This window comes from Bos taurus, chromosome 5 (genome assembly GCF_002263795.3).
Source record: "Bos taurus isolate L1 Dominette 01449 registration number 42190680 breed Hereford chromosome 5, ARS-UCD2.0, whole genome shotgun sequence".
NCBI lineage: Eukaryota > Metazoa > Chordata > Mammalia > Artiodactyla > Bovidae > Bos > Bos taurus.
In genome coordinates, this window is record NC_037332.1 from 10,612,747 (window position 1) to 11,766,179 (window position 1,153,433).

Consider the following 1,153,433-nt stretch of genomic DNA (forward strand, 5'->3'; position numbering starts at 1 on the left):
TAATATGTAATCAATAATATGCAACTTGATACTTGCTTACATAATAATAATTTTTAATGCACGGGAATGATAAATTCCAAATTTAGGCTAACAGTTATTTCTGGAAAGAGAAAGATATGAATAAATTGGAGAAGAAGCGAAGTGACTTCAACTGTATCTTTCACATTTTCATTTCAAATTAGGTCATACAGATTGAAAAAGTACAGAGAAGGATAGAAGTGTGGAAATATTTGATGCTTTTGGGTAAAGGAATTATTGTAGGAAAGCCACTTAAACATATTTTATATCTTGATGATGGAATTCTGTACAAATCAGCATGAAATTTAAACATAGCTATACTGTATAGTTATTGGACCTGTTTTGATGGAGTTCACATAAAAAACATAAAAGCTTATGTATCTGTTTTTGATATTAGGAACTATCAAAGTAAAAGCACATCATTCTGACATACTGGGTGAGAAGGTGAGCACTGAGCAACTTATGGGTAATTTTTTCGATAGCCAGTCCTTGAAGTTACAAATCTACACTTGATAGATTGAACTCAATCAAACAGCCATACCTAATTTATTGGGAAATGTAATTTAGTTGTGTGCACAGGGAAAGAAATGAGATTTAGTGAGCACAAAGCACTGTCTCTTCCACAAGAGATGACAGCTGCTCAGCATGTGGGAATGCTGACCTGTGATGCCAGACCTTTCTATTTTTTAAGAGCAGATAGAAATTCAGTTTTCTTTAAAATTTGATATCTCTGATTTTTATATGTTGGCAATTAAATCATTCTTTTAATGACCTTATATGAGTCAAACAAAATATGTGTCCAAGCTGGATCCAGTCTACAGGGTAATAGTCTACAAACTTTGATGGTACTAAATAAAATATCCTATAAATGAACACTGAGGGGGATCAGAGTTAAAGATCTCTTTTCCTGTGGATTTTGGGTACACAGTTTTCCAAAATTACCACATTAGTTGGCACTTATAAGAAGAGTTGGCCAGTACGCCACAGAAGCCAAGGGGTAAGACAAGATTACACCCAGTAAATTAGGATGTGGACTCAAAGACCATTGGATCGATCCAGCAAATCAAAACCTAGGGCCAGCCACAACCCTGTAATAAAGTTATACTGCCTTGCTTCTTGAAAGTTGCAATACTGTTGTAGAAAGGCCTCACAGACACAGAACCATCTACAATCCAATACAGCTCAGACTTGGAGGTAGAGACTGAACATCAAAATTAGAGAGCTATATCCTCATTTTGAGATGTGGTTGTTAGGAAAAACTTCGTGAAGTAGGGGAGATGTGAATTACAGTTTGAAGAATGTAACAAAAAAGAACCTTGAGTATATTCACACAGTAAGTGGAAATGTGAGAAAGAAAGAAAAGACAGGCCTTCTAACGAGCTGAATTAAATCTCAAGTTCTGCCTTCACCAGCTACCTGAGTACAGAGGCTTCTAATTATCTCCTGATTACTATTCTTATTTTATTCTCAATTTTTAGCTGGGCACAGAGCTTCCTTGCCTTTAGGTATGATCGTATGTCTAAGTATTAGCAAATGACTCTAAGGATAACAGGGTGCACAACTTCTAGAAAATGCTTTTAAAGAGGATCTTTTTATCCTTCTCTTCTTGCTGGTTAAAATAAGCACCTAAATTCTGAGACTCTAACAGTTATCAGGGACCTTGAGGTGGCCTTGGGAATGGGAGTCCTTTTTAGCATAGTAACAAGACAGGAGCCTAGGCTGGAAACCTCTGGGCTCTCTGGATGTGTGAAAGACTTGAACTTGTCTCATTTATGTTATTTTGCTTTAAAAAATACTCAAACTTGAACATATTATTTTGCCTCCCTGAGCTGGAATTTCCTTACAATGATGGAGGTAACTTTGTTAAGATAGCCCCATTGATATCTTCATACTTAACGTTCTGTATGATTTAGCAGGAAATTAAAAAAAAAATCTATTTGAGCAAGTGCACCGTGTCACACTTTACATCAACACATCTCACATAGAAGTAAAAAGTTCAATTACTCAGGTATTGTCAAATGTAGGGAAGTTTCTCTTTGAGAAAACACGATACCATACAAAATACCTAAATGGAATACAACATACAGGTATCTGCCTCTTTTCAAGTTTGCTTTATACCACTTTGCTTTTACAGAAGACCCACATTAACACTTGTTTTTGCTAACTGAAACAAATCTGAAGAGGGTTTTCCTTTTTAGGAAAAAAGGCAAAAACGGACATAAGTATTCAGTATTTGTTTTCCAGGGATCCAGTTGTAGAGGCAGCGCTTAGCCCCCAGCAGCAAAGGGGCACTTCGAAACTCCTTTCCTGGGATTACGCTCAGCATCTCTGTGTCAGGCCGCCATAGCTTTGAACTGTCTGTGGGCATCTGTGCTTTATCTCTATTTATTTTTGTATGCTGTTAACAAGATGTGCCCTAGGGTAATTGCTTTTTTACTTTACTCTATTTCTGCTAACCAAAGTTTTCACAGAAACATTCTACTTTTAAACAGTGAAAGAAAATAGCAATAGAAGTTGGAATAGAAAATTATTTCAAGTGTGCTCATTCATTAACATCACACTGCAAGCAAAAAGATTACATCATAAATGATACTGTAGAAAACTTTTATAATTGATCCCTTAAAACTGATGATTAATATTACCTTCCTCCTGGTCAACTTTTCCCAAAGTATATTCATTCGAATAAAAATCTTGACAAGAAATCAACAAAATACATATACTGGGGTGAAGGAACTGTTTATACTCCTTCAATCCATATTTCCTTTTGAGAAATTCAGCAGACACATTAGAATAGAAGTCCTGAGCCATGGGGTCGCAAAGAGTCAGACACGACTGAGCGACTGAACTGAACCTGAGCCGTCTCAAACAAGCAGATAAACAAAAATGTTTATCTGTGTTTAATCAGTTATTTCTACAATATATTTGACCATAATAATGTTTTTCTTTGGAAGAGTGGTTGGGAAACAGTTCTAGATGGTTTACTTTTCCAGGATTCTTTCTTTACATCCTGCTGCTTCTCCATTTAGGAAAGTAAACACAGCCCCACAGTAACAGATAAGTTAAATTCCATTTGCTATTTCACAGCACTTCCTGCAAGAAAACTGTCTGTAAACCACAGCTTGAGATTCTCAGAGGGAAAGAAGAATGATCAGTGAGCTCAGTTTAGACACTGTGCATTTAATTTTGTCTTCTGGGCTCTGTCTCTTGTAGCAAAGCTCAGCTTTAAATTAGAAGTACCATTATCATATTATGGGCTTTAGAAAGATACTTGACATTCACCCTGGACTTAAACGTCCTTGGAGAGAGATTTCAAGAAGAGAATTTTAGTGATTGATTTGAGACCTCTCCTTGTCTATAAACCTTACAGTTTACATAGGCAATAAATGTTTTTTGAAATCAGTACAAATGGAAGCAAGAGACTAACAAGTGAGAAAAGTACAATACAAAACAAGTAGTTAGTACATGGAAATGGCTCCTTTTTAGTATAGCATAATTTTTCTGCTGTTCTTTTAAATGTTTTGTCTACCAAGAGTACAGAAATCTTCTGACTAGAAGATGCCATCTGGTGACTTTATACAATATCAGTACTAAAAAAAACTCTATTTTCCCCAATTGTAATAGGTCTAAAAACTCATTCTTTTGAGATTTCAGTGATAGGGTCCAGAAAAACACATTTTTCTTTAATTCTTTTTTAGCATTAAACAAAATAAGCTAAAAGTTTATTTTCATTATTTAAAATACCTATATGATTCATAACATAAAGTAAGGAATGGAAATAAAAACTCATCAGATCAAGAAACATAAATTCATAAAACTGCTGGGAATCCAAAATAACTTGAGAAGTATAACAAAAATTATATTAATACATTCCCTCTGGAAATCATAGCTATCAAAAAGCTATATAAAAGGCCATGTTACAAATGTGTGGATTTTTAATCCATGGAACAGATGGCAGGTTTTCATTTTATTCAATTGCTTTACCAATGGATGAATCAAACATCCAGTAGAATTTTTATTTTTATTTCATTTGAACTTTTAACTATAATTATATATAATGGAGTGCTAAGAACAGTTAGAATGTTTTTATAGGAACATAATAATAACAATGTAGGATTATTAATTCAAAGCTGCCATTTCTGGGAAAAGTCTAGAAATCAGTAGGTGGCAAGTAAAATATGAAACATTTTCTCAGAAACCATTGTCAGCTTTACATATCAAAATATATGGATGCTCATGCAGAGTTGTTTTTGTTAATGATTAGTACTGGTGCATGTCGTTAGGTTAAAACAATGGATATATTGTACAGGGAAGAAAGGACATCTATAGAAGATCAGATTGCCAATTTTGATTTTTAGCCAAATTCAATTTCACTGGGTTGTTAATAACTTGATTGGAGGTAACTTTGTTTATTTCGGGAACCTGTGTATTTTATATGGTCACAAAATGGGTTAATGCATATATAGCTCAGACTGAAAAGTACACGATGCTGCAAATCTGAGGGATATATTTTCCATCTTGATTTAAATGTTTGCTTGTACACAGCAGTATTTTATGAAGCCCCTGAACTTATGAACCCATGCCAGTCTACATGGTTGGTTTAACACGTGCCATGTTTGATTGTTCTTCTGAATGACCACTAATATTCTTTTGTGTTCATAATTCCCAATATTCTATTCTGAAATCCAGCATAACATTTCATTTCAATGTGCTGATTTAGTCCTCTAGGAAGGACAGAGACTATTAAATTTTCAAAGCTTCACAATGCTATTCCTGTATCTAATAGAAATAGCCAATTGAAAATAATCACTGTGGTTTCTCCAGGGAACCTAGCTGTGCTTTCTCTCACAGTGTCCATTTTCTGACACATAATTCAATCATCATTAATCTCAAGCTTATTAACTTTCTGTACCAGCCTTTAGGGGTGACTATTTTTATAAGAATACATTCTAAAAGTTCCTAAAGAAGCAGTGAGACACTGCCTCTTACTAACATCATACACCTGCTGCTGTTACGAATTACTTTGCTTCAATAAATGAACTTCAGATAACAAACTGTTTCTTTAAGTATAAAGAATAACCTTTTAAAATAATATGTATTTCAAGTTATGATTCTACTAACCTGAAAATACAATATTATTTTTTACTAAAATAAACACACTTACCTGCTTTTTTTAAGCAGAAAATATCAAGCATAATTTAGGTTTTCTCTTAACAATTAGAGTCATTTTTACAATCATCAGTTTTATGCTTGGCTTTAGTATGGTTGCTAGTTCATTTCTTACTATTATTTAGTTATTAAATAACAATTTAGTTTGTCAGTGAAGTGCTGAGCACATGAGAAGTTTTAAAAAAATATTTATGGAATAAACACACGAATTCTCAGATGAAGCTCTTACTAATGTAATGTGGACAGAGAAGTAAGATACCCAAGTGTTGAAAGTGTACATTCATTATATATCTAAGGTTGACTCAATGGTCTAGCCAGTAGACAAGTCACATGAATCTTTCAATACCAAGTATTTCAGTCGATCAGAACTTTATCCATTCACTGTCAAGTTCTCAGAGTTGTTAGATGTTGAATTTACCAAAGATTGATCACTGAATAAATCAGATGTTATTATCAATGAGAAATGACACGTGGAAATAATACGTAGTGCTCTTGGGGAATACTATTATTAACAAACATATGAAAAGTGAAAGTGAAAGTCGCTCAGTCGTGTTCAACTCTTTCTGACCCCATGGACAGTATAGTGAGTCCATGGAATTCTCCAGGCCAGAATACTGGAGTGGGTAGCCTTTCCCTTCTCCAGGGGATCTTCCCAACCCAGGGATCAAACCCAGGTCTCCCACATTGCAGGTGGATTCTTTACCAGCTGAGCCACAAGGGAAGCCCAAGAATACTGGAGTGGGTAGCCTAACCCTTCTCCAGCCGATCTTCCCGACCCAGGAATTGAACCTGGGTCTTCGGCATTGCAGGTGGATTCTTTACCGACTGAGTTATGCTTTGCCTTAAATGATTTTTATATTTAGTTATTGATTTAGCTATAAAGAAAACTCACACATCAACTTTACAATTTGCTGTCTTTCTGTATGTGGGGCCAGAATCAGTTGTACTCAATGGTACCCTGAGAGGATAATGTGGTATATAAGTTGAAACCTGTGATTAGTGAGCATCCTTTGGGAACTCTCTGGGTTTCTTTATATATTCACAAACTTTTTTTCATGTACTTGAAGACTATTCCCAAACGCTAGTGATGTAAACTTGATTAAGTGGGTGATAAATTAGAAAACAGTGACCAAAAACAAGTCAAAAAAAGCAATGTTTTAGATAATTATTTTTAGTAAGTATTTGTGTACTGAAGCAATATTCTTTTCATCTAGATTGTTGGAGTCCCTACAAAAATATAACTTAATTAGAACAATTATAGTTCTATATTTTTATTCATTCTCTTGTAGTTTTGGTATATTTATTCTTTAATAAAGTTTTTAAAGAATCAATTGATACTGAAGTACTAAAAATTGTTCTGAATTTTAACCTACAATGTTGATTTTGATAATCTTAATTTTCCTCATGATTTTTCTTGAAATTTCTCAATAAAATGGCAGATTACTTAGAAATGGTCATATCTATTTTGATATTTTTAATGCATCTCCAGTGAAATTCATTTTATGAACAGTAGTATAGACTTATTCTGTGAAGAATGATATAATCTCTAGTTCATGACTGTCTTGGATTCAGATGGCATCAGTCTAAAAATTGGAAAGCATTCTGCTTATAGAAACTGAAGTTGGGATCTTCAGCCCACATGGATCTGAGGATGTATTCTGTGGTTTTTAACAATCATTTCACTGTTCAATTTTTTAAAAATTGAGCTGCATTCTGTGTATGTATGATGAGTAGTAATGTTCTTATTAAGTCCTAAATTCAACAGCAAAAAAATGAAGGTTGAGAAAAAAGCAGACTCAATTTTCTGCATTTTAAAGAATGTTGAAAATAACAGTGGCTTCAAGCTCTCTGATGGCTGGTTCCCACTACTCATCATTCCTGGTCTCTATCCCAACTCTAAACTGTTTTAAGCACAAGCCCGGCAAACAGGGAGAGCTGAAATGTATTTAAGTTGTGAATTATTGACCTAAAGAAGAAACTATGGATTTTCACTTCCTTGCCTTAAGAGTGAAGAAATGGTGTTTACCAAATCCATGAGAGAAGTCTCAAGAAATGCCACCACCAGAAATGAGAAGTCAACACTGGTATCTTCAACAACATTGCTATCTTACTACCCAGGTGAGTTGTTTTCTTATGCAGCATACTTGTTGATTTATGCATATCTGTTCAGAGGTAAGAGAACTAGATTATGGATATAAAGTGAATTTGATTTACTTAAAATTTCCTATAATTGTACACTTAACATGTATTTTTTCTGGAACCAGTTGGTTCAATATGATCTGTAATTCATCAAAACACAATAACTAAAAGTAAAATTTTATTAAAATATATAATAATTTCTTAGAAATGAGTCTCAGTGAGATTAAGTAATTTCAAAATATTAGTGTATGCAGAGATGACTATGTCATATTTCTTAGTGTTAGAATATTTTTTATATTAGCATTAGAATGCAACAAGTTCACATAAATTGTATTTCAAATTTTTATAGTTGTATGAATCAAAAATGGCTTTTATAAACATTTTGGTTGGAATGACATTATTTTTTAATATAAATATCTCTCAATTATTTGAATTCTTTTTATAAGTAAAAATAACATTATTATCAAAAATTGTTGTTAATAACCTATTTTCTCATAGCTCAATTAGGTCCTCCTTCGATTTTGTCAAAATCTAAACATTTGAAAAACACGGACCAAAAGGACTTATTACCTCATGGTCAAAATCATTTACTTTCTCCATTTCTGGGAAATATATTAGGAATACTAATTATATTCCTAACTATATCAGGAATCATATGAAATTGCTGTAATTATAGGTCAAAAGTGATTGAACACAGAAATTTCATACAATTTAACCTATATCTTAACCTTTCACTCCTCGTCACAGCCTTATGGATAGGTCCTGCTGATGTTCCATTTTAAAGACAAAAACTGAAGTAAGGAGATGTTAAGTCATTTGCCTTAATTTTTCTTGGATAAAAAGCAATAAATTCAGAATGTGAATTCAGGTCATCTTACTCTGGTTTGTTCTGTTATCAACTGAATTAAAAGTTGCTCCTCAGTGTACTCAGAAATATTTGGAAAATAAAAGCATTCTCAATTTCAATACATACTTACCAATATAATATTTTTTGATAAAAGGTTTTTATCTTGCCATATGCTTTAAATAGACTTTAAAAAACTTTGGAGCTGCAGATTTAGCTAAACTTGATTACCAAGCAATTTAATTAGTAAAGTCAGTTCTCATTGTCAAAATAAAAAGCCACTATCATGGAAAGCCTAACTTTATTTTTCTAGTCAAATAAGTATGTCAATACTTATTTTGAAAAGTATTTCAAAACCACTGAGAAATAGAGTGTAGAACATGTAAGATAGCATCCTCTTAAGATAAGATTAATTCATACAATTTTATAATTCATAAAATAAATTTATAAAGCAATATACTATTTCTTATTACTTATTTTTAATAATGCAATGTATTACATAGCTCAGATCATAAGTAATTTATTTACCTAGAAATATTTCCTTGTTAAATCTATGTATACATGTATCAAACTCTGATGCTTGGTCATTTGAATAAATAAAGAATGTGTAAAACCAGAAGGAACTCTATTAATTTTACTAGCTATCATGATCAAACAAACTTATCCTGTATCTAAATGGAGAAACTTCTCTATAGCCAAAACTAACAAGTCTGGCTAGCATTTACTTTTACTTTTTATTAATAGAAGGTAGAAAATATAGTCATTTCATAAGATGAAATAAGAGGAGAATTAAATAATTAAATATCTCACAATATGACTTGACTTGATAAAGTAGATTTTAACCACTTTGAATAATACATACCAAATCGGAAAGAAAGCATAAAGATTTTGCCCATGAGTTTTATCCAGTGTATCTTGAAAATTTTGATAATCTCAAATAATATTCCAATTATGATAAATATTTCAATAATACATACCTAATCTGAAAGAAAGCATAAAGATTTTGCCCATGAGTTTTATCCAGTGTATCTTGAAAATTTTGGTAATCTCAAAAAATATTCCAATTATGTTAAACATATTCCAATTATGATCTACTTCATTAAGCTAGAGTGCTCCAACTCTTCAAAGTATTTTTTCTTTTTTTAGCTAATGATGTTTCCCAAGGATGAGTCTTAAGAACAGCTGAAAAGAACTGCTTATATTTAAATACATGGGGAAAAAAAGCTATTTTCTTTTTTTAATGTTTCTTAACTATGTTATTTGCTTTGCTCTTCTGGAACTACCTCAAAAATTGATGCTGTCTTTGACAATATGAAAAGTTGGAAGAAATAAAATCTTTAAACAGCAATTATCAATACCGATGCCTTTTATTTTTTTAAATTTTATTTTATTTTTAAACTTTAAAATATTGTATTAGTTTTGCCCAACATCGAAATGAATCCGCCACAGGTATACCCGTGCTCCCCATCCTGAACCCTCCTCCCTCCCCCCTCCCTGTACCATCCCTCTGGGTCGTCCCAGTGCACCAGCCCCAAGCATCCAGCATCGTGCATCGAACCTGGACTGGCGACTCGTCTCATACGTGATATTACACACGTTTCAATGCCATTCTCCCAAATCTCCCCACCCTCTCCCTCTGCCTTTTAAACACCAGTTTTTCACTTGTAACACATTATTGAGCTGAGGCATATTAATGTCGTAGGCATTAGTTTCTGCAAAAATTCCCCTGTCAGTAGTAACGTGTTAACAGAAATATCTGCAAGACCGAAAGAGACACACATCCTGAGGTGGTCTGTATTTCCTTGGCTATCCATTTATACTGATTTGTTCTCTTACACCAATATTTTGAAGTCACTTTCTTGGATATCCAGAGAGATTTTTGAGAGGTGTGCCTTTCTTTTGTGAAGCAGGATAGAAGAGATAGGGAGAGGAAAGTGGAAGGGAGGAAACCACCTCAAAGTCTTTTCTACAGTCACCCTCAGCTATATCTGTCTCAGGAAAGAATACATTATTGCTCCATTATTCCTTTTAAAGTCTTGGCATTATAGTGGTTTGCATACTGAGGTTTAAAAACTGCTCCATAGATTATTGTTAAGCCAGTGATTTAAGAAAACTAAAGCTCTCTATTTGTACGCAATGAAGTCTAGAGTGTTCAATAACTGAAAAAATAGATAGATTTGCATGTATGTATACACACATTTTAGATCATCTGATTATTTTTTTTTCATCTGATAGACTATTTTGTCATCATGCAATTGTTTTGTACTTTCCATGTAAATTTGTGTTTCTGGTTTTACTAGACCAAGATATTACCAAATGAGACATATGTGCTGAGTAGAAATTGTAAACATGTGTTTAATATTTAATTATAGTATTTCTCAATCTAGGGTCCACAGACTCTTTGGGATCCACAGAAACATTCTCAACAATCTGCAGGGCCTCAGGTCTGAGAAATTTTGGTTAATGCACTGTCATTAAGAGCTCAGACCATCAGAGTCAATCTCAGATTGCAGCTCTCCCCCTTACCAACTGTGGATCCTTGGGGAAGTTTCCTTTCTTCTCTGAATCTCAGTTTTCTCATCCGTAAAATGACAATGTAAAATGCTCATATCCTCTTAGGTTGAATTAATCAAGATAAATACTTCATTTACCCATAAAATCAATAAGTCAAAAATGCTATTTCAGAACAACAGAGACTTATTATTTGTGTTCTGTGTATAATTAAGTCAAAGTAGTGCACACTGCTTCAGAAATATCTGTACTATTTTTGTTAGCCTTCAGGACCAAATTTTTGGTGTACATTTAAAGAATAAGAAACTTTATATTGCTAAAAATTAATCAGTCTGATAGCTAGCATAAAATTGTGGTTTTCTAATAGAAAATATATTCATTTTATAAGTGCAGATAAGTTGAGGGTTAACTGTAATTGAAATGAGTTTTAACTATCAATACAGCTTTTCATTAAATCAGACTCCCCAGAATTCCAAATTGTGCTTTTTCTACTGATAGGAAATTGTCTTAGCATAAAATATGGAGCTTGTGGGAGAGGAAAACATCAGTAATCATTAACAAAATCATTTCAATGTTTTGTGGGACAGAGGGAATATTTTGGCCCTGTGGTAAGCACTGTATAATTATAATTTAGACTTACATTTCTTATTGCAGAAATGCTGGAAACAAGCAACAAATAGATTTCCTAGCAATATCCAAATCAAAGCTACTCTTATTTAGACCAATTGGTGCATAATTAATGATACTTTAATATGCAGCAAGGTTGAGGATGTTGAGAGGAAAACATGAGACACACTGAATCTTTGGGATTTTCCTCACATCCTCTGTATTATTCAGGTTAGACTACCTACCAAAACAGACTATCCCTAAATCTCAATGTCCTAACACAATAGAGGTTTATTTCTCTCTCATGTTCCATCTAACCTAGGAAATGGTAGACTTCTAGGACATAGATTCCTGTCAGGCAGCTTTAGCATTTTCTAAGGTCTCAGAGTCTTCCACAGAACTTTTGCAGGCAGACAGCAGACGTAAGAAAAAATATCAAGAGTATCTCATCCAAGGGTTTGGGACCTACCTCAGACAGTATGCCTGCGTACATGCTAAGTCGCCTCAGTCGTGCCCAACTCTGTGACCCGAGGACTGTAGCCCACCAGGTTCCTCTGTCCATGGGATTCTGCAGGAAAGAATACTGGCGTGGGTTGCCGTGTCCTCCTCCAGGGGATCTTCCTGACCCAGGTATCAAACCCCATCTAGTACATCTCCTGTACTGGCAGACAGGCTCTTTACTGCTGGCACTACATGGAAAGCCCTTGGATAGTATCAGTTCAGTTCAGTCGCTCAGTCGTGTCCGACTCTTTGCGACCCCATGAATCGCAGCACGCCAGGCCTCCCTGTCCATCACCAACTCCAGAAGTTCACTGAGACTCAGGTCCGTCGAGTTAGTGATGCCATCCAGCCATCTCATCCTCTGTCATCCCCTTCTGCTCCTGCCCCCAATCCCTCCCAGCATCAGAGTCTTTTCCAATGAGTCAACTCTTCACATGAGGTGGCCAAAGTACTGGAGTTTCAGCTTTAGCATCATTCCTTCCAAAGAAATCCCAGGGCTGATCTCCTTCAGAATGGACTGGTTGGATCTCCTTGCAGTCTATGGGACTCTCAAGAGTCTTCTCCAACACCACAGTTCAAAAGCATCAATTCTTCGGCACTCAGCCTTCTTCACAGTCCAACTCTCACATCCATACATGACCATTGGATAAACCATAGCCTTGACTAGACGGACCTTTGTTGGCAAAGTAATGTCTCTGCTTTTGAATATGCTATCTAGTTTGGTCATAACTTTCCTTCCAAGGAGTAAGCGTCTTTTAATTTCACGGCTGCAGTCACCATCTGCAGTGATTTTGGAGCCCCCCAAAATAAAGTCTGACACTGTTTCCACTGTTTCCCCATCTATTTCCCATGAAGTGGTGGGACCGGATGCCATTATCTTCATTTCTGAATGTTGAGCTTTAAGCTAACTTTTTCACTCTCCTCTTTCACTTTCATCAATGGCACCCCACTCCAGTACTCCTGCCTGGAGAATCCCATGGATGGAGGAGCCTGGTGGACTGCAGTCCATGGGGTCGCTAGGAGTCGGACACGACTGAGCGACTTCACTTTAACTTTTCACTTTCATGCATTGGAGGAGGAAATGGCAACCCACTCCAGTGTTCTTGCCTGGAGAATCCCAGGGACGGGGGAGCCTGGTGGGTTGCCATCTATGGGGTTGCACAGAGTCGGACACGACTGAAGCGACTTAGCAACAGCAACAGAGGCTTTTGAGTTCCTCTTCACTTTCTGCCATAAGGGTGGTGTCATCTGCATATCTGAGGTTACTTATATTTCTCCCGGCAATCTTGATTCCAGCTTGTGCTTCCTCCAGTCCAGCGTTTCTCATGATGTATTCTGCATATAAGTTAGATAAGCAGGGTGACAATATACAGCCTTGACGTACTCCTTTTCCTATTTGGAACCAGTCTGCTGTTCCATGTCCAGTTCTAACTGTTGCTTCCTGACCTGCATACAGATTTCTCAAGAGGATAGTATACATCATTCAAAAAAAAGATGAGAACATTGATATTAGTCCCAACTGGATGGGCTCTGCTAATCCTCTATAGAAATTCAGGATTTGGTTTAAATTCAAAAATTCTTATTGATTTTTGTTTCTTTTACAGATGTTTCTGTTACATTCAGAAACTTTTTATTTAATCATAATTGATATTAATTCATTCATTTCTAACTCTGTGAGATTCTAAACAGCCTTGTATACATATGGACTTAATTCTATTGTAAAGAGATTACATCTGTTACAACAAGATCAGTTAAGTAATTGCCAGCTGGTTAAATATGAATGATTTAAAAATCTAATTTCCTAAAAAGAATCCACAAAGATTAAGTACAATTTTCCATAATACTCAAGTAAACAAGCATCAAAGCTCAAGGTTAATAATAAAAATGACAATCATAAAAGTAAAATCTCATAAGAGATCTTCTTGCAAATAAATTACTATATTTATGACAGAAATTTGACATATTATATTTGACATAAATATGACATACTATGTTTAAGACATAAATCTTATGATGACAGGATCTAACAAGAAAGGAACAATACCCAAACCTTGCTAAGTTAAAGGTGTTTGAAGTATAGATATTCTTCATCATCTATTGTACTACTATTTACCAGATATTAAAGCCTGGCCCATTGATTTGCATTTGCAAAATATTTGTATCAAGAACTTTAAGTTTAACTTTAATTCTCTCAATATTCTAGTCACTCAAGTTTGGAGGTGCCATTTACATTTATTTTAATTAATGTACATTAAAAATGTTAGAGATATAGATTTCTTAAAATCTCCACTCCTAAAAATATGTTTACTCTGAGAAAAACTGGGCAAACGCTGTTGGTTAAAAATGGTGATATTTGTTTATCAGCAGATGTAGATTTGCTGTGGTGGTTCAGTTCCTAAGTCATGTCAGACCATTTGTGACCCCATGGACTGCAGCACGCCAGGCTTCACTGTCCTTCAGTGTCTCCTGGAGTTCACTCAAACTCATGTCCATTGAGATGGTGATGATATCCAACCATCTAATCCTCTGTCACCCCCTTCTCCTCCTTCCCTCAATCTTTTCCAGCATCAGAGTCTTTGAGTCAGGTGGCCAAAGTATTGGAGCATCAGCTTCAACATCAGTCCATACAATGAATAGTTAGGGTTGATTTCCTTTAGGATTGACTGGTTTGATCTCCTTGAAGTCCAAATGACTCTCAAGAGTCTTTTCCAGCACCACATTTTGAAAGCATCAATTCTTTGGCACTCAGCATTTTTTATGGGCCAGCTTTCACATCCACACATGACTACTGGGAAAACCATAGCTTTGACTTTACAGACCATTGTCAACAAAGTGATGTCTCTGCTTTTTAATATGCTGTCTAGGTTTGTCATAGCTTTCCTTCCAAGGAGCAAGCGTCTTTTAATTTCATGGCTATAGTCACTGTCCAAAGTGATTTTGGAGCCCCCAAAAGTAAAATCTGTAACTGCTTCCACTTTCCCTCCTTCTATTTGGCTTCCCTTGTGGCTCAGTTGGTAAAGAATCAACCTGCAATGTGGGAGACCTGGATTTGATCCCTGGGTTTGGAAGATCCCCGGGAGAAGGGAATGGCTACCAGCTCCAGTATTCTGGTCTGGAGAATTCCATGGACTGTATAGTCCATGGGTCACAAAGAGATAAACATGAATGAGCAACTTTCATTATTTACCATGAAGTGATGGGACTGGATGCCATGATCTTAGTTTTTTTAGTGTTAAGTTTTAAGCTAGTTTCACTCTCCTCTTTCACCCACATCAAGGGGCTCTTTACTTCCTCTTCACTTTCTGCAATTAGAGTGGTATCATTTGCATATCTGAGGTTGTTGATATTTCACCCAGCCATCTTGATTCCAGATGGTAGTTCATCCAGCCTCTCACTTTTCATAATGTAATCTGCATAAAAGTTAAATAAGCAGGGTGACAATATACAGACAGACTCCTTTCCCAATTTTGAACAATCTGTTGTTCCCATGTTCAGTTCTAACTGTTGCTTTTCCAGATTTCTCAGGAGACAGGTAAGGTGGTCTGGTATTCCTATCTCTTTAAGCATTTTCCACAGTTTGTTGTCATCCATGTGGTCAAAGGCTTTAGCATGGTCAATAAAGCAGAAGCAGATTTTTTTTTCTGGAATTCCCTTGCTTTCTCTATGATCCAAAAAATGTTGCCAATTTGATCTCTGGGTCCTCTGCCTACACATGGTCCTGCAAGAGTTAACTTATAGCTTCACTGATTTATGCAAACCCCTTTATCATGACAAAGCTGGGATCCAAGAAGGGGAGATGTAAGATATCTGGGGCTGAATTTCCAACTCTCAGCTTTCCCACAGTGAAATAACTCATGACCACATGACTCACTGTATGCTTTGGATCGTGTGGTCCATGACCCACTGTTTGTTTGGGTAAAGCATTTACTCATCCAAATACTAGGTGGACTACAATACTTTTACCTACATATTTTCAAACTTTAAAAAATGCAATAATTTTATCATGTCCATAAAACTGTGGAAAACCAAACTTTATACTCACATCAAAGGTGATCATATTTATTTCACTTTAAATATCAATACATGTGAGTCTACTTAGTAATCGAAGTTCTACAGCACTTAACAATATTTTTGTATTTACATTTTACTCTCTAACTCAAAACCTTTTCATTTCTGATTTGATTCTAGTCCAAGCTCTTCATGGCAAATGGATGGGGAAACAATGAAAACAGTGACAGACTTTATTTTCTTGGGCTCCAAAATCACTACAGATGGTTACTGCAGCCATGAAATTAAAAGACACTCCTTGAAAAAATAAAAATAAAAAAAATAAAAGACACTCCTTGGAAGAAAAGTTATGACCAACCTAGACAGCATATTAAAAAGCAGAAATATTACTTTGCTGACAAAGGCCCGTCTAGTCAAAGCTATGGTTTTTCCAGTAGTCATGTATGGATGTGAGAGTTGGACTATAAAGAAAGCTGAATCCCAAAGAATTGGTGCTTTTGAGCTGTGGTGTCAGAGAAGACTCTTGAGAGTCCCTTGCACTTCAAGGAGAACAACCAGTCAATCCTAAAGGAAATCAGTCCTGAATATTCATTGGAAGGACTGATGCTAAAGCTGAAACTCCAATACTTTGGTCACCTGACATGAAGAACTGACTCATTCGAAAAGACCCTGATGCTGGGAAAGATTGAAGGCAGGAGGAGAAAGGGATGACAGAGGTCAAGATGGTTGGATGGCATCACCGACTCAAAGGACATGAGTTTGAGCAAACTCTGGGAGTTGGTGATGGACAGGGAGGCCTGGCATCACAAAGAGTCAGACGTGACTGAGCAACTGAACTGACTGACTGACAAGCTCTTCTAATACTATGAGTTTAGTCTTTAGTAAGGTATTGATTTTTCAGATACCACTCTAATGGGAGAAGTTGAATAGGAAGTAAAGAGCCTTTTGATGAAGGTGAAAAAGCTGGCTTGAATATCAACATTCAAAAAACTAAAATCATGTCATCCAGTCCCATCATTTCATGGCAAATAGAAGTAGGAAAGGTGGAAGCAGTGACAGATTTTATTTTCTTGGGCTCCAAAATCACTTCAGATAGTGACTTCATCAATGAAATTAAAAGACACTTGCTCCTTGGAAGCAAAGCTATGACAAACCTAGACAGCATATTAAAAAGCAGAGACATCACTTTACCAGCAAAGGTCCGGATAGTCAAAGCTACGGTTTCCCCAGTAATTATGTATGGATGTGAGAGTTGGACTATAAAGAAGGCTGAGCACCAAACAATTGATGCTTTTGAATTGTGGTTCTGGAGAAGACTCTTGAGAATCCCTTGGACTTCAAGGAGATCAAGCCAGTCAATCCTAAAAGAAATCAACCCCAAATATTCATTGGATGGACTGATGCTGAAGCTGAAGCTCCAATACTTTGACCACCTGAAGAGCTAACTCATTGGAAAAGACCCTGATGCTGAGAAAGACTGAAGGCAAAAGGAGAAAGAGGAGGCAACGGATAAGATGGTTAGATAGCATCATCCACTCAATGGACATGAATTTGAGCAAACTCTGGGAGATAGGAAAAGGCAGAAAAGCCTGGTATGCTGCAGTCTACAGGGTTGCAAAGTGTTGGACATGACTTAGGAACTGAACAACAACTATTTTTCTGAGGTTTAAATTCCTTGCCTATAAAATAGGGATAAACCTTTCATTTTAACAAGGTTTTGTAAAAAACTTAAATAAGATGAGTGGTAAACTCTTTGTAAACACTATGGGCAAAGCTCAAGAGTGTCTTGCTTTTTCTTTTTTATCCATGGTCTTGAAGTTTTTTTGTCATTTTGATTTTTGACTTTTTATGTGGGTTTTTTTGTTTGTTTGTTTTTTGCCTTATCAATGCACTCACCCATTAACTCAGTTGGCAAATCAGATATGTTCTCCAAAAACACTTACTAAATATCTACTATGTAACAGTACCATGCTACATATCATGGATATCAAGGTAAGCTTGATCCTTACCCTTACAAGACGGAGTTTATTCTGGCAGAGGGTGGAGTGTGATGAGTGCTAAGACAGCGGAAGCAGAGGCATCTCCTGTACTTAGAGCTTCTTGGAAGGGGCAATGTATAAGGAGAGATCTTAAGGCTATGGAGGAATTATCTCAGAAAAAAAAATGTCAGGCAAAACAAAATACTGTGTATTAGCAGAGAAGTATGAGAACCAGTCTTAAAGAAACTAAAAGTCCAGGGAACCACTTGGAGATGTAGTAAGAGATAAGGAAGGGGACCTAAAGAGAGGCGAGGTCATGGAGGGCCTTGTAAGTTAGGTTGAATAATTTTTAGTCTATTTGGATTGCAATGTTGTTGTTCTTCAGTCACCCAGTCATGTCCAACTCTTTGTGACACTATGGACAGCAGCACGCCAGGCCTCCCTATCCCTCACCATCTCTCGAAGTTTGCCCAAGTTTATGTCCATTGCATCAGTGATGCCATCCAACAGTCTTATCCTCTGACACCCTCTTTTCCTTCTGCCCTCAATCTTTCCCAGCATCAGGGACTTTTCCAATGAGTTGGCTGTACGCATCAAGTGACCAAAATACTGGAGCTTCAGCTTCAGCATCAGTCCTTACAATGAATATTCAGGGTTGATCTCCCTTAAGATTGACTGGTCTTATCTTCTTGATGTCCATCCAAGGAGTGGAATAGGCAAATCAAAACATTTTTCCAGTTCCTCTTCTGTCTCTGACCTGCATATCTTGGGTCATAATTTAGCTTTCTCTGGTAGTTCAGACAGTAAAGAACGTGCCTGCAATGCAGGAGACCTAGTTTCGATCTCTGGGTCAGGAAGATCCCTTGGAGAAGGGAATAGCAACCCACTTCAGTATTCTTGCCTAGAGAATCCCACGGACAGAGGAGCCTGTTGGGCTACAGTCCACAGGGTCACAAAGAGTCGGCACACTGAGTGACGAACACTTTTGCTTTTGCTTTAGCATAAAGTCCTCTGTGAGTTTTCTCAGGATACAGTCATGTGTCTGTTGTCACTGCCATAGCATTCAAAAAACTAAGATCATGGCATCCGATCCCATCCCATCATGGCAAATAGATGGGGAAACAATGAGAACAGTGACAGACTTTATTTTCTTCGGCTCTAAAAATCACTGCAGATGGTGACTTCAGCCATGAAATTAAAAGACTCTTGCTCCTAGGAAGAAAATCTATGACAAACTTAGACAGCATATTTAAAAGCAGAGACATCACTTTGCTGACAAATGTCCATATAGTCCAAGCTATGAATTTGAGCAAGCTCCAGGAGTTGGTGATGGCCAGGGAAGCCTGGCATGTGGCAGTCCATGGGGTAGCAGATCGGACACAACTGAGTGACTGAACTGAACCGATTTATTCTGCACACTTAAACATTATATCCTGTTGGGTACAGTTTTCCTTCCTGATTCACGTTATTGGCCTCTTATCACAGCAGATACCATTTTCACATTGACCCTGGGGCTATCTGAAACTTAATGCTTTTACTTGAAGCTTCTGGACCATTCCACCTATCAGTCTCTTTTCTTAGCAGCCCAGGAAGATCCATTTCTCCTTTCTTCAAGGTAATTAATAAAGTATAATGGGGAGTATAACCCTTCAGGAAACTACACTACCACACACACAGAGGTACATGCACACGTATTTAACAAAATTTCAATTTCCTGTGATTTTATAGATAAATTCCATATAATTTAAGTGGCTTAAAAGGCACTAATATTAGGTTGCTGCAAAAGTAATTGAAGTTTTTGCATTGTTGAACTTTGCCATTTGATACTAGAATACATGCTTAAGTGAATGTGGTTATGTTATTTTAATGTATATTTCTTGCTTTATTTTTTTTCCGAATCACTTATTTCTTGATGTTTATTTTATGTTTATTTTAAACTAGGGAAATGACGTTAGATAAAAAGCATATTTGAGCGATTTTCTTATTTGAGTTCAAAATGGGTCATAAAGCAGTGGAGGCAACTGGCAACATCAGCAACACATTTGGCCCAGGAACTGCTAATGAATATACAGTGCAGTGGTCGTTCAAAAAGTTTTGCAAAGGAGATGAGAGCCTTGGAGATGAAGAGCATAGTGGCATGAAAAAGCTGGATAAGTGGGTGCCACATGAGCTGACCACAAATAAAATAACTCATTGTTTTGAAGTGTTGTCTTCTCTTACTCTACACAACAACAATGAGCTTTCTTTATTGGGTTGTGATTTTGATGAAAAGTGTATTTTATATGACAACCAGTGATGACCAGGGTCAGTGGTTGGACTGAGAAGAAGCTCCAAGGCATTTCCCAGAGCCAAAGTTAGTCACTCAATTGTGTATGACTCTTTGTGTCTCCATGGACGATAGCCCACCAGGATCTTCTGTCCATGGGATTCTTCAGGCAAGAATACTGGAGGGGTTGCCATTTACTCCTCCAAGGCAATCTTCCCAACCCAAGGATCTAACCCAGGTCCCCTGCATTGCAGGCAGATTCTTTATCATCTGAGCCACCAGGAAAGCCCAAACTTGCACCAAATAAAGGTCATGATCACTGTTTGGTGGCCTGCTGCTGGTCTGATCCACTACAGCTTTCTGAATCCTGACAAAATAATTACATTTGAGAAGTATGCTCAGCAAATCAATGAGATGCATAGAAAATTGCAATGCCTGCAGCCGGTACTGGTCAACAGAAAGGGCCAAATTCTTCTCCACAACAACACCCTACAGTAAGTTGCACAACCAAAAGGTGAAGCAATTGGGCTAGGAAATTCCTAGCAACCCATATTCACTCATTCACATGACCTCTCACCAACGGACTACCGCTCCTTCAGGCATTTCAACAACTTTTGGCAGCGAAAAGTCTTCCACAATCAGCAGGATTCAGAAAGTACTTTCCAAGAGTTTGCTGAATCCTGAGGCATGGATTTTTATGCTACAGGAATAAACAGACTTATTTGTTGTTGGCAAAAATGTGTTGCTTTTACAACTCCTATTTGTTTAATAAAGATGCATTTGAGCCTAGTTATATTTTATGTCTTTTTTTTTTTTTTTGGAGGCTAATTGCTTTACAATATTGCATTGGTTTTGCCATACATCAACATGAATCCACCACGGGTGTACACGTGTTCCCAATCCTGAACCCCTCTCCCACCTCCCTCCCCAGTTATGATGATTTAAAACTCATGGTTCAAAACTGCAATTACATTTGCACTGACCTAATACGATCTTATAAATCCTGGCCACATCTTCACTCGACAATTAGTAACAACCTCTGTGTTACAGCGAGTACACAGGGGGAAAGTACAACAAGGCTCAAGTGTGTTCCAGACAGAGATTACAACACATGAAAATGGCCAGAGGTGAAGATGAGAAAAGCATAGGCCTATCCGAATCTCTGAAAAAATTACAGCCATTTTTATAAGCTTTTTCTTCTGTCTGGAACACTCTGGCACCTTGTTTCCTGCTCAACCTGTCTGTCCCTGCATTTCTAGCTTAAAAATCATCTCGTTCAAGCAGACTTCTCTGGCTTACCTCCTTCCCCAACTTTTTTCATGTATTATCAAGTGCTTCCATACTCCCACAGCCCTTTTCTTGTAATTGATTATTTTAATTTATTCTTATTAAACTATAAATTCATGACAACAAGAATCTTGCTCCTGTGATATTCCAAGTGGCCAACAGAATGCCTGACATATAGCTGATAACTAAAAATATATATATTGAATGAATGAATGAAAGAACTATCTGTTTAGTGCCAATTATGAATTAAGCATTTTACCAACTGCTTTATCTACACTCTTACTTAAGCTCCCCAGTATTGTTGCCATTTTACACATGAGGAAACTGAGTCTTAGAATAAGAAAGTGAAAGTTGCTCAATCATGTCCGACTCTCTCCAGGCCAGAATACTGGAATGGATAGCCATTCCGTTCTCCAGGGGATCTTCTCAACCCAGGGATCGAACCCAGGTTTCCCACATTGCAGGTGGATTCTTATTAGAATAACAGACTTGTTTCAGATCATACAGCTAGTAAGCAACAGAGTAAGGACTGAAAGCAAGGACTATCTTACTCAAGAAACTGAACTTTCATCCACTCAATTATAACAGTTTTCCCCTTATTTCCTGTTATGTGTGCTTTGTGCTTCAGTTGCTTAGTTGTGTCCAACTCTTTGAGACACCATGGACTATAGCCTGCCAGGCTCCTCTATCCATGGAATTTTCAAGGCAAAAATACTGGAGTGGGTAGCCATTCCCTTCTCCAGCGGATCTTCCGGACCAAGGGATCAAACCTGCATCACTTGCATCTCCTGCATCAGCAAGCAGATTCTTTACCACTAGTGCTACCTATTAAGCTTCTTGGTTCTTTTTCTTAATAAGAGCACAGGTTACAGCTAAGTTTAGAGTTAAAAGAGTTACGCTCCTTTCTCTTAATAAATCTGTTTTGACTGCATATCAATGGTATTATTATTTTTAAATGTTTTCTAACCTATGTTCCATTTTCAAAGAGAAATCTGAAGTGGGTTGCGTTCTTTCCTTGGCAAACTTTTCTGATTGTTATCTTTCTAACTGGAACTGATTAAGCATATTTTTGTGAAACAGAGCAATATTGCCTGCAAATCCCAAATCTCTTAGATCTAGATCTGGCACAAAAATCCTGATCAAATTGCCAAAAGTAAAACTGCAGCAAGTTCAGTTAAATATTCACAGGATTATTTATTTTAAATTGATTTAAAAGTGTACTGCAATAAGTCACTTAAATGTTGCTTTCTAACAATATTTGTGGAGAAACGAGTCAACTTTGGGGTTATCATAACAATCACGAAAATATTTGGTTACCATTCAGTTATATACACCATAACTAAAATCCCTAGGATAGATTTAATTTAGTTTTTACAGTAACCATCTTTACTCTGCTCTACATAGGTATTTTGATTTTCATAGAAATTTAAGAATTTTGTTACATATGTTAATTATAACTTGATTATAATTGTTGGTCTATCTAATTACCACAAATGCACTTACAGTGTGAAGGCTCAAATTTGTTTTGCTTCTATAGAGTCTAATAGAGTGCTACTACACGTAGCATTGTTTGACTCAATGGGCACTGCCCATGAAGTAAGTAACAAACAATACAGAGCAAAAGTTAGTCACTTTTCTATTATTGCTTACCTAATTCTGAAAAGAAGAAATGTGTATGTTTAAGAAAACTGTGTTTTCTGAGTTAAACTTTTAATTCAAATATTGATTATGGTCTAAGTGTCATTCAAAACAGTATTGTTCAATGACAAAATAAAGGTTTAGTTCAGTTCTTAGTGCATCTGATCTCTTAAATTATAAATTACAAAGGAGGCATCTACTTAACTGAGTCTCTGCCTCTTCTGTACTTGTTTATACAAAGTGACTCCTGTTTGTTTTCAGTGTTTTCTCATCACAGAGAACATACATCAAAAAGCATGGTCTTGATAATGTTGTCTGTGATTGTGGTTTCAGTCTGTCTGCCCTCTGATGCCCTCTCTCAGTGCCTACCATCTTACTTGGGTTTCTCTTACCTTAGACGTGGGGTATCTCTTCTGACTTTATTTTTCTGGGCTCCAAAATCACTGCAGATGGTGATTGCAGCCATGAAATTAAAAGACGTTTACTCCTTGGAAGGAAAGTTATGACCAACCTAGATAGCATATTCAAAAGCAGAGACATTACTTTGCCAACAAAGGTCCATCTAGTCAAGGCTATGGTTTTCTCAGTGGTCATGTATCGATGTGAGACTTGGACTGTGAAGAAAGCTAAACACCGAAGAATTGATGCTTTTGAACTGTGATGTTGGAGAAGACTCTTGAGAGTCCCTTGGACTGCAAGGAGATCCAATCAGTCTATTTTAAAGGAGATCAGTCCTGGGTGTCCTTTGGAAGGACTGATGCTAAAGCTGAAATTCCAATACTTTGGCCACCAGATGTGAAGAGATGACTCATTTGAGAAGACCCCGATGCTGGGAAAGATTGAGGGCAGGAGGAGAAGGGGATGACAGAGGATGAGATGGTTGGATGGCATCACCAACTCAATGGACATGGGTTTGGGTGGACTCCAGAAGTTGGTGATGGATAGGGAGGCCAGGCGTGCTGCAATTCATGGGGTTGCAAAGAGTCAGACACTACTGAGTGACTGAACTGAACTGAACCGATAATGTTGAGGAAAATGTTTTTGAGGAAAGAGGTGAGGAATATCTTTAAAATCACTGATCTTTTGTCTAGGTTAGTAGCCTAAGACTTTTGTTAAGCAGGCTGGATATCCTGGGTCTAGAATAGCCATTAAGTGTACTCCAATTTGGAAAATGACTGTCAGTTATGACAGTGAATGAATAAGGGGTAGGGGGCATTTGGCATTATTTAACACCATTAATATTATATACTTTGGGAGGGCGGTGCTAATGCACTCAACTTTTCTTGAGTCTCAGGAAGTCTAGAATGGAGTTTGAGATATTGAAGGTTTAGGGGTTTGTTTGTTTAGGTTTTTAAATTTGTTTTTGCAGGTGAGGAGAATAAAATTTCTTTATAGCTCTCTAATATGGACAAGACAAGAGAATCAGCAAAGGTTGAGAATGGTTGAAGAATTAAGTGCCTGTCTATACAACAGGTAAAACTGGAATACAGAGTCTAGGAGAAAGAGCTTCCTAAAATTGAGTCAGGGTGGGACTCAGTATTAAAATTTTATGAAATACAAACATCATAGATAAAAGGAAACAGTATCCCACTAGCAAACCCCAAGCCACCTCTTTGAAGGCCTTTTGTCATAGACGTAAGGACCAGAATGTGTGTGTGTGCTCAGTCGTGTCCAGCTCTTCACGACCCCATGGACTATAGCCTGAAAGGCTTCTCAGTCCATGGGATTTTCCAGGCAAGAATAGTGGAGTGGTTGCCTTCCCAGCATCTTCATGACCCAGGAATTTAACCCATGTCTCCTTCACTGGCAAGTGGATTCTTCACCACTGAGCCACCTGGGAAGCCCCAAGGACCAGAATAGGAGGCTCCAAATCCCAAAACTTTATAAGCATAAATCAGACACACTTCTATTTTTAAAATCCATCCAGCAGCTCTCAACCACATTCAGATTAAAAATCTAAATTCTTTTCTGTATTCTATAAGGTCCTTTATGATCTAACTCCTCCTGTCTCTAAACAGCATCTCTCCATCCTTTAACATGCTCCAACATCATCTGTTAACTTTCAAACTCCCGTATTCATCAGGCTTGTTCCACCCATGGAGACCCTGCAGGAGTTCTTTCTTTTCTTCTATCGTCCCCCAGATAGTCATATTGGCAATTCCTCCCTATAGATCAGGTCTTCATTTAAATATCACCTCCTAAAAGAATTCACTCACTTGCCTTTTCAGTTCAGTTCAGTCTCAGTCGTGTCCGACTTTTTGCAACCCCATGAACCACAGCATGCCTGGCCTCCCTATCCATCACCAACTCCCAGAGTTCACCCAAACTCATGTCCATTGAGTTGGTGATGCCATCCAACCATCTCATCCTTTGTCGTCCCCTTCTCTGCTTGCCCTCAATCTTTCCCAGCATCATGGTGTTTTCAAATTAGTCAGCTCTTTGCATCAGGTGGCCAATGTATTGGAATTTCAGCTTCAACATCAGTCCCTCCAATGAACACCCACGACTGATTTCTTTTAGGATGGACTGGTTGGATCTCCTTGCAATCCAAGGGACTCTCAAGAGTCTTCTCCAACACCACAGTTCAAAAGCATCAGTTCTTCGGCACTCAGCTTTCTTTATGGTCCAACTCTCATACCCATACATGACTACTGGAAAAACCATAGCCTTGACTAGACAGACCTTAGTTGACAAAGTAATATCTCTGCTTTTTAATATGCTATCTTGATTGGTCATAACTTTCCTTCCAAGGAGTAAGCGTCTTTTAATTTCATGGCTGCAGTCACCATCTGCAGTGATTTTTGAGCCCAAAAAATTAAAGTCTGACACTGTTTCCACTGTTTCCCCATCTATTTCCCATGAAGTGATGGGACCAGATGCCATGATCTTCGTTTTCTGAATGTTGAGCTTTAAGCCAACTTTTTCACTCTCCACTTTCACTTTCATCAAGAGGCTTTTTAGTTCCTCTTCACTTTCTGCCATAAGGGTGGTGTCATCTGCATATCTGAGGTTATTGATATTTCTCCTGGCAGTCTTGATTCCAGCTTGTGCTTCTTCCAGTCCAGCATTTCTCATGATATACTCTGCATCTAAATTAAATAAGCACGGTGACAATATACAGCCTTGATGAACTCCTTTTCCTATTTGGAACCAGTCTGTTGTTCCATGTCCAGTTCTAGCTGTTGCTTCCTGACCTGCATATAGGTTTCTCAAGAGGCAGGTCAGGTGGTCTGGTATTCCCATCTCTTTCAGAATTTCCCACAGTTTATTGTGATCCACTGAGTCAAAGGCTTTGGCATAGTCAATAAAGCAGAAATAGATGTTTTTCTGGAACTCTCTTGTTTTTTCGATGATCCAGGGGATTTTTAAAAATCACAGCCCACATCTTTATCTCAAATAATATTTATGTATTGTGTTATAGTACATGCTAGGTTATTATTTTCTATATCTGATCACTAGAATGTAAACACTATGAGATCTAACAAAAAGTGTCTGTTTTCCATATACTCCTGACATAAATTCATATTCAATAGCTCTCTGGTAAAAGGACTGGAAGGTTATTGTTGAACCATGAAAGACCCTGGGATTCTTTGCCTCTGGAGGAGAAGAATTCAATCCAGTGCCAGTGATGAGGCTTGATTGCTCAGAGCTTTTGTGTCATAGAGTTTTATTAAAGTATAAAAGAGATAGAGAAAGCGTCTGACATAGACATCAGAAGGGGACAGAAAGAATGCCCCCCTGCTAGTCTTCAGCTGGATGTTGTAGAGCTACTAGCAAACTGTTAATTATGGAAAGGAGATGTCTCAAAACTCAGAGTGGCACCAGGCCCCTCACCCACAACATGCATTTTGAGATAACACTGGCACCAGGTGAGTCATTCCGGGCAATAAAACCATTGGCATGAATCTTGAAGAGAGGCAGGTTTCCAAGTAAATATATAGTTTCATTAACATAGATTAGGAGAACAATGATAGGAGTAAAACATACTGGTTTGTTGAGCCCTTATCAGTTCTGAGTCTTCAGTGGAAACAACCTGAAGAAAGACAGAGTCTAGGGTAAATACAAAGTTCATTAACATGGCTTAAGAAGAAAAATATTTCCATAAGAAAAACACATTGGTTAGCTCAAGGTTTGAGAAAAGTTAAGTTCAGGTGGAGTCAGGTGTCATCCTGGCAACACAGAATTTTAACCAAAACCTCTTTTTAAATTTTTATAGAGAAGGGGAAAAATCTAACACTTGTTTGTTTCCTCCTGCCACTTAAGAGAGAGATAAAAAATGTCTGACACTTGCAGCCTATTTCCTCCTTTTGGAGACCCCTGGCCTTCTTGTCTGTTTCCCTCTCAAGACTACCTGAATAAATGAGTTAGATAGTTAGAATAGGAAAAAGGAGTCCAAAATGGTTCTGGCTAAAAGACAAAGAAGGGAAAAGCCCACAAAAAAATAGAACAAAGGAAGGTCCAAGGACCAGAGTGAGGACCTAAGGACCTAAACAAACAGCCCTCCTGGCTAGCCCAATTTGCATAGGGCAGGCCCAGAGGAGAGGAGACAAATGAATAAAAGGAGGAAGCCTAGAAGGATTGGGGGATTCTCTTCTGTTTGTGTCTTTTGGATCTACCTGCCATCATGCCTCTAGGATGTATTTTCCTTTACTTTCTAAATAAAACTGAGATGTAATATGGGGCTGTAACACTTGTCCGTCCGTCGCTTCAAATTTTTGCTGTGACGAGACAGAACTGAGGAAATTACAAACACCCCTGACATCTATGATGCCATGACTTGGATTTAACCTGGCTGAAACAACCTCAGCTTGGCCCCCATGGGGCAGAGGCCAAGCACAGTGGAAGCCCAACACAGTGAAAGCTCCCGCGGTAAAAGCAGAATGCAAAGAAAACCCAGCTCCAGGGAAGTATCAAGAAGCCCAGCGTGCTGGAAGCTGGACAGCAAAAACAAACTTGGCAGAAAGCTCACATGGCTCAGTCTCAGATTCCAGAAGACCTCTGGTTAAGGTAGGAGGTCCTTGCTCTGATGGCTGGAAGGACATATGGCTAACAAAATCTTAATTCCTTTACAACCTTGTGTCTCTTGTTTCCTCACAGAACCTGCCCCCCCCCCACCCCCCACCATGAACAGGTGAGCAACAGTAAGTGCAATTGAGGGACTCTGGCAGGGGCTACTCCTCAGTGTGTCCCAAAGGCTCCACTATCTGGTGGGCCCCAGGAGCTGTTGCCCAAGAGGGTAGGGGCCCTTCTGTCCTTACTTTTCTTTATGCCAAGGATCAAGCCAATGAAAACTGTGAGCACAGGTCAGGTATATAGCAGATTTTCTGGCAGGTTATGAAGGGGATTCCTCGGCACGTTTTTCCCACTGTGTTTTTCCTCCCATCCTTCAGCTCCTCTCTCCTGGGACTTGAGCCCAACCAAAACCCACAGTGCCTGGCCTCAGGACTTAATGAAGCTCCGGCTCTGATGTCTCATCACAAAATTTCAGTGAGAGACACAGCATAGGTAAGAGGTGGATTTGTTTGGATTCAGAGAGAAACACACCCCGCAGGATGTGGGCCATTGCAGGAGGAGAGGGCTTCAGTGTTGGAATGTGGTGTGATTTCCAAGCTGGGTGATCTCATATGCTAATGAGTGGGAGGATCATTCCAACAATAAGGGAACCACCCACTCCTTGGAACTGTCCTGTCACCTCTGGGTGTAGCTTGCAGATTGAGGATCAATGCTTAGTTGAATTTGACTTGTTATCTTGGACCCATTTGATTTTAATCCATTTACGTTATGCACTTGTGCTATGTCATTCTTTCAAAAGTTGTGCCCTGCTCCCTTCCCTCCTGTTTCATGCTCTTTTCCTGAGCCGTGTCTGGGCCCACAATATTGCCTCTACAATCTTCTGGAGGAACAAACAGAAAATAGCTGGCCCTTGGGAGGAAAATACTGTATAATATCCAGTCTCTCTAGATATTCAGGCCTTCATCTTCCGTGTTTCCTACAACATGTGCAACAACAGCATCTCTCATTGAACCCGCTAGGATGGGTGACAGGTACGCCTGTTAAAAGTCCATCTGTTGGCATCCCTTCAAGGGCAACTGGGCTTCCAGGGATAATGTTTGCCACTTTGGGAGTTAACCCTGCAGGCCATTTGGGCCCACTTACTACACTTCTAAAAGTTACAAAAATACCCCTGGGTCAAACCTCCACTCCACTTTTATGGAACATCTGGTCTGTTGCCTCTTATCAGTTTGTTCTTAAGCCACGTACTAACTCCTACAACTAGGACCCTGCCCACTTGTAGGCAACATCACTCCACCCCACTTATTATTATTAAAATACTCTTAATGCCCTTAACAGGACCAGATAGCCCACTCCTTTGTCATTACTTCTGTTATTACCTAGAGTGGGTCTTTGACAATGTTTACCATTGGAGACACCCTAACCTGCTCTTATGGAGGATTAGGGGAGGAAACTGGTGACTTACATTCCCTCAGAGCAATAAGAGGATAAGGCTTATGGCTATTTCTCCAGTTCCCAGTCTCAGAGACAGGCTTGGGTTGCTTTACATCATGGTATCTATTCCTATCCGTGGTGACAAGCCAGCAATAAATTAATATTACAACCCCTTAATCCTACCCAGTACTAGTCACATTGGAGACTTCGGGGATGCCCAACTCCAGCCTGGGAATCCCAGGAGGTCGACCTGCCTTGACCTGCCTAGGGATCTGGTCCTCAAAAGGTTGTCATACCTCAACTTGCTCAGGGATCTGCCAGTCCAGGCGTCCCAGGAGGTCAACATGCTTCGACCTGCCTGGGGATTCGATCTCCAATAGGCTGTCATGCCTCAGTTTGCCTAGTGATCTGCACCCTGACCTGGGGATGCCTGGTTCTCAGGTTGTAACAGTACTGGGTAGGATAAGCTTCAAAAAGACTTACCCCTAAGGAAGTCGACCCATGGAAATTGAAGGAGGCCTATTAGTTTTTTCTTTTCCTCCCTGTCATCACTGTCTTTCAGAGGGGAAATAACCAATCTACTTGTTGACAGATGGCCTTGAGATGCATCCTTAATAACTGGAAGCTGATTGGTCCTCTGTCTCTAAGGGTGGTGGTGGTGGTTTACTCACTAAGTTGTGTCGAACTCTTGTGACCCCATGGGTGGTAGCCCATCAGGCTCCTCTGTCCATGGGACTTTTCATGCAAGAATACTGGAGTTGGTTGCCATTTCCTTCTCCAGGGGATCTTCCTGACCCAGGAATAGAACCCAGGTCTCCTGCATTGCAGGCAAATTCTAAGGAGATTCTATCTCTAAGGAGAAGTTCCTTAAAACTCTTTTGTGCCACTGAGTGGCCACGGTATCCTCTGGGGGACAAGGAACACTGGCCTGAGGATGGGAGCTTAAATTACAAAACCATCCTGTAGCTAGACTTATTCTGTAAAAGACAAGGGAAATGCACAGAGATCCCCTATGTCCAAATTTTCTTCCAACTAAGAGACATGGCGGCTTCCCTGGTAGCTCAGAGGGTAAAGTGTCTGCCTGCAATGCAGGAGACCCGGGTTCAATCCCTGGGTCGGGAAGATCCCCTGGAGAAGGAAATGGCAACCCACTCTAGTACTCTTGCTTGGAAAATTACATGGACAGAGGAGCCTTGTAAGCTACAGTCCATGGGGTTGCAAAGAGTCGGACACTACTGAGCAACTTCACTTCACTTCAAGAGACATGAAGGAACTCTGTCTTAACTTATGGGATTGTTGTATGCCCTAAAAGTGAGCATACTAGGCAAATGGTGTTAGACACAGACAACCAAGAGAAGGAGCTTGTGCCCCCAAGTTACCTGGTGCTTCTTTCTTGTATCCAAACGTCCCCCCCATATCTGGGAGCACCGCCTCCACAAAAGCCAACTCGAGTATGTCCCTTAGTCGGAACTGGAGCAGAAATCAGACCAACCCGGGTCTGTAAGCCCTTCTCCCTCTTAGAACTAAGACAGATCAAACAAGACCTGGGAAGCTATACACATGACCCAGGCAAATATATAGATACATTCCAACACATTACCTTGGCCTTTGACTTGATGTGGAAGGACATCATGGTCATATTTAGTCAAACTTTATCTGACACTGAGCATGCTAGGATCTTAAAGGAAGCCCAAAGGTATGCTATGGGGCTTCACACATCAAGTGATAAATGCCCAGTAGGGGAATGTGGTCTCCTCCTCAGATGCTAATTGGAATTATAATGGCCCTGAGCACATCTGGGAAAGTGATCATTTTCTGATCTGTATAAAGGTAGGACTGAAAGCAGCCCAGCAAAAAGTAATCAGCTATGCCCAGGTCTCAGCAATAACTCAGGAGCCCAATGAGAACACCATTGCCTTTCTGGAAAGGCTAAAAGAAGCCCTCCAAAAGTTTACCAATCTGGACTTGGACTATTATGAGGAACAAGTGATTTTAAAGGACAAATTCCTGTCCCAATGTGCATCAGACATCAGGATAAAGCTACAACAGCTACAGCAGCAGAACCCTGTTGCCTCTTTAGATGAGATGGTCCAGACAGCCACCAATACCTTTTGTAACAGAGAACAGGAGAGAGAGGCCAAGGCCCAGGAAAGGGAGAAAAGGAAAGAGATAAGGCATGCCCAGACACTGGCTGCCCTCCAGGGAAGCCCTACGGCACAACCCTTGAAGGACAAGGCATGAGGCAAATGCCTAATCTGTAGACAGGCAGGACAATGGGCCAAAGAGTGTCCAAACCAAAACAAGTCTCCTAAAATGATGCTGCAAATGTCATCAGTTGGGACACTGGGCGGCATTGTGCCCTCAGGACCCAACAGCCTCAAGGTCAAGCGCCAAGACTTCCCTTGTGATGGTTCAACAAGACCTTGGCTAAAGCAGCCGCTCCAGCCAGCCTGCCTGGCACAGAGAACCATCATGGGGCTGGAGCCAAGGGTACAATTGCATGTGGCAGGTGGGTCTGAGAATTTCTTGGTTGACACAGGGGCTACCTACTGTGTCCTGACCTCCTACTCCGAAGCCTTCTCTTCCCAAACCTGTACTATTTTGGGTGCTACAGAAAAAAAAAAAAAAAATTACAAAAATATTCACCCGAGCACTTCTTTGTTGCTGGTGTGGACAAATATTTTCCCACCAGTTTCTGGTGGTCCCTATTATTGGGTCCTATTATTGGTCCCTTATTGGGAAGAGATCTTTCCCTGCCTTCAAGTCTTGCAGATATTGCAGTCCTGATAGAAGATGCTTTAAAACTCTCTCTTGGGGGCAAACTGACTATTTTTCCCAGCCAGCAAGTGAAACAACTCCTGAATGGGAGAAGCCATTTATGGATGTCTGATCAAAGGACACTCAGATATGTAGTAGTCTCCAATTTTGAGACCATAGAGGCTAAACCTTTGCCACCAGGTACTTCAGCCCAATTAGCTGAGCTCATAGCCCTGACTCAAGCTTTAGAGCTGGGAAAAGGAAAAAAAATAGCCATTTATAATGACTCCAAGTATCCTTTCTGGTGCTACCTACACATGCCACTATTTAGAAAGAAAGAGGCCACCTGACCACCCGAGGGTCCCCAATCAAATATGGTGATTGAATCTTTAGGCTCTTGGAGGCAGTCCATCTGCCCACTGAGGTCTCAGTCTCCCACTGTAAAGGACACCAAAAAGGGAACACAGAAGCGGCATAAGGGAACCAAGAAGCTGATCAGGCAGCTAAGAGAGCAACATTACAGAACAATGACCTAATAGGTGTTGCTACCTTAGTTTCACAGACTAATTTGCCAGAAACTCCTTCATATACTGAAGGTGAAACTCTTAAAGCTAGGAGTGAGGGCTTTCAAGAAGATTATATGGGGTGGTTCCAAAAGGAGGGACGCCGTTTTCTGTCTGGAAACCTCCAGTGGAAGTTGGTTAACTCCTTACACGCCACCACTCATTTAGGGGAAAAGGCCCTCCAAAGATTACTAGAAAGGTCCTTCAGAGGAACAGACCTCCAAACCACTATAAGGCAAGTAGTCTACTCTTGTCCCACTTGCCAGTCAAACAAATGCCCAAGGAGCTCGAAGACCCCAGCTGGCCCAACCCGTACAACAGTGTGGGACCTACCCAGAAGAGGACTGGCGATGGACTTCACCCAGATGCCAGTTTCTCAAGGGTATAAATACCTATTAGTCATGACAGATACATTCACAGGATGGATTGAAGGCTTTTCCACCCAGACTGAGAAGGCTGAAGAAATGGTAAAAAAAAAAAAAAAAAAAAAAAAAAGCTGCTCCATGAAATCATTCTGAGATTTGGTCTGCCCAGGTCATTACAAAGTGACAATGGGACATCATTTATTTCTAAGGTCACCCAAGGGGTCTCTAAAGCACTGGGCATTACTTACTATCTCCATTGTGCCTGGAGGCCTCAGTCTTCAGGAAAAAAGTAGAAAGAGCCAACCAATTCTTAAAATCAGAGATAAAAAAATAACCCAGGAGATCTTGGGATGGAATGAGGCTTTACAAATAGCTCTCTTCCACACCCATATTGCCCCTAAGGAACAGGTTGGTCTTAGTCCTTATGAGATGCTATATGGGAGACCTTTTATTTATGTCAATGACCTCTTCCTAGATCAGAGGCTCAGACCCTCCAGTCTTATACTATGACCACTAGGCAATTCCAACAGGATATACGCTTGTGGAATGTCAACCAGGACCCAAAAGATTCTAAAGAGCCAGCACTATATGCTCCATGGATTCAAATCCTAATTAAAGTCTGGAAAGATGGATCCCCAAAGGCTCAACTCCAGCCCCCATGGATGGGCCCCTACCCTGTATATCTTTCTACCCCCACAGCAGTCACAGTTCCAGGACACAACTCCTGGATTCACTACTTATGAGTCAAACCATGGAAGAAAACAGAAGAGGACACTCAATCCACCTGTGAGCCCCTGGGAGGTCTCAGATACCTATTCAGAACTACAAATGAGTGCCATTCCAATGAACACCCCCAAAATCAAGTTTCTGGGGATAAGATTTCTCATGATAGAGCTAAAGAGCCAATGCAGCTTGGGAGGGGTTGTACTCCAAAATAGAGAGGAGATAGATCTCCTGATCCCTGAACAAGGAGGGACTTGAGCCATCTTGAATGAGACGTATTGTTTTTGGGTAAATATCTCCAGCTAAGTTAAAGAAAGTCTACAGTTCAGTTCAGTCACTCAATCATGTCCGACTCTTGGCCACCCCATGGACTGCAGCACGCCAGGCCTCCCTGTCCGTTGCCAACTCCCGGAGCTTACTCAAACTCATGTCCATCGAATCAGTGATGCCATCCAACTGTGTCATCCTCTGTTGTCCCCTTTTCCTCCTGCCTTCAATCTTTCCCAGCATCAAGGTCTTTTCAAATGAGTCAGTTCTTTGCATCAGGTGGCAAAATTGTTGGAGTTTCAGGCCTCAAGAAAAACATTATAGATCCTACAGTACCTCAAAGAATGAGCTGGAGAGTTCTTGGGGTGGCTACCATCTCTCTTTGGGGGATCCTCCTGGTGACGGGAAATTTGGAGTTGGCTAATGCCCATGAGATGGCTGGATGGCATCACTGACTCGATGGACATGAGTCTGAGTGAACTCCGGGAGTTGGTAATGGACAGGGAGGCCTGGCGTGCTGCGATTCATGGGGTTGCAAAGAGTTGGACACGACTGAGCAACCGAACTGAACTGAATCCCCAATAGTCCCTGTCATCATGATATTGATGCTGCTTATGGTTGCTCCATGTATTATCAGTTGTCTAACCTGTTTTGTCTCTGCCCAGGTCAACAAGCTACAACATGCAGTGCCATTTCAAGGATATATAAAACTACACCTGACCACAGGAAATATCACTCACCCTTAGATGAACACCACTATAAGGACTCCGAGCTTTGAGACTAGCAAGAGAGGGAGGCCCAATGCCCCTCGCCATCCCAGTTCAGCAGGAAGTAGCCAGAGAGACCGGCACACCCCTATTCACAAAGAATTGGGCCTCCCATCTTTTGAGGGGGGAATGTTAGGTAGTTAGAATAGGAAAAAGGAGTCCAAAATGGTGGTGGCTAAAAGACAAAGAAGAGAAAAGCCCACAAAAATAGAACAAAAGAAGGTCCGAGGACCAGAGTGAGGACCTAAGGACCTAAACAAACAGCCCTCCTGGCTAGCCCAATTTACATAGGGCAGGCTCAGAGGGGAGGAAAGAAAGGTATAAAAGGAGGAAGCCTAGAAGGATTGGGGGCTTCTCTTCTCTTCAAGTCTTTTGGGTCGGCCTGCCGTTACGCCTCTAGGATGTATTTTCCTTTACTTTCTAAATAAAACTGAGCTGTAATATGGGGCTGTAACTGGTCCATTCGTTGCTTGAAATTTTTGTTGTGACGAGACAGAACTGAGGAAATTACAAACTTCCCCAACATGTTGAACCAGTCATATCTCTAAACTGAATATCGGAGGCATTTTGAAGCAGGTTAAGGTCCAGGAAGTCACCAACATCTGGAAAATTTGGCAGAAGTGTGTCAGGGTACATTCATGACTGGCAGGCTGAATCTTTCATAAAGAGAAATTCATGAAAATGGACAATTCTGGAATCCAGCACCAGGAGCAAAACTCCGAGCCCTAGTAGGATATTAAATTATTCCTAAATAGCACAGATGGCACCCCACTCCAGAACTCTTGCCTGGAAAATCCCATGGACAGAGGGCCTGGTGGGCTGTAGTCCATGGGGTCACTAAGAGTCGGACACGACTGAGCGACTTTGCTTCGCTTTCACTTTAAATAGCATAGATACTTTAGTTAATAAAATAATCCTCAGGTAAATGCATTTGGATATTACATTAGCTCTTTCAGAATAGAAAACTTTAAGTTTCATAGCTTCAGATTGCTCTTTCCCATAACCTGGCCCATTTGGTGCTTGTCATAACTCTTTTAGGATAATAACCTTTTGATCTATTACTGCAGATTCATTTTAATAAATTCAATTGGCTGTAGCACATTTAGAATTTGTATTAACTCTTTGAGCTTAACATTTAAACATCATTAAATGCACTGAAGCAGAATTATTCTTTCTTGATTTAGAGAGGATCTTAAATTCTTTAACATGAACATTTTCTGAAAAATAAGTATATTAATCAGGTAGTGCCTCCTAAAATTCATAGACATGTCTATGAAAATATAACTTTCAGCTATCCTTTTGGCAAAGATAGAAAACATTTATTTAAAAAATAGATTATGGGATATGAAGGCAAATTTGTATTTTAATAGGAAACAAATGGAGCAAAACAGAGTCTGGATTAAAACAGAGCAGATCAGCTGTTCCCAAGCTTTTGCATTCTGCAATTCTCTCTTAAGTGGCACCATCCTTGTACACTCACATACACAAACACAGACAACATGCCACTAAGTTGGTCATTCATTTAACTAGCTTGTTGTATTAAGTGTTTTCCATGTGTAGCAACTGTGGAAGGCCTGGGGACACTGAGAGTAAACTTGTAACACACATTACTACAGGGGCTCACAATCTTCTGAAGGAGAAGGTAATAATTACAGCAGTGTAATAGATGATATAACAAATATATGGATAGGGCAGAGAATAGCAAGGGCTCATCTGCTTAATGCCATCAGGGACACATTCGCGAGATGAAGAGATTTGCATATATTAAACCCTAAAGAGGGAGTTGAAAGGGTTGCCAAGGTGAAGAAGGCACTGCAGCTGAAGGAAGATTTGTGGAAGTTGAAGGACTAGGATTTTATAGGGAACTGTAAGAAGCTAGGTACAAATAGAGCCAGGTGTGAATATGTAGGAAAAGATAGTGTACACAAGTGTAGAAGAGCTATTTGGCAACACTGTTGGCAGCTTGCTAGGGGGTCATAATTCCTGTACAAGATTTTACTATCCCTGGTCTTTGCCCATGTTAATAAGTAAACTCCAGTAATTATGAAAAGCCAAAAGTGCTCTTACTTTTGGCAGCCAGCTGCCAAGATGGTCCCCAATCATTCAAACTCTTCCTACTCACACCCTTGTATAGTTTCCTTCCACACTGTACCAAAGTTTGTCTGTGTGACCTACACCATAAAGCAGAAGTGATAAATTGCCCTTCTGAGATGGGACTGGGAGTACAAGTACAAGACGGTGGAGTAGAAGGATATGCACTCATCTTTTCCTGCGAGAACTCCAAAATTACAACTTGCTGCTGAACAACCATTGACAGGAGAACGTTGGATGCCACCAAAAAAAGATACCCTACATATAAGGGCAAAGGAGAAGCCCCAGCAAGATGGTAGGAGGGGTGAAATCATGTTTATAATTAAACCCCATACTCGCCATAGACACTTGGAAGGCTCAAACAAAACCTTGTGTGCACCAGGAAACCCCACAGAGACTGAGCCAGACCTCCCTCTGAGTGTCTCCTGTGGAGGTACAGGTCAGCAGTGGACTGCTGCAGGGCAGGGGCTCTGGGTGCAGCAGACCTGGGTATGGCATAAGCTCTCTTGGAGGAGGTCACCATTAACCCCACCATAGAGCCACCAGAACTTACACAGGACTGGGGAAACAGACTCTTGGAGGGCACAAACAAAACCTTGTGCTCACCAGGACCCAGGAGAAAGGAGCAGTGACCCCACAAGAGACTGACCCAGACTTGCCCATGAATGTCCAGGAGTCTCCCGCGGAGGCATGGGTTGGCGGCACTGAGGTTGGCAGTGTATGCTGACCTCCTTATGAAAGAGGTCACCGTTATCTTCATTACCTCCACAATAATTTGGCCTCAGGACAAACAACAGGGAGGGAACACTGCCCTGCCCATCAACAGAAAATTGGATTAAAGATTTACTGACCATGGCCCTGCACATTAGAACAAGACTCAGTTTCCTCCTGTCTCTACCATTAGGAAGCTTCCATAGCCTCTTATCCTTATCCACCAGAGGGAAGACAGAATGAAAACCACAATTACAGAAAACTAATCAAACTGATCACATGGACCACAGCCGTGTCTAACTCAATGAAACTATGAGGCATGCTGTGCACAGCCACCCAAGATGGACAGGTCATGGTGGAGAGTTCAGACAAAATGTGGTCCACTGGAGAAGAAAATGGCAAACCACTTCAGTATTCTTGCCTTGAGAACCCCAACAACAGTATGAAAAGGCAAAAAGACAGTACACTGAGAGATGAACTTGCCAGGTGGGTAGGGGACCAATATGCTACTGGAGAACAGTGGAGAAATAATTCCAGAAAGAATGAACAGATGGAGCCAAAGCAAAAACAACACCCAGTTGTTGATGTGACTGGTGATGGAAGTAAAGTCCAAGGCTGTAAAGAACAATATTGCATAGGAACCTGAAATGTTAGGTCCGTGAATCAAGATAAATTGGAAATGGTCAAACAGGAGATGGCAAGAGTGAATATCAACATTTTAGGAATCAGCGAACTAAAATGGACTGGAATGGGTGAATTTAACTCAGATGACCATTGTATCTACTACTGTGGGCAACAATCACTTAGAAGAAATGGAGTAGCCATCATGGTCAACAAAAGAGTCTGAAATGCAGTACTTGGATGCAATCTCAAAAATGACAGAATGATCTCTGTTCGTTTCCAAGGCAAACCATTCAATATCACAGTAATCTAAGGCTATGTCCCAAGAAAAAATGCTGAAGGACCTGAAGTTGAATGATTCTCTGAAGACATATAAGACCTTCTAGAACTAACACCCAAAAGAGATGTCCTTTTCATTATAGGGGACTGGAATGCAAAAGTAGTAAGTCAAGAGATACCTGAAGTAATAGGCAAATTTGGCCTTGGAATACAGAATGAAGCAGGTCAAAGGCTAACAGAGTTTTGCCAAGAGAATGCACTGATCATAGCAAACACCCTCTTCCAACAACACAAGAGAAGACTCTAGACATGGACATTACTAGACGGTCAATATATAATATATAATTAGATTGATTCTATTTTTTGCAGCCAAAGATGGAGAAGCTCTATACAGTCAGCAAAAACAAGACTGGGAGCTGACTGTGGCTCAGGTCATGGACTCCTTAATGCAAATTCAGACTTAAATTGAAGAAAGTAGGGAAAACCATTAGACCATGCAGGTATGACCTAAATCAAATGCCTTATAATTATACAGTGGAAGTGACAAACAGACTCAAGGGGTTAGATCTGATAGACAGAATGCCTGAAGAACTATGGACAGAGGTTTGTGACACTGTACAGGAAGCAGTTATCAAGACCATCCCCAAGACAAAGAAACATAAAAAGGCAAAATGGTTGTTTGAAAAGGCCTTACAAATAGCTGTGAAAAGAAGAGAAGTAAAAAGCAAAGGAGAAAAGGAAAGATATACCCATTTGAATGCAGAGTTCCAAAGAATAGCAAGGAGTGATAAGAAAGCCTTCCTCAGTCATCAGTGCAAAGAAATAGAGGAAAACAATAGAATGGAAAAGACTAGATATATCTTCAAGAAAATGAGAGATACCAAGGGAACATTCCATGCAAAGATGGGCACAATAAAAGACAGAAACGGTATGGACCTAACAGAAGCAGAAGAGATTAAGAAGCGGTGGCAAGAATACACAGAAGAACTGTACAAAAAAGATCTTCATGACCCAGATAACCACGATGGTGTGATCACTCACCTAGAGCCAGACACCCTGAATGTGAAGTCAACTGGGCCTTAGAAGCATCACTATGAACAAAGCTAGTGGAGGTGATGGAATTCCAGTTGAGCCATTTCAAATCCTGAAAGATGATGCTGTGAAAGTGCGGCACTCAATGTGCTAGCAAATTTGGAAAACTCAGCAGTGGCCACAGGACTGTGAAAGGTGAGTTTTCATTCCAATTCCAAAGAAAAGCAATGCCAAAATATATTCAAACTGCCACACAATTGCACTCATCTCACACACTAGCAAAGTAATGCTCAAAATTCTCCAAGCCAAGCTTCAGCAATATGTGAACTGTGAATTTCCAGATGTTCACGCTGGATTTAGAAAAGTCAGAACCAGACATAAAATTGCCAACATCTGTTGGATCATTGAAAAAGAAAGAGAGCTCCAGAAAAACATCTATTTCTGCTTTATTGACTATGCCAAAGCCTTTGACTATCTGGATCACCACAACTGTGGAAAGTTCTTTAAAAGTTCTGGAAAACCAGACCACCTTACCTGCCTCCTGAGATATCTGTATGCAGGTCAAGAAGCAACAGTTAGAACTGGACATGGAACAGCAGACTGCTTCCAAATTAATAAAGGAGTACCTCAAGGTTGTATATTATTATCCTGCTTATTTAACTTATATACAGAGGTCAGTTCAGTTCAATCACTCAGTAATGTCTGACTCTTTGTGACCCCATGAATCACAGCACGCCAGGCCTCCCTGTCCATCACCAACTCCCGGAGTTCACTCAACTCCTGTCCATTGAGTCGGTGATGCCATACAGTCATCCCATCCTCTGTCGTCCCCTTCTCCTCCTGCCCCCAGTCCCTCTCAGCATTAGGGTCTTTTCCAATGAGTCAACTCTTCCCATGAGGTGGCCAAAGTACTGGAGTTTCAGCTTCAGTATCAGTCCTTCCAGTGAACACCCAGGACTGATCTCCTTTAGAATGGACTGGTTGGATCTCCTTGCAGTCCAAGGGACTCTCAAGAGCCTTCTCCAACACCACAGTTCAAAAGCATCAATTCTTCGGCACTCAGCTTTCTTCACAGTCCAACTCTCACATCCATACGTGACCACTGGAAACACCATAGCCTTGACTAGACGGACCTTTGTTGGCAAAGTAATGTCTCTGCTTTTTAACATGCTATCTACATTTGTCATAACTTTCCTTCCAAGGATAAGCATCTTTTAATTTCATGGCTGTAATAGCCATCTGCAGTGATTTTGGAGCCCCCCAAAATAAAGTCTGACACTGTTTCCACTGTTTCCCCATCTATTTCCCATGAAGTGATGGAACCAGATGCCATGATCTTAGTTTTCTGAATGTTGAGCTTTAAGTCAACTTTTTCACTCTCCACTTTCACTTTCATCAAGAGGCTTTTTAGTTCCTCTTCATTTTCTGCCATAAGGGTGGTGTCATCTGCATATCTGAGGTTATTGATATTTCTCCCTGGCAATCTTGATTCCAGCTTGTGTTTCTTCCAGCCCAGCCTTTCTCATGATGTACTCTGCATATAAGTTAGATAAGCAGGGTGACAATATACAGCCTTGACGAACTCCTTTTCCTATTTGGAATCAGTCTATTGGTACATGTCCAGTTCTAACTGTTGCTTCCTGACCTGTATATAGGTTTCTCAAGAGGCAGGTCAGGTGGTCTGGTATTCCCATCTCTTTCAGAATTTTCCAGAGTTTATTGTGATCCACACAGTCAAAGGCTTTGGCATAGTCAATAAAGCAGAAATAGATGTTTTTCTGGGACTCTCTTGCTTTTTCCATGATCCAGTGGATGTTGGCAATTTGATCTCTGGTTCCTCTGCCTTTTCTAAAACCAGCTTGAACATCTGGAAGTTCACGGTTCACATATTGCTGAAGCCTGGCTTGGAGAATTTTGAGCATTACTTTACTAGCGTGTGAGATGAGTGCAATTGTGCGGTAGTTTGAGCATTCTTGGACTTCCCTGGTGGTGCAGAGGGTAAAGCGTCTGTGTACAGTGCGGGAGACCTGGGTTCGATCCCTGGGTCAGGAAGATCCTCTGGAGAAGGAAATGGCAACCCACTCCAGTACTCTTGCCTGGAAAATCCCATGGATGGAGGAGTGTAGTAGGCTACAGTGCATGGGGTCGCAAAGAGTCGGACACAACTGAGCGACTTCACTTCACCTGAGCATTCTTTGGTATTGCCTTTCTTTGGGATTGGAATGAAAACTGACCTTTTCCAGTCCTGTGGCCACTGCTGAGTTTTCCAAATTTGCTGGCATATTGAGTGCAGCACTTTCACAGCATCATCTTTCAGGATTTGAAATAGCTCAACTGATTAGCAAGCGGGGGCTGGGCAGGGAGGCGCAGCGCGGGCTGCATCGCTTAGAGTAACAATCTGGCCTGAATACCCTGAGCACTATCTGAGCGAAATAATTTGGGCTAGCAAACCAGACTGTGGGATATCTACCACGCGAAAAGCCAGCCCCAACCTAAGACACCGCCAGGCCCGCACACGGAACAAAGAATAGAACAGAGATAGCCGGCTGCAGACCTTCCCCCTCCGGTGACAGGCAGCCAGAGCCGGAAGCGGACAATCGCAGCCCCAGAGAGACATTATCTATAAAACTGTAAGCAGGCTTCTTTGCTAACTAAAACTTTTTGGGGGTCTGGACGGTTAACATCTGCCTGAGAAGGTGCGCTGGTTTTACACCCAGATAACCGAGTGGCGGGGAGGCGATAAGTCGCAGCATTGGCGCTCGCCAAACACCTCATCACTTGAGCTGCTCGGACCTGGGAAGAGCACAAAACTCAGGCCCAACTGAGTCTGCGCCTCTGAGGACTACCCGAGTGCCTGAACCTGAGCGGCTTGGACCTGGGAGGTACATGCAACCCAGGGCCAGCCTCGGATTGTTCCTGGCGGAACAACCTAGAGCCCGAGCAGTGTGGGCAGGGAGGCTACACGCGCCGTGAGCGGGGGCAGACCCAGTGTGGCTGAGGCACTGCGAGCGCACGCCAGTGTTATTTGTTTGCAGCATCCCTCCCTCCCTCCCCACAGCGCGACTGAACAAAGAGAAGAAATACAGCTCCACCCATCAGAACACCGACACAAGCTTCCCTAACCAGGAAACCTTGACAAGCCACCTGTACAAACCCACACACAGCGAGGAAAAGCCACAATAAAGAGAACTCCACAAACTGCCAGAATACAGAAAGGACACCCCAAACTCAGCAATTTAAACAAGATGAAGAGACAGAGGAATAGCCAGCAGATAAAGGAACAGGATAAATGCCCACCAAACCAAACAAAAGAGGAAGAGATAGGGAATCTACCTGATAAAGAATTCCGAATAATGATAGTGAAATTGATCCAAAATCTTGAAATTAAAATGGAATCACAGATAAATAGCTTGGAGACAAGGATTGAGAAGATGCAAGAAAGGTTTAACAAGGACCTAGAAGAAATAAAAAAGAGTCAATATATAATGAATAATGCAATAAATGAAATTAAAAACACTCTGGAGGCAACAAATAGTAGAATAACAGAGGCAGAAGATAGGATTAGTGAATTAGAAGATAGAATGGTAGAAATAAATGAATCAGAGAGAATAAAAGAAAAACGAATTAAAAGAAATGAGGACAATCTCAGAGACCTCCAGGACAATATTAAACGCTACAACATTCGAATCATAGGGGTTCCAGAAGAAGAAGACAAAAAGAAAGACCATGAGAAAATACTTGAGGAGATAATAGTTGAAAACTTCCCTAAACTGGGGAAGGAAATAATCACCCAAGTCCAAGAAACCCAGAGAATCCCAAACAGGATAAACCCAAAGCGAAACACCCCAAGACACATATTAATCAAATTAACAAAGATCAAACACAAAGAACAAATATTAAAAGCAGCAAGGGAAAAACAACAAATAACACACAAGGGAATTCCCATAAGGATAACAGCTGATCTTTCAATAGAAACTCTTCAAGCCAGGAGGGAATGGCAAGACATACTTAAAATGATGAAAGAAAATAACCTACAGCCCAGATTATTGTACCCAGCAAGGATTTCATTCAAGTATGAAGGAGAAATCAAAAGCTTCTCAGACAAGCAAAAGCTGAGAGAATTCTGCACCACCAAACCAGCTCTCCAACAAATACTAAAGGACATTCTCTAGACAGGAAACACAAAAATGGTGTATAAATTCGAACCCCAAACAATAAAGTAAATGGCAACGGGATCATACTTATCAGTAATTACCTTAAACGTAAATGCGTTGAATGCCCCAACCAAAAGACAAAGACTGGCTGAATGGATACAAAAACAAGACCCCTACATATGTTGTCTACAGGAGACCCACCTCAAAACAGGGGACACATACAGACTGAAAGTGAAGGGCTGGAAAAAGATTTTCCATGCAAATAGGGACCAAAAGAAAGCAGGAGTAGCAATACTCATATCAGATAAAATAGACTTTAAAACAAAGGCTGTGAAAAGAGACAAAGACGGTCACTACATAATGATCAAAGGATCAATCCAAGAAGTAGATATAACAATTATAAATATATATGCACCCAACACGGGAGCACTGCAGTATGTAAGACAAATGCTAACAAGTATGAAAGGAGAAATTAACAATAACACAATAATAGTGGGAGACTTTAATACCCCACTCACACCTATGGATAGATCAACTAAACAGAAAATTAACAAGGAAACACAAACGTTAAACGATGGAATAGACCAGTTAGACCTAATTGATATCTATAGGACATTTCATCCCAAAACAATGAACTTCACCTTTTTCTCAAGCGCACATGGAACCTTCTCCAGGATAGATCACATCCTGGGCCATAAAGCTAGCCTTGGTAAATTCAAAAAAATAGAAATCATTCCAAACATCTTTTCTGACCACAATGCAGTAAGATTAGATCTCAATTACAGGAGAAAAACTGTTAAAAATTCCAGCATATGGAGGATGAACAACACCCTGCTGAATAACCAACAAATCACAGAAGAAATCAAAAAAGACATCAAAATTTGCATAGAAACGAATGAAAATGAAAACACAACAACCCAAAACCTGTGGGACACAGTAAAAGCAGTCCTAAGGGGAAAGTTCATAGCAATACAGGCACACCTCAAGAAACAAGAAAAAAGTCAAATAAATAACCTAACTCTACACCTAAAGCAACTAGAAAAGGAAGAAATGAAGAACCCCAGGGTTAGTAGAAGGAAAGAAATCTTAAAAATTAGGGCAGAAATAAATGCAAAAGAAACAAAAGAGACCATAGCAAAAATCAACAAAGCCAAAAGCTGGTTCTTTGAAAGGATAAATAAAATTGATAAACCATTAGCCAGACTCATCAAGAAACAAAGGGAGAAAAATCAAATCAACAAAATTAGAAACGAAAATGGAGAGATCACAACAGACAACACAGAAATACAAAGGATCATAAGAGACTATTATCAACAATTATATGCCAATAAAATGGACAACGAGGAAGAAATGGACAAATTCTTAGAAAAGTACAACTTTCCAAAACTTGACCAGGAAGAAGTAGAAAACCTTAACAGACCCATCACAAGCATGGAAATTGAAACCGTAATCAAAAATCTTCCAGCAAACAAAAGCCCAGGTCCAGACGGCTTCACAGCTGAATTCTACCAAAAATTTAGAGAAGAGCTAACACCTATCCTGCTCAAACTCTTCCAGAAAATTGCAGAGGAAGGTAAACTTCCAAACTCATTCTATGAGGCCACCATCACCCTAATACCAAAACCTGACAAAGATCCCACAAAAAAAGAAAACGACAGGCCAATATCACTGATGAACATAGATGCAAAAATCCTAAACAAAATTCTAGCAATCAGAATCCAACAACACATTAAAAAGATCATACACCATGACCAAGTGGGCTTTATCCCAGGGATGCAAGGATTCTTCAATATCCGCAAATCAATCAATGTAATACACCACATTAACAAATTGAAAAACAAAAACCATATGATTATCTCAGTAGATGCAGAGAAAGCCTTTGACAAAATTCAAGACCCATTTGTGATAAAAACTCTCCAGAAAGCAGGAATAGAAGGAACATACCTCAACATAATAAAAGCTATATATGACAAACCCACAGCAAACATTATCCTCAATGGTGAAAAATTGAAAGCATTTCCTCTAAAGTCAGGAACAAGACAAGGGTGCCCACTTTCACCATTACTATTCAACATAGTTTTGGAAGTTTTGGCCACAGCAATCAGAGCAGAAAAAGAAATAAAAGGAATCCAAATTGGAAAAGAAGAAGTAAAACTCTCACTATTTGCAGATGACATGATCCTCTACATAGAAAACCCTAAAGACTCCACCAGAAAATTACTAGAACTAATCAATGATTATAGTAAACTTAGTAAAGTTGCAGGATATAAAATCAACACACAGAAATCCCTTGCATTCCTATACACTAATAATGAGAAAACAGAAAGAGAAATTAAGGAAACAATTCCATTCACCATTGCAACGAAAAGAATAAAATACTTAGGAATATATCTACCTAAAGAAACTAAAGACCTATATATAGAAAACTATAAAACACTGGTGAAAGAAATCAAAGAGGACACTAATAGATGGAGAAATATACCATGTTCATGGATTGGAAGAATCAATATAGTGAAAATGAGTATACTACCCAAAGCAATTTATAGATTCAATGCAATCCCTATCAAGCTACCAACAGTATTCTTCACAGAGCTAGAACAAATAATTTCACAATTTGTATGGAAATACAAAAAACCTCGAATAGCCAAAGCGATCTTGAGAAAGAAAAATGGAACTGGAGGAATCAACCTACCTGACTTCAGGCTCTACTACAAAGCCACAGTTATCAAGACAGTATGGTACTGGCACAAAGATAGAAATATAGATCAATGGAACAAAATAGAAAGCCCAGAGATAAATCCACGCACATATGGACACCTTATCTTTGACAAAGGAGGCAAGAATATACAATGGATTAAAGATAATCTCTTTAACAAGTGGTGCTGGGAAATCTGGTCAACCACTTGTAAAAGAATGAAACTAGAACACTTTCTAACACCATATACAAAAATAAACTCAAAATGGATTAAAGATCTCAACGTAAGACCAGAAACTATAAAACTCCTAGAGGAGAACATAGGCAAAACACTCTCTGACATACATCACAGCAGGATCCTCCATGACCCACCTCCCAGAATATTGGAAATAAAAGCAAAAATAAACAAATGGGACCTAATTAACCTTAAAAGCTTCTGCATATCAAAGGAAACTATTAGCAAGGTGAAAAGACAGCCTTCAGAATGGGAGAAAATAATAGCAAATGAAGCAACTGACAAACAACTAATCTCAAAAATATACAAGCAACTCCTACAGCTCAACTCTAGAAAAATAAATGACCCAATCAAAAAATGGGCCAAAGATCTAAATAGACATTTCTCCAAAGAAGACATACAGATGGCTAACAAACACATGAAAAGATGCTCAACATCACTCATTATCAGAGAAATGCAAATCAAAACCACTATGAGGTACCATTTCACACCAGTCAGAATGGCTGCGATCCAAAAGTCTACAAAGAATAAATGCTGGAGAGGGTGTGGAGAAAGGGGAACCCTCTTACACTGTTGGTGGGAATGCAAACTAGTACAGCCACTATGGAGAACAGTGTGGAGATTCCTTAAAAAACTGGAAATAGAACTGCCTTATGATCCAGCAATCCCACTGCTGGGCATACACACTGAGGAAACCAGAAGGGAAAGAGACACGTGTACCCCAATGTTCATCGCAGCACTGTTTATAATAGCCAGGACATGGAAACAACCTAGATGTCCATCAGCAGATGAATGGATAAGAAAGCTGTGGTACACATACACAATGGAGTATTACTCAGCCATTTAAAAGAATACATTTGAATCAGTTCTAATGAGGTGGATGAAACTGGAGCCTATTATACAGAGTGAAGTAAGCCAGAAGGACAAACACCAATACAGTATACTAACGCATATATATGGAATTTAGAAAGATGGTAACGATAACCCTGTGTATGAGACAGCAAAAGAGACACTGATGTATAGAACAGGCTTATGGACTCTGTGGGAGAGGGAGAGGGTGGGAAGATTTGGGAGAATGGCATTGAAACATGTGAAATGTCATGTATGAAACGCGATGCCAGTCCAGGTTCAATGCACGATGCTGGATGCTTGGGGCTGGTGCACTGGGACGACCCAGAGGGATGGTATGGGGAGGGAGGAGGGAGGAGGGTTCAGGATGGGGAACACATGTATAATTTTTTTTTAAATTAGAAAGAAAATAAAAAATTTCTAAAAAAAAAAAAAAAGAATGAAATAGCTCAACTGGAATTCCACCACTTCCACTAACTTTGTTAGTAGTGATGCTTCCTAAGGCGCACTTGACTTCACATTCCAGGATGTGATTACACCATCGTGAGTATCTTGGTCGTGAAGATCTTTTTTGTACAGTTCTTCTGTGTATTCTTGCCACCTCTTCTTGATATCTTCTGCTTCTGTTAGGTCCATACCATTTCTGTCCTTTATCGAGCCCATCTTTGCATGAAATGTTCCCTTGGTATCTCTAATTTTCTTGAAGAGATCTCTAATCTTTTCCATTCTATTGTTTTCCTCTATTTCTTTGCATTGATCGCTGAAGAAGTCTTTATCTCTCCTTGATATTCTTTAGAACTCTGGATTCAGATGTTTATATCTTTCCTTTTCTCCTTAGCTTTTTGCTTCTCTTCTTTTCACAGCTATTTGTAAGGCCTTGCCAGACAGCCATTTTGCATTTTTGCATTTCTTTTCCATGGGGATGATCTTGATCCCTGTCTCCTGTACAATGTCACGAACCTCTGTCTATAGTTCATCAGGCACTCTATCTATCAGATCTAGTCTATTAAATCTTTTAAATTAATAGATTTATTAAATTATTTTTTATTAATAAATTTAATAATTTATTAATAAATCTATTAAATTAATAGATTTAATATTAAATCTATTTCTCACTTCCACTTAAAGGAATTTGATTTAGGTCATACCTGAGTGGTCTAGTGGTTTTCCCTACTGTCTACAATTTAAGTCTGAATTTGGCAATAAGGAGTTCGTGATCTGAGCCACAGTCAGCTCCTGGTCTTGGTTTTGCTGACTGTATAGAGCTTCTCCATCTTTGGCTGCAAAGAATATAATCAATATGATTTTGGTGTTGACCATCTGGTGATGTTCATGTGTAGAGTCTTTTCTTGTGTTGTTGGAAGACGCCAAATTTGCCTGTTACCCCAGGTATTTCTTGACTTCCTACTTTTGCATTCCAGTTCTCTATAATGAAAAGGACATCTTTTTTGGGTGTTAGTTCTAAAAGGTCTTATAGGTCTTCATAGAACCGTTCAACTTTAGCTTCTTTAGCATTACTGTTTGGAGCATAGGCTTGGATAATTGTGATATTGAATGGTTTACCTTGGAAACGAACAGAGATCATTCTGTCATTTTTGAGATTGCATCCAAGTACTGCATTTCAGACTCTTCTGTTGACCATGATGGCTACTCCATTTCTTCTAAGGGATTCCTGCTCACAGTAGTAGATATAATGGTCATCTGAGTTAAATTCACCCATTCCAGTCCATTTTAGTTCGCTGATGCCTAGAATGTCGACATTCACTCTTATCATCTCCTGTTTGACCACTTCCAATTTATCTTGATTCATGGACCTGACATTCCAGCTTCCTATGCAATTGCTCTTTACAGCATGGGACCCTGCTTCTATCACCAGTTACATCCACAAATGGGTATTGTTTTTGCTTTGGCTCCATCCCTTCATTCTTTCTAGAATTATTTCTCCACTGATCTCCAGTAGCATATTGGGCACCTACCAACCTGGGGAGTTCTTCTTTCAGTATCCTATCATTTTGCCTTTTCATACTGTTCATGGGGTTCTCAAGGCAAGAATACTGAAGTGGTTTGCCATTCCCCTCTCCAGTGGACCACATTCTGTCAGACCTCTCCACCATGACCCGCCAGTCTTGGGTGGCCCCACACGGCATGACTTAGTTTCATTGAGTTAGACAAGGCTGTGGTCCACGTGATCAGATTGGCTAGTTTTCTGTGATTATGGTTTAGTGTGTCTGCCCTCTGATGTCCTTTTGCAACAACTAACGTCTTACTTGGGTTTCTTTTACCTTGGACATGGGGTATCTCTTCATGCCTGCTACAGCAAAGCGCAGCCGCTGCTCCTTACCTTGGACGAGGGGTATTTCCTCATGGTCGCCCCTTCTGACCTTGAATGTGGAGTAGCTCCTCTCAGTCCTCCTGCACCCATGCAGCTGCTGCTCCTTGGACATGGGGTTGCTCTTCTCAGCTGCCGCCCCTGACCTCGGGCATGGGGTAACTCCTCTTGGCCACTGCCCCTGACCTCAGACCCCATGGACTGTAGCCTGCCAGGAATTCTCCATGGAATTCTCCAAGCAAGAATACTTGAGTGGGTTGACATTCCCTTCTCCAGGGGATCTTCCCAACCCAGCAATCAAACTCACGTCTCCTGTATTGCAGGCAGATTCTTTAGTGTCTGAGGTACCAGCTCATGGAATATATACAGAGTACATCATGAGAAATGCTGGGCTGGATGAAGCACAGTTGGATGTGGGCTGGATGAAGATTGCTGGGAGAAATATCAATAACCTGTTATATGCAGATCACACCACCCTTATGGCAGAAAGCAAGGAAGAACTAAAGAGCCTCTTGATGAATGTGAAAGAAGAGAGTGAAAAAGCTGGCTTAAAACTCAGCATTCAGAAAACTAAGATCATGGCATCTGGTCTCATCACTTCATGGCAGATAGATGGGGGAACAGTGGAAACAGTGAGAGATTTTATTTTGGGGGGCTTCAAAATCACTGCAGATGGTGACTGCAGCTGTGAACTTAAAAGACGCTTGCTCCTTGGAAGAAAAGTTATGACCAACCTAGACAGCATATTAAAAAGCAGAGACATTATTTTGTCAACAAAGGTCCATGTTGTCAAAGCTATGGTTTTTCCAGTACTCATGTATGGATGTGAGAGTCAGACTATAAAGAAAGCTGAGTGCTGAAGAATTGATGCTTTTGAATTGTGGTGTTGGAGAAGGCTCTTGAGAGTCCCTTGGACTGCAAGGAGATCCAACCAGTCCATTCTAAAGGAGATCAGTCCTGGGTGTTCATTGGAAGGATGATGCTGAAGCTGAAACTCCAATATTCTGGTCATCTGATGTGAAGAATTGACTCCTTGGAAAAGACCGTGATGCTGGGAAAGATTGAAGGTGGGAGGAGAAGGGGACGACAGAGGACGAGACGGTTGGATGGCATCACTGACTCAATGGACATGAGTTTGAGTAAGCTCCGGGAATTGGTGATGGACAGGGAAGCCTGGTGTGCTACAGTCCATGGGGTTGCAAAGAGTCGGACATGATTGGGCAATTGAACTGAACTGAACTGATGGGATGGGGGAGCCTGGTGGGCTGCAGTCTATGGGGTCGCACATAGTCGGACACGACTGAAGCGACTTAGCAGCAGCAGCAGCAGAACTAATGGGACTGGGTTATATAAAATATTGTGGGGTCTGTCTTGCTCTCTCTCTCTCTGTCTTTCTCTCACACCCACACATAGCACATCACTCAATCAATCCATCACTCAGTCACTTGTCAGGGGGAAGTCAGTTGTCGTGTCTTCTGAACAGCCCCACGAACTGAAGCTTCCTGGCAGCAGCCATGCTAGTGAGCATGAAGCTGATCCTCCTGCCCATTGAGATGGTCTTAGTCCTGAGCAAGATACCTCCTGGCTATCACTTCATTAGAGCCAGAACCACCCAGCTAACTAACTCATCCTGATTCCTGATCCACAGACGCTCACATGAGAGAATAAATGTCTGTTGTTTTAAGCTGCTCAGTTAGGGAATAATTTATTAAACAGCAATAGATAATAATATACTACTCATTTTCAAATGACTTCTAAGGGGAGCAGAATAGATCCCAAGTGAAAATGACGGATCAATGCTAACAGCTTCAGACTCCTTACTATAGGTGGTGAGAAGCCACTGACAGATTTTAGGCAAGGGAGTGATAAAATTGATTCATGTTTTAGGATGATTACTTTTGCCTTAGTCATAGGGTTTTTCCATTCCATTTTGGGGTCCTTCCTCCACTATTGCTTTTTCATCTGCCTCTGAAGAACCTAACAGTATATGACACTTGCTGTGTTATTTTCCTGACTATACTATAAGCTACTCAGGATCAGAAATGGATCTATTAGTACCTCTTGGTCATTTATAAATAATTCTTGGTGCTCCTAGAACTCTGCTGAGCATTAGTAGGGAGAGGACTCAGTAAACACTTGTGAATTAATTGAGTGATAGGAGGTGGTAGAGCCTGCAGAAAGGCAGTTGGGCTAGCAAGTGACTAGATTAGCTTGCTGAAGGAATGATGAAGGAATGGCCTTTAGAGATGTCAAAGGAGAAGAAAGGAGAAATCAGTCATTTCACACACAACACACACACACACTAATAGCTAGCTTTGCAGGTGCGATCACCTATTAAAAAGCTTAAATCTTTGTACTGTCTCTTGGTGTTGTCACAGCAGAGATCAAAGGAAGAGAATTCTGGTGGCTGGAATAGTCTGGCAGAACCCAGCAATATTATTTGTAGTTTGTAGATATAAAACAATGCTACCAAAAAGTGATGAAAAGTAAAAATAGCAACAACAGTTGTCTTACTCTTTCAAAGCTTATGAGTTGGTTTATACTAGGCTAATAAAAGTTTCAATGGGAAGAAGCAGTATAATGTTATAAAGAAATAAACCCTGTATCATATCTACAAAAGTAAACAGATATAAAGAGACAAATTTTATATTCACACCAAGTTATAGGAGTATCTGGATTAAGCAAAAAAGCAAGTGTAATCAAGTAACAAAGAGAAGTCCACTGAAATCCTTGCTATACACAAAATATCTTCATTGGAGATTGTGAACACACCCTAGAACTCTAAATATTCAGTTATTTACTTTTTTAAAAGGTAGGGATTTGAATCAACAGGTAACACATACTAGTATCACAAGAATCAGCTAAACTCTTCTCATTCAGAATAATGGCTGGAAAAAATGTCCAAATACTTTAAAACTGTCTTATGCATATAAATGAGATATCCGTTTTTACGATCTACTAAAAGTAATTTCTTTGTTTTCATATTTTCTTCCATTTTAAAATAGTACTTCATCTGAAATACTTGTGTTGTCTTTAAAACCTCAAAGTCATTACCCACTTCCTTGTTATGTAAGAGCAACTCTTGTTTTGGGCTTGTTTCATTTTCTGGTTTAACTTTGTATCTTCCAAATACACACACACACACACACACACACACACACACACACACACACACGCACACACACACACGTGCACACACATGCACACACAAACTGGGAACCTGAAGTAATGTTAGGCAATCAACTACATTTTACAAAAACTTTTATTATAAAGGATATTTCTTTTCCTTTTCATCATTTGTTCCCTGATAATGAGATCCTTTCTTGTATAAAGTTTTATTATTAATACAAAAATTGAGTAACAAGCAGTGGTTTTAGTTTAAGACAATAAAGTAGAAGCAATACTTTCTAAGGAATTACCTCTGAAAAAGAATTAAAATGATCTTTCAAGGATTTGGGGGATCTGATTAAAATATTAACCATTTTTATTCACAGCTCCACTGATGAGATTTTTCTCCCCCCCAACTGTAAATTGTTATACAGAGAAAAACAAACGCAAACAAAACCCCCAAGAACTTGAAAAAAATGATTAGAAGTATTTGCCTAGGTTGTTCCTTTTCAGTTTTCTTCAAATAAAAGCAACTATATTTTTATTAACTTTTACTAACTAAAAATAAATTTTAAGATGTTTTATTGTTTACTTTAAAAAATCTTTAATTTTGTGTTGGGGTTAGCCGATTAACAAACAATATTGTGATAGTTAGTTTCAGGTGACCAGTGAAGGGACTCAGCCATATATATACATGTATCCATTCTCCCCCAGACTCCCCTCTCATCCAGGCTGCCCCACATAACATTGAACAGAGTTCCAAGTGCTATACAATAGACCCTTTTTGATTATTTAAAAAGGATAATGTGGCACTAGTGGTAAAGAACCTGCTTGCCAACGCAGGAAACGTAAGAGATGGTGGTTTGGGTCGGAAAGATCCCTTGGAGGAGGACAAGGCAACCCACTTGGGTTTTCTTGCCTTAAGGAAGAATCCCCATGGACAGGAGAGTCTGGCAAGCTACAGTCCATGGGGTCTCAAAGAGTTGGACATGACTGAAGCAACTTAGCACTCATGCAACTGATAAGGAATGTCTTTAAAAAATAAAAATTAAGCTGGTTGATGAATCCCATACCTTATATTTGGTTGCTAGGATGAACTGAAGTTGTAGAGCTCTTCCCATCCACCGAAATATTATTTGTTTTAAAACAATTCTTTCATCTGCCTTTTCCTCCTTGACTTTACTGAAGTTACTGTGTGAGCAAAAAAGAAGAAAGTTTCAAAACAGGAGTCTATAATTACATTACTATTAGCTATTTCACTTCAGAAGTTTAAAAAATATTTACTGAGCTATGAAAACTAGCATATTTTCCAGAAATTCTTTACTAAATCAGAATTAATCTGCAGTGTTTCTGCAGGCTCAAATTTCAGCACAGTCTTTACCTGCTGCAGAAATAATTTATGCAAATACTTCCATGCCAAGTTTTCATAATATCCAGGAAATTTGATATATGAGGACATTCTTACTTTTGTCGGTAGTAAAAATCTTACTAGTTCCAATACACAAAGGTAGACATTTAACTCTAAACAAATTTATGTGAAAATTCTGTAGCCAGCAGAATACATGATCAGGGTAGTCTACACTTATTTTTAAACTGTGTACTTTTTCATTCCTTTTACTCTCTCTGTTAACAAAGGCCTGGATAGCCAAGGCTATGATTTTTCCAATAGTCATGTATGAATATGAATATGAGAGTTGAACCATAAGGAAGGCTGAGCACAGAAGAATTGATGCTTTCGAACTGTGGTGCAGCAGGACTCTTGATAGTCCCTTGGACAGCAAGATTAAACCAGACAATCCTAAAGGAAATCAACCCTGAATATTCATTGGAAGGACTGATGCTGAAGCTGAAGCTCCAATACTTTGGCCCCCTAATGTGCAAAGCTGACTCATCAGAAAAGACCCTGATGCTGGGAAAGAGTGAAGGCAAAAGGGGACAGGGGAGGCAGAAAATGAGATGGTTAGATAGAATCACAGACTCAATGGACATGGGTTTGAACAAACACCAAGAGATACTAGAGGGGAGGGAAGCCTGGTATGCTACAGTCCATGGGGTTCCAAAGAGTCGGACAAGACTTAGCGACTGAATAACAACTCTAAAAGTTTAGCCTGTACTAAGAATGACTGATCAGAGGCTGTTATAATCCTAGGAAAAAGTTGTAGGATCCTGTATCTTTTTCCTCTTTTAATTCTAATTCTACTCTGTCATCCTAACTTTCAGCATCTTTTTCTTAGGCAGTAAGTGTTCCAACTCCAGTTTCCTTCCTTTCTCTCATTCTTTCTCAAGCAGTCTTTCACACTTCTTTGATTCTCTATGCACTTTCCCTGCATGACTCTTCATCATATGAAAGTTTCAGATAATCTTGATCTACTAATCTTTGCTCAAGGTGTTTAATATGTCATCTTGAATAGCATATTAAACATACCACTTATTGCCATACAATGAAATATTGTACTTATTACAAAAAGCTAGAATTTTAGAGGGCGTGAAAACCATGTTGCCCCCAAATTAGTTAAAAATATAATTTTGCTTTTTTTGAACAAGTACAGAATGTACATGCATGCTTCAATTAAAATAATTTCTTACAAAAATTTCTGACTAAAATTTTAAGGGTGTTAGTGAAGTTGGAGATTTGAGGGATTTATTTTTTGGACTGAGTGTTGGTTTGCTAATGCCTAGGTGCTATGCAGTTTATACATATTTAAATTTTATAACAATCCTGTGAGATAAGGATTATCAGCCTCAAATAATGTTTGGTGTTAAAGGTGAAATGGTCTAACCTCAGGCAGATCTGCACACTACTTTCTAGCTTCCTCGGAGAAGGCAACGGCACCCTACTCCAGTACTCTTGCCTGGAAAATCCCATGGACGGAGCAGCCTGGTGGGCTGTAGTCCATGGGGTCAATAAGAGTCGGACACGACTGAGCGACTTCACTTTCGCTTTTCACCTTCATGCATTGGAGAAGGAAATGGCAACCCACTCCAGTGTTCTTGCCTGGAGAATCCCAGGGATGGGGGAGCTTGGCTCAAGTTTCTAGTTTTATTGCTCACTCCAGTTCTCATCTCCACTACTCCTCCTGTGGACTGACCTTTACTTATGCTCTTCCCTTTTCTTGAAATGAAACTGGTAATCACAATCTATTTCAAAAAGTACTTAAACCAAAACAGCACAATGCAGGGTCCAGAAAAAAACAGTTTAATCCAGCAGTGTGGGGGTCTAACTTTTCTTAAACAATCTTTTAATCAGCCCTTTTGTTTTTCAGTCCTTAAACTTCATCCTGAACTTTCAGAGGAAGCCAGGGCCTCCTAATGCTGAAACATTTCAGGTTTCTGATAAGGAAATGCATTTTCTCCTTTCAGCTTCCCCCTGCCACCCTCCTGCCCCCTTAAATCATACACCATGAATTTAATTTCTTTCCATTGTCTCATTTGGCTTGTTGTCCTCTCCTGTTTTCTTCATTCTTACAGATTTTTACCACCACCATCACAGTCACCACCACAACCATCACCACTGTCCTTTCTTTTTTAGAAAGAAAAGGAAGATGAAGAAGAGGAATGGATGTGGGTAGTAACCTTGTTATATTTTGCTGGAAGTCTAAAATCTTTCTTCTTTTGAATCATTAGCCTGGTATGAAAATTGTGGACTTTGGAGTCAGATTCCCCACCTTTTCCAAGTTGGGGCACAGAGAGAAAATGTATTTGTGTTGTATGCTGGGGTAAGTGGCAGCACTAACACGACAGGTCAGTGCACCTTGAATCACAGGAGTGCCAAGGTATCCACCACACTGCCTCAAGGTGGTCAACATGGGGATTACAGTTCCTGTGTTGTAGCCACGCGTTCCGGGAAACAAGCTCACTCAGAAGGACAATGCAGATAGTGGAGTGCAGTTTATTACACCGGCGGGCCCAAGGCAGAGTCTCCTCTTAGCCAAGGACCCCGACCAGCATTTGTGAAAATCTTTTATACCCCATGTGTACGTATCTGAACCCACCACTCCAAATCCCTTGAGACTTACATAAGCCAAGGAAAATACAGTCCCAATAACCCCATCATTCATGTGCTATGTGCTCATGTGCTCAAACAGTCAAACAGTTAGCCAATAATCAATAAAGCCGAGGTTACACTCCAGTAGATACAGAAAAATTTATGGCCTGTCTGGAGGAAGGGGTGATTAGTGTATGGTTTCTCTTGGGCGATGAGTAAGCTAGATACGATCTTCAAGGTTCCCCTGTCTGGAGGGGGTCTTCTCCTTCTGTTGTTGTTTTCATAGGCACTAAACCCAGAGTTCAGAGTCCATTGGAAAGGTGGCTGAGCATGATCAGCATGAACAGGCCTAACATGGAGTTTCAGGCCCTATGAATTCTTTCTCACCTGCTTCTTAGTACTGGTTGGGAAATGCAGGAGCTAACATATCTGAAAGTGCCAGCACAATGTTGACACACAGTAGGAGCCAGCAGAGACCTCCTTGCTTCCTTTATATCCCCCTGAGTCAGTCTCAACTTACACAATGCAGGGGCCAACGTATTTGTTCATCAGATGACTAAGATGGACAGCACTGTAACACCACAGAGGATGATCTGGGGTCAGAGCATTCTGTAGACCAGAGAGCAGCATCCACAGCTGGGCAGAGGACAGGAGGAGGCAGGAGGCTATCTGGCTTCCTGCCTCTGCACTGAAGGGCCTTTGCTTTTGGAAATCACTGGCCCTGAGGCCTTAGAAGAGTTGGCTGCAGGTGTTAAGGAAAAGTCTAGTGTCTTGTTTTTTAGATGAAAGGAAAGGGCTGAGGTGATTAAAGATATGTTCTTTGTTTTATTATATTTATCCCTGTTCTGTTTAACCTTTATTTTCACATTATTCTTTTCCTGCACACAAAAAAAATCTGTTTACAGCTTCTCAAGTTTACAATCTTCCTAGGGTCGGGGCATTCTTCATTTGTTATGTCGGATTTGGGCACACACATGTTTACAGTTAAAAGTGCAAATGCTGTCACACCAAACAGCATGTGGCATAATACAAGGCAAACGAGACAGACTCTGAATTTCACTAATGAGTTAGAAAAACAAAACCAAAAAAACCCAAACCCCAAACCAAACAGAATAGTGAGGAGTTTAAAGAATGTTAAGTCCACCAGACAGTAACTTACACCTCCTGCCTTTCTTTTTAAAGTTTCCTCAGCTTCCTCTTTTTTGATTCATCTTGACTTTGCTCTTCCTTTTGACTTAAATTTTGTTTTGTTGGGTTTTTTTTTTGACTCATCAAAAAAACAACAAAAAACGGGCCAAAGAAACTCCGAAGAGGCAAATGGGAAGAGAGAGAAAGCAACAGGTCGTCCTGCTTTCTGCCGAGCTCGCGTGGGGGCTCTGAGCCCAAGGTCCCATCCCAAGGTTGGGGGTCGGGGGCTACCTTCCCTGCGGCCTGTCAGTCACCCCCACGAGGCTCTTTCCAATTCGGTTGGGCAACCTCCCTCTACTCCTCCTCTCTCAGCTGTCAGGAAATCCTGGAGCCGTCCTCGCCCCGGAGCCACTTGTTTTCTAAGTGGCCAGGGATGGAGCTTTGTTTTCAAAAGAAGTAAATAAAAAAACTTGAGACTTCAGGGGCCCGAGGGCCGCAGAGTTCGGCTCGGCCGACGGCTCCCGCCCCCCCCGGGGGGAGGCGGCTCTTCCCGCCGGTTCTCGGAGACCGACCCCGAGCAGCTGCACGCTACTTGTTTGCTGGAAAACAGGGGGGGCTGGGCCGGCGGTCCTCGCCTTAGGGGCTCTCCAGTGTCGGGGCGGGGGCGCCCCTCCCGGCGGGGTCGCGGGGCTGCGGACGCGCCGGGTTTCTCTCCAGGACGCGGGGACCCCACACCCCTCCCCGACTCCGCGCCCCCTCTCCAGCTTCCCCCCGCCGCTCCAGGTCGGTTTTTCCCGGCGACTCTGGTGGTGCCTTCCAAAGTCCCAGGGCCCTGGGCACACCTCGGGGTTTTCTCCCGCCCCCCGCCTGCTCTCCTTGGGGCCCCAGGAAGTCGCGAGCGCCCCACGGGTGGTGCGTTCCGGGCGGCGCGCGGCGGAGCCTGCAAGGAGTTGGGGAGGAAGGGGCGACCCCGCCGGCAGCTATGAAGCCGTCTTGGCTGCAGTGTCGCAAAGTCACCGGCGCGGGGGGCCTCGGCGGGTCCCTGCCCGCGTCCTCTCCCGCGCGCGGAGCCGGCCCGGCCCGCCGGGCGTACGTGGCCCCCGGCCCGCGGGGCGCTCTCGGGGGCCGGGGCTGCAGGGCGCTGTCCTCGGGCGGCGGCGAGTACAAGACCCACTTCGCGGCCTCGGTGACCGACCCCGAGAGGTTCTGGGGCAAAGCCGCGGAGCAGATCAGCTGGTACAAGCCCTGGACCAAGACGCTGGAGAACAGACATTCGCCTTCCACCAGTTGGTGAGTGACTTTGCGCCCACCCCCATCTCTTTTGGGCGTCCAGGCTCGACGTCCCCTGCATCGGAACCTGGAGTTCTTTTGGGAAAAGAGAGTGAGACTGGAGGTGTGATCACACCTTTTAAATCCGTGTTTAATTTCAACTTCATAAGTCAAGCTCTCTTGCCTTGTCTTGAGGGATTCGGTTACCTAGGGTGAGAGCCCTGGTTCCTGTAGACCAGAAATTTACCTGTATGGCCAGGCTCTGCTTAGCTGAGCAAGAGCCAGCCCCCGAGAGACACACAGTCTGGAAGGGTAAGCAACCATGGAAACAGGTGCAAGCAGAGTGATGAACTAAGGGTTTCTAAGTATCCTCAGGCTGTGGGGAGGAAGAGAGTTGGTGAAAGACTTCAGTAAGATCACACCTAAGTAGAGATTGGAAAAATGGATATATCCTCTCAAAGTTCACAAGGCTTCAGTTATTAAAGTCCAGGAGGTGGAACACAGGTTGAAATTTGACTGTTGATGTGGCTGCGAATAATTGTGTTGGTGGGAAAGGGGACTGGTGAGTCAGGGGTTGGTTTGGGAAAGGATTTATGCATCACGCCAAGTAGCTGGGATCGGGTCCACAGCCCTATCCTGTATATGAAGCTGCATATACAGGATAGGGCTGTATAGAGAGACCTATTCTCTCTGCATAGAGAGAATAGGTAATATACCTGCCTAGGAGGTGCTAGAAATCATGGTAGGAATAAAGGTGCTTTTTTCTTTTTCTTTTAGAGTTATGATTGTAAGTAGTTATAAACATTGTTTTTGTGTTACAACAAACAAAAGATACATTTGTCGAATAAATGCCAAACTTGTCAGATTCTTAAGGGTGAATCACACAGGAGGACTCGAGTTATGGCTGCTCTTTGGGCCATGTGCCTAGCCCTTAAGAATGTGGTTGCTTTCCTCAGGCAGCCCCGAGGGAGAGATGTTTTCTCTAAAAAATTCTGCAAAGCACTGCAGTGAGGTTTCCCACTGCCATTTCCAAGTCCCCAGCAGTGAAATGGGAGAATGACATGGTCAGGTTTGCATTTGATGAATGTGTTCTTGTTGGGAGTAGGAATCTGGAAGGGAGAATGACCTCTCGACCAGAGACTGTTCTCTGTCACCAACATGCTCTGTCCCCTCATGATTGTTTGGAGCTATTTACATGGTTTTACCTTTAGAGTCTAGCACGTTTCCCCATCCAGTTCAAGTTTTCCAGTAGTGTTTGATTGATCCTCTCTTATGTACCCATCAGCGAATCAAGCATGTGGCATGCATGTGGCAAGGGGCACGGGGAGGTGTCATGATGGTTAACAGCCTGTTCTCTGGGGCCAGAATTTTGTGTTTGAGTTCTGGCTTTTATAGTTACTGGCTGTGTGTTCATAGGCAAGTTGCTTAATCGCTCTGTTCTTCAGTTTTGTCATATATAAATGTGTAACTAGTAAGATTAATTTAGTAAAGGATTAAGACCAAGTCTTAAAAGAAATAGACCCTATAAATGTTAGAGTAAGAATAGCTATCTTTGCACTCTCATTCCACAATTATTTAAGAGCAGGAAATTTCTAGATCTGAGAAGATCAAAACACTGAGATTATTGTCTCACCTGAGAATGTGTTCTCAAAGTTCTGTGTCCATATATCTGTCAAAAAGTATGGAACTGAAATTATTTATGTGACCACCATCCCATAAAACTGTGCAGAAAACTCAAGAAATCACTGGGACACTCCACATCAAAACCAATGAGGGCCAGACCTAAGGTAGTGGCAGTGGCACTACCTCTAGAACAGGTCTCTAGAGGATTAATTGAAGTTGGGGAGGGCTCAAGGGAGTACAGAGAATGTGGAACTCAAAATGTCCATCAAATCGACCTTTAAGATCTGGAGATTTTCCCTCTATGTTTTTTCTCTTCTTAATTTCTAGTTGCTTGCCTGAATTTTTAAAAATTGTAGGCATAAAATGTCTACTTTTAAAGAGGTTTTTGGCCAAAGGGTCTTTGTATGTATTTTATTTTATTTTTTTAAATTTTATTTTATTTTTAAACTTTACTTAATTGTATTAGTTTTTCCAAATATCAAAATGAATCCGCCACAGGTATACATGTGTTCCCCATCCTGAACCCTCTTCCCTCCTCCCTCCCCATACCATCCCTCTGGGTCGTCCCAGTGCACTAGCCCCAAGCATCCAGTATCAGTACATTGTAGGTCACAGTATTTGATAATATTGTATCCAAATTCTTCATCTTTGTACTCTTGGAATCACGTGGCTGTACCTGTTTTATAGCAGCCCAACAGATCAAAGTGAATAACAGATAAGTCTTTGAGTCTGTATTTGTTTTAGCAGTGTGATTCAATCTTACTGAGGAGTTTGGTTGGCAGAGCAGAGTTGGAGAGGCAGGTAGACATAGGAGACCATCCATCCAGTCTGAAACTCCATTCAAAAAATGGTTTCAATCTGAATCCTATTTGGAGTTATTCTTCGTTGGTTAACATTTTTCTGCAAAGGTAAACTCAAGGTCAGGGCAAGTGTTCACCCGCCCCCCTTTATACCCCTATATTCTAGGGCAGAACAGACACATGAATTTAAAAAGTGATAGGTAACAGGATACACGGACTTAATGATTTTTGATTCTGCATGTCTTGGGAGGTGGCAAGTGGATCCAGGCACAATTTGATATGAAGGTGCTTTACTTACTTTTTGAAGCTGGGATCTGGGGAAGGGAGCTGTTGACCACCAATCCTTAAGTAAAATGAGGAAGGCTGCTACAGCTAGCTGTTCTCTTCGAGGTGGAGCTGACAGAGGTGTGTAGTCAAGATTGCTGAAGCCCCATGGTTTCCCAGAAGTTGGATGGATTCTTCCTCATTATACGCTTATCTGCTTATTTTTTGTGGAAGCAAACTCCCCTCTGAATCTACAGGCCTACCAAAAGCCCCAACACATAAATAGTAATGCATATTAGGTTTCACAGTGACATAAACTACTCAATAGTAGTTTACACATGCAGTAGTATGAGCATGGAATCGAAGTCTTTGAGGGTGATACTTTAGGGACCTTCCATTGTAGTGAATAGCCCTGTAGAATAGATTTCTGTATTCTCTGTAATCTCTGAGATCTTTGAAAAACAAATTCCATGTAGGTGCTTTAGGAACATGTGAAGAATTACCTTTCCTCATAGTTTGTTGGTTCATTCACATTGTTGACACCTAGCTTTGGGGAGAATAGAGTCTCTATTAGACTTCAGTGGAGAACTGACTATATGGTGAAGCAATTAGAACCCCTAGTAATTTCTGTAGTCCTGGGACCACAGAAAGGATGTTTTGGTTGTTTTCTCCTGATGAATTAGACATCCTACTGCCTTTCCTGAAAGTGAAATCCAGCTACCCCTCTCAGAGGAATTAGGCAATTCACTTTTGCATTATGCATTGTGGTTAATTTTTGCGGTCTGGGTCATTAATTATCCCTTTGTCTGGAAACATTGCAGTCCTATTTTAGTTTGTTTATATTTAAACAACATTCAATAATCAGACTCTCACATACTGTTTGATTTATTTTTTTTTTGATTATTTAATTTAAATGTATTAACAGTGACCATAAGCTAACAAAGAAAAGTCTAAATGCAGATGATTAGAAAATGATTTCTGCTTGGTTAACATATCTACAATGGAAATCGTGTAGGTACTTTTTTTTAACATGCAGGATCTCAGTTTCTCACTGACTATGAGATAAAGGTTGTTTAAGTCTCCAAGTCTTAAAAGGGCTTATAAGTGTTAAAGGTATCAATTATTCACTCATTGTGTGTATAGTATAAAGAAAATGATGAAAGAGATGGGAGACATACAGTAAATTATTACAAAACTATTTCTTTAGAGTTGTAGTAAATGCTATGAAATAATAAGGGGATTTGCCATAATCTTTTCTGGAAGGATTGTGGTAGGAGTCTTGAAGAAATGATGGTTAAACTGAGATCACAATGTGTAGGGATTAGACTCAGATGGAGGAGGGAACATTCCAGACAAAGAGAACAGCAGATGAAAAGGTCGTGAGGTATGAAGTAGCTCAATAAGTTCTAGGAACTGAAAGAAGGCTGACTTGGCAGGTAATAATTAAGAAACAGAAGGAGAAAGCCATATTGTGAATGATCTGGTGAGTCATATTAAGGATTAAAATTTTTTTTCCTAGCACAAACAGGTCCCATAGTGGATGATCAAAACTTGAACTTCCTACTCTTCTTTCTGCACTGGAACAAGAAATGTTTGGGTTCAACCCCGGCTCTGCCGCTTCCTTTGGATAGGCTTCAATATCCGTACTGGTAAAATAAGAGTAACGATAGGATCAATTTCTTAGGATTATAGAGGTGGGTGGGAGCATAAAGTGCCTAGGACTGTACCTGGCACACAGACCTCGTTACTGATGTTTTTGAAATTTGGAAGCGAGATTCCCAGAAGCTAGTGTGGACCAGAAAGTTTTCAGAGAAATGGTAGCATATAGACTCAATCTTAAAGTAGGATTTAGAGGAAGAAAACCACTTTTTGTGTGCAAAAGAAAAACTTTTGTGTCCAAACCAAACATGACGTAGGCATAGAGGAGAGAAAGAACCAAATATGCTTGTAGGTCAGAATGGATAGGATATCAGTTGGCTTGTAGTGGTTATTGTGGAGTTATGGTTACTCCATAAGGTGGTTTCAGGATGGTTTTGGAAGGCTTGGAATAGCAAGCTAAGACATTTGCATTCGCTTTTTAGGCTGTACGTCACAACCTGTCTGTAAGTCTGCAGATAGGTTTTGTGTGACCTAGGTGCTGGGTTTTTTGTTTGTCTGTTTTTGAAGTAGTTGTCAGTATTTAAACATTGGAGGATTTCATCTAAAATTTAAATTTCCTTTAATGATTCAGTCTGGGGGGGTCTTCTTTTGAAAAAAAGCAGATTAACTGTCAGCGCTTGGTCAGCATTTTCACATGGCAACGCTTGGCTGGAACTGAGTAGCTGCTGTTCCAGGTGAGATTAGACACACCGATCACCAGGTGGGGTGTAGGGAAGGAAAGGAGTTATGATAAACCTGAGAATTTGACTCAGGTACCCAGGTGGAGGAATTGATTGTGAATTAAAGATACTGATTTGAAGACTTGGCATGAGCTTATAGGATTATAGGTTTGACTGACATTTGTAAAGACCTGAGAGCTAAAGCTTGGTGAATGTTGAGTTGGGGGGGAGAGAGAGCGCAATTTAGAGAGAGAGAGAATGAACAAAATACTAAAAACTGAACTGGGGAGATAAATGGAAGAGGGGGAAAAACCTGTGAGAGTGGATGAGGCTTGTTCAGAGAAGTAGGATAAGGAAGAGCAGAATATTTTGGTGCCATGGAGTAAGAGGGAGAGAAGAGATAAAAATAGGGAAGGTCGACAGTGGTCAAGGGCTCTAGAGAAGTTTTGAGTCTATTGAGGACTGAAAGATAACAGTCTTGACGCAGAAATCTTCAGTGATTTTTAATAATGTGATGTCAGTGGAGAAGTGAAGGCCAAAACCAGGATCCCGAAATACAGAGGGAACTGGTGGTAGGCAAAAACAGTCCAGGAACATATTGGACAATGACAGGAAGGGGAGGCGAGATGACAGCACGTGGAGGTGTCTGGGTTACCTGAAAAGAAGTTTCCTCATTATCTTTCCTTTCCCCACCTCCCCCTTTAAGAGCATCTCTTGTTTAAAGGAAGAAGTGAAGAAATCTGGGAAATAGGAATGAAGGGAATTTTGCTTATTTTGAAACCTGTTCCTCATTAATAGGACTCCTTGTTTTTACAAGTTGAACTTTGTGTGGTTTCTTATCTGTTGTTTTCTTTAGATGCCAGAAGTTCATGGAAAAAACAAAATGGAAAAGTCTAAAAGATGGAATAAAAAGCTACTTAATAGATTTACATGAGGTAGATAGCTAAGCATTTGATGATGAGTTTAACAGGGAAGATAAAGAGACAGTTAAAAAAAAAGATGAAAGAACTAATATTTGTTGATTTGTTAAATTATTCTGGGGTTTCAGACCTGTCAGTAAGTGGTTCAGAGGGAAAAAAGTTCTTTATCTTTTACTTGCAACTTTTCTGAGTCTGACATTCTTTCAAAGGAAAACAAATAAGGAAAATATAATGTGGATTTTATATAATCAGAAAGTAATTTATTCCTCTATTGAATTTTGATTCTTTGGCAAACAATTAGCCACATTAAGCTGTCTTGGAAATTCAGCCTCCCTCCCTCTCTTTCTTTTCTCTAATAAAATTTCCTTCATATTTATCAGTGTATTTAGTTCTAGTTGAAAGGTGAGAGTTTTATCTTGGGATGAAAAAAATGTATCCCTTTCTGACAAACTCTAAATGAAATGAATTTATTCATAATATTGTGCACAGTACAGATACATTTAAATTTTAAATTATCATGTTTTAGAAATGAAAAAATATTTTATGAGGGTACATGGTGAGCATGAAAAATGGCCTGTTAGCAATACTCTCCCTCAGATAGACTCATCAAGAAAGACCAATTTAAAAAGATGGGCTTTATTTTATATTCTGAAGGTCAACAGCTTGGTGCTGTGCTGTATCTAATTTTCTCAGTCTGTCATGCTGCTGAAGGTTCAGGACAGAACAGAATGAACTACTGGAATGCTGCGATTACATAAGCAGGGATGGATTGCCTGACAAATGCACAGTCAGTGCACAATGGAAATTCAATCAGCTGTGACCAGTCTTCTACCAAGTGTGGGGTAAAGTCCACGCTCTTAGGACCTCCTGGAAGGTGGCTTACTTTTTCTTTTGTTCATGCCACATACTATTAGTTGAGAAAAAAATCCAGTAGTTGAAGTTATTTTTCTCTTCTTGTTCTCCTTTTCCCCCTCCAACTCCTCCTTTTTTTCATTTTCCCCTTCCCCCCACCTTCTTCCCTGCATCCTTCCTTGTTCTTCTCCTTCTTCTTTTTTTCTTAAAAGAATTTCCACTTAAGCAGTGACTCTGTGAAGGTGGCATTTCTTTCTATTGTGTGAAATTTGTGAGAGAAACATGTGGGAGGCTAATGAATATTTGTGATAATGTATCTGAATGTAATAATCTCTTTACAGTTTTAGGAAACACATCTGAAAAACTTATATTCTTTATGTAAACCATGTGGTTAGAGAACTTATAAAAAGTATGAATTATATGTACTTTTGCTGGCATTATGGCCAAATGAGGTAAGGGACAATGCATAGAAAGGAGAAGTATTATTCTTATCTAGGAAAATCGAAGTTTAAGAATTTCCAGTTTGAAATCGTCCAGCTGAAAGTCTTAGAATAGCTGAAAACAGATCAGGTAACTACGTTAGAGGAGAGTTCGATTTATAACTTTTAGGTAAGTAGTGAATTTTACTGATTTAAAATACTAGTTGCTCTAAGTGGGATAAAAGCATCTAAAGTCTGTAGGTCTTGACTTAAGAGATAACTCTAGGCAAGAGGAATACCTTCTCCAGGTTTTGATGTTAGAATAGCAACATTTCCCAAGTATAATTTTTGAGATGTCTCTCCCAAGTGACATTAGTTAAGTAAAAGAAATTTGGGAAGATTAAGGGAAAGGAAAGATTGCTCTGTAGACATGATCAATATAGATATCTGTGCAAAAAAAAAGTAGTACAATAAAATGATAAAAAATTTAAATAGCCCAAGGGATGTAAAATCATTATTATTGATTGTTTGCTAAAATAACCGTAAGTGAAAGCCCTGGAACTTAGAAAAGTCTACTTTTGCACTAATCTCTTTGCTTTCTCTCCACACTTGTTAAAATTTTCAGTTTCACTGATTCTCAGTTGTGAGTTAAGTGCTTTTCTAAGCCACAAATGCCGTGACATTGCCTTGCTCCCAACTCTCCCTGCTTAATCAAGGCTGAATGAAGTTTGCCAGTGTTACCGATGCAAATTTGTACCATATGCTATCATTTTCCCCTTGGGTAAAAATGTGGGTAGGGGAAAAAGTGTTGAGGATTGTTATTAGTGGAGAAAAACAAATTGATTTCTGGGTTAAAACTTAGGTCCCTAGTCCTTGAGCAGTTTACGGTACCAAAATGTGGACCGTGGTGAGTACTGCTGTTCAGCAGTGTCTGTTCTCTGCTTTTGAGCCCACAGGAGGGTCCAGCTTCCCCTCCCAGGGGTGGTTATGTGACTAGCTTTGGCTAAAGCAGCCAGAGAAAGGCGTGTCACTTCCTGTGAAACAATCAGTGGCTAGTGCTTCAATGCTTAGTCCTCCCTGTCAGTCAGAGCCATGGTGGAAGCATGTGTAGCCTGGGGAACCGAGCACATGCAGGGGATGGTTCTCTGGGGAGTCCAGTAAGGGTGCATGAGTGAGGAATGAACATTGTTTCAAGTTACTGAGTATTCGCTATTGTTACTGTGTGTAATCCAGCCTATTTTATTGATTGTGACATCATTAATGTATATATTAATAACATATAATAATAACATAGAACTTTTTGAATGAAAGTGTCCAGCATAAGGCATTGGTGAACCACTCCAGTACTCTTGCCTGGAAACTCCCATGGACGGAGGAGCCTGGTGGGCTGCAGTCCATGGGGTTGCTAAGAGTGGGACACGACTGAGTGACTTCACTTTCCCTTTTCACTTGCATGCATTGGAGAAGGAAATGACAACCCACTCCAGTGTTCTTGCCTGGAGAATCCCAGGGACGGCGGAGCCTGGTGGGCTGCCATCTCTGGGGTTGCACAGAGTTGGACACGACTGAAGTGACTTAGCAGCAATTTAGCAGTCCAGCATATAGTGAAAACAGCTAGGCTTACGGTATCTGTGCTATGAGCCAGATAGAATACTAAGTACTTGAATTTATTTAATATTTCTAATAACCCTGTGAGGTAGGGGACCTTATACTCTTGTTTAGTGTGTATGGAAATGAACATACAGAGAGTTTAAGAAAACTTGCCTAAACATATAAAACTAATAAGTAGCAGATCTAGGATTTGAACCCAGGCAGTCTGAATTTGCACTTCCTAGGTGGCTCAGTGGTAAAGAATCTGCCTGCTAATGAAGGAGACTCAGATTCAGTCCCTGGGTTGGGGCAGATCCCTTGGAAAAGAAACTGGCAACCCACTGCAGTATGCTTGCCTGGGAAATCCCATGGACAGAGGAGCCTGATGGGCCATAGTCCATGGGTCTCAAAGAGCTGGATATGACTAAACACAGCAACATAGCACAGCATGGTACAGGTTGAATTTAGCATCTGTGCTCTAAATATACACTACATTATATTGTTTCCGTAATAATTGTCTTATTTAATTTTTGCTTTTTTTTTTCTTACCCCTTCTCCACTGAAACTACTAAAAGTAACTTTAAAAATCTGGACTTATATCTCAGAAGCATTTGGAAAGTATCTCTATTTTATTTAGAATGATAGACTGATGTTCTTTGAAAAAATAAACTGTATGTTTGATGTAAAATATTTAAAATGTATATAACAGTCCCAAAAGTGGTGGGAGAGGGACTTTATATTAATTGTTACCTACTTTAGAAATGTTTCCTGAACAGTAGAAAGCGATATTAATCCCTTCTCTTAAGAATGCTATGTTGGTTTTCTGTCTTAAGGAAAATCTAATGACCACATTATTACTCATTGCTTGTAGTGTGCTTTAGCATTATTTTTATGAGAACACATGATAAATAGCCTAATTAATTCATCTAATTATGAGTACTTGAAAAATTTCCTTTCCTCCAACTTCTCAGGAAAAAATAATAGGACTTGTTACATGTTTGTAATTATGGAAGTTGTTTGTTTTGATTACTTTTTTTTAGTGCATTCAAGTATAGTATTCTTTGCTGTTTTGCTTCCATTGCTTCTCATCTTGATCCTAATGCAGGTGGACAGACCTTGATACATAACATATGTTAAGTGCAGGGATGAGTTTTTTCCCCAAGGAATCATATTGCATCCATCTCTCTTGTTTCTAAGATGAATATCTTATTTTTGAAATCCAGTACAAGAACCATGAACTGTGGGCTCTCTCACTAACCTGTGTTATTCCATAGGTGTTGCCAAACTTTAGGGAACAAATAATCTGAAAATGTTAAACCTTCCTTTGAGTGTCTAAGGGATGAGCCACAGCAATATCTGAAGAGTCTGTAATAGATTGAGAAGAAAACACACATGACTGTTCTCTAGCACATGACTGAGTTATTCATTCTTTTCTGTAAGACTGAGGAATGCGTTTCAATAATGATAATAACAGTAATAACAATCATGGCGATACAACAGAAATCACTGTGGAGCACTTGTGCCGAGTCAGACTCTATGCTAATACTATATGTGTACTTTGAATCCTTCTGACACCCTATGAGATACATATAATGCATTTTTATGACTGTGTAAACTGAAGGACAGAGCGATTAAATGACTTGTAATATAGTGGTAGACTTAATTTTTCACACCCGTTGGGTCACACTGTAAGAGCCCAATTTCTGTAATGAATTGTGACTACACTCTTTAAAACGTCTTTTGCCTGATTGTCACATGACTGTACCTGGAAAGTACAAAGGAATGAGAGCAATGTTTGAATTAAAAACATTTTTTAATCAGAGATGTAACTTCCCTTCTCTCATTTGTCACTGATGTTTCTATGTGTCTTCCATTTTCTTCTCTCATTTTAGTGGAATTTAAATCTTCACTATTTTCCCAGAGTCAGCTTGTACCTGTCTTCTTGGTAAATGGTTCTTTCCTAAAAAGCCTATCACCTTGAATCTTATTTCCCTTTAAACTAGTTTGGCAAAGAATGTTCAATTCCCATTTGCATTTGGTCACTATACATCCACTATGTAAGCTCATCCTCCACTGATACTTTTCTTTACCAGTAGCTTAAAAGATCACAGCTAGGTGACAGAGGGCAGGGGTCAGGTCTCAGTCATCTTTGCTGTCTCTACCGTGGAATGCACCTGACCTTGTATATGTCTGTCAAACTATTTCAGGTTTAAGAGTTGTATCCATGTCATTTTACCAGATTGTCATGTTTTAGTCACCTTATTTAGTAAACATATTAGCAGATAAGCAAAAGAAAACTCACTGTTTAAAAGTAATAAAAGACAAATACCATATGATCTTACTTATGTTGTTTAGTCACTAAATCATGTCTGACTCTTTGAGACCCCATGAACTGTAGCCCATCAGGCTCCTCTGCCCATGGGATTTCCCAGGCAAGAATATTTGAACTGGGTAGCCATTTCCTCCTCCAGGGGATCTTCCTGACCCAGGGATCAAACCCATGTCTCCTGCATTGCAGGTAGATTATTGACCACTAAGCCACCAGGGAAGCCCTGATCTTGCTGCTGCTGCTGCTGCTAAGTCACTTTAGTCGTGTCCAACTCTGCGACCCCATAGACGGCAGCCCACCAGGCTCCCCCGTCCCTGGGATTCTCCAGGCAAGAACACTGGAGTGGGTTGCCATTTCCTTCTCCAATGCATGCAAGTGAAAAGGGAAAGTGAAGTCGCTCAGTCGTGTCCCACTCTTAGCGACCCCATGGACTGTAGCCTGCCAGGCTCCTCCATTCATGGGATTTTCCAGGCAAGAATACTGGAGTGGGGTGCCATTGCCTTCTCTGAAGCCCTGATCTTATATGTAAATTCTAAAAACCATAACAAACAACAAAACAAAGCAAAAACCAGGCTCACAGATGCTGAGAACAGATTGGTGGTTGTCAGAGATGGAGTTGGGTGCAGGTGAAATGGGTGAGGGGCATCTTAAATACTTAAGTACTTGCTTGAGTGTGTTAAAGCATTACAGAACACAAATATATATTATTACAGTAAGAATAGCACCAGTAATATTCCTTACCATAGTTTTTTGGTGACATGTTTGCTGACCTGTTATAAAAGTGGAGTTTTTTTTGGTTCTGCTGCTGCTGCTAAGTCGCTTCAGTCGTGTCCGACTCTGTGTGACCCCATAGACGGCAGCTCACCAGGCTCCGCCGTCCCTGGGATTCTCCAGGAAAGAACACTGGAGTGGGTTTCCATTGTCTTCTCCAATGCACAAAAGTGAAAAGTGAAACGGAAGTCTCTCAGTCGTGTCGGACTCTTTGCGACCCCGTGGACTGCAGCCTACCAGGCTCCTCCGTCCTTGGGGTTTTCCAGGCAAGAGTACTGGAGTGGGGTGCCATTGCCTTCTCTGTTTTTTTTGGTTCTAGAACTTATTAATTCTTAATCTGTTTGTTCCTTCTTTTATTCTTCCTTTCTTTCTATTGTTCACTCATTAATGTTTACTGAATGGTCATCTAGGCCAGGCACTATTCCAGGTGCTGAATAAGAGTCCAAGTAGAGTATAACGTTGAGGAGTGATTTCATACATCAAAGGGAAAAAGTGTTTTTGCTTGTAATAAGATAGCTTTCATTTTCCTATTTAATAAAAGGAGAGTAATCATGAGTGATATGGACTATCGAGTTATTTTCTGAAAATACGGGTAATAAAATTTGCTTTATTTTGCAATCAAGTCTACTCTGAATTACCTTTGACCATTGAGGTGTGAGTAACTAGAATATACAGGCTCACATCATGGTGATCCGTGGCCATTTTCTAACTAAGAAATCCTTTGATACATAAAATAATCAACCAATTTTAATTTTATCCCTTTGTGTAGCTTCTTATTTTCTGCCAGAAGTGCTAACACCCAGGAAAGTGAGGAAAAGACAAGTAACACAAAAAGAATAAAGAGAAATAATGGGCTTGGTTAGCATCAGCTAGATAATGAACTCTTGGATAATTGAGCAGGCTGCACTGCATTCAAGTTTCAAATTAACGAAATGTGAATGGAAAATGTTTAATCTATGATATTATATGTAGACAGTGAGGAAATGGGCAAGGATAGAGCAAAGACAGTTTGTGACCTTGTTAGATTATTTTGAGGATAAGACTAGGGGAAAAGACAATAACAATTTTGTCTACTTTTCTTAATGTTTTAATTTACACTCAATGGTATCTGGTTGGTTAAGTTGGCTTTAGTTTCCGGCTGTGTGTTAAGGTTGTTTTGGCAAGAGTGAAGGTGGGAAATTGGAAGAGATTTAGTGGGGTTTAATTAAAAGAGCAGAGATTTTATCATCCAAAAGCCTTGGTTTGAGACATAGATTTTGAATAACTTTTCATTGACATTTCTTATTCAAAAGTAATTCTGACTGAAATTTAGGTTTATGCTTTTTTTTCCCCAGAAAGATGCAGTGTTACTTTAAATTTTAATTGTGTAAACTCAGGAAAGCCAGAATAGATGGAATATCAATTATAGTTCAATATCTAGTCTCATATATATCTTGGTATAGTTGGTATATTTCCCTTCAGTCTTTCATTTTCTTTTTAAGTTTTTATTTTGGAATAATTATAGACTCATAAGAAGTTGCAAAAATAGTACGAGGAGATCATTTATACCTACCACTTAGCTTCTTCCAATGGCAACACCTTACATGACTATAGTAAATTATCAAAACAAATTGACATTGGTTCAATACAATTAACTTGACCAACCAACTTACTCAGATTCACCAGGTTTTGTTTTGTGTATGTGTTGTGCTTTTAAAAAATCTAGTATCTATTTCTGTTTGTCAGTTTGTTTGACTCTCTACTGTTTTTCTTACAGAGAAATAGAATTATAAAAACATAGAACTTTAGAGTTATACTGTTATATTGTTTGATAGCTTATTTTCCCAGTTGGAGTAAGTTGTGGTTTTTTTCATACCTCTGTTCTTCTATTCCGTGATTTTTATGTATGCAGAATATCTAAACATACTGGGTGAATGTAAAATTATTTTTTTCACAATCCCTTCCTGTTGATTTTGAGGTGGTTTCTCTTTACTTGCAAGAATACTTTCTTCTTTGGAGACAGCATTCTAAAGATCTCTGTGTCTCTGTGTCTGACTGTCTGTCTGTCTCTGTTTCTTTCCTTCCTTCTTGCAGATGAATTCTTAGATTTCTGAGTCAAAGAGGAATTATACGCTTTCTGATATATATTGTCAAAATTTTTCTCCAAAAATATTAGTAAATATTGTAAGGCTCCACAGCCTTTTTCCTTATGAGATATTTAGAGAATAAATAAAGATAATAATTTAGTGGACTGAACATTGGGTGTTTTAAGATCTTAATATTGTGTCACATTTGTTTCAGATCATTTTATTTTAAGAAATAAAATAAAATTGATGCTCCCTGTGTATCTCCCCCAATTATATAGTCTTTATAGAAACAATCTCAGAATAATTTAGAAGTCTCAATGGGAAGAAAAGTTCTTTTTAGACATTCTAAAATGATTGATTGTATTCTTCCTCTTTAATAAGAGCTTGTATAGACCATTTCTCTGTGGACATGAGCTAAGTGTGTAGAATGAGTTAATAAATGTGGTGTCTGCCTTCTGGGAGCCTCAACTGTAGAGGACAATTTCCTCAGAACATTGCAGTGTCATTCTGCCTGAGTTATAGCCTTAACGAGAAAGAAATGGATAGCTACGATGAAGACGTAATGTGAACGTAGAAAAAATACAGCCCTGAAGTCCTCAGGTTTAGAGCACATTAGTTTCAATCCTCTCTTTTCCCTCTCTCTTCTTCCCATTTCTCCCTGCTGCTGCTGCTGCTGCTGCTAAGTCGCTTCGGTTGTGTCCGACTCTATGCGACCCCATAGACTGGGCTGCCCCGTCCCTGGGATTCTCCAGGCAAGAACACTGGAGTGGGTTGCCAGTTCTTTCTCCAATGCATGAAAACCAGAGCAAAATAACACCGTGTCATCAAATTGGCTTTTTCTTCCCTTGGGTGCTGGGGTTGCTCTTTCTTTCTTTCTGTCCTTTCCTTTTTTTTATCACATCATCACGTTCTTTCTTTATCACGTCATCACTATCATCAGGATTAAATGCTAAAAGGCATCTTCTCTTTCTTCCATCAGATACAGGTTGGCATTGGAGAGTGTGCACCCTCTTCGGCCCCCTCTGATTCTCTGGATGGTTTGGAGATTTCAGGGTTACCTGCTTAAGGTCTCCATGCGCATCCTGGTCTGTAGGTCTGGTTTTCCAGGAACCTGCTCTGATTTGGAGTTCTGTTCCTTATGAGCTCATCGTGATCTGTTTCTGAGTTGGTTGTCTGAGGACCACTGCTCCTGAGTGCCCTAAGTAGTTCTCTTGAAAAGGGCTGACTGATAAAGTTAACTTTCCTTTAGAATGTACTTTTAAATATATATTTATTGAGGATTATATTTAGATTTTAATAAATTTATGCTTTGAAATGTTAATATCTTGATCTTAACTTTTACATTTGACCTTTAACTTTACTTAATTTTGATTTTAGCTTTTCCTTTTTTGAATTGAGTTGAATCCTACTCCCTTTTGCTTCAATTCTTCATTTTTCCTGCATTTCCTCTAGAATAAAAATAAAACAAGCAAGATAAAATTGTGTCCTCTTCTTCTGCTTTGAATTTAGCTGCCAGGCATGACTCACAACCTAGGGCTCTTTAGGATCACTCATTCATGCCTTTTCTGTCTATTGACAATGGATCCAGTTCAGATAACAGGTATTGATTTCTTGAAGGCCTTTCTTTTTACTCTTTTTCCTGTTGGCTGCATTTCTCACTACTGGCAGTTCTCTCTGTTTTAATCCGAGATGATCTGGCAAGGGTGTAGATCATTATTTCATGTCCTTTCATGCTGAGGTGGGACAGTTTGTGGCGAAAGCTGGTAGACTGGGGCCAGGTTCTGAGTGTATTTACTAGTGTGGACATTATCAATAGGGCTAAAGAGCACCTCTCACTTTATGTTAGGTTTCTCTGTTAAAATATTGTCCTATAGAGAGATGTGCTTTCCAGCTTCTTTTACAAACACAATATCCTTAGTGGTTAAATGAGCATGAGGTTATTATGCTGCCCCAAGTAAGCAATTACCCAATTTGGAGGGTTTCCTGGAACAGTCAGTTGATACTGTCCAAGGCCAAGTACCTGTAACTTAGATGAGATGTCACAGTGCGAGAAAAGCAATATGATGCCCTCTTAAAAATGCTTAAAGCCTTCTCTGTGTCCAATAGTAGTCTTTTGAGCTAGTTGTTGTTTTTGCTGAGCAGTTACCTCATGAAACCCTTATTCTTATTTGTGTTAATGTGTCAGAAGAGTGCTATTTCAATATACATTCATTCACACTTGCAGCATTAATTTAAAAATAATAATTGAGCATTTGCAATATGCCATTAATGTGGCTCAGAGGGTAAAGCGTCTGTCTACAATGCGGGAGACCTGGGTTCAATCCCTGGCTCGGGAAGATCCCCTGGAGAAGGAAATGCCAACCCACTCCAGTACTCTTGCCTGGAAAATCCCATGGACTGAGAAGCCTGGTAGACTACAGTCTATGGGCTCACAAAGAGTCGGACATGAATGAGTGACTTCACATTAATGAGCTAGCACATGGCCTATGCCCATAGGACGTGGTATCTAGTGAGGGTACAAGAATTACTCAAGTTAGCATACAGACATGGAAAACTGGAAATTCTTCACATTTTCCCTGGCGTCGGAAAGTATTGGGTTCTAGTCTGTAATGTGTTAGTTTGATAATTCTGGGAAGCTTTTTGACCTCTTTAAGCCTCATTTCTCATCTGTAAGATAGATATAATATTGTCTTTCTCAAGGGATAGCGCATGGATTAAATGCTTTACCAAACTCGGTTTAAACGACCAAACTCAGAACCTGGCCCATTATGGGTAATTAACAAAATGCTATTCCTTCTCTTACTTCAAAAAGTATTTATTTTTCTTTTTTTATTTCAGGTCTCCCTTAAAGAGAACATAAACCTGATACCCAGAGATGATAAGACCTCAGTTTTCTTTGATACACCCTTCCTACTTTAAGCTCCTTTGATTTGTTTCTACACTTCACCACCTTTTTTTCTTTTTTTTTTTTACTTCCTGTGATTTTCTAGGCTAGTCAATAGATCCGAACTGATTATCTTTCCTTGTTTGCCTCCCACTGTGACCTGAAATCCCATCCTGAACAGGGCATTCCCTTTAAAAGGCCTCCCCTTCCTTGACAAGGTATTCCAGGCCTTTAAGGTAAGGCTTCCACGGGTCTTTCTTGCCTTAGCTCTTGTTATGCTCCCACCCCAAACACACATCTCTTCTTTCCGCAGCACTGATGCACTTGTAAAACAGAACCTGAACTTTGCCCTGTTTTTCACTTTCCCACTTGCCAGTGCCATTAAAAAACAAACAGTATTTCCACTGGTGTTCTGTCCTTCTCCCCTCAGCTACCTTCACGTTTTGCCCTTCTCTTTGAATACAATCCAGCTGAAAGATCGGCATAAATAAAGAGATACTTCTCTTCACATCATAAAGTCTTGCCTTGTGGTCTGTTTTCCAAGTCCTCTTTTCTCTTACACTCCTGCGTCCACTGAAAGGTGGCCTCAGGCCTCATCACTCGACCCAGATTCTCTTCCAAATATTCATCAGTGTCAATTTATTGCTTAATTCTACGTATTGACTTCAAGTCCTTACCTTGTTTGATCTCTCTTTAGTATTTGACTCTGGGGACCATCTCTACCTCTGAAATTCCCCATGGCTCTGTTGTCCAGGATGGTAGCCTATAGCCGCACGTGGTTACTGAAATTTGTTTAGTTAGAATTAAATAAAATTTAATTTACATAGCTAATATGGCTCTTGAGTATTTGAAAGGTGGTAAGTGTGACTGAGGAACTACATTTTAAATTTTTTTTTTTTTAATTTGTGTTTTAATTAGTTTAAATTTAGCCAGCCACTTGGGGCTATTCTGTTGAGCAGTGGAGATATAGTACAGTTGCATCATCACAGAAATTTCTGTTGGACAGGGCTTCTCTGGAGTAAAGATTGGCAGAATTTTTCTTTAAGGGGCAAAATGGTAAATATTTGGCTTTTCACACTAGATAGGCTTCATTGCAACCACTTAATTCTACTGTTGTCAAACAAAAGCAGCTACGGAAAATATATAAACAACTATGTGTGACTGTGTTTCAATAAAGCTTTATTTATACAAAGAAGTGGTGGGCCAGATCTGGCATGTGGCCAGAATTTGCTGACCCTTCTCGAGCCCTGGTTTCACTTCCTAAAACATTTTCTTTTCATTCTTCTGTATTTCTCAGATCTCTCCTTCCTTTCCATCTTTATCATCCCAGTACTTGATTACTGCAAAAAATCTCATTAGTCCCCTCTCCTGTTCCTGCTGCAGTTCATTGTACCCACTGGCACAGAACTGTTCTTTCATAATTCATCGAAGTCAGATCATCACTTGTCAATGTATGTAGTGATGGTAATCACTTCATAGGGTTATTGAAAGGGGTCAATGAAATGTGTATAAAATTGTACTCATGGTGGATTTAGATTTCTCTCACATTAACTTATCCACATAGAATAGTGTTTGTGACCCAGCGTGTGACATCCTGACATCCAGTTCCAGCTTGTCGGACTTCACTATGGACCAGACATAGGCCACATAAACTCTGTGTACCTCAGTTTCCTCATCTGTAAAATGGGGATATTAGTATACACATAACATTTTTGGGATAATTAAATTAATTTGTATTAAATGCTCATAGTATTATGTTGATATAGAGTAAGGGCGATGTAGTTGGTTTTCATTTTATTTTTCTAGTTTCATAGGTGATTGAAGAAAGACTTAGATATGTTAATATGTCTGCATTCATGCAACTTGTAAATGCCATGTCTGAGATTTGAACTCTGGTCTTTTGACCTTAAAGCCCAGGCTTACTACATTCATTTCAACATCCACCACTCCTTACACATGTCCATGGTTGGAATTAATCTCTTTTTGCTGTGCTTTCATCATACTTGGTTTGTACTTCTGTCAGGAAATTTGCCACGTTTTGCTTCTTATTATAGTTATTGCAAATTAGTCTGCCTTTCAGCGTAGAGAACATGTACCCAGTTATACTTTTTCCCCTTCCTTCACAGTCTCAGCTAATCAACAACAGATTATTTATTGTTAAAATTTTCGGATAGAAAAATGTTTTAAAAGTATTATTGACAGTTAATAGAGGAGACTGTAATCAGCTGTAGTCGTCTTAAAAAATAATGAATTATTATAAAAATTATATGTTTATTATTATTTTAGTTTATAGATTCAGTATTTCCGTATACAGATAACTAAATGTATTCACCATCATCAAATTGTTTTCAGTATGTTGCTTCTGGTTTATTTAATTTTTGAAAAAGAGCTTGGAGTTTCTTTTTTTCCCCTGAAACTATGATGAAATGAAGACCCCCATAGGAGATCTTCAAAGAAGGAAATTATAATTTGATCCAAGGAAGAAAGCTCATATCAGAAGGTAAATTATAAGTTAGACTTTCCAGTTATTTAGTAATGAAAATTTACAGAGTAGAGAAATCAGTAGCTGAGTATATAGAGAGGGTTACAACATTGTCACCACTAAATATGGTTTTGCCGGAGGAAGCTTTCAATAGTTATTTCATGGAAACTGAAATATTGTAGTTTGTGAAAGAGTTTCATAGGCCACCCTGTTAAAAGCATTGCTTTATTAAATGTTATTCTTGGCATGGGAGGCAGTGGTAGAATTGAGAGGAACATTTTAGATTTTACTGATTTAACTTTTCATTGCTGGATAATCAGATTCACAGAATAAATTTCTATCAATTTCCCCTTCTGAAACAAGGATTATTATTTTTTTGAGTGTCAGAGTTTCTTTTTCCTTTTGTAATGTTTGAAGATTGACTTAATAAATACATCCTTAAAAAGGAAAGTTAGCCTTAAACAAAGGGAAGGGTGGTGGTGATGAGAACTGATGGGAACAGAAGAATCATATACACATTTGCCACTAGCTCTTTCTGGCTTCAAGAGATCAAGACCATGAAACTTGTTAGGCTCCCTGCTTCTGAAAAAAATTTCAGACATCCATCCACAGTCACCACCTTAGCTCACGGTGTGGGCCAAGTACACACTCCAGTCTAACTCATACGATGAAAAAGCTGAAGTCAAATACACCATTGGCTAGAATCAGCTATTAGGAACGACAGGGAAGACTCAGGGTAAGCTGAAGTGAAGAAACAGAAGAAGAATACAACTCAAGGCAGATTTTTTCTGAAGAGCTAAGTCTAAGATTTTATGCCAGATATAAGCTAGCAGGGGTTGATGAGAAAGAGGCAAAGAAAAGTAGTAAATTGTCTTCAGGAAATCTAGAAGGAATTTCAAGATGTTTCTTCTCTCCAGAGCCCCCCTTAGTCCTGCCTTTGTGAGCTCAGACACTGATAATAGCTCATCTCTGACTTCTTTTCAAGGAATCTAACATTACTGCTACAGAATTACACTAGCTGAGATTTCTCCCATTTCGTTTGTCCTAGAATTCATTCCGTTGGCTCTCAAATTATAAAATAGGACAATTTTTAAAGCTAGTTTGCATTTGTGAAAGTGTCTAGATCTCAAGATTTGTATCAGGATAGATTAAGTCATCCTGCAGGAATAAACAGCCCTCAAATCTCTGTGTTTTAAAATAGCCCAGGTGTATCTCACTCGTATTACAGGTTTATTTTGGGTTACCCAGGAGATTCGCTCCATGTCATCCATCCTAACTCAGGGATATAGGCTGATAGTGCAGTTCCATTTGCAGTATCCTTGTGGCAGGGAGGAGGAGAAGTTGTCAGCTTGCATTTGCTCTTGAAGACTCTGTATATTACCTCTCTTGCCATTTCATGGGCCACAGCAAGCCACGCAGTTATACTTCATTTCAAGTGGATATGAAAGTGCAGTCCTACAAGTGCTTGGAATGAGGACAGCCAAAATCATAGTGGACAGCAGGAATAATGACACAAATTTATGACAGATATCTTTATGTGATTTCAAGGTTCTATCTAGCTATTTATTATTGACTCTTCAGCTGCTTGAGGTTAATTCTGGTGAAAAAAATAAAAAGAACAAAGTTTTTATGGCCCAAATTTTGGTTTCTTTTTTTTTTTATTTAAATATCTTTAAGAAATTTTATTAAACAATAATCAGATAATTTTTATTTTGTACTTGACTCTAAAATATTTAAGTCATTCAAATACAGCTGTTAAATTCTTACAATCATTTTCCCAGCTGCTTTGTATTTTTCACTTCCTGAAGTTTAGCTGGAACTGGGGACGGTGAGATGGGAAGAGGAAACACATCTGTAATGGCTATTTAATAAGCTATGCTCTGTGGCTAAATAAATATACATATAGTTATAAAGACTCTCATTCTTTTAAAATTAAATAATATCAAAATTTGGTTTACCTACAGTATCCAGTAAGCACAGAAACATTTTATATTACCTGAATTCAGAAACACATGGCACCAAACAGGGGACCACAAATATTATGCAGGAACAGAATAATAAACTGAGTTTAGATGTTATCATATATGTAAGCAATGCTTCTTTTTTACCAGAAGAATATTAAAAAAAGATGTTTTTGTTATAAAAATTTTTTTACTAATGGTAGCTGTGCTGATTACAGAGTTGATGATTCAGTCAGATCAGGAGAAAAGCCATCTAGACAAATTATTTAAAGTTATTTAAATATATTTATTTTGGGGGGCTCTGAAATCACTGCAGATGATGACTGCATCCATGAAATTAAAAGGTGCTTACTCCTTAGAAGAAAAGTTATGACCAACCTAGATAGCATATTCAAAAGCAGAGACATTACTTTGCCAACAAAGGTTCGTCTAGTCAAGGCTATGGTTTTTCCTGTGGTCATGTATGGATGTGAGAGTTGGACTGTGAAGAAGGCGGAGCGCCGAAGAATTGATGCTTTTGAATTGTGGTGTTGGAGAAGACTCTTGAGAGTCCCTTGGACTGCAAGGAGATCCAACCAGTCCATTCTGAAGGAGATCAGCCCTGGGATTTCTTTGGAAGGAATGATGCTAAAGCTGAAACTCCAGTACTTTGGCTACCTCATGCGAGGAATTGACTCATTGGAAAAGACTCTGATGCTGGGAGGGATTGGGGGCAGGAGGAGAAGGGGACGACAGAGGATGAGATGGCTGGATGGCATCACTGACTCGATGGACGTGAATCTGAGTGAACTCCGGGAGTTGGCGATGAACAGGGAGGCCTGGCGTGCTGCGATTCATGGGGTCACAAAGAGTCAGACACAACTGAGTGACTGAACTGACTGAAATATATTTAAATCATCTATTCAATATATAAATACATGCTCATGAAAATTAAATAACACAGGAAGTATTTATCATATAAAAATATAGACTATCCCTTCTCCATTCTGTCCCTCAACTTTCTCTTACGCAGAGTTTACCACTGTTAATATTTTCCTGTCCATTTTTCTAGACTTCTTGTGCTTTTATGCAACACAGAGATGAACATGTAAGCAACTTGCTATGGCTATGTTAAAAGTACATTTTGTATGTGTGTGTATGCATATTCCTAAATTGCTGAACTAATTTACTTGGTCACCTACTTTATGTGAGAATGCCAGTTTCTCTTTACTATCACCAACAGTGTGTATACTATATTTTTTATACCAGTTGGCTCAGACGATAAAGCCTCTGCCCACAATGCTGGAGACCTGGGTTCAGTCCCTGGCTCGGGAAGATCCCCGGGAGAAGGAAATGGCACCCCACTCCAGGACTCTTGCCTGGAAAATTCCATGGATGGAAGACACTGGTGGGCTATAGTCCATGGGGTCGCAAAGAGTCGGCATGACTGAGAGACTTCACTTTCACTTTCAGTGTAGAAAAATGACTTCTCATTATTGTTTTAATGTTCATTTTTCTGATGTTTGTAGGACTGAGTACCATTTTTATGCTTTTTAGCTATCATATTTTTCCTCTGTGGATAGTGTGCTGAAATTCTTTGTCTATTAGATTAAAATTTTTTTTTTTCTTATTGACTCGTAGGAGCACTTTGAATATTACTGAAGTTGCAAATGTACCTTTCCCCTTGTTAGTTAGGGCTTCCTAGGTAACTCAAATGGTAAAGAATCTGCTTGCAGTGCAGGAGACCTGAGTTTGATCCCTGGGTTGGGAAGATCCCCTGGAGAAGGGAATGGTTACCTACTCCAGTATTCTTGCCTGGAGAATTCCATGGAGAGAAGAGCCTGGCGGGTTACAGTCCATCAGGTCCCAAAGAGTTGGACACGACTGAGCAACTAACACATACTTACTTGTTAGTTATGTTGAGAATATGCCCTCCCCACCCTCCCCACACCTCGACTTTATCTTGTCTTCTATTTTATGCACACATAAACACATAATACACACACACACACACACACACACACACGTACACCCAAACGTGCTCATCTGAGTGTGAGGTATAGCAGGTAGCTGAGTGGAGAACATTTCAAAATCCAAGTAAGGATCCATATTCACTCATCAGTGGATGCAGGTTTTGATTGCTACAGTCCTTCTTTCTATAATTTTTCAGGGAGAAGAGGGAATTGCCAGGTGGCAGTGGTATACAGAGTTTCTGGGCCTCTTGGAAGTTATGTAGAGCCTTGTTCCTATTTTACAGGTCTTAAATCTTCAGGACAATTATGCATGCAGAAATTATCCTTGTTTCAGAAAGACTCTAGAAAGGTAAACTTTTGCATGATGCATGTGAGTGAGTGTGTTTGATTATTATTAATTTTCCATCTAAACACCAGTGACCCATTCTTTATTCCTACCTCCCTCTGATCTGGGAGTTATTTCAGAGCTTTATTAAAAGAGAGGTTTTCTGATAAGTGTTTGTATTTCCTGCTTAGTATTTATAGGTTCCTTATGAATGTATTCTGTGGTAGGGCTGTATACATTTTTCTGCTCCTCCTTTTTTATTTTTTTATTTTAACTTAGCAGTATATAAAATGTCACAAATTCTATGGGTCTGCCATGTTTCTCATGATTTCTGGATTTACCAGTCATTGATCCTATCTGTTTTATAAATTAAAAATTTTTCCACTTTTATGATCTAGTGGTAGCACCATTTTCTAGGGGTTCCATATTGATTTCAATTTTATTTTAGTTTTATATTTTCTCTCTTATTCAGGTAGATATGGCAATTTCAGATTGCTTCCAATTTTCTGCAGAAGAAATTCAGGGCAGGGGTTGGGTAGGATAAAGAATATGAAGTTTTTTCCTTTTTGCAGCAGGATTAAATCTGACTGAGTTTAAAAAGAGAGCTATTCAAAGACTGTATTGGCAGAACATTCCAGAGGTTATGTCTAGGGGCTGTATATGCCTGATACAGATGCTGATGTCCATATATATATATGTTCATACACACAAATATATGTGTGTTTCTGTGTGATACATGAAATACTAATAAATTTGGGAATATTGGAGCATCACAAATGAATGAAAACAGGATTAGTCAAAAAAAACGATGCTTGGCAATTTGTTGATGAATAAACAAATTTAACTGTACTGCCATATCAAAAAATATATATATATACACACATATAACACATGTATCATAGTGCGTGCCAAGTCATTTAAGCTGTGTCTGACTCTTTGTGACTCCATGGACTGGAGCCTGCCAGTCTTCTCTGTCCATGGGATTCTCCAGGCAAGACTACTGGAGTTGGTTGCCTTGCCCTCCTCCAGGGAATCTTCCTGACCCAGGGATCGATCACAAGTCTATTGTGTCTTCTGCATTGGTAGGCAGGTTATTTACCACCAGCACCACCTGGGAGGCTTATATATCATAATATAAGCATTAAAATATAATATATAACAGATTTTACACACAGATTATATATGTATATAAATATGTTAATAATACCTTTAAGACATCAGTATAAAAAAATTAAATCAGAAGAGAGTAATATGAATTATCTTAGAGGGGAAATTGTGATGGAAAATTGTGAATTTATTTGATGACATATGAATTTAAAATATTTTTCTGTTCAGATCAGAACAGTCGCTCAGTTGTGTCCGACTCTTTGTGACCCCATGAATCTCAGCACGCTAGCCTTCCCTGTTCACCAACTCCCGGAGTTCACTCAGACTCACGTCCATCGAGTCAGTGATGCCATCCAGCCATCTCATCCTCTGTCGTCCCCTTGTCCTCTTGCCCCCAATCCCTCCCAGCATCAGAGTCTTTTCCAATGAGTCAACTCTTCGCATGCGGTGGCCAAAGTACTGGAGTTTCAGCTTTAGCATCATTCCTTCCAAAGAAATCCCAGGGCTGATCTCCTTCAGAATGGACTGGTTGGATCTCCTTGCAGTCCAAGGGACTCTCGAGAGTCTTCTCCAACACCACAGTTCAAAAGCATCAATTCTTCGGCACTCAGCTTTCTTCACAGTCCAACTCTCACATCCATACATGACCACAGGAAAAACCATAGCCTTGACTAGACGAACCTTTGTTGGCAAAGTAATGTCTCTGCTTTTGAATATGCTATCTAGGTTGGTCATAACTTTCCTTCCAAGGAGTAAGCGTCTTTAATTTCATGGCTGCAGTCACCATCTGCAGTGATTTTGGAGCCCAGAAAAATAAAGTCTGACCCTGTTTCCACTGTTTCCCCATCTATTTCCCATGAAGTGATGGGACTGGATGCCATGATCTTCGTTTTCTGAATCAACGTTGAGCTTTAAGCCAACTTTTTCACTCTCCTCTTTCACTTTCATCAAGAGGCTTTTTAGTTCCTCTTCATTTTCTGCCATAAGAGTGGTGTCATCTGCATATCTGAGGTTATTGATATTTCTCCCGGCAATCTTGATTCCAGCTTGTGTTTCTTCCAGTCCAGCATTTCTCATGATGTACTCTGCATATAAGTTAAATAAGCAGGGTGACAATATACAGCCTTGATGAACTCCTTTTCCTACTTGTAACCAGTCTGTTGTTCCATGTCCAGTTCTAACTGTTGCTTCCTGACCTGCATACAAATTTCTCAAGAGGCAGATCAGGTGGTCTGGTATTCCCATGTCTTTCAGAAGGAAATACCATAAATTAAAATTTGTGAATAAATTAAAATAATTTATAAATGTTAGACTTAAATTCAATATCCTATATAAAGAGCATTTAAAAATTGGCAAGGCATTGTGTTTAATACTAGTAGTCACATGAAGCAAAACTAAAACAGTTTTTTACTTCTAAAATTGAAGAAAATTGAGAACAATCTGTGTTTAGAGTAGTGTGATAAAATGAACTTCCAGGTAATGCTGATGGTAATATAAATTGATTCAACATGTCCAGAAAGCAATTGGTCATTTGGTGTGTGAAAGTGTGTGTGTGTGTGTGATTGTAGGAATCTTGTTGGCATACATAATAAAAAGCAATGTGACCAATGTTTCTGTAAAAGAAACATCATCCTGGGATCATTTAAAATAATGACAGCATTGTGAAAAGCAATTTGCCACAATGCAAGGGAACTTTGTGCTTAAATAGTGCTGCAGAAGCTATTTTTGAACAGCAATTGAATGGAATATAATGCCTTGATTAAGCATGTTTTGAGAATTTTTCAGGTCATTGGAAAAAACTTATAATGTGTTCTTAAACAGAGGCAAAGTATTTACATGTAAAAAAAATAAAAGAAAATACTCCATAGTAGATTTTCTGGAATTTCTACAGTGAGCATTATTGATTTTAATAATCTGGGCTGACAAACCATTTAAAATCTCATAAATTTTTAGAAGGGGTAGTGAAGAGACAGCACATAGAAGGCATCCAGTTGATCTTTACTGAAATGATTTGATTTGAAATGAAATAAAATCTTGTAATAGTAGAGTAATCAGATCTTTGAGCTGTGAGGCCTTTTGCAGGTCACTTGGTCCCGTTATCCGCAGTAATCCAGCCCTTAAGTTTAGCCAGTTTATAGCAGTATATTCATTACCTGTAACCACCTCTGGAGCCACGCCAACATGTCACTCCATTCAACAGTTCTTGCTTATTATTGCTTGCAGGCCTTTCCTTCTGTTTGAATTTCTTTCCTGTCTGTCCCAAAGGGTGCCTTAAAATTCTTTAAATTTCTCTAAGGGCATACTTAAAAAAGAAAATGCTAGTGTGCAAATAATTTACATTTTAAGCCACCCAAAATTTGAAAATAATTGGAGGAAAAAAAAAAAAACAAAGTTCTTTGAGTATAGGTGAATTTTGGGTGCCTTCTATATCTTGGCTATTGTAAATAATGATGAAGTGAACATAAGGGTGTATATATCTTTTTGAATTAATGCTTTTGTTTTCTTCTGGTAAATACCCAGAAATGGAATTGCTAGATTTTATGGTAGTTGTGTTTTTAATTTTTTGAGGTGCCTCCATACTGTTTTTCATAGTGGCAGAACAAATTTACATTCTGAGTAACAGTGCACAAGGGTCCCTAGGGTTGTTTTTTGATTAGATGACTTAATACACATGAAATATTGGTCTAGAGTAAGCTATTAATAAATATTACTTAGAGACTTTCATGACAAGGTGGACAAAATGTACTTTTTCCTATTCATTCCGTTAAATATAGCTAAAAACATAGGACATTATGTATAAAACACACATAAGAAGACTCTGAAAGGAAAAGAGAAGAAACCAGATCAGCTCAGATTTGGGACCGGAGAAATGACATGACACTTGAATTCCCCAAGTTTTCTTTTTTGCTTATATTATCCTAGACTGAGCACTGGAGAAGGTGGCAATTCAGAAATGCCAATGGATGTAGAAAAAAAGTACCAGCAAATTTTCTCTTTGGATCCCTCCCCCCTACACCCAAAATAAAAAAGGGTAGGGAAGGGCAGCCTGCCAAGATGGGACATCTTTGGACAGTCACCACCCTAATCCAGTCAAACAGTACAGCAAACTGGGATCCCCATCCCATCCTCACCAGTGAAAAGATGGTGAGGAATCTAGGCTTCTACTTTGCCAGGGTGTGTCAAGGGTACCCTAAACATTGCCAGCTCCCCTAGCGGTATCAGAAAAGGTTTTATCAGGAATCGGAACTTTCATTACAGCTGAGATAAAGAGGTAAGGAGGCTGTTGGCCCTGGCAGTGTCAGTGGAGTCCATGTGGGGAGTCTTAGTGAGGTACCATTCCCCCTGGATGGCAGGATGATGTAATGGAAGCCTAGTGGGAGCCTGGATGCCATTCCCCCTGGGAGCCAGGATGATGTAATGGAAGCCTAGTGGGAGCCTGGATGCCATTCCCCCTGGGAGCCAGAATGATGTACTGGAAGCCTAGTGGGAGCCTGAACTTTGACCCTAGCTCAGTGGTAAGGAGGTCCTTCTTTGAGGCCTAATGAGGAGCTGGAACTTAAGCCTGAGTAAACGTTTTTTACTTTTCTCTTGATGTGTTAGTTAATTATGGCCATAATTATGCTTCATATCTCCACAAAAATCTGAGTCAGAAGATGCTTGCAAAGTCGCTTCAGTCGTGTCCGACTCTGCACAACCCCAGAGACGGCAGCCCACCAGACTCTGCCATCCCTGGGATTCTCCAGGCAAGAACACTGGAGTGGGTTGCCATTTCCTTCTCCAATGCATGAAAGTGAAAAGTGAAAGGGAAGTCGCTCATTCATCAGTTAATCTGTAGGTTGTCATGGGATCGGTATGACTGGAAATGTTGCTTTCAGATATCTATCTATCTGGCTGAGTTGGGCTCCTTGCTTCTTTCTGGGCTCTGCTTCCACCTGCAAATATTCATTCCGGGCTCCAGGCTGAAGAGGAGGCAGCAGGAATGCCTGGAGGCTCTCCTCCAGGAGAGGGTAGAGGTGCTGGAAAGCGAGCCTAATTATATCTGCTGTGTCAAGTGCTTTCAAGTAAGTGCGTGCCTCTTGTCTGCTGATAGCCAAAGCAAGTCACATGGATGGCCCCAAAGTCAGGGGAAGTATTCTCCACTGATGAAAACGGAGGCAAGAGGAAGAGACAAAGTATTTTTAATAGAAGAGGCGAGGAGAAGAGACCGTGTTTTTGAACAAACGTGGAATCTGTTGCACTTGGCAATTCAGAATCATTGTGTTAATTACTCATTGTGCTGTACTGTAAGGTCATCATTTTCACCATCACTGATGCGTGCAGCCTCATTTGATGCTGATTAAATGATCCCTCCTCCTACTGCCTTCTGTATCTGTTATTTCTTATTGCTGCCACTGTATCTATAGGTGTATTACCTGCTTCCTTTCACACAGGGCTATTTGAATGAGTACCTGATGGTGACACTCAGTTTCATAAGGGGACTTTTTCTTGTTGCTTCAATATTTTCCTATTATTTTGCATTTTTATAATATTTGCTAGTCTGATGTTGGAACAAATGAACCATTACTATACTTGTATTTTTTATCTAAAATTCTCTTCCTAAAAAAGTAGAAAATTCAATTCTCAGGGAAATGAGTTATATTTTCTTAAAAATTATCTCCATCTATCTACATTATATCTGTGTTTTCCAAGGGATGCACTCAGCAATTAAGAGATAAGGTAGTGAATTGAGAAGTTTAAAAAATTTATTAACCATATGTACATGTTGATTGCTTATTCAAATTATGAAGTGTCTCAAAATTCTGAAAAGAACTTACCTATACTTTGTGAAATTGGGGGTATTACATTTAATTGAAACAAATATATATCTTTCAAGGAATATAAATATTTCCAAGAAGAATTGATTTCTTTCCAGTAAGTCTGTCTTTTTATAGCAGAGACCCAGACTTCAGTCATGCGTCTACTATTTGCCCTCTCAACTGTGCATCTGTGCTGCCGTTGGTTACAATTCATTTCATGTAAAGTAGATTATTTTGGTGCTGTATACTCTGGTTTCATCCTAAGCAATAATATCCACAAAATTGTCACCTTGAAGTGAAGTGAGTGAAGTGAAAGTCACTCAGTCGTGTCCGACTCTTTGTGACCCCATGGACTGTATAGTACATGGGATTCTCCAGGCCAGGATACAGGAGTGGGTAGCCATTCCTTCTCCAGGGGATCGTCCCAACCCAGGGACTGAACCCAGGTCTCCCACCTTGCAGGCGGATTCTTAACCGTCTGAGCCACAAGGGAAGCCCCCCTTGAAGTGCGAGGTATGTTTTCTTCTAGTGCACATGAAAATAAGCACATATTTATTAAAATCAAAATGTCACTTCTGTACCATCTTAAATAGTTTACAATCATCATTACTTGGTATAACATGCCTGGGAAAACACTGTTTTAAGGGCAGCTCGCCAAACTAGAACTACAGAAACCTGGTTAAGCAACGTTTATGTTTCGAAAAGAGTCATTCACTTTGACTTTCCAACTATTTTTCAGGTTTGTGGAAGGGATGCTGAACATTTGTTACAATGCCATCGATCGTCATATTGAAAATGGTAAAGGAGATAAGATTGCTATCATTTATGACAGTCCTGTTACAAACACTAAAGCCACTATTACCTATAAAGAAGTCCTGGAACAGGTAATATTATTAACTTTCTATACATGTTCTTTGGAAATCATACAGAAATTAATTTAAATAGCATACATTCTCATTGCATAGCCTTAATTCTCTTAATTCATTGACATGTTATTGTACTTTTAGTGCACACTGTAAATAGATGTGTGTTTACTCACTTAAATTGTTTTTATTCTTTATATTTTACAGTACTAAAAGATACTCATTTTATTATTTTTAAACATTTTTATTGCATTATAGTTGCTTTACAATGTTGTGTTAGCTTCTACTGCATACAAAATGAATCAGCCATATATATAGAAATATCCCCTCCCTTTTGGATTTCCCTCCCATTTAGCTCACCAGGCTACACTGTATGTTCCCATCAGTTGTTTATTTTATGTATAGTATCAATCATGTAGCATTTCCCAGGTCGCTCAGTGGTAAATGCCTTAGACATGGGTTCGATCCCTAGGTGAGGAGAAGGAAATGGCAACCCACTCCAGTATTCTTGCCTGGGAAATCCCATGGACAGAGGAGCCTGGCTGGCTGTAGTCCATGGAGTTGCAAAAGAGTTGGTTGGACATGACTTAGCAACTCAATGACAGCAAACATCAAAAGGCTGTATGTATCAGTTCCAAACTCCCTGTTCTTCTCACCCCACCCCTTTCCCTCTTGATATCCATATGTTTGTTCTCTACGTGTATGTCTCTGTTTCTGCTTTGCAAATGAGATTATCTATACCATTTTTCTAGATTCTACATATATGCATTAACATACGATATTTTTTCTCTTTCTGACTTCCCTCACTGTGTATGACACTGTCTAGATCCATGGAATTGGACAGAAATCCCAGAGATAAACCCACGCACATGTGGTCACTTAATCTATGACAAAGAGGGCAAGAATATACAATGGAAAAAAGACAGCCTCTTCAATAAAAGGCTGGGAAAACTGGAAAACTATATGTAAAAGAATGAAAATAGAACACTCCCTAACATCATACACAGAAATAAACTGGAAATGGGACCTTATTTTAAAGGAAGAGGTCAACGAATCTCTGATAGTGTGCTTTTCCTGTCTCTGGCCTTCATTTTCCGTCCATGCTGGCATCACCTGGCCGCTCTCTCCAACTCTTGTGCTGTTGCAGCGGTCCCCTCGCCTTCTGACTCACACACTGCCACCAAGATGACACTAAGATTTTCTTCCTAAGAAACGACTTATTACTCTACCCCCATGTACAAACCTCTTCTTTAAAAACTACTGTTATTTAGAGAGCAGAATCTGGATTCCTGTGATGTATAAGACACTTTGGAATCTGATCCCAGCCTCCCTCCAAGCTTCATTCCCCAATGCTCTTGGCCATGAATACAACTCTTTTTCACCCTAGATGTCCTTACACGCCCTCAGGCACTCCTGGCCCTTTAAAGGTCTTTGTACATGCTCATTCATTTCCCTTATTTGCTCTTTTTTAGTTTTTTTTTCCCCCCATCTGGGTGGTTCTCAGGTGAATCATGATATTGGCAGATAAGTTATGAGATTCTTTTCTTCCAATATTAGGGTAGAAATGAGATGTCCTAAGTAATTATAAAAGTATTTGGGTTGCTTCCATGTCCTGGATATTATAAACGGTGCTGCAGTGAACATTGGGGTACACGTGTCTTTTTCAATTCTGGTTTCCTCAGTGTATATGCCCAGCAGTGGGATTGCTGGATCATAAGGCAGTTCTATTTCCAGTTTTTTAAGGAATCGCCACACTGTTCTCCATAGTGGCTGTACTAGTTTGCATTCCCATGGGAGAGGGAGAGGGTGGGATGATTTGGGAGAATGGCATTGACACATGTATAATATCATATATGAAATGAGTCGCCAGTCCAGATTCGATGCACGATACTGGATGCTTGGGGCTGGTGCAGTGGGACGACTCAGAGGGATGGTATGGGGAGGGAGGAGGGAGGAGGGTTCAGGATGGGGAGCACGTGTATACCTGTGGTGGATTCATTTTGATATATGGCAAAACCAATACAATATTGTAAAGTTAAAAAATAAAATAAAAAAAAAAGTATTTGGGTATTGTGGACTGAAGGAGACTTATTCTTGCTCTGGGGGAGGGCTTTTATTTGTTAGTGATTTGAAGGGCGGTAGACTAGAGGGCAAGGTTTCCCGGCCTTGACACTGTTGATGTTTTAGGTCAGGTAGTTCTGTTGTGGGGAGCTGTCATGGACACTGTAGGGTTCTTAGCGGCATTTCTGCTCTCATTCATTACTTGCACCCCTTTCCCAGTCGTGATGACCAAAAATGTCTGCAGGTATTGCTGAAATCTCCCATGTAAATGCCTTTACTTTTATATGGAGGGTTTTTGAATCACATTCTTTTATTTTGCTTTTTTTTTTTTTAAACTCATGTAGAATTTCCATGCAAGTTTTAGAGTATTTGGTCAACTCCCCCTGGCTCTCTGAAATAATATCCTTTGGCACCATCTTTGTTTCTGTTTAGCCTTCTAAGGGATTTCAAACAAAGCAACTGAGAGAAAACTGTTACTGCCCCAGTCCCGAGTTGCTGCAAGCAATAAAGGGAGGAAACAAGGAGGCTTTGCAGCCTGGCTACAGCAACAAATTCTACCTCCAGCTCACTGGAACATAAGAGGAGTTTATGAAAAGTGAAGACCCCAAGGGAGAAGGGGTAGCAGTGAAGAGTTAAGGAGAAGCCACAAATTGCCTAAGAAGTAGAGCTGCTGACTTGACTTCTAGACTGCCAGAGAAAGCGCACTGGTTGGCTAACTAGGTTACACGCCTCCAGTCCCGGGCAGCTGGGAGGAACTGTCTTGTCTTTTCATTTCATAGCAGGAATAGGGCCTTGCCTCTTTCTGGGACTCATACTAGGGAAATTCCAGTCTAACAAGAGAGTTCAAATACTGGGCAGCTGACTACAGAAAAAAAGAAAATAATGCTGCAAATACAGTGTTGGATACTGTTCGTGAGTCTGTAACGTGGGAACTGTGTATTTTCAGAATGAAGTATCTAGAGACAGAGTTTACAGTGGTATGAGGAGGAAAGGCAGTCTGTTATCAAACAATTTTGGTTTTCATCTGAGGCTGTGTTTTATTTTAAAAGATAACATAAATCTGATAACCTGTTATATTCTGTGTTTTATTTTATGTTTGTGTTTTCAGCTTTTAGATAAGGTTTATAGCCTGTGTTCAAAACCTTAATCCTATGATTTGGGTATATGGTCATAGTCTCATTCATAATTAAGACAGGTTGATATTAAGATGGGCTTCTTAGGTGGCTCAGTGGTAAAGAATCCACCTATAATGCATGAGACATGGGTTCAATCCCTGGGTCAGGAAGATCCCCTGGGGAAGGTAGTGTCAACCCACTCCAGTCTTCTTGCCTGGAGAATCCCATGTACAGAGGAGCCTGGTGGGCTCCGAAAAGAGTCAGACACGACTTAGTGACTAAACAGTAACAACAACAATATTAAGATCCTGGTTAATCTTAATTGCTAACCTGATGAGGAAACTTACTTATGTATTTAACATATATGATCTATATCAGTATGTTGAATTTGATACATGACCAAACATCAGAGTCAGAGAACACACTTTGGAAACATACACTAGGAAGTGTTAAATACATTGTTCTTACTCTCATTTTCTGCTGTTTTGTTTTTAATTAGTAAGTGTATCTGATAAGTACACACACACAGTTTGCTTAGAGGCCATTCTGTTAACTCCTCTTGGTTTTCTCATATGGAGTCTGGACTCTTAGACCCTTTTGAGGTTTGTACTGGTTCATTGGTTTCAGATTGGCCTGACATCAAAGTACTTAAAAGGCCTGTTTCTCTCATCTGCTGACAGCTTCTGATTCCCCAGGGTTTTCTTCTCTAAAGTACTAAAGGAAGGACTGTTAGGAAAGAGGGGGGCATTGTGCTGTATTTTGATTACCTGCTCCTGGTTCCCTGTGGCTTTTACTTTATTAAGTAGAGAAGACAGACAAAGAAAGGTTTAATGGGTAAGGCCATTGAGAACAAACAAAAAGAAGAGCCTTTGTACTTTACTTGTTTTTATCTCTGCTGCTTCATTTCTTGGGAGTTTCTGTCTAGGTAAAACTAAAGTCCATACTTGTTAATTAGTGAACCAGAACATTTTAGGGTAAAGTGTTTCAGTGACATGAAGGATCTGAAGATTTTACAGAATGATTCAGAAGTAGAGCTTTTCTCAAACTGTCATCTCTTGGGGGGAGCTGATAATGAAAACGCTTGTTTAAGATATTTGTTAGAGATGGTTTGGTTCAAGATCCCTTGTTCATTCAACACATACTTAGTTTGCATGCCACACCTTCCTTGGAATAAGGAATAAAGGTAAATGAACTTATTTTCTATATTTAAAGAGCTAAAAAAAATCATGGAAACATAAGACTGGTTGTGTAGGGTAGTATAGTATTTTGTCAGAGAAGGCAATGGCACCCCACTCCAGTACTCTTGCCTGGAAAATCCCATGGACTGAAGAGCCTGGTGGGCTGCAGTCCATGGGGTCGCTAAGAGTCGGACACGACTGAGCGACTTCACTTTCACTTTTCACTTTCATGCATTGGAGAAGGAAATGGCAACCCACTCCAGTGTTCTTGCCTGGAGAATCCCAAGGATGGCGGAGCCTGGTGGGCTGCTGTCTATGGGGTCGCACAGAGTCGGACACGACTGAAGCGACTTAGCAGCATAGTATTTTGTGGTAAGGCACCCAACTCAGCCAGAGGCAAATAGGGTTTAGGAAAGCTTTTGCAAGAGTCAGTGTCTTATATGAGTCCTGGGACTTCCTCCCCAACACCCCCTTGCACTACACTACACACCCCAGCAAGCACCCACTGCCCCCCACCTACTGCAGTCAACTCCCCAGGCTTGCTGCACACCCACCTTTGAGCCTTTCTACTTGCCTGCCTTCTGCTTCAGATGGTGTTTCTTCCAGATATCTTATGATTCATGGTACCTGAATATTACTCTCTCAGTGAGACTTTCCTTGGCCATGTTAAATACAGAGGTTCCCATGCACCCCACTTCATGAGTCCTTTTACTGCTTTCCTTTTTTCCTTTTAAAATTTACCTATTTATTACTGAGTACCACTCTTGATATTTTATTTTATAAATAAAATAGGATGTCAGTTCCATGGAGGAAGGCATTTTTGTTTTGCTCACAGAATAGTGCCTGGCACATGGTAAACATTTTTTGACTGGTGAAGCAATGAAAGCTGAGCGCCAAAGAATTGATGGTTTTGAACTGTGGTGTTGGAGAAGACTCTTGAGAGTCCCTTGGACTGCAAGGAGATCCATCCAGTCCATTCTAAAGGAGATAAGTCCTGGGTGTTCTTTGGAAGGACTGATGCTAAAGCTGAAACTCCAATACTTTGGCCACCTCATGCGAAGAGTTGACTCATTGGAAAAAACATTGGAGGGATTGGGGGCAGGAGGAGAAGGGGACGACAGAGGATGAGATGGCTGGATGGCATCACCAACTCGATGGACAAGAGTTTGGGTGAACTCCGGGTGTTGGTGATGAACAGGGAGGCCTGGCGTGCTGCAATTCATGGAATCGCACAGAGTCGGACATGACTGAGTGACTGAACTGAACTGAAGCAATGAATGAATGAATGAATGGGCTTCCCAGCTGGGCACTAGTGATTAAGAACCTTCCTGCAATGCAGCAGACATAAAAGATGCAGGTTCGATCCCGGAGTCAGGAAGACCTCCTGGAGGAGGGCATGGCAACCCACCCTAGTACTCTTACCTAGAGAATCCCAGGGACAGAGGAGCCTGGCAGGCTCCAGTCTATAGGATCGTCACTTCAGGACATGACTGAAGTGACTTAGCATGAACGTGCAAAAAAAATTAATGAATGAGCTACCATTTGGAATTTCTAAGTGACTGTAGCTTCCTTTATTGTGGGGATTTTTTATCTTTGAATTGTTCAGTTCAGTTCAGTCGCTCAGTCGTGTCCGACTCTTTGCAGCCCCATGAATTGCAGCACGCCAGGCCTCCCTGTCCATCACCAACTTCCGGAGTTCACCCAAACTCTTGTCCATCGAGTTGGTGATGCCATCCAGCCATCTCATCCTCTGTCGTCCCCTTTTCCTCCTGCCCCCAATCCCTCCCAGCATCAGAGTCTTTTCCAATGAGTCAACTCTTTGCATGAGGTGGCCAAAGTATTGGAGTTTCAGCTTTAGCATCAGTCCTTCCAAAGAACACCCAGGACTGATCTCCTTTAGAATGGACTGGTTTCCAGGTTCGATGCACGATACTGGATGCTTGGGGCTGGTGCACTGGGACGACCCAGAGGGATGGTATGGGGAGGGAGGAGGGAGGAGGGTTCAGGATGGGGAACACATGTATACCTGTGGCAGATTAATTTTGATATATGGCAAAACCAATACAATACTGTAAAGTTAAATAAAATAAAATTAAAAAAAAAAAGATAGAATGGACTGGTTGGATCTCCTTGCAGTCCAAGGGACTCTCAAGAGTCTTCTCCAACACCGCACTTCAAAAGCATCAATTCTTCGGCTCTCAGCTTTCTTCACAGTCCAACTCTCACATCCATACATGACCACTGGAAAAACCATAGCCTTGACTAGATGGACCTTTGTTGGCAAAGTAATGTCTCTGCTTTTGAATATGCTATCTAGGTTGGTCATAACGTTCCTTCCAAGGAGTAAGCGTCTTTTAATTTCATGGCTGCAGTCACCATCTGCAGTGACTTTGGAGCCCCCAAAATAAAGTCAGCCACTGTTTCCCCATCTATTTGCCACGAAGTGATGGGACCAGATGCCATGATCTTAGTTTTCTGAATGTTGAGCTTTAAGCCAACTTTTTCACTCTCCTCTTTCACTTTCATCAAGTGGCTTTTTAGTTCCTCTTCACTTTCTGCCATAAGGGTGGTGTCATCTGCATATCTGAGGTGATTGATATTTCTCCCGGCAATCTTGATTCCAGCTTGTGCTTCCTCTAGCCCAGCGTTTCTCCTTCTCTTTGTTTTTTTCAAATTACTAGTTATAGCAAAGCTCATTGAAATAAAAGTGTGTGTGAGTTTATGTTGCATGTGTATGTGTATATTATATGTAGTTATTCTTTTTAGAAATTCCTACTATGAGTTTATCTTCTCTGCATCTAATTACATTTTAAATTTACTTCTACATGTGTTAAGTTTGTGTTTTTTTGGTATTCATACAGTTGTAAATTTTTATGTGTGTATTCACTAAACAAAAATATGACCCCCTAAAGGGCATTTGAGAAATTTTCATAAATATATGTATGCAGGGAAAATGAAGCCCAGTGTGTACTACATTTTCCTGATTTAATTCAAACTGAAAGTGTCTATTATCTTTACTAAAGGTAGCTTTTGAAATATAATTACGGCAGGAGCTGTAGTTATAAAGGCTGAATAATTTAGAGGAGAAAATTACTCTGAAATCAAGGGCTATATCCCATGAGAAGGCCTCCTTCCAACCTCTGCCCCCTTTAGGAAGCTCTCTTCAAAATGTGAATTTTGTCTTCTCAGAAACATGTCAGGGTAAGATCATCTCATATTTCTTTGCTTGCCACATCATCAGTATTTCCAGAAGCAAACCCCTAAATCACCAAAACCAGAACACGCAGAAGTCCAGCCCTGCCAGAGGTTGCCTTATTGAGGAGAAGATATACAGCAGTGGGTATACTTAGTTTTCTTTTCTTAAACTTCCTAAATAAACAATAAATACTTCAGTTGTGTTACAGTCTGCACCACTAAAAATTATATCTCTGTAAGACAGCTTATGTTTTCCATGGTTGGTAAATTGTGAACGAGGCTATTATGAGATTGAATTTAAAGCAGTTCATGTATTTTTCTAGCATGCAGGTTTTTAAACTTCTATTGAAATGTGATATACATTTAGAATAGTGTACAGGTCATAAGTATAAACTTGTTAGATTTTTCACAAACAGAACACACTCATGTCACCAGATCAGAAAACAGAGTATTCCCAGCTCCCAGAAGCACTTATTATGCTTCCTTTTAGTCATTTCTCTCTCAACACGCATGTGATTGTTATCCAGACGTCTAAACACCATCTATGATGAGGTTGCCTTGCTTTCTCCAACTTTGTGGAAACGGAATAAATCAATATACTTTTTTTTTTTCCAACTTTTTGTTTATGAGACTCTTTCATTTAATTGTAAGAGGCTGTAGTTGGGTCACTTGATTAATGACTAGTTTGGGGCTGTTACAAATAATGCTGATATGAATATATTTGTGAGCAAAATTTGGTGACAATATGTGTGCATTAATTGGAGGGACAAGCTTAGGAGTAAGATGGCAGATTATGGAGCAGGCACATGCTTGGCTTGCATGCTGCTGCTGCTAAGTCGCTTCAGTTGTGTCCGACTCTGTGCGATCCCATAGACGGCAGCCCACCAGGCTTGCCCGTCCCTGGGATTCTCCAGGCAAGAACACTGGAGTGGGTTGCCATTTCCTTCTCCAATGCATGAAAGTGAAGAGTGAAAGTGAAGTCGCTCAGTCCTGTCTGACTCTTAGTGACCCCGTGGACTGCAGCCTACCAGGCTCCTCCGTCCATGGGATTTTCCAGGCAAGAGCACTGGAGTGGGGTGCCGTTGCCTTCTCCGCTTGGCTTGCATAGATAAGGTCAAACAATTTGCAGAGTGGTTGTACCAACTTAACATTTTGAGTGTTGGTGGTAGGAGAATGCTAGTTGCCAAAACTTGATGTTGCCCATGCCAAGTCTTTTTAGTCTGGGCCTTTCGAGTAGCTGTGCACTGATACTGCCTTCTGGCAATAAATACATTTTAAGTGTTTATGATTTATTTGGCTGTGTCGGGTCTTAGTTGTGGTCTGCGTGAACTTCATTGCATCACGCGGGATCTTTGTTATGCTGCCCACACTCAGTGGTTGCAGCACGTGGGCTCAGCAGTTGTGGTGCACGGGCCTAGTTGCTCCACGGCATGTGGGATCTTAGTTCCCCCACTGGGGTTTGAACCCGCGTCCCCTGCATTGCAAGGCGGATTCTTAACACTGGACCCCTGGGGAAGTCTGGATTTAATTTCATCATCCCTAATGGCTAATGCAGTTAACTCCTTGTCCTGTGCTTTGGGGCCATTTATTGTTCTACTTTTCTGAAGAGCCCAGGCAGGTCTTTTGTGCATTTACTTTTCTTTTGGATGGTTTCCACGTCAGGAAGTTTTGGTGAGAGATTTTCTCACAATTGAAGAGAATAGCTTATCAATATCTGAAAACCTTAAAAGATGAAGGTCCTTTAGTAAAAATGATGATTAAATAGTTTTAGAAATCTAAAGATGAGGACATTGTCGCCTGTTTTAAAAATAATTAATGTGAAAGTCTATGCTTTACTAATCTTGACTAACCTTTTTTTTTTTTTTTGAAGAAAGTTTGGAAGCAAATTCCTTACAGTAGAAGCAGGAAGCATGAGCCCCAGTGTTAAGGCTGTAAATGATCTACTGAAGATGATGCTGTGTTAGTACTTTCATGGATGTTAAAAGGCTCTACTTACATTGATTTTTGAGTGGTCTGGCTTCATCTAATTTTCCCAGAAACCTTGTTATTTTTGTGAGCTAATTTGTGCAGTGCAAAGTTGTATAATGTGGTTTAGCAGAAACACTTATATTTCATTTGAAATTGAAGATGTTTACATATGAACTACTGATTTAAGTTTTTATCTAAATTATAGCTGGAACTTTATTTGAGTAACTTTTCAGCTTAATGAAATTTAAGTTAGATTCTGAGAATACTCCACAGAAAGAAAATAGGTATTAGATCAATCTAATAGATAATATAGAAGGGAATAAATTAAATCAGAAAACAACATTTTGGTATTTCCTGGCTTCTTTTTTCCCTATTGTTAGAGCCATGCATTCAACACTAGAAATGTCTAAAGATAATTTTTACATCAACACAGAATAGCAACAATATGGGCAACCCTTTTGAATTGTCTCAGCCAGGTTTTTAAAGAAATTATATTTCTCTAATTTTCTGAAATCAATTTTCTGTCTGCAGTATAAACTCACTTCTTTTCCACTCCCCCTATGCCAGAAATCCTCACCATGCTTCGAAGTCCAGACCACTTTACTTGTACCTTTCTCTAAGCACTGGTTTCTTTTTGCTTTTTATTTTACTTAGCAGTGTACCTACACTATTGGTATACCTACGTATTTATTAATGTACCTCGTGACCATAGTAAAAGCTTATTGAGAATAAGGGTTATATTTTACTTATCAATTTATTTTATTTATACAATGCTTTATCATTTACATTATATATATATTATATATAAGTATATATATAATATATATATTCCAATATATATATCATTGGAAGGACTGATGATGAAGCTGAAACTCCAATACTTTGGCCACTTGATGCAAAGAACTGACTCACTGGAAAAGACCCTGATGCTGGGAAAGATTGAAGGCTGGAGGAGAAGGGGATGACAGACGATGAGATGCTTGGATGGCATCACTGACTCGATGGACATGAGTTTGAGCAAGCTCCAGAAGTTGGTGATAGACAGAGAAGCTTGGAGTGCTACAGTCCATGGGGTCGCAAAGAGTTGGACATGACTGAGTGACTGAACTGAATTGATTCAATGTTTAATATAGGCCTCATAGCATAAGCTCAAATTACATACTGAATGAATTCATGAATAGAATATTCAGTAACTTTCATTAAAAAGTAAAGAAAAATTAACTATTGTCTAAGAGAAATAATCATTTCCAAAAATATCACTTGTCTCTTCCACATTGTAATTTTTTTATATACTGGGAAATTTAAATTTTTTAATAGGGCAAAAATCTTCTTTATTTTAATGTTTTGCTTGACTAAAAGTTTCTATCTGCATCTCAAAGCTCTGCTTAAAACATTTACCTAATTTGGTCATTTTGGAAATGTAGAAGTCTGGTCTCTAGTAGTTTTTATTCCTGCATTTGCTTAATGAATTTATTTTTATCATTCGTTGGTAGGTTCTTGTTAGATGATTTGTCTTGTCTACAAGGTGGTTAAACTCTGACCTCTTTGAAAGTTAACTCGGTAAGATCAATGGATGATCTGCTTTCCATTTATTTTCTTGGACTGGAATGATGATGGAGCCAAGTTTATTTATTTGTTCAAAATATACTTTTAGATACCTAATATGTATTTGGCGCTTCTGTGGACACCATGCATTACAGTAGTGAATGATACAGTCTTTGCCTACAGGAAAATTGCATTCTAATTGGGGAGATAGGTTATGAATAAAAAAGATAATACAAGTGAAAAGGTAACATGACATAAGGGAAGAAAAGCATAAGGCTAGAGTGACCTGGCCTCTCTTTTATATAGATTTGTCTGAGAAAACTGCTCATCACTGAAGAGATAACCCAGTGACATGGACTCAGATAAAGGCTGGAAGAAACCATGTCAACATTTGGAGGAAATGATATCGGGCAAAAGGCTTCCCAGGTGGCAGTAGTGGTAAAGAACCTGCCTGCCAGTGCGGGAGATGCAGGAGACACGGATTTGATCCCTGAGTCGGCAAGATCCCCTGGAGGAGGGCATGGCAGCCCACTCCAGTATTCTTGCCTGGAGAATCTCATGGACAGAGGAGCCTGGTGGGCTGCAGTCCATGGGGTCGCTAAGAGTCAGACACGACTGAGCGACTTCACTTCACTTGTCACTTTCATGCATTGGAGAAGGAAATGGCAACCCACTCCAGTGTTCTTGCCTGGAGAATCCCAGGGGCGGGGGAGCCTGGTGGGCTGCCCTCTATGAGGTTGCACAGAGTCGGACACGACTGAAGGGACTTAGCAGCAGCAGCAGCAGAGTAACTTAGCACATGCACAACAAATCCCAGATTTTGGTATATAAATATTGTAACCTGTTAATGTTATAATAGACATTTTGTTTGAACAGTAAATAATTCTTCAGGGAGACAAATAATAGCTGAAAACCAAGTCCCATAGGTGGCATACGAGAGATGGAGAATGAAGACGTCTTCCGGGAAATGCATATTCAACCAGATATTGAATGCTTATTGTATGAGGCAGAGGGCTCAGAAAAAATGAATGCTTCCTACTCTCAAGGAACTCCTAGTTTGCCTGGTGAGAAGAACACAAAAGCAACTGTGTGTAATGTAACATTTATAGCACAGAGGAAGAAGGGACTAATCTGGCTCCAGTAGTTGAGAGAAGGCTTTGCTGTGAAAGTGAAGCATTAGTTGGATCATAAAAGAAAGAAATACGTGCCACCTGTCTTGGCTGTTGTAAATAGTGCTACAGTGAACATTGGGGTATATGTGTCTTTTTGAATTTTGATTTTCTCAGGGTGTAGGCCCAGTAGTGGGATTGCTGGATCATATGGTAGTTTTATTTTTAGATTTTTAAGGAGCCTTCATCCTGTTCTCCATAGTGGCTGTATCGATGTACATTCCCTGCAATGGTGCAAGAAGGTTCTCTTTTCTCCACATCCTCTCCAACATGGAAAAATACCATATATTAATGCATATATATAAAATCTAGAAAAATGGTTCTGATGAACCTGTTTTCAGGGCAGGAATGGAGATACAGATGGAGAGGAATCTGTGCCCCATACACAGATGGCCTCCCTACAGGTGTCCCTGGTCTGCAGCAGATTTGTGCCAGAGTTGGACCTGACATGGTTAATGATGGCGTGCACTGTGAAGGCAAGAATGGCTGTGTTTGCTGACCTAGGGGAGGCCAACAAGATGAATTACATGGGATCCCAAGTAGAAAGATGGCTGAAGAACACGAGAGAGACAGTTACTAAAGTCAAGAAGGTACTGAGTAGAAAGAGAAACTGTGCTCCTCCACGTGGAAGTGCGAGGAACTGGTAACAGTTATTCTTCTGTTGACCACCGCCTGCACTCGCTGTACTGTCAGCGACTTTAGGACAGCTGAGCGTGTCATCAGCTTTCAGCTTCTGACCTTTAATAATAAATGTTTGAAGCTACGGAATTATTTGACTTGATAGAATTTTCAAAGCAAGTTGAGGATAAAGCTAATTAATATAATGGAAGACGTTGATTGGCTTAAGTGATGCAAATAGAGATATGAGGATAGAATCATATTTCAAGTGTGTGAAATATTTTGTTAGGCTTTTTGAAATCAGTAAAGATCTACACATGGGAAATGATGCTATTAACTTTAGTTTAATTCATTTGACAGTTTTATACTCATAGTTTTGACATTTGTACTAGTTAAGTAAAATAAATGTTAATAAATCAATGCATGTTGCATTCAGTAGAGTTATTGTGAAGACTGGAGATCGTGGGGGAATTGATTGTTCATTTTTTCATGCTATACTTGATTGAAGATAATTTTGTTTTCATTATAAAGCTGAATTATGTTAACTTTAGGTGATGGATAGGGAGGCCTGGCGTGCTACGATTCATGGGGTTGCAAAGAGTCGGACACAACTGAGCAACTGATCTGATCTGATCTGATATCATATATAGTTTTTATGGGAAATTTTATCTATTTATGGGTATTTATGATATATTCTTGGCATTTGTGATGATCTACATTGCTTTATTAGCTACTCTGCATGCGTGCTTGCTCAGTTGCATCTGACTCTTTGTGACCCCCTGAATTGTAGCCCACCTAGCTCCTCTGTCCGTAGAATTTTCCAGGTAAGAATACTGGAGTGGGTTGCCATTTCCTTCTTCAGGGGAACTTCCTGACTCAGGGATTAAACCTGTGCCCTTGTGTCTCCTGCATTGGCAGGCAGATTCTTTAACACTGAGCCACTGGGAAGCCCTTATTACCTACTAGTGTGTGCATTATCTTTGTGAATTTTTCATTTTTTAAAAATAATGTGTGCCTCTTTTTGGTGAGTGATATTAATGCTATTGGGAACAGATCCAACTATTGCAATGATCTTGTGTCCTTGTACAACTCCTGGGATATTTAGCAACTTCTCTGTGAGCCATTTGTATATATTCATTGACTTCTAGATTGTATTGACCAATGAAATCATAAAGGTTAACAGGAACACAGGCAAATTCTGGAAAGTATGATTGGTGTACCCGGAGTAGTTGTCATGTTTATGTACTGTCTATAAAAATGCTGAGGGTGTTTGTTTAATTAAAGCTTTGATTAAATAATCAGTGTAGAATCGATCTAAATGATGCAAGGTTCCTGTTGACATCTCTTGCCATCTCTTGCTGCTTTTATATTTGTCTTTCTTTATGAGAAAAAAGATCAATGAAGCAATTTTTTTCCTCTTAAAAATGGAGACATATGAATACTTCATAAAGGAAAAGCATTCTTACATACTTTTTGTATTGACACAAATTGTTTTTTAATGTGCAATTAAAACTAGGTTTTAATGTCTTTTCTTTATAGCTCAATAGATACATAAAGCCATCTATGATTTATAAGCCAGGATAAAAACAAATCTACAAGTTCAACCAAGCTCAGATTGACAAAATTAATTTCATATAGTGAGTAATGTTGAGGTAGACCTGAACATCTAACTGCAAGGTGCTTATGGTTTGAGTGCTGCGGCCCTGGGTCCTTTGAGTTTTGGCAACCCGTTCTCTGTGATGCCTCAATTCTTCTGTCACGTGTGTGTGTGTGTGTGTTAGTTGCTTAGTCGTGTCTGACTCTTTGCAACCCCACAGACTGCAGCCCACCAGGCCCCCCTGTCCATGGGACTCTCCAGGCAAGAACACTGGAGTGGGCTGCCATTTCCTTCTCCAAAAGGAACTATAGAAAGAAAGAAAGTGAAGTCGCATAGTAGTGCTTAAACTTTCATAAAGCCTTTTATTTTACAGTTTTGTTATAAAAAATCATTACATCACCTGGCTTTTATTTAATATGCATGAATTATAAAAAAAATTACAAATAAATACAGTGAAACTGCATGAGTGCTCATAAATCCAGAATATGCTTTACATGATTAATTTTTTAAAAATTGTCATCAAAATCAAAACACCAGGTTTAAAAATTCTCATAGAGAATTCATGGATGACCATGAGAATGTCTCCACAGACCCCAGGTTGAGAAACACAACAGTAAACAATTTATTAGACTGATAAAAAGGAATATAGTTTTAATTCACTTAGTGCTACTTAAAATATTTTCCATTGGTCTTTTAACATGGTGTTTATAGCAGTCACACTGTAATTTCTTTGTAAATATTGATTTCATTTTACATTTTGCTTGTTTACTACTATATACACAAATATGTAAGGCAGTGATTTTTTATCATGGTCTTTATGTTCATTGAAGAATATAGCCATATCCAGATGACTTACATGAGTTTATATTTAATTGAATGTTCTTTATTAATAGAGCATAGTAGATTCTGTACCTTTTAAACATATAATACATTTGGAAAAATGTGTACATTAACTACATTATACTGTAGTTTTTCTAGAATATCTTTGTAAAGCTATGAGAGTGCAAAATTATGAAGAATGACTTCTCCAATAGTTGAATTCTGTTTCATTGTAGTCCAGGTGGGTTATATTGTAAAAAAATGTAATAAAACTTGCTTTAGGACTTGGAATATTTCCCTTAGAAACGCTCTAGAAAGCATACAGAAAGTAATCAACTTTGACTTGAGCTATGGTTTAAAAATTCATTTGAGAAGTCTTTAATTGGAATCTGTATAATATTTCTCCATGTGTCTCTGAATGGTGCTTGGGTTCCAGGCTGGCTACCAAACTGTTTAACACATAATTTAGCTGGACATAATTTAGTGCATAATTTAGTACATTAGCAGTGACAAATAATACAGTCAATATGCTTGCAATACTTGTAATTCAGGGATTAAGGGAGGAAAATAAAATGAATGAGAATTTATTGGAAATATTGGTGCTAGAGAAAAAACACGTGCAATTAGAGAAGAGTGTAGAGATAGAGAACAATGAGTTAGTTCTGAGAAGTCTTTCTGGGCAGTTGAAAGAGTTACAGAGGTGGATGTTACTGTGAAGAAGACAAATGGAGGTGGTCTGTAAGAAGGATGTTTGCCTAAGGTGGGATAAACTGAGAGGGTAAACAGTGGCAGGAAAGGGGACATGGTATGATGTCCCAGGGACAAAAGGAGGATGTTGTGAGGATCAGCTGGAAATGGATCCAGGAGGGGACCCTGGAGTTTGGCTTTTTGGTAGATGAAAGGTGGGGAAAGGGTCAAGATCACATGTAAATTGGGGTTTATAACTTTCATAGTGTCTGTTTTAAACCTCTGGTAGATAATGCAGCAAAACCACGTTTACACACAGTCTGCATTTTAGACAGAGTATCATTTTTTTCTTGTTGTTGGACAAAGAATATGACTTTATTTAAAAAGCTGGCTGACCGAGAAGATGGCAGACAAATGTCTCAAAGTTTTAATATCATAGTTTTAAATGGTTCTGTGTGTAGTCACCACCTAAGGGTTCTTCTGTTTTTCTTTCTCAGCTATCCTGCTTAGACTCTTTAACAACGCAGCCCTCTCGCTAATGTCCTCACCTGTCTAACCTGTTGTTGTTCCATCTCACCTCCATGATGGAACTGCAGACCTTGATCAGCCTAGTTTTTTGCCATCTCCATTTCTGTATCTTAATGTGTTGAATGCATGCTGTGTGTGCTAAGTCACTTCAGTCGTGTCTGACTCTGTGCAACCCCATGGACTGTAGCCCGCCAGGCTCCTCTGTCCATGGGATTCTCCAGGCAGAATACTGGAGTGGGTAGCCATTCCCTTCTGCAGAGAATCTTCCTGACCCAGAGATTGAACCCACATCTCTTATGTCTCCTGCATTGGCAGGCAGGTTCTTTCCCACTGGCGCCACCTGGGAAGCCCACCTCGCTTGAAAAATTGAAGAAAAATGTCCTAACTGCAAATAGGGGTTTACTACAAATCCATCATCCCCAGTATCCATTGGGATTTCAGTCCTGTATCTTTTTTCCTTTAGCATTTCTTTGATAAGTTTTGTCTTCTGCCCTCCAAAGCCTATTTTAAACCTTTGACTGTCCCATTTCTATGCCTCAAGCTTAACAGGGAACTTTGATTCAAGCCTGGCAACTGATTTTTGTGGATGAAAGCATTTGCCAACCAGTTCTTGGAACCCAAACCTGAACCCGTTCTTTCTTTCCTACCATTACTTCTTGCATCCTTCAACCATCATTTCCTATATGGTCTACACAAAGTATTTCTCAAATCATGTCATTTATTTTTATCACCACTGTCACAGCCCTAGATCTTGCAAAAATAATTGCATTGTAAGGATAAGGAAAGTGCCTACTTCTACAGAGATCTTAACCTGAATATAAATCTAACTTAACAAAGCTTAGCAAGGTTCTAAAAGATACATGGTACTGAATCTCTATATCTTTCCAAGTCATCTCACAACATTCTTCACCCTGAATTCTTGCTTGTCTATTCTGAACTGCTTTACTTTCTCAGACAAATGCCTAATCAAAATAGCAAATTTCCTGAGGATTAGGAATTTTGGCAGAAACTATCAAGTGAGTAAAAGCAGGAAGAAGTCATTATTACTCAACCATTAATGCCCTGAGTGAAAAGATGTTAAAATGGTAAAAAGTGGAAGCAATCCTTAATTATTCTTTTCTATATAGTTTCTTTCCTTTTAATTATACATACAGTAGTCATGTCATGAGTAAATGATAGGCGTCAATTACATTTTCTATTCTTTTAGACCTTGGACTTCTCCTTTATGGAGGATTATTTTCTCTGTCAACAATGGCCTGACTGAAATAGGAGTACTATTTTAAAATGAACAAGATGTCCTTTTTAAGATGTGATAAATTTTGATGATCTGCTTGTAAATCACAGCATATCAACATTAAAGAAATGGAGAACATATTCCTTATCAAGTCTCTGAGCAACATGCATAGAAAAGGGTAGGATTGAACTAATTTTCTGTGAAATACAGTCTGAAAATCACATTAGTCTTGAAAGTACACAGATTATTGAAATTGTGGTTATTTTGAGCCTGAACTAAATAGATTAAACAATTCTCCATTTCATTCTGCTTGCAAATACACAGCCTTAAAATGACCAAATAATGATTGAAACCCACTTGTGAAGAAAGTTGGGAATGAGAAAAATGATTACTCTCAGGAATGATATTAATTCCTTCATTTGGGGAAAACTATTTGGGAAGAAATGTGTTAGTATATATTTTCTAGTTCATTATCAGATAACTGTTTTGAACATAAGATACTACTTTATATTCTTTTCTAAAACTCAATAGAATTCCATTTTAAAATATGAACACATATTATTTGTTTTAGATAGTAATAATACATTTTACTCTTGAATATAAATGGTATAGTTTTATCTTTTGAGGAAAGGTTGATTTCTCTTCTTTTAATTAACATCACATCACCTCTACCTTCTTTCTATTGAAAAGCATAGCTCACAATTGAATGGACTTAATATAGCATCATATTTAACAGAAAATTATCTCAATGTCATATCCAATAAGTAGTCACTGTCTTAAAAAGTTACATTTGTAGAAACTTCTTATGTTAGATGAAAATATTTGCATTCCTGAAAGGTTCCTTTCAAATAATTTTAGTATTATGTCACATCTTAAGCAGTTTTGATATAATTTATTCTTTTCACAGATACTTATTTACCTGGATGCATGGTTGGTGCATGACCAAAAGAAGAAACAATTCATTAGAGATACATTTTTACCTTCTTGGTGGCTCTCTATGTATGTACAAGTAAAGAAAAAGCAAAACCATGTCTGTATGATGTGTGGGTACAGAATATGTGATTAATTTATATGTTTAAAAGTAACATATAGGTACTTTAGGTACTTAACTCTTTCTATGGGAAATTAAGTATAGTCTGAAGAGCAGGTCATTCATATCCAACTTTAGTAAACTGTCTCCTCAGATATTATAATTAATTTTTTTTTTGGTAAAGAGATGCTTTTTAAATAATACTTGTATGTATTCATTTGGTTGTGCGTGGTCTTTGTTGGTGCGTGGGCTTTTCTCTAGCTGAGACTTCTCCTGAGCTGTGGTCCACAGGCTTCCCTTGCAGTGGCTTCCCTTGCAGAGCACAGGCTCGGGGCACGCCAGCTTCAGTGGTTGCGGCCCCCGGGCTCTAGAGCACAGAATCAGTAGTTGGGGTGCACGGGCTTAGTTGCTCTGCAGCATGTTGGATCTTCCCAGATCAGGGTCGAACCCATGTCTCCTGTATTGGCAGGCAGATTCACCACTGAGCCACCAGGGAAGCCCCTATAATTTATTTTTAAGCTACTTCCATTTTCTGATATTGATTCAAGCAGAGTTTGCAGAGTAACATCATTGCTATTTAGAAATATGCTTTCTCTTGTCTTCTCTTTCATATAATTTTCTTTGACATGGCCCTAAGGTTGCCTCTGATTGTTATCTTTTTACTATAATTTGGACAACAATGCTCTCATTGTCTTACAAACAGTGATTTTCCTTAGATGGACACACTGGTGGTTTGCGAAGCAAGTGCTGTTTACTCTGTGGAACATAATCTTTGATCAGTTTTGACTAATGTTCATATTTGTGTTGAGGGAATATTTTTTAATGAAACATTCACAAATGCTTTCATATTAATAAATCCCGTTTTTTATGAGCTAATATTTTATTTTTCATGAGTGTATTTATTAAAAGTCTTGAAACCTATTTCCCCATTCATTTTCAAATTTATAAAAAATATTAATTATATTTATTTTATAATTTACAAGTAACGGTGGAAAATTTTGCTGGAGTAACATGTAGTCCCAAAAAGTACTAAAAAAGGTATTTTCTCTATTGATCATATAAAACGTGTGTCTTCCTAGCGACTCAAGCGTGATTAGTATAGCATCTAAACAGAAGAGTAGCTGCCTGGAGGGAGGGTAACAAGGCCAAATGTGCACCATCTAGTGGTGACACAGACACAGTGCAGCTTAATTTGACGAGAGTCTTCCAGGGCCGTGGTTAAGAACTCAGATGCCTGCAGAAGCCCGGCAGGTAGTATGTATGGGAGAAATGGATGGGAGAAAAATCAGTTATCCATCAGTTATCACATCTCTGTGGGCTTTTGTGGTGACCCAATGGTAAAGAATCCGCTTGCCACTGCAGGATACATGGGTACAATTCCTAGGTTGGGGAAGATCCCCTGGAGAAGGAAATGACAACCCACTCCAGTATTCTTGCCTGGGAAATCCCATGGACGGAGGAGCCTGGCAGACTACAGTGCCCAGGGTTTGCAAAGCGTCAGACATGCCTTAGTGACTAAGTAACAACAAAACTCACATCTCTTTAATTATGGAACTGTGGTGTAAGCACATGACAAAATAAACAGGTTGCAGAAGAATATATTCTAAACTGAGAAGGAAAGAACAATGCAAGCTCTGTTATGAATAGCCCTAGGGAATGGCAAGTTCATGGCAAACCCAGCAGCTGATCTTTGGGTTCAGTTGATTGTTGTCATTCAAGAACACAAAGCCACTGTGACTAGACCTTCCAGTTTTTTAAGAGAACCTAGAAATCTGAATTTGCATATGAAATCTTCTGATTTTAATATGTTGGCTCTTTGTCTTTTTTAGGTGTGACATGACCTCACCTTAAATACATCTTGGGGCTACATTTAGCCATTGTGAGATCTTTTCTTCTTTTTTTTTTAAAGAGCTGAATTTAGTGATTTTCATTTCTTTAAGAGGACAGACAAATTTTAGACATCTTCCAGCAACATTGTGAAGTGCGACTGGATTTTAAAGTTACTGAATCACTGCTGGATTGGGTTTTGGTTGAAAATTCTTTTTATTCAACACTATTTAAGATGCCAAGACTATAGCTGTGAATAGGACAAACTCTTCTCGTTGGTCTCTCCCAGTGCTCCACCTTAAATGGAACACCCAGTAATGCAACCCCAGAGCGTGGCTACTTTCTGCAGGGTTTACAGTGAGATGTTTGGATATAACTTTTGGTGTTATGTTGGTTCTTAAACTCCATTAGGAATTTAAGTTCATGGTTGATGTTACTTTGATTTATTTTTCTTATAACTTCCTACTGGGCAACTTGGGGTTCTTAAAAAAATAGCACAAAATTAGAGTTTGCAATACAGGGCAGGATGAAACACTGAGATAGTTGTTGTTACTTTCTGTATTTCCCCAGAGCCCTTGACCTTGACCACATCTTTTGCCATCTGCACAGAGGAAGTGAATAGAGAGAAAAAGGAAGAATGATCAGGATTCTGAATCCTTTGAACTTGTTCAAAAAGTAGGAGAGGCAGAGTGAAATGAAAGGAACCACTAATAGCGGTGTGGCCTAATTCCTTCTCCCAGGCCTCCTCTGTTCACTCTTTTAAACGTCACATTTAAAGGCAAGCATAGTCCTTCCATTTGCCTAGCGGATCCCTTCCACCCCTTAAGTGCTCTGACCTGATACGTGACTACTTTCTCATTTGATCTTTCTGTTCCACAGTCACATCACATATGATCCCATTTACACCACCGTACTGGTGTCCTGTCTGCCTGAAATAGTATACTCACAGATAGCCACTTATTCTTGACCTCCTGCGTGTCGTTGCTCAAGGGTTGCTTTCTTAGGTCTGTCCTGATGGTCCCGTTGAGAATTATATCCCCTGTATCCCAGTCCCCTCTGGTTTGCTCTACTCCCCCCATCAAATGGCACTCAGTACCTTTTAACGTAATACATGATTATTATGTTCATTTCATACTCTCTGTTAAAACAAGCATGAGTACTCTGGGGGTAGAGATCTTTGTCTTGTTTGTTTACTGATGTGTCAGAAAACAATGTGTGTGATGTATGGAAACTCAATATATATTTTTTAGATGAAAGAATGTTGAAGTTCTTGTTCACTTAAATCTGTGCATACTTCCTGCAGTCTGCTGCAGTGGAAAGGTTTCTTGCAACAAACTATGTCATGTGTAGGCTTATGATCTATTTTATCTTTGAACTTGGACTTGCGTGTGTGCTCCGTCGTGTCCAACTCTTTGCGACCTCATGAACTTTAGCCTGCCAGCCACCTCTGTCCATGGAATTTTCCAGGCAAGAATACAGGAGTGGGTTGCCATTTTCTTCTCCAGGGGATCTTCCCTACCCGGGGATCAAACCTGTGTCTCTTTGTGTCTCCTGCATTGGCTGATGGGCTCTTTACCGGCTGAGCCACCAGGAAAAACCCATTTTTGTCTTTATTACTAGAAATACATGTTAAGATGAAAAATATTTGTTTGATTCCTAAATGCATGTTAGAAGTAAAAAAAAAAGTTTGAATGTATGCTCTTAATATAGAGGGCAGTCACTTTATATAGATAATTAGTATTAAAAACAGCAAAGAAAAAATACTTGGTTTTAGGGCAACAGAAAGAACCAAGAATATGAGGTCAAAAGGCCTGTAATGGATCCTGGTTACACCTAAGGTTAGCTATTTATTATTTCTGAGTGTCAGTTGCCTTTTCTTTAAAATAGGAATGATAATAATAATAGAATCTGTCTTATTTACTTTATAAATGTTTGATGATATGTTTTCCCTGTTAATCCATGCTTGTTTCCTTCAACAATTAGCCCAACATATATCTGAATTTGAGACTCGTTTATTTATCTGTTCACTTGACAGATCACCCTTTAACATACAGGCTCCACAGGGAAGAGCCTGTGTCTTTGTTTTTTTTGGTGTTGTTTTCCCAACCTTAAACACAATGGCATATGATAGTTTTTCAGTAAAAATATTGTTGAGTGAATAATTAAGCAAATTTAAGCCATGAAATTCACGTGGCATAATAATAGTAAATCGGCTTGTAGTCAAGTGAAGTAAAGTGAAAGTCGCTCAGTCGGGTCCGACTCTCTGACCCCATTGACTGTACAGTCCATGGAATTCTCCAGGCCAGAATACTGGGGTGGGTAGCCATTGCCTTCTCCAGGGGATCGTCCCAACCCAGGGATCGAACCCAGGTACCCTGCATTGCAGGCAGATTCTTTACCAGCTGAGCCACAAGGGAAGCCCAAGAATACTGGAGTGGGTGGGATCTTCCTGACCCAGGAATCAAACCGGAGTCTCCTGCATGGTAGGCAGATTCTTTACCAACTGAACTATCAGGAAAGCCCTGTAGTCTATTACAATAGTCCAAATGTCTGTTATTGTCACCATCTAAACACTTATCATCATCATCAGTATGTATTACTCAGGCTTCTATAACCCACTGCCAGTGGGCTGAGTGTCTTCTGGGGTTACTCCTATACCTTACAAGTTTAGTGAATTCATACAGAGAACACTTTGCTGATCTGGTGATGCTGTTACAGGTCTCTAAGCTGGCTGGTGTTTTGGTCAAGCATGGTGTCAAGAAGGGTGACACCGTGGTTATCTACATGCCCATGATCCCACAGGCGATGTACGCCATGCTGGCGTGTGCCAGGATAGGAGCCATCCACAGTCTCATATTTGGGGGATTTGCATCCAAAGAACTAAGCACTCGCATTGATCATGCAAAGGTAAGTGCTTTGTTTGGAGAAATCAAGCAATAACCACATATAGTACAGCTGTGTTCATCTGCAAGTGAACCATGCAAGAGTGATTGTGTTTACTAGATCCTCTTATCAAATGAGATGAAGTTGACTTTTTACTTGGCATACACTATTAACCAAAATTTTATTTTTGAGTAGGTCCTATGTGAAAGATATCACTCTAAATACTGTGAAGAGTATGACATATAAGGTGCAAGTCTTTCAAATTAACTTGCCATTTACATTTGGATGTATAAGAACTTTAAGAAAGATAATAACTAATATACTCATTCAGCATATATTTATTAAGCTTCCACTCTATGTCTGGTACTCTCCGTGGAACTGGTTAAAAAATGATACTTATCACATGGATGGGGCACATGACTAGTTTTATAACCTGTATATTTCCACGAATGGTGGTATATAGCATAGTGGTTAAGAGGGAGTGTCAGGGACGGGTGAAGTTATACATTTAGATGGGGTACTGACATCACAAACTTGAAAGGCTGTTGTGAAATATCATTGAGATATTGAATTTAAAACACTTAACATAGTGTCTGGGATATAGTACCCATTAAAAAAAGATTAGCTGTTATTATTCTATGAATTTAGAGCAGGGATTAGCAAACTTTTTTCTGTAAGTTACCGGGTAGTAAGTATTTTAGGCATTGTGGGTCACATGTGAGCTTCTGTTGAAACTACGGAGCTGTGTTGTAGCACTTAAGCACTACAGAAGCGAAGGGCATGCAGCATCCCAACAGCACTTTACAGAATGTAATTTGGGCAGGATTGGGCTCTGAATCATAGTTTTCAGACCCCTGATTTAGAGACAGGGATGATATCTCTTGGTTGGGGTGGCTGAAGAAGGCTTCCTGAAAGAGGTGAGATTTGAGTTATATAATATCTTGGTTATGATTCAGCTAGTTGAAAAGAATGATGTAGTCGGATCCAAAAGGTGAGAAAAAGAATTAGAGGCTAGCACTAGAGGCAGGAAAGGGTAAAACCCTTTTGAAGGACAGCAAATAGATCAATGTGATGAAGAGGAAGAGAAGGTGAGCTTGCAAAGGCAGTTTTTGTCTGAGTTGCATCCTGTAGATGCCGACCAGTCAAGTTTTTGAGCAGGTGACCCTCATGTTTTGAGCAATGTTAAGAGGAGGCAAGTCTGGCAATATGGTGTGAATGGGAGAAAGGCGGGAATGAGAACCTTCGGTCGCTGGTCTCTTTGTGAATCAGTGGCCAGTGAGCGATGTGCAAGAGAGGAATAGCAGTGGGAAGGTTAAAGAAGGACTGTCATTATGGGAGTAGGAGATGATTGATCCAGAGAGTTTTGCAAGCCCAGGATGAGACATTCTTAACAAAAAGGGAACTAGTATATACTGAGGGTCCCCTGAGTGCTAGGCAGGGAGTGAGGTTTTACATATGTGACTTCATCTGGTAATAAATAGATTAGTTATTAGAACTAGGAAGCTGGTTTGCACACAAATTGGCTGGTTCTTTTTTTTCCCTCTCTCCTTTTAAAAACATGTTGAGTTAGTCCTTTGACTTCCCTGGTGGTGCAGATGGTAAGGCATCTGCCTACAATGTGGGAGACCCAGGTTCAATCCCTGGGTTGGGAAGATCCCCTGGAGAAGGAAATGGGAACCCACTCTAGTACTCTTGCCTGGGAAATCCCATGGATGGAGGATCTTGGTAGGCTACAGTCCATGGGGTCACAAAGAGTTGGACACAACTGAGCGAATTAACTTTCACTTCCTTTAGTCCTTTGAAGGGAAGTCTAGGGGGAAATGTGTCACTGATCTGCAAATCAGTGGGCAGTTGGAGACTTCTCTAGTTTTTTAGCTACAGAAATTCTTAAACAGCATTTGGGCATTTGGGTTGGAAAGATCTCCTGGAGAATGGAATGGCTACCCTTTCCAATATTCTTGCCTGGAGAATTCCATGGACAGAGGAGGCTGGCAGGTTACAGATCATGGGATCAAAAGAGTCAGACACAGCTGTGCAACTAACACATGAGATACATTGTTTTTTATAAAAAGCTTTTATATGACATGGGGAAAAACATATACACACACACACATAATAAGAATTTGTAAAACTTATGCTGCATCACTGGCATTTTTCATTCATAACAACACACACACACATACGTACCCTAATCTTGTTAAGGAGTTTAGGCAATAAGTGTGTGTTCTTACGGGCAAGACTTTTGAGCAGGTCAAATTGATGATGAGAAGATGGAGACAGCAATACATACCTGAGATATTTGAAAATAGTTAATATTTGAAACCAGGAATGATTTTGATGTCATGATTTTCAACTAAATAGCTTGAGAAGAGTTTTATTTTAATAGATGAAGATGGGAAAAATGTATTCTGATTGAGATGGAATAAAACCTGCAATAAAAGGCTGTTAATAGAAATGCAAAAGAATGATTTTCTAGAGGAAGAATCTAATTTTGACTTTATTAACTTATTCAACTTTTGATATATTCTATACATGTTTTTAATTTGATGTGTAACTTTCATTTATTCAGAATTCTAATTGTAGGGAGTGTTATCTAGAGTTATTTTTGTACATATTACAGACGTTAATATGTGAATTATATTCAAACGTCTGACCTTTAAAAATATAATAAAAGGATACATGATTTACTTTTTACTTTTTTCTTTTTTTGCTTTTAAAAGGCAGCTTAAAATAGTGGAAAGAGGAATGTTTTGAAATCTGTCAGAACTGGCCCTCTTTCTGATTCCACCACTTAGAAGCTGGGGCTCACTATGCCGCGGGCACTGGGCCTCAGTTCCGCGAGTATTGAATGATACTGAAAACTGGAAAGTGCTATATATGCATATATTTGGCACAATATAACCCTTCCCTAGAGGAAGCATATTGTAACCAGAAATCAAAATTCAGGAATGGATGCACCTTCTGGGATTGATTTTTCTGTCTCCTGAATAATTTATCTGTCTCCTTTGCTTTGGATTTCTCTGTGAAGAAGCAGTGTACTTAAAAGAACAAAGGCATGTTTGTTTTGTAAATTACTGAGAATTTTGGTTCCATGCCACAAGTATTTTGTTGAGAGCTTATGTTACGACAAGCGTTGTACCAGGCATAGGAGACAGGGAGGTACTGGGGCCCAGACTTGTCCGTGGAGAGTTCCCTGTGCAGAGATGGGAACGAAGGAGCACCTTGACTCTACATGGATGTCTGAGGCCTGCTCAGAATCTACCAAGGAGGGAAGACTCACCTTGACTCTTTCGGCTACACCTGCACATATCTTGAAGAATGACTGGCCAATTGTCGGGCAAAGAAAGTGCCAAGTGTGTCTTAATGACAAAAGCAGACTCAGACTCTGTGGGACTTGAAACTTAAATCATTTGAGGGCCCTTTTAAGAAACACAGGACAAATTTGCAATATAATATTTTGTGAAAATGAGTATGCATTTGAAATGAGAAAGAATCATAAAAAAGTATTAGAGATTCCAGTCTCTTCCTTCTGAGGTCACTTTAGGTGTTTAAGCAAAGACGCTTACATGAAAGACCTTAGAAATGCTTATTGATAGCAGTCAGGGTGGGTCTCTCCCCTCTAAGAAATGCTACAACTTCAGTAACAACCAGCTGTTATGTGGGCGTATGCAAGTGAGGGGACTCTAAGCTTCCATTTCACTGGTTCATGGCAAATTTACATCTACCTGGCTTAATGAATTCTTTGGGAAGTATTTTTTTAACAGCTCCTGTTTGTTGGCCAAAAGCATCATTGAATGTGGAATTCTGAACAGGTAAGGGAGATTTATGTGGAAGTGGTTAGGGCTATACCATTTAAAACTAGTTTCTTGGTTTTCAGGCCATTTATTCAAGAGAGAACAGAATCGTTCAAACATTTCTTTAGAAATGTTAAATTGTCAGCCTGCATCTGAAATATTGTGATTACCTTAACTAGGATGGTTCAGCTTTGTCGTTTGTTTTTCATTGTAGCCCAAGCTGGTTATTACAGCATCATTTGGCATTGAACCTGGAAGGAAGGTAGAGTACGTACCACTCGTAGAAGAGGCACTGAGAATAGGACAACACAAGCCAGATAAAGTTCTCATCTATAATCGTCCACATACGGTAATCTGAATACTGAATTTGGTTCTTGCTTATGCTGGTGTGCTAAGGATGATTGTTGTTGACGATTTGACAGGAGCACTTGATTTATAAACTCTTAAGTATCCTTTATGAATGTCACTATTTGGGGCAAAAGACAATGATGTTTTCTGTCTTTATAAAAAACTAACTTAAAAAGATTGAAACATAGAAATATCTGTAATATTAATGAATTGGATCCAGTGAATAGTCTATTGTGGTGTCCTTTATTAATTTATACTATAACTTTAATAATAATACAGTTGACCCAATGCAGGGTTTAAGGACATCAGCCCCCAGACAGTTGAAAATTTGCTTATAACTTTTGGCTCTCCCATGAATTTAACTAATAGCCTGTTGTTGAAAGTAGGCTAGAGAAAGAACTGTATTTACCTGAATTATATTTATCCATATTGTAAGTTTATGTCTGTTTATAAGATGAATTGTCTATCAGTACCTGCATCAATATTGTCTTATATGATACAAAATACTGCAGATGTACTACATATTACAACCCTAGACATCAAAAATGAAAAGATAATGTGAAAAAGAAATTCATATTTAGTTACAGATGTAATGATTCACACATTCATAGCAAAGAAGCAACAATACAATTGCTTCATGATAGCCTGGGCTATACACTAATGAATGAAATACACAGTTTTTATGGCATATGGCATGGCCTTATAGTCATATTCATACTATAATATTGGAAACATTGTTAACTTAAAAAAAATCACTTCCCTGTGATGATAGGCTGATACCCAGTTTCTCTAAGTACCAGAGAAAGAGGTATACTGTAAAGTAATGTAATTCTAAGTTAGGAAACAGTAGGGAAACTACCACATTATTAATTTTATATTAAATATCACTTACTTTATGCCTATATAAAGACAAACTAGTATCTCCACATATGTATTCATGACATCACTTTTTCTTAACTTTTTTGATATTTCTAAGTAGTATGGTTCATCTGCGAGTTTTTCAAATTGCTATAAATCTTCAAAAATTTTTCCAACATATTTACTGAAAAAAATCTACATGTAAGTGGACCCTTGTTGTTCAAACCTGTATTGTTCAAGGTTCAACTGTACCAGAAACATTTACTGACAGCTTACCGTATAATTTTTAAGATACTCCATTCATGGATAATTTTTTTAAAACTTCCTGATAACTTTATGAGCTTGGCATTACTCCTGTTTTAAAGAAGAGGAGTCCAGGAAAAAGAGAGATAAAGTAACTTGTCCAGCTAGCATCAGGGTCATGATCTGAATGCGTGCATTCTGACAGTATGCTTAATCTCTCAGCTACCTAGTCCTGTGGTGAGGTGTGATTAATTTCTTTTTAAAATGTCTTTTAAAAATGTTAGAAAAAGTAATCGGTCTGGAAATAAAAACTATGTTCAGGAAAACAAAATATGAATATTTTAAACAGATAAATTACTGTGATCCATGAAGGAAGAAAAAGCAGTATAATACATAAATGACTGTATTTTACAATGCTTTTTCCTAGTAAATTTGCCCAAATAATCAGCTTATTTCTACATCCCAAGCTAGGTCTCCAGCTATTTATAGTTAGACTGACTTGGGTTTCTAGCAGATTAAAATTTTTTGCAGAAGGAAAATTGCAAGTGTGCAAAGAATCATGCATAATTTGTAGAACTCTTGAGAGGTTATCTGTGGAAAATGCTTAAATGACAAGATGTAAGAACAGAGAGCATTAGAGCTCTCTCAGTTTGATTACCACCTAGGAAGTCCCATCACCACATTACGTTCCAGTGTAGTCTGAGTAGTCTGTGGTTCCTCAGGAAAGGCTGCACTCAGTGATTTTAATATTTTCAATGTCTTGAAGGAGAATTTTAAATTTCTTTCAGATGACCTCCAGCATGTTTTTAAAAAAGGCTTGTTGCTGTTGGGTCAGGGAGTGTAAAGTCAGTAATCCAGAAGGCTTTGAGTAAGAAAAGGCTAGGGGAAGGGTAGGAACACAATAACACAAGTGTTCAGTGTGTGTGTATGCTATTCACACATGTGTGAATTCATGTAGAATTTCCAAAGAACTTAAGGCTAGACCCAAAGGATTTTCAGATATTCTTTATTCAATTCTTACATTCTTATAAACCAGTAAAGTAGATGTTATTACTGGTCCAATTTTACAGATGAAAATACAGTCATGGACAGGTCACACCACAGAGTCACAGCCACGAAGTGGTAGAGCCAGCATTTAAACTCAGTTTAATGACTTTTAACCAAAGAGATATATGCTGTTTTCTTTTGCTTTATAAATGCTGTGGATATGGATATGTTTCCAATCAGATTTTTCTCAAGCAAATATAATCTTTTACCTTTTTTATTATTAATATTTGCATACATCTCTAACATTCACATCTTAATGCAATATTATGCATATTGTAGGCACTCAGAAGATTATTATTATTTTAATTTTTGAGATAATTTATTACATTAGGCTTCCCTGCTGGCTCAGATGGTAAAGCGTCTGCCTGCAATGAGGGAGACCCAGGTTCAATTCCTGTGTTGGGAAGATCCCCTGGAGAAGGAAATGGCAATCCATTCCAGCACTCTTGCCTGGAAAATCCCATGGACGGAGGAGCCTGATAGGCTACAGTCCATGGGGTCACAAAGAGTCAGACACGACTGAGCGACTTCACTTTCACTTTCACTTTAATACATTAAGATAGATCATAAGAGTACATTTTGATGCATTTTCAAAACTGCATGCACCTGCATAACTCCATCCGAATCAAGATAGAGAATTTTTCCATATTTGTTCCTTTTTCCAGTCAACAATTCCCCATTCCTAGAGGCACATGCTTTCTGATTTGTACTGTCATAGATTTTTTGTTGTTGCTGCTTCATTCCCAAGCTTCAAATAGATGGAATCATACTATGCATAGACTTTTATGTCTCCCTTCTTTTGTTCAATATGATGTTCTGAAGATACACTTCTTGTGTGTCATGTATCAATAGTTCATTGTTTTTTACTTTTGAGTAGTATTTCCTAGCATGAATATATAAAAAATTGGTTTTCTGTCCTTCTATTTATGGAAATTTGGGTTATCTCCACTTTGGAGCTGTTATGACTAGAGCTGCTATGAACATTCTTAATCAGGGCTGTGTGTGGATCATGTGTTTCCGTTTCTCTTAAGTAAATATATGGAGGTAGTATTGCTGATTCATATAGTAGATGTATATTTGACTTTACTAAGAACTTTGACACAATTTTACATAGTGGACATAATCATTTTATTATTCCAGCAGAAAATTATGAGTTCTAGTTGCTCATTTTCTTTATTGTTTGGTATTTTATAAAAATCTACTTTGATATATAACTATTTAATCTTGTACTTTCTGTTGCATGATGTAACGTTTTCCCATGTCTTTCTTTTTAACAGTAATGTGTTTGTATTTTAAAAAAAAACTCTCATAGATAACATTTTGGGATCTTAATTTTTTCATCCAGTCTGACCGTCTCTGCCTTTTAAATAAAGTATTAATATTAAATCCATGTACATTTGATTAAAAAGGATGACAGCCTTCTCTTTCCTCTTAATAGGTAGAGATCCACTGTTACTTTCCCCCCTCCCATAACTAGCTCCCTTTCTCCCTCTCCTTATTTTTCCTGAGACCTTTCCTCTTTTTTGACTCTCCTTTATTTCAGCTGGATGTCTCTTGTCCTTCATATCTGACCTTCTGTGGAGGCAGTAATTAAACCCAGTGGATTGGCTTTGCTTTGAGTTTAGAAAAGATACAAATTATGAGGCTCGCTGATGCATCTCCTAACTAGGATTGTTTTTTTGCCAGAGAAGATAAAAACCTGGCTGCCACTCCTAAGCCTCAGGGAGGCTGTGACGGGCTCCATTGGCAGGTCACATCACTCATCTGTTGTGCTCCCCCAGGACTGCCTTTTAAGAGTGATAACAACTAGGAGGGATATGTCTATAGAAGTAAATGCATGTATGGAAAGGCTAACGTTGATTTTCCCCTGTCTTCCTTTCATTAGATCTTCTTTAAACATGCCTGCATTTCTTAGCCTGAAGAATAACCCTTCATTCAAATCCTCATTTTGTTTGAACTGCAGTTATTTTTGTGATTACTCAATTGACATTTTTTTTTTTTGTTACACAGTGTGATGATTTTTTTATAGGTCTGTAACTGTGATGCCCTAGGCTTGATAGTTTGAATTGAGTTGTGTTTATCTGATGCATAAAAACAAATGGAAATGGAAAGTTTGATCACAGTTAATTATATTTATTTATCTAAATGGTGCCTCCAGGACACATCCACGGTAGGGCTGGAAAAATCAGTTGGGGCTAAAACGTCCTCTTCTTGAAGGTCAATTCAGATTATTGTCTATCATGTGCTTATTCATATAGGCATTATATTTGTGATACTATTAATATATTGAAGTAGCAGTTTGTAATTGTATCCATTTAAATATATGACCATTTTTTTTACAACCCCAATCAATAAATTAAGGAACCACAGAAGCGGAAATGACCTGGCTTTTAAAAATCTGTCAGTGTCTCTGAATTTAGTTGAGGGATTACCTGAATGAAGTGTGATAGTTACATATGCTCTCTAGGTGGTGAACTTATTTTCAGTGAGGACTGTGTAGTCTTGCCTTGTGCCTTTACTAACAGGTTCAGCACCTGTAAATTTACTGTTTTGTCATCTTGAGATTAGTCAACATTTCAGAAAATAACTAGACATGTACTGGATCATAACTCTAAATAGCTATAACTCTCCACTACAATAATTTTTCCCTAAGCCACTTTTTTCTTCTTCAGTGGCTTGTTTCATTGGCACCTTTTAAAGACACCTGTCTAACTTAAGATGTGTCTGTCCAATTCATGGCTCTATTATCATAAGTTTGCAACACAGAGCTTGGTTCTAGGAACACAAAAGAAAACACGCATTTCTACCATATTAGTATCGTTGGTGGAGAAAAACTTGGGTAGCTTTGTATACATGTCTCATACTCTCATTAATTTCAGAACTGATTTTTGTCCTTAAAAAAGTTAAAGTAGATTAACCCTCCTCTCCTGAAAGTGATTTAATATTCTCCTGTTTGGAAAAATGACCACAGTATTACCCTTAAATGGCAGTATTACCCTTGTGTAAAGAGAAACTTTAGTAGGTTAGTTGAGATTTCATTGTGAAGACAGTAGTTCTAAAGTAAAAAGAAATAGATTATGATAAATAGAAGTTAGTTTTTAAAGTCGATAGTGTACATACAGTTGTAGAATCATGAACCTCTGTTAGTTAAGCTCTTACTGTTGATGAAATCATGCCTGCATCACATTTAATTTCTTCAATATATCTCTAGGTTTAAATAAAACATTTTCTGCGATAAGTTCAGTTGAAGTCAACATCAAACTGTTGAATTTCTTATGAACATTTATCCAAACTCATGACCCTGAGATATTGACTTATAGGTCTGACATTTAGCTGTATAGGCCTAGATTTCAGTCAGACACTCAGACTAATGTAGATTTCGTTACTCTCCAGTGTTTTCCTGATGTAATCTCCTTTGTTCAGTGCATATTCCTGGGTTTTTGTTTTGTAGGATATGGTTCCCTTGGCTCCAGGTTATTATCTTGATTGGGATGAAGAGCTCTCAAAAGCACAGTCACATGATTGTGTTCCCGTTCTTTCTGAACATCCGCTGTATATCCTTTACACATCTGGAACGACGGGGTTGCCAAAGGTATGCTCTCTCTTGTTGCGTTCTTCAGTCACTCAGTCGTGTCTGACCCTTTGTGACCCCATGGACTGCAGCACGCCAGGTTTCTCTGTCCTTCACCATCTCCTGGAGTTTGCTCAAACTCATGTCCATTGAGTTGACGATGCCATCCAACCATCTCATCCTCTGCCGCCCCCTCCTCATCCTGCCCTCAGTCTTTCCCAGCATCAAGGTCTTTTCCAATGGGTCAGCTCTTCCCATCAGGTGGCCAAAATAGGCACTCTCTTAGGGATAGTTATAGTGACAGATTTTTTTGCACGTAGAATATTTGATTACTGATTGAAAATGTTTGCAGACTTTATCTTGAGGTTCAGGCTTAAGTAGTTTATATCTTAAATCCTGTGTCTAAATATATAGAACTATTCATTATATTTAATGCCAAATGCTTTGTCTGTATTTCATTAAAAATCTTTACAATATCAGCAATATTCAAGTGCTTTAGTAAGGTATTAACATATATTTGATTGAATATCAGTTGGCTTAATAACATTTTATAAAATATATTTTAAGTGAAATATTTTTATTTTTTAAACTGAAGTATAACTTTCATACAGAAGTTGATTTTTTATTTAGAGGAATTTGATTTATCATTATAAATGCAGCTTGGAGAACTGGCCTAGACAGTTTGATCAACAGGTAATTTATCCAGAGTGTTGAGCTATTTGATTTGCAGCACTGAAGATACTCAAGGATTTTTAAGTCTTTTTACCCTGAAAGGTGTTTTCACAAAGCAAAGTTAACAATGTCAGTATTCTTGAACGTGTCAGATACCAAACCATTACCACTTTTGCCTGGTATCTCCAAATAACACTGTTTCTTTATACAATTTCATAAAGATTTATGCAATCATCTTTCATCTTTATTAGGGAGTTCAGTATTCATTGAATCACAGAATGTTAGTAGGCAAAGGGACTTTTCACAGTCACTCAAATCCTATATGACATTGGCCCACTATTAATATTGGAACTCTATAGCATCAGAATTCTGAACCATAACCTGTTAATATTCTCAAAATAGTGATTCTATTAGTTTAGATTTAAATAAAGGAAGATCACGGAGAAGGCAATGGCACCCCACTCCAGTACTCTTGCCTGGAAAATCCCATGGACGGAGGAGCCTGGTAGGCTGCAGTTCATGGGGTCACTAGGAGTCAGACACGACTGAGCGACTTCCGTTTCACTTTTCACTTTCATGCATTGGAGAAGGAAATGGCAACCCACTCCAGTGTTCTTGCCTGGAGAATCCCAGGGACGGTGGAGCCTGGTGGGCTGCCGTCTACGGGGTCGCACAGAGTTGGACACGACTGAAGCGACTTAGCAGCAGCAGCAGCAAAGGAAGATCAAGACTTAAAACATTTTATATGAAATTCACTTGCTTGTGAAAAAGAAAACATTTGGTAGAAGGGTATATTCTCTCTGACTACAGACACAATGTTTTGTTACATTTTGGTCTACCATCGTGTTCTGTATGTAGTTGGTACCCACACTTTTGTTGTGTGAATAAATAAATTAATGCATATACATAAAAATATTTGTGTCATTGTAGAATCAAAGCCCTGTGCTTTTTTAAGAACTCTGGTCATCTGAAAAATAAAATTTTCTTACATTGCAGATTTGTCTGTTTAAGCAGTCCAAATGATTACTGGATGCAGTCTGTCCCTTCCACTTTGTGCAGTTAAGCATTATGTACCAGCCACAATGAATCCAAATGAACATTTGGCTGCGAAATAAAAGGGACACAGCAAGTTATAATCTCATATAAAAGTATCAACATGAGAGCCAACCACTGACCCTGAAAACATAGTAGAGCCTAACCAAAAAATAAAAATCACTTTAGTTCCTTAAAAGCCTGAAGGAATCTTACAAAAACTTTTGGTGCTACCTTGAGACTTTTAATCACTGAAATTCACTGTTGCCTGGATGGGGATCAATATGAGAGGGCAGAAGAATAGTTTGCCATCAGTTTAAAATTGACTCAGCTAGTGTAGTGGAAATAAAATAAAAGTAATATATAGGGCATTCAGTCTGAAAAGTGATGATTCCAAATAAAGAAGAAACCTAGATATCCCATATTTTCTTTGCATCAAGAACTACTTTCTGGAATTCTTAGATGCCCAAACTGAAAATTGTTTGATGTTTTTATCATCCTCATTTTTTTTTTTTTTGTTACATTAACAGTACCATCCCAAAGATTAATCTATTTCTATAGATTGGAGAAAGCTTTAATTGTTTGAAGATTTCTATTCACGCTGAATTTAGTTCATGGATGTTCATTGGGTGCTAAAAGAGATAAAAAATTAGTAAACCACAGTCCCTTCAGCATAGTAGGGGTTGCAATATATCAACACAGATAATGTAAGATAGACTGTGATCTTTCCCTAAGAGGAAAAAACCCTACTTTGGTCTCTTGAAGAAAAGATGAGTTTGAATGGCATCTGAAGGATTAAATTCCATTAGTTCAACAAATATTACTGAGCACCCAAATACATATCTGACCATCTTTTTAGAGTTCTGTGGCTGGATACAGGCACTGAACAAAGAGCTATGTAATAGGTGATGTGTTATGAGGAAAAATAAAACAGAGGAAGGGTGATGGGAGAGTGAGAGTGCTGTTTTATCAGGGAGATGTCAGGGAAAGCACTCGATGGTATGACATTTGAAGGACGAGTACAAATTTTACATCAGGTGACCTCATGAGGAGGAGGGCATTCCAGGTTGATTGGGTCAATATAAGTAAAGACAGGAGCGTGTAAGGCTCCAGGATGGCTACTGCAGTTGGTGCAAAAAAAGTAGAGAAATGGCCAGATTTATAGGCAGGGGCCAATTGTTTAAAATTTACCCAAGAAGTTTAGGTTATATACTGCCTGTAAGGAATGGAGAGCACTGATGTTTCTTAAGAAGGAGACAAAAATATGAAGGAAGGTAACCCTTGCACCATTACACAATGGAAGCAAGGAGATTGGATTTCAAGCTGTGCTTAGTTTTGGACCATTTATTAGGGAGCAATCGGAGAAGGCAATGGCACCCCACTCCAGTACTCTTGCCTGGAAAATCCCATGGACGGAGGAACCTGGTAGGTTGCAGTTCATGGGGTCGCTGAGGGTCGGACACGACTGGGCGACTTCACTTTCACTTTTCACTTTCCTGCATTGGAGAAGGAAATGGCAACCCACTCCAGTGTTCTTGCCTGGAGAATCCCAGGGACGGGGGAGCCTGGTGGGCTGCCGTGTATGGGGTCGCACAGAGTCGGACACGACTGAAGCGACTTAGCAGCAGCAGCAGCAGCAGCAATCAAGGATAAGAGTAAAACAGAGGAAGAGTACAAGGCTTTGAACCTGAGAACATAGGAAAGTGGTTTTGTTTATTTACTAAACTAGAAACAAGAGAATGGTTTGGGGCTGGGAAAACTGGGAGGTTTTGTATATGCTGAGTATGATGTCTCTTTGGGACATTAACATGGAAATGCCCAGCCGGTAGTTGGAAATGAAGTTCTGGGTTCAAGAGTACATCTCGATTTGGAGCTAGACCCTTGGAATATCATCAGCTAGATGATGTAGAGGACTAGTGTTTAATTCATGGGATTGAGTAGGTTTTACAGAGCAGGGCATGCAGAATGGCAACACAAAGTAGTCAATTTTAAAGGTCTTTCAGAAATATTTCTCTTATCCCTTCAGTGCACTTTAGAATTTCAATTGCATTGAAAGTATATGTTGCCAACAAATACTTTTGCCACTTATTTTTTTCTACTTTTGAAATATATTACTTTTCATTTACTTATCTTCATAACATTGCATGTTCTCTAAAAGTGTAGAATATATTTCATACACCTTTGAATATACTATGGCACTAACCTTAGAACTGGGCCATAACAGATCCAAAATATTTAATAATCTACTTTTCCAGTTAGCTCCAGATTCCTCTAATTTTTTAAATTGAAATATAGTTGATTTATAATATTGTGTTAATTTCAGGTATACAGCAAAGTGATTCAATCATATATAAATATATATATGTTAAAATCAATTCATAATTTAATAACAACTACATGAACCAAAAATCCCATATATATATAAATATATATTCTTTTTAAATATTATTTTCCATTATAGATTATCACAAAATACTGAGTATCCCGATGCCTCTTTATTCATAAGATTCTCAGTTCATTTTTGGCAGGTATAATCAGGATTAATAGGATCTGAATTTTTAATATTGAGATTCCAGGAATAGAAATACAGGAAAGATGAGCATACATGAATTTATGACATATTTAAATATAAATTTCATGTCATAATTTAGTTTGTTTTCTTGATCTTTATGAAGAAAAATAGTGTTGTGAACCCATAAAAATACTCTACTTAAAATGCTCGTTTCCCATAGGTGCCTATAAGACACATAATTCTTTCTGTTCTTTGGCTGTAATTTGCAGATATATTTAGGGCATATTTGCATTTCTGCATCTGCCAATTCTGGATTTGTCAGATTGTTGTATGACAGATTGATCTGCTAGCTGCTGCACATATTCTAGCATATTCTACAACTGAGCTGCTTTGCATACATTTCTGTATTGTTATGTGTGTTTATTCTGTTTGGTTTGGTTGACTGTATTCAAGGTACTTCAAGGAACTATACAGTAGAAGAATACCTCCTCTGGATTGGGTGTCATTCTGGGAATGGGAGATTTAGTGATGGTCATATTTACCTTCTTTCAGCTTGTTGTCATGGAGGTATGGTGATAACCAAAAAAATAAAAAGTGGCATAGGAGCACAGGGGAAATAATTAGGAAGACGGCTGTAATAGGAAGGTGGTAGGCAAGGCCTTTATTCTGATGTGAGTTTTCTATAACTTACATCAACTTTTATTCCTATGTGTTAGGTGACTTATTTATATTCTAGACCATAGAGAAAGATAAGAGAAAGTTAAATAAAAAAACCTGTGAAAAAAATTTTTTAATCTGTAGTACAATTTTTGCAGCTTCCCTTGTGGCTCAGCTTGTCAAGAATCTGCCTACAATGTGGGAGACCTGGGTTTGATCCCTGGGTTGGGAAGATCCCCCTGGAGAAGGGTAAGACTACCCACTCCAGTATTCTGACCAGAGAATTCCATGAACTATATAGTCCATGGGGTTGCAAAGAGCTGGACAAGACTGAGCGACTTTCACTTTCACAATTCTTGCAGCTAAAGGCTGAACTCACTATACCTTTGTCCCTGATCTCACAGTTGCTCAGATCCATAAAAAATTATACTGCTGCTGAAGTATCATCGATAGAGGTGGCTTCAGAGTCATCAGAAAGCCTGCAGCAAGAGATTTTATGTTTGAAGAAGTAAACCAAATGGAATCATTCCATTTCTACTAATACGGCATTAAGTTCTGTAAATTTCAAGGATTTCTCTTGAACAAAGAATAATATTTTTTTAATTATAGTTTTCATATATTGCTTATTCATTAAATTGTTCACTGTTTAAATCAGTTGACGTATGTATTAATTGTCTGTTCTATGCTGAAGATACAAAGGCGTTCTTATGGCGCTGAGAGTGGAGGAGGAGACTGAGCAGTGGGTGGATGTTGTTAGTGCCCAGAGGCTCAGCGAAGTGTGCAGGACTTGTGGCCATGAAAAAGCGGGGAGAGGCTTTTAACACAAGCAGTGGGTTTGGATGGCTTCCAGAAGAGGCAGCACTTTCACAATGCTGTTAGGTACTCCTGTGATGAAGCAGGAGGTTACCAGGTGCAGAAAAGGGGTGAGGGTTCGTTTTAGGAAGAGGGGATATCATCCGTAAAACTCTTATAAGAACAAGAATATTGTTGGTTGGTGGGTTTTTTAAGTAAGCAGAGCAATACCTCATACTTTTCAACTCATTGACTCCAATGGTCCCATGGTGGTGGATTTCTTTTTTTCAGGTAATATTTTTGTTTCCCCTTTCTTCTTCTTTTGTTTCTACTTAATTTGCCAGACTGAATTGAAATGTATATATAAGCATGCATACATACAAAGCATATGCATGTGTGTATACATGTAGACATATATGCATATGTATTTACATATGTATGTGTGAATGGATATATATTATATGTATGTATATTTGTGTGTTTGTCTTGTACAAGTCTTTATGACTTCCCTGGTGGCTCAACAGGTAAAGAATCTGCCTGCAATGCAGGAGACACAGGAGATGTGGGTTCAATCCCTGGGTCGGGAATATCCTCTAAAGGAGGGCATGGAAACCCACTCCAGTATTCCTGCCTGGAAAATCTCATGGACGGAGGAGCCTGGCAGGCTACAGTCCACAGGGTCGCAAAGAGTCAGACACGACTGAGTGACTAAACTCATAGCACAGGTTAATAGCGGGGCTTAACTTGGGAAGAATGTTTTGTTGGTTACTCTATGTAGACTTCTCCTACCTGAATATTTTGAGATTTTCCATTCAAATTTTAGATCTATTATAAAACATTTTTCAGATAAGACTCCCAAAGTCTTAATCTTACCACATATCTCAGTCTTCCTTACTTTTTGTACTACAACTGATGTTATTCCAGCTGCATTCTTCATAAATTGTAGTACCCAAACAGTGCACACTTGATATAAACAAGTTTTCTGTTTTACAGTAATTGACCCATTTATGATATTTTGTGGCTGTCTTTGTTCACAGGCAGCTCATTAAACTGGAAACCGTAAAGAACCATCTGTGACTAACTGTTATTCCTGGGGGATAAATAATTAGCCTTTAGTTTCACTTGTGTGGATTGAATTTTTTTGAATATCTATATACATTAAAAGTGTTTTGTGTTGTTTAAAGAATACTTTCACATTGTCTACTTTTGTACTGAGATAGAATTCACTTCTGTGTCTTTATTTGGGGCACAGAGTTTTATTCCCACCTGAACGTCTTTAAGTTTTCCAGAAGAATTTAAGTATTATGCTAATCCTACAAAAACCAAAGCAGTGTATTGGGAGGCTATAGGGCTTTTCTGAAAATATATTAGGTCATCTAATGGCTTTACTTTTAAGGAAGGTAGGATATAAGTGCATAAAGTAACAGATTCAAAAGAATGAAATGCAGCATGCTTGTGTTGTAGGGGTAAGCACTGATGGTCACCAGTATTTTTACCTCATACTCAAATAGACTTCAGAATGCCAGTTTTTGTTTCTGGTTAATTATGCATACTGGAATATAATGATTTGTGGGGTGTTTTTTTTTTTTGAGCACGGTTTATGTATTTTCAGAGGTTGAACAGAGTTTATCTGTTGCATTTTAATTATCATTACCTGGAAAAAATGACTAGAAACAAAAATGCTTTATCATATTAATTTTAACCACATGTTAATATTGAGTGAACTCTGGGAGTTGGTGATGGACAGGGAGGCCTGGCGTGCTGCATTCATAGAGTCGCAAAGAGTTGAACATGACTGAGCGACTGAACTGAACTGAATATTATAAGAAAGAAACTATCTTTTTAAAACTAATCTTGCAGTGTTTTTACTCTTGAACTTCTTATGAAAGATCTACATGGATATATACATATATATGGAATTTAGAAAGATGGTAACAATAACCCTGTGTACGAGACAGCAAAAGAGACACTGATGTATAGAACAGTCTTATGGACTCTGTGGGAGAGGGAGAGGGTGGGAGGATTTGGAAGAATGGCACTGAAACATGTAAAATATCATGTATGAAACGAGATGCCAGTCCAGGTTCGATGTACGATACTGGATGCTTGGGGCTAGTGCACTGGGACGACCCAGAGGGATGGTATGGGGAGGGAGGAGGGAGGAGGGTTCAGGATGGGGAACACATGTATACCTGTGGTGGATTCATTTTGATATTTGGCAAAACTAATACAATTATGTAAAGTTTAAAAAAAAAAAAAGATCTACATGGAGAGTATGATATTATGCACTTTTTCCCTACACTGTACTAAATAACAAGAAAATTGAAAGCTGTCATCTGAATATGTTAGTGGCAAGACCAAATTTCATATTGAGAATATAGATCAATGAATAGAGAAATGATGCCAGATGAAAATTTTATACTCATTGTTAAAAAATTAAAAGTAAGTGGATGTTAATATCAGTGAAAAACAGACATGGCTTTTCTGTCTCTGTTAACTCTGTTTTCATTGTTTTTAATGAGAATCTCTGATAACAACCTCTAATTTTTTGACATTTCTGTCTTTTGTGTGGGGAAACATAAAAAACAGTAATTGCTAGAATTAAGAAAATAATTTTGCTAGTAAGACATTAAATTATTGACTGTATAATTCTTAGTTTTTTCATGCAAATTTTCATTTTTAAGTCTAACTTTCTTGGGGTTAAATGAATTTAAGTAGCCACCATTATATAGACAAAGTAACACTGGTAAATAACCTTTAAAGAAGGGTTCACTTGAGAGGTAAGCGGAAATTTGACAACCTGTCCTTTAAATTATCTTCTAAGTTTTACAAATGAATTACTACTCATTCATGTTCTCCTTAGCCTTTTATTCCTTTCTATCACTTCCAGTTGATTACTCTTACTCTCTATCATTTAATATAAAAAATTTACCCTTTTGTAATGATATTTAGAATTATTAATTAAACATGACCTCTAAATGCAGGGACAACAGACAGGTGAAGAGAAATTCTAAAACATCTTAAGTGAAATCATGCCTGACATTAAATTTCACAGAATATTGATAGCATATTGTCTATGAAAAAAACCTCCAATTTTATCCTTTACCAAATGAATAAAACTTTTTAGAAAAGAGTGTTTGCAAGTGGATTCGTTTCAAATTCATCAAGATTTTGAACTGTAGGAAAAGATCTTCTCAATAAGACAAAAAATTAGCAAAGTACATGGAAGACATGTATAGTATATAGCAATTGAAGATCTGCTCAGATTACATGGGAAAATGCATGTGTGAAAATTATTGGTAGGAGCTTAGGATTTCTGACTCTCCCAAGATGATCAAAAGAGCCAGCTGCATGCTACCCATGTCATACAAGCTAGAAAGCATACCTGTCAAATGCCAGCAAAGCTTCCTGTGACATTTGCCAAGAGACCAGGTGTTGCTGCTGGTAGATAAAAAGTATTCCACAGCTTGATACCTATGTTTTATTAGTGGTACCTGAGGAAAGTAGCAATTTTAGTAACAAACAGGAAGTCAGCTTCTTTTTCATTCTCCTGATGCATGCATGTGTGTTATAGTTACAGAGCTGTGCCAAAATAGTTCAACCAGTAGCACGAACATTAATTACAGCCATGTGTGGCCTTTCAGGTAAAATAATTATTTTCTTCACTGAGTGATTATAGTTGCTCTACTAAGAGATGTTTGAAAATACTTGTGAGTGAACTATAACATATTTCTTAGCAAGCATTCACTTTCTCGTTCTGAATATTCACATCATTAAGTCATTGTGAGCCAATAATGACTAATGTTTATAATGAAGCAATAAATGAAATTAGTTATTAAATTTGCTGTCAGTTCTTATCTGTGATGACTCTTGCACTTAGTTTTCAAATATTAATCTTGTATTAACATTGAATACATTCACTCTCAAGAATATCTGCTCACAAACTGATTCATGAACGCTATGGTGCTATGCTGTAACCATCAAATCTGTCAGCCTTAGATCTAACTCATCAGAAGTGAGATCTAAAGAACTGCTCGGCTCTACTACTGTGATAGCATGGTCCTTCAGGTTAGCATTTTAATAAGACTCTAGTTAGAATATGACTGTTTCCTCTAGGCATCCTATTATTATTTAATACTATTAAGGAATAAATATCCTTATGGTGGTCTGTGTCGTAGGCACACAGCTATCTTTGATCTTTCTGTGGACTTAATTTTGAAGGTTTTCATTTTTGTTCTGGAAATATGTGTTAAAATGCAGTGTTGATAATTGATGTTACCCCTGGAAATTTTTCTTTTTATTGCATGTGATTCTGTGAAATCATATTTTCTTTAGAAAGTCCAGAATGGTCTGTGAGAATGAATTCTACAAATGGACTGGTATGAACAAATTATTCTGTGTTTGTTATTGGAGGTGTCAAAGAAATGGTGATTCAGATACAATTATTAATACATGAAAGCCCAAGTTATTTATAGCTTTAGAATATGAAATACTTTAAACAGGTGCTTTTCTTAAGTGGATAGTATGAAGAAAGAGGATCTTTTAACACATTGTCTATTGATTTTAACTTCATCTCTTCTTTCCTTTAGGGTGTGGTGAGGCCCACTGGAGGATACGCTGTAATGCTTAACTGGTCGATGTCTTCCATATATGGACTTAAACCTGGAGAGGTAATCATGGTTTTAAGTTCATATTATATGACATTTATCTGATTAAGATATATGCGTTTTATTTTCTTCTTATTGTTTAGGTGTGGTGGGCAGCTTCTGACTTAGGCTGGGTTGTCGGACATTCCTATATCTGTTACGGACCTCTTCTACATGGAAATACTACAGTTTTATATGAGGTAATAAAATTCATACCACATATACATAGTGTTAATTTCACTGAAAGTTTCTGAGAAGTAGTCTAAGTAGGAACAAAAAAAATTGAATGGGGACAGGGAACATTTTTATGTCTTCTTCCAGTTTAAAAATATGATTTCATAAGACAGAGAAATACACAGAAAAAAATACACTATTTAAATTGTGTTGAACAAAGCCATAAAACAACAAAAGCCATATTCTGAAAAATATACACTAAAAAACTTTATGTCTGTCCCTTTCTAGAAAATATCATTGGACTGATCCTGATTTAGAACCTTAGAAAACAGTCATCACAAAACAGAGATTCACCTTTTTGTGTTTTTAGAGAATTAATGGATTTCAACTGTATGGTTTCTTGATTTTAGCAGATATTTTTGGTAGTTTCTGATGATTGTTGTATGTATAATAGATGATGTATACATAATTTCTGTATGTATAATAGATGATGTATGTATAATTTCTGATGATGTTGTATGTATGTATAATTGTTGGAGGTATATATGCTTCTAGACTGATCAGATTGAATCTTCGTAGCTTTAAGATTCAGTTGCATGGATTAATGTTAACCAGGAATAATATTTTTGTGTGTATACTAGAAAATTCTGCTCTTATGCCTATTCTATTTAATTTTAGTAAGTGCCTTGTATAAATACTTAAAACACATGTCCATCAGATTTGTAGGATATCGGAAGTTGAGAGGAACAGTAAAATGGTAGTTTGCTAAATCAGTACACAAAATAATCTTGGACTTTTGGGATAAAACACACAAGATGGGAGAATATGGAAATCCTTTTATAATTATATTAAAATATAATTGCAAAAATAAAGTCAGGGAAATTTGAGTTGGTTACAATTTATGTGGTTAAATCCCTGTGATTATAATTGTCTGTAGTTCAAACATCAGTGGTTGATAGGATGACTTTAAAAAATAGTCACCATATGCAATAGTATCTTATTTTCCCTTCTTACATTTGGAAACTTATGTTCAGTTTAATGAGGAGAAGAAAAAAATCATTAACTTATTAGAAAGCATTTGGATGAAAGGAAATAGAGTGAAAATGTCATACAAGAAAGCAATGAAGGAATTGTGAATGGTTTAGTCTGATAATAGTAATATATTTAGTGTGCATATTTGTTAAGAACCTTTTGACATTTAAAGAGTGGCCACATAGTAATGTAGTAATGTGGAATTCCAGAGACCTATCTTTTGGGCGAAATCAGAGAAAATTTAACTGTTCATTGGTAGAATAGGCAGCTTCTGAAATAGAAGGCTCTCTTTCACTTAAAGTCTTTCAACATCAAGAGAGGAATATGAAAAAGAGAATTTTATGTGACGTGTGGATAATAGTATTAGATTATGTCAAAGTTCTTTAAAATCTTAGCATTCTGCAAGTCAATGATTCTGAAAGAATCAGAGACTGTTCTTAATCTTTGTGGCAATCTCCTAGTCCCAGTCAACATTTAAAAGCATGATTATTCCTGCATTTTCAGCTGGCTGATTTTCTGTATTGAAATGCTCAGAGATATTAAGGCAAACTTTGACACAAATATTATGCCATCTTGTACTACTCCTTGTCTTTTATACTATCCCTCTGTCCTTTGTAGACTTAATATGCCCTGTGGTATTTGTAATAATTAAAACATAAAATTATCTTGATAATTGTGTCCATACTGAAGTCCTTGCAATAGAATAAGTGTTTTTATTAAAATAATAATTCCCTCGGAAGTAAACAAAATAAGCCTTAACACTAATACTTATAATGAATTGTGGAATTGCTAATATAAAGTGACAAAGCCAAAGATGCCATTATATTGATAAGTATTTATTAAGTATTAGTTTGCCTTTAGGATTATAGTACATGTAATTTTTGTGCATTTACCATTGGCCTTTTTTTTATTTTTTAAGCTTATTTAAAATATAATTGCCACACCATTAAAAGGGCTCTGCTTGTCTTTATCTTGAAATGATGAGCTCAAGAACAGTCTAGATGCTCTATTAGTATTTGTTGTACAAAAGGGTGATTTTCTTTTTTTAACCTTTTAAATCTTATCTGTGAACTCAGGTTTCTTTCCTACAACTTATAAACATCCTCGATTCTCTCTTATCATAAAACGAAGCCTTTTAGACTTCTGCACATTTCTAGCTATCCTATCTTTATATTCTTCTCCACTGAGTCCTTGGAAAAAATACCCTTCCCTTATTGTCTGAACTTTATATTCTTCCAATTATTCTCCAACCCAGTGAAGTCCAGTTTTTCTCCACATTGTTTCATAAGCTACTGTATCAGAGGTCAGTGGTGGCTTAGTAAGAGACAAAGTCAAGGATTTTCTTCAGTTTGATTTTATTTTTTCTCTCAATGGCATCAACCCTGGTGCCTGTGTTTGGTGATGGTAATTCTCTCTGCCCTCTTGAGTCCCTGTATATCCTTTTGCTATTGTTTAGGCTGTTTCTTTTGACTTACATGACTTTCCCTCTGTCCTTTCCTTGTCTGGTTCATTCCAGCTATCTTGTAGATTCTGATTAGATGTAATCATCGCTTGGAAAATTTCCTCAAAGTCTTTGACTGCTCTGTTCCCCTTTCTGTGGCTCCATTGCCCCTTGAACATATGCCTGTTAGTTAGCTGACCACACTATTCTGGAATTATATCTAGTCAAGTGTGAGGGCGTCACAAGCCAGTCTCAGCGTAGTAGACAATACACACTAAACATGTAGCAAGTGCTTATGGAACTAAATTGGATGCTACTTCTCTGTTCTCATTCTGCCTCTCTGACATCCTGTCTTCCGTTTCCTCTCTTGGTTTCTTTTACTTTGATCCTCAACATTGGGTGATAGTAGAGTCTTGTTCTTAGCCCTCTTTTCTCATTCTGCTTATATTTCCTGGATAATCTCCATGCAATTGGATTTGAGTATTATTATTTAAACCCAGGCTCCTAACTCCTCCTATCTATATCTAACCTTCCTGCTAAGCACCAGCTTATTATTAGGGATTTTCAGATGGCCCAGACATCCCTTATGGTCAAGGTGCTGTGAAATGAACTCACAGTCTCCACTTTTCCCTCCAAAGACATTTCTTTCCGTGTACTCTGCCCTGTTGTTAACGTTACAGTCAGCTAAACTAAGAATCAAGAAGTGATTCTAACTTCATTCTCCTTATGTATCATATTCTATTGCTCACTACAGCTTGTTGATTTACATTTTTTTTTGTTCTCGTTGTTCTTTTGCTCAGTCATGTCTGACTCTCTGCAACCCCATGGACTGCAGCACTCCAGGCTTCCCTGTCCTTCACTGTCTCCCGGAGTTTGCTCAGACTCATGTCCATTGAATCCATGGTGTCATCCAACCGTCTCATTTTCTGTCACCTCCTTCTCCCACTTCCCTCAGTCTTTCCTAGAATCAGTGTCTTTTCCAATGAGTCAGCTCTTCTCATCAGGTAGCCGAAGTATTGGACTTTCAGTCTCAGTCCTTCCAATGAATATTCAGTTTATTTCCTTTAGGATTGACTGGTTTGATCTCCTTGCTGTCAGATGTGAAATGACAGGGTAAAACATATTTGAGGAACTTTCAATGAATCCTTGTGTTGGTCACAATAGCAAATAAGATGCTATTTGAGAGGAGTCCAGCTGCCTGTAAGAAGTCTGGCCAGATTTTGGAGCCCAAGAAAATAAAGTCTGTTACTATTTCCATTTTTCCTCATCTTTTTTGCCATGAAGTAATGGGGCTGGATGCGATGATCTTCATTTTTTAAATGCTGAGCTTTAAGCCACCTTTTTCACTCTCCTCTTTCACTTTCATCAAGATTTCCTCTTTGCTTTCTGCCATTAGGATGGTGTCATCTGCATATCTGAGGTTATTGATATTTCTGCCGGCAATCTTGATTCCAGCTTGTGATTCATCTAACCAGGCATTTCACATGATGTATCCTTATGTAGTTAAATAAGGGTGACAATATACAGCCCTGATGTACTCCTTTCCCAATTTTGAACCAGTCGGTTGTTCCATGAACAGTTCTAACTGTTGCTTCTTGACCTGCAAATTGATTTCTCAGGAGGCAGGTAAGGTGGTCTTATTCCCATATTTTAAGGTGGTCTGGTATTCCCATATTTTAGCACATGTCAAAAGTGTCCTCTTGTTTCCATGCCTCCTGCCGCATAGTCGAGGCTGTGACAATTTAGTAAGTGTGTTGTTGACTGGTGTGCATTCTGTGTTTGGCCTCTGATCTCACTTGTGCCTGTGCTTTCCAGTTGTATATTTCAGACAGCCAGTCTAAACCATGTTCTAATAAATACTGCCTTCAGATGTCTTTCCAGGCCATCTCTGCCAAAACTCTAATTTCTGAGCTCTCCTCACTGTCCATCTAAAATGCAGAGATGAATGCAGAACTTCGCTGCTTAAATTTTTTCAAAGGGTTGAGTTCTGCCTCCAGGAAGTTAGAGATGGCATACTTTTCTCTATTCCTCCCACTAAGTAGAACTGAACATTTTAGGCATTATGTCTAAAACAAATGTAAGACTAAAAGATGGAGATAAAAAAAAAACCAAAAACAACAACAAAAAAAGATGGAGATAAGAAGGAAAACTGACTTTAGGGACCTTGAAATTTGAGAAATAACATAGTGAGGACACCTTGGCTTTATTTTTCCCTCTTAGATTTGTGTCTAAAGAAGCTGACAACCTATAAGTGCCAACAACTGCAGACAAAGCAAATCACAACAAAACTAAACCCTCTGAAAAGGGAAACAACAATAACAAAAACAACAAGCCTGACCTCTCAAGCCAAAGGTTTAGGAAGGAGCAGTCTAAGACATGAAACTTTTAGATGGCTGCACTCCAGACAGATGACACACACAGATCCATGGTCCCAACCCCACTGCCAACAGCAAAGGCTGAGTGGGAAGTTTAGACTTCCACAATTGTTAGGCTTTAAGGAGGAGCTTAATTCTAACCCTCTTCCCACAGGGTGGTGTCAGAGGAGTTTGAATAGGAAGCCAAGATTTTCCTTCCTGTTAGATTATAATGAGGACCCGTTGAACAAGCAATAACAGTAGAGACCAAATAAGGAGCCTGGGCTTATCCCCCTAACCTACCAGTAATGAGATACCCCTTCCATTCTCCATTGGGATAGAGTCAGTGGAAGCCTAGTAGAGAGTACAGGATTTTGGGGATTTTCAATAACAAGACCACCTGTCTCTTCCCTGTGATATCAGTGGAGGCCTTGTTGGGAGCAGTAACAGGGAGCTCTTACTTTATCCAGGCAGGGAGGTGCCTTTAGAAGCCTACAATTAGAACGGGAACCAACCCAGAGTCATGAAGAGCATTCTCCCAAGCTATTCTCTTCTCCAGGGGATCTTTCCCACCCAGGAATCAAACCCAGATTTCCTGCATTGCAGACAGATTCTTTACCATTTGAGCCACCAAGGTACCCAGTTGGGTATCAATGGAGGTCAAATGAGGAACCTGGATTTTTACCCCTATGTCTTCCTTCTTTGCTGGAGTGAAATCTAAATAAGCCACCTGAAACAAGATTTAAATAGGAGTCTGTCTCATAATGTAATACCAAGAAACTATCCAGGATTTGATGACCTCATACCAAGAACTAAAAACATCTCAAGCTGAATGAGAAAAGACAGTTGATAGGTACCAGAACTGAGATGACAGAGATGTTAGAATTATCTGACAAAGATTTTAAAGCAACTGTGGTAAAAATGCTTCAACAAGTGATGATGAACATTCTTTAAACATTCTATTTTTTTTAAGGTCAAAAAATAGTTACAGTTAAGAAATAAAAAGTTCCAGCAAAGATGGAGAAGGTGTGGAGAAAAGGGAACCCTTCTTACACTGTTGGTGGGAATGCAAACTAGTACAGCCACTATGGAGAACAGTGTGGAGATTCCTTAAAAAACTGGAAATAGAACTGCCTTATGACCCAGCAATCCCACTGCTGGGCATATACACTGAGGAAACCAGAATTGAAAGAGACACGTGTACCCCAGTGTTCATCACAGCACTGTTTACAATAGCCAGGACATGCAAGCAACCTAGATGTCCATCAGCAGATGAATGGATAAGAAAGCTGTGGTACATATACACAATGGAGTATTACTCAGCTATTAAAAAGAATACATTTGAATCAGTTCTAATGAGTTGGATGAAACTGAAGCCTATTATACAAAGTGAAGTAAGTCAGAAAGAAAAACACCAATACAGTATACTAATGCATATATATGGAATTTAGAAAGATGGTAACAAACCCTGTATGCGAGACAGCAAAAGAGACACATATAGAACAGTCTTTTGGACTCTGTGGGAGAGGGAGGGGGAGGGATGATATGGGAGAATGGCATTGAAACACGCATAATATCATATGTGAAATGGATCTCCAGTCCAGGTTCGATGAATGAGACAGGGTGCTCAGGGCTGGTGCACTGGGATGGCCCAGAGGGACGGTATGGGGAGGGAGGTGGGAGGGGGGTTCAGGATGGGGAACACAAGTACACCCGTGGCGGATTCATGTCGATGTATGGCAAAACCAGTACAATATTGTAAAGTAATTAGCCTCCGCTTTAAATAAATCTATGTTAAAAAATAATAAATAAATAAAAATACCTTAAAAAATAAGTTCCAGCAAAGATATAGATGCTATAAAGAATAATCATAGGGAAATTTTAGAGTTGAAAAACGTAATAGCAAAGATAAAAACTCAATGGATGGGCTCAATACCAGAACGGAGGGGACAGAGGAAACAATTAATGAACTGGAAGAAGAAGCAATAGAAATTAGGCAATCTAAACAACAGAAAGAAAACAGACTGAAAACAAACAACTAACAGAGCCTCAGGGATATATGGAATGATAACAAAAAATATAGCATTTGTGATTTCAGTCGTGAAAGGCGAGGAGAAAGACAGCGGGCTTGAAAAAAATAATGGAAAACTTCTGAAAACTTCTCATCTTCTCAGACTTGGCCAATGGTATATATATCTATTGGTTCAAGACTGAGTAAACCCTCAAACAACGTTACTATAAAGAAATCGACATACACAAAAAAACCTTAATCAAACTTCTGAAAATTGAAGGCAAAAAAAATTATCTTGAAAGTAGTGAGAGAGAAAAGATTTCTCATCTGTATGGGTAAATCCCTTTGAAAGATAGGATTTTTTAGAAACTAGGGAGATCAAAGGAAAGTGACAGAATGTTTTTCAAGTGTGAGAAGAAAGGAACTGTCCATCAGAATTCTGTATTCATGCAAATATATTTTGAAGATAAAGGAGAAATAAAGACATTCTCAAGGGAAAGAAAAATTTGGAAAATGTGTTACCACTTTCTTATTGTTTAGTCATTAAATCGTGTCTGACCCTTTCACAACACTATGGAGTGTGAAGCCTGCCAGGCTCCTTTGTCCATGGGATTTCCCAGGCAAGAATAGTGGTGTGGGGTGCAATTTCCTATGCCCGGGGATCTTCCTGACCCAGGGATCGAACCCGCGTCTCCTGCGCTTTAGGTGGATTCTTTACTGCTGAGCCACTGGAGGAGCCATAAGCCTCTCTAAAAGGGACAGCTAATGGCCAGTAGTTAATAATGAAAGACTAAGTATTTCTTATGTTTGAGAACAAAGCAAGGATGTCCACTCTCACCTCTTCATTCAATAAAGGTCCTAGTTAATTTGATAAGGCAATATATGAAAACAAAAAGAGAAACATATCAGAAAGGAAGAAATAAAATTGTCTCTATTTGAAAATGGCATGATTGTCTAGGAAATTATAAAACATATTTAAAAACCTGTAATTAATAAGTGAGTTCAGCCAGATCTCAGGATACAAGATAAACATGCAAACATCAGTGGTTTTCCTACATACTGCAGTAAACACCTTTGGCTACAAAAAGGCAACATCTCCTTGTAGAGATGGAACTGTTCTTTATCTTGATTATATCGTGTCCTAATTGTGATAGTAAGCTATAGTTTTGCAAGATGTTACTGATTGGGAAAGCTGTTAAGGGTACATGACATATTTCTGTATTATTTCTTACAGTTCCCTGTAAATCTAAAATTATCTCATATAAAAAACTTAATTCAGTCGGTTCAGTTCAGTCGCTCAGTCATGTCCGACTCTTTGCGACTCCATGAATCACACGCCAGGCCTCCCTGTCCATCTCTAACTCCCAGCGTTCACTCAAACTTATGTCCATTGAGTCAGTGATGCCATCCAGCCATCTCATCCTCTGTCGTCCCCTTTTCCTCCTGCCCCCAATCCCTCCCAGCATCAGAGTCTTTTCCAACGAGTCAACTCTTTGCATGAGGTGGCCAAAGTACTGGAGTTTCAGCTTTAGCATCTTTCCTTCCAGAGAACACCCAGGACTGATCTCCTTTAGAAAAGTTACTAAAAGAGATGTCAAAGAACAAAATTCAAACTTATTTGCATGATACGAATGATCTGTAGTCATCTGCTCTTTGCCCATCTTTAACATCTGTCTCTTGTTCTGACCTCTAATTCAGCTTCCTACTCAGCAATCCAGTCATTATTAGCACTTACATGAACAGAAAAAAGTGAAAGTGAAAGTCACTCAGTCATGTCCGACTCTTTGCCATCCATGGACTATACAGTCCATGAAATTCTCCAGGCCGGAATACTGGAGTGGGTAGTCTTTCCCTTCTCCAGGGGCTCTTCCCAACCCAGGATCGAACTGCCAGTGATTAAGTTGTCTCCTCTACTGAAATTCCACTTTTGTTCTGATCATGTAGCAGAGTGGTTCTTTTTCTTAAGGGATCAACTTGGATTTCATCTTCTCTCTGATATTTCCGTGCTTTCCTCTGGCTGATCGAAGTTCTTTATAATTGCATTCTACCGTCTAGATTCCTTTGGTCTTGTGAATACAGACCTGTGATACTGTCAACTGAGGACGGGGATGTTTGTCATTTCTGTACGTGCAGTGTCCAGCACAGTGCCTTTCAGGAAACACAGAAAATTCATTGTGTAAATGAATTTCTAAGAGGATTAATTGACAACTGGAGCATGCAGAACACAGGGCGAAAACTTGCTTGATTAATTAAAGCAAAACTAAAGTATAACGGAGTCCTGACTCGTCACTAGGCCAGGAAATGAAAAAAGTCTTTATTAACTTCCACAAAATAATTGTCCCACTTGTGCCCCAATTTTAGTTGGATTGCTAAATTGGCATTGTTTTATTTTAGTGTTATTATTATTTTTAATTTAGGAAACAAAAATCTTCCATTACATAATATAAATGGATTCTTTGAATAGTGAACAGAATAATTTAGTAGATCATTCATGTCTTCATAGGATTATCTTTTCTGAATAAAAATAAATTTGTAAATTTCATTGATCAAAGATTTATTTTTATTCTTAATGAATTATAGCATATTAAAACTATAGTATGAGGTAGACAGTGAATTGGTATCTGTGATGATATCTTTCCCTAGTGATGCATTTTAATTTAACAAAAATTGATGTTCTGAAGTATTAGGAGATTTGCAGCTTACTCTGTGCCAAATCATCTAGAGTACAAAAATCAGCTCATGAAACATTTCTCTTTTATTGAGTACAAATGGTTTATGATATTATGAATGAATAATTACATTAGCTGAAAAAAAATTAAAAATGGTTATAATTAAGTTGGATATTCAGTGAAACCTCCAAGTACAGAATAGTTACCCACTTGAAGCAATCTGTTTCACCATAAAACTTACAATGGATATTTAAATAAGATTTTCTTTTTTGCCACAGAGCAGCAGTCCCCAACCTTTTTGACACGAGGGACCAGTTTCGTGGAAGACAGTTTTTCCTCGGACTGGAGTTGGAGGATGGTTTCAAGTGATTCAAGCACATTATCCTTATTGTGCACTTTATTTTTATTATTATTATTATATCAGCTTCATCTCAGATGATCAGGCATTAGATCCTGGAAGCTGGGAACTCCTGCCATACAGGCCATGTAGGCCTACATGTTCCTGGTTGTCTGCTTTGATTTTAGCTTCCTGATAATTGCCAAATTTTCAACACATTCCTGTTTCTTTCAGTAAAACAAACAAACAGCAGCAAAAAAAAAAAAAAAAAAACCCATAAATTGTTGATTCCCTGTCCCCATGCAGTTACAGCTTTCTTCATCTTGGAAGGCTCTTGCCTATACCCAATAGCTCCACTTTCTAACCTAGAACTTAACTCCACAATCCTCTCAAACTGACATCTGTCATCTTCATTTCATAATAACAGCTTTTGATAATTTCTTTAGTGACTGGAAAAGTCAGTTTTCATTCCAATCCCAAAGAAAGGCAGTACCAAAGAATGTTCAGATTACCATACAGTTGCACTCATTTCACATGCTAACAAGGTAATGCTCAAAATTCTCCAAGCCAGGCTTCAGCAGTACGTGAACCGAAAACTTCAGATGTATAAACTGGATTTAGAAAAGGCAGAGGAACCAAAGATAAAATTGCCAACATCCTCTAGATCATAGAAAAAGCAAGGGAATTTCAGAAAGACATCTACTTCTGCTTCACTGACTGTGCCAAAGCTTTTGACTGTGTGGATCACAACAAACTGTAAAATTCTTAAAGAGGTGAGAATACCAGACCACCTTACCTGTGTCTCCTGAGAAACCTGAATGGAAGACAAGAAGCATCAGTTAGAACTGGACATGGAATGATGGACTGGTTCCAAATTGAGAAAGGAGTACATCAAGGCTGTGTATTGTCACCCTGCTTATTTAACTTATATGCAGAGTATATTATATGAAATGCTGGGCTGGATGACTCACAAGCTGGAATCAAGATTGCCAGGAGAAATATCAACAACCTCAAATATGCAGATGATACCATTTTAATGGCAGAAAGCAAAAAGGAACTAAAGAGCCTCTTGATAAAGGTGAAAGAGGAGAGGGGGAAAAGCTGGCTTAAAACTCAACATTCAAAAAACAAAGATGGTAGTATCTGGCCCCATCACTTTATGGCAAATAGATTGGGAAAAAGTGGAAACAGTGACAGATTTTATTTTCCTGGTCAAAATCACTGTGTATGGTGACTGCAGCCATGAAATTAATAGACGCTTTCTCCTTGGAAGAAAAGCTATGACAAACCTAGATAGTGTATTGAAAAGCAGAGCCATCACTGCCAACAAAGTTCTGTATAGTTAAAGCTATGATTTTTTCCAGTAGTCATGTACGGATGTGAGAGTTGGACCATAAAGAAGGCTGAGCGCTGAGGAATTGGTGCTTTCAAACTATGAGGCTGGAGAAGACTCTTGAGAGTTTCCTGGACTGCAAGGAGATCAAACCAGTCAATCCTAAAGGAAATCAGTCCTGAATATTCATCGGAAGGACTGATGCTGAAGCTGAAGCTCCAGTGCTTTGACCACCTGATGCAAAGAGCCAGCTGTTCGGAAAAGACACTGATACTGGGAAAGATTAAGGGCAGGAGGAGAAGGGGGAGACAGGATGAGATAGTTGGATGGATCACTGATGCAATGGACATGAGTCTGAGGAAACTCAGGGAGATAGTGAAGGACAGGGAAGCCTGGCATGCTGTAGTTCATGGGTCACAAGGAGTTAGACAGGACTTAGCGTCTAAACAACAACAGCAACTAGTAATTATATTTTGCATATGCCAGTGGACATTTTCAGTCCTCTTCATATTTGACTCTTCAATGTTTGGAAGTTTTGACTTTCATCTATCTTAGTTACTTTCTTCCCTTCTGAGGAAAACATGCTTCTATTTTTCTGATGTTATTGTTATGCTCATATCTGCTACAGGAATTTTCTGACTCGTTGCCTGAAATATATACCTCTTATCCTTTACAGCACAGCCAAGTGTCACCTCCTGAGAGAAGCCTTCCTTGACCTCTCTGACTAGGGCAAATCTACATAGTCTTTCTTAAGCACCTGGGTTTTTTTCCTTCTTGGTTTATGGCACCATTGCCATTTCACTTTAATTTTTATGCTCCTCTGATTTATCTACCTCTCTCTGCTCCATACTCTGTGAGGAAAGGAATCATGTTAGTGTTTGCTCACCATCGAGTCTCAGCTTCTTGTCTTGTTCTGGACAGATTTTCAGTTCTCAATAAATATTTGTTAATAAATGCCTGAATGAAGATATCAGGAAAAAAAAAAAAACTTGATTTGTAAGTAAAGACTTTTTTCCCCCAAGAAAGGAAAAAGTAATTCTGATTTTCTCTTTAGTAGAGAACTTCATGAACAAATTAAGTAATCCATTGTATCTTTTTCAAGAAGCAAAGATTTATTTTTGTTCACTGATGTGTACATATTTAATATATGCAATTCTGGAAGCCACATTGGCCTGCCCAACTAAAATATACAAACCAATTCTGAATAATTCAGCCCTTTATTTCTCATCTATAAATATTACTATTAATAGTACCTCTCTTACATGACATTAAATTGGTTAATCCATTGAAATACCTTAGGATAGTTGCCAGAATATAATTGTGCCATAAATGCTAGATATTATAAGCTACTGTTATTCAAAGCTATGAATGTTTTCTTTCCCAGAATAAAATTCTACAATATAAACACCAGGCATTCATTCCCATGCAGCCCAGCCATTGTAATGCTTGAATTTTCACATATTCCGCATTTCTTCTTTCAAAGTGTTTGTCCTCCCAACTCTGACGTGGTCATCAGCACATTAGAGTCCGCTCCCTTTGGACCCCATTCATTCTCTTCTGAGCACCAGTCAAAGGAATCAGCACACGGGCATGTGTTGATCCTGCTCCTACCATCTTTGAAGAATGCACAGCAGATGTGGAAAATAACCCCGTGGTCTCTCCCCTCAAGGATCTGTCCTTTCAGAGTAGAACTTGTGATTGAAATGAGAGTGGCCTGGAAGTCTTTCATCTGCAAATAGTACAGAACATTTCATGGTTCATTATTCTCCAAACATATATAACCTTTCACTTCTACTTTTTGATGGGCTTTATCATTACAAGCTTTTAAACTGCCTGTATATCTTTGAAAACTTCAGGTCATTCAGCTTGATAGTCTCTTTTTGAATGTTCTTTTCCTGATTTCATGGGAGGAAGGAAAAGTTTAGATAGCCCTATTTTTTTTTCCTTTACAGTATGCTTAGTGTAGAAATGAACTCTGCACTCGCCTTTATTTGTGTAAAAGTTTAGTAAAATAATGTACGTGAAGTCAGTGTGAAAGCTTCAAAGAAATATTATGATATGGATATGTATCTATAAAATATATACAAAATATAGCATGTATAATATCAATTTATATGAAATAGTGACATTATCATCACCATATATACCTGGATCAAAACGTTAAAACATTTTGCAGTATGAAAGGCTCATGTTGCAGAATATTGAGGATACTTCTTTGAACTACTTTCAAGTTATTTTAGTATTGAACACTCTTGTTAGGTCATCCCCAGTGTTTCCTCCATGGCTGTCGTCTGCTCTGTTCGGCTTTGTGTTTGTAATCTCTGTGAAGACATCCTATGATGTATTTTCCACATGTGAATGTTCTGAATTCTCAGTGCCTCCCAGGCTTCATTTTAACAGTGTAATTGTTACTTGCATGTATAGAGTTATAATCCTTTTGCAAGACATTTGCACTTCCATCTATGTTAACCTGTTTTCTTTATTGATTATCCCCTTTTCAAGGACAGAGATTTGCTTCTTTCAAGTATGAAATCTGTTCCTTTTTTTTTTTTAGCCACGAATTGCCATAATATTGTTAACTAATATACTCCATAGGCATACACCAAAGACTTTCTCTCTTTTTCCTCGTACAATGGAAATTTCTTTCTTTCTTTTAAGTATAGTATAACAACAATGTATTTTTTGTGTTTGTATGAAATAAGAAAAATGATGACTCAGTTATTACTTTGATTCAGGCTGTATAATTTTAGTATCTCAATTGGAACGGATTGTAAACCTGATGCTAGCATCTTTTAGGTTTCTTACAAGACTAGTTGTTGAAAGATTCCTTTTTTTGAGTATTTTTCTCTGTGTGTGCCTGTGTTTCATGATAGAACAGGCAAGTGCAACTACTGTCGTAGCTCCAACAACAATATTTATTGGGTACCTGTTGTGAGCGTAGCATCTTGCTAGGATTGATAGAGAAACAGAGAAAGTATCAGATGCCCTCCTTGCAATAAAAGCACTGACAATATAGTCAAAGAATTAAGAGTAGTGTAAAGGATAGAAAGCAAAATTGAAGACACCACCTAAGAAATGTATTACAGTGTGTAGAAAATGTGAAAAAATTTCCAGAAGCTACATTGAACCATTAATACTCTACATTAGATACTTGCACCTGGTTTGGTGCAATTTTCTGATGACAGAACTAAATGAAGATCAAAGAAATTAAATAAGTTGCCTTAGGTCACATACCTTGTAAATGGATTATATCCTGGCTCAAAAATCTTTCTATTAGTCCCTTAAGAGAAGTTTAGGACTAGAGTAGACAGTAAAGGTTTGTGGATGATATAGTCCAAGTAATAACAGCAGCTTCTATGGATGAGTGTTGGGTGATAGGAACTCGTCTAAGCAGTTTATATGGTTTTAATTAATTCTGTCTCCAAACTCATGGGATAAATATTTTGCCTACCTATTTACAGTTGTAGAAACTTAGTTTCGGAGACATTAAATAACTTTGCCAATAGCATAAGAGTGATGGAGCTGGGATTCGAAGCAAGGCTTTCTGGCTGCAAAGTCTCTGTCCTTGGGTTCATAATTTTGAGATGAACAGTTGGGAAACTTGAGTAGTGCAGACTAGTTTGCTCTCCTATATGCCAGAACCAGAGTATCCGTGATCTGAACATAAAGGAGAAGGCAGGATGTTAGAGTGTCAGGTGGATATTGTAGGACAAAGGTAAAATGGAAATTGAAAATAGTTGAGATGTCTTCAGCTAGGACAGCTGCTGTAGTGGCAGTTGTCAACTGAAATACTGTAGTAGGAGTGACGGCTATTGTGGAGGAGAGAACGGTACTTTTAGTTTTGGTAATGTTGAGTTTAAAGGAGCTACTCAGACATTTGTGTGGTGTTGGGAAGTGAGGTTTGAAACTCAGAAGAACTTTCAGAATTAGAGATGTGAAAGAGTTAATAATTCAGGTACCTAAAGTGATCAGGTTATGCAGCGAGGTGAAGTCTGAGAAAGGAAAGCAATATAAATTGAGGATGAGAAAGTGAAAAGTGATAAAGGAATCAGAAAGCCATTTCCTAAAAACCAGTGGAGGGGAGGTCTTCCAGAAGATGAGGAATCGGTGAGCTAAGTGCTACGGAGAGAGGCCTGGTAGAACAAAACTGAAGAGAGTTTTGGCAATTTGGGTGTATGAGGGCAGTCTCCTAGGAAAGTTTGTGTGTTCATTTTATTTTTAACATGGAGAAACAAGAGCATGCTGAAGTTTGTATTTGGTAAATTATGGAACGGTGTGGAAGAGTTAGACTTTGTACAGCCTCAGGTTGAATTGCAGTATACATATTGAATACACTTTATTTTGAATACACTTTGAATTGCAGTATACATACGGAATACACTTTATTTTCTGGGTGGGAACCTGTTGGTGTAATAATGCAAGAGGCCATTTAGTTTCTCTAACAGTGAATTCTCACTCCTTGCTATGAGTAAAGAGAGCCTGAATTTGTTCCTTCATTACAGGATATAGCAGAGTGATTGCTCATCTGCATGGAGGAATTCAGAGAGGAAAGCAGTCCTGCTTTTATCTAGCCTTGAACTACCAGCTATCCTAGAGATAAATATTCTCTGATTGCTGAGAACGGTACATATGTCAGAGTCCCTAATTAGCTCAGCACTGGGTCTGTGGAATTACCGATTACTGTGCTCTGCTTCATTTACTTGGCATTAATAACTTTTGAAAGTAAGCATCTTTTTAATAACGTTTATTACCTAGGTGAAAGAAATGGTTTATCCCATTGAGGGTAAGATCGTCAAAAGTGTCAGTATGGTCAACTCTCAGAGTTGGGAAAAGGCAGGGGAAGAAAACAAACCAAAACGGACAGACCTATTTTTGATTGTTTAAAACTCTATTGAGGTATAATTGGCGAATAAAATTTAGGCTGTCTGATACATGTGTGCATCATAAGGGCTTCCCAGGCGGCTCAGTGGTAGACTCCACCTGCCAATGCAGGAGATGCAAGAGACGCAGGTTCCATCCCTGGGTCAGAAAGATTCCCCGGAGGAAGAAATGCTAACCCACTCTGGTATTCTTTCCTGGAGAATCCCATGCACAGAGAAGCCTAGCAAGTTACAGTCCATGGGGTCGCAGACAGTCAGACATGACAGCTGAGCGTGCATGCCTGCATGTACCTTATGAAGGGATTTCTCCCATTTGCTTAACTAAAATGTCTCACATATTAATCATTCTTTTCCTGTTGAGAATATTCAAATTCTACCCTTAACAAATTTCAGTGATATGGTATTGTCAACTGTTTGTCACTATATTATATATTAGATCCCCAGGTGCTATTCACCTTATGGCTGAAAGTTTGTACAAAAGGGATAGATCTAGATGAGGTTATAGATCAACATATGCAGCCTGAATGTAGGCATGGAGAAGTCTTACCTTTTCAGGCTGGAAGCTAGAGCCTATCCTTCCTAACCGAAGAAAGGCAAGGACTCAAACCTGAGGAACTGCAACTCTGTGGTATCTACCACAGGAGATAGTGAAGAGGGATTGTCAAAATAGCAGATGTATTCAAAGCATTAATTTGAACCACATGAAACTTCTGATATTTGACTGGCTTTGATTTACAAAAATGGCAAATTCTTGTAATCAAAATAATAGGGGGATAAAGAAGACAGTGTGGTTGGGGACCTCAGACAGGACACTAAGTTTGGATTTTTGAGACTATTTGCAGCCCTTTGTAAAAGTGGATTAAGAGGGTAGCAATAGGGAGGCTTATCCACCCTGTTGGGGGGAAAATGAACTGAGTTATGATCATCTGCCCTCTAGCTTCATCAAGCTGTTTCTCAGAGTGAAACAAAATCTTAAAGAGATTTTACCTAGAAACCTAGGGATATATGTAGAAATCTTTTGGTTATGAAGGATTTCAGAAACTGATAAAAGCAATTGACTTCCTTCCCTAGGAAAAAGAGCATATACACATTAAAAAAATCAGAATATTTATGAACCCCTCTGAAATTCAGATCAGAAACCCTTCATTTAAAGATAAAGGTATATTGCTTTCAAGCAGTAATAAAACCAAAGTAAAACCCCAAACTAAAACTTAATTTTCAGTGGTCTCTGGACAACACATTAACCTCTGCTGAGCAGGGGTTAATCGTTTCATCTTTGTGGATAAGGCAGTTTTACACAGGGTGCTAAGTCTACAAATCATGATATATAGATATAGATATCGGTATCTCCAGTCTGGAATCTGATTTAGGGATCAAGGCATAAGTAATTGGGGGAATAAGGCATTTCTCTTCGATTGTTTTCTCAGTAAATGGCCTCCTATTATCAGATTTCACTTATATCAATATATTCTTTTTATCAATACTTAGATTGGCTCATTTACTGATAACAAATGGAAAAAAGCAGCAAAATTTAGTGTTAAATTCTAGGCTCATCTACTGGGATAACCAGGCATGTAGATAGCGAAAAAATAGCCTAGCCTTAGGTAATGTGTTCAATTGTTTCAGTCATGTCTGACTCTTTTGCAACCCCATGGACTGTGTACCCTGCCAGGCTCCTCTCTTCATGGGATTTTCCAGGCAAAAATACTGGAGTGGATTGCCATGTCCTCCTCCAGGGGATCTTCCTGACCCAGGGATCAAACCTGGGTCTCCTGCAACTCCTGTATTGGCAGGCGAATTCTTTACCACTGGGCCACCAGAGAAGCCTTAGGTAATGCTTAGTATAAGGACTAGGCATTGGTTTCTCAATCCTGGCTGTGGATTATATTAATAATTACTTTGAGGACACATAAAACATAACAATATCCAACCCCATATCAAGGCCGATTAGATCAGACTCTCAAGGAGTGGGGACCAGGCATTGGTACCTTTCAAAGGAATTCTGAGAAGTTCTAATGTATATTTAGTTGTGGCAATCACTGGTTTAGAATTGATTTAGATGGTGGTATGGATATAATGGGGGCTTCCCTGGTGGCTCAGTGGTAAAGAATCTTCCTGCAGTGCAGGAGACCTGGGTTCAGTCCCTTGGTTGGGAAGATCCCCTGAAGGAGGACATGGCAACGTACTCTAACACTCTTAGAGAATCCCATGGACAGAGGAGCCTGGCAAGCTGCAGTCCTTAGGGTCGCACAGAGTCGGACATGACTGGAGTGACTAAGAAGCAGCAGCAACATGGATACAATGAAGGAAAGCAAGATAAAAGCATATCCTCACAGGTGAAGCCCATGGACTGGTGAAAAATCTCTAGCAAATAGAGTCAGTTGATATAATTTTTTAGTTATTAAATTGTCTTTATAGGTATATTTACTCCCTGGGTCAGGAAGATCCTCTGGAGAAGGAAATGGCAACCCACTCCAGTACTCCTGCTTGGAAAATCTCATGGACGGAGGAGCATAGTAGGCTACAGTCCATGGGGTCACAGAAATTGGACATGACTCAGCAACTAAACAAAAACAAAGCATATAGTCACTTGGCACATATTTCAGAGCTCACAAAAGGGTAAAGAGCATGCATCTCCCTGTTCTCTGTGCTCAGCTATCCAATTTCTCTTACTTGGAAGCAGTCAGTCTCTTGTTTACAATAGTTCATTCATGTATAAACCGCATCTTTTCTTTTTGTCTACAAACAGCCTTGTGCAAATGGTATGCACACTAGTCTATGTTTGGCTTTTTCACTAAATAATATACCCTGGAGAATTGCTTATGTGTTGACAAGTCTCCAGTTTAGATGTTGCATGCCCAAACTCGTATCCCTTGATAAAAAAGCACCAGGCATGTCATAGGAACTCAACAAATGCTATCGCCAATTTCATCATTCTCCCAAAATAAATCAGCCGACTCTGCTGCACCTGTCTCCTGAAATGAAATTCAGGAGTAGTCCATAAGGGGTTTTTGCTGTCTTCACTTTCGAACTGCAGTAAAAACATGCCTTCGATGACATTCTCAGAAGTAGTGTTCAAAAAGAGACCAAGTGTATTTCAAATCTTGCCACAAAAAGAGGCAAAAACTGTAGTTGACTCAAAAATGTTATGTCAGAGTCTAAGAAATCATACATACTCTTGACCCCCAAGCCTTGAATAAAATGAAATCATAGGATTAGTAATTAAGTCAATTAAATTTTTTTTTGCTCAAAAATTTAATATTTAAGTATACCTTTGTTTTAAGTTGTTGTATTCCACTGTCTTCTGTGTTGAAAAATTAAGCTATTGGAAACTGTGTGAGAAGTCTAGATACTACCTTTTTCTGACTCTGAACTTACACTTGTGGTGCATTAATATTAACACCTTGAAGCAGTAAGGCCTAGATGGTTTGTAAGTGAAGCTTAATTTTATGATATTTGGTGTCTAAGAAAACTGTCACATTCTCCATGCTTTGTACCATTGCTAACCACAATGTGTAAATATAAGCAGTTGACATTTTATAAATCTCCGATGTTAAAAATTCATGGTTTGTAACAGCTGAAAGCTCATAATCTCTGCTTTGCCATTTAGCGATTGCTTCCTGCCTTTGTTTTCTGGGTAGCAACCAAAACACTGTAGACTTCAGAGGAAGGAAATCAAAGCAAATGGTAATGACATTGACTGAATTTTAAAGAGATTTTCAGTTATTGCTACCTTTTAGCTGTATTACTGCTTTGGATGTGTGTGTTTGTTGAAAATTCCTATAATCTTAGACTCTTCTTGTTTTAAAATTGAATGGGTTTGGGACTATTGCCCCTTATTGAATATGCAAGTTCTGGAGTCAGTGTCTCCAAGCAACTCAGCATGCTTAGTGTATTAATGGTTAATTTTTAAAAGCATTGTAAAGGAGTTGTATTACTTATGTGTGCATGGATGTGTATATGTGCACGTGAGCCAATGATGTACAGGAGGGGAGGAGTGGAGAGTATTCCATCAAATCAATAAGCTGTTTGATTATTATTAAGTCATTTTCATTTAGAGTTTGTGGTTCAGGAGGCTTACTAGCTTTGCTTCAGTTTTCTGAAGCTACTAGTGTTGAAGATATATGGGTCCTATGTTTGTCATGATGGTCTTTTCCATTTATTAGACACAAAATAGCTTACAGCACCTACTATGTAATTTTTAATAGTATTACTACATGAAATTGAAGATGTTAGTCACTCAGTCACGTCTGACTCTTTGCAGCCTCATGGACTGAAGCTTGCCAGCCTGTCCAGGCTCCTCTGTCTACTGAAGTGGGTAGCCATCCTCTTCTCCAGGGGATCTTCCCAACCCAGGGATTAAACCCGTATGTCTTGCGTGGCAGGTGGATTCCTTACCATCTGAGCCACCATGTCCTCCGTAACCCTCCATAATTACTAGAGTATAAGTTCCTTTAGAGCAGGACATTTCCTGGCTTGTTCAAAAAATTATTCCTAGGATTTTTAAGAGTATCTAGTCCATAGTAGATGACCAATAAATATTTATTAAATGAATGAATATGTTAGCACAGTCTAATGTATTATGATTGTATGCAACAATGGTTTCTGATGACAGATCTTATTTTGTGCTGTGTTGTATTTGCTGAGCTGTTATATCATCCAGAACTTAATGTTTATGTTAATCAGCAGGCTGTTTTGGGAAACAATAATTTCTTTGATATAACATATTTATATCAAGATTTGAGATTGAATAGAAGTTTTAAGAAAGTAAATAAATTCATAAATATTAAAGTAATTCTGAAATAAGGAATTCACAATCATGAACTCCTTATTGCAAAATTCAGACTTAAATTGAAGAAAGTAGGGAAAACCACTAGACCATTCAGGTATGACCTAAATCAAATCCCTTACGATTATACAATGGAATTGACAAATAGATTTAAGGGATTAGATCTGATAGACAGAGTGCCTAAAGAACTATGGACGGAGGTTCATGACATTGTACAGGAGGTAGGGATCAAGACCATCCCCAAGAGAAAGAAATGCAAAAAGGCAAAATGATTATCTGAGGAGTATAACCTTACAAATAGCTGAGAAAAAAAGAGAAGCTAAAGGCAAAGCTGACTGCAGCCATGAAATAAAAAGACGCTTACTCCTTGGAAGAAAAGTTATGACCCACCTAGACAGCATATTACAAAGCAGAGACAATACTTTGCCAACAAGTTCCATCTAATCAAGGCTATGGTTTTTCCAGTCATGTATGGATGTGAGAGTTGGACTATAAAGAAAGCTGAGTGCCGAGGAGCTGATGCTTTTGAACTGTGGTGTTGGAGAAGACTCTTGAGAGTCCCTTGGACTGCAAGGAGATCCAACCAGTCCATCCTAAAGGAAATCAGTCCTGGGTGTTCATTGGAAGGACTGATTTTGAAGCTGAGACTCCAATTATTGGCCACCTGATGCGAAGAGCTGATGCATTTGAAAAGACCCTGTTGCTGGGAAAGATTGAAGGTGGGAGGAGAAGGGGCTGACAGAGGATGAGAGGGTTAGATAGCATCACAGACTCAATGGACATGAGTTTGAGTAAACTCTGGGAGCTGGTGATGGACAAGGAAGCCTGGCATGCTGCAGTCCATGGGGTCGCAGAGTCAGACACGACTGAGTGACTGAAATGCTATTGATACTGAAAGGCAAAGGAGAAAAGGAAAAGTATACCCATCTGAATGCAGAGTTCAAAAGAAGAGCAAGGAGAGATATGAAAGCCTTCCTCAGTGATCAATGCAAAGAAATAAAGGAAAACAATAGAATGGGAAGGAGATCTCTAGATCTCTTCAAGAAAATGAGAGACACCAAGACACCATTTCATGCAAAGATGGGCACAGTAAAGGACAGAAATGGTATGGACCTAACAGAAGCAGAAGATAGTAAGGAGAGGTGGCAAGAATACACAGAAGAACTATACAAAAAACATCTTCATGACCCAGATAAACACAATGGTGTGATCACTCATCTAGTCTCTGGCATCCTGGAGTGTGAAGCCAAGAGGGCCTTAGGAAGCATCACTACGAACAAAGCTAGTGGAGGTGATAGAATTCCAGTTGAGCTATTTCAAATCCTGAAAGATGATGCTGTGAAAGTGCTGCACTCAATATTCCAGCAAATTTGGAAAACTCAACAGTGGCCACAGGACTGGAAAAGGTCAGTTTTCATTCCATTCCAATCCCAAAGAAAGGCAATGCCAAAGAATGCTCAAACTACTGAACAGTTGCACTCATCTCACATGCTAGCAAAGTAATGCTCAAAATTCTCCAAGTCAGGCTTCAATAGTATATGAACTGTGAACTTCCAGATGTTCAAGCTGGTTTTAGAAAATGCAGAGGAACCAAAGATCAAGTTGCCAACATCCGCTGGATCTTCAAAAAAGCAAGAGAGTTCGAGAAAAATATCAACTTTATTGACTATGCCAAAGCCTTTGACTGTGTGGATCACAACAAACTATGCAAAATTCTTAAAGAGATGGGACTACTAGACCACCTTGCCTGCCTCCTGAGAAATCTGTATGCAGATCAAGAAGCAACAGTTAGAACTGTACATGGAACAACATACTGGTTTCAAATCTGGAAAGGAGTACATAAAGGCTGAATATTGTCACCCTGCTTATTTAGTTTATATGCAGAGTACATCATGCAAAATGCCGGGCTGGAAGAAGTACAAGCTGGAATCAAGATTGCTGGGAGAAATAGAAATAACATCAGATATGCAGATGACACCACCCTTATGGCAGAAAGCGAAGAACTAAAGAGCCTCTTGATGAAAGTGAAAGAGAAGAGTGAAGAAGCTGGCTTAAAACTCAACATGCAGAAAACTAAGATCATGGCATCCAGTCCCATCTCTTCATGGCATATAGATGGGGAAACAATGGAAACAATAAGAGACTTTTTTTGGGGACAGTCTCCAAAATCACTGCAGATGTTGACTGCAGCTATGAAGTTAAAAGATGCTTGCTCCTTGGAAGAAAATCTATGAGCAACCTCTACAGCATTACTTTGCCAACAAAGGTCCATCTAGTCAAAGCTATGGTTTTTCCAGTAGTCATGTGTGGATGTGAGAGTTGGACTATAAAGAAAGCTGATTGCTAAAGAATTGATGCTTTTGAACTGTGGTGTTGGAGAAGACTCTTGAGAGTCCCTTGGACTGCAAGGAGATCCAACCAATCCATCCTAAAGGAAATCAGTCCTGAATATTCATTGGAAGGACTGATGATGAAGCTGAAACTCCAATACTTTGGCCACCTGATACAAAGAACTGACTCATTTGAAAAGACCCTGATGCTGGGAAAGATTGAAGGCGGGAGGAGAAGGGGATGACAGAGGATGAGATGGTTGGATGGCATCACCAACTCAGTGGACATGAGTTTGAGAAAGCTCCGGGAGTGGGTGATGAACAGGGAAACCTGGCGTGTTGCAGTCCATGGGGTTGCAAAGAGTTGGACACAACTGAGTGGCTGAATGAACTTGAATTCCATAATAAAAAAAATATCACTCATTGCCTCATGTTCTTCTGAGGAATAGACAATCTAATGCAAGATAACTGAACCTTTCGTAGTTCAACTAATTTACAAAAAAGTGTGAGCTTTTATTCATCACTTCCATTAGTATCCTAATTGTAATGACATGTTATCATCATTTTTTATGCTTAATAAATATATTAATGGAATTTTGTTTGATGCAGGGTCAGAATTTATTATCTATAAAAATATGGTACAGTTTTAACTATTATTTCTAATGAACTATTGTTTCATTATCCTTGGATATAATTAATTTGAAGGTGCTGTAAAATACAATAAATAGTGTCCCGTGTGTAGGTCGTCACTGTGGTGTAGCATTTTCTTGGTGACTAATGTCACTCTTCAGTGAGTATATTATCATTGTCTCGTGACACTGGCGCTGTAGTAGAATTCAACTCAAATTGGCTATAAAATAACCTTCTTCAGTAGAGGTCAAACCACTTTAAAATATTATCTCAGTGCTTTTAGCTTATCAAAGACTTATTGGAAAAGCGATTTATTCTTATTTGGCAGACAAGAAAATGGCAGCATTGACAGGGCAAGCCAATTGTGTAAGGTCAGTTGAAAAATCATTTATATGGGGGTGAGGTGAAGTTTCCAAGGTTACAGTCTACCGCCCCCGGTGATCAGTGCCTAAGACAGACTGAAGAAGTAAAAGTCAAATCTTTACCTGCCTTGGTTAGAAATAATAAAGTTGGTGCTGATATGCTCATGCCTTCAAAAGGTATAAGTTAAATTACATACATGAGTTGCCAGAATGTATTTGGCAGCTTTTTCTACTACATCAATGTGTTGACCTGCGATGGTAATGAAATCCTACGATGGTAGTGAAATAAATTAAAATCAGATTTTCAGGGTAGTTGTGATAATAAAAATGAATTTCTAATTGCAAGAAGTATCTTTGGTATTTAAAGAGCAAAAGGAGAAGTAACAATAAAATAAAGAGGTAATTTAAAAAAGGAAAGTATAACTATATTAAAGAATATTGAGAATAACTTTAAAAAATATGTGAAAACTAAATAGTACCCTAGGAGAGATCCAATTAGAAGTGGATAGTGAATCAAAATTATTAAACAGCTATCATATCATACTTATGATAAATGTCATATCATCATCCACTCTTATTAGTTGTTTGGGGAGACCTCTAAGTTGGCTTCTAGCAAATTCTTCCCTTTCACTTTTCACTTTCATGCATTGGAGAAGGAAATGGCAACCCACTCCAGTGTTCTTGCCTGGAGAATCCCAGGGACGGGGGAGCCTGGTGGGTTGCCGTCTGTGGGTCACACAGAGTCGAACACAACTGGGGTGACTTAGCAGCAGCAGCAAATTCTTTCCTTCCTCCCTCCCTCCCTCCTTCTTTCTTTTTCTCTTCTTTTCTTTGCTTACGATAGCTCAGTGTTTCCCAAGTGTGTTTTCCAGGATATAAGGTCCAAAGGATGCTCATATGCTCTTCAGTCTTCAAGAAATGGCCCAAAATAGGAAACCTATTTATCTCAACCACTTCCAAAAGGATTTGCTTGTGAAATATACATTATATGCATATAAACATTCCAGGACCTGACTTCAGAAACAAAGGAAGAAGTACCAGTGATGAGAATGGATTGAGGAATGAAGGAATATAGTTGAACCAACATAGATTTTATGGGATCCTTTGATTTTTTACAGAATTACTGATTTATTTATGCCATGCTCATTTTCAGTTAAAAATGTTTTGTGTCCTTTTGAATTGCATAGTCCACAAAGATTGTTAAGTTTTTGTGAGTGGATTATTTGTTGAACATGCATAATGTCATTTTGAGGCTGTGGAAAACCTACATTTTGAGATATCTTATTAGATTTTTTTTAATTCTTAGAAATTGGTTTTCTTGAAGTGAGACATTTAATTGAAAAGGTCAGTGCTGAGAAATCACTGTAATTCCAGGTTTTTCTGTCTTCTCATATATTTTGAGACTTGCTATTGTCATTTTTAATGGAGATCATGAAAAATGTGTAATGTTAGAAATTCATAGCAACCACATTTCTCATTTAGTCTGCCAGACAAAACAATATATTTAATTGCTTGGAAAATAGAAGACTGTTTTATTGATTTAATTATATATATATATATATTTCTAGTCCTTTATGTTTCAAAACTTAAGAAAGGAGAAGTTGCTATTTGAAAAGCTTTTAGGATACAGTATTGGAGCAAATCGCTTGTCTGATATCTGGGCATTTTGTTTATTTATGACAGAACATGGAAACATATTAAAACTAAGATACGGTGAGAACCCCATTTTATTAATATTGCTATGTTAAATGTGTAAGTATTGAACAGTCAATGAAGTAGGAGACATTTTACCTGGTGACGCTTTGAATGAATCTCGTTGTAGGGGAAGCCTGTGGGGACACCAGATGCTGGTGCCTATTTCCGTGTGCTCGCGGAGCATGGAGTGGCTGCCTTGTTTACAGCGCCGACTGCAATTAGAGCGATCCGTCAACAGGACCCTGGGGCAGCCTTGGGGAAGCAGTACTCGCTGACAAGGTGAACTTGGGATACACAGGGCAAATTACATTAAGAACTGCAATCACAGTGAATAACTGAACACTGTACATTTTTTCTAGCACGGCAGTACCGTTACGGAAAAAGTCAGAGGTTCTGAATGTTAAGAATGGCTGTTCTAAATGTATTTTTGAAAGAGTTGGAAATTTAGCTATACTGTGAATATTTTTTAATACCATGTCCTGTTTATTTCTGTTCAAATTTTCTCAAATTAGTTCTCTTTTTAAAACTACTCTGCTTATATTTTCCTTAAAGCAGAAGGCTAACTGTGATTTATACATATATATACATGTATGTGTGTTTGTAATCTAGTTCTTTACCACTAGCACCACCTGGGAAGCCCCACTCTCTCTGGTAGTAAAGAACCCACCTGTCAATGCAGGAAACATAAGAGACACAGGTTTGATCCCGGGGTCAGGAAGATCCCCTGGAGGAGGTCTTGGCAACCCACTCCAGTACTCTTGCCTGGAGAATCCCATGCACAGAGGAGCCTGGCAGGCTACAGTCCAAAAGGTCAGACAGACCGAAGCGACTTAGCCTGCACATGTACATATATATAAATGCATATATATAATATCTACCTTTTGAAAATAGACTAATAGTCTAAATAGAGGGAAAATACTTGATTTTACTTATAAAGATAAAATGTGCAAATTATAGTCCATATTACCTATGTTGAAAGAGTGAAGGAAATTATTTTCCTGTTGTTTTGTAATAATGTGCTCAGAATAGATACTTTTGTGCTGGTTTATTGCCATTCATTTTAGCTTAATGATATGTACATTCAGAGATAATTATAGCAATTTGTATCTTCAAGGCAGTTTCCAGCATCAGTTCTCATTGAACCTTTCTGAAATAGGTCACTGCTATCATAAACTAAAAGGATTTTGTAGTTTCTTCAAGTCAAAATTGGTTTTAAATTAAGTCAGTTTGAAATTTTTAAATTAAATTCCAGATGTTATGAATTTTATGCTGCTATGACCCAAAGAAGGGGTTAAAACAGATACTGTACAGCAATTGCAGATGTAAGCAAGAAGATTTCAATTTGGGCAGGGTCAGTGATTTGGTTCATTTGTTTCTTTTTTGGGGGAAAAAAAAAGGGATCTGGATTTACATAAAATGTTCATAAAATGAGCATATAATGTGTTCATGAAATACTCTTATATTTCTATTAACTTTATTTACTACATTGTGATTTAGTTTACTCCATTTCAGTAAAAGAAGAGAACATAGGTTTTGGTAAACACATCTGAGGCTGTGTATAGTCTCCATGTCTTAACACAAGACCAGGGATTTTGAAGAAATAGTGCCCTTATTCTTGCAGTGTCCCTTTCTGACAAATGCATTCTGATGACAGGGCATGGGGGTGTGACGACCAAGCTACGGTCTGTTGTGTGCTACGTCATCGTTTCCCATTTGGTACATGGGTTTCAGATGGTATCCTTTACTGGAAAGGCAAGAAACCATTTCTAATTTGCCTGAAGTATAAAGGGTCTGCTGCTAAGTCACTTCAGTCGTGTCCGACTCTGTGTGACCCCATAGATGGCAGCCCACCAGGCTCCCCCATCCCTGGGATTCTCCAGGCAAGAACACTGGAGTGGGTTGCGGTTTCCTTCTCTAAGGCATGAAAGTGAAAAGTGAAAGGGAAGTCGCTCAGTCGTGTCCGACTCTTAGCGACCCCATGGACTGCAGCCCACCAGGCTCCTCCATCCGTGGGATTTTCCAGGCAAGAGTACTGGAGTGGGGTGCCATTGCCTTCTCAGTATAAAGGGTCAAATAATACCAAATGAATACCTATTAAATCACCAATAAATGAACACCTATTAAATATCAGATTTAATAGGTATTCATTTGGTATTGAATGAATTTCAATACCAAAATACCAACTGTTTCAAACTAATAGGTATAGACACAGAGTATGAAATTTTAGTCCATGAGATGTTAATGTAAGAGAAATTGCAATAAACTCCCCTGATCAAGCCCCTTTGTCTTTAGGCATTTAAGTTATTCATGATGATGTGAACCTATGTTTTAAGTATCTATTTAGGACTGCAGACTCTAAAACAGCCTCAATTATTCAAATGACTACTATTAATAAGTGCAAACACTTGCTGATCACCTACTATGTGCTAGGCATAAGCAGTCATAGTTTGTTGTCTCACTGGTTATCACAATAAGTAGGAATTATGATTACTCTCATCTTACAGGTAAGGGAGGTTAGGGCCAGAAGTTAAGTGACTTCTTAGCAAGAAACTAACTCAGGCGATCTAACTAGAGCCTACACTCCTAACTAAATACCATGAACATAACACTTTCTATATAAAGTAAGTTAGCAGACTAACTTGACCTAGGGATTTTTGTCACTCATGGGATAAATGCAGCTTTTCCTTTTCATATATTTATAGTCTATACGAATAGTACCTTCACTGATCTACTTTGATAGGTTCTGACTTGTGGACTAACAGAATGTTAGAAGAGACCTCCAAAATCCAATTATCTTACTGTAGGCAACCGGAGTTCAAAAAAAGTTAAGTTTGGATTAGAGACAGAATGAAAACCAGAACCCAAGTCTTCTCATACAACTATACCTTTAATTTTATATTTATGTTCAAGGCAATTTCATGATGACTTACTGAATGGATATTTCTTAGATATTATAATCGCAGCCTTGAGATTGATTTGCAGTTTGCTTCTCTCTCCTTTTGTAGAATGTTTTGTGATGGTATTTTCTTTTTAAATGTTACATAGCTCATCAAAGGTTGTTTTAAAATAAATTTAAAGATTTCCCCTAAATTTAAGAGGGTACTCTGAAATAGGTAACTAACCAGAACTATGTTATTTTATCAGACAACTAGAGTTTGGGAAAATAGGTAAGACATCGTCTAGTGAAATCATTTCATTTCACAGTAGAGAAAACTTTGCCACAAAGAGGTAAAATAACATTCCCAGGATTTCAAAGCTACTATAGGGCAAGAGCTGGGCTAGGCAGTACTGTATGGTAATTTGGATTCTGACTGTGGAGTTAGACTCCCTGGGTTCAAATCTACCATTTACTGACTGTGTGACCTTCAGAAAGTTATGTAGTCTCTCTGTTCTTTTGTGTGTGTGTGTGAGCTAGTGCAAGAATATGATGAAAATAGAAGGTACGTAATTCATGCAGAGCACTTGGAACTGTTCTTAACATAGACTGTCTTAGCTATTATTATCATCTGCTTTCTAATTCACTGCTCTTTTTCATACATCATAGTGATTTTTTTTCCCCATGATCTTATAGTTCAATTTCAGTAAAGTTAGAAAAATAATCTCTGCTGGGATTTCCATTCAAGATAGCGCAGTACCTCATACTTTGATGTAGCCTTTCTTTTCCAATTACATAGCAATGAGAGTTAATATGAAAAAGAAGAAGCAGAGCGTCAGCGCTGAGCTGAAAAATAAACTCTTCTGTGGACTAGAAATGGATTAGAGTGGCAAAATGGCAAGGGTGGCCGCAGCCAGAGGCTTGCTAGGTGTGCAGGCAGGTGTTGGCAGAGTAATAGGGACCCAGTGTTGCCTTGTACTCCCTATGGAGTCAGAGTTTGCTCACTGATTGAGGGTGAGCTGGGGTGTTAACACACCACTCAGAAAAGGCGGCTGATAATAATGACTGTCAATTGTTTTCTGGGACTGTGACTTATAGCAGATGTTGGTCCAGGGGTCTGAATCAGACAAAGGACCATCCAGCAATCAGAGACTGAACAAAACTGCCCATCGTCATCCTGGAATAGGATCTGTGATATCCCAAGTATCACTGTGGATTAATAATTCTGAACCATCATTATGGCATTAGATGTCACAAACCTATTGAACAGAGAAGGTGAGCATAGGAGAGAGAGAGAAAGAGATACAAATGACAACAGAGAACTTCTATTTTGAAAAGATTGTGGGAAATAAAATTCTAAATACATGAAGAACTCTAATGCTATTTAAATCAACAGAACATGGATTCATTCCAATTGACCTTATTTTTGTAATATAGTCAAATCAAACTTGAAAATAAGTATTTTGAGGATAATCAGTCGTAAACTAACAACTTTTATGTAAAATTATTAAACTTGGATATGAAACAATAAAAAAGTACAGTGGATAGTGTAAACTAAATAAGTATATGGATACAATGAAAGGCTCTGTTAAAATGATAGCATATTACTGACGAAATTACTCAGAATGCAAAACAGACGAAATAAAAAGTCTGAAAGGACAGTTAAGAGACTTGGAGGGAAGAATCGGTTCTGTTTGAACAGAAGCCAAAATAACAGTAATAAAATGGTGGAGAGTTTTTTTCAAAAGGTTATTTGAATTTTCTAGTGGGGAGAAAATAGAATGAAGGAAAAAGATGGAGTTAACCACTGGGACATTGATGTAAAAAATGATGATGTTCTGTTGTGTGAACTAGAAGTTGATAAGGCATTACTGAAATGATATGTTTTATTTAACCTATGTTGGCACAAGTAAAGAGTAGTTTTCTATTGTTTGGTAGTTTATGGACCTTCAAAGAAAATATTCATTTTAGTTTTCTTCTGCTTATACTTTATTACCAAAAATTCTTCACCATATTTTGGCTTTGGCTTTTTATCCATTACTATGCAGCTTCCTATGTATTTAGGAATAAAATTAATTTAACAACAATACCATTTTACTGTTTCCCTTATTGCTTAATTTTCAACTTCATTTGAGTGTTGAATTGTGCTTGATTTTATATAAAAATGAGGAAAGATGTATAGGTCTCATTCCCATTCATCTCTCTCTCCATTTTTTCTGCTCTAGATACTGTATATTGTCATTTTGTTTATCCTTTTAGTGTTACACATTTGGAAGTAGGTTCATCTTTCCATGTGTTGCCATCATCTGAGTATCTCTCATATACTGAGTTACTCTACAATCTAGGGCAGTGCTATCTGGTAAAACTGATATCTACAGCACAGTAACTACTAGCAACATGTCACTACTGAACTCTTGACAAAGGGTTACTACTGTGAAGAAACTGATATTTTTAATTTTTTTCAATTTTAACTACATTTTAAATAGCCAGAGATAGTTAGTAGCTACCATATTGTACAGTGCAGAGACAGGATGTATATAATGAATATGAGTAAATTTTCTCTCCAGAGAGTCCAAATACCTGTGAAAAGATGGCTAATTTTTACTTTTATTTTTTAAATAAAAATACATTTTTGAATTTTTAAAATGGGGCATTCATCTGTTTGTGAAATTAATAAAATAGTGGCAATGTCATTAATGAGAAATTTCACTGTTGGAAAATGTTTCAACGCCAGGCCTCACTGTCCATCACCACCTCCCGGAGTTCACTCAGACTCAGGTCCGTCGAGTCAGTGATGCCATCCAGCCATCTCATCCTCTGTCGTCCCCTTCTCCTCCTGCCCCCAATCCCTTGCAGCATCAGAGTCTTTTCCAATGAGTCAACTCTTCGCATGAGGTGGCCAGAGTACTGGAGTTTCAGCTTTAGTATCATTCCTTCCAAAGAAATCCCAGGGCTGATCTCCTTCAGAATGGACTGGTTGGATCTCCTTGCAGTCCAAGGGACTTTCAAGAGTCTTTTCCAACAACACAGTTCAAAAGCATCAATTCTTCAGTGCTCAGCCTTCTTCACAGTCCAACTCTCACATCCATACATGACCACAGGAAAAACCATAGCCTTGACTAGACGAACCTTTGTTGGCAAACTAAGGTCTCTGCTTTTGAATATGCTATCTAGGTTGGTCATAACTTTCCTTCCAAGGAGTAAGTGTCTTTAATTTCATGGCTGCAGTCACCATCTGTAGTGATTTTGGAGCCCAGAAAAATAAAGTCTGACACTGTTTCCACTGTTTCCCCATCTATTTCCCATGAAGTGGTGGGACCAGATGCCATGATCTTTGTTTTCTGAATGTTGAGTTTTAAGCCAACTTTTTCACTCTCCTCTTTCACTTTCATCAAGAGGCTTTTGAGTTCCTCTTCACTTTCTGCCATAAGAGTGGTGTCATCTGCACATCTGAGGTTATTGATATTTCTCCTGGCAATTTTGATTCCAGCTTGTGCTTCTTCCAGTCCAGCATTTCTCATGATGTACTCTGCATAGAAGTTAAATAAACAGGGTGACAATATACAGCCTTGACGTACTGCTTTTCCTATTTGGAACCAGTCTGTTGTTCCATGTCCAGTTCTAACTGTTGCTTCCTGACCTGCATATAGGTTTCTCAAGAGGCAGGTCAGGTGGTCTGGTATTCCCATCTCTTTCAGAATTTTCCACAGTTTATTGTGATCCACATAGACAAAGGCTTTGACATAGTCAGGATCAGGTATTTTAAAGTTTGGGTTTGGCGTTGTTTATGTATTGGTTTTTCTTCTTCCAACAACATACAAATATTTCTAAAAGGCTTTTCAAGGAAACAGGAGTTGTCAGTGGTGATAAGTCCTGTTGCTCAGACTTCTCAGATAATCCACCCACCTCCATCTTTTCCCCCTAGGGCTGCCTGGGTTTAGGTCTCACCACTTCTCTGTGATGGTAATAGCCTCCCAAACCCAGGACCCTGGGATCCTGCCCTGACTTTCTTTCCATCCTCCCCACTCCTGCCAGTAGCATGTTCCTAAACCTAAAATCTTACTGTGCCACTCTCCTGCTGAAAATCTTTCAGTTCAGTTCAGTCGCTCAGTCGCGTCCGACTCTTTGGGACCTCATGAATTGCAGCACGCCAGGCTGCCTGTCCATCCCTAACTCCCGGTGTCCACTCAAACTTATGTCCATCGATTCGATGATGCCATCCAGCCATCTCATCCTCTGTCGTCCCCTTCTCCTCCTGCCGCAAAACCCTCCCAGCAACAGGGTCTTTTCCAATGAGTCAACTCTTTGCATGAGGTGGCCAAAGTATTGGAGTTTCAGCTTGAGCATCATTCCTTCCAATGAACACCCAAGACTGGTCTCCTTTAGGATGGACTGGTTGGATCTCCTTGCAGTCCAAGGAACTCTCAAGAGTCTTCTCCAACACCACAGTTCAAAAGCATCAATTCTTCACTTTCTGCCATAAGAGTGGTGTCATCTGCATATCTGAGGTTATTGATATTTCTCCTGGCAATTTTGATTCCAGCTTGTGCTTCTTCCAGTCCAGCATTTCTCATGATGTACTCTGCATAGAAGTTAAATAAACAGGGTGACAATATACAGCCTTGACGTACTGCTTTTCCTATTTGGAACCAGTCTGTTGTTCCATGTCCAGTTCTAACTGTTGCTTCCTGACCTGCATATAGGTTTCTCAAGAGGCAGGTCAGGTGGTCTGGTATTCCCATCTCTTTCAGAATTTTCCACAGTTTGTTGTGATCCACACAGTCAAAGGTTTGACATAGTCAATAAAGCAGAAATAGATGTTTTTCTGGAACTCTCTTGCTTTTTCTATGGTCCAGCGGATGTTGGCAATTTGATCTCTGGTTCCTCTGCCTTTTCTAAAACCAGCTTGAACATCTGGAAGTTCACGGTTCACATATTGCTGAAGCCTGGCTTGGAGAATTTTGAACATTACTAGCATGTGAGATGAGTGCAATTGTGCAGTAGTTGAGCATTCTTTGGCATTGCCTTTCTTTGGGATTGGAATGAAAATTGACCTTTTCCAGTCCTGTGGCCACTGCTGAGTTTTCTAAATTTGCTGGCATATTGAATGCTGCAGTTTCACAGCATCATCTCTCAGGATTTGAAACAGCTCAACTGGAATTCCATCACCTCCACTAGCCTTGTTTGTAGTGATGCTTTCTAAGGCCCACTTGTCTTCACATTGCAGGATGTCTGGCTCTAGGTTAGTGATCACACCTCTTACCACCTTCAGGATGAAATCCAAATTCTTTAGAAAGTTCTGTAAGCTCCTTTGTGACAAGGCCCAGGACTGGCTCTCCAGATGGCTTCACTTGCTCCTCATTTACCCTAGAAAGGTATAATATACTTAATCACAGAAGTTTAGAAAAATAGTTTTGATAGTTTGAATAAGATACAATTAAAACATGTTCATGTTTTTCAGTCATAAGATTATCAACAGTGTGGCATTTATATCCTTATTTTGTCTTGTTTTTATATAGTATCTAAAATCATAGATATATCAACCTTATTTTAAACTTTACAACTTTAGTCTTTGTTATATTTTAGCCTACTTTAATAGCTTAATGTGTTACTATCTATTTCACCCTGCTATAACATGTCTGCCTGATGAGGTCATAATTGATAATCCAGATTTTAATTTCAAGCAAGTTGTAAGTGAATACATATTTGATTACCTAAATTTTAGGTAATATTAGGTAATATATTTGCTTGAATTACAAATATATATATAGTTTGCATAAAGTTTAAGTATCTAAAATTCTCAGATATTTTGATTGGTATTGATGTCATAAAGATGAATGATCCTAAGGAGCTGTGAGAAATAAGCAAGAAGCAAGTAATTATAGGATGAGATATATGTTTGTAACGGAGGCAGCATAGAGGCTCCATGTTGTGGAGCATAGTGTGGGAATATTTGAATCTTCATGAGATTTTTATGAAATAAGTTAAGGGAATGAGAAATCTTCTGTGGCTGTACTACATTGTACAGGATGGGTAGGCAGGTTTTTACATTTGATTTGTATTTATTATGTTTTTATTTTAATGATAGTGAATTAGGTTTTCATACACACCTTCTTTGTTTTGACAGACAGGCCATTGAGAATGGAAGAAAAAAAATAGTTTTTCTCTCAATGAACCATCAATGGTGTCAAGCCAGTTCTGTTTTTTTCTATTTCATCCTTTATATACTGTGGCATAGTGTTCCCTGCAAAGGATTGTTCATCTCTTAGTAATCATTTATTCCTTTTGATAAGAGCCTTTTTATCCTGGAAGGCCACAATGCCATTTCTTTTTAAATCACCTACCTTTCCTATATGTCCTTGAAATAGGAGAAATATATGTTGAAATCAGAGTAATGTTTATTGAAGGAACTCATGAGAAGGAGCAAGTGTATCATATGTATGAGCACATTTGTTGCCTTAGCTGATACTCTAGAGTATATTTTTGTGCATGGACCTAAATAGCATACAGCAATCAAATTTGGAGCTAAAATTAGCTGAGGTAATGTCAAGGAGGAAAAGATTTTTCATTTTTTGATTATTAGATGAATATGACAGATATATTATGAAGATCAACTCAGTTGCTTTTCTCAAAACTGGAAAGCTATAGCTGTGAATTATGCTTCTGAAGCATTTCTCTCCAGTGCTGTGATATGTATTTAGTTATACTGGGGCCTTCCTGGGTGGCGCTAGTGATAAAGAGCCCACCTGCCAATGCAGGAGTCTTAAGAGACATGGGTTCAAGCCCTGGGTAGTAAAGATCCCCTGGAAGGAGTGCATGGCAACTCACTCCAGTATTCTTGCCTGGAGAATCCCGTGGACAGAGGAACCTGGCGGGCTCCATAGAGTTGCAAAGAGGCAGACACGACTGAAGTGAATTAGCCCTGCGTAGCGTGCTGGGTCCAAACAAGTGATGCCTGCTGTCTACAACCATTCTACAGTGTTTTCCTCCGAGAATTAATGTGACTAGATTCTACAGTGTTTAAAAGAAGGCAAAAACTGAAATTGTTTCAGTTTAGTTTCAATGAATAATTTCAATTCACTCTCCCTTTAACACTCAGGTTCAAAACACTGTTTGTGGCTGGAGAACGATGTGATGTGGAGACGCTGGAATGGTCCAAAAAGGTCTTCAGAGTGCCTGTGCTAGACCACTGGTGGCAAACTGGTGAGAGTTTCCCAACCATGTCCATAAATATTGCAGAAATGCTGAGAGACACGCGGGGGTGGGAGGGAATTCTGAACTGTGACCATCAGGCACAAACTCAGCAATCAGGCGGTTCTGGCTTCAGTAGAAGGAAGCAATTATTTGATTATCCTTTTGTTAAAAAATCTTCTTAAATTACATTGATACTATCGTTCTCTTGACCTTGGATATAAAGCCCTGAGACCTCGTTTGCTTTCTCATCCTCCTTGTTTCATATATCTGGTGAGTCACTAAATCTCAGGTTTTCCTTTGGATTCATCCCACCTTCAGCGCTCTGATTGCCTTTGAGCTGCAGCAGCCGCGCTGTCATCCACCCTTACTGAAATTATCGTCATCACTCATCTCTGTTCTCTCTGCTTTCCTGTAACCTAGCTTTCCTATAACTGCTCCAAGAGTACTTTTTAAAAGCTCTGTTTCTTTTATAGAATTTCCTGTGCTTCTCTAGTCCTTTCTTAGGATCAGATCTCTTCTGCTTAGCACTCGACAGACAAATGTATTTTTCTCCAACACACTTATCATTATATGTGTAATTTATTTATTTACTTATTTATTCTCTATTTTCCTCCCACCAAGTGATCCTTGGGAAACAACTTGTCATATTAAGTGGATAGAATAAAACTTTGGTAACTTCTTTTGAGGGATGATTATGTACATATGTGCAAGTAAGTAGTTCATCTGGAATTTCTTTTCCTTGTCACCGAAGGTAGTGATTTTGCTGGCTTTGCCATTTGGCTCACTGAAAATAGCTATGAGTTATGAGAGCCTTGTAGCCTTCATATGGATATATTTCAGTTCAATCCTACTTAGTTCAACTAATTAGATCAACAGTTGTATATGAGTGTTTTCAGAATTTACATCTTCTGAACATTTTAGGCAGGGCATCAAATCTGAATTAAAATAATAAAATTTCTTAGTAAAAGTTAGGTCTCATTTTAAAATGACTCAGTCTAGAAGATTGAGAGACTAAAACTGAAGTTTGGTGTTTAATATTTTGGAACTCTTTGATTCTGATAAATTATACTTTTTGTATTATCTTCTTGGATGTTGCTCTTTTGGAAAAAATGTGTTTTCTATATTCTTTGTAACTTGAAATATAAAATGAATGATCAGAGAAGAATACACGTTCTTTAAATAAGATGAAAATTAGAAAGAAAAGTTCTATTCTGTCTAATTTGATTTGCTAAGGAAGAAATTTCTTATCTAAATTCAAATTTGTAACTATTTGGGAAATAAAAAAGATAAGATTGAATGTGGAGAAAGCAATGCTCTGTGTAAAATACATATAGAAAACAAGTGAGGAATTACTGCTCTGTATGGAAGAGTGTCTATAGACTTGATACATCGCCTATTCATCAGGAGAATTCCAACAGTTATTTTCCTGGGCATAAAGAGGAAAATATTTGATTACCTTTAAGATTGCTTTCCATGATGGTTTTCCTTTCCTGGTCAACATACAGTTTGTTTCCAATATACAAGTGACCTTACACAAATACTTGCACAAGAGTTCTGTCCCCCACCCCTGGCTCCATTAAAGGTGACTATGCTGAAGATTGTTGAAGGAAATCAGTGCGTTAATAAATAAAATTATGATTCCTTTACTTTTTCTTATTGATATTTGCACATAATAGCCTGTGCAGATGTGTGCAGTTAGTGAATCCAGGCTTACAGAAAAGCTCACTGAAGCCTGAGAAACAAGCATAAGAGGTCTCTGGTGAGTACTGAGTTCCATGTGAGTTTGCAGTTTTTCTTTAATGTATCGTTCAGAGGGAATTAATCACCACATTATGTCAGTGTGCAGTCACCTTAATCAGCTTTTAATGGCTGCTCATTACTGTGGAAAACAGTGAATTTCTACTAACAATAACTGATTCTTTCCATCCACCACATTTATTTTTACAGCATTTGATACTGTATCCAATTGAGTACGCAAATACATACATAGGGATAGGTATGTAGATGGGTAAGTATCTAGCTGCGCTTCCCTGGTGGTTTAGATGGTAGGTAAAGACTCTGCCTGCATTAGCCTCCAATTAAAATAAATAATTTTTTTAAAAAAAGACCAAGTTGGAAATGGTCCTAGAATAAAGGCTTATATATTTTGATTTTGAAAAAAAAAAAAGAGAGAGAGAATCTGCCTGCAATGCAGAAGATCTGGGTTCAATCCCTTGGTCAGGAAGGTCCTCTGAAGAAGGGAATGGCAGCCCACTCCAATATTCTTGCCTGGAGAATTCCATGGACAGAGGAGCCTGCCGGGCTACAGTCCATGGGGTTGCAAAGAGTCAGACATGACTGAGCAACCTACACTTTCACTTTTTGCCTTCAGAGAACTAGCTATTTTAGTGGTTTTAATCATTATAAAAAAAAATTCATCCTACGTGGTGCAGGTGTCTGCAACTAACAGAAAATTTAGTTAGAATCTTTATTCATTGGCATAAAAGAAATTAGTTCACTATTTTCAGTGATATATGTTGTGGTAAATAATTGAAAAATGAAGTTTAATGTTTGCAACTGTTCACTTTTCTTAAGATATTAGATTACTAGGGGAAAAGGTAAACACTTTATGGGTTATTATTAACTCAGAAAGAAGAGAAGATTTGATATTTCTAGCTTGTTTATGAGTTTCCTAATATTTTGCATGTCAAATAGATGGTGTGTGCTTCACCAAGAGGTATGTCAGTATAAACCTGATAACATTTCGAGGAAGGTTAACCTTTCACCAAAGGAGTATTTTTCTTTATTTAAAATTTCAAATTTTCTACAAGGTTGTTCTTGTTATTGACTTAGAAATTGATATTATTTTATATAATCATACACTTTTATGAGCCTCAGATACAATGCATAATTTATGAATTTGCTCTCTGATTACATTAATATATGTATACAAATGAGCTGTTAAGAAACCGTGATGTATAATTTGGAATTAGTAAGGGATATGGTAAGTAACTAAAGCACATGAGTGAAAATTGATTAGTTCCTGTGACTTGGGTTCTAAGAAGGCATTCTGCAGTCAATCCATTTGTGTTACGACATTGTTTTTGTTGGGCTTCTCAGGTGGCGCTAGTGGTAAAAAATCTGCCTGCCAGTGCAGGAGATGTAAGGGATGCAGGTTCGATCACTGGGTTGGGAAGTTCCCATAGAGTAGGAAATAGCAACCCACTCCAGTATTGTTGCCTGGAAAAGTCCATGGACAGAGGAGCCTAGTGGGGTGCAGTCTGTGGAGTCAGAAAGAGTTGGACATGACTGAGCATCTCAGCAGCAGCAGCATTTTTTTTTTGTTACTCAAGTGAAATTTTTATTAACCACAACATTTCTAGTGACTTTTTTGATCTGTTAATATCAACACTCTCTGATGTCTGATTTAAATAGCACCTAAGATTCTAAACTGCAAACTAATCTGTAAAAAAATCCAGGAACAGATCAACTCCTTGTAGGGGCATTTAATAAAGAATTGTCACCGTTCAACACCACTGAAGCATTAAACGCTTGTTTTGGATTGTAATAATGTAAACATGAAATGCTTTCATGAAGGAAATTGGTCTTGCTAGTTTATATAGGAGAGTTGTATCTACATGATTCATAATTCTGGGTAATAGATGAATGTCATTTACCCAGGTGCTTTATCTTCACAGTAATTTATCCATAAAATGATTGAAAGCATTTGGATTATTGACTGAATTTTTCTTTCTTTTTTTTTTTTAACCTGGAGTTTGAGAAACAGAGGTGTCACAGTTATAATCTGAGAAGGGTAAATTAAGAGAATTGATGATTCTTCCCTTAAGATATGATAATTTGTGCACAAAAATATAAACAGCCAGAACTTCATTCTCCTCAGTTGTACAATCACTAATAAAACACTGTACTGTTGCAGATCATTTTTAGTCCTAAGATGAGCTTTTCCAGTAATCAAACTGCACAAAGAAAGAACTCTCAGTGCAGTGCATTGTGTCTCTGGCAAGAATTTTTTTTTTTTCCCCTGACTTAAGATGACTATGAAGGAAATGTTTTCCTTATGAGTGAATCGTCTAGTGTAAGCAAGTAACTGCTGCTGCTGCTAAGTCACTTCAGTCGTGTCCAACTCTGTGCGACCCCACAGATGGCAGCCCACCAGGCTTCCCCATTCCCTGGGATTCTCCAGGCAAGAACACTGGAGTGGGTTGCCATTTCCTTCTCCAATGCATGAAAGTGAAAAGCGAAAGTGAAGTCACTCAGTCGTGTCCGACTCCTAGCGACCCCATGGAGCCTTCCATGCAGCCTTCCAGGCTCCTCCGTCCATGGGATTTTCCAGGCAAGAGGACTACTAAAACCCAAAACATAGTAGACCTTACTCCTTTTTGAAGTTTCCTCCTTCCTTTTCCCCTTGTTTCCTTCCTGCCTCCTCTTCTTGTCCCTCTTTCTTTCCTTCTTTCTCTCCTTCCTCCCTATTTACTGTAAGATGTGGCACAGTCATTTCCAGACCTGGCCATGCATGCTCAGTCACTTCGGTCATGGCAAAGATTTGGACATGACTGAGGTGCCTGAGCACGTGTGGCACTGGTTTGGAAATGATTGTAACAAAAAAGTTGGGCATCCTGCTTTGTTATGTTATTTAATTTTAAGTAGAAATACTGTATTCTTTCATTTGCTATCAGTCCGTTAAAGGTATTGACTGCAAAGGTAGAATACTTGAGTTCCACAGTTGCTTTTATAAGAGGCAACTTGGTGAAGGGCTTAGATCAAAAGAATCCATGATTCTTTCCACCTGCTAGCAGAACAGATCTCTGTGGTTTGCATCAGAAGATACAAAGCTTCTGTTGAAAGTGTTTTAAGTGATGCCCCAGGAGTGATGAAGTAATTGAAATGAGGTAATGACCACCAACTTGAGTAGCACTGGGTGATTTTGTTGTTTGTTTTGTTTCCATCACTTTAATGGAGGAGTAAATTTCTTCCTAGAATTTTTAAAGCCTCTAGGAGGGATTTCAATGAGAAAATGGTAGTCTCCTAATGGATTGAGACATTGGTGGCGATTGAAGTTATTGATCTTACTTTAGCTGCCTTGAGCCATCTTTGCTGAGTTCTTATATTTTAAAGTAATCACAGTGTTTCTCTCCCTGTTTGAACTGCTGCAGTTTTAATTGCAATTGCTACTTCTGAAGTAAATATATTCTATATATAGCCTAAATCCTCCTCCTTTGAGGAGGAATCTGATAATTCTAGATTTTATTAAAGTAGACCCACAGGCTCCAGCAAACTTTAATCAAGCTGGCTCTTAAATCAAAATCATTGATCCTAAAGGCACATACATCCTAATACCATATTATTAAAATATGTCAAGGCTGCCTGATCCAGTAATCCTTATTTATGTAGTATTCAGTAGGATATACTTCCTGAGGGCCACGAAGATTGGTTAGGTTGACCAGATTCAGTCGATATCATTAGGTGTATCTGGAGAATATCCATCAGCCTAGGATTTTTTAAAGGCGGCAATCCCTTTTATTTGCAAGAATCAAAACCACAAAATGGAATAGTTCATTGTAGTTTAACAACAGTTACCCTAAACAGAGAGCTCTATGAGAAATGATAGACTCAAATGTAGTTCTGTCTCCTTCCTCCCGGGTAGACGCATTGTGACTTGATACTGGAGGCAGAATGTCAGTTTGTCGTGCTTTTTTTTTTTCTTCTGACTCATCCTCTTCCTTTGTCACCTTTGTGTTTCACACATTCCACCTTCAGGCATCTGGATTGATGGACTTGTTGCAGAGGAATTTCTACCTGTCAGTGTGTAGTCCTGAGTTTAGTCCGTGATAGGGGATTTTCTTCATCCCTGGACGTCTCCATTGGGAATTTTATGAGTCTGGTTATTGTGCCTTTGAAAAAGCCATGTTACAACTACGTGCTGGATGTGTGACTTTCTTCCATCTTAATATACCTAGCTTGGCCCCATGCAAAATCCTGTATATTTTCCTGAAAAATGGCTTCCTAGGGCTAAGAGATAAAAAGCTCTGTATGGCTAACAGTACAGCGAGGAAAAGTATCTTCCTGGTAATTTGATCTTGATGACACTATCTTTAATTATTCAAAAATCTGTTTTCTGTGGTTTGGGTGCCTATAGTCTCTAGCAAACATTCCTTTTGTTGCAGATCTTGAAGTAAAAAATTTCTATATACAACCAAATGCTGCCTTCCTAGATTTTAATACTTGTAAACTGTCATCCCCTGCTTTCTGGGTTTTCCTTAATATTTTCTGAGCCCATCAAATTTGGGCTGTGGTTGTAGGGTTTGGTTAAAGTATAGGCCTACATTTTTAAAGACAATAGATTGCACTAGACTTTTGAAATATACATTATGGAACTCAGAGAGCTGGGTCAGACTGAACAGACAAGGCCACTGCCCCATGAACTGGTTTGTCCAGAATGTACCTTATGATTTAGAGTGTGAAGAGTCTTTAGTAATATGAATGAATCAGTACTGTCTGATGCATTTTTGTTTTTCTCAACATAACCATGGAAAATAAATTCATCTCTTTTTTTATTCATTCATGGGAAAGAAATTGTAGATAGTTTGGCATGAGAAGTTGTGATTGGGAAGAACCATCATATAGACACAGAGTCATCTCAGCAACATTCAGCTAGTGATGCTGTGATAGTGTTCATCTGGTGAGAGGGGAAAAATTTGTCTTGACGGTGTCTTTGTTGCCTGGCAACCGGATTTTTTTCTCATTTAGAGCAAGACTTCATTAGTCTAAAGTAGATAATGTTTACTGATAATTTGAGAACACGAGCTTAAAGGTAAGCTACATGAATTTGGTTTGTGGAAGGAATAATCTTTTGTCAAATGTTAGACAGGCATGATGAGGCTTTCTCTTTTTGAAATGAGTTAACTGTTTACAGATTGTTAATCCACCTGCTAATGAATATCCCAAGTCAAATAGCAGCCACTGAATCAGACATTTTCATCTCGATAGCATTATAATGTGGGAAGAACTCCATGTTGTTATTTTTTCAGGTATGATTACTATACATGAAGCTGTTCAGATATGTATACTTGCTTTTTAGAATCTCTATTTATGCCCATTATTATATCAGTGATAATCTTTTTGCATCATTTTTAAAGTCTTTGGTGAATTTGTTACACTATTGCTTCTGTGTTTTTTGTTTGTTTGTTTGTTTTTTAATTTTGGCCATGAAGCATGTGGGATATTAACTCCCTACAGGGAATCAAACCCATAATCCCCTTATTCAAAGTCTTAGCCACTAGACTGCCAGGGAAGTCCCTTAGTGACTAAACACTGAGAAATTAAGAATGTAAAATTGATTTGGTCTTAGAAATATCATCTATTTTAATTGTCCTACCCTTGGCAAGAATCACATTTAATCCATTCTAGAAGGGTGAAAATATGTAATGATTTTGTAGATCTTTATAAGGAAAAGAGTTCTGAAACCCTCCCTTGATAAACCTTATTGTCTGGAAATTTGATTTTCCCCTCCTGCATGTAATTCTCTGCACTGTGGGCCCATTGGCCCCATGAAGTAGTAGTTCCCGATTCCTCTTTTGTTGTCAGTTCTAATTAGGAAACAAAAAGTGGCTATTCTCTTTAACAAGCAACACGGGTAGTAAAAAGTGACACTGAATCCCAGTAAGACTTTAAATCCTGGTTTAGCCACTTATTGTGTAGCCACTGGCAAGTCCTTAATCTCTAGGGCACGTCTGTTTGCTCAAAGGTTTGTAGAAATCCTGAAATGAAGTGAAATATGTATGAACAATGCAGCAAGTTCTGGCTTTTACTAACACTCAATGAATGTTTTTCTTTTCCTTTCATTTCTATGAATAATAACCTTTCATGAATATAAAGGCCATCTTTTAGTATTCTGGTCTGTAGGTAGTTCAGACCCAAGAAAACTTAGAACATAAGAGCTTAATTCATAAAAGAAAATATTAATCATAGAGAATTTAATTTCTTAGAGTCAACTAGTTAAGATTAGGACCAGAGCCTCATTGTTCTGTGTTGATTAGAGCCCTTTCTTTGTATGTTTTATCTTATGCCTTCATTAATTCAGCATTTCTTATCTAATTCAGCTGCAGGTTATTTATGAAAGTCTCTAAGGTGAGAGGCAGCTTGCTGGTAAGACAGTAGGATAAGACCAGTGTCTCACAGCTTGAATTAATGATCTACTCCCAGTACCAAAAGTTAGACTGCTTTGAATTAAGTATTTTAAACTATGATCGTCCTATCTCATGAACACAAAAGATTAAATTGATTTTCTTTCACTGCAGTACATCTCACTGTTTCTGCTTTCTTTCTGCTACCACCATTCAAGTTATTTATAGCTCACAGTATAGATTTAGAGGTGTAGAGAATGGTTTCTTTACAGATTGCTTCTGTGCCCATCATGATGCTGTGATTAATATGACTCAAGGGCCCTGGGCCACTGAATTGATTTATTTCCAGGACTTTAACTCTCTGCATGGGCCACCAACTTCTAAAATCCATATTGTTTTAATGTGTGTTTCTAGAGCCTCAGTGGGAGCACAGTGGCAACTTCCAGATATAGCAGGAGCTCTTATTTATAGATCTAAACCTGCATAACGTTCTTCCTCTTAGCCCTCACTCACATCTGCTCTTCTTTCTATGTTGTCTTTCATCTGTAAACCAAAACCCTGGAGCTTGTCCTAAATTTCTCCCTCTTTTCCTGTCTCTGTATCCAGACCATCAGCAAGGCCTTTTAATGCTGAGTGTCACTCCAAGTTGGTCTCGTCGTCTACTACCGCTGCCTCAGACCACCACCGTCTGATTGATTAGTTGCTCTGGGCTGGGATTCTCATTTTAATGCTCCAGTGTGCAATTGAAGAGATTTTTCTAAAATGCAGTTCTGAACAAATCCCTGAGTCCCCCAGTGTTCCCAGAATAATAGCCAAACTTCTTAACATGGCACAGAAGGCGCTTAGTGGTCCTCCTTTTCCCCGTCTCATTTTGGTCCTTATTATCTCTCTTACTTTACCTCTTCTTCTCACACTCAACCCCCCACCCCTAACTCCCGCAAAGTTTGCTCTGCTAAACAGCTTGAAGTCAGTCCTTTGGTGGTTGACCTAACTTCTCAACTTTGCACATCCTTCTATTTCTGTTAGGCATGTCTTTCCGCCTTTAACACTCCTTTTTCCCCAAAAGAAATGCGTTAAGTAACTCTCATATATTTAATAAATATTTATTGAAGGACTGACCTTTGAATATCATTCTTAGAATAAGAAAAAGATTGTAGCAGAATCATAACAGTAATATACAGCTTTTTTTTTTTTCCCTCGCTTACCTGAGTCTTCTCTTTGTCTTGCCCCCTTATCCATTTTGGGATTGCATTGTGTGATTTGCTGCTTATTTTTTTAAGAACCCTGATCTTAATATTGGGAGCCCGAGCCTAAATTATGTAAGTATGTATTTACTAGTCAGAAAACATTTCCCAAGCACAAAATGTCAGGGATTACACTTTGGTCCTACTGATACAAATGATTCTTAAAGCATCCAATAAGCATCTGATTTCAGCTGCAGGCTAGGAGAGTGTTTTCATATAATTACGTGCACAATTCTTTTCTGAAAGATTTTGTCACATTTATAATGGCAAGTGTTCCAAGTATCTATTGTTGTGCAAAAAATACTTAAAACCTAATGGCTTATTACAGCCACCCTAATTCATGGTGTTTTGGATCAAATATATGAGTTGAGCTCAATTAGGGATTTTGTACGATTGATTGAGACAACCCAGAGAAAATTGTGTGATGAATGAGCTGGTCCAGAGGGTCCTAGATGGCATCCCACTCATGCCTGGGATAGGCTGGAAGGCTGGACTCAGATAGGACTGTTGTCTGGAAAGCTTGCAAGTGGCATTTTTAGCCTGGAGGCATTGGAGTAGCGGACCGTCTTACATGGCATTTCACTCTTGAGACAGTATTCTGAATTTCTTAAGGTCTGTGCTTAGAAACTGACAAAGCATCACTTTCACTCTTTTCTGTTACTCAAAGCCATCAAAAGCCCAAAGTAAATTGCATCCACCTTTAATTCACCACCATGGAGAGATTTCAGAGTTGTAGATGTAGCCTCAGGACTCTTCAGTGTAATTTCCCCTTTGCTCATAATTCATAAGTGGTGTTCAGAGATTCTGTTTATACTTGAATGTGTCCCTTGCCAAAATATATATTTTTCCCCAATGTATAATATTTATAAAAAACTTAAATCATAGTATTCATTGTTTTACAACTTTTATCTAAATAGTGGTTGGTAAGAATTATTTCCTATCACTAGACAATTTTCTATGGTATTTGAATGACTTTGCATTACTCCTTAATATGGAAAAATTCCTATTTTTTGGATAATCTTTTAAACTCTAATATAAACATTTACATGTGATAAACATCCTTGGTGCTTAATGTTTGTGAGCTCTTTCAAATATTTCCTTGTGTATATCCCATAAAGTGGAACAGCTGCGTGAAAGGCTATGATCAGTCTTTAAGAGTTTTTATAAGAATTGCCATTTTTAAGGCTTTTTATGAGAATTGCCTTGTTGCCTTTCAGAAATGCTGCATGGGCAGAGGAGCCTGGTGGGCTACAGTCCATGGGGTCACAAAGAGTCAGACATGACTGAAGCGACCTACCACGCACGCACGTATTGGTGACAGTGGGAGAGAATGTGCCTGCCAGTGAAGAAGATGCAGGAAATGTGGGCTTGATCTCCAGTCAGGAAGATCCCCTGGAGGAGGAAATGGCAACTGGAATGGGCAACCCACTCCAGTATTCTTGCCTGGAAAATCCTGTGGCCAAGGAGCCTGGCAGGCTGCAGTCCATGAGGTCGCAGAGTTGGACATGACTGAGCATGCACACACGCACAACTCTTACATAACAAAAATGACTGTCTTTGGCTTGTCTGGGCAGTCTGTGTCCTGTCTGCTGCCTAACCGGGCTCTAGTCTTTTTGTCAGTCTTTTGAATTGGTTCTTGATGTTCAGGAAGCCACAGGAATCTCTATCATTAACCAACCATCCTAAAACAGCTCCCATCTGTCCATTTTGTCCCATATATCCCTCTCAAAACCCCAGATAGAATAAACCTGATCATAGAACCCGTATGATGCTCAAATATTTAAGTAAATTCTATTTGCATTGTTCTTGTTGTTCAGTTACTAAATCATGTCTGACTTTTTGCAACACATGGACTGTAGCCTGCCAGGCTCCTCTGTCCTCTACTATCTCCCAGAGTTTGCTTAAATTCATGTCCCTTGATTCGGTGATGCTATCTAACCATTTCATCCTCTGCCATCCCCTTCTCCTTTTACCTTCAGTCTTTCCCAGCTTGCATTGTTGTGATTCATTAACTTCTTTGTTTGAAAGTCTTCATTAGCTTGCAACATTGAGTTCAGTTCAGTCACATAGTCATGTCTGATTCTTTGTGACCCCATTGACTGGAGCTTGTCAGGCTTCCCTGTCCATCACCAACTCCCTGAGCTTACTCAAACACACGTCCATTGAGTAGGTGATGCCATCTAACCATCTCATCTTTTGTCATCCCCATCTCTTCTTGCCTTCAATCTTTCCCAGCATCAGGGTCCTTTCTAATGAGTCAGCTCTTCAATCAGGTGACCAAAGTCTTGGAGCTTCAGCTTCAGTATCAATCCTTCTAATGAATATTCAGGACTGATTTCCTTTAGGATACACTGGTTGGATCTCCTTGCAGTCCAAGGGACTCTCAAGAGTCTTCTCCAACACCACAGTTCAAAAGCATCATTTCTTCAGCACTCAGCTTTCTTAATGGCCCAACTCTCACATCCATACATGACTGGAAAAACCATAGCTTTGGCTATATGGACATTTGTTGAAAAGTAATATCTCTGCTTTTTCATATGCTCTCTAGGTTGGTCATAGCTTTTCTTCCAAGGAGCAAATGTCTTTTAATTTCATGGCTGCAGCCACCATCTGCAGAGATTTTGGAGCCAAGAAAATAAAGTCTGTCACTGTTTCCATTGCTTTCCCATCTATTTGCTATAAAGTGATGGGACCAGATGCCATTATCTTAGTTTCTTGAATGTTGAGTTTTTAAGCCAGAGTTTTCACTCTCCTCTTTGACCTTCATCAAGAGTCTCTATACTTCCTCTTCACTTTTTGCCATAAGGGTGGTATCATCTGCATATCTGAGATGGCAACATTACTCAGACTAAAAATTTAAGGTCTCATGTTAGTTTTCTGTGATTGTGGTTTTCATTCTGTCTACCCTCTGATGGAGAAGGATAAAAGGCTTATGGAAGCTTCCTGATGGGAGAGACTGACTGAGGGGGAAGCTGGGTCTTGTTCTGATGGGCAGGGCCATGCTCACACTGCTGCCCTCAGTGCCCCTGACCCTGCCAGGGCCACCGTTGACCCACGCCTCCACTGGAGACTCCTGGACACTCAGGACAAGTCTGGGTCAGTCTCTTGTGGGGTCACTGCTCCTTTCTCCTGGGTCCTGGTGCACACAAGGTTCTGTTTGTGCCCTCCAAGAGTCTGTTTCCCCAGTCCTGTGTAAGTTCTGGCAGTTCTATGGTGGGGTTAATGGCAACCTCCTCCAAGAGGGCTTATGCCATACCCAGGTCTGCTGCACCCAGAGCCCCTGCCCTGCAGCAGTCCACTGCTGACCCGTACCTCCTCAGGAGACACCCAAACACAGTTCTGGCTCAGTCTCTTGGGTCCCTGGGTCCTGGTATGCACAAGGTTTGTTTGAACCCTCTGAGCGTCTCTGGCGGGTAAGGGGTTTGATTCTAAATGCGATTTCACCCCTCCTACCATCTTGCTGGGGCTTCTCCTTTGCCCTTGGATGTGGGGTATCTCTTTTTGGTGAGATCCAACATTTTCCAGTTGACGGTTGATCAGCAGCAAGTTGTAGCTTTGGAGTTCTCATAGGAGATGAGTGCATGTCCTTCTACTCTGCCATCTTAACGCCACAAATTTTCCCTTGGTATCTCTAATTTTCTTGAAGAGATCTTTAGTCTTTCCCATTCTATTGTTTTCCTCTATTTCTTTGCATTGATCACTGAGGAAGGCTTTCTTATCTCTCCTTGCTATTCTTTGGAACTCTGCATTCAAATGGGTATATCTTTCCTTTTCTCCTTTGCCTTTAGCTTCTCTTCTTTTCTCAGCTGTTTGAATTGTGGTGTTGGAGAGGACTCTAGAGAGTCCCTTGGACTGCAAGGAGATCCAACCAGTCAATCCTAAAGGAAATCAACTGTGAATATTCATTGGAAGGAATGATGTTGAAGGTGAAACTCCAATACTTTGGCTACCTGATGTGAAGAACTGACTCTTGAAAAGACCCTGATGCTGGGAAAGATTGAAGGCAGGAGCAGAAGGGGACAACAGAGGATGAGATGGTTAGATGGCATCACTGACTCAATGGACATGAGTTTGAGTAAGCTCTGGGAGTTGGTGATGAACAGGGAAGCCTGGAGTGCTGCAGTCCATGGGGTCACAAAGAGTCCAACATGACTGAGTGACTGAACTGAACTGATGAGAACTTTGAAGTAGTTTTGCTGCCTCTTCACTATCTCTCTTACCTTATTTCCTGTTAATACTTTCCTCATTTGTTCTGCTTCAGTCAAACTGGCTGCCTCACTGTTCCTCACATACTCTAGGAATACATCTACCTCTGGGACCTTTGCACTTGCAATTCCTTCTTCCTGACTCTTTGTCCCTGCTGCTGCTGCTAAGTCGCTTCAGTCGTGTCCAACTCTGTGCGACCCCAGAGACGGCAGCCCACCAGGCTCCCCCGTCCCTGGGACTCTCCAGACAAGAACACTGGAGTGGGTTGCCATTTCCTTCTCCAATGCATGAAAGTGAAAGTGAAGTCGCTCAGTCGTGTCCCAACTCCCAGCGACCCCATGGACTGCAGCCCACCAGGCTCCTCTGTCCCTAGATCCAAGGCACATGTCCTCTCTTCTTTCAGGTCTTCACTCAAAGGTCACTTCTCTAGGAGTTTATTTTCTGGCTACCCAGTTTAAAATGGCAGTCTTTTCCCTTCACATCTCATCTCATATCCTGTCTATACTGTCTTTATTTTCTTAGTAATTATCTCTTTTTAACATGCTATATATTATACTTTTATCTGTTATTATTGTTTGTTTCCCCAAATAAACTATGAACTCCGTAAAGATAGAGATTTTGATCACTTTTGTTTATTGCTCTATCCCCGGTTCTAATGACAGCACCTAGCTCATAATAGCTGCTCAATAAATATTTGCTAGTAAGTGATATGTACCCCCGTTACTTCCATTTGCAAATATGAGAGACTGGACTTACTCCCTGTCAGAAAGGTTTTTCTTCCTCTGCTGTTATGTAGTCTGGATGAGCTCTCTTTTCTTCTCATCGTCTGCGTTCTACGTGAGAGCCTTCCAAGTAGTACACTTGTCTGTTCCATTCTGCTCTTTGAAAAGAACTATGTGGACTAGGGTAATGGTTTAAATTTTCTATGTTAGGTTTCAATACTTTAAATCTGTTAAAATGATATTTCCTTTTCTATCTGCTTATAGTTGAATTCAGTGCAATAATACAGGCAAAAAGCACTTACACATGGTACACAGCATAATTCATATTTGAGAAAATTATGTTTACTTGTTTTCTTTCCTCTTCCTACTTTAGAGGTTTTAAGGAAACTTCATGGGGATAATAGCTCACTGATGCAATAAGGTAGAGTGAGGCAGTAAAAATGCTGAAATAATAGTGAAGTGTCTGTATTAGCTTCTAAGACAGTATGGATATAAACACACTCAGGTGACTTATTCTTCACAACTTTCTATTTCCACCGATCTTCTTCCTGGTTGTCTCTTATCTAAAGAAATTGTGCTGGTGAGTTGCTGAGCATTGTACCTTTCTAAGGTTGGATGTCTTTGGAAAGTTCTCCAAATGAAATGTCCAGTTGTTTACTTCAAAGAGAATGTTGTGGTTTCTTCATTGTAGCTATTTCCCAGTCCACATGTTACATCTGGATTTCCTGTCAGCTTAGATTACTGTGAGCCAGTTAATTACAGCCTGCGCAATATGAAGCAGATGTGTTTAGCACATCTTTGAAATGGGGCTTTGGGAGTCCTTTGGGGTTTAAGGACTGCAGCATTCCTGGGGGCTTTCCCCAGCTGGAAGCCTATTCTGTATACAGACCCACTGGGCAGCCAGGGTGGTTATACAATCAGTGGGTGTGCAGGAATGTGTGAGCACCTGTGTGCCTCCAGTAATGATGGATCAGTTTCTTGGGTCTCAGGACGCTCAGAGGTATAAAGAGAAAAAGCAAAGTCTCTAACAACCAGTCTTGGGTCTTTCGCATCCCATTTTTGTCCTGACTGTGGCTCCTTATTAGACTTTGATTCCTAGGATCTGTCATTTTGTCTGTGCCCTTTGTATGTCACCACGAACAGTTCTTTTTAATCCCCAAAGTGAATATCCAAATAAAGTCAATGAGTGCTCTCTCTGGTAGCACATACACTAATATTATACAGAGTGAAGTAAGCCAGAAAGAAAAACACCAATACGGTATACTAACGCATATATATGGAAGTTAGAAAGATGGTAACAATAACCCTGTGTACGAGACAGCAAAAGAGACACTGATGTATAGATCAGTCTTATGGACTCTGTGGGAGAGGGAGAGGGTGGGCAGATTTGGGAGAATGGCATTGAAACATGTATAATGTCATGTATGAAACGAGTTGCCAGTCCAGGTTCGATGCAAGATACTGGATGCTTGGGGCTGGTGCACTGGGACGACCCAGAAGGAGGGTATGGAGAGGGAGGAGGGAGGAGGGTTCAGGATGGGGAACACAGGTATACCTGTGGCAGATTCATTTTGATATTTGGCAAAACTAATATAATATTGTAAAGTTTAAAAATAAAATAAAATTTAAAATGTTTTATCATTTAAAAAAAAAAAAAAGAAAATCTAGAGAAGATGAGTGTGGCCCCTGCACAAAATAAAATCAACAAGGTACTGAAATTACTAATTTTCAACATATAAACTTATATTATCTACTTGAAGTAACTGAATGCATAATCCTTTCCATTGCTCTTAAAAGTCAGTCAAAATGATCATACAGAAGAAAAGAATATACTTTTAAAATTTTTATTTATTTTTTAATTGAAGGATAATTGCTTTACAGAATTTTGTTGTTTTCTGTCAAACCTCAACATGAGTCAGCCATAGGTATGCATGTGTCTCCTCCCTCTTGAACCTCCCTCCCACTTCTCTCCACATCCTACCCCTCTAGATTGTTATAGAGTCCCTATTTGAGTTCTCTGAGTCATACAGCATATGCCTATTGGCTATCTATTTTACATATGGTATTATTGTAAGTTTCTACTTTTCATAGTTGTTTTATACTCATAAACAAGACAATTGAAGGTTGAAGATTATGAATACGTAATCACTATGAGAAGATGGTTAAGAATCTTGGGAAGGATATATAATGTCAGCTTTGTTGCTGTTTAGTTGCTAAGTCCTGTCCAACTCTTTGTGACCCCATGGACTGTTGCCCCCAGGCTCCTCTGTCCATGGGATTTCCCAGGCAAGAATACTGGAGTGGGTTGCCATTTCCTTCTGCAAGGAGTCTTCCCTACTCAGAGATCAAACCCACATCTCCTGCTTGGCAGGCAGACTCTTTACCACTGAGCCACTTGGAAAGCCCCAGAGTGTCAGCTTCTGACAGTGCTCCGGTTTCTCAAGTCTTTGTTTCAGAGTAGGTTTCTTCTCACCTCTCCTTCCCATCCTCCCTACTCCCAGTATTATCAGAAGAACAGAGAGCCCGCATCCTTTATAAAAATCCAAACTGAGATGAGATGAAGCAGGGTGCAGCTCAGAGTTTGGTTGTGGTAGTTTGTTTGCTTTTCTTGTAGGCAGCCGGTTCTAGAAGTGTCGATAGGCATTAGAGCCCCTGGAAGGTCCGTTTGTAGGTTCCGGAGCTGTCCACTGATAAGTTGCTGAGAGGCCTCATGGTGTTGAGAAGTGTGGAGAATTTGAACTTCAGATGACTGAAGTGGTCCTACTCATCAACTCAACTTGACAAGATATGCTTCAGAAATAGCAGATTGATTTCAGCAGCTGCTTCTCTCCAGGGTGGGAGGGAGCAGCAGCATCTCGAAGGGGACGTCTTCTTTCCTACTGTGTCTTAGTAGCTTCTGTTCCTCTTGTCACTTTGTTCGGAGTACCTTCCTTTAACCACCTCATTCTGCAGGGCTGCTTCCTGTCATCACCACGGCTCTTGTCTCACTGCTCTTCAAGGGCAGCTGAGATGAGATGAGTACTCAGGTATTTTCCAAAAGGCAAAGGGAAAATGCTGCTAAATTTCCAAACCTGTGGGTTTCCTCCCATGCTTTGATTGTGCTGCGGGGAGAATGCTCATAGCTGATAGAATGCCATGTCATAAAATACCTCCTGATTTTTTGTCATCATATGAAACTATTTGAGAATTCTTTGTTAAACATCAGCAATGTCTGCTCTGGTTACTCACTGCTTCTGCTCAGCAGTGACCATCTGGCTTAGCATCTTAAGCACTGGACTGTGACTCAGGAACTGGGTTTTGATGTTTGAGAGGTCTTCCTCTGTTACTGATGCCAGCTGAGCTGCCATCAGAATGTGAATAATAAACTGAACTACTCCAGAAGGTAAAGAACAGTAATAGATGTATTCTAAAGTGACACAAATATGTGACAAATCATGGTGAAAGAAACACATTCTGGGTCCTTAGGAAGATAGATGTTATTAATATTTTGGATTACTTTGTATCTCATTATTTTGACAGTCAATCCCTTGCGTGTATGTAGATGTACATTTATGTATGTAAAGTAGTTCTGAAACTTTTTGGTATCAATACCCACTTGCCCCTCACAGAGACAAATCTCATATTCAGAATATTCTGGTAACTTCAAACTTGCATTTGCCAATAATAACAAATGCATTGCTTTATAAAAAATTATAAAAGTTTCAGAACTTAAGATTATCATGTATTAATAATAGCTGCTATTATTCTATTATAACTTGAGACAGAGAAGACAAATTTAAAAGTTTTCGATAATCAATGCAGGCTAATTGTAAGTCTCTGGTCTTGAGGAAATAATCAGCATAACATAAATATCTTCCTCCCAAGGTTTTGGGCCTTCAGAAGTCCAGGAGCAGCAGATTAAGAGGAATTTGATAAACCATTGATGAATTTCGTTTTCGAAGCAAGGTTTCTAGGCAAAAGTAGTTCTTAAAACATTAGAATATGATACTGCTCATATATATTTTTAAAAATCTTGGTGTTACCTATTCCAGAGACTAAGTTATAAATTACAGAAATATTTTTCCTATGGCTGTTACTTACCCTGATATTAAAATAACTTTAGGTGAATTAAAAGAAAGCATCTTTATTAGAGATTTTTCAGTTTTTACTGTGTTTTGTAAAACTGTTACAGTCACATAATTCTCCATTCTTCATGCCTGCTGATTCACAACTGAGAACACTAAAGAAGCCTTTCTTTAAAAGGAGCACTACTATGTATGTGATTCTAAATTTGTATGCTTAAGTTTTAAAAATGTCAATATGATATAAATTACTGGATTTGTTTCATTTTTAAAAATAGGCTTGCCCTATTTATTCCTCATGCAATGAAATTCTGTGGAGGGAGAAGTGTGGTGCAAGCACCGAAGAAACATTATGATCTCAAGTTGAAATATTAAATCATAAATATTACTTGTTTCTCCAGAGACTGGATCCCCAATTACAGCATCTTGCATTGGATTAGGTAATTCTAAAACACCTCCTCCAGGGCAAGCAGGAAAAAGTGTTCCAGGATACAATGGTGAGAAATTACCTTGATTACTTGAAATATTTAATGTTAATAAATTTGGTATTTTTCTGTATTTAGTGTGAATCATATTGATTGAAACGTAGTAGTTGCTTAATAAGTATTTGATTGAGTTAATGCCTTGTATTAAAAACGTCTTCTTGTGATAACTTTTGTTATTAGCCAATCTTGTCAGAAGTGATATTGTAGACTTCTAAGGGCATGTTGTAAATGACTATCAAAATATAAGGCAAGTTAAGGACCTATGGGCTTCCCTGGTGGCACTTAAGAACCCCCTGCCAGTGCAGGAGACATAAGAGACACGGGTCCAATCCCTGGGTTGGGGAGATTCCCTGGAGGAGGGCATGGCAACGCACTCCAGTGTTCTTGCCTAGAGACTCCCTTGAACAGAAGAGCCTGGTGGGCTATAGTCCACCTGGTCGCAAAGAGTCGGACATGACTGAAGCGACTTAGCATGCGTACAAGAACTTATGTGAGAGATTAATTCCTATGGAATATATGCTAGGTGCTGAGTACTTTGCATACATTATTTCAATTAATCATGAGTTTATTTAATTTAGTGATATTCCCATTTTAGCAATAAGTTAGCTGGTACCCAGAGAGACTAAATAACTTCACTAAAGTAATTCAGCTGGTTAGGTCCTGAAGACAGTGCAGACCATTGTGTTTTATTTTGTTTGTTTGTTTCTGGATTAAAAGCTGCAGTTGTTCCCATTATATATATTATCTTTATTTTAGGGGTGATAATAAAGTTTTTAAAACTTGTTGGCTAGAAGATGCATATGAAGAGTAAAGATTCTAAAAAGAAAAAATGGTTTCATTCTTGTTGGCAGTATGTGACAATGAGATACACTGTCTTTTCCATCTAAGTTTTTTAAAGTCATCAGTAGTGATTATAATAGTTCAATAATTTCCTCTGGATTTCACCTCTTAGTTGTATGTGTTACAAGTCAAACATTCAATTTCCTTATTTATAAACAGGAATAATAATTCTGTATGCTTCGTAGGGTTGTTTTTTGTGATGAAACACAGTGAAGCAGTGGCATAATGCCTGCTGGTAGGAAAACCGAACGAAGTCTTAGCTAGTAGGATCATTAGTATTTCAGAGAAGCCAGAGGGACTGACTTGTTTTAGATGTACACATTCATTTTACAGACAAGAAAAATGAGATACAGAAGTTACGCTGTTTGCATAAGGTCACACATTTAGCTTAAACCCAGCATCTGGAAAGAAGATAATTCCTGCATGCAGTTTGTATTTGCATGAAAATTACAAAGTTTCGAGATTTGTCTTTTACTTCTCTAATATAAAAACATATTTTCTTTCTAGGACAATGACTGGTTAAGGATTATTTGGTTTAGCCTAGCAGATATATTTATAAAAAGACAAAAGTGTATTTTTTTTTAAGTGTAAGAATAGATACTTTGTGAAGTCAGTGACTTCTCCAGGCATGGAAGGGTGAACCCAACTTCAGTGAAATCCTCCCTTTGAACAGTTCTGTCATCTCTACTCCTTTTATCAGAAAAAATGCTTTTGTGTTGGGCCATTTTTGGGGCTGATGACCGTGGGAGATGTTGACTCCATTTCCCTTTCAGCATTTCAGTACCATTTTTATATCCAGTTATAAGAAAGAGTTAAAGCTTTGAGGCCTCATGGAATTTCAGTACAGACATTTCTCATTGTCTGAAAGTCATGGGCTTACAGACAGCACAGCTTAAGCACTAGAACTAAAGTATAACCAAGGAAATAAAGACTTTATGACTCATGATTTTTATGTTTTGTGGTTATTCAGAGATTCAAAAGTATAATGTAACATTTAATATTATAATGAAAAAAGCCATATCCTTTTGGGAAAGGAAAGAACACCATTTTGTGTAAAAAATATGCAATGTAATATAATACTTAATCTCTCATTCAATTAGTACGTTATGCAAGATTGTCACTGAGTTTTCTTTTCAAGTGATTACTGTACAACACTGTGAGAAGGGAATTATTTCCAGTTTTTAGATAGAGAAATTGGAGGGGTAATAGAATGAGAATATGTTCTGGGGCACATAGTAAATTGGCCACTGTGCTGAGATTTGGGGAAACAAAGATGAATTATCATGCATCATGGCCTCACCTTTAACGAGCTCACATTAGGGAGAGACAGATACTGACCCCGCTAATAACTGCCAGAATAGAATAGTGCACTGGGAACACAGAGATGGGAGCGACTAACTTTTTCTATAAGTAATGCTCTTCTTTTCTGATCCCTTTTTTGAGTAGCATAACCTGAATGGATGAAGCCACAAAAAGGATCTATTAAAGCTTAAAACATAATGATATGTCCTTATTTCTAGTTTGTACTAGGTTACTGCTATGGGTGCAAGCTTTGGTTTCCTAAAACCAAATGGGTATAAACATAGATTTTAATATTACCAGCATGTTTAAAATACTGTGTCCTTATTTAAGGAAGGCTCTGAAGAAAATGAATTATCTAATTAAAAATCAAAGACATGTACACTTTAAATTTTCTGTGAGACATTTTAGCTTATTTATATATGTTCGTGACCTCACAGGAGTTAAAGGATGCCTTTTTTAAGCTAGAGTTGGGAGATTAAATATGAAAACTTTCATGCTTTAAGGTTATTTGTTTTTATTTATCTATATTTTACTTTGCAGTTATGATTTTGGATGACAACATGCAAAAACTGAAGGCTCGGTGTTTAGGAAACATCGTGGTAAAGTAAGCAACATTTGCCATCTATTATTTAAAAGAGCAAGAATTGATATATAAGATTAAGAAAAAGTAGAGTGGTTGCAATGGTATTACTAGTGAAGAGGTTGCAGAAGAAGCTTGTGTATTGTTTGAGAATACTCATTGCCTGGCCTTGTAATTTAAACATGGAAGCCCCATAAAGTGGAACCAATTTAGATACGATTTTTAAAAAGATAAATCTTGCATCTTTTAAAAAATGTTTCTGTTTATATGAGTAATGCACAGATGATAAAATTAATATGAATACCAAAAATATAAAGAAGTATATAGTTTTTATACTGTAGCCCTTCAGTAATACAGTGTTGATTTTATAATATATAAATATACATGACATTTTTTTGATGAGGATTTTAGATTATTGAAATTAGTTTATTCTCATGTATTCCTGTTTTTACTTAATGCTATCTCACAGCATTTTAAATTTTATCTACCTCTTAAAAGTGTTTATCCCTTTCTAGGCCTCTTAGTCTTTTTTGAATATTATGATTATAAATAATGCTGTATTGAATATCCTTTCTGTGTTGTCTTTTCTGATCATTACAATGGTACTGAATAAATTTCTAAATGTGTAATTAGTAGCGTGGGTCAAATAGTAGCATGACATGTAATTCCTGACTCTTCAGGTACCACAGTTCCTTGCTAACAGTTTTCATCATTGTTCATTTGACAGATAAAGTGTTAGAATTTACCATAAAAATATTCAAATTTACTTTGGTTGAATCAATACTTTGAAGTTATTAAGCTTGGAGCAGCTGAAATGGAAGTTAAGTTAGAGATACACAGTATGTGACATTTTAATAACTGATACAGGTAGCTTTAGTACCTCTGATTAGCACAATGTTGGCATCTTTACTGACATGTGTTAAATAGTAGAATTTGCCAGAATGAGCTGTTATAAGTAAAGAACATTGCATGTGTGTTTTAAAGTTTTATTTTCTATTTATTTAAAAGAACTCTTATTACTTGGCATTCTCAAATTGGTCTAAAATTTTTCTCAGGTTAATGAACATTTTAAATTCTTTAAAGACTAAATGATAGGTAGTAATTTTTAAAAGCATGTGTTTTTTCTCAGGGAGAGATGCTGTAACCTTACAAAAATCTATAGAGGAGATGCACCTTATGATACAGTTCTTCTCAGATTCCTGTTGTAATCAGTAAACACGAAAACACTTTATCATTATTTTAATTTAAATGTTAAGACATGTCGACAAATGGAAAATTAATTCTGAATATGCCATTTGCATTCGTATTTTTTCTGAATAGGAATCCATATTAACATAGAATTGATTGAAATCTTTCAGTTGGTTGAAATAAGGGGAGGGCTTGCTAAATAATAAATCTGAACAAAATTGTGGGTGAATGTCTAGCTCGCTTAGGGAAGTACATGGTTTGTGAGAATTTTTAAAAGCACTCCAGCAGCTTACATTTTTATATCACCCTAACTCTAAGTGAGTCATCTGTTTTATAAAGCAGTGCTTGCAAGATCCCAGAGGTAGCGTTTGATGCCAGCACAGTTTTAATCCCTCATGCATCCTGTGACTCTAATCACTGGTGGCTTCACCCCACAACCATTCCAAAATAATAAAGCAAATAAACTATAATTTTTTTTCTCATACCCATTAGTGTTACTTCAAGTACTTGAAAATGACACAACTATTGTCTTAAAATATTCAGTGCTTTAGATTGTCTCCAATTCAGAATGATTTTTTTCCCCCTCTCTGTTCATAAACAGGGAATTTTATTGTACAGATTCGGGATTCTGAGATTTCATTATAAATTAGTTGATGATACAGAATATTATGACATGCAGTGGACTTGGATTCCTCCCTTAGGTTAATAGTGAAACTAGGTGTTTGTAAATATTTATATATATATATATATATATATATGTAGATAGATAGATAATTATAGTTATAGTTATTTTCAAAAAGTAAGGTAGAAATAATGAAAAAAACAAAAAAACCCAAAACAGTTACCACCAAGATCTCTCCTTTTTTTTAAAATCTCAGACTCTTGAAACCTTATTTCAGGAACTCATTTTTACCTGTGATAGTAAGGATTTCATTTTGAAACTCTAATCTGCAGTAGCCATTCCATTCTGACTCATTGACCTGAAAATTATTCACGTATCCCAATAGTTGCTTGCAGTATGCATAGGGTATTTCATATTTAATGTCTATCAAGGCTTGTGTGTATTCATCTAGAGCTATTCTGTGTGCCTTGAGGGGACGTATCATTCATCCAGAATGGAAAATGGCCAATGAATGCTTTTTAAGAGCACACAATAGATATATGTTTAAGTGAATTAAGGGAAAAGCACACCTTCTTTACTTAAAAACATTACCGTGGCTTAAAAAAACTGTGTAGTCTGAGAAGAGAATAATTTTCTAGGTAAACCGTATTCTAAAGTAGCTACCTGGGTCCCCAGAACCGCTTGGTGGCTATGGGCTTCCCTGGTGGCTCAGATGGTAAAGAATCTGCCTGCAATACAGGATACCTGGGTTCAGTCCCTGGGTCGGGAAGATCCCCTGGGGAAGGGAATGGCAACCCACTCCAGTATTGTTGCCCAGAGGATTCTGTGGACAGAGGAACCTAGTGGGCTACAGCCAATGGGGCTGCAAAGACAGGACTGAAGTGACTCACACTTTCACTTTCAAAAGGTTTTTGGTTAAGGATTGTATATGATATTTAAGGTTCACAAAATATCTGAGCTTCTAATCTTTAAGAAATGTATTGACTCAATACATTGTATTTCTCAACTGTATTGAGAAATTAAAAATTTATAACATTTAACATCATAACAACTTCATTGTCAATATAGTCTTCATAAATGTTTCATTTTATTTGCAAACATGCAGGTTGTATTTTCTTCCCCTCATTGCTAAATCTGTACAGTGATTGTTAAGAAATAATAATGAATGGTAAACTGTAGGTATGTCTACTTGCTGTATGATTTCAAAAGCAAAAATATAGCCTTTTCTTTTTCAGAAAATGTTCTAGTTTGTATGGTGTATTGCTATGTTTTATTATCTTTGCATGGATATAAAGTAAGGCCACCAATAATAAGAATGACTCAGTCCATGAGGGACTTAAAACTGATCTGGCTTTAAAAGCCATTGTGGGGGGTGACTGCCAGTCAGAGTTAGGTGTCATTCTTCTCTATTATTCCTAGTTACACTTTTTGTTAGTACGTAGATAATAATTAAGAGGAATATTCTTTAAAAGAACAAGATTCTGTAATGCTGTTCATGTTCACTAATTATACTTGTAGTGATTAGAAAGAATAGAAAGAAAAATCTACATGGAATATTTGAGATGTATGGGGCTCAAACTACATTAAAGTAATTCAGTAAAAAAATATATATTATGCCTCTCTGTTTTAATTCCAAATTTGTTTGCTTTTTGTAAATACAGCTGTAGCTTCTTGTTGCACTATAAAATCTGTTATGACTAGTGTAAATGATATTTGAAATTATCTTTCTCTGGCAGTTTCTTTAAAATCTGAAGCTATAATCATATGTCCAAGTTTTACAAGGTGCTAAGCTATGCTTAGCACCATTATATGATTCATTTTATCATGTTACGATGACTCATCCCCAAATCAGAAATAATAATATGTGGTAATTTTGAAAAAAAACCCTCTTGATCCACTTTTGCTCTTTTAACTTCCTTTGTTAAGGCTTTCTAAAAATCTCTGCTTTTCTCTTGAGGATCCCTAACGAGAAGGTAGACATTTTAGTGATTCCTAAACTCCTGTAGATCCTATGATGTAATAAACATGAATCTTACAGTTCTTGTAGATTTCTTGCTTTCAAAGAATTTATCTTTCTACAACAAGAGAAAATGACATGCCTGCATGGAGGTAGAGAATTCTTTTGATTTTGAAACTTACTCCAGGCAGTTAATTTTGTGGGTAAGTTATGATATCTGAATTGCTATGAATACAGAATGTTCATGAATTTTAGAAGGTTTTTCTGTAATTGCATCCAGAGCTCCAAAGTATAGAAATAAAACTGTGAGTCAGTAATTTCCAGGCAACACCATGCAGGGCATGAAAGAAAAGTTGAACTGCAGTTGCTTTCCTCGGTGCCACAGCGCTGACTGTTATTAAAGCCATAGGTCTCTGCCTCTTCCTGACTCGTGGACACGCATTTTTCTTTGACCAGACACAGTTGTTGCTCTTGGAAGCGCAGCTTGTCTGCCTCCTGCTGGGTGTCCCGCTGGCTTGTGCCCTGCAGGCAGTAATGGGGTGCCAGGGAGTTAGATGGCCTTGTCTGGGGGGCTTTTACTCTGATGCCTGCTGGTTTCTCAGCCTCCAGATATTGAACACGGTCCTTAATGACATCTGTTTGCATCTTTACAGTTTGGCAAGAGTGACTTGGTCACTCCCTGGGCTGCCGTCTCGGGAGAAGATCAGGATAGCTTTTGTTCACCAGTGTATCCTGTGACTAAACCAGGGGTGGCATGGGGTTGTTATCCCATTCCTTCCTGTATCTCCTATGCAGATTTTAGTATGATCTTTTTATTAACCTTAAAACAACACTGTGAGTTTGGCAGTGGGACATATATTATCTAATTTTTTATCTAAAACATCATTAAAATCTAAGCATCATTAGTAGTCATGCAGCCAGAACTCACATTTCTTACCCAGTTGTTTGTCAACCCAGAGAGAAAGAAATTGTGGCCTACTAATGTCAATAAAGACCTGAAAAAAACCTGACCTGAAAAGGTCAGTTTTCATTCCAATCCCAAAGAAAGGCAATGCCGAAGAATGCTCAAACTACCGCACAATTGCACTCATCTCACATGCTAGTAAAGTAATGCTCAAAATTCTCCAAGCCAGGCTTCAGCAATATGTGAACCATGAACTTCTAGGTGTTCAAGCTGGTTTTAGAAAAGGCAGAGGAACCAGAGATCAAATTGCCAACATCCACTGGATCATCATGAAAGCAAGAGAGTTCCAGAAAAACATCTATTTCTGTTTTATTGACTATGCCAAAGCCTTTGACTGTGTGGATCACAAGAAACTGTGGAAAATTCTGAAAGAGATGGGAATACCAGACCACCTAACCTGCCTCCTGAGAAACCTATATGCAGGTCAGGAAGCAACAGTGAGAACTGGACATGGAACAACAGACTGGTTCCAAATAGGAAAAGGAGTTCATCAAGGCTGTATATTGTCACCCTGCTTATCTAACTTATATGCAGAGTACATCATGAGAAACACTGGGCTGGAAGAAGTACAAGCTGGAATCAAGATTGCCGGGAGAAATATCAATAACCTCAGATATGGAAATGACACCACCCTTATGGCAGAAAGTGAAGAGGAACTAAAAAGGCTCTTAATGAAAGTGAAAGAAGAGAGTGAAAAAGTTGGCTTAAAGCTCAACGTTCAGAAAACAAAGATCATGGCCTCCGGTCCCATCACTTCATGGGAAATAGATGGGGAAACAGTGGAAACAGTGTCAGACTTTATTTTTCTGGGCTCCCAAATCACTGCAGATCATGACTGCAGCCATGAAATTAAAAGATGCTTACTCCTTGGAAGAAAAGTTATAACCAACCTAGATAGCATATTGAAAAGCAGAGACATTACTTTGCCAACAAAGGTCCGTCTAGTCAAGGCTATGGTTTTTCCTGTGGTCATGTATGGATGTGAGAGTTGGACTGTGAAGAAAGCTGAGTACTAAAGAATTGACGCTTTTGTACTGTGGTGTTGGAGAAGACTCTTGAGAGTCCCTCGAACTGCAAGGAGATCCAACCAGTCCATTCTAAAGGAGATTAGTTGTGGGTGTTCTTTGGAAGGAATGGTGCTAAAGCTGAAGCTCCAATACTTTGGCCACCTCATGCGAAGAGTTGACTCATTGGAAAAGACCCTGTTGCTGGGAGGGATTGGGGACAGGAGGAGAATTGGACGACAGAGGATGAGATGGCTGGATGGCATCACCGACTCGATGGACGTGAGTCTGGGTGAACTCTGGGAGTTGGTTATGGATAGGGAGGCCTGGCGTGCTGCGATTCATGGGGTCGCAAAGAGTCAGACACAACTGAGCAACTGAACTGACTGAAGTCACTTCTTGGGAGATGAAAAATAGCTTCATAGGAAAATCTCCGGTATAGCCTAAAGACCTCACAGGAAATTCTGAGAGTGCAAAGTTGGGATATGACTCTAGAATTCTCTAGGTAACAGGAGTTTTGTCTTCAATTTATTTCTGATACAAACGGGCATTCCTGACAGAGTATTGAATATAGACCATCCTTTGTGTGGGATTGGAAGGACCTAGGAATTTTATTTTTCAGATTGGTCAGGGATGTTTACCTTCTACAGTGATGAACCTTCTCTTCCTTTATTAGCTATTTAAGGATTTCCTTGAGAAGAATGGGCTTCCCTGGTGGCTCAGATGGTAAAGAATTTGCCTGCAATGCAGGGGTCCCGGGTTTGATTCCTGGGTCAGAAAGATCCCCTGGAGAAGGGAATGGCAACCCACTCCAGTATTCTTGCCTGGAGAATTCCATGGACAGAGGAACCTGGCAGGTTGAGCGACTAACACTTGGAAAAAATATTCTTTAAGAGGAACTCCACATTCTCAATTGGATGGGTTGTAATAGAACTCTCCTTTTCACTCTGGGAAGACTTAGGGAAGATATCACAGGCTGGTAGCATTTGACCTTATATTTGAAGGATGATAATCAACGCCTTAGATCTGGTAGACAGAGTGCCTGAAACAGTATGGATGGAGATTCATAACATTGTGCAGAAGACTGTGACCAAAACCATCCCAAAGAAAAAGAAATGCAAGAAGGCAAAGTGGTTGTATGAAGAGGCCTTACAAATAGCTGAGAAAAGAGAAATAAAAGGCAAAGGAAAAGGGGAAAGATATACCCAACTGAATGCAGAGTTGCAGAGAATAGTAGGAAGAGAAAAAAAGCCTTCTTAAGTGAACAATGCAAAAAATAGAGGAAAGCAATAGAATGGGAAAGACTAGAGAGCTCTTTGAGAAAATTAGAGATCGCATGGGAACATTTCATGCAAAGATGGGCACATCAAGGACAGAAGAGGCAAAGAACCTAACAGAAACAGAAGATATTAAGAAGAGGTGGCAAGAATGCAAAGAACTGTACAAAAAAGGTCTTAATGACCTGGATAAACACGATGGTGTGATCACTTACCTAGAGTCAGACATTCTGGAGTATAAAGTCAAGTGGGTCTTAGGAAGCATTACTATGAACAAAGTAGATATGATGAAATTCCAGCTGAGCTATTTCAAATCCTAAGAGATGATGCTGTTAAAGTGCTGCCATAAATATGCCAGCAAATTTGGAACACTCAGCAGTGGCCACAGGACTGGAAACGGTCAGTTTTCATTCTAATCCCAAAGAAGGGCAATGCCAAAGAATGCTCAGACTACCATACACTTGTGCTCATTTCTTATGCTAGCAAGGTAATGCTCAAAATCCTTCAAGCTATGTCAACAGTATGTGAACTGAGAGCTTCCTGATATAACAACTGGATTTAGAAAAGGCAGAGGAACCAGAGATCAAAGTGCCAACATCTGCTGGATCATAGAAAAAACAAGGGAACTCCAGAAAAATATCTACTTTTGCTTCGTTGACTAAAGCATTTGTGGATCATAACGAACTGTGGAAAATCCCACCTTAAAGAGGTGGGAATTCCAGACCACCTTATGTGCCTGGTATGTATGTGGTCAAGAAGCAACAGTTAGAACTGGACATGGAACAACAGACTTGTTCCAAATTGGAAAAGGAGTACATAAAGGCTGTATATTGTCACCCTGCTTATTTAACTTATATGTAGAGTACATCATGTGAAATATTGGCCTGGATGAATCACAACCTGGAATCAATATTTCCAGGAGAAACAGCAACAACCTCAGATATGCAGATGATACTAATGACACCACTCTAAGGAACTAAGAGCCTCTTGATGAGGGTTAAAGAGGACAGTGAAAAAGCTGGCTTAAAACTCAACATTCAAAAAACAAAGATCATGGCATTCAGTCCCATCACTTCATGGCAAATAGAACAGGAAAAGAGGAAACAGTGACAGATTTTATTTCTTGGGCTCCAAAATCACTGAGGATGGTGATTGCATCCAGGAAAAGAAAAGAATCTTCCTCCTTAGAAGAAAAGCTGTGGCAAACCTAGGCAGTGTTTTAAGAAACAGAGTGATCACTTTGCTGACAAGGGTCTATACAGTCCCAGCTGTGGTTTTTCCAGTAGTCATGTGCAGATGTGAGAGTTGGACCATAAAGAAGGCTGAACACCAAATAATTGATGCTTTTGAATTGTGGTGCTGGAGAAGACTCTTGAGAGTCCCTTGGATAGCAAGGAGATCAAACCAGTCAATCCTGAAGGAAAGTGAATTTTGCTTAGTCAAGTCTGACTCTTTGCAACCCCATGGACTATACAGTCCATGAAATTCTCCAGGCCAGAATACTGGAAGGGATAGCCTTTCCCTTCTCCGGAGGATCTTCCCAACCCAGGGAACTTCCCAACCCAATTGAGATCGAATCCAATTGCAGGTGGATTCTTTACCGGCTGAGTCACAAGCAAAGCCCATCTTGAAGGAAATCAACCCTAAATATTTATTGAATGGACTGATGATGAAGCTGAAGCTCCAATACTTGGCCGCCTGATGTAAAGAGCCAACTCATTGGAAAAGACTCTGATGCTGGGAAAGATTGAGGGCAGAAAGAGAAGGGGGCGACAGAGGTTGAAATGGTTGAATGGACATGAGTTTGAGCAAACTCTGAGAGATAGTGAAGGACAGAGAGGCTGGGGTCCTGCAGTCCGTAGGGTCACAAAGAGTCAGGACTTAGTGACTGAACTTGCAGACAACAAAGCATTAACCAGCATGTTTCTTAGTATTTTCAGAAAATTTCCTTCCGTCTACCTTTCCAATGAATTTTTATGTTATTGTAACTACAGAAAAAAATATTCTTTTTCTAAGTAAAACCTGCATTTAATATAGAATAAGCATTAGGTTAGCAACAAGAAAAGTGTTACTTTTGAATACTGCAGAAAACAATTCTGCTCTAGTTCATATACACCTAACTTTTTTTCTGGAGACTATTGCTTCTCTTATAACATATTTTATACATATTCATGTACAAAATCACTGATACTTCCAATTCTGGAACTCCCTCTTCTTTCTTGCTTTGCATTAGGACCGTTAAGTGTTACCTTCGAAGGTTCCTTCTTTAGAGTCTCTTTTCAATAGTCGACTAACATTTGAATTTTTCAATTCACCAGACTTTATTAGTGAAGAATCGGTAGCATTCTCTTACTTTATCCTACTAATTATCAACTGCAACTTCATATCTTGCTTTCCTGCCTGTTCCTCAGTTAGATTTGGGGATAATAAAGAAGTTTCCTCGGGGCATCTCAAAAATGACTCAGGACCAGACACATATGCCATTTGCCACAGATCCATACCTTGGCTGGTGATGAAAAAACTTCCCTTCCAAGAGTTCCTGATAGTATAGAGTTTAACCATCTGCTGTAAAACTTGCCTGACAAATTTTCTTGAATATAAAAATTCAAGATGTTTTGATGTTATGTCATTAATTTAATGGATTAGACATCATTCTTTACAGTCTTTCTCCCTACATGTATTCTGCTGCTAAGTCGCTTCAGTCATGTCCGACTCTGTGTGACCCCATAGACGGCAGCCCACCAGGCTCTGCCATCCCTGGGATTCTCCAGGCAAGAACACTGGAGTGGGTTACCATTTCCTTCTCCAACGCATGAAAGTGAAAAGTGAAAGTGAAGTCGCTCAGTCGTGTCCGACTCTTCACGACCCCATGGATTGTAGCCTACCAGTCTTCTCCGTCCATGGGATTTTCCAGGCAAGAGTACTGAAGTGGGGTGCCATTGCCTTCTAAAAAAGTACTAAATTTCCTGTAATATACAATATGCCAGAATCTCTGTTCATCTTGGAAAATGGTTTATATATATTTACCATTCATGTCTAACACAGTGACTGAGGAATGCCAGACACTCCACAAATACGCGATTGAATGCAGAAAACAAATGCATGAGTTAATGTGTGCATGAATGAATAAATTAATTAAATGGTCAAAGAATTCTTCTGGTGTTTTCTTCTTTAACTGTCAAATCTCCACCCTCTCTCCACTGGCTACTTCTGCTTAAGTATTTCACGTCTTAAATCTGCCTGTCTCTTCATTAAACCCCGATTTTCTTCTCTCCTTCTGGTCACCCACAAACTTTTAAAAAGTATAGTCTAACCTTACCGTCTGCACTTTCCTGATTACTCTCTGATCACTGCAGTCATTTCAGCTCCACTCTGCAGAAATGGCTGTCCTGAGGGAAATTCACAATATCTTGGTCACTGAGTTGCATGACCTCTGTTGAAATCCACTTGGAAAATAATTTGCCCTTCACTTGACCTTGTTGAACACTCAGTATTACTAAAACTCTGCTCGGGAGGCTCTTCACATACGAGTGTCTCCTGGTTCTCATACAACTCTGATTTTCTTCTTTTTCTTCATGGTCTTTTTTTTTTTTTCTTTTTCTTGGTCCCTCTCTAAGACTCATATTTGACCTTGTATTTCTCCTTAATATTCTGTACTCCTCTCCATGGATCATACTCTTGCTGTGTTATACTTAATTCCCAGGGTCTATAGGTGTATCCAAACTTAGGCAAACCTTTCTCACAGATGATGTAAAAATTCCTGCTGTCCCTATTCTTCGGAAAATTTGTGAAGATATTTAAAGTTTTGTGCAGTGGCTGAGAAAGCAAGTATCCTTAAAGCTTAATTTTTCTGAAGGAATTGCTATCTGTACTTGTAACCCTCTAGACTTTAATTAATTATAAGAATATAATCTATCTGTTAGGCTTCCCTGGTGGCTCACATGGTAAAGAATCTGCCTGCTATGCAGGAGACCCAGGTTGGATCTCTAGGTCAGGAAGATACCCTGGAGCAGGGAATGGCAACCCACTCCAGTATTCTTGCCTGGAGAATTCCATGGACAGAGTACCCTGGCAGGCCACAGTCCATGGAGATGCAGAGTCAGACATATCTGAGTGACTAACACATACAATCTATATGTTACTAATTGCTAGTATCAAACTTTTTCAGGAAGTAAGAGAAAACAGATCATCAGGATGTCTTCTTTTATGAATAGAGACTGCAAACTTAATCAACTTCTGGGAAGTGTAAGATTTCCTTTTCTCTCCAGGAACACTCTTACCAGAAAATGCTAAACTCCTGGTCCTATGTGCACACACTGAACTAGGTATATTGTAGGCCACTAGGAAACGCAGCCCATCCTAGAGGAAATCAGTCCAGAATATTCACTGGAAGGACTGATGCTGAAGCTGAAACTCCAATACTTTGGCCACCTGATGCCAAGAACTGACTCGTTGGAAAAGACCCTGATGCTGGGAAAGATTGAAGGTGGGAGGAGAAGGAGATGACAGAGGATGAGATGGTTGGATGGCGTCCCCGACTTGATGGATGAGAGTTTGAGTAAGCTCCAAGAGTTGGTGGACAGAGAAGCCTGGCATGCTGCAGTCCATGGGGTCGCAAAGAATCGGACATGACTGAGCTACTGAACTGGACTGAGGAAACGCAGCTCACGTTCTGTACATGAAGTAGTAACTCATTTGGATTATTATTGCAGATACTCAGAAGTCTCTGTTACTGGGAAGAGGCCATGCATGGATGTTGGAAATCTTACATTTGGGGTAGATACAATGGATGAGACACTTGAACAGCATGTCCTTCTGTACTCATTGCTCTTCGTATGGGCAATGTTACGTGTTTAAGAATTTGGATCGGCAGTTCTGTGTATCTCTGTATCAGGTGGAACTAAGTGAAAACTGCTCCCCCCTCTACCCAACGTGTACATTCAAATGTACCTCAGACCCCACCCAGCTCTGCTGTCTCCAGTACAGCCTAACATAGAAAAGTCAGTTAAAGGACCTGAAGGGACTGTGTGCTTCAGCTTGCTGCCTTCCTGCAAATTAGCAATGAACAGTAATAGTAACAGCAGTAACGATACAGCAGCATCTCTGTGGTTTTTAATTTCTCAGGTTATAAAATGCTTTCCCGTGTGTTTTATGAAACGATACGAGATCCAGAAACACTGGGGTCACAGTTTTCCTCCATCTTAAAAAAGTACAAAAAGGAGACAGCAAGGGAAGAGCTGTGGGCAGGCTAACATGGGGGAAAAGGAGGATCCTAGCTGGTGGCTGACCCCAACGGGAACAGCATTTTCTCCTGACAGAATGTGAGAATACAATTCAGTGTCTCAGAAGTCTAGGACTGGGACTGGGGTTGGAAGCGGCTGATGTTGCCTCATGTTGGCAGTCTCCGTGTCTGCCTGCCTTTCCATTTCCCACCTCAGCACTGGGAAATCACTGCTTCACTTGGTGTCTTTTGTGAGTACCAGAGGGTAGGGTTTTGAAAATCTTTAAATTGACAGTATCTGAATTTACAAACTATAAAGCATCTCAAAAGTTTCTGTGTCCAGAAAGTACACTGAGCGGTTATTTTTGATAGGTGGTACTTCCTACAGGGAACTGATATAAGAATTTACGTATTTATTCATGTAAAGATAGGTAGCTAGGTATGGGCTTCGCAGGTAGTACAGTAGTAAAAAATCCGCCTGCCAATGCACGAGGCACAAGAGACGCAGTTTTGATCCCTGGATCTGGAACATCCTGTAGAGTGGGAAATGGCAGCCTACTCCAGTATTCTTGCCTGGAAAACTCCATGGACAGAGGAGCCCGGCGGGCTAAGCCCACAGGGTCACAAAGAATCGGACATGACTGAGCACACATGCGTGCAGATAGAGGTGAGCCCTTGTCATATGTGTGTGCTTAATTGCTCAATCGTGTCTGGCTCTTTGCACCCCATGGACTGGCTTCTCTGTCCATGGGGATTCTCCAGGCAAGAATATTGGAGTGGGTTGCCATGCCTTCCTGCAGGGCATCTTCCCAACCCAGGGATCGAACCCAGGTCTCCCGCGTTGCAGGCAGATTCTTTACCATCTGAGCCATAAGGGATCTTCCCAACCCAGGAATCAAACTGGGGTCTCCCACATTGCAGGCGGATTCTTATGTATAATCCCTGTTTAATATTATGGAAAAAAAGAAGGAAATTGAAGAGGAAATTGATTACAAAGAACAGATATATGCTATCTTCTATTTTATATGCTCACATGTCTTCATGGGTTCATAGGGGTGAGAAATAACATAGGTCTGGATTGTCATGAAAAGGAAGAACAGGAGATGGAAGAGTGGGGAGACACATTGATTGTGAAGATAAGACTATGCATGAGATGTTTCATTGGATCATCTCACTGCACAACGAGACTGGCAAAGGTGGCAGTTGGTACCTTGATACGTCAAAAATTTTTTTGATTTATTTGCCTATGGTGGAAGGAAATTTCCCTTAAAAAGTAATATAATGATGCATTTCTGGTTCCTTTTTGCAGATGTTATCCTTCTTACCAAAAGAGTGATTGATGCTAATCACTATCTGAATGCCAAGATGGTGTGCCTTTGGTGCCCTTCTCAGAAACTACAGTTACCCTTCCGTGAATTTCCTATGTCTTGGTCAGCTGCTTCACCCTCAGTTAGACATGATCTATCTATCAGGTTTAGGGGTTACAATTCAATGTGGGACTTGAATTGTTCTTACTCATCATGGCGGAAAATGAGTACTTCTAATCAATCTGTCTTTACTACCACTTTTGTCCTAATTCCCATGCTCTGTTTTTATACAAGGTTGCCATTACCACCTGGAGCTTTTTCAGGACTCTGGAAGAATCAAGAGGCATTCAAGCATTTATACTTTGAAAAATTTCCTGTAAGAATTTTATTATTCTTTTTTTAAACTCACCTTACATACTTCTCTGTAGTTCTCGCCTATTACATTAGGCAGCTTACTCTTAGAATCATGGATCGCAAAACTACCCTTAAAGGTTATCTGGACCAGTTTCCAGACCTCAGAGGGAAAGAATGCCCAAAGCTCAAATGTCTAAATAAGTCATTTTAATATTTTTTTTTATCAGTTTCTGGACATAGAAATATCTCAGTTTCTCTTATTTTTTTCTGAAAGTTAACAGCCTTTGATGGCACCCCACTCCAGTACTCTTGCCTGGAAAATCCCATGGACGGAGGAGCCTGGTAGGCTGCAGTCCATGGGGTCACTGAGTCGGACACGACTGAGCGACTTCCCTTTGCTAAACTAAAACTTTTGGAGACTTTCTATATGATTTCTTGCATTGGATTTCTCCTCACAGACTGAGAACACTTGATCAGAACTGGACAGTTGTCATTAGAACCTCATTAATGGTAAAGAACCCACCTGCCAGTACAGGAGACATAAGAGACATGGGTTCGATCTGTGGCTTGGGGAAATCCCTTGGAAGACGAATGGCAACCCACTCCAGGATTCTTGCCTGGAGAATCTCATGGACAGAGGGGCCTGGCGGGCCACAGTCCCTAGGGTTGCAAAGAGTCGAACACAACTGAAGCAACTTAGCATGCATGCACAACTCCTCTGTATGAGCAAAATTTGAGGAACATTTGTTCTGCTTGCCAGAAATTGTATTTTTTTAATCCCTTTGCCTATTATTGGCATTCATTCCTGAGTGCCCTCTGAGTTCTTTATTTTGAAATACAAATACAGGATAAAGACAGTATACTTAACATCCAACTGTAGTGCTTTGGATAACGAAAAGTATCTTTTGGCATTCTGTTTTATCATTTTCCTGTTACTCTGTGGTTTATGTTTATAATAGTATGTAATTGATAATACGCAAAAGGGCCCCACTCTCATCTTGCTGCTGTCTTTTCACCTCTATTTCTTTCCCTTAGAGAAATACCTGGTCCTCATTATGCACCGGGTAAAAAAAGAGTGAATGATTAGAATTGCATTAAAAAACAAAGGTGAGTCTAAGTACTTAGCATTCTATCCTTATTATTTGTGAGTGAAGGAAACCTAATCTAATCAACTAGACAAATGACAAGAATTAAAATAGCTTCCTTGAGAAAGACATCTCAGGGTTAAATGACCTCAGTAGCCAAGGTTAAACATGCCCCAAAGGACTGTGGCTGAGAAGATCTGTCTAGAATTGACGCCAATAAGCCCCATCTATCTGCCCGATGGGCCCCAGTCAAATCATCAGAGGACTGCTGTGATTAATTACAGCCTGACAGTGACACAGGATATGCGCATGTGGTTTTCAACATGAGCACCTTGAACAAAATGGAAAGCTCCTTCAAAGCCCCATGGACCGTAGTTTATGATTAAACTAGATATAGTGAACCTATACTCTGTCTTGTTACCTCAGCCCTGTCAGCTGAACAGCTCAGAAGGGTTGAGTAACTTGCTCACTGTTTAGAGGAACAGAGCTGACTTTTGGACCTGTAATTTCTGGCTCCAGGGCCCACGTTCTTAACTGTATTCTAGATGGCCTTTCTTGTAGTAATTGCTGTAAGAGTTGCCAATTATTGAGGATTTATGATGTGCGTCAGTCTGCCCTCTTCATATGCTTCGTCTCATTTATGCTACTCATAGCCTTATAAGGCACGGTCCATTATCCTATTTAATAGATGAGCATACTGAGTTTTAGGAAGATTAAGAAGCACAAATAGTGACTTGCCTGGATTTATCTGGAAGCCCAAGCTCATAATACAGGTATTAACGCAATTCTGAAGCATTAGGGGGAGAAATATTTCTTTCTTTCTAATTTTATTCTTCTTGATTTTTCATTCTGTTGTAACATCTGGACCAGTGAAACTGTACTGCTACTCTGAGTTGACAGAAAATTAAGTTTTATACTTACTATTTAACTATAATTTCAGTGAAGCTCGAGTCCAATCCAAATCTATGTTAATAAATTAGTGGTCTATTTTGTAATTATTAATAGAGAGCTTTAACACCTTTAGAAATTAACACAAGAAATCTATCAAAGAACTACTTTTGCAATACCAAAGCCTACTGGAAATATTGAGCTATTACTTCTCCATTAAAAGAAGAAATTGGGTTCATAAACTTTGGAACTTTCAGTCCAAATGCTTAGCTTCAACATATATAAGAACACTTTAATTTATTCCTGGATGTCAAGGGAGCAAACAGATTCTATTAATAGTAAGCTTTCAAAACCAGAAGTAATGGAATTCAATAGGCTAGTTGTGAGAAAGCCAAATGCAAACCTATTTTTATCCTATTTTATATTTTACCAAGATTAAAAATAATTACATTACCTAATACTAGATGCTAATCAGACATTCTTTATTCTTTATTTTCAGGGATACTATGACACCATGGATGCTGGGTACATGGATGAAGAAGGCTATGTTTATGTTATGTCTCGAGTTGATGACGTGATAAATGTTGCAGGTCACAGGATTTCTGCAGGTGCCCTTGAGGAGGTATTGATGAATATTGGTCTTTTATTCTAGATAGTATTTAGGGACAAATCTAAGTTAAAGTCAATACTGAGGTTGTCATTCGACCTGAAAAATGATCAGGCCCTTCCTCTGAAGCATAGGCTTGGTGGTCACTCAGGTATTTCCCTCACCTTCCTTTCTCTCCTGTAGATTTTCCTGTTCTCCATATTCCTCTGATTTCTGCCTGCATAATAGAGAGGAATTTTAAGCACTTACATGTATTTGTAATTTATGGGAGACTCTGTATACATTTGCACCTCGATCTTTGCTACTTGATTGCTTCTAGCATCTTGATTTGCTCTTGTTTGATAACCAGGTTTGTATATAGTCTTTACTTGGTGTGATATTTAAACATTTTATTGTATTCTTAAATCCTGAGAATTTTCTTCCAATGTAAATTATACCAAGTCTCCAGAAGAGTGTTTTAAAATATTCTCTTTTTTTTTTTGTTTACCCTAAAATGCTCCTTTTTATTGTGTAATGCTTGTGCTAAGTTGCTCAGTCGTGTCTGACCCTTTACAACCCCATGGACTGTAGCCCACCAGGCTCATCTGTCCATGGGATTCTCTAGGCAAGAATACTGGAGTGGATTGCTGTTCTTTTCTCCAGGGGATCTTCCTGACCCAGGGATCAGACCCATGACTCCTGTGTCTCTCCTGCATTGAAAGTGGATTCTTTACTGTGGAGCTACCTGGAAAGCCCTTATTGTGTAATACTATGAGCCACCATCCCTGGTGGCTCAGACGGTAAAGCGTCTGTCTACAATGTGAGAGACCTGGGTTCCATCCCTGGGTTGGGAGGATTCCCTCTAGAAGGAAATGCCAACCCACTCCAGTACTCTTTCCTTGAAAATCCCATGGATGGAGGAGCTTGGTGCAGGCTACTACCCAGATCAGATCAGATCAGATCAGTTGCTCAGTTGTGTCCGACTCTGCGACCCTGTGAATCGCAGCATGCCAGGCCTCACTGTCCATCACCAACTCCCAGAGTTCACTCAGACTCACGTCCATTGAGTCAGAGATGCCATCCAGCCATCTCATCCTCTGTCATCCCCTTCTCCTCCTGCCCCTAATCCCTCACAGCATCAGAGTCTTTTCCAATGAGTCAACTCTTCGCATGAGGTGGCCAAAGTACTGGAGTTTCAGCTTTAGCATCATTCCCTCCAAAGAAATCCCAGGGCTGATCTCCTTCAGAATGGCCTGGTTGGATCTCCTTGCAGTCCAAGGGACTCTCAAGAGTCTTCTCCAACACCACAGTTCAAAAGCATCAATTCTTCAGTGCTCAGCCTTCTTCACAGTCCAACTCTCACATCCATACATGACCACAGGAAAAACCGTAGCCTTGACTAGATGAACCTTTGTTGGCAAAGTAATGTCTCTGCTTTTGAATATGCTATCTAGGTTGGTCATAACTTTCCTTCCAAGGAGTAAGCGTCTTTTAATTTCATGGCTGCAGTCACCATCTGTAGTGATTTTGGAGCCCAGAAAAATAAAGTCTGACACTGTTTCCATTGTTTCCCCATCTATTTCCCATGAAGTGATGAGACTGGAGGCCATGATCTTCGTTTTCTGAATGTTGAGCTTTAAGCCAACTTTTTCACTCTCCACTTTCACTTGCATCAGGAGGCTTTTGAGTTCCTCTTCACTTTCTGCCATAAGGGTGGTGTCATCTGCATGTCTGAGGTTATTGATATTTCTCCTGGCAATCTTGATTCCGGCTTGTGTTTCTTCCAGTCCAGCATTTCTCATGATGTACTCTGCATCTAAGTTAAATAAACAGGGTGACAGTATACAGCCTTGACGAACTCCTTTTCCTATTTGGAACCAGTCTGTTGTTCCATGTCCACTTCTAACTGTTGCTTCCTGACCTGCATACAAATTTCTCAAGAGGCAGATTAGGTGGTCTGGTATTCCCATCTCTTTCAGAATTTTCCACAGTTTATTGTGATCTACACAGTCAAAGACTTTGGCATAGTCAATAAAGCAGAAATAGATGTTTTTCTGGAACTCTCTTGCTTTTTCCATGATCCAGCAGCTGTTGGCAATTTGATCTCTGGTTCCTCTGCCTTTTCTAAGACCAGCTTGAACATCTGGAAGTTCACGGTTCACATATTGCTAAAGCCTGGCTTGGAGAATTTTGAGCATTACTTTACTAGAGTGTGAGATGAGTGCAATTGTGCGGTAGTTTGAGCATTCTTTGGCATTGCCTTTCTTTGGGATTGGAATGAAAACTGACCTCTTCCAGTCCTGTGGCCACTGCTGAGTTTTCCAAATGTGCTGGCATATTGAGTGCAGCACTTTCACAGCATCATCTTTCAGGATTTGGAATAGCTCCACTGGAATTCCATCACCTCCACTAGCTTTGTTCGTAGTGATGCTTTCTAAGGCCCACCTGACTTCACATTCCAGGATGTCTGGCTCTAGGTCAGTGATCACACCATCGTGATTATCTGGGTTGTGAAGATCTTTTTTGTACAGTTCTTCTGTGTATTCTTGCCATCTCTTCTTAATATCTTCTGCTTCTGTTAGGTCCATACTATTTCTGTCCTTTATCGAGCTCATCTTTGCATGAAATGTTCCTTTGGTATCTCTGATTTTCTTGAAGAGATCCCTAGTCTTTCCCATTCTTTTGTTTTCCTCTATTTCTTTGCATTGATTGCAGAAGAAGGCTTTCTTCTCTCTTCTTGCTATTCTTTGGAACTCTGCATTCAGATGCTTATATCTTTGCTTTTCTCCTTTGCTTTTCACTTCTCTTCTTTTCACAGCTATTTGTAAGGCCTCCCAAGACAGCCATTTTGCTTTTTTGCATTTCTTTTCTATGGGAATGGTCTTGATCTCTGTCTCCTGTACAATGTCACGAACCTCATTCCATAGTTCATCAGGCACTCTGTCTATCAGATCTAGGCCCTTAAATCTATTTCTCACTTCCACTGTACAATCATAAGGGATTTGTTTAGGTCATACCTGAATGGTCTAGTGGTTTTCCCTACTTTCTTCAATTTAAGTCTGAATTTGGCAATAAGGAGTTCATGGTCTGAGCCATAGTCAGCTCCTGGTCTTGTTTTTGTTGACTGTATAGAGCTTCTCCATCTTTGGCTGCAAAGAATATAATCAATCTGATTTCGGTGTTGACCATCTAGTGATGTCCATGTATAGAGTCTTCTCTTGTGTTGTTGGAAGAGGATGTTTATTATGACCAGTGCATTTTCTTGGCAAAACTCTATTAGTCTTTGCCCTGCTTCATTCCGTATTCCAAGGCCAAATTTGCCTGTTACTCCAGGTGTTTCTTGACTTCCTACTTTACTACCCATGGAGTTGCAAAGATTCGGGTACAACTGAGCAACTTCACTTATGAGCTTTTTACTTGTATAGATTCTTGTAACTATCACAAACAAACAGGATAAAGAAAAATTTCAGCGCTGCCAAAGAGTTATTGTGACCCTTCCCATGCCTAACCCCTGGGAACCACTAATTTTTTTCTGTTCCTATGTTGTTTTTGCCTCCTCTAGAATGTTGTATAAATGGAATAATGCAGTATGTAACCTTTGGAGACTGGATTATTTTACTTGAGATCCATTCAAGTTGTTGTGTGTATCGATAATTAGTCCTTTTATGTTTCTGTGCAGTATTTCATTGTGTAGATGTACTAACCCATTTGTGTGTCCTTCACCATTAAAGGGTTTTGTTTTTTTTTTTAATGCTTCTCGGAGAAGGCAATGGCACCCCACTCCAGTACTCTTGCCTGGAAAATCCCATGGACGGAGGAACCTGGTAGGCTGCAGTCCATGAGGTTGCTAAGAGTCGGACACGACTGAGCGACAACTTCACTTTCCCTAAATGCTTCTAGTCTGAGGCAGTTGTAAATAATGCTGTTGTATACATTCAAGTTTTTGTGCAAAAATTAATTTTCATTTCTCTAGGTTAAATACTAATAGGGAGTTTGCTAGGTTACACTGGTAAGTGTATGTTTAAGCTTCTAAGAAATTGCCAGTTGGTTTTCTAGAGTGGTTGTGCCATTTTATATTCCCATACGTAGAGTCTGAGTGCTCCTGTTTCATCTCATCTTTATTAGTACTTGGAATTGTCATTATTCCTAATTTTAATCATTCTAATAGATATGTAAAGGTATCTCATTGTGCTTTAAATTTGCTTGCCTGTAATGACTAATGGGGCTTGCCTGGTAGCTCAGTGGTAAAGAATCCGCCTGCCAACACAGGAGATGTGGATTTTTATCCCTGGGTTGGGAAGATCCCTGGAGAAAAAAAGGCAACCCATTCCAGTATTCTTGCCTGGGAAATCCCATGGACAGAGGAGCCTGGTCCTGAATCACAAAGGAGTGAGACATGACTTAGTGACTAAACAACAGCAACAATGACTAGTGATGCTAGAAACCTTTTCCTGTGTTTATTTGCCATTCATATATCTTTGGTGAAATATCTGTTAAAATCTTCTGCCTATTTTTAAAAAATATATGAACTCCTGGGGATTATATGTATATGTATATATGATGATGATCTAGTTGCTAAGTTGTATCCAACTCTTGCAACCCCATGGACTGTAGCCTGTCAGGCTCCCATATATATATAAACTCTCAAAACTGAGCAATAAGAAAAAAAAACAATTTTTAAAAAATAGGCGAAAGATTTTAACAGATATTTCACCAAAGAAGATACATATATGTGTATGTATATATATATGTGTATATATATATATATATAATGTTCTGGATACAAGTCCTATATTTTCTAGTCTGTGACTTGTGTCTTTATTCTCTTAAAAGTACTCTTAATAGCGCTTGCTCACTCAGTCATGTCCAACTCTTTTGCAATCCCATGGAATGTAGCCTGCCTGGTTTCTCTGTCCATGGAATTTTCTAGGCGAGAATACTGGAGTAGGTTGCCATTTCCTACTCCAGGGGATGTTCCTGACCCAAGGATCAAATGAACCTGCATCTACTTCATCTGCTGTATTGGCAGGTGAATTCTTTACTGCTTAATGAAGTGAAGTGAAAGTCGCTCAGTCGTGTCCTACTCTTTGTGACCCCATGGACTGTATAGGCCATGGAATTGCCCAGGCCAGAATACTGGAGTGGATAGCCTTTCCCTTCTCCAAGGGGTCTTCCCAACCCAGGGATCCAACCCAGGTCTCCTGCATTGCAGGTGGATTCTTTACCAGCTGAGCCACAAGGGAATCCCAAGAATACTGGAGTGGGCAGCCTATCCCTTCTCCAGCGGATCGTCCCGATCCAGGATTAAGCCATCTTAATAGAGAAAAGTCTAATTCACCATTTGTTTTTTCTTTTATGGATCATGGTGTTTATCTAAGAACTCTTTCCTAAACCAAGGTCATATTTTCTTTTTTGTTTTCACCTAAACATTTTGTAATTTTGTCATTTACCCTTAGTTTTATTGTTTTACATTTTACATCAATTTACATTTACATTTTGGGCATTTTTTTTTTAATATGGTGCAAGGTACAGGCTGAGGATTTTTTTAAATATGGATGTTAATTATTCCTTGTGTCATTTGTTGCAAAGGCTGGACTTTCTCCATTGAATTGCCTTTGCACCTTTGTAGAAAATTAGCTGACAGTATTTGAGTGGATCTTTTTCCAGAGTATCTTCTGTTGTTTTAATCTCTGTGTTTATCTTGTCACCAATACTTTTCTGTCTTGATACTATTGCATTGTATAATGTCTAAGAATTGAATAGTGTCCACAGTTTTCAAAATTGCTCCACTTTTTCAAAATTGTTGTGGATATTCTGTTCCTTTTCCATATATATTTTAGAGTGAGCTTTTCTATAGTTAAAATTAATCCTGCATGGATGTTTAATTGCGATTATGTTAAATCTGTAGACAGATTTGAGAAAAATTGATATCTGGATTATAGTAAATTGTCTAATCCATGAATTTCATACATCTCTCCATTTAGTCTATTTTTTTGATGTTTCATTAACATTTTATTTTTAAGTATGTAGAATATTTTCCTAATATATACCTTCAGTTCAATTCAGTTGCTCAGTTGTGTCCGACTCTTTGTGACCCCATGGACTGCAGCACGCCAGGCCTCCCTGTCCATCACCAACTCCTGGAGTTCACTCAGACTCACGTCCATTGAGTCAGTGATGCCATCCAGCCATCTCATCCTCTGTCGTTCCCTTCTCCTCCTGCCCCCAACCCCTCCCAGCATCAGAGTCTTTTCCAATGAGTCAGCTCTTTGCATGAGGTGGCCAAAATACTGGCGTTTCAACTTCAGCATCATTCCCTCCAAAGAAATCCCAGGGCTGATCACTTTCAGAATGGACTGGTTGGATCTCCTTGCAGTCCAAGGGACTCTCAAGAGTCTTCTCCAACACACAGTTCAAAAGCATCAATTCTTCAGCGCTCAGCCTTCTTCACGGTCCAACTCTCACATCCAGAGGAAAAACCATAGCCTTGACCAGACAGACCTTTGTTGGCAAAGTAATGTCTCTGCTTTTGAATATACTGTCTAAGTTAGTCATAACTTTCCTTGCAAGGAGTAAGCGTCTTTTAATTTCATGGCTGCAGTCACCATTTAGCTACTGTAAATAGAAGTTAAAAAAAAAAAATTGGTTTCCAAGTTTTCTTGGGCTTCCCTGGTAGCTCAGCTGGTAAAGAATCTGCCTTCAATGAAGGAGATCTAGGTTCATTCCCTAGGTTGGAAAGATCCCCTGGAGGAGGCGGTGGCAAGCCACTCCAGTATTCTTGCCTGGAGAATCCCCATAGACAGAGGAGCCTGGTGGGCTACAGTCCACGGGGTCACGAAACACAACTGAGGACTAAGGACAGCACAGCACAGTGGATATAAAAATACTGTTGACTTTTATGAACTGATATGTATCTTATGATCTTGTTAAATTTGCTTATTAATTCTAAAAATTTGTGTGTGTGTATAGATTCCTTGGGATTTTTCTGTGTAGACAATCACGTTGTCTCTCATTAGAGACAGTTTTATTGCTTTCTTTCCAACCTGAATGTGTTTTCTTTCTTTCTCTTGCTTTCTTGAACTGGCTCGAATCTCCAGTATACTATTGAGTAAGAGTGATGGTGGCAGTTACCCTTATCTTTTTGCTGATTTTAAACTGAAAGGGTTCAATCTCTTAGCATTACGAGTGATGTCATCTGTAGATGTTTCTAAAGATGAACTTTATCAAATCAGATTTCCTACTATTCCTGATTTGCTAGGTTTTTTCTTATTTGAATGAATGTTAAATCTTGTCAAATGCTTTTTCTACCTCTATTGCTTTGATTGTATGGGTTTTCTTTTTAAGCCTATTAATATGGTGAATCACATTAATTAATTTTTAACTGTTGAACAATCTTGCACTACTTGGGATAAGCTTTATTTGCAGTATATTATTGTTTTAATATATTGATGTTTTAAAAATTAGAGTAATTTTTCTTGATCTGAAGTCAACTACTGATAGTAAGCATTTTTTTAATAGTGTTAGTATTATCTTTTCCGTTTTAATATATATGGATCATTATATTATATTTATCTTTTCCGTTTTGATATATATGGATCATTATATTTCCCTTCTTGTAGATAACATATAGTTGGGCCTAGTTTTTATTTTAATCCAATTTTACAATTTATATCTCTTGACTAATGTTTTTTAAGACCATTTACATTTAAATCAAGTGTTGATATATTTATGTCTCCAGGTTTATTATTAGCTTCCTTTTTTCCTTTTCTCTTTTTATTTCCTTCATATTATATTTTCTCCCCTTTTTTTTTTTTTTGGTAAGTTATTTTTGGCTGCGCTGAGTCGTCATTGCAGCACGCGGGCATCCTCTAATCGTGGCAAGCAGGGGCCACTCCTTGTTGGGGTGTGTGGGCTTCTCATTGTGGTGGCTTCTCCTGTTGCAGAGCACAGGCTCTCGGCACACAGACTTAGGAGTCGTGGCACACACACGGCCTTGGTTACTCTGCAGCACGTGGAATCTTCCCCAGACCAGGGATCGAGCCCATGTGCCCTGCATCCCTGGCAGATTCTTAGCCACTGTACCACCAGGGAAATCCCTCTCCCTTCTTTTAAGTCGTTTGGTTGTTTTTTTGTAACTTCCATTTCTTTGCTGAGAACCTCTCCATTCATTCCAAGGGTGCTTGCCCATACTTTTGGGCCGTGCTGCTGTGGGGTTTTTAATATTTATCTTTGTTAATTTTACCCTTAATGTGTAAATGTGATGTTCTGGGTCAAAAACAGATTTCTTAAGGCTAAGTGCTCTCTTACTCCAGGGCTTATCCCTATGACCCAACAAGAGCCTATGGGAAATTTCCCTACATAAACACACCATAGATGAGAGACAAGGAAAATAACTTTTCTCTGCTTATAATCCCAGGGACAGGGGAGCCTGGTGGGCTGCCGTCTATGGGGCTGCACAGAGTCAGACACGACTGAATCGACTTAGCAGCAGCTGCTGATAAAGAGGCAGGAGGCACCTATGCTTCACTCTTCCTAAAGAGGTCTCCTTGGTAACAAAGAGCTGGAATCTAAACTCCAGCTCTTTGATATGTACATAACGTCTCTCCAGGAGGCAGATAGCCCTGTGTGTCTCTACCTTTATAACCTAGAAATGTTTCCAACTTCCAAAACCCTCTTTTTTGACATGTAAATACCGAGGAAGATAGTGAGCCAGTCTCCTCGGCACCTTCTGAGTTTAACCTAGGGATCTAGTTTGTGCTTGCATGCTAACTTGCTTCAGTCTTGTCCGACTCCTTGCAACCTTATGGACTATTTCCCACGAGGCTCCTCTGTCTGTGGGATTCTCCTGTCAAAAAAATATTGGAGTGAGTTGGCATTTCCTCTTCCAGGGGATCTTCCTGACCCAGGGATAAACCAGCATCTCTTAAGTCTCCTGCACTGGCAGATAGGTTCTTTACCGCTAGTGCCACCTTGGAAGCCCCAGGGATCTCGTCAAGGCTGTAAGCATTTTGTAGCCCAGGAAAATTAGAAAATTTTATTATCCTGCTGTATCAGAGCAATTAACTAACCAACAGGTGTTGATCAAATTCTCAAGGTATTTGAAGAGTCTCAGAAGGCTAGGTTTTTTATAGGAGCAATGAGAAATCTGGAAAAGTTTTATTTCCCTGCACTGGAGGGGTCCCCAGCCTCCAGGATCTAATGCCTGATGATCTGAGTTGGAGCTGATATAATAATAATAGAAATAAAGTACACAATAAATTCAATGTGCTTGAATCATCCTGAAACCATCCCCCCTTTCCCCCCAACCCCTGTACCAATGAAAAATTGTCTTCCATGACACCGGTAACTGGTGCCAAATGGTTGGGGAATATTGCCCTACAGATATAATAGCTACATTAAAATTTTTATCTGGTATTTCTAATACTTGGGTCATCTTGGGTTTGGCGTTTGTTGAGCATCTTTTTTAAAGAGGTGTTTCAGTTCAGTCGCTGAGTTGTGTCTGAGTCTTTGTGACCCCGTGAACTGCAGAATGTCAGGCCACCCTGTCCATTATCAACTCCCGGAGTTTACTTAAACTTATGTCTATTGAGTTGGTGATGCCATCCAACCATCTCACCCTCTGTTGGCCCCATCTCCTCCTACCTTCAATCTTTCTCAGCGTCAGGGTCTTTCCAAATGAGTCAGTTCTTTGCATCAGGTGGCCAAAGTAATGGAGTTTCAGCTTCAGCATCAGTCCTTCCAATGAATATTCAGGAACGATTTCCTTTTGGATGGACTGGTTGGATCTCCTTGCAGTCCAAGGGACTCTCAAGAGTCTTTTCTGACAACACAGTTCAAAAGCATTAATTCTTCAGTGCTCAGCTTTCTTTATAGTCCAGCTCTCACATCCATACATGACTACTGGAAAAACCATAGCCTTGACTAGATGGACCTTTTTTTGCAAAGTAACGTCTCTGCTTTTTAATACGCTGTCTAGGTTGGTCATGGCTTTTCTTCCAAGGAGCAAGTGTCTTTTAAGTTCATGGCTGCAGTCACCATCTGCAGTGATTTTGGAGCCCCCAAAAATAAAGTCTGATACTGTTTCCCCTGTTTTCCCATCTATTTGCCATGAAGTGATGGGACTGGATGCCATGATCTTAGTTTTCTGAATGCTGAGCTTTAAGCCAACTTTTTCACTCTCCTCTTTCACTTTCATCAAGAGGCTCTTTAGTTCTTCTTCACTTTCTGCCATAAGGGTGGTGTCATCTGCATATCTGAGGTTATTGATATTTCTCCTGGCAGTCTTGATTTCAGCTTGTGCTTCCTCCAGCCCAGCGTTTCTCATGATGTACTCTGCATAGAAGTTAAATAAGCAGGGTGACAATATACAGCCTTGAAATGCTCCTTTCCCGAGGTGTTTAGGTTTTCTGAATTCTTTTACATTATGATTATACTTTTACATTATGATATTCTGGATCCTTTTAAAGTCATCTGGATTTACGTTCTTGTGATTGTTTCTTTTAGCAGATGGTCAGCCCAGTTAAGATCAGACCACATGTCCTTACTCACTTTCTGTGGATTGTGGTTCCAGTGTCAGTCTTGTTTTCAAAGCCTTTACAGTGCTATTCTGGTCCATCTCACTGTGTCTTTCTCCCAGAGGCCAATCTGAAACTCAAGTGCTCAGAATTTTTGTGGTGCTGATTCTGGTGGGATTCATGCATGCACAATTTTGGGGGTAGGCTCAGGACATCATACTCGGATTTAAAGTATCCCTTTTTTAGCTCCCTTCTCTCTGCGATCTTCTCCTTTTGGTTCTCAGGGCTCTCCCTTACTGTTCTACTCAGTGTAAAGTCAGGGCTTCAGCCTCCTGGCAGCCCTCCCAGGGTTCCGTCCTACACAGTCTCCCTGTACAGCGTCCCTGAGGGGAGGAAGGAACTCGTCTCTTTGCTAGCACTCGCCTCCCATAGGACAAAGGGAGTCAGTAGGGATTCACGCTCAGGGACTGGATGTTCACTAGTGGGCAGGGCAAGTGGCCCGGAATCTTCCCAGGCTCTATTGGTTTGGGATAGGAGAGTGGGCAGGGCTCCATCCCCAGGATCTGCTGCATAGTGATGGTGGAGAAGGGAAAGGACACAGCTTTGTGGCTGTGTTCACCTGGTGAAAGGTGTGGAGAGTCAACAAGGTCACTACATCTCTATAGGAAGGAAGAGGGGCACCGCTTCTTGGGTTGGAGTAGGGAGGATGAAACCAAAGGCTTCTGTTCCCCGGCTCCTTTGCTTCTTTTCCTGGATCTCTGAGTAGACCCTGCGAGCATCTCTAGGGCTTTTTCTGTCCATATTTTGGACTGCTGTAGAACCCAAGCCAGAATACATAGGAGGCAAAACCAACAAACCATAACCACAACAAAACCCAGAAGCTTCTGAGCAAACAGAAAACAGGGGCCTCAACCACCAGGTTGCCTCTCAAGTTCTGATGGAGTCTTCTTATACAAATTATGGCCCAGAGTACTCCATCGCAAGTAGTGGAAGTGATAGGGTGGAATGTATCTACTCCGGTTTTTTTGGAGCCAAACCCATAATAGTTTTTGGATGAAATGGGGAACACTGCCATATAGATAAAAGAAAATGCTTAAAATAGTATGATTGATAATGCAGTATGATCAGAGTATGCAGAAACATAGTTAGTTCTCTCTACTTAGACGATGGTCACTTTCTCTAAAGGTCATACTTCAGCTCAGACTTACTGACTTAACACTACTTGTCATGAAGGCCTTCTTTTCCCTTAGTGATAGTCAGTGTGATATTATTTGAGTAAAAGGAAAGAATTTTATAAAATATTTTGGAACATGTGACTTTTACCTGCTATTATAATATTGCCTTGTTTTTAACCAACTGTGAATTTTGTGATAACCTGAAATTGAAATTTACGCTTCATGTATTTTGGCGCGTTGACAAAAGGTGGTTGCAGGTGCATGAACTTTTAATTTCTTACTCATAGATTACCTCCAGTATTCACCTGCATTTCTGCCAGACTCGGCTGATCCAAATACAGAGCTTACATATGCATAACTCTTATCAGTTGAAATTCTTGGTTCTCTCTTTTATTTTTTAGAAGGAAATGCCAACTTATTCAAATATATATTGTGCTTTAATATGTTTCTACTGACATGCTTCTCACTGTATGTAACAGAAGAGTGGGGCAAGCAGAAGATAGGCAGTTAAAAATGGCAAAATTAAAAAAATAAAAGGACAGGACCTGTGGCATCTAATAAGAATTTTGCCATTGGGTCTTAAGAGTTCTTATAGCACGCAGCAGGACACCTCTCAGGGTTAAGCCTTCTTGAAGTGAATGTCTCCCTTCATATGAATGACAAGATTCTCTTTACTGCATATTTATGTCTAATAAGGAAATTATTAATCATATCTTAATTCATATCAAGTTTGTCTTCTCCATATTAGAATCTGTTAGGGGCTTGTGAACCAATATTTTTACTGGCTTTTTCCTAGCACCTAGAAAAATTGCTTAACAAATTGATAATATGTGTATGAGATGTTTATATTGATGACATTACCAGCTTTTACTACAGTGCCCCAAATTTTATCCTTAAATGCTTTTTCAGGATTCTCAGCAATGAATACTGGATTCTACTCTGATTTTTTTTGAAATAGGACTTGAGTGTCTTAATCCACTGGGAGTATTATTTGTGGAAATAAAAATACTGTTGTTTTTATATACAGTGAAAACATCTAACCTTTTAAAATTTCATTTGACAGTTTATTACCTTATATAAGACTAAATCAAAGAGAAATTCTACTAAAATGACATCAAAAATATATCAGGGAACTATTAATGTGAGGTTTTCTCTTCTCAACATTGTTGTCTAGTCGCTAAGTCGTGTCCTACTCTCCTGCGACTCCATGCACTGTAAGCCTGCCAGGCTCCTCGGTCCATGGGATCTCCTAGACAGGAATACTGGAGCGGGGTGCCATTTCCTCCAGGGGATCGTTCACACAGGGATCGAACCTGCGTCTCCTGTATTACAGGCGAATTTTTTTACCACTGAGCCACCAGGGAAGCCCCACCGTAAGAAAACAGAATTCTAGGATGGCTTTTAGAAATTTAAGAGGGCATTATTCTTGCAGATCTTAACACATGCCTTCTATAAATATTAGGTAATAAGCAAATCTGCTTTGAACAGTTGATCTTTGAAAGCCTAGCATCTAGCTAGTTCAAGGTATTCTTAAAAAAGTTTTGTCCTGAATCTCCTAGTTCAGGTCTTGTGAGCCCAGATTACTAGGAGTCAGTGTGGTCCTTCTGCTTAGCTCTCTTTTACTTTTGATAACAGATCTTTTCATGCAAAGACATCTGCAGGGAGCAAATTGGGCTCCCTGATTTCATTTGTTTGCTTGTAACTTAAGTTTTAGTTTGCTAAAGAATCCTAGGAGTATCCTTGGGAACTTGGAAATCTGGTATTAAAATACTGTATTTAAAGCCTAGGGCTTCCCTAGTGGCTCAGATGGTAAAGAATCTGCCTGCCATTCAGGAGACCCAGGTTTGATCCTTGGGTCCAGAGGATCCCCTGTAGAAGGGAATAGCTACCGACTCCAGTATTCTTGCCTGGAGAATCCCATGGGCAGAGGAGCCTGGTGGGCTATAGACCATGGAATCACAGAGTTGGACACAACCCAGCGACTAACACTCACTTTCAAAGCCTAGGGGAGCGTTCACATAAAATTTGCCCTTTTTTCTGACCAAACTGTCACTGTTTGTTTTTCCAAGTTAGCTATTTTGTTCGCTATTTTAGGAATGATTTCTTCTAGATTGGATACATTTCTATAAAGGATGCATTCAACAAAGATGCCATGCAATTTCATTTCTACCCAATATTAAACGAATATTGATTTAAATAGTTGTGAAATTGCTGAATATTTTTCTAGGCACTGATATGAATATTGATGAAGATGTGGAAGCTGACGGTTTTCTACATCACTCCAGTATCAGAGCAAAGAAAACAATATTCCTCCTCTTCCTACTGCAGAGACAATCTTCCACGGCACAGTGGCTCCTTGCATCTTACCAGGGTGTTTGATTTAAATTAATTCTTCTAAAATTAAAATATTTAAAGCATAATTGAGAAACCTGTATAATTTAGCAAACTAAAACCCTAAAAGTCATTAAAATTTACACAAAACTGGCAGTACCCCAGAAACAAAGGCAATTTGTTGCCATAGCATTTATGTGCTCGCTTTGGGTGAAACAATCACCTTTTAAGTTGTATCACATTTTGGGTACTTGAGTGCCAATTCACTACAGATGCTTCATGGATTTTATATGGAGGGAATATATGAATGTGGCTTTTGATTCCCACCCTCCCCCACCCCGTAGGACATTTGGTTGGCTTCTGTCTCTTAAATGTTGCCAGGACATATTTTGATGCTTTTCTTTTTAACGAGTCAGTTGTTGAAATCATTATTTGGCATGCAAATACCATTTGTGGAGCCAACATAGAAAGCTGCCTCCTGCCTGTATGGCATCTTTTTAGCACTGATAGATTAATATAATGTTTTATCCACTATAATGAACTGTATTTACAGATGACGTGGAATTCTGGAAAACGACATGTTTTCCACAGATTTTTAAGACTTTGTCTTCAGTCTGCAAAAATGGGACGCTTTGATACTACAATTGTGTTATATATTACTTCTGATTTTAAAATGCTCTCTGCCCTTATGGAAAAACCAGTTAGCATTTTCCCATCCTATTCTAAAAACACTGCAACTGAGGATGGAAATTAAAATAACCAGGTGAAATAATAGCACATTAGAAGTTTTTGTTGTTCAATTCAATGAGAATCATAGTCATAGTGGTTAGATGACAAAATATCTGGATGTATGAATTTTTAAACAGTGATTTAAACTAAAACTTTAAAAACTCAGGTATAAAAGCAGGAGTGAACACTTCAGTATATGTAAAACTCTGGCTAGCTAGGTTAAATTATTTTTCTCTATCCACAAAGGGAGTGTTAAATTGGGATGAAAGGATTGAATCTAGCAAGTCTGTGTCCTCCCTGCTGTCAAGAGGGTATTGTTTTCCATGATGGGCGACTGTCCATACCAACTGCCCGAACAAAACTCTCGCAGTAAAATGTGTCTCTACTCTTAGCATATGGACTGAAAAGTAAATAAGACCTTAACAAATGGCAAAGCTGTAGGAAACATTTTGAGAGTTCATGCTCAAGCAGTGAGAGAAGGTGGTATTTTGGCATCTGCATAGTGTGCTTGCAGAAGTTTTTGAGTCTGTACCAACTGAAGGAGAGGGTGTGGACACCTTTACCTCAGCAATGAAGTTAAGAAAACAATAGTATAAAAATCGTTTATTTAACTCATATTGTCCAAGAGCATTGTAGGAATCAAAAACTATATGGATGGCAAACCTCACAACTGAACATCTCACGACTAATGCTGATGATAGGATATGGGAAATGCTGACTTGCATGCTTAATTAGGGGCAGTGTGTCCACTGCGTTTGTACCAAACATTCTAGCAGTTCATTGAGGCTTCTAGGAGTTTGGAGAAGAGAAAGCTCGTTTTCGGCTTGGACCCATTTTTAACTTTTTTCTGTGGAAAGTTAGGGATTTTTAGTGGCATGTCAAATTTTGTTGGTTCTTCTCTTCTCTCTCTGAATGTAACTTTTTTTGTTGAGTTTTTCAGCTTTTCCTTCTTCATATGGTCATTAGATATCAGGATTCTTTAAGGCTTTTGCCCTTTCCTGCCCCCCACCCTACTGCTTTGTCCCCAAATAATTTCATCCATGTCCATAGCTTTCATGATCATTGCTGCTAAGTCACTTCAGTTGTGTCTGACTCTGTGCTACCCCATAGATGGCAGCCCACCAGGCTCCCCTGTCCCTGGGATTCTCGAGGCAAGAACACTGGAGTGGGTTGCCATGTCCTTCATGATCATTAATTGCATTCAAATACACATTTTAAGGTAAAGACTCTCTTCAGATCCAACTGCCTCAACTTGGATATCTTTAAAAGTACTTCAAATGGAATATTTCCAAGACTTAATACATGATTTTTCCTCCCAAGCTTAGCCCTCCACTAGCATTTTCTGGCTTAGAAAATGACACCAAGGAAAGAAATCTTAAAAATTAGGGCAGAAATAAATGCAAAAGAAACAAAAGAGATCATAGCAAAAATCAGCAAAGCCAAAAGCTGGTTCTTTGAAAGGATAAATAAAATTGACAAACCATTAGCCAGACTCATCAAGAAACAAAGGGAGAAAAATCTAATCAATAAAATTAGAAATGAAAACGGAGAGATCACAACAGACAACATAAATACAAAGGATCATAAGAGACTACTATCAGCAATTATATGCCAATAAAATGGACAACGTGGAAGAAATGGACAAATTCTTAGAAAAGTACAACTTTCCAAAACTGAACCAGGAAGAAGTAGAAAATCTTAACAGACCCATCACAAGCACAAAAATTGAAACTGTAATCAAAAATCTTCCAGCAAACAAAAGCCCAGGTCCAGACGGCTTCACAGCTGAATTCTACCAAAAATTTAGAGAAGAGCTAACACCTATCCTGCTCAAACTCTTCCAGAAAATTGCAGAGGAAGGTAAACTTCCAAACTCATTCTATGAGGCCACCATCACCCTAATACCAAAACCTGACAAAGATCCCACAAAAAAAGAAAATGACAGGCCAATATCACTGATGAACATAGATGCAAAAATCCTTAACAAAATTCTAGCAATCAGAATCCAACAACACATTAAAAAGATCATACACCATGACCAAGTGGGCTTTATCCCAGGGATGCAAGGATTCTTCAATATCCACAAATCAATCAATGTAATACACCACATTAACAAATTGAAAAATAAAAACCATATGATTATCTCAATAGATGCAGAGAAAGCCTTTGACAAAATTCAACACCCATTTATGATAAAAACTCTCCAGAAAGCAGGAATAGAAGGAACATACCTCAACATAATAAAAGGTATATAGGACAAACCCACAGCAAACATTATCCTCAATGGTGAAAAATTGAAAGCATTTCCTCTAAACTCAGGAACAAGACAAGGGTGCCCACTTTCACCATTACTATTCAACATAGTTTTGGAAGTTTTGGCCACAGCAATCAGAGCAGAAAAAGAAATAAAAGGAATCCAAATTGGAAAAGAAGAAGTAAAACTCTCACTATTTGCAGTTGACATGATCCTCTACATAGAAAACCCTAAAGACTCCACCAGAAAATTACTAGAACTAATCAATGATTATAGTAAAGTTGCAGGATATAAAATCAACAAACAGAAATCCCTTGCATTCCTATACACTAATAATGAGAAAACAGAGAAATTAAGGAAACAATTCCATTCACCATTGCAACGGAAAGAATAAAATACTTAGGAATATATCTACCTAAAGAAACTAAAGACCTATATATAGAAAACTATAAAACACTGGTGAAAGAAATCAAAGAGGACACTAATAGATGGAGAAATATACCATGTTCATGGATTGGAAGAATCAATATAGTGAAGATGAGTATACTACCCAAAGCAATTAATAGATTCAATGCAATCCCTATCAAGCTACCAACAGTATTCTTCACAGAGCTAGAACAAATAATTTCACAATTTGTATGGAAATACAAAAAACCTCGAATAGCCAAAGCTATCTTGAGAAAGAAGAATGGAACTGGAGGAATCAACCTGCCTGACTTCAGGCTCTACTACAAAGCCACAGTCATCAAGACAGTATGGTACTGGCACAAAGACAGAAATACAGATCAATGGAACAAAATAGAAAGCCCAGAGATAAATCCACGCACATATGGACACCTTATCTTTGACAAAGGAGGCAAGAATATACAATGGATTAAAGACAATCTCTTTAACAAGTGGTGCTGGGAAAACTGGTCAACCACTTGTAAAAGAATGAAACTAGACCACTTTCTAACACCATACACAAAAATAAACTCAAAAGGGATTAAAGATCTAAACGTTAAGACCAGAAACTATAAAACTCCTAGAGAAGAACATAGGCAAAACACTCTCTGACATACATCACAGCAGGATCCTCTATGACCCACCTCCCGGAATATTGGAGATAAAAGCAAAAATAAACAAATTGGACCTAATTAACCTTAAAAGCTTCTGCACAACAAAGGAAACTATAAGCAAGGTGAAAAGACAGCCTTCAGAATGGGAGAAAATAATAGCAAATGAAGCAACTGACAAACAACTAATTTCAAAAATATACAAGCAACTCCTCCAGCTCAATTCCAGAAAAATAAATGACCCAATCAAAAAATGGGCCAAAGAACTAAATAGACATTTCTCCAAAGAAGACATACAGATGGCTAACAAACACATGAAAAGATGCTCAACATCACTCATTATCAGAGAAATGCAAATCAAAACCACTATTAGGTACTATTTCATGCCAGTCAGAATGGCTGTGATCCAAAAGTCTACAAGCAATAAATGCTGGAGAGGATGTGGAGGAAAGGGAACCCTCTTACACTGTTGGTGGGAATGCAAACTAGTACAGCCACTATGGAGAACAGTGTGGAGATTCCTTAAAAAACTGGAAATAGAACTGCCTTATGATCCAGCAATCCCACTGCTGGGCATACACATGGAGGAAACCAGAATTGAAAGAGACACGTGTACCCCAATATTCATTGCAGCACTGTTTATAATAGCCAGGACATGGAAGCAACCTAGACGTCCATCAGCAGATGAATGGATAAGAAAGCGGTGGTACATATACACAATGGAGTATTACTCAGCCATTAAAAAGAATACATTTGAATCAGTTCTAATGAGGTGGATGAAACTGGAGCCTATTATACAGAGTGAAGTAAGCCAGAAAGAAAAACACCAATACAGTATACTAATGCATATATATGGAATTTAGAAAAATGGTAACAATAACCCTGTATACGAGACAGCAAAAGAGACACTGATGTATAGAACAGTCTTTTGGACTCTGTGGGAGAGGGAGAGGGTGAGATGATTTGGGAGAATGGCATTGAAATATGTATAATATCATATATGAAACGAATCGCCAGTCCAGGTTCGATGCACGATACTGGATGCTTGGGGCTGGTGCACTGGGACGACCCAGAGGGATGGTATGGGGAGGGAGGAGGGAGGAGGGTTCAGGATGGGGAACACGTGTATGCCTGTGGCAGATTCATTTCAATATATGGCAGGACCAATACAATATTGTAAAGTTTAAAAATAAATAAAATTGAAAAACTGTAAAAAAAAAAAAAAAAAGAAAAGAAAAATGACACCAGCTATTCAGGCCAAAACCACAGAATCATTTTTAACCCCTTTGACTTCTTGCTTTGTATCCCACTTATCATCAAATTTTGTCCATTTTACCTCTAAAAAACTCTGGATCTTTTTATACCCCCTCCTATGACTTCAGTCTACTCTTATAGCCTCTCTAGGGTTTTCTCTGTGTAAATCATTGCACCCACATTCAACAACCCTTTGTTTATTCTTCACAATGAAACCAAAGTAAGTCTGTATTTCTCAGAATCCACACTGAAGGGAAAGAAACCAATTAGTAACAGCTACATATTGTACAGTTTCAGGTGTATTAATGTTCTGGATAAGAACTTTGGAGACAGTCAAAAAGATCAGTGGTTGCCAGGAGTTATTGAGAAGTGAGGGATGAAGAGGCGGAACACAGAGGATTTTAGGGCAGTGAATGTACTCAGTAGAATACTGTAATCATGGCTATGTGGCATAAAACCCATAAAGTGTACACCAAGTCCGATGTCAGCTCTGGAGTGGGGTGATAGTGGTGTTCGTGGTGGCTCCCCCGCTGTAATGACTGCACTGCTCTGGTGAGGGATTTTGATGATGTGGAGGTTGTGTGTAAATGGGACAGGAGATACATGGGAACTCAGGACTTTCTGCTCAGTTTTGCTATGAATCTAAAACTATTCTGAAAAAAATAAAGTCTTAAAAAATCCATTCTGATCTTTCATAGCCTCCTTACCTCCTGAAAGTGCTTTATCATCTTCCAGTGCTACTAAAGGGAAACCCCAGTGGCTCAGGAAAGAATCCGGCTGCAGTGCAGGAGACTCAGGAGACAGGGGTTTGATCCCTAGGTCAGGAAGATCCCCTGGAAGAGGGCATGGCAACCCACTCAGTATTCTTGCCTGGGCAATCCCATGGACAGAGGAGCTTGGAGGGCTACCGTCCCAGGGGTTGTAAAGAGTCAGAGGTGAATGAACACAGACAATGCTACTACAATAAGAAAATCCTTCACAGGCACAGCCCTTTTTCTGCCTCTGTAGCTTCATTTCCTCTTGCACCATTCTCACTTTTGCTCTAGGCTTTCCAGAGATCAAATTGTCAACATCTGTTGGATCATCGAAAAAGCTAGAGAATTCCAGAAAAACATCTACTTCTGCTTTATTGACAATGCCAAAGCCTTTGACTGTGTGGATCACAACAAACTGTGGAAAATTCTTAAAAAGATGGGAATACCAGACTACCTGACCTGCCTCTTGAGAAATCTGGATAAAGGTCAGGAAGCAACAGTTAGAACTGGACATGGAACAACAGACTGGTTCCAAATAGGAAAAGGAGTATGTCAAGGCTGTGTATTGTCACCCTGCTTATTTAACTTAAATGCAGAGTACATCATGAGAAACGCTGGGCTGGATGAAGCACAAGCTGGAATCAAGATTGCTGGGAGAAATATCAATAACCTCAGATATGCAGATGACACCACCCTATGGCAGAAAGTGAAGAGGAACTAAAAAGCTTCTTGATGAAAGTGAAAGAGGAGAGTGAAAAAGTTGGCTTAAAGCTCAACATTCAGAAAACTAAGATCATGACATCCGGTCCCATTCACTTCATGGCAAATAGATGGGGAAAAAAATGGAAAGAGTGACAGACTTTATTTTTTTGGGCTCCAAAATCACTGCAGATGGTGACGGCAGCCATGAACTTGAAAGATATTTGCTCCTTGGAAGAAAAACTGTGACCAACCTAGACAGCATATTAAAAAGCAGAGACATTACTTTACCAGCAAAGGTCTAGTCAAAGCCTTGGTTTTTCCAGTAGTCATGTATGGATGTGAGAGCTGGACTATAAAGAAAGCTGAGCACTGAAGAATTAATGCTTTTGAACTGTGTTGTCAGAAAAGACTCTTGAGAGTCCCTTGGACTGCAAGGAGATCCAACCAGTCCATCCTAAAGGAAATCAGTCCTGAATATTCACTGGAAGGACTGATGCTGAAGCTGAAACTCCATTACTTTGGCCACCTGATGCAAAGAACTGACTCATTGGAAAAGACCCTGATGCTGGGAAAGATTGAGGGCAGGAGGAGAAGGGGACAACAGAGGATGAGATGGTTGGATGGCATCACCGACTCAGTGGACATTAGTTTGAGTAAACTCCGGGAGTTGGTGATGGACAGGGAGGCCTGGCATGCTGCAGTCTATGGGGTCACAAAGAGTCAGACACGACTGAGTAGCTGAACTGAACTTCCAGCCACACTGGTCTCCTTTTTATTTGAATGGAATATGCCCAGCCCTTCCCTTTGGCTTTGGCCCCGTCTTCCTCTTGGTCTAATCACTTCTCTGCCTGCTCAGTTGCTTGGTCTTGTCCAACTCTTTGTGATCCCATGGGCTGTAGCCCCAGGCTCCTCTGTCTATGGGATTCTCCACAAGAATACTGGAGTGGGTTGCCATTCCCTTCTCTAGGGGATCTTCCTGACCCAGGGATTGAACCCAGCTCCTCTCCTTCTTCTGCATTGGCATGGGGGGTTCTTTACCACTAGCGCCACCTGGGAAGCCTTTCTTTCTAAACTGCAAGTACCATTAAGACAGTACCCAGCCTATTTTTGTTCACCACCAAGCCTTCTGCAATATAGGGGGTTGGGGGTTAGGAGGTATTTGTAAATGTTTGCTGAAGAAAGAATGGGGACTGCCACACTAGCCCTTGGTTACAAGTTTGCTTACTGTTTTCTCCAGCCATTAAGGGTTTGGAGTCACTGAAATGTATATCACACAAATGTATATCTCATCTAGGAGAGAAGCCCTCTAAATGTAGTGAGTGTGGGAAATCCTTCCTTGAAAACTCAGCCTTCGATGGGCACCAGCTTCCCACAGGGGAGAAGTCATAAGAAATGTATATTAATCTCATGGAAAAGAAATTTTTGAACATTCATTTTTAAAAGTCCATCATAGCAGAATGTTTTGTTTTGTTTTGTTTTTTTAATCCTAAGCTTCTCTATTTCATGTGATTACTCTGTGGGTTCTCATGATTCTGGACAGAAATTGCTTTGCTCTTTAAGGCATTTGGAGCCTGTGCTGTGCTGTGTTTTGTTGCTCAGTTGAGTCCGACTCTTTGCAACCCTATGGACTATAGCCCGCCAGGCTCCTCTTTACCACTGCATGGATTGTAGCCCACCAGGCTCTTATGTCCATGGGGATTCTTCAGGCAAGAATACTGGAGTGGGTTGCCATGCCCTCCTCCAGTGGATCTTCACAACCCGGGGATCTAAGCCAGGTCTTCCCCACTGCAGGCAGATTCTTTACAGTCTGAGCCACCAGGGAAGCCCATTTTCTAGAGCTTAGGGTGAACAGTATGAAAATGGGTGCTCAACAATGGTGATTATCTGATGTCAGGGCTTTACTTTCTGTCCAACTTCTTTCTCCACTTCTTGGAAAATCCTCTCTGGATAGGTGGGCACTCAAGAAGAGAAATAAAATCACTGTTTATTCATGATTTGGGGTTCTTCTGGTAGCCAGCCCTGAAGTCAAATCACCATGAGGCCATCTGTTTTCCAAGGCCCATTGCAATTTGTTCCCAAGTGGTATCCATTGCATAGTTTCCCTGACTTCATTAATAAACAACTGAGATGAAGAAGTCATTCCCTTACTTTCCAGGTAAGCTAAGCAATTTGTCTTAATTACTGCCAGTCTTTAGTGACTTTGGGATCTTAACCATTCACCTCAGTCATAAAGATATGAATAGTGAATTGATAGTCATTTTCACAGAGGCAGCTCTGGGTTTTTAAGTTCTCTGTCACGTACTGTTTTTCCGAGTTGAAATTATATATACTGCATATATACGTGTATAAACATCTAAATGAACGCTTTTTTAAATTACAGTCTATCCTTTCCCTTGGCATTGTGGCTGACTGTGCTGTTGTTGGGAAGGAAGATTCTTTGAAAGGTCATATCCCATTAGCCCTCTGCGTGTTGAAAAAAGGTAAGCTGTCTTTGTCTTCCCTGTTTGGGCCCTGAATGATTAAGGTTAATGCAGAGCTTACCATCTGAACTTTCTCCCTAGATATAAATACAACAGAGGAACACGTTTTAGAAGAAATTGTGAAACACGTTAGACAGACCATTGGCCCTGTGGCTGCTTTTCGGAAAGCGGTGTTTGTCAAACAGTTACCCAAAACCAGATCTGGCAAAATTCCCCGCTCAACGCTGTCTGCCCTTGTCAATGGCAAGCCATATAAGGTAAATTATCAAGGCCGTTTAGTGCTTGGTTCTGAAATGTTCTCCCCCATGTCTTTGGTGTCAACAAAACTCTTTAAATGGTTCTCAATCATGAATTATATTCCTAAAAAATACATAATAGTACTTCTCTTTTTTTTAATGTTAAGGAGCAGATTGCGTAGCCATTCTCTCTGTAGAAATGAGGGTTTTGGAGGAAACATTAAGATCATATTCTTTGATTATAAGAACCAGTATGTGAAATATTTTATTTTTTAATTTAAAATTTTTTTATTTTTTAAATAAAAATATTTTAAATATCTTTATTATTTAATAAAGTATTAATGAATATGTCAGTTAATTTCAAACAAATTGTGGAAACTCAGTCTTATTAAGGATAAATTTTGCTTCATTGCAGTCAATAGCGACTGTTAGTGAGAAAGTAAACACTTGAGACTGGCTATAAGATATTTTAACAGTTCTAATTTGATATATATGCTCATTATCTTTCCTGCTTTGAGTGAAAATTATTTTAGGGTATTTAAGTTGATTCAAACATAATGCATTCTTTTAATTTGTGTGCATATTATATATGCATAGTTATACATTTTAATCATAAAAGTCTTGCAAAAAGTGATACAGCAATAAAGAGTGGTTGTGTGGGCAAAGCAAAACAAACAAAAATCTTTCTATGGAGGTTCATTCAAAGACCGATAAAACAAGTACCATTTAGGACTGACAGGGCTGAGTGACTAAATGCTGCGCGTCTAGGACTGATCGTTTTGCTAACTGAACCATTTATTTTACTGTTAAAATGTTAATCGCTCAGTCATGTCGACTCTTTACCACTGCATGGATTGTAGCCCACCAGGCTCTTATGTCCATGGGATTCTCCAGGCAAGAATACTGGAGTGGGTTACCATTCCCTTCTTCAGGGGATCTTCCTGACCCAGGGATCGAACCCAGGTCTCCTGCTTTGCAGGCAGATTCTTTACTGTCTAAGCCACCAGGGAAGCCATATTAAAATATTAAGTTCAAGTTTGCTATTTTTGAACCTTTCCATATATATATGATAGTAGGGAATACAAAATTGCATTGAACTGCTAATACAGAGAGTGGAAGGGGTTCATGAAAGCACCTTCATCAGACTCTAATCTTCTTTCCAGGTGTCTCCTACAATTGAAGATCCTGGAATTTTTGAGCACATAGAAGCCATGTTGAAGCAGGCATCATGACTTTTTTTCTTCTTTTTTGAGTCACTTTTCTAATTGGAGTAAGTTTTTAGAATTACTTCCCAGAAATAAATATCGAAATAATATGCAAACTGAAATGTAAATTGTAGGGCTTAGTCTAAAAGACTGTACTTGAAGACTAATAAGACCTGTGCCTTCTGTTTGATTAGCCCAGTTAGCACTGTTGCCAGTTGCCTGTATCATGCTCATTATTATATAGATTTTCCAGAACTTGCATTTAAGAAAAATATATCTAATGTGTGATTTTTATAAATTGTAACTCCTACCCCCACCAAAAAAATGACACTACTATCGAGCCACTTCCTTAAATTAGGACTCTGCAGCTTTGATCCAAGACCTAAAACTCAAGTTGAAGTCAGAAAAGTTATTATTTTCTTATAGAAGTTCTGAATATCTTTGAATATTCTTGAGATGCTCACAGGGTTGGTTATTTTAAATGAAATGGGTGAAATGGGAAGTTTTAGATAATCACTGAGACATAATTTTCTAGGTAGGAGAATTTGTCTCCTCACACATCCTCAGGGAACGCTGGGTACAAAGGTACAGCTCTCTCCAGTCCTGTGTCACTTAGTCAAGGGAGGTCACAGGCCAGGTAGAGAGCACAGAGGTCCATTCATCCAATCTCTTAGTCATGCAGATGAGGCCTCCTTGCAGCCCCTCTTACTGCTTCAGGTTCAGAGTTGACTAGATACTTTGTAATGATCTCAACTTCTTTTGGAAAAAAGGAAATGATATAGAAATGGGTAAACTGTCAAGGAAAGCTCTTAAGGAAGAAATGTAAAATTTTTTACATTTTACATATGCTAAAGACCAGGAGAAGTTTTAAGAGAAACCAAAATTCCAGATTTTATGTGAAATCTCTAATTTTAAAATAACTCACTGAAAAAAAGTTGTCACATCCAAAGCACATCTTTCTATTTAAACTTTTGTAAAATTATTGAGCATTAACAAAGAACTAGAAATGAGTCTTTGTGCCAGTTAACCAGAGTATATACAGATCATTAAACATTTGGTTTACTTAGGGTTCTACATGGTATCAGTTATTAAAGAATACATTCAAACTAAAAAAAAAAAAAAAATGCCATACCTATTGAGTCTTTGATGGTTCTCAAAGTATTCCTCAATCTTTCAGTCCATCAGTAACGTTATTTTAAGAGCAATTGTCCTAACATAAAAGTCCGGTAACACATGAAGAAGTATATATGAGAAATAATAGATGAGCTTTTTTACTTGTTTGTTCCATAAAAATTGCTTACAAATTGTATGAAGACATTCTGAAAATGTTAGGATTCTTTGGATCGTAGACTGTAAAACAAATGGCTTCTCAGAGTAAATTGTTATTTGCTAAAATTGACTTTTTGATTGTTACACCTGAAAAAATATATTCATCTAATTGTTCCCTTTATTTTAGAAGCCTGAGTTACACTGATTAGATAGATATTCAATTTATAATTTGAAGCTGTTAGGTTCCTTAAACTGTCTCTTCTCTTCCGTACATTTTATCTATTATCACAACTGTAATCTTAACAAATAATACACTTTTTAATGTCTTCGCGTTAGGATGTATTGCCGTGTTTTTCATATAAAATTCAGTTGATTTGAAACGGCACATTCGTTAGCTGTTCATTTGTGAGGTGTAAGCTCAGGCAGATCCAACAATTGCATACAGATTGTCTTTGATCCTCTTGCACATTTTTCATGGAGAAGACACTTCAGCAAGCAGGCTTGAGCTATTTTCCAGTTGAGTGGGATTGGGAAACAGTGCACAAGACCAGGCAAGTAATGTTTTCTTGTATCTGGTTGAGGAAATTGATCTCCTTTGCAGGGTCAGAGAAAGTACTGTTATTCTCACAAGACTGAATGTGGGACCAGAAAAATACAGTCAAGCCATCAGATTGCTTAAATTTTGAAGGAAAAAAAGGAATTTTCTATCTTAATACTGACTATAAGGTACTTTCACTCGAAAGTATTTAAAATATTTTGAATTAAACCTGTCTTTAAAAATAACACTAATAATGTTACTAAAAAATGTAATTTGCTGAAATAAATTCTGTATGATCTTCATTTGTCATTTCATAGAATTTTTTTACTGTAAGGTATTAGAAAAATTAAAATGTAAATATTTTAAAATCTATAGAAAAGTGTTTGCCAATTAATGAAGCTAGTTTGCTTTTTAAAATGTACTAAGTGTATATAAGTGAGAACTGTTTTACAAGAAGCAGTTTTATTTATAGGGAATTATACGTGTAAATTTCTGATTATTAAAAATATAAAAATTCATGATGATGGTGGTTAAAAGCAAGAAAACCAAGGTTCTAAGCTTAATCAGTTAATTGGGTTTTAGAATCTGACACAAATGATCTTATACACTGAAGAATATTTTATGGGTTTTGAGGTAAGTAACTGTATATCTCTGTATGTTTGAGTCTATTCTAAATGATTAATATGTCTTGCTAGGTGATCTCTAAAGGGGAAAAACTATTACACAATTAAGTCATGCATGACAGTAGATACAAATCTACTTTGTTATTATGATACCATAATTTCTATGTTATACTTCATTTCTGTAAGTCAAGATCCCCATATTCAGATGAACCTAAAAAGCTCTTTACCATTGTTTCCAATCAAGCAGCATTTTTAGAAAATTTAAAATCACTTTCACAAGCAAGTTTAGTGCACCCTCTTGTGGCAGCCTCACCTTTGTCGATAAATATTAGATTGAGAATCACTAAAAAGAATGATTTTCATTATAGTTTGAGTAAAATATTTATATGTGACTAGAAAATAAAGCTTAAACAGAGAACTGGAAGTATTTTTTTTTATTGACAATGGAGAGGTTTTCTGTTACCATTACCTTTTGACTGAGTCTGTTAAACAAAAAATCGACATCCAAACAAATGTAATGTACGTGCAAACACAGCAAATTAAATACAAAAAAAAAGAATTACTAATGACAGGTCTTGCTCTTAATAAGATCAAGCAGCAGAAAATCAGCAGTTAGATAAATGATATTATTAAATAGATTTTACTTTGAAATCTCCCATATAAACAAAGAATAAACAACAGTTAACACCACCAAATAAAGCCACAGGGAAGAGATTACTCTTCGATACTTTTATACACTATATATGTTCATCATTCTGTCTTTCAGTTATTTCCTCTGATAAGACTGACTTCAGGGAAGTCCCAACAAGGCCTTCTGGGCTAAAAGCTTAAAACATTAGACATGAGTCTGGCTAATGCCCTGTTACATTGACAGAAAGGAAGGGTTTCTGGGGATTTCTGTTTTTCCAGTGGAGATGACCTCAGACTCTGCAGTGGTTGAGTCACTGAACAGTGCTGCTGACGGCTGGCCGTGCAGGGTATTTGGATGAACGTGGGGTTCTTAGTAAAGAGGTTTTTTGTTCCTTGGTCCACAGGTAACAAGAGAAGATAATGTTTTTTCTTTATAAATATTTTCTTTTTTTTAAATAATTGCTTTGACTCTTGTAAACAGTTTGGCTTTGTTTTGTATTGAAAAGGAGATCGAGCCATCACAGTGCTATTTCTAAAGATATAGGACATCCCTGATTGCCTTTAAAGGTCTGTTTTTGGCTCCAGTTCCAGGTTAAATCACTCTTTTTTACATGATCAGAGGCAGGTTTTCAGCTTTAAGGATTGACAGACTTGAAGGAGAACCATGTGGAAGCATGAAGCACGCTTCCCGGAAACATACCGATTTGACTGTTACAATTCAAAAACTGTAAAAATGGTGGAATGGTAAAATACAAACAGTACTTGGAATTGTCAAATGTTTGCACTCAGGACTCCATGAACCATATATTTTATTTTTAAAAAAATCATATTTATATCCATTTACATAAGACTTACACATTTAAAAAGAAATACATACACAGTAATACATAAAGGCCTAGTATATTACAATAAAACATGAAAAAACAAGTGGCTCCATTTCATAAAAGCATCTGTTGTACAGAATTTATGATGTGGATGATGCTTAGTATTCAAATGAGCATTTTCTTACAAGTGTAGTAAACTAATCAAACTTAATATCTGACTCCCCCCAGAATCACATTTTCAGTTAGTGAAGCATTACTTGTGGTTATTTCCTTGGAATCCAGTCTTCACAAAGGTTTTCACTGCTTGTCTTCTTGGATGGTAGTGCACTTTAGGTAGAGTAGACTGAAAAGACGACATCTAAAATGTGTAATGGACAGCGTTAGTTTACGGAAAGACCCCAGACTGGAAACTCTCCCTCTGCTATTTTTGGTGCAGTTCCATGCATCTTGCCCACTTTTGTCCTAAGAGATAATGAGTAGGGGATTATCTTGGGGCCAACTAATAGCTGTATGTAATTAATATTTGCTCCTCTCTAATTTTGTGCAGGCAAGCTTCAAAAATAAGATTTGCTCAACTTCATGGAAAGTATGGCCATAATACAAACAAAGGTATTCAGAGAAAATGTCAGCAGTCCTTTTTGAAAAATGTATGGCTTGCTCATTAATACACTGAGCTGACTTTTTCCATGGAATAGATCTGTATTCTAACTTCTATGTGCTCTTCAAAAGATACCGTTGTTTAATAGTGACAAAAACAGTGATAATCAGTAACATAAAGAATCTGGGTCATCACAGATTCTTTCCGGTCATAATAAGGAAAAGATCACAATTACTATCCCAACACAAGAAAAATATTAACATTGGATTGGCCAAAAAGTTCATTCAGGTTTTTCCATCCATAAGGTTTTATGGGGGCTTCTTGGGTGGCGCTAGTGATAAGGAACACTCCTGCCAATGCAGGAGACAGAGGAGATGTGGACTTGATCCCTGGGTCACTAAAATTCCCCTGGAGGAGGGGGAAATGACAGCCTGCTCCAGTATCCTTGCCTGGAAAATTCCATGGACAGACGAGCCTGGAAGGTTACAGTCTATGGGACCACAAATAGTTGGACGTGACTGAGTGTGCGCAGACGTACATATATACACATAAGATCTTATGGAAAAAGCAGAGTGAACTTTCTGGCCAGCCCAATATGTTCTGAATTACGTTAATGACAAACGTGCTAATAGTTCCTCAAAATAGAAATTGGTCGTCCCAGGTTAATTTACTGGAAATAAATACATTTATCCCATTTAATGGTAAAAGCTAGGAAGTATGAACTAGAATGCCATGCACAAAATACAGACTGCAAATAGTTAAAGAGTAGTTCTACCCATCAGTTAAGAGCTAAGAAGCAAGCAGTACTCAATATATTAAATAGTCATTTGTGAATTAGTGATGTATTCTGCTCCTGGTAAATTGTTATACTATGTGTAGAAACTATTAAAAATGGTATTTTGGAAAACCTCTCATTTAGCCAAATTATTAATTGGATACTGTCATTAAATTTTTAATGTTAGGGTTTTACATTCTGAAATTACATCTCTTATCTGAAAGCTTTTGTTTTATCATCAGCAGTTTCAAAATAGTGACCCAAATAAGGCAGCATACCAGCTCCTATATTAGGCCCCAAAGACCATCAGTAAACCGCGTGGAGCTTTTAGTTCAAGGCAATGAATAAACAGCACAAGATGAGCTGTTCCTCTCCCCATCCCTGTGCACACATTTGTTTCTAAATATTGCCCTAAAAAACATTTTTCCAAAATATCGATCCATTGTCCATGGTAGACTATTTTAGTAGAGTTGTAGATTAAAAAAATGTCCTTGACATTTATACTCTAGGAAAACTTAGTTTTGCTAAAGACTGTTCTTTAATAAAACTTTGGAAGTAGGTTCCATCAACTAGTATTTCTCCAAGTACAAATACCTTGTACCTTAATGATTATACAGCATGGTTTTCTATTCTGTCCACCATTGTTATAAAGTTATTTCACTTTGTTCCTATGCTGTACATCTGAGATACTTAAAATTCCTATGTATTTCAACAGATATAAATCATATTGATGAAAAACAACATACCAGACGTTCAGTTTTTCTCAGTTATATTTTTTTTTTTTTTAATATGAAATCACCTCCAAGTCACTTGCCTGTCTCTACTACTATTTTGACTCTGGACACCTACAAGAATAACTGTTTGCCTACTTCCGCTTCCCCTATATAAAGTACTCACTTAATAGTGTCTTATTCTATAAATGCCAGACTCTCATCATCAAATGCTATGTGCATCAATATAAAATGCTCCTAAAAAGTAGAAGCCAGGGTGGTAGCCATGCATTGATGTGAAATAAGAGAGTGACAGGCCTCCAACAGACAGGCCTTAAACCATAGCAGACAGACAGTGATAGAAAATCCTAGATGAAGAGTTACATTATGAAGAGGCCTTTTACTCTCTAGAAATTCAAAGGGGTTATTATTTTCACTTCTGTACTGCTAGGCCATACCAAAGAGTATCATGTATATATTTCCTAGTCTATGTAGGTTCCGTTTTTCTTTTTTTGGTGGTTTGTTTTTTGTCAGCCAACGAAAACTACTCACAGCAAGTCAGTGCTGCCTCCTTTGAGTGGCTTGTCAACATGAGTATGTACGAACAGTGGAGTTGTCTAACCTCTGCAGTCTTGATGAAGCAACTGCAAACGGAGAAAAGGGCTTTAGAGGGACTCAGGTGATGGAGTACAAAATTTCCGATGAGAAAGGTTTACTTTCCCTGCATAAAGGGATCTGGACATATTAATAGATCTTCTTTCTCTCAGACAGAAGCCACTCATATTCCTTTCCTTGAGACCAAGCTACTAATGAAAATGTATTCCAGTGTGAGTCAACTGAGCTTTCAAGTTGTATTCCTCCTAAGATGAAGTCTGTTAATAGCAACAGTTCCCTTGGGTGCTCCTGTTTTTGAAGCAAAGATTGCTCTTGGAGAATTCAGTACGATGGATTTTCTTCCCCTCCGACAGTGAAAAGCTTCTACACTCATTTTGATCATCTTAACTTCCTCATGAATTTTGATACTGTATCCATAATAGGAACACATTAGAAGAAATGTAGACCAAACTCACGGCTTACACTAGAACTAATGTTAAGGGCCATGATAGCTCCCACCTTAAAAAGAAATAGTGATTTATAGGTGGTTTTCTCAGTAAAAGAGAGTGGGACTCTTTTGTTAAGTGCCTACCCAACAGACAAAACTTGGTGACTACAATTTCAGGGCTGTCTCTCTCCTCCAGAATGGCTGTTTTCCTTTGTGAAATATACAACACAAGTCTAATGTCCACAGAAGGAAATACTAATTGGGAAATTACTGTTGGTTTTGTGTTTGTTTAATTCTCTTCTCATGGTTGTGCTTGTTTATTTAAGGCCTTCTGCCTTGGTCAGAGATGAAAATATCTGATGAGTCCAAGTTTTTAAGATGAAATATAAAACTTTGCAATATTCAAGCATGTAGGGCAACAGTGGAGTTAATTTCCATTTATTAAGGACAGTTAGTCCAAATCCAAACTCTAAACAAATTATTTACTTGGTGAATAGAAGAGTAAAGAAACACAAATCATGCAGATGTTTTTCTTCCTAGATGTGGACATTAGCCAAAATTGTCCTTTTCAGGATTTAATTTTAAATTATTTTTTAAATGTGAATAAAGTGCTGTGAGTTCATGCATTAGCAATTTACAAAAGAGAATAGTCTGATGAAAGCAAAGCAAACTTCAAGCAAAGCAAACCAACTTAAGGAAAGAGTCAATTTCAGAAAGCTGTGCAAGATCAGAGAATGATAGCATTTGCTAAACAAGCGTTTTACTTTATAAGCACAAATGCAAAACTACTGTACCATCCGTTGTCATTTTCCTTGACTGCCCAGACGTTGTAGTTAACCTGAATCCAGCTGGCAGTGTTTCTGAGGACCCGGGCATCATGCTGATTCCATGTACTTCACGGGGAGGAAACTGCCTTCTCCAGGTTGACCCACGCCTGAAATTCTTGTCCTCACTCTGCCAGCACAGAGTTATAATTTGATGTAATGAAAACAAGTAAACTAGTCTAAGTGCTTAAAACTGTGTTCTTAGAAACATGTAACAAAGTTAATGAGAACAATAAGCAACAACATCACAGGAAAAGGTTTCCATGAGAGGATATTAAAGGATATGCTCTCTAATCTCAATTGAGGATATGCTCTCAGTGGCGTCTATAGAAGCCCATGAGATTATTTCACTGGGATATGAATAATCAGCTTCTCTCAGAAACAAGTCTGTTCTGGCTCTAGCTAAGTTGTTTAGATATTTTTGTTCACATTCAAAGAACAAAACCGAAATCAAGCACAGCAACAAACAAAACACTAAAACAAGAGACTAGAGGGTTTCAGTGATAAAGTCATGTGCTGCTCTTAAGAAAAAGAGGCAGCATATTTTAAAGGCAGATAGTTGTGTTCCATTTAGGCTTTTCAGCTTGTCCATTATTTTCAAGAAGCAACACTAGAACCCACAGAGACATGTACCTCAGCCTAGACCTCTGCTTCAGGTCAGTCTGTGTTTTAGAATCTAACACTATGACAGATCTTTAACAATTTTTATTAAAATTCCTTTTCTACCTTTTAAGTAAGGATAGTTGTATTTAAAAGTGTGTATGGGTTTATGTAGACTATCTTTCTGGTTCAACAATTAAGAATAAAGATTAAAAGCAGGTGAAAACTATTTTGTACAAAATATATAAACAGCAAGGTCCTACTATATAGCACAGGAAACTGTATAATAATAATATATCCTATAATAAACCATAATGGAAAATAATATGAAAAGAATAGATATAGAACTGAATCACTTTATTGTACACCAGAAACCACAACATTGTAGATTAGCTATACTTAAATAAATTTTTTAAAAAGGACTAAGGATTGAAAAGATTATCCAACAAATTATAAAATTAAGGTCAGTTAAATAACTTTTTTTTTGTATTTACAAGCATTTATTTTTTTTTAATTTAAATTTATTTATTTTAATTGGAGGCTAATTACTTTACAATATTGTATTGGTTTTTAAAAATAGTAAATATTATCCTAATCGCACAGGAGTAAGAATTTTAGGAAGCTAGTTGAGGTTCAGACCGTAGAACTTGTCTGCCTCTAACCTCCTCCACAAAGGACAAGCTTGAGTTTTATAAAACCAAGATCATGTTCCCTGCCCATTTGAATGTGGTATTACTGTGCCATTTTAAGAATTGCTGGGTTCACTCACAAAGCTATTGTAATCAGCTTTTCTTGACAGCTTAGAAACACCTGCATTTTGCAACGCATAATTATGCATCTCTGTATTTTCCACCTCATACTCAGATTTTCCTCCCCATTTCTTCCAGAAAGATCTTTGAAAAGCTCAAAAGGACTATTAAAATCCATAGTTCATCAGTGCACAGAGTGTGATAAAGTCCCTTGTATTCCTTCAGCTCAGGAGGCTACTTACCTGTTCACTATTTTCAAATCATTTAAACATGCATATACGATGCGTAGAATTTCTCATACTCAATATAGCTTTCAATTCCTATGACTGTTAAAATGTTACACATATGTTTTTAAGGAAAACACAATAACGATATCTAAAATAAAGCTTCCCATTTATTGAAAGCAAGTTTTCTGTTTCTTTAAATATCCTAAAATTTCCTGTGAAGATAAACTGGTATTTAGAAATAAGCACATGCCTTACTGAAAAGCTGAATTTACCAGGACTAGTGTTACCATTACTTATAATTGAAAAAATGTTGCTCAACAGTATTTTGCTTTAACAACTCATGAAAAATGGCTGATTCTGAATTATTTCTTACTGTATCTAACTGCTGATATGATAATACTTATGAATTCATAAAGTTCTTTTCCAAATCAAATGAATAACAAATATCTAAGTGGAGGAAATTCTAGATTCCATCTATACAAGCATCTGGAAAACTTGAGCAGTGGTCCTTGAAAGCCATTTTGCTTGCACTAAGGCCCCTTTTGAGTGACAGACAAGGACTTACTTCATCCAGGCGCCGTTCGGTTCCCAGAGCCAGGAGGTTATTGTACTCCCTTTCGAGAATCTGCCTTGCCTGTTGACATCCAATTACAGTTACCATCACGGAAGTCACAGTTTATTTGAAAAAAATCATAGCGATTATATTTACCTCCGAAAATATCCTAATACCCTGTTTTATTTATAAGGGTCTTATTTTTTTGTCTTCCATATATAAGCCATTGTAAATTTTAACTATAAACACAAGGAAGGACAATTTTCTTTAGTGTGGACAGTGGACATATAGCCTCGCCTAAATATCTGAGGTAAAGGGGTTTGACCTCACTTATTACTTTTTCTAATTGAGTCCTTGATGTAAACTTTGAAATATGTAAAAATGAATTGGAAAGTAAAGTTAGACTGCCATACTTTTATCAAATCTATGCAGACAGTTCTCAAATCTGACCAAGGATCATCATTCAGGGAAACTAGATAATTAGGATTTCTGTGTCCTCTCTCTTGATATCTGATTTCTTAGGCCTGTGATGTAGATTGCAAATTTTCTTTTAAATTTTTAAGGAGCTCCCATGATTCAAATAATTACCCAGGCTTGGGAATCAATGGCAAAAAGCAAAGCTGCTTGTCTGTCTAATTCAGACATGTGAATAGAAATGACTGGCCCACAGAGAGGCAGAGACTAAAGGCCATCTGTCAGGGACATTGCTTGGGGGAATCTGGCATTCAGGTGGGAGGGTGGACCACATAACTTCTAAATCCTGTGCTGCTTCATTTTATGATTTTGTTTTGGCTAGAAATCCAGTAGCTTAAAATTAAAGCCCCAGTGACATATTTCAAAGGTTGAGCTAACGCCCATTAAGAATCATGAATACACAACTTTTTTTTTTTTTCCTAAAAGTTTACTTTGACCTTATATACAGCTTCCGTGGTGGCTCAGCTGGTTAAGAATCCACCTGCAACGTGGGAGACTTGGGTTAGATCCCTGGGTTGGGAAGATCCCCTGGAGAAGGGAACAGCTACCCACTCCAGTATTCTGGCCTGGAGAGTTCCATGGACTGTAGAGTCCATGGGGTCGGAAAGAGCTGGATATGGTGGAGTGACATTCACTCTCACTTATATAAGCTAGGACACAGCACAACCACAGCACAACCACAGCACAGAGGGGCTTGCCTGGGTGTTCTGTGTTGGAATCTGTAGTAATAAAGCTAAGCTGCTGTAGTCAAAGTTCTCATCCAGGGCTATCAGTGAGCCATGCACACCACTTTCAAGAATATTATTTGCATATTCTCGAAGTCCAATTGCTTGTATCCAGCGAATAACACGATCATTGCTCCACACCAACACATCTAGGAAAAGAGGTGCAATATTTTAGGCTTCGGTATTTTGCATAATAAATAAAAAACTGCTAACTAAAATAAGCCAAGGGTGTCTGGCCAGATCATCATTTATGCTGACTTCTTTATCTACTTCCTGAGGCACCTGGCACCCTTGTGTTACACATATTTACTGTCTGAATAACTATACTTTTAGCCTAGAAAAATTCTGTCATTTTAAGAGTGCTTATTATCACTGAAATGAGAGCATTTCCATCACATGGAACATAATGTCTCAAAGCATTTCTTGTTTTCATTCTCTAGGGGTCTGTATGAAGTTCAGTGCTTTTACCACCAGATGGAGACATTTCTTGATCATCTGAGTTAAATTCGCCCATTCCAGTCCATTTTAGTTCTGCTTGCTGCTACTGCTGCTGCTAAGTCGCTTCAGTCGTGTCCGACTCTGTGCGACCCCATAGACGGAAGCCCACCAGGCTCCCCTGTCCCTGGGATTCTCCAGGCAAGAACACTGGAGTGGGTTGCCATTTCCTTCTCCAAGGCATGAAAGTGAAAAGTGAAAGGGAAGTCGCTCAGTCGTGTCCAACTCTTAGCGACCCCATGGACTGCAGCCTACCAGGCTCCTCCATCCATGGGATTTTCCAGGCAAGAGTACTGGAGTGGGGTGCCATTGCCATTTTAGTTCACTGATTCCTAAAATGTCGATGTTCACTCTTGCCATCTCCTGTTTGACAACTTCCAATTTACCTTGATTAATGGACATAACATTCCAAGTTCCTAGGCAATAACAGTTACATCCACAACTGGGTGTTGTTTTTGCTTGGGCTCTGTCTCTTCATTCTTTCTGGATTTATTTCTCCACTGATCTCCAGTAGCATACTGGGCACCTACCGACCTGGAGAGTTCATCTTTCAGTGTCCTATCTTTTTGTCTTTTCATGCTGTTCATGGGGTTCTCAAGGCAAGAATACTGAAGTGGTTTCCATTCCCTTCTCCAGTGGACCACGTTTTGTCAGAACTCTCCACCATGACCCATCTGTCTTGGGTGGCCCTACACGGCATGGCTCATAGTTTCATTGAGTTAGACAAGGCTGTGGTCCATGTGATCAGATTGGTTAGTTTTCTGTGATTGTGGTTTTCAGTATCTCTGCTCTCTGATGGAGAAGAATAAGAGGCTTATGGAAGCTTCCTGATGGGAGAGACTGACTGAGGGGGAAACTGGCTCTTATTCTGATGGGCATGGCCATGCTCAGTAAATCTTTAATCCAATTTTCTGTTGATGGGTGGAGCTGTGTTTCCTCCCTGTTGTTTGACCTGGGGCCAAACTATGATGGAGGTAGTGAAGATAATGGCCACCTCCTTCCAAAGGTCCCATACACACACTGCTACACTCATTATTAAGAAGAGGTGGCAAAAATACACAGAACTATACAAAAAAGATCTTCATGACCCAGATAACCATAACGGTGTGATCACTCACCTAGAGCCAAACATCCTGGATTGCAAAGTCAAGTGGGCCTTAGGAAACATCACTATGAACATAGCTAGTGGAGGTGATAGAATTCCAGTTGAGCTATTTCAAATCCTAAAAGATGAGTCTGTGAAAGTACTGCACTCAATATGCCAGCAAATTTGGAAAACTGAGCATTGACCACAAGACTGGGAAAGGTCAATTTTCATTCTAATCCCAAAGAAAGGCAATGCCAAAGAATGCTCAAACTACTGCACAATTGCACTCATCTCATACCCTAGCGAAGTAATGCTCAAAATTCTCCAAGTCAGACTTCAACAGCACGTGAACTGTGAACTTCCAGATGTTCAAGCTGGATTTAGAGAAGGCAGAGGAACCAGAAATCAAATTGCCAACATCCACTGGATCATCGAAAAAGCAAGAGAATTCCAGAAAAACATCTACTTCTGCTTTATTGACTATGCGAAAGACTTTGATTGTGTGGATCACAACAAACTGTGGACAATTCTTCAAGAGATTCTTCTTGAGAAATTTGTATGCAGGTCAGGAAGCAACAGTTAGAACTGGACATGGAACAACAGACTGGTTCCAAATGGGGAAAGAAGTACATCAAGGCTGCATATTGTCACTCTACTTATTTAACTTTTATGCAGAGTACATCATGAGAAATGCCAGGCTGGATGAACCACAAGCTGGGATCAAGATTGCCAGGAGAAATATCAATAACCTCAGATATGCAGATGACACCACCCTTATGGCAGAAAGTGAAATAGAACTAAAGAGCCTCTTGATGAAAGTGAAAGAGGAGAATGAAAAAGTTGGATTAAAACTCAACATTCAGAAAACAGATCATGGCATCTGGTCCCATCACTTCATGGCAAATAGATGGGAAACAATGGAAACAGTGACAGACTTTATTTTGGGGGGCTCCAAAATCACTGCAGATGGTGACTGCAGCCATGAACTTAAAAGACCCTTGCTCCTTGGAGGAAAAACTGTGACTGACCTAGACAGCATATTCAAAAGCAGAGACATTACTTTGCCAACAAAGGTCAAAAAAGTCAAAGCTATGGTTTTTCAAATAGTCATCTATGGATGTGAGAGTTGGACTATAAAGAAAGCTGAGCACCAAAAATTGATGCTTTTGAATTGTGGTGTTGGAGAAGACTCTTGAGAGTCCCTTGGACTGCAAGGAGATCCAGTCTATCCTAAAGGAAATCAGTCCTGAATATTCATTGGAAGGATTGATGCTAAAGCTGAAACTCCAATACTTTGGCCACCTGATGTGAAAACTGACTCACTAGAAAAGACCTTGATGCTGGGAAAGATTGAAGGCAGGAGGAGAAGTGGATGACAGAGGATGAGATGGTTGGATGGCATCACTGACTTGATGGACAAGAGTTTGAGTGAACTCCGGGAGTTGGTGATGGACAGGGAAGCCTGGCGTGCTGCAGTCCAGCGGTTCACAAAGAATCGGACACGACTGAATGACTGAATTTACTGAACTGGGGACATTTCTTATTTGTGTCGATATACAGCTCTTCTGTCAAGAGAGCAAGATGAGAGTTTAGTATGGTTCTTCATCAGAGTGGTTTTCAAACTACTACCTAATTATTACTTATGTACTAGAAGAAACTCTTTTTTCATCTGAAGCAATAAGTCAGAATAAGATAGAACAGACATTGAATAGTTTAATACTTACCCTACTATTTTGTCAACCCACTATTTCTCAATTACATATTAATCCAAAAATCAATGACTCTCAAGTCATAATTTTTTTTTTCCTTTCAGGTTGAAAAGCAGTATTTTACTGAGGTACAAATACTTTGAATTTTATTTTCTAAAACTAAAACCTTTAGAGAAAAATATTAGGTACACCTTTATTTGGACCAAAACACATCAAAGTATCAAAAATATCAAAACATATCAAAAGTTTTATCACTTTTTCCTCATTTTCTTTCATTATGAGTGACAGAAATACATCAAAATAGAAGTATCAGATTGTTTCATATTTTAAGAACTTAGGGGAAATGAGGGGAAAAAAAAAGTTTTTCTCAATCCTGTAGAAAGGGAAATGTAGTCCATAGTTTACTAGTACAGTAAAAATAAGTTTTCCTTACTTATATATTTTTTTCTTTCTGAGTGAAATTTATACCTTATCCACAAAAAGTATAAAGAATACATTGAGAAACATTCTTCAACTGCTTATTTCCCAAATTATCTGCAAAAATCTTAATATTATTTTCTTCTTAATGTGTGTGTGTAGTATTTATACATTAATTTCAAAAACATTATACTAATTGTATAATACATTAATTAATCACCAATTTAGGATTTCGTGTATAATATTAAAGCAGTTAAGTGATACCTCAGCACCAGGCCTTCATGTCCTTTCTAAGTCACGAGCCTCACTCCAACGGTAACCAATATTCTGACTATTCTCCCCACAGGTTAGATTTGTCTGATTTCTTAGCATTTTATAAATGAAATCATGCAACATGTATTTTTGTGTCTGTGTCTTTCACTCAATAGTTCTCCCATGCTATGGTTATTTTCATTGCTATTTAATATTCCATTGTATGATTATGCCACAATGGATCCACTCTACTGTGGATGGAAATGTGGATTCTACTGTGGGTTAAGAATAGTGCTGCCTTGAACACTCTTATTTGTGTATTTTGGTGTATATTGTGAATATATATACAGCTATTGAGTAGCCAATGATAGAATTGATGTCATGTTATATACATACATTTAATGTTAGCAGATATTGCTAAATAAATACCCACTCTCACAATTTAAAACACCCAGTGCTACAGGCTTACCTCTCAACACATTTCTCTTTTTCTCAAGATCATGGCCTCTCAAGGCTTGGGTGTTTCTTAGTTGCTTTCTGCTGCCTTCAAACAGCTATTTATTGATTGATCTAGTTTTTCTACTTGTTCATGGTTGAAGATTGATCTGATTGAATGTATTCCATTTATAGTCAGAAGTAGAAATTCCTCAGATTAGTTTGTATTCTTTTTGTCTCTGCCAATCCACAGCGATGGTAAAGTATTTGCATATGAATCTGGAAGGCATATCTACTTCACATACCTCTACTTAACTTCAATTGTGGCTTGAACAATCTTCAAGCAAACAATCTTCAAAGCAAAGCCCCTAAGAGTCTCTTGGATTTGGTTTAATGAGAAACATCTGAGGAAAGACTCAAAATGCCCACTTTTCAGAATCACTTTACTATATCCTGCTCCAGCCTAGGCAGAATGAATTTCTTCAGGAAGTAGGATGTTTATTGTCTCAGAATTCTAGCTCTTTCTTTCCCCATGTCTTCAGCAAAGCAAAGGACTTCAGTAATAATCTTTACTATCAAAGGACATTTTATATTATGTATGTTCACTGGGTCTCCCTGGGTCAGTCCTAAAGTATATGTGTTCCTCTGTGTTCATTAACTTTTTCCATTGAGGTGTTAGACCTCAGAAAACAGGATGTAAGTTGGTGGTATTATATTTTGGTTACATTGGGTTCGATCCCTGGGTCGGGAAGATCCCCTGGAGAAGGCAGTGGCACCCCACTCCAGTACTCTTGCCCGGAGAATCCCATGGAGGGAGGAGCCTGATAGGCTACAGTCCATGGAGTTGCAAAGAATCAGACATGACTGAGTGATTTCACTTTCACTAATCAGTTACTATAGTTCTATCTACTGATTATACCACACTGTATGTCAAAAGTTGGGTAGGTATGTATGGTTGGCAGTAACAGTTCTGTAATTATTTTTACTAATGGCACAACAGTTCAACAAAAATGTCGAGTTCTCTTTATGCTAAACAAATTTGTAAATAGAAAGCGTTCTTTTCTAGAGCTGGGTTTATGTTTTGTTACTCTATGACATATATAGTTACCATATTTCTATAAATATATGTCTATCAAAAATTCTATTAACATACTTGTAGCTGTTTATGAAATAATATAAAATAATTTATTTACAGGCTGAAGGTAAATAAGATACTAATCCCAACTGCTCTTCCTCAGAACATCATAGGTTTTTTTTTTTTTCATATTGTAAATTAGATCCCATTCTATAAATCTGTTTTGAAGCAAAACTTATGCTCTGACTTTAAAACTTTGTAAGGATTCTCTTGACCTAAACAATAAATGGCTAAAGATCAGTGTTGACGGTTTCCTAGCAACAAATTAAATGCTTGTAGATCCTTGATATGCACATGGTCTCTTCACTTCAGAAAGCTGTTTATTAAGGTCAAGGTTAATTAATACTTCAGATAATAACAGAGACCCCCTAGTCACAGTCAAGAGTTATTCCTGTAAATGGTATCAGATCAGTCATAGGAAATGGGCTATTTTTATGATCTCACTCAGAGCTATATCACACATGGAGTTGCCTGTGTATAATCACGGTGAATCATGGCAGTTTTTCTCAGAGTTATGCTTACAATTGCCAAGTACTAATATAATATTTGATGTAGTGCCAAAAACATCTATATCTGAAGCATTCCGTGGTGAAACCAAGCATAAAAAAATCTAATTGGAAAACAGTACTTCAAAAAGAAAACCAGAAAGGCATGTCCCATGGTAAAGTCTATTTGTGTGCTAAAGCATCTTTTGTTAGGTTAAACACAGACTTCCTTCTGGGGTCTTTCTTGGCCAATTAATCCCCAAATTTCAATTCACCTGAACAGCAGTGGTCTAAAGATAGCTTGCAATTTCCTGGGTCCCCAAAACAAAGTGAAATCAAACAACTCAATTTTGATAATGGAAAAACACTTTCTTGCTCCTAAGCAGTGAGTCAAATGAAGTGTTACAAGAAATCCATTGTGTCTGTCTAGTCTCCAATGAACCATTTATCGAAAAATATTTTTAATCAATCACCTTCACAGGCATTCAGACCCATTCTACTATAACTAATGTACTGTCCAAGAACTGCCAAAGGTAAAAGTAATTTCTGACAATGCTTATCACAAATGAAAACTATAGAAGTCTAACATCTTAAAGAATAAAACAGTGCTAAACTTTAATATGGGGAAGATAGATAACATGTAATACATACTGTTTTCATATCTAAAGTAAGCCCTAAAGGCAGTGAAAATAACAACAAAGTCACGCCTAACTTTGAACAATTAATTACAAACACTTACTGAATTCAATGAAATGCTTCTAAACATAAACTCCCAGGAAATAGCAAACAAATAATAACTTATATGGAGTTCATTTTGAGCTTATACTCAAAATTTTTTTCAAAAACTTTGAGCCTTTTTTCCATTAAAAATAGACATAAAAGGACATGATTCCCCCCACAAAAGTCCTATAGATAACTTATGCTGCTGCTGCTGCTAAGTTGCTTCAGTCGTGTCTGACTCTGTGCGACCTCATAGACGGCAGCCCACCAGGCTCCCCTGTCCCTGGGATTCTCCAGGCAAGAACACTGGAGTGGGTTGCCATTTCCTTCTCCAATGCATGAAAGTGGAAAGGGAAAGTGAAGTCGCTTAGTCGTGTCTGACTCTTAGCGACCCCATGGACTGCAGCCTACCAGGCTCCTCCGTCCATGGGATTTTTCAGGCAAGAGTACTGGAGTGGGGTGCCATTGCCTTCTCCATGATAACTTATATCTTACATCAAATCATTAAATTTTCCTTCAACAATAACAATAATAAAAATAAAGTGGTCTCTAACAAGTATAAGACCTAACATGTTCTTTTTAAACAGTTCTTTCCTCTGTATACTAAGGTATATCTCAATGTTTAAAGGTCAATTACTAAATACAGTACTTTTCTAAAAAGTCTGTTACAGGGAATGTCTTTTCTTATAATTCAAATCAAATATTTTCATACAGATATTAGTTGCAGCAGCCAGTAATCTTTCTAAAATCATTTCTAGTTAAAATTATTAGTGAACTAGTCTCATAGGGGAAAAATTCCTCTCTAACTTCTATATAAAAATTCCTATATAATTTATATGTCTTACAGAAATAAAATCTCTGGGCACTGAAATAAAATCAAATGATACAAGTCAAAGATGAACTGCTATAAATAAATTATATACCATGTTTCTCTGAATCATAATGAGAAGGTTCTATTAAAAGTTTGACAAAAATAGCTATGTGGAGGCATCTGTAGGATAAACAGAATGTATAATTAATAGGTTCAGAGGAATAGACCTTAATTCAGAAAATCAACAATATGACCCCAATGGGATATCTATCTTATATAGTGATGATATCCTTTTCTGAGTTTTAATCAGAAAAGTTATGAAAAAGAAATAATGATGATACTTCTAGTCGAATATTTATGTTATTTAATGACAACAGTAATGCATACAACACTTTACGTTCATAAAAATGAAAACTAAAAATCCCCCTCCTCCAAAGAAAGACTTATGATTTGGTATGAAAGAAAGACATAGTACCTTTTATTTCATGTTGGCTTGCTTCTCGTCTTCTTTCTAGTTCTTTTCTGTCATAATTCAACCTTTTTAAGCACATAATTCCATATTGTAAACTTGTTCTGTTATTTTTTTAAAAAAGGAGAAAACACAGTGAGTTTACTCGGTAGATGATTAAGCATAGTCAACACTATGTCTTACTTCTTCGCCAATACGTTAATGTTTTATCTGTAATTAAATTACTTAGGATTATAGGGAAATAAAACTATAGTTATTTTAAGCACTCAGTGTTTCTAAAGAGTAAAGAAAGTATTTTTGAAATAAATTAAGCATAGTCTTAAAACAATCTTGGATTTTGTTGTTCATCTACATTTTTGTTTTCCATTAAGCTATTTTAGCATTGTTTGAAGACAAATGAACATCTTACTCATTTGAAAATAACTTAAAGAGAGTCACTATTATGGAGTCAAGAAGGAATTTATAGGAAATGGTTACCCTCCTTTTCATGATGAGAAAAATAATATAAAAATATGAGTAAGTAAAATATTAACATACAGAAGCAAATAAAATAAATAGCCACCAACTCTAAGTGACAGAGAAGTATGTGAAAGGAAAAAGTCAATAAACAATGGAACTCCCTATGGAAAAGATATTGTGGATGAATGAAAAACTGATCCTTAAAGATCAAGCAGAGAAAGATTACAGGGCACCATGACATAGGATTGCTGATGAAATGTTAAATATGTGGTGGTACTGAGACCCACTGTCCAGAGTTGAGAATCCATGTCAGGAAATAAGGAGGAATGTGACTTCACATGGAGAATGGGGTTACATTAAGAAAAGTGTGCATTCACAATAATGTAGGACATATCAAGATGACAGAAAATTACTGGATGATTTTCAAAGGAGAAAAGCATGAAAGGTTTTGATTTAAGAAAGAATGAATCTGATAGCAAAAGAGGAGTTGGGAGAAATAGGTAATTCTAGGTAACAGGGAAATGAGGAATCAGTGCTGTCAAAATAATGCTCACGATAAAGACAATGAAAAGCATGAAAAGAAAATCCAAAACCCAGGGATCTTTGAAGAGAAGAAAGAAGAATTAGTGATACTATATATAAAGGTTATGAAAGAGTATAATAGGTAGAAAGAATCTCTAGGCCTCAGGAATGAAGAACACTGATTATTAGTGATTTCTTAAATGTTTAGAATTACAGACAAAGACATACACTGGAAAAGGAAACGGCAACCCACTCTAGAATTCTTGCCTGGGAAATCCCATGGACAGCGGAGCCTGGTAGGCTGTAGTCCATGGGGTCACAAACAGTTGGACATGACTTAGTGACTTTCACCTCACTTCACTTAGACACAACACGCTGGCCAGGCTACTCTTACGTGCTGGATGCACTTCTAAGCCCTGCATTTTTCGTAAAACAATGCTGAGTTCAAATAGTTCAGAATCAGAGGAAAATGAAAAAAAAAATCTACATTAATTGCTACTATTGGATGAATTGTATTCCCCTAAATTGTTGTGTTGAAGCCCTAACACACCCTACTTCAGAATGTGACTGTAATTAGAGATCGGATCTTAAGAGAGGTAATTAAGATAAAATAAGGACATCAGGGTAGGCCTTGATCCAGTATGTCCAGTGTCCTTACAGAAGAGAAAATGTGGAACATGGAGAAAACTGGGAAGTATTCTGGCACGGGGAAGACCATGTGTGTGCACACTGAGAAAGCAGCTATCTGCAAGTCAAGCTGAAGAAACCTGCAATGCTGACACTTTGTTTTATAGATTCCAGAACTTTAAGAAAGTAAATTTCTGTTGTTTAAGCCACCCATCTGTGGTATTTGGTTATGTTAGCCCAATTAAACTAATTCAGTGGATGCCAGATAATACTGATGTGAAAACCATCATAGACATTAGCCAGCTTGAGATTAAACCAGTGGCTCTTTGCCTAATTTCTGCCAAACTTTTAGATGTAATGTAAAATTGTGCTGTAAAGGGGATATATATATTGTTATAACAATGTCTGACAGATGGCAAACTGAGCTATAAAGACAGTGGGCTGTCATATGCAGTCAAGTCCTACCTGCTTTAAGTCAGAGCTCAGGACAAACAAGAACTCTGCCATTTGAGGAATTTTGATTTCTTTGAAATATTTTTTAACACCCCAAACATTTTTTATTGGGCTATGGCTAATTAACAATGTTTATTTTTTTTTTTTAAAACCTGGTCACTGGATTAACCATATCTATTATAATAATAATAACTAAATTCGATCTACTGAAGAATACAAAACAGGCGTAAATGTGTCATCAAAAATTCTAGTATTCAAAAGCCTATTGCAACTACACAAAATTTGAGGGCCTAAACATTCAATGACAGAGAACTCACTACCTCACAATGTACGCTATACAGCAATAGTGATACAAAGGTTTTTCTATTGGACATAAATCACTCACTCTATAATCTACACCTGTTTGAAATAGGAAAGTGTATGTTCAAGACAGCAAATATTATTCTTCTATCACATATGTTAAAACATAAGTAAATTTATCTGAACTCTTCCCTATCCAAGCTAAATTTGATTCCTGCTTTTCCCCTAGACTTCTACCACTGTATCACAGTTTAATATCCATCAATGAACACAGTTTCTTATCATCATCTCACCACGTTGTAGGACTCTTATTGTGCCTGCCAATAAACACAGTCTCAGTGCTGGTTAATGGCTTGACAGGTGTCACAGAAGTCAACTATAAATAACATATTTTTCACTTGAACTGCTTTTAAATAATGAATTCCCAATCCGGCATTTTAATGGTTTTTAAAAATGGTATTATATTTGTTTCTACTAAATTTAATCCAATAGTGTCAACAACTGTTAAGATTCAAAAGATTTTGATAAATTTGACTGAAGAATCTCAATTATTATCTCTTTCTCCTAACTGTATGTCATTAACATAAATGATTTTTATACCATTTTAATTTCAGTCATTAATTAAATGTTGGACAGGATGTGAGCAAATAGTTTGCCAAATTGTCTAGATTTATATTTATTAATTTACTATAATTAACTATACCTAAAATGATCATAATACAACTGACAGTTTTGCAGATAACTTACAAGGAGATCAGGCCATAACATAACATCTATGACATGGTATTATAAGAAGTGTTTTTCTACCCCCTGGATAATAAACAACTTGAAAAAAGAATTTTCATATTTTTAATCACAGCAATTTACTGCTCTGTTTTCCTCCCACTGTCTCATGTCCTACTCAGTGGTTTTTTTCCCTGAAAATTAATGCACGAATAAGCAAAAGCACTGAAAGATTTATATAAAAACAAAAATGTTTTTCAGCAGAGAATTCCTTCTCAAAATTTTTTTCTAGCATATCCCTAAGTTATTTAATTTATAACTACATATATCTATAGTTGAAACTGATGAATTTACTCTTAATAAATATTTTTCTACAATGAACACATAGATTCAAATTGCAAACATGAAATTTCCTAAATATACAGGGGGGAGAAAAGATCCACACTGTATGGAATTTAGTACTGTCTAATTCTGTAAATTTGGGGCCTGTAATATGCACCCAGCTCTACATTAGACACTCCCTGCAATTAATTGCATGAAGATATTTTTGCCAACTAGATGTACACAGATGTTTCAAAGAGCACATACTCTATATTTCTTAAATATCTCTTTATGTTCTAGTAATATATACATTAATTACTTTTTCACTTAAATTATTTCAGAAAAAACCTAAAACCTACCGATGGAAACTATCCACCATTTTTAAATGGACGCGGAGATCTTTTTTTGTTAGGTGATCTAGCATTCTTGCATCTACCAAGCATTCCATAAAATAACTTCTGTACTGAGGTAACCCCAGGCTGGGAAGCCATTCGTTTCCAATCCACTCATGGTTCATATCTCCATATGCCAGGGTCTGTAGAAAAACCGGACACTAGAATTGTTTTATAGCAGTCAAGTTTCTTAACCAATAAAATGAGATGGTAATTGGAGGATATGGGCTGTCATTTTAATTGATATTTAATTCTTTTATATATTGAAATGGAGCAGAAATAATATTTAGCCTCTAAATTTGATGTATTTTGTACAAAGTGGAAGTCTGTGTCCTTGCCTACAGGGTCCTTGCTTACAGCGAATGATTATGTTCACTTTGTTTTCTCAAAAGGAATTACATTTTATACAAAATACATTTTAAATTCAAAAGTTAAAATGAATGATATAAACAAATGCTGAGCTGAAAGATCCTTACTTTGTACAGATGGATTTATTTAATTCAACTTATTTTATCTTTATCTGTCAGCCAGTATGCCACCATTTCCCTCTCTTCAATGCTACTATTATATTGCTGTGGTGTAATGGCAAATCTTGTGAAAACAGAAGCCTCAGTAAATGAAGAGAGAAAGGAGCCACAAGGCTAGAGGGCAGAATGCTGACGCTTTATGTGGCCTCTGCCATTACCTAGTGAAGCATGCAAACAGTACTCTATAAAAACTGATGAAATCTTTTCTAGATATCAGTCAATACAGACTTTGTATTTAAAGAATCAGAGCAGGACCAAAATGGTAAAATATAATCTAATTATTTAATATAACAATATAAACTGATCTTACCAAACCCTGTTCGTAAAAGTCTAAAACTCAGATCAACCATCGCCACTAAAGCAATTTTTAAAAAGAATTATTACTCTCTATTAATTTGACAGTATTTTCCATTCAGGTCCTTATCAAAGTCACAGTTAGAACATGTATTTCTCATTAAAACTGAGGTGTTCCTCTTATTTTGTGTGTTCCTAAAAAATGGAATGCTTACCAAAATAAAAACCTAATGCAACCCTAACTTACTAAATGTAGGTCCTAGTAGTATTTGGGCTTCCCTGGTGGCTCAGAGGTAAAGTATGGGCCTGCGGTGCAAGAGACACAGGAGACGCGGGTTCAATCCCTGGGTCAGGCAGATGCCCTAGAGAAGGAAATGGCAACCCGTTCCAATATTCTTGCCTGGGAAATGCCATGAACAGAGGAGCCTGGCCAGCTGCAGTCCATGAGGGTACAAAATGTTGGACATGACTGAGCAACTAAACAGCAACAGCAGCAAGGTCCTAGTAATAACTACCGAAATTTTTCATACAGTCAAAGTTTGAATCACATTACCTAAAACACATTAATTCTTTTACTTTAGTAGTATAGTGCGGAAATGTTGAAAAAGGAATAACTTCTCTACAAACATATATGTATGTTCACATTACAGATGTTTGGCTCATAACGCCATCTCAATAAATGGGAGTGACTTCTGATGTGCAGTTGCAAAGCTAACCCATGCCCCTCCAACTCCATTTCTCACACACTTTTCATTATAGTATAAAGCTTGTATGTGCTCAGTCATTCAGTCATGTCCTACTGTGTGTGACCCCATGGACCATAGCCTTCCAGGCTCCTCTTCCATGGGGTTTCTCAAGAATACTGGGGTGGGTTGCCATTTCCTCCTCGAAGGGATCTTCCTGACCCAGGGATTGAACCCATGTCTGTTGCGTCTCCTGCATTGGCAGGAGGATTCTTTACTACCAGTGCCACCTAAAGAATAGGTGATTCCAAACAATTTTTTTGAAATCTCTCCTCTTCCCCTTACATCCAACATAAATGATTCCTGATTAAATATATTCAGAGGGCGATTTCCAAGAAGTTTAATTTGTAGTTCTTTTAAAGGAGAAAGGAAATTTTCCTTTCAAAAGAGGCCAGGTGTAAAATGACAATCAGCTTCTTGATTGCAAAATATGGTGATTAAAAAGACTTATATAGTATTAAACATAATAAAGTTGAATACACGATTAAGCTAATCTTAAGCTAAGTGAAGATTTATAATATTATGACATACAGTTTTCTTACTTTATATATTCATAGCCTACTAAATGATACTGTTTTAAAGCATATGAATTTCCTACCTGGGCCCAGCTTCCTTCCTCAGATTCTTTCTGTGTTAGCAGCAGGAAATGATTAATAAAGCAGATAAATATAAATTAATCTCAAAATTGATACAGTAAGTTTTTTTCTAGTAGAAGTAAAATTGTTTTGCTAATAAAATGTTAATTAGGACACAGGCAAATAAATACACAATCCTTATTGAGATCACAGCAATCAACTGAGGAGTTCAAGGGTGACTACGAGGGCACCTATGTAATTTCTAATTTAGGCTAATTAAATACACACATGTGACATATGGAATTTTCATGATACATTTGATCTGGTCATTCTAAACCTTTTTGATTCTTAAAACTGTGGGATTTTTCATAATAAGTTATAATAAAAAATTTTGATTATATACATACAAATATACAATGCACAAATGCGTATATATACATATGATGGAGAAATCTGGTGCAAAGTAAATTAATGGAGTGGACAAAGGAACTGCATCCTTCCAACTAAGCTTTGTGGTAATGAAATGGGTCTCAACAACAAGCAGCAACAAACAGAACTCAATAAGAAAAGACCAAGTACAACAAGCTAAAGTAAAAATGTAATTAGTAAACAACATGGGCATTTTTATTCACCATAGGCTAAATAAATTCAAATGAATAAAATGAAAAGGACATTAAATTAAAAATAAGTTGCTCATAATAAAATGCATGGCATGCCCAACTTTGCAACTTTAAATGAGAAATGACTATACATAATATTGTATTTTTTAAAGCTGACAATTATGAGTCACCATGAATTTCTTTAAGCATGTACTTTTAATAATTTTAAAAACTGAACACTTTTCATGGGGATGATTGGGGGTGAAGCTCTGTATCTGAGATTGGGAAAGTACAAGAAGCTAAATGATTGCATTTAAAAAGGATATTCAGAGACAGCAAAAGAGACACTGATGTATAGAACAGTCTTATGGACTCTGTGGGAGAGGGAGAGGGTGGGAAGATTTGGGAGAATGACACTGAAACATGTAAAATATCATGTAAGAAATGAGTTGCCAGTCCAGGTTCGATGCACGATACTGGATGCTTGGGACTAGTGCACTGGGACGACCCAGAGGGATGGTATGGGGAGGGAGGAGGGAGGAGGGTTCAGGATGGGGAACACATGTATACCTGTGGCGGATTCATTTTGATATTTGGCAAAACTAATACAATTATGTAAAGTTTAAAAATAAAATTTAAAAAAAAAAGAAAAAAAATAAATCATAGATTTACAAAAAAAAAAATAAAAAGGATATTCAATCTATACATTCTATTACAAATTTAATTGGGTTTCATAACATGCATTACCTGGGAATATGCTAAGTTTTAAGTGATATTTGCTATAAAACATTTCCAGTGTTGTGAAATAGATAAATATTATTGAATTCTTGATTACTTGTTTGCATGTTACAAACTCTTATATTAACCACATTATGACAATCTAGTACGGCTTTATTTAAAAATGTCTAAGTGCAGTGAAATTAGACCATAATCATTGCATATCACTGTGTAAACATACCCATTACTCTGATCCTATGGTATAAACCAAATAGCTTTTCCATCCAAATAGCAGCAAAATAATGGTTTTGCATGTTCAACAAAGCTGTAAAGACTAACCGTTTTTGCTGGAGCCGTAAGATTTTCCATTTCTTCATGGGTCACCCAGACGTTGCCTGAAGGCTGGTGAGGAGGCCCAGAGGGAAGCAGTGGGATCCACGGGAGGAAGCAGTGGTAAAGAAGAAAGGCAGCGCCATTGTGAGTTAACGGAACCACAGTAACGCACCGTGCTCTTGCTTCTACAGCATGTGCAAGAGACAGCATTGCTGGCTTCTCACAGCTCCCTTTTGCTTCTACTTCAAAAGATTAAATAGAAAGAGGCATGCTGTGAAGCTCACGTGGGATAGGTTTAAAATGATACTTCTGTAATTATTAATCAGGAAAAAGGCTTAATCAAAATTTGCATTTCAAAGGTACGTGGCTATTGGATCCATCTTTTTGTAATCATGGAGAACCGAATAAATTTGATCTGTAGAAGAATATTTTTTCTTCAGTAAACAAAGACACATGTGTTTTGTCATGTTATTGCCAATATTTCCTTCACAGAGTTTTGATTCTTCAATGTCCTTGGAAAGAGAAAATTGATTGTCAATACAAAGCTGAAAGTACTATCATAACCTGTCTGGAAATCGATATCAGTTTTTCCCAAATGACCTCTTCCTTTCATAGTTCAGTAAATATGTTGTTTTCCTATATTATTAAAAAAAAAAAAAGAAATGCTATTTTGGGTGTAATAAAAGTTATTTTTTTTCAGTAAATATTGTCAGAAGTCACAAAACTTGGGTTAACTGGTTTTTCAGCAGTATCCTACACCATTATAGAGAAACGGAAAGTTTCCCTCTAGCAGGCACTATTCTATTATGAAGTCTCATTTTTCTTTTAATAAAAACAACCCATGATATTTCTTTTATATACTGAGTTACATACAATTTCTAAACCAAAGTCCATTTAGTAACACACAGATCACTGGGAACCACTTCCCATCAAATTCCACCATTTAACTGGGATATCATTATGAACATTTCAACATTGTCTAAGTACAGCAATTCTATAGTTACAGTGGCATTTACATCCTATGTATTACTTGTTACTTATTTTGGAAGGGGTCTCATTTTAAAGAACTGGAGGTAGCAAAACTGACACCCCAATATGTCATTACCATAATTTTCTCTGGCCATTTCTACCGATACAGTGCCATGTTAACTTAGCTTCTATTATAGATGATGGAATTTAATATTTTAAAAAATAACTGCATATAAACTAAACCGATGAGTATAATTCAACATATGGTAAATCTCATGTATAAGAGAATTACTCATGGTTGAGCAATGAAACAGTAAATATTCATTATTATAAGTAAATCATATAGGCATAAAGATCTCAAAGGATAAGTATCATTTATACATATAGAATTCTCATTTTCCTACCATTTTGGAATTCTGAGTATAAATGAATTTTTTTCTTAAAAGATAAAACTGTACAACTGTAAAATATACTTGGAATACAGCAGCCATCCATGTCATTAAAAGCCCCTCCCTCTAGCCCCAGCTTCTAAAAATGGTGCTCATTATAAACAGAAAGTTGCATACGAATATATGATTATTAAATCACTTGGCAGAAACTGCTTTCACTGCCTTTTTGAGGAGTGTACTATGCTCAAAAAGTGTTTTTACACTTATCTGTCACATTCCCTTTACACTCAGTGATGACACTGCTTTGCCTGAACTGTCTCTTCATCACAAGCTTCAGTGATGGTTACTTGAGAGGAAATTCATTTAAGCCAGACTGTTTTACAATGATGTCTATAGATTCCACCTTGTTTGTGAATCCAAGAAATGAAGACCGCCCTCCTTCTGTAAGAAATTTGACCAGTATTATTTCATACTGAAATGCAGACATGTATAATCTCTTTCCTTGTGGCTTGGTTAGTAAAGAATCCACCTGCAATGTGGGAGACCTGGGTTCAATCCCTGGGTGGGGAAGATCCTCTGGATCTTCTGGGAATGGCTACTCACTCCAGATTCTGGCCTGGAGAATTCCATGGACTGTACAGTCCATGGGGTCACAGAGTTGGACACAACTGAGTGATTTCACTTCACTTCACATAATCTCTTTCACAGGTTATTTAAAGTCTGTATCTGCCGGTCTATCACCATATTCTGGAGTAGGATTCAAGGAGCTATGACTTAATCTGTATCTTTGCATGCAAAATGAGTATATATTCAGGACAATTTATATACAAAATGAGTATATATCCAGGACAATTTCCTAAAGAATGGTTGGCAAACTTCCCGAAGTTGTAAGTTGGTTGTTCACTTGTGCTCTGCAGTTTTACTTGTGAGGAGCACTGCCTGCTCTACAGTCTTGAAAAGTAACTCATAAAATGACTCCTATACGACCCAACCACTTAGGCATTAGTTGAGGTTTTCAACAGGTTTATTTTATAAGCACGCCTACAGGTAGTAAGTCAATTATTTAGATTTGTTTCTTTTTATCACCAGTTTCAAGGATGGAACTTTCATCTGGGTAAGTCATAAAAAGGGTGCTTTAGAGCATGAGCATTTCAGCAAAGAGCACATCTTAGATTATAGCTAGAATTGGGACGCTTCGAGAAGGAAAGGACATAGGACACTGGTGCCTTGAGTCCAGGGATAAAGACTGCAAAAAGTGGCCTGGAAAAGCATAAAGGACAAGCATCATATCATTTGGCTGTGGCTTTCTGAGAGCCACTGAAAATCATTTACTTACTGCCCTTGGTGTCAATGCTGCAACCCCTGATAAATGAACTGGAAAATGCAAACCAGTAAATGATTTTTTGTGTGTGTATGGCAAATACCAGTTGAGCCCAGAAAATGATTTCTAAAATTTTAGTTATCTAGAAATTTACTAAATCAGAATCAAGAGGTTTGAGTTCTAGCAGTGCCTCTTCTCAGTAACTAGGTCATTTCCCAAGCTTCTCTAGATTCTACATCTGTTAAGTAGGCTAAAACTACATACTCATACTGTAAAAGACCCTAATAATTTTAAATTATGATGCAATATATTCTGATCCAGGGCTGGGACTAGGATGAGGTAGGTGAGGTGTCAAGGGGGCTCTGTTTAAGGAAGCACTCACTCTCAGGGTCGTGGAAGTGCAAGGTCGGCACTGACAGTGAGACCGTCATTCAGTTTCGTTGGAGGTGCCTTGCTAGCCTGACCTTAGCCCAGATGCAGTAGAATATGCAGCTACTATTATCAATTGAAATCTAGACGGAAAGTTCCTAAAGGAGGTTAAGAATTAAAGCACTTACCTAATTAAATCATTCAGGAGAGATTTATGATATAAAAATAAATATTAAAATGAGTTTAAGGGATAACTTATGAAAACTAATTGGGGGAAAATAATTCTCTTGCTGTCAGAAATACAAAATAAATAAAGCAGCCAGACCTCAGAACAACCCTGAACCTTATCTAGCTGTCACTGCTGTAATGACTTTCATCATTTTGAAGCATTTTTCACTTTATAACTGAATGTCAAAGTAAATTAATTTGAAATCTACCTTCCACATGGCTGTCTGGGGAAGCCTTACAAATAGCTGTGAAAAGAAGAGAAGCGAAAAGCAAAGGAGAAAAGGAAAGATGTAAACATCTGAATGCAGAGTTCCAAAGAATAGCAAGAAGAGATAAGAAAGCCTTCTTCAGCGATTAATGCAAAGAAATAGAGGAAAACAACAGAATGGGAAAGACTAGGGATCTCGTCAAGAAAATCAGAGATACCAAAGGAACATTTCATGCAAAGATGGGCTCGATAAAGGACAGAAATGGTATGGACCTAATAGAAGCAGAAGATATTAAGAAGAGATGGCAAGAATACACAGAAGAACTGTACAAAAAAGATATTCATGACCCAGATAATCACGATGGTGTGATCACTGACCTAGAGCCAGACATCCTGGAATGTGAAGTGAAGTGGCCCTTAGAAAGCATCACTACGAACAAAGTTAGTGGAGGTGATGGAATTCCAGTTGAGCTATTTCAAATCCTGAAAGATGATGTTGTGAAGTGCAGCACTCAATATGCCAGCAAATTTGGAAAACTCAACAGTGGCCACAGGACTGGAAACGGTCAGTTTTCATTGCAATCTCAAAGAGAGGCAATGCCAAAGAATGCTCAAACAACTTACAATTGCACTCATCTCACACGCTAGTAAAGTAATGCTCAAAATTCTCCAAGCCAGGCTTCAGCAATACATGAACTGTGAAATTCCTGATGTTCATGCTGGTTTTAGAAAAGGCAGAGGAACCAGAGATCAAATTGCCAACATCCACTGGATCATGGAAAAAGCAAGAGAGTTCCAGAAAAGCATCTGTTTCTGCTTTATTGACTATGCCAAAGCCTTTGACTGTGTGGATCACAGTAAACTGTGGAAAATTCTGAAAGAGATGGGAATACCAGACCACCTGATCTGCCTCTTGAGAAATCTGTATGCAGGTCAGGAAACAACAGTTAGAACTGGACATGGAACAACAGACTGGTTCCAAATAGGAAAAGGAGTTCATCAAGGCTGTATATTGTCACCCTGCTTATATAACTTATATGCAGAGTACATCATGAGAAATGTTGGACTGGAGGAAACACAAGCTGGAATCAAGATTGCCGGGAGAAATATCAATAACCTCAGATACGCAGATGACACCACCCTTATGGCAGAAAGTGAAGAGGAACTCAAAAGCCTCTTGATGAAAGTGAAAGTGGGGAGTGAAAAAGTTGGCTTAAAGCTCAACATTCAGAAAATGAAGATCATGGCATCCGGTCCCACCACTTCATGGGAAATAGATGGGGAAACAGTGTCAGACTTTATTTTTCTGGGCTCCAAAATCACTGCAAATGGTGACTGCAGCCATGAAATTAAAAGACGCTTACTCCTTGGAAGGAAAGTTATGACCAACCTAGATAGCATATTGAAAAGCAGAGACATTACTTTGCCAACAAAGGTTCGTCTAGTCAAGGCTATGGTTTTTCCTGTGGTCATGTATGGATGTGAGAGTTGGACTGTGAAGAAGGCTGAGCACCGAAGTATTGATGCTTTTGAACTGTGGTGTTGGAGAAGACTCTTGAGAGTCCCTTGGACTGCAAGGAGATCCAACCAGTCTATTCTGAAGGAGATCAGCCCTGGGATTTCTTTGGAAGGAATGATGCTAAAGCTGAAACTCCAGTACTTTGGCCACTTCATGCGAAGAGTTGACTCATTGGAAAAGACTCTGATGCTGGGAGGGATTGAGGGCAGGAGAAGAAGGGGACGACAGAGGATGAGATGGCTGGACGGCATCACTGACTCGATGGACGTGAGTCTGAGTGAACTCTGGGAGTTGGTGATGGACAGGGAGGCCTGGCATGCTGCGATTCATGGGGTCGCGAAGAGTCGGACAGAACTGAGCGACTGATCTGATCTGATCTTCCACATTTAAAATGGCCTGTATCCACATTTCTCCCTAATCTGACTTGATGTTTCTCTACCATAAGGAAAAATATTTCTCATTATAATAAGACTAGTTTAACACAACTGTATGTCACCTTATTTACTTAAAGGTTGAGGTTTAGGAGGTTATTAATTATGTAAAGGGAAACCAAAGTAGACTGAAAGAATATTGTGAAAAAGAAGGAAAACTGGTAGAGTGCAGGAAGCAGGAAACTACACTTGTTACGAGCACAGACTACGGGCAAAACCACCTTAGGACAAGTCACTTAACCTCTCTGTTCATCAATTCCTCCCATTTGTGAAATAGGTATCATGAAAGTACCCATCTCATATCGTCCTCAGACTCAAATCAGTTACTGCATGTAGAACACCTAGACCAGGGCCTGACCTTAGTTCTCCATTGATGTTGGCTGTTACTACAGTTTTACTAGAATTCTCATAAACAATCTCTACCCAAGTAAATCTTTAGTTTAATAAATGCTCTTTATTTCCCCTGTACATTTTGTTGAAACTTATCTTATGCCTTCCATGTCTGCTCAAAATTGCTAAATTATATGTTTACCAAAGATCACTTGTTTTTGTTTCCAAACCTTTCTACTTTCACAGCACTTTAAAAAAAAATCAGGCAATTTAAGTAAATATTATATAGAGCCAAAAATTAAATGAACTTGGCTCATGTCTGAACATTAAGCTGAATTATTTGGAAAGACTAGATAAGGGTAAATATTAAAACACATTATCAATCAGAAATACAACTTCAGCAAAGTCTAGGGAAGAATCTGTAAATTTCCAAGAGGATTCTACATTCACATAGCTTTTCGAGTATCTTAGTTATCACTTTAAAAAGAAACTCAAACTAAAAATGTTGAAAATGTTTAAAGGATGAAGCTATCAAATAAACATAATGTGAAACTCCAGGTACTGGAATTAGCTAAAAGAAAAGTCCTTAGGGTTTCATCTAAATTTGCAAGTGCCTGAATATTTACATATTTTTACTTAAGATGAAATATTTAAAGAATTTATGTATTCTTTATGATATACCTCTTAAACCAAATATTTCAATTATCTGATATCTCCATCTCTATTCTATTATATAGGAGGCCTTCTATAGTAACTATAGTAACAGCTTAGGAAAAAGAAACAGAAAGCTGGAAGATTAGGGCTGGCCCAGGGAAATAGTAAATGTAAATAATAATAATGAATGAAAACACTAGATTTTCTATTCGTCCATTTCATCTAAACACAAAAGGAGGCAGAGTTCTGTTCAGTTTTTTGTTTTTTTTTTTTAATCTAAGTATCTTGTTTTTTTCTCTTAAGAACTTGAGTGAATGAATAAGGTACATCTTTCTCAGGAACCCAAACCTAAACACACGGAATATCTTTTATGATCAAAACTGTTGGCAGTGTTCCAGAAGACATGATAACATTTCTTAAAAAAAAAAAGTCAACTCCTTTTAAAATTTCAAAGAGTGAATCCTAGTATATAATTTTAGGTGATGACTTTAAAATGTTTTCATCTTCACTTTATGTAGTAGATTAATTACTATAAATTGACATGTAATTTTTTTGCAAAGAAAATCGTATTTGAAATATATTAAAAATAAGTAAATACTTTCATGTAGATAGAGTTAAAGAAGTATTTACAAAAAGCACTCAGTAGATTATTTTTAAAGCAAATAGAGACAACTTCTCTCTTGTGTAACCTGTATCAATATTTAGCTAAGGGCATATGTCTTCTGTGAATAAAGAGCTTTTACACATTAGCAAAAAGAAAAAAAAAAAGAATATTCCTATAATCTGACAGAAAAATGAAAAAAGCTATGAATAGGAAATTCATTTAAATACTAAAATAAATAAGAATATGAAAACATCTTAACTTTACTAGTAACTTTTAAAATGTAAACTTAAGCAATGTAGTCATTAACTTTGACAAAGGGGGAGAGAAGACTACACAATACTATCTGGTAGTTAAGGTTCAAAAGTAATAAAAATATAAATGCCCTATATACAAATATTGGTATGGAAATAACCACAGTTAATGTAATAACATAACTATATTCATACTATTGTATTGTAAATACAATGAAAATTGCTAAATAAGCAAAATGTCCAATTTATAAGGGGGTTGGTTAAATAAATTAAAGGAGGTATGCAGCAATTAACAATGATACTACAATTACATATTTAATATTAATAAAATGGGGGAAACATTCATGTCATATTACTGAGTTTTAAAAGTACAAAATAATGTATTATGTGAAAATATTTTTATAAAATGAGAAAGTAGAATGAAAAGGTCTCTATCAAAGAGTTAATAGTGAAAATATGAATTATTTTAATAATTAGCAATATATTAGCTGTCTTTCAAATGTTAACTTCTCTTTGAGCCTTAATCAAAAGTGACTTTTCCCTCATTGGAATGCCAGAGCACTCTGCTTCTATGTCTTCCTTTTCTTAGCATGGTTGCCCTCTCTGTAATCAGGGCATACATATTTCATATCCTGTGTAGTGGTGGGTAGTACAACTTATAAAATCATCATTTTAAGGTGCATATTTATTGACTATTTACAATTTGCCAGGCACTGAGTTAAGGCCCAGGGACTATGGAAAACCTCATAATACACTTGCTCTAGTGTGGGATGAATCAAGGATAGAAAATTATGCAGTCCTTTCTTCTAAGTATACAGAGCGATGACTCGGGAAGGGAAGCAAGCCCAGACTTTGGAGTTTGGTGAAAACTTTTTAGAGGAAGGACATTCAGGGGTCATCACTGGAGGACAGTGACCCTGGAGTGGAAAGAATGTTCCAGGCAGAGAGAAGAATGACTGAAAAAGCTAATGATCAACCCAAATCATAAAAGTTTAGGAAACTGAAATCAGGTCTGTGTTCCTGGGATCCTGATCTGAGGAAATAAAGCCTTTGAGGGGAATTGAGAATAGATGATGAAGGGTCTCATAAGCTCTCTTTACATTTGACTATTCTTTGAACAATTGAGTATGCTCTTACCTTTAACAGCTTGTGATTTAAGTTCCTTCAGTTTGTTTAGAGATTTTTAGAAAAATACTGCTTAATTATTCAATTTTCCTTTAAGAAATAGGATGCTAAATATATATAAATTATACTCTACTTTTCATATTTAAATTGGGACTTCTGTTGCTTTTATTTTTGCAAGATTAGAAATTTTAAACATTTTTGTTCAAATTTGCTCTTGGGAGGAGAATGTTAACATAAACCAGTCATGATACTTCTCTCTCAGTTGGAAGTTACGCAGGAAACTCATCATCAGATCTGAATTCTGTAGTAACTATTTCAATGGCCTTCTCAGTTTTTATTTTAAATATATTCTGAATTACTTTTTTAGCTTCAGTAATACTTCAGCTATAGTATATAACATTTATATACATTTTAATATGCTATCAGTTCAGTTCTGTTGCTCCATCGTGTCCGACTCTGTGCGGCCCCATGGACTGCAGCACACCAGGCCTCCCTGTCCATCACCAAGTGCCAGAGTTTACTCAAGCTCATGACTATTGAGTCGGTGATGCCGTCCAACCATCTCACCCTCTGCTGCCCTCTTCTCTTCCTGTGCTCAATCTTTCCCAGCATCAGGGTCTTTTCAGATGAGTCAGTTCTATACATCAGGTGGCCAAAGTATTGGAGTTTCAGCTTCAGTATCAATCCTTCCAATTAATATTCAGGACTGATTTCCTTTAGGATAGACTAGTTGGATCTCCTTGCAGTCCAAGGGACTCTCAAGTGTCTTCTCCAACACCACAATTCAAAAGCATCAATTCTTCAGCAATGCTGTAAAGAGTTGGACTGTAAAGAGTTGTAAAGTCCAACTCTCACATCCATACATGACTACTGGAAAAACCATAGCATTGACTAGGCAGACCTTTGTTGGCAAAGTAATGTCTCTGCTTTTCAGTATGTTGTCTAGGTTGGTCATAACTTTTCTTCCAAGGAGCAAGCATCTTTTAATTTCATGGCTGCAGTCACCATCTGCAGTGATTTTGGAGCCCCCCAAAATAAAGTCTGTCACTGTTTCCACTCTTTCTCCATCTATTTGCCATGAAGTGATGGGACCAGATGCCATGATCTTAGTTTTCTGAATGTTGAGTTTTTACTCAACGTTTACTCTCCTCTTTCACTTTCAACAAGTCATATATAAGAATTTGTTAAAGTATATATTTTCTCCTAAATATATCTTAGGAAAAAGTTAAAATGGAATTATATAAGAAAGATAAACAATTAAATTTTGACTTTGTGTTTCTAGCACTGGAATCTAGTACACTGGGAAGGAATATAAGAATATATATAATAAAATGAAGCCAATTCTCCAATTTATGGTGATGTTTAAGACCCATATGACAAAAAGTTATACTCAAGTTAGCTGTGTGCCTGAAAACTGAAATAATTTTGCTTTCCTATCTTTTGCCCACTATTTGAACTTACCTCATTTTTCCTTTTTTTTTTTTTTTGTATAAGACATGGGATAAGAAAAATCCAATTAACATCAGAAATCACATTCTTTATCAGAAAATGATATAATTTGGAGAAGGACTAAGGAAAGAATGAATGTTATTTGCAAGTTTCTCTCAGTGTTTGAATTTGTCATCTGGCATTCCTTTTTAAAATATTTTGATCTTTTCTAATATTAAGACAGGGACAAAATTATGAGAGAAATAGGGATTTATAAATAAAAAGCAAACAGGTTTTGAGGGCAGGTAATTCACATGGTATTTATAAAACATTAAATATCAGGTACTTTGATTTATGAAAACTGCTTAAGAGGTAGTGAGTTTAGCGTTACATCTTCAAAAAGTACTGCTGCCCAGAGTTCATCTCTTGAGATGCTGGATTACATTAAAAAGGAAAAATCTCATGAAAGAATAAACTCTTGGTCTTGCTTGGGAGAAAAATCTAAACTTTAGAGGCTAGCTCAAAAGTCTATTTTGGTTGCAGCCTTCAAGTCTGATAGGAATCATAGCTCTTCAATTGAAAGCCTATTAAAAGTAGCATCAAGGTTAATGAAGAGCAAGCTAGATCTCCTGAGAATAATGCATGCTGACATTGACATGCTTGCTGCCACAGTTCTGCTCTGTGGGCCTGGGGAGGCTGCTGTCTGCCCAGCCCTGGGAGAGGGAAGGAGCACAAAGGGACTCACAGTTCTGGATGTCGGAGGAGCTGAAGGACTGGTTAGGGAAACCATCTCCTGGATTGCTAATCGGAGCTTTAAGCGATGCAGAGGGTTGCTGATTCCAATCTCTCTCTGGATCTCAGTGTCCGATAAAGCAGACATAATGGCACCACTCTTCACATTGGCTCTGCAGGCTGCCACATACCAAGCAGGCATTCCCAACCAGAGCTGTTGGATTGGGAGGAAAATGTACCCAGATTATAATCATAGTTAACCATTAACGCTATGTGCTACATTGTATTCTAATTACCTGACCTGTATGAACTCATTTATTACCACAACCCCATGAAAGAGATGCAATTCTTATTTCCCCCAGGAGAGAGAGAGGCATAAAGACATTAAATAATTTATTCAAAGAACCAGTTAGGCAGTAATGGAAATAAAGATTGGAAAGGTAGCCTTCAGGGTCTGCAATTTAACAACGAATTTATGAGGGATAAATATAATAGCTGCACCTCACCAAACCTCCTCTAGAGTTTAAGGACAAGAATGGCTACAAGCTGCATTTGGTAAAGGCTCAATTAACACATTTGTTTAATAAATGACTTCAATTTAGAATTCTCCTTTGGAATTCTGAGTGCTTTTAATCAAAGGCTTTAATGTGGCTAAGCGACATTTCCAACCTACCTACCTATGCTATGTGCTAATTTGTATGTGCTCCATTAGATGCTAAATAGGAAAATACTTTTTGGAGAACGAAATGATGGGCTAATGGAAGAGGCTAACAGTATAAGCACCTGTAAAACATTAATTAAAGAGAGTTATGAAACAAATAATGCTCTAGAAATTACGGATTCTGATTTTTCAACTTTGCTGTGAGACTCTGGAAGGAGTTGAATTGGCAGTGCAATGAACACAGCATAATGCCCAGCACGCATCTGAAGCCCAGGGTGGATGCGCTGAGTTGTAGCAGCAGAATTACACACACTATTTTAATAAGGAATATTCTTGCCATTCCTCTCCCCGCTCCCCTATGAAGAAGAAGCGGGGCACGTGCTGGTGAGTTTAAATTTTTAAAAAGCTAAAGTACTATTTTGGGGGGAGGGGTATTTTATTTGTTGGTATGAACAGACTGAGCAAAAGGAGAGTGAGAGCAAGTGAAGGAAAAAGTGAAGAACAACCATAAATCAGCAATATATAGCGTCAAGAGCTCTAGACTAAGAATCAGAAGGCTCGGGCCTTCCCTGTCATCGGTGAGTTGTACAAGTCCTCTGTACCTCAGCCCTATTTCCCTCCTTTGTAAAATGGAAGGGATTTGGCTTTATTATTTCTAAGGCTTTGTTTTAGGCAGCTTCTAAGATGGTTCCAAATAATCTCACTTCCTGATATTCCTGCACGTGTATCACCCTCTTCCTCCAAGTTGGGGCTGGACCTGGAGACTTACTGTAATGAAAAGACTGTGTGATGAAAGTGACTGGCGCTGGTGGTGAAGAACCCACCTGCCAATGCAAGGGGTGCCAGAGATCCAGGTTTGATCCCTGGGAAGATCCTTTAAAGGAGGGCATGGCACCCCACTCCAGTATTCTTGCCTGGAGAATCCCATGGACAGAGGAGCCTGGCAGGCTATAGTCCATAGGATCGCACAGAGTCAGACACGACTGAAGCGACTTAGCACACATGCAAAATGATGGGATGTGACTTTCCAGGTTAGGTTACGAACAGACGGGCTTCATTCCAGCTGGTCCTCTCTGCCTCTATTCTCTGAGCTCTTGCTCTGGGGGAAGCCAGCTGTCGAGCTGCGAGCAGTCCTGTGAGATGCTCATGTGGAAAGGAACAGATGTCTCTGGCCAACAGCTAGCAAGGAATGGAGTCAGCTCAGAACTGGATTTTCCCCCAAGTCAAGTCTTGACACGACTGGGGCCCTGGGCTGACACTCTGCCTGCAGTCTTGTGAGAGACTCTGGAAAGAGGCCGTAGTAAACCATGTCTAGATTCCTGACCCACAGAAGTCATGAGGAAAAGAAATGCTACGTGTTGGGATAATTTGCTACATGATAGTAAATAACTAATACTGATTTTTTTTTTAATTTTAAAAATTCTTCTATGTTAAGGGGTTGCTTGCTTCTGTAGAGGAATTAAAAAGTCAAATCGTTCACACAACGTGACCTGGGCTGTGACGGAGAGAGAAAGGAGACAGGTGCAATGCATGACTGACGATAGCATCTCCTACATGTTAGGCATGGGAATTGACCTTGCCTTGACAGATAATGATTATATACGAGTAAAGACGGGATTTGAATTCATAGTTTGTAACCTGAAGTTCAAAATAACTAAACATCTAAATATACCTTCACTGGACCTGAATGATTTTCACTTCTTTTCACCTCCTCTATACTAAGATATTTGGACTTCCATACCAGTTAACATTACCAATACATGGTTGCCAATACCTAGTTACCAAGGTCATTCCTGATTGTTCTGTGTGCGAAGTCGTTTCAGTCATGTCTGACTCTGTGCAACCCTATGGACTATAGCCTGCTGTGCTCCTCCGATCATGATATTCTCCAGGCAAGAACACTGGAGTGGGTCACCATGCCCTTCTCCAGGGGATCTTCCAGACCCAGAGATGGAACCCATGACTCTTAACATCTCCTGCACTGGCAGGCAGGTTCCTTACCACTAGTGCTACCCGGAAAGCCCCCATTCCTGATTAGACTTTCACAAAGTTCTTGGTGTCTATAAATGGTGTATGAAGCATCAGACTTATTTGTACCCATCACTCAGTGGGCTGTGCAATCAAGGAGGTACTAAAGGAGGTGAAAGTTAAGAGCTCTCACTCACTGGATCACCCACCTCATTCATCATGTTTATTCCATTTTATAATTTCAGTCACTTTAGGGAACACACAAGGAGCAATTTCTGTGTGCTCAGGATAGTTTTAATTAGCAGAAATGTCACTGCCTGTCATTCCCTAGGCCCTTAATGTCAGTAAATCTTTTTTTAATAAAGGATCTGTTCATCACTTGCCAAAATAGCAGCTAACTCTGTGAAATTGTAGCTCATTTCGCTGGAGAGAAACTGCACAATGAGTTGCTCTCAGTTTTGCAGTGGGCTTTCTTAAACATTTTGTCTTATAAATTGATTTTTAAAATATAGTAATTTTAAAGACATATTCGGAAGAACAGCTGTGATCACTAATAAGCTAAAAAATTTCCTGACTGATATGAAAGAATAAAGCAAGACACAGGCTTCTTTCACTCAGTCCAAGGAAAAAATGCAAAGCATGTTTTTATATTTATCTGTGTAAGATAATTTTTTAAAATTAAATGTTTTGTTGTCCCTCATTGATTAATTCGTTAGCTCTGGATTTGATATAATAATGAAGGTGAACAATTTTAGAATCCTGAACCTTTTAAAACAATGGTTTCTAATTGCCTCTGCCAAGCAACAAAAGTTCATACAGTCAGTCCCTTGGTGTTCTTGGGCTATTGGCTCCAGGACATCGCAGACCAAAATCTGCAGATGCTGGAGTCCCTGTCGGGCCTGACTATCCAGGGCTTATCATCCATGGATTTGTTTCAGATTGAACGTGTTTGGTTGAATCCACGGGCGGGGAACCCATGGATACGGTGGACTGACTATACTCCCCTTCATCTTGACATCAGCATCTCCTAGCAGCTGCCAACAGCCCACATTAGAGAACTGAATGGAAGGGGTGGTGAAACTATTGATAAGTGGCATGAAAGGGCCCTTGTGGTCAAATATGTATTTCCTTCCCCATTCTCGTCTGCTTCTGCTGATCAGGTATTGATTCATTTATCCAGGCCCTTGTATTGTGCAGGATATGCTAAATGTAGTTCTCATTTCATTAAAAACATTCAGTCTAGACCCAGAGGGGAACAAGGGTTTGTGTATTCTGCAAAATTCCAAATGTCTAAATCTAGCTGGCTCCTTCATGTTCGGGAATTATACTACAAGCAAAGGAATGGCTGCAAATGTCTTGAATCACACAGAAGTGTTAAAAATACGGAGATGGCTCTTTTCTGTTAACCTGCTGATGAGGAAGGGCTCTGGACTAATGTACTGGACAGATGCTTCCTAGCAACAACACAGCGCAAGTGTTAGTCACTCAGTTGTGTCTGACTCTTTGTGCCCCCATGGGCTGTAGCCCCCCAGGCTCCTCTGTCCATGGGATTCTCCAGGCAAGAGTACTGGAATGAGTTGCCATTCTCTTCTCCAGGGGATCTTCCTGACCCAGGGATCAAATCCGGGTCTCCTACATTGCAGGCAGATTCTTTACTGTCCGAGGAGTGTCACTCAAGAATTGCTTCTTGATTTACTCTAGATATAAAGAACACGGAATTTACTAAGAGTTTCTTTCATCTCACTGCCTGCTGCTTCTGCCACAGTCACAAGAAAGCATCAGAGTAAAATCACAGCTATGACTGTGGGTCCCTAGATAAAGCAAACATTCTCTTTATAAGCTATTCCAGACTATGGGAAAAATGAAGACGTCAGGAACCCAGCTTTACTTGTCTCTAAACATTGGATTGGATGAGAGTCTTCTGATTTAATTCTCTTACCTCTAGCCATGCGACTACAGTGGGCCCATCCCACTGGGCAAAAGGTAATCCCTTTCTCCGAGCTTCTTCTAGAAGTTCGTGCCTGAAGTATACAGCAAGGATTATTAGTCAGGTAATATGGGAAAAGATGGCTGTGATTATTTTTAATGACAATATTTTTTAAAAGCCCAATAATCTTTATAAGCTTTTAATGAGTTAATACAGAATAACAGAATTCTTTCTTTCTTTGAATAATACATGCAAATCATCCATTGATTTTATTAGAAATGAAACATTGATATCTAAACATAATCTAAACACTGATTCTCTGAAATTCAAACATTAAATGTTAATGGACTAAGAAACTGAATTATATTATCAACAAATATCTTTATCCCTTAAACAAGAAAGTGGCCCACATATACATATTCCTGCATGCATTACAGGGTCTAAATGAAGTTTCTTCCATCTGTCTTGTCTGCTTCTCTTTATTATTTCAATAGTAAAAAAAAATGCCTGTTTATAGAGGCAGAAGATCAAGTCCATAATTTTAGCCCCATTTAAATGATACACTTGATTTTAGTATGCTTTCTGGGTCCAGGTGGCTATCTTAGGAGTTAGTTTTTTGTATAGACTACAACATTACTTCTCATTTGAAGGGAACTCTGAGGTACATTGACTTCCATCTTTAAAAACAATGTAAGGTATAAAATTCAATAGTACACTTATTTTCATTTACAATCACTACTGGTTTTAATAAAAGCAAAGCATCTCAATGACAACAAATGGTTGTTTCTGAAAACAAAAATATGTGAAGAGCCTAGACAAATGCATCTTTAATCACTATCCCTACTACTGACCCTTGACATCCATTTACAAAACCAATTTCAGCTTGTTAATGATTGAAATAACAAGTTTGTGTTTCTTTGGAACTCAAATTGATATATTCCTGGCCAGGACTATACTGGAAAATATATTCTCTATTCCTTAGATACATTGATCTTACACACACATTTTATACATATTGTTTTATTTTGAATGTGTGTCTTTCATGCTTAGGAACTCCAAAATGAAGCATTTGATTATTTCCTGCTATCAACTGATTAATTGCTTATTGAGGTGGACTATAACATGTTAGAATATATAATAAAGATGTCTTCTAACACAAAAGCTTTCCATGTCTGCGATAGATGCTACCACAAAATGCAGCGCAACAAAGAAATGAGGAGGCAAAACAAAGATTGAAGTTAATTGTAGCTGAAGAGACACATAAATCAACTGCTTTTTCACTTCACAGGGTAATAAAGAAAGCATGCGTAAGCTATTCAGCACCTGGGAAGGGGGACAGCGACACTGGCGCCCTGACTCCAGAGTGAAACTAGAGCAGTTCTCGAACCTGGCTTGCTCTCCTCTCACCCATCCCCTCAGGCTTTCCAATGACATTCCTGCACTGAGAACTGGGCTTTTTGAATAGCCTAGTCTCACTGTTATAGAATATATCAATATATTCAATATATTGAATATAAATGAGTTGAAGGGTTAAACAACAAACCATCAGGTAATTATCGAGCACCTATTGTGAGCTGAGACCTGAGACTCACACAGACAAGCACCCAGTTTTACAGGAGATCCCTGGTTAAACAGAAAAAGCAAATACAAGAAACTGTTTAAAAATATAGTACAATTCACAAATAGATGCTAACCTCAATGAAGCACATTCTGAGTGGGATGTTTTGGAGAAGGGGTTAATATTCGTAGCAATGGAAATGAGCAGTGGAGACTTTAGAGCAACTGAACTGACTTTGAAGGGCTGGTGGAAAGGAGTTAGGGATGACATTCCAAGCATGACGAGCAGTAAGGGTGGAGGGGCAGAGGCAGGACTGAACACAAGACACATGCAAGAAAATTCAGAGTAGGTTTCCACAGAGCCCAGGAGCATTATCAAGAGTTGCAACGTTATATCCATTAGGGGGGGAAAACACTTCAGTTATGTGACAGGTGAGTAGCATTAAAGGGGAAGAAACAAATACACATTTACAACTGGTTTTTGCTACATTTAGCAAAAAAAAAAAAAAAAAGGCAAGTCAATATGCACTCACCATCTAGAAAGCACATAACATTTTCACAAGGAAATGACATAAATCATACATAAGCCATTTTTGGAAAGTAGAACATTTCAATTGTGAAACTTCTAATGAGTTCCCTAATTTAAAAAGCACACCACAGGAACTGGAGTGATCCTGTTAAAAGTTGAGTCAGATAATGTAACTTCTCTGCTCATAACTTTCCAATTACTATTTGCCTCACTGAGAATAAAAGCTAAAGCAGCTGTTAGGATCCACTCTACCCTCTGTTCTCGGACTCAACTCCCATCTCAGCAAGCAACACTGGTTTCCTTGTTGTTCCCTGGACACAGTCCAGACTTTTTTCTGCCGCAGGACCTTTGCATATGCTGTTGCCTCATTTTGAATGCTTGTCTCCTGTATCTTCACATGCCTTACTCTTTGTATACTTTTAAATCTTTACTCAAATGTCACTTTCTCTCTGAATGTCTCTTCCCCTCTTTCCCATAATACCAAGCAGACATTCCTTATCCCCATTCCTTGCCTTATTTTTTCCCACATCACTTATCTTCTAATATAACGTATCATTTATGTCTCGACCTGTCATCTCATGAAAGAAAGTAAGCTCAAGGGGGACCAATGGTTCAAGTACATACTCTGTTCAGAGGTGCATCTGAAGCATCCAGAACAAAGCCAGGCACCAAAGAGGTGTTCGGTAAACAGTAGTGAATGTTGAACATGTCAGCCAGTATTTGTTTACATTTAGTTGCTTCTTGTTTCAGTAAATTACATCTCATAATATATTTTTAGTATATTTTTTCCAGTCACTTTATGAGAACAACACCCATGACAGATGATTCTAAGAGTTCGATCTGGTTTGAGACTCCTGGTAGGAATCTGATTAAGAGGCGATCCAATGAGCTCAAATAATCCTATTCTCCTTTTGAACAGAAATTTATCATACAGTTGTCTGAGAAATCATCGGACATTATATCCCATGGAAAATATTTCCTTGTGCTTTGTTATGTTTAAATCACAAACACTCATAGCACAGCAGCTTTAGTAAGAGTATGCAAATGTCATGGGGAGCGTGTAATTTCCTTCGTTCTGTCTCACCGTAAACATCTGAAACAGCAGACCAGTGTCACAGCTCGATTACAGCTCAGAATTTTATTTGGCAAGCAAAGGAACATACACCCTCAAGGCATGAAGGCAGGCTGACCTTAAAGGAAAAGTGAAGAGAAGAGAGGCCAGAGGCCCATTTTTGGCTCTTTTCAAATGTTTTTTCTCTTCCCCCTGAGCCTGCCCTATGTAAACTGGGCGAGCCAGGAGGGCTGTTTGTTTCACCTGAGGGTCTCACTCCAGTCCCCGGACCTTCCTTTGTTCTGTTTTCGAGGGCTTTTCCCTACTTTGTCTTTTAGCCACTGCCATTCTGGACTCCTTTTTCCTACTCTAACTACCTAACACAAAGATAATGAGGTAAGGGTCCAGGGGATTCTGCCTTTGGCCCTTGGCTGGCAGGGCTAAATCCCAAATAGAGGCCTCTGAACTGATACATTTGAAACTGTGAGAAACAGGCCAGACTGGAGTGGATGACTGTATGTTGCATGATATTAATCCAGATCTGCTTTTCCTTAACCCAAGGGCGGTATTAATTATGTAAAGCAATGCACTGAAATTCTCAAAGCAATATTTCATTTAATTTTTCTCTATTAAAAAAAATCTGCATCATATGGAAATTATTTAAGTGACATATATCTGGACACACTGGCTTGGGAGAGAGGCATGGTTAGGAAAATGAAGCAATATGGTTACTGCTGAAGTTCTTGGAAATCACTGAGTTTAATACATGGTGATCTCACGAGAGATTATTAAGAATGAGTATAGCATTAATTGCATGAAGGCATGTTTGTGGTCATCAGATATTTTGAAGATACTTTCAGAGAAATAGTGACCTGCAGTATTAGGAAATACTAAATTAAAAAAAAGTGACTGGATAAATAGGCATTTTGGATACACTGGTGTTCTCTGCTTTTGTCTTCCTTCCTTCCTTCCTTCTTCCCTTGCTCCCTCCCTTCCTTCTCTTTCTCTCTCTCTGTTCCTTTGTTTCTTTCTTTCTCCCTTCCTTCTTCTTTTTCTCTTTTAGATAATCTAATATCTAGCCATCCTTTCCCCTCAAATCACCTACATCTACCGATCACTATACACATGGGCACCCATGAAGTGAAGTGAAGTAGCTCAGTCATGCCCGACTCTTTGTGACCCCCATGGACTGTAGCCCACCAGGCCCCTCCGTCCATGGGATTCTCCAGGCAAGGGTACTGGAGTGGGTTGCTATTTCCTTCTCCAGGAGATATTTCCCACCCAGGGATCGAACCTGGGTCTTCTGCATTGTAGGCAGATGCTTTGCCGTCTGAGCCACCAGGGAATATTGGGCACCCACATTTGTTTTAAATTTTAGAACAGATTTTAGAGGACAGTCAGTAGCACTTCCTTGTACAGGAAGTTTCAGGTACAAGACTGTCATTTCCTGTGTGGAAACAAAGTACTGGTTGTAAAGGAAGGTCAGTTTTGAATCAGAAAAACTTCTGCGTTGCTGAGTCTTTTCAGCAAACACATTCTTGTCTGCAGGAAAGAATGCCATTGCTGCTGTTGCTGCTAAGTTGCTTCAGTCGTGTCCGACTCTGTGTGACCCCATAGATGGCAGCCCACCAGGCTCCCCCGTCCCTGGGATACTCCAGGCAAGAACACTGGAGTGGGTTGCCATTTCCTCCTCCAATGCATGAAAGTGAAAAGTGAAAGTGAAGTCGCTCAGTCGTGTCCGACTCTTAGCGACCCCATGGACTGCAGCGCACCAGGCTCCTCCATCCATGGGATTTTCCAGGCAAGAGTACTGGAGTGGGGTGCCATTGCCTTCTCCAAGAATGCCATTAGATTTCCCCAAAGGCCTCAGACTCTCTTGAGAAGGGTGTCAGTGAGTTACTGTCAATGGAATGCGGTGTGTCGAGAAGCACGTGGGGAACACTCAGGGGTGTGAATAATTGGCAAGTTCACAGGGAAACGTGCAGAGGGTAGCCTGCACTTGCCGCACCTGATCCGAAGACAGGAGCAAAGCGTGGGCACCCTAGTGATATCTACCACCAAGGACATCTAGATAAAGGGCTGGAAATGTCTAAAAAATGTAAATCCATCAAGGGCATTTTCTGGGCTTGTAGTTCCTAAATCCTAATCCAGACTAATTTAAGCAAGTATGGCTTTGCTTGAATGATTCCATCCAAATAGAAATGTCTGGTTCCTCCTTTCTAGGTTTTATATCTTCAACTGTTTCAGTTTTGACCTCACAAGTAGAGTATGTTTGCGTTTCTTAGCTTTGTGTCTTTCATACTGAATGATATCCATATGCTTTCCTGTCTTGTCTTCCCACTGTGTCTTGTTTTTCAAGACACAACAAAAACGCTTTCTCTCTGAAACCAGCCTACCCTGCACCTGGAGGCAACACTTAGTACTTATTTTTTTAGGCCCCTCAGTACCAAGCAATTTTCCCTAGAATATCTTTAACATTTTGCTGAGTCAGAAATTTTGTTAGTTTTATTTTGTTTTGAGGTCAAAAATTCAATGCATAGTAGGTCTATAAGAATCTACTGACTGCCTGCTGACCCTAGTCCCAGGGCGTCCGCAGTCCCTGATCTCATGCTCTTATAGTTTGGGAGAACAACTTGTAAATCAACAAATTCACTAAGATGTTAAATGCTGAGAAATGAAATTCATTATTCAAAAATTCACAACCCTGGGGGCAGTGAAGTCTCCTTCTCCATATTTTTCCCAATGTGGATGGTTCGTTGGTGTCAGTGAAAAGAGAGTCACAAAGAGTCAGCTTCCTCATGTGTAAGATGAAGTTGATAACAGTACCTATTTCAGAGGGTTGGTATGAGAGTTAAATAAGAAAATATATTTAATGTGATGACAACTATAATGTGTACAAAAGAAACAGCCAATAAATATGAGCTATTTATTATTGAACTGTCCTCTGAAAATCATTCAATAGTTACTCAAATGCCTACAACACAATCATCAACTTGGATTACAAAGACTAAACCTTCCTTTCTAATAATCTTCCCTGACCTCTAATTAGACCTAGAAACTTACTTTGCCAAATAATTTGAACATGAATAATTCCATCTTTGCAAGTACCATTTTCTAGCAATAGTAAGTTGTTTCTTGTCTTTGATGATCAAAATCTCGAGTGCTAGCTAAGTTGCTTCACTCATGTCTGACTCTTTGTGACTGTAGCCCGCCAGGCTCCTCTGTCCATGGGATTCTCCAGGCAAGAATATTGGAGTGGGTTACCATTTCCTTCTCCAGGGGATCTTCCCGACCCAGGGATCGAACCCAGGTCTCATGCCTCAGAGGCAGATTCTCTACCATCTGAGCTATCAGAGAAGCTCTGGGACACCTAAATCATAAAACATCCTCTTATTTTTGATCATCCCAGATCCCACAATGACTCTTATCTTTCAAAATCTGGAAATTCATAGTGTGAGTGTCATTCATAAAGACTGTTTCCTTCTTGCCTGCGTGTGTGTTCAGTCATGTCCAACTCTTTGTGACCCCATGGACTCTAGCCTGGCAGGCCACTCTGTCCATGGAACTTCCCAGGCAAGAATACTGGAATGGGTTGCCATTTCCTACTCCAAGGGATCTTCCTGACACGGGGATTGAACTGCGTTTCTTGCATCTCCTTCATCGACAGGCAGATTTTTTACCACTGTGCCACTTAGGAAGCCCATTAACGGCACCAAATGCATGAGGTTCATCTTCCTCCCAAGACTAACATTCAGAAGTAAGAGTTTACTCTTCTACTGCACCATGCATCTTTGCTTGATCTAGCCAAGAACATCTTTTGAGAGATTGCTGTCTCGTAATCCATGAAATTCTCAGTGTTGACAACCATCCAGGATCCTTGGTCGAAGGTTGACTTTTAAGTATTCTATGTTTTTGTTAAGATCCAACTACTTATTACATCTTAATAAGAAGTAAGAATTTTGCTTATCAGTTACACAGATTGGCTGCAGAAAGAGATTAAAATGTCCTCTCTAAAATTAAATATGATATTTTGTAAATTGATTGGCTACTACCAAAGCTTTTGTTTAAACTCATTTGTAGATCATGGCAGTGAACTCCCAGTCTGCCTCTCCGGTGGTATTCCCTACTTCTCATCATTGTTCCACCTTCCAGAAAGACCTTTCTAAACACAAATATTTTTGGAAGGGTTGCCTGCTTTAAAAACTTCAAAGGGGGAGGGAAGATTTTAAAGCAGGCAACTAAAAATAAACTTCCCAGGTGGCACAGTGGTAACGAATCCACCTGCCAATGCAGGAGATATGAGATGCAGGCTCGATCCCTGCATCAGGAAGATCCCCTGGAAGAGGAAATGACAACCCATGCCAGTATTCTTGCCAGGAGAATCCTATGGATAGAGGAGTCTGGTGGGCTACAGCCCATGGGGTCACTAAGAGCTGGGCATGACTGAGCGCACACAGAGAACTGAAAATAAAGGTCATATATCTTGGCACAACTAAAAAGACCCTTGGTGAAATGGCCCTTGGATTTCTCCTAGCTTCTTTTGCTCAACCAGTACTGCAGTGCTTGCTATGTCCCAAATACCTCATTCTATTTTTTTACCCTCCATGACTTTGTATATGCCTTTATCTTCTGCCCGGGACATCCTTCTTTGCATCATAATTGTGGAAAACTCACACTTATCTTTCTGACTCAGTTTAAACTTTATCCTTCCTGTCAAGATTCCAAGACCTGTCCCAGGCAGAATTCATTTTCTCTTCTACGAGAGAAAGAGAAATTTGAATACATATTCTGTACATATAATACAAATACATATATTTGAAGAGAATACATATTCTCTTCAAATATTATAACTTGCATACATTCTAGTTATTGCACTTGCTGTATTTCTCATTTATGATTTAATATTGTATTTAAATGTAATTGAAATGTATTACAATTGAGTACAGTGAGTAATTGAATCTATTGTACTTTCTTGTTTATATGAACCACTTCATATTCTGAGATAAAATATCATGGTTTGAAAAATTTATGTTTCTGTATGCAGACGAATTAGGCTTTGGATCTTGGATAATAATTGCTGATATGCATTTACCACTTACTCTGTGATACTGAGTGACAGTGTGAAGCACGATCCTTAGTGCCTTATACGTATAAGTCATGAACCTTCACAGCCATCCAACAAGATACATGCTGATACACATTTGCAGATGAGGACACTGAAGATGAGACCACTTGGAACACACAGTCAGTGAGCCAGAGCCAGAATCTGAGCATCACAACCTGGTTAGAGTCAGCCTCTTACCCCCCACATTATCCTTTAGCTAACTAAACTCTCTGAACTTTTCACAATCATGAAAGGAGGATGGGAGTAACCACATCTTTGTTAAAATGAAAGGCAATGATGCTCTCCCACCTGTATTTCTCCTCTCATTTTCATTCACATGTAGACTCACATTAATTTGATTTCTGGTAATATAGATAGTCTTTACCACCTTCACCATCACACATCAGTTCCCAACACTATAAGATAAAAAAGGAACCTTCCTTTTCTTGCTGTTTCCTATTAAAAACAGGTTCTGAATCTTGGCCAGAGGAAGGAAGTTAGCCCCATTTATATAATCAGGATGGAAAAGCTGAATTTGTAATTTGTTTCAGTTTAATTTTGCATTATTGTAATACAAAGTAATTATCTGGTTGAAAAATTTATCTTTAGGGTTTATTTATTTACTGTGGCACACAGCAAGTACTTACTTATTAATATAACCAGGAGAAATAAATGACTTGATAAGAACCAAGAATGAAATGTAAGTCAAAATAATTTGACAGTTGAATCTACTTCTTAACAGTATAATACAGAGAATAAATCTATACATAGTTCTAAAAGCAAATTTACATAACTTTGCACTATTATTAATTATAAAATGTATCCTATTCCTATAAACTTCAACAGTGAAGAGGGTAAATAAAACATGATCTCTTCGAATTTCAACCAGACAATGGGTTATAATGCCATTTTTCAGAAATCTATATCTATTGACCAATTCTGTGAGAATCAAAAGTACAAAAAACTGTTTCAAATTCTGGTCAGTAAATATGAAGGAAATATAGCACCATATCAATTTTTTTAAACACATGTAAGTTGAAAAAATATATATATTAATTAACATAATTATTCTGAACAGAAATATATTCCAAATCCCAATCAACTGCTTCAGACATTGATTACCTAACTATACACATTTAGCTCCATAAAATTAAGAGTTTCAAATCCAACATTAACAAGGTTGACTTGATCTGAAAGCACAGCATGCTGTGATTCTGTATGTGGGTAAGTGCAAGTGTACATGTAGGTATATCCTATTTGGCACATTTTCACATGTAGTACATATAAAAGTCCATTGCACATTTACGTGGTGCTTTATTTAGATCCTCAGATGCATGCTACATTGCTTGAAACTGAAATTATTTGAATACATAAATCCTAAGTTCATTCATGTTGAAACCTTTTTTTTTTTTTTCCTGCAAAAATGGAGGGCAGAGCCTCAGGAAAGAAATATATTTGTGAATTTGAGTTGGGATTTACATAATTTCACTCCTCATTTTATTTTGAATTTAATTACTTTCAAAACCGCTAAAAAGGTATAAACACACACATGCATGCACAAATGTGATGGAGCAATGCAGTTACTCATGCTGTTGTTGACAGCTAGCGGGGCTTGTATTTCTTCCCGGTAAACAATTTCCCTTTTGCAGTACACTGTGGTCTGTCCTCCCCAGTCCCTTCCTGATTGTTAAATAGGAACTTACTGGAGAGACACTGGGAAGTTTGCAGGTTTATTTGGAGGCCATTTAGACTAGACTGCTTTGGTGCTTCATTAATTTTGAGTCCTCTTTAAATCAGATTTGAAGTTTATAGTTCTAAGCTTCTGAGATTATTTTTTTCCCATACTCTTGTGAGTATTAGGAAGTTGGCAGAAAGTACAGATAATATAAGTCATTCACTCAAAGGTATGCAGAAAACACATGGAGCTTAAAGTCTTGTCTTCTGTTCCTAATTCAATATTCTTTCCACCCAAATCTTCCCACGTCTATGCTATGTTCGTACTGTCTTCTCCTGACATTTAACTTCCCAAGCTTCCTTTAGTAATTGGACCAAGGAAATGATTTTGGGGTCTTAAAATGTTTAAATTCTAGGAGCATGCGCAAGACAAGAAATTAAATTTTAGAATTAAGGTAATTATATCAGTTTCTTAAAGTCCACAGACATTGATGTATTATGAATTTATTATTTTTCAATATTGCATTCAAAAAGAAAAGGGAGAATAAAGTTTTATTTCTTGGCATTATTTTTCTCATGAAACTTAAAATCATTAGAAAACAGAAGGCTACTATTACATGATGACATGTAAACAATTCTTTAAAATCCAGGGTCAGAGTAGTGAATATTTTAAAAAAGTAAGGTCTTACAATTTGCATTTGGCCAATGTAGTTGAATAGTACTCCAATCACAGTTTGCCTTGCATTTTCAAGAACACTTCCTAGAGCTTTCCTTAATATAAATTATCCTAACTTAAAAAAATACTGCATTGTTAAATAATTAGTAGTAGTAATTATATCTTAGAGTAGGAAAAATGTAACAAATGTAAACCAAACTAATAAACAAAGCACATGACCTGTATTGGTGTATAAAATATCCATATTGCCCATTAGTGACACTTTCCATAGCTTCCTGAAAAATTGCATCTCACTAGAGCCGTTTTATTTGCTCCCTCAAAATGTTTTGCTTAAGTGTAAAAATCAATACCTCTCTCCATCTAAAGTGTTTTATAGCTCATCATGTTGTCCATGTGGGCATTTATAGAAATGTAATACTTTATATTATGCATAAACTGAAGCCTACTTGGTTTTAGAAATAAATAACATATTCTAAATTTAGTTCAAAAAGCAGGATTTGAAATTTGGAACAGTAATCTTAGTAATACACCTTTCAAAGCTTTAAGAATTAACTCGTAGTATAGGAAACAGGAGAAAGAACACACGAGACCAAAGGGTTCAGCCAAAACCAAGGATTACATATAAGTTCTACTGGGGGAGATTCAACATTTAACCCTCTTCATCAAAGGGCAGTTCTGGTAACTGACAAATAAATTTATCTCTTGAATATAATGCTAGTGGAGAACCATGAAGCACTTTGAAACACACAGGCAGAGTCAGCCATGCAGCATAGTCAAAAATACCCAAGTGACCTGCAGCTATTACTTAAGCCTCACTGAATGTCATACTCACCCCTAGAGAGTGACTTAAGAACTAGGGAAAATGTCATCTGGATTGTCTTTTGATGTGTGTCTAGTAGAACCGAAGAAATTGAAGTGCCTGAAAGGCCAACATGATTCATTTAAATGTGAACATTTCTCTGAACCAATGATTCCTTTTAAGAAAATGAATACACTTCACAATTTTCATTTTAGGTCAGAGGCCGTGCAGCTTGTGTTACAACTGAAAGGAGAAATACTAAAGACAAAAGAAAAAGAGGATGGTGCTGAAAATAAACATGTTCAGCAGCCATTGTGATTCAACTTACCCTGATGTGCTTTTCATGAGATGGAGGAGGACAGATGAAAAAGAAAAGCACACAAATGTTAATGGATACATTTCAATCCAAAGAAAGCCATGGAATAAAACAAGAGCATCATTTCAGATGTGCTAAAGCTCAGATACGAGAAAGACATGGTGTTCTGTTTTTTTTTTTTTTTTAAATTTCACCATGACACAGATACTCACTGCATCCAAAAGCATAATCAGGCTGAAGGCAGTTCTAATAGTTGACCAGTAGTCTGTCTCTTGAAAATGAGCCACTCTGAAACATGCATGACCACATTTTCCCAGCCTATAGTAAACCCCGGGAGGAAGTCAGGCAGCTTGTTAAAGAAGATTCTTCACCTCAGGCCACTCAGGTTATTTTACAAATAGAAGCAGTAACCTATTAAGTGATGCTTGGGATCTCAAACAGATTTATAAGCTTAGAGCTTAAGAAAAATACAGCAGACTTCTGGAAAGACAGTGACTCGAAGAAAGCACTGGTTTGAGGGTGGGTCTATCTGGATTCTGGTTCACATACATGGTTTGATCAAAATCACTGGGAAGGTTCTGATGTTCAATCTCCCGAACTTAATTTGAGGCAAGAAGAAATTTTCACATCCTAGTTCCATAATTTTATTGTGACATTACACATGTGGTATAACAATAGTAATAATTATGTGCCAGTAATCAGGTCATGAAAAAGTCCTAAAAAATTCTATCAGTCTTCTCCCCTCTAGAAGAGTAATTCCTCCTCCTCTATTTAAGCTGGCAACTGGGTGTCTTTAAGTAGACACATTTATTTATTTGGACAGATGTTGGTAAACATTGCTCTGAGGGGGAAAATGAACTAGATTAGTTCACCAATGTTACCAGATGTCATCACAGAAAGGTTGATTTTGTTGTGGTGTTTGAAGTAGCCCACTTGTTCCCTGGGGAGAGTAGAGGCACTGGGAAAATATGGAATTTAAATAACCCAATAAAAAGCCATGAGAATATTATTTTAAATTTTTTTATAAAAGCATACTAGACCAATTCTTAGAAAAATAAAATTTTACTACATAAAATATAGTCAATGTAACAAAATATGAAGCAGAGATTCCTATCTAAGAAATGAAGCAAGTTAGAGAGCTCCCTTTTTTAATTACACAATCATTATAAAGAAAAGCTGGAAGTGCGATGAACACCCTGCACGTGCCTCCTCCAAATGCATTCATTCAGAGAAACTGTGTATTCTTTCACTAAATGTGCATTTTGGAGAAATGCAGTTCTTTGACCTTAGCTTCAGAACAGCTGGGACTAGTTTTTAAATTTTTCACATAAACAAAAACACAGCAGCCCATACACATTGGCATCTCAATGTCCTAAGAAACTTAAGGCATCTTTCTTGCATCATATATGCAACAGAAAGGAAATTAAGACCCAAAGAAATACATTCTAGGTGGTTAGAATGATTTTCCTGTCAACATACCTGTGAACTCTTTGATGAGTTATGAGAAAAAAGCAATTTCTGAGCTCTCCATGAAAACTATTTTTCATGAAGCATTTGGGGCCAGTTATTACCATGGACAAAATAATCTTCCTCAGCCTACAAGTTACCTAGGCATTGCTCTCCAATAAAGTTGAATAAATCTGCACACAGTGGAATATTAATTTTTTTCACATATTTATCATTTTTAAAATAGGAAATCTGTACCTATAGAAATACCCTAAATATAAAACATGAGAAATTGTGAAAATAAACAGGAAATACAAACATATGACTCAAAAAGTATTGCTTAAAGTTCTAATATATTTATCAGTGTGCATAAGTTATCTGACTTCTCATAGTTTTTACTAACTTTCTTCTCCTCCACAGGCAATTAATTTAAGAGCAATCTTGACTAGCTATTTCATTTTAGAATTAAGTATTTCAGCTCACAACTTTCAAAAAGACATGTTCTGCAACGGACAAAAAGCTGTAATTATAAATGACTCTTAAGAGAGTTTGTGATAATATATTATAAATTCATATCAGAGGTAATATATATTTGTAGTGCTTTTGGTCTAGATAAAGACAGTTTTCTTCTTATAAAAATTGATATTCTTTTCTACATGCAATTATTTATAGGAACATATAACTTATTTTTTTCTTTCTACTCCAGATTGTCAAAATTATGAGAATACCAAGAGAGATTCTGTCAAAAATTAATCTTCTTCATTTAAAGACCACTGTAGTATATAATAGACAAATAATTTTTCACTGACCTAGAAAAAATAGGTTTTAAGTTACCCTCTAACCAATAAGAACAAGTCAGTTATTGGCACAATATTTTCCTTGGGAACATCAGCATACATCCAGGCACAAACAAGAAGATATTATCAACTAACATATATCTTATATTTAAAAACAGGATTCTTAAATGTTTAATTGCCTCACTTTAATCTTCTAGATCTTCCACTGAATGAATGAGCCGTCTATTTATAAACTAGTTAACTTTGAATGCAAAATTTCACATTAGAAATATTTATTAAATGAACTTCATATGTGGAATGTAGTTGCCTTTTGCTTCTTAAAGTTCAAGTTAACGACTCAGAAATTTAAAAAATCAATTGTTAACAATTGAGATTGAGGAGTGAACAGATAGTGACTGAAGCGAAAAAGTAGAATGAAGAAATGATTTCCTTTAATAGGTGAAACTTGAGCATGTTTAAATGCTGATGACCACAATCCAGAAGAGAGGAGAATTTGAAGAGAATCTGAAGTACAAGTGGGAAACTGGCACAACCAGACAGACAAAATAAGCAGGGATGGTCTTAAATGAGAAGAAATTAACCTACTTTGCTGTGTTAAAGCAGGATGGGGGCAAGAGTTAGTGTGAATTCAGCAGCAAATAATTCAGAGGACTGAGGTGGTCTCTTTCTCTCTCCCTCTAGAGTAGAATGTGAATGCACCTGCAGAAGACACAGGTTTGAGGACAGTGGAGGTCTCTGACAAAAGCTGCAGAGAATAGAAAGAAGACCGGTGACAGAAAAATATTGGGAATACCTGGCAGTGTTGAATTCCCACATGAAGCTGATTCAAATTCCCTTGCATTAATTTTCTCTTGTAACCCAAACATAGCCATGGAGAAAGAAAAATTCATTGGTGACTCTAGTTATGATATGGACATAACCAAATGAAAAAAAATCATGGGTTTGGAATTTCTGAGCATGGTGAAATTATGGTCATAGAATCCAAGCGAAATAGGGAGATAGAAGAGGACCGAATGCAGCTGATACACTAAAAAGTGATAGAAGTTTTTAAAAAGATGATAGTAGAAGAAGTTGATAAAACCAAGCTGAAAGAAGGAGATAGGAAGGAATGATATGCATGAATTAGTAACTTCTGAGTAGGGGTGATCTGGGAGCAATGACAGGATTCAGAATATAACATAGGATGTGTCTGACTTGGAAGAGAGAATGACATTGGAAGTAATGAAGCCATGAACTTAAAGGTTAAGTTGCAAACAGCTGATTTATGTGGATATAAGAGCACCCAGGGATGATAGCAGAAATTGCTTTATATACAGTGATGGGATACAGATAAAAATAAATAGCCAAGCACATTTATAGTGATCCTTATAAATTAAAGAAAATGATTCAGAAGTGTTAAGTATGGTTTATTATACTTCTACAGAAATAATTTTTCTTTAAAGTCAATATTGAATCCAAATAGCTGAAGTATTTAAGACTCTTTAAAAGAGGCTGAGAAATCTTTACTTTTTCAAGAATTTTGTTATTCTTTTGCCCGTGATTATATTCCAGTCAAGCCCCAATTAAAAAATTTAAGTATGTAGAATCTGAAATAAATACATTTAACTGTATGCTGTATATATATGTAATATATATATATATGTATCAATCAGTTCAGTCGCTCAGCCATGTCTGACTCTTTTTGGCCCCATAGACTGCAGCACGCCAGGCTTCCCTGCCCATCACCAGCTCCCAGAGCTTACTCAAACTCATGTCCATTCTGTTGGTGATGCCATCCAACCATCTCACCCTCTGTTGTTCCCTTCTCCTCCCACCTTCAATCTTTCCCAGCATCAGGGTCTTTTCCAAGGAGTCAGTTCTTCACATCAGGTGGCCAAAGTATTAGAGCTTCAGCTTCAGTCCTTCCAATGAATATTCAGGACTGATTTTCTTTAGGATTGACTAGTTTGATCTCCTTGCAGTCCAAGGGACTCTCGAGTCTTCTCCAACACCACAGTTCAAAAGCATCAATTCTTCAGCACTCAGCTTTCTTTATAGTCCAATTCTCACACCCATACGTGACTACTGGAAAAACCATAGCCTTGACTAAATGGACCTTTGTTGGTAAAGTAATGTCTCTGCTTTTTTAATATGCTGCCTAGATATATATATCTGTGTGTGTGTTCAGTCGCTAAGTCATGTTCAACTCTTTGTGACCCCATCGACTGCAGCATGCCAGGCTTCCGCGTCCTTCACTATCTCCTGGAGTTTGCTCAAATTCATGTCCATTTGAGTCAGTGATGCCATCCAATCATCTCATCCTCTGATGGCCCCTTCTTCTGCCTTCAGCCCTTCCCGGCATCAGTTATATATATGTATACATGCATACATATATTTTTTGAATGAAAAGTCTCTTGTTATCTATTTTTTTTATAAAACCCTGTCAATAGGATATAGATAATCACTGACCTTAGAAATGTGGGAACAAGGTAGAGAAGCTTGCTTCTGAAAGGCTAACTTTAAATAACTATGGGCAAAAAGCACATCTTCAAAGACCTTATAAAAATACCATATAGAGCTAATATAAGCTTCTATATTATGGAAACAAATATAGAGAATACCTTTTAGATCAAGATGTCAGTCAGCATTATATTTGAATGTATCCTAATTAGTCACTTTTTTCTTTTCTTTTAATGAAAGAACTTAATCATCCTTACTGTTAGACACCGACTTTGAAAACTTTATTGGGACAAATAATGTTAGATTGATTCAAGCAGACATTTACATTTCTTACATAACTTATTAGTAATCATTACTATACTCATATCAAACTTTGGTGATAGTATGTGTGGCTAATTACATCAGAAAAAAATCAACTTTATAAAGTAACTACACTACTTTGAAATTACCTCCATTTCTCATTCTTAAATAAGTGTCTGATTTGAATACATTTGTTGCTAATTTGGAAGGATGGGATGGGGTCAGATAAGAAACTAATTATTCCCTATGGAAAAAACTATGCTTCTCTTTTCAGAGTATAAAGAGAGAGATTCTTTTTTGACTCCCCATGGAGACTATTTAAAATTAGATAGGAGACTTAAGATCCAGCTGAAAGTTTGGACTACATAATCTTTAAATTGCAGCCTTATCCTGAGATTCTAAATAGTTCAGAGAAAATAGGGCTCCAGAGGTCTGCACCTCTGTATACCACAGTGCTTGGAAAGCTGTGTTTTTTCATTGTGGAAGCAACAGCATTTCTACCTCAAAGGCTTTGTGAAAACTACAAGACAAAAATACGTGTAAATGTATAGAACAGTGCCTGGCATATTGCAACTACTCAATGTGGTTATTAAATACTTCTTACATATAAAGAAGATCATTATTATCATTACCACAAAAAGGATGAGGAGGAACACAGAACAGGATATACACACACAAGGAGACAAGAGTAGTCATAAAAAAGACATAGATATTAAGTATATTAAGAACAGAATGTGCAGGATGGGAAGCAGAGACAAAGGGATAGATAGGAACCAGATAATGTGGGGATTTAGGGACTATATGAAGGCATTTGAGATTTATCCTAGGGATGCTAGGAAATGATTGAGGGATTTTAGGCAAGTTTAGACATAATGATTTAGATAGATTTCTTTAGCTGAAGTGTGAAGAATGAATTTGAGGAAGGCAAGACTAGAAGACACTGTTTTAGTATGATGGCCTGAGCAAGAAAGAAGAAAATCAGCAAGCTTGAGAGATTTTAAAGAGCTATTATCTAGATCACCTTGTGTGGAGGCGCACAGAGGGAAGAGCAAGGACGAGGCAGGATGAGGGCAGAGACGAAGCCCTGGTTTCCAGTTCGGTTAGTTTGTGGAAGTCACTGCCCCAGTTCCTGTTCCATATTCTTGGGTTTTTGTTCTTCTTTTTCCCCCCAGATGCTATTTATGTATTCAGTTATGCAAAATGCATGTCTTGAGTATCTACACTGTGCCAGGCACTGCACTTGTTTAAAAAAGCAGAGGTTCTCTGAGTCCAGCTTTTTGAATTATGTAGAAAAACACAGAATCCGGGGCAGGGGCAATTTGAAGAGCATGTAATTCAATTTCTCAACTGAAACCTGAATCCCTCATATAATAATCTAGCCACATTCATACACTTGGTAGGTCTATGTTGGACTTAATCACAAGAAATAGCTCTCTTTCTAGGGGGTCAATTCTTTCTTCTCAGATCTGTGATTGTTAGCAGTCCTCACTTACACGCAGCTCACATTTATCTGTTAGCAGCCTTTCACTTTGGGCCCAAGATCTTCTCATGCAGCCAAAAGAACACATTTGATTGCTCTTTTTTCTTCGGAGTGTCTGGATCTTTGTTATCCGTACCCCACATATTCCTAATTGTTTGCAACACTCCTTGAAGGCGTTCAGTGTCATCTTGCTATGCTGATCATGTTCTTCCGAATATATGCTTGTTTGAATATATCTGCTTCAAGCATATTTCCCAGAAATTAATACAATATCCAGGTATGTTCTGGTCAGTACATAGAATTTTGGCCTTATCAACTGCTTTTTGGGTACTGAAAATCATTAATATCTTTATCAGGCATTGGCAATTTATCTTTTTTTGTAGAAACATTTTTCTCAGGAGTTGCAGTTAAATTATACATATCCCCCTATACATAAGCATTCAGCATATATGAAGTTGGGTGCAGATTTATTAACATATAAATGACCCTGTTAAACTTCATCTTCTTAGATTTGCATCTCTCTTCAAAGGTTTCCCTTAAACAAAATTCTTTATCTAAACTTAACTACGTCTTCTAGCTTCGTGCTTTCACAAATATCATATTCATATTTAAGTCAAATACTAAAGTGGTGAGTTTGCCAATTTCCATTTCACTCAGTCATCAGGAATTCACTTGTCCAGCCCCTGTGATTACAAGGACTCCACCAGTTATATTTTCATGGTTTTAGTCTCATTCCAATCTTATGTTCGTTTAGAAAGTAATCAAAACACTTTGCTGAACTCAATGTGTGGTGTTTCTACAGCCTTTTTCTCATCTACATGTATAGAAAATGTCTGAAATGTTTAAGGACACAATTCATTCTTAAGGGATTCCATTTATTCTTGGTGATTGAAAATCCCTTTCTTACTGTTCAAAAATAACCTATTGGATGTTTTGTTTATTTTGAAAAGCTAACCAGTCTAAGCAGGGTGTCAATATACAGCCTTAACTTGGAGAACATCCTTTAAATAAGAACATTATGTGGTTTTAGTCATATGGCACTCTTCTCGTTCTGCTCAAAGGCCAGAAACTTAGAGAAAGGATCATGGGCACTGAAATACTAAAGTGCAATAATTTGTTTTCATGACTGTCTCTCTACAAGCTCTTTGAAAAGTAGGGCTGTATAATTCAAATATCAGTCGTTTCTCACACAGTTCCTGGAAAAAAATGGGCACTAAGTAAATGACTGAAAAGTTATCATTTGCATGTTTCATTAATCCAGGATTTACTTCAGTCAAGACAAACAATATGGATCTTTTTATAGAAGGAGGTCATTTTTCTGGTACATGTAACTATCTGAGTTTTCACTTATTATTATTCTTGTTGTTGTTTTGTTATTTATTTATTTATTTATTACTTTACAATATTGTATTGGTTTTGCCATACATCAACATGAATCTGCCATGGGTGTATTCTTTTTATTTTTCATGGGCAGAAAATACAGAGGCTATACAGGGATTCTGATTCTATTGATACTTACTCTGTAATCTACTAACATTGCACCATAGGTTCATAACAATATCCCTATTTCTTCCATGTTTTTTTCCTTCCTCCAAGAGGGCACATTGGTTTTCCTTAGATTCATTTTTTTCCTAACAAATTTCAGTAGATTTTGGCCTTTAGCTTTTGTCTATTATTATTTTTTAGGTTCAGGGAAGTCTTAGAATTGTTCGTGGCAGGAGCTTGGCAGGACATGCATGATCAGATGGTAAGGCAATGATAGCTCTAACTCAGTGCAGGCAGAGAGGGCAAATTTCCGAAGTGCAAAGCTGGAAACTGAGATATATTTCCCAGATAAATACTGAGAACACTGGGTTTAGATTCTGAAATATTCTACTTTATTAGATCTTTTTGAGTTGATTACCCAAGAGTGTTCCCTTTAACCATGTCTGTACTAAAGGAACACTTGACTATAACTAATTGATTCAAGTACAAATATCTCTTCCATATTAGGCCAACCACATTCTTTCACCCAGGAGCTTAAAAATGTGAAATGGAAAAGATAAGTTATTGACAATACTCTAGAGAAACATTTCATAATCTGTCATGGTTGAAGTTTTAGAGTGGTCCTGGCTCTGTTGTTTCTGCAATTTCTGAGACATTCTAATATCCTACAAGTGAATTCCTTTTTTTTCTTTTTTTGGCTTTGTTCAGCCAAATTTAGTTTCTATAACATTCTTCAAAACATATTTTTGTGGAGGGAAGCAAAGACATTTACCTTCCATGTATATGACCTTACTTGGATGGAAAAATGTATTCAAAGCTTATAATACACGTCTTACAGATTAACTTATGGAATACAACTCTTTTATAAGTTTAACTTGGCACCCAGGTACTTAATAAATATTTGTTGAATGAAAGAATGTTGTGGAGATTCTGTGATACCTTTAGGTATGAATATTTTCAGTGACATTTATTTTGCTTAGAGATATGCAAGCTCTGAAACTTCCAAATGCTAAAGATTAAAAATGCCAAGTCTCAAAACACATTAATGTTTATGCACTGAAGGAGACCCTTAGGATTGCAATAGAAATAAATTAACTAAATCTATAGAGCTTCACTTTTATGTCTTTGATGTTCTAACATAAAGATTCATTGGTAGTGATTAACTGTGAGTGTTATGCTCCAAGGATAAAACTGCTTCTCTGGAGGATGCTGCTGATTGCCAAGTTGGAATGTTAATTTCATTTTAATGATGCTGAAAAATTGATTTCAAATACAGAATCCATATTCACTTCATAGTGGTATCCATTCAGGAGAGCATAACAAATCTAACATATAATAATATATTACCTATACTATAACTAAATATTAAAAATGATAAATTAGTATATTAATATTCATATAGTATCTTCCAATTTAGTCTCAAAATACCGATTTCAACATGTATATATGTTTTAATAAAAAATTACACCGTGTTAAAAATGCAAAAATAAAACATAAAAAAGCAGATAAAAAACATACAAAAATTTAGGATTTATATTTCTGGAGCTATTCACTGGGTAACTGTAGATTTTAATATGCTTACTGACTATCATGAACTGTCATGAGTGTTAGACAAGTGTATTACTACTGAAACAGACAACTGCTCTTTAATCTCATCAGTCTCTGTAAAAATAAGCTTCTTAGAATTGAAGTTAAGCTTAGAAATAAAAATCTTTTAAGTCAATATATGAAAGGCAGTCTAATCTAACAAGTCTTTAGATTGAAAGTATAAAGTAGAAAAATGAAACATAGAAATTATTTGAATATAAATGTATTATGACATTTCTGAACCTCAGGATTAAGTGAGAAATCAAGCTTTCAGTGAAAGAGAAAGGAATGTTATACCAGGAAACAATGACAATCAACTGACATTAGACATAAGTGGCAGCCAAAAGAGTAGTATGTTTAAAGCTTTGAGGGGAAATTATTTTAAACTAATACTTTTATAATTTTCCATTAATTTAGGTATAAAATATATTTACAGATCTCTAAGCATATAAGAAGTTTGTCATAAACCTTACCAACACATTTATGGAGATGGTAATATGGGAAATTAGCAGCTAAATATGTTCCAGGAGGAAAAAAAAAAAGGGTAAGAAATCTGAAGAGGTATTAATACATATAATGGATACTTCTAAAGCTCTTTTTTAGGCAAAGATGCTAAGGACAAAATTTCTTTTCTTTTTTTGTGAGTTCATAGTTATTGATTCTAGAGTAACATATTTATGGAATCATAATGATGCAAATGCTATTTTTAAGAAGAAAATCCCATGGATGGAGGTCCAAGGGGTCACAAAGAGTTGGACACGACTGAGCGACTTCACTGCACTACATATACCTTACACTTGTACATCCTGGAAACGTGTGACTAGCGTTTCTTTCTATGCCAAGTGACTTTAACTTGGCGGTTCAGTTTTAGGAACCTCCTTTTATTTCCATATACTAAGCTGTGTTGTAACAGCTGCATCAGTAACAAAGCTGACATTTTTATCTCTTATTGTCTGACTCCTCTGTTTAGCAGCAAATAAATTCTAAACTTTAGCAAAGAACAGAGTTTCTATTCACTGGGTACTAAAATATTAATACCAACATCCAGATTCTAAGAGAAGTTCAGGGAGTTAGGGAGTCAAAGGATATTTATAAACTGAGGTTTTTGGTGAGCTAGGCCATGTACATTTTGGATATTGCAGTAGCTTTTTAATAAGGTGCAGTTCTTTTATAGAGTTGTGTGGTTGACTAACTGGCCATCCTGAGAAAGAAGGTTTAGGGTTTAGTCTAAAACATTTGCTGGAGAGTTAAGATAGGGAAATAGGTTCTTGAAGATCAGGATGGAAGGTATAAAAGGGAAGAAGTGAAGTTCTCAGGTCTAGTCTTAGGAATAGCAAAGATAGCCAATTGATATTAATTAGAAAAGATGCTTGCCATCCGATGAAATCAAACAAAGGACGGTGGAAAAGACCTCACATAGTAATGACACATTAAGAGAACTCTGGAGAATCACAATTTTAATACGGAGACATATTGAAAATAATAAATGATGCAATCCTTTAGGATTTGGAGAACTATACCACAAGGCTACAGAAACACTGGCCGAATTTTAAAGAGGAAGACTAGACAAATTAATGTGAAGTACCCTGGTGGCTCAGAGGTTAAAGCATCTGCCTGCAATGCAGGATATCTGAGTTTGATCCCTGGGTGGCGAAGATCCCCTGGAGAAGGAAATGGCAACCCACTCCAGTATTCTTGCCTGGAGAATCCCACAGATGGAGGAGCCTGCTGGGCTACAGTCCATGGGGTCGCGAAGAGTCAGACACAACTGAGTGACTTCACTCACTTTTCACTTACCCTGAGTATTAATTGGAATGACTGATGCCGAAGCTGAAGTTTCAATACTTAGGCCACCTGATGTGAAGAGCTGACTCATTGGAAAAGACCCTGATGCTAGGGAAGATTGAGGGCAGGAGGAAAAGGGGGCGACAAAGGATGAGATGGTTGGATGGCATCATGGATTCAACAGACATGAGTTTGAGCAAACTCTGGGAGATAGTGAAGGACAGGGAAGCCTGGCGTGCTGCAGTCCATGGGGTTGCAAAGAGTCAGACACATCTTAGCTACTAAACAACTACAGCTCAAAGAATTTCAAGATGAGTTTCAGTTTGACATAATTATCATAGGTATTAACTGTATTCCATATAAGCCTGCTGAAGAAATTTATGGAACTGAAGATTTTAAGGAAAGTATAACAAAGATAAGATGTAATAAAAATGAACCAGGCAGAACAACAATAGGTTGACTTTAGACCTTCAGGTTAGATGCTGTTCTCAGGGAAGAATAGCACCTGTGTGATAATACACAACTCAGGAAGATAGTACTCAGCTTAAGAATTATTAAGACAGTGGATGCTTTAACAGATCTGGTATTCTTAATTTCCTATTTCTCATCATAGGACAGTAGCTAGAAACAGAAGAAAAACAAATGTCTGCACCGCGAAGCAAAGCAAAAGCAGAACAAAGTAGGAACACAGACCTAGTAAGATGTTTTAATCTATCTGTCTTTAGTTGCTGGATGGTAAGTGTACCTCAAATTAGACCTTTGTCTGGGACTGCCAACGTTGTAAATTTCTGAACTTTGCAAGCATTTGGAATATCTTGAATGCTGCTCTCTGATTTCTCTCCCATATGGTTTTTCAAAATGTGTCATAAGTAACTTATTTAAAGATTTCAATCAATTAAATTTAAACTCACAGATTGTCAATCAGAGATACCTGATATCTTAGTAAAGTTAAAAATAAGATTTTCCAGCTATGCTATTTCCACAGGGAGACTAATGAAATGAATCTCTGATATGAACTTTGGTACAGTGATCATAAGTATAAGTACTGGGTCCTGGACACATCACTTGGCTTGGTCATTGGATAGAATGTAGAAGAACTGGTGGGAAGCCATAGTCATTGTAACCACGTATGCACAAACTATAGTGTTTAAAGATTTGAAATTGTTTTCTCCATTTTTTTGTGTATTTTTTTTAAAAAATGTACTTGAATTTATTTTTCATCTTGAAAGTAGATATATGAAACTTGAACACAGAAAAGAGTATGATTCATTGAAGCACATTTAAAGAGGATATAGTGTCTTTTAAACATAGAACATGAGAATTGTTTAAATAAAAATTTAAATGCTTCAGAAAATTTGAGAACATGACCAATGTTTAATCATGTAATAAGAAATTTGATAGCAGTAAAGTTTGAAACTATATCATTTAACAATAATTTACCTTGCTTATCTGGTAAAACCCATTACATGAGTACACGTGACTTTTTAGTAACCCAGAAACCCAGACATGGTGCCATAGAAGGCACGGATGAGCATTAGCACTTCCTTATATGTCTTACAAATATAGGTTGAATATCTATTCTTATTGGTCTTTTGCTATGAGATGGTCAATAATAAGAGAGATGCTTCGGTCTTTTCACTAATTAGCAACAACACTTTGCCTTGTTGTATCCATTTTAACTCAAATAATATTATTCTATAGGAAACAGTTGTGCTAAGGAATGTTAGCCTTTGTTGTATTATGGCTTGTTCTTAATATTCTTCTTGATATTCAAGACAAGGACTCTATGTACTACATTTTAAAATTATATTTTGCCCAAATGTATTTCAAAATGAAGTAATCAAGTTAAGCACAGGAAGATCTTTAAACCAAGTCCAGAACTTAAAATCATTTTCTTACTGTGAGAATACTTAGGATTTAAGGAATAATTCCATAAGATTAATATCAAATCAATCTAACAGTGTATAAAGTTAACAATTCCTAAACTTTAATTCTAAATTTATGATTTTGTTAAGTCATGGTATAATTGGAATTTTTAACTTCAGTAGCTGTTGAAATTGACATTTAACTTGGTCTTAAACAACAAACGAATTATGTGAGGCATTGCCTCCATACTGCCTTATATGTAAGATGAAAACTGGACAGATTGCCATTATTTTTAAATATTTCATTGTGGGGAAAATGAGAATTAACTTTTAAGGGAAATAAACTAAGTGGATTAGCCAGGCTAGGGTTTGATTATTATTACTACTTTAGACTTAAAGCAATCTCAAATAAATACACTGAAAATCCTTTAGACTTCAAGTAAATTTAATATTTATATATATACTTTGAGTGACCAGTAAATAAAAAGGTAATATTTATTAGTATGGAATGTGATCGAGCATTTAATTGTATTCAAGAGAGAATGCTCCCAAGGTCACTTCTTTTTTCTGTATAGCATTTCCACTAAATTTGGATATATAATTAATTTTAGTAAGTAGAAAGTTAATGCAACAGTTATACCAGTGGATTCTTCTACAACTTTTAAATACATATTTTTCTCATTATTAGCAAACATCTGCAAAGCAAGTGAGAAGGGAAAATATGAAGTAAATTAATTAGCATAGTATAGCCACTTGCATGTCAATAATAATGATGACTAGAGCGATGAACATACTTTCAAAGGAATGAAGATAAATAGGAAAACTACAAGCCTAACATAATAAATATTTGAGAGGGAAGAAAAGGAATAACCAACTAATAGATCCTGGAATAAAGAGAAATTCTTTGGATTTTAAAGAACATGGTCTAAAGGTGCTATTTCATCATTGAAAATGTTACTATGCATTTAAAAAATATGTTACATATAGACCCACTTGTGTCTAACAGCTGCTGAGACTCCAAAATTGCCAATTTTGCAAGTTCATTTAAATGTTCCATCTTATATGTGAATGAAAAAATATACTATCAGTTTCCTGACAGATGCAAAACAATCTGCTGTGATTCTAAAATAAGTTTACATTCAATCAGAGAAATGGTCTCCTTTTAAATACTCCATTTTAAGAGGAGGTTCTTTAATTGTCAAGAGAGGAAATACAAAGTTGGATGGTATAATCTCCATTTTATCATGCCAGTTCAGTACTGAATTCAACTTCAAATGGAATATTATATTATTTGTAAGGCTACATTTAAATATTTTAAATATATTTGAGTTTTGAAATAAAAGCTTTGATCTCTTTAAAAAAAAAAAAAACTGTTTCTTTATACTAGGGACTAAAATCTTTTAATAGTTGGATGATTATACCGTTAACATTGAAGCACCAAATAGTTTCAGGGAATACCCGGATAACACTGGCCTCGGGCTATTGTTTTCTTTCCAATTACTCTGTTTTTAATTCCCCACAAACAATGATACAAAGTAAGTAAAAGTTAGAAAGAGAAGGGAAAAAAAAAATCTCCAAACCTACTTTTTCTTCAGTCTTCTGTCCTTCTCAGCTTGAGTTCCCAATTTACCTAACCCCAGGGACTCCTGAGCTGCAGCCTCGGTCTCCATAAAGCCTCCTGTGAAGAAGTAACCATTCATGTTAGGTTGGATACATTGTGTCAATTCTGGAATTACATTTTTTAAAGTTTATTTGAGCAACTGTTTAGTATCACTTTTTTTTTTTTTTTCCTTTTTTGGCTGGTCTTTGTATTTCCAACTCAATATGCATTCGCTGGCATGGGTATACACACGGAGAGAATGGGGGTGGGTATACACATAAACACACACCGAGAGAATGGGGGTGGGGAAAGCACCTATAAAAAAAAAGGTAGGCCATTCAATCACACCCAGTAGCAACTAATACATGTGGCCTATACACTGAAAAACACTTAACTACATAGTCTGCAAGCTTTGAGGTTTGTTTTTCTACTTTTCTTACGAAAAATGAAAAAATTTGTGCTGTGTGTGAGGTTTTTTCCACTGTTTGAAATATTTGAAATTTTTCATGTATGATGGAATAAATGATAGCCCAATGCACAGAAACTCAAGTGTATGTCTTCTCTTCCAAATTGAGAGAATGGAGAGATGTTTGCTGAGTTAAAACTTTTTGCTCTAGAACCCTCCTCTGCTCACCTGGCTGACTCCTATATCCTTCAGTACAAACCTGACTTTCAGAGCTTACTACGTTCTGGAAGGCTTTGCTTTGTTTCGTAATTTTAATGAAATACCTGAAAAAAATTCTAAATCTTTTTTCAAAAGACCCTGGTAAGAATTGTTTTTACCAAGCAGTTCATAAACTATTTGATGTAGAGTCAGTTTCATTTGGCTTTGGGATATATATGATATATTTATATAACCTTGGAGTAAGAGGAGAATGTAAGTGTGTTGGGCGTTGAACAATTTTACAGAGCAATTATTTAGCATCTCTAACATATCATTGTTCATAAATTATCAGTTGTAATTGAAAAATGAAAACTTAAAACCTGGGCTCTGTTTTCTCTCTGCTATTTACTGTGTGGAAAACATTAAGTTAATTTATCTTTAAGTACATTATGGTATACATATGCTTTTAATTAAAAGAGATTTAAATTCCATTTAAGCTCAAGATTAGGTAGAGAGATTTAAGCTAATCCTCTTACAAAGACTACACAAAAACATTCACCAATATATCAGTAGGTATGTACTATTAAAGATAATTTTGTTGTAATTGTTTTTCATAATTTATTTTAGAGAATAATTTAACTACTCAATACTATTAGTTCGGGAACACTGTCATAAATAAGTTAATCTCATAGCCCCGTTATTCTGTTACTGAACTGAATAATTACAAGAAAGTCATCTTCAACTGAAAACATATTGATTGCTATCTAGATCTTACTCAGGGATTCAGAGTTTGAGGAATGAAATTTACTTTATTCAATTATACACATAAGCAATTAAAACTTAAAGAACTTTATACTGTGAATGATTTTCATTATGGGTATTATCAGGGAAGTCACCTACTAGTTGACTAAAGTACTCAGGGAATATTTTTAAATGTGGAAATTTCCACTATGCAGAATGAGTGAATATTTTCATTTTATTTTTCTCATTGGTATCCCTGCCCTACTGTACATCTATAAATTACTATTCACCATATGCAATAACAATAAAATTGCTCTCTGGAAATATAAATGGAAATGAATAGCGATTCACTTAAAAGTCACAAAATTCTTCATCAGTCCAGATGGGGACACAGAGATTGATGAGTAGACCTATTTCATAAACAATGAGATATTCTCAACCACTATGTGGTTGGATAAATCAGGCTTTTTATTCTTCTGAGGAAAGAACATGTAAATTATGATTTAAACTTTTTACATTTTAATTAGAGAAAAGAACATTTTAAAAAGTTTAGTGCTCTGGAAGAGAAACAAAGAGAGCTCTAGAGGAATTTTGTGAGTCCAAACCAGATCCAGAAAAAAATAGTAGAGTTTTCTTCTCACAAATACAGTTCTAAAAGTAAAAGGCATGAGGGGCTTGGAAATATTGATCACTTCAAAATCTAATATTCTTTAAAGAAATCTGATAAAGAATTGTTGCTACATCGTGTTTGAAAATGCCAATAGAAAATGACACATAAGCCACAGTAGGCAAAATTAGTTTCAAGTGGCATGGGCTGTACCCTTAAGCAGGAAAAAAATCTAATTATGTGCACTTTTAAGTCCAAATAAAACATTTATAGATGAGAAAAACATTCTTTCATAGCACTGATCCAGGAGTGAACTCCGGGAGTTGGTGATGGACAGGGAGGCCTGGCATGTTGCGGTTCATGGGGTCGCAAAGAGTTGGACATGACTGAGCGACTGAACTGAACATGTTGAAATGATAAGTTTTCTATATTGGTTTAAATAAAAACATTATTAAACTTAATCTCACCTGTCTCTTTTTACTAACCCTCTTAATATAGCTACTAGAAAATTGAAAATTACCTATGCAACTCGTATTTGCGGTTTGCATTATATCTCCATTGTATTGGTTCTATACAGGAGACAATACCAGTTTTCAGAGGGAGTGTAAATATTTGCATACGTTGGTGGGGGAAAGGAGGCAAATTTTTATATGTCACAACGATTGCGAAGTGCAACAGATATACATTAGATAGGAGTCAAGAATTCTAAACACCCTTCAGTAAGTAGAAAATCCTTTAGTTTACCCATTTTGAAATTGCAAGAGTGTGCCTAGTGAGAAACACTCATTCTCCAGGAGACCTCTTAGTAATACGGAGTGTGTACATACTAAGTCGCTTCAGTTGTGTCTGACTCTCTGTAATGCTATGGACTGTAGACGGCCAGGATCCTCTGTCCACGAGTTTCTCCAGGAAAGAATACTGGAGTGGGTTGCCATACCCTCCTCCAGGGGGATCTTCCTGGCCCAGGGATCAAATTCACACCTCTTATGTCTCCTACATGGCAGGTGGGTTCTCTACCACTAGCGCCACCAGGGAGTGAATGTCGCTCAGTTGTTCCTACTCTGTGACCCCTCTGTACAGTCTATGGAATTCTCCAAGGCAGAATACTGGAGTGGGTAGCCTTTCCCTTCTCCAGAGGATCTTCCCAACCCAGGGACTGAACCCAGGTCTCCTGCATTGCAGGCAGATTCTTTACCATCTGAGCCACAGGGAAGCCCAGTGCCATCTGGGAAGCGCCTAGTGATACAGCGAGAGCATCATTACTATACCCCATCTCACAGCATAAGGTGTTTAGGCATAGAAGGCTTGAGTCCCATGATTCAGTGGATACTCAGGTAAAATATTGCTTATCACCTTGTCAGTGGCCCCCTAGAGGTGGCACATGCAAAATCCCAAGGCAAAATCCATACCCTCTATGAAGTTCTCTGGGCCATCAGGCACTCCGCAGACTCTTTTGTGAGGTTTTCAAGGACTTTGAAGTGTTTGAGACAGGATCGCTTTTAGGGTGTGAGGGGCCTAGTCAAATATTTCTTCCAGACCCCTTTCTAGACAAATATTTTGAGTAATCCAAAATTAGTGGAACAACAATCTATTGTGATCCAATCTCATATGACACCATTCTGTCAGCAGGAGTGATTCAATTATTAGGCCATCCTTCTGGAACCAAGGTCAGGCAACAAGGTCAGGTTGTTCTGGCCCAGAGCAACCCTACAGGTAAAGTCTCTAGGCTCCCCCAGGAATCCGGAGAATACCAGATACAGTCCAGAGAATTAGGGAGAAACAGGGACCCAGGTGCACATGGTTTGGTTGTATCAGGCATCGTGCCCAGACGGCACTGCCTTCCTGTCTGGTTCCATCTGAAAGGTAACAAAAATATTGAATGCTTCTAGAGACTTGACCTGGGGCTTCCCTGGTGGCTCAGTGGTAAAGAATCTGCCTGGAATGCAGGAGACTCAGGTTCATTCCCTGGGTTGGGAAGATCCCCTGGAGGAGGGCATGGCAACCCACTCGAGTACCCTTGCCTAGAGAATCTCATGGACAGAGGAGCCTGGTGGGCTGCGGTTCATAGGGTCACGCAGAGTTGGACACAACTGAAGTGACTCAGCAGCAGCAGAGACTCGACCCACACAGTTACAGGTCTGGGAAAAGGGTGTGCTGCCGGGATAGCATTGCCAGTCCCAAGCTCTCCCAGGCACCAGAGGAAGGTCTTGGAGAAATTTCAGGAGAGGTGCTACAGCATAAGATCTCCTAAGATCCAGGCTGAGAAATTTACCAAAGGATGTGCAAAGGCCTAGATCTATGGATGGCTTTGTTACTGTTCAGTCGGTAAACTGTATCTGACTCTTTGCCACCCCATGAACTGTAGCCTGCCAGGCTCCTCTGTCCATGGGGTATTCCAGGCAAGAACACTGGAGAGGATTGACATTTTCTTCTCCACGGGTACTAGATAGAGATTCATTGGGATTGTGAAGGCAAATATCTCTATGTTGCCTGGCCTTAGACTCTACTGAGTATAATTTATTTCCTGTTGGCACTTGAGGTAAGAATCTGTAGGAAATTCAGGCCAAGACCCACATGGCAAGGGCTCTATATCTCCATTTGTCCAGCAGAGTTCCTTGCTATTGTATTCAAAAGAAAATCTAATCCCAGAGAGATTAAAACTATAATCTGCAGCTGATCAGTATTTCCATCTTTCATCTACTTGACCTCTCTTTGGAATGAATCCATACTACTCATTTTGATTTTAAACACACTTGAATGTATAAATGATGACTTGTTTCATGACTCAGTCTATTAGTTCTCTGGAGGAGGCACCTAGGCACCATGGCCTGGCTCCTAAATGGCATGTAATAAATGCATTCATAACTGAACCTAAACACTGCTTCCTTCAGAAGAAGACATTTTTATTATGTAGAGCATGACTCATCTCTAACTGATGCTTTGAGAATTTATATTGTATTTACTACTCCCATAACATCTAGGAACAATCTGAATTTTGAGGTAAAGGCTAGCACAGCAACCCAAATTTTATGTGTAGAAACATGCTTGCTATACAATGTTGCTCTGATGTTGCTATTGCTTCTGCCCATTATTTTCTTATGCTGATTATAATAAATAATAGAAATCAGACCATTATGATATAATACAATCTGACAGATAACCATGAAGACAATTGCAATTTAGCAGGCATAAACGTGTCTTTGAAATGTATTGCTTCTCATATGCATTTAAGGGAAACTTGCAACAGTAGTTTTTATTAATTTTTTACTCAATAATATATACATTTTATGTATCTTTAATTAGGGATACTGCCTGTATGATTTATATGTATTTTCTGCTTTTAGCATTTTCCCACCTGCTTGGGTAATCACGTGTGCTCTGTTCATTTTTGTTTATGGTCATTATTATTAGGACTCTGAAGTCCTGGGTGGGTCTTCTACCTGGGTATTTCCCAGGTAGTAAATCTGTTAAAATCATGTGGAACAGATGACCCACCAGAGGTAATAAATGCATTTAGCATCATTACGTCTTGACCCTCTGTTGCCATCTTCCTCACTGGTTAACTGTCTCTGAAGCACAGCATGGTGTGCGATCGCTCCGACTCCTCACTCTCGCTTGTGCTCGGATACTTGATCCCGGGACCCAGACCATTTCCTTGGCGTGCTGTGCCTCCTTCAGGGGGCTGCCTCCTAGTCTATGCATTTCCAGTGTCTCCACAGCTAGGCAACTTGATCCTCAATCCTTATCACTTCTTTGCCTTGATCATTTGGTTTCACACTTCACACCCCAGCCTGGCATCCACTTCCTAACTAACCCTATAAAGACCCAGGTTCCTTTCCATCACATCTCCCATGGAGTTTATCTTTTCATGTGGCTTCAGTACTTTTTTTTGAGAGATAAGCCTTATTTGAAACTCAAGTTTTATACCTTTTCAATTCTAAAGGAAAACTTCACTTTGTTCTGAGTAGAGTCAAACATACCGAGGGAGGGAAAAAATTAACCTTATGTCTATATATTCTATAAGAAAGTTTATAATATATTCTGTGATGCTTTTACTATTGCCTTGAATTGTTCTTTACTTTTTATGCATTTATGTGTAATACCCTCAAGAAGTTATAAACTTTTTGAAAAAAAAAGTTTAATTTCATTAAGTTTCCAAACATGTTCCATGAGACTATGAGCTCACTGAAGTTCTTTCTGATGGAAACAGTCCCAAGAGTATATTGTCTGGAGCACTCGCCGAGCAATGAGAGCTGGGAACCACTGCCAACCCTCCTACCAGTGGCTGCTTTACCTGGATGATTGTTAAAATCATCTGTTTCTGTACAGTATAGAGCATGGGTCATTACATGGCCTTTAGATATCTTCTAACTCTAAAAGTCTGTAATTTGAAAAATAAAATGCATTTTCATAGTACAAAACTCATGTTACGTATTTTATAGACAGGAGAGCTGCTGGGTCTAAGGCTTAAATGTTAGAGCTTCATAGATTCAGGACTACTAGGTTTGAAATAGGCCTTAAAGATCATCCTGTCCAACTGCCCTTCCAATTCTTGGACCCCTTTCTACAACAGTTCTTCCTACTATTTACCTAGCTTCTGCTTGATGATATCCAGTGACTAATAACTCATTATTTCACAAGCCAGTTTGTTTGTATATAACTGTGACTCCGCAGTGTTCTCTTTCTTATTGAGATGAAGTTGGTCTTTTAACACTTTGGCTAGAGTTTTGTAGCCTTACTAAACAATGAAAAGGCCAAAGATTCTGCATATAACAAGCTTTTCAAATATTCATAATCAGCCATCCAGACAGGTCAGCAAAGGGAACAGCATGCCCTTCTACTTAGTTACTTCTCACATAATTTCAATTCTCCTTATTAGCTTAATATTTCCCTCCAAACTTACTTCAAAGTTATGATATGCCTCTGAAAGTGTAGTTATGAGAGATGGATTCTATTCCCTGGCTCATGTTTTACAATAGAAGAACAGGATGAAAAGGTCTTCTTTTATCTCAATACTGTATGTCTATTAATGTGTCCTAAATTCATTGACTTATTAACTTTAAAGTTACATGAATAACCAAATTTTTCTTGCAAAAAATGTTCCCAAGAGTTACACTTTTAAAAATAGGATATTTTGGGCCTTCCATGTCTCAGGTTTTTAAGGTAATCCTAAAGGAAGAACACTTATTTTTCTTCCATTTGTGATTTCTTTCCATATCACCAATCCATAAATCAGATCACTGTGCTATTGAAATATTCATGTTCAAGTGATTGGGGGATGTGTTGATCACAAACAGTGAATCCTCATCAAGCCATTAGAAACCTGGATTCAGGATGTCATCACTCTACTCATCATCACTATTAAAGGAGGATTATTCACCTGGTTGCAAATTCCACCTAATTTTTCCATCACTCAGGCTCCATTTTGTCATCTTGTGTACAGGGCTGCCATGAATCCCAGCTCACCCAAATGCCTTTCCTGTTCTATTACTGAGTAACTTTGTCAGAGAAACAAACAGGCTTCATCTGACATGGCTGTTTTGAACACAATTTAATTTGCTTTGCTTTGAAACAGGTTGATGCCTTTGGATAAAATTACAAGTCAAGCCAGTCAACATTCTGATTACTGATGCATAATCGTGGATCTTGAGATTTAGAACCTCTGTTTCTGATTGTCTTGAGTTCAGACAATGTAGCAGGTAAAGCTCTTTTGGGCCAGAAACAGTACGTTTCAGTATGAAGTGTTTGTTTTTTAAATGAAAGGTTGTCTGTGCTTATATGCCACCCCCGTTGCTAAATTCAGTGTTCTTTGACGTCAGTGCCATGCTTTCACCATTTTCCTAAAGTCCACGGTCAGTACTCTGTACTTCACGGTGGCTCATCATATGCTATTTGTTCAAAATAGGAGTAGATAAATGACTTTGGATGATTCAACATTCTACCTGCCCCCACCCATCAAAATATCAATTCTCTTGGGCTTCCATGTCCTCTTGTTAATGCCTCTTTTCTGGTTGAAGTTTTGCTTTTCAAGTAAGGAGATAGAGGCAAAAGTGTTTTGGAATAGTTGCACTTATTTGCATATTTTGTTCAAATACATTAAATCTTTGTTTTATTCATTTTCTTTAAACTTTCAAAAATAATAAACAAAAATAATAAAAAATAAGAATTTTATAATTCCCCTTTTGACCTGGGCAGGTTTTTCAATTATCACTTTATTTTGGTTGGTGCCTTTTTGGATACTATTCTTACTTATCTATGACATTCAACTATATCTGTCATTCACATAGATACAACTTATGTAAAAAATGTTTTAGAATTTGTTTTTAGGAAGAGGTCACCTATTTTAGATATACTGCTTAAGTTTACATCATCATAAATATAATTGAGTTTATTTCTTTATAATATCTAGCTTTGATGTCCTAACCAGTCTTCCAGGTTGGTTAAGATTGAACTTGTGTCTAGAATTTTATGTGTGGAAGTCAGCATATAGTAGGTTGTAATGTGACTGACAGATGAGGAAGAAAAAACTCACTTAAGCTTGGATGATACGGGTAGGGAAAAATAAGTCAATATTTAGGGAAGATGGCAGGATCAAGTAATGACTTTTAAAATGAAGGTTAGATATGAGCATGTTTAAACATTTATGGAAGCAACAGAGATGCGTTGCATCTGGATGCATAAATCAGGGGGGTGAAACCATGGTCACTGGGCTGTTAAGTCTTTTACGACCTGCTATATAGCCCAGTAAACTCTACTCAATATTCTGTATTGATCTATATGGGAGAAGAATCTAAAACTGAGTGGATATATGTATACATTTAACTGATTCTCTTTGCTGTAGAGCAGAAACTAACACAACATTATAAATCAACTAACCTCTAATAAAAGCAAATCTAAAAAAATGCATGTTATTACATCCTGAATCTATTCTATATTCTAGGAAGTAAGCAGAGATATTTATTGGCCTGCTTTTTCCATGTCTCTCAATGAGAGTATTAAACTTTTTTTTTTTTCATCTTTTTTAGGGGTTTGTAATATAGAAAGAAAGTGAGAGAAAATCAAAGAAGAAAAAATAGAGAGAGAAACTAAAACCAGACCCCCAAGTCTGCTAAAACAATATTCCCTCTGTCAGGACACTCTCCCCAAATTCAACTGTGACCTTCAAGGAGACAAGGCTCATAAATACGGTTTATCGTTTTAAATCCTTTATCTGTAAAGTATTTTTAGCTTTATTCAAATGCTTTTCAATGTGTTGCTTCCTTTGAGTTTTGGAGTTTCCACATTTATACTGCCTCTGATAGCAACATATTCATAAAAAATAGATGTGCTGCTGCTGCTGCTAAGTCACTTCAGTCATGTCTGACTCTGTGCAACCCCATAGACAGCAGCCCACCAGGCTCTGTCGTCCCTGGGATTCTCCAGGCAAGAACACTGGAGTGGGCTGCCATTTCCTTCTCCAATAAAAAATAGATCTACGTATATTGAATTTGATGCTCCATGGTTAGCAGTTATCAATGCAGTCACATTGACTGATCCATCACATCTGATGTTCACTTTATTACCTTAGCTTTTCAGACTGTATATAACAATCTATAAGGTGAATAACACCCCCTTTACAAATACTCTATTCTGTGAATTACTATGAATTTCTCCTTTGTTGTTTGTCAAACTAGACAGAATTGAGTGAAGATTTTCATAGTTTTATTTAGAAAGTTTCCTTCCTCTGCACCACATTTCATTTAAATGTATCTAGCATAGCTATTGTCCAGAGAAGGCAATGGCACCCCACTCCAGGACTCTTGCCTGGAAAACCCCATGGACTGAGGAGCCTGGTGGGCGGTAGTCCATGGGGTCGTGAAGAGTCGGGCACGACTAAGCGACTTCACTTTCATGCATTGGAGAAGGAAATGGCAACCCACTCCAGAGTTCTTGCCTGGAGAATCCCAGGGACGGGGGAGCCTGGTGGGCTGCCGTCTATGGGGCTGCACAGAATCGGACACGACTGACATGACTTAGCAGCAGCAGCAGCAGGGTAGCTATTGTCAAGTTAACTTAGGTTTCTTTGCCTCTATGAGCTAAACTCTTCAAGAGTTCTAAGACCTGGGACACGGTCCCAAATCTCAATTTTGGTTCTCTGACACCATCAGCCCTCTACCATGTTACTTTCCATGGCATCATCTTCTATCTCCTATTTCTCTTTTCATTGATGAAAGAAAGAATATTGGCACAGTGCTCCCATGTCTGAATTTTCTAGATCAAGTTATTAAAATCATGATCCTTAGAGATGTTTCCCTAATTCCTTCTAATGTGTGCATCAGCAGCACCAGGTGGCAAGCCCTGGACTTGGTTACGCTTCCACGGTCTTCCCCTCACAACGCGGAAGCCCATTTTTCAGGACAGACGTGAACATGAGTCTGTATTCCTCAACCAAAGCACTAGTGGTACCAGGTACCATTTCTTCAGGAAAAGAAAACAAAACACATCAAAACATGATGTACTGAAGCTCATGTGTGCCTGTGTTTCCTTATTTTCTCAAGTACTATATCCGATAAAGACCTTTATTTTTGGTTTCTGCAGGAACTTTGTTCCACCCACCATGTAGCTTTTCTACAGCTCCGGAAGTACAGATTCTTGTCTTTGTCTTCCTCATCAGCATCGTAGCTCTTACTCTGCTATTGTCACTAGCTTTGTTTATACTCTATTGTTCTACAGAGCAAAACAAAATTGCTCAGAACTCAGAAATCTTCTCAGGTCTACAATGTGATCTTGAAAAACTACTGCTATTTTCTGATTTGGATGGAGTTGATAAGAACATAATTGTAATTAATTCTCATCTGTTCTAACATAGAGACACATGGTCACTGAAAATGAGTCAAAAGGCTAAGTTTCTAGAAGCTTTTATATTTTTGCAGGCTTGAAATTATATCCTTGATATCTTAATTCTGACAATAAATAGTTGTCAAGTGAAACAGATTTTAAAATAATGTCTTGGTGTGTTTTATATCCCCCAAATAACCACCTTCTTTTAGCATAAAAGGGTCCTTTCCTGAGAAAGAGAAGCCCAAGGAACATGTTCTTCTGTTGAGTAACAGTCACAGAGTTGACTGCCCATGTGTTACAGAGATGGGTTTCCTATGGCTTCTGACGTTTTTTATGGGTTTCACACTGTGGAACTTGGGGAAGGTATTTTTGAATAATACTACAGTTGTAAATCTGCAAATATGAACACTATTCTCAGAAATTCTTGTAGTGCCAGGGCAGTAAACTAATTCTGGGGGATGGGACATTATTTGTGAATAATCATTCCTTTATTTGAGAACTCAAAATGAGTATTAAGGGAGTGCCGCATTCTGTTCATCACTTACCATCAGAAGCAGGAGCTAAATTTTTTCCTAAATCTTTTTCTCTGTAATTTAACTCTAGTTCTGAACTCAGCAGAATGAGAAGAGCAGGGAAAAATTAAAGGTAAGCATAAATAAGCAAGACGACGAAAAGGATTTCAGGATAAAAATTCAATATGTAAAATGACATCAAAGGAAAAAAAAAGCCAAGAGTATATATCATCATTTAGAAAATACAATTCACATATTCTTTTTGTTTCAGACTATATCTATTTATTTATCTACCTATCTATCCATCCATCTGTTTATCAACCTATAACCTATCTATATATGTATATATTTACCTAGGGTCATTTCAGATGTATTGATCCACATTTCGTTAATTAGTCACTGACAATAATTCTAATGAAACTCCTGTTGCCCTTTCCTCTGTCTCCCCATTTATAGGCTACAGAGTTTGTTAATACAAAGTTGTAATACTTTAAAACAAAGAAACCTTACCCTTTACATCTAGGTCCTTTAAATGCTTTATTTTGACCTAAAAAGAGTTATTTTGGATTTTTTTTGTAGGTTTCTTAATTTTTTCAACAGAAAAACTTTTAAAATACACACAGCTAGTTTTTATATACATCTATGTAGTATGCTCAATGGTTTCAAGCTGGTTTTGAAACGTGGCCTTGGACGAATATTTCAGTTTGGCTAATTATTAATACATTGCTTACTCATCAATAAACAAGGATGACACTAGTAACACCTGTCTTGAGAGTCCTTGTGTCTATCACAATGTTAAAATTACCTATATTCTAGTTCTTATTATTAACAGAGGAATCACAAGGATTGGAAATTTTATAATATCTTCCTTTGAAACTTTAACCAAGCATTATTCAGCTAAATCGGTTACAAGATGATTCAACTAGAAAGTTGATCAGGTAGGGGAAATAAGATGAAAGATAGATGGGTATTAAAAAGTAAGGAAAATGAGTGGCAGTGGAAAGTCAAACATGCATACTTACGGAGTTGCCCAAGACGAGCTTTTTCTTTTTTACCAAACAAACGTCCTATTGAAGACTTGATTCCTTTCTTCTTGGGGGCTTTGTGAAGAGAGTCTTGGCTGCTGTTGGCACTGCCAAGCCCAAGGCTTTCGGGCTCGAGGGAGGCAGATAAACTACTGCAAACATAAAAGAGGGAAAACTGCTTGCTTTGGTGCAACATTCAGCAGGCACACAAGACTGTACCTGTCACAAGACAATTCTGCAACATCCACAAGGGGCGTGCGTGCTAAGTCACTCAGTCGTGTCTGACTCTTTGCGAGCCCATGGACTGCAGCCCGCCAGGCTCCTCTGTCCATGGGCTTCTCCAGGCAAGAATACTGGAGTGGGGTGCCATGCCCTCCAGGGGATCTTCCACAGGGTACATAAGACCTAATTCCTTGATAAAGGCACCAAAGGAGGAACAAGTAGACTTGAATGCTACTTTCTCCTTTGCCTCCCATGTTTCTTCTTAAGCACATTAAAGTATGATTTCCTCAGCCTTAGGACCCTCAGCCTCCAAATTTTCTCTAGAAAATATTTTTCCTAGTATTTTTCCTTATTTTTCATACAATATCAAACCAATCAATGAACATAGATTGGTTTATTAAGTTCATGTGAAGTGACCTTCTATAATTTAGTCCTGGACCCTTTACATATTTCTTTCTTGCAGTTTATTTTTTTAGATCTTTAACATAATGACCTATGACAAGAAATTTAAATATAACTAATGAAGTTTATGCTCATATTCTAGCCCATGGTTTAACTGGATTTTCCTCTTGGTATCTTTCTCAGTTTTTGTGCTTAATTTGTTGAATTTTAAATCATCTGGGTGAGATTTTGAAGTAACAAATCATATACCCTAGTGATCACTGTATATTTTCCTTATAGTTCTCAGGTCTTGTAGGTACATGATAAGCTGAAATGATTTCCAAGCAAGCTGATCTAGGTTCCATCCCTGGTCAATGTATTTAACACTTTTAATAGGATAGGTTCGATGATACTGTTATCATTTTTATAGCTGCTAATTTGACAGTATCATGATGAATTATTTAACTGTACTTATTCATCTTAATTAATCTGAGTTCAGTAAGACAGTAAGGAATCTGCCTGCAATGCAGGAGACCTCGGTTTAATCCCTGGGTCAGGAAGATCTACTGGAGAAGGGAACAGTAACCCATTCCAGTATTCTTTCCTGGAGAATTCCATGGACAAAGGATCCTGGCAGGCTACTGTCCCTGGGATTGCAAAGAGTCAGACATGACCGAGTGCCTAACACACACAACACACTAAGTATAAATTTTGAACCTGGAATAACTTTCACATTAGGAAATAAAAATAAAACAAAGAAAAAATGCTTGATATCACAAAAAAGTCTTTTCAAAAATGTTTATTGTAAAACACATTATTTAGATAATAGATTCTTACTTAAATCATTATATTCAGTTACATGTTCAGAGATGCTATAAATGATGACAGTGAAAGAACATACATTTAAGATGTAAATTGTATGCTTAGATGTATTTATTTATGGCATTAGTTATTATAGAAATCTGCTTCAATTTTTAGGCAGATGGAAAGGACAGTATGATGAGTTGCTATGACAAATAGGGTATTTTCCCATGTAAACTTATCTCTTCTTTTAATATTTCAGTTTTTTTTTTTCCTTCTCTAAGGAGAAGCTTTAGAGCTGGCAGTAGCAGCACCCATAGGGTGATTTACATATCTGTCTGTTAAAAGTAGCTGGGGTTCAATCATGGACTTAATTATCTTTACACTAGAAGCCAAGCTTATAGTCTTGCCTTGGAATCTCTTTAGTTTTTGGTAATTAGTCCTGACCAGTACTTCCTATACTTTGACTCCATTTAGTAACAAGATTAAAAATATACAGTTAATTCTAAAAATGAAAATTTGATCTCAGAATGAAAATTCGGCTTTTTCACAAGTGATATTGTGAAGACGGAGAAGGAGAATTACAGCTCAAATAAAAAACTTTATATAAATTTTAAGCAGTCTGATAACACTAAAAGGAATACTTGGGGGAGGAGGACATACAGTGGCAGTGCGCTGGGAAGGTCATACCTTCGGGCATCATTATGGTAGGAAGAAGGGAGGGTGTGAGTCATCCTGATGGCTCTAGGGGTAGGGGGAGGAGAAGTTTCACATTTAATGGTTGCTTTATCCTCCCGACCATCTTCTTCTACCACTGCAATCTGGAAGCAAAAAAAAAAAATACACCAGATTCACTTTTTCTAAATTTTAACTGAAACTGATGAAAATAGAGACTCATTAAAGCAAGGCTATTTGAGTAATTATAATATAAAAGCAAAACAAGAAATTTAGGGCATATAAGTCTTACACATAAAAACTCACATTATTAAAGAGCAGGAATTTCATAACTATTTAAAAGTTAAGACACTCCAGTTAAAAGAGACATACACACACATAAATGGACTTACTACATAAAAATATTAGTTAACTGTAAATAAACACCATACATCAATATCTAGGGACTATGGAAAAGCTATCTTGGAATCCATTAAATATATCAGAATGTAAAAGCTTTACAAAGTTATTGAACACATATTTGAACTAATTCACTAAAAATATGCATAGTCATCTTTTAAGTGGGAGACTTTTGAAGTGAGAATTTGACAAAATAAAATGTTATCAGATAGGGTGTTTTAAATCAGGCTAATTAAATGTGTTCCCAGATATTAAAAAAAAAAAGCTGCAGTTTATAAGAAAAAAACTTTCTTTTTAAAGTGAGAATAATAAAGGTAAGAATGGAATTTTCGCAAACTGTTTAATTTCACTACTTCTTATGGGAAAATTGAGAAGGACATACAGTTCACCATAAGCAGATGCGATGAAAGGGATTTCTTTAAAGAATTTAGTTCCAAGTCCAGAACAATTCATGATACCATAAATTTTGCCAGAGATGGATATACAGAACTGTATTAAAATAAGACTTTTCAACAACCAACTGAATTGTATGATAAAGATTTTTAAAAACAATGCTGCATTTTTCATAGTACCACTGTGCATTATATATATATATAGAGAGAGAGAGATTGAAAGATTGTGGAAACCGTAGCTGAAAGATGTATGGTTCTAGAAGTTCTGATGAAGAAATGTCTCAATAGGGCTATAACAAAAGGTTTAAAACTATGTTCTCGTCTTCTGTCTATAAATGTCTCGCTAGTTTCTTTACATTAAGCTATTATACTTAAGTGTGTTTATATGTGATACTTCATGTATTGGAGAAACAATACAAGTGTCTGTCTGGGCTCTTGTCATTCAAACCTAGGTTACTTTTACCAGCACAGTGCATGTGTTCTCAGTCGCTTCAGTCTTTGCAACACCATGGGCTGTAGCCTGCCAGGCTCTTCCGTTCATGGTATTCTCCAGGCAAAAATACTGGAGTGGGTTGTCATCTGTTGTTCCAGGGGCTCTTCCTGACCTGGGATCAAACACTCATCTCCTTCTCCTGCACTGCAGGTGGATTCTTTACCACTGAGCCACCTGAGAAGCCCTTAACAGGATAGGACATCTTAATAAGATCTCTTTTCTCCATTTCAATGAATATAGTGCTATTAGAAGAATCTTTTTCAAGAACTGCTTTCAGCATAATGTTGATACTATGGAAAACCCTTTCTAAACTCACATCTCATCTAAACTTGTAAAGCGTATTTCAAAACTCTTCCTAATACATATTTATGTTTTCACAGTTCCATTATTTTACCAAGATTGTTTTCCACAATTGTTTCTGGGAAGCCTGATTATTTCTGTTTTCAGACTTTTCCTCTGAAACACCCTCTTATAAAACACCTTCTTCTCTCCAGATGGCAGGTCAAACTAGGCCAACTTTCAAAATATCAGCTCTTAAAAACATTAAACACAAACCCTTTCGCTGAATAATACTTAAATCTCATGCTATATGAGTAAAGTGGAAGAGAAAGACTTCAGATTCAGAGATGGATTTGAATCTTGACTTCTCTTCTTTATTGAGTGACGTACTAATTACTTATCTACTCTAAGATTAAATTTTCTTATCAATAAAATAGAAGTGAATATACTCAGTTTAATTTCTTTTGAAGTGCAAATTAAATCACGCATATAACTCCTTACCCTGATATACAATAAATGTTAGTTTGTGGTTTTCTTTCTGTAACCTTTCTTTTTTCTTTCTTTCTTTTTTACAATTCCACAACTTGAATGACATGACATATGGAAGATGGCAAAAAAAAAAAAAAAAATCACCTTGCCTTTTCAGCTCTTTGGAGAGATCTGGGGCAAAGGAATCAGAATTCAACAGTAGGATTTTCTCAGCTGAACTAAGGATAGAGAATAGACCGTAGGGAGTCAACTCCCTGGCTGACTGGTCTTTGGGGCAAATAAAGAAAATGCCTTCACAGCCAAAGGGAAATGAGAACCTTCTTAGGTGGATGGACTTCAGGCTCTGCACTGATATTAACTTCATTTGGGATGTGGATATCTCCTCCGGGTCTCTGCTCTCGGACACTAAGTTGATTATGCTTCTTAAATACTGGATGAATTCCATCCTGATCTCTTCCGGGTAGTCCTCAAGATTCGAGTGCACCAGCTTCAGCTTGTTCAAGGGTGGTGCCAGAGCTGGGTTTTCTTTGTCACTTCTGGAGCCTGGTGTGTGGTGTGCAATTAACAGACACGGAGTATTCTGTAAGAACTGCTGCTGAACGAAACAGGAATACCACATCTCAATTTCCTTCAGGTGACTTAGGATGCTGGCATTGAAGACGATCACCACCCCATGAGAGTCCTTCATCAGGGCTGGCCAGTAAGACTCGAACTCTGGATCACCACCACAATCCCAGAGCTCAAATTCACACCCGCGCCTTCGTTGTTTGCTGGTAACACGTGGATTCTCAAATTCCAGGATCCTCACTCCTTGGGTTGGGTTGTATTCAGTGATATCAGAAGCTTGTGTCAGAAAGTAGGCCAAAATGGTTTTTCCACTCTCGCAGGGGCCCCCAAGGAGGACTCTGGCCTTCAGCAACTCAGTCCCGGGCCCACGCAGGCGCCGCTTGAGTCCGCGCTGCAGTCTGCACGGAGCGGAAGTCATCGCACTATAACCTTCCTTTCTTACCAATCATCTTTCTATATTCCCTAAATTCCCTGAGGCTTTATTTCTGCACAAGATCTTCCTTTACATTTTTTCCCCCTCTTATGCACACTGAAATTATTTCACATATCATATACTCAGATTTCTTCCTGTATTTCCAGTATAATCCTTTTAAGTGGTGAAGGAAGTCAAAGACAAGTGGTAATAACATTATGCGTGATAAATTTGGCAGTTGAGAACTAACGGATAGCGTCAAGGAGAAGATACTAAAAGAAGATAGATGATGGACAATAAAAAGAAAATTCAATCAATTTAGGTCATGTAAGCATACTATGATTCCCTTAATTAAAAAAAAAAAAAAGTTCCCTAGTTGCAGAAGTATTTGGGCATAGGCTGATTATCACATCTTGAAGATGCTGAAAAATAGATTTATTTATGTATTGGATAGTAGGTTGAATCTTTAAAATTTGTCCCATCTGATTTCCTGAATCTGAGCTCTTCCACTCTCAATTATCTAACACAATGTTATTTTGTGAATCTGAACTTTATTCCATTTTGTTTCTAACCCAGGGATCAAACCCAGGTCTCCTGCATTGTGGGCAGATTATTTACCAGCTGAGCCACAAGGGAAGCTTGTTTCCTATACCCAAGATTTATTCTCTTGACTTCATTCTAAACAGGAAAGTAGTATCTGGAGCCATGCTGAGAATGCCCCTCCCTGGGCTAGCTAATTCCTAGAGATAGCAAACTATGTTCCTGGAGTGTGCCTTCCATATGCACACCAAACACTCTAGATCAGTATCCCAAATCATCTTTTCTATCTGGCTCTTGCACTCTGATTGTGGTTCAGTCACTAAATTGTGTCTGACTCTTGCAAACCCCTGGACTGTAGCCCGCCAGGCTCCTCTGTCCCTGGGATTTCTCAGGCAAGAATACTGGAGTGGGTTGCCATTCCCTTCTCCAGGGGATCTTCCTGACCCAGGGATAGAGCCTGGGTCTCCTGAACTGCAGGCAGATTCTTTACCAGCTGAGCTATTAGGGAAGTCCTTACCCTCTAGGAGGCACTATTCTTCTGCCTTAATCATCACAGGCTAGGTGTCAGACAACTAGAGATAGACCCGAGACCCTATGACCCACTGAAATGACTCAAACTAGTCAGTCCTAAGCCTGCTTATCTTCAGTTCAGTTCAGTTGCTCAGTCGTATCCGACTCTTTGCGACCCTATTTACCTTCACAATAAACATTCCTGCCCATGATTTCTCCTCACACTTTCTGAGTCTTGACCTGGTGCTTCCCCTTGGCCAGACATATCATGGCATGCCCGGGCTCTTGGGAAGTATGAGTAAGAAGCTATCTTTTATCTTTTATTTAAAAATAAAAGCTATCTTTTATTTACTAAAGATAGTAAAAGCTATCTTTTATCTTTTATTGGTAATTGTTTCTTGATTTGCTTGTCTTATGTAACTAAGTAAACTCTGGGAGACAGTGAAGGACAGCGAAGCCTGGTGTGCTGCAGTTCATGAGGTCACAAAGAATCAGACACAACTTAGTGACTGAACAACAACAATGTTAAAACCTACATTTTAAAACAAGCATCACTATTCTAGTATCAACAGTAAACTGTCTAATTATTCCAAAAGAGGTCTATAAATTCTGTGGAAAATCAGGATAATTTAGTCCCCACAGTCTAAACATTACCCTAGAAAGTATAAACAATTTTATCTTTAGACATTTGCTCTTATGATTGCATTTAAGCAATTCAAAAGCACTTAAATATTTTTAATATTTTTATGTTAATAAAATGCTTCAATTATCAGAAAGATAATTTTAAATCTTTCATAGAAAAAACATTCAATTAATAATCATATCAAAGAAATGTACAGTACCTTTCTCCGATGTTTCCTTAGATCACTTGGCTATGATTGGCAGTAATAAAAACAAGACAAAACAGAACCAGTTAATGATTATCATTTGGCCAGGTCACAAATTTAAATAGTAGCTATAATTTAACTTTCTTTTTTTAAACTTTCATTCCATTCTTTTCAAAATAAATGTATTTTAATCACTATAAAAGCATTCCTCCAGGGAGCTATTTTCAAGAGGAAACTTCCTAGATGGCAAGGTAGAGGGGCAGGTCTTCATGAAGGGATCATGTGTACATGCCTGAAACATGAGCTGTGAGACACAGACCTTAGGGAATATGAAACATACATGAAGTGACTAGCCATAAGTAAATATGGGACTATATCCTCCCAAGGAAATATAGATGGGAGTGAAGAAGACTATGTGTAAAGGGAGAGCCAATGCACACACAAGTAGTTTATAAACATTCCCTTTTATCTTGCCTATGCGGGCCTTGGACCTCCTTTGGGCAGTTATGCTATTCCTACGTGATCTCAAACTTTCTGACATCTGAAATACTGAAAGCTTCTGCTTTCTCAGATGCTATTACCCAAATACCGAAAACTCTGGCTTCAGTAAGTACAGCATATATCTGCGGCTTCTGTTTTCTTCATAGTGCTCTCTTACAGAATTAAACAAAATGAAAAAGTTATTTCTTTATGACCTCAGATAAAATTTATTCACTTAATATTTGTTCATTTTTCTTATGTAAGGAAAACACTTGTTAAACTATTCCATTATACTTTACATTTCTGTTGCTATGGAAAATTGGGTTGATTTACCTCATTCAATATTCTAAATAACTAGATATCACTAATGTTATTTATGCCTGTGGATTTGTGGTGAGGTAAATGTAGATATCAATAGGTTTTACTACCAGGACAAATACCTATGTTTGCTAAATATGTAAATATAAACAATATGAGTGAATATAATGTCTTTTAAATCTCTGCTTGTCTGTCCCTAAAATTTCAAATTTTGCTTTGATTTCAAATTTATATTCAAACATGAATTACATCCAACAAAATTATTTTTTTCTCCAGTATTTTCTACAGGTAAAGGAAAACCTGTCTTTCACCGTAACAAAAATGAATTTGATGACAGAGTTCTACTAGGTGATAAGGATCTCCTGGATTTTATTTTTTGTTTTATTGAGTCAGATATTAAACATTTTAAATGTTTAATTTTTGTTTACTTTTTTCCTTTTTACCCTCAGGAAATTCTCTAAATAGCTTTTAAGTACTCTAATTATAGTATAGTAATGTTCATTTACCATTGTTTTATTTATAACTGCTCAAGAAAATGCATGAGAGCAGTGGCATCCTATTCATACACAACCAAACATTATGTCTAAATGGATACAAATATATTATTTTGTTATTATAAAAATAACAACACTGTCAAGGGTTATAATGCTAATATATAATGAAAATACTTAAAAGGTCAAAATAATAGGCTGAAAAAGTGTAGAAAATAATAGCAGTACAGAAATAATCAAAGTTCTCTTGGCTTGAATGCTAAGTAAATTATACCCTTGTGGGCCAATATTCTTACTACAGCTTTGATGACAAGTAGATCATCAACATACATAGCATAAATTGCACATGCAGAAACTAAGCCAAATACAATATCATTTTTAATGACTCTAATCAGATGGATGGTTCCCGGATTTTAGAGGGGAGGGCATACCCCACGGCCTGTGGGATTTCAGTTCCCTGACTAAGGATCAAAACTGTGTTCCCTTTAGTGGACGTGTGGAGTCTTAACCACTGGACCACCAAGGAAGTTCGGTTCCTGATTTCTAAAATAAGGAGATCATAATTTGGTCATAGATCAAAATGTAGCTCAGTATATTGGGTTAGTTTATCTTAGTACATTGGCTAAAAGGTTGTGCTGTATCTAGCTGGGATCTGCTTTGATTAGTTGGTCTTTATTTGGATTTTCCATCTGGAAATAAGCAAGGAATAGGACACGACTGAAGCGACTTAGCAGCAGCAGCAGCAGAATACTCAATGGTTGAAGGAGGTATTTCCTTTTTAATTTTTTTTCATCATTTCTCTTTTATATAGATTTTATTGCCTGGAAGTTTCATAATTGTAAAGACTTTGGATATAGGAAATACTGCCTCATAAATAGCCTTCTGTTCCAATTTTCAGTGCAAAATTTAAGAAAAACATACCTAAACTGATATACATAGGAGAAATTTTATGAAGATAAAATCTAAAAATCATTTACTTACAAGGTAGTTTTCCCCTTGGGGTGGAATATTATATATATATATATATATATATATATATACACACACACACACACACACACACATACATATATGCACACATGTGTGCATTTATATATATTAATTCTAATGCCATTTTTTACCACAATACACATTATTGCAACATATTTTTTTAAAGATTTATTTAACGATCATTTAGAAATTGAATTAAACTTCATTGTTCATATATTATACACACGTACACAGATGCAGGCATTGTGACACTTTTTACAGAGGCTTCACAGCCTTCTGACCAGAAATACTATATACACTTATATCATATTATTCTGTCCTATTATTAATTTCTCCTCCATTTGTTATACTTGTACAAGATTTTTGCAGAATATCATCTATTATTTGATCTATTTATGTTTTAATTAATCTCCATCTCCAAACTTTTATTTTTAATTTAAATTTTATTGTTTTAATATAGTTCTAATATTCATGACAAAACATAGACTTTTCCCTCATAAAGAGTTCAGAATATTTACATCTTCACTATTGTTGTCCTTTCAACATATTTCCCAGGTAATCACAGAAAATATATTGAAATATGTTTCCCTCCTAATCACTGAAAACAACAAAGATAAAATAGTATATGCTTTTGACTTAGCAAATTTGAAGAAAAATTCAGCTCCTCTTTACTAGCTGTGTTGAACAAGGACACTTATCCATACCCTCAACATTTCAATTACTTATAGTCAAGATAATGCCCTTAGATTTTCAAATGTTATCATGAGAATAAAGTGACTAAACATCATGACAGTCAGCAGTCACTCTGCCTATATTATTTTTGGCAAGGGGTATTTTAATTTTTCTTTCATATGTTAAGAGTACTTCGTAATTTAGATTTCTGACTTTTAATCTCAAAGGAAGATACATGAAATAAAAGATTAAAGGATAAAGAAGGGTGAAACTTTTGACATGGAATTATAAGGCTCAGGAAATTGCTGCTATTGTTTTAGAATTTAAGCTCTTCTTTTAGAATTATAATTTTACATTATAAAATTATAACATTCTATGTTGGTGTATTGAAGCAATTATAATAAATATTTTTGAAACTGTGTTAAAAAAAAAACACCCAGTCTCAATGTACTTCATCAAGATGTCATCAGTAAAAATGAACTTAACGGTTTAAATTATTCAGATTTCTGATGTGATATTTAGATTTCTGCTCTTCCTTCCATTTACTAATTACGTGGCCTTGGGAAATTATAGCTGTGTAGGCTTCATTTCCTTATTTTACAGTTGGATTAATATTTGTACTTATCACATAGGTTTTTATTAGGCTTTGTTTCCTCATTTATGAAATGAGGAAATATTAATGTGAAATATTAATTTCATATTTATTAATATTTCATATTAATATGAAATAGTTAGATTAATATTTGTACTTATCACATAGGTTTGTTAAGAAAAAGAGAAAAATGATAAAACACACAGAAAGCTTTTAGATGAGAAGAAATATCCAATAAATTTTAGCTAATGCATCAGTAATTCTAATGGAAGCAAAGGTTCTCTGGACACATCATACCAGTGTCATGACTCCCATCCGATCCATTTCCCTGGCAGGACTTCGAGGTGTGAGCTTTGGTGTTGAGTGTCCGCTAGGGGGAGACGAGCTGGCCAGCGAAGAAGCTGTGACCGAGGCAGTGATGGAGGTACCTGGGTGGACCCTTGCTAAATTCAGGCCTTCCAGACTCACACTAGCCACTCTGTTCTCAATTTCTTCAGCACGTAACTCTGTGGATTCTTTTTCTTCTTGAATTAGTCTGAAAGATATTAGTTTAATTTTGATATATTACATGTTGTTATAAAGTTATTAATATTTGGAATTCATCAAATAAATAAATGAATAAATAACTGAATATTTTTATATCAAATCTAACATTTTTATTTTTTCCCTAGACAATATAACTTTCAATAAATTCCAGAGACTTCTTGGCTGAGAACTAGAAAATCTTTTTTTTCAAATGACATATAATCCCTTGGGTTTACAGTTTGATACCCTTTCTATACTGCTGCTGCTGCTGCTGCTAAGTTGCTTCAGTCGTGTCCGATTCTGTGAGACCCCCATAGATGGCAGCCCACCAGGCTCCCCCGTCCCTGGGATTCTCCAGGCAAGAACACTGGAGTGGGTTGCCATTTCCTTCTCTAATGCATGAAAGTGAAAAGTGAAAGTGAAGTCGCTCAGCGGTGTCCGACTCTTAGCGACCCCATGGACTGCAGCCTACCAGGCTCCTCCGTCCATGGGATTTTCCAGGCAAGAGTACTGGAGTGGGGTGCCATTGCCTTCTCCGTTTTCTATACTGCTACCTGTTAAAACTCTTTTAAAACTTTGAGTGTCTAGTTAATTACTGCCTCTAATCTTAATCTTACATTTGTACTTAGGAACTAATATGTGAGACTTTTAAGAACTCAAGTCTCAACAAGGTCATTGACTCTTACCTCCTATCCAGTGAAAAAGTATGATTGATAGACTCCTCAAAAAATGGTCATTCATAATTATAATTTGACCAAATAAAACCCTGACTTAGCCAACTTGCTTTTACATAAGCACTAAGCAATTTAAATAATGTATATATGCTAGATAGTTAAATGTTTTAAGAAAAACTATTGCTGTAAATGCTTTTGAGAAGACAAATCACTATTACTATTTTTCTTTATCAGGGAGAAATTTCAAGAATATACATAAATTATTTATTACACAGACAAAGAATAAAGAACATTAGCGGGGTTGGTGCAAAGATCCTATTTAAGCTGAATCTATATACAATTTGCATATTGTTATAATAAAACTGTGTACCCATATAATTTATTTGAAAAATGGGGGTTAGAAACATCTCTCCTGAGATCAGTTCAGTTCAGTTCAGTCGCTCAGTCATTTTTGACTCTTTGCGACCCCATGATTCACAGCATGCCAGGCCTCCCTGTCCATCACCAACTGCCGGAGTGCACACAAACTCATGTGCATCGAGTTGGTGATGTCATCCAGCCATCTCATCCTCTGCCATCCCTTCTCCTCCTGCCTTTGATCTTTCCCAGCATCAGGGTCTTTTCCAATGAGTCAACTCTTTGCATGAGGTGGCCAAAGTACTGGAGTTTCAGCTTCAACATCAGTGCTTCCAATGAACACCCAGAACTGGTCTCTTAGGATGGACTGGTTGGATCTCCTTGCAGTCCAAGGGACTCTCAAGAGTCTTCTCCAACACCACAGTTCAAAAGCATCAATTATTTGGCACTCAGCTTTCTTCGCAGTCCAACTCTCACACCCATACATGACCACTGGAAAATCCATAGTCTTGACTAGACGTACCTTTTTTGGCAAAGTAATCTCTCTGCTTTTTAATATGCTGTCTAGGTTGGTCATAACTTTCCTTCCAAGGAGTAAGCATCTTTTAATTTCATGGCTGCAATCACCACCTGAAGTGATTTTGGAGCCCCCAAAATAGTCTGACACTATTTTCACTGTTTCCCCATCTATTTCCCATGAAGTGATGGGACCAGATGCCATGATCTTTGTTTTCTGAATGTTGAGCTTTAAGCCAACTTTTTCACTCTCCTCTTTCACTTTCATCAAGAGGTTCTTTAGTTCCTCTTCACTTTCTGCCATAAGGGTGGTGTCATCTGCATATCTGAGGTTATTGATATTTCTCCCAGCAATCTTGATTCCAGCTTGTGCTTCTTCCAGTCCAGCATTTCTCATGATGTACCCTGCATATAAGTTAAATCAGCAGGGGGACAATATACAGCCTTGACATACTCCTTTTCCTATTTGGAACTAGTCTGCTGTTCCATGTCCAGTTCTAACTGTTGCTTCCTGACCTGCATACAGGTTTCTCAAGAGGCAGGTCAGGTGGTCTGGTATTCCCATCTCTTTCAGAATTTTCCACAGTTTCTTGTGATCCACACAGTCAAAGGCTTTGGCATAGTCAATAAAGCAGAAATAGATGTTTTTCTGGAACTCTCTTGCTTTTTCCATGATCCAGCAGATGTTGGCAATTTGATCCATCCTGAGATATCTTCCTCTTAAGTATAAATGGATTACTGTGATTTCCAATGATATATAATCTTTAATTTCAAGGTAATGATCACCACAAAGTTTTCTTTTTACATATTTACTTTGGAAAAGTTTGGCAATTTCTTACAAAACTAAACATACTCTTAATATATAATTCAATAATTGTGTTCCTTGATATTTACCCAAAGAATATGAGAGCTGAGGTCCACACAAAAACCTGCACATAGACGTTTAGAACAATTTTATCCATGATTGTCCAAACTTAGAAACAACTAAGATATCCTTCAGTAGGTGAATGGATACATAAATTGGTACATTTATACAATGGAATAACATTCAGTGCTAAAATGAAATGAGCTATCAAGCCATGAAGAGACATGGGGGAACAATAAATGCATATGATTAAACGAAATAAACCAATCTGAAGAGGCTACATATTGTATGAGTTCAAATATATGACACTCTGGAAAAGGCAACCATGGATACAAAAAAAAGATTAGGGATTTCCAGGGGTTGGGATGGGGAAAGGGATGAATAGACAGAGCACAGTGAGTTTTTCGGGCAGTAAAAATATTCTGTCTGTATGATATCATGATATTGGGTATACATCATCATAAATTTTCCAGACAACCAACAGTGAACCAAAATGTGCAAATACTGTGATTCCTCTGATATGAGGTATTTAGAATAGTCAGGTTCATAGCATCAGAAAGTACATTGGTAGATGCCAGGAACCAGGACATGGGGTAGGGTGGGGAGGGTGAATGGGGAGTTAGTGTTTAATGGGGACAGAGTTTCAGTCCAGGAAGGTTAAAATTCAGAAGATGGGTGACGTTAAGAGTTGCAGAACAATGTGAATGTACTTCATGTTACTGAACTCTACAGATAAACATGGTTAAAATGTTGTTGTTCAATTGCTCAGTCATGCCTGACTCTTTGAGACCCCATGGACTGAAACAAGCCTGGCTTCACTGTCCTTCTCCATCTCCTGGAGTTTGCTCAAACTCATGTTCACTGAGTCAGTGAAGCCATCCAACCATCTCAGCCTCTGTCATCCTCTTCTCCTCCTGCCTTCAATCTTTTTCAGTATGAGTCTTTTCTAATGAGTTGGTTCTTCATATCAGCTGGCCAAAGTATGGGAGCTTCAGCTCCAGCATCTGTCCCTCCAATGAATATTCAGGACTGATTTTCTTTAGGATTGACTAGTTTGATCTGCTTGTAGTCCAAGGGACTCTCAACAGTCTTCTCCAACACCACAGTTCAAAAGTATCAATTCTTAGGTGCTCAGCCTTCTTTATGGTCCAACTCTCACACCCATACATGACTACTGGAAAAACCATAGCTTTGATTATATAGACCTTTGTGAGCAAAGTAATGTCTCTGCTTTTTAATATGCTATTTAGGTTGGTCATAACTTTTCTTCCAAGGAGCAAGTGTCCTTTAATTTAATGGCTGCAGTCACCATCCTCAGTGATTTTGGAACCCAAGAAAATAAAGTTACTGTTTCCACTGTTTCCCCATCTACTTCCCATGAAGTGATGGGACCAGATGCCATGATCTTTGTTTTTTGAATATTGAGTTTTAAGTCAGCTTTTTCACTCTCCTCTTTCACCTTCATCAAGAGACTCTTTAGTTTCTCTTTGCTTTCTGACATAAGGATGGTGTCATCTGCATATCTGAGATTATTGATATTTCTCCTGGAAATCTTGATTCCAGCTTGTGCTTCATCCAGCCCAGCATTTCACACAATGTACTCCTCATATAAGTTAAATAAGCAGGGTGACAATATACAGCCTTGGCATACTCCTTTTCCAATTTGGAACAAATCCACTGTTTCATGTCTGATTCTACCTGCTGCTTATTGACCTACATACAGATTTCTCAGGAGGCAGGTTAGGTGATCTGGTATTCCCATCTCTTTCAGAAGTTTCCATACCACACAGTCAAAAGCTTTGGCATACTTCTTCAATAAAGAAGAAGTAGATGTTTTTCTGGAACTCTTTCTTTTTCGATGATCCAATGGATTTGGCAATTTGACCTCTGGTTCCTCTGCCTTTTCTAAATCCAGTTTGAACATCTGGAAGTTCTCAGTTCACATGCTGTTTTAGCCCAGCTTGAAGAATTTCAAGCATTACCTTGCTAGCATGTGAAATGAGTGCAATTGTGTGGTGGTTTGAACAGTCTTTGGCATTGCCTCCTTTGGGATTAGAATGAAAACTGACCTTTTCCAGTCCTGTGGCCACTGTTGAGTTTTCTGAGTTTGCTGGTATATTGAGTGCAGCACTTTAAAGCATCATCTCTTAGGATTTGAAATAGGTCAGATGGAATTCCATCACCTTCACTAGCTTTGTTCATAGTGACGTTTCCTAAGGCCCACTTGATTTCATAGTTCAGGATGTTTGGCTCTAGGTGAGTGATACACTATCACGGTTAGCTGGGTCATTAAGATCTTTTTTGTATAGATCTTCTGTGTATTCTTGCCACCTCTTCTTAACATCTCCTGTTTCTCTTAGATCCATACCATTTCTGTCCTTTATTGTGCCAGTTTTTGCATGAAATGGTTAAAATAGTATGTTCTATATTATGTGACTTTTACTACAATAGTGTTAGTCACTCAGTCATGTCCAACTCTTTGTGACCCCACGGACTATAGCCTCCCAGGCTCCTCTGTCTATGGAATTTCTCAGGCAAGAATACTAGAGTAGGTAGCCATTCTCTTCTTCAAGGGATCTTCCCAATTTACAGATCAAATCCAGGTCTCCTGGATTGCAGGAAGATCCTTTACTGTCTGAGCCACCAGGGAAGCCTCTTTACCACAATAAAATGACATTAAAAAAAAAAAGGTGAACCATAATGTAACTTATGGATTTGAAAAATATGCTGCATCAATGTAAGTTCATCAGTTGTAACAAAAACTACTCTTATTAAGGATGTTGACAATGGGGGAGGATATGCATGTTTGAGGCCAGGAGGTATATGGGAACTCACTCCACTTTTCTCTCAATTTTGCTCTGAATCTTAGACTTCTCTAAGAAATTACATTATTAAAAATTCTAATATAACTACTCTTAATTATAATATTTCACTTACACAAAGAATATGAATTCTGTTAGTCTGAAGTTTATTATCATGGTGCCTTTTAAATTCACCCAAAGCAAGGTCCGATGCTGTAAAGGGCAATATTGCATAGGAACCTGGAATGTCAGGTCCATGAATCAAGGCAAATTGGAAGTGGTCAAACAAGAGATGGCAAGAGTGAATGTCGACATTCTAGGAATCAGCGAACTGAAATGGACTGGAATGGGTGAATTTAACTCAGATGACCATTATATCTACTACTGCGGGCAGGAATCCCTCAGAAGAAATGGAGTGGCCATCATGGTCAAAAAAAGAGTCCAAAATGCAGTACTTGGATGTAATCTCAAAAATGACAGAATGATCTCTGTTTTTTTCCAAGGCAAACCATTCAATATTACAGTAATCCAAGTCTATGCCCCAACCAGTAACGCCGAAGAAGCTGAAGTTGAACTGTTCTATGAAGACCTACAAGACCTTTTAGAACTAACACCCAAAAAAAGATGTGCTTTTCATTATAGGGGACTGGAATGCAAAAGTAGGAAGTCAAGAAACACCTGGAGTAACAGGCAAATTTGGCCTTGGAATACGGAATGAAGCAGGGCAAAGACTAATAGAGTTTTGCCAAGAAAATGCACTGGTCATAACAAACACCATCTTCCAACAACACAAGAGAAGACTCTACACATGGACATCACCAGATGGTCAACGTTGAAATCAGATTGATTATATTCTTTGCAGCCAAAGATGGAGAAGCTCTATACAGTCAGCAAAAACAAGACCAGGAGCTGACTGTGGCTCAGACCATGAACTCCTTATTGCCAAATTCAGATTTAAATTGAAGAAAGTAGGGAAAACCACTAGACCATTCAGATATGACCTAAATCAAATCCCTTATGATTATACAGTGGAAGTGAGAAATAGATTTAAGGGCCTAGATCTGATAGATAGAGTGCCTGATGAACTATGGAATGAGGTTCTTGACACTGTACAGGAGACAGGGATCAAGACCATTCTCATAGAAAAGAAATGCAAAAAATCAAAATGGCTGTCTGGGGAGGCCTTACAAATAGCTGTGAAAAGAAGAGAAGTGAAAAGCAAAGGAGAAAAGGAAAGATATAAACATCTGAATGCAGAGTTCCAGAGAATAGCAAGAAGAGATAAGAAAGCCTTCTTCAGCGATCAGTGCAAAGAAATAGAGGAAAACAACAGAATGGGAAAGACTAGGGATCTCTTCAAGAAAATCAGAGATACCAAAGGTACATTTCATGCAAAGATGGGCTCGATAAAGGACAGAAATGGTATGGACGTAACAGAAGCAGAAGACATTAAGAAGAGATGGCAAGAATACACAGAAGAACTGTACAAAAAAGATCTTCACGACCCAGATAATCACGATGGTGTGATCACTGACCTAGAGCCAGACATCCTGGAATGTGAAGTCAAGTGGGCCTTAGAAAGCATCACTACGAACAAAGCTAGTGGAGGTGATGGAATTCCAGTGGAGCTATTTCAAATCCTGAAAGATGATGCTGTGAAAGTGCTGTACTCAATACGCCAGCAAATTTGGAGAACTCAGCAGTGGCCACAGGACTGGAAAAGGTCAGTTTTCATTCCAATACCAAAGAAAGGCAATGCCAAAGAATGCTCAAACTACCGCACAATTGCACTCATCTCACACGCTAGTAAAGTAATGCTCAAAATAATCCAAGCCAGGCTTCAGCGATATGTGAACCATGAACTTCCTGATGTTCAAGCTGGTTTTAGAAAAGGCAGAGGAACCAGAGATCAAATTGCCAACAGCCGCTGGATCATAGAAAAAGCAAGAGAGTTCCAGAAAAACATCTATTTCTGCTTTATTGACTATGCCAAAGCCTTTGACTGTGTGGATCACAAGAAACTGTGGAAAATTCTGAAAGAGATGGGACTACCAGACCACCTGATCTGCCTCTTGAGAAATTTGTATGCAGGTCAGGAAGCAACAGTTAGAACTGGACATGGAACCACAGACTGGTTCCAAATAGGAAAAGGAGTTCGTCAAGGCTGTATATTGTCACCGTGCTTATTTAACTTATATGCAGAGAACATCATGAGAAATGCTGGACTGGAAGAAACACAAGCTGGAATCAAGATTGCTGGGAGAAATATCAATAATCTCAGATATGCAGATGACACCACCCTTATGGCAGAAAGTGAAGAGGAACTCAAAAGCCTCTTGATGCAAGTGAAAGTGGAGAGTGAAAAAGTTGGCTTAAAGCTCAACATTCAGAAAATGAAGATCATGGCATCTGGTCCCATCACTTCATGGGAAATAGATGGGGAAACAGTGGAAACAGTGTCAGACTTTATTTTTCTGGGCTTCAAAATCACTACAGATGGTGACTGCAGCCATGAAATTAAAAGACGCTTACTCCTTGGAAGGAAAGTTATGACCAACCTAGACAGCATATTCAAAAGCAGAGACATTACTTTGCCAACAAAGGTTCGTCTAGTCAAGGCTCTGGTTTTTCCTGTGGTCATGTATGGATATGAGACTTGGACTGTGAAGAAAGCTGAGCGCCGAAGAATTGATGCTTTTGAACTGTGGTGTTGGAGAAGACTCTTGAGAGTCCCTTGGACTGCAAGGAGATCCAACCAGTCCATTCTGAAGGAGATCAGCCCTGGGATTTCTTTGGAAGGAATGATGCTAAAGCTGAAACTCCAGTACTTTGGCCACCTCATGCGAAGAGTTGACTCATTGGAAAAGACTCTGATGCTGGGAGGAATTGGGGGCAGGAGGAGAAGGGGATGACAGAGGATGAGATGGCTGGATGGTATCACTGACTCGATGGACGTGAGTCTGAGTGAACTCCGGGAGTTGGTGATGGACAGGGAGGCCTGGCGTGCTGCGATTCATGGGGTCGCAAAGAGTCGGACACGACTGAGCGACTGATCTGATCTGATCTGAAAGATCAGAATCCCAGAGCAAGTTTTAATAATGTAACATAGTACAACATTAATAATGTTTAAACACATTCTAATGGAAAAACTGCCTCCTCTTCAAAAAAAAGAAATTTTGTACTTTAAAATGATTGGCCATACACGACTCCAGAAAAACCTGGTGAGAGGTGACATGGTTTTGCTAAATAAAAGAATACAGTTTTAAACTCTAGGCATTCTATTAATTGTAAAGGAAAATCAAATTAGAAGAAATAGTTGAGTAAGAGATAGGTTGAAGTTTAATCAAACTAAAGATCCAGTTCTACTCAGATATTCAATTCATTTGGAAAACTGATCCAAGATTTCACCTTTACCTCATTCATTTATATTGCTCTAATATTGACTGCAAGGAGATCCAACCAGTCTATTCTAAAGGAGATAAGTCCTGGGTGTTCTTTGGAAAGAATGCTGCTAAAGCTGAAACTCCAGTACTTTGGCCACCTCATGCGAAGAGTTGACTCATTGGAAAAGACTCTGATGCTGGGAGGGATTGCGGGCAGGAGGAGAAGGGGACGACAGAGGATGAGATGGCTGGATGGCATCACTGACTCGATGGACGTGAGTCTGAGTGAACTCCGGGAGTTGGTGATGGACAGGGAGGCCTGGCGTGCTGCAGTTCATGGGGTCGCAAAGAGTCGGACACGACTGAGTGACTGAACTGAACTGAACTGAACATCATTAATCTGCATTTTTCACATATGTTTCTTATAAAAGCTGTCCTAAGTTTATCCTGGGAAACTGTGAAACTGTACATTATGATTCCGTAGGCGCAGGGTGAGGTCTGAGTATCTGGATGCCAGTGCTCCTGATTTGATGAACACAATTTTAGAATCAAGGTCTACCAATCCCTTGAGACCATCAGAAATCATTGAACTCACCTGATTTCCTTGTTGATTGCATCCAGTTGTTCCTGAAGCATCATGGCCAGTGTCTGGGCATCAGAATGACCACTTGGAGAGAGAAGATCCATTGAGCTGAAAATTGTTTCTCTATCGTCATCATCAATGTCAGACATCTCTGTGTCACTTTCAAAAGGGTGGCTGCTTAGCACTCCAATTTGTTGAGTTCTATTCCACTCATGATCTCCAAGAGATTTCACCTGGAAGGTAAAGGAAAAATTACAGTATATTTCATCTTGCTCATTTTCAAAGCACTATTTTGAAAATAAAAACCAAAAACACACATGCTTTTATAGCTTCCTTGGCAAAAGCAGAATTGATTATTAACATTTTATTTATCATGTCAATAAGATAGTTCCTTGATACTTAAGTAATGGAAGGTATTAATTTCAGCATAAATATCAATATTTTAATAGGAATAAAAATGTTAAACTTCTGCATGATTTTTAGTTCAACCTCAATTCAAGGTAGTACTTATTTTAAAGCATCTATGTTTCCAATGTTTTCATGTTTTGTAAATGTAACAATCTCTATTTACTTGTACTTAAGCACTTCCATTTCTTATACTATTAATAATTAGCCTGAGGGAACACATATTATCACACAATAAATTACACAGGAATTCTTTCTCCTGTATTCTAACAAAGTAGCAAAAACATTGCAAAGATTTAATTTAATCTCCACTGCTCTGGTTGCTTAAATGCCTCATTGATTTTTTTAAGCCCAAGGCACATCAATTTACATGACTATGTTTTTTAAATTAATACAATAAGTCCTCCATATGAGTAACAGTCTTAAGTAACCAAGAGACCAGTGCTTGAAATTTCAGGCTATGACCTGAAGGCAGGAGATGGCTGAAAGAAAGAGAGCAGTCCTAGATTTCCTGCTATTTACAAGTGGGTTTTCATTTTTGTGATGATGTAAAATGATTTTGGGGGGGACCACAAAAGTGATATTGCCCAAAAAGCCATTTTTGGCCACATGGCATAATTTGAAATCACTCAAATATAGATACAATTATCTTATCACTTGGCTGACTATGCAAGGTAGGACACATAAAATTCCTGGGCTTCAATTTTTTTCATACATGAAATTAGTATAAAATAGTACTCAATTTATAAGGTTACATGAATAAATACTTGACACATGCTTAGTTCAACTTATGGTACCTAGAAGGTGTTTTATGTTGGACTTCCCAGATGGTGCTAGTGGTAAAGAACCTGCCTGTCAAAGCAGGAGGTATAAGAGATGCACGTTCGATCCCTGGGTCGAGAAGATCCCCCAGAGAAGGGAATTCTTGCCTTGAGAGTCCCACGAACAGAAGAGCCTGGTGGGCTATAGTCCATAGGGTCATAAAGAGTCACATATGACTAAAATAACTTAGCACGTGCACAGGGGTTTTATGTTAGCTATAGTTAAAAAAAAAATCTGTCATATATCACACTTGAAACTAACACAAATGAATGCTTTCAGTATAAAAATACTATCCAAAATGGAAGAGTGTATTTACTTAAACCATCAAAGACTTGAAATCAAAAGCTTAACCTTTGCCTCATCTCTCCGCACACCCATGCGGCCTCTCCTTGGTCTTCTTATCACTTTGGTTGTTCTGTAATCAGACTGGCTGTCCACTAGGGATCCAACAGAGTACCGCAGCTCGGCTGAGGTGTCTAGATGAGTTCTGGAAATGAGGAAAACTTATCAGCAAATCACCATCCACCACTTAATTGGCAATAAAACTCAAACGCTCAAGGGGGAAGAAAATATGTTATGAATCTTAGAGGTCTCTTCAGAGGCTTACGTCATACATTCCAGTCTCAGGTTCATTCTGAAGATCAGGTTCCTTTTAGAATATTAAAAAGCCTTTCTGTTTATTCATTATCATTTTCAAACTCCCTAGTCAATTGAAACATGTTAAGATTGACAACCAAAATCCACTGGCTTACATTCTGACAACTCTGTTTTATTTTGAGCTATTTAGTGGATAATCCAATACATTTTATTTATCACTGTGTTTGTTTTAAATATTCTTCATTAACCTAAGAGAAAAATGAGTAAACATTTTGAGTCACTGCATTATCTATTTTCTACTGTTTTATTTTTCAATTTAGGAAATTAACAAAATACTTAAAATCAGATTGACCTAAGGTTAATAATTTTTTTTTTTTTTTTTGGAAAATAAAATATGATAGTCCATCAGAACAGTTTTTCAGGTTTGGATAAGACATTGTTCCAAAAATATTAAGGAAGAATCTTTTAATAAGCACATTCAATTCTGAAATCTGCTTAGAGATAAAACACTTTGAAAATTCTAATTGGAAAATATCATCAGACTAGTTTTCAATAAACATGAAAATAAAGTACATTGTAATTGAAGTGCACTAAAGGTTTCTCCAAGTATATTATTTATATATGGATTTATATAAAATTAAGTTTGCAGCTATAGTAATGATGATAATAACAAATGCAACATGCTGTCATATAAATGATCCATCATCAATAGGAAATACTCTTAAAGCTGTTTTCTCTTGAACCTGGGGCTTCTGTTGATCTACTCTGCTCTTACTCTCAGTTCTCTTTGCGGACAAAAACAAACATCTCCAAATACTTGGCAAGACTATAAAAGGTTAGGTGAGTTCTGGGTTTTTGAAGAAGTAGAAGACACTGACTTAATTGATGCAGGTTCTTGTTTAGCCCAATTGGATGTTAAAACAGACGAACTAAGGAATCATCCTCCAAATAGATGACAGCTATTGTTTTTATAGCAGCAAACTTGAGGCTTAATCAGGCAAAATGGCTTTATTGTGAATTAGTTATATATTACAAACTAGCCAATCAGGCCATAGCCATTAAATGGCACAACTGTCAGTCTTTATTTATAGCAGAGGATATAAATTTCATCAAGACAAAGATCAGATTTTAGTCACCACTGTGTGTTCAAGGAGATATTCCTAGAATATAATAAGAACTTGATAAATATCTGGTAAGACAAGAAATGAATGCAATTGATTATATTAATATTATAGTCCAGACTGTCCAGGTCAGCATATTCCCTGTTTAAGGACCTTTATTAGTCTGTGGCTGCTTAGGGTAATGTCTCTTTGGGCACTAGAGTTTCTAAAATTATAACTCATCATGCTAGGAGTATTGTTTTCATGTTGTTTTATCTCTCAATTCCAGGTCATCAATAAAAACACTAAACAAACACAGATCTGGTCCCATTGATGCCCTCCTCAAAACTCTTCATTGTTCTTACAAAGCCCTCTACCTGGGCTTCTACTTCCCAGTTTCATTTCCATTTACTCTCAAAGTCAAACTTTCTTTTGCTTCAAGCCTTTGAACATGCTATTCTTTCTGTCTCTTCACACATTTATATGATTACTATTTCTTGTTTCTATTTAAGCTGAGGCTTAAAAGTCTCAACGTCATATACTACTCTAGCTCCTGGTGAATGTATTCACATTCCCTGTATGAATGTGAATTCCCTGTGTGAATGTGAATGTGTTAGTCGCTCAGTTGTGTCCAACTCACAGAGAGTCCATGGACTGTAGCCTGCCAGGTTCCTCTGTTCATGACATTTTCCAGGTAAGAATACTGGAGTGGGTAGCCATTCCCTTCTCCAAGGGATCTTCCTGACCAGGTCTCCTGCATTGCAGGCAGACTCTTTATTGTCTGAGCCAACAGGGAAGCCCTGGCTTCCTGAGGATTACAGGAAGCCCTGTAATCCTCAAATTCGTATTTGTGCATTTTCCATCTGGAACATGTATTCTTCACTACCATCACCTATCTCCAATGTTACAACATCTCACAAGTAGAAAGCACTTAAGTTATCTTGAAAGAACAAAAGACCTGAAGCAACACTAATTGTAGGAAAGCATTGCTATTATTTTATTGGAAGCAGTTACTCCTCACCTCTCTCCTTTTATTCAACTCTGATCTGTCAGAGGCAGTATTTCCCTATATTTCAATTTTTAAATTATTTTTGGTGTACAGTATTTTGAGAGGCATTGGCAGATAGATGGAAGTTACAACACAGTCCCTGGTTCCCTTAAACAAGGAACCATGAGGTTTCCCCTCCAGGATCTCCTGGGACTCTTGAATACAATCTCATAAAGGAACTTGCACAGATAAGTAGATATGAATTTTCTTGGAGAAAACCTGTTGCTCATTTCTCTGCTTCCTGGGATGTCCTTTCTTGTCCTCTGCAATTATCCAGATCCTAACCTTTCTCCAGAGATGAGCCAAATGAGGCCTTTTTCCAGTCACTTTGGAACTCATTTTTCTTTCTTATCATCATTGTCACCATATATATCACTGAATTAATAACTTCAGTTCAGATATATAAATCATAATAAAACATTGGAAAAATGAACATTATTTTCAAAACACTATATTAGTAGAGGATATTGGTCACTGTCTTACTCACTCCAGCTCATCTCTTCCTACTTTCCCACCTGTAAGATCAAAAACTAGATGAAGTTCTCGTGTACTTTGTTTTCTTTATTTCTTTTTCAATTGTGTGCACTCAGAATATGATTGTTCAAGAAATAATTTGTTTAATAAAGTTTCAGTTGTCTCTTAACTTTTTATAAATTAGCTGTCTTAATAATTCCTATAATACTGTATATTTGTGAGTTGATTTACTGTTTACAAAACACCCTTTTCTCACTTGTCTCATCTTATCTGCAAAGTAAACTTGTCATAAAATGTTATTTTATATGTAATTAATGTAAATATATATATATTTAATTTGAATTTATTAAGGAAAAAAGGGTTTTCCAAAATCAAACAGTTATTTTGTTATTACATGCCTAAGACCTAGGAATGTCGACTTAGTTGTTTTTAGTCTAGTGTTTCCTCTACAACCTGTTGTACCAAAGAATAGTTGTTCCCTATGTAGTTCCCAGGAGAAGGCGATGGCACCCCAGTCCAGCACTCTTGCCTGGAAAATCCCATGGACGGAGGAGCCTGGAGGGCTGCAGTCCATGGGGTCGCTAAGAGTCGGACACGACTGAGCGACTTCACTTTCACTTTCATGCACTGGAGAAGGAAATGGCAACCCACTCCAGTGTTCTTGCCTGGAGAATCCCAGGCACGGCGGAGCCTGGTGGGCTGCCGTCTATGGGGTCGCACAGAGTCCGACACGACTGAAGCGACTTAGCAGCAGCAGCAGCAGCAGCATGTAGTTCCCAGGCTTCCCTGATGATTCTTCACTGTCAATAAATGTCACATTGTTCGGCTGCCATGATGACTCACTACAGTGATAAACTTTTAGATAGCACTTTTACAACTCTGTATTTCTGAGACTGAAGGTAAAAAAGACAATGAAATGGCCATTTGGTCCTAATAAAATATACATTTGTTGATTGAATAATGCTAGTTCTGTGTATTTACTCTGTTGGCGTTTTCTTTCATCTTTACCATTATCAGCATCATCATCACCATGTATATCACTGAATCAATAACAAGTTCAGATACACAAATCATAATAAAACATTAGAAAACTAAACATTATTTTCAAAATCAAAGATCTACATATCTAAAAGTTCCTTGGGTGTATTTACATCTGTAGAACTGATTCTTATATTAAACTGAATTCAAAATTCTGAAGAGAATATAAGTACTTTTAGGATTTTTTTTTATTTGGATTTTTCACTTGAATGCTTGAAAAATGCTTTACTGGATATGCATTTCTTCAACAATATCTATTGAGAGTCATATATATATATATATATTTTTGGGGTGCTGAAATTATAGTACTCAAAACAGGCAAAGAACTCCAACCCTTGTGGAGCTAACATTCTTAGGATTAGCTTAAGACCAAAAAAATGCACTTTTATAATAGAAGTCTGTGGTGGTCAAAAGTTTCAAATAGCTGATACTGTGTTGTTTCACAAATAAATGCTTGTTATTAACTTAGATATATATCTATCTACATAGTAAATAAGCATCTCTTTGCTTTTTTTTTTAAAGATGAGGTATTGACTCAAAGCAGCTGAGTACAAATAAATTTACTTGAAAATTTTTTAACATATTTCTCCTTTCCTCTTTTGCCTCGACAAAAACAGATCTTTACCAATGATGAGTAAATATAAGTAATCATAACCAATGATGCTTCTTCAGTAACAGGAAACACTGAAAGCATTTCTGCATATAGAGAAAATGACCGATGCCTCTTACTAGAAAAACATGTAATCTCTGTATCTATAGCTCCATGTCTTAATGTATGGTTTATAATATATAAGAAGACATATATTTCTATATATATTAAATGAAGAATACAAAAGGTAATGATTTATATTTTATTGCATGTGTGAGGAAAGAATTACTAAATTAGAGAATTATTTTGGAGCATAGAAACTATAAATCAGTAAGGAATCAAAATAGGGCAATGCCTGCTGACCAACAGAAGGCATTTAGTTATTTTATTTGAGGAGATACAAAACCCATAAGAAAGTTCACATTGATTTTTGGTGAACTATAGATAAGCTTTTAATTTAATATTACCTTGGTATTGTGGGTTCAATTAAAGAGCCAGTTCTCATTTTCAACTGGTCAAGTTCGGATCTCAGCTTTTCAATTTCTTCTGCTAACCTTTCCTAAAAATCAAAGAGGTGTTACTCGGATGATAGGCATATACCAATAATACCAACATTCAATTATGATAAACCAACTACTAAGCTTAATAACTTTCTAAAAATGGAAAGAATTAATATATTTTTATTAAGTATTGTTAGATATGACAGCAAAAAATGCCTGACTTTCCCCTTGAGATGAAAATGTGACAGAAGAAATTAATACAATTTTACCCACATTCTCTAGTACTCACTAATCCTAAATCTTTCTAAACATATGGGAAAACTAAGATCATGACTAGCTATATATACATCACTTCAAAATCAGAGTAGAAAGCATAGCTGTTTAAAAAATCAAGAAAAGGTTAAGAAAAGGATGATAAAAAGTCATCACCTGATATGAGCTAAAGTTATTAGCTTGGTATTGGTACAATAACTTGTGCATCTGAGAATTTTCTAAGATTGGCATTATCAGTTTCAGTCTGTAAATTTATGAAGACAAGAGTGATCTTATAGCCCTTAATTAAATGCTCATGTAAGCACTCAGTTTTGTTTTTGTGATTATAAATTTTATAGCATTATAAATATTTAAATGTGTCCTTCTGTATTTTCCATGGCTGTTATTTTTCCCCCTCGCAGGGGCCAATGATGGCCATTTTATTGGACCCATACTTCTTTTCTCACCATGACTTTTTTTCAGTGTGGCCTTTGCAATGTTTATCGTATCTGTTCTTTTTATTCTTTCTACTGCCATCCTTTATTACACATATTTTTACCTTTTTCCTGAATTATTTTACCAACTTCCACAGAGGCATCATTCCCTTCCATCTCTTGCCCACACATTCCTCTGCTAGCTGTATCATCTTTAAAGACATATATGATCAAATAAAACTCTTGCTTATAGTTATCTGATACATTCTTATTATATTTATTAATTCATTGATTCATTATTTCCACAAATATACAATGAGCATCTCTTGTGTGGTAGGCTTTAAGATACAGCATGCATGCTACAGCAATGAACTGTCAAATTTCCTGCCCTCGTGTAATTTACAATCTAGCAGAAAAGAGAGTAAACAATTTGGGTTTATAGGATGTTGGTAGGAAGTAGAAAATAGCAGAGTAAAGGAAGGCTCTGAATTAAGTGATACTTGAGCAAAGACGGAGAGAAAGGGAGGGAGATAAAAAAAATACCTTCAGGAAAGGAATGGCAAGTAGGAGGAATGGTGGGTGCAAAGGCCTCTTGGGGGGACCACATTTGGTGAGGGAGAGGGCAAGGAGGCTTTTGTGTCTGGACTGGAAAAGTTAAGGAGAAAGGCAAGTGGTAATCGGTTTAGGAAATCATGCTAACAGGATTTGGTAAGGGTAGGCCTGAAAGCTCTGTAAACCATCTTAAAGTGTCTGGCTTTTACTCTGAGTGAGATAGGGAATGACTTGGGGATTTTTGAGTAGAGAAGTGACCTGATGATTTTGATGGCTGTGAGGTGAACTGATGAATGGGACTGGAAGGCAGGGAAGAAATGAAATTATTACTGCTCTTCCAAAAACAGGCCAAGAGGATTATGGCTTGGACAACCGTGGTGTCAGAAGAGAATGGCAAGGATATTGGTTGCATTCTGAAGATAGAACTGAGAGAATTTGCTATTGAACTGGCTAAGGGGTGTGGATCAAGAAAGAGGTCAAGAATAGCTCCAAGATTTTTAACCTGAATAATTAAGGGGAAGAAGTTGTGACCTATTGATATGACTGCTGGGTGTTGATTAGGTTAATTGGTAGTGGCGTTTTGGGAGTTGAGGGGATTACTTGTTAAGATGGAGATGCCCGTGAGTCCAAATAGAGATACTGAATTGGCTCTTGAATAAATGAACTCCTTCAGGAACGAGGACCCAGTAGGTGATCTAAATTTGTAAGTACTCAATTTACAAATGGTATTTAAAATCTATGAACTCACCAAGGACTGAACATACAGAATATATCCAAGGATGGTCCTAGGAACTTTAGAGATCAAGATAATGAAGAGAAACATGAAGAAAATAAGTTGATTATATGAAGGATTTTACTCATAATGGACTTTGCTGCTGCTGCTAAGTCTCGTCAGTCGTGTCCGACTGTGTGCGACCCCATAGACGGCAGCCCACCAGGCTCCGTCGTCCCTGGGATTCTCCAGGCAAGAAAACTGGAGTGGGTTGCCATTTCCTCCTCCAATGCATGAAAGTGAAAAGTGAAAGTGAAGACGTTCAGTCGTGTCCAACTCTCAGTGACCCCATGGACTGCAGCCTACCAGGCTCCTCCGTCCATGGGATTTTCCAGGCAAAAGAGTACTGGAGTGGGGTGCCATTGCTTTCTCCATAATGGACTTTGAGTTATAGATAACTGAATGGAAATTTGAGAAGTTATAGATGTGGTTAGATTAGGAAATGTGTTCAGCTGTATGGAATGGCATTCAGAAATGATGTATGACCTGGGATTTGCTTCCTCTAGATACTGACATGAACAGGGATGTAAAGCATGGAATGATTTGTACTGCTGATTGCCTGGGCAGATTGTTGGAGTTATAAGGTTCAGGTAGGTGGTTGGGGAGTGGGTTCTGGGGATCTTGCCAGAAGCACACAGAGCTTTGAATAACATAACATTCCAGAATAGGATCCAGTCCAAAATTCACAATCTGGTAACACTCTAGTCCTTTAAACACATACTAGTCACAGCAAACTTCTGGTGATTCAGCAAATCAACCATCTTTGTTTTTTCTCCACACTACTGCATAAGTATGTCCTCTTCCCTATCCTTCTCTGTTGGTTAAGATCATATGTGCCTTCAAGAGCTGGATGAAATGTCATCTTCTTCATGGAGACATTCTGAACTACTCCAGAAAGAATTAGATGCTATCTTCTAGGCACCATACTGAATTGTTCTAATACATCTATCTTTCAGGGGATAAGAGTATGTGCATCCTGACTGTGGGACAAAATAGCTATTTTTAAATTAATATCATAATATGTAGCATTCAATACGGTTAGATGTACAATTGTTCCTTCTTCTCTTTATTCTCTCATCTTTTCCAATACCTTCCAAATGTCATATGTTGTCAGATCTTCCATCCCTTCCTTCTCCCTCTCCTTTTCTGCCTCTCTCCCTTCATTCCTTTCTTCCTTCCATCTGTTTCTTCCTTCCCTCTATTACTCCCTGTTTCCCTCCCTCCTGCCCATCTCTGTTTCCATTCCTTTCATCTTTTGTTGAGCACACGTTTAATAAGTCACTTCTTAAGACAGTGATTAGGTATTATTTCATTTACCTATGCTGAACAAAATAAGACAAAATTGCTAACAAGAATTTTACATGCTAAGGAAGGAGGAAAAGACATTATCAATGACAGCTTTTAATGTTTCATAATCTGGTCCTTATCTGTCTAGTCTCTCATGTATTCTACAATAAGAATAACTGATTCTAGTAAAACTGCTAAGCCCATTATTATTTAAGATCTCAAACCTAACTACTCATCCTCTCCCCACTCTAAGCACCTGCAATCAGGGCACAGGTACTGTATTTGAAAGACCTGCACCACAGTCCTATCTTTCCTTAAAGTTTTCTGAAACCTTCTTTAGAGCATCAGTATATGGTGATCTCTCTTACCTGTAGTTCTTATCGTCTATTTCCCTCATTTGGCACTTGGCATCTGCTACTCTACAATTCATTGCCTTGTGCTTTTTCGCCTGAGACTTTTTCAGATACTTTAGAACTAAGATTTTGTTCGCAAAGATGTAACTTATCACAACTGTTATGCACAGTAGTTATTTAATACATTGCAGCTAAAATAATCTCAGACTAGACACAAATCAGTGCATACAATTTTATATAAAGTTCAAAAAAGTAAAAATAATTTTTATTTTTCTGTTAGCAGTCAAGATAGTGATTATCCTTTAGCATAAAAGTTGCAATTATAGGCTAACAATGGGGGGCTTCCAGGCTGTTGATTTTTAGTGTGTTGGCTTGTAAAAGTTTATCAGGCTCTCTTTCTATATGTACACTTTTCTGTATGTATTACATAAAATTTAAACTATTTTAAAAGATAATATCCTAAAATTATTATCAAATTTATTTTACAAAAAAACATTCACCATGGTGAAATAGAAAAGTGGACAAAATGTAAGGTTCCATAATACCTTATCATGTAAAGATTCTTCCAGATTCTTTCTGAAAGTTTCTGATTCTTGAATTAAAACATTCTACAGAAAAGGAAAGAAAAACAGATAAATAATTAATAAAGTAAAGAGAAAATCACTCAATGTGTAGATTAATTTTCTATGACTCAAGAATTTTCTTTGATTCCTTCCTTGGCACCATTTATTTTTTGGTTTCCATGGAAACTAAGTTTCAATGGAATCTTTAAACAAGACACTTGAACATTTTTAGAAATACATAATTAAAATGGGAAGTGTCATTTTGTAACAGTTGGATTGACATATAAGATAACTATTAACTTTTAAACTATTTTTGTCAACCTCTTCTTAGTCTTTTTTAAAAAAAATAAAATAAAATTTGAAATAATCAGTTTACTCTTTAAATGAGAAAAAGTGAATAAAAAGCAAAATATTAGCTAAAGCTGTCACAGAGAAGAATTCAGATGAACTCATTTTTATTACCTGAAGAAAGAAAAATTTAAGATCATATATTTTAAAGATTCAATTTCTGAACCTTTATTTCATATACAGAATGAACAATTTCTAATAATGATTAAATTATTAAATAAAAATAAAATTTAGCTATTTAAAAATTAATGTTACATGACATGATATATAAATAACTTGCATGACAGATTAAAAAAAAATCCTTGCCATAAAAGTATTACTATTTTTAAAATCTTTATATTTTTCTTGTAGTATTACAAAGCATGATTTATAATAATGCATTCTTTTTAAATTCATAGAGTAAAAAAGTAAGAGTTTGGGAACTGGCATGCACTTGGAACTGAATAGGAAGAAGGTATGCCTTATGACTTGATGGGTAAACTGATCAAATTTCTTTAACATTTTCTTGAAACATTTTTCCTGTTTTGGTTTACTGTATGGAGCAGGGGGAAATGTCTAGTTTAAGTAGTGACTGGCATTCAGTCTAAATTTCCAAAATGATTTCTCCACCTGGGTTTTAATTCCTACCTTTTTTATACCATGGAACTGGCAATCAGCTGACAAAACTTTTGTTGATCTGGTAGTTGACAACTATTAATGAGACATATAAATTGTGAGTGAAATTGCAGATGGTACAAAAGCCTGTTTTTGGAAACAATATGGCTGAAAGTATTGCATTTCTAAATTCTGTGGTGAGATTGACACTGGTTTTATTGGTGATATAAACTCACTCACATTTTGGCTTTTAGATTAGTAGCAGATTCAGATACTTGAAACATTTGAATGGTTCATATCCAAAATACTATTTTTTGTCTTAATCTTTTTTGCACACCAGGTGAGAAATAAATGAAACACTTTCATCACAAAACCATACCACATTTCAATACATTTGTCTATATGATCATGCTACATATATTATATAACATGTAACTTTTTTTTTCACTTAAAAATTGATCTTACATATTTTTATAGAAGCCATTTGTTCACTTTTAAGATGTATCAGGCTCCTTTCAAATTAAAGAAAGTAAATGGATCCTCTGACCAATACTATGATTGCAGGAGAGCAGAAAGCAAGCATGATCATAAGAATATAGCTAATAATCATGTGATTGGTCATTTTACCTTCTCTTCTAGAGCGGCCATCCGTTCCTTTAAATGTAGCTGTAAGCGTTCATTGGATTCTGTCAGAAGTCTGTCCACAGTATCAGATAATCTTTTGTTGTGCTCCTCATTCATTTTCTCTCTTTGCCTAGCCTTATATCCAAATAAATAAATTTAACATAAGAATCGTTTAAAAATTATTTGGGTTTGTTTTTATATTTTTTCTAGTTTAAATATTGGATTTAATTTTATGTCTGTTTTGATTAAATTGGCAGAAGCTCTGGCATATCCATATGATTTTTAAATATAACCCATAATCAAGAAAGGCATTCATTTCTTATATGTAGAGTATAAATCCATTAACTGAGGCTTGAGAGGGATGGCTGTTAAAATACATACTCTTTGAAGTTCTTGATTTTTCTCTTCGAGTTGACCTTCGAGATGCCTCATCCGTTCTTCAATGTTTCCATGTCTTTCTTCAGCCTGTTAAGAAATATGAAGAATGCATCTGACACGTAAGATGTGGTTAAGACTTTTCCTCTAAATAAACTGAAATAAAATGTAAAGCAAGCTACTACCAACTGCAAATGTAGTTTTCAAAAAATAAACTTTCTTTCAACAGGCAGCTGAACAGCATTGCTTGAAATGTGTCAGCTACAAAGGCCTGTCACATCCAAGCATCAGCAAAACATTGGAGTTATTTATGAGCAATGAGATCAGCCAAATGTAACATGCAGACTGTGCATGGTTTGAACACAAACCTGCCATTGTCCAATCTTAAGCTCCTGAAGCACTCAACTGCACAGATGGTCGATTATCAATAAATAAAAAGTAACAAAATTTTTAGAAATGAAAAGAAAAAATTAGATGGATTCTATTTAGCGATAGAAAGTAAAGTCCAGTAGGACTACCTTCCTACGTATGGAGATCATTTCTTGTAGTTTAGCTTCCATAACATATTGATAATCATCAGATGAGGTAGAAGAGGTTGGATCAGACTAACAAGTCAAGGAAAAGGAGAGGGACAAAATTGAAAAATCAGAACTAAAGACACTGACACTGAACAGAACATAGCACAGAATGCTTAAAAGAAAAGTGTGACAGCAAATTTAATACTTTAATAGACAGAATTTTATGTGGAAAGAACTACACTGATATTTGGTGAACATGATGCAGTTGATGGTTGTAAGTGAAAAACAATGATATGCTCAAATAAAAAGCTACCAACCTAAGGTATGAAAGGTTAGTGATGGCTGGCGATGAACGATTACTACAGAACGAAGTAAAGCAACTCTGAGAGTCATGTAATCGTTGGAATTATGGGAAACCAAACACTAGAATATGTTTCTGATACACTGTCATAAGTTTTGTGTTTTGGTTTGTTATATTACTTAAAAATCATGGAAACAGTGTACCTCAATGTTGAGGAGTAGGCCAAGGCAATGATCTCAGGTGAAATAAATTTGGAACAGTATTTATTATAAACCCAACTCTGTAGAAATCAGAGAAGAAGCTAAGCTATGGGGTTAATTAATAATTGGAGTATTCTCCAATTCAAGCAGGATTGAGTTTCCTCAGCAACAGTGGCAAACTTACAAAATGACTTCTGGTCTCTGAATACACACTATGGTTGTAGGTGTAAAACCTTAGCATCTACTCTTAGACATAGCCTTAATTTGACATTTTAAATGAAAATGATTAAAAGTCCTCAAATTACCAAAGGGATAGTAGTGCCGTGAGGACAAGAATACTTATGGTGAACTTTCCTGAAAGACACAAGGGGCCATTCCAAAACCGATTCTGCATTGATTTGTTGCTATGGAAACTAAAGAGTGCCCTAAAGTGAAAAGGCGGGACAGTGCCTTTGTGAGGCACTTAATGTTTGCCCGTCACAAGGCTAGTTACATGTCTTGGAGGTGAATGTCAGGTAACCACAGATGCAGAGTGTTCAACACATGACATTGCTGATAGCTGAATTGTATTAGTATGTTATGCACAGATTACATGTAAAGTTACATCAACATTTTAATCATAATTACAAGTTAAATGATCACAACAGCCAAAGTACCTTATATCAGTATAAACAATATTTAACTCCAGAGCATATTCTATTACATTTTATAAGTTCATTCTAAAACAGAGAAACTTACTTTATGCAAATATGAGACTATATATAAATATGTCATGCAGTACCTGAAAAGAAATAGTAACCTATTCATGTATTGGTTCATATGCATATGTACTATTTTATCCAACAAATTCCAACTTAATCTATAAAATGAACATTTAACATTTAACTGATCGGCTTATGTGAATTATAATTCAACATTTATATTTTATAAGATTTTCCTTCTGATATTTTTATTTCATAAATTGGCAAAGTAATGAAGAAAAAAGAAATAAACAATTTCTCTCCCCAAATCTCCAACCAGAAGCAATAAAGAATGCTACCATAGTCTTCAAATGCTACAAGACAATTTTATAATATTATTTAAAATTTATAATTCAATTATTAATACTGTATATAGGTCAAAATATTACTGAAATGATATACTTTAAATTCTTAAACAGATCTGTAATCTCTCAAAATTAAATTTTAACAAGTAATGTTATGACAATTAGTCAGGTGATTGATTCAAGGTAGTCAAAGCATGAACATTTCTATTTGCAAAACTGTTCACTCCAATATACAAGTAGAGTTAGTATATCTTTCCAAGGTCCTTAAAACTGCTACTGTTTACATCTTAACGACTGAAAACACACCAAACACTGTGAAACTCCACTTCAGAGATTAAACAAGAATTCTGTCACTATTTTGTTGATATTTTTAAGTCACTATTTTGTTCATATTTTTTATTGGTACTAAAAACGGATGAAATACCTTATGAAATTCAAGATGAATTATGTCCTTGCTGAGGGAATATGCATTTTAATTAAAAAAGTAAACATCATAAATCAAAAGATTGGGAGCCCAAAATGTTTATTAGTTGTGTATTCACTCACCGAAGCCAAATTTTTCATTTTATCCCTAGCCACCAGCATTCAAATCTTTTGACTTTCTGAAAGCCTTAACTGAGCTTTAGCTACCTATTTTTACACATAAGCCCACATACATACATACATACACACCACCAGCAGAAGAAAAGGTTGTCTTATCAACCAAAAGGTAAATTCAGACATCATCTCTAAACAAGCACTGGATAAATGTGCAAGCACTACTGATTTATGTTCATCTGAACCCGAGGAAGACTGCAATTTAAGGAAATGATGTAAATGCTAGAGTCACGCAAAAACAGTCTGCAATTTTATGACTCCTTGATAGGATATAGGGCGTATAGTGGTTTCACTCTCTAATGTGACAAGACAATTTTCAAATAAGCTAAAGTTTTAGAAAAAATTACAGGAAAAAATGGTTTTGAGAAGAAGGGGAATATATTTGGAAATGGAGAAGGAATTAAAATTAAAGAGAGGAGGGCCAAAGAGAATAAAAAATACATAGCAGATAATAAAAGAAAAAATACATATAGACCAAATAAAATACATGAAAGGTTGTTAATAAAATCATTCAAAACATAGGATAGGGAGTCTAGATTTAAATTAAGCATACATCATAAATTAGTGAGAAGTCAAAAATATTATGAAGTAGAAAAAGACTACGGAGGTCAATAACAGTAAGGTTTCAAAAACAAACGGGTATGGAAACAATGAACTAAAGCTGGTTTTAGAGACAGTCCCTTTAGGTCTTGAGAAGAGAAGATAAGAAAATGCTTAAAAATTATTTTAGCCATCAAACTTGGGAGAGCAAATGAAAGACTGAAAGACTGATCTTCAAATGTTATAAAAGGGTTACAAGCAGAGGGAGTAAATTGAAAACAAAATCTCAGGACTGGAGGAGCGTGAATAATGAATTAAATATGGCCATCTGAAAACTATATATCTGAAATAATCTGTTGATACACAGCCAGTCAGTAGAGAAAACAGCAAAAAGGACAAGCAGAGTGAATTCTAGCAGCTTCACACATTTTAAGAGAGATAAAACTGCTCAAAAGGGAGGAAACCAAAAGGTCTAGATGAAGTAGAATTTTAGTAATGTATTATTGGAGAGGTTCTGGGTGAAGTCGCTCAGTCGTGTCTGACTCTTTGCAACCCCGTGGACTGTAGCCCACCAGGCTCCTCTGTCCATGGGATTCTCCAGGCAAGAATACTGGAGTGGGTTGCCATTTCTTTCTCCAGGGGATCTTCCTGACCTAGGGATCGAACCCAGGTCTCCCGCATTGCAGGCAGATGCTTTAACCTCTGAGCCATCTGGGAAGCCCAAAGTATTATTAGGTAGGAGTAAACGGAGGAAATTTCCAGGCAATAGTACTGGAGTGGGTTGCCATTTTCTTCTTCAGCGGATCTTTCCGACCCAGGGATGGAACCCAGGTCTCCCGCATTGTAGACAGATGCTTTACCATCTGAGCCACCAGGGAAGTCCAATAAACTGAGGAAGTACTTTGGCTGCATAAATGAATACAGGTATCAAATAGGATCCCAATACAATTAAATGGAGGGCGAGACAGATGAGATACCTACTTTAAGTTATTTTTAAATTCTAAATTAAGGATTCTTAGGGATATTTAATTAAAGCCTCATTTGTCAAGTATTATGTTTTAAATTATGCTTTATTCTCAATCAATCAGAGGTTAATTTGGGGCAAATTTGCTGAATTTTAAATTGTGATTTGGGGAGAGAGATTCCAGACGTTCTTGTATTTTACTCACACAGTATTGATGACTATTTTATACTAAAATATCACAAAAGTTACTTTTATTATTTAACCACTTGCCTAACTCCTTCTAAAATATTTCAATTCAATAAGATAACTATAAAAATCCTTTATATTCCTCAGATGAAAAGCCTAAGTATGCATATCTTAATCCATATTACAGTAATTTAAAATGTGCTTCCAAAAAAATAGAATACTACTAATCTGTTTGTACTTTTTATATAATTTCAAGAATATTTCTCAAATTAAATAAGTTTATATTTATTTTATATGGCAAAACCAATACAATATTGTAAAGTTAAAAAATAAAATAAAATTAAATTTAAAAAATAAAATAAAAATAAACCATCAAAAAAATAAATAAAATAAAATGTTAATTAAAAAAATAAAATAACAACAAGATAAAAAAAAAAAAAAGAAAGCATACATTTCTGAAACTGCCATAATGGTTTATGGTACTCTGATCTGTGACTATAGAAGGATCCACATTTTATCACCCTAATCAGATAAAAGTTCTATTCAGCTAGTTAGTCCAGTAACTCTACCGACACCCAACTATTCCAATACTTTCTACTCTGTCAACTGTTTTCCTTTCTCTATCTGATTAACTACCCTATTTGAATGAACAGGCATCAGTTTACTGTTTCTTTCTAACCATGTGCTTCTTCTGAAAGCAACAATGTGTGCCTACTTTTACTTTGCTGCATCAGTTGTTTGGGATAATCCCTAACATCAGAGTTTATCATTTGCAGTTCATATATCTATCTGAGCTATTTATTACAATGGCACGAAAAAAAGCTTCCATGACCTAGGAGCCTGGCAGGCTACAGTCCATGGGGTTGCAGAGTCAAGACATGACTGAGTGACTAACACTTTCACTTTTCACCAACAATGTTTAAACATCTAAAACGTGTGTACCTTTTTGAATTGATATTAATATTCAAACATGCTTTTAGTGACAAAATCTGGACCTTTATTCTAGTGACATGCATATACACTTTGAAGCAATTGCCATTTCCATTTAACCGTGAAAGGTAAGAGCAGTCATTTGGGCTTCCCTGGTGGCTCAGCTGGTAAAGAATCCACCTGCAATGCAGGAGACCTGGGTTCAATCCCAGGGTTGGGAAGATCCCCTGGAGAAGGGAAAGGCTACCCACTCCAGTATTCTGGCCTGGAGAATTCCATGGACTATTCCATGGGGTTGCAAAGAGTCAGACATGACAGAGCAACTTTCACTTTCACTTTACAACATTATAATGGTTGCTAAGTTCTAAAGTAAGCAAATTGCAGAATTTTACGTCCATAATGGAGCAGTTAATTCTGAACATTCTTCAGAATATTATCGATTTTATTGGTTCAGAAGAAATTTCAACTATTAAAATCACTTTCTCTATTTAATACCTTTAGATTTTATGGCTCTACAAATCTAATTTTCAACTTCTAACAAATTTTTTTCATACTGTAATCAGAAAGAAATCAACTGCTTATGATACTTCCTGCATTTTTAAAACTATACAATTTATATTAAGCTTACTAAATTATTGTGTCTCATGTATATCTATGTTAAAATCATTATGTTTTTATATTTGTTGATTATTCTTATGTACAAATATTACCATGGAAAATTAGCTATAAGAACATGAAACTTTGTTTTTGCTAATGTTTAAATAGGCAAAGAAATAATCATATTCATTTATCAATCATTCATTTCAACATAAATAAGATATATGTAATATAAAAAGTCATCTAAACAACAGACCAATATAATATAAACTCCATAAAGCCTGAAGAACATCTTTATAGATTCCATCTCGATTACTAGTCATTTCTAAAAGTATTAATATATCTAGATTGACCAATTGTTTTATTGTAGTACCTTTGTCAGGGCTGCAATTCTCTGAGCCAATTCAGCCTCTACTTCAGGTAAGGTCTCAGCTTTTCTCATAGTTTGCTGCAACTTTTGCTCAGCCAGCTCAAGACGCTCTTGTAACTGTCTATTCTTCTCTTCCATCTGAACCAGGGATGAAGAAAGAGACACTTGAATTGTCACAGTTAGGATAGCAAACACCAGTCACTAGGGGCTGTGGGCTTCAGCCTTTATCCTAGAGTTAAAATCAGCTACTACTACCACTTGTTTTCATATATTGCTTATCAATATGCCTTAATAAATTTAGCACATAAAAAATGAAAACCTTTTACCAACAACAGCAAAAAGGAATGAAGTTAATAGTGAGAATTAACTTGGACAAATGAGACACAACTTAGTACTCAAACCTCAAATGCACCATAATATCAATTGACTGAAAATCTTAACAATAGCTAGAGTAGGAGAGGGAACGGATCACAGTGGTTGAGAGTTCAGGCTCTAGAGATGAAGTTGGCTAACTTTTTCTGCTAAAGACCCGATAGTAAATACTCCAGGCTCTGTGTATCACAAAGTCTCTGATTCAACTATTCAATTCTACTATTGTAGCACAAAAGCAGTCAGAGATGATGATTAAATGAATGGGTATGGTTATGTTTTGATAAAACTATACTTGTAAAACAGAGCCATAGTTTTGGCATGTGGGCTATAGTTTGCCCATTCCTTCTCCAGAGCTGGATAGACCTAGGCTTCCATTATTGACTCTGCAATTGCTGTACTTGTGACCCTGGGAAGGCAGTCATGTACTCTGAACCTGAGTTTCCTCTGTATAATAAATGTACTTATTTTACTCTCAGTAAAATAATTGTATAATAATTATTATCCTTTACACTATAATAATTGTACTTACATGTGGTGGTTGGATTTAAGTGAGGTTTTATATATATATGTGTGTGTGTGTGTGTGTGTGTGTGTGTGTGTGTGTGTATATATATGTATATATATATATATATATATATATATATTGGTTACCACAGTTTCTGGTTCATGTCCAGATCCAAAGTAAATCTTAATCATAATTTTTAAGACAAATTTCTAGATTATATACTGAAAATCACATCTATTTAGTTAGTTTGATTCTAAATTGCAGAGAATAATTTACTGCTAAGGAATACCATAGTTTACGTACTCCATGTTTTGTGAGAATGGTGAGAACACATACAGACCAGAACGAAACCAAGGTGGAGATACTGAACCTGCCGTAGGATGGCCTCTTTATTCGCTAATTCATTCTCTAGTTTGTCATTCATGTCATGTATGGAGGTAGATTCTCTCTGAGCACTGAGGTAACGCTTCTCAAGGGTCGTGATTCTTTCTTCCATGTCTTCCTTCTGAGCCATAGCCTAAAATGAAAATAATTAAAAAATCAAATCAGATTCTCAGTTTGTGTATTATCTTATCATTTAAATAAAATAGTAAGATATTAAAAAAAAAAAAAACTATTGCTTCCTTGAGGTAAATTTCATTCTTTTCTTTTCATAAAAGGGATGCAGGATTTCATATGTATTTTCTCAGCTTATCTGTCAGAATTCTTGCATCTTGGGTTAGCAAAAAGCATTGTCTCTTTGAGAATGCAACAAAGTACATTTTAAATCTACCTACTGCACAACTGGTATTCTTAGAAAAGAAGTGGCAGAAAAATTAGCTCGTTATACAGTAGAGATAAGTACAAATATGGATAGAGTTACAAACCATAAAATTGGCACAATGGTACCTGCAGTTCCAAATTGCATAGGAATTTTCAAATGACGATAATAAATATCATCAGTATCCGTATCTTCATTTATAAGTAAGAATAACTCAGTGGTTAAAACAGGGCAAAAATGAAATAAAAAGTAAACTTGAGTCACACAAATGAATTGACAAATTTACTTTGGAACTTAACCATTTCCCTTGTTTAATTGGAATATGTTATTTTTCAATTGAAAAAGAATTTAGAGACTTCAACAAACACAGATCTCTAGGGGAAAAATCAACTATTGGTGCAAAAGGAGCAATAATTCTAAATATTATATTATAAATATATTAAATATTACATTAAGCAATACTTTTAAACCATATAATTCACAGATAACATGGACATAATTTTATCTTCCAAAGAGCCTAGATGAGAATTTATTAATAGGCAGATAACCTACTTCTTTGAGCTATTGGGGAAAATCAGCTCCAGAAGTGAACACCTTGGGCTTGGTGTGGTTTTCTGATAATTCGGAAAACGCTTTTACATGTTGGTGGTTTAGCCTCTAAGTTGTGTCTGACCCTTGCGACCCTATGGACTGTAGCCTGTCAGGCTCCTCTGTCCATGGAATTCTCTAGGCAAGAAAGCTGGAGTGGGTTCCTTCTCCATTTTTGTATAAAAAGCCTAAAACTGAGGAGATGGCGGTAGCTTCCATATATTACTATCAAGGTCTCTTTAATCACTTGTTCCTAACCAGTCTCTTTTACTCTCCTACAGGCAGAATCAATCCTGCCACACCCACAGAAGAGATAAATTCTATTCCTATTTTCCAAGAGAAATAGAAGCCCTTAAATGGACAGCCTTTTAGCATCCTGAACTTCCCTCACCAGCATCTGGAAATTTAACCACATCCACACATCCTTAACTTCTACCTTTCACTTTAGAACAGCTGTTCTGCCTTCCCTCAAAGTTTACTCATTATATGTATTCTGGCTTTATGCTTTTTCTACTGTAGAGATCTTGGTCACTTTTTTCTCTTGAATTTTCAAGCTGATAGTAGAGGTAAATCTCAAAACAATAGCTGAAAGAATGAAACAGGCTTATAAAAGTTTTGGTATACATTAAAGGTGGAGGGCAGAGGAAAAAGAGATAATTCAAAGAAAATAAAAATAAAAAAGATAAATAATTTGCTTTACCACTGTCCATAACTGAATTGAAACTATGAAACCGAACTGTTGGAGAGGATGGGAAGATTCACCATAGCTTTAAAATTAAGTAAGCAAATTAATTTATCAGGTAATTAATAAAATCCTAGAGAAACAGAAAGCTGTTCAAAAGAAAATATTATTGAAAACCACTCCTCGGATCATTTGTGGAAACTGTTTATATAGTCATAATAATGATGAACATAATAAAGAGTCAGACATGACTGAGCACACACACACACACATTCACACAATAACAACACTGAATGTAATTTTGAGATGAGTATAGTGGAAGGATGGATGGAAGAGAAAGGAAGTGAAAGAACAAAACAGATAAAATCCTCATATGATAGCAAGATATAGTCAAAGTGAAAGTTGGTCAGTCGTGCCGACTCTTTGTGACCCCATGAACCTACAGAGTTCATGGAATTCTCCAGAGCAGAATACTGGAATGGATAGCCTTTCCCTTCCCCAGGGATCTTCCCAACTCAGGGTTCGAACCCAGGTCTTCCACATTGCAGGTGGATTCTTTACCAGCTGAGCCACAAGGGAAGCCCAAGAATACTGGAGTGGGTATTCTATCTCTTCTCCAGCGGATCTTCCCAACCCAGGAATCAAACCGGGGTCTCCTGCATTGCAGGCGGATTCTTTACCAACTGAGCTATGAGGGAAGCTCATACACATTTCTTAAATCATATCAATTTATACACAGAAAGGTTTTATTTTATTAACTAACAGTTTTAGTTTTATAATTAAAGTTGTTGAAAGGAATTGTTTTATTGTTACATATGCCAAACTGTTGGCATTTTTTTTTAAATAAATTAACACAAATGTAACCATGTGAATAATACTTCAACATCAGTTGCTATTTCTAAGTAACAAACATATTTTTAGAGAAATAAATTCATTGATATGGTGCTTCTTTTACAAGCATGCTTTCATGATATATAAAAACATGTTTTTTAATTTCATTTTCAATAAAATGTCTGTTCTTTTGGGAATTCTTTTAGTAATAGAAAAATCCTCAACCCTATCACCCACTAGTCCAAATAATTTTTAAGCTTATCAAAAAGCAATACAATTCTTTGCTAAAACTACCTATGTTAAAAATACCCTTAATATCCAAAGTCAAATTTATTTAAGCCAGCATCTCATATTGGAAAATTACACTTTATCACACTAAACTGGTATAAAGGAAGTTATAACTGACATAGGGCTTTTTAAGCTCACCAAAAAAAAAAAAAAAAAGTCAGTGAAAGTTTCCTTTCAGAAAGTTGGTTCTTTTTAAAGTAAAGAACTTTTAAATTGTAAGAACTGGTTTTATGATCATATTAAAACTGTTTTCTATACATGTTTTAAATTAATAGGATTTTCACCCACTCTAGTTTAGAAATTACATGCCTCAAATATAAAATATAGCTCTTTAGTACTGTCTTTAATAAATATCACTTAACGCAAGCAGTTATATAAGACTAGAAGCAGTTCTGGAGAAGGCAATGGCACCCCACTCCAGTACTCTTGCCTGGAGAATCCCATGGACAGAGGAGCCTGGTGGGCTGCAGTCCATGGGGTCGCTAAGAGTCGGACACAACTGAGCGACTTCACTTTCACTTTTCACTTTCATGCATTGGAGAAGGAAATGGCAACCCACTCCAGTGTTCTTGCCTGGAATATCCCAGGGATGGTGGAGCCTGATGGGCTGCCGTCTGTGGGGTCGCACAGAGTCGGACACGACTGAAGTGACTCAGCATAGCATAGAAGCAGTTCTAGAGGACAGCGGCACTCCTCTGAAAACTTGTCTGCCTGTGGAAGCTCTAAAGCTGCAATAGAATCTCAGACCCCAACTTCACTCCTAGGGAATGTCCACACCCAGAACGGAGGAACTAAAGGTAAGCGATCACAACCATATCCAAAGCAGAAGCGCAACTGCATGTTTTCCTTCCTGTAGAATACGGCAAAATGATTTTTTCTTTTGTTTTCAAATCAAAAGGCACTTAAAGGTTTCTGTTAGATCTCCTTTCTTTCATTGCTGCTACTACTACTAGTAATACTTCTTTTTTAAATGCAGCCTTTGAAGGGCATGAACCAGGTCTCAAAGTACTTTAAATACCTCTCACAGAAGCCTTTAAGACTTTACGACTTGTCAAACAACAATTAATATAAAGGTAACATTTTTTTGGCTCAGAAAGTCTCAGAGCATTTCAGTCTTTAAAACCACAGCTGATAATTTTTTTAGACATCTAGGTTAAGTTTAAATAAGAGAGAAATACCGAAAGTAATGGCTAAAAGGATTGAAATTAGGCTTTGTTGCCTTCTTTGACTACCTTAATCCTACCGAACTTCAAGACCAAATTAACACCTCTTTGGTTATTTGTATTTATACTAATGTTCAAAAGTGTGAAAATTAATCCATCAATTTGTCAAAAATCATCCAAATTATTTTTTTCAACAGTATATACACTTCCCTAGATCATAGCCATCCAAACAGAAGCTACAATTCAAAAAACTTTTCCTTAAAATTTAGACTTACTCTATTTTCTATATTTTTTAGTCCAACGATGGTAGGGTTTTCAGAGTATTCCTTCAGAGTGGCTACAATTATTAATCGTATTGTTATATATCATAGTGTTAATTTTGTTTTCATTCAGAACTCTGGGAATATTATGTCAATTTTGTAGCCCAAGAAAAAATTCTAAACCTAGTTTACATATATAAATGTCTTACAAAATTCAGTTAAAGGCATACACGTGCTTCTTCAGAATGTGACTATGAAGTAGCATATACTTGCTTTTAATCCTAGTTTTTGATACTTATTAGCTCTGCTCTAGGTACGCATTGCTTAATTTTTCTATGTGTCATCTTCTTTTTCTTAAAATTTGGACTTTGGTTGGGATATTAATACCTACTACGTAACACTGTCATGATATAATATTGTAAGTGCTTTGCATGATGTCCTGTATATAATACACACTCAGTAAATGCTAGCTTCTTTTTTATTATCATGTACAATACCCACTCAATAAATAATAGCTTTTTGTTATTATTTATGTATTATTTTTATTACTATTATACCTACAATTATTAATAGCTGATCTGACTATGACATATGTTATGTGTAAGAGTCATTGGATGGGACTTCGGTATTTCACTTTTAATTCAATGATTCATATAGGAGATTCAATTTATAACTACAGGCTGTGTTGCCAAAAATAAATTTTGAATTTACAAGTTGGAGAAATATCTTTTCCTTGTGTATTACTAAGAAATTCTAAGCAAGAAAGTTTTTCCTAGTTCCTAAAAACTTCAGCCTAAAAAAGGGAGAAAACTGCATAATTAATTTTCTCTTGACTTGAAGGTTATAGACTATATTTTATTATAACAAATAAATGTAATTCTATAATAACTTAGAGTTACTAAAGTGAAAAAATATAACTCCATGTTTCAGATAACAGAAAAGATTAAATTATATGTAGTCATTCATACAATCACTTAGGGAACATTCAAAGAGCTCTTAAGAAGTTAGAGTGATGAGCTGTTTTTATTCACAAAATAAAATATAACTGAAATACTTCACAGAAAATTTTAACTCTTTACTTAGCAATATGTTTAAGGAGGTATTACTATTACTCATTACTACTAGCTAGTAGCCTTTTTTAAAGAGTGGAGAGGTAATTCAGTCTCTGTCATGAGACTGACTATATTTTCTAGTGTGAGTCCTGTGCAAAGCTTCAACCAAGCCCCTACTCTAACAGGCTACAGTTAATTTAAGGAGCACTTAAGATGAAACTTAAAAATTAATTTTGAATAGATTTATTTCTTGACAAAGAATATTTGCTAAAATACAGTCTGAAACCATTAATGAAAGATAAGCACACAATTTGTTTCAGATATATTCGACTATGCATATGCACAGCAACTGCATTGAAGTTTTTAATTTTATGGTCAATTTTTCCTATTCTCTATTTTTTTCTTAATTAGACAAATATTTATTGTGTATATCATATATAAATGATACTGTGCTGGCAGCATTATAGAGATAGCAAGGAGGATCACCTTATTTTGTTTTCTACTTAGAAATCTTGCAAGCTAGTAGTCTTTGTAGCTTGCAAGTTAGTAGACAAGGATACAAAGCAAAGTCTGAAATTTTTAATGTTTATATGATACCTTTTGAAAGTACATGATTTTCATATTTTCTTGCTTATATAAAAGGTAAAAGGCTTGATAATATAGGAAGTAGTTATAGTGAGCTGCATTCTTTTTGATGGCTGCTATCTCTGAATAAATGATTGCATCTTGCTGATTTCGAAGCTACCCCTAATGGAAGAAGCACGGATTCTGAAGATGGAATAGTCTTCCATCCTTTATGGTGCTGGGAAGTGGGGAAGTGGTGTGTTGGGAGAACAGTGGGTAGGCCTTGGACAAGTTATTTACATAACCTGAGAAAAATGGCACAATTAGAAGTATCTTCCCTATAGGACAGGAGAAATGAAAGAAATTAAACATAATCCATCTGGAATAGATTCCAAGGTCGCTTCTCAAGTGATTTCTAGCAGCAAACCAGAGCCCCAGGGCCTGTGACCTGGATGTTATGGGACATAATTTATTTGGCCTTCACAGTGTCCTTAATACACACACACACACACACACACGACGCATCCAAAAGACAGGCAGAATATAGGTTCCTCGTCCGGATCTCATTAACCCTATCACTTCCTACTGTATGCATCTCCTCTTTACACAGTTATATTGTTTGCCTGAGCTCTGGAAACATTTGTGTTTGCACCACTCTCCCTCAAATGTGAATGATGAGAAATATTCCTTTCTCATGAAACCTTTCTATATTATAACTACATAGAAATTATGAGCTGATAAGAATAGTTCTATTTTAAAAGAATTCCTTCTGAAAGCAGAACACACCTTAGCTATTGAAAGGAATTCCTAATTTGAACAAAAATATCCGGCATCAAATATGTGACTGATATTTTAAATCTGACTCAACTTTTTGTCACCTACATCCAAACTATTTAGAATCAAAGTTTTATTTTTACATAGATCATAAGAAACGGGTAGCTGGGGATACTGGGCTCTATCTGCGAGCGACACTGGATTCAGTTCAGTTCAGTCGCTCAGTCGTGTCTGACTCTTGACTGCAGCACGCCAGGCCTCCCTGTCCATCACCAACTCCCGTAGTTCACCCAAACTCATGTCCATTGAGTCAGTGATGCCATCCAACCATCTCATCCTCTGTCGTCCCCTTCTCCTCCTGCCTTCAATCTTTCCCAGGATCAGGGTCTTTTCAAATAAATCAGCTCTTCGCATCAGGTGGCCAAGGCATTGGAGTTTCTGCTTCAACATCATTCCTTCCAATGAACACTCAGGACTGATTTCCTTTAGGATGGACTGGTTAGATCTCCTTGCAGTCCAAGGGACTCTCAAGGGTCTTCTCCAACACCGCAGTTAAAAAGCATCAATTCTTCAGCACTCAGCTTTCTTTATAGCCCAGCTCTCACATCCATGCATGACTACTGGAAAAACCATAGCCTTGACTAGACAGACCTCTGTTGACAAAGTAATGTCTCTGCCTTTTAATATGCTGTCTAAGTTGACACTGGATTAAACAAGTGTAAATAGAACAGGTGAGTGTTAAGTGAAAACAAAATAAAACAAAACACTGCTAATTCTGTGAGACTAAGAGATGAAGAAGTAGAAAATTATTAAAAGTTCAAGAATGGCCCTGGTGGTTTACTGCTCAAAAATTGTAGCATTTCATAACAGTAATACAGAAGAGAGGTTACACTTCGCCTACTTTATAAATTATCTGAGTTTGAGTGCTGGAAGGAGTGAAGATGAGAGATGCATTTGTGAACTGTTAATTCATACAAAGGCTGGCATTCATGCTAAGTTGCTTCAGTCATGTCTTACTGTATGTGACCCCATGGACCATAGCCTGCCAGGCTCCTCTGTCCATGGGATTCTCCAGGCAAGAACACTGGAGTGGGTTTCCATTTCCTTCTCCAATATAAAGGCATAGAGAGCATTATCTAAGCAGTGGCAGATTGGTCTCTCACTTCATGGATCATCTATCTTACTCTGAGATAGTAGGCATTGTTTGCAGACATATCCTGGTTTCATCCATGCCTTTCGATGTTTACACCAAACACTCATAAATATCCATTCTTTCAACAAAGAGCTTTTGAGTGCCTATTATATACTCAATAGTTGTATATGTGATTAAAATAGAGCAATGAACAAAACTAGGCAAAACACAAAATCCCAGCTCTTATGAATATTTATGTACATTGGAGAGGGAGGCATATGACAAACAAGTAAATCAGTAAAGTATATGCTGCTGTCAGATGGCAGCAATTCTGTGAGATTTTTAAAAAATGAAAGAAGGAGAGTGTATATTTATAAACACTAGGTTTAGAGAGTGCTCCACTGAGAAGACATTTGAGTAAAAAGCAGAAGGAAAAGAAAATGCAACAGAATAGATCTGGCTTGTTTAAGAGGCCACAGTAACTGAATTGAATGGAGTAAAGGGAAAGAGTAGAGTTCCAAGAGGTCAGAGGGTGGCAGTGAGATAGTATGATTGTAGACCCCCGCAAGGACCTTGCTTTTACTATAAGTAGAATAGGTAGTCATTGAAGAGCTTCGAGGAGAAAGTGACTTGAGCTGACTTACACGGTAACAGGTTACTCAGGCTGCAGTGCTGAGTATACACTATCATGATGCTCTAATGGCAGAAGATTGCTGTGTGGAGTAAGCAAGAGCCACGAAGACTGTGGCAAGAGGTCATGTGACAAACTCATTTTGAAGTTGGAAGTAATACGCTTTGTGGATGTATCAAATACAGTGTGAGTGAAAGAGAGGTACCAAGGACAGTTCCAAGGTTTTTGGTCTGAACACCAATAAGTAGTATTGCCATCAGCTGCGATAAGTAAGGCTGCAAATAAATCTGACTTCTTAGGGGGAATAGCAATAAACCAGTCTTGAGGATGTTAATTTTGAGACCCCCATTAGAGATCTAGATTCAGGCATCTGGAAATCGGGAGAGACAGATAAGCTGCAGATATAAATTGGGAATCATAAGGCCATGGGTAGTTTTTGGAGCTATGAAACAGCATGGATTTACCAGGGGCGTTAAGGCTGATTGAAGAGGGAAGGCTTTCCACAGTTAGGGATGAGAAGCAGAGAACGTAAAGCAGCCTGAGACAGGGGTAGCAAGCAAAAATGCAGGAAAATCAGGAAGAGTGTAGTGTGCTAGTAGCAGGATGAAAAAGTATATCAGGAATCAGATCAAGTGCTTCAAAGGACTGAGAAGTGGCTCCTGGATTTAGCAACATGGAAGTTAAACTAAATAAGAACTGTTTTGACGGGACTGTGGAAGCAAAAGTATGACAGATAAAAGGGGCTCAAAGGAGAATGGGAAGAAAAGAATTGGATACACAGAGTCAACTCCAATAATAGCTAATTAATGAAACACAAAAGATAAAAAAATTAAAAATGTGATTTAAAAGAACATGTAAAATGGAAAATGTGAAAATCATAAAAAGTTCATGAATGTAGATAATTTTTCTTTTTAATTAAATGGAGTGATAAAATGAAGATTCTAAACTTTGCACTTTAGTTGGTAAGATGATCCCGCAATGTCACAAATAAGACATCTTGTAACTTTTGTCATAAAGTACTCTTTTTCAAATAGATGAAGTGATGTTACATTTAGGAAGAACTGAATATATAGAAAAAGAAAGGTTCCCACTGTCACACATGTACATTCACATTCATAGATACAAAACCAAAATAAGAGAGACATTTTTAAAGTAATGTCTGTGGGTATTCCCATCTGCTAAGAGTACAGCAATTCATTATTCATACCCAAATCTAGGGTTATTTAAAATTAACAGCTTAAACTTTTAAAAATTCATTAAAAAACTATAGTTTTCATTAATTCTGAGACTTGCTACCAACATTTTCTTTCTGTACATATTTAGAGAAGTGATGAAATAAACTATTTTTGCCTTAGTGAATAAGTTTCATAACTAACATAATGTATTCCAATTTATGATCTTTTGGGAAAATATATGAGCACATGCCATCAGTGGAAATTATGGAAAAATATCTCAGAGGCAGCATTTAGGAAGCAGAGACTGAAAGTGTTATGAATCACTTACCTCCCTAATGTCCCTCTGATACTTAGTGTTCATTTCTTCTGTTTTAATGAGATCCTTTCTTGCTGTCTCAGCTTCCTGTTCCACCTCTCCCACTCGGGAAGAAAGGGCTGCTAAACGTTCTTTCATTTGGGCCATTTCATAGTTTTGTTTTTCAAGCAATTCTTGTAGTTCGACTATTTGACTTGTTTCATCAGTTGAGTCTATAGAACCATTGGACAATCGCTGTGGGAAAAAAGAAAGAAATGACACCGAGAATTATCTACCTCTTTAATTTGAAATCCATGACCTTAAAGACCTAAGACTGATAAACATTTCGTACTGAACAGTAAGAACTCTAATAGAACTAACTTTGGAGGAAAACTAAGCTTCTGAGAAAACTCTTAATTGACGTTAAAATATAAAAGTAGACCAGTAATTTTCAAGTAGGTTAAAAGGCGCATTTGAACTGGAAGCTACTATATACACATTATACACAGTTTAGCACAAAACACAGGTAAACCCTAAGCATTCAGTAAGTGGCAGCTATTTTTAATCAATTACATATGAAATTTATTATAAAATAATATTATATTTATGTAACACAGCCTATCATTAGTAAGAAACTATGTAATATTTTCTACTTTTATTCAAGATCCTTTATGAATTTGCAATTAATTTTCAATGACACTCAGTAAATGAGCTTACACAACATTTTTCTTTTAAATAAGATTATTCCTATTGTGAATCTGACCTTGTTGGAACAAAGGTATGGCATAGAAAAGTCTTGCTTTCTATATTGCTATCAACATAAAAGTTATGAGTGTGCACAATCCACAGGAAAGAGGCTGAAAGAGTTTAAATAATTTGAGACTGATTTGTCCTCTTTTTGAAGGGGCTGCCTGGAAACCAGGGTGATCCATGTCTTCAGACTGATGCCCTACAGCCAAACTGCACTGGAGTTTTGTGGTGAAGACAGTGCAGGAACTGGGGAGAAATAAGTGCTAAAACAAAAAGATTACAATCAAGCAGAAATAGGAAAGAATGGAGAGAGAGCAAAGAAAGTATTATCAATTCTGCTAGAATGCCTGTTTGAGAAATGTGAATTTGTTCTAGCATGATAAATACATTAAGGAACAAATTGAACATAATGTAATTTGTGTTTTCTCACGTGCAATCTCATTCTTGAGAATCACTGGCCGAACGCAGAAAAACAGACCTTGCTGAATCAATCAGTGTAGGAATATATTAATCAAAATGCCACACATGCTCATTTCTCAAGCATCAAACACCGAACTCACACTTCAGGGAGCAGTTCGGGTTAACCCATCCATATCTGTACACCTGTCCGATTTTACTTACCCGCTCCTTCCACCACTTCACAACAGCTCACAGTTATACCCCTGCCGACACCCACTTTAATAAGCAAACTTCACATCTTTTTCAAGGTAAAGAGTTAAATTTATCATAGCTATGCAATTCTTAACCATTTAACATGGGTAAAACTGTGCTACCAGTTTTACTAGTATTCTATTTCTTTTCGAAGTCACTAAGCTGTGCTGCAAACCCCTTTCCCCCATGAGCTCTGTGTTTTTTATTTTGTGATTTTGCGTAACTCATGACACTTGGGAATGCAAATGTCACATTAGACAAAAGGTGGTGCTAGTGGTAAAGAACCTGCCTGCAATGCAGGAGACAAAAGGGACTCAGCTTCAATCCCTGGGTTGAGAAGATTCCCTGCATGAAGGCATGACAATCCACTCCAGTATTCTTGCCTGGAGAATCCCATGACAGAGGAGCCTGGTGGGCTACAGTTCAAAGGGTGGCAAAGAGTCAGACACAACTGAAATGATTTAGCATGTGTGCCCATAGGAGAAAAGGAGGACTATCGACTGCATCACAGAAGATAAGTGAGAAAGATAAAACAGAGAGAATGGGAAAGCAAACAAATGGCAAGGCATGTTGATAAGTCCAGTTACCTAACATGTGGAGAAACAGCTGGACACATCAAAATTAAAAGGCCAGAGAAAGACAGTCTTAGACAGCATCTTAAGATACCAGCTGGATCTGCAGTTAGTACTTCAAAAATATTACTGAATGTCTGTAATGCAGGTGCCAAACTTCTAATTACTTAGTAAAATGGGTAAGAGGTGTTACAATTAGGTAGGGATTTTGAAGAGGAACCACAGATCAGTCGACCAGATGCTCCTTCAGTTTTGATTCCCTTAGCTGCTGGGACTGATGCTCACTGAGGGATCAGAGCTGAGAACATGCCCAGGAATTGCTGTTGGTGGAAGGGAACTGCCTTTCCAGAGTTAAAAGTCCTTCCTGGGGTATGCAGTACCACATACAACACAGACCAGTATTGTGTTTGTGCTCAGTCATTCAGTTGTGTCCAACTCTGTTTGCGATACTATGGACTGTAGCCCGCCAGGCTCCTCTGTCCATGAAATTTTTTTCCAGGCAAGAACACTAGACACGGATGTCATTTCCTACTCCAGGGGATCTTCTTGGCCCAGGTTGATCTTCTTCAACTTGCATCTGTTGTGTCTCCTGTACTGGCAGGTGAATTCTTGACCACATAGACCAGTAATATTGTGAAGCTAATAAAAATCCAACATTCTAGACAGTTTTTAAGAACACAAAATGGAAAAACATTGATTGTGACCTTTATATATGACATTCATGGGCAAGTCTGGATCAGTCTCTTTTGGGGTCACTGCATGAGTGTCCAGGAGTCTTCGGCAGAGGCGTGGGTCAGCGGTGGTCTGCTGCAGGGTTGGGGGCACTCAGTGCAGCATGTTAAACAGCAGAAACATTACTTTGCCAACAAAAGTCTGTCTAGTCAAAGCTATGGTTTTTCCAGTGGTCATGTATAGATGTGAGAGTTGGACTGTAAAGAAACCTGAGTGCCGAAGAACTGATACTTTCGAACTGTGGTGCTGGAGAAGACTCTTGAGAGTCCCTTGGACTGCAAGGAGATCCAGGCAGTCCATCCTAAAGGAAATCAGTCCTGAATATTCACTGGAAGGACTGATGCTGAAGCTGAAACTCCATTACTTTGGTTACCTGATGCGAAGAACTGACCCTGATGCTGGGAAAGATTGAAGGTGGGAGGAGAAGGGGATGACAGAGGATGAGATGGTTGGATGGCATCACCAACTCAATGGACATGAGTTTGAGTAATCTCTGGGAGTTGGTGATGGATGGGGAAGCCCTGCATGCTGCAGTCCATGGGGTCACAAAGAGTCGGACACAACTGAGTGACTGAACTGGTCTAAAATATGACATAATTATCTATACGTTGAACTGGGAAGAGCCAATTTACATTCATTAGACAGCAACTGAGAACTGATTTAGGAAGAAAGGCTAGAGCCAATTGCCAGTCAGTTATGTCCAAATTTGGGATCACTGGGGTATTATATTACTGAATTTCTATAATAACAGCAAATTTTTTTGATCTCTATATACAACCTGTAAGTAAGGAGGAAACCTTGAGCTTTAATAGAATTTCTACATCTTCACATTGAGAATTTTCTCTAGCCAACTAGAAAAAAGGAAAGTTTTAGAAACTATGAAAATTAGAAAATAAATTTTTTTTATTTGAAAAATGTTTTATGTTATTGAAATATTACATTCAAGATTGAAGTCCTTAAGAACTTTGGAGAAACTGAGACTTAGGTAATTACACAAAGCTGACTTGAATTAAAATGCAAAACTTTGAATTCACAGTTCATTTCATCTATACTTTATTATTTTTAATTAGGACATATAATCTAAAGGATAAACAACACATGTTGGATGGTATTGACAAGTACCAAGAATACGGCTGTGTGTGTGTATATAGCTATATGAACATACATAAAACAGCACACACACACGTACACAACCACACACATATGTATATAAATTCTGCAAATATTTGTTCACTGCAACTGATTGATCTTAATTTTCTAATTAGAAAAACGATTATTCCAATTTTGTGCATCTGAAGTCCATTAAAATCTTATCTAAAAATTGCATAGTTTTAATGGGCTCAAGGCAAGAGAAATTTAAGTAAATATAAACAGTAATCAGACAATGAAAATAAAACACTTTCATAATGTTAACCTCCTCAATTCCTTTAAGTCCATTAAGTAACAGATGTGTCTTACAAAGTCTTTATGCTACTTTGGAATTTTGGACTATCCATGGAAATTTTTTGAACTCTCATTTTTATCTTCTGAAGTACATGAAAGTGAAAGTTGCTCAGTCATGTCTGACTCTTTGTGACACATGGACTGTAATTTTTGCCAGGCTCCTCTGTCCATGGAATTCTCCAGGCAAGAATACTACGGCATTATCTGTTTAAAAAAATATATATTTCATCTATTCAAATCATCTTAAATATATTCTGTGCTGAGTTTAATATATGCTTTCATAATTTCAGAGTAGAAAGGTCATTTTAAACCTGTGATTTATGTCTTGAAAAAAGAATATATAGCTTTTTTTCCAAATCATTATTCTCTTGATCTGATACCCTTGCAAGTATTTCCTTTTACTCCAAGAGATCATTGTACTCCTCATTTTACTTTAAATTTTCAAATTTGGATTTGCCTCCAAATCCAAACTAAGACTGCATTTTCATTAGAATGATGAAAATTATAGCTTCCAGGTATACATATATCCCCCTCCCTCCTGGCCTTCCATTCCAGCCGCACCTCCCCTCCCATCCCAACCATCCGGGTCACCACAGAACACAGTGCTGAGCTCCCAGTGCTCTACTGGAGGCCCCCACTAGCTATCTGACTTACATATGGCAGTGCATATACATCAATCTCAATCTCCCAGTTTATCCCATACCTTATCCCTACCCCAGTGTCCACAAATCCATTCTCTATGTCAACATCTCTATTCATGCCCTGAAAATATGTACATCTGTACCATTTTTCCAGATTCTACATACATATTAATAAACTTGTTTTTCTCTTTCTGACTGACTTTACTCTATATGACAAACTCTAGGTCCATAACAACCTATTGGATACAGTAAAGGAAATTGAAGCACAGAGTGTAAATATTTTAGGGTCAAATTACTGAAACGTCGTAAGATTAAGATTTGAATGAAGGCATTCAAGTTTCTGATTCCTAGGAGTCTACTCCTGCCACTCTTATTTCTTTTGTTGATTTTCTCTCTCTTTCTATGTCTTTGTGCATTCTCTTTTGTTCATTTATTATATCATTTAACCATTCATTAAACCTACTTGTTGTTTCATTTACTCATTCGTTCAATCACCAAGACTCTATTTCCTTTGCTTCTACCACATGCCAGATACTAGGTTGGATGTGCTGTGAAACAGGAATATGAAGATTCCTGCCTAAATACAACATAATGTGGGGAAAAAGAATAAATCAAATAAAGCAACCAATTAAGAAATGACACCACCCTAATGACAGAAAGCAGAGAACTAAAGAGCCTCTTGATGAAGGTGAAAGAGGAGAGTGAAAAAGGTGGCTTAAAACTCAACATTTAAAAAATGAAGATCATAGCATCCAGTCCCATCACTTCATGGCAAACAGATGGGTAAAAATGGATACAGTGATGGACTTTATTTTCTTGGCCTCCAAAATCACTGTGGATAGTGAGTGCAACCAGGAAATTAAAAGACACTTGACTCTTGGAAGAAAGGCTATGATGCCCCTAGACAGTGTATTAAAAAGCAAAGATACCACTTTGCCAACAAATGTCCATAAATTCAAAGTTATGATTTTTCCAGCAGTTATATATGGATGTGAGAGTTGGACCATAAAGGAAGCTGAGAACCAAAGAATTGATTGATGCTTCTGAACTGTGGTGCTGGAGAAGACTCTTGAGTCCCCTGGACTGCAAGGGGATCAGTCAATCCTAAAGGAAATCAGTCCTGAATATTCATTGGAAGGACTGATGCTGAAACTGATGCTGAAGCTTCAATACCTTGGCAACCTGATGTCAAGAGCCAGCTAATTGGAAAAGTCACCTGATGCTGGGAAAGGTTGAGGGCAGGAGGAGAAGTGGGTGACAGATGATGAGGTGGCTGGGTGGCATCATCGACTCAATGGACATGAGTTTGAGCAAACTGTAGGAGATAGTGAAGGACAGGGAAGCCTGGCAGGCTGCAATCCATGGGGTAGTAAACAGTCAGACACAACTGATTGACAACAAAATAAAATTCATAAGGACCAGATAGCATTTAAACAATGTGGATTCCTAATGCTTCAAGGTTGTTGCTTTTGGGCATCTTAGCCTGCCTAAACTGTTTTTTTTTTTTTTTTTTTTTAATCTCCAGCACACATATTGCTTTTTAGCTCTCAAAAAATCAGACTTGACCTCAGATTTCAAGTATTGTTCAACAAATAACATTTTGTCTTTGATTTGAAATTCTCCAGTACAGATTTCACAGCTGTTATTTTCAATTCCACAGTGACTCTTTAAACCTGTTTTACTATATATAAATCATCTATTTACAATCGCTACAAACCTAGAGCCTAGAACAAAGCACTAATATTTGTACTACATATCAGTTATTCTCAACTATGACCACACATTAGAATCCTTGGAAGAACTGAATAAAAATATAGAATGGAAATCACTCTATATTCCATCCAATTGTGGGGTCCGGACATATAATTGTTTTTAAATCTTCCCAAGTAATTGCAATGTTTAGTTGAGGTTAAGAACCACAGACCTCTATTATGCAGGTACTTTACTAATAACTATATCCAATTTATTTATTAAACCTAAACAAACTCTCTGGCCCAAAGAGGAAAGCTTCAAAGTAATAAAATAAAAGGATAAGGATTGATGAAATGAATTTTAATAAAAGATCTGATAATAGACCCAAGAAATTAGTATTTTTTATCCTAATATAAACTAATTATTTTTAATGTACTATTTCAGATGGAATGACCTGACTTTATCTCTTATTCATGAAAGATGAGAAGAAAAACACCTCTATAATAGAGTTGGCTAAATGTTGCTCTTCTTGGAAGGTTTCTAGACCAGATGATTTCTTATATTAATAGTTAGTTCTCCATTAATAATTTTTTTGTTCAAAACTGAGATTTGCAAATTCATTATGATATATTTAATTCTTGATAATTTTATTCAATCCAAATGCCCAGCAAGAGGCCTTTGTCAGTTCTTAGTTTAATGTGAACAGTGTTTATTAATAAGTATAAAATAGATTTATTATTTTTATAGAAATTCTAAGCCATTTAAATTTCCACAAAATTTAAAAGAAGGATCGTTTCATCAGAGGAACCTCAGTTATTCTGAAGTTCCAGTGCTCTCATTATGTTTAAATTAGAATACAAATCACTCACTCTCTGATGTATGTGGCTTAATAGAAATACATTTCTTTTTTATACTCTTAAGTCTAAATAAAATATCAAGAAATTTCTAGTCAATGTTCCTATGATCAAAATTAACAACACTCATAAATGGGAAAAGTAGCTGTTTCCCATATTACAACATAAAATACAAATCTTAAAATATTAATATGGAAAAACATTCCTCTGTAAAATTCTTAAATAATCTATATAACTAGAAGATATAAGGAGATGAAGAGTACATAAAGATTTTTTGGTCTGATTTTGTTTTTTATTTTTGTTTTCAATTAAAAGTCTTCTTGTGTTTCTTTGTTCAGCTATAGAACAAACAAGTAAGAGTGACGAGGATCTTTCCAGCTACAAGAATTACTTAGAAGTCCGTTTAGATATGTAAATATAAAAAGTATACACCCTGTGCTAGAGGAATAATATTTAGTAGAGCCTCGATAAACTATTTCTTCCACTATGTCTTGATGAGAGGAGGGGCATTTGCATAATTACAATGAAATCTCCAAAGGGAGAAGGCAAACCAGAGTTTCAATTACTCACCTTTTAATTGTGAAGTTTAATGTTATTCCAAATTCTCTTACAGACTAAGTCAATTGACTGGATCAGAAAAGTCTCTAAGGGTTAGCAAGGAGACCCTGTTATGAGGGAAGTAAGAGTATAACCTTCCTGGCTCAGTCATCTCAATGCATTTGGGAACTTAAGTGTGAAACTAAGCCTCAATCTAGCATAACTTGTAAAGAGCAAAAGTTCTCTGAAGAACCACTCTGTTAGGGAATGATACTGCTGCTGGCAAAACTTCAAAACCAGGGCAGTAATTAGGATGGAATGGTTTCATTTAGCTTGTATGTCAGTGGGTTATTGCAATAGTACATGGATGGCATTTGATTTTGAGGGGCCACTGATTTCCAAAAGTGAAACTCTGAAGACTATAAAATTAAGCATGACACTCTGACCCATGCTATTCACACTGTATTGGACCAGTATATAAGAAGTAAAATGAAAATTGAGAAGGAAGAGAGTAAAACTCCTTATTTAATTACTACTTAAAAGCTCAAGAGCAAGCCCTTAGAATTACTAACAGGTTAGCAAGTTTGCTGCATGTCATACTACTGTTTAGAAATCAACTGTACCTTTATATGCCTTTATTAATTTATTGGAAAAATTAAAAGGAACTAACAATCACAATAGCAACAAAACTGTAAGTTCAGTTCAGTTCACTCGCTCAGTTGTGTCTGATTCTGCAACCCCACGAATCGCAGCATGCCAGGCCTCCCTGTCCATCACCAACTCCTGGAGTTTACCCAAACCCATGACCATTGAGTCGGTGATGTGATCCAGCCATCTCATCCTCTGTCATCTCCTTCTCCTCCTGCCCCCAATCCCTCCCAGCACTAGAGTCTTTTCCAATGAGTCAACTCTTTGCATGAGGTGGCCAAAGTATTGGAGTTTCAGTTTCAGCATCAGTCCTTACAATGAACACCCAGGACTGATCTCCTTTAGAATGGACTGGTTGGATCTCCTTGCAGTCCAAGGGACTCTCAAGAGTCTTCTCCAACACCACAGTTCAAAAGCATCAATTCTTCAGCACATAGCTTTCTTCACAGTCCAACTCTCACATCCATACATGACCACTGGAAAAACCATAGCCTTGACTAGATGGACCTTTGTTGACAAAGTAATGTCTCTGCTTTTGAATATGCTACCTAGGTTGGTCATAACTTTCCTTCCAAGGAGTAAGCGTCTTTTAATTTCATGGCTTCAATCACCATCTGCAGTGATTTTTGAGCCCCCAAAAATAAAGTCTGACACACTTTCCACTGTTTCCCCATCTATATCCCATGAAGTGATGGGACAAGATGCCATGATCTTCGTTTTCTGAATGTTGAGCTTTAAGCCAACTTTTTCACTCTCCTCTTTCACTTTCATTAAGAGGGTTTTTAGTTCCTCTTCACTTTCTGCCATAAGAGTGGTTTCATCTGCATATCTGAGGTTATTGATATTTCTCCTGGCAATCTTGATTCCAGCTTGTGCTTCATCCAGTCCAGCGTTTCTCATGATGTACTCTGCATATAAGTTAAATAAGCAGGGGGACAATATACAGCCTTGACGTACTCCTTTTCCTATTTGGAACCAGTCTGTTGTTCCATGTCCAGTTCTAACTGTTGCTTCCTGACCTGCATACGGGTTTCTCAAGAGGCAGGTCAGGTGGTCTGGTATTCCCATCTCTTTCAGAATTTTCCACAGTTTATGGTGATCCACACAGTCAAAGGCTTTGGCATAGTCAATAAAGCAGAAATAGATGCTTTTCTGGAACTCTCTTGCTTTTTCCATGATCCAGCGGATGTTGGCAATTTGATCTCTGGTTCCTCTGCCTTTTCTAAAACCAGCTTGAACATCTGGAAGTTCATGGTTCACGTATTGCTGAAGCCTGGATTGGAGGATTTTGAGCATTACTTTACTAGCGTGTGAGATGACTGCAATTGTGCGGTAGTTTGAGCATTCTTTGGCATTGCCTTTCTTTGGGATTGGAATGAAAACTGACCTTTTCCATTGCTGAGTTTTCCAAATTTGCTGGCATATTGAGTGCAGCACTTTCACAGCATCATCTTTCAGGATTTGAAATAGCTCCACTGGAATTCCATCACCTCCACTAGCTTTGTTCATAGTGATGCTTTCTAAGGCCCACTTGACTTCACATTCCAGGATGTCTGGCTCTAGGTGAGTGATCATACCATCATGATTATCTTGGTCGTGAAGATCTTTTTTGTACAGTTCTTCTTTGTATTCTTAATATTCAAGAATATTAAGAAGATCTTCTTAATATTCAAGAATATTAAGAAGATATTCTTAATATCTTCTGCTTCTGTTAGGTCCATACCATTTCTATCCTTTATTGAGCCCATCTTTGCATGAAATGTTCCCTTGGTATCTCTAATTTTCTTGAAGAGATCTCTAGTCTTTCCCATTCTGTTGTTTTCCTCTATTTCTTTGCATTGATTGCTGAGGAAGGCTTTCTTATCTCCTCTTGCTATTCTTTGGAACTCTGCATTCAAATGCTTATATCTTTCCTTTTCTCCTTTGCTTTTCACTTCTCTTATTTTCACAGGTATTTGTAATTTGGAAGTGGTCAAACAGGAGATGGCAAGAGTGAACGTTGATATTCTAGGAATTCGCGAACTAAAATGGACGGAATGGGTGAATTTAACTCAGATGACCATTATATCTACTACTGTGGGCAGGAATCCCTTAGAAGAAATGGAGTAGCCATCATGGTCAACAAAAGAGTTCAAAATGCAGTACTTGGATGCAATCTAAAAAATGACAGAATGATCTCTGTTTGTTTCCAAGGCAAACCATTCAGTATCACAGTAATCCAAGTCAATGCCCCAACCAGTAACGCTGAAGAAGCTGAAGTTGAACAGTTCTATGAAGACCTACAAGACCTTTTAGAACTAACATCCCAAAACGATGTCCTTTTCCTTACAGGGGACTGGAATGCAGAAGTAGGAAGTCAAGAAACACCTGGAGTAACAGGCAAATTTGGCCTTGGAATACGGAATGAAGCAGGGCAAAGTCTAACAGAGTTTTGCCAAGAGAATGCACTGGTCATAGCAAACACCCTCTTCCAACAACACAAGAGAAGACTCTACACGTGGACATCACCAGATGGTCAACACCAAAATCAGATTGATTATATTCTTTGTAGCCAAAGATGGAAAAGCTCTATACAGTCAGCAAAAACAAGACCAGGAGCTGACTGTAGCTCAGATCATGAACTCCTTATTGCCAAATTCAGACTTAAATTGAAGAAAGTAGGGAAAACCACTAGACCATTCAGGTATGACCTAAATCAAATCCCTTATGATTATACAGTGGAAGTGAGAAGTAGATTTAAGGGACTAGATCTGATAGATAGAGTGCCTGATGAACTATGGACTGAGGTTCATGACATTGTACAGGAGACAGGGATCAAGACCATCCCCATGGTAAAAAAAAAAAAAAAAAATCAATGTATCATAGAGGTGACTATTCTCCCAAAATTCATTTATTTACTTAAGCAATTCCAATGGAAATATGATAGGGTTTTAAAATGGGACTTCAAAAACTGTTATTATAATTAAGCTCTAATAATCAGGATTTAGGTAATACTAGTTAAAATAGTGTGGCATTTAATTACCTAACATATTTTTATGGGTCTTCCTTGGTGGCTCAGATGGTAAAGAATCTGCCTGCAATGTAAGAGACCCAGGTTCCATCCCTAGGTCATGAAGACTCCCCGGAGAAGGGAATGGCTACCCACTCCAGCATTCTTGCCTGGAGAAGTCCATGGACAGAGGAATCTTGTGAGCTACAGTCCATGGGGTTGCAAAGAGTTGGACACAACTTAGGGACTAACACTTTCACACTTTCACTTTCAGAGCTTACCACGTGCCAGGAGCTGTTGTAGGTACTTAAACCTGATCAGAAATAAAACAGAAACTTTAAACATCATGGAGTTTATTCTTAGCTAGAACGACAGACTATAAATTATAGGTATTATAAATAAATGAATTATACTCTATATTAGAATACATTAATGGCACTTGAACAAAGGCTTGATGCAAGAGAGGGAAATAGCTACACAGATATCTGGGAGAAGGGCATTCTAGACAGAGGGAAGATCAAGTCATAAGTCAACAGGAAAATGGTACTGGTGAACCTATTTGTAGGGCAAGAATAGAGACGCACACATAGAGAACAGATCTGTGGACACAGGGGAGGAAGGAGAGGATGGGACGAATTGAGAGAGTAGCACTGAAACATATATTATCATATGTAAATGTCCATTGGAAGGACTGATGCTGAAGCTGAAACTCCAATACTTTGACCACCTGATGCGAAGAGCTGACTCATTTGAAAAGACCCTCATGCTGGGAATGATTGAAGGCAGGAGGAGAAGGGGATGACAAGGATGAGAGGGCTGGATGGCATCACCAACTCGATGGACATGAGTTTGGGTAAACTCCAGGAGTTGGTGATGGACAGGGAGGCCTGGCGTGCTACAGTTCATGGGGTCACAAAGAATCAGATACGACTGAGTGACTGAACTGAACTGAACTGAAAATAGATAGCCAGTGGGAAATTGCTGTATAACAGAGGAAACTCAGCCTAGAGGGGTAGGATGTGGTGGGGGGATGGGAAGGAGGATCAGGAGAGAAGACATATGTATACTTAAGGCTGATTCACAATGTGGTATGGCAGATATCAACTGCCATAAAGAAGTCAACAGGAGGCCAGTGTAGCTGGGGTGAGGGAAGAGATGAAGTCAGAAGCTAAGGGAAGTCACATCATGTAGTGGGCATGCTTCGTTGCTCAGTCCGTTTCTACTCTTTGCCATCCCATGGAGTGTAGCCTGCCAGGCTCCTCTGTCCATGGAATTCTCCAGGCAAGAATACTGGGGTGGGTTGCCATTTCCTACCCCAGGGATCTTCCCAAACCAGGGATTGAACCCACATCTCCCGCAGCTCCTGTTACCACCGCACCACCTGGGAATCCCCATAAATCATGTAGAGTCTTGTGGTAAATAGGAAACATTTGCAGAGTTTTAAGCATATGATTGACATGTTCAGATTTAGGTTTTAAAAATCACTGATTCATGCTATGTTAAAAAATAGACAGTAAGAGCCCATGAGAGAAGCAGAGAGCCTTGGAAGGAGTCTGACTACAATAATCCAGGTGAGAGATGATAGTGGTTTAGAGCCGAGTGCTAACTGGAGGTGGTGAGAAGTGGCAGATTTTAGACATATTTTGAAAGTAGAACAAACAGAATTTCTTTACAGTTTGATGTGCGGTATGAGATATAGGTGGCTCAGCTGGTAAAGAATCCGCCTGCAACGTGGGAGACCTGGGTTCGATCCCTGGGTTGGGAAGATCCGCTGGAGAAGGGAACCGCTACCCACTCCAGCATTCTGGCCTGGAGAATTCCACAGAAGTCCATGGAGTCACAAAGAGTCAGATACGACTGGGTGACTTTCACTTTCATGAGACATAGGGAAGACCTGAGAATAATTCCAAATTCTTTTGACTGAGCAACTGGAAAGCTGAGATTTGCATTATCTGAGATAGAGCAGATGCAGGGAATTTTGGAGGGGAATTTCAAAAGATAAGTTTTTTGACATTTTAAGGTTCAGTGTCTTTTAGATATATTAGTGGAGATAGATGTTCAATAGGCAGGTCAATATATATGCTTGGTTGTAGGGTCTGAACTAGAAGTAAAGATTTATAAGTTATTCACACACAGATAGCATTTATGATCAAAATCACTGAGAGAAAAGATGGAGGACTAAACCCTGGATTATCCCAACATTAAGAATTCAATAAGAAAACAGGAAGTAACTCTATTTAAATAGAGTATAATCTATTAAAAAACACTGAACTACTATGCTGTACATCTGAAACTAATATTAGTATAATATTTGCATCAACTATACTTCAATAAATAAATAAATATTAGAGCAAGTTCTGACCATGAGAATGTAATCTTTCTGGAAACTGAAGAAATCTTGGAAAGTATATAGGAGTTTTCATTTTATGGGAATAGGAGTTTAAAGCAAGTTTAATGCAACTCTCAGAATAAAATACTCTCATTGAACATGAATATCTAGATGCTTTAAAAAAAAATCAAGAAGAATATGATCCAGGAAAGGAGACTGAGACAGAATAACTGGTGGGGTAACAGAAAAACAGAGAGTATACTTTCCTATACTGCAAATGAAAAATAAAAATGAACCTAGAAGGAAAGAGTAAATTAAACAGCTCTGCATGCACGCATGTACGCTCAGTCGCTCAGTCATGTCTGACTCTTTGTGACTCCATGGACTGTAGCCCACCAGGGTGCTCTGTCCATGGGATAGTCCAGGTAAGAACACAGGAGTAGGTTGACATTTCCTCCTCTAGGTGATCTACCCAAGGATCCCAACCCTCATCTCCTATGTCTCCTGCATCACACAGGCGTATTTTTTACCACTCAGCTACCTAGAAAGCCCTGAACAACTATGACGTTAACTCAAAAAGGGCTGAGCATTGGTCACTGTATTTAGTAATATAAAATCAGTGATGATGGTAACAGGAGATGTTCCTGTGCAGTGATGGAGCAAAGACCTTCCTGGGGTAGGTTCATAAAGAAAGCATTTGTGCACGGTGAGTAGACCACTATTTTGAAGAACTTTGCTACACAGGGGAGTAAAAAATGAAGCAATAGCTGATTGTATAAGTAGGACCAAAAAAGAATTTAAGCTGAAGAACTTAGTGTGTTACAATGGGATATATGAAGAAAAAAAAACTGAAGACAAAGGAAAGCACAGTAAGAATTGCTGGAAAAGGACATGTGACTAAGGGGACTTTGCTGATGGCTCAACAATAAAGAATCCACTTGCAGAGGAGGAGACACAAGAGAGGCGGGTTCAATCCCTTGTGGAGAGGAGCCCTGGGAGGAGAAAATGGCAACCCACTCCAGTACTCTTGTCTAAAAAACCCCGTGGACAGGGGAGCCTGTCACATTACAGGCCAAAGGGTCGCAAGGAGTTGGACACAGCTGAACATGAGCACGCACACCTGACCAGATGACTGGGAAACATTGACATGGTGTCACAAAGTTTCCTTTTTATGAGGTCTTTTTTTTTAAAGTTCTTAAAGGCTTATGCTTCTGTCTAAAAAGCTCTTTCATGCTTCTAGGTACCCAGCCAGATTTCAGACTTCAGAAATAGTCGTATATTTCAAAATTCATTAAATCATGTAGTTTTCAGTGATACCTTTTCACTCATGTTCACTTTTAATATTTATATACTTGTTACACTATTTATCTTGGCTCCTCCCTCTCACAAGCTATGTGACTTTAGAGCCAATAATCCTTGCTCTATAAATCTTACAGGGTTAGTACAGAGATCAAGTAAAACAACTATATAAAAGCACTTTTGGAAACTAAAGGGCTTTACAGAAGTTATTTATCTTGTTCTCATTGGCATGTAGCCCTTTTGTTAATGAGGTTTACAGACAACTTTGAAGAACAGTCTGCCTGTCTTTATAAGTCTAGAGCCACCATTAGGGAATGTTTTTCAGAATACTCATCTTGGCATGTGCAATTCTCCTGAGGATTAATAAGATTTTTGGTCACACAAATTTAGGAAACACTGAATAGTATTAACATGTAGTACTGGGGAATTTGAATAAATACTACAGTAAAGATAACAGTTCCAAATTGTATAGCATAATATATCTTAATATTCTCATGCCCAAGAAATCTCTTTTTTGGGGGAAATGGGTTTGTTTCTGGAGAACTATTGCTTTATGAGAAATATTAAGATGAATAAACCTTACCAAAATGAAAAATAAAATTAGGTCAATTGCAGGACATCTGAATGATAGACTTAAAAATTCTCCTGAATTGGCTTAAAGATCAGACAAAACAATGCTGAGGGAAGGAAAAGTACTTCTTCTTTATATCCCTATATGAAAGCAGAGTCCTTGGCGCAAAATAGACACTCAAATTATACCAATAGGACAGAGGTAGATGAACAAATTTTCTGTCAAACTCTTGTGAATCAGTCAGCCTTTTAAAGTCTGAAATTATCCTGCTTCAGCAAAGATGTGTTTATCCTGCTTCCCCTGGATCTGGGCTAATGATACAAATGATACTAAATCTGTTATTAAAGATAGAGGAGTCAATTTCACTTCCCATCTATTAAAAGCATAGTGAAATATAAAAACCCAGTCACTGGATTCAAAGGATTTATTTTGAACTTTTTAAGTTCTCATACAACATTAGAGGTCTTCCCTCATAGCTCAGTTGGTCAAGAATCCACCTGTGATGGAGGAGACCCTGGTTGGATTCCTGGGTAAGGAAGATCCAGGAGAAGGGATAGGCTCCCCACTCCAGTATTCTTGGGCTTCCCTTGTGGCTCAGCTGGTAAAGAATCCACCTGCAATGCAGGAGACCTGGCTTCAATCCCTGGGTTGGGAAGATCCCCTGGAGAAGGGAAAGGCTACCCACCCCAGTATTCTGGCCTGGAGAATTTCATGGACTATGCTTCCCTTGTAGCTCAGTCAGTAAAGAATCTGCCTGCAGGGCAGTAGACCTGGGTTGGATCCCTGGGTTGGGAAGATCCTCTGGAGAAGGAAGTGGCAACCCACTCCAGTATCCTTGCCTGGAAAACCTCATGGACACAGGAGCCTGGTGGGCTGCAGTCCATGGGATCGCAAAGAGTCCGCATGATTGAGCGACTAACACTTACTTATGCAGTCCCTAGAGTCGAAAAGAGTCGGAAACAACTGAGTGATTTTCACTCACAACATTAGAAGATTTTTGCTTCTTATTTTTGCCACTGTTTATAAGATGGCTTTTGGTTATAATCTTTCTCTCCAACTCAGCTCCTATAAAGTTGATACGGGATAACTTCCTGTGCATATGGATGAACCATGAAACAGCCTAACCTCGCCTCTTCTGTGCCCTTTTCTAGCCAATCATAGACTTCTAGGCCACTCAAGCCTTATATATGTAAGGCCATACTTGGACCCTCTATTTCCTGGGAGGTGCACCAATCCCAAAATGGCAAATTCATAAATCTCATCCTTTTGTTTGGCTCCAATGCTTAAAAATTCAATTGATGGATAAAAGGGAACTGTATACTTTATTATAATGTTATTATGAGGAATTACATCACTGCATAGGGGATCAACACACAGAAGAAACTATTCTGTTAGGGCTGCACCTTTTCTGGCTCAGTCATGTCTGACTCTTTGTGACCCCATGGACTGTAGTCCACCAGGCTCCTCTGTCCATGGGATTTCCCAGCAAGAATACTGGAGTGGGTTGTCATTTCCTCCTCCAGGGAATCTTTCCTACCTAGGGATCAAATCCAGGTCTGGAGTCTCCTGCATCGGCAGCTGAATTCTTTACCACCGAGCCACCTGGGAAGCCTGATTAAGAGGTAAAAAAAAAAAATCCCAAGGATAATTACCTTTGAAACAGAGAAGAAACTTAACAATGAATAAAATAAGCCATAATTAAGAAAGAACTGAATTTTTTGATGAACAGTTACTGAAAGTAGTTGACACGGGGTGAGGAAAGCATATAAAAATTGGCAAAATACAATTAATTACTGGAGATATCCCTATGGATGAAGGATTTCGGCTGTAACATAGTAGTGATCTTTAAAAGAATGGCATTTGTGTTAATGGTCTTTTATAGTATTTTTAAAATAGATATGTAGTATATTCATAAGCCAAACATTTAAATGTATAGCTAATAGGTTTGTGTGAGACTATGTAGAATCTGCGTATTACAGTATTTTATAATCCAGTGCCATGGTATGAGGAAATAAAGCCCTTTTGTCACCAGTGAGGAGCACATTGCTCATGAAGCTATATTAACTTTTTCTAAGTGCCCATTTTTGTTATTGGTGGTTCAGTCTAAAACAGTCTTGCATCACTAAAAATCTATAAAACCCTTAATTTTGGTAAAGGCACATTCCATATTTCATCTTTTATAAAACTTCAGTGTCCTTTATGCACAGAATGCAACCATTAGACACTTAATTGCTAGATTTTTTGATCTGAGTATTATTCTTGTCACCGATCCTTCATTTCGTTTTACATGTGTTTGGCCAAAGCTCTTCCGCCTTCCTGGCAGGAATTAAAAAACTGAAAAAAATGCAAACAAAAATCTGTTTCTGATTTTATATTGACTCAGCATGCACATTTACATTGACTGTTACCCAATTATTTTGTTGCATTGTATTAAAGAACAGTCACGAATTAATGTCAAATTCTAAGAGGAATGAATAATGAGAGCAGCGCTGTTGGAAAGGGAAGCACCAGCTTGGTTCACTAAGAGTACCTAAGTGCAAAGTGGGGTGACAAGCAGAGAAGCTTGAAAGGTGAGAAGAGGTCAGCCAGTTGGGAAAGGATCTCCTATGACGTGCCAAGGGTGCGTTGTGTGATCACTTGAAAGATCAGCCACCCACTTCACCCTGAGCTCTGAGAAGAACCACAGTAATCTCTTAGTCACTAATGAACAACAAACATCAAAATGTATTGTGTCAAGTGTAACTACTGGTTTGTGAGACTTCAGTTTCACACACACACACACACACACACAGATATATACATACATACATATGAACACAGAAGTGCGTAGTAAAATGTTGCAACTGAATTACATTTTTTACAGCGGGGAGCAGACAGGCGGGTCCTTAGTCCTTGTGGATCCAAGGCAAAAGAACAGAGAGGCTTACATGCCATAAATCCAAATATGACAGTCAAATAAAAAAATCATCCTACTATCTTCCTTGAAATGCCTTTCACACTGACTTTTAGGCTAGATTTAATGAATAATTCTAATGAAGTTCCACAGCAGAGCTTAGTTACCCAGATATGCCCTAGACTGTAGCCTGCTTCTCTTCCCAGCCTCAGCTCCTTCCAGAATCCTGGTATGCTTTATCTGCATAAACAGTGCTTCTAAAAATACGTGTCCCTTAGCTTCTTCTGAGGTCCACTGGAGTGTGGGCAGAGACAGACGTTGTTCCTAGGAAGAAACTCACAAAGGCTCTGGAGGGCAAGGTCTGTTTGATCTGAAAGTTTGGGCTGCTAGGAACTTGGCAGGTTGTCAAGAAGAGGTGCTGCTGTGACTCACACCTCTGCAACTTCTCCCTGTGCCCATCCTCAGAGAGGGGCACGAGGGGCCAGAGAAAGACCCCGCTCAACTGTGGACCCCTCTTGCCTAGGTTTAAAAACCATATTCATAGCAATCAACATTTGTAAATGCCACTGTCTTCAAGCACCTGTTCAGAGTAAAAAGGGATATAACTGGGAGATTTGGGGGAAGAAAAAATGGAAGAAATTTTTTAAAAGCATACTCTTAAATAGACTAAAATAATTCTAGAAAAAAAGGACATATGTGTAATTATGAAAGACTAAAAGTTCAGAAAAAAATAATATTGGATTAGAATGACTTTCCAGAAACCAATATAACACCTAGAGAAAGCATCCTGGCATGAAGGAACATGAGAGCACAGAGGAGGTGAGAAGACCAAAGTTCTGGTCCTACTCTGGACAAATAAGTCACTCAACCTAAGCAGACCTCAATTTCATTGGCTATAAAATTAAGAAAAGGGAAAAAAATCTCTCACAGGTTCAGAAGTCTGATATGAGAAAAAATGATAAATGGATATAACGATGTAGTACAAATGATTTGTTAAAAAATACCTAATCAAGATGCTTCCACGTTTAAAATCCTTCCCATTTCTCTGAAAATAAAACTTGACTTCTTATTGCAGCCAACAAGACTGTCTGGCACACACCCTGCCCCTGTGTGCCGTGTCCCCTGCTTCTCCCTCTCCTGACAACTAGGCTCCTTTTTTCCCAAGAATATGCCCAAGAAGTTCTTTCCCACTGTTGGAGCATGTGCACTTAGCGTTGCCTTCGTTTCAAGAACTCTTGACGCTTTTCCACAGATACCCTGTGCTCTTTCAGGTTCCAGTTCAAACACCACCCCTTGAGAAACCATTCAGTGCCCTGCCTACTTAGCAACCTTCACATCGACCTGGCACCTGCCCCGTGATCACATTCATTTCCCTTTATGTGTACGTACTTATTTTACTTACCTCTGCCCTATTCATTAGCATTCCAACCACCCAGAACAGAACCTATTTCTGAGCACTTCAGTAAGTTAACCACTAAAAATTTACTGAAAAATCAATGACCATGAGAACCCGGTATTAATAAATATAATGACCGTAGTGCTTATCCATTGCTTGTTTTCCTAACAACGAAGTTACAAGCAAGGCATGACTGCTGCTGCTGCTGCTGCTAAGTCGCTTCAGTCGTGTCCGATTCTGTGTGACCTCATAGATGGCAGCCCACCAGGCTCCCCCGTCCCTGGGATTCTCCAGGGAAGAACACTGGAGTCGGCTGCCATTTCCTTCTCCAATGCATGAAAGTGAAAAGTGAAAGTAAAGTCGATGAGTCGTGTCCGACTTTTAGTGACCCCATGGACTGCAGCCTACCAGGCTCCTCCATCCATGGGATTTTCCAGGCAAGAGTACTGGAGTGGGGTGCCATTGCCTTCTCCGAAGGCATGACTAGTTACTTGTAACTGATGCTCAGGGAGGTTGTAGCATTAAGGACACCCAGCTACTATTTAAATGGCACAGATGGGATTTGAATCCGGGTTTACTGACTTCAACCAAATTACTATTCCATGCTGCCTCACTGACACCTCCTATCACAACTGATGCATCTCTCCTTTAAAATCTATTATCATTTTTGACATCACTTTATTCATCACGTTTTGCAATATTAATTTGGGCAGATTATTTTCACTCCTGCAAAATTTAGTGACTATGTCCTCTGAATCTCAATCACTGTCTAACATTCTACTTAGCAAACATTTTCAGCTGAAAAAAATAATTGCAAGTAGAGTTATAAGTCAGGAGCATTATTACCTCTTTTACCAGAGCAGTGTGTTTACTAAGTTTTTTCCACACATTAACTCCCCTGTAGAAAGCAACAGGAAGAAACTTATTGGTCCTAGTCTGAACTTTTAATGAGGCAAAATTTAGTGTTCTGAAAAATTGTTATTATCCTGTGGATATTTATGTTCTTCTAGAACAACCGATTAAATGTGTGGCATAAAGAAACAGACTTGTTTCAGTTAAACTTATTTTTTCTTTTCATTTTTATTTTTTACATGTTGGTAATAATTACACAACTTTTCTATGAGTAATAGGCCTGTTTCAGAGTGTGCTTTGTAAGACTATTTTTATCAACTATTTTGTCAACAGAGTGTTCAAGCCACTGACGTAAAACATCTCCTCTTGGCTAATAACCCACTCTGACCATGTAATTTAAATAACTTTACTGCCCTAAACAAAGAGTAATCCTTGTGACTAGGATTTACCAGCCACTTTCTGACAGTTCCACAGCACCTAGTAATAGTTTTGTGTTTTCCTTCCCAACAACCACTTTGCAATTTATACACGAATACTCCAGTCATCCTACACTGATAACCTTCATTACACAGGCACTCCCCCAAATAATCTCTTTTCCTTTGCTTTAACATACTTTCTAAATACTCCTTATAGAAAAATTAAGTGTAAGGAATTAAATTACAACCTTATAACACTTGTTATTCAATGGTATTAACACACTTTAAATAATCCTGTTAGAAGGGATACTTTTGAAAAGATTTATAATGTTCATCTATATAATTTAAGTGTTTATATAAGGATGATAAAATAATACTTATTTTAGGATTATGTTTCAGGATAGGTACATGATATTTGGAAATACCCTAGTATATCACTACTCTGAGCATTTGGCAATCACTCTTCCTACAATTCAGGGAAATTGAAAAACAGAATACTGTTAATTACAATATTTAAAAATCTTTAATCCATTTACATCCATTCTTTACACCCTTTTAAAAAGAGTGAGTTAGCAATGGCACAGAGTTTCTCTTCTGCACTGGCTGAAAAGCCTTCACCCAGAACTAGAAGGCAAAGATCGTTAAAAACAAGTTCTTTGGGTTTTAAAATACTCAGAATCCTCCACATATACACCACTATCTTTTGAGTCCAACAGAGACAAACATCATTTATTTGTAGGTTCTCATTCTAATTCTGTAATTAGGTAATTAATCTGACATCAATTGTCTTACATTCTATAATGCCTGAATATTTAGGGTTTATATTTCAAAGAAATAAATTTGAAAACAAAATACATGTATGAGTACTGCTCACTCCCCAGAAGTATTAAAGAAATGCTTTAAGCACAAAATGGTTTGTTAGCAAATAGATACGGTCTTAAACTTTTTATACCTTTGAAAGCATATTTTTTTAATTTGACTTTGGATTAGCATAATGTGGCATCGTTATATTTTGAAGATTTCTAAGAAAAAGACTAAATGACCATAAAGTTCATTTTCACATTCAAAACAGTGTGATTATGTAATTCTCTGAGAAAAGATATATCACTGTATCACTGATGACATAATTAAACTGAAACAGTAATAGAAAAATGACATGCTAGTTTCCTAAACTGAATATTTCATGTAGATGCCTTATTCTTAAGAGCTTGGTGGTTTATTTACTGAGTTAATGTCAGTTAAGTTATCTAAAGAAAAGAGAAATAAGTTTTACTCAAATTTGAAATATAGTTCATGAAATCTGGCTGTCAGATTATAGCTTATTTTTAATACCTAGCTTAAGATTTCTATAAAATACATGGATAAAGGCTAAAATACTAAGGCCTTTAATGAAGAGTTGTTTGCGTCTCAGCCATCAGAATTGATGGCCTTCCTGGGAAACTAGTTTGATTTACTTGACTTCTTTTGCTTTAACACTTAAAGGAGGAAACATAAGAAGCCCCTTCACTTGTTTCAACTGGACAAATGAGGAAATGTGCAATTTATTTTATGGTAAGAAGTCTAGGGCTTCCCTGGTGGCTCAGCAGTAAAGAATCCACCTGCAATGTAGGAGATGCAGAGATGCAAGCTTGATCCCTGGGTTGGGAAGATCCCTTGGAAAAGGATATGGCAACTCACTCCAGTATTCTTGCCTGGAAAATACCATGGACAGGAGCCTGGCGGGCTACAGTCCGTGAAGTCTCAATGAGTTGGACATGACCTAGTGACTGAACAACAAAGGTCTAGGACTATTTGTACTGTGGTCCAGTCACTTACTTCTTAATCTCTATGTTTCAAAACCTCTTGATATTCACAATGATACCAGTTTAGATACCTGCTTCATGAGCTCTTGATGATTAAGGAGCTCAGTCATCCAAAGCTATAACTTGCAAACACCCAGGAGATGGTCCAAGCCTCACGTGCAGGATGTACAAATACCCATATTTAATATTCATGTGATTCCAGATCTACCAGCATCTGACCTTCTTTCTCTTGGGCTGGGAACAAGTGGTTCAGCACAGAAGAGTGCAGAAAGGCGCCAGAAGAGACTGTTAGTTTCCTCGACCTTGGTCTATGCCCCACCCACAAGGAAAATCAATTCCTTCTAAAAAAATAGCAAAAGTTGGATGACTTCATATATCCTTTCATGTAATTTCTCATTAACAGAGGTACTGCTAGAGTACCTCTAGCATCAAACACATGGAAAATGAAAAGTCAAATAAGATATTATCAACATTTTTTGCAGTGATAGGCCACAGATAAGTCACCAATTATACATAGAACCAGTTATAAATCAAACTTATTTTACTTTAAACAGTCCTGTATATGTATTACTAATATATATATATACACACAGACATATTTATTCAATTATAGATCTGTTCAGTCAGATATATAATTAAATTCTTAAGAGAATCAAGTTAATAACAAGTATATTTGATTTATATTTATGCGCATAAACATATATATGTGCAAATCCACACACATAATATGTTTGAGAAAATCAGACTATGAGCAATTAATAAGGGAAATCATAAGGCACTTTTGACCAAGTCAAAACATAGTGTTTATTACAAGAATTACACAGATATTTCATATTCCTGTCAAACGGTATAGCAAGTACACATTTGCATGTAAGAGCATGTCATATGCATGATACCTTTTCATGGACTTTCTGGCCAGGTTCCATCCCTTCAAGATGTTCAGATTCTGTGGACCCCTCACTTGATACCATTTTTCTTTGTATATGAACATTTTGTTCACGCAAGGCCACAATCTGCAAAATAAAACCATCGTGCCTTTAAAATCTAAAATACCAACATGAAGTATACAAAAATTGAGCTTACTTGAATGTGGTTAAGAACTAGTGAACACAAACAAATAACCATAAAATAACCGTTAAATTGTACTCATTATTTCATAAATATTTCTAAAATTTAGATTAGCATTTTAAAAAATATTATAATATTTATGCATTGTAAAATTTACTTAAAATATTTTCTAGTTGGAAAATGTATCTATCAAGTTTGAAATGTTTCTAAAGTGGTAGGATCCATGAGTTTTTAACTCTGAAATTACTTCTTAGTTTATGAAATGCAATAAAATTTGTTTTAGTCTGAATCCTTAAAGTATAAAAAAAAATAAGACTGAATACTGAAGACCAATTATGAGCACATTCATCTTCCCTAAGAGACAGTACATCTGCAGCTTTAAAACAAGCAAATAAGTAAGCTGGACTTAATTTTGTACCACTACCATAAGCACTTAGAGTTAAATTGGTCTCACTGTCATTATTTTAACAGTCATTATCTTAGTAGATCTAGTCCAAATATAGTTAATTTACAAAAAGAATTCTCAGAAGGCAATTAATTCTTGTAAAACCTTAGCTCAGTTTGATACACATGATACTTTGAACTAAGAAACAGATTCTCAGATAGTTGCAGTTTAAGTGATCTTAATGTACAGAGTGGAAGATCATGTTCTAGCATTTTAAAATGGTGTTTTAAAATATATTTGCTATTTATGCATATTATTTCAAAAGTACTTTACATTATATCAATACCACAAATTAGTCATTTCTTAGCAAGTTTTATTATAATGTCAACTCAGATATTGAGTCAGTATTGGTTCTAGAGGAAATTAATGTCCATAGTATTCAGTACACGATAAATATGGAATCATATTAAACTTATATGTTGAAATTATAAGATGAACATGTCACATAGACAAATAATTATCCAATAAACAAAATACATCAAGAGACTGGTCATTTGTCCTACTGTCTGCCTCTGCTGTTTATATGCCAGCAGTGTATTCTTGAGAAAAAGTGATTGTGCATATGACCTCCAGCAGTTCAACACATTTCTTAAGGGCATATCAACATAATGAAGAACAACTCTGAAAAGGTGCATCTCTCTTGCAGTACTGTGATCACCAAATAATTGGTTCCCTAAAAATACCATTCTTGCCCACCTACAACCTATCCTCCACAAAGCAGCCAGAGTCATCTTCTAAATTTAAGCTATATTGTGTCTCTCTTTAGCTTTCCAAACAACCTCTCTATTTTTCCCTATTTAGCATAATTTTAAACTTCTTGACCTTCAGGATCCTTTTGATTACAATGGCTTCCTTTCAGTCCCTCAAGTAGACTGGACTCTTTCTCACTCAGAACTGAGGGACTTGCTCATCTTTCCATCTGAAGCATTCTTCCCCAGCTCAGAGTACACCTGACACAATCATATTTCAAAACTCAGCAGAAAAACATGCTCCTCCGGGAAAGTGTACCTAACCATTATATGTTTTATAATATATCTGTGTTTATTTCAGTGTGCCTCTTACTCATTAAAATCTAATATTTTATTCCTTTATTTACTTACTCACTTTGCTTGTTTATTTAGCTAGCAGAAGTCCTAATGACATCTCATGGGAAAATAATTTTCAAAGGAATACCTTATTGAAAACAACATTTTCAAATGAAGCAGCACATCACATTAGTATGTGCAGGGATTCAATATAAATGTTGAATTAAAAAATGAATGGGTATGGAAAACCAAAGAATATAGATCTAACTTATTCAGAAATAACCATAGATAAAGATTTAGAGTGCTTGAGAATCTTCAGGGACATTCCTCTCATGTTGGCATAGAAATGAATTACATCAAAGGAAAAACAGGAGTGAAATAGTCTCTGAATATACCATTTTTATATTACATTCTTAACATCTTGTCTCTTGCAGAAAGCAATAATACTATAGTACTAACAGTACATAATAAAACTTTATTATGAATTTTAAAAATTAAAGAATTGTATATTGAAATCTCACTAAGACAACATCCAGCACCAGTGTTAGTTGCTCAGTCATGTCCAACTCTTTGCAACTCAATGGACTATAGACCACCAAGTTCCTCTGTCCATGGAATTCTCCAAGAAAGAATACTGGAGTGGGTAGCATTCCCTTGTCCAGGGATCGAACTAGAGTCTCCTGCATTGCAGGCAGATTATTTATCATCTAAGCTACCAGGGAATCCCAGATAACATTCATGACTTAACAAATAATGTTAAGGCAAAGGTAACAACTAATTTAAAAATTCTTTGCATTTTCTTCCATTATTTAATTTACTCAGAAGTGAAGAGAGACCTTTTAAATAAATTTCTCACTTTACAGAATAACTTACATTTGTATAGTAATTCAGATAAATATCAAATATACCCTAGTGCCTAAAATAAAGTGGTCATCTGTAAAGATTTACTGAAATGACTCAGTGAAAGGATTAATTAATAACCTTAACTAAAGAAGTCAAAATGTCAAATTCATATAGAAAACTTACGCCAATATGGTTGTGCCACTATGTTAAAAATTGCAAACTTCCAGTTTTTCATAACATATACCCATGATAATTCCAAGAAAGACAAACTTTTCAGCCATTAATGTGCAAACTCTGCTTTTTCTAAAATCATTCTCACAAATTAGATTTCTGAAACTGGAGAACTGATGCAAAATCCTCTATATTCTCTATCATTCTAATATGGTTATATTCTGTTCTATTTTTGCCCAACAACAAATTATCCTAAGTAGTTCTGAAAGCAAAGCTCCAGCCTCTGATTTAATTGTAGGTGTTAATAAGCTTGATTCTTCCTTTCACACTGGGGAAAGTGAGAGGTTCTCTCCTGTGAATACTGCTTTGGGGGTAGGGCTCGCTCTTCTGTGTGTGTTCAAAGGGGCAGAGAAGGTCACCTAGAAATCTGTAGCTGAAGGTAGCACAGGCCTCCTTAGGAAATTCTCCCGGCTGACTTCACAAACGAATGCAGAAGGTGGCTTGGGAAGTAGTTCACAAATAACAAGTGGAATGAAAGCGACTGATTCTCTGGCTGTACTGACAGTGGATGCTCTTGAAGGGAGGGTGCAAGTGACTTGCCTGGAATACCAAAGAGGGACTGAATCCCTCATTGCTAAACTGCTAACCCTACTGCAAATAGGGTGGTGTGGTGGGCAAGAGGAGTCATTTCTGGGGAGTCTCTGTAGCTTACTCAGTTGCTATGTAACTGCAAGAATGTACTGGGAACCCACCATGTTAAACTATTTTCATCTGCAAGTTAGGTCTTAAGACCCACATTTAGCAAGTGATTAAATTGAGACAAAGAGAACTTAATGAGAACTAAGGAATCAAATAAAAGTCCTTATCTTTAGGTTTTCTACTCTATCACATTGTCTTGCATGGCTTTGCATTTGGGCTCTGATAAGTCAGAGGAAGTTAACAGTGGGTGAGGGTGGGTAGGAAGCATTTCTTTTCCAAGTACTGTTGTCTGCCCACCCTGGGCTTCCCTGTACTTCATTGAAGTTATGGACCCCTCCCTGAAGAGAGGCACCTGTAGGCAGAACTCTGCACGCATTTTTACGCATATCAATCCACTGAAGGCCCATGACACTCTGGTCAAGAGTCTTTCCACAATCCTTTTAACTGATAAACCATGATTTGTCAAGTGTTTGTTGACATTTGTTTTTAAATGCCCGGAATTCATTCATATTTCTCTTGGTGAAGACATCTTACATTTTCACTGAGGAATTTTCCTTCTCAGCTCTCATCCTGGACTTCCCAGGTGGTGCTAGAGGTAAAGAACCTGCCTATTGATACAGAAGATGTAAGAGATGCTGATTTGATGCCTGGGTTGAGAAGATCCCCTGAAGGAGGGCCTGGCAACCCACTCCAGTATTCTTGCCTGGAGAATACCATGGACAGAGGTATCTGGTAGGCTACAGTTCATAGGGCCACAAAGAGTTGGACTTGACTGAAGCAACTTAGCATGCACTTTAATCCTAGAGACACTAGGCAGCCAGAGCCCATGGAAGATGGGTGAGCACATGGTCTAAGTCAGCAGCTTCCTTGAGAGAAGCTTCTTGCAGAACTATAGGGTAAGAGCCTCTTTCTAGTATGGAAAGTAGGCTAGTGGGATATAATCAGAGTACTGTTTACCATCAGTTCCTCCTCATAGAGAAGCAGGTAGAAATGATGGAGCCCTGATGAATGACTTCTACTGCTGGTTTTAGCCATTCTTATATCAATTCTATCCCTGACATCTCCATAAAATGAGCCCCAAATTTTGTCTTTGTGCTTAAACTTTGTATTGATTTTCTCTCAATTGCAACTAAAAGTGTCCTTGGAAATATAACAGGGAACATGGAAAGCAACACAACACACTCAATATCTACATGGGGATTTGGAAAAATGACTAAGAGTTTATGAGAGAGACAGTAGGAGACAACTTTTCAGTGGTCAGCAGAGCATGAGCTCTTTGTGTTCCGAGTACTGCAGGCTGTTTAATATTCCGGTGGGAAACATATCTGGAAGAAGATAAAAGAATGACAGGTGACTCAGGAAGCTAAAGTATTTCAACTAAAACTCAGGCATCTGTGTGATTGTTTCTCTTCAGCTTATTGGTTTGCCTTGACCCTTCTTTGGGTTTCTTGATAGCTTATTAAGCTTCTGACAGCCTGACTCTGCTTCTAGGCACTCCCAAACCCATTATATTTCCAAGGCAACTTTCCAAGTTTTTTTTTTTTTTTCTTTTAACCTTTGCCTCTGTCAGGTTGCTTCTGGCCCTTATCAATCTCTGATAAGCTCTGATCTCACACAGTGGACTACGGCTGGTCTTGGTGGCCTGTCTTCCAGTCAGGAAAATTCCCCATTCCCCATTCCTTTATTTCTATCAGACTATTTCAAGGATCCTAGTATGCTTTACAACAGATTCTCTTCTATCTTCTTTCTTTGAAAAACAGTTTTCCTTGATGGTCTGGAGACATTCACACACTTCACAAATATTCGTTGATATTTCACTGATGATGTATCAGGTGTTAGGGAAATTATTAGGGGGAAAAGGCAGAAATACTTTTAATTCATTCTTGTTGGCTGAGAGAAACTGTAAACAAAAATAAGTGGAATACATTTTTAAATGGTGATAATTGTAAAGGGAAAATTAAAGCAAGTGAAGTGAAGTCGCTCAGTTGTGTCTGAGTCTTTGTGACCCCATGGATTGTAGCCCATCAGGCTCCTCGGTCCATGGGATTCTCCAGGCATGAATACTAGAGTGGGTTGCCGTTTCCTTCTCCAGAGGCTCTTCCTGACCCAGGGATCAAACCTGGGTCTCCCGCATTGTAGGCAGACATTTTACTGTCTGAGCCACCAGGGAAGCCCAATTAAAGCAAGGGAGGGATACAATTAGGAACTAGGTGCTTTCTGAGTATAAATCTGAATGAGACAGAGGAAGCAATGTGGATACCTGGGAGAAAACTTTTCAGGCAGAGGGTTCAGAAAATGAAAATCATTATTGAAAACAAAAGTCTGAGATTCATAAAAATGTTTTAGTGAGTTCTTCATATGATGTAAGATGTCTTCAAAAGATAGCTGAAAGTCGACATCTTGAAAACTGATTCCTTCAAAAGATCACTGAAAATTGATGTCTTGGAAACTTCAGGTGTCAAGAAGTGCACAGAAACATGTGATTCTTAAGAGAAAGGTGATTTGGAAGAAAATAATACAGTGTAGTTTGTATCTCTATATTCTCACATTTTGGGATTTCTCAAGTGTTGGAACTATATTAATTCATCCATTGAACAAATGTTCATTGATCATTGTTCTAAGCATGAGACACCACTGGGAGAAAAGCCCTTCCCTCAAGAAGCTTACATTCTAGCAAAGGAAAGGAACATTAAGACAGCAGCAACAAACACCAACAATCTAATGAACTCTTAAAATGTGCCAAAATCTGGGCTTAACACATTATATAAATGTACTTCTTTACATCATCTTTTCATCTAGACTATCTTTTCTTTCCAAGTTCAAGATTTCTTGAAAGCAGACCCTCCCTAAGATGAATAATTGCACACAAGTAGTTTATTTGGGAGGTGATTCCCAGAAGCATAGCATTCTTAAATATTCCTAAAAGGCCTAGGAGGAATCCTGGCCCTTCTAGTTGTTACTGGTTTCTGACTCTATTTTTTTTTTTTTCATTTTTAATTTACTTTTAATTGGGGGAAAATGTTGTCTGACTTTGTAAAAGTTTCTTAACCTTAAGGTCATGCTCCTCTGCTATAAAATGAGGGATAATAATACCTATGTTTTAGTGTGTTTGTAAAGTTCTTAGTCAAATATGATGTACATTAAGTGTTTATTATGTCAATATTCATAATGTAATAATGAGGATCACCTTTATCTTCTTATTCATACTTCATGTTCTAGCTGATGAAGAATTTGCAGTCACACATACTCAGAATGCCACCTTGGCCGTATGCTTTTATATTCATTTGGAATGCTCACACATAGAGATCCTAAAACTCTTGTAAATTCCTCAGTGATAACAGTACTCATTCAGAGCATCTTTTCTTCTAATGGGGGATTCTGGGTGGGCTCCTGGATGGAGGCTCATCACCAGAAGGATCAAGTCATTATTACAAGCTTGGAACTTTTAGCTCCACCCACCATTCTCCAGACAGGGAACAGGGAAATGAATCAGTGATTAATTACTCATTCAATAAATGATTGATCATACCTATGTAATGGAGCTTTCATAAAATTCCCAAAAGTACATGGATTGGGGAACTTCCAGGTTGGTGCACATATCCACATACTGGAAAGTGATACATCCCAACCCCACAGGGACAGAAGGCCGTGAACTCAGGACCCTCCCAGACCTTATTCATTATGTATCCTTCCATCTGGTTGTTAATCTGTATCCTTTATTACTATGTTGTTCAGTTGCTAAGTCATGTCTGACTCTTTGCACCTCCATGGACTGCAGCACTCCAGGCTCTCCCATACTTGACTAACTCCCAGAGTTTGCTCAAATTCATGTCCACCGAATCAGTGATGCTATCTAACCATCTCATCCTCTGCTGCCCACTTCTCCTTTTACCTTCAATCTTTCCCAGCATTTAGGTCTTTTCCAATGAGCTGGTTCTTTGCATCAGGTGGCCATAAATGTAGGTAAATGTTTCCCTGAGTTCCATGAGCTGCTCCAACAAATTAATCGAACCCAAGGAGGGGTTAGTGGGAGTCTCTGATTTGTACCCAATTAGCCAGAAGCACAAATGACAAATTGGACTTGCAAGTGGCATCTGAAGGAGGCTGGGCGTGCTCTAGTGGAACTGAGCCCTTGACCTGTAGGATCTGATGCTACCTCCAGTGTCAGAACTGTTGGCAGTGTCAGAACTGAGTTAAACTCTAGGACATCCTGCTGGTGTTGCAGTGAATTGCTTGGTAGGGGAAGTGTTGCTGTCAGAAGTGTTGGTAAGTATGATAGTAGTGTGAGAGTAAAGGAGAATCAGAGGAGGAAGAAGAGAGTTTTTCTTACATACCTTTTCTCCTTAACTGCCTCTCATCATCTTTTATGACTTAGCTATTATAGTCAACAAGAGAGTATAAAATGCAGTACTTGGATGCAATCTCAAAAATGACAGAATGATCTCTGTTCGTTTCCAAGGAAAACCATTCAATATCACGGTAATCCAAGCCTATGCCCTGACCAGTAATGCTGAAGAAGCTGAAGTTAAATGGTTCTGTGAAGACCTACAAGACCTTCTAGAACTAACACCCAAAAAAGATGTCCTTTTCATTATAGGGGACTGGAATGCAAAGGTAGGAAGTCAAGAAACACCTGGAGTAACAGGAAAATTTGGCCTTGGAGTACAGAATGAAGCAGGGCAAAGGCTAATAGAGTTTTGCCAAGAGAACGCACTGGTCATAGCAAACACCCTCTTCCAACAACACAAGAGAAGACTCTACACATGGACATCACCAGATGGTCAGCACCAAAATCAGACTGATTATATTCTTTGCAGCCAAAGACGGAGAAGCTCTATACAGTCATCAAAAATAAGACCGGTAGCTGACTGTGGCTCAAATCATGAACTCCTTACTGCCAAATTGAGACTTAAATTGAAGACAGTAGGGAAAACCCCTAGATCATTAGGCATGACCTAAATCAAATCCCTTATGATTATACAGTGGAAGTGAGAAATAGATTTAAGGGATTAGATCAGATAGACAGAGTGCCTGAAGAACTATGGATGGAGGTTCGTGACACTGTACAGGAGACAGGGATCAAGACCATCCCCAAGAAAAAGAAACGCAAAAAAGCAAAATGGCTGTCTGAGGAGGCCTTACAAATAGCTGTGAAAAGAAGACAAGCTAAAGGCAAAGGAGAAAAGGAAAGATATACCCATTTGAATGAAGATTTCCAAAGAATACCAAGGAGAGATAGGCAAGCCTTCCTCGCTGATCAATGCAAAAAATAAAGGAAAACAATAGAATGGGAAAGACTAGAGATCTCTTCAAGAAAATTAGAGATACCAAGGGAACTTTTCAAGGTCAGAAATGGTATGAACCTAACAGAAGCATAAGATATTAAGAAGAGGTGGCAAGAATACATAGAAGAACTGTACAAAACAGAACTTCACGACCCAGATAATCACAATGGTGTGATCACTCACCTAAAGCCAGACATTCTGGAATGTGAAGTCCAGTGGGCCTTAGGAAGCTTCACTATGAACAAAGCTACTGGAGGTGATGGAATTGCAGTCGAGCAATTTTAAATCCTGAAAGGTGATGTTGTGAAAGTGCTGCACTCCATATGCCAGCAAATTTGGAAAACTCAGCAGTGGCCACAGGTTTAGAAAAGGTCAGTTTTCATTCAAATACCAAAGAAAGGCATTCTGAAAGGCAAAGAATGCTCAAACTACTGAACAACTGCACTCATCTCAAATGCTAGCAAAGTAATGCTCAAAATTCTCCATGCCAGGCTTCAACCGTACTAGAACCATGAACTTCCAGATGTTCAAGCTGGAGTTAGAAAAGGCAGAGTAACCAGAGATCAAATTGCCAACATCTGTTGGATCATTGAAAAAGCAAGAGAGTTCCAGAAAAATATTTACTTCTGCTTTATTGACTATGCCAAAGCCTTTGACTATGTGGATCACAACAAACTGTGGAAAATTCTTCAAGAGGTGAGAATATCAGACCACGTGACCTGCCTTCTGAGAAATCTGCAGGTGAGGAAGCAACAGTTAGAATTGCATATGGAACAACACACTGGTTCCAAATCAGGATAGGAGTATGTCAAGGCTGTACAATCTCACCCTTCTTATTTAACTTATATGCAGAGTACATCATGCAAAATGCTGGGCTGGATAAAGCACAAGCTGGAATCAAGATTGCTGGGAGAAACATCAATAACTTCAGATATTCAAGGAACCTCAGTTCAAAGGGAGAGTATCTTATGAGTCCTAGGTTTAAGGCAGATGACACCACCCTTATGGCAGAAAGCAAAGAAGAACTAAAGAGCCTCTTAATGAAAGTGAAAGAGGAGAGTGAAAAAGTTGGCTTAAAGTTCAACATTCAGAAAACTAAGAGCATGGCATTTGGTTCCATCACTTCATGGCAAACAGATGGGGAAACAATGGAAATAGTGACAGACTTTATTTTTGGGGCTCCAAAATCACTGCAGATGATGACTGCAGCCATGAAATTAAAAGACGCTTGCTTCTTGGAAGAAAAGTTATGACAAACCTAGACAGCATATTAAAAAGCATAGATATTACTTTGCCAACAAAAGCCCATCTAATCAAGGCTATGGTTTTTCCAGTAGTCATGTATGGATATGAGAGTTGGACTATAAAGTAAACTGAGCACCAAAGAATTGATCCTTTTGAACTGTGGTGTTGAAGAAGACTCTTGAGAGTCCTTTTGATTGCTAGGAGATCCAACCAGTCTATTCTAAAGGAAATCAGTCCTGAATATTCATTGGAAGGACTGATGCTGAAGCTGAAACCCCAATACTTTGGCTACTTGCTGTGAAGAGCTGTCATTTGAAAAGGCCCTGATGCTGGGAAAGATTGAAGGTGAGAGAAGAAAGGGATGACAGAGGATGAGATGGTTGGATGGCATCACCAACTCTATGGACATGAGTTTGGGTAACCTCTGGGAGTTGTTTAATGGATAGGGAGGCCTGGCATGCTGCAGTCCATGGGGTCGCAAAGAGTCAGACACAACTGAACTGAGGTGACTGAACTATTATGTCACTCACTTTGGGATGGGTGGCACCCCAGTGATTTAAGTTACAAAATTCCTTAGCATTCTCCAGTAACTCATATCATACAAATTATCACTCTTCAGCATGACTGACTGGCTGTTTTTTCTGTGACTGCCCATTTTGACACTGAGTTTCTTGAAATCAGAAACTATATCTGATTGATTATTCCCAGTTCTTAGTAACTTGTTGACAAGTAGAGAGCACTCTAGAAATATTTATGGAATGTTGAATGACAGCAGACTGTATGAATGGAAAAGACCTATGGGGAGTTGGAAAAATACTCAAGAATGTATATATGGAGAAGAAAATTAGTTATCCACATTAAAGACCACATGAACTTGAAGTCTTTCCTAATGTTCATATTACATGATTCAAGGTTAAAAAAGGCACCCCGGGTGTGGAATAGCTCACTGGGTAAATAAAGAAAGAAAAGAACAAGAAATATTGCCATAGTCTTGTAGAGTATTCACAAGTCTCGGTGTGAGGAGGCAGACAAAGTAGACAGCACAGGCAACTGCACAGGAAGGTCAGAATAGGATCTCGGAAGGGCAGCTTAAGGAACGTCTATAAGAAATAGTACATAAATACAAAGTAATAGGAAATGTCATTGTGTCTTAAAACATTAAAAAACATTCACAATTGTAACCTAGGTAATGTGATTCAGGTGCACTGAAGCAGCACTGTGCTTAAATGCTTTAGATTTAGAAGAGATTTACATTAGATGCAATGTGTAATTCCAAGGGTATCTAGGAATTTATTCGTGCCAAAAATTCTTAAACTGGACACAGAAAAGCAATGTAAATTAACTGTCACTTTCCCCCTTTTCCCTCATATTTTTGAAAATGTTAATGCACAGGATGTTTCTCTGAGGTTGAATGAGGAAGGAAGAAAATAAGAAATAGGAGTTTAGAAATTAAATTTCTAATTAAGAACAGCTAACAATAATACAGTTGCTGAATGTTGAAAATTAATCATATGCCACATATCCCTGGTGGCTCAGAAGGTAAAGCATCTGCCTGCAGTGCGGGAGACCTGGGTTTGATCCCTGGGTTGGGAAGATCCCCTGGAGAGGGAAATGGCAACCCACTCCAGTACTCTTGCCTGGAAAATCCCATGGATGGAGGAGCCTGGTAGGTTATAGTCATGGGGTTGCAAAGAGTTGGACATGACTGAGCAACTTCACTTTCACTTTTCCTATGCAAAGCAATTCATATACTCTTACATTATTTCATTTAATCTTCCCAGTAACCTTATATATTTGGTACTATTTTTATTTTACAAATTAGGAAATTAACATAAGGGGAATAAGTAATATATTCAAAGTCTGTAGAAAAGGATATGATAGAGACAGGTTTTCAATCCAGGTATGATACCTTTCAAAGGGATGGTTTTTAAGTATTATGTTATAATGCCTTTTGAAAAGTAATGAAGTCATTCACTGTATACACAATCCAAATATTTATCTAGGTCATGACTACAGTTCTGTGGTCTGATGGTAGGGGAATTTACCTGCCCTGATTTGGCAAACAATTTAGACACAAAATATGTCTTCAATTATTTTTTTGGAATAAAAATCATGCTGTTTACATTATTTATCACTTTTATTTATAACTCTTCTGTGGCACAGGTATGTCATTTTATGTTGAAAACTTTCCAAACTTTTTAAATAAATCATGTCTACCATCCTCATGCTAATTCTCTAGAGATTTTCATTCTGATGCTTTTAAATTCATATTCGCCTTTACCTATTCAACAACAACTTCCAGACAGTGCCCACATCTAATTAGCAAGATTCTTTTCATCTATTTTTACTCCAAACTCAATTAACAATTCCAAGAGTGAGACTTAGAGAAGTCTCACTACACCAACACATAATTTGGCTTCTGCACAAATAACTTATTCTAATTTAGTTGAATTCTCTGCTTAGATTATACTGATGTTGCAACAACAAAAAACAAAGACAGGAAACTAGTAGAGCATAGGGATTCATAATTTACATTTAAGCAACTCTCCAGACACAACAGTTTGGATTTGTGTTGTTATCTATTAATTGGGAAACCAAAAAGATTGAGACACTTATTCCAAAGAGAACTAAGGACACTAAGCCAATAGCAATTTCACTTTCCAACTCTGGCTTTTGGACATGAGATTTAAAAGCATCACTGAAGCATATCAAAACCAGTGTAAAGTAACTTTATGTAGTTCAATGCAGTTTCGATCAGTTCATATGCAATATTCATTTTCAATGTTTGTCCGTGAGAATGGATAGACTAAAAACCTATATAACAGTACTGGTCCATTGAATGATCAAATTGCTTTGAGATGAGACTCAGAGGTTTACATTGTGAGGATTCATCTCTTGTCAAGTTCAAAAAAATAGTTAATAACTTAATGAGTGAATCCATTTTTTCTAATGAATGACTGAATAGCTTGGAAGGGGGAAGTATAGTTTAAGTTGGTGGTTGCTTAGAATTTTTACCACTGCTCTATCTCTGTTCAGTCAACAAATGTTTATTGAATGAATGAGAACACACTGCACTTTTTTTTTTTTAATTCCTCCATTTTGACTGACGAACCTCCCCAATTCCCATTAGATGAATTGACTAGGAACTATAATTTCGGTCAGTTCTGTCCGACTCTTCATTACCTCATGGACTATACAGTCCATGGAATTCTCTAGGCCAGAATACTGGACTGGGTAGCCTTTCCCTTCTCCATTAATTTATATGCACATCACCTTAAATTTCTGGTGATCTTTTGATGAAAAATATAGTATACAAACAGTACATGAATTTTGACTGCTTCCAAATTTTATATCTGAACTGATTTGGCTTATCTCTAAAAACAAGGATACTCTCTCTGACCGTGGAATCTAAGCTTATTTAGTTCTTAATGATGAAAAAATTCTTTTAAAAATAATATTAAACATTTTAAGACTGATTCTTAAAATAACAGGCCTGGAAAACTATTATTTTTAGTTTTAAGTTTAAGACAACAGTAGCAATAGCAAAAACTTCAGATGTTTGCTTAGATAGATTTGCTTTTATGGTGGATGATTATAATCTCTATCTCCAACATTAACTATAGCATTCAAAAAAGCTATGTTTTTAATATAGTGATTGATATATAATTCTAATATAAATTCAACTCCCTATCAAATGAATCTCTATTCTATTCATCTAATCGGTATTTGAGTCATTACATTTTTTGGATACTTGGTTACTCTTTATTTTTATTTATTTCCACTACTCAAATTGTTGTCTGATATTTAAAATGACAATAAAATCAAATGCCAGCATTTTCATTAGAAGCATATAAATGGCTTCAGAAAATATAAACCACTTAAATTGGACAGAATTAGTGGATATTGTTAAGGCACTATAAAGCTATTGTAGTAGATTAGCAGCTAAGAATGGGAAAAGATAAAAGAATAGGAATAAAAATGACTGAGGAAACTGCTAGTGTGATAAAGTACAAGAATTAGTCCAGAGAACAAAAGCAAAAATTAAGTCCTAAAAGAGTTTTCTAAAAGTGTCAGTAAATAGGAAAACACACATTGGAAAAAAATATTTTTCACTGAAAGCAGGCAAGCCTCCTTTGAAAATATAAATAAGCAAATAAATAAATGAGGACAGGTGGAAAATATTCACGGAAATACATGAAAGACACTGAGAAGTGCACCACCACACGTAAGAGGCAAAATTTGGTGTTGAGTGCTGAGAATGTTGGCAGCCACTTAGCTGAAGGTTTTGAATGTCATGGAAAAAATGTATTACAATCTCTATCACCCAGGAAGATGCCATTGCTTACAACTTTCCCTGCCCAAAGAGGACAGCAGAATTCTATTTAAAGATAAACTGGTTTTTGTTTAATTAGAAAAGGAGACCAGTAAGTTGAGGTAGCTTTAATGCCAGGGTAAGAATGGCACCCTACTCCAGTACTCTTGCCTGGAAAATCCCATGGACAGAGGAGCCTGGTAGGCCGCAGTCCATGAGGTCGCTAAGAGTCGGACATGACTGAGCGACTTCACTTTCACTTTTCACTTTCATGCATTGGAGAAGGAAATGGCAACCCACTCCAGTGTTCTTGCCTGGAGAATCCCAGGGACGGGGGAGCCTGGTGGGCTGCCGTCTATGGGGTCGCACAGAGTCAGACACAACTGAAGCAACTTAGCAGCAGTAGCAGCAGCAACCTATAGAAGTAAACCAAAATTTAAGCCTGTAATGCCTCAAGGTTGCGAAATCGAAAATGCTTAGGATAACCAACCATGGACAGCCAACCAGGCTTTATTTTTTAAGCTGTCATCAATTGAATACTGCAATTTCTCTTCTTTGTTTCTGCACTGTATCTGAAGTTCTCCCTTGGCTCCTGTGGTGGAGCACTCCTGATCATGCATTCCTGGTTTGACATTGCTTGATTTGAGTTGATTTTTTTCCAAATAAACTCTTACAAATTTTTGATTTGCCTCAGTTTATCTTTCAACTCTTGGGTCACAATGAAAAAAAGCAAATAGGACTTACTAAAGGTGTTGATTATGATAAAGTATTCATACTTCTTGACAGAGAACAAGGCTTCCTTCTTCATACTCGCCACAATCACTTCCCCTAAGGACCATTATTCTGTAACGTCAGAAGTATCAAAAATGCTAATTTGGTTTGGGCTTCAGCCAAAAGCAGAGGAATGACTGAAGTAATTATCCTTCCTCCTCCAAAGAAATAAAAAAGAGGGCAAAATAAGGAGACCAAGTTATGCTGAGAAAGAAGGTCACAGGAACCTGAATAGTCCAATGATTCCCTGCTGCTGCTGCTGCTGCTGCGTCGCTTCAGTCGTGTCCAACTCTGTGCGACCCCATAGACGGCAGCCCACCAGGCTCCCCCGTCCCTGGGATTCTCCAGGCAAGAACACTGGAGTGAGTCCAATGACTCCCTACATGATGTATTTATGCAGTGGCAAGTATACTCTGAGACTTATGAATCTCTGTCTTCAAAATCCTCAATATATTTTATGAATTATGCTGACATGAATAAAAGCTTCTTTAGTTATTTCATGTATATTAAGCAGTATTAAAATTCATCAAGCAAATACTGATTATTAAATTAATCAAGGTAAGTCTACATAATATTAATCACATCTCTGTCATCTGTTTATTCAAGTGCAGCCCATCCGCTGTTAGGAAATTTGGGGTGTTTTAGAATGAACATTATGTTTTAGTAATCCAAACATGCTGTATTTCCATCAACAAATATTTGAAAAGACTGCATTAAAATTCATCCCTGCGATCTGAGTACTAACCAGGCTTGGAATCTGCTTCAGAGATCAGACAAAATATTAGGACCTTCTGGCGTTTGGGGGTAGAGGGGAATGGGAGGTTGTTGCTTGATAGGTATGAAGTTTCAGTTATGCAAGATGAATCCTTTCTAGAGATGCACTGCACTACATGGGGCTAGAGTCAACGCTATGATACTGTGCACTTTAAAATATGTTAGGTGTTGGAATAACTTCCTAGGTCCAACATGAAGCCACATCAGCACACCAGAACTTGGGTAACTTTTGTGTCCTTGTAAATGCTTTGCTCGACCAGAAAAGCAGCATGTCTGGTCAGCCAATGCCAAATGCCAAGCCAACCCTGGGCCTTTTCACTCCTATCAAGGTGACAAATGCCGCCCCAGTCAATCAGATGTTTTCTATTATTTGTTCTTTACTCTTTATCTTATAAAACCTTCTTGCCTTCCATCTCATTTTGCAGTTCTCTGAAAAGAGACTATTTCATGGGGTGTTATATAAAGCTGGTCTGTATCAGCTTAATTGTTTCCTTCAAAATTTTTTTAATGGAGGATAGATCTCATCTAAGTGTCCTTATGACAAAAGCAAAAATAAAAACAAAACAAAACCAAAAAAAGAACCAAGGGGAATTTTTGGAGGTTGATATATAAGTTGAGTACCTTGATTGTGGTGATGCTATCATGAGTGTATGCGTATGTCCAAACTCATCAAGATGCATACTTTAAAGTGTACTTTTTATATATCAGCTATACCTCAATAATGCTTAAAAAATCAAAATGGCCAACAGGCATATGAAAAAAATAGAATAAATCTCTTTGGAGATGGACTATACTATCCTTTCAGTACCATGAGAAATGACCTTTTCACTTTTTTCAGCCAGGCAGGGCTAACACTGTAAGAACACAGTTGATTTTTTTCCCTTCAATCAGGGCAGAAGTGACAAAATTATAGGCTATGTCTTGCAACAATTGCTTTTAGCTCTGTTATGCTAAGGGAAAGAGTCTTGAGGCAAATAAAAGTATTTCAAGGTGCTTGAAAGTACTTGAAAAACTGTAGAAGGCAGAAACCATATCCATTAGTATTTCTTGCGTATAAAAAAGCAAGCCAGGGTAATAAAAAGGATTCATCCATTTAGTTCCTTCCTTGGACATCACAAAGGAAGTATACTAAACCCACTATTCTTAACAATCCCTTTTAAAACAATCCATTTAATTGGGTTCTAACAGTAATAATCTTGTGTTATATTCATTTGCATGCATTCTAATATTGTATTTATATGACTTTAAATTGTGTACATATTATAAAATGTCAAAATGGGAATTGTCCAGAACTTATGTAGTCTTTATACCTTTTGTTAATGGATGAAGAAAGTGATATTTACAGAGAGTAAACCATAAACCACGTCCCACACTCGATAACTGCCAGCTGGTCAGTCCTACTGTGGACACACTCCACCTCTACAGATCTCAATTCAATCGTCTTATTAAGAGGTCCAACAGTATCATGGCTGAAAAGATCAATGTCAACATCAATAGCAATTAAGATTTACTGAAAAATACTATTGTGCCCAGCACAGTTTTAAGCACTCTATGTGTCACCCACAAATTGGCGCTTGCCATTGGCACTTGCAGTCTGCAAGGTATGAGCTCCAGAAGGTGTTGGCTTCAACATCTCCTGAAAAGAGTTCAGGGTGGGGATCAGGAGTGAGGCACTGAAAAAAAAAACTGGCAGAACTGGTCTTCAGATGGTTAGATATTTTCCGGAGAAGATTTTATGAGCCCAATTCTCACATTTCCTCATATCTAGAAAAGCACTAAAATCCTTCATGACTAGCAATAACCTTCTGCAAAACATAAGTGCTGGATTGCATGGACTCCCCCTTCACAAAAATCACCTGTTTTCTGACTTTCCCCTTGACTCTTTGGAGCTGTTTCTCAGAGCTACCTGAAATGCTGTCTCCCAAACTATAGACTTCATTTTGCCCCAAATAAAACTTAACTCACAACTCTCACATTCTGCATTAATTTTCAGTCAAAAATGTATTAACTCATTTAAACCTCTTGACAACCTGATGAGCAATATTCTATTAGAATTGAGGTATTGGGCTTCCCAGGCAGTGCTAGTGGTAAAGAATCCTCCTGCTAATGCAGGAGATATAAGAGATGCAGGTGGGCATGGCGACACACTCCAGTATTCTTGCCTGGAGAATCCTATGGACAGAGGAGCCTGGCCAGCTATAGTCTGTATGGTCGCAAAGAGTTGGACACGACTGAAACGATTTAGCATGCATGCAATTGAGGGAAACAGGTTATAAGGAAATTGCCTGTAGTCAAGAGCTAGCAAAGAACAGAACTATTCAGGGGGAAAGTAAATTCCCCCGGTGGAGATTACAGCTCCTGTTTAGAGTGTGCTCAGGCCTTTCTTGTCATTGGCCAGGGCAGAATATATGCACAGCACTCAGCTGAATAATCTATATAGAAGGACGGTTGTGTACACCACTTGCTACTTTCTCTCCACTTGCCAATACTAACTTCTAACGGCTCTTTACTACTCACTTTTCATAGAACAGTTCATATTTTTGTCTCTTCTTTATTGTGATATATATCTCACTGTGTTGCAATCTGCAGTTTATAGGTTTTATGTCCTATATTTATGTTATGTTTAGATCAGGATTCTTAGCAGTTCAACATCATCGTCATGCTTCTTTAACCATTTTTCTAGATTCTACATATACAGCTTAGTATATGATATCTGAACTCTACTTAATGCACTGTGGTATCCTAAATGGGAGGGAAATGCAAAACGAAGGGGATGTATGTATATGTATGGCTGATTCATTTTGCCGTCCAGTAGAAGCTAACACAACGTTGTGAATAAAAATGAATTAATAAAAAATAAATAACTCACTGCAAAACAAATAAATGAATTAAATGCAGATCCCATTTTAATGAATCTGCATTTTTTAATATTCTTTCAGTGGGTTTTATTATTTTAATATTAATATAAAATTAACAAAATTAATATTTTAATATTCTAACAGGGGTGACTGTTATACACCCCTTTGTTTGAGGACCAATGCATATGAGGTCTTCGGGTACAGAGGGTTTCTTTCCTGTCTATTACTGTATGGCGGGCAGAGGCAGCAGCCCAGTGAAAGATCTCTGAAGGCTGTGACAGTAAGCCTCAGGACATGACCTGAGGGATCATGTATTGTGGGGGGCCAACTACAGCCTTCAGGCTGCCTATTTTTGTCAGGCCCGCAAGCTAAAAATGGTTTTCACATATTTGAATGGCTAAAAAGTATCAAAAGAAGGATAATACTTTGTGATACATGAAAATAAAAAGAAATTAAATTTCTACTATCCATAAATACATTTTTATTGGAACAGGGCCAAGCTTATTTATTTACATAATTGTCTGATTGCTTTTTCTCTGTAATGATAAAGAAGTTGTGATAAAGAGCTTCCAGCCCATAAAACCTAAAATATTTACAACCTGGTCCTTAAAGAGAAGTCTGCTAATCCTTGGTGTAGCAGCTCATGTCCATCTCTTTCTTTAAAAACTATTCAAGTGGACTTAGGGAAGATCAGAATTATAACTCTACTTCCTGATTTTTAGACTTATGCTTTCTATTCACTTTCACACATTATTTCTAATTTCATTTAAATCAGTAGAAACACAGAATAAATTATCCCTGAAAAGGAATTATTTGATGAAGTAGATTTTTTTCCCACATACTCTTTGCTAACTTGTGTCTAAATAGGAATATTTTAGATGACATTGGTTAACATTACAAATGTAAGAACTGAGAGAATGTATAAAAAAACTAAAAATAAGTGTAGATTATATTTGCAGTGCTTTCTATTCACAGCTCTGTGTAATTTGCTTTACAGAATCTTTCTCTACCTAAACTTAATTTTAGGTTTATACATTTCTAACATAAGCTCTTTGAGAGCAGGCAGTTAGTTACTTCTTACTTAGTCAGTGGTATGTCCTCAAGACACAAAACAGTACTTGATAGCTGTCCAGTAGATTCTGCAGAGCACTTATTAAGATCATGAACTGTGAAGCAGAATTCTGGTTCTACCACTTTCTCACAATATGACCTTATTTACCTTCTCTGTGACTTTCTCCTTTTCTATTAAGTGATAATATTTGTAAAAGCCACATAGTTTTTTAATTGGCAGACTGAGTCAATTAGACAGACCTATGTCTGTCTGCTATAGTTTTTCTCTACTATATCCCTATAGTTCTTAAATCAGAATTAAACTATATAATTTTTAAATGCAGATAGTCAGGCTTCATGCTAACCGTGAATCAGAATTTCTAGATGTGGTTGTATTTTTCAAAGCTCTACAGGTGAAGCTGGTGTTCAGTCAAGATCGAAAACTAGTGCCCCAGGGTGGACAACCTTTCTATTCTTCCTTTGTATGACAGGCTTCTCTGTGTTAGAAAGAATATTTTTAAAAAGATATCAGTAGCTTTCTCTTTTTCTAATATTGAAATAGTAACTTATTTTCCTCACTTAGTCACTTTTGTTTTTGATACAACAAAAATATCAGCAAGGGTGCAAACCCATCCAATTCCTTGGATAGAAAATAGCTATTCCTTTGGGAATCAGTGGGAATTAATCACTACCTTACAAAACGTTTTAAAAGGCAGAGATGTGAAGAAATGAATAGACTCAAAGAAAGAACAGATGCTCAAATGTTTACTAGCTTTGTATTTCAGGTGAGTTACTTTATGCTTTAGAACCATGTCTTCTGCATCTTTAAAACTGTGACACCACATTTTGCCTTATACAGTGATGAGGCATTAGCAGGATCTCAATAACTTCTCACTGTTAATAGCAGCAATTATCTCATAATCTGGAGTTCCATAAAGGTGAGGAGGGTAAATCAGTGAAATTTCCTGGAAGTGCGTTAAAACGCAGCACTGAAGTGCTTGACCCCGTCCACCGCCCCAAATAGTAGGCTCCCCTAAAATATTTCTGACACTATAACTGTACTGAAATTTCATCTTAAGAAAATTATATTTTCTTTCTCCTACTCCTTTCCAGGCTTTTCTCCCTCCCTCTCTCTCTTTTTCTCTCTCTCTCTGTCCCTCTCAGTTTCTTGTTAATTGGTTTTATAAAACTTTCTCAACACATATTCTGATTCTACTTACAGGGTTTTTTCTCCCTCCTTATCTCCCAATCTCAGTATTTTCTGAGTAGAAAATAACATATTGGCTTTATGAGCGTGTTATTAAATAAGGAGATATTATCAACAATAATCATTCATTTAAAAAATCTTCAGTTAGGATAGAGACAGTTAAGATGATCTCTAGCTGTGTAGTGAAGAATTTGGCTCTGCCTGAAGAGAGGTCAGGCCTCTGCCTATAGCTTTTGGAGGTAATCTGCATCAAACTTGATAGGAATGTCTTCATTTAGAATGAGGTCTAATTATCTAATTACAGAGGATCATAGGATGTGGTTGGTCACACTTAATAGTTTTATTTCAGGACTTATAATGTCAGAAAGACCAACCATATGGTTTAGGAGGGCTTGTGTCTTGACCTAAAGGCTGAGATCAACCACATGGACAATCAAACTATCAGTTATGTTTACGTAATAAGTAAAATAAAACTCAATAAAAACTCTGGAGAGTCAAAGCTTGAGTGAATTTCCCAGCTTGGAGAATTATCTCACGTCAGTTCCAGGAGGGTAATATATCCTGGGGACAATGGAAATTCAGCATTTGAAACCCTCCCAGACTCTGCCCTATAGATTTCTTTCCTTGGTTAATTTTGAGCTGTATCATTTCCCTGTAATAAGCCATAATGGTAAATGTAATAGCATCCAGTGAGTTCTGTGAGTCTTTCTAGTGTATCCCATAAACTTGGAGTTGGTGTCAAAAGTGAGGCCAGTCTTATGAATGACTGTGTCCCTGGAATTTGAAGTTTGGCTAAATGCTGGTAATGGTGTTAACGGATTGAAGACTTATGTGCCCCCCCCCCCCAAATCCATATCTTGAATCCAAACCCCCAATGTGATGGTTGTAGGAGGTGTAGCCTCTGGGAGATGATTAAGCCATGAGGGTGGAGTCCACATTAGTGGGATTTAGTGCCCTTATGAAGGACACTCTAGAGGTCTCTCTCATTCATTCTGCGCACCATTGATGAACCAGGAAGCAAATTCTTATCAGACACCACATTTACCAGGTCTTGATCTTTGATTAGGTAGCATGGACAACTGTGAGAAGTAAGCGGTGGTTTAAGCCACCCAGCCTATGGTAGTTTGTTTTAGCATCCCTAAAGGCTAAGAGTCGGTCATGACTTAGTGACTCAAGCACCACCACCAAAGGCTAAGACAAACAAATAGTATATGGCAAATATAAGTTGATCACACTTGTGATGTTTTCTGCTACCAAGGTTTTAAAAAGTAAAATTATGAGCAGTCAAATTAATAGTTACACACACATTGACATACACACACAAAGCAGATTAAAGAAATCCATGCAAACTTTCTGTTCCATATATTTCCTTTTAGTATCACCGTAGCTCACCTTTTTGGAACTTCCAAATTTCTCAACATTTGAGATCCATTGTCCTTCCCTGCCAAAGTGAAATGGGAATAGAGAAGTGCTACAGAAATCCTCTGATTTTGTTTAGTAAAAGTGAGGTCTCAGATTTTCTACACTGAAAATTTAGGGACCAATACAATGCTCTCAAATTCAAATTCAAAGTAATGCTCAAAATTCTCCAAGCTAGGCTTCAGTAGTACAAGAACCAAGGACATCCAGATGTTCAAGCTGGATTTAGAAAAGGCAGAGGAACTGGAGATCAAATTGCCAACATCTGTTGGATAATCGAAAAAGCAAGAGAGTTCCAGAAAAACATCTGCTTGATTGACTATGCTAAATTCTTTGACTTTGTGGATCACAACAAATTGTGGAAAATTCTTAAAGAGATGGAATACCTGGTGAAAGAAATCAAAGAGGACACTAATAGATGGAGAAATATACCATGTGCATGGATTGGAAGAATCAATATAGTGAAAATGAGTATACTACCCAAAGCAATTTATAGATTCAACGCAATCCCTATCAAGCTACCAACAGTATTCTTCACAGAGCTAGAACAAATAATTTCACAGTTTGTATGGAAATACAAAAAACCTCGAATAGCCAAAGCGATCTTGAGAAAGAAGAATGGAACTGGAGGAATCAACCTACCTGACTTCAGGCTCTACTACAAAGCCACAGTTATCAAGACAGTATGGTACTGGCACAAAGACAGAAATATAGATCAATGGAATAAAATAGAAAGCCCAGAGATAAATCCACACACATATGGACACCTTATCTTTGACAAAGGAGGCAAGAATATACAATGGATTAAAGACAATCTCTTTAACAAGTGGTGCTGGGAAATCTGGTCAACCACTTGTAAAAGAATGAAACTAGACCACTTTCTAACACCATACACAAAAATAAACTCAAAATGGATTAAAGATCTAAATGTAAGACCAGAAACTATAAAACTCCTAGAGGAGAACATAGGCAAAACACTCTCTGACATACATCACAGCAGGATCCTCTATGACCCACCTCCCAGAATATTGGAAATAAAAGCAAAAATAAACAAATGGGACCTAATTAACCTTAAAAGCTTCTGCACAACAAAGGAAACTATTAGCAAGGTGAAAAGACAGCCTTCAGAATGGGAGAAAATAATAGCAAATGAAGCAACAGACAAACAACTAATCTCAAAAATATACAAGCAACTCCTACACCTCAACTCCAGAAAAATAAACGACCCAATCAAAAAATGGGCCAAAGAACTAAATAGACATTTCTCCAAAGAAGACATACAGATGGCTAACAAACACATGAAAAGATGCTCAACATCACTCATTATCAGAGAAATGCAAATCAAAACCACTATGAGGTACCATTTCACACCAGTCAGAATGGCTGCCATCCAAAAGTCTACAAATAATAAATGCTGGAGAGGGTGTGGAGAAAAGGGAACTCTCTTACACTGTTGGTGGGAATGCAAACTAGTACAGCCACTATGGAGAACAGTGTGGAGATTCCTTAAAAAACTGGAAATAGAACTGCCTTATGATCCAGCAATCCCACTGCTGGGCATACACACTGAGGAAACCAGAAGGGAAAGAGACACATGTACCCCAATGTTCATCACAGCACTGTTTATAATAGCCAGGGCATGGAAGCAACTTAGATGTCCATCAGCAGATGAATGGATAAGAAAGCTGTGGTACATATACACAATGGAGTATTACTCAGCCATTAAAAAGAATACATTTGAATCAGTTCTAATGAGGTGGATGGAACTGGAGCCTATTATACAGAGTGAAGTAAGCCAGAAGGAAAAACATAAATACAGTATACTAACGCATATATATGGAATTTAGAAAGATAGTAACAATAACCCTGTGTACGAGACAGCAAAAGAGACACTGATGTACAGAACAGTCTTAAGGACTCCGTGGGAGAGGGAGAGGGTGGGAAGATTTGGGAGAATGACATTGAAACATGTAAAATATCATGTAAGAAACGAGTTGCCAGTCCAGGTTCGATGCACGATACTGGATGCTTGGGGCTAGTGCACTGGGATGATCCAGAGGGATGGTATGGGGAGGGAGGAGGGAGGAGGGTTCAGGATGGGGAACACATGTATACCTGTGGCGGATTCATTTTGATATTTGGCAAAACTAATACAATTATGTAAAGTTAAAAAAAAAAAAAAAAACTCAACATTCAGAAAACTAAAAAAAAAAAAAAAAAAAGAGATGGAATACCAGACCACCTCACCCGCCTCCTGAGAAATCAAGAAGCAACAGTTAGAACTGACATGGAACAATGGACTGGTTCCAAACTGGGAAATGAGTACGTCAAGGTGCATATTGTCAATTTATTTAACTTATATGCACAATCATCGTACGAAATGCTGGGCTGGATGAAGCACAAGCTGGAGTCAAGATTGCTGGGAGAAGTAACAATAACCTCAGATATGCAGAAAACACCACCATTATGGCAGAAAGCGAAGAGGAATAAAGAAGCCTCTAGATGAAGGTGAAAAAGGAAAGTGAAAAACCTGGCTTAAAACTCAACATTCAAAAAATGAAGATCATGGCATCTGGTCACATCAGTTCATGGCAAATAGATGGGGAAAGAATGGAAACAATGACACTTTATTTTCTTGGGCTCCAAAATCACTGCCAATGCTGACTGCAGCCATGAAATTAGAAGACACTTGCTCCTTGGAAAAAAAGCTATGACCAACCCAGACAGCGCAGTAAAAAGCAGAGACACTACTTTGGCAACAAAAGTCCATCTAGTCGAAGACATGGTTTTTCCAGTAGTCATGTATGGATGTAAGAGATGGACCAGAAAGAAGGCTGAGTGCTGAAGAATTGATGGTTTTGGACTGTGGTGTTGGGGAAGACTCTTGAGAGTCCCTTGGACTGCAAGGAGATCAAACCAATCCATCCTGAAGGATATCAGTCCTGAATATTCATTGGAGGGACTGAGGCTAAGGATGAAGCTCCAATACTTTGGCCACCTGATATGAAGAGCCAACTTACTGGAAAAAGACCCTGATGCTGGGAAAGATTGAAGGCAGGAGAAGAAGGGAAAGACAGAGGATGAGAGGTTGGATGGCATCACTGACTCAATGGAGTTTGAGCAAGCGCTGGGAAATGGTCAAGGACAGGGAAGCCTGGCATGCTTCAGTCCAGTTCAGCTCAGTTCAGTCGCTCAGTCACGTCTGACTCTTTGCAACCCCATGAAGCACAGCACGTCAGGCCTCCCTGTCCATCACCAACTCCCAGAGTTCACCTAGACAGCTGCAGTCCAAGGGGTCACAAAGAATCAGACACAACTGAGTGACTGAAAACAACCATGATGCTCTCATGCTGTTTCCTTCAGGATTCCAGGCAGAGTTATACTGTAGTTTACACCAAGGGAAAATATTTAGATGCAAGGTCCAAAATCTAGTAATTAAATTTATCCAAATAATTACAAAAGCATCTAGATGTTTTAATGTGCTTTTTTCTATACAGTGAAATGTTTAATTTCAACACAATATAAGGCAGTTCAAATGCACGTTAATTTAACTAATTGATTTGTTTGTGTATGTGTGTTCAGTTGCTGAACATTAAACACTGTGTCTGACTCTTTGTGATCCCATGGACTACAGTCCTCTGAGCTCCTCTGTGCTTGGTATTTTCCAGGCAAGAATACTGGAATGGGTTGCCAATTCCTAGTTCTGGCAATCTTCTGGACCCATTGATCAAACCCGCATCTCTTGCATCTCCTGCATTGGCAGGCAGATTCTTTACCACTGCGCCACCCAGGAAAGCCCAACTGATTTAATGCATGTCATTAATTAATGCCTATTGCATCTTTCTGTCAATATAATGAAGTCACGATCCTTGAAGTAATCCATAGAAACACAACAAATATAAAGATGTCATGATGAATTTAAATAACTACTAATAAGTAAACTGTTGATTTAGAAACAGTTTCCATATTTAAAGAAATTTTGTTATTAAGAGAAAGGCCAGTCTTCTGACATCCTGGCTTTGGATCCCTGCTGAGTAGTGAAAACATGCTAAACAATTCACTTATTGCCTTGAAGTTTCAGTTTCAAAACACAAGTAATAACTACACTTTCTCATAGGTTATAATGATTAACTGAAAAATATATCTGTATGTGTGCGTGTCTAATGGGGGGTAGGAACAGTGCCTAGCATAATGCCAGGCACACAATAATCTCCCTCAGATTTGCAGGTGCTATTATTTTTACAAACTGTATAAATGAGTGAATTGAAAAGTCATATATAACATTTGTGTAGTGCTACAGAATCATCCTATGAATGAATATGTTGTTTCTTTAATAAAAGGGGATTTTTTTCTGAGTTTAAATAAAGCACTGCTATTATATCATCAAGTTTGCACTGTCAACAGAAGAGAATTTTCATCTATTTAACTAATTAGCTGATATTCACTTTTTAAACCTAATAAAAGTAATACAACTTAAGTACTTCAAGTTTACAAAGTGTTTCCTTGTATACTATTTTATCTAAAATCATGACTCCCTTGAAAGATAGGCTAGCCCAAAATTTATTTATTTATTTTCCAAAATTTATTAATATTCTATTTCACAGATGAAAAAGCTGAGGTGCAGAGGTTAAATAAATTACCATGGGTTATAGAATCAATAAGTGATAGATACAGGAGTCAACTGAAACTGAAATCTTTTGACTTGAATTTAACATACTTTTTTAATTTTTACTTTGTACCTTGTCTCTTACTAAATTCAGTACTACACTTAAAAAGGATACGTAATCTTGCTCAACTTTTTAGTTTTAGAGTTAAAAATAATATGCTAATAAACACATGGGTAAAGGGAGGGAGGAGGGAGGAGGGTTCAGGATGGGGAACACATGTATACCTGTGGCGGATTCATTTTGATATTTGGCAAAACTAATACAATTATGTAAAGTTTAAAAATAAAATAAAATTAAAAAAAAAGTCAACCAAGGTGAACTGAAGGGAAAAAAAAAAGTAATATCCATCAATTATGATGTTATGACCAAAGTATTAATACTAATATCAAGCATGATTTTGCTAATAGAAAAAAATAATTCATGATCTCCATATGCAAATATAAAACAACCAAGTCTGCTATCACAAGAAAAACAAACTTTATACTTTCATCAAAGACAAGATTCTAACCAAAACAGAGACTTTTAAAAGACTTGAAGACAGACTTCAAACGTCTCATAAATAACAGGAGAAAATTTTAAACTATATTTTAAACAATTGCTTCACCCCGGTCTTGAAAATAGTAAAAATAATGGAAGTAGCAAATAGCAGTTTCTTTAGCTCTCTTTTCACTGCTGAGATTTAACATACATTGTTGTAAGATGTCTTGATTCCTTTCTATTTGGGAAATATTCTTTGTACTGGAACAATACAATGATCAGCAACAAAGAAGACATTTTCTATTGATGATAATAATTTGGGTAATTTACAGTCTCTATACTTATGTTCATAGTGGAGTACCATCACAAAGGAACATCTAGAGGTGTCATAGGGAATTGTAAGCCTTTGTGAACAACTATAGTTGTGACAATGCTGAAACTTTGAGTTGATCAATATCAAGCAAAAAAGGACATCCTTCACGATGATTAAACACTACCATTAAATAAAATCAATTAACAATTACACAATTTTCTAACTCCAAATGATACAACTCCAACAGGAAGAGTAGGTTCCCAGTAAGTGGCTTTGTGGAAACTCATAACAGTTTGCACGCAATCTAAAAAGACCATGTCAGAGGATTTTTCATTACCTTCAAGGGATCTAAGTTTGCAGCTGCAAGGATGGCATTATCTTATGCAAACACTGTTGTCATTTAAAAAGTTTTGCTGATGAACCTATTTGCAGAGAAGCAATGGAGACACAGGCATGGAGAATAGACTTATGGACACGGCTGGCGGGGGGTGGGCAAGGAGAGGGTGGGATGTATGGAGAGAGTAACACGGAAACATACATTAGCATATGTAAAATAGACAGCCAATGGGAATCTGCTGTATGACTCGGGGAACTCAAACCAGGGCTCCTAACAACCTAGAGGGGTGGGATGGGGAGGGAGGTGGGAGGAGGGTTCAAGTGGGAGGGCTGATTCATGTTGATGGTAGACAAACACAATACTGTAATGCAATTATCCTTCAATTAAAAATAAATAAAAAAATAAAATCCAAATAAACATCTAGAAAAAAAAAAAACTGAGCCATGATGACTCAAATGCTAATAAAATTGAGTCATGATGACTCAAATGCTAATAAGACATGAAACTTACATTAGACTTTCTGTTGGAATGAGAATTCAAGTTGATCAAGGAACTTACTGATAATGAAAAGTTTCATTTACTAATGATGAAAATAAACCAACCAGTTGAATTAGGATATGTTGTGTACATAAACATGTAGGAAATCAGCAAGCTGTTTTAAGATTAATCATTTTAATAAAGGCAGTGAGAGACATAAAATATTAAATCTGCTTTTATCTCATAGAACTGGGAAGGAGATAGAATGAAATGAACCCCAAAAATGAGTAATTGGCAAAAGGCCTATCAACATAAATAATTACCAATTTTAGGATTATGAAATAATTTAACTCAAGAACTTTTTCAGTGGTGTCCTTTTCTATATCTGGAGTTTTCCACTAATAGAAATGGCAGGTTTAATTTAAAGAGAAAAATTACTTGGTCATTTCATTAATTCTGCAAATAAGTGATCCTACAAATTTCTATAAGTATTGCTATCAGCTCCCCCAAGGCAAATTTTTCTAATAAGCACTGCTCAACCACTTTTCCACTTTCCTCCTGGTTCTTCTGGTTTATCTTTAACACATTTCTTTCTAATTATTTAAATATTGAGTTGCTCATGAATTTCAGAAGCTTCCTGAATTTTACTTCTATCAAGTTTTAGGGCAACATTTTACCTCTGAAGCAAAGTCACCTGAGACAACTTTAGTTTCATATTTGTATCTCATTCTTTCAAATTATGATGAATAACAGAACAGAACTTCATAGATTTAGATAAGGAAATACCATGACGAATCTATGTTGTTTCAGTTCATAAGTGCTGTGGCTGCTGCTGCTGCTGCTAAGTTGCTTCAGTCGTGTCCAACTCTGTGTGACCCCATAGACGGCAGCCCACCAGGCTCCGCCCTCCCTGGGATTCTCCAGGCAAGAACACTGGAGTGGGTTGCCATTTCCTTCTCCAATGCGTGAAAGTGAAAAGTGAAAGTGAAGTTGATCAGTCGTGCCCGACGAGTAGTGACCCCATGGGCTGCAGCCTACCAAGCTCCTCAGTTCATGAGATTTTCTAGGCAAGAGTACTGGAGTGGCTTGCCATTGCCTTCTCCGAAGTGCTGTGGAAACTGGCTTTATTTAATTTGCCAGGGTAACTTAATGAGAGCTTCCTCTGAGTCTACCACACCACCCCAAATTGTTCTTGCTTAGTCTTAATTGACTCTTTGCCATATTCTACATTATGGTATTCTCAAGCTTTTTGAACTCACAAAAGTAACTCTGTTTCCACCTCCCTTAGCAGATAATCCACTTCCTTGGGATGACCCTCTGATAAAATTCCTATGTCTTCTTTCCTCTCCAGATCAAAATCTTCATTCACGTCTCTACTACACATTCCATTTTCCTTCCCACAATTCTCAAAGGTAGGAGTGCTACTACTTTCCATTGATCTCCAAATCACTCTTATCCTCTTCCCTGTTGTCCATCAATAACCCCTTCTTTCTCCTTTTTTGTAGTGGCTGTAAGCATCTTCAACTGGCTGTCCCTGAATACTGCCTACTTATTTAGCTTTCACCCTCCTCTCTCCATTGCCAAACTTCTCAGATGAGTATTCCTCACTGTCTCCCATTTTTAGACTTCTAATTTACTCAAATTCTTTTCATCACAGCTATTCCATTATAGTGCCATTATAGTTTCCTTCCATTATAGTTTACTATAATGTCTTTGCAAACATTTTCAGAGACTTTCTAATTGCAAATCGAATAACCTCATATTAGACATGATCTCACAGTTTTCTATGAAACATTTGATGCTGCTGACACATCCAATCTCCATTTAAAACTCTTGTCTCTCTCTCCCTCTTTCTATCATTTTTTTTTTTTTTTTGCTTCGAGGACTCTTGACTACTTTTTGGTGTAGGTTTCACCTTTGCCTGTACCTATTTACCTTTTCCACATCCATGGATTCAATACAGTACTGGTTCTTAACTCAAAAGACTGTAGTGATGATTAAAAGTGCAATGTACTTAAAACAATGGCCATATTCCAAGGTTCCATAAACTCCTCAAATGTGAATTTGTTGTCTCTAGCCCCTCTCATGATCTTGATCCAGTATTCTGAATGTGAGTGATACCTGGTTTGCCCATAAAGTTATTTAATTTTTCCTTAGGAAATAAGACTTTAGGAATAAGGCTGGTTGTAGATGAAGTAACATGAAATGCTAATTTCCTTAAGATAATTCTTATTGAAAGTTGAAAGATTCAGTGGCTGGAATAAAATGAAAACATAGAATAAAGCAACATAAAAATACAGTCTGCAACTAAATGTGCCAGTTCATTTTAGATATAATACAATCACATAGAAAAGCTTTTAAAATAAGTACAGCTGTGGACTCAGTGAAATTAGTCTGTCAATTGAACTTTTACTGTAGCTTCTGAATAATCCATTTTGTCTGGCTTAATTAAATAATTAAAAAAGCATATGGGCTTCTGCTAAAAGAGAACACATTGTTAGAATGTAATCTATTTATTCCTCTGTACTTCCCTTTATTGTACTTTTTTTTTTTTTTTTTGTAGTTTTCCAGTTTTAAGCAATAACAAAAGTACTCTTCAAGAAATAAAGACTTGATTGCATTTTCTCTGTCTAAAGAATCTGGACTCACTTTTTTAGGACAATGGCCTGGAAGATGTATTCAATGTTAACAATACAGTCTGCCCTTGTGGGGCTATTCAAAGAGGCATAAAATAACAACAAATTTTCATTATGTATATGTATTTATTTACAATGTTGTTTTGATTCTTTCATTTATTAGTATTTTCCATTAGTAAAAGAACTTAAGAAATGCCAGATTGTTCAAGTTCTCTGTTTAACTTCTGTATTTTGCATCAGGAGTCCTCTTTCTTTCAAGAAGCAGTAGTGATTTTTATCTGAACTATAAACATAGAATATTGACTCAGACATATATTTTTTTAGTTGTAACTCTTGTACGCTAGTCTGCAACATTAAAAATCTGATTATATTTCTTCCCTTTAAAAAAGCTTGTTGCTGATTCACCATTGTCTACAGGATGAAGCCAGGCTCTAGGCATCCCAGACTCAGATTTGCCTTTCTCTGCAGCCTCATCCCCATCTGTAATACTGCCTGCTTCTCTTTTCTTCCTCCAGCTTCATCTGACAAGCTCTTTGTAGTCACCCTCAAAATTCTAGGTAAATATTTTTCCCTAGGAATATTTAAATTTTTTTTCCAGCTTTATGGATATATAACTGATGAAAAACATTTATAAGTTTAAGGTATACAATGTGAATATTTGATATATGTATATATTATGAAAGATTACCACAATAAGGTTAACTAACTGGAGTGGGTAGCCCTTCCCCTCTTCAGGAGATCTTCCCAAACCAGGGACTGAAATCAGGTCTCCCACATTGCAGGCAGATTCTTTACCAGCTGAGCCACAAGGGAATTCCAAGAATACTGGAGTGGGTAGCCTATCCCTTCTCCTGTGGATCTTCTGGATCCAGGAATTGAACCAGGGTCTCCTGCATTGCAGGCAGATTCTTTATCAACTAAGCTATCAGGGAAGCCCTAACTAACATATCTAATACTTCACGTGTGTGTGTGTGTGTGTGTGTGTGTGTGTGTTGAGAACATTTATGACCTGCTCTTATTAAATTTCAGGTATACTACATAAAGATTTGGACAGGACTGAGTGACTGAACTGAACTGATAAGTGTTGTGAACTATAGTCACCATTCTGTATATCAGATCTCCTAATCTTAATCATTGTATAAGAGAAAGTTTATATTCTTTGACAAACATCTCCCCTTTTTACCCAAACTCTAGCCTTTAGCAACACCAATCTAGTCTTTCTGTGTGTTTGACATTTTTAGAATCTGTATATGAGATCACATAGTATTTGTCTTTCTTTGTCTAACTTATTTCACTTAGCATAATGCCCTCAAAGTTCATCATTATCCATGTTGTTGTAAATGGCAGGATATCTCTAGGAAGTTTTTTGTAATACCATCTGCTTTTCCTCATTCATGTCCATACAATTAATTACTACTAAAGCTTGTGGTTTCATTTTCACTTTAGTATTATTGCATTATAATTACTTTTTATTGTGGTAAATAGTATATAGAATCTGCCATTTAAAACATTTTAGGTGTACAGCTAAGTGGCAATACATAGATTTACATTGTTATATAACCATCAACACCATTCAACTTCAAAAATTTTCTTATCTTCCCAAACTGAGATTCTGGACCCTTAAATAGTAACTCCTCATTATAGTTACTTTTTACTGTGTCTATTTTCCCTAACAGATTTGAAAAAAAAACTGTTGCTTTATTAATATCTGAGTTTATCAATATATTTATACCCAGTACTTAATATAATGGCTGGTAAACAGAAAATGCTCAATAAATGTCCGTTGAATTGATGTATCATGCTCAAAATCACAGTTTATTATGTCAGCTAGCCATATCAGATTGTCAACTTTCCAGCTCTACTGCACCCTAACCCCACAGTTTATAAAAGAGAAAAAGAGGACACATTTTCAGTGGATTTCACTTTACCAACACAAAAACAAAAACCAAAAATAAAACACTACAAAACAAATACAAAACTACACCTCAGTGCTTTTTAATTTCATAAAGAGTAAATGCCACATTCTGAGCATGACTTCAGGGTTTTCTAGAATCTGAGTCCTATTATCCTCTCTTCCCTCCTCTTCCACACTTTTTCATACTTAGATTCTTACCAATACAATATCATCCATTATTTCTGAAATAGGCAAATTCAGGTTTCCTTAATCATACTGTTTGCTCACCTTAAAATGTTTCCCTACAGTTTTGAATCCAAATCATAATTTTCCTTCTACTCTTCATCTCTCTGCTCTTTTGTACTTTATTTGAGTCTCTGTTTTATTTTTATTTAGTTTTGTACTAAATTACATTTTACTTATGTTTATATGTTTGTCTTCATCACTGGAGGACAAATTATATAAACATTTTGTTGTTGCTTAGTCACTGAGTCATGTCCAACTCTTTGAGACCCCATGGACTGTAGCCTGCCAGGCTCCTCTGTCCATGGAATTTCCCAGGCAACAATCCTGGAGTGGGTTGCCATTTCCTTCTCCAGGAGATCTTTCCAATCCAGAGATTAAACCTGAGTCTCCTGCACTGGCAGGCTGATTCTTTACCTCTGAGCCACCAGGGAAGTCCATATAAACATCTGCATAATGCTTATTTATCCTTTCATTTTTTTTTTCTATTTCTACCATCAGAGACTCACAGAATTTTCTGTACATAGTAGTTACTCAATAATTATATTTTGAAAAGACAAATACCCTTATTTTATAGACATGATCAATGTAGTGCTGTTTATTGAGCATGATGAAGGTTGTTCCAACTACTTAATTAAGGAAATACCCAAGGAACAATGTGAAAACACCAAATAGAAGGAACTCTATACAATGCAAGCTGACAAATATATATTGGTCACAAAGTTGATATCACTGTACTGAGTGAAGTAAGCACAAATAAGCAAGACATAGCTCACTTTCTCAGGGAACTAACAACCTAGACTTAGGTATATAATAAACTCTAATACTTGTTTAACAGTCAAAACAAATGCTGAAGCAATGAGAGTAAGCAATTTAAACAAAGAAGCAATGATTATCGGATAGAAATCATAAAAGATTTCATTAGAAAGGTGATGTCTGAACTTGAGTTTAAATGGGGAAGTACGATTTCAATGGGTGAATAGGGGTTGTGGACACATTCCAAGAGAGACATTAACGTAAGTAAGATTTAGAGTCAGGAAAAATGCTGGCTGCTTTCAAAAACAATGAATACTATAATTTAACAAGATGTTAGAATGACTCAGAAAAGTGGGCTAATAAGAGTTATTAGCCCTAGTAGTAGAGATCATTATGTTATTAACATTCATAAATATGTAAATTTTTGGAAAAGCAAGAGAGATCCAGAAAAAACATCTATTTCTGCATTATTGACTTTGCCAAAGCCTTTGACTGTGTGGATCACCACAAACTCTGGAAAATTCTGAAAGAGATGGTAATACCAGACCACCTGACCTGCCTCTTAAGAAATCTGTATGCACGTCAGGAAGTAACAGTTAGAACTGGACATGGAACAACAGACTGGTTCCAAATAGGGAAAGGAGTACATCAAGGCTGTATATTGTTACCCTGCTTTTTTAATTTATATGCAGAGTACTTCATGAGAAACGCTGGGCTGGAAGAAGCACAAGCTGGAATCAAGATTGCTGGGAGAAATATCAATAACCTCAGATATGCAAATGACACCACCCTTATGGCAGAAAGTGAAGAAAAACTAAAGAGCCTCTTGATAAAAGTGAAAGAGAAGAGTAAAAAAGTTGGCTTAAAGCTCCACATTCAGAAAACTAAGATCATGGCATCTGGTCCCATCACGTCATGGGAAATAGATGGGGAAACAGTGGAAACAGTGTCAGACTTTATTTTTGGGGGCTCCAAAATCACTGCAGATGGTGATTGCAGCCATGAAACTAAAAGACACTTACTCCTTGGAAGGAAAGTTATGACCAACCTAGACAGTATATTAAAAAGCAGAGACATTACTTTGCCAACAAAGGTCCATCCAGTAAAAGCTATGGTTTTTCTAGTAGTCATGTATGGATGTGAGAGTTGGACTATAAAGAAAGCTGAGTGCCGAAGAATTGACGCTTTTGAACTGTGGTGTTGAAGAAGACTCTTGAGAGTCCCTTGGACTGCAAGGAGATCCAACTGGTCCATCCTAAAGGAAATCAGTCCTGAATATTCATTGGAAGGACTGATATTGAAGGTGAAACTCCAATACTTTGGCCACCTGATGTGAAGAACTGACTCATTTGAAGAGACCCTGATGCTGGGAAAGATTGAGGGCGGGAGGAGAAGGGGACGACAGAGGATGAGATGGTTGGTTGGCATCACTGACTCAATGGACTTGAGTTTGAGTAAACTCCAGGAGTTGGTGATGGACAGGGAGGCCTGGCGTCCTGCAGTCCATGGGGTCACAAAGAGTCGGACACAACTTAGCAACTGAACTGAACTGAATATGTAAATTATATCATTATGTTAGTAACATATTAATATGGCATAGATTACATTATATATCAGAAAATATGATAATAATCAGTATGAATGGAGCTTTGCTTAGTGTATTTAACCTTGAAGAATTATACAGCAGAAACCCTACTGTAATATCCCAGTTGAGAATAAGGAAGATCTGAACTATGGTAGTTTTGATGTATATGGAAAAATGAGAACAAATTAGTGCAGGATAGAGTGTGGATAAGGTTAAATGTATGCATCGAAACCCCGTGAATGCATAGAGCTAAGATAAATTCAAAGACAATCACACTTTCAAGAGAGAATAGTGGTACATTAGGAGAAATAATCTCTCTGGGTTCACTTGTAAAATAATACTAGTAAGCCTGGCATGCTGCAGTCTATGGAGTTGCAAAGAGTCAGACACGACTAAGTGACTGAACTGAACTGAACTTCCAGTATTATTCTGCTGATATATGTGTACCTAGCGTAAAGCCTAGAGATTTAAAGCACTCAATAATATTAGCTATTGCTATTATTAACATACCAATAGAATAATCTAATATGGAAAATGGCATCTGACTCTAAAATGTTTATTATTTCATTTATTTATAAGTATAATGAAAAGTTAGTTAAAAAATCAAAAACTATAGAAATATATAGTACATGTTTGCAAACACCAAAGACAACTAATGGTAACAATTTGGCTAGTTTTTTTTCTAGTCCTATAGTAATACATTATTTTCTTAATTAATTTTTAAAAATTGCATTACTATTATTTGTAGTTGTGCAAAATTGGGAGCACTCTGTACAACTTCTTCCTTTTTCCATAGTAGAATGCTTTGGAGCTTTCAGAACAGAACATACAGTTATCTCATATTCTTTTTAATAAGACTGCTTATTTCACTTCATTAACATGCCACAGAGAATCTAAGGGGCACGAGGGAACCTAGGGAGGCCCGTCAGCACACATGGTAACTTTTTGTTAACTAGAACAATGGGTGCCTATAAATGTTTACAGTCCCTTTAGTGCATGTCTTCATTATTAAATCCTAAAATGGTTTAATCCTTGATTCATGCTTGCTGGACACCTGTGGCAGAGAACAATCTATACAAACATTAGCAGAGCCCTTGAAGATTCCAAACCAATTTTTAAAACCTTTAGTGGAGCTCAGAAAAGAGCATGAATGCTGAGTTACAGATTTGGTTTCTTTTTCACAGGAGTCATGGTTGAAGTCTTGGATGAAGGAGATATGGATGAAGTCTCCGAAGAATAGATTACATAAAGAAAAGTGTTAAAGGGTGCTAACTCTAAAATCATCTGTGAGAATGGGAAATGCATTATTTCTGAAGTTTAAATTGTTAAACCTAGAACAAACAAAAGCCTATAGAAGCTTATTTCATTAGCCTAGCTAATTTTAAAAAAACAAGGGAGTTCGTACCAGACAAGAATTTTAGCATGGTTGTAAATATATACTTGTTTGTATGTGAAGTGTAAATGTATTATTTTGTTAAGAATCTCTTGGCAAACCTATAATTAGGGACACTGATCTCCCACTTGCTTAAGTATTTAAAAGTACGAAGATTTTGCTAAATTGTTTAGTAATAATAATACCTGTATTTACATTCCTGGAACAGACTTCTGAAAAAAGGTAGCCTTGTAAATAATTATCAGAGAAAAGGAGAGAGACAGAGCGAGATGGGGCTATTTTAGTGGCCTGAATACATTTAATTTGAGATCCATCTATCTATCCCTCATCTATATCTTATCCAATGACCCAAGTTCACTGGTAGACAAACAAGGAAATAAAATATTCTAAAGGAAAAACAACTCTGTAAATCTCATGGATGATTATGATTATAAAATACTTTCTTAACGTCATGAATGAGAGCAAAAGAGTGGATTCAATGATGCCACTAAACATGGGCACGATGCTTCATTTGAAACAATTTCCTAATTTAACAGATATTTGACATGTGTTCCAGTTTTGGAGCTGTGTTTTACTTCTTAAAAGGACTGGCGTTCTGACTGCAGTCTTTCTAAATCCCCATCTCAGTAGCTCTCATATCACTAGCTCTTGATAATTTTCCTTTCCTCTCTTAGTGACAGATCTGAATCACCAGAAATCAGAAAACATAATTCTGGCAGCTAGTTTGAACAGGCCTTGTTCAGTGGCATAAACAGAATGTAATTTATTTTTTGTGACAGTTTTAATAAATGTGACGTGAAACACAAGGGATATAATGTTATCGATATTGCACCTCGAAAGAGGAGAAAGTTTGGTATGTTACCTCCTGATTAGCAGCAGCTAGTTCTTCTTCCAGTGCAGAGACTCTTTCTAAAGAAACCCTCAGTCGCTCCCTTACCTAGAAGAAAAACCAAAATATGTGCAGTAATGTACATCCCATACATATTGAACTGTGCTGAATCCATTAATATTACCAGAGACAGTCACATTTGGCAAACTATTAAACTATTTATATCCCTAAGTGCTCAGGAATACTATGACTATGTTGTCACTTTACAATATGACTGTAACAAGGGATTTTTCTTGCAAGCAAGTCCTTCTAGTGTTTCAGTTAAGATCAACTCCTCTTGTACTGAATTCTGATACAAAGTGGAGGCAAAGTTCAAAAGTTTATTATGAATTCATCTGAAAAACAGTCACTGATTAAGCATAAGATAAAGGCAAAAAACTTTTACTGCTTTAAAAAATAAGTTTTTTCCTTTGATGTTTAGTACAAAATAATTTGTCTAAAAGCAAAGGATTCTTAGAACCTGAAAATTGTTGCCCATTGCTCACAAAATTAATTTTGTATTAGTTAGAGGTCTACATCGTAATTGAGGGATTGGAAAGTATGTAATTACTCTGGAATTCCTAACTACTTTTCAGATACCAAAGGTTAAACCATTATATTTTACAGAACCAAAGAATGCACATTCAGTTTGAAAGTAATGATTTCCAAATGTTTCATATACAAATGAAACTCAGAGAAAAGTTTCTTTGATCTTTGTTTTCTTAGAACTTCTAAAATTGTTTTAGTTATCTTATGTTCAGATTTACAGATATGCTTCATATTAAATGCATCAAAAGTAGAAAAGCTGAGAAAGAAGTTTGGCTAAACTAAAATAAATGACTACAGCAGTTTAATTTTCCTTAAAAACATCAACAAAATTTATAGATTTAATTTAAAATAGAATTCATGGTGAGTTTTAGATTATTTATGATTAACATTGATTTTCCATGGGAATATAACAGTAAGCATTTTAATATGTAATTATATAAATAAATTACATAATAAAATTCAATTTTATTAATTTATTAATGGTATAGTTTAATTAATTCTTTTTCTTTTTTAAAGTAAGATTTAACTAGGGATATAAGTTAAATACACAGAATATCTAGAAACCTATGTACATAATAATTTTAAAATTGAAGTACATTTTCTAGTTAGCAGACATAAAAAAAACAAGTGATATCTTATGAATCTAGACTCTAATTGATTTTAAAAAATCTCAATTATTTTAATACAGCATAATGAAACTGAAATTATTCAGGTGACTGGGTGTACTTAACTCTTGAAATACATGTTAAATAAGAAAGAATTAATGCCTGAGTGGAATTTTAATATTAATTTCATTGATATTTTCATTATATTTCATTATGTTTAAAATCTGAAAATTAATAATACATGCATAAATGGATATTTGATATCAAATGTAATTACACAAGATCCTTCATGATGTTTAAGTATGCCAGATTGGCTGCCAGGTACCAATGCTGTTAGACAAATATCCAACTGTTCATAAAAATGCATGAAACTTATGTTGATTAATAACTGAACAAGAGTGACTTAGAAGGAAATCTTTGATGATTTGACTTGGGAAATACTTTTTTCTATGAGTGCTTGGAAAGATGCAAACAAAACAAATATTCCATAGGCATGAAAATGAGGAGGACTGCTGATACACTGAATGCAGATATCAACAGAAACCTCAGTAGAAGTTCTTGATATTTAACAGAGATGATTGTAAAGTTTTATGCACCATTTCCTAAAATACTAGATATAAAATATTGGATATTCTGATAAAAATCTAAGAATCTTGGGTTGATGAGAAGAGCAATATGAAATAGTCAAAATGTAAATTAATCTCAACATATGCAACACTAATCAGATCACATTTAGACTGAAATAAAGAGGTTAGAGTACTATGTTTAAAAGACATACATTTTTCATTTCCTCTAGCCCACAAAATTGGTACACATATTGGAGAACTATGTCAAAATCACTGCTGGTCTTAGCAAATTGGTGTGTATTCTACCCTACAGCTCAGTGAAATATAAATGAGGACATTAATAATGAAGACTGCCAGTCATTGCAATTGTCCAGAGCTATGCTCAGTCTTTGTATTTTATTTAGCTCTTCTTGTGTTCTAAACCTTCTGTGGCAAAGTTTTTCATTACATCTTCTTCTGATCTTTCATATATGTTTTATGTTAATAACCAAAGCACTTAAAATAGAATATTGTAAGTACTTGTTTATATGGGTCTCTCCTCACCTCTCCTGATCACCACAAGAAGCTGTTAGCTATTCTTAGTTAGGAAAATTGTTTATGAAGATGCTTAGGCACACGTCAACCCCTCAATAATTAAATGAAATGCTAATTTAAATAAGCATGTGAATCAACAGTGATACTAATATCTTTACGTAGTTTGTAATTTTTGTCAAGTGCTGAAATTTATCATTAACAATAACATTCATTAACATTTACTGAGCATTTCTCATTTACTAAGTACTGGCTAGGAGCTTTATATGTCAGACAACTCTACTGGGTAGGGTAGAGTTCTCTTCATTCAAAAGAAGAGAAAACAGATTAGAGAACTTAAGACACTTGTCTAATTCAGTCTAACTCCAAAGTTCAAGCTCATAATACTTTTCCTTTAGGCTATTTGTTATTACTTAGTTGACAATCAGTTCAGCTGCCCCTCAACTTAGCAACATCCAGGGTACTTCTGGTGAGTTACTAAACCCTATTACAGTCCCTATGGTCACAGTATGAAATAGCTTATGCTAAGCTCACTGAACTTTAATATGTACTAAATTACTTTTAGATCCTAAGTTGTACAACAACCATTTTCTTCTTAAATGTACTCATATTTGTATGAAGTGCTGTTTTATTTATTGCCTTCTATTCATTTTTTTTTCATAACAGCATCCCTCATTTAAGTGATGTGGGACATCTGGGGAACAGCCAAAACTATTCACTCTCTAGACCCTCACTCAAGTTACTCAAAACTGCTAGATTTTCTCTGAATAGGCCATGCTCTTTTCAACACTCTTGGTTAGTTCACAAATTGAGCATACTGCTTAGAGTATCTTTACTTCTCTGCCTAACAACCCTTACACATTTTAATACCCAGATCAAATGTCACCCCCTCTGTGAAGACATTCTTGACGTTCTTATTACTTCTTCAAGCACAATTAGTTGCAACTCTTCCTGTGACTCCATATCACATTGTGTATATCTTTGCGTCACATAGCCTGTTATTGACATGGGAACTCCAGCGCTATGAACTCCTTACTTGTAAAGAAAGTGTGCCAAATATATGCCAAGGAGTCTAACACATAATAGCTATTGTATAAATGTACAGTCTTGCTAATTCTTATTAATGCAGTTTTATACTAAGAAAAGAAATATAATAAGAAAGTAAACATTAAAGATATTAAATTACTGTTTTATATTAGTTGATATTATATAGATAGGGATTTTTATATAATATCCATTTGTGTCTTATTCAAAATTATTTATAAACTAATTGCCTCTTATACTAAAATTAAAAATAAGATACAGTTCCTTATTAATAATCTTGAAGACAGAATTGTAGTTATCCTTATACATGCACAAAATCCCCTGCTCTAAGAACATCTGAAAGACTGATGATAAAAATATGTATGGATATAAATATTAAATAGAGCAAAAGTATCTGTATGCTCAAAATCTATATATAACTGAGTAATAATCCCTAGTTTGGCTTTTAGTGCTCAGAACTTGTCAGATAATTTACAATGAAGTGCCCCAATTCCCACTGTAGAAAATCCTAAAGCCTTATTAATTTTAAAATTTTAATCTTTGAAATTTAACAAAATTGAAATCATGTCATAAGCCTTACTAATCTCCAAAGAATATTATCATCATATTGGCTTATTAATGTCCATAGAACTTATTTGAGTAACAGTTAAGAGAACTTACAGTTACTTAAAAAAGACCTAAAGCAGATTTTGCTACTAATGCCTTATGCTGCCCCATGTGGAGACTCTTTAAAATGTGTGTTCAGTACTAAGCTATTAGAAATTCCCCAAATAAAACCCTAAACTTCTAATATGAATCTCTAAAGGTAAAGTACATCCAATTTACATCTCAAGATGTTTTACTGTCAGCTAGGAGTCTTCTATATGGCGACACACTTCAGAGAGGCAGGGAGGAGAGAGACTGCGGGGTAGGGAGAGAATAAGAGAGAAAGGGAGAAAGAAAGAAAGGCTAAATGACAGTATTAAATTTCAAATGGCCATCTAGACTAGGACTACAGCGTGCCATAATAGGAGCCTTAATAAGCCATAGATTCAGTGGGATTAAACAAAAGAATGTGGTTATGAATATTAATAATATACATGAAATAGTCCAGTTGCATTTTTTGAGTGATTTTTTCCTGTAACTCAAATATGTTCCTCTGAACTGCCTGACTACAGCAATCAACTGAGTCGTGGATGAAGACAAGGAGCTTGACGATGATGACAAAAGCAGAGTTAAGCTTGAAATCTTTTGGTAATACTATACCTTTTTTCCAGTAGTTTGATTTTTAATTTCAGCTTTATTGAAGTTATAATTGACATATCAAACTGTAATAATCCTTTCCCAGTACTATACCTTTTCATCCAAGGCCTTGTGGTGCTCAAATAAAGATTTCAGCGCCTTGAGAACCTCAACTTCGCTGGACACTCCCGAGGGTGACTGGGCTTGTCGCTTCACCACCGTCATTCTCAGTGACCTCTCGTGTCGTGACACAAGGCACTCCAAATGCTCCAGTAATAGCTATTGGGTTTAACAGAAAATGTAATTGCCTTATGAATACAGGTCACTAATGCACAGAGAGGACTTCTATTTTAGCAGACTGAAGATTTATATATTATCTAATGATAACATCAGATTATCCTACAGGTAGCATCAGTGAAACACAAACCTGAGTTCATAAACCAGGGTTCAAAAATATACTAGAAGTAAATTGCATTTCTATCACATAACAATTTATTAAATTTAAAATATAATGTGAATTATATACATTCTTTTATAAGATTTAATAATTTCAGTTTAAGTTGAGGAGAACTAGAAAACACCATATGTGAAAATGAAAGTTGCTTAGTCGAGTCCGACTCTTTGCAAACCCACGGACTATACAGTCCATGGAATTCTCCAGGCCAGAATACTGGAATGGGTAGCCTTTCCCTTCTCCAGGGGATCTTCCCCACCTAGGGATTGAACCCAGATCTCCTGCTTTGAAGGTGGATTCTTTACCAGCTCAGCCACAGGGGAAGATCCAATAAATAGGATAACTATTGAAAAATGTTATACAATGATGACTTTATTAGAAAATAGAATTCAAAGTCAAAATTAATTTCACTTATATCTGATAATTTAAATTTTTTAAGTTGAAGGAAATGAGCATAAACTTCATGTTGCTTTAAACTTGATTATAATGACAATCACATGTTGCTATAGTAATTAATGTGGTAACACTAATGATTTTATTCACAATTAAATTCTTGGATTACATAACAGAAAAATATATGCAGCCAACAAGAATATAGTAATTGAGACCAGCAGTAGTCATTTTGGGGAAAGAGATTAAGGACATAATTATTAAACTGTCTGCTCTGGAATGTACATTCACCCAGAGTAGTCTTTGGTGCCATGACAGAGCTTAGGGGCAAGTCCAGTGAACAATGTTTCATTCTGTCATAGACTTTATGCTCTGACTTTTCCCAAATAAATTTTGCTTTTAAATGTTTTGTGAATTGGAGTTTCACCTTTATTTTATAACGCAGTTCTGCAACTAAAAGTAAAGATATATGAAAAAAAGAAAAAGCTGTTATCAGTTATTAAATTTTGCTAGTGAAGAACTGTGGTGTTGGAGAAGACTCAAGAGTCCCTTGAACTGTAAGGAGATCCACCCAGTCCATCCTAAAGGAAATCAGTCCTGAATATTCATAGGAAGGACTGATGCTGAAGCTGAAACTCCAATACTTTGTCCACCTGATGGGAAAAACAGACTCATTGGAAAAGACCCTGATGCTGGGAAAGATTGAAGGCAGGAGGAGAAGGGGACGACAGAGGATGAGATGGTTGAATGGCATCGCTGACTCAATGGGCATGATTTTGAGTAAACTCCGGGGGTTGGTGATGGAGAGGGAGGCCTGGCGTGCTGCAGTCCATGGGGTCACTAAAAGTCAGACACAACTGAGCGACTGAACTGAACTGAACAACAAATGACTAGTAAGGGAGAAAAGATTTTCAGAAGCTAGTGAAAGCATAGGCTAACAAATGGTGTCTAGGCAAAACAAGCAGGATTACTGAAACAATATAGGAAAAGGCAGATATAAGATACTGAGTTGGAAAGATGTAAAGAAAAACTATTATCTTTCAAGAGTTTTCCTAAAGCTCATACTATAGTGAGAAATTTAGTTTTCCCACAAAACTACTATTAATTTCAGTGTCACATATTAGTGTCATGTTTCTCAGTTCTTAATAAGTTATTTTTTCTGTATTCACTGTCATTAATTATGGTTCAGTAGGTCAGAAAACTTTGCCTATTATTAACACAAAAAAACACAAATATCTGAGATACTAAATGTATATAGATCAGTCAGTAGGAATCATATTTAAGCATCAAAATAATATTTAAAGTTCTTCAGTATAAAGATGATATAATCATTATTTTCAAAGAGCTTTTATTTACCAACCTCTTATTATAATCATGGTATTCTACTCCCCTGAATTATGTAGATTCTATAGACACATCTATAGATGTGTGCATTGCTTAAATCCAAGCTGTTTCACATAAGTTATAGAGCTCTGCCTATTTCTCCAACTTTATCTAATATTAGTTTTCCCTTCTCAGCATTTGTCTATATCTAATTCACCATTTATTGTACACATTCACCTTGTTTAAGTCTGTCTCTCAAAAAACAATGTAAGGTCCATGAGGAAAGAAAGTATTTTTATTTATTAATATTTTCCCTATTTTGTCCATTGCCATATCTCTTAGTGCCTAGAAGATTGGCACATAATAGATGTGTACAAATTTTTGTTAAATGAATAAATGAACCCTGATTAAAACAGGAGTTTGTAAGAGCTATGTCTATAAGTAAGAACTCCTCAGACAAATGGGAATCTGGGATATCTGACCCAGATAGATTTGAAAAATCAATAATTAAATTAACATCAAAAGAAGGAACAGTATCTTCTATGATTCATGGATAGTTAAATGACCACCTGAGTTATTCTAAAATGAGGTGTCTCTGAAAGTAAGGCTTTGATGGACTGAGTCATAGGGACAATAGACCATTTTGAAGGGCAGGAGGAATATAAGGACAATGAGGTGAGCTGGCTGCTTTGAACTGCATTGAAGAGTTAAAAGAAATAAAATGACTAGCATAAGGTTTTAAGATTTAGGTCAAAGCTCAGAGAACCCAGAAGCTGCTACGGCTGCTCAGAAGAGCCTCTTATTGAGGTCCCAAGACAAAACAGAAAAAAAGAGAAAGAGCCTGATCTAGGAGAGGTCACTGAATTACAATGTATGATGAATTCAGAGCCTTACCAGATATCTTATTCGGAAAACTTGGAACTACTTTGAAAATAAAAGGCACCCCCAAGAATTAGAAAAAGTAAATTTAGAAAATACTCTTATCCCCCGAATTCCAATGAGCTGCCACACTTTACTGATAAGTTACATCTCATTTGTCTTGGTGACCACGCATGACTTTACTTAGAGCAGTTACCTTGCAAAACAAAGCCTATGTTCCCTCCTCTTGAATCTGTGGAGGCCTCTGACTGTTCTGACCAACCTGCGTTGTACAGTGAAGTTACAATTTGTGACTTTTGAGTCTAGGTCCTAAGAGGCAATGCGGTTTCCAGCTAGCTCACCGGAACACTTGCTCTTAGGTCCTGGAGCCACTGCATAAAAACTCACTACTCTGAGACCACTGTGCCATAGAGCTCATATGGAGGTTCTTACATGTAAAGTCCCAATTAAACCTGTCTGTCTTTCAGTCATTCCAGCCTAGGTGCCAGACACAAGAGCAAAGAAGTCATCTCACAAGTAGACCTTTCAATCCCCAGATATTTGCGTCACCACCTGAAGACCATAGGCTAAAGTTGGCCCATACCATCTTATGGTAAAGGATAATTTTCAGAAATCTTGTGAGCTTGTGGTTAAACACAGTTAGGTAAAGCTTAAATTATGTAAGCTTATGACTCAATGGACATGAGTCTGAGCAAACTCCAGAAGATAGTGAAGGACAGGAAGGCCTAGCGTGCTGCAGTTCATGGGGTCGTAAAGAATCAGGCATGACTTAGAGCCTGAACAACAACAAATAATTAAATATTTTTAAAAAATAGTAACCATTCAAAATATATCACTTCCTAATTATCTTACTATATTTTACTATTACCAATGTCCACGGCATTGTTTACTTTAATTTATTTGAATAATAGAAATACTATATAATGGTTCACTACTGTGCATTTTTTCCCAACTCTGCATTCGGTGACAACATGTTGGTAGTTTGAAATCAGCAACAATGGGAGTATTTTCACCATGGAAAATGAGTAACACTATATATTTTTTTCTTTTTCAGATTAAAAAAAATAAATTGTTTACCAGTCACTGCATGTGCGCTCAGTCGTGTCCAACTCCTAACAATCCCATGGGCTGTAGCCTGCCAGGCTTCTCTATCCATGGGGTTTCCTAGGTATGAATACCGGAGTGGGTTGTCATTTCCTTCTCCAGGGCATCTTTCAGATTCAGGGACTGAAACTGTGTCTCCTGCATCTCTTGCATCAGCTGGCAGATTCTCCACCACTGAGCCACCTGGGAAGCCCACTAGACCTCAAGTCATCCCAGCTGAGAGCCCAAAACTTACGGAGCAGAAAAGGGCTGTCGTACCCGTGCCCTTTCTGAATCTCTGACCCATAGAACTGTGAGTGTAGCAAAATATTGCTTGTGTCATTACATTTTGGGATGGTCTGTTTTGAAGCAATAGATAATCAGGAAATCTTCCCTAAGGAAAAGAGAATGCAAACATTTCTTTGGATATTAGCTCTAAGCTAAAACTACATTTTTGGTGCTCACTGGTGTACAGCTTTTCAATAATCTGGTAGACATAATGATTCATCCTGTGGATAAACTGGCCTATTTATTTGACCACCACAGCATTTTCTCAGTGGGCATAAAATAGTGACCATGGTTTCAGGGATAGGACTTATTCACTGGCCTGACAAAATGGGGTTCTCATCATCAAGGTTGACAGGATACTACTCAAGACCAATAGCCAAGTTATTTGCTGTAGCCATCAACCTTGAACTTCTGAATACAATATAATTGGAAACCAACTATTTATCTTGAAGCAAGCAGATTAAGTCAAATCCTCCCATCAAAAAAGCAGCTGTTTTTTGTTACTGTAATAAACCCTTTTTCTGAATATAGATTTGCCTTCTCTAATGGCTATGCTTCTACCAGTAACACCATCTTATTAGATTTTTGCTAACAATCCTGTTATCATACACAACACTACTTTAACACCACCTCCTTAAAAAAAAAAAAAAAAAAAAAAAAACAGTGAAAGAGCTAATGCAATGGCCTGATGCTCTCAGCCCTGGTTTTACCATGCCATCACATCTTCAGAAGCTGCTAATCCTAAAGAATGGTTAAGTCATCCAAGGAAGAAACTATGTTGATTTAAGCTGAGAGACAACACGTTGCTAGGCTGGGATGCTCCCTTTCTGTAAGTATACACTCAGAATTAGTGATGAAAGCAAGGTTCAATTTTTCTCAGGATATGTATGGGTCTATATACATAGGTCCAGGAATCAAGGTTTAGAATTGGAATTTATATTTGCTAATAGGGCTTTGTGACCAGTTGGAGAAAACAAGATCTTTCTACTTTATGGTATCATATACGTAGCATATATTAAATTATTTTCCCATTTTCTTGTTATGTTTTTACTTTTTATTCTATTTTACATTCATCAAAAAAGCAGGAGAGTTCCAGAAAAACATCTATTTCTGCTTTATTGACTATGCCAAAGCCTTTGACTGTGTGGATCATAATAAACTGTGGAAAATTCTGAAAGAGATGGGAATACCAGACCACCTGACCCACCTCTTGAGAAATCTGTATGCAGGTCAGGAAGCAACAGTTAGACTGGACATGGAACAGCAGACGGGTTCCAAATAGGCAAAGGAGTATGTCAAGGCTGTTTATTGTTACCCTGCTTATTTAACTTATATGCAGAGTACATCATGAGAAACGCTGGGCTGGATGAAGCATAAGCTGGAATCAAGATTGCCGGGAGAAATATCAACAACCTCAGATATGCAGATGACACCACCCTTACGGCAGAAAGCAAAGAAGAACTAAAGGGCCTCTTGATGAAAGTGAAAGAGAAAAGTGAAAAAGTTGGCTTAAAGCTCAACATTCAGAAAACGAAGATCATGGCATCCGGTCCCATCACTTCATGGGAAATAGATGGGGAAACAGTGGAAACAGTGTCAGACTTTATTTTTTGGGCTCCAAAATCACTGCAGATGGTGACTGCAGCCATGAAATTAAAAGACGCTTACTCCTTGGAAGGAAAGTTATGACCAACCTAGACAGCATATTAAAAGCAGAGACATTACTTTGCCAACAAAGGCCCATCTAGTCAAAGCTATCGTTTTTCCAATGGTCATGTATGGATGTGAGAGTTGGACTATAAAGAAAGCTGAGTGCCAAAGAACTGATGCTTTTGAACTGTGGTGTCAGAGAAGACTCTTGAGAGTCTCTTGGACTGCAAGGAGATCCAATCAGTCCATCCTAAAGGAAATCAGTCCTGAATATTCATTAGAAGGACTGATTTTGAAGCTGAAACTCTAATACTTTGGCCACCTGATGCAAAGAACTGACTCATTAGAAAAGACCCTGATGCTGGGAATGATTGAAGGTGAGAGGAGAAGGGGACGACAGAGGATGAGATGGTTGGAGGGCATCATCGACTCAATGGATATGAGTTTGAGTAAACTCCAGGAGTTGGTGATGGACAGGGAAGCCTGGTGTGCTGCAGTCCATGGGGTCACAAAGAGTTGGACATAACTGAGCGACTGAACTGAACTGAACTGATGTTGATTCTGATGAATACCTATGTAGTCCATAGGTTACAAAATATTAGGATAATATTGATATTTAATGAGAGCATAACTGTGCACTGAAGAACCATATGCACGTGGCTGAATACAGTATTGAGATATTATTAATCTTTTTTGTGAATAGGAGATTTTATTTTTGTCTAAGAAGTCTATTTGTATTGTTGGGTAGATACATATCAGTATTGCTGCTTTTTGGAATTTTAATACGAAAACAAGTATGATAAAATCTGGGTGGTAATGCAGACTAACATCTCAGGTTGCCCCCAATCTTTTGAATGTATCTTCCATGTTTGATAGGCCCCCACATTCTGAATGCCATCATTCCAATGGACAATCCAAAAAACACTTCTCAGGCATGTTCACCACCAGGTGGCAGACGTGTGACTTAATAGCCGGCCCCCTGCACAGGAGAGATTCTGAGGGGAGTCAGGTGAGGACAGGAGCTGGGCAGGGGGCATCCGTCTTGCTGGTACAGGTATTAGCAGAGGCTGCGTGTCTCTGGGACATCGGATGGAAGAAAAACACAAAGCTAAGAAATGCTGTCCTAGAAATCATGCACGTAAGCTCAGTTTAGACATTTCTCATAGGCTTTAATTAAAGCCTTCTTGATTAAAACGGCAGACTGTACTGTTTTGTGCAATTGGGAACTCTCGTCCATGTAATAACAAAAACAGTTGTGTTTTTAGTGATATAAACCAGACTCTTTAAAGAGTTTGACAATTTAAATATTCTGAACACTCTTTGATGCCTAGAAAAATATTCTCTATAATAGAGGCTTAATAGTTGTTGAACTGAAGTAATAATGCTTGTAAATTATCTATCTTGGAGAATGTGGCCAGAAAATGTTCTAATCTAGAAGGTATCTATGGCTTTTAAGCTTTAAATGAAAACCTATTACAAATAAAAAGGAACTTACCTAAGATGCCACTAACAGTCTACTAATTTGTACACCTTTGCTAGAAACAAAACTTTGATGTTTAATGAATCTTGCAGAAGGCACCCTTTGGTATACACTCAAAGGACTGGAGGGACGATGTGAGTGGCCATTAATTTATGTTGGAATTCACTTTAAATGACCACAGCCTGGATATTTATACACATAAACGTATCAAATCCTATATCCATAGACACATATTGCCTCACTGAGAATTTTTAAACTAAATTTCTAAAACTATAAGTCTTTCTACAATATCACCTTGTGTGCAATTATCTTCAATCACATACAATATTCAAGTAGAAATGTATTCTGCCCTGTAAACTAATTTGGCCTCTGTAATACGGTCAAATAACACAATAGCAGCATCGGAAAATGAAAACAGTCAAATTGCTTTCTTAATCAGTCCACTTAGTATCCTTTACTCTCAAACATGGCTTAGGTACCCTACAGGATCTTGTTTTCTTTTCACATTAAGAAAAGAGTTCCTTGGAGAAGGAAATGGCAACCCACTCCAGTATTCTTGCCTGGGAAATCCCATGAACAGAGGAGTCCGGTGGGCTATGATCCATAACGTTGCAAAAGGGCTGGACATGACCCATCGTTTGACAATGGGTTTTATGCAAGTTTGAGTCCCACACTGAATAGCTGTAGGGAGAACATGTGTTGTACCTTACTCACTCTTGTGTTTGTCATAACCTATTGTAGCACTTCATAAAAAATATACATGAACCCAAACACACACATATTTTATCTGCTTTTAACTACCAGGGTCTTCCTTTTCTCAACTGGATTGTACTTTCTACTCCTCAAGGAAACAAATTTAGAGGGATTTTAACTTGTACAGACAGGCTGATCAAGAATGGGAAGCTTTTCTTTAGTGTCTGATTTTATTTGAACATTCATTTAATATAATTCTTTTGGCTCAAAACAAAAGTAAGGGCATAGTAAGGAATGTTTCAAACTCAGTCTTTAATTTAAACTAAGGATCATTGTTAATAAGTCATCTCTGAGCTCTTCAGGTACCAGAGCAGTTGAAACAACAAACAGCAAGAATGAAACAACAACAAAACTTTTCTACTCTTATATTAAGAAATAGTAACTATATAAATATTTATATTTTCCCCTCACCCTTTAATTCGAATAATTCTGCAAAAATATGGTAATTTTCAGCAGTTGATTTCAGTATGTTGAAAAATGGCAGGAATGCTGTTTTCTACAAATACAACTTGCATGGGTATGGTTAGAGAAGTTTTAGGAATAACAAATTTTGTTTCATTATTTTTTTCCACATTCTTTTTAGTGTGGAAATATTAAACAATAAAGATTTTTGAACGTTTCTGTAAATATGCACTACAATTTTTGAAGTTTTTATTTTTGTACAATCATGAATAAGATTAACATGACTTTATTTGGATTTTCTCAATTTAATTACTTGAGGCAGTTGGGTTTAGGAGCAACTCTAGTGATTACTTTTGATTTTTTTTTTTTTTTGTACACTTTTATTTTGGGGGCAAGGATCAGGTTTATCTGTAGTGACAAAATGATAAATGGCCACAGCTTTACCTGTGACATCAGAATAAATACCTAGCACATTACTTTCCACACAGCTGATAGAAAATAGATTACTAAACAGATTGGGGCTGAATTACAAGAAGTTGAACAAACTCTGCTCCTTCCTAGAGATAATCCCTTAGGTCACACGTTACTTGTGAGTAACAGGAATATGCTTTTTAAAATATACAGCCATTGATGAAGCCACAGAGCGCACTCTCCAGGTGTGTCACTTACAAGCTGTGTGTCTTGGGGCAAGTTGCTGTGTTAGTTTTCTCATCAGTTAAATGGGGACAATAGGATTGCTGTGAGGATAATGTGAGTGAAACACGTAAAACAGAGAGAGAGACATTTCACCTTTAATCAATATGTCACTATATGATTACCATTATTATTGTGCGATACACAAGATAAAATTTATTCATTCATCTTCCTCTGAAAATTCTATTTTCTATTTGAGAACAGATATAATTCACTCAAATATCCTACCTCTTGATCTATTGCTTTTGCTGATACTCAAAATGAACAACAAAACCTCCATCCACTTATGAGTTCTCTTTATGAACTGTGTTTTCTGTGTTATCTATTTCAGTTTGTAAGCATATGTTAACCTCTCAATGTTGAAAGAGAGAGTCACAAGCTTATCATGACCCTAGAAGTTGAGACACTCAATTCTACTCAAACTTTCCCACAATCTAATAAAAAATTCTTTTCGGGTGTGAGATCACATTACTTTGTTGCTTTCTCTCCATGACCAGTAAGTGGGTGTTTATAGCAAGAAGAAAAATACACCACACAGAAGGAGAAACTATTATGTAAATCCATTTAAAAATCTTATATTTAGCAACATTTAATAGGGTATTGAAACTCCAGTACTTTGGCCACCTGATGCGAAGAGCTGACTCATTGGAAAACACTCTGATGCTGGGAGGGATTGGGGGCAGGAGGAGAAGGGGACGACAGAGGATGAGATGGCTGGATGGCATCACTGACTCGATGGATGTGAGTTTGAGTGAACTCCAGGAGCTGGTGATGGACAGGGAGGCCTGGCGTGCTGCGATTCATGGGGTCGCAAAGAGTCGGACATGACTGAGTGACTGAACTGAACTGAACAGAATAGGGCATTATAGGGGAAGAGTAAAGATTTTCTGATTTTCAGACCTGGATATTTCTGAGGTGGTGGGGGAGGTGATTATGTAACTAAGTTGTTACATATAAATCAATGGTTTGCACAAGGAAGGCTTCATAAATCTATTTCCCTTGATGTAATCAACAACAAAAATCCTCCACATCATTTAGAAAGGTAGAAAAAATGTTTTCTAGCTTTATTCATGTTTTGTCTTACAATATTCAGCTGTCATTTTTATGTTACTAAGACCAAGCGTACAATGAGTACATAATTAACATACCTTACTCTCTCAGTATTAATCTGCCAGAACTCTTAACACTTCAAATATTTTCACTTACTTCATATTGAAATTGAACTACAGTCACACCAAAGTGGTTTTACTTTACATTATTTTACTAGAAAAACTTCTCTCATTGATAAGTAATATGACAGTTTACACAGTCTGAAATTTAGTAAATTTTTCTTCTGAACTAGAAAATAAGGTACCTCTGATGATAGCAAGTCATGTGATTAAACAAATACATGGGTTTTCAAGAGCAGACTACTGTAATTTCCATCAGGTTCATGAAATAAAAATATCATAACTGGAAGTCTCCTTCATGAGCTTCTAAAATAGAAAAGGTATGCCTCTTTTAATTAGGAGAGTCCTCTTTCAGTGATTTACATTTTTAACATCTTTTTAAAAAATTATTGTTTTTCTGAGGGTGAGGTGAGGATGAACATCAGGCCATTCCCTCATAGTACCCAGAAGGCAAAATCATGCTCCCCTTTCAAACCTGTGACCCTACCATCTTGCCCACTCCCAGTGTCTGAAGCATGACCCACCTACTCCATTGCAAAACAGTCTGGAACTCACAATGGAAATGCCACTTTTCCTTTTAAAGTAAAAAAAACAAAGGTCAGAAGAAACACTAACATTTTTTAAGGCAACACCATGATTCAGTAGGCAAGGCTATAATTTAGGTTTCTGGTCTTCCTGTTCTGAGTTTTGTAGTATATTCTCTTTCACTCTAAGTAACAGACAATAAGTTGGTGTCTGCTTGAAGTCTTCCTGAAGTTTTTAAAGGCTTCTATTTTTATGAATGTATTAGAGATAAGACACTGAACTATGGAATTACTTCCAAGCAGAGGCAGTTTTATACTTACTCTTGTGTTGTTTCTTTCAGCTTTAAGTTCAGAAATTTCTTCTTCCTTTTCCAAAAGTTGTTCCCTGCAAGCATTTAATTCTTTTGTCAGAGCAGCAAATTCCTGAAAGGGGAATAAAAAATTTTTTTGAAGACATATACCAGATTTTTAAAAAATGTATTCCAGCAGGAAGGAAAAAAAAAATCAAAATATAAACTTTTGAGTGTAAAGAATAGAAAGAAATGGCCTAGTTGATTATACCTTGCTGTTATGTATACATACATTGCTGTCATTAAATCAACCTCATTCCAACCTTCAACAAATGCTAGTCCATGATACTTAACATACACATAATATTATAATACACTGTTCAGATGAGAGTATAAAATATATTTCAGAATGTATCAGATATAGCATATTGAATTTAACATTAGTATGATAACATATTGATAATATGGAATAATTTAAACTTTGCTAATTTTGTGAACAACTCTGAAGATCTTACACTCTCACTCTGTATCACAAAGTTTAGACTGGGTGTACTACATCATAAGGAAAAAACAGCTACCATCAACACCAAGCTAAAATTCTTAAATACACTATTTAGAGATTAAGAAGTGTACTTATTAAATAGGATGAAGAAAGAGAATACACCTGTGTCCTACAAAATAATAAATATAATATATTTATAATATATAATTATATATATAATATAATATAATAATAAATGCATCTAATACTTGATATCATTATCTGAGAGTCTCCTATTAATTTATGTATTGCTCAGTTTTTCATTCTGAAAGGTAAGCTCCATGTGAACTGGGACTTTACTGACTTCACTGACTTCACTGCTAAAGTCCTAGTGTCTAAGACATAGTGGGTGCTCAACTAGTATTTATTTTCAATAAAAGAACACAGGTAATATATTCTGGAGGACTTCCCAGGTGACTGACTCAGTGGTAAAGAATCTGCCTGCCAAGCAGGAGATGGGGGTTCAATCCCTGGATCAGGAACATGCCCGGGAGAAGGAAATGGCAACCCAAGCCAGTATTCTTGCCTGGGGAATCCCTAGACAGAGGAGTCTGGCAGGGTACAGTCCACAGGGTCACAAAAGAGTTGGACACGCCTTAGCAAGTAAACAACAACATATTCTGGAGTAATCCTTTCTCCATTACAAATGACACTTTGGAGTAATTGTCAATGGCTTCCTTCCCCAAAATGGGATCAGAGATTAAATAATGTGAGTATTTCTACCATTAGGTAGTGTGTTTAGACACAATAAAGAATGCTTAAAAAGAAGGCAGAAACACCTATTGAACTATTCTGTTACTTCAATTTACAAATAAATATTTTTAAGTAATTTTAACATATCCATATTATTATAAAATTCTTCACAGTGGTTCTTTAATAAAATTGATGGCTGTCAAATGTGTTAAGTATTTGGGAAAATTTGGGACTAGACTGGGAAGGAACTGTCAGAATATCAAAAAGAAAAAACAAAAATGGAGAGATAGGTTTGGTTGACCTAACCCTCACAAAGGCAAATTTAGTAAAAAGTAAATGAATATGATGATTATGCAAAGCTGGGAAAGGTTTAGGGTTTATATTTTTGCCTGCTTCAACCACTTATTTTGCTGGTTCTCTGAGTGGCTTCAAACCAACTGGATACTTCAAAAACCTCGGAGCAGACATTTAGAGTTTAGAATCAAGATGAAAGAGTTCATTGTTTCATTTGGCTGGCATTACAGATAAATGTTTTCTCCTCTGATTGCTGCCTGCTTAAATGTTCATATTCTGAGTATATTATTCAAGTGGAGAATGGAAATAAGCAACAAGTAGAAAAAAAAACACAACACTTGTATAGAAAACAAAATTTTCTTCATATAAACTGCATAGTTTTGATGGAGAAAAGAAGAGAGTAAGAAAGAACCTGCACTGCTTTTTAAAATTAATCCTATATTCACGAATAGGGCTTCCCAGATGGCACTAATGGTAAAGAACTCGCTGGCCAATACAGGAGAGAGAAGAGACGTGAGTTCAATCCCTGGGTCAGGAAGATTCCCTTGAGGAGGGCAAGGCAACCCACTCCAGTATTCTTGTCTGGAGAATCCCATGGACAGAGAAGCCTGGAGGGCTGTAGTCCAGAGGGTTGCAAAGAGTCAGACATGACTGAAGGGACTTAGCATGAATACATGCAAACTTACACGAATATCATAAGACAAAATATTAATCAAATCTGTAAATTTAGTATCATATCATTTTTTTAAGTGAAACATATATCTGGATTATCTTTTTAGAAGTTTAACTTACTATCTTCAGAAAGAAAAAAGGTCAGAAGAAAATAATTTATAATTTTAACATTTCTTATCTCCAGATGGTAAAATTATAAGTGAATTTTGTTTTTTTGGCTTTATGCTATGTATTTTGCTATCAAAACTCTCTAGAATAAATATGCTTTTATGCCTAGTGAATAAAAGAAAATGCGAATCTATAAATTCACTGAAACAGTCATGTGTTCATAACCAATGACAGATATTAGTCAAGATGTTACTAGTGACAGACGACTTTGCATTTTTAATTTACTATCATGGCGCTGACTCTGAACAAGCTATTTAGTGACTCCATGTATTAAGATTAATCTTACATTTATTAACTTTCTCTCAAATTCCAGGCACTATTTTCACATTCATTATCCTATTTTACTCTCTCAGTAACTAGTGGGGGAGTCTCATTTCCATTTCATGGCTGAGGAAACTGAATTACCAAGATAAAAGTTCAAGTTCACAAAGCTCATAACCCATAGTGAGGAATATTGTGAATACAGCTCTCCAGACTGGACTTCCAGGGCTTTTCCACTACACCATTTTGACCTGGCATGTATGTATGGATCAGAGTTGGAGGACATTCAGCAATCTTCTTCTTTATCTGGAGATTTACATAACCATTACTTATAATTACCTGATATGATCCTTCTTAATTAGTCCAAAGGGAGCGTGGGGATCTAGGAAGTGGCGTATTTCTTCCATGCAGGGTTACAAGTGTGAGACAAGGACATCCTGAAAATCTAGGACTGAAGTAGATGCACCTGTCTTGTATGGAGTTAATCATCAAATGTTTTTACACTTTTTCTCTGACACTTCTCTATTCTGTACCAACTTCTCCATCCATACTGTCACATGAACTGAGTTTTTTAAATCAACTTTTCCTAGATAACATTAATAATAATAATAGAAGAGGTAATTAACATTGAGTGAGCCCTTACCATACACCAGGTACTCTGCCAAGCAATTTATATTGATTATCTCATTAATCCTAATGAAATTCTGTAAGGTGATACTAAAATCTCGCTAAACAAAGCTAAACGCTTACCATACAATTCAGCAAATCTCACTCCATGGTATCTCATGCCAAAGAAATCACACTCCAATGAAGTTGAAAACTATGTCCACACAAAACCCTGCATACACCATTTATAGCAGTTCCATGCATAATCGCTAAGACTTGGAAGCAATCAAGATGCCTTTCAGTAGGTGAAGGGATAAATAAACAGTAGCACCCTTAGACAAGGAAGTACTGCTGCTGCTGCTGCTGCTAAGTCGCTTCAGTCGTGTCCGACTCTGTGTGACCCCATAGACGGCAGCCCACCAGGCTCCCCCATCCCTGGGATTCTCCAGGCAAGAACACTGGAGTGGGTTGCCATTTCCTTCTCCAATGCATGAAAGTGAAAAGTGAAAGTGAAGTCACTCAGTCGTGTCCGGCTCTTAGCGACCCCATGGACTGCAGCCCACCAGGCTCCTCCATCCATGGGATTTTCCAGGCAAGAGTACTGGAGTGGGGTGCCATTGCCTTCTCTGAAGGGAGTATTATCTAGTGCTAAAAAGAAATGAACTATCAAACCAGGAAAAAACATGGAGAGACCTTCCATGTATATTAGTAAATCAAAGAAGCCAATCTGAAATTGCTACTATTGTATGATTCCAACCATATAACATTCTTAAAAAAATAAAATTTGGGGACTGGTAAAAAGATGAATGGTTGCCACAGGGGTTGCAGGTGTGGAAGGGATGAACAGACAGAGGACAGAGGATTTTTAGGGAAATGAAAAAGCTTTGTGTGGTATTTGATGACTTATACATGTAATTAACAGAGAAGGCAGTGGCACCCCACTGCAGTACTCTTGCCTGGAAAATCCCATGGATGAAGGAGCCTGGTAGGCCACAGTCCATGGGGTCGCTAAGAGTCGGACACGACTGAGCGACTTTACTTTGACTTTTCACTTTCATGCATTGGAGAAGGAAATGGCAACCCACTCCAGTGTTCTTGCCTGGAGAATCCCAGGGACGGGGGAGCCTGGTGGGCTGCCGTCTACGGGGTCACACAGAGTCGGACATGACTGAAGCAACTTAGCAGCAGCGACATGTAATTAAACATTTGTCCAAACCTCTAAACATACAACACCCAAACTATGGACCAGTGGTAATAAAGATGTGTCAATGTCGTTTCATCAATTGTAGCAGATGTACCACTCTGATGTGTGATGTAATTAATGGTGGAGATCACTCATATGTGGGGGTAGAGGGTACATGGGAAACCTCTGCACCTTCTTTTAAATTGTGCTATGATCCTAAACTACTCTATGAATATAAAATCTTAAAAAAAAAAACAACAACACTGAGGCCTAGATAAGTGAATAAAATTTGCAAAGTTGGACACTTAGTCATGGTATAGCTGGGTTCTGAAATCAGACAAGCTGGTTCACACTGGATGACTACAGTAGACTGTTTTTCTATTTTCCCCTCTCCTGACCACATTCTTTCCCCTTCTAATTTGCCCTTTCTTAGTCTTTGAAAAGTTATACTTTCCTCAAGCTCACAAAAATTTTCAGAGCTTTCTACTTTTAAGCACATCAAATTTAAATATATTTTTAACTTTAAAAATCCAAACCATCCAAAACATGACCTTTCTCAATTAATTAGCTTTCTTTTTCATCAAAAAACAGAAACTACCATTTTGAGCAAGAGCCACTTCATGCTGAACTTAGTATTTTATATGAATTACTTCATTTCTTTCCTATTTTTCAGATGAGAATATTGAAGCTTAGCATGGATGAATAATTTGCTCAAGGTCACACAGCTAAAAATAATTCACCTTGATTACAAAATTCTAATTTCTGCAACACTGCTTCTTTCTCACTGAAAATGGAAAATCATCAAATTTTTCAATAGTAACAATTGATATAAACATATCATCCCTCTAACTCTCCATCCACACATATAGCACTGTGCACCTAGACAAGAGAGTTCCAGAAAAGCATCTATTTCTGCTTTATTGACTATGCCAAAGCCTTTGACCGTGTGGATCACAATAAACTGTGGAAAATTCTGAAAGAGATGGGCATACCAGACCACCTGACCTGCCTCTTGAGAAACTTGTATGCAGGTCAGGAAGCAACAGTTAGAACTGGACATGGAACAACAGACTGGTTCCAAATAGAAAAGGAGTACGTCAAGGCTGTATATTGTCACCCTGCTTATTTAACTTCTATGCAGAGTACTTCATGAGAAACGCTGGGCTGGAAGAAGCACAAGCTGGAATCAAGATTGCCGGGAGAAATATCAATAACCTCAGATATACAGATGACACCACCCTTATGGCAGAAAGTGAAGAGGAACTAAAAAGCCTCTTGATGAAAGTGAAAGAGGAGAGTGAAAAAGTTGGCTTAAAGCTCAACATTCAGAAAACAAAGATCATGGTGTCTGGTCCCATGACTTCATGGGAAATAGATGGGGAAACAGTGGAAACAGTGTCATACTTTATTTTGGGGGGCTCCAAAATCACTGCAGATGGTGACTGCAGCCATGAAATTAAAAGACGCTTACTCCTTGGAAGGAAAGTTATGACCAACCTAGATAGCATATTGAAAAGCAGAGACATTACTTTGCCAACAAAGGTCTGTCTAGTCAAGGCTATGGTTTTTCCAGTGGTCATGTATGGATGTGAGAGTTGGACTGTGAAGAAAACTGAGAGCTGAAGAATTGATGCTTTTGAACTGTGGTGTTGGAGAAGACTCTTGAGAGTTCCTTGGACTGCAAGGAGAGCCAACCTGTCCATCCTAAAGGAAATCAGTCTTGAATATTCATTGGAAGGACTGATACTGAAGCTGAAACTCTAATACTTTGGCCATCTGATGTGAAGAGCTGACTCATTTGAAAAGACCCTGATGCTGGGAAAGAATGAAGGCAGGAGAAGGAGAGGACAGAGGATGAGATGGTTGGATGGGATCACTGAGTCAATGGACATGAGTTTGAGCAAGCTGCGGGAGTTGCTGATGGACAGTGAAGCCTGTCCCATGCTGCAGTCCATGGGGTCGCAAAGAGTTGGACATGACTGAGCGACTGAACTGAACTACACATACCAGACCCTGTGTTAGGGGCTGAAGATGTGGAAATAACTTAGGCATAGTTGTTGCACTTGACCTCATAGATCTTTTGGAATTCACATTTCATTCATATCAGGAGCTTTCATCACTGATAAGCACTGAAAACCCATCTCCAAAGTGCCACACAGGAGGTAATACTGGTTTATGTGCTTAGAGGCATTGTTGACTAACAGGTTAACTCTTGCTCTAGTACCTTCCTCTTAGCAGGTTTATCTTCTGCCTCTACCAAAGATTTATTCCTGTTTCTATCTCCATTTTTAGGTTTTCTCATCTCTCTTATTTTCTACTTCTTTCACATACTATTTCCTTTACCAAGAATGCTTTTCCCTATCCTTTCTGACTAACTGACATATGTGTAAAGTACCTGCTTGACTTGTTAATGATCTATTATAACTTGTTCAAGATCTAGCAATGCAGTTACTGTATTTTTCATAATAATTGAATTATTTGTTCATCTCCTCCAAATCAACAGCATGATCCTTTAAAACAGTGTTGTTACCTTGTTTATTTTTATAGCTTTAGAACTTAGCAGAGTTTTGGACAAATTGCAGATATTCTGTAAATCCTTGTAACAATAAGTGAATAGTTCATTTCCTAAATGCTTGCTTTTAATACTAAAAACACTTTTTTAAAAAGTGTAAATAATTAAGAGTCATTTCTTTTTTCTGAGATTGTTAGAACTTGATCATTTATAACATGCCACCTGATGCGAAGAACTGACTCATTTGAAAAGACCTTGATTCTGGGAAAGATTGGAGGCAGGAGGAAAAGGAGATGACAAAGGATGAGATGGTTGGATGGCATCACTGACTCAATGGACATGAGTTTGAGTAGGCTGCAGGAGTTGGTGATGAACAGGGAGGTTTGGCGTGCTGCAGTCCATGGGGTCGCAGAGAGTTGGACATGACTGAGAGACTGAACTGAACTGAACATGCCCAATATTCTTTTTGCTTCATTTCTGTTGTTTTCTCCAATATCTGAAACTTTACTGTTCTGCTGTTCTATATTCTACATAGCAATGGTTTTACTGTCTGCTATATTTTATTGCATGTATATGAAGTAATACTATTGTTCCTATCAAATCACACATTCATATTTATCATTTGTTCATTGGACATGCTATTTCAGTCTTATTCCTTCTCAAAATAAAAATGCATATTTAACTCATACGTTACTTCTCTAATCTAGAGTTTCTTAAACTATATTCCATAGAACAGTATTTCCACAAGTTTCCTAGCCAAAAGAAAAGGCCAAATAGATTTGAGAAATGATTTATGGTATATATTTTGCTCTTGAAAATGTACTATAGCCATCAGCACATAAGAGATTATGACGAAAGCTGGTTTTGTGGCCAAGAAATGGAAACCATCTAGATTTCTATCTATAGGAAAATGGATGAATCAAATATAGTAAATGTACATGTGTAAAAGGCAGAACAAGTTGGCTAGAGCTTTATATAATATCACGTGAAGGTTTCAAAAATACCATCTTGCATGAAAAGAGGTAAGTTATACAGAACATAATGTGTAACACAGAGCACTGTCAGAAGCTAAAGGCAGCGAAGGATAAATTTTAGATGAAAACTTCATTTCTGCCCCCCCATCTAAAGTCAAAGGAGATTGCTTTGAATCACTGAGACAGAATTAGTAGGTCAGTTGCCAATCAGAAACCATATTCAACAACTTTTCAGACTAGTCATTTTGTTCCCCAAACATAGCCTGCCAAAATTCTTACTTTTCCCAAGAACCAAAATGACTTTCCCCAGTCTGCACTTTTTTCTTGGAATTATTTTAAGAGCGGTCAGGACACAGAGTGCCACAGAAATGCCCCCAGACAGAAGGGAGTGTCCTGTTTCTTTTTTAGCATGTATTCATGCACACCACACACATATATGTGTGTACACACACACACACACACACACACACACACACACTTCACATGACCACTCCCTCTATGCTAGGGAGATGACAGTGAAAGAAGCAAGTTAAAGTCCCTACTCTCAAAATGTTTATACACTTTCAGGTACTTAGCACTCAAAATACTTTTATTCAGAGCAAATCATTTCTAGTTATGTCAATCCCCTCTTAATACGAATTCCACTCATGATATAGAGCATTAGTTCCTTTAGAAAGAGAGCAAAATAAAACACATTTCTTAAAAAAATTGAAGGTATAATTTCTTTTTGCCTTTTTTCCTTACTTTCCTTTTTTTAAATCAGATTATAGCTGATTTACAATATTGGGTTAGTTTCAGTTGTACAACAGAAGAAGGTATCGCTTCTTAGAAATCAGCACAAGTTATCTAATTTCTGCACCCTCCTAATTCTAAGTTACAAGTTTCAGAAATTGCATGAAATTTAGTTTCTTTATTGTCGATTTTTAACACTAACTTCTTGGTATTACTTCTTTTCTCTCCTGCCCACCTCATCCTTTTTTTAAGCTATTGTTTCTTGAGCACTTATTAAAGGTTAGAGATAGTGTTAGGATCCTTACATTTGTTACATCATTTATTCATGATGACAGCTTTATTCTTTCTGGATGAGAAAACCTGAATGAAAGAGACTAAATAGCTCTAGCAAGGCTCATGCTGATACACAACAATATCCATGCTGGTATCAACATCCCTCAAGCTTGTCAGCTCCCCAGAGAGAGCTAGCCTGCCTTTGTATCTTAACAGTGGTTTTGCTGGTGCGTGCTGGCAAGTGAGCTAAGGAGGGTCATCAGGATATCATGCCTGAGCTGCTAATACTTCAATTAATATCCCTTAGGTTTGTGGGGTGTTCTCAGTTTAGTGCAGAGAAACTTCTCCTGTTTTGGTCCCTCCATGTATATTTTCAAAGGAAAAGATACATCAGCAAAGTGTAGATTGACTCAGATCCTGTGCCTACTTACCCTCTATAGAGGGAATCTGGTCAGGTGAAAAGTGTATAGATTCAGAGCTTCCTCAGGCCATCCTTCCTCTTCTCTTCTCCTTATGTCTCTTTCTACCTTGTGAATCACCACAGATTACAGGCTGCCAGCTTCACACAGATACAGAACAGTATACATGTTCATCTTCAAATGCATTTTTTGATAGCTAATATTAAAGATGGAAGGATGGAAAGAGACTACTGACTTCTTTGCCTCAGTTCAGGATGGTGTGCTTACTTGAGGAGATTTATTTGAAGAAAAAATGATATATTTTCTCACTAACTAAATGTCCAAAAGGTCTTGACTTAATAGATGAGTCCTCACCTCCTAAAAGCAGGTCAGGAGAAGCTTCATGACAGGAGGGGAATTCAGCCTTTTAATTTCATGTCATTGACACCTGGCAGCAGTCTCCAGAGTAATCTATGACAATCCGTTCATCATAATTACAATTTTAACACTCTTTATCTTTCAATTAAACTTGCATTCTGTGGGCCACTTAATTAATGAACTGACAATGGCCTTATTTCTGCAACCATATATGAGTAAGCACTGGCTGAAAAATCAGACAGAGAAGAAAAAACATAAAGGATGAGCTAAAATGCAGCTTTCCTACATACCACCAACACCCTCCCTAACCACAGAAAGCATTTTTAAAATTTATTCTCCAAGCATCTAACATTTGTGCAATTCAAAAATAGCTCTGAGGAAAGCATATGGCATGAAAGCATGCTGACTTGACCATCTAGCATTTAAATTAGACAAATTAACTACTTCAACATGTTTTTATAATGACTTCCTTAGGCTGTGCCCCCAACTTAGTATATTTTGGTTTCTCCTCTTTTGAAAATTGAAAATTCTTCAAGCAATTCTATTTGTAATACTTGGTGGAAAGCTCTGGATTTTAACCCTACATTTAGCTGGATATAACTTGTCATAAGTTTACAGGTGTAAAGATACACATCTTCTCCACACCACACATCCTGGAATTAATAACGGAAGTATTACACTAGAGAGGTGAAAACAAATCAGCTAAAATAATTGATATAGTCCCTAAATGTTATATGTGTACAAATCTCAGAATATTAGTTGCTATAAATTCACAAGAGTCTTTATAAATTTAGTTTGGAAACAAACAAACAAAAAAACACATTTATTTCCTAGGAATCTCTCTCTCTTCTTCTCTACATATATTGTTTCCTATTTTATTATGTTATGTAATCAAATGTGGTGTTAATGACCTCTGGTCTTATAATTGCCTCCTAGACTTGCATGAGCCCAGGGAAAGCTGTCATCCAAAATTACTGTGAGAAACAGCCGCGTCTTACAGGCAGCCCTGGGCTAGACAGCTCGAAGGTAGAGTTGCCCGCGTAACTAATACAATTAGACAGGCACAACTGGACTTCCAGAGTCTTCACAGAAATTGTTGAGTAAGCCTGCTTAATTTAAAAGGAAAATTAGATTCAAACTTTATGCAAATACTATTTTGTATCCCTTTGATTTTTATGTATGCCTGTTTCAATAAGACACTGTTTTGTCTTTTTGCTAAAACTGCATAATAGAAGATTATGTTAATGTAAGAAGATTCTGTTAATAATGACCTGAGAGATGCAGGTGTCTTTAAAATCAAACATGCTTACAAATGACACTTCATGGTAGATGTGGACATGGGTACTGGGTGATTTTATTTTCAAAAATCTTCCAATCAAGGTAATTGTCATTATCCAAAAGTAGATGTTTGCTGAGTCAGATACAGTGCTGTCAGGCTGCTTCAGGCTCTCTGACCATCAAGTCATGTTCCTATCATGCCTCACTTACTCACTCCCACTGAAATGTGCCTATCTTATATATTACCCCTGCTGGTTTTGCAGACTTTAACTTGTCAGTATGTGTATAGAGCTGCCCCGGGTATTGGGTGCTCTTTAACAGCATCATTTGACGTGATTCAGCTTTGTTGTTGAATTCTCAAGAGCAGGCAATGTATTTATTGGAAACAACCAAAAGTGTCCTTCAATAGGTACAAAGATAAACCAACTTTTAAAAAGAGAAATGGCACATCCATACAATGGAATATTATTCAGTACTAAAGAGAAATGAACTACCAAACTATAAAAGGACATAGAGAAACCTGAAATGCACTTTACAAGTGAAATAAGCCATCTAAAAAGACTACATACTGTATTAGTTCAACTATGTGACATTCTGAAAAAATTAAAACTGTGGAGACAGACACTTTTATCACCAGTGGTTACCAGGGTTTGAACTGGAGTGGGCTGTGATGAATAGACAAAGCACGGAGGATTTTTAGGGCAGTGAAAATCTCTGTTACGATACTGTGATGACTAATACATGTCTTTATACATTTTCAAAACCCCAGAATGTACAATATCAAAAGTAAACTATAAGGTAAACTATAGACTTCTAAATGATAATGAGTCAAAGTATCATCTGGTGGTGGCTATATGAATAATAGGGAGGCTATCCACATCGGGGGACAGGAGTGTAAGGCAAGTCTATGTACTTTCCTCTCAATTTTGTTATGAATTTAATATTGCTCTAAAAATTAAAGTCTTTTTTTTTCTTTTATTTTGTATTTATTAACATATGGGATGATGGACATTTACTAAACTTATTGGGGGTAATCATTTCATGCCATATATAAATCAAATCATTATTCTATACATTTTTTTTTTTATTAGTATACATGTGTTCCCCATCCTGAACCCTCCTCCCTCCTCCCTCCCCATACCATCCCTCTGGGTCGTCCCAGTGCACCAGCCCCAAGCATCCAGTATCGTGCATTGAACCTGGACTGGTATCTCGTTTCATACATGATATTTTACATAGTCTTAAGAATAAAAAAAATGAGACATTAGTGGAAATGTGAATAGCATAGGTCCTCGTTATAATAGATGTTCATAAGTGATATATACTAGTAGTTTTTGAGCTAAATGTAGTTATTTGACAGTTAATGTTTTTCTTCCAAGAAAAAATTTTCCATGTTAAGATGGGACATTTCATTAGGTGCTTCAGGAAATTAAAGAAAATGCATGTTTTTTTTTTTTTTTGTGGTAACTGAAATTACATGAATCTCGTTAATTATCTATCTCCTCTTTTTCAGGAAGATCCTGATATCACTCCTAATAATAAATCAGGGAGAGAAAGATTGTTCTCAAGAGTAACTATAAAGAAGAGAGGGTTCCACTCTATCATTAGTGGACTAGAATGATAAAAAATTATCCAAAGCAATGTGACACAGTAAACTCAGCACATTTTTGAAAGAGAAAGTGCTTATTTTACCCCTCTGTTCCTTTGCAGTTGGTAAACTACTGCTGATCAATTAATGAGGTTATTATTATGCAACACACTGAGAAACACAGTATGTTCTCTTATTAAACTAAGCCGTAATGTTAACAGCTGTAAAGACAGAAACTACGAGGAAAGTCACTGAACATCACAAAATTGTTCTTTAAAGTTTCTTAGAAAATACGTCTCTGACCTTATCTGCTATTATTCTCTCCGCATTTTTTTTTTTTTTTGATTGTATCTATTACCATTACCCTGGGGTTTACACAACTCTCAAGATATTGTCTGGTGTAAGATGTGAAATGACAGAGTAAAACATATTTGAGGAGCTTTCAATGAATCCTTGTGTTGGCTTTGATAAGATCCTATTTCAGAGGAGTGTGGCTGCCTATAAGTCTGGCCAGAATCCAGGGCTATAATGTAAAACCTTTTACAGATTTCCTGACCCAAGAGATGAGGACGAACGATGTTTAATGAGGAGCTCTCCTCCTTGGGCTCGGTCTCTAAGCTTGAGTAGCTTCTCTGACTTCCACATCCTGCCCTCTGCCTAGTATTACAAATTAGAACGAGAAAGACAAACCCAAAGGCCTAGAATCAAGATTAAAGTTACCCATTTCACAAATCCTTTCCCTTTAACCTCCTCCAGCTCCCAGTGTACTTTTTAGTCAAACAGAAAAAGCCCTTGGGCCTGATATTATTGCATCAGATGTATGGAAGTAGAGAGAGGGAGATCACCAGAGAGAAATCCTCACAGAGGAACCAAGGCTTCTAGTTCTATAACCCAGTTAATGATCTTGTCTTTGATTTAGACTCATCTTTATGGAAAGGGGAAAATAATATTTTATCTCCACCAATGTCCAAAATATATCTGCTTATTTGTGCTTGAAAAATCTGGACACTTATTAAAACTCAACATTCTGGATATATTAGTAAAATCACCTGGCCCAGCAAGCACTGTAGCTAAAGCATGTCAGGCTTAGTCACTGCCAGCCAAAAACCCTGTTGGCAGGAAAAGCCAATTTTCAACAGCTCTGACAGTGTAAAGCAGGAGGCATGTTTGACAAGATGCTGTGTATTAATTTAAAAGGCTTTAGCATCTGGTTAGGTAACACCTGCTGTGGCGAGCACCCCCAGGCACATAAAATAGCATTCAAGCTGAATATTTAAATCTCCCAACATAGCCCAACAAAGCTCTAACTCTAAATAAAACAAAACTAAATCATGTCTCTCTAGAAATCAACAAGAGTTATAATTATATAGCCAAAAATATTTGCTCTATGACATTGTTTGCATAGTGGTAAAGAATCTGCCTGCCATTGCAAGAGACGCAAGAGAGGTGGGTTTGATTCCTGGGTCGGGAAGATCCCTTGGAGTAGGAAATGGCAATCTACTCCAGTATTCTTGCCTGGAAAATTCCACGAACAGAGAAGCCTGGCAGGCCTCTGCCAGGACACATAAGAAGGACACAGACGAACGACTGAGCACGTGCACACACAAATTAAAATGCTGCAGGAGGTGTTATAGAAGTTATAAAACATATTAAAATGCACTGTTCTGTGTTGGAGAATTCTACTGTGTGCAGTGTTTATAAGAGGATCAAGGCCCAGAGAAAAACACTGTGTTCTATTATGTTGTATTGATATATAACTAAAGCAGAAATTGTCACTGAAATGGGGGAGATGATGGCACCAAATAGCAAAGAAACACAGGCCATAGGAGAGGAAGAGCTGGCAGGGCCCTTCTAGGTACTCTGTCTTTGAAAGGGAGTCAAATCTCAAGGATTAGAGTCATCAGGGAGAGGGGAGAGAGATGTGGAGTTCCATCTAGAAGTCTAGAACTGGCAGGACACACTACACGACTTAGTACCATTAAAAGTTCAGTAACACACATATGCAGAGTACATCATGAGAAATGCTGGGCTGGAAGAAGCACAAGGTGGAATCGAGATTGCCGGGAGAAATATCAATAACCTCAGGTATGCAGATGACACCACCCTTATGGCAGAAAGTGAAGAGGAACTAAAAAGCCTCTTGATGAAAGTGAAAGAGGAGAGTGAAAAAGTTGGCTTAAAGCTCAACATTCAGAAAACCAAGATCATGGCATCCGGTCCCATCACTTCATGGCAAATAGATGGGGAAACAATGGAAACTGTGAGATACTTTATTTTGGGGGGCTCCAAAATCACTGCAGATGGTGACTGCAGCCATGAAATTAAAAGACGCTTGCTCCTTGGAAGGAAAGTTATGACCAACCTAGATCGCATATTAAAAAACAGAGACGTTACTTTGCCAACAAAGGTCCATCTAGTCAAAGCTAGGGTTTTTCCAGGAGTCACGTATGGATGTGAGAATTGGACTATAAAGAAAGCTGAGTGCCAAAGAATTGATGCTTTTGAACTGTGGTGTTGGAGAAGACTCTTGAGAGTCCCTTGAATTGCAATGAGATCCAACCAATCCATCCTAAAGGAAATCAGTCCTGAATATTCATTGGAAGGACTGATGCTGAAGCTGAAACTCTAATACTTTGGCCACCTGATGCAAAGAACAGACTCATTTGAAAAGACCCTGATGCTAGGAAAGATTGAAGGCAGGAGGAGAAGGGGATGACAGAGGATGAGATGGTTGGATGGCATCACTGAGTCAATGGACACGAGCCTGAGTAAACTCCAGGAGTTGATGATGGACAGGGAGGCCTGGCATGCTGCAGTTCATAGGGTTGCAAAGAGTCAGACATAACCAAGTGACTGAACTGAACTGAACATGTTCTGAGTCCATGGATACCAAGAAATATTCTTAGAATAATTGAATTTTTTGTGTAGTTTCCTACAGTGAAGAGATCTGTCAGCCCAGTTTGGATACCAGGTTATTTGACAAGTCTTTCTCACTGTAAATGAATAAACTGATATTTTGAAAATTCTTTTATTAACTCCACAAAATATTATTGACTGCCCAATATGTAGGGGATTCTGCAATTTTTTTCAGATGTTGCAATGTGAACAAGGGTGAAAAAGACACAATAAACCAAGGTAAGTGAAGCAATTACAATATAATATGAGAAACACTATGGTGGAGCTATAACCAGGGTATTCAGCATGCACAGGCATGTTTCAACTAACCCCTGGAGTGGGTATGGGTATGGAGGGAGCATGTAACACAATATGTGAAAAATAAGAGTTAGCCAGGTAAAGTATCTGTTGAGTAAAAATTTTTCCAGATCAAAGAAGCAGCACAAATAACACCCCCCTCCCATGCCAAAAAAAAAACCTTAAAACATTCAAATTATAACACTTTTAAAAAAGCCACAAGGATAAATTAGAATCTTGGATTAGGCGATGGCTTCTTTGAGATGACACTGAAAGCTCAAGCAACACATGAAAAAATAGATAAATTGTACACCATCTGCTATGGCCTGAAATGTGTTCACCCAATTCACATGTTTAAGTCCCAACCCCCAGTGTGATGGTATTTGGAGATGGGGCCTTTGGGAGATGATTCAATTTAGATGAGGTCATGGCCGTGGGATTATTGGCCTTTGTAAGAAAGCAAAGAGGCAGTAAATCGAGATTTCTCTCTCTGCCATTTGAGGAAAAGTCAGAAAACAGCCATATGTAAGCCAGGAAGAGGATGTGGCCATGCTGTATCATGAACTCAGATTTTCAGTCCCTGTAACTGTGAAGAAATAAATGTTTAAGCCACCACGTCTATGGTATTTGGTTATGGCAGTCCAAATTGACTAATACACTATCAAAACTAATAAATTTTGCATTTTAAATGAAATCATCCAGAAAAGGCAACCCATACAATGAAAGATCATTTTTGAAAATCATGTACCTTATTATAAGTACTTGTTTCTAGAATGTATGAATAACTGTTACCATTCAAGAATAAACACACAAATAGCCCAACTTAAAAATGAGCAAAGAATCTGAATAGACAGTTCTCCAAAGATGTACAAATGGCCAATAAGCAAAAGAAAAGATGTTTAACATCATTAACCATCAGAGAAACGCAAATCAAAACCATAATGAGATACCACTTCACATGTTCTAGAATGGATATAATCACAAAGATAAGTGATAAATGTTAGCAAAGATGTTAGCAAAGAGAAACTTCATACACTGCTGATGGAAGTGTAAAATGGCACAGCTGCTTTGAAAATCAGTCAGGTCATATCTCAAATGGTAAAAGAGATATCATATGATCCAACAATTCCACTACTAGGAATATACCCAAGAAAATGGCAAACACACATCCACACAGAAACTTGAACATGAATGTTCACAGTAGCATTATTCATGATAGCTAAAAAATGGAAACAAACTAAGTGTTCAACAATTAAAGGACTGATGAAAAGGGTAGTATATACATAAAATGGAAATTATGCAGAAATAAAAGAAACAAAAGTCCTAATATTTACTATATCATTCATGAACCTTAAAAATCTTGTGCTAAGCTAATGAAGCCAGTCACAAAGGATGGTATATTTTATAATTCGATTCATATTAAATGTCCAGAAGAGACAAATATATAGAAACAGGAAATTGGTGCTTGCTAATACTAGGGGAGAAGGGGAAGTTGGAAGAGGTGATATTTGGGGGTAATAAACTGTTCTAAAATTGACTGTGGTGATGAATGCACAGCACCATGATTCTACTGAAAGCCAATGGACTGCATTTTAAGTGGGTGAATTAGATGGCACGTGAATGATGTTTCAATAAAACTGTTTGAAAAAGACAGTTCAGCGTGGATTCAGTGTAGTGGGGATGTGAGCTCAGTTGTGTCTGACTCTTTGCGACTCCATGGACTATAGCCCCCAGGCTCCTCTGTCTTTGGAATTTTCCAGGCAAGAATACTGGAGTGGGTTGCCATTTCCTTCTCCAGGGGATCTTCCCAACCCAGGGTTCGAACTTGTGTCTCCTGCATCTCCTGAATTGGCAAGCGGATTCTTTACCACTGAGCCACCTGGGAAGCCCTTCAGTGTGATGTATGATATGCTAAATATTTCGAACTTTGGTAAAGGGCAATGGCAGCTATAGGAGAGATTTAAGCAGGAGAATGACATTATTGATTTTGTCTTCCTTCTTACGAGTTCAGCAACTACTCAGAGATACTAAAACAACGAAATTCTGGACTTGCCAAGCTAAAGGAAGGATTCTGGGTCTTATTAAAAGTACAAGGTAACAATATCCTGGCATATTCCTTTTAATAACCATTCAATCTTCTTACAGACATCCAATTCTTTTAATTTCAATAACATCCATTGATTGTTGTCATTAGAAATTTTTCCATTCCTGTTTTTTGGACCATCTTGATATCCTCTCTCCAGGAACAAAAGATGTTAGAACAACACTTTACATAAGAAATATGCCACTTTAACTTCTCCTTCAAGGAAACATCCCCTAACATCTGAGTATCTTTCTGGTCAGTAGATGCAGGAAGAAACTCAGGAGGCTACTTTCTCGGGAAGTACTCTTCAAGATAAATTTTTCAAGAAGAAGATATGTGGAAAATATCTCACATATATTCTTAACCTCTTCAATTGCTCATAAGAAATCTACAAAGACTTAGCCAAAGCTAGGAAAAACTTTTGAGTTCCCTCTACCCTATAGATATTTATTTATAAAACAAATCTTATCAATACTGAATTGCCACACAAACATACATATGCATAAAATTACATATAGGGTATAATGTATAATGCTGTATATAATACATAGATTTTTTTACTATCTTATAAGGCCTTTCTACAACTTCATGAAATAAATCACATGTGCGTTGGCACCATATCTTCCCTTGCTTGAGACAACATGAAATAATCACTTATTTATTGAAGCAGTCTTGTAATAGTCCTTGATGTTGAAATTTAAGTAGCAACTACTTAGTTACCCAAACTGACAGAGGAGATGAACCCTATTTGCCATCCTGTTTTCTTACCTGGAGAATTCTATGGACAGAACGAGCCTGGCAGGCGGCGGTCCATGGGGTTGCAAAGAGTTGGACACAACTCAATGACTTTCATTTTACTTTTCATTTTTGAAAAGTGGACCAAAAACTGTACATTTTTTTCATGTCTTCTTAAAAAAATAAAGTATTGCAAATAGTCCAAACCATTAACTTCTATAGACAATTTTTTCAACTGCGGAATCATATCTTAGATTATATTTTGTGTGTAGACAAAAGATATTAGAATGATTCAAAAGAATTAGAATGATTGACTCTTGTCCACATTATGCAGATAAAGCAACGCTGGAAAGTCTCTTTATTTGACTGAAAGTCCATAGCACTCCTTATTTGTTTTTAATTTACTTAAGCTAATGTTTCTTGGGAGAATGGAAAATAGCTATGAGTCAAACTAAATATTCAGATGTTCCTTTTTCCCAATTTTATTTCTCAATGTGGAAATGGTTTAATATTAGTTTGCTTAATTTGTTTAATATTAGCTTTCAGTGTGGAAATAGTTTAATATTCCTCAAAAAGAAGATTATATTTTATGAGTAAGAATTTTATACAGCGAAAAGTAAAAGGATATTATTTTTTTCAGGGAATAAAACATTTTCCACACTTCCTTCATGCTGAGTTTTTACATTTTCATTTAACAGCACCACACTTGTGAATACATACTAGCACCCAGACTCACTATAATAGCATTAATTACTCTGAAATATATTACTGCCTTAGGCTTTACTGTGTTTTTAAAAAATCTTGTATTTATATTTCACAAGTAAGCAAAAATCAAATTAGCTGTTCTATTTATCTGCTTTTAATGCATTAAAGAAAATTTAGTCTTATTCGGCTTCTCCAATGCATGAAAGTGAAAAGTGAAAGTGAAGTCGCTCAGTCTTGTCTGACTCTTAGCGACCCCATGGACTGTAGCCCACCAGGCTCCTCCATCCATGGGATTTTCCAGACAAGAGTACTGGAGTGGGGTGCCATTGCCTTCTCCACTTATTCAGCCACGAGTTTGCTCATTTTGAGAAAAATTACTCTTAGAATTATTTAAGTGGTGAAGTCAATGTTACAGGCAAAAGGAGGACCCAGATTGGTTGAAGACTCCTCAGAGATATTAAATATAAATTGTTTAGAGCACAATGATACATATAACATTAAAATGAAATGTTCTTTTAAAGTTAATGAGATTTTCTGTACGTGGCTTATCTCATTTAAATTAGTCATGCCACTCCTGCTTGAATTTTTGTTACTCAAGGGTAGTAAGTCTTCAGATCCCAGTAAGACAGCAGACTAGAAGTTTTCATTCTAATCCAATATAACAAATAACTCTGCATCTAGGTGGTAAATTCTGTGAGGGCCAGATCTAAGGCTTTCTTTCCTCTGTTATAGTGCCAATTCCTCACTCTGGATTTGTCAAAGAGATTATATTTGTTAAATAAAGACAGTGTTAAACTGTTCACATTTAGTAATGAAAACTTTAATGCAGATGAATTAGCAACAGAAAAAAACACAACTAAAATATTATTCTGATAAAGCTACTGTGGTATGAATTTTAAAACATACCACGTTCATTCTTTTAAAAGTGCTATTCCTTAAACATTTTGAATACATATTACATTTTTTATAATGCTAATATTTGACATCCTTGAGAATAGAAACTGTTTTATCTGATTTTTGCATAAGGCAACTTAGTTCTTGGGATTTAAAATAGTGATTGCAAGCTCATGTTTGGTTATTTTAATGTGTGGGAATTCTGTGAGGTCTGGCTGAAAGAACTTCTTTCAGAGAGAATATATTTTTCCTTCTGGTAGGTACTGTGAAGCAGGGGCTAGTAACTTAAAATTCTAAGTTCAAAGAGAGCACTATGGAATCACTGTTTTTTCCTAGGCCTTAACTCAGGTTCATAGTGACAGTCTGAACATCTTTTTGCTGATGGTAGTCTTCTTCTAGGCTATCCTGACTTTGATAGCCCTTCAGTGGTTCTGGATTTATACAGGGGTTTTAATTATTTTTCTTCCTAGATTCAAGGCCCTGCTCCCAGCGTACTGCACTGACAATAAGCCCCAAATTTTTAGCTCCTGGGATCAGGAAAGGTCATCAGGATGCTTACGTCTTCAGAAAACACTGCATTAGTTTTTCAACAGCCTATCTGTTATTTTTTATCCAGGCTTTTGTACTATAAAGGTCCTTGAGGCTTTCCTATTTGCTACACTAGCAGAAAGTGGAAGTTGAACATGATAAAATATTCATAGATGCTTATTTTCCATACTGAATTAACATTAAACATAATTCAAGCCATCAGGGAATTATCATTGGGAATTTTTTTTTTTCTTTGCTGGTTACCTAGTCTGTGAGACATATGATCAAATGTGACATAAAGAATTAATGAGTTCATAAAAGAAAACACAAGGAATCTAGGTTTATATAACATAAAATATGATCTGTATTTAAAATAATTCAGTCAACTAAAATATTCATATTTCCTCACTGAAAGTGCTTTCTGTTAAGACGTTTGGTCTGAAGAAGAAAAACAAAACCTCAGGACTGAGAGAAGAGGGGATGGGAGCTACCTTCAATTATTTGAAAAAAATCAAAATGGAAAATGACTTTCATAGAAGACAGTTTCCCCAATTTTTGAAATCTATTATTTTCAATTCTATAGAATATAGTGAAAGTAGTGTCAGTCACTCAGTCATGTCACACTCTGTGACCCCATGGACTGAGGCCATGGGGCCTTTGAAGGGCCTTTGAAGGGCCTTTGGGGTAGGGATCACTTTCAAAATGCCGTACTCCTTCATCTGCAGTCATATATTCTTAAAAGACACTGAAAAAAATTAAATGTTGGATTGCCTGGGCAAAGGCCATTTCCTTATTAAAAATCTCCATTATATTCTAATAATTTTAGTTTCATTTTACTACCCTATTAAGATCAAATAAATGGCTGAAAATGCCACCAGGGTAAGAATCAAATACTCTTTGAGGTAGGTATAAAGCACACATTAAAAAAAATTAGTCCACATTGTTTTATGCCTGACTCTCTGCTAGACATTTTTGAATAAGATGTAGTTTCAACCACATTGATTCTGATTATCTACTGGAAAAACAAAGCAGATAGCTATATACTTGGGATAGGGCCTTCTGGTTAAATCTGTCATTGAGTCTATCATAAGTTCATTTACATGAGAGAGAAAGGTGACTTCTGGGAAGGTAAATTAGGAAATTGATTAAAATCTCCAACTCTGGAGGCAATCTTTTGTTAGAATCCCAGCCCCATCCCTTTAGCAGCTGCTTGGAAATTTACCTTTTATATTTCATACTGTATCATCTGTAAAATAGAGATGAATCACAGAACTAATCTCACATCTCTTTGGGTTGCTGTGAGAAATTACTACTTTATTCATGTAAAGTGCTTAGAAGTATAAGTACTTGCTGATTAACACTATTATTATTATTAATTGTTTTTATTATTACTAGAACAAACTCAGAGCCTGTATCTTTAAGGAGAGAAGCTCATGTCACAGGTGATTATAGGAGTAAACTTTATATTCCTAAGCCCCACCTATCAATAGGGTCTGATATTGTCACATTAATCACCAGCTTGCACGGACGATATTTCACATCCATGCTCTCAAGTCCCTCCTCAGAATTCTAGATAGTCAATTTCAATTAATTCTGTTATATAGAGAAAAACGGTTGCACTTGGGTCAAATATCATAAAAATATGATGTTCGATGGTCAACCTGATGTTTAAAGGATCTGAACAGAACTGGACAAAAAAAATAATTAATATAAATGACCACAGATATAAAAGGTAAAAAATATATCATACTAACAAACAAGTTAGAATGTGTGTGAGGATAATGAGTCTCATAATCTATTTTGATTAGCGTTAGTATTTCCATTTAAACTTTTATTTATTTTCATATTTAAATTAGTGATTTAAAATATATTAATTGTTAAGTGCTTTATGAATACATTATTGCTGAGAATTCTAGCACTTATCCAAAGAAAAGTTCTTTTATGTAATAATACTACACAAAATAAATTACAGAGTTGATAGTTTCTCTTTTAAGTTTGTCTTTCAGTCTTTTCCTGTTATTTTATTATTCCAAGTTTTTTAAATATTTGCATTTGGAAAATAGGATGGGACAAATGTGAAACATTTGTCACATACAGAGGGTATGGCCATATTGAACCAGAATCCACTCCAATTTTCATGAGCAAATTAGTAAAAGGCACTACTTTGTCATCTGTTTCCTCCCACCAGCACTACTGATAATTTGCATCACCTGCCGTTACGACATTTCAGGATTTTTAAATTAAGGTATAATCAACAAATAACATTATATTAATTTCAGGTATACAACAAGATTCAACATTTGTATATATTGTGAAATAATCACCACAAGAAGTCTAGTCTGGTGTAATGTCTCAGCAACTCTCAAATATATGCAACAGAGTATTGCAAACTATTGTTACCATGCTGTACATGACACCCCCATGCATTTCTTTTATACTGCAAGTCTGTACATTTTCATCACCTGCATCCACTCGCCTATCCCTCACCCTGACTCCGGCCACCACCAATCTGTTCTCTGAATCTATAAGAGCCTTTCTTTTTTTTCGGAGTCCCTCTAAAATTGAGATCTTACACTATTTGTCTTTCTCTGTCTGATATATTTTACTTAGCATAGTGAAAATCAGTTTCAAGTTCCATCTATGTTGTTACAAATGGCAAGATTTCCTTCTTTCTTTTGGCTGAATAATAGTCCATTGTGTGTGTGTATATATATATATATATATATATATATATATATATATGTATCAGATCAGTCGCTCAGTCATGTCCAACTCTTTGCGACCCCATGAATCGCAGCATGCCAGGCCTATACATATATATGAAAGTGAAAAGTGTTAGTGGTTCAGTCATGCCTGAGTCTTTGCGACCCCATGGACTGTAGCCCTCCAGCTCCTCTGTCCGTGGAATTCTCCAGGCAGGAATACTGGAATGGGTAGTCACTCCCTTCTCTAGGGGATCTTCCAGACCCAGGGATCGAGTCCAGGTCTGCTGCATTGCAGGCAGTTTCTTTAGTGTCTGAATCATTTGCTAGTTCAATTTTTAGCTTTTGGAGGCCCCTCTATAATCCTTTCCGTACATAGTAACTGCACTAATTTACAATCCCACCAGCAATGTACAATAGTTCCCTTTTCTCCACATCCTCACTAACTTTTGTTACATTTAAATGTTTTCATAACCATTTTGATAGGTATGATGTGGTATCTCATTGTGGGTTTTGCATTGCTCTGATGATGAGAGATGTTATACTTAGGTCTTTAATCCATGTTGAGTTTGTCTTAGTTTACAGGGTGAGGAAATCTTCTAACATCATTGTTCTCTATTTAGATGTTCAGTTTTCCTGGCACCACTTTTTTTTTTTTTTGGCTGTACCATGGGGTTTGTGGGATATTAGCTCCCCAGTGAGGGACTGAACCCAGGCTCAAGGCAACAAAGGTGCCGAGTCTGAACCACTGGACCACCAGGGAGCTTCCTAGCATCACTTACAGAAGAGACTGTCTTTCCTCAAAAATATATACTATTTCCTGCTTGGTTGTAGGTTAATCAATCATAAATAAGAACATGGGTTTATTTACGCATAATTTCCTTTTGATATAGTACCCATCTTTCAAGGCTCATTTTGTATTCTACCACTACAGAGAGGCCTACTCAAATATCCTCCTAGTTAGAAATAAGTGGTGCTTATATTTCTCTTTCATTATTGCAGTCTTTCTTTTGTATATATGTCCAGTTTCCCCATACAAGATCTTTCCTGTTATAAGATTTAACATTCATTTTGGTATTACGATAAACAAACATTAGCAGTGTTGAGCATATGGTAGATGACTAAAAAATTCATATGGTAATTAAACTGATTAATTAGTTTGGAAATACAAATCTCAAACTTATGACATCTGCTGATTTATAGTTGCGTCTACCCAGGGAATTTTAGGAGCTGTAAGGTCACATTTCGGAAAATTCTGATTTTTTTGTCTATGTTGTTAATTTTACCCTGGGCATACAGCTTTGTAGCATATTTCTATCATAGAAAGGCAACCCACTGAAAATTGCAAATGCAAATATTAGAAACTCAGCATAAACATAAACACCTGCCTCAATGGAAGCTCATAATTGTCAAAGAGAGAAAAGTGTATCTGGGTATCAACATCTTTCTTTTCCATTGTTTTATCACCACATTGCAACCAATAATGTTTCTAAATAAGCAACATACTCTTTCTTCTAAATTGGATGCTTATGTTTAAGAAAATGCAAAAATAAGAGAACTAAATACAATTAGAGGTTAAATTAAATTTGTGTATTTAGATACTATAGGAATTGTGTGTGTCATATTCATATCAGATAAAAGTAATTTTTGCTACATAGCTCTGTGCAAGGGAAAAAGCAACAAAAATTTCTTCAGACTTCTTAGACTTCCAAACCCTCGGATTCTTTATCACAGAACTCTCCCTTACTTTTCAAATATGCATTTTCCTTCAGTCTCACTAGATTTTTCCTGCTTTCTTCTTTTGAAACTTAGGCATTTGCTTAAACATGTTCCACTGACTTCACTCACGTTCACCCTCAATTCATCCTTTCTTTGACATAAAGTCCTCTGCTAAGAATCTTTCAATGCAAGGGAACGACAGCCTAACTTGTCAACTGTAAGTGATTATTTGACTTCATTTTTTCAAGGCCTCTGACAATTTCTGGCCTCATCTGCTGCCATTTCTCACTTGAGCATAATGCTACTTTTACCCATTCCTCTGTTACATCAGACTCTTGCCTAAAGATGGGCTTCCCATTTGCTTTTCTTTAAGCCTGAAATGCTCTTCTGTCTTCAATGCGATCTTCTGAGAGAGGGCTTCTTTTTCACCCACTCTAAGTTAAGTTTCTGCAACCTCTCCATAAGAGTTTATCTCTATTCTTTCATGCTTTTGGAAAATTACCTTCTGATATTTTCTTTGAATTTAGCTTTTTTTTTTTTTTTTTTTGCTTTAGTCCCACTCTACTAACATAATTGCCAATTTGGATTTTCTGCCTTCAATCTTTCTTATGTTTAATTCATCTTACAGTTAGAATGCACTGATCCCAACACTTGTTTAACCATCTCATTCCTCCACTCTCCTACTAAAATATAATAAATATTTGATACATACCCCATGCCTAGAGGATAAAAGTAAAAGTCCTTAGCCCTTTGTTCAAAGTCACCACATGGAGCCTCTATCTATAGCTCTAAAGCATAACTTGCTGTTTAGTTGCTAAGTTATGTCCAACTCTTTTGCAATCCCATAAACTGTATCCTTCCCCAGGCTTCCCTTCCCATGAGATTTCCCAGGCAAGAATACTGGAGTGGGTTTCCCTTTTCTTCTCTAGGGAATCTTCCCAACCCAGGATTGAACCCAAGTCTCCTGCATTGGAGGCAGATTCTTTACCACTGAGCCACCAGGAAAACCTCAAACTACAACTTCTATTAGTCCTTTAAAAGGAATGCTCTGCCTCAGGGAATAAAAAATCATGTTAACATACATTCTTGCCTGTTCAGTTCAGTTTCACATCATTTCTATTGCCTCATTCACTCATCTACATATATAAATCTTTTTCTTTGTTTTACTAACACTTCAATGAACACTTCTCCAACTGTTCCAGAATTTAACGATCATTCCCTTTTTATTCATACCTACTCAGATCTAAGCAGAAAGATTTTTGCTTTCCTAAATATTAAGACAATTTAAAATATTCATAAATTGTTGTATGAAAAAATCATTATGCTGTTTGTATTTGATAAAGTTGTAAAATAAAAAAAAAAAAACCTTTCAATTATCATTTTTTAAAAAAAATTCATCACATTCACCCCAAAACACTGATAGGCTTCCTAGTTGAGGATCAAACACTCTGTCAGAAAATGGAAATAGTCATATTCAGTCAAAACAGACAAAAATTGTTGCCCTTAGGGAGCTTCATTCTTGAAGAGATGGTGGTAGGGGCTAAGAAGACAGAGAGTAAAGAAGACAAATAGGCAAATATAGAGAACAGTAGACGGTGGTGAGTGCTAAGTGAAAGTCGCTCAGTCGTCTCTGACTCTTTGTGACCCCATGGATTATACAGTCCACAGAATTCTCCAAGCCAGAATACTGCAGTGGGTGGCCATGCCCTTCTCCAGGGGATCTTTGCCACCCAGTGATCAAACCCAGGTCTCCCACACCGCAGGCAGATTCTTTACCCTCTGAGTCACCAGGGAAGCCCTGGTGAGTGCTAAGGAGTATAACAAAACAGGGAGGGAGGGGATTGCAACATAGATAAGAAGTGCAGAAAGCACTCAGGGAGAGTATGACATTTGAGGAAAGGCCAGAGATGATGAGGGAGTTAGACATGAATATCTAAGGGGTGGGTGAAGTGCTTCTGGTATGATGGAAGGGCAAATATAAAGGATGGAGTATTCTGAGCAATACTGGTGGCTCAGCAGTAAAGAATCCGCCTGCAAGGCAGGAGCCAGAGGAGATGTGGCTTCGATCCCTGGTTTGGGAGATCCCTTGGAGGAGGGCATGACAACCCACTCCAGTATTGTTGCCTGGTCTCAGGTACAGAGGAGCCTGGCAGGCTACAGACTAATAGGGTTGCCAAGAGTTGAACAAAACTGAAGTAACTTAGCATGCATGCATATTTTGAGCAAAGGGAGCAAGGAAGAGAAGACAACCAAGTCCCAGAGCTAACCTGGGGCTCAAGCATGTAGAATTTTGTAGGCCAGTGTGAGGACTTGGCTTTAGGGAAGCATTTGGAAGTGACATGATGGGATTTCTGTGTTAATGGAATCCTTTGAGTAGCTGCTTGAGAGAGAGAGCAATTTAAGAGCAGCAAGAAAAGAAGTAGGGAGACCCATGAAAGGGCTCTTGCAAAAATCCAGAGAAAGACAATGGTGACTTGGACCAGACTGAGGCAGCCAGTTTCAGGAACCAGGGTATAATATAAATATACTTTAAAGATAAAGCTAATAGGATATGTTGTAAAATTATATCTGGGTGTGAGATAAAGAGGAAAGTCAAGGATGATGGGTGACGATTTGGGGAATTTGGGCCAAAGCATCTGAAAAACAGAATAGAGATCTGGAAAATTATGAGAAGTGCAGGTTTGGAGCAAGGGCAGGGAGTTAGGAGGTAAGTTTTTGATGTCTTAAATGCAGATGTCATTTAGAAAACTAAGGTGGATTTTTTTGAAGTCTGAAGTTTAGCAGAGGAATACACGTTGGCAACACTAATGTGAGAATCATTATATATAAAATGGTACTTAAATCTGTAATTTAGCCAAGATTATCAAACGGATGAGATAAAATGAATAAAATGTGAAGAGGTTCACAGACTGAGTCTGGGGCACATCTCAGTGTTTGGATGGGGGAGATGAGAAAGGAGTCAATAAAAGAAACTAATAGAGTCTAAGAGGCAGCAGAAGGAAAAAAAAGAAATGTTATTACTAGAAGGCTGGAAGATGTTCCGAGGTGAGAGTAATCAAGTCTGCTGAATACCCCTGAAGACTAGAAACTCTAATCACTGGATTTGGCAACACTGAGATCACTAATGTTCTTAATATTATCAGTTTCACTGGAGAGCTGGTGACAAGAGCCTGAGAGAATTAGAAGAAATTGGAAACAATGAGCATTCACAATTTTCTGAGTCACTTTGCTGTACAGGAAATGAGAGAGACTGGGGTGGGGAGTAAGTAAAGCCACAATGCAGTCAAGAGAACTTGTACAAATGTGATTATTAATAATGGAAAGTAACAGAGTTTTGAACACTGATGGAAAAGAAAAGGAGAGAGAGAGAGGAAGAATACAGAAATTGTCTCTGAGTAGGCAAGAGGGGATTGGAGAAGGCAATAGCAGCCCACTCCAGTGCTCTTGCCTGGAAAATCCCATGGATGGAGGAGACTGGTGGGCTGCAGTCCATAGGGTTGGGAAGAGTCGGACACGACTAAGCGACGTCACTTTCACTTTTCACTTTCATGCACTGGAGAAGGAAATGGCAACCCACTCCAGTGTTCTTGCCTGGAGAGTCCCAGGGACAGGGCAGCCTGGTGGGCTGCCGTCTATGGGGTCACACAGAGTCAGACATGACTGAAGTGACTTAGCAGCAGCAGGCAAGAGGGGATGGGGATTGCAACCATGAAAGTAAAAGATGCTTACTCCTTGGGAGGAAAGTTATGACCAACCTAGATAGCATATTAAAAAGCAGTGACATTCCTTTGCCAACAAAGGTCCGTCTAGTCAAGGCTATGGTTTTTTCAGTAGTCATGTATGGATGTGACAGTTGACTATAAAGAAAGCTGAATGCCAAAGAATTGATGCTTTTGAATTGTGGTGTTGAAGAAGATTCTTGTGAGTCCCTTGGACTGCAAGGAGATCCAATCAGTCCATCCTAAAGGAAATCAGTCCTGAATATTCATTAGAAGGACTGATGTTGAAGGTGAAACTTCAATACTTTGGCCACCTCATGCGAACAGTTGATTCATTGGAAAAGACCCTGATGCTGGGAAGGATTGGGGGCAGGAGGAGAAGGGGACAACAGAGGATGAGATAGTTGGATGGCATCACCGACTCGATGGACATGAGTTTGAGTGAACTCTGGGAGTTGGTGATGGACAGGGAGGCCTGGCGTGCTGTGATTCACGGGGTTGCAAAGAGTTGGACATGACTGAACTACTGAACTGAACTAAACTGATGCTAAGGTTTTTAGGGTTGGGTTGAGGCACAATGTAATTTGCCACTTAATTTATAATGTTTCAGATAAAAAGTCAGAGAAAGAAACAAGTGAAGCAAATGTGCAAAATATCATAAATGTAGGTGAAGGGAAAACTTGATAAGAATAAACTTTTGACTCTATGTTTTGTCAGCTTTAATACACATGGTCAGAGTTCAGTGTTTCTATTAACAGCACCCAACCTGCTGTATGCTGCTGCTGCTGCTAAGTCGCTTCAGTCGTGTCTGACTCTGTGCGACCCCATAGACGGCAGCCCACCAGGCCCCGCCGTCCCTGGGATTCTCCAGGCAAGAACACTGGAGTGGGTTGCCATTTCCTCCTCCAATGCATGAAAGTGAAAAGTTTAAGTGAAGTCGCTCAGTCGTGTCTGATTCTTAGCGACCCCATGGACTGCAGCCTACGAGGCTCCTCCGTCCGTGGGATTTTCCAGGCAAGAGTACTGGAGTGGGGTGCCATTGCCTTCTCCCAACCTGCTGTATAGTATGGGATAATTCAACACCCAGCAATGAAACAGAAGGGATATGCCAAGTATTAATATATATGTATCATAGGATCTTGATGATGTTATGTTTATATGAGTAAGACTAGATGGATGGTTTAGTACAATAGAAAAGGAGATAGATTTGAGGCATAAAAATAAACTTGAGAAGCTAGTATATTATGCAAGGTACCACAACTTGCTCTTCTTGACTATAGTATGCCTCAGAGCAAATGGAGCTGCCTTAATATTAAAATGGCTTTAGTCCTACTGGCCCACTGTCTCCCTGGAGAGTGGGGGTACAGATTGTTTTCTAAAATGCAACAGTCAGTACTGAAATCTGTCATAATGAATACTCCAAAATCATAAAGGTCAAAATATACATTCTAACCCATGCTTAGTTTCTCATGCATATGAGCTGTTTGGCAGCAGCCCCACTTCCCTAGAGACAACCAAATGCTTTATTCACCAATGACAGTTGTGACTACAGAAATAATCCTCTTACAGATTGTTCTTTGTGATTAATAGCAATGAAAACAGAAACTATTGTGCTGAGGCCACATTTTCAGGTCATTTCATGATTATATTTGGTTCAACAATATTGAAAATTAAGGATTAAAAAAATGAGATGTCTTTGAATTCCTAAGATGAGACTGGTGACTTGAGATCTTTTCTTACTGAGATTATTTGTAAATCAATCTTTTTACTAGAACACAGGTTTCCCTATGTGTTTCTGGCATATGGGTTACGTAAGAAAACGTAATAGGAATGAATTATAAAAGGCCTCCTCTCTGCCCTCATAGCAGTCATGATGATCTTGTGTCTCAATAAGGCCCCACAACTCACAGTTAGTGTCCTTTTTGATCCTCTTAAGCACAAGCTTAAGTTCTAGATTTAAAGCGTTTCTTTCACATTTCATGGGTCATGCTCAATTTCTTTTTTCCATAATTTTGCTTTTCCCAGGCTCTTCAATAAAACTGATTTGGAGGAAGGGGACACAGTATTACAAATACTTATAAACAGAAAACCCTAATAGATGTTTCTCTCACAAATTTACATAAAGTTGGCTTGGCTGGTGAGGGCATACTGTGGTATACGCCATAGAGGACTTTTTTTTTCCTTCAAATGTTCAGTTCAGTTTAGTCGCTCAGTGGGGTCCAACTCTTTGTTACCCCATGAATTGCAGCACACCAGGTCTCCCTGTCTATCACCAACTCCCAGAGTTCGCTCAGACTTATATCCATCGAGTCAGTGATGCCATCCAGCCATCTCCTCTGTCGTCCCCTTCTCCTCCTGCCCCCAAACCCTCCCAGCACAGTCTTTTCCAATGAGTCAACTCTTCGCATGAGGTGGCCAAAGTATTGGTGTTTCAGCCTCATCATCATTCCTTCCAATGAACACCCAGGACTGATCTCCTTTAGAATGGACTGATTGGATCTCCTTGCAGTCCAAGGGACTCTCAAGAGTCTTCTCCAACACCACAAATGGAGTGTGAACTAATTCTAAATTTATAGAAGAGTTACAAATATGGCACAGAGAATTCCCATATATCCTGTACCCAAGCTCACCTACTGTTAACATCTTATATAAGCATGGAATATTTACCAAAGCTAAGAAATTAACGCTGGTACAAAATTGTCAACTAAACTCTTCAGGTTTCCCACGTTTCTCCACTAATAATGTTAGTCTATTCCAGATCCAATCCTGAGACACCATGCTGTATTTAGTCATCGGGTCTTCTTAGCCTCCTCTAATCTGTGACAATTTCTCAGTCTTTCTGTGTCTTCCATGATCTTGACATTTATGAAAAGGACTGGCCACATATATTGTAGAATGACCTTCGACTTGGGTTTATCTGATATTTCCTCATGATTACATGGAGATGATGAATTTTTATGCCCCTCTTATTGCATCCTCAGGGCATGCAGTTATAGAGATTTAGAAATGCATGTTTCCCCTTGGGAAAGAAAAGCATAATGCATGAAGCAATGGAAGAAAAAAAGTTACTATGATACTCTTTCCCTGCTGGCATTTTTGGCCTGCTCCCATAAGGCAACACTAGAAGTCAGCATGCAGGGTGCTGAAAGGACTCGGGTACCTCTACCACATTCATCTTTGCAGGCCCTACTGCCCCTGCAGCGAATGCATGGAATGTTCTCTCTGCCAGGGCACACATCCTGAGTGGGCACCATGGCTCTGCAATGCCCCTTCAAAGGGTGCGCCATTACACAGCTGCTCTCCATCTTCTATTGTCAACAGTTACAACCATAAAGGGAGTCCCTGACTGTTATTTGTTGTGGTTGTTGTTGTTCAAGCTAAGAAAATTGCTGATAACTTCAAAAAATGGCTATTAACTTCTATTCTCTCTTTCATTTTCTCAATCGTCTCTTTTAATCTACATCAAAGCAGAGAGACACAGTCAAAAGCTGTGCCCCAGGGGAGTCCACACTCTTCCCTAAGTTAATTCTCACCTTGGAGATATTGGCTCAGCTAATAATAATTATATGGCTGAAGAACAACAAAAGGGGAGGAAGGGAAGATGAGTCATGATGGATGTACCATGCTCAGCACTTTCCATCAGATCCCATTTAAATCTGAGAACCTATGAGGTGAATATTATTTTGCCTGTTTTACAGATGAGGAGAGAAGAGTTCAGTAGGATTAAAAAAATTCTTCAAAGACAGTCAGGTAGTAAGGGGTAAAGACAAAGGTCCCTCCTTTCTCACCGGAGATATAGATTGTGCACACTCTCTGAGTTCAAGGTTAAAAGGCATACATTTTCATGCTTTGACCAATCAAATCCAATCCTGATACCATTCCCCTAGAGGGTGAGTACCCAGATAATCACCCTGAAATAATTGGCAAAGGCTATTTCTATGACTCTGATCCCTTTTAAAAGGAAGAGATGGATGTAAACAATAATATCCAAAGCACAAAGGGTTCCACAAAGTTCTTATTCAATTCTGTTTGATTGTATGTGGACTGGACCCTGTTAGAGGTCTGAGGGTTTTGTTCATCTCCCTAAGAGTTCAGTGCCTCTCCTTTCACATGGCTCGTCCTACTCTAATACAAAAAAGCACAAACAAAAATGGTTTTTCCCTGTTTCTGATGGCTCCCTGTGTCATATACAACTATAACTAAGAATTCCTTGTAGGAACGTGGCAAAATAAGAGACTAAAGACAAAGATTCTTACCTTAACTCTTGGCTTTACTTATCTGTAAAGATCTTAAATTTAAAGAACAAATTTCTTCATGCTCAAGGCCTTAAAGTGATAAAGTGAAAGTGTGAGTCACTCAGTCCTGTCCAACTCTTTGCGCCCCCAAGGACTGTAGCCTGCCAGGCTCTTCTGTCCAAGGAATTCTCCAGGCAAGAATACTGGAGTGGTTTGCCATTTCCTTCTCCAGGGGATCTTCCCTATCCAGGGATCAAATCTGGATCTCCTGCATAGCAGACAGATTCTTTACTACTCAAGGTTGTAGGGCTCCCTATTTCTCACGGCAGCATGGGCTGTCCAGCACTTTCAGAAAACTTAATTTCTTAAGAGATTCCATGTCTGGGTCTCTGATTATTCTTACGCCTAAATGCCTATGTTACAATCTCTCCAGAACACTACCCTTGCAATATTATGCACTGCGATTTTGAGCCCTTACCAGGAAACTTCACTTACTGGACTTCACTAGTGGGTGGCTCAGCATAAAGAATCTGCCTGCAATCAATGCAGGAGATGCAGGCCGATCACTGGGCCAGGAAAATTCCCTGGAAAATAAATGAGATGGCAACCCAATCCAACATTCTTGCCTGGGAAATCCCATGGACAGAGGAGCCTGGAGGGCTGTAGTCCACGAGTCACAAGAGTTGGACACAATTTAGCGACTAAACCACCATCCCCAGGAAACCTTACATCTAAGGACATGATCCTCCTGATCTGACTTACTTCAGCCGGTGCAACTCTGATCAGACCCTCAAGGAAGCCATCTGTGGATGTCTTTAGGGATGCTTACAAATGTCCCAGGTCTTGTTTTCTTTTGGGCACATAGCAACACACACTTCCCTTCCCTCTTTGAAGTTAGCTGTGGTTACCTTCAAATCCTAATTCTTCCCTTTGCTAGTAACCTGAACAGATAGTTGACATCCCCAAACCTTAGTTTCATCTGTGACATGAGGAACACCTACTTGATTCATAGGTTTGTTGTAAGGGTTAAGAGAGTATGTAAAGCATCAAGAATGGATATTGCAGGATTTTCTTTTCATTTTCTTTTTCTCATTATTGCAAACAGACTCAAAGGTTACCTTGTTGCCACTCCACTCTCAGGGCATATAACTTACAGGCAGATTTAGGAAAACACACATTCACATAGTTTAACAGTTGATATTTTACAAGTTCTTTTTCTCATCATAGTGGAAAAGGGTGGGCAAAAGATCATTTCTTATCAAGATTTGCATTTTCAGTTCCAGGACAATTTTAGGATATAGCATACACACGCTAGTTAGTTAGTTAAGTTGCTCAGTCGTGTCCGACTCCCTGAGACCCCATGAACTGTAGCCCATCAGGCTCATCCATCCTGGGATTCTCCAGGCAAGAATATTGGAGTGGGTTGCCATCTCCTTGCATGTTAATTAAATGACTGACAATGAATGAATGATGACCTCCACCTGGAAACTCAAATGCATTCTTCAAAATTCGGCTTATTGGCTCCCTCCTGACATCTTTCTTGATTCCACCAGACACCTTTAGATAAACTTTCTTGCAATTACATTGAGCCATCTATCTCTATATACTACCCAATCTATTTTGTAACACATAACATTGCGAATTGCAGAGTTTGCTATCATAAAACTGGTAAACTCTTAAACTTAGACAAAAAGCAGCAACAGAGCAATTAGCACCATTAACTGAGTCGCTGTGATGTGCTGAACTCTTCAAGTACTTTATATAGTTATGTAATCTTCCATCAGCCCTATAATACAAAGCCCCATTTACACTTGAGGAAACTGAGGTTTAGAAAGATTAAATTATTTACTCAGTGTGATAAAACCACCCAGTAGGCGTGCTGAAGTTCTAGTCTCTTTGGCTGAAAACCTGACTTCTGAACCAAAGACACTCTACCCTGTGCATGCTTGCAACACCCAGCCCTGCCCAGCCCCTTCTTGTAAGATCCTTTGAACACAATGAGCATTCCACCACTTTGAGAATTGCCATAAGCTTTCATCTTGAGTTCATTTTTTGGGTTCATTTTTCATTTCGAGTTCATTTATAATTTTACCCCAAATTTTAGCCACTTCAGGTTGGAAAGCTTCCAGATCAAAGAACACACTCCGTGTACAACACTACTTTTGGCAAACAGCATCCAACATCTTGTCATGATAAAAACCTGCTGCCCCTGATACACAGGAGAAGCTGCTCACTTTCTAGTTTCAAACAATACAGTAAATTATTTGTTTTAAAAATCTAACTTAACATAATTCACATATTTGTCTTACTTGGGTATCATGCTACATTAAATAGCATTAAAGATGCTATTTACTGAAAGTAGCATTTAGGGTGTCACATGGTCACTCATTCATTTGTGCTAATAATGTTCAAATCCTGACCTGCTATATGACCCATATCTTTGAACTGTGGGCTTTTCTGAATTTTATCTGTTAATCTGAGCCTGATTTCTCAAGTGCTGTTTCAGTTTGTCCATGGACTTAACTCTTGTACTCCTGATTTCTGCTACTCATAATCAGATTAATTCAGATAAAGCTGCATCAGGGAAGAGGTCAAAACCATTGCCAATAATAGTAGTTGCCCTACTTCAGTCTATTTTCAACACTAGCTGGGAGAGTCTGTTCACACCAAAGTGAGCTCAGCACCTCCACCCACTGCTCACCATCCTTGAGGGGCCTCTTTCTTCACTCACAGTAGAAGAAAGACAAAGTCACTGCTATTGCCTACAATGTCCTACATGATCTGCACACCTCTTCTCTGATTTTATCACTGATTACTTTTCCCCCTAATCTATTCTTTTATAGCAGAATTGTCCTTTTTTGCTCAAGCATTCCAGGAATGCTTTCACCACAAAGACTTTCCACTTGCTATTCCCCTTGCCTTTCCCAGAGAGTTTCTCCCTCATGTCATCAAGGCATTCTGTCACCTTACTAAAATTTCTAATATCTCTTCTTTGCTTTATTTGCAATAAGGATATTTATCACTATCCAACATACTGTATATTTGCTTAGATTGTTGTGTTCATTGTCTAGTCCCCCTGAACACTGTAAACTCCATGATAAAGGCACGTTTCTGTATTTTGACCACTGTTATATTATGGAGCCTAGAGAAATACCTGGCACCTAACAGATGCTTGAAACATATTTATCAAGTGACTGAATAAATAAATGGACATGTCATTATCAACTTTTGCAAATGTTTGTGGCTTGGATTATTTTTACTAAATAATATGAGCTAGTTCTTAGAAGCTGATATGTGGTCTTACTGTACTAAATCTTTATACTTAAAAATTAGTATTTTTATTTTTTAATGAAAATTTTAAAATAATACGCTAAAGGCAGTATTATTTCCAAGATGAAGATGGTCTCTTAAGTATATTTAGTGCTTCTAATACTCCTATTGTCAATTCACTGCTAAGGTAGATCAAAGAAGAACTGAAAGCCAAGGGTGCCCAGAGCTAGAGACATTAGTGTGGCTTTGAAGAGAGAGAGATCTGAGCACTGGCATGGAGAGGAAGTTACATAATAAGGAACATTTTTCTCTCAGAAAAAGGGATGTGCATTTGGGGGGCACTTCTTTGTTTCCCAGTGGAATACCGTATTTTCGTGGAATCCATGCCTTGACCTGATTTATAATTTTAAGAAAATAGATAAAATTATCTTTTCTTATTATAAGCAAACCTTTCAGTCTTTCTTAGTTTCAGCCTTAGATAATTGGAACTCAAGCTAATCTACAGTTATTTTTCATCATTAATCTAAATAAGATCTAAGATTCATAAACATAGGCCACTGTCTCTTATCTAATAACACTTACACTTTTCCTTTACTTGGTAAGTCCTCTAGGAAAAAGCCCAGCCTCCATCAGAAGCTACCTGCCATCAGAAACTTCAAAAGAGTAGAGACAGAGACAGGGAGAGGGAGACAGACAGACAGACAGAGAACATTTACTTTAAGAACAAACAAGAACACTTCAATCATTTCTAAACGCTGTGTGCGACTTTTATTCTCAGACTGAATGTCTCCATCTCCTATAACCACTTCTCTCTATTGCATCCTTTTCTCTCATTTTCTCCTCACTGCCACAGCCCTGGTCCAGATTGGTTCCTCTGGCAAGGGTTATGGTGACAGCCTTCTAACGAGTTTCCTTTCTAAAATCTTTGCATTCCAGATAACACTTCACATCTCCAAAAGATATCCCTGAAACTCAGATCTTTTCATCACACGGTTAAAAAAAAAAGAAGTCCAACAGATTCCCATTGTTCACATGATAAAGTTCAAGGATTAAGAGGTTTGGCATGATGTATCAAGTTTTCCATAACTTGGATCAAATTTTCTGGTGCACCTCTAGCTAGCCAAGTCTAGATATACAGAATTATTCACTCCTTTGTTGTTTTGTAAAAAGAAAACCTTTACTAACTGAAAAAACAAAACAAAAAGATGCAGATGTTTTCAATGCATTTTTGATAGCCTTTTGGTAAAATATGAACTGAAATCTCAATCTTTGTATAGAAATTTATTTTCCTGGGTCCCTGGTAAAGTTGAGAAGATTGTTCATTATTTCCTATGCGTCTTACATTTAAAAATTGACCTCAAAGACCAAGTAGTCATGCCAAAGCTCATGAATAAACATACAAAAAAGTTATTTTAATCTGAATCTACAATGTATAGAAAACTGAGTCAGACTTCTAAGTAATACTTGGTATAAAACTTGTTAAAAAGCAATAAAAACTCCATTTTTTTTTTTGTTATAGCATGCCAAAGAACTGAAGAGATCCCATATATTTTTATAACTTTCATATACTTTGCTCCTGGATGGCCTTCTCTTAGAATAATTTTTCTTTCTTGTCTTCCTAGCAAATTCCAAGGTGTTTTGTTTTGTTGCTGTTGTTTTTTAACAGCTCAGGTCAAATGCCTACTCTGTATAGAACTTTCCCATTTCACCACCAGAACTAACTAACATTCGGATACCACTTAGCTTATAACTCTCCCTTAATATTGCCACATAGCATTATATTTTTATGTATATTTTCTCTATTTAGATATTAGTTGATTGACATTGACAACATGGACTGCAGCTCATTCTTTACTCCAAACAAAATACAGTACTGTTATATACTAAAGATACTATTTGTTGATAAATTGATATTAGGTTTACTATGCCTATACTGTTCTGTTCATCTTTATCTCAAAACTAATGTTTACTGATGTCTTTTGTGATAAATGTGACATAATATTTAGATATTATATAACCAGAAAGGTATACAGTCGGTCTATTATTTTCATTGATCCAGACTATCAGTTGGATAGTAAAGGGCGAGATAGAAAATATTTTCAAATTTGCAGACCATACACTCTCTTTCCCACCACTCAACTCTACTATTGCAACACAAAAGCGGCATGGATATTATGTAAATGAATGGGTGTGGTTGTTCCAATAAACATTTATTTACAAAAACAGGGGACCAGACAGATGTGGCTCTCCTCTAGAGCAGTCTTCCTCAATCATATTACACACAAAATAAAGCATTTTAAAGAACAGAAACAAGACCACCTCACAGGGGTCTGAACGAAAGCAGAGCTATCTTTCCATTAATTCCCGGTTAAGTATGGATGTATAGATGGTGGAAATCTGGGTGGTGCCCCTCCACAGTGGTTCTCAGACTTCAGATATTACACAGAAATTGGAAAATAGTAAGGGGAAAAAGATTTTTAACATTAGCCCTCCTGCTCATGAGAGAAGTCCTTCAAATTATATTACTAGTGCACCTGTTCCATCACTCTCTTCTCCTACCTTTGGTCTGAGATCGTACATCAAGGCCAAATCCAAAATATACTGCCAAGGTGAACAAGCTTTTACTTACAGTGATTTATATAAAGTCCTCTGTCCCAGGGATCTTGGGACTCTTGATGTGCCCCTGAACCATGTCCTCTTGCTTCAGGGAGCACTTCCAGGCCTTTCTGTCTAAACCTGCTTACTCTACCTAACCCCACATAAGGACCCTTCACTTCAAGTTTAGTTCTTGATTTTTTAAAAAATTTAAACATAATCTTGAACTTTTAATTTTGTATTCGGGTAAAGATGATTAACAATATTGTGATGACTTCAGGTGAACAGCAAAGGGACTCAGCCATACGTATACATGGATCCATTTTTCTCTTTAAACCTGAAATTGTATAATGCCTTCTTGTGTGAAATTCAGTCTTTGGTTTCTCTCTGCCCTAAGTTCAAAGCTCTAGGTCACCTCTGCTCATTCCCCTATCAAATGTGGCTCCTTTCAATCCAGGACAGGTCAGGTTCTGAAAACGGAGCTTGAACAAAAGAGAAAGCCAGACACCACCTTGAAAGAAAATATTCTCCCTTTTTCTCTAACAACAAAGAACTCAAGATCTTTTCTGTGAGAACTCAACTTTGTGCTTCTTCATCAGAAGTAATGTGAACATTTTTAAAAGTTCAGAACCATTATTCTCTATCTATTAGATGTTAAGGAAGACTAGAAGAGGTAAAAAGAAAGGTACATATTCCACAAACATACAGCAACCTAACTATTCTAACTACCTGATTGCCTATGCCTTATAATTTGGTTTCTTCACTTGGCACATTGCAAATTATCTTAATACATATTCCAAATCTCAGCTAAACCCCCTGAAGTTGAATATTTTTCAAACAGCTATTTTATATATATTCCCATAATAATATATATACAAATAGACACATAAGAGATGCATTTGTGTGTATGTGTACATATTATAAGCATAATAACTTTCCTCAGAAATATACCATTCTCAGGTTATTTGAACCTCAAATGTCTATATGTTAGTTTTTCCAATTTTTACATATAAATTCACATTTGTTTTTAAGTTTGAATTTGATCCTTATGTAACTTTATCAGTAGAGCCATAATAAAATCATTGACTACTAAAAAGAATTTTAAAAGAAAAATATAGAATCCTATATCTAACATGATTTACCACCTGTTAGATACAAAGTAGTATTCAAAGCTCTTTACAAATTTTAATGTGTTTAATTCTGAAAACAATGCTATGAGATAAGTTTCATTACACCAATTTTACACCAATTTCAGTGAAAACAAGGGAGGTACAGAAAGTTACAAATACATATGGCAAGGCAGGGATTTAAACATAGGCTATGACCCAGAGTTTTCATTCAAAACTACTTCTGCTTTTATTTTTTTCCAAATCAATGTTATGGTACACTAATTTTGTACAGTTATCATAAAAGGAGAGTCTTCAAAGAAATTGCTATTGCAAACGAAATATTCATGACAAGGAAAAATAAAAAGAGCCAAGTCTGAGCACATATCCACCCATGCAAAACTAACTGAGCTTCAGCTAGTGAAGTTTATGCACTTTTTAAAGTACTCTAATTAGATGTCTTCTGTTTTCCCTTTGTTTTCCATCTTTATTTCTTCCATAGTCTTCAGAAGGAAGCGGGATGGATGTATAGTTGTTAAATTCACAATAATAATTTACTAGTAAAAGGAAAAGCCACATACTGTAAGATTTTCATTGCAGAATATATGACAGATTTTCTGAAAGTAATAGCAATAGAAAATTCTGAAAAAAAATCAAATAAAAAGCAGAAAACTCTGGCATACAAAGAAGATTCCATAAAATTCTAGTTCAGTTGTGTGACCACTTCTGACCCATCTTTGAATATTTCCCAACAATATGTCAAGAGAAAATATTTACATTTGAAAAACCATTTTACAAAAAACCCTCTAATCATTGCTACTGAACACTTTGTGGGAGGTGTTAACTGGTAACTACTGTTGCTGCTAAGTCGCTTCAATCGTGTACGACTCTGTGCGACCCCGTAGACATCCTCCTACCAGGCTCCCCCGTCCCTGGGATTCTCCAGGCAAGAACACTGGAGTGGGTTGCCATTTCCTTCTCTAATGCATGAAAGTAAAAAGTGAAAGTGAAGTCACTCAGTCATGTTTGTCTCTTACTGACCTCGTGGACTGCAGCCCACCAGGTTCCTCCATCCATGGGATTTTCCAGGCAAGAGTACTGGAGTGGGGTGCCATTGCCTTCTCCAGTTAACTGGTATAGCCTTCTGCAAAGTTAATTTTTTAAACAAATAATATACCCTAAAGGGAATCACCATAAGAATAATCAGAAATGCAAATCAAATTTTATGTATGAAGATATCTGTAAATAAAATTGACTAAAATACAACTTATAATCATTCAAATTTAAATGGTTTAGAAAAATATTCCTAAACAGTACTGTTTATAAAGCACTGGACAATAATATGTATATGTATATATAAAATTTTATTTCAAATACATAAAAATACACTGAAAGCTACATAAAGCTCCCCTCTATACTGGAGAATCTTTGGGGGAAAAATTGTGCTGTTCACTTTCATGTCTCAGGCATGTAATTTACATAAGTAATGCTCAATGCAGAGTACATCATGAGAAATGCTGGCCTGGAGGAAGCAAAAGCCAGAATCAAGATTGCTGGGAGAAATATCAATAACCTTAGATATGCAGATGACAGCATCCTTATGGCAGAAAGCGAAGAAGAACTAAAGAGCCTCTTGATGAAAGTGAAAGAGGAGAGTGAAAAAGTTGGCTTAAAGCTCAACATTCAGAAAACTAAGATCATGGCATCCGGGTCATCACTTCATGGCAAATAGATGGGGAAACAGTGGCTGATTTTATGGTTGGGGGCTCCAAAATCACTGCAGATGGTGACTGCAACCATGAAATTAAAAGACGCTTACTCCTTGGAAGGAAAGTTATGACCAACCTAGACAGTGTATTAAAAAGCAGAGACATTATTTTGCCAACAAAGGTCGGTCTAGTCAAGGCTATGGTTTTTTCAGTAGTCATGTATGGATGTGAGAGTTGGACTATAAAGAAAGCTGAGCCCTGAAGAATTGATGCTTTTGAACTGTGGTGTTGGAGAAGACTCTTGAGAGTCCCTTGGACTGCAAGGAGATCCAACCAGTCCATCCTGAAGGAGATCAGTCTTGGGTGTTCATTGGAAGGACTGATGTTGCAGCTGAAGCTCCAATACTTTGGCCACCTCATGTGAAGAGCTGACTCATTTGAAAAGACCCTGATGCTGGGAAAGATTGAGGGCAGGAGGAGCAGAGGATGACAGAGGATGAGATGGTTGGATGGGATCACTGACTCAATGGACAGGTTTGGGTAAACTCCGGCAGTTGATGATGGACAGGGAGGCCTGGCATGCTGCGGTTCATGGGGTTGCAAAGAGTCGGACACAACTGAGTGACTGAACTGAATGCTCAATGCAAAAAAATAAAATTAACAACCGAATGAATGTTTATAGTTGGATATCTGTAAGGGGGTTTCCCTCATAGCTCAGTTCGTAAGGATCTGCCTACAATTCAGGAGACCTGGGTTGGGTTCGATTCCTGGGTTGGGAAGATCCACTGCAGAAGGGATAGGCTACCCACTCTAGTATTCTTGGGCTTCTCTTGTGGCTCAGCTGATAAAGAATCTGCCTGCAATGTGGGAGACCAGGGAGACCTGGCTTCAATCCCTGGGTTGGGAAGATCCCCTGGAGAAGGGAAAGGCTACCCACTCCAATATTCTGGCCTGGAGAATTCCATGGACTTTACAGTCCATTGGGTTGCAAAGAGTCAGATATGACTGAGCAACTTTCATTTCACTTCACTTCATTTCATCTGGTAAGAAGATCCTTTAAAGATCTTACCATTTCCAACTCCTGAACTGATTGTTTATCTCAAAAGACCAAGCATATCTACACAAGCAGATATTCTTGCATTCTCTTTCAGCATTGCAAAATTAAGTTCCTGTTGTTTAGCTGCTAAATCCTGTCTCACTCTTTTGCAAAGTCAAGTAGTAAAGTGTTTTTATTTGCTCATGAAAAATAAAAGATAACAGCCTAGTTACAATCTATAGAATTTTTGTGCAGTTTAGACGACACAGGGCACGGAAAGCATTTTACACATAAAGATATAGCATGAAAGAAATAAGTGCTGCAGTTACTGTAGTACAGTTGTCTCTTGGCATCTGAGGGGAATCCATTCCAGCACCCCACAGATATCAAAATCTGAGGATACTCAAGTCCCTCATATAAAACGGCATAGTATTTGAATATAACCTAGGCACATCCTCCCATACACTTAAAGCATTTCTAGATGATTTATAATACCTAATAACAAATAAATATTATGTAAATACAGTGTAAATCATTTCCAGCCTGTGGCAAATTCAAGTTTTACTTTACAGAACTTTCCTGATTTTTTTTTTTTTTTTTTTTTTAGTATTTTTGACCTGCCCTAAGTTGAATCCTGGGAGGCAGAACCTAGGGATACGAAGTGCTAACTGCAAATTGAAGCCCTTAGGGCCTACTGAGATGCAATGTTTTCTGCCTACTTTCAGCTGTATTTTCTATAGTGTCCATAAATGTCAGCATGTTAGCTCACAGTGTGTTCAATACTTAGTAGATGTTGGCTTATCATCCTTCATTTAATATCCCACAATATCTCCCCATTGTTTGTGTGACAAAGTCGCAACTCCTCATGATGACACAAGACACCCTGGACAGCCTGGCACCTCCCAACCAGTCCTATCCCATCTCCCAAAAGTAGGTGCCCTCAGCCAAACCACATTACTTATACTCCCTGGCTCTCTTCTGTGGACTTTGCCATGCTGTACCCCAGCTTAGAATACACTTTTCCCTTGGCCTGATTTCCAATCTTTCTTTAAAATTTAAAACTTGCCATCTTTTCTTTCAGCTGGACTTGTCTTTCTTCCATATTTGCATGTTTGCATGCTAAGTCACTTCAGTCCTGTCTGACTCTCTGTGACCCTATGGACCATAGACCGCTAGGCTCCTCTGTCCATGGGATTTTCCAAGCAAGAATACTGGATTGGCTTGTCACGCCCTTCTCCAGGGGATCTTCCCAACCCAGGGATCAAACCAGTGTCTCTTAAATTTCCTGCACGGGCAGGTGGGTTCTTTACCACTAGCAAAACTGGGAAGCCCCTACGTGCCTCCAACATCACTGCAGCTTTCCTTGACTGTCCTCCCCCTAAACTGGCACACGCTCAAAGTCAAGTACTGTGTTATACTCTCTTTTCCAGTGCTCAAAACAAAGCTTAGCCCCAGATAGAGATTTATGAAGTCATTTCATTGATGTGCTGCTATACTAAATTAGTTTAAAAATTACAGTATTTTCAGAACCAAAAAAGGCTTAAATTTTCAGAGAAATTTTAATTCTTTAAGGCAGGTTTACCAAAGAGACAAGTTAAACCTAACAGCACTCTCAACATGGATCTAGCTTTCCAAGGTACTTTGCAAATTAGAAACGAAATACTTATGTTCATGAGCATCTCACTGGCATGCCTCTTTTCCTAACACAGTACTTTATTGTTACAGGCTTTGATCATCTGCCTTTTTTCCATCATAAATATATGTGTAACCTTGTGTGTGATAAAGTCATTTATCATATCTCAAATACCATTAAGACTTCTTTCCTAAAATAGTCTAACAGCTAATGGGAAGGCCTTAATAGTTTCTAATAAAACTAAAAAAATTATATTTGAGAGTACATGTAACTTATTCCCTAATGTCTTCAAAGAGGAGACTTGGGAAAATATAAAATAAGGAAACCAAAAAGTTAATACTCTCGTTCATTTTTTTTATTGGGATGTATGAATAGTGTTAATATTTAGATAGATACATAAAACCCATCATAGAGTTATTGGCAAACAGTGTCAGTGGCTATCAGTGAAAAACAAGGGCTTGGTAAGATTAACAAAACAATAAAAATTTAGAGATAAATTTAAAAACATGAATACCTTGCATTTTTAAAAACGAAACCAAACTTGTTTTGTAAAATTGGGTAAAAGGCAGAAAAAGGCTTTGTCAAATAACACAACAGGTCAGTAAACAGAAAAAATAAATATCCATATGACTATATATACATTTTCCTCATTTATAAAAGGAAGCTAGTGTTTCCTCATAGTCTAGTTGTCACATATAAGATCATAAAAGTCACAAATATCATTGATCAGGTGATTTAGGCAGAGGAGGCACGCATTCAACTAGTGAAGCGTAAGTCACACATTTCTTTGGAAAAGAACTCAGTAATATTTAGCAAAGTTGAAAATGCAGGTATTCTTTAATTCTGCTTCTAAAAACTTATTGTTCCATATAATTCTAAAAAAGAGGGCATGGCAACCCAATCCATTGTTCTTGCCAGGAAAATGGAAAGAGGAGACTGGCAGGCTATTGTCCATGGGTCTTAAAGAGTCAGACATGACTGAAGCGACTGAGCATGCACGCATATACTATTAAAAGTATTTAAAAGTATGTAAATAGAAACTTACTGCACTACTTTTTCTGTCAGCAAAAAACTGGAAAGAACTCAACAGCCATCATTCACGTATGATTACATGCAGTACTATATATCCACACAATGGAATACTATACAGTCATTAAAAGAAGTAGATCGTGTGTTTTAGTTTTTACTGAGTTTTCTTTTATAACTTTAGTTTTTTTTTTTAAACAACATTTACTTTCTTAACAGTTTATTACAAAATACTTTTAGATTTATAGGAGACCTCTTTCCATCAACATGAAATATTCCTCCATTGATTTAGTTATTTGATTTCATTCATCAGTTTTGTATTTTGTGCTATATTGATCTTGTATATATTTTATTTCATTAATACCTAAGCCTCTCATTTGCTGGGAGCTAATGTGAATGTTGTATTTTTAATCTCAATTTCACTTGTTCATCGTTGGTATATAGGAAAGCAATTGACTTTAGTGTGTTAGCCTATCACCTTGTTTATCAGGCCCGAAGTTTTTGTCAGGATTCTTTTTGATTTTATCCAGAGACTATTATGTCATCTTTGAACAAAGACAGTTTATATTCTTTTCAAAGAGCTCTAAATATATAGTTCCCATATACTCTGTATCCTAATGTTCTTAATATCAACGTCTTACATAATGCTGATATATTTATCAAACTAAGAAATTAACACTTTAAAAAAATTATTTATGTATTTTTAAAAAGCTACATCATTTGAAGTAGATCAATAACACATAATAAATGTAGACTAACCAAGCATAGATAGGTAGACTGGTCTCGAGATCAGTTTTCTAATAGCAATTGATCAGACAAATCTAGATTTACTTCTCATTTGTGACATTTAAATAGCAAGAAATTAGCAGCCCATCTTATATATGATTTTCCCTTCTGTGCCACAATTAAACCACACTGCTCTATAAAAATAAACAAATGAAACAATAAAAATAAAATAAGTGTGATATGCAAGAAATTGTGTTTCATCTTCTCATTTATTTATATGATTATTTCTTGAAGACCAGTACTGAACCAGTACTAAACCAGTACAAGACCTGAACCAGTACTACATGAGCAGACTGAGTTGGAATTGTGAGGATACACAGAAAATTTTTTTAAGTTCTGTTTCAACAGAATTCTTAGAAGGATCTAAGTAAAAACTATATTTGTTAATTGGTCTTGCCCTTTTTTGTCCCAGCCCAGATTCCTCCCCTGAACCCTTGGACACAAACTAAATACACAGAGTCAGTCTAATAAGCTGATCTGCTCAGAAAATTTCTTCTTTTCTTTAAGCCCTCCCACAGGTACAATCCTATTGATGCCATCATTCAGCATACATCACCTTCTTTTTACCCTGGGGGCAGACTAATTTACAAGCAAAACGAAGGCCTTGACTTTTACATCCTATGACAGTAATTACATACGGGATTGCTAAATAATAAAGGCCTGTAACCTATCTTTTGCAATCATCTGAGAAAATGAATTAATTATAAGTCAGGATACTTTAACTCTTTTAGAAGTATCTTTTTATTTTTTTATTATTTTTTTTCCATTTTGTTCCTTGCTTTTTTTTTATTCTAATTTTATTTTATTTTTAAACTTTACATAATTGTATTAGTTTTGCCAAATATCAAAATGAATCAGCCACAGGTATACATGTGTTCCCCATCCTGAACCCTCCTCCCTCCTCCCTCCCCATATCATCCCTCTGGGTCGTCCCAGTGCACTAGCCCCAAGCATCCAGTATCGTGCATCGAACCTGGACTGGCAACTCGTTTCTTCCATGATATTTTACATGTTTCAATGCCATTCTCCCAAATCTTCCCACCCTCTCCCTCTCCCACAGAGCCCATAAGACTGTTCTATACAAATGAGCATTTTCACCCACACAAAGTTAGGATCTGTATGGAGACACGTACTTTCTCATAGGGCTTCCCAGGTGGCACTTAGTGGTAAAGAACTCACCTGCCAATGCAGGAGAGGCAAGAGACCTCTGGGTTCAACCCCTAGGTTTGGAAGATCCCCTGGGAAATGGCAACTCACAGCAGTCTTCTTGCCTGGAGAATCCTCATGGACAGAAGAGCCTGGTGGGCTACAGTCCATGGAGTTGCAAAGAGTTGGACACGACTGAAGTGACTTAGGATGCACTCAGGCACTTTCTCATAATTTATTCACATATCAATAAACACTTTATTGAGGCCAGGAAATTAGGTGGAAAAACATCTTTAAGGAGGTATCATAGTATTCTGAAGCAACTAAACAATACATTATTGACAAAGTTGGAAATTCAAAATAATCACTTTTATACAATAACAATAAATTTGATTTCTATTGCTTATAGTAAACATACTAAACTATGCTGCATGGTTTATTTTTTTCCTTTCTGCAATCCTTTTCCTTTCCTTGATAACAGATTGTGGAAATAAATTAACTCATTTGTTATTCTATGTCATTCTAGTATTTAAGCTGTCACCAATGCTTTTATTATAAAGAAGAATTACTTGTGGACTCTGTGTTTTCCTTCTTACGTATTTTTTTGGCATTCCTTCAGTGTTCTTTCCTGCATTAACTTTAATCTGTGAGATGATACACATGGAACCTAAAAGGGATTCAACGAGAGAAAAAGTATAATATGTTCCTATTATTGACATCTCCATGAATTTTATAACACTCATTTACTTTTAAGTATTTTTAAATCACTATAAAAGTGGACTGACAATTAATGCTATACTTTATGTGTAATGAGCAGTATCTGACACTTGAAAAATAACAGATAATGCTAACTCAACAGTAATGTAATCTACAACAAGGCTACTTGCCTCTTTCCTACCCCATTGATGTGCTGGATCATCAGCAAAGGGTAAATCAAAAGGCAACTTACATGGAGGACAAAACCTGTTGTTTCTTAGAAATCTGGAGTATCAACTTATGTGCATAAATACGCTTTAATGACTATAAATCATACACAAATCCAAAAGGATATTATTTATGTTGATCAACATACTTTGCTTACTTAATAAAAAAGGAAATGGCAAAACATTCTCAACACTGTGCCACTATTATGTCAGCTTCATCATCTATTTTTCCGATTTCTTACTCATATATGGAATTGGCTGCTTTTCAACATTTACTCTGATGTTCAGTCCAGGCCTCCAAAGACTATCACCAGCTTCTTCCATCAGCTCAGATTCTCATATTTGAACTTAGTGCACATCGCCTGAATGTTTCAGTCCCCTCAAACTCAATGTCCTCAAAACTTACTTTCTCTGCATCTTCTCTTTTTGAATACAGTTTTATATATACATGAATGCTTTTATAACTGAGACAGAAAAGAAAGAAGGTGAAGTCATTCAGTCATGTCCAACTCTTTGCGACCCCCTGGACTGTAGCCTATCAAGCTCCTCCATCCATGGAATTTTCCAGGCAAGAGTACTGGAGTGGGTTGCCATTTCCTTCTCCAGGGGATCTCCCCGACCCATGGATGGAACTTGGGTCTCCCACATTGCAGGCAGACGCTTTACCATCTGGGCCACCAGAGAAGTTTGTGACTGAACTTTTTTCAAATCAGAAACTTGGGAGTCATTCAAAACCTTTTTTTTCTCATTGTTATACATCCAATAACTCATAAGACTTATAAACTTTACACCAGATACATCTATAGGATCTTACTCGTCTCTCCCTCCCCACCATCATCACCTCTTACAAAAACTATTACCAGAGTTTCCACACAGTAGCATCACATACCTGGAAGGACCTTAAATTCTCAGCATATCAAATTTTCTGTTCCTCATTCTTGAAACTTCCCTGCATGGACTTCCCTGGTGGCTCGGACAGTAAAGTGTCTGCCTACAATGTGGGAGACCCAGGTTCAGTTCCTGGGCTGGGAAGATCCTTTGGAGAAGGAAATGGCAACCCACTCCAGTACTCTTGCCTGGAAAATCTCATGGATGGAGGAGCCTGATAGTCTACAATCCATGGGGTCGCAAAGAGTCGGACACGACTGAGCAACTAAACTTAAATTCATGCTTGAAATAGTTCTCACAACATTATTTTTTCCCCGAATACTGTGAAAATCAAGGAAATATGCTTTCTACAGTAGATTTATAATTCTTGTGTAGATTTATATTTGGGGAGAACAGTATAGAAGAGTAGAAAAGTGAACTGGAATTGTTTCAAATAGACTAATTTTAGAACTTTAGAGTTCAAATAGTTTTTTTTTTTTTCTTGTTTAAATTTAGCTAAATAGTGCAAATACCCAGAATGTCAACATCCTATGTAATCTTGGTACATTTATCAAATTAAGAAAGAATATCCTGACCGTCTAGTCATTAATAAAATAAGGATGATATTTTCTGACAGAGTTCTTATGGAGATTAGTGAATTAGATATACAATCTTGTCTCTTTATCAACTCTACTATACATTTCCTTTTCAGTTGTCAGACATTTACATTTTTACTAGGTTTTTGTTATGGGATGAATTGTGTTCCCCCGAAAGATACTAAAGTACTAAGACCTAGTACCTATAAATGTGGCCTTATTTGGAAATAAGATCTTTGCAGATGATCACACTAAGATAAGGTCATTTGGTTGGATCCTAATCCAATATGCTTGTGTCCTTATAAGTAGAGGGGAAATTTGGGTAGATGGACACTTACAGAGGAATGACAAGGTGAAGACACAGGGAAAACGTTATCTAAAGCCATGGAATCCCGGAGGCAATAAGAAGCATGGATCAGATTCTCCCATATAACTCTCAGAAGAAATTAATTCTGCCAATAGCTTGATTTCAGACTTTGAGCATCTAAAACTATTAGACAATAAATGTATACTGTCTAAGCCACCTGGTTTGTAATACCTTGTAAAAGAAAATCCAGCAAAGTAAAGCAGCAGTTTTGTTTCATGTAAATGTGTCCATTCTTGTGTTAACCATTTTAGAGGGTTAGGTAAGAAAAAAGACACACTTGAAAATGTAGATCATGTGTCACTTAGTACACAGGTAACTAGATAATTCAAGACATTTATAATGCCACACATGAAATTCTATAAATCTCAGAGGGAAACATGTCAAAATAATTACATTTACATTCTACCAAGCCAAAGGGAAGCCCTCATGATCAAGAGAAGCTGAACAAAGTCATTCATGTAATATTTTCCTTAACTCCTCTCTGTATGACTACCATTGAAATTCTGTGTAATTTCTCTAACTGCTGGATTATTGTACTATTAGAGAGGCTTCTATTTAATAGCTGGAGAAGGCAATGGCACACCACTCCAATACTCTTGCCTGGAAAATCCCATGTACGGAGGAGCCTGGTAGGCTGCAGTCCATGGGGTCGCTAGAGTCGGACACGACTGAGCGACTTCACTTTCACTTTTTACTCTCATGCATTGGAGAAGGAAATGGCAACCCACTCCAGTGTTCTTGCCTGGAGAATCCCAGGGACGGGGGAGCCTGGTGGGCTGCCATCTACGGGGTCGCACAGAGTTGGACACGACTGAAGCAACTTAGCAGCAAAGAGGCTTCTATTAGAAAGACCATAGTTTAAGTGAATCACTGAGAGGGCTAAATAAACAAACTTTAGATTAAACATTTAGTAACTAACCCTAAAGTAAACCCAGAGAACAGGGACCCAGGGGACCTGCTCTCTTTTCCCAATCAGGAAGTCTCCAGCTTTCAGACAACACACAGTGACCAGGAAAACAGCAGCGGCAGAAGCTCCAGAAGCCCAGTCTCCCTGCTAGAGCCGGCACCAGTGAGATCTGTGCCACATGTCCTGCCTCTCAGCATCCACAAAGTGCCCAACAGGATGCTGAGACCTTTGCTAACTCCGCCAGAGAAGTCCTACATTCCTCTCTGCTGTGCATTTCAGCTGACAGGACAGAAGCCACAGAGAGAGATATGACATTGACAGCTGCTGCTGCTGCTAAGTCGCTTCAGTCGTGTCCCACTCTGTGCGACCCCAGAGACAGTGCCCCACCAGGCTCCCCCGTCCCTGGGATTCTCCAGGCAAGAACACTGGAGTGGGTTGCCATTTCCTTCTCCAATGCACAAAAGTGAGAAGTGAAAGGGAAGTTGCTCAGTTGTGTTGGACTCTTAGCGACCCCATGGACTGCAGCCTACCAGGCTCCTCCATCCATGGGATTCTCCAGGCAAGAGTACTGGCATGGGGTGCCACTGCCTTCTCCGGACATTGACAGAACCTGAATAAAATCACTTTAGGAGCTCTGACTGCAAGAGAATCTTGAAAATGTAGGTTGTAGCTGTCTGCCTTCTGCTAGTCATCACGCCCCATTAGAAGTAGGATGGTGTTGAGCACCAACCTACCATACCACCAGATAAACTAGCAATGTCGGTTTGATATGGAGGCAACTTAGGCGCACGATGAAATCTCTTGTATAGCAGTTCTTACTCTTCATTGCTGCTTGCAGACTGTTTCCTTCCTAAAAGCCTCCAGTTTTGAAACTCAACTCTTATGCTGCACTGCTAGCCACACTTCTTTCTGTAGTAATTTAAGGATGTGATTTAATTACTTTCTTTCATATATTAAATATTTTAACACCTGGCTCAAAATCATTTTTTTTCCAATCAGAATTTTTGATGCATAGAAAAGAATCTTGACCTATTTTTTGATCCTCAGTTGTACCTTAGTCACCCATTTTTGATCATAGAAAAAGTAATGGAGTTCCAAAAAACATCTACTTCTGCTTCATTGACTACACCAAGGCCTTTGACTGTGTGGATCACAACAAACTGTGGAATATACTTAAAGAGATGGGAACACCAGACCACCTTACCTGTCCTAAGAAACTTGTATGCAGGACAAGAAGCAACATTTAGAGCTGGACACAGAACAAATGACTGGTTCCAAATTGGGAGAGTAGTACGTCTAGGCTGTATATTGTCACCTTGCTTATTTAACTTATATGCAGAGTATATCATGCAAAATGCTGGGCTGCCTGAAACACAAGCTGGAATCAGAATTGCCAGGCGAAATATCAATAACCTCAGATATGTAGAAGAACAACTTTAATGGCAGAAAGTGAAGAGGAATTAAAGAGCCTCCTGATGAAGGTGAAAGAGGAGAGTGAAAAAGTTGGCTTAAAGCTCAACATTCAGAAAACTAAGATCAGGGCATCTGGTCCCATCACTTCATGTCAAATAAATAGATGAGGAAAAAATAGAAATAGTGACAGATTTCATTTTCTTGATCTCCAAATCATTGTAGACAGTGACTACAGCCATGAAATTGAAAGACATTTGCTCCCTGGAAGAAAACCTATGACCAACCTAGACAGCATATTAAAAAGCAGAGACATTACTTTGCAAGTGAAGGTCCATGTAGTCAAAGCTATGTTTTTTCCAGTAATCATGTATGGATGTGAGACTTGGACCATAAAGAAGGCTGAGCACCAAAGAACTGATGCTTTCAAACTGTGGTGCTGGAAAAGTCCCTTGGACTACAAGGAGTTCAAACCAGTCCATCCTAAAGGAAATCAACCCTGAATATTCATTGTCAGGTCTGGTGATGAAACTGAAGCTTCAATACTTTGGCTACATGATGCGAAGAACTGAATCATTGGAAAAAAACCCTAATGCTAGGAAAGACTTAGGGCAAGAGGAGAAGGGGGCAACAGAGGATGAGATGGTTGAATGGCATCACTGACTCAATGGACATGAGTTTGAACAAACTCAGGGAGATAGTGAAGGACATGGAAGCCTGGTGTGCTGCAGTTCATGGGGTTGCAGAGTCGGACACGACTTAGCAACTAAACAACACTACCACCAGCTTTCAAGGTCATGCTTTGTCTTGCTAACATCAATAAGTGAGTGAAAGTCACTCAGGCATGTCCGACTCTTTGTGACCCCATGGACTGTCCTTAGAATTCTCCAAGCCAGAATACTGGAGTGGGTAGCCTTTCCCTTCTCCAGGGGATCTTCCCACCCAGAGATTGAAACTAGGTCTCCCACATTGCAGGCATATTCTTTAACAACTGAGCTATCAGGGAAGCCCACTGCTAACATCAATAGCTATACCCTAATATCATAATCTAAATTATAAATACCTCATTTCTATATACCATCCTCTAGATTTCTAACTATTCCCTTAAATACCCAAGAATCAGTAATTCTCCAAAGTGAGAAGGGCCTGAATCTACTACATATCATCTCTTCATTCTATCTCAAGTCCTTACATCCGTAACATCCATCTTAGATACTGTAATTCATAATTAAAATTGTGCAGACATCTACACCTTTCCAAGCATCTCCTTGTCTTCTCAAGCACTTTCTAAACCACTTTTCCTGATGTATAATTTTCCCTAACACCTGTGTAGCCATCTATCTTTTTTTTCTTTTTTCACTTGACTGCAATTGCCATGAGGCCAAAGACTGTTTTATTCACTGCTGTTGCTCCAGATTGTACAGTAATGTCTGGGATGTAATAAGAACTCAAATAATATTTTCTGAGTAAATAAATGACATAGTTATCTTATAATGATTCTTTAATTTAACTAGAACAGTGGCTGTCAGATGGTAGGTGCTCAAATACTTTTTTGAATAAATAAGTCATAAAGAACCACAATTCTAAGATGAAGTAAGCCCTTACAATTGTATTTGGTATATCCATTAAAGGTAAGTGGAAAAGGCCATTTTGTAAAGTCAATAATACTTAAGAAATACAAAGTTATCTTGATGTTTTATTTATATTTTATGAAATTTAAAATTTCATATAAAATTAAAATTTTCACAATATAAAATTTAAAAATTTTCCTCTTTTATTTTCCCTTATAAAATTTGCCACCTTTTTGATGATAATTACTTCAAATAAAGTAACAATGGGCTTGCCTCGTAGCTCAGCTGGTAAAGAATACACCTGTAATACAGAAGACCCTGGTTTGATTCCTGGGTTGGGAAGATCCACTGGAAAAGGGATAGGCTACCCATTCCAGTATTCATGGGCTTCCCTGGTGGCTCAGATGGTAAAGAATCTGCCTGCAATGCAGGAGACCTGGATTCAATCCCTGGATTGGGAAGATCCCCTGGAGGAAGGCATAGCAACCCACTTCAGCATTCTTGCCTGGAGAATCCCTATGGACTGAGAAGCCTGGTGGGCTACCGTCCATGGGGTCACAAAGAGTTGGGCACAACTGAGTGACTAAGCACACAAAGTAACAATATAATGTCTAAAGATTAAAAATATGTGAGATAACTAAATGAATGAATTCTCAGATTGGTCAATTAAAATAACTATAGATATATTAATGTTGTACTGAAACTCTTATTCTTTTCAAATTGATTCTACTCTCTTCAATTTGTCTTTAAGAAAGGAAATTAAATAGCTTGAAAATATTTAAAGATTCATTTTAATGATGCCTTTCAGCAGTCATAATGTAGTTCCCAAGCTATTAATTACATCAGGTAAGTCAACCATGACAATCTGTTAATAGGAAATGAAGAAGAAAATTAAATTAGAGGAAACTACTTAAACTGATTACCTAATTATAGAGGCTCATATTACATAAGGATGCAAAAGGAGAGCCTATATTTGTACACTTACATGCACCTAACTTTGATTGCTGACAGTGATGTTGCTTTCATTACTCTAGTGAACCTTCCAGAGATCTATAGTATGTCAAATTGCATGAGGTAGTCTATTAAAAAAAAAAATGTTTCAAGTCTTTTTGTAATTAACATGTTCCTAAAAGCTACACAGTCTTTAGCTGTAGAAGCATATCACAACAAAATGCTATTTAGAGATTATCATAATAACATTTATGATGGGTTATTTAAAGAATGGAATTATCTGATTTTGTGTATTTTGTAACCTCTCACAGTACAAAAGGCAACTGCTGCTTTCTTCCCCTTTTCCTTTCTGATTTCTTTCTTTCCTTCCTTCCACGAATATTTTTTGGTTACCTGCTACGTGCCAGGTACTTTGACAAGTTTGGCAGGATAACACATAGCAAGACAGAAAAAAGTGTCTGAGATCTGAAAGATAAGAAGCAGTCAATTAAGAGAATAGCTGTAAGAAAGGGGGTCAGCATGCTTTCCTATTTCTTTGGTGGGAAAAGCAAAGCATATTCTAAGAGTTAGTGTGTTGGGACAGAAGGGATGACAGTGAGTGTATGAAAGGACGGGGATAGTAGGTGGTCAGCATTCACACCATGCAGTGTCTGGTGGCCCAGAGCGGGAATTTGCATTCTGTTGTGTGCACAATGAGAAGCCGGTATAGTGCTTTTGGGTCTTCCCCCTGTAGCAGTGGCTGAGTGGTAAAAGAATCCCCTGCAGTGTAGGAGACAGATGCAGGAGCTGCGAGTTCAATCCCTAGGTCAGGAAGATCCCCTGGAGGAGGACATGGCAACCCACTCCAGGATTCTTGCCTGGAAAATCCCATGAACAGAAAAACCTGGCAGGCTACCATTCATGGGGCCACAGAGAGTCAGGCAGGACTAAGGCGACCGAGCAGGGCTCACAGTGCCTTTCAGGAGGGAGCCCAGATGGGTTAGTGTCAAATTACCTAAGCATCATATAAAAGATAATAGCAGAAACTTCTTTTTATTATATAATGCCCTACTTTGTGTTTAATGTTAGAGAATGACATAAATCCAAAATCTATAGTATATATATTTTTTAAATAAGGATGGTGCTAAATATTCATAGATGGATTGCTAGAGTATAACTAAATGATTAGTTAATGGAAAACAATGTATTGTTGACCCTTACAAATTTAAGGAGTCACATGAAGGAAAATGTGGCTTAATGATCATTAACAAAAGATCAAAGTGAGTTTTGAGACTTCTGCACACCCTAGATAACAGTCCTTATTAAATACTGCTTAATGCAGTAACTCTGGTGAGTGGTAATTTGAGATATTAATCATCTAATTGAGTGAATGGAGGTTTATTTTAATCTTTACTAATCATGAATTCTTGGAACAGAAGCAATATATTGCAAGCTTCTGCAAGAGCAATATATGTATCAGTAAGCACTCAATATGGCTATTTTATTAACTGAAGTATTTTAAGTAGTGATGAGACATCCAAATGAAAAAAATTTTAATGTTAATAGATGTTGTTAAAACTTCACATTTTATATATTTATCAATTTTTTATCTTCTGAAGAAGATAAATTATATCCAGGACTGCTTGACTTTGTAACATAAAATTTACACTATAGGTTGTTATCAATATGTAAAGAAAACAGCAAGAATTGATTTTTTCAGTGGTTCTCATTCCAACCAAACATAATCAGAGAATACATTTCTCTAAGCGAATAATTGTCATGCATTAAGGAAAACACCAAAAATATAGCTTCTTTCAGATATTTGATCCATCATGACTTTTGGAAAATATTAAATCTGTAGACTTGAATATATAAGCAATGTGAACTGGGCTGCAAGCATCCATTATTCAAGATATTTAAAGCTAGCTATTTCACTGACTCAAAATAATCTATTGCAGGTTATATTTTTCCTTTGATTCCACTGCCTACACCTCCCTCCAAAATGGACATGTATTCTCCTAGGTATACATTTAACTTCATCCAAGAAATATGCATTGACTCTCTACTGTGGATCCTATACATAAAACACAATAAAGGCGACATTTGATGTAACTCTATGTGTCTTTATGTTCAGAAGGTATGATACATTAAAATTGACTTATCTCATGCCTGTTAAGTCGGTTTTTGTGTGTGTGTCTGACTCTTTGTGATGCTATGGACTGTGGCTGCCAGGTTCCTCTGCCCATGGGATTCTCCAGGCAAGAATAGCCCAGTGAGTTGCTATTTCCTCCTGCAGGGGAGCTTCCCAACCCAGGAACTGAAACCACGTCTTTACCACTGAGCCACCTGGGAAGCCATCTGAAGATTAGCTCTCTCACATGTATACCTGTGGCGGATTCATTTTGATATTTGGCAAAACTAATACAATTATGTAAAGTTTAAAAATAAAATAAAATTTAAAAAAATTAAAAAAAATGTTTTAACAATTCTCATACAGAAAATCTTAGATATAAAAACTTGAGTCAATCATTCTACATCTGTCTCAGCAGATGTAGAAATACATCTGTATTTCTATTTGTACAATGTCAGAAATACATAGAAATACATCTGTATTTCTATTTGTACAATGTCAGAAATACACAGAAGTATTTCTGACTCGGAAATCACACAAGCTTTCTTCCTCCAAGCTCCTGCTAGTTCAGTAGTACAGTCTATCCTACATATTACTGTAAAAGCTACATTAGTTCTTTATTTCACCCCACTTTATTTCCCTCCCAACCAAATTTTTCCTTAGAAACCCTTTTCCACAATAATAACTCTCTTCTTTGCTTTCCTTACAAAATACTTTTCCAATTGCCTGCCCTTAACTGAAAGCAATCTTTCTTTAGAAGGCATCACTCTCCTGTTCCCTTACTTGTGGGGATAGTATTCCGTATCAGTTAAGGGAATGGTAGCTTCTATAACAGTCAGTCAGTTCAGTCACTCAGTCGTGTCCGACTCTTTGTGACCCCATGGATGGCAGCACGCCAGACTTCCCTGTCCCTCACCAATTCCTGGAGCAGAGAAAGTCTTAAATCTCAATAGAAGCATTTTCTAATTAGTAGGCTGGGAACTTCGCTCCACGTCCTCTATCAAGGACCCAGGGTGATGGAGGTTCTGCAGTTTTTAATATGTTGCTTCTAGTACACTTGTGGAATCAACATCCACGGGTCAGAAGATGACATGGGATTTTATAGGCCAGAAATTGGTGTTTGCTTTTGTGGCCACTCATTCATGGGCCACAAATCTGTCAGTTGGATGCTCTTAAGAACAAGGGAAGAAGGGACATATCCTATAGCCAAGTGCATGGAAGGAAAGGAAACCGGTTTTGCTAAATAACTAAGCAGTCTCTCAGTATTCTATGCTTCACGTACAACAGGCACATGTTGCTGGCATTTTCTATTTATAAAACAGTTCTTTATTCATTGAGACTTGCATAGGAATCACATCTTAGAATTGACTACCTTCTATATTTTCATCAATGTGAGAAGTTTTAGTCTTTATGTGGTCGACCCATTCCAAAACCTAGCTTCCAGATTTTTTAAAAAATTTATTTCAACATAAGTAATTGTTCTTTACCTTTCATCTCTTCTGCCACCCATATTCATGTACACTTGTGTGAACTGCTTTACGCATTCTTGTCATTTGGACATTTGAATTATTGTAGTTCTTGAATTCTGTATCCTTTTTCTCATTGGCATCCCTCTTGCAACTGTTATTAAGCTCTATTTACAAGGGATTCTTTCCTGGCCTTTCCTTCTACTGTCTGAAGATGGATCTGTACTCTGTGTTATCTAAGAAACTAGAACTTAACTCTGTAATGTGAAGGATTTTGAAAAATAAAAAATTTATACTAACTTCAGCAAATTAGTCTGAATTTTCCCACCTAAATCTCTTGTCTTGCTAAACCCATATTAACCCATCAATAGCTGTTAAACAATGGCCCCAGTGATGCTCTCTCTATATCCAGTTTTAAGTTGCTATGCTTGTGGTAATGTATTATTCAACACCGAGGAACACTTAACATACTGTAAGTATGCCACATTCATGCCTTTCTTCACGGTGAGACTCTAAGTTCCTTGAAGGTGGGAAGCACATTTCATCTATAAAACTTAATAAATCAGTAAATATTTTCTTGCAGAATTAAATAACATACTTACATGTCTAAGAAATCTAGTCATTAGTAAAAGAGATGAAATTTAAAAATCAAGACATTCTAATAAAATCTAGGTCTCAGTAGTGGACACTGCTGTGTCCTTTTCTTCTTTCTAAATATCTAGATTTTAGAACAGTTATTTCTCCCTCCTACATGCATCCCAGGTAGCCTGGGAAAAGCTAATTAATCTCCTAATTTCAGAGTACGTTTTTGACTTGAGAGAACCAGAATTTTCTTTTCTCTGTTCTCGGACACTAGCCTAGGGATGTACCCTTGATTGAATCTCTTACTTGGAATCCTGGAAACAGAAAGTGTTTTGTCTTCTACTAGATGTGAATAAATATTCATGTGGTCCTACTCGCTAATGGAAGATAACTTTTGGCTCTGAGTTTTGCCTATTTGGGGATGGTGATGACATTTCTGGAGGGCTGAGCAGAGAAACATGAAACTGTGTTCTTGATGACATAGTTGAAGCACTGTTCACCCAGTGCTGAATCCTACCTTATTTTTGGATGAGTTACTGGTAAATCTCTTCATGGTTTAAAATTAGTCTTAGATGAGATTTCGTTGCTTTAACATATTTACAGTTTCTTAAATGATATTCTTAGGACTTGATATAAACATTTAGTCATTTGACTAGTTGTTTATGGAATGTCAAATAAATGAACTGATAATTTTGACATGTTAATACAGTCCTTATATGATAATGTAAACAGAAAATAATGCATTTCTTACCTTCATGTTGCTATATAACTAGAATAATCAATATCAGATACTTTAAAACATTTAATATGCTTAATTTCTTGATAGTGTTTATCTCTAGCTCCTCATACTCAAGTGGTTCTGCATAAGTTTAGGCTACATATGATTTATATCTGTTTTAAATGATACAGTTATCCATATTTTTGAATTCCAATAATAAATTTATGCTTCTAGATGGGAGTATGACTTAATGGTTAAACTAAAGAATTTCCACGAGAATTTAAATTAGCCTTTGATTAAAACCAAGGCATTGATCTAACAGAAAAACTGATGGGAAATTCTGCTAGTTTTATAAGAAAATGCACGCAAATTATATAGTCAAAGTGTTTGAGTCTTGATCTATTTTTTAACCATAATATAGGAACTGGGATAATCAATATTTAAACTTAATAGGTGTCAGTACTAGATGAAAACAGACTAATTACCCAGAATTATGCATCTAACGCATCATTACTTTCCTCTTTTCACTGGATAATTTCCATCCTGAAAGACACTTTATTTATCCTTCTGTCTCCTCCTACCTACTCCTACCATTTTTCTACTTTCCTTTAGAATAAAATTCTTTTAAAAAAGTGTCTCTACATATGGTATTTACCTACACTCGTGCTATTCCCTCTTAAATCCTCTTGACCAAAGCTTATTTTTGATAAGGTACACAGTGACACCACACACACACTCACTCTCAAATATCTGCACAGTCCCCTCCTCACCTCATTTGAGTTCACGTCCAAATGTAACATTCTTAGATTAGCCTTCCCTAGACCTCCAGAAGGAGAAGGAAATGGCAACCCACTCCAGTGTTCTTGCCTGGAGAATCCCATGGACGGAGAAGCCTGATAGGCTGCAGTCCATGGGGTCGCACAGAGTTGGACACGACTGAAGTGACTTAGCAGCAGCAAACCTCCAGCACCCTGCTTTACCATTCTCTTTAGTGCCTAATGATCATCTGATATTCTCTATATTTTATTTATATATTTGTCATCATCACCAGTCACTCTCACTAGAATGTAGGCTCCACAAAGAAGGCTTCTAGTGTTTTTTCATTGCAGTATCACAGGTCCTAGAACAATGCCTGGCCATTTATAGACACACAATAATTTTTGTTGAATAAATGAGAGAGAGCCATTGATCAAGTAAGCAAGAATTAAGGAAGCCACTATTGGTAGACAGAGGATGTCAGGATACAGTCTAAAACACACAGGCTGATTTAAAAGGATTAATAAGTCAAAAAATAGTATAGGTAACAGGAATTCAGATTCTACAAAAGACTAGGTAAAATGAAAGAACAGAACTAGATAAAACATCAGCTTTTATGTAATTTTCATACATACTTCATATATTCTAAAGCCAGAACTTATTTTAAACAGAGCTTTTTTTATAAGTGGAAGCAGGCAAATATAACTTCTGTGGGGTGAAATAAAAATGAGTTCCTGACAATGAGAGGGAATCTACATTCCATTCAAATTACTGGGTACTTATGTGTTCAGCCCTAAGCAGTAGTGACTTATAACTGTCTATGCCCACAAAATACAATTTAAGTTCACAAATTTGCAAATAAGTAAGCAGAAATATTATACAGCAACACAGCTACCAAAAGCATGATTAAAAGTACTTCCAAAGCAACATCAGAATAATTATCCTATAATCAGCAGCAGAGGAAATGCACTAAAGCCAAGTTTTATTTTTCTCAGATTCATGGGACTGTGGAGCTTACCCACACAACAGAATCAGTAGCATGAAATTATATTTTACACATAAATCAGCCATTGTGCACTCTAAAATCATATAGAAACCAGTGAGTGTAAAAAACATACTTTATAACAATAGCTTTGAAAAGAAACAATAGTGGTATTTTCAACATCAGTAAAATGGATCATATTCCAATTTTGTATTATTTCTAAAATTAAAGCATTGCATCAAGAGTTTCAGTTTTAAAAGAAGACATGCAAGAAATCATTTTCATTTATAACTCATTCGGGAAACTATTTTCTTCTCAGCACAAAGAACAACTCATCTGAAAACAAGAAAGGCACAGACTAGTAGAGTCAATGTGTCAGAGAAATTAAAAAAAAAAACTGACCACCAAAATGAAAATTATTTTCATTTTAATGAACATCATTAACAAAGAAAACATTCCTGTATATTAAATAAAGATTTAAGAAACAAAATGTAAAAATGAGGTTGTTATAGATTTCTCCAGCTAGTCAAAGAAGACTTTTGAGCCTAATGCTAATATCTTATTTTCCTTTCCAGGATCAAGTGATGAGCTAACATCTTAATTTCTTCAAAATTATATTTTCCTATTTTCAATATAATATTCTTAATGTTTTATTTTACAATTCTAAAATAATGAGTAAGGCATTAAAAAACAAAATACAAAGGCGGAGGGGGGGAAGGAGAGAAAAAAAATTGAAGGTCAATGAGAGAGCTGCTGCTGCTGCTGCTAAGTCGCTTCAGTCGTGTCCGACTCTGTGCGACCCCATAGACGGAAGCCCACCAGGCTCCCCCGGTCCCTGGGATTCTCCAGGCAAGAACACTGGAGTGGGTTGCCATTCCCTTCTCCAATGCAGGAAAGTGAAAAGTGAAAGTGAAGTCGCTCAGTTGTGTCCGACTCCTAGCGACCCCATGGACTGTAGCCCACCAGGCTCCTCCGTCCATGGGAGTTTCCAGGCAAGAGTACTGCAGTGGGGTGCAAATGAGAGTACTAAATCCCAATCCAATAGTCCACCAAGAAAGACTAACCTCTAGGAAGAATATAATCTGTATATTTATTCCAGTTATAGGTGTATAGATGGAGATGAGAGAGGAAGAGGGAGATAGAAATAGAAACAGAGAGACAGAGAGAAATTATCTATGTAACAAGATTGTTCTAGTTACAATGGTGACCAAGGTTATTTCCAATTCTATGTCAGTTATAATTGTTATTTTAAGTAACATATTTGCTAAGTTTGCAATATTAAAATACTTAAGGAAATTTAGACTTCCATATATTATACTTCTAAAGTGTAATTTAAGCAATTTATAATATTATCTTTCAAGCAATTTAAACCATTAAAGGGAAATTAAGGTATGCACTGTACAAATGCAAACCGAAATATAAAAAGGTACTAAGTTTGTAAATGACAACATATAAATTTAACAAAGCTCTGCAATGTTAAAATTTGCTACAATTACGAGCAGAAAAATATGACTGCCAATTAAAATTTAAGGTTTAAAAATGAGAGATATAACTTTAAACCAATGAATACTAATTCTTAAAATAATCATTTAATAAATATTTTCTACATGTCTCTCTAGATATTTTTGAAGGGTGGGAATAAAACAAAAACAAAAACCAATAATCTTAATGCATATTATTTTACATAGCAATGTATATTAAAAGAAAGTGGATCACAGTATGATGAGAGAAACATGAATTGAACTCTTGACTAGGGAACCCAGTGGTAAGGAGGTGCCATTTAAGAGGAAGTCAAAAATCTGGGGGCAGAGCACTCCTACCATGCATGAGAATAGGAGGGGAGGACTATGTAGGCAAGAGTCAGGATGTGAAGAATTCTTTTTACCAGGTACACTGGAAAACCTTAGAGGGTTTAAGTATGGAAGACAGGAGACTTGATATGTATTTTAAGAGACCACCTTGGTTGCTATGGTGGGGAGATGAAATGGAAGCCTGGAAGGCCTGCTGAATGGCTATTCTATTTCACTGAAGAGGTGACACTGTCTTACGCTGGAAGGGAATTAGAGTATTTGGATGTATGACATCAGGGAAAGTTGACAGAATGTGCTGATTTTCACTGAGAATTGGCAGATGAGGTATACAAAAGCAAAAGGGTGAGATCAAGAATGAATCCTAAAAAGGAAAAAATGAATCGTAGAGTTTCAGGAGAATCTGAAAGAGACTATGTTATTTACTGAAATGGAGATGGCTGGAGGTACACAAGGCTTGAGGGAGGAAAATCCTCCTTTGAGGATGTCTGAGGTATGTATTTAGACATCTCAGTAGAGATGTGAAGTATGTGGCTGGATATACACGTTATGTACGGCTAGGAAGTCAGGGCAGCAGAGAAATATACTTGAGACTTATACCTGTTTATTTGGTTCTTTGTTTTAATATGCTTCAAATTCATTTGTATCAGTTTGGTCATAAGCCTAGAGTATAATTCTCAAACATAACTTTGATTTCAGTTCAGTTTAGTTCAGTTACTCAGTTGTGTCTGACCCTTTGTGACCCCATGGACTGCAACACGCCAGGCCTCCCCGTCCAGCACCAACTCCCGGAGTTTACTCAAACTCATGTCCATTGAGTCAGTGTTGCCATCCAACCCTCTCATCCTCTGTCATCCCCTTTTCCTCCCACCTTCAATCTTTCCCAGCATCAGAGTCTTTTCAAATGAGTCAGTTCTTGGCATCAGGTGGCCAAAGTATTGGAGTTTCAGACTCAGCATCAGTCCTTCCAATGAATATTCAGGACTGATTTCCGTTAGGATGGACTGGTTGGATCTCCTTGCAGTCCAGGGGACTCTCAAGAGTCTTCTCCAGCACCACAGTTCAAAGGCATCAATTCTTTGGCGCTCAGCTTTCTTTATAGTCCAACCCTCACATCCATACATGACCACTGGAAAAACCATAGCTTGACTAGATGGACCTTTGTTGACAAAGTAATGTCTCTGCTTTTTAATGTGCTGTCTAGGTTGGTCATAACTTTTCTTCCAAGGAGGAAGCGTCTTTTAATTTCATGGCTTCAGTCACCATCTGCAGTAATTTTGGACCCCCTAAAAATAAAGTCTGTCACTGTTTTCACTGTTTCCCCATCTATTTGCCATAAGTGATGGGACAAGATGCCATGATCTTAGTTCTCTGAATGTTGAATTTTAAGCCAACTTTTTCACTCTCCTCTTTCACTTTCATCAAGAGGCTTTATAGTTCTTCTCTGCTTTCTGCCATAAGGGTGGTGTCATCTGCATAACTGAGGTTTTTGATATTTCTCCCAGCGATCTTGATTCCAGCTTGTGCTTTATACAGCCCAGTGTTTCCCATGATGTACTCTGCATATAAGTTAAATACGCTTAAAAAAGTTATATATAAGTTACATAAGTTAGAAGAAATGAAGTAGCCATCAAGGTCAACAAAAGATTCCAAAATGCAGTACTTGGATGCAATCTCAAAAATGACAGAATGGTCTCTGTTCATTTCCAAGACAAACCATTCAATATTATGGTAATCCAAGTCTATGCCCCAACCAGTAATGCTGAGGAAGCTGAATGGTTCTATGAAGACCTACAAGACCTTCTAGAAATAACACCCCAAAAAGATGTCCTTTGCATTATAGGGGACTGGAATGCAAAAGTAGGAAGTCAAGAAATACCTGGAGTAACAGGAAAAATTTGGCCTTGGAGTACAGAATGAAGCAGGGTAAAGGCTAATAGTTTTTGCCAAGAGAACACACTGGTCATAGTAAACACTCTCTTCCAACAACACAAGAAAAGACTTTACACATGAACATCACCAGATGGTCAATATTGAAATCAGATTGATTATATTCTTTGCAGCCAAAGATGGAGAAGTTCTATACATTCAGAAAAAACAAGACCACGAGCTGACTGTGGCTCAGATCATGAACTCCTTACTGCCAAATTCAGACTTAAATTGAAGAAAGTAGGGAAAACCACTAGACCATTCAGGTATGACCTAAATAAAATCCCTTATGATTATACAGTGGAAATGAGAAATAGATTGAGGGGTTCAGATCTGATAGGCAGAGTGCCTGAAGAACTATGGACAGAGGTTTGTGACATTGTACAGGAGGCAGGGATCAAGACCATCCCCAAGAAAAAGAAATGCAAAATGGTTGCCTGAAGAGGTCTTACAAATAGCTGTGAAAAGAAGAGAAGCAAAAGGCAAAGGAGAAAAGGAAAGATATACCCATTTGAATGCAGAGTTCCAAAAAAAAAAAACAAGGAGAGCTAAGAAAGCCTTCCTCAGTGATCAATGCAAAAAAATAGAGGAAAACAACAGAATGGGAAAGACTAGGAATCTCTTCAAGAAAATTAGAGATACCAAGGGAACTTTGATTTACCATAGCCATTATTGTGATTTAAAAAAAAAAAAACAAAACACTGATGTTAGTACTAAACCCTAAAAAAGTAGTATTTTTCTATAATGGCAATGTTTTAGTGTTGAAAACTTACTAGAGATCATTGATTCCTTGTTCTTTATTTTATTGGTGAGAAATCTAAGGTGCAAAAAGTTATAATTCTTTGGAAATAAAAATATAAAATAGAATGTTATTATTCTACTCTATCATTCACCTTTCTCAAGAGAAAATTTTTATTTTTCTAATATCTAGGAAAAGGAAACCATGCCAGCAAATCACACTGGCATAAATAGTATTACAGCATTTATTCATTAAAAAATGCCTGTTGAGTAATTAAGTAATTATTTAATATGTGCCTGGGATGCAACAAGGCTCTCAGTTCAGTTCAGTTGCTCAGTTATGTCCAGCTCTTTGTGACCCCCATGGACTGCAGCAGGCCAGACTTCCCTGTCATCACTAACTCCCAGAACCTACTCAAACTCATGTCCATTGCATTGGTGATGCCATCCAACCATCTCATCCTCTACCATCCCCTTCTCCTCCTGTCTTCAATCTTTCCCAGCATCCAGGTCTTTTCCAATGAGTTAATTCTTTGCATCAGGTGGCCAAAGTATTGGAGTTTCAGCTTCAGCATCAGTCCTTCTAATGAATATCCGGGACTGATTTCCTTTAGGATGGACTGGTTGGATGTCCTTGCAGTCCAAGAGACTCTCAAGAGTCTTCTCCAATACCACAGTTCAAAAGCACCAATTCTTCAGCACTCAACATTCTTTATAGTCCAGCTCTCACAAAGATAAAAGATAACAAAACTGGAGAATAAAATATGATGATAGAGTAAGTAGAATATACCATGACATCACAGAAAAGGGGAAAAAATGCAACATCAAAGAATCAGAGACTTTCACAATGAGTTAATGTTTGGATGGAATACTGAATAACGAGTTACGTAGGCTATGACTTAATCAGTCAAACTGCAAAAAAAAAAAAACCAAAAAACAAAGAAATGATGAAGAAGATAATAATTGGCAACCAGCAAGTGATCAGATGATTGATATACTGGAATATGAGGACATGGGAAGATATGAGACAGGAAGGAAGAAGTTCTTCATTCCCACATATGTTTTAGGATGTGAAAGGGAAGATTTCTTCCCAAGGGTGCTGGGGAGTTTTGAAGGGCTTTTTTTTGGTTTTTGTTTTTTTTAAAGAGAATGACACAGGAGGAGTAAGACTGAAATGGACCAAGACTGGAGGCAAGGAGGTGATTTTAAGGGCTATGATAATAACTAATTTGGTAAGAAATAATGAGAACAACAAAATTGAAAATTAGAAACTCAGAGATCAACTCCCAGGTTTACAATATCACTTCTGGGAATAACAGATTTATGGATGTTAATTAAGAAAATAAACGTAATAGACACATTTCCTAGGAACTGTGTTGCTCGGTTTTCGAAATGGTCAGCATTATCTTTAATGTCTCCCCAACCACAACCTTTGGTCACAGTTAATTGGATAAAAATAGTCTTCTGAAATAAATGCCGCCAGGACATTGGCTGGACAGACTTTATGACTTGGGTGGTCTGGCTTTAACAGATGAGTTAATCCAATCACATTAGAGTTGAGAGATTGTTACTAGTGAGCTGTAGACTTTATAGCTGGAAGAGTTTGTATCCTTAGGTTCTGGGGTGGATATATTCAGACTTGTGCAAACTGATGACTAAGCCAACTTGTAGAGAAAGGAGGATAGAGCAGACATAAAAAAGAAAGTGAAATAATATTCATGCAGTCCCAGAGAGACTGTTCATGCAGCTCAGCTCCCAGCCTGAACTGGCTCATTCTGCTGGTTCTGAGTCAGCTAATCCTTTCACTCCTATCCTTGGGTTTTGTGAGGTCCTTTAACACTTTATAATTAATATTCTCTGTTATTTGATCTAGTTCACATGCATTTGTTGCTTGCAACTAAAAGAACACTGGGTGGAAAATGTAAGAAATCAATAATCAAACACACTAGATGCTTTGCAGTTAGGATTTCCTTTTATGTACAAAAGAAAATCCAGCTTCTTTGTGAATATCTAGTTAATAGAAGTATATCTTTTTTGGATACACTATTTTATTTTTAGAATTTTTGGTATCAATTATTAGCAGTTTCTTGATATTATGATGAAATTATCAAAGCATGAACTATGCCTATTGCTTGCTTTTTTCCTCATCCCCAAACCTTCTATCTTTAGCAGTATGTCTTAGAAAGGTTTTAAGTTTGTTATCTGCATCGTCCTCTCTTTCAACATATTAATAGAAGTAGCTTCTCACTAAGAGGAGCAAAAGCCCCTTTATCTCAATTAAGTTGTCTCCATTTATCAAATATCACTTAAGAATTTTCTATTAATAGTGTATGTCTCATGTATCTGGTTTTGGCCGAAATGTAGCTGACATTTCAACTTTGTATCATAACATTGGTATGAAATGCTGTGAAGGGGCACTTAGCTTTCTGAGCAAAGTAGGGTTCAGTTTCATATTCAGTGTCACCAATGCCTCAGCTGAAGAAAGGGATGAATGAAATGCAGTGGGTAACCAGATGGAAGGGTCACTGGTCAAAACGTTCAAAATGTATATGTATTCAATATGGTACTGTTATAAATAATGCTGCAACATTTGATGTAAAAGGATATTCTATAAAGGTACTAATCTCCTCCAAAGTTTATATATAAATCTAGGGTCTATCAAATGTATACATATACTCTTTAAATGGTGTGTGTCCCTTTTTATCCTATCCTTTAGGTGGTGTTTATTTAAAAACACAAAATACAACTGAGCAGACCTCAAAATCCACAGCAATAAGGGCTTATAGATTATACTCAGTTACAGACTTTCCACAGTGATTTTCACTACTTTAAAATTTTTACTACTTTCACTACTTTTTAATTTTAAAATCTGTAAAAATTTTGAGTGGGAATGAAATTGGGTGTGAACATTTTGACTTAGAATAGTACTATAGTGACAAATATGTGAAATATAAACTACAACTTATCAATATTACAACAAAGATCCTCTTCAATTACAATGGTTCCTAAACTCACATTTCCTTGCTTCAAATCATTGTTCTATCCTACTGTCTTATCCTGGTTCTCAATGACCTTGAAAAATGTCATATTTATCTTTCAATCATCACTTCCTAGCTGGATATTTCACCAAATAAGAGTGCAACTAAGAAGGCCCAAAGTTTTGAAATATTTTCAATGCATTTTCCCTTCTTGGAAATTAAATTACTTTCTTGTTGCTTTCCATTCTTTAAGAATTATTTTAGGGAACAATGAGGGAACCTCTAGGACTAAACGTTCATTGCTGAACATTGAACTTCAAACTGAACCACAAAAATCATAGCTAAGCATACTTTCAAAAGATTAAACGTTTTCTCTTCAAGCAATCAAAGGAGAATTTATATCTATCAAGAAACAAAGTTTAGATGATAGACCATGATGTCAGAACAAAGAGCAGATAAAGTAACTGACATACAAATAGATTTAGGTATATTGAATCAACTCAGGTTGATTAGAGAAACTGATCATCTTGGGGAAATTCCCTGCTTTCTCCTGTATAGTCTTGGCAAGCCACAATGCCCTCAGAGAAACCCCAGTGTTACGAGGTGCTTTGGTCCCCACAATACAACACCATAATTAATGACTGGAGAGGCTGTCTAGATGAATAAACATGAGAGCATCCTTAGCAGATCTGGCACAGTCCAGTCTGAAATACGACATATGTACTCAAAATTGGTGTCCAGGACAATGGACACCAATGGCTCCATACACACACACACACACACACACACACACACACACACACACACATTATTTGACATGGAACAACAGACTGGTTCCAAATAGAAAAAGGAATACGTCAAGGCTGTATATTGTCACCCTGCTTATTTAACTTAAGTGCAGAGGACATCATGAGAAACGCTAGGCTGGATGAAGCACAAGCTGGAATCAAGATTGCCAGGAGAAATATCAGTAACCTCAGATATGCAGATGACACCACCGTTATGGCAGAAAGTGAAGAGGAACTAAAAAGCCTCTTGATGAAAGTGAAAGAGGGGAGTGAAAAAGTTGGCTTAAAGCTCAACTTTCAGAAAACGAAGATCATGGCATCTAGTCCCATCACTTCATGGGAAATATATGGGGAAACAGTGGAAACAGTGTCAGGCTTTATTTTTCTGGGCTCCAAAATCATTGCAGATGGTGATTGCAGCCATAAAATTAAAAGACGCTTACTCCTTGGAAGGAAAGTTATGACCAACCTAGATAGCATATTAAAAAGCACAGATATTACTTTGCTAACAAAGGTCCGCAGATATTACTTTGCCAACAAAGGTCCGTCTAGTCAAGGCTATGGTTTTTCCAGTGGTCATGTATGGATGTGAGAGTTGGACTGTGAAGAACGCTGAGCGCTGAAGAATTGATGCTTTTGAACTGTGATGTTGGAGAAGACTCCTGAGAGTCCCTTGGACTGCAAGGAGATCCAACCAGTCCATTCTGAAGGAGATCAGCCCTGGGATTTCTTTGGAAGGAATGATGCTAAAGCTGAAACTCTAGTACTTTGGCCATGTCATGCGAAGAGTTGACTCATTGGAAAAGACTCTGATGCTGGGAGGGATTGGGGGCAGAAGGAGAAGGGGACGACAGAGGATGAGATGGCTGGATGGCATCACCAACTCAGTGGACATGAGTTTGGGTGAACTCCGGGAGTTGGTGATGGACAGAGAGGTCTGGCGTCCTGTGATTCATGGGGTCACAAAGAGTCGGACACGACTGAGTGACTGAACTGAACTGAACTGAACTGAAGTTCTATTATAAGACTCATAACTTGAAAAACTCACTCACGTGTTCTTTGTTGTAACTCAGTACAAGTCTCTCTTTTATATATGAAACCAAAATAAAAATATAAGGTAAGAACTAGGAAAAAAAACATTAGCAAACTGTGCTGTTTTGTCACATCACTAAATTAGGCAAGTCATAAAAGACAAGCAAAGTCAGATTTTCAGATCTGTTCTCAAATTCATTTTCATACATCATTAAAGCTAACTCTTCAGTGAAAATATGAGTATTATAAATATAGTAGGCATTTTAGCATGTGTAGAATACACTATAAGAATCAAATGTCAAAGCACTTAAAATTCATCAATTATCATGACAAAGCTAACAGCTATTACTTATTTCCACATGAGATTAGCTGAAGAAAAACATGAAACAAGATAAATGTATCATCCATTCTGAATTATCTATCCAGCAATCCTCACTGACTCAGCATAACTTCTACATTTTAATCTAACATAGTCAGATATTTAATATTACACATAAACTATAATTTTAAAGCTCAGATTCTTATTGTACTTTACAAATAGAGTTCAATTGTATATTCCAAACTCTTCAAGTACCATATTAAAAATTACTTTTAGATATCAGCTAAAGACTTCTTGTATTCCCCTGAGTGACTTCATTAGAGAAAATTAAAAATAAATATTTTTAAAAGTCATGTATGGTTCCCTGCCAATGCCTGATAATTTTGTTTTTTTTTTGTATCAGTAAATACTAATTTATCAATCATGCAGTATTTGTAAAATACAGGCCCTAAAACCTAGGTGGAAAGTAGAAGGATAAAGAATTAAAAATAAGGATCTTCCAATAAAGCACTTAAATATGTACATATGTACTTTATAGATGAAATACAAAGTTTAATCTGAAACAGTCATAGAGAAATCTGCGACAGAGAATAATTACTTGATGTGATATAAGGTTTAAAAAAATCTCTGCTGGGACAATTAAGTCCTAGATGAGATTCAGCATCTAGACATTTGACTGATTTTTACCATTTTTTTCACAAATCCTTCCCACTGGCCATCCAGCCACTATCTCTAAATCCTTTACTCCCTAACTTACAAGAAAAAAGCTAAGTTAAAGAAGTAAAGGAGGAGAGGGAGGGAGAGAGAACAGCACAGAGTGGCCCCAGCTAGAACTGAGGACATCTAAGAATATATCAGCTTTGCTCAGTCTGTCTCTTTGACCATGCAGAGCCCTGTAGCTAGATTCCCTCTCCTGCTTTCAACCAACATTTTCTGGATAATTTACTCACCTAACCCAGATCCCTGAGGTGGCTTCCTGTACCTCCTGGTAAGTGTAGATGCCCTCGGTAGAAAATTTATTCTACTGTCAACACACCTCTACTAGAGTGCAGATCACAAAGTATTTTAAGAATCCCATCTTCTTCTTAGTGAGTAAACTCTTTGTTTCACTAATGTTTTCCAAGGTCTGACACAGTGCATATATTAATGCTTTTACTTACTTTCATATTCCTTTTTCTCTCATTTTCCATTTCTATTAGGCATAATTGCTTGGAGCTAGTTTTATCTTCCCAAAATTTTATTAACTTCAATGTCTTTCTGTTTAATCTGATTAAAGCAACTTAAGTTAACTAAAGCTTTATTTAACCAGGGATAATAACATTCCAAAATAGGACCTCATTTACCCAAATGAATTCCCATAGTGGGAGGGAAGACAGAGGGCCAGAGAGGGGATGAGTGAACCAGTAGAGGTTTGGGTAAATGGCCGATTTTACACAGATTTTACACTTCTTGTCAGCTACCACTCCTGCCTTACCAAAGCAAACAAACCAAATAAAGTGGCAAATAGCAAGAGAATAAACACACAAATCAGGGAATAAATACCTGACAGACCTTTTGAAGTTCTCTCTAATGTTTAAGGAAGGTAGGATGATTTATTGTAAGAGTTAGCAAGTAAGGATGAAAAGAACTGTGTTGGATTCTAACTCAACGACTAATCTGTGGAAAGTGATTTATCGTCTCAGAACCTCCTCACGTTCAACAACAAATATGTATACAACTAGAAAGCCTTTCCTTCAAACCCACCATGAAGGCTGAGATGAATCTCTCATGTGACAAAACCTTTTTCAAGCTAGGAACTCAGTAAAGGTTGCTGCTGCTGCTGCTGCAAAGTCGCGTCAGTCGTGTCTGACTCTGTGCAAACCCATAGACAGCAGCCCACCAGGCTCCCCCATCCCTGGGATTCTCCAGGTAAGAACACTGGAGTGGGTTATTTCCTTCTCCAATGCGTGAAAGTGAAAAGTTAAAGTGAAGTCGCTCAGCGTGTCCGACTCTTAGCGACCTCATGGATTGCAGCCTACCAGGCTCCTCCGTCCATGGGATTTTCCAGGCAGGAGTACTGGAGTGGGGTGCCATTGCCTTCTCTGCAGTAAAGGTTAAGTTGCTATCAAAATAGATGGAAGAAATTATCTCTCATAAAAAAAGGAAACTTTGACATGGGGAATTTATCAATCATTTAATATTAAATAAATATAGCTCTTTACAGCTTTAAAAATATTTTTAAGAGTATAAAGCATATGTCTATGTATTTATTTGTGCTATTATTGACAAAAACAGGGAGTGTTCAAAACAAAAAGTTACACACTCAAATAAATATCCATATTTTAAAAATATTACATTTTAGAATTCTAAGACATTTTGTTCCATTTCAATGGAAGTAACAGACAGAAAAGCACAGAAATAATATGACAGACAACCCATACATATCAACACTTTAGAAATGCTTCATATTTCCATATTAACTATGTATGTCAGACATACAATTAAAGCCTGTACCCCCTCAGCTCAACCGCCTTTATCTCTTTTTCCGGGGATATCCACTATCCTGAAGATGGAGCATATTATTCCCACAATGATTCTTGCATATTATACAATTATACATGTATATATAAGGATTGTGTCCAAAATTTGCATAAATAACTTAGTTTTTTTACTTAATATTACATTTTTGAAATTTATCACTATGGATACATGTAGCTGTCGTCCATTTATTTTCATTGAGAAACAGTCTTCTACTACAAGAACAAAACAGTTTATTCTTTCATAAAGAAATCAGGTCATTTCTTACTGTTTTTTCTTCTCGAATTGCAAACAGCTCATTGGCAAGTGTTTTCTCTTTTTAATGAGTGCAATTCAAATGGACTCAGCTGTAGGAAACTTTCCATGGCACAGTAAAATCTGACAATCCTGACCATAAGCCCCACCTCAACAGCTGTCCATACGAATGTAAGATAATTTTATGTATAAACTAATGTTTCTGTAAGAAGTTTCCATGAAAAAAGTTGTCTTCTGTGGTGGGAAATCAAGGGCCAAAGGAAAAACCATAATCTTCAAGAAGGAATATACAACACAGTGAATTTGTTTTGGTGGTTCTCCACATGATGTTTACAGTATCAATGACAATTTGAAAAAAGGCTTTATTTTGTGGGAAATGAAACAGACTTATGAAAAAAATGTTATTGCTCAACAAAATAGCTCCTTTTTTTAAAATATTAATCAGATTGATTATGTCTTTAAAGTGATCAGTAAACGAAAGGATGGTATTTTCTTGAATATTTAGGATAACTATGATCAGGCTTCTGACAAAAAAGCACTTTTTCTTGAGTTGACTTGCTCCGGAATTGACCTGTCCAGGCTCTAAACTTAACAGTTTTGAAACCACTGTAGACACATAATGGAATTGAACAATTAAGTAATGTTTGGCCAATGGGGGCAGCTAGGTTTCTCTCTTGGATTGATAGGTTATAGAGAAGCAAGGGAAGAAGACCAGAATGATCAATATGAAACTGAATTAGGGTTAGAGACATTAGTATGAATTCACGCTTAGTTCAATAGAGATAAAGAGGAACATTGTAGTGGAATACTTGCATGTGTCCTAAGTCACTTCAGTCGTGTCTGACACTTTGAGACCCCAATGACTGCAGCCCACCAGGCTCCTCTGTCCATGGGATTCTCTAGGCAAGAATATTGGAGTGGGTAGCCATTTCCTTCTCCAGGGGACCCAGGGATTGAACCCGAGGCTCCTGCCACGTCTCCTGCATTGGCAGGCAGATTCTTTACTGCTGAGCCCCTGGGGAAGCCCTGAGTGGGATACTTAATGAACCCTAAAAGGATACATTTGTCCTAATCCTTGGAACCTATTAATATTATCTTAGTTGGCAAAAGATGTAATTAAGTTAAGAATCTAGTTGTGGTGTTTAGTGACTAAATTGTGTCCAACTCTTTTGCAATCCATGGACATAACCCACCAGGCTCCTCTGTTCATGGGATTTTCCAGGCAAGAATACTGGAGTGGGCAGCCATTTCCTTCTCAAGGGAAACTTCACGACCCAGGGATCCAACTCAAGGCTCCTTCCACATCTCCTGCATTAGTAGGTGGATTCTTTACCACTGGGCCACCTGGCAAGCCCCTAGCTTATTCTAGTTTATCCTGGTGGCCCTAAAGGCAGTCACATGTATCTTTACAAGAGAAAGCAGAAGAAGTTTTGAGACAAAAGACGAGGAGGCAATGATTATGACAGAAGCAAAGACTGGAGTGATGTGGCCAAAAGTCAAGGAATACCTGAACCCACAAAAACTGGAAGAGGCAAGAAATGAATTCTCCTCTAGAGTCCTGGAATAGAGCATGGCTCTGCCTCAGGTTTTGGCTTCTAGCTTCCAGACTGTGAGAGAATATATTTCTGGTTTTTTTTTTTTTGCTATTCAGTTTATGACAATTTATTATAGCAGTCTCCGGAAATGAATATAGATCTATATATCTATATTATATATCTATCTAATTTATCTAGATAGATATCTAGATACACTACACTTCTTTGTAGATAGACAGACATTAATAGATAGATTAGCATGCATGTATTTAATTACTCTTTCAGTTGAAAGGGCCTAGAGGTAATGATACCCCGATAGCAAACGGAATACTGACCAGATCCTATTTTATATGAAAACATTTTGGAAAGCCTAACTACCAGTGACTCAAGTCACCAATATAACATATTTCATCAGTCATATGCACATAGATTCTATACGTAACTAAACACACCTTAAACATTCATTAGGTCTGGATGTGCCTGAACATTTACATATTAAAATATGTGCTATATATTACTGCATTTATTTTCTTTTACATTTCTGGAGAAAGAAATGGCAACTCACTCCAGTATTCTTGCCTGGAAAATCCAATGGACAGAGGAACCTGGTGGGCTACAGTCCAAGGGATCGCAAGAGTTGGACATGACTTAGCAAATAAACCACCACAACATTTCTTTTATACTTCAGTTAGAGTGTTACATTGACTTTTTAAAAATTTAGATGAATTATATTTTGTAAGAGTTTCACTTAAGGAGATAAAAAAGAGCATCACAATGGAAAGCACTGGATTTATTATAAGTCAGGATTGGTTCACGACTGGTTCAGGAGCTTCTGGTCTTCTTTTTTCCTGCAGTATAGAGACAGCAGGCTGTGACTCCTCAGTGTCTCATCATGCCCTAAGCCTGGCAGTGATAAGTGTGGCAGATGCTGGGGGTGGGTGTTCTGGAAGGGAAAAGAAAATAATATTTTCCAGTATCTAGATTTTGGTGTTGGCAGTAAAATTATTTGTCCATGACAATCTGCATTTATCTTCTGTGGAAACTGTGTTCAATTTATGGAACTATGCTCACTTTAACTACAAACCTAAGTTATATTGTATAAGTTTCACTGGCATTTCATTTTATTACCAAAAAATGTATTGATCAATAATATATTTTGAATGATTTAAAATCCAGGTATCAAGAGTCTACTTCTGAGTCTCAGTCTAAAACAAAGTTACACACTCTTCACTTTATGGTAACTGTTAACTGGCTGACTAAGAAATGGATGTAATGTATTTAATGAAAGAGACAACAAAATTATAGAAAGAATGAAGAGAATAGCAAATTTGAGCTATATTTCACCATAATTTGTTCTGGAACAAATTTAAAATTCTTTGACAAATGATGTAAATTCCATGTGACTAATATTTTAATATGGAAAACAGGGATAATAAGTGATCTTTAATTAAAAGTATCTAAGAACAATAAAAGTATCTAGGAAAATGTAATAAGGAAATGAAGTGGAACTCTGTTGTGTTTTACCAGCTAAGGATTATTATAACTTTTTAAAAAGTGAGAGAGAATTAGAATATTTACTTTCCTTTAAATAATAACAATATTAATTCATGACTCCTATAGCCTTAGTTAGGAATTATGAGGTTGGTCATTAAACTAATGTTACAATAGGTACTATGATTTATACACAAGAGACTGCAGGTGCTTTTCATACAACCATAACACATTTGCAAAGAAGATATTTCTGCCATTCCCAAGACTTAGTTGGTAAGCTTTTAATTAGCAAAAAATATAAGGAAGCTTAGTTTCTCACAAGAGAAATAAATAGCAAAATTCAATGTCTTTGAGCCATAGCTTGCCTCCACACAAGTAGTGAATCATGCTCTCCCATCTGTCCCAACCCGATTGCATCCTTTAGAAACACATGCCTCTTTGGAAAGAGCATTGTCACATATATTTATTATTCCTCTCATTTATATATAGTTCTAGCTTTGCCACTATATTCTGAGAGCCTTCTGTCCTTTAATGATGTTGAGTAAGCTTTGTTGGAAAGATGCCAGTCACTACCATTCATAAATGGAGATAATATTTGAATTGACAAGTGAAATATTAATATATTCTAAGAAAAAAAAACAACTTTTAAGATATCTGATGATATATGTTAGATGCTAGAGAAACAAGAGATTTTAGCTTCTACAAAAATATGACCTAGATGTCAACTGAGGCCTTTTAGATTTTGAGATTTAAGTAATATTGATGGTTACTCCCATATCATGTCCAGTGGGAAGTACAACACATTCCTTGATTTTTTTAAAAATATGGGCATGCTCATTCTCATAATAGCCTATTTCAAAATTCTTGTCTCACTGAATTCTTGAATTTGGCCCTTTCCCCCAAAGGGTCTCAAAGCATTATTTATATGACTCATTTGCATGTTTAATAATAGTAATAGGATAAATAATAGTTACACATAGTAACAACAGAAAAAATAGTAGTAATCTATGAGTATGAGGGAGTCTTATTTTGAAATGCTATTTTAGCCACTTCTTCCCACATCACTATGAATTTGTTGCTGCCAAGCTGACTGGTTTTCGGTTGGGAGGTCTATTATTTTCTCTCCGTATCCACAGATCCCAATTAACTTATTATGCAAAGCAATTAACTTGTCTCTGCCTATCCCAAATCAGCCTCAGATCATTTTATCTTAATTTAAGAAAATAAGTCATTAACATACATTCTGAAGCAGACAATAGCTTTCTTTCTGAGATGAGTTTGTGAACTTCTTGGTAAAACAGATAATTTAGTACAAAAACATTTACAATTTTTAATACCAAATAAATGGACCATTATACAATTAGCACTAGACACAAGAGATATAAATTTTGCTTTTTCAGAATTCACAGTCTAGGGTTTCCCTGGTGGTCAAGAAAAAGCCTTACAATGGAGGGGACACCAGTTTGATCCCTAGTTCAGGAGGATAAACCCCCACATGCCTTGAGGCGACTAAGCCCACTGGCCACAGTAGCTGAAGCCCACACACCTAGAGTCAGTGCTCTGCAGAAACAGAAGCTCATGGACCACAGCTACAGAGTAGCCCCCTCTTGCTGCAACTAGAGGAAGACCATGGGCAGCAACGAAGACCCAGCACAGCCAAAAAGAAATAAAGTTTAAGTCCAGGTTCGATGAACGATACTGGATATTTGGGGCTGGTACACTGGGATGACTCAGAGGGATGGTACGGGGAGGGAGGAGGGAGGAGGGTTCAGGATGGGGAACACGTGTAAACCTGTGGTGGATTCATGTTGATATATGGCAAAACCAATACAATATTGTAAAGTTAAAAAAAAATAAAATAAAAAATTAAAAAAAAAGAAATAAAGTTAAAAAAAAAAAATCACAGTCTAGCCAGGAAGAGGGAAAAGTGAAAAGGGTTATATATAATTAATTAAATGCTGTAAGAGGGTTCTACGGGGTGTTTAAGAAGCTGGGAAAATCCAGAGATTATCAAGCTCATGGCCGAAGGGGAGGATTCATGTACAGAAAACATCTGATCTAAGTCTTCAGAGATGGATAAGAATGTGCTAGGCATTTGGGAAGTTAAGGCATTCCAGATCTAGGGAAAAGCATTTGTAAAATCATGAAAGTAATTTATCTGGAAAAAATAATAATGGAATATTTTTGATAGGGTATATATAAAATGATATGATGCAATTAGCCAGAAGGTAGTAGGTTAATATTTAGATGATCTCGGTAAGGCAGAGAGTGGAAATAACTAGTACTTACAGGATTTGGACATAAACAAACTTCCTATTCAGAATCTGGGTTCAGTGGACTAAGAGGATTCTGGCTGAGGTCTCCACAGAGCAGTGTAAAAGTAATGTTTAATGGTGTTTTGTATTTGCCATTTAAGTTGAACTAATATGCACACAGGATGATTCTTTAGTAGAAATAAACGTTAAAATAAACTCAAGATGCCTTTGCTATGTCATTAGAACATAAGGAGTGAAGGTAAATATGTGAGTAAAAATGTGAAGAAAGAAAATTTAAGTGAAAAGACTAGTAGATTAAGAAGTGAACTCTGGTGGAAATTGATAGTTAATGGCCAAAGAGATGAAGACTCAGAGATAGGAAGAAATCTGAGAAGGAAATCTCTTTAAGTATGATAACTATAACTAAAGAACACTGACACTAATTCTTTTCGTATCTTTCCCAAAAGGGATTGCACGTGTGCTAAGTCACTTCTGTCGTGTCAGACTCTTGGCCAATCCCATGGACTGTAGCCCACCAGGCTCCTCCATCCATGAGGATTCCCCAGGCAAGAATACTGGAGTCAGTCGCCATGCCCTTCTCCAGGGGATCTACCTGACTCAGGGATCCAACCAGCGTCTCTTAAGTCTCCCACTTTGGCAGGAGGGATCTTTATCACCTGGGAATCCCAAAAAGGGATTATGCCTCACTAATCTGAGATTCTTTGAATTGATAATGTAAATCTTAATAGGCATAATTTTCAAACAGTTACAGAATTAATGAAAGGATAAAACAGTCTTTAGTCATGGGTTTCTGTTATTTAATCTTTTTGCTGATACTTAGGCAAAACACAAATCATTATAATTAATTCCATAAAAGGGCAAAAATAATATTTGAGTGCAAATCAGCAAATCAGTAACTTGATAGAGTTGAGATAGTTTTCAAAATAAACAATAGAACTTTAATTGCAAATGAGAAACAAAAATATATCCAGAATCTCAATCCATGTCTGAAGAACACAAAACTTAAGGTTCAGGGATACTACAGTTACACTTCTGGGTGTTTAAATTTGACACTGATAAATATTGTAACAGAACACAGTCAAATTCAGTAGCTCCTATACATTGCTGCCTGTTAGGATACTTCAAATAGTCTTTAGAAATAGAGACTTCCAGGGTTTAACCCTAAATTAAATAAACTGAATAACAAGTTGTTGGCATGGAACTAATAAACTCTTATATACACCACTTGTCTATGACTAGCCATGACATGAGGAATCACTAGATTGGAGGTACCTAGTTCACTTTCCAATGGTTTCCAAATACTTTAAATAATATACATTATATTGGTATACTTTCTAGTTATCACGGCTTATTCATCATATTTAAAACTTACTGATTAGGCAAAATACTTTGAGGTGAAGATTGTCCAATAGAGAGCTGTCATAGCTCAGTCAGTAAAGAATCTGCCTGCAATGCAGGAGACCTGGGTTTAATCTCTGGGTGGGGAAGATCCCCTGGAGAAGGAAATGGCAATGCACTCGAGGATTTTTGCCTGGAAAATCCCATGGACAGAGGAGCCTGGTGGGCTACAGTCCATGGGGTCCCAAGAGTTGGACATGACTTTGTGACTAAAAAACCACCATAGTCCAATAATTATACATGTCATGGTTATTTTACCAAAATTAACCCAAGGAATAAACAAAATCTATGGCTATCAGATGAATAATGTATCTTACTATGCATAACAGAGTGGGTTTATTGACATTCTAACATTTTAAACAGGCTTCTTGTTGAACCTCATTCACTTTGGTTTTGTGATTACAGAATATTTTCACAAAAAAATAAATAGGATATATTTATTTTTATAATTTCATGCATTTTAAAAGATGCAAAATTCTGTACTGTTTTAATCAACTAAATGTAAAATATATTGATTGGGTGTAATAGGTCATTCTATGAGTGAAAGCTTTTTACTTAAGGTGAGATTAGGTAGGCAGTGAAACGGAAATGGGGAAATTTGAGCAAGCTTTTCATGAATGTTAGGCTGTTTTGGGAGAAGGTGATGGCACCCCACTCTAGTACTCTTGCCTGGGAAATCCCATGGACGGAGGAGCCTGGTGGGCTGCAGTCCATGGGGTCACGAAGAGTTGGACACGACTGAGCGACTTCACTTTCACTTTTCACTTTCATGCACTGGAGAAGGAAATGGCAACCCACTCCAGTATTCTTGCCTGGAGAATCCCAGGGACGGGAGCCTGGTGAGTTGCCGTCTATGGGGTTGCACAGAGTTGGACACAACTGATGTGACTTAGCAGCAGCAGCAGGCTGTTTTGATTCAGTTTATCTACCCCCTCCACTGACTTTTGAATCAAAAGGAATATAATTATGTTTACCTATGGAACCTTATCGTGTTCCCTCTACAAATGAAAGGAAGGACATTCTGACATATTTTTATAGAACTGAACTTTCTTCTGTGATCTACAGTTATATATTACTGTATTTAGACTGATTACTGTCTGCCAGCAGGACTGAAAGAAAGCTGCATGAATGAAGAGATCAGGCCTACTACCTTCATTCATCAGGATATTCCCAGATCAAGAGAGTTTCTTGCGCAGGAGAGACTCAAAACACCTAAATACCAAAACCTTAAAGGAATATTTAACATATTTTCTGCTGCAGATATACAAAATCCCTTTGGTTAGAACTTTTGCATTTTTTTTTCTGCTTACCTGAGCAGAGAAGGATCTTTAAAACTTATCAACTTTTAAAAGTTATATATTTGAGTTATGCTTTCTTATTCAAAGTTCTCATCACAAAGGCTATCAATTATTCTGGGAAGCAGCATTATTTCAGCAATTTCTATTAGCTATCATTAAAGTTAGTCTTTGAATAGGTGAATGGCTACAATAATTTCCTTTCTCTATTATTAGAGCTAATTCCTGAAAATACAGAAAGTCTAGGCTATTACTCAGTTAAATAATTTCAGATCATAACTGAGCCTTCTCAAATTAAACAGCATTCAGTTCACTAAGTGGGTAATTTACTTAAAAGTATTATTGGTTTGAGAAAATTAATACTTATGGTAAAGTGCACTTATAAAGTTTCTGGCCATAAATTATGCCTCAAATATCATCAGAAGTTCAGGAAAGGAGTTCTAGAAAAGCTATGGTCTAATATGTATGAATGTTTATATGAATAATTAATAAATGTACTAAGCCTCACACACTTATATGTGACTAACATGTTTCTCAAGAGCCAAATGAATTATCATAGAAAAAGTGATCAACAAAGTCCTTCAAGTATGGTGGGTTTCCAGCTATAAGTATGTGCTGGGAATCAGTGGCCCTGGTTCATAATTTTATAATTATACAACAATCCTTTTCTAATTGCATTTATTTGGTTCATATAATAAGTTTGGGCATAAAATATGGTGTTTTCTTTTACTTCATCGGATAAGAAACATGTTAGTGATACTATTTAAAAATATGTTCAAATGATTCATTTATTTTTTAAGAATTTTACATAACTAATACAAACAAAATGTAATGTTCATTGTGCTTTTCTATCTTATTAAGTAAAAAGTGGCAAAGAAGTTTTCTGCCTTTACTTTCTAAAATCTGAAAGGTAGAAATATGGAATTGTACTGGGTCAAATTTTATGACAGCTGTTAACATAACTCTCAAAAAATTTGTTACATTAATATGTTCATATTGAATAATTCTTCTGGGCTCTGAAATCACTGCAGATGGTGACTGCAGCCATGAAATTAAGACACTTACTCCTTGGAAGGTAAGTTATGACCAACCTAGATGGCATATTCAAAAGCAGAGACATTACTTTGCCAACAAAGGTTCGTCTAGTCAAGGCTATGGTTTTTCCTGTGGTCATGTATGGATGTGAGAGTTGGACTGTGAAGAAGGCTGAGCACCAAAGAATTGATGCTTTTGAACTGTGGTGTTGGAGAAGACTCTTGAGAGTCCCTTGGACTGCAAGGAGATCCAACCAGTCCATTCTGAAGGAGATCAGCCCTGGGATTTCTTTGGAAGGAATGATGCTAAAGCTGAAACTCCAGTTCTTTGGCCACCTCATGCGAAGAGTTGACTCGTTGGAAAAGACTCTGATGCTGTGAGGGATTGCGGGCAGGAGGAGAAGGGGATGACAGAGGATGAGATGGCTGGATGGCATCACTGACTCGATGGACGTGAGTCTGGGTGAACTCCAGGAGTTGGTGATGGACAGGGAGGCCTGGCGTGCTGTGATTCATGGGGTTGCAAAGAGTCAGACACGACTGAGCGACTGATCTGATCTGACTGAATAATTCAATTTTGTTACAGTGTTAACATGCAGAAGTATAATACCACACATTTCATTTATTTTGAATAACAAATGATTTTTACTGTAGTAAGAAAATATACCAAATTTATCTAGATTTGCAAATATTGGTATTATAATAAAAATTATATTGCACATTTTATTGACACTATCCAATACAGAATGCAAATAAGTAATATTTTAATATGAATCTATAATGCATTTTGAAAATAGTATAGAATAAGATATACATTTTCAAAGATATACATTGCAGAATGCAGAGAAAAAGCTATAATTGGGAAAAAAATAGTTGTAAAAGCTAACTCACTCTCACTGACAAGAAATGTATATATTTTATTAAACTAAAGATTTCTTAAATAAAAGTCATAGGATGGCACAACTATAGGGTTTCTCCTGGAACCAATTGGTCCGGCTGAAATCTGCCAGTATAGGAGGAATAATAATAATAATAATGTTTAAAACATTTTTGAGTCATTATATTGTTATTCTTTTCATAGTGTTCATGGGGTTCAGGAGATGGAATTCCAGTTGAGCTATTTCAAATCTTAAAAGATGATGCTATGAAAGTGCAACACTCAATATGGCAGCAAATTTGGAAAACTCAGCAGTGGCCACAGGACTGGAAAAGGTCAGTTTGTATTCCAATCACAAAGAAAGGAAATGCCAAAGAATGCTCAAACACCCACAAAGTTGCACTTATCTCACAAACTAGCAATGTAATACCCAAAATTCTCCAAGCCAGACTTCAACAGTAAGTGAAGAGTGAAATTCAAGATGTTCAAGATGGATTTAGAAAAGGCAGAGGAACCAGGGGTCCAATTGCCAACATCGATTGGATCATCAGAAAAGCAAGAGAGTTCCAGAAAAACATCTATTTTTTTTTTTTTTTGCTTTATTGACTATGCCAAATCTTTTGATTGTGTGGATCATAACAAACTGGAAAGTTCTTAAGAGATGGGAATACCAGACCACCTTATCTGTCTCCTGAGAAAACTGTATGCAGGTCAAGAAACAACAATTAGAACCGGACATGGAACAATGGACTGGTTCCAAATTGGGAAAGGAGTACATGAAGGCTGTATACTGTCACTCTGCTTATTTAACTTATATGCAGAATGTTAAATGTAAAATGCTGGGCTAGATGAAGTACAAGGTGGAATCAAGATTGCTGGGAGAAATACCAATAATGTCAGATATGCAGATGACACCACCCTTATGGCAGAAAGTGAAAAGGAACTAAAGAGCCTCTTGATGAAGGTGAAAGAGAAGAGTGAAAAAGCTGACTTAAAACTCAGCATTTGAAAAACAAAGATCATGGCGCACAGTCCCATCAATTCATGACAAATAGCTGGGGAAACAATGGAAACAGTGACAGACTTTATTTTCATGGGTTCCAAAATCACTGCGGATGGTGACTGCAGCCATGAAATTAAAAGATGCTTGCTCCTTGGAAGAAAAGCTCTGATCAACCTAGACAGCATATTAAAAAGCAGAGACGTTACTTTGCCAACAAAGGTCCACACAGTCAAATCTATGGTTTTTCCAGTAGTCACCTAAGGATGTGAGTTGGACCATAAAGAAAGCTGAGCACCGAAGAATTGATGCTTTTGAACTGTGGTGTTGGAGAAGACTCTTGAATCACTTGGACTGCAAGGAGATCAAACCAGTCAGTCCTAAAGGATATCAACCCTGAATATTCATTGGAAGGACTGATGCTGAAGTTTCAATACTTTGGCCACGTGATGTGAAGAACTGACTCATTGGTAAAGACCCTGATGCTGGGAAAGATTGAAGGTGGGAGGAGAAGGGGATGACAGAGGATGAGATAGTTGGATGGCATCACAAACTCAATGGACATGAGTTAGAGCAAGCTCTGGGAGTTGGTGATGGACAGGGAAGTCTGGTGTGCTGCAGTCCATGGGGTTGCAAAGAGTCGGACACGACTGAGTGACTAGACTGATTGTTATTTAAAGATATCCTTTTGAACAAAATCACCCTAAAAGATAATATTCTACTGTGTTTATCAATAGGTTCTTGAGATCCCAGATGTTGGCTCATTCCTCAAAGGAAATATAGATGATTCACTCTATAATAAGTAAGAAATACTATTGTATCATGCCCGATTATTCACACAACTAAATTGAAATGTACAGAAAATTAAATTCATGGTTTTCCAAATGTTCTCTATAATTCTCAATTTCTGGAGTTTGGATTTCAACCAGTATTTAGAACAAATGGAGGACTGATACATAGTTAATATGATCTATATTTCTTTACCCAAATGTGAGTATATTTTCTTATCATTTATAACATGAGATAAGCTCACTGAAAAAAGTCAGGAAAACTAGGCAAGTGAAATACATGAGAATGCTCTCTCTGGACCACCCAGAGAAAGCATCCCCATGTTTCTGCACAGAACATAGCATAGTCCTGGAATATTGGTGACAGTGGAGACAAGACCATCTGAGTATGATCACAGAGCTATTGAGCAATGCACATTATAGAAGCCAGGACAGCCAATGAAGGTAACAGTAGCTCATCGAATTTATTTAGAACTCCTGAGATGTCTCAGGAGACCTTTAAAATACTTCAAGATGTGGTTGGCCCTATGCTAAATATTTAAAGTCCTGCAATGGCATATGAGAGCATAGCTAGTGAAATACATGTGTTAGTCGCTCAGTTGTGTCTGACTGATTGTGACCCCATGGACTGTATCCCCTCAGGCTCCTCTGTCCGTGGGATTTCCCAGGCAAGAATATGGAGTAGGTTGCCATTTCCTTCTCCAGGGGACCTTCCCCGACCCAGGGATCAAACCCAGGTCTCCTGCATTGCAGGTAGATTCTTTACTGTTTGAGCCACTAGGGAAATATGGGTTACTACTTGCTAATTGGGGTTCCCATATGGCACTAGTGGTAAAGAACCCACCTGCCAATGCAGGAGATGTAGGAGATGCAAGTTTGATCCCTAGGTCAGGAAGATCCCCTGGAGGAGGGCATGGCAACGTACTGCAGTATTCTTGCCTGGAGAATCCCATGGACAGAGAAGCCTGGTAGGCTAGAGTCATGCACACACTTGTCAGTTTAAACTCTGGCTGGAGTTGCCCGGGGAAGCATGCACTGCAATGCCTGTTATGAACCATAAGCATGTTTCCATTCTATCTCACATCTATCTCAGGCATGTTTTCCATACTATCTCACATTCTATCTACCAGTCTATCTCTCACAATGGATTTAGGACCATTTCTAGATGAGAAGCTATGTATTAAAAAAAGCTGAAATTTAGTCCTTTTTGCATTAGAAACAGCATAAAACTTGCTTTATAAGTTCTTGAATTTCAACAAAGGGCTATTTGGCTAGCTAAATCTCTTTTTTAAAACTTATCTCAGAATTAACACCCCTGAAAATTAAGAAATTTTGAACCTTTAAAAAATGCTACGTTTCATGAAACAGTTGAAAAACTTTTAAAACACAGGGAGAAAAGGTCATTTCCATTTCACTAAAGGAATCAAGAATTGCTTTATGATACTCTAAGTGGTACAAAACTCAGATAGTAACAGCTCTATTTCAAAAATAAGTGTTAAAGAGCCTTGTTTTTCTTTTTTTAAAAATGGAAGGTGAGTGAGATGACAGCAGTGTGTGTATATATATGCGTGTGTCCATGCATGTGTGCACACATTTTTAGGTAGTAGGACAATTAAAGGCCAAGAAAAGATGATCCAAGATTGGAATTTCACGTAGTTGAGTGGTATGGGATTCCATAGTTTTATTCAATTGAAAGGAAAATAATATTTATCCCAAAGTTAAACTATGGTTTTCCTGTTGCATGACCAAACATATGATTTCAAGCTAAAAAAATGTTATAAATATATGGAAAATTATACCCAAGATGCCATTAAAAGACTCTTTGTTTGGGGCTCAGTAATTCTAGACTTAAGAATAAATTCATGCGTTACTATATCAAAGAGTTCATAAGAACATCAAAAGAAAAGATTTTCTTATTTAAATAGGATGTTCTCTTTAAAATTGCAAAGTAAAAATATTTATTAAATGATTTTACATTTTTCTCTTATCCAATACTTTTTCCATAATGCTAAGTTCTTTTGTAGTCTTTTGGCTCATTTATTTCCCCAGAGTGATGTTGACATACATCTGCTCAAATTAATAAACAGTGTATCTCAGTAGACTCATTTAGCCTGAATAAAAAGTTCAAATGCTAATTTGTGGGCCAGTGTAGCTTCTTTCAACCAAAGTATAACACCTTATATGCTTACACCAACAGAGGCAGAAGACTTGTACACCTTCTTTCTTGTTTTCGTCTTTTTAAATGACATTTTGGCTCGGACCGTAAAGAATCTGCCTGCAATACAGGAGACCCAGGCTCAATCCCTGGGTTGGGAAGATCCTCTGGAGAAGGGAATGGCTACCCACTCCAGTATTCTTGCCTGGAAAACTCCACGGACAGAAGAGCTTGGCAGGCTACAGTCCATGAGCTGCAAAGAGTCAGACACGACTGAGGTGCCTATCACTTTCACTTATGGGACTATACTTGTAATCATGAGAAATACAGGTACCAGAGACTGAAAAAGTACCGGCATCTCTCTCTTTTAAGAAACATAACTGTGCATGTGTGAGAGACAGAAACAGAGAGAGGAGAGAGAATTCTTTAGCATTGTATTAAGAATTATATGTGAAAAGCAATGTGTACTTATATATTAGTTACAAGTAGTGCCATGACCTCACAATTTGCTTGTTCTTATAAAATATGAGCAGAGAATCTTATGTATTTTGAAAAGAACTGGAGTTATTTATGCCTTAAATAAAAACTGAGCTGACTTATTTTTGTCAGGCAGAAAACTGGGCTCTCTTTCACAGAAGACTTTTCAGATCTTAAATGTATAGCTCTAAATATTTTAACTTGACTTAAAAGTGTCAACAATTTGCCTTTACTATTCTGAAACATCATATAACCTTATATTTGTAAGCAACAGAAAGCGTAGGATTGGAGAAGGCAGTCATATTTGGAATCACAGAGACCTAAGTTCAGTTTCATCTCTAGTATAGGTGCCTCGGATTCTGTCATTATAAAAATGATTTTGTGGTGACTGTAGAGATCAAAGTTTATAAAAGCTAACACAATATTTCTGTCTAAAAACAGCTGATAAATTTAATTAATTGAGATTTCTGATCATGAAGAATATACATCCACAAATCATCTTTTATGCCAAAGACATTCTGCGCAAATTATAAAAAATAAGTTTTGATTCTAAAACTGAAAAGCTAATTGCTGATTTCTATTCACATTTTACAAACATACAACTAAACTCATAATTTATTAAAACTTTCATATGAGGCTTACCTCAGGTATGAGACTGTGTATAGGAAAGATATGGCTTTATAAAGTGTGGGTCAGGTGAAAATCAGTGTGTAGAGACATTGCTTCAGGCACTTCAGGGGTTCCTAAACCTATGTAGATAAAAGGTTTGGCTTCTATTGGTGATTAATTTTTGTATTCTCTGGAGAATTTACTGACACAGTTTCAAAAACCACTTTGTCCTAATTACAACAGAGTTCTGATGGAATTAGTATCAGATGCAAGCCATTAACTTTTTTCTAGGCTGTGTGTGTGTATATGTGTGTGTGTATGTGTTTCCTAGGCTGTGTGTGTATATATACACACACATATATATACATACATATACACACACATATATATATGAAACAGCACCTATTTTTGCATGGTTCGGTTAAAGTCAAAATGTCTGTCTTTAGATACTTATTTACTTCATCAAAGGGAGAGTTTGTATATACTGAGCACCGAATAATTATCTCAAAAGTTAACATAAACATGAAATTAGATGACATCTGTACAAGGATTGATATATTTTAGGTGCTTTGTCATTGTACAGATGTCATTTAATTTCATGTTTGCATTAACTTTTGAGATGGTTATTAGGAGATAATACATGGAGTTCAAGGAAAAGAGAATAGTGTGGGAAGAAAATCAAGGATGATTCATGGAGGAAGTAAGACAAAACATATGTAGAGTTCATCTTACAGACGATGTAAGAGGGAACCAGGGGCTTCCTGATACGGAGAAGCAACCCACAGAGTTTGGAATAGGCACTCATTGTGTTGAAAAGCATCACATCATCGGTCTGAAAAAGTTCCAGATGGGTACTTTAAAATAACTAAAAAGAATAAATACAGTCATACATTACAGTTTAAAGAAAACCAAATGTAAAAAATCTACTTTTCTTCCAATTGCATGCTTATAAGTTAAAAAGCAATAACTTTGATAAAAATAATTATAATAATAATTCAGGAATTGTGAGTATAGCTTAGCATCTTTTATATAAAAAAAGATGTTATACATCTAGTGATAATAATTCAGGAATTTTGAGTTCAGTTCAACATCTTCTATAAAAAACTAGCTGTTATATATCTACAATCAAGAGGATATGAAAAGCATGAATGCATTTTAATATCAACAATTATCCAATTTAAAACTCTGCTCTCAGTATTATTCTAAAATACATAGTTAAAAGTTCAGATAAATGTTTTGAAAAGCTTTTCAAGAAGAGGCTCCCAAAATCCAGAGAGTATTACAGTGTGAAGATTAATTGAAAAGTTTAATATACCACACCGATATACAAACAGTGGTTAATTTCAGATATTTTCTAATCATAAAATTATAACGAGATGATTGTCAGCATATAAAATGAAAATAATTCAAGAATTATGCACTCTTTTTAGTGTCCATGGATAATTTTATTCTACAGATAATTGTAGAAACAATACTATTAGAGAAAAAAATTAAAACTCTTCTGTAGTTAGGACTAACAGTGATAGCTGAAAATAATTCATTGAGGAATATTTCAAAGTGAATAGCCATTTTAGGGGCTTCCCCGGTGGCTCAGTTGGTAAAGAATCTGCCTGCAATGCAGGTAACCTGGGTTCGATCCCTGGGTCAGGGAAGATCCCCTGGAGAAAGAAATGGCTGCCCACTCCAGCATTCTTGCCTGGAGAATTCCATGGATAGAGGAGCCTGGTGGGCTACAGTCTGTGACTCCCATGTCTGCAAAGAGTCGGACATGACTGAGCAACTAACACTTCACTTCATACTTTATAACCACTTGTGTTGACTGAACAAGAGCCACTTACTCTGGAGAATTCCAACATGCTAATATAAATTCAGAGTATCAGACAAGGAGAGAAATTTTTATAAGTCATTGTTCATCACAATGGACAATGAATATTGTCTACACAGAGAAGTCATGGTCTCCATTTTTAGTCTTTTTTAGGTGTGAATATCTTTATCTTATCCTCTTTTCTATGCATGTATTCATTTTACTTTTAAAATTTCTTAAACAAAGAACCCAGTCATCTATTCCTTTCCACACATATCAATTGGCTTATGAGTTACTTTTATCTTCCTCTACCTCCTCTGAGGTGTCACATCTTGGGTACCTTCTTCTCCCAGGGTCTCCACTGGATCCTTCTGCATGATGACCTTCAAATATTATATATCACTAAAAACGCCTTTAATATATTTACAACCTCTACTGCTTAGATTTTTCCTTTTCATCTCTATGCTTCTTAAGTAGTCTAACTTCACTGCTTCCACTTAGTTTAATTTGTTCATTGCAATCTGGCTTCATTTCTAATGAATTAAATCCAATTATCCTTTTAGTCTACTTCTAATAATCTGTTGTTGATACAGTTGATTACTCCTTTCTTTAAAACTGTCTCCACTCATGCCTTTTATAATAACACATTCTTCAGTCACTATTCATTAATTTTTTCCACTTAACAGATATTAAACCGTTATCATTCGGCAGACATTATTGTAGATGCCAAAGTATAAACTTCAGTAAGGTGTGGTCCTTGTAACTTTTAGGGGAAAAAAGCACACAAATAATTGTCATAAAATGTGATAAATGCTATAGTAGAGATATTTACATTACAATACAGTATCAGGGAAGAGGAATCATTTTTTAAAATTTTAATATAAATCACTGCTTCAATTCCACTATATAAAATCAACAAAAGTTACTCAATATAAAGCTCATCCTTTAAATAGAAATAATGGCTTCTAAAGAGTTCTGTGTGAATGACATAAAATTACTCATTCATTTTGTAAAATAGACTAGAGTATGAAAAATGATTATTTTGAATGATATTAGTTTTGATTAACATTGTAAACAGAAAAGATTCATCTTCATTGGAAACTTATGAAATTAATCATTATTCAAATGGCACTTTAGAGGTGGTATATTTGAACTGAAACACACACACACACACACAAATATAGTCTTTTAAAGCTGAAGGGATCTTAGAGACCATTTAGCCCCAGCCTATTATTTTATAGGATTTCTCTGGTGACTCAGCGTTAATCTACCTGCAATGTGCTGCAGGTTTGATCCCTGGGTCAGAGAATATCCTGGGAAAGAGAAATGACAACCCACTTCAGTAGTCTTGCCTGGGAAATCCCATGGACAGAAGAGCCTAGTGGGCTACAGTCCATGGAGTCACAAAGAGTTAGACACAGCTTAGTGACTAAAACACCACCATTATTTTATAAAGAAAGGACTGATCTCTGGAAGGTTCTTGCTCCACATTACAGATTTTAGGGGCATAACTGAATTAGAACTCAGGATGCTCTTTTCTAAATGATCTTTCTAAAATAGGAAAATTGAGCACAATAGTAACTCTACATCATGAAATGCACACATCCCTTTTTGTAAGTATTTACAATAGTCTAAAGTAAAGATGATGCTGTGGAAGTGCTGCACTCAATATGCCAGCAAATTTGGAAAACTGGACTGGAAAAGGTCAGTTTTCATTCCAATCCCAAAGAAAGGCAATGCCAAAAAATGCTCAAACTACCGCACAATGGCGCTCATCTCAGTTCAGTTCAGTCGCTGAGTCGTGTCTAACTCTTTGCGACTCCATGAATCTTAGCACGCCAGGCCTCCCTGTCCATCACCAACTCCCGGAGTTCACTCAGACTCACATGCATCGAGTCAGTGATGCCATACAGCCATCTCATCCTCTGTCGTCCCCTTCTCCTCCTGCCCCCAATCCTTCCCAGCATCAGAGTCTTTTCCAACGAGTCATCTCTTCGCATGAGGTGGCCAAAGTACTGGAGTTTCAGCTTTAGCATCATTCCTTCCTAAAGAAATCCCAGGGCTGATCTCCTTCAGAATGGACTGGTTGGATCCCCTTGCAGTCCAAGGGACTCTCAAGAGTCTTCTCCAACACCACAGTTCAAAAGCATCAATTCTTTGGTGCTCAGCCTTCTTCACAGTCCAACTCTCACATCCATACATGACCACAGGAAAAACCATAGCCTGGACTAGATGGACCTTTGTTGGCAAAGTAATGTCTCTGCTTTTGAATATGCTATCTAGGTTCGTCATAACTTTCCTTCCAAGGAGTAAGCATCTTTTAATTTCATGGCACACATCTCACACACTAGTAAAGTAATGCTCAAAATTCTCCAAACCAGGCTTCAGCAATACGTGAACTGCGAACTTGCAGATGTTCAAGCTGGTTTTAGAAAAGGCAGAGGACCAGAGATCAAATTGCCAACATCTGCTGGTTCATCGAAAAAGCAAGAGAGTTCCAGAAAAACATCTATTTCTACTTTACTGACTATGCCAAAGCCTTTGACTGTGTGGATCACAATAAACTCTGGAAAATTCTGAAAGAGATAGGAATACCAGACCACCTGACCTGCCTCTTGAGAAACCTATATGCAGGTCAGGAAGCAACAGTTAGAACTGGACATGGAACAATAGACTGGTTCCAAATAGAAAAGGAGCACGTCAAGGCTGTATATTGTCACTCTGCTTATTTAACTCATATGCAGAGTACATCATGAGAAACGCTGGGTTGGAGGAAGCACAAGCTGGAATCAAGACTGCAGGAAGAAATATCAATAACCTCAGATATGCAGATCACACTACTCTTATGGCATAAAGTGAAGAGGAACTAAAAAGCCTCTTGATGAAAGTGAAAGTGGAGAGTGAAAAAGTTGGCTTAAAGCTCAACATTCAGAAAACGAAGATCATGGCATCTGGTCCCATCACTTCATGGAAATAGATGGGGAAACAGTGGAAACAGTGTCAGACTTTATTTTGGGGGGCTCCAAAACCACTGCAGATGGTGACTGCAGCCATGAAATTAAAAGACCGCTTACTCCTTGGAAGGAAAGTTATGAGCAACCTAGATAGCATATTCAAAAGCAGAGACATTACTTTGCCAACAAAGGCCCATCTAGTCAAGGCTATGGTTTGTCCAGTGGTCATGTATGGATGTGAGAGTTGGACTGTGGTATTGGAGAAGACTCTTGAGAGTCCCTTGGACTGCAAGGAGATCCAATCAGCCCATTTTAAAGGAGATCAGTCCTAGGTGTTCATTGGAAGGACTGATGGTTAAGCTGAAACTCCAATACTTTGGCCACCTCATGCAAAGAGTTGACTCATTGGAAAAGACTCTGATGCTGGGAGGGATTGGGGGCAGGAGGAGAAGGGGACGACAGAGGATGAGATGGCTGGATGGCATCACCGACTCCATGGACGTGAGTCTCAGTGAACTCCACAAGATGGTGATGGACAGGGAGGCCTGGCGTGCTACGATTCATGGGGTCGCAAAGAGTCGGGTACAACTGACCAACTGAACTGAACTGAACTGAAAGTAAAATATTTTAACTAGTATCACATGTGTTTTTGAACCCCCTACCCCCACAATTATAAAATGATAAACCAACTCCTAAACACAGTGTTAAACTCCCAGGAATGATCAAATTGATGTTACTTAACATAACTGAAACTGTGTTGCCCTAAGAAACAAGAATGAGAAAATTAGATTCCTAAAAATGTCTTTCATAGAAAAAATTATGAGCTATGTCTCAAAAACTGTCACAGGCAATGCAACAAATATTTATGTTACCTGTCATCTGGTCACTTTATTTTAGGACAAATCTGAAACTATTCCCTCTTTTTTTTTTTTTTAATTAGTTGCCTAAGGCTGACTTGTACATGGTGTCCTCAATCCTGTGATATATATATGTTTACAGGGAAATCACATCTTCTCTGGAGAGAGGGTTAGGATTTAGTGCACTGGGACGACCCAGAGGGATGGTATGGGGAGGGAGGAGGGAGGAGGGTTCAGGATGGGGAACACATGTATACCTGTGATGGATTCATTTTGATATTTGGCAAAACTAATACAATTGTGTAAAGTTTAAAAATAAAATAAAATGGAAAAAAAAAAAAAAGTCAGTTCATAAGCAAAACTGAAGTGACTTAGCAGCAGCAGCAGCACAAGGCAAAAACCAATTTATTCAAAACCACTCTAGACAGTACCTCAGGGAAGCTTCACTCTGGAGATCAGCATGTACAATCCACTGAGTCCACCCCAGGCCGTTCCCCTCCCAACTTAGAACATATGACTCCCACTGGGGAAGAGCACAGGATGGATGAGCTGCCCTGCCTCAGGGTTTTGTGGAATGAAAAGTACAATGTGTACTTTTTGATGGATGAGAATTATCTTTTAAAACAGGGATTACATTCAGCTTCACAAGGTGCTCACACTATAAGAAGCACAGGAGCTACTATAGAAATTGTTTAGGTTCCCCATATCACAGTCACTTGGGGATATGCTCATTGCATAGCATCTTCTATAATATTTACATCTTTATTTGTCTCCCTTTCGGCTGTTGCAGTACATGAATAGTTGAATTTACCTAAGGTACATGTCCAAATGGTGCCATCTCGCTTAATATACACTTTGTTCATATATATATGTGTACATACTCTGATATATATATTATACTGTGTATACCAGCTATGTATTACGTATATATATATAGTATGTATATGCATGCCATTACTCAACTATACACATGTATATAGTAGAAAAAAATGTTTTAATGATTTGTTTCAGAAAGATGCTGAGTTTTGTTAAAATTCTAATAATCAAATTTCTAAAATATATAACTATTACTTAATAACAAATTTGGTCTTTAGTCCCATCCTCCTAAGAGGAAGCTTCTAAAATTTTGGAATGTGCCCAGTGATGAGTCTCTTTATTATTCATGGTGGGTCCCAGGGAGCACCCCTCAGTTTATGCTAATGAGATGACTCAAGAGAGGCCCGCAGGTAGTTTCAGGGTCAGAGCAATCCAGAAAGATCAATCATGTGATTGATTAGAAGATTGGGGCTTTGAAGCAGGTGCTGTTAACCTGACCTCCAGTGAGCAGATGAGACTGTAGATCAAGTTCACTCTGCCAATGATTCAATTAATCATACCTGTATTATAAAACCCCAATAAAAATTCTGGACGTCTGAAGCCTTAAGAACTTCCTGATTGGTGATACACATCAGTATGTTGAAAGGATGATGTATCCTCAGAACACAGAAGATTTACAGCTAGGAACCTCCCAGTTTCACCCTAGTGTCTCTACTTTTGGCTGGTCCTGATTTGTATCCTTTTCAGTGAAACTTAAATAGAAGTATAGTAGCTTCCTGAGTTCTTTGATGTGTTCTAGCAGATGGTGACTGCAGCCATGAAATTAAAAGACGCTTACTCCTTGGAAGGAAAGTTATGACCAACCTAGATAGCATATTCAAAAGCAGAGACATTACTTTGCCAACAAAGGTCCATCTAGTCAAGGCTATGGTTTTTCCTGTGGTCATGTATGGATGTGAGAGTTGGACTGTGAAGAAGGCTGAATGCTGAAGAATTGATGCTTTTGAACTGTGGTATTGGAGAAGACTCTTGAGGGTCCCTTGGACTGCAAGGAGATCCAACCAGTCCATTCTGAAGGAGATCAGCCCTGGGTGTTCATTGGAAGGAATGATGCTAAAGCTGAAACTCCAGTACTTTGGCCACTTCATGTGAAGAGTTGACTCATTGGAAAAGACTCTGATGCTGGGAGGGATTGGGGGCAGGAAGAGAAGGGGATGACAGAGGATGAGATGGCTGGATGGCATCACCGACTCAATGGACGTGAGTCTGAGTGAACTCCGGGAGTTGGTGATGGACAGGGAGGCCTGGCGTGCTGTGATTCATGGGGTCGCAAAGAGCCGGACACGACTGAACTGAACTGAACTGAACTAAGTGAATTATTGAAACTGAGAGGGTATAGGGGACCCTCAAATTTAGAGACAGTTGGTCTGATGTGTGGGAGGATTGGGAACCCCAGAGCTCGTCACTGGTGTCTGCAGTATGAGACTGTTATAGAGGTTTATGCCCTCAAATATGAGGTCTGCGTTAATGCTGGGTATTTGGTGTCAGAATTGCACTACAGTAACTTTGCCATAAATGTGACCAGCACCATGTCTGAAGGTAGAGTGGGTTGTCTGTTTATTATGTAATTCATCTAATTTTCCTCAAGGAGCTACACATATTAGGTGATAGATAAGAAGTGAACTTAATGCTGTCTGATAATTTAAACTGTCCCTAGTTGAGGGAATCTCATCTCAGAGTAACTAATAAGAAGTCCATTATAGTCAAAACATCCCTCTGCCTTATAGGCCACTCTTTTACCTACCATATGTGGACTGCTCAATTCTTGTCTATCCTTCCTTTTATTTTCCCTCTTGTTAGACATGGTCAGGCTTTATCTCATTCTCTACATCATTACTTAGTGTCAGAGGTCAGAAGCTACCAACAAAACCATGGCTTGGTGGGAAAATAACTTTTTTCAAAACATTATTTTCATTAAATAAGGGTATAGATTTTTAATTATTTAAAATAATAAAATATGTGTAGCCAAAAATAGAGAACCACTGTTTATAGTAAAACTGAATTAGGTATTTTTATACTTTTCTTAATAATATATTCAACTAGAATTGTTTAAAACAAACCAATATTTGAAGTATTTACTTCGGTCACCAATACTCATTTATGTTGAATCATGCCTTTTCATTAATACTAGTGAAAATTAAAAAAAAAAAAAGAAAATTTACTTACATGGTATCACAATTTGCATAAATGATGTCATCTTTCTATGCTTCAGTTCTTCAGGTTTATTCAGGTCAGAGCGAAACAATAAACAAGCTCACAGTAACATTATATAGACTAAAAGTAGGCACTGGTGACTATAGAGTTGTTATGTTCTTTTACCTTTAATAACCAAAATACATGATAAATACCTAGAAGGCTTCCTTGATTTGAAAGAACTTTGACCTTATTTATTAACTATGTTGTTCAAGTGAAGAATTTCAAGGATGTTTTAAGATTAGTACTGTATGCAAATTTTATCTCTCCTAGCAAAAAAGTGAACTACATTTACTCTGAAACAAATTAAAAGTATAAATAAGCAAAAATAAAATAAAAATTATCTAAAATTTTTCCAAATCTTACCAAAAAATTCTTTAGTATTTTGTGACATGTAAAATCACTGAAAACCTTAGTGGTTTGGAAAGAAAGAAAACTGGTTGCAATATCTTTCAGGGCATACTTGCAGGATTTTTTAAATACAGTCACTCAAAAAATTTAGAACAATAGGATTGCACTGTACATGGAACACTGTGCCCTACATGTTTAATTTAATATCAAATAATAAACATAAAATTACAATATTAAAAAAGTTCAGAACACTTTCATTATGGAATTAAGGAGTAATTAAATAACACCAAGCAGTAGCTTTCACTAGCCCTTAATGAAAATGGCAATATCACAAAAACTCTATATTTTATTTTACTTAATATGTAAACACTATATGAGCATTCTCATTATTTCTTTTATTGATTTTTTTAATAGGTTAGATGTGGTAAGTCAATTACTCAAGGTTACAGAACTGATAATAGTTTGTATAGGTGTTTGAAGTCAAGTCTACCTGCAGTCTAAACTGCAGTTTTAAGTACAGTTCAGTTCAATCACTCAGTCGTGTCTGACTCTTTGGGACCCCATGGACTGCAGCACGCCAGGCCTCCCTGTCCATCAGCAACTCCCAGAGTTAACTCAACTCATGTCCACTGAGTCAGTGATGCCATCCAACCACCTTATTCTCTGTCGTCCCCTTCTTTCACCTTCAGTCTTTTCCAGCATCAGGGGCTTTTCAAATGAGTCAGTTCTTTGCATCAGGTGGTCAAAGTATTGGAGTTTCAGCTTCAGAATCAGTCCTTCCAAAGAATATTCAGGACTGATTTCCTTTAGGATGGACTGGATGGATCTCCTTGCAGTCCAAGGGACTCTTAAGGGTCTTCTCCAACACTACAGTTCAAAAGCATCAATTCTTCTACACTCAGCTTTCTATATAGTCTAATTCTCACATCCATACATGACTACTGGATAAACCATAGCCTTGACTAGATGGACCTTTGTTGGCAAAGTAATGTCTCTGCTTTTTAATATGCTGTCTAGGCTGGTCATAACTTTTATTCCAAGGAGCAAGTGTCTTTTAATTTCTTGGCTGCAGTCACCATCTGCAGTGATTTTAGAGCCCAAGAAAATAGGCTCTCTCACTGTTGCCATTATTTCCTCAGCTATTTGACATGAAGTGATGGGACCAGATGCCATGATCTTAGTTTTCTGAATGTTGAGTTTTAAGCCAACTTTTTCATTTTCCTCTTTCACTTTCATTAAGAAGCTCTTTAGTTTTTCACTTTCTGCCATAAGGGTGATGTCATCTGCATATCTGACATTATTGATATTTCTTCCAGAAATCTTGATTCCAGCTTGTGCTTCATCCAGCCTGGCATTTTACATGATGTTCTCTGCATATAAGTTAAATAAGCAGGGTGACAGTATACAGCCTTGACGTACTCCTTTCTCAATTTGGAACCAGTCTGTTCCATGTCATGTTCTAACTGTTGCTTCTTGACCTTCATACAGATTTCTCAGGAGGCAGGTTAGGTGGTCTGGTATTCCCATCTCTTTCAGAATTTTCTACAGTTTGCTGTGATCCACACAGTCAAAGGTTTTGCCATTGTCAATAAAGGAGAAGTAGATGTTTTTCTGAAACTCTCTTGCTTCTTTGATGATCCAACAGATGTTGGCAATTTGATCTCTGGTTCCTCTGCTTTTTCTAAATCCAGCTTGAAAATCTGGAAGTTCACGGTTCATGTACTGTTGAAGCCTAGCTTGGAGAATTTTCAGCATTACTTTGCTAAGACCCAATGCAACCAAATAAAAAAAAATTTTTAAAAACTCTATTGCATTTATATATTTTAATGACAAACTATCAGAAAGACAAATTAAGAAAATAGTCCCATTTTTAATTGCCTCAAAAAATAATAAAATATCTACTAATAAAATCAATAAAGGATCTGAAAGACTTGTACACTATAAATAAGACATTGATAAAAGAAATTAAGGAAGGCGAAAATAAAGGAAACATATTCCTTGTTCATTAATTAGGAGAATTAATATTACTAAAAGGCTTCCCAGGTGGCACTAGTGGTAAAGAATCCATCAGCCAATGCAGGAGACATAAGAAATGCGAGTTCCATCTCAGGGTTGGGAAGATTCCCTAGAGGAGGAAATGGCAACCTACTCCAGTATTCTTACTGGGAGAATGCCATGGACAGAGGAGCCTGGCGGGCCACAGTCCATAGGGTTGCAAAGAGTCCTACACAATAAGGGTCTGAGCACACATGTACAATATTGCTAAAACTCAAGCAATCTATAGATTCAATGCAATAAAAATTCCAATAGCATACTTCACAAAACAAATTTCTAAAAGTTTAATTTGAGACCACAAGAGATCTGAATTGCCAAAACAATTCTGCGAAAGAAGGACATAGCTAGAGGTATCACACTCTTTGATTAGCTTCATAAGTGACAAATAGATTCAAGGGATTAGATCTGATAGACAGTGTCTGAAGAACAAGAGACGGAGGTTCATGACACTTCACAGGAGGCAGTCCAAACCATCCCCAAGAAAAAGAATTGCAAAATGGCAAAATGGCTGTGTAGAGATCCTATAAGTAGATGAGGAAAGAAAAGTGAAAGGCAAAGGAGAAAAGAAAAAAAAGATACATCCATCTGAATGCAGAGTTCCAAAGAATAGCAAGGAGAGAGAAGAAAGCCTTGCTAAGTGAAAAATGCAAAGAAATAGAGGAAAACAATAGAATGGGAAACACTAGAGATCTCTTCAAGAAAATTAGAGATACCAAGGGAACACTTATGTATAGATGGGCACAATAAAAGGCAGAAATGGTATGAAGCAAACAGAAGCAGAAGATATTAAGCAGAGGTGGCTGGAATACACAGAGGAACCATAAAAAGAAAAATCATTATGACCCAGATACCACAATGGTGTGATCACTCACCTAGAGCCAGACATCTTGGAGTGTGAAGTTAAGTGGGCCTTAGGAAGGATCACTATGAATTAAAGCTAGTTGAGGTGATGGAATTCCAGTTAAGCTATTTCAAATCCTGAAAGATGACGCTGTGAAAGTGCTGCACTCAATATGCCAGCAAATGTGGAAAACCCAGAAATGGCCACAGGACTGGAAAAGGTCAGTTTTCACTCCAATCCCAAAGAAAGGCAATGCCAAAGAATGTTCGAAATACTGCACAGTTGCATTCATCTCACTTGTTAGCAAACTTATGCACAAAATTCTCCAAGCTAGGCTTTAACAGTACATGAACCAAGAGCTTCTAGATGTTCAAGCTAGATTTAGAAAAGGCAGAGGAACCAGAGATCAAATTGCCAACATCCACCGGATCATACAAAAAGCTAGACAATTTCAGAAAAACATCTATTTCTGCTTCATTGACTATGCTAAAGCCTTTGACTGTGTGGATTGCAACAAACTGGAAAATTATTAAAGAAATGGGAATATCAGACTTACCTGCCTCCTGAGAAACCTGTATGCAGGTCAAGAAGCAACAGTTAGAACCAGACATGGAACAGTGGACTGGTTCCAAATTGGGAAAGCAATATATCGAGACTGTATATTGTCACCCTGCTTATTTAACTAATATGCAAAGTACATCATGCAAAAAGCTGGGCTGGATGAAGCACAAGCTGGAATCAAGATTTCTGGGAGAAATATCAATAACCTCAGATATACAGATGATACCGCCTTTATGGCAGAAAGTGAAGAGGAACTAGAAAACCTCTTGAAAGAGGAGATTGAAGAAGTGGGCTTAAAACCCAACATTTAAAAAATGACAATCATGGCATTCAGTCCTATCACTTCATGTCAAACAGGTGAGGAAATAATGGAAACAGTGACAGACTTTAATTTTCTTGGGCTCCAAAATCACTGCAGATGGTGACTGAAGTCATGAAAGTAAAAAACATTTACTCCTTGGAAGAAAAGCTATGACAAACCTAGATAGCACATTAAAAAGCAGAAATATTTCTTTGCTGACAAAGGTACACACAATCAAAGCTATGGTTTCTCCAGCAGCCATGTATGGATGTGAGAACTGGACCATAAAGAAGGCTGAACTCCAAAGAATTGATGCTTTTGAACTGTGGTGTTGGAGAGAGTCCAGTGGACTGCAAGTTCAAACCCGGTCAATCCTAAAGAATATCAGTCAAGAATATTCATTAGAAAGACTGTTACTGAAGCTGAAGCTCCAACACTTTGATGCACAAAACTGACTCATTAGAAAAGGCCCTGATGCTGGGAAAGATTGAAGGCAGGAGGAGAAGGGGATGATAGAGGACGAGATGGTTGGCTGACATCACTGACTCAATGGACATGAGTTTAAGCAAGCTCTGGGAGATGGAAGGACAGGGAAGCCTGGCATGCTGCAATCCATGGGGTTGCAAAGAGTCAGACCCACTGAGCAACTAAACAATAATAACAATTACAAAGCTACAGTAGTCAAAACAATATGGTACTGGCACAAAAACAGACGCACAGGAAAATGGAACAGAACTGAAGGTCCCCAAATAAATGCATACATATATGAACAACAATTTATGACAAAGGATCAAAGAACATTCAATGGAGAAAAGACGGTCTCTTCAATAAATGGTGTTGGGAAAACTGGACAACCACATGCAAAAGAACGAAACTAGACCGCTATGTTACACAATACACAAAAATTAACTCAAAATTAATTGAAGACCTGAATATAAACCTAAGCCATAAATTTCTTAGCATAAAATGTAGATACTGCTCACATTGACATTGGATTTAGTGATGTTTTGTGGATCTGATTCCAAATGAAAACAAATGAAAAAATAAACAAAGGGGACTACATCAGACTTAAAAGCTGCATACCTAGAAAACCATAATCAAAATGAAAAGGCAACTTACTGAATGGAAAAGATATTTTAAAATCATATATCCAAATTTTGTGAGGCAACTGAGTTGTCAACCTGCAATGCAGGATATCTGGGATTGATCCCTGGGTTGGGAAGATCCCTTGGAGAAGGGCAGGGCAACCTACTCCAGTATTCTTGCCTGGAGAATTCCCATGGACAGAGGAGCCACAGTTCATGGGGTTGCAAAGAGTTGTATAGCATTGAGCAACACAGCACAGGTGTAACTCCAGCTATATTGATTGTACTATGTCTAACATGATTCCTGTGCTATTTTACATGTGAGAAATTTCACCTATAAAATCTCTATCCATGTACACATACAAAATAAGACAATTTCTATAGCATGGGTTCTTTAGTCTATTGGTAATTCAGATGAACTCTGTTATTAGGTGGAACTGTAGTTCATCCACAGTTCATAAGAGAAAGCCCTTCTTTACAGTGGTTTCCCAGCTAATAAATAGAAGAGAAAATACAAAGTTACTGTTTCATAACTGTCAAAGGAAAACAAGACACTTAAGGACCATGGATCCTTAATGCTAAAAAAGTTGGGTAACTGTTCTAGAGTAAAAGAGACTAAAAAGACAAAAATACAATGTCATACTTGATTCTTCTTCAAAAGACAAAGTCATAAAGGATATTTCTGGAACAGCTGGAAAAATGTGAAATATGAACTGTGTATCAGGCGATAGTGTTAATATTCTTACATGTGATGTGATGGTGGTTATAGAGGAGAATATTTACTCTTAGGAGCTCATGCTGAATTGCAATGAATGTATACAACTTACTTTGAGATTGTTCAGAAAAAGGAAAAATAGACATAATATGACCAAATATTGCATAAAGAAACAATATTGAATCAAGATATGGTAATTCAAATCTTCATTATACTATTCTTTCAATTTCACTGTATTTTGAAATTTTTCATAACAAAAAGTTGAAATATAAGTGCCAAAACTTGAAAGGCCTAAAATGGGCATAATGACAATACATAATATAATATTTGGATTCAATTTTAAAATGTTAATGAAAACGAATTGCTTACCTTTGTGGAATACAACACCCTATTTGAGATTTCTCTATTTTGGCTCTAGTGGTGTTTTGGATAGCTTTGTTGTGAGCAACAGTCCTGTACATTGTAGAACGTTTAAAAATATTGCAGCTTGTGTCCACTACATGCTTGGATACTGTCCTTTTACCCTTCACCCCCCAAAAAAATCCCTCAAAATGTCTATAAAAATTGTCATATGTTCCCTGGGGGAGCAAAATTTTCTCTGGTTGGGAAGCACTGCTTTACATGTTGATTTAAAAAAAAAAATTGGCCATTCCTCCAAATTGCTACTTTTCAGATATTTAAAAAATAAAAATTAATTCATTTTTAGTATAAACTTTGTTAAAATCTAACTCTTCCCATTAAACACACTCAAAGTATATGTCTCTACTCTGATACTTGTGAATAAAAATGGTTGAATGGATTGCTAAAAAAGAGTATTTTTAAACATCCAATTTTAAAATGCTTTTATGATAAAGCCTCTGGCAAATTTTTTAAAATAAAATCTTGCCTTTTTCCACACCATTATTCTGAATAAAGATCAAACAAAAATTTTTTGGCCTGGTAGCTTAAAGCTTGCCGCTTCTTGTAAGAGATATTACAATTATAATTTGATCCATGGCATATTTACTAGGAAAAAAGATACAGGCATTTGGAACAAAAATTACCACCAGAACTGTGTATAAGAAGCTTTTAAAAGCTTGCATATCATTAATACATACAACTACTTGGATGAATCTCTATAGGTATTAGGTTGAATGAAAGCAGGTATTCTCACAAGGTTAAATTATGTATGCTTCCATTTATATGACATTCCTGAAGGATGAAAGTAAAACTATAATGATGGAGAGCAGAGCAAATTGCCAGGGGACAGAGACAGAGGGAGAGTAGGATGACTTAGTGAGAGCAAGAGGGGTGTCTTCCTGGTGATGGAACAGTTCTGTAGATGAACTGCAGCGGTGGTTACATGAATCTATATACATGTTAAAATTCATAGAACTGTGTACAAAAAGTCAGCTTTGCTGTTGTTAGTTTATAAAAATAATAAGATTTTTTTATAATCCTAATTATAAAATAAGAATTTGCTTATAATCCTAATTATAATCACATTAAAAATTCAATGCTTAATAAAGCATTTTCTTTTTCTAGAAAAGCCTTTTAGTTGCTTGATAATAAGGGTGAGTTATTAACACATTATATGTAAAGAAAGTACTTGAGGAAAATTAACAAAAATTCATAACCTAAATTCAAAAATACTTGTAAAATATATAATAGAAACTAATATAGCCTGGTTGATATCATAAGAAGGCACTGATAAGCTTGATTAACTAATTTATTAATTAAATTAATGATAAGTTTAATTGAATATCATACTCCAAATATCAAATATGAGTATCTTTAGATTATCAGATTGGGTTGCATATTGATGGAAAGAAACAACACAGATGTTCTAGTGTTCTAGTGCTAGTGTTAAGTTGCTGTCAGTCATGTCTGATTCTCTGTGACCCTATGGACTATGGCCCGCCAGGCCCCTCTGTCCATGGAGTTCTCCAGGCAAGAATACTGGAGTGGGTTGCCATTGCCTTCTCCAGGGGATCTTCCTGACTCAGGGATCAAACCCGTATCTCATGTCTCCTGCAGGTTCTTTACCACTACTGCCATCTGGGAGGCCCATGCCTGGTCTGTAAGTTTCCAATTACATTAAATGGTGACAGTCACAGACCTTATGAAAAGAAGGGGTACCAGTCAAAGCAGTAGCATTATCTTGGTTTGTCTTTTCCTTATCAGTTGACTCCCTAAGGGATGGATACACAACTGCTATCACATTCTCTGTAGTTGTGAGGAAATGGCCAATTTCTTTCTAATGAAAGGCAGAGGAACCAGAGATCAAATTGCCAACATCTGCTGGATCATGGAAAAAGCAAGAGAGTTCCAGAAAAACATCTATTTCTGCTTTATTGACTATGCCAAAGCCTTTGATTGTGTGGATCACAATAAACTGTGGAAAATTCTGAAAGAGATGGGCATACCAGATCACCTGATCTGCCTCTTGAGAAATCTATATGCAGGTCAGGAAGCAACAGTTAGAACTGGCCATGGAACAACAGACTGGTTCCATAGAAAAAGGAGTACGTCAAGGCTGTATATTGTCACCCTGTTTATTTAACTTATATGCAGAGTACATCATGAGAAACGCTGGACTGGAAGAAACACAAGCTGGAATCAAGACTGCCAGGAGAAATATCAATAACCTCAGATATGCAGACGACACCACCCTTATGGCAGAAAGTGAAGAGGAACTAAAAAGCCTCTTGATGAAAGTGAAAGTGGAGAGTGAAAAAGTTGGCTTAACATTCAGAAAACGAAGATCATGGCATCTGGTCCTGTCACTTCATGGGAAATAGATGGGGAAACAGTGGAAACAGTGCCTGGCTCTATTTTTTTGGGCTCCAAAATCACTGCAGATGGTGACTGCAGCCATGAAATTAAAAGACACTTACTCCTTGGAAGGAAAGTTATGACCAACCTAGATAGCATATTCAAAAGCAGAGACATTACTTTGCCAGCAAAGGTTCGTCTAGTCAAGGCTATGGTTTTTCCTGTGGTCACATATGGATGTGAGAGTTGGATTGTGAAGAAGGCTGAACGCTGAAGAATTGATGCTTTTGAATTGTGGTGTTGGAGAAGACTCTTGAGAGTCCCTTGGACTGCAAGGAGATCCAATCAGTCCATTCTGAAGGAGATCAGCCCTGGGTGTTCTTTGGAAGGAATGATGCTAAAGCTGAAACTCCAGTACTTTGGCCACCTCATGTGAAGAGTTGACTCATTGGAAAAGACTCTGATGCTGGGAGGGATTGGGGGCAGGAGGAGAAGGGGACGGCAGAGGATGAGATGGCTGGATGGCATCACTGACTCGATGGACATGAGTCTGAGTGAACTCCGGGAGATGGTGATGGACAGGGAGGCCTGGCGTGCTGCGATTCATGGGGTCACAAAGAGTCGGACACGACTGAGCGACTGAACTGAACTGAACAATATAACAGTGTTCTATACTTAGACCTTACGTCATCGTTCTGGAATGCCAACAATCTATGTGTGTCCATTTAAAAGATGTTTACAGACTCCGATTCTTCTGATTTTTGACCCACACTTGGCTTTAGCAAGACTATATCCTCAAAGGGGAAATAACACAGTTAATACTTAGATTTTCACAAGCTGTGTCTACTTCTAGGCTCTTTTTGGTAAATTTGAATCCCCACATTCCATTCTGTCTCTAACATCAGAGCCTTAACCCGGTGATTTTGATCCTGGGTTTCATCTGACAATCACTTACATTTTCTTCACTTTCCCAAGAATTTATAAGCCCCTATGGAAGACAGAGAAAGAGTAGCATGCTTTCAATCACTGATGCTAGAAGGTTCTGAACTGTTCATTACAATGCTCCTATGGAATAGCAATTCATTATAGTCCTTAAATGTATTAAATTATTTTTAAAATGTACGGCTGTTAAAGAAGTTTTAGTTGACCCTAAGATCCTAGAATGGTCAACATTTCTTTCTAACTTAAAATACTCTAATATCTTAACTGAAAGAAAAACCAAATCCAATCTGTATACTGTTCTAGGCTGGAAGCATTCTCAGCAGGAATTGTACCTCTGACTTTCACCCTATCATTAGAGCTTTACTTAATTTGCCTGATCTGTGATCATGATTTTGGCTTGCAATTAGACAGATGGCATTCAATTGCACATTTAATGTTACATCTTCTAATACTGCAATACAAAAATAGTTATCATGGGCTGCATATCCATTTTCTGTAGACACCCAGGAAAAATAACTTTCACATTTCCTCTTTTATCATCTACTTCTGTGCAGCCAGAAGGTTGCATGTCACGCCTTACCATCTGTTGATGTATTGCTTATTAATATATTTTTGTTTTAAATCAGGGAATTAATGGAAAATTCTAGATAATAAGATTCTATTTAATAGCAATTTATTATCTTTTTTAAGAAATTAAAATATATCTAAGACTAAAACTTCACGAAGTATTATTGACTTTTTTTTGGTGTTTCAGAAGGATCATCAGTATTTTAAGATTACTTGTATTAAAAAAATCTTAGATAAATCCCACTAAGTAGAAAATGGTAAGAATTAGAGGAGGATGATTCTTATTTTTATGCCACTGTGTTCAGCTTCCCAGACATAAATGTTTACATCCTTCTATTGAATGCAATGATAATAATTTGCAATTATCAACTTACCAATTACCTTTTTAGTAATATGAGCCTTAGAATAGCCTTCAACTTTCCAGTTCCCATGAACAAAATACAGATTCATTTCTACCTGTGTAGTTACCATGACACCTCCATAGATGTTGTTGTTCTTGTGGGAAAAAACCTCTATTCCCCTGAGAAGGCTTACATTCATGTCCAGTTACAGAAACAAAGTCCTAATTTAATTTATTCTTTTGTGCTTCACACTGCTCTTACATTTGCAAAGCTTAAATTGCTTTGGTAAGGCTTTGTGTTCCTGAGGTTAGATGACAGGATACCCAGTTTCTTTTGATATTTTCTCCTGTTTTCATGGAACTGTATCAAAACTAATTTGAATGCTAAACAAACTAAAACCAAACTGTGGGGTCTTGGTTCTGAAAACTGACAGAATTCTCTTGAAGCAATGTGTGTATATATTTAAATTATCTTCAAAATATGTAGGAGGTTGAAGAATATCCTCTAGATTTAAGTATGCAATGTTTGTGAGATCACTGATTTTAAAATCTCCTTAAGATTGTTAAATTTCTCTCTTACTGTAGATTTGTGAACTTCCACTTAATAATTACTTTTTCAATATTCCCATTTCCAAATGGAAATAGTTCATGAAACTAAAGATAAATGTAATTAAGAAAAGTGGAAACTGAGAACTTCATCAAAGTGATGAGGACACCAAAACAGAGAATATTTCACACTACTTTTCTCATTAACTAGGTCTTATGACAAAGCAGATAGTTATAAATCCACCACTACTGTTGGACAGGCAACCGGTACAAACATGAGAATCCATGAGAAATTTAAATTTCCACTTAAGCTTGTCAATCTCAGATCATACATACTAACCGTCCTTATAGAATAGATATTTATGAAATATTGAGTTTGTGGTCAGCATCAAGATAGGCTTCAGTTAAGAAAAGTGAGGAAAAACACACACTGGCTCTGTTCTCTGGATTTCAATTTAAAAAACCTAATACACATATGTGTATAATTATGTACTGAGAAAACTAGCATCAAAGAGTGTGGCACTTATAAAGCTGTAAAACAGAGGAACTTGACATTATCTAATGAGTTAGCAATAGCTGTTTTCCTAGTTAGGATCAGGTCCAGTTGACATAAAAATTACAAAAAAGGGACAGAAGCAAGAAAGAAGTTCACTGCTGTGTCATATAAAAGACTGATTGATGTATGTGGTCCAAGGCTAACTGTGGAAGTTCCAATAAGATGGAGGCCCATATTCCTTCTCTTTTTTTTCTCTCAATCTGAGCATGGGCTTTTACCTCATCATCAAATATGGCTGCGTGAGCTCCAACAGTCAGCTTTGCATTCCAACTATCAATAAGGAGTAAAGTCGGGAATGGTGCCTTTCAACTCTTTAAAAGAGCTTCCTAGAAGTACTGCACAACTAGTCCTATTACATTAGTGGGTAAGAACTTGGTCATATAGTCATACCTAGCTTTGAGGAAGGATGATATAGTCACATAAGATATCACTAATTAAAAATTGAGCTACTTAAATAGAGAAGATAAAAATACATATTTGGAGGCAAGTAGCTGGAGAAGGAAATGGCAACCCCACTTATTGCCTGGAGAGTCCCAGGGACGGTGGAGCCTAGTGGGCTGCTGTCTGTGGGGTCGCACAGAGTCAGACACGACTGAAGCGACTTAGCAGTAGCAGCAGCAGTATTTACCATAACTTGCTTGGGAAAATGACTTTGAAAATGAGGTTTGCAGAATGCATAAATGTTAAACAAGTGGTGGGAGGAAGGGGACAGTGAAGCGTATTCCCAGCTGATGCACAATCCACATGACTACATAGCCTCCAACGTGGCTGGACATAGACTACTTGTATTTAGTATCCTTTTAAGTAGGAGAGAAAAGAACTTCTCTCTTGTAGGCAATGCTATTTTGAGAATTTAGAGATATGCAATTCGGCTGAATCCTAACTGTATCTAAAATAACAGCCCTTGCTAACCCTTTAGACAAGTTCCAGGTTCTCTATTTTACTATTTTGAGCCCAGCACATCATTAGTGTTTTTTGCTTTTTCACTAATTACATTAGGTTTATTCTTATGAGTTTATATAAGCTTCGAACATTATTACAGATACATAAGGAAATAAATCTAGTCAAGATCACATAAATGTCATAAGAATGAGTACATATATATATATATATACACACACACACACACATATATATATACATACACACACATACATAAACATTCTATAAGGGGATCTGCTTGAAATACTTTTTGTTGAGCTACAGCAAAAATTTTGAAAATGTTTAGATAATAAAATCTCATATTTTAGGAAATATTTATCCAAAAACATATGCTAAAATAAGTCAGTTTAAGTGCATATGTTTTCTTCTGATATATACATTCTCCAAAAATATCCCCGCCAATATATTTTTTGAGGAGAGGGGATTAGAAATTTATCGAAAACAATTTCAAATACTTTTAAGCTAATCATTTGTTTGCTGACAAACCCAGAGTCGACAGGTATAGTTTTAAAGTACCACTGCCGATACTAAAATTTCACATAAACACTATCAAACCTCAAATATGAGAATTCATGCTATTCCAAATGTTGTTAGGATAATAAAACGCGTTACTAACCAGGCTATTTTAATCTGTATATTTACTTAATAGAGGTTCAATTTTTTCCAAGCAAAATGCTATTTTATTCAAGAAAAATAAACATAGTATATCTTATCCTTCATAAAATAATTAACTATCCAGATTACAAAAATAAACATGCCTCCATTTAGGAAAAAAAAAAAAACCTATAAATTAATCAAAATATTCCGCTGGGGGGAAAAAAAATCCTATAGAAGGTTGCTTCTTTTTTCTTCCAAATTTCGTTTTTGGACTGGTTATCCACGGCCTGAAAAGCTTCTGTCCTATATGCATAATCTTAGCAAGCAAACATGATCTTCAATTGCATGACTTTTTTACTAAGAAAAGTCATTGGTAAGTACCAGAGAGCATATATATATTTATTTAACTTCCATAAAATGGGATTACATTTATGGATTTAACATCCATAAAATGAGATTACACCAGATGAGCTGCCAGAAGAGTACAAAAAAGAGAGGTTAAGGTACTTGCTGATAAGCAGTGTATACATGTATTTTGTAAACATCTTAGAAAAGACTTTCTGAAAGAAAGGCCAATGAAATAGTTTTCATGTGAAAGATATTGATGCTGTAAGACTGAAGTATTTATGAAGTAAAACAGGGAGGTAAGTGAAAAGCAAAGATAAATTAAGTGGAGAAAGAGCAAGTTGGTTTGGGTAGGAAAGCTCTGTGAGGGGTGATGAGATATATATAGACAAAATTGCTTACTACGAACTTGCTTAGAGATGACAAGGTTGCCTTGGGGGTTGTGCTAATCATCTAGTACTAAATTGAATCCTAAAATTTAGCGTCTTAAAACAATAGTGATTATTTATTATTCATTATTTTGTGAGTCAGGAATTTGGGGATGGCTCAGTTGGGAAGTTCTACGTTGGGGCATCTCAGAAGGTTGCAGTCAGAGACTGATCTGGGCAGCAGCCGTTTAAAGGCTTGACTGCAGTACCAGAGGGTCCACTGCCAAAGTGTTTCAATTGCATGGCTGGCAAGTTAGTGCTAGCTCTTGGCTAGGGGCCTCAGTTCTGTGGGCATCGCTTCAGGGCTTCTGGAGCACCCTCACAGCATGGCAGCTGGCTTGTGAACAATTCCAAGACAAGAAGGTAGAAGCGGCAATGCCTTCATAACCTCATTTCAGAAGGCATATACTTTTGCTTAGGCCACATTTTATTCACATAAGGGCAGTTTTAATTTCATGAAGGAGAGGTCTACACAAAAGGCATGCATTTTAGGAGGTGAGAATCACTGGTGGTTATCCTCACAGTCAAAAACCAAATCAGGGATCAAAACATCGACCTCTGCTTTACTGATTATGCCAAAGCCTTTGACTGTGTAATCACAACAAACCGTGGAAAATTCTTCGAGAGATGGGAATACCAGACCACCTGACCTGCCTCCTGAGAAATCTGTATGAAGGTCAAGAAGCAACACTGACAGCATGACATGGAACAGCAGACTGGTTCCAAATTGGGAAAGGAGTACATTAAGGCTGTATACTGTCACCCTGCTTATGTAACTTATATGCTGAGTACATGATGAGAAATGCCTTGACTGGATGAAGCACAAGCTGGAATCAAGAGTGCTAGGAATAATATCAATAGCCTCAGATATGCAGATGACACCACCCTTATGGCAGAAAGTGAAGAGGAACTAAAAAGCCTCTTGATCAAAGTGAAAGAGGAGAGTGAAAAAGCTGGTTTAAAACTCAACACTCAAAAAATGAAGATCGTGGCATCTAGTCCCATCACTTCATGGGAAATAAATGGGGAAACAATGGAAACAGTAAGAGACTTTATTTTCTTGGAATCCAAAATCACTGCAGGTGGTGACTGCAGCCAGGAAATTAAAAGACGCTTACTCCTTGGAAGAAAAGCTATGACCAACCTAGTAGAGACATTACTTTGCCAACAAAGGTCCATATAGTCCATATAGTCAAAGCTATGGTTTCCCAGCAGTTACGGATAGATGTGAGAGTTGGACTATAAAGAAACCTGAGTGCTGAAGAATTGATGTTTTTGAACTGTGGTGCTGGAGAAGACTCTTGAGAGTTCCTTGGACTGCAAGGAGATCCAACCAGTCCTTCCTAAAGGAGATCAGTCCTGGGTATTCATTGGAAGGACTGATGCTGAAGCTGAAACTCCAATATTTTGGCCACTTGATGCGAAGAGCTGACTCGTTGGAAAAGACCCTGATGCTGGGAAAGATTGAAGGCAGGAGGAGAAGGGGACGACAGAGGAAGAGATGGTTGGATGGCATCACTGACTCGATGGATATGAGTTTGAGAAAGCTTTGGGAGTTGGTGGTGGACAGGGAGGCCTGGCGTGCTACAGTCCATGGGGTCACAAAGAGTTGGACACGACTGAGCTACTGAACTGAACTGAACTCCATGCTTGGTAGTTTACCCATTTTTAATCTGCATAAAATCCCTGAGAGATAGCTTTTACTGTGTTCATTTTATAGTGAGAGGACTAAAATTGAGTAGTTGAATAACTTGCCCAAAGTCACACAGGTAGTTAGTGGCAGGATATATGTTGATCTGATTTCTAATCTTACACTCCTTTATCCATGCCATGAAGTCTCAGAAAATATTGTCCATTCTAGGATGATTCTGCTGGATGAAAAAATGTCTGCATGGTGACTGCTGCACCTCTTAAATGCAGCGTAAAGTGCATGAGACAGAGACATTAATCACCACAAATAATTCAGGTATTTTTAAGGTATTTTGTATTTAAAATATACTTGATGATGATACTTATTTTATAATATTAGAATAAGATTGCTATCTCTTCATTGAAGCTAAATTCAATATAATCTTGAGACAACTATTAATAAACCTTAAGAACCAGAGATCAAATTGCCATCATTCGCTGGATCATCGAAAAAGCAAGAGAGTTCCAGAAAAACATCTATTTCTGCTTTATTGACTATGTCAAAGCCTTTGATTGTGTGGATCACAATAAACTGGAAAATTCTGAAAGAGATGGGAATGCCAGACCACCTTACCTGCCTCTTGAGAAAGCTCTATGCAGGTCAGAAAGCAACAGTTAGAACTGGACATGGAACAACAGACTGGTTCCAACTAGGAGAAGGAGTACATCAAGGCTGTATATTGTCACCCTACTTATTTAACTTATATGCAGAGTACATCATGAGAAATGCTGGGCTGGAGGAAGCACAAGCTAGAATCAAGACTGCAGGAAGAAATATCAATAACCTCAGATATGCAGATGACTCATCTCACATGCTAGTAAAGTAATGCTCAAAATTCTTCAAGCCAGGCTTCAGCAATATGTGAACCGTGAACCTTCTGATGTTCAAGCTGGTTTTAGAAAAGGCAGAGGAACCAGAGATCAAATTGCCAACATCCGCTGGATCATAGAAAAAGCAAGAGAGTTCCAGAAAAACATCTATTTCTGCTTTATTGACTATGCTAAAGCCTTTGACTGTGTGGATCACAATAAACTGTGGAAAATTCTGAAAGAGATGGGAATACCAGACCACCTGACCTGCCTCTTGAGAAATCTATATGCAGGTCAGGAGGCAACAGTTAGAACTGGACATGGAACAACAGACTGGTTCCAAATAGGAAAAGGAGTTCGTCAAGGCTGTATATTGTCACCCTGCTTATTGAACTTCTATGCAGAGTACATCATGAGAAACGCTGGACTGGAAGAAACACAAGCTGGAATCAAGATTTCCGGGAGAAATATCAATAACCTCAGATATTCAGATGACACCACCCTTATGGCAGAAAGTGAAGAAGAACAAAAGAGCCTCTTGATGAAAGTGAAAGAAGAGGGTGAAAAAGTTGGCTTAGCTCAACATTCAGAAAACTAAGATCATGGCATCTGGTCCCATCATTTCATGGCAAATAGCTGGGGAAACAGTGGAAATAGTGGCTGACTTTATTTTTCTGGCCTGCAAAATCACTGCAGATGGTGATCGCAGCCATTAAATTAAAAGATGCTTACTCCTTGGAAGGAAAGTTATGACCAACCTGGACAGCATATTAAAAAGCAGAGACATTACTTTGCCCACAAAGGTCTGTCTAGTCAAGGCTATGGTTTTTCCAGTGGTCATGTATGGATGTGAGAGTTGGACTGTGAAAAAAGCTGAGTGCCAAAGAATTGATGCTTTTGAACTGTGGTTTTGGAGAAGACTCTTGAGAGTCCCTTGGACTGCAAGGAGATCCAACCAGTCCGTCCTAAAGGAGATCAGTCCTGGGTGTTCATTGGAAGGACTGATGTTGAAGCTGAAACTCCAATACTTTGGCTGCCTGATGTAAAGAGCTGAGTCATTGGAAAAGACCCTGATGCTGGGAAAGATTGAGGGCAGGAGGAGAAGTGGATGACAGAGGATGAGATGGTTAGATGGCATCACTGACTCAATGGACATGGGTTTGGGTGGACTCCAGGAGTTGGTGATGGCCAGGGAGGCCTGAGGTTCATGGGGTCACAAAGAGTCGGGTACGACTGAGCGACTGAATTGAACTGAACTGAACTGAAACCAAACACAAAATAGGACTTTCTTCATGACAGTTTAACATAATTTCCCTACGAACTTGTAACTTTGAACTTGCAAATATATCTTAACATAAGGGCAGATATTTTATGAAAGCAAAGTGATACTTCATAGGCCTTATTACTGAAATTCCGCTGAGGGCATAATCATCAAACACACAAGGGCTGTGTTCTTGGTATTCAAGATTAGTTAGTCAATGAATAGCAATCATGTAACACCACCTTTCTAATGAACATTTATTACTTTAATCAAATTTGATTAAAAAAAATTTTTAACAGAACTGATCACTTTTACTATGGTAGATAATTTAAAGGTTTTATTTCATTTTACACAGTTTCTGGGTTACAGATAAATCATTAACTACTAACAGATGAGTATCATTCTTGACACATCAATATATTAAGTCTGAGTTTGAAAAATTCCTTGACAAACACATGCCCTAAAGGAGAAGTAAGGTAAAGGTCATCATTACGGAGGGCCAGTCCTTGATATAATTAGTTTATTTTAATGAAAAAAAAAAAATGGTTTGGAATCTTCACAATTAGTACCTCAACTGAACTTATAAATTGGTCCAAGAAGAAATAACTAAATGACTTTATCACAACCAATCAAAATCATGCCTTTATAAAACAGAAGAATAATTATTTATAACTAGAAAAAGGCCTTGTGGATATTTAACCTTCTACCCAGCAGTTGTCTTTCAAATAGAAAGTACCATTTATAGTGCTGAAAGAACTCTATCTCCTCCTGTCCACTGTTTCTCAATGTGTGACATTTCTGTACTGACATCAGCTGGAATTTTGTTTAAAAATTAAGATTCCTTGGCCCTTACCAGATTTTCTGAATCATCTCTGGGGGCGGTAATATGGTAGCTTGAATTTCTGGATAATTACGTATTCTAAAGTTTGACAACCCATATAACAGCTCTAAGTATTTTTATTATGATCCACAACAGAAGAAGAATAAAATAAGCTGTTGTCAATAACATAAAATCTGAAAGCCCAGTTTCCATTCCCAGAGAGAATGTGCATTGACAGTATGAAGTAGCATAGCCTTGGAAAACAAAGTATTTCATTCAACTCTTTGATACTTTAATAAGAATAATACTAAAAATTATGCTGTAAGTACTACTGTGTTGTATCTGTACTTGTTGAACCCCATGGTAAACAATTCACTTGACCTTAATGACAACCTTTGAGGACAATATTCCAATTTCATTTACAGATGAAACAACTGAAGTTAGACTATGTCACCTGTTTAGTAGGTGGCAGAGAATGATTAATACTTAGGTCTATCTGACTTCAAACTGCTATAATATAGCACTATAACTGGAGTGGCTTGCCATTTCCAACAGTCAGTAAAGAATCTGCCTGCAGTGCAGGAGACCCAGGTTTGATTCCTGGGTCAGGAAGATCCCTTGGAGAAGGAAATGGCAACCCACTCCAGTATTCTTGCCTGGAGAATCCCATGGACAGAGGAGCCTGGCAGGCTACAGTCCATGGGGTTGCAAAAGTCAGACACGACTTAGCAACTAAACCACCACCACTACTACTCAAGCCTGATAACTTTAGGAAGATATTAGATATTCAAAGAAAATTGAAGCTGATGTACAGCATGGTAATATAGAATATCAAACAGATTGAAATGGAACATCTAAGTGTTACATGCAGTTCACATGAAGTGCATTGATCCTGACATCATTTAGTAGACATTAAATAAGAAAGAATATATTTATGTAAAATTTTGGAATGTTAAAAATTTTTTTTCCAAAATTTTTACAAAACTTATTTTGTTAATTATATCTTCTCTCCACCAAAAAAGAAAACAACATCAAAAATAATATAAACATGTGCTCACGTGCACATGTGCATACACAGACACTTAGGCAACATAATGGGGTTAATCACCTCTCTTCTCTTGGATAATTCATATTTTATAGTGACAATGTCAAGTTTAATTGACATAGTCTCAACAGAAAGCTTGGTATAAAAGGTAACTTGTAACTTCTGAGATAACGACATGTATCCTTTATATAGTCAGATACCTATTGCTACTGCTGCTAAGTCGCTTCAGTCCTGTCCAACTCTGTGTGACCCCATAGACGGCAGCCCACCAGGCTCCCTTGTCCCTGGGATTCTCCAGGCAAGAACACTGGAGTGGCTTGCCATTTCCTTCTCCAATGCATGAGAGTAAAAAGTGAAAGTGAAGTCGCTCAGTTGTGTTTGACTCCTAGCGACCCCATGGACTGCAGCCTACCAGGCCTCCTCCGTCCATGGGATTTTCCAGGCAAGAGTACTGGAGTGGGGTGCCATTGCCTTCTCCACTGATACCTGTTAAGCACTCACAATTTGTTCACCTAACGAATATATATGGTGTCCTTAAGGAAATCATAGTATAATGGGGAAACTCTACACCTACTTAAATTTTGTGTGTGTGTGTGTGCTCAGTCTCTAACTTGTGTCCAGCTCTTTGCAACTCCATGGACTGTATCCAACCAGGCTCCTATGTCCATCAGACTTCCCAGGCAAGAATACTGGAGTGAGTTGCCATTTCCACCTCAGGGAATCTTCTCGACCCAGGGATCGAATTCGTGTCTCCTCATTTTCTGTATTAGAAGTGGATTCTTTACCACTGAGCCACCTGGGAAGCCCCTACTTAAATTAGATTGGTGTTAAATAAGTAAGCACAGCATTTTACAGGATCTCACCAAGGATGGTGGTGAACCTAACTGGGAATTGTGACACATTCATGAAAGACACACACTGTACTTGGTTTGAAAGAATGAGTGAGTTTGGAACAAACATAGAAAAGGGGGAAAGAAAGTTTTAGGACCTCTGAGGAATATAGAGATGCAATTGCTAATTTTTTTGACTTAAAGGAAGCCTAAAATCTGTTTGAGTACCACAGTCTTTCGATAGTATACCTCATTATAAGTGAAGTCGCTCAGTCATGTCCGACTCTTTGCGACCCATGGACTGTAGCCTGCCAGGCCCCTCCATCCATGGGATTTGCCAGGCAAGAATACTGGAATGGGTTGCCATTTCCATCTCCAGGGGATCTTCCTGACCCAGGGATTGAACCCGGGTCTCCCTCACTGCAGGCAGACTCTTTACCATCTGAGCCATCAGGAAAGCCCATACCTCATTAGAGTAAATAGAAAATTGCTGGGATCTAGGTTGAACAAGCCAGATAGAAGGTTAATACATACAGATGATGGCATGTTTATGATTAAGTGAGATCCAGGTTGGATAAAACAGACTTTATCTCTCTTGAATTAAAATCTTGGGAATGGAGAGAATACATGTAGAGTTAACCTATTTAGTGACAGCACTGTGAACAGAATACTCTTCAATTTATTCCAGTACAAAGATGCAAAGCTGTTCTGATTCATATGTTCTCTTCTTCAGAATGTCTTCTTTGTGCACTTGGATGCTTCCTATCTGCTTCCTATGTTCTATATTTCTCCTTAGCATTTATCAACATCTAACATATGATACCGGAGAAGGAAATGGCAACCCACTCCAGTACTCTTGCCTGGAAAATCCCATGGACGAAGGAGCCTGGTGGGCTGCAGTCCACAGGGTCGCTAGGAGTCGGACACGACTGAGCGACTTCACTTTCACTTTTCACTTTCATACATTGGAGAAGCAAATGGCAACCCACTCCAGTGTTCTTGCCTGGAGAATCCCAGGGACGGGGGAGCCTGGTGGGCTGCCATCTATGGGGTCGCACAGAGTCGGACACGACTGAATCGACTTAGCAGCAGCAGCAACAGACTATAGATTATCCTATTTATTTTACTGTTTCATCCAACTAGAATATAAACTTCATGTTTTACTTACTCACTGCTACACATTATCCTATTTATAATCCATTTCCCCACCCCCCCACTGAATATAAGGTGATTTTTCGCTTGCTCACTAATTTATCCAATGCATAGAATAGGGGCAAGCACTTAGTTGACTGCATGAGTCAATAAAAGTGCTTCCCATATCATTCAAATATTTCTCTTTTGAATAACATACCGCAGTCACTTTTTGTTGCTTGAAAAGAGCCTTAACTGAACTTTGTTTTTAAATGTACAAAATGCTTTCAAGTACATTTGCTCATATCAACCCTGCAAAATATATTTATTATTTTCATTACGTAAAGGTAAAGAAATTGAATCTCAGTGAAGTTTAATAATTTTTGTATATGTACCCATTTCAAGTTGCAGCTATGAGACTCCAAGAGTCTCACTTGCTCCCTGCTTTTTGTACTCTGCCTCATGTTGAAAATCTCCAATACAAATGTTCCACTGAGATGTCAGTGACAACTGCCCACTTCTGTGTTTCATCACTCGAACAGACTCATTTTCTATATTCAATTGAAACCTTTTCTGTTTTTATTCAGACTCACGTATTCCTGAAGTTTTCTTACCACATATGCTGAACAACTTCACTGTATTCAAACCGAAAGAACATCTCTTTTGAGTGGCAATGAAAGTGAAGTCGCTCAGTGGTGTCCAACTCTTTGTGACCCTGTGACTGTAGCCTGCCCGGCTCCTCCATCCATGGGATTTCCCAGGCAAGAATGCTAGAGTGGGGGCCAGTTCCTTCTCCAGGGGATCTTCCTGACCTAGGCATTGAACTCAGGTCTCCCACATTGCAGGCGGACTCTTTACCGTCTGAGCCACCAGGGAATCCTAGCAGCAGAGATGATGTCTTTTTTCCACATTTCTTTCCCTGACTACATAACATCCACAATTTTTTCCACCTTTTCTTCAAAGATCTGTTTTTCAATAATAAATTATGCTGGCAGCATTCTGTATTAAAGATTTATCTCTGTATTTAATTTAAAGTATTGTACCCTAACAGGCTATATATAATGAAATTACATTAATGTAATGTGAAAAGTAAGAGTAATTTTCTGGATAATCTAGTTTGGGGCATTCCATGTATATGATTGTAATGCTGATCTTTCCCCACAGAGGCACAAAGTCTCCTACATTTTCTTTAGCTTATAATAAGTTACTATTGTATCCTTATTACTTACAATGTTTTATTTGCTCCATTTAATCTTTAATATTACATACAGGCAAAATATTTAAATAAATATGAGAATTACCTAATAGTGCTAACTACACTAACTTTATTTCAGTTGTAATATTTCATGAGGTAAAAACCCCTTTAAATTTATATTATTAAAGAACATCTATTCATTCTACTTATATTTTTGGAGAGCTTACTAAGTACTAGGCACGATAGAATGCTCTGGGAATCACTGTTAAATAAAATATAATTTCTCAGAATTTATGTTTTTAACAATATATTATAGAAACATTGAGTAAAGTGTAATTTTTCAGTGAGTTTTTTTCTTTAAAAAATGAAATTTCAATCAATTACTTCCTATGTTCATTAACACTGAAGACTGACCCACACTCAGTTCAACCTTAATCTCATTAGCACTCTGATTGCTTGATTTTTTTGCCACATTTGCCAATATTTATTCCCATTCCAATTTCCATTTAGGGAGATTAATAAGAAACTCATATATTAAGACTGATCCAAAACTATGCTTCCAATCCTGGCTCAATTCTCGTTCTACTTGATGTCTGTTATCTCGGGCTCAGCCATCTTCCTCTCTCTTGATCCATTTTCACTTTCTTCACCTTATTTCTCAGAAGATGAAGCTTTCTTCCTTCCAAGGCCAATGTTGCAGTTCTTCCTTTACCCTCACCCTTCTTGATTTCTCTAGTCTTCTCTACCCTCTGTGGATACATATGTACATGGTCAAAGGAAATACATAGTTTCTTTCTTGTTTTGCAAAATAGTTTTTGCTTTAAAAAAGAGTAAAAGTTGAATGTTTAGGATATAGTAAAACAACAGTCATTGCTCTTTTCAGAATACCATGCTAGCTCAGGAATGAGACTATTTGTGAAAGCCTCTTAGAGGAAGTATTTTTTTCTTCATGATCACCATCTTCATAAGGTTGTACTGAATAAGCATGAAATTATCTAAACTATAATAGTAATATCTATATAAACAACCTCAGATATGTAGGTAACACCACTATAATGGCAGAAAGTTAAGAGGAACTAGTCTCTTGAGGAAGGTGAAAGCGGAGAATAAAAAAGCTGACTTAAAATTTAACATTCAAAAAATGAAGATCATGGCATTCCAGTCCTATCACGTCTGGCAAATAGATGGGGGAAAAGTGGAAACAGTAATAGATTTCATTTTCTTGGGCTCCAAAATCACTGCAGATGGTGACTTCAACCACTAAATTAAAAGACACTTGCTCCTTGGATGAAAAGCTATGACAAACCTAGACAGTTTATTACAAAGCAGAGACATCACTTTCCTGACAAAGATCTGTATAGTCAAAGCTATGGTTTTTCCAGTAGTCATGTATGGATGTTCTTGAAAGTGAAAGTCACTCAGTTGTGTCTGACTCTTTGTGACACCAGTGAGAGTTGGACCATAAAGAAGTCTGAGTGCTGAAGAATTGATGCTTTTGAACTGTGGTACTCGAGAAGACTCTTGAGAGTTCCTTGGACTGCAAGGAGATCAAACCAATCAATCCTAAAGGATATCAACCCTGAATGTTATTTGAAGGACTGGTGCTGAAGCTGAAGCTCCAATACTTTGACCACCTGATGTGAAGAGCTAATTCACTGGAAAAGACCTTGAAGCTGGGAAAGATTGAGGGCAAGAGGAGAAGTGGGCAACAGAGGATGAGTGGTTCCATGGCATCTCCTACTCAATGGACATGAGTTTGAGTAAACTCTGGGAAACACTGAAGGTCAGGGAAGCCTGGTGTGCTGCAGTTCATGGGGTTGCAGAGTCGGACACAACTTAGTGACTGAACAACAACAACATATAAACCTTTAACGTCAAAGTATTTTCAGAGAAACAAACAATGTGCTATTATTTTTGGATAATTTTCCACAAGGCAACTCTAAGAGTTTTGAGCATAGAAATCTGGTGTTTTGCTCATTATCACTAAAGTCTGGCATAATGGGGATGTAGAACAAGGTGTATCAAATGATTTTACAAACTAATATAAGAGAATTAATTTTAGATACTCTTCAATTTACACACAAATTCATTCATTCAGAAAACACATACCATCTATACGACAAGCATCAGGCTAGGTGTCAATAAACAAATATAAGTAGTTAAGTAAAATAAATTTTATGCTTTTCTGGAGTTTAGCAAAGACACACACAAAAAGGCAGGAGCCTCTAAATTAGATTCCGAGGTGATATTCAAGGAGAGGTAATTAGGAAAAAGCTTTCAAACTGTATTTGCAAAATAAACCAAGCACACACACTCCAAATGACAGTAATTCTGGGAAGTCAGTAGGTTCAAGGATTTCATGCCCAGCCCCATCGTTCTACCCAATTCTCCTCATTCTCTGCCAAAGGCTTTTCATCCACTTCCAGTTTCCCCTAACCCTGTAAACAGACGACTCCCACATTTACGTCAACTCTTCAGACAGACCTCTTTCCTGAGAGCCAAACCCGTATTTCCAACTGTCTATTCAGTCTGCCCACAACCAAACTCAATATATTGGTTTTCAAAACTACTCTTCCTCTATATTTCTCTCTCCCTCAATAGAAACTTGGGAGGTAATCTTGCCTTTTGTTGTCTTGTCTCCTATATTCAGTATGTTAATGAATTTTTAAAATCTCTCTCTTAATGACTTTTCCCTCACCCTTAACATCTCTTAGTTCATACCCTTGCCACCTCTAGTGTGTTTTGCAGACCCCCCTTTGGCTCCTGCTTCCATTGTGACTGCAGCTTATTGACCTCTTACTAACTAGCAGGCACTATGCTCCCTGAATTAAATACTTTATCTTAGTGAAAGTGAAGTTGCTCAGTCGTGTCCAACTCTTAGCGACCCCATGGACTGCAGCCTACCAGGCTCCTCCATCCATGGAATTTTCCAGGCAAGAATACTAGAGTGGGTTGCCATTGCCTTCTCCCTCAGTAGAGTACATGTACACAAATAGAAACAAAGAAAATGAACCTAAATACATGTCTACCAAATAAAGAAGTCAGAGAGTGGAAAATGTGCTCCCAGCTAATTCTGTACCTTTCATGACCCACTAGTCGCCTTGATTTGGGCAATTCTGTCCTCCTGTAAGTCAGGCATAGGAAACATGGTACCTTGGCATCAGTTCAGTTGCTCAGTCGAGTCCGATCTTTGCAACCCCATGAATTGCAGCATGCCAGGCCTCCCTGTCCATCACCAGCTCCCGGAAATCACCCAAACTCATGTCCATGGAGTCGGTGATGCCATCCAGCCATCTCATCCTCTGTCATCCCCTTCTCCTCCTGCCCCCAATCCCTCCTAGTATCAGAGTCTTTTCCAATGAGTCAACTCTTCTTAGAAAGTAAAGTGAAGTCGCTCAGTTGTGTCCAACTCTTTGCTACCCTGTGGAGTATAGCCCACCAGGCTCCTCCGTCCATGGGATTTTCCAGGCAAGAATACTGGAGTGGGTTGCCATTTCCTGACTGAAGGGAAAGGAAATTGACAGTAGGGACATTAATTAGGGTGCTCAACTCTTAAGAGCACCCTAATTAAATGTCCCTACTGCCAATTTCCTTCTCCTTCAGTCAATACTTGAAAACTTAAGTTATTGTAGCTAAGTATATAAGTGAAATACATTTGTGGACCTCATGCTGGGAATTTTACCACCATTTATATATTCCTATGGGGAAGTCATTCTAGATGAGGATACATTCTTTTCAGTCTATAATTCAATTCAACACCTATTTACTAATTACAGTTTTGTGCTGCACAATCTCTTAGTGTTCGTGATTTAACAACGAAAGAAAAAAAAAAAAAGAGGACAGAAGGGCCTGTCCTCACAGAACAGATAGCGTAGCCAACATCTATTAAACAGAAACCTCTACAGATGGAAGAGATATGATCTCCTATGGGGAGCCCAGGAGCCACTCATTGTTTTCTATGGTTGGTCTCACTAATGTAAAGAGCATTCTTGTGTAAATAAAGGTGTGTATTAAGCAAACACTTCCCCCCTTGGTTTCCCTTTTTACCTTTCAGCACAATTTGATTGGCAATTTGATTACTATAAAAACATATTTCTAACTAAAAGAAAAGTGTCAATAAGGATTAAATGAGATGTAACTAAACAAGAATCTCAAGTTTAAAAACTCAGTGAGTCTGAAATACAATGTTTTTGAAGAAGTAGAGCTAAATTTCTATAAGTTTTTGAATTAATAGATCAACAGAGGATTAGAAATTATATACCTCGAAATAATTTTGCTGATGTATTTAATCATCAACAATTTCAGCAGAAGAACATAGGGGAAAGAGTATGGAATTTTGGGTTCAGTAACTCTGGATTCAGACATATATCTTATATTATTAACAACTACTTTAAGTACATTTTTGAGCATCAGTTTTTTCTATCTCTAAAGCAGGGAAATCATAATTTCATAATTCCTCTAGGTTTGTTTTTTTTTTTTTTACTTTGGAAAGCCACTGAATAGTTTTTGCTGTCCCATCAACCAGCCAAGGCATAATCCAGTATTCCAGCTAAATGGTAAATTGAAGCCTATCATTTCTCATTGAAAATCCTTGAATCCTAAGTTCAAGTTCCTGAGGATCTGGACTTGACATTTAAACCTACCTTTATGTTCTTGACTTTGGACATTGACTTTTAGCCATTTCCTGTCTCCAGTTTATGTTTTAGTTATATTAAAGTCTGCCTTTCCCACACACCAAGAAGTTGTCAGTCTACTTGCTTGAAAGACTTATTGCGTTGTCTCTACCATTTATAATCATAATCATACTGCATATAATTGGGTGACAGAGAAAAAGCTTGGTTCTCTCACTGAGCTGGGGAAGTCTGCCAATGTTACTCTATAACCCTAGAGCCAAAGGGTCTGTCTTATTTCTATTGGGCTACTTTGCTTTCATTTTCTATTAAATACAGAACATGTTCCAAGCATACTGATAGATATATTCAGTGCATTTTTTAAAAACATCAACAGTAGGAAGTTAATATAATGTGCTTCAAATAATATGAGTAACAGTGGATTCCCAGGTATTAAAAAAAATGATAGAATATGAAAAAATCTGTTTTTTTCCTCTGAAAAGCCAGAATTACCTCAACCTCATATGATCACAAAGATATGGTACCCCACGCTAATTATCAGTAATATCTTTTGAGTGAAATTGTTCATGCAATTGAGATTTTCAATTTGCCTATTACTCTTCTACATATTTCAAGTAATAGTATCTGCTAAATTAAAAATTATACATTAAACAATTTTAAAGTTCTTTTGATAAAGTATAAAAAGCCTCAATTACTAAGGAATTATACATAGGTATAAAGAAAAAAATTTCAAAAATGTTTTGTCTAGCTGTAAAAGAAATCTATTACAAAAACGATGAAATTAAAACTTTTCTGAGAACAATAATGTAACTGTCATTTATTTTGAAGAACCCAATGATGGTACTCAAAGGCTTAGTTTTAAATACATTTACCTTTAAATATCTTTAGCTACTTCTCTAATAATATATATATATCAACAAATGCTTATATAGTTTAAACAAAAAATTATAGTTTTTGTGTTGAATTTTCTAATTTTAATCATTTACTTTCCAACAAGCCCCACTTTTTATACAGGGATAATAACTATATCCATTTGCTAGGGATGTAGATGAATAAAATGTTCTCAGTGATTAAAACAAAGCATATTAAGTACTCCTGTAGTGATATAAACAAGCAAATGATCAAAGAAAATGTACTTAATACATCATGAATAAATCAGGTGAATGAGTGAAGGGGAGGTAGCATTTAAAACAAGTCTTTAAATAAAAACAACTTTTCAATAGACTGGTTCAGTGAAGAGGCAAAGAACGGAAGCATACAGACAATTTTCTGGGAAAGCAAGTCAAGAAAGCAGTATGTTGCATGAGCTCCAGACCAGGAAAAGCTTCTTTATAACAAACTAAAGAAATGAATTTTACTCTCTAAGGACAGGGGACACAAACTATTCTAAACATGGAAATGGCACATTAATATGTTTCCCTGCTTTGTGGCAAAGTGTCTTTCTCTTGTTTTCAGTGGGTGCCAGCGGGCAACAGAGTCAAACACTTTCACACATTCTTGGCAGTACATGTTATTAATGCCAGGATTAAATGGCAAAGAAATATATCCTAAGCAGAAATAATTGCTCTGTGGGTTCAATAAATCAAAACTGGTCCATCAGAAATTAACTCCTTTGGTTTGAGGAAGTGGTTTGCACACCACTTTTGCCTTGTTTTTGAAAGGAATATGCCATTTGTTACTTGCTGTGCCTGAAGGCTTGCATAGAGTTCCAATGAATAAAACAGGTAAGTGTAGAATGAGGAAGCATTAATAAGCTCAGAAGAATGTATTCCTCCTCCCTACTGTCTCTAGCAACTACTGACAAGCACCCCTCGAATCTTAGGATTCTGCAGACAGTATGAAACCTCTAGATGAAGATACTTAATTTCTAGGAAATGACGGGGTAGCTTGGTGGTCATCAATACTTCTGGGAGAATTTACACATTATGTCTTGGTTAGCTTATCTACAGGTTTAGTAAAATATAGTAAATAGTTTTACTTGCAGAAATAGAACTAAATATGAAATGATGTTAGGACATCATCTTTTATGGACATAAAATTAAAAATAATTTATTGCATTCATATATATACTTTAATTTTGTTTTAAAGTAGGTTTCCCATTTGTACATATTTGAGGACCATAGACTGACAGCTTTAATCCATTCAAATATTATAATTAATTTTAATTTTTGTCAATCAAAAATCATTCTAGACAACTATACTCTAGAACTTGAATTTTTGGAGGCAAGTTACTCACTAAATATATAGTGCAAATTGGGTGTTGGCATCATTCAGGGTACAGGGACCTCTGAATGAAAAATGCAGATTCAAGTATTTTCATAGTATATAGAACTGAGATCTCACTTATAAGGAAATTAATTTAAATTAAGTGTTAGTCTATACAAGATAGTATTTGCACATGTGAATAGAAGTGTAAATGTATGTGACTAATTAAAATGCAATGAAAAATATAGGCTTGTAATTAGAATATCCTTCAGCTTCTTATTTGTCATCTTTAAACAGTTCAGGTCAACTATGTTCTAAATCTTACTTTTAAAATTTGATATTATACAATTTCAGCAAAAATGACAGGATAGTTTAAACATCTGATGAGAAGATGGAACTGAAACTCAGTATTATTCATGCTAAGCTATCTTAAATGTTTTTGCATATGTTAACTCTTGTGCTAGAATTAATTTAAGAAGGTAAGCATTAAAATCTCAGTTCCTTGATGCAGAATCATTTCAGAAATGCATTTATGCCATTCCATAATGAGAACCACTTTCAAAAATCTAACTGATCATTTCCACAAGATATACTTCTGACAAATGGTCTGTTATTTTACAGCATCTCATTTCCCATGACAGTACCACAATCAAAACTACATCACCTTAAAATAGGCTAATGTATATATAAATAAGAAAGATAATCCTGCATAATTCAGTCCCTTGAAGACAAAAGCAAAGACTTAACTTTTATAAGCCAGTTTTCGTGCTTTAAAAACCATCCTTCTCTTCCACCAAAAGCAAAAACAAACAATAGCAACAAAAAGGTAAACACACAACGCCTGTCACCACAAATGTCAGGATCAAATACCTTTCTGTGATTTTAAAAATGTAGCAAAATAGATCTCATATTTGTCAACATTTCTATTTTATCTGAAATCTTACTGCTGTTTACATGAATTGTTATAACATCAGCAAAAAAAAAAAAAAAGAGTGGTTAAAAATCATTCCAGTGTGTTTTCAAAGAAAATCACCTGTCAGGAAATGTGTCAGCAAGACCTGCTGAAAGAATTGTAAAACGCCTGTCATGACTGAGCATATGGAATTTACTGACCCTTAAACTTTAAGAGACTGAAGCAGAATACCCAATGTCAAAAACTGCCCCTAAGAGGCAGCTACAGGATATTGTAAGGAGTGTTTATATCTCAGTGTACGGAGAAGAAAAAAGTAATAATTCTGTACAAGAGCCCCAGGGCAGTTGCATTTTGAATCACTTCCACAATAAGCTGATCGCCACTGGGAAGCAAAAATATTCTGTAACAGCACAGACTTGCACTATCAGTAGACATCAGTGTAAAGCAGGAGAGGCAACAGGATTAAAAATAGAAGTATAAGAAGGAGGAGAGAGAGAGAGTAATTATATCTACTGCTAGAGTGTGCAAAGGCAGGAGATTTTAATAAATCATATGTGCATTTATTCAGAGCTTCTTTTTACAAGAAATATTACCTCTACTACATTAATTCTCTAGGTTTTTGCACTTATTTTTTAGTACATTATAACTTTATAGCTAAAATAATTAAATGCTAGGCTGTTCATAGTCCCAGAGTGTAAAATATACAGAGAAGAGTTTCATTCCCCCTTTTAATCTAATGATGATATGATTGAACTACAAAGTAAACCTTAGCACTGAAAAATGCAATTTGAGGATAAAAATGAGGTAGAATATGATTTACTTTAGACGTAACCATTTTCTAGACTGATGACTGATTTATTCAAAGGCAACTGAAAGTCAGTAACAGCTTTGTAACACACATTTACATTTATATTGTAAATCATTTTGACTTTTTGATAACACAGGAAATCTTCCATCTTAATGAGTTTCTACTTTACCTCAAATAGAAAGAGCATACTAAACATGACACTTAAGCTACTGTATTATTGATTAATTTTATATTGCACTCATAAAAGTAAATAACAAGAGTCATGTTAAGCTATGTATAAGAAATACAAAATTTTTCTAAGCCTACAGAACATAGTTTGCAAAGTTCCATAAAATGTCTTTTAATTTTATCTTCTCTGTAATATATCAGGGAAGGAACTTAATAATTTTCACCATATTATATCCATAAAGAACAATTTCAGGAGACTATCTCATAAACCTTGTAAATATGATAATACAGCAGATTTAAAAATCCTTGTGAAAATTAGTTCACTATTATTTGGCTTGAATTCACAGAGAATCATAATGCTATCTAATTTCCATATCAAAAAACCTGGATTAAAAGGACATGCACATTTTCTACATCTTACATCCTCTTTAATACTTTCCATTTTGCAGTTTTCCTTCCCTTATTTTTCTCTTTATTAAAAGTTGGACTATGGATTAACTCCCTAGGTAGTGAAGCCATTTAAAGCACACTTACTTGAAAAGTATAAAACCGGGTCCCATTAGGAGGATGCACTTTAGGGGAGCCAGAAACGGTGTTCATATCCGAGAAGATCATTTCTGATCAGAGAGACAATATAATCCACAAGGAGCTACAGATGCAGAGCAGAGAGCTTAGCACACAGATAAATCCGTGCATGCATTGAGGGAGGCTAGAGTGTAAAATGAAACCTGCTCCATCCTTCTTAGATACACAGTGATAGCATTTTGAATCTTTCTTCTACCTTTGAAATCTAAGCTGAAAGGTCATCAGCTACTGACCTTTTGTGCAGCTAGTTCTTTAGAACATACAGTGTTTAAAAAAAAAAAAAATTAAAACACCGAAGGAAAAAAGCAAGAACCAACAATAAATGGAGCTTGTGCAGAATCTGGCAGTGCTGTGGACCTGCCCATCTGTTCTCAGTGATAATCACCTCCCTCCACCACAGTCTAGCAGAGTGATTATGCTAAATATCCTGGTTAACCAATAACATACAGTTTCAATTCAGGGAAACATGCACAGTGTAATTCTGAGGACCTCTCCTGACTAACCTGAAGCGTGTTTCCTACACCATTTAAAGATATATCTAGTAACAAAACATAATTTCATCACAATTATTTCTATACCTTTCTAAATCTCTTTGTTACTCATGTATTTTCAACATGATTTTAAATTTTAAAGCCTTTAAAAAAAAACAGTTCTTTTTAAATTGTATAAATTGTATAGATCAAATCATATTGCAGCTGGCTAAAACTTTCTGGGGCAAGGCATATAATTCAGTAATGCTATATAATCTAGGCATATTATCAAATAAAATGTATCAATTATTTTTAATTTCTGCTTTTAAATAACATCATGAATATGAATGTATCATTGCTTTCTTATTTCCCTCACCTTAATTAAAAAAATGATATCATAATAAATGCTTTATAAAGTACCATACATTTATTCTAAATAATTACAACTTTATCTCAAACATGTAGAAAATAATTAATAAAACATACTTTAGATACATGAAAATTTTGACCCAAACTCTCAAAATATTGATTATAAATATTTAGACTGTGTTGTGATGCATGTCCATTTTTCTATGTCTTTTTACACAAATTGTTCAGTCTGTCTAAAGGATCATATTCAGATGACTTTACACTTTTCAGAGGTAAAAATAAATGTTCCATTTACACATGGTTCAAAAGTGGAGACTTCAGGAGGACAGAGATTAAAAAGAACCAAAAAATGTGTCTTTGGGAATGTATCTAAGATGACATAGTTATTCACAACCAACCACCAGGAACTAACTGTTCTGAACTTGAAGACTATAAAAGTAATATGCTGGTGATGAGCTCTCAAAACTTAAATTACTATTCCTTTTTACTTTTGAATTTCTAGTTATGATTCTAATTCATAATATCAAATAGTAGAAAATAGAAAGAAATTCTTAATTCCTAGAATTCCTATATTCTGGCAAGTTATGTAAGTAGGTAACTGTTTACTTACCAAGCTACTAAACAAAGCAGAAGATAATGTGTTAAATTAATGCTTAATTGGGGGATAATTTTAGATTTATAGAAAAGTTGCAAATGTGTCCCTCACCCAATTTCTCTAATTGTCAACATCTTACATTACTATGGTACATTTTTTAAAACTAAGTAACCAATACAGAACATTACTATTAATGAAACTTCAGACTTCGCTTGGATTTCACTAGTCTTTCCAATAGTGTCCCTTTTCTGATCTACGTGCCAGTGGCGGGTACCACAGTTATTTCGTTTTTTGTTTTTTTCCATAGTTTCCTCTGGTCTGTGACAGCTTCTAAGCTTTTCCATATTTTTCAGGATCTTGAAGACTAGAAAGAATTTCTGGTCAAGTATCGTGTAGGGTATCTCCCAATGCTTGGTCTGATGTTTTCCTCAAGATTAGACTAGGTTGAAATGGCAACCCACTCCAGTGTTCTTGCCTGGAGAATCCCAGGGACGGGGGAGCCTGGTGGGCTGCCGTCTGTGGGGTCACACAGAGTCGGACACGACTGAAGCGACTTAGCATGGGTTTTGGAGAATACTAGAGGGGTGAAGTGTCTGTCTCATCACATCACATTAATATTAGTGAAGTGACCTCACCACATCATATTAGGCATGAACGATATCCACATTTTACTAGCGATGTTAACTTTAGTCATTTGGTTAAAGAAGTATTTGTCAGGTTTTTCAACTATAAAATTACTCTCTTTCTGTTTCCATACCCTATTCTTTGGAAGTTGTTCACTCTATTCTTTGGAAGTTGCACACTCTCAAAGAAGAAATATGGAGAGATGAAATTAAGCTTTACCTCCCTGAGGGGAGAGTATGTATGTATATTATATGGAATTCTTCTATACAGAAGCCTTGCATCTCTCCTTCGATTATTTTTTCAATTATTTATTTATGTAGGCATGAACTCAGGTATGTTTATTTCATACTTTGGATTATAATACAATTTATTTGATGCTTAAATTGTCCTAGCATTGGTCACTGGGAAATCCTTCAGGTTGGATCCTGTTTCCCTTCGATATGTTCCCATCTTTTTTTTTTTTTTAGCCCAAATGATTATTTAAAAAAATTTTTTTTCTGGTATAAATATTATTTGCTAAGATTACTTTTAGTCTCCTTAACTATAACTCTAATTACTACTGCAAGTTTACTTGAAAAGTCATGTTTTCCTTTTCCATTTCTATGTTAAGTAGCCATATTATTTCATTCCTCAAATTAACTGCTTTTCCCCTTCTGATTTCTTAGCCCACGTGGGATTTGTTCCATTGATGCTCAAATAACTATACACACATACTAGTTGTGGTAATCAGTGGTGTATATATATATATATTTTTTTTTTTGGTTCTTCCCTTTTAAAGATAAATGTTGGGATCATATTTACTGTTAAGCATGGGGTCATGTAACTCCTGCTCCCCAAGAGTTCTGAGTGGGAAAATGTCTCAAAAGAGATGAAGAGAAGAATATATATGTGAAAAGGCACAAGATGGCATAGAAGTAGAGTGACTGGGAAAGCATGGCTGAAAATATTGCGGGGCAGAAGAAGTGACCCTGCTAGGTGGTTTTTTTTTTTTTTTTTCATATAGAAACATTTGCTCATGTGAAATTAGTAAAGAGACTTAGTCAACACCCTTTTCATATGAAATCCAGTGAAATTAGAACATACTTGTCTTTTAAAAATATAAGAAATGTAGAGACATATTCTCTTACTTATAGTTAATTACTTTTCCAAATAGTTTTCCAGGATGATTGTGGCTTGTCAAGAAATTCCATACTTAGCTTGACTGTTTTTGAATTAAATTAAGACTATGTTAAGTATTAACTCAAAAGTTTAAAGAGTACATTATTGTTCTGTAATATAAAATTTAATACACTGATGGTAGCAATCATCAGTTTCCAGGCAATATTAACCACAGGATGGGTAAATATGTCTGTTTCAATTACTACACACAGATCACTCCCTTAAATCTCTCGAGATCTATCTTCCACAAAGAGAAGTAAATTAACAATATTAACTCCAGACGGCTTAATGCCAGCAATCTCAAGTGCTTGAATTTTTACAGAAAAAAACAAACTGAAAATAAAAAAGGATAAATAAATTACATTTTTTTAATGAGTAAAATAAAATTCTTCAAGCCAGACACTTGTTTTTAATAGACTTACAGAGATGATTCCCAGAAATCATATAATACATCTTTCTGCCTCTGGGAATAATTACCCTTAAGTCTTCTGAAATACAGGTTATCAGTTTGGTTTTATAAAAAGTTCGAGAATAGTTTAAAGCTACCATTTCATATCCTGTCAGGAAGATTAAGCACAAACATTTTTCATCCCTCAACACATTTTTTTCCAACAAATAACATATCCTGCTTCAAGACAAGCAATTCAATATAATTTGTCTTTCATTCACTTACAGGCATTGGATAACACACTCAAACATTTGCTAAAATAAGAGTTTGCAGAGTTAAAGGAGTACAATGAAAAGGGCTGTTCATTTGCTGTTAGTTTCCAATAAATGCCATACTGGATGAAGAACAGGAGAGAGAGAGCAGAAGAAGGAAGAGGAGTAAGATGAGGAGGAGGTGGAGGAGGAAAGGAGAGAGGAGAGGTATCAATACAGTTTTCATCATAGCATTATAAGGTAACAAAGAATTTTGTAGCCAAGCATTCAGTTAGAAGTCATGCCAGATGGAGTGAAATTTACAGCCCAGATGGGAAATACATCCTAGTGAATCCATACGGATGGCATATGGAAGACAGTTAAGCATATATTGCTATCTATCTATCAAACATCTATTTATCTAAATATATATTCATAATTATGCATCACTATCCATATCTGTATTGTCTTTATATCATGAGCTTTTCAGGATGCAGCAAAGATGACCCTATACATATAGCCAAAACTCTTAGATTACGTCACATCCTGCTTCTGAGTTTTCTATTTTCTGACACTCACAGCACGTTGTTCATTCATTCACTTATTCATTAATTCAACAAATCTTTATTGAAGAGAGATGATGTGTCAGATACCCATTATAGTTATGACAGAAATGAAAGACAGGTGAACTGAGAGGAAATACTCATTTAGTAGCATGTCAAAGACATGATTGATCCAACAGGTGTCATCAAGTCTAGCAATGAGAACTTGATTAAAGTATTTCAATTAAAAAAAAAGTTTCTAATGTCTCAGAGACGTTTTGACAAGTTTAAGACTGTTTTTTAGCTAATTAATCATTCATTCATTGAGGTTGTCCCAAATAAATCAAGACAATCCTTGGTATCCTTCAAGATTTGTGACCATGTAAACCAAGAAAAAAAAAAATGGGCATATTGAAATAAAATTTTACAACCTTCCATTTATAACAAAACAAAAATATTAAATTTGGCTTTAATCCATATCTTGATAATAGTATGTTGCATTTTCTTACATTATCTCATAAAGTTTTATATATGTCTGTACATATGTGTGCATGTATATGCATATATGTGAATTATATACATATACACATGTTCATGCACACATGTCATTGCATATATGCATATAGACACACATATATGCAAGTATATTGTCTTCAAAATTCAAATTAGAAAATTTTTAAATATTATCTTTTTATATTTTTTGTCCTCTTTCACTTTAGTTTCTCTTTAACTGAACCACATCTTCCACAAATGTTTACCTGTATTATGATGATAGACTATGAATACTTTAATTCTTAAATTACAAATATTAATTGTCTGAAATTCAGGATTCAATTTTTGTTTTGTCTTATAACAGAGAAAAATATTAGCTGATTAGAACTCTAAATTTTACAAGTCCGTAATTTCGTTACAATACGTTGCTTATATTCTGAAATATATATCATCAATTTGATTTTATAAAAATCACATAAAGTTTTATAACAGGATGTTATTTCCTAATCTACCACTCTGGATATCAGATGCTCAAATAGCTCAAGTTTTTATTATAATACTTTAAAAGATTTCAGAGCTCTGACTTTATACACATAAAAACAGTTAGCTGAGAAGCTGTGGGTCCATTCTATGGCATGATAACCCATATATAGTATTATATGCTGAACCTGAAATTGGATATGCCCCACATGCTGTACTATATAGTACAGTTTTTGCACTAAATTTCACTTTTTCTTAAAAAATTGGTAAAATTCTTATCTACTCATGATCAGACAAATACTTTCACTCTGGACAAATTTGTGTTCTCTTCTTCACTGCCCAGTTTCCATATATGTTCTCAGATACTATACACTGAAGTTATTGCATCAAGATTCAGAGAATTCTCAGTTGCTCATAAAGGATCTGAATTTTAGTCTTTTTTAATCAGGAAATATAATGCCTTGTTAAAGTCTGAGATAAAAGAATCTTCCTTAGTGTGCAAAAGTTGTGACCTATATGGAACTTATCTTCTAGTCTGTCCCTAACAAGAGCCAGCGCCATGCAGGCATAGAGTTGTTTAGCCACCAAGTCGTGTCCGACTCTGTGACCCCATGGACTGTAGCCCGCCAGGCTCCTCTGTTTACAGGATTTCCCTGGCAAGAATATTGGAGTGGGTTCTCATTTCCTTCTCCAGGGGACCTTCACAACCCAGAGATCAAACTCAGATCTCCTGCATTGGCAGGTGGATTCTTTACACCACTGAGCCACCTGGGAAGCCCATGCCACAGAACAGGTATGCAATAAATACTTGGGTAATGACTGAAACATTCTCCTTTGATTGGTTTGCTTCTCTCTTTTCAAAGACTACATTTTAATATTATCTCATTTTGACTTGTTGACTAGTCTGGACCACTTAGAAATCTGTTTCCTCATTCTCAGATTCTTACAGCTAGTATGTGGTATGTTTAATGTTCCAACTTTGGGCTGAGTGCACTGTTTGGTATATAATAGGGAAGTCTTTGCTGAATGAATGAACAGAAATAAAAATGGACAAATATAGATATTCTATCAACTTATATTGTTTTTATTAAATAATGCTGTATAGTGGTTTAGAAAATATATTTAAAAATATATGTTGAGACACCTCACTTTTATACACTTATATGAATGCACTCACCCAAATGTACACATAAATTCATCTTCATCCACATATTCACAGAGCTTTGAGAGAAATATCATATTAAAGAAAATAAACATATACTCCAAGCAAACAAGACAGATATTCTAATGCTTTTTTATGCAGTTCACTTTACATTTCAGTTCAGTTCAGTCATTCAGTCATGTCTGACTTTTTGGTTGTCTCTGGTGGACAACTCCCAGAGTCCACCCAAACCCATGTCCATCGAGTCGGTGATGCCATCCAACCATCTCATCCTCTGTCATCCCCTTCTCCTCCTTCCCTCAATCTTTCCCAGCATCAGGGTCTTTTCAATGAGTCAGTTCTTCACATCAGGTGGCCAAAGTATTGGAGTTTCAGCTTCAACATCAGTTCTTCCAATGAACACCCAGGACTGATCTCCTTTAGGATGGACTGGTTGGATCTCCTTGCAGTCCAAGGGACTCTCAAGAGTCTTCTCCAACACCACAGTTCAAAAGCATCAATTCTTCTGCACTCACCTTTGTTTATAGTCCAACTTTCACGTCCATATATGACCACTGGAAAAACCATAGCCTTGACTAGACGGACCTTTGTTGGCAAAATAATGTCTCTGCTTTTCAATATGCTATCTAGGTTGGTCATAACTTTCCTTCCAAGGAGTAAGCGTCTTTTAATTTCATGGCTGCAGTCACCATCTGCAGTGATTTTGGAGCCCAGAAAAATAAAGTCAGCTACTGTTTCCACTCTTTCTCCATCTATTTGCCATGAAGTGATGGGACCAGATGCCACAATCTTAGTTTTCTGAATGTTGAGCTTTAAGCCAACTTTTTCACTCTCCTCTTTCACTTTCATCAAGAGGCTCTTTAGTTCCTTTTCACTTTCTGCCATAAGGGTGGTGTCATCTGCATATCTGAGGTTATTGATATTTCTCCCGGCAATCTTGATTCCAGCTTGTGCTTCACCCAGCCCAGCATTTCTCATGATGTACTCTGCATATAAGTTTACTTTATACTAAACATCTTGATTATATCATCCCAGGAGAAACAGATTTAACTGATAGGATTAGAGAAATCATGATGGTAACCAATTCTATACAAAGACCTTCATGATAGCATTATTACCATGGTTTGCTTGGAATAATGAGATGATTTAATTATTAATTTATATGGATGTACATGACATTCATAATCCCATGTTAAATTAGAAAGACTGCAAGATTACAGGAACAAGGGCATTATTATGCAAAACTCTGGAGTAGATTTCCAAACTTTAGAATATCTTATTTCTAACTCTTTAAATTCTCTACTGCCACAGTTGCCAAGGTAGCAAGTACATTATTTTCTTCTTAATTTTATTTTTTCCAAGAATTTTCCTTGAAAGCTAAAGCCAATCACTGTATGGTTTTATTTTCTTTTAAGAGCAAGAACAATGGCTCAGTAGTTTCCATTTATTGAATGATATTATATGTCAGTCATAGTGTTGCCTTTTTCAAAACCTGTTAAAGGAAGTATTTTATTTCTCACTTATATATAAGGAATCTGAATCTTAGAAAAATTATAACTTGTCTAAGGTCACCCAGCAGGTATGTGAGAGAGTCACTTACTTTCAGGTTTATCTAATGGCAAAACCACACTACAACTCAAAATTATATGTTGGCATTGCTTATCCACCACTGATTTTAATTTAGTACAGAAATATAAAAAAAGAAAAAAAAAAACAAACCCTGATTGATTGAATGATTGATTTCATACATCTAAGAATCTCTAGATGGTGGGCTATCTGATGAACTATTTATTTTAATATTATTAAAGTGCTCAGATTTTCCTAATGGATCAGTTGTGGGTTGTGAAAGAAAAGAATCCACAACTTCAAGTCTTTTGACCTGAGCAATTTCTCAAGTGTTTGGTCTGATCCATGGAAGGGCCTTCCCTGATGGTTCAGATGGTAATGAATCTGCCTGCAACACATGAGACACAGGTTCGATTCCTTGGTTGGGAAGATATTTGGAGAAAGGAATGGCTACCCACTCAAGTATTCTTGCCTAGAGAATTCCATGGACAGAGAAGCCTGGCAGGCTACAGTCCACGTGGTTGGAAAGAGTTGGACGACTGAACAACTAACATTTTCTTTGTGTGTGCTTGTTTTTTTTTTTGGTCTTATCCATGGAAGAATGAAATAGCTACCAACTGAGATGAAGAAGACTGCCAGAGTAGCAGGTTTAGGGACAATTCAGTTGTTCAGTTTTGCACATGGTGAGCTTGAGGTTTCTGCTAGGTATCTAAATAGGGATTTACAAGGCAGTTGAATATACAAATCTGGATACCAAATAAGCATACAGATGAAAACCAAAAGAGTGGAATGAATGCAAATAGAAAAGAAAAGAGGTCAGAGCCAAAGCCCTAGTGCACTCTATTTTTAAGCATCTTGGTAGACCAGCAAAGGAGAATGAGCAGAATTAATCAGCAAAGCAGAGGGAAGACCAAAACAATGATGTGTTTGAAAGACCACTGATCAACCTGAATCCAAGAAGTGAGAGTGGTCATCTGTATCAGATGCTGAGATCAAGTAAGGTGAAGATTGGCTCTTGGAGTTATTAATAACAAAGCAGAGGTTGGCTTCAGTGGAGGGTTGCAAGAAAAGCTGATTAAAGGAAGCTTAAGATAAAATGAGAGGAGAGAAATTGGAAACTGTGCAGCAAAACATATTGCTGCAAAGGGAATTAAAGAAATGGCACACTGGCTGGCAAAAAGAGAGAAAGGAGAGAAATAAGAACACGTTTTGCGGAGGGAAAGGCTCTAGGCAGATGATAAAAAACTGATGATGTAGAATGAAAAGAGGCAAATTTCTGCAGTAGATGAGAGGAGATAGAATCTATTAGAAAAAAGACTAGCTTTAGAGAGGAAGAGGATCCCATCTTTGATAACACATGGAAGGCAGAGTACTGAATACCTATTTTGGTAACTGTGGTGGTGGGAGGTGGTGCAAGTCTCCAGGGACTTAAGAAGAAAGGTTATCAGCTGAGAGTAAATTGAGGAAGGGTGCTTTGAATGTTGGAGATGTAACAGAACGGTATAAATTAATCATGTAGGAGAGAGAGAATATTAAAATACATCCATATTAAAGAACACAGATTAGATATGTGAGCAAATTAGTTGACTTTACTTCTTTAAATTAAAGGCTTTGGCAATAGATGATTGGGCTGAGAGAAGCTACAAAGTTTCCAGCTTGGCAAAAGGCAGTTTAGAATGGAGGCTCACTGGAGGCAGGCGGTTCCAGAGACTAATGAAGGGAGGGAAGAATAAAGCAAGACATGATTCTTGTTAATTCTCTCAGACTGCTTACCCAGGAAATCAGTTCCGCTTTGAAGAATACCAGTTAGGCCAGAAGTGAGAAGGGAAAGGCTACCCACTCCAGTATTCTGGCCTAGAGAATTCCATGGACTGTATAGTCCATGGGGTTGCAAAGAGTCAGACATGACTGAGCAACTTTCATTATCATTTCATTATTACAGTGGTGTCCCTGCCACACGGGGGGCTTCCCTAGGGCTCAGCAGGAAAGAATCTGTGTGCAATGCAGGAGGCGGGGGTTAATCACTGGGTTGGGAAGATCCCCTGGAGAAGGAAATGACAATCCATGCTAGTATTCTTGCCTGGAGAGTCCCATGGACAGAGGAGCCTGGCTGGAGTCCAGGCTTTGTGACTCTCTGGGTCAAAAAGAGTCAGACACAACTTCGCAACAGAGCACACATGCACACGGGGACGCACAATGCCTCGTAAACTAGAAGGGATTTCCCAGAACAAACATCCCTCATTTTCATTCTCATAATCTAACTTGTTGGTGTTCAGTCCCCAAGTCGTGTCCAACTCTTTGTGACCTGCATGAACTGCAGCACGCCAGGCTTCCCCGTCCTTCACTATCTCCCTGAGTTTGCTCAAACTCATGTCCATTGACTGCAAAGCCATCCAACCATCTTGTCCTCTGTTGCTACTTTCTCCTCTTGCCCTCAGTCCTTCCCAGCCTCACGGTCTTTTCCAATGAGTTGGCTCTTCGCATCAGGTGGCCAGAGCAGTGGAGCTTCAGCTTCAGGACCAGTCCTTTCAAAGAATATTCAGGGTTCATTTCCTTTAGGATGGACTGGTTTGATCTCCTTGCTGTCCAAAGGGATCTCAAGAGTCTGCTCCAACACCACAGTTCAAAAGCATCAATTCTTTGGCACTCAGCCTTCTTTATGGTCCAACTCTTACATCCATAGATGACTATTGGAAAAGCCATAGCTTGACTATATGGGCTTTTGTTGGCAAAGTCAAGTCTCTACTTTTCTAATACACTGTCTAGGTTTGTCATAGCTTTTCTTCCAAGGAGCAGGCATCTTTTAATTTTCATGGCTGCAGTCACCATCTTCAGTGATTTCAGAGAACAAGAAAATGGAATCTGTCACTATTTCCACTTTTCCCCCTTCTATTTGCCAAAGTGATGGAACCAGATGCCATGATCTTTGTTTTTGGAATGTTGAGTTTTAAGCCAGCTTTTTCACTCTCCTCTTTCACTTTCATCATGAGGCTCTGTAGCTCCTCTTCTGCCATTACAGTGGTATCATCAGCATATCTGAAGTTACTGATATTTCTCCCAGCAATCTTGATTCCAGCTTGTGCTTCATCCAGCCCAGATAATTCACATGATGTACTCTGCATATAAGTTAAATAAGCAGGGTGACAATATACAGCCTTGATGTACTCCTTTCCCCATTTTGAACCAGTCTGTTGTTCCATGTCTGGTTCTAACTGTTCTTTTTGACCTGCATATAGGTTTCTAAGGAGGCAGGTAAGATGATATGGTATTCCCAACTCTTTAACAATATTCCACAGTTTGTTATGATTCACTGTATTTTTTCCTGGACATATTAAAAATAGGAATCATCTGGCCCAGTTTTCTCCTGCTTTATAAGTTAACTTTTATTTCCATTCTCTCCATACCTAATCAGGAATCCATGATCTATTACATCTTCCATTCTCTTGCTATTCTCATCCTATTTTCCTAATACATTTTTATTTGATTCATTCAGTAAATATTTTTTATTCCAATTGTCCATTTTGTCTCCTACAGCCTGAGTGGATATGTGGTGTTGGAGTACATCACACAACTGATGCATTTTCAAGTGGGCCATTCTCCACCTCAGCAGTGCTCCCTGTGCTGCCTGCCCCTCCTCATCTCCCACTTGTCTCCTTTCACAGCACTTCCACAAACTTTCCTCTAATCTGTTTAAGGTCTTTCTCCACTGCTTGCTCACTCACTCACAGAAGCTTTATACTGAAATCCCTTTCTTTGTACTCTTACCTACATTTGCACCCACGTTTATCTTTGTGTCTCACCTCATCTCAAAGTCTGAGACTGATCCTTCCACTCGATTTTGTCACAAGGAGAAAGGGAAGTTTCCTGGCCATTTCAAGTCTACAAGGGGATCTTCCTAAGTATCATTCTTCTATGGTGTCTTTTATCCATATCTCTTTCCTTGATTGTCCCTTTAAAGCATCCATTATTCATTGGCCTCCAAACTTAGCTTGCTATAGACTATCTCCAAACAAAGTTTCAGATGGTTAGAGACACAAAGGGCCCTAGCAATCATCCAGCAGAGTAGAATCTTCCAACATTAGAATTCTCTAGGGTGCTTTAAAAAATACTAATATTTAGGCCTTACTTCTAGCCCTCTTGGTTTAATTAGTTTAAGGATGCCAAATTAGTATTTTTCTAAAGCTCCCCTGGTGTTTTTCAAAGTGCAGTCAACACTAAGGGATCATTGACATAGTACAAGTCTTTTATTTTGCAATCAAGCTGAACATAAGAGAGATAAAAATGTCCTGCTCTTCTTGGTCATACCATGAATCATTCTGAGCTAACTAGGGCACGGCATCTCAACTAGTGTGCTGCAAATAGGTTACAAGCACGCTGCAACACCAGTCTCTCAGCTTCAGGGTGACTCCTCAAAGTCGCGACTTCCTAGGCTCCTGAGGTTGCTCAGTTCCAGGCTTGAGCATCCTCCCCTGCCTGCATTAGTGTGACAGAGAAATACCATGATTTTCTCTTTGTGTCATTATGTGAACAAGTTTGAGAAACTCTGATATAGTACACCCTTATCCTCAAAATTTGCTGACTAATATTTCTTCTCTGAGAAGATTATCTTTCACCTTGTTCTCTATTAAATTCCATTTTTTAAATGTTGATCATTTCTAAATCCAGGTCATGTGACCAGTTTTGTGTTATTAGTACATTCTTCAGTCCAATAACTAAATAAGGAATGAATGGTTGACCACCACTAAGACAGAGAATGAACCTCAGTAAAACTTTATTTTCAACATACTGACAGTGAATTATTATTCCAGAATCCAATTTCTTAGCTGGAAATGTAGACAGATAACTGAATGACTGTGATCAAGTCACAGTTTGGTAGCTTGTTGATTAGGAAGCTGTATAAACACAGAATTAAGACTTTATTATTCCATGATAAATTGTGGGCATTTATTAATTCCTTCAATTTATCTGCTTTGTACTTGACATCCATCACACATAAATAAATGAAAGGAACATAAATATTAACACTTCATAACAGAGGCAGAAAATGGCACCCCACTCCAGTACTCTTGCCTGGAAAATTCCATGGATGGAGAGGCCTGCTAGGCTGCAGTCCATGGGGTCGCTAAGAGTCTGGCACGACTGAGCAACTTCACTTTCACTTTTCACTTTCATGCATTGGAGGAGGAAAGGGCAACCCACTCCAGTGTTCTTGCCTGGAGAATCCCAGGGAACGGGGAAGCCTGGTGGGCTGCTGTCCATGGGGTTGCACAGAGTCAGACATGACTGAAGTGACTTAGCAGCAGCAGCAGCAGCAGTTTGCTTTAATTATCAAAAGGGCACATAATCAGCAAAATAATTTTAGTGTCTTGGGCAGCACTGGCAACTCCAGTCATACAAAAAATGTTGATTTGACTGAACTGATTAAATTCAAGGAACTGGATATTTCTTGGAATTATATTATCATTAAATGATTGACTCAGTACAAGGGCTCTCGGTCAAACAGAGTGAGAGCAAGCTAAGTCGCTTCAGACATCTCTGACTCTTTCAGACCCTATGGACTGTAGCCCGCCAGGCTGCTCTGTCCATGGGGATTCTCCAGACAAGTATACTGGAGTGGGTTGCCATGCCTTCCTCCAGGGGATCTTCCCAACCCAGGAATGAAATCCATATCACTTATGTCTCCTGCATTGGCAGGCAAGTTTTTACCACTAGTGCCACCTGGGAAGACCGGTATCAAACAGACCCAATTTCAAATCCCCATGCTTCTAATTTCCTGACTAATAAAACTTTGAGTTAGCCTCTCTGAGCCTCAGTTTTCTTTCTCTCCAAAGTGAGGACTAAAATAGGTTTGAACAATCAGTGGTGTTGTAAAAATCAAGTAAGATTATGTAGGTAAAGCTCTAAGTGTCATCACCACTCTCAATCAGAATCAAATCTACATTCTAAATTTCCTTTTTTAAACCAATAGATTGTATTGCACTTCTGCCTTTCTTGATTGCCTGCTATCACCCAGAATTCTCTTTTCACTGAAATTCAGGGGCCAACTCCAGTGTCCATTGCCTATGAAGTCTCACCAGTCCAGAAACTTTATTTCCACACCACTAGTCTGTACTTCAGTTGTAGCCCTTACCAAGGCCTGCTACGGGTGAGCAATTAGCATACTGGTGCACCTGTCCACTCAACTAGCTCCTAGAAAATATGACTTGCTTTCTTCATACAGAAGTCTATAATGTCTGTAAATATGTGAATCAGACCATGCTGTTCTCTTACTCTCATCTCTTTAGTACGTTTCTATCACACTTCAGAGGAAATCCAAAGTCCTTTCCAAGCCTACAAAGCCATCAATATTTGATCCTGGCCCTGCCTGTCCACTGCACTCCACCATGCCCTTGCACACTATCCAGAGGCCACACAGTCTCCTTCTCTGCCCCAGAATATAATATCAATGATACAGTGGAGATCTACTGATCAGAAGCTATGAGTCAGATGCCATTCTAGGCATCTGGGGAACATTGGTGAATACAATAAACAAATACCCATCTTTGTAGAGCTTTCACTCCAGTGGGAAGAAGCGTGGAGATCAGCAATATAAGTAAATTATATTGTCTTTCAAAAGGGATAAGTACAATAGAAAGAGGCGGAGCAGGGTAGAGGAAAGGGAGAAGAGCCAGGGAAGAAGGGATTAGCTGTGATTTCAAATCCATGCTAAGCATGTTCTCCCCTAGCACTGGCAACTGCTAATCCTTTTGCCTGGCTCTCCCCTTGCCAGCCCACCCAATATTCACATAGTTCCTTATATCAATTATTTAAGTGTCTCCCTAAATGTCAACATTTCTGAAAATCATTATCTGAAGAGGGTAAAATGTATGCTCCCGCTCCCACACTGCAGCTCTCTACTCCCCTAATTAGCTTTATTTTCTTCACTACATTATATATTTATTCATTTTACAATGAATATATATATATATATATAAACTATTTTATTTCTAGTGCTTAGGACAGTATTTGCCATAGTTATAATAGATATCTATTAAATAAATAAATGCAGGTAATAATTAGCTTCAGCTCATGGTTATTAAATGTAAAAGGTAAAGCCAAGAAAACTGAAATTTATTCAATAATATATTATTCCTTAATAATTGGGGAAATAATTTCTATTTTAAAATTCTGCCTTTTTTATGCCCATGGTACTTTTTATAGAAAACAAGGACCTGCCAAACTTCTTTAAATGAGATCCCTCTTCATTAATTCAATAGTTGTTGAGTGCTCATAACATTCTAAACTTTGTACTAAGCACAGAATATACACACATTCAGAAGATGGATATAATTATTTTTAAAATGGCATCTTTAATTATTAACAGCCTTTTATACATATATATATATAATTATTTATATATATAATTATAAAAATCAAAACACAAAGATTGTGAACATCATCACACTACTTCTTTGGAGTTAAGTCCCCATTCAAAAATGATGGGTTGAGAAGAAAAGCATGGAGGGAGGTAGTCAGAGTGGAACAAGGAAAACAGGCTAGAAGGCTGTTCAGGTGAACACTGATGGTGGCTCAGACCAAGGTGGTAGAGGGAAGCTGGTGAGACTTACCTACGCTCTAAAATATTCTGAAGGTAGGTTTGGATATGAGGAAAACAGGAGTACAAAAAAAAAAAAAAAAACCTGAAGAATTTTACCTACATAAAAGGGTAGAATAACCATAAACGGAGATGGGAAGACTATGGTTGGATCAGGTTTGGAAGGATGATCCAGAGTGCAGCTTTCAACAAGCTGTGTTTTAGATAACTATGAGACATTCACGGGGAGATGTCAAGTAGACAGTTAGATGTATGAACTTGGATTTCAGTAGAGAGTACTGGCAAGAATTATACATTTGGAAGGCTTCAGTGTATAGGAGTAAATTTAAGGCGAGAAGAGGAGAGTTCAACAACAGAATCTTCCACCCCGACATCACAGAATCCAGTGAAATGAGGAAGTGCTGAAAAAGTAGCTAAAGGGGCCTAAAAGTGGGTGTCAGAAATCACAGTGCTGGGACTGGGGTTCCATGGGCGGAGCAGTCTTCTCCTGAAAAAAGAGCCTCCTGTGTAGAGCAGACAGCCTTTTTGTCCAAGCTGAGAATTTGGACAGATAGCTAGGTGGACTGAAAAAGGAGGTTGCCTCTTTCCAGCCAACCAGGTCTGCCAAATCCACAGTAGTGACCAATGAAGTGACATATTATCACGTGATTATTATCCTATTCTGACTTTAATGGCAGGCAGGATGGAAATACATCAGTAAACAACATGTGCTTGCAATCTGATATACAGAGTATGAATGCTAAGTAGCTTCAGTCGTGTTCAACTCCTTGCGACCCTATGAACCGTAGCCCAGCAGGTTCGTCTGTCCAAGGGATTCCCCAGGCAAGAATACTGGAGTGGGTTGCCATGTCCCCTTCCAGGGGATCTTCCCACCCCAGGGATCAAACCTGCATCTCTTATATCTCCTGCATCGGGAGATAGGTTCTTTCCCACTTGCACCTCCTGGGAAGCCCACAGAACTAAATACCAACACCAAAATAATCTGGAGGGCCAGATGTCAGTGCTATGGGGTACATTATAGATTCTTTGATAAAATGTTGATATAGTCCAGTAACTAGTAATTTAGACTCTTTCCTAAACAGAAATGTATGTTAAATAAAATTAAACGTGGAAACCCATGATATAGACATATAAAAGTGAGATGTCTTTGTTTGAAGCAGAGGTAGCAGAATCAGAGACATGCTTGTTCAGAGCTCCTACTGGACTGTTCTTGGGCATCTTGACATAGTCCTAGAGCCCTGGTAAACGTGGCTTAGGAACACTGGCAGAGACTTAAACATAAAGCAGGTTAGACATGAAAAAAATTGGCATTTGAAGCTCTCAGGAAAGGTCTGGGAAAACAGGACCAGATAGACAGATTGAGCCCAGGTTGTCAATGTTTTGGATTTTCCTGCCTCCAGAATTGTGATATCTCAGTTGTAAAACTTCCAAACTAAAGAAAACATCTTGGAGATGACCAGAATCATCTAGCAATAGTGTTAAATTAACTATAATTTTAAGGAAGAGATAAAATGTATAGTCCAGAATAAAACTAAACTTGATGTGAGTAAGAATATACATATTCAGTGAGTTTCATCCATTTCATGAATACATTGATTCTAAGGTAAAGGGGTTAAAAAAAAAAGCATTTAAAAGTTTTTAAAAGAGAAAGGAAAACAAGACAGTGAAAATGCTCTTCCATAACCACCTTGGGAAAGACAGAAGTTGTGACGGAGCACACTCGATAATGAACCTACAATTGCATCCAATATTAATCTATTTTAATCAAATGGGGAATTAGCCTTCCTGCCAGCACTAAGTGGAAGTGTGAATAAGAATGCAATCTTGCAGAGTCCCTCAAGAGGAATATTCCAACTTATTTAGAGATGTGAGACTGTTAGGAGGTATTCAAAATAGGGAAAATAGAGACACTCAGAAAGGCATGGACTATTTTAAAAGAGCAGATAAGATGGAATAAGAGTCATGAGAAACACAAACCAGTATTTGTAAATGCTCACTTAAGTGATGAGGAACTTTGGCAACTTTAATAGCCTAAATGATACACATTAACTTCGTGCATCTACTACATCGAATTGGGACATCATTTCTTCTAAGGCTGAAAGACGTATCACTAGTTTACAAAGGTGAAATGACCTGCCAAAGATGTCATAGACTTTAGCCCACCAGGCTCCTCTGTCCATGGCATTCTCTGGGCAAGAATACTGGAGTGGGTAGTCATTCCCTTCTCTAGGGGATCTTCCTGACCCAGGGCTTGAAACTGGCCTTGCAGACAGATTCTTTACCATCCGAGTCACCAGGGAAGCCCTAAAGATGTCAGAGTAACTTACATTAACAATACAAGATATCAGAATAAATAGCCTGTGTTATTGCGATACATGTAAGTTTAGAAAGCTTATACAAGAAATCTTAAACAAGTAGAATTCAAGTTAGATGAATCAGGATGCCAAGAAATTTGTGTGTGAAAATGGAAATTATTATGTGCTAGCTAAAGATATCATGTTTTGAGTTTGGAGTCTATTTTGAATAGAGAAGTGTTATCCACATCATTTTCCACCTAAGATGTGATGAAAGTAAGACTGTGATATTGGGGTTAAAAAAGGTAAATTTTACTTAGTACCCTTTTATCTCCTGTAAACAAGTCAGCTAAATTTTGGGCACTACTTAAATAACTACATAAAAAGGAAAAAGAACAGACACACAACCAAAACAATATTCCCTATTTCCTTGATCAGAACATTATGCTAGTAATCCTTTATATAATCACATGTCATATTATTTTGTACTAATTGGTTATTGTGATCAATGTCTTCCTTTTGCCAAAGGAAAAGATTCCATGTGAAGTGGTACAGAGGAAGGAACAGGTTCAATGAAGACAGGCTGAAAAGAGGATCTTCATTTTCACAAGCACTAAAGGTCGACATACACTCTTCTTAGAGTAGGTGATAATCATATGTCAACTTGCAAATCCAAAAAATACACAGTGGATATGTGGCTGTTACTACTCTCTGTACACCCCAATTTTTAATTATTAATTTTCTTAGGTTCAGAATCAGGCCAATCCTATAATTCATACATTGCTTAGCACTTACCTCAGAACACACTTCTATACATAATATCTAATCATGATAAGGATAATGATGAGATATCTTAAAGGTTTACCCCTCAAAATCTACCATCAGTTCAGTTCAGTCGCTCAGTCGTGTCCAACTCTTTGCGACCCCATGAATCGCAGCACACCAGGCCTCCCTGTCCATCACCAACTCCCAGAGTTCACTCAAACTCACGTTCGTCGAGTCGGTGATGCCATCCAGCCATCTCATCCTGTGTCGTCCCCTTCTCCTCCTGTCCCCAATTCCTCCCAGCATCAGGGTCTCTTCCAATGAGTCAACTCTTCGCATGAAGTGGGTGAAGTATTGGAGTTTCAGCTTTAGCATCAGTCCTTCCAATGAACACCCAGGGCTGATCTCCTTCAGAATGGACTGGTTGGATCCCCTTGCAGTCCAAGGGACTCTCAAGAGTCTTCTCCAACACCACAGTTCAAAAGCATCAATTCTTTGGTGCTCAGCTTTCTTCACAGTCCAACTCTCACATCCATACATGACCACTGGAAAAACCATAGCCTTGACTAGACAGACCTTTGTTGGCAAAGTAATGTCTCTGCTTTTGAATATGCTATCTAGGTTGGTCATAACTTTCCTTCCAAGGAGTAAGCATCTTTTAATTTCATGGCTGCAGTCACCATCTGCAATGATTTTGGAGCCCAAATCTACCATAGACAACAAGAATTAAGATAATGACATACACTTTACTGGTTTTGGCCTTACACAAAATTTTGATAGAAGTAATTACTTCCAAGTTACAGGTTGTATACATTTTAAAATCTTTCCATATGTTAAATATGATATCAACTTGCAAAAGTCAAGGAGGTTAGGCTATCTTGCAATGAACTACATTATTAGCAAAACACTGCAAAGTAACTTAATTAATTGGTCAGTTAAATGTGAATAACTGAGCAAATTTCATGTAGAATGACATCAACTCAGTTTGTTAAAGCATAGAGGTTAATGATGGAATGATGCTGCTCACATAAACTAATCACTCTCTGCAGTGGTACTGTCACTCCACGCTCACACTGTCTTACAAGCAGTTGTCCTGCGCCATAGAGAAACTTGGCTGAAAACTACCAAGTTCATTTAAATAAAAATTCATGACAGAATGGAACATGTCACTGTCATGTACTTACACACTTTAGGGTAATGGTTGGGGTCTAACCTTATCAATCTCTGTAACTGATAGGTCAAGGTTGCCTGTGATATGTCTGATTTGTGTGGACATGCCCTAAGTAGTTGTTAGAGATGTGAATAAGGATTCAAAGCCTATGTTTACATCCTGAAACAAGAAATTTAACAAGAGAAATTATGCTTGTGCTCAGATTCATTACTGAAATGTGAACTCTCTTTGGAGGGCTCACCAACAAGGCAGGAAAACTCAGTGTGAAGGAAAGAGAGGAAGGCTGTGTATTAAAATCCACAGCTGGTATCACTGATATAGTAATGTCACAGCATGATCTTCTTTGGTTCCTTGGTCAGACTTAACAAAAATCTCTCAGCTTTGAAAAAAAAAAAAAAAAGCCTGAGCCAAAGGCCCAAAGAGCTTTCAAAATTCAGCCAAAGTTGACTGACATAGCTGTAAATATCTGAGAGGAAGCCTTATCACGTTTGGGAGAGACATATGCACAGACCAGAAGGGATGATGGCACGAGCATGGAGCAGAGGTCAAGATGGACGGAACACAGGTGAGCAAGAGCATCTGTGTGGAGAAGGGCCACACAGATCCATTAGGCCCTGGGGCCTCTCAGATACAGAGCCCCAAATTCTCCATTTCCCGTTCTGGCAAACGTTTCCTCTTCTTTGCTCTTACTCTGTTTTTCCTCCTTTTATGTTCTTCCTCAATCTTTTCTATCAGGCCAGGAAACTTGCTGATCTCCAGTGTTCAGGTAATCTAGTGACTGTCATTAGAAACTTTCACAAGATGAAAAAAAAAAAAAAGATCACCCAGCTTGGACTCAGACAGCATGAATCTTGGCTCTGCTACTTTGTATAGCAGCTATTTTGTGTCCCTGGGCAAGATTCGTGACTTGCTTTGTTTTGATTCTTGACTTTCAAAGTCATGGTTTCTAAGGCTGTAAACTGGCTACAATAACACATATCTGACAGAGTTCTTGAGCAGATTGTATTCGAACATCTTATTTGAAAATAATTATCATGATAAGTAGTAAACTCATTTCTGCTATTTCTATTATTCTCCTGTATTTTCTAAGTATTATTGCCATTTCCTGACTTTTTCTCTCTTGTTTTTACTCCCTGTAATTATCTTGTGTGCTATGACTTAGCTGTTCGTGATAGAGAGAAATATGATTTGTAAGCCATAGAAAGAGGAGAGATCGATTCTCAACAGCAATCACTCTCAGATTTCATTAAAATCACTCTCTGAAGAGGCACTGTCACTCCACACTCACACTGTCTTACAGTTGTCCTGTGCCATAGAGAAACTTGGCTCAAAACTACATTCATTTAAATAAATAGAGCCTTAATTGACAGAAATCTCTAGATCCCACAGCAGAATATTTAAAGCTAGTTTTTGTTACTCCTTTTCTAAATTAGATTAGCAACTCATGCAGATAGCATTTATAGCAAGTTTGTAAATGTAATTTATATATCCTACCTATTTTAGGAATATTAAAGCCAGTGGAGAGGACTTATTCTAGGTCAAAAAAGACTCTAAAGTTGAAAGAATTCTTCTCTGTAAACTGAAAAAGAAGCTATTTTCAAGCTTTCTCCATTGCACATCAAAGGGATGTTTTTCTACTAATATAGCCTATTTCAACTTACAAAATCTTAAATCTAAGGCTATATTATATGGTGTGAGGGACCATCAAAAATATAAATCCATAAACTATTTAATCTAGTATATTATTACATCCTCATTAAATTAAAAAATCATATCATCTTCAAAACTAAGGCATGTGATCAAATAGACACAACGTTGGATATAAATAGGAATTCTCTCGAGCTATTTGAATCACCCTGCAGTATGTCTGGTAGAATGGGCAGAGTACTACAAACAATAATGAAATTAATACAACAGGAATTGTGTTCTGAACATTATGTTCTTGGCAAGAATTAAGGTGATGCTATCATAAAGGACACCTGCTTCCAGAAATTCAATTGGGAAACGATTGCATTATTTCCCTGGGAACAAGGCAAACGCACATTTTGAATGATGTGCATTATTTTGGGGATTTGAGGTTAGCATGGACAGAGATTTTTGAAGTACTCAGTATATTAAATCTTTCTTTATCCTCTAAATACTTTTTCTTCTTTGCCCTAGAAAAAGCAATTATTTATGCTACATTACCTTCAGTTATGGGGATACAGACAATATTACGAATCAATCTCCTTTTAACTCTCAAAATAGATCTTAATTCATACAGGATCCTTTTTTTCATCTTGGTCTTAGATGATGTGCTTGAAAGCAGATAACTACATACATCAGCAGCGATCAGGCAAGGTCATCAATATCCATGACAGTCTTTAAAAATTAGAGTGATTTTGATCATGAAAGACTTCCAGTCTCCTGGGAGAGTACTGGCTGTTCATTACAACTGTTTTTCCATGACATCGTTACAAAGAAGGATGTATTCTTATTCTCGTATCATACATGGGATGATGTATCAATTGCATAATTGTGAATATCACAACCTAAAGGAAAAGATTGAGCTTAATTTGTCTTCATTTCCAAGATGAGTACTATGGAGCTTTATATTGTCAGAACTGACAATAATGTTAAATTCATGATCAAAGATAACTTATAACATCCTCACATTATATGCAGCTGAAATAATCCTTGGAATTTCAATTATTTTCTTCGATCGCCCTCTTGTGGCCATATATATGCTGCTACTAACAACAAAATGAAAATGCTATATATTTAGTTTTGTTCTAGCTAAAAGCCTTGAGGTTTTATTAACATCTGAAAATTCACTTTATCGTTAATGATAAATAACCATGCATATTCTTCAATTTAAATTATAAGCAAAATCTTGATTTCTAAAAATTCAGTATTGGCAACAATAAAATTTTTCAAGAAATATAATCAGTAAAAGGTTTGCTTTGGTTATTTATTAGTTTCGAACCATGAACATGCATTGATCCATAAAACTAATATAATGATTTAATATCATAAAATAAGGCTTTAGTGCTATATATGATATAATTTTCAGGAAAAGGAAATTTTAGAATAGAATAGTAATATCTAAGATTAGTACTAAGTACTGATATTGGTGTTAGAATTTCTTCTTGGTTCTCTAACATATTTACTAAAGCATGTTTATTCTCAAAGACACCATAAAAATAATAACAATATACAATCAGGTACACCAGGCACATAAGCTGTTGAAATGTATTGATCCTGGGCTACTATTTAAGCTTTCTAGGCCTCGGTTTCATCAGTGGTAAAATAAGAAATTTGAGCCAGGTGATCTTGATTAACACCTATTTTAGATCCGTCTATTAATATATCCCATTCACAAGAACTAACTAGCAATCAACAGCTCTGTTCTCGTTTCTCCTCTCTCCACCTGATTTCTAGAATGCAAGTCAAAACATCTACCAAGTTCTCATTTTTTTTTGAGGCTGCTGCCTCCGGTTCACGTGTGCAGGCTTCAGAGATGGTTCTTTGCAGAACAAAGGAACTCAGTGACACACCATGTTTACAGTCTCCTGTTGTTTTCAGTGCTGGTTGGCAAGATGTGGCCCAGAGCCAAAAGAGTGAAGGAAAAGGACCACAGGCAGAGGGAGGCTGAGCAGGCCCCCGTGGGTAAATGAAGCTAGTTGACCTTTCTACCTCTTCCAGAAGGGATATATGCCAAGAAGAAAGGTAAAATAAGCTCTGTGCTAACACTGGAATAAAAAATGGACATAGATTAGATCACCTAAGCTTTGCAAATATTTATATAACAGATCTGAGAACAGGTACCTATCTATAATATATATGTTGAAGTTACAATGTATTGATTATACCAATAAAATTTATATTGCATTGAATGAGCTTTGATAGTATGATTTAAGTAGACAGGAACACAAAACTTATGCATCATTAAAAAAAAAATTTTAGATGTAAAGACTTAAAAAAATCTAATCTCTAACACTCCTGGAAGAGAACATAGGCAGAACACTCTTTGATGTAAATCATAGCAATAATATTTTGTATCTATCTCCTAAGACAAAAGAAACAGTCAAAATAAACAAATGGGTCCTAATTAAACAAAAGGTTTTGCACAGAAAAGGAAACCATGGACAATACAAAAAGACAACCTATTGAATGGGAGAAAAATGTGCAAATATTATGACCCATAAGGGGTTAACATCCAAAATATATAAACAGCTCATACAATCCAACTGATATGGAAGCAACCGAGGTGTCCACCAACAGATGAACGGACTGGATAAAGAAGATGCAGTGTGTGCGGAATAATCCTCTACCTCACCTAACCCAAAGGTCTGATAGTGTGTTAAAGTGAAGGGAAAACAAAATGATAATGATAATGCTGCATGAAATTACAGAACTGTCATATAAAAATACAAACACAAAAGGCAAAACTCAGAATGGTCTTTCATTCTTTTTTAATATTTTCTGGTGATAAATATATAACACCTAACTCATGAATTGCTGAATTTTAATTTGGAAGATAATCATCTCAGTCAAGTTACAACGTAATTACCACAATGTCTACTACTCAGTATTTATGTTTCCATAACACTGTCACGGAGGATGAGATGGTTGGATGGCATCACCAACTCAATGGACATGGGTGTGGGTGGACTCCGGGAGTTGGTGATGGACAGGGAGGCCTGGCGTGCTGCGGTTCATGGGGTCGCAAAGAGTCGGACACGACTGAGCGACTGAACTGAACACTGTCATCCCAATACTGCATTACAATGGCTTCTAAACATTTAGGAAGTATAGAACTGTGTTCTACAGCAAAGACTGCATTCCTGACAGACCTGATACCCAGTTTTCAGCTCTCACCTAGTTCCAACCGCCCGACAACCCTCTTCACCCGTAAAATGGTAGTCATCACAGTACTCACCTCATAAGTTAGAAACATGACTTAGTGACGTAAGGCCTTAGTGATTTGGTGCATTATCTAGTAGAGGATAACTACTCAGTACGTGTTAGTTATAAATACAGTAATGTTAAGCCAGGGATGAGTCAAATCTATATTGAGTGAATAACAGTTGTGTCCATTATTAGGGACATATACTATGTTTATTTAGTCCATATGTTTCTACTGTAGTAAACCATTAAAATAAAAAAGTAATAGGTGTTTTGTAATACATTGCATTTTTCTCTTAGAAATACTTTTAATATATGTTCCTTTACATAATACACTGCATGAACCACAATCTGGTGTGCACATTTTTCTTCAATGAAATAAGCAGGAAAACAATTCTAATACAATGTGATGCATGGTCACCTAGGAACTTAGCTAAGACATGGTTGTAGTCATGGTTAGGTTAGGATGGTTTTTCTTCTTCTTCTTCATTTTTTTCTTTTTCTTGTAGGACAGCAAGAAAATACTTGCAAAGACTTCCCATAGGAAGTGACTTTTAAATTTGTTCTTGAAAGCTAAAACAGAATTGGTGAATAGAGAAGAATAGGCTTCCCTGGTGACTCAGTAAAGAATCTACCTGCAATGTGGGAGACCTGGGTTCAGTCCCTGGGTGGGGAAGAGCCCCTGGAGGAGGGCATGACAACCCATTCCAGTATTCTTGCCTGGAGAACCCCCATGGACAGAGGAGCCTGGTGGGTCACAGTCCATGGGGTCGCAAAAAGTCGGACATAATCGAGCGCTGAGCGACTAAGTGCAACATGGTAGATACAGTAATAAAGTATTCCAGGCAGGAGGAATTTTATGATCAAAGGAAAGAAGTCTAAATAAACTAAAGATCACAGATTTATACAAATAAAAACTGTATAAATAGAAGAAGATAATAAGACTAAATGAAAACTATTAAACAAGATGAAAAGAAAATGAAAGAAAGTCGCTCAGTTGTGTCCAACTCTTTGGTACCCCATGGACTGTAGCCTACCAGGCTCTTCCGTCCATGGGATTTTTCAGGTAAGAATACTGGAGTGGGTTGCCATTTCCTTCTCCAGGGGATCTTCCCGACCCAGGGATTGAACCCCGGTCTCCCACATTGTAGGCAGATGCGTTACCATCTGAGCCACCAGGGAAGTCCATTAAACAAGATAGGAGAGTATAAAATGAGCCATAATCCCTTATTATGATGATATCTAAGGTGATTTTACTTTTATTTTGTGTGTGAGTGTTTGCGGGGGGTTATAGAGAGATTGTTTCTATTTTTATTAGGATCTCAGGAAAATTCATGCCAAAAATGAGAGAGAGTGAAAGTTGCTCAGTCATGTCTGACTCTTTGCGACCCCATGGACTGTATAGGCCAGAGTACTGGAGTAGGTTAGCCTTTCCTTTCTCCAGGGGATCTTCCCAACCCATGACTGAACCCAGGTCTCCTGTATTGCAGGCAGATGTTTTGACAGCTAAGCCACAAGGGAAGCCCCAAAATGAGAGAATCAAGTACTCAAAACTCTGCTGGACTCTTTGGCAAAGTTTGAAAGTCTCCTTACAGGTACTCACTGTGGTAAGCTGGTATTCACTTTGGAATGACTTGGAATATACATAAAATATTACCATTTTTTGGTCAGTAAAGCAGTTTTTGTGCCCTTCCACACCAAGTATGAATGCAAATAGAAGTTGGAGCTTCTTTCACTTCTAGAAATGTCTGTAATCTTTTTAATAGGTTTTGATCTCATGAACTGCTGTACATAAATTGTTAGTTTGAAGGTTGGCATCTTTCTGTGGCTTGAAATATGAACTCTATAACTAAGGGTTAAAATTATGGATAAGGCAAGAAGTCTCCATTCTTTTTTTGAATGTTCTTGCTGCAATTAACTAACCTTAATTTTCATAGCCAGAATGAATTTCTGTAAGCTTATTTTGTGGAAAACATTTAAGCTTTTATTTTGTATTCCTCATGGCAAAGGTAATATTTCTGCTCTTTAGGTGACTTGATGAAGTGATGCAATTCAACTGTAACTTTGCTGTTCCTCAAAGCAGGGAAGGCTGTTAATAACTTTCTGAAACTGAGTCATTTTATTGTCTTACACATTAATTCTCCACAGTTAAAACAAGTTCCTTTCCCCCAAGGCTCTTGCATTGCCCTCTTGTGGATAAAAGTGAAATATTTTTCCTTTAAGGAACATGCTGCACATTATGATACAATTTTCATAGATATTACCTGTCATCATAATTAGTTTTGAGAACCACATCAGAGTAATAATTTTTATTCCACATATCAAACATAATTTTGAATACTCAAGAGGAAAAGGAAAGTCTATATTTATGCCCTTCCATGTTTTTAATTTTTTTTTCCTTATGTTCCAAGTTTTCTTCTTTTATTATTTCCTTTCTGTTTAGAGAATTTTCTTCAGACATTGTTTTTTAGAGGAAGCCTGTTGGTGCCAAATTTTCTTACTTTGCTCTCATCTGAGAATTTCTTGATTATCCCATGTTTTTAAAGGGCATTTTTATTGGATATAAGATTTTCTGTTGACAGATCTTTTATTTTCAGCATTTAAAAACATACCGCAGTACATTCTTAGACAGCTAAGGTTTTTGATGAAATTCCACTGTGATTTGAATTGGCTTTCCCCTATCTATAACATGTAATTTTTCTCTGGTTGCTTTCAAGATACCTTCTTTGTCTTGTTTTCAGAAATTTAGGTAGAAAGGGAAAATTGGAAAATGTCAGCTATTGTTTCTTAGAAGCCTTTTCCAGCCCACCCTCTTCTTCCTTTCTTTTTTGGATTGCATGGACATGAATGATAGAGATTTTGTTTCAGTTGCATATGTTCATGAGACTATTTATGTTGCTTTTCAGTTGATTTAGACTTTTCTTTTCAGATTAGGTGATATCTATTTCTTTTTTAATCTCCAGATTCAGTAATGCTTTCCTCTGCCTTCTCCATTCTGCTATTGAATCCAGCCACTCGAGTTTTTATTTTTGTTATTGTACTACTCAGTTCTAAAATTTCCATTTGGTTCCATTTATATTCTCTATTGGAGAAGGAAATGGCAACCCACTCCAGTACTATTGCCTGGAAAATCCCATGGACGGAGGAGCCTGGTAGGCTACAGTCCTTGGGGTCACTACTGAGCGACTTCAATTTCACTTTTCACTTTCATGCATTGGAGAAGGAACTGGCAACCCACTCCAGTGCTCTTGCCTAGAGAATCCCAGGGATGGGGGAGCCTGGTGGGCTACCGTCTATGGGGTCGCACAGAGTTGGACACGACTGAAGCGACTTAGCAGCAGCAGCAGCATATTCTCTATTAGGGTTTCTCAGGTGGCTCAGTGGTAAAGAATCTGTCAAGCAGGAGATGTGGGTTAGACCCTGTGTGGGGGCAGATCCCCTGGAGAAGGAAATGGCAACCCACTCCAGTATTTCTACATGGGCAATCCCATGGACAGAGGAGCATGGCAGGCTATAGTCCAAGGTGTTGCAGGAGAGTCGGACAAGACTTAGCGACTAAATAACAATATATTCTCTATTACTTTGCTGAAACTTCATTATTTCTTTGAGACACTTTACTTTTTGTTTCAAACATGTTTATAGTTGCTCACTGAAGCATTATAGTGATGGCTGCTTTAAAAAACTTTACAAATAATTCTAACAATTGTGACATCTCAAGATTGATGTCTGTTGATTGTTAATTTTCATCCAGTTTGAACTCTACCTGGTTTTTGCTATGCTAATAATTCCCTATTGAAACTTGGACATTTTGGGTATCATGGTATGAATTCCAAACCTTATTTTAAAAATTTATATTTAGCAAACCTCCATGGTCTGCTCTCCAGTGGTGAAAAGGTTGCTGTCTCATTAATTCAAGGTAGGAGTAGAAGTCCAGTTTCTCCATCTATTCCTACCGCCATCTTTAATAGCTTAAAAAATTAAAGGAAAGTCATTCAAAAGCCTCCTTTTTTAGTTTAGTTTTCTCAGTCTCTTCGCCTCCATTAGTTTGCCAGACACCCATACTCATATGGCAATACTTGATCTTTCATCACCAGTGACGTCCTGATCTTCTAAAGCCCAGCTTGAGGAATCTATTTGACGACCATCTCCTGTGCTCTGACTCACTGCTTCCAGTATTCCATTGCAACTGTGCTGTGATCAGATTTACATTTCACGCAGCAACTTAGTATAGAAGTTTGAGAAAATTTCAGGGAATGAAGCTGTGTGTAGGGAGCCTAATGAGAAGGCTATTGCAGAGGTCCAGTTAGGAGACAGCAATGATTGAGGCTAGGTTTGTAACAGTGGAAGGGATGTTTGGGTTTGAGATTTAGTTTAAAGATTTAATTGATGAAGCTTGGAGAATACATTGATGCAAGTTGTGATGAAAGAGTAGTTCAGGAAAAAAAGATTCAAGAATATTTAAGTGCTTCAGTGAAACCACCTGACTTGGTGGTGGAACCATTTACTGAAATATAAAATCTAGGATCTTCCCCATGCATTAATCGAACCCCAGTCTCCTGCATCTCAGGCAGATTCTTTACTGTCTGAGCCACCAGAGAAGCCTAAGTAATAAATATTAAGTAATAACTAGCATATGTTGGGAGAAGGCAATGGCACCCCACTCAAGTACTTTTGCCTAGAAAATCCCATGGACGGAGGAGCCTGGTAGGCTGAAGTCCATGGGGTCGCTAAGAGTCCGACACGACTGAGTGACTTCACTTTCACTTTCCACCTTCATGCACTGGAGAAGAAAATGGCAACCCACTCCAGTGTTCTTGCCTGGAGAATCCCAGGGATGGGGGAGCCTGGTGGGCTGCCATCTATGGGGTCACACAGAGTCGGACACAACTGAAGTGACTTAGCAGCAGCAGCAGCATATGTTGAGATAAATTTATCTTTATAATGATACATAATTTTTAAAACTATATTTGCAGTCACCAGTTTAGATGATTTATGGAGAGATGATAAGCAGAGATCTGAGGAGGGATCTTTGAGCAATATTTGTCTAATTGATTTCATCCACGTGTGTTCTATCTAGGATGATTATCATTTATGAATGTGTGGAGTCTCTATTCAAAGATTTCTTAGAGCTCCAAATATGGCATGGTAAGATTAAAACTGCAATTTCAATTTTTTCTTTACTTGCCTTAAATTTTCTTCCTCACTCTGAAGTCTCCTTCCCACATTTTTTCTCTAGTTTCCTGTGGCTTTTCCCTTCTGTCCTTTGAAGGAAGTAATTGTTAGCAAGGGGACTGTCAAAGCCCTTCTTATGTCAAATAGGAAAGCCAACAATCTTGTTCCTCACTATCCATCTCCTGAGGAACAAAATTACAGAAGCAGTCACAACCACCAGATGAGTAGTGTGGGAGGACGTTTGACTGGTATCAATTTTCCCCCTCTTTTTCTCTGAAAACATGTTCCTCTGGATCACATTTCCAAATACCACTTGCAACAAAAACAACATTCAGCAGATCTCTGACAAAAGAAAACAGGAACTACAATAGAACATTCACTCCCAAGCCTTGAAATATCCCCCAATATATCAACACACCACCTACAGCCTAGAAAAATAAAATACAACCACCCACAACACCGTCCCTACAGCCAACATGACTCAGACACACACTTTCCTTTTAACCTCACTTACAGAGAATGTCTACTCAGTTGAATAATTAAATTTTCCTAAAGTCAGCAATAAAATATCATACATTATTCAGCCACAATAGGTTTTACCAATGCTGAAATATATTTTTGGATTTAAACTAAGAAAGTTAAAGTACACGTGTTTCACACAAAGGTTATAAATGTTTTCTTAATTGATGAGAACACCCTTCAAAGAATATAAGCTCAGTAAATGTCTATTAAATAGAACCAAAACTGTCATATTTCACTAAAGAGTTCACACTTGTAATAACCTATAATGGAAAAGAATATGAAAGAATATAAAAATAATATATATAATAGAAAAGAATCTGAAAATAATATATACATATAATACACATATGATTCAGTTAAAATAACCAAATCACTTTGATGTAAACCTAAACTAGCACAACATTATAAATCAGGTAGACTTCAATTAAAAAAGAGCTCACACTAAGGTTGTGATAATTATATAGGAGTCCAAAACTGTTGACAAACTAGATATTGTCTAGTTCATTCAAAATGAATTAATGAATTCATTTTATTCATTAATAAAATGAATGTAAGGTTGTTTTTGAAAGAACCAGATGATTCCATGGTTTTCTATATCAATTCAGTTAGTTACTACCATTTGTATATGGTACTGTTAATTTTATACTCAATTATGGGAATAACTATTTGTTGTTTTTTTTAAATAAGTATTTGAGTTTTGAGTTTAGGGGAAGCTTAGCTATCTATGATTGATGTTCCTCAAATGTGAACATGATTATGTAAAAACATACATGGTTAGATATGTTTAGATTGAATGTTTATGCGATATGAAGGACAATCGTAACATTTTTGGAACTTTATTTATATTATGAACCTTGCATCTTCGCTTTTAAAATTAATTAAAATATTTCCTGAGCTATTGTTACTCACCTACACTATACTTCAGGCTGAGATCGTTAAGCATGGAAAGTTGGGGATGTACGAAATGTCACCTCAGAGGGAAAGGATTCTAGCAGTTGACAATTCCAATAACTAGAAACACGATGAGCAAAACTATAGTGCCAGAAAAGCAAACAACACAATACCATCTTATTCTATGTATTTCATCAAGCTTGCCAAATTAATCATGATCTAGTCTTCCAAAATCCGAAATATTTATTTTTGATTGCCTGCTCTTTTTCTTGTACAGATATTTGCTTTAAATTTACCTCACTGCCAAGGATTTTATGTTCATCTCCACATGGACACTTCTATCTGTGATTTCCATCTAAAATCCCAGTTTTAAACTTTCAATGCCCCAGCAATTATTTCCACTGACAATCCAATCAAGTCTTGTCCAACACAGATTACTTTCAAGAGAGTTTTCTTTCTGACATGTGTTTTTGTTGTAATCAGAACACTATTCAGAATACTAAGGAAATTATTAATTCTATAAATAATATACTAATCGTATGTTCTGAGCACTTACTATATTAAGCATACAGTCATGCACTTGCATGATTTCTTTTAATCCAACCAATTACCTGATAAGGTAGCTATTATCATTTCCAGTTTTTTGCAAATAAACAAATTTGAACTTACAGAAAATAAATGACATGTCTAAGGTCAGTTTTTAGGAAAGGGAAGTCAGTGCTAAAATGAACAGACTTTTAATCCAGGGCAGTCTTACTGTAAATCTTTAAACACAAAAATTATTTTGCTTCTCATTAACAAAGCCACTTAGGTCAAATGATTTAACATGACTTTTCTCACTTCTTCAATGTTTTCCTTGATATCAGGTACCATTGATTATTATCTCACAGGGTATATAATAATATTGTGAAATATATATATATACATACATAGATACACAGACACATACATAGTCATTCAGATGACCAAAATATATTACCCACATACATTTGGTCTTTGTGTGGCTCTTGGCTCACATCTTCCAAAATCCTTGTAATTTCCTAAGTGTGGAGAGTGATAAAGTTGTCTTTTGGTTAGCTCCTATGAAAGTGGAGCCAACCAAACAATTAGAGGATTTGAATTTTCAGTCCCACTCACTGACCTCTGTGGAGGGTGATGGGCTGGACATTGAGTTCAGTCACCAATGGCCAAAAAGCTAAACAATCAAAGGACACAGTTTCAAGAGTTTCTGGATTGGTGAACAAGTGGAGATTCGGGGAAAGTGGTGCACCTGTGAAACCACACCTTTGCTTTATGTTTTGCCATATGCATCTCTTCTGTGTGGCTGTTCTTGAGTTAAAGCCTTTTATAAGAAATGGTTCAGTTCAGTCACTCTGTCGTGTCCAACTCTTTGTGACACCATGCACGCCAGGCCCCCCTGTCCATCACCAACTCCGGAGCTTGCTCAAACTCATGTCCATCGAATAGGTGATGCACCTAACCAGCTCATCCTCTGTCGTCCCCTTCTCCTCCGGCCTTCAATCTTTCTCAGCATCAAGGTCCTTTCTAATGAGTCAGTTCTTTGCACCAGGTTGCCAAAGTATTGGAGTTTCAGCTTCAGCATCAGTCCTTCCAATGAATATTCTGGACTGATTTCCTTTAGGACTGACTGGTTTGATCTCCTTGCAGTCCAAGGGACTCCCAAGAGTCTTTTCCAATATCATGGTTCAAAAGCATCTTCAGTGCTCAGCTTTCTTTAAGGTCCAACTCTCACATCCACAAGTGAATACTGGAAAAACCATAGCTTTGACTAGGCGGACCTTTTTTGGCAAAGTAATATCTCTGCTTTTTAATATACTGTCTAGACTTGTCATAAGAAATGGTAATCCAGTGAGTAAACAGGTTTGCTGAGCCACACTGGCAAATTTATCAAAATAAAGGAGTGGGCCATTGGAACCTCCAATTTGTAGCTTATTGGTCAAAGCCCAGGCAATGCTTAGGTTTACAACTGGCTGGTATCTGAGTGTGTGTGTATGGGGTGGAGGTTGGGGGAATCTTAAGAAAATGAACCCTCAACCTATGGAGTCTGATTTATCTCTGGATAGACAGTGTCAGATTTGAGCTAAATTATCAGACTGCCCCCAATCCCTCTTCCCACACACACACTGGAATTTGGTCCAGGAATACAAAAAAAAGTGCCAGTTCCATTTCCACTGCTACAAACCTGGTTGCAGTAGGTTACAAAAGCGGTCACAATTTTTTGCAGATATACCCACTAACAAGTGAAGTACAGTTTGCTGCTGCTGTTTTAGTTGCTAAGTTGTCTTCAACTCTTTTGAACCCCATGGACTGTAGCCTACCAGGTTCCTTTCTCCATGGGATTGCCAGGCAAGAATACTGGAATGGGTTGCCATTTCCTTCTCCAGGGGATCCTCCCAAACCTGGGACCAAACGCACAGCTCCTGCATTGGCAGGTAGATTTTTTTACCCACTGAGACACCAGGGAAGCTGGAGTACAGTTATCTACACCTTGAATCTGGGCTGGCATGTGATTTACTGAGGACCATAGAATGGTCCAGAAATGAGGTTGTATGAGTCCTGAATCAAAGTTTCAAGAGACTTCTCAAGCTCTGCTCTCCATCTTCAAACCTCTGCCACTGCTGGCTACTGAACACACCTGCCCTATCTAAAAACTAAAAGAAAAACATCAAAGACCTCTCAGCTACTAAAATGCCTTCACAGATTCCTGTCCTAAAGCTACCATGAATTACCCTATATAATGATGTCTGAAATCATGCAAAATCCAATAAATCTGTGACTAGTTCTTCAGACGGAGAAGGCAATGGCACGCCACTCCAGTACTCTTGCCTGGAAAATCCCATGAGTGGAGGAGCCTGGTGGGTCACAGTCCATGGGGTCACTAAGAGTCGGACATGACTGAGCAACTTCCCTTTCACTTTTCACTTTCATGCATTGGAGAAGGAAATTGCAACCCACTCCAGTGTTCTTGCCTGGAGAATCCCAGGGACGGGGGAGCCTGGTGGGCTGCCATCTATGGGGTGGCACAGAGTCGGGCATGACTGAAGCGACTTAGCAGCAGCAGCAGCAGTTCTTCAGAATCATACTTTAATTAGACATAATGAATTATTAATGCAAGAAAAATGTTTATTTGAATTACAATTTGTTATAAGAAAAGAAAGATAAATATTGCTATAGTGCAATAATCCTGGTGGGTATGATTATCTGAATTGAGGTTTTTGGATAAAAGATAAGGCATGAATATGTGGCCTACAAGTCACCTGAATGTTGGTTCCCAGAATAAGACTCAAGTTTTTTTAACTGACCCATTAATAGTTTGCCATTGCTGTATATGAAGACAGAGAGGCACCTTTACAATTTATGTTTATCACTCAAAGTTATAGAAATAAGGAGCAAAGAACAGAAGCAAGACATATAAAGATTCTAACAAACTAGAAGGATGAAAGTCACATTGCTTAGACTCATTAGAAAAGTCGCCCAAGTCAAACATGTTAGAATAGTGGTGAGGAAAACCTGGCTTAAGAAAATTTGATGTTTAGGGGCTTTCCTGATAGCTCAGTCGGCAAAGAATCTGCCTGCAGTGCAGGAGATCCAGGTTTGATTCCTGGGTCAGGAAGATCCCCTGGAGAAGGAAATGGCAACCCACTCCAGGATTCTTGTCTGGAGAATCCCATGAACAGTGGAACCTGGCAGGCCATAGTCCATAGAATTGCAAGAGTCAGACACGACTTAGCAACTAAACCACCAAACAATAAACCATTAAAACACAAAAACCAGAATGGATTTTATTCTTCTATAGTTTCAACACAGAGGAGTAATATGATTTATAAAATGCTGTAAGGTAATTTGGAATCCCAAAGCATGAGTACAATGTCTGAGTTTGCAAGATGATGAAACCCATGTTATTTTTATATTCATGAGGAGGAAATACTTTTCAGCTGTGGGCTCTCCATTGCAAGAGGAATAGCTTAAAACTTTAGTTCAACCTTCAAAGTAAATTGAGATGAAATAATGTCATACATGGAACCTTAAAAGAATCAGCATCAATATAATACATAAAAATAGTAAAGCTTTTTCAAGTTAAATTCCAAGAAATACTAGATAAACTACTTGTTCTTAGAAAAACTGGGATAATGCACCAGAATCTAGAAAGACGCTAGAAAAGTATTATCTTCAAGTACGCAATAGTATATGTGAGCATTGCTTTATTATTAAGATAACAAAATTCATTTTTGTTAAATAATCTAGTTCCCAGTAAAGGTCAATGAAGGATTCCCCAGTGCTGGTCAATGAACTATTACTATATTCTAATATCTGACAATTGATCAAAAAAAGAGTCAGGCAGACAGGACTGATGTTTTCATGGCCATATTTAGCCCTCCATTGGTTATATGTAACTTGGTGAACACAATAAATTCATTCCCTCAATTTTGGTTTCCTTATTTTTAAAGTAAGGCTTTTTTTTGGATCAGGTCTTAATAGTTTTTTATAATTTATTATCTTATGCTAAATATTAGTTCTAAAATAATGTTCATATAAAAGGAATCATTAGTATATAATTTTACAGATGATTTTCATTGATTCACTAAACGGAAAAAGTTGATGTACAATAAAATTATTTTATATGGTTAAAATAAAATTTTTCTAATTTTATCTTTCCATTTTTAAATTTTCCTTAGGAAAAAGCATGAGGTTTTATTTCTATGTTAATAACTTAGTATAGTACAAATTACAAGCACTGTTTTTTAAATGAACTATTATTAATATTCCTGTCTTCCAGTACATATAAGCATATATTCCCACAAGGTGGTGCTCTTTATTTAAAAATTCCAATGGGAAGCAGTTTTTCTGTATTTGCATAGTGCTCAGAGACATAATGCAGGCTTCACAGCATATTGTAAATGATCAAATGAGCAATCAAGTTGTGGTAGCAATTCAGTTATTGAAAGTTTAGAGGTTTTAAGAGTTAAGATCTGAATGGCAAAATGCATTCTATTCATAAGCAAAAACATGGCAGGAAAACACAGTAAGAATATAAGTTTGTATGCAACAAGTTCTTCTCTGGAAATAGAAGGAAGCTGGAGTACAACATGGAAACTGTCTAGAAAATCTCCATTATTAAGTACAAAGAAGTCATACAGTAAGCATATTTTATTAACTAGACTTCACCTATCGGGGAAGAAGGGAGGAAAGCAAAGAGATCAGGAGAAAAAAATAGAAAAAGTGAGAAAGAAGGAAAGAAATAAAGAAGAAGTTGAATAATGACAGTGATTATTTTTATCCATCCATCTTGAATATGAGCTAAGAAGAGTGAATTTGCTATTTCTTCAGCGCAACTTAGTTCCCTCAAGCCTCTCAGAATATTGTTACATTTCACCTTTCTGAGGCTCAAAATAATATTCAAAATTGTATATTATTTGTTCACATCACTCATCAGTACAAGCCAGAGTTTATCCAGTAACCTCTACTTGATTCTTCCTCTCAAGGCCAGCTTCCAAGGTGATGATTCAAAATTGTGTTACTTTAATAGTGCTATTGAAGGCTACAAGAGGCTCAGAATCTTAATTAGTTACTAAAGGAACATGAAAAATCCTCACATAACAGTGAAATGTGGGTTTAATTTTACAGATGAGAAAACCGATGCTCTGTGAGAATAAGTAGCTGGTCTAAAATCCAAACACTTATTAAAGTGATAAAATTTGGGATTAAACCCTAGGGTCATTTCTTAAGTCTTTATTTCTATCTTATATAATCACGGTATTTAATAAATATTCCCTCTCCAAAAGAGAAAATATTTAGCTTCCCTCAATGAAACTAAAATCTAATATGGCATTTTAAAGGAAGCATCCCCTTGAGATTAATTTCAAAGAAGAGTTTCCAGTTACAGTTTTGATCAGACAAAAGAAAACCAGTGATCTTAGTTCCACTTCTGCCACTAACAAGACATGACCCCCATGGAAAGGTTGTCTTTCTGAATCCTGACACCCTTAATTGTAAAGTAAAGGTATACAGTCATACAGTCTGTGAGGTCAATTCTAGTTCTACAGTATATAAACATAAAAATTGACTGTAAAAGACCAGTTCTACCATATAGATGATCCAAAGTTTGGATTGGGTATAGGTTTATACCCACCTTTTTTTCATTTGGATTTCATATGTAAACATTTTAAAGTTTACTATTTGAACTGGTTATGAAATTAAGAATAGGATACTACTGAAATTTATTGCTCATAGAAGCTATCAAAAGCAATGTGAATTAGATTTGTGGATTTACAAAAATGTCATTGGCAGTTTGTTTCAGAATTCCTTATCCCATCTTAAATAGTAAAAAGTAGCATAAGGACTAAAAACACAGAAGTGGCAGAGACTACTCTGACTGTGTTACTGAGGAAAATTCTTGAGATGATAGGCAATCAGTCCTAAACGTTGAATCATTTGACTCATGAATCCCTTATTTATACACAAATAAATCTGCTATAGTCACTATAGCAGTGGGTAGAACTTAGTTCCCTACTTACCACTATTTCTGTAACATTCACAAACATTCATAAATTTTCCAGCAGGAAGCTTCTTATTTAAGGTCCTGTATTGCATATTTTGGGGTTTTCATGGTGACTTAGAGGGTAAAGAACTGGCTTGCAGTGCAGGAGACCTGGATTCCATCCCTGGGTCAGGAAGGTCCCCTGGAGAAGGGAATGGCTACCCATTCCAGTATTCTTGCCTGGAGAATCCCATGGAGAGAAGAGCCTGGTGGGTTACAGTCCATTGGGTCCCAGAGAGTTGGACACGACTGAGCAACTAACACACACACACACACAAATTGCATATTTTCCTCTAATTTTCTTCAGTTTTGGCTTGGATAAAACTTTCTACACTTTTGTGTTTTGGACAAAACTCTTTTTTGGACAAAACTTTTGACAAAAAGTGTTTGGACAAAACTCTCTCTACACTTTCTCCCTAAATGACCTTAGCTATTCACATGCCTTTCAATATTATTTACATACTGGAGTCCCTGAAATTTAAATCTCAATCCATACAAAAAAAAAAAAAAAAAACTCACCTATGTCAAGCTAAAAATCATCCTTCTTTCTCACTCCTCCCCAATTTGTCTCCCTCACGCTCTCTGTTTTGGTAAATTTCATGAACATGTATCCATTAGCTCAGCTCAAATCTTAGGAAGACATTTCTAATTTTTACTCAACATGTACTTACAATCCATCAGTAAGTCATCAGTTCTAACTTCAAAATATATCTCAGCCTGCTTTACTTCTCTGTTGCCATGACTCCACACCAAACTCCCACCATCTCTAACCTGGACTTCCATGGTATCCTATCCCCTTACTAGGTTCTTCTTGCTTTAATTCTTATCCTGTTCTACTCAGTTTTAAAGAGCATCCACCATGTTATTTTAGCACATAAGTTTTAAGTAATTTTCTCTCTGAGAGTTGGACCATAAAGAAGACTGAGTGCCAAAGAACTAATGCTTTTGAACTGTGGTGTGGAGAAGACTCTTGAGAGTCCATTGGGCTGCACCTTGACCTTTGGTCAATCCTAAAGGAAACCAGTCCTGAATATTCATTGGAAGGACTGATGCTGAAGCTGAAGCTCCAATACTTTGGTCACCGGATGTGAAGAGCTAACTCATTGGAAAAGAAGCCTGATGCTGGCAAAGACTGAAGGTAAGAGGAGAAGGGAATGACAGAGGATGAGATGGTTGGATGGCATCACCGACTCAATGGACCTGAGTTTGAGCAAACTCCAGGAGAAGATAAAGGACGGGGAAGCCTGGCATGCTGCAGTGCACTGGGTCACAAAGAGTAGGATATGACTGAGTGACTGACCAACAGCGACTTCCTATAGCACTTGAAATAAACTCCTGTAAGACCCAATGTGACCATGCTATTGCCTCTTCTTCCAATCAAATGCAACAACTCCAAGCAAATGTACTTTGTTGTTAACTTACTAAGCTTTTGTCACTCTTGATCCCTGTCTTAGGTTCCCAAGGGTGCTATAATAAATGACCAAAAGCTTGGTAGCTTCAAATGACAGAAATGCATAGTTCTGGGTGCCGGAAGGCTGAAATCAAATTACCGGAAATTCTGAAGGAGAATCTATTCTAACTAGACTCTCTCCTAGTTGCTGGTGATTGTCAGCAATCCTTAGTAGTCTTTGATTTATAGGTGCCAAATTCCAAACCCTGTCCCCATTTTTACAAGGCATTTTCCTTTGTGTCTTTCTATGTGCTCTCCTCTTCTCATACGGACACTAACGACTGGATTTAGAGCCCACTTTATATCCAGGATGTTTTCATCTCAAAATTCTAAGCTCTATCTATAAAGACTATACTTCCAAATAAGGTCACATTCCAAGATGTTGCGTAAACATGAATTAGAAGGGGACATTATTTAACCCACTACACTCCTCAGGTTATTACATCTGCCCAAATATTCATCTACTACTCTTCTTTATTGAAGTCACTTCCTCAGAGAAAACATCCTTGTCTTGTCTTCCATTCTGTTGTTTCCTTCACAACACCAGCCAAACATCTATAATTTCAATACTATATTTAAATGTATCATATGAAATACATATGTATATATGGACATACATATATATATACACACACACACTAAATGTACAAATATAAGAGAAGACATAGAGCAACATGTATACATAAATGTGTACATAAATATTTAAAATTTGTCTTCCTGATGTACCATGATGTCATACCTTATGCATTGCTTCATTTAACTAGCCAACATTTTAAGTTAATATATCGTGTTTTGCTTTAAGTTTTTTTGGCCTTGTATCACAGACAGATCCAAAGCTGGCTTCCATGTTCATTCCTTCCATAAAACCCTCTTTTTGAGCAACTGCAGGGGGTTGACAAAAGGGATGAATATGAGGGCCACTGTTGAGCATTACAGGGCCTACAGTTTGCGTCTAATTAAATAAAATACGTATATATATATGCATGTCTATATATGTGTATGCACATATACATACATGTACATATAATAATATCACTTAGCCCACAACTTGACTGCAACCAGTTAGAACCCTCAACAGAGGAGTCCCCTAAGCTATTCTCAGACTCCTGACCCACAAACTGAGATAAGATGTGTGTTGTTTTGAGTCTATTGTGTGTGTTTAGTTGCTAAGTTGTGTCCAGCTCTTTTGCTACCCCATGGACTGTAGCTTGCCAGGCTCCTCTGTCCATAGAATTCTACAGGCCAGAACTCGGGAGGGGGCTGCCCTTTCTTCTCCAGGGGATCTTCCTGACAACAGGGATAAAACCCAAACCTCCTGCATTGCCAGGTGGATTCTTTACCACTGAGCCACCAGGGAAGCTCCTTTAATTCTATTAGATTGTATTAATCCGTTATATAGCAATAGGAAACTGATATACCTCATAAAACAACTTGAGAAGTGCTTCTTCTCTTAGAACTTTAATAGTACAATTCCTTTCTTAAATGGTCACATAATTCACAGGCGAAGCCATCTTGTCCTGGATTTCTCTTTGTGAGATTTTTTTTTTTAAATTGAAGATTCCATTACTTTCATACAAAGTATTTGTACTGTTTTATTTTGGGGGTTAACATTGTTAAGATGTGCTTGCTTAGGAATTTTCTCATTTCATCTACAGTTTTAAATGAACCCACATAAACTGTGTTCAAACTTCCATTATTTTAAATTTTACTAACCCACCAGGGAATAATCAGTTAATTCTTTAAAAAAAAAGTTTTGCTTTGCTTATACTCTATATTAAATATTTCTACTTTATTAATTTTTGTTGCTGGCTTCATTTTTACCCCACTCCAGTACTCTTGCCTGGAAAATCCCTTGGACAGAGGAGCCTGGTGGGCTGCAGTCCATGGGGTCGCTAAGGGTCGGACACGACTGAGCGACTTCCCTTTCACTTTTCACTTTCATGCATTGGAGAAGGAAATGGCAACCCACTCCAGTGTTCTTGCCTGAAGAATCCCAGGGACAGGGGAGCCTGGTGGGCTGCCGTGTATGGGATCGCACAGAGTCAGACACGACTGAAGCGACTTAGCAGCAGCAGCTTCATTTTTGCCTTCTTTCTCTAAACCCTAGGTTTTACTTGCTGTTTTACTTCTAGTTTCTTGAGATAATGCTTGGATCATTGATTTGGGGCCTTAATCTTTTCTAATCTATATTAATGATATAAATATGTCTTTAAGTGGCACTGCTGCTGCTAAGTCGCTTCAGTCGTATCCGACTCTGTGCGACCCCATAGACGGCAGCCCACCGGGCTCCCCCATCCCTGGGATTCTCCAGGCAAGAACACTGGAGTGGGTTGCCATTTCCTTCTCCAATGCACGAAAGTGAAAAGTGAAAGTGAAGTCGCTCAGTCGTGTCCGACTCTTAGCGACCCCATGGACTGCAGCCTTCCAGGCTCCTCCATCCATGGGATTTTCCAGGCAAGAGTACTGGAGTGGGGTGACACTAACTTCATCCTAAGATTTTTCAGTATGTAGTAGTCCAATATCACTGAATTCAACATTTTTTTCTTATTTTTACTTTGAATTTTCTGACCATGAGTTAATTAGAAATATAAAGCATACTTTCCAAAAACTTATGTACTTCCTATTTATCACTTTTAACTTCATTTTTATATTTCTAGTGTAATTCTGATAGTATAAAAGAACATACTTTGTATGATTTCATGTCTTCAAAATTTTTTGAACTTTCTGTAAGACCCATATTTGTTCAGTTTGGGGAAATAAAATGCAAAATTCTTTATACATTACTGAGGAAAAGTTTATCACACTGATCAAATTATCATTATCTTTACAGTTTTTATCTTCTTGTTCAGTCAGGTATTGAAAGAATTATTGAAATGTTCCACCATGACAGAGGACATTTTTATTCTCCTTTTATTTCTGCTAATTTTTGTTTTCTATATATTTTAAGTGTTTGTTATCATGTACATAAACATTTAAAATTTCTATCTTCCTGGTATACCATTTTTTTATATTTAAGTTTCTCTTTTTATATTTAGTATTTCTTTATAAAAGACTACACTTTCTGGTATTCATGTAGTTATACCTGCTTTATTTTGTCACCTCATTTTCTATGGTATGCCTTTTCTATCATTTTGGTTTCAACCTTCATTTCTATATTTTAGAATTCTTTTACAAACTACATATACTTTAAAAACTTTTTTCTGACGATCTTTATTTCACATTGACTATTTTTCACTTATATTTAATGTAATTACTTACATACATTTACTTAAAAGTTAGAATAATGATCTTGTTTGTAATGTCAAACTTTAATGAATTATCTGGCCTTTTAGAGAATGGTCATACGAATTTAATGAAACTTAGTGTTTCTAGATATGAATACTAAGATTTTAAACTTCTCTTTTTTTTTTTTTTGCAAAAAGTGTTTTTCCTAGAAGAAAAAATAGTCAGTTGTGGATTACTCATTTTAATCTATGATGAAGAAAAGGAAAAACAGAAGAAAAATTAGCATTACCACAAAACTTTCCACCATACTCCAATAAGAATATAAAATATTCCTATGAGTAAAACAAAAGAATATCTGGAGAATGTATTATGTAGACAAAAGATAATTTTGCAAATTTCAGGGAAGCTTGATGAATGTTTTTGGACAAATATTAAATTTTAATATTATAACTCTTCTATTTTTCCTATGAAGTGAAAGTGAAAGTTGCTTAGTTGTGTCCAACTCCTTGTGAATCCAAGGACTATAAAGTCCATGAAATTCTTCAGGCCAGAATACTGGAGTGGGTAGCCTTTCCCTTCCCCAGGGGATCTTCCCAACCCAGGGATGGAACCCAGGTCTCCCAAATTGTGGGCAGATTCTTTACCAGGTGAGCCACAAGGGAAGCCCAGAAATAGTGGAGTGGGTAACCTATCCCTTCTCCAGTGGACCTTCCTGACCCAGGAATCAAACTGGGGTCTCCTGCATTGCAGGAGGATTCTTTACCAGCTGAGCTATCAGGGAAGTCCATTTCCCCCCCATAATACTTATAACTTTATAATCATATACCAATAACTTCATATATCTTTACAAAAACAATTTAATAGCCTATCATACATCTCTGAGGCAGATTCCTATTATGTGGTGTTCTTAACACAACACAGATTTTATTTGAAAAGTAAGAATTCTGTATAATATTAACTTTATTATGAACATATAATCAGATTCCTTTTTAAAGTGCCTTTGGTGGTTGCAACTAATGTTAAGTGAAAAATAAGCATATGCATGTAATTTCAGCATTTACATTTTGCTTATTCATGTTTCCGTGAGTGTTCATTTGAAAAAGATAATCTTTACTGGGAAGTAGCTAGAGTAAGTTGCTTTCCTTCCGGATGAGTATTCTTTCACATAGAGGCACAAGTTCCTACACAGGACCAGAAGACAAGGAAGCTTTATGCTGCCTCCTCTGGAAGCCCAATAAGGCAAAAGGGGAGCCACGAGTTTGCAGTTTCTAACCCCGCTAAGTTTTGATGAATACTAATGGTAGAAATATTGTCACTCTGATTATTTAACTTATTTACAGAGTACATCATGAGAAAAGCTGGGCTGGAAGAAGCACAAGCTGGAATCAAGATTGCTGGGAGAAATATCAATAACCTCAGATATGCAGATGACACCACCCTTATGGCAGAAAGTGAAGAGGAACCAAAGAGCTTCTTGATGAAAGTGAAAAAGGAGAGTGAAAAAGTTGGCTTAAAGCTCAACATTCAGAAAACGAAGATCATGGCATCTGGTCCCATCACTTCATGGGAAATAGATGGGAAACAGTGGAAACAGTGTCAGACTTTATTTTTGGGGCTCCAAAATCACTGCAGATGGTGAGTGCAGCCATGAAATTAAAAGATGCTTACTCCTTGGAAGGAAAGTTATGACCAACCTAGACACCATATTCAAAAGCAGAGACATTACTTTGCCAACAAAGGTCCATCTAGTCAAGGCTATGGTTTTCCCATGGTCATGTATGGATGTGAGAGTTGGACTGTGAAGAAAGCTGAGTGCCAAAGAATCGATCCTTTTGAACTGTGGTGTTGGAGAAGACTCTTGATAGTCCCTTGGACTGCAAGGAGATCCAACCAATCCATTCTAAAGGAGACCAGTCCTGGGTGTTCATTGGAAGGACTGATGCTAAAGCTGAAACTCCAATACTTTGCCCACCTAATGTGAAGAGTTGACTCATTGGAAAAGACTCTGATGCTGGGAGGGATTGGGGGCAGGAGGAGAAGGGGACGACAGAGGATGAGATGGCTGGATGGCATCACCGACTCAATGGACATGAGTTTCAGTAAACTCTGGGAGTTGGAGATGGACAGGGAGGCCTGGCGTGCTGTGATTCATGGGGTCGCAAAGAGTTGGACACAACTGAGTGACTGTACTGAACTGAACTGAATGGTAGAAAAGGGAAAATCCTCAGAAAATGAGCTCATTTCTCATTTTCCCAGAGGAGGTGGAGTATCACCTCATTGGGATCCCCGGGAGAGCAGCAGCAGCAGCCCTAAATCTGTGCAAATCCTATTGTCTCAGGTTATATGAAATGGCCCACCAGACCTCCTTTTAAGAAAGCCAGCTGTGTGCAGTCATGGGCTTCCCTGATAGCTCAGTTGGTAAAGAATCCACCTGTAATGCAGGAGACCCCAATTTGATTCCTGGGTTGGAAAGATCCCCTGGAGAAAGGAAAGGCTACCCTCTCAGTATTCTGGCCTGGAGAATTCCATGGACTACAGTCCATGAGGTCACAAAGAGTCAGACACGACCTAGTGACTTTCACTTTCACTGTTTGCAGTTATGACTCTTCTATTAGAGAAGAGCCAAACAACCCTTGGCCTGAAGCCTAATCTCATTGAGGCCGAACAGGTGTTTAGCCATTAAGCTGCACAGGCACATGGAGGGTGTCTGGGGTTTCCTAAAAAATAAAAACATATATAGTTTAAAAATACCCCAGACCCCTTAAATCTTATATTCTAAGCTTCAGTAATTACATTTAAACTGATATACTGTATATAGTCAGTTTTATGAGTTGCCGAAGTCTACAGAATTGAACTATTTTTGGATACAAGAGAAAGACAGACCCTTAATTCCTTCCATTGAAAATAAAGGTTTTAATTAAATGCAAATTAGATCTTCAAGATTTGGTTCAACATTCACCTCTCAAAATAAGTCTTACAAAAAGTAAAAATAAAATCCCCCAAACACACTTACCATGGTTCTTTCCATTTAAAAGAAAAGCAATTATTTATCTATGTACCATTTTTACACTAATCAATCATGTTTTGAAAAGAAACAACTGCTAACCAGTTAAAGTACAAAAATCTATAGAGCTTAATTAGTATCTTTCATTTCTTCTCAAGTGCTGAGAATAGTATTGCACACATAATAGGCATTACAAATATGTTTCCTAAATAAAACTTTATTTTTATTTTATATGTTTCACATTTTAATGAGCAGTTACATGCATAAAGCTGTATTCATCCATCTGTCTTTTCAGATAAACATCCTAAATTATAAGCATCTTTGATCAAGAATAAAAATAGTTCCACTTTATTATGTTGGATAAGAACAGTCTAATTAGAAACCAGCCCCTTGTTTAGTCAAGAAACTAAAAAAAGATCCCATTTTTTGTAGGGTGAAATATATATTAAAATGTATATATATACAAATATGTATGTATATACACAGTTAAATGTGTGTATATATATATAAATATACACATATATAAATAAATTCCTGTATAATAAAAATAAAGAGAAAGAGAAAAGCAACTAGGGAAATAACATAATACATGTACAATATCTATAATTGAAAGTATATTACTATTTTTGACAGAATTATTATATAGCTTTTAAGGAACAAACATAAGTAAATGAAAATGATTCATATTAAGCTTTATATGATCAGAAAACTGAGTATATATTAATATATAGTTCAATGTTTTATTATTAACAAAAATAATATATTTTGCAATAATGCAAGTTCCTAATTTATTTTACTATGTCCTTTTTCATTAACATGTTGCTTTTGCCTCATATATCACATTGCTCCCTTTTGCCTAAATTTCAAGTACTATATCTTTATTTTTATAGATTGATAAGAAATTAATAGTAAGTTACATGACCCTTATTTCTAATAAGTTGTTTTATTACTGTCAGCTTCTCATATAACTTCACCCATAATAGAAAAACCATTTCTAAAATGTCTCTTATCCTATTAAAACACCAGTGAAGCAATATTCTGAGAGATCTCAAAAAAAAAAAAAATGCCTCCACATTCAGTGTTATTCTAATGCAACCTTTGGATGTTAATCTATAATTCATATCTTTTTTGCTCCCTTTCATATTTAAGATGATTCAAATCCTTGAATACAGGAAACCATGATCAAAGGTACCCTCTAATTAATTAGTGTTGAAATACATATATTTAAATTGGTCTAATCAATAAAGCACTAATAAACAGGAAAATACCTAACATGTAAATCTTCTGGTATTATTTACACTGAGCATTACATTTCTCTCATGATAAAATCCCTGTATATGAACTTTCATTATTGTTGCTACATATTTATGACACTAATAGTTTAAGTACCTATTCTGACTAGCTAAAATATTAATAAATTAAATAGTTAAAATGAAGTTATTGACTTCTTCCTTTCCTATCCCTTATCCATATTTGCATAGAGGAAGCAAACATCTGATTCAGTTGTTATGTGTATCTCCAAACTCTAAGGGATACACATTAATTTTTTCCCCCTTGCCTTATATCCCATGGAATTGCCTGCTGATGTAGCTGCTGAATAAATATCCAAAGAGAGATAGCACTGCTTTCTTCCACGAGTCATTGCTCTGGGTCCATTCTCATTTGGCTTAGGAGAAGCACACCCTTCTCTTTATCATGAGAGTTAAAACTCTGCACCAATTCTTACCAGCTGAAATTCTGCTAATAAGTCCTGTCTGGTCACCACTTAGAGAGGCTAAAGGTGGTGATTCACAGTGGCAGTACTGACATTACTGTAATTATTAATTAACAAGTCTATGGTGAGTATGGTCTTCCTTGGTGGCTCAGTGGTAAAGAAACTGCCTACAGTGCAGGAGGCCCAGGTTACATCCTTGGGTCAGGAAGATGTGGAGGAAAGAAATGGCAACCTACTCCAGCATTCTTGCCTGGGAAATCCTATGGACAGAGGAGCCTGGTGGGCTACAGTCTATGGGGTCACGACTTAGTGACTGAGCACGCATGCGTGCTGAGTATGTCTAGCACTACTCCATACAATGTGGAGATACTTACCACCAATGATACTATGCTCTGAGGCCCTAAGTATAACTTTAAACCACCAATGAAAGTTCCATTTCTTTTCTTTTACTCTCTTATTTATTGAAAATTTCAATACCTGATTCACATTAATTCTGTCTGAAGACCTACTAGATTCTTCTTCATTCATTTGTTCACTGAAGTGTATAGTTATAAACCAGACAGAATTTTCTGCTTTCAAAGGGATTATATTTAGTGATATTAAATGAGACAAATAAGATATTCAGTATCCAAATATATCCTTATGCTTTGGCATTGCCATTATGTTTCCCAATGGTCAATATTTGAAGTTACCCTTGAGTCCTTAATCTTTTCCCACTGGAAGATTCTACTAATACTGCCTTTGTAAGGTTTTTATTCTCTACTATTTTAATTCCTGCTACCACTAACATATTGTGAAGTACACTCATGTAATCTGATTCCAGAATTATTATAACAGGCTCAATCCCTTTCACCATGCAGTATTCTGCTAGAGTTATTACATTAAGCACACAAATATGATCATATATATCATGTGTCTGAGTTGTGTTCTTATTCATTCAGCAAATATACATTGATGGAGTCATATGACCGGTATTCTTCCAGATCTTTGCAATATAATAGTGAACAAATGAGACAGTCTCTAACTACACGGAGCTTTTATTATAATTCACTTCAGTTCAACTCAGTTCAGTTGCTTGGTCGTGTCCGACTCTTTGCAACCCCATGAATCACAGCACGCCAGGTCTCCCTGTCCATCACCAACCCCAGAGTTCACTCAGACTCACGTCCATCGAGTCGGTGATGCCATCCAGCCATCTCATCCTCTGTCGTCCCCTTCTCCTCCTGCCCCCAATCCTTCCCAGCATCAGAGTTTTTCCAATGAGTCAACTCTTCGCATGAGGTGGCCAAAGTACTGGAGTTTCAGCTTTAGCATCATTCCTTCCAAAGAACACCCAGGACTGATCTCCTTTAGAATGGACTGATTGGATCTCCTTGCAGTCTAAGGGACTCTCAAGAGTCTTCTCCAACACCACAGTTCAAAAGCATCGATTCTTCGGCGCTCAGCTTTCTTCACAGTCCAACTCTCGCATCCATACATGACCACAGGAAAAACCATAGCCTTGACTAGATGGACCTTTGTTGGCAAAGTAATGTCTCTGCTTTTCAATATTACATCTAGGTTGGTCATAACTTTCCTTCCAAGGAGTAAGCGTCTTTTCATTTCATGGCTGCAGTCACCACCTTCAGTGATTTTGGAGCCCCCAAAAATAAAGTCTGACACTGTTTCCACTGTTTCCCCATCTATTTCCCATGAAGTGATGGGACCAGATGCCATGATCTTCGTTTTCTGAATGTTGAGCTTTAAGCCAACTTTTTCACTCTCCTCTTTCACTCTCATCAAGAGGCCCTTTAGTTCCTCTTCACTTTCTGCCATAAGGGTGGTGTCATCTGCGTATCTGAGGTTATTGATATTTCTCCCAGCAAGAAAACAAACAATAAGCACATAGGAGCAGAGAAAAGAATATTAGATGATCTCTCTGATAAAGTAGCTTTTGAACAGAGACCTAAAGAAAGTGAGGGAGTAGGCCTAGCAGGTATCTGTGGAAACATCACGGTAAGCAGAAGGAATAATGGCAACAGCATGCCCTTGTAAAGGGCTAGAAACTCGTTGGTGCCATCAGAGTGGAATGAACTATGGAAAGGAAGCTACGACTTGAGTTCCTAGAGACTTTGTAAGGAGAGGAGTCATGAAGGGTCTTAGAAACTACCCCACGGGCTTTGGGAATTTTATTCTGATGGGAAGCCAACAATGATTTAAGCCCTGATGTAACACGAGTTGACATATTCTAAGAAATTTATCTTGCTTCGTTCGCTGAGAAAGGATATATGAGAAAGTATGGTGATTCATACCAGGGCAGTAATTTTGTAGGGGTGGTGAAAATTGGTTAAATTATGAATAAATTATGAAGACAAAACCTACAGGATGACTCTAAGGTTTTGACTTTTGGAAATAGTGGTATGAAATAGACATTCATTTTTAGGGGTAAAATGCAGATTTGTGGAAACTGACAGAGAAGACCAGAAGCTCCAGTTTTTAATCCATTATGCTTTAAATTTCTATTGGATATAAAAATAGGTATGTCAAATATTTAGTTGGATTATACAAGTCTGAAGTTCAGGGAAGTGATCAGTCTAGAGCTGTAAATTATTCAATTATCAGTGTCTAGATGGCACTTAAACTGTAAAATAGGTTAGGATTATCAAGGGAGTAAATATGGGTAAAAAAGATTGCAGGGTCCACATAAATAATCCATCAAACTGGTTTCTCAGTTCCTTGATGTCATCAGTTCCAATGAACTTCATGCCCTCTATACTTCATCTATTTCCATGACCACAATCTGGATCTTAACAGCACCTGGGAATGTTTTGGTCTTATAGTGCTTAAATCAAGCATCCTACTCTCTTGTAACACCTTACCCTCACTGTACTGGTTTCTCAACTTATTGAGATCCTTTCCTATATTCACTGCAATTCTTACTCAGCTTAGACTTTATGATATTCTTGCTAATGCTTTCAATTACCTTGCTTCATTGGTCTTCCACAGTAATTGCCTGTCAGAACAACAATCTGAAATCAAAATAACTGCAGGCATTCCCCTGTCCCATACTTGAGCTACAGAGCACTGTTGAAGCAAAAGCAAACACAGCTTTACATATTTATAACCAGTACAAATTCACTACCTACAACAAGCAGACCCTAACACTTTCCACTAATCCATCTATGGTTTGCATAGTTCTTCTGCAATCCACAAAGGCTAAATATATCTTCTCTATGTTCTTGAACTATCTTAACTCATCATCTCCCCACCACTGTCAGCTAATTAGCTCTTTTTTACAATGTGGGGAAAATAGAAGCCATTCAATGGAAACTATCTCAGCTTTATAAGAGCCACCCCCCACCCCCCGCCAAAAAAAAAAATGTTTGCATCAGTTTCCATAATTTTTTCTACCCTTATTTCACATCTGAACTGATGTTGCTCTTTCTATATAACATGCCCTGGAGTCCATCTTATTCTGCTTCATCCAGTGACCTATTAATTTCTCTTGTCTCAAAAACTCTTTTCCTTCTCTATGAGCTTTCTATGGGCTTCAACACACTCAAACTTTCTCTCCTTAAAACAATTTCTCAAGCTCATCTCTAATGTTGGCTATTATTTCTTTTCACTTCCTTCATAATTAAACTCTTTGCAATTATTTCCTTAACAGCAGAATCCAATTCTTATCTTCCTATTGTTCAATTCAGTTCACTCGATCAGTTGTGTCCAACTCGTTGGACCTCAAGAACTGCAGCACGCCAGGCCTGTGTCCATCACCAACTCCTGGAGTTCACCAAACTCATGTGCATTGAATCAGTGATGCCATCCAGCCATCCCCTGTCCTCCCCTTCTCCTCCTGCCCTCAATCTTTCCCAGCATCAGGGTCTTTTCAAATGAGTCAGCTCTTTGCATCAGAAGGCCAAAGTACTGGAGTTTAAGTTTCAACATCAGTCCTTCCAAAGAACACCCAGGGCTGATCTTCTTTAGAATGGACTGGTTGGATCCCCTAGCAGTCCAAGGGACTCTCAAGAGTCTTCTCCAACACCACAGTTTAAAAGCATCGATACTTTGGTGCTCAGCTTTCTTTATAGTCCAACTCTCACATTCATACATGACTACTGGAAAAACCATAGACTTGACTAGATGGACTTTTGTTGACAAAGTAATATCTCTGCTTTTTAATATGCTGTTTAGATTGGTCATAACTTTCAATCCAAGGGGTAAGCGTCTTTTAATTTCATGGCTGCAATCACCATCTGCAGTGACTCTGGAGCCCCCAAAATAAAGTCAGCCACTGTTTCCCCATCTATTTGCCATGAAGTGATGGGACTGGATGCCATGATCTTAGTTTTCTGAATGTTGAGCTTTAAGCCAACTTTTTCACTCTCCTCTTTCACTTTCATCAAGAGTCTCTTTAGTTCTTCACTTTCTGCCATAAGGGTGGTGTCATCTGCATATCTGAGGTTATTGATATTTCTCCCAGCAATCTTGATTCCAGTTTGTGCTTCTTCCAGCCCAGCATTTCTCATGATGTATTCTGCGTATAAGTTAAATAAGCAGGGTGACAATATACAGCCTTGATGTACTCCTTTTCCTATTTGGAACCAATCTGTTGTTCCATCGGAGAAGGCAATGGCACCCCACTCCAGTACTCTTGCCTGTTAAATCCCATGGATGGAGAAGCCTGGTAGGCTGCAGTCCATGAGGTCGCTAAGAGTCGGACACGACTGAGTGACTTCACTTTCACTTTTCACTTTCATGCATTGGAGAAGGAAATGGCAACCCACTCCAGTGTTCTTGCCTGGAGAATCCCAGGGACAGGGGAGCCTGGTAGGAGGCCATCTATGGGGTCGCACAGAGTTGGACATGACTGAGGCGACTTAGTAGCAGCAGCAGCAGCAGCAGCAGCAGCAGCAGCAGCTATTGTTCCATGTCCAGTTCTTCTTTTCTTTTTTTACTTTGCAATATTTTATTTGTTTTGCCATACATTAACATGAATCTGCCATGGTGTACATGTGTTCCCCATCCTGAACCCCCTTCCCACCTCCCTCCCGAAATCATCCCTCAGGGTCATCCCAGTGCGCCAGCCCCAAGCATCCTATATCATGCACCAAACCTGGCCATGTCCAGTTCTAACTGTTGCTTCCTGACCTGCATATAGGCTTCTTAAGAGGCAGGTCAGGTGGTCTGGTATTCCCATCTCTTTCAGAATTTTCCAGTTTATTGTGATCCACACAGTCAAAGGCTTTGGCATAGTCAATAAAGCAGAAATAGTTATTTTTCTGGAACTCTCTTGCTTTTTCAATTATCCAGCAGATGTTGCAATTTGATCTCTGGTTTCTCTGTCTTTTCTAAATCCAGCTTGAACATCTGGAAGTTCACAGTTCAGGTACTGTTGAAGCCTGGTTTGGAGAATTTTGAGCATTACTTTCTAGCGTGTGAGATGAGTGCAGTTGTTTGGTAGTTTGAGCATTCCTTGGCATTGCCTTTCTTTGGGATTGGAATGAAAACTGACCTTTTCCAGTCCTGTGGCAACTGCTGACTTACTGTCAGCCAAATTTGCTGGCATATTGAGTGTAGCATTTTCATAGCATCATCTTTTAGGATTTGAAACAGTTCAACTGGAATGCCATAACCTCCACTAGCTTTGATCGTAGTGATGCTTTCTAAGGCCCACTTGACTTCACATCACAGGACGTCTGGCTCTAGGTGAGTGATCACACCATTGTGATTATCTGGGTCATGAAGATCTTTTTTGTACAGTTCTTCTGAGTATTCTTGCCACCTCTTCTTAATATCTTCTGCTTCTGTTAGGTCTGTACCATTTCTGTCCTTTATTGAGCCCATCTTTACATGAAATGTTCCTTTGGTATCTCTAATTTTCTTGAAAAGATCTCTAGTCTTTCCCAGTCTATTGTTTTCCTCTATTTCTTTGCACTGATCACTGAGGAAGGCTTTCTTATCTCTCTTTGCTATTCTTTGGAACTCTGCATTGAGATACTTATATCTTTCCTTTTCTCCTTTGCTTTCCAGTTCTGTTCTTTTCACAGCTATTTGTAAGGCCTCCTCAGACACCCATATTGCCTTTTTGCATTTCTTTTTCTTGGGGATGGTCTTGATCCCTGTCTCCCGTACAATGTCAGGAACCTCCATCCATAGTTCATCAGGCACTCTATCAGATCTAGTCCCTTAAAATCTATTTCTCACTTCCACTGTATAATCATAAGGGATTAGATTTAGGTCATACCTGAATGGTCTAGTGGTTTCCCTACTTTCCTCAATTTAGGTCTGAATTTGGCAATAAGGAGTTCACGATCTGAGCCACAGTCAGCTCCCGGTCTTGTTTTTGCTGACTGTATAGAGCTTCTCTATCTTTGGCTGCAAAGAATACAATCAATCTGATTTTGGTGTTGACCATCTGGTGATGTCCATGTGTAGAGTCTTCTCTTGTGTTGTTGGAAGAGGGTATTTGCTATGACCAGTGCATTCTCTTGGCAAAACTCTATTAGCCTTTGCCCTGCTTCATTCTGTACTCCAAAGCCAAGTTTGCCTGTTCCTCCAGGTGTTTCTTGACTTCCTACTTTTGCATTCCAGTCCTCTATAATGCAAAGGACATCTTTTCTTGACTTCCTACTTTTGCATTCCAGTCCTCTATAATGCAAAGAACATCTTTTTTGTGTGTTAGTTCTATAAGGTCTTATAGGTCTTCATAGAACCATTCAACTTCAGCTTCTTCAGCGTTACTGGTCGGGGCATAGACTGGATTACCGTGATATTGAATGGTTTGCCTTGGAAATGAACTAGATCCTACTTGAGTTACTCCACTATAATTACTCTCACCTAGAACACTTTTTCGGAGAAGGCATTGGCAACCCACTCCAGTATTCTTGCCTGGAAAATCCTATAGATGGAGGAGCCTGGTAGGCTGCAGTCCATGGGGTTGTGAAGAGTTGGACACGACTGAGTGACTTCACTTTCACTTTTCACTTTCATGCATTGGAGAAGGAAATGGCAATCCCACTCCAGTGTTCTTGCCTGAAGAATCCCAGGGGCAGTGGAGCCTGGTGGGCTGCTGTCTATGGGGTCACACAGAGTCGGACACGAATGAAGCGACTTAGCAGCAGCAGCAGCAGAACACCTTTTGGGCTCCCCTGGTGTCTCAGTAGTAAAGAATCCACCCACCAATGCAGGAGAAAGAGATTTGATTCCTGGGTCAGAAAGATCCCCTAGAAAAGGACATGGCAACCCACTTTAGTACTCTTGCTTGGGAAATCCTATGGACAGGGGGGCCTAGCGGCTACAGTCTATGGGGTTAGACAAGAAGAGAAGAATAGTTGGACAAGATTTAGCAGCTAAATAGCAGACCACCCTTTATCCTCTTATTGCTAATTTTTAATGGGGCACTCTGTTTTTGAACTCTTTTTTTTTTTCCAGAGAGGTTCTTTTATTTATTTATTTTTTTAATTTTTAAATTTTATTTTTTAACTTTACAATATTGTATTGGTTTTGCCATATATCAACATGACTCCGCCACAGGTATACACGTGTTCCCCATCCTGTACCCTCTCAACATCATGAATCTGCTAAAAATCCTTTTCGCCAGCCTCTTGTGACCTTGGCATGCATAACTGCACATTTTTCTGGTATTCTTTCCTTGTAATCATCTCTGTTTTTTCTTTTTTTCTTCCTCTTACCTTTACTTTTCCTCTGATCTCTAAATACTTTTCTTACTCAGGGCTTTATTCTGAATTCTCTTATCTTCTCTTTAAGAATACATTTTTTAAGTACTGATGAACCTATCTGCAAGGAAGCAATGATGATATAGATGTAGAGAACATACTTGTGGACACAGTAGGGGAAGGAGACGATTGGACTTGAGAAAGAAGTACACATATACACTACCATGTGGAAAACAGACAACTCTTGAGAAGGGGCTGGGCTACATAACACAGGGAGCCCAGCCTGATACTCTGTGATGACCTAGAGGAGTGGGTCAGGGGGAGGGGAGGGAGGCTCGAGATGGAGGGGATAAATATATTATTATGACTGATTTGAATTGCTGTATGCTAGAAACCAAAACATCATTGTAAAGCAATTTTCCTCCAATTAAAAATAAATTTTAAAAAGATGAATTTTGGTTATTAGTTCAAAAAAAAAAAGAATACATTTTTTGGAGAGATTTCATCAGCTCCAATATTTTGTCAACTATTTCACATGTTCTATTCAACTATTCTAACTATTCTACATGTTCAAATCAGTGACTATAAATAATATCTGACCTTTAAATTCCAAAATCATTTATATATTCCCAACTCTGATACCTCAATTTAATGTATGAAAAACTGAACTCAGAATCCCCTCTCCAGAAATGCTCCACTCAGTAGGATTCTTGTCTCTATGTATGGTACCTTTATTCACTAAATTGCCAAATTAGAAAGTTCAAAGTCTGCCTGAATGTTTCATTCTCATTCAGCCTGAAGTTTTATTCTCCTCCCTCCAACCAACCACCTATCCCTGTGTTCATCAAGTCCTTAATAGCTCATGAATCAGTTTATTCCTCTCCATTCTCACTGTCACTTGATAGGCTCAAACTAAAAATTTAATGTTTTAACAAAATAAAATGTTGACTTTCCCCTGAGATAGTGCCTCAATTAGTTTTATAATGTACTGGGACAAGACCAAAAAAAAGTCACCATGATGATTTGTATCATCTGTCCTTGGGATGACTGTAAGAGCCTCTTTCAATGGCTTTCTTGCTTCAGCTTTTCTCTAAATCTCTCTTCAGTAGAGCCAGAAAAATGTTTCTAAAGGACAGAGCTGATTAAGTGACTCTCCTATTTAAAGACTTTCACGGGTCCTCATGTTCTTTAGTACAGAGCTCAATGTTTTTCCATGGAATTGCTTCCTCTTGCCCTGAGTTATCTTTTACCTTCTATCTCATCACCACCTACCATCCTCCAGCTTATTTCATATGCTGCTGCTGCTGCTGCTGCTAAGTCACTTCAGTCATGTCCGACTCTGTGCGACCCCATAGACGGCAGCCCACCAGGCTCCCCTGTCCCTGGGATTCTCCAGGCAAGAACACTGGAGTGGGTTGCCATTTCCTTCTCCAATGCATGAAAGTGAAAAGTGAAAGTGAAGTCGCTCAGTCGTGTCCCACTCTTCACGACCCCATGGACTGCAGCCTACCAGGCTTCTCCGTCCATGGGATTTGCCAGGAAAGAGTACTGGAGTGGGGTTCCATTGCCCTAGCCACTCTATTTTTTAATTTTTCACTTACACATATAGTATTTCCTTATTTAAAATTCCATGCTTGACTTTTTTCAGTTGGAAAACTTCAACTCATTCTACAATTAGACTTTGTTTTCTTTTATTTGCCTTCTTTGATCCTCCAGCCACCTCTTACTCCCAACTTGGATTACATGATCGTCTTACTTACTTTCATTTCAACCTGTGCTTACATTACATTGTAATTATTCTACCAACCTGTCTCTTTAACTATATTATAAGATGCTGAAAAAAGAAACTGTGAATTGCTTACCACAGTATTTCCAAAATCTAAGTAAACGTCTAGCACACAGCGTACACTCAAATATACACTGAACTGCTTCCGGTGGCAGGGTCTGGGGAAGGGGCGGCAGGCGCCATGTCGGGCCGTGAAGGTGGCAAGAAGAAGCCCCTGAAGCAGCCCAAGAAGCAAGCCAAGGAGATGGACGAGGAAGATGAGGCATTCAAGCAGAAGCAGAAAGAGGAGCAGAAGAAACTTGAGGAGCTAAAAGCAAAGGCCGCGGGGAAAGGCCCCCTGGCCACCGGTGGAATTAAGAAATCTGGCAAAAAGTAAGCTGTTCCTTGTGCCTGAGGCAATGATGACCCTTAGTTCCATTTCTATTTAAACACCTGGATTCCCTGCCATAATATCTGTTGCCACCTATAGCTAGAATGAAGTGTTGTCTTGGAACCTATTGTACATTTAAGAATAAACTTTTGTAAGAAAAAAAAATATACACTGAAATCTGACTAAACAAATAGGACATGAAAGTAAGTAATAAAGCAATAGAATGTTCAAGGTGAAAGAATTAAATTAGATCACAATTCAAACTCACATTTTGCATTGCCTTATCTTTTGAAGCAAGTGATTAGAACATTGGTATTTTTTGAATAATCAAATTAAAATCAGTTTGGAAACTTTAAAATTTTAATGCTATTTACAATCTGAAAAATATATAACCTGATCTAAACAGCACCCTCAGGAAAATGAATTGGTTTTAAGTCCTGTGGCGTGTTTACTCAAATTGCTAAGAACCATCAGGAAGACCATTAAAAAGAGAACAGAAAGTACAAAAATATGGAATGTACAATTCTGCTTCCACAGTGGGAAAAAAATTAATACAGATGGAGAATGTTCAGGACAGTGTGCATATCAAGCTAAGGATACAGATTAGATGGATAGTCACTTATTCACCATACTCTAGAAATAAAGAGAAGCAGTAGCATTTGAATAAAGGAAGCTTAGAAAAATTAAAACACTAAGTTGTGTAGGAAGCAAATGTATAGATCTTATTCCGCCAAGGTAACAAACAGAAAGAAACTAAGGGAGGAGCTGAATAGCCCCAGCAGCACTGCTCTTTAAGTCCTGGGTTAGGCAATGACGTGGACTTAATTCAAACACTGGTCATAGCACTCTGAACTATCAGGACACTTTGACATTTGACCAGTGTGCTCAGAAATTTGTTTCACATAGTCTGTCTAGGGTTTCTCTCACATTATTCTTTATTAGATTTTGTCCATATTAACTCTTAAAAATAATCAGAAACAATAAGAAAGTGAATAGCTGGTTTATATCAGCATATAAATAGTAAGAACATTTCTTAAACCAAATGACAAAGAGAAACTCCTCTCATTGTGTACATTAGTCTGCTTAGCTCTATATCACTAAACTTAACTTTTGTGGCCAAAGCTTAGCTACTAAATCTCCCCTGCAGACTTAGACGTACCGAGCTTTTGGGCCAAGGGGTGGCCAAAACCTCTGCCTCGTTGGCTCATGGGCTCAAAACAAGACAGAGATCTGTCATACTGCTGATTCTACATGGTCCTGCATAGCCTCAGCTCTCCAGATACAAGGTTCAGCTGGTGTAGCAGGTGAACCGTTTATGCTTTGTACCTGATTTTCAGCATCAAAATCCCCTTGGCCATCAGAAACCGAGTTGTTTAGATCTTATCCTGACCTTCCTATCGGCTGGCTTGAGGGCCTGACAATTTGATAATGTGAGACATTCCTGACATCTAACATTTCACAAGTTTTTCACTTTTAATATTTAAAATTTAAAACAATATGGTGAAATGGTGTATTTAAAAAGCACTATTTAATTTAATAATGACATTTTAATGATCTATTTGTCTTCCCTTTATTTTATATGGGTGTGTCACTCAGTCATGTCTGACTGGGAGGAGGAAATGGCAACCCACTCCAGTATTCTTGCCTGGAGAATCCCAGGGACGGAGGAGCCTGGTGGGCTGCTGTCCACGGGGTCGCACAGAGTCGGACACGACTGAAGCAACTCAGCAGCAGCAGCAGCAGCAGCAGCACATCTGACTCTCTGCAACCCCATGTACTGTAGCCTGCCAGGCTTCTCTATCCATGGAAATCTCCAGGCAAGAATACTGGAGTGGGTTGCCATTCCCTTCTCCAGGGGATCTTCCTGACCGAGGGATTGAATTTGGGTCTCTTGCATTGCAGGCAGATTCTTTACCATCTGAGCTATAACAGAAGCCCCAAGAATCCAGGAGTGGGTAGTCATTCCCTTCTTCAGGGGATCTTCCCAACCCAGGGATCAAACCTGGCTCTCCCATGTTGCAGGCAGATTTTTTACTGTTAAGAAGTTTACTTATGTCTATATGTGAATATATGCAATGTGCTTACATTAGAGGTTAATCTGTGGTCTAATTTTTGTGAATGAAAAATATATGCAGAATATAAAATATCTGATACAATTTTTCAAAGATAATTTTAAGTTAACATAATAGGCAATATTTTTCTCAATGATAGAAGACATTTTGTCTAAGATAATTGTGTTGTTTAGAAAAATCTGTAAGTTCTATATGAAGCAACAATGGTTGTCCAGTTTATGATTTAAAAACATACTTCCCAAAATTCTTTTCAGAAGAAAACCATTATAAAACATCTTGACTTGTTCCCTGAAAATAATGAATGAACCAGTCTCCTTTCATTATTAGAATTACAACTGAGACTACTGAATTTTCAGAATACCTCCTTAACATTTAGAGTTAAAAATATCAATGCAAACTAAATTCCTAGAGTTACACAAATTTATTCTTACCAGATATGCAAATGTATAAACACATTTGCAAATTTGACAAAAATTTTTATATATGCTTGCTATATGAAAAAATGTAACATTCTCTTTTTTAATGCTTCAGAAATAATATTTATATCCATTCACAGAAAATTTTTCAAGCTTTAAATACACTCATACTTAAAGATGTATCTGGTATTTCTATTACACTGGTAAAGCTATTACTCCACAGCTATGCATTCCTGTGAGAGATCATTCATTCAACATTTTATATTACTCTGTTCAATGAGCAAAAATTATAAGACCTTGAATTTCTTACCAATGAAAATTTCAACACAGAATGGCTTTAGTAATACACGGTAAACATTTATTAAAAATACATAATTTTAGAAATGGATAATGAATAATAGTATTTAGAAAATCTATTATAAAGACCCTTTTTAAAGAAAGAAAAAAGTAATATGAAACTTCAAATGCACTTAGGTTATGTATGATTTAATCTGACTTTCAGTTTTCTACTCTGGGTGCAAAAACGGTATCTCAATTCGAAGTCTTAAATGACTGAAGCAACTGTAGACATTATTATCATTTCACCTTCATATCTGGACTACTTTTATAAGCTATATAGAATATTAAAAAGTGATTTTATTACATAGCTCTTGGTAATATGCTTTGGATATCTCTTTAACAGTGGGAAACAGTAAATATATGTACACTGTTAACACCCTAGATTGTCTAAGCTCTTAAATACAATGACATTTGTGTGATGAATTTCCACTCTACAAAATGTTATAAAATAAACACATTTTCATGGTAGGAGATGCCAAGAGAGACCCTCTATCCTCATGATTTTATAAATTATGTCCAAAGAGAAGACAAACATGTGTAGTATAAAACACAGACACATGTTCACTTCACTTTAGCGCTTAGAAATGAAGTTGGTTAAGTTTGCCTTCAGGTCATCAACTTTCCTTTCTGTGACCTTTTGGCTACAGTGGCTTCTTTTAATAACGAGGGCTTTAATGCTGGCTCAATCTTCCATGTTTTGTAATTTGCCGTCTTGAAAGGATGTGATTAACTTATTTTAACATGAAAATAGCAGGTAAGAGTTTTATGGCCACATGTAGAAGAGAGGTCTTTTGTTTATTTTTGAACAGGAGACAAATCCTCTTAAAACCAACTTATCTCTAATTGCAGAATTCTTTCAGGAATCAGTGAACAGTGAGGGGAGGTATTTTAAAGGGAATGGACTTATTCTTCTAATAAAAGGGGAATGCTATACACAAACATAATGCAAAGCAGCGGGGTGGAATTGCATCACAGAAGCAGGGACCTCCACTACTTGCTATGCTGCTGCTGCTGCTGCTAAGTCGCTTCAGTCGTGTCCAGACTCTGTGCGACCCCATAGACGGCAGCCCACCAGGCTCCCCTGTCCCTGGGATTCTCCAGGCAAGAACACTGGAGTGGGTTGCCATTTCCTTCTCCAATGCATGAAACTGAAAAGTGAAAGTGAAGTTGCTCAGTCGTGTCCGACTCTTTGAGACCCCATGGACTGCAGCCCACCAGGCTCCTCCGTCCATGGGATTTTTCCAGGCAAGAGTACTGGAGTGGGATGCCATTGCCTTCTCCAGAAAATGAGCAGCGAAGTAAACAATCAAATTGGAGGTGGATAGGACTGGCCAAAAATCCTGTCATAATATACTTGCTGGGCTGACTTACATTTCATCTTTTCTTATGCTTCAGTATAATAGGTTCAGGGACTAAATTTAAGCAGCTATCTGAAGAAAATACATTTTTCTTTCTGCATAAATTCAGACAATGAAACTAAAAGGACAGGAATGGACTAAAATACGTTGTGTAGCCTACTTTAGGAGGAATCTGATAAAGATTAGACAACATCAGGAGATACATGAGAGTAAGACAGGAGAGAAAAAGCTACAATTAGCTTTCTTTAACACTTCAGTCATGTCTTAATTTAATTATGGACTTCAGGTAGATGCCTAGATGAAGTATAGCTGAAAATTGATAACACAGGATTGTGTTTCACATTAAACCTCACAGAGCTAAGAGAAAAGGAAGCAGTGATAAGAAAAAAAAAATTATACATTGGCTATCTGTTGAAATACACTGAATTTTATCACTTGAGATAGTGCCATGAACTTGTTTGTGCCTGAAGCGTGAAATCACAGGAATGTTACTTTACTGAATGTTTTCTGAGATCAGACATCACAGAAAAGACTACAGTGTTCCAATACCAGACTATTAATCTCTTGTTATTGTCTAAAAATAATACTCTTCTAAAATTTTCATGCATTTCCTGGGTAAAGTAGGAAAGAAATGATATCAAGAATCAACACTGTGAAAAAAATGGCCTGAAAAAAATTGTGTTTTTTTCCATCAGTAACAAGAAAGTATATTGCAACCAAAATCATACACTTATTTGAAACAATAAACTCTCAAGTTCCAAAATGTTGTAACTGATGTTGTAGCGCATTAGTAGGATGCAAAGTGTTTATACGTTCTGATGAAGCTTTCATTCTTATTTTTAGAGTCAATATAGGGATGAATTTTATGAATTATTAAAACTTTTTAAAAGACCATATGACACCTCGAAGCAAGTTCACATTTTTAATTAGTTATTGCAATAGCTATAACGTTTGTAAAGAACCTATTCGAAAAAGTTACCTGTACAACCACTTGTATACAAGTAATCCTGATGATCTGGTATGTACATAATTCAATTTGTCAATAGTTAAATTTAATGAAGAATCTAACTTACCGGTGGATCAGCCCCCTTAGAACCAGTCAGCCCTCCTGTTAGGGATTCGATATCCTGAAAAGGGGAGAGGTGTTGATTGTAAAATGCTACTGAACAGCAAGGAGAATTTCCCAGTCCCACAGTGCACTATATTTTTTAGCTACAAAATGAGGGCACTCAACTACATTTTTGTTTTGTCTTGAGATAATTTTGCTTATGGTAAAGCTATGCCAATTGTTGTTATCTAAAGATCTAGATATTTTCTGTACAATCTGTAAATAGAAAAAAAAAATACAAACATTAATTATTCTTTAAATATGCAAAGAAAATGGCCCTAGGTTAGAAAGCAGATGCTTCATCCTCTAAGAAGCTGAAGTGAGGGTGGAACTGAATAAAGAAAATTGAATGAAATCGCAATTTATCACATTATTTGCAAGAATATTGAACCTATGGAAAAATGCTCAAACTACAAAAAAATCGAATTATCTACAGTTCACTCAATTACTATACATGTTCAGTCACTAAGTTGTGCCTGACTCTTTGTGACCCCAAGGACTACAGCTCACCAGGCTCCTCTGTCCATGTGATTTTTCCAGGCAAGAATACTGGAGTGGGTGGCCATTTTCTTCTCCAATTACTACATATAGAAGATGAAAATTTAAACAGATCTGGATAGATTAGCTATTCTTTCACAAGGACTGATTTCAAATCTTAAATTGGTAGACACAGTAGATCATGCCTAAGTAAAATTTACAATTGACAAAGATACCACAAATGAAGAAATGGGTGATGCTGTGACGGACTAGAAAGCAAGTGCCCTGTTTTAGGGACAACTGCAGCTCTTTCTTATCAGTTGTATGGCTTTGGTTCCAGGGTTACTAATCATGATCTTTTCAAAAGAAGCTAGAATTGTAGATTTTTAAATAAAATCTCTCGGGATGTTAACGTTTGCAGCTTTTAATTTTTAAACCAGCCCCCTCTCCTCCCAAATAAAAAAAGAAAAAAGAAAACAAACAGTCTGCTCAGAGGTAGCAGAAAGAAGTTTAGGGTTACATAAGCAAATCGCACTTTTTGCTAAAATGTTTCTTTCTTGAGACCCTGGTCACTTCTTATCTGTTTGCCTCTAGTTGAATGCATAGGTTTGAGGAATCTGGGGAAGTAGTTGCAGCTAGAAATCGGAGATGAAAGAAAGGCAACTGAGTAAAGACAGAAGGCAAAGAAATTTAAATATCTATGATCAGAGAATCAGCCAAACACCTGGATGTCATTAAGAATGCTTCTAATTCTCACTGTCTTGAGAAAAATTAATCAACAAGAGAATTCTGAAGATGCATGGAAAAGGCATTGTTATTCAAGATTTTTAACATGCTGAATGAAAGCAAATTATGAATTCATGGCTCTAAAGAGAATACAGATGTATTCTTTTACTCTTCTAATTAAAAAACAATTTTTGAGCTTATATTCTACTTTGAGTGAAGTTGAGACAGTTTCCTACTTGCACAGAAACCCAAGTTAAACACAGCTTACCCATCACTTGACGCCAAGAAAATTTTCAGTTGTGAACAAGAGAAGCATGTGTGAATGCATTTATCTTGTAAAATTAATAGATGAAATAAGCAAATCCCTTGAGAAACTCTGAAAATAGTTGAAAGGGAGTCAGTCTTTTAGATGGTTGTTGAATATTTCATCTGCCAAATATAACTTAAATCTTTGATAAATGTGTCTATTTTGTTTTTACATGTCTTCATAAACACATAACAAAAAGGGAGACACTAGAAAGTAAAAACATTAATTTTATAGATAATTTTAAAATTTGCTATTGCAATAATGCTATTTGATTAAAACATTCAAATCAAACTTTGATTTTTTTTAGGTTATGGAATTTAGATTTAATAGCTAATAAAATAATTACTACTTACTGAACATTTACTACATGCAGATACTCTTTAAATGCTTTGTATACATTATAAACAGTCTTATAAAATATCTCTCACCCTACTCTTGGCCTTTCTAGGGGTGTGGAAAGCTGACACAACGGTAGCTGTTCATGCTGTATATGTAATGTACTGTTTCAGTCCCTTTGGACTCATTGTCTCCTCAGTCAAATCTACAGAAATGTGGAAAGCTAACCTGGCACCTGCCATGTGCTGCTCAGGGATGGCTTGCTGCTTAACGTCAGCATGACACAGCCTCTTTTATATGGATTGTTATCTGCTATTGCTGCTGCTGCTAAGTCACTTCAGTCATATCTGATTCTGTGCAACCCCATAGACAGCAGCCCACCAGGCTCCCCCATCCCTGGGATTCTCCAGGCAAGAACACTGGAGTGGGTTGCCATTTCCTTCTCCAATGCATGAAAGTGAAAAGTGAAAGTGAAGTCGCTCAGTCGTGTCCGACCCTTAGAGACCCCATGGACTGCAGCCCACCAGGCTCCTCTGTCCATGGGATTTTCCAGGCAAGAGTACTGGAGTGCGGTGCCATCACCTTCTCTGGTTATCATCTACACAGAACCAAATAAACTAGGATTAATGAACTGCATGAATTATGTAATCAACTTTCTTAAAAGAAAATCCAGGTGATGAAAGTTTCACTTCCTTCTCCAAGGTGTCAAACACCTGAGTGAGGTTATTAGCCAGTATTTGACGCAAGCTATGTAGAGTCAGTCTCTTTTATATGGGAAAACCCTGCTCCTGAGACGGAAGGTTAGTAATTCAAGGCTGATCCATGAATCAGAAATCTTGGGAAGGCTGAACTGCAAGTGGGATGGAGCAATCAGTGTCAGAGCTCTGAACACAGTGAGACTTGAGGGCAGCCCTTTGAGGGCAGGCTTAAAATAAATTCCACTTTGTGCTACACTGATGCTCTTGGGTGCCTATCTGCACCCCCTTCCCATGATCAAAAAATTGATATATTTTTTTCCCTTTGATACATAATTTGGTTTTTCATGCAAATCATTAAGATCAGATGTTGAAAATACTGCTTCTTCTGTGTGGAGATGGGAAAAAGGAATACTTTAGGACTAGAGATTTTCCTCAGGGCAATTGATGGATCCTTATTTTTTTCCCTGAAGAGTAGAATCAGCCAATTATGGTTAAGGAGAAGATGATAAGGTAATCTGGGTATTAAATATGCTAAAATGAAGAAAATAAAGTTTTAAACAGTCAACTGAATCTAACATTGCACATATCATCAGATTCAGAACATCTAAGAACCTAATAGCTACATTTAAAGTTAATATCAAGTATTCAAGTATTATTCTTCTAGTTACTTTATATAATATGAAAATACCTAAAGCAATACAGTATTGTTACCAGCTATGGGTATGTTAAAATTTGATGTATGCATATTTTTAACTTGTAATTATTTTAGAAATTCTTTAGAGGAAAGTGACCATATTTCAGTACATAATACATTTTTATGCACAAAATAATCTATGAAAAATGTATTAGTACAGTGAAATAAATATAAAATAGTAAAACATTAACTTTATTTATTGAATGATTACATATAAAATTTGTTTCAAGGTCTTCAAAAATATGATGAGGTATCTTATGTTTGTAGAGAAGTTTACATGATTCATATATTAAAAAATATCAAAGTTCAGCATTTCTCTCATCTCTTTTATGGAAAACCCCCCAAATGTCCCTCATGTTCCATTTCCTCTCAATGCAGGCTTCTGTCCTCACTACATCATTGCTACCCCTCTTATCAAGGTTACTAATGACATCTAATTGGCTGAATCAATGGTCAGGGTTCCATCATCATTTTTTTTTATCTCTAAGCCACATTTGGCACAGTTAACCACTCCATCCTTCTTGAAATACTATTTTTTTTCCCCTTAGTTTATTTAGTACCATGGCTTTTGTACTCAGAGGTTTACACTGCCTACTCCAATTTCCACTTGGGTATATTACAGTCATCTAACACTTAACACTGCAAAATCAAACTTGATTTTCACCTCAACGCCTCCCTCAAAGTAGGTTTTTGTTCCAGTACTGTCCATCTTGACATCACCATTTATCAAATTTCTCAGGTCCAAATCCATCAGCAAATCCTGCCAATTCTATGTTTAAAATATGGCTAGGAGTAGACTCGGAGAAGGCAATGGCACCCCACTCCAGTACTCTTGCCCGGAAAATCCCATGGATGGAGGAGTCTGGTAGGCTGCAGTCCATGGGGTCGCTAAGAGCCGGACACGACTGAGTGACTTCACTTTCACTTTTCATTTTCCTGGCATTGGTGAAGGAAATGGCAACGCCACTCGCATGTTCTTGGCTGGAGAAATCCCAGTGACGAGGGAGCCTGGTGGGCTGCCGTCTATGGGGTCACACAGAGTTGGACACAACTGAAGCAACTTAGCAGCAGCAGCAGCAGCAGGAGTAGACTATTTTTTATTACCTCCATTGCTGTTGTTAAATCTCTAAGTCGTGTCTGACTCTTTGCAACCCCATGGACTGTAGCCTGCCAGGCTCCTCTCTCCATGGAATTCTCCAGGCAAGAATACTGGAGTGAGTTACTATTTCCTTCTCCGGGGGATCTCTCCGAACAAGGTATTGAGCCCACATCTTCTGCATTGCAGGCAGATTCTAAAGAATCACTGAGCCACCGAGGAAGCCCCGCCATCTATGTTGCTACCATCCTAACCCCTTGGACTGTATCAACAATATCCTCCCTTGGGCTAAAGAATTATTTTCCTAACTGTTGTCCATTCATGGGTCCTTCTTTCTGCATATATTCTCCACACGCAGTCAGAACTATCCATTTAAAATGAAGGTTAGGTCAGATTACTCCCATGATCCAAACCCCTCCATGGTTTCCCATTAATCTTAGAATAAAATTCAAACTTAGTACTATGGCATGCAAGCCCCTGATGATCTGGTTTTGGCTGTCCCACTGATCTTGTCTTTTGCCATCATCCCTCTCTCTCATGCCACCCAGCCACACTGGCTTCACTGCTGCTTGAAAAACTACCCAAATACAATTGACTGTCTGAATCAGTGAAGGTGCCACCCAAAAGCAACAGGCAAACTCAAAAGCAAGATGCTTAATCCGAGGGTATTTTACAGAGATATGGTTGGTTTAATGGATCCAGTGCGATGGTGAAGCATGGAAACTGGCAGGAAGCCGTAACCAGTCTAAGCCCAAAGGAGTTTGGTGACAGAACAGAGTTGTCTGGAGTTCAGCAAGGGAGGATCACCACTCACCAGCCTCTAGAGCAGTTTGCCATACAGTGGGATCTCAAGAAGTACTTTGTAGATGAATGACTGAATGAATAAATCAGGTAATACAATTTATACTTAAAAAAGGCAAGTCTCAGAGGATGTAATTGAAGTATTTCTCATTGTTGTATAAATGTATCATTTTGAAAGCATGGCTCAAGGCGATAGTGTCTGCATACCAAGTATTTTTAGTATGCCTGAATGAACAAATTAATGAATGACTTGTGCAAGAGCACACATCTGGAAAATGCTCCAAAGAACCTTTGAAATCCTGGGTGTTATAACTTCAAGCACAGTATACATTTTTTTTTTCCATTATACATCACTAAAGAGATATCCTCCTTCAAAAAAGACACTCAACTCTATATTATCTTATCTTGAGGCAATACATTTCTCTATACCCATGGTTTCTAGTTCAAAGAAGGAAAATATACAAAATGATTTAATAGAAAATAAGAGTCGGACACACTAAGCAACTCAACTGAACTGAAACATTAAATTCATCTTCTGATGAAATACTGCCAATACTTCAAATTAAAGACCTGATACCCTAATTATTGTACAATAAATAAATCAATGGTTGAAAACTTTATATAACATATGCACTGAACATTAATAAACAGTTCGAATACATTAAAGTAAAAATCAAAAATGCTCATTTTTATGTAACATTTCAGAGTGTAGGTACATAGTACTGGATATGAGTAAAAGTCAGAAAACAAAATTTCCTTAAAAAAATCATTCATTTTTTTACATAAGACTTAATGGAAACAATCTTTCATCACAGAACACCAGCTCCTTGAGGCAAGCATCCAAATAATGAATCTGAGTTTATTAATGAGGCATCTTTCCTCTTTTACCAGACTTAAGCTGTTAGTCCTTCCTTGGCAACTTTACAGGGTAAATTTCCTGGGAGGCAGAGAAGAAGCAACAAACACACAACCAATTTCATAAATGGTCTTCCTTAAGAAGGTCAGAGAGAGTTCTATTTAGTACTTCTTTAAAATTTTTAATAGAGGAAAATAGCTACAGTTTTACTTTGAACATAGTCTGCCCAAATATGAATTTTCTCTGAGCCACAGAATTGATTCCTTAAAATGAGAATGACTGAACACCTGTTATGACTGAGGCACTGGGCTGGATACAGACAGCATGATGTTGAATAAGTCAAAGTCACAGCTCTCAAAGCGTCCAGAGTCTAGCTGGCCATCAGAAGGACAATGACAACTTAGTCAAAAACATATCACACACAAAATAAGCATAAGGCACCACACTGAATCTGATGGATGGAATCCAGAGGCTACGGCATCCTCTCTGACTTCAAGGATCTTTCAGTATATCGATCTGAAGAACAACATGAGGAAGAATTCAGAGAATAAGGTGCTAAATTCACAACACATCGGGGTTATGGGGTAAATGTCACAGAGAGACAGTAAGTCTGAGTATTTCATGTTGCTGGAATTGTATTTATTTTTGAATGCATACCAGGTAAGTCTGCCCTAAGATCTTGGTTGGGTGACACAATAATTAACATTTATTAAGCACCTATTGTACCAGATGCCATGCTGAGAGCTCTACTGTCTCATTTAACATCCCAGTTCATTTAGCTGTTAATATTTTCATCATTTTTCAGATGATGAAACAATCTTCAAGACTTTAAACGATTTGACAATGGTTACATAACTAATAAGTGTTCAAATCTAGACAGGCTAACTTCAGAGGCAATGATTTTTAACAACAAGGCTCTCTTGACTAACTGGAGGTGTGGAAAAACTATGGAGGACATCTTGGCACACCACACAGAGACTTAGGATAAAACATATTTGTTTAATATTTGTATAAGGAATGAATAAAATTTTAAGCAGAATTCTGCTGAAGTGAGGTGGATATTTTCTGATGGGACAAAAAACATCCTAGTTTGACTTACAGATAGGAGCGTTGACACCACTGGATTTAGCAAAAAAGTTAAATTCCAAAGATTTTTGCTCTATATTTCTAAATTCAAAGTATCCTCCTCAAATAATTTAAACCAGGACAGGAACTCTACATAATTTAAAAACCTAATTGTGTCAGCATTGCATGGAATAGGGTTTTCTGAAGAAAGCACTGAAGAGATTTAAGGTTCTGCCTTTTCTATGGAGGGCCCTCTTGGAAGCACTTTCCACTATCGTGTGTGTGCGTGTGTGTGTGTGTGTGTGTTACTTTTTTCCCTGTCTGCTCCCTTGCATATGGCTGAGGTGATAAAGGGAAACTTGTGCTAAATCTTGACTCAGACTCAGCTCTGGTTTTGCCAACGTTTGTTTACACACTGATGGGTCCTTGTTGTCTCACATTCAGTATAGCCAAATCAGACCTCCTCTCCTCTCCTCCTCTGTCATTACTCTGGCCAACTGCTTCCACCCAGTCTCTTCCCTCAGCATTTATCTCTGTTGGCATTTCCCAAAAAACAGCCTATCAAGATTTCTGGAGGTCAGTAGAGTATTCCCTCACTCTGGTATTCAAATAACAATGCCAGTCAATTTTTTCCTTCTGGGTTTCCACTTAGTTCATTCTACTACCTCCTTTCATTATCCACTCCAGTCATTACCTTAGTTCAAAGCCTCATCTAATTTTCCCCATACTCCTAGCTTTCTCCAAAATAGTGTCTTTCTTGAGTTCTTTTTTATCTACTCTAATCCTTATATCAATATGGTCTTTTCTCCAGAGAAGTGCTTCTTGCAATGTGACCTGGAAACTAGGAGCATCAGTATCACCTGGAAACTTTAGAAATGCATTTTCTTGAGCTTTACTCTAGTCCTGCTGAATCAGAAACTCTGTGTTTAATGCTTGTTGAGCCCTCCGCTGAGTTTTGATGCAGGGTAAAGTTTAAGAATCTCTACTTCAGAATGATGTGTTTCAAATGCAAACATGTATATGTTAACTCCTATACTCTATCCTCGGAGAAGGCAATGGCAACTCACTCCAGTACGCTTGCCTGTTAAATCCCATGGATGGAGGAGCCTGGTAGGCTACAGTCCATGGGGTCATGAAGAGTTGGACACGACTGAATGACTTCACTTTCACTTTTCAATCTCAGGCATTGGAGAAGGAAATGGCAACCCACTCCAGTGTTCTTGCCTGGAGAATCCCAGGGATGGGGAGCCTGGTGGGCTGCCATCTATGGGGTCGCACAGAGTCAGACACGACTGAAGCGACTTAGCAGCAGCAGCAGCAGCAGCAGCATGCTCTATCCTTAATAATAAGATCTTATTCTTCTTAGAAACATATCAAGTATCTTTATGCATGGTTTTTCATTATATGGTTCTAGACTTCTTTTCCTATTTCACTTTTTACCGCCTCCTCAAAAGAAACCATATACTCCCTTCATAATGAATCCTGTACTTCCTTTTGTGACAAGTGTTTCTTACTTCTGTGCTTCTGTACCACAGATCCTTCTGCCTAGAAAGCCATCCTTCCCTCCTCTGGATAAATCTTACCCTTTGAAACTCCACCCAGGCACAACCTTTTCTCAGGAGACTTTCCTGAGTCCCAGGAGCTGGGGTAATGGTTCTGCTGCTACTTCCACAGCATCTTCCACTTAACTCACTCACAACTCTACCAAATCATTTTATAATTGTCATTCTCCTCATCTGTCTTTGCCATTCGAGGGATAAATTAGCTCAGTGAGGGACTTACCTTCTGTGTATCTTCAATAGTTATTATGAAGCATGACCAATAAATGTTAAAGGAATAAATCTATGTTGAATTTAGCCTCCCGTGAAGTCCTATAAGGAGAGGGAGAGCTAAATGGCTGACAGTAGTATTTGGGACCACTCTGAAATGTGCATTATCCTATATTAGAACGTTTTCATTATGGATATATATCTACCGGTTTCGTTAGTGTATACCAGCCATTGAGAAGCTGGTTATCTTTGAGTTTACTGCAAAATTTAAACTTCTAGATGACAAAACTGATGATCACATATCTTTGTTAACACAACAGAGAACCATCCCAAGAGAACCTGGCTGAGTAGCCAGCAGCCCTTTATTTCTACCTCACGCCTACAAAATGCAATAGACATGCAAGTAGAAATATCTTAGTGATCAAGAGAACAGGTTCAAGCCTAGTTTTACTACTTACTAGCTATGTTACCGTGGCCAAATTGCTTTATATGTCTCATATAAGTCAACTTATGTCTTACTACTTTATCCTAGAAGGACCTTGGGTTATTAATTATAATAGTTCATAGAAAGTTATATTGATAAACTATATAGTAAATTATCAATTAAAAGTAGCTTTATTATGCATGCACAGGTATAGATTAGATTACACATGTATAAAATAAAGATGGGCTACGGGTACATTACATATTGATATACATTGAAACATAAGCATTAGCAGGCATGTAGATGAGATCCAGATCCAGATTAATTCTAGGTATGAATCCATAAATTTATAGAATGTATTTTTCCTGAAAGGCAAGAGATGCTAAGTGTCATATTCTACCTCCTCACCTATCCCTATAATTTTACGCATTTCTACGGCTTCAGTTCTTACACATTTTTCACCAGTATCTTTTTTTGAAGGCATAACTTTTATTCTAAGTTTGAGCAATCTTTTTGCAGCAGAGTAACAATGATTTTTTTTTTAAAAATTCATGAATGTATACACAATTTATTCCTCTTTCAGTGTTGAGTCATATGACATTATCACATATTTATATACCATAGTAAACAGCTTTAAGTCTGTTTGAAATGCACTATAGCAAGTGAGAGGAAGAATCCAACATTCAAAAGAGGGCATCAATGTTATGATCCTAGGTACACAAAATTCATGAAAATGTATCTTATTATCCTTCATTGGTTGAGACTCAATTTCTATGATCTTAATTTACAATTAAACCTCCAATTATATGATGCATCAGCTTTTCCTATCTGATACAAACACAAGTAAATAACTAGAAAAAAATACAATACCCTACCTATCCTTTTTTAGATCAGGTTTTATTTTTAACTCAGTAAATAACTGCTTAAAACTTTTACTGGGTTAAAAAAAATCTGAATATTATCCTGAGGTGACTTTTTTAGAGAAAAGAGTAAAATATAACTCTTATCCAACTATTATCTGACTTAGTTTCTCAAAGACATGTATCCTTTTGATTTACATCAGATATTTCTAACAAATATCTAACAATATCTCTCTGAATTTTATGTATTAGGCCAACTAACACAGAGTTTTTAAGCTAATCTTGAGAAACTAGTGAGAATGCAGATAAAACATTTTAAATTCATTAAGTTCATGCTTCCAGAAAAGTCTGACACAGGATTTTCAGCTAACTATTAAGTATGTATAGATAATACCTTAATTCTGGAAATAATAATCATGAAAGAATCAGAGAGATGAAAAATAGATAAAATAGTAATAAGTAGCATTCAGTCAGTTCAGTTCAGTCACTCAGTCGTGTCTGACTCTTTGCGACCCCATGAATCGCAGCACACCAGGCCTCCCTGTCTATCACCAACTTCTGGAGTTCACTGAGACTCAGGTCCATCGAGACAGTGATGCCATCCAGCCATCTCATCCTCTGTCGTCCCCTTCTCCTCTTGCCCCCAACCCCTCCCAGCATCAGAGTCTTTTCCAATGAGTCAACTCTTCGCATGAGGTGGCCAAAGTACTGGAGTTTCAGCTTTAGCATCATTCCTTCCAAAAAAATCCCAGGGCTGATCTCCTTCAGAATGGACTGGTTGGATCTCCTTGCAGTCCAAGGGACTCTCAAGAGTCTTCTCCAACACCACAGTTCAAAAGCATCAATTCTTCAGCGCTCAGCTTTCTTCACAGTCCAACTCTCACATCCATAGATGACCACTGGAAAAACCATAGCCTTGACTAGACAGACCTTTGTTGGCAAAGTAATGTCTCTGCTTTTTCTTTTTTTTTTAAACTTTACAATATTGTATTGGTTCTGCCATATATTGAAATGAATCCACCACAGGCATACATGTGTTTTTGAATATGCTATCTAGGTTGGTCATAACTTTCCTTCCAAGGAGTAAGCGTCTTTTAATTTCATGGCTGAAGTCACCATCTGCAGTGATTTTGGAGCCCAAAAAAGTAAAGTCTGACACTGTTTCCACTGTTTCCCCATCTATTTCCCATGAAGTGATGGGACCAGATGCCATGATCTTCGTTTTCTGAATGTTGAGCTTTAAGCCAACTTTTTCACTCTCCTCTTTCACCTTCATCAAGAGGCTTTTCAGTTCCTCTTCACTTTGTGCCATAAGGGTGGTGTCATCTGCATATCTGAGGTTATTGATATTTCTCCCAGCAATCTTGATTCCAGCTGGTGCTTCTTCCAGTCCAGCATTTCTCATGATGTACTCTGCATAGAAGTTAAATAAGCAGGGTGACAATGTACATCCTTGATGTACTCCTTTTCCTATTTGGAACCAGTCTGTTGTTCCATGTCCAGTTCTAACTGTTGCTTCCTGATCTGTATATAGGTTTCTCAAGAGGCAGGTCAGATGGTAAGTAGCATTACCGAAAATAATACATGCAAAATTTTCAGAAAGAAGTCTAATTTCAATCTAATGGGTATGCAGACGAGTTCTCTCCATAATGCTATTTTTAAGAGAAAAACTTAAGTTCTAGATCACAAGAGATAAATTTTACATTCATTTCCTGTTTCTTCTCCTTTTGAAATAAAGAATGATGACTATAATGGTAATCAGAAATAGCAAGAGGATATATCATTTTCTACTTTTCTTATGGGCAGCTATATTTCAATTGATGCTAACAAGATTCTGATACTAATCCATGTTCACAAGATCAATATCACATTTAAAAAATACAATTAAATAAAAGGGAATAAAGGAATAAAACTGACTGAAATCAGATCATGATTGCACTGATATTATGCTACTAAATGAATTGACATTATAGCATAGTATAAGAGTCTTCCAACCTGGAGATTCAGAGGCAATGACAAAATGTTCTATAGTCAGTATATGTTCTATAGATAGTCTTCTTTTATTCTATTCAACCGAACAAGTTGCAAAAAAAAAAAAAAAAAAATCAAAACCAAGTTTCAAAGTTTATAATAAATATGCTTTGATTTGTAAGACATGATAAATCACATAAAACTGGAATCTTTATCTCCCCTTTCTGTAATATTTCTGGAACTTACTTTTCCTTATTTATCATTCCTTCTAGATGTAAATGAGAGCAATTCAACTGAGCTATATAGCCAGAAACTCCAAAGTGAAAGTCTCTTTAGGTTAGCTCAGTGGCAAAGAAATTTGACTATTTCTGTTAAATAAAGCCACCCAGGCAGAAAATGCAAACAGCCAACACTTTGCTTGATACAGTGTTAATCAAACCTGGTGAATATAAGAACCACATCCTGTTTTCAATGGCTCAGTCTGTGGCAATTCAGCTGCTGTGTAAAGCAGGAGTACAGTTCTTCAGTTTTCAACATGCACTGGTTTCAGTTAACGTGGCGGTATGCAAAGTAAGAACTGCCTGCAGTTACTTTTTAAAGGTAGATTAGTCTTTATTCCTTTGCCTCCAGCATCCCCAAAACTGGAATGTGAATCCTGAACACATAGTGCGATAGCTATATATAACCAATAGTAGAACTGGAATTGTTCTCAATTTTCAGATCAGTTCAGTTCAGTCGCTCAGTCCTGTCCAACTCTTTGCGACCCCATGAATCACAGCACGCCAGGCCTCCCTGTCCATCACCACCTCCCGGAGTTCATCCAGACTCACGTCCATCGAGTCAGTGATGCCATCCAGCCATCTCATCCTCTGTTGTCCCCTTCTCCTCCTGCCCCCAATCCCTCCCAGCATCAGGGTCATTTCCAATGAGTCAACTCTTTGCATGAGGTGGACAAAGTATTGGAGTTTCAGCCTCAGCATTAGTCCTTCCAATGAACACCCAAGACTGGTCTCCTTTAGAATGGACTGGTTGGATATCCTTGTAGTCCAAGGGACTCACAAGAGTCTTCTCCAGCAGCACAGTTCAAAAGCATCAATTCTTCGGCACTCAGCTTTCTTTGCAGTCCAACTCTCACATCCATACATGACCATTGGAAAAACCATAGACTTGACTAGACGGACCTTTGTTGGCAAAGTAATATCTCTGCTTTTTAATATGTTATCTAGGTTGGTCATAACTACCTTCCAAGGAGTAAGTGTCTTCTAATTTCATGGCTGCAATCATCATCTGCAGTGATTTTGGAGCCCCCCAAAATAAAGTCTGACACTGTTTCCACTGTTTCCCCATCTATTTCCCATGAAGTGATGGGACCGGATGCCATGATCTTCGTTTTCTGAATGTTGAGCTTTAAGCCAACTTTTTCACTCTCCTCTTTCACTTTCATCAAGAGGCTTTTTAGTTCCTCTTCACTTTCTGCCATAAGGGTGGTGTCATCTGCATATCTGAGGTTATTGATATTTCTCCCAGCAATCTTGATTCCAGCTTGTGCTTCTTCCAGCCCAGTGTTTCTCATGATGTACTCTGCATATGTTAAATAAGCAGGGTGACAATATACAGCCTTGACATACTCGTTTTCCTATTTGGAACAAGTCTATTGTTCCATGTCCAGTTCTAACTGTTGCTTCCTGATCTGCATATAGGTTTCTCAAGAGGCAGGTCAGGTGGTCTGGTATTCCATCTCTTTCAGAATTTTCCACAGTTTATTGTGATCCACACAGTCAAAGACTTTGGCATAGTCAATAAAGCAGAAATAGATGTTTTTCTGGAACTCTCTTGCCTTTTTAATGATCCAACAGATGCTGCAATTTGATCTCTGGTTCCTCTGCCTTTTCTAAAACCAGCTTTAACATCTGGAAGTTCACAGTTCACATATTGCTGAAGCCTGGCTTGGAGAATTTTGAGCATTACTTTACTAGTGTGTGAGATGAGTGCAATTGTGCCGTAGTTTGAGCATTCTTTGGCATTGCCTTTCCTTGGGATTGGAATGAAAACTGACCTTTTCCAGTCCTGTGGCCACTGCTGAGTTTTCCAAATTTGCTGGCATATTGAGTGCAGCACTTTCACAGCATCATCTTTCAGGATTTGAAAGAGCTCAACTGTAATTCCATCACCTCCACTAGCTTTCGTTCGTAGTGATGCTTTCTAAGGCCCACTTGACTTCACATTCCAGGATGTCTGGCTCTAGGTTAGTGATCACACCATCGTGATTATCTGCATTGTGAAGATCTTTTTTGTACAGTTCTTCTGAGTATTCTTGCTACCTCTTCTTAATATCTTCTGCTTCTGTTAGGTCCATACCATTTCTGTCCTTTATTGAGCCCATCTTTGCATGAAATGTTCCCTTGGTATCTCTAATTTCCTTGAAGAGATCTCTAGTCATTGCCATTCTGTTGTTTTCCTCTATTTCTTTTCATTAATCACTGAGGAAGGCTTTCTTATCTCTCCTTGCTATTCTTTGGAATTCTGCATTCAAATGGGAATATCTTTCCTTTTCTCCTTTGCTTTTAGCTTCTCTTCTTTTCACAGCTATTTTTAAGGCCTCCTCAGACAGCCATTTTGCTTTTTTGCATTTCTTTTCCATGGGGATGGTCTTGATCCCTGTCTCCTGTATAATGTCACGAACCTCCATCCATTTTAGGTTGGCCCACAGGCCAAGAACAGTGCTACGGTAACAGGCATCCCCACATCCTCAAGCAAGTAGCTGCACCAGGTCTTGATAAAATACTGTAAAGAAAAGTTCTGCCAGAATAAAAAAGCTTCTTCTCTTAATGGGGGCATTATTTGCATTATTGAAAGGAAAAAAAATAAATATATATATATATATATACATTTTACATACCTTAAGCACATTTAAAATGGGTTCTATCCTCTTAACACAATTTCAAGTGCACAGTGCGGCACTAGTAACTGTGGGCACGATGTTGCACAGATCTCTAGAACTTACTCATTTTGTATAATGGACATTTTATACTTGTTGGTTGGCAACTCCTCATTTCCTCATCTCCATAGCCCCTGGAAACCACTAATCTCTCCTTCTATGACTTGAACTATTTTAGGTATTTCGTATACATGGAATTATGCAGAGTTTGTTCTTCTAGGACTGGCTTATTTTACTGAGCATATCCTCAAGGTTTATTCATGTTCTTGCATTTAGCAGGATTTCCTTCTAAGTCTGGATAATATTCCATGTGCGTGTATATGTGTAAGTCTCTGTGTATAAACACCACATTTTCTTTATCCATTCATCCATGTGGATCTTTTGCACATCTCAGCTGCTCTGAATAGTGTCACAGTGAAAAATATTTTTGAGATTATGATTTAAATACTTGTGTGTAAAGATCCAGAAATAAGATTTCTGGATCACATGGTATCTCATTTTTAATTTTTTGAGGAATCTCTACTGTTTTTCATAGTGGCTACACTATTTTGCATTCCCACCAACAGTGTACGAGGGTTCCAATTTCTCTATATCTTCACCAAAATTTGTTGCCTTTTTGTGTGTACAGTATGGTATCTTTGTTTTTCAGGACGTTTGACATCTTTAGACACGAGCACCAAAGACTGTCTTTCTTTCTCACTCCCTAACCTCTAAGCACACATGCACACACACGCACACATGTGTGCACACACACTCATTCCTAAGACTAGCTGTTGGCTGCATAGGAAAGGTGCATCCTGAAATGTAGTAGACCCAAGAGGACTACCCAGAAGGACAGAGCAAACTAGCCTGGAGGTGGATAAAAAGAATGCCCAGGGGGAAGACGTTTATTAATTTTTCTATTGCTGCTTTAACAGATTACTACAAATTTGGTGACTTAAAACCAAACAAGTTTATTTTCTTACAGTTTTGGAGACCAGAAACCTGAAAATCAAGGTGGTGGCAGGGCTGTGTTCCTTCTGAAGACCTCAGTGGAGAACCTACTTTCTTGTTTTATCCAGCTTATAAAGGACACCTACATTTCTTGATTCATAGTCCCATTCTCCAACTTCAAAGAACATCAGTTTGATTTCTGTTGCACCTTCACATCCCCTTTGTCCGACTCTAACCCTCTGGCCTCCCTCTGAGAAGGACTCTTAAGATAACACTGAACCACCCAAGTAACTTAGAACAATCTCCCCATCTCAAGATCCTTAGACATAATCTACAAAGTCCCATTTACCATGTTAGGTAACATATTTTCAAGTTCTGGGAATTATGATGTGGATGTCTTGGGATCCATTATTCAATCCACCAAAGGGGATATTAAAAATGCAAGCCAGAGTAGGCTTGGCCTGAATCACAGGATGTATGAGGACACTACAGATTCAGAACAAAAAACACTTTCTTGACCAGCCCAGCCAGGAGTTTGTTAGGTTGTTTTTGTACCCTAAAATAAAAATGCCAAATACACTTTTCAAAAATTGCATCCACTGAATTTCTATTATATTTATGTATATATATATATATGCCCTATATTATCATTCTATGTGCTTTCTTTCCATAGAAACTCGAACTCTCTTAGCAGAGATTTATCTACCTCTCTATGTTGTGTGGATTCTCAAAAATATATTGATTCAAAAACCCCAAAGTCATGGAAGGAGGCTTGGAGTTAACAGCTGACTGTAGGGTTGTAGCAAAGCTTTCTTAAGGCCTCTGCCAAAAAGTAATCTCCTTCAGGCCCCAGCAACTTTATATTCTCCTATTATAAATTATTTTTCTATTCTAGGGCATTGAAAGATGACACATTATTGGAATTAGTCACTAACACTAAGTGAGTCATTTCCACAGATTCTATCCAATCTCAAACATCTCAAGTGCAAACTCAATGGGAAGAAGTTGATCCTTTTTCACTGTCCACAATGCATTTGCCAAATGTCTTGCATATGAAACATTACTTCAACAAGTACCTACTGATGGATAATAGCTCAAAGCAAATTTTCATCAGTCATGGAAAGGAGATGCATCATTTCAGACCAGAGGTAACACTCAGGGAGAGAATTCCATAAAGGAGAAAATTATCAAAAAGGGAAAGGGGAGAAAGGATATATCTCACTTATTTTGCAATATTGTTTAATATATCTTTAGAAATTGGGGTGGAGAGACTCTAAAACGAATCTCAATGATCCCATCTCCTAAATTCCATAGGTTTGTGTACTCGTCTCCCCTTGAATATGAATTGGATAATTTTGAAAACATAGTAAAAGTGACGAGATGTAAGTGACGAGATTCTAAGATTAGGCTGCAAAAATTGTGATCTCTCTCTGTGTCTCTGTCTTTCTCTCTCAACCCTTAGGGGAAGCTGCCCCTTACAAGTATCATTATGGGGATGTCCACGTGGTAAGAAACTAATGTCTCATGTCAACAAGCAGCCAGGACATAAAGCTTGTGAGCTCATGTAAGTGAACTCAGAAGCCACTGCTTCCCTGTGTGAGACTGAGATGGCTGCAGCCCTGGCGGATGCTTTGATTGCAGAATTATGAGAGACCTTGAGTCTGGAGAACCTGCTAAACCACCCCAAATCCCTACCAACAGGGGCCATAAGATAACAAATATTGTTGTTTTAAGTCAGCTGGTTTTGAGTTTTATAAAACTGCGTAATTGTTTATGCAGGGATGGATAGCAGCTAAATAGGAATGGATAACTAATACAGCAACTAAACTCAATATACATTTCTAATAGTTTCTGCCACATAACGGCTCAATATAACATAGAAGTACTTCAGAGAATTAAAATTTTTATACCAATGAGTCAATAAAAGAAATAACATTTTTCTTGTTCTGGTTTTTATGCACTTATACAACTCTATCTAAAAACAGTCTTTCCAAAAACATTCTAAAAGGAATGTTGGGGGTATAAACACTAAGTGATCAACCAATTGCTTACATGGTTATTAACAACTCTCAGTATGAATCATAAAAGTATGCAAAACTCACAACACATCTTCTTCCATACACATTTCTGTTGTCTTAGCCATTTCTAAATATTTAAGAATTCTTAAATTTCTAAGAAAAACAATTTTTGCTGTGATTACTACTAGGTTGAATTTTGATACCTCAAAGCCACTTGTAACTATCAGCTATGACATGGAATTCTATTTAAAAAAAAGCAATTTCTTTTCAATTATGTATGAATGACTCAGTCACACTGACACAAAAGAATATTTAAATAGCATCGTGATTTTTAGATGCTGAATATACCATCATGGCTGATGACTCATATGTTATTTTTAACCAGAGATATTTTATAACATAGATTAAAAATATTCCTCATTCAGTATCTGATCACGAATTAAAAATATGAACATACGCATCCAATGTATTCCTATCTAGTGCTTGAGTCGGAGAAGGCAATAGCACCCCACTCCAGTACTCTTGCCTGGCAAATCCCATGGACGGAGGAGCCTGGTAGGCTGCAGTCCATGAGTTCGCTAAGAGTTGGACACGACTGAGCGACTTCACTTTGACTTCTCACTTTCATGCATTGGAGAAGGAAATGGCAACCCACTCCGGTGTTCTTGCCTGGAGAATCCCAGGGACGGGGAAGCCTGGTGGGCTGCCGTCTATGGGGTCACACAGAGTTGGACACGACTGAAGTGACTTAGCAGCAGCAGCAGTGCTTGAGTAAAACGTAAGGTAATTAAAAAGCATCCATTCAAGAAGGCACAAGGAAGTATATGACAATCCTAAAACTCCATGTATAGAATTCCCCCCTCCTCCATAGGAGCTTTTACAAATGGTCTAGCCTCACTCTGAACATACACATGCTAGTCAAAAAAAAAAAATGTTTCCCTTAGAAAAATATGTTATCCTCCAATGACCACCTCTACACTTCGACTGATTTCTGCTTCTTTTAAATGGTTTTGCATTTATATTCCTCAACTCTAATTTCCTTAGGCAGCTCCCTGACCTCATTCCGAATTCCTAGTGTTGTAACAGAATTATCTGAACAAGCAGGACCCCCCAAAATGACAAAATTTATCCAGAATTTTGCAAGCAGAAATTCAACAAAGGTGATAATTTAATTTCAATATATTATGGTTTTGTCATGTAGTTCATGTTAGTGTTTTATTAATACATGGGTCTACACAGCTTTAGAGCCAGGATGAGTGAGCGAGTGAGTGAAGTCGCTCAGTCGTGTCTGACTCTTTGCGACCCCACGGACTGTAGCCTACCAGGCTCCTCCGTCCATGGGATTCTTCAGGAAAGAATATTGAGGTGGGTTGCCATTTCCTTCTCCAGGGGATCTTCCCAACCCAGGGATCAAACCCGGGTCTCCCGCATTGGAGGCAGATGCTTTAACCTCTGAGCCACCAGGGAAGCCAGGATAGCTAGGTTCAAATCTTGACCTTGACACTGATTAGATATATAATCTTGGCTAGCTACTTTACCGGAGAAGGCAATGGCACCCCACTCCAGTACTCTTGCCTGGAAAATCCCATGGACAGAGGAACCTGGTAGGTTGCAGTCCATGAGTTCGCTAAGAGTTGGACACGACTGAGCGACTTCACTTTCACTTTTCACTTTCATGCGTTGGAGAAGGAAATGGCAACCCACTCCAGTGTTCTTGCCTGGAGAATCCCAGGGACGGGGGAGCCTGGTCGGCTGCCACCTATGGGGTCGCACAGAGTCGGACACAACTGAAGCGACTTAGCAGCTACTTTACATTTCTGTGCTTTAGTGTCTTATATATGAAATTTATCTAATAAGAGTAACCGTCTCACATGATTGAAAGGGGAGTAAATGATTGCACATAGCAAGTACAAGTAAGGTTTAGCTGGTAGTAGCATAAGTAGCCATTGTAGAAACAACAGTGGTCATTGATGTGCTTTTTTTTTGAATCACATATTGATTCTGTGCTGTGCTTAGTTGCTCAGTTGTGTAGGACTCTTTGAGAACCCATAGACTGTAGCCTGCCAGGCTCCTCTGTCCATAGGGATTCTCCAGGCAGGAATACTGGAGAGGGTTTCCAGGTCCTCCTCCAAGGGGTCTTCCCAATCCAGGGATCAAATCCAGGTCTCCCCCATTGCAGGCACATTCTTTACCATCTGAGCCACCAGGGAAGCCCATGAATACTAGAGTGGGTAGCCTATCCCTCTCCAGGAGATTGTCCCAAAACAGGAAGGGTTCTTTACCAGCTGAGCTACCAGGGAAGCCCCCACATACCAGTAGGAGAGAAAAATCTGGTTTTTCCATTCTTCTACCAGGTATATAGCCGATAGGTTCCCCATTCTCATAATCCAGTCATAAAGAATGTGGTATCATAATTTCATGGCATCTGGTCCCATCACTTCATGGGAAATAGATGGGGAAACAGTGGAAACAGTGTCAGACTTTATTTTTCTGGGCTCCAAAATCACTACAGATGGTGACTGCAGCCATAAAATTAAAAGATGCTTACTCCTTGGAAGGAAAGTTATGACCAACCTAGATAGCATATTCAAAAGCAGAGACATTACTTTGCCAACAAAGGTTCGTCTAGTCAAGGCTATGGTTTTTCCTGTGGTCATGTATGGATGTGAGAGTTGGACTGTGGAGAAGGCTGAGCACCGAAGAATTGATGCTTTTGAACTGTGGTGTTGGAGAAGACTCTTGAGAGTCCCTTGGACTGCAAGGAGATCCAACCAGTCCATTCTGAAGGAGATCAGCCCTGGGATTTCTTTGGAAGGAATGATGCTAAAGCTGAAACTCCAGTACTTTGGCCACCTCATGCAAAGTGTTGACTCATTGGAAAAGACTCTGATGCTGGGAGGGGTTGGGGGCAAGAGGAGAAGGGGACGACAGAGGATGAGATGACTGGATGGCATCACTGACTTGATGGACGTGAGTCTGAGTGAACTCTGGGAGTTGGTGATGGACAGGGAGGCCTGGTGTGCTGTGACTCATGGGGTCGCAAAGAGTCAGACAGCACTGAGCGACTGATCTGATCTGATTATAATTTCATCAGGATACATTGTGACTGAGTCAAGTTTAAGGAAAAAGACACAAAATGCATGTTTTTACATTTAAACCTTTTATATTTGACTTACAAAACTATGAAGAAACCAGGTTTATCTAAAGAAGCACAGACACAAACCAAGGTGAGCAGATCTCATGATATTTTTGCAGATTTAATTGGGACTTATAATTAATATGGTCTCTTAAAGTCTTCTTGATATGTAATGGCTTCAGCAAAACTTTTTATCTATAATACATGTTACTGTATTTTCATTTCTTTGGAATTCATTATTGATCAAGAAATTTTTAAAGCCATATCATGAATTCTTCTCTCAGGAAAGGAATTAAAGATTTTTTTGGACAGTTTTTTGAAAATATGCAATAAAAAAGTTAACCTATTAAAATGGGATCCAGTTAGTCCTGACCTATTTGATCCCCTGCTGTTTTTCTCCACTAGATGAAAAGACAGTCTTTCATCCTTAAACCTCATACACTTAAAAGTTCTGACTTTTGACCTTCATTTTTTCGCTTAAGAAATCAAAGACTTTTTTGCATGTGAAAGTAAATGATTTTAATCTCAAATCTCGGTTTATTATGAATGTAGAATCATTTTTATTATTGAAATAAATCATGATAGACATTACCTAATGGGAGAAGTGTCAGGCTTCCATATGAAATGTAGATTTTCCTCTGATTTCTAAATGTTATTTAATGAACATGTTTCTAATTGTGTAATGAATTAAACATAAAAAGGAAGATATCTTTCCTCCTCCCTCTCAATTGGGAGGTCTTACTGGAAAGTATATATTCCAAATGAGATAATTTATCAGTAAACAATTTTTAAGACCTTAGGATATGTTTGTTCACTAAATGCTGTAGTATATAATAATCTGTTTTAAACCAACTTACAAAATATTATTATTTACTGTAGTTACAATTTTATTCCCTTACAACAACTCTCAGCTCAGACTTAGGGAGATATATCTAATTAGTTTGGGGAAGAAAAGGAAAAGAAAAACAGAGAAATTAAGTGTTATATTTGTAATTATGAAGAGTTTTATAGGCCACTTCAGCTGAAAAATCTATATATAATTATATCACACTATTGGATTTAGATTTACATTATTCAGAAGAGGGCACTTTACACTTTCTAGCAATAACATTGACCTAGAAACTGCAAGAGAACATGGGTTTTCTTTAGTAAAATTAAAATCGATCAATAAAAACTTCTAAAATGTTACAAATGCTCTCAAGTTGTCTCTCCCCTTCACTATTCAGCATGTTTCCTCAAGGCAAAGACTTTGTTTTATTCACTGCTCAATTTCCAGAATCTGGATCAATGTGTACATAAGACAGGCCCTCAATGAATATGGCTGAGTGACTGGATGAATATACCATTTCAATTCAAGTCAGGCTAGAATAATCAATCAAGGAAATAACTGACATTAATTTTTTAAACAAATCTATATATAGTGTTTAAAAGTATTCAATACAAGCAACTATAACCAATGTGATAAGAATAGCTCTATTCAGATAAGTTTACTGAGGGATATTCTAAAATAAGTCACATAAAATATATATAAATTTCATCATGTATATTACTATTCCAGAAGAGAAACATGAAGATGACAAAAATACTGATGTCATGTCTTATTCAGAGACTTTCTGATTTCGTAGAGCAAGAGTTGAAAATATTTGTTTCTAAGAAAAGAGATTTGTTTATGTAGGACTGCTGTGGGTAAAGAGTCAGAAGAAGGAGCATGATGATATAGGCCCCCGAGGATAAAACATACTTTTTATCTAATTTGAGGCAAATCCTTTAATTTGTGTAACTTTTGACCATTTCCTGCACCTATGGAGGAGTGGTGCTCAGAAAGTGTGGCTTAGAGTTGCTATTAATTTAACCTACCTTATCCTTTTCATATATATGCATACACTTACACACAGACAGACACACACAAACACCGTTATGGAAACAGATTGATTCCTTTTCTTCTTTAAAGCAGTGGTTTCAAGTAACCTGAATGCAAGTTATCTGTTTCATGTTCCATGATAATTACCATGTACTGTAATAAAATACATTGGAGCACAGGAGATTTTATAACAAATATTGTCAGAGCTAAGATATTTGCTGCTGCTGCTGCGTCGCTTCAGTCATGTCTGACTCTGTGCGACCCCATAGACGGCAGCCCATCAGGCTCCCCCGTCCCTGGGATTCTCCAGGCAACAACACTGGAGTGGGTTGCCATTTCCTCCTCCAAAGCATGAAAGTGAAAAGTGAAAGTGAAGTTGCTCAGTTGTGTCCAACTCTTAGCGACCGCATGGACTGCCCCACCAGGCTCCTCTGTCCATGGGATTTTCCAGGCAAGAGTACTGGAGTGGGGTGCCATTGCCTTCTCTGAAGATATTTGCTAGCTTTTAGTAACTGTGGAAAGAAAGTGAAGTCGCTCAGTCGTGTCTGACTCTTTGCGACCCCATGGACTGAAGCCTACCAGGTTCCACTGTCCATGGGATTTTCCAGGCAAGAACACTGGAGTGGGTTGCCATTTCCTTCTCCAAACTATGGAAAGCAGAGTTATTTTTCTCTAACTCAGAAAAGCCTTTAGATCAGATATTCTACCATCAAAGAATATGCAAAATCAAAACCTCAGAAATAAAACATTATAGGATTCAAGAAATTATAAAGTTACTAAAGGTGGTACATAGTGTTTAAACCTTTTTTAATGGGAAGATTTATCCTCAAAGATAAAACCAGATCAATTGACTACTGATTTGAATTTGATTTGTTTTCAACAGCAGTTTAAAAATGTGATATGGTTGCACAGACCCTATTCTGCTATATATTGCAAGCTTTTTAAAGAATAAATTTAATAATATTGTGTTGGCCAAAAAATTCGTTTGGGTTTTGCTGTATGATGTTATAGAAAAATACAAATGAATCTTTTGGTCAACTCAATACATAAAATTATTGAAAAATTTTTATGATGTTATAATTGGGTAAGTATGACTTTTTGCAGAGATATTTTCTTCTTGATTTAATTTTTTTTTTCAGTTTATTGTGAATATTTGATGTAAAAATTGTGTAGTGGTAAAATCACTTTATTCGTATTAGCAATATAAGCTTTTGTTGAGAATATAGAAATTAAAAATTATGAAACATACTCTAAAACAAAAGTGAGTTTCTCCCTTGATTATTAATAGTTTAGGATAACTCGTACAGATTATAAGAGGTTAATTAAGTGCAGTCATAATGAAAGGAAAGTAAATGATTGGATTCTGGATAGTTCTATAAATACAAAAGTTTGCTTTCAGTGGATTTTATCACCATGATAATTCTCCATCTTATAATATTGGAATAATATTAATTATTGTCTCTGAACATATGAATCATCCCCAGGTATCTCCCTATCTCTCTTTCCAGTTCATCCTCTAGATGTAGTATAAATTTATATCTCTCCATATCTTAACTAATCATTCAATCCCAAACCTATTTCTGCCTCCACAATTGTACAGAATCTTATCTTGCCAAAGGCACAATGATCTCAAATGCTGCTAAATAAAATTCTTACTGGATGCCAGTACTACTATAACATGGGTGAATCTTTGCTCCTTAAAATTTTAATCCATGAAACTTTTCTTCCATAAAATATTTGACATCTACTCTTAACCCCATGATTACTTCTTTACCTGAGTGCCCCTGAAACTGGTATCCCACAGAATTCTATCCTTGACCGGTCTTTTTTGCACTGTGATTCCCTGGGATGATCTCATTCATTCATAGAGTCATAACCACTAGTAGTAATATATACTGATGGTTTCTAAATTGTTACCTGTCCTGGTGCTTAATGTCATCAAGAAATCTCAAATACACTGTATCCAAACTGAAGTCTTCATCCTTTCAACTGTCCTTCATACCTCAGTTAATATCACCATTCATTACCTACAGCAAACTTTGAAGAACCCCTGGATTTAAGCAGCTCTATTGTATTTAATTTTGCTTTTTTGCATTTCTTTTGGAAAATTCAGCAGTGGCCACAGGACTGGAAAAGGTCAGTTTTCATTCCAATCCCAAAGAAAGGCAATCCCAAAGAATGCTCAAACTACCACACAATTGCACTCATCTCACACGCTAGTAAAGTAATGCTTAATTCTCCAAGTCAGGCTTCAGCGATATGTGAACCGTGAACTTCCTGATGTTCAAGCTGGTTTTAGAAAAGGCAGAGGAACCAGAGATCAAATTGCCAACATCCTCTGGATCATGGAAAAAGCAAGAGAGTTCCAGAAAAAATCTATTTCTGCTTTATTGACTATGCCAAAGCCTTTGACTGTGTAGATCACAATAAACTGTGGAAAATTCTGAAAGAGATGGGAATACCAGACCACCTGACCTGCCTCTTGAGAAATCTGTATGCAGGTCAGGAAGCAACAGTTAGAACTGGACGTGGAACAACAGACTGGTTCCAAATAGGAAAAGGAGTAAGTCAAGGCTGTACATTGTCACCCTGCTTATTTAACTTATATGCAGAGTACATCATGAGAAATGCTGGACTGGAAGAAACACAAGCTGGAATCAAGATTGCTGGGAGAAATATCAATAACCTCAGATATGCAGATGACACCACCTTTATGGCAGAAAGTGAAGAGGAACTAAAATGGCTGTTGATGAAAGTGAAAGTGGAGAGTGAAAAACTTGGCTTAAAGCTCAACATTCAGAAAATGAAGATCATGGCATCCGGTCCCATCACTTCATGGGAAATAGATGGGGAAACAGTGGAAACAGTGTCAGACTTTATTTTTTTGGGCTCCAAAATCACTGCAGATGGTGACTACAGCCATAAAATTAAAAGATGCTTACTCCTTGGAAGGAAAGTTATGACCAACCTAGATAGCATATTGAAAAGCAGAGACATTACTTTGCCAACAAAGGTTCGTCTAGTCAAGGCTATAGTTTTTCCTGTGGTCATGTATGGATGTGAGAGTTGGACTGTGAAGAAAGCTAAGTGCCGAAGAATCGATGCTTTTGAACTGTGGTGTTGGAGAAGACTCTTGAGAGTCCCTTGGACTGCAAGGAGATCCAACCAGTCCATTCTGAAGGAGATCAGCCCTGGGATTTCTTTGGAAGGAATGATGCTAAAGCTGAAACACCAGTACTTTGGCCACCTCATTCGAAGAGTTGACTCATTGGAAAAGACTCTGATGCTGGGAGGGATTGGGGGCAAGAGGAGAAGGGGACGGCAGAGGATGAGATGGCTGGATGGCATCACTGACTCGATGGACATGAGTCTGAGTGAACTCTGGGAGTTGGTGATGGACAGGGAGGCCTGGCCTGCTGCAATTCATGGGGTCGCAAAGAGTCGGAAAGGACTGAGTGACTGATCTGATCTGATCATATTTAATTACTCAGTCCTGCTACTTTTATCTTGTAAGTGTCAAATTTCAGTGCACAGACAGTAAGCTGATAAAAAGACATATCCCACACTTTCACCCAAAAGTTTGTGATCCAGAGGTTCTGGGGATGAAAATCTACATTTCTAGTACAGGAATTTTGTTTTTAGGATGGGCAAGATCTGAACAGGCTTACAGGCTGAAGATTGGCTGTGGATAAGGAGACACCAAAGAACAGAAGGAACTAATAATGTTGTTAGGCATGTAGGCACCCCTCTGTTGTGAAATCAGTCCTGTAACATTTGGTAATGCACAACACTTGGAAAGGAGTGGAGGTGTGGGGGATGTATTAAGGTACCTTGTCTTTTCTTAGCCGTATAAGCCAGTAAGATACCTTTTTCTGCTTCTTTTTCGAGTTTTATTCTTCTATTTTGTACTGCATTAGAAAAGACTATTCTTTATTTAAAACAAGAAGCCCAAAATGGAGTGGTTTATGCTAAGCACATCACCAAACAGCGCTTGGCTCTCCCAGAAACAGCATCAGAAACACCAGTCAGCAATCAGTCGCCAGATCAGAGCCAGTTAAGTAATCTGCGTGAGGACCCCTGCCATCTGTTAAAAGAAAATAACTGCTATAACCAACGCGCTTTTGGGCCTATTTTCCTTCTTCCTGCTCCCTTCTGCATTTTCAACTTGGAGCCCCTTTCTATTTGTTAAGATGGATGCTGCCCGACTGAATTGACTTCTGCTCCTATAAACTTTTAAATTTTTTAACACGCCTCAGTTTATCTTTTGAAAGCTCTTAGTGTGAGAACCGAAGCAGACGCCCAGGGCCCCAGGAGCCACTAGCAAGCAGCCGCGGTACCTGCAGAGTGCTGAGCGCGCATCCTTCCCGCCCCCTCGCCTCCGGAGGTGCTGGGTCCTTCCCTCTCAATGTCTCCCGGGCTTCAGACTCTGCGCGGAAATCTTCGGAAGTCGGACTGGGTCCAACATAGAAACAGGACCAAACTAGGGGTCTGACTGCGGTCCGACTCAGAAACGGACCGGGTTTGGGGCTGGACCTCGGACAAGTTAGAGACTGGGCTGGTTCCAGGTCAGTGTGGGTCCGCCTGAAGCTGGACTGGGCCCGGCGTGAAGCATCAGCTGAATCCTATTGTGTTTTGAGGCCGAAAAAGCAGGTTAACCTTATCCAGGATAATCCTGAGTTACAGCGGCCAACGCGAGAACTTTTAACCTGGATAAACTTTTCCATTTACGACGTGCCTTAGTGGAAAAAAAAAGGGCGAGGGGGGAGGGCTAAAACTCAATAACAAGAGGCGACTCAAAACTATTTTTCCGCCTCCTCATGAGCTCCTGGCGACCAGGAGAAAGCCAGCTGGGATATCCCACTCGCTCCAGAGTCTGCGGAATCCTGGGGGAAACTGGCAGAAGACAGCCAAGGGTAAGAATGCTTATCAAAGTCAGCTTTACTAGATTTCTATCAGCGGTGCTTGGTGGAGAGAGGAAAGTAAAATTTCAGGTGGTCCTTTCCTTCCCAAATTCATAGTGGCAGGCAGAAAGCCCTAGTAAGATCTTTGAACTGACTTGTGAATTTGCTTTTGGAGGTCGATTGGTTGCTGATTCTTTTCCAGGAAAGCTATTGCCTTCTTGATTGTCTTGTTGGCTTCCTAACAGTCAGGCTGGCGTGGAGGGTGGGGGGGTCCCCAAAACATGGCTGGACAGAAATGTGGGTTGCACTCTCCAGCTAATGTTCCTACTGACTGTTGGGAATTGTCTGAATCCTTTCTTGTTGTCTTTAGGAGTGGCACTGGATTTGGGAGGGTAGTATTTTTTGATTCTCTTTGGGGACACCTCTTGGATCCACAGGGTTGTTCCCTACTGTGAGCGATGTCCCTGAGTAAGGGCCAAAATGACAAAAAAAAAGAAAAGTAGAATGTTCTATCTTTGCCATCTAGTTATTTCTGGGCTTGCTTGTTTATAACATTATCTGGCTCTCTGAGGCTACACTCGGCAGACCAAAACAGCCTTTGAAAAGCAAAGATAAACCTATGTAACTGTAAGAGTGATAACAAAGATCATTGTACTTGATGTGTGAATGAAAATGTTTTGAAACATTACAGTTGTTCATCAAAGGCAAAGTTTTACTATGTCTATAGCTTTCAAATTAAAAAAAAAAAGGTTATTCCTGTTCTTAGACTTTTTAAAGCTGTTTTCTTCTGCCGAGTATAAAACTTGTCATAGCTTATGAAAAAAACGATGAGCTTATTCTTATAAGGAATAAAGATTCTTATTCTTTATAGGAATAAAACATGGAACCTGAAAATTTCTCTGTCTAAAGTTTTGTTTTGTTTTATTCACATTCCAAAGCATATGGTTCTAGAACATGTGTTTCAAAACAGTTTTATATCACTATATAAAAGATTACTAGTTCCACTTCTGGCATTATGCATTATGTTTGAATTTACATTTCAAATGTATACAGTGTTGAGAATGATATAAAAAGTAAAGTGATGGCTAAAAATTACTACAGAAATATTTCACAGGACAATTACCAGTAAAGGCAGCAGGGAAGAAGAAAACAAAAAAACACAAAGTCCAAATAGTTGACTATTAAATTTGAGTAAAAGGAAGCATTTTGAATGGAAATAAGCTTCACTGAGAATGCTCAAAATATGGACTTTCTATATTTTGCTTTCATTAAAAATAAACAAAATGTCACCTACAGATGGCTCCCAAATTGAGATTAAAAGGTTTAGAAAATAGAAATGGACTATGGAGAAATGGCTATACTCAGTAAGAATTTTGAACAAGTGAAAGTATCCAAGGTTTTGAGACTGACAACCTAAACTGCAGAGGAATATTTAGTCCTCCTACACTTCGTGGCTAGGTTGTGCATTACTCAGCCGCTGTGAATCCCATTTCCCTCATCTGTGAGACGAATATCAGCATGAGCCCTCTGCACAGCATTGTCGGGAAGATGAAATGAAAATGCCACAAGTAAAGTGGTTGGGATGTGCCTGACAGGCACCATTCAGAGGATAACTCTTAATTAAAAGCAGCTGCTGTAGCTGCTGCTATTACTACTGCTTATAAGTTTTAGACAGAGACATGGTTCTCTCCATTTGGCGCTTGGATCAAACTGATCCTTTCAGAGAGCACCATCTCTGAGGAACCACATGATTCTGAACTTTGCTTGGATCTGCATCCGTACCATGTAATGGTTCCTCATGTAGTAGAATTTAAGGGTTAAAGCTTAGGCTTTGTGTCAGATTACTTGAATGAACTCCTGGCTCCAAGACTTGCAAATGCATGATCTTAATTCATGCAACCTCTTTATCTATACAATGAGGATGAAAATAATGGCTGACCGAGTTATTGTGAAATTTAAATAACATTTCACATAAAGCACTTATACCAGCATATGAAATATAGTGCTCAATAGATAAATATCAGTCACTGCCTAATCTACCATTTTCTCCTTCAAGTGTGTTGTAAAAATATTAATGAGGTTATCCATTAAAACTATTAAATAGAGGCTTATTACTTATGCATCATTACATCACAAAACTGTTCTGGTAAAGCCTGAACTGAACTTTTTCTGCTTTCAATTAACCTCATAAGAGTAAGCTGTATATATTCTGGGAAGGTAAAAAGAATGAAAAAGAAAGTGGCTGAAAGCTGAGATGTGTAAGAGTTGGATAAGTAAGGAATGAGAAAGAAACAGCAGACTGGTAACCAAAGAAAGTGAGAGAAAACATGTGATGTCAGCAGGAATTTCCTATCAGTTGCTCCTAGCAGCTGCCTGCTGGATAGGAACGAGAAATATAGTGCAGGTGGCAAATACCCGACTGCAGCTTCTCTTTCTGAGTCCCACTCCCACCACAAAGGCACTGCAGCTACTCTTCTCCAGGGACACACTGGAGCCCAGATTTTGCAAGCTGATGTTGCTCTGCATACACCCCACTTCCATATGGAAATTGCAAGAGCATGTCCCTGCTAAATGTATCTTTTCTCTGTCCATGTTCTTTCCCAGTAACTATGTTGCTCTCTTGCCTCTGACAGCCACAATTATAACCTTGTCTCCACTAGCTCCCTCCTCTGTAAGTATCACCCATTCAGGCCAGTCTGGCTTCAAATACCTTCACTCTAGGGAAGCCAGTCTTACTGACATCACCAAATTATTTAAGTCCATTTTGCTACATTTCAGCAGCATTTCCTGGAGTTGTTCACATCGTTTTTCAAAACACTGGGATTTATGCATCACAATAAGCCTTTTGATGTTTTATCCAAAGTGCATTACAAAACCACAGAAAGATTTTTGGGGCAGGAAGACTCCAATGACACTATTCTGTCTGGGCTTTATGCCTCCTTCTACAGTGCAGCCTCCTCAAACAAAACTCTAAACGCCAGTTGTTATCAACTAAATGTTTTCATCTCCCCAAAATTTACATGTTGAAGCCTAATCCCCAGAGCAATGGTATTAGGAGAGAGAGCTTTGGGGATGTGATTAGCTTAAGATGAGGTCAGGAGAGTGAAGGTCTCATGATGGGATTGCTATGCTATGCTAAGTCGCTTCAGTCGTGTCCGAATCTGTGCGACCCCAGAGACGGAAGCCCACCAGGCTCCCTGGTCCCTGGGATTCTCCAGGCAAGAACACTGGAATGGGTTGCCATTTCCTTCTCCAATGCATGAAAGTGAAAAGTGAAAGTGAAGTTGCTCAGTCATGTTTGACTGCTAGCGACCCCATGGACTGCAGCCTACCAGGCTCCTCCATCTATGGGATTTTCCAGGCAAGAGTACTGGAGTAGGGTGCCATTGCCTTCTCCCATGATGGGATTAATGCCCTTATAAATAGAGGAGGAACACCAAAGCTCTCAGTCTCTCCTCCATTCGAGAACATAAAGAAAAGGCAGATGTCTGCAAGCCAGAGAGAAGGCACTCACCAAGAACCAAATCTGCTGGCAGCTTGATCTTGGACTTGCCAACTTCCAGAACTAAATGATGTTAAGTCACCCAGTCTATAGTATTTATTATGGCAGCCCGAACTCATATACAGATGTTCCCCAGGGTTCAGTCTGGAGACCCCCTCCTTCCTTCTCTAAACTTTTTCTCCAGAGGTTTTCATCCAGTTCCATGCGTTTTAAAGACTATCTACCTGTGTCAATGAATTCCAGATTTGTACTTTTGTCCTCCTAAATTTCCTCGAGCCCCAGATTTTTATAATAATGTGTTTATCCTGCATTTTATTGGGTCTCAAACAGATAACTCAAACTTAAGTTTCAAGTCTGTTTGTCTTACAGCCTCCTAAATTGTGTTTCTCTCTTAGTCTTGCCCATTAAAAAAAAAAAAGTTTTAACACACCCACAAGTTGCAAAGCAGAAGCGTGTTAGTCATTCTTGATTCTTTACTTGCCTTTAATCCTCCCGTCCTATCCCTTAAGTCTTCTCCAAATCAATCCAAAATACGTTGTCTTCTTCTCTCTTTTCACCACTGCTGTGACTCTGCCCAAGTAACCGTCTTCTATCCTAGGAATTCCCAGAGTGTGCCCCTTACTCTTATTCTGTTTCCTCTCCTGCCCTCCTCCACTTGCTTCTGCAGATTTTTCTGTTAAATATTAATGACACCCTCATTACAAAATCTTTTAAGTAACAACCTATTGTTGCCTGCAGATCTCAGCTTAATCCTGTGCATTGCCCAACCTTCTACCTTCATTTCAAGCAACTGAGTCTTAGCTGCAGTGGCCATCTCTGAAATCCCAGCAGGCACCATGCTCTGTCTTACTCATGCTGTTGGCTCTCCTGGGAATGCTGTCTCTCCTGATCTTCATATAGCAATTCTGTGTTAGTCCTTCAGATCCAGGTTCAGTTCAGTTCAGTCGCTCAGTCGTGTCCGACTCTTAGCAACCCCATGAATCGCAGCACGCCAGGCCTCCCTGTCCATCACCAGCTCCTGGAGTTCACCCAAACTCATGTCCATCAAGTCGGTGATGCCATCCAGCATCTCATCCTCTGTGGTCCCCTTCTCCTGCCCCCAATCCAGTTTAAATGTCCTTTACTCATGGAGGCCCTGCCCACTTCATCTATGTGGATTCCCCTTGGTATTCTTTCTCAATCATGTGTTCCTCATGAATTAAGAAAATTATCTGTATACATTTGTTACTTATTTGCTATCTGTATTTCTCATTACACTATAAAATGTAAAAGGGCAGGATCTTATTCCTTGTATTCATTAATGCACACTCAGTCTCCAGCACATTTGTTAGACCTGAAGCACTCAATGTGCTAAATGAATGAACTCAAGTATCAAATAGGCATACCACATGCACTTGAATAACCAAGTAGGGTTTATTATAAACTAGACAATATAAACATTTAACTATATTGCCAATTTCAGATCAGATCAGATCAGTCGCTCAGTCGTGCCCAACTCTTTGGGACCCCATGAATCGCAGCACGCCAGGCCTCCCTGTCCATCACCAACTCCCGGAGTTCACTCAGACTCACGTCCATCAAGTCAGTGATGCCATCCAGCCATCTCATCCTCTGCTGTCCCCTTCTCCTCCTGCCCCCAATCCCTCCCAGCATCAGAGTCTTTTCCAATGAGTCAACTCTTCGCATGAGGTGGCCAAAGTACTGGCGTTTCAGCTTTAGCATCATTCCTTCCAAAGAAATCCCAGGGCTGATCTCCTTCAGAATGGACTGGTTGGATCTCCTTGCAGTCCAAGGGACTCTCAAGAGTCTTCTCCAACACCACAGTTCAAAAGCATCAATTCTTCGGTGCTCAGCCTTCTTCGCAGTCCAACTCTCACGTCCATACATGACCACTGGAAAAACCATAGCCTTGACTAGACGAAACTTTGTTGGCAAAGTAATGTCTCTGCTTTTGAGTATGCTATCTAGGTTGGTCATAACTTTCCTACCATGGAGTAAGCATCTTTTAATTTCATGGCTGCAGTCACCATCTGCACTTGATTTTGGAGCCCCCCCAAATAAAGTCTGACACTGTTTTCACTGTTTCCCCATCTATTTCCCATGAAGTGATGGGACCAGATGCCATGGTCTTTGTTTTCTGAATGTTGAGCTTTAAGCCAACTTTTTCACTCTCCATTTTCACTTTCATCAAGAGCCGTTTTAGTTCCTCTTCACTTTCTGCCATAAAGGTGGTGTCATCTGCATATCTGAGGTTATTGATATTTCTCCCAGCAATCATGATTCCAGCTTGTGTTTCTTCCAGGCCAGCGTTTCTCATGATGTACTCTGCATATAAGTTAAATAAACAGGGTGACAATATACAGCCTTGACTTACTCCTTTTCCTATTTGGAACCAGTCTGTTGTTCCATGTCCAGTTCTAACTGTTGCTTCCTGACCTGCATACAGATTTCTCAAGAGGCAGATCAGGTGGTCTGGTATTCCCATCTCTTTCAGAATTTTCCACAGTTTATTGTGATCCACACAGTCAAAGGCTTTGGCATAGTCAATAAAGCAGAAATAGATGTTTCTCTGGAACTCTCTTGCTTTTTGAATGATCCAGCGGATGTTGGCAATTTGATCTCTGGTTCCTCTGCCTTTTCGAAAACCAGCTTGAACATCAGGAAGTTCGTGGTTCACATATTGCTGAAGCCTGGCTTCGATAATTTTGAGCATTACTTTACTAGTGTGTGAGATGAGTGCAATTGTGTGGTAGTTTGAGCATTCTTTGGCATTGCCTTTCTTGGGATTGGAATGAAAACTGACATTTTCCAGTCCTGTGGCCACTGCTGAGTTTTCCAAATTTGCTGGCATATTGAGTGCAGCACTTTCACAGCATCATCTTTCAGGATTTGAAAGAGCTCAACTGGAATTCCATCATCTCCACTAGCTTCGTTCGTAGTGATGCTTTCTAAGGCCCACTTCACTTCACATTCCAGGATGTCTGGCTCTAGGTCAGTGATCACACCGTCGTGATTATCTGGGTCATGAAGATCTTTTTTGTACAGTTCTTCTGTGTATTCTTGCCATCTCATCTTAATATCTTCTGCTTCTGTTAGGTCCATACCATTTCTGTCCTTTATCGAGCCAATCTTTGCATGAAGTGTTCCTTTGGTATCTCTGATTTTCTTGAAGAGATCCCTAGTCTTTCCCATTCTGTTGTTTTCCTCTTATTTGTTTGCATTGATCACTGAAGAAGGCTTTCTTATCTCTTCTTGCTATTCTTTGGAACTCTGCATTCAGATGTTTATATCTTTCCTTTTCTCCTTTGCTTTTCACTTCTCTTCTCTTCACAGCTATTTGTAAGGCCTCCCCAGACAGCCATTTGGTTTTTTGCCTTTCTTTTCCATGGGGATGGTCTTGATCCCTGATTACTGTACAGTGTCACGAACTTCATTCCATAGTTCATCAGGCACTCTATCTATCAGATCTAGGCCCTTAAATCTATTTCTCACTTCCACTGTATAATCATAAGGGATTTGATTTAGGTCATACCTGAATGGTTTAGTGGTTTTCCCTACTTTCTACAGTTGAAGTCTGAATTTGGCAATAAGGAGTTCATGGTCTGAGCCACGGTCAGCTCCTGGTCTTGTTTTTGCTGACTGTATAGAGCTTCTCCATCTTTGGCTGCAAAGAATATAATCAATCTGATTTTGGTGTTGACCGTCTGGTGATGTCCATGTATAGAGTCTTCTCTTGTGTTGTTGGAAGAGGGTGTTTGTTATGACCAGTGCATTTTCTTGGAAAAACTCTATTAGTCTTTGCCCTGCTTCATTCCATATTCCAAGGCCAAATTTGCCTGTTACGCCTGGAAAATCCCATGGACGGAGGAGCCTGGTGGGCTGCAGTCCATGGGGTCGCTAAGAGTCGGACACGACTGACACAACTTAGCAGCCAGGTGTTTCTTGACTTCCTACTTTTGCATTCCAGTCCCCTATAATGAAAAAGACATCTTTTTTGGGTATTAGTTCTAAAAGGTCTTGTAGGTCTTCATAGAACTGTTCAACTTCAGCTTCTTCAGCATTACTGGTTGGGGCATAGACTTGGATTACTGTGATATTGAATGGTTTGCCTTGGAAACGAACAGAGATCATTCTGTCGTTTTTGAGATTGCATCCAAGTACTGCATTTCAGACTCTTTTCTTGACCATGATGGCCACTCCATTTCTTCTGAGGGATTCCTGCCCGCAGTAGTAGATATAATTGTCATCTGAGTTAAATTCCCCCATTCCAGTCCATTTCAGTTTGCTGATTCCTAGAATGTCGACATTCACTCTTGCCATCTCTTGTTTGACCACTTCCAATTTGCCTTGATTCATGGACCTGACATTCCAGGTTCCTATGCAATATTGCTGTTTACAGCATCGGACCTTGCTTCTATCACCAGTCACATCCACAGCTGGGTATTGTTTTTGCTTTGGCTCCATCCCTTCATTCTTTCTGGAGTTATTTCTCCACTGATCTCCAGTAGCATATTGGGCACCTACTGACCTGTGGAGTTTCTCTTTCAGTATCCTATCATTTTGCCTTTTCATACTGTTCATGGGGTTCTCAAGGCAAGAATACTGAAGTGGTTTGCCATTTCCTTCTCCAGTGGACCACATTCTGTCAGATCTCTCCACCATGACCCGCCCATCTTGGGTTGCCCCACGGGCATGGCTTAGTTTAGTAATGTTTAAATATTATACATAAGTGTTATGGAGAAATATTTTGAGTTCACCAATACGTTTTTATTGAAACCAGTATCTACCTTATGCTTGTTTTTTGGTGTTACAGGGAGAGTTGAATAAAAATAAAGATAATCATTGCTCTTGAAAAGGGTTCCAATCTAGAGGAGCTAATATTTAAATACACAACATGGAAAAGATGCAGAAAATGATTTCCTACTGTGAAAAATAGCTGTAGAATATTTAAGGAAACTTAATGATAATGAATGGTCTTTTTGATGAATAGTCATGGCCCTTCAAAAACTGACCACCTATGAGAGGTCCCACTGAAGTTACAGAATCACATCACATATGTGTGTACACATGCAAAGTTAATGTGCCTTGGGAATTTTTAATACCTGCAGAAAAAAATTCAGAATTGTAGTTATCTGAAGAAGTCAAATAACATAATACTTCGGGGTGGCAAAATATAATATATAAACAATAGTAACCTATCTTGCATTATATTCTGACTGATGTCAGGCTGGCAAAAATGAATAACGTATACTACCTACTCACAGTGTCTCCATAGTGCAGTTGAGGGAAAGGGAAGTAAAATAATCATATAAATACCGAATCAACAGGTGGTATAGAAGGAAATGCACACACAGATCCTATGCAAGTGCCACAATGGAAGAGTCAACTAATTTGCTTGTGGGGTCTACAGTGAAGTTACACAGAGTAAATGGCACCAATAGCCTTGCCTGAGAGTATGTCATTTGAACCAAGCCTTGAATATAAGTAGAGTTTTGACTGCGTGAAAAATGTGTGTGTATGTTAGTCTCTCAGTTATGTCCAACTCTTTGCAACCCCATGGACTGTAGCCCACCAGACTCCTCCGTCCATGGGGATTCTCCAGGCAAGAATACTGGAGTGGATTGCCATGCCGTCCTCCAGGGGATCTTCCCAAGCCAGGGATCAGATCCAGGTCTCCCACATTGCAGGCAGACTGCTTAGCATCTGAGCCACCAAGGAAGCCCTGGTGTTTTGACTGCTGGAAAAATGAGAGAAGCTTATTCCAGGTAGAAGGAATGACTCATTCAAAGTCAGTGACTCAGACGGCAAAGAATCTTCCTGCAATGTGGGAGACCTGGGCTTGATCCCTGGCTTGGGAAGATCCCCTGGAGGAGAGAATGGCTACAGTACTGAGAGAACTCCAGTATTCTGGCCTGGAGAATTCCATGGACAGAGGAGCCTGGCAGGCTACAGTCCAGGGTCACAAAGAGTCAGATACAACTGAGCAACTTTCACTTCACTTATTCCAGGTAGAAGAAATGGCTTGTTTAAAGTCATAGGCCGGAGAGGAAATGAGGTATCTGTGGAAAATGGAATGCAAAGAAGTCTTGGTGAATTAATACAGTAGGTTCTTGGAGCATACAAGACTTTGCCTACCCAAGCTAAAACATCCTAGTTAAAGGAAAAATGCAAAAACTCAAACCAAATACTGTGATACAGCTGGTTGTTTCACCACAATGTAAAACTGCCTAGTCAGTCATTTAATTTCTTTCTGCCTTGTTAACTATCTTCATTAAATGAAAAATAGTTTACCTTTTGGAGAAACTATAGGAACTCTTTTAAAACATAGATCAGTGCATGTTCTAAAGCTTCACTGCCCAATTAGGAGCTGCAAGCCACAGGTGGCCACAGAGCACTGGAAACGTGGCTATTACCACACACTGAAATGAGAACATTTTGGATATATTGGTTTAAATAAAACATTATTAATATGATTTCCCTACAGGCATGCCTCAGTGATATTCCTAGTTTTGTTCCAGACCACAGCAATAAAGCAAATATCACAATAAAGTGAGTCACACAAATATTTTGGTTTCCCAATGCATATAAAAGTTATGCTTACACTGAACTGTTCTTTTAAGTGTGCAATAGCATTATGTCTAAAAAACAAACAAACAATGTACATACCGTAATTCAAAAATACTGTGTTGCTAAAAAATGCTAACCATCATCTGAGCCTTCAGGGAGTCTTAGTGTTCTTGCTATATTAATATCAAAGATCACTGATCACGGATCACCACAATATAATAATAATGAAAAAGTTTGAAATATCAAAATGTGACAGAGTCACAGAGTGAGCAGAGCCTGTAGAAAATGGCACCCACAGGCTTGCTTGAGGTAGTGGTGGTTGCTCAGCCATGTCAGACTCTTTAGGCTGTAGCCCGCCAAGGTCCTCTATCCATTAAATTCTCCAGGCAAGAATACTGGAGTTGGCTGACATTTCCTCCTCCAGGGGATCTTCTCAATCAGGGATTGAACCCGGGTCTCCTGCATTGCAGGCATATTCTTTACCTTCTGAGCCACCAGGGAAGCCCTGCTCAAGATAGGGTTTCCACAAACCTTCAATTTGTTTTTTTGTTTTTTTTTAAATGATCCACAACATCTGCAAAGCACAAAAAGCAACATGCAATAAAATGAGGTATGCCTGTATTTAATTTTCCTATTTTAAATGACTTCTAGAAAATTTTAAACTACACGTGCAGCTATTTCTATTAAAGAGTACTGTTCTAAAAAAGGTTTATAAAACAAAATTAATAGTATTTCCTAGGAATGGACAACACCAATTTAGAAGATTAGGGATTGTTCAACACTGAGCACATAAAATCCTTTCTAAAATTTATGTGATTAGAATGAAAGCCGTAAAAGTTCAGTATTTTATGACACAGAAGTATTCTCTTACACACGTGGGAAAACATTGAGCATTTTTTAAAAAGTGGTTTCACCTAGAGAAGCTGTATTTTGTAATTTTAATTAAACTTAGAAAGCGGAGAATGACACGACTGAGCGACCTCACTTCACTTTTAGTTTTTAAATGAGGCTATTTATTGTGTTACTTTTGTTATTTCCACAACCATACAAAATTAACATACAAAAATGCTTTTCTGATCCATGTATGATACCCTTCCTTTGACTCTGTTTATTTTTAAAAGCACTTCGTATATGTGAAAGGTAAAATTAAAAATAAGGTAGAAATGTAGTGCAATTATTTTTAGTGTGACTAGTTTTTTCTTTTAATTTTGAGAAATATAAAAGTAAAGAGGATAACATAATTTGGAATCAAATTGAAAATGGCTTAAAATCGTCAATATTTTTTGGTTAAAACTAGAGATTTGGGGGACCATCTACCAATTATTATAAAATTAAGAAAATATACCTAGAAATTACTTGTCATAAACCTAAAATAAAAAAGGTTTCTGAGTTTGACAAAATTATTACTTATACAAAAATTACAACTAATATTTATTTAGTAGAGTTAGCATGAAGCAATAGTGGCATTCAGTAACATTTAACTAATTACATAGATCCACTAATTTCTGTGAAGTGCCTTAAAATAAAATGGATTGTTAGTATTTACTGTTTAGGGAATCTCTGCTAATATAAGAGACTCAGTCAGCTTCTTCAAATGATCAGGAATAACACAGCTTTTAAAATGTATGAGATTACACTGTAATGGCATCTTTTACCTAGTAACATTCAGGCCAGAAAAACCAGTACACATAATCACTGGGCCCTTAATGGAAGATTTCTGCTAATTTTGAAAGCTTTACAATTAGCTGCGATTCAGTGAACCTGATCCCCTGTTAAACTGTTGGGGAACACAAAACAGTGTTGTCTTAAGAGGGCAATGCTGAAGATTCTATGTGAATTTTTACTTGCCAAGGCAAGGAAATTTTAAAAATAAAATTGTTTCATTGTTTTTGTAACTATAAAAAATTCATAGACTGCACTAAGATTAAAGTACACTTTTTCTTTTAAATACTCGGGACCCAGTAGGGCCATTATACTGCCAGGATCTCAGACTTTCTCTCACACACTTCTCGGGGTGCAGGGACCCCTATTATGGAGGGCTTTTTTCTGCTGCAGCCCTCCCTGCAAGCTTATTCCGTCTGAGAATCCTCGTCCTAGCTGTTCCTTCTTCCAAGAAGGCAGTGTTCCTCAGATCTCTCATAATTAGCTCTTTCTTTTCATTTAAATCTCCATTCAAACATTACTACCTGGAAGGCCTCTTTCCAGAGTTCCCTTATTAAAGTGCCATCATTTTCCCTAATGCAGGAATTATTCCTTTCTTTGCCTCAGAATAATCATCAAATTAGAATTTATTTTGTTAATTTGTATGCAGCGTTTGTTGTTAGCCTTTCCTTTGCAGAACACACACTCCATGAAAGCAGAAACATTATTTGGGTTGTCCACCTCTGCTAACAAACTGATTATTAAAATGATGATATACATACATACAGGCTACACACATATATATTTATAAATATATGTGTTGTCATATTGCTCCTGATATTTGGTAGCATATTTTTCTCTATTAAAAGTCTATTAGCTTTTCAAAGTTCGTAAGCGTATCTCTGCAGAATGTGTTTTAATGGTTACAGGGTGTTCCACCATTTCAATATACTAGAGTTTGTTCTCACATCTTCTATTGTTGGATATTTAGGTTCCTATCATTTTTTCACTGTTATAAACAATATTTTGAATCACAATGTTGTAGGTAGATATTTCAACACTTGCCTGATTACTTCCTCCAGATAAGTTCTCCTAAGATAAACTAAGTAAAAAACACACACACACACACACAAATTTTGGTATGTGTATGGTAATACTTTTCTACAAAAATATTTTACCCATTTCTACTTATATCAACATTGTATATAAATGACTATCTCCATAGTCTTGCCAATATGGAAATTATCAATACTTGTCAATTCAAAAGGGGAGGATATATCATTTCTCTTTGAATAAATTGTTCATGGCCTTTGGACCATTGGAAAGTTTATCTTTCTCAATGGTTTCTAAGATCTATTTACATATTAAGATTATTTAACATATAGTCAAATAACTGTCAGTTACATATAAATTTTTCCAATTTTTAATATGTAGTCTATCTTTTTTATGTGTGTTTAGCAACCCCATGGACTGTAGTCCACCATCCTAACCCACAGATCAAACCCAGGTCTCCCACATTTCAGGAGGATTTGTTACTGTCTGAGACACCAGGGAAGCCCAAGAATGCTGGAGTGGGTGGCCTATCCCTTCTCCAGGGGATCTTCCCGACCCAGGAAGCAAACCAGGGTCTCCTGCAATGCAGGCAGATTCTTTGCCAGCTGAGCTACCAGAGAAGCCCATTCATGTATTAAGATTATTTAATATATAGTCAAATAACTCTCAGTTACATATAGTTTTTTCCAGCTGTTTTATAGTAAAATCTGTTTCCTTCAGGTTTTTTATTTTTACTGTCAAGTTTTAAAAAGTGCCACTTTATCCCAAGATGATGAAAATCACACACACATATATAAAATGTGTATATATTGTAATGTGTCACACATATATATACTATATATTTTCTTACTTGCATCTTTATTCAAAAATATAAGTATCAGAGAAATTACTTTGCAAGTTTGAAATATTAAGGCTTATATCAATGTATCATTCTAATAGTCTGATACAAAATGGTAAATATTTTCTATTGCTCTCAAAGAGAACCTCACAAATAATACTGTTTCTCTATAGGACAAAAATGCTAAAATCTCTTAATTGCAAATGTGTCTTTCCCAACTGACTTTAATTTTGGTTTATAGGGATATGCCTTAAAAGGGGCTGTCTAGACTTCAAAACTGGAGAAGGCAATGGCAGCCCACTCCAGCACTCTTGCCTGGAAAATCCCATGGATGGAGGAGCCTGGTGGGCTGCAGTCCATGGGGTCGCTAGGAGCCGGACCCGACTGAGCGTCTTCACTTTCACTTTTCACTTTCATGCATTGGAGAAGGAAATGGCAACCCACTCCAGTGTTCTTGCCTGGAGAATCCCAGGGACGGGGGAGCCTGGTGGGCTGCCGTCTATGGGGTCGCACAGAGCCGGACATGACTAAAGTGACTTAGCAGCAGCAGACTTCAAAACAGACTTAGAGACTTACAGTAAGAGTTTAGTTATGAGTACCAGTTGTGGAGGTTGCACTCTGTACCACCTAATGTTTTCAGTTGTGACTAAGGAACAGCCCACTCTTAAATATATTCTGAAGGTAGATACAGTTTGAAACATCATGATTTAACAGGTGGCTTAGTGAGTGACTCAGCCCCTTCACTCTGGCTGTAACAATAACATAAAAGGATTTTTAGAGGACCTGATTGTTCTTTTTTTGACACCAGCCACACGCAGAAATGACTGAGTTATACTTCCAATTATGCTGACTGTCTTTAACTTGGATAATGAAGCTACCATCCTGTCAGTGCCTAAGACTTCCTTAAACGTTGTGTTATTTTCAACCACATCTCCAAGAGAAGTGATAATGTGGCTAGAGTCCCACTGTGTAAGTAAAGTTTGCGTTTATCATAAACTCATTATTCAAGACAAAGGGTGGAGCCCAGCTTTGGAAGCTTGAAATACTGCATTTTTCATTTTCATGGTTAACATTTTTAATTTTCTTGCTCTTTTTAGGCATAATAGAAATTAATCATAAGACAAATTTTCACCTGTGTGATTCATAGCCATGATTAATATTTCTATGGTCCCCTTTAATATTTCAGTACAGATTTGCTAGAAAATACCATAAATAAAAATAACAAAGTTGTTGTGAGGACTGACTATATACTAAGAGTTTTAAGTATATTAATTCATTTAATCATCATAGCAAATTTATAAGGTTAGTACTATTTTTGTTTCTATTTGACATGCAAGAAAACTGAACCACCAGAAAAGTAAAATACTTACCAAAGGTCACATAGCTAGGAGTTCCAGAGCTAAAACACTAAGGCAGGCAGACTGCTTCTACAGCGCCTCCAAAGAGTACACTCTCCAACTGCTTCATACAGCTTACACTTTTCTCCAGCTTCCATACTCTGAAGTTATGATGGGGTTATAATGAAAGTGATCGACATTTCACTGATTGAGCAAGACTAGCTTCTCAAGTTCTGCAGCAACCTAATTGCAGTTACTCCTAAGAAGCTCTGGAAATCCTAATGCGTTAGAGTTGTATTATGGGCTCACCAATGTATTTAGTCTAAGGCATATTTCTCATGTCATTGCCATGAAGTTTTCTGCTATGTATACTAACTCCTGGGTCAGCCTGGTTCTATTCATTAGAATTTATTCAATACTTACTATGTATATGTTACTGTTCTAGCCGCTGGGAAAATAGGAAAGAATAAAATAAAATCCTTGTTCTTGTGAAGCTTATATTCTAGGTAACAGTGCTAAGTGATAAATAGTTTGTGAGCAATAAGTGCTGTGGATGAAAAAATCAAAGATGGGAGAAGTCATTTTATATGAGATGGTAAGGGTAGGCCTTAACAATAAGATGATATTTGATTAAAGACCTAAATGAAATAAAGGCATGATCCAGGTAGATTTCTGAGAGAAGACCTCTTCAGAAAGAGTTCTGAAGAATATCCAATGTGATTGGAGGGAAAAAAAAATAGAGGAGAGTGGTATGATCAAAGGGGCTTCCCAGGTGGCAATAGAGGTAAAGAACCTTCCTGCCAATGCAGTAGACATAAAGAGACTCCGATTCGATCCCCAGGTCAGGAAGATCCCCTGGAGGAGGACCTCCAACTCACTCCAGTATTCTTGCCTGGAGAATCCCATGGACAGAGGAGCCTGGTAGGCTGCAGTCCATAGGGTCGCGTAGAGTTGGACACGATTGAAGCAACTCAGCATACACATAATATGGTCAAAGAGATAGAGGGGCATATGAAATGGGAAATGTGTGTGTGTGTACATACATATATGCAGACATGCACATATTTTTATGTATTTAAAGATTTAAAGTAGAGCTAGAAATATTAAATGCTGGTTAGCATTTAATCAAAGATGTTGAGGGCAAATAGGTGAGCAATTTAGGGTCAGGGTTTGGGGTGGAAGTTAGATGGCTGAGCGCCGAAGAATTGATGCTTTTGAACTGTGGTGTTGGAGAAGACTCTTGAGAGTCCCTTGGACTGCAAGGAGATCCAACCAGTCCATTCTGAAAGAGATCAGCCCTGGGATTTCTTTGGAAGGAATGATGTTAAAGCTGAAACTCCAGTACTTTGGCCACCTCATGCGAAGAGTTGACTCATTGGAAAAGACTCTGATGCTGGGAGGGATTGGGGGCAGGAGGAGAAGGGGACGACAGAGGATGAGGTGGCTGGATGGCATCACTGACTCAATGGACGTGAGTCTGGGTGAACTCCGGGAGTTGGTGATGGACAGGGAGGCCTGGTGTGCTGCAATTCATGGGGTCGCAAAGAGTCGGACACGACTGAGCGACTGATCTGATCTGATCTGATGGACATGTTAAATTTGAGATTCCTATTCAGTGTCAAAATAGAGCTATTGAATAACCAGTTGCAGTTGTAAATTCTTCTTGAGGAAGCAGTACTAGCTGGAGATGTAATCTGGGAGGTGTAACATTATGAACTGTATTCAATGCCATGAGACTGAATGAGCTTACCCTCAGAATCCACGTAAAAGGAAAAGACAAAGGACCAACTTTGATGTCAGCTGACATTTAGAGGCTAGGAATATGATAGAGAAATTACATTGTTTAAATAATGAGGAAGAATTAGAATATAAATTCTGGAAGAGTAGGATCTGAATATCCTTCAGACGATATTCTATGACAATATGTGTATTATGTTTTGCAACTACACTTTCATAAAAGATTCATGGTAGAGTTCATGGAGATAATGAATTTGAATAAAGGAAAAGCCTTTGGCATTTCCAGTGAACTAAGAATATGAAGTTGATGTTATTTTATGAAAATAAAGGCAATAAACAGGGATACTTATGTTAATTCTTGGCATTGTATTGGACCAAGAGCATATGTCAACACTGAACATTTCCAAGAGGTAAAGATGGAGAATTTGTTATAAAAATCTTTAAATGGTCAACTGATATTAATGGAAAGGAAAGTCTGTTTACAAATTCCTCTGAGTCATTTTTCTCATTATTAATCTGGCAGGCAGTAGGAGGTAAAGTTGTGGAGAAATGAAAGTGCTCCTTGGCCCTGATCTCCCAAAATGGCACAAGAACCCTGGTACAGAATATTTCCTAATATACACAACAGACCATAGAGATAACACAATTTTTACATAGAGTTCTAGTTCTAAGAACACTTTCTGTACATTGATAAGACAGAATTTTTTTAATCTTCATTCACCTGTTTCTCTCTTTTACTTATATTAAGAGAATGTGCTACATTCATAGCTACATATTAATAGCAGAATCTGGTACATGTTCTTAAATTCATGCTTGTGCTGTAAGTTTTATATAAGAAACATTTTAAATTTTTAAAATAGGGGATAATAATTAAGGGTACATTTTTATCAGATGATTTTATGTTGAATGTTCAGGTGAAAAAAAGCTACTGGGGATAGGCAGATTAGATAATAATCAAATGTTATGTGCTTTTTTCTGTTTGGTTTTTTTTTTTTCCATAACATTAAGGCCATAACATTAATGAGAGGAATGCAGCATTTACTCTCAGATTTTATGAACATAAACTTCACTGCTAGGGTGAATAATGAAGACTCATTTGTAATTTAAATAGTGCTTTGCAAGCTGGATGTACAAAACTTAGGCAAAGACATCTAAATTATATAAATCAAATAAACAACTACTGGCAAAAGTATATGATTCACATGCATTTAAGAGAAGCTAGTAACTTATACATCCTTAATCTCATTTTACCTTGTATATTTTACCATTTAAAAATAAAGGGTAAATTTTTAGTTATAAACAAGTCATGGGGATATAATGCACAGCATGGGGACTATAATTAATAATATTGTATTGTATATTTGAAAGTTGCTAACAGAGTAGATTTTAAAAGTTCATCAAAAGAAAAAAAATTGTAACTATGGTGATGGATAGTAACTACATTTATTGTGGTGATCATTTCACAATGTAATACATGAATATCAAATTGCTGTGTGGTAAACCCAAAATGAATACAAAGTTATGTATGTCTATTATATCTCTATAAAAATAATTTAAAACAAAGTTAAGCATATCATTATCAACATAACTATATATCAATACTTAGGATTGACCTTATACATAATTTTTCCAGCCTTACTGAGATATAATTGACACATGACATTGTATAAGTTAAAGGTATACAAGGTGATGAGTTGATAATCATATATATTGTAAAATGATTACCTCAATAAGGTTAGATTAGTTAATACATTCATCTCCCCACATAATTACTTTTTATTGTTGTTGTAGAAATTTTAAAATGTAATACAGTATTGGTAACTACAGTCACTATTTTGTATATTAGATCCCCAGAACTTATTCATGTTATGTGAATAAAGTTATAATAAAACACTAAAGACCATCAGAAACCTTTAGAACTAATAAATGAATTCAGTGAGTCTAAGGATAGCATCATCAACTCAAAGGACATGAGTTTGAGCAAACTCTGAGAGATAGTGAAGGACAAGGAAGGCTGGTGTGCTGCAGTCCATGGGGTCACAAAGAATTGGACACGACTGAGTGAATGAACAACACAAGTCTAAGGATACGAAGTCAACATATAGTAATCAATGGCATTTCTATACACTAATAGTGAACTATCTGAAAATAAACAATCCTGCTTACAATAGCATTGACAGCAATAAAATACATAGGAATAAATTTAACCAGGGTGGGGAAAGATCTCTACACTAAAAACTGTAGGACATTAATGAAATAAATTGAAAAGAACACAGAGAAATGGAAAGATAGACTTTGTCCGTGGATCAGAAAAGTTAGTATGGATAAAATGTCCATGTTACCTAAAACGATCTGCAGATACAATGAAATCTCTATCAAAATTCCAATAGTATTCACAGAAATAGAAAACATATCCTAAAATTTGCATGGAACCATAAGTTTTAAATTTCAACTCATAGTTCAGTTAAAAACTTTAGATATAACCAACGTAAATTTCTTTAATAAATTTTCTTTAATAAAGCATTATTGAGTAAATAAAATAATAACATTTAACACTGATATAGTTCTAAAAACATTTGGTTTAGTACTGCTTGTCATAGCCTTAATAATAAAGACTAATTGTTCACTTTTACCTTTGATTTTGTATTTATCGACATGTCATCTAGAATAACTTCATAAATATTAAATTAATCTTAAATATTAAATGTAATCTAAATTTCTTATATAAAATAAGATTTCTTCTAGAATATGATTACAAGATATGTAATTAGACTCTACCAGTTTCATCCACTCTGTTGCCTTATTCTCATAAACAAAACGAACAAAGAGTACCACTGATCATCCCCCTCTACAGAGGGTTAAGTCACAGCCCACTTCAGCCACCCAGTGCCAGTACTCCCTGAGGGGACTTTAGAATGAAAAAAGATAGGATGCATTCTGTGTTTTTGGATAAAGGGACCCATAGAGAAGATGCATATCTAGGGGCGAATTTCAGTGACCCCAGATTCTTGCATCTTCTCATTCATGGAAAAACACTAAAATCATTAACTTGAGATATCTGTTCTGTATGATTAACAGTAATTGCTTTATGGTTGACTATATGTACTTCCCAGATCCTCCCCGCCCAAAAAATCATATATATATACTTGCTCCTCCCCCACCTCTTCAGAACAGTTCCTTATATCTATCTGACAGAGTGTCTCCTCGGTTATAGTTCTCAGTAACACTGAAACTCACTGATCTTACATTGTGCTTTTTTCCTTCAATTGATATTTTCTATCTCATTAAAGAAATAGACCAGCAAAACATTTCACTCAATTCAAGTTATGTGACCAAAGAACAGAGAGCTAATTAGCTTAGAGAAAATTAGCTCATCCTTTTCAACTCATTAGAATCATGGTCTAACTACTGAGATAGTTAAAGCATAAAGCAGTTCCTAAAGTTGCCAAGACATTTAATTTTAATATAAAATGTAATCCATGGTTATTGTTTGAGATTCTATTTCTCACCCAACTGTTCTTCCACTAGATAATAAACTACGTCTTAGAAAGCCAACACACACACACATGTGCACTTTTTCTTCTCTATACACTGTGTAGGAAGGAAAATACAGGTGATCTAAGAAATGCAAGTTAGAGGAGATGGAGATAAAATTAGTTTGGAATGAAGTATTATTTTGGAATGAAGTATTGTGGGACACACGCATGACAAGAATAAAGACTTCTTAGAAGAAAACTGCCACAAATGGAAATCCTCTGTCTTCTGTTCGTGTTCTATTTTTTTCTTGTTTCTGCTAGCAAGACTTGTGCTGGGGATGTTTTCCTGGGTGAGACACCAAATATATTTAGTTGTGAATGCTTTGGATAACTAGGAAGGAATTCTAGCTGAACAAGTAGCAGCTGCTAACAAGGAATAGAATGAAGCTTCTTCAAGGAAGAGCAGTTTGGCTTAAAGAAGTCAGAAAATGATGATATGACAAAATATGTCATAGGTCTTATTGAACTAAAGACATTTCATGATCCAAAATAATGCTTAGAAGACTCCAAGAGATAGTGAGACATCATGAGAGTCTAGGTCTGAAGAAGAAAACAATCAGCAAATGTTTTCTACAGTGAGACAGATAGTGAAATTTTAGGCTTTGTGGGCCATGTAACCTCTGCTACAATTACTAAAAACTCTGCCTTTGTATCATGAAAGTAGCAATAGACTATACATAAATAAATGGTTCTGGTTGTGTTTTGATGCAACTATGGGCACTGAAAATTGAATGTCATGCAATATCCATGTGTCACAAAATAGTATTCTCCTTCAATCTTTTTGAATCATTTAAAAATATAAAAAGCATTTTTTATCTTGTGGACAAAACAGGGCTGTATTTGACTCACAGGCTTAAGTTTGGCTTAAATTATCATAGAACTTCAGAAAATGCAATGTTAGTTGAAAATATTAGTAAAGATTTATGTTAATAAACTGTAATTGAATTGTAAGATGCTTGCAAGGTGGTAGGTGGACGTTTTGTTTGTTATTTAATTGTCTTCATTGTCTTAATTGTCTTCATCCAATGCAGAGTGCATGTTCTAACCACCTAGGGTGTTGCTCTACATAAAATAATGGGGGCCTTCAAGTCCAAAACAGTCATTCAAAATCACTTAAGCATTTATAGTGCCAGCCTGGGTGCTGAGGGTACGGCAGTGAATATAGGAGACAAACTGTGTAACCTCTGAGAGCTTACATTCCAGAGGGATGCCTTGGATCAAGTTCTCCAGAAGCAAGAGCCTGAGGAAGAGGGTAATGGAGGAAGCAAGGCTTTGTAGGAAAGTAAAAACTAAGCAAGAATTACAGTTTTACCTAGATACTGGTTTCAGATCAATCCCATGGAAAAAATTTGAAGTAGGAATGCACAGTTGGCTGCACCTTGAGGGGAGGGAACTGGACTTCATTATTCCTGTCTGGGGGTGAGCATGGCTCACTGGATGGACAGCTCCTATTTAACCTGGGGGCAGTTCTCCTAAGATAAGGAGATAGGCACGTCAGCGAGAGGTCAGTAGAGGGATCCAGCCAGGGAACTGTCCCCATCCACTAAAAGGGAGAGAGGAACACTAAACACATAAATATTTAATATATCAGGTCATACATGGTTGTGTGGGTGAAGGAGGACAGATACTGAAGTTGGTGAAATGATTGCTTTCAGCTAGGGTGGTCAAGGAAGGCCTCTACAATAAGGTGAAATTTGAGAAGAAATATGAGGACATTAGAAATCATGGACATGTAGCTATCTGAAAGAAGGAAGACAATAAATGAAAATAGAACTAGCCTTGGAATGTTCTAGGAAGAGTGAGAAGGTGGATGTGGCCGAAGTAGTTAAGAATGGGTAGAGAGACAGGAGCTGAGGCTAGAGAGGAAAGAGGTGGTGACGGATTGTACAGAGCCTTGAAGATCACAGTAGGATATTAATCTCCTGCACTAAGAGAACAAATGCACCAAGTTCTATAACATACCTGCCTCATGGCTAAAAACAGAAGGGCCCTCAAAGCCATCTGGTCTGCCTCCTAAATTTTAGAGAGTTTCTACAGTGGAAAAATCTCATTGAAGCTAAAAGGCAAAAGCAGAATTCTGAAGTATATGAAAAGCAACTTCCCGTCTAATATATTTGAAGGAAATTCTGCTATAAATGTTGGAACAGTTTCTATATATAGGTTCCATTTGTTTAAGTCTTAAATCGTAATGTCATCTTATCCATGGCAAAACTGTTGATGATGAGAGCTAGCTGGCTGATATACAGAGAATGTATGTTCACAGTCTGACATTAGCTTGGCATTTATTCTAGCTGTAATTCCATCACTTTGGGGAAGAAAAATAGTGATAATGGTTTTAAGCAAGCAGGCCATATTTTCCTTACATGCAATGGTCAGCTACTGCCAGGATGATTATAGCTCCATAAATTGCAAGTTCCAGCAAGTCCACAGTATTTTTTTATGTTCAAGTTGATGAATGGAGAACAGCAGACTACCCTTGAAGGATAATCAGTAACTAGTTATAAAGTAATTTGAAAATAACACTGCATATGAATACCCAATAACACTAATGTATCCTGTCGCTTCTATTAGTTTGAGAGAAATATTCCATTTCATTAGTATTAGCCTTCATAGAAGTATTTCTTAATGGCTTCAGCTCTCTGATGTTGTTTTTGCTTAATAAAGAGTTACTATATCCAGTGCCTCTATTAAATCAAAACACGTTTATATGCTCCAGTGCAAAACCATACTTTGTTTTCTTGAAACACAATGTCTTTAAGTTTCTACACATTTATTATTTACTTTAAGTAGCCCACATCTTACTCTGATGTTAATTCTCTCCTAATACAAATTTCTGATCCTAATAGTGCTTCCTGATTATTTGCCATTAAAAACTTCTCAATGTGGTGATTAAGCCTTACTGAGGAGGTGTCCTTGGAAAAGAAGCCTAATTTTCATCTCTGTGTCACACTTCTTCTGCTTCTTTTTTTATAAACATGTTGAGATTCCAATGATATCAGAGAGAAACTTGGCACACTGATGCATTTGGAGGAGTTAAATTTTTTACCTGAATACCTGTGTCTATCTTAGTTTAATTAAGTCAATATTAAATCAACATTCAACCATACATCTTAAAAGAGATATTGAATAAAAAATTCAGTACTTTCCTGCAACTGTATATATTTTAATATCTTGGTGGGACAAAGTCATTTCAAAATAGTGTGTGTGTCCACTGACTTCTAAAATAGGGTGTTTCTGATAACATCACGACATACTTAGCTTAATTTATTTAAATACCCTGTTTTAAATATAAAGAGTATTTAAGTGTGAAAGAGCATTATTTCCTTTCCTTACAGTTAAAGTATTTTTTTTTTGTTTTATTAACAAATTGCAACCATTCTAATGTATTTAAAGTTAGTAAACCTCAAGAAAACTTAATGCAATTTAAACATAGTCTGGCATTCTCTTTTTAAGAAGTTAAATATGATTCCTGTGAACCAATCTGTGATATAATTGGTGAGAAAGCATAGCCTACATATGCCCACATCTTAAATTTCAAATAGAATAAAATCCCTAATTGTTACTCTCTTCTGTGAAGACAGTTGCTCTCAACAGGATTCTTTAATTAGGAAGAGAAATGGTTCTGGAAAAAGCTCTAACTGATTTTAAAATGTTTTTTGGAAGAAAAATGAGTTGAAATTACTGGCATTAAATACATTTGGGTCTGCATGTCAAATGCATATACACAGTAAATTCTTTGGCTAAGAGCTATATACATATAAATGGAACTAAAATGAATAAATTTAAGACTACAACAGAAGTGTTATCTATGGATTTTCTAGCACAGCATTAATTCCCCTTGTCTGTTAATGAGACTTCAAATTCTTTGGAACACTACCCCCTCCAATACAGACACTTGGACCTTGAATTAACCTACTGATCCCTTGTGGCCAGGATGTAAGCACGTGATTCAACTTGGCCTGCTTCAGTTCTTTCACTTGGGTATGTGAATTTTGAACAGAATTTGCCAAATTCTTTTTGTATGAAAAGAATTGAAGGTGATAGAACTCATATGCAAACACCCCATTAACTGTTCTTTTGTTCCTGCTCACATCCATGGATTTTCCTTGGTTCCTATTCTTTCTGAGAACTATTGGGTTTCCTTTCTGAGACCTTGCATACATTGTATACATTGCCTTGCATACTTTCAATAAATTCTTTTTTGGCTCTAGTTAGCCAGAATCAACTTTTGTTACTTATAAGCAAAAATCTCTGGCCAATGAAAGCTCACAAAAATGATAAAATATTATATGTTAAGAAAAAAAATGTTATTGTATGGAAATAAAAATTGCCACATAAAATGTGCCTTAGACCTTAAGTTGGAAAGAGAAACAGGAAGTTGATTAATGAATAAATGCTGACACCCTATCAAGAAAAACAAATTGACAGTTTTTATTGCTCAGCTGCTACTATTAGAAATTATCAGCAATAAAGAAAAAAGTGAAATAGGGATACAGGTGTAGATGAAGCCAAGTTTGGATATTCTTTCACATTGATCCCAGAGATTTCCTAGGAAAATTCCACTGATCCATTTTGCTGTCCCCTCAGCAGCGGGGACATGTTTTCCATGTGTTCTAAGCTCTTTTGCATTCTTTAATGCATTTTAAAGCTGAAATTGGACAGAGCTTTTGGTTACTAGGTTTTCTCTATCTAGTAGAGTGACTCTTGGAGAATTTTTATTCTATTAACACATGTTGACTTCATTCCTGTTAATAAGTACACACACACATATACACATCTAGTGACAATTTGATTGCTAAGAGTGCCCTGAATGATTGGGTAACTGTGGTTGAGACACAATTTCAGAAGAATTGCGGGGTCTCACAAAGCATATTTTGCACCATTTTACCATTAGAAAAATATTATTTTACTACAAGTCTTTTCTAAAAGCAACTGTACCACTTTATTCATAATCTCATATGTAGCACTGGTACTGTACCATCCACAGAATTTTTTAGTTACATAAACTTCATATACTTAAGGATAGCACGGTGGAACTATAGAAGCTCTAATACTCTTCAATGCCAATCTATTTAAATTATTTATGACAAAATTTATGTCTGTTTAAATCCCAAGGCTTTTATACAATTACAGAAGAGATTCAGCACAGTAGTCAAAACATCCTATGAAGCTTTGACAGGCCTAAAAATAAATGCACACAAAAATTTAGTGAGCTATGAAGATTAAAATTCAATACCAGAGGGGGAAAATTACTAGTCACAAACATCATTCTGAATATCCTGGTGACCGAAACAAAGAGGAGAACATGATCGCTTTTACTGTTTAGAATCTCAGCCCCTGTGAGCGTAAGCAGTTGTGACAGCGCTGCCAAAACGGGTCTAAAGGGCCACTTGGCGCTCCTCTCACTCTTACTGGTTCCATGAAGAAATGCAGACTCTAGTCACCAGATTGCCCAATTTTTTAGAGACTTTTAATTTCAGACTTTATGTGAAATCTCCCAGATTTGAAGCTTGGAAATTAACCTATAATTAGCAGTTTAAAGTAAAAAAATTAGCTCTGGGATCAGACTGCTGGAGCTCATGACTGCTGGAGCTCATGACTGCTGGAGCTCATGCCTTGACTTCATCATTTACTATTGTTTTTTCCGTGGGCAGGACAATCATTCTCTCTACACCTCATATGGAAGAACAATAATATCAGCTTCATAGAGGTTTTTAAAGGATTTCAGTGAGATAATAGGATATATGATATAAGAATTTAATAGATATTAGTTATTTTTACTATTTAAAATAATGTGTAGTAAAACAGAATATATCTGTAGTGTTAGATATAGGTCACTAGTTTAGATCTCTGCTTTGTAATTGTTCCTATTGTCCAGAAGGGGAAATACCCATTTTTCAGAGAAAGCTCTTTCTTACAGCATTTGTCTCTAAAATAATGTTTTTCTGCAGAACTTCATAGAGATAATGTAATGTATAGAGCAGGTATAACCCAGAGTTCAGTGATGTGACACACCCTCACTCTTCTTCCCCAGCTCCTACTTCCCAGCAAAGTTTGATCTTAACCAAAAATCAAGTGGTATCTTGAACCTTGCATTCGAATTGAATTAGAATTCACTATACAATAATCAACAATAAGAACTTGATGTCATATATATCAACCCATTTCTAATATAGACTTTTCTCTAAACAGGATTCACTGTCCATCAACTCATATGGGAATTTTCACAGTGTACATATATCTTATTCCCAAATCTAAACTGGCTAGATCTGAGACTAAACTTTCTGGAATATTTTAAGATAAAAAGTAACAATGCTTCTGTAGTTTGCTTCAAAAAACATTTCTTTTAATTCCTTATTTATCAACAAAGGATTGTCTAACATCACAGAACCACATGAGAGAAAGAGCACCCATTTCACTTTTTATGAAACTTCTGCTTCCCACAGCAAAATCTCTTAAGAAATAGTTACTATATTTTCTTCTCCTTGTCTCCCCAAAGACAAATCAGGATACCATCTCAGCAAGCTCTGGTTCTATGGAGGAATTTTTTAGTATTCAAAATGTTGGTCTTGATACAGATTTTCTAGATTGCTTCATTCCAACCCACATAAGGAAGATCTCTGTTCTAAAAACCTTGCCTACTTGATGCTTATCAAAATTGTTGCTGCTTTGCCATGACATGATTTATTTCCAGATTTCTCTTCTGATAGTTCACAGAGTGCTTCGTGTCAAACATAAAGGATACTAATTACCTCTTCAACTTGTCCAGTCTCCGAAACACATGAATCACATGTCTGTTGGCATTATGTAACACCGAACAACAGAATCTAGCCTGAGCACATAACCTTCTATCATCTGTGCCTAGCCTCAATTAAAACCTTAGTTGCACATGTGTACAGGTTAAAGCATATAGGCAAACAGGTTCAGGAACACACAGGTTAGAAATATGCTGTGCCTTTCCTTGCCTGCCTCATATTTCACTGCACCACTAACTCCATGCAACCTCTTTGAAACCTATAATTAACACTTTGAAATACTAATTCACTGCACCCTTTGAAATACTAATTCACTGCACCCTTTCTGCCTACAGTTGAAAACACAAGGACATGCATTGTCAGTCCACAGAAAATACACGGGCAAGATTGCACATGCTGCCTCAGTTTATGGTGATGATTAATTGTAATAATATATGGCACACCTACAGTTCAGTTCAGTTCAGTCACTCAGTCTTGTCTGACTCTCTGTGACCCAATGAACTGCAGCACGCCAGGCCTCCCTGTCCATCACCAACTCCTGGAGTTCACTCAAACTCACGTCCATCCAGTCGATGATGCCATCCAACCATCTCATCCTCTATCTCCCCTTCTCCTCCTGCTCCCAATCCCTCCCAGCATCAGAGTCTTTTCCAATGAGTCAGCTCTTCACATCCGGTGGCCAGGGTATTGGAGTTTCAGCTTCAACATCAGTCCTTCCAATGAACACCCAGGACTGATCTTCTTTAGAATGGACTGGTTGGATCTCCTTGCAGTCCAAGGGACTCTCAAGAGTCTTCTTCAACACCACAGTTCAAAAGCATCAATTCTTTGGTGCTCAGCTTTCTTTATAGTCCAACTCTCACATCCATACATGACCACTGGAAAAACCATAGCCTTGGCTAGATGGACCTTTGTTGACAAAGTAATGTCTCTGCTTTTCAATATATAAAGTTAAAGTGATGTTAATAAAATGTTAATAATTCGCTTTTTAGTTTCATGAAAACAGTGACCAAAGACTATCACTCTGTTGAAAGCTGTCCATATTGATGTACTTAGGAGAATCAATGAGACCCAGTCTTATCTATCAATACAATCACCTATTCTGTTGTTGGTATTTTAATTCTAACACAGTCTCCAGGTGTCCAAGAAAATAATTACTCTTCTTCATAAAAAAGATCATGTCATAGCTTAATAGAATACAGTTCTCTGTACACATTAAAGAGCTGCCAGTTGAGTGCATTGTTTTGCAAAAAACATCTATTATAATGCAAATTACGAAATATAAACACTCTCTAGAATTTCTGTCTATAAAGCAGCTCATTGAGAAAATTTTTCGTAATACAATGGGATAATTCCTGCCACTTAAGGTGCTTTATATCTGAAAGCACAAATTAGAGGATAAAATTAAAGACATTTCTCAATGAGATGCATTATATACAATATTTTATGTTAATTTTATCTAAATTGTCAACTAAAATGTCTAAGATTGAAGCACATTTTAAGGAATTTCATATTATTATTGCTTTGCTTATTTTAAATAATGGGGTTATCTGCAAATATTAGAAAGAAAGAAAACTATAACTTATTTCATATGAGAGTATTTCCAATTATATTTTGGTTTGGCCACAACTGGTTATCTCTAAATTTGAATAATCTTAAAAATAATACTAAAGATTTGTACAGTATCTTCTTTTAAAAGATTGTGTTGGACATCGTTAATAGTGATTGTCAATTGTTGTACTTATTATGTTTCAAAATGACAGTTGGCTGATATACATGGCTGATAACTTGAAAGCTCTGTAGTTATTAAAAATGTCAAAATGTTATTAATTTTCTTTTATAATTCAGCCTTTTTTCAATTCATATGAGGTCAACTGTACCAAAATTAAATAACAGTTTAGAAGAATTGCATAAAAAGGTAGGTCTACATAATATATACATTAATTTTACCTTGAAAATAATAGCATAAAGTTTTTTTTCACCCAAGTTGCTGTAGAAAGGTCACAAGTTTTACCATATAAGAATATTAAAAAGCCAATAATTTGAAAGTTGGCACTAGTAGAGACCACATTTTCTGATCAGAATATATTAAAAATAAAAATAGCAATAAAACTAGATAAAGTAGCCAAAACTATTTCATCTGAAAAGTTCAAAACTACTTACTCTATTATTTAATGTTTAAAAACTGCAGCATACTAATATTTTGGACACTACATATCAGAATCTATTGATGAGACACCATCCAATTCTCAGGGGAAAAAAATCCTTAGTTCTCAAAATAATGATGAGAAAAACTGAAAATAATTGAGTTAAACATCCAACATATAAAGTTAGAAAAAGAACAAATAATAAAGCTACAGGTGAGAGAATAAAGTATTTGAAAGTGATAAAAAATAAATTGATGAATAGGGAAACATAAATATTATAGAGCTAATAAGCCAAATAATGGAGAAGAAAGTCAAAACCCACTCCAATTATTCTTGCCTGGGAAATCCCGTGGACTGAGGAGCCGGGCAAGCTTCAGTCCATGTGGTCCCAAGAGAGGGATATTACTGAGCGACAAAGTACAGCACACAAGCCAAATAAACGTCAGCGAGGTGAAGAGAAACAACAACAACAACAACACAAAAAGATAACCTTTGGAGTACTCTAATCAGGAACAAAGGAAGGAGGAGAATGCATGAACAAAAACAGCAGCAAAATAACAACAGGTACTATAATAAACTTTAAGAGGATCTTTAAATGCTTTTTTAGCAACCATACTCTACGTTCAAATTCATTTTTCTTTTGTTCTCTTAGAAATGTATTTCACATCTATTCTTCTATCCTCAACTTATCACCCATATTCAGTCTTAATTGATTGCCTTGCACTCTACTGGACTAAGAATACTGAAGCAACCAGCAGAGAACTTTCACAGGCTCTCTAGCATCTCTACTGACATACTTGAACTTTTCACTTACTATCACAGGAAAAAACAAAAACAAAACAACCATGTATTCATCTATGTAAAATGCTATATATTCTCCCATTCCCACAACGTTCTGAAAGATGTAACTCCAGGAAGGCCCCCCATCTTCATACATCACAAATTTTTGGAGGTTATTTCCATCAGTACTAACAGTATAAAAAATCCTGTTATTCTATCTGTAAGAAAAGAAAATATTTATTTCTTTTGATTCCACTTTACCTATCAACTACCACCTGTTTGTATCTTCCTATTTATAGCAAAGTTTCTTGAAACCTATCTTTGTACTTCAAATCTCTAATTCTGTTCTATTCATTTTCCCTGAAACTTGGAGAAAATGCCCTTTGCCCATGCTGCTTCACCAAAAATTTGCATGAAAATTATTAATACAATATGCTAGATACCCAAAGTTTAATTAGATACAGGCTTTGCTTCTGAGAAATTTCTAGTGTAAAACAGTTGTTACTTTCCCTGGGATTATAAATAATTAAGGTAAAAAAAAGATACCATTAACTAAAGCAAAATTTTTACAAGGCACAGTGAAATTGTTATACACGCAAATGGTATTCTTTAATGATAGCAAAAAAAGAGCCAACAATCTCTGTAGCTCCAGACCTCCTGGATCTGCTAACTCTGACTGAAAGAACAACCATTTCCATTGACGAACATCACTGCCACCACTGCTACAAAGCTCAGCTAAATTCAGTTTTTGTCTTCAGAAGTCTTGCTTTGGATGCTAATCCAGTGGACTGGTGCTGACTGCTGCCTTCTCTTTCATTCCCCTTTCTGTTTTTCTTCTTTGAATTCAGCAGTTAAAAGAAAACTATCTCTGGTCTGTCTGGGAGAACTAAGAACTATGACAAAGTGAAATACTTGAATTTGGAGGCTCAGTCCTTTTTGCTGATTTTTCTTGGCTATGGATGCGAACCTTAGTAACTATTAAAAAGTGAAAAATCTGCAGCACAGAGAGTTTCACTAGATTGATGTAACTAGAAATCTAAACTTCAAATTTCATAGGGAATGCTTTTTTTGTATATCACGGTCTAGAGTCTGTAGACCTCAGTGTCTTGGGTTTGCTAAAGGGCTTTATTTTGCTAATATCTTAACAGGAAAAACCTTAAACTTTCCTTTTCGGATAAGTTTGAATGTAGACTGATTGTCAGTGTGAGAGCTCAGAAATTAGACTTTGTTAGAAATGGAACCCTGACTTACACTACCTTTGCAACCTGAAGAAGGTGAATGAAACCTCCATGCCAATTTCCTCACCTGTAAAAGAGGAAGAATAATAATACCTTTGGTCCATAGGGTAGTGGTTCCTATTGAATGTTGTATATGCAAAGTCCTTAGAACTGTCTCTGGAACATAAGTTCTTAAACAATAGCTATCATTTCTGTTTCTGATCCTAGTCACCACTCTGAAGAGTTGGTGGTTCAAGGCTGCATGAAGAGCAGTTATAAAAGATTTCAGAAAACATGATCAATAATGAAAATCAAATATTAAAACCTATGTCATAACATGATATGATGAATATATATGGAATTTTACCATATAAAAAGTCAAAAGAAACTGTTGAATATGTAAGGACTGAGAAAATATACCACCACTCAAATATCTTTTCACAGAAAAAGTTACTTAAGATTACATTCCATCTGGCCAAGAAATGAAAGGTAAAATTATAAAAAAATATATAAATGATGTATTCAGGAATGATACAAATATTCAAACATATTAAACATAAGTGGTATTTAATTAGCTGCTAAACACTTAATTGCAGCCATGAATACAATTATACACAATATGTTTTGTTTTTCAGTCCCTAAACTGTGTCCAACTGTTTGCAACCCCTTGGGCTACAGCACACCAGATGCCTCTGTCCTCCACCATCTCTCAGAGTTTGCTCAGATTCATGTCCATTGAGTAAGTGATGCTATCTAACCACCTCATCCTCTGCTGACCCCTTCTGCTTGTGCCTTCACTCTTTCACAGCGTCAGGGCCTTTTCCAGTAAGTCGGTTCTTCACATCAGGTGGCCAGAGTATTGGATATTTAGCATCAGCAACCAATGAATATTCAGGGTTGGTTTCCTTTAGGATTGACTACTTTGATCTCCACTCTCAAGAGTCTTCTCCAGCACCATAATTCAAAAGCATCAGTTCTTTGGCGCTCAGCTTTTTTTATGGTAGAACTCTCAAATAGATAAATGACTACCAGAAAATCCATAACTTCGATGATACAGACCTTTTCAGCAAAGTGATTCTCTGCTTTTTAATATGTTGTCTAGACTGTTCCTTCCAGGGAGCAAGCATCTTTTAATTTCATGGCTGCAGTCACCATCTAGAGTGATTTTGGAGCCCAAGAAAAGAAAATCTGTCACTGCTTCCACTCCCTGCCCCGCCCCCGCCCCCCCCCCCATCGCCCCCGCTTCTATTTACCATAAAGTGCTGCAGGGTTGGGGGCACTGAATGTAGCAATGCATGTATGGGGCCCATTTGAAGGAGGTCACCATTATCTTCATTACCTCCACCACAGTTTGGCCTCAGGTCAAATAACAGGGAGGAAACATAGCACTGCCCATCAACAGAAAATTGAATTAAGATTTACTGAGCATGGCCCTGCCCATAAGAACAAAACCCAGTTTCCCCCTCAGTCAGTGTTTCCCATTAGGAAGCTTCCATAAGCCTCTTATCCTTCTCCATCAGAGGGCAGGCAGAATGAAAAACACAACCACAACCACAGAAAACTAACCAATCTGATCACATGGACCACAGCCTTGTCTAACTCAATGAAACTGTGAGCCATGCCATGTAGGGCCAACCAAGACAGATGGGTCATGGTGGAGAGTTCTGACAAAATGTGGTCCACTGGAGAAGGGAATGGCAAACCACTTCAGTATTCTTGTTTTGAGAACCCCATAAACAGTATGAAAAGGCAAAAAGATAGGACACTGAAAGATGAACTCCACAGGTTGGTAGGTGCCCAATATGCTACTGGAGATCAGTGGAGAAATAACTCCACAAGAATGAGGAGACGAAACCAAAGCAAAAACAACACCCAGTTGTGGATGTGACTGGTGATAGAAGCAAGGTCCGATGCTGTAAAGAGCAATATTGCATAGGAACCTGGAATGTTAGGTCCATGAATCAGGGCAACTTGGAAGTGGTCAAACAGGAGATGACAAGAGTGAACGTTGACATCTTTTAGGAATCAGCTAAATAAAATGGACTGAAATGGGCGAATTTAACTCGGATGACCATGATATCTACTACTGTGGGCAACAATCACTTAGAAGAAACATCCATAGTCAACAAGAATCCGAAATGCAGTATTGGGTGCAAACTCAAAAACAACAGAATGACCTCTGTTCGTTTCCAAGGCAAGCCATTCAATATTACAGTAATCCAAGTCTATGCCCTGACCTTTAATGCTGGAGAAGCTGAACGGTTCTATGAAGACCTACAAAATCTTCTAGAACTAACAACCAAAAAAGATGTCCTTTTCATTATAGGGGATTGGAATGCAAAAGTAGGAAGTCAAGAGATATCTGGAGTAACAGGCAAATTTGGCCTTGGAGTACAGAATGAGCAGGGCAAAGGCTAACAGTTTTGCCAAGAGAACGCACTGGTCATAGCAAACACCCTCTTCCAACAACACAAGAGAAGACTCTACACGTGGACATCACTATATTGTCAATACCGAATTCAGATTGATTATATTATTTGCAACCAAAGATGGAGGAGCTCTATACAGTCAGAAAACACAAGACTGGGAGCTGGCTGTGGCTCAGATCATGAACTCCTTATTGGCAAATTCAGACTGAAATTTTAGAAAGTGGGGAAAACTACTAGACCATTCAGGTATGACCTAAATCAAGTCTGTTACTATTAAGCAGTGGAAGTAACAAATAGATTCAAGGAATTAGATCTGAGAGACAGAGTGCCTGAAGTTTCTATGAATGGATGTTTGTGACATTGTACAGGAGGCAGGGATCAAGACCATCCTCAACAAAATGAAATGCAAATGGGCAAAATGGTTGTGTGAGGAAGCCTGTGAAAAGAAGAGAAGTGAAAGGCAAAGGAGAAAAGGAAAGATATAACCATTTGAATGCAGAGTTCCAAAGAATAGCAGATAGTCACGACCCAGATAGTCACAATGGTGTGATCACTCACCTAGAGCCAGACATCCTGGAATGTGAAGTCAAGTGGGCCTTAGGAAGCATCACTATGAACAAAGCTAGTAGAGGTGATGGAATTCCAGTTGAGCTATTTCAAACCCTAAAAGATGATTCTGTGAAAGTGCTGTGCTCAATATGACAGCAAATTTGGAAAAGTCAGCAGTAGCCACAGGACTGGAAAAGGTCAGTTTTCATTCCAATCCCAAAGAAAGGCAATGCCAAAGAATGCTCAACTACCGCACAATTATACTCATCTCACATGCTAGTAAAGTAATGCTCAAAATTCTCCAAGCCAGGCTTCAGCAATATGTGAACCATGAACTTCCAGATATTCAAGCTGGTTTTAGAAAAGGCAGAGGAACCAGAGATCAAACTGCCAACATCCACTGGATCATTGAAAAAACAAGAGAGTTCCAGAAAAACATCTATTTCTGTTTTATTGACTATGCCAGAGCCTTTGACTGTATGGATCACAATAAAGTGAAAAATTCTGAAAGAGATGGTCATACTAGACCACCTGATCTGCCTCTTGAGAAAGCTGTATGCAGGTCAGGAAGCAACAGTAACTGGACATGGAACAACAGACTCGTTCCAAATAGGAAAAGGAGTACATCAAGGCTGTATATTGTCACCCTGCTTATTTAACTTATATGCAGAGTACATCATGAGAAACACTGGGCTGGATGAAGCACAAGTTGGAATCAAGATTTCTGGGAGAAATATCGATAACCTCAGATATGCAGATGACACCACCCTTATGGCAGAAAGTGAAGAGGAACTAAAAAGCCTCTTGATGAAAGTGAAAGAGGAGAGTTAAAACAGTTGCTTTAAAGCTCAGTATTCAGAAAACAAAGACCATGGCATCCGGTCCCATCACTTCATGGGAAATAGATGGGGAAACAGTGGCAGACTTTATTTTCTTGGGTTCCAAAATCACTACAGATGGTGACTGCAGCCATGAAATTAAAAGATGGTTGCTCCTTGGAAGAAAAGTTATGACCAACCTAGACAGCATATTAAAAAGCAGAGACATTACTTTGCCAAAACTGTCCATCTAGTCAAAGCTATGGTTATTCTAGTAGTCGTGTATGGATGTGCGAGTTGGACTATAAACATAGCTGAGCGCCGAAGAATTGACGCTTTTGAACTGTGTTGTTGGAGAAGACTCTTGAGCGTCCGTTGGACAGCAAGGAAATCCAACCAGTCCCTCTGAAAAGAAATCAGTCCTGAATATTCATTGGAAAGACTGAGGCTGAAACTGAAACTCCAATACTGTGGCCAACTGATGTGAAGAGCTGATTCATTGGAAAAGTCCCTGATGCTGGGAAGAATTGAAGGCAGGAGGAGAAGGGGATGACAGAAGATGAGATGGTTGGATGGCATCACCAACTCAATGGACATGAGTTTGAGTAAACTCTGGGAGTTGGTGATGGCCAGGGAAGCCTGCCGTGCTTTAGTCCACAGGGTTGCATAGAGTCTGACATGATTGAGCAACTGAACTGAACAGAACTAATGGGAACAGATGCCATGATCTTAGTTTTTTGATCTTTGAGTTTCAAGCCAGCTTTTTCACTGTCTTCTTTCACCCTCATCAAGAGGCTCGTTAGTTCTTCTTCACTTTCTTCCATAAGGGTGGTATCATCTGCATCTGGAGACTTCCCTGGTGGCTCAGACCTTAAAGTGTCCACCTACAATGTGGGAGACCCAGGTTCAATCCCTGGGTAGGGAAGATCTCCTGGAGAAGGAAATGGCAACCCACTGCAGTATTCTTGCCTGGAAAATCCCTTGGATGGAGGAACCTGGTTTAGGCTACAGTCCATGGGGTCCCAAAGAGTTGGACACACCTGGTTGACCTCACTTTCCTTTCCTATCTGCATATTTGATGTTATTGTTGTTGCTCCCAGGAATCTTGATTCCAGTTTGTGCTTTATCCAGCCTGGCATTTCACATGATATACTCTGCATATAGGTTAAATAAGCAGAGTGACAATATACAGTCTTGATGTACTCCTTACTCAATTTTTAATCAGTCCATTGTTCCATGTCTGGTTCTAACTTGCTTCTTGATCTGCATACAGGCTTTCTGGAAGACGAGTAAAGTGGTCTGGTACTCCCATCTCTTTAAGAAGTTTCCACAGTTTGTTCTGATCCACACAGTCAAAGATTTTAGCATAGTCAGTGAAGCAGAAAAATATGTTTTTCTGAAACTCTCTTGCTTTCTCTGTGGTCCCATGAATGTTGGCAATTTCCCATGAACACTGGTTCTTCTGTCTCTTTGAAACACAGCTTGAACATCTGGAAGTTCTCAGTTCACATACTACTGTAGCCTACCTTTAAGGATTTTGAGCATAACTTTGCTAGCATGTGAAATGAGCAAAATTTTATGATAGTTGGAACATTCTTTGGCATTGATTGTCTTTGGAACTGGAATGAAAACAAACCTTTTCCTGTCCTGTGGCCACTGCTGAGTTTTCCAACTTTGTTGATGTGCTGAGTGCAGCACTTTCACAGCATCATCTTTTAGGATTTAAAATAGCTGAAATCCCATCACTTCCACTAGCTCCACTAGCTTTGTTCATAATACTGCTTCCTAAGGCAAGCTTGACTTGACAATCCAGGATGTCTGGCTCTAGACGTGTGACCACAGCATCATAGTTATCCAGGTCATTAAGACCTTTTTTGGATAGTTCTTCTGTGTATTCTTGCCACCGCTTCTTACTCTCTTCTGCTTCTGTTAGGTTTTTACCATTTCTGTACTTTATCATGCCCATCCTTGCATGAAATATTCCCTTGATGAATCTCCAGTTTCCTTGTAGAAATCTTTTGAAGAGTCATTCCCATTCTATTGTTTTCTTCTATTTCTTTGCATTATCCACTTAAGAAGGCCTTATTATCTCTCCTTGCTATTCTCTGGAACTCTTCATTCAGTTGGGTATATCTTTCCCTTTCTCCTTTGCCTTTCACTACTCTTCTTTCCTCAGCTATTTCTAAAGCCTCCTCAGACAACCACTTTGCCTTCTTGTGTTTCTTTTTCTTTGGAATGGTTTTCATCACTGCTTCCTGTACACTTTTACAAACGTCCATGCATAGCTCTTCAGGCACTCTGTCTACCAGATCCAGTCCCTTGAATCTATTCATCACCTGCACTATATAATCATAAGGGATTTTATTTAGGTCATACCTGAATGGCCTATTGGTTTTCCATACTTTCTTCAATTTAAGTCTGAATTTCACAACAAGGAACTCATGATCTGAGACACATAGTCAGCTCCAGGTCTTGTTTTTATTGATTGTATAGTACTTCTCCATCTTTGACTACAAAGAACGTAGTCAGTCAAATTTCGGTATTGACTATCCAGAGATGTCCATGTGTGGAGTCTCTTGGATTGTTGGAAAAGGCATTCACTATGACCAGCAAGTTTTCTTGACAAAACTCTGTCAGTCTTGGCCCTGCTTCATTTTGTACTCCAATGCCAAACGTGCCCGTTATTCTGGGTATCTCTTCACTTCCAGCTTTTACATTCCAATCCCCTGTTATGAAAAGGACATCTGTTTTAGGTATTAATTCTAGAAGGTGTCATTGGTATTCATAGAACTGGGCAACTTCAGCTTCTTTGGCATTTGTGGTTGGGGCAGAGACTTGGATTACTGTAATATTGAATGGTTTGCCTTGGAAACAAACTGAGACCATTTTGTCTTTTTTGAGGTCGCACTCAAGTACTGCATTTTGGACTCTGGTTGACTGTGAGGGTTATTCCATTTCCTCTAAGGAATTCTTTCCCACAGTAGTAGATATAATGGTCACTTGAATTAAATTTGCTCATTTCTGTCCACTTTAGATCACTGATTCCTAAGATGTTGGTGTGCAATCTTGCCATCTCCTGCTTGACTACATCCAGTTTACCTTGATTCATGGACCTAACATTCCCAGTTTCTAGGTAATATTGTTCTTTATAGAATTGGATTTTACTTTTGCCACCAGATAAATGCACAGCTGAGCATCATTTCTGCCTGCCTGCTTCATTCTTACAGGAGCTACTAGTAATTGCCATCTACTCTTCCCCACTGGCATACTGAACACCTTCCAACCTGGGGGGCTCTTATTCAGGAATCCTATCTTTGTGCCTTTTCATACTCTCCATGGGGTTCTCCAGGGAAGGATACTGGAGTAGGTTGTTATTTCCTTCTCCAGTCGATCAGGATTTATCAGAACTTTGCATTATGACCTGTGCATTTTGGGTGGCCCCGCATGGCATGGCTCATAGATTCATTGAGTTATGGAAGCCCCTTCACCACAATAAGGCTGTGACCCAATAGACAATATACATTGAAGTATTGTATACAAGTTTCTAATAATATGAATTTATGTTAACACAGATGGAGAAGTTTAGTACAGGAGAAGAGCAAGAATACAGAAACATTCAATTCTTCCACTTTATAAGTTGTGCAAAAATGATACAATTACAATAAAGAAATATAGGTGATTTTTTTCAGGAAAAACAGGATCCACTAGTTTGATTACAAATAATTTGTATTTGTCATGTATTGAAGAGTATAAACCAAAGAAACCCAGTTCAACAGCCAAAGCGAAAAAAAAAAAAAGGAAACATGAAAGAAAAAGGAAAGAAATTTTGAAGACAAGAAAAATTGCTCATAATAGTTTAATGAGAAAAGCAGCATATAAAATTACACATAGTATGATTCTGACTTTGAGAAAAGCGTCTCAACTGTGTGCTCATGCTTATGCTTCATTGCTGGGTCTTGCCTGACTGTGACGCCATGGACCATAGCCTGCCAGACTCCTCCATCTGTTGGATTTTCCAAGCAATAATACTAGAGTGGGTTGCCATTTCCTTCTCCAGGGCATCTTCCCAACCCAGGGATCAAACCCTGCTTTGATCTTCTGCATTGGCAGGATTATTCTTTACTACTGAACCACCAGGAAAGCCCTTTAAACTAGTTTGAGAGATGACAAAGATCTATTTAAACTGAACTTTAAATAATTGTGGGTGTAGATAAGTGAACATTTTCAGCAAAGCATAAAAAAAGCAATATATAAGAAAGTAATTTCCAAGAACAGACCAAAATTGAACAAGGTTAGTATGTGACTCAAAATGGAAAAATCAGCAAAACATGTATCATAAACTGTGTTGATATTCAGCTCAGTTCAGTTCAGTTCAGTTGCTCAGTCACGTCCAACTCTTTGCAACCCCATGAATCACAGCACGCCAGGCCTCCCTGTCCATCACCAACTCCCGGAGTTCACCCAGACTCACGTCCATCGAGTCAGTGATGCCATCCAGCCATCTCATCTTCTGTCGTCCCCTTCTCCTCCTGCCCCCAATCCCTCCCAGCATCAGAGTCTTTTCCAACGAGTCAACTCTTCACATGAGGTGGCCACAGTACTGGAGTTATCAGCTTTAGCATCATTCCTTCCAAAGAAATCCCAGGGCTGATCTCCTTCAGAATGGACTGGTTGGATCTCCTTGCAGTCCAAGGGACTCTCAAGAGTCTTCTCCAACACCACAGTTCAAAAGCATCAATTCTTCGGCGCTCAGCTTTCTTCACCGTCCAACTCTCACATCCATACATGACCACAGGAAAAACCATAGCCTTGACTAGACAGACCTTTGTTGGCAAAGTAATGTCTCTGCTTTTCAATATGCTATCTAGGTTGGTCATAACTTTCCTTCCAAGGAGTAAGCGTCTTTTAATTTCATCGCTGCAGTCACCATCTGCAGTGATTTTAGAGCTCCCCAAAATAAAGTCTGACACTGTTTCCACTGTTTCCCCATCTATTTCCCATGAAGTGATGGGACCAGATGCCATGATCCTAGTTTTCTGAATGTTGAGCTTTAAGCCAACTTTTTCACTCTCCACTTTCACTTTCATCAAGAGGCTTTTCAGTTCCTCTTCACTTTCTGCCATAAGGGTGGTGTCATCTGCATATCTGAGGTTATTGATATTCCTCCCGGCAATCTTGATTCCAGCTTGTGTTTCTTCCAGTCCAGCACTTCTCATGATGTACTCTGCATAGAAGTTAAATAAGCACGGTGACAATATACAGCCTTGACGTACACCTTTTCCTATTTGGAACCAGTCTGTTGTTCCACGTCCAATTCTAACTGTTGCTTCCTGACCTGCATACAGATTTCTCAAGAGGCAGATCAGGTGGTCTGGTATTCCCATCTCTTTCAGAATTTCCCACAGTTGATTGTGATCCACACAGTCAAAGGCTTTGGCATAGTCAATAAAGCAGAAATAGATGTTTTTCTGGAACTCTCTTGCTTTTTCCATGATCCAGCGGATGTTGGCAATTTGATCTCTGGTTCCTCTGCCTTTTCGAAAACCAGCTTGAACATCTGGAAGTTCATGGTCCACATATTGCTGAAGCCTGGCTTGGAGAATTTTGAGCATTACCTTACTAGCATGTGAGATGAGTGCAATTGCGTGGTAGTTTGAGCATTCTTTGGCATTGACTTTCTTAGGGATTGGAATGAAAACTGACCTTTTCCAGTCCTGTGGCCACTGCTGAGTTTTCCAAATTTGCTGGCATATTGAGTGCAGCACTTTCACAGCATCATCTTTCAGGATTTGAAATAGCTCAGCTGGAATTCCATCACCTCCACTAGCTTTGTTCGTAGTGATGCTTTCTAAGGCCCACTTGACTTCACATTGCAGGATGTCTGGCTCTAGGTCAGTGACCACACCATCATGATATCTGGGTCAGGAAGATCTTTTTTGTACAGTTCTTCTGTGTATTGTTTACACCTCTTCTTAATATCTTAATATCTTCTTGATATCTTAATATCTCTGCTTTGTTATCTTCAGCTCAGAACATCCAAAAAAATTTCTCATAGTTAGCTGATCTTGTATTTTTGACAAATCTCTTACTGAAGAGCTTTTATAAATTAAGATAGCAATCCCTTTGAGGTCTCTATATAGTAGGATTATATAGAATATATTAAATTTATGATGATGATGATACAGATAAAATTATGGTTCTAAAGTATGTCAGCATTCTTAAGAATTTTTTTTACTTAGTTTCCAGTTAAATAATTTTTCAAGAAAACTACTAGTAAGTACCAACTGTTTAATATTGCTCTTGAGTATTTGCTGTGCTTAGTCGCTCAGTCATGTCCAACTCTTTGCGACCCCATGGACTGTAGCCCACCAGATTTCTCTGTCCATGGGGATTCTCCTGGAGTCGGTTGCTATGCCCTCCTGCAGGTATCTTCCCAACACAGGGGTTGAACTAAGGTCTCCCGCATTACAGGCTCTCTACTATCTTTGACTCTAAATCTTAAGTGCTTTCAGAGAGATTGCATTTCAAAGATAAAATTGTAGAAAGTTTCAGTTGTGCAAAATGAATAAGTTCTAGAGATTTGCTCTACAACATTGTCCCTATAGTTAACAGTCCTGTATTGTGCACTTAAAAAAATTAACATCTTATACTGTATCCTTAACATAATAAATAAAATTTTGTAATGAATAAATAAAATGATAAAACAATTAGGGAAACCTGTATTTAAACCCTGCTTCTAATATTTACCTGTAGTGTGAGAGAGAAAACATATGTTTCTGAGATTTTATCTTACTATATATAAAATAAAAATAAAGTGATTACTTTCAGAACTCTTTTCTTTTTATGGGATTGTTTTAATCCAGATGTTTCTTTTATATTTCTTCCTGTCATATTATTTTTTATTTAAAAAATTTTTATTTTATATTAAACTCTTTGAGAACAAAATAAAACATTTAAAGGAGTCAACTAATATAATACATGATCAACATGCTTCCCTCCCACTATTCCACTACTCTGAGATTTTTGCCCTTGTTCATTATCTGCATACTTCCATCATTGTCAAACATCTATCATACATCATCATAAATATAGGTTTGATCATCAGTCACCTTAAATAAACTAGGCATTCCTTGAAGGGACAGATATTTTTCATTTACCTTTTTCATTTCTATAAAGGAAAGTACCCATAACTCCCCAGTATAACCTAAACATCTACCCTTTGTGCTCCATTACTACTAGTCACATGACTCTCTGTAACATGTACCTTTTATTATAATGTTTTGATTAGGAATCTGTATCTTCTGAAGATATGTAATATCATTAAGGGTAGGAATACAGTGTCTCCCAGCTTAAAAACATTCAGTACTGTCCTAGATAAAACCATGGTCTCATGTTACCACTGTTTTCTATTTAAGGTACATGTAGCACTCAGGGTTGGATGTCATCACCGACTTGACGAACATGAGTTTGAGCAAGCTCCGGGAGTTGGTGATAGATAGGGAGGCCTGGAATACTGTAGTCCATGCATAGCAATGAGTTGGACATGACTGAGTGACTGAACTGAACTGATAGCACTCAAATCTGAGAACCGTGTTGTAAAAATGACAGGTGCTCTCCCTGTGCTTGTGGTATTCACAGTTTGATTTTCTCTCTAACCCACATGAACCTCTTCAAATATCTAATGATTGTTAGATAAGGCAAGGCTTAGCACTGTGTTAGGAATTTGGGGAGATATGGAGATATAAGATAAAATCTCTATATTCTCAAGAGATTACACTGTATTTGGAGAAGAAAATAAATGAAATGACACTGAGCAAGACAGCATTAATAAGAAATTTAGACTTGTATTTTAAGTTATGAGGCAGTCAATAGAATATGAGGAGGAAGAAAGGCAGATTTGAGATCAGATTTTGAGATATAGTAAGAAGATTAATAATTTATTTTACCAGATTAGTGTTTTCAAATCTAATTATATGAGTTATCTAAGGTGATTATTAAAAATATGAACTCGAAATATCCAGAGATGAAGATGTCATTGGCAACAAGCATTGTGATTCTTATTTTCAATAAAGTTTCTAAGGACTGAGAGCCACACAAAGATATTTCTAGCACCTTCATTGAGGAATAATTTAAATACAACAAAATTAATCTGATTTAAGTATACACTGCCATGATTTTAATGGATAGAGTTATATAGTTATCAGTCAGTTCAGTCAGTTCAGTCGCTCAGTCATGTCCAACTCTTCACAACCCCAAGAATAACAGCATGCCAGGCCTCCCTGTCCATCACCAACTCCCGGAGTTCACCCAGACTCACGTCCATCAAGTCAGTGATGCCATCCAGCCATCTCATCCTCTGTCGTCCCCTTCTCCTCCTGCCCCCAATCCCTCCCAGCATCAGAGTCTTTTCCAACGAGTCAACTCTTCACATGAGGTGGCCAAAGTACTGGAGTTTCAGCTTTAGCATCATTCCTTCCAAAGAAATCCCAGGGCTGATCTCCTTCAGAATGGACTGGTTGGATCTCCTTGCAGTCCAAGGGACTCTCAAGAGTCTTCTCCAACACCACAGTTCAAAAGCATCAATTCTTCGGTGCTCAGCCTTCTTCACAGTCCAACTCTCACATCCATACATGACCACAGGAAAAACCATAGCCTTGACTAGACGGACCTTTGTTGGCAAAGTAATGTCTCTGCTTTTCAATATGCTATCTAGGTTGGTCATAACTTTCCTTCCAAGGAGTAAGTGTCTTTTAATTTCATCGCTGCAATCACCATCTGCCGTGATTTTGGAGCCCAAGAAGATAAAGTCTGACACTGTTTCCACATCTATTTCCCATGAAGTAATGGGACCAGAAATCAACATAATACAATTTTAAAATATTCCCATTATCCTAAAAAAGACCCCTAGTGTTCACTTGGAGTCACTTCATTTTCTTACCTCTGTTCAATTCAGTCATCAGTCATGTCCAACTCTTTGTGACCTCATGCCCTGCAGCACGCCAGGCCTTCCAGTCCATGACCAACTCCCAGAGTTTACTCAAACTCGCGTCCACTGATTTGGTGATGCCATACAACCATCTCATCCTCTGTCATCCCCTTCTCCTCCCACCTTCAATCTTTCCCAGCATCAGGGTTGTTTCAAGTGAGTCAGTTCTTCACATCAAGTGGCCAAAGTATTGGAGTTTCAGCTTCAACATCAGTCCTTCCAATGAATATTCAGGACTGATTTCCCCTAGGATGGACTGATTTGATCTCCTTGCAGCCCAATGAATTCTCAAGACTCTTCTCCAACATCATAGTTCAAAAGCATCAATTCTTCGGCACTCAGCTTTCCTTATAGTACAACTCTCACATCCATATGTAACTACTGGAAAAATCATAGCTTTGACTATATGGACCTTTGTTGGCAAAGTAATGTCTCTGCTTTTTAATAAGCTGTTTAGGTTGGTCATAACTTTTCTTCCAAGGAGCAAGCATCTTTTAATTTCATGGATACAGTCACCATCTGTAGTGTTTTTGGAGCCCCCTAAAATAAAATCTGCCACTGTTTCCACTGTTTCCCCATCTATTTCCCATGATGTGATGGAGTCAGATGCCATGATCTTAGTTTTCTGAATGTTGAGTTTTAAGTCAGCTCTTTCACTTTCATCAAGAGGCTCTTTAGTTGTTTGCTTCCTGCCATAAGGGTGGTGTCATCTGCATATCTGAGATTATTGATATTTCTCCCAGCAATCTTGATTCCAGCTTGTGCTTCATCCAGCCCAGCATTTCTCATGATGTACTCTGCATATAAGTTAAATCAGCAGGGTGACAATATACACCCTTGACATACTCCTTTCCTGATATGGAATCAGTCTGTTGTTCTTTGTCAAGTTCTATAACTGTTGCTTCTTGACCTGCATAGAGATTTCTCAGGAGGCAGGTCAGGTGTTGTGTTATTCCCATCTCTTGAAGAATTTTCCACAGTTTACTGTGATCCACACAGTCAAAGGCTTTGGCATAGTCAGTAAAGCAGAAGTAGATGTTTTTCTGGAACTCTTTTGCTTTTTCTAAGATGCAGTCGATGCTGGCAATTTGTTCTCTGGTTCCTCTGTCTTTTCTAAAGCCAGCTTGAACATCTGAAAGTTCACAGTTCACATTCTGTTGAAGCCTGGCTTGCAGAATTTTGAGCATTACTTTAATAGCGTGTGAGATGAATGCAATTGTGTGGTAGTTTGAGCATTCTTTGGCATTGCCTTTCTTTGAGATTGGAATGAAAACTGACCTTTTCCAGTCCTGTAGCCACTGCTGAGTTTTCCAAATTTGCTGGCATATTAAGCACAGTACTTTCACAGCATCATCTTCCAGGATTTGAAATAGCTTAACTGGAATTCCATCACCTCCACTAGCTTTGTTCACAGTGATGCTTCCTAAGGCCCACCTGACTTTGGAGTACAGAATGAAACTCCGTAAGGCTAACAGAGTTTTGCCAAGCAAATGCACTGGTCGTAGCAACCACCGTCTTCCAATCTCTGTCTCTAGGAAGCTATTAGTGTACTCTCCATCTCTATAGCTTTGCCTTTTCTAGATATTTCATATACATGGAATCATACAGTTTGCAATCTTTTGTGATTGGCTCCTTTCCCTTATCATGATCTTTTTAGTTTCATTTATACTGTAGTATCAGTAGTTCACTATTGGTATTTCTGAGTAGCATTTCATTACATAGATATACAGTGTTTTGTCCATACATTTGCCAGTTGAGGGATATTTATGCCACTTCCATTTTTGGCTGTTACGAATAATGCCTTTACCAACATATGTAAATAGGTTATATGTGGACATATGAGTTCATTTCTCCTGGTAGATTTCTAAATTGAACTTATGTTTTTTTTTTTTAGGAAACTGCCAAAATGTTTTTGATAGTGGCTGTATTATATTAGATGCCAATCAGCAATTCATGGAAGTTTTAGGTTTTCTACAATATCATCAGCGCTTAGTATTGGCTCTGTTTTTGATTATAGGATTCTCTGGATGTGAACTGTAATCTCATTTTGGTTTAAATTTGGATTTCCAAATGACTAAAGGTACTGAGTATATTTACATGTGTTCACTGATAGCCACTTATCGTTATTAGTGAAACATCTATTCAAATTGCCCACTTTTTTTAATGTTCCACTATCTTAATTTTTTCCAGATTTATTGAGATATAATTAGCATATAACATTGTGTCAGTTTAAAGTGTACAGCATGATGATTTGATACACTTATACATCATAAAATGATTACCACACTAGGATTAGTTAACATGTCCATCACCTCAAATAATTACTATTTCTTCCTTGTGCTGAGAGCAATTTTCAGTAATGTAATACACTGTTGTTAACTATAGTCACCATGCTGTACCCTAGACCCTGAGAAATTATTCATCTTATAACTTGAACTTTGTACCCTGTGATCAACATCTCCCTAGTCTCTCTTCACATACTGCCCTCAATCTCTGGCAACCATCATTCTATTCATACAATCTATGATCATCTATTTCCTATGATTTCAACTCTTTTAGATTCCTCATATAAGTAAGATCACTTAGTGTTTTTCTGTCTCTATGTGACTCATTTCATTTAGCATAATGCCCTCAAAGTCCATCTGTGTTTTTACAGGACTGGATTTCCTTCTATCTCATGACAAACATAAGTCAATTGCTGGATTATATGATAGGTATATTTTCACTTTTTTGAGGGACCTCCATACTCTTTTCCATAGTGAAAGTACCAATTTTGTTGGTGCTGCAGCCTGTCTACTGGAATTTTGGATTTCCGCAAAGCCTCTCCTGATTATTGGTGATTGTCTAAGACAGTGTTCTCTAATGCCTTACGTACCACAGTCAAGAGGCATGAGTGCTTAGGCACTCAGTCATGTCTGACTCTTTGCGATCCTTTGGACTTTAGCCTGTAGGTTCCTCTGACCATGGGATTTTTCAGGCAAGAAAGAATACTGGAGTGGGTTGTCATTTCCTCCTCCAGGGGATCTTCCCAACCCAGGGATTGAAACGGTGTCACCTGTGTCTCCTCCACTGCAGGCAGATTCTTTACCTGTTGAGCCATTGGGGAAGCCCACAGCCGAGAGGGGCTGGAGACGGTTCACGGACCACTGCATGATCTGCAGTTGGACGCAGGATCTATATGTCTATCACTCAATACACAATGGGGGAGACCCCTTTCAGGTCTCCTGGCATATAGTGCTGAATCCCACAGCTTCCACAAAGGCATTTTAATGCATGAATTGGTGCCAAATTGTTGTTGTTGAGGGGGCAATATGAGTGACTACGTTTTTAATATCACTTTCTATTTGGGAATAATTTAAATATCTCATTATTGAATTGTGAGAGTTTTTATTATATTCTGAATACAAGTCCTTTATCAGGTAAACACTTTGGGAATATTTTCTCCTAGTTGTCTCTGTCTTTTCATTTTTCTTTATGGTCCTTTTAAAGTATGCATTTTAAAATTCTGTTGAAGTCCAATATATCAGTATTTTGTGAATTGTTTTTAGTACTATGTATCTATGCCTAATCCAAGGCCTCAAACATTTTCTCCTAAAATGTGTACTGTTTTGCTCTAACGTTTACATCTTTGGGCCATTTGAGTTAATTTTTGTGTATGGTATGAGATAAAGGTCTAAAATAATGCTTTTGTGTGAATATCCATTATCCCAGCATCATTTGTTGAAAAGACTGTATTCTCCACATTAAACTGTCTCATTATTTGTTAAAAATCAATTGACTGTAAATTGAAGAATTTGTTTTGGATTCTCTCATCTTCCATGTTCTATCCTTATGTCTGTGCTTATTATATCTTAAGGACATGTTTATTCTTAAGCTAGCTTGATTATAGCACTTTTAGGATAAGTTGTGAAATTAGTAAGTCCTTCAGTTTGTCATGTTTCAGGACTGTTTGGCTATTTGAGGTTTTTCACCTTTCCATATAAATTTTAGAATCACTTTCTCCCTACCTGCAAAATGTCTGCAGACATTTTGATAGGAATTGTGCTCAATATGGAGCTTCCCTGGTGGCTCAGCAGTAAAGAGTCCACCTGCAATGCAGGAGACATGGGTTGGCAGGCAACCCACTCCAGTATTCTTGCCTAGAGAATCACATGGACCGAGGAGCCTGGAGGGCTATTGTCCATAGGGCTGCAGAGTTGGACATGACTGAAGCAACTAAGCATACACATGTGCCCAGTATATAGATCAATGTGTGCATATGTGTTTTCTTAATTTTGAGTCTTTGAAATATGGACATGGAATGTCTCTGTTTAAATCTTCTTTAATTTTTATTAGCAATATTTTATAACTTTTAATGTGTTTTTTCAGTGTTAATTTTCAGTACATACAAGCTATGTATTTTGCTAAATTTATTCTCAGTTATTTTATTTTGTTGTTATTGTGGATAGAATCGTTTTCTTTTATTACTTTTTCATACTAGGTAGGAACATAATCAATGTTTGTATATTCTTCTTTTATTCAGTAACCTTGCTGAACTAGTTTATTGGGTCTGATAGTTTGGGAGGTTTCTCACTGTCTTCTTTTGCACATGAAAGAATTTTAAGAAAGGGAGTAGTATAATCATATTTGAATTTTAAATAGATAAGTTTGCAGCTGTGAGGAGTATGTATTTGCAGGAGGAAATGCTGGAGCAAAAGAGATTATTTTTTCAACACTGTTGGAATAGTTACTGACAACCAGAATCCAGCAGGAACATGTAACAAGACTAGAAATACATCAGAAATGAATTAAGAAAGATAATTGGTTACTTTTTTTTCACAGAACCAGTTATGTTTATTTTAAGAAAATTGTCTTAAGCTGTCTTTTCAATTAATTACATTTTGAGCTCATTAAAGCTCGTAGACTTCTGCTTCCAATAATGGCAGACTGCAAATAAAATCAGCTTTGTTGATAAGGAAAACTACCAATGTTTCACATTAAAAAAAAAAAAAAAGTTCACCTATAATCTAATATGACACAAAAGATAGTAAAGAATAGAGAGTATGGGATCAGGAGAAGGTTAGGTTTCTGACTTTTAGTTGCTTTTTCCCCTAATTTTAGAGGGACTGGATCAGCACATTTTGCAGCTTCATGAGGCTAGAGAGACAGATATTAGAGTCAATTCCTGACAAGGTAGAAAGGCCCTGGTGAGTCCTCCTCATGTGGAGTTGAGATTCTGAAGGCCTGTAATCTAGAAGGATCTTCCCAGAAATTATTTGAATGGAGGTAATTAAGGATTATGGAGAAGGCAATGGCACCCCACTCCAGTACTCTTGCCTGGAAAATCCCATGGACGGAGGAGCCTGTTAGGCTGAAGTCCATGGGGTCGCTAAGAGTCGGACACTACTGAGCGACTTCACTTTCACTTTTCACTTTTATGCATTGGAGAAGGAAATGGCAACCCACTCCAGTATTCTTGCCTGGAGAATCCCAGGGACAGAGGAGCCTAGTGGGCTTCCGTCTATGGGGTCACACAGAGTCGGACATGACTGAAGCGACTTAGCAGCAGCAATTAAGGACTGCTGTGTTTCCTAGGCACCTTGCCAAAATAAATCGATATTTCCTGTAGAGGAAGATAATATAATCCTAGAACTAAAATGACTTCCACTAACAATTTTAAAATAAATGACTGCCAGAGTCAAAAATAACCATGCACATGAAATGACAAGACAGTAGGAATGAGCAATAAGAAAAAATAGAAAATAACAGAAATAGGCATAGGAGGTACAGACATTGAAGACAAAATAACTATGCTTCCAGCACTCAGTGATAAAAGACAAGATGGTAAATTTTTATAGGAAACGGAAAATTTAAAAAGCAAAACAAATGGAAATTGTAGAACTAAAAGGAAAGTAAACATAATAAAGAACCAAATAAATGAACTCAACAACAGATTAGACACAGCAGAGAAAATTAGTGAATCAAAAGTTAGGTACAAATAAGATTTTTGACAAATCATAGACAAAGATGTAGATAATACAGACAGGCTATATGAGGCATAGAATACAAAATGAGAAGAATAAGCATATGGGAAGTAGAACTCAAGAATGAAAGGAAAAAAAGAAAAAAACTTTTCCCAAAATAATAAAAGGCACTAAGTTACAATGTCAATAATCCCTACGAACACAAAACAGGGAAAAAAAAATACATTTCATTGTAAGGATCATCATTTTAAAACTCATTTAAGAAATCCCTTAAAGCAGCCAAAAAGAAAAACAAAAAGTACTGTTTATCCTAGTGAAAGTCACTCAGTCTTGTCCAATTATTTGTGACCCCTGGGCTGTAGACTGCTAGGCTCCTCTGTCCATAGAATTCAAATCAGAATACTGGAGTGGGTAGCAGTTCCCATATCCAGGGGATCTTCCCAATCCAAGGACTGAACCCAGGTCTCCCACATTGCAGGCAGATTCTTTACCATCTGAGCCACCAGGGAAGCCCAAGAATACTGGAATGAGTAGCTTATCCCTTCTCTAGGGATCTTCCCAACCCAGGAATCAAACTGGGGTCTCCTGCATGGCAAGTGGATTCTTTACCAGTTGAACTACCAGGGAAGCCCATTTATCCTTAAGGGGGCCACAATTAAATTGGCAACTACCTTCTCGATAGCAATGATGAAGTTCAGAATGAAATGATATGTTGAGTCATCAAAAAAAAAAAAAAATACTGCTAATCTAAAAGTCTATATCCAGTGAAAAAGGTGAAATAGAGGCATTTTCAGAAAGTCCTAAGCTGAGAAATGAGTTATCTTTAGATCAACACTACAGGAAATATGGAAGGACTGCTCATCAAGTAGAATAAAAATGACCTCAAATGGAAGATCTAAGATTCAGAAAGAGTGATTAGTAACACAAATGGCAAATGTGTAAAAAAAAAAAAAAGGAATAAAAATTGCCTATAGACAACTACAAAATAATATCTTCATATCATACACATGGAAATATAAAGCAGGAAAAGTACACGTTAACATTACATTTTGGTACACTGAAATAGATGTTGCAATCTATACATTAACTTTTAGAAGAATAGCAAAAGAGTGTAAAACTGCCAGAGTAGTACAAGGTGAAAACTGAATGATTAAAAAAGCATTGTTAATCAATTCAAAAGGAGACATGAAATGTTAGTAACAGAAATGCAAAACATACAGAGAAAATGAAAAGCCTGTAGTAAGACAATAGATGAAGTACAAATATCCAGGTAAACACAGTAAATATAAAAAGACCAAATAATTTAAAAGGAAAATTGACAAACTACATAAAAACAAAATCCAGAAATTAAATGCTGCTTGTGAGTGATACATGTGTAGATGCAGACACATTGAAAGTAAAAGGATAGAAAAAGATGTACAGTGCAAAAGCTAACCAAAAAGAAATCTGCTACAATACTATTACTCAGAGACAACAGAATTGATGAGAAAATTCCTGTCTAAGAAACTTCATGATGACATAAGATTAAATTGACCATGAAGAGAACAAGGACGCAGCTGAATACAACTAATAAAAATCTCAAAACATATGCAAAAAATTATAGAATTGTGAAGAGAAATGGGAACTTTATACATAGTGGGGGGCATTAAAGTTTGGATTTATACCAACATAGAACTTTAAACTTGGAATTGTAAAGTGAAGTTGAATTTTTAGAAGAAAAATTAAATTTACTTAACAATGTTCTGAAAAATAGGATTTTAGAGATCAAATATTTTCTAAGAAAAAGACATCAGTAGGTAAAATTTTTCTGCCTCTGGCGATGGAAACTGCGATGGAATATTTTGTATGGAATATATTGTATAGTTCATAAGACCATATTCTGATAACAGAATATATCAGGCAATAAAATGTTTAAATGGCATTTTTAATAGAACTGTTAAATAATGTTTCCCATATATAAAAATAACAATAGTCTTGTTATTCAGTTCAGTTCAGTCCCTCAGTCTTGTCCAACTCTTTGCGACCTCATGGACTGCAGCACGCCAGGCCTTCCTGTCCATCACCAACTCTGGAGCTTGCTCAAACTCATGTCTATGGAGTCGATGATGCCATCCAACCATTCATCCTCTGTCATCCCCTTCTCCTCCCACCTTCAATCTTTGCCAGCATAAGGGTGTTTTCTAATGAGTCAGCCCTTCTCATCAGGTGGCCAAAGTACTGGAACTTCCCCTTCAGCATCAGTCCTTCAAATGAGTACTCCAAATTGATTTCCTTTAGGATTGACTGGTTTAATCTCCTAGCTGTCCAAGGGATTCTCAAGAGTCTTCCCCAACACTACAGGTAAAAAGCATTAATTCTTCAGTACTCAGCTTTCTTTATGGTCCAACTCTAACACCCATACATGACTACTGGAAGAACATAGCTATGACTATATGGACCTTTGTCAGCAAAATAATGTCTCTGCTTTTTAATATGCTGTCTAGGTTGGTCATAGCTTTTCATCCAAGGAGCAAGGATCTTCTAATTTCATGGCTGCAGTCACCATCTGCAGTGATTTTGGAACCAAAGAAAATAAAATATCTCACTATTTCCATTGCTTCCCCATCTGTATGCCATGAAGTGATGGCACCAGATGTCATGATCTTAGTTTTTTCAATGTTGAGTTTTAAACCCAACTTTTTCACTCTCCTCTTTCACTTTCATCAAGAGGCTCTTTAGATCGTCTTTGCTTTCTGCCATAAGGGTAGTGTCATCTGCATATCTGAGGTTATTGATATTTCTCCCAGCAATCTTGATTCCAGCTTGTGCTTCATTCAGCCTGGCATTTCTCATGATGTACTCTGCATATAAGTTAAATAAGCAGGGTGATAATACACAGCCTTGACGTACTCCTCTTCCTATTTGGAACCAGTCTGTTGTTCCATGTCCAGTTCTAACTGTTGCTTCCTGACCTGCATACAAATTTCTCAAGGGGCAGGTCAGGTGGTCTGATATTCCCATCTCTTTCAGAATTTTCCACAGTTTATTGTGATACACACAGTCAAAGGCTTTGGCATAGTCAGTAAAGCAGAAATAGATGGCAAATAGCAAAATTAACATGGGCTTACAGGCAAAGGAACACTTCAAAGCAGAAGTCTTCTGCCAAATACTCTAGGAATAACTGTCAGTTCTTATACCTGCTTTTGAAAGCAACCTGAAATCTCTTGAGCACCTTCTGAAAGAAGAGGGAGGAGGATATAAGAGCCAAGAGAGATGAGATTGACTTTGCTCCCATGGCACCCATTCCAAGTTCCAGGATAAGGGATCTCAGTACTGGAGGCAAAAATATTTTAAAATTTAATTTTGGGAGAAATCTATCCTAATTCATGGACCAAGAAAGAAATTAGCTATTATTCAGAATCTTAAGAGACACTTGGAGTAACAGGCAAATTTGGCCTTGGAGTACAGGATGAAGCAGGGCAAAGGCTAATAGAGTTTTGCCAAGAGAATGCACTGGTCATAGCAAACACCCTCTTCCAACAACACAAGAGAAGGTTCTACACATGGACATCACCAGATGGTCAACACCTAAATCAGACTGATTATATTCTTTGCAGCCAAAGATGGAGAAGCTCTATACAGTCAGCAGAAACAAGACCGGGCTCAGATCTGACTGTGGCTCAGATCATGAACTCCTTATTGCCAAATTCAGACTTAAATTGAAGAAAGTGGGGAAAACCTCTAGACCATTCAGGTATGACCTAAATCAAATCCCTTATGATTTTACAATGGAAGTGAGAAATAGATTTAAGGGACTAGATCTGGTAGACAGAGTGCCTGATGAACTATGGATAGAGGTTCGTGACATTGTACAGGACACAGAGATCAAGACCATCCCCAAGGAAAAAAAAATGCAAAAAAGCAAAGTGGTTGTCTGAGGAGGCCTTAAAAGTAGCTGTAAAAAGAAGAGAAGTGAAAAGCAAAGGAGAAAAGGAAAGATATACCCATTTGAATGCAGAGTTCCAAAGAATAGCAAGGAGAGATAAGAAAGCCTTCTTCAGCGATCAATGCAAAGAAATAGAGGAAAATAATAGAATGGGAAAGACTAGAGATCTCTTCAAGAAAATTAGAGATGCCAAGGGAATATTTCATGCAACAATGGGCTCAATAAAGGCAGAAATGGTACGGACCTAACAGAAGCAGAAGATATTAAGAAGAGGTGGCAAGAACACAAAGAAGAACTGTACAAAAAAGATCTTCATGACCCAGATAACCATGATGGTGTGGTCATTCACCTAGAGCCAGACATCCTGGAATGTGAAGTCAAGTGGGCCTTAGAAAGCATCACTATGAACAAAGCGAGTGGAAGTGATGGAATTCCAGTTGAGCTACGTCAGATCCTAAAAGATGACACTGTGCAAGTGCTCCATTCAATATGCCAGCAAATTTGGAAAACTCAGCAATGGCCACAGGACTGGAAAATGTCAGTTTTCATTCCAATCCCTAAGAAAGCCAATGCCAAAGAATGCTCAAACTACTACACAATTGCACTCATCTCACACACTAGTAAAGTAATGGTCAAAATTCTCCAAGCCAGGCTTCAGCAATACGTGATCCATGAAATTCCAGATGTTCAAGCTGGATTTAGAAAAGGCAGAGGAACCAGAGATCAAATTGCCCACATCCACTGGATCATCGAAAAAGCAAGAGAGTTCCAGAAAAACATCTACTTCTGCTTTATTGCCTATGCCAAAGGCTTTGACTGTGTGGATCACAATAAACTGTGGAAAATTCTGAAAGAGATGGGAATACCAGACCACCTGATCTGTCTCTTGAGAAAACTGTATGCAGGTCAGGAAGCAACAGTTAGAACTGGACATGGAACAACAGACTGGTTCCAAATAGGAAAAGGAGTATGTCAAGGCTGTATATTGTCACCCTGCTTTTTAACTTATATGCAGAGTAGATCATGAGAAATGCTAGGCTGGCAGAAGCACAAGCTGGAATCAAGATTGCTGGGAGAAATATCAATCACCTCAGATATGCAGATGACACCACCCTCATGGCAGAAATCGAAGAAGAACGAAAGAGCCTCTTGATGCAAGTGAAAGTGGAGAGTGAAAAAGTTGGCTTAAGGCTCAACATTCAGAAAACGAAGATCATGGCATCTGGTCCTGTCATTTGATGGCAAATAGATGGGGGAACATTGGAAACAGTGGCTGATTTTCTTGGGGGGCTCCAAAATCACTGCAGATGGTGATTGCGGCCATGAAATTAAAAGACTTTCTCCTTGGAAAGAAAGTTATGACCAAACTAGATAGCATATTAAAAAGCAGAGACATTACTTTGTCAACAAAGGTCTGTTTGTCAAGGCTATGGTTTGTCCAGTAGTTGTGTATGGATGTGAGCGTTGGACTGTGAAGAAAGCTGAGCACAGAAGAATTGATGCTTTTGAACTGTGGTGTTGGAGAAGACTCTTGAGAGTCCCTTGAACTGCAAGGAGATCCAACCAGTCCTCTAAAGGAGATCAGTCCTGGGTGTTCATTGTAAGTTCTGAGGCTGAAGCTGAAACTCCAGTTTTGGTCACCTGATGCGAAGAGCTGACTCATTTGAAAAGACCTTGATTCTGGGAAAGATTGAGGGCAGGAGGAGAAGGGGACAACAGAGGATGAGATAGTTGGATGGCATCAGCGACTCAATGGACATGAGTTTGGGTGGACTTCGGGAGTTGGTGATAGACAGGGAGGCTGGCATGCTGCGGTTCATGGGGTCACAAAGAGTCGGACACGACTGAGCAACTGAACTGAACAGAATCTCATTTAATAAATTCTGTCATGTTTGGGAGAAATTAGTAGACTTTAATGTAAAAAAAATCACTAGGATCACAAATAAAACTTGGATTAGAATACAATGAGTAATTTAAAATTTGAGTCCTATGTACCTTTAACATGCTAATGTTCAATAAGATTAAATTGCATAATCTTTATGACTGTTAAATTGTTGGACAAGAAATAGTAAGGTTTTACTAAGGACCATACAGAATAAGTGAACAGAGCTGCTGCTGCTGCTAAGTCACTTCAGTCGTGTCCAACTCTGTGTCACCCCATAGATGGCAGCCCACCAGGCTCCGCCATCCCTGGGATTCTCCAGGCAAGAACACTGGAGTGGGTTTCCATTTCCTTCTCCAATGCATGAATGTGAAAAGTGAAAGTGAAGTCGCTCAGTCATGTCCGACTCTTAGCGACCCCATGGACTGCAGCCCACCAGGCTCCTCCGTCCATGGGATTTTCCAGGCAAGAGTACTGGAGTGGGGTGCCATTGCCTTCTGTGTAAATTAAATTTTAGAGATCAATACAAAGATGGATGATATAATTACTCAGGGTGTGATAGTTATGTTTTAGAAGAATTTCACTATAGTCTAAACTCTCTTTTCCCAAACTACAGCGTTTTTGTTGTTGCTACCTAGCTTTGAGCCATAGGGCTCTGAAAATAAATATCCAGGGCAAGTAAAATAGTGTGAATTTCAATATCTTTGTTATTGAATCTAGATTTTCTCTTCAAAGATGAACAAGAAACAAATGAATCACATGGATGCTAACATCAAGTATACTAAAGTAGACTATAAGATTTATTGGAAAATTCAGGTTAGAAATTCATCTTGAGAATATTAATGGCCTTTTTCTCTTAATATTTTCTTTTTTGAGAAAATGAGAACGAGTGGAACAATAAACTGCTTAAAAAAAAAAAAAAAAAAACTAACCCAAACATTCTACTTTTCTTATTGTTTTCTCATAATGAAAGTCAGATATAGATACCAAACAGTGGTAGTAGTTTTATAACATCAAAAGCTATTTTCACCATTTCTTTTATGAAAGCTGACTTGATTTAGGAGCTAAACTCCTTAGTAAAAGAGTATTAAAATGCAAAAACAAATTTGAAGTCAGAAGAATTTATTCATATCTTCAAAGAAAGTTATTTACATTCTGATCTTCCATGCTCTGATTTGTAAAATATTCAAAATGCTACCACCTCTTGATATAAAACTCATTTCATTATGTGAGGGGGTTTGAGGTATAGTATTAACACCAGCCTCATATATACTATAACTTTAGTGTTATAAACACTCTAGCCATAAGGCTTTATAAATTATATTTGTTCTTCTGTTTTATGAAGATACTTAATATATGCTATCTAACATGTTTATGACTATATGACTTGCCAAATAACCACAGGATACAGAAAATGTGTTCAAAAAAGCAAAGAACTGGTTTTTGTGTTCATTTTATTATTTAGTATTTTTGAACAACTAAATGCCAGATACTGCTGTAGGCAGAAAACACAGCTGTGAACCATTAAAAAAGAATCTCCTGGCTTCATAGAATAGAATATAGTGAGGGAGAATGAGATAATAAACAAGACAAAGAAATAAAATATGCACTATGATGGATGCTTATAATTGCTATAGAGTAAAACTAGAGAAGGACTGGGAGTATTAAGCAGGGGCTATTCCCAGGTGGTGGTGGTGGTAAAGAACTTACCTGCCAAGGCAGGAGACGTAAGAAACCTACAGCTTTGATCCCTTGGTTGGGAAATGCCCCAGAGGAGAGCATTACAACCCGCTCCAGTAATCTTGCCTGGAGAATTCCATGGATAGGGGAGCCTGGCGACCTATGGTCCATAGGGTCATAAAGAGTCAGACACAACTTAGCAGAAAGAGAAATTATAATTTTAAATAGGGTGATCAGGCAGGGTCTCACTGAGAATGTGATATCTGAGTAAAGCCCAGAATGAGCTGAGAGAGCATGTGTTTATGGAAAGGCAACTTTCCCAGGCTTTGGGAAGAGTCATGGCAAAGTCCGTAAGTCCGAATGCCTGACATGTTGAAAAGAAAGAACATCAGGATGGTAGGAGTACAGCTGAGTGAACTAGATAATAGCAGGAGATGATATCAGACAGATAAAGAGCAGGGGGCAGATGTTAGACCTTTGAACCAGGTTAAAGACCTGGCCTTTTACATTGAGATGGAAAAGCATTTCAGAGACTTGAACAGATGTGAAACAAAATCTGACCTACCTTTTATCAGAGTCCAGATCTCTCTTGCTGTTCTTTTTACAATAAACTGATACAGTACAGGGATACAAGCATGAAGACCAATTAGGAAAATCCAAGCATACTTGCATTAAGATGCAGCTGTAGAGGTGATTATAGTGGTTCAGTTCTACATATGCTTTGAAGCTAAAACTGAAATGTTTAACTGCTAAATTGAATACAAATGTGAAAGAAGAAAGACACCAATATTTTGGCCTAAGCCCACATAAGATTGGGCTTCCCAGGTGGCTTAGTGGTAAGGAACTTGCCTGCAATGCAGGAGACCTGGGTTTGATCCCTGGGTCAGGAAGATCCCTTGGAGGGAAATGACAACCCACTCCAGTATTCTTGCCTGGAAAATCTCATGGACAGAGGAGACTAGTGGGCTATAGTCCATAGGGTTGCAAAGAATTGGACACAACTGAGTGACTAAGCACACACACACACACACACACACAAGATTAGCATTGCTATTAATTGAGATACATGAGATTAATTGAAGATGACAAACTCAGTTTTGGACATTTTAAATTGCTACATTTTGACTATGAATCTGAAGGTCAGAGGAAATGTCTGGATTAGAAATGTAAATTCCAGTGTTATCAATATTTAGATGTTGTCTAAAACCAGGAGATGGAAGAAATAACCAGTGGTGTCAATAGAGATAAAAAGAGAAAAGGTACAGGTATTGAGCCCAGGGAGTAAAAAGTATTAATGAGTCAGGGGGATGAGAAGCAACTAACAACAAAGACTGGGGAATAACCAATGAGGGTAGAAGGAAAACCAGGCAAGTGGGCTGACCTAGAGCCAAATGAAGAAAGTACAAGGAAAGTGTCTAATGATAAAAAAAAAAAAAAGGAAACTGAAAAGTTATCACTATATTTAGCAATACGGAAGTTATAAACAATATTTGCAAGAGTAGTTTAGATGAAGTTGTTGAGATGAACACCTGAGTGGTGTAGATTCAAGAGAAATAAGGAGAGAGAAATTAGAACAAGTATAGGGGAAAAAAAATTAACTTTTCCAGCAAATGGAAAGATAAATGTGGTGACAGCTTGGTATGGCAGGGTTGTTAATATATTTTTTAAATGGGAGAAATATAGGAATATTTAATGCTGTTGGTTATAATTCATTAGAGATGGACACATTATTGTTGATGTAGAAAAAAAGAGGGAAAATGTTTTGTCCTAGAATTGCAAGAGGGGAGGAGATTTAGAACACAAAAGAGGGAACTAGCCTATTATAGAAACATGGACAGTTCATCACAGTTGAGAATAAAAGGCAATAAATAACTAGAAATGATAGTTTCAAAGAATTTACAAATAAATATAATATTCAGTGGATTATAGACATTAGATTCTTATTACCATAACAGATTCCTAGAAACCATAATTGGGTAAAGTCTTAAAGAAAAAAAAAGTACGTATCAGCCACTCTATACTGTAAACACAGAACCTGACTCAGAGTAGGCCCTAAAATATTGTTGAATAAACCATAATGGGTATTAAGTGGCTGTGAATAAATCAGTAAAGCTGAGGTGCATACTCTTTATAATCATTTGAAATTGGCAAATGTATACAACATATTAAATGGTATTAGAATTCCTTCTTTTATATGTAAGTAAACAGAAGCCTCAGAAGTTCAGTGGTTTTCTATTGTCACAGGGTTTGGAAAAATTGAAACTAGAATCCAGGTATTGTAATTTCTAATTAAATACTTTTCCATAAAGCCTATACTGTCCTACTCATTAGATGGACCTGCTGCTGCTAAGTCGCTTCAGTAGCGTCCGACTCTGTGCGACCCCATAGACGGCAGCCCACCAGGCTCCCCGTCCCTGGGATTCTCCAGGCAAGAACACTGGAGTGGGTTGCCATTTCCTTCTCCAGTGCATGAAAATGAAAAGTGAAAGTGAAGTCACTTGGGCTATAAAAGTATGCTGAGTACATAAAAAGCAAATTCATGGTAACATAAATATGAAGATTTGGAGTCCTTGAATACTTATATTCAGTCTAATTATACCAGATCTAATAATCATTTCACATTTCTTTAATGGCAACCCACTCCAATACTCTTGCCTGGAAAATACCATGGACAGAGGAGCCTGGTGGGCTACTGTCCATGGGGTTGCAAAGAGTCGGACAGGACTGAGCGACTTCACTTCCTTCCTTCCTTCCTTGTTAGAACTTAAGAGTATTTCTGATGAGTGCTTTCTGTGGCCCATGTCTCTTAAAGGTTTCTGTCCATGGGATTCTCCAGGCAAGATTACTAGAGGGTTGCCATTTCCTTCTCCAGGGTATTTGCCCAACCCAGGAATCAAACCCAGGTCTCCTGCCTTGCAGGCAGATTATTTACTGACTAAGCTAGGCTAAGGGAAGCCCTAAAGGTTTCTAGAGAAGTTAAATACTTCTTTATGAATATAATGAAATAAAGATGACTTAGAGTAAAACAAAATTAAGCCATGAATAGAACCCTGGTTGAACAGGTTACTTAACCTGTCTATGCTTCAGTTTTATCATCTGTAAAATGGGAATGATAACACCCTCATTGGAATGTTTTAAGGATTGATTCTGAAATTAATATTATTATATCTCTTCCTATTCCCTCAGGTAAAGAAATTAGCCCCAAATGAAATTTCACCAAATGTCTTAAGTTTTTTTGCTCATGCTTAGAAAACAAACTATCTTTCCTTTTGTTCTGAAATTGTGCAGTCTCACAATTCCATAGTGCTAGTTCAATAACATACTAGTTCTGAGCTCCGATCCCAATCTAAAGATGTGCTCTGTCCTTCCCTGCCCCTGCCATCCTTCCCATCCACCCACCACACATAGTTCAGGCTTATTTCAAGCCTTGAAGCAGGTCTGCATTGGAGGATGAGGGTACGGTCTCTCTTTACCCTGACATCCCCTACTCATAGCAGTAGTTTCTGACCATTCTAAGAATCAGGGCCGTGGAAGGGAAACTGGGGAGAAAGATCACAGTGGTATGGGCTGACCTACATGTCATCCAGGATCAGGGCTTTCTGAATGGCAGATAGATAATCAGTGGTCCTTCTTCCGAGGTGCATTTGTGGCTTCCTCAAAAAACCCCTCTGTAGATTCTTCTTTGGTTTTCATTGACTTGCTCTCAGTATCTTCTCTGAAGTCAGTATCCCAATTTGTCTCTCATTGCTTACCATTTAGAAACTCGGGGTTTTAACATTCTACTTTGTGGGTTTACACAGAAATTACCGTAAGTAATATCCCCTTTCGAGGGAACTTCTTGCTCTTCAAAAAACTAACCTTTGTGTTGATATTGGAGGAGTTGCAGTTTATCTGACAGGTGACTCTTCAACCTGCTGTAGAGAAAGGGGCATTTCCGGCCACACCTGTGGCTTCTAGACTTCAGCCTCTATATTCTTCAACTTGTGGAGGAAGCACATCAAGCTCTCTGAACATTGCTCTTGAAGCCCTTCTCACTTGACTAAGTTCAACAGAAATCACCCCATGCTTCATACGTGGTGTGGTAGATTATGCACAGCAGACCAGCTGCCATGCAAAACAGCTCTGTCTCTCTTCTAGCTTTACCAACTTCTGTAGAGTCTTAAAATGGAGTTTAAGCTAATATTGGATTAATTAGTTGGATTATATCTTAGCACCTCCTGCGAATAAAGTCTTGCACCTCACTTATTTAGCCTCCCCTCAAACAGAAAGACAGCCTCCCATTTTAATATCTGGATGCTTAAATGAAACATTACCTGGCATAGATGGAGTGTTCAGAAATGTTAGATATTACTGTCAGTCATCTTCTATTTATTATTTAGTATTTTAAAAGTGGCTAAGTGAGGAATTGCTCACAGAAAAAAGTATTAGGAGAAAAAAGTTTGAAAGATTTAGGAATGAAGACAATGTGGTATCATGAAAGTTAAGAGTGAAATTTTTTTTGTTGTTCGTTTGTTTTGGGAGGTATTTTTTGAGAAGGCAGTTAATCACAATGTCACATTTTGCAGTGAATTTTAATAAAACAAACCTCCTACATTCATCAGTTGGTAACTGGTAACATAATTTTTAGTAAGGTTTTAGAAGAAAAGCCCAACTGCAGATGCTCAGAAAGTGAATAGAAGATGAAGACACTGAGACAGTGAAAATAGACAAGTTGGGGAATAAAGGAAAAAAGAGATTGGTAGCTAAATGGAGACATGGTGTTAAGGAAGCCTTTTGTTGTTATTGTACTTACCATCACTGTACTTGTAAGGAATAGACTTGAATATGTTACCAAAAAGCCAGTTGAGAAGGAGAGGGAGAAATTGAAGATACAGGAGACAAAAAAAAAGTCAAAGAGATACAAAGGAGGGGATTGGGGATTTGGAGGGAAGGATTAAACAAGAAGGGTAGTGCTTAAGGTTGGAGAACATAGGTAAATAAAGATGAGTATGGATATAAATAAGTATATGAGAATATGTAGGAAAAGAGTGAGTACTAAAGAACACCACACCTTGTAGACTATGAGGAGAATGGTTATGAAGAATTAAGGACATGAGAATTTCAAGATGAGATAATTAATAGCACATTTTGGCACAAAGAGGCCATGAACATGAAGAATGAAAGAGGATCACTGGATTTGCCAAATGTGCACACATCGGTGGCACACAGGAGTGTGTTTTCAGGAGAATGGTGATGATAGAAGCCTGATTATAAGCGCTAAAAAGGAAAAGAGAGGGACTTCCCTGGCAGTCTGATGGTTAGGTCTCCACCTTTCGACTGCAGTGGGCATGGGTTCAGTCCCTGGTCAGGGAACTAAGATCCTGCATGCCTCACAGCACAGTCACACAAAAAAAGTTATAAATAAAGACAAATAAAAGGCCATAAATAACAGGCAATAAGGGCTGAGGGTAAATACCATTTCATTTGGCTGGGGGAAAAATAACTGGAAGAAAGAGAAACACATTTAAGATAGAATAACCATAATCAGAGATAGCAAAAGATAATAGTATCTTTATTTTTGACAGGAGTGAGGGGTAAAACCCTTCTGTATGTGGTGTGGTGGCATTAAGTCTCACTGAAAAGGAAGGAGCTCTCAATCCAGATGTGATCTTCTTAGCACAACAGGAAGGCTGTTGTTTGACTTAATCAAGAGACATGAGACTGGCCATCAAGGAAGTGAAGAAATTGGGAAAACAATTAAAGAAAATGCAGTTAAGATTCTTTTAAATAAGATCAATCAAAAACTTACAAAATTTGATAATGATTGTGGAGAGTAGGGTTTTTAGTGCGTTCAATTTGTGCTGGTGTTCATTATTACCTAGGAAAATTGTGCCATTAAGATTGGCTAAGGATAATGATGGTAATATCTATGGTAATAATAACATCAATAGCTGCATTTAACATTTATTGAGCATGTACTATCTGTGAGGTACGGAACTGATCATTTGACATGTTCCAGTTCATTTATGTCTCATAATGACCTTATGAGGCAGGTTCTATCATTATTTGAACTAATTACTTTGACCAAGGTTACTAAGCTAGTAAGTAGCAAGCCAAAAATATACCTAGGTACAGCGTCTCTGGAATAAGAGTGACTTCTGTCACTTCCTGTAAGTTTCACTTAAATATTTTTTTTTTTAATGTTAAAGTATAAATGTTTCCCTCTTCTCCACAAGTAGCCTCTTTTAACTTAATTCCTCATCAGAGTAGATACTGGCACATCACAATTTATGAAAAATACCAGGTGACATTTAATAATGTTTAAGGTTTCTGAAGCACATACACACACCTCCTTTTAACCACTCATATGGTAGATATCATCCTCTCCTTCCAATTAAAAAAATAGAGTTTCAGAGAAGTCAGTCACTTACCCTTGACAGCTCAGCTAATAAGTGGAAGAATTCCAATTCAAATTCAGATCTTCTAACAAGTCCCAAATCACAGCCATTTAGTTCATGTTCTGGCTATGTCCATTCTTTCTCCTCAGTATTCTCTACATTGACATGTCTTTCTTAGTTTCAAGGTTCACAGTCCTATTTCAAATTCCCACACCTCATCAGAATGATTACATTATCACAATAAGTTCTTCTAACATAATAATGACCCAGATGACTCTTTTAACACCTATTTGTGGTAGATTAGTTACACTGATGGTAACTGTGTTGCATCCATCCTTGGAATTTTGCCATGTAATATTGCTTTCCACTCTGTCTCTTGGCTTGGCCAAGGAGTATTACAAAAAAAAAAAAATGACCCAAGCAGAAGCGTAAGAAGTATTTGCTTTTTTTTGCTTTGCCCTTACTCTTTTGCCATCACCATGAAAACATGCAAAGACTATCTTATTGAAGGATCAGATACAAACTTAGAGTTGAGGGGCCCAAGTCGGTCCAGCTAAGGCCATCCTAGATCAAACAATAGCCAGTCAACTTTCAGACAACAAGTGGCCTAGTAAGCCCAGCCAAGATTAACCAATCCAAGTCAAGGTCAGGCTCAGGCACTCAGTCTTGTCCAACTCTTTGCAACTCCATGGACTGTAGCCCACCAGGCTTCTCTGTAGATGGGATGCTCCTGGCCAAAATATTGAAGTAGGGTGTCATCCTCCTCCAAGGGATCTTCCCAACCTATGAGTCAAACCCATGTCTCTTACATCTTCTGCATTGGCAGGCAGATTCTTTACCACTAGCAGCACCTGGGAAGCCTGGTAAAGGTCAGCTGAATTCCTTAAACCTATTATATTGCATGATAATTAGGTTTTATGTTGTTTATTACATAGCATTATTTTAGCCATAGATAACTGATACACAAGTATTATATAACCTATTCTGAATCAAAATGGCAGAACAATATCCCTTCATTATTGCCTTATCATGTCACTAGTTCACTCAAGCTCCTACTGATTACTCTGTATACAAATGTCCATCCTTACCTTTCACCACACATATGAACAGGCTAGAATCCTCCACTGTCACTATACAAAAGATGCATTCCTACCCTACAGCCCTTCAACAACAAACTTCTCAGTCACTCTCCTTGCTGCTACTGCTGCTGCTAAGTCACTTCAGTCGTGTCCAACTCTGTGCAACCCCATCGACGGCAGCCCACCAGGCTCCCCCGTCCCTGGGATTCTCCAGGCAAGAACACTGGAGTGGCTGCCATTTCCTTCTCCAATGCATGAAAGTGAAAAAATAAAGTGAAGTCGCTCAGTCGTGTCCAACTCCTAGTGACCCCATGGAAAATCCATGGGATTTTCCAGGCAAGAGTACTGGAGTGGGGTGCCATTGCCTTCTCTGAGTCACTCTCCTTATTTAATCCCTATTTACTCTTCTCTCTTTAATCAGGGATACTGCTAGCCCAGCTGGTTCCTTTATGGGAATTAGGAACACCTCACCTAGCCTGGAGCAGAGCATGGGCTGAATTTCAGTCCCCACATATCCTTCAGCAGGATCATCCCTGCATAACTGTACTGTCTGATACAAAATATCCTCTAGTCCCTTCTAACCTTCTCTTAAAAATATCTCTAATATCATCTTCCACATGAAACTTTATGTAGTTTATTACATATCAGTGTTGTGGTACAAATACTTTTAGTACCTCTGTAATCTTCGGGTACTATATTAATTTTGATCTTTTAATGTTATACCTATTTCCTAAGTTCTCTGGGGAAAAAAAAAACTATGTTTCTTTTTTTTTTTTTTCTATCCCCTTTACAAACAAATGTAATCATTCAGTAATACACAGAAGACCCTCAGTATATGCTAAATACGAGGCTGGAAAGGGCTTCCCTGATACCTCAGTTGGTAAAGAATCCACCTGCCATGCAGGAGACCCTGGTCTGACTTCTAGGTCAGGAAGATCCACTGGAGAAGGGATAGACTACCCAGTCCAGTATTCTTGGGCTATTCTTGGGCAGTCAGCTATGAGGACTATCAAGTGTCTGGGTGAAGAGTTAGAGAATCTTTGGTTGAGTGAAAGGCAGATGATAGGAGAAGGCAATGGCACCCCACTCCATTACTGTTGCCTGGAAAATCCCATGGATGGAGGAGCCTGGTAGGCTGCAGTCCATGGGGTCGCTAAGAGTCAGATACGACTCAACGACTTCACTTTCACTTTCCACTTTCATGCATTGGAGAAGGAAATGGCAACCCACTCCAGTATTCTTGCCTGGAGAATCCCAGGGACGGGGGAGCCTGGTAGGCTGCAGTCCATGGGGCGCACAGAGTCGGACACGACTGAAGCGACTTAGCAGCAGCAGATGATAACTGAGTTTGAGCATCTTGAATCTCAGATTCTATGGCTCATTAAAATGGATCTGTGTATTAGACATTAGTGTATTGCTTAGAAACATCAGGCCTAAAATGTGGAATGATGTGGAATTATCAATTCTTGTTAAACACGGTTATCTTTAATTACATAATGAAAAAGAAAACAATATGATTACAAAATATTTTCATGGTTAGGAGTGTAAAAATCACCACTGCATTTGTTCCTAAAAAATGATAGGAGAGAAAATGACTAATTCAAAGCATGAAATCATCAACTAAAAAATATTGTATAGGCGATTGAAAACATAATATGTCATGAAATTTGACTCAGCTTTGAAATTCTATCCGTTTCCTAAAACAAATTTCACTTTTACGTTATTGTAGTTTTTATTTTACATACTTTATTTCTGCCAAAAACTCACAATACCAAGAGAACATTTCATGCAAAGATGGGCACAATAAAGGACAGAAACGCTATGGACCTAACAGAAGCTGAAGAGATTAGGAAGAGGTGGCAAGAACACACAGAACTGCACAAAAAAGAAATTCACGACCCACATAATCATGATGGTGTGATCACTCACCTAGAGCCAGACCTCCTGGAATGTGAAGTCAAGCGGACCTTAGAAAGCATCACTATGAACAAAGCTAGTGGAGGTGATGGAATTCCAGTTGAGCTATTTCAAATCCTAAAAGATGAAGCTGTGAAAGTGCTCCACTCAATATGTCAGCAAATTTGGAAAACTCAGCAGTGGCCACAGGACTGGAAAAGGTCAGCTTTCATTCCAATCCCAAAGAAAGGCAATGCCAAAGAATGCTCAAACTACCACACAATTGCACTCATCTCACACACTGGCATGGAGAAGGCAATGGCAACCCACTCCAGTAATCTTGTCTGGAAAATCCCATGGATGGAGGAGTCTGGTAGGCTGCAGTCCATGAGGTCTCAAAGAGTCGGACACGACTGAGGGACTTCACTTTCACTTTTCACTTTCATGCATTGGAGGAGGAAATGGCAACCCACTCCAGTGTTCTTGCCTGGAGAATCCCAGGGATGGCAGAGCCTGGTGGACTGCTGTCTATGGGGTCGCACAGAGTTGGACACGACTGAAGCGACTTAGCAGCAGCAGCACACACTAACAAAGTAATGCTCAAAATTCTCCAAGCCAGGCTTCAACAGTATGTGAACTATGAACTTCCATATATTCAAGCTGGATTTAGAAAAGGCAGAGGTAACCAGAGATCAAATTGCCAACATTCATTGGATCATCAAAAAAGTGAGAGAGTTCCAGAAAAACATCTATTTCTGCTTTGTTGACTATGGCAAAGCCTTTGACTGTGTGGATCATAATAAACTTTGGAAAATTCTTAAAGAGATGGGAATACCAGACTGCCTGACCTGCCTCCTGAGAAATCTTTATGCAGGTTAGGAAGTAACAGTTAGAACTGGACATGGAACAACAGACTGGTTCCAGATCGGGAAAGGAGTATGTCAAGGCTGTTTATTGTCACCCTAATTATTTAATTTATATGCAGAGTACATCATGAGAAATGCTGACTGGATGAAGCACAAGCTGGAATCAAGATTGCTAGGAGAAATGTCAATAACTTCAGCTATGCAGATGACACCACCCTTATGGCAGAAAGCGAAGAAGAACTAAAGAGCCTCTTGATGAAAGCAAAAGAGGAGAGTGAAAAGGGTGGCTTAAAACTCAACATTTAGAAAACTAAGATTATGACATCTGGTCTCATCACTTTGTGGCAAAAAAATATGGAAACAGTGTCAGACTTTTATTTTTTGGGGCTCCAAAATCACTGCAGATGGTGACTGCAGCCATGAAATTAAAAGATGCGAAGAAAAGTTATGACCATCCTAGAGAGCATATTCAAAAGCAGAGACACTTTTTCAACAAAGGTCTGTCTAATCAAAGCTATGGTTCTTCCAGTAGTCATGTATGGATGTGAGAGTTGGACTATAAAGAAAGCTGAGTGCCAAAGAATTGATGCTTTTGAATTGTGGTGTTGGAGAAAACTCTTGAGAGTCCCTTGGACTGCAAGGAGATCCAACCAGTCCATTCTAAAGGAGTCAGTCCTGGGTGTTCATTGGAAGGACTGATGTTGAAGCTGAAACTCCAGTACTTTGGCCACCTGATGTGAAGAGCTGACTCATTTGAAAAGACCCTGATGCTGGGAAAGATTGAGGGCAGGAGGGGAAGGGGACGACAGAGGATGAGATGATTGGATGGCATCACTGACTTAACGGACAGGAGTTTGAGTAAACTCTGGGAGTTGGTGGTGGACAGGGAGGCCTGGCGTGCTGCAGTCCATGCGGTCGCAAAGAGTCAGACATGACTGAGTGACTGAACTGAACTGAAAAACTCACATTTGTGGGAGTCATTTTCTTCTCCCAAGCGAATGTCAAATGTACTGCCACCAAACAGTTCAGGTACATTGCTTACAAAATAGTTTAAAAGGTTCAAGGATGCAAATTGAAGAATTTTGTATTCCTCTGTTACTTGCAGAAAACTTAAATCCCTGAAGTTGTAGATTAGGTTATTAAATATTTGCTTTAACAAATGACAGGACCATCACTATCTTTAATGACCTGTGGATTGCTAAGGGTACTAAATATTTCTAATAGTAAAATACAAATAAATATTGAAAACTGTGTCAAAGTGTTTATAAAAGAGACTAGAACTATACCCATTAAATGTACAGGCTCCTAATCCCTAATCTATAATTCCAAAACTCAAACACTCTGAAAACTGACATTTATTTGTAAGTATGAGGCCATTTATAGTCTTAATATTTTTCACACAGTAGGAATTTCTCATATTTCTTCAGAAATATGAAGTGTATAATTATATAGTGTTTCCTAGAATCTGGCTAGAGGAGATCATAGTTTAAGTTGTACAATACATGCATAATAAGGAAAATTCTGAACTTTCAAACACAATGGGTTTGAATAAGAGATTGTGTACCAGTATAATTAAAAGTCAAAAATTTTATTTTTATTTATTTATTTATTTATTTATTATTTTTTTTAAAAGCAAAAATTTTAAATTTAGGTGTGGCTCAGACAGTAAAGAATCCACCTGTAATGTGGGAGACCTGGGTCCGATCCCTGGATTGGGAAGATCCCCTGGAGAAGGGAATGGCTACCCACTCCAGTATTCTGGCCTGGAGAATCCCATTAGCAAAAAGTCAGACACAACTGAGTGACTTTCACTTTCAAATTTTGATGATATTATACAGGTTTTCAACATAACTGAATGCTATAATTAAAATATTTTCATTCCTATACCATTCAAAAGAGGTTTATCTACACAATATAGTTATGTACGAAACATTTTCAGTTTTCTCCTTTCCCTCCTGAATACCTTGTTCTAGCATTAATATTTTATTTTTACAACATCTTTATAAAAGATTCACCCATGTCTCTATCATATCACCATGATAGAGAAAAAAAAAATGTAAGACCCAAATTATTCTTAGAATCATCTTAATAGTGTTAGGATCACAAATTGATAGCATCAAGCTTAAATAAAATATAAAAAGATAACTTTAGGAGGGGTACCTGTATAGTCCTACACTTACAACCAAAGAGTCAACTTCTAAGAAGAGTGTGGGAAAAACACATGGCATTTTTGCAACTCAGTTATAAACTTCAGTTTTTTGCCATTCTAATACATAATAAAATTATGTTGAACTTGCCCCCCAAATAATAATATAATACAATTCTAGGATTCTTAATGAAACACTCTATCCAGAAAGAGAAATGATTGCCCTATTCTATGCTCATCACAGAAGGTAATGAATAGTGTGATTGGTTATAAGACCATATTTTAACAACAGCATTAACCAACTCAGATAATTTTAGAGGTGAGTAAGCATGATGATAATCATTCTAGAAATGACTGTATGAAGAACAGTTGTAAGCACTGAAATGTCTAGTTTGAAAAATATAATTTTTGGTGAAGGTATGACAGTTGTCCTTTGAAATGAACCAATACAATGCATTCTGTGCAAACAAGTTAGTGTAAGTCAACAGGTTAGAGTTATTGGAAGTATTATTGCATTTCAACACAAAGCAGACTGAAAATGAAAAGAACTGGGACAGGAATTATGGAATTACCTAATGGGAATGTGACAGAGCAATCTAGGTGATCCTTTTTATTCTGAAAGTCATAAATATCTCAACATCATACTACACGTTTATTGTACGGCTGGTTTAGAATTTTATCAACATTGATTATGTAATTTTCAGTATTTATGAAAAGATATTACCTACAAGATATAAATTTATGGAGAAAGATCAACTCTTCAGCATTTGCTGTACTGTCTTTTAAGTGAAGGGCGAATCAAACTTGTTTTAAAAGAAAAATATCATTTATTGAGGGGTGATTATTAAAAACTTAGTTCATATTCTATGATGCTTCTCATACCTAAAATATGCAATTCTTAAGTAAGAGAACTGACTAATTATTAAATTGGTACATAAATTAGCTGAAAATCCTTAAAATATCTTTTTCTGTAAAATAAGTATATGACAATAATATAATAAAAATAAGTTATATTATTACATATAATAATATTATTACAATACATATAAATAATGCATATAACATGTTATTACATAAAATAATTATTTTCTAAATATTTACTTATAAATAAAATTGTTAAAATCTAACAGTTTTAAGTTTGTGAGAATAAAGCTGAACTTTTGCCTATTCTCCTATTTCCAAAATACTTTTCTTTTTTAAAGAAACTGGTTGAAATGTTTTTTCGAAGGGAGGGTAATACATCAATAAATTCAATACTTTTAAGCAGTATTAACCTTCTCTAAAGAAAGACAAAAACTATTGGAAAACAGACTTCCAAGCACTATCATATCCAAAGACAGACCACGAAACTGAAAATGTAAAATACATCTTTCCAAATGTCATCTGTGCTAAGTCGCTCAGTTGTGTCCAACTCTTTGTGACCCCATGGACTGTAGCCCCCAGGCTCCTCTGTCCATGGGGCTTCTCCAGGCAAGAATACTAGAGTGGGTTGCCATGACCACCTCCAAGGGAATCTTCCCAACCAGGGATCAAACCCAGGTCTCCCACGATCAGAGCCACCAGGGAAGCCCAAGAATATTGGAGTGGATAGCCTATCCCTTCTCCAGGGATCTTCCCAACCCAGGAATCAAACCAGGGTCTCCTGAATTGCAGGTGGATTTTTTTTTTTTTTTTTTTACCAGCTGAGCTAGGGAAGCCCAAATATCATAAAAGTATTTAAAAAGCAAGAAAGAGAAAACTATTCTCACACTCTGGTAATTAAAAGCTGATCAACAGGTGATCTTCTACCTCCACCAAAAAACAGATAAAATTTCAAGAGAAACACCAGATAGGGACTCATGCTTCAAATCTCCCACCACCAAAGTGCCACTGTTTTGTTTGAGGCAAAGTTGCATGTGAACTAATGATCTATTCTTAAATTTTTCTCACCAAAATTTGCATATCATCTCTACTAAGGGAAAAAATAATTATCAGAATGGAAATAAAGCAAAGCATATTGTATCTTATCACATTTTCAGCTGCAGTACGAAGGACAGAAGCTCCCAGGAGGCATACCTGTGGCAGGGCTGAATTGAGCTGTCTCTGGAGCGAATCTCTGTCATAGATGACATCCTGCAGTCTTTGCTGGGCAAGTGAGAGGCTTTCTTGGGTTTCCCGAAGGGTGTCTAGAAGACGATCCCTTTCATCCAGCATATTCACCATCAGCTGCTCAAAATGGGAGTCTGAGTCCGAGCCACTGCTTTGGGAACCCCTTTGGCTCATTGGGGTGTCCTCATTAATCGTGGGCATCACTTCACACATCATTGCTTAAAGAAATTAAAGGGGAGAGAAATCTTAGTAAAACAAGATTTCCAATAAACCCACTTGACTCTCAGCTCACCCAACTCTTTGCAGCTCATCAGCCTTTCTCCTCTCCTCAATGCCCCAAATCCTACCATACTAAAAATCTGACATCAGTGAAATATGATTCACTGACTTCCTCAAACATGCTCTCTCTTTGCATGACAATCTACATATCTCCTACCTACAAAAACACAGCTTGATTTCTTTACTTCTCAAAATTTGTTTTTTTTTTTAAATGATTTACCCCACCTCATTCAATTTATAATAAGATGTCACACAACACTTATTAATTGATCACCTTTCTTCCCATTCAAATTTACAAATCACTTATAGCTAATACCTCCATCTTACCCTTATTTGTTATTACATTGTTAAAAGCAAGCATAGTGGCTGACATTTAACAGGTAGGAAGCAAATGATGTTTGTGTTACTTAAATAAATGAATGAATTGATGTTCATTCTTTCATTTCGAAGATCTGAAAATAATTGGGTATTCATTTATGTAAAAATCAGCTTTTACTTTTTAATTTTATCAAGTTTTTTTCATACAACTATTTTAAAGCTTCTTGACTTTACAACTCCCATTTTATTATTACAAGCTCTCTTCCTGAATTCCTACAATATTCTACACAGAGTAGATAAGTAATGCTGACTGAATTAGACACATGCTTTAGGATATAGATTGAAATGCATAAATTTGTTTAGATTATTATGCTACTAATTATTCTTATTCTTTTGTTTCCTGCAAATTACTTTGTCTGCTTTCCATCCAAACCATACAAACTAACACTCTTTCAAGTATTCCACAAAACAGATGCCATAAATTACATTAGCTAATGTAGAAAGTTTACATCCTAACTGCTAATCAGAAGCAGCTAGTCATAAAATAATTGAACTCTTCAGAATATTTTTAAATTAATTTACTTAAAATTGAAAACACAGACATTAAGATGTAACATTGACCTGTTGTGTAGCATTTTAAAAATCAGAAATTATCTCATTTACTCTTTTCTTTTCTTTCTTATGTTTAAGAAAACATCAAATCCATCTCAGTTTCAGTTGCACTGAAGCCAGAAGCTATTAATTAGAGGGCTTGGTTTTGCAAAAGTCTGATGTGGAGAAAGGCTGGTTTGGCTGTTGATCCTGCAGCATTCTTTGGTTTTATAATACAAGGTCAATTTATTTTTCTGTCTACATATTCCTGTCCTTGGGGAAAATATTTCTGGTGATATTTTCAAATAAAATGTCAAGATTTAACAGTTCAATAGTTAATTACTTTTTATGTAATTCTTCATATAAATTGAGTTATTAAATAGAGAAATTCAATTATCTGTGCATTATTTGGTCAAGGCCCACTGAAAACTAGGAGATACTTTTAAAAAGATAAAAGGAAGTATTCTGTCACTGACAGCCTATACAGAAGGATTAAGGCAGGGGTAAATTTTAGAACAATTCAAAGTAATGCTTTGAATTACTGCTCATCATTCAAAACACTGGGCTCCCTGAAGGCAAGAACTTGACTTGTTCAATTTCTTTTTCACCCTAAACTAAAGTAAGTGATTCAAATAGGACGTATGAATATTTAAAAACACACATGTACACACTCAATCACACTCATGCATTTGCTAATATTGTTAACCACTTAATGGTTGCAAATAAATTATTTTTTATTTTTCTCAACCTGAATTTCATTCAAACAATAGCACAAAGGTGGGAAAAATGAGACTCTTTTCTGTTATAAATTTCTTTACATTAATTAAAACGAAATTGGAAAACAAACCAAAAAAAGCTCTAATATATTTGAATATTTAAAGCAGTTGGTTCACATGCCATGCATAAAATCCACAACACTGAACAGCTGTGTCATTCTGAGGACTCATTATAAAGAGCCAATGTGTTTCTACTGACATTTAATGTTAAAACAAAATCCTGGGCGAGGAAATGGTTGTACAGTGACAATCAGTGCCGAAACACTTACAGGGTTTCAGTTTAAGGTTGGTTGGACATTTTCAAAGTTGTGTTCTAAATGTGTCCTTCCTGAAAGAAAGCTCTGAGCCAACCTCTACTCTAAGTCACTCATAATAACTTTAAATTATGAGGAAAAACTTAACTGCAGCAATTACCTCAGCTACAGCTTTCTTCTGAATACGCTACTCTAGTTCTGACAACCATCGTCATCAGGAGACATTAGACACTCAGAAACTTTAGGCTCTTTGATCAATAAATATAAAAGTTGGTCTTTGACATAGTTGGAAGATGCTATGATGAGAAGCAGCTAAGGGATTTATAAAGTCCATTAAATTTACACTCAAAAGAACTTGATTCAATTCAATTCCCAAGGCATGTGAGCCAGAGCAGTTCACTCCATGTCTCCAAACTTCAGTTTTCTTTTCTGTAAAGTAGGAATAATAATGTAGGCATTTTTTAAAAAACAAGCCCATAGTTCCAATAGGATACCTGACTGAAAACACATAGTAAAATTATAAAGAACTATTGCAGATTCAACTATTTATTCCTATTATAAAATGGCCAACATTAACCTTTGCAAAAAGAACATTTTACCTTTATGATTTATTCTGCTTCTATGCCTAAAGGTTTAATTCCAGTGGGTGCTCTAGACTTTTCAAATCCAATTCAAAAGTTACTTAGAAAATAAGATGAACACATGGTAGATGCTTTTTTTCCCCTCACAGTCAACCCGCATGAGTAAATCTAAAGTCTTTTCATCAAAATTAGAAGGAAAACATTTGTCTACAAAAAACAAGGCAACTTTCATGAGCTAGTTTAGCTTCTTGCAATAAAACTGATATTACGTCTAATATAAATTACAAAACAGTTGTATATTTTTTGAAATATACTATAACTTATTAAGTGTACATTTTAGGTGTTAAAAGCAATTAAAAATCTGTATTCAGTGTAACTTGCATAGTACAGAAGGCTATGATCATTCAACTTATCTTCTATTTCATCCTCATATTGCCACTTTTAACTTTTAGAATCATTTTCAATATTGAAAACTTCATTGTATGACATAATTCCTAATAAACTAGAGAGAGCATACTAACAATTTGCTTTGATATTTGCCTTTTCATCATTCCCTTCCCAAAATCAACTGGTACATGAATTATGTTATACTCTTCCTAGGTGTTGATGCCCTGGTCATTTAATTACTGAAGGTTTCAAGGGCTAGTTAGAGACATTGTTTATTTTTTTGTTGTTAAAAAAAAAAGAAAAATAGCTGTTTTAATTATCTCAGTGCTGAAATTTAGCTTGAAGAATTTTATACCAGGAAAACCAACTCCCTTATTCTTAGCACATAACCTTGACTGTCTTCTAAATCTCTGATTTCAAAATAAAACTTTTGAATGCCCACTGGAGTCATTACCCAAGGGCTTTCAAGATCCAGAGTGTTTCTTAGCAATATATGCTATTCCAACAGTATGTATCCAGATATGACAGTACTACAAAAGCTTTTTTTTTTTTTCTGTCAATGACTCACTTTATTCAAACAGATAATTAGGATTTAGAGCCTACTGGAGACAAAAATCTAATTATTCTCTGTAGTCAGTTTCTTCTGCAAAGATTTAGTCTTTAGAACCTACCTATCTCCGCCTCACTTAATCCACAAGGAATAATTCGGTGAAAGAAATCTTAGCCATTGTCTGATTACACTACATGAATATTCCTCCTCCTATTTAACTCTTTGAAGTCCCCTGTCCTCGGGAAATATTATTATATTTTTAATGCCAGCATTTTGCACTATCTTCACCCTAGTGCATTTACAGCTGGCCAAAGAGCCAGCTCACCCCCATAAGGCTGGCTGGACAGTTCTCTCTCAGCCACACCCCCCCACCACCCTGAAGAAGTTGACTTCATGATCTGCACACCAAAATTGTCCATCCTGCCCCACAAGAGACAGCCAAGGTAGAGGAAATAGGAGAAGGCAGAGGGTGGGGGTGGAAAGCAAAAGGTAAGGAACACTAATTGACAAGGAGGGAATTTGCATCTCATCTTCCCTGGGGGCGGGGTGGGGCCAGGGCTGGGGAGGGGGAAGGGGTAAAAAAATAAAGCAGATGGGAAACCAGGTAACTCAAACACAGTCTCTGTACCTAATGTCTTGTAATTTCGGGTCCCGCTTCTTCAGTTGAGCAATGACAACCGCAGTCTCAGGCTTGACGAGAGGGGAGGCTCACAGCCGGCACTCCTGGACCATTTCCCTAGCAACGGGAGGAGAAAAGCAGCTTAGACACTCGGGTGCCCCGGCGTTCTCCCGGAACGTGCCCCGGCAGGCTGGCGTGGCAGCAGCTCGGCATCTTCCCGCGGCTCCGTCAGCAGCCAAAAGGAGAAGCGTCCATCGGAAAAATGGCATATTACAAATTTTGCTTTGGGAAGCAGAGCTCGGTTCAGACCATTGTCAAAGGGAGGAGAGGGGGAGGCGGCTCTTAAAGCAGCAGCGACCCGTTTGCCAGAGCAGCCGCAGCTCCTCGCGTGCAGCTGGAGACCCGGGGCGGGGAGTCGGCAAGTGGGGACTGGGTTTGACTTGTAGAAACTTAACCAAGCGGCGCTACTCCGCCACCGGGCCACCTGGAGGGTGTCACCCCCAAACGTGAGCTTTGGGAAGAGGTGTGAGGAGAACCTGGAAGGGAATTTCTCCAACCAGCCCCCGACCCGGAGCCCCTCTGGAGTTTATGTCTACCTCCAGGAGTTGAAAAGCTAAAGGGAAGCGAGTCCGCAGGGATGCGAGAAGCAGGGCAGATCCCCTCCTGGCCCTCTGCCTATTTCCAAGCTAAAGGTGTCTTGTTTCACTTAAAAGAGCTGCTGCTTCTCCAGAAGGGCAAGCAGTCAGAACCCCCACACCCAGCTTCGCCTCCCAGCCTCTTTGCTGGCATCGGTTGGCCGGGAGAACCAACCTGCTGGGCGCCGGTGCGGATGCTACAGCATCTTCTTACTTGCCTGTGCGGTTGCTGCTGCCGCTCCTCCTCCTCCGTCTGTCTCCCCCACCTCCACCCCCTTCCTCCTTGGCAGCCGCCACCTCCTCTTCCTCTGAAACAAGGGCTTCCCCTGGAAGCTGGTGCAGTGGTTTCCACCGGCCCTTAAATAAATTCTGAAGTAATCACGTCTTTGCTCTCCTCCTCACGTACACGCACTCGCGGATACACACGACTCCCTCAAAGCTGCTGAGGCGTGCGCTGGTCCCAGTGCCCCCGGCAGAGGCAAGGGCTGGGGCTGGGCAGGTGTGACAAGGCGGGTGCGTTCCTCCTTGCCCTGGCTTCACGCACAATGGTCTCTACAAGAAGACGTGTGTTGCCCGTACTGGTAGGGACAGAACAGGCTTTAGCACCTTCTGGCTCTCTGGCCTTCCGTGCTTGTCATTTCTTTAACCGGCTTCCTTCTCTCAAGACCAAGGGCATGGTAGTTGCGGTAGTAGAGACCTGAGTCAATCTAGGGTGTGGCGGCATCTGTCACTTCTCATTACCTGTCCAGCTCTTTTCCATTCATAGCTTTGGAGATGAGAATTGTGTGTTAAGTACTCCCTGCCAGAGTAAATTTTAGCTTTGAGCGGTCTGCTCCCTGGATCTTTTCCAGTTCTCTCATACCTGAACAACCCGTAACATATTTTCCTTTCTTTCTGCCTCTTCTGTCCATTCATACAGACCCATTAGGGATAGAGAGGATGCAGAAGACAAAACTGGTACCTGCTCTAAACAAAAAGGAAAGGTTTCAGTAAGGGAAATTAAGATATCCTAGTTTTAGTATAAAGAAGAGGACATGCAAAAGAGAATTGGGAGAAGGGTTCAACATTGTGTATAATTTGGAAGTTAGTACAAATACTTTTATGATGTAGTGCAATAAATCCAAAAGATATGTTTCACTTTTGTGTTAGGCAAATAGTCCAAAGCTAACTATAGAAATACTATTCAAATAACTGCTCACTTACATTAAGTACAGTATTCAAGAAACATACCATTTTATGTTAGGCTGCTGCTGCTAAGTTGCTTCAATCGTGGCCGACTCTGTGCGACCCCATAGACGGCAGCTCACCAGGATCCCCCATCCCTGGGATTCTCCAGGCAAGAACACTGGAGTGGGTTGCCCTTTAATTAAGTTGATGACCTCATAGTAGAATGTGAGCTCAAGCTCACATATTTACCCCCTTCTCTTCTAGACTGTTACTCAAATTCTGTATCACAACACAATCTTATTAGAATTAAGTATAAGAGAATTAAGTATTAGAATTAAGTATAAGTATTAGAATTAAGTATAATCTTAATGTAAGGATTCATTAGATGTCAACTGGAGCACTGTTTCTCAAACACAGCATATTTATTGCTGTTGTTTAGGTCACCAAGTCATGTCCAGCTCTTTTGGGACCCCATGGACTATAGCATACCATGCTCCTCTGTGCATGGGATTTCCCAGGCAAGTATAATGGTTGTCATTTCCTCCCCCAGGGGGTCTTCTCCAACCCAGGGATTGAACCCATTTCTCCTGCATTGGTATGCGATTCTTTAGCACTGAGCCATCGGGGAAGCCCCATAGATCACCCATAGATCTTGTTCTATTGTAGATTCTGACTCACTTGGACTGGGGTGGACCCTGAGATTCTGCATCTGTAACAACTCCTGGATGAAACTACACTTTGGGTAGCAAGGATCTAGATCACCCAGTCAACCTACTATGTGATGTTGACTTAAATATTCTTAATCACAGGAAGACTCACTAAGTCACAAAGCACCCCAGCCCATTTTCAGATAGATCTAATTTAATAACAGATTTTACATACTGATCATATATCAGTACTCATAATTTTCATTCTCTGGAATTCCCCTGGAAGATATAAAATGTTCTTTATACCTCAGAAACGTTCTTATTTTTAGAGACAGTTGACATGTCTCTTTGTACAAGAATTTCTTCCTTCCTTCCTTACAATTTCCTTGGTAATCAACATTTGCCAAGTATAGCCACAAAGTTGTTATTAATAGTATTTCCAAGAAAAGTCTTGATTTGTCTGATTCCTATTCATATAAGAAGTACAGATATTAATTCTAAATATAATGCCCACATATAGTTGACACAACAGAGTTGAAGGCCAACTCAGAATTGATAGCACAAAAGAGAACATTTTGATAATGGATGGCAGGAAGCATATAGTAAAGACTATTTTACAGAGAATAAATTGTCTTTATGGTCATCCTCAGCTTAGAAACTATATGTTCTCACATTCTCACCCTTAAAACCACTGCAAAGGGCGTAAATAACATTTAGGTGATATAGTCAACCCTACACTAGTTGTACACTAGTTCTAATCTAGTGGCTCTCAAGTTTAGCATGCAAGAGAATCTCTAGAGGAATGGTTACAGAACAGATTTGGGGGCCCCATCCCTAAAGGTTCAGATGTGCCCAAAATGCTACTGGGGAAGAACACAGAAGTAGTTCCAGAAAGAATGAAGAGGCTAAGCCAAAGTGGAAACAGCCCCAGTTGTGGATGTGTCTGGTGGTGTAAGAACAATACTGCATGAGAACCTGGAATGTTAGGTTCATGAACCAAAGTGCACTGGGAGTGCTCAAACAGGAGATGGCAAGAGTGAACATCAACATTTTAGGAATCAAATGAACCAAAATGGACAGGAATGGGCAAATTTAATTCAGATGACCCTTGTATCTACTACTCTGAGGAAGACTCCCTTAGAAGAAATGGAGTAGCCCTCATAGTCAACAAAAGAGTCTGAAATGCAGTACTTGGCTGAAATCTCAAAAATGACAAAATGATCTCAGTTCATTTCTAAGGCAAGCCATTCAGCATCACAGTAATCCAAGTCTATGGATAAATAGGCAAATGAAACTGAATTTGACTGGTTCTATGAAGACTTATAAGACCTTCTAGAACTAACACCAAAAAAGATGTCCTTTTCATCATAGAGAATTGGAGTGCAAAAGTAGAACATGAAGAGATACTTGTATTAACAGGCAAGGTTGGTCTTGAAGTACAAAATGAAGCAGGGCAAAGGCTAACAGAGTTTTGCCAAGAGAATGTACTGGTCATAGCAAAAACCCTCTTTCAACAACTCAAGAGAGAACTCTACATATAGATATCATCAGATGGGCAATATCAAAATCAGATTGATTATATTCTTTGTAGCCAAAGATGGAGAAGCTCCACAGAGTCAGCAAAAACAAGACCTGGAGCTGACTGTGGCTCAGATCATGATGAGCTCCTTATTGTGAAATTCAGACATAAAGAAACTAGGGAAAACCACTAGGCCATTCAGGTATGACCTAAATCAAATCCCTTATGATTATACAGTGGAAGTGACAAATAGATTCACGAGGTTAGATCTGATAGACAGAGTGCCTGAAGAACTATGGACAGAGGTTCATACCATTGTATAGGAGGCAGTAGCCAAAACCATCCCCAAGGGGGGGAAAATGCAAGAAGGCAAAGTGATTGTCTGAGGAGGCCTTACAAATAGCTGAGAAAAGAAATGAAAGGCAAAGAAGAAAGGGAAAGTTATAGCCAACTAAATGCAGAGTTCCAGAGAATTGCAAGGCAAGATAAGAAAGCCTTCCTCAGTGATCAATGCAAAGAAACAGAAAACAATAGAATGGGAAAGACTACAGATCTCATCAAGAAAATTAGATATACCAAGGAAATATTTCATGCAAAGATGGGCATAATAAAAGACAGAAACAGTAAGGACTTAACAGAAGCAAAAGAGATTTTTAAAAAAGTAGAAAGAATATACAGAAGAACTATACAAAAAAGATCTTAATGACCCAGATAACCACGATGGTGTGATCATTCACCTAGAACCAGACATCCTGGAGTGTGAAGTCAAGTGGGCCTTAGGAAGCATTACTACAAACAAAGCTAGTGGAGGTGATGGAATTCCAGCTGTTATTTCAGGTCCTAAAAGATGATGCTGTTAAAGTGCTGCATTCATTATGCCAGCAAACATGGAAAATTCAGCAATAGCCACAGGACTGGAAAAGGTCAGTTTTCAGTCTAGTCCCAAAGAAGGGTGATGCCAAAGAACATTTCAACTACTGTACAATTGAGCTCATTTCACATGCTAGGAAGCTAATGCTCAAAATCTTTTAAGCTAGGCTTCAACAGTATGTGAACCAAGAACTTCCAGATGTACATGCTAGATTTAGAAAAGGCAAAGGAATGAGAAATCAAAGTGCCAACATCTGTTGGATCATAGAAAAAGCAAATGAGTTCCAGAAAAACATCTACTTCTGCCTCATTGACTACACTAAAGCCTTTGACTGGATCACAGCAAACTGTGGAAAATTCTTCAAGAGATGGGAATATCAGACCATCTTACCTGTCTCCTGAGAAATCTGTATTCAGGTCAAGAAGCAACAGTTAGAACTGGACATGGAACAACTGACTTGTTCCAAATTGGGAAAGGAATATGTCAAGGCTGTATATTGTCACCCTTACTTATTTAACTTATATGCAGGGTATATCATGGGAAATACCAGACTAGATGAATCACAAGCTGGAATCAAGATTGCTCGGAGAAATATCAATAACCTCAGAAATGCAGATCATACCACCCTAATGGCAGATAGTGAAGAGGAACTAAAAAGCATTTTGATGAAGATGAAAGAGGAGAGCGAAAAAGCTGGCTTAAAATTCAACACTCAAAAATGAAGATCATGGCATCCGGTCCCATCACTTCATGGCAAATAGATGGGGAAAGAGTGGAAACAGTGACAGACTTTATTTTCTTGGGATCCAAAATCACTGGGGACTGTGACTTCACTCACAAAATTAAAAGCCACTTAATCCTTAGAAGAAAAGCTCTGACAAGCCTAGACAGCATATTTTAAAGCAGAGATATCACTTTGCCAACAAAGGTTCCTATAGTCAAAGCTATGGTTTTTCCAGTAGTCATGTATAGATATGAGAGTTGGACCATAAAGAAGGCTGAGCACCAAAGAATTAATGCTTTTGAACTGTGGTGTTGGAGTCCCTTAGACAGCAAGCATATCAAACCAGTTAATCCTAAAGGAAATCAACCCTGAATATTCACTGGAAGCACTGATACTAAAGCTGAAGCTCCAAAACTTTGGCCACCGGATCGGAAAAGCCAACTCACTGGAAAAGACCCTGATGCTGGAAAAGATTGAGAACAGGAGGAGAAGAGGGCAACAGAGGATGTGAGAGCTGGATAGTATCATTGACTCCATGGACGTGACTTTGAGCAAACTCTAGGAGGTGATGAAAGATGGAATCCTGGCTTGCTGTAAGTCCATTGGATAGCAAAGAATCTGACACAACTGAACTGAACAACAACAACAAATCTGTGGTTTGGCTAGAGAATTTGCATTTCTAGTAAGTTCCCAGGTAATAGAATACTGCTCGGTCAGGAATCCCACTCTGAGAACACTAAATAAATAAATCTGAAGAAATTTGGGAACAGTATGATTACAGAACAAGAAAACAACTGATATATTTAAGGCAAAAAGTCTCCCACACAAATATAAAACTAATTATTATGCTGAGGTTATCTTCTACTCCTACTGGTGTTTGGAAGCCATGGAACAATGGTTAAGATAAAATATGCTTATCTTCTAAGAAGTTAATTACATTTAGGCAGAAGTAGTGGAACCCACCTCTTTCATTAATTTTAGTGCCTACCTTCAATGAAAAAAAGTAATTCATAGAGGCATTCAGTGTCACTAACCACACTTATTAATTCTTATTCTGCATATTTTATTTCAAATACCACTTTTTTGTCTATATGTTCTTTCAAGGGGAGCATGTCATACAGCTACTCTCATATTTACTGTGGTGGCCAGCCCTTCCATCTCTTTGGATATTCCAAATATCACATGGTATATTAGTAACATAATAGCATAATAATAATAATGAGCACTTTGGTTTTGTATGTCAAGATAAAGTGTGCTAAAATCAGGCACCAAAGAAAATGAGTAATTAAGTACGGCTATGACAGTAGCAAAGATTGAGGAAGTTGCAGTAAGTTGTCTTTTAAATTCAAATATAATTTTGATGCAAAGTAAAGCAAATATTTACAGTTGTAATAGACATTTTAATTTCAGTGTCACATCATTTCAGCTATAGAGTTTACCATTTATGAAAATAGTTTGCCTATGTTCACAACACTTTATTAACTATTATGAATATTATTCATATTGTTATATATATTAATGCTAGCATTATTGAAAGAATTAAATTGCATTTTCTTATTATGCTTACTGTTGAATTTAAAATTTAACATGGCTTAGATTGATAATATAAATAACTTCCACCATACACTTTACCTACCTATAGTTTTGTGAGAACATGAATTTATTTCCATTAAACAATAAGACCACATAATATTATTATGCTGTATAATTTAGAGCGAGCAATAAAACAATCCCAAATAAATAATGGGTCACAAACTCAAGTGAACTTTATTTTTTACTCTTTCAATATTCCAAGGTAAGAATTGGTCAGTGGGCTACTCTCATCCATACAATAATTTAGGGTCCTTGTCTGATATCTACCATTTCTTTGGGTTTTGAACCTACATGGTCCAAAAAATGGGAGAAATAAGCACACCACTTCTAAAACCCTTGGTCCAGAAGTGATACGTACTTTTTTCATTTGTCACTGGTGAGAATAACTCACATGGCATCATTCAATTACAAGAGAGCCTGGGAAGACAGTCTATCCTTAAGGCTGGAAAAAGAATAAAGAGCCTTTTGGTAAAAACTTAGCCAGTTTCTCTCACATACTGTTTGTGAAAGTGACAGTGGAAATAAAAAGTATGTAACAATATGTTATGTTTAAACTTTCTGTTATGTGTACATTAAAAAAATGCAATTAATTGGAATCAATGGTCATAACAGTCAGTACCCAATTCTCTCACAGTTAGCATTGTTTATTATAGAGGTTTCATGTATCTTGTGTTTATCCTACACATTTTTCTTTTAACCTGTCTAAAAGAGCAAACTGAAGAATATGAAAGTTATTTAAACACATAGTTGCTGACTCTTGTGCTTCCACACAAATATATGAGTATCAATTCTACCGAGATAAATTTTTTGCGAGGCTACATTAATCAGCCTTTATCTATGCATTTATATGAGATAATTACAATATATAGCAATTTGACAAATAGTCACAGGGATTTAAATTTATAACTAAGGAATCTTAGTGTTGTAGCAGAGCAAAAATTGTTATTTTTTGAAGTCAAAATATGATAAGAGAAGACAGGTTTCAGATAATTTTATTTTGCATCATTCAGTACTATGTAACATCAAATCGAAGAGCAATATAAGGGCACTGAAAACATAAATTAGAATAATGATGCCTTATGAAATAACATTTTCTCCTTTTTAAGGAAAAAATAACATTTCATGGGGAAAAATTATCTTACATTACTCTTTAGACTACTGTGAGGGAAAATATTAAAAGAAACATTCTAAATGCATTCAGTAGTTGTTTTATTATCTAGAAAGAAAAGATTTTAATTTTTGCTGCTACTCCAATTCAGGGAGCCTTGCTTTAGAATTGTAGAATCATGGAATTTTATGCTGAGAGTTCTGATATAACTCCATTCTTACAGATGCATATAGTAACACTAATTCCTGGGTTTTCTGGTTCAAGTACCTAAAGAAACTAAGCAGGCACTGGTTCAATTTTGATATCTACTTTTTGATGCCTCCTATTAAATATAAATCTTCCAGAACTTGACTCAGACTTATTCATGATTACCTACCTACTTGGATCATTGATACTGATAATAACTGATACTAATCCAGTTATTTCTTTGAATCAATTGGCAGCACAAATAAACTGCATGAAGTTGAGATCAGTGATCACTGCTATTCTTTGGATGAGAAATCATTGGAAAATAATAATCACCAATGTGAAAATGAGCTTTACCTTAATGCTCACTACTTCAGGACATGTGCAAGCTTAAATGATGAAAATAACTGATATGGGTAATCCTCATTTTTGATGTAGTTTAAAGATTCACAAAATGAATACAAATGTAGGCTTGAGAAAGATATAGATACACAAGATACACATGAGAATTATCTTTCATGAAGTCTTTATTTGGCCACCCATTAGTGACTTCAGTTGTGACCCTTTATGTCATCTGCTCAAGTAACCATATAAAATCCCTAGCTATTCATTAGGCTAATTGGAGAGCTAGAGCTATTGGCCAGGTGTATTCGTCCCTCCATCTCTCTAGTAGAACAAGTGTGTGTCATTTACCCAGAGCATCTTTTGGCATTTTGGCACCAGCTCAGACTTTATCTCTGGGCTTTATAACCACATCGCCAGTCAGTGTAGTTGATACAGCAGAAGAAGGAAGAGGACATCTGAACATAGATAACCCAGCATTCCGGAGAAGGCAATGGCACCCCACTCCAGTACTCTTGCCTGGAAAATCCCATGGATGGAGGAGCCTGGTGGGCTGCCGTCTATGAGGTTGCACAGAGTCAGACATGACTGAAGCGACATAGAAGCAGCAGCAGCAGCAACCCAGCATTCAAATAGTGTGATCTTTCCCACTGCACCTTATCGTATGTGTGTTAACATATCTTATCTCTTTTTCCTTGCTTTGGTGTGTTTTTAATAGACTTGATAAAATGAATGATTTTGACTATTTTGTTTTGTGAGCTTTTCTATCCCGTGACCTCTGATATCATTTGCTGGTAATGTACTTGGAGGCTACCATTCCCTCAGGGTGATGTCTCATATGACACTTTGTCTTGGGAAGTGGGAAGGGAAATTTGGGGATCTTTATATTTTTCCAGTGTTAACTCTCTCGATTAGGCTCACAACAACAACAACAAACTAACTAAAAGCAGCAATAACAGCAGCAACAAAAATCCCTGATATTAACCAAGGGCCATCCTCCTGGATGCTCTCTGAAATCTCCTTCAGTCACAGAATGCAAAATCATCTCACAGAAACATATGTTGTAAAAGACAAGTATCATCAAACAGTGCCAAGCTGTAACTGGGCCCAACTTAGATTTACACAGGGAAACCATAAAGTGGACTCCGGCAAGCTGGGGTTACAGTGTTGCTAAGATCCCTTTGAGTAATATTGAAATTATGCAAATTGGCATATTGTGTAACTCAATTTATTTCAGTAATCATTTCACCATGGTTAGTAAATAACTGTTGCTGCATACATCAGTGTTTTATTTGCATTTGCTTTCCCAATGAATTTTAGAGTTTTGAAGTTGTAAAATGGGTCTTTGGTACTGAAACTTATGTTATAATATTATACATTTGTAAATGAAGGTTTCACTCATAATTTTAGGTGTCCATACATCATTTTGGAAGTGGCTGTGTAGGGAGTCAGGGGTCACACAATATGAAGAGATATAATGGAAGTGATGTAGGAGCATAGCGAGTAACCATCTAATCTACTTGTGGAAGACGAGGATGAGAAGTATTTTCTAAATAAATCTGTGAATGAATAGTGTGCAGATGTAACAGCAAGGGCAAGTAAGCAGAGGCAGATAATCTATAGATTGCATAGGAAACAGGGGAAAGTGCCAGTTTGGCTGCTGTATAGAGATAAGACAGGCTTAGACTGACAGAAGTGAATGGAAATCTAAGCAGGGACCGTGTGTGAAAGAACATGTAAATCTTATTAAAGAGCTTAAAATGTATTGAGGGGAATGCAAAGTCTAGTAAAGTTTTAAATCAAGAAAAGTTAGAGCACATTTTGGAAGGAAAAGGGTAAAAATTGGGAACAAAACAAGCTATGGTTAAGATATGAAGTTGGAACCATCCTTCAAGGGGGTATGAAAGAGGCAGGAGTATTTTCAGTGAAAACAGTGAATTCACTTTTGATCATGTTGAATTTTGTTATCTGACTGTGAGCCGTCCAATTAGAGATACTAAAAAAGAGCTGAAAAAGATAATCTATCAAATGAGAAACCCGGGCCAATGATAAATGTTTGAGAATCATTGGTGACATTTGCGACAATGAAAGGTGTATAGAATTAGACAAGATGAGGGTCGAGTCATAGAACCTCAATAAATACAAATATTTAAGAAATAATCCTAACAAGTTAGGCAGAGACAAGGGAGGAAATTAGGTGAGTATATGTCACAGATGGTGCTTCCCTTATGGCTCAGTGGTAAAGAATCTGCCTGCAATTCAGGAGACCCAGGTTAAATCCTTGGGTCAGGAAGATCCCTGGAGAAGGGAATAACAATCCACTCCAGTATTCTTGCTTAGAGAATACCATGAACAAAGGACCCTGGCAGGCTGCATTCCCTGGGGTCGCAAAGAGTTGAACATGCCTGAATATAAGCGTGTGCACACACACACACACATGTCATGCATACCAGGGAAAGAGAGCAAACATTTGAAGGAAGGGCTGAGTGGTGACCAATGTCAGATATGACTGAGAAATCAAGTAAGGTAAAAACTGGAAAATGTTCTGTAGATTTAGCAACAGACATTACTAGAATATTTAACAAGGGGAGTTTTACTGAAGTGGAATTGCAGGGAAAAAATCACTATGGCTTAAGAAGATTACATATTGAAATAGTGGCCATCCAAGAAATGTAGCTACTAATGGTATGAAAGATTTGGAAGGAAGCTGAAAAGATATTATAAAAGTTCCTTTCTTTGGAGTCAATAGAGCTCTAGGTGGTGATTAATTGGGCATTAGAAAATTCCAGAATCTTAAAATTGTATCCAAAATTTGCATGTATATGAATCAAAGTGAAAGTCACTCAGTCATGTCTGACTCTTTGTGACCCCAGGGATGACAGCCTACCAGGCTCCTCTGTCCATGGAATTCTCCAGGCACGAATACTGAAGTGGGTAGCCATTCCCTTCTCCAGGGAATCTTCCCAACTTATGGATCAAACCCAGGTCTCCTGCAATGTAGCAGATTCTTTACCCTCTGAGCCACCAGGGTATATGCATAAGTGCATTTATTTGAGGTGAGTATTTATAATATGAGATTCTTGAGGCAATCAGAGATCAAAATATTATTTCAGTTCAGTTCAGTCATGTCTGACTCTTTGCGACCCCACGTACTGCAGCACACCAGGCTTCTCTGTCCATCACCAACTCTATGAGCTTGCTCAAACTATGTCCATTGAGTCCGTCATGCCATCCAATCATCTCATCCTCTGTTATCCCCTTCTCCTCCCGCCTTCAGTCTTTTCCAGCATCAGGGTCTTTTCCAATGAGTCAGTTCTTCGTATAAAGTGGCCAAAGTATTGGAGTTTCAGCTTCTGCATCAGTCCTTCCAGTGAATATTTAGGACTGATTTCCTCTAGGGTGGACTAGTTGGATCTCCTTGCAGTCCAAGGGACTCTCAAAAGAGTCTCTTCTCCAGCACCAGTTCAAAAGCATCAATTCTTTGGCACTCAGCTTTCTTTATAGTCCAACTCTCATTTTAATATTAGCATTAATACTAATATTAAAATATTAATAATCAGAGCTATATTTGTGTGTGTGCATGCTAAGTCACTTCAGTAGACTCTTTGTGACCTTATGGACCATAGCCCATCAGGCTCCTCTGTCCATGGGTTTCTCCAAGCAAGAATACTGGAGTGGCTTGCCAGGCCCTCCACCAGGGAATCTTTCCAACCCAGAATGGAACCCTCGTCTCTTGTGTTTCCTGCATTGGCAGGTGGGTTCTTTATCACTAGCACCACTTGGGAAGCCCAATCAGAGTTGTATATAGTATATTATTTAAATAAATAGCCATTAGTTTTATACACTATTTGTATAATCTTTATAACTTGAAGAGACTTGAGTTTATATATGATGACAATATTATTGAGACTTTTTTTTTTTTTGGTTTGGGACAGGAAAAGAAATCTTGTTACTTTACTATAAAACATATCATGGTATATTTTATTACTATTTGCCATTATTCACAATATTCCCTGAAGAAGATTATAAATCACTACCTGTTGCAATGCTCATTTTACTGCCCTTTGTGGAAGGAGTATGTATCCCTTCCATACTGACACGGACCTTGTCATGTTACTTCTTTCTGTTCATGGAATATGAGCAGAAGTGGCCATGTCAAGACCTAATAGAAATGTGAAAGATCATCACAACTTCCTATGCCTTTTTTCCCTCTGTCATATATCTGAAATAGTTGCTATTCTTTCAGCCCAACAAGAGAAGGAAATGGCAACCCACTCCAGTGTTCTTGCCTGGAGAATCCCATGGACGGAGAAGCCTGGTAGGCTGCAGTCCATGGGGTTGCACAGAGTTGGACACGACTGAAGCGACTTAGCAGCAGCAGCAGCCCAACTAGTACATAAATATATTCTTCAAAACTATACCTTTTCTAATGTGTTCACATCACTATTATTTGGATATTGTTGCCGTTTTCAGGTGTTTTCCCCTTCCCCATTCTATATAAGTAATGAAAAGGAAGGACTACATCAAGAAATTTTGCACAGAACAAGTATATATTGAATGATGACATTATATTACTTAATATGAACAATGCAAAGAGAAAACTGGGGTGCCTCAGTCCTTGGCCCCTTAAGGGATAAATAAGACAAAATCACAAGGGATTTAAGCATGAAAAAGCAAAATTATAAGCCAATAAAAATTTATGCAGATCAAACTAGTAATGTCTCAAGTAAATATGAATTTGGTTTTAACTGTTCCTTATGAGTTACAGTAGAAACTCTAAGGGAAAGTATGAGTACATAACTTGAACAAATATACAGAATTTATTTGGGGCATGAGAGAAGCAGAGAAAAGGGTAAAATAATGAGAAAGATCATCTGACTGAGAGAATGACCTGGGCACAGAGGAGTGAGACATCTAAATGATCAGACATGAAACTATTAACTTATTCAAACATCACTAAAGCTTTAGTGATGAAAAAAACCAAAAGACATTTGGTGTAAAGATCTTTTGACATTATATTAATTTTATATGAAAATAAATACAGGAGAGGAAGAACAAGAAATTAAGTTAGAAATCCAAAGTGTGACTTGATACTTGGTTGAGAATTAAGAAGATAGGGATTGGAGGGCAGTGTTAATCCAAGTAGTCTGAAATATATTTTTGTGCTCAGATAATTTTCCCTGTTATTACCTTTTATTTATAAATTTAATTTCTTTCATCCCGTGTATGCTTTATTAAGCATCTATGATATTCCAGACAATGTTGTAGATGCTGAGAATGTAGCAATGAATAAGCAAAACAAGACAAAACAAGCTTGTGCTCATGGAGTTTACATTCTAATATTCATTCATCCCAAAATATTTATAACATATCTTTCATCAGATGATTCATCAGTAGTATGGGACTCAGTTACAAATATCATTATAAATATCAGTTTATAACTATAAATATCAATTATTATATGGTACTTTTCAAACCATAGACCCACAGTCTGTGTGTGTTTGTAGAGAGAGAGAGAGAAAAAAAAAAATTTGTTTTGACCCTAGAAACATATAACAAGTATCTTACTTTTAAAATGCAGAAGGCCTGAATAGGCATTTTTCTAAAGAAGACAGATGGCCAGTAGGCACATGGAATGATGTTCAACATCACTAATCACCAGGGAAATGAAAATCAAAGCCACAAGATATGCCTTCGCATCTGTTTGAATGGCTATCATCAAAAATGCAACAAATAACAAGTGTTGGAAAGGATATGGAGAAAAGTGCACTGTTGATGGGAATGTAAATTGTTGCAGCCATAACGAAAAGCATCATGGAACTTCCTCAAAGAATTAAAAATAGAGCTACCAGATAATCCAGCAACTCTTCTCTTGGGTTTACATCTGAGAAAACCAAAACACTAATTCAAAAAGATATATGAATCCCAGTGCTTATTGCAGCATTATTTATAATAACCAAGATACAGAAGCAACTGAAATGTCCCTCAGTTGACACTGAGAGTACCCCTCAAAGATGAATGGATAAGGAAGAAGCAAGATATATGCGTACACACACACACACACACACACACACACACACATACTGAAACACTACTCAGTCATAAAAAGGAATGAAGTTTTGCCATTTGCAGCAACATGGATGGGCCTGTAGAGTATTGTGATTAGTGAAATAAGTCAGACAAAGAAAGACAAATAATATATGTTTTCACTTATATGTGGAATGTGAAAATAAAAATAAATAGAATATAACAAAACAGAAACAGACTCAGATACAGAGAACAAAAAGTGGTTAGCTTTGGAGGGAGCAAAGCAGCGAGGGGCAAGATAAGGGTAGGGGATTAAGAGATGTAAACTACTGTGAATAAAATAAATAAGAAACAATAATGTAATGTGAAGCACAAGGAATATAGTCAATATTTTATAACTTTACATGAAGTAGAATATATATTGAATTACTATGTTATTCAAGTGAAACTATTATAATATTGTAAGTCAACTACATTAAAAAAAAGCCTTTCACTTCTATATTCCTATGAAGTTACAGAAAAGCTTAAATGCAAAATGAACTTCTTTTCAAAACTGTTATTTCTTTATTGCATTTGTTTATTTTCATATGTGATTTTAGGACTATTATGATATTTCCAGGTTATAGTAAAATCAACAAATTTGGAATAATATTTGAAAACTTTAAAAAGCACAAAATTATACTAGTGTCTTTTAGACCCCTTCAGAATCTGAGGGCATTCAGTTTTAAAGCTATAGCAAAGAATATAATTCTCCTTTAATTAATTTCTGTTGAATTGGATTTCAGTGTTTGAATTAAATAATTCAAAGAGAGAATGAGAAAAAGTCAAAGAAAACAAAAATTTTTTGCTCTATAAATATTAATGCATTAATTACCAGGAATAAATCTGAAAATACCTTCCTTCAAACCTCTCTTTCTTTATAATATAAAATTCTATATTAAGATATTTGCTATAACATCTAAGATACTTACTATGATATCTAAAAATTACCTGCAGTTAAGACCTAAGATCATTAGTCAGGAACTTTTAGACTGATTATTTATTCCACTTTAAAGTTATTAAAGTCACAAATAAAAATTATTAACAGTATTCTTAAATTTGACACTGAAAGTTTTTGAGATGAATTGAATATATCTGTAAAGCAGATTCTGCCTTAATGAGAGTATTTGATGTGTTTTTTAAAATTCATTATCAATTGAGTGTAGTAAAATGACGAGTAGATATCATCTATGCCTTTGTCTAATAATTACAATTAAATTTACAATGAAATTTCTGAATATTGTGTAGATTTTAGTGCAACTTACGAAGCTCCTACTTGATCTCTCTATGAAATATTTTAAAAAGTAAAAGAAAAAATCATGATATCTTGCAGAGTTATTGATAAACTTGTGAACATGGTCGTGTCAAGATACTCTGCACATATTTCTCCTTTTCCTCAAACTGAATGTAGCCAAAACCAAATTTCTTTCTTTCCTTTTTTTATTCCTAACTCCTCATGGTGTCCATTTTCTGAGTATGACACCTCCATCCTCCCAATAAGTAAGAATCATAATTTTGGAATCTCCATTTATTTCTAAATTTCGATCCAGTATCTAATGTAATACTTAGATTTGTTTGGCTTTAACTACAAAATATTTCTCAATTTTTCTTTCTGTTTTTACCATCATGACTCAATATTCACTCCACATTAGCTGCCGTCTGTGGGGTCGCACAGAGTCGGACACGACTGAAGCGACTTAGCAGCAGCAGCACCATGTAACCGAGTTGTTTTTAATAATCTTGAAGGAGTTCAGCAAGTGTAGGAGGAAGTCAGGATACAGAGAGAGTCTTGGGACTAAAATCAGGCAGAGAGATATACCACTGAGGTGCAGTGATAAACTATACACAAATAATTCAGCAAGCAGAGCATCTGAGTCATCATGTCCATACATAATAGGTCACAATCCAGTATCAAGCAGGGCAAGTAGAATGCCTGGCAGCATGTGGGCTTTACTCCAAAATAGACAGAAGCAGAATTTCAGTCCTTCAGAGGTTGAAAGAGCAAGGGAGAGCATCTGCCTGAGTAAGGAAATAAAATATAGTACTAAAAGCATCACCTAAACAGGGTGCCTGGTCTCACGTCTTCTCATAGGCCAGCTTACCTTAGGCAAATGATTTTCTGTATTTCCCATTATATTATGTGTAAAATTGGGATAAAAGAGTATCTGCATCATAGGATAAAGGAGATCATTTATATACACAGCTAAATAAATGCCAGCTATTCTTAGCACCAGTAATACCAGACCTGAGAAATCAGGCAAAACCTAGTATTTGCAGCTGAGATAAAAAGTAGAGGTCACACACAATAGAGCAAATTTGTGTAAACAGATAAATGTCAGGGATGGTCTTGATAGATAAACATACTTTGCTTTACCCTCTCAGTTCTGCGATTTCATCTAGAAAATACCTAGCTAAATTACGTAGAATTTATGTTAGCATGAATGCCACCAACATACCATTTAGTTTATTAATGAATTTATAAAATGCTTTTTAATATAGTTGTCATTTCCATTTTATCAGAATGTAAGTACTTGAGCAGTATGAAGGTTCTTTAAAAGACTAAAAATAGGAGTACCATGTGATCCAGTAATGCCACTCCTGGACATAGATCCAGAAAGGATGAAAAATCTAACTTGAAAAGATACATGTGCCCCAACGTTCAGAGCAGCACTCTATACGTAGCCAAGACATGGATGTAAACTAAATGTCTATCAACAGATGAATGGATGAAGAAAATGTGGTATATACACTAAGTCCCCTACATATAGATATTCAAGTCGCAAGCATGCGTCTGGTTCCAGCAAGGAGCCCGAACCTGTGCCATCTTTGTGAGTCAGTGAGTAAAACTGCAGATTGCCCTCCATCTCCTCCAAAATGTAGGCTTCACAGTGTGTGAACTAGGAACTTTCAGAGGTACAAGCAGGATTTAGCAAAGGCAAAGGAACCAGAGATCAAATTGCCAACATTTATTGGATCATGGAGAAAGCAAGAGAATGCCAGAAAAGCATCTATTTCTGCTTTCATGGACTATGCTAAAGCCTTTGACTGTGGATTACAACAAACTGTGGAAAATCCTTACAGTGATGGGAATAACAGACCATCTTACCTGCCTCCTGAGAAACCTATATGCAGGTCGAAAAGCAACAGTTACAACCGGACTTGGAACAACTGACTGGTTTAAAATTGGAGAAGGAGTACCTCAAGGCTGTGTAGTGTCACCTTGCTTATTTAACTTATATGCAGAGTGTATCATGCAAAATGCTGGGCTTGATGACTCACAAGCTGGAATCAAGAAATATCAACAACCTCAGATATGCAAGATGATACCACTCTAATGGCAGAAAGCAAAGAAGAAGTAAAGAGCCTCCTGATAAAGGTGAAAGAGGAGAGTGAAAAAACAGTTTAAAACGCAACATTCAAAAAACTAAGATCATGGTATTCAGTGCAATTACTTCATGGCTAATAGATGGGGGAGAAGTGGAAACAGTGACAGATTTTATTTTTGGGGGCTCCAAAATCACTGCAGATGGTGACTGCAGCAATGAAATTAAAAGATTCATGCTCCTTGGAAGAAAAGCTGTGACAAACCTAGACAGTGTATTAAAAAGCAGCGATATCACGTCTGTATAGTCAAAGCTATGGTTTTTCCATTAGTCATGTAGGGATGTGAGAGTTGGAACATTAAGAAGGCTGAGTGCCAAAGAATCGATGCTTTTGAACTGTGGTGCTGGAGAAGACTCTTGAGGGTCCCTTGGACTGCAAGGAGATCAAACCAGTCAATCCTAAAGGAAATCAATCCTGAATATTCATTGGAGGGCTGAGGCTGAGGCTGAAGGTCCAATACTTTGGCCACCTGATGCAAAGAGCCGACTCTTTGGAAAAGATCTTGACACTGGGAAAGTTTGAGGACAGGAGGAGAATGGGGTGACAGAGGGTGAGATGATTTGATGGCATCACAGATCCAGTGGACATGAATTTGCACAAACTCCAGGAGATAATGCAGGATGGGGAAGCCTGGCGTGCTGCAGTCCATGGGGTTGCAAAGAGTCAGACACGACTGAGTGACTGAACAACAACAACTCCATCTCCTCTTGCTGACAGTCCTTCAGTTCTGCCATCTCCCATCTCCTCTCCCTCCTCCAATCAGTAGCTCTTTTTGCCTATTGACCCAATGCCAGCCTCTATATGCCAGATATTGTACTGTACTTCAGTACTTTTCAAGGTACTGTATTGTATGATTAAAAGTATTTTTTTGTGTGTGTTTTTATGTATTATTTCTGTGAAAAGTATTATAAACCTGTTACTGTAGAGTACCATATAGTTGACTGTGTTAGTTGGGTACCTAGGCTAACTTTTTTGGGCTTAGGAACAAATTGGACTTACGTGCTCTTGGAATGGAAGTCTTTCACATGTAGAGGAGTTACTGTATATGCAGTGGAATACCATGCTGTACTGTGTTTACGGTATGTAGCCCGCCAGGCCCCTCTGTTTTGCCTGGGGATTCTGCACGCAAGAATACTGGAGTGGGTAGCTGTTCCTTTCTCCAGGGGATCTTCCCAACCCAGGGATCAAACCCAGGTCTCCCATATTGCAGGCAGATCCTTTACCATCTGAGCCACGAGGGAAGCCCAAGAATACTGGAGTGGGTCTCCTATCCCTTTTCTAGGGGATCTTCATGACCCAGGAATCAAACCAGGGTCTCCTGCATTGCAGGTGGATTCTTTACCAGCTGAGCTACCAGGGAATCCCAGTGGAATGCTACTCAGCCATTCAAAAGAATGAAATAATGCTATTTGCACATCCTAGATGAACCTAGAGATTGTTGTACTAAATGAAATGTTAGAGGAAAACAAATAGCATACGATATCTCTTATAAGTGAGATCTGAAAAAATGATACAAAGGAGCTTATTTACAAAACAGAAATAGACCAACAGACATAGAAAACACTGATGGTATCCAAAGGGGAAAGGGTGGAGAAGGAATAAATTAGGAGTTTGGAAATAGCAGATACATACTACTGTATATAAAATAGAGGAACAAGGACTTACTATATAGCACAGGAAGCTATATTGAATATCTTGTAATAAACTATAATGGAAAAGAATCTGAAAAAAATATGTGTATATAACATATGTAACTAAATCATATTGCTATATACCTGAAACTAATACTTCAATTTTTAAAAAGCAAACAGTATCTAATCAAATTATTATAAGGTATTATTTTTGCTTTAAAAAGGTATAAAGTTGTATGTGCTTAAATATCACTCTACTAATGCATAAAGTGGCTGACGAACTGAACTTACTCATGAAAGGAAAAAGTAATTACATTTTAGAATTGTAAATTGAAATATGCAAAGACAGTTTACTTGAATAACTTCAAAACTGCTTCACTGTCAGTCAGACTTGGTTGTATTTGTTAAAACTCAGCTTTATTTATTTGTTTACTCCTTCTTCTTCACCAAAATGTCACTTATTTGATGGAGCATGATAACAGTGTCAGGTTAATTTCTGATACCATCAAGGATAGCATTTATGAGAAAATATTTTCATCTCCAAATCTTGGGATTTTGCATTTTCTTAGAAGGAAACATTTTCAAAATTTTAAATAAAATATGGGCTACTAAAAGTAATTACTACACAGAAGCTACTGTTTCAAACAGAAGACAATTATAGGAAAATCTCTTAAGACTCTGAGATAATTTAAATATTTTGGTTTGTATTATCGAAAACTGAATGTTAAAATTATATTGGGATTAAAACTGGGAGTTTGTTTTTCTAATATGGGAAAATGTAATTTAATTTAATTTCTCCATTAACTGTAAGAAAAGACTCTATTCCTATCAGTGTTAAAGAATATTATATCCTGTTATGTTTATTGCCATAAACATTATATTAAAAGAATTTAAATGTGTTGTTTATGTTTGGTTCATTTTAGAAAAGACATTACATTATACTTATATCCGGAGAAGGCAATGGCACCCCACTCCAGTACTCTTGCCTGGAAAATCCCATGGACAGAGGAGCCTGGTGGGCTGCAAACCATGGGATTGCTGGGAGTTGGACATGACTGAGCGACTTCACTTTCACTTTTCACTTTCATGCATTGGAGAAGGAAATGGCAACCCACTCCAGTGTTCTTGCCTGGGGAGTCCCAGGGACGGTAGAGCCTGGTGGGCCGCCCTTTCTGGGGTCGCACAGAGTCGGACACGACTGAAGCGACTTAGCAGCAGCAGCAGCAGCATACTTATATCAAAAACTCTAATTTTAATGAATAGATTATAATATTCCATTTGAATATAATTTAAATAGAAATGAAAACTGTACATAAGGCATTATGCATATTTAAACTTGGATAAATAGCTGAAGATATGACTAATAGAATAAGTACTTATCATGACATTGTAAAATGAGCCTGCAACTAAAGAATATCTTTCATTTATCAATAACTATCTCTGTGAAGTATTTTACCCAGTCTCTTCATATTACTTATAGTTACTTCCTACATGCACACTTATTTTAGGTATTTAAGTTTGCATGCATTCATGCTCAGTCACGAGAGAAAGTAATGGCACCCCACTCCAGTACTCTTGCTTTGAGAATCCCCTGGATGGAGCAGCCTCCTGCTGCAGTCCATGGGGTCGTGAAGGGTCGGACACGACTGAGCGAATTCACTTTCATTTTTCACTTTCATGCACTGGAGAAGGAAATGGCAACCCACTCCAGTGTTCTTGCCTAGAGAATCCCAGGGATGGTGGAGCCTGGTGGGCTGCCGTCTATGGGGTCGCACCGAGTCGGACACGACTGAAGTGACTTAGCAGCAGCAGCAGCAGCATGCTCAGTCACTTCAGTCGTGTCTGACTCTGCGACTCCACGGACTGTAGCCCGCCAGGCTCTTTTGTCCATGGGATTCTCCAGGCAAGAATACTAGAGTGGGTCACCATGCCCTCCTCCACGGGATCTTCCTGACCCAGGGGTGGAACCTGTGGCTCTTATGTTTCTGGCATTGACAGGCGGGTTCTTTAGCACCACCTGGGAAGCCCATTTACGTTTATATCTTCCTTTATATTATCTTATAAACCCATGTTATACATTACATGAAGATTTTCTGAAATAATAGTTGTACTTATTTTCTTGTCTTTTACTGGAATGATGTATTTACCATGTAAATTGAAGGCTGCATTTCAAGATTGCTTAAACTTATTCAAGTGAGAAAACTATTCAAGACTCCAGGGTTGCAATGATGTCATTTTCTTGAAAAACTTCAGAAAAATCTATACTTGATGAAGGAAGAACATCTTTTAGAAAGGAGCAACCACACTGGCCAATCTGGCCAAGATTAATAAAACACCAAAGGGCTTAATAGGCTGCATATGTTTATGGGGCAGGCACCAGGTGGACATCAACAAGAGTAATCCAATATTCCCTTCCTTTGTCATTTACCTATTATGGGACAAAGGAAATCTACAGATGGACAAGGTGATTTAGTTTAGACTAATTTACAATGATTGTTTTCTGATCAGTTAGACAATGGGTGTTAGATGAAGTAGTTTGTCCTTTAGAAATTAGATCAAGATATTGAGGATAACCTTCAGATGGTGACCTTTGTTCCTTTCAACTTTGGCTAATTATAGATCTTGGTTTCAAGGTTAATGATGTTATATCCATTACACTGTCAGTTTTCTAAGATAAATCAATTCCTAAGTGATATCACTGTAGTGCAAACTGTTCACATCAGGAGCTAATCTGGCCATGCACTTTACAATTTAATTATTGTAAAAGGAAAATGCATTAAAATGTAGTCATTATATGACAGCTTTAAACAGAGGGCTACCACTACACTTTCATTTAGATCTTTGAAAATGAGTAAAGGTACTTTAAAAAACTTTAACTTAAAAATGCGCAGAACACACAGAAGAAAAGCATTTGCTTATCTTTGTATCATACATTAAAAACATGTATTTAGATTTTCTATGTATGCACACACACATATGGGCTTCCCTGGTGGCTAAGCGGTAAAGAATTCTCCTGCAGTGCAGGAGACATGGGTTCAATCCCTGTGTGTGAAAGATCCCCTGGTGAAGGAAATGGCAACCCACTCTAGTATTCTTGCCTGGGAAATCCCATAAACAGAGGAGACTGGTGGGCTATAGTCCATGGAGTTGCAACGATTGGGACACAGCTTAGCGATTAAACATGCTTGTGTGCATGTGAAGTCCAACAACACACGTATATGTATATACACACAAATATAATAAAGCTAATTATACTGCATGTCTTCAAAGAATTTCAAGTATGATCAGATAAAATGTTAAGTAGTAGATATAGTATGGGAGGGCTTGAAATACATTTGTAAATTTCTAACTCCTTCATGTGCAAATAATTTATTCACATGTAAGGAACTTGAGAAAAATATGATTTCCATAGTAAGACCAATTCTTGCCTACCACAACACATGACACCATTTCATTATCTTATTGTGAACTAAAAAAAAAAAAAAATCCACTAGTCATTGATTAGTAATACTGACACAAATAATAATAAAACCTTCTGTTTAAGGTAGTCAGGCCATAAGTATTAAATTACTCTTTTCATTTTGCGCAGTGCTTTAGGATTAAAGCTAGAACTCAAATACAACGTTTACTCCTGTAATCTGCATCTCTGATTAGTTAAGAAATGTTTTCCAATACTAAACAATTTAAGAAATATATATGTAAAGCCTGTAGTAACTTTACAATATTGTATTGGTTTTGCCAAATATCGAAATGAATCCGCCACAGGTATACATGTGTTCCCCATCCCGAACCCTCCTCCCTCCTCCCTCCCCATACCATCCCTCTGGGTCGTCCCAGTGCACCAGCCCCAAGCATCCAGTATCGTGCATCGAACCTGGACTGGCGACTCGTTTCATACATGATATTATACATGTTTCATTGCTATTCTCCCAAATCTTCCCACCCTCTCCCTCTCCCACAGAGTCCATAAGACTGTTCTATACATCAGTGTCTCTTTTGCTGTCTTGTATACAGGGTTATTGTTACCATCTTTCTAAATTCCATAAAAAAAAATGTCATGGGCATTTTAAAATGCCACACTGAGATATTTTTTCAAGAAATTATTTAACCGAGTCGGTCATTAGATCATCATTATTATATCTCAGTTTAAAGAATTTTTTAAAAACTTGCCAAAACCTAACTAGGAACTCTGATACAGCATTCTAAAGGATAAGTTTGGAGGGTTTTGTTTATTTGGGTACAATTTGATGAGGGTAAGAGCAACATTATCGAAAAAGAAGTATCCTTTTCTGTGTCCATCAATGTTTGATATGTCAAAGGGAACTTAATTTACTATCTTTGAAGGTTTTGCTCTGGGAGCTTTTAAATTTAAACTTCACATTATAGCTATTAATTCAATCAGCATGTCACAAATCTGTCCATCAATATAAATGATGTGTAATTTAACTTCATCATCACATAGTATTGTTCAATATTATTTACCAAAGAAGCTTGTGCTTTTTATTTTACATATTTTTAGAAGATTTACTCTCTTCCAATTAATGTGTGAAGCTGGTGTATGCCTAAAATTTCCCTGCCACTGAGTGAATGAAAAGCATAATCTGTAATTTGCATCTTCAATATTTTTCCCACAGGTTTGCCCTCTTTATTTTTTTATACAAAGTAAACTAACAATGAAAATACCTACAACAGATACGTAAATCACAAGTCTATTGATTGTTGCTATTTGTTGTATACCACATTTTAGGGACCGTATTATATGAACAGTAAATTTGCCAGCAAATAATTCAAGCAAAATGGTCTCTACCCTCAAATAGAAACTATAATCACAACATTTAAGCATTAGTACTGACAGTTTGCCTTAATGTTTCATCATGAATTTCATTCTTCACAACAGATTGTAGTTCAAATTAGAGGCACTGCTTTGGCATAGGAATCCATATCACCTTTTGGAAATTAAGATGTATACTTAAATCCATACTCACATAAAGCTCAGCTACCTTCCTTTTGTATTTTATTCTGTCATTTTATATGCAAATTATCCTGGTATCAAAAAGTCCTGCAGTTTTGCCTTTCTCCATTAGAACAGAGAACTAACAATAGAAATTATGAAACCATGGTTACATTAGAAGAAGTTCTGCATTAGTCAGAGATTCTATTAATTTGTGTTATGTCCATCATTTGAGACATATTCCAGTATTTTTAAAGCAACTTCTATTCATGAGGGAGATACAATAAGAGATAGGGTTTTAAAAGATCAACTAACTATATTAAACAATATCAGAGGCTTCTAAATAAAACAGAAATGAACAAGGTATACTCTTTCATTTAATGTGTAAAATAGCATTCTGCAGATAAAAATTATAATCACATAAGTTTAGTGCTAGCACAAAACCAAAATGCCTCTCAGGTAGCTAGAAATATTCTTCTTCATATCCATAGAAAACAACTTTATTTTCTCTGTTATATATTGTTAACACATATATTTAATTATTTTATTCAATGAAACGAGTTTTAAACTTTTGACTATTATTCATTGGCTACAAGAAAATATATATATGTTCTTTACATTAGGAACTGCAAGCAAAATAACCAAATGCATATGCTAATTTTTGTTGTACATGTATAAAGAAATTGCCACATTTTAGTGTATATATGTATACATTTATAGATAGATACTAACATCCACATGTATAAAGGTAAAGAGTATACAGATATACACAGAGATACCTACATAATTTACTTTGAATTCATACAATTGTATTTTTATTTTTTTTATTTTTTAAATTTTATTTTATTTTTAAACTTTACAATATTGTATTGGTTTTGCCAAATATCGAAATGAATCTGCCACAGGTATACATGTGTTCCCCATCCTGAACCCTCCTCCCTCCCCGTACCATCCCTCTGGGTCGTCCCAGTGCACCAGTCCCAAGCATCTAGTATGGTGCATCGAACCTGGACTGGTGACTCGTTTCATATATGATATTATACGTATTTCAATGCCATTCTCCCAAATCATCCCACCCTCTCCCTCTCCCACAGAGTCCAAAAGACTGTTCTATACATCAGTGTCTCTTTGGCTGTCTCGTATACAGGGTTATTGTTACCATCTTTCTAAATTCCATATATATGCGTTAGTATACTGTATTGGTGTTTTTCTTTCTGGCTTACTTCACTCTGTATAATAGGCTCCAGTTTCATCCACCTCATTAGAACTGATTCAAGTGTATTCATTTTAATGGCTGAGTAATACTCCATTGTGTATATGTACCACAGCTTTCTTATCCATTCATCTGCTGATGGACATCTAGGTTGCTTCCATGTCCTGGCTATTATAAACAGTGCTGCAATGAACATTGGGGTACACGTGTCTCTTTCCCTTCTTGTTTCCTCAGTGTGTATGCCCAGCAGTAGGATTGCTGGGTCGTATGGCAGTTCTATTTCCAGTTTTTTAAGGAATCTCCACACTGTTCTCCATAGTGGCTGTACTAGTTTGCATTCCCACCAACAGTGTAAGAGAGTTCCCTTTTCTCCACACCCTCTCCAGCATTTATTGCTTGTAGACTTTTGGATCACAGCCATTCTGACTGGCATAAAATGGTACCTCATAGTGGTTTTGATTTGCATTTCTCTGATAATGAGTGATGTTGAGCATCTTTTCATGTGTTTGTTAGTCATCTGTATGTCTTCTTTGGAGAAATGTCTATTTAGTTCTTTGGCCCATTTTTTGATTGGGTCATTTATTTTTCTGGAATTGAGCTGTAGGAGTTGCTTGTATATTTTTGAGATTAGTTGTTTGTCAGTTGCTTCATTTGCTATTATTTTCTCCCATTCTGAAGGCTGCCTTTTCAACTTGCTAATAGTTTCCTTTGTTGTGCAGAAGCTTTTAATTTGAATTAGGTCCCATTTGTTTATTTTTGCTTTTATTTCCAATGTTCTGGGAGGTAGGTTATAGAGGATCCTGCTGTGATGTATGTCGGAGAGTGTTTTGCCTATGTTCTCCTCTAGGAGTTTTATAGTTTCTGGTCTTACGTTTAGATCTTTAATCCATTTTGAGTTTATTTTTGTGTATGGTGTTAGAAAGTGGTCTAGTTTCATTCTTTTACAAGTGGTTGACCAGTTTTCCCAGCACCACTTGTTAAAGAGATTGTCTTTAATCCATTGTATATTTTTGCCACCTTTGTCAAAGATGAGGTGTCCATAGGTGCATGGATTTATCTCTGGGCTTTCTATTTTATTCCATTGATCTATATTTCTGTCTTTGTGCCAGTACCATACTGTCTTGATGACTGTGGCTTTGTAGTAGAGCCTGAAGTCAGGTAGGTTGATTCCTCCAGTTCCATTCTTCTTTCTCAAGATAGCTTTGGCTATTCGAGCTTTTTTGTATTTCCATACAAATTGTGAAATTATTTGTTCTAGCTCTGTGAAGAATACCGTTGGTAGCTTGATAAGGATTGCATTGAATCTATAAATTGCTTTGGGTAGTATACTCATTTTCACTATATTGATTCTTCCAATCCATATGAATTCATACAATTGTATTTTTAAAATAATGGCTTGATGAATGGTCTTCCTTGACATAGTCTCTGAACATACACATTCACTTATACAGAAATCAAATACTTTAACAGTAACAATCATAGGTATTACTTAGTAAGTGCACATAAAATAAAGATTGTGTTCTAAAGTCCCACTTTCTAAATTCACAGTAAAGGTAAATTTCTTGCTGGATAAACTAACCTTCAGTATTTAAACTCTCAGTTCCCTCATCTTTAAGTTTAGGAAATTAAGATGACAGTGACAATAATATAAAACATCTATATAATATTGTCTACAATCTGAGCACTATATAGGATATAAATATATACATATCACCATATGTAGTGGTCTCCATTCATAAAGCTATTGAAGACTAAACAGTTAATACAGAGTTTCTAGAATATGTGGTACAGGTGAGCAATCGGTGAAGATTGCCTTTCATTACTAACAACCCAAGTCTTTCTGACTGGTATGTTACATTCATCCTCTCATTTAATTCTCATGATAACCCAGTGGAGCAGACAACACCTTCTTTATTTAGAGATGTGGAATTAAGACTGAAAGAAGTTAAGCCATTTTCCTGTAGCCCCTCTTTGTTAGTTGTACAGCTGGAACTCAAGTCAGACTCCAGAATCTCTTAAGTTCAACCATTATGATTTATTGCCTCCCATACTCAGCTTCCCAGGTAGAGTTAGTAGTAAAGAACTCATCTGCCAATGCAAGAGATGTAAGAGATGGGGGTTCCACCCCTTGGTTGGGAAGATCCCTTGGAGGAGGGCATGGCACCCCCTCCAGTATTCTTGCCTGGAGAATCCCGTGGACCGAGGAGCCTGGTGGGCTGCAGTCCATGGGGTTGCTGGGAGTTGGACACGACTGAGTGACTTCACTTTCACTTTTCACTTTCATGCATTGGAGAAGGAAATGGCAACCCACTCCAGTGTTCTTGCCTAGAGAATCCCAGGGACAGGGGAGCCTGGTGGGCTGCCGTCTATGGGGTCGCACAGAGTCGGACAAGACTGAAGCGACTTAGCAGCAGCAGCAACTGCAAACCAAAGTCAAAGTAGTCTATTGGTGACATTTTTACACAACCAGGGAGCACAAACTTAGTGGAGAGATGGAGAGCTGATCTGGAAGGCAAAAATTCTTATATACCATATTCTTTTAAAATATTTCAGAATGTTACTTCTATTTTAAAGCCTTAATTTATTAATGCAGTCCCTTAAAAATAGTCATTAAGTTTTGCCTATTATAAAGAGTGACTATACATATATTATTCCAAACTTTTGCAAGTGGAATTTCTAGTTTTTTAAAAGAGTAATTTCAACATTCATTGTCTTATTAACAAAAGTGTTCAATCCAGTTATATTAACACCACCTGTTTGATAAATCTGTTTTACACAGCAGATGTAAACACTGCTGTTTATCAACTGTATATTTTTACAAATCAGTTTTTTATTAATACATCCATATAATCATATATGATGGCGTTTGGTATGTGATTTTCTTATATTTATTCATTATTGGTATATAATTTTATAAACTTCCATCTTCTTTTTATATTATAACCACATATTTTACAAATGTAGGATTATACTATATTGATATTCTTCAGTTTGTTATTTTCAAAATAATCTGTCCTATTTGTCTCCTCATATCTGGATATAGATGTTTTTCTTGTTCTTTCTCTGTGCTAAGTAATATTTCAGTTTGTGGGTGTACCAAAATATATTCAACCACATTTTTCTTGATCAGATCAGATCAGATCAGTCGCTCAGTCGTGTCCGACTCTTTGCGACCCCATGAATTGCAGCACACCAGGCCTCCCTGTCCATCACCAACTCCCAGAGTTCACTGAGACTCACGTTGATAGAATATAGAAAAATGTTTTTTAAAATTAGAAATGATCCCTTAATAATCACACTTCCACATACTTTGCAACTTTCCCAGGTTCCTCATTTTCCACTGGGCTGTTATCTTTCTCTTAACTAATTATGGATTGTTTTGCATATTCAGGAGACTGGCCCTCATCTGTTTAATGTATTGCTTACATTTTTATCTCTCATTATTTGTCTTCTGTCTTTTTTGATGTATTCTCAGCTATTTTGTAAAGAAATCCATTAACCTATTGCTTTTAGGGTTACTGTGTGTCATGTCATGCTTATAAACAACATCCCCATCCTTTAGGGCATTTCTCTCCCCAGTCTAGGTAGTCTTCTCATAGCCATGCACTGATCAGTATTGTCTTCAGTACTCAGGGAATCCACTGCAGAGCTCTGTGCATGTTCCCCGCCCCGCCACCACCCCCCCACACCCCCGCAGGTGTTCTGATTTGCAGAATTCTTTCCACCTTTGTGGAAAGACCTCAGCTTTCCTGACCTCAGCTCCGACTACTTAACTCAGGGAGATGGTGGTCTCTACCTAGGTCCCCCCTCCCTGTGTACACAGCATGAGAACTCTCTTACAGCAAAAAGCTGGGAGAAGTCTCATCTCATTTTTGTCATATCTCTTAGGGATCACTGTCCTTCCTTGCTTTATGTCCAATGTTTTGAATATCTTTGATTTACAAATTTTGTCCATTTATTTTTTTCATTGTTTTTGGGTTAAATTGAATTTCTGTCACATCATCTTGGCCAGAAGCAGAAGTCCACACTTAGGTTTTTTATTATTATTCACTAGAGACCCGGGACTTCCCCAGTGGCTCAGTGGTAAAGAATCTGCCTGCGATGCAGGTGACATGGGTTCTATCCCTGACTGGGCAAGATCCTCTGGAGGAGGACATGGCAACCCACTCCAGTATTCTTGCCTGGAGAATCCCATAGATAAAAGAGTCTGGCTGGCTACAGTCCATGGGGTCACAAAGAGTCAGACAGGAGTGAGTGACTGCATGCCCTAGAGACTCAGCAATATTTTATTTTATCTTTTATTGAAGTATCATTGACTTACAGTGTTATGCCAGTCTCTGTTGTACAACAGAGTGACTCAGTTATATACATATACACATTCTTTTTTTAAAAATATCCTTTTCCACTATGGTTTATCACAGGATATTGAATATAGTTCCCTGTGCTATACGTAGGACCTTGTTGCTTATCCATCCTATACTTAATAGCGTACATAGTTTACAGCTGCCAAGTCCATAGTCCCAGTCCTTTCCTCGTCTACCCTTCTCCCCTCTGGCAACCACAGGTCTGAAGATCTACTGTAATTCCTCGGACGGCTCCAGTCCCCTCACAGGGTTGGAGTTCTCCCCTGAACCTCCGTGCATATAGCTCTCGGCGATACCCTGCCTAGTGCTCCTGATTCCCACCTCCTGCAAGTGGCTCTGCTGCCCAACTCCAGCTTCTCTTCATATGCTCCAGGAAGGTAGATGACCACTAGGACCTGGAAAACGACTCTTGCCTGGCATGAAGCATTGCTATGGGCTAGGAATTCCCCTTGACAAGCTCTGGCCTTTGGCTACTATCACCATTCCCAATTACTTCTTACTCACAAGCACCCTTCATCCCTCATCCCCACTTTAGGATAAATGCCCTCCTCTACACAAATTAATTTCCCTGCATTTCTGGCTTCCAAATTCATTTGAAATAGAAATTTCCCCTAATGTGGTATAGTGTTGGAGAATTATTCCACTTTACATGCCATACTGAATTATCTTTCAAGTTATTTTTTCCCTTTACTTTTACATTATATGATTAAGTTCACAGTGAAGAACAAAAAGATGCTTTAAGGAAAGCTATTTCAGTAATATGGGAAAAATTTTAGTCAACTCTATGAAGCCACTGAAAGAATTATTTTGTAATTAGAGTTTTTCAAAACCTAATTAAATGCATGTAGCTTAAGAAATGATGAGCTACAGTTAATATATACTTTTATAGCATCTGTTAGTTGTTCAGTTGTGTCTAACTCTTTGTAACTCCATGGACTGTAGCCCACCGGGCTCCTCTGTCCATGGAATTTTCCAGGTAAGAATACTGGAGTGAGCTGTCATTCCCTTCTCCAGGGGGTCTTCCCAACCCAGGTATCAAACCTGGGTCTCCTGCACTGCAGGGAAATTCTTTAGCATCTTAGCAACCAGTGACCCCTCTGGTTTTATAGTACCTAGTCCATCACAAAAACAATAAAAACATCAAATTAGTTAATTCATAATGTATTAGTTAAATAATGAATACATAGAATATGCTACTTCAAAAGACCTTGGAGTCAGGATATGTGGGTATATAATTATCAAACTTTATGGCAAATTAAAATAAAATTTCACAGTTTCATAAAATCCATCCTAAATGTTTACTTTCCTGATATCACAAGTTTTGATAAAATTAATTTATTAATAACTGCCAGAATGCAAATATACTAAGAAAATCTTTGTATACAGCTTTACAGTTTATGAATAATCACTAAATCACATATGGATAATCACTAAAATAGAGTAAAACTAGTCAAAATGTATGTTTCTTTAGTTTACGTTGCTCTGCCTTTTCTTGGAATAATCTTAATAATCAGAATGAAGTCACACGTTAAAACATGTTTTATTTCAATTAAAAGACATTTAATTTTGAAATCTGTCTGTTATTCTCAAAGTGTCTGCAGATGTGGCATCTCTTATGTGTAGTCTTTCACTGCATTAAGAATGAGTTTCTTACCCACATTGTAACTTTTTCACCACTATAAATAAAAATCATTTAAATTATGTTGTCTTACTTTGACAGCAAGTGAAAACTATTTCATTAAAATTTTGAACACATTGGGTAAAATAACTTAGTAACACACTATATCATTGATAGTAATAGTATTGATAAAATGCCTTAGAGGATAGGATGGCTGTATCTTTGTAGAAAAGAAAACTCATTCAGTTTCACTTGCAGCAGTGAAATATCAAAAAGATAGACTGATTTTTGTACTGTTACTCAATGAGAAAGTCACATTCTTATATGATATAGGATTTCTCATTATTAGGTTTTTTACTAGAGTCACCATATCATGTACCTTAATAATGAAGAAACCTACTTTTTATCAGTGATAGCAGATAAACAGGTACTGATTTCTTTCTAGTACTGGCATAAATAATAAAAGAATGGAATGTCACAGCCTAATGTAGGCAATAAACTCAACCTTTATTGAGTTACACGGTTATGTGAGAAGTTGAAATAATGACTAAATTGAATCAAAGTTTTAAACAAATAAATTTTTCAATTATATCTCATTTGAACAGCAGTTTCACTGGTTTTCAACTCTTTAAAAGCATTTTTTTTTCAATTCTAGAAGTTTTAGAAGTTCTCATCCAGAAACTGTAAAAAACATAAAACAGATTTTAGTTTCTAGAAAAACATTTAGAGGTAAATTTTATTGGGATTTATTAGGATCCTAAAATTTATTAGGATGATAAATGAAAACTCATTATTTTGAGCCAGAATTATATTTATTTGAGTACTTTAATGATATTCTTGTTATAAGTTCCAGGGATATTTTGCATCTCTAAGGATGATCACTCATTTTCCACTTGAAAATTCTATCCTAATTATCACAGCATTTCATAAAACTTAAAACCCATTACTGCCAAGATCAATCTTCTTAATATTTTCTCATTTATTTAATGTATTTTATAAGGAAATTCATTTCAAACTGCTGAAGGCTTGTCTTCATAACTTATTATTTTATCCCTTCTTAATAAGAGTAATAAGAGTAATTTTTTCTGTTATTTCTGTTGGTTCTGATTCACTTTAGATTTGTTTCACACAAGTACAAATGAACTTTTTATAGAACGTTGAAAATTCATTTAAATAGGTTGAAAATATATTCCTGTGTTTTGGAGCTCTCTCTCTGTTTTGTTCTATTGATCTTCTTTCTCTCTTTCATTATCAACCTCTTACTTTCTTTTGACTCCTTATTATTTGAAATAAATAAACCTGCTCAAATCTCATCTATCTTTTAAATTCCCTTCAAGGACCCATCTCTTCTCCCAATTACTACTCTAGGTCTCTTCCTATTTACAACCAATCTCCTGACATATTCATCTATGATCTCTCCATTTTATTAGCTTCCATTCATTCTACAACCCACAGTGATATTCTCTACCTAAGATTAACTTTGAGCTTCATATTGCTAAATCATATGGGCATTTGCAGTCTTTATATAATCAGAATGATGCGATTGCTTGGTTTGCTCTGGAGAGACTTGAATTATGGTTGCTGTTATGGTGTCATATTCTATGACTTAGTGACCAAACAACAACAATTGTGTCAAATGCAGTTCTATTTTTGCCTGAGACTTTTCATCTTTTGGTAAAATCTATTAACTTTTGCATTAAGTATGGCAAGTTGTATTTGGTAAACTGCTCTTGCGAAATGTCCAGCTTCTGTGATCATCTCACCTAGCAGGTGAAAAACATGGGCAATGCACAGACTTCTCATGTTAATAATACTTAAACATTATTATTATGGTATTGTCATATTAATATATCCCTGGACAAGGTCTCATATAGGCTGTAGATTAAATTTATATTCACAACATATTTGAACAGACCAAAAGATAGAGAATACAGCACTTTCACAACATCATCTTTTAGGTTGTTTTTTTTTTTAATATCAATTTATTTATTTTAATTGGAGGCTAATTACTTTACAATATTGTATTGGTTTTGCCATACATCATCATGAATCCGCCACGGGTGTACACATGTTCCCCATCCTGAACCCTCCTCCCACCTCCCTCACCATACCATCCCTCTGGGTTATCCCAGTATACCAGCCCCAAGCATCCTGTATCCTGCATCGAACCTGGACTGGCAATTTGTTTCACATATGATATTACACATGTTTCAGTGCCATTCTGCCAAATCATCCCACCTTGTCCTCTCCCACAGAGTCCAAAAGACTGTTCTATACATCTGTGTCTCTTTTGCTGTCTCACATACAGGGTTATCATTACCATCTTTCTAAATTCCATATATATGCGTTAGTGTTTTTCTTTCTGGCTTACTTCACTCTGTATAATAGGCTCCAGTTTCATCCACCTCATTAGAACTGATTCAAATGTATTCTTTTTAATGGATGAGATGGCTGGATGGCATCACTGACTCGATGGACGTGAGTCTGAGTGAACTCCAGGAGTTGGTGATGGACAGGGAGGCCTGGCATGCTGCGATTCATGGGGTCGCAAAGAGTCGGACACGACTGAGCAACTGATCTGATCTGATCTGAATACTCCATTGTGTATACATATCACAGCTTTCTTATCCATTCATCTGCTGATGGACATCTAGGTTGCTTCCATGTCCTGGCTATTATAAACAGTACTGCGATGAACATTGGGGTACACGTGTCTCTTTCAATTCTAGTTTCCTCAGTGTGTATGCCCAGCAGTGGGATTGCTGGGTCGTATGGCAGTTCTATTTCCAGTTTTTTAAGGAATCTCCACACTGTTCTCCATAGTTGCTGTACTAGTTTGCATTCCCACCAACAGTGTAAGAGGGTTCCCTTTTCTCCACACCCTCTCCAGCATTTATTGCTTGTAGACTTTTGGATCGCAGCCATTCTGACTAGTGTGAAATGGTACCTCATTGTGGTTTTGATTTGCATTTCTCTGATAATGAGTGATGTTGAGCATCTTTTCATGTGTTTGTTAGCCACCTGTATGTCTTCTTTGGAGAAACGTCTGTTTAGTTCTTTGGCCCACTTTTTGATTGGGTCGTTTATTTTTCTGGAATTGAGCTGCAGGAATTGCTTTTTTTTTTTTTTTTTTTTGAGATTAGTTGTTTGTCAGTTGCTTCATTTGCTATTATTTTCTCCCATTCTGAAGGCTGTCTTTTCACCTTGCTTATAGTTTCCTTTGTGGTGCAGAAGCTTTTAAGTTTAATTAGGTCCTATTTGTTTATTTTTGCTTTTATTTCCAATATTCTGGGAGGTGGGTCATAGAGGATCCTGCTGTGATTTGTGTCAGAGAGTGTTTTGCCTGTGTTCTTCTCTAGGAGTTTTACAGTTTCTGGTCTTACATTTAGATCTTTAATCCATTTTGAGTTTATTTTTGTGTATGGTGTTAGAAAGTGTTCTAGTTTCATTCTTCGACAAGTGGTTGACCAGCACCACTTGTTAAAGAGATTGTCTTTTCTCCATTGTATATTCTTGCCTACTTTGTCAAAGATAAGGTGTCCATAGGTGTGTGGATTTATTTCTGGGCTTTCTATTTTATTCCATTGATCTATATTTCTGTCTTTGTGCCAGTACCATACTGTCTTGATGACTGTGGCTTTGTAGTAGAGCCTGAAGTTAGACAGGTTGATTCCTCCAGTTCCATTCTTCTTTCTCAAGATTGCTTTGTCTATTCGAGGTTTTTTGTATTTCCATACAAATTGTGAAATTATTTGTTCTAGCTCTGTGAAAAATACTTTTGGTAGCTTGATAGGGATGGCTTTGAATCTATAGGTTGCTTTGGGTAGTATACCCATTTTCACTATATTGATTCTTCCAATCCATGAACATGGTATATTTCTCCATCTATTAGTGTCCTCTTTGATTTCTTTCACCAGTGTTTTATAGTTTTCTATATATAGGTCTTTAGTTTCTTTAGGTAGATATATTCCTAAGTATTTTATTCTTTTCTTTGCAATGGTTCACAATTTTGCTAACAAAAGGCCCATCTAGTCAAGGCTATGCCTTTTCCAGTAGTCATGTGTGGATGTGAGAGTTAGACTATAAAGAAAGCTGTGTGCTAAAGAATTGATGCTTTTGAACTGTGGTGTTAAAGAAGACTCTTGAGAGTCCCTTGGACTGCAAGGAAATGCAACCAGTCCATCCTACAGAAAATCAGTCCTGAATATTCATTGAAAGGACTGATGTTGAAGCTGAAACTCCAAACTTTGGCCACCTGATGCGAAGAACTGACTCATTTGAAACGACCCTGAAGCTGGGAAAGATTGAAGGCTGGAGGAGAAGGGGACAACAGAGGATGAGGTGGTTGGATGGCATCACCAACTCAATGGTTATGACTTTGAGTATACTCCGGGAGTTGGTGATGGACAGGGAGGCCTGGCGTGCTGCAGTCCATGGGTTCAGAAATGGTCAGACACGATTGAGTGACTGAACTGAACTGACTGAAAAAATAGAGATAACATGATTAAGTCTTAATTATTTCTATACCTTCCCCAAATATGATTTTTAAACTCTTAGGAAATGTAGTATTAATGAAAATCTTGAACTCTTTGCTTTGAAATTCACAATGCTTTACAGCACTTATGAAAGTCATTTTCAATTTTTTTTAACCTCAATTGTTCATCTGTACTAAGTGTCCCCCCTCCCCCGCCTTATACACAGAGAGAGAGCAAGAGAGGGTAAAAGACTCTCTATTTCACTTGTTCTTGGCTTCTTATGCTTTACCAGTGATATCCTGTAGTTGAAGAGCTGAATCTCCACTCATCCACTCAAGGCAATACTTCTTAAAAATACTCAATTTCTTGTTAGAAACGCTGGTAGCTACATTGCAACTTGCATAGCTCATCTTTATTAGTGTTGATGATAAACAAGACATACTTGTTAACTTTGGCATTTGTCCTTGAGGATGCTGTATTTGAAACAGTTTTAGTACTCAGAGAATACTTATTCTTCCCAGTGTTGGAGTTTACAGTCCTAGAAACTCCAATCTCTTTCTGTAAAGACTTATGAAACCAGAATAATGTTACACTGATGCACTAAGGAAGCTGAATTAAGATATAGGGGGAAATGTTACCATTTTCTCTCTTGCCCAGAATCTTCAAGGCCCCATTTCAAACACTTCAGTTTGATTTCTTAAACAAAATTCAGATCCTTCACACTTCTGTTGTCTTTCCTACCAAGAAACATAATTATTCTGACTTAACTTCTAAGTCTGACTTAACTTCATCTAATATCTCTAAAGAGATTTGAAAATAGTGACATCTTAAATGACCTTTTAAATTTAATTCTCAGAAAAAACCTCCAATAATATGTGAATATTATATAGCCTTTGAAAAAATAAAATATTTTAGAAAAATATCCATAGGAACTTAGGAAAGAGACGATAACAACTCCTGAAATTGTATGTGACTGCACTTTGACAATGGCAAAGTACTAAGCAAATGGAGAATAATACAGTTACTGTATTACTCTACCAGACACTAGAATTAGTATTATCTTTTCAGCATCTGTATGTGGAAGGCCGAGAGTAAAGGGAGGACTAAGAATTTGTAGGAGAGCAAAAATGAGGCACATTCTGTGGATATTACATATCCTGGGGAAATGGTCTTGATAGAGCCCTGCATGGCCTCCCTCAGCTCTGCAGCTAAGCTTCATGCTTCAGTTGCTACAGTTTCTTTGGCCCCATTTTATTAAATTCAACACTAGCACCAGGGTGTGAAGTTGCTAGGGAAAAATTTTGGAAAGATACTTATTCATAGCCCCAGTTGGTTTTCTATGGATTAATAAGTAGAGCAATGCAATTTAATTCATTTTAAATCAATGATGCGACCCATCTCTCTGTGGAAGAAAATTACACTTATCTCTGTGTAACATTTGGTGAGCGAATTACCTATTTGTGCTGCTTGCCACCCTCAGTACTTAAATGTTAATTTTAACGTAAACAGAATTATCTTTCTGTACAATTCCGGCCTTTAACACCTTGTTAGATTTTTGCAGTAGCTTTCTGACTTTCCACAGCTGCAGCTGCTGTCTTGGGGCAACTGTTGTCAAGACAGCCTGCCTAAGACAAGAATTTCACTGTGGTGTTTTTGGCTCAGAAAAGGTCACTAGATTAAGAATGTCATTGAATCTTTTTCTTGGGCTTCTAAAATTCCCTAATCACCATCCCTATTGATCATTTGGTGAAATTATGTACTGTATTCTAAAACTGATTGTGTGTATGCGTGGCGTATTTCCAGTTATATTCTAAGCTGCTTAAGGACAGAGAAATTAAATTTTACTTTTAACTCCTAGCTTTTTAACTTCTGGCATCATTTAAATCATGCCTGTAGTATTCTAAGAACATTGTATATCTCATATATCTAATTACACAGCACCTCCTGCTAGGTGTTGTTATCACCATTTTATATTAGGGAAACCAAGTCACAGAAAATATGTGACTTGACTAAGTCCATACTCCCAAGTAGATGATAAAGCCACTTTTAAACTGAAGACTCTTGGCCTCAAAACCCTCCCTCTTCATTCCACAACATACTGCATTTAGTAATTTGTTTTTGTTTTTAATGATATTTGGCCTCAAGAGAACAAAATTATCATCCAGATGATACATACTGGATGAAAGAAAAACCACTGAGACTGCTGATACCTTTCTGTTTGCTTATTGCTGCTGCTGCTGCTGCTGCTGCTAAGTCGCTTCAGTCGTGTCCAACTCTGTGTGACCCCAAAGATGGCAGCCCACCAGGCTCCCCCGCCCTGGGATTCTCCAGGCAAGAACACTAGAGTGGGTTGCCATTTCCTTCTCCAATAGCTAGCTAGCTAGCTAAGTCGCTTCAGTCGTGTCTGACTCTGTGCAACCCCATAGATGGCAGCCCACCAGGCTCCTGCATCCATGGGATTCTCCAGGCAAGAGTACTGGAGTGGGTTGCCATTGCCTTCTCCAGCCTTCTCCAATGCAGGAAAGTAAAAAGTGAAAGTGAAGTCGCTCAGTCGTGTCCAACTCTTACTGACCCCATGGAACACAGCCTACGAGGCTCCTCCATCCATGGGGTTTTCCAGGCAAGAGTACTGGAGTGGGGTGCCATTGCCTTCTCTGTTGTTTGCTTATTGGAGTCAGATAAAAGAAGCAAAGTGAAAAATCATGAAACAGATGGCTGAGCAAACATTCAGCAGGACTGGGGACACTCTACATTGATCTTGTATGACACAGTTCCCCTGAGTCAGTAAAATATACAGAAATAGTAATGTCTGCCTTATTTAAACACCAGTTTGTAAGGCAAACTGAAGAGAAAAAAAAAAAAAAAGTATGGTGAGAATTGGCACCTGTTCATTAACATTCTTTCTAGACTAATGAAAAAAATAAAAGAATCTTTAGGCCACCTTCCTTGGGTGTTGAAATTCATGCAAAGTAACTTTTCTCACTGGTTGCTGGGAATTTTTGGTAGTCATGGTCTATAGACGTGTAGAAGGCAGTATATACAGCAACAGTAATTTCCTGAGACATATGTCCATACTCTAAACAGGAGGAGGCACTTCAGCAAATTCCCTTTGTGTCTATTGAATGTTTTCCATGATTTCACGTGCACTCCATTAAGAAAAAAAAAATTCTCTTCATCCCAGTGGCATAACAGTAGACATCTTTTTCATTCTGGAAAGTTGTGGATATGAATTCCTTAATTTAAAAAAGTAATTTTTTTTAGTACTCAGATTCTGTGCTATCTAATCAGCTCTTGACAGCAAGACAAAGACCAAAAATTAACTTATTTTGGTAGAAGATAACATAAAATGAGTTATCTGTCATTTTTTAAAATGTTGGAATTAACAGCATTTAAAGTTCATGACTTTGAAAATCTCCGCTGAAAACCTAAGCAATGTGTTCCATCAAGACTCTTGCTTTGACACCCAGGTTCTCAATGAAAATCATCTTCTGCTTTTTCACTTGGCAGCGTGTTGACATTCCCTCCCATTAACTCAGTTCTCCCCAACAATAATTTTAGCAGTAAGTGTATGTTCCTTTGTGACTGTACATTACAAGGATTTTACGTGCATAGAAACTGGTAAACATCTTGAAATTCTTTTGGTAGTAATTTTAGGTGAAAGTCTTTCTTTTGTGAAAAGGAGGGCAGGAGTTATCTATGAGGGACAGTAGTTCAGTAAATTTTATCAGTTTCTAGACCTATAGAAAAGAAAACATTAGAGAATCAAGGGAAGATTAGTGATACACCATGATGAAATACAATTTTAAAACATAAAAGTGTTGATAGTACCCTTCGAAGGTGCAGCATTCATTTTTCAAAAAGAAATGTCAATATAAAAGATAGGCAATTATTACTATTACTATTTAGTCCTATCAGTATTCTTTGCAGGACACAGTAAAACACACTGCCTCTTAAGTTAAATTATGTAAATTGAGAGGAAAAAACAAGGAGGTCAAATAAGACAAATCCTACTTGTAAATATTGATACAAAATAGCAAGTGACCTTCTATTTAAATGTGATTTAATAACAATATGAAAAGGATGTAGCAAAAAAGACTAATTATCGAAGGTAAGCCCAAATCAAATGTCATCTAGTATAATTCTCCCATGTCTACATTTTAGAGAAGTATAATAGACTGGAAATATGACATAATTTTATTTTTGTAATAAATACATTGCTGTAGAGCTATAAATCATTTTTTATTGTTTACTGAAAATGCAACTGAAAAATATTAATAGCGTATTTAACTGTGCAGATATTGTTAGAACTGCAAGTGCAATGTCGTTCCCGTGGTCGTCATCTCATTTATTTTTCCCATCCTGAGTAAGAACGTTTTGCATACCCTTCCCCAAAGTAGATACAATTCTAGAAAGCAATAATTGCAGTGTACATTTTACTGAAAATGGTAATTTATCACAACCACATAGCAGAACTCCAGAAAAATCTTTCTAAGCACCTTCTATTCCTTGTTCCCCTCGAACTTTCCGCACAGGCCTCTCCAGCCTCAGGACTAGGGCTTTTCAACCTCTGGAATCTGCCCTCGGAGTTTCCTTATTTCACAGCTCTTCTTCAGCAGAATGCAGTTACCCCTCAGCGTCTCAAGTCTTGCAATTTCCTCATTCTTATCACCCAGCTCAGCAAGCAACACATGTTCTTTATAAAGCTTTGGGGTCTTGAAATATTTTAATATTTTCCTGCCATGAATGTGTTTTTATTCACAAGTGAAATAGATATCTGAAAATAAAATATATTTAGGGATTGGAATAGGAGAATAAAAGGAATTTACAGCACAGATTTACAGGAACTTGTGGGCACAAATTGGTTAAACAGGCCATCAGAAAAGGAAAGGGGAGGAGAAAATACTGATGAAAGAGACAAGAACAGTCCTATAGAAATTTTTATTAAGTTCTGCTGCATGGAAGCAATATCCCTCCAGTTGCAATACATTTTTTGAAAAACTTATTTATCAAAAGGAACTATGTAAAGCCAATCTTCCTCGAGATGATGTTTGTAATACTTGTAACTAAAGAGACCTTTCATTCAGAATATTTCAAATTCAAAAATCCACCAATAAAGAAATAGATGACCCTTTCAGAATCAAAACAAAACAAAAAAATGATAGACAAATGATTTGATCAGGCTCTTCACAAAAGGGGAAACCCAAATTGCCTTTAAGTGTATAAAGGAGTGTTTCACATCCATAATCATCAGGGAAAAGTAAAATGAAAACCAATAATGAGATATGACCCTACACCCAAAAGATGACCTTAAAAAATAGTAGGTATAGCTGTCAGTGCTGTGTCCTTGAGGATAAGGAAAAATTTGAACTCTTATATACTGCTACTGGGGAGTAAATTGGTACAATCTCCTTGGGAAACTGGTTTCTGGTTTCTAAAAAAACAGACTCTAATCATCTATTCAATTCCATCCCCAGGTAGATATAATACATGGCAGATACACAGTAGAATTGTAAACAGAACTACATAATATGAATACAGTGCTGTATATTCATAATAGCACCCTTCATAGTAACACTCAGCTGGAAAAAAAAAACAAATAACCATCAGCAATCAGATCAGATCAGATCAGTTGCTCAGTCGTGTCCGACTCTTTGCGACCCCATGAATGGCAGCACGCCAGGCCTCCCTGTCCATCACCAACTCCCGGAGTTCACTCAGACTCACGTCCATCGAGTCAGTGATGCCATCCAGCCATCTCATCCTCTGTCGTCCTCTTCTCCTCCTGCCCCCAATCCCTCCCAGCATCAGAGTCTTTTCCAATGAGTCAACTCTTCGCATGAGGTGGCCAAAGTACTGGAATTCAGCTTTAGCATCATTCCCTCCAAAGAAATCCCAGGGCTGATCACCATCAGCAATAGAATAAGCAAATAGTGTTACATTCTTAAAGTGGATTATTACAGAGTAATTGAAAAAAAATCACTGTTACACACAACAGCATGGGTCATGTCAGATGTATTGTGTTGAACAAAATTAATCCAAGCAAAAAACATAGACTTTATGATTCTACTCCTCCCGTAAAACACAAGTTCAGTTCAGTTCAGTCACTTAGAATGGAGTCACATTCTAAGTGTTTGACTCTTTGTGACTCCATGAACCACAACACGCCAGGCCTCCCTGTCCATTACCAATTCCCGGGGTTCACCCAAACTCATGTCCAGTAAGTCAGTGATGCCATCCAACCATCTCGTCCTCTGTCATCCCCTTTTCCTCCTGCCCTCAATCTTTCCCAGGATCAGGGTTCTTTCAAATGAGTCAGCTCTTCACATCAGGTGGCCAAAGTATTGGAGTTTTAGCTTCAACATCAGTCCTTCCAATGAACATCCGAGACTGATTTCCTTTACGATGGACTGGTTGGATCTCCTTGCAGTCCAAGGGACTCTCAAGAGTCTTCTCCAACACCACAGTTCAAAAGCATCAATTCTTTGGCACTCAGCTTTCTTCACAGTCCAACTCTCACATCCATACATGACCACTGGAAAAACCATCCCCTTGACTATATGGACCTTTGTTAACAAAGTAATGTCTCTGCTTTTTAATATTCTGTCTAGATTGGTCATAACTTTCTTTCCAAGGAGTAAGCATCTTTTAATTTCATGGCTGAAGTTACCATCTACCATGATTTTGGAGCCCCCCAAAATAAAGTCAGCCACTGTTTCCACTGTTTCCCCATCTATTTCCCATGAAGTGATGGGACTGGATGCCATGATCTTAGTTTTCTGCATGTTGAGCTTTAAGCCAACTTTTTCACTCTCCTCTTTCACTTTCATCAAGAGGCTCTTTAGTTCTTCACTTTCTGCATGAGGGTGGTATCATCTGCATATCTGTGTTTATTTATATTTCTCCAAGCAATCTTGATTCCAGCTTGTGCTTCTTCCAGTCCAACGTTTCTCATGATGTACTCTGCATATAAGTTAAATAAGCAGGGTGACAATATACAGCCTGACGTACTCCTTTTCCTATTTGGAACCAGTCTGTTGTTCCATGTCCAGTTCTAACTGTTCCTTCCTGACCTGCATACAGGTTTCTCAAGAGGCAGGTCAGGTGGTCTGATATTCCCATCTCTTTCAGAATTTTCCACAGTTTATTGTGATCCACACAGTCAAAGCCTTTGGCATAGGCAATAAAGCAGAAGTACATGTTTTTTTGGAACTCTCTTGCTTTTTTGATGATCCAGTGAATGTTGGCAATTTGATCTCTGGTTCCTCTGCCTTTTCTAAATCCAGCTTGAACATCTGGAAGTTCATGGTTCACGTATTGCTGAAGCCTGGTTTGGAGAATTTTGAGCATTACTTTACTATCGTGTGAGATGAGTGTAATTGTGTGGTACTTTGAGCATTCTTTGTCATTGCCCTTCTTTGGGATTGGAATGAAAACTCTCCTTTTCCAGTCCTGTGGCTACTGCTGTTTTCCAAATTTGCTGACATATTGAGTACAGCACTTCCACAGCATCATCTTTTAGGATTTGAAATAGCTCAACTGGAATTCTATCACCTCCACTAGCTTTGTTCGTAGTGATGCTTCCTAAGGCCTACTTGACTTCACATCGCAGGATGTCTAGCTCTAGGTGAGTGATCACACCATCATGATTATTTGGGTCATGAAGATCTTTTTTGTATAGTTCTTCTGTGTATCCTTGCCTCCTCTTCTTAAACACTAGAGATCTCTTCAAGAAAATTAGAGATACCAAGGGAATATTTCATGCAAAGATGGGCTTAATAAAGGACAGAAATAGTAAAATGCAAAAAAAGCAACAATGATAGTTTTTGGTGACTCAAGTCAGAATAGTGGTGATCTGTGGAGTGAACATTGGAGGGTTATGTGGAAGAATCTTTTCAAAGTTCAGGGTCTCTATTGTATTCTGGTATAGATGGTGGTTACCTAGGTGTGTTTATTTTATCACTTAGGCAATGCAGTTTGATTTGTGTACTTTTATGTATGTACCATTTTATTCACTTCAATAGCATATTGCAAAGCAGAGATATTACTTTGCCAACAAAGGTCTGTCTAGTCAAGGCTATGGTTTTTCCAGTGGTCATGTATGGATGTGAGAGTTGGACTGTGAAGAAAGCTGAGCACCAAAGAATTGATGCTTTTGAACTGTGGTGTTGGAGAAGACTCTTGAGAGTCCCTTGGACTGCAAGGAGATCCAACCAGTCCGTTCTGAAGGAGATCAGCCCTGGGTGTTCATTGGAAGTACTGACGCTGAAACTGAAACTCTAGTACTTTGGCCACTTCATGCGAAGAGTTGACTCATTGGAGAAGACCCTTCTGATGGGAGTGATTGTGGGCAGGAGCAGAAGGGGATGACAGAGGATGAGATGGTTGGGTGGTATCATTGATGCGATGGACGTGAGTCTGAGTGAACTCCGGGAGTTGGTGATGGACAGGGAGGCCTGGCGTGCTGTGATTCATGAGGTCACAAAGAGTCAGACACAACTGAGTGACTGAACTGAACTGATGTATGTACCATATAGTTTGGTTGTAAAAGTTAAAAAAAATTAGTGAATTCAGTGACCTTTTGAATTTTTGTCCAATCTTGTCATTCCAACAAAAACAAAGGTAAAATGTCTACTGCTTCAGTTTCTGTGTATTTGAGACATAAATGCTTAAATTTATTCACTTCTTGCTATTTGCTGTGTTGTACATATCCTAGGATCCATGTGAAATTCTAATTGTAAGGGAGAGATTACTTATATTGGTGCTTTCTTTTCCTAGAAGTATACGGAGCAGAGTAATTTGTAGAGGTTTGTCCAAGCAACAGAATAAAATGCTGCATCTTGAGGAACATTAAACATGAAATATTTTAAATCATGACTTAAACAGTGTACCCACAGAGACAATATGAAGGGTCATTTCTTTTTTTAGTCTTTGTGACTAATATGAAACTTTCATGATGAAGTCATCAAGAAATGATGATGTATCAAAACCCATTTTTTAACTGTAAATATTAGAATGTGTGAAGGGGAAGTCAGGAAAATCATGGACAATTGATCCCCTGTTGGTCTCTTATTCTACAAAGTCATAGCTCTTCCCAACTAAGACTTGCGTTCATTGGGCCCACCCATGTGGTACATTAAGCCTGTGTCCATGCTGGTGAAGGGAACAACATTATCAAAATTCTGAGAGGGAACAAATAGCATTGTCAAGGAAGTATGAGTTATTAAGTTTATTCAAAGTAGAGGCTTAAGGAAAGACATTGTGAGTCAACTGGGCTCAGATCCTGGAAGAACTGAATGTAATGGCCATGAAAGAAATTGGGCTTCCCAAGTGGTGCTAGTGGCAAAGAATCCACCTGCCAGTGCAGGAAACATAAGAGACATGGGTTTGATTCCTGTATTGGGAAGATCTCCTGGAGGAGAAAATGGCACCTCACTCCAGTATTCTTGCCTGGGAAGTTCCATGGACAGAGGAGCCTGGCGGGCCACAGTCTGTGAGGTAACAGAGAGTCAGACACAACTCTGTGACTACTGAACACTACTAAAGCAGCTTAGCGTGCATGCGTGAAAGAAACTATACTTTTAAAATAGTTACCGTGATTGGAATAAAAAGGCAAGCCATTCCTAATATTGCTTATTTTGCCAGAAAGGAGAAAAGGTTTCATTCTCTACCCACCTCTCTATACATACAAATGTTGTTTGAAAAGATATATTATAGGACTTTCAAAACAAATGTGCTAATAAATGCATAGTCACAACCTGAGAGTAATCATTCGATGGTAGAAGAATTAAATTGATGGTTTCTCTCTATATTATTTGGAAATCCAAAGTCTAATTTTAAGAAGATGGTATATAAATTTTAAAGAGCCTCTTAAGGGACATGATTATTATCACAAATATACTTAATTGTGGTTGAGGCTTATCTGAAGGACTCCATAAAGCTTTGGTCCCCACACAACCCCAAACAACCAAGATACTTTCAACTCTCATCATGGTGGAGAGCTCATTGTTTCCTTACACCTTGAAGACTTACCAGCTTTTTACACTCCCCTATGAAAATCAAAAGGAAGTACTATATGTGTATATATATATATGTGTGTGTGTATGTATATATTATTAACTAAATGTATATATATATATACACACACACACACACACACACACACATTCTGATGTATATGTATGTATATTTAGTATGGATGTATATATAATTAATTAAATATAATTATGCTATATTTAATTAGCTAAAATCTCCCTAACAGCAGAAGAGGAACAAGGATCCCAAAGTTTGTAGAGGTATATACTGAAGTGGTCATGCCAAAGACATTTCTTTGTATTATCAAGCTCTAACAAACCATATTTTTACTTTCTACCATTCAGTACATCATATTTATGTTTATTTTAATGTGTACTATGGTTTTCTATATTGCTTAAAATTTGCTTCCCCAAAATTTAAAGCAAATATTTAAAATTGTGTAAAATTGATGCCATAAAAGAGGTATCCATGAGTTTTGGACTCGGACGTTGCCTACTCACTTGATTCTTCTGTCTTACATCACAACTCTGATGTTGTTTTTAATAGCAATATTTCAATAGAAACATTCACCACCCTAGAGCTTCTCCCAGTCAGGGGAGGCCGTGTGACCTATTTCAGTTTCATGTGCTATAAAGAGGTTCTGGAAAAGCTATTATTTTTCTGGAAAAAAAAAAAATGAGGATAGAATCAGCTGTAATCAGCTTTTTGGCTCTTCCTCTTTCCTTTTCTCCTGCTTGCAGCGTTAACATGAGGCCTGAAGGTGAGGTGGTCACTTTGAACTGTGGAATCATGGATAGGTGACAGTGAACCACCAGTCAGAATCTAGTAGGGGTCTGAGTGTCACCCGTGCTGTGACTGCCATTGATGTCCATTGGAAATTTCTGCTTTGTTAGGTGCTGTCCAGTACATTAGCCATTGTCCTCACGGAGTTACAGAGCATTTGAAATGCACCTAGTAAGACTGAGAAGGCGATGGCACCCCACTCCAGTACTCTTGCCTGGAAAATCCCATGGACGGAGGAGCCTGGTGGGCAGCAGTCCATGGGGTCGCTGGGAGTCGGACACGACTGAGTGACTTCACTCGCACTTTTCAATTTCATGCATTGGAGAAGGAAATGGCAGCCCACTCCAATACTCTTGCCTGGAGAATCCCAGGGACGGGGGAGCCTGGTGGGCTGCCGTCTATGGGGTTGCACAGAGTCGGACACGACTGAAGCGACTTAGCAGCAGCAGCAGCAAGACTGAAGAGTCAATTTTTAATCTAATGCATTTTAAAATTTAAATAAGAGCCACATATATCCAGTGGCCACTATATTAGATAGTGCAACTAGACTATATCTCTATTTAGTTGAGTAGATAGGCAGGTTCTTTAACATGAAATTAACTTTCCTCCTAACTATGTTTATTCTGGAGCTTCAAAGTCTCTCTTTTACCTCTTGGTGCACAAATATACATACATACATGTAGTCTGAAAATCTTTCCCTTAGATTACTCTCGGATCAGCACCTTAGTGGGATTGACCTACAAATAACTGAGATTTTCTTTATAGTGGAGAAAAAAAAAAATTGGAGATGTGGAATACTGTAGAGAGAGTGATTTACCACAAGCAAACTCCAATTCCTGAAGGAAATGTCCCTGATTCCGAATGTAATCAAGCTTCTTCATCTGTATTACTCAATGAAGACAACTAAATAACACAGAAGGATATGTGTTCCTTGCAGGTTAAGCCTTCCTTCTCAAAGAAAATGGGCTCTGCCTCTCCTCAAGGGATATGTCACCCCCTACATGTTATGTTGCCCTAGTTCGTCTCACTTCATATTCAGACACGATACCTCTTCTGACGTGGGCTTGTTTTATATTAGGGCAGAAAAGGAAAATGAATAGACAGAATGCCCTGCCTGATGGCTAGCAGTACACATATGTTCCATTTCTTGTGTCTGAGTCATTCACACAGACCCAAGAATGAGTAGAGGTCAGCATGACACCCACCAGAAGGGACAGAAAGCCAGCTGTGGACAATTGAAAGGATTAGCCACTGCTGCCAGCCAGCAGGCAGGAAACGGTGTATGAAAGGTCTTGTCTTTGAAGACTGTGAAAAACAGAAAGATCTGAGTCTTGGAATCCCAATCATAACCATAAATAAGACTTTCTGTGAACAGAAAGTATTAAGAGCATTGCTGTGGTTGTCATTTTCACCCTAGGTTACTAATGGAAATACAGCCTGATAGTGTTTCATACACAGAAATTGTTAGGCACCCTCTGTAAAAAATGTTTTTGGGAAATGAATTATTATACACTTTCATTTTAAACATTTGAAGATTTAGAAATTACCCTTACCCAGCTATGGCCTTAATGTGTATCTGGTACTAACTGAAGCCATGTTATCACACAGCAATTGCTTATCTTCAATCACAGAGCTTCATTTGATATACAAAGTATGTAAGAAATATTAGGGCATAAAAGCATTTTAAACATTTTTTTTTAAAACAGAAACTATGACAAATGTTATAACTGGACTTGTGAGACTGTATTTCTTTCCATCAAACACAGTTCTGTTCCTGGCTGGTTCATTGCAGCATACAACTAAAGGAATTTAAATAAATGAAAAAAAAAAAAAAAAAAAACAAACACCAAAAACCAGACCACTCTGACACATAAATTCTAAATCATTTGATAATATACCATTATTTCAATTATACTGGAAATGATAGTGGGTAAATATAATAAACCTAAGGCAAATATCAAAGCCCCAAAGTAAATTCAGAACAATTAAGTAATTTGCTTTAAAGGCTTCCTTAGCTATAGAGTGAATGCTTACTTGGCATCTGTTAGCCACTTAATAGATAATAATAGTACAGACTAATTGAGTACTTACTATGTGCCAGAACCTGTGCTAACCACTTATATTTATTGTCTCATTTACTCCCTTTAATCAGCTGTTATAAAATGTAATATAATCAAGGTGGTTATTTTATTAGCTTTATGAAGGATTCACATTATGTCATAGTTTATCAAAATATATTTCATATTAATTTGTGATCATTATCTTTAATATGAATGATAACCTCCAATGAGGTAATGACTATATTGGCAAGAATTTTAAACTGCAGATTCACAAGATTCACATCCTTACATCCACTTTGAGCTCTACTACTTATATATCAGTTATATGACTATGGGAAAGCCACTGAAAACACTGCTAACAATTGGCCTTATATTTTGAAAATTGTTTCAAAATAATAACTGAATGAGGAGGAGGAAACAAAATAGAAGATATTCTTAAATCACAAACTGTTGATCCAAGAGAATAGGTACAGGACTTCATCATGTGTGCCTTTTAAAGATAAGTGAAGTAGAAGGAATGGAAAATGATTCGGATGTTTTTTTAGGGCCGGTGTAACTTTTATCTCGGAGAAGGCAATGGCAGCCCACTCCAGTACTCTTGCCTGGAAAATCCCATGGATGGAGGAGCCTGGTAGGCTTCAGTCCAAGGGGTGGCTGAGTCGGACATGACTGAGCAACTTCACTTTCACTTTTCACTTTCATGCACCGGAGAAGGAAATGGCAACCCACTCCAGTGTTCTTGCCTGGAGAATCCCAGGGACGGTGGAGCCTGGTGGGCTGCCATCTGTGGGGTCGCACAGAGTTGGACACGACTGACGTGACTTAGCAGCAGCAACTTTTATCTGCATTTATCTTCATAAATGAAGAAAAGCATAGTAACTAATTAGGAGTGCTTGGAAACTATAGAGCAAAATGGTAAGAGAGGGAAACTTGACTCTAACAAGTCAACCTACAACCACTGATTATGTCTCACAAAGACATGATAGTGCTGGGTTCCATGAAGAGAACTAGACAGGAAAAAGTACAAAGCCTGGGCAAGAAGTAGGCAGAACTTTTGCATTAGCTTGCCTGAAGTCATGAACTACAACAACAGTTCTCAGGGAAATGGATTGAATGGATGCGTCACGAGTTTGTAGCTCTTTGTAGTTTGTGTAATATTAGAACTCTTATACAAGTATGGCTTTTCTCTTGCGTTGGTGACTAACACTTCTCAATGACTGACTCATCCGCCTCCTCTACTTTCCCTTCAGATTACCCATGAAATCGCAAGTGTCCGAGTCACGATGCCTCTAGAAGGGAGAGTACTGATTCTGATTTGCCATATTCTGGGAGGCATTCCCTCTGCCACACAGCAGATGTACAAGACTCTGCAAAGACTCAGAGCTGCTCTATATTTTGGTGGATGGAACAAACACCACCACACAGGGAAGTCATTAATTTGAAATTCAGGCCCAATCACATGAATGGTGGTGCCCTTGGAGCAACACGATCTGCACCAAAGCTGAATCTGTTTTCTTTAGTGTTAGGTCATTACTAGACCTGTCTCTAAGCATTTGCCCTGGAGACTAAGTATCCATGATGTGGCTTGGTCAACTGAGAAATTTTCCTGACAGGGATTCGGTCCTGGGACGTGAATGGCCTTGTATGTTGGGGCAGCCATTCTGGGGCTAGCAAAACAAAGATCATTTATCTCAAAAATATCCAGGAGGGGAAATGCCATCATTCAGAGTTCGAAGAACAGGGAAAATGAGAAGAACAAGCCCATTCCTTAATCTTATAGGCCCACACTGGCTAAAGGCTGCCAAATATGGGAAATGCCTACATTGAACTGTCCTCGAGCTGAAGATCTGAGAGGAGTGTTCTAGCAGCATCCAGGTGGACCTGAAGAGCCCAAGGGGAAAATCCACATCTTGTCTGTGCTGAACAGCAAACTACTAAGATATAGCTTCATTATTCATGAAAAAGGAAACTTCCTATAGTGAGGGAAGGAAATTGCCTCAGGGTAATTAAAAGACTATTGCAGGGCATATTGGGGACATTGCCTTAAAAACGTAGAAGACAGTTGACTCTAAAAATGTAGTACCTCAATAAATGTGAGAAAATGTTAGACTGCGCTTACTATGTGCTGTCACTAAAATATATGAACAATGCATGCTATCTGAAATAAGAAGGAAAGTAAAGGAAGGAAAATAAAATGGAGACAGACAGGCATGATGATAGCTCCATGGCATTAGAGCTTGAAAATTTGCATTCAAATCCAGGTTTGGCCACATCAGTTATCAACTCTATGATTTTAGTTGATTATTTAGCTTTATTGAATTATAAGCATCCTTGCAGATAATAAAGGAAAATTAAAATGATACAAAAATTTAGAAAAATAGTACAAAAATATAAAAAGAAAAGTAGAGGGTAATGTCTGTAATACAGGTGTAATTAAAAGCTTTACTAAGAACTACTGAGAAGAAATCAATACATGACATATCTACAAAAATGTGAGAAAAAACTTTTATTCTAACCTCATACCATATAATAATGCCAAGCGGTTTGAAGAATTATGTGTGAAACATACAACTGATCTTGGCAAGGCAACAGCGAGTGGACTTTACAGCTTCTACTGTGAAACCAGATCTGAATTCTCTGCCCAAGAACTGAACCTGGGTAGCCTGGATGAGAATCAGGAATCCCAGCCACCAGATCAGCAAGGGCTAGAGGCTAGAAGCTGTGTTTTCCTGGATCTTAGCGGCCAGTGAGAAATGCATTTATCACGGAGGCAGAAACTGCAAATGCAGGTACAGAGTTTAATTATTAGAGGCATCGCACAGCAACGAGTGCACGTAGAGAAATGGTTCGTTTAGTTAAGACAGAAGCAAGACAGAGATGCACAGCTGGAGAGAAAAGATGTGGGCATCCCTGCCTCATGAAGAAGAGCAAAATAAGAGCGATTAAATCATTTTAGTCAGTTCTTTCGGGTCTTCGTCTTCCTTCAGGCAAATTATCTGATTTCTTTTTCCACACCTGACCTACCCTGGGAACCTCCTGAGTGGGCATGCACCCCTCAGCCAAGATGGATCTTGAACTGAAGGTTTTTGGGAGGCACACGACTCTATGATCTGGTGTTATCCCTTGACTTTTGACCAACAGGGAGCCTTTCTGCATATGTGTAGTGCCTCCCATGTCCTGAAAGTGGGGGGAGGAGAGATCCCTTAACCCTTCAGTCAAACAGGATTTTACCCCTCTTTGTCTTTGGCATGACTATTACCTTGACTCTCACCGTGACTATTACCTTAAAGTGTTTACAAGTGACCAACACTTGCTATTACCCTGTTTCTGCATCCATTTTGAAGGGCAGACAGGAGGCTGATTGTAAATGTCTTAACTAGAGCACAACTATCTCTTGTCCCAGAAAATGCTAACAGGTGTAAGTATCCAGCCTGAAACCCTCTTCTTCATGCCCCATGAAATGTAAACTAGAGGCCAGTTATAAATATCTAAGCTGAAGCCCATCTATCTCCTACGTCACAACTGCAAAGGAACAAGATGAAATTATAGAGGAACATGTGTGTGTGTGATCTAGGGGAGAGAGATAATAAAGTTTCCTAAGCACAAAATCATGAAATAAATCATAAAGGAAAAAATTAATGTGAAAACATTATTAAATATACTTACCTTTTAAAACAAGAAGACCATCATAAAATTTAAGCATGAGAATTTAAGCAGATACAAGCTACCATACATAAACTAGATAAGCAACAAAGATTTACTGTACAGCATAGAGAATTTTAAATTGTGGTGCTAGATAACATTCTTGACAGTCCCTTGGACAGCAAACAGATCAAACCAGTCAATCCTAAAGGAAATCAACCCTTAATATTCATTGGAAGGATGGTTTCTGAAGCTCTAATACTTTTGGCCACCTGATATGGAGAGCTGACTCACTGGGAAAAAACCCTGATGCCGGGAAAGATTGAGGGCAAAAGGAGAAGTGGGTGGCAGAGGATAAGATGGTTAGATAGCATCACTGACTCAGTGAAGAAGAATTTGAGCAATCTCTGCTAGATAGTGGAGGATGGAGAAGGCTGGCGTGCTTTACAGTCCATGGGGTCACAGAGTCGGACATGGCTTAGTGAATAAACAACAACAGTGAAGAGATATATACGTACATATATGATATATACATGATATACATATATATATATATATATTCACATATATATTCACTGCTAAGTTGCTTCAGCTGTGTCCGACCCTGTGTGACCCCATAGACGGCAGCCCACTAGGCTCCCCCATCCCTGGGATTCTCCAGGCAAGAACACTGGAGTGGGTTGCCATTTCCTTCTCCAATGCACGAAAGTGAAAAGTGAAAGTGAAGTCGCTCAGTCGTGCCTGACTTTTAGCGACCCCATGGAGTGCAGCCTACCAGGCTCCTCCGTTCATGGATTTTCCAGGCAAGAGTACTGGAGTGGGGTGCCATTGCCTTCTCCGGATATGTATGTATGTGTGTGTGTGTGTGTGTGTGTGTGTATATATATATATATATATATATATATATATATATATATATATGTTATGTAGTTAGAATAAGGAAAAGGAGTCCAGAATGATGGTGGCTAAAAGCCAATGCAGAAAAAAGCCCATGAAAATAGAACAAAGGAAGGTCTGAGTTATTGACATTTCTCCTGGCAATCTTGATTCCAGCTTGTGTTTCATCCAGCCCAGTGTTTCTCATGATGTACTCTGCATATGAGTTAAATAAACAGGGTGACAATATACAGCCTTGACATACTCTTTTCCTGATTTGGAACCAGTCTGTTGTTCCATGTCCAGTTCTAACTGTTGCTTCCTGACCTGCATACAGATTTCTCAGGAGACAGGTATTCCCATTTCTTTCAGAATTTTCCACAGTTTGTTGTGATCCACACAGTCAAAGGCTTTGGCATAGTCAATAAAGCAGAAGTACATTTTTTCTGGAACTCTCTTGCTTTTTGATGATCCAGTGGATGTTGGCAGTTTGATCTCTGGTTCCTCTGGCTTTTCTAAATCCAGCTTGAACATCTGGAAGTTCACACTTCACATACTGTTGAAGCCTGGTTTGGAGAATTTTGAGCATTTCTTTGGTAGCGTGTGAGATAAGTGCAATTGTGCAGTAGTTTGAACATTCTTTAGCATTGCTTTTATATGTGTGTGTGTGTATAAAAGATATGAGTAGACAATTCATAGATGATATATGAAGGAGTAATAAACATACAAAAATTTTCATCCTCATCATGAATTGCTTAAATTAATGTTCTAAATTGCTTAAATGAATATTCTATTACCTGTCAAATTCACAAAGAGAAAAGAGTAGTAGTGTAGGTGAAAGTTAAGTCGCTCAGTTGTGTCCGACTCTTTGCAACCCTGTGGACTGTAGCCCACCAGGCTCCTCTGTCCATGGGATTCTCCAGTCAAGAGTACTGGAGTGGATTGCCATTTCCTTCTGCAGGGGATCTTCCCGATCCAGGGATCAAACCCAGGTCTCCCTCATTAGAGACAGATGCTTTACCTCTGAGCCACCAGGGAAGCCCAGTGTGGGTGAAAGTGCACAAAATAAACACTCTTACACCTACTGGGAGTATGCCCCAGAACAACTTTTCTGAGAAACAATCTCATCTCATATATTAAAAAAAAAAAATCTTTAAAAATACTGCATACACTTTGACCTAGTGTGTTACTTTGTACTATTCTAACTAGAGGCAATAAACATTCTGACAAAGATTAATATCCATGTGTATCATTGTGGCATTACTTTTAACAGCAAGATATTGGAAACAACCAACATGTTCAATGTTTGGAAAATGATTAAAAGCACATTGGCACAGCCTTCTGCTGTTGGGAGATTAGGTAGGCATAGATTTAAATCCCGATTCTCTCCTTTATCTGTGCCTTTTTCTGAGTTACCTAACTTATCTTCATCTTTGTTTCTTCAAATGCAAAATGGGGTTAATAATATCTATTCCAGGGTATCTTTTAGAGTAAATATGATGATGCATTCTAAGTGTTCTACACATATGCATATGTGACAGTGGAATGTCACACTTAAGAAAAGTAATCCAAATAGTGTTTATGAAATCAAATTATATGGACTGCTGTGAACGTTGTTGAAAAAAAAATCATCCATAAAATTCAGAATATTTTGTTTGTTTCTTTCCAGCCATGACTCTGATATGCTCGTGTAGGGTGCTTTTTTCCCTCCCCATGCCGGACTGAATCAGGAGTCTGGATTCCATGTGAGCTGAGCTCCATTAGATATTTGCCTGAGAGTTATCATGGCAGATGGCGTGATAACTTGGAGAAGGAAAACGGCAACTTCCTTGGAGCTGGAAGTTCCTTCCTTGGGAAAGGAAATGGCAACCCACTCCAATATTCTTGCCTGGACAATTCCATGGACAGAGGAGCTTGGCAGGCTGTATAGTCCATGGGATTGCAAAGAGTTGGACACGACTGAGTGACTGTCTCTCTATCAGGGCAAACAAGGTTCCTTTCCCAAAAGTAGAAACAAATTTACGCACAAGTGGCAGGCCTGAGGATGCTGCCCCCAGGGAAGCTTTCAGAATTGCAAAAACCTCTTTATCACCAAGCACTGTGTAGGTGGGTTGAGTAAAGGGGCCCCCTATTAGGGGATTTTCCCCAGTGGTTTATGGGATCCAGGCAACACTGTTTGGAACACACAGTGTTGTGACAAAAATGATGTGACAGGCTGAAAGACACAGTAACATCACCTCATTACTCAGGTTTTAGCCACTGCTAACTGAAACGGACGGCATCACCGACTCAATGGACATGAGTTTAAGTCAACTCCGGGAGCTGGTGATGGACAGGGAGGCCTGGTGTGCTGCAGCCCATGGGGTCGCAAGGAGTTGGACAGGACTGAGTGACTGAACTGAAAGGGAAATGTGCAACCTAATAGCTGCAATTTAAGTTGTATTCAGGAACCTAACTTAGAAGTATAGCCAGGAAACAGCTTCTCAGATAGCTCTGAGGCTACTCCAAAGAGGTAAAGGAGGAACCAAAATGTATATGAATTTTTTTTGCTGAAGAAAATAATGTAGTCCAACGTCAAATGATTACTGCTAATCACAAAGAACAGACAAACTCAAGATAATGATTTTAGTGCTTTATTGTGTGTGGGAAAATACAAGAATCTGGGTTCACTGAAATTGTTTTCTTTAGATATGCATCTTAACTATCTGGGCTTCCTTGGTGGCTCAGACAGAAAAGAATCTGCCTGTAATACAGGAGACCTAGGTTTGATCTCTGAGTCAGGAAGATCTCCTGGAGAAAGAATTGGCTACCTGCTCCAGTATTCTTGCCTGGAGAATACCACAGACACCATGGGTCTCAAAGAGTTGTAAACGATTGAGCAACTAACCCTTTTACTTTTTTTCAGTTCAGTTCAGTTGCTCAGTCGTGTCCAACTCTTTGCGATCCCACTCTTTGCAAACCAGGCCTCCCTGTCCATCATCAGCTCCCGGAGTTTACTCAAACTCATGTACATCTCATCCTCTGTCGTCCCCTTCTCCTCCCACCTTCAGTCTTTCCCAGCATCAGGGTATTTTCAAATGAGTCAGTTCTTCGCATCAGTTGGCCAAACTATTGGAGTTTCAGCTTCAGCATCAGTACTTCCAATGAATATTTAGGGCTTTTTTACTTCACTTAATTATGTAGGGCCAGACTCCACAGCATAGAAGGCTTCCTGTTTTTCCTCCATCCTAAACTCCAGTACTTTGGCCACCTCATGCGAAGAGTTGACTCATTGGAAAAGACTCTGATGCTGAGAGAGATTGGGGGCAGGAGAAGAAGGGGACGACAGAGGATGAGGTGGCTGGATGGCACCACTGACTCGATGGACGTGAGTTTGAGTGAACTCTGGGAGTTGGTGATGGACAGGGAGGCCTGCTGTGCTGCAATTCATGAGGTCGCAAAGAGTTGGACACGACTGAGCGACTGAACTGAACTGAAACTCCCCTCGGGGCACTGTCAGTGGATAATATTATCACTGCTAATAGGTTCAGGATTTCTTTTGGGGGCGGATAAAAACTGATTGTTGTGATGGTTACCTGACTCTGTAAATCTACTGAAAAAGACTGAACTGTAAACAAGTAACATATAAATGGCCAATACCTTTTGATCCATGTAGAACTAGAACGGCAGCCATGTGGGTTTGTTTACAGTGTCCACATATACACAAAACTCTCCAGACAGAAAAGGTGAGACGCTCAGATGTGGTAAGGTAGAAAATTTAAAGCAATTCTTCAATAAATAATATGGAGTATTAAAATTTACAAAGCCTCTAGGTGCTTTGCATGACTCTTTTTTTCAGTATCCCGTATTTTTAAATTAATTTTTATTGTAGTATAGTTACTTGACAATGTTGTGTTAGTTTCTACTTACAGCAAAATTAATTAGACATACATATTTGTAGACCCCCTCCCTTTGGACTTCCTTCCCATTCAGATCACCACAGTGCATTAAGTAGAACTCCCTGTACTATAGAGTATGTTCTCCTTAGTTGTCTGTTTTATACATAGATACCAAGGAGGAAAGGGAGGGAATGAGAGGAGTTAGGATATTGGGATTAATACATATACACTGTTGGTACTATTTTAAAATGTTCATGTCGAAAACTGGAACACTTGTACACTACTTGTAGAATATAAGATGTTATATCAACTTTGGAAAATAGTCTGTTATTTCCTCAAAAGTTTAAACATATAGTATCATGTGACCCAGTGATTCTGTTGCAGGAAGGGGGACCCCTTCCAGGGCCTGAAACTGGGCTCTTGTCTAACACTCAGAAATGAATTGTCCGAGGAGACACATGTGCTGACAAAGCAAGAGATTTTATTGGGAAAGGGCACCTGGGTGGAGAGCAGTAGGGTAAGGGAACCCAGGAGAACTGCTCTGCCGCGTGGCTCGCCTCAGTCTCGGGTTTTATGGTGATGGGATTAGTTTCTGGGTGGTCTTTGGCCAATCATTCTAATTCAGAGTCTTTCCTGGTGGCACACTGCATTGCTCAGCCAAGATGGATGCTAGTGAGTGGGATTCTGGGAAGTGGACGGACACACGGTGTCTCCTTTCGACCTTTCCCAAACTCTTCTGGTTGGTGGTGGCTTATTAGTTTCGTATTCCTTATCAGGATCTCCTGTCATAAAACAACTCATGCAAATGGTTACTATGGTGCCTGGCCAGGGTGGGCGGTTTCAATCAGTGTGCTTCCCCTAACAACTCCCCCCTGAGAGACTTCATACTCAAGATACTTCTTGGGAATTGGGGTAGAGGTCTCTTTCTTCTGTAACTTCTTCCTGCTGTGCATGGGCGTAGGCCTGCCTAGCAGAGCAGAAGTCTCTTTCTACCTGATCTAAGTTGGGGTGTTCCACATCTGAAACCAGCTTCCACTCTTCTAGTAATAGCAATTTAGTTTGAAACTGTTGGCTCCTCTCAGAGATGAAATAGACAGGGGCCAAACAGGTGACCTAACAGTGATGACCACATCACTGGTCCCCAGAAAGAGGAGGCAACATTTGGGGTGAGGGCTGCAGGGTTTGTGACTTTTTTTTTTTTTTTTTTTTTGATGGTTGGTGGTGAAGCAACAGAGCTATGCTCCAGGAATCTTGTGTTCAGTCTAAAGTTACCATCCTCCACCTGGATAGGGGCTCCAGTTCTATAGAAGAACTCAAAGACATTGTTTTATGCATATTTCTTTGAGTAGGAACCAGGACCCTGTCTCAAGGCTGTACCACCATTTGGTTGTTTCTCCTCTGTTTCTGGATCCCTTCCCTTTCCTGATTAGCAACTGTTTGAATCCACCCTTTGGAACTCAGGGAAGGTCAAGGAGCCTGAACAAAGCATATATCCTACAGACAAGAAAGGAGAATACAGGACAGATCTCTACTCCACAGCCCCACAGAGTCCTGCTCAGTTTTAATTTAGGGAACTAGGCAACTATGACTGTGATAACTTCCTGTCAAAATGGAGCATCGGACTGCCTCAGCTTGGAGAACAGACACTGAATTGGAAGTATTCCTGAGTTCCAAGTCCTAGATCTGAGCCTTGTATGATTAAAATCTCAATCCCTTGGTCTGCCATTTTGGTGTAACAGACCCAATTAGAAGTAGCTGGAGGAGGGATAACTGGAATTTTAATAGACAAAATAAATCTCATTTCTTTTTAGAAGAATAGGTCTGAAACCCAGTCTGGACCTGGCACTTCGGGGAGACTTGTAGCCAGGTAGCCAGTTACCTAGCTTTATAAAAAGTAAGGTTGTGGTTACTAGCTTCTAGCAGACATTGTTTTGAGAATGGTGGCATCCAAGCCTGACACGACTCAGAAAACTCAAGTGTTAGCAACACAAGGTCTAATCTGAAAGTACACCCATAGCATCGCCTAGTTATTTCCCAGGATGTCTGAACCATAGTTACTCTATTTTGACTTTTAATTGTAAACTTTTCCTTAATAGCCAAAGCAGATGTCACCATTAATGACGTCAGTGTTTTTCAAGGTATGAGAAGATGCAAGAATTGAAACTCTTAAAATCTTCTCCTGAAAAGATCTAACTATCTGAAGGTCTGTTCTGCCAGTTTTTCCCAGAGCACAGAATGCTTCATTCCTGATTTTCACCCTGAACTCCTTTCAGGGGTGTTGAAAGTCAGCAGTTGCAGTGGCCATGATTTAATCTTTGTAGATGTAGATGGCAAGTGTCAGTTTTCAGTTCGAAGAGCCCCTTTTTGCTTATAAACTTGACCATGATTTTGAGGGGGGCATTTCATGACCATTTTATCCCATGGTGCTGAGAATGTCCATTCTCAGGTTTGGCAAAGATTTTGTTGACAGGCCACTCAGTGTGCTGTTACTGGACTAGGCCATAAAACAGTATCCAAAATTCTCTGGACCATCTGTCTTACTAGCCTCTTGGTCCAGGAAAATATTCCCTCTTGTTGCTTCTTCCCATATCTAGAGTTACACTGTTACCATTATCAATCTCATATGGGACTATATATTATTCTATTAGAGGCCTCAGACACACATTTGACAGTGTAAGAAACAGCAATTTTGTAAAACAAGTGAAATACAAATAACATAGCCAGCAGTACTAGTAAAGTCACAAGTAAGACTTAAGTTAAGAGCTTCCATTAGATGTAGCCCAGTATATCTCAGGTCATCTGACTTAGTCTGCTCTGTAGAATCTTTATCTTCCAGGGAAATTATATATTGGCACCACCGTCTATAAGGCACATAGCCCAGTTTTCTAGTGTTACTAGACTGATTATCCTTCAGTTCAGTTCAGTTCAATTGCTCAGTCGTGTCCGACTCTTTGTGACCCCATGAATCGCAGCATGCCAGGCCTCCCTGTCCATCACCAACTCCCGGAGTTCACTCAGACTCATGGCCATTGAGTCAGTGATGTCATCCAGCCATCTCATCCTCTGTCGTCCCCTTCTCCTCCTGCATGATTTAATTGTTTCCAACACAGAGGAGACCTTAAACCTAAATTACCATAGTCTGGTGTTATATATATAGATCCATCCCATAATTGTGGGAGATTTTTTTCCTCCTTTGCTGAAACTTTTCTTGTTGCTTTGATTGAGCTTGAGTAATAGAAAACAGCTCAAATTTATGGCCAGAGTCTGAGCAGGCATTATTAATTGGCCCAGTGAAGTGATCCCATCTAGTAATATCACAGTGACCTGAATATGACTATAATTTTTTTTTAAGTAAATTTTCTGAGGGCCAACCAGTTAGAGTCTTGTAGTTAAGAAATTTACCAAGGTAACCCAGAACTAGACACAGGTAATTGGCCACAAACCCAACAATTGAATTGATTTCTAAAACTAGCATAGAATCAGGCCTATGATAGAAAAGCATTTGATTTATATGCAAAGGTCTAAGAAGTCAAGAAAACATAAATGATTATACGAATCAGGTCCAGCATCTTGGGCAAGCTGTCTACCTCTGATATCGTCATCTTCTCATCCTGGTGCAGTGTAGTTTCTCTTGCTTGAGTATCATTTTAAGGTGAGATCAGGTCAGCTGTCTTCTCTATAGACCAATCCAGTGTAGGGGACTTTGGAAGTAGGAATTAATCTAAGAGTTAATTTCCCTTCAGTTTCATTGTGCATGAGCCAGTTAAGAGTACCTGATAAAAAAAGTCCTTCCATCCAGGTTGGAGACAGTCCCTTAAATTATGTCTTTTTCCAGTCCTGGTTGCAGGTCATGAGGCATCTGATCTTCATCCAAAGATAGATTACTGAGATAAGCTTCAGAAACAAACTTAGGGTGTTCTTTAAGAATTCAATTAAATTTTACATTAATATCACAACAGCAAAGAGCTATCCAAGAAATGAGTCTTATTATCTCCATTGGTAGACCTCCATTAACAAACTGGGATTTAACATTTATTAAAACATATTTTTCTCCCTAAAATTACCCATATTTTTATCAAATATAACCAAATAAAGGCTAGCTTGTTTGCAAAATAGGTGTGTTCTCACTAATTTTGGTCTGATGATTTATATAACCATAATTGATCATAGACTTTTTATTTTGCTGAAACATGTATAGAATCTCAGACTGAACTTTTAAAATAAAACAGGGCTGAGAAACGCACACCAAAGGCTTATCACAGATTTTGCCTAACAAATCTAGGTGAATTCTTCCCTTTTTAAGGTCTCAAAAATTCCTTGAGATTTTTGTACCTGTTAGGGAGATAAACTTCCTAGCTCATTTGATAAACTTACTGGAAACCTAAGAGTTTCAAATTTCTGGAGGAGTCAGATAGAGAGAAAATATAATTGTTTTGTTTATAATGTATAATTTTACCAAATTATTTTCATAATTAGTTTGAGAGGAAGGTTTACCCTACCCCTGGAAAACACAAGATTCAAACCTGTAATTTTTCAGATAGAAACCATAAAAGTTATAAGCATATTCACTGTTTCATTCTGTCCTTTGTTAACTTTTGTGAAGTCATCAGGTTTTCCATTAGAATACCGGGACATATCAGGATGTTAAAACTCCATATAATTTCTAGGATATCTGTATTAGTAATTTTACCATACATTATAACATGAGTGGATTTATTACTCATTTGATAATCTTTTTCATGTAGTTTAACCAACCAAATAAACACAGTTTAATATCTCTCTTTGGGGCCCTCTGAAGCACCCCAAAGTTAGCTAGAGGTCAAAAGAACTTCAAAAGAATTCGACTTAGGAAGTTTTATGGAAAAGATCAATTAAAAGGGTTTAGAACATTTGGTCAGATTTAGTCAATGTTAATGAGTGTATCGTTTAGCTTGTTGATAGGTCACAATAGGCCTAAATACCAAGGCTCAAGGTCTAGTGAAAGTCAGCTCTGCCATCGTGGTCCTGGTTGACTCTAACCAGTTTTCTTATGGCTGTGCCATTTCTAACAAAATCCATTAATCTAACTAATTGTAATCCAATTTTAGAAAATCCTGATCATGCATAATTCTTTTTAATACTTTTTCATACTTTTTTTTTTTAACTGAAAACACACTTCCTACTTTCCTTTAGCAACCAAGAACTAACTTTTATATTAGCATTTTATAGATTGGTGAGCATAAGTACCAGTGATAATTTCTAAAACCCTTGGTTTCTTAAAACATTTTAGTATGGCACCAAACATTATCCATTTATAGTCCCAAATCTCTTTAGTTTCTCTGTAAAAGGAAATTAGTGTTCAGTAGTAAATGTTTCAAAATCTTGTTTTATTTGGAAATGACCTAACTTACTCAATAGACTTCCAACACTTAGCACAACCCTTAGAAATTCAAGTTACGCCAATCTGGAGAGACTATTTTAGACAGATTATTCCTAAAGAATAATTATTCTTAATAGAGTTTATATAAAACTCATATCAAAAAAAAAAGCTCATATCTCATTTACATTTTTTAGAAGTTTCTTCACTCAAGGTAATTTCCTTGTCGACAAACTTGTAACAGATATAATATTTAACTTATATTAAACCTAGGTATAATGTAAATATTCTATTTAATGTTAAGTACTCTAAGACATGTCTATATTAGATAGATCAACAAACAAACATTAATATCAGGTATTTAATACTGAATATTTACCAGTTCACATGAACCTGGAATTTATTGTTTAATTTAGAATTATTTGATTTGTAAGTGCTTACCTTTCTTTAAGCCAATTAAATAGAGCTCATTTACAAATTAACCTCAAAAATATTATCCAGAGATAAAGACATACTGAGACATATTTAGACAGACACAATGCAAGATCTAGCTTCATTTACTAAGTTTAGTCATGAATTAGACATTACAATATAAAATTTACTAGTTTATAAAAAAACCGTTGGAATAAATAAAACTTTTAAAGGCACTTTCCCATTTTTCCTCAGTGTCAGGAGTTAGAGATGGTCTAGATAAGTGTTCCTGAGAGCCCTGGTCTCAAGGCACAGGGAAAGAAAATCAAGTTCTAACAAAATGGCGGCAGGTCTAAACCAAATGGTGGCCAGACAAAGCAAAATGGCCATCAAAAACCACAACACAGAACACAGAGTTAAAACACACATATAAACCTGGCAGTCCTCATCAGACACTCCTTAAATACAAGAATACAGTCTCTCAGAAAACCTCCTATAGAGACACAGAATTTCAGATCCAAGTACTAACAGAGTAAAGGAAAATATCTCAGGTCTTCAAAGATTTCAAAGGGAGGAAAGGAAGCCAGGTTGAAAGAAAAAGGGGGAGGAGACGGGAGAGGGGGGCAAAAGGGGTGGCCTTACAGACGTTTCCTGCCACCTGCAGATACCCAGGCGTTATGGGACTTTACCCTGGGCCTCCAGAAAAGGGAGGACTGGAACTCAGCCCTACCAGAAATCAGACCAGACCACAACCAGAATTCGAGTTCTCTGCCAAGGGATGGTGATCAGTCTCCAATCCTCAGCTCAGGCTGAGGCCTTTTGACCAGATTCCTGCGTTCAGGACTGGGGGACTAGAAAAACGGGGAAGGATAGGAAGGGTTAAGGAGAGGAGAGAGGGAAGGGGAGAGAGGTCAATAAAGTCTCTTGTTCCTTACCCGGTTGGGGCACTCTGGCCAGTTGTCTGCGTCAGAGGGGACTAGGGACAAAAGGGTCCCAGTTGCGGCCGCTGGATCTGGTCCATTGGCAGGCAAGCTGGCCCCTGAGTACCCCGAGTGGTCAGGATGTCAGTCTCAGTGAAGAAGAGTTCCACCAGAGTCACCATTTGTTGCAGGAAGGGGGACCCCTTCCAGGGCCAGAAACTGGGCTCTTGTCTAACACTCGGAAATGAATTGTCCAAGGAGACACATGTGCTGACAAGGCAAGAGATTTTATTGGAAAAGGGCACCTGGGTGGAGAGCAGTAGGGTAAGGGAACCCAGGAGAACTGCTCTGCCGCATGGCTCGCAGTCTTGGGTTTTATGGTGATGAGATTAGTTTCCAGGTGGTCTTTGGCCAATCATTCTAATTCAGAGTCTTTCCTGGTGGCTCACACATGGCTTAGCCAAGATGGATGCTATCGAGAGGGATTCTGGGAAGTGGACGGACATGCGGTATCTCCTTTCGACCTTTCCCGAGTTCTTCCGGTTGGTGGTAGCTTATTAGTTCTGTATTCCTTATCAGGATCTCCTGTCATAAAACAACTCATGCAAATGGTTACTATGGTGCCTGGCCAGAGTGGGCAGTTTCAATCAGTGTGCTTCCCCTAACAATTCCACTCCTAGATATATGCCCAAGAGAAATTAAAACACAATCCACACAAAAATGCTTATAGCAAGCAAGAGTAAGAACAAGTAAAATGTAAATCGACTGATGAATGGATAAATAAAATGTGGTATATCCATACAGTAGAATATTATTATATGACAATGAAGGAGATGAGGTAGTGATAAATGTTATTACATGGATGAACCTTGAAAGCGGTATGCTAAGTGAAAGAAGCCAATCACAAAGGACCACATATTGTATGATGATGCCATTTATGATGCCATTTTAGATACTCAAGAGTATGCAAATCCATAGAGATAGAACCTTGATTAATGATTGCCTAGGGCTAGAAAGAATGGTTTGAGGAAAGTGGTGAAAGACTGCTAATAGGTTCAGGGTCTTTTTGGGGGGGGTTGTGGATAAAAATTGATTGTTGTGATGGTTGCATGACTCTGTAAATCTACTGAAAATGATTGAATTGTATGCCCATGAATTGTAAATTATATGAATTATAGAAAAATGAAGCTCTTATAAAAATGTACTTGCCTAGACTTTCACTTATATCAAAGTCTACAATGGCAGTTAGTCCTTGACTATTTAGAATAAGAACCACTTAAATTTTAGGATAGAAAGAGACATTAAATATTTTATATTCCAGTCTCAGTTTATGTATCATAAAGTACAGTATAGTCACTGTCTCTCTCCACATGTCAAAGCTAGATGTCCAAACTGTTTTTTTAAACTGAGGATTATTTTCTCCCACCTACTATTTATTTTATATGGTTAGCAGGCAGTTCCAACAACCTTGGTTTATGTACATTTTAGGAAGAAGAGCTCCCAAATCCTGTTGATACCTGGAAAAAAAAAAAAAATCTCATATAATTAAAAAAAAAATGCTTCAGTTCCTTTCCTTCAGATCTTGGCTCAACCATCATTCACTCAAAGGCATTCTATGAATACTCAATAAAGTAGTTTAGTATAGACTATTACCAAACTCAGGTCCAGCTGCTTGCCACTCAGACGCCAATACTCAAGAGAAACATGCTGTAGAAAGGAAAAGTTGCTTTATTCAGGAAGTCTGCAACCTGGGGGGAAAGCCAAGGTCCCCTGTCAATCAAGGGGAAGGAGTTTTTAAAAGGGAGTTTCGGGTGTATATCTGCAGACAGAGGAATCTACATGTATAACAGTGTAGTCAGCTCTGACAGTTATCTTGAAATTAGGTGTTGGTCTGATCAGCACTATCTTGATTTTTCTAAGTGCATTTAACCATCACCACCAAGGATTGATTTTTGCCCCATTTCTTTGAGGCCAATTCTCAGAATTGTGGCAGTGTGTGTCATGGCTACAGTCTAGTCATTATGTAATTAATTTCTTCCACGTGGTGAGGGTTCCAGTCTCTACAATATACCTCCAAGGATATGGCTCAGAATATTATCTATAGCCCTTGAAGAGAAACTAAAGGTCCTTGAATTTTCTTTAATGACTAAACTATTATTTTGACCTGTTTTGATTGTTTTTCTTTTGATTCTGCATCTCCTCACTTCTATGACTAAATTTACTTTTTGCCTAAAGTTTTCCTAAAGACAAAATGTCAGCTGAGGACGTGAGGTGGGGCAAGGATCTGTCCTGGGAAGCTTCCATGAGTCTTGCACTGTTTCACTATATTTTGTCTATATCATTCATTTCTCTTAGAATGTAAGGTCCATAGGGTAAGGTATTTTTTGTTGTCATCCGACCTAAGTAGACTTGGTCATGCACAGTGTTTAAGTTTTTATTCTTTTAGTTTCACATTTGTAGATTACAGTACCTGGCAAAGAGGTCTTTGAAGTAGGTTAGCCTTCCTCCACAGTCTTCCTTTCCTTCTCTCAGCTCTCTGTCCTTTTAGGGACGGCAGCTACACATTGGACAAAGGGCTGATAAAAGAATGTTCTATCATAGTTATGGTCATCTTCAGGCAGCAAGCCAGCACCCTGCCTGAGGTTGATTGTAGGACACAAGATTCATGATTTGCTAGCCTTTAATGCTCCATTGTGCAAAGGAGGGGAGTAGTTCTAAGACATTTTAACCTGTGGCTATTTCTTGAATATTGTTAGGTTTTCCGCTAATCCCCAAATGTAGTTTTCACATAATAGCCAAGAGTCACACTTGTCACTAAAATAAATCCACTTCTGAGGTTCAGTATGTCAACTAGAAAAGCATTAGTTTTTCAACACGCTGATATCTAGACCTTTTATTGTAGCCACTGCTAAAGTGCTGTTCCTCTACCACAGTGGAGATCCACCACCCTAGACTGTGATTCTTGATTACCCTAATAGCCCCTAAACTCAGGACGCATAGTAATATCATGTTCTGGAGGCTGAGTTCAAAGCATGGCTCAAAGATCTTGACATTGCTCTCCTTTGCTACTGTATTCTCGTCACTAGGTGTCTGTCACTGTACGGTCAGTTATTTCAGACAAATTTAAGATGCCATCTGACCCTTATCCTCAAACTTATCCTGTCATAGTTATCGTGCATAATCCAGTATAATTCCTTTAACTGTAGCTGTAATAAAAATTTTACCTGTAGGAAATAAAGGAGCTACATATGACATTCTCCTGAGTAAGTTCATCCTCATTCATGACTTTTGCCTTTTCCTTTTTTAATTTTTGTGTTCCTTTGAATATGCTGACCAAAAGATTTTTTCACTGAGGCTCAGGTAGAATTTCAGCTGAAAATCAATTGCTTTTGTTTCCTGGGAAAAAATTAATATTGAGCACCTTAACTTTTTATTGTAACTGAAAATATTGTCAGCTTACTATGTTCTTGACTGAGAATTTTTGTCTCAGTCATGAAGAAAGTTTTGCCATGATAGATCAGAATTATTTTTAATTGTACTAGATGCTACATAGCATGTAAAATGGTACAGTCACTAGTTAATGCACTCTTTACCCCAAATCATGAACATTTGCTATAAATAAATCCTTATCATAGAAATGTAATTTGTAATTTCAAAGATCCTTTAAGTTTGAACTCATGCCAAAAGACAGCCTTATACCAGTGTGGGCTGCTGGCAGTTGGCTTATACTCATAGCTTACTGAAAACCTTTCTTCATCCCTTTACTGTGGACTAGGAAGCAAAACACTAATTACTCCAGTCTCTTTACAACCTCCTTACAGAGTTGGTCAGGATATAGAGTTTTGACCAGTAGGATGTAGAAGGATACCCCAGGACTTACCTCATGAATGAAATGTCAGAATCTCCTGAAAATAAGGCTTTTGCTTCTGACCCTCTTTTATCACCTTCCTCATCTCTAGAACTTGAAAATGATGACCAGAAGTTCAGCACTTTTCTTAAGGTCAGGGAAGAAAAGGTATGTGTTAGGGGCAGAAGAGAAGGATAGATGCATGGTTCCCTGAAGATATTCTTGAGTAGCTCTGCTGGACTTGGACCCTGTAACCTCCAGATTTTTGATCTTGAAGAAAATTAACAAGTTCATTATCCCAATAGAGCAAATATCTAATATAAATAGTTGCAGTGATAGGAAAAAATAATTTTAAAAGTGATTTTCAAGACAGAATTCTTCCCTTTCTTCCTATCACAGAAAATATGACAGAAGCTAAGGGATGTTTTTATAATATTACTTTTAGATATCAGAATAACAGAATTTTCTGTGGGATAAGTTGAGACTCTGTGTTACCATTTGATACTTTAACCTATACAGTTTATTTTTATTAAATATGTATTTAAAAGAAAATAAATCAGAGATGTGATTTGAGAGTTATGCTATAAGTTATGATGGAGTACTGATAATATTATTTTTATTCAAATGCATAAAAGTTTCAATACTCTTATATAGGCATTGTTTCCTGGACTTTGCTCATGAAAGTTCTTTTATCCCAGGAAAATAAAATTCATAGTTTCAAAGGGTACTAACAATGGCTGGAGCAGAGATTTTCTTTTTTTAAAACTATCAGTTTTATATTATATACTCTTAAAAAGTATCTCAGGATTTATTTTATCATTTTTCTGTTTCCATTCTGAAAAGGAGGGTTGGGTTATGAACAAGATAAATGAAAAAGAAAATCTGCTTAAAGACACAAGCTGTGTACCATGATTAATATTTTGCAAATGATGACCCACATGCATTTTAATTTCCCCCTTAAATCATGTTTGAGTTTTCCACCTCCCACCTCCAGAACTAAGTCAGGAAGTGTATAGAGAGGGTAGAATCTCCCTGTTTTTAGTAAGACATTGAACATGAAGAATGGGCTCTATGAAGAGAAAAAAAAAAAAAAATGACCAGTCTGTTTCAGCTCCCATTTAACATTTTGAGGGCTTCCCAGGGGGCATGGTTGCTAAAGAATCCACCTGCCAATGCAGGAGATTCAAGACATGTGGCTTCGATTCCTGGGTCAGGAAGATCCCCTGGAGTAGGAAATGGCAACCCACTCTAGTATTCTTGCCTGGAAAATCCCACGGGCAGGGGAGCCTAGCAAGCCACAGTCCATGGGGTTGCAAAGAGTCAGACTCATCTGAACATGCAATAAAGTATATAGCCATTATATATAGAAGATGCCTCTTCCTCCTGTGACAACTAGGCTTGAAGGTTCTTTGTTCTTACTAGAAAGGAGTTAAGATACAGAGAATGGGAATAAGCCAGTCCTTCTCTGTCCCATGCAATTGTGGAAGCAGGGAGACAGAAGAAAGCAAAATTGCTAAAACTCCTCTTCTGATTTTTCTTTCTAGTCTTTGACATGGAATGTAGAGTCAGATAATGAAATAGAGAGCATGCCCTAATCCATTTCCTTTCGGATTAGTGTATAAAACTATCTCCCAGGTGTTTTCTCCCACATCAACCTTGGGTCTCAATATCGGAGTAGATGGTCATATAATATAAGGAAAGTGAAGTCGCTCAGTCGTGTCCGACTCTTTGCGACCCCGTGGACTATAGCCCACCAGGCTCCTCAGTCCATGGGGTTCTCCAGGCAAGAATACTGGAGTGGGTTGCCATTTCCTTCTCCAGGGGATCTTCCCGACCCAGGGATTGAACCCAGGTCTCCCGCATTGCAGGCAGACGCTTTAACCTCTGAGTCAGACAATAATGGTAAGGTTTGATTTTTCAAAATTCTTGCGTGAATTGAGGTGGGACCTGGAAGGTTGTGAGAGTGCTGACTGCTAGGTTTTGAGGATGGTATTGAGGTCACTGAGGCAGGTGAGTCACCCAAGTAGGAAGTCATAGAAAGTACTGAGATGAAACTAAGTCTATAAGGAAGGACCATCATGCTTTAACCAAACTGAAAGGAAATGGATTTTGTGTATTACTGGTCTCTGATTTCAGACCTAACTCTTGGTAGTATTGCTGCAGGTTTGTGCCCTACAAAACTGGAGTCCGATCAATTCTATGTCAATCAAAGAATTGTTTGACATAGAATCTCATATATATTGAGAGAGAGACAGACAGACAAAGGCAGACACAGAGAGTGGAGGGTGGACAAAGAGAGACAGAGAGAGGCTCCCTGGGCAATTTTATAATTTGATAATTGGAAGACATTTTTTAACAGATTAATTTCTGGCTCTGAACATTTAATACATTATAGATTTTTTCTCTTCCATCAATATCCACACACTTCTAATCTCTGCTGCCATCAGACATGTTCATACGATATTAAATCCTCTTGCCCTGCCATCTTCATGTCATGAAGTAGGCTGAGCTATCACAGTGGAGAGTAGTAGGAGTAATTCTGGGAAGCCATTGCTGCACTGATATAGCTAGCATAACAGAACTCTATATGATGTAAGGGTGATCTTCAAAAACATATCACTCTTAACCTAAAGCAAGGGAATTCCAAAGATACATCTACTTCTGCTTCATTGACTATGATAAAACCTTTGACTGTGTGGAAAGGCTTTCCACACCTAACTGGAAAATTCTTAAAGAGATTGGAATACCAGACTGTCTTCTTAGAAATTACCTAAGAAATCTGTGTGCAGAATAAGAAATGACAGTTAGAACCAGGCATGAAACAATGAACTGGTTCAAAATTGGGAAAGGAGTATGTCAAGGTTGCATGTTGTCATCCTGCTTATCTAACTTATATGCAGAGTACATCATGTGAAATGCTGGGCTGAATGACTCACAAGCTGGAATCAAGATTGCTGGGAGAAATATCAATAACCTCAGATATGCAGATGATACCATGTTAAGGACAGAAAATGAAGAGGAACTAAAGAGCCTCTTAATGAAGGTGAAAGAGGAGAGTGAAAAAGCTGACTTAAAATTCAACATTCCAAAGATGAAGATCATGGCATCTGGTTCCATTGCTTCATGGCAAATAGAAGGGGAAACAATGGAAACAGTGACAGACTTTATTTTCTTGGGTTCCAAAATCACTGTGAATGGTGACTGCAGCCACAAAATTAAAAACAACAACAACAACAACAAACACTTGTTCCTTGAAAGAAAAGCTATGACAAATCTAGATAGTAAATTAAAAAGCAGAGACATCACTTTGCCAACAAAGGTCAATATAATGAAAGCTATGGTTTTTCCACTAGTCATGTATGAATGTGAGAGTTGGACCATAAAGAAGGCTGGTGTTTTCTTTTTTTTTTTTTCTTTTAATGCTTTTGAACTGTGGTGTTGGAGAAGATCTTGAGAGTCCCTTGGACAGCAAGGAGATCAAATCAGTCAATCCCAAAGGAAATAAACCCTGAATATTCACTGGAAGGACTGATGCTGAAGCTGAAGCTCCAATACTTTGGCCCTCTGATGCAAAGAACCAACTCATTGGAAAAGACCCTGATGCTGGAAAACACTGAGGCCAAGAGAAGGGAGTGACAGAGGATGGTATGGTTGGATGGCATCACTGACTCAATAGACATGAGTTTGAACAAACTCAGGAAGATGGTGAAGTACAGGGTAGCCTGGCATGCTGTAGTTCATGGGGTCACAAAGAGCTGACATGACTTAGCAACCAATCAATAACAACAACAGCATTTTCAGCGGAACCCCTAAATACCAGCAGCCACTCTCCTTTCACTCAAGATGAGGAAACTGTGATGGAAATATTGTTGGAGTGAAAAAATATAGCAGTCTTAACTAATTAGAATTGACTGAACAACAACACTGGAGAAGGCAATGGCACCCCACTCCAGTATTCTTGCCTGGAAAATCCCCTGGCCAGAGGAGCCTGGTTGGCTGCAGTCCATGGGGTCGCTAAGAGTCGGACACGACTGAATGACTTCACTTTCACTTTTCATTTTCATGCATTGGAGAAAGAAATGGCAACCCACTCCAGTATTCTTGCCTGGAGAATCCCAGGAACGGCGGAGCCTGGTGGGCTTCTGTCTATGGGGTCACACAGAGTTGGACACGACTGAAGCGACTTAGCAGCAGCAGCAGCAGAACAACAACACCAGTAGTACTACTCTTAAAATTCTAACAAAAAATCAACCATGTTAAAACATTGCAAATAGTTCACAGTAAATATTCTTCTGAATGAAAAAGTAAAAAATGTGAGAGACTGAGCATTGTGTTTTATTGTCTGTCTCTTGATTAAATTATCTTCATGGGAGAGGGTTGAAACTGAATAAAACTAAAATCTAAAATTTCTTCCACTGAATAGTGGCCTCAAGGTCAGTAATAAAGAGAAACAAATTTGTTATTTTAAAAAATCCATATTTAACATACATTCAAACTTTAATGTGATTTTCCCATATTCAGTATAAACACATTTTAAATAAGCTTCATTCCATACATCTTATCTCTATTGAAATCTTCCTCTTTCTTTAAGATCTGACATAACTGCCACCTCTGCTTTGAAGCCTTCCCTGGTCTCCAGGGAGAATAGAACTCACCCAAATAGGAATTGCAGCGGTACTTGGTTTGTGCTTATATCCTAATAGTTATTACTTACCACTTTATATTTTAGTTATTGGGTATGCATTATCTCTGGGGTGACCATATGATTTATTGACATGGCAACACCACCTTTGAAAATAAATGCAGCATCTTGTTAATTAAGCCAGGAGCACAGGTAGAAATTCAGGCTGCCTTGAGGAAACAGGGAAGGATGATTATTCTTTATCTCTCTTATTTGAATGAAATTTTCTGAACACATAGATTGGAACTTTGATTTTTTTCCCTTTAGGGTTCTTAGTAATTTCATTAAAATCACTAGAGAGGAGTTTAATATAATTTGTTAGATGATTACTTTAGTTGATAATTTAAAAACTTCCCTTTATTTACTTATAAACATTTACCTTTCTTGTTTATGGACAATCAAGTCATGACATAGACACAGTTCATATAAGCAAGAATGTCATAGGCAGTTTAAGTTAATAAAAATTACTCAATAGCTGGTTCAATAAATATACATTCTCATATATAAAGTGGGTAGACATACATCATTATATACAGAGATTACTCTGAATTATAGAACAGATATTTCTGCTTTTTAATCTGATGGGTCACAATGCAAATTTGAAAGATGTGGATTTCCAAAATGGACTAAATCAACAAAGTTTATTGGACTACAAAGAGGAAAATCCAAGTTGTTCATTCCCCATTCTAGAAAATTGTGATTATTAATTTAAATGTCTGGGTCATGCATCATTTTAATTGATAGAGTTGACTAGAATAATCTCATGTTTTTGTTATTGATAATGATTACTTTTTTATGTTTTATATCTCTAAAAGATTATATAAACAAAATTTGAAAATTGTCAACAATTTTACATTATATTCATTTTCCTATTATTTTGAATTAACTTAGATGCTTAGATTTTACATAAGGTGTTTGGATCCTTTATGTATTATCTTTTGTAGTTTTTTTTTTTTAAACTAGGTTTTGTTCATTCAATAAATATTGATTGTTTATTATAATTCATGAAAGTAGGTCATTCACTGTGCTATACCCTGGGGGAAGAAACAGTGAAGACGATACATTTAATCAGAAAATTCCCTGATAGCTCCTTTGGTAAAGAATCTGCCTGCAATGCAGGAGACACTAGTTCAATTCCTGGGCCAGGAAGATCCCCTGGAGAAGTGCTCGGCTACCACGCCAGTATTCTGGCCTGGAGGATTCCATGAACTATAATCCATGGGGTCGCAAAGAGTTGGACATGACTGAGCAACGTTCACTTTCCTTTTCCTAAGAAAATAATCTTAATTATATTTTAAAAATATTTTAATTGACCTCTAGTTTTATATTTGGGGTTATAAAATTTATAAATAGAATTGTTAGTTTTTTTTTTTTTAATTTTATTTTTAAACTTTACAATATTGTATTGGTTTTGCCAAATATTGAAATGAATCTGCCACAGGTATACATGTGTTCCCCATCCTGAACCCTCCTGCCTCCTCCCTCCCCATACCATCTCTCTGGGTCATCCCAGTGCACCAGCCCCAAGAATCCAGTATCGTGCATCGAACCTGGACTGGCGACTCGTTTCATACATGATATTGTACATGTTTCAATGTCATTCTCCCAAATCTTCCCACCCTCTCCCTCTCCCACAGAGTCCATAAGATTGTTCGATACATCAGTGTCTCTTTTGCTGTCTCGTATACAGGGTTATAGTCACATACTGCTTCCCTGATAGCTCAGCTGGTAAAGAATCCGCCTGCAATGCAGGAGACCTGGGTTCGATCCCTGGGTTGGGAATATCCTCTGGAGAAGGGAAAGGCTACCCACTCCAGTATTCTGGCCTGGAGAATTCCATGGACTGTATAGTCTATGGTGTCAGAAATAGTCGGACATGACTCTCACTCACTCACTTCAAGTCAAATACATTATACATTAAGACTCATTAAGCATGCAATGATTTATACCTGCATGTGAGTGGAAAAAATGCAAATATAGAGAATAGTTCAATTAAGATTATTGTCCATGAGTTGAATAGTATGTAAATTACCATGCAGTCTTCTGAAAACAAACTCGGTTTTCATATGTCTTACCCTGTTATTATTCAACTTATCATGTCAGATTGTGTTCTGTTTTTTACACACTACCAATTAATTTTATAGCTTTCAAGATTAAGATTACTTTCTTTGTCTCCTCCAGTTTAGCTTTAAATACCATGTTATAGGTGATATAACTAATATAAATATATTATCTTGCAATTAGGCTCATATAAACAGAAATATCAGTATATCAGAGTTAATGTATAAGTCAAGGTCTCAGCAGGATAAAGATGGTATATTCATTTGGGATAAATTGAAGAGGCTTATTAATGAGATTGTTTTAAGAGTTAGCAGTGTGAAAACCTTTGAAGACTTCCATAGGGGAGGAACTGGTACACTAAATACCCAGCATGTCTGTCTTCCTTCTCTCTGATCATCTGCCTGGGATTCTTTATTGGCAAAACTCAACTGGAAGAGGACAAGAGAGCCTTCAGAGATGGTCAATAACAGGTGTACTTTCCAGGAAGGAGAGTAGAGTGAAGAGTGAATCTAATAAGACAAGCAAGATATATGGCACCATTCATTCTTTTGTTTCTCAGTATACACTGTAGTCTTTGGCCCTGAATGTGTTGCAAATACAAGAGACACTTAGAGACCCACAGCATGTTCAGTCAGTCAAACTCCTATCTGACATCTAAAATATTAACTGCAACCAGTTTTCATATAAGAAAGTAGGAGAAAAAGAGAGAGAAAAAAAGAGTTAAATAATATTAAATACGGCTAAGTCACCAATTCTTTAACTGATTAAAAGATCTAGGTTGATTATAAATGTCTTAATTCACAATATATTCCACATTCTCCTTACCCTCTGCTAGTAACTTTCTGGACAAAGTTCCTTAGAATGTTAATCCAAATCATTTTTCCTATAGAATCTGACACCTTGCATTGCCACAGTATTTCACTGATTAGGGCTACAGCATATTAAAAAGCAGAGACATTACTTTGCCAACAATGGTCCATCTAATCAAAGCTATGGTTTTTCTAGTAGTCATGTATGGATGTGAGAGTTGGACTATAAAGAAAGCTGAGTGCTGAAGAATTGATGCTTTTGAAATGTGGTGTTGGAAAAGACTCTTGAGAGTCCCTTGGACAGCAAGGAGTTTCAACCAGTCCATCCTAATGAAAAAGAGTCCTGAATATTCATTGGAAGGACTGATGTTAAAGCTGAAACTCCAATACTTTGGCTACCTGATGCAAAGAGCTGACTCATTAGAAAAGACCCTGATGCTGGGAAAGATTGAAGGTGGGAGGAGAAAGGGATGACAGAGAATGAAATGGTTGGATGGCATCACCGACTCAATGGACATGAGTTTGAGTAAACTCCGGGAGTTGGTGATGGACAGGAAGGCCTGGCATGCTGCAGTCCATGGGGTCGCAAAGAGTCAGAGACAACTGAGCCACCGAACTGAATTGAACTGAACTAATTCATGATATATTCCATATTCTCCTTACCCTGTGCCAGTAACTTTCTGGACAGAGTTCCTTAGCATGGTAATCCAAATCATCTTTCCTATAGAATCTGACGCCTTGTGTTGCCACAGTATTTCACTGGTCAGGGTTATGAACAAGCACATAGAAGTGTAAAGAGACACCCAGTGAACCCCTGGATTCCAATAACAGTCTTCTTTTTGTCCAGTACATCCCAACTAAAGGGATCAATGACCCCAGTTAGTTCTCTTCTATTGATTTAGGGACATGAGAACCCTCCCCCAATGGCCAGGAGAAAATTTAGCCTCCAATTTGTTGGAATCATGACTGTATTTTTTTTGAACTAACATTCCTTCTTTGAGCACTAGAGCCCCCACACCTACCAAGTTCAATGTTGCATTGCCAAAAATAAAAATTTCTCCAAATGTTACCATATGTAATATTGAGAGAGGCCACCTTCACTGTCATCTCTTTGTTCCCATATCTATGCATTCTGGGTATACATGAGTTGAGGTTTAAGGCATATATCACATATCCTGTAAGCCTACTATATCCTGTTCCCTCCCCCAAATTGAGGTGCTTGATGAAATGAATATAAAACCCTTAAACCCCATTAGGCTACTTATTCTTTTATCGCTTTTCCATTCTTTCTCAATAGGGGTATCCCTAAGTGGGGGATGTTGAGTTTTGAGTGTAAAAAAATCTGAAATATCAAAATAGCATTTGATGGAAGAAGGGCAGGATGTGGGGGTGGCACAATTAGAAAAAGCAATGTCTAAAAAAATTCTGTAGGAGAGAGATAATGAAGAAACATTGAGAGACATTGAGTTACTATATTTTGTTGTTGCTAAGTCGTGTCCAACTCTTTGTGACCTTGTGAAATGTAGCATGCCAGGATTCCCTATCCTTCACTATCTCCATGAGTTTGCTTGAGTTTATGCCCATTAAGTCAGTGATGCCATCCAACCATCTCATCCTCTATTGCCCCTTTTCCCTCTTGCCCTCAATTTTTCCCAGCATCAGGGTATTTTCCAGAGTCAACTGTTCTTTTCAGGTGGACAAAATATTGGCGCTTCAGCTTCAGCACCAGTTTTTCCAGTGAATTTTCAGAGTTGGTTTCTTTTAGGATTGACTGGTTTGATCTCCTTGCTGTCCAAGGGACTCTCAAGAATCTTCTCCAGTACCACAATTGGAAAGCATCAATTCTTAAGCACTCAGCCTTTCTTATAGTTCAGCTCTCACATTCATACATGACTACTGGAAAAACCATCAGATCAGATCAGATCAAATCAGATCAGTCACTCAGTCATGTCTGACTCTTTGCGACCCCATGAATCGCAGCACGCCAGGCCTCCCTGTCCATCATCAACTCCCGGAGTTCACTTAGACTCACGTCCATCGAGTCAGTGATGCCATCCAGCTATCTCATCCTCTGTCGTCCCCTTCTCCTCTTGCCCCCAGTCCCTCCCAGCATCAGAGTCTTTTCCAATGAGTCAACTCTTCGCATGAGGTGGCCAAAGTACTGGAGTTTCAGCTTTAGCATCATTCCTTCCAAAGAAATCCCAGGGCTGATCTCCTTCAAAATGGACTGGTTGGATCTCCTTGCAGTCCAAGGGACTCTCAAGAGTCTTCTCCAACACCACAGTTCAAAAGCATCAATTCTTCGGTGCTCAGCCTTCTTTATAGTCCAACTCTCACATCCATACATGACCACAGGAAAAACCATAGCCTTGACTAGACGAACCTTTGTTGGCAAAGTAATGTCTCTGCTTTCAAATATGCTCTCTAGGTTGGTCATAACTTTTCTTCCAAGGAGTAAGCATCTTTTAATTTCATGGCTGCAGTCACCATCTGCAGTGATTTTGGAGCCCCCCAAAATAAAGTCTGACACTGTTTCCACTGTTTCCCCATCTATTTCCCATGAAGTGATGGGACCGGATGCCATGATCTTCGTTTTCTGAATGTTGAGCTTTAAGCCAACTTTTTTACTCTCCACTTTCACTTTCATCAAGAGGCTTTTTAGTTCCTCTTCACTTTCTGCCATAAGGGTGGTGTCATCTGCATATCTGAGGTTATTGGTATTTCTCCCGGCAATCTTGATTCCAGCTTGTGTTTCTTCCAGTACATTTCTCACGATGTACTCTGCATATAAGTTAAATAAACAGGGTGACAATATGGACCTTTGTCAGCAAAGTGATGCCTCTGCTACACTGTCTAGGTTTAATACACTGTCTAGGTTTGTCATAGCTTTTCTTCCAATGAGGAAGCATCTTTTAATTTCATGGCTGTAGTTATACCACCCACTGCAATACTTTTATTTAAAATATTATTTACAACAGAAGCAGAAGGATATTGGAAAACCATAAAGGTTAATGTAATAACCTGAGGGTGAAAAGTGAAAAGTGAAAGTGAATTGCGACCCCATGGACTGTAGCCTACCAGGCTCCTCCCTCCATGGGATTCTCCAGGCAAGAGTACTGGAGTGGGTTGCCATTTTCTTCTCCAGGGGATCTTCCCGACCCAGGGATCAAACCCAGGTCTCCTGAATTCCAGGCAGGTGCTTTAACCTCAAAGGAGACAGAAAGGAGAAATAGTTTAAAGAACTTGTAAGCACATAATCATATTTAAAAGACTGACGAGAAGAAATACAACTTTTGTTGAGAAAAACAGCCAGTTTAAAGAACCTCTTCAGGAAAGATTTCATGGCAACAAGTTTTCCAACATTATTTTCATATTTTTTCTTATCTTTTGCCACAGTTCCCAATTTTCTGTCCCGCAAGCTATACAGAAATGGAACCTATTGATATAGGATATCCAGGTCAGTCTCTTAGGTCAGAAAACAGAGTGTAAAAAGGTGGATGGGGTAAACAGATGCTATTCAACACAATAGTGTTTAAGGGTAACCAACAAAGGGAAGATAGTTTCTAAAATTCGTTACTTTCTTGAAAGTGAAAATATATGGATGAATCATTATCTTTGAAATATGTTTCTAAGTAAAATCTTGTATTAATCTTAATCTAAATTAATATGGGAAGCGACTGATGAAAATATGGTGAGACAGTGGTATGATACTGGATAAAACTGTGAGAATTTGTAACAAGGTATTACAGAGCTAATACCCCCTGAGTTCAAGGTAATCTGCATTATCACTTTTATATAGTGCATATAGAAGTCTATGGATAAAGTCTATAGAGAAAACAAATTTTTTTCTAAAAATAAGCAATTAGTTTGTTTTTTAGCCTAATGGCGACCCACTCCAGTGTTATTGCCTGAAGAATCCCAGGGACGGGGGAACTTGGTGGGCTGCCGTCTATGGGGTTGCACAGAGTCGGACATGACTGAAGTGACTTAGCAGTATAAGGCATCAACATTGAGTAAATTAATCAATACTAAGTTAAAAAAAAATCCTTATAAAACGCTCCCTCTGATGGTCTGAACACTTGATAGTCATACCCTTCTCAGTGTACTGCATGCCTGTCCAGTTACAAGGAACCAGGGACTATCAGGAGGAATCCCAAGTGGATCACCAGGGTTTCACATGTATTACTCCCTGCTCTCATATGTAGAACTGTCTTAAAGACTTCTGCTGATGAGGGTCATAGCCGGATGGTTCTTAAGGAGTAGCCTCATGTGGAGGGCTCAGCACTAGCTTCTGTTTTTTAACGTTACACATTCAGAAGCAACTGTAGCTAGATATTCATTGGTGAAATACTTTGTAAAATTGGGCCCATAAATAGCCTCCATGTCTGCCATTTTGGCCACTTTTTTATTGTGCTTAACATCCCATTTTGGGGGTGGTTGCTGAAGAAAACTGGCTAAATCATTTTGTCTGCTTCATTATTCAGTGCCTCTTCCATCATGGATGTTTTCTTGTGTAAGGTAAATACAAAATTTTACTTTACTTTGTGCCCTGCACCATATGTCCATTTGCACACCTCTGCTGGAGATTTTGTCTCTGACCTTTCAGGCTTTTTTCACCTAAGCTGCTGACCAGTTGACCAAGTCAATGATCAATAATACGGATCTATATAAATTCTTAACTCAGGTCACTTTTTGCTCACTGTGTCACATTGGCATTGTGTCCATCAATGTAGTTTGGTATCGTTTATATGGAATTTATCTATAGCCCAAATCTTTTTGACTTAAGTATGATACAAGGCAGTAGAGTTGACATAGTCCTGTGGAAAAAACTCTAAATTTTGTCCATCCCACATGAATGCAAACACTTTCTGATTTATTTTATAATTGAAATATTAAAAAATGCACTTGTGAACTAAATAACCACATACCATGTGCCTGAAGTATTATTAATCTGCTCCAGCAGTGACACAACAGCTGCTATTGGAACTGCTAGTTGGTAGAGCCTGAAATAGTCTACGGGTAATTCTCTTAATTCTGCAATGACCACAACAGCAAATTAAATGCTAACCTTCATCATACTCCTCAGGAAAAACATATTGTTTTCTTGGATCGAGGTTAAGGGGGGTAGCTTCCAAGTATTCCATCTGACTTTCCAAATTTCATTAGCTCTTATGCCGTAGACTAGTGGGGGGCTTCCCCAGTGGCTCAGTGGTAAAGAATCCACCTGCAATGCAGGAGATGCAGCAGATGCAGATTCAATCCCTGGATCAGAAAGATCACCTGGAGAAGAGCGTGGCAACCCACTCTAGTATTCTTGCTGGGAAAATCCCATGGACAGAGGAACCTGGTAGATTACGGCCTGTAGGGTCGCAAAGAGTCGGACGACTGAAGCGACTGAGCATGCACATACGCATAGACCAGGGACTCAGTGTGGAGTCACTCCTACAGCCAAGTACAGTAATTCCACTTAATGGTTAGGAATTGAGAAAATGAGTACTGACTGGGTGTGCAGACCCAGTAGACTCACTGTGGGGCAGACTTTCACCAAAACTCCACTTATTACCTGGCTCCCATAGGTTCCCATTTACTCAAGAGAGAAAGAAGGAGAGTAAGACAATACTTTGGGTCTCTGGGTATTGATGCCAACTCATATTCTGTTTGCCATAGTCCTTGAAATGTTTGTGTATAAAGAAATAGAGGGAACTATGGAAGGATGGAAAAGCTGTCAGACTGCGTTGAAAATGAGTGAAAAAGATGGAGAAGTTTGGATGGAGACAAGGCCATTTGTGATCTTGAACCAAAAGTGGTCAATCGAGTCCTGTATTTATTTCCTAGAAGCGACTGACCTTGGCATTCGTACACCCTTAGTCACTTAACAATCCTCACATCTTTTGTTTAGAGATTCAGTTTCTCTCCTCTATTACAATAGCCTTGAATAAAGTCTTCCTTGTTTCTTTAACTTGTGCAATTTTCTTTACATATAGGAAGCAACCATTAATTTATGTTTTATCTCTATTTATTGGCTATTCTGGACATTTCATATAAGTGGAATCATACAATACTGAAGTCACTGACTCACTTCTTTCCTTTGACTTAATGCTTTCAAGTTTGATGATGTTGTAGTATGTATCAATACTTAATTCCTTTTTGTGTGTACTTAGCCATTCAGCCTTGGGTGACATTTTGTGCCCACATAGACTGTAGCCTGCCAGGCTCCTCTGTCCATGGGGATTCTCCAGGCAAGAATACTAGAATGGGTTGCTAGAATGGTTGCAAGAATACTAGAATAGATCCTCCTTCAGGGGATCTTCCCGACCCAGGGATTGAACCCAGGTCCCACACTGCAGGTGCATTCTTTACTGTTTGAGCCACTAGGGAACCCCTAATTCTTTTTACTGCCAAATAGTATTTCATTTTTATGTCTATAGCATGTTTGTTTATCCATTCATCAGGTGATAGACATTTGAGTTCTTTCTATTTTCTGTCTTTTATGAATGCCTGCTATAAGCATTCATGTTCAAGTTTTATGTGGATATATTTTCATTTACCTGGGATGTATACCAAAGAGTGAAGTTGCTGTATAGCTTCCTGTGTAATATTTGGAGTAACTGACAAACTGTTTCCCAAAGTGGCTGCACCATTCTGTCTTCTGAGCAAGAATGTATGAGGATTCAAATTTTACCTTAGCATTGCCACCACTTTTTATTATCTATTTTTTTTCCACAGCAAGTCTAGTGATTATAAAATGATATTTCATTGTGGTTTTTATTTGTATTTCCTAATAACTAATGAAATTGAGCATCTTTTAATGTGCTTATCATCTTTGGAGTAATATCTGTTCAAATCCTTCACATAGATCGAAATTTAAAATGGCCTTGTCTTAATATTTCAAGTTTAAAATGATTTTCAAAAGGACATTTCAGTTGTCCTATTTTTTGCTGTTATATATGATGTAAACAGCCAACTCATTGGGAAAGACCCTGATGCTGGGAAAGATTGAAGGCAGAAGGAGAAGAGGGAAACAGAGGATGAGATGGTTGGATGGCATCATTGATTCAATGGACATGAACTTGGGTAAACTCTGGGAGACGGTGAGGGACAGGGAGGCCTGGCATGCTGCAGTCCATGGAGTCACAAAGAGTCAGACACAACTTTGCAACTGGACAACAGCAACAAGTATTTACCAAAAAGCAACAAAAATTTTCATGTGGGTCATGAGGTAATAGAAGCTTTTATTTTCCTTTTTGGTCATGCTGTTTACTTTTTGAATCTCAACTAGTATAGACATTAAACCATGAAGTGTGTCTTCAAAGCTTGTGCTTGTTCCCTAAAATATACAGAGTTAAAAAGCAGGTATTCAAATTCTTGGTTATTGAATGTTATTTAATATTCCTTTTTATAAATCCAAGTATGCCCCATCTAAAAAGTACTGGAATGAAAAAAGATTCTACATTTATAAAACTAATAAATTAAGGTAAAATTACATATGCACTATAAAATGTTATTTTGCTAAGACAAGTAAGAAAGAAATGATTAAAGGATCCTTTTAGAACATTTATCCACTGTTTAATCATCATCTGACTAATTATAGTGAGTTTATACAATATATTTATGAAATACTAAAGGATAAAAGCAAGTATATGAATAGTAATGTTCAAATAACAGCAGATGTGGGAATATATACAAGCCAATCTTCCTAGTATAATTAAATCAATTTAGGTAAATGTGTATTACTATTCCTCCTATAGCATAGTGGAAACAACACTGGAATTCGATTCAGAAGAATTGCATTTGTGGTGTAGATCTATAGCATAATGGTTGCATGAACTTGGGCAAGAGAAGAGAAAATATTTCATAAACTTTAAAGTTTTATGCACACATAAGGCATTAATAGTTCTAAACCTGACAATTAAAAGTAATATATATGTACCACATCTTCTTTATCCATTCCCCTGTTGACGGACATTTAGGTACAGCAGGGATTAACACAACCTTGTAGAGCAACTATACTCCAATAAAAATTCAAAAAACAGGATATAAAGAAGATAGCCGGGAAGCTCATCTGACTAGAGGGGAGCACCTATGTATATCTGCATCTATATCTACCTATGTAGATATATAATTCTAACTCTAATTTGGTGATAAAAAGCTGCAATGACTTTAAAATACTTTTAAGTAGCTGATAATCAGTCATACAAGTAATGGTTCACAGTTATTTTCCTTCTTTACCACAGACAGAACAAGAGGTTTTATAATCTAGGAACATTAAAATAAAGACTTTTCTTAAAACTTCCAAGTATAACAACATTCTGTATCAAAGACTGTTTGCCTATAAAGTCAGAATACCTAGACTTGTATTGAAATAAACTTCTGTGAGATAACATTTTGAAAAGACTTTTAAAAACGCAATAACTTATGGCGACATAAGAGGACAATTTTACACTTACTTCTGGAAGGAATTCTATAGTAAGCAAATGTATAATAACAAAACTAACAGTAACCTTGAATCCCACCCAACAACTGATCTACAAAGTTTCTCTGGTCAAATTGTTTTCTTACTCTGTAGATTATTTGCAAACTTCTCCACTCTGTGCATCCTGTCCTCTGGGCCTTCCCTGTCATCAAGTGATCTCCCTTGCTATTTCACAGAAGAAAAGAAAGAAAAAGTCATTTAAGTTTCTTCCACCAATCTTGCAAACCATCTGTCCACATTGTCCTATCTATCCTTCCCATTTCAATGGAGCTGTCCCTCATCACATCCCAACCCAATTCTTCTATCTGTGCTCTATCCTGCACCTTTCTGCCTTCTCAGGAACCTCAACTCACACCACAGGTTATCATTTCTCTTTCCTTTACATTCAAGTTTTCCCTTTTAAGTCTTTGCATTAAAGTATGATCAAGCCTATAATCCAGCAAATAAGAGCAAAACCTTCCTAAATCAAACACTTTTCTAGCTAACAAATTGTTTCCTTTTTTCTTTTGCTAAGAATATATGGAGGAATTTTAAAATTAAAAAAAAAGTTTTTGAATCTTAAATCTGCATAAAGATCTTTTCAAATTGCATTAAAACAAAATCACAACCCTCTTATAGTATTTTTCTAAAAGCTTCAACTGATGAACTAAAAATTTCCTAGCTAATTCTTTGGAATTTTAACTCAATGACCTTTGTTTCAAAATGAGGTCAGATACACTGTGAATTTCTTATTCTTTCATATCTTTTGATGAGTCTAGATATTCTGGAAAATTTCAGTGGTACGTTAAAAAATTTATAATTGCCCATAATAAAAACTACATCTCACTGCTAATTTCTCCAGTTTTTCTATGGAAGAATTTTGGCTAATGGAAGAGCAAAAAAGTAATATTATAGGAAAATAACAAAGTCTTGCTTACTGTAATAAAGATGTACAGGCTGAAAGATGAACTGGTCTTTCTCTAACCTAATTAGAATTCCCAAAGTTTATTGAAAAACCAAAGAAGTTTTAATATTGAAGACAATTTTTAGAAAGTAATTTTATAGAATTTACACCATCAGATTATAAGGATTACTATAAAGCTATAACAGTTCAGACAAAGTGATGTTACCATAAGGCTAGTCAAATAAACCAATGACTAGAATAGACAGTCAAGAAGTAGACCTATACATACTGAGTCATTTTATTTATAAATAAATATGCCAGTGTCAGACAGTGGAGAATGAGTGGTCTTTTCAATAAATGGCACTAGAAAATATAAATAACAAAGAAAGATCTGCTCCTATGTTTACCATAATAAAGAAGAAATTCAATTACAACTATTGATACAAAAGAGAAGGGTAAAACAATAATACAGGTAGAAGGAAACCAAGGAGTATATCTTTATGATCTTAGAGTAGGCAAACACTTCTTTAGTAAGACACACAAAAAATTGACTAAAAATTTCTAACCTTACAACATTAAATTAAACTTATTGTTGGGGCCACCCAAGATGGACTGGTCATGGTGGAGAGGTCTGACAGAATGTGGTCCACTGGAGAAGGGAATGGCAAACCACTTCAGTATTCTTGCCTTGAGAACCCCATGAACAGTATGAAAAGGCAAAAAGATAGGACACTGAAAGATGAACTCCCCAGGTCAGTAGGTACCCAATATGCTACTGGAGATCAGTGGAGAAATAACTCCAGAAAGAATGAAGGGATGGAGCCAAAGCAAAAACAACACCCAGTTGTGAATGGGACTGGTGATAGAAGCAAGATTCGATGCTGTAAAGAGCAATATTGCATAGGAACCTGGAATCTTAGGTACATGAATCAAGGCAAATTGGAAGTGGTCAAACAGAAGATGACAAGAGTGAACATTGACATTCAAGGAAATCAGTGAACTAAGATGGACTGGAATGGATGAATTTAACTCACATATCTACTACTGTGGGTAGGAATCCCTTAGAAGAAATGGAGTAGCCATCATGGTCAACAAGAGTCCGAAATGCAGTACTCTGATGCAATCTCAAAAACGACAGAATGATCTCTGTTCATTTCCAAGGCAAACCATTCAATACCATGGTAATTCAGGTCTATGCCCCAACCAGTAACGCCGAAGAAGCTGAAGTTGAACAGTTCTATGAAGACCTACAAGACCTTCTAGAATTAACACACCAAAAGATGTCCTTTTCATTATAGGGGACTGGAATGTAAAAGTAGGAAGTCAAGAAACACCTGGAAAACAGGCAAATTTGGCATTGGAGTACAGAATGAAGCAGTGCAAAGTCTAACAGAGTTCTGCTAAGAGAACGCACTGGCCATAGCAAATACCCTCTTCCAACAACACAAGAGAAGACCCTACACATATGCTAAGTCGCTTCAGTTGTGTCTGACTCTGTGCGACCCCATAGACGGCAGCCCACCAGGCTCCCCCATCCCTGGGATTCTCCAGGCAAGAACACTGGAGTGGGTTGCCATTTCCTTCTCCAATGCAGGAAAGTGAAAGTGAAGTCACTCAGTCATGTCAGACTCTTAGCGACCCCATGGACTGCAGCCTACCAGGCTCCTCCATCCATGGATTTTCCAGGCAAGATTATTGGAGTGGGGTGCCATTGCCTTCTCCGGACTCTACACATGGACATCACCAGATGGTCAACACCGAAATCAGATTGATTATATTCTTTGCAGCCAAAGATGGAGAAGCTCTATACAGTCAACAAAAACAAGACCAGGAGCTGACTGTGGCTCGGATCATGAACTCCTTATTGCCAAATTCAGACTGAAATTGAAGAAAGTGGAAAAAAAACACTAGACAATTCAGGTATGACCTAAATCAAATCCCTTATGATTATACAGTGGAAGTGAGAAATAGATTTAATGGACTAGATTTGATAGAGTGCCTGATGAACTATGGATGGAGATTCATGACATTGTACAGGAGACAGGAATCAAGATAATTCCCAAGAAAAAGAAATGCGAAAAAGCAAAATGGCTGTCTGAGGAGGCCTTACAAATAGCTGTGAAAAGGTAGGAAGCAAAGGAGAAAAGGAAAGATATACCTATTTGAATGCAGAGGTCCAAACAATAGCAAGGAGAGATAAGAAACCCTTCCTCAGTGATCAATGCAAAGAAATAGAGGAAAACAACAGAATGGGAAAGACTAGAGATCTCTTCAAGAAAATTAGAGATACCAAGGGAATATTTCATGCAAAGATGGGCTCAATAAAGAACAGAAATGGTAGGGACCTAATAGAAGCAGAAGATATTAATAGGTGGCAAGAATACACAGAAGAACTGTACAAAAAAGATCTTCACAACCCAGGTTAATCATAATGGTGTGATCACTCACCTAGAGTGACACATCCTGGAATGTGAAGTCAAGTGGGCCTTAGGAATCATCATTACAAACAAAGCTAGTGGAGGTGATGGAATTCCAGCTGAGCTATTTCAAATCCTGAAAGATGATGCTGTCAAAGTGCTGCACTCAATATGCCAGAAAATCTGGAAAACTCAGCAGTGGCCACAGGACTGGAAAAGGTCAGTTTTCATTCCAATCCCTAAGAAAGACAATGCCAAAAATGCTCAAACTACCACACAATTGCACTCATCTCACACGCTAGGAAAGTAATGCTTAAAATTCTCCAAGCCAGGATTCAGCAATACATGAACCATGAACTTCCAAATGTTCAAGCTGGTTTTAGGAAAGGCAGAGGAACCAGAGGTCATATTGCCAAAATCTACTGGATCATGGAAAAAGCAAGAGAGTTCCAGAAAACCATTTATTTCTTCTTGATCAACTATGCCAAAGCCTTTGTGGATCACAATAAACTGTGGAAAATTCTGAAAGAGATGGGAATACCAGACCACCTGACCTGCCTCTTGAGAAACCTGTATGCAGGTCAGGAAGCAACAGTTAGAACTGGACATGGAACAACACAGTGGTTCCAAATAGGAAAAGGAGTATGTCAGGCTGTATATTGTCACAGTGCTTATTTAACTTCTACACAGAGTACATCATGAGAAACACTGGGCTGAATGAAGCACAAGCTGGAATCAAGATTGCCGTGAGAAATATCAATAACTTCAGATATGCAGATGACACCACCCTTATGGCAGAAAGGGAAGAAGAACTAAAGAGCCTCTTGATGAAAGTGAAAGAGGAGAGTGAAAAAGTTGGCTTAAAGCTCAACATTCAGAAAACTAAGATCATGGCATCCGTTCACATCATTTCATGGCAGATAGATGGGGAACCAGTGGAAACAGTGAGATATTTTATTTTTCTGGGCTCCAAAATCACTGCAGATGGTGACTGCAGCCATGAAATTAAAAGATTCTTACTCCTTGGAAGGAAAGTTGGACCAACCTAGACAGCATATTAAAAAGCAGAGACATTACTATGTCAACAAATGTCCGTCTAGTCAAGGCTATCGTTTTTCCAGTGGTCATGTATGTTTGTGAGAGTTGGACTGTAAAGAAAGCTGAGTGCTGAAGAATTGATGCTTTTGAACTGTGGTGCTGGAGAAGTCTCTTGAGAGTCCCTTGGACTGCAAGGAGATCCAACCAGTCCATCCTAAGGGTGATCAGTCCTGGGTGTTCATTGGGAGGATTGATGTTGAAGCTGAAACTCCAGTACTTTGGCCACCTGATGCGAAGAACTGACTCATTGGAAAAGACCCTGATGCTGGGAAAGATTGAGGGCAGGAGGAGAAGGTAACGAGAGAGGATGAGATGGCTTGATGGCATCATCGACTTGATGGACATAGGTTTGGGTGGACTCCGGGAGTTGGTGATGGACCGGGAGGCCTGGCATGCTGCGGTTCATGGGCTCGCAGAGTCAGACACGACTGAGCGACTGAACTGAACTGAACTGAATTGTTCATCAAAAATTATTTTGTTAATAAATAAGATATATTTAAGAAATTGTTCACTGTAAATATATTATACAAAGGACTCATACTGAGAATATAAAAAATTTACTAAGCAAATATTTTTAAAATCTCATTTTGAAAAAAAAGTTTCTATTTAATTGAAAGTGGCCAAAAGACTGACAAACATCTAACAAAAGAATATGTTCAAATTGTCAATAAGCATATGAGAAGTTTCAAATTATTAATCAAAGAAATGCAAGTTAAAACCATAGATCAACCAGCAGAGTGGCAAAAATTAAAATGAGAGTGTATCCCAAGTGTTAGGACAGAGGAGTAAGGAAAACCCACATATGTTGCTGAATATAGTGTAAATCAGTACACCTAGGTTGGCAAACTTTTAGGTAGTATTTAGGAAAATTAAACCTATATTTATCTTAGACCCATTACTTTTAAATATTTTGGTGTTCCCAAGACTGTGTATGTCTTATAAATGATTTATTTGTAGCAGCTTTATTTACAGTACCCAAGTATTTGAAAAAACTTAAATGGCTCTAAATAATAGAATGGGTATACAGATTGTGTATTATACATACATAGAGGAATAGTACACAGCAATAAGAAAGAACAAATTAGTGACAACCACACATCAATAGATCTCACAAACTGTTGATTAAAAGAACTCATGCACAGTGGACAACTCAATGTATATTAGCTTCAAGGATAGGTGAAACCAATGGTGATAGATATCAGAATATTGGTTAATTCTAGTAGAAGGACAGTGGGGTGAAACACAGAATGAGGGAACTTCTAGAATTTAATATCTTGATCTGGGTAGTTGTTAAATGAGTGCATTCATGTCAAAAATCATAGGGCAAAATTCATCCATCCATGCACTTAAAATAAGAACAATAAGCTGTATGGATGGAGACTTCAGTTTTAAAATAAACACACACACACACACACTCATGCTCACACAAGTATGATCAAATGCTCTGGAAATGTAGAGGAGAAAGTCATTACTTTTTCCTGTGACACATTCAACTGAAGAGATACCTAATCATCCTGTCACATGCCTCAAGCCCTAGTCTGGTTAAATTCTTTTATGCTGATACATAATGACTCCCTTCTATTTTCTTCATGCTTTGTGAGATTTGCTGACAACATCCAGAATCTTTTACAATGAATATCCTGACATGATGAATCATAAGAAAGCCTAGTCATTGATCAGTCATAAGAAATAGAGGAAAAAAATAGGATGGGAAAGACTAGAGATTTCTTCAAGAAAATTAGAGATACCAAGGGAACACTTCATGCAAAGATGGTCTCAATAAAGGACAGAAATGGTAGGGACCTAACAGAAGCAGAAGATATTAAGAAGAGGTGGCAAGAATACACAGAAGAACCGTACAAAAATGATCTTCATGACCCAGATAATCATGATAGTGTGATCACTCACCTAGAGCCAGACATCCTGGAATGTGAACTCAAGTGGGCCTTAGGAAGCATCACTATGAACGAAGCTAGTGGAGGTGATGGATTTCTAGTTGAGCTATTTCAAATCCTGAAAGATGATGCTGTGAAAGTGCTGCACTCAATATGCCAACAAATTTGGAAAGCTCAGCAGTGGCCACAGGACTGGAGAAGGTCAGTTTTCATTCCAATCCCAAAGAAAGGCAATGCCAAAGAATTCTCCAACTACTGCACAATTGCACTCATCTCACACGCTGGCAAAATAATGCTCAAAATTCTCCAAGCAAGGCTTCAACAGTACGTGAACCATTAACTTCCAAATGTTCAAGTTGGTTTTAGAAACGGCAGAGGAACCTGAGATCAAATTACCAACATCCATTGGATCATCAAAAGAGCAAGAGAGCTCCAGAAAAACATCTACTTTTGCATTATTGACTATGCCAAAGGCTTTGCCTGGGTGGATTACAACAAACTGCAAAACTCTTAAACAGAAGGGAATACCAGAGCACCTGACCTGTCTCCTGAGACATCTGTATGCAGGTCAGGAAGCAACAGTTAGAACAGGAGATGGAACAACAGACTGCTTCCAAATCAGAAAAGGAGTATGTCAAAGCTGTATATTGTCACCCTGCTCATTTAACTTATATGCAGTGTACATCATGAGAAACACTGGCCTTGATGAGGGACAAGCTGGAATCAAGATTGCTGGGATAAATATCAATACATCGGATAAGCAGGTGACACTACCCTTATGGCAGAAAGCGAAGAAGAGCTAAAGAGCCTCTTGATGAAAGTAAAAGAGAAGAGTGGAAAAAGTTGGCTTAAAACTAAACATTCAGAAAACTAAGATCATGACGTCTGGTTCCATCACCTCATGGGAAATAGATGGGGAAGCAATGGGAACAGTGACAGACTTAATTTTGGGGGGCTCCAAAATCACTGCAGATGGTGACTGCAGCCATGAAATTAAAAGACGCTTGCTCCTTGGAAGAAAATTTATGACCAACCAAGACGGCATGTTAAAATGCAGAGACATTACTTTGCCAACAAAGGTCCATCTAGTCAAAGCCTTGGTTTTTCCAGTAGTCAGGTATGGATGTGAGAGTTGGACTATAAAGAAAGCTGAGCGCTGAATAATTGATGCTTTTGAACTGCTGGAGAAGACTCTTGAGAGTCCCTTGGACTGCAAGGAGATCCAACCAGTCCATCCTAAAGGAAATCAGTCCTGAATATTAATTGGAAGGACTGATGCTGAAGCCAAAACTCCAATACTTTGCCCACCTGATGCAAAGAGCTGACTCATTTGAAGAGACCCTGTACTCGGAAGGATTGAAGGCAGGAGGAGAAGGGGATGACAGAGAATGAGATGGTTTGATGGCATCACCGACTCAATGGACATGAGTTTGAGTAAACTCCAGGAGTTGGTGATGGACAGGGAGGCCTGGCGTGCTGCAGTTCATGGGGTCACAAAGAGCTGGACACGTCTGAGTGACTGAATTGAACAGATGATGAATCACTTTTGAAGATGGAAGGATTTTTCAAAAAATATTTCTTTCTTTATAATGATTAGCAATTTTACCCCATAATAATAATATCCTTAAGTTGTTACTTCCTTTTTCCTTCAAAATATGAGACCCATAGTTAATCTGGGTGTGCTTTTCAAATAGAAATGTAGTGTAGAGCTTGCCTCTAGCAATTTGTAGTTTTCAGGATGCCTACCATTCTCCCATCCACTCTCATATTTTGATATCTCTTTAAAAATGCTTACATTAAGTTATTTTGTTGCATACTTAATTTTTTAGTACTGATAGGCTACTATTTATGTGATAAAAGTGAATGAATTGAACATATTTCATGTAATGTGTGTTAGTCGCTCAGTCATGTCCAACTCTATGCGACCCCTTGGCCTGTAGCCCACCAGGCTTCTCTGTCCTTGGGATTCCCCAGGTAAGAATACTTGAGTGGATTGCCATGCCCTTCTCCAGGGGATCTTCCTGACCCTGGGATCCCTGCATTGCAGACTGACTGTTTACCATCTGAGCCACAAGCCACAAGTGTATTATTTCATGTAATACTTGATGTTAACCTCATGCAAAGAGTTGACTCATTGGAAAAGACCCTGATGCTCGGAGGGATTGGGGGCAGGAGGTGAAGGGGACAACAGAGGATGAAATGGCTGGATGGCATCACCAACTCGATGGACATGAGTTTCGGTAAACTCCAGGAGTTTGTGATGGACAGGAAGGCCTGGCGTGCTGCGGTTCATGGGGTAGCAAAGAGTCAGACACGACTGAGTGACTGAAATGAACTGAACTGAAAATTTGAATTGATGTACAAAAAAGAAATAAAAGATAAAAGATAGTTTATTAACCTGATTACATTTATATTTATTTTTCTGAGTTGCACAAGAAAACCTTTTAAAATCATGAGTGTCAATTATCAAGTAAAATATGTTGAATTTCTTAGACATGTAAAGCTATATGTTCTATCTCACATAAAATATTTGACTTAATAAAGCTTTTTCTTTGATACAATCAAAGCAAAAGGCTTTGCAGAATAAAACAATTTAAGGAAAATTATTAAAACTATAAATATAATTTAAAAGATAATTATTCTTTTCTTTTAAGATATAACTTCTATTTGGCCATAATATACATGAGGTGAGTTGAAAGTAAGCAATACATTTTTAAATTGCAAGTTACTTCAAAAGTGATAAATTCTACTTGAAAACTAAATATGACCTGAATTTAGCAAAAATAATTAATCAACTTGAATATGATTTATTTTCAGATTTGTGAGTCAACATAAAAATTCACACATCTAAAATATCATTCAAGATTAAGTATTATCATTTTAAAATAATTTTCCTTACTATTTGTCCTACTTATCTCCTTACCTCTACAAACTGTTTTCTCTTTCAGGATCTTGCCAAGAAATAGAAATTAGGTGAAATTGATTTGAGCAGTGACTTTTAAGGCTCTGGGTTTTGAAACATTGCCTACCACTATTGCATTCATACTCCATGGGTCCCTTTGGTTATGCCCCTGCCTATAAGTAATTCCACCTGCCCTATACTGAGAATCCATTTCTTGATTCTTTCTCCTTTGATGTTCTTCTATATCTTGTTTTGATGAGTGTAACTTTCATAATGGAGATTCAGGATTTTTTGCTTAAACTGGGAGAACAGGCAAAGAAGGAGATCTAAAATCAAAAGGTAGGTAAAATAGTAGACTGAACTTTTATACTGACCTTTAGCTCACTGTTTTTTCCTTAATTCAGTCTATTCCCCTCAAATCATGTTTAATTGGAAATATGATTATGGTACTTGGAAGATCTTCAGTCTTTCTTTTGATCCAAGGATTGAATTAAAAATCTTCAACATGGCCTACATCATTTGGTACCTGCCTAACAAAGTCAGTGTTCTACAAGCTAAGTAGTTTTTTCCAGAAACATATACTCAGCTAATCACTTGAATGAAGCAAACTAATTGGAGTAAAATTCCCAATGCCTTCCATATTCCAAAAAATACTAAATAAAATGCTTTAAAATAAGATATGATCCTGACCAACTCCTTCCTCTTTTTATGCAAATTTTATACCTAATCCTGCTGGGCTTATGGAATTAAAATGCATTTAGCATAGCAAGGGTGTTATGGCTATGGAAATCTCTTCAAAAATGGATGCAAAACAAATAAGGAAAATTTTTAAACCTGTTTTACAACAATATATATTTAAATAAATTAATAGCTCCATGATATTCTAAGATATTCCATTTCAACTAATAATTTATTTGAATGAAACACTAAGTAAATAAATATCAATATATGCATATATTTATTAAGTATATAATATTTATTACATATAATGTTTAAATAATTGTTTCTCAGGTATCCTTTCCTTGCAGGTGTTCATAGGTATATTCAGGACATAAGAGCTAAATATAGAACTAAATAATACTTGTTCATGTCAACCATCAGTAAATATCAATGACTTAAGTCCTTCAGAATTCAATAGAGACTTAGCAATCCGGTTTTTTTTTCCGTTCCAGATATAGTCTAAAGTGTACCTTTAGACTGTGACTAAAATTTTCAAATCTCTTTTTAGTGTTTGGTGATATAGACATATTTTCCAAATATGCCTCAAAATGCATTTCATGCATCAAAAACTTACTAAGGTTTTAATAAATGCTTATGAAATATATATGTGAAATATCAAATACAATACTGGGAAAGTTTGGGGTTAAATAAAATTAAATAGGTTTCTGTACTGCAGGACTTCTTAGACACTTTAATAGTGTAACAGCTTGTGTGTGTCCTACACAATAGCTCAGCTGGGTCCTACTCACTCCTCTGTCCAGGGAATTTTCCAGCAAGATTACTGGAATGGGTTGCCATTTCCTACTCCAGGGGATCTTCTTGACCTAAGGATCAAACCTATGTTTCCTGAATTGGCAAGCAGATTCTTTACCACTCTGAGATTTAGTAATAGTAAAATAAAGTATGCTACAATTTCCAAAGTGATTTAATAAAAAAATCTACTGAGGAAAAAAGGAGCACTACTTCATGGAACTTTGAAAGGGCTGGCGGAAATGCACATTGATAGGTAATTTGCTTATTGTACACTTTGATAACTAAAATATTGTTTCTTCTTACCGATGATTTATTTAGTATATGAATAGAATTATCTTGTTAACATCTGTTCTCATTGAAATAACTTGGAAAATTGAAATCATCTTTCACTTGGAAGTTCTCATCTTAAGCGTTATTTCATATGTAAGATGTATTACTCTCACCATACAGTAAGTACATAGTCTTCTCTCACAACACTGTTTTAATTTCCTCAAACATATATTAAAATATCCTCCCATCTGTTTCCTCTCACTAGAGTTGTTATCTAACTTCGTTACTATAGTCCAGATACCTAGTCAGTGGTGGACACAAAGTAAGTTCTCAATTAATATTTATTAAATAAATGAAAGAATTTACTAGGGCTTTATGGCTTGTAGAAATTCAAACCAAATAGTTGTATACTTTGTGTGTTTAGCTGCTCAGTCATGTCTGAATCTTTTGTGACCCATGAACTGTAGCCCACCAGGCTCCTCGCTCCATGGGATTTGCCTGGAAAGAAACCTTAAGTGGGTTGCCATTTCTTTCTCCCAGAAATCTTCCTCTATCAGGGACTGAACCCACGTGTCTTACCTCTCCTGCATTTGCAGACAGGTTCTTTACCGCTGAGCCACCAGGGAAGCCCAGTTAAATACATAAAAGCAGTCTAAATCAGGATTAATGATCACACGCCCTACTAAAGGATAGTATCATTTGATTTAGTTACACTTTTACCAGTGGGCACGATATCAAAAGATGTGTTTCTGTGGAAAAAGTCAAGAATCTGTAGCAACCATAACAGGTTGTTGGATGGGAGCCTAAAGATGTGTTTCTGTGGAAAAAGTCAAGAATCTGTAGCAACCATAACAGGTTGTTGGACGGGAGCCTAATGCCTTCAATGTCATAGTTCATCTTCCTTTGACAGTTCACCATTTCTTTTAAAGCCAATCAGTACTGAAAGCTATGAAGTAACTGGAGAATGCTGTATTTGCTATTTTTGGAACCCTTTGACAATAAACATTTAAAACACACATTTAAAATTTACAAACCCAAAGCACTTCACTTCATAGGAAGAAGCTTAAAACTTGGTTATTTATAATATATTTAGCTATATAATATTATCTCAAAAGATGTGTTTATTTACTAATAGGAAAGAAGGCTTTTAAATATAAAAAAAAAGTAATTACATAGGTTCTTAAGAATAGTTAGCCAAAAACCTCAAATAGGATTCTTTCATTCTATAATACTTCTATGTAAACTATTTTTGAATGCTATGCAAAAGCAATAGCACTGTGTTAAATTATACTTGCACAGTAATATTTTAAGTATTAGTTTCAAGTATTAGTTTTAAGTAATAGTTTCAAGTATTAGTTTTAAGTAATTAAAGTAGTATTCAAGTAATTATTTCAAGTATTAGTTTTAAGTAATAGTTTCAAATATGGAAAGTTTTGGTATTCAAAATATTGAATTATGTTACTATTTCTTTTTCAATATTATCTGCCCATTAAATAAAAGAGATTTTAAGGCAGTTCTATTTCCAGTTTTTTAAGGAATCTCCACACTGTTCTCCATAGTGGCTGTACTAGTTTGCATTCCCACCAACAGTGTAAGAGGGTTCCCTTTTCTCCACACCCTCTCCAGCATTTATTATTTGTAGACTTTTGGATCGCAGCCATTCTGACTGGTGTGAAATGGTACCTCATAGTGGTTTTGATTTGCATTTCTCTGATAATGAGTGATGTTGAGCATCTTTTCATGTGTTTGTTAGCCATCTGTATGTCTTTTTTGGAGAAATGTCTATTTAGTTCTTTGGCCCATTTTTTGATTGGGTCGTTTATTTTTCTGGAGTTGAGCTGTAGGAGTTGCTTGTATATTTTTGAGATTAGTTGTTTGTCGGTTGCTTCATTTGCTATTATTTTCTCCCATTCTGAAGGCTGTCTTTTCACCTTGCTAATAGTTTCCTTTGATGTGCAGAAGCTTTTAAGGTTAATTAGGTCCCATTTGTTTATTTTTGCTTTTATTTCCAATATTCTGGGAGGTGGGTCATAGAGGATCCTGCTGTGATGTATGTCGGAGAGTGTTTTGCCTATGTTCTCCTCTAGGAGTTTTATAGTTTCTGGTCTTACGTTTAGATCTTTAATCCATTTTGAGTTTATTTTTGTGTATGGTGTTAGAAAGTGGTCCAGTTTCATTCTTTTACAAGTGGTTGACCAGATTTCCCAGCACCACTTGTTAAAGAGATTGTCTTTAATCCATTGTATATTCTTGCCTCCTATTATACAGAGTGAAGTAAGCCAGAAGGAAAAACATAAATACAGTATTCTAACGCATATATATGGAATTTAGAAAGATGGTAACAATAACCCTGTGTATGAGACAGCAAAAGAGACACTGATGTATAGAACAGTCTTATGGACTCTGTGGGAGAGGGAGAGGGTGGGAAGATTTGGGAGAATGACATTGTAACATGTAAAATATCATGTAAGAAACGAGTTGCCAGTCCAGGTTCGATGCACGATACTGGATGCTTGGGGCTGGTGCACTGGGACGACCCAGAGGGATGGTATGGGGAGGGAGGAGGGAGGAGGGTTCAGGATGGGGAACACATGTATACCTGTGGTGGATTCATTTTGATGTTTGGCAAAACTAATACAATTATGTAAAGTTTAAAAATAAAATAAAATTAAAACCAAAAAAAAAAAAAAAAGAGATTTTAAAAAAGGAATCATTTTAGTTTTTAAACCATTTTTTCTGCTTCTGATTACTCACATGAAATTAGATTCGGTCGCTATTTGAAAAAAAATTTGAGTAATGGCAAGGAACATTTTATGTTCTGTTAATGCTCCATTTTGAACTGTGTTCAACTTGAGTTACATTCAAAGAAAATTTTTAATTGCTGATATATTTTATTCACAGTAAATAATTGTTTCCTTTTACTTGGGGAACAAAAAGCACACCCAACAAAATAATCCCTTCTTGTTTGCAGACTGATAAAGTAGAAAATGTTATTATTAGTGTGGTCATTTATTTTATTGTTGAACTGGGACAGTTTTGAGAGGATAAGAAGACCTAAAATTAAATCAGTATATAAATATTGACTTGCAAAATTCTTTTATTATTTGTGGTGGATATATAAAATGATTAAACCATAACTACAATCATATGACCTTATGACTTCTACTTATATACTCAACACTAAGCCATTAATATATTTTCAAAAACATACATTAAAATATTCATAAAGTACTTTTATCCACTAGCCCAAATGAAAATTACCAAGATGTCCATCAAAATGAGAATGTATAAGTAAATTTAGTATATTCACATAATGGAAATCTACAGAGCAATAAGAATGAAATACCCACAAGTATAACTATTAGGGAATATGAAAAGATTATTATCAATATTTTTAGATAAGAAGCCAAATGAAGGCTACGTAGTATATGACTCCATTTATGTAAAATTTGAAAACTAACAAAACAAATGTATAGCTTAATAATAAGTAGTGAAGTCACTCAGTCGTGTCCGACTCTGCGACCCCATGGACGGTAGCCTACCAGGCTCCTATGTTCATGGGATTCTCCAGGCAAGAGTACTGGAGTGGGTTGCCATTTCCTTCTCCAGGGGATCTTTCCAACCCAGGGATCGAACCCAGGTCTGCCGCACTGCAGGCAGATGCTTTACCCTCTGAGCCACCAGGGAAGCCCAATAACAAGTAGAGCAGGGCATAAATAGTGCTCATGTCTTTTGGTAGTGTTTTGTTTCTTGATTACATTATTGGATTCAATTAGTGAAACTCTTTAGAGATGTACACATATTTGTGAACTTGTACACATTTGCTTCAAATAACAGTTTCTTTAAAATCACTGGTATACTCCATAAGCAAAGTTATTCTTGCTGAGCGTGCATAATCTTTAATGTGATCCATAAATGTGTATTATTCTGATGTCATGTCTGCTATTTCTGAAGAATAAGGGGTTTCTTTTAAAATTTTTCATAAAGTTGTCCTTTGGAATTATCTTCAAAATTGCATTTATGGTTAATACATTTGCTATGGTTGACATATTTAACTGAAGCTCTTCTAGAGACCATAATCTTCTTTGAGAAAATAATCTCCATATAGGCACTGAGGTAAAGGAAGCTCAGAGAAGATTCTAGTAAATGGAGGCTCTCCCTACTTTTTTTTTATATACCGAAATAGATAGTCATTTCAACCCACAGATTTTCAAATGCCTCCACTCACAAAAATCTTTTCTTACAGTTTACAGCAAACAATAAATGGGCTTCCCTGGCAGCTCAGTGGTAACAAATCCACCTGCCTTGTAGCTCAGTCGGTAAAGAATCTGCCTGTAATACAGGAGACCTGCGTTCCATTCCTGGGTTGGGAAGATCCACCGGGGAAGGAAATGGCAACCCACTCCAGTATTCTTGCCTCGAGAATTTCATGGACAGAGGAGCCTAGCAGGCTACAGTCCATGGAGTCACAAGAGTTGGACACGACTTAGTGACTAAGCCACCACTAAAGCAGGAGACATGGGTTCAGTTCCTCAGTCAGGAAGATCCCCTGCAGAAGGAAATGGCAACCTGCTCCAGTATTCTTGCCTGGAGAATCCTATGGACAGAGGAGCCTGGTGGGTTATAGCCCATGGGGTTGCAAAAGAGTCGGACATGACTTAGTGACTTAACAACAAACAAACAATAAATTCTATATTTACTTCTTTAAACATGTCACAAAATTTAGATGCTACAAAATCATTAGGCTTCTCCAGTTCATTCAGTTTTGGCATAGAATATAAGTGTATTCAGTTAAGTATACCAATTCCTTCAAAGAGCTTTAAGACAAATCAATATATAATAATAATGGCCCTATTTCAAAACTACATCTCATATACTCCTCATGTTGCTGCTGCTGTTAAGTTGCTTGAGTTGTGTCTGACTCTGTGCAACCCCATGGATGGCAGCCCACCAGGCTTCCCCGTCCCTGGGATTCTCCAGGCAAGAACACTGGAGTGGGTTGCCATTTGCTTCTCCAGGGCATGAAAGTGAAAAGTGAAAGTGAAGTGGCTCAGTTGTGTCCAACTTCCTTGCGACCCCATGGACCGCAGCCCACCGGGCTCCTCCATCCATGGATTGTCCAGGCAAGAGCACTGGAGTGGGGTGCCATTGCCTTCTCCTACCCCTTATGTTTCCATCATCTAATTTGCTCACTGCCTCCCTTGCTTTGATAGGAAACATCCATTCCTGTTTGCAGTTGTTAATTTCAGTAACTGAAACTTATTAAAATCTCCAAAAGCTGTAGATTGTTATTGCATCATTTATTGGTTTTAGGCTTCTAAATAATTTTGGCCAAATTCAACCGATTTAAAACACAAATTCATAAAATAAGCTCATTATTATTCTAAGGCACTTAATTTACAAGGTAGTTTCATCAAAGGCTCAACATTTAAAAGATCCAGCTGGTGATGGGCAGCAAAGAAAGCAAGCACGTAATGCTGTGCTGAAGTATCAGTATTTAGCATCAGCTTCTGGCTCAGATGGTAGAGAATCTGTCTGCAATGCAGGAGACCTGGGTTTGATCCCTGGGTCACAAAGATCCCCTGGAGAAGGAAATAGCTACCCACTCCAATATTCTTGCCTGGCGAATTCCATGGACAGGGGAGGCTGGTGAGCTAAAGTACATTGGGCCACAAAGAGATGGACATGACTGAGCAACTAACACTTTCATTTGTCATTGTAAAATAGTTTAGGTAGTATAAATAGTGTATAAAAAGTACTTGTGAATGTTGACTATTTTATTTCGATTAGTAGAATATCACAGCTTATTTCTATGCAATCATAAATTGGGGTGTTCCGTAATCAAAATCAAACCACATTACTCCTCGAAAGGGTTCTGAGTTTGATAAGAAAACAAGTTTTCCATGACTGTGCTCCATCAAAATTTAATTTTTCACTACAAAACCACTCATTTTATGTTTAATGTTGAATTTTAAACTGAAATACAGTAGTATTAATAACTATGTCAGGTATTTCACTTTGTACAAAATGAACTTCTAATATTTTACTTTGATTTCATGAAAACTGTAGATTAACTCAACAACTGATTTTCTCTCTGAAGCATCAGATAACACTGACAAAAAATTAATTGTTGGTATGAAACAATTATCCATCCTTTACCAGCTTCCAAAGTTCTGCTAATGAACAACACATTAACGGTTAGTATTTCACCTCTGCATGTAAAAGAAATTTGGGGCAAAATAGGAAATTAATTTAGAAGAATACTTACTTGCTTTAAATAAAAAGTCATGGTTCAGAGTGAAATCTCATCTTGTGGAACACCATCTTCTTAAAATGAATACTTATATTTGATGTAGATGCTGATGCCTCTTAAGCAGATTTTATGACTTTTACTTTTCATGGGCCATTGATATCATCATGAGGCCCATGGCAGATGTTAAATGTAAGCAAACAAAATTTCAAAATGTTAACAAACATGAAATAAATTCACATTTTATACTCTGCATTTATATCCAATAATAAATGGCAAAACTATAGAAGCAGGAACATTCATTATCTCTATGCTCTCTAAACCACAGGGCTGAGACTCTTTTTCTTGCTCATATTTCATATAGCTAACTTATAATTTCCAATGGATAATGCTGTTTTCATAAAGCTTCACACATCTGACAGACCGCGAATGGGCCATGACAGAACTGATGGTCACTTCAGTGCTCAGCAGAGGCCCAGAGTATCTTCATGTGTTGTTGTTTAATCACTGAGTCACGTCGGACTTTTTTGTGACTCCATAGACTATAGTCTGCCAGCATCCTCTGTCCATGGGGTTTCCCAAGTAAGAATACTGGCACGGGTTGCATTCTTTCTCTTAGGGATATTCCTGACCCAAGGGTGGAACCCATGTTTCCTTCATTGTACAAGGATTCTTTGCCACTGAACCACCTGGGAAGTATTGTTCTTCATACTGCCCATGAAGAGAGGGTTTATTCTCTTGTGCCTGGAAAAAGGCAGTGGGAAAGAGGTAGATTGATACTAGTTGTTTTTCTATTTTGTGTGCACTTTAAAGTGAAAGCTCTGTGCTCTACACATGTATTTCAGACACTGCTAAAAAATATGATGGGAAAAAATGGGCAGGGTAGGGTCAACCAATTGCATGTCAGTTTATTTTAATGTACTGTTGGTAATAACTAAACAGCGAAAACTCTGGAACATATATTAAATCAGTTGAGATTCCAGGTCAACAGTCATAAACTGAGAAGAAATGTTTTGCTGACTGTGATCATGAAAGAATTCTTAGAAGAGGTAGCACTAAGTTTGGGATTTAAAAGGTGAAGAAGTGTTTAACAGGCAGAAATGGCAGTGAAGATACTACAGGCAGAGAGAATGGCTGTAGCAAAAATTCCTGACCTATTTTACTGTCTTTAAGTAAACCATTTTTTTCATTCTCTGTAGCAGTAACTCAAAAACTCAAGATGTAGTCAAATTCCCTTAGAAACACTGATGCTTTCCATACCAATACAATTTCCAGTACATTTTTCTTGATACATCCCAACTGTGGATCATACCACTGGTGGTAAAAGATGATTTCATTTATGTGAACACTATGTTAAAAAATTAAATCAAATACTAAGACAAATATTCTCTTCAATATTTATAATTATTTCAAAAGGAAAATCTCACTTTACTGCTTGTCTTTAACACCTTTCTAGACTTGATATATATGTTTTTTAAGTAATAATTATCTGGAAAAAATTTGAATGTTTGTTAAATTTTTAATAAATTTTATTTTTATTGATTAAACTTTTTATTTACATTTATATTTTTTTCAAAAAATAATGCTTTTTTGTTTAAAGCATGATATAAAGTTTTCCTTTAAGTCTAAGTGAAAAAAAAAGTCAATTTAAATATATTTAGTAGACAATAGTTAATAGAGTTTGCAAAATGGTAAAAATTTCAAAAGTCATATGTAAGTGCCTCAATTTGGGGAAATAGCATATTCAAGATTTGAAAGCAATCTATAAAGAAACTTCTAAATTCAACCAGCACAGCGACCAGGCATTTCAATGTGTCAAAATAAGGACTGCTTAATTTGTCTTTTGCAAAGACATTACTTTTCCAGATGTCCTATGTAAAACTCAACATTTGTTTAATTCCAAGCTTTATCTCTATCTTTTCAACCTGTAGTCAACCTATAAAGTTTTAGAATGGTTCATATAATTTTTTTAATATTTCCATCAATTCTACAATTACAATATGATCATATTTTAATCTGACCTCTCTCTTCCAAAAGAACATACTCAACACATTTGCCCATTTAAGTCTAGATTTAAAGTATTCTACAGAAATTGAAAGGGAAACATTGTATTAATATAAAATATTTTAGAGACTATTCAGTAAGTTAACAATGTACTTACTGTGGCATATTTTTATTACTACCTGCATAATAAATTTTGTTCCTTTATTGGAAAAATGCTTCTGTTGTTTCTGAAAAAAATTACAAGTGTATAGTTATTATTCATTTAGTCAGAGCTTGATGCATTTTAAAAATAAGCTTAAGCATTCTATAGCAATCATTCCTTTATTTATCATACAGCATGAACAGCTTATTTAGAAAGAATCTTTCCAAATGATACCAAAAGAAAAAATTTTAGTTGTATTTTATGTCACATGCATCATATCTTTGGTAAATCAGAAATTGTGCTAATAATTCAACTTGGTACATTGTAATTTATTTCTGAAAATTTGCCAAGACACTTAACTCAGTGATTACTACCCTTCCTTTCTTATGTCAATTTCTACATCATACCCTATGTTTCTAAATTAGATTCAACATTAACCTGTAGTCAGATCTTCAGATAAAATTTATTGAACATTAATTATGAGTTGATCTCAGAACCACAAAGATATTAGAATGTTACAAAAATGGGAAGAAGCAAAGTCTCTGTTGTTAAATATAAATGCTAGCTAGGGAAAGGCAAAATATAAACGTGAGAAAACTAAAGAAATTTAAAAAGCAACTTGCAATTAACTATAAATTAATTAAAATAGTAATTGAGAATTAAAGATATAGGAAACAAAAAGGCAACACGTTCTCAACAAAATCACTTATTAGCCATGTAATCTTGAGCAAGTTTCTTAACAATTGTATAACTCACTTTCCTCATCAGTAAAATGAGGATCACATTAACACATGCTAGGCAAGCAGGTTGGCTATTCAACTCTCTCCAATTCCATGTTAGTCAGGTTTTGCTGGGCAAGATTTGCCCAACTATAGACTCCATTTCTCAGTTACTGTTATAGCCAGCTGTGGCCATGTTATTAGTGTAGGTTTTACTGAAGCAATCTGGACAGAAGTAATCTTTGTCTCTTCTGAACCAAGATTATTAAAAAGAGAGTGTTTTTCTTGAATGCTTTCTCTCTGATTTCACTGGCTGTTGTCAGGTCAGTGTGTGGAGTATTGCTTTCCACCTACCATAATAATCTCCTTTGACTACTTAGCTAAGCCATTGGGATGAGCTATCTGTTAAAATAGATTTTTTCTACTTTGTGTGTGTGTGCTTGATTGTGTCTGACTCTTTGCATCCCCATGAACTGTATGTAGCCTGCCAGGCTCCTCTGTCCGTGGTATTCTCCAGGCAAGAATACTGGAGTGAGTTGCTGTGTTTCCTACACCATGGGATCTTCCCAACCCAGGGATCAAAATTGTGTCTCCTGCATCTCCTGTATTGGCAGGCAGATTACCACTGAGCCACCTGGGAAGCCCCTAAAGTAGATTAGTGACAGTGATCTTGGTAGTGAAGTCTCTCAGTCATGTCCGACTCTGCGACCCCACGGATAGTAGCCAACCAAGCTCCTCTGTCCATGGGATTTTCCAGGCAAGAATACTGGAGTGGGTTGCCATTTCCTTCTCCAGGGGATCTTCCCGACCCAGGGATCGAACCTGGGTCTCCCACATTGTAGGCAGACGCTTTACCGTCTGAGCCACCAGGGAAAGCCTAAAGTAGATTACCTACTCTAATACAAATGACCTAAGGTTGTTGTGAGGAACGATTTAACATATAGCCTCATCCGTAATAAAAGCACAATAAATGCTATAAATAGTGCTTTTACTGTAAAATATTTCTGAAATTTGCTTAGTTGTCTTATCAATCAGTTCTTTCTATAAGACAGCTGAAAAAATGTCAGTCAACTCTAACTTGAGAGAATTAAATAATAAATCCAATTTTTTAGGTCCATGTTACCTGTATGCCATTTGACCCAAAAAGTATTTTGTGTTAGTCAAAGAAAACAAGCTATTCTGACAAAGGGGGATCTCCAGGGTTTTGCACAATGCTTTTTTTATGTGGTTATTGTCATTATTTTATAAATGAACAAATGCATGATCCAGATTGATAATCATCTCCAAAGCTAGCATGTAGCAACTCTACTGATTAATTTCAGATAATGCGCTAAAAATGACTGGTTAGGGGGTTCAGCAATTGTTTTGCCAGCTTCATGTTTGTAGAAGAAAGTCAGTATCTAAAATAACCAAATGGTTACTTTGACAAAGTGGTAGCACTACATTTTTCTGGTTGCCCTTTCAATGGAGGCTAATCACATCTTCAGTAATTCATTTCATAATCAACAATCTGTCAGTTTTGTTGGATGTATAAATCCTACCTAACACAGAAGTTGTTACCTGACAGCTTATATCAGACATGTTATTTCTTAGGAGTTCTCTTTGCCTGGGCTGTAACTTTCTTTGTCACTTCTGGAGTATCTGTCATCAGTTTCTTGTTTTCACAGTAGTACCCTTTTATGACAAACCATTATTCTCTAGCTCCTTACAATCATATAGGATTCCTGTCATCCACAAACCAGATATTTTCCACTGGCTCAGAGTATTTCACAACCAATTTATTGGCAAATGATCGTTACTTTTTTGTTTTAGTCTATAGGAAGGATTATAAATCCAAGCGAGTGATACTGATTTTAAGTTCAAATTAAGCATCTGCTTTTGCACTGTAATGAACAACTTAAATGCACCATATTTGTCACTTTGATACCTTTTATAAATTAAAAAAAATCAAAACATTTCCCACAGATATACTCCTAGAAGACAATAGTCTGAAGAAGTATGGACTAAAAATATAAGCATTGAAAATTCTTTGTTCTGACTCAAAATTTGGGAGTTGAAGAACTAACTGTTCTCTATCAATAATCAGGATGATTTCATCTATAGATTTCTCAGAAGTATCTGCTGATAGATGAATTTTTAGAATGGGATAACAATGATAAAAATACAAATATGTCAGCAGTTTCTCCAAATCCTCCCATAATTGATTTATAAATGAAGAAATAATTATAAATACCTTGGTAACTTGTCATCCTGAAATAAATAATGAACTTTTACACAGACATATTCAAGAGTGATTATCTCCTGACCAATTATGTTTCTGCTACTGATGATGTTTCCTGAGAAATTTAAGTAAACTGTTTCATATTTATTATGATTGAATTTTCCATGCATAAATTAAACAACAAACTTGTGTTTCCCATAAAGAAAATAAGTGTTTTATTTCTTAAATTTTGCTTAATATCTTGAACATTAAAAAAAGGAATCCCAAAATCCTATTTTATTTTAAAATATAAGACATGAATACATGAAGTAGTGCAGCCCTCTGGTGTTCACCGTGAATGTAATACATATAATTTCATTTCAATTGTGAGTCTATTGAATCTGACGGTGATTTACCTAAGATAAATGAGTGAATGCTATTCTAAAACAAGAGGCCTAGAACACCTATATTAACTAAAGCACTATACTTCTAATCAGATTACCTCAGTCTTGCAGTTCTCACATGATTCAAAATCTAATTCCTTCCTCACATGAAAAAAAAAAATGTATTACTCTATTCTTGACCAGATAATGTCTGAATGTTATATTTTTTGAAAGTCTTTTGTTCAACATAACCTATTCCTACTGAAATCAAATGCCAGGAAAATCCACCAACAAAGTAAGCTTCATTTCAAAGGACTCCAGGTGGTCTGGGTGATTATTTGGCTTCCCATTTACACAGAAAAATCTGGTGAAAATTTGAACACAGCTAGATAGAAGAAGGTATCTGTGATAGGCCAGTGCTTCTGGATCCGCTGAATGCTGTCATTTTGCCTAGTTGAGCAGCTTTTGCTCGTCCATCCTTTCCTTTGGAACTGGAGAGTGAAGGCTAACATTTATTCATGTGCATCAAATGCAGGTCCCCTTCTACGCACATGACATACAGCAAATGCTTTAAAAAAGCAACCTATAAAAGTAGATACTATGATTATCCTTTCTTACCATTTGACAAGGAATGCTGCCAAAGTTAAATATTGTCTGTAGTTATAGTTAGTATATAATTTGCTGTCTTTTTTCAGACACTTTGAGAATTAAGGCATAAATAATAAAGGTAAGACAGCAGACATAACCTAGGACAAGCCCAGACACATGAAAATATATGGTCATCCCCCTTATATTTCATAACGAATTTTAAAAAGTAGAAGTTATGCTACATGTTAGTCATTGTTTTTCCAGCATTTAAATATCTATAATTCTATTTTTTTTTTTATTTCACTAATTCCAAATCCTTGGGACTGACTGTATTGAGCCTACTTAGTAGCAACACTGAGAAACAGTTTTCAGCAATGTCTGTTTTATACTTCAAATAAGCAAGAAAATAACTTGGCAGAGGAGCGAGAGAGGAAACATATAGAGAGTTTTATGTTCCCTTTATATATACAGAAATGTCAAACTTTTAAGCAACATTGCTTGTCATTTCTTTAACAATGGTAATTGAAAAACAAAGCACTGCATGTACACCTAAATCCATTTGCAGAGGTTAATTGTTCATCTCAGAAATGTCAACATGAAACAATACTAAAAGATATTATCCTTTCCTTTCTACATCTGTTCAGGACACACATGGAAGCTAATATTTTAGACTTAGTCTAAATACTGCACTGTACATAATCTCAGTTATTTACAGAATTTGATTTAACTGATATTTATGGACTACTTACTGTTTGCCAAGCAGATAGGGATGGTAGGAACTAAACAGTCAAATTCTATTCAGAGGTGTTTAGGGGGAAAGAGAGAAAAAGACTAATAATTATAAATAATCACAGCATACCAGGTATTAATAGTCACTATAAAATACATTATTAATATAGTGATGGGAGGGTACTTTTGTTTGGGTTATTAAGGCATTCCTTTCTCAATAATAAACATTTGAGCTGAGTTTTTTTTATGCTAGGAAGGAATCAATCACGAGAAGGCTGGGAGAAGTGTATAATACAGAGGAAAGAGCAGATTCACAGACCTGAGATCGGAAACAAGTTGGCAGGGGAAGAGGATGAAGAAAGCAGTGCTAGAGCTTAGGCACAGCAGGAAAGCAGAGTATCAGGTGAGCCTAGGGACGTCAACCCTGGCCAGAGCACCAATCTCGTGGGCCCTGGTACTTGCTGTGGGTTTAATCAGAGTGCAGTAAAATGCCTTTAGGGTTTTAATCAATGGCAACCATGAATTGGTATGCCTTTTAGACAGATCACTCTGGCTGCAAGGCAGAGAATAGATTTTAGGAAGGCAGAATGGAGACAGTGATATAAACTAAGAGGTCTTGTAGGTAGCCAAACAGTGGTTTGGGTCTGGGAGCGGGCTTTGGAAGGGAAAAAAGTGGATTGATTTGGAATTTATTTCAGAATTAGAACAAGTGAGATTTACTGGTAGACCTTCTGGTAAAGAAATTACAGCTTCTTTTTTTTCTGCAGTAATTTTCATTTAATTAATGAGATTAGGTTTTGCTGCTTTGTTTTGCTTTTCACTTGTCACAGGATTCGGTGAGTCAATTATTAGATTTCAGGTTCTTAGTGAGCTGTCGAAAATTGTGTACAAAATAATCAAGTACATTTCTTAATATATACAGTTTTGAAGGGAAGTCAGTTAATTTGTTTTTTTGGGTGATAAGAGGCCCATGACCCAGAGCAAGAGAGGAAATATTGAGCTTATTTCCCTAAGTATTGTACGCATGCTCTTCCATGACCTGAATATCTATCTCCCTGCCTTCATCTCTTACTACCGCTGCCTGGTAGATTACATTATAATAATACCAAACTGCCTCTTCCATGACATTTTTTTTCTATAATATCTCTTCTCATGCTGTATTCTCTGACTCTGCGCATTTCTCATCCATCAAGATTTGGCTGAGATATAAGTCCCTCCAGAATATATTTTCTAAACTCTTAAACTCCAGTAACTTTTTTCCTGTATGTGCCCCAAACATATATATTTGTTCTTATTATCAGGATTATTTCATTAGATAAGATCCACAGCACAGATATTATTAGATCAAAGGTTATTCACATGAAGATTTCTTTTAATAATTGCCTAATATATTTCTAATACAATTGTGTGATTACAGTGTCACCGTCAGTGAAGGATAAAACTATTTTGTATCATATTCTCCTGAATGTTGTTGTTCTTATTCAGTCACTAAGTGGTATCCAACTCTGCGATCCCATGGACGGCACCACACCAGGCTACGCTGTCTTCCATTATCTTCCAGAGTTTGCTCAAATCATGCCCATCGTGTCAGTGATGCTATCTAACTATTTCATCCTCCGTTGCCCGCTTCTCCTTTGCCTTCAATCTTTCCCAGCATCAGGATCTTTTCCAATATAGGCTCTTAACATCAGGTGGCCAAAGTATTGCAGCTTAATTTTATTTAAAGAGTATATAAGAATTGCTTTTTTATTTTGCATTTGTTTGATTATGACCAAGGCTGAATTTTTAAAAATAAACATTTAGTTGCTACTTATATTTCCTCTTTTGTTTGCCTACTTATATTATAATTATAATTTATTTTATCTTTTCTAATTAATTTGTAAGAATTATGTATAAAACAAGCAATTATTTCTGCCATATTTGCAACTTTGTTTTAAAACTAGTTAATACTTACTGAACACTAATTGAACTAGTTTATGTCATAACCACCATGCCTAGGGGTTTACATACGCTACCTCATTAAATTCTCAAAGTTAATTATGAGAAAGATGCTATTGTAGCTCTCATTTTAGAGATAGGAAACTTATGTATAAAATAGTTTAGTAGTAAATTCTAGTAAGGAAAACCAGAAATCAGATTAAAACAGACTCCAGAACTCTTACTTCCCTAGAAAAATCTAACCTATTCCAGTTGACATATTGCTTTTGGTCTGTCTTTGAACATATTTAAAGCCCTGACTATGTAAGCTTCCCTGGTGGCTCAGACAGTTAAGAATCTGCCTGCAATGCGGGAGACCTGGATTTGATCCCTGGGTTGGGAAGATCCCCTGGAGGAGGACATAGCAAAGCATTCCAGTATTCTTGCCTGGAGAATCCCCATGGACAGAGGAGCCTGGTGGGCTACACTCCATGGGGTCACAAAGAGTCAGACATGACTGAATGACTAAGCACACATGTAAGATTCTATTATTTCTTAATTTGTATTTTAGTTCCTTGATTAGGAGAGGGTAAATACTAATCCCTGGTTATTTTCTGCTTAGTGAGATACATAGAAAAGGTATGGGTTACAGTGGTAGCTCTTTGAATCAAAAGTCTAAAATGTGCTGGAAGTACGAATACAGAAGTTGGATATTTATTTAATAGTGCTTCATCTCAGTTACACAGTCTGCAACATGAATAACGCCCACCAGATCTGTGTGTGTACGGCACCACAACTGTACATTGTTAACCCTGAGTTGCTCTAGTTAGATATACAACTACCAGCTTATAAGATCAGGTAAAAAAAATATTTAAACTTATCTGCTAGATATTTTTAGTTCTTTCTTTTGGAATATTGAGCCTTTTACATATTCATGCTTCTAGATTGTGGGTCCAACGCTGTATGCCCATATAAACAGTTGTTATGTTTCTCTTGAAAATATTCCTTAAACCAAATAAGTGATGTACATATGAATTCCTCATCGTAAATAGTGCTTTAATAATGAGCATACAGGAAGTCAGCATCACAGGGGTGAAAAATCTCAGGCTCTGAATTAGAAAGACTGTAGAAATTCATGTTCTGTCATTTACTGTGGGACCTTGGGCAAGTGAATAAGCCTCACTTGCCTTACATTTAAAATAGGCATCATAATAGCATCAACCTCTGTCAGGTATATTTTGGTGATTAAATGTGATATTTAATGTACCAGAAAAACAAGTTAAAGTGATAATGTTAGCTATTGATATAAAATAAGATAAAAAAATAATTATTAATCTCAAAACAGTGCTATTAAATAGTATCTAGCAACTGTCAATATAGAGCTTTGTGAGTTTCATTCTTAGGGCTCTGCTTTCAGGCCCACTGAAGTCTCCTTCACTTCAGTGGATGTGCATAACAATAAATTAGGCCATTGTGAAAAATATACACTTGACCTGGTTGTCATTGAACTACAGCTTTTTTCAATGGGGAGAATGCTTGCTCCTCTCCCATTAACTGTTTTTCAGTTAAATCAAAATTGAAACATAATTATTTCAGTTTATTTTCCAGATTGTTGAAAGTGATGACTTCATTTATTATTAAGTGCAACATCTGGTAACATCTCAGAGCATGCAAATCAGTTAACCCCCTTTGATTTGGTTTTCTTCTCTCTTTTCAAGAGGGCTATAGCTTTCTTATTGGTCAAAATGGAATTATATTTAATACAAAGGAAATAATCAGCAGGTTGTTTATCAATATCAAACAGATTATGCTCTGTGAGTATATAGACAACTACTCACATATTAAAAGAACTCTAATGTACTTAATTTTATCATTAGAAAATACTTATTTAATGTGAAAATAATTTTAATGCTGCTTTGCTTATCATTGTCACCTGAATTAGTTATATTATAATAATGGTCAAGGCTAATTTTGGCTAACATCTCTAGGAAAACACAATAAATGAACCTGATTTATTTGGGGGCATTGGCTTCATGTGAAATATTATTATTTTTAAAAATATTAAAATATAAACTGCCTTTAACTAGTGTTTTAAAATCAAAATGGAATTTTTTACGTAAAAGTATCATACTTAATAAAATCACAAACCATTTCTTCATTAAAAATTTTTACTAAGTCTTTAGTGATGGCATTTATATTTTTATCACTAGAGACAGTTTTTCATGTTAATTTTATCTAGTCTTTTTGCAGTGTAAAGAACCAGGAAAGTGATAAACTTTATAACTTCTTATAGAAAGAATAAAATATTTCCTACTCAAAAAACTTGGCTTTCCTTTTTGTCATCTACTCTTTGATTCCAAACACCAATACGGTATATTAACGCATATATATGGAATTTAGAAAGATGGTAACAATAACCCTGTATACGAGACAGTAAAAGAGACACTGACATATAGAACAGTCTTTTGTTCTATACATGGGAGAGGGAGAGGGTGGGATGATTTGGGAGAATGGCATTGAAACATGTATAATATCACATATGAAATGAGTCACCAGTCCAGGTTCGATGCATGATACTGGATGCTTGGGGCTGGTGCACTGGGACGACCCAGAGGGATGGTACAGGGAGGGAGGAGGGAGGAGGGTTCAGGATGGGGAACACGTGTATAACTGTGGCGGATTCATGTTGATATATGGCAAAACCAATACGATATTGTAAAGTTAAAAAATAAAATAAAATTTAAAAAGGAAGAAAAAAAACCAAAATAATTTTAATTGTTTCTACAGAATTTGCAGCATATTATTCATGTATTCTAAGCATGTTTGGAAATACAAAACTCCTATCATTCTCTTGGAACTATTATAAATATTAGATATGTATTTCATAAGACTGTTCCAGTAAGAAAAATATGACTAATTATAATGGCTAAAACTCTAGCTCTTTCCTAAATTATGTCAATTACTTGATCCAGATTTTATTTTTCATTTGATTTATATTGCAAGCACTCATGACATATTTTTAATTATTATTTTCAGAAAGTATCATGGATAAATAGTATATTATCTTCACCATCATCATCAAATTTGCTGTCTTATGTCTATTGGGTAAAATAAAATTCATAACCTAAGATATTGCTGAATTTTAAAATACACAGGAATATTTTAAAAGCAATAAAATGATTATCTGTATTGGGAGAGCCAAATGAGAGTTGTTAGTGGCCAAAACATCCTGAATTAAATTTGACAGTATTTCAAAGAAATTGATTTTTAAATATTATTTCATCATATTTGTAGCTGTTTTCATTTTAATTCATCCATGTAGTTAATTACTCACATTTCTACTTTTTTTCATAAATTAGTTCAAAAACCAGAGAATCTGGTGTTATTAAAATTAAGCTACTTTTGCTTTTGACCAGTTTTAAAGAGAATATATTGTCAAACCAAATTCTCTTATCTACATGCTGAGAATACATTTCTATTTTTGAAACCACATGAGTAGGGAGATGTTTTGAACTTCTGGTATTCTGGATCACGGAACTTCCCTGGTAGCTCAGCTGGTAAAGAATCCGCCTACAATGCAGGAGACCCCAGTCTGTTTCATGGGTTGGGAAGATTCCCTGGAGAAGGGATAAGCTACCCACTCTGGTATTCTTGAGCTTCCCTGGGGGCTTAGATGGTAAAGAAAATGCCTACAATGCGGGAGACCTTGGTTGGATCCCTGGGTTGGGAAGATCCCCTGGAGGAGGGCATAGCAACCCACTCCAGTATTCTTGCCTGGAGAATCCCCATGGCAGAGGACCCTGGTGGACCACAGTCCATGGGGTCACAGATACAGGTTTATTCAAATAGCTTATTGAGCATGCCTATATAAGAACTGAGACATTCACGACTTCCCTGGTGGTCCAGTAGTTAAGAAAGAATCTGCCTGCCAATGCAGGGGAGACACAGGTTGGCTTCCTGGTCTGGGAAGATTCCACATGCCTCAAGTGGAGCAACTAAGCCCCTGCACCAAAACTGCAGAGCCCCTGTGCTCTTCAGCCTGCAAGCTGCAACTGCTGAGCCGAAATGCTGTGACTACAGAAACCCGAGTGCCTAGAGCCTGTACTTCACACCAAGAGAAGCCCCCGCAAGGAGAAGCCCGTACACCACAACAAAGAGTAGCCTCTGCTCATCACAGATAGAGAAAGGCCGCGTGCAGCAATGAAGACCCAGTGCAACAAAATAAATAAATAAATAAAAATAAATAAGAAAAAAAAAAAGAAGAAGAAGAAGATCTGAGACATCCAGGACAAGGAAGCAATAATTGCCCTGGAGAGTTGGAGGCCTTCTAATGAAAAGAGATTGAAAATTCAGTTGATGTACAACCAAGAGAAATATAAACAATTTCTTCCCACATTCCAAATAATATTATTCTTTTTCTCTGTTTGGAACTTAAGTGCAGAGAATTAGTTAAATAGCTTATTGTAAAATATTATGAAGCTCATGTTACACCATTTAACATTGGTTAATATATAGTCTTCTGAGTTGTTTTCCTTCTTTATAAAAACAAATAGTACCAAAAATGTAATACCAACTAAAAGCTATAGTTCAGTTCATTCAGTCGTGTCTGACTCTTTGTGACCCCATGAACCACAGCACACCAGGTCTCCCTGTCCACCAACTCCTGGAGTCCACTCAAACCCATGTCCATTGAGTTGGTGATGCCATCCAATCATCTCATCCTCTGTCGTTCCCTTCTCTTCCTGCCTCTGATCTTTCCCAGCATCAGGGTCTTTTCAAATGAGTCAGCTCTTCCCATCCTGTGACCAAAGATTTGGAGTTTCAGCTTCAACATCAGTTCTTCCAATGAACATCCAGGACTGATCTCCTTTAGGATGGACTGGTTGGATCTCCTTGCAGTCCAAGGGACTCTCAAGAGTCTTCTTCAACACCACAGCTCAAAAGCATCAATTCTTTGGCACTTAGCTTTCTTTATAGTCCAACTCTCACATCCATACATGACCACTGGAAAAACCATAGCCTTGACTAGATGGACCTTTCTTGACAAAGTAATGTCTCTGTTTTTTAATATGCTATCTAGGTTGGTCATAACTTTCCTTCCAAGGAGTAAGTGTCTTTTAATTTCATGGCTGCAGTGATTTTGGAGCCCAGAAAAATAAAGTCAGCCACTGTTTCCACTATTCCCCATCTATTTGCCATGAAGTGATGGGACCAGATGCCATGATCTTTGTTTTCTGAATGTTGAGCTTTAAGCCAACTTTTTCACTCTCCTCTTTCACTTTCATCAAGAGGCTCTTTAGTTCCTCTTCACTTTCTGCCATAAGGGTGGTGTCATCTGCATATCTGAGGTTATTGATATTTCTCCCAATAATCTTGATTCCAGCTTGTGCTTCCTCCAGCCCAGCATTTCTGATGATGTATTCTGCATATAAGTTAAATAAGCAGGGTGACAATATACAGCCTTGACGTACTCCCTTTCCTATTTGGAACCACTGTGTTGTTCCATGTCCAGTTCTAACTGTTGCTTCCTGACCTGCACACAGGTTTCTCAAGAGGCAGGTCAGGTGGTCTGGTATTTCCATCTTTTTCAGAATTTTCCAGAGTTTATTGTGATCTACACAGTCAAAGGCTTTAGCATAGTCAATGAAGCAGAAATAGCTATAACATTAATCTAATTTATATTTACTATTTATTCCTTTCCTAATCAAATTTGTATTCTGGGTTTTATATTTATTATCACCATATGTAGTCTATTTGAACCTGCATTTTTTGCTCAATATTGTTACTAAGATTCATTGCATATTTTCCTATACTTGACTATTTCTTACTATTACTATTTCTTGACTTTTTAAGATACCTTACATGCAATATTTTTCCTTCTGTGACTGGATTATTTCACTTAGCATAATGTCCTCCAAGTTAATCCATCTTGTTGCAGATCGCTTGATTTCCTTCTTTTTATGGCTGAATAATATTACATTCATGCATGTACCATATTTTCTTTATCCAGTCATCTGTTAATAGATATTTGAGTTGTTTCCATATCTTGGCTACTGTAAATAGTAATGCAACGAACATGGGAGGACAAATACGTCTTTGAGATCTTGAATCCAATTTTTTGGATATATACCCAGAGTGCTCCTACTGAGTTGTATGGTCATTCTGTTTTTAATTTTTTGAGGCGCCTCCATTTCGTTTTTCATAGTGGCTGTAGTATTGAACAGCCCCACCAATAATGTACAAAAGTTTCATTTCTCTACAATCTTGCCAACACTTGTAATATTTGTTTTTTGTTTTTTGGATAATAGCCTTCTTAAAAGATATGAGGTGATAACTCACTGTAGTTAGATTTGCATATGCTTGATAATTAATGATGTTGAACATCTTTTTATAATATTGGTCATTTGGATGACTTCTTTAGAGAAACAACTATTCACGTTCTTTGCCCATTTTAAAAACTGAGTTATTTTCTTATTTACTATTGAGTTGCAGGAGTCCCTTATATGTTTTGGATTGTATATATCTCCTAGTGTATGCCAACATTTCTTTTGGGTATGTGTAATCTGAAGTGAAACTGCTGGAGAGTATGTAAATGTTCTGTATCATAAAACAATGCCAAAGTGATTTGTGGAATGGTTTATTTATTCAAAAAGTTTTTTTTTTTTAAATACTGTGAGAAGCATCATTTTGTACCCATGGTATATTAGTGAATGAAAATAAAGGATATTTCCTTCATCCGAGTTTACAGGTAGGTGTAGAATGCAAACGATTCATGTGACAAGTAAATTACAGAGTATGCTAGAAGGTGATAAGCATTATGGGGTAAAGTATAATAGGTTTAAGTGTATTGAAAGGACTGTTGAGCAAGCACAGGGAAGAATTTAATTCCATTGAAAATTCATTCGAGCAAGAATTGAATACCCAGTTTCACTCTCCAAAAGAAATTCAAAGAGTATTTTTATTTTATGGAAAATCAGTGTGTACTAATGTATTTAGATCTTTCACAAAAGTGAAATGGACTAATGTAAAATTTCAGAAAGTGGAGGATATCTGCACTTGAAGGTTAAGCAGACAAGGATTTTCTAAAAAAATGTATATGATGTTTAATGATATATAAAAGTCAAATATAATCCCAGGACTTCTATCCTGAGTGACCGGAAGTTTGAGTTGCCATCTACTGAAATGATGTCTAACAAAAAAGTTTGTTGAAGAAAGCTCAGGAGCATAGTTTTGGGTATGTTCATACAAGTTTAAAATATCCATTTGGCACCCAAGTAAAGATGTCAAATATACAGGGTTTTCCACATTCTTTTGCATTATGATTTATTATGGGATATTGAATACAGTTCCTGGTGTTATATGAGAGGACCTTGCTGTTATCCTCTCTATATGTAATAGTTTGCATCTGCTAGTTCCAAGCTCCCAGCGCAACCCTTCCCCACCCCCTCTGCCCCTTGGCAGTCACAGGTCTGTTCTCTATATCTGCGTCTGTTTCTGTTTCGTAGTTCAGTTGTGTCCTATTTTAGACTTCACATTTAAGTGATATCGTATAGTATTTGTCTTGCTCTTTCTGACTTACTTAGCTGAGTGTGATGATCTTTGGGTCCATCCATGTTGCTGTAAAAGGCACTAGTTCATTCTTTTGTGTAGGCAGGTAATATTCATCTTCCTATCCATTCATCTGTCAATGGACATTTAGGTTGTTTCCATGCTTGGGCTATTGCAAATAGGGCTTTTTTGAAGATAGGGATGCATGTGTCTTTTTATAGTTTTGTCCAGATACATGCCCAGGAGTGGGATTGCTGAATCATGTGGCAACTACATTTAAAGTTTTTTGAGGAACTTTTATACTGTTTTCCACAGTGGCTGCACCAACCTACGTTTCCATCACCAGTACAGGAGGGTTCCCTTTTCTCCACACCTTCTCTGGAATTTGTTATTTGTAAACTTTTTTTTTTTAATTTTATTTTATTTAACTTTACAATATTGTATTGGTTTTGCCTTATATCAAAATGAATCTGCCACAGGTATACGTGTGTTCACCATCCTGAACCCTCCTCCCTCCTCCCTCCCCATACCATCCCTCTGGGTCGTCCCAGTGCACCAGCCCCAAGCATCCAGTATCGTGCATTGGACCTGGACTGGCGACTCGTTTCATACATGATAGTATACATGTTTCAATGCCATTCTCCCAAATCTTCCCACCCTCTCCCTCTCCCACAGAGTCCAAAGACTGTTCTATACATCAGTGTCTCTTTTGATGTCTCGTATACAGGGTTATTGTTACCATCTTTCTAAATTCCATATATATGTGTTAGTATACTGTATTGGTGTTTTTCTTTCTGGCTTTTTAATGATGGTCATTATGACCAATGTGAGGTGGTACCTCCTTGTAATTTTGATTTGCACTTCTCTAATAATTAGCAATGAGCATTTTTTTTCATGTGCCTATTGGCCATGGGTATGTCTTCTTTGAAGAAATGTCTATTGAAGTCTTAAGCCCATTTTTTGACTGAGTTATTTTTTGGGTCATTGTTGTTATTGAGTTGTATGAGCTGCTGCTGCTGCTGCTAAGTCACTTCAGTCGTGTCCAACTCTGTGTGACCCCATAGACAGCAGCCACCAGGCTCCCCTGTCCCTGGGATTCTCCAGGCAAGAACACTGGAGTGAGTTGCCATTTCCTTCTCCAATGCATGAAGTGGAAAGTGAAAGTGAAGTCGCTCAGTCGTGTCTGACTCTTAGTGACCCCATGGACCTGCAGGCTACCAGGCTCCTCCATCCATGGGATTTTTCCAGACAAAGTACTGGAGTGGGGTGCCATTGGATATCAAAGAAACAGCTTCATTCTCTGTTTGAGAAAGGGGAGTTTGGAGTTAGTAAATTCTTAGCAGGCAATATAAATTTGGAAAAAGTTAGAATATCCTGAACAAAACTATAAGGACATGATTATATATAGAGAAGAAAATAGAAGGTCAAGAAGAGGAGGGACTGGTAAAAAGTAGCAATTATACAGGAAAGTAATCAAGAGTGTGGTGTCCAGAAAGCCAGAAACAAAAGTATATTAAGGAGTACACAGTGATCAATGTTGTTAAACACTGCTACGAGGTCACATAAAATGGGAACAGGATTAACCATAAGGATGTAGCAACATACAAAGCATCGGTGTCCTTCCCAAGAGCACTTCCACTGGAGTAGCATAACAGAAAATAGGAAGAAAGAAGTACCAGTTTATAACCCCAGCAATGATATATGAGATCCTACATCAGATCAGATCAGATCAGTCGCTCAGTCGTATCCGACTCTTTGCAACCCCATGAATCGCAGCATGCCAGGCCTCCCTGTCCATCACCAACTCCCGCAGTTCACTCAGACTCAAGTCCATCCAGTCAGTGATGCCATTCAGCCATCTCATCCTCTGTCGTCCCCTTCTCCTCTTGCCCCCAATCCCTCCCAGCATCAGAGTCTTTTCCAATGAGTCAACACTTCGCATGAGGTGGCCAAAGTACTGGAGTTTCAGCTTTAGCATCATTCCTTCCAAAGAAATCCCAGGGCTGATCACCTTCAGAATGGACTGGTTGGATCTCCTTACAGTCCAAGGGACTCTCAAGAGTCTTCTCCAACACCACAGTTCAAAAGCATCAGATCCTACATAGAATGACAGAAATAGCCATATCATGTACCAGGTCTCACTCAATGATGACTGTTCTCTATTTATATTATCTTCCACATTTAGCCAGCAGCTCTTCTATTAATGTCATCTTCTGTGTTTTGTGACTCATTTATAAATCTCTTCCCTGCACTCTGTACTCACTCACTTAGCTTATTGATACTGTTGAAATGCATCCTGTGAGCTTCCTGCCTCACCCCATCCAACCTCCAACACAATAACTATAGCTGTTCTAAACCAAATCTGACTTTATAGATTCTTTGGTCCCCTGCATACCACACACTCACAATTTTAAATGGAAATTTTTGTTTCCCCTCATCAACTTATTTAAGATGGAGCAACTTTAATTTATTTTGAAAACTGCCAGCAGCTTTAAAAAGAATAAATAACATTTATTGAACATCTCTAGGAATAAGTTGTGAAATTTCTGACTTTGACAAAAAAGTGTAAGAAAAATTGCATAATATGTTATACAGGATAGTAAAGTTCCTGAAACTTCTCAGAAGTGAGAACAACATACAAATCAAATCAAGATAAGATGTCAGGGGCATGCCAATTAGTACTTCTGATATAGTAGAAGAAAGGAAAAATCATGATAATGACAAAGTGGGCTAAGAATGGAGGCTGATGAATGTCTGAGAAGTCTGAAGGTATTATTGAGAAAAGACTAATATTGATACTCCTTATTTCCAGTATCATGTCCCATCAGGGATAAATATCTTTAACAGCAATCAGTAAACTGAAGTAGCAAGCCATTTGTTAATTTATTTTTTTATTAAACAATGAGATCTGAATGTTCTCCATACTGAAGTTTCAGAATCTCTTGATATATTGGGTTGTCATGACCTTGGGTTATTACTATTAGGGCAATCATGGAAATTTGACAATACCACTCTTTTGCTTAAAATCCTGATTATAGGATAAAGTCAAGTCATTACTCCTTTAGCAAAATGAAAATCCTTCACATACAGTAAGCTTCTTTTTCTTTTTAGTTACTATCTTGTGTATTCTGTGTCACCAGTGTCCATAAAGAAACAGTACATTGAATGGATAAGAAAGCTGTAGTACATACACACAATGGAGTATTACTCAGCCATTAGAAAGAATACATTTGAATCAGTTCTAATGAGGTGGATGAAACTGGAGCCTATTATACAGAGTGAAGTAAGCCAGAAATAAAAACAGCAATACAGTATAGTAACGCATATATATGGAATTTAGAAAGATGGTAACGATAACCTTGTATGCGAGACAGCAAAAGAGACACAGATGTATAGAACAGTCTTTTGGACTCTGTGGGAGAGGGAGAGGGTGGGATGATTTGGGAGAATGGCATTGAAACATGTATAATATTATATGTGAAACGAATCATCAGTCCAGGTTTGATGCATGATACAGGATGCTCGGGGCTGGTGCACTGGGACGACCCAGAGGGATGGTACAGGGAGTGAGGTGGGAGGGGAGTTCAGGATGGGGAACATGTGTACACCCATGGCGGATTCATGTTGATATATGGCAAAACCAATACAATATTGTCAAGTAATTAACCTCAAGTAATTAAAATAAATAAATTTATATTTAAAAAGGTATTATCCTCAAAGACAATATTAAAAGTCATGTCTTTTCTCAAAAAAAAAAAAAGTAGTACATTCACACAGGTAGTTATGGAGAATTTAATAAAAGTGTCAAATATATGTTAGGTATCATAGTGAGAATAATTCAATAAAATAATTACAAGAAATACTATAATAAAAACACTAATAAAAGTTTGTAGTTGGTTTATGAAGGATTTTATGTTTGAAAAAATTTTGCCCAGTTGAGACACAAACCCAGTTCAGGGCAATTTATAAATAAGCAAATCAAATGCAAACAGTCAGAGTTGACAATGTACAGTGCAAATTAGAAATGAGTACTAGAAGTAATAAAATTATCCAGATGTATAAATTAGTCTCAACATTTTAATAGCCATACTCCTGTCCTTGGCAATTTCCTTAATTTTACTGTATAATTGGTTCTATAGAAAAGTGTATCAGTTAATATTAGAGGACATAGCTTGTTTTGTTTTTGATAAAAGAAATAGGAATAAGACTGTTTATTTTGCCAACCAAGGTTGGCCTTGTAAAATCTGGGCCCTATAATTTAGTATCACTCGGTAAAGGACAGCTCCTGACTGATAGAAAGGAGGCAATACTTCTGTGGTAAAACAAAGGCTTTCATTCATATTATTGCACTAAATAGACCTTAGAGGTCAGCAGGACAGAGAATGTTATGATGCCTATTTCAGAGCTGAGAAATCATAGCGTCGGTGTTTCCAACCAGTTCAGTTTCCCACAGATTATTTATAGAAGACCTAGAATGTGAATTTAAGTCTCCTAAAATCAGACTCCAGAAGTCTTGAATGCAGTTCAGTTTAATCCAGTCAAGCAGCCGTGAGTACCAGGTACTGACTGATGTGCATTCAAAGTCAGATGGAAAGGAGTTCTGTCCTTTAGGAATTTATAACATGATTTGAGAAAAGAAACCTACACATTTGATGACATAATGCAGAAACTCATTCTAAGACTAATAAATGTTTTAAATATAAATCCCTATATACAGAAACAATAAAACGTTGTGATTATTGTATACAGTGAGGGATTGTATGTGATAAACACTGCAGTAAGCCCTTTCTAAACTGGTTTTCTCCAATTTATTGCCAAGATTTTCCCCAAATAGTTTATAAAACACTGATTAAAACATTTGTCGGCTCTTCCTCTGATGTGTTAAAGTTATAAAGGTATGCATGAAATGGTTTTATACAAATTTAGTGTATAATTATTCCTGTTACTTGGTTGAAGTTACTGTACTTAAGTGAAAATTAGATGGAATTCAGGAATATTCCTATAATGTGGTAAAATTACCTTTAATATTTTAATCCTTAAATATCTGTCATTATGCTTTTCAGGGCATTCTGTGGCATAAAGATACACTCCTGTGTCTTAAACATATATCCATTCAGAATGTGCAAGTATTTTAAATACTAAAGTACTCAAGGAAACTGTAGTCATTTTGTTCCCTCCTTCACCTTGCAAGGGCTTCCCTAGTGGGTCAGCTGGTAAAGAATCCACCGGCAATGCAGGAGACCCAGCTTTGATCCCTGGGTTGGGAAGACCCCCCGGAGAAGGGAATGGCTACCCACTCCAGTATTCTGGTCTGGAGAATTCCAGGGGCTCTATAGTCCATGCAGTTGGAAAGAGTCAGACAGGACTAACTTTCACTTTCACCTCACAGAATGCTGATTATTTGGTATATTATAGCATGCCTTGGAAAAAAGTATGAATGTTTGTTGTAATGTTTTTCTAATGGTCATGAAAACTTGAGGGAAATGCAGAAATGAAGTTGAAAATTGTATTTTTCCTGAAGCTTCACTGCTAGCTTTACCTTGATCAACAGTGCAACCATGCAAAGGGAATAAAAATATGAAGTAAATTTATGTTGGTTAGGTTGAATGAAACACTATATGCTGAAAAATAAATATAAGTGCAATGATAACATTTATTGATTGTTTGCCATCAACAACACAAAGTGTTTGCAAAAGGTGTCACACATACAATCTCATATTTTACTTGCAGTTGTTAACTGTTTTCTCCATTTTATAGTTGAGGAAACTGGGTTTTACATAAGTTAATAATATACTCAATATATGCAGTGGATATGAGATGAAAACTCACAATTTTCTAATTTTAGCACCTAATTTTTATGCTTTGATTTCACCACCTTAGTATCAGGGTAATTATCTTTAACACTAGAAAAAAAAATTTTAAAGATTTTTTCTTTCCTTAAAATTCTAGAACTAATGTGAACTAATTGATGATACCCAAAATAATTTTTTCTTGCCATCTGGTTTTTGGATAATTTTTAGCTAGTAGACATCATTTTGGAGAAGGCAATGGCACCCCATCCAGTACTCTTGCCTGTAAAATCCCATGGATGGAGGAGTCTGGTAGGCTGCAGTCCATGGGGTTGCTAAGAGTAGGACACGACTGAGCGACTTCACTTTCACTTTTCACTTTCATGCATTGGAGAAGGAAATGGCAACCCACTCCAGTGTTCTTGCCTGGAGAATCCCAGGGATGGCAGAGCCTGGTGGGCTGCCATCTATGGGGTCACACAGTGTCGGACACGACTGAAGTGACTTAGCAGTAGCAGACATCATTTTATGTTGTTTTACTATTTTAAAAATAATACTAATATGTCCAGGGCTAGTTCAAAAATATTAGTTTCTTATGAACGCCTAGCAGTTTTTTCCTCTGACAGAATTTAATTTTTTCTTTTGATCATACCTTAAAGAAAAGATGTGTTACCCGTGAAGCATTGCTGAAACAAATGAGGAAAATAGTTAATCAAAAAAATTATATTTAAAAATTAAGTTCCTTTTCCAAGTTATCATACTTTTTTTATGGATAAGATATGCTTATGTCTGTTTTATTACTTCATAAAAAAATTCCTGAAAACCTCACTGATAAATGACTAACCTTGAAAGACATTAAAATGTAAGGAGGATTTCAGCTAAAGTTTTCAAATTCTTTAAACATACAAATAAAACATTATAAAAGCAAAAATACACTTTTTTTTTCTTTTACTAATCTAGGAAATGCAAAGACATAAAAGCAAAACAATATGGATGGGATTCTTAAATGAAAGTAATGAATCATGTCAGCACTAATAAGACAAAAGATCTCACAATATTTTTGCATCTTTTTATCGATGAAAGCAATTACTTTGCTTCGCCATGTGTGGTCGGCTCATTTTTTAAAATCTGTATGAGTTTTTTAACTCTTCCTTAGTTTCAAAATTATAGCTTCAAAGAAAGCACTGTTCTGTAAATTCCTATGGCAAAGTAGGATTTATGAAATCTTATGAAACTTGAAGATGGTGGGCAAAAGAAGGAAAACAAGGCTTATTGGCATTGTGCTCCAATCCTTAAAATCATTGATCAATTTGCGTTAGGCATTATTTTCACCATTCTGAAGATAAGGAAATGAAGGCCAGAGAAAGATCAACTAGAACAATTGAGCAACTAATCTTCTTTAAAAGAAGAGAAAGCAGCATGGTGTTCACTAGTAGTAGGCACACTTGTAATTTCTGGAAATTGCTTTCAAGCCTTGAATAATATCCTTGAAACCATTGACTGGCATTCTTCTTAACTTTTAAACTTGGATTCTTAACCACAAGCTCCTAACTTAATTAAAAAAAAAATACAAGTCTCAGTCATTATTGGATAAATACAGACATGATTATGTATTAATTTTACTACACTAATTTTCAAACTATATCAGAAAGTATTGGGCTTCCCCAGTGGCTCAGTGGTAAAGAATCTGCCTGCAATGCAGGCGACTCAGGAGACACGGATTCAATCCCTGGATCAGGAAGACCTACTGGAGGAGGGCATGGCAACCCATTTCAGTTTTCTTGCCAGGAAAATCCCATGGACAGAGTAGCCTGGGGGGATACCCAAGAAGTTTCAAAGAGCTGGATATGATGGAAGTGACTGAGCACACACACATATATTTTAATTGCATTCATTATATTGTGCAGAAACTAAATATGTAAACAGTTTTGCAGTTGGTCTTTTGTTTCTGGTGTCAGAAGGTGTGCAAAAAATATTCCTGCAGGAATTCTACCACAGGAGCTACATATTTCTAGAACGCAGGACTCTCTTATGTCACTCACTGTTCCCCTCAGTTAGCAACCCTTATGTTTCCGTGGCTTGCGTACTTTCATGGGAACAACAACAAAAAATACTTTTACTGGATGATTTGAACTTAACAAATGATCTGATGAGCAACAGGAAAGTGTCTTCTCTTTTGTAGAAGCTGTATTAAACATTTGTTTCCATCTTAACACATAAGATTTTGAAAGGTATCTCTATTTTCTCTTATTCTGTATACATTTTCTGCAGTTTCTCACACATGAAACATTCAACTAATTGTTAATGCAATTCAATTTAATATCAGTAACTAATGATCAGGATGCTTTGAAAATGATGTACCATTTTTAAAGATGTTTTTATGTTATTTTGAATAAATAGTGGCAGTTTTATTCATTACTATGGCAACCTGAAATTCTATTTAAAACTGTGACATTCCATTTTCTCAGAAGGCATTTTAATTAAAACATACTCAAGTGTTTACTGAAATGAATATCTAATCTCACCATCATAGCAGGAGAGCATATAATATTGCTATGACTGATAATATAAGGAGTACCTATCACTGAAAATGAATTTGGAAAAATGTCTTTTTCAACCTGATTAACTTTCTTGTTAATTAGGTTTGCTTAGTTTTACTACTGCAAGCAGTTTTACTACTGCTACCTATAGGTTAATACTCTTATGCTTTTGATTTACTGAATCTATTGAACTTGCTGTAACTTGAATACCAGATACTATTTCATATTTCTTCTCCTATACTCTGAGTCTTTCAAGTCCATAATGTAAACAAGCATCTTTTATTTTCAGCGCTCAACTCAGATGGCCTTCCTTAAAGTTTTTAAACCATTTTCCCCCTTTAGGAAAAATTGCCCGTTCCTCTAAGTACCCCTAGTGTTTTCTATATAGGTCATGAATATGTTTTACATATATATTTAATTCTGTTTCTTCTTCACTGAGCTGGTGTGTCTCAAGGGCAGAGCTACATTTGTTTCCCAGCATCTAGTTCTAGCACTCAAAATAATGGACTCTCGATAATAGAATTAATGCCTAATATATAAGTGCATGCAAGAATGAATGAAAATCAACCGAATTACATATGGCACTAGTTTATAAAGGCACATATTTGAAAGATCTCTTGAAAAGATAAGAATAAATATGATACATATAAAGTTTTCACTGTGTCTCAACTAAACTATCCTCTTGAGTTGTCTCCTCATTGTAATTTTTTAAAAAATATTGTTCCTGTGCAGTTAGGAACATAGAGAAAAGACTAGTTACAGAACAGCATGTATATCATAATATTATATAATATGCTATATATGGAAACGGTGTGTGTATTTGTGTGTCTCTATTTAGAGATCTTGAAAGTGTTTATTAAAGTATTAGAGTGGTTACATAAGGGTGCTAAAATTTTGTGTCATTTTTTGTTTCAACTTTTAAAGTTTATTTGAACTGCTAGGTTGATCACATGAACTCATTTTGAAATATATTACCTAAAGGAAAATATGTTATTCATATTAAATGAAAAGATATTAGTAATAATGCCTATGTATGCTGGAACTGAATAATTCAAAATGATAATGGTATTTTGCCAATATCCATTGGATTATAAAAAAAGCAAGAGTATTCCAGAAAATCATTTACTTCTGCTTCATTGACTACATTAAAGCCTTTGACTGTGTGAATCACAACAAACTGGAAAATTCTTCTAGAGATGGGAATACCAGTGAGCCTGACCTATCTCCTGAGAAACCTGTATACCCATCAAGAAGCAACAGTTAGAACTGGACATGGAACAATGGACTGGTTCAAAATTGGGAAAGGAGTGTGTCAAGGCTGTATATTGTCAACCTATTTACATAATTTCTGTGCAGAGTACATCATGCAAAATGCTGGGCTGGATGTAGTACAAGCTGGAATCAAGACTGCTGGGAGAAACATCAACAACCTCATATATGCAAATGTACCACTCTAATGGCAGAAAGTGAAGAGGAGTTAAAGATCCTCTTGTTGCGGGTGAAAAAGCACAGTAAAAAAGCTGGCTTAAAACTCAACATTCAGAAAATTAAGATCATGGCATCTGGCCCCATCACTTCATGGGAAATAGATGGGGAAGCAATGGAAACAGTAACAGACTTTATTTTCTTGGGCTCCAAAATCACTGCAGATGGTGACTGTAGCTATGAAATTAAAAGATGCCTGCTCCTTGAAAGAAAAGCTATGACCAACCTAGACAGCATGTTAAAAAGCAGAGACATTACTTTGCTGACAAAGGTCCATATAGTCAAAGCTATGATTTTTTCCAGTAGTCATATATGGATGTGAGAGTTGAACCATAAAAGAGGCTGAGTGCTGAAGATTTGATGCTTTTGATCTATGGTGCTGGAGAAGATTCTTGCGAGTCCCTTGGACAGCAAGGAAATCAAGCCAGTCAATCCTAAAGGAAATCAGTCCTGAATATTCACTGGAAGGATTGATGCTTAAGCTGAAGCTTCAACACTTTGGCCACATGATGCGAAGAACCAACTCATTGGAAAAGACCTTAATGCTGGGAAAGATTGAGGGCAAGAGGTGAAGGGGGCAACAGAGAACGAGATATTTGGATTGCATCATTGACTCAATGGACATGAGTTTGAGGAAACTCTAGGAGATAGTGAAGGATAGGGAAGCCTGGCATGCTACAGTCTGTGGGGTCGCAGAGTCAGACATGATTATTGACTGAACAACAACAATTTTTCTATATGAGGGAATCACAGTTGTCATTTTTCCTCTTTTTAAAATATATAATTGCCCAAGTATACATTTTTTTTCAAAATGAGAAAATCATAAACTTTAATATTAACAACAAAAAACCCCAGACATAAAATATTTTACACTGTTTGAAAACTCTCTAATTGGTGACTTCCAAGGTTTTTTAAAAGGGAAAAGAGTAATATCAGTTAAAAAAGGAAGCATAACACACTAGTATTTCAGATTATTTTGTAGATTCTAACAATGAAAGCTCTAGGAGATAGTGATGACAAAGGCCTGCATATAGTTAATGTTACTTCTGCTTCACACATTATGTTTTTAAGTGACTAAGTGTACACTTGATAAGCCATTGTTACAACAGTCCAACTATGTCCTAAATAGAACACTCCCCAAAAGGCAGAGCTGGTTTCATAAGAGATAAGGATGTCTTTAATTATTTTCCTCATAGTAAAAGTTACATATGTATATGATCTGGTAATAGAACAGTATATGACCCTAAAAATGATTGTTCTGGGGACATCTTCCAGCAATAACACTGCTGAAAGATATTCATCCTTGGATGGAATGAAGTTGAGACACGAAGTCTATAATTCCCCACACTGACTATGATCATCAGGAGGCTAAAATTATCTCAGTGTGGATACTAGTAAATGTAGAAGTAAATTGTCTAAGAGAAAAGATTTCCCAATTTGTGGTATGCTTGATTCTCAATGGCTAAGATGAAGCCATAAAGTCTATTAAAGATCATCAAATGTGAAAGAAGTCGCTAAAAGTCAAAGTCAGATGAAACAATGAACAAAAATATGTTTAGATGTTCAACCACAAAGATATTGAATTTCAGATATTAGAGCATCTACTTATCAATTATTTTTAAATGGTTAATGTCTGCACAAAAATCCCTGAATATGAGATAATTTCTCTTTTTTTTTGAATATGAATTCAAATATGTATAATTTATTAACCTTATGAGATACATAAAAACATATTCTCCTTCTATACCAGTGGCTATTAAGATCAGATCATGAAGTACCATCCCTTGTTATCTATGTAACTTATATGTATTAGGTTATTGTTGTTACCCTATTTTTCCACCTTCTAGTTTTAAGAGAATGACTTCAGCACCACAACACTCATTCTGCTCTTTCCCCAATCTCCAATTGTTTCTGAAGGTCACCAATGTGTATTTTATATGATTCCAAAGACATTCTCTCAAGTTCTTCTACTTATTTCCATCTGTATGTGAAGCTTTCTTGGACATTAATAATGTTTCAGTTCTCATGGTGTCAGAGCTGTAGAATGATCCTCACAGAAATCGAAGTAAGGCTTCTGATCACTCAACATCATACTTTGTCTCCTAAGCCGAGACAACACTGTATATTCCCTGTGTTCTAAAATCCCTTTGACAACATTTACCCTCGCTTGTAAATTATAGGACTCTTTTTAGAGATTTCAAAAGTAATAAGTGGAAGCGTTTGAGCATAAGCCATTTTGTGCTGTCCTTCTCCCCATCCAATTTTTCACTGCCTCCACTTTTCAAAAACCTTCCTTTCTCTCCCCTATATTAACTAGTATCTTGTTCCTGATCATATTTCACTTTATTATTAAGCTTTAAACAATGATAAAGTTCAGTGTTTTTAGAAGTTCGTTTGTCAAAAGAAGTGCCTGAATAATCGGAACACCCAGTTGGTATGTCACACTGGCATATATTAGGACCAGCTGAATCATATAGCTACAGTATAAAGCTCTAGCAAGGTTAGGTTTCATCTTATGGTGGCTTGAGCAGGTTGCCAATATACTGCATGGTTTTCTTGTTGTTATTGTTGCTGATTCAATATCTACTCTCCAGTGTGATGTGAAAAATAAGAACTCAGAGGTTTTTGATACTTTGATGGTAAGTGAGTTATAGTCCTAGTAAAACTGTTACAGCTTTATAGTATCTGCAGAAGTGCAAGACTTTATTAGCTGGATCAAGTTTACAGTTTTATATATTCTGTAGAAACAAAAGGCTAACACTCAAAATGGCCACTAGCCTTTTATTCATGGCCAGCTATTGTGTGATAAAATTACTTTTCAATTCTGAGCATCATGGTGACTGATAAAGTTCTTTAATGACTGGACGTCAGCTGGCATGAGCAGTCTGACATGGCTCTTGCCATAGTCATATTAATATATGTTATAAGCAATTGTGGAAAGTAGATATTTAAGATTCAAATATCATCCTAAACAGAGAAGAAGAGTAGAGAGACAATATATCCATGTCTTTTATTTCTAAGACAATTTCATCATATCTTTTTTGGACTAAAATCACATCATTTGCTACAAAGACAAAATTGCAAATGCCAAAGGGTTGTGTGTGTGTGGAGGTGGGGGTGTACATGTATATAAACATACTTGCATACACTAAGAGTTTGAAACAGTCCTTGCGAACAAACACATTTCTGTATATATGCAAACTGATTGGGAGGAAGGCAGGAAATAGAAACAAGTTTCTCATATTTCAGCATTTCAAATGTCCTTATATAAGCTCAATTAGGATACCCACTTACCCTTGATGCCTTCATTTTTCTTCCTCTTTACTAAGCTAAATTAACTCCATCATCACCCAAATGTTTCCAGTACCACAATTAGACAAGCATATAGAAAAAAGATGACATAACATGCTTTTCCATTTATACTTCTTGCTCATTTTTATCTCAGCAGCCAAAAATTGGCTTAAGCCTAGAAGCCAATGGAATATTTTAATACAAGGGTTAGGAAAATGAGTAAGAGAATGAATGGAAGAGATTGCAAATGGTAGCTGGAAAATGTTTGAATACATACAGTCCTAGCACCTCTGCCATAATTTTCAAAGTATAAATTCTACTGGGACAGTAGAATATTCTTCTTTTTGCCATTGGGTAGAACATAATCTTTAAAAGAGGAATGGAAAATATCATCACCTCTGTTATTCAATTCCAAACCAACAGCAGTAAGACTTTTATTAAATTATGTCCTTTGCAAAATTCTGCTCATATCAAATATTACAGAACAAATTTATAACTTGATCCCTAATACACAGAGATTGGGCTACTTATATGCCATCAAGATCATGCACACTGAGTCCAGAAGTTGAGAGACGTTTGCACTGATTTAATCAGAGCATTTCATAATTGCTTTTGCAAATGACATTCTTTATAGCATTTTAAAATTTACAAGTGTATTAGTATATATTTAAATTCTTGAATTATCAGTAGGAGATAAATAAAAATACTTTTCTCTGTTGAACCAATTAAGAAAACAGGGATACAAAGACCTAAATAACTTGCAAATTGCATATAGGTAGTAAGTGGGAATTAAAATTCAGATTGTCTTAATTTCAAGTTGCATATTTTTTTATGTATGAAGTATTATCTTATAATTACAGAATAGTTTTTAGCTATGAAGATAAAATGACTAACAGGGCCATATGAGCATTGAAACTAATTAATTCTAAGTGAGAAATTACAGGAAAAAAAAAAAAAACAGACTAAGCTTAGAAGCTTAGTTCTTTCTCCCAAAGGATGCATTCCAAAAAAATAGAGGAAAGCTTAATGCAGATGGATATTAGAATATATTTATTATTATTAATTTTAAAATTAATACACAGTACATTATTTATGGGAAAATATATGATTTATTGGATTGTTTTAAAATGTTTATGCCAAAAAAGTATATGTCAGGAAAATAAATGAAATTAAACAGTAGAATGTTTATATACTTTAATTGATGTTGGCAAATGGATATAGGGAAATTTATTAATCTATTTGATGAATGTTTGGAAATTTTATATAATAAATGTCTTAAAACTCAAAGTAGTACAAATCTACTTTCTCAGTGAACTTGAAGACTTAGGTAATATGGGCAATTTTTCCTAGAACATATCTTATCAAACCTCACTTTTAAGAAATAAAAATCTCAACTGTTATATGACTATTAAAGAAATGGAATCAATCATTTAAAAACTGCACACATACGTACCTAAACCTACTGAGCTCAAGTATTTTTTCAGGTGAAGCCTATTTTCAAGAAACAAGATAATTTCACTTACATGTAAATTCTTTCAAAGCATCATAAGTGAGCATACTTTTGAATTCACTTTATGAAGTTAATACATCATTGATCCCCAAGTCAGAAAAGGAGAAATAGGAGAAAAGAAATTTATAGATTAATCTCATATATATCATAGATGAAAAATTCTCAATAAAATAGCAGCAAATCTTATTCAGCAAAGCCTTAATACAAGTAATTGAAAAGTTTAATATGAGAAATATCTCCATATGCTTTGCATTAGTCATAAGAGGAATATATAATAATTTTAATTTTAAAATGAAGAAAAATAATTAAACATGGTTAAACATGCACTGCAAGGAGATCCAACCAGTCCGTTTTAAAGGAGATCAGTCCTGGGTGTTCTTTGGAAGGAATGATGCTAAAGCTGTAACTCCAATACTTTGGCCACCTCATGCAAAGAGTTGACTCATTGGAAAAGACTCTGATGCTGGGAGGGATTGCGGGCAGGAGGAGAAGGGGACGACAGAGGATGAGATGGCTGGATGGCATCACTGACTTGATGGACGTGAGTCTGAGTGAACTCTGGGAGTTGGTGATGGACAGGGAGGCCTGGCATGCTGCGATTCAAGGGGACACAAAGAGTCAGACATGACTGAGCAACTGAACTGAACTGAAATATACATTTATAATAAAATAAGAATAATAGTCATAATTATAATAATAAATCCTCAGGAAACTAGGAAAAGAAGACAATGCCTTAATCTGACAAATGTTTCAATACAAGCCCATAACAAATAATCACACCCAATGATAGCATATTCAAAAGCAGAGACATTACTTTGCCAACCAAGGTTCATCTAGTCAAGGCTATGGTTTTTCCTGTGGTCATGTATGGATGTGAGAGTTGGACTGTAAAGAAGGCTGAGCACTGAAGAATTGATGCTTTTGAACTGTGGTGTTGGAGAAGACTCTTGAGAGTCCCTTGGACTGCAAGGAGATCCAGCCAGTCCATTGTGAAGGAGATCAGCCCTGGGATTTCTTTGGAAGGAATGATGTTAAAGCTGAAACTCCAGTACTTTGGCCACTTCATGAGAGGAGCTGACTCATTGGAAAAGACTCTGATGCTGGGAGGGATTGGGGGCAAGAGGAGAAGGGGACGACAGAGGATGAGATGGCTGGATGGCATCACTGACTCAATGGACGTGAGTCTAAGTGAACTCCGGGAGTTGATGATGGACAGGGAGGCCTGGCATGCTGCGATTCATGGGGTCGCAAAGAGTCGGACACAACTGAGCAACTGATCTGATCTGATCTGATCTGAATGGTGAAATATTAAGATGGTCCCTTTTATACAAAAAACAACAGTGTAAGACTTTCCTAGTGGTCCAGTGGTTGGGAATCCACCTGCCAATTTAGGGGACATGGGTTCAGTCCCTGCTCCAGGAAGATCCCACATAGTGAGGGATGACTAAGCCGGGGGCGGCAACTCCTGAAGCCCACACACCCTAAAGCATGTGCTCTGCAACAAGAGAAGTCACCACAATTAAAAGCCTGTGCACTGCAACTAGAAAGTAGCCCGCATGCAGCAACAAAGACCCGATGCAGCCAAAGAATAAAATCAATTAATTAAAAAAACAAGTGTACATAACACACTTTTACTAAATATTTTTCTGGAAATCCTAAGCAAATACCATAGAAAAGGTGTCATTTTATGATCACTAGCAGGATAAGTACAAGTACTCCACATTCTAGACAGTATGATTGCCCAACTAGAGCATTCACACCAATCTACAAGTTATCACACTTCAGTTCAGTCGCTCAGTTGTGTCCGACTCTTTGTGATCCCAAGGAATGCAGCACACCAGGCTTAACAACAGAATTTAGAGTGCACTGCACAGGCGGAGAGGACAATGGCACCCTACTCCAGTACTCTTACCTGGGAAATCCCATGGACGGAGGAGCCTGGTGGGCTGTAGTCCATGGGGTCGCTGAGAGTCGGACATGACTGAGCGACTTCACTTTCACTTTTCACTTTCATGCGTTGGAGAAGGAAATGACAACCCACTCCAGTGTTCTTGCCTGGAGAATCCCAGGGACGGAGGAGCCTGGTGGGCTGCCATCTATGGGGTCGCACGGAGTTGGACACGACTGAAGCGACTTAGCAGCAGCAGCACAGGCGTTGGAGATCAGTGATTATTGCTTCCCTGTACTGACACTTGGGCTTCACAGGTGGCGCTAGTGGTAAAGAACCCGCCTTCCAATGTATGTCTTAAGAGACACAGGTTTGATCCCTGAGTGGGGGCGGGGCGGGGGGGAAGATCCCCTGAAGGAGGAAATGGCAACCCACTGCAGTATTTCTGCCTGGAGAATCCCATGGACAGAGGAGCCTGGTGGGCTACAGTTCATGGGGTCGCAGAGTCAGACATTACTGAAGTGACTTGGCACGCATGCACAATTTAGTCAAACAATAGGCAAACTACACAGCCTGTAGAGAAAATCTATTTTGCTGCCTGTTTTTTTAAGAACTGTGAGATAAAAATGATTTAAAATGTAAAAAACTTCTTAGCTGTTTGTTGAGAATAATTGATGGGTTTTGCTCCTTGGTCTACAAAGTTAAAATATTTACTAACCAAACTTTTATAGAAAGAATTTGCTAATCCCTGACTTAGATCTCTAAACAAAATCTAATCACAGACACAAACAATTAGAAAATGTAATTTATAAGTGTCATTTCCAAAAGTTAATATATAGGATAAGGCTAATATATTGAAAATAATATTAAGACATTTGTAGAGAAAATTGTAAAACTGTGTTTAAAGGCATTAAGATTAGCATGCAAAAAATGTAAAGAAATTTTACTGATCAGTTTTTAAATGTCAAATCTAAAAATAGAAAAAGTAGACAAAAACACAGAAAATGTAAGTGTCCTATAAACTATGTATCAATAGTAATTAGGGAATTACATATTAAGACCATAAGGAGAAACCATTTCAGGTTGGTAAAATTTATGTTTGACACTGTCGAGTATTAAAGAGGATGTAGATCAAGTAAGATTCTAATATTTTGGTTCAATCTCTGTGGAGAAAAATTTGACACTTTCTACTGATGTTAAAGATATGTATAACAAATATCCCAGCAATTTCATCAGTGGAAATTTGCTCTAGATAAGCTCATGTTTGTTTGTAAAAGAGGATGGATTTGTACTAGAACATAAGCTTCAGGAGGACAGCAAATTCATTTTCCTCATATTTTTGATGCTTGATAACTATTTGTTTAATGAAGGATAAATGAATGAAATATAATCAGATATGAACTAAATATCCACCAACATTACAATGGATTCTTTCTGATACACACATAAAAATCCATACAAAAGGAAAAATAAATGATCTAGAGCTACATGAACCAACAGAATGAGTCCCAAAGGCATAATATGGCAGAAAAATGTTATAGAAGGATACATACAGCATAAATATAAAATACAAAATGTATAAATGATATTATGTATTTTTAAAGATAGAAGCATTGTACAAATATAAAGACATTTATGAACCTGGCTTTCTCTGAGGGTTAAGAAAGAAGGTTAGATTAGGGAGGAGCACATAATGAATCATCTGAAGATATTTTTAATGCTTCATATTTTATTCTGGGTAATTAGTGTATAAGTATGCATCATATTATCTTTTAAGCTTTTTTGTACATCTAACATAGTTATTAAAAATAAAAACAATAGTAGTGAAGTATTATGGGAACAAAGAAGACAGTTTATTAAAAAATTGAACCACAATATTTGTTTAGCAGAAGGTGAAATGCAAACACAGATGGCCTTTTTTTCTTTTTTTGCTATGTGAGAATATGGAAATAAACTTTGGTTGTGAAATATGAGTTTGGGAAACTAAATATTAGTTTAATCATAAAGAGTCTTGAATGTCAAGTTTAAAAGTTTAAACCAATTTTTGAAAACACTACATTTTCTAGCAAGGTAATGACTTGCTCAGAAAAGCATTTCAGGGAGCAGCTAAGTTTACAATAAACAGGAAAACAATATGGAGACCATTAACATAGTCTAAATTCTGTGCTATGAAAATCTGAACATACACACAAAAAATAAAATGAAGAAAATAGAAAAGCTGAAAATGAGTTGAAGCTTTTGTATCAAATTGAAAGGGTTAAAAAATAAAATGACAGCATTCTTTGGATAGGGAGCAGTCTTCCTGAAGGGTTCACGCTGCATTTTTTTTTTTTTTAATCATGAGTTGGTTATTTCAGTGCTAAGTTTTAGTTTACCTGGTTTATAGAAAACAGACTAGATCTGGGTAGCTGTCATAATTGGGGAGTATATCACAAAGAGCAACTGTACCTAGAGTTTTATTTTCATTTCAGTACATAGCTTAAAATGTTAGCTAATTATGTCAGAAAAATCCTTCCATAAGCTTTACATTTGATTCTCTCAAATGTCCTATGAGGTAGTAATATCAGCTTGTTGCTGCTGCTGCTAAGTCGCTTCAGTCGTGTCCGACTCTCTGCGACCCCATAGACAGCAGCCCACCAGGCTCCACCGTCCCTGGGATTCTCCAGGCAAGAACACTGGATCGGGTTGCCATTTCCTTTTCCAATGCATGAAAGTGAAGTCACTCAATTGTGTCCGACTTGTAGCGACCCCATGGACTGCAGCCCACCAGTCTCCTTCATCCATGGGATTTTCCAGGCAAGAGTACTGGAGTGGGGTGCCACTGACTTCTCCGATCAGTTTGTTAGGACTGCCTTAACAAAATACCACACACTGGGTGATCTAAACAACAGAAATACATCGTCTCACAGTTCTGGAGGGTAGAAGTCTAGAGTCAAAATATCCCAGGTTTGGTTTCTTCTGATGGCTATAGGGAGAATCTGTCCCATGTCTGTCTCCTGGCTTCTGGGGTTTGTTGGCCCTCTCTACCATTCCTTGGCCTAAAGATCTGTGCCTCCATCTCGCTGTATCATTCTTCCTTTGTCCACATCTGTGTCTAAATTTCCCCTTTGATAAGAACACCAGTCACATTGGATTGGGAGCCCACTCTACTCCCAAATGACATCATTTAAATAATAATTAAATGATTATTACTTAATTATATGTTCAATGACAATTATATGTGCAATGATCCTATTTCCAAATAGGTGCTATTCTGAGATACTAGGGGTTATGACATCAATATTTAAATATTTGAGGGACACAATTCAAGCCATAACAGGTAAATTTAATTTGTTTTAAATTTTTACAGATGACTAAACTGAGAAAGAGCTGACTCATTTGAAAAGACCCTGATGCTGGGAAAGATTGAGGGCAGGAAGAGAAGGGGGACACAGAGGATGAGATGGCTGGATGGCATCACTGACTCAATGGACATGGGTTTGGGTGGACTCCAGGAGTTGGTGATGGACAGGGAGGCCTGGTATGCTGCAGTTCATGGGGTCACAAAGAGTTGGACATGACTGAGCAACTGAACTGAACTGAAACTGAGAAAGAGAAGGGTTAAGTTTATTGCCAAAGGTCACCCAGATAGAATATGGTGGAATATGGTGGAGGTAAAGTTTGCAGTCAAGCTGTCTGACTTCACATGCCATTTCTGAATTTAGAAGCTAGAATAAATAAAAAACTTTCCTTTGATAGGAGGTTGTCTTAGTATATATTAGATATACTAAGACTCACATTTTACATAAACATCATAAATTTGTCCTGAAAAGTGTAAATAAAATGTATGAACAGTAGATACCAAAGGGTGAGGAATGAAGAAATGGATACAAATGTAGAAACCTAGCTCTCTCTCCAGAAGACTCAGCTGTCAACCAACCACTTCCCCCAGGCTTCTGAGTCTACTGACTTCTTCACAAGTGATTAAAGTCAATGGGAATGTTGCAGATGGGGATATGAGAAATAGTCAACTCCTGAAAGAGTTAGAGACATTGGAAGCTGGTCTCTGTATAACTGAGTTTCCTTTAACTATAAAATCCTATCCTTGAATATCAAAATGTAGGTAATTCTAAAGGTCTGTTCCAAATTTCCATCCCTATTTCAGGTCCCTGTTGTTTCCCACTTAAAGATTCTTCCAAATTTTTGTTTCTAGAAAAGCCTGTGAGTCACATCATTGCTGCGGTGTCAGACTCTATCCACGTTGTTTTCTTAGAAAAAACTCCAGTACGTTAAATTGTTTGAGGCGTATGTAACTTCTGAGACTCTTGGACTATTTTGCAATTGTCCTCAATTTTCCTTCAACAAGGTCTCAGTATGAAATGTGCTATTTTGTTTCAATACCCTTTTACAGTCTTATCTTTCATCAAAGTTATTTTTCAATCATGAGTTTGTTTATTGGCTCCCTGAAACTACTTAATGTGCTTTTTCTATATCCCTGTGACATCTGATAATATCATAGTCTTCTAACTCCAATTCACAGTTATTATGTTTAGGGGGAAACTCTCTGATTCTCATAGCAATATAATTTATCCATCCCCTGTGCTCCCTCTTGGAGAAGGAAATGGCAAAGCAGTTTAGTATTCTTGCCTTGAGAACCCCACAAACAGTATGAAAACCCCAAAATATAGAACACTGAAAGATGAACTCCCCAGGTCAGTAGGTGCCCAATATGCTACTGGAGATCAGTCAAGAAATAACTCCAGAAAGAATAAAGAGATGGAGCCAAAGCAAAAATAACACCCAGTTGTGGATGTGACTGGTGATGGAAGTAAAGTCCGATGCTGTAAACAGCAGTATTGCAAAGGAAACTGGAATGTTGGGTCCATGAATCAAGGTAAATTGGAAGTGGTCGAACAGGAGATGGCAAGAGTGAACATTGACATTTTAGGAATCAGCGAACTAAAATGGACTGGAATGAGTGAATTTAACTCAGATGACCCTTATATCTACTACTGTGGGCAAGAATCCCTTAGAATAAATGGAGTAGCTATCATAGTCAACAAAAGAGTCCAAAATGCAGTACTTGGATGCAATCTCAAAAGCAACAGAATGATCTCTGTTTGTTTCTAAGGCAAACCATTCAGTATCGCAGTAATCCAAGTCTATGCCCTGACTGGTAATGCTGAAGAGACTGAAGTTGAATGGTTCTATGAAGACTTACAAGACCTTCTAGAACTAACACTCAAAAAAAAAGATGTCCTTTTCATTATAGGAGACTGGAATGCAAAAGTAGGAATTCAAGAAATACTTGGAGTAACCAGGCAAATTTGGCCTTGGAATACAGAATGAAGCAGGGCAAAGGCTAATAGAATTTTGCCAAGAGAACACACTGGTCACAGCTAATAAGCTCTTCCAACAACACAAGAGAAGATTCTATACAAGGACATCACCAGATGGTCAATACAGAAATCAGATTGATTATATTCTTTGCAGCCAAATATGGAGAAGCTCTGTACAGTCAGCAAAAACAAGACTGGGAGCTGACTGTGGCTCAGATCATGAACTCCTTATTGCCAAATTCAGACTGAAATTGAAAAAAGTAGGGAAAACCCCTAGACCGTTCGGGTATGACCTAAATCAAATCCCTTACAATTATACAGTGGAAGTGAGAAATAGATTTAACGGACTAGATCTGATAGACAGAGTGCCTGAAGAACTATGAACGGAGATTCGTGACATCATACAGGAGGCAGGGATCAAGACCATCCCTGTGGAAAAGAAATGCAAAAAGGCAAAACAGTTGTTTGAGGAGGCCTTACAAACAGCTATGAAAAGAAGAGAAGCAAAAGGCAAAGGAGAAAAGAAAGGAAAGATACATCCATTTGAATGCAGAGTTCCAAAGAATAGCAAGGAAAGATAATAAAGCCTTCCTTAGTGATCAGTACAAAGAAATAGAGGAAAATAATAGAATGGGAAAGACTAGAGATCACTTCAAGAAAATTCGAGATACAAAGGGAACATTTCATGCAAAGATGGGCTCAATAAAGGACAGAAATGGTATGGACCTACAGAAGCAGAAGATGTTAAGAAGAAGTAGCAAGAATACAGAGAAGGACTCTACAAGAAAGATCTTTACAACCCAGGTAATCATGATGGCTCACCTAGAGCCAGACATCCTGGAATGTGAAGTCAAGTGGGCCTTAGGAAGCATCACTATGAACAAAGCTAGTAGAGGTGATGGAATTCCAGTTGAGCTATTTCAAACCCTAAAAGATGATGCTGTGAAAGTGCTGTGCTCAATATGACAGCAAATTTGGAAAAGTCAGCAGTAGCCACAGGACTGTAAAAGGTCAGTTTTCATTCCAATCCCAAAGAAAGGCAATGCCAAAGAATGTTGACAGACTACTTACTGCACAATTGCACTCATCTCACATGCTAGCAAAGTAATGCTCAAAATTCTCCAAGCCAGGTTTCAACAGTATGTGAATCGTGAACTTTCACATGTTCCAGCTAGATTTAGAAAAGGCAGAATGACCAGATATCAAATTACCAACATCCATCAGATCATCAAAAAAGCAAGAGAGTTCCAGAAAAACATCTACTTTTGCTTCATTTATTATGCCAAAGCCTTTGATTGTGTGGATCACAAAAAACTGTGGAAAATTCTTCAAGAGATGGGAATACCAGACCACCTTACCTGTCTCCTGAGAAATCTTTATGCAGGTCAGGAAGCAACAGTTAGAACTTGACATGGAACAACAGACTGGTTCCAAATTGGGAAAGGAGTATGTCAAGGCTGTATATTGTCACCTTCCCTATTTAACTTACATGCAGAGTACATCATGAGAGATGCTGGGCTTGATGAAGCACAAGCTGGAATCAAGATTATTGGGAAAAATATCAATAACCTCAGATATGCAGATGACACCACCCTTATGGCAGAAAGTGAAGAAGAACTAAAGAGCCTCTTGATGAAAGTGAAAGAGGAGATTGAAAACGTTGGCTTAAAGCTCAACATTCAGAAAACTAAGATCATGGCATCTGGTCCCATCACTCCATGGGAAATAGATGGGGAAACAGTGGAAACAGTGTCAGACTTTATTTTTGGGGGCTCCAAAATCACTGCAAATGGTAACTGTAGCAGTGGAATTAAAAGATGCTTGCTCTTTGGAAGAAAAGTTATGACCAACCTAGACAGCTTATTAAAAAGCAGAGACATTACCTGTCAACAAAGTTCCGTCTAGTCAAGGCTGTGGTTTTTCCAGTAGTCATGTATGGATGTTAGACTATAAAGTTGAGTGCCGAAGAATTGATCCTTTTGAACTGTGGTGTTGGAGAAGACTCTTGAGAGTTCCTTGGACTGCAAGGCGATCCAACCAATCCATCCTAAAGAAAATCAATCCTGAATATTCATTGGAAGGACTGATGTGGAAGCTGAAACTCCAATACTTTGGCCACCTGATACGAAGAACTGACTCATTAGAAAAGACCCAATGCTGGAAAATATTGAAAGCAGGAGGAGAAGGGGACGACAGAGGATGAGATGGTTGAATGGCATCACCAATTCAATGGACATGAGTCTGAGTGAACTCTGGGAGTTGGTGATGGACAGGGAGGCCTGGCGTGCTGCAGTCCATGGAGTCGCGAAGAGTCAAACACGACTGAGCAACTAAATGAACTGAAATGAACTGTGCTCCCTTTGTACTTGCCACAAGATCATTACAACTGTTATCGGGTTGTTCTAGTTAGCTGACTTTCTGCTTGGTTAAGGTGCTGGCTCCTTATGGATGGGAACAACAATATATATAACAATGATCACACACACACACACACACATATATATATATATAATCTTCTCAGCAAGGAGTAGTTTAATTAATATATAATCAAGTAATCAGGTTTTGATAAATGTTTTTGAGTGTGTAAAGAGAGCATATACTCTGTTTCCTCAATTAGACCTATATTCCCTGAGTCAGTTTTCATCATCTTTTACTGCAGCAAATGATTCTGATAATGGCTCACTGTGGTAAATCTCAGTTCCAAACTTACTTGAGACAAAGTTCAAAGAGTTGAATAGATTTACTGAAAGAACAACGTGGGAATTTTTAAAAATAGACTTAATTCACATTTTATTAATGGCTGTAGGAATGGTTTCATTACCATTTAATCATGTTTACTCAATGTAAAAAAAAAACTAATTATTGTATCTTAAAGAGAAAATAACAGATTTCAATTTTTTTTCTGTTGAAAAGCGAGGGAAACATGAGACTTAAAAAAGCACTTCTGAGATCAATGGACCATAGAATATTAAACATATTATTGTATATTTTTAAATCATTTAACACTTTTGAAATATCTTGTAAGCCAAAGAAAACGTGACTTCAAACAGAGTATGACAAGAAGGTATCTTGTTTGCAACCTCTGTGATACATAAGTTGTGTCAAAAATACAACCCCTTTGGGGCTAGAGGCTCTAACCCCTAAGCCAACATGCCTTTCAGGGTTCAGAAAAGTTCCAAGTGAAGCATTCAATCTGGGAATCCTCTGCAGATTCTTCTTTAAAAAAAAAAGATGTATATTTAAGCACGTATTTAAAAAAATCTGCAATGTACTCAAAATAGTTCAAGAGCCAATGTAGCAGCTTTGTAATCTGCTCCTGTTTGTGTTCATCTAGGTCAGGGAATTGTTACCCATTAACTTAAAAAGTAAATTAACTCTTTTATTTTTTGCGAACTGTTGTTTTAACTCTCTGCAGCCTGACCACTCACACTTTTATAGACATTTGGTACCTATTGCTTCTAAGTGCATCCCTTGTGAACACTCTCATATTCTCTATATCGCCCTCTCTCAGATCTCTGCTCACTACTCGGGCATTAATACACTACCTTTGTTAACATGAGGATGAAGTTATTAACCTTTTCCATGATACATATCTGCTCTCTGCCTGAAAATTCTATAGTTTCATAAACCAAAAAATGTGTTTATTTATGGAAATTTGATGACATAGCAAGCACTTTGGGAAATCACTTTCTGTCAGGCAAGACTTTGGACATAGCTTAAAGAAGTGATCATTAATTCAAATTCTGTAGTCTGGCAAGTAAGACACACGAGCAATGCAGATATTGTGTGGCAAACTTAAATGTGAAGCCCTCATCCTGGTAGCCCTGCAGTTGCTTTATTCCAGAAGATTTTCTGTCCTGCAGGATAGTAAGAATGGAGCCGAGAATCCCAAATTTCAGTTGCTAAGAAATGAAGCATTTTTAAATTGTCATTGAAATACCATGTAAGCCAAAGAAAACATGACTTCAAGCAGGATGTGATAAGGGGGCATCCTGTTTGCAACCTCTGTGACATAAATTATATAAAAATATTGTGCCTTTGGGACTAGAGGCTCTAACTCCTAATACAACATGCCTTTTGCAGTTCAGAAAAGTTCCAAGTGAAACATTCAAGTTGAGGACCCATTGTAGCTCCAGATCAGATTATCCATGAGTGAGTGACTGAGTGAGTGAAGTCGTTCAGTCGTGTCCGACTCATTGCGACCCCATGGACTGTAGCCTACCAGGCTCCTCCAACTATGGGCTTTTCCAGGCAAGAGTACTGGAGTGGGTTGCCATTTCCTTCTCCAGGGGATCTTCCCAACCCAGGGATCGAACCCGGGTCTCCCACATTCCAGGCAGATGCTTTAGCCTCTGAGCCACCAGGAGGGAAGCCCCAGATTATCCATAGCTATTCAGAAATAGGAAGTTTGAAACTTTTGGAAATGCTCAAAGTTTGTTGTAAATGGAAAAAATCCAAGAAAAAACGGCTTTTGTTTCAAAAATTTTAAAATAGTAGGTGAGAAACATTTTTCAAAAATATCAGTGAGGCATAGTTAGCATGATCAGCTTATCAATTCTCCCAACCCCTGCTTAAATTGTTATATACAATATTCACTTTTCCCATATGGCTATATTTTAATTTGAAATAAAAGAAATTTAATGTGTTATGTAATATTCTTAGAAGTTCTTACCAGTTTAATCATCAGTGACATTATTTCTTTTCCTTTTATAATGTAGTTGATTTTGCAATGCTGTATTTGTTTCTGCAAAGTGATTCAGCTTTATATATATATATATATATGTACACATTCTTGTTCCTATTCTTTTCATTATAGTTTATCACAGGATATTGAATACAGATCCCTGTGCTATAGAGTACAACCTTGTTGTGTATCCATTATATATATGTGTGTGTATATATGTATATAGTTTGCATCTGCTAAATCTGAGCTCCCACTCTGTCCACCCCTCATCTCCCTCCCCCTTGGCAATCACAGGTCTGTTTTCAATGTCTGTGTGTCTGTTTCTGTTTCACAAATACGTTCATTTGTGTCATATTTTAGTTTCCATGGGACTTCCCTGGTGACTCAGACGGTAAAGAATTTGCCTGCAATGAAGGAAACCTGGGTTTGATCCCTGGGTTGGGAAATTCCCTGAAAGAGGACATGGCAACTGGCTCCAGTATTCTTGCCTGGAGAATTCCATGGACAGAGGAGCCTGGTGGACTGCAGTCCATGGGGTCATGAAGAGGTGGACATGACTAAGTGATGCACACTTTCACTTTCATTCACTCTCACTTTTAGATTCCACATATAAGTGATATCATATGGAATTTATATTTATCTTTTTGTCTTCACTTAGTATGATAATCTCTAAGCTCATCCATGTCACTGCAAATGGCATTATTTCATTCTTTTGTATGGTTGAGTAGTATTCCATTATATCGAGGTACTATATTTTTTTTCCATTTATCTGTTGTCAGAGATCAGATTGTTTCCATGAGTTGGCCATTGTCAATAGTGCCACTGTGAATATAGTGGTACATGCATCTTTTTGAATTACAGTTTTGTCCAGATATATGCTCAGGAATGGGATTGTTAGATCATATGGCAACTCTATTTTAAGTTTTTTGAAAACCTGTAAATTGTGTTTCATAGTGGCTGCACACAATTATAGTTCCAACAGTATAGGAGGGTTCCCTTTTCTCCACACTCTCTCTAGTATTTGTTATTTGTAAACTTTTTAATGATGTTCATTGTGACCAGTGTGGGGTGCTACCTCATTGTAGTTTTCATTTGCATTTCTCTAATCATTAGCAGAGACATTACTTTGCCAACAAAGGTCTGTGTAGTCAAGGCTGTGGTTTTTCCACTGGTCATGTATGGATTTGAGAGTCGGACTGTGAAGAAAGCTGAGCGCCGAAGAATTGATGCTTTTGAACTGTGGTGTTGGAGAAGACTCTTGAGAGTCCCTTGGACTGCAAGGAGATCCAACCAGTCCATTCTAAAGGAGATCAGCCCTGGGATTTCTTTGGAAGGAATGATGCTACAGCTGAAAGTCCAGTACTTTGGCCACCTCATGCGAAGAGTTGACTCATTGGAAAAGACTCTGATGCTGGGAGGGATTGGGGGCAGGAGGAGAAGGGGACAACAGAGGATGAGATGGCTGAATGGCATCACCGACTGGATGTACATGAGTCTGAGTGAACTCTGGGAGTTGGTGATGGACAGGGAGGCCTGGCATGCTGCAATTCATGGAGTCGCAAAGAGTCAGACACGACTGAGCGACTGAACTAAACTGAACTGAATCATTAGCAGTGATGAGTAATTTTTTATGTGCCTGTTGGCCACCTGCATGCCTGAAGAAATGTCTATTTGAGTCTTCAGCCCATTTTTTGATTGGGTTGTTTTGTTGTTGTTCAATTGTATGAGCTGTTTTTATATTTTGGAAGTTAAACCCTGTCAGTCACATCATTTGAAAATATTTTCTCTCATTCCGTAGGTTGTCTTTTCATTCTGTTTATGGTTTCCGTTGCTGTACAAAAGCTTGTAAATTTCATTAGGTCCCACCTTTTTATTTTTGCTTTTATTTCTATTGCCTTGAGGAAGTGAACTAAGAAAATATAGGGAACACATGTATACCTGTGGTGGATTCATTTTGATATTTGGCAAAGCTAATACAATTATGTAAAGTTTAAAAATAAAATAAAATTAAAATAAAAAAAAGGAAGAAAAAAAATTTCAAAAAAAAAAAAGAAAAGAAAATATTGATTTGAATTGACATTATTTCTTAACATTCCAATCCCAAAGAAAGGCAATGCCAAAGAATGCTAGAACTACTGCACAATTGCACTCATCTCACATGCTAGTAAAGTAGTGCTCAAAATTCTCCAAGCCAGGCTTCAGCAATACATGAACTGTGAACTCCCAGATGTTCAAGCTGGCTTTAGAAAAGGAAGAGGAACCAGAGATCAAATTGCCAACATCTGCTGGATCATGGAAAAAGCAAGAGAGTTCCAGAAAAACATCTATTTCTGCTTTATTGACTATGCCAAAGCCTTTGACTGTGTGGATCACAATAAACTGTGGAAAATTCTGAAAGAGCTGGGAATATCAGACCATCTGACCTGTCTCTTAAGAAACCTGTATGCAGGTCAGGAAGCAACAGTTAGAACTGGACATGAAACAACAGACTTGTTCCAAATCAGAAAAGGAGTACATCAAGGCTGTATATTGTCACCCTGATTATTTAACTTATATGCAGAGTACATCATGAGAAATGCTGGACTGGAAGAAGCACAACTGGAATCAAGATTGCCAGGAGAAATATCAATAACCTCAAATATGCAGATGACACCACCCTTATGGCAGAAAGTGAAGAGGAACTAAAAAATCCTCTTCATGAAAGTGAAGGAGGAGAGTGAAAAAGTTGGCTTACAGCTCAACATTCAGAAAACTGAGATCAGGGCATCTGGTCCCATCACTTCATGGGAAATAGATGGGGAAACAGTGTCAGACTTTATTTTTGGGGGCTCCAAAATCACTGCAGATGGTGACTACAGCCATGAAATTAAAATATGCTTTCTCCTTAGAAGGAAAGTTATGACCAACCTAGATAGCATATTCAAAAGCAGAGACATTACTTTGTCAACAAAGGTCTGTCTAGTCAAGGGTATGGTTTTTCCAGTGGTCATGTATGGGTGTGAGAGTTGGACTGTGAAGAAAGCTGAGCGCTGAAGAATTGATACTTTTGAACCATGGTGTTGGAGAAGACTCTTGAGAGTCCCTTGGACTGCAAGGAGATCCAACCAGTCCATCCTAGAGGAGATCAGTCCTGGGTGTTCATTTGAAGGACTGATGTTGAAGCTGAAACTCCAATACTTTGACTGCCTCATGCAAAGAGTTGACTCATTGAAAAAGACCCTAATGCTGGGAAGGACTGGGGGCAGGAGGAGAAGGGGATGACAGAGGATGAGATGGCTGGATGGCATCACTGACTCAATGGACATGAGTTCGAGTGAACTCTGGGAGTTGGTGATGGACAGGGAGGCCTGGCATGCTGTAATTCATGGGGTCGCAAAGAGTCGGACATGACTGAGCAACTGAACTGAACTGAACTGAATAAATATAGCCCTAACAAATACCCTTTTTCTTTTGCTGAATTTCATTTTTTCTGTTATAATAATGAGTAAAACCTCACTGCAGAAAATTTGGAAATAAAAAATTAATAAACAAAGTTTCAAAGTAATTATGAATACCCTACGCATAGTAACTTTCCAGGTTGATTGTAGATATAACATGCAAATTTGGGCATTGTTTTGCTTAATAGGTTAATAAAGATGGATACACAGTTGACCCTTGAACAATGCGAGAGGAAGGGACATCAACACCCCATGCAGTTGAAAATTTGCATATAACTTTTGACTCCTTCAGAGCTTAACTACACTGGGAATAGACTCTGGTTTACCAGAAGTCTTACTGATAAGGTAAACAGTTGATTAGCACATATTTTGTATTGTATATGCATTATATGCTATTATGTGCTTTATTCTTACAATAAAGTAAGTCTGAGAAAAAATGTTATAAGAAAGTCATCAGGCAAAGAAAATACATTTACAGTCTTTTTTTTGATACTGTGTTTACATTCTCTGTTTTCAAAATGAATTATTTGTCAGTACCTACATCAATACTGTCTTATATGATCCAAAACACTGGAGTTGGTCTACATATTACTAGCACTAGACATCAGAAATGAAAAGATAATGAGAAAAGAAATTTATGTTTATTTACAAGTAAAATGATCCATACGTTGATAATGAAGAAGTAATATGATTGCTTTAAGATAGACTAGTATAATCAATACAATTGCTTCAAGATATCCTAGCCTATACACTAATGAATGGATTGTTGCATAATTTTTTGGCATACAGTACTACACTCAAATTCTTATTACAGTATTGGATACATTGTTACTTTGTTTAAAAAAGGTACCTACTGGTAATGTAGGCTGATGTAAATTACACAATTTCTCAATTATGATAGAGAGAGCCATACTATGTAGTAATGTAATCCTTTGAAAATAAAGTTATAAAACTGTAAGAACACTAATACATTATTAATTTTATATTACCACTCACTTTATACCTATGGGAGATAGACTGGTATGTACATATATTTTATGCATTCATGACATATCTGCTTTTTTGTTTTCCTTCAGTATTTCTAAGCTATGCAGTTCATCTATGATTTTTTTCAAAATGCTGCAAATCTCAAAAATTTTTTTCCAAAATATATATTGAAATAATCTGCATACAAGTGGACCCCTCCAGTTTAAATCCATGTTGTTCAGAGCTCTCAGTTCAGTCGCTCAGGTGTGTCTGACTCTGCAACCCCATTGACTGCAGCACGTGATGCTTCCCTGTCCAACACGAACTCCCAGAGCTTGCTCAAACTCATGTCCATCAAGTCCGTGATGCCATCCAAAAATCTCATCCTCTGTTGTCCCCTTCTCCTCCTGCCCTCAATCTCTCCCAGCATCAGGGTCTTTTCAAATGATCAGCTCTTCACAACAGGTGGCCAAAGTATTGGAGTTTCAGCTTCAACATCAGTGGATAGACTTGTTGGACTTCCTTGCAGTCCAAGGGACTCTCAAGAGTCTTCTCCAACACCACAGTTCAAAAGCATCAATTTTTCGGTGCTCAGCTTTCTTTATAGTTCAACTCTCACATCCATACATGACTACTGGAAAAACCATAGCTTTGACTAGAAGGAGCTTTGTCAGCAAAGTAATGTCTCCAGTTTTTAATATGCTGTCTACGTTTATCACAGCTTTTCTTCCAAGAAGCAAGCATCTTTTAATTTCATGACTGAAGTCACCATCTGCAGTGACTTTGGAGCCCAAGAAAAATAAAGTCTGTCACTGTTTCCATTGCTTGCCCATCTATTTGCCATGAAGTGATAGGACCAGATGCCATGGTCTTAGTTTTTTCAATGTTGAGTTTTAAACCAGCTTTTTCACTCTCCTCTTTCACTTTTAGCAAGAGCCTCTTTAGTTCTTCTTCACTTTCTGCTTTAAGGATGGTGTCATCTGCATATCTGAGGTTATTGGTATTTCTCCCGGCAATCTTGATTCCAGCTTGTACTTCATCCAAACCGGCATTTCACATGATTTACTCTGCATATAAGTTAAATAAACAGGGTGACAATGTACAGCTTTGATATACTCCTTTCATGATTTGGAACCAGTCCACTGTTCCATGTCCCATTCCAACTTTTGCTTCTCAACCTGCATACAGATTTCTCAGGAAGCAGGTCAGGCGGTCTGGTATTCCTATCTTTTCAAGAATTTTCAACATTTTCTTGTGATTCACACAGTCATTGGCTTTAGCATAGTGCAATGAAGCAGAAGTAGATGTTTTTCTGGAACTCTCTTGCTTTTTCTGTGATCCAATGGATATTGGCAATTTGACTTCTGGTTCCTCTGCCTTTTCTAAGTCCAGCTTGAACATCTGGAAGTTCTTGTTTATGTACTGTTGAAGCCTAGCTTGGAGAATTTTGAGCATTACTTCCCTAGCATGTGAGATGAGTGTAGTTGTGTTCAGAGGTCTACTGTATATTATTTTTTGAGAAGGCAAAATATCTACATGTACCCTTATTTGGGGGGCTCAGCATTAAAGAATTCACCTGCAGTGCAGGAGATGCATGTTAGTCCCTGGATCGGGAAGATCCCCTGGAGATGCGAATAGCAATCCACTCAATTATTCTTGCCTGGGAAATTCCATGGACTGAGGAGTCTGGTGGGCTACAGTCCATGGGGTTGCAGGAGAGTCAGACACAACGTAGTCACTAAACAACAATAACAACAACTCTTATTTTTAATCCTTATACTTTTAGAATGTATCCATATACTAATCCATAAACTTTTAGAAATTTTCTGACTTTCTTACTATTATATACAGTACCTCAATATGTATAAAGTGAAGAACTGAAGTGAAGTCACTCAGTCGTGTCCGACTCTTTGTGACCCCATGGACTGTAGCCTGCCAGGCTCGTCTGTCCATGGGATTTCCCAGGCAAGAACAATGGAGTGGATTGCCATTTTCTCATCCAGGGGATCTTCCCAACCCAGGGATCGAACCCAGGTGTCCCACATTGTAGACAGATGCTTTTACCTCTCAGCCACCAGGGAAGTCCCTATATGTATAAACATCTATTATAACATGTGAAAGATTTCAAATGTGGCAATTTAGAGTTTGAGAATAATCCAAGATAAACACAAGACTACAAGACCAAATCTTATCAGCACTACTAGTGCATTCACTAGTTGAGCATTTCTTTTTTAAATTATTTTTTCTATAAATTTTATTTAAAAAATTGAATATAATTGATTTACACTATGATATAAATTTCAGGTATATGAGTGGGACTTATAATTTTTAAAAGTTATACTTCACTTATAGTTAATATAAAATATATACCTCTTAATCCCCGCCCCGATCTTGCCTCTCTCTCCTTCCCATTCTCCACTGGTAACCACTAGTTTATTTTCTATATTTGTTTGTTTCTGTTTTGTTTTATTCACTAGTTTGTTTTATATTTTAGATTCCACATATAAGTGATAAGATATAGTATTTGCCTTTCTCTATTTGACTTATTTCTCTCTATATAGTAACCTCCAAGTCCATCCGTGTTATTATATATGGCAAAATTTTATTATTTTTCACAGCTATATTGTATATATGTACCACATCTTCTTTATCCATTCATCTCTCTACATATACTTAAATTGCTTCCTTGACTTGGCTATTGTAAATAGTGCTTCTGTGAACATCGGGGTGCCTATGTAACTTTTCAAATTAGTATGGAAAACTGCTGTTTAGATGGCATGGTCAAGGAGGTGCCTTTGGAAGAGTGACACTTGAGCAGATGCCTGAATGAAGCAAAAAATTAATGACATGAATCTCTTGGAAGGAAGCTTTCTAGCCATATGAGTGGCTCAAATAAGCATATTCATATTATGTATTCTCAGTTGTAGAAAATATAAATTATACACATCTCTTAAAGATTGACACCACATCTGTGGTTTTGTGGTATCCAGTGAACCATAGCACTAACTAAAAAAACATTTTTATATGATAAAAACTAATTTCTCCCTTGTGTGTATTATGACCATGCCTAATGTTACACCCATGGATCTTAGAATATCTGGTTAGTTAGGTGGTCAGTACATCTGCAGATGTCTGCTTCCACTCGATTACAAGGTATTCGTTTACATTCTGATGTTGCTGGACTCAGAGCTGTTACAGGCTGATTGACAGACTGTTTACTAGTCTCAAACTTCTTACACTTCCCTGCAATTAAATCGTGTATAAATCATCTTGAACTATGGGCTCAAATATATATAAACCTACATTATTTATATTTCATATCTTTTGATAGCTTTAATATAAATATATGTGAATAAGGGAAGGACCATGCACTAGCAAATTACAAAACCCCTATTAAATGTCAAGTATTCAAAGACTCTTTACATGCTGTATTCCATTTGCTTAACAGCTCATGAAATATTATTAGCTCCATTTTGCAAATGAGAACCTAGGATCAGTTCATTTCAGTTCAGTTGCTCAGTTGTGTCCAACTCTTTGCGACCCCATGAATCGCAGCACACCAGGCCTCCCTGTCCATCATCAACTCCTGGAGTTCACTCAGACTCATGTCCATTGAGTCCGTGATGCCATCAAGCCATCTCATCCTCTGTAATCCCCTTCTATTCCTGCCCCCAATCCCTCCCAGCATCAGAGTCTTTTCCAATGAGTCAACTCTTCACATGAGGTGGCCTAAGTACTGGAGTTTCAGCTTTAGAATCATTCCTTCCAAAGAAATCCCAGGGCTGATCTCCTTCAGAATGGACTGGTTGGATCTTCTTGCAGTCCAAGGGACTCTCAAGAGTCTTCTCCAACACCACAGTTCAAAAGCATCAATTCTTCAGCATTCAGCCTTCTTCACAGTCCAACTCTCACATCCATACATGACCACTGGAAAGACCATAACCTTGACTAGATGGACCTTTGTTGACAAAGTAATGTCTCTGCTTTTGAACATGCTATCTAGGTTGGTCATAACTTTCCTTCCAAGGAGTAAGCGTCTTTTAATTTCATGGCTGCAGTCACCATCTGCAGTGATTTTGGAGCCCCCCAAAATAAAGTCTGACAACTGTTTCCACTGTTTCCCCATCTATTTGCCATGAAGTGATGGGACCAGATGCCATGATCTTCGTTTTCTGAATGTTGAGCTTTTAGCCAATTTTTTCACTCTCCACTTTCACTTTCATCAAGAGGCTTTTGAGTTCCTCTTCACTTTCTGCCATAAGGGTGGTGTCATCTGCATATCTGAGGTTATTGATATTTCTCCAAACAGTCTTGATTCCAGCTTGTGTTTCTTCCAGTCCAGCGTTTCTCATGATGTACTCTGCATAGAAGTTAAATAAGCAGGGTGACACTCTGTAGCCTTGACATACTCCTTTTCTTTGGAAACAGTCTGTTGTTCCATGTCCAGTTCTAACTGTTGCTTCCTGACCTGCATACAGATTTCTCAAGAGGCAGGTCAGGTGGTCTGGTATTCCCATCTCTTTCAGAATTTCCCACAGTTTATTGTGATCCACACAGTCAAAGGTTTTGGTATAGTCAATAAATCAGAAATAGATGTTTTTCTGGAACTCTCTTGCTTTTTCGATGATCCAGCAGATGTTGGCAATTTGATCTCTGGTTCCTCTGCCTTTGCTAAAACTAGCTTGAACATCAGGAAGTTCATGGTTCATGTATTGCTGAAGCCTGGCTTGGAGAATTTTGAGCATTACTTTATTAGCATGTGCGATGAGTGCAGTGTGTGGTAGTTTGAGCGTTCCCTGGCATTGCCTTTCTTTGGGATTGGAATGAAAACTGACCTTTTCCAGTCCTGTGGCCACTGCTGAGTTTTCCAAATTTGCTGGCATATTGAGTGCACCACTTTCACAGCATCATCTTTCAGGATTTGAAAGAGCTCAACTGGAATTCCATCACCTCTACTAGCTTTGTTCGTAGTGATGCTTTCTAAGGCCCACTTGGCTTCACATTCCAGGATGTCTGGCTCTAGGTCAGTGATCACACCATCGTGATTATCTGGGTTGTGAAGATCTTTTTTGTACAGTTCTTCTGTGTATTCTTGCCGTCTCTTCTTAATATCTTCTGCTTCTGTTAGGTCCATAACATTTCTGTTTTTTATTGAGCCCATCTTTGCATGAAATGTTCCCTTGGTATCTCTAATTTTTTGAAGAGATCTCTAGTCTTTCCCATTCTGTTGTTTTCCTCTATTTCTTTGCATTGATCACTGAGGAAGGCTTTCTTATCTCTTCTTGCTATTCTTTGGAACTCTGCATTCAGATGCTTACATCTTTCCTTTTCTCCTTTGTTTTTCGCTTCTCTTCTTTTCACAGCTATTTGTAAGGCCTCCTCAGACAGCCATTTTGCTTTTTTGCATTTCTTTTCTATGGGGATGGTTGATCCCTGTCTCCTGTACAATGTCACGAACCTCATTCCATAGTTCATCAGGCACTCTATCTATCAGATCTAGTCCCTTAAATCTATTTCTCACTTCCACTGTATAATCATAAGGGAATTGATATAGGTCATAACTGAATGGTCTAGTGGTTTTCCCTACTTTCTTCAATTTAAGTCTGAATTTGGTAATAAGGAGTTCATGATCTGAGCCACAGTCAGCTCCTGGTCTTGTTTTTGTTGACTGTATAGAGCTTCTCCATCTTTGGCTGCAAAGAATATAATCAATCTGATTTCGGTGTTGACCATCAGGTGATGTCCATGTGTAGAGTCTTCTCTTGTGTTGTGGGAAGAGGGTGTTTGCTATGACCAGTGCATTTTTTTGGCAAAACTCTATTAGCCTTTGCCCTGCTTCATTCCGTATTCCCAGGCCAAATTTACCTGTTACTCCAGGTGTTTCTTGACTTCCTACCTTTGCATTCCTTTCCCCTGTAATGGAAAGGACATCTTTTTTGGGTGTTAGTTCTAAAAGGTCTTGTAGGTCTTCATAGAATCATTCAACTTCAGCATCTTCAGCATTACTGGTTGGGGCATAGACTTCGATTACTGTGATATTGAATGGTTTGCCTTGATGGAGCTTAAGGAACTTGTACCAGACCATTCAGATTATGACAGATGGAAAGATAATATGAATCCACAGAAAACTGACTCTTAAATCCTATCTGCTTTCTAGCTTGTTCTCTTCATAAAACTGAGAGCTGCTTCCAAAGAAAGTAGTTTGCTTATGCTGCCTAGATGTTCAAGAATTTTGAATGTTTTTTCTACTCTCCATGGGACTAAAACTACACTTGTTAATATGTTTTACATACCTTCAGAAACTAGTCCTTCACCTGCCCTGCCATAGGCTTGCACTCTTCCTTCATGTGCCACATCCCCAAACATGAGGCACTTTGATTTTCCTCTAAAATATCATGCACAGGAAAAGTATTTTTAAAATTACAGTTTATTTCTTTCCCTCTGCTTCATGTCTAGTCACTCAAAGCTCATATCCTGTCTTTATTTGACCTTTCGTATCCCCAGAGGATACAACAAAGTCAAGTATTCTTTTAAATAAATAATCATGTATGAAGGAGATTATATTTTTTCTCAAAATTTTCCTAAGCTATGCATATTAGGGGAAACATGGTTATGCTGGGATGTAATTTTCAATATAGTTCTTGTACTTTATAAAATCATGGATGTAATGATTATAATTTTATGTATCAACTTGGAGAGTAGTTTTGGTTGAAGTTGATAATTAATTCAGTACAGTGTAAGTAAGCAGATTGCCCTCCATAGTGTGAGTGAGCCTTGTCTAATCAGTTACAGGCCTAATTAAAACAAAAAGAATGGCCTCCCCTGAGCAGGAAGGAGCAAATTCTCCAGCAGGCTACTTTTGGAGTTTATTTGTACCATTGGCTTTCCTGAATCTTCATCTTTTGGCCTTCAGACTAGAACTGCTCCACGAGCTCTCCTGGCTTTTGACCTTGTTGTTCCACATTAGATGTCTGCCAGTGTCCATAGCTGTGTAAGCCAGCTCCGTATTCGCTCTCTATAGGTAGTAGATAGACAGATAGACATATTACGTATATTCACACATCATATTGGTTCTGTTTCTCTACAAAACTCTCATATGATGGACTGTTAGCATTTTGAATTTCCCATGAGTGTGTCTTTTTCAACATTATCTTTTCATATTTTATCATCTTTGTGATTATAGACTTTCACCAGAGAATCCAATAACAACAATAACAAATTTATGAAAAAAGAAAAAGTCACTAACTTTTTGAAAATATAGTCAAGAAAGAAAATATAAATCACAATATACTCAACAGTGAATAAAATTTAACATTTACATAGCCATGGTATTCTGAACACTGAATACTGATTTAACTAAAAATTATGAGTTTATTATGTGAAAGAAAGGGAATAGCAAGAATACAAGGAAACAAAATCTTTACCTGCAATAAAAGTAAACCAATATTTATTATACAAAGACACAAATTAATAAGTAATGATATTAACATGTTACCTAGAAATTTGTAGGTAAATATCATGAGACGACTGAATGAATGAGAAATGATTACTACTGTGGATTAGCAACGGAGACTGTGATTTGCAATATTACGTATTTTTAAGTTGCATTCCATATTACTTTGATAAATATCTTTATATGAAAGCAAAATTGGAGTAGTGAGTAGTCAGTGAAGAGAAAAATGTAACAGTCTATGAATTCCATTAAAAAAAACCTTGGAAAGAAATGTTATAATATGCCTGATGCAGCAATTATCTCAAAACTTAATTTTATTATAATTGCTGAAGGTGTATGTAAAGAGCACTGTCTAGGCAGAAGCACAGTTAAGTGAGTAATTTAGAGTATAATCTCAGGCCCCAGACTCTTCAAGCCAAAAGACACCATAGAGATCATCTGTACATTTCTCATTGCTCTTTCCAGTTCATCCGCTTTCCCCTTTACCTCACCATCAGGCATAAGCATGAGGTATTACAGTTTAGCAAAGGGATATGCCACAGCTGTTGCCTCTCTTGACTAGCTTCCAGTTGGTCAAGTGGGAGTGGCCAAAGTAGGGAATCGGAATTCTATGAGGAGAAAAGATCATATGGTCTGATTAACAAAGTATTGATAAAATTATTGAATTAATGCAGTTATTGAGTTAAAAACAGTTATTGATCTTCTTATTGACTGCATTTGAAGCTACTTTAATATCAACAAATTTAAATTAACTCTAAGAATCTTCTGTAGACTTTCATTGAACTTAGACATTGTAGATCTTTAAAAATGCAGGTAGATTAGACAAATTAAGATGAACACTCACAACAGTTAGCATTGTTTTTGTTGTTGAGTCCCTAAGTCATGTCTGACTCTTTGCAACCCAATCGATTGCAGTATGCCCTGTCCTTCACTATCTCTCAGGGTTTGTTTAAACTCATGTCCTTTAAGCCAGTGATGCTATCCAAGAGTCTCACCCTCTGTCACACCTTTATCCTCCTGCCTTCAGTCTTTCCCAGCATCAGGGTCTTTTCCAGTGAGTCAGCTCTTTGCATTAGGTGGCCAAAGTATTGGAGTTTCAGCTTCAGCATCAGTCAGTCCTTCCAATGAATACTCAGGATTAATTTACTTTGGGATTGACTAGTTTGATCTCCTTGCTGTCCAAGGGACTCTCAGGAGTCTTCTCCATCATACAATTCGAAAGCATCATTTCTTCATCACTCAGCTTTCTTTATGCTCTAGCTTTCACATTCATACATGACTACTGGGAACACCATAGCTTTAACTATATGGACCTTTGTCAGCAAAGTAATGTCTCTGCTTTTTAATACACTGTCTAGTTTGGTCATAGCTTTTCTTCCAAGGACCAAGTGTCTTTTAATTTCATTGCTATAACCACTGTCCAAGTGATTTTGGAGTCCCCCAAAATAAAATTTGTTACTGCCTCCACTTTTTCCCCTTCTGTTTGCCATGAAATGATAGGACCCAATGCCATGATCTTAGTTTTTTGAATACAGAGTTTCCAGCCAGCTAACTCTCCTCTTTCACCTACATCAAGAGATTCCTCTTCACTTTCTGCCATTAGAGTGGTGTCATCTGCGTATCTGAGGTTGTTGGTATTTTTCCTGGCAATCTTGATTCCAGCTTGTGATTCATCCAGCTCAGCATTTAGCATGATGTATCCTGGGTTGGGAAGATCCCCTGGAGAAGGGAAACACTACCCACTCCAGTATTCTGGCCTGGAGAATTCCGTGGACTGTATAGTCCATGGGGTCGCAAAGAGTCGGACACGACTGAACAACTTTCATTTTCACTTTCATCCTGCATAAAAGTTAAATAGTTAGCATAGTAGTCTTTATTTTACTCTGGAGTGGGAAATGTTCAGAATTTAACTCCCTGAAGCATAAGGGTTTCCTTATCTTAATCTGTGAACGAACTGGACTTGTGGCCATTTTTATCATTAGATTGGAGAACCGGAATGGCCTTTCATTCCCAGAAGCAACTTTTTGTGGTGTGATATCATGGGTACCCACATTTGTAGTGGTAGTCAGCCTTATTAATTCTATCATGACATTAGATGTGTACTTACCAAATGTTTTTGTAGGATTTTAAACTTGTTTCTCTTGCCTATCAACAGAGAAATCCTACTTTCCACACTGCCCAACTCCAGGAGAATCCTAAGCAGACCCTACAATTGTGAAATGTGGCTATGGGTCTGCCCACATTTTCAAACAGTTAGCATAGGCAGAAATGAGACATCGGATGAAGACGGTCAAGGACATTGTATACTCCAGAGCTGAATGTCAGTGATAGTCAGAAACTATGACATTGCTAGCTCCGAGATATAAGAATATAGAGAAAAAATTTCCAGACAGGGTGGGAAAAAAAAAAAAAAGAGAGAGAAATATGTTGTTTGTTGAAGGTGCAAATCAATTTGGAGATTAGATGAATAGAATACAATTTTCAACAATTTTTGTGTATAGTGCATATTGAGATTTCCAAAGAAGTTTATTATTCATCATCATATTCCAAGGTATCAATGATTTTTTTGAGGTAAGATATTGTCACTGGGCCAAAAGAATTGGAAAGGATAAAAATTGTAAACAGCTGGTTGGTTTCTGTGTGCCAGGAGTGGAGAGATGCCTGACAAATTGCTTAGCTATAAATCTGGAAGACAAATGTAATAGGTAGTTGACACAGAAGAATTTGAATTAAAGGAATTTATGGAAAATAAGGGAATATGAATTTTTTTGCCTTTTGTAATCATAGTGAATAGGAATGACAGAAATATAGATTCCACATGGATTTATTTGGAATGTCTCAAGGGACACTTGGCCTTAAACAACATCAGATTTTTTGGAATCATGTATTTTGTACTGCTGATAAAAGTAGATGTCTAGACTAAATGACTAAAATTATTAATGACTAAAATTATTAATTATGTAGTTTAAAAATTATAATTATAGCATGAAATAAATTACATGATGTAGCTACAGAAGTGAAACTACAGAATTTTTTTTTTTTATCTTTACCAAAGACCCTTGTCTTCCCTCTTATGAATTTTATCTTCTTGACAGTGAAGAGCTTGCAAGATTCCCTGTAGTCATCAGCATAATTCTTATCTAAGCTCATTAAAGATCTTCTGGGGTTCCATGCAATGTCTTAGAGATTAAATTTTGCTCAGGTGTGAGCTCAAGGGGAATTCCATACAGAAGGCTGCAACTTTGATTTCTCCACTAGGGAGAATTTGTAGAAGTCATAAATATCATGTAGATTTTACCTTCCATATACACACACACACATATATATACATACACACACACAACGTTAAGTAGAAGAACACAGAATTTGAAACCTACCTTTAATCATTGAATTCCCTATAGCTTTATATTAAGCCATTTGGATTTTGTGGCTACTGTCTGAATTAAGTAGAAGTGAGTCGCTTTGCTATAGCAGTCTGAAACTCAGATTGCTCACATGTAATTGCTGGCTATTTTTAGAATCATTGTTCTATGATTTATCTTCTTCTTGCATCATAAGTTGAGCTGTATTTGAACTATATTATTGTACACAGAGGAGTCATCCAGTTGACATAAGACAAAGTAAATATATTTTTGCCTCTCTAGCAGTTTTAAAGAATGCATTTTATAAAAGGACAGCAAATTAATCATTAAGACCTATGTCTTAATAAAGTTGTTACTATATTATGTTCTAGTTATTGATGACATATTTTAATCTGGGAAAGGGCAGATGGATTTAGTAAAATGCTATACTGCATGCTATAGTAAATTCTAAAATGTTATACTATATTCTATATGCTATACAGAATTTATTAAGATGCCAATATTGAGAATACATTTTGGCTTAATAATTAGTACCATTTATTGAGCATTAACAGTGTACTTAGAAATATACCACGCTTTACACATCTAATTTTCCTAGAAATAGCTTTATTAACAGTTTTTTTTGGTCTTATTGTTGAATGCTTAGTTTATCAGTCAGCATACCTACAGAAAATAGATGGCATACTCTAGTGAATAACTGAAATTTGATGAAAGATAAATGACAAGGATGAAGAAACCAAAGAAACAGGATGAAAACCTAGGAATTCAGAGACATGTTCCCTGAGAGGCAAGGACAGCTAGTAGTTACCTGATCCGGGGATGCTGCAACCTTTGGAAAGGTGTTATGGGACAGCTGTGGCCTTAGAGAGCACAGCCACTAGCTACTTGGGTACTTTAAAGGGAATAAACAGCCATCCTAATTTTCCTGTCTCCTCTGAATCTCTGAAAGTATTTCCTACTCACAAAATTCCACACGGGTAAAGCCAGAGGGCAAGGAAGTCCAGATTGGCAATCTGTAGAGGCCAGCCTCCCCTAGCACAGAACATTTAAGAGAAGAACTTGAAGCAGATCTGGTAAAGCAAATGGAGAATGTGTAGCACTATGTTTCTCTTTCAGGCTCTTTGTTATTATTAGTACACAGAGAAAATGTCTTCAGGCAGGAAGATTACATCCCACTGGGACAGTGCATAAAAGAAACAAAATAAGCAAAATATATAGTATACAAGATAATGGCTATGGAGGAAAACTAGGGCATTGAAAGAATAGAGGGAACAATAGGAAGTGTAGAAGGTGGGGTAAAAGTTTTAATTTTAAATAAGGTGGCCACTGAGGAAGTGGTATATGAGCAAAGACCTTAAAGAGGATTCTACATGGTCATTTAAGGAGAAGACATTTCAAGCAGAGGTACCAGCAAGCATATATCTCTAGGTGAGAACAGGATACAGGCAAGCCTCATTTTACTGTATTTCATAGATACTGCATTTTTTTGCAAATTGAAGGTTCATGGCAATCCTGAATTGAGCAAGTCTGTTGGCACCATTTTTTCAGCAGCATTTGCTCACTTTATGTCTTTGGGTCACATTTTGGTGATTTTCACAATATTTCAGAACTTTTCATTAATATTATGCCCGTTATGGTGATCTGTGACCAGTGGTCTTTGATGTTACTATTGTAATTGTTTGGGTACACCATAAATAATACCCATATAGGATGGCCAACGTAATTGATAAATGTGTGTGTTCTGACTGCTCCATTTACCAACTAGCAGATCCTTCATCTTTCTCCCTCTCCTCAGACTCCCTGTTCCCTGAGAGATAATGATTTTGAAATTAAGACAATTAGTAACCCTCAATGGCTTTTAAGTTTCTAAGTGAAAGGAAAAATTGCATATCTTCCACTTTAAATCAAAAGTTAGGAATGATTAAGCTTAATGACGGAGAAGGCGATGGCACCCCACTCCAAAACTCTTGCCTGGAAAATCCCATGGATGGAGGAGCCTGGTGGGCTGCAGTCCATGGGGTCGCGAAGAGTCGGACACGACTGAGCGACTTCACTTTCACTTTTCACTTTCACACATTGGAGAAGGAAATGGCAACCCACTCCAGTGTTCTTGCCTGGAGAATCCCAGGGACAGGGGAGCCTGGTGGGCTACCGTCCATGGGGTCGCACAGTGTCGGACACGACTGAAGTGACTTAGCAACAAAAGCTTAATGAGGAAAGAATTAATGTTGAAAGCTGAGATAGGCCATAAGCTAGGTCTATTGCACTAAACAATTAGCCAGGTTGTGAATGCAAAGGGAAAGTTTTGAAGGAAATTAAAAGTGCTACTCCAGTGAACACGCAAATGATAAGAAAGCTAGCTTGCATTCTTGATGGTATGGAGACAGTTTCTGTGGTCAGGATAGAAGATCAAACCAGCCATAAGATTCTTTTAAGCTGAAGTCTAATCCATAGCAAGTCTTGAATTCCCTTCAATTCTATGAAGGCTGAGAGAGGTAAGGAATCGGCAGAAGAAAAGTCTGAAGCTAGCAGAGGTGGGCTCATGAGGTTTAAGGAGAGAAGCCATCTTAATATCAAAGTACAAGGTGAAACAGAACGGATGTAGAAGCTGCAGCAGCTTATCCAGAAGATCTAGCTAAGATCATTAATGACAGTGGCTACACTGAAAACCAGATTTTCATTGTAGATGAAATAGCCTTTGATTGAAAGAAGATTCCGTCTAGCACTTTCATAGCTAGAGAAGAGAAGTCAATGCCTGGTTTCAGAGCTCCAAAGGACAGGTTGACTAACTTTCTTGTTAGGAGCTAATGTAGCTGGTGATTTTAAGTTGAAGCCAATGCTCATCTACCATCCCCAAATAAGGCTGTTAACAATTTTGCTAAATCTGCTCTGCCTGTGCTCTCTAAATGGAACAGCAAATCCTGAGTGACAGCACACATGTTTACAACATGGTTTAATAAATATTTTCAGCACACTGCTGGGATCTGTTGCTCAGAAAAAGATTCTTTTCAAAATATGACTGCTCACTGACAATGCACCTGGTCGCCCAAGAGCTCTGATGGAGACGGATAATGAGATCAATGTTGTTTTCATGCTGCAAATACAGCATCCATCCTGAAGCCCGTGGATCAAGGAGTAATTTCAACTGTCAAGCCTTATTATTTAAGAAATGCATTTCTTAAGGCTATAGCTGCCATAGATATTGATTCCTGTGATGGATTTGGGCAAAGTAAATTGAAAACCTCTGGAAAGGATATACCATTCTAGATGCCATTAAGAACATTCATGATTCATGGGAAAAGAACAAAATATCAATGTTAATAGGAGTTTGGAAGAAGTGTATACCAGGCCTGACGGATGACTTTGAGGGGTTCAAGACTTCGATGGAGGAAGTAACTGCAAGTGTGGTGGATATAGTGAGAAAACTAGAATTAGAAGTGGAGTCTGAAGATGGGAATGAATTGCTGTGATAGTTCATAATAAAAATTGAATGGATGAGGAGTTGCTTCTTAGAGATGAGCAAAGGAAGTGGTTTCTTGAGATGGAAACTTCTCTTGGTGAAGACACTATGAATATTGTTGAAATGACAAGAGAAGATTTAAAATATTACATAAACTTAGTTGTCAAAGCAGTAGCCAATGTGAGAGGATTGATTCCAGTTTTGCAAGAATTTCTACTGTGGGTGAAATGCTATCAAAGAGCATTGATGCTACAGCAAAATCTTTCGTGAAAGGAAGAGTCAGTTAAATAAGAAAACTTTCAGTTCAGTTCAGTTGCTCAGTCATGTCCGATTCTTTGCGACCCCATGAACTGCAGCATGCCAGGCTTCCCTGTCTATCGAAACTCATGGATCTTGCTCAGACTCATGTCCATCCAGTCAGTGATGTCATCCAACTATTTCATCCTCTGTCACCCCCTTCTCCTCCTGCACTCAATCTTTCCCAGCATCAGGGTCTTTTCTAATGAGTCAATTCTTTGCATCAGGTGGCCAAAGTATTGGAGCTTCAGCTTCAGCATCAGTCCTTCCAATGAATATTCAGGATTGATTTCCTTTAGGATTGATCAGTTTGATCTCCTTGCAGTCCAAGGAACTCTCAAGAGTCTTCTTCAACACCACAGTTCAAAAGCATCAATTCTTCAGTGCTCAGCTTTCTTTATGGTCCAACTCTCACATCCATATATGACTATTGGAAAGACCATAGTTTTGACTAGACTGGACCTTTGTCATCTAAATAATGTCTCTGCTTTTTATTTTATTTTATTTTTTGTCTCTGCTTTTTAATATGCTGTCTAGATTGGTCATCCTTGGAGAAGGAAATGGCAACCCACTCTAGTATTTTTGCCTGGAGATCCCACGGGCAGAGGAACCTAGCTAGCTACAGTCCATGGGGTCAGAAGAGTCGGACATGACTTAGTGACTAAACCACCACCACCACCAGGTTGGTCATAGCTTTTCTTCCAAGGAACAAGTGTCTTTTAATTTCATGGCTGCAATCACCATCTGCAGTGATTTTGGAGCCCAAGAAAATAAAGTCTGTCACTGTTTCCACTGTCTCCCCAGGTATTTGCCATGAAGTGATGGGACCAGAGGCCATAGTCTTAGTTATTTGAATGTTGAGTTTTAAACCAGCTTTTTGACTCTTCTCTTTCACTTTCATCAAGAGACTCTTTAGTTCCTCTTCACTTTCTGCCATAAGGGTGGTGTCATCTGCATATCTGAGGTTACTGATATTTCTCCCGACAATCTTGATTCCAGCTTGTGCTTCATCCAGCCTGGCATTTCGCATGATGTCCTCTGCATATAAGTTAAATAAACAGGGTGACAATATATAGCCTTGATATACCCCTTTCCCAATTTGGAACCAGTTCATTGTTCCATGTCCAGTTCTAACTGTATTGCTTCTTGGCCTTCATACCGATTTCTCAGGAGGCAGGTAAGGTGATCTGGTATCCCCATCTGTTCAAAAATTTTCCACAGTTTGTTGTGATCCACACAGTCAAAGGCTTGGTGTAGTCAGTAAAGCAGAAGTAGACATTTTTCTGTAAAGATGTTCACAGCAAACTTAATTGTTGTTTTATTTTAAGGGATTGCCACTGCCGCCCCAACCCTCAGCAACCACTGCCCTGGTCAGCCACCACCATCCACCCCGAGGCGAGACCCCCACTAGCAAAAGAGGTTCAGGTGATGCTTAGCACTTTTTAGCAATAGAGTTTTTTTTTTTTTTTTAAGTAAGGTATATACATTGTTTGCTTAGATATGATGTCATTGCACACTAAAATGTAGTGTAAACCTGACTTTTATAAGCATTCAGAAGGCAAAAAATCCATTTTATTGCAATATTCACTTTATTGCAATAGTCTGGAACCAAGTTTACGGTATGTATGACTATATGTAGTTTGTTAGTGAAATGGTAAAAAAAAGTAACATAAAGCCAATGTGGTTGCTGAGAAACAGCAAAGGAGAGAAAGGCTGGCAAGATAGGACTCTTGAAAGTCATAGAAATTAATTCTGTTTTATTTAAAAGCAAAGGGAAACCACTGAAAACTTGAAAGAAGAGGTAGATGTGGTTGTTAGCTCTACACTCCAGAAAACGTGCTCCAGCTGTAGTGAAAAGTGGCAAAAATGCTCTGGTGCAGAAGGTGATGAAAGGACAAGGAGGAAAGATATGGATGTTCTGGGCAGTTACAGTTAGGTAGATGTCAATGATGCTAATTTGGATAAAGGTGGTGGCAGTACAAATGGACTTCCCTGGTGGCTCAGCTGCTAAAGAATCCACCTGCAATGTGGGAGAGCTGGGTTCGATCCCTGGGTTGGGAAAATCCCCTGGAGAAGGGAAAGGCTACCCACTCCAGTATTCTGGCCTGGACAATTCCATGGGTTCGCAAAGAGTTGGATATGACTGAGAAACTTTCACTTCCAGTATAAATGGAGAGAAGCATAAAGATTCAACAGATATTTAAAACAATGTAATCATCACAGTCATGGGAAAAGCACTGGATAAAGAGGGTAATGAGAAAAAGGGAAATGAGCAGGATGCTGCCTTTCACAGGATAGAGAGCAATGGCAAAGGATTGCATTGGTTTTAATTTAGCTTCAGATATGCTGAGGTGCTTTTCTGACACCCAGAAGAAGATGCCAGGCAGACTGTTGGTATTTGCTTTGAAGTTTAGAGTACAATCCTTGATCAGATATGCAAGTTGTGAGTCATCCAGTCATCCTTCATGTGATTAAACAGACAAAAAGCCACAGTTATAGATGTAATTGATAGGGAGAGTTTTGGTACACTTTGCTTTGAATAGCTTCAAATTTAGCAACAGATAGAATGAGCTTGAAAAGGAAAAAAAAAAAAGCATTTTATATATATATATATATTTTTTTTTTAATGTCTAACCTGATTTTTAATGTGTAACCTTAATGTGAGCTATACTTTATGTTCTAATGATTAACTTAAGCATGAGCAGCTACATAACTCTAAATAATAAAAGGCTAAATAAAGTAGAGTTGTTCTAATATTAGTATTCAGTTTCTCATTGAGATATAGAGTGGACTTCAGCATTTTCAGAAAATGGCTTCTTTTCCCTACTTTTGCAATTTTTCATCATAATCCTTTGTTGACTTTTCCTTTCTTGTTTTTTTCCTTTTGCAAATGTACTTTCTATACCTAAATAGTCATTCTTTTGTTTTATATAAGCATATTTATCCAAATGCCTTTAATTGCAGCATTTTTGGTCATATCTAAGAGACGATAACCTTAGATTTGCCCTTTCTTCGGTCAAAAATACCACTTATTTTTCCCTTTTCCAAGAGATTTTATAGAATTATTCTCCCTTAAATACTCTAACAACATATTTCCTTATATACTTTCACCTAGCTTAAAAAAAGAGACAGCTCAAGAAGCAGAAGGTAAAAAGTTTTAAGCCAAAAGAAACTAGAGCCTTTTGAGATACTAATTGCATCTCAAACAGAAAAGAGAGAAGAAAACAATTATCTGATGGATTTTATTCACTGAATTGCCTGAAAGAATTTTTTTTGTCATGCAATGATTTTTTATGCTTTGATTTACAGTTTATGGTTATGCCAATCCTCCCACAAAGGAGCCCTGCTGTACAGAGTTCCTTTCTAGTTAACAGGCAAGCCTATTACGTTTTCAACAGTTGGGCTGCTCCTGGCCCCTCATTATCTATGACAACAATTTGGCTGCTTTTTCAGTCTGGAATAGAGTCCTCACATCCTTTGGTCTGTTATATGGAAGCCTTAGTTTTATGGAAGAATAGCTCTTTGAGGTAAAACAAAATGTCCAACTAACAAGATTCTTTCAAAGTTAAACATAAGATTAACTTTGAATAGTAATATATCCATAAATGCCTTGAAAAACATCAAATACGAATACATTGTTTTATGGCACCCTCATCTCTATCCGGAGAAGGCAATGGCACCCCACTCAAGTACTCTTGCCTAGAAAATACCATGGACAGAGGAGCCTGGTAGGCTCCAGTCCATAGGGTCGCTAAGAGTCGGACACGACTGAAGCGACTTAGCAGCAGCATCTCCATCCAGTATTTAGAATATTGATATAATTGACCAAGATGGACTTACCTTAATGTTTCCCTCAGCTTGTCCAAACATTAAGCATGCTTCCTCCTGAGTATATGCCCCTGAACTCCCTACTTAGAACATTTAATTTAGAAAACTTGCAATTCCGAATTCTTGACCCACAGAAGTTGTGAGATTAATAAATTTTGTTGTTTTACGCTCTTAAAAAAAAAAAAAGAAAACTTGCAATTGTAAATTATTTTTCTGTCCTTTGTAAAGGACAGAAAAGTTTTCTGTAAATCTTCTACAGCCCAGGAATGTCTTTCTCAAGGACCTGGGATTCATTTTTATTTTTGAAATGTAATCATCAGAAAAGATTTCATTCCTGTCTCCCCGTGTCTGTGGGAGAGTAGTAACCTAACTTCTTTAATTGTTAATTAGTAAGCACAGATGGCTCGTTCACATTGACTGAGTCTCCCCTCCCACACCCCTGTGTCCTTCAGTACTTTCCACTTTTCCTTTCAGTGGAGTCGAGTTCAATATTTCTGCCCTGTTACAACCGTCTCTCTTTTCCATTGTGATTGTCTTGAAGAAAGTCTTCATTGCCTGTTTAACTGACCTGGTATAATTTGTCTTTTCCTAAAAACTATGTGAATATGTTGGAACAGGGCATGGCAACCCACTCCAGTGTTCTTGCCTGGGAAATCTCATGGACAGAGGAACCTGGCGGGCTACAGTTCATGGGGTTGCAAAGAGTTGGACATGACTGAGTGACTAACATGCATACGAATATAATGGGTCAAATGGACAAAGATTCAGTGCTGACTTGTACGTAGCTTTTATTCAGTCAGCTATATAGCCCATGCACAAAATCGAATGGGACTGTGATACTCAGAATCTCTTGACCAAAGTCATTCTTATCTTGCTAATTTGATACAGTTTCGAAATCAAAAGAAATAGCATGGTATTGGTCCGTGTAGTGTTTGCCAATACAGTTTCCAACACAAGTCTTTTATTTAAATTCTCATCATATTCATGTCACAGTTTTTAAAATTATTGTATGCTATTTTCTCAGGTATACCTTCATTGTAGAGTTCTGTAAATTATCATTTGAATTAAAGATTAACAGTAATTTTAGCTTCGGGTTTCTTTCAAGTGTCCATAATTATTTAGACAAAGGTTAAAATGTATTATAATTAAGAAGTTTGGCAAGTAACGGAGAAAGTGTAACACTGAGAAAAAGGACATTTTAGTATACTCTAAAATAGCAGTGGCCACAGGACTGGAAAAGGTCAGTTTTCATTCCAATCCCAAAGAAAGGCAATGCCAAAGAATGCTAGAACTACCGCACAATTGCACTCATCTCACACGCTAGGAAAGTAATGCTCAAAATTCTCCAAGCCACGCTTCAGCAATACGTGAACTGTAAACTTCCAGATGTTCAAGCTGGTTTTAGGAAAGGCAGAGGAACCAGAGATCAAATTGCCAACATCCGCTGGATCATTGAAAAAGCAAGAGAGTTCCAGAAAAACATCCATTTCTGCTTTATTGACTATGCCAAAGCCTTTGACTGTGTGGATCACAATAAACTGTGGAAAATTCTGAAAGAGATGGGAATACCAGACCGCCTGACCTGCCTCTTGAAAAACCTATATGCAGGTCAGGAAGCAACAGTTAGAACTGGACATGGAACAATGAACTGGTTCCAAATCAGGAAAGGAGTATGTCAAGTCTGTATATTGTCACCCTGCTTATTTAACTTGTATGCAGAATACATCATGAGAAACGCAAGGCTGGATGAATCACAAGCTGGAATCAAGATCGCCGGGAGAAATATCAATAACCTCACATATGCAGATGACACCACCCTTATGGCAGAAAGTGAAGAGAAACTAAAAAGCCTCTTGATGAAAGTGAAAGAGGAGAGTGAAAAAGTTGGCTTAAAGCTCAACATTTAGGAAACTAAGATCATGGCATCTGGTCCCATCACTTCATGGGCAATAGAAGGGGAAACAGTGTCAGACTTTATTTTGGGGGGCTCCAAAATCACTGCAGATGGTGACTGCAGCCATGAAATTAAAAGACACTTACTCCTTGGAAGGAAAGTTATGACCAACCTAGACAGCATATACAAAAGCAGAGACATTACATTGCCAACAAAGTCCGTCTAGTCAAGGCTATGGTTTTTCCTGTGGTCATGTATGGATGTGAGAGTTGGATGGTGAAGAAAGCTGAGAGCCAAAGAATTGATATTTTTGAACTGTAGTGTTGGAGAAGACTCTTGAGAGTCCCTTGGACTGCAAGGAGATCCAACCAGTCCATTCTAAAGGAGACCAGTCCTGGGTGTTCTTTGGAAAGACTGATGCTGAGGCTGAAACTCCAGTACTTTGGCCACCTCATGTGAAGTGTTGACTCATTGGAAAAGACCCTGATGCTGGGAGGGATTGCGGGCAGGAGGAGAAGGGGACAACAGAGGATGAGATGGCTGGATAGCATCACCGACTCTATGCACACGAGTTTGGGTGAACTCCGGGAGTTGGTGATGGACAGGGAGGCCTGGCGTGCTGTGATTCATGGGGTCACAAAGAGTTGGACACTACTGAGTGACTGAACTGAACTGAACTGAAAATATAAATATAGTGATCAAATATTATTAAAATGTAACATATTAGTAATTCCACATAAGGCAATGAATGATTTTTTAACATTTATTTAGATATGATTGACAAAACTGTAACATTTATAAAGTATAGATCATGATGATTAGATATATGTATACATGTGAAAGAATTCCTCCCCTCTAGTTAATTAACAGATGCATCATCTAACACATGTATCTTTTTTGGTGAGAACTTTTAAGTTCTATCCTCTTAGCAATTTAGATTATACAGTACCATGTTATCAATTGTAGTCACAGTGTTATTCAGTAGAACATCAGACCTTGCTCGTCTTTTCGTTCAAAGCTTGAACCAATCTCTCCTTATTTATCCAACCTCCCAGTCCCTGGCAACCGCTTTTCTGCTTTATGTTTCTGTGAGTTTGACTTTTTATTTAGATTCCACATGTGAGTAATACCGTGTAGTATTTGTCTTTCTCTTTCTGGCTTATTTCCCTTAGCATAATACTCTTAAGGTCCATCCATGTTGTCTCAGAAGAGCCAAGACATGGAAATAATGCACAACTTATGGATTACAAATGTACAAATTTGACAGGTATTACCCATACTATGACGCTTCTGAAAAACTTGTAAAATTTCACCTTAAGTTACCTGAACTTATTGCAAACCAAAGCCAGATTTTCAGTGGAATGAACACTTAGATTAATGCTTTTCCCCATTGCACTTTTCCTCACCTGCCTCATCCACCATCCGTTCTCTGCCCATGTCTGCCTTGCTCTGTGCTCCTGAAGCCTGCTTTCTGTGGCCTGCTGCCTCTGCTCTCTGTGGGGATGGAAAACACCAGCACTGGATAAAAAGATGACGCTTTGCCTGCACACACCTTGTTTCCATGGCGCTAGCTGCTTTCCTGTGGCCCATTTCCAGGGCTTCAGCTCTCTTAGATTCTGTTAACACTGTTCCATTCCCTGTTCTTGTTTTTTTCAGGCCCATGATAATACTCACTTCCATAAATCTTTTCAGTTCAGTTCAGTTCAGTTCAGTAGGTCAGTCGTGTCCTACTCTTTGCGACCCCATGGACTGAAGCACGCTAAGCCTCCCTGTCCATCGCCAACTCCCGGAGTTTACTCAAACCCATGTCCATTGAGTCAGTGATGCCATCCAACCATCTCATCCTCTGTCATCTTCTTCTCCTCCTGTCTTCAACCTTTCCCAGCATCAGGGTCTTTTCAAATGAGTCGGTTCTTCGCATCAGGTGGCCAAAGTATTGGAGTTTCAGTTTCATCATCACTCCTTCCACTGAATATTCAGGACTGATTTCCTTTAGGATGGACTGGTTGGATCTCCTTGAAGTAAATAAAGTGAAGTGAAGTGAAGTCGCTCAGTCGTGTCCGACTCTTTCCGACCCCATGGACTGTAGCCTACCAGGATTCTCCGTCCATAGTATTTTCCAGGCAAGAGTACTGGAGCTCTCTGCTGGATATAATATGTATCATATTGATGCTACATGTGAACTGAGTTCAAGTTCCTATCTAAGACAATTGAGAAAAGTAACATTACATTTTAAAATAAGGCCTGTTTTTAACTTTTCAAAGACAGTAGAATATAACTTCACAGGTATCTTCATTATCTCTTTATAAATTTACATTAATAAAATTCCAAACCTACACTATAGTACAGTAAAATAAACTCCTGTGATTTCCATCACCCATTTCAAGAACCCTGTATATTTTACTGTATCAGTCTACCTTCCTTGTCCTTTTTTCAGGAAAAGAAGGGTGGTAAGAGAAGGGATAGGCCTGAAATGTTTTAAAGCTAATCCCAGATAGTGTATCATTTCACTCTGTTTTAGTACACATCAAAAGCAAAAAATCCATGTCATTATTACTATGAACAGTTAACAAAACTAACAATTTCTTATTATCAACTAGAATGCCTAGAATTGTCTCAAAAACATCTTTTAAATTTGCTGTTTTGAGCATTAGAATCTAATCCAAATGATCTATTCAAATTGTATTTCCTAAGTCATTCTCTTTCTGTCTTTCCCTTTTATGTTTTTTTTTTTTTTTAAATATAGATAAGTCTCCCCTCCTTCCACTCTATTTTTCTTGGCATTGCTTTTTTAAGGAAATTAGATTAGTTATCTTATAGATGATCCACTGTCTGGTTTGGGTGATTATTTCCTATGGCATTTCACACTCTATTCTGTTAGACTGGATATAAGTCCTTAAAAACTTGATTTCATTCAAGTAATTTTTTTACTTTCTTGCAAAAATGTTTTGTAGATGATGCTATGATGCTTTGTACATCATATTGTATCACTTTGGAGGCACATATTCTCCAGTTGCCTCAATTCAGTGATATTGATTGATATATAGTTTCAGATGGTTACAGCCTGATTCCTTCATTGCAAAATTCTCCATCTTTACTTAATAGTTTTAACATCCATTATTGACCATTGCCTAAATCAGTTCTTTTGTTAGTAGTAGCAAAACAGTGTTTTTTCTAATTGTGTTATTTGTTCTACGTTTATTACCTGGAATAATTCTTTTATAAAGGATAGTTTTCTTCACCTACTAGGGTCTTTTTGTTACATTGAATTACAGTTTATGTTGAAAAGGTAGAATAATTTATTAATTCTTTTTTAAGAAGTATCCTACTTTAAATCCAATTGGAATAATTTCTATGCTATTTCCTGTGGTATGGGGTGAATTTTGTTACTTTCTCTTATAAATACTGTGATAAAATTATGACCTTTTGTACTCACTCTGTTTTAAACAAATTTAGTCTTTTTTTTTTTTTTTTTGAGATTCATGCTGTCTCATCTTTGGTCAGTGATACTTCCTGTGAACTTTGATATCTCCCCATTTGTTTTCTATAACTTATTTTCTAGCAAAACCGGGATGTCCCAGGCCCTTCTTGTGCATTTCATGACACAGACTTGAAATCAAGCATGTTTTCAAGAAGGCTCCCTTTTTAGTGTGAAAATATTTTATGTGAGAGCTAGAAGAGCTCGATATTAGTATGTGGTCATTGCCTCTGTGCTGTGCTTAGTCACTTAGTCATGTTGGACTCTTTGTGACCCCATGGATTGTAGCCAGTCAGGCTCCTCTGTCCATGAGATTCTCCAGGCAAGAATACTGGAATGGGTTGCCATGCCCTCCTCCAGGGGATCTTTCTAACCCAGGGATTGAACCTAGGTCTCCCACACTGTGGGTAGATTCCTTACCATCTGAGCCACCAGGGAAGACCAAGAATATTGGAATGGTTAGCTTATCTCTTTTCCAGGGGATCTTCCCAACCCAGGAATTGAACTAATGTCTCCTGCATTGAAGGTGGATACTTTTCTAGTTGAGCCACAAGGGAAGCCCAGTCTTTGGCTCTAGGCCTTTTCAATTGAGGAATGTGTAAAGTTTTTTTTTTTTTTTTTAATTTATTTATTTTAATTGGAGGTTAATTACTTTAAAATACGTGTAAAGTTTTAAAAAGGGAAAAACGAAAGTGGTCATATGGCTGTTTCCCATGAATTGCACAATTATAGGGTTTTTATTTGCTTGCTTTCTTTGATTTAATACCTGCAGCATGTTGCTTTAGGCTAGAAAGCTCAGTTAACAACAAATAGCATAAGTTACAAAGCATAGTATTGATTCACTCGATCCCTGGGTCAGGAAGATCCCCTGGAGGAGGAAATGGCTACCTACTCCAGTATTCTTGCCTGGAGAATTCCATGGACAGAAGAGCTTGGCAGGCTACAGTCCACGGGGTTGCAAAGAGTGGGAGATGATTGAGCGGCTGACACGTTTACAACATACAAAGGATGCCTATTACTTTAAAATTGACTCAATACATACATTTCGGGAAAGAAAAGAGGTCTTGGGAGAATAAAAAACAAATAAGAAACAATTTATCTATATCCAGCTACAATGGAGTAATTGATATTGGACCTAGCCTCTATGTAAATAATTATAAAACTACATAGAGAATATAAGTCATGGTTTCCCTGAACTAAAGATCACAGATTGGAATTAAGGATGATGAAATGGATGCCAATTTCAACTCTAAGGATCATGATCCAGAAACCTATGTGGGGGTTCCTTATTAGTCTTTGATCAATAACTATGTTAATGCAAAGGGCAAGACCTAGTGTTGCATGATTGAATGATGGTCATACCATGATATTCCAGCTTGAAGAAAGTGAAGAGAACTTCCCTGTAAGGCCATTACTCAGGTAAAATTCTTAGAAGCCCAAATCTTAACAAAGGGAACTATGCATAGAGTAAAATGACACACCCCAGGAGTAAGCATAAAACTAAAATAAATTTCCCAAAGAATAAAACTTTATGGGGTCAAAAGGCTCTACTTAACTGCCTTCCAGAATGAAGCTCAATAGTCTTTTCAAAAAGTCAAAATAATCCAGGCTTTCTATAATGTACCATCCAGAATGTTCATCATAAAATAATTTGTCTAAATATTTCTAATTGTTATAATTTGTGTTTTGAAACATAATAGACTTGTCTCATACATCCCTACATATCATATAATACTTTTTCTGAAAATTTTCATTTTGAGCAGGCTTAATGTTTTTTCACATTTTCTAAGACCTGTTCTGTCTTGGTGACTTGTCTCCATCATTGAAAAGGATGAGGGGAGTGGAGTTACATATATTATTAGCTTGTTCCTTGTGCAGTTTGTTTTGACTGCCATGAAATTATTTTGCATTCTACTAACTTTGTATATAACAGAATCTCTTTTGGTGATGTACATGTTTCTGAGATGTTTTAAATATTAATAATAGCTACAGAAAGCAGAATAGAGGTTTCTTTTCTCCAATTTATAAAGATTTCTCAAGTCTTATTGAGTCTCCTATGTATGGATAGCATCAAATATTTATCTGCTAATGTTGTAAAATGTTTGTTAAAGTTAAGCTGTTGGTTTATAAATAACCATAAACACTAATAAAATGGAAGAATACACAGTGTATTTTCCTAGTGTAGAAAAATGGAAAAGAATTACTTATATTCAGCAGCATCTGTACAGTTACTTTCTGACATTGCACTATTTTCAAAATGAGGATATTTTACCTGAAATTCAAGGCTTTGTGAAAATAGTAGTGGATTTTTTACATTAAATATATGGTGTGTTGTCAGTTTCAAAAGTTATAAGTGATTATTGGGTATTAAATTATATAATAAAATGGATGAATTAGCAAATTAAGGCATATTTTGAACTCTAAAAAATACAAACTAGTTTCTAAGTGCCCTCCCTTAGGAATTGCCTGTTAAGTACTTACAAGAATGCCAATGTGATCTTATGTCCTTGAAAACTGAAAAGAAAGAAAGATTATAATAATGTCCAACCACTATCATAAAATTTACACCCTAGGAAAGATGTATGGCAAAAACCACCACAGTATTGTAAAGTAATTATCCTCCAATTAAAATAAATATTAAAAAAATAAAATAAGTACTTAAAAAACATATTAGTGTTAATTTTTCATTAAAATGAATTTAAATAGGTTTTCATGCATGTGGTTTTCAATTGTTTAAAGCAATGATGAGTTATGGAAAGAACAGGGAGTCTAAAGTCAAATGAACTTTTGTGCTAAATATTGACTTTGTCATTTCAACGTATCATGTTGGACAAAGAGCTTATTGTCTCTGTCTCTCAGTTTCTTCTCAACAGAATAGTCACACTAATGCCTTTATTTCAGGAGTTTTATGAGGATAAAATGTGACAACAAGAAAAATTTCTTTAGAGTATGTGGAATGTAGTAATATTCCATAAATGTTGGTATTTAAAAAAACATGTTGGTATCCCTATTCTTTTTTTTATGTCTTAAATATACAAAATTTTTATTTGTCAATTATACGTTAATAGATCTGGCAGGGGCAGGATTAAGTAAGGTCCTAAAAATAATCAAGATGTACACCTTAAATCTATATAATTTTTGCCAATTGTATTTCAATAAATCTGTTAAAGAATAAACTTTAACATGATTCATGTTAAACAGAATCACTTTTTTTTTAATTTAAAATTATTTATTTTATTTATTTTTTTTTCCTCTTTTTTTTTTTTTTTATTCTTCCAATTTTATTTTATTTTTAAACTTTACATAATTGTATTAGTTTTGCCAAATATCAAAATGAATCCGCCACAGGTATACATGTGTTCCCCATCCCGAACCCTCCTCCTTCCTCCCTCCCCATACCATCCCTCTGGGCCGTCCCAGTGCACTAGCCCCAAGCATCCAGCATCATGCATCGAACCTGGACTGGCAACTCGTTTCCTACATGATATTTTACATGTTTCATTGCCATTCTCCCACATCTTCCCACCCTCACCCTCTCCCTCTCCCACAGAGTCCATAAGACTGTTCTATACATCAGTGTCTCTTTTGCTGTCTCGTACACCGGGTTATTGTTACCATCTTTCTAAATTCCATATATATGCGTTAGTATACTGTATTTATGTTTTTCCTTCTGGCTTACTTCACTCTGTATAATAGGCTCCAGTTTCATCCACCTCATTAGAACTGATTCAAATGTATTCTTTTTAATGGCTGAGTAATACTCCATTGTGTCTAATTACTTTACAATATTGTATTGGTTTTGCCATACCTCAACATGAATCCACCATGGGTGTACACGTGTTCCCAATCTTGAACCCCCCTCCCACCTCCCTCCATGTACCATCCCTCTGGGTCATCCCAGTGCACCAGCCCCAAGCTTCCTGTATCCTGCATCAAACCTGGACTGGTGATCCATTTCTTATATGATATTATACATGTTTCAATGCCATTCTCCCAAATCATCCCACCCTCTGTCTCTCCCACAGAGTCCAAAAGACTGTTCTATACATCTGTGTCTCTTTTGGTGTCTCGCATACAGGGTTATCGTTACCATCTTTCTAAATTCCATATATATGCATTAGTGTTTTTCTTTCTGTCTTACTTCACTCTGTATAATAGGCTCCAGTTTCATCCACCTCATTAGAACTAATTCAAATGTATTCTTTTTAATGGCTGAGTAATACTCCATTGTGTATATGTACCACAGCTTTCTTATCCATTCATCTGCTGATGGACATCTAGGTTGCTTCCATGTCCTGGGTATTATAAACAGTGCTGTGATGAACATTGGGGTACACGTGTCTCTTTCAATTTTTGTTTCCTCGGTGTGTATGCCCAGTAGTGGGATTGCTGGGTCGTATGGCAGTTCTATTTCCAGTTTTTTAAGGAATCTCCACACTGTTCTCCATAGTGGCTGTACTAGTTTGCATTCCCACCAACAGTGTAAGAGGGTTCCCTTTTCTCCACATCCTCTCCAGCATTTATTGCTTGTAGACTTTTGGATCGCAGCCATTCTGACTGGCGTGAAATGGTACCTCATTGTGGTTTTGATTTGCATTTCTCTGATAATGAGTGATGTTGAGCATCTTTTCATGTGTTTGTTAGCCATCTGTATATCTTCTTTGGAGAAATGGTATTCTTATTCTTTGTCCATTTCTCTCCCATGAAATAAGAAAGCTCAAAAATCAGATCTTTTTCAGAATTTTTAGAGAGTAGGAAGTAAAGTGATATATCCTAGTCTGTCAGAACATTCTCATTTTCTCACCATGGTATTCTTCAATCTACTGCACTAATACTTGTGTTCTCTACCTGACTTCCATCATAAGAAATGGACTACTTGCATTTCTATCACAGATTTTATCTGTCACTTAACAACTGCATTTTATGATTTTTCACAGTCTATTTTTGCTCCTCCCTTTTACTCCTATATTTCCCTTTTCTTCTGAATTATCTTTCTTAACATATAATCTTGCCCTTGGGTGTGTGTGTGCATGCTAAATCATTTCAGTTCAATTCAATTCAGTCACTCAGTCGTGTCTGACTCTTTGTGACCCCATGGACTGCAGCACACCAGGCCTCCCTGTCCAGCACCAACTCAAGGAGTTTACTCAAACTCAGGTCCATGGAGTCGGTGATGCCGTCCAACCATCTCATCCTCTGTCGTCCCCTTTTCCTCCTGCCTTCAATCTTTCCCAGCATCAGGGTCTTTTCTAATGAGTCAGTTCTTCATATCGGTGGCCAAAGTATTAGAGTTTCAGCTTCAACATCAGTCCTTCCAATGAACACTCAGGACTGATCTCCTTTAGGATGGACTGGTTGGATCTCCTTGCAGTCCAAGGGACTCTCAAGAGTCTTCTCCAGCACCACAGTTCAAAAGCATTAAATCTTTCATGTTCAGATTTCTTTATAGTCCAACTCTCACATCCATACATGACTACTGGAAAAACCATAGCTTTGACTAGACTCACCTTTGTTGACAAAGTAATGTCTCTGCTTTTTAATAAGCTGTCTAGGTTGGTCATAACTTTTCTTCCAAGGAGCAAGCATCTTTTAATTTCATGGCTGCAGTCACTATCTGCAGGGATTTTGGAGCCCTGAAAAATAAAGTCTGTTACTGTTTCCACTGTTTCCCCATCTATTTCCCATGAAGTGATGGGACCAGATGCCATGATCTTAGTTTTCTGAATGTTCAGTTTTAAGCCAACTTTTTCAGTCTCCTCTTTCACTTTCTTCAAGAGGCTCTTTTGTTCTTCACTTTCTGCCATAAGGGTAGTATCATCTGCATACCTGAGGTTATTGACATTTCTCCCAGCAATCTTGATTCCAGCTTGTGCTTCATCCAGCCCAATGTCTCTCATGATGTACTCTGCATATAAGTTAAACAAGCCAGGTGACAATATACAGCCTTGACGTACTCCTTTCCCAATTTGGAACCAGTGTGTTGTTCCATGTCCAGTTTTAACTGTTGCTTCCTGACCTGCATACAGATTTCTGGTCAGGTGGTATGGTAGTCCTATCTCTAAGAATTTTCCAGTTTTTTTGTGATCCACATAGTGAAAGGCTTTGGCATAATCAATAAAGCAGAAGTAGATGTTTTTCTGGAACTGTTTTGCTTTTTCAATGATCCAACAGATGTTGGCAATTTGATCTCCAGTTCCTTTTCTAAATCCAGCTTGAACATCTGGAAGCTTACAGTTCATGTACTGTTGAAGCCTGGCTTAGAGAATTTTAAGCATTATTTTGAACATTACTTTACTAGTGTGTGAGATGAATGCAATTGTGTGGTAGTTTGAGCATTATTTGACATTGCCTTTCTTAGGGGTTGGAATGAAAACTGACCGTTTCCAGTCCTGTGGCCACTACTGAGTTTCCCAAATTTGCTGGCATATTGAATGCAGCACTTTCACAGCATCATCTTTTAGGATTTGAAATAGCTCAACTGGAATTCCGTCACCTCCACTAGCTTTGTTCATAGTGATGCTTCCTAAGGCCCACTTGACTTCACATTAAGTCACTTCAGTCATGTCCAACTTTTACAACCCCACATACTGTAGCCTGCAAGGCTCCTCTGTCCATGAGATTCTCCAGGCAAGAATACTGGAGTGGGTTGCCATGCCATCCTCCAGGGGATATTCCCAACCTAGGGATCAAACCCACATCTCTTACATCTCCTGCACTGCAGGCAAATTCCTTACCATTAGTGCCTGGGAAGCCCAATCATGCTCATAGAGGTTAACAAAAATTCTTCAGTGGCCCTAACAGTAAAGCCTGACCCCAAGCCCAGGTTCCTCCCACTATACTGTACTATTGCAATGTTCACTTATACTATGACAATCCAAGTCTCTTCTCCTTCAGATCTCTTACAAGGGTGATATCCACAGATTCTTAATTTTACAGGTGTGCAGCTCTGAGTCCAATATACTTAATTACACACACACACACACACAATATACATTCTAAAAGGTAACTATTTGTCCTCAAATAAGATAGTGTAATAAGAAGGTAAATATTTACCTTGAATATTACCAAAGTTTACATGGAATTAACACTCATAAGGATGCAAACTATTTGTACCAAACACTTAGATTCTCACTCTTGTTTCAAGTAGTTTTCCTTGGCCTTGCTGAGGATGAGAAATAAGCTGATTGCTGAACCTCATCCTTCATCAAGGCTACTCAAATATCAGCAGAAATTTCCAGTCAAAGCTGAAATGATTGTGCTGGTTCCACATCTTAGTGTCTGACCTACTTTCAGGGAGTAGGGCTCACTGAAGCCTTGGCAACCACGGTTTTGCTCCTGTCTTCATAGTTTTGAGTTTTCCAGAATGTTGTGTAGTTGGAGTCACACGGAATATAGCCTTTTTAGACTGGCTTCTTTCACTTAACAAAATATATCTAAGGGTTCTTTATGTCTTTCCTGGCTTAATAGTTCATTTCTTTTTATCACTGAATAATACCTCATTGCGTGGATGTACCACAGTTTGCTCATCCACTCATCTATTGATGGACATCTTTTTTTCCACTTTTATTAAGAATTGACATACATCGCTGTATAAATTTAAGATTTATAGCTGAAGGCCATATTGGTTGTTTCCAAGTTTTGGCGATCATGAGAAAACTGCCATAAATGTTCATGTTCAGTTTTTTGTGCGAACATAAGGTTTCATCTCCTTTTGGTATGTATATATTTAGGACCAGAATTAATGAATCATATGGAAAGACTATATTTAAGTAATTATCAAACTGTCTTCCAAAGAGGCTGTGCCATCTTGCATTCCCAGTAGAAATGAATGAAAGTTTCTGTTGCTATATATGCTCAGCAGAATTTCATATTGTCAGTGTCCTGTATTTTAGCCATTCTGATACATGTAGTGTGGTAAGATGGCATCACACGTGATTATAGGTATACACACACACACACACACCCATTTACACACATACACACACATATATCTTTGCTGCTTAAAGAGTTTTTCGATGTTATCGCCACTGTTTAGGTTCAAAAAACACTTGTCTCTGCCAGCTTTTTAAGACTTTGAGTTTCTGGGATATATAGTCCCGTTATTTCTTACTTGCAGAACTAGCAAATTCTTTTTTAAGCTCATTTCCTTCTGTGATTCCTGGGCAAATGTGATCAACAAAAACCAACATACACATTGGTATTCTGTTTTCTGACTTCTTCCCCTCAAGCTAAGTTCTGTGTGTACATGGTCTGCATATGCTACTGCTAAGTCGCTTCAGTCGTATCCGACTCTGTGCGACCCCATAGATGGCAGCCCACCAGGCTCCCTGTCCCTGGGATTCTCCAGGCAAGAACACTGGAGTGGGTTGCCATTTCCTTCTCCAGTGCATGAAAGTGAAAAGTGAAAGTGAAGTCGCTCTAGGAGTCGTGTCTGACTCCTAGCGACCCCATGGACTGCAGCCTACCATGCCCCTCCATCCATGGGATTTTCCAGGCAAGAGTACTGGAGTGGGTTGCCATGTATATATATATATGGCTTTATATATAATAATGTATTAACTATGTAATCATTATTATAATAATTATATCATATATATATAAGAGATTTATTAAAGGCTAATTCAGACTGCTATGGAGGATTAAAAGTCCCACAATATGCCATCTATAAGCTGGAGAACAAGGAGAGCCGGTAGTGTAATTGAGTGTAAAGGACTGGGAACCAGCAGAGCAAATAGTATAATTCTTAGTCTGAGTCCATAAGTTTGAGTGCAGGTAGTGCCAGTGTCTGAGGGCAGCTCAAGAAGAGAGAAGAGAGAATTCGTCTTTCCTCTACCTTGCTTTTTCATTTTATTTAGACCCACAGAGAACTGATGATTCTCACCCTTACAGAGATGAGGAGAACTTTATTCAGTCTATTTTTCGAATGCTAATCTCTTCCAGAAACACCCTCATAGAGCTAACTAGAAATAATGTTTTACCACCTACCTGGACATAACTTAGTTCATTCAAGTTGACACAAAATTAACCATAACTGGAAACTGTCCCTAACAGGTGCCCCACAGAAACTATATTACCACTATAACTTTGGTTTCTGCTCTATGCATGGAGGCCAAGTGCAATTAAAGTAACAAAATTACACTTCTTTTGATCTTCTCCCCTGTATACTAAAGGATCTCCAACCTTTTCTGAAAATAGATTTGAAATAAATTAGATTTTGAAAATTTGAAACAAATAGATTTTGAAAATAAATTTGAAAATAGATTTCTGAGCAGTTTACTTTTTTATTCATCAGAAAGGGTCTATCAAACAGATAGAGTGTTCCAAGGATAGTTTCATAATGAGATAAAACCAAGCAATATGAAGAAGTTCAGGACCAATGTAACCTGTTGTTCAGTTGCTAAGTTGTGTCCAATTCTTTGCAACCCCATTAACCGCAGCCCGCCAGGTTTCTCTGTCCATCACTATCTCCCTGAGTTTGCTTAAACTCATGTCCATTGAGTCAGTGATACCATCCAACCATCTCATCCTCTGTCGTCCCCTTCTCCTCCTGCCTTCAATCTTTCCCAGCATCAGGGTCTTTCCAACGTCAGCAATTCACATCAGGTGACCAAAGTACTGGAGCTTCAGCTTCAGCATTAGTCCTTCCAATGAATATTCAGGGTTGATTTCTTTTAGGATTGACTGATTTTATCTCCTTGCTGTCTAAGGGGCTTTTAGACATACAATAAAAATAAAGCCCATTCTAAATAGTTGCTTCTTCCTGCCTTAGATTAAAATTCCAAGAGAATTAGGGAATATGATTTTGTTTCTGCCTGTTTTAAAGAACAAAGGTGCAGAAAGTGAACATTAGTATTTTAAAAGAATATGTATACATATTTTTCTAAAAAAAAAAAAAAAAAAAAAAACCTAAAGGTTTTTTTCAAACCCAACCACATTTTAATTTTAGCAATGTAAATAAGCCACTTTATTTTCAAACACAAGATACATTGCTTTAATAGTCATGCTTAGTTTAAATCTTGCAACTGTCAAAATCATGATAACTTATTTTAATAATTCTGGTTGTTCCAAAATAAGAAAATTATATCAAGCTACTTTAATTAATTCACTTGTAAATGAAAATTAGAAGTAAACATTGAAAGATATTCCCAATTATTATAATTCTTTATTCACAAGAAACTTATTCTGAGAATTTAAAAGAACATCAAATATCTATTATCTGATTTTCTTTTTTCTTTGTAGTGTGTGAGGCAGAATCCCATATTGTCCCCTTCTTGCAGAATAGAAAGGTTTTGATGGAAATAAAATTTCCTCTTCCTGAAAATATATCCCTCTCCTTGTACTCTGGATCCTGGCCGCTGCCAAACCTGCATAAATCATCCACCTGTTCATTCATTTATTCATCCTTCCACGTATTCTGCAAAATTGTGTGGCAATCCAACTATGTGCTGAGCACTATGCTTGGCAATGAGGACACAATAACCCTAGAGAAAGTGCCTGAGAAAAGAGGAGAGACATGCAGCCCAGTGGATCCTGGCAGTAAGCTCCTGTCCTGCCTCCAGCTTCTCTTCTCAAACTAAAGCAGATCAGAACTTTTGTTTTCTGAGGCGAAGAGAAGAATACAGAAGGGGGTTGGAGTCAGGCAGGTAAACTGCAAGCCTTGCAGATTTTTATGCTTTCAGTATTTTTCAGTCCTGGTCTCAGAGGCAAAATGACTAGGAACATTGGAATTGCATGTGCTATCCTGGAAGTCACAGCCAGCTTCAGGCCCTCAAATCATCTTCATATATATTTAAACCAGAGTGGGGAGCAGCACTAAATGGTACTGAACAGCAGCCAGAACAAACTGGACTTGTACCTTGCGGACAGATCCCTGGAACTCAGGATGGTTGCTGTGCAGGGTTGGACTCCATTTCATTAATCTTGCTATAAAGTGAGCCCCACATATTACGTTATTTAATTTGGGGTCTACTTATATTAGAGTGGGGTAAATTACCTGAGAGACACCTTTTTCCTTTGTGACACAGTACAAAGAAAAACAAAGGAAGGAACAAAGATGCTGATAGCTCCAGCGTTGGTAGCAAGGAGTTGAGGAATTTTCTACCTTGTTGGTGGTGTCTAGTTGCTAAGTCGTGTCCGACTCTTTGCAACCCCATGGACTGCAACATGCCTGGCTTCCCTGTCCTTCACTATCTCCCAGAGTTTTCTCAGATTCACGTCCACTGAGTCAGTGATGCTATCTAACCATCTCATCCTCTGCTACCCCTTTGTCCTTCTCCTTTCAATCTTTCCCAGCATCAGGTGTTTTCCAGTGACTTGGCTCTTTGCATCAGGTGGCCAGGTATTGGAGCTTCAGCTTCGGTATCAGTCCTTCCAATGAATATTCAGGGTTGATTTCCTTTAAGACTGACTGGTTTGATCTCCTTCCTGAGTTCTTTTTTTTTTTTTTCTGTGGTTCAGGAATCAAGTTCATCTGGTGAGAATGGTGAGGCAAATACATTAAGACATTACAACTTCAAAACAAAACAAAACCTTTCCCAGTCTGTATGCTTTTTGCTCCTCAGCCTTCTCCAACAGTTGCTTCTTTCTCTGCTGAGACCCTTTAAACTCTTTTACTTCCCGACTTGTTCCTGGCTTCATTTTTACTTAATTTGTTTTACTTGTTTGTCTTGAACCAGCCTGCATATGTGGTATCTGTGTCTCTCAGTTCTAAATTTAAATTTATTGGAAAAAAGACCCTGACAGGGCCAGCTTGGCTCAACTGGATCCACTAAAGCGTTCAGCTGTGGTCAGGAGTCAAGTCATATAATCCTGGCGGCCATACCTGAGTATAGAGACTACTTCTGGATAAAGAGAAACTGCTGTAAATTAGTCAGAAAATGTATGGCACCTTCATCATTCCCATGGACCCCACGTTCCTAGTTTTCTTTATTTTCAGGAGAATCTTTCTCAGAATCTTTGCTTGACTATTTTCCCTCATCCTGAAATTTTGCTAGTGATTTCCAGGATTCTCTTCAAGGTCCTCTTCTCCTCTCTCTCTGGGACCTTCTCCTGGGTGATTTCATCCTTTTTCAAGGATATAATCAACATTGATCCAGTGATAATGCCTAAATTTATTCCTCTTTTACAGAACTTGTTCCTAAGTAACAGGCCAAGAACAGAGCTAAGAGAGGTAGAGAAAGTTTTGATGACATCAAAAATGTCAAAACCCTGGATTTAGCTGACCTGAAACTAAATCTGTCTCTGGGTTGTTTTGTAATAAGAATTCTTGCTTAAGCCATATTGAGCTGAGTTTCTCTTACTTACAAACAAATGCTTATTTGGCTGATTCAGGGATATTTTTTAGACTGCTTTCTTCCTCAATGTTTCCTCCTGCCATTCGCCCTGGAGTTCCTGTCTTGGTCACTTCTTTATTTTTCTCCCAAGGTCAGACAAATAGCCTTTGCAGGAAATAGTCTTATGCTCTTCCAGAACCATTCTCACTTTCCTATTATCATGAACTTTTCCTAAGTCAACACATGCATGCATATACAGACATGATGAAACAAACTCAAAATGCTAGTTATCATTTTGCTCTTATTTAATAAACAGTTCTTTTGAGAAAGTGTAGCTATTAAAGTTAATTTAAACACAGTTCTCTGTTTTCACTAGAGAAAGAGATAAGGTATAAACATCAGATCAGATCAGATCAGATCAGTCTCTCAGTCATGTCCAACTCTTTGCGACCCCATGAATCGCAGCACACCAGGCCTCCCTGTCCATCACCAACTCCTGGAGTTCACTCAGACTCACATCCATCCAGTGATGCCATCCAGCCATCTCATCCTCTGTCGTCCCCTTCTCCTCCTGCCCCCAATCCTTCCCAGCATCAGAGTCTTTTCCAATGAGTCAACTCTTTGCATGAGGTGGCCAAAGTACTGGAGTTTCAGCTTTAGCATCATTCCTTCCAAAGAAATCCCAGGGCTGATCTCCTTCAGAATGGACTGGTTGGATCTCCTTGCAGTCCAAGGGACTCTCAAGAGTCTTCTCCAACACCACAGTTCAAAAGCATCAATTATTCAGCACTCAGCCTTCTTAACAGTCCAACTCTCACATCCATACATGACCACAGGAAAAACCATAGCCTTGACTAGATGAACCTTGGTTGGCAAAGTAATGTCTCTGCTTCTGAATATGCTATCTAGGTTGGTCATAACTTTCCTTCCAAGCAGTAAGCATCTTTTAATTTCATGGCTGCAGTCACCATCTGCAGTGATTTTGGAGCCCAGAAAAATAAATTCTGACACTGTTTCCCCATCTATTTCCCATGAAGTGATGGGACCGGATGCCATGATCATGACAGGTAGTAAAATATAAACTCAAGAAACCTGGGACTCATCCCATCTATTTTAACAATAAAACTACCTGAGGAAACACATATTTTACAAAATTATTTCTACATTTTTATCTTTCCCCTAATAAAAATTATAATACCTACCCCTCATAGTGTTATGTGTGTACTTAGTCACTCAGTTGTGTAGGACTCTGTGAATCTTTGGACTGTAGCCTGCCAGGCTCCTCTGTCCATGGTTATTTTCCAGGCAAGAATACTGGAGTGGGTTGCCATTTCCCTCCTCCAGGGGATCTTCCTGACCCAGCAATCAAACCCGCATCTCTAGTGTCTCCTGCATTACAGGCAGATTCTTTACCTGCTGAGCCTTCAATGTTACAAAAAGCCTAATTAGTAGGAGCTCTGAAATAATTGAACCTTGTGAAATTGTTCTTTGACAATGACATCTCCAAAGAATTAGATACACATTTAAAAGTAAAAGAAAATTAGGAGACATTAAATGGACAAAATCTTAAAAGAAATACCTATATAAATACTTAAGGTAAGGTAAGGTAAGGTAAGTCGCTTCAGTCGTGTCCGACTCTGTGTGACCCCATAGACAGCAGCCCACCAGGCTCTGCCATCCCTGGGATTCTCCAGGCAAGAACACTGGAGTGGGTTGCCATTTCCTTCTCCAATGCATGAAAGTGAAATGTGAAAGGGAAGTCGCTCAGTCGTGTCCGACTCCTAGCGACCCCATGGACTGCAGCCCACCGGGCTCCTCCGTCCATGGGATTTTCCAGACTTACCTATATGTAATTTTTATCTTGAAATATACAACATTTGTATTCTTGTTCAAATAACCCTACTTTTGTAAATAAAACTGCAAGTTCTTTCATGTATTTACAAATATAGTAAACTGTATAGAATTCATATACATTATAGCACTTGAATGTGCATACAAAGGATTTAGTTTAAAAGGAAAGGAACTCAGCTATTGTTTAATACTATGCAGACATATTTATATCTTGTCTGCATTAATAGTGATCTAGCCAGAACTGCAAAATAGACTGATCATAAATATACTTAGTTTCTATATATAGATTTATTTTATTTTAGATGCTAAGTGCAACGTAAGATGTCATGGGCAGATCCAGAGCAATGGTTTAGAATACTTCCAAGCAATTCTCAATGCATCAAGTAAAAATAAAATTCAATACAAATTAAAAATAGATAATACATTTTACTTCCAAGATGTATTTTCCCTATAGTATATATCCCCAAATAACCTCTTAATAAGACTTACAATCTTCATAGTAACATATATTAAATATAATTTCTCTTATTTATGTAAAATACCATGAAAAAGAATGCTTTTTGAAATTAGGACAAGATAGTAATTCTCTTTTATTTTTAAACAAATTCTTCTTAAAAATAATTTTGCTAAGCTAAATTGCTCACTCCTTTTAAAATGTATAGCTACCTTTATTTTTTTCTTTTTTTTCTTTTTTTCTTTTATTTTTTTTAATTGGTACCATCCCCCCAAGGCCGGCAAGGCCAGAGACGCAGGGCGCGGAGCTGCCATGCTCGCGTCACGCCGCGGGGCCTTTTTTTTTTTTTAATGGGCAAAAGCATCCTCAGGATTTTTTTTTTCGAATTATTTTATTTTTTACATTTTATTTTATTTTTAAACTTTACAATATTGTATTGGTTTTGCCAAATATCAAAATGAATTCGCCACAGGTATACATGTGTTCCCCATCCTGAACCCTCCTCCCTCCTCCCTCCCCATACCATCCCTCTGGGTCGCCCCAGTGCACCATCCCCAAGCATCCAGTATCATGTATCAAACGTGGATGGGCAACTCGTTCCATATATGATATTATACGTATTTCAATGCCATTCTCCCAAATCATCCCACCCTCTCCCTCTCCCACAGAGTCCAAAAGACTGTTCTATACATCAGTGTCTCTTTTGCTGTCTTATATACAGGGTTATTGTTACCATCTTTCTAAATTCCATATATTTGTGTTAGTATACTGTATTGGTGTTTTTCTTTCTGGCTTACTTCACTCTGTATAATAGGCTCCAGTTTCATCCACCTCATTAGAACTGATTCAAATGTATTCTTTTTAATGGCTGAGTAATACTCCATTGTGTATATGTACCACTGCTTTCTTATCCATTCATCTGCTGATGGACATCTAGGTTGCTTCCATGTCCTGGCTATTATAAACAGTGCTGCGATGAACATTGGGGTACATGTGTCTCTTTCCCTTCTGGTTTCTTCAGTGTGTATGCCCAGCAGTGGGATTGCTGGATCATAAGGCAGTTCTATTTCCAGTTTTTTAAGGAATCTCCACACTGTTCTCCATAGTGGTTGTACTAGTTTGCATTCCCACCAACAGTGTAAGAGGGTTTTCTTTTCTCCACACCCTCTCCAGCATTTATTGCTTGTAGACTTTTGGATCGCAGTCATTCTGACTGGTGTGAAATGGTACCTCATTGTGGTTTTGATTTGCATTTCTCTGATAATGAGTGATGTTGAGCATCTTTTCATGTGTTTGTTAGCCATCTGTATGTCTTCTTTGGAGAAATGTGTATTTAGTTCTTTGGCCCATTTTTTGATTGAGTCATTTATTTTTCTGGAATTGAGCTGTAGGAGTTGCTTGTATATTTTTGAGATTAGTTGTTTGTCAGTTGCTTCATTTGGTATTTTCTCCCATTCTGAAGGCTGTCTTTTCACCTTGCTTATAGTTTCCTTTGTTGTGCAGAAGCTTTTAATTTGAATTAGGTCCCATTTGTTTATTTTTGCTTTTATTTCCAATATTCTGGGAGGTGGGTCATAGAGGATCCTGCTGTGATGTATGTCGGAGAGTGTTTTGCCTATGTTCTCCACTAAGAGTTTTATAGATTCTGGTCTTACGTTTAGATCTTTAATCCATTTTGAGTTTATTTTTGTGTATAGTGTTAGAAAGTGGTCTAGTTTCATTCTTTTACAAGTGGTTGACCAGATTTCCCAGCACCACTTGTTAAAGAGATTGTCTTTAATCCATTGTATATTCTTGCCTCCTTTGTCAAAGATAAGGTGTCCATATGTGCGTGGATTTATCTCTGGGCTTTCTATTTTGTTCCATTGATCTGTATTTCTGTCTTTGTGCCAGTACCATACTGTCTTGATGACTGTGGCTTTGTAGTAGAGCCTGAAGTCAGGTAGGTTGATTCCTCCAGTTCCATTCTTCTTTCTCAAGATAGCTTTGGCTATTCGAGGCTTTTTGTATTTCCATACAAATTGTTAAATTATTTGTTCTAGCTCTGTGAAGAATACTGTTGGTAGCTTGATAGGGATTGCATTGAATCTATAAATTGCCTTGAGTAGTATACTCATTTTCACTATATTGATTCTTCCAATCCATGAACATGGTATATTTCTCCATCTATTAGTGTCCTCTTTGATTTCTTTCACCAGTGTTTTATAGTTTTCTATATATAGGTCTTTAGTTTCTTTAGGTAGATATATTCCTAAGTATTTTATTTAATTAATTTTACTTTAGAACATTGTATTGGTTTTGCCACACATTGACTTAAATCTGCCATGAGTGTACATGTGTTCCCCATTCTGAACCACCCTCCCATCTCCCTCCCCATCCCATCCCTCTGGGTCATCCCAGTGCACCAGCCCCGAGCACCCTGTATCATGCATCCAACCTGGACTGGCGATCCGTTTCACATATGATAATATACATTTTACAATGCCATTCTCCCAAATCTTCCCACCCTCGCCCTCTCCCACAGAGTCCAAAAGACTGTTCAGTACATCTGTGTCTCTTTTGCTGTCTCTCATACAGGGTTATTGTTACCTTCTTTCTAAATTCTATATACATGTGTTAGTATACTGTATTGGTGTTTTTCTTTCTGGCTTACTTCACTCTGTATAATAGGCTCCATTTTCATCCACCTCATTAGAACTGATTCAAATGTATTCTTTTTAATGGCTGAGTAATATTCCATTGTGTATATGTACCACAATATAGCTACCTTTAAAACAATTTATAGTTTCGAGAAGGCAATGGCACCCCACTCCAGTACTCTTGCCTGGAAAACCCCATGGGCTGCGAAGCCTGGTAGGCTGCAGTCCATGGGGTCACTAGGAGTCGGATACAACTGAGTGACTTCACTTTCACTTTTTACTTTCATGCATTGGAGAAGGAAGTGGCAACCCACTCTAGTGTTCTTGCCTGGAGAATCCCAGGGACGGGGAAGCCTGGTGGGCTGCCGTCTACGGGGTCACACAGAGTCGGACGCGACTGAAGTGACTTAGCAGCAGCAGCATAGTTACTACGAAATCAGAAGGATGATACCAAAAGAATAATAAAGAATAAAAATATATATTGATGTAGTAGAAAGAATAGAAAGAGACTGATGTTTTAGTATCTAGTTTAGTTCTTGAATTAGATACCTTTGTTGACTGAAAAAAAAAAAAATACGACCTAAAATTTGAGAATTATGTTTTATTTGGTGGACTTATTGAGAACTTAAGCCCAGGAAACTGCCTCTCTGACAGCTGTGATGGACTGTTCCAAAGACGTAGCAGAGAAGCCAGGATATATAGTTTTTTATGAAAAAGTAATAAAACACCAAAAGATTACTGTTAATCACAAAAACACTCAAAGTTAATGATTTTAGTGCTTTTCTATGTATGGGAGAACTCAAGATGCCAAGCTCATGGAAATCACTCTCCTGATACGTACCTGCTTTTCTCCACACTGTCTTCCCTTCAGGGTGTACCCTCTGGGCAGTCACAGTGGGTGATGGCTTTATGGCCCTGACAGCCTTGTTTATGGAAGTGTCAGATGATATTCTTTGTCCGCAGCTGTATGACCTTGTCTCATGGGTTCTTTGGGCCTCAGTTTTCTCTCCTGAATAAAGAGAATGTCAGTTTTCATCAAGGATGCCTCTGCTCATCCTAGGTTGCATTTTAGTGCAATAAGGAGAGGAATTAATTAATACACAGTGAAAGCACATGCTCCATCTTAGGTAACATAACAAAGAAAAGCAAGAGATAAAATTTTTCTAGAAAGAATCCCCTCATCTTCTGAAATTATCAAGTGTATTTATGAAAGGATTAGCTCCAACTTACTCTTAAAATATGGGAAACTGTGGTTACTCATATATTGTGCATTATTTGTGGTAATTCTGCTATGTTTTTCTTTACTAAATTGTGTGCCTTTTTCTTGCTCTTCCTCTGGTTAAGAATTTTAAAATTTGACCTATAGCTGGGAAATAGGGGAAATCCTTTGGTGACCTAAAATTGTTTAGAATGCATTTGTATTCCACTTTAACAAATACAGTAAATCAAAGAAGAGTAAGTAAAAGGTTGCCCAGGGCTGCTTTAACTGATGCATCAATGACACACACAGGATTCACACAGTGCTTTGTATGACTATCACTTTTCTTTTTCTATTGAAAAACAAATGAAGCAGGACCCACTTAAGCATTAGTCCTGTCAAATTGATGTTGGATTTCTCTTTCTTCCTGGAGGCACTTATACTAACAAAGTATCATTATTATTATTAAAGAAGCTGAGGCTGGCTTTGTGCTCAAAATGCCAAAATAATTTAGTCACTACCAAATGAATTGTTTGGCATCATACAAACATAGCTTTATTTGGAGTAGTCTGACTCATATGAAATTGTTTAGGAATAAAACATAAGGCACCAGTCAAAAAGAAATGAAGTCAGGCTTTAGTAAAAAAAAAAAAAAGGTTAGGACAGTAGTCTTTTGGGGATAGAGTAATACCAAGCTCACAACAAAGTTATTTCAAGAACAAAGAAAGGCAATTTAGTCCTTTGAGTGGGGGAAACTCTAATGAGACTTTAATAATAGAAGAAATATACATCTCCAGGCTTACAAGGGATACTTCATCGAACTCCTGGCTATGAATTTGAAAGCTTCATTGCCTCCACACCTGCTATCCTGCCTCTGTCTATTCACATAGTAATTATGAAACATCTACTACTATATGCTAGATGTTTGCTGGTCTAATGGAGATGAAAATGTAGCATGGGATCTGTGGATTGATAATTGTTGTGACAGGCTTACGCATGCCATTAAAGGAGAGATGTTTGACTAATGATGGAACTTCAGAGAAGATGTCCTAGAGAAGGAAATTATTGACCTAAGCCTTAAAGGCAGGCAGAACCAGGCCAGGTAATGAAGGGATATCTGGCTACTGCAGGGGAAGGAGACATCTTTCAGTAAGTGATACAGAGAACTAGCAAATAGGTTACTTGTACCAAAAGAGTGATAGATGAAGTTTCAGAGCCAAGGGTTAGATCATGGAGCCACGAAGATTAAACTACTGCTAAGTCCCTTCAGTCGTGTCCGGCTCTGTGCGACCCCATAGACAGCAGCCCACCAGGCTCCCCCATCCCTGGGATTCTCCAGGCAAGAACACTGGAGTGGGTTGCCATTTCCTTCTCCAGTGCATGGAAGTGAAAAGTGAAGGTGAAGCCGCTCAGTCGTGTCCGACCCTCAGCGACCCCATGGACTGCAGTCTTCCAGGCTCCTCTGTCCATGGGATTTTCCAGGCAAGAGTACTGGAGTGGGGTGCCGTTGCCTTCTCTGGAAAATTAAACTAAGAAACTTTAATTCTGAACACTTTGGGGAGCCATTGGAAGAATACAAAAAAGCAGAGTAACAAGATTTTGATTTTTTTTTCAAAATATTCTTTGTACCTAGAGTTTAATCTTCTCTTCATATATTCAACAAATATTTGTTGAGCATCTACTGTGAGAATGTAGTGTATCAAGAAATAAAAGTGCAACTATAAATTAGAAAGTCAGGCTCCCTGCCCTCATGGAGTTTATAGTTCCTCAACAGAGATAGATGGCCAACTGCTTATAATTTAATAAGTTATTTCAATAAATGTGGTTAGATGGAGGTCACAGTTCAGTCAGTAGCAACAGGTACTGTTGAGAATGTAGAGAAGAAATAGTGCAAAATAGGAGTAGAAGTAACAGGATTTGGTTATTCTATTTTTTCCAGTATGTATGGATGTGAGAATTGGACCATAAGGAAGGCTGAGTGCCAAAGAATTGATGTTTTTGAATTATGGTGTTGTAGAAGACTCTTGATAGTACCTTGGACTGCAAGGAGATCAAACCAATCAATCCTAAGGGAAATCAACCCTGAATATTCACAGGAAGGATTGATGCTGGAACCTGAAACACCAGTACTTTGGTCACCTGATGCAAAAAACTGACTCACTGGAAAAGACCCTGATGCTGGGAAAGCTTGAAGGCAGGAGGAGAAGGGGACGACAGAGGATGAGGTGGTTGGATGGCATTACCGACTCAATGGACATGAGTTTGAGCAAACTTGAAATAATGAAAGACAGGGAAATCTGGCGTGCTGCTGTCCATGGGGTCGCAAAGAGTCAGACAGGACTGAGTGACTGAACAACAAACACAGGTAAGTTTTTTTTTTTTAATTGAAGGATAATTGCTTTACAGAGTTTTGCTGTTTTCTGTCAAACCTCAACATGAATCAGCCACAGGTATACATATATCCCCTCCCTTCTGAACCTTCCCCCCATCTCCCTCCCCATTCTACCCCTCTAGGTTGATACAGAGCCCCTGTTTGAGTTTCCTGAGCCATACAGCAAATATATGTTGGCTATCTATTTTACATATGGTAATGTAAGGTTCCATGTTACTCTTTCCATACATCTCACCCCCTCCTCACCTCTCTCCATGTCCGTAAGTCTATTCTCTATGTCTGTTTCTCCATTGCTGCCCTGTAAATACGTTCTTCAGGACCATTTTTCTAGATTCCGTATATTTTTAAACAATAGCTATGTAGCTGATAGGAGAAGGAAATGGCAACCCACCCCAGTATTCTTGCCTGGAGAATCCCAGGGACAGAAGAGCCTGGGGGCTGCCGTCTATGGGGTCATACAGAGTCAGGCACGACTGAAGCGATGCAGCAGAAGCAGCAGCTTGTCGCTGATAAACAGGTACATCTGTTGAGTGGCTACTCTTTGTCAGACACTGAAACAAGCACTGTATTTTACTCAATGCTCATGAAAACTCTCAGGTATATATTATATGTTAATCTTATAACAATTAAGGATGTATAGATTTGAAAAATAGCTTCAATACTTTGCAGCTTCTCCCATTAAGAGATGAAGCCTTTTTTCCTCACAGGGCTTGGTCATGTAGCTTGCTTTGACCCCTGGAAGGCAATGGGAGTGATGTCATACCAGTTCAGAGTCTGGACTTCTGTCTTGCATGCCTTCCATCATCCATACATCCCTGTTCCAAAGCACACGTTAAAGATAATGGAATAAATGAACAAAACCGGGAGTAGACCCCAACCACGAAGCTTTCCTAAATTTGTATTTGGGAGACTTACTTTCAGATTTCTCAGAAAAGACCCTACTCTGCACATATCTTTTATTTCACCTTTACTATCATACCATTCTATTCAGACAAATCCAGAGACCATTTAGATCAACTCACCTATGTGGATAAATCAAGATTTACTAGCAGTTTTTAGGATCCTGTGTCAGATTCTTGTGGTACAATCTCTCTCATTGTCAGTGAACTTCTGATGCTGTTTCATAGATATTTTAAAATGTAATTCTCTGGTTGTGTGATTGTTTATCATAATAACCATAAAGCAAGAATTATGCCACAGAATCATTCATAGAAGAGTAGGTCAGAGCTAGAAGGGTAACTAAAGAAAATGTATTTTAACATTTCATGAATGAGAAAACTATGATGAGTTTCAGAAAACAGATGAGGTTCAGAAATATTGTGGCCAGCCCAAAGTAATACCGTTCATTAGTTAGAGAGTTAGAACCAAATACAGGTCTTTTGAGGTTCTGTCCAGTGCTTTTCAACTATCAAAGTACTACTTAGAATCAATGACTGGTTAATAAAAAAGGAAACCAAAATAGGCACTTTCATCTCCCTAGGAAATTTTCAAGTCCTACAACATAAAGTACAAGTGTTAGTCGCTCAGTTGTGTCCAACTCTATGTGACCCCATGGACTGTAGTCTGCCAGGCTCCTCTGCCATGGAAATCTCCAGGCAAGAATACTGGAGTGGGTAGCATTCACAAAAGTACAACCAAATGAAAAAAATTGAAACGCATGGGGAAGGAAACAAAATGAAACAGTCTTTCTGTAACAAGCTACCTTTCAACACTCTTCTTGAAAAGCAAAACTCAATTTGTACATAGTTCACTAGAGAAGTAAAACTCTGTGGCGACTATTTTTAAACAAAATTACATATCCAAGAGAGCAGTTAATATACACTTTAAATAATTTTTTTTGTATTCTCATATTTTTTTTAAATTTTATTTTATTTTTAAACTTTACATAATTGTATTAGTTTTGCCAAATATCAAAATGAATCCATTACAGGTATACATGTGCTCCCCATCCTGAACCCTCCTCCCTCCTCCCTCCCCATACCATCCCTCTGGGTCGTCCCAGTGCACTAGCCCCAAGCATCCAGTATTGTGCATTGAACCTGGACTGGCATCTCGTTTCATACATGATATTTTACATGTTTCAATGCCATTCTCCCAAATCTTCCCACCCTCTTCCTCTCCCACAGAGTCCATAAGACTGTTCCATACATCAGTGTCTCTTTTGCTGTCTCATACACAGGGTTATTGTTATCATCTTTCTAAATTCCATATATATGCGTTAGTATACTGTATTGGTGTTTTTCCTTCTGGCTTACTTCACTCTGTATAATAGGCTCCAGTTTCATCCACCTCATTAGAACTGATTCAAATGAATTCTTTTTAATGGCTGAGTAATACTCCATTGTGTATATGTACCACTGCTTTCTTATCCATTCATCTGCTGATGGACATCTAGGTTGCTTCCATGTCCTGGCTATTATAAACAGTGCTGCGATGAACATTGGGGTACACGTGTCTCTTTCCCTTCTGGTTTCCTCAGTGTGTATGCCCAGCAGTGGGATTGCTGGATCATAAGGCAGTTCTATTTCCAGTTTTTTAAGGAATCTCCACACTGTTCTCCATAGTGGCTGTACTAGTTTGCATTCCCACCAACAGTGTAAGAGGGTTCCCTTTTCTCCACACCCTCTCCAACATTTATTATTTGTAGATTTTTGGATCACAGCCATTCTGACTGGTGTGAAATGGTACCTCATAGTGGTCTTGATTTGTATTTCTCTGATAATGAGTGATGTTGAGCATCTTTTCATGTGTTTGTTAGCCATCTGTATGTCTTCTTTGGAGAAATGTGTATTTAGTTCTTTGGCCCATTTTTTGATTGGGTCATTTATTTTTCTGGAATTGAGCTGTAGGAGTTGCTTGTATATTTTTGAGATTAGTTGTTTGTCAGTTGCTTCATTTGCTATTATTTTCTCCCATTCTGAAGGCTGTCTTTTCACCTTGCTGATAGTTTCCTTTGATGTGCAGAAGCTTTTAAGGTTAATTAGGTCCCATTTGTTTATTTTTGCTTTTATTTCTGATATTCTGGGAGGTGGGTCATAGAGGATCCTGCTGTGATGTATATCAGAGAGTGTTTTGCCTATGTTCTCCTCTAGGAGTTTTATAGTTTCTGGTCTTATGTTTAGATCTTTAATCCATTTTGAGTTTATTTTTGTGTATAGTGTTAGAAAGTGTTCTAGTTTCATTCTTTTACAAGTGGTTGACCAGTTTTCCCAGCACCACTTGTTAAAGAGATTGTCTTTAATCCATTGTATATTCTTGCCCCCTTTGTCAAAGATAAGGTGTCCATATGTGCGTGGATTTATCTCTGGGCTTTCTATTTTGTTCCATTGATCAATATTTCTGTCTTTGTGCCAGTACCATACTGTCTTGATAACTGTGGCTTTGTAGTAGACCTGAAGTCAGGCAGGTTGATTCCTCCAGTTCCATTCTTCTTTCTCAAGATCGCTTTGGCTATTCGAGGTTTTTTGTATTTCCATACAAATTGTGAAATTATTTGTTCTAGCTCTGTGAAGAATACCATTGGTAGCTTGATAGGAATTGCGTTGAATCTATAAATTGCTTTGGGTAGTATACTCATTTTCACTATATTTATTCTTCCAATCCATGAACATGGTATATTTCTCCATCTATTAGTGTCCTCTTTGATTTCTTTCACCAGTGTTTTATAGTTTTCTATATATAGGTCTTTAGTTTCTTTAGGTAGATATATTCCTAAGTATTTTATTCTTTCCGTTGCAATGGTGAATGGAATTGTTTCCTTAATTTCTCTTTCTATTTTCTCATTATTAGTATATAGGAATTCAAGGGATTTCTGTGTGTTGATTTTATATCCTGCAACTTTACTATAGTCATTGATTAGTTCTAGTAATTTTCTGGTGGAGTCTTTAGGGTTTTCTATGTAGAGGATCATGTCATCTGCAAAGAGTGAGAGTTTTACTTCTTCTTTTCCAATTTGGATTCCTTTTATTTCTTTTTCTGCTCTGATTGTTGTGGCCAAAACTTCCAAAACTATGTTGAATAGTAATGGTGAAAGTGGGCACCCTTGTCTTGTTCCTGACTTTAGAGGAAATGCTTTAAATTTTTCACCATTGAGGATAATGTTTGCTGTGGGTTTGTCATATATAGCTTTTATTATGTTGAGGTATGTTCCTTCTATTCCTGCTTTCTGGAGAGTTTTTATCATAAATGGGTGTTGAATTTTGTCAAAGGCTTTCTCTGCATCTATTGAGATAATCATATGGTTTTTATTTTTCAATTTGTTACTGTGGTGTATTACATTGATTGATTTGCGGATATTGAAGAATCCTTGCATCCCTGGGATAAAGCCCACTTGGTCATGGTGTATGATCTTTTTAATGTGTTGTTGGATTCTGATTGCTAGAATTTTGTTAAGGATTTTTGCATCTATGTTCATCAGTGATATTGGCCTGTAGTTTTCTTTTTTTGTGGGATCTTTGTCAGGTTTTGGTATTAGGGTGATGGTGGCCTCATAGAATGAGTTTGGAAGTTTACCTTCCTCTGCAATTTTCTGGAAGAGTTTGAGCAGGATAGCTCTAATTTTTAAAAAATAAGCATTCAGTTCAGTTCAGTTCAGTCGCTCAGTCGTGTCTGACTCTTTGCGACCCCATGAATCACAGCACGCCAGGCCTCCCTGTCCATCACCAACTCCCAGAGTTCATTCAGACTCATGTCCATCGAGTCAGTGATGCCATCCAGCCATCTGATCCTCTGTCGTCCCCTTCTCCTCCTGCCCCCAATCCCTCCCAGCATCAGAGTCTTTTCCAATGAGTCAACTCTTCGCATGAGGTGGCCAAAGTACTGGAGTTTCAGCTTCAGCGTCATTCCTTCCAAAGAAATCCCAGGGCCGATCTCCTTCAGAATGGACTGGTTGGATCTCCTTGCAGTCCAAGGGACTCTCAAGAGTCTTCTCCAACACCACAGTTCAAAAGCATCAATTCTTTGGTGCTCAGCTTTCTTCACAGTCCAGCTCTCACATCCATACATGACCATTGGAAAAACCATAGCCTTGACTAGATGGACCTTTGTTGGCAAAGTAATGTCTCTGCTTTTGAATATGCTGTCTAGGTTGGTCATAACTTTTCTTCCAAGGAGTAAGTGTCTTTTAATTTCATGGCTGCAGTCACCATCTGCAGTGATTTTGGAGCCCAGAAAAATAAAGTCTGACACTGTTTCCACTGTTTCCCCATCTATTTCCCATGAAGTGATGGGACCAGATGCCATGATCTATAAGCATTATAGAACAATAATTAGTACCTAAAAAAGAATCATTGTTGAAATACAATGATTGTGATTATTATCATTCCCAAAGTAGTATTACCTGCAGTAACAACATCTGAAGTTTAAACAACTGCTCCTATTTCATCTGAATTTTAATATATACAATTGAACCATCTAAAACTACAATGAATTGGGCTTTTCCTCAGATTCTCAAAATGATAAATACAATTATTTCATTTATTTTTACAATGAGAATGTTTGTAATTTTGCAATTATGGGTTGAAAAGTTTCCATGGCTTTTTGAAATTTTATAGAAGACCTGGAATAAATATGGAAATAGAAAAGAAAAAAAAAAAAAAAACCTAGTGATTCTGTAAGTATACTATGGGATATCTTCCCAGCCGATAATTATCTGAGAAGCCTCCCCAGACCCAGGCTCTGATGAAGAGTTAAACTGCCCTCCTATGCACCTGTGACTTCCCTGCAAGCACTGCTAATGAGAACAAAAGTGGGCATAAATTCCAAAATAACCTAACCTTATTGTTTCTTTCAGAAGTTTATGTTTTCTGATTCAGGGACTTACTTTGTTGGTATTGGTTCTTGGAGTTATAAGGTATTGTTCATTTCAATTAGTGTTTGAACCAGTGTTAACAGAAACCTAGAGTCACCATGAGCTGTGAAAAGACTCATTGACAAGACTGCCTATCTGAAGGGAAAGAATGAAGGCAATGTGCAGTATGCAGCCTGAGGCAAATAATTAGAAGAGAGAATTTGAGTGTAAGAAAGAGGACAAAAGATTAGAACAGAGGCTACTTATTAACCTTATACACATGAAACTATCTGTATTCTTTATGACTTGGTTCCTTGAGAGTACTCTGGTTCCTAAGTGCTTCACAGACATATCACGATGGTACAGAGCTAATTGTATAAGTTGTTTCCTTGTCTGAGGAAGTTTTACAAACAGCCAAGTGAAGAAAGAGAAGTGAAAGGCAAGGGAGAAAGGGAAAGATATACATAACTGAAGGCAGAGTTCCAGAAAATAGCAAGGAGAGATTAGAAAGCCTTCTTAAATGAAAAAATGTAAATAGAGGAAAGCAATAGAATGGGAAAGACTAGAGATCTCTTCAAAAAAATTGGAGCTATCAAGGGAATATTTCATGCAAGGATGGGCACGATAAAGGACAGAAACAGTAAGGACCTAACAGAAGTAGAAGAGATTTAGAAGAGGTGGCAAGAATATACAGAAGATCTATACAAAAAAAGATCTTAATGACCCAGTTAACCATGATGGTGTGATCACTCACCTAGAGCCAGACATCCTGGAGTGTGAAGTCAAGTGGGCCTTAGGAAGCATCTCTATAAACAAAGCTAGTGGAGGTAATGGAATTCCAGCTGAGCTATTTCAAATCCTAAAATATGATGCTGTGAAAGTGCTGCACTCATTATTCCAGCAAATTTGGAAAACTCAGCAGTAGCCACAGGACTAAAGAAGATCAATGCCAAAGAATATTCAGACTATCATACAACTGTGCTCATTTAACATGCTAGTAGGGTAATGTTCAAAATCCTTCAAGCTAGGCTTCAGCAGTATGTGAAACAAGAAATTCCAGATGTACAAAAAATGGAAACAGTGGCAGATTTTCTTGGGCTCCAAAATCACTGCAGATGATGACTGCAGCCATGAAATTAAAAGACACTCTGTCCTTAGAAGGAAAGCAATGACAAACATAGACAGTGTATTAAAAAGCAGAGACATCATTTGCCAACAAAGTTCCATACAATCAAAGCTATGGTTTTTCCAGTAGTCATGTATAGATGTGAGAGTTGGTACATAAAGGAGGCTGAGTGCTGAAGAACTGATGTTTTTGAACTGTCGTGCTGGAGAAGACTCTTGAGAGTCCCTTGGACAGCAAAGAGATCAAGCCAGTTAATCCAAAAGAAATCAACCCTGAATATTCATTGGAAAGACTGTTACTAAAGCTCCAATACTTTGGCCACCTGACATGAAGAGTTGACTCACTGGAAAGACTGTGATTTGGGGAAAGATTGAAGGCAAAAGGAGAAGTGGGCAGCAGAGTGTGCAATGGTTAGATAGCATCACTGACTCAATGGACATGAATGTGATCACACTTCAAGAGACAGGAGGACAGAGGAGTGTGGCATGCTATAGTCTATGGGGTTGCAAAGAGTCTGACAGGACTTAGCAACTGAACAACAATGGAGCTCATCAATTAGGTCCCAGCTAGAACCATGGAGAGACAACCTTGGAAGCATAACAGAGACCAAATTGTTAGCTTTAATTAGTAATGAAATCTAAGAGAAGGGCAATCTAATAACTTACCCTAAATTTGTCAGATATATATACCCAGTTACAAACCTAAAAGGAATACTGTAGGTTTCACTCATGAGGTCCTGATCCTGAAGAAGGTGGTATAGCTAATACATTTCTCTGCACTCAAAGAAAAGAATGGGTAATCTACATACATTCAGTGTGTTCTCCAAAATTCACTAAATAATGCCATGCCTACTTGTCTGTGATGCTAGTTCTCATCAAAGATAGTCTTCTTTAATTAGCCTGGGTGTTAGCAAGACATTGATACTATCTAAAGTTTTCTGGGTGAATCTAATATACAGCCCATCCTGGAAACCTCCTTTCTAGGCAAGACTTGCTAGAGTAAGAAGCGGCCATTGTCAACCTCCCAGGACTTTTTTTTCTCTCAGCTGTAGGACTTGATCATCTGACTTATGACTTACCTAGGTGTGGTTTTCCCTCTCAGGTAAGCATATCAGCAATTTCATTAGGATTATCCCACTACTATACCCAAGAGGCTCCCACCAAAATACCAGTAACTCCTATTCAGACTATCTTTGATCTTATGCTTGGTAAGGTATATTCCAGAAAAAGCTGCACAATCCATCCTAAACCCATCCTAATACATCAATCAAATTAAGTTCAAGTGTTTCTCAATCCAAATTAATACCCTTTACTATTTCCCAACCCAAATTACATCAGTTCATGTCATTATAGCTTATCAGCTTCAGCAATAAGATTAAGTGACTTTAAGTATACTAGTGATAAAATAACAACTAAGATACGTGCCATATTTGAATATAAATCTCTTGCATTATTAATTCATAGGAAAATGTGAAAAAGCAGTCCAAAGAAATTTTATATTTAAAACTAAAATAATTTTTTCAGATGACTTTAAGGCCTAATTAATTTAAAGTTTTCCCCAATTTCATGAATCATTTAATCTCTGCAAGAAGAGGTCTCAACACTTGCAGCTAGAGTTTCAGTTTTTGTCTACTGAGTAAAGTATAAATCCCACAGCACCAATAAAGTTCAGCTTATCTCAGCCAAAGTCTCTTGTGTGCTTTATTAAAAAATTTTTATGTGTATCCACCATTACAGTATTATACAGAATGGTTTAACTGCCCTAAAAATCCCCTGGGTTCCTCCTATTCATCTCTTCTTCCCCCCACCCACCATCTAGAAACCACTGATTCTTCTACTGTCTCCATAGTTTTGCCTTTCCACATGAATACCCTGGTTGGAATCATATAGTGTGTTCACTTACCACTAAGCATTTGGGATTCTTCCATGTCTTTTTATGATTTGAGAGCTCATTTATTTATTGTTGAATAAAATTCCAACACAAAGATATATCACAGTTTATTTATCTATTGACCCATTGAAGGACATCTTGACCCAGGGTATTTTAATGTCCAGTCAGAGTTTAAAAAATCACTGCCATAGACCACAGCAGAAATTTAATTGGTTTTGAAGGAAGGAGAAGAAATTGGGAAACATTTATTTTAGCCATGGCTGAGTGTCAGACTACTCATTGTCAGTGTATATTTAAACACACTTGTGATAAACAAAATCAGGAGAAAGCTCCCATTGAGGGATTAATGTTTTTCACTAAGTGTTTTTCATTTGGCGCTGGGAAAGCCACCTACTCATGCTGTCTTTTCATGCAGAATTTGAGCTATTGTTGCGTTCTTATGAAGCCTAGAAATTTGCTGTCAGCTCCAGTCACCATATGCTGTCTTACTCCTTCCCTGTCTAGCCTTTAAATTTAATTCCATCCCTTCTAATCAATTTCTCTTTGGGGTTGTATGCTTTCACACTATTATGTAAGCAAGCATTTTAGCCTCCTACTTTAGGTCATTTAATAAGGGTAGATGCTTCTGAAATCTTTGGTGTAAGAAATGTTTTCTCTAGTCCTCTAGTGTTTTCAACTGGAGAATCACTGTCAGCATATTTCTAAGGTAAAGTTTACCTGTGATTTTTTCCCCTCTTGTGGCTTGTAACCCCAGAGGCTTAGAATGGACCAGCTTCTGTCAGGTGGTCTTAAATACATTGTGTTGTACAGCTTTGCAAAGTCTCAGGCCTTGTATATCATAGCTCTTTTTGTTGTTTTTTGTTTTCAAACAGCTTTATTGAGATATAATTAACATACTTATGTGTTATCCATTTAAAGTATAAAATTCAACATTTTTCAGTATGTTCACTAAATTGTGCAGCCATTGTGAAAATCTTAGTTGGGAACATCTTCAATCTCCCTGGGAAAAAAACCTGTTCCCATAAACAATCAATCTCCATTCTCCCCATTAAACTCTAGCATTAAGCAACCACTAATTTACATTTCATTTCTATAAATTTTCTTATTCTTGCTACTTAATATGAATGAAATAGTCCAATATATGTTCTTGTGTGACTGACTTTAACCTAGCATAATATTTTCAATAGTCATCATGTTACAGCATATATCAGTACCTCAGTTTTTCCTGCTGAATAACATTCCACTAGTACTCTTGCCTGGAGAATCCCATGGACAGAGGAGCCTGGTAGGCTGCAGTCCATGGTGTCGTGAACAGTCGCACATGACTGAGCGACTTCACTTTCATGCATTGGAGAAGGAAATGGCAACCCACTCCAGTGTTCTTGCCTGGAGAATCCCAGGAACGGCAGAGCCTGGTGGGCTGCTGTCTATGGGGTCGCACAGAGTCAGACACAACTGAAGTGACATAGCAGCAGCAGCAGCAGCATATGGACATACCACATTTCATTTACCCATTTGTCAGTTGATGGTCTTTTGGGTTGTTTACACTCTTGAGCTATATACTGCTGTTATGAACATTCATACACAAGTTTTTGTGTGGACATATATTTTCATTTCATTTGAATGTATACCTAGGAATGGAATTTCAGGTCATATGATAATACTGTGTTTAACTTTTTGAAAAGCCACCATTCTGTTTTGCAAAATGGCTACACTTTATACTACCCCCAATGATGGTATGAGTTCCAGTTTTTCCACGTCCTCACCAAACTTGTTATTGTCTGTCTCTTTTATTATAGCCATTCTAGTGGGTGTAATGGAGAAGGCAATGGCACCCCACTCCAGTACTCTTGCCTGGAAAATCCCATGGACAGAGGAGCCTGGTGGGCTGCAAACCATGGGATTGCTGGGAGTTGGACATGACTGAGCGACTTCACTTTCACTTTTCACTTTCATGCATTGGAGAAGGAAATGGCAACCCACTCCAGTGTTCTTGCCTGGAGAATCCCAGGGACGGGGGAGCCTGGTGGGCTGCCATCTATGGGGTCGCACAGAGTCAGCCACAACTGAAGCGACTTAGCAGCAGCAGCAGTGGGTGTAAAGTAGTATGTCGTAGTGTTTTTAATTTTCATTTATAATGTAGAACATCTTTATATGTGCTTGTTGATCATTAATATACCTTCCTTGGAAAAAATGTCTATTTAAATTGTTTGTCCATTTAAAATTTTCATTATTTGGTTTTTTTTTTTTTTTTATTATTGAAAAGTCCTTTTAAAATATCTGGATAAAAGTCCTTTATCAAATATATGATATGCCAGTGTATTTTCCCAGTATGTGAAGCTTATTTTATTTTCTTGATGGTATCATTTGAAGCACAAAAGTTTGAAATAATGTAGTCCATTTTTTTTTTCTTTCATCATTTGGGCTTTTTGTGTAGTACCAAAGAAACCATTGCCTAGCTTATGGTTGTTAAGATTTACTTCTGTGTTTTCTTCCAGGAGTTTTATATTTGTAGTCCTTACATTTAAGTCTATGATCAATTTTGAGTTATTTTCATTTTATCATATTGTGTTGTATTATATTATAATTTTTTGTATATGATTTGAGGTAAGGTCCCACTACATTCATTTGCATGTAGTCATCCAGTTGTCACAACAACATTTGTTAAAATGAGTATTTTTTTCACCATTTAATTTTCTTTTCTTACTTTTCAAAAATAAATTGAGCATATGTTTATAATTATGTCAGTACTGCTGGAATAACAACTGTCTTGATTACTATAGTTTGCAGTAGGGTTGAAATCAGAAAGTTTAAGCCCTCCAACTTTGTTCTTCTTTGACTATTTCTTTTGGCGAGCACACACACACAAATACAAACAAACACCCGTCTACCCATTCATCTATCACTGGTCATTTGCACTGCTTCCATATCACAGGTATTATGAATAGTGCTGCAATTAATTTTGTATTCTGCAAATTTACTGAATTCACTGGTGAGTTCTAAGAGTTTTTTGTGGCATCCTCAGGGTTTTCTATATGTAGTATCATGTCATCTACAAATAGTGACAGTTTTACTTCTTCCTTTCCAATTTTATTTTATTTTTCCATGATTGCTGTGATTAGGACTTCCAATACGATGTTGAATAAAAGTGGCGAGGTTGGGCACCTTTGTCTTCTCCTAGATCTTTGTCTTCTTCCTGAAAGAAAATGCTTTCAGCTTTTTACTACTGAATATGATATTAGCTATGGGCTTGTCATATATGGCCTTTCTTATGTTGGGTTATATTCCCACTGCTTTGTTGAATGGTTTTTATCATAAATAGATGCTGAATTTTATTAAAAGCTTTTCTGCACCTATTGAAATAATCATATGATTTTTACTTTTCAATTTGGAATATGGTGTATCACATTGATTAATCTGCAGATATTGAACCATCCTTAGTTGTAAGTTTTTCCTTTTCATCACTTTAAATATATTGTTTCAAAAAATAAATAAATAAATATATTGTTTCACTCCCTTCTGGTCTATAGAGTTTCCACTCAAAGTCAGCTGATAATCTTACGAGAGTTTCCTTATACATAACTAGTGGCTTTCCCCTGCTGCTTTTAAGATTCTCTCTTTACCTTTAATTTCCGCCATTTTAATTATACTGTATCTTGATGAGGCCCCTTTGTGGATCACTGCCTTGTCATGGCAAAGGGGTTTGCATCACTTGATGAAGCTATGAGCTGTGCTGTGTAAGGCTACCCAAGACGGACAGGTTGTAGTGGAGAGTTCTGACAAAACATGGTCCACTGGAGGAAGGAATGGCAAACCACGCCAATATACTTGATGTGAGAGCCACATGAACTGTGTAAAAGGACACAAAGATATGCCACTGAAATATGAGTCCCCCAGGTCTGAAGGCGCCCAGTATACTCCTGGGGAAGAGTGGGGGAGAACTACTAGTAGCCCCAGAAGGAACGAAGCAATTGGGCCAAAGTGAAAATGACGCTAAGTTGTGGATATGTCTGGTGATGAAAGTAAAATCCAGTGCTGCAAAGAACAGTATTGCATACGAACCTGAAAAGTTAGGTCCATGAATCAAGGTGAATTGGATGTGGTCAAGCAGATTGTAAGAATAAACATCAACATCTTAGGAATCAGTGAACTAAAATGGACTGGAAGGAACTAATTTAATCCAAATGACCATTATATCTACTACTGTGGACAAGAATCCCAAAGAAGAAATGGAGTAGCCCTCATAATCAGCAAAAGAGTCCAAAATGCAGTACTTGGGTGCGTCCTCAAAAATGACAGAATGATCTTGGTTCATTGCCGAGGCAAACCATTCATTCAACATCACATAATCCATATCTATGCCTCTACCACCAATGCCAAAGAAGCTGAAGTTGATCAGTTCTATGAAAACCTAGGAGACATCCTAGAACACCAAAAAAAAAAAAAAAAAAAAGATGTTCTGTTCATCATTGACAATTGGAATGCAAAAGTAGGAAGTTAAGAGATACCTGGAGTAACAGGCAAGTTTGGCCTAGGAGTACAAAATGAAGCAGGGCAAAGGCTAACTGAATTCTGCCAAGAGAATGCATTAATCATAGCAAATACTATTTTTCAACAACACAAGAGATGATTTTACATAAAGACATCACCAAATAGCCAATACTGAAATCAAATTGATTACATTTTTTGTAGCCAAAAATGAAGAAGTTGTATACAGTCAGCAAAAACAAGATCTTGGAGCTGACTGTGGCTCAGATTATCAGCTTTTCATAGAAAAAAATCAGGCAGCAGGGAAAACCACAAGGCCAGCAAGTTACGACTTAAATCCCACATGAATATACAATGGAGGTAATGAATAGATTCAAGGGATTAGAACCTATGAACAGTGTGCTTGAAGAACTGTGGATGGAGGTCTGTAATATTGTACAAGAGGCAGCAAACAAAATCACCCCAAAGAAAAAGAAAGGCAAGAACGCAAAGTGGTTATGTGAGGACGCCTTACAAATAGCTAAAGAAAGAAGAAAAGCAAAAAGTAAGGGAGAAAGGGAAAGGTGTATCCAACTAAATGCAGAATTCCAAAGAACAGCATGGAGAGAGAGGAAGGCCTTCTTCAATGAAATACAACAGAAGGGGAAAGACTAGAGATCTCTTTAGGAACATGGCAGATATCAAGGGAACATTTTGCCCAAAGATAGATACAATAAGGGACATAAACGATAGAGACCTAGTAGATATTGAAGCGATCAAGAAGAGATGGAAAGAATACACGGAAGAATGGTACAAAAAGGATCCAGATGAACAGGATGACTATGATGGTGTGGTCAGCCACCAGAGTGAGCCATTCTGGAGAGCGAAGTCAAGGGGGCCTTAAGAAGCACTGCTGTTAATAAAACTGGTGGATGTGATGGAATTCCAGCAGAACTTTTCAAAACCCTAAAGGATAATGACATCAAGGTTTTGCATTCAATATGTCAGCAAAGCTGGAAGACCCAACAGTGGCCTACAGGACTAGAAAATGTCAATCCTCATCCCAATTCCCAAGAAGGATAGTACTAAAGAATGTGATAAACACTGGACAGTTGCACTCATCTCCCATGGTAGTAAGGTCATGCTTACAATCTTGCATGTTAGGCTTCAGCATTATGCGAACCAGGAAATTTGAGATAATCAAGCGGGGCTTAGAAAAGGAAGAGGAACCAGAGATCAAATTGCTGACATTTGGTGGATCATAGAGGAAGCCTGGAAATTCCAGAAAAACATCTATCTTTGTTTCATCGACTACACCAAAGCCTCAGACTGTGTGGATCATAATAAACTGTGGAAAGCTCTTAGAGATGGGAATAGCAGACCATCTTACATATTGCCTGAGAAACCTGTATGCAGGTCAAGAAGCAACAGTTAGAACCCTATATGGAACAACTGATTGGGTCAAGATTGAGAAAGGAGTATGACAGCTGTCTGCTGTCACCCTGTTTGTCTAATCTATATGCTGAACATATCATGAGAAATGCCGGGCTGGATGAGTTACAAACTGGAATCAAGATAGGCCAGAGATATACCAACAACCTCAGATATGTGCATGATAGCACTCTAATGGCAGAAAGTGAAGAGGAACAAAGGAGCTTCTTGATAAGGGTGAAGGAGGAGAGTGAAAGAGCTGACTTAATTCTAAATATAAAAAAGCTAAGATCGTGGCAACTGGTTCCATTACTTCATGGCGAAAGAGGGGGGACATGTGGAAGTAGTGACAGATTTCCTCCTCTTGGGCTCTAAAATCACTGTGGACAGTGACTGTAGCCATGAAATCTGAAGACGATTGCTTCTTGGCAGAAAAGCTATGACAAACTTAGTGTGTTGAAAAGCAGAGGCGTTACTCTGCCAACAAAAGTCTGTGTAGTTAAAGCTATGGTCTTCCCAGTGGTCACAAACAGTTGTGAGAGCTGGACTGTAGAGAAGGTGGAACACTGAAGAATTGATGCCTTCGAAGTGTGGTGCTGGAGAAGACTCCTGAGAGTCCCTTGGACAGCAAGGAGATCAAACCAGTCAATCTTCAGGGAAGTCAACCCTGAATACTCATTGGAAGGACTGAAGCTGAAACGAAACTCCAGTATTTTGGTCATCTGATGCAAACAGCTGACTCAGAAAAGCCCCTGATGCTGGGAAAGATTGAGGGCAGAAGGAGAAGAAGGAGTCAGAGAATGAGACGGCTAGATGGCATCACCAAAGCAATGGACATGAATGTGGGCAAACTTCGAGAGATGGTGTGGGACAGAAAGTCCTGGCATGCTGTAGTCCACGGGGTCATGAAGAGTCAGACATGACTGGGCAACTGAACAACAGTTTTGATGTGGATGTCTTTGGTTTAATCTTGTTGGACTCCCTGTGCTTCCTGGACTCAAATACTTGTTTCTTCTCCTAGATTAGGAAAGTTTTGATTGTTATGTCTTCAAATATGTTCTTCGCCCCTTTCTGTCTCTCTTCTCCTGGGACCTGTACAATATGAATGTAATACACTTGGTGTTTTCTCAGCAATCTGTTAAACTCTTCTAGTTTTTTTTAATGCTTTTGTTTGTTTGTTTTTCTGTTCAGCTTGGATGATTTCCACTACTCTGTCTTCTAATTTGTTGACCTGTTTCTCTGTATCATTTAATCTGCTGTTGCATTTAGTGCACTTTTTATTTCAGTTATTGCATTCTTCATCTCTGTTTGGTTCGTCTTTATATTTTCCAGGTTTTTGTTAAACTTGTCACTATCGATTCTTTTTTTTTTTGAGTTAGTTGAGCATCTTTAAGATCATTGGGGGCTTCCCTGATATCTCAGTTGGTAAAGAATCTGCCTGCAATGCAGGAGACCCCAGTTTGATTCCTGGGTCGGGAAGATCCACTGGAGAAAGGATAGGCTACCCACTCCAGTATTTTTGGGCTTCCCTTGTGGCTCAGCTAGTAGAGAGTCTGCCTGCAATGTAGGAGACCTGAGTTGAATCCCTGGGTTGGCAAGATCCCCTGGAGAAGGGAAAGGCTGCCTGGAGAATTCCATGGACTGTATAGTCGATGGGGTTACAAAGAGTTGTACACGATTGAGTGACTTTCACTTTCACTCTCAAAGATCATTAACTTGAATTCTTTATTGGGTAGATTGCTTATTCATTTTGCTTGGCCCTTCTTTTTTTTTTTTTCTTTAATAGAAAATTATTTAATTAGTATACATGTGTTCCCCATCCTGAACCCTCCTCCCTCCTCCCTCTCCACACCATCCCTCTGGGTCGTCCCAGTGCACCAGCCCCAAGCATCCAGCATCGTGCATTGAACCTGCACTGGCATCTCATTTCATACATGACGTTTCACATGTTTCAATGCCATTCTCCCAAAGGTTCCCACCCTCTCCCTCTCCCACAGAGTCCATAAGACTGTTCTATACATCAGTGTCTCTTTTGCTGTCTCGTATACAGGGTTATCGTTACCATCTTTCTAAATTCCATATATATGCGTTAGTATACTGTATTTATGTTTTTCCTTCTGGCTTACTTCACTCTGTATAATAGGCTCCAGTTTCATCCACCTCATTAGAACTGATTCAAATGTATTCTTTTTAATGGCTGAGTAATACTCCATTGTGTATATGTACCACAGCTTTCTTATCAATTCATCTGCTGATGGACATCTAGGTTGCTTCCATGTCCTGGCTATTATAAACAGTGCTGCGATGAACATTGGGGTACACGTTGGCCCTTCTTCTGAAATATCTTGTTCTTTCTTTTTGAAAATGTTTCACTGTTGCTTAATTTTGCCTGATTCTCTATTTTTCTTTCTAAGTATCAGGTAGGTCATTTATTTTCTCAATCTTGCAGACATGTCCTGATGTAGAAAATGTCCTACGGGGTCCAGCACACACTCCCCTCTGTTCCTCAGAGCTTTATGCTCTAGAGGCACTCTTTATGTGGGTTGTGTTGGCCCTTCTGTTGTGGTGGGACCAACTTCTGTGGGTGCACTGGTAGGTATGGTTTGTCCCTGGTCCTGTGTGTTGTCTAATATATAGATTACCAGCCACTGGTGAGTGGAGCTGGTTCCTGGGGTGGCTGGATGTGGGGCTCAGGTCCTCCCAGAGCCAGCCCACTGGTAGATAGGGTCAGGTCCCAACTTGACTGGATGTATGGTCCTGAAGGATCCAGAGATAGTGCTGACCCATTGGTTTGTGTCACTAGGTGCTGGGTCATATGGTGGCCAGTGCTAAGTCCCAGGGTGGGCGGGGGTCTTGGTGGAGGTGGGGAGCTGTGGCAGCTGACACCCTACCAATGGGTGGGTTTGTGTCCCTGTGAGGCTGGCTGGAAAGTCCTGAGAGTTGTGTATACAGGCCACAGTTGGCGCTGGATTCTGACACTAGTAAGCTAAAAGGAGAGCTCTAAAATGGCACTTGCTAGCACCAGTGTCTTCATGGTAGAATGAGCTTCCAAGAATGACTACTGCCAGCATCTGTGTCCCCAGCGTGAATCCAAATTGTCTCCTGCCCTCTCCAAGAGGCTTTCTAAAATCAGCAACTGAGTCTCCTCCAGGCTCCTTTGAATTACCGCTTCTGCCATAGATCTCAGAGCATGTGAGGTTTGTGTACACTGTAAGAGCAGAGTCTCCCTTTCCTACATCCTTTTGGTTCTCCAAAAGCAAATCCCACTGGCTTTTGAAGCTAGATGTTGGCAGAGCTCATATTCCCAATGCACAATCCCTAGGCTAGGGAGCCTGATGTGGAGCTTAAACCCTTCAGCCCTTGAAGAGAACCTTACAAATTGTAATTATCCTCCTGCTTGTGGGTTATCTACCAGGAAATGTGGATCTTGACTGTGCTGTGTCTCTCCCTCACATGTCTGTCTTGTTGTGGTTTCTTCTTTGTATTTTTAGTTGTAGACATCTTCTACTAGTTTTCAGGCTTTCTCATCAGTGATTGCTCTGTAAATAGTTGTAATTTTGGCATGTCCATAGTAGGACATGTACTGAGGGTCTTCCAACTCGCGTCTTGGTCTCTCCCCTATTGGCCTCTTTTATATTAAGCAGATTTTGTTTAGTGTAAATTTTAGTCACAAACAGATTTTAACTATATTTTGAGTAATTTGTATTAGATATTAGTTTCTCAAGGATTTATAATACACATCTTAACTTATAAGAGTCTACTTCACATTTATACTGATTTAATGTAATTCCAAGTAAGACAGTAGGTGCTGAGAGAGGGCATCAGAGGGCAGACAGACTGAAACCAGAAACACAGAAAATGAGCCAATGTGATCACATGGACCACAGCCTTGTCTAACTCAGTGAAACTAAGCCATGCAATTTGGGGCCACTCAAGATGGGCGGGTCATGGTGGAGAGGTCTGATGGAATGTGGTCCACTGGAGAAGGGAATGGCAAACCACTTCAGTATTCTTGCCTTGAGAACCCCATGAACAGTATAAAAAGGCAAAAAGATAGGACACTGAAAGATGAACTCTCCAGGTCGGTATGATCCAGTATGCTACTGGAGATCTGTGGGGAAATAATTCCAGAAAGAATGAAGGGATGGAGCCAAAGCAAAAACAACACCCAGTTGTGGATGTGACTGGTGACAGACACAAGGTCCAATGCTGTAAAAAGCAATATTGCATAGGAACCTGGAATGTTAGGTCCATGAATCAAGGCAAATTGGAAGTGGTCAAACAGGAGATGACAAGAGTGAATGTCGACATTCTAGGAGTCAGCAAACTAAAATGGACTGGAATGGGTAAATTTAACTCAGATGACCATCGTATCTACTACTGTGGGCAGGAATCCCTTAGAAGAAATGGAGTAGCCATCATAGTCAACAAAAGAGTCCAAAATGCAGTACTTGGATGCAATATCAAAACAAAAAAACCCAGAATGATCTCTGTTCATTTCCAAGGCAAACCATTCACTATCACAGTAATCCAAATCTATGTCCTGACCAAAAATGCTGAAGAAGCTGAAGTTAAATGGTTCTATGAAGACCTACAAGACTTGTAAGAACTAACACCCAAAAAAGATGTCCTTTTCATTATAGGGGACTGGAATGCAAAAGTAGGAAGTCAAGAAACACCTGGAGTAACAGGCAAATTTGGCCTTGGAGTACAGAATGAAACAGGGCATAGGCTAATAGAGTTTTGCCAAGAGAACGCACTGGTCATAGCAAACACCCTCTTTCAACAACACAGGAGAAGACTCTACACATGGACATCACCAGATGGCCAACGCTGAAATCAGATTGATTATATTCTTTGCAGCCAAAGATGGAGAAGTTCTATACAGTCAGCAAAAACAAGACCAGGAGCTGACTGTGGCTCAGATCATGAACTCCTTATTGCCAAATTCAGACTTAAATTGAAGAAAGTGGGGGAAACCCCTAGACCATTCAGGTGTGACCTAAGTCAAATCCTTTATGATTATACAGTGGAAGTGAGAAATAGATTTAAGGGACTAGATCTGATAAGGTGCCAGATGAACTATGGATGGAGGTTCATCCGTCCATATGACAATGTAGAGGAGATAGGGATCAAGACCATCCCCAAGAGAAAGAAATGCAAAAAAGCAAAATGGCTGTCTGATGAAGCTTTACAAATAGCTGTGAAAAGAAGAGAAGCAAAAAGCAAAGGAGGAAAGGAAAGATATACCCATTTAACTACAGAGTTCCAAACAATAGCAAGGAGAGATAAGAAAGCCTTCCTCAGCGATCAATGAAAAGAAACAGAGGAAAATAATAGAATGGGAAAGACTAGAGATCTCTTCAAGGAAATTAGAGATACCAAGAAAATATTTCATGCAATGATGGGCACAATAAAGGACAGAAATGGTATGGACCTAACAGAAGCAGAAGATATTGAGAAGAAGTGGCAAGAATACACAGAAGCACTATACAAGAAAGATCTTCATGACCCAGATTATCACGATGGTGTGACCACTCACCTAGAGCCAGACATCCGGGAATGCAAAGCCAAGTGGGCCTTAGGAAGCATCACTACGAACAAAGCTAGTGGAGGTGATGGAATTCCAGTTGAGCTATTTCAAATCCTAAAATATGATACTGTGAAAGTCCTGTGCTCAATATGTCAGCAAATTTGGAAAACTCAGCAGTAGCCACAGGACTGGAAAAGGTCAATTTTCATTCCAATCCCAAAGAAAGGCAATGCCAAAGAATGCTCCAACTACTGCACAATTGCACTCATCTCACACACTAGTAAAGTAGTGCTCAAAATTCTCCAAGTCAGGCTTCAGCAATACGTAAACTGTGAAATTCCAGATGTTCAAGCTGGTTTTAGAAAAAGCAGAGGAACCAGAGACCAAATTGCCAACATCTGCTGGATCATCAAAAAAGCAATAGAGTTCCAGAAAAACATCTATTTCTGCTTTATTGACTATGCCAAAGTCTTTGACTGTGTGGATCACAATAAACTGTGGAAAATTCTGAAAGAGATGGGAATACCAGACTACCTGACCTGCCTCTTGAGAAATTTGTATGCAGGTCAGGAAGCAACAGTTAGAACTGGACATGGAACAACAGACTGGTTCCAAATAGGAAAAGGAGTTCGTCAAGGCTGTATATTGTCACCCTGTTTATTTAACTTACATGCAGAGTACATCATGAGACACGCTGGGCTGAAAGAAGCACAAGCTGGAATCAAGATTGCCGGGAGAAATATCACTAATCTCAGATATGCAGATCACACCACCCTTATGGCAGAAAGTGAAGAGAAACTAAAAAGCCTCTTGATGAAGTCGAAAGAGGAGAGTGAAAAAGTTGGCTTAAAACTCAGCATTCAAAAAACAAAGATCATGGCATCTGGTCCCATCACTTCATGGGAAATAGATGGGGAAACAGTGGAAACAGTGTCAGATTTTATTTTTTTGGGCTCCAAAATCACTGCAGATGGTAACTGCAGCCATGAAATTAAAAGACGCTTACTCCTTGGAAGGAAATTTATGACCAACCTAGATAGCATATTGAAAAGCAGAGACATTACTGTGCCAACACAGGTCCATCTAGTCAAGGCTATGGTTTTTCCAGTGGTCATGTATGGATGTGAGAGTTGGACTGTGAAGAAAGCTGGGTGCCAAAGAATTGATGCTTTTGAACTGTGGTGTTGGAGAAGAGTCTTGTGAGTCCCTTGGACTGCAAGGAGATCCAACCAGTCCATTCTGAAGGAGATCAGCCCTGGGATTTCTTTGGAAGGAATGATGCTAAAGCTGAAACTCCAGTACTTTGGCCACCTCATGTGAAGAGTTGACTCATTGGAAAAGACTCTGATGCTGGGAGGGATGGGGGCAGGAGGAGAAGGGGACGACAGAGGATGAAATGGCCGGATGGCATTACTGACTCGATGGACGTGAGTCTGAGTGAACTCCAAGTGTTGGTGATGGACAGGGAGGCCTGGCATGCTGCGATTCATGGGGTCGCAAAGAGTCAGACATGACTGAGCGACTGAACTGAACTGAAGTGAAGGAATATAGACAAAAAAGTTTGTCCTTTCCTCCTCCTTGAGAATTCCGAACCCCTCTCTCCTTGGGGATCCCCGGACTTCTTATCAACCTGTGTAGGAATTGACTCTCTCAATAACTACCTACAAAATTACTTTTAATGGCACTCTGTTTTTTCTTGTGGCTTTGAATTACTATCTTTCACTTGTTTTCAGTCTGCAGAACTTCTTTTAATATTTCTTTTAAGGTAGATCTACTTGCAACAGATTCTCTGTTTTTCCTTATCTGGGAATGGCTTTTTCTCGCTCTCAGTTTTGAAAAATAGTTTTGCTAGACATAACAGTCTATGTGCGACAATTTTTGCTTTTAGTGTGTTGAATATGTCGTCCCACTGCCTTCAGGCTTCTGTTGTTTCTTATGAGCAGTCAGTTTGATGTTATGATTCCTTTTCTCTTGTTCCTTTCAAGACTTTCTCTTTGTTTTTCCACATTTTGTCTGTGATTGGTCTGGGTGTTTCACCATTGGCATTTATTTTACCTATAGTTTGGTGAGGTTCTTGGCTGTAGTACATGCTTATTTTTCATCAGTTTTGGGGAGTTTTTAGCCTTTATTTCCTTAATTGTTAGTCTCTCTTGCTTTCCTCTCCTTGTAGTCCTACTACATACATGTACACTGGTGTTTTTAATGGTCTTCCACATTTCTCTTGAGGATCTGGTAATTTTTCTTTTTCTTTTTTTTTTGTTTTTGTTCTTTTCATGTCTTTTTAAAACTATTTAAAAAATCAACTATTACTGAAGTATAGTTGATTTACAATGTTGTGTATATATATATATGCTGCTAAGTCACTTCAGCTGTGTCCAACTCTGTGCGACCCCATAGACAGCAGCCCACCAGGCTCCCCTGTCCCTGGGATTCTCCAGGCGAGAACACTGGAGTGGGTTGCCATTTCCTTCTCCAATGCAGGAAAGTGAAAAGTGAAAGTGAAGTTGCTTAATTGTGTCCTACCCTCAGCGACCCCATGGACTGCAGCCTATCAGGCTCCTCCATCCATGGGGTTTTCCAGGCAAGAGTGCTGGAGTGGGGTGCCATTGCCTTCTCTGGTGTATATATATATATTCCCTTTCATACTTTATTCCATTATGGTTTATTACAAGACATTGAATACAGTTCCTTGTTGTATACCGTAGGATCTTGTTGTTCATCCATGTTATATATAACAGTTTGCATCTGCCAGTTCCAAACTATCAATCAAACCGTCCTTCACTCCTCCCCCTGGGCAACCACAGGTCTGTTCTTTATATCTGTGAGTCTGTTTCCATTTCATAGATGAGTTCATTTGTGTCATATTTTAGATTCTAAATGTAAGTAATATCATATGATATTTGTCTTTGTTTTTCTTTTTCCTGATTTACTTCACTTAGTATGATAATCTCTAGGTCTATTTATGTTGCTGCAAGATGGCATTATGTTATTCTTTTGTATGGCTAAGTAATATCCTTTTATATACATAAATCACATTTCCTTTATCCATTCATCTTTTGATGAACATTTAGGCTGTTTCCATGTCTTGGCTATTGCAAATAGTGCTGCTGTGAATATATGAAGCATGTGTCCTTTTGAATGATAGTTTTATCTGGGTAGAGGCCCAGGAGTGGGATCGCTGGATGATATGGCAACTCTAATTATAGTTTATTGAGGAGCCTACATACTGTTTTCCATAGTGGCTGTACCAAATTACATTCCCACCAAGTGTGTAGGAGGGTTTCCTTTTCTCCACACCCTCTCCTGCATTTGTTATTTGTAGACTTTTAAAAAATAATATATTTATTTATTTATTTTTGGCTATTCTAGGTTTTCATGGCTGCGTGGGCTTCTCTCTAGTTGTGGTGAGCAGGAGGCTACTCTTTTACGTGGCGAGCAGACTTCTCACTGCGGGGACTTACCTTGCTGCTGAGGACAGGCTCCAGGGCCCACAGGCTTCGGTCGCTGTGGCACATGAGCTCAGTAGTTTTGGCCCCTGGTCTCTAGAGCACAGGCTCAACAGTTGTAGTGCACAGGTTGAGTTGCTCTGTGGCATGTGGGATTTTTCCAGCCCAGGAATCAGACCCATGTTTCTTGCATTGGAAGGCAGATTTTTTCTTTTTTTTTTTTTTAACCACTGAGCCACCAGGAAACCCCTTATTTGTAGACTTTTTAATAATGGCCATTCTAACTGGTGTGAAGTGGTACCTCATTGTAGTTTTGATTTGCCCTTCTTAACAATTAATGATGATGAGCAACTTTTCATGTGTCTATTGGCTCTGTATGTATTCCTTAGAGAAATGTCTATTTGGGTCTTCTGTCCATTTTTCAATTGGGTTTTTTGGGTTTTTCTTTTGTTGTTGTTGAGTTGTATAAGCTATTTGTATATTTTGGAAATTAAGTCCTTGTAGGTCACATTGTTTGCAAATGTTTTCTCCCAGTCCATAGATTGTCTTTTCACCCTATTTATGACTTTCTTTGCTGTGCAGAAGCTTATAAGTTTGATTAGGTTCCATTTGTTTATTTTTGCTTTTATTTTTATTACCTTGGGAAATTGAACTAAGAAAACTTTGGTACTATTTATGTCAGAGAAAACTCTGTGTATGATGTGAAAGTGCATTATAACTTCATTGATTTGTGGCTCTCCAACTTTCCCAACATCACTTACTGGAGAGACTGTCTTTGCCCTGTTATATATTCTTGCCTGAAGTTGTTGATGTTTCTCCCACCAGTCTTGATTCCAGCTTGTAACTCATCCAGCCCAGCATTTCTCAAGATGTGCTCAGCCCATAGGTTAAATAAACAGTGTGACAGCAGACAGCCCTGCTGTACTCCTTTCTCAATACTGAACCAAACAGTTGTTCCATACAGGGTTCTAACTGTTGCTTCTTGACCCACAGACCAGTCTCTCAGGAGACACCTTACTTATAAGTAAGATGGTCTGCTTGTCAATAACTTCAGAGATGTGGATGATACCACTATAATGGCAGAAAGTGAATAGGAACTAGAGAACCTCTTGCTGAGGGTGAAGGAGGAGAGTGAAAAAGCCGGCTTAAAACTAAATATTAAAAAAGCTGTCAGAATGGCTGCAATCCAAAAGTCTACAAATAATAAATGCTGGACAGTGTGTGGAGAAAAGGGAACCCTCTTACACTGTTGGTGGGAATGCAAACTAGTACAGCCACTATGGAGAACAGTGTGGAGATTCCTTAAAAAACTGGAAATAGAACTGCCTTATGATCCAGCAATCCCACTGCTGGGCATACACACTGAAGAAACCAGAAGGGAAAGAGACACGTGTACCCCAATGTTCATCGCAGCACTGTTTATAATAGCCAAGACATGGAAGCAACCTAGATGTCCATCAGCAGATGAATGGATAAGAAAGCTGTGGTACATATACACAATGGAGTATTGCTCAGCCATTAAAAAGAATATATTTGAATCAGTTCTAATGAGGTGGATGAAACTGGAGCCTATTATACAGAGTGAAGTAAGCCAGAAGGAAAAACATAAATACAGTATACTAACGCATATATATGGTATTTAGAAAGATGGTAACAATAACCCGGTGTACGAGACAGCAAAAGAGACACTGATGTATAGAACAGTCTTATGGACTCTGTGGGAGAGGGAGAGGGTGGGAAGATTTGGGAGAATGGCAATGAAACATGTAAAATATCATGTAGGAAATGAGTTGCCAGTCCAGGTTCGATGCACGATGCTGGATGCTTGGGGCTGGTGCACTGGGACGGCCCAGAGGGATGGTATGGGGAGGGAGGAGGGTTCAGGATGGGGAACACATGTATACCTGTGGCGGATTCATTTTGATATTTGGCAAAACTAATACAATTATGTAAAGTTTAAAAATAAAATAAAATTAGAAAAAAAAATAAAATAAAAAAGCTAAGATCATGGCATCCGGTCCCATTACTTCATGGGAAACAGAAGGGGAAAGGTGGAATTAGTGATATATTTCCTCTTCTTGGACTCTAAAATCACTACAGATGATGACTGTAGCCATAAAATCAGAAGACAGTTGATTCTTGACAGGAAAGCTGTAACAAACCTAGACAGTATGTTGAAAAGCAGAAATATCACTCTGCTGACAAAGCTCTGTATAGTCAAGGCTATGGTCTTCCTGCTGCTGCTACTGCTAAGTCGCTTCAGTCATGTCCAACTCTGTGCGACCCCATAGATGGCAGCCCACCAGGCTCCCCCGTCCCTGGGATTCTCCAGGCAAGAATACTGGAGTGAGTTGCCATTTCCTTCTCCAATGCATGAAAGTGAAAAGTGAAATTGAAGTCGCTCAGTTGTGTCCGACTCTTAGGGACCGCATGGACTGCGGCCCACCAGGGCCCTCTGTCCATGGGATTTTCCAGGCAAGAGTACTGGAGTGGGGTGCCATTGCCTTCTCCCTGGTCTTCCTAGTGGTCACATATGGTTATGAGAGCTGGACTGTAAAGAAGGCAGAGTGCCAAATAATTAATGCCTTCAAACTGTGGTACTGGAGAATACTCCTGAGAGTCCCTTGGATAGCAAGGAGATCAAAGCGGTCAATCTTAAGGGAAATCAACCCTGAATACTTGTTGGAAGGACTGGTGCTGAAGCTGAAGCTCCAGTATTTTGGTCATCTGATGCAAACAGCTGACTAATTTGAGAAGTCTCTGATGTTAAGACTGAGGGCAGAAGAATAAGAGAGCATCAGAGGATGAGATGGCTGGATAGCATCAGTGATGCAATGGAAATGAACTTGGGCAAGCTTCAGGAAATGGTGAAGGACAGGGAGGCCTGACATGCTGCAGTCCATGGTGTTACAAAGAGTTAGACACAACTGGATGACTGAACAACAATATTCATACGTCCTTTGTCAAAGATTGATTTACTATAGGTGTGTGGGTGTGTTTCTAGGCTCTATATTCTGTTCCATTGATTAATATGTCTGTTTATGTGCCAATACCATGCTCTTTTGATTAGTATAGCTTTGTAGTATTGTCTGAAGTCTGGGAGGGTTATGTATCCTGCTTTGTTCTTTTTATTCAGCGTTACTTTGACAATTCTTGATCTTGTATGCTGCTAAGTCATGTCAGTTGTGTCTGACTCTGTGTGACCCCATAGACAGCAGCCCACCAGGCTCTGCCATCCCTGGGATTCTCCAGGCAAGAATACTGGAGTGATCTTGTATGGTTCTATATGAATTTTAGGATTATTTGTTCTAGTTCTGTGAAAAATGTCATGGACAATTTGATAGGGCTTGCATCAAGTCAGTAGACTCTGTGTAGTATGGCCATTTTAACAATATTAATTCTTTCAATCCAACTGCATAGGATATATTTCCATTTCTTTGAATCATCTTTAATTAAACTCCCTAATCAACTGGCTTTAAATCGGGGAGATTATCCTAAGGGAGTCTGATTTGATCAGTAAGTCTTTTAGTAAAGTGAAGTGGTAGGATTTCCTTTCATTTTAAAGGCTAAAATAAAATTCTATTAATACATATACCAGATTTTCTTTATCCATTTTATCCATTCATCTGTTGACAGGCATTGAGGTGGTCTAAATGCCACCTGCCATTGGAGATGTCAGGTAATGCCATTATGCTATAAATGCCATTATGGAGATAGCAGTTGTGAATAATGCTGCAGTGAACACAAAAGTGCAAGTATCTCTTCAACATCCTGATTTCAACTCTAGGACATATATTCAGAAATGGGATTGCTGGCTCATATGATACTGCCTTTTTTAACTTTTTTGAGGAACTTCCACATAGTTCTGCACCATTTTTCTTTTCAATGAATAGCATTTAAAAATCCCAGTTTCTTTATAGACTTACCAACACTTGTTTTTTTTTTTTTTTTAATATGTAATAGCGATTCTAACTGGTTTGAGGTATTTTCACACCATGGTCTTAGTTTGCATTTCCCTGAAGACTAGTGAGTTTGGGCACCTTTCTGGTTATATGTATATCTTTCTTGAAGAGATAACTATTCAAGGCCTTAACCTACTTTTTAGTCTTTTTTTTTTTTTTTTTTACTATTGAGTTGCAGGAGTTCCTTATATGTTTTGAAATTAACCCCTTATCAAGGATATGATTTGTGAATATTTTCCTTTCATTCTATAGGTTGCCTTTTCACTTTGTTGGTTGTTTTCTTTGCTGTGCAGAGTTTTATAGTTTGATGTAGTCCCAGTTGTCTATGTTTTCTTTTATTGTATTTTCATTTGGTGTTATATCCAAAAAACTCATTGTCATAAGGCTTTCCTCCTGTTTTCCTCTAGAGATTTAGAGTTTTAGATTTTATGTTTAAGTCTTTAATACATTTTAGCTGATATTGTGTGTGGTATCAAATAAGGGTTCAATTTCATTCTTGCACATGTGAATTTTCAGCATTCCCAGCACCATTCAGTAAATGGATGAAGCTAAAGGACATTATGCTAAGTGAAATAAGGCAGTCACGGAGGGATAAACACTGCCACTTGTATGGGCATCTAAAAAACTCAAGTTTAGAGAAACAGAGGTAGAATAGTATTTGCCGGAGGGGGCGGGGGGAAGGGGGAAATAGGAATTTGCCAGTCAACAGGTAAAAAGTTTCGATTATTCAAGGTGGATAAGTTGTAGATGTCAGCTATACAGCATTATGCCTGCCATTTATAATACTGTATTGTACACTTAAAAATCTGTCGAGTAGAACTTATGTTAAATATTCTTACCACAATAATAAATAATATGTAGATATATACGTAGATAACTAGACAGACAGCTGGATGAGTAAACACATAAATGCGTAGATAGATAGGCAGAGACGCAGAATAAAATGAGGTATAAGAGAAAGATTCCCCTGGGTTGGTCTAAGAGAAAAACTGGAATATGTCATGAATTCTGCCAATGGATTTGGAAGAGGTCCTCAAACCTCAGATAAAAAATGCATCCCCTCCTTATACCTTATTGGAACAGTTGAAGACCTGAGCAAAAGATTCAGCCAGCACTTGCCTAGATTCCTGACCCTGGAAACAGCGAAATAGTACATTTGTATTGTTTTAAACTATTAAAATTGTGGAAATGTGTTGACACAGTCACATAATCTAATTTACTCTCTTTTTGTCTGTAACTGAATCCTTTCCTCTGCTGTGCCAGATTGCTAAAGGCAATACTGTCCTCCTGCATTTCCTAATGCTGCTACTATAGTCCTACTGATTTAAAGGTAGCCCCTTGCCTGCATAGAACTTGCTCACCTAAATAAAAATTGCCACAAGCCTGTGAATAAAGCCTTCCTAAAGTGTAGTGACCTGGCAAATTCATAAAATCATGTGGACAACCCTTACAAAAGGCTAAGATCAAGGCAAGCTCCCCAGGCTGGATGATAAAAAGTCAACTGCAAAACAGGAAACACTTGACTTCAAGAACCTCATAGGCTTCTGAACACTATTAAGGTCAAAACTACCACAACTCCCACATGCTAATCTAAGGCTTAAAACCTCAGTCAAGCCTTAACCAGAAGATGCTCAGACCTTGGGAAATGTACAAATCTTAGACCTAATAATGCAATTAAAAAAACAGATCCGTACAATTCTTAAAGACTGAGTTATCAGTTTTGTCCATTCTAAAGGAGATCAGCCCTGGGATTTCTTTGGAAGGAATGATGCTAAAGCTGAAACTCCAGTACTTTGGCCACCTCATGCGAAGAGTTGACTCATTGGAAAGGACTCTGATGCTGGGAGGATTGGGGGCAGGAGGAGAAGGGGACAACAGAGGATGAGATGGCTGGATGGCATCACTGACTCGATGGACGTGAGTCTGAGTGAACTCCGGGAGCTGGTGATGGACAGGGAGGCCTGGCTGCGATTCACGGGGTCGCAAAGAGTCGGACACGACTGAACGACGGATCTGATCTGATCATCATATGTGTATGTATATATGCATGCATACATGTGTGTATCAGCAAATTTGTTTGGAAGGAAGTAAATCGGAGAAGGCAATGGCACCCCACTCCAGTACTCTTGCCTGGAAAATACCATGAACGGAGGAGCCTGGTCGGCTGCAGTCCACGGGATCGCTAGGAGTCGGACACAACTGAGCGACTTCCCTTTCACTTTTCACTTTCATGCATTGGAGAAGGAAATGGCAACCCACTCCAGTGTTCTTGCCTGGAGAATCCCAAGGACAGGGGAGCCTGGTGGGCTGCCGTCTCTGGGGTCGCACAGAGTCGGACACGACTGAAGCGACGTAGCAGCAGCAGCAACCACTGAATATGTAATTAGGCAATAATTCCTAATCTTGCGATCAGATACTTTATTTACCATTCCGGAAGAGTATCCATGAGATTTTCAAATGATCTCTGAAGAATTCCATTTTACTCAGGTTACATATAAAAACATCATTTGGCAGATGAATCCTTTGAACATTCTTATAAGGTGAAAACATACACAGTTTATTTAGGAAAAAATAGTCCAATGGTAGTATTTAAAAATGTTGTCCATATATTATCAAGCTTAAGAAAAATTAAAATATATGAAACAAAATTCTATACTTCTTTAGAAATTTATGATAACCTCTTTTCCTTAATAATCTTGACATTGCTAATTACTAAGCTACTATAACAAAGAAATCAAAAAATATAGAAACAAAGAAAGTAGATTCATCTCTCATCTCTCTGAGATTAGAAGGCAATGTGTAGTCCTAAATACGTGACTTCCATCCTTGGGACAAAAGATGCTGTTTCAGTACTTACTGTCTGCCACAATGAGGAAATAAGGAGAAGGTAAGGGACCGCAAATATAATTCCTTTTATGGATGTGCCTATAAATGACATTCTTTATTTCCAGTTATGCCCTGTTGGCCAGAACTTAGTCACCCGGGTATGCCAACTGTGGAGAAAACTGGGAACATATCCTGTACGTGATAACCATATGCTCTGCTAAAACTTAGGAGCTCTAAAATTAGAGAGATAATGAATAGATGTTGGACTTCTAGTATTTGTCTTTAGCTCTTTCCTAATCTTTCTACATACAGTAACTTATTGTGTTGCCATCTCCTATTTTCAGGGGTAGTATTCCAAAATTACTCTTCAAAAATATACAAGCCATTTATTATTTCAAAAATAAATGAGTGCAAAGTTTAAAAATTCTGCTCTTCAAAGGAAACTATAAAAAAGAATACAAACTACAGACTGAATGCAAATATGTATAAGTCATATATCTGATAATTTACATCAATAATATGTAAAGAATTCTCAAGACTTAATAAGAAAACAGAAAACCCAAATTTGTAAAAAGTGAGCAAAAATTTTAGCAGACATATTACAAGGGATACACAGATATCTATCATATACACACACAAAATTCTCAGCATCATTATTCATTAAAGAAAGGGAAATTTACCACAGTGATATACCACCACACCTATTAAAATGGCTAAAATTAAAATGATTGACTATAATACTGATTAAGATGTGGAGAAACCGGGACACTCATACACTGCTACTACGAATGTAAATGGTATAACTATCACTTTGAAATGTTTAGAAATTTTTTTTAAAGGTAAACATATAGCAACCATATGATCTATATAGCAACCATATGATCCAATTATTCTGCTCCTGGATATTTACCCCAAAATAAATGAAAATGTATGTCCATACAAGTCATATACACAGATGTTCACAGAGGCTTTATTTTATATTAGTCAAATACTTGAAACAAGTGAAAGTTTATCAACAGTGAAAAGGATTAATAAACTATGGTATATTCATATAATAAAATATGAATGATACAGGGATAAAAAGTGATGATCTATTTATATTTATAACAAGATGAATAGATACCAAATTATTATTCAGTACAAAAAGCCAGACCTCACCTCTTGCCAAAATAGTATCTCCTCATTCCGTGATTTCATTTGTTTAAAATTTTAGAAAACTCAAACTAATCTTTAGTGATAGAAACCATGTCAGTTGCAGTCTGAAGATGGAAAAATACTATGAAGAAGTAGAAAGGGAATTATAAGGAATCACAGGGAAATTGTTGGAATTGATAGATATGTTTATTATACTGATTGTGATCATTTTATAGGTGTATCCATATAATGACATATTACATTGTATGCTTGAAGTATGCAAAGTTTATTGTATATCATTTATGCTCACAAGATTTTTTAATAAATGAACAGATTCAAGAATATTATTGGGTTTAGACATGACAGAGAAGGGTGCAAGCTACCATTTAGATATGGAATAGTCCATAATCCTGTGTACTCCTTTGAGTCGGTATTATGAATGTGAATGTCATCTGTCATTTGTGTCTCAGTTGGAAAAAACTGGAACTTCTGTTTGAGTTTTGTGCTTGGACTAAGGACTGTAGAGCAAGACATGGTCCCTGTGCTACAGAACTCTTACAAAAATTGCAGGCAATGCTACTCTTCTCAGTGTACATCTCAATTAAATTGTGAATTCCTCAAGTAACACAGTATTGTAGACTCATAAAATATTGGAAATAAGATCAATTTAGGTTTATGTAGTCCAGCTTATTTTCAGAAATGGAATTGAACTTACACAGTAGCACACAGAAATATATTGGCATAGTTGGGATTAAACCTACCTCTCCTGGCTCCCTGCCCAAAGTTTTCTCCATTACATCATTTCTCTTACTGAACACTAGACTCTGAGCAAAGTCAGCGATCAATAAATTTGCTTAACAACTGCTGATCGAAATTGACAAAAAGCACAGAAGAGTCTCTTCACAGTTACATTCTTTTCTGAGGTTTAAGCGACGAATAGTTCACAAGAATAAGAAATAGGGGAAGATTCTGAATCTTCCTGTTTATTTCTTCTTTTCCTCTTTAAACGGAGATATATTTACATGAAAGTGCTGTAAAGTAAACAAAGAATAAACAATTAAGAGCCAGTACCTACAAACAATAAGAAAAAATAGTTGACACTGCGATGGGAAAAGATTTAGAAATGACTGCTAAAATGTCAATTTATGAATTAAGACTCTTAGTAGAGGTTAAATTAATCTGGTTCACAATCAGTGGGAGACCTTTGAGAGACTCCATGCTATTTATAGTAAAGACTCTGAAGCTATGCTGTTCATTTCTATCAGGTAACAAAATTACTACTGCAACAGAAGCACTTTGTAGGATCTATGGCACTTGGCAGGAAAAGTATTGATTCCAAGCCAAGGAAATGACAGTACAGTATAGCTGCTGCTGGATTGAAGAAGGAAAAATAAAAGAATAGATAATAACAGATGCATGTGGGCAGTGAGAAGAAGTGCAATCAGTTCAGATTATGAGCCCAATATGTGTGCAGAGACACATTTTGAAGAAATTCAAGATAAAAGAGAGTAAGCAGGTAGGATGGCTGTAGGGAATTGATATTCAGACAAAAAAGACTACATTCACATCAGTTAGGATAAAGGACCTGTCACAAGAAGGACATCATGAATGACTCTGTAAGCAGGAAGAGGTAATCACAGGCCCTGGCACATGGAGACACATTAAATCTGCTCAAGGGAGTAACTTCTAGTTCTTGTCATCATGTGATGTTCATTTTTCTTAAGCCATTTTGAGAAATGCATTATGGTAAACAGGAGTACTGATGACTTATTAAGGAAGCAAGTGCTGAAAAATATTAATAAAAACAAACTATAGTTTCTAATTGAGTCAACTGTCATATCCCAAAGTCACATATGTAATAAATTCACCATTATAGATTATAGTCCATAGTTACAAATACAAAGAAAACAAAACTAATAAAAAATTGCTTTGTCCTAAATGGATATCATAAAACCCATCCATTCTGATCATCTGAGACGCCCTCATCAGATTTTATTGCAACAAGTTTGTGTTCTCCAACAGCAAATATATAGTAGAAAGTTCAGAGGGAAGGAACTGCTATAAAAAGGTTATCAGATGAAAAATATTTGTAAAGCCATAAAGATAAGGGGGTTTCATAAAAATCATGAGACAAAATAAATCTTAATCAGGAGTCAATCTATGTAGAAACATACATTTCTGCACCTTGATTGATCATGATACCAACACATTCTATGATGTAAGATGATTTAAATTTAGAGTGATGCCTCAAAAATCGCTGGAAGAATGAAAAATCATCTTTAGTACACTCTACCACAAAGACATGAAAGTGAGAAATACAGTATGGAAATGCCTCCATGCAAAAGTATTAAAATGTAAAAAATTGCTGCCTTGATTATAGAAGCAACCTGGAAAACTCCCTTCTATGAAACATTTCACTGGTCATGAGGCATTTTCTAGACAAGCCACCGTAAACTCCCTGGTAAAGGTAAGAGATATATATTTGGCATATGGCTTTTGCTTGGAAATGAGAGAAATCCAGCTAAAATGATTAAAGAATTTTTCAGTTAGTTTATGCATCTGAAAAGCCTAGTGTATTCAAATATAGCTGGATAGAGGTATATAAGGTGCCAGGAATCTATTGTTCTTTATCCCTTAATTCCATTTCTTTGTGTTTTTTTAACCATTTTATTTTGAAAATCTTATTAACTTACAGAAAATTCAGAAGACTATTACAAAGAGTTCACATATATCCTTTATTTAGCTTTCCCTAACATTAGTCATTTAGATAGCCATAATGCAATTGTCTAACTGGGAAATAAACAATGCTACCATGCATTAAGTTGTTTTGTCACTTCAGTCTCTTCCTACTGTAAAAATTCCATTTTTTCCTTGTTTTCATTACCTTGATACTTTTGATGAATACTGATCACTCACTTGTGTAGAGAGGTCTCAATTTGAGTTTTTCTGGTATTCCTTATCTAATGATTAGGTTGAGGTTATGCAATTTTGGCAATAACACCATAGAAGTAATGACTTTTTTCTTCTCCAAGTGCATCATATTGAAGGAAAACAATGCCAATATATCTTATTTCTGAAGATGTTAACCTTGATCGCCTGGTTAAGGTTTCCTCTGCCAGGTTTCCCCATTAGTTAATATTTCTCTCTTTGTAATTGATAAATAACTTGGAAGAGCCACTTTTGAGACTATGTAAACAACTTGTTTCTTCTCAAACTTTCACCCAATGATTTTATCACTTTTCGGAAGGTATTGTCTGGAAAAATCATTCTGTGATGTCTGCCACAGCTGTGCTTCCTCATTAGCTTCAGTCTCAAAGGGACAGTGCTAAAGAAATAGGGACTACAAGTTGCTCTTGGGGACATCCAACCAGCTCAGCAGTCGCGATGAAAGAACCAGTTCCTCCAGTTGCAACAAAACACTGAGTGCCACGGGTAGTTTCCTTAGTTTAGATCATATATTCATTGCTGAACTGATACCTCAGATAGCCAAGGGGAGGCCCCTGTCACAGACCAAGCCGGGGTCATGCTCCCACACCTGCAGTTGGAGGATGGGTTCGGTTGTCCCACTATAACCACAGGAACTGAGAACAGAGGAGAGGAGGTTCCCCAAGATAAAAGCAGTATATTGTTACCAGAAGAGATGGTAGATGCTGCAGAGGCACCATCAGGATACCTGCCACACTAAGGGATAGCCAGTTATTCTTGATACGTTTTGAGATCCAAGTTTGTGAAAGACAGTTTCTAAACCCATAAATATAAAAGTGCTTAAAAATATAAGCACTTAAATGTATCTTGTTTATCACAATATAGAAGACTGCAAATTCTTGGTCATTGATTTCATTGCTGTAGTGTAAATTTCCTTCTCCTCTGTCCTTAATATAAATAGGAAAAATAACCATACTTCTACAGTTGAAATAGAGTACTTGACATAATACATGACACATAGGTAACTGCTCAAAAATATCATGGTTGTTATTATGATTATTACTATTATTAAATACTCAACTTGACACATATTAATGTAGAGTCTGTTATATACAAGATACTACTAGGTTTAGGACGCAAAGATGAATAAGAAAGTGTTCTGTGTTAAGGAACACAGAGACTAGTGTAGAGGATAAAATATGCACAAAGCTCTACCAGGCAGGATGTTACAAGTTTTCCATAATAGGAATCAGTGCTATGCATATATTATATGTTTATGGTTTTATATATTAAGTCCCTACTTAATCTCTTCTTCAGGCAATACAAAAACAGAAAATAAAGGAATGCATTTTCAAACAGCTTTTTCTTAAAAGATTAGTCATTCTACACACTTAACCTTTCAGATATAAATTGGATGTCACATTAACCAGCAACTGAATAGAGTGAAGAACAATTGACTTTATTGTTACTAATATATTAGATAGAAAGACTTAAAGATCACAACAAGTAATCTAGTCAGAATGTTATTTTTCAGCATTTAATGTTATAGCTCTTCATGCATGACAAAAGACCTCTGCATTTTTTTCCCCTATACATGAAGAAAATCATATTATTTGATTTGTTTGACAGAAAGCTTTGTGATTTAGAAACCACTTTTGAACTAAATGACCAGACTGTTGCTAAGCAACTGTGTAAAACACTTCTTAAGTACAAAAGACACAGCTAAAATACAGCATTGTAAGGTCTATAGTAGTATGTCTGACATTTTTGTACAATCAGTCTAATATTCTCTTTCATAAATCAATTATATATGTGTGTGAGTGTGTGTATTCAGAGAAAGTAAATAGATTGAATGTGAAATTGAAAGCAAAATCTCAACCCAATTGTGTGAATTTACAATAATAATTTTTCAGGTCTGTTTGGCCCTGTTAGCCTGCCACGACATAAAATTTTTCTAAATATTTTTAGAAACTCTTGAAGCTTCTACACAGAGTATTATTCAGATGTTCTGGATCAATGATTGCTCTGCAAATAGATTTTACATTTCACAGATCTTATTTCTGGAAAAATACCAAAACAAGAAAGTATTACCTGACTTGACAACATATATTCCAATTTAGAAATAATTATATAATTAATGTAATTTTATTGTGAGAGTAGTTAGTAAAAATTCAGCAATTTATTACTTAGTAAATGTAGATTTTCATTACTAACACTACAGAGGCCAGAAATATACTTGTCACTTCTTAAACAGAAAGATAAGATACACTTTTCCTGTAAAGCTGTGACAAGTGGTAAGCCTGATCCTTTGAAACCAGAGAAATAAGCCCTTGGATTACTTTCCTATGAAAATACTGCTTTACTTTACAGAAGTAGCTCTATCATCAGGTAAACTTGGCAACTCATGAAGCCAACACTGTGAGGAGCTAAATTAACCACTTACCTCAAGATGCCTGCCCACTGTGGTCCTAACTAGAGATTGTCAAACACTTAGCTATTACAAGTGACCCATTTCTGTTTCATTCACATAAGAACATTCCTTTCACAAAAGTCATATGGACAGAACAAAAACAAGGACTTACCCTGGAAGGCAAAGGTCTTTGAGTAATTTGCCTGCTAAGCTACAAAGCCTCTTGATGAAAGTGAGGGTGGAGAGTGAAAAGGTTGGCTTAAGGCTCAACATTCAGAAGACGAAGATCATGGCATCTGGTCCCATCACTTCATGGGAAATAGGTGCAGAAACAGTGGAAACAGTGTCAGAGTTTATTTTCTGGGGCTCCAGAATCACTGCAGATGATGACTGCAGCCATGAAATTAAAAGACGCTTACTCCTTGGAAGAAAAATTATGACCAACCTAGATAGCATATTGAAAAGCAGAGACATTACTTTGCCAACAAAGGTCCGTCTAGTCAAGGCTATGGTTTTTCCACTGGTCATGTATGGATGTGAGAGTTGGACTGTGAAGAAGGCTGAGTGCCGAATAATTGATGCTTTTGAACTGTGGTCTTGGAGAAGACACTTGTGAGTCCCTTGGACTGCAAGGAGATCCAATCAGTCCATTCTGAAGGAGATCGGCCCTGGGATTTCTTTGGAAGGATTGATGCTAAAGCTGAAACTCCAGTACTTTGGCCACCTCATGCGAAGAATTGACTCACTGGAAAAGACTCTGATGCTGGGAGGGATTGGGGGCAGGAGGAGAAGGGGACAACAGAGGATGAGATGCCTGGATGGCATCACTGACTCGATGGACATGAGTCTGAGTAAACTCCGGGAGTTGGTGATGGACAGGGAGGCTTGGCCTGCTGCAGTTCATGGGGTCGCAAAGAGTCAGACACGACTGAGCGACTGAACTGAACTGAACTGAAGCTACTTTCTGTAAGACTGAGTCCTAGGGGATATTCACTTCAGTTCATTTCAGTTGCTCACTGATTCCAACTCTTTGTGTCCCCATGGACTACAGCAAGTCAGGCCTCCCTGCCCATCACCAACTACTGGAGTTTACTCAAACTGAGGTCCATGCAGTCGGTGGTGCCATACAACCGTCTCATTCTCTGTCATCCCCTTCTCATCCTACCCTCAATATTTCCCAGCATCAGGGTTTTTTCCAATGAGTCACTTCTTTGCATCAGGTGGACAAAGTACTGGAAGTTGTTGAAGATGTTGAAGTTTCATCTTCAACATCAGTCCTTCCAATGAACATTCAGGACTGATCTCCTTTAGGATGCACTGCTTGGATCTCCTTGCAGTCCAAGGGACACTCAAGAGTCTTCTCCAACACCACAGTTCAAAATCATCAATTATTCGGTGCTCAACTTTCTTTAAAGTCTCACATCAATGTATGACTACTGGAAGAACCATAGCTTTGACTAGACAGACCCTTGTTGGCAAAGTAATGTCTCTGCTTTTTAATATGCTGTCTAGGTTGGTCATAACTTTTCTTCCAATGAGCAAGTGTCTTTTAATTTCGTGGCTACAGTCACCATCAGCAGTGACTTTGTAGCCCAAAAAAATGAAGTCTGTCACTGTTTCCACTGTTTCCCCATCTATTTGTCATGAAGTGGTGGAACATGATGCCATGATCTTAGTTTCCTGAATGTTGAGTTTTAAGCCAAAATTTTCACTCTCCTCCTCATTTTCATCAAGAGGCTTTTTAGTTCTTCTTCCCTTTCTGCCATAAGGGTGGTGTCATATGCATATCTGAGGTTAGTGATATTTCTCCCAGCAATCTTGATTCCAGCTTGTGCTTCATCAAGCCCAGCGTTTCTCATGATGTACTCTGCATACAAGTCTTGACGTACTCCTTTCCTGATTTGGAATCAGTCTGTTGTTCCAGGTCCACTTCTAACTGTTGCTTCTTTTCTTTTAAATTAATTAATTAATTTTTTAAGTTTATTTTTTATTTTATTTTTTATTTTACAATATTGTATTGGTTTTGCCATATATCAAAATGAATCCACCACAGGTATACATGTGTTCCCCTTCCTGAACCCTCCTCCCTCCTCCCTCCCCAAACCATCCCTCTGGGTCATCCCAGATTTCACAGGAGGCAGGTCAGGTGGTCTGGTATTCCCATCTCTTTGAGAATTTTCCACAGTTTGTTGTGATCCACACAGTCAAAGGCTTTGGCGTAGTCAATAAAGCAGAAATAGACGTTTTTCTGGAACTCTCTTGCTTTTTTGATGATCCAGCAGATGTTGACAATTTGATCTCTGGTTCCTCTGCCTTTTCTAAAACCAGCTTGAAAATCTGGAAGTTCATGGTTCATGTACTGTTGAAGCCTGGATTGGAGAATTTTGAGCATTACTTTGCTAGCATGTGAGATGAGTGCAATTGTGTATAGTTTGAGCATTCCTTAGCATTGCCTTTCTTAAGGATTGAAATGAAAACTGACCTTTTCCAGTCCTGTGGCCACTGCTGAGTTTTCCAAATTTGCTGACATATTGAGTGCAGCACTTTAACAGCATCATCTTTTAGGATAGAAATAGCTCAACTGGAATTCCATCACCTCCACTAGCTTTGTTCATAGTCATGCTTCCTAAGGCCCACTTGACTTCACATTCCAGGATGTCTGGCTCTAGGTGAGTGATCACACCATCGTGATTATCTGGGTGGTGAAGATCTTTTTTATACAGTTCTTCTTTGTATTCTTGCTACCTCTTCTTAATATCTTCTGCTTCTGTTAGGTCCCTACCATTTATGTCCTTTATTGAGCCCATCTTTGCATGAAATGTTCCCTTGGTATCTCTAATTTTCTTGAGGAGATCTCTAGTCTTTCCCATTCTATTGTTTTCCTCTATTTCTTTGCACTGATCACTGAGGAAGGCTTTCTTATGTCTCCCTGCTATTCTTTGGAACTCTGCATTCAAATGGATATATCTTTCCTTTTCTCCTTTGCCTTTTGCTTCTCTTCTTTTCATAGCTGTTTGTAAGGCCTCCTCAGACACCCATATTGCCTTTTTGAATTTCTTTTTCTTGAGGATGGTCTTGATCATTGCCCCCTGTACAATGTCATGAACCTCTGTCCATAGTTCTTCAGACATTCTGTCTATCAGATCTAATCCCTAGAATCTATTTCTCAGTTCTACTGTATAGTCATAAGGGATTTGATTTAGGTTATACCTGAATGGTCTAGTGGTTTTCCCTACTTTTAATTTCAGTCTGAATTTGGCATTAAGGAGTTCATGATCTGATCCCCAGTCAGCTCCCAGTCTTGTTTTTGCTGACTGTATAGAGCTTCTCCATCTTTGGCTGCAAAGTATATAATCAATCTGATTTTGGTGTTGACCATCTGGTGATGTTCATGTGTAGAGTCTTCTCTTGTGTTGTTGGAAGAAACTCTTTGGTATGACCAGTGCATTCTTGGCAAAACTCTATTAGCCTTTGCCCTGCTTCATTCCATATTCCAAGGCCAAATTTGCCTGTTACTTCCAGGTATTTCTTGACTTCCTACTTTTACATTCCAGTCCCCTATAATGAGAAGGACATCTTTTTTAGGTGTTAGTTCTAGAAGGTCTTTTAGGTCTTCATAGAACCATCACTGGAGATTATTTATTATCTTGTATATCTTTCCACATTAGAACATATTATAGAAATAGTCTATAGAATGTAACTTATGAAGATAATAAAACACTTTAACTTTTTTTTATCAAGGTCCCATTTCTGTAGACTTTGAATTCAGTTTGAACTGGATTTGATTCATGTACACTGTTTCCTTTCTTTGTTCTTATGTTTTGGGCTTCCCTCATAGCTCAGTTGGTAAAGAATCCATCTACAATGTATGAGACCCCAGGTCGATTCCTGGGTCGGGAAGACCCACTGGAGAAGGGATAGGATACCCACTCCAGTATTCTTCAGCTTCCTTTGTTGCTCAACTGGTAAAGATTCTCCCTGAATGCAGGAGACCTGGGTTCAATCCCTGGGCTGGGAAGATCCCCTGGAGAAGGGATAGGCTACCCACTCCAGTATTCTGGTCTGGAGAATTCCATGGACTCTGTAGTCCATGGGGTCGCAAAGAGTCAGACACAACTGAGTGACTTCCATTTTCACTTTTCTTTGTATTTCCAACTTAAGGCTGTGGTTTTTCCAGTGGTCATGTATGGGTGTGAGGGTTGGACTGTGAAGAAAGCTGAGCACCAAGGAATTGATGCTTTTGAACTGTGGTGTTGGAGAAGACTCTTGAGAGTCCCTTGGACTGCAAGGAGATCCAACCAGTCCATCATGAAGGAGATCAGCCCTGGGATCTCTTTGGAAGGAATGATGCTAAAGCTGAAACTCCAGTACTTTGGCCACCTCATGTGAAGAGTTGACTCATTGGAAAAGACTCTGATGCTGGGAGGGATTGGGGGCAGGAGGAGAAGGGGACGACAGAGGATGAGATGGCTGGATGGCATCACCGACTCGATGGACGTGAGTTTGAGTGAACTCCGGGAGTTGGTGATGGACAGGGAGGCCTGGCGTGCTGCAGTCCATGGGGTCGCAAAGAGTTGGACACGACTGAGCAACTAATCTGATCTGTTCTGATCTTCACAGTGTGTTTCAACTGAATAAAATGACAGCTACTCTGGACAGTTTTTCCTCTCATTATGCTATTATTCTTGATGATGCAGATGGTAATGGAATTAGAGCAGATACACAGGCCTCAAAACACATCAAAAGGTGTAACAGATATTTAACCTTGACACATACAGTGAAACTCTAATAAGGAATCCTTTAGTCTATAACCTTCTTAAGGGTGAAAAATGAAAGAAAGTGAAGTTGCTCAGTTGTGCCCGACTCTTTGCAACCCCATGGATAGTGCCTGCACCAAATTCCTCCATCCATGGGATTTTCAAGGCAAGGGTACTGCAGTGGGTTGCCATTTCCTTATCCAGGAATCTTCCCAACCCAGTGATCGAACCCAGGTCTCCCACATTGTAGACAGATGCTTTACCATCTGAGCAACCAGGAAAGTCCTAAGGGTGGAACTATCATCTATCTTTTTCATTGTTTTATCCCCACCATATACTAAACACATTGTAGGTGCAAAATAAAATTTAGGAACTTATCTACTGGCTCAGAGATGTCATGTCCAAATATGTAGAAAATTGTTTTCTTATGTATTCAAGATTTTAAAATATATCAGATTTATGTTTATTCACACTTGATCTTTAAAAAATGAATGACAAGAAAAGTTATTCAAACCATTCTACTTTCTAGTTTGGGCAATCTCAGCAAAATGTCTTTTTGAAGGCAAAAAGTACCTTCTTGCAGAAAGACTCAGGTACTATATTAATCATGTGTTATAGTATATTATGCCAGCAAATTTGGAAAAGTCAGCAGTGGCCACAGGACTGGAAAATGTCCGTTTTCATTGCAATCCCAAAGAAAGGCAATGCCAAAGAAGGCTCAAACTACCACACAATTGCACTCATCTCACATGCTTGTGAAGTAATGCTCAAATTCTCCAAGCCAGGCTTCAGCAATACGTGAACTGTGAAATTCCAGATGTTCAAGCTGGTTTTAGAAAAGGCAGAGGAACCAGAGATCAAATTGCCAGCATCCGCTGGATCATGGAAAAAGCAAGAGAGTTCCAGAAAACATCTATTTCTGCTTTACTGACTATGCCAAAGCCTTTGACTGTGTTCAGTTCAGTTCAGTTGCTCAGTCCTGTCCAACTCTTTGTGACCCCATGAATAACAGCACGCCAGCCCTCCCTGTCCATCACCAACTCCCAGAGTTCACTCAAACTCATGTCCATCGAGTTGGTGATGCCATCCAGCCATCTCATCCTCTGTCGTCCCCTTTTCCTCCTGCCCCCAATCCCTCCCAGCATCAGAGTCCTTTCCAATGAGTCAACTCTTTGCGTGAGGTGGACAAGGTACTGGAGTTTCAGCTTCAGCATCATTTCTTCCAAAGAACACCCAGGGCTGTTCTCATTTAAAATGGACTGGTTGGATCTCCTTGCAGTCCAAGGGACTCTCAAGAGTCTTCTCCAACACCACAGTTCAAAAGCATCAATCCTTCGGCACTCAGCTTTCTTCACAGTCCAACTCTCACATCCATACATGACCACTGGAAAAACCATAGACTTGACTGCTACAGGTAAGTCAATTCAGTCGTGTCCAACTCTGTGCGACCCCAGAGACGGCAGCCCACCAGGCTCCCCCATCCCTGGGACTCTCCAGGCAAGAACACTGGATTGGGTTGCCATTTCCTTCTCCAATGCATGAAAGTGAAAAGTGAAAGGGAAGTCGCTCAGTCGTGTCCGACTCTTAGCGACCCCATGAACTGAAGCCTACCAGGCTCCTCCATCCATGGGATTTTCCAGGCACGAGTACTGGAGTGGGATGCCATTGCCTTCTCTGTAGCCTTGACTAGATGGGCCTTTGTTGGCAAAGTAATGGCTCTGCTTTTGAATATGCTATCTAGGTTGGTCATAACTTTCCTTCCAAGGAGTAAGCATCTTTTAATTTCATGGCTGCAGTCACCATCTGCAGTGATTTGTGGATCACAATAAACTGTGGAAAATTCTGAAAGAGATGGGAATACCAGACCACCTGATCTGCCTTTTGAGAAACCTATATGCAGGTCAGGAAACAACAGTTAGAACTGGATGGAACAAGAGACTGGTTCCAAATAGGAAAAGGAGTACGTCAAGACTGTATATTATCACCCTGCTTATTTAACTTATATGCAGAGTACATCATGAGAAACGCTGGGCTGGAAGAAGCACGAGCTGGAATCAAGATTGCTGGGAGAAATATCACTAACCTCAGATATGCAGATAACACCACCCTTATGGCAGAAAGTGAAGAGAAACTAAAAAGCCTCTTGATGAAAGTGAAAGAGGAGAGTGAAAAAGTTGGCTTAAAGCTCAACATTCAGAAAACTAAGATCATGGCATCTGGTCCCATCACTTCATGGGAAATAGATGGGGAAACAGTGGAAACAGTGTCAGACTTTATTTTTTGGGGTTCCAAAATCACTGCAGATGGTGACTATAGCCATGAAATTCAAAGATGCTTACTCCTTGGAAGGAAAGTTATGATCAGGCAATGGCACCCCACTCCAGTAGTCTTGCCTGGAAAATCCCATGGACAGAGGAGCCTGGTGGGCTGCAGTCAGTGGGGTCGCTAGGAGTCGGACACGACTGAGCGATTTCACTTTCACTTTTCACTTTCATGCATTGGAGAAGGAAATGGCAACCCACTCCAGTGTTCTTGCCTGAAGAATCCCAGGGATGGGGAGCCTGGTGGGCTGCCGTTTATGGGGTTGCACAGAGTCGGACAAGACTGACGTGACTTAGCATAGACAGCTTATTAAAAAGCAGAGACATTACTTGGCAACAGAGGTCCATCTAGTCAAAGCTATGGTTTTTCCTGTGGTCATGTATGGATATGAGAGTTGGACTGTGAAGAAGGCTGAGCACTGAAGAATTGATGCTTTTGAACTGTAGTGTTGGAGAAGACTCTTGAGAGTCCCTTGGACTGCCAGGAGATCCAACCAGTCCATCCTAGAGGAGATCAGTCCTGAATGTTCATTGCAAGGACTGATGATGATGCTGAAACTCCAATACTTTGGCCACCTTATGTGAAGAGTTGACTCATTGGAAAAGACCCTGATGCTGAGAGGGTTTGGGGGCAGAAGGAGAAAGGGATGACAGAGGATGAGATGACTGGATGGAATCACCGACTCGATGGACATGAGTTTGGGTGAACTCTGGGAGTTGATGATAGACAGGGAGGCCTGGCGTGCCGAGATTCATGGGGTCACAAAGAGTCAGACACAACTGAGTGACTGAACTGAACTGATAGTATATTCAATATTAAGTTATTTTTATCTTTTTGCTTTAATGTTTTTTTCCTTTTTATTTCTTTTCTTGCAATGTTAACTTAAATATCCAAGACTATTAATGAGAATGTGAATGGAAAATAATTTTTATTGGAATTGTATAGTTTCAGTTCAGTTCAGTCGCTTAGTCATGTCCAGCTGTTTGCAACCCCATGGACTGCAGCAAGCCAGGCCTCACTGCCCATCACCAACTACTGGAGTTTACTTAAACTCATGTCCATCAAGTCAGTGATGGGATCCAACAATCTCATCCTCTGTCATCCCCTTTTCCTCCTGCCTTCAATCTTTCCCAGCATCAGGGTCTTTTCCAGTGAATCAGTTCTTCACATCAGGTGGCCAAAGTATTGGAGTTTCAGCTTTAGCATCAGTCCTTCCAATAAATATTCAGGACTGATTTCCTTTACGATAGACTGGTTGGATCTCCTTGCAGTCCAAGGGATTCTCAGGAGTCTTCTCCAACACCACAGTTTAAAAGCATCAATTCTTTGGCGCTTAGCTTTCTTTACAGTCCAACTCTCACATCCATACATGACCACAGGAAAAACCATAGCTTTGACTAGACCTTTCTTGGCAAAATAATGTCTCAGCTTTTTAATATGCTAAGTTGGAAATAACTTTTTTTCCAATGAGCAAGTGTCTTTTAATTTCATGGCTATTATCACGATCAGCAGTGATTTTGGAGCCCCCAAAAATAAACTCTGACACTGTTTCCAGTGTTTCTCCATCTATTTGCCATGAAGTGATGGGACCAGATGCCATGATCTTAGTTTTCTGAATGTTGAGTTTTAAGCCAACGTTCTCACTCTCCTCTTTCACTTTCATCAAGAGGCTCTTTAGTTCTTCTTCCCTTTCTGCCATAAGGGTGGTGTCATCTGCATATCTGAGGTTATTGATATTTCTCCTGGCAATTTTGATTCCGGCTTGTGCTTCATCTTCATCCAGCCCAGAGTTTCTCATGATGTACTCTGCATATAAGTTAAATAAGCAGGGTTACAATATACAGCCTTGAAGTACTCCTTTCCCTATTTGGAAACAGTCTGTTGTTCCATGTCCAGTTTTAACTGTTGTTTCCTGACCTGCATACAGATTTCTCAAGAGGCAGGTCTGGTGTCTGGTTTTCCCATCTGTTGAAGAATTTTCCACAGTGTGTTGTGGTCCACACAGTCAAAGGCTTTGGCATAGTCAATAAAGCAGAAATAGATGTTTTCTGGAACTCTCTTGCTTTTTCCATGATCCAGTAGATGTTGCCAATTTGATCTCTGGTTCCTCTGCCTTTTCTTAATCCAGCTTGAACATCTGGAAATTCATGGTTCATGTACTGTGAAGCCTGGCCTGGAGAATTTTGAGCATTACTTTACTAGCATATGAGATGAGTGAAATTATGCAGTACTTTGAGCATTCTTTGGCATTGCTTTTGTTTGTGATTGAAATGAAAACTGACCTTTTCCAGTCCTGTGGCCACTGCTGAGTTTTCCAAATCTACTGGCATATTGAGTGCAGCACTTTCACAGCATCATCTTTTAGGACTGAAATAGCTCAACTGGAATTCCATCACCTCCACTAGCTTTGTTTGTAGTGATGCTTCTGAAGGCCCACTTAACTTCACATTCCAGGATGTCTGGCTCTGGGTGAGTGATCACACCGTCATGATTATCTGGGTTGTGAAGATCTTTTTTTGCATAGTTATTTTTGTTTTCTTGCCACCTCTTTATAGTTTACTCACATTTGAAACAATCTCAGCTGTTCCAGAGTTGCCTGCCTAATGAATAATATGATAATAAATGCAGAGTGGAAGACTTGATTCTGTCCCATTCTCTCAGAGCTGCTGTAGAGTCCACTGGACTCACACTTCCAGATGCTACCTCCCTGAATTTCCATCCTGTGGGCAGCAGTGTTAGTCTGTTCAGGTTGCCATAATATAACACCACAGACTGGGTGGCTTAAAAAACACAAATTTATTTTCTCACAGTTCTGGAGGCTCGAGTCCAAGATGAAGCTACCAGCTTGGTTCATTGCTGGTGAGATCTCTCTCCTGGGCTTGCAATTGACACCTTCTTGCTGTGTCCTCATATGGCCTTTTTCTGAGTTCTGGTTTTTCCATCTGCTTAAATAGATTGCAGTCCTGCATTAGGACCCCGCCCATAATGACCTCATGAGTGCCTGCTTAGTTGCTCACTCAGTGTGTCTGACTCTTTGCAACCCCATGGACTGTAGCCCACCAAACTCCTCTGTCCATGTAATTTTCCTGGCAAGAATACTGGGGTGGGTTGCCATTTGGTGACCTTAACAATGAACCATGCAGAGCATAATTGATGAACAGCTGCAGTTGCTATGTCTGTGATCTGCCATTGCACTGAAACTTTTAGAACTGCCTTACAGTTAAAACTCTTCCTACTCCATCCTCTTTCCTTCCTATGCTCCTTCCCTGGGATCAGGCCTGCATCATGATCTAAAGATTCCCCATCTTCTTCCCTTTGTCCTGGCACAGGCATTTCTTCCAGTAAATCTGTTGCATGTTTAGCCCCATTGGCATCTATTTCTAGGAAGACCTGAAACAACACATAAGGATATGTGGGCACAAAGCTTCTAATTATAAAGGGAAGACATGGTAACAGACTGGAAAAAAAGAAAGAATTGTTAGCGATTTAGAGATTATAGGAAATTTTTATAATTTTTTAAATGTATCTTTACTCTTTAAAAATTGTTCAGAATGGAAGAATATTTTCATAATCAGAGAAAGCAGAGAAAATTAAATAATACCATTTTTAGCAACATGGATAGGACCTAGAGACTGTCATACTGTGTGAAGTAAGTCAGAGAAAGACAAATATATGATATTGCTTATATGTGAAATCAAAAATTAGGGTACAAATTAATATATCTACAAAACAAAAATAGATTTATGGATATAGAAAATAAGCTTCAGTTACCAGGAGTTGAGGAGGGAAAAGGAGGGATTGGGAGACTGGGATTGGCATAAACACACTATTATATATAAAACAGATAACTAATAAGAATCTGCTGTGTTGCACAGGAAACTCTATTCAATACTCTGTCATGGCCTATGTGGGAAAAGAATCTAAAAAGAGTGGATGTATTTATGTGTATAACAGATTCACTTTGTTATACACCTGAAACTAACACAAAATTGTAAATCAACTATACTCCAATGAAAATGTTTTTATAAAAAGCCATCAAAAGAGACCAGAAAACGATGCTCCAGCAGCTGGAGCCCTTTAAGTGCTTCCAGAATGGAGGACAGAGGAGTCTGCCTCCGCCTGATTGAAAGGCAGCTCCTTCACTCAGCCCACAGTTTGCCCAGAAGGTAAAGTGAGCTCTTAACGCTCTGTGTGATCTGAGTTGTGAGTGGAAGGTCACAGGCCATGCCCTGTGCCCCCACACACTGCCCAGGAGGGTATGGGAAGCTTCCACCTCAACACATTCTGAGGCAGTTCATTCCTGCCTTGATGGCATTATTGATCCTCAAGTGACTGGCTGGTACTGCCTCCCCCACCTCCTTATCCGAATCTGAGTAAATTTGTCTTTCAAGAAAGAAAGAAAGAAGGAAGGAAGAAAAATAAAACAAAATACAAATGTTTAAGGAAGGAATGAGCAACAGTATGGGCAGGAGAATTCTGGGTAGAAGTGAAGGAAAATCCTGGGGAAGAACGAAGATTTCACAATCTGCCTAGACTGTGATCCCAGCAAATAGCAAGTAGGTGGTGATCCACAGACTCCTCTGTGGAGAGGGAAGAAAATGCTCGTCTTTTTCCCTTCTGAAAGTCACAAAGTCCATTGAACAGATTACTTTGACTGAAAGTCTAATTCCACACTATTTCTTCACTCTTTGCCTCCATCACCTCATTTGTAAAATAGAACTAGGAAGTTTGTTCTAGGATTAAATGAGATAATGCATCAATGTACTTAGAAAAGAAGGTCCTGGCACATGATATGAACTTAGTTAATATTACTTTATCATTGTGACTTTCTGCAACAGTATTTCATATACTTTGAACAAAATATGAGGTTACATCATGAAGTAGTCTTACCATCAAATATGTGGTTAAACAAGAATAAAGACTCTGTCGCATGGAATTTAGAAACCAATTTTATTCTAATGCTTTTCTGATTTATATAATCACATTGTGTGACTCCAGGTTTCAGGGTTTTGAGACTAACTTTAAAATAAAGCAAACAAGCAAAATATATATTATTTTCAATTAAGAAGCTCAAGTAGAAAGTGTACTTGAACTGCAAGTGAAACCATTGAGATTTGCCAAATTGAGAAGTAAATCTTACAGATTGCCCTTTCTGCCATGTATTTGAACCTTCTAAAACTGATGGAGATATTTCACAGATCCAGATATTTGCAGGTAGGAAAAAAAAACAACCTGTCACTGAGTGAAAAAAGGTTCAGCATGTCTAGTCCTCCTCCTCAGTCCAGCTGCTAGAGAACAGCGGGAGAAGACATGCCTAGGATATCTATTCACCAAGTCAGAAAGTACAGCTGAGGTTAATATCCAGCACAATATACATACAATGGTTTGTATAAGCCATTGTACTTTTTTATTTCATTCAGTAAAATAACAGTGTTCATTGAGAGCCAACTAGATTTTGTCACAGAAAGGAGAAAAACAATCACTTAGACAAACTAGTTTACCCTCAAGGAGCTTACTGTCAACCAAAAGGAAAACAAACAGGAAGTAAGTAAACTAATAAAAAGAAAACAAACTAGTGTAATTTGTGTAGAGCAAACAATGGAATAATATGATGAGGTGATTGGGTGGAAACAAAAGGAAGTAGTCTATTACAGACTGCTGCTGCTGCTAAGTCTCTTCAGTCGTGTCCGACTCTGTGCGACCCCATAGACGGCAGCCCATCAGGCTCCCCCGTCCCTGGGATTCTCCAGGCAAGAACACTGGAGTGGGTTGCCATTTCCTTCTCCAATGCATGAAAGTGAAAAGTGAAAGTGAAGTCACTCAGTCGTGTTCGACTCTTCACTACCCCATGAACTGCAGCCTACCAGGCTCCTCCATCCATGGGATTTTCCAGGCAAGAGTACTGGAGTGGGGTGCCATTGCCTTCTCCGCTATTATAGACTATTATTTATTATAGTCTTCTCTTTAGGTTTATTTATAAAGAAGAAGAACCAGCCATTTCAAGATTCTCAGGGACACTTCCATGAAAAGGGAGGAGTGAGTGCAAAAGCTTGAGAGGAAACCCCTGTTGGTCATTAGAGGAATAAAAGAAGATCTGTATTATTGGGCCCAGGAAATAAAAGGGAGAATGGTGGGTGGGGGAGGTCAGAGGAGTTAGGAAGACCTTAAATTAGGGGAGAATTAGATATCATGATATAGATTTTAGGTTCATTCCAAATTCAGTGGGGAGCTTTTGAAGGGTCCTAGGCAGTGGAGATGTGATATCCACCGTTTTGAAATAGAAAATTTTCATGGGGCCATTTAACCTATTAGGAGTCTTAACTAAATGTAAGCTACGTGAATGGCATTTTAAGTGATAGCACGTGAAATAGCAGGAGTAATTTTATCCACATTGCAATAAAACAGCATAGAATTTGCAGGGAAAAAATACTGGAGAAATCAACAATTGTTATTTTACAAGCAAAACATAAATAAATAAAGACGCTATCAACTAAGGTCTGTGTTTTCTTATGAGAAGTTATTGATCTAAGAAAGAGTTGAAGCTTTAGAAATATAGTGAAACCCTGGCCTGCTTATTATGTTCTTCTCTTTACCCCTATTAGATGGAAAAGCAGCAAATTATTCTCTACTTTACAAATGTCTAGGGTTAGAAGTTCAGATTAGTTCTGCAGGAAGTTTCATCTCACACAACTGACACCCGTGAGAACTAGGGATTGAAGAAGGTCAGCCTCTGCAGCCACACTTCACAAGATTTCCGCTGGCAAACATATCCGAAGTTCACTCGGTGCGTTCGTTCTGCAATGTGTTTTCAATAAATGTCACCATGTACTCAGAAGACAACTCTAAAATTAATCCTACCTGTGGTAATATGTCTTGCAATCAGACAGGCTAAAGGCTCTCATAAGATCTCACATGATATTTAAGCCTCAGATGTGGCCATTCAGGGTAATTAGGAACTTGTTAGTTGGAGGAGTGTTGACTTTATGTTCAATGTATTTGTATGTTGCTTTGGTTCAGAAAAGACTTAAGAGATACAGTTATTTTAGACATGATGCCATATAACAAGGTAAGATTAAATTCTACAATAAAACGAGAAGAGAAACAAGCATGGGGAAGTAAAACGGACCAGCATGAGCTTAACAGAACATAAATACTATTAACCTTTCTGAAGGGTTCGCAGATTGGCTCCAAGCTTTCCAGAAGAATGGCATTTATTCAGCTATGTTCTTAGTATGTTAAGATAAAAACAACTAATTTCTCAAGAAAAGCAATAATAACTCTTCGTGGTTCTGAGATCAGAGTGATATTTATCCCACAGACCCTCTCTGGTGGACTGAAGACTTTAATGCACTGAACAACATCTTCAATAACATTCTTATGGGACATGTAAGCTATGTGGAATTGTTTTTATAAGGAAATGGATGAATGAGACTTCTATATCTACACATGCTAAGATAATAATTCCTCTTTTTCAGCTTACACTGCTGTTAGCATTTTAACATTTAGCATTTTAGCAAGTAAATAGTTTAGATTGAGGTTGCTAGGGGTTGAAAATAATGTTTGCGAATAGACCTCAATCTCTCAAATGCTTTTTCTTTGGATGAACACTTAAGCAAAGAAAGGTGGAAGAATGCAATCATGTATTTATTGAGTGGGACTAATTCTAAAGGCGGAATGGTTCAGATATGGAGGAGTGTGCAGAAGAGAACATTTACCTCTCTAAATGTCTATTATTGGTAGATGAGGAAGTCAAGGCTTTGAAACAGAGAACACAAAAATGTGCCCCAAGGGTGCTTGGGGCCAACTACATTTCCTTCCAAGAAAGGGAGGCGGGGCGGGGGTTTAAGTCCGAAAAAAGAAAACACCAAAGAACACAAATTTTCATATTTATTTTCTGGGTCAAGGACTCCTTTACGATTCAGATAAAAACTATGTATTTTCTCACGGGTGCGGGGGGCGGGGGGGAGCGCGGGGCGGGAAACACATTTTAATGTAGCAGACATGATGTCTCAACCTGTTCTAGCTTTAGAAAAATTTTGATGATGAGGATCTAAAGCAAGGGGAAAAAATTTGTCATTTTTATCATCTCCATTTGTACATCTGCATTAAGAAGAAAGCTGGCAAGCTACAGGTATGTACACATGGAAAGCATTTTGTCTAAAGCAAAGAGTGTAATAGTGTAAAACTAGCAAAAGAGTTTTAGAGTTGAAATGGTGACCAGTACACAATGGTGACAAATAGTCTGGGAAGGATATTGGCAAGGGCTAGAGAAAACTCAAAGCAGCGGATCAACAGAAACTTGTAGGGAAGGGTTGAAGGCATCCTTGGGAGTGGCCGTGACAGCACTACAGCACAGGGAGCAGAATGTGCTTCACTCGGTTATCTGTGTGCAGCACTGCCAGGAACTCAAACACTAAGAGGCAAAGAGAAGAAAGAGTAGGTGATGAAGCTAGTGTTATCCCACCTCACATTTGGGAATGCAGAATGAGCTAGAGCGTTCTCCCTGTAGTCTGTAAATAGAGAAGAAGGTGAGAGGAATGAATCCTACTAGGATTAGTTAAATGGGGGAGTACAAACTTTGAGGTCTTTAAGCCAACATCAACCTACTGTTGCCATCTATTCTGATAGCCTAATAGGATTTTTTGAAATTAGTTTTCAGTGTGTAGAACTAATATCTATCTATCTATCTATATATATATATATATATATATATATTAATATCTACATTTCTGGCTTCTTAAAATAATATCAGATGATTTGACAATCAGATCAGATCAGTCACTCAGTCATGTCCGACTCTTTGTGACCCCATGAATTGCAGCACTCCAGGCCTCCCTGACCATCACCAACTCCTGGAGTTCAAGTCAGTGATGCCATCCAACCATCTCATCCTCTGTCGTCCCGTTCTCCTCCTGCCCCCAATCCCTCCCAGCATCAGAGTCCTTTCCAATGAGTCAACTCTTCGCATGAGGTGGCCAAAGTACTGGAGTTTCAGCTTTAGCATCATTCCTTCCAAAGAAATCCCAGGCCTGATCTCCTTCAAAAAGGACTGGTTGGATCTTCTTGCAGTCCAAGGGACTCTCAAGAGTCTTCTCCAACACCACAGTTCAAAAGCATCAATTCTTTGGCGCTCAGCTTTCTTCACAGTCCAACTCTCACATCCATACATGACCACTGGAAAAACCATAGCCTTGACTAGATGAACCTTTGTTGGCAAAGTAATGTCTCTTCTTTTGCATATGCTATCTGGGTTGGTCATAACTTTCCTTCCAATGAGTAAGTGTCTCTCAATTTCATGGCTGTAGTCACCATCTGCAGTGATTTTGGAGCCCAGAAAAGTAAAGTCTGACACTGTTTCCACTGTTTCCCCATCTATTTCCCAGGAAGTGATGGGACCAGATGCCATGATCTTCGTTTTTTGAATGTTGAGTTTTAAGCCAACTTTTTCACTCTCCACTTTCACTTTCATCAAGAGGCTTTTTAGTTCCTCTTCACTTTCTGCCATAAGGGTGGTGTCATCTGCATGTCTGAGATTATTGATATTTCTCCCAGCAATCTTGATTCCAGCTTGTGTTTCTTCCAGCCCAGCATTTCTCATGATGTATTCTGCATATGTTAAATAAACAGGGTGACAATATACAGCCTTGACATACTCCTTTTCCTATTTGGAACCAGTCTGTTGTTCCATGTCCAGTTCTAACTGTTGCTTCCTGACCTACATACAAATATCTCAAGAGGCAGATCAGGTGATCTGGGATTCCCATCTCTTTCAGAATTTCCCACAGTTAATTGTGATCCACACAGTCAAAGGCTTTGGCATAGTCAATCAACCAGAAATAGATGTTTTTCTGGAACTCTCTTGCTTTTTCAATGATCCAGTGGATGTTGGCAATTTGATCTCTGGTTCCTCTGCCTTTTCTAAAACCAGCTTGAACATCAGGAAGTTCACGGTTCACATATTGGTGAAGCCCGACTTGGAGAATTTTGAGCATTATTTTACTAGTGTGTGAGGTGAGTGCAATTGTGTGGTAGTTTGAGCATTCTTTGGCATTGCCTTTCTTTGGGATTGGAATGAAAACTGACCTTTTCCAGTCCTGTGGCCACTGCAGAGTTTTCCAAATTTGCTGGCATATTGAGTGCAACACTTTCACAGCATCATCCTTCAGGATTTGGAATAGCTCAACTGGAATTCTACCACCTCCACTAGCCTTGTTCATAGGGATACTTCCTAAGGCCCACTTGACTTCACAATCCAGGATGTCTGGCTCTAGGTCAGTGATCACACCATCATGATTATCTGCATCATGAAGATCTTTTTTGTATAGTTCTTCCGTGTATTCTTGCCATCTCTTCTTAATGTCTTCTGCTTCTGTTAGGTCCATACCATTTCTGTCCTTTATCGAGCCCATCTTTGCATGAAATGTTCCTTTGGTATCTCTGATTTTCTTGAAGAGATCTCTAGTCTTTCCCATTCTGTTGTTTTCCTCTATTTCTTTGCATTGATCGCTGAAGAAGACTTTCTTATCTCTTCTTGTTATTCTTTGGAACTCTACATTCAGGTGTTTATATCTTTCATTTTCTCCTTTGCTTTTTGCTTCTCTTCTTTTCACAGCTATTTGTAAGGCCTCCCCAGACAGCCATGGTGAACTCCAATTTTTGCATGCAACAATCATTCCCTCGCAACACCAAACTTTGTTTTTCCAACACTGAGACTAAGTTATCTTCAAGCTTGAGAAGTGTTTCCAGTAACCAAGCTGCCTGTTTTTTTAATTTGTATTACCTGCCTCACCTCTATAGCTTTGAGTTCATAATCCACTCCTCTCCACCCCGTGAACTACTATGTTGTATTTTATTCATCTATTATGGCAAGCATGAGGTTGCACGTACAAACCTCCAATTCTAGGGAGCTTAACTGGCCAAAGGTATCAAATGCTGCACTTTGAACCCACTACTATAACTTCACCAACACTGCACTCCTTATTTGCTGTTCCCAGTCAATGATTGAGTGCATCCTGAAATAGTTCCAGGACTCTCTAGTGACTTTGCCGAAGCTTCTAAAATTCCCTAGGCAGACTAATATGCTTTCCTTCAATCTTCCTTTACCCTGGGTCATACTTGCTTCTACCAGCTTTTTCCAGCTCCCTCTCATTTTCTGCCTTAATGGCATTTTCTGTACTAAAGTCCTTGCCTATTTTTAATGCTCCTCACTACCTGCTTGTTGATGAACCTGGACTATTATAAGTGATATCAGAAGTAGGGTGATTTGAGAAAGAGGGCAATAAGATGGGGATTTGGGGTTGGCTCACCCACTGCCCAAAAGGTGAAGAGAGTGTCACTGTGGTTGATAAATGAGACATGGATAGTCACTGGCACAAAGGGGCAGTGTACTTGCTAACAATTTCACTTGTAGTGACTTGAAAATTTAAAAAGTGAGAAAACAGCCCCAATGGAGATTTTAACCTGGCAGATGAAATAATGTAGGCCGTTGAAAAATTTGGGAGTGGGAGGATACCTACAAAGGCAGTGAAGTTAACTGAGTACAGCTAAATTATACTGATACTTTATGGAAAGATAATGAGAGACTTAAGGCTATCTTTTAAATTAATTTCTATTGGAATATAGCTAATTTACAGTGTTGTGTTAGTGTCTGCTGTACAAAAAAGTGAGTCAGTATACATATATATATATATATATATATATCTCCACTCTTTTTTAGATTATATTCCTACACAGGTTTTTACAGAATTTTGAGTAGAATTCCCTGTGCTATACAGTAGATTCTTTTAAGAGAGACTGAGGGCTATTCAAAAGCAGTTAATGGCCAAGTGGGACAGAGAGCCTCTGTGATAGAGGTTATTACCTGAACAAGATGAACAGACATAGCACCTGGATGAATTGAAGGCACAAAACCCCAGAAATTCTTAAATGCTCAGTCAAGGCAAGTCTGTTTTACAAAGCTTAGGGCCTGGTAGAGAAACCCTGAGATGTTAAACTATGACATGGATACCTCTAGATGGAGACTCCTTGCCCACTCAGACTCTCTGGTCTAGCAGAGAGGTGACCCACCCTTCACTGGTAAGAGCTAACATGTCACTCTGCTGGAATAAGCTGCCAGAGCCTCTCCCTCTTATGAAGCACCAAGTGTTCTTCCACCTCCTCTCCTGGACACCAAGCTGATAATGAATGTTAAATCCCAACAAAATCCAGCTGAGGATATGCTCAGGCTGATAAGGGGGGATAGAAACAATATATAATAAGGAATTGCAAGATTTAGCAGGCATTTACCAAAAGGAGCCAGGGGATGCTCCTGGGATTGCATTTGAAGAGGGCTTGTTCAAGAGTGCCAGAACATAATACAGGATAAGGAAGAATTCATTGACTGAGGAGGCAAGGCATTTTCTCAGGGTGTGGATTTAATACTCTACTAAGAACATCATCAGATGGAACAAAGTTCTTCCTGTAGTGGCTCTTAGATGCTGGGAAAGAATGATGGTTGAGTCTAAGTGAAGTAAAAATGCCTACATTACCCTGGAAGATAACTGAGGAAGGAATTAAGAAGCTGAAAGAAGTGGGCATAGTGAAATAGCTATATTCTGTAAGGGCAAAAAATCCACCAGAAGATTACAATCCATGAGAAGATCCAAAGAACACGCCATTCAGCAAGTCACCAATGTTTAGTGAGAGGGGTATTATCACTAAGAAGTCCCTTGATGGATATCCTCTCTAGTCCAGGAAGGATGGTAAGAGAGGAGATTAGAAAGCTGGTGTTGTTAATGTTCATGGAATGATGGGAACCTAGAAATAATAGATGCTAGAGGTAGTACTTAATGGGGCTTCCCAGGTGGGTCAGTGGTAAAGAATCCGACTGCAATGCAGGAGACATGCATTCAGTGACTGGGTTAGAAAGAATCCCACTCCAGTATTCTTGTCTGGGAAATCCTATGGACAGAGGAACCTGGGGGGCTATAGTCTATGGATTGCAAAAAGTCAGACATGACTTGAGCACACATGCACATGTGTGTGCTTGCTAAGTTGCTTCGGTCGTGTCTGACTCTTTGTGACCCCATGGACTGTAGCCCACCAGGCTCCTCTGTCCATGGGATTCTCCAGGCAGGAATACTGGAGTGGGTTGTCATGCCCTCCTCCAGGGGATCTTCCCGATGCAGGGAGCAAACCTATATCTCTTATGTCTCCTGCATTGGCAAGTGTATTCTTTACCTCTAGAGCCATCTGGGAAGCACAAACTAGCACTTAATTGCCAGAAACCAAGAGGCAGCAATTACTGTAACTGTCAGTAAGGTCAGGCAGAATATTTGGCTACATCACCTGCCTTCCATCATGGAAAGGCCAGTTCTTTGTCCTCATAGCATGAGAAATTTTTATGGGTTGGGTTTGCTTTTCCTCCCTGGAGATCCTCAGGCAAACCTACTGTGAGGAGCTTCTGAAATGTCCAATTTATAGACATGAAATCCCACACAGCATAGCAACTGACCAGAGGACCCTCTTCACGGTGAAGGAGATATGAGATGATTCAGAGAATCATAGAATTCATGATCATAGAATCTATTGATCAAGTCTTGCACCATGCCATCCAGAACGAGCTAGTCTCATACAAAGCTGCAACCATCTTCTAAAGGTGTAACTGAAGAAAGTACTCTGAAAAGATGATGTGTTATTCCCTCGGGACATAGTGCATTCATTAAATCAGAGACCATTCTATAGCGTTATATTCTCAAATAGGAAAGATACATATGTCCTTCCAGAAAGCAGGAGTTCTCCTACATACCATCCCTTCCAAAGACTCACTGGAGGATTTTGTGCTTCCTGGCCCCATCACTCTGGGTTCATCAGTGTTGGAGGCTTCAGTGCCCAAAGGAGGCACACTCTTGTCAGGAGATGTTGGAAGGACCCACTGAATTTTAAGATACGGCTGCTGTCAGAGCTTTAGATTTCCAATATCAAAGGAGCAACTGGCAAAAAGAGATGTTCACCATCCTCCATGGGATACTGACTCCATTCAGTAGGAAGTCGAAATGCTTTCACACAATAAGGACAGTAAAGGATCTGTGTAGAAACCAAATGATACACCTGGGTGCCTTCTGGTGCTCTCTTGTCCCATTGCTTCTGTAAGCAGGCGCATACAGCAATCCTAAACTGAAAAGACTTGATCAAGAGCTCAAAACCTCCACTCCCCTGAAGAAAAGCAAAATATGGTAATACCCTCTATCACAGTGGAACTGATCTGTAGCCATATCCTGACCTCTATAACCCTCTGATTTTGTACTGATCATCACACTTAGCAAGCTTTTGCTGTATACCTGAAATGCACTTTCCTAGGAAATTGACATTGTTTGCTCACCCCTTTTTGTGTTTTTTTCAAATATCACCTTCTTAGTAGGAGGTCTGTGACTGCCCTATTTAAAACTTCATATTTGCTTCCTATTTATCTTTACTCCATTCCTGCCTTTTTTTTTTTTTTCCCCATGGCACTTACTAACACCTAAAATACAGCACAGTGCACTTTTATGTTCATATTCTTTATTGCCTCTCAGCCCAAATGTAAGCTTCAAAAAACTGGGATTTTTGTTCACTTTTTTACATTTAAAGTCGCTCAGTTGTGTCCAATACAGTTCATGGAATTCTCCGGGGCAGAATACTGGAGTGGGTAGCCTTTCCCTTCTCCTAGGGATCTTCCCAACCCAGGGATCAAACCTAGGTCTCCCACATTGTGGGCAGATTCTTTACCAGCCAAGCCATCTGTTTAAATAATGCTTGGTGCATATTAGAATGTCTTATTGATGGATATGATGAATGGTTATCACTATAGGTAGCAGTTGTTATATATGTAAAGCAATGTAGGCAGAAGCTAGATTGCAAGGGTGTTGCCATGTAAATGGGCACTGGGAAAATAGCATCATCATCATTGACTTCATTATTATTCCAGCAACCAATGTTTATGAATGTTCATTATGTGCTATACACTTTGCAATCTGTTTTACATGCATTTTATTATTTAATCTTTCCAACTTTATGACATGGGTTCTAATAGTATTATTTTCTCTACAGCTTAGAAACATTAAATATCTTAATCAAGATAGAACTAATTGGCAGAGATATTATTCTAACTGGATCTGACACTAAAGTTTTGATTCATAATTTTAGCTCTCTGGTGAACACAGAAATCACAGAGGACAGTTTTAGAACTTTGTAGTACTCCAGAGAACTGGAGAAGGACAAAGAAGTATTAAAGTGACTCAACAATATGAAATGTAAATGTTTCTCATTTTTGAAGTGTAATTTAATAAAAATGTAGATAATGTTTTAAAGATGTCAGAAAAAATACAAAAAATTAAAAAAAGAAAGTTTTATGGCATATCTTAGACATACACCATTGCCTTTATTTTAAAAAGTAAACAATGACTTTATTCCTTCATCAGTCTTTATAATCAATTTTAATGGAAGTTCAATTAAAAGTTGTTCCCATAATAGAGCAGAGTAATCACAGAGACAGGCAGTAGCAATATTTTAAGTCTAGCAAAGAAAAATAAAGATTTTTATAAATTCCTAGGTAATAATATATGTTCTAGAATACTACAGTGAATTTTTAAGTCACTACCTTGAGCCCACTATTAAACACACACATTCGTGAACCAAATGAAAGTTTTTATGCTTTTTTGGGGGTGTCTTTTGAGGTGTATTTGAGACCCAGGTGCAGAATATCATAGAAAAGTCTTGAAAGGTTGTTGAATCACACGAAGACACCAGGATTCTTGGCCCCTGGGGGAGAAGAATTCAATCCGGGGCCAGAGACGAGCCTTGATCGCTCAGAGCTTTTGTGTAATAAAGTTTTATTAAAGTATAAAGGAGATAGAGAAAGCTTCTGACATAGGCATCAGAAGGGGGCAGAAAGAGTACCCGCTTGCTAGTGTTAACAATGAAGTTATATACTCTCCAATGAATCCAAAGAATGTCTGGAGGTTGTAAAGACCTCACCAGACCTACTCCCATAATTTATATTTTAAGATAACAGAATTAGCCAGAAGGTTTAATCCAAAGACTGTCCTCAGGCAGGATACATCCTTGTAAAGACCAGGTCTACTCCCATAATTTACATTTTAAGATAACAGAAAATTTAATCCAGAGACTGTCCTTAATCCAGAGACTGTCCTCAGGCAGGATACATTATTGTTATATAATCCTAAGGAATGTAGAGAAAGAAAAAAAAGTTTGTCCTTTCTTCCTCCTTGAGGATTCCAGACCCCTCTCTCCTTGGGGACCCCTAGACTTCTTATCAACCTGCCTAGGAAATGACTCTCTCATTCTGTTATCTCAAAAACATAGGCTAAATAACTCAGTTATTTTAAAAACTTTGAGATTTCAAGGACAGTTCTGTTGCTTAAATGAAAAGCAGGTGAAAATTCTACAGAAAAGTAGTAAATCATAAAAGAATTGCAGATATGAAAGTCATTTGGGTCAAGGCTAAGAAACAATGGTAGATACCATGTACAGACTAATCTCAGCTAATACGGAAATAAAGGAAACGTTTCCTTTGAAAACTCTTGCTTCATTTTTGTGTATATCTATGCTTTCACATTTGTTGGAAGCAATCTTCACTATGTAAAAAATTATAGGAAACATTTGCCATGCTTTGATGTACACATATTCAAATTTTAATTTTACCACATGGCTAGCTTACTCATTCATTTGTTTCTACACACACACACATTAATCGAAAGTCCCTTGAATACTAGATACTGTTAGGTTTTGCTTAAACATGAATGAGAATTTTCTTTGTCCTGGAAGCCTACATAGACACTAAAATTTGCAATACAGTGTGAGAAGTGGTACTGATGTAGGTAGACTCAGGGTCCTGGATGAAAAACAGTTGGTTTTAAAGGAACGGATTATATCCTACATAAATTTTAGGGAGTGAGGGATATTAGAAGGTGGATGTTAGTCTTGAAAAATCTTGAGGGACTTGAAGGGCTCAGTGAGACATTTGTATGTCTGGAGCATGAGCTGCTGCAGTGAAGCCAAAGGTAGAAGATAGTACTGGAAAGTGAAGTGTTTGCATCAAGAAAGAAATACAACTGGGGCTTCCCAGGCAGCCCAGCTGGTAAAGAATCTGCCTGCAATGCAGAAGACCCTGGTTTGATTCCTGGGTCGGGAAGATCCCCTGGAGAAGTGATAGGTTACCCACTCCAGTATTTTGGGGCTTCCCTGGTGGCTCAGATGGTAAAGAATCTGCCCGCAGTGTGGGAGACCTGGGTTCAATCGCTGAGTTGGAAAGATCCCCTGGAGGAGGGCATGGCAACCCACTCCAGTATTCTTGCCTGGAGAATTCCATGGACAGAGGAGCCTGGCAGGCTACAGTCCATGGGGTCACAAGTCAGACACAACTGATCAACTAAGCAGAACATGAGAAGGAAACTGAGGACATTTTCAACAGGAAATGATAATATCAGCTTGGTTATCCAGTAGAACAGTGTAGTGACATGCAGAGTATATTTGAGTTATCGGAGATGGAAGGCAGAGGCAATAGGTGCTACAAGTTAGACAAAAATGAAGATACAGTCTAAACCAAACTGTTAAAACTAGTCTTAACCAAGGTGTGATCTGTTTAGGCTGTTTGTTAATAGCAGCAGCGAAAATAGGTAGATGCCATGCATGGGATTCTTAAACACATTTATTGTCTATTACGCTACTCTCTTTACCCATTTATGTTAGCAGTTAATGTTAGTAGAGTTAGTATGTCAGTACAGTTCCCTCAGGCATTTATGCTTGTGAGACCTGGTCTAAATTTAGTATTAACAGAGAATTAGAGAGAAGAGGCGGAGAAGGCAATGGCAGCCCACTCCAGTACTCTTGCCTGGCAAATCCCATGGACTGAGGAGCCTGGTAGGCTGCAGTCCATTGGGTTGCTAAGAGTCACACATGACTGAGCGATTTCACTTTTACTTTTCACTTTCATGCATTGGAGAAGGAAATGGCAACCCACTCCAGTGTTCTTGCCTGGAGAATCCCAGGGACAGCGGAGCCTGATGGGCTGCCATCTATGGGGTTGCACAGAGTCGGACACGACTGAAGCGACTTAGCAGAGAGAAGAGGGCAGAAGTCTTTTCTTTGTCTTAGGTTAAGCTGATTTTCCAACAGCATATTTGAGATTTCCTCATTCATCATTAATATATATATATGTTAATTTCTTCCATATTTTAGATAATATTTGAGCAATATTAGAATTATGAATGTCTGTGACTATAAGGCCATTTTTAATTATAAGGCTTTCATGGAATTTGCTAGTTGCAATGTTATTTATGTCATTAAGGTTTATCAGTATTTCATTATATACTAGGTGTTTTATTCTTGGGTCATCACAAATATCTCCCAATCCTATACAAACCATTAACATTTAATGTATAAGCCACATTGTCTGACAACCAATTACTAGAAGAAGCACACAGAGGTGAATCACAATCAATGAGGCAATTTCAGGTCAGGCACTTAAATCCAAAACTGAGAAATCAGTGAACAGTTTAAAGAAAACAATGGACAGCCTGATGCAAGTTTATTTTACTATAGCTACTTTGTACTTCACAGTAAGAAATAGTTGAGAATTGTGAAGATCATCACTAAAGGTATAAAATGTCATTCATCATGCACACATTTTTAGAGATATTAATTTTGAAGGAAAAATTCCACAGCATATTTTGAATAAAGATTGTTTTGCTTATAAGTAAGATAGCTTACTCTATCAATTCAAGACATGGAGTGAAATGAAGTAAATGTTGTGTATGATCTCTAAATTGTTAAAACAATTGCCTAGTTATATTCTGCTGTCAGACCCTCTGTAATTGTAAATTCCAATAATGTTTTTCTGTTGTTAACTTTAAGTCTATTTTGCTCTTCTATTGGAAGAGAAAGTGGACCCATCTTTCCATTAATGTTATCACCTTTAGCAAATATTTACTTTGACAGTACTAAGGAGAGAGAGAATAAACATATTTTAGAAAAGGAAAAAAAATGTGTCTTTTCACCAAACACAAGATAAAAACATTATTCCAAACTAAATTAAGTTGAGAGTTCCAAAGAATAGCAAGGAGAGATAAGAAAGCCTTCCAAAGTGATCAGTACAAAGCAATAGAAGAAAACAATAGAATGGGAAAGACTAGAGATCTCTTCAAGAAAATTAGAGATACCAAGGGAATATTTCATGCAAAGATGGGCTCATTAAAGGACCTAACAGAAATGGTAGGGACCTAACAGAAGCAGAAGATATTAAGAAAAGGTGGCAAGAATACACAGAAGAACTATACAAAAAAGATCTTCATGACCCAGATAATCACAATGGTGTGATCACTCACCTAGAGCCAGACATCCTGGAATGTGAAGTCAAGTGGGCCTTAGGAAGCATGACTATGAACAAAGCTAGTAGAGGTGATGGAATTCCAGTTGAGCTAATTCAAAGCCTAAAAGATGATGCTGTGAAAGTGTTGCACTCAATATATCAGCAAATTTGGAAAACTCAGCAGTGGGCACAGGATGGGAAAAGGTCAGTTTTCATTTCAATCCCAAACAAAGGCAATGCCAAAGAATGCTCAAACTACTGCACAATTGCACTCATCTCACATACTAGCAAAGTAATGCTCAAAACTCTCCAAGCCAGGCTTCAACAGTACATGAACCATGAACTTCTAGATGTTCAAGCTGGATTTAGAAAAGGTAGAGGAGCCAGAGATCAAACTTCCAACATCTGTTGGATCATTAAAAAAGCTAGAGAGTTCCAAAAAAAGCATCTACTTCTGCTTTATTGACTATGCCAAAGGCTTTGACTGTGTAGATCACAATAAACTGTGGAAAATTCTGAAAGTGATGGGAATATCAGACCGCCCGACCTGCCTCTTGAGAAATCTGTATGCAGGTCAGGAAGCAACAGTTAGAACTGGACATGGAAAAGCAGACTGGTTCCAAATAGGGAAAGGCTGTATATTGTCACCCTGCTTGTTTAACTTATATGCAGAGTACATCATGAGAAATGCTGGGCTGGAAGAAGCACAAGCTGGAATCAAGATTGCTGGGAGAAATATCAATAACCTCAGATATGCAGATGACACCACCCTTATGGTAGAAAGCGAAGAACTAAAGAGCCCCTTGATGAAAGTGAAAGAGGAGAGCGAAAAAGCTGACTTAAAACTCAACATTCAGAAAACTAAGATCATAGCATCTCGTCCCATCACTTCATGGGAAATAGATGGGGAAACAGTGGAAACAGTGGCTGACTTTATTTTTGGGGGCTCCAAAATCACTGCAGATGGTGACTGCAGCTATGAAATTAAAGTACGCTTTCTCCTTGGAAGGAAAGTTATGACCAACCTAGACAGCATATTGAAAAGCAGAGACATTAATTTGACAACAGAGGTCCATCTAGTCAAAGCTATGATTTTTCCAGTAGTCATGCATGGATGTGAGAGTTGGACTATAAAGAAAGCTGAGCACTGAAGAATTGATGCTTTTGAACTGTGGTGTTGGAGAAGACTCTTGAGAGTCCCTTGGACTGCAAGGAGATCCAACCAATCCATCCTAAAAGAATTCAGTCCTGAATACTCATTGGAGGTACTGATATTGAAGTTGAAACTTCAATACTTTGGCCACCTGATGTGATGAGCTGACTCATTTGAAAAGACCCTGATCCTGGGAAAGATTGAAGGCAGGAGAAGAAGGGGACGACAGAGGATGAGGTGGTTGGATGGCATCACCAATCAATGACATGAGTTTGAGTAAACTCCTTGAGTTGGTGATGGACGGGGAGGCCTGGCGTGCTGCAGTCCATGGGGTTGCAAAGAGTTGGACACAACTGAGCGACTGAGCTCAACTGAATTTTATACATGCTTTGTTCTAATTATAAAATCTTTAATGTGAAGGAGACATGAAAAATATAATTTGGAAGAAAAGGATGAGGTAATTGGAAACTAAGACAATTTAGCATACAATATAACTATATCTGTGACATATATAAATACTTTAAAAGGAAGATTTAATGAGATTGACTCTTACAGTTGAAAAGTGAGTACTTATTCAATAGGTCATTAATATAAAACTAATCCTTACAATTTGTTCATGAACCTTGATTATAGATTGGATATTTTCTCTGTTCACCGAATAACTGACTACATTTCTACTTTGCTTTACATAGACATTACCCAAAATAATAGAAATCTACCATTTTAAGGCTAGAAAGGACTAAAATTTTACAAGTTGATAGGCCAACGTGTATTGAATGCTCTCCTGAATACTTTACCTTTACTGAAGGCTTTCTTTTTCAGCAGCATTTTACATATTCAGTCTCATTTAAACCTCAATCAACCTCTGATCAAGTACCCTTATTCTCCCCACTTTACATGGGGGGTAATTGAAGGTCAGAGAATTTAATTTACTAAAAGTCACAAAACTTAAAAGCGGCACATTTAACATTTGATATATATAGTTTAAATAAAAAGCCTAAATTCTTTTTTTAACGTGCCACTAAGGGATATTCTTTTTTAATGTGTTCATTTTTTTTTTATTTTATTGAGGTAATAACGTTGGCTTGTAACACTGTATGAATTTCATGTGTGCAGTATTATAGTTGACTTCTGTGTACATTACAGGGTACTTACAGCCACAAGTTTAGTTTCCTTCCATTCATCGTCATATAACTGACCCTCTTTACCCATTTACCCTCCCCTACCCTTCCCTGTGGTGACAGCTAATTTGTTCTCTGTATCTGCCTATTTGGTTTTATTTGGTTTGGTTTGTTCATTTATTTTATAAAGCCTAAAATAAATGGAATTCCATCATAGCTCAGTCAGTAAAGAATCTGCCTGTAATGCAGGAGACCCAGGTTCAATCCCTGGGTGGGAAAGATCCCCTAGAAAAGGAAATGGCAACCCACTCCAGTATTCTTGCCTAGAGAATCACATGGACAAAGGAGCCTGGTGGGCTACACTCCAGGGTCTCAAGGGTCAGACACGACTTAGCAACTAAACCACCACCACCAAATTCTTAACTATTATATCATACTACCTCCCAGCTCAGAGTGAAAATTACAAGAAACAGAATTCAGTAGCATGAGAAATGTAGTTTAAAAAGTTGATATTTGAAATTTCAGTAACAAAGAATTTTTCAATCCTTTATAATGTACTATTGAAAGACTTGTGAACGAATGCCAGAATTTTTACTTAAGATTAGTTAATAGTTAATCGTTCATTTAGTTATCCTATAAGCTACTTAAATAATTGGAATTTAGTTTTGTTCATGGCAAGTTCACTGTGTAAAAAACAAATGCATTTTTAGTTTTATTCTTTTTATTCTACACTCAACCAACATTTTTATTGTTTACTTATGCCTTTTTAAAAAGTTTATGCTAATTTACATAGTTATATAAATACAAGATACAAAAATTTTAGAAATGACTACTCTTATGGAGACAAAAAAGAGAGAGAGAAAGTTAATGGAAGAATGTCATGGTATTGATTTTACTACAAAAGAGAGCCACAACTGATCTGATATCTTACTTAAATAGGTTTTCTAAACAAAGCCCGAAGCATATTGTGCAGTTGTCAGAAAAATATTGTCAAAAGAACTTCAGTATTGGTGCATTGGCTCAATAGAAATATTTTACTTTCTTTCTAGACAATGGAAATCAATAGATCATGCCTGTAGCTAATTCATGTCTTAAACCAATGGTAGGTTGAAAAGAACTGATGAAATGATACAACTGATGAGTGGATTCTAATTTCGGTTACATTTATATTATAATGTCAGGTAACTCTTGCATGTGTGATTGTGTTCCATAATCATTTTCCCCCATTATTTCCTTAAGGCAATGTATAACACATATTAGTAGAACTTATATTCAATATATGAAATGAAACTTTTTTTTTTTTTTTTACTATTTCAAGTTTTCTTTGTTCAAACTTATATGCAGCCCATAGTTACCATACTAAAATTTCAGAATGCTGTTTTGACTCTAAAAATATGAATATAATTTCAGCTATATTTCCATTATTTATTGGGGCTTCCCTGGTGACCCAGATGGTATAAGAATCTGCCTGCAGTGTAGGAGACCCAGGTTTGATTCCTCAGTTGGAAAGATGCCCTGGAGAAGAGAATGGCTACCCAGTCCAGTATTCTTTCCTGGAGAATTCCATGGACAGAGGAGCCTGGCTAGCTACAGTCTACTGAGCGACTAACAATATTACCATTACTTCATTATATATGAAGCCTAACAATGAGCTAATTATTTTATCCATAAATTTAGCTCCAAAATAATTTTGAGAAGGTGCTCTAAAATATTTTAAACATTACATACAGTCCCTGATGGTGATTATTTTGTAAGGGAAAGCTCACTTAATATAACTATAACTCCATTTTTAAGTCTCATGACCTCACCTTCTCACCTTGTCTGCTTCTTCAGGAAAAAAAAAAAAAAATCAAGATCACAAGTAAAACTGTATGTGATTGTTGAAGAAGTCTGATAGTGTTTTCAATTAGTTGAATGTCGTAAAATTTTGTTATGTATATACATATGTATGTAGATATTTATATATATAGAGAGAGGGACTCCAGGCATAGTTTTCCTCATGCATATAAAAATGTAAAAACCAGTGAAATGGAGTGATTCACAATTCAGTTTCATCAGGCTAGTTCTTTTATTGCTCAAAAACTTGACTCTGAAACAATATCATAAAGGTGCTCAAAATATTTTACAAGTAGCAACTTTTACTTAAATATATAGGGAACAATTTATAATATCATAAATTATAATCTAATAAAATCTTAGAATCTTAGAGCATTTTCTGAGTAAACAAGTATACCTTTGTTAACCAGAAGCAAGGATTAAGTGTGGTATTATTTTTGTAAATGAAATACTGTAAAGAGCTCATCTAAAATATGTCAAATATAATTCATAAAGAAAACCAGTTAAAAATTCAAATAAACTTTGCAATAATCTGCCATTAAAATTATGCAACTAGAATTGCCCATTTTGTTATTTTCTTACATTTTCCACTTTTAGTTTATGAGTTAGCAGGACTCTATTTTGAGCTAGCCAAAGATATCTGTGAATTATTTATAGACTAAGCAGGCATATGACTTAAATGAGATATTTCCTCTCTATAGAATAATGTGTACCATTTATAATACTCCTTAAGTTCAACTTCCTTTGCGTGTTTAGAAGAATTCTTAAACAAATACACAGATGAATCTGAAACACTTATAGCATTATGTCCTTTTTTTTCTATAAAGGACTTGTGAGGACAGAAAAATACAATTGGAATAATACATGTTTATAGGATTTTGACAAATTCTTTGAAGAGTATATTTTCTATTGGGTTAGCTTGCAACATCAGGGATACCAATTATTTTATGGAATAGTATTTCATTTTTAATTATGAAATCAAGGTATAAAAATAGATTTTTCATAAGAAAACTGTAGACAACATGAAAAATGATTAGAAGCTAAAATATATAAATGTGTGGCTAAGTCTGGGATAGATCATATTCTACTCTAAAAAGAATTAATTTGAAATAGTGAATTTTCTCCCAGCTTTATTGAGATGTGATTGATAGGTAAAATTGTATATACTTAAAGTGTACAACTTGATGTTTTGATACATATCCACACTGTGAAATTATTACCACAATCAAGTTCATTAACACATCCATCACTTCACATGGATACTTTTGTGTATGATGGGAACACTTAAGATCTGCTCTGAGCAAATCTCAAGCATATAATACAGAATTATTAACTACAGTCACCATGCTGTACTGTGAGTTCCTCAGAACTTATTTATTTTATAACTGTGATTTTTACCCTTTGACTAACGTATTCCCATGTTCTCCATCCTCAGCCACTGGTAACCACTGCCATTCTCTGTTTCTATGAGTTGACTTTTCTTAGCCTAGACTTCACATTTAGGTGATGGTGGTTTAGTTACTAAGTTGTGTCCGAGTCTTGCAATCCCCATGGACTATAGCCTGCCAAAGTCCTCTAACCATGGGATTCTCCAGACCAGAATACTGGAGTAGGTTGCCATTTCCTTCTCCAGAAGATCTTCTTGACCCAGGAATCAAACCCGGGTTTCCTGCATTGCAGGCAGTTTCTTTACTGACTGAGCTATGAGGGAAGCCCACATACAGGTAATAACATACAGTATTTGTCTTTCCATATCTGGCTTATTTCACTTAGTATAATCCCCTCAAGGTTCATCCATGTTGTCAAAGATGGCAGTATTCCCTTCTCTTTTAAAATTGAATAATATCCCACTGGACATATATGCTACATTTTCTTTATCTATTCATCTGAAAACGCACTCAGATTGTGTCTATGTCTTGGCTACTGTGAATGATGCTGCAGTGAAGATGGGAGTGCATGTCTTTTGGGGATAGTGATTTTGTTTCACTTCATTACTAGAAGTGGGATTGCTGGATCATACAGCAGTTCAATTTTAATTTTTTTCCATAATGGCTATACCAATTTCTGTTCCCACCAACAATGTGCAAGTGCTCCTTTTCTCCACATCCTCACCAACATTTGGTATCTCTGTTTTTTTTGATAATAATTATCATGTCAGGTGTGAGGTGATTTCTCACTGTGGGTTTTACTTAACATTTTCCTGATGATCAATAATGTTAGGCACCTTTGCATATACCTATTGATTATTTGTATATCTTCTTTGGAAAAACAACACTGAAATTAATGGGGAAAGAAATATGTTCAGACAGAAGAAGTAATATATTTGCAAACTAATCTACCAGCAAGTAAAAAATTAACATATTGGAGAGGAGAGGATTTCTAGAACGATGGCATTGAGTAGGTGACAGAAGATGGCATCTAGTGTATAAACAGAGGAGTAGTCTTTCAATAGAAACACTTTGAATACTCACACAGCAGCAAACAGGAAGACTGGAGTATGAATGTGCTAATACTGGTAAATGGTTAGTAGTGGTTTTCATGTGAAAATTCCCTGATACTTGCTACAGTTCTCTCTCTGAACTAGGAATTGAGTTGAGGATGAAGAGGTATTGATATTTTAAGGAGGAGAAGAAAACAAATAGTTATCTAAAAGAGAGGAAATATGAATAGGAATGCAGAGTAGGAGAGCTGGGCAGAATGAAGGATTCATCTGTGACTCAAAGTCATGAATATAAAGTGAGACAAGTTAGCATAGCTGTGCTTTTTCTCGCCAGCCTTATGTTGCACAGGTGGAAGCCTGGTATAGGAGAATAGTTTAATTAGACAAAACTTGTGTTTTCCTAAGGAAGTAAAATAAAGCAAGAATAACATAAAATAAAGGGAATAGAGAATATACACAAGGAATTACAATCAGAGATCACAATTTTAATCTTAGTGGAGAAAAGATATGTAGAGAGTGAAGAACAGTGAAATAAAGGCTATATGAATGCAGTGAGAGTACTGGTTAAACTGAAGGAGGCTTGAGGTCTGGGTATTCAAGGTAAACAATAAAAATAGAAGGATGTGGTTAGGGTGTAGAATACATGAAACTGAAATTTGGAGTGGTTGTAATTGTGGAAAGGACAGGGCCTTAGAGGTATTTCCATGGAAACTCATGCCTGAGGTAGGATAGAAGACAAGATAGATGGACAAGAGGTAAAATCCAGAGAGCATCAGTTGGTGGAGAGATTATCTATGGAAATATTTTTAAATGCTCCAAATTAAGTCACAAGAGAGTGACTGCAAAAGAAGAAATAAAATTCTCGAGAAATGAAAGTCATATGTAACATTATTGGTTCTGATGATTGGTGTAAATTTTCTGTTCTTCAATATCCATCTTAATCTAAAGCTTTGTTGTTGGACTAAAAGGTAATTTAGTTAATTGCATTATTTCTGAACCTTATTGCTAAATGGTGTTAAACTACATGACTTTGTGAATCAACCCCCAAAAGAATTTATAGTCAGTGTTGCCAATGAAAGTCTTCCCCATGTTATAAATGGAGGGAGGGAAAACTTCTTTTCCTAGTATGTGATATCAGAGCAGCTTCTCAGAAGACTGATATATCCCTCTATTATAAGCAGTGGGATGAGTATGCATCAGGTGCACCAATTTATACAAGATTGTTTATTAATTTTAAGAATCAAACATATGATCAGTGGAGGCGCTCCTTAATATTAACTGCCAAGGTTATATGAAAGCATAATGGCTAAGACAATAAAGTCAGAGAACATATGAGTATGATCTGAACAAGTGGTAGCATGGAGAATCAAGTATGAATTCTCTTAGAAGTTGAAACAAGAATGAGAATTATGAGGAATGTAATTTAATGACACAATACCATATGATGACTGGAATAACAAAACCAGTGTGTTCCAACAAGATATTTCTTAGAAATTTTAACAAATTATAAATCATTCAGCATCAGTTCAGTTCAGTCACTCAGTCATGTCCAACTCTTTGTGACCCCATGGACTGCAGCATGCCAGGCTTTCCTGTCCATCACCAACTCCCAGAGCTTGCTCAAACTCATGTCCCTAGAGTCGGTGATCCCATCCAACCATCTCATCCTCTGTGATCCCCTTCTCCTTCTGCCTTCAATCTTTTCCAGCATCTGAGTCTTTTCCAATGAGTTAGTTCTTCGTATAAAGTGGCCAAAGTATTGGAGTTTCAGCTTCAGCATCAGTCCTTCCAATGAATATTCAGGGTTGATTTCCTTTAGGACTGACTGGTTTGATCTCCTTGAAGTCCAGGGGACTGACTCTCAAGAGTCTTCTGCAACACCACAATTCAAAAGCCTCAATTCTTCAGCGCTCAGCTTTCTTTATGGTCCAACTCTCACATCCATGCATGACTACTGGAAAAACCATAGCTTTGACTATATGGACCTTTGTCAGAAAATTATTCAGCATACATGGAGATATATTTGAAAGACAGAAATCATGAATGTTAGGATAAGCCAAGGATAGCTAAGTTATGCTGCAGTATCAGATAATCCACAAGTCTCCATGGTTTGAGACAGTAAATGTTTCTCTCTCATGCTACATGTCCAATGTAGGTCATCAGAATGGCTGTTCACAGAGGTCACTCAAAAGACCCAGGTTGACAGAGTCTCCATCCTGCACTGGTATGGTAACAGGTGGTAGTTATGCATACTGTATCTGGTCACAATTTCCCAACGTGCCAAAGGCAGAGAAGTGAAAGATTTGTGAATAGCCATAATGACCACAACAAAATTATAATGAAACTAATCCAGCCAAATAATGTTGCCAAAACTTGGCCTCTATTGACGGGTACCAAATATAAACACAGAGACAGAGTTTTGGGTGAATAGAAAGGTTTGGCTTTTATTGTTTTGCCAGGCAAAGAGGGGCAACAGGGGGCTAATGCCCTGAGGACCATGTAACCGACCTTGGAGTGGGTGGTGAGGAGTTATGTAGTGTTTAAGGAGCAGGGCATGATCAGCTCATGGTCAGTTCTTGGATTGGTTGGCATCAAGGTGAAGTTTCAAGCATCATCAACCTTCTGGTTTCAATCAGCCTAAGGTCTATATTTTTGTGATCAGCAGTTTTCATCTGCAGGGGGTCTGCTTCCTGTAAAAACAACTTAGAAAAGTGTGTCACGCCTTTATCTATATCTGTCAGAAAACTAGGAGCTCGGTGATTCTGCTATGCAGCAGAATTATAGTCTAAATTGTTATCAGTTCTCTAACCCAACAGCTATTTTTCGCTTCATCTTCATATTTCCCAATCATTAACTCTCGAGTTAACATTTTACGTCAAAAGACAAGGACACAGAGGCTTGTACATGGTTTCAATAGCACATTTTCTCAAAAATAGGCATATGTATACACACACACACATACACACATATTTATAAGCAGTTAAACTAAGCAGTTAAAATCTCTAGTTCCTGACAAACCTATAAAACTATTTTATGACTTGCGCCCTATGAAAAACGTAGAAACTGACACCAAGCAGTCCTTCCCATCTGCTGCTGCTGCTAAATCACTTCAGTACGACCCTGTGCGACCCCATAGATGGCAGCCCACCAGGCTCCCCCGTCCCTGGGATTCTCCAGGCAAGAACACTGGAGTGGATTGCCATTTCCTTCTCCTATGCACGCATGCATGCTTAGTCGCTTCAGTTGCGTCCGACTCTGTGCAACGCTATGGACAGCAGCCCACCAGGCTCCTCTGTCCACGGGATTCTTCAGGCAAGAACACTGGAGTGGGTTGCCGTTTTCTTCTCCAGTCCTTCCCATCTAGCTCATCATTAAGTGATTAAAATTGCCCCTTGCATAAAATTGAATGTAAAATACCATATATAGGATCTCCCCCGTCAGGTGAGAAGGACTAAATCATACTTCTAGACATTTATTCTTCTTAGAATAATTTTAAGAACATCTTCCTGTGGCACCCTCCTTTTTCTTTCCATTTTCATTCAGGTGACTCAACTTCTGATTAGACATAATCCAAGGATTTAATAACTTAAGATATAGGGCTTAAAATAAATACCTAATTACAATGATAGGAACTGGATGTAATTTTCAAAGGAAGCTGAGATCTTCCCAAAAACTTTCAAATCTTAGTTATTTTTCTTTCCAGCAATATTGTTTAGCTTCTGCTATGTAAGGACAACTGGAAAGTGTATACAGAAGTATTTTGGTCAAGCACAGCTGCGTTCAGACACAGTTAGCAAAATGTTGCTATTGAGGAAGATAATGTGGGTCAACACTTCCAGAGCACTGATGAAGACTTTTTCTTTTTGTAAAATCACAGTTACTCTCCTAAAGAAAGGTTTGGTCCCAGAAGAGGTAACATATCACTAAAAGATCCTTGGTTTTGATGGGAGTGACAGGGAAGGTAGGAGAGAAGCCAGGAAGAAGAGCCCAATAGCTATCTAAATGTCACATAGCTGAGGCACACAATGCTGAAACAGACAGGAAGTCAGTTTTCAGATGGATCTGCATGAGGCCAAAAGCTTGATGTTATAACTTAGATATACAAGATAAATCCAGCATTTTCTATGTAGCTGCCAAGACAGCCCCATAGAAACTTTTTTTCTGAGCATTCTACTGGAAAGAGTAAGGACTTAGAGGATTATCAATTGTGGAGAGTGATTCATGGAGTATATATTATGACAGAAAAATAGAGCAATTTCTTGTCTTTTGTGTTTGAAAGACAGAGAAGGAAAAATAAAGGGAGTATTATGATGTAATAGAAATTTTCTTTAAAAGCTTTATGATATTTAGAATATTTTCAATTAAGAACAATAAAGTAGTTTTAATTAAATATTGATAACTAATATAACAGGGTACATAAGAACAAAAATCAGAGTATCTGGGTTAAAACTCAGCTTTTGCTATCTATATGCCGTGATTTTTCACAAGTTACTTATCTTTCTGTCATTCAGCTTCCTCATCTATAAAATGGAAAAAACTGTAGGCTTTTGTCATAATGATTAAATAAGCTAACAGGTGTAAATCACTTAGAAGAGGGTTTGCTACATAGTGAGCACTCAATGATTTAATATAAGCACTCACAGTAATTTATTCATTATTGTTATTATTCAAGTTAATAATATCCTATTTGAATAATGTATTCCTTATAGGAATCTTGTAGATTATTAACATAATTTATAGGTAATGTTGAATTATTGTTAGTAAATTGAATCTAGGGAGAACCAGCTACTGCCAGTAAAATATTTTAAATATATCCATTGGAAATATGTTCAATGGTTCTACTCATATGAATACTTATGTATGGCATATTAATTTAAAATGATTTCTCAAGGTATACCCTTATTTTACCTTTAAAATATATCTTTCTATATTTGCAAACACATAGAATACTACTTCCAGAAAAAAAAACAAAAGTCTGTTCATGGTGATTTCCTCTGAGGATGGTGGTATTGTGGGCATGTAATGGAAACAGCCTTAATTTTCATTATATTAGCCTTTGTGTCAGGGTTTTTTTAGTATGTGCTAGCAGCAGCAGCAGCATATCAATCAGAGAAGGCAATGGCAACCCACTCCAGTATTCTTGCCTGGAAAATCCCATGGACAGAGGGGCCTGGTAGGCTGCAGTCCATGGGGTCGCTAAGAGTCGGGCACGAGTGAGCGACTTCACTTTCACTTTTCACTTTCATGCATTGGAGAAGGAAATGGCAACCCACTCCAGTGTTCTTGCCTGGAGAATCCCAGGGACGGCGGAGCCTGATGAGCTGCCGTCTATGGGGTCGCACAGAATCCAACACAACTGAAGCAACTTAGCAGCAGCAGCGGCAGCAGCAACATATCAATAAAAAATATATTGAAATATTTCCTTTCCTCGTACAGAGCAGTTTATTTGCCTCATTACATATATTTTTTTTCTGTTTCAGTGATTTTTTTTTTTTTTCCTTTTGCTACAATAGGCACAGTCTAGGGAAATCAGAAGACACGAGTTGAATTATGCATGAATGTTAACAGATCTTTTCACTCTTACATTAGCAGCATGTCCTACTGGGATAGGGCAGGAAAACACCCTACTCATTGATGACCTGCCAGAGCAAGACTGCATCCATGCACCCTGCCAAAAGGAGTACTCTCAGTTCTAGATTACTTTAAATATATATAGGAATCCCAACTAGAAAGCTATATTGGGATCCCATTACCATTTTTATCTCTGACATCAGTGAGTCAAAGAATGTTTGGTACAATTGTAAGTGACATATCACAAGGTTAAAATGGAAGACTGTGGTTCAAAAACATGGGGGATCCCTAAATTAAGAGTACAATTTTATCCTGAGAAGAAAGGAAACAAAAAATAGCACTTTTTCTCAATGCAGTTTCTAGGAAAGTTGTGAAACAACTTTCTTTTTATAAAGTGTTGAAACTGTTGACTATATATGTTAAAGGAACACATTTTTCCCCGTCTTTTATTTTTAACAACTTTGCATCAACTATTATCTAATTTTAAACTTGTCATGCAAAGTTTCATCAAGAATAGCTATTTTAAATCATTAGAGTTAGCTCTAATATTGTGGGATGTTTTTACTTTTACCTATGTCCTACAAAACATATCTTAAGGGACATAAATTGCTATCTTGAAGAATTTATTAGTCAAAACATTTGTGGAAACCATGTGCAAAATTAATTGTTTTACTTCCTTCAGAACAATCAAGCCATGTATGTTCATGAAATAATGAATGTAATTATTTCTGTAATTTTCTAATCATACCAATTCTGAAAAAAAGACATTTTTATGACTATATAAAAGTAAAGGTCTAATTCAAATTTTTCTATATTTATAAGGAAACCAAATTTACTTTGAAATAGACCACATTTTAATAAGTACAACATAATGGTTGAACTGTAATATATTTTTGTCTTCTTTTTGAAAGACTGTTTATTTAAGAGCATTTTTAGATTTATAGCAAAATCAAGAGGGTACAGAGATTTCCTGTATACCCCTTCCTCCACACAGACGTAGCCTCTCCCATTATCAATATCCCCCACCAGGGTACTGCACTAGTTACAACTGATGAACCCACACTGGACACATCACAGTCACTCAAGTTCACATTTTGCTTTAAGGTTCATTCTGAGTGTGGATAAATATATAATGACATGTATCCATCATGCAAAGTATCTTCACTGCCCTGATGTAATATTTTGCCTCCTCTGAAAATCTGATCACAGAAAACTTACATCTGGCAATACTATTTGAAATACAAATTCCCAACTATTTTTTGTTTAATTAATATCTTTATCTAGCATACTAATATATAAAGTGAAAGTGAAAGTCGCTCAGTCGTGTCTGACTCTTTGTGATCCAATGGACTATAGCCCACCAGGCTCCTCTGTCCATGGTGTTCTCTAGCCAAGAATACTGGAGTGGGTAACCATTCCTTTCTCCAGAGGGTCTTCCCAACCCAGGGATCAAACCCAGGTCTCCCACATTGCAGGTGGATTCTTTACCATCTGAGCCACCAGGGAAGGCCTAGTAATATATATATAATTCCCTATACTATACAATAGCTCCTTCTTGCTTATTTGTTTTATATATAGTAGGGTGTATCTCCGGAGAAGGTGATGGCACCCCACTGCAGTACTCTTGCCTGGAAAATCCCATGGACAGAGGGGCCTGGTAGGCTGCAGTCCATGGGGTCGCTAAGAGTCCGGCAAGACTGAGCGACTTCACTTTCACTTTTCACTTTCATGCATTGGAGAAGGAAATGGCAACCCACTCCAGTGTTCTTGCCTGGAGAATCCCAGGGACGGGGGAGCCTGGTGGGCTGCCATCTATGGGGTTGCACAGAATCAGACACGACTGAAGCGACTTAGCAGCAGCGGCAGCAGCAGCAGTGTGTATCTCAGTTCAGTTCAGTTCAGTCGCTCAGTCATGTCCGACTCTGTGCTACCCCATGGGCTGCAGTACACCAGGCCTTCCTGTCCATCACCAACTCCTTGCTCAAACTCATGTCCATTGAGTCGGTGATCCCATCCAACCATCTCATCCTCTGTGATCCCCTTCTCCTCCTGCCTTCAGTCTTTCCCAGCATCAGAGTCTTTTCCAATGAGTCAGTTCTTCGTATAAAGTGGCCAAAGTATTGGAGTTTCAGCTTCAGCATCAGTCCTTCCAATGAATATTCAGGACTGATATCCTTTAGGATGGACTGGTTGGATCTCCTTGCAGTGTGTATCTATTAATCCCAAACTGCTAGTTAATTCTTCCTCCTTCCCCTTTTCCTTTGGTAAACATAAAGTTGTTTTCTATGTTTGTAACTCTATTTCTGTTTTGTAAATGAGTTCATTTGATCATTTTTTAGATTCCACATATAAGTGATATCATATGATATTTATCTTTCTCTGACTTATTTCACTTAGTATGATAATCTCTAGTTTCATCTATGTTGTTTCAACTGGCATTATTTCATTCTAAGACAAAAAATCTTAGTATTCCATTCCATCCTGTAGGAGGGCATGGCAACCCACTCCAGTATTCTTGCCTGGAGAATCCCATGGACAGAGGAGCCTGTGGGTTACACTCCATGAGGTTGCAAAGAGTCCAACATGACTGAAGTGATCAGCGGCAGCAGATGCAGCAGCATTCCATTGTATATATATGTACACCAATCTTTATCCATTTGTCTGTTGATGGACACAAGTTGCTTCCATGTCTTATCTATTGTAAAGAATGCTGCCATGAACACTGGGGTGCATGTATCTTTTCAAATTAGAGTTTTTGTCTTTTCCAGATACATGCACAAGAATGAGATTGCTGCAGTTCAGTTCAGTTCAATCACTCAGTTGTGTCTGACTATTTCTGACTCCATGAACTGCAGCACTCCAGGCCTCCCTGTCCATCACCAACTGCTGAAGTTGACTCAAACTGATGTCAATTGAGTCAGTGATGCCATCCAACCATCGCATCCTCTGTCGTCCCTTTCTCCTCCTGTCTTCAATATTTCCCAGCATCAGGGTCTTTTCAAATGAGTCAGCTCTTCCCATAAGGCAGCCAAAGTATTGGAGTTTCAGCTTCAACATCAGTCCTTCCAAAGAATATTCAGGACTGATATCCTCTAGGATGGACTGGTTGTATCTCCTTGCTGTCCAAGGGACTCTCAAGAGTTTTCTCCAACACCACAGATCAAAAGCATCAGTTCTTAGACCCTCATCCATACATAACTACTGGAAAAACCATAGCTTTGACTAGATGGAACTTTGTTGGCAAAGTAATGTCTCTGTTTTTTAATATGCTGTCTAGGTTGGGCATAACTTTTCTTTCAAGGAGTAAGCATCTTTTAATTTCATGGCTGCAGTCATCAAATGCAGTGATTTTGGAGCCCCCCAAAATACAGTCAACCACTGTTTCCATTGTTTCCCCATCTATTTGCCATGAAGTGATGGGACCAGATGCCATGATCTTAGCTCTCTGAATGTTGAGTTTTAAGCCAACTTTTTCATTCTCCTCTTGCACTTTCCTCAATAGGCTCTTTAGTTCTTCTTTGCTTTCTGCCATATGGGTGTTGTCATCTGCATATCTGAGGTTATTGATATTTCTCCCAGCAATCTTGATTCCAGGTTGTGCTTCTTCCAGCCCAGCGTTTCTCATGATGTACTCTGTATAGAAGTTAAATAAGCAGGGTGACAATATACAGCCTTGACGTACTCCTTTCCTGATTTGGAACCAGTCTGTTGTTCCATGTCCAGTTCTAACTGTTGCTTCATGACCTGCATACAGGTTTCTCAGGAGGCAGGTCAAGTGGTCTGGTATTCCCATCTCTTTAAGAATTTTCCACAGTGTATTGTGACCCACACAGTCAAAGGCTTTGGCATAGTCAATAAAGCAGAAACAGATGTTTTTCTGGAACTCTTGCTTTTTTGATGATCCAACAGTTATTGGCAATTTGATCTCTGGCTCCTCTACCAGTTCCTGGTTCATGTACTGTTGAAGCCTGGTTTGGAGAATTTTGAGCATTACTTTGCTAGCGTGTGAGATGAGTGCAATTGTGCTGTAGTTTGAGCATTCTTTGGCACTGCCTTTCTTTGGGATTGGAATGATTGCTGCATCGTATGGAAAATCTAATTTTTAAAGGAACCTCCATACTATTCTCCACAAGGTTGCACCAATTTATATTCTCTCCAACAGTTTAGAAGGGTTTCCTTTTCTCCTCACCCTCCCTGGCATTTGTTATTTATTAGTGGATTATTCTGATTGGTATGAGGTAATACCTCATTGTGGTTTTGACTTACATTTCTCTAATAATTAATGATGTTGAGCATCTTTTCAAGTATCTTTTGGTCATTGTGTATCTTCTTTGGAGAAATGTCTACTTAAGTCTTCTGCTCATTTTTTGACTGGGTTGTTTGTTTTTATATTAAGCCACGTGAACTGTTTGTAAATTTCAGAGACTAATCCCTTGCGGGTCACAGCATTTGCAAATATTTTCTCCCATTCTGTGGACCTTTTGGTTTGTTTATGGTTTCTTTTGCTGTATAAAACCTTTTGAGTTTAATTAGGCCTCATTTGTTTATTTTTTGGTTTTATTTCCATTACTATGGGAGATGAATCAAAAGACTTTGCTGTGATTTATGTCAGAGAGTGTTCTGCCTACGTTTTCCTTTAGCAGTTTTATAGTATCCAGTCTTACTTTTAGGTATTCAATTCATTTTGAGTTTGTTTTTATACATTATTTTATATATATTTAGAGAATGCTTAAATTTCATTCTTTCACATATAGCTGCCTAGTTTTCTGAGTACAACTTATTGAAGAGAATGTCCTTTCTCCATTGTATATTCTTGCCTCCTTTGTGGTATGTTAACTGACTGTAAGTGTGTGGGATTATTTCTGGGCATTCTATCCCATTTGATAGAATCGATATGATTCTATGTCTGTTTTGTGACACCATCATTGTTTTGATTAGTGTAGCTTTATAGTACAGTCTGAAGTCAGGGAGCATGATTCCTCCAGCTCCATTCACCTGTTTTTCTTGAGATTGCTTTGACTATTTGAGACCTTTTGTGTTTCCATACAAATTTTTAATTTTTTCCATTCTAGTTATGTGAAAAATGCTATTGGTAATTTGATAGGAATTGCATTGAATGTGCAGAGTACCTTAGGTAATATGGTCTTTTTTAACAACATGGACTATTCTAATCCAAGATCCATGTATATCTTTTCATCTTTTTGTGTCATATTCAACATATTTTATCAGTGTCTTATAGTTTTTGGGTTTTGCCTCCCTCAGTTCAGTCGCTCAGTTGTGTCCAACTCTTTGCGACCCCATGAACTGCAGCAGGCCAGGCCTCCCTGTCCATCACCAACTCTCAGAGTTTACCCAAACTCATGTCCATTCAGTCGGCGATGCCATCCAACCCTCTCATCCTCTGTTGTCTCCTTCTCCTCCTGCTCTCAATCCTTCCCAGCATCAGGGTCTTTTCAAATGAGTCAGCTCTTCGCATCAGGTGGCCAAAGTATTGCAGTTTCAGCTTCAACATCAGTCCCTCCAATGAACACCCAGGACTGATCTCCTTTAGGATGGACTGGTTGATCTCCTTGCAGTCCAAGGGACACCCAAGAGTCTTCTCCAGCACCATAGTTCAAAGGCATCAACTCTTTGGCACTCAGCTTTCTTTATAGTCAAACTTTCACATCCACATATGACTACTGGAAAAACCATAGCCTTGACTAGACAGAACTTTGTTGACAAAGTAATGTCTCTGCTCTTTAACTTGCTATCTAGGTTGGTCATAATTTTCCTTCCAAGGAGTAAACGTCTTTTAATTTCATGGCTGCAGTCACCATCTGCAGTGATTTTGGAGCCCCCCAAAATGAAGTCTGTCACTTTTTTCACTGTTTCCCCATCTATTTGCCATGAAGTGAGGGGGCCAGATGCCTTGATCTTAGTTTTCTGAATGTTGAGTTTTAAGCCACCCTTTTCACTCTCCTCTTTTGCTTTCATCAAGAGGCTCTTTAGTTCTTCTTCACTTTCTGCCATAAGAGTGGTGTCATCTGCATATCTGAGGTCATTGATATTTCTCCCAGCAATCTTGATTCCAGCTTGTGCTTCATCTAGCCCAGCATTTCTCATGATGTACTCTGGATATAAGTTAAATAAGCAGGGTGACAATATACAGCCTTGACGTACTCCTTTTCCTATTTGGAACCAGTCTGTTGTTCTATGTCCAACTCTGACTGTTGCTTACTGACCTGCATACAGGTTTCTCAGGAGGCAGGTCAGGTGGTCTGGTATTCCCATCTTTTTCAGAATTTTCCACGGTTTACTGTGATCCACACAGTCAAAGGCTTTGACATAGTCAATAAAGCAGAAATACGTGTCTTTCTGCAACTCTCTTGCTTTTTCAATGATCCAGCTGATGATGGAAATTTGATCTCTGGTTCCTCTGACTTTTCTAAAACCAGCTTGAATATCTGGAAGTTCACAGTTCACATATTGCTGAAGCCTGACTTGGAGAATTTTGAGCATTACTTTACTAGCATGTGAGATAAGTGCAATTCTGCAGTGGTTTGAGCATTCTTTGGCATTGCAATGAAAACTGACCTTTTCCAGTCCTGTGGCCACTGCTGAATTTTCCAAACTTGCTGGCATTATGAGTGCAGCACTTTCACAGCATCATCTTTTAGGATTTGAAATAGCTCAACTGGAATTCCATCACCTCCTCTAGCTTTGTTCATAGTGATGCTTCCTAAAGCCCACTTGGCTCGCATTCCAGGACATCTGGCTGTAGGTGAGTGATCACACCATCATGATTATCTGAGTCATGAAGATATTTTTGTATAGTTCTTCTGTGTATTCTTGCCACCTCTTAATATTTTCTGCTTCTATTAGGTCCATACCATTTCTGTCCTTTATTGAGCCCATCTTTGCATGAAATGGTCCCTTGGTATCTCTAATTTTCTTGAAGATATCTCTAGTCTTTCCCATTCTGTTGTTTTCCTCTATTTCTTTGCATTGATCACTGAGGAAGGCTTTCTTATCTCTCCTTGCTATTCTTTGGAGCTCTGCATTCAAATGGGTATATCATTCCTTTTTTCCTTTGCTTTTTGCTTCTCTTCTTTTCACATCTATTTGTAAGGCCTCCTGAGACAGCCATTTTGCCTTTTTGCATTTCTTTTTCTTGGGGATGGTCTTGATTCCTGTTGCCTCCCTAAATAGGCTTATTTCTAGGTATTTGCTTACTTTTAATGGTAGGTAAATGTATTGTTTCCTTAATTTCTCTTGTTAATATTTCATTGTTCATATATAGAAATGCAACAGATTTCTGTATATTAATTTTGTGTCCTTTATAGCAGTCATTTATAAAACTGTTACTGTTTGCAGACAACATAATACTATATATAGAAAATCCTAAATGTCATCAAAAAACTACTGGAGCATGGTAATAATATGATAATATCAAATGAAATGAAATGTTAAAATCTTTGGATGAACAAATTGCATCTGAATGAAAATCATTTGTGTTGCATGAGAAGCCCCACGTCACTGTCCAAACTAAGTCCGTGTTTAGTTCACAGTTGAAACAGAAAGTTACTCTTCCTTCCAATGGAGGTTTAAGTACTCTTTCAAATACCTTGGACAGCATAATACTAATCACTGAAGAGAAGACAATTATTAGGTCAGGGGTAAAAATCAGTTCCTAAGTGTATTTAAAAGAAAGATGCTAATATGTTTATTGTGTAGCCATTTGTGATAACAAGTAAAACAGGCCATTACTGTTTTTACATAGAGTCCTGGAGGCATGTCATACTTCTGTAACATCTGTGAACTTTGAGCATTTGCTGTAACAAAAATCAAATGTGTTAACTACAGAGGAATAACTCTATCATGATGTCCTTGTTACCTTGCACATATGACTTCCCTGGTGGCTCAGACGGTAAAGCATCTGTCTACAATGCGGGAGACCTGGGATCAATCCCTGGGTCAGGAAGATTCCCTGGAGAAGGAAATGGCAACCCACTCCAGTACTCTTGCCTAGAAAATCCCATGGATGGAGGAGCTCGGTGCAGGCTACTGTCCAAGGGGTCGCAAAGAGTCAGGCACAACTGAGCGGCTTCACTTTCACTTGAATCACAGCTTAGATCTGAGTCTTGGCAGGATGCTTTATGATTCTCTTAGAATACAAGAGGATGCGATGACTCAGGATCTGCTATGAGGCCATTTCCTACTCATCGTTGTCCCCCTGGGAGGCAGTCTACAAAGCAGTTTCTCTTGGTCTCTGGGTTTTGATGAAGTTTGAGGCTTTCTACCCCATCCTCCTCAGTATACTGTCAGAATATAAACCCACATAGATAGTCTGTCTTTGGTTCCTCAGCAGTGGTGGTCCAACAGATCTTATTGCTATCTCCAGCTCCTTTGGTTTCATTATTGTCCTTCTTAGTGTGTGGAACATGAATCACTGGGAACTGGCACCTTTGGCCTAATCTTCTTTTCATTGCCTATGTTAGTAATAAATAGTCTAAATCTACAAGTGACTCATTGTATCTTTATGAATTGGATCAATCAAGCCTTGGGCTTGGCCTTGCCAATCTTGTCTGTTAGCTAAACGGTAACAGCATCTCAAAATTGAGTATGTGGCATTTAAAGATAGAACTTAAGATGTCACCAAGCATATGAAAAGTCCAGGTGAACTGACACAATGAGAAGATATTTGGGAGGGAGATCCTGTAGTAGTCATGTAATCTCTTCTAGCTGATTATAACCATCACTTTTTAAAAAAATTATTTTTTTATTTTAATTGGAGGCTAATTACTTTGCAATATTGTGGTGGTTTTTTGCCATACATTGACATGAATCAACCACAGGTGTACATGTGTCCCCCTATCCCAAAGCCCCTTGCCACCTCCCACCTCCCTCGCCATTCCATCCCTCTGGATTGTCCCAGTGCACCAGTTTTGAGTGCTCTATTTCATGCATCGAACTTGGACTGGTCATCCAAATTCACATATGGTAATATACATGTTTCAATGTGATTCTCTCAAATCATTCCACCCTCGCCTTCTCTCACAGTCTAAAAGTCTGTTCTTTACATCTGTGTCTCTTTTGCTGTCTTGCATATAGTGTCGTCATTACCATCTTTATAAATTCCATATACATGCATTAATACACTGCATTGGTATTTTTCTTTCTGACTTACTTCACTCTGTATAATAGGCTCCAGTTTCATGCACCTCATTAGAACTGACTCACATGTGTTCTTTTAAATAGCTGAGTAATACTCCATTGTGTGTATGTACCACAACTTTCTTATCCATTCATCTGCCAATGGACATCTAGGTTGCTTCCTTGTCCTAGCTATTGTAAACAGTGCAGTGATGAACATTGGGGTACACGTGTCTCTTTCAATTCTAATGCGTATGCCCAGCAGTGGAATTGCTGGGTCATATGGCAGTTCTATTTCCAATTTTTTAAGGAATCTCCACACTATTCTCCATAATGGCTGAACTAGTTTGCATTCCCACCAACAGTGTAAGAGGGTTCCCTTTTCTCCACACCCTCTCCAGAACTTATTGTTTGTAGACTTTTTGATTGCAGCCATTTTGACTGGTGGGACATGGTACCTCATTGTGGTTTTGATTTGCAGGTCTCTGATAATGAGTGATGTTGAGCATCTTTTTATGTGTTTGTTCAGTTCAGTTCAGTTGCTCACTCATGCTTGACTCTTTGCAACCCCATGGACTGCAGCATGCCAGATTTCCCTGCCCATCACCAGTTCCTGGAGCTTGCTCAAATTCATGTCCATCGAGTCAGTGATACCATCCAACCATCTCATCCTCTGTCATCCCCTTCTCCTCCTTCTTTCAATCTTTCCCAGCATCAGGGTCTTTTCCTGAGTCACTTCTTTGCATGAGGTGGCCAGAGTATTGGAGTTTCAACTTCAGCATCAGTCCTTCCAATGAACATTTAGGACTGATTTCCTTTAGGATGGACTGGTTGGATCTCCTTATAGTCCAAGGGACTCTCAAGAATCTTCTCCAACACCACAGTTCAAAAGCATCAACTCTTATACATTCAGCTTTCTTTATAGTTCAACTCTCACATCCATGCATGACTACTGGAAAAACCGTAGCTTTGACTAGACAGACCTTTGTTGGCAAAGTAATGTTGCTGCTTTTTAATATGCTGTCTAGTTTGGTCATAACTTTTCTTCCAAGGTGCAAGTGTTTTTTAATTTCATGGTTGCAGTCACCAAATGCACTGATGTTGGAGCCCAAAACAATAAACTCTCTCACTGTATCTATTGTTCCCCCATCTATTTGCAATGAAGTGATGAGACCAGATGCCATGATCTTAGTTTTCTGAATGTTGAGTTTTAAGCCAAATTTTTTCAGTCTCTTTTTTCACTTTCATTAAGAGGCTCTTTAGTTATATTTGTTAGCCATCCGTATGTCTTCTTTGGAGAAATGTTTGTTTAGTTCTTTGGCCCATTTTTTGGGGGGTCATTAATTTTTCTGTCATTGAGCTGCATGAACTGCTTGTATATTTTTGAGATTAATTCTTTGTCAGTTGTTTCTTTTGCTATTATTCTCTCCCATTCTGATGGCTGTCTTTTCACCTTGCTTATAGTTTCCTTTGTTGTGCAAAAGCTTTTAAGTTTAATTAGGTCATATTTGTTTACTTTTGCTTTTATTTCCATTACTCTGGGAAGTGGGTCATAGAGGATCTTGATGTGATTTATGTCCGAGAGTGTTCTGCCTATGTTTTCCTCTAGGATTTTTATACTGTCTGGTCTTACATTTAGATGTTTTAATTCATTTGAATTTAGTTTTGTGTATGGTGTTAGAAAGTGTTCTGGTTTCATTCTTTTACAGGTGGTTGACCAGTTTTTCCAGAACCACTTGTTAAAGAGATTGTCTTTTCCCCATTGTATTTTTTTGCCTCCTTTGTCAAAGATAAGGTGTCCATAGGTACATGCGTTCATCTCTGGGCTTTCTGTGTTGCTCCATTAATCTATATTTCTGTCTTTGTACCAGTATCATACTGTCTTGATGACAGTAGCTTTGTAGTATAGTCTGAAGTCAGGCAGATTGATTCCTCCAGTTCCATTCTTCTTTCTCAAGATTGCTTTGGCTATTTGAGGTTTTTTGTGTTTCCATACAAACTGTGAAATTATTTGTTCTGGTTCTGTGAAAAATACCATTGGTAGCTTGATAGGGATTGCACTGAATCTATAGATTGCTTTAGGTAGTAAACTCATTTTCCCTATATTGATTCTTCTGACCCATGAACATGGTATATTTCTTCAACTGTTTGTGTCATCTTTGATTTCTTTCATCAATGTTTTATACTTTTCTATATATAGGTCTTTTGTTTCTTTAGGTAAATTTATTCCTAAGTATTTTATTATTTTCATTGCAATGGTGAATAGGATTGTTTCCTTAATTTCTCTTTCTGTTTTTTCATTGTTAGTGTATAGGAATGCAAGGGATTTATGTGTATTAATTTTATATCCTGAAACTTTACTATATTCATTGATTAGCTCTCATCACTTTTAAATGATGGATAAATAGAAACAAAAAAAGAGGGAAAATAAAATTGTTATAGAACAATCAGAGTACATAGTATTCAATAAAGTTAAGCTAGCATGCAAAAACAGTTGTTATGTGAAACTTATGTTTCAGTTATTTATATAAATATTCTTCTATATTATTAACTATGGCTACAATAATTACACGTTAAAAAAAATAAATCTCAGCACACAATAATGTTTTTTAGTTCACTAGTTGTGGGTTGTTATTGTTCACAAGTTGTGAGTTGGCTAGGGTCTGCTCTAGTCCAGGCTTCACTGAGTGCCTCTGCTGGTGTCAACTGGCTCATTCACTGGAAAAGGTGAGAGTTGACTGATCTGTGGTCAACCTGGCTTGGCTGGTTCTGCTCCGTGTATTTGTCATCCTCCTCCCAGGACCAGAGTACTGACATGGCATGTTCTTCCCATGACAGTGGAAAGGAGACACAGTTACAAAGGTTTTCCATGCCTCTGTTTGCATTATATCTGCTAATATATGGTCAAAGCAAGTCACTTGCTAAACCCAGATAAGGGACAGGAGAAGGGAGTCTTCCCACAGTGGGAGGGACTGTAAAGTTGCCTGGTACAGGGTATGGATGTCTTATTCTATTACTGGAGAGAGAGTGAGGAGCTGGAACAGAAATCCGTTTGGCCACATTCTCTCCAGTTCAAATTTCTCTATCTGAATATGTGCTTCCATGGAGTGCTGTCATGTAGAATCAATTTTCTATATCTAAATAAAAAATCTTTATAGTGAATATGTATTCATGTATTAACAAAAAAATAAATTGCTTGTGAATCTGAAAAGAGAATTAAAAATTAACTTATCCTATTTCAGCTTTTCTTCCAACAGGACTGTGTTTTTGCATTTCTGTCATTTAAATGTATTTTGGCTATTATCTCCCCCACATTATTAAGTTAAAAGATGTCTTCAAAAATGAGTTAAAAGGTTTTAATGGAAATAATTGAATTAAGAGCCCTAGAAAAGCTCATGTGCTAGTATAAAAAGTTACACTTAAAACTTAAGTTAAAATTAAAAGTTGTAAACTGTAGAGGAAAATATTGAAAGTTGAAACTTCGATCTACATATGAATAAGACAATTAACAAAAATGTTGGAAATATATTTGATTCTAGAAAGTTTTCCCAGAGTACAATATAATCTTTTTGCAATATCTAGGGAACATTGTGTGCTGTGTATTAATGACTACAATTAGCATAGAATAGCTTTGAGCCTCATGTACAGAGAACAGAATATGTTGAACAGACTAAAAAATCTGAGGAAGAAGAAAATGGAGGAGGGATTTGACTTAGTGAAGGAGTTGGGTTTCAAAGGAAAAACTGGATAAGTCAAATGATTTAAGAATTGTTATAAATGCGCATTTCATGAAGAAGCCTGTAGCTTACTTGTGTCTGTATAGAATGATGATGACCTCACCTTTTTCTTATCTCCAATAATGTTTCCCCATGTTCCCTATACTTCAGACCACCCTACTTCCTAAGTTCATGTATATCCTGAACTCGTCTCTTTTGGGGAGGCCGATTTGAGACTTGTTCTTCATTAACTCACTTAGCTGCCTCGTGAAAAACCCTTTCTCTGCTGCAAACCTCAGCATCTCAGCGTTTGACTTACTGAGTGTCTGGCAAACAACAGTGAAAGTGTTACCACTTTCTCATAGTGGTAACAGAGAGAAACATAGCCTCTTAGTGACCAGACTCAGGACTTCCCTCACCTGCCATTAGCAGCACAAGGTCACTTTTTCCCCACTTGCTAATGCTTTCAAATCTTCCAACAACCTAATACAGGGCATTTCTAAATATTTAAGTTCAGTTCAATTACTCGGTCATGTCCAACTCTTTGCAACCTCGTGGACCGCAGCATGCCAGGCCTCCCTGTCCATAACCAACTCCCAGAGTTTACTCAAACTCACGTCCATGGAGTCAGTGATGTCATCCAACCATCTCATCCTCTGTCGTCGCCTTCTCCTCCTGCCCTCAATCGTTCCCAGCATCAGGGTCTTCTCAAATGAGTCAGCTCTTCACAATAGGTGGCCAAAGTATTGGAGTTTCAGCTTCAACATCAGTCCTTCCAATGAACATTCAGGACTGATTTCCTTTAGGATGGACTAGTTGAATCTCCTTCCAGTCCAAGGGCCTCTCAAGAGTCTTCTCCAACACCACAGTTTAAAAGCATCAACTCTTATACATTCAGCTTTCTTTATAGTCCAACTCACACATCCATACATGACCACTGGGAAAACCATAGCCTTGACTAGACGGATATTTGTTGGCAAAGTAATGTCTCTGCTTTTTAATATGCTGTCTAGGTTGGTCATAACTTTTCTTCCAAGGAGTACATGTCTTTTAATTTCATGGCTACAATCACCATCTGCAGTGATTTTGGAGCCCCGCAAAATAAAGTCAGCCACTGTTTCCTCTGTTTACCCATCTAATTGCCATGAAGTGATGGGACTGGATGCCGTGATCTTAGTTTTCTGAATGTTGAGCTTTAAGCCACCTTTTTCATTCTCCTCTTTCACTTTCATCAAGAGGCTCTTTCATTCTTCATTTTCTGCCACAAAAGTGGTATCATCTGCATATCTGAGGTTATTGATATTTCTCCCAGCAATCTTGATTCCAGCTTGTGCTTCATCCAGCCCAGCATTTCTCATGATGTACTCTGCATATAAGTTAAATAAGCAGGGTGGCAATATACAGCCCTGATGTACTCCTTTTCCTATTTGGAACCAGTCTGTTGTTCCATGTCCAGTTCTGTTGCTTCCTGACCTGCATACAGATTTCTAAAGACAGAGTAAATTCACTGGTACTTTTCAAGATATATTCTTTAAAAATTCCTTAATAATTACCAAGAATCTACTCAGGATGTAAAATTGAAGCTTCTTACCTAAGTTCAAAAATTTGGAATTTGTATGGTTTTTTCTTGAGGCTTGTTTTGTTTCAGTGATCTCATTCTCAGAAAGAAGAGTTATCAGTATCCTTTAAGCTTTCAGTCGGTTCCAATGGAATCTCAGCAGCAAGTAGCACTAATAACTGTTTCCAGAAATAAATAAGCAGTTTTTTTCCTTTCTCTCTCTCTCTGGCTATGAAAAGAAGTAAACTGGGAAAAAACACTACAAATGAAAATTGCAAGCATATTAAAATGTTCACATTCCCCAAGATAATTGCATTCAGAGTATTATAATTTCAGAGTATTGATCATTTACCTATGAGGATTTCTATTTATAGTCTATTAACTTGCTGCTGAGAATATTGCTTGCTCTATCAGCAATCATTTCATTACCAGTAAATCCCTAATAAAATCACTATTTATAATTGAAAACATTATCTAAACTCACTCAAGACTCAAGTTTATATAATGGAGGAAGTTTTTTAATGTGATAAACTTAGATTTAATGTTTACCTCCAATAGGTAAAAGATAGTTTTGACATCATTTTTTTTTTAAGACTACTTTTTAAGGACAAACCCAGTAAGTCCCATTCCTATTTCAAAAATAAGTTGCTCCCCAGACTACATGGAAGCCTGTTAGAAATATGTATTTGTTTTGCGTATGTGTGTGTGAAAAGCTACTTAGAGTTCATCTCTCAAACCTTTGTGAAAGATAGGTTCTCTTTGAAGAGAGGTTACTTTAAATGTGGCATTTGGAATATTCCATTAGTTCCTGTGATATAGGGCAATGAGGTGTGCTGCATTGTTGGTTTGACTGAAGAAAGCTGTGCAAAATCTTACAAAAGGCAGAAGGCCATACTTGGGTTCTTACACGTATTGGATTTATTTAACTCTTTTCTTTAGTACCACAGTGGGGAGGAACCTGTACTCAAAGATGAGTTACTAATATAGACTATCACCTCCTTTCCTACCACTGGAATCTAGTGAAAACCAACTGAACTGTAATTTGATTCTTCACATTTTTTCACAGTGCATGGCATTTCTTTTGCACTTCTTTGCATATTTTCATTTTATTAAGCTTACATTCATAAATTCTTTACTGGAGATTATACTAATGCAACAAAAATGTAAATGAAAAGACATATCCCAGATGTATTGAAGTTACCTATATTTGGGACGAGAGCTTCTGTTCAACTCTACACCTGGAGTGGCACGGCGCTACCTGAACACACTTAATTAGCATTCAGCGAGTGTCAGTGGAATAGAAAATGAGCCATTATGATTATTCATTTTTTAAGCATAATGATGTAAGAAAGAAAATAGGATTTGCAGTCAGAACATCTAAGTTTGACTGCCAGCTCTGATATTTACCAGCTTGTATTGTCAGAAAAGTTACTTAAACTCACCAAATCTCAATTTTTCTTGATTAAAAACAATTTTCTAACGGAATTATTGGTAGAATCAAAAAAAAGGTAAAAAATATGAAAGTTTTCTCAAACGTGATATCCAAATATTTTCAAAGGTAGGTAGAGATAAATAAAACATTAAAAACAATTTTAACCCACCAATATGATGAAAAAATTCTAATTAGTGTTACTATACCAATGGTTTTTGCCTTCTATTGTACCACAAAATAAACATTACTTCAAGTGACAGTAACTTGAATTAAATAACTGAGTAATATTGGCACCACAGAGTGCACTGTAATTAAATAACATAAAAATATTCACAGATTAATTATTTGTCCTCTCATTGCAATTAGTTTATTCATTTTGCCTTTTCTTTATTGGTGATTTTTCTATGTAATTTCCTTTCATTCTTAGGACATTAGTGTATAATGAGAAAAAAGATTTCCATTCATTAGAGAATATGTACTGAGGTTTGATGAAATCATGTTTGATTATGTTTAATTTTAGTTTAATTTTCATCTTACACATTTCACCTATAGGGACAACAGAATAATCTGAGGGAAAATAGAAAATGTTAATGCAATAATTTGGAAAGATTCAAGGTTTAATAGCAGTGAGGAAATGAATACCAGATAAAAAATGAATTTCTGTGTAGTACTAGGGTCTTGTAGCTGCAAGGACATATAATAACAATGAAATACATATTGCATATAATAGCAACATATTTCTGAAATACATTGTCAGAAATAATGTTACTGTAGTAGTTAATGGAGAAGGCAATGGCAACCCATTCCAGTACTCTTGCCTGGAAAATCCCATGGACGGAGGGGCCTGATGGGCTGCAGTCCATGAGGTCGCTAAGAGTCGGGCATGACAGAGCAACTTCACTTTCACTTTTCACTTTCATTTTTCACTTTCATGCACTGGAGAAGGAAATGGCAACCCACTCCAGTGTTCTTGCCTGGAGAATCCCAGGGATGGGGGAACCTGGTGGGCTGCCATCTATGGGGTCACACAGAGTCGGACATGACTGAAGTGACTTAGCAGCAGCAGCAGCAGTAGTTAATTAGGTTTGAACTAGCCAAAGCCACTGCATATAATGAAGAATCACTGTCTTCCTGAGTCTCTTTGACTAAGTAAATATTGTTTGTGAATTAAACCAGGAATGGAGCAAATTATGGCATTTCAGAAATCTCAAACAGCCTTTACATGTTGATCACATCTGAAGGCCATTTTATTTATTTATTTATTTTTTTCTGAAGGCCATTTTAAAATACTGTTTATAAAATATTTCATTCCCACTATAGAACTTATCGAGAAGTAACACCTATAATTATAGTCATCTTTGCATTTATTATGCCTAAATATTTTCTTCAAAAAATTGTAGCTTCAGGTTGCATGTGGCTGGTCTACTGTTGTTAGTCTGCAATACTCCTGAATCTCTGCATTCAATCACAAAGTCCTGCTGGTTCCACCTCGAGTATCTTTTTAATTTGTCCATTTAACTAGGCTCTTTGCTTTTTGTCTTATCACCTTCCACTGCTCAATGCATCCTCCAAAGTGAAGCCAGAGTAAAATAATCTTTCTACCACCCAATTCTGAGTACCATACACCTCTTTGAAGTCTCCTGGCAGTTCGCTGACTTCACGACTTAGTCCAGACTTCTCAGAAGCTGTGTAACCATCCCCCTCCACACAACTCAGGTCTTGGGTCTCCCAATTTAGTGTCACATAATCCCAAGTCCCACTCCATACCAACACATATATTCTATTTTAGTAATTCTTTATGCTTCCCTAAATCACTGAACTTCTACACATACTTTTTCCATTGTTTAAAAAGCTCTTCCTCTGTTTCATCTCACCATCTGATCTCAGGCTTCTTACCCTCACTTATTTATAACCATGCCCTCATAGACACTGAGTAAACGAACAGTGAATGAAGTGAATATTTTAGACAAAATTAAGTATCATGTAGAGCCAATCAAACTGTGGCTCTCACGACCTTTTAAACTAGAACATTTATGAACTATTTGCTAAACTCACTATTTTTGTGGATTAACTAGTGATAAAATAGTAAAGTATGTACTGAAAAATTTTCAAGGTAAAAGAGAAGATTTTTTAAGGGAGTATTGGACCACAAAATTTGTTAAATATATAAAAGAATTGTTTATGACATTAAATAAGTACAGGCAACATGTTAACAGAATTTTGTTAACAAATGGGCATTGAGGAAATAAAATAATACACATGGCTCAATGGGAAGCTAAAAAGTGTGGCATCTAAGTTAGTGTTAATCTGAGTGAAGAGGAAATAAGTTGGAAAAAGTCTGAACCATAGAAGCCAAAAAGATAAAGGATCAAATTCTAATTCGACTAATTATTAATTGAATAACTTCAGAGGACAAAAATTCTTTGAGTCTCTGTTCTCTCATCAGTAAAATGAGAATGACATTCCATGCAAAATTTGAAAAATATACCTTCCAAATCTAAAGCACCTACTACATTATCTAGCACAAAGTGGAAATGCAGTGTTAGTTATATAGTTAATATTATGAAATATAATAGAATTAATGTGATCACTGTGAAGTATAGTCAATAAATAAGACCTCATGTAAGAAATTATTTTGATCTGGGCTTTGAAGATGGATGAACACTGAGATCAAAAAACACTGTGGATGGTAACTGCAGCCATGAAATCAGAAGACATTTGCTTCTTAGCAGAAGAACTATGACAAACCTAGACAGTGTGTTGAAAAGCAGAGACATTACTCTGCCAATGAAGTTCCATATAGTCAATGCTATGGTCTTCCCAGTGGCCATGTAGGGTTTTGAGAGCTCACCATAAAGAAGGTGGAGCACTGAAGAATTGATGCCTTTGAGCTGTGGTGCTGGAGAAGACTCCTGAAAGGCTCTTGGACAGCAAGGAGATCAAACCAGTCAATCTTAAAGTCCTGAGTACTCATTAGAAGGACTGATGCTGAAACTCCAGTATTTTGGTTATCTGATGTGAACAGCTGACTCACTGGAAAAGTCCCTGATGCTATTGAGTGCAGAAAGAGAAGAGGGGATCAGAGGATGAAATGGCTGGATGGCATCACAGATGCAATGGACATGAACTTGAGCAAACTTCAGGAGATGGTGAGGGACAGGAAGACCTGGTGTGCATGGGGTCGCAAAGAGTGGGACACGACTGGGTGACTGAACAACAACAACAAAATACTGAGGAAGTGATGGAGACAGGATGGGGGCAGGTTGCGTTTATAATTGAATCACATCTTTACTATGCCACATTTATTACAAATTAACTCGTGTCATTGTTACCTGTGTTAAATTTTCTCTTTACTACATTCCAAATTTCTCAAAGAAAGAAAGCATATTTTGCCCAACTCTGCTAAGTTCTTGGCAACTAACTTAGAGTACATTCAAAGTAATTTACTGCTGTTATTAATTTAAATAGCTGTGTGGGTGACTCTTAGGAATAGAGTCTGATTGATCACTGAGGCAGGGTTAAACAATTTGAACGAAGTTCTATTATGGACAATCTTCAAACCCAGGAAAATATATATATACTCAGTTTTACTAAAAGTCCTGAGTAACTGATGAGTTAGACAATAGAACTATCCAGGTTTCCTAAATTAATGTAAAAAAAATCACATAGAAGAAGTATGCATGTATTGATAGTAATATTTTTAATGAAAAATCATGAAAGAAAGTATTGATATATACTGTTTATTAAAATTTGCCCTAAAGTAAATATAATCAAAACCACATGACACAGACAAATAGGTGGAAGATGGCTAAAGCCCAGGCACAGATCCAAAAGGGGGTTGCTTTAGCCACATTTTGAAAGACTCTGAAGGTCAGAAACTGAAGGAAATCTTTTCAGCTGGTGGAATATTGGCTGATATAACCTCATTGTTCACTTTGCTTGCAAAGATAGATGGCCTGAGGGAAGGAGCAGTACCAATTGTTATTGGGCTATGGCTAATGATTAGAGACTTGTAAGAAAGAAGATTAAAGACTTGTGGCCAAGAACATTAAGGAAGAAATACTCAACAAAAACATTTCCACAGTGAAGCCAACCATTAATAATCTGATGTACATATTCCCCTACTCTGAAGGTAGGTTAACCTCCTTCTGAGCAAACTGGAGCTTGCTCAGTGGGCGCATGAGGTGGGCAGCCATCGTGACATGAACAAGAATATACATGGGCAAAGCACCACAGGCTTGTCTTCCTGAAGACTGATCTGTATTCCACCGCTGTCACCCAGTTTCTTAGAAATGATGACCAACTCTAGGACCTCAGCATGCTATCATGCCCTAATAAAATCAGCCAGCTAGAAGGTGACAGATTGACTACACTGGATCTCTTCCATCATGAAGGAGGGAGTGAAAAAAGCCTTTTTGAAAAAGGCACTTATTATGTTTTTAAATATCCTTTTCTTCCTCATCATACTTCTCTCAGAATCACCATCTGTGGACTTACTAATATATCGACATTTTGTCCCACACAACACTACTTCTAATCATCAGACTAATGGCAAAGACATAGGCAAAGGGCTAGTGTCCATGGGATTTGTTGGTCTTATCATCTGTAAAATGGTAGGAAAGCCTAGTGAAGATATGATTATGTCCTCAGCTAGAGGACATGATATCAAGATATTACTACCCAATAACTCTTAGTAATTACTCGCTCTATACTTCTAACAGAATTATATTCTTGTTAGAGGTCCCTTAGATAGGAGATTTCTTCAGGCCTAACTCCGACACTGAAACTGTATATACTTCTCAGTATAGAGCAAACCCTAAGAATGGTGGGAAAAAATGGAATAGCATCTACTGAGTACCTAGTATGCATTAGGCATAGTGCTAAGTCTATTTTGAAGGTGAGGAGATAGGCTGATGAAAGTTTAAGTCACAAATATGATGTATACTTGAGTGTAGATAGGAACCTAGGTGTGTTTTATTCACAATTTTCTAGTGTGCAATGTTAGGAGAAGGCTAAATAATATCCTTGCTGCTGCTACTAAGTCGCTTCAGTTGTGTCCAACTCTATGTGACCCCATAGACGGCAGCCCACCAGGCTCCCCCATTCCTGGGATTCTCCAGGCAAGAACACTGGAGTGGGTTGCCATTTCCTTCTCCAATGAATGAAAGTGAAAAGTGAAAGTGAAGTCGCTCAGTAGTGTCCGACTCTTAGCAACCCCATGGACTGCAGCCCATCAGGCTCTTCCATACGTGGGATTTTCCAGGCAATAGTACTGGAGTGGGGTGCCATTGCCTTCTCCAATAATATCCTTACTAAAGAAATTTATATAAATTTGAAAAATACTGAAAAACAGTATATTTTTCATCTACTTCAAACAGTGTGTAGGGTCTCTCAGAGTTGAGAAGTTTAAGGTGTTAATAAACACCTTTAATGAATGTATTCAGTTCAGTTCTGTCACTCAGTCATGTCAGACTATTTGCGACCCCATGTACTGCAGCAGACCAGACCTCCCTGTCCATCACCAACTCCCGACCATTACCCAAACTCATGACCATTGAGTCAGTGATGCCATCCAACCATCTCATCCTCTGTTGTCCCCTTCTTCTGCCTTCAATCTTTCCCAGCATCATGGTCTTTTCAAACGAGTTACCTCTTCACATCAGGTAGCCAAAGTATCAGAGTTTCAGCTTTAGCATCAGTCCTTCCAATGAACACCCAGGACTGATCTCCTCTAGGATGGATTGGTTGGATCTCCTTGCAGTCCAAGGGACTCTCAAGAATCTTCTCCAACACCAGAGTTCAAAAGCATCAATTCTTCAGTGCTTAGCTTTCTTTATAGTCCAACTCTCACATCCATATATGACTACTGGAAAAACCATAGCCTTGACTAGACGAAACTTTGTTGGCAAAGTAATGTCTCTGCTTTTTAATATGCTATCTAGGTTGGTCATAACTTTCCTTCCAAGGAGCAAGCATCTTTTAATTTAATGGCTGCAATCACCATCTGCAGTGATTTTGGAGCCCCCCAAAATAAAGTCAGCCACTGTGTTCACTGTTTCCCCATCTATTTGCCATGAAGTGATGGGATGGAATGCCATGATCTTCGTTTTCTGAATGTTGAGCTTTGAGCCAACTTTTTCACTCTCCTCTTTTGCTTTCATCAAGAGGCTCTTTAGTTCTTCATTTTCTGCCATAAGGTGGTGTCATCTACATATCTGAGGTTATTGATATTTCTCCCAGCAATCTTGATTCTGCCTTGTGCTTCATCTAGCCCAGCATTTCTCATGATGTACTCTGCATGTAAGTTAAATAAGCAGGGTGACAATATACAGCCTTGATGTACTCCTTTTCCTATTTGGAACCAGTCTGTTGTTCCATGTCCAGTTCTAACTGTTGCTTCCTGACCTGCGTACAGGTTTCTCAAGAGGCAGGTGAGGTGGTCTGGTATTTCCATCTCTTTCAGAATTTTCCACAGTTTATTGTGATCCACACAGTCAAAGGCTTTGGCATAGTCAATAAAGCAGAAATAGATGTTTTTCTGGAATTCTCTTGCTTTTTCAATAATCCAGCGGATGTTGGCAATTTGATCTCTGGTTCCTCTGCCTTTTCTAAAACCAACTTGAATATCTGAAAGTTCACGGTTCATGTATTGCTGAAGCCTGGCTTGGAGAATTTTGAGCATTACTTTACTGGTGTGTGAGATGCATGCAATTGTGTGGTAGTTTGAGCATTCTTTGGCATTGCCTTTCTTAGGGTTGGAATGAAAGCTGACCTTTTCCAGTCCTGTGGCCACTGCTGAGTTTTCCAAATTTGCTGACATATTGAGTGCAGTTTCACAGCGTCATCTTTCAGGATTTGAAATAACTCAACTGGAATTCCACCACCTCTACTAGCTTTGTTCGTAGTGATGCTTCCTAAGGTCCACTTGATTTCACATTCCAGGACATCTGGCTCTAGGTGAATGATCACAGCATCGTGATTATCTGGGTTGTGAAGATATTTTTTGTATAGGTCTTCTGTGTATTTTTGCCACCTCTTCTTAATATATTCTGCTTTTATTAGGTCCATACCATATCTGTCCTTACTGAGCCCATTTTGCATGAAATGTTCCCTTGGTATCTCTAATTTTTCTTGAAGAGATCTCTAGTCTTTCCCATTCTGTTGTTTTCCTGTATTTCTTTGCACTGATCCCTGAGGAAGGCTTTCTTATCTCTCCTTGCTATTCTTTGGAACTCTGCATTCAAATGGGTGTATCATTCCTTTTCTCCTTTGCTTTTCGAATGAATGTATTCAGGTAAATACAATTCTTGTTTATTTCTTTGCCTGCTTAATCCCTATTTATCTTCTCTAAATGAAAATGCCATGAGAATAAATTCATGTCTCATACATTATTATAGTCCCACCTCCTCCCTCTGTGGCACTTGACAGATACTCCATATATACCTATTATGTGAATGAATGATGAATGAGACAAAACTTGAATGATTATCAGTCAACTGTCTCCCATTCTCCCACAGATTCCACCCTTCTACAAATTGAGTTTCAAAGAGTAACTACCTAGGGGCATCTTTGATGCATAATAGGCCAATATGACTTTGGGGTACAGTTGAAGGACTTCTTGTTTTGAGAAACGACTGCTGCTGCTCCTGCTAAGTCACTTCAGTCGTGTCAGACTCTGTGCGACCCCATAGATGGAAGCCCATCAGGCTCCCCCGTCCCTGGGATTCTCCAGGCAAGAACACTGGAGTGGGTTGCCATTTCCTTCTCCAATGCATGAAAGTGAAAAGTGAAAGTGAAGTTGCTCAGTCATGTCTGACTCTTTGCAACCCCATGGACTGAGATATTACAATATCCATTTAATTAGGAAAATGCATTTGGTATCATGAGCGAACACTGAATATTAGGAGTCTGTGATCCTGGTGCTGACTGTCCCTAATAAACCATGAGATCTCAAACAGGTAACTCAATGACCTGAGCTATGTATTTCTTTATCTTTGAAAGTAGATTTAAGGAATTGATCTCAAATGATATCTATAATCTAAAATTCAATGACTCTAAAAATTACATTGTCAATTGTTTTGTTTTTCATATGAGTGGGATATTTTTATTCAGCCTATAATCTAACATGTTAGCACCTTATGGAATAGGGCACATCTATTTGTATCTTAGTTTTTATTTGTAGTACATAAAAGTAAAAGTATATCATAATGTAAATATAAAATTTGAAAATAGAAAACATGACATGCATTTAATTTCATTGACTACGATGATTAGCTTTTCTTTTTTCTGATTATATATATTTAGACATATATTTTTTAGTTCCTATTCAAAAATATTACTCTATAACAAAACTGCTTAAGACATTCAATTTCCCCTTAAAGATAAATTAAGTAATATTTATTGCATAGTATCAGGAAGCAAGCTCTTTTTACTGTATCTTAGGGAATCATATAGGACTTGCACTTCAACAGACAAAGAGCTTGATTACTGTTATTCATTACTAAATTGATAACATTTAAAGGTCCATGGCATTCAGTTTTTTTTTTAAATGAATTAAAAATACATAGAAGATATTTTGTTTTTACTGACTTTACAAAAATCCCTGATTAACATGCCAGATGCTACAGCTCTTGCAGCTGATGAAGGATCCCGGAGTTATTGTCCTTTCCACAGTTGTTGTCAAAGAACTGAAGCAGATTGTGCAAGGCTGCATAATCACAGGATTTTCTTCCTATTGAGGAACTAGTAATGCAAGAAAACCCACTGTCTTCATGAAAAAAGTTTAAAATGATAAAATTCTGAATAATGAAAAAGTTTAAATGCAAATCAGTAGTATGGTATTCTTTGACATTCTAATTCTGAAGCCTGTATTTCAGTTTCTTCTCATTGACATGAAAATCGTATATTTTATCATCATGAAACAAAAAGATTTATAGCAGCATGGCTGAAGAGAGAGATGCTTTAGTGGGTACAGGTTGTGTGGGTGGATGATATAAATGAAAATAAGAGATAAGGAAAATTAAATTGAGAAACTTTATTTTTTAATTTAATTTTCATATCCCTTTAGGTTGCATATTCATTAAGGCTATCACAGTGAAGCAGCCCATTTATACCTAAATACAGAGAGAGTCACAGAAACCTATTTCACTGTGCCACTTGGATCAAAATGACTAAATTTGGAAGACACTGTTCATTCTCCCTTCTTCTGTGGTAGCATCATGATTTTATTTAGGGAAGCAATGTGGTTCCCTAGTTATGAATCATGATACTAAATCATGACCATATTTTTCCCTGAGTTCCCAGCCTCCCCTCAAGGTAGGATGACTTTGGGATCTAGCTCTGGTCAAGAAGACTTAAAAGGAAGTCTGCTGAAGGAATTTCTGGGAAAGTGTTTCCTTTCATGGGAAAAAAGGAATATATGGACCTAGCAGAACCCTTTTCTCTTCAGCTATTATCCCACATCACATTGGTATTCAAAAGAAAACAAGCTGGAGATTTTCCTTAGAACTACAGAGACGCTGGTCCTTATATCACCAAGTTCTGAACCAACTTCAGCCACCATCTACTGTTAGGAGTTTGTTAAAATAATAAACTAGACATTTACCACTGCAAGACAGGTTTGCTACTACTTACAGCCAAACATTAGCATATTACTTTATTTATATTACTTTCTAACATGCCAACCATTCAGATTTGCATCCTAACTCTAGTGATTCTTACTAACAAACTAGCATCTCTTGCTTGGGTCAGCTAAGATTCAGTCTTATTGCCTCTAGTTTAATTCATTTACTATCAGACGATCTTTCTATAATCTAAAACTGATGTGTTCATCTCCTCTTTAAGACTCTTCAGTGGTTCCCCAGGTCTGTTAGGATACTATTTAAAAGCCTTGTCTTAACCTGAATAACTGGTTCGTAGTTGCTTCTCCAACTTCATTAATCCATTTATTAAATTTTAGTTATTTTATTTTTAAATAAGTAAAAAAGTCTAAAAAAATTTCCTATGTTAAATGTATATAGTTATTAAGGATCTAATAAATATGGAGCCAACACAAGCCTGCTGCTATGTAGTTTCTTTTTTTTAATCACAATTTCCCATTCTTTGGCTATAAGTATGTACCCTGCCCCACAACCCATGTTAGAAGCCTTAACCAGCCAGCTGTGTGACCTCTAGTCTTAACACATTATGTGTAGGTACAAAATAAATTACTGGTCTTTTGTGTCATGGAGCTCAAAATACTTTCAAAAAGAATTTAACAAACATTTCTGTATAGGAATACTGAGATATAATCTGTGGCTCTGAAAATTACAAAGCAATTGTTAAGAACCGGCCAAACTTCCATTTCCAGGTTTTTTCACTCGATTCTTCATTTCCCTATAATAAATCAATAGCTTACATGTAGCATTATTCAGTTGCTCCCTTATTTAACTAGCTATAACCACAAGTTAGTAATCTTTGTCAGTAAATATGGATGCTTTCAGAATTGACATTGTTTTTCAGTAAAAGTACAAATATGCCACCAAACATTCAGTTGAAAGGAACAATTTCAAATCTATTTTGATATTAGTCAAAACAAATCATTCCCAGAAATGCACATTGGTAATGCCTCAGCTAAAATTAAGCAGTCAGAAAATGATATACACATACAAAACCAAGTGGCAAAAATAAGGCAAACTAAAGTAATCAAAACTGACATTAAAACTTAGGTTTTCAGCAATTTAAAACTCTTTCATCAACACTCTTGTACTTCAGACAGTGTAGAATGAAGATTATTTTTATACTTGAAGATTATTTTTTCTCTCACAAATTTTGTATGTATAGAAATATTTTAAAAATAGACTCCCAAATGTAAGAAATAAGTATATATTGAATACATGTATATAAAAAATTAAAATCTATGCTGCCTTGTAGAAACATGTAGATTATCAAGCTAATATGTATTAAAAACTATGAACTCAGGACCTTCAGATTATGAGACTGACGTGCTGCCTACTGCGCTAAGGAGGCAACTCATTTTTTCATAGAAACTGTTAAAATTACTTCTACTCAGCAGTTTTTTTCATGAATAGATAATCCATCACAAAACCTACAAAAATCGTTGTCTTACATTGCCTTGTGCTTTGCAGTGGTAAAAGCTTTATTTGCATTTGCTTTCTCATTTTATCCTTAAATCTGTCCATACAGATATTTTCCCCCTTTTATAGTGGATTTCCCAAATATTTTAAATGAACTGGACAAAATGGCATTCATCTACTGTGGACTTAAGTCCTTAATGTTTTCACTTAACAGCCTTGTATAATTAAAATCAGTCATTGGACTCAAGCATACCTGTGCTTGAATTCTGGTTGTGAAATATTTTAGCTGCATGATGTTATCTAACTTTTCTGTGTAAAAAGGAAGTTGGCAAGATGAGTTGACATTGTTGACAAGATTATATAGGTTGTCTAGCACAAGGTCTGAAATATAGAAAGCCCTCAAGATAGCCCCCCTCCACAATCCCTCTTTCAAGTTCTCTCTCCTTCTTTTCCTTCCTTAAAGACATGTCCATGGGTTTAAGAAAAAGAAAGCTAAAAAAATAAGCATTTTCTACTTCATGGAAAACATGGCAAGTGTCTAAGTTTTCCTGAGTTTACCCTAAGAATAGATTTGAATTATTGAAAATTCATTATGCTGAACCTGTAGCCTAGCTGGGCTTCCCTGGTAGCTCAGATGGTAAAGGATCTGCCTGTAATGTGGGAGACCTGGGTTCAATCCCTGGATTAGGAAGATCCCCTGGAGAAGGGATTGGCTACTCACTCCAGTATTCTTGCCTGGAGAAACCCTGGTGGGCTAAAGTCCATGGGGTCACAAAGAGTCAGACATGACTGAACACACTTTCAAGTTTCATCAAACTGAGGGAAATATTGTGATCATCTTGATCAAGTATCACATTTGTAGGAAAATAAAACCACAAGACAAAAACAATTTACAGGTGTTTTAGTTATCTATTCAGTTCAGTCAGTTCAGTTCAGTCACTCAGTCGTGTCCGACTCTTTGCGACCCCGTGAATCACAGCACGCCAGGCCTCCCTGTCCATCACCAACTCCCGGAGTTCACCCAGACTCACGTCCATCGAGTCGGTGATGCCATCCAGCCATCTCATCCTCTGTCGTCCCCTTCTCCTCCTGCCCCCAATCCCTCCCAGCATCAGAGTCTTTTCCAATGAGTCAACTCTTCGCATGAGGTGGCCAAAGTACTGGAGTTTCAGTTTCAGCATCATTCCTTCCAAAGAAATCCCAGGGCTGATCTCCTTCAGAATGGACTGGTTTATCTATCTATTACTGTGTAACAAAAGTGAAAGTGAAATTGTTAGTCACTCAGTCTTGTCCAACTCTTTGCAGTGCCATGGACTGTAACCCGCCAGGGTCCTTTGTCTATGGAATTCTCCAGGCAAGAATACTGGGAGGGTAGCCATTCGCTTCTGCAGGGGATCTTCATGGCTCAGGGATCAAATCCCAGTCTCCTGCATTGCAGGCAGATTCTTGACCATCTCAGCCACCAGGGAAGTCTGCTATGTAACAAAATACCCTTCAAATCATCAGCTTACTTTGACAAACATGTATTATCTCAGCATAATTTAAGAGGGTCAGGAATTCAAGCAGGGCTTGGCTGTGTGGTTTTGGCTTGAAATCTCTTAGGGCATTCCAGTCAAATAAACTAAAGCTGCTGTCCTCTTAAGGGGCTGAAAATCCATTTCCAAGTCCATTCATGTAATTTCTGATGGAAGTTTTAATTCTTTACCACCTGGGGCTCTCCATAGAGGCCTCTCCTGCTTACACAGCATTATGACTTTCCCTAAAGTGGCATTTGAGAGAGAGATTGAGAGAAGTCCTAGGATGGATGCTCTTGTCTTTTACACCTAACCATATGACATACCATCACCTCTGCTAATCACTATTGATCACAGAGACAGTTCAGTTCAGTTCAGTTCAGTCACTCAGTCGTGTCCGACTCTTTGCAACCCCATGAAATGCAGCACACCAGGCCTCCCTGTCCATCACCAACTCCCGGAGTTCACTCAAACTCACGTCCATTGAGTCGGTGATGCCATCCAGCCATCTCAACCCTGGTACAATTCATAAAGGTATGAATACAAAAAGGCAGGAATCATTAGGAACAATCTAGGAGGCTGGCTACCAAACTGCCATGATCCACCATGTAAGCTGAGCCCTACTTGTCCCAGTAGCCCAGACAATGTGTACTGAGCAAACAGGAAATTTTAGAGGCATAGGTTTTATTCTAACCTGAGTATAATGCAAAACCAGCAGAGAAATCTGAAAGCCTCGCTGTTGCAAAGTTGAGAGAGTGAAATAGCACAAAATGTCACTTTAGCACTCTGCTTCTCACACTGTTACCAAGCAAGTAAATATTTAAGCAAACTTTTTATACTGTCTCATATCCATTTAAGTCTAGATACTCTTGAGGGTTCTCCAGTTGAGTCATATTTATCTTCTGGAAGAAGCATCCTTTCTCCCTCGGCCCTTTAAATCTCTGAGCTACAGAATCCATCTCCATTGTACAGAAAGATTTCCAAACAACTATATAATTTTTACTTCAATGATATAACTTAATGACTCTAGTTGATATTTTTAATAATGTTATATTTATATTCTGACTCAAATAATTAAAAGTAATGAGCACAGAGTAATTTTCACATAGTAGGCATCATAAATTATTAATTAAAGATACCTTTCTACTGCCTTTTTATATAAAGTAACAAAAGAAAATATGTTAGGCTTTTTGTTAATATTGCAAAGGAAAGTGGACCTTCTTAAAAGAACTATAAATCAATAAATATCCATATGTAAATCTTAAAAAGCACATACACAGGACACAAATATTGCTATCAAATTAAAAACTTATATTTCCAAATACCTATAATTTGAAAAAGTAGAAGTTTTTTAATATATTTTAAAAGTCAGCATACATAAAAATAGTAACACAAACCTCTTTCCTTTATTACATAGCATATGTATCTAGTTTCAGTGAATTTTATATCAGGACTCAAAAGCTGAAATTACGGTAATTTAAAACCACTTCAAAGATGTTATGAACTACCTCTTTTTCAGGCCTGTTTCATAGATATTTCTATAGTATAATATATAATTCATGATTCTGGAAAGAAAATGTGAAAGTGACTGAGATATCATTTTAAAGGCAATTTTAAGGTGACAACTTGTTCAAAGATATGATTGAGGAATTTAAATATTCATAAATAATCTTTAGAATTTATTATTTTAAGTTATAATAACCTATACTTTAATGATAATCTGAGCTATTCAAACACAATGAATAAAAGGCTAAGAAGGTGAAACAGATTCTTAGGACTATTACTTCATAATTTTATTGCATTAAAAATGTAGAGTTGGATGGAGGTTTAAGAGAAATGTTGGTAGATGATGATTAAATAATGTTCTTCTAACTACTGAATATTTATTTTAAAAAGTAAAGCATTTTCTTTAGAAAATAATTTTAGGGACAGTTTAAGTGTGTAAAAAATGAATCAAAAACATCACTAGAGTCAGGAGACCAGAAGGGGGAGCTCTCACATCCTTTGACAATAGCCAAGCCCAACAGGAAGGAAAAATGGACACTCTTCTTTCTTGGCAAGGTCTCAGCCAATGAAAAGCTGTGGACTCTGTTACAACCATCCCAACTTCCTTTCCCCCTCTATGAAGTGTTCTCCTACCCTTGCCATAGGGTTATTGCACACAGCTGGCCATGGTTGTGTACCCTAAATTGCAATTTTCTGCTGATCCCAAATAAACCCATCTTTGGGGAAATATCTGGCAATCTATTTTAGGTCAACTATACCCAGAATAATTAAGTTTCTCAAATTAACATAACAAACAAGCAAACAAAAAGCCCAATTTCTTAAAATTATTTATTCATTTACTCTGCTTTCCCCCAATATATTCATTTTCATAGCCATTATCACCATCTAGCCTATTATATGGCTTTCCAGGTGACTCAGCAATCAAAAATCTGCCTTCCAAACAGGAGATGTGGATTTGATCCTTGGGTCAGGAAATTCCCCTGGAAAAGGAACTGGCAATCCACTACAGTATTCTTGCCCAGGAAATCCTATGGACAGAGGAGCCTGGCAAGCTACAGTCCATGGGGTCGCAAAGAGTCAGACACAACTTTGCAACTACACAGCAGTAGCAGCAACCTGTTATATATTTATTGTTTTAATGATGTGCTGTGTATAATGCAAAACCAGCAGAGAAATCTGAAAGCCTCGCTGTTGCAAAGTTGAGAGAGTGAAATAGCACAAAATGTCACTTTAGCACTCTGCTTCTCACACTCATGCCCAGGAGGTCACTTTAGGGTCCCCTGGGCTAGGCCTTATTTCCAAGAAGGTAACCTAGAGAGAGAACTGCTCCCTGCAAGCCAGTGTGTTATCATTTCTTCCACATGATTATTTATGTAAGAATGAGCTTCCAGAATGGCGCGGACAAGCTGACTGTGTGTGATGCTCTTTGACATGGGGCATGTGGTGAACTCAGGGCTCTGGGCTGCCAATAGTATGCTGCTGACCAACCTTTGGCTTGAGTTCATGGATTGGATCTTACATTGGAATCATGTGTCATAGCTCATACGTCTGTGTTCTGGCCACTGTGCTGCCTCTGGTCTGTAGCATCAGAGGGCAATGACAAGCACACTCCTTGGTGTGCTGCTCACTATGGCAGAGAATTACTGCCCTCCCCCATAAGCTCGATGTGATATATGAGGGAGTCCTTGGGGGTAGTTGCACCTCATGCAGTTTCCTCCTTTTCTAAGAATCATAACTTAGGTTTTTCATAATGTTTCTGCTCTCTGATTGTGGTGTTCACTGGGTGCATCTGTTCACGTGCTGAGAGCATCCAGGATCAAATATGACTGGCTTAAATAGCCTAGTATTGGAGAACTGAGAGCTAATAGCTCTATACAACACCAAAAAGAGTTTCCAGTCTCTCAAAACTATAATTATTCCTTCCTTAATTTCCTAGCTGTCTGAAGAGCAGGTCCTCTAGAATCCATTTTGTATGACATGAACATGCTTTCAGACCTTATGAATTGATCCAATATGCATTTTTTCCAATAATTCATAAGGAGAGAAAGAGAGAGAGACATATATCCAGACAGGTGAGTTAGGTATTATTTATCTACCAGTAACTGGACTCTATGATTTTCTGTAAGTCATCTGTCCCCACTAAACTCCTTTCCTGTGTAAGCTAGCTCGGATTCTTACGTTCATATCCGGATCACTAAATTCCTAACAAATAAAGCATTGTCCAATATAGAATAAATGATTCCCCCTAAAAATTCTCTAAGTTCTGCCATTATATAATTTTAGGGTTTGACTATATATATGTGTGTGTATATATATTCTATATGTGTATGTGTGTGTGTGTATATATATATATATGTATCTCCTATATCCCACAGGGTGCCTATAGATAAATCTCCTATGAAAACAAGTATAATATATAAATTTCCATAACATAGGAAGAAACAGACATTGTCAGTGAGAGTCAGTGAAAGCAACATATATGGTAATTACTCTTATAAATTTCAGATAATGTAATTATTAGTTCAAAAATCATCAAATGGATACTTCTTTCTTTTTTTACTTTTAACTTTGCATTGGAGTATAGCTGATTAGCAAACAATGTTGTGATAGTTTCAGGTGAACAGCAGAGGGACCCAGCCGTACATACACACGTACCCATTTTCTCCCAAGCTCCCCTCCCATCCAAGCTGCCATGTAACATTGAGCAGAGTTCCACGTGCTATACAGTAGGTCTTTGTTGGTCATCCATTTTAAATATAACAGTGTGTACAGATAACCATAAGTTTGTTCATTAAGTCTGTGAGTCTCTTTCTGTTTGTAAGTTCGTTTATATAATTTCTGTTTATACTCTACATATAAGGGATGTCATTCAATATTTCTCCTTCTCTGATGACTTACTTCACTCAGTATGACAATCTCTAGGTCCATCCATGGATGGCATTATTTCATTCATTTTAATGGCTGACTAATTGAGCCACCAGGGAAGCCCACAATATTCCATTGTGTATATGTGCCACATCTTTATCCATCTCTCTGTTGATGGGCATTTAGGTTGCTTCCGTGTCTTGGCTATTCTAAATAGTGCTGCAATGAACATTGTGGGTACATGTATCCTTTTGGATAATGTTTTTCTCCAGATATATGCCCAGGAGTAGGATTGCAGGGTCATGAGGTAGCTCTATCAAATGTATCTTTTAAATAATTATACAGATAAAGTTAATAAAAGGGCTTCCCAGGTGGCACTAGTGGTAAAGAACCCACCTGCCAATGCAGGAGACCTAAGAGACATGGGTTCAATCCCTGGGTAAGGAAGATCCCCTGAAGGAGGGTACGGCACTCCAGTATTCTCGCATGGAGAATCCCATGGACAGAGGAGCCTGACGGACTACAGACTATAAAGTCACAAAGAGTTGGACACGACTGAAGTGACTTAGCACAGAAGCATGCACAGAGTTGAAAATATGAGAAATAAATCTATAGAAAGCAAAACCAGGCAACTTTGGAAAAGAAGCCAAGGAACTTACAGAAATTGAAAATGTAGTCTGTGAAATAAAAATAAGCTTCAGTGGCTTCATCAAATAGTAGACCAATTGCGTAAGAGATAGTCATATAGAAATAACAAATCATTATGTTGTATAACAGGAGGAAAGATAGTGTTTCAGGTCAATTATAATTCAAAAATAAACTCATAGGAAAAGAGATTAGTCATTACCAGAGACATGGGATGAGAACGAAGGGGAATTGGGTCAAGGTAGTCAAAATGAATAAACTTCCAGCTAATGGGCTTCCCTGGTTGCTCAGTCTGTAAAGAGTCTGCCTGCAATGTGGGAGCCCTGGGTTCAATCCCTGGGTCAGGAAGATCCTGTGGAGAAGGAAATGACAACCCACTACAGTGTTCTTGCCTAAAGAATTCCATGGACAGAGGAGCCTGGTGGCCACAGTCCATGGGGTCACCAAGAGTTGGACACAATTGAGCGACATTAACAGTTTCACTTTCATAAGATAAATAAGTACTAGGAATGTAGTGTACATCATGATAAATATAATTAACATTGCTCTATGTTATAATGATAGCTATTTACAGAGTGAACCCTAAAAGTTCTCATCACAGGGGAAAAACATTTTTTCCATTTCTTTAATTTTGTATCTATATGATAGAATGAATGTTTACTAAACTTATTGTGATAATCACTTCATAATGTATATAAAGCAAATCATGATGCTGTGTGCCTTAAACTTATATAGTTCTGTATGTCCATTATACCTCAATAAAACCAGAAGGAAAAGAAAAAGAGATAATTAGCAAAATGGAAGTTAGAACTGAAGAAATTATCTGAAACAGGCAGGCAGAGTTAGAAATGTTTTCTAAAAAGAGAGATTAAAGACTCTAAAAGACAAATTGTAAAGGTATACAATGTAAAAAGTAGAGAGAGTGGAGTAAAATCAAATTTTCAAGGAACAAAAATGGCTAACAGATATATAGAGTTGATAGTAGTTTAGTAACTAAGTCGTATCCAACTCTTGTGATCCCATGGACTGTAGCCCAGTAGGCTCCACTGTCCGTGGGATTTCCCAGGCAAAATAAAACTGATAAATGATATAAAAAATCAGCAATCGAGTAATATAAAAACAATTCCAAGGAAATGAAACAAAGCCAAATCCATGGTTTGACACATCAAAATGGAATTGTAGAATGCTGATGACAAGAAGAAGCACCAAAGAGACAAAACAGATGATCAATAGAATAATTATAATTAATAGATGATAGCTCTCTGAATAGCATCAAAAGTATTGTAAGAATAGGGAATTATACATTTAAATATGTGAAATAAGATAAGAGAATTTTATTTTATAATAAAATTATATTGTTTTATACTTAGCTAAACTAAGTATGCTTGTGAGATAGAGGCATTTTCAGACACGTAAGAATTGAGGAAGTTTAGCTTCAACAGATCCTCACTGGAGGAAATCATCTCTAGTAACACATTTCAGAAATAAAATTGCTCCCACAAGCAAGCAGAAATTTGAGAAAGAATACAACTCTGCCTAAAGTCAGCTCTGACCTATAACGGGTATTCAAAAATCAGTTGCTAAAAAATGAATATATTATTTTAATTTACAATTTGAAATAAAAAGTGGTTACTAAGTATAAATTGTTCAGGACAAGAAGAATATGGCACAATCTTTTTGTAATTACCAAATTCTGAAATAAAAAGACCACGGATCAGGCTAGAGGCAATTTATATTTTTTCTCGTTAACAATTTTCAGTTCCTTAACGTGGAAAGACGAGTGATTGATATGAGAACTTGTTATGTATCATCTTGTTATTTCTGTTTCACATGCACACACAGAGTCTTCAGGCACTGTCAATCCTCCTTATCCTTTTAAGAATATCATTTGGCCACCATTTGTGTAAACATCAACTCATAATATCTGAATAGTATTCATTGTTGCTGCTGCTGCTGCTAAGTCGCTTCAGTCGTGTCCGACTCTGTGCGACCCCATAGACGGCAGCCCACCAGGCTCCCCCGTCCCTGGGATTCTCTAGGCAAGAACACTGGAGTGGGTTGCCATCTTAGTTTCCAGCAATAAACATTCAAATCAGGATTCTGGGAAGGTTTAATGTGTGTTAACCCTTATCTTCCTCATTAAAAAACAAGATAACTGTAAGCAAATCTTTCTGTATCCTGTGTATGTCATTTTCCAAAACACCGAATGGAACAAAACTAAGCCAATGCTTTCATGCTTTGCATTTCTTGAATCTCCCCCATTCAATATCGGAGATTGTGTTTGGTGCTTTTTTCCCTTACGTCCTCTCACTGCCCTAGCACATAATTCAGCTAGAGTACACCAAGGTGCAGCCCATTTGAGCAGCTGAAACAATTAGTTCTTATATTTTCTGAGTAAATTTTTTTTCAGTGTGAAGATAATTTATCTTAAAGGAAAAGTTCCCTCAACTCTTGGATATTCATTAGTATCCTTCTTTCAGCTGGCTCCAAGCCTAAAATTCTCTATCATCTTAATGAAAATATAAATGTAATCGTTCTTTTGTTTGTTTTTTTTAAACATTTTCAGATACATCAGCTCATTCAGGGTATTAGTCTTCCTGACACTTCTTAAAATTTAAATTTCTAAAAACTTGGTACCCATAATTCTTTAAAATGTTGAGCTTAAGGCAAATTTTATCTGCACTTTCCATCCCTTACTTTGATCCTGTGTATAGTTTAAACAGTATCAAGAAAATCTTCATTTATTGTGCAGAATGGCTGACCCCTAAAGATGGCCATGCATTAATCTCCCCACTTTTACATGAAAAATAACTTTGAAGACATAATTAAGGTTATAGACCTGAAGAAAGGGTGACGACCTTGGGTGATCCATGTGTATCAGTGTGATCACATGAGCCCTTAGAAGCAGAGACTTTCTCCAGATGGAATCTGAAAGATTCAGCAGAAGTCAGAGGACTCGATCTGCTGTTACGGAAAGAAGCCACATGAAAAGCCGAAGGAGGACCACAGGCAACCTCTAAACAAAGACTAGCCGCTGGACGACAGCTTGCAAGAAAACAGAATCCTTAGTCCTATGACCTCAAGGCCATGAATTTGGTTGACAGCTTGAATAGCTGGGATTTGAAATTTTCCCCTGAGCCTCCAGATAAGACTCTAGCCTAAATAAACCAGGATGCTAAGTTTGGCCTCTCAATGCCTTGAGCAGAGAATCCAGTTTAAATCACACTGTGCCCAGACTTCTAACCCACAACCCTGTAAGGTAATAATTGCTTTAAGCCATCAGTTATGTAGTAATTTTGTGATATCAATAGAAAACCAATACACTCACAGGTCTCTTCCTTTATAGAGCTCTAGCTCATGGAAGGAAGCCTATTTTCTCCTGATTTTTATGGAGTTAGCCTCCACAATATCTATATTATAGGTCAGGTTAGGCCCAGTCTTCCCTTCATGGCACAGTAACTTACAAAATAATATTGTTTCTTTTCCTCAAGACTTTCCATCTCTTCTATTCCACCAGTTCTTTTGAAGAGATGCTCAAAATTGGAATAGCAATTTCTGTTCTTGCTCTCTTTGCCTTCTGAGAGATGAAGTCACCAGCAAAGCAAGTCAAGAACTTGTCAGATACTCTGATTTTAGCCAACTGAGACTTACAGCAGATGTCCAGAGAGTCCCTCAGTTTGCCTTGGTGCCAGTTCTGTGTTCTGTGTCAGGAATGCGTCATCCATTCCTTCCATCTGTTAGTCTGTCACCTTCAAATGTAAGGATTATAGAGAAGCAGCCTTTACGTATTTGGCACTGAAATGATAATGATATTACTTCAGCTCATCTCTCCTTTTACCTTCGCATAAACACTCCAGCGTTCGAAGCCACTTGGACATGAAATCACAGAGACAGATTTTGCTAGCTCATCAGTCTCACCTGCCTGGCTACAGGGCCTCAGTTCTTCTTTAGCTCAATAGCCTCACCCTCCTCCACAGGGCACAATTCTCAGTCAGACCCACAAAGAATAAGTTTTATCTAGCACTGAGCTTTACTCCTGCCTCACAAAGGTCCCAAGAAAGGAGCCATAATCAATGCCAAATCAAAACTTGGGATGCCCTCACCCCATCAGAGCCATCTTCCTAAAATCACTTCTCCTATGAAGTCTGTGTTAGGTTAGAGTGACCAGTACTAATAAAGGCTGTTACAGATTTTACAAGGAAGCTACCTAGTGTGGGCTTCCCTCGGGCTTTATAGCCTATTAATCATGTAACTACAAAGAATATGTAGCTAAATTCTCTTCTCCAATATAATCATGTCTTATAATTCCACTGTAGATTTCTTTATAATAAACAGCCTAAAAAACAGAAATTATCCACTAAAAAGATCAGTATACCATGACTCCTGGAAAAATCTTTATATATCTTCCAGCTGGTAAATTTCAGAATATTGACAAGGAGATCTGGTCAAAATCGCCTGTGTTGAGGGAAATGGTAAGAAGTAAACGACAGACTCACTTTTCTTTCAGTCTCCGATTATAGTCAAAGCCATTGCTGTCCTTTGATGATCTGAAATTTTCTTTCGTTCAGAAGAATTCTTCCTCAGGTGCCAGACATTCCACTCCTACCCTCCTGCTCTGTTACAATTTGCCTTCCAATGCCTTCCTGTTCACCGGTAATGCCTATATAGCTGACACCCTCAGTACTGAAAAAGTCAAGACTTGTTTGCAACCCCATGAAGATGAGTGGATGTAAAAATATATGTACTGCCGTTAGGAGGAGAATGTACTCACATCTGTCTATCAGTAACAGCCCTGATTCACTCTATAATCCAACACATGTTAGCATGTCTTCCTGAGGTTGGTTACTGCTGGCTCTCCTCTCCTAATCTGTAATTTTTTTTTTTTTTTTTACTATCTCCAATTACTTATTTCCTTTGTGAATCCATTCCAACAATTTTCATGACATCACTGAGGTTGCTGCTGCTGCTGCTGCTAAGTCGCTTCAGTCGTGTCCGACTCTGTGCGACCCCAGAGATGGCAGCCCACCAGGCTCCCCCGTCCCTGGGATTCTCCAGGTTAAACCTTATCATATTATGCAATAATCTCATGTTTAGTTTTTTTATTAACCATATACTAAACATTAGTCTATGATAGACATCTGAGACCATACATTTTCTTAGTAGCCTCTTCTAAAGAATTGTTTATGTTTATTTATAGCCAGTATTTCTAATCTCTACAAAATACTCGTATTCAATTTTGTTCATCTTAGAATTTGAATCTCTCCTCCCTTTTCAGTTCAGTGCATTTTTTTGGACAAGTCATGTAGTCTTCAGGCAGAAAGCAAACTCTTGTGATTCCTGTGAGGTGGGCTAATTTCTTTGCCAAGGATTCTGACATTATGATTCAGACTCCAAATGACCTTTTACAGTACCACTTGTAATATCTGAATTCACTTAAAAACATCACTGTTCTTTGAAGTACTTCAAAGTTTTCTGTTCAAAATCACTTTGCACAGTTGCTTTAAGATTTTGGATAGCCTTTCTCTGGAAATATCATTCACCTCCTTATACATTAGCAGGGACAACTAGCATGCAGAAGATTAGATTAAGAAGGGTAGGCTGTCTGTTACCTCCCATTCTCAATGAGCGCATCTCCCAGTGGATCATGTTAGGCCTACAACACTCAGTTGGGAGTTAATTCAACCATTCGTACTTTCCAGGAACTATATTATATTCTTGGAATCAGTGCCACTTGGAATTTATTACACTGTTACATTGTTTTTCCCAGAAATCTAAATTTCCTATAATAGAACATGCTTATTGATTTTAGAGCTCCAGTAGAGCAGCTTGTTTTTCTACTCTCCTGCTTACTTCACTTCTCTAAACTCTTTATCTGTACGGCTTTGTTGTGATTTCCAAATATTCTCTCATCCTGTTTCACAAAGCACATTTTCTCTTGAGTGACTCCTTTGATGCAATGTCTCATATGTATTAGTTAGAAAGTACAGAGTTTTTTCCTTCATTCCTGAGTCATCAGTCTCCATTCTCTGAATGCTTGCTATGAATTTTTACATACTCAGCGTCCTTTGACTTTTGTACTATTTCTTCTTTCTCTAGTCATTACTCCATTGTATGAGTCATGTTTGGCAAAATAAACACTTATCCTAGAATGAAAACTCCACACACCTGATTCTTTTTTTTTTTTTTTAACAAATGTGACCCTGAGCAGATAAAAACTATTTTGACCACCAATTTCTGTTAAAAATGGGAATAATAATTTCTATACTTCAGAGTTGTGAAGTAAAATAACACGTGATTTTTGAACTATAACACACTAGAGAAAGCCTTGGTATTCATAGTTTGGTAACAATTCAACCATTCATTCATCCATTTTTGTATTCAAAATATATATATTAAACTTTGTATAATGTCCTTTTCACTCAGGTCTAAGTCCTTGATACTTCTATTTCTTAGACATTTTTGCTCACCAAAACAGAAACAGTTGCAAGATAGTGTTTCTTCTTATTTTACTTAACAACTATTTCAATAAAAATATTTTTTCATAGAGCATGAAAATAAAAGAGATATATTCCACACACTAAAATAAATTTGGAGGCCAGAAAGTGCATTCTATCCCTAGGTACTTGGGGTAGAATCTGAGGAGGTTGGTAAGACTCTGAAGAAATACCTGTGCTCTACACCTAAAAAACAGGCGCCCAATGAGTACTCACCAAGGATGCTATAATGGTTAATTTTATGTGCCAACTTTACAGGCCTAAGGGATGCCCAGAGAGCTGGTAAAACATTTCCAGGTGTTTCTGTGAGAGTGTTTCCAGGAGAGATTAGCATTCGATTCAGTAAACTGGCTAAGGAAGATCCACCCTCACCAATGTGTATGGCATTGTTCAATTCATTGGGAACCCTAATGGAAAAAAGGGCAAAGGAAGGGCAAATTTACTCTTCTTGAGCTAGAACATTCATCTTCTCCTGCCCTCAGATATCCAAGTTCCTGGCTCTTGGGCCTTAGCTAGGATCGAATTATTTCACTAGCATTTTTGGTTCTCCAGCTTGCAGATGACATATTGTAGGACTTCTCAGCTTTTGTAACCAGATGAGCCAATTCTAATAATAAGATCTCCTCACATTTATCTCTATGGACCCTATTAGTTCTGCTTTTCTGAAGAATCCTGGCTAATACTGATTTTTCAGGGTAATCTTTAAGCATTCAGAGGAGCCCCTGTAGGCTGGACCAGTGAGCATTATACCTTAAACAATACTTGCGTGCAGAAAGTATCTTGACACTGCATTGGACTATGGAAACATTGCATACCTGGGAGAAAGGAAAGTCCTGATAATGAGTGAATTTATCTAAAACTCAGGAAGATAGATCTAGGCTAGGACTCAGATTTAGTTATTATGAAATAAATGTTCGTTTTCCCATATATGAATTTTTGAGTGATTAATACATACAGTAAAAACAGAGCATGTGTCTTACAGCACTAGGCCTGTTTCTTTGGCTGCATAGACCCTCTGAGGCTAGAGTTAACAAGCGAAATAACATTGTCGGACTGCTTCGAGAATCAGTCCCACTGGATTCTACGATGAAGTTCAGTATCAATTGCCAATTTGATTAACATTTTGCTCCTAGTTATTTCTTAAACCAGTGTACTCCACAACCATAAAATAGAATACTATAGTGCCATGAAAAATAATCCTTCTGAAAATTAAAGATGGAAAATGCTGATGATTGATTTTTAAAAGGAGAAAAATAGAATCGAGAGCTGGAAAAACAGAATGATGCTAGATTTTTAGCAGAAGTGATGGTGGTGGTGTGTATGTAAATATCAGGATATGTAAGGAAAGATAATGAGAGATGCAGCTGCTGCTGCTGCTAAGTCGCTTCAGTCGTGTCCGACTCTGTGCAACCCCATAGACGGCAGCCCACCAGGCTCCTCTGTCCATGGGAGTTTTCAGGCAAGATTACTGGAGTGGGTTGCCATTGCCTTCTCTGAATGAGAGATGAGAAACTCACTAAAATTATGCAAAAATTATGCTTTTCTATAACTACAAAGATTGTGTTTAAATTCTTACTTTTTTCTTTATATTTTCCATATTTTTAAACTTTCAGCTATAAGCATGTATCACTTTTTATAATCAGGCCAAAAAAAAGTGTTATTTTTGCAGTTCCCTTCTGACACTTTCTTATGTTATCTCCCTCCAGTTGTCAAGAAACAATCGGTTGCCAAATACTAGGAAATTAACAGCAATTATCACCAGCTGCCTAGCTGCTCAGAGTAGTCACTGGACTGTAATCCACCCAGCATGAGATAGAAAACCTTGAAGGAATAAAGTGAATGATTAATCAAACTTGAAAAATTAACTTCCCAGGAGAGCGTATATCAAGATCTTACTGACCACCGGACATCATTCTGAAAGTCCAGTTTTAATAATTTCAGCAGCATCAGCCCTTCAAAGCAGGTTGCTAATGGTCCACTTGGCAGAGGAGGAATTTCATATGTTTGAGATAGCTTCTAAAATTCTAGTTAACAGTGAAACATTTCATTGTCTTGGATGTGACAATAGTATTTATATATATGATTTTCTTTATTTAATCAGCACTGGGTTCAAGTGCCCAAAGAGCATTACTGGATTGCATACTGACTTTACAGAGATGGAGAACTATTGTCCTTCTCTCTAAATTTCCTAAAATCCACGTAGGTAAACTACATGAGAGCATTTATTGTTGTTGTTTATTGTTGTTCAGTCGATAAGTTGTGTCAAACTCTTTGCAATCCCATGGACTGCAGCATGCCAGGCTTCCCTGTCCTTCACTATCTCCTGGAGTTTGCTCATACTCATGTCCATTGAGTCGGTGATACTATCTGACCATCTCATCCTTGGCCACCTCCTTCTCTTCCTGCCCTCAATCTTTCCCAGGACCAGGGTCTTTTCCAATGAGCTGGCCCTTCATATCAGGTGGCCAAAGTATTGGAGCTTTAACTTTAGCCTCGGCCCTTCCAATGAATATTCAGGATTGTTTTCCATTAGGATTTACTGTTTTGATCTCCTTACTGTCAAGGGCTCTCAGGAGTCTTCTACAGCACCACAGTTTGAAAGCATCAATTCTTTGGCACTCAGCCTTCTTAAATGTCCAGCTCTCACATCCATACATGACTACTGGAAAAAACCATAGCTTTGACTATACTGACCTTTGTCGGCAAAATTATGTCTCTGCTTTTTCCTGTCTAGGTTTGTCTAGCTTTTCTTCCAAGGAGCAAGTGTCTTTTAATTTTGTGGCTTCAGTCAAATATCTGCAGTGATTTTGGAACCCAAGAAAATAAAATCTGCCATGGTTTCCAATTTTTCCCCATCTATTTGCCGTGAAGTGATGGGACTGGATGCTGTTATCTTTGTTTTTTGAAACACAGGAGTGTAGATACTCATTTTCAGATTTTGAGGAGAGGAAGCAATAGCCTCTTCTTTCCTATCCAAATCCCAATCAAGTTAAAATATAGACAAAATGTTAAGGCAGCTTCTTCTAGGTCGAAATTGGAGAGAGCACTTCCATTTGTGGCAAAGAAGGCATTCTTATTTTGACCCAGAATTGGACAGACACCAACCTTGTTAGAGGTAACCCTAATGCTAACCCTCCCATGGGGGAAGAAGCTGCCTCTGCATAAATGTTGGTGGTGAGGAGCAGAGCAAAATGTGTGCTCTCTCTGGGCAAAATTGTACTACAACAGTGTTTCTCAAAGCATTGTTCCTGGACCAGTAGCAGCAGCATCACCGGGGAAAATGTCAAAAATGCAAAGTCACAGACCTACTGAATCAAATTTCTGGAAAGGGGGCCCAGAAGTTTTTAAACAGCATCTCTAAGGAATCGTAAAATCACCTGTATTAAAGAGATAAAGATTGAAAGAGAGAAAGAAACTAAAATACATATGCATGCCATCTCTTTCTGAGCTCTCCAATAAAATAACTCTTCCTACATCTGCAGCAAGAAGGAAGTAAGGGAAAGTAGGAGAGAGGCCAGGAAGGTTACACTTTTGTAACTCCCTCCAGATAGAAGGGAATATCCAGAGTAGGGAAGAAGCATCCACCTACAAATCTTCTTTAGCTATTAATCCCCTTAACCCACTGAATTTAAACATTAAGTTTATGGTCAAATGGGAGTTTATCTGTCCTTTTGATGGAGATCACAGGAGAATCATGACAGTTTGTTTCCTCTTTCATAGGCCTACTTCTCCCCTTACCAAACTTTTACTTCTTTTAGTACCTTCCTGGAATCATTGGTGGACAGTGTACACTTCATTTCTCAGTTTCTGAAATGATTTAGAATAACAATTAAGTTGGTTGAGACAAAAATTAGAATTATGACTAATCCCTTCATAATGAAAAGTTTAGAGCTAATCTAACTATTATGAAATAGGGACATTTACAGACTGCTTTTGATGACAAGGAAGAAAAATCTTTATTCTTAGCTCCAGAAATTTTTAAAACTTTAACTCAGAAGACTTATCTAAAAGTCCCATAGCCAAACTTGCAAATCAAACTTGAAGAATCTACTTGGAAAATTTCAGCTAACGACCTACTTAGCCAAGCAGCTACTCTTTTCTATTTAATCAGAGAAGTGATCTATGGCTCAAAATATTTTAGCAGTCCAATCACTCATGTGATAAGTAAAGTTATATAACTATATAAAACTGCACAATATCTAAACTGAAGGCATAGAGCCATCAAAAGTTGAACTTTATGATTTTTCCCTTGGGTACAACTAATTACAGTGGAGGACTGTTCCACTAGGAATTAACTACAAGGCTGTTTTGTACTTAAAGCCAACAGGACACCCTCGCTTCCATTTCCCATCTCAAATTAAACTCAACTAGTATTGTCCAATATAAACTATCTAAATTCTACAAATAGGATCAAATGTCAAATTAGAATATGCTAGTAATAATAACAAGCAAGGTTCCCAAATGTGAGATAATTTTCCTTTCCTTTTTATATTCCAAGGAAGAAATTAGGGACAAAATTTAAAGACATCAAAAGCCAATGAACAAAAGCCTCAAACTGAGCCATCTTGTTCTTTGTTAAGTGAAAGGCCTAAAAAAATAAAATTCTTCCCAAACTTCTTATCGTGCTGGGTGTTAGAGAGGGTCATTGATGTTCCTATGGAATTGGGGCTCACTCACAACCACCAAGGAGGTGATGTAATTCCTTTCGGACCTCAGAATACGAATCTGTCTCTCAGAATCTGTCTTTGAAATCCCTAAAGAAACAGCCAAAGGAAATTCTGCAATACGCCAGATACCTGAGAGGATGTCTCCTAAAAGACACTTCCGCATAAAACCTAAACTTACAGGAACCAAGAGAAATCTACGTGTCACCACCCCTCTATTCAAAATAAAAGACAACAACCCAAGAGCTGAAACCTGAATAGGTAGAGTTGCCCATATAATTGTTTAGATCATAATACTAAACTTTGGGCCTCTGGTAAAATGAAGGAGCTGTAATTGAGACACCTGCATTAAACCTGAGATCTGGTTCCAGCAAAGTTTCCCTTTCCCTCCAGGGAAATATCTTCAATTCTGGTACTTAGGATTCTCACCAATCAAAAGCAATCAGATACAAGCACGTCACCAAAGATGACCAAAATCAAAAAGATTCAGCAGGACTAACAACAAATTTAGACCTACAAAGATGAGTTTGTTTTTTTTTTTCCCCAGATTTATTTTAATAAATATAACCAACCATTCCAAAAGTTTGGGGCTTAAAAAAGATCTCTTTCTCTCTCCCTCTTTTTTTTTTTTTTTTAAACTTTTACAGTCAGGAATTGGAGAAAGTCTTAGCCAAGTGGTTCATCTCTGATCCACTTGGGATCAGTTGAAATCACTGGGGGCTGGAGGAGCTACTTCCTAGATGTCGTCTTTGTTGATATGTCAACTGCCTATTGCTCCTTGGTTTTCTCTCTCTCCAAATGGTGTCTCATCTTCCAGGCTCTAGCCACTCAGTTTGGCCTCAAGGATGGTAATTCCATATTAATCACATTTCTGTTATGTTTGTTGGCTTCCAAGTAAGGTTGCCGTATTCAGCAAAAACAAATATAGGATACCCACTTAAATTTGAATTTCAGGTAAACAAAAAATTTTGCTTTAGTATGAAGTATACTGGATATTGCCTGGGACACACTTAAACCAAAGAGTATTAATAATGTTAATCCCAAGAAGTAGTTAAGTGAAAGACTTTTGAGCCATTTAAGGGCCTTGCTCAGAATTGAAACAAGTGTCATCTCTACCACGGAATACTGGTCAAAGCTGTCACAGTGTTCATCCAGATTTGATTTCACTTCTTGTTGAGGTGGTGGCAAGATCACATTGCGGAAGGGACTGTGGGATGGACTATATTATCATGGCCATCTTTGGAAAATATAGTCTGTGAAAAAATAAGCATTAATATGAAAGAAGTTTTTAAATATACAATGTTCTAATTCTGGCCTTGTAAAATGAGTTTGGAAATGTTCCCTCTTGTTCAATATTTTGGAAGAGTTTGAGAATCGTATTAATTCTTCTTTGAAAGTCTGGTTCACCAATGAAGCCATCTGATCCTAGACTTTTGATTTTGGGTAAGTTTTTGATTATTGATTCAATCTCCTTACTCACCAGTCTGTTCAGATTTTTTACTTTATGATTCAGTCTTGGTGGATTGTATGTATCTAGGAATTTATTAATTTCTTCTGAGTTATTCACTTTGTTGGTGTATAATTATTCATAGTAGACTATTATGATTCTTTGTGTTTCTGTAGTATCAGTTGTAGTGTTTCATTTTTCTTTTCTGATTCATGTTTGTCTTCTCTTTTTTCATAGTCTAGTTGAGGGTTTGTCAATTTTGCTTATCTTTTCTAAAAAGTAACTTGATTTCATTTGTTGTTGTTGTTGTGTTTTTTTTTTTTTCTATTCTCAATTTTATTTATTTCTTCTCTGACCTTTGGTACTTTTTCTTTCTGCTGACCATAGGCTTAGTTTGTTCTCTTTCTAATCTCTTGAAGTATTAGTTTACTTGAGATTTTTTATTTGTTGTTACTTTATTACAATAAACTTCCATTTAGAACTATTTTTGTTGCATAAGTTTTGGTATGTTATGTTTTCATCTTTGTTTCAAGATATCTTTTGATTTTTTTCTTTAACCCATTAGGTATTTAGGAATGTGCTGTTTAATTTACACAAAACTCAAAACTGGATCAAAACATCATTGTAAAAACTATGTTACAATATCACTGACAAAATTAAATGAAGAAAGAATTAGAAAAAAAATAGAGCTTCTGAATAACACTGTAGATACAAAAATGTGGCAAAAGAGAAAAAATAAAGTTAACACAAGCCCCAAATTATCAGCAATAATAATAAAATTAAATATATTGAATTTGCCAGAGATTCTCACACTGGAAGAGAAAACTATCTACCTATATATGCTTTATAAGATGCAACTAAAATATAATAGACTGCAAAGTTTCATCTAAGATGCTAGAAAAAATTACACCAGGAAAATACTAATGAAAAGAGAGCTGGGGCGATGCTCTTCCTATCAGACCAATTTGACTTCAAGCCAGTTAACTTGGTTAGGGTACAGCCTAAGCTGCAGAAACAAGTGATACTTCGAGTACAGCTGCTCTATCAGGGGACAGACAGTCCAGGAGCAAGAGATGAGTCAGTGCAGGGAAGGGAGCAGCAATGACAGCAAAGTCATTAAAAGACTCAGGCCTTCAGCTTCCTTGGTCCACCACCACTGGGAGTGTTGTTCATCTGTTTTTTGTGTGTTTTTTTTTGTTTTTGTTTTTTAGTGCATAAAGCTTGGTCACCAACATGTCCATGTCTCAGCCAACAGAGAGACTGCAGTCATTTTCTTTCCAGTGTAGGTAATAAGTTGTTACACTTTTGCTCCCAATAATTAGTTACAAATTAGGTACAAGAATACAGCTGGTTGCAAAGGAGGCCAGAAAAGGAACTCTTGCTAGGAGGCTATGTGGCATCTAATTCAACAGAACAGAAAGACATATGATTATAAAACTGAAAGCCCTTGTTAAAATACCTTCAACATATGTAAGGCAAATATAAAGGATGAATCTGATGAACTATTATAATGAAGTATTTCAATATGCCTTTCTCAGTGATTGATGAGTCAGGCAGAAACTTACTCTTTAAGTTATATAAACTAACTCTAAAGTTAATAATAAAGTAAGTTTGAAAAGCACAACTAACAGTCTGTATTAAATGAATACATGCAGAACTTTGCACCTACAAATTAGAAGCACACATTCTTTTCACGCATATATGGTTTATTTACACAATCCATCACATACTAAACTATAAAACCTCTCTCAACAAATTTCAAAAATCACTATCTTGACTGTACATTTTGTGACTACACTGCTATTAAATTGGAAGTTAGTATCCAAAAGGTATATTCGAAACACCAAAAATACACCATTCAAAACTACATGTCAAATAATTTATAATAAAACTTCCTAGGAGGATAGTTTATTTGGTGCCTAAACAAATCCATACAAGAGGGATTGAAAATGTGTGAAAATTAATGTCTTCTCACAAGAGATTTTAGATGCTATTACACTAGGCAAAACCCACATTTTAATAAAAACTAAGGCTCTTGAAGTATGGGGCTCAAAAAGGAAACAGAACTTAAAATACATTTAATGTAATGGATGAGGAGGACCCAGCAATTAAATTAGATGATCTCCTTTACAAGTCTTAAATTTTGCAAAGAAGAGGTAGTAATCACTTGTATTGTTCCCAAATACTAAGCCTACTTCCTGTAGGTGAATTATGAATCTCATCATTGCCATAGACTTGCAGTGCATCCATTAAAAGAGTACACATATGTCACTTTGATGCATTTGGCCACATCACTTCCTTTGTCCAACAGCATGTGAGCAAATGGGATATCCATCACGTCCACACAACTGCTTTAACAGCCACTGCTATTGTTGCCATTTTGCTTACTCTTTTCCCTCTGTTCTGACAATAGCATGTCCCAAATAAGCAAAGATTCTTCAGCCTGAATCCTGGAATAAAATAGAAATGTGCAACAGACCCACAGGTGCTCTAAAGTGACTAGTAGCTAACATGTTTTTAAAAAAGATTTTTTTTTTTTAAGTTTATGGGATAGTTTGCTATAGCAGCAGGCTAAGCCAGACACTGTGCCTGACACCTCACTCATCATGCATAAATAGGAAGCATGAGCATTATGTTCCTAGGTATGATAATGTTATGATGCCAAAACTCACAGTCTAATGTGAAAATTTCCCTTCTTGTGCTTAGACTCACGATCATGAATCCCAGGTTTCTAGTGTAGGCTAACAAGGATCATGGACAGAGGAGCCTGGTGGGCTGCAGTCCATGGGGTCGCTAGAAGTCAGACACGACTGAGCAACTTCACTTTCACTTTTCACTTTCATGCATTGGAGAAGGAAATGGCAACCCACTCCAGTGTTCTTGACTGGAGGATCCCAGGGACGGGGGAGCCTGGTGGGCTGCCGTCTATGGGGTTGCACAGAGTCAGACACAACTGAAGCAACTTAGCAGCAGCAGCAACAAGGATCCTAGTGAGACTAAACTGTGGGAGTGATGCTTTCCCTATTCTAATCCCTTCCTCTCAAATAACTGAAGCTTTCCTAATGGCTCTTGGCAATATCATTTTCTGGGAATAACTTCTGTTAAATGGGAAATGGTTACTTTTCTAAATTCGATAGGCCTGGGAGCAGAGCTATATTTATGTGTGTTCTAAAAAGTATTTGGATTTTAAAAGAAGTGAGCCACATAGAGACTTGGAATTCAATTAATTAACTCCTGAGTTCTCCCAGGGAGCAGCTCTTGACAAAGTCCTAAATTACCCTGAACCCAGGAAATTCTTCCAAGCTGAGATGCAAAAGAGAAAGAAGAAATCCTCAACTTTAATTTCTTTGAAATTTAAAAAACAAGAGCATGAGTATTTGATATTAAACTTCAATCCCTTTATATTTTGAATTTTTTTACGTGCAAGAGGATTGAATTTCTTTGAATGTCAACTTCTCCCTGATGATTGATAAAATGAAGGTGTTCAGGTTTAAATTTGGGGTATCTCCATGTTGACTTCATTATTTGAATACCTTAATGTTGTCATTTGATGTTGTCATAAGCTCCTGATAGGCGACATTGGAACAATCTGGGGAGAGAAATAGACCTGGAAATGAATTGTCAGTATTTTACAAGTGTGACCCGAATATTAATTTAATATTGAATTTTTATCCAATTTCAAAGCCTTGTGGCAACAAAATTGTACTGCCCATCAGTGGTCTGAGAAAAATATTCAAGGAGCAGTAGTTTATATGGAAGAAGCGGTATCATGAAGCTATAAGCAGGACTTCTGGTAGGCCAGTGACTTCGTCCCCCGAAGAGAAGAGCCACAGTGCTGGTAATCCACGGGCTCATTACGTAAACCCAGTACACTAAAGAAAAAGAGCTGCTAGATGTTAGGGAAATTCTTTACACTCTTGGTATTTACTTATATCTGGCAGGAGCTCCACTATTTTTGCATATCATTACCCATTCCACCTCCATGATGATCCATGAGTTAATGAAAAGAAAGTTCAACCCAGTCATTTGCTGTTCTTTTTCTCTACAGAAAGAATGTGTTCCACTCTGCTGCCCCATTCTACAAGTTGTAACCAGGTGGGAATGAGTTCTAGTTCTAGTGAAATAGGCAGTTCCGAGATAAGAAAATCTCAGTGGCATCATGTACAAAGTTGGCTTGGGTCAGGAGCTCTGCAAAGCTCCTCACTTCCAAACAATGACTCAGAGATCAAGTTGGCTTGCATCTTATCATTGTACCATTTGAGCATATGAGTTTCTGGTAATGTTAATGTGAAGACAAAACCTTGCATGGCACATTTTAGATGCTTTAACCTGGAAGTGATATACCATATACATCATAACCCATTCTCTAGAACTCATCACATTATTTAGTTTTACACAAGAGAGCCAGGAAATATTGAAAGCATATGGAGATTTGGTAAGTGGCTGATATTTCTGCTGCAGTAGAATTATAATATTCTGGTGAACACTGTTTGTCTGTAAGATATGACACATTTAGCTATATCAAGTTTATCAGTAATGAAAGTGATATTTCTTATCCTGTTTGCCCCATTTGTCTTGTTTAATGGCCTCAGAATTTGAGTAGTATAGAGATATGATTTTTATTCCCACCTCCAGCGGCCTCAATATTGAATACTGAACAATTAGTAAGGATAATACAAGATCTCAGAACAAAGAATAATGACTGTAAATCAAACAAATATTTGGAGAGTAGGTAGAACTTAACCTCAGATTTGAAAGATTAATGAGACTTAGAGTTTTAGAGCTTTAAACATTTTTCTTATCTCTCTTTCCCTAAGTAAAATCAGCAACAACAACAAAAAATTCTGAAACTATATCTTCATAATGAAATAAAGACAAGAGAGATAGGGAAAAGTCAATGAGTTAATACAGAGATTCTGACAGTCTTGAAATGTTAAGTCCTGAAATGTAAGTTTCCTTGCTTCCCTGTAATACAAAACCATTATTTTTCTTAATGGCTTAACAAGGATGTGTTGAATATTGCCATATCCATGCAAATACAGACATATTCCATTAAATAATGTGGCCGTTAAGAGGCCTTTAATGAGATCCTATATGCCATTATTTTCTGGCAACATTTTTTTCTCTAATTTTATTTTATTTTTAAACTTTACATAATTGTATTAGTTTTGCCAAATATCAAAATGAATCCGCCACAGGTATACATGTGTTCCCCATCCCGAACCCTCCTCCCTCCTCCCTCCCCATACTTAAAATGATGAAAGAAAATAACCTACAGCCCAGATTATTGTACCCAGCAAGCATCTCATTCAAGTATGAAGGAGAAATCAAAAGCTTTTCAGACAAGCAAAAGCTGAGAGAATTCTGCACCACCAAACCAGCTCTCCAACAAATACTAAACGATATTCTCTAGACAGGAAACACAAAAACGGTGTATAAACTCGAACCCAAAACAATAAAGTAAATGCTGGCAACATTTTAAGATACTCAAATCTGATCCACTGTAAGGCTTCTTCTTCTGAGTCCTTTTTCTTGTAAGAGCACAAATGAAACTGAACTTTGTCAGTTTCTTTGAATGTTATGTTCTGCATTCACTGTCACAGCACTCATTCCAGTAGGTTTTCTACAAATCTTCGTAAACGCCAAGGTACCATTTTTGAAAACTATTATCAGGTAATCACCTCACTCCATTTGGCTGTTGTGAGTCTATAAGTATGTCAAGTTTAATCATAAGTCCAAGCCTACAAGATTCCAAACTTGGTATTCTTTACCCTTGTAAGCATTAAACTGATGTTTACCGGGGGGAAATCAATGAATGAATGAATGAAACTTTTTCTTCAATGATAGATTCTCATCTAAACAAGAAGCTGTAATTTATTGAAATTCCATTAATGACATTAAACTTCAATATGTGTATTATACAAGAGCAAATTCCTTGAATAAAGGTTTACACATAATGATTTCCTTCATAATAAAAATAAATAAGTTCAAGAAGCAAAATAAATTTTGTTGTATAAGCAGGCACTGTTTAGGGTGATTTTTGTCCTATAAGCAATTTGTATTAAGGTTAAATATATAGAATATGTGCTGCTATTTCATAGGACTGATTCAATATTACATAAGAAAAAACAATTACCTCAGGTCTCAATGCTGTGTCTACTTTGCATTATTCCCCATTCCAATCTTTTGAATCTATATTAAAATTATTATTATATTCATTTCTTCCATATGTATTGGTCAAACCGCAAGTGACAGAAAGTCAATTTAAACTAGTATAAATAAAAGAAGAGAAAAAAGAAAAAGGAAGTCAGGAGACTGGAAGGAAAGAAAGGAGGGATTACAAGAGGATAGAAAATAATGGCTCACTGACTGATGGTCTAGGAGTCAATTAAAATTGCCAACATCCGTTGGATCATGGAAAAAGCAAGAGAGTTCCAGAAAAACATCTATTTCTGCTTTATTGACTATGCCAAGACCTTTGACTGTGTGGATCACAATAAACTGTGGAAAATTCTGAAAGAGATGGGAATACCAGACCACCTGATCTGCCTCTTGAGAAATTTGTATGCAGGTCAGGAAGCAACAGTTAGAACTGGACATGGAACAACAGACTGGTTCCAAATAGGAAAGGGAGTACGTCAAGGCTGTATATTGTCACCCTGCTTATTTAACTTCTATGCAGAGTACATCATGAGAAATGCTGGACTGGAAGAAACACAAGCTGGAATCAAGATTGCCAGGAGAAATATCAATAACCTCAGATATGCAGATGACACCACCCTTATGGCAGAAAGTGAAGAGGAACTACAAAGCCTCTTGATGAAAGTGAAAGAGGAGAGTGAAAAAGTTGGCTTAAAGCTCAACATTCAGAAAACAGATCATGGCATCCAGTCCGATCACTTAATGGGAAATAGATGCAGAAACAGTGGAAACAGTGTCAGAGTTTATTTTTCTGGGCTCCAAAATCACTGTAGATGGTGACTGCAGCCATGAAATTAAAAGACGCTTACTCCTTGGAAGGAAAGTTATGACCAACCTAGATAGCATATTCAAAAGCAGAGACATTACTTTGCCAACAAAGGTCCGTCTAGTCAAGGCTACAGTTTTTCCTGTGGTCATGTATGGATGTGGGAGTTGGACTGTGAAGAAGGCTGAGCGCTGAAGAATTGATGCTTTGGAACTGTGGTGTTGGAGAAGACTCCTGAGAGTCCCTTGGACTGCAAGGAGATCCAACCAGTCCATTCTGAAAGAGATCAGCCCTGGAATTTCTTTGGAAGGAATGATGCTAAAGCTGAAACTCCAGTACTTTGTCCACCTCATGTGAAGAGTTGACTCATTGGAAAAGACTCTGATGCTGGGAGGGATTGGGGGCAAGAGGAGAAGGGGACGACAGAGGATGAGATGGCTGGATGGCATCACTGACTCGATGGACGTGAGTCTGAGTGAACTCCAGGAGTTGGTGATGGACAGGGAGGCCTGGCGTGCTGCGATTCACGGGGTCGCAAAGAGTTGGACACGACTGAGTGACTGATCTGATCTGATCTGATGGCATAAATGGACTTAGATATTCAAAATGTCAAATTTCTCACTCTCTTTCTCTCTCCTCCTCCTGCCAGAGTGTCTCTCCCTGCTCTCTTTAGAAGATAGATACTAGTGGTACGATGCTTAAGCTTGAGTCTTGGTTTAAGAAAAATAAAGTCAAAAAAAAAAAAAGAGTCCACAGGAGACACTCTGATGGGTCCACTTTAGGTCATACATTCAAACAAGCTCATTAGTGCAATAAGAAAGATGGACTACTCTGAATGTCCAGGGTCAGCATCACAGATACACCTCTGTTAACAGATTTAAGAGAACTGAGTAAAGAAATACGGTCAATAAGCTAAAAATAATTTATAACACTGTTGATTTATTTAGTGTCAGGCACATTTCTCCCAACTCTTTCTCTGGTAAACTGCCTATCTCTGTATCACTTAGTTCCCCTGGGGTTTTCTCTTGTTCCCTCGTCTGAAACATATTTCTGCTTCATTTTGTCTAAATCACCTCATACCAGTCACACTGGCCATCATCAAAAAGTCTACAAAGAATAAATTCTGGAGAGAGTGTGGAGAAAAAGGAACACTCCAAAGCTGTTTGTGGGAATGCAAATTGGTGCAGCCATTCTGGAGAACAGGATGGAGGGTCTTTTAAAAGCTAAAAACAGGACTATCATATGACCCAGCCATCCACTCCTGGGCCTATATCCAGATAACATTATCATTTGAAAATATACATGTACCCCTACATTCACAGCAGCACTAGTTATAATAACCAAATCGTGGAAGCAACCTAATTAAGGGTCCATTGATAGATGAATGAATAAAGAAGATATATTAAATATATACAGTGAAATATTACTTAGGCATAAAAAAGGAAATAATGCCATTTGCAGCAATATGGATGGGCCTAGAGATTATGATACTAAATGAAGTAAGTCAAACAGAAGGAAGACAAATATCATATATGTGGAATCTAAAAAAAATAATAGAAATAAATTTATTTACAAAGCAGAAATAGACTCACAGATACAGAAAACAAACATGATTATCAAAGGGGAAGTAGGGGAGAAGGATAAATTAGGATTTGTGGTTTAAATATACACACTACTATATATAAACTAGATAACAAGGATCTGCTATATAATGTGGGGAACTATACTCTGTCTCTCTCTGTCTATATGGGGGAGAAGGATAAATTAGGATTTATGGTTTAAATATACACACTACTATACATAAACTAGATAACAAGGATCTGCTATATAAAGTGGGGAACTATTCTCTCTCTCTCTCTCTCTCTCTCTCTATAGAAACTAACACATTGTGAATCAACTGTATTTCAATAAAAATTAAAAAATAAAAATAAAACCCTTTAGACCGTAGACCTTCAACTGTTGTCACCCACACTTATTTTCTCTGATGTATGGCATATTTTACTTTGTACTTTCCCAATGGGAAGAGATAATTTATGTTAACCCCCTGATTTTAACCATAAAAAACCACATGGAGAAAAAAATCCAGGCCCCAAAGAGTAAAAAATTTATAAAATTTTTTTCAGAAAAGAAACTGATTTTATGATTCATTCATACCCATCAATAACAGCATCATACCCAGCAATATTCTAACCAAATCAAGCAGCTCAGCTAGACCAGTACCCCTTTGGATTCCCATTATATATGAAACAGAGGGTGTTAGGACAGTTTTGAAATCATTTTGAAAAAAAAAAAAAAAAACAAACTATTTCATCTGATCTCAGAAACACTTGCTGGGTAATTTCATGTGTTACCTTTTATCCTCCATGATAATCTCTTTTTTATTTTCTTCTTCCTCGATATTCACCAGGAAGAGAATGACCATGTATCTTTGAGATTATATTTGAAACTGGAATATATGACCATGTGGTTTTTTAATGGAAAAATTAATAACATACAAAACAGCAGTTATTCACCAATGTATTGTTATTTATAGCAATCTGCTACCTTGGTGGAAAAAGCGAGGGGTAAAGAAAACAAATAAGAAGAGGAAATCTTTAAATAATGTGTCAGTCATCTATTCTCGTATAAATACTTGTGCATTCCAATAGCATCTTTTGTGGCTTTCTTTAAAAATCACCATCACTGTAGGTAAATAGATGCAAAAATCTCATTTTCATTGTAGAAAGAATTATATTCCTATAAGAAAAACTTAAGTGTATTATTTTTTCCTGACCTGGGGATTGAACCCAGGTCTCCTGCATTGCAGTCAGATTCTTTACTGCCTGAGCCACCAGGGAAACCCATTATTTTATACATTAAACACAAATATAGACAATGTCATGTGCAACTGTGTATTACGTATTTATTTCTATAAGGCATAGTTATGTTTTGTATGGATATATTCATGTTTTATGCATGTGACTCCTTCAATAAAATGAATATTGATAGACATTTTATAAATATGTTGCTATGGACTGAACTGTGAAAGTGTTATTCACTCAGTTATGTCTGACTCTTTGTGACCTCAGGAACTATAGCCCATCAGGCTCCTCTGTCCATGGAATTCTACAGGCAAAAATATTGGAGTGGATACTACTACTAAGTCACTTCAGTCGTGTCCGACTCTGTGCGACCCCATAGACGGCAGCCCACCAGGCTCCCCCGTCCCTGGGATTCTCCAGGCAAGAACACTGGAGTGGGTTGCCATTTCCTTCTCCAATGCATGAAAGTGAAAAGTGAAAGGGAAGTCGCTCAGTTGTGTCCAACTCTCAGCGACCCCATGGACTGCAGCCTACCAGGCTCCTCCATCCATGGGATTTTCCAGGAAAGAGTACTGGAGTGGGGTGCCATTGCCTTCTCCGATTCGAGTGGGTAGCCATTCTCTTCTCCAGGAGACCTTCCCAACCCAGGGATCAAACCCAGGTCTCCTTTGTTGCAGTTAGATTCTTTACTGTCTGAACTACCAGGGAAGCCTGAATTATATCTCCCCCCAAAGTCACATGTTGTAGCCCTAACCCCCGATGTAACTGAATCTGGAAGCAGGGTGGTTAGGAGGTAATTAAGGTTAAAGGAAGTTGCAATGGTGGGTCCTGGATCAGACAGAACAGTGGTATTAAAAGAAGAGAAAGAGTTCTTTTTGTCTCTAGTATGTGAGGACACAGTGAGGAGATCGCGATCTGCAAATAAAAAAAGTGTTCTCACTAAACACCAAATCAGTTTCACCTTGATATTGGATTTCTTTAGCTTCTAGAACCGGAGAAGGCAATGGCACCCCACTCCAGTACTCTTGCCTGGAAAATCCCATGCATGGAGGAGCCTGGTAGGCTATAGTCCATGGGGTCGCTAAGAGTCGGACATGACTGAGTGACTTCCCTTTCACTTTTCACTTTCATGCATTGGAGAAGGAAATGGCAACCCATTCCAGTGTTCTTGCCTGGAGAATCCCAGGGACAGGGGAGCTTGGTGGGCTTCCATCTATGGAGTCGCACAGAGTCGGACACGACTGAAGTGACTTAGCAGCAGCAGCTTCTAGAACTGTGAGAAATAAATTTATCTTCAAACCACCCAATCTGTAGTATTTTGTTATGGAAGCCCAAGCAGACTGAGATATATATATATATATATATATATATATATATATATATATGCATATACAATTGGAAGAGGACATGGCAACCCACTCCAGTGTTCTTGCCTGGAGAATCCCATGGACAGAAGAGCCTGGCGGGCTACTGTCCATGGGGTCCCAAAGAGTCAGACACAACTGAAGCGACATAGCACACACATACATATATAATGCTAGTGACAATGGTCGACATTTATTTAGTGCTTACCAAATGCCCCAAGTGCTATTTTAAGCTAGTTATGCGCATAATTTCATTTAGTTTCCACCACAATTTTGTGTTATACATTATTATATCAGTGTCATATATTAATCAATTGTTCACAGTCATACAGCTGACACCCAGTAGAGCCAGATTTTGAATTTGCACAAGACAAATAAGTTAAAGATAAACTTAACAATAGCAAAACTGAACAAAAAAAGAAAGCAGAAAAATGGTTGTAAATAAACTATTTACTGTAAAACATATTTTTCAAAATCTCTGAAAGAAATTCATTGTAGAAATTGACACATAGAGAAAAAATATTTAGTATATTTTTAAAATCAGCCAAGTAATCCTATAAATTATAAACTAGTGTTTAGATGAATTTTTAAAAGGTAGAATTTAAGTGTCTCTTTTGAAATCTATTTTATTAACTTATGACCAACCCCCTCCAGTGCTTTACTTAAAGGCATCTTCGTGCTTTTATTAGTAAGTACCTCCCATTTCAGCACAAATGCATGTTGAATATTAAATCAATGAAGATATTATCATGCTGAATATCATGCCTTCTATATTTAGCATGTAAACAGATTTCTTCTGCATAATGCTAAACAGAGCACAACTTTCTTATCATTTGTTTTTCTTATCTAATCAACATTTGTTTTTCTTATCTAATCAACATACCCTTAGACTGAGTTTTCTTTAATTGTATAAAAATATCATACTCATTATTTGAAAATCTTTGATGAATTTTTCTATTTCAAATGCACATACCTCAAATATACACATATACCATTACCATAAAATTTATAATGTCAAAAATCTATTTAGCATTTATAATTTAAGGAATAATAGTATATCAATAGAGTATAATATAAATAGGGCATGTCAAATATCAACATTTCCAAAACATCGACTATACAGTCAGTCCTCTAGAGGTTTAAAAATTACACTAATTGCCGAATACATTATTTGGTTAATTAAATATGCTACACAAATTTTATGAGGTTTAAAAATCTATTTTCTGATGTGATGAAATATGCTTAAATATGAATTCACATCTATCAGTTATCAACTGAGACCTAAAAATCTTAAGAAAAAAATTAAAAATTCACATTTAAGGAGTATATATATAGAGAGAATTTTATTTTAACTTTTAATTGGGGTACAATTGCTTTACAGTATTGTGTTGGTTTCTGCTGTACAACAATGTGAATCAGCTATAAGTATACCTGTATCCCCTTCCTCCTGAGTCTCTCTCCTACCCCTTCCCCTCTCCTGTGGAGATAACACATGATATAAAAACTTCATACTTTTTCTCACTCCTATATATCCATGAGTGTGCCTCCACCCCAATCCTTTTTTTGTTTCTGATCTTCCTGTCTGTCCCCTTCAGGCCCCTAACGAAAAGGCCAGGCTACTTGACACCGCCTGCGAGTCGACATGTGTTCTGATCTTGACAACCATGCACTGCGGCCAGCACAGCTCAGGCATTTTTCTTCTCTGTCAGCTGCATATAAGGGATACCCTAAACAGGTGTCAACTGAGGAAGGGGACCAGACAAGAGTGGGAGATGGTGTGGGGGTCTGAGCTACCTGCTCATGCAGACTGCCCGAGTTCAGTCTGGACGTAGCACTTCTATCTTCTAAGATTAGTACTGGTCTTGCCTGATTTTATTTATGAATTGGGTGATCTCATATGTCTTACAGTGGACAGTTCTAGATGAATAGTCACTTGATGTCTTATGGTCAAGCACTCTATCAGGGATCAAATGCATTTCCAGAAATGACCTTTCAAGAGGCATGTCATTATCTACTGCATATGGCATGACCTTATTTCAGAATTCCAGGAATTGTGTGTGTGTGTGTGTGTATGTGTGTATGAGATTTCCCTACTGGGGCTTCTAATAGACAACAAAACATCTTTCCCAATACAATTTCCTTAAGATCATAGGGCCTGACTGTTTCAAGTGTTTTTACTGCTTTATTTTTTTTATGTTGGTTTCTCTTATTTAGGCTTTTAGTATCAGGCATTGTAGCTGACAAATTGTTGGTAGAAACAGTTTGGATACTAAAATTATGTTGTCTTCTTCTAGAGAGGATTAAGGTATACTGCTTCTAGTCTCCTAGGGGCACAGGCATACTGAGATTGCCTTAGCCTAATTTCAGAGATTAAGATCACTCAAGTTAAGCTGCAATTCCCTCCAAGGACCTCTTTCTTTCAATTTTATCCTACATGTATAATGCAGCCCTTAGAAGTTATGATGTGTATATAAGAGGGTTCAGGATTCTAATATCTTTCTCCATATTTCTGTATGGCTATTAAAATATCCACTAAGCATCTCTGGTGCCTGACACACAGTGTACACTCTGTGTATTTGTTAAATGTGTGAATCTATGAATGACTGAATGATGGACACTTAAATACCAACAGTGATCATGGTAACTGATGAGCATCACTGATCAAAAACACGACAGTTAGTTTAAAGTGTATGTATGTGTGTGTTGCGTGTATGTATGTGAATGGATTGCAGTACTGCGACAGTTTTTCTGGGGATATTCATTTTCTAAATAATTCCTGCTTAACCCTTCAGTTCAGTTCAGTCGTGTCCGACTCTTTGCAACCCCATGAATCGCAGCATGAATTGCAACCCCTCCCTGTCCATCACCAACTCCCAAAGTTCACTCAAACTCACATCCATCGAGTCAGTGATGCCATCCAGCCATCTCATCCTCTGTCATCCCCTTCTCCTCCTGCCCCCAATCCCTCCCAGCATCAGAGTCTTTTCCAATGAGTCAACTCTTCACATCAGGTGGCCAAAGTACTGGAGTTTCAGCTTTAGCATCAGTCCTTCCAAAGAACATCCAGGACTGATCTCCTTCAGAATGGACTGGTTGGATCTCCTTGCAGTCCAAGGGACTCTCAGGAGTCTTCTCCAACACCACAGTTCAAAAGCATCAATTCTTCGGTGCTCAGCTTTCTTCACAGTCCAACTCTCACATCCATACATGACCACAGGAAAAACCATAGCCTTGACTAGACGAACCTTTGTTGGCTAAGTAATGTCTCTGCTTTTGAATATGCTATCTAGGTTGGTCATAACTTTTCTTCCAAGGAGTAAGTGTCTTTTAATTTCATGGCTGCAGTCACCATCTACAGTGATTTTGGAGCCCAAAAAGGTAAAGTCTGCCACTGTTTCCACTGTTTCCCCATCTATTTCCCATGAAGTGATGGGACTGGATGCCATGATCTTCGTTTTCTGAATGTTGAGTTTTAAGCCAATTCTTTCACTCTCCTCTTTCACCTTCATCAAGAGGCTTTGTAGTTCCTCTTCACTTTCTGCCATAAGGGTGGTGTCATCTGCATATCTGAGGTTATTGATATTTCTCCTGGCAATCTTGATTTCAGCTTGTGCTTCTTCCAGTCCAGCGTTTCTCATGATGTACTCTTCATGGAAGTTAAATAAGCAGGGTGACAATATACAGCCTTGACGTACTCCTTTTCCTATTTGGAACCAGTCTGTTGTTCCATGTCCAGTTCGAACTGTTGCTTCCTGACCTGCATATAGGTTTCTCATATAGGCTTAACCCTTACTATGTCCCAATATGCAAGCCTCTCCCACCATTAAACAGCACATATATTTCACTAAGAGATCTTAGTAGTAAAATAATAAAAACTCACTGGAATATTTGTATAATTATCTATCAATATTGATTTTATTCATTTTATATATTCACTATAAACACAAATGTGTATCTATTTGGGAAAGAAACTATTAATATATGTTTAATAGGAGGATTTTACATATACTAAGTTTAAATTTAATGAGAATAGAAATCTTTGGACTATGAGCATGGGTATCAAACTCCACTTTGTTGCTAGAAAGTTCTAGGACCTCAGTCCAGTTACTTTATCTTCTAGACTTAAATTTCCTAATCTGTAAAATGAAAGTGTTTGACTAGGTGACTTTTCTATATCTTCTAGTTCTCAGATGGTTTGATTTTTATCAAATAATATACTTGAGCCCCGGAAATTTCTCACTGTAACAACAGAAAATCAACCAAGTATGAGTAACCACTAACACTCATATTTATAATGGGCGATGACATTTGTTAGAGATGTATAAAAGAAAATGCACTTTAAGATATAATTTCTTTGATTTAACAGGGATTAATTGAAAATGAACTTTTAAATATAAAAAGATTAAGGTATTTGAGTATTATATTCAGAAAATGAATAAGGAAATCATGCAATGCTGTAATGGAAGATTAACTTTAATGATTTGTGAGCACTTAAATGATGATTACATTCACATAGATTGTAAAATGCCACATTACTCATTCATTTATGACTATAATTCAGCTTTTTATTCTTGTTGCAAGGAATTCTGTACAATAATTAATTGAACCCAAGTCAAAATCTGTGTATGAAGGAAGAAAAACCACCTCAACACTTTAATTTTGCATTGACTACATTATAGGCAGGAAAAAGAAGCAAAATGAAAGTGCCTGCATTACTTGTGTCTCCTGTCAATATGTCATTGATCTTCAACATTCTTCATTCTTTATCTAACTTAAGTGTCTCGACTAACTAAACACCCAGAATTTCACCAAACAAAACACGAAGAAAATACCTTTACAAAAGGGAAGAGATTATATTCTGAGATCTGTCTTCCTTTTCCTATGAAATTTAAAAGCACTATTCATTCACTTATTCATTTATGCACAAAGTTTATCAAAAACTGTGGCAAAAATTGCCAAGTGCTCATGCATTGCATTCTCCTCCTGGGTAGATGGCTATGTCACATCTCCAGACTCCCTGGCAGTGTGACCAGGTTCTGGTGAAAAAACATGGACAGAAGTGACAGCCTCCGTTCCCAGGCTTAGAAAATAAAACCTTCCCTATATGATCTCCTTTTAATTCTCTTTCCTTTAAAACTGTAAGCTCCATGAAGGCAGATACTGTCTTTCTTTTTCACAGGTGTATTTTGGAAGCTAATTTATGCCAATATAGGGCAGATGACACTCAATAATTACTGCCATTTATTGTTTGGGTGCTTCCATGTTATAGTCTGAGGAAATGTCAGAAAACCAGGCCAGTTAGGTATATGGTGAAAACATTAAAACGTCTTTATCCCTGGGTAACTATCAAAGGTTTTTAAACAGAGGAATAATGGATCAAATTTGTTATTTTAAAAGATGTCCTTGGCAATAATGAAACAATATCTAGTGAGGGGCAAGTCTTCAGTTTTTTGTTTTTTTTTTCTTTAATTACTATCAGACTAAAAGAAATGCTTGATTTTTTTCAAGTGAGAAATTTTTATATTCTTACATTTGTAGAATAAGACTTCAGACTGGTATTTCATTTGTCTTGCTCACCAGTTTTTCCAGTGATTTGAGCACACACAGAGTGGGCACACAATGAAATACTTACTAAATCAATAAAAACATATTCTTTGTATTTTTTCATGCATTTTAAAAAATGTCCTTTCCTACCAATTGACACATCACAGAAAATTGTTCATGTGTAATTTAAAAGCCTTGATGTTGCAAAACCAGCCTCTAAATTGATACATGAAAGGAAATTAGGAACAGACTTCTACAGCTCCCAAAGAGAGGTTAAGATCATATTTTTCTTGAATGTACTTCCTATATATAATGTAAGCACACTTTTCTGCACAGGCTAAAGCAAGCTACTTCACATCCCAGATTAGAGAACTGGGCCTATTTAAGAGAAGAAAATCCATTAAATTAGAAAATTAGTATTGTTAGGTTCATTTCTTTCCAGATAAAAATAGAACTACTATTAAAGTGTCATAGAAAGCATATTCCTGATAAGAATTCTACAAACATTTCTTCCAAAAGAATACAAGGAATTTACTAGACATGGCCTTCACTATAAATAGTCTTTAATGCTCACATTTCAGCATTCAGATGAGTTATTTGTAATATTTTCTTTCAAATAATTGCAGCACTTATCTTACTGAAAAGGACACGCCTTGAAAATAGGGGGATTTTTCTCTCATATTAAAATGTGCAAAATTTTATTCCTTTCAGGATATCTGAAAATAGGATAAAACTTATAGGTAACTTAATAGAGAATATTCACTATCCTTTTATAAACAAAAATGCTGGAAACAGCTGCTGTTTTTTCTACATGAGAGATAAGGAAGATGGCTGTCTCAGGCCTTGTCCACCAAATATAATCTCTCTAACTGTGTTCCTCTCAAACCAAACAGGTTCCAGTACCTGGAGGAGGTGAGCAAGGCTGTGGGTGCTGATGGGATCTTAAAGAACAGAGCTGTACAGACAAGAGTCAAGGTAAGAGCAGCAGAGAATTGAACTGAAAATTAAAGCCAACTCTTGATTCCAAAGAGAGCCTGGCTTACATTTATTCACAGCAATGTTTGTTCCTTAGAAAATAAGCTAATTTTTCCCAAAGAACTTATAAGTGAGATAGACAAGTTGAGTTCTCTTTGTTAGAGTCACTAAAGAGTACCAGCTTTTGAGAAGCAAAGGGAACACACAGTGAAGAAACTACTTGCAAAGTGTTAGTTGCTCAGTCATGTCTGACTCTTTGTGACCCCATGGACTACAGCCCACCAGTCTCCTCTGTCCATGGGATTCTCAAGGAAAGAATACTGGAGTGAGCTGCAGGAATCTTCCCAATCCAGGGATCAAACCCGGCTGTCCTGCATTGCAGGTGGACTCTACTGTCTGAGACACCAGGAAAGCCCCAAACTGCTTGCAAGTGAACCAGTAACCCATGACAATAGCAACCCTTGTGTCTTTCACTGTAACTGTCAGTGAAGTTAAGGCACTCTGGCCATTAGACCCAGAGACCGGAAAGTGATCCTGCATCCAAAGAGAAACAAAATAAACTCACCCTTAAATAACTTAGATTGCTAGAGTATGAATGCATTATCTTAATACCCTCTATCCTCACCTCCCCACAAAAGTTTCAGGATATTCAAGTTCAGCTTAAAAAATGTTTGGAAACATAAAGCATATCACAATTTCTATTGTACTAGAGGCATAGCCAGAACACTAAAACAAGAAAAGCAAATGCAAGATACAAAAAAAATTGAAAAAATAGACCTGAAAAATCAGAAAAGAAATGTAATATTATTTGCAGATAATTTGACAGTATTTTATAAATTCCATAAAATCTATAGAAAAAAATTTTAATCCATAAGTAAATTTAACAAGTTTGCTGGACAGAAGGTCATTTTTAAAAGTGTTGCATTTGTATATGTCATCATCAAGCACAACAAAATAAAATGTTTAAATTAGACTGTTTAGGTCAGAATAAAAAATCAAATGCACCCATAGAATATACAGCACTAAGAGTAAACCCTAATACAAACCCTAAACTTTAGATGTTAATGATGTGTCAGTATGCTGCTGCTGCTGCTGCTAAGTCACTTCAGTCGTGTCCAACTCTGTGCGACCCCATAGACGGCAGCCCACCAGGCTCCCCCATCCCTGGGATTCTCCAGGCAAGAACACTGGAGTGGGTTGCCATTTCCTTCTCCAATACATGAAAGTGAAAAGTGAAAGTGAAGTCGCTCAGTCATGTCCGACTCCTAGTGACCCCATGGACTGCAGTATAGATTCATCAATTGGAAAAAAAAAAAAAAATGTACCATTATGGAGAAGATTAGACATCAAGAAAATTAAAACCTAAATGAAATACAACTGTACAAATGCCAATATGTATAAAATTGAAAAGATTGACAATATCAAGTATTAGCAAAGTTGCAAAGCAATAGGAGTTTTCAGACTCTACTGGTGGAAATACGAATTGGAAGAACCATGCTGGAAAACTCTTTGGTGGTATGTACTAAAGCTGAACATGGGCCATGCCCTGTGACCACGATATTCTATTACTATATATATATATATATAGTATGTATATATATATACACATATACATATATATGTGTATATATATATATATATATATATATACCCAGAAGAAATTCACAGGTAAGTACATCAAGAGATGTGTGTCAGTACAATAGCAAATTAAAAGAGCCAAAAACTGGAAACAAGTCAAATATCCATCAACAATAGATTAGATAAATAAATTTAAGTAGATTTAGCCAGTGCAAAGCTAGAGAGCAATAAAAATAGAGAAATATATTAGCAAAACTATGATAGAAGTAAAAAACAATATATTTGATTTATTATTTTATATAAAATATCTATATAAACTTATTAAAATGTTTTATTCCTATAAATAAATTATGTTTACAATATAAAGACTATATACCTTTCAAAGATTTTTTTTCAACATTGGAAAAAATCATCTTAAAAATCACAACTGTTAAAAAAGAAACAAAAAGTATGATATAGTAAAAGTAAGGGGAGGTTAGCCTGACCAGCTTACCAGATGTTAAAATCAATATAATTAAAACTATGAGCTGTTGGTATGAGGGTATGTGACTATATCAGTGAAACAAAATAAAGATCACCCAGTACCAAGCGATAGTATCTTAATACAGTCAGAAAGAAGAGAGGTTATTTAATCAGTGGTGCTGGCAAATTGGCTTTTTTCCTTGGAACTCCAAATCACAGCATGAAACAAACAAACAAAAATCAGACTGATTAAAAACTTAAATGTAAAAAGAATAAAAATATTAGAAGAAAACTTGAGACTTTATTTGAAACTTTGTGTCTGAAAAGGCTTATAATAACCAAGACAGGAAATGGCTTTTTCACAACTTGGTATTAAAAAACCAGAAAAGAAAGAGGTGCGAAAGTATACAGTTAAGTAGAGTTTTTCAAAATTGACACTATTGACATTGTGGACTGGATTCATCTTTGTTATTGGGGCCTATCTTGTCCAGTGTAGTATTTTTAGCAGCATCACTGGCCTCTACCCAGAGGATGCCAATAGCACTTCCCACACTTCCTGTAGGTCATAACAATTGAAAATATCTCCAATCATTGCCAAATGTGCATCACTGTGATAAATACATGTCACAGGATGTTAGCTAATCCCCAGAAGAATGCATTAGCTTGCCTGACAATTTTCAGCTGGCTCAGACGGACTATCACAATGTAAACAGGAGACATGACCTGAGAAAAGACGCAGTAAAGTGCACATAACATAGTCTTATTTTTGTATCAGAAAAAAAAAAAAAATGATTGTGTCAGCATGTGTGTTATTTTCATCTCTTATGTGTATATGTTTCAAAGATAGAAACAAACTATTTAGTTCTTTATTTTTAAAAGAACATAATATGAAATGTCAAGTTAAAGTTTGGGATATTTTTTGAAGTTCAAAAATAGGAGGTTTGTTTTTTTTTTTAAGTTCAATTTAGAATAATAAGTACAACAAGCAAAAGTTAATAATAACATACTAGCTACATTCTTTAATCAGTTTTTGACACTAAATAACCACCTATATTTGGGAATGAATATTTTATGTCCTAGGATGTTCACAACAGTCCTAATTCCAATAAATTGTGTTTCTTTCAAATAAAGGATATTTAACTACCAAGTGTTTTGACACTTTAAAAATATTTTATAAATAAATTCACTGTATAGAAAAACATATTTATCAAATCATGATCCCTACTTTGAACTAGAAATAATTATTACCTGAAATTACTTAAATATACTTGTCAAAGTCCTATAGGAAGACATCACAACAGGCATCAAAACATTTACTAGCATTTGTGATCAAAAGATGTTCTTAAATTGAATGATTGCTTACAATTGCCCACATGTTTATGGCGTCTATCATATATCATGATTTTCTCAGAAAATCCCAATTTTCAGATGAAAAAACTGAAATTAATAAAGGTTAAATAACTTGCCCAAGAACACATACTTAATAAGTAGAGAGATTATGATTGCAACCAAATTCTGTTTGATTCTAATGTATAAATTTTTTTGTTAAACCAAATATCAGGACAACAAGCATTTTTGTTCTCACCTTATTGGGAAGAAATGCATGTTTAGTCACTCAGTTGTGTCTGAGTCTTTGCAACTCCATGGACTGTAGCCCACCAATCTCCTCTGTCCATGGGATTCTACAGACCAGAATACTGGAGTAGGTAGCCATTCCCTCCTCCAGGGGATCTTCCCTACCCAGGGATTGAACTCTGGTCTCCTGCATTGCAGAAGGATTCTTCTGCATCTGAGCCACCAGGGAAGCCCAGGGATGAAGTAAGATCCAATAAGCTGAAAGCCTCAATAGAAGGGTTCCAGAAACCTCAGGAACCACTCGCTGTAGTGGATATTTGCAGGCTGACTTCCCAGCATTCATTCTTACATTCCATCTTCTCAAAAGCTACTTTTCACTTTAGGGGAAGTATGTTAGTTTCTAATTATTGCCTCTAAAGAATGAATACTCCATAAATGCAATGAGAACCATATCAGCAGTTGGCAGAATCTAAATTTCAGAACTCTGGAAGTTAAACAGAAGGTTTGCAATAATCCAAGGAGCGCAATTTCAAGAAAGAGGGCCGAATCTTAACGAGAACAGCGAACTTTATGACCTCTGAACTTGCTTTATTCCCACTACCCTCATCCGAGTTCTACCATAGCCTTGAAACCAGCAGACTCACCCTGTGGTAGATAAGAAAGCCAAAAGACCAGCAGACGCTGGAAGGGGAGGAATTATTTTGAAGTTTCCTCAAAAGTTTAATTCCCAGGGACTTGTCACTATTTTATATTCTGGCGTCTATCTGGAAAAGCCCGATTCACAGGACTCATCTATATTTGACCTAAGTTTGCTCAGTGAAAAGACTCTATCCTCAGAGAGTTTGTTAAAAAAGAGTGAGATGATAGTAGATAGTAACTCAAATCCACAGAAGAAATAAGGAACACCACTAAATGTAACTACCTCAGTAATATGAAATACAGTATATATGTTATTTTTGTTTGTAGTCTTTTCTCCTGCTCTGATTTTAAAAGGTAACATAAAGCCATATTATAAAATTTTGTTAATAGGCTTGTAATATATAAGAAGCAATTTTCGTGACAAGAATAAACATGTGCACCCATGGCTGATCCATGTTGATGTATGGAAAAACCCCCCACAGTACTGTAAAGCAATTATCCTCCAATTAAAATAAATTAATTTAATTTAAAAAAAAGAATAGCACAGAAAGTGAGGTTGGGAAAGACTAGTTTAGAGCATAGTTCTAGTATAGTATTAGAATGAAATTATTATTAATGTGAAGATTAAGATGCTAATTATAATTCCCAGGGCAACCCCAGAGAAAATAATCTAAAAATAGATAGTAATAGAAACAAGGGAAGTAAAAGAGATCACTAAAATTACCTATTTAATAGAAAAGTATGTGATGACTTCTTAGATATGTTCTCTTCTACAAGTTTTACAGTTTTATGTTTTACATTTAGATTTGATTCATTTTGAGTTAATTTTTGTACAAAGTGTGAAGTCTATGTCAAAGTTAATTTTTCTGCCAATCAGTGTCCATTGTTCCAGTGTCATTTGGTGAAAAAACTATTCTTCCTTGAATATTCTTGCTCTTTTGTCAGAAGGAAATTAGCATGTTTGCATGAGTATATTTATTTTTTCTATTCTATTATTACATGAGCTTATTCCTCCACCAGTACTACACTGTCTTAATTACTTAATTTCCTCCAACTTTGTTCTTGTTTTTCAAAATGATGCCAGCATTTTAATTCCTTTCAACTCCATAACATTTTAAAATAAGTTTTTCTTTATCTACAAATAGTGACATTTTTAAAGACTTCTTCTTAAAGAATGAAGAGGGAGTTTAATACACAGATGAGTTTTAACGTCTTGATGTAGAAAGTAGTGTATATTAGGGCTCTAACAACAAGCTAGTCAACTAAAAATTAAGATCTAGTTTTATCACTTACTAGTTGCCTGACTTCAGGCAAATAATTTACTTTCTCTAATTTTCAAATTCTTTATCTGGAAAGTGAGTAGGTGGTGCTAGGCTTGTAAAAAAATTGAGCTCCTTATATAATAGAATCAGTTTAAAAGATATCTGTGGATTGATGGTAATCAACAATCCCTCACAGATGCAGCTGAGGTCTGCAACACAATACAATAAGCTTGTATCTGAACATTTATGACAATAACATGAAAATAAGCTAAATGCTGAAGAAAATAGATTGTGATTGGAAAATAAAGAATAGCAAACGAGGCATGGAGGCAGGCAGATTATTCACTATTACTATAGAGAATATTTGCATAAGGTGACCTGCTACCTCATTTTATTGAATTGAAAACGCCAGTGATTGCAACAGTACTCTCAATTTTACATTCCACTAAGAAAAGGAAAAAATGCTATCAATTATAATTATAAAACATCATCTAAGTTTTAGGTATTAAAATGTGGACAGTGTGCATCTTAAAATCGGTGAAAGAATACAATCCCTTCAAGCTTTCAGACCTGTCCTAACAGAAAATCAGGCAAATCAAAATCATGGTTTTGCCACATATAAGATGAATGACCCCCTAGAAAGTTATTCGATCTCTTCAATCCTGAGTTTGATCATCCTCAAAAATGAGGATAGTAAGAGTAAACTGCTTCAAAAAAGAGGAGAAATCAAAGTCAATACTTTGAAAATGCTTAATGGTATATAGAGATGTAACAAACAATAGCTAATTCACTGGTTCTTTAAGAGTTATTATTAGGAAAAAAACACTATTCTTGAGCCCTGGTACAGATAGAAGTTTCTCTTACTTGAAGTTGGGCTTTTTTTTTTCCTACTCCTTTATCTCTGTCAGAGCTTAGGACTTCACGCATGCTCACTTCCTCACATTTTCTGTTTTTCAGTATCTCTCAGAAATCTAGATCTAGCCTTTAAAATACTCTGGGTAAGTACCTTAACAACTTTATATCTCCTGTCAGTCTTTATTTGGAGTAATATGTAGTCCTCAGTGAATACTCAGTGTACTCTTATGCTTCCTTTATTGTACTTACTTGAAACCTTCATTCTAAACAGGAAGTAGCTATATAAGAAGTTCATAGAAAATTGTCTATGCTAGCATTTCCTAAACACTGCTCTTTTAACTCTTCTGACTTGCTGTAAATACAAATAAAGATTCTGGGAGCACATTGCCTTAGCTAGCTGAATGGAACTCTAGAATCTTCCTTTTCTGAAAGCTGGCCAGCTCACCTTGCTATATAGTCATGTCTAGTAACCTCTGGTTTAGGCCTCCCAGGACCTTACCTGTGAGTCCCCTGACCACCTGAATCAGAATCACCTAGGATGATAAGAACATTTCCAGGTCAGAGTGTTAGCTTCAGAGCACTTACCATGTCAGCAACATTTAACAGGAGGATTCCTGCATGCTGTTTTCTATTTCTCAAGGATTCTCTGTTCCTTATCAGTTCCTGTTCTGAGAACAAGTAGAGCTGCACGCAGTTCTCAGGACTGAGGTCATAGGATGAGACATGCAGTGACTCTTTCCAGCAGTCAGTGACCTTGTATGTATTAGACTATCCATATTGTGGCTATTGATAAAATTTCATTCTGTGTAATAGCTGTGTAATCATCTTACTAAAGATATATAAGCCTGCATTTCTGCTAATAAAATACCCTTGCTCCATCAGAGCTTGGGTCCCCATGTCTTTCTTTCTTTCTCTCTCTCTTTCTTTCTTTCTCTCTCTCTCTCTTTCTCTCTTTCACTTTCTTATCATCGACTCCAGACTGCCAGGTTCCGGTCCATTACAGGACCCCAACAGCACTATATTTTTATGATTGTATACGTATTATATTTTGCTTTTGTATTTTTTGTATCTCCACTGGCCTGTAAGCTTCATGAGGATAGGGACTATAATTGTTTTATTCACTGATTTTCTAGCGCCTTTGCTCTAAGAAGGAAAAGATGCGGAGAGGGGGTTAGAGATAGTGGCACATATTACCCAGGAAATGTTTATTCATAGGAAACATCTTTTTTGTTCTCATACAAAGAAATCTGTAATTTATCACCATGTAACTTACACAATCAGATACGGTTTAAAAATATTAATTCAGGCTTCCCTGGTGGCTTAGATGGTAAAGAATCTGCCTGCAATGTGGGAGAAAGTGAAATTCACTCAGTCATGTCTGACTCTCTGAGACCCCATGGACTCTACAGTCCATGGAATTCTCTAGGTCAGAATACTGGTGTGGGTAGCCTTTCCCTTCTCCGGGGGATCTTCCCAACTCAGGGATTGAACCCAGGTCTCCCACACTGCAGGCGGAGTAGGAGGCAATGTGGGAGCATTGTGGGAGCAATGCGGGCAAAGTACAGGCAATGTGGGAGACCTGGGTTCAATCCCTGGGTCAGGAAGATCCCCTGGAGAAGGAACTGGCAGCCCACTCCAGTATTCTTGCCTGGAGAATCCCATGGACAGGGGAGCCTGGTGGGATAGAGTCCCCAGGGTGGAAAAGAGTTGGACATGACTGAGAAACTAACACAAAACACAATAGTAAGTTAGATAAGTCTGAATGATACTTTTCTAAAAGAGATGTTAAAAATTCTTTACTATTTACTAATTAGTCCTCATGACAATACAGCTTAGAGTTGGACATGACTGAGAAACTAACACAAAACACAATATTAATTTAGATAAGTCTGAATGGTACTTTTCTAAAAGAGACGTTAAAAATTCTTTACTATTTACTAATTAGTCCTCATGACATTACAGCTTAGAGTTAGACATGACTGAGAAACTAACACAAAACACAATATTAAGTTAGATAAGTCTGAATGGTACTTTTCTAAAAGAGACGTTAAAAATTCTTTACTATTTACTAATTAGTCCTCATGACATTACAGCTTAGAGTTAGACATGACTGAGAAACTAACACAAAACACAATATTAAGTTAGATAAGTCTGAATGGTACTTTTCTAAAAGAGACGTTAAAAATTCTTTACTATTTACTAATTAGTCCTCATGACAATACAGCTTAGCAGTTAAGGCAATTAGTTTAAAATTAGAACTGAGTACATTTAGGTCACTACCACTTACCAGCTGTGACCTTCAGTATTTTTTTTAAGCTATCTAATCCTGAGTTTGATGGTGGTGGTGGTTTAGTCACATAGTCTTTAAAAGAGACATATTGGATAAAAATCACGTGATCATCTCAATGGATGCAGAAAAAGCATTTGACAAAATTCAACACCTATTCATAATAAAAACTGGTGACAAAGTTAGTGTAAAAGGAACATATCTCAACATAATAAAGGTCATTTATGAGCTCATAAAAGGTCATTTACAAGCTCATAGCTAACATTATACTCAATGGTGAAAAATGGAAAGGTTTTCCTCTAAATTTAGGGGAAAGACAAGGATGCCCACTCTCATCATTTCTATTTGACATAATATTGGTCATAGTCATAGCCATAGCAATCATACAAAAAAGAAAAAAGAAAATAAATAAAAGGCATAAAAATTGGTAGGGAAAAGGTAAAACTGTTGCTATTTGCAGATAACATGATACTATATATAGAAAACCCTTTTTTCCACCCAAAAACCTGTTAGAACTAATAAGTGGATTCAGCAAGGATATTACTCAGCCATAAGAAACAATAAGATTTTGCAAAAACGGATGAAACTGGAGGCTGTTTTTCTGAGTGAAGTAAGTCAGAGAAAAGTAAGTATTGGATATTATTACTTATATGTGAAATCTAAAAAATAAAACAAATAAGTTAATATACCAAATCAGAAACAGATTCCTAGACACAGACAGCAAACTAGTGGTTACCAGTGGGGAGAGAAATCAGGGGAGGAGCAAGATAGAGGAAAAAGATTAAGAGGTATGAATTACTAGGTATAAAATAAATAAAATACAAGAATGTAATATATACAACAGGGAATATAATCAATTATTTATACTAACTTTAAATGGAGTATTATCTATAAAAACATCAAATTGCTATATTGTACACTTCAAACTAACATGATATTATGAATCAACTATAGTCAATTTTTAAAACGTTAAAAAGAACAGTAAATGATAATTCATAGGCCTGCTTTAAAGAATCAAATAAAATAATATCTAAAAAGAACTAAACATAATATCTAGTACATGATCAGCTCTCAAATGTTATCTTGTATGATTATCCATCTTGTAAATTAATATATTTAATCATGCTGAATATCTTATTTTAAATATCAACATTACTCATTTTAACTGCCATCTCAAATACAATTGAGTGATGGTGAAATTTCTGGGAAAAGAGTTAAAAATGTCAAGAAATTTTTTTGAGATCAATTTTTCCATAGTTTATCCTTTGAACTGGTTTTTTTTTGTATACATACTATTGACAGTAGAAAATTCAAAATCGCTAGCAACTTTTTATTTTTTTTTTGGCCTGGGAAACAGATTTAGCCAATTTGATAAATTATTGCAGTTATAAATAATATGTGTGCTACTGTGTAAAGACAAAGAGAAAAAGAAAAACAAAAAAAGAAATGAGAGAAAACAGTTAAAGTCACCAAAGACTCATTGGTGTCAGAATATACTACAAGATATTGTAGATTTGTTGTTGGGAAAATGAACTCTGTTTGCAGAAGACATTGTCACAGCATGGCCCCTGCAGAGAAAATAATAACAGAAGCTTCACATTCTCATTTTACGATATACTAAGTGGAATGAAACTCAAATAAGTGATCCAAAATCTGCTCATTCCTCTGTAAAGTAGTGCTTTTTAAATTTAAGAGCTTGTGTTTTGGGAATCAGCTACTGTAGAATATATTACCAGTCAGTACTGATAAAATTATCCAAAGATTAATTGCTAATAAATGTTTACAGTTTATCTGATATGATGGATCCAACTATTCACCAAGTCTCTTATTTTGATTAACCTAACATCCTCTAAGTAGGAATAGTTTTATGAAGTTGAAACTGGCTGGCTATGTTGTCATATAAAAGCAGCAGTTTGGCTTCTATCTCATTGTGGTAAATTGTACACTAACCACTTTCAATGAATCACACTTTCCAATGTTCATAATTTTCTTTTTTTTTATTTTATTTTATTTTTAAACTTTACATAATTGTATTAGTTTTGCCAAATATCAAAATGAATCCGCCACAGGTGACTCCGGGCTTAGCCATCTGACTTGCTTTACCATGGGGATATCAGCAAATGTAACACAAGCAGAAGCTTAAGTACTTACTCATGAACCTCCCCTCTTGGAATGCTACCTGTATCATGTGAAACAGGGACCAGTCTCCAGTCAGTACTAGAGGTGAGTACATCTGCATGAGGGAACCACTGGAAACCAACAGAAAAACAATCCACCAAAACCACAGGAGCATAAAGAATGGTTAAATTATGACATTAACTCACTATGTGGTGGAGTTATTTGTTTGCAGCAATACATTATTGTATTAAGAATTTAGTACTAGAAGTGGTAGACAAAACTCAGAACGTGTGACATTACTTTTGAGACTGGGCAGTGGGCAGAGAGTCTCCAAAGGCAGCAAGGAAACAGTGTGGTTGAATGAGCCGTAGGGATCCAGTGCTAAAGCCTGGACGCATGGTGAGCTGTACTGTCGTAGGAGCAAAGCAATTAGTAAATTTGTTATCCACAGTAACCTTAAAATATCAAGTATTCCTGGGAATTCCCTGGTGACTCAGTGGTTAGGACTCCAAGTTTTCACTGCTGAGGATGCGGGTGCAATCCCTGGTCAGGAAACTAAGATCCTACAAGCCAGCTGTATGGTACAGCCACAAAAGAAAGAAAGAAAGAAATATATATATATATATATATATATATACACACACATATATATATATGATATATATTATATTATATATATATATAATTTATATATATACAAATTATATATATATAATATTTCTAATGAACCTGAGGATTTAGGTGATTGATTTCCAAGGTGAATGTTGGAATTGTCCATTACCTTCAAGGGAGAGAGAAGGAATCCCAAGAAAGAACTGCTTAGTACATGAACAGAATTTGGTGTGCCATTTTAACTAAATTTTAAGCATGGGGTTATATGAATGCATTTAATTCTTTCCCCAAATTTTCCTGAGGTCAGGTTTGTGCTCAGGAGTCATTAAGAAGTACTTTTTCCACTCCACCAGAACAAATACCAAATAAGTCTCTATCATCAGTATAGCTTTTTGTGGTGTATTTTGGGCTTGAGGGGGTGGTGTTTGTTTGTTTGGTTTTCTGGGGTTTTCCCAACGACAATATCACCTTTATGGATCCTGGTGTTGTGAAGGGATTTTCCCATGTAACTTCCATCCAAAGTGTGGCGTGTCTCTCCACACAGAGGATGCATAGATATTTCCAGGGTGAATTCTACTTTAGTGGTATTTACCCTTCTGGATTCACAGCCTTTCCATGTATGTTACCTCTAAGATTTTTCTACTGTGTTCTCATTCACTCATCTGTGAATAGATACAGGGAAGGATCACTTTGGTAGGACCTGAACATTGTATAATTTGGAGGACATTTGTTAAGAAAAAGAATGCCAAAGAATATATACAAATTTCCTCAGGCCTTAGAATGGGCCTTGAAACTTAAGCTTCAATAAACCTTATGATAAATCTCCTTCCAGTTTACATTTCTTAGATATTTTATTTATAAATTTTAGGTTACATATCAAGAGAATTTCTCGAGACAGTGTATTGTGTCACTGGAAATAGAAGTACAGTTAGTGCTCAGTATGTACTTTCTCTGATTGTAGTTCCATGAACATAGCAGCAGGGACTTTCTAGTTCACTGTGTCCTCAATACTGGATGCTCAGTAAATGTTTGGTAAATGAATGTTTGAATTGACAGTAAGTTGAATTTACTTTATTGGTCAGATATCTTTGTGCAAAAACATGAAATGGAACTCAGGAGTATAGAATTAAATAAGCAAATGTAAAAATTAATTAATTCAATAACCCAACAGCAGATTACACCAGCTATGAAGTTGACACAGTTGAATCAAAAGGCAATTCTTTTGAAATCAGATTGTCCTAAAGAAATCACCCTTAAATTCTTAGAACAATGAAATCGGTCAATAATATACTCCCTCAACATTTTCAATTCAAATGTTTCACATGTTATAAGATTGGGAACTCTTGACAGTCAGTGAGAATACGCAGAGTTGTTTTGCAGAGGAAAATAGGCCTCTGTAGACATGCCTCCCACCCACATCCATAGCAAAGTGAGCTGTTAGGTAAGAATATTAATCGTAGAATATTCATATTCTAAGAATATTAATACTATTAATATTAAATAAGTAAAAATATTAATATTAGAATATTAATCTTTTAGAACTATAGAAGGCTGACAACTTTGCCTCTTAACATCTGATGGCTAAAGCTATCATGGGCACTTGTTAAAGATGACCTTAAAATATGTGTGTGTGCTCAGTCGTGTCCAGCTGTTTGCAACCCCATGGACTGTAGCCTACCAGGCTCCTCTGTCCCTGGAATGTTCCAGGCAAGAATACTGGAGTGGGTTGCCATTTCCACCCTAAAATATAGATATAAGAGAACAACAGTTTCCTGAGATGGTAAGTCTCCATTTATCTGGATTTGGTAGATTCTGTCTCTGTAATAAATTAGACATGGGTCACATGAAGTGCCTGAATCATAATAGCTTAGCATCCCATAGAAATGCCTTGACCGAGTCATTTGCTATTCTTTCCTCTGATTTAATGCTGTGCCTTCACCTTTGTAAGGGGTCAAACAAAAACTCATTATCTGAACAGTGTTTTTATTCCTTTGGTACAAACAAAAATGAAGGCATTATCAACTGACAAGGCTGCTCATTATACATAAATCTCCATGATATATGTCTCACTAAATTTCTTTCCAAGAAATAATTTGCCCCTGCAGAGGAATTTATAAGCCTTTGATATCAGACATGAATATTACTTAGCTTGGTATGTTTCTTTTTTTTTTTTTATGCTATGGCTGCCAAGGAATTAAGCCAAATTTTGTGCCCAGCAGTAGTAATGAGGTCATCTGAGAAATCTGGTGACATAAAGTCCTTATGTTTCTCTAAGCTTGTCTCTCTTCTTGAATTTAACATAATTTAAAACTGTATATTTCATGTCTACAACATTTGAAAGTAGCTGTGGTTGAGATAAGAAAATAAATAATATACATTTTAAAGAGCTATATTTGTCATCATTATAGCCATTGTCTTCTGTGTATAAAATATAGATGAAATATGACATATCAGTTAAAATTTTCCTGGTGGAAATCAACTATACACCTCAAATATTTATATAAATATTATTCATTAATCCATTCTTTCATAAATAATGAGTTTCTACAAACAGGACTGTTTAAAGAAGGTTGTGCCAGGTATTGTTGGGGGGAAATTATAAAAGTACTATTCAATCCCTTAAACTAAAAATCTAGTCAGAGAAATGAGAATCTAAAATTTAGGTAACACTAGACGGGGAAGCCTGGTAGGCTGCGGTCTATGGGGTCACACGGAGTCTGTCACGAGTGAAGCAACTTAGCAGCAGCAGCAGCAGCAGCAAAGGCATATAACTATCAGTCAAAGGTCCAGCATATTCCAGGAAAAGAGCACAATAATTCGATCAGCTCTCTGTGGGGGTCATTATTCCCTAGACCCCATGGAAATGTATACCTGACATTTATACCTGACATACCTGGGATTTATCCTCCAATCAACAAATTACACTTTTATTGGTATGTGGCTGTATCTTTTCAGTATAGTTTAGAATTGTTCTAATGATAGAGCCTGTTATGCCTACATTTCTAGCCTTATTAACCTGGCTTGAATTAAAAGCTTATCTGGAAGAAAATAAAATATCAGTTGTAAAAAGACAGACCCTAGCAGAATAAACAAACCAAATGGATTGGCAAGTGGCCTCTCAAACTGAGGAAAGCAGGATATGAGTCATTGACTCTCAATGAGGGAGAATCCAGATGGACTAGTGTTTATTCTACCGTACAGTACTTTAATCGGGGTTATAACAAATGAGCTCAATAGCAGGCAGCCTATATTGCAACATGCCTATGTATAACAGTATATGATGATAGTTTACTGCCATTTATCAGTTTGCATCCATGTCTCTCCCCGCTAGATAAGGAGGGAAGAATTTTCCCCAGTCTTGCTCAGCCTAGGATCCCTAATGCATAGAACAGTGAAAGACACATGCTAGATAAATGCTGTTGATGGAAAGAATTAAATACTAAATGATTGATACAAAGAGTAAACTATGCAGAAGTCTAGAAGAAAAGAGAATCCTACTCTCTTGGAGTGTTGTCTTCGGTTAGATTTCTCCCCATATAGACAAGGATTCAAGAGTAAATAGTGCCTTTGGGAGGGGATCACAGGAAGCCCTGGAAAGGAAGCAGAAACACGAGATAGGGAAGAGAGGGAAGCCAAGAAGACATATGTTATCTAGAAGGTTCCCGTGGCCAGTTACCAGTTACCAGATCTGTGATCAGCTGGGGCTTTAAGAGACACTAGACTGTAACTCAGAATTTTCCCTCCTGAGAGGTGAGAAAAATGGAGTGTTTATCCTCCAACTTCCATCTAACTTTGGCTAAGGATGGATGCTGAGAATATTAACTAAACCTCGTCCATTCCTGTTCTCTAGCTTCTGCAGAGAACTCATGTTTCTTGAACTAGGATGCAGTAGGCAGGCATTGAAATAATGAGTGCAGAGGAGATACTGGTGGGGCAGCAATAGTATCTACTAAAAGCATTATTGAAATAGAAATGAAAAATGAATAGGATTCAAATTGACAAAAGATAAATCAAGCTAGAGACATAGAACAAGCGAGGCATATTTGTGAAACCAAAGAAAAAACCAAACCTAATGAATTGGAGGATTAGTGAGAATTAGTTTTAAAAGTCCATTGCTTCCAAATCACAAGGCTCTTAAAAGTGACCAAGGGCTTTGGGCTTTACCCTGTAAACAAAGGAAACCCTGGAAGATTTTCAAACGTAAGAATAAAATGAAGAAACAGAATAACAAAGATTAATTTGTCAGCTCTAAATAGGAAGAAATGAAATATTGTGATCTTGAAGTGTTTTTCACATTATATTGTAATTCAGGTTTGAGAAGCCTGGACTAGAATGGTGGGATTAAGGCAGGAAACAACAAAAAGGCAAATAAGATGTAATAGATGAACTAGAGGAAGAACAGGAAAGAAGGAGGAGCCCAAGGAGGAGCCTAAGATTGTCAGGGTTGAAATTAGTTGGTCATGACAATTGTGCTTTGACTTAGTCCTAAATTATAGACCTAATTGGGTTTCCCTGATGGCTCAGATGGTAAAGAATCTGCCTACAATATGAGAGACCTGGGTTCGATCCCAGGGTTGGGAAGATCCTCTGCAGAAGGGAATGGCTACCAACTCCAGTATTCTTGCCTGGAGAATTCTATGGACAGAGGATCCTGATGGGCTACAGTCCATAGGATCACACAGATTCGGACATGACTGGGTGACTAACACTTTCACTTTTTGGCATTGGTGAGTTTAGTCTGTGTGTGCACAGAATTATTTGGTACTGATCTATTGTATCATGAAAATGAAATTTTAGAGAAAATAAAAGATTATATTTTAAAGCCCCTTTACATGAAGAAGGTAAGTTATTGAGTGATCCTACTGTGCTGTACTATTATGTATGGACTGTTAGCTAGCAGCCTAAAGGAGCTAGCATTGAGGTATGGTAAAATTTTGTCTGCATGCCGGGTACAGAGCTGACATATTCATACCTCTCCCTGACTCTGTAGCTAGTCTGTCAAATAGTAACAGATGGCATGTCTTCAAGAAACACTATGATTCATATGTATTAGTACATTTAATCTTCTGAATAACCAATCAGGGAGTTGCTAGTGTCCTCATTTAAAAATAAGAAAATTAAGACAAATGAATAAAAGTAGGTTTCCCCAAAGTCACACAAACAGAAGATGGCAGAATTAAAAGTAGATGACAGGCAATCTCTTTCCAGAGCCACATTCAATTCTTTGTCCCCTCTGCCTGAGCAAATGAGCTTAACCCAGAGAAGAGTGATGGCTGAAACTCATTTTGGATGTCCTCCTATGGCTGACTCCTCCATTCATAATAGCAGAAATGTTGAAATTTGTGTATTCTATAAGACCATTATTGAGGGAAAAGCAAACATAGAAATTTGAATCACTCCTTTTTCTTGTAAATAATTTTAAGCTTTTTCAGATTTATACTGTTTAGCTATTCCAAGAGTGTGTTTCTTTTTCATCTTCCTCTTTGAATCTTCCAGAGTATAGTCACACATTTGACAAATACAAAAGTTAATTAGCCTGAGAGCTAAAGCCACTATTGTAATTTCCTCTGGCACATACATTTTGAAATCCCTGTATAAACACAAAGACATCTTTTCCCTTTCCCTGAGATCTATAGGGGTAAAAGTGTTGAAACTGGCAGAGTGACAGACAGAAGATCCTTAAAGTCCACAGCAAGTAACTTTTAAATATAAAATCTATTTCCTTAATACTTTTTCTCCTCTTTAAAGGTTAGGAAATTGCTTTTGTTGGATTACCTATTTAATACTTATAATAACCTAAGTGTATATTGATTTTCTTTCTATAATGATGTATTATGGAATGCTTCCCAGGGTTTGTAACATTTAATTTCCACTCATCTATTTTATAAATCTAAACTTAAAGAAAAAAGCATTTTAAATAAAACTATGGGGTTGACAAAAAAGTTCATTCGGGTTTTTCCATAAAATGTTACAGAAAAACCCGAATGAACTTTTTGGCCAACCCTAAGAATAAAGTCAACACTTAAATCAGATTGATTATATTCTTTGCAGCCAAAGATGGAGAAGCTCTGTACAGTCAACAACAACAAAAAAAAAGACCAGGAGCTGACTGTGGCTCAGATCATGAACTCTTTATTGCCAAATTCAGACCTAAATTGAAGAAAGTAGGGAAAACCACTAGACTATTCAGGTATGACCTAAATCAAATCCCTTATGATTATACAGTGGAAGTGAGAAATAGATTTGAGGGACTATATCTGATAGATACAATGCCTGATGAATTATGGACTAAGGTTCGTGACATTGTACAGGAGATAGGGATCAAGACCATCCTCATGGAAAAGAAATGCCAAAAAGCAAAATGGCTGTCTGAGGAGGTCTTACAAATAGCTGTGAAAAGAAGAGAAGTGAAAAGCAAAGGAGAAAAGGAAAGATATAAGCATCTGAATGCAGGTTTCCAAAGAATAGTAAGAAGAGATAAGAAAGCCTTCCTCGGTGATCAATGCAAAGAAATAGAGGAAAACAACAGAATGGGAAAGACTAGAGATCTCTTCAAGAAAATGAGAGATACCAAGGGAACATTTCATGCAAAGATGGGCTCAATAAAGGACAGAAATGGTATGGACTTAACAGAAGCAGAAAATGTTAAGAAGAGGTGGCAAGAATACAACAGAAGAACTGTACAAAAAAAGATCTTCACAACCCAGATAATCACGATGGTGTGATCACTCATCTAGAGCCAGACATCCTGGAATGTGAAGTCAAGTTGGCCTTAGAAAGCATCACTACAAACAAAGCTAGTGGAGGTGATGGCATTCCAGTTGAGCTATTTCAAATCCTGAAAGATGATGCTATGAAAGGGCTACACTCAATATGCCAGCAAATTTGGAAAACTCAGCAATGGTCACAGACTGGAAAAGGTCAGTTTTCATTCCAATCCCAAAGAAAGGCAATGCCAAAGAATGCTCAAACTACCGCACAATTGTACTCATCTCACATGCTAGTAAAATACTGCTCAAAATTCTCCAAGCCAGGCTTCAGCAGTACATGAACCGTGAACTTCCTGATGTTCAAGCTGGTTTTAGAAAAGGTAGAGGAACCAGAGATCAAATTGCCAACATCTGCTGGATCATGGAAAAAGCAAGAGAGTTCCAGAAAAATACCTATTTCTGCTTTATTGACTATGCCAAAGCCTTTGACTGTGTGGATCACAATAAACTGTGGAAAATTCTGAAAGAGATGGGAATACCAGACCACCTCACCTGCCTCTTGAGAAACCTGTATGCAGGTCAGGAAGCAACAGTTAGAACTGGACATGGAACAACAGACTGGTTCCAAATAGGAAAAGGAGTACAGCCTTGACGTACTCCGCACAATTGCTGGCATATTGTCACCCTGCTTATTCAACTTATATGAAGAGTACTTCATGAGAAATGCTGGGCTGGAAGAAGCACAAGCTGGAATCAAGATTTCCAGGAGAAATGTCAATAACCTCAGATATGCAGATGACACCACCCTTATGGCAGAAAGTGAAGAGGAACTAAAAAGCCTCTTGATGAAAGTGAAAGTGGAGAGTGAAAAAGTTCACTTAAAGCTCAACATTCAGGAAACTAAGATCATGGCATCTGGCCCCATCACTTCATGGGAAATAGATGGGGAAACAGTGGAAACAGTGTCAGACTTTATTTTTGGGGGGCTCCAAAATCACTACAGGTGGTGACTGCAGCCATGAAATTAAAAGATGCTTACTCCTTGGAAGAAAAGTTATGACTAACCTAGATAGCATATTGAAAAGCAGAGACATTACTTTACCAACAAAGGTCCGTCTAGTCAAGGCTATGGTTTTTCCAGTGGTCATGTATGGATGTGAGAGTTGGACTGTGAAGAAAGCTGAGCACTGAAGAATTTATGCTGTTGAACTGTGGTGTTGGAGAAGATTCTTGAGAGTCCCTTGGACTGGAAGGAGATCCAACCAGTCCATTCTGGAGATCAGCCCTGGGCTTTCTTTGGAAGAAATGATACTAAGGCTGAAACTCCAGTACTTTGGCCACCTGATGTGAAGAGTTGACTCACTGGAAAAGACTCTGATGGTGGGAGGGATTGAGGGTGGGAGGAGAAGGGGACGACAGAAGATGAGATGGCTGGATGGCATCACTGACTTGGTAAACGTGAGTCTGAGTGAACTCTGAGAGTTGGTGATGGACAGGGAGGCCTGGCATGCTGCGATTCATGGGGTTGCAAAGAGTTGGACAAGACTGAGTGACTGAACTGAACTGATAGAATAAAGTCAAACTTGTTACAGGATTACATGTACCTAACACTTTCACTGGCAAATATTACACTGCCTTTTACTTATTTCATATCCTTTGTGGGTTTTTTTTTTTTTTTTTGCAAGATAACACTTCAAATGATTACTTAACAACCATTTACTGACAGATACTATGGCCAGGGACTTTTCTTGGGACTACATTGAGAATATGAGCAGAACTTGCATCCCACTTCCAAAGACTTCATGTTTCTCATAAAACATACCGACCAAGTAAATATATGATTCCAATATCCAGTCATGCTAACAGAATAATGACTCCTCAAAGACATCCATATCCTAATCCCAGAACCTGTGTATATATCAGGTCACATGGCAAAGATGAATTAACATTGCATTGGAGAAGGAAATGGCAACCCACTCCAGTGTTCTTGCCTGGAGAATCCCAGGGACGGGGGAGCCTGCTGGGCTGCCGTCTCTGGGGTCGCACAGAGTCAGACACGACTGAAGTGACTTAGCAGCAGCAGCAGCAGCAATATTGCTAATAAACTGATCTTAAAATAGGGAGATTTTCCTGAATTACCCTGATGAGCCCAGAATAATCACAAGGGACTTGAAAGTGGGAGAGGAAGGCAAAAAAAGAGAAAGTCAATCAGAAGAACTGACTACAGAAGATATGTAGAGATTCAAAGATGGTATAAAAAAGCCCCAATACAAAAACTTTAGGCAGCCTTTAGAAGCTGGAAAACAAAACAAAACAAACAAACAAACAAACAAACAGAAAACAGGAAGTCCGGGGGGGGGGGAGGAAAAAGGAGAAAAATCAGGGGAAAAAAAAGAACCAGGAAACACATTTTTCCCTAGAGCATCTGGAAAGGAACACAGCTCTGTAGACACCTTGATTTAAACCCAGTGAGCTCTGTATTGAGCTTGTATCCTACAGAACTCTAATAAAATAAATCTGTGTTAAATTACTATTGTTGATGTTCAATCGCTAAGTTTTGTCCGACTCTTTGACCCTATGGACTGGAACACTCCAGGCTTCCCTGTCCTCCACTATCTCCTGGAGTTTGCTCAAACTCATGTCCATTGAGTCAGTGATGCCATCCAACCATCTCATCCTCTGTTGCCCACTTCTTCTCTTGCCCTCGATCTTTCCCAGCATCAGGGTCTTTTCAGTGAGTTGACTCTGCATCAGGCGGCCAAAGTATTGGAGCTTCAGCTTCAACATCAATCCTTCCAGTGAATATTCAGGGTTGATTTCCTTTAGGATGGACTGGGTTGATCTCCTTGCTGTCCAAGGGACTCTCAAGAGTCTTGTTTAGTACCACAATTTGAAAGCATCAATTCTTTAGCACTCTGCCTTCTTTATGGTCCAACTCTCACATCCATAATTGCTGCCACAGCAAATTAGCACAAATTTAGCAACTTTAACTGCATACATGACTACTGGAAAAACCGTAGCTCTGGTCCATACAGTCAAAGCTGTGGTTTTTCCAGTAGTCATGTAGGCAGTTTAAGTCACTGAATTTGTGCTAATTTGCTGTAGCTGCAATAGGGAACTATACACTAATGAAGCGCACTGAACTAGAGATAGCTTATTTAATGCTATAGGAGCCCACCAGGAAAACTCAGTCTGGAATGAAAAAGTGAGTGCCCCTGCCTGCCCCCACCCAGAGAAATACAGTAAAGATCAAGAATCTTCACACGATCCTGTCCCTGGCCTTCAAAATGCCTACATGGTCAAGATCATGGAAAGAAAATTTTGACACCTTTATGAAGGCCCTTGTTGGATTGTTACAGACATAAGAGCAAGCAGGAGAGTCAAAGCCAGACACCTTGAAAAGTCATACTCCCTTCTTTTTGAATCTCTTTTTTGAGAAATAATGGCAAAGCATGTCAAGAAATTGGAGCTTCCCTGGTGGCTCAGACAATAAAGAATCTGCCTGCAGTGCAGGAGACAGGTTTCAATCCCTGGGCTGGGAAGATCCCCTGGAGAAGGGAATGGCTACCTACTCTAGTATTCTTGCCTGGAGAATCCCATGGATAGAAGAGCCTAGTGAGCTATAGTCCCTAGGGCCCCAAAAGAGTTAGACACAACGTAGAAATTAAACAGCAACAACAATATAGGTATAGTATAGTTTTTATAACTAGGTGGTAAATAATGGTAAAGCAGGGGAAGATCTGTCTCTCTTTCTCTCTTTTAGAACTTAAATGTAAGACACTATTTGAAAGACCAAAAGGAGTAATTTCTGTGGCATGGCCCCCTCAGCAACACACACACATACACACAAAACCCTCAGAAAAAGCTATAGGAAAAAACTAAAATGGCTTCCAGATGTTAGTTTATAAAATTCAGACAGGCTACAATCCAGGTGTCTACTCTCGGAAAACTGTAAGAGGCTTACTGTGAATAAAAAGAAAAAAAGCTAAGTGACTGCCAGTGAATTAATGGTGAAGGCTGTCTTTTTATGTCACATTTCAAAATCCGCAGTCACCTGCAGTGAGCTCTCAAAAATTGCTATTTAGGAGACCTTGTGACTAAAGATCTAAAGATTCCTCAATTAATTGCCAGTTAAATTCCCATCTCTTCCACTAGACCAACAGTTTGAAAACAGAAACCTCTCGTATTCTTCAACAATGCATCTTCAGTATTGAACATATAACACCTTGCATATAATAGATGCTTAATCTCAATCCATGTTTGTCTAATAAATCAATTTAATTTTGAAAAATATTGAAAGAGAAAATTCTTTTCAGTAAAATAATAGGTAAAAAAAAAAATCAGGAATCAGATACTCTCATCCCAATTGGGTTAACACACACACACACAGCAAAGAAATTAAAAATGTTAGCTGTGGATATTTCTGAGTGGTGGGCTAATGAATGTTTTATATTGTCTATTTTAACTTTTCTCTATCTTCCAAACTCTTGAAAATGAGCATATACACTTTTATAATCAGAATTTTTTAAGCCATGTGAGTTACAAAGAGATTCCCTCATAAGAAACTGATGCCTTGACCTTAGAATCTCATTTTTATTCTGGGTTTTTCACCCTGCATGATTTCCAGCCATTTTCCATGTAGTAAGCTGGAAACCACTAGATTGTATAAGGTAAGCAGCCTCTTTCCTATCCTTCCTTAATTTTTTCCCTATGCAAGAATCTGAACTGATACTAAAACAAAGATTCTTATAGATTCAAGGCATTCTTTATATGATTCTGTAGTCAAATAAGAAATCTCCCCTGTGATTTGAAGCAATTTAAAGAGCAGTAATCCTGAGAAGGTATTCATCCAGTCATTCACTCGCTCATTCAATCATTGATTTATGGATGTAAAATAATGCACCTTCATGAGTAATGTTATGACTCTGTCACTGACAGACTCTTCCATTCCATTGCTGCTCTATGTTCTCATTTATACTCTGTCCAGGACCACAGCATTTCTGACCTAAATGATTCAGTTAGCATCCTAACTGGCCTGTCTGTCTCCTCTTATTCTAATCTATCCTTTGTTATGTTTCTTGAAGCTTTTAGAAATACAAATCCATTACATGGCATGTAATAGGGAAATTATGACCTTGGGGATCAGAGAACTCTGGATTGGAGCCTGAGTCTTCTACTTACTATATTGGTCATAAGTTTTATCTATGAAGTTATACAACCTCTGTTTTTCAAATCCTGTCTCTGATTCTTGCTAGCTCTGTGCCCTTGGGGAATTTATTCCATCACTCTCTCACTTCCCTCCTCTATAAAACTGTTGCAGGAAGGGGAACCCCTTCCAGGCCCCGAAACTGGGCTCTTGTTTAACACTCGGAAGTGAGTTGTCCAAGGAGACACATGTGCTGGCAAAGCAAGAGATTTTATTGGGAAAGGGCATCCAGATGGAGAGCAGGATGGTAAGGGAACCCAGAAGAACAGCTCTGACACGTGGCTAGCAGTCTCGGGTTTTACAGTGATGGGATTAGTTTCCGGGTTGTCTTTAGCCAATCATCTGACTCAGAGTCCTTCCTGGTGGCGCAGCCAAGATGGATGCCAGCGAGGATTCTGGGAGGTGGTCAGACACGTGGTGTCTCCTTTTGACCTTTCCCGAACTCTTCTGGTTGGTGGTGACTTATTACTTCCGTGTTCCTTACCAGGACCTCCTGTCATAAAACAGCTCATGCAGATAGTTACTGGGATGCCTGGCCAGGGTGGGTGGTTTCAGTGAGTGTGCTTCCCTTAACAAAATGGGGCTAATCACACCTACCTCATAGTATTGGCTGACATAATACATGAAAAGTTCTTCACTCATTGCTTAGCATCTGCATTTCCTATTGCTGCTATAACAAACTACCACACAGTCAGTAGCTGAAAACAACAGAAATGTATTCTGTCACAGATCTGGAGACCAGAAGTCGAAAATCATTTTCATAGGATCAAAATCAAGGTTACAACAGGACTGTGTTCCCTCTGGAGGCTCTATGGGAGAAAATGTTCCTTCCCTCCTCCAGATCTTGGTGGTACTATTTCTTGGCTTGTGGTTGCATCATTCTGATGTGTACCTACTTGGCTACATTATGTTTTTCTCTTTTATCTGAAATATTTCTCTACCTCTTTGTTACAAGGACACTTGCTATTGAATGCATTTAGGGACCCCCCTCATATAATCCAAGGTAATCTCCCCATCTCATGATCATTAATTTAATTGCATCTGCAAAGTCTTTGCCAAATAGATAACATTCACAGGTTTTAGGGATTAAGATATGTACATCTGAAGGGGCATTATTATGCCAACTCTAGACCCTAGCTCATAATTAATTCCAAGAAATGTTAATTATTATCCATATTATGAGACTTTGGGCTACCTTCTTAGTTTTAATGAGTTTTTATTATAAGTAACAAAATAACAATGTACTGATTCATACCCCCACTATCCCAATAATGGTATAAAAGATCACAATAATGGTTTAATAAATGCATTTCCTCTTCCTTAAACATCTTTAGTGTGTGTTGTTGAGGGTGTAGAACCACAGGAGCACTTACAGAGTCTAAATTGAAACAAACATCAGCCATCCCATTCCTAGATACACACTCAGCAAATTGTATGCATATTCACCAGAAGAGAGGTACTAGCACACTCAGGGCAATGCTTCAAATCAGCCCCAAACTGAAAACAAGCTAGATGTTAAGTCACCAGCAGAGCTGATAAAGTGTGACATATTTTTACACTAGAATAATCTACAGAGTTGGAAATCTGCAACCACCTGTAGCAATGTGAACGAGTCTTTAAAACATTCACATTAGCAATATGAATGAATGTTTTTGAAATAAGACACTCAAAAACTATATACGGTGGTCTGTATCTAAAAACATAATCAAATTTATCAATGCTGTTGCATGTCATAATAGTGGTTACCCCCGGAGTATTGATTAGAAGGGGGCAAGCAGGGCCTTATAGAATGCTTGATTGATATGTCTTTTGATTTCAACAGTAAATTCGTCATCATACACTGATTGTATATGATCTTCACTGCAGTATATTGTGCTTTAATTAAACATTAAAATTGAAAAAAATATTCTTCAGAAATACCCTACCCCGAAAACATTAAGTCTAAATTGTTTAGATTGGCGCACAAGGCCATTCTCAATTTCCCCCATTCTCTGGTCTGTTTTCCCAGCCTCATTGCCTACCATTTTCCCCCACTCTACCGTCACAGACTTCTAGGTACCAGTCCCTAAAACAATGTATGCTCCCTCACACGTGTACTTTCCATCCCCTCTTCTTAGATTCCATTTTCCCATCTCTTGATGAATGCTACTCATTTTAGGACCCAGTTTAACTCCATCTTGTCTCCTGTGTGACTCTATGCATGCTGTTCATAAATCTACCATGTAACACTTATCTCATGATACTTAAATTATTTATGAGTTTGAACATCTATATAGGAAGCTGTTATTAACATTCAAGATGGGTTAGGCAATCATTCTCTTCCATCTGTCAAAGGCCCCTTATGGATTTTTCTATTATAAGACATTCTGTACTACAGCCATTTCATTATGCATTCATCTTGGCCCTTACAGGGTATAGGTTTCTTACAGAGAGACCTCCTTATCTCTGTGTCACCTAATAAGTGTTCAACACATTTTTATTAAACTAAACTCGATTCCCTTCTCTACTACATTGGGAACTGTTGAGCAAACAAACCGCAGTGTTTATTATTGAACCTCTGGCATTTGTCTTGATGCTTGATACATACTAGGTTCTCAATACATTTTTTTCATTGCACAATTAAGTCTATGCTATTTCAAATTTTGGATTAAAAACTTCTGAATCTATCCTATTTAATGGCCATTATATGACTTTGGAGTTGTAGGTTGCTTTGCAGAGCTTCACCTGTGGAAATTGAAGCAATGGTGATGAGACACATCTTTATAAGCTGTAGTACTTATGAACTTCAACAGATTATCATGTCTTTGGAGAAACCTAAAATGGCAAACTGACTCAAGTCAATTCAATTAGTTTAATTCAATAAGCATTTGCTGAAAAGCAAAAGTATTCTGCTAGACTTGGTGAGGTATATCACATACAGAAATATTGTCCCTGCCCTCAAGGGAACCACTGTCACAGGAACTCCCTGTGAGAGAGATCAGAGAACCCGCCTGCACAACTGCCAGCTTAAGCAGCTAAAACATGGTATCCTGTGGAATAAGAGATAAAGCACAGCTACGGGAGAGAGCAGTGCTCATGAGGTAGGTCATTTGAGTTCACTCTTGAAAGATACATAGATTTTTAATGTGTGTATGAAAGATCCTGTAGTTCAGGAGTACAAATTATTTTTGTACTGTTTTGCAAAGTAATCAGAAAAGTTGTTAGTCATTCAGGGGAGAAGGAAGGGAGAAATGAGGGTCAGAAACAATATTAAAAATCCAATCCAGTTCACGTTGTTAAGGGTTTTAAATGACACTGAGATATTTGGACTTTATTCTGTACGAAATTATAAATGTTGAATGTTGATCATCTGTAGTAGGAATACCACTTGCTGATTGTGTGTTAGAGCCACAAGAAAGGAGACACTGGGGGCAGGGAGACACCTGAGGAGTTTGCTGCAGTAATGCAAATAAGAGGTAAAGAGAATCTGAACTACAGCAAAGATTGTGATAGCAGGAAAAAAAATTGAACTCTATTGCTAAATTAGAATTGGTAGTGATAGACTACTAATTGGTGGTGAGTGGTAATATCTGGCTATGAAGCAAATATAAGAATGACACTAGAAACTAACACGATGTCATAAATCAACTATACTTCAATTAAAAAAAAGTAAAAAATGAAATTTTAAGATAATTCTTACATCTCAAGGTGATTTTTCTGACATCATTATACTGTTAAAATTCTCCTATTAAAAAGTTTTTATTGAAATATTGTTGACATACAATGTAATGTTAGTTTCAGGTGTACAGCAAGATAATTCAGTTAAACACACATATATATAATCTTCATATATAGATATTCTTTTTCAAATTCTTTTCTCCTATAGGTTATTATAAAATACTGAGAATAGTTCCCTGTGCTATACAGTAAGTCCTTATTATCTATTTTATATGTGTATGTATTGATCTCAAACTCCTAATTTATCTGTCCTACCTTTCCCCTTTGGAAACTATAAGTTTGTTTTCTATATCTGAAAGTTTCTGTTTTATGAATAAGTTCATTTGTATCATATTTTAGATTCCACATACAAGTGATATCATATGATATTTATCTGTCTGACTTCACTTAGTATGGTAATCTCTAGGTCCATCCATGTTACTGCAAATGGCATGATTTCCTTCTTTGTTATGGCTGATTGTGTATATGTACAAAGTCTTCTTTATCCATTCATCTGTTGATGGACATTTATAGTGAGTCCATGTCTTGGCTATTGTAAATAGACCTGCAGTGAATATTGGAGTCCATGTATCTATTCTAATTAGACTTATTTTTGGATATATACTCAGGAGTGAGATTGCAAAATCATATGGTAGCTCTGTTTTTTTTTTTTTTTAATTTTATTTTATTTTTAAACTTTACAATATTGTATTGGTTTTGCCAAATATCAAAATGAATCCACCACAGGTATACATGTGTTCCCCATTCTGAACCCTCCTCCCTCCTCCCTCCCATACCATCCCTCTGGGTCGTCCCAGTGCACCAGCCCCAAGCATCCAGCATCATGCATCGAACCTGGACTGGCGACTCATTTCATATATGATATTATACATGTTTCAATGCCATTCTCCTAAATCCTCCCACCCTCTCCCTCTCCCACAGAGTCCAAAAGACTGTTCTATACATCAGTGTCTCTTTTGCTGCTTTGCATACAGGGTTGTCGTTACCATCTTTCTAAATTACATATATATGCATTAGTATACTGTATTGGTATTTTTCTTTCTGGCTTACTTCACTCTGTATAATAGGCTCCAGTTTCATCCACCTCATTAGAACTGATTCAAATGTATTCTTTTTAATGGCTGAGTAATACTCTCTTGTGTATATGTACTGTTTATAATAGCCAGGACATGGAAGCAACCTAGATGTCCATCAGCAGATAATTGGATAAGAAAGCTGTGTTTTTGGTTTTTTAAGGAACCTTTATCCTATTCTCCATAATCGCTGTACCAATTGACATTTTTACACACACTTTCCAGTGAGATAGTTCTCTTTCATTTCACTAAAGAAGAAAAGAAAAGGGTTGCTGAACATACAACCATTTCCCGCCTACTAAGACCCAAGTTGAGCAAAATTACAGGAAGAGAGGCTATCTGTAATTTCAAGTTTATTATATCAAACCACGGCCAGAAGTCAAGGTCCTGAAGCCCTTAGTCAAAAAGCACAAGTTCTCTAAGTCTGAGAGTCTGTTGCTGTTTTGTAAATAAGTTCATTTGTATCATTTTAAATAGATATCATATGATATGTCTCTTTCTCTGTCTGACTTTCTTGACTCAGTATGACAGTCTCTAGGTCCATCTATGTTGTTAATGAAATTGCATTGTTTCACAAACTTAGAGAATGAGCCTATGGTTACTGAAAGGGGAAGGATGTGTGGGAGGGGGGAGGGATAGTTAGGGAGTCTGGGATTGACATGCACATACTTCAGTATTTAAAATGGATAACCAGCAAGGACCTACTGTATAGCATATGGAACTCTGTTTAATACCCTGTAACAGCCTAATTGGGAAAAGAATTTGAAAAAAAAATAACAAAGAATAAATATATGTATATGTATAACTGAATCACTGTTGTACACCTGAAATTGACCAACATTGTTAATCACGTGTACTCTAATATAAAGTAAAAAGTTTAAAAAACAAAGATTAATAAGGTCTGAGGATGTAATGTAAAACATGGTGGCTGTAGTTGATTATACCATATTATATACTTGAAATTTTCCCAGAGAGTAAAGCTTAAATGTTCACATACATAAAAGATAAACATGTCGAGTGAAGAATGCGTTAACCAGATGGTGGGCGTCTTTTCACAATGTATAGTATTGTTACAGTGTACAGTGTAAATATCTTACAATTTTATTCATCAACTATACCTCAATAAAGCTGAAAAAAATAAAATTAAAAAAATAGCACATTACACCTTCCTGCACCTTTATATCATGGCTGATGTGTTCAGTCACAAGGTTGTGTCTGACTCTTTGTGACCCCGTGGACTATAGCCCACCAGGCTCCTCAGTCCATGAGATTTCCCATGCAAGAATAATGGAGTGGATTGCCATTTACAGGGCAACTTCCTGACGCAGGGATCAAAGCCACATCTTCTGCTTGGCAGATGGACTATTTACCACTGAACCACCTGGGAAGCACACCAACCAGGAGCTATTGTCAAATCATAATCAAGAATATGAGCCATAGAAACCCACCCCAAGAGCTTCAAAATTAACAATGCTTTAAATAAATTATCCAAGTGAAATGCCAACTAAATTAAAAGATTTCTCCTCCTAGTGGTTCGGCACTCACAAGTCAGTTATGTTGTTGTTTGGTTGTTCAGTCATGTACAACTTTTTGCGACCCTGTGGACAGCAGCATGCCAGGCTTCCCTGTCCTTCACCATCTCCCGGGGAATGCTCAAACTCATGTCCATTGAGTCGATGATGCCATCCAACCATCTCCTGCTCTGTCATCCCCTTCTCCTCCTGCCCTCAATATTTCCCAGCATTAGGGTCTTTTCTAATGGGTTGGCTCTTTCCATCAGGTGGCCAAAATTGGAGCTTCAGCTTCAGTATCAGTCCCTCTAATGAATATTCAGGACTGATTTCCTTTAGGATTGCCTGGTTTGATCTCCTTGCAGTCCAAGGGACTCTCAAGAGTCTTCTCCAACACCACAGTTCAAAAGCATCAATCCTTCAGCACTCAGCCTTCTTTATGGCCCAACTCTGACATCCATATATGACTACTGGAAAAACCATAGCTTTGACTAACTATATGGACCTTTGTCGGCAAAGTAATGTCTCTGCTTTTTAATATGCTGTCTAGGTTTGTCCTAGCTTTTCTTCTAAGGAGCAGGTGTCTTTTAATTTCATGGCTGCAGACACAATCTGCAGTGATTTTGGAGCCCAAGAAAATAAAGTCCGTCACTGTTTCCACTGTTTTCCCATCTATTTGCCATGAAGTGATGGGACCAGATGCCATGATCTTCGTTTTTTGAATGTTGAGTTTTAAGGCAGCTTTTTCATTCTCCACTTTCTCTTTCATCAAGAGGCGCTTTAGTTCTTCTTCACTTTCTGCCATAAGGGTGGTGTCATCTGCATATCTGTGGCTACTGATATTTCTCCTGGCAATCAGTTCTGGCTTGTGCTTCACCCAGTCCAAAATCTCTCATGATGGACTTTCCTGATGACTCAAATGGTAAAGAATCTGCCTGCAATGCAGAAGATCTGAGTTGGATCCCTGGGTTGGGAAGATCTTCTGGAAGAGGACATGGCAACCCACTCCAGTATTCTTGCCTGGAGAATCCCCATGGACAGAGGAGATGGGTGGGCTACAGCCCATGAAGTAGCAAGTAGTTGGACATGACTGAATAACTAAGTACAGCACAGCACATATTATAAGTTAAATAAGTTAAATTATAATTTATATAAGTTATTAAAGTTATGTAAGTCTTATATGCTATACATTAAATATATATAATTATATATATATTACATATTATATATTAAAGTTATATAATTTATTAAAAGTTAAATAAGCAGGATGACAATATACTCCCAATTTGGAGCCAGTCCATTGTTCTATGTCCAGTTCTAACTGTTGCTTCTTGATCTGCGTACAGGTTTCTCAGGAGACAGGTGAATTGGTCTTGTATTCCCATCTCTTTAAGAATTTTCCACAGTTTGTTGTGATCCACACAGTCAAAGGCTTTAGCATAGTCAATGAAGCAGAAGTAGATGTTTTCTGGAGTTCCCTTGCTTTTTCTCTGATCCAATAGATGTTACCAATTTGATCTTGGGTTCCTCTACCTTTTCTAAATCAGCTTGTATATCTGGAAGTTCTCAGTTCACATATTTTTGAAGCCCAGCTTGAAGGATTTTGAGCATTACCTTCCTAGCATGTGAAATGAGTGCAATTGTGCGGTAGTTTGAACATTCTTTAGCATTGTTCTTCTTTAAGATTGGAGTGAAATGAACTTTTTCCAGTCCTGTGGCCACTGCTGAGTTTTCCATATTTGCTGGCATATTGACTGCAGCACTTTCACAGCATCATCTTTTAGGATTTGAAATAGCTCAACTGAAATTCCATCACCTCCACTAGCTTTGTTCGTAGTGATGCTTCCTAAGGCCCACTTCACTTCACACTCTAGGATTTATGGCTCTAGGTGAGTGACCACACCATCATGGTTATCTGGGTCATTAAGACCTTTTTTGTCTAGTTCTTCTTTGTATTCTTGCCACCTCTTCTTAAGCTCTTCTGCTTCTTTTAAGTCTTTGTCACCTGTCCTTTATTGTGCCCATCTTTGCATGAAATGTTTCCTTGGTATCTCTAATTTTCTTGAAAAGATCTCTGGTCTTTCCTATTCTATTGTTTTCTATTTCTTTATGTTGATCACTTAGGAAGGCTTTATTATCTTTCCTTGCTATTCTTTGGAACTCTGCATTTAGATGGGTATATCTTTCTTTTTCTCCTTTGCCTTTCTCAGCTATTTGTAAGGCCTCCTCAGACAACCATTTTGCCTTTTTAAAATGAAAAATATTCTTCAAATCCTGGGTTAAACATACATAATATTTGACCTTCAAGTCTCCACGTTTAATTCGTAACAAATTCCAAAGTGCTATGGAAGTAATGCATGAACATGGAGGGAGATGGCAATAAGACAGTTGAGACTGGCTTGAAAATAAGGCAGTTCACACCAAAGAGATGAGAATGACTTCACAAATGCCTTACCGATATTGAGAAAGAAATTCAACTGAGTCACTTCAAACTGACTTCAGGTAGCAGCAACAATCTATTTTAATTATAATCCTCATAAACCAAACCACATCATGGGTTTAAAAAGCAGCAGCAACAACAAAAAAACACAGGATCACAATAATAGTCACAGAGAAACACAGTGTTTTCTTATTTGCATCCCAACTTATCCTTCCAGACAGTTACTAACTCCACACCATTACTGCCACCACAACTGCTACCATTGGCATTAACATCCCTCCCATTTATTCTTGGAATCCCCACAGGATAGCTCTTCTGTGCTCCAGGGACCAGTCCTCTTAGCAAGCCTGAAGCATTTTATATTTTTCTTCCTTCCTACTCTGACACTCTGTGGTTACATCTGTCTCTGCCAAGACTGCAGAAATTTCTAATGCTTCTGCCTGCTCATGCGTCTACAGTTGCTATCAATGCTGCGTGTCTAGAGAACTAATAACTCTAAATCTTGTCTTATCCAAAGCATTTCTAATCACTGAGGAAAAGCGTAGGTCAGTCTCCTGTAGCTTTATAACTCCCAAGCACCACTTTCTTGACCTAAAGCCACCTTTACAATAGTCTCAGTCCCTTGGGACTGTACAAGTTAAGTGGCAGATACTCTATTTAGAATCATTCCTCGTCTTCATTTTTAGACTCTAGTACATATAATACTCAGTAATTGTTTCACCTTTGCTGTGCACAAAGCACTGTAAGAGACTTTAAATAGATTATATTATTGAATTTTAATGACAAATCTGTAAAGTAGATATTATTATCTTCATCTTACAGATGGGATAAACTGAGGTTTTAGAGTTATTACCGTTGTTGGCCAGTGGCTTAGTGTCCAAGTAGTCTCATGCCGGACTACACTAAACTGCCTCTCATTCCTTAGCATAAATGAATCTGATTCATTTTTTCTACAGCGTGATAACTATGCAGGCAAAGGACACATCAGCCTAGAGCAGATCCTACTTGACTCCACTGGGGCATGTGTACAAAATTATGCCTTCCCTGATCAGCTGCCTGGACAGGCTTTTCTGAATGTGCCTAATACCTATAGCATGACCAAAATGGCAGGTTCCCCTCTTTCCTGGATGGCAAGAGATTTGGTTTGTCTTGGTCAAAAAAAAAAAAAGGAATTAATTCATACCAGCACATTCCTGAAATGGGAGGCAAATACCTCTCATCTCTCTTTTGACCCTTTTGCTTTCCAGTGGACAGGCCGTGTGTCTGATCACAGCGCTTCTGCAAGTCTAGCAAACCCTGGCCAGTATGGCTTGCCTCCAGTACTAAGGGCTAAATGGAAAGTGTCAGTGGGCCTGACATGTGTAAAGCTTTTGGCTTCTGGAGAAAAGTCTCTTCCAGAAAGTTGATTTATTGAATATGCAACAAAGAGTGGTGTCAAATTGCTCAAAAGAGGTGCTCCTCCGTGCCTTATATAAACCGAGCTATGTGAGACTCAATAGCAGTTGTCTGAAAGAAAAGATCAAAATAAACCTAAGGAAAAATATGAAAGAGTGGAAACAGTATAAAAAACAGAAGCTGATTTATCAAATAAAACCTAATATTCTCAGAGATATAAAATAAAATAGTATATCCTCAAAGACAGAACAGGTGGTAGATGAAAAAAACAAGCTAGATGAAAAAACAAGCTAGAGGAAAAACCTCCAGTTATACATGTTTTGTATATAAGTGTATCTGAGATTCCAAATAGCTTGGAAATCATGCTAAGAATATTTCCCAAAAAGCGAAGTAAAGGAAAATAGAAGAGGAAATGATGAGAAAATTAAAGGATCATAGTGGTTCAACATCAGATAAAAGAAACACCAGAAATAAAAGAAAGAAACCTTAAGAGTAGCTTTTCTATAAAAAAAAACCCAAAATACTAACTTACAAATTCATCCACAACTAAAGACCCAAGTCTCCTAATTAAATAAGTTCATGGAACATCCTACAGAAAGAGAAAAAAAATAATAAAAATTATGCCAAAATGTATCATTATGACATTTCAGAATATTAGGGATAAAAAAGGTTCTAAAAACTCTTTAAAAAGTTAAAACAGATGACTCAAAAAGGCATAAAAATAAATTTTTCATGGACTTTAATGACACAGGAAAGATATTGTAGCAATGCCTTCAGCATGCTGAGGGAAATTAGTCTTTAATCTATAAACCTAGATGTATCACATGTTGAAGACTGAAAACAAATTTCTCCATCATTAAGCCTTCTTGAGAACTAACTAGAGGATGTGCCCTCTAGGATAAGAGAGAAACTAACAAAGGAAAGAGGAAAAGAGAATTTCCATGATGTGGACAAAAAGGTCCCAAAAGGTAGTTGTCCATCTAGCCTCCTACTTAACCAATCCAGTTCAGAGTGAAGGACTGAGTTATCTGGTAAGATGGCCACCATGAAGATGGCCACAGCAAGATGATAGTGATTTGATATGTTGACATTTTAGAAAATATTATAAGTGTGTTTTGGGACTTCCCAGGTGGTGCTAGCAGTAAAGAACCTGCCTGCAAACACAGGAGATATAAGAGACATGGGTTCCATCCTTGGGTCCAGAAGATCTCCTGGGGAAGGGCATGGCAACTTACTCTAGCATTCTTGCCTTGAGAATCCCATGGACAGAGGAGCCCAGCAGGCAACAATCCATAGGGTCACAAAGAGACATGACAAAAGTGACCCAGCACACATGCACGTCAGTGTGTTTATAATGGCTCCAGTGAAGCATAGGGACAAAACTTAAGTCAATAGAAAACTAGGCAAATAAGAAAATGATCAATTCTAGAAAATCAGAAAGTTGTGTGAAAAAAAGGATAAATAACCTCTTCATTCTGCATGAAAATTCTTACTTTGTTTTTAAATGTAAACAATAATGAACAATACAACCAAAATTATAGCATAGCCATTTTAAGAGGAAGGTAAGAAAGGAAGTAAGTAAATGAAGAAGAGTTACACAATAGAGAGCTGATCTCTGTGCAACCAGAAGGTGTTAATAAATACGCAAAATTGATTTAGATCAGTATAAGAATGTTTGGCCACCTGATGTGAAGAACTGACTCATTTAAAAAGACCCTCATGCTGGGAAAGATTGAAGGTGGGAGGAGAAGGGGACGACAAAGGATGAGATGGACCTGGGTATGGCATAAGCCCTCTTGGAGGAGGTCGACATTAACCCCACCATAGAGCTGCCAGAACTTACACAAGACTGGGGGAACAGACCCTTGGAGGGCAGAAACAGAGCCTTGTGCACCAGGACCCAGGAGAAAGGAGCAGTGACCCCACAAGAGACTGACCCAGACTTGCCCATGAGTGTCCAGGAGTCTCCGGTGGAGGCAAGGGTTGGCAGTGGCCTTCTGCAGGGCTGGGGGCACTGGGAGTAATAGTGCCTGCATGGGATGTTTTGAAGGAGGTCGCCATTATCTTCACTACCTCCACCATGGCTGTCTGAGGAGGTCTTACAAATAGCTGTGAAAAGAAGAGAAACGAAAAGCAAAGGAGTAAAGGAAAGATATAAGCATCTGAATGCAGAGTTCCAAAGAATAGCAAGAAGAGATAAGAAAGACTTCCTCAGCGATCAATGCAAAGAAATAGAGGAAAACAACAGAATGGGAAAGACTAGAGATCTCTTCAAGAAAATGAGAGATACCAAGGGAACATTTCATGCAAAGATGGGCTCGATAAAGGACAGAAATGGTAGGGACCTAACAGAAGCAGAAGATACTAAGAAGAGGTGGCAAGAATGCACAGAAGAACTGTACAAAAAAGATCTTCATGACCCAGATAATCATGATGGTGTGATCACTCACCTAGAGCCAGACATCCTGGAATGTGAAGTCAAGTGGGCCTTAGAAAGCATCACTACAAACAAAGCTAGTGGGGGTGATGGAATTTCAGTTGAGCTATTTCAGAACCTGAAAGATGATGCTGTGAAAGTGCTGCACTCAATATGCCAGCAAATTTGGAAAACTCAGCAGTGGCCACAGGACTGGAAAAGGTCAGTTTTCATTTCAATCCCAAAGAATTCTCAAACTACCACACAATTACACTCAGCTCACATGCTAGCAATGTAATGCTCAAAATTCTCCAAGCCGGGCTTCAACAGGACATGAACCGTGAACTTCAAGATGTTCATGCTGGTTTTAGAAAAGCCAGGGAACCAGAGATCAAATTGCCAACATCGTTGGCAATTGGATCATCAAAAAAGCAAGAGAGTTCCAGAAAAACGTCTACTTCTGCTTTATTCACTATGCCAAAGCCTTTGACTGTGTGGATCACAACAAACTTGGAAAATTCTCAAAGAGATGGGAATACCAGACCACCTGATCTGCCTCTTGAGAAATCTGTATGCAGGTCAGGAAGCAACAATTAGAACTGGACATGGAACAACAGACTAATTCCAAATCAGAAAGGAGTACATCAAGTCTGTATATTGTCACCCTGCTTATTTAACTTATATGCAGAGTACATCATAAGAAATGCTGGGCTGGATGAAGAACAAGCTGGAATTAAGATTGCCAGGAAAAATATCAATAATCTCAGATATGCAGATGACACCACCCTTATGGCAGAAAGTGAAGAACTAAAGAGCCTCTTGATGAAAGTGAAAGAGGTGAGTGAAAAAGTTGGCTTAAAACTCAACATTCAGAAAACTAAGATCATGACATCTGGTCCCATCACTTCATGGCAAATAGATGGGGAAACAATGGAAACAGTGGCAGATTTTATTTTGGGGAGGGCTCCAAAATCACTGCAGATGGTGACTGTATCCATGAAAACAAAAGATGCTTGCACCTTGGATGAAAAGTTATGACCAACCTAGACAGAATATTAAAAGTAGAGACATTACTTTGCCAACAAAAGTCCATCTAGTCAAAGCTATGGTTTTTCCAGTAGTCAGGTATGGATGTGAGAGTTGGACTATAAGGAAAGCTGAGCACCAAAGAATTGATGCTTTTGAACTGTGGTGTTGGAGAAGACTCTTGAGAGTCCCTTGGACAGCATGGAGATCCAACCAGTCCATCCTAAAGGAAGTCAGTCCTGAATATTTATTGGAAGGACTGATGTTGAAGCTGTAAGTCCAATACTTTGGCCACCTGATGTGAAGAACTGACTCATTGGAAAAGATACTGTTTCTGGGAAGGATTGAAGGCAGGAGGAGAAGTGGATGACCAAGAATTAAATGGTTGGATGATGTTACCAACTCAGTGGTCATGAGTTTGAGTAAATTCCAGTAGTTGGTGATGGACAGGGAGGCCTGACGTGCTGCAGGCCATTGGGTCACAAAGAGTCAGACACGACCACACGACTGAATTGAATTGAACTGAAGAATCTTTGGAGGCCCTCAAAAGAAGAGTACCTAAGGAAATAAAAACAGATCAAAGAGTCACGTTTGTCTCTGAATAACAAAATTAGAGATTGCTAGGTGTTGATTCAGGGTTCCCCAGTGGCTCAGTGGTAAAGAATCTGTCTGCCAATACAGGAAACATGGGTTCAACTCCTGGAGTATGAAATGGCAAACCACTCCAGTATTCTTGCCTGAGAAATTTCACAGACGGAGAAGCCTAATGGTCCATTGGGTCACAAAAGAATTGGACATGATTTAGTGACTAAACAACAGCAGCAAAGATTTGATATAGGACATAGTCTTTCCGTAAAAACTTCTGAACAATGCTTAACTCAACTATGTAATTCCTTTATTTGAAAAAACCAAGAGTCAAAATCTTTAGTCTGCTATGAAGACTAATTTTACTGTTTACAACAAGCAAGTCCAGTTTTTCTTATTCAGTTCTCTTATTAAGTTTTACTTAAAAAATAAAAACTTATAAGGCCTTTACCATGAGCAGTGTATTTAGTGCTGCCTTAAATTTTAGTTCCAAGATTATTTTTGACTGTCAATAAATTTAAAATTGTAAATAAATGATAGTAAAGCTGGAGATACTACGTAAAATTAGAGTTGAAATAAGAGTTTGTCAGGAATGAGAAAGCATCAGTTGGAAGATGGCTAACCTGGGGCAGTGCCAGCGAGAAGCCAGAGAAAGAATTCAACAGCTACATAATATTCAAATGTAATGTAAACTAATTAAACAAGGAGGGCGTTAGACTGACGTGGTCTCACTCCTTAGTACCCTTGTGAACAAGCCAAAATCTAAGTCTGAAATGCCTCAAGATTAATAAATAGAGACCAAAGGATGACCAACCACAAATACCAAATGAGGCCTTCCCAATCAATGCAACCATCTAAGTATAGCCAATCAAATAATTTCCTAGCTTTTCTACCCCTTCTTTTCTGTAAAAGTCTTTCCCCTGCCTCTGTAGGTAGAGTGCTCCTAACCGTTACCTTAGTTTGTCACTGCCTGAGTCAATTAGATTTCTATTCAAATAAACTTAAAAATGTTAATATACCTTTGTGTATCTTTTAACAGTAGGCACTACCATGATGCATTCCTGTCACTATCATTATTATCAGTTTTTTCTGTATGAGTACTTACCATATAAATTTTGCACACATAATTCCCACAATAACCTAAGATAGGTACCTTACAACTCCCCTCTCCCACCAGTAACTCCTTACCACATTATCTCCTTTTGTTGTCTTTGTAGCAATCACAAACTCTCTGAGTTAATATTATCCTTTGGTTGGAGATGTCTTTATTTTACTTGTTCATTATCTGTTTACAATATAAGCTTCATAAAAACAGAGACTTCATCTTATTCCTTACCAGGAATATAGTAGGTGCTAAGTAAATTTTGTACAGAAAAATACAAAATCAATCTAGAGAGAGGTTAAATATCTAAGATGAACATTTAAAACAGAAATATGTTCAGATATGTAAAAATAAATTTAAGAAAACTGACAGAATTGGTATGAAATCATAGAAAATATTGTGTGGTATCTGTATTATGTGTACATGAAATATAAAATCTGAGGAAACATTAGCATTACCTATCTCACAGTTACGGAGAAGGCAATGGCACCCCACTCCAGTACTCTTGCCTGGAAAATCCCATGGACTGAGGAGCCTGGTAGGCTGCAGTCCGTGGGGTCGCTAGGAGTTGGACACGACTGAGCGACTTCACTTTCACTTTTCACTTTCATGCACTGGAGAAGGAAATGGCAACCTACTCCAGTGTTCTTGCCTGGAGAATCCCAGGGACAGGGGAGCCTGGTGGGCTGCCGTCTCTGGGGTCGCACAGAGTCAGACACGACTGAAGTGACTTAGCTTAGCTTAGCTTAGCTTATCTCACAGTTAAAGTTAAATATTTTTGCTTTGCTTCTCTGCTTATTCTAATTTTTTACATTAAACATAACATATAATAAACATAGTAAAATGTTTTAAAAAACCACATGTGACAAGATACTTACTCAAGATACTAAAATAACATACTCAACTAAGTCCAAGGACTAAGCTGTTTGCAATGATTCTTTATAAGGAATGCTTAGGTGTCCAATGCTTAATTTAACTCGTATATGATCAAAATAACCTATAAAGTCTACAACCATATTTATTATTTGGACTCAGAGGTCACAAAAAGCTATGGACAATATTTGTCCCAACAGACCTAGAGATACCCAATGTTATTCTCTGTTCATATTCCATTTTAGCCTTCAAATCTAAATCTATTTGCTCTAAGCTTTTTTTTTTTAATTCCATTTTAGTCCTTTTAGTAGTTTGGTTTCCTTTTTCCTGCTTTTCCTTATTCTCTGTGCATCTCTTCTCATACATGAAACTGCCATCTCTTGGGAAAAAATGAAGTGGTTAATGTGGTCATGAAAATTCCCTGTTATCCTTCTTGTATATATCAATCTGTTTCTTTCTAAAGCTATTTTTGATCACCCAGATTCAGTTTACCATACACTAATAGGGAGAGTGTTTACCTAATGGACTGAAACATGATAAAAAATTTTCTTCTCCCCTCATATGATCTACAAGTAAGCTGCTTTCATTTCCAGCTTTCACTCATTTGTATTGCTCTTTTGTCTTGCTTATAAGAATGCAAATCTGGTTATGACTAGCTGGTGTGTCATATCCTGTTAAAATATCCCATCTCCTAACACACGTTTCTAAATAATTAAACTGGTAGGAAATATTTACCTAAGGTAATATGCTATTGCTTAATTAATAAAATTATTTGTTGGAATGATAGAAATATATATATATATATATATATAATTTGCATAGGTGTAGAGAGTTGGACTGTAAAGAAGGCTGAGCGCCGAAGAATTGATGCTTTTGAACTGTGGTGTTGGAGAAGACTCCTGAGAGTCCCTTGGACTGTAAAGAGATCCAACCAGTCCATTCTGAAGGAGATCAGCCCTGGGATTTCTTTGGAAGGAATAATGCTAAAGCTGAAACTCCAGTACTTTGGCCACCTCATGTGAAGAGTTGACTCATTGGAAAAGACTGATGCTGGGAGGGATTGGGGGCAGGAGGAGAAGGGGACGACAGAGGATGAGATGGCTGGATGGCATCACTGACTCTGTGGACGTGAGTCTGAGTGAACTCCGGGAGTTGGTGATGGACAGGGAGGCCTGGCATGCTGCGATTCATGGGATTGCAAAGAGTCAGACACGACTGAGTGACTGAAATGAACTGAACTAAGGGAACACTACTATGAACTGTGTTTAATTAAGAACGAAGTGTCATAGAAAAATGTAACATATTTTCACAATTCATTTAAGCTTATTTTCTGATAGATACATATAACATAGTATGAAAATGCACTGTTTCCAAAAAAACTGGGTGAGATGACATAAAAAGAATGCACTGTTAGCCATGTGGAGCAGCTGTGTGATCAACTCCCCACCTGCCTTTTGGGAAGGAAGCCCACTCTGGGGCCAGGCACACCAGGTGATAATCTAACAGATGCTGCAGGACTACCTCCTACTCACCAGGCTCGAACACAGACAGCATCACCTAAAACCAAAGGAAATAGCAGCATGTGTGAAGAGAATACTGTTAAACAGGCAAGATAGAAATGATCATCAGATATCTTTGAAGAAGTCAGTCTTCCAGTGGTCTACCAAATAAAGCCATATAGCAAACTGAACATTTTCCCCTTTTTGGTTTCACTACAGTAGCTGCTGCTTCTCTTCTAATTATACTATACGGAAGTCAGTCTGGTACTATGTATTAAGCAACCTGTCTGCATGATGTGGGTAAGATTTGCTTTGTTTGTTAAATTTCATTTGAAAGAATTACGAGAGAGAAGAATATAAACGACGTATGCGTTAAGAGATACCAACTACTATGCATAAAATAAGCAATGAGAATATATTGTACAACACAGTGAAAATATAGCCATCATTTTTTAATGATTTAAATAGAGTGCAATCTATAAAAATATTGAATCACTATGTCATATACCTGAAACTTATATCATGTTATTAATCAACTATACTTCAATAAAAAATAAAAATTTCAATTAAAAATTTTAAAAGTACATAAAAAGTCAAAACAAAGCAAATAACATGCACAGTGAAGTAAATCTGAGGCAGACCACTAAAAGCCCCAGAGAGAAAAACGAAGTTCAAGTGAAATTGCTTCCTTCTTAGGAAAGTGATACCAAAGTTATGTTTTTTTTCCTGTTCAGACATTGATTCTCATAATGGCCTGCAGCATGTAATAACCTTTCTACATTAGCATCCTTATGCAGAAAACTGGCATCATATATTTTATTACTTTGAGTTCATCTCTAGAGTGGTGAGGGGATTAATTTATTCATACATATTAAATACATTTGGTAAAAGTCCTTTTGAAATTCTACCACAAACCAGCCTTCTCATCTTTGATCATTAGTTGTTATTTTTCAAATGGTTGTATAATGTTTTAAAATTTCTTTTATTTTTTTTACTGGTAAACAAAATTTCTGTAGGAAGATTGTGAATGCTGCTTGATTAAATCAATGGTAATTTCCACAAACAACAAATTTTCTCAAATGCCTATTTTAATTACTGTTACAATATCATGTAAATTTTAGCAACTACAAGCAGTCCAGAAATTAGGTCTGATAGATTCAGTGCATTGATGGGTTTGATGCATTGTTCAGCATATGTATTTTATTGCAGAAAGCTAATCTTTTCCCTGGTATCTCACACAGGCATACAGCTAGAGCTAAAATGAACGTGCAGTTTTCTGAGGCTTTCCCAAAGGGACAATGTGTATCACATAGCAACATCTGCCAAGGAGAAAACTACACGACCAGTTTCGGTTTTTCCCTCTTGTAAAGATGATTTCATCCAATTGCAGGAAATGTATGCAACATCAATACCATTTTAAACATACTTTACTATGCAAGTCTATGGTTATTTTATTGGGCTCAATAACCATTATCACACCTTAAATTTTGCATTTCTAAAGAATTTTCACATCTGCTTAACAACCCTGCCAAGGAAGGGTTGATCATTCTCATTTTACATATAGAAAAGCTAATATTTAAAGGAGGTGATTGTCTTGATCAAGGTCATAAGACTGCCTTTATGTAGAACCAGGATGGGATTCGCTACTCAGTTCTGTTTGCATTATACCTTTCATATATATGTGCACAAAAATAATGTATAATACAAGTACATAGTTATATATTAACAGCCTGTTTTATAATCTACCAGGTCGTATGTAATGTGAAGGGAAACACTACGTCTATTGATTGTTCTAATTTCTTTGTAATCATAGTGCAATTTGGTTTTTTGTCTTATAAATGATAGAGATTTGGAACAGCTGCAAATTGCTAATGTTCCTGGATACATTTGGCAGCAGCCTGAGGCAAGCAAATCCACAACAAGCAAATTAAATCCTTATAGTAATTTATCTCTAAGCACTTACAGTATGAATAACAAAGGTATTCTGGGCCCAAAACAAGTTTAAAAGAAATATAAGTGGTTGTTTATTTATTTATACAAAGGGACCAAGAAGTTTAGAGCATATGGTACAAAAGACAATAACCAGGAGAGGCAACATCTTGCTATAGCTGAAAAATCATGAGCTTTGAAGTGAAAAATAAAAAAGGAACTGCTTGAACTTGATAAGATTTCAAATTTGATATCAAGGTAAAAGATTGACAGTAAGTCCAGAAGGGCTTTCCAGGCAGAGAGCATGGGTGTGAGAGATGGAGCAGAGGCAGATGAGAGATTCATGTTTCAAAGAGTTTAAAGTAAAGTCGCTCAGTCGCGTCCGACTCTTTGTGACCCCATGGACTGTAGCCTACCAGGTTCCTCTGTCCATGGGATTTTCCAGGCAATAGTACTGGAGTGGATTGCCATTTCCTTCTCCAGGGGATCTTCCCGACCCAGGGATCGAACCCAGGTCTCCCACATTGTAGACAGACACTTAACCGTCTGAGCCACCAATCAAAGAGTTTAGTTTACTCAAAATCTGCACCCCTCTTGTTATAAGAAACAGAAATAATGGCCAGGTAAATAGGAGATACTGTTATTCTCTCTACTGTACAGCTCTAGAGTACAGTTAGCTACTTGGCATTTCACTTTTTCCTTCATTCACAGGTCTGTGCCATGCCTACCCTCTACTCAAGGCCAACTTTACAAACGTTAGCAATCTCTACCTCATGGTTCTAAGCCATCGGTGATGAGCCATGCATTAGGTAAATAGCTGAGGGAGGAGCACAAAAAGAAATATTAAACTATTGAAGAAAAGTTATTCATGGATCCTTGTTTAAGATAGTGAAGTGGACTTTCTCAAGGGAGACTGTCATGAAAGGCATCTGGACCACCACAGTGTTTTACAGTGGGGGTGAGATATTGCCCTCAACTCAACAGAACTAGGAAAGTGGGAATTTATAGCCAAAAAGTGAGAGGGGTTATCAGTGGATGGAAAATTATTAAAAGGGAATATCAGGGGTTGGGGATGACTCTAGCTTTAACAACTCAACGAGACTCTTCTGAAGGCAAGTCAGGTCAGACATCACCCAAAGAATGGTGAAGGATGGGGAACTTGATAAAATGTCGAGGCTGGGAGATGATGGCTAAACTGACTTAGCAAGATTCTTGCTAAAACTGGACAATGCAGATATGAACATACACACACACACACACAAGTCACTCAGTCATGTCTGACTCTTTGTGACCCCATGGATTGTAGCCCACCAGGCTCCTCGGTCCATGGGATTTTCCAGGCATGAATACTGTAGTGGGTTGCCCCACAGAAGCTCAAACATCAGGGCCTCGTTGAGAAGAGTGTTACAAGAAGCCTGACTAGAGTTTGGTCCAGATAAGAATCTTTGTCAGCACACACACCCACAGAGCCCCTATTCATTCTGCCCACAGATACCTTCCAGTGTCATCAAGTGCCACTACCTCCATCTTGTCAAGGTCACTATGCCCCATCCCACCTCTATACCTGTATGCACTTTTGCCTGTTTTAATATCGTTCAAGGGCACATTTCCTGACCTAAAGCTTATCTTCATCTAGAAGATAAACCCTGCTACATGCTTTCATCAACCCATATTTGGCTCTCACAGCAGACAGTTGTTATGAAATTGTGCAATTGTAGATAGTAATCGTGTGTCAATGTGATTCTTTAATAATTATCTGCCAATAGTTCAATAAAATTCTTGAGGTTTTTAAAAATTTATTTTATTGAAGTAATTAGAGTATAGTTGATTTATAATGTTTTGCTAAATTCTGCTGTTCAGGAAAGTGATTCATTTATACATATGTATGTTTGTGTATGTATATATATTTTTTTGGTATTCATTTCCATTATGGCTTATTCAGTTCAGTTCAGTCACTCAGTTGCTCATTCATGTCTGACTCTCTGTGACCCCATGAACCGCAGCGTGCCAGGCCTCCCTGTCAATCACGAACTCCTGGAGTCCACCCAAACCCATGTCCATTAGTCAGTGATGCCATCCAACCATCTCATTCTCTGTCATCCCCTTCTCTTGCTGCCTTCAATCTTTCCCAGCATCAGAGTCTTTTCCAATAAGTCAGCTCTTCGCATCACGTAGCTAAAGTATTGGAGTTTCAACTTCAACATAAGTCCTTCCAGTGAACACCCAGGACTGATTTCCTTTAGGATGGACTGGTTGGATCTACTTGCAGTCCAAGGGACTCTCAAGAGTCTTCTCCAACACCACAGTTCAAAAGCATCAATTCTTTGGTGCTCAGCTTTCTTTATATTCCAACTCTCACATCCATACATGACCACTGGAAAAACCATAGCCTTGACTAGATGGACCTTTGTTGATAAAGTAGTGTCTCTGCTTTTTAATATACTGTCTAGGTTGGTCATAACTTTCCTTCCAAAGAGCAAGCGTCTTTTAATTTCCTAGCTGCAATCACCATCTGCAGTGATTTTGGAGCCCAGAAAAATAAAGTCAGCCACTGTTGCCACTGTTTCCCGATCTATTTCCCATGAAGCAATGTGACCAGATGCCATGATCTTAGTTTTCTGAATGTTGAACTTTAAGCCAACTTTTTCACTCTCCTCTTTCACTTTCATCAAGAGGCTGTTATTTCTTCACTTTCTGCCATAAGGGTGGTGTTATCTGCATATCTGAGGTTATTGATATTTCTCCTGGCAATCCTGATTCCAGCTTGTGCTTCTTCCAGCCCGGCATTTCTCATGATGTACTCTGCATATAAGTTAAATAAGCAGGGTGACAATATACAGCCTTGACATACTCCTTTTCCTATTTGGAACCAGTCTGTTGTTCCATGTCCTGTTCTAACTGTTGCCTCCTCACCTGCATACAGGTTTCTCAAGAGGCAAGTCAGGTGGTCTGGCATTCCCATCTCTTTCAGAATTTTCCACAGTTTATTGTGATCCACAATAAAAATAAAAATAAATAATAAATAAATAATAAAAAACAAATAAAAATAAAAAAGAGATGGGAATACCAGACCATCTGACCTGGCAAATAGATGGGGAAACAGTGGAAACTGGCTGACTATTTTTCTGGGCTCCAAAATCACTGCAGATGGTGATTGCAGCCATGAAATTAAAAGATGCTTACTCCTTGAAAGGAAAGTTATGACCAACTTAGACAGCATATTAAAAAGCAGAGACATTACTTTGTCAAAAAAAGTCCATTTGGGAAATTTGAGCATTACTTTACTAGCGTGTGAGATGAGTGCAACTGTGTGATAGTTTGAGCATTCCTTGGCATTGCCTTTCTTTGGGATTGGAATGAAAACTGACTTTTTCCAGTCCTCTGGCCACTGCTGAGTTTCCAAATTTGTTGGCATATTGTGTGTAGCACTTTCACAGCATCATCTTTCAGGATTTGAAATAGCTCAACTGGAATTCTGTCACCTCCACTAACTTTGTTCATAGTGATGCTTTCTAAGGCCCACTTGACTTCACATTCCAGGATGTCTGGCTCTAGGTGAGTAATCACACCATCATGATTATCTGGGTCCTGAAAATCTTTTTTGTATAGTTCTTCTGTGTATTTTTGTCACCTTTTCTTAATATCTTCTGCTTCTGTTAGGTCTCTACCATTTCTGTCTTTTATTGAGCCCTTCTTTGCATGAAATGTTCCCTTAGTATCTCTAATTATCATGAAGAGATCTCTAATCTTTCCCATTCTGTTGTTTTCCTCTGTTTCTTTGCATTGATCCCTGAGGAAGGCTTTCTTATCTCTCCTTGCTATTCTTTGGAATTCTGCTTTCAAATGGGTAAATCTTTCCTTTTCTCCTTTGCTTTTTGCCTCCCTTCTTTTCACAGCTGTTTGTAAGGCCTCTTCAAACATCCACTTTGCTTTTTTCATTTCTTTTTCTTGGGGATGGTCTTGATCCCTGTCTCCTGTACAATGTCACAAATCTCCATCCGTAGTCCATCAAGCACTGTGTCGGTCAGATCTAGTCTCTTCAATCTATTTTTCACTTCCACTGTATAGTCATAAGGGATTTGATTTAGGTCATACCTGAATGGTCTAGTGATGCCCACTTTCTTCATTTAAGTCTGAATTTGGCAATAAGGAGTTCATGATCTGAGCCACAGTCAGCTCCCAGTCTTGTTTTTGCTGATTGTATAGAGCTTCTCCATCTTTGACTGCAAAGAATATAATCAATCTGATTTTGGTGTTTGACCATCTGATGATGTCCATGTGTAGAGTCTTCTCTTGTATTGTTGGAAGAGGGTGTTTGCTATGACCACTGCATTCTCTTGGCAGAACTCTATTAGCCTTTGCCCTGCTTCATTGTACTCCAAGGCCAAATTTGCCTGTTACTCCAGGTATTTCTTGACTCCCTACTTTTGCATTCCTGTCCCCTATAATGAAAAGGACATCTTTTTTGGGTGTTAGTTCTAGAAGGTTGTAGGTCTTCGTAGAACTGTTCGACTTATCATGGCTTATTACAGTCTATTGAATATAGTTCTGTGTGCTATTCAGTAGGAACTTGTTGTTTATCTAGTCTAGACATGATAGTTTCCATTCACTAATCCCAAACTCTCAGTCCACCCCTCCCACCCCACCTCCGCTGTGGCAACCACGAGGGTTGCTGTCCTCTATGTTTGTGTGGCTGTTTATGTTTCATGGACAAGTTCATGTATGTCATAGTTTAGATTCCACAGGTCAGTGATATCATATGATATTTGTCTTTCTCTTTCTGACTTCAACTAGTATGATAAGCTGCAGGTCCATCCATGCTGCTGCAGATGGCATCATTTCGTTATTTTGTATGGCTGAGTGATATTCTGTTGTATGTATATACCACATCTTCTGTATCCATCCATCCATCACTGGACATTTAAGTTGCTGCCATGTTTTGGGTATCATAAATGATGTTGCTATGAATGTAACAGTGCAACTATCTTTTCAAAATATAGTTTTTTTTTTCCTGGATATATGCTCAGGAGTGGGATTGATGGATCACATGGCAACTCTATTTAAGGTTTTTGAGGAACCTGCATACAAGATTCCTGAGTTTTCATTGACTGTAAGTTTCATGAGGGACAATGATGGGTATATTTTGCTTAATACTATAATCTGGCACCCTTCTATAGTGGATCAATAAATACTTATTGAATAATTGGGCCCTTTCTAAGAATAATTCTCAAGTAGAGAGAGGAGTGAAAGTGTGGAGAAAAGATAAGAAAATTAAAACAGAATGAACAAGAAAACTGGGTTTATTCCCCCACTCATACATGTAAAATTGTTCACTCAATAGCTAGTAAGTTGGTTTTAAATCTAGCAAATTTTGATAGTGAACCTCTGTTTGCTTATTTACTTAAGTTTACTTATAGAGCTTGAATCATAATGTCCCTACTTTGCATGATTAGAAAAGTTTACAGTTATCATATATTAGTGGATTTACTTTTTATTTATATTGTTTAGCCCTTACTGAAAAATAAAACCCAAAATTATGATACTGCTTCTCTGAAAAGCATGGTCTGTGATGTTCATAACTGTGATCTATATGCAAATATGGCACCCATATATTTTCTGCAAAGAATAGCAAGAACTTGTCTATCAGAAAAAAATGCAGATTATCAACAATAAGGCAGTTCAAAGTCTTTCAGAAGCCTAAACTAGGGAAAAGATAAGTAGAAAAGATAATTTTGGAAATTAAGGGAGCAGTATGAGACTTGGGTAACTTTAGCTCAAAAACATGGATTGAGGAAGTTCTACAAATGTTCTACTTAAACAAAAGTTTAAGTATATAAACTTTAGAAAAATAAAAGTAAGAAGCTAATCCAAAGGAAACATTTTATATATTTAAATAACAAAGGTTGTTTTATATGCAGACTCAAGTGGCATCTTCTTAACCTAAATTGTCAATGCAAATTTGTTTAATACCCATAAGGTTTTCCCCCTGAAATGATCAAATGTTCTCTCTCAGAATATGTCACGTAATAAGAATTACTTTGACATGGGGGCAATTAAGAAACAGTAGACACAAAAGGAAATCTCAGTACTCTGTCTTTCTGCCTAAAAGTAGGAGGGAAATTTATCTGAGTAAAGATGTTCCCCCTCCCTTTTTCCAAAAGGGAACAGGACAATGACCCTCAAACACTGAAGACAACTCAACCTTATTAGTGGAGATAGCACCAACTCTAGTCTGCATAATAAACAGTACTAAACAACACTTATCTTAGTTGCCTTACTAAACAACACTTATCTTCCATTAGCTTTCCTCATGTATTTACCTTCTCACAGTTTACTGCCCTTAGAAGCCCAACCCCCTTTTTCTTGATCTTGTCTCCTGTCCACAATTCATTGCCCTTTGTTAAAATGATATATAGCTCTCAAGCCGATCTCATCTTTGGATTTTCACAGGCTCCATATGCATAATAAACCTTTTTCTGCCAATCTATCAGTTGTCATTTTAATTTGCAGACTCTAGCTACTGAACATAAGAAGGTAGAACAAAAAAAATTTTTTTACATAACCTTCTGCCTCCCATCTCTAGTTTTTAAACAAAAGAAATGGGCAGTTTTTAATAAGCTGCCATCAAGTAGGGAACTTCTTAAATGATAGGCAATATTGTTTGGAGAGCATTCTAAAGAGGAGTATGCCATTCAATGCATCATTCATTTATTTAAAATGTATTTATTGGGTACCCACTATAAATCTAATGTATAAATCTAATGGTTTGACTAAGATAGACACAGTGATTGTCTTCACAGATCCAGTATTTTATCAGGGAGAGAAGAATTAAGCAAAGCATTACACAATTAATAATTTAATAACTAGTATTAATTCTATAGAAAAGAAGTACAGGGTATTGCAAAAGTGCAGCTACTAAAAGACCTGCCCCAGCATGGAAGGAGAGGGTGACCCATAGAGACATCCTCAAAAGAATTCTATTTCAGCTGAGTGTTCAGGAATGAGTAGGAATTAACTAATATTGTTATTTGACCAGACAGCATCTAAATCCCATTGAAACTTTACCGTTTAATGAGTTTTTGTTGGGGCAGAGTCCACTCCAGTTAAAAGAAGTCAAAAATACCAGATACTCATTTTTGCAGCATCCTAGAACCCCATGGACAGAGGAGCCTGGTGGGCTACAGCCCACGGGGTCGCAAAGAGTCGGACACGACTGAGCGACTTCACTTCACTTCACTTTTATAGTTAAAGTGCAGCCACATTTGTACTACTGTGCCTTTAATATGTATGTTAAATATATATATATATATATATATATATATATATGTGTGTGTGTGTGTAAAACTGAATTGGGACCAAGTGACACAAAATGAATGGGAAATGGATGTTTTCTGTAGGTATCAGCTGATGCAGAAATAAAGAGTTGCTTGGGCAACAGACTTGGCGGTAAGCAGCAACACTGGGGAGAAGGCGATGGCACCCCACTCCAGTACTCTTGCCTGGAAAATCCCATGGACGGAGGAGCCTGGTAGGCTGCAGTCCATGAGGTCGCTAGAGTTGGACACGACTGAGCGACTTTACTTTTACTTTTCACTTTCAAGCATTGGAGAAGGAAATGGCAACCCACTCCAGTGGTCTTGACTGGAGAATCCCAGGGACGGGGGAGCCTGGTGGGCTGCCGTCTATGGGGTCGCACAGAGTCGGACACGACTGAAGCGACTCAGCAGCAGCAGCAGCAGCAGCAGCAGCAGCCGCACTGGGGCTTGGTGTGGAGGACCATGATGTCTGCACCGCCTTGGTCTGGAGCGATCGAAGGGAGATGTGGTTCTGGCAGCACGGCCGCAAGCTTTGTTCTCTAGAGCCCGCCCAGTGTTTCTGTGAGCCCCCAAACATCTTTTAATATATATAAATATTTCCTCTTAAATTAGTCAGAGTTGGGTTTTGTTGGTGATAACCAAGCAAAGGAGTGGGAGAGAGTGAAAAAGAGCTCCTTGGTGAAGGTGAGAGTGAATGAGTAGCTGGGAGGGACGATGTGACAGGAAAGCTGCTGCCGGGGCAGCGACCACTGAGCCAGGGCACCGAGGCCGTGAGAGGGAGTCTTTACCTTGTTCTAAGAGCAATAAGAGTCAGTAAAGAGCTTTAAGCAGGCAGGAGACATGATAAAATTTGCATTTTTAAAGGTCACTCAGCGATTGGATCCTTTATGCCGGAAATTACTGTAGCTAGATAAAGAGTACGGCTGTGGAAATGCAGACGAGAAGCTGGAATTTTGAAATTCTATGAAGTAAAATAAATCGGTTTTGGCAAGAGGTCAGATGTGTAAGAGTGGGACATCTTACTTGCACAACAGCCTGTTACTTGTTCGACAAAAGCGGATAACAGATGGAGTAATTCCAATATGTGTACATTCTCTGGCTGGTCTGATTTGCATATATTCTGCTAAACCAAATATAGTGAGTAGAAGCACATAGTTAATACACACACATGATATTTCTTCCCCCATTTTCTTAACCTAAAATGATTAAATTCAGTTCCTCTGCATTTCATGTACTTCAGCAGTTTATAACATTATGTCATCTCTGCAATAACAATTTAATCTTTTTCCTTGCGTTTTGAAAGGAAATGAAAGCGTAAATTTGTTCTAGAAATGTGGAAAAGAAATTCAGAAGCTAGACAAATAGAAGGGTTGAGAATTTGTTTGGTTGATACTTGATGTGTTGCTAAACAGTAAAATACAATTATTAGTAATAAAAATAAAACAGTAATTACTTCTCCATACCATCTAGTAATAATAAGCAAAACATTCTGATAGTTGAAAGTCCTTTCGTTGTCTCCTAATGATAATGCTGCAGAACTCAGCCTCTCTTTCAATAGGTATTTGTGACCGGTAATGTTGTGTTGGCGGAAACTTTTTTTTTTTTTTACCTTAATTCTGTGCCTTCCTCTGTGTGTTCATAGAACTCCAAGCAAAACTCTAACACACACTTGCATAGGTCATGACAGGGATGGATGAATGTGGTTTACTTCCAGTTCGGAAATCATGGATCCTATCAAATAAGCTGCAACTTTTCCAACACTCATAGGTTCTACAGCCTTAATCATGGGTGTCCTCTGGGCCCACGCATTTAACTGGCATCCATCCTTGTTTAAAACTGATACTCTGCCTGTGCATCATGACTTCTTACCTACTATCTCCAAGCCTGACCAATGGCCTGCTTGTTCCTTGCTTGATATCATGCTTGCCTTTGCCCACACCACCCTAATCCATGGTACAATTCTCTGGTGCCAGTTTGTAAAGTTTCTATGCAATTATTGTTAGCAGCCTTAGTGGTTTAAATTTTTAATTATTATTCTTAATTGAGTTATATGTATCCAGGCTGCAAAGGTTTTTAAATGGATCAAAAAGATATATTGTAAAAAGTAACATTCCATTCAGAGAGCAGAACGGATGAACTGGTGGGGCAGAGAGGCTTTATATGACGGTGAAACTATTCTGTAGGATCCTGAATGGTGTATGCATGCCATACATTTGTCAAACCCCATAGAACGTATAACGCAAAGGGTGAACCCTCATGTAAACTACGGACTTTAGTAATAACGTATAAATGTTGTCTCATCAACAGTGATGATTGTACCATGTTAATGTCAGTTATTACTAATAAGGGGACTGTTGATGGGGAAGGGGGGCATTCCATGTGGGAACTCTGTGTACTTTCTGCTCAATTTTTCTGTGAAGCTAAAACTGCTCTAAAATATAAGGTCTAATAACTTTCTCTCCCATTCATGCACCACCACCTAATTCCTTTACCTATAGGAAATGCATGTACTGAATGTTTTATATACTATCCATACATTAAAATATGTAATGACAATTAGCTACCAATTATAGGTGCTGCTTTTAAACTAAAAACATGATTCACTATAAGAAAACCAAAATGCCCCTTGCTTCAGTTCCATCTAATTTCACCTCCAAGTTCCTCTCTGACCCAGAGGATTTTGTTTATGTTTTGCTTCCAGCTGATTAATTTTTTTTCCAGGCTAGAGAAAAGTCCATTATTCATTATTCACAATTATGCTTTTGGTAGTACACATTATAGTTAATTGGGCTTCTGTGGTGGCTCAGCTGGTAAAGAATCCGCCTGCAATGCGGGAGATGTGGGTTCAATCCCTGGGTTGGGGAGGTCCCCTGGAGAAAGGAACAGCTACCCACTCCAGTATTCTGGCCTGGAGAATCCCATGGACTGTATTCCATGGGGTCGCAAAGAGTCAGACATGACTGAGCAACTTTCACTTTGTCACTTACAGTTAATTACATATCAATTTGCATCATTATTTTGTTTAATGTCGTACTCTTGCCTGGAAAATCCCATGGACGGAGGAGCCTGGTAGGCTGCAGTCCATGGGGTCGCTGAGGGTCGGACATGACTGAGCAACTTCACTTTCACTTTTCACTTTCATGCATTGGAGAAGGAAATGGCAACCCACTCCAGTGTTCTTGCCTGGAGAATCCCAGGGACAGAGGAGCCTGGCAAGCTACAGTCCACGGGGTCACAAGAATCAGAAACGACCTAGAGACTAAAGAGAGAGAGAGAATACCATAACCACAGTTCTAGTCAAACAGTGTCTTAAAGTCATTCATCCTTTAATACTCCAAATACATAAATATTCATAAGAATTTTTGCTGAGTTGAACTGAGAAGGAACAGATACTCAATTCGACAAAGGATAAGTAAGCAAAAGCAGCCACCGTACCTCTTTGTCTTACTTTCCCCTATGGCAAGAGTAAAATTATTTCAAGAGTATCAAGCTGTGACCAATTTTGATTTGACTTTGTGTTCAATTTGTCTATCCGTTTTTGTATAAAAATGTCAGAAACATAGTAGATCTTCAGCATCCATCCCTTAATGGCTCCTGCATTGGCCAATTTCTTAACCTAGACATTCTGCCTAATGAGAATCATTCTGCCACCAGCAAGGAATTAGGATTTGCCAGGAGTAATCCCTTTAGACAATTAGAAACATCTTCTTTATTATTTTTTTCTCATATTATATGCTGCCATATGGCAACAAGAATCTACCCAGCAGAGCATATGGAAAACTTGCCATGCATGGGAAAACATTAAAGGGAAAATATGGAAACAAGAGATGCTGCCATTGCTCATACCACTGCATAAGAAAGTTGCCTGCCACTCGTGCCAAAGCATAAGTAGCTGAACATATCTCTTATGTGTGATTTCTATTTTATGTTTAAGTCTGGCTTACCAAGCAGTACCCTGCCAGTGTTAGTCCCTGTTTGGATGCCACTTGGATAGAAACGTTTTTCTATACATGCAGTGATCTAGCGCAGGAATCCAGAATGTTCTCTGTGTCCCACCTTGAACAGCCTCTTCTACTATTAATTTTCCTTTACATTACCATTGACTCTGTTTCTTAGAATGAATGCATCCCAGCCAGTCTCAATTACTCCTTCTCCCTCACCTCCCATATCTAGCTAGATACAAATCCCATGAATTTTATTTAAGAAATACCTTTGAATCTGGTTTATATTTTTCATCCTTGCTGCCTTTACATTTAAGCACTTTTTTCCTTTTTGAAATATTGCAATAACTACCACTGTCTTCTCTCTCCTAGACCTAGTTTCTCTTCCCACCAATCTATCTTTCAACTGCTGCTGGAACTAACAAATTCTAGAACATAATTCAGGTGAAGCCACTCCTGTAGTTCAAAACATCTGTTAGTTTGACAGGGTAAAGAATGAGATCGGGCTTAGCTTAACATCTCAGGGGCTTCCCAATCTATGCCAGTGAATCTCATCTCGATGAATGCTCCAGCCACACGCCTTTTTTCACATCTTTTCTTCAAACACATCAGACCCTTTTATATCTCCCTGTCTCTTGCAAAGCAATCCTACTGCCCTGGATGGTCACTCCTCACCATCTTTATCTTGCCAATTACAACTCATATGTGAAGTATCTCTTCCAAGTAGGGTTACTTGCTTCTTTGATGCTTCCAGAACTCTTTTTGTACATTGTTATCTGTTTCTAAGTTTTAATGTCCCTCTTTGCCAACACGTTTTATAATATCTGACACTTAAAAAACACTAAAAAAAATAATTGCTGAGCAATTATTGAATGAATAAATGAATGAATGGTGCATCTATTTTAGGATGATCTGATTTTCAACACATACTCTATAAAGTAGACTTGGGAAATTGTAAAAAAAAAAAAGGATTTGATATTTTTGAGAAAAAACAATAGAGATATGGGGGAAACGTTTACATATGCAATGTCTATGTGTGTCTGTGTTTGTTCAGTCACTCAGTCCTGTTTCACATAATAATTTGTCACAAATAAACAATTTCTTAAGGGGATTACCCAAATGTAATTTAATATCAAATCGTTCTCAGGATATTCTAGGTCTTTCTTCTAGGTACTCCTGACTCGAAATGAATCCTCTTTCCTGATCCTTTAGGATTATCACATATCTTCTTGCTGTCCTCTTATTTAATGTGACAATAGTCCTTACAAGTTGGCTACTACAGATTGCTAGAATCCTTCTGAATTTCAGCTTCAACTTCAAATATTTGTTGAACGCTTGCCATATATCCTACACTGTGCTTACAACTTTTACATGTATGTTTATCTTTAAGGGGTTGATTTTTTTCACTACTAGTCCTTACTAGTAATGTCTTTGACATTCCAGGTCTTATTATCGCTATTATTTCTGCCGCTTCTGTGTTTCTCTTTCCACACCACGGTGTTCCCTGAGACCACCTAGTGTTGGATATGGTTTCCCTAAAACTCCCCTCTTGCTGTTTTGCTCTGCAAGCAGTCTCAAGGCTGAATGCTTTTGCTTTGGGCCATCTGCCCCTAAATGTTAGTCTAAATCCTCTCAATCCTCTAGCAACTTAGGCTTTGCCACATCCCTACATGGTTCATGGTGTTATTGATCATTTCATCATTTCTGGTCTTGCCAGCAACTCTGGCTAGCTTAACTTGCATTCACTGATCTTTTAGCTCACTCTCTGCTTATCTGTCCCACAGCCTGCTCTGACAGCATCCCTATCTCAAACATCAAAGGTTCACTGAAATTATAAAAGCCTCAAAGCCCTTTTTAAATCTTTTAACTTCCTCCCTCATTTATACTAACCTTCCTCAGTATAGAAATTGCTTATGTATCTACCAAGTTTCTAATTTTCTTAGACCATTTTCAGATAATCAATATTGATTATCAGCCCTTAATAACTGATGAAAGTAACTGTCCTAAAGGAAGAAATTATGAACACCTTCTCCATGTATTAGTCATCCTTTATAGTTCTGTGTGAGCCTCAAGGAGAAATATATTAAGTCATACATAGAGGAAAGAAAGAAAGAAAAAAAAAAAGAAGTACCTCAACCTTGAAGCTGCTAAAACAACCATCACAATAAATGTCATTGTTTTCTTCATCTACTGAATACAAGTCTCTGGCAAGGATGAACGAAGATGCTCATGGTTTATATTTAGACATTTTCCTGCTGTTCAAGATACATTCATTATTCTGAGCAAAATACCAAACAAGTAAGTTTACCAAAACTTAATACTTTCTTAACAAATACATGCAGCCTACCATTTGTGAGTACAAGTATTAATATTTTCCAAAATCTTGCTTATAACATGCCTATTTGGAACCTTCTTTCCCCAAAGAACTAATGTGTGTCTCCACCTGAAATTTCACCACAATGTGTCTAAAACAAACACTAATAGCATCAATTCAACTCCATGAAGCCCTCATTCTTTTTTTTTTTTTTCTTATGGCAGTATATATTTCAGGTTAAGATTCAGGTGACCAAAATATATCCTCCTGCTACTAAAATACTAGTGACAGTTAATGCCAGGGAAGACAAGGTAGCATGCAGATAGTCCTGAGCTCTACAACATGTGACCTCAGAATATGCAGGACAGGACAGAACCTTATAGATCTCTCATCCCCCCAGAACTTATAATTCAAGCAACCAATTCTTGGAGTCAAAAGGGTTTCCTGATACCACAGTGATTCTACTGAAGGTGGATCACACATCAATACATTTGAGGACAGAGAAAAGAGGCTTTTCTATTTGTCATTTTAAGTCAGTATTTTTGTTAATATTCATAAAATTAAATTGAAGTTCCAAAGTCAGGCATTGCAATTTTGGAAATAGTAGATAGATAGAGATAGTAGTAGATAGAATGAATGAACCATAGATCAAAGAACCATATTATCATTTATGCTTCTATGTCCTACTTGATTTTCAAAGTCCAGCTCAACTACTAGCTCCCATCTAATTGTAAGTGGAAAGAATATTATCTACCTTCCCTGATATATAGTCAGTTCAGTTCAGTCACTAAGTCGTGTCCGACTCTTTGTGACCCCATGAACCGCAGCACGCCAGGCCTCCTTGTTCATCACTAACTCCCGGAGTCCACCCAAACCCATGTCCATTGAGTCGGTGATGCCATCCAACCATCTCATCCTCTGTCGTCCCCTTCTCCTCCTGCCCTCAATCTTTCCCAGAATCAGGGTCTTTTCAAATGAGTCAGCTCTTTGCATCAGGTAGCCAAAGTATTGGAGTTTCAGCTTCAACATCAGTCCTTCCAATGAACACCCAGGACTTATCTCCTTTAGGATGGATTGGTTGGATCTCCTCATAGTCCAAGGGACTCTCAAGAGTCTTCTTCAACACAGCAGTTCAAAAGCATCAGTTCTTCAGTGCTCCGCTTTCTTTATAGTCCAACTCTTACATCCATACATGACTACTGGAAAAACCATAGCCTTGCTAGACGGACCTTTGTTGGCAAAGTAATGTCTCTGCTTTTTAATATGCTGTCTAGGCTAGTCATAACTTTCCTTCCAAGGGGTAAGCGTCTTTTAATTTCATGGCTGCAATCACCATCTGCAGTGATTTTGGAGTCCCAAAAACTAAAGTCAGCCACTGTTTCCAAAAAAATAAACTCAGCCTCTGGCATATAGTAGGTACATAGTATTTGATGAATTAATTAATTGATTAATTGATTAATTAATCATCCCAAATCTCTTCCTCTAAATTTCCGTTGTATTTTATCTATACCCTCCTTATCTTTCACTTTCTATATGATAATATAGACATCACCAACCTGATGGACATCACTGACCTGATGGACATGAGTTTGAACAAGTTTGGGGAGTTGATAATGGACTGGGAAGGCTGGCGTGCTGCAGTCTATGATGTCGCAAAGAGTTGGACATGACTGAGCAACTAAACTGAACTGAACTGATGTGATAATATATTATTTATTTTTGTGAATGCCCTGTGTCCATCACATATGATTTCTTTAGAATGGGGTTTATCATGATTAATTTTCACATGCACTGATCAATTAACAACTAGTTGTGAAAAGAATGAATATCTGTAAAATATAAGCAGATCAAGTTTTGTTTTGGTTTTAAATACTGGAATACTAGTACATGGTGAAAACACGGTAATAAGAATTTTCCATCCATGTAGCACTCTTTTAAGATTACAGAAAGATCACTGTTATAAAAGGAATTTTTAAAAATAAAGTTCCATTTCCTAAGGACAAATAAGTTTTAAAGTAGCAATTTAGCTCTCCAGAGATGTTTTGGTAAATAGATTATCAAGACTTTTCTAAGAAATGAAGAGTTTATATGTTTGCTTTATTCTGCAGTCATAGAAATGACACCTTCAGCATTGATAATAAGTCTCTAATGGTTTTTGAAAGAATTGGAAAAAATACAATAAAAGTTTTCTTCAGCCAGCATGTGCATGAGACTGGACTTATTACTTGTTTGCTGTTTCTAGCATTAAATATAAAATCGGACAGATGCAGAAGGAAATAACTCAGCATTAGACCCCAACTCACAGAGAAGCCAGATTGTAGCTATTGGAACCAGAACACAACACATGAATTCAGTAACCAAACTGCAATATGAACTCATAATTCTATTTGTTCTTTGATAATACAACAACACCAAGGATGTTTCGTCCAGATAAGAAATTAACAGCAAAGAAATGCTATGAATGTTGGATTATTGTTAAGAATTATAGATAGAATTATAGATATTATATATATACGAATTATATATAGACATAGTATATCATAATAATCACCATCAATTCCTCACTTAAACACACACACACCAAATTAATGAACAGAAAACATGTGACATAAAAGTAAAGTTTATGACAAGAAAATATAGTATTACAATAAAATACTGTGTGGTGCACATATATTTTGGTATAGAAAAATTATTTAACTTATTCTCAATCTAGACCATTCAGAAGTTGATTTTCCAATTTAGGAATTATCAAAAAAAACTCCCTCCTTATTTTCTTTGACACTTCTAGTATAATAGAAACCAAAAAAAGGGAAGGAGTGGCAGTAGGAAAAGGAAATAATTCCACTTAGCTTCTTTGCAGCAAATTTGTTAAATATTGTTAGGAGGGGAAATTGAAACTTGTAATTAAATCAGTGCTTTTGATTACCAGTGGGTATCATTTTTTCTGACTCTAAACTCAATTATCATCGATAATTGAGATCTATCTTTATGGCATTAAGAAAACATGCTCTTAATTGGATAGTCAATTGAAGGAGTGGAGAAAACTGAGGAACTTGAAAGTCAGGCAATCCATCTCCAGTCTTCCCACTCCCTTCTCTGGCCTGGCCACACCACCTTCACTCTTAGGAGGCTGCACCAAGCTTTCTCCTGTACACAGAGTGAGAAATAGAGCATGATAAATATCATCTGTGCACTTCAGTATTATGGGTTACCATAGTAGCAAAGCACTTCAGGTGTACTGATGTAATGTGTTTGGAATTGGAATATTAACCTAAAGAACATAATGCTGTTTCTCTCACATTAAAAAAAAAAAAAAAAAAAAAGCTTGCTAATAGATGTTTCGTAAAGGAAATCAGTCCTGAATATTCATTGGAAGGACTGATGCTGAAGCTGAAACTCCAATACTTTGGCCCCCTAATGTGAAGAACTGACTCTCTGGAAAAGACCTTGATGTTGGGAAAGACTGTAGGCAGGAGGAGGAGGGGGCGACAGAGGATAAGATAATCCGATGGCATCACCGACTGGATGGACATGAGTTTGAGCAAGCTCCAGAAGTTGGTGATGGACAGGGAAGCCTGTGGTGCTGCAGTCCATGGGGTCACAAAGAGTCAGACACAACTGTGCGACTGAACTGAATAGATATATAGCTGCCAGGCTTAGCTAAAGTGAAAGTGTTTAGATTGCCTGCCATGAAGAAAATTGACAGAAAAACCCATGCACTTATAACACCTCTCCTAAGAAATCTGTGAGCGTTTAGTTAAAGAAAATGTAAAACTGTCAAGAAAGCAACTTTATGATCATAATCCCTGTCTTGCTGAGATTTTCTGCAATGCTTTCATCAAGGACATTCTATGAACCATCCCACTCTGGTAATTATCTGTTGCTGAGTAAGTCCTTTGCATTTTATTCAAGGGTGTCCCCTTAAAACCCAACGAAGATGGCTAAAACAGATTATCTTCTCATCAATATGCTTTGAAAGTAATGCATAACAAATACCACCCCCCCACCCAGGGAGATTATACCTAAATCTTGAAATTACTGTGGCATCTCCAAGGTCAAATACCATCTGTAGAGTAGGTCAGTTTTTCCAAGAAAGCATATAGATTTTAGTTTCTCTAGAATTTGGTTAAAAGCAGTCTCTCTAGATGGTGACATTGCTCTAAAAGATATTTATAATATGACTCAATTCAAGAATTTCAGGGTTTTCTTTATTGTAAAATAAACTTACTTTTTAAAGAGTATTTTATTTTATTCTAGTACTTTAAAATTACAAAGGATCATATGGTTTATAACACAAACAGGATAATTGACTAGAAAGGCATTTTGTTTCCAACCATGATATATAATACAGTTCACTGAAATTGATTATAATTACCTCTGTAGTTTAGTCATTGGTGAGGTGATTAATAGCTAAATTCATAACCTTTATGATTCAGATCTGTTCAAAACATTTATTAAATGCCTTTATATGCCTGATCTAATACAGTACATAGTTAACTGAATGGAACATTATGTACTGTACATTATTCTAGGACTTCTACCTGATAAGGTGAAGTTCTGTTAGGAAGATATTATTTCCTTTCTTCTGTTTTTCCTTCTTTTTTCCTTTTCGCTTTCTCTTCAGTCCCATCCTCTCTTTCTTCCTGGCTTTCATTTGCATGTCCAAGGTAAGAAATTTGGTTTAAAATCTATTTGCCAACCTTTGGTAAAGGTTAAGGATGCAAACAGTGAATGAGATCCGCCCTTAAATTTTGAAGTATCCATGGCTGAGTTCCTGTAACCTGTGAATATGGTCCCTGACATAGCAAATAAAAGACCCCACAACTCTGTAACTGCAGTTAGCATAATAAACCTTGAGATGAAGAAACTATTCTGGATTATTTCGGTGGACCCAATCTAATTGCATGACTTTTCAAAGGCAGAGAACCTTTTGACCACAGTTAGAAATGCAATGACATCAAAGAAATGGCAGTGAGGCGTCACCTCTGTGTTGTTAGTTCTGAGATGAAGGGGCTGCTTGGGAACTAAGGGTAGCTTCCAGCTGACAGCCAGCAAAGACAAGATACCTCAATCCTACAACTACATGGAAATGAATTCTGTATGGGCAAGGAAATGGGTCATCCCCTAGAGCCTTCAGAAATATGCTGACCCCTTGAATTTAGCTCTGTGAGAATGGTATTGGACCACTAAGAAAATACATGAGTTGTTTTTAGCCAGTAAGTTTCTGCCACTTTGTTATGACAGCAATAGAAAACTAACCAAAGGTGTTATAATCTACTGGATAACAGGAAATATAAGCACATTAAAAAGTGATGTGGCAAGTATTTCAGGAGTGATATGAACCAAGCACTGTGGGTGTTTTATTTCCTGGGACTGCCATAGGAAAGTACCACAGACTGGGTAAGCTAAACAACAGAAACTGATTTTCTCATCGTTCTGGAGGCTCCAAGTCCAAGATCAAGGGGTCAGCAGATGTGGTGTTCTCTAAGGCCTCTCTCTGTTGGCTTACAGATGGCTGCCTTCTCCCTCTTTCCTCACATGGCTTTTTCTCTGTGTCCTAAGCTGCTCTTCTAGGGAGCCCAGTCATATTATTAGGATCCACCCATGTAACCTCATTTTACTTTAATTCCCTCTTGAATATTGGATCTCCAAATACATCCTAAGGGTTAAGACTTCGATATAGGAATTTGGGAGGGACACAATTCAACCCACAATAGTGGGATTCCTGAATGAGAAAAAGCTTGTAGAAAATTCCATAAAGAAGATTAGGTACTTGAGCAGGTTGCTATTTTTTCAGGCAAAGAAGAGGTAGAAGAGCACTAAGCTTAGGTGGACTGCCATACACAAAGGCCCAGAGTTTTTAAATTACTGCTCTTTCTTTAATACAAATAAGTTAATCAAAGAGTTCTGAGAGAATATAAATTTCAAAGTTTCAAATTCCCTCTACAGATTCTACCATCTGATTTCAGGGAAAAACAGGATATAACCCCTGTTAACCTATTCTTATATTTTCTTCCATGTGATTTAAATTAAATACAGCATGTGTTTATTTACCAAAAAAAAAAAAAAAGCAATTTGCTGGGCTACTTGATTTTTATAATTTGAAAATATTTATAAGCTATATATTTATGTAATTTTAGTGACTATAAAATATTCCATTTTAGGGATATACCATGGCTTTCCAGTCCCCTGTTTATAAGTATGTTTTGCTTCTCCAAATAAAGTTGCAATAACCTTCTTATACACCCAGCTTTGTCTGTAAACTGGTTTTGAAATAGACTGAACTCCATAGACAGCATATTAAAAAACAGAGACATTTTGTCAACAAAGATCCGTCTAGTCAAGGCTATGGTTTTTCCAGTGGTCATGTATGGATGTGAGAGTTGGACTATAAAGAAAGCTGAGCGCTGAGGAATTGATGCTTTTGAACTGTGGTGTTGGAGAATATTCTTGAGAGTCCCTTGGACTGCAAGGAGATCCAACCAGTCCATCCTAAAGGAGATCAGTCCTGGGTGTTCATTGGAAGGACTGATGCTGAAGCTGAAACTCCAATACTTTGGCCACCTGATGCGAAGAGTTGACTCATTTGAAAAGACCCTGATGCTGGGAAAGATTGAGGGCAGGAGGAGAAGCGGACGACAGAGGATGAGATGGTTGTGTCACACGAGTGTATGCTCCTTGGTCTGTCTCATCCCAACAAAGATTTGGAGTGACGGACATTAAAGCCCTCGGCGTGTCACAGCTCTCGGGTCTTGGACAGACTGTGTTATAGCTCTCAGGTCTCGAGTGGACTGTGTTATAGCTCTTAGACAAATCAGTGTTACAGCTCAGTGTCACAGCTCTATTTTATTTAGATAATAGCAGGAAAATACATCTTTGAGGCGTGAGGGCATGTCGATCCAAAGACGCAAAGAGAAGAGCACCCCAGAGTGCCGGGGTAGGGGGTGGGGAGTGCCCTTTGGCTCCTCTTTTTATATGTTTCTTTCTTCCCCCTGGGCCTGCCCTATGCAAACTGGGCTTAGTCAGGAGTGCTGTTCTACCTGAAGTCCTCACTCTGGTCCTCCGACCTTCCTTTGACCTTCCTCTGTTCTATTTTCACAGGCTTTTCCCTTCCTTGTCTTTTAGCCACCGCCATTTTGGACTCCTTTTCCCTATTCTAGCTACCTAACTGTTGGATGACATCACTGACTCAATGGACATGGCTTTGGGCGGACTCTGGGAGTTGGTGATGGACAGGGAGGTCTGGTGTGCTGTGGTTCATGGGGTCACAAAGAGTCGGACACGACTGAGTGACTGAACTGAACTGAATGGATGCAAGGTTTCCCTGGTAACTCAGCGGTAAAGAATCTGCCTCCCAAGCAGGAGACACAGGTTCAACCCCTGGGTCAGGAAGATCCCCTGAAGAAACAAATGGCAACCCACTCTAGTATTCTTGCCTGGAAAATCCTATGGACAGAAGAGCCTAGAGAGCTATAGTCCATGGGGTCACAAAAGGGTCAGACACAATTTAGCAGCTAAATGGTAAACAAGCAATGGCTACAAACAGAAAGATTGTTTTGTTACTTTTTTTTTTTTTTTTAATGTTTTACTACTGCCTTTGACAGTGATTCTCAAAGTATGGCCTCTGCCCTATCAATATTAATATTAATATCACCTATGTCAATAAAAATAACCAATAAACTGTCAATACTAAGAATAGAAAAGAGTTTTGTTTGACCCAAACTGAGGATTATAGCATGGAGCCAGTTTCCCAGATTACTCTAAGAAACTACTACAGAGAAACTTGGCTTTCAGCACAGTTTTACCTCTTGTTAGAGCAAAGAACATTAAACAAGTCAGGAGTACATTTCTTCAAGGTTAAAAGAAAAGAAAAGGAAAATAGACCAGGACTTACACAGCAAGTCCGTGTGGCCTTGGCACCTAGGAAGGGAGCCCTATCGTCTAAGGAGTACTAGCATTGGCTTCCCAGGGAGAGAGCCATTTCATCTTTATTTTTAACATAGACTTTCTTTACTTCTGGTGAATGTGCCCTTTTCTTTAGTAATTAAAGCAGATGTCCAATGTATGTTCGATAGGCCACAAACAGACTGTTCTAGTTAGTATAAAACTTAACTTGTGTGTAAGCCAGGATGACTTCCTCATATCTCAATACTGTATGGGAAAATTTATCACCTAGAAATTTAGAATTGCAAGTTCTCAGGTCCCAGAGACCCTCTAAGATCTACTAAATTAAAAACTCTGGACATTGGACTGCAAACCCTCCATGTGCTTGTGATACAGAGTAACATCTCATAATCCATGCTGTAGTACCTCTCCCGTTCCTACTCCTTGAGGACTCCTCAGGCACATCTCTTAGGTTTCTCATATCATTCCATTTTGCTGAGTGTTTTCAGGTGTTAAAATATCTCAGAATTTAAACAGAGAGGTTGATTCCAAATCAGTTCAAATCCTGAACCATGACAGTGTGTGGGGAAGGAGACTGTCTATTCTTGCACTGTTCTCACTTATAATCCCATCTCACTCTGCTACTTTAGGATCTCTCTTCTCTGAAACTCTAAGACCTGGAGGATAGTTGGGAAAAGGAAAAACCATGTCTTAAATTATTAGTATTATTGTAATCCAGCTATTGGGCTTCCCAGGTCACTTAGTGGTAAAGAATCCATCTGTCAATGCAGGAGATGAGGTTTCAATCTCTCGGTTAGGAAGATTCCCCTGGAGGAGGAAATGACAACCCACTCCAGTATCATTGCCTGAAAAAAACCCATGAACAGAGAAGCCTGGCAGGCTACAGTCCATGGGGTCACAAAGAGCTGGACACGGCTTAGCAACTGAACGAGAACCATAAACCCAGATATTAGGATCCTTTATGAGGCAGGCATTTAAATATAAATTTTCTGGAAGACCTCCACAGGCATCTCTAATTTGCAGAGTTCCAGGGAAGGGATGGTGCACTCTCTGACGGGCCTCTGTGGCCTCCCACTCCACCAAACCCCCTCCTCTGCTTCTCCAGCCCCTGCCCTTGGCAGGTTACTGCTCAGCCTCTTTTTGCTAGAATCCTCTAGACCCCAAAATCTACCCTCTTGATTGATATTAGGTTGAGATGGCGCAAACCTTGTGGCATTCCACAGCGGTCAATTAATACACAATAAACTCATTCATCTGTATCATGCTGATTGCTGGGCATACAGACAGTTCCTCTTCGGTCCCTTCTCTTTTCCAGCTGTTAAGAGTTTGAGAGGTCCTCATAAAGGGTAATCCTTTCCCTATCTGAGATAAAGTCAAACTACATACTAGACACAGGAATCAAAAACACAGAGATGGAGATCAGCTATGGGTTATTATTTTAAAAACAAAACAAAACACCCGTTTACAGGAAATGGCTTAGAACTGTGCAAGCAGTGCTTGCTAATATCAACACATGGCCTCAAGTGATATGGAATTCCTACCCAGTCATAGGCATGGCTGGAAAACTGTAGTACTGCCCCTCACCCCCATGAGAAGGCTCCTTAATTCTTGACAGAAAAGCGGGTGATGCTGAGGCATGCTTCTGCTGGACAGGCTGCTTCCCGGAGAATGGAGAAAGGGAAAAAGACCGAGCCGGAGTTGTCAGCCCCTTTCCCAGACCCAGCAAAAAAACTGGCCTGTTTCCAAATATGAAATGAGTGAGTAACAAAGAGAGAAGCAAGACTTCTCTAAGCAAGACTTAAGCTCGAAGAAGGCAATGGCACCCCACTCCAGTACTCTTGCCTGGCAAATCCCATGGATGGAGGAGCCTGGTAGGCTGCAGTCCATGGGGTCGCTAAGAGTCGGACACGACTGAGTGACTTCACTTTCACTTTTCACTTTCATGCATTGGAGGAAAAAATGACAACCCACTCCAGTGTTCTTGCCTGGAGAATCCCAGAGACGGCAGGGCCTGGTGGGCTGCCGTCTATGGGGTCACACAGAGTCGGACAGGACTGAAGCAACTTAGCAGCAGCAGCAGCAAGCTAGGTCAGTGCTGTCCAATAGAAATATGAGGAGCCACAAATGTTAGTCACATATACAGTTTAAACTGTTCAGTAACCACATTAAAAAACTAATTTTATTAATATACTTTAACCCAATATTCTAAAATATTATCATTCTATCATGTAATCAGTATTTTAAACTGATACATAGCACTCTTTTTAAATACTAAATCTTAAAAATCCTATTTGTATTTAGCACTTTGAGCACATTTGAATCAGGACCAGTCATATTTTGAATGCTCAGTAAAGGCATGTGACTACAGGCTACCATACTGGACCATGCAAGTCTAGCTTAACACTTTCAATATTAAACATAACTAGAATGGATTGTAAGCCTTCCCTACCATCAGCCAACTTCCAGATTTCAGAATTCTCCAAGCATAAAGGAGACAGTGGTTTCTGTGATCATGACACCTTCACCACTACTCTCAACTCCAAACACCACAAGTTATGAGTTATTAACTACTCAAATTTTTTTCTATAAGAATTAGAATAAGCCTACAAATTTCTTCAGCTCTGCAGAATGCTGCTAGGAAGTGTGATCTGTTTCCTATAATTTTAATTCACTCTGATCACTACAAGCCAATACACATACTTTCTACGTTCCATGTCCTAAAAATGTCAGCCCCTGCCAGGATATATCATCAGTCAAAAAAAAATTTTTTTAATAACTTAAATATGCTGATTTATTTATAAGCTGTAATGATAATATTTATAACCAAAACCATGCAGTTACTTATTATATAGTTTATATAAAGTGAGTGAAAGTGTTAGTTGCTCAGTCATGTCCGACTCTTTGTGACTCCATGGACTGTAGCCCACCAGGCTCCTCTGTCCATGAAATTCTCCAGGCAAGAATACTAGAGTGGATAGCCATTCCCTTCTCCAGGGGATCTTCCTGACCCAAGGATCAAACCCAGTTCTTGTGCACTGCAGGTAGATTCTTTACCATCTGAGTCACCAGAGAAACCCACAGTTCGTATAATAAGTATAATATATATAACTTGTCTTAGATAATAGGAAGTATATGATTTAAAGTCAATGAATAAACTTTGCCTGTAAAAGACCCCCAAATTTTCAAGGAATTTAGGACTCTACATAACTTGAGAATTTACCTTCTCTTGATCTAGCTCAAATAGAAAAAACTCTTAAGTTAGTATTATTTGGTGCACCTATCATTGTTAAGATTTTAAGCTCCTACAGACTCAGGCTAAAAGTGGAATATTTCCTTATTACAGAGCAACTACTTTTTATCTAATTGTATCATGAAAAAAAATCTCTGTAAGAATCTTTATCTCACTTTTGCTACAGTTATATATGAACTGAAAATATATAAGATGACAATATATAAGATAATATATATACAATATATAAGATTAAAAAATAAAAGATTACAACTGATTTATATGCTACAAGGCCACAATTGTGTAAACTTTTACACAATTAGTTATCATACATATTCAATTTACCCACATTGAAAGAGTCAACATTCATGTCAAACCTGTTTTCTAGCATGCCCTGTAAATATATGAAATCATCTATTAGGAGTATTACTATTTTCTTAGAATTTTACATTATCTTATGTTAACAACATAATGCATAAATTGGGGATCTTTGCAGTATGATTATTTTGGAAGTGTGATAAGATTTTCTTAGCAATGCCATAATGATCACAGAATGTCATCCCAACTGATTGTGATGAGCATCAATAAGCAACAACAATGTAGAAACTTCCAGCTGCACCAGAAAATATGGAACCTAAATAGTAAGTGGGAGTTCCTCTGGAATGTCTCTATGAGGAACTCAGCACAGCTATATGACCCCCCTCCTGAGTGGGCTTTTGTTAAAGAACTGTCCTCAACTCTTGTCCCCTAGATCCTTGGTACTTTGAGTGAGAATGTCCCTGAAAGTATCTCAGGTTACTGAATTGTGCACATTCCCTTTCCTTCTTCCTCTTAGTCCTTTACCTCAGGGCCCCCACTCTTTCCTACATAGTTTTCAAAATATCTCTGGCTGGAGCTGTTTTCAAAAGTATGCTTTGACATATTGCAGTACGTCCACAACATACTGCAGAAGTCAGGTCCCCAAAGTTCTCCATAATTTAAAAATTCCTCTATGATCATTATGTTTGCCAGAAATAAGCTAAAGTTGTGAAATCTCAGTCTTTTTTATAAATAGCCTATTTTTATCCCCTTCACTAGAATTACTGCTTTTTCCCTGCTGTGACCTATATTGTGTTAATTCCCAATCCCCCTCTCCACCTTTATTAATTACAAAAAGTAGTATGGCAATAATAATAAGGACTGCCTGGGTTCAAATTCCAACTTGGATATTTAATATGTGTACGATTGTGGCAACATTGCATTAACCATCAGTAACTGTTTCATCATTTATAAAATGAAGATAACAGCATCTACTTCATCGGGTTTTTTGAAGAAGTAAATGAGTTGATACTTGGAAAGCTCATAGAAAATATGTGGCATGTAGAAAGTGCTCAAGTGATGTTTCTTACTAATAATCTAATATGAATTCAATCTAACATGATATGAAATCCCCATGATGTTAAAATAATAAAAACTATTTGGGTGAAATGATGCCATAGAACTAACTGGAGAAGAAGAAGGAAAAGAGTTAAGTGATCTAGGTATCTGAGAGAGGAGGATAAGAAGCAAGGGGAGATGCAACGGGTTAAAACTTTTGAAATTGTTATTTTTGTAGCTCAAATATTGATAATTTCTTATGAATCAAACATGTAGTAAAAAAACATTAAGCAAAAAACTGTTGGAAAGGTTGCTGGATAAGAATGAAAGCCACATTTATGTTGAGGCCGTACACCTGAGTGAAATAAACACCTGAAGGACAAGATTATTTGGACAAAGAATAAAGAAAAGAATTTTCAAAATCTTAAATCCAATCAGCCAGATAAGGAGGATGGGAAATGGTGAATTGAATTCAGGTCTGGATATCACATTTTGACTAAATGCATGGAAGCTCTTTCCAGACTGTAGAAACGTGGTATAAGATTAAAATTATGTTTACTGAAAAGGTGTTGGCAATTCACCATTGTGATAAACTAAACTTATACAATAAGCTTTCAAGAAAAGTTTATTCTTCTTAAAAGTATGTGATTCTACAACCAGTTAAAAGTTGGAACAGCATCATGATCATCACTATTATCCTCATGTTCAAAAATAGAACCTTATGGTGTTAAAAGTCTATTCAAGGCATAGGGTAAATCAATTTTAGCTCAATTTCCTGCACCTAAAATATGTGACAAAAATAATCCTTTGCTAGTCTCCTGTCCCATAGAATCCAAACTCCTTACCCTCACCTTCAGTGTCCTTCAGAATTTGTCACCCCTGCCTGCCTTTGGGGCTTCCCAGGTGGCGCTAGCCGTAAAGAACCCACCTGCCAATGCAGGAGACATAAGAGACGCAGATTGGATCCCTGGCCTCGGTGGAGAAATTCCCCTGAAGGAGGGCATGGCAACACTCCAGCATTCTTGCCTGGAGAACCCCACGGGCAGAGGATCCTGGTGCGCTATGGGTTGCAAAGAATCGGACATGACTGAAGCGACTTCACGGTCAAGGCTGCGTCTTAACTTTGTTTCCTACCATTTGCTGGAGAGACAATGTCATTTACTGTTCAAACTGAAACAATTTTAAGAGTGAATATAAGTCTCTAAAAGAGTTATACCATTATAAAGTTTTGAAATATTATTTGCTTGTTGAACGTTTGGCTTTATTGTGCTCAGTTCAGTTCAGCTCAGTCGCTCAGTCTTATCCGACTCTTTGCAACCCCATGAATTGCTGCACGCCAGGCCTCCCTAGTAATGTATAAAATTCTATTTAAAAATGTTTTCAAAATTAAAATTCTATTTAGAAAATAGAGATAACACATACAAGTGTTTCATAAAGGGAGAAGCTACTTCATCTTGATGATCAGAATACAAAAAATTGTCAACAGCAGCAATGCTACTGGTACATAAGCAAATACTTTTAATCAGTTCCTTAGTTGTTATCTGTCCCGACGTCATATCACTGTTTTTCTTTTCTTAAAAATGTATTTTTAATTCTCTCCTTATTTAATATTTTTTTGAAATTCTGTAATCTTCTTCAAAACCAAATAGAGAGCTAATAAATTTGATACTGTTGATATCTTCAATAGAATATTTTCTATAAAAACAATACTTTTCACTAAGGAAATATTCTCCCTACAGAAATAGGAAAACTGACAAGCTCAAAGCAGTTCTGCTAAATAGAGGATATTCTCAATTCTGATATTTAAATGAGTAAATATTTCATGGTAAATATTTGCTTAAGCACATCATTTTTACCTGCAATCAGAAAATTTATCTCTGGCAAAAATTTTAACATGAAAACATTATCAAGTAAGTTATCTATATTTATAATTGCTTTAGATGTTTTAAACCAAATTTAGGTCTTGCAAAATTATAGGCCTTCTTAGCATCATTCCATTCTTGTATAGAATCTAAATTTGCCAATGAAAAGTGAGAGCTCTATCAAAATCAACTTATTCCAAATGCAATTATAGAATTTAAAACTAAGTCTTACCTGCTGTTTGAATTCCTATCATTTAATTTGTTCTCTTCTCAATTTGTTTTTTATGGATACATTTCTTCTTTTTGTTAACTTTGTTTTAATTAACTGCAATTCTTAAAAGTTTCAAAAAGACAGAGAGTCTTAAGAGTTCTGTTTGTTAAATATTTAAAGATTCCTCAATGATTTTCCATAAAGTGCAACCAAGATTTAGAGATATCACTTATTTAAAATTTCAATATCATTGTTGCTGCTGCTGCTGCTAGGTCACATCAGTCGTGTCCGACTCTGTGCAACCCCATAGACGGCAGCCCAGTAGGCTCCCCCGTCCCTGGGATTCTCCAGGCAAGAACACTGGAGTGGGTTGTCATTTCCTTCTCCAATGCATGAAAGTGAAAAGTGAAAGTGAAGTCACTCAGTCGTGTCCGACTCCTAGCGACCCCATGGACTGCAGCCTACCAGGCTCCTCCATCCATGGGATTTTCCAGGCAAGAGTACTGGAGTGGAGTGCCATTGACTTCTCCTCAATATCATGGTAAGATACAGTTAATCCCAAATACTTTTTCAAAAGCTCAAACATTTGAAAGCTCTGGATGATACTGGACAATAAAGAAAAGTACTCATTGCCATGTTTCAGCATTTAATTCTGCTTGATATCAGTTTTGTCACAGACAATTAGTTATTCAATTAAAGTATGTATATATTTTTAAAATTATATACTTGGACATTTGTGTATACCAGTTCAGTTTAGTTCAGTCTCTCAGTTGTGTCTGACTCTTTGCGACCAAATGAATTGCAGCACGCCATACCGCCCTGTCCATCATCAACTCCCGGAGTTCACTCAAACTCACGTCCATCGAGTCGGTGATGCCATCCAGCTATCTCATCCTCTGTTGTCCCCTTTTCCTCCTGCCCCCAATCCCTCCCAATATCTATGTATACCAGGACATATCCCAAATACATTTCCATATTTTGTAGCTTTCTTGAGTTGATAGCCATCTTCTTATAACAACAATGTACTATACCCATATGCTTTTACTAGCATTATCAACCCAAATGCTTTAAACTTAGTTCTTAACTTTTAGGCTTAATTTACAATAGCAATTAAATAATGCTAAATATAGTTTCTGGTCTTACGTTTAGATCTTTTATCCATTTTGAGTTTATTTTTGTGTATGGTGTTAGAAAGTGGTCTAGTTTCATTCTTTTACAAGTGGTTGACTAGTTTTCCCAGCACCACTTGTTAAAGAGATTGTCTTTAATCCATTGTATATTCTTGCCTCCTTTGTCAAAGATAAGGTGTCCATATGTGCGTGGATTTATCTCTGGGCTTTCTATTTTGTTCCATTGATCTATATTTCTGTCTTTGTGCCAGTACCATACTGTCTTGATGACTGTGGCTTTGTAGTAGAGCCTGAAGTCAGGCATGTTGATTCCTCCAGTTACATTCTTCTTTCTCAAGATAGCTTTGGCTATTCGAGGTTTTTTGTATTTCCATACGAATTTTGAAATTATTTGTTCTAGCTCTGTGAAGAATACCGTTGGTAGCTTGATAGGGATTGCATTGAATCTATAAATTGCTTTGGGTAGTATACTCATTTTCACTATATTGATTCTTCCAATAAAACTCCTAGAGGAGAACATAGGCAAAACAGTCTCTGACATACATCACAGCAGGATCCTCTATGACCCACCTCCCAGAATATTGGAAATAAAAGCAAAAATAAACAAATGGGACCTAATTAAACTTAAAAGCTTCTGCACAACAAAGGAAACTATAAGCAAGGTGAAAAGACAGCCTTCAGAATGGGAGAAAATAATAGCAAATGAACCAACTGACAAACAACTAATCTCAAAAATATACAAGCAATTCCTATAGCTCAATTCCAGAAAAATAAATGACCCAATCAAAAAATAGGCCAAAAAACTAAATAGACATTTCTCCAAAGAAGACATACAGATGGTTAACAAACACATGAAAAGATGATCAACATCACTCATTATCAGAGACATGCAAATCAAAACCACTATGAGGTACCATTTCACGCCAGTCAGAATGGCTGCGATCCAAAAGTCTACAAGTAATAAATGCTGGAGAGGGTGTGGAGAAAAGGGAACCCTCTTACACTGTTGGTGGGAATGCAAACTAGTACAGCCACTATGGAGAACAGTGTGGAGATTCCTTAAAAAACTGGAAATAGAACTGCCTTATGACCCAGTATCCCACTGTTGGGCATACACACTGAGGAAACCAGAATTGAAAGAGACACGTGTACCTCAGTGTTCATCGCAGCACTGTTTATAATAGCCAGGACATGGAAGCAACCTAGACGTCCATCAGCAGATGAATGGATAAGCAAGCTGTAGTACATATACACAATGGAGTACTACTCAGCCATTAAAAAGAATACATTTGAATCAGTTCTAATGAGGTGGATGAAAATGGAGCCTATTATACAGAGTGAAGTAAGCCAGAAAGAAAAACACCAATACAGTATACTAACGCATATATATGGAATTTAGAAAGATGGTAACAATAACCCTGTGTATGAGACAGCAAAAGAGACACTGATATATAGAACAGTCTTTTGGACTCTGTGGGAGAGGGAGAGGGTGGGATGATTTGGGAGAATGGCATTGAAACATGTATAATATCATATATGAAACGAGTTGCCAGTCCAGGTTCGATGCACAATACTGGATGCCTGGGGCTGGTGCACTGGGACAACCCAGAGGGATGGTATGGGGAGGGAGGAGGGAGGAGAGTTCGGGATGGGGAACACATGTATACCTGTGGCAGATTCATTTTGATATATGGCAAAACCAATACAATATTGTAAAGTTAAAAAATAAAATAAAAATTAAAAAAAAAAGCAGGGTGACAATAAAAAAAAAATGCTAAATATATCTCCATTTACAGGATGAAATTCCAAAGATTTACTTTAATTCCATGAAAAGAGTATTTTGTTTAAAAGCAAACCATTATAAAAATTTAATTGATTTCCTATTTTAGGTGTCAAATGATATTTTGGTAAAACTGGCATCATTTATTTGTTAAATTCCTCTGTTGCTAATGGATCTGATTCATTAACAACTATCACGTCATTTTTTGTACATGAAAAAGAAAATCTAGGATTAAGAATGAGCAAAATTAACTTGAGACAGAAATCATTTAACCTAAATGTGCCTTCCACAGGTCATAAGTATCTGGTAAGTTTAGAAATAGGTAATAATTTATGCTTCCTTAGATGATTGTACATCGTTATGGTCTCCATAATGAATAATAAATGTTCACCAACATTTTGTTTGATTTACAAATTTCTCATCAACTTTTTGAATGAAACAAGACATAAGTTTTCATTATACATATACTTTTTTTAAATATCATTGCTACCAATATGATATCCCAAAATAAAAATGACTTACCAAATAATAAACTAAATGGCTATAGATATTCAGTTCAGTTCAGTTCAGTTGCTCAGTTGTATCAAACTGTTTGTGACCGCAGCACGCCAGGCCTCCTTGTCCATCGCCAACTCCCAGAGTCCACCCAAACTCATGTCCATTGAGTCAGTGATGCCATCCAGCCATCTCATCCTCTGTCGTCCCCTTCTCCTGCCCTCAATCTTTCCGAGCATCAGGGTCTTTTCCAATGAGTCAGCTCTTCCCATCAGGTGGCCAAAGTATTGGAGTTTCAGCTTCAACATCAGTCCTTCCAATGAACACCCAGGACCGATTTCTTTGGGGATGGATTAGTTGGATCTCCTTGCAGTCCAAGGGACTCTCAAGAGTCGTTTCCAACATCACAGTTCAAAAGCATCAATTCTTAAGCACTCAGCTTTCTTTATGGTCCAACTCTTTCATCCATACATGACTAAAGGAAAACCATAGCCTTGACTAGATGGATTTTTGTTGACAAAATATTGTCTCTGCTTTTTAATATGCTGTCTAGGTTGGTCATAACTTTCCTTCCAAGGAGTAAGCATCTTTTAATATCATGGCTGCAATCACCATCTGCAGTGATTTTGGAACCCAGAAAAATAAAGTCAGCCACTGTTTCCACTGTTTCCCCATCTATTTGCCATGAAGTGATGGGACCGGATGCCATGATCTTCGTTTTCTGAATGTTGAGCTTTAAGCCAACTTTTTCACTCTCCTCTTTCAGTTTCATGAAAAAGCTCTTTAGTTCTTCTTCACTTTCTGCCATAAGGGTGGTGTCATCTGCATATCTGAGGTTATTGATATTTCTCCCGGCAAATCTTGATTCTAGCTTATGCTTCTTCCAGCTCAACATTTCTCATGATGTACTCTGCATATAAGTTAAATAAGCAGGGTGACAATATACAGCCTTGACGTACTCCTTTTCCTATTTGGAACCACTCTGTTGTTCCATGTCCAGTTCTAACTGTTGCTTCCTGACCTGCATACAGATTTCTCAAGAGGCAGGTCAGGTGGTCTGGTATTTCCATCTCTCAGAATTTTCCAGTTTTTTGTGATCCACACAGTTAAAGGCTTTGGCATAGTCAATAAAGCAGAAATAAATGTTTTTCTGGATCTCTCTTGCATTTTCAATGATCCAGTGGATGTTGACAATTTGATCTCTGGTTCCTCTGCCTTTTCTAAAACCAGCTTGAACATCTGGAAGTTCACGGTTCACATATTGCTGAAGCCTGGCTTGGAGAACTTTGAGCTTTACTTTAGTAGCATGTGAGATGAGTGCAATTGTGAGGTAGTTTGAGCATTCCTTGGTATTGCCTTTTGGGGGATTGGAATGAAAACTGACCTTTTCCACTGCTGAGTTTTCCAAATTTGCTGACATTGACTGCACCACTTTCACAGCATCATCTTTTAGGACTTGAAATAGTTCAACTGGAATTCCATCACCTCCTCTAGCTTTGTTCGTAGTGATGCTTCCTAAGGCCCACTTGACTTCACATTCCAGGGTGTTTGGCTCTAGGTGAGTGATCACACCATCGTGATTATCTGGGTCGTGAAGATCTTTTTTGTACAGCTCTTCTGTGTATTCTTGCCACCTCTTCTTAATATCTTCTGTGTCTGTTAAGTTCTTACCATTTCTGTCCTTTATCGAGCCCATCTTTGCATGAAATGTTCCCTTGGTATCTCTAATTTTCTTGAAGAGATCTCTAGTCTTTCCCATTCTATTGTTTTCACCTATTCATGCATTGATCGCTGAGGAAGGCTTTCTTACCTCTTCTTGCTATTCTTTGGAACTCTGTATTCAACTGGGAATATCTTTCCTTTTCTCCTTTGCTTTTTGCTTTTCTTCTTTTCACAGCTATTTGTAAGGCCTTCTCAGACAGCCATTTTGCCTTTTTGCATTTCTTTTTCTTGGGGATGGTCTTGATCCCTGTCTCCTATACAATGTCACAAACCTCCATCCACAGTTCATCAGACACTCTGTCTATCAGATCCAGTCCCTTAATTCTATTTCTCATTTCCACTGTATAATCATAAGGTATTTGATTTAGGTCATACCTGAATGGTCTAGTGGTATTCCCTACTTTCTTCAATTTAAGTCTGAATTTGGCAATAAGGAGTTCATGATCTGAGCCACAGTCAGCTCCTGGTCTTGTTTTTTTTTTTTTTTTTGACTGTATAGAGCTTCTCCATCTTTGGCTTCAAAGAATATAATCAATCTGATTTCAGTGTTGGCCATCTGTTGATGTCTGCTTGTAGAGTCTTCTCTTGTGTTGTTGGGTGTTTGTTTATGTGTTTGTTATGACCAGTGTGTTCTCTTGGCAAAACTCTATTAGCCTTTGCCCTGCTTCATTCTGTACTCCAAGGCCAAATTTGCCTGTTACTCCAGGTGTTTCTTGACTTCCTACTTTTGCATTCCATTCCCCCATAATGAAAAGGATATCTTTTTGGGGTGTTAGTTCTAAAAGGTCTTGTAGGTCTTCATAGAACCATTAAACTTCAGCTTCTTAAATGTTACTGGTTGGGACATAGACTTGGGTTACCGTGATATTGAATAGTTTGCCTTGGAAACGAAGGCATTCGAGATTGCATCTAAGTCCTGCATTTTGGATTCTTCTGTTGACTATGATGGCTACTCCATTTCTTCTAAAGGATTCCTGGCCACAGTAGTAGATATAATGGTCATTTGAGGTAAATTCACCCATTCCAGTCCATTTTAGTTCACTGATTCCTAGAATGTCAACGTTCACTCTTGCCATCTCCTGTTTGACCACTTCCAATTTGCTTTGATTCACGGACCTAACATTTCAGGTTCCTATGCAGTATTGCTCTTTACAGCACCAGACCTTCCTTCTATAACCAGTCACACCCACAACTGGATGTTGTTTTTGCTTTGGCTCCATCATATTTCAATACCTGGACTGCCATTCCACTGAGTGATTTGAGAATACTTCAGAAACAGACAGTAATAAGAAGGAGATTTCATCAATCAAAGGCTTCATACCAAAGAACAAACTACAGGATGAAGACAACATGTACCCAAAACCTGCAGGACAAGATCTAGTTTACCAAGGCTACAGATTGTCTTACTTTAATCTTCATGTCTCTGTTCTTTATCTTCCTGAATGATTTCAATCCTCTGCTGAAATAAGGCTTTGGATTTTTACAAAAATATATTTTCTTTTTCCTTAAGCATAATATTTATAGATTCTACACTTTAAATTTCTTTTAGAATCCTCATATACTCCTTGGTGTGAGTCCAATCCCTGGTTGTAATCTTTTCATGATTGTACAATTAAACTGACTGTTGGATTGTTGTACATTTACCTCTGAGTTCCAACCAGTTCCCTTAAGTATAAATCCCTTGTAAAAACTCAATTGTTTTCATCAGTAATTGGACTCAACTATGACATGATTTTTTAATCTAGTAGATAATGTAATAGTCCAGGAAATTTTTTTTTTTAAAGTAAAATCCCCATCATAAAATATCTATGATAAGATAAGAATAATAAGAAAGCCAGCAGGCTTGCTACTATGGAGAAAGTTTTAGTGATCTGTATAGAAGATGAAATCAGCCACAACATTCCTTAGGGAAGTCGCTCAGTCGTGCTGGACTCTCTGAGACCCCATGGGCTGTAGGCTCCTCTGTCCATGGAATTTTCCAGGCAAGGGTACTGGAGTGGGTTGCCATTTCCTTCTCCTGGAGATCTTCCTGACCCAGGTATTGAACCCGAGTCTCCTGCATTGCAGGCAGACACTTTACCATCTGAGCCACCAGGGAGCCCACATATCTATAAAGGAAGATATTTCTGCTTTCTGCTTCCACTGAAGCAACACCCAAGATTCATTTGTAATAAAAGAACTCTGTAACCAAACTTTCACGATTTGCTTTAGAAAGAAAAAAGGAAATAGATGGCTTGTGTTTTACCTCTATCACATTTACAGGCCTTACAAAAAAGGCTTATTATATAAGTCTGTTTCCCTATCAGACCTAACCATTTACCTATTCAATCATGTCTCCACTTTATAACCTGTGTATGTTATGTCGCTTCAGTCATATTTGACTCCTTTCAATGCCATGGACTGTAGCCTGCCAGACTCCTCTGTCCATGAGATTTTCCAGGCAAGAATACTGGAATAGGTAGCTGTTCCCTTCTCCAAGGGATCTTCCCAACCCGGGGATTGAACCCAAGTATCATGTCTCTTGCATTGGCAGGTGGGTTCTTGGGAAGCCCATAATCTTCTACCTAGCACCTAACTACTTCTTAATGGGGCTGAGACCATGCAATGAAGTTGAGATACCCCATAGGGATATTTTACGCAAGACCACATCATTGGATAGACTCCAAAGCTGACATTAAATATATAGTGATAATAATAAAATAAAAAAAGCAACCTATTGGCTACTTTCAAAAAACTAGACATGGTCTAGTTATCTCAGTAAAGTGATCTCTGACATAATGCAGGATCCATTTTGACACCCTATTTCTCCTTCTTTGAAAAAGAGCTCACTTCTTAACGTGGTACAAGAAGGAGGAAAAAAAAAAAAAACTGGGCCTCAGTTTGAAGTTCAAAATCTTAATCATTCAATAGAAATTCCAGATAGCTTTGTTCTGTCATCAGGAGTTTTCATTTCATGCTTTAAAGGAGACACAGAATGTGAAGAAGCTCCTACCTGCCATGGAGCTAGCCAATCTCACTAAGAAGTACATGAGATTGGAAATATGATGATTTGGAACAGAAGAGCCCTAGACAGAATATTGGCCTCTTGAGGTTGTTGAAATGCCATTTGAGGGGGAAAAAGAAATTGTACTTTCATCTCTACAGACTTTCTGAGGCCTTTAAAATTACAAAGATCTGAAAAACCAATGAAGAAATCATGAAATTAATTGCCTTGGCTATTATCTTCATATCTGGTTGTGTAGGCTCTTCAGAATGAAACTGGGATTGTTTTATTGGTTTACTTTAAACACTCTCAGATTTAGGGTTAAATAAAGTCTACAAACTCTAATTATAATCATGCCTCTAATATTTGTCTGAGTAGCACGGTTCACTCCAACATCTTACACCCTATTTTACAGTCACCATCCATTAAGTGATCCACAAAACTGATCATCTTACAAAAAGAATGAGAAAACATAATATGTGTAGTAGTTGAAATAACTACCACCAGCAACTTGCTGTGACTTTACAAAAAGATGGTATAGAACTGGACCAATTGTTTTCCCAAAAAATAATGATCTATCCTCCAGCCTGGGATGATGAATGACAGCAATTAAGAACTAAGAATTGAAGGCATCTGTGTCACTATGACTTAGAAGAGACTGTAGATCACTTATGTCAACCTGACTTAGTTGTTAGTTCCAAAAATTCTGTCAAGAAAAAAATAGAACTGCAAACCAGTAAATAACTTCACTGTTTGCTTCCTACACACTTGCCCTGTCTCCAGCTAACGATCATTCTAGCTTTAGATCAGAGTCTCTCCACTATTACAGCTTATCATAAGGGCAGTGAGGGGCATGCTGCTCTGCTGGTTTCTCTGGTAACGAATGAGGTAAGTGAAGTGAAATGAAAGTCATTCAGCTGTGTCTGACTCTCTGCAACCCCATAGACTGTAGCCCACCAGACTCCTCTATCCATGGGATTTGCCAAGCAAAAATACTGGAGTGGATTGCTGTTTCTTTCTCCTGACGTCAACTTCTTCTATAACAGGTGATTTCCCCTCCCTTGGCAGTAAAGACTGATGCCACATCTTTCTTGCCATATGGTGGGATGTTACTCCAGACCTTTCTTCAAGCATGTAAACCGCACCCCCCCCACCCCCACCCCATTCGTTAAACCATTGATGTCTCTGGGCTCTTTCTTCAGTCTAGAAATTGGACTTCTTTCTAGACTGAAGTACAATACAGGGCTTGCAGGGCTCAATGTACAGCCCAACAGTTGGTGGAGCAAGCTAGGAGATTGAGGAAGCTTCTGTGAGTGCCGAATTGTCGGGAAGTATGTGCTGCAGAGAAATGAGACAAGGGAACAGGCATGTCTTGGGTCTTGGATGAGTCCCTGGGACAGGCTGCCAAGTGAGTGTCCTTGAGAGAGCCATAGTAAGGTGACAGCAACTTATGTTTAATATAAGTAAGTAACATATTTGGAGACATACATTATGGCAGAATATAGTCTGTCTCAGAAGGTGAGAGTGGCCCTGGGCTGTGGGGGTTAGTTTTTATAGGCTGGGTAACTTCATATGCTAATGAATAGGATAAATATCTATTATGGAGGAGGAGCAGGAATTTCCAGAAATTGGGCCACTGCCTACATTTTGGCCTTTTAAACTGACCTTGAAATTGCCATGTATCATTTAACATATAGCGGAAGAATTGATGCTTTTGAACTGTGGTGTTGGAGAAGACTCTTGAGAGTCCCTTGGACTGCAAGGAGATCCAACCAGTCCATCCTAAAGGAGATCAGTCCTGGGTGTTCATTGGAAGGACTGATGCTAAAGCTGAAACTCCAATACTTTGGCCACCTCGTGTGAAGAGTTGACTCATTGGAAAAGACCCTGATGCTGGGAGGGATTGGGGGCAGGAGGAGAAGGGGACAACAGAGGATGAGATGGCTGGATGGCATCACTGACTCAATGGACATGAGTTTGGTTGAACTCCGGGAGTTGATGATGGACAGGGAGGCCTGGCGTGCTGAAATTCATGGGGTCGCAGAGAGTCAGACATGACTGAGTGACTGAACTGAACTGAACTGAACTGAATGTATTACAATGACTGTATAGTGAGGCTCAAGGTTTTCTGGAAGTCAAATTTCCTGTCAACTTGGACCTAATCAGTTCTAGTCGATTTTTGTTGTATCTTGTTATTCTTTTATGTTTGTGTCATTCTTTTAATGATTGTGCCCTGCCCCTTCCCTCCTGTCTCCTAAGGACAGGGAATGGAAAGCTGCTTGGGCCATCCACTAGCATGTGAGACTTGAAAGTTGTGGGTGTCATTTAACTTTTGCCTTACTTCCGCAAAGTTGTAGAAGTAATCCTAGGGTGGCTGCCAACTTATATGTGCTGCCCTGTGGTGGCTGTCCTTGATGAACAGGGGCTGCCAAGAGAGTATGGGGAATTCACAGACACCCCGAAGACTGATGCAGAGATATTGGTGGTCATGGTCCATGCATGGATTGGAAAAGAATTTCAAGACATGAGGCAGAATGAGAGGAGAATAAAAGGTATTAGAGGAAGAGCAGGCTGGCTCTAAGGGGAGCTGAATCATTTTGTGGGCTAGTAGCCTGTTTTTATAGCCTCAAGACAGGGGTGGGTAATTTACCTAATATGAGGTCAGGGAACTGGCCAGTTTAGATTGGAAGGCTCATGGCAATAGTTGCTATGGGGCTTGGCCAGGTCCAGAGATTTTTGTCCTGTGACCTTGGTATAAGGCTCCACACCTGGGACCTTGGTTTAGGGTTCCACATTAGTCACCATTACAGTGGGGAAAAAAGAAGTCAGACAATAAGGCAATGACTGTAGCTATGAGCTGGCTATTGTGTTCTATGTTAAGGGCACAGATACTGAGCTAACAGCTGAGGTGAAGGTTGAGGACCTCAGAAGTCAGGTTGAAATGGGAATCCAAAATCTCATTCACGGAGCCTAAAAATGGAATCCACAAACACAAAAATACTCATGGTAGCAAGCAAATAGAATTTATTAGAGAGGAGGAAAGTACAAAGCTCTTAGCATAGACACTGAGAGGAGGTAGAGTCTCTCAAAGGCAGAGCTTACAGCAGATTTTTAATCCTTAATCTGTACATCTTTGGTTGGCTCTACTCCTTAAAATAGGCAGAAATGCAGAGTCCAAAATGCAGTACTTGGATGCAGTCTCAAAAACGACAGAATGATCTCTGTTCATTTCCAAGGCAAACCATTCAATATCACAGTAATCCAAGCCTATGCCCTGACTGATAATGCTGAAGAGGCTGAAGTTGAACAGTTCTATGAAGACCAACAAGACCTTCTAGAACTAACACCCCAAAAAGATGTCCTTTTCATTATATGGGACTGGAATGCAAAAGTAGGAGCTCAAGAAATACCTGGAGTAGCAGGAAAATTTGGCCTTGGAGTACAGAATGAAGCAGGGCAAAGGCTAATAGAGTTTTGCCAAGAGAAGGCACTGGTCATAGCAAACCCCCTCTTCCAAAACACAAGAGAAGACTCTACACATGGACATCACCAGATGGTCACTACCGCACATGGACACTGCCACATAATTGCACTCATCTCACATGGTAGCAAAGTAATGCTCAAAATTCTTCAAGTCAAACTTAATGAACATGAAGTGCATGAACATGAAGCAAGTACAGGAACCGTGAACTTCCAGATGTTCAAGCTGGATTTAGAAACAGCAGAGGAACCAGAGATCAAGGCCGAGGAACCAGATGGTGAATACAAAATCAGATCAATGATAATATTTGGAACCAACGATGGAGAAGCTCTATACAGTCATCAAAAACAAGACTGGGAGCTGACTATGGCTCAGATCATGAATTCCTTATTGCCAAATTCAGACTAAAATTGAAGAAAGTAGGCTAAACCAGTAGACCATTCAGGTATGACCTAAATCAAGTCCTTTATGATTGCACAGTGGAGTCAAGGGATTAGATCTGATAGACAGAGTGCCTGAAGAGAACTACAGATGGAGGTTTGTGACATTGTAGAGAAGGCAGGGATCAAGACCATCTCCAATAAAAAGAAATGTAAAAATACAAAATGGTTGTCTGAGGAGGCCTTACATATAGCTGTGAAAAGAAGAGAAGTGAAAGGCAAAGGAGAAAAGGAAAGATATACCCATTTGAATGCAGAGTTCCAAAGAAGAGCCAGGAGAGATAAGAAAGCCTTCTGCAGTGATCAATGCAAAGAAGTAGACAAAAACAATAGAATGGGAAAGACTAGAGATCTCTTCAAAAAAATTAGAGATACTAAGGGAATATTTAATGCAAAGATGGGCACAATAAAGGACAGAAATGGTAGGGACCTAACAGATGCAGAAGATATTAAGAAGAGATGGTAAGAATACACAGAAGTGAAGTGAAGTGAAGTGAAGTCGCTCAGTCGTGTCCGACTCTTTGCGATCCCGTGGACTGTAGCCCACCATGCTCCTCTGTCCATAGGATTCTCCAGGCAAGAATACTGGAGTGGGTTACCATTTCCTTCTCCAGGGGATCTTCCCAACCCAGGGATCGAACCCAGGTCTCCCGCATTGCAGGCAGACGCTTTAAACTCTGAGCCACCTAAAGAGGTAAGAATACATAGAACTGTACAAAAAAGATCTACAAGACACAGATAGTATCGCTCACCTAGAGCCAGACATCCTGGAATGTGAAGTCAAGTGGGCCTTAGGAAGCATCACTATGAACAAACCTAGTGGAGATGATGGAATTCCAGTTGAGCTTTTTCAAATCCTAAAAGATGATGCTGTGAAAGTGCTGCACTCAATATGCTAGCAAATTTGGAAAACTCAGCAGTGGCCACAGGACTGGAAAAGGTCAGTTTTCATTCCAATCCCAAAGAAAGTCAATTCCAGAGAATGTTCAAACTACCACACAATTGCACTCATCTCACATGCTGGCTAGGTAATGCTCAAAATTCTCCAAGCCAAGCTTCAACAGGACGTGAACCATGAACTTCCAGATGTTCAAGCTGGATTTAGAAAAGGCA

At 37.8% G+C, this 1,153,433-nt stretch overlaps 4 protein-coding genes, 1 long non-coding RNA gene and 1 other non-coding gene across 22 annotated transcripts; 2 read left to right on the forward strand and 4 right to left on the reverse strand.

Annotated features, from left to right (window-relative positions):
* Positions 1 to 11,039: 11,039 nt before the first annotated feature.
* Positions 11,040 to 58,868, reverse strand: LOC132345240 (uncharacterized). Its single transcript, XR_009494447.1, has 3 exons — positions 58,101 to 58,868; positions 54,030 to 54,147; positions 11,040 to 11,852 (listed from the first exon to the last, which is right to left on the reverse strand). It is a non-coding gene; the product is annotated as an uncharacterized lncRNA (long non-coding RNA).
* An 81-nt stretch (positions 58,869 to 58,949) lies between these two features.
* Positions 58,950 to 249,029, forward strand: ACSS3 (acyl-CoA synthetase short chain family member 3). 4 transcript variants are annotated; one of them, XM_010804755.4, is made up of 17 exons: positions 58,956 to 59,359; positions 89,537 to 89,681; positions 112,950 to 113,138; positions 117,123 to 117,257; positions 122,856 to 122,996; positions 133,230 to 133,310; positions 133,391 to 133,486; positions 159,451 to 159,602; positions 169,298 to 169,401; positions 188,150 to 188,245; positions 190,916 to 190,979; positions 204,790 to 204,871; positions 207,322 to 207,444; positions 230,558 to 230,657; positions 230,739 to 230,914; positions 232,057 to 232,163; positions 243,700 to 249,029. In XM_010804755.4, exons 1-16 carry the CDS (start codon positions 59,052 to 59,054, stop codon positions 232,123 to 232,125), a joined length of 2,061 nt encoding a protein of 686 aa, XP_010803057.2. In that variant the 5' UTR covers positions 58,956 to 59,051; the 3' UTR covers positions 232,126 to 232,163; positions 243,700 to 249,029.
* PPFIA2 (PTPRF interacting protein alpha 2) lies at positions 234,948 to 737,182 on the reverse strand. Of its 14 annotated transcripts, none has more exons than XM_024992393.2 (32): positions 736,883 to 737,158; positions 732,486 to 732,736; positions 632,823 to 632,876; positions 440,864 to 440,965; positions 429,569 to 429,733; positions 424,933 to 425,007; positions 387,017 to 387,133; positions 363,087 to 363,308; positions 353,229 to 353,375; positions 351,985 to 352,119; positions 345,740 to 345,823; positions 345,362 to 345,493; positions 343,775 to 343,837; positions 339,547 to 339,638; positions 334,585 to 334,720; positions 333,019 to 333,239; positions 323,600 to 323,837; positions 319,775 to 319,804; positions 314,867 to 314,997; positions 312,770 to 312,924; positions 300,448 to 300,541; positions 273,986 to 274,067; positions 269,431 to 269,631; positions 258,866 to 258,928; positions 257,234 to 257,263; positions 255,039 to 255,214; positions 251,281 to 251,378; positions 243,233 to 243,408; positions 242,073 to 242,141; positions 239,902 to 240,061; positions 238,618 to 238,709; positions 234,948 to 236,340 (listed from the first exon to the last, which is right to left on the reverse strand). In XM_024992393.2, the coding sequence occupies exons 2-31, from the start codon at positions 732,732 to 732,734 to the stop codon at positions 238,651 to 238,653; spliced, it is 3,756 nt and encodes a 1,251-aa protein (XP_024848161.1). In that variant the 5' UTR covers positions 732,735 to 732,736; positions 736,883 to 737,158; the 3' UTR covers positions 234,948 to 236,340; positions 238,618 to 238,650. The 14 variants fall into 14 exon arrangements, 13 of the variants coding, with proteins under 13 accessions (XP_024848161.1, XP_024848159.1, XP_059742814.1 ...); XM_024992391.2 differs by having other exon boundaries at positions 255,039 to 255,232; XM_059886831.1 differs by lacking the exon at positions 632,823 to 632,876.
* Positions 278,384 to 278,455, reverse strand: TRNAC-ACA (transfer RNA cysteine (anticodon ACA)). Its single transcript has one exon. It is a non-coding gene; the product is annotated as a tRNA-Cys (tRNA).
* Positions 316,655 to 318,963, reverse strand: LOC107132454 (intraflagellar transport protein 22 homolog). The gene is made up of 2 exons (XM_059887240.1): positions 317,048 to 318,963; positions 316,655 to 316,668 (listed from the first exon to the last, which is right to left on the reverse strand). The coding sequence occupies exons 1-2, from the start codon at positions 317,886 to 317,888 to the stop codon at positions 316,655 to 316,657; spliced, it is 855 nt and encodes a 284-aa protein (XP_059743223.1). The 5' UTR covers positions 317,889 to 318,963.
* On the forward strand, positions 627,342 to 627,737 carry LOC112446645 (translation machinery-associated protein 7). The gene has a single exon (XM_024992399.2). It carries the CDS (start codon positions 627,376 to 627,378, stop codon positions 627,568 to 627,570), a length of 195 nt encoding a protein of 64 aa, XP_024848167.1. The 5' UTR covers positions 627,342 to 627,375; the 3' UTR covers positions 627,571 to 627,737.
* Positions 737,183 to 1,153,433: the final 416,251 nt, after the last annotated feature.

Excerpts from the sequence above, each read along its gene's own strand:
- LOC107132454 (XM_059887240.1), bottom strand. The coding sequence starts at position 317,888 with ATGACTTCCGCTCCGTGCAGACTGCAGCGCGGACTCAAGCGGCGCCTG.
- LOC112446645 (XM_024992399.2), top strand. The coding sequence starts at position 627,376 with ATGTCGGGCCGTGAAGGTGGCAAGAAGAAGCCCCTGAAGCAGCCCAAG.
- ACSS3 (XM_010804755.4), top strand. The coding sequence starts at position 59,052 with ATGAAGCCGTCTTGGCTGCAGTGTCGCAAAGTCACCGGCGCGGGGGGC. Across the intron at positions 113,139-117,122 it reads CTCGCATTGATCATGCAAAG|CCCAAGCTGGTTATTACAGC; the intron begins GTAAGTGCTTTG and ends TTTTCATTGTAG. Across the intron at positions 117,258-122,855 it reads TCTATAATCGTCCACATACG|GATATGGTTCCCTTGGCTCC; the intron begins GTAATCTGAATA and ends TTTGTTTTGTAG.
- PPFIA2 (XM_024992391.2), bottom strand. The coding sequence starts at position 732,734 with ATGATGTGTGAAGTGATGCCCACGATTAATGAGGACACCCCAATGAGC. Across the intron at positions 343,838-345,361 it reads TGGCCGCTCTAGAAGAGAAG|AATGTTTTAATTCAAGAATC; the intron begins GTAAAATGACCA and ends CCTTTTCTGTAG. Across the intron at positions 333,240-334,584 it reads TGCGGAGAGATGAGGCAAAG|GTGAAATCTCTTGGAGATCA; the intron begins GTTAAGCTTTTG and ends TTTACCTTCCAG.